Source organism: Penicillium psychrosexuale (assembly GCF_028828465.1).
Source record: "Penicillium psychrosexuale strain IBT 29551 chromosome Unknown utg000002l, whole genome shotgun sequence".
Classification (NCBI taxonomy): domain Eukaryota; kingdom Fungi; phylum Ascomycota; class Eurotiomycetes; order Eurotiales; family Aspergillaceae; genus Penicillium; species Penicillium psychrosexuale.
The window spans coordinates 2,482,164-3,546,714 of NW_026643187.1; the positions used below are offsets into that span (position 1 = coordinate 2,482,164).

The window sequence follows — 1,064,551 nt, forward strand, 5'->3', positions numbered from 1 at the left end:
GATCGTACTAAATCAGTGAGCTTCCCATGCCGAGAGCCAAGCGAGGTAGTCATACAAGCGAAAGCGAGAACCGAGAGCAAAGATGATAGTTCCATTAGAAGTGTTAACTCCTACAAATAACATAACATACATGAAAGAAGAAGAGACCAAGGCCTCAAGAAACAAAGAAAGGCAATGGGATGAGTGAAATCACGCAAAGTCCAGGGCCTAGAAACTTCATCGAGAGCTACTCAAACAAATTCAAACGTGTCTATTACACGTCGGTACGGGCTTGCATCCGGGCGAGGACCTCTTCGAGGAACACGTCGAGAACAGTATCAACACCACCGCCCATGTCAACAGGTCTCTCCATATCCCAGTGTTGGAGGCTATTGAAAGCTCGGGCAATGTCTTCGGCCACCTTTTCCAGACCATGATGGATTCGGACACTGCGGTCGAAGTCCTTCTCTTCTTCTGGGGTAGCCGGGGGTTCGTTAGGATTGCGTCCGGGTTCGAGACGGACGAGATTGTTGCGACGCCGATCCATGGCTGCGCGGAGGGCCGGAAGAATCACAGTTCCACAGGCGGTTGGTCGCTCGGTCTCAGGGGGAGGTCGGGTGGAACGCTTGTGGTCGCTAGAGGTGGGAGTCGGAGGGGTGGAGCGGTGGGGCATAGCACGGTCATCCATGTTTGCTGGCGCGCGCTTCGACTTGAGTCCGGAAACTGGCTTTGCGTGTTGCAGTGGCTCTGTATGTCTTGGAAGAGCGACTTGAGGGATACGCGGAGACTGTGGCTGGTGTCCCACAGAATCAGCAACAGTGCGAGAAAGTGGAGCTGGCGTGTGCAAAATTTGACCAGATGCGATGCGATTTTGGTCGTGGGGGGAATTCTGGAGAATTGCTTAACAGGAATGCCCTGGTTACTGACCGCGGAGCTAGGTTTGGCTGAAGAAGCAGTATCGAGTTTGCCAGCGGAGTGAGTAGCTGCCTGTGCGTATTGTTCGTTTAATCCTCTTGTGGGAAGGTTGTCTACTGCAGGTTTGCTGGTCACTGGAGACACGACCTTGCGTGGAGGAAGTGCGGTTTGTGAGGAGCGTTGCTTGAGAGGGGAAGATGGAGCAGAGGGAGGAAGTGGGGTTTTGGTGGGAGAAACATTGAAAGCAGGGTTTGCTGGGGTCACTTGAGCGTGTGATTGGGGTTGGGATGATCCGGCTTGTCGGGGTGTCTCTTCGCACAGATCCCACTCCTCTGTCTCAGTTCGCGTATTGGTGCCAGAGCGCGACGGGGGTGCAGATGTTTTTCCCACAGGACGAACGGTCCCAAAATCCCAAAGGTCTTCCTTTTCTTGGGTTCTGGCTTTTGCGGTTTGGTCGGCTTCTCTTTCATCATACTCGTCATATTCGTCCTCGTCATCTTGACCCCGATGAGTTATTTGCCAACGTTCTGCGCGCTCAATGAGTTCTGTCAGGTAGGTTGTTCTTTTGGCGCGCTTCACAAACGGATGCTCAAGAAGCTCCTTGGCCGATGGTCGCTCCTTAGGGTCTCGGCGCAAGCACAGTTCAACAAATTGCTTGAAAGGCTTACTAAAATCGCCTACCAATGTGGGGGGCGGGTTCTTGGGAATCAAGAACAGCACTTTCATCGGGTGAATGTCGGCGTATGGAGGATCACCACAGGCCAGTTCAATTGCCGTGATACCCAGGGACCAAATATCGGCCTTGTAATCGTATCCAGATTGCTTGATGACTTCGGGAGCCATCCAAAATGGAGTACCTACAAAGGTATTCTTCTTAGTCATTGTTGCCGATAGTTGTCCCGACACGCCAAAGTCCGCCAATTTAACTTGACCACTCGCGCTGAGAAGAACGTTGGCAGCTGCAATCAGAAGTGTTAGTCGTCGCACGTTGCCATTTCAACCAATTGAGGTCTTCGTACCTTTGATATCTCGGTGTAGCTTCTGGTCACTGTGGAGATAGTCCAGCCCGCGCAGAAGCTCCCTCAGAATAATGGCAATGTACTCCTCGTGGATAACACCAGGTCGCAGGAGACCGTGGCAACTACCACCAGCGCAGAACTCCATGATGATCCACAGGTTAGACCCTTTCAAGTATGAGCCGTGATACTTGGTGACATATGGTGACTTCAGCTCGGACAAGATGGCAATCTCCTTGATGATATCGTCGACATCATCCTCGGCATTCTCAACGTCAATGATCTTGATAGCGACTGATTCTCCAGTGCGTCTATCCAAACTAATTGTCCGAATTGGGTCAGCTGTTTGTTGAACCAATATGTGGATATAGAAGGTCGGCTTACCCTTTGAACACCTTACCGAAGCTTCCACCGCCTGTAAAAGCACGAGGCTGTTAGCAAACATATGAATCCAATGGCCCTTGAAGGCTCAAGAATTGAAAAACGTACCGATGCAAGCTTGCTTGGTGTAAATGGTTTCCGGATCAATTGGAGGCGGCATTTTGGCGATTTATCCCAGTCACCAGAGGATGACGATGGACATGAATAAGCTTGAAGTTATCGAGGCTAATGATGGAATGTCAGATTCACAATATCACAAGGATGGAGTGTGGGGTTGAGCCGTACGTGACGGTGCTTGAAAATGGACTCGGGTGGCTGTCTGGGGTGAAAGAATGTCGCTATCCGATCAATCTGAATCGATTAGATAAGATCTATGCAATATCTTTCCAGGTCGCAAGATTCTAGGACTGCACAGGAGAGAAGGAAGAGAAGAGAGGACGTTGTTCGTTTGGGTGCTAACAATTGATAAGATGTCAACTGGTAAACAAAGACAATTGTTCAATAGGAGCAGGTGCGGCGAGGGGGGTGATCGTAAGATTCCAAACCGTTTGTGGCATAGTCTTCACGTTGCGATTAGCTCGTCTCACTCCCCGGGCTTCTCAGGGATATCTATGTCGTGAGCTGCCCTTGCTTGTTTATCGACGCGGGGGGCTTATTTTGCCGCTGCTTATCTGGGGGCGGTGTATCTATGGCTTTCCAAGTCCAATTACAACATTTGAATATTGTGCAATTATCTGAGACTTGAGTTTTAGGCTTGGAGGGCATCAAATCATTAATCGGACTCGACTTTGAGACTTGCGATGAAAACCCACCTATGTGTTCACTTTTCCCCAGAAGTTCCACCATTCCAACTTCTATTTCATCCCCACAAACGGGAATTCGAATGGGGGCATATCGGGACCCGAATATCTAGTATAAGATTGAATTGCATAAAATAGAGGTGCTTTACAGACACAAAGGTGAACTATGTGAAGCTAGCTATGTTCTGGGGTTGTATAGCTCAGAGGTTGCTATGTTGTTATACAACATGCGAATGTAGTATGGTTGGTTATTGCGGAGCGAAGCGCAGCAATTATATAGATCGAAAGGCTTGAGCATGTAAGAATCCTCTTCTTTCATCCCAATATCATCTAGTTTGAAAGTAGTGATTAAATTATGTAAACTAGGGCACAGGAAGCACCCGTGACACAATCCAAACAGTTTCCTTATTAGGAACATCAAACCTGTAGGTTTGACTGCATTTCTCATAGGCTAGGCTCATTCTATGACCGTAACTATATAATTAACTACATGGTCAGAAGTACGTCCCATGTCTTCCAAGCGAAATGTTCCTTGATCCTTAAGTCTGTCAAGTTGGTACTGTGTTGATTATCATGATTCATTGAATGCTTTCCAGGCAAGCTTGGATACTACGTATACTCTCACATCAAGGTCTCAAGGTTGGCAACAACTTGAGAGCCCGATAGATTGAATGATATCCCGAGGAATTACAAAACCAAGCTTGAAAACAAAGGTGAGATCCCACGGGATCCAATTCATTTCCATCAACGCCGTGCATAAACCAGGATGATAAAACCGAAAGTTCAAGAAAGCAAGAGGATTACTCTTCCACATATCCAATCATCACCGTGCCATTCTTCAGGCCCGCATCTGCAATGCTCGTGGTAAGTTGATCAATGAGATTGTGCCCCATGCTATTCAGGTCAAACTCGACACCAGCCTTGTCTGCCAAGGGAGGATCAGCCTTGAGCCATTCATAAATTCTCTGAACGGGATCCGACAATGAAAAGCGCCGAATGACTCTGCCAGAGGGGTGTCGAAACTGAATGCGTGTAGTTGTGGCCGGGTCCGCAGCAGGTTCAGTGTGTGGTTGGTCGCTGGGAATGGACGCGAATGGGGAGGCCTCGGCAGCTGGCTCTGGTTCATCCATGGTGACATCTTCGTCGCTGGTAGCCCGGCCCTTGCCCTTAACAGTGTCTGTACTGCGTGTCAAATCATCAGGGTCTTCGAGTGTCTGACCAGCTTCTGCTGCACCCCCAAGGCTGTTCCTCATTGCCATCTCCATCATCTCCTCCTCGGTCATAGCATCAATGCTCTTGTCTTTCTTGTCGGATTTGCGCTTAGCGACAGGGTTGCGCACATTGTGATTCAAGCTGTAGCGATCGAGGAATTCGTGAAGTTGCATGAGAAAGTCCGCAGGCTTGACCAAAGGCGGTCCAGACCAGACTTTCATTTGTTCACCAGTTCGAGGGTCGACAATAGCAATGTGGGGGTAATTGTCGGAGACGTCGCTTCCCTGGAAGTAATATTGGAGGTAGGAAGACGCACGGGGGTCATCTTTCGAGTACTGCAGGAAAATGAAATGTTCCTTGACAGTATCTTGCACCCCAGAGTCCTTCCACAAATCGCGATTCAGAACCTGACAGTCAAAGACGGACGCGTCCTGGATATTGACAAGCAGCCATTTCTCGGTGTCCTTCCCCTCCTCGCGCGCCACATCCCAAGGCAGCCGGGACATGATCTCAAAGGGAGGGCGGTACATTTCGGCGAGCATATTGGATTTGGACGACACCTCCGATGCGCCCCCAGTAATGGCAGAGAGTTGTTCGCGACGAGATTCATCATCGCCCGTCCATATGGAAGATGACTCTTGCTGGTTGAAGATTCCGGCCCGACCTAAAGTAAAGTGTCAGTATAAGTTATTAGAAAATTTGGAAACACAGATAGCACCCACCTGATCTTCCACGAGCTCGTAGTTGGCTGAGAATATTGGCGTGCATGTCTTCACCACTGTCATAATCCGCCCCGGGCCCCACCAAAGTCTCTGTTGTGCGCGCCAACGGCGCTCTCACCTCATCTTCATTATCTAGGCCACCTGGGCCACCATACATTTGCTCTTGTAGGCGTCGAGCCATAGCCTCGTCGTCATCGAATGTTGGCAGGCCGGATTGTTGGGGAGTCTCGTCATCAGTGTCCGAGTCAATATTCACCACATCGGTATCATCTGGGATCCCAGACCGATGAGAAGATTGAGCAGGTTCGCCAGTCAAGGGTGCGCCTCCACTTTCAAAGTAAAGCTGCATGGCCTGCTCGATTTGGAACTCAGTTATCTGCAGGTACTGTATAGCCAGCTCCGGCGTGGAGCCGGTAATTTCAGTGAACTGAGCTACCACGTCGTTCTCCATGGTGGGCAGTGTGTTGAATGAGGTTCCTTGATAAAGATCTTAATTTTAGAGAAGAAAGTGAGAAAGAATTGACAATGGATACCCACTGAAACCTTAGGCGTAGTAGGAAATGGGGTAAAGACTCGGAGGGTGTGATATGTGGGGAGCGAGATTTGGTGCAAACCGCTGCAAACCAGAAGATCACTAGGTCCCACAAAAGAGGTTGTCAGGAATTAAAAAAAAGAGAGATAGAAAAGAAATAGAACGTCCAGCTTCACGGCTGAAAGAATTCGGTCATCTCGAATCGAAACGCACATGAGAGGATAATTGACACCTGAGGTGGCCAGTGACGCGGCTGACTAAGTCTTGGAGAAATTGCACCTGTGGTTGCTACACTGGGCCGTAGCTCTACGCGCGACGCGTCCAGCGCGTTGACCAGGTGGTGGAGCTGCCAATTACACTTCCTAACTGGGCTCTGGGGCCTTCTTTCCTGACATTCCTCTTTTAGCTCCCACGGAAACTACGTCTATTGTTCCTACCCCGTCGTTTTTATAGTCCAAGTCATGGCAGGAACAGTCCTAGGAAAGCGCACTCGTGGTGCCGCGGACCCAGGTAAGATCGACCATCCCACCTTCCTCTGCTCCTTATCTTCAAGCCCTAACCCGTCTTCTAGCATTGCCGGTGCGAACCGCCAGCAAGCGCCGAACAGTTGCTCCTCGAGCTCACCAACGAGATACCGTTCCAACCTCATTACGACGAACAAGGTCAACTGTGAAGAAAGCAGTTGGACAACCTGACCAAGAAAATGGCGAGGGCAAGACAGTGTCGGAGAATGTTTCTTCTAAACATACCTTGCGCGATGACCAGTTTAAATCTCCTGTCAAGATCAATTCGCATTTCACCGTGTCAAAACCGGTAGAAGGTAAGTTCGAATTTTTTGTGTTGCGCCTGAGGCACCGCTAATCGGATATGCAGAAGAAATTACGAAACCTATCGAGTTCGAATTCAAGACACCTTCGAAATCGCGATTCCGAGATGATTTACCACAATCTCCTGTCACCCCTAGACATCGAGTACAGGTCGGAGCAAAGGCAGTAACACCACGCACCCCCCGCCATGCCGATCTCCCCCCGACCCCTAGGCAGAGTGCCACTCCAAAAATTGTGAACTCGGTGTATTCGCAAGCTAGGCAATTGTTCGCCCGAGGCTCTAACTCGGGTCGCTTAGTGGGACGTGATGCGGAGCGGGAAAAGTTGATATCTTTTATCACAGAAGGAGTGAACTCTCGGAAAGGAGGGTGTCTCTATATCAGCGGTCCGCCAGGAACCGGAAAGAGTGCCATGGTCCAGGAAGTGTGTGGAGATCTCGATCTTTCTAAAGTCAAAGTCTCGCATGTGAATTGCGCAAGCATGCGAATCTCTCGCGATGTCTACAGTAGACTCATCCAGGATTTCTGCGAGGACTCAGATATATTTAAGAAGAGCGAGGGCGATCGCCTCAAATCTACGTTCATTCCATCCAAGAAAGGGCAAGATATGTTCCTGGTCACTTTGGACGAAATTGACCATCTGCTCAATGGTGATTCGGGGGTTTTGCAGTCGCTTTTCGAGTGGTCATTGCAAAGCAAGTCCAAGCTGATGCTGATCGGCATCGCTAACGCCCTTGATTTGACCGACCGATCTCTCCCACAGTTAAAGGCAAAGAACCTGAAGCCCCGTTTGCTGCCGTTCTTGCCGTACAGTGCTGCATCTATCGCAAACGTCATGACCAATCGTCTTCGCTCATTACTCCCTGCTGGGGCAGAGTCCGACCCAAAGCTTGTCCCCTTTGTTCAACCAGCCGCCATCCAACTTTGCTCCAAGAAAGTAGCCTCACAGACAGGGGATCTCCGCAAGGCCTTTGAGTTGATCAAGCGAGCAATCGACGTCATTGAACAGGAAACATTACAAAAGTTGGACAAGCAAGCTAAGGAGTCTGAAAATGTTTCGATACTAGGAGAGAACACCAATTTGTCTTCTCCTGCCAAAGTTGGCGGTGCTCCGAAGCCAACTTCCATGTCAAGCTACACAGTCATCACGGCACCCCGAGCCAGCATCGCCCACATTGCCCGAATCACATCCGCAGCTTTCGGTCAAGGCACTGTTCAGAGACTGCAAAGTTTAAACCTGCAACAAAAAGCCGCTATCTGCTCTCTGATTGCGCTTGAACGCAAACGCCGCCAGTTCGAGGTTCCGAGCACGCCGTCCAAGTCGCGTACATCGGCACCCACTATCAAGCAAGCATTTGATACATATTGTGCGCTGTGCCGCAATGACAACATTCTACACCCCTTGACTGCCACCGAGTTCAAAGACGTTCTTAGCAACTTGGAAACAATGGGCTTGGTTGGAGAATACCAGGGTCGCGGCCGAGGTGGAACTGTTGCAGGTGGCACGGATCTGCGTCGCACACCCTCAAAATCTGGCTATGCTCCTTCGACTCCTCATAAGGCCCCTGATGAGCAAGCTCTTGTCTGCTTTGTTTCCCAGCAGGAAATCGAGAGCCAGATCGTTGGACCTGGCGAAGGAATTCTTCGGCGTCTTCTACGTGGCGAGGGACTATGATTCCCTTCCCTATTTCTTAAGCGCATCCATACAGCATGGCGAACTTTCATTTTTCATTTCCCATTCCCTATTACTGCATAGTCGGAGTCCCATGCGAGGGCATTTTTATCATGTATAACATGCTTGGAGTTTCATTTTGGAGTTGGAAATATCCTTGTCTCATCATCTTTAGCGTCTTTCAATCACGGCTTTCCTTGTTGTCAACTCTCCTTTGTCTTTGCTCTTCTTCAATGTGAATCATGAGATCTCTACACAAAAACAGATAAAAACACAAATGACTTGATGAATGGAATTGAAACTAAAGAGTTTTCGTAGCCCTAGTCGATATTGTCTCACGGATCGACATGAGTAAAGTCCCAGGTTAGTCGGCCACTAGGCATGTGATGCTGGTTGGTTGGGCATGACTTTTTGCCAGACTCCACCAGTCATATTATTGTCTTATATACCATCTCTATCGAGCTAAGTAGAAGATATTTTGTTCTAATCGAAACCATGTGAGGGCTTTTATGTAAAAAGTCCATGGATGTGATTTTATTAAAGCACCTGTATAAGATTTATGTTTCTAGGAAATAAGAACAAAAGAAATGGATCCCTGTCCTCTCTAGTATATTCTAGAGACAATCTGATGGTGTGTGTCAAACATCATGCAGACAAACAACGGATCAAACAATAGAAAGTACGCCACCTCGCATGAAGACATTACGTATATAAACCATTCAGCTTGGTTTTTGTTCTTTCTGTTCTCACAACACATCCTGTTATCAGAGACATCGGGCCCTTTGTGCGAATAACCTTCGGTCTACTTACCAAATCATGGCGGAAATCCAAGCACAGGTAGAAGCCTCTGCTCTCCTGCCTGATAGCCAGCCCAACGACCCTCAGCCAACTGAGGACCCCGCAGAAGATCGTACCGAGAAGGGCAGATCTGTTGTGCCCTACTTATTAGAAAATAGTCCAGAGTTCCGAGAACTCAGTGATTTGAGACAGAAGGCTAGTCACGCCGAACTCTGATATTATACGTATATGATTCTCATACGCTGCTAACAGGGATGGGAATCCCCCGAAGGCGATCAATACTTTGCGAAACTTCGTCAAAATGCCGATAAATCCGACAAAAAATCGGCTACCTACTTTCATAAGTTTATGAGAGCAATCGGACGCGAAATTGACAAGGCCACCAATGCCTTCAAAGCCCAACGGGTTGATTCAACCTCACCTGCCATTCTCGACATGTGCATGGCCCCCGGTGCATTCCTCGAAGTTGCCTTGAGAAAGAACCCGGGCTCACACGCTCTGGCTTTCAGCTTGCCTGTCTCCAGTGGAGGCTATAAAAGTATCCTGGCAAGCGACTTGGATGCCAAGCGGGTATTTCTCGATGTGACAATGCTTGCTGCGGATATGGATATGGATCAGATCCCCGAGGGCCATGAAGATGAGAAATTTTTGCCCCGGCAACTTGAGGAAGGGATGCTTTTCGATTTGGTCATATGTGATGGTCAGGTCTTGAGGCAACATTTACGGCCCCCTTTTCGAGAAACCCGAGAAGCAACGAGACTGATCATCACGCAGCTTGCTCTGGGTCTCCAGCACCTTAGACTTGGTGGCACTATGATCGTCCTTCTTCACAGACTTGAGGCTTGGAACACTGTCAATCTCATTTGGATGTTCAGAAAGATCTCGTGGGTTCGGCTTTTCAAGCCAAAGAGCGGTCACGCCAAAAGATCGTCTTTTTACATGGTCGCAACCAACGTTGACAGCCAGAACCCGGAGGCCGTTGAAGCGGTCAAGCGGTGGAAGAGAATATGGCGGATTGCAACGTTTGGCTCGGATGAAGAGTACGGCAAGGTGAACTTGGACGAAGACACATCGGTAGAAACATTGCTTGAGGACTTTGGGCCGGAACTTGTGAAGTTGGGAAAGGCAATTTGGAAGACACAGGCAAATGCCCTGGCTAAGGCACCATTCATGAGGAAGCAGAAACCAGAGTGATCAATAGAAGGAGAAGGTTGACCGAGATGTTATTGATATCACTCATCACAACGATTGACTTGAATTGATTGTTTCTACTAGCCCACTAGCTCTCAGTGTAAAGACAGACTATGTAGCTTTAGACTTGAATCAAACAAGAAGATCATGAAATCCACATAGGTAACTAGGCGAACCTAATCCTACCCTCAAGCAAGATAGAGCATTCGAATATCAGAGCGTCACAAATCCCACGCTGCCAGGAGGATTTTGTTCCATTTTTGATCCACGGGTGTCTTGTGCTTAAGCCATCCTGTGCACCTGGGCAGGCGATGTCGACACACAGGTTGATATGGCAGGAGCATATGCCTTCTAAACTTTCCCATATTTCTTGTCGAGCACAAGAGCTTCACCTTTTGACATCTTCACCCTTCGACCTAATCATCACCATGACTGCTTCGATTCTCGTCCTCGTTTTCTGCGCACTCTTTGGGCTCGGCTCAATATTTGTCGCCTCATAGTAAGTCATTCTTAGCCATCTTATTACGTTTCCTTCGTGGACTATGCTGAGACCTCCCAAAGCATCTTAACTAGCCCACTTCAAGCAACGACAGACACGGCTCCTCCCACAGTCGTGGACATTCATTGCAGAGAGCAGGTAATTCTGTATCTACTTGAGAATTCTCCGCAGATAATTAACACCTTCGGATGGCTGGGGATACGGTTTCTACCTCGTCTGGCGTCTTGTCAAGTTTTGCATGGACGATCTTGTGAAACCCCTTGTGGTGTCACTTGCCACAACTGCCTACAGGTAACGTTATTTGATTGTCTAAATTTGATCTCGTACCTGCAAAGCTAATTACCGGCATAGAGCTTTCAATCGATTTTGGTTCCGGAATGATGGCCCTCAATGAGGAAGGAGGCAGGCGCCGGCTACTATAACGCCCACTTTGCCAAAGTCTCCCTAGCTCCAACATTCAGCAGATGAAACGTATTATGATGCATCGAGTTTTTCTGTATCTATAATGGATAACTGAGGAATGCCTGTATCTTTTGACAAGGAAGAAAGGTGGGAAACTATTTTGTTTCTGTGATACAGTTCCACGATATTCCTGCAGACATTATTATGTATAAGGCTTCATGATATGAGATCCAAATTGCCTCACGATATTACCAAACAGCGAAGAATATCAATGCAACATTCCCCCTCCAAATTCCTCTCACCTCGCTATCTCCCCGTCAATTACGACCCCCATACCCCCACGCCCTCTTATCGATAAACCCCACTACGTCTCTGGTATATAAATCCGCTGTTGAGACCCCTGTCATTCCTACTAAACCTATAAAAAATGGATTATTCTCTGCAGAATCACGCTTCCTACATTGGCCGACCGGTCTCCGAACTTCCCACCCCGGCTCTCATCCTGAGTAAGTCGGTACTGGAGCGGAACACCCAGATCTTGTTGGATGATGTCAAACGATTGGGAATTGAGTTTCGGCCTCATGTCAAGACCCTCAAGGTACAGCTTCTATACGGTCTTAGCTTTTAGAAAATGTACTAATTGCATTGGACCTGCAGTGCATCGAGGTCACCCGCATGATGCTTGGCAACGGTACGCACCGTCGGATCGTCGCATCGACGCTAGCCGAGATCCGGGGGGCGCTGGGTCTTGTAAAGGAAGGCATCCTAGAGGAGGTGAGTTACAGTAACTATTTCACAACGAAAGAGTAGCAGCTAAAACCATGACAGTGTCTCTATGGTCTACCCGTCTCAGCCAGCGCCTTGCCCTTCCTCGAGACTATAACCAAGTCTCTAAAGATCATTCTAATGGTCGACAGCGAGCAGCAGATAGATCTGCTGGAATCCTACGCCGCCAAATCATCTTCTCCCGTAGCACCATGGCCCGTCTTCATTAAGATCGACGTCGGCTCCCAGCGCGCGGGAATGGTCACAGACTCACCATCCCTCCCCAGATTAATCCAGCGCATCGAGTCATCATCGGCGGCGACCGTCTACGGCTTCTACTGCCACGCCGGACACTCCTATGCATGCCGCACAGAGGATGACGCCGCCGCAGTGCTCCAGACCGAAGTCGAGGGCGTAGTGGAAGCCGCCAAGGTGTTGGTAGACGGGAAATCCGATAGACGGATCGTGGTGTCGGTGGGGTCAACACCCACAGCACACGTGGTGAAAAGACTCCAGGGTGCATTGCCCGAGGGGATGGAGTTAGAGTTGCATGCTGGTATGTGATGCGTGACAACTAGCTAAACGCCATACTACTGCCTGAAACAGAATGACTGACACGGACGCTAGGAAACTACCCCACCAACGACCTCCAGCAAGTAGCGACCTCGCTCGTAGAACCGACACAGCAGGCGGTGCGCATTATCGCCGATGTTTGCAGCGTGTATCCTGATCGCAACGAGGCGCTCATCAACGCCGGGACCATCGCGCTCTCGAAAGAGACGAGCGAGTTCCCCGGGTTTGCGGTTGTCGTTGATCGGCCCCAGTGGAGTGTTGTGCGGATGGCACAGGAACATGGCATTCTGGGGTGGGCGGAGTCGGATCAGACACGCAGGCTTGTTGCGAAGACGGGGTCGAAGTCTGGTGATGGGGAGAAGGTGGAAGCTGCGTTTGCGGTTGGGGACAAGGTTTTGTTGTATATCCAGCATGCTTGTATCACGGCTGCTATGCATTATGCTTATTATGTTGTTGATGATGAGGATATTGTTAGGGAGACGTGGGTTCCGTGGAAGGGGTGGTGATTGTCGGGGCTTTTGATGTGGTTTTCAGAGTGTCTTTTTTCGTATATACTTGATTGAGCATCAATAGAATCATGTATCATTATTAATAGAAGGGAATATATCCGTACTCTGACACTTTAATCTGTACTTTATATCTACCAGTTCAATTAGACCTCTTGATATAGTGATAGTAGAGCCACTGAATAGTATTTACATTGATCGGTACAATTACTAAGAAAACATGCAAGAGAAGAGGCTGCAGTCAAAGCACTCGGAGTTATGAAAGTGGATGTGCTAGACCTTGATCGCGGACGACCGTGCTGTGCCTTCGAAAATGATGAAGTGCATCTTGCCTCGAATTTCCTCTGCTAACTGACGGATAGTATACTCTTGAATGAATACGCACTGGGAGGCCTTCTTTCCAGACGGCAATCGCATGACAGAGGCCTCATTGATATCGCTTTGGACGTTCTCTTCGGGGATGCAAACGATACTTTTGTTTATGTCAGAGTAGATGGGGCCTCTGATAACATCAGCTTGTCCAGGCTTCCAGAGATAGTCAACTTTCGGGTCGGGCTGCGGGCATTCTCTCTTACATGTCCAGATGAACTTTTTCCAGTCGATACCATAGGTTGACCGACCCATATCTCCCAATGATTTCACTGGTTGTCTCAGCTCCTTATACGCCTTGCCTTTATACAAGGAAATGTGGTCGTCCAGGATGTTGACGTCAGCCTGTACTATCACATGGGCGTCCGGAAATTGGAAATCTTGAGGCATCATGTTGATAGTTGCTGTCATAGATGGATTTCGACTGTATTCATGTCTGGGCCGCTTGTTCTTCTTTTGTTTTTGTGAGTCATACGCTGGCTGGCATGACTTTGAAGCAGTTGTTGATGGTTAAGAAGAGCAGCATAATTTGTTTCGCAATGTCGCTGGCCCGGCAACCGAGAGTCTGGGTACCGACGATGTGGGAGAAGGTTGGGTCCGTCATTGCTTCTTGGATTTGGGAAGCGAGCCCAATATGAGCGAGCGCTTCTCTATCTATCATACGGTGATGACATGAGCGAGGCAAGATGCCCAGAGACATACGCCATGAGGTCGTCAGGATTCTGGTTAGACTGGGCGGTTGCAGTATCGGTCATAAATGAGCTTGGTGTGTGTGACATGCCAGGTCGATCTTGAAGAAGAAAGAGTACATTAAACTGATGAAGAAAGAAGAAGCAAGTTGCAAAGTGGGAAGCAGCCTGTTGATATAGCTGACCCTTTGCAAACATTGCAAACCTCGAGCATCTTACTTAGCTATGTAGCAAACAATCTATCTTGCAAACATGCAACCGGCGAGTCGCCGATCCGTAGAGTCATAGAACAGACGATACAGAGGAAACACTTGGCAGCATCTGACACAAATCCAATAGATTCAAGTACCTCAACGCTTCTTCTGAAAGTGGTATGTCGAAAGTGTTGGGGAGATTCTTGAACGGACATGGTAGAGGAGGTAGAAAGAAAACGAATAGAAGAGACTGGCAAAGATATATCAGGAGGAAGACTACTAAGTATGCCGCCGATACGGAGTACTCCGTCACCATGCATGCTGAGAGATGCTAACCCTATATCAACTTCCATTTATGCCTTTTTTGAGTCTTTTATACTGATATTTTATCTGTTTTTTTGTAGTACTTGTTATGTTGTTTTCGAATAGAAAATGCACTAGTTCAACACCACAGAAATACCTACCATGGAGCACACTACTAGTAGAGTATTATCAATTAATTTAATTTATTGACTTTAAATATGATGGGCAAGTTGAAGCAATTTTGTTCTATAACATGCAACCGGATGACTATAATTCTGCCAGGCAATAATACTTATGTGGAGGAACTACAACACATTTTGAAAGTATCCAGAGGTATAACAAAGGTGAGATTATGAAGAAAGATGTAAAGGCATTATGTACAGGAGAAAAGTGAATGGGTATCATGAAACTTGGCTGGAACAAGACCCGGAACATGTGTGGCCCAACTGTTGTTGCGTGGCCGATTTTCTTTCCGTCGCTGATATCACGAGGCCCTTCGTTGAGATGGGACCGAAAGTGAGAAGTGAACAGGATCAAATCCATGAAGACAAAGAAAGCAATAAATTATGATAGAACGCAAGGCGTTGTAACTGAAAAATGTTTTGAGTTGATCGTGGGGATCGTTAAGTCGTAATGAAGAACGATAATCAAGATAGCTGATTAAGCATGTTCAAGTTTTTGATATTTTATTGGTTGGAGGACTCAATCGAGGGGGCCCGAGAAGGGGTGCGGGATGGAATAGGCGAGGGAGCAGGCGACTCCCCGGTGACAAGGTCGTCAGTGGTGAAGCGCGGCAACCGGTCGTGCGTAGAGCCGTGCGTGGACTGATCGGAAGAGGCGGTGGAAGAGCGAGTAGAACTGTTGTCCAATCGCAAGGACTCTATGCGCTCCAGGTCTGCGTAGTCAGGAAGTGGGGAGCCGTTGTAGTCTTCAATGAAGCTGGGGGTACCATCGGGCTTGGTGTAACAAGGAGGGCTGGCGGGAACGTCCTCGTAGATTGGAGGCATTTCCTCGTCCCAGCTAATGCCAAGACCACCACGCTGTGTGACGTGGAGGTGGAACTGCATGCGAAGCACGCGCGCGGCACCGGTTGGAGTGATTAGGCGGGTGTTGCCATTAGGGCAGAACTCCTCGGCCACGATAAGCTCGATGACGAGGTTGTGCTTGACTTCCAGACCGCCAGGGGCCTCCATGTCGCAGACGGCATTGGCAGCCGGGTTGATGTTGGCATCGAACTGCATGGTGATCTCACCACCAGCGGTGTCAAAGTCGGTCTTCCAGCCGGTCTTCTCTTCGTTGTGTCCGATGACGCGAGTCTCCTGGTGTAGAACACCTTTGCCTTCACCGCCGATCTTATGGGCGTGCTTCGGGCACGCAGTGGAGACAATCTTCTGTTGCTCCTCGATGCGCCACATCATCTTTCGAAGACGCCAGCGGGTCTGGGTCTTGTCGCCCTTGTCAACCACGCCGCTCAAGGTCATCTCGACGGGGAAGTGTCCGATAGGGTAAATGACGGAGGGTAGCACAATGCGGCCAGTGAGGTTGGTTGGAGGAAAGATGCGGATGGAGGACTTGTCAGGCCCGGGAAGCAGAGAACGACTGATGTCCAGAGGCAGCTTGAGGTTGTAATCCTCTCCGGTGACGCTCCGTGCATGTGCCAGAAGGAAGTATTCGACTTGACCCAGCACGCCATTGCAAGAAGCAGGAAGGTGGCCGGGGAATAGATAGCTGAAGGGGAAGTCGTGATCCCCGCCATCAAGGTGAAGGTCCTCGGTAATGAAATTCCACTGGGTCAACTCTTCGGTGCGAGTAGCACAGTTGGAGCAGTGATTCGAGACAGGCTTCTTGGTGGTTGTCTTGGAGACGAGACGTACATCAAACTGGCTCAAGATGACTCCACCAGTCAACTCAGCGACTGCAATGCGCAAGCGTCCGGAGAACAATGCGCCAGTAGAGCTGGCAGGTGGACCATAGCAGACCAGTGGTGGCGACTCGATCAAGACATCCAGCTTCGCCGCTGGCAGGTGCGCATCATGGCTGGAGCGCTCCTTGGAACCTCCTGCACGTCCGGAAGTGCGGCGCTTCTCTTTGCTGTGGTCCCGGAGAGGGTGAATGAAGTGATCCATGGAGAATGATAGACGGCGTTCGGGAGATCGTGCGCGCTCTGCCTTGTGAGCTGACTTCTTTGTATGTCCGGGGATCTCATTGACGGAGAGGGTCGAGGAGGAGTTGGAGTGATTGGGAGTTGAGGTGACAGAGGAGTGTAGCGAACTGGCGTTCTTAATCAGGTTGGGGATTAGACGGCCCGGCATATTGGCGACTGGGTTGTAGAGGCCTCAATTGAGAGTGAGGTGATAGTTGTATGTTCAGGAAGCAGTGCGGTGATGGAATAATTGAGAAGCAGATGAGGCAATCCAACACATAATAGTCCCTGGAAGTATGTAGGAAAAAGATCTGCAGAAGAAAGTCAAGTTGTTAAGTGCGCGACGTGCCGCTTTTGAATGGCAAGAACAATCATGTGCTAATGGACTGAACCCATGGAAAACTAAAAATGAAACCCCAAAACTTGAATTTTCATTCTTTTTCCGTTCATTTTTTATTTTTCATTGCTGTTTCCACTTGCCAGGTACCGGGACAGTCAATGAGAAAAAGAAAAAAAAAGAAAAAAGCCAGCCGGTGGGGCTTGATATAGCGTCATAGTGGGGTCTGACAGTACTGATACACTGTAATGACACTTAAAAATACACCGCATTCGTGATTTTACCCCTCCAAGGTCCTATTTTGATGCATTTGTTTGTTATTCTGAGATCATCCTATTCAACCAAGTCGCAATTTTGATGCACTCTCCATCACATCATTTCATCTTATAGTTTCAGGTAGCGGTCTGATGCCGGGACAAAGAGCATGAACTGTCATTGTTAGACGAGTATGTTCCCATGGTTGGAATACACCTTAAACCCATATACAATAGACTTCATAACCATATATCTCGCCCAAAATCTAGCATCGCCTGACTCAACTTCTACCCCACATCTCAAATGATAGTCTCAGTATCATGCTTCGATCAGAGAGAAAAGAACATCAGTAAATTCCAGGCTAGACCCCATTAGGGCAGTCAATGGGAGCACATGATGCCACGGTTGGCTCCAGCCTTAGCGTAGAACCCGTGGACAACCGTGCACAATGACTCACGTATCTACGATGTACCGGTTCGGCTAAACCGGTCGGATAGTGATGGCCTACTCGGCTTGGTATACGGAGCACCGAGTACTGATGGTATACTTCCTTTAGCATGTGGGTTTGCCCGAGTTCAATCTATAACATACAGCCTCGAAAGTTAGCTATGGCGAATGTGACCAATGTGACCAATATGACCAATGACAGGAGGGAACCTTGGAGGATACCCCGGCTTTAGATTATCAATCACTTCATAGTAGCCCTAACCAACTAACTATACGACGGATGTGATCAGGTGTCTGTGTCTGTGTCTGAGTCTTTGACTTCCTAGTATCTTGACCAGAAAGTGCCACGACGACACTCCTGCAGCTATATCACAATGTTTCATCCCTTTCCAATTTCTGAAAATACTCGCCTGTCTATAAATACTCTGAAATCCATCCAGCTATACTAAGCCATCACGTGGCGTGATGGCGTAGAATGACAGTAATAGACTGCGCAGTGGAGAGTGTCCAGACCTGGGTAAATGACGAACAATACCATACACATCCATTACCATACCGGTCATGATCTCTTCCAGAAGATCTTCGACTAGCGCTCCCCTAAATAAAATCCATATTTTCCGTTTTTGGACAACCAAACGCGATGGAAAAGGACCCTTTGCGGAGCTCCACCCGGAAAATTTTTCGTTTCCCTTTTCTCCTGTTGACCGCCTGAATGCGACGGAGGGGTAGTCGTCTGATCTATAAAAGTGGACTATAGTTAGGGGCAGACTTCTCTAGGCCTCGGAGCTACGTATTCCTTTCTCGAGGTCAGGCTCGTATCCTGTGCGCCTCTACCCCGCACTGCAAGGATTGCATTTTGCGGGGTTCTGAGCAATTGCGAGATCGAACTCCCTCGACAAGAGCAACAGAAGTGAAGCAATATCAAAATACTGTATCTATAAAACTGCGATTTACAATGATCGTCCCAAACGTTCTAGCCCTTCCACTTGTCAAGATATGCTCCGTGCTCACAAGGTCGCCCCCCTGACGAATCACTATCCCCGCCGCGCACACTAATTACCTAACAGCAACAACATCATCAGGAGTTAACCGCTCACGTCTCACCTATAAGCATCGGGCTCGCGCGCAGGGTGCCCAGGCACTGGAACTGTAGCCTGTAGCACAGACACGTTGTGCCATATGCATGCAGGGAGCTTGAAGCATTGCAGCTTGTTTGGCTACGTCGGGTTAGAATTCCCGACTCGCCCACCCTCGAGCCATACAACATACAACATACATACATACATACATACGGAGTACATTATAGGGTCCATAGATGTTTCCTCGGAGCGCCAGGGCTCTGTAGTGAGCTGACGGAATTGATCACGCCATGGCATTTGTTGTCTTTGAACCGGGCTCGGAGACGCGGATGCGGTGATGCCATCCCGGTTCTTCCTTGCACTTCCTCTTCCTTGTACTTCCGGGCACGTCAGCCCTTGATGCATTGCAGTTGGTTGATTTGCATTGTCAAGCTGGATCAACCCAAATAGGCATTATAATAATATATTACGCAACGTGGTCCTGATCTGAGTAATACTACGGAGTACTCCGTACTCCGTCAGTATTTAGGGTAGTAATATACTAGTGATTCCAACGCATTATATAAAGTAGCTCCACTGTCTCCTTTCCCTAGGATCATTACGGTTAATATGCTTGATTCACGGCTCAGAAATCACGATCGCAAATCAGTGGCTGTCGTCCGCCGGTCGGATGGACTAGCCAATAATTGCTGCTAAATGGGACATCGGCTTCTCAGGCGAGCTGCCTCTTTCGGGGCGATCTCGGATTGCCCCGATCTGTTTCCGCCGGCGTATGATCCGCCTTTTTTGGGCTTTGTTTTCTTTCGACATTTAATTGCCGGATTTGCACTCCTTCGATTGTCGGGAAAGAGTAGGTACAAAGCACATCATGGAGAAAACGTGCTCCGCACATTGAACCATAGATCATATGGGAATAACGCCATCTCGTCATAATCCCAAGTGGATATAAGTACGTACCTAAGCAGAGGCGATGTAACTATGTGCATCGTACAATCTTACCAATTACCTCCATTTTCCTGCATTTTATAAGCGCTCGAGTTCGACAACACCTGGACTCCGCATAAATCGCGCCATTTAAAAACCGCAAACTAGAGCTGAAACGAACAGGAATGAAAAAAAATAGTTCCACGGACAATGGCCGGGGCTCCGCTCAAGCGCGGGAAAGCAGAAAATTTCTGTTCGGTCATCCACTCAGAACTTTATACTCGGCCCGTTGCAACGTGATCTTTAGCCTCACCTCTGCGCGGCCCGCTATGGTAACTGTCATCCCTGGTTCAGATTCCCCCCTGGGTGCTTCTCCTGGCTTAATTGGAGCATGTATAATACGCTGTACAATCGCTCCACCGTTGATGGGGCGGAAACCGTACTTTCAACTTTTTCTAGGTTATGTGTTGGAGGCTAGTTAGTCGTCTCTTGGGGTAACAATTAGCTAACCTGTAGCTTGGCAGTGAGACGTTGTTATGAGACCCGGCCCGTTAGCCGGTCTGATAGTGCAGTGGCTTCGATTTGGCTGGCGGTGTGGAATTCATGTGTTGGTATTGGGCCAGGCTCGTCTATCAGAATAAAGAAACATATATTGGTTTTATAGTTGCTGGTCAAAGCGATGTAACGGGGAGCTTACCAAGAAGAAAGAAAGTAGCTTCAGTGTTCAATCCTTGTTCGTCTCAGCCTTTTGTGGCTTGAATAGACTCTAAATATGACTTTTTATATACATCTCAATTCTTATCAGATCTTGCCTGGGGCAGACCGTGGATTCTAGGGTTGTAAGATATCCCAATTGTCTGAACGTCTTCTCTGTCATCTATTCGCAGGCGTTGCATTATCGATCTATGGGAAATGAATCAATATCAAGAGCAAAGCTTCCACCGTTATCTGGGACGGCGGTTTCGAAAGACTGCCGTCTTAACTAAATCGAGATGCTAGTTACAAGGAAGAAGAAGACTGTATGTTGTAGAGTTGATAGAAAGAGGTATTATCTGAATTGTTGGCAAAGTCAGCATCTGATGCAAGGGAAAGTGTAGAAAGAATTAGTCTCAAGGCGTTTCCCAATGAGACATATAGGTGTCACCTGGCACCGATGCTCCATTGATCTGATCTATAGTTACATGTGGTGCTTCAGACTAAGGCCTGCTACACTAATCTTTACCTTCTAACTTGAGATCTCTATCCATCTCATCAATTCATATTCCATCACCACTTGGGCATCCTAGGCTGATCTTGAAGGAAGCGATATGTAGATACCGACTCCGAAGGTGCAGGCGATATACACATCGAAGGGTTCAAATGGCGGAGAAAGACCTTCCAACATGAGAAATAACAGACAGTGACAGGCTGGCGATCGAGGCTTAGAACCTATCAACGAGAGGGCCGGGGAGCGCAGTCAATACTCAAAACGAAGACTGCAAGCTAACAGAAAATGAGGTAGAGGAAGAGAGGAAAGCAAATGCATTGAGGCAATAATCACGTCACTCTGCGCCGACAACAAACTTATGTTGTATAGTTTAGCATGTTGAATCGGGGTCAGTCTACTTTTTAGATCCTTTTGCCAATGGTGAGGCATTTGATTTCGGTTGCGATCTCCAAAAATAGTTATTTGGCTAGTTAACTATCTGGACTGATTGACTAAGGGGGAAAAGGAGGAGCTCTTAAGATGTATATGTATACGGCGGCGTCGTGCATAAATCCGACACGTGACCCTTCCGGGTATCGTTATAGGAATCACTTGAGCTTCCCCTATTCCGGATGCAAGCTCAGGCCACCGTGTTCTTTTTTTGGATTGTTTCAGCGTCACTATGGGCTTGGCTGTTACTTCTCCTCAGAAGTAGTTGACCGCTGTATAAACACGAGTGGGATGATTCGCTGTTCCCCACCATACACATGTCTTGACTTTGGTCGACCCTGATCCACCCGGTAAACAATTTCACCACATAACAATTGAGCACTGCATTGCACCAATCACGGCCCAATTACCATACCTACCGTATTATCACCCTAGATCGATCCTCAATCCTACTTGGAACACGAAGAAACGGAACAACGAGGCGCGGAACCCCGGAATCCCCGGACAACTCGTGCAAATCCGAACTACACCAATTGAACACCACAATGTCGACCTCATTCAATTGGACCGCGTTAGCGGTAGCCATAACCGCAGTCTTCATATTCTGGACCTTCTCCTCAACGTCCTCGTCACCCTTCACACGGTCCTTCCCACGCCTCGAAAACAAGCGCATCTGCCTCCTAATCGCACACCCAGACGACGAAGCCATGTTTTTCGCGCCAACCGTGCTATCACTCACCAAACCCGAGCTCGGCAACCATCTAAAGATCCTCTGTCTCAGCACCGGCGACGCAGACGGCCTAGGCGAGACGCGCAAACAAGAGCTCCAGAAATCAGCTAAGCACCTCGGGCTGCGCAGCGAATCGGACGTCTTCATAGTCGACGACGTGAACCATTTCCCGGATGGAATGGACAAGAACTGGGACGAGGAGCAGATCTCGTCGCTGCTGGCCTCGGCTTTCGCGCCGGAAATGGCGGCCCAGAAGAAGCTGCCCGGCAAGCGTGTCGATCGTAATAAGGCCCCTGCCGCTACTATCGATGTCATTATCACATTCGACAAGCATGGTATCAGTAATCATCCTAACCACCGCTCTTTGTACTACGGCGCTGTGAACTTCGTCCGCACGTTGATGAATGATAAGCCTGGATTTACTTGTCCGGTTACGCTGTATACCCTTACCACGACGTCGCTGTTCCGCAAGTACGCGGGTGTGCTTGATGCGCCGCTTTCCATGTTCCTTGGTGTCTGGAGTAACCTCGTTGCTGGGTTGACGGGCTCGAAGAAGAAGGGTGCGCGGGCTGAGGTTGGTCCTGCGCGGCTGCTGTTTGTTAGCTCGATAAATGAGTGGTTGACTGCGCAGTCTGCTATGGTCGTCTGTCATAAGAGTCAGATGGTTTGGTTCCGGTGGGGCTGGATCACTATTGGGAGATATATGACTGTCAATGACCTTCAGCGGGAGAAGGTCTAGGTGACAGTCCTTTCCTTGTTCCTGTTTTGGAATTGTTATGCTCTGAATGAAGAGCTAGCTTCCTATCTGCTCAGATCTTGTATCATTTGGCCGATCGCCCTTTGCCCGCATCGATATATCACGCTTCATGTCTGCATATGATTTCTCAAGGCCTAGGTGCCTTCTTGTATACTCATACCTACTACTTGGCTTACGCAGCTCATGTCTCGAGAGCCTTCATGATGGACATACATGTCCTTTAGTACGGAAAAAGTCCAGACACCAAAAAAAGACGAAGTGAATAATCGTACTGCAGATGAAATTGTACAATTGGATATCATGAATGGTGGACATCAAGCGCAAATGCTTCAAACGATACAAAAGAAAAGCCCCGATCAACACCAAGGATTGCTATCCCGCCAGAAGATAGAATTCTGGGGTTTAGCATCAAAGCCCAGGGCATGAATGCGACCATAAAACCCGCCAGAAGGGTTGTTCTCTTGCGACAAAGGATGATCTTCGGGGTAATCAACCCGCGTCTTGAGCCTTTTGAGCTTTTCCTTTAATTCTTTGGTGTGCTTGACCTGGAAGGAGTAGATGCGATTGAGCGGCGAAATGGACGGGTCCAGCTGGGGGTATTCATAAAGCAAGATTTCCCAGAATATCCTGTCATCGAGAACTTTGGGCTCAACCGGATGGAACAGTTCCGACCCATTTGGGATCCGCCGCGCATGAATGCGGCCATGCAGGCTCATGTGGCGGCTCTTGGAATTCGTTTGGCCTTGGAAATCGACTGTTCCAACATCTCCGTCTCTATATTCGTACCTATTACGCTCTGGCAGGAAGTCTTTCCATTCTTCCAATAGCTTAGGCCGTTCTTGAAGCTCCCAGGCTTTGGGTGATATGTCGTTCCACCTCTTTGTGATGATCATTGAATAGGCTATGCGTTGCATTTGATAAATTTGCTGGAAGACTTCGAGCCGGAGAAGATCGTATGTGTTGATGGCTTCGGCGAGCAGGGGACACCGTAGTAGTGACAGGTCTGGTTTCACGCCATTCTCTCGTTGATACTTGATTGGATCCCGCACTTTCTTCGCATCGTTCGCCGGTGGTCTCATGCTGCCCAATACTGGCTGCAGATATTGCACAACCAAATCTCTCGCTTCCTTCCTTTTTGCCCTCGTTTGGCTCAAGACGTCATATGCCTTACGCATGTCTGTTTTGCAGGCCTCCAGGTCGCCGTCCAGTTTGTTGGTTTGGGTCATATATCGGTACATTTGCAGAGTCGCAGGAACATTGTACGGCTTCGTCGTCAATACCTGAAACATCTCGCGGACCATGTCTCTTGGCACTTTGCCCGTTCGCCCATCTTCTGCCTGTCTCCGCTTGTGTTCTTTGGAGAGAGTAAATGTCCTTTCAAGCAACTCGGACCAGACCTTAGCTGAAATGGTGATGTTGTACGAGGAGGCCATGAAGTCGACTGTTCTCGTGGCGGCGTATATGTCGTTGTTTGTGCCAAAGGCATGAGCAACGGCGAAAAGAAGACGCTCGGTTGGGTACAGACCGGACCAAGTCTCATAGGGCGTAACCGGCGGCAGCATTGAGTCGTCCCTCTCAGTCAAGAGGACATCAACATCAACATTCCATACAGTCTTGAGGATATTTTTGGTAGCTTCCCTGTCGCCAACTCTGGCCGCTGCGAGGAGGATGTTAATGTATGTCTGCTCGTCCCCAGTAAGCCCGTCCTGGCTCATTTGACTGAATATATCCAGCACTGTTCCTTTGACACTGTTCCACGCCGTTGCAAAGCCACGCCATCCAGGATTCGGATCTACCATGCGGCGCTTTTTGTAGCTGTGAGGGATGATGCGAGTATTGTATGCTTCTTTTCCCACATAACAATGGTTCCAGACCAATCCTGCCATATAGTGATTATAGCACGCTGTGTCGGGAGCGACATTGTTGGCATGCATCCCATCCCAAAGGGCATTGACGAGGGGGCCATTTCCCATCGCCTGAGCACAGTCGAAGAGGTGAGTGTACTCGGCTAGTTGAGGTGGATACCCAGCCACGGTTCGATACTGGATGATCGTGAGCAAGTCCCTTGTAAAGTCATCGAACACCGCTTCCAATGTCTTGAGTCCTAGCATCAACACGCCCCACCCGTGCAGTGTATGGTGGAGATCTCGGTAGGGTATCACGAAATGAGCCGGAGAGAGGAGGTGCAGGGCTTCGATAAACACGGTTGGCGGCAGCGATCCCACTAGCTCTACCGACCGTGGATCAGCCATGGCTTCCCTCACTTGGTTTGGTTGTCCGTTTTCAATAACTCGGAAGAAGTTCGCCCTGTACCGCGCCTCCTCTTCGGGTGAGCTCCATTCCGGTAAAGGGACTTGTATTTCCTTTTCGAAAGTCGCAGGACGTGGAACAGCGAGTTCGCTGGTCCGTTGTCGACTTGTTGTAGTCAATTGTCGTATGGAATTTTGAGAGCAAGTTTGTCGCGTTCTTTGCGCAAAAATATCCCATGTCTTCGTATTTGGAGATGCCACGACACAAGCAATTTGCCTCGGGCGACCGAGATGAAGGTATGGGGGAAATTGTCTGGGCTTTCTGATGCCGGCTCCAGGACGAGACGAGACACCCCAGCGAGAAGCGCACTTCTCGATAAGTGAGAACCTTAGCATGGGAAAATGATAGCGAGGAATCAGTCTTTAAAAAACAAAAAAAAAGAAAACAAAGAGCACAAAATCACAAAATGACCAGGGGCTTGAATGAGGGGAAGGTGCGCTTCGACCCCGGATCTTTTGACAGGGTACTTCATGCAAGTTGTGATTCAAACTAAGCACAATAAGTACAAGACCCCTGTACAAATGATTAGGCGAGACTGTGTCAGATTACATGATTCTATGATTATTACATGTGGTTATTATGTGGTCGACTACCTATATCGCACATGTACAGACATCCAATTCCATTGATCCAATTCCATTGATCCACCTCTATACATCACCCCTGGGCTGTCTAGATCGCGTGTGGATACTTGCAAGACAGAAAACCCGGGGTAATTGCTGACTCAGCACACGTTCTGCCAAGCGCCACGCTAAGCCACATTGGGTACCAGCCAAAGCTCGTTGATTCTGCGTGTGGACCGGCACTTGACCCAAATCCAATCACCCTTCTATCATGGCCGACAACGAAGATACCGGCGGTCCATCCGTCTCAGAGCCCCTGGATCTCGTTCGTCTCTCCCTCGATGAGACCGTGTTCGTGAAGCTGCGCGGCGACCGGGAACTCAAGGGCCGCCTTCACGTAAGCTACCCCCACCTTGCAATCTTCAGAATAACTACTGACTATGATATGTGTATACAGGCCTACGACAGTCACTGTAACCTAGTCCTCGGCGATGTGGAGGAGACAATCTACGTGGTGGAAGAGGATGAGAACGAAGAGGAGACTTTGCGGGTATGGGATCATATGAATCAGGGAAGTTTACACGGGCGTAGGCTAATCTGGGTTATCGGATACAGACAATCAAGAAGCAAGAAGAGATGCTTTTCGTGCGAGGTGAGTCGGAGCAATTATGGAATATCTTGAGTGGGTTGCTGACTCCTACCTAGGAGACTCTGTCGTTTTGATCTCTCCCCAGGCATGACGAGCCTGATATGCCCTTGATATAGAGCACGGCGTCCAGCGACGGGAACAATACTAGGAAGGACACGAGATACCACAAAATGCAGTCAACATAGATAGGTAACGATACCATGGAAATCGGTTTATGATCATCCATACTAGTCCCGTTGGATATAGTTAGATATATATCCTTGGAAGCTAGAGGAGGCTGAGTATTCCATATGTTTCGACATTCTTCCTAGTAGATTTATAGAGTCACTGGTGAGCCCTGAGGTCTGCCTGGGCGGTCGATGACTCAACTGATGACTCCGACTTATCGATAAAGCTCCCCCCATGCCCCTTTGTACCTTGTACTCTCAACCGGAATACTTCAAATATTTACTTCAGTCTCTTTTTTATCTTTTGTTCATTGAGCAAAAGAGAGCGATGATCACTCGAATAACACTTCAACTTCATATTAACAGTAACGGTGGCCCGATCCACCGACCAATAACGTCACTACCCCAAAAGGCGGCACCGCGATCAGTCGACGGTTGAACTTCTCAACTCCACACAATGCCTCCAACCGGGAAACTAAGCTACGAGGAGCGAAAACGAGGTGAAGTGGTATGTGTCTCCAGGGAATATGTGATAAGTTCCTCATCTTATGTTCTTCAAATTAGGCTCTCAGTGAATTCGCCGAGTATGCCGATAAACAGCAAGCCCACCGCTCCGGCCAAGTCGCACCCAGCGACAGCGGATATTCCACCGCCAGTGTGTCGCGCGATCTAGAGGATCATGCAGAGCTCGACATTCTTGATCAGCTAGGGCTCTCCGATGCCCCCCACGCGGCCAAGCTGAAGGAGCTCCTACTCGGTACAGGCGATGCCGTCGAAGACAGCCTGCAAGTGCTAGCTGGGACATTACAAACACGCATTGATGAAGGCCATGGGGAGACCATCTTCGATCTTGGGTTGGAGGATGGTGGTGAATCCATGGGCTTCGACCTCGATCAATGGAAGACGGCGCTGCAGCGCCTGCGCGAGGCGGCCGAGACCATCCCCGCCCACTGCCGAGTATTACTGACCTACAACGTCGGAGGCCCTGAAGAATCACCTGTCACGCATGGCCGAGTACATGGTGCTTGGGGCAAGGTCCTCGTGCGCCATCACCCTGATACCATCGAGGAGATGGCGGAGCTCCGGATTGCCGTAGTGGGGAATGTCGATGCTGGAAAGAGCACCACGCTGGGAGTGCTGGTGAAAGGCGGTCTTGACGATGGACGTGGTCGTGCGCGAATAAATCTATTCCGCCACAAGCACGAGATCGAAAGCGGGCGTACCAGCTCCGTCGGGTTGGAGATCATGGGCTTCGACAGCCGAGGTGAAATAGTTGGCAATTCGCAAGGCCGGAAGCTCTCCTGGGAAGAAATCGGCAAGCGCTCTGCTAAGGTCATTTCATTCTCCGACCTGGCAGGTCACGAACGGTATCTGCGCACCACTGTCTTCGGTATGTTGAGCAGCAGTCCCAACTACTGCTTGCTGATGGTCGCCGCCAACAACGGTCTTATCGGAATGAGCAAGGAGCACCTAGGTATCGCTTTGGCCCTCAATGTGCCTGTCATGGTCATTGTCACCAAGATTGACATCTGCCCGCCAAATATCCTGCAGGAGACCTTGTCCCAGCTGACCAAGATTCTGAAATCGCCTGGCGCGCACAAGATTCCAATATTCGTCAAGAACATGGAGGAGACCATTAATACGGCCACGCAATTTGTCAGCCAGCGGATATGTCCTATCTTCCAAGTGTCCAATGTCACAGGAGAGAACCTCGACTTAGTACGGACCTTCCTAAACATCCTGCCGCATCGCGGTCAATATGACCCCGATGGAGCCTTCGAGTTCCTGATCAATGACACATTCTCTGTTCCTCACGTGGGTACAGTTGTCGCGGGCGTGGTCAAATCCGGTGTCATTCATGCCGGAGACTCGGTCATAGTGGGGCCAGACTCACTCGGTCAGTTCACCACCACAGTCATCAAGTCCATTGAGCGTAAGCGTATCCCGGTGAATGCTTGCTTTGCTGGCCAGTCTGGGTCTTTTGCCCTGAAGCGCGTCCGCCGGAAGGAAGTGCGCAAGGGGATGGTAGTATTGAAAAAGATGGATGCGCCTCCAAAGGTGTATCGGGAATTCGTCGCGGAGGGTAAGTCGTCAATTCAGGTTTTATTGACCACATGCTAATGAAAATAGTCCTAATTCTTTCGCATGCAACTACCATCAAGCCTAAATACCAGGCTATGCTTCATGTCGGGGCAGTCAGTCAGACATGTTCAGTCATTGACATCGATCGCCCTTTCATTCGTACTGGAGATAGAGCGTTGGTCGCATTTAGATTCGTACAGCGTCCGGAGTTCTTAGCCCCCGGGGACCGTGTCCTCTTTCGTGAGGGCAAAACGAAAGGACTGGGAATTGTTAAGAGCATCGGTTATGACCCGACCAAACCGTTGAGTGCAAATGCAAAGGAGGGAACTTCCACTCCTGCACCTACGAATACCTCATGATTAGATTTACTGTTGCTTTACTTTCAAGGGAGTTTCTTTGTTCTTCTTTCTTTGTTCCTCCACGTTTTGATATTTTTCTTGCTAAGCGTTCAGACATCGAGTCCTTTTGTTTGGATTGTATTTGTGTTTTATGTTTACCTGTTAATACACTAGTCAATTGGCTATGAGCAGGCTAGATTAGTTCTATTATTACTACCTTGTGCATCTATTTGTTGCTACTTGCTGTAGTATGAGGTCACATGATATATATTGCTTGACGTCACTCTATGACATACGCCCAGAGGATCGCCGCTTTCTTAGCAGTCCAGTTTATATATTATATCGGGTCTTACGAAAGACTGGGGTTCCATGTGCAAGCCACCGTGGCCCAATACCACTGACGTATTGAACAACGCGGCCTCAGCCTGTGGGTTCTTAAAGCTTGACCTGCCCAGAGCTTCTAAGCATTCAGCCCACTCGCCACTTACATTTCGAGTATACCAAACATCACTTCATTTCACCTTGCTATTATCATCATCCTTTACTTAGTATACTTCATCTGCTGTCCTATCATCCTTTATATCTTCTATACCCATTCGACATCTGAACTATACCACCACGATACAATCATGGAGACTGTCACCAAATACGTCAACGCTGCTTCGACTGCCATCTGGGGCGAGAATGACTCCAATAATGCCCAACAGCACGGCGAAGAGCCCGCCTCCGGTGTGCAAGGCCAAGGACGTATCACCGACCCCTATGATGGCGGCAACCGCGATGGTAAGTACAATATAAGCATATGTTTATACAAACCCTAAAACACATAATTGACCAATATATCTAACAATCCATCCACAGAGCAACCCGGCGCAATCCACTCAAACGCCAACACCGCACCCCTAAATGCCCACCTGGACAACAATCAATCAAAGCCCGAGGTCACTAGCATCACTACCCCCCATGCCCCTAGCTCTCTCACCGCTTGCACCAGCATCACCCCCGCTCTGCCCGTCTCCGACGGCCCTACAGCAGGCACCGAAGGCCAAGAAACCAAGCCTATCTCCAGCGGATCTACAGCAGACAGCGAAAGCAAGGAAAAGAAGCCTGTCTCCAACGACTCAACAGAAGCCACCGGGAGCAATGATGACAACAGTTCTAAACAAGAACAGCGCAGCACTTCACAGGCTGAAGGTGGCGAGAGCAGCGAAGCTCCCCACACAAGCCGTACCCATGACGTGAGCAAAGAGGCGCTCAAAGGCCCGCAGGGTCCTGCGCCGACGCCTGCTGAGGACTTCGAGAAGGAGTATAGGGGAAAGAAGCCTGCAGCAGAAGATGAGGATATTGAGACCAGTATGTTTCCCTTTTCCTGTGCTCGCTTTCTGTCGTATTTGGTGCTGACTTTTTGTTATAGATTCTCCAAGTGAATCTAGCGGGAAGTCGCCTTTGAAGCCTGAGCCTTCTCCTGAAAATGGCGAGAAGAACGGGAAGCTCTCAAAGGTGAAGGAGAGCGTCAAGAAGCATCTTCATCATTCGAGCAAATAAGGGCAGCATCTTTGTTTACAACGGATCTATGAAATTGTGATTGTGATGATGCCTCAGTTACTTTGACTTCGGATCTGCCTTTTTGGAATTTTTGAGAGTTATGTCTATATTATGCCGGCTTGTTTATTTGACACGCCTTATTTCGTTCAGGTGTATTAATATCCAATTGTGTTCCAATCATCTAACCTCCTCGTTGTAAATGTGATGCAAAAGAACAAAATGAAATTTCAAGGGCTATAAATTGGAAATAAATGGTAATTTACATTTGACCAAAGTCCAATTTCAATCTCAAATCCACACGCCGGAGCAGGGTATCCCAAGTGTAAACAGAAGCAAGCAACCATTAAGCCATCGAAACAATCACTCGAACAACATTTTCAACTCTTCAAGTCTGTTCTTCCCTTTGTCAGATTCACTATCATCGCCGCCAATCTTCAACCCAAGCGAGCCAGCAATATTCATTTTACGCTCTTGCACGCGCAGCATGCGGCCTTCTATGGAATCCTTGACCACGAATCGCGTCACATTGACATCGCGTGTTTGGCCCATTCGATGGACGCGGTCGATGGCTTGTGCTTCAATTGCAAAACTCCACCATGGATCCATCAGGAAAACATTGCTTGCGGTGGTCAGGTTTAGCCCTACGCCGCCGGCACGCAGGGAGATGAGTAGGACTGTAGGGGCTGGCGTTGGGGATGAGGGAGAGCTAGACTTTGCAGGCCAGCTTCTCCCTGGGGTATCGTCTTCCATGTCGACGATGTCATCGTCGGTAAAGCTTTCTGCTTTTGTAAACTCGGCCAGAACAGCGGCACGGGCCTTTTGGGGCATCGAGCCATCGAGGCGGAGATGGGAGATTCCGACTTTGGAGAGTTGTGGGCCAATCAAGTCCAAAAAAGATGTGAATTGGGAGAAGACAACAGATTTGGTATTTGCAGGGATGCGTCCGAGATGATTAATAAGGGCGTGGATCTTGGCTGAAGTATGGGCGGAAGGAGATAGGGGGTATATGCGACGGAGGGAGATTCGGGGGGCAGGTTGGGAGCTGGTTGGCGGCGTGCTGCTCACAGTGTCGTCTCCGAAGGAAACTGAATTTGAGGACGGGTGTCGTACTACTTCAAAGGTATTCTTTGCATCCACTGCGGCACGGCAGTTGAAGCATCGTGCCTTGACGCCCTTGTTCATTTGGTGTTGCAAGAAGTCTTCCAGGCATTTCTTACACGCACTATGCCAGCACGCTGTTACAGCTGGATCGATCATAGGCTCTTCACAACAGATAGGGCACTCGCCACTAGACTCGGTTTGAATCTGCCGGAGAGCATGGGCAGTGAACTTGACCATCGTTCTGGAGGTATCCTGAGAGTCGGCATTCTCGTTCTCTGCCGTGAATTGGTCAATGAGTTCTTGAAGATCCATGTCATCTTTGAACTCATTGGTTGCATCAGCCACTACCGCCGCACTCTCTTCTTCTGCAACAATGGCTTTGTTGCGTGTCATTATCGGGTGGCAGCAGGTCTGACGAAGGCGGAGAATTTGAGCGAAGATTGTGCTGTAAGACTTCAATAATGTGCCAGCCACGACGTTGTCATTATATGTTCGTTTCGCTCGGGTAAATATGCAGTCGTAAATTTCTCGTTCTTGCTGAGATAACTCCACCTCTTCAATAGTGACTGTCTTTTTGGGCAAAGGGACCAGTGGCTCACCCTCCGGAGTTTTCATCGATTTAGTTCGCCGAAGAACAAGAGGTTCCAGTACACTTTGCACGACATTCAGGGCCCGCACGTATTCTTTGGATTCGAATGGCACGGTGATAAATGTCTTCCAGAAGGAGAAATTGCTCCATGGCTCCACTTTGAGGAAACGCACCAGGCTGAAGAGATCCTCAAGGCGATTGACAATGGGTGTGCCAGTCAGTGCCCACCGGTGGGCTGCTTTTAACTCATAACACGATTTAGCAGATTTGGAACGGCGGTTCTTGATCACATGAGCCTCATCAAGAATTACTCGGAAGAATTCCACAGAGAATAGACCCCCGTTTGCACGGAGGCCCGGAGCAGACGACTGGAGACCGAGCTGGCGGAATTCCGACAATACCACACCATAACTGGTGACAATCACCTGTGGAGCTGTTTCATGATTGGATTCGCGGCATAAATCTTTCAAATTGACAGCCTTGTCCGACCCGTAATAAACAAGAACTCTTAACGTCCCAGCTTTGAGTGCCTCGCTTTCCCATTGAGAGATTAAGGATGTTGGTGCGACTACCAGAGTGGTGTACGGCGCATGCACCACCCCAGAGGAGTTTGGCATCATAGCAAGGTCGTTCACCGAGCTAATACCATTCGAAACCTGTGGATCAGGCTCAACTCTGTGAGAATGGACCAGACTGAGCATCTCAATGGTTTTTCCCAGACCCATTTCATCGGCCAGGATTCCCCCTCGGCAGTGTTGCTCTTGAGCAGGAAAGTCAACACTGAGATCTCCCGAATATGGGTTGACATAGAAATGGTCGATGTTTTTGACCTGCGGTAAATCTTTCTCGTCAACATCCTTCCTGGGCCAAATATATTCCTCCCACAATGGATGCATTGACTTCTCTCGAGTCTGCTTTGAGTCTTTCTCTTTTGATATCATCCAATGAAGGGCTTGTTGCTGGTACTTGCGCAGATCAAGGGTGAAGCTAGGTGCTGGATCTGCCGCTGGCATGTTGAAATCGAAAGATTGAGCTTTTTGATACAACGTATCGAGCTGACCTTCTTCCAGTTCTTCGCTGTCGTCTCCGCCTGATGAGTCGTTGGCATCCTTATTTGATTTGTTCTTCACGTTGTCATATTGTTCTGCAATTTCAGCGGCACGCAAAATGCCATCTCTTTTGTGCTTTTCCGTAGTCGGGTTGGTCGACGTAGGATGAAGATTGATTTCCTGAAACAATTTCACTAGACCGACTTGGCGTAGTCGCAGATTCTTCTCCTCGGTGCTCTCCTTCTCTTCAAACAGTCCAGTGGATCGGTTGTCATCAGTGTTAAGAGCATTGAGCGCCGCGCTTTGAAAGGCTTCCTTTCGCAAGTAGACTCGGAGTTGTAGATATATGGTATCGTTGACTCGCACCTTGTCGGGTACAAACACACAGACTCCTTCAAACCGACAGATCTTCTGATCAATCAGCGTAGAAACCCATTCAGCGGTCTCATGTGGCAGCCTTCCAATTTCTTGCCCCGAGGTATTCGTGAATCGAGTCAAAACATCGCTTTTGTGATTGACAAATGCTCTGCCTGTTCGGCTACGTTTCATAGTTGGCTGCGAGCGTGCGCGTTCAATGTGGACAGGGTCTCCATGCTTGAGAAATCCGAAGCCACTTCTCGTTGCCCATCCTCCCACGCCAAATGCGCCAATATACCTTGCTGGTGGCTGATTTGGCAGTACCGATTCACTTCCAACTGGTGTACCAGGGCTAGGCTGTACACAAAGATGGGGTTTCCGGCTTCTGGCCGGAACGCTGCCATTTATCCGTACAGGCTTCTTCCATGATCCATCAAAGTATATGTTAACAGCTCGCTCAATGTTATTGGAAGCAGCCGATTGAATAGTTTTGATTGAATCGGCAGGTAGTTGCTCTCCTACGATACTGGTGAAAAGGTCGACATCGAAGCCATCTGTGATCGTGTTTGTGAAGTTGACCGTTACTTCCTCGCTTTGTTGGTCTAATCCATTATGGCGTGGAGAGGGAGTAGGCGCAGCATCCGCAATGGGTGACCCTAGGCTTTCCGTCATTCGGACTTGTGTATGGTTCTGATCTGTTCCATTTTCCAAATTAAGAGGGCTTTTTGGAATGCGGTCGATTGACAGAATCTCGTGTTTCGGGCAATGAGGTAGGGACGCGTCTGTATCTTGGGGTTTGGTGGGTAACGGTGAGGATGGAGAGTCAGCGAAGAAACGCTGTCTCTTTGCTGGGTGTTGCTCTACATCCTCGCTCATATTGGCTGTACATCGAGCTTCGTGACGAGGAAGAAAAAAGGTGGGCTCGGAGGAGACGCGCCGAGAGACGCGGCGAGAAACGCGGAGAGTACGGCAGCCGAAATGGGCCAAATTACAGTCCAGCGGATCGACGTCAGTCCTCAAGGGAAAATATTAATGGATTTTTGATATCTGCACTGTTCAAGATATATGAATTCTCCTTCTTTGAATTTCTTGAATTTACGCCGGTTTACTATGATTCTTTAATATAATTCTCTTATTCTCCAATTCTGAGGTGGCCAGGGCATCGCTGACAAAGATTGGCCGGCCAATGCCTTTGCCCCGATTACATCGAATCTTTTCCCCAGAGCTTGTCGACTTCACATTGAGCATGTCTTTTCTCAGGACAGCTCGGCCATGCCAGGCGAAGAGAGCCTGCACTTTTTATCTGCAAAGCTTCCAATCCCAAAAACGACACTTCAGCCGGACACAATCTATTGCCGCACCCATTACCGCAGAACAAGTCCAAGGCGCTCACAAATATTGCGTTGCTCTTCTCTCGTATGAAACACCGTCCTTATGGTCACCAAAGCCTACTGAAGCTCCCATGGAAATAAATTCAGAAGCTAACATAATTCTCTTCCCACAGAAAATATGACCGCCCCTCCTACACACTGAGCACCTTCATCCCACGACATGCGCAATCCTTCTACATTGCGCTGCGCGCATTAAACGTCTCCCTCTCCATGATACCCGACACCACCTCCTCTCCCACAATCGGACTGATGCGACTTCAATTCTGGCGCGACTCAGTAACGAAGATTCTTGCCGGCACACCACCAAAAGAACCCGTCGCTATCTTGCTTGCATCCGCCATCTCCGACCTCCACGAGCGCACGCAGGGCCGCGCGCACATAAGCAAGGGCTGGCTGACCCGTATAATTAACTCGCGGGAGCGAACTCTAACAAACGACCCATACCCAAATATCGCCGCGCTGGAGTCCTACGCCGAGAATACATACTCGACACTAATGTACCTCACTCTGTCGGCATTGCCCATGGCCTCGATAACTGCAGATCATGTTGCATCTCATATTGGAAAGGCAGTGGGGATTGCGGCTGTGTTACGTGGACTGCCGTTTGTTGCGTTCCCTACGCCACCTGCTCAAGCGCCTCCTGGGGCTGCGGGTCCCGCGCTAGGAGGGGGTGCGAAACAAGGAGCCGTAATGTTGCCTCTAGATGTTATGGCACAAGCTGGTGTTAAAGAGGAGGATGTCCTTCGATATGGAGCTCAAGCAGAGGGTCTCCGGGATGCAGTCTTCACTGTTGCGACACGGGCAAGTGATCATTTGATTACTGCGCAGCAGATGTTGAACAACCTCCGCGCCGGGGAGGATGTCGGCCATGACTTTGAGCATGAAGGCGAAGAGGGTCATGAATACGACCTTTCCCCTGGTGCTCGGAGCAGCGAGTCACCTCTCGAAGAGGTCAACCGGGCATTTGGCGTTTTCCTACCCGCGGTCGGCACGCGCCTGTGGCTGGATCGCCTTGAAAAGCAAGACTTTGATGTTTTCAGTCCGGATTTGCTTCGGTCAGACTGGAGACTTCCGTGGAAGGCTTACTCGGCCTATCGACGGAAGTCTCTAGAATAATGGCATGTAGGCCATGTATAATATGTGTAATATACTACTTCAGGTTTCGGACCGTTGATGACTTCTTTTGTACATGAGGAATGTTAAAACTGTTACCACGATGCAATGTTGAACAGTGAAATATACATACACTGATCTCTGAAATCATACTATCAACAAATGAGTTCTAAATACTGTCCAAGTGAAAAGTATCTGTACAAGACCTGACTAGGTCTGAGCAATAAAATGTATAAAAATCAAGCAAACCCCGCACGCAGCAACGCCTTTATACAATGATTGGGACAGCGAGCTGTAGGACGTTCAGGATCTATTTCTTCGTCCTCTCTTGTCTCTGCTTCCTCGAGCTAACAATCAAACGTCGCTGAGCAAGCATGACAGCGTAGCGTTGGATTTTGTCGCGCCTAAAGATGCAGGTTAGTGTCGGCTGTTTTCGACAGGAATATCAGAACTTACATCAGGTAGAAAATCGTAACGAGGACGAACGGTACCGCAATCTTCCAGAAATATCTTCTAAAGTCAGCAACAAGTCTAGAAGAAAGGGGTTGAAAGACATACCCTTCACTGTGTTCGATTCCCGCGAAATGCGTGAAGTTCATTCCGAAATAACCCTAAAACTGTTAGAGGATTTTCTTAATAGTTTCAAGTCATACATACTGTCAAGAATGTCATAGGAAGATAAAGACAAGTCACAAGAGTAAGCTGCTTCATACTTTCGTTCTGGTAGGCACCTGCACAGGATATTAGTCCGTTGTTTTTCTTGAATTATCCATAGAAGTTGAACGTACCAATAGTGTTGAAAATGAGGTCAATCATGTTATCAGCGTTGCGCCGCATCTGATCGTACCCTTCAACGATAGTAATGCAATGATCTAGGGCATCGCCCAAATATGTATGGCACATAGAGCTGATCGTAACACCTGTGCCTCCAACACTCTTCAGATTTGGCGGTACAGTCCCAATATGTGGGCGGGGATCAAGATATTCTGCAGGAGTTGCAACTGGGCTAAGGGGATTCCGTAGGACACCAAAGCCTGGTGTGCCAACGGGCTCAGACCGGTGATCACGGAGAGCGTTAATCACAGCCACTATAGGCTGCATATGGTTCCGCAGAACAGCAATCTCAGATGTCAAAATATATAAGGACTTTGACTGTTCAATGTCTGGATCAGTCAGAACCTCCAGCTCGAGGTCTCCGATGGCGTCTTGATAAGCCATCGTGACTGGAATCGCAAGATCAATCACAGCATCCAGAATGGCCTGCAAAAGCATACTGGCATCGCATGACTGTCGAAGGATAGTCTCTGGCGTATTGAGGCGCCTGACAATTGGCGACTCGATGTCATCCGCGCTCGTTTCGAAAAAGGAGGTCACCTCATTATCGGTATGTAGGAAGATCGAAACTTGTTCCAAAGTGACACATAATCCTTTGGCAGAAAGTGCAGCATGGCGTTCCATGAACTCAATTCGATCTTCATTGGGACCGCCGCGATATCGCTGAAGACTCCTGGCAGATGTGTCTGTGTTGGCCCCAACATTTCCAAAATGGGAATTTTGTGTTGAATTTTGTGTTGAATTTTGTCCAAGCCCAGGACGAACGCTCGATCCATATTTCGCCATATCCTTGCGCTCCTGTCTTGTGGAGGATCTGAACCTGAAAATGTCCTTCAATGCCGCCATAATAACACTCCACTTCGTGGGTCGCCTCAACGAAATCGAGCTCTTGTCACTGACCACAGAACTTTTCCGGTCCCTTGACTTCCATGGACTGACTGGATTTTCCTCCTCATCTTCCGAATCAGAGGAGTCCTCTTCTTGTATCTTCACCAACTTTTGCAATGTCAGTACAACGAAGGCATGGTCCGAGTACCAATCCACTTTCGTGCGGTTAGTGGTATGGACAACATCCTCAATTGCAAGCCGATGCAATCTCTTATGATTTCCAAGAATCTTGATCACATCCCAGCTCAACCCATTGACATTGATCCACCGGCATTGCACCCAGGGCTCTTTCTCCCGCTGCAAAAATTGCTCCAGTGTGTCATTGTCCAACTCATACTGTCGCATTTCATGTTGTGAGAAGTCCACCACCGTAATCTGGCAGCGTCGTTGTAGGTCCGCGGGTATGTTGGACGCCCATTCTGACGTGTACGGCGGTAGCGGCTTGGTTGGGTCAATGCCGGGTTCGGTTCCTGGTTGCCAATTGGGATCTTGTGCGAATCCTTCGGGGTGGTATGAGCGGGCGGTATTGCGTCTGGCTCGGCGTTTTGTCGTCTCGGTGGAGTTCACTCGTGCTGCTGTGGTGAATGCGGGAGACGCGGCTCCCTCTCTCTCTCCTACTGTTGGAGCGACTTGGGAACTGACTGACGGGCGGCCCGCCTCAACATCGACCTCGGGTCGTGTCGGACCCTGCTGTGCATAATCGACTGAGTGTATGCTCATCTTCACGGTTTATATAGATGCGCACATCTAATCGTGACGGTGGAATGACGGGTTCTCATCGGCTCCGGACTTCGATATGCTGCGGCTCACTGATGTGAACCCGGCCCAGGGGTTGGTCAATGCCTGGTGGGTATATACCCAGGATATTTGTACAATTGGTGCACCTCTCATCGAGACACCACTTCGGGGGAGAACATGTTGATGCGTGCGGGATATGACGTCGAAGAGCCGTTTTCTGCCGCGTCCTACAGAAATAGTTAAGACAAAACCGGTCAAATGGAAAGGCTGAATTTTAACATGAAAGATAACAAAGACGAGAAAATCGAAGGAACGAAAGCAAAGAATAAATAGTAAACAGGAAAAAGAAAGAAAAATAATAGGAAACAGGGGGTTTCCCGTACACAGGGGGCGGAGCGCCTTATTTTATTTTAAGGGAGAGGATGGACGGGCACAGCCCTATAAGGCACTCTACTTCATACGTGTCCAGCATAGGCTATGGAGTACATATAAGGACTCTTGAACTCATTGAGATAGATTCGTACAAGTACATATAAGTACACGGGTTCCATTCCATCACATCACATCACCATGCACCATACAGTAACGCCGTCCCAATGCTGGCTTCCAATCACTCCAGATATAACAACATCCACAATAGTTAAACAAGATAGGGAAAGCAGAGAAATAATTACAGTAAAAAAAGGCTGCCAAAGAGAATATAAAGGTAATGAGAGAAAGAGAAGGAGGGAGACAGCATTATACTCGGGCTATTGCCCGTGGTTTCCAGGGAGGACGGTGGAGTCCAATTTGAGGCTGTTTATTCCCATGAAAACTAGGCCGGGAGCCGTGGAAGTCGGGATAGAGGCCTGACTCCATCTCCATCAGAACCGCCCGCTGGGGCTTTGCTGAGCTCCAATTGGTAGATTTACCTTTCGGTTTGGTAGAAGGGGTGCGAGGAGCAGGAGCGTTGACACTAATAGCTGCGCGTGTCTTCTCCTTGATGATATCGCGAAGCTCTTTGTCATCTTTGGTGATTTGAGCTTTGATGAAATCAATGTCATTAGAAGCTTGGAAAGCGGACATGACCGACTCCCGTGGAGTGTATGGGTATTTGTCGGGGTTTGGAGGCGACTGGGGTGTAATGGATGGGTCCAAGAAAGCTTCCTGATCCTTGTCTAGGAGCTGAGTAATATCCAGCGTTTCACCATGCGGGATTTTGTGAGGATGAGAAGGGGTCACACAGTCCATGTCGACTTCTTTGCGAAGGACATGGTCAATGTCAACAGCCGAGAAGTATGCACATGATTGGGGGAGGTCATCGATTCCTACTTGCTGAGAGAATAAGGCACGAGTCCAAACGTTGGCAATCTGCAAAGCCATTGCAGCGCGATACCTATCCTCATCTTTGACAAGGTAGCGAATTTCATCGTGAACAGTGATGGCCAAGCGGGCCTGAATGTTGAATTGTCGGATAAGATAGTCCATGCTAACGATCAAGAGGTGAAGATAATCGACACCCGACGACTGAATGGCCCAATTGATTCGGGATGTCATGAAGCTGCCTTTGTTAATGAAACGCCGCATGAGCGCCTCGGTGATGCCAGCACCCAAAGCAGGGGTTCTAGGTCGTTCCTGGTCTGCGAACTCTTCGAGTTTGTTGAACACAAAAGATTCAGTGCCACCTCGCCAAAACGGCGTCTCACTCAAGAGGCGACGTGAAGTGCGCGTTCCCTTAGTCTCTTTGTACAAGTTCTTGGCAGTCTCTTGTGTCTGCTTTTCAGTTAGAGACGGATTGAACTGGCGAAGTAAAGTAGCGGCGAACTTGACGCCTGCCCCGTAGATTCGGCCGTAGTTGAAGACCTTGGCGTCATTTCGCGAGATTCCCAGAATCGACGCACTTCGTGAGTGAAGATCCGTCCCCTCAGCCTTAGACCCTTCTAAGCACATGAAGCCGATTGCGTTTCCTCCGTGAATCTGGAATGGGGCATCTCCGACAAGACTTGCAATCCATAATTCCTGGGAGTCGACATCGGCTCCAACGAACGAGTAGCCCGGCGGTGCTTTGATCATAGCCTTTAGCTCTGATCCAACACGGTTTGCCTTCGCATTACTTGCAGTCAACCAAGTATTTTCCACGGCGCGTCGAGTGATGGTTCCCATTGGAATGACTTGAGGCAGAATGAATCCGACACGATTATCGCCGGCTTCACTTTTCTCTCCGCCTTTTTGCGCCTGATCTTCATAGACCACGATTTGACCCTTGATTCGATCTCGGGCGCTGATCCAATAAGAGCATGACGCGTTCATATCCAGCGCTTGTTTGGCAAGTTCATACTGAGATGACAGGATCCCACGTTCGAAATACTGCATATACCCCTTGCCAAGCGGATTGGTACACCTGGCCTGTGGGCCGTCCTTGTGGGGGATTTTGAAGTATATAACTTTTCTATCGTCTCGCAACTCGGTGTTCTTTTCCTCTGCCATATCGCACATGACGACTGGCTGATTCTCATACTGTTTGATTTGATCACGGGGAACGCGGAAAGTCCATCCGTGCAGGTCCGACCAAACAAGAGGGTAGCTATCCCAGGACAGTTTAAGCAAAATTGGCGCAATGCGAGTTCGCACCGTCAAGTTAATATCGGCGGCGTTTGAGGTAAAAAGATCCTTGTACCACTTGGGCATTCCTGGTTTCTTCTGCCTTGCTGCCGGCCGAGGAGGATCACCCTTCTTCTTTCCTTTGGCCATTTTGATCTCTTGGCCGGACCAGTCCAGCTGTTGTAGCCAAGGATCAATCGTGTAAATGTCTGGTTGGTCTTTATACTTCAATGCTTCGTCGCATAGTGCTAGCAATTTACTCTGGACATCGTCAAGCCGCTTATGATATGTTTCCTCTGCGCTGGTAAGATACTCTTCCCATGATTCATTGACTGGCAAAATGACAGAGGATAAGTGTCGAAGAGCGCCGAAACTGACGGGATGCGGGCAAGTCTCGAGAAAATTGGGGAAAACCTTTCGGTAGACACGGTGGGTGATGGCAACATCGGCAGCACAATAGTCGAGAAGTTCCTCCAGTCTGCCCACAATAGAGTCACGATCAAGTTCACCGAACAGATCTCTCTGCGCCTTATCGATGGTGACATCACAATGAAATTTGGCCACATCACGCAGGGAGTTCACCGAGCTTCGCCCAACCCAAAGCTCCTCCTCTTCTTCTCTCAACATGTTGTTTTCGAGAAGTGCGGCAAGCTCTACAGAATCGTGGTCATTGGCGATTTTATCTCTCATGTCCTGATTCTTTTTGTGGCGCATCCAAGTCGGTCGCTGCTGCGAACACATGCCGTTGACCGCCACGTGGAGGGACATTGTGTCGAGAAAGAAGTTTTGAGACTGCTGCATGTTGTATTCCTCAAGGACTCGGGCTCGGTCGTAACCAATATTGTGGCCAACCACAATGCGAGGTTGAGTGGGGTCTCCCAAGGGTATCAGCTGGACTTGATTCTCTGACTCGCCAAGTAGCCACGGTGATATCCATGCATACCAAGCTGTCGGGCTTACCGCGCAGGCCATGACCGCAAATGGATTATCTTTGTACATGACCTCGGTGTCGAATGTTATCATTGATTCATTTGGTGCGTCGACAGGCTCAGAAGTGCCGTCAGTGTGGTATTTCGTCCATCCGCTGCGTTGGACCCATTTGCGTGGTTTGGCCGGACAGGTAAGAGCCGCATATGACTTAGCCCATGACAGGTACGGTTCGGAAGAATCCATTCCAAGTTTGTAGAAGTGTTCGTCCAACGTTTGCCCCTTGAGAGCAGGAAGATCGAATGCGATAGGACCGGCGCCATTTTGAGATTTGCCCAGGAGCTCATGTCGAGCCAAATGATCCTTCGAGAGAGCGACTAGTGCTGGGTCCGGAACGCGACCTTTGTTTGGGAAAACTTGAGCATGGACATGGTCGCTGAGCTGTTGGACTCCGATGTCATTGAATCTGGATGAGGAAGGGACTGCGCGAGATCAGTAATTGCGATTTGATTGTTTTCTTATCGAGAAGCGCAAAAGACAGGGCACCCACCAGAAAGAGATCGTCTTGTGGTCACATTGTCGGCGGAAGTGGAGAATAATCTTGTATGACTTCTGTCTAATTGGTAGCACGATGGCGGCTTAACCAGGAACGGCGAGCTTCGTCGCAAGAAAGATTCCACGGCACCCTTGGAACAAGGAGTGCAGGAGAACTTCCAAGATAACATCCTAAATAAGAATTTGGCAATTTTAGGTCATGTTAGAAGTGTGGCGACAGCCGTAAGGCTGCACTAGTAGCCTGAAAAAAAATCCGAAAAAAAGAGGTATGAAGATGGACGTAGCTAATTTCCATATCATCGCCTATCGCAGATCCGGGCGTCATGCAGGTCGGAATATTGTTTTCCCTGTATACTTGACCGCCTTCTACTTGTAGACACTTTTCACGTGATGTGACGCAGTAGTATCTGGCGGTCACCCCTGACCGCCTTCCATTTATAGATACACAATACGAAGCGGGCTTATCTGATCCCCTATCGCCACATGACCTATTTGATAAGACCCATATGCTGGCCGGCATTGTCGCCATCATCTGCTTTGATCGCTGAAAGGCCCCGATTTTGCCGACAAATTTCTTCTTCTTAAACCCACGGTCGCTGCATTTTGTCTTAGCGAAATCTTCCAAACTCCTGAGGCTGTTCGTCGGCCATTAATCCTAGATCTTTTCACATCCTCTCCCACACGGCAGCACAGAGCTGCATACGGCTTTCCTTCCCAACTCCAGACTATTGCCCTCGCTCAACCTTAACGCAAACCTCTTTGAAAGAGTCTTACTTCCCACTCTGTTACAATGAGCAGAAACAGGGCTGATGTTGTCGACCTGACAACCAGATCATCACGGCGAAATCCTATCTCTTTATCCTCCTCCCCGCCTGCCGCCCCGGACCATGCAACCTCTTCCCGACATGGACAGTTCACTACTACCCGCGGCGTCAAGCGTCGCCGTAATTGGAACGATGAGCACGACGGATCCTTCGCATCCCCTTCGGCTTTCTCCGAAAACGAGCCCATCGAAACAATCGACATGACCGACGACTCAGGCGCGGCCGCACTCGCTCGAACAGTGGCCAAACAGAGGGAGGATGCTATAAAAGCGCAGGCTTCAGCGGAGAGTGATTCAAGCCTTTCCGCTCTACTTTCTTATAAATGTCCCATTTGCATGGAAACGCCCGTGGACGCAACGAGTACCTCGTGCGGTATGTTCTTGATTCTCTACTATACTGGATTTAGGCATGCTAGGGCTTCTACTGACTCCTTATCTTTAGGACATCTCTTTTGTCACAAGTGCATTATCGACTGCTTGAAGATGAGCGAGCAGACACGTGGCGGTGACTCTTCAAAACAACACAAGGGGACCTGCCCAGTGTGCCGCACACCGATTTCGCGAAAGGAGATGCCGGGGAAGTCTAAGAATCTCATTCCGCTGTTGTTTCTAACAAAAAAGCGAAGTGATCTTCCCGTATCTGGCCCATAGAGCCTTTATATCCGCTTCCTTATTCTCTTCAAATCTTTGTTTTTCTCTCGACTCTTGCGGCATTGCGAATCGGAGCATGGGCATGGGTGGTATTTTTTCAGGGTTTTGCATAAGCGTTCACGAGCTGGGATTGACAAATGGAGTTCCAAATCCATGGATTCCATTGATTAATATGGTGTGTAGATGTAGTTGTACCTCGAACTATTATAGTACAATATTAACTTCTAAATAGACACTATTGCATATCCTTTCGGTCTCTTCTTGCAGGATCAAGTGTATTCCGTCGACCTAGCGCATTTCCCAATCCCCCACGAACCATTGCATCCCCTTTCTTCCCCAATACCACCTCAATGGCCTGCACAAGGGCATTGGGGTCATATTGCATCCCCACAACGGTCTCCTTATCTCCATCCTTGGCCGTGGTTTTTCGCCCATAGAGACGAAGCGTTTCAATGCCCATATGTGTGAGCCGCTCACGGTCCACATGCGGTGTCCCCGGACCATCCAGATGCAAGATATGAGTCACATAGTTGGTATAAGGAAGGGCTCTATAATTTCGAACATTTTCTTGCACCGAAGTAGTCGCTGAGTTGTGACTTTGATGCTGAGAATGAAAAATCGGACCCCGTCCACGGCTCTCTTCTCCGGCGCTTACAATTGCTTCCACAAAATCAGACGCGACAAATGGTGCGGATGGAGGCCCTGTTTCCCGATCCAATGATCCGTTCAAAATGAGGATTTTGTGTCGGGCGGGACTGGAAACGATGCTTTTACCGACGCCTCGCAGGATGATAGCAGGGATGATTGACGTGTAGAGGGATCCGATACTGTAGATAATAGCCTGGGAGTCGTTTATTGCTTCAAGCACTCGTGGGTTTGCGGGTGGTCGGATCTCTTGGCCGTAGGGGTTGATGTACCAGATGCGAGTGATTCGAGAACTCAAATCTTCATTCTCGGTTTTACTGAATTTGATATTCTTGTTGCGGAGAGTTGCCAGAGAGCCAGGAAGATGATCCTCTTCGTATATTGTCGGGTCCGACATTTCGGAATCCGTATAGTCATCGTCGCCATCGGCAAGGAGCAGACTTGGTCTCCTGGAGCTGGGATTGTGCTCGAGGGCCGTCGCCTCGCTTGGATGCGAGATACTATTCTGACCGACAATCACAGTTCCGTCCGCAAGCGATGCAGAGATATGGTGTGAGAAATTGGAGTTGATTGCTGGGATCACGCGCACCAGATCTGACGGGACGCCGCATATGCTCCCGAGTAGGTAGATGGCACTTTCGAAGCTTCCACTGAACAGCCGGGCGGCAGTCAAGAAAAGATTTCCGACACTTGCTGAGGTGAAGTCAAAGGTTGATGATGGCGGTCGGGCTCGTTTCAGAATTTCCAGGTTTAATACATTGAAGAATGAGCGTATCAACTCTTTCTTGGCGGGGGTGATAGCTGTCCATAGCCCAGATGTGCCGTCCACGATGGACTGCCATTCATTGGTTGCGATGCCTGCTTCCGCAGACAGCCGATGGTTAAACAATGCCTTGACGGCTGACCTCTCAGGGTTTGTCAACGAATCCGGAATCAAGCGTACCAATCGACCTGTCCGACAAGTTAGCAAGGGGAGATGCGAAGTGTTGGGCGTAAGTTGTACTCCGAACATCACCAATCCCAGGGCCACCGAATATTCGAATCAACTCGGAAGAGGATCCTCCGTTATCACTGATTGGGATGATGTAGCTAAGTGGACAATTCTTGTTTTCACGGACGGCGTTGAATACATCGACGAGATTGTTGGCCGCGCTCCCTCCTGATATGACAACAATCCCTCTATTGGTCGCCATGGGCAGATATTTGTTCTGTCGCTTTTGTCCAGGTGATAAATTCGATGGGCAGGGACAAATGTCGAGTGAATATTCAGAAGAGCGAAATTTAAGACATTGGGGACATGTCTGGGCCCGAACGCGCAACAATGACACATTTCCACAGCCACGAACACAAGAACGGCCAACTTTGCGCGTAAATAGTTTGGGCTTTCATAATTAAAAATGTCGTTTATGAATAAGTATCGGATTCAAATAGGTCTACAATACACGACTTCTAGTCTGAGCTATTTATAGAGTCAGTTGACTATGGTATCTCTACATAGGTAGCTGTTGATTTCTTCGGTATAGTTGTAGACATACCAAGGTCCTATGTGCCATATTCTTGAAATATTTTGATTTGGGCTTTGTTACGAGACAAACAATGTTGTGGAATGTTCGTATCGAACAAGGTCGTCGACAACCACTCAGTATCTTCAACCCTTTTTCTTCCTGTAGACCGACGATTCCGTAAATTTGATGATATAAGTCCACTAATTCCAGACTAGACATGAGAAGTGGTTGAAAAAGGCTGCTTTTATATCAATATCCCCCTTTGACCTGGCAAGTGTATGCTGAGATGTCTATATCTGTCGAACACCAGGCTTTGCACCCAGAGAATACCTGTATCACGATCGATGTAGACGCCGAGAAGAAGCTCGTCCGAAAGATCGATCTCTATTTGATGCCTTCAGTCTTCATTCTTTACCTTTTCTCCTACATGGTATTTCAATCTATCATATCAATTGCCAACTATATTCCGCTAAAAGTACCAGGACAGATCGAACATTGGTCTTGCAAAAATCGCCGGAATGGAAGAGGATCTGCACCTCACATCAGATCAATACTATACAGCCGTGATAGTATGGGTGATTGGCTATACTATCTCTGCCGTGCCATCCAAGTAAGACGAGAGCTTTGTGTCTTCCACATGAAAAGCGCTAAGACTAGATTCAGCATGATTCTCTCTCGGACTCGCCCATCAGTTTTCCTTCCAATAATCACATTCGCATGGGGATCTATCGCAGCCTTAATAGGTGCTGTCCGTCATCAAAGTCAACTGATAGCCCTGAGATTCCTTCTTGGGGTCTTCGAAGCAGGGTTCAGTGTGAGTGACTCGATGGATATTATAAATCCGGTTTTAACTTTGATAAAGCCAGCCGTGATCTTCTTAATTTCCACATGGTATCGAAAGAACGAGCAGTAGGTTGTTTCTACAATAGCACAGCCTTGAATATCACTTACTCGAAGCAGATCCAAACGGTTCATAATCTTCCTAACCGCAGGTATACTCTCAGGAGCATTCGGGGGCGTAATCTCAGGAGCTATCACATCGACATTAGATGGCGCACACGGTATCCGCGGCTGGAGATGGCTCTTCATTGTCGAAGGACTCGCAACTGCCGGGATAAGCCTGATCGTCCACTGGACTCTACTCGACTACCCGCACAGCAGTCGCGGGCTATCCCCCGAAGAACGAAAGCTAGCCCAACAGAGACTCCTCAAAGACGGAATCGCCGACCAAGGCGACTTGAAAAACCAGACCACCTCGATCTTCGTACTCTTGTTCAAAGCACTCTTGAATTGGCGAACCTGGGTACTGATCCCTGGCTACATGACCATATCCGGAGCTGGGGCTATCTCATACTTCTATCCAACGTTGGTCCACGAGATGGGGTACACCTCTACCGCCGCGCAGTACATGACAGCTCCGCTCTATATTACTTCTCTAGCTGCGGCTATCCCTATTTGCTGGTTGGCTGACCGCAAACCCCATGCTAGGGCACAGCTATTGGTGGGAGATATGATAGTCGGGATGGTGTTTTTCGCTCTTATAGCGGGCATTCGAAACAATACTGCGCGATATGTGTTTTTGTGCTTCATTAGCATGACTCTCTGGACGGGAAGCGCGCTTGCTCTTTCGTTTTCTACTACGTCTCTGGCTTCGGTTACTCGTGATGTTCGTGCGATCATGCTCGCGTGGATACCTGCCGTTGCTGGATTGGCGCAGTTATATGGGACTGCCCTGTTTCCAGCAAAAGACTCGCCTGTATATGTCGTCGGGTTTTCTGTCTTTGCGGCTACTTTTACCGTCGGGGCTGTTTGTTATGGCCTGGTAGATATTTGGTTCAAGCGTTATCCATGAAAGTAATATGATACAAGCGAAGATGTCTACCTTGAGACATTGAATTACAATCATTGTACGGAAGGGAATACCAGGACTCAATATATAGTTGATACAACATATCAATTTCATACAGCCGTTTATTATAAATCCTATCCCCAATGAAAACAGCTAAATATCGTCTATGTCCCCTACCTGTACATGCATGTTCTGTCCTGTCCAGACAAGACAAGACACAATCTTTATCAAAATTTAACATAAGCATCGGAATAATTTACCCGAGCTTGGATTCGTGAAACAATAGGCCCACGCGGAATGTGCTCCGGGTATTCCAAATTTCCATCGATTGCTTCAGTTTGCCAACGTATGCTCTTTCGTGCTTAGTGAGTCACCTGAGCAGCAGCAGCGGGGGCGGAGGAGCTACCACTGTAGAGAACAAGCAGAATGAGAACGCAAGGCACACCGATGAGGATGGCCTTGGTACGGGCAGGGTTGCTGCGGTTGTACTCACCAACCTGGAGGCGCACATCGGTAACAAGGCTCTGGCACTTCTCAGCACCGAGCTTGTAGTACACCAGACCAGCCAGGGCAATAGAGTAACCGAAGAACTGCTGGGCAGTGACGGGGTCGCGGAAAATGAACATGGAGGCTCCGACCAGGAGGATATCCTTGAGGATACCGGCCATGGTCAGGACAACAGCAGAAGTCTTGCCAATCTATTGGTGTGTTAGACGAAGTGGTTACTATCTGTGGGATGAGATGACTTACCAGCAAAACAACAGAGGCGTTAAGAAGGAAAGCAACCAGTGCGTTGGCAATGAGAGTTCCGATACCGAGACCGTAGATATCACCCATGGTAAGACGGGGAGCCTCAGCGAAAAGGGTGACGACACCGTTAGTGATGGCGCAGGCCGGGGCGTAGTAGTAGAGAGAGACCAAGGGGTCCATCTTGAACTCAGCGGAGCTGAGCAAACGCTGGACCATGACAAGACGAAGAGCCTCGAAGACAATACCGGCAATCTGGACTGTAAGGTTGTTAGGACTAGAATGTCAAATATATGAGTAGGACATATAACATACTGAGGAAGCCGACCATTTCGAACTTGATCTCGCCGAACGAGGCAATCACAACACCGACAACAATGAGAGCCACGTTGCCGAGAGTCTTCAAGTTGGTAGGGGCGATTCCGAAAGCCCAGGTGGCCAACAGGGTTGCAACAGCGTTGGTAGCCTAGAGAATATTAGCATAGAGTCGAGCCTAGCATTCAAGAGTGGGCGGAGATCGCAATTAATACAATTGAGGTCAACCCCAGGTTCAAACGCACCTTAAGCATCTGGATGAAGGAAACACTCAGGTAGAGGTATGCCAGGTTACCGCAGATCAGACTCAAACTGAACATGATACCGATAGGCACAATGGCGCGTCTGCATTGCACAAATCCACCGGTTAGTGATCGAGCATTCCGGTCGGACTGCGGCCGTCCTAGCTATTTCATATCTCATCGGAGTTGCTCACGTATAGGTGGCCGGGTTCATAGGGACCTTGTGGCGGGAGTCCAGCACGGTAGTGAACCGGGCGAGGATCTGGGTCATCGCCGTGGCGAACACCATGTGCCAGGTGGTCAAGAAGAGCGCTGGTACCTCATGTCAGTAATTGATTCCTCCGGTTGCGGTTGAAACTCGATTGGCGGAAGGACTCACGGAAGTCTAGAATCAATAACGGTTAGCTGCACAGTCCAACATGAATAGGGGATCAGAGATAAGGGGTCCATACTGAACTTGGCACTCGCAAGGACCCATTTGTTGAATAGGATGACGCTGGAACTCAGAGCAATCCACAGGCTAGAGAGTCGGGTCTTAGTTTCATGCTCGACGAGGCCTTCACGTAGATGTTACGTACGCAATGTAGAAGCCGGGGTGGAGGCCGTTGTCCTTGGGGGCAGGAGCACCGCCCTCCAGCTTACGCTCATCCTGCGACGAGCGACCGTTTGCCATGATGAAAGTTAAAAAAACAGTATAAAAGAATGACTGTGGTGAGTAGGAAAAAAAAGAGGTGGTTAGAAGGGAAGATAAGGGGAAGAAATGATTTATGAACGATCGGCAGTTGACCCTATGGAGACGCTCTAGCGCGCACTTCCAATCACAACGTCGGTTCAACAGGTGTGTCGCCCCAGTGTTTACACGTAATCCCCAAGCCCTGTCGAGCTGAGTCCTCTAAGAGGGTTCCAGGGTTATTGGGGATCGAGATTTTTCCGTTTTATCCCTGTCGATCATAGCACAGCCCACCTCGAAGTCTTCTTTTCTCGTCTAGCGTATCACGTCTTTATGAGGCCAATTAGGGTGATTTAAAGTCGATCGCCAAGAACACAGGGGGAAGATTTAGTGAGACAAAGACAAAGGAAACCAATCACAATGAAGTGTGCGAATTATACTCTGTATATATTGATAGAGTCTATTGCTGTATGTTGTACTCCGTACATTCTAAGATATAATGTACGACGTACGGCGTAGGACATCCTGACAGTTGATGTTGTAGAGTACGTTGCACTTACATGATCACGTGATAGGGATAGATAGATTTTCCGCGTCCACATCATTCATTACCTAAGACATCTCCTCCGAGGTTAGTTACGGATGTTCCGATAAACAATTGTACAGACATCGTCACTTCCAACATGCCAGAGTCAAACGTCGCGGCGGATTCCAAAATCGACCATGCTGCCTCCTTAAAATACTGGAACAGCGTGCCAGCCACCACGGCCAGCATGCTGGGCGAGTTCCCTTCAGTGTCACGCATTGATCTACAGGGGTCTAAAGCTTTCCTAGCCAAGGTCCGCCGTTTACTACCCAAACTCCAGTCTGAAGGCAAATTCCACCGGGGTGTGGACTGTGGCGCTGGCGTCGGCCGGGTAACAGAGGGCTTCCTGAGCCACGTCTGTGAAGTGGTAGATGCGGTAGAGCCGGTAGCCAAGTTCACACAAGTGATGAAAGACAGCCAATTGAAACGAGACGGCGTCATTGGAACCATCTACACGCGTGGCCTTCAAGACTGGATCCCAGAGAAGAAATACGATTTGATCTGGGTCCAGTGGTGTGCGGGCCACCTCACCGATTCACAGCTCATTGACTCTACCGTGCGATGCCGCAAGGCATTGACTGAAAATGGCCTGATGGTCTTCAAGGAGAACTTGTCCACGCATTTCTCCAAAGAAGATATGTACGACAGCGAGGATAGCAGTGTCACGAGGACAGATGCGAAATTCAGACAAGTCTTCGAGGCGGCTGGCATGGAGGTCGTCAAGTCGGAACTCCAGAAGGGCTTCCCACCGTCTTTCAACCTCTTGCCTGTGCAGTTCTACGCCTTGCGGCCGAAGACGACCAATTAGCCCTCGATGCCTTGTGTCTATTTGATCCTTGAGCGTCCATGATGCAATATTGGTATCTACGGATTCATTATTACTTATCGAACGAGTAATTCTACGCATGCTTGCACCAGTCTGAAATTTCCGCTCTGAAATGTGTAGATTCGTATCTTTCAATCGCCCAATTCGCATGGACCGTTATGTACATATAACCACTTTCTTCGACGGCCACGGTCGTGTGAAACCAAATCAAAATTCATACAGAGCGTCTGAATCCGCTACAGCAAAGGGAGAAACCTTAAGTCGTCCACCAGAAACCACATCCCTATTCAATTTCTCCGGTGGAGTCCACACAACCTCCGCAACATTTGTTCGCGGCCGAGACACACCACACCCAGTATCATCTCTATGATGAACCAACAACAAGTCTGGCCGACACCCCTGTTTTACACATAAACCCGAATAGGACGCGAGCCCGATAGCCGCCCTGGCTCGTGTCGAGACACATTCATAGAGTAGCTCAGCATCCGCCTGACTTCCAGCCTGGTAGATTCCCACACCCAGGCAAGCCAACGATAACGGATCGGGCAAACCCCATGGCGTAAATGAATTACCAACATTGTTCACCCCAATCACTGCATCTAGATCATATTTCCGGATCATCTCTAGGACCTGTAGAGTGCCTCTCGGACGATCTTGCGGAGGCTTGCAGTCTCCGCTCATTCTGGGAGTTGACGCCATGTACATATCGCTTGTTGGCAGACCCACGAAGCTGACTGGGAGTTCATTCTCGTGGATTTCAGTTGCCAGTCGGGCCCATTCCTTCTCCGTGAGCAATGTCAGTCGTGTACAATGACCAAGCATGACACGCTTGTTTGTTGAGTGGATAGTCCAGCTTCGTTGTTTGAGGGTCTGTAAGACATGCCAGACCAGAGCCTCTTTCTTTGAATCGAGGTTGTAATCGAGATGAAAGTCGACGTGTTTGTTCAGCTTCAAGGCACGATCAATCGCCCATTCGATGTTTTGCTTCGCAGCCTCAGGGCTAGATTCGACATATGGTGTTGTCCCAATAACATCGATTTGAGAATGTTTATGAAGAGCAGTTTCCAGAAATTCCATATTTTGCTCTCCGTATTCACTAGAGAATATAGGATCTTGTGCAAAACAAACGATTTGGATATCGCAAGAATCTTTCCATTGGTTTTTCAAAGCAACAGCAGCTTCTAAACAGATCAGCTGCACTGTATGGTCTACCTCCACAAATGCTCTCATTGCGGTGACACTCGACGCAACAGACTCAGCAAGAAGCCACTCTCCTCTTCTAATGATATCAGAATGGCTGAATTGTTGTTTGGCCTCGGTCGTGGAGGACAAAGCCTCCTGAAATGTGCCGGCTGTAGGTAGAAATGGGGCATATTCAGGTGCGCTGTGGATAAAAGCTTTATCGAGGTGAATGTGAGGGTGTACCAACGCTGGGAGGGCTAGAGGAGACTCGAAATCATCCTTAGTAGAGGATTCATGCGGGGTCACAGAGGTGACTGTGCCTCGAGGAGAGTCTGTAGGGTATCCAATCTGGATATCCCAGGTGGACGGCTCTCCTGCCAGTCGAACACCACGAATATAATTAATCTGGCTCGTCAGTCGTGGCGGAGACATATTCTTGTGCAAGTGAAGTGTTGTCTGAGTTGAACGCTTTCCCGAAATCCCCCGCAGCGCGTGGGGTTCACGGGCTTACTGATAACACACCGTGGACTTCTTTGAAACGACAATATATTCAATAGGCTTAAAATGGTAGTCTCGATGATCTTCGGCACATTTAAACTCACAAATATACATGCAAATGCGAATCAACAAAATACTATATTTACCCAAGTATAGACCGAGGGACTCTCTACTAAGCTCCCCGAGCTAACACTCGCACTTTCTGGCGGATTGTCTTCAACATGCTGACGACTGTATCCGCGGTCTCGCAATACTGCGCCCATGGTTCAACGCATTGAATTGCTTCTTTCACTAGCTCATCGAAGTCCGGAACAAGGGGCTCTAAAGCCGGCGTGGTTTTCGCAGTCGAGAGAGTAAAAATGGCAGCCAAAATTCTAGATGTGGAAAGTAAGTAAACTTCGCCTGCTGGAACCACCTTGGACCGAGAGATATGATCTTACGCTTGCATTCGATGCCAGTTTGAGTGTGTTCTCTGCATCATAAGAAGCGATGCCGCCCAGATGAATTTGCGACAGCTATCAACGCACTTCTTGCAATTCGCGAAAATAAACTCTGGCAATACTGTACTGCCCTGGCTGTGGGCAGCAAAAACAAGGCTCGGACGGCAGATGATGTGTTTTGTGGCATAGTACCGGGCGAGAATGTAAGTGTCGTAAGGGTGATCTGCGGATATTGAATTGCCCAGTGTTGGCCTGATGGGGTTTGGGAGCGAGCCAAACCAGTCCTCCAATTGACGATCGAGCTCCTCGCTGATTGTCTTAAGAGATGTAATCGACTGCTTTTGGGGAGTCGCACTGGGGGTGTCACTTGTGTGTTGGGGCGGAGGGCTGATATGGAAATTATCCTGGTCAGGTTTTGCATACAGAGCACTGTGCACGCGGTTGAGAAGCTTTCGAATCGAGCACATGGCGAGGAATACAAGATGGCCGTTTCGGCTATCTTCTGAAATTCGAGGAAAGGGCAATCTATCCACGAGGACTTCAATACCACTGGGAGGGAAATTAAATTCGGCGAGATCGTCACTGGGCATAGTTTGTTAGCTGAATGCAAGATAATGCCAGATAGTATACTAACCATTCGAGAATGAAGCAGGCCCAAGCTATCCGATAGAGACTCGCTCGCTCTTCGTGTGTGTTCATGTCATGTAGTCTATATCCAATCCGTGTCAATATCCTAGCGGGAACATATATCAGAAAAGACACTCACTCAGATATCATGATCTGCACACTACCAGATGCATGACGAATCATTTGCCATGCTTGGATTGGGCGTCCTATGTAGCGCAGATACAACGAGCCGTAAAATAAAGCTAAAGGCAACAAATGGTCCGCTGTAAAGGACGTTATCAATGAGTTGTTCAAGTAGTGATATGCGGAAGCGAAATATTCCATCCCACTCAAATCCTTGTCCGCTTCAACATCAAAAATCCGTTGAGGATTCGTGGAGACCTTTCCGAGAGCCAGAATCACGAGATAAAGTGAAGTTTGGATACTGTTGACCTTGGTGTACGTTGAGAAAGTGTCAAAAAGCATTTGTAACAGCTGCGGCTCGACAATTGGGAAGAATGCATGGACATGATGGAGGAACTCGGTGATTAGAGGTTTGGTGACCTGAGGATGCAGTCGGGATACGTCGATTTGTTCAAAAGCTTGAGGTATGCCTGCGGCCTGGATACTGTTGAATGGTCGCTTTTTCTCTATCTGCTTGAAAAAGTCTTGAGGGTAGTCGCCAACCAAATTTTTGACTCGATCCAACGCAAATAGGCTCCCAGTTGGCGTATGATGACCGAAAGGAATGGTTAATGCATATTCAGAGCCGTAGGTGTTCTCCGGTGAAAACAGGCCGAAGGAGGATTTATCGTATACATGCTCCGGTGATGGGTCCCAGTCGTATTTAGGCTGCGAGGCATAGATAGAGGAACTTGACCGACCCGGATGATCCGACGAAGCGCCTACTCGGGCTGCGAGCTCGGTGATGGCGTCCTTCTGTTGCTCGATCAGGGTTTCCAGATGGGTCAAGCGAAGCAGGATTTCAGCGGGGATATCTTGCACCCTGTGGATCGTCACTATCTAGGAACCCTTTTCATCGAGGTGACGCTTTCTACCTGTCGCTTTCTTGATAGACACACTGAGCCCCCGCATCGGTGCAGAGGCCACATGTCGGCTTCTGTCCATCGCACTTCCGTTTCCTAGTATACGTTAGTGACGGTCCAAAGCGAGGAATTAAAAGCCTACCGATGCCGACAGAAATTACATGCGATTGATGCACGCTTCCGTGGATAGTCGACGGGAGGGCGAGATTCAAATGATTTCATATTTGCTTTGTGAGCAATACGGAAGATCGACGTCAAATGCTCACTGCGGGGTCGTCAGCAAACGCCAAAACTTAGCCCCTTAATAATCAAACGTGCCTAGTTTCATCTGGGCGCCAAAAACAAAACGAAGTGAGAAATTATATTCATTTACCGATAAGATTTTACTCCTGCTAGTTGAAGCAACCGATCTGTGTGCTCTGGCACTTCCAGCGGTATATATCGATTGCGGGGGTCGACCTTACCATCTGGGAGATGCACCACTCCATTGCGGATCACTATGTTCTCATGGGGCCAATGAGTTGTTGCTCGGTAAGAGGCGAAAGCTTCTTTCTTTCGTTTCAGGCTCTCTTCCGTGGCTAGCTCAAAGGGGGCGTAGGATGCATAAATCACCGTTCGGATCGTGTTGCTGTTGACGGTGGGTTCCCCACCCCAATGCACCGTACGTGAATCCCACACGAGTAAATCTCCCGGCTCCGCAAGCACCTTGGATGGTTTCATACCATGAGACTCAAACCACTGAATTTCTTCCGCGCTGAACAGGCGCAGGTCCTTCTGCTCCCAGGTGGATGGATCGGTCTCAGTGTCGAAGAACTCCTCGGTTACTGTGTTTGACCGCGGAAACACCATAAGGGATCCATCTTCGGGACCCGCATGGCTTAAATTGATAATTCCCTGAATACAGTGGAGCCCGCGACGCATTGGCGACTGATCCACGTGGGGCCATGGCTTTTGAGCAGGCTTGTCTTCTCGGTTGGGCAGAGTGATGTTCAGCGCGTCAAACGAGACGAGGAGCTCATCGGTATCCCAGATCTTGGAAAATGCCTCCAGTACCTTTGGCTCCATGCGAGCATCCCACATGAATTTCTCATGGGTGACTGAATATCCATTGAATGTATTCACTTTGCTTTGGACCGGTAAGTTGTCATTGGTCCACGTGGAAGGATCATCAAGGTCGAGGGCTGTGTTGAAAGATGTAAGCCAGTCCAGAGCTTTGCGCTGATAGTCCTGGGCCTTTTTTGGGTCGATGGCATTCTTAATGATCGCATAGCCTTGATTGTGAAGGTCGTCTCTCCAATCGCCATATGGGCCACTTAGCCTAGCGTCCCCAATTAGAAATTGCCTGCTCAGAAGAAAATACAGTCAACTCACTCAAACGAAGACTGATTGAGAGGTGGAGTAGTGGTAGTGACAGTGGTCATGGCTGTTTCTCCAAACAGAACAAGCTTTAGTCTGAACAAGAATGTACAAAATAACGGGAGCGTAGCTTTAAGTATGCGAGATTAATATCCCAATGTAATACATCATCAATTTAAAGCCAGCACATGTGGAAATTCGCAATATGAAGTCCAATCTGATGGCCTCCTTCGGCGGGTAAGCGGGTCGACCCCGCCAAAGTCGCAAGAGCGGAGGTCTCGCAGACGGTCTAATCGCCATCCCACTTCATTCTGAGCCAATCAGCTATGCAAATGAAATCAACAGAAACGTCACGGGTTGGGCTAAAAAGACTCCAAGAATGACGTCTCAAACTATTTCTCCACACAAATATGCCTATTATGTCGCGGTCGCTCTATACTCGGGCCCGTTCAAGGTTGAAAAATTCTCTAATCAAAGGGGTTTGCCCAGGTGAACAAGGCCAAGGTCAAGTCTCGAAGCACTTGCATATGGAAATTGCCAGTAACACATCGAAATAGGCCATGTGGGCGGTTTCCGATACAGATGCAGCAACCAAAAGAGGCAGTAACCAAAAGAGGCCTCATGCAGAAGAAAACAGATCCCGGATATATTATCCAGTGGGTCACTAACCACTGCTCTCTTTTCTGCTTCTATGCCAATCTAAATCCAAGCCGCGGGACATTGAAAGCTTTCTCTTAGGTATATTGCGAGCAGTGACCCATCTAATGCTTACAGATCTCCAGACTCAAAACACTTTGTTATGCTTCACAGACCCGACACTGCGTTCTTCAATAAGCTCAAGTATGTAAGCTTCTGCCTCTTCCATACTCGTCGGGCCGACTACATCTTGACTCGGTTCATCCGGCGAGTTTGCTGAACCTGTGAAGCACACGATTCATAGTCTTCGATGTGATGTTTTGCTGCCTTGATTGTAAGGCCACTAATATCAGCATCTCGCAATTTCCGTCTGCGTAAATTGGATTCCCTCCATCTGAAGACCAACGTCCACTGGCTATCGCCCCGATCCGAGAAGTCATGGCTCTATGCACCAACCGTACACGGGAACGTATACTGCTTGGTCTCGACTCTTCCACTTTCACTGTCGATTTCTCTCAGCGACCCCTGCTGAATGTCAGTGACCATCCAACCGCCCAACAGTCCCCTCGAAACGTAAGAATGCGTAATATTTTGTACAGGTGTGAATGCGTGGCCGTGGGATTGGCTTTGTCGGCAGGTACTTGGCTCTTATCTCTGCTCAGCCATGAGGAATTGCAAAGACCAATAGCTGGGCAGTGACTATGTGTCAGGGCTTGGTTCCGGACACTGAGCTTATTGCTGATTGTAGTCGTGGAGCTATCAAGGCTATCAACCAGGATATTGAGCCACCTAACGTTGAGACTCAAATTCCGCAACAACGTGCCTCGAAGCAAGACGTAGTCGGACAAGATCTTTTGGATGCTATCAATAATCTTACAACCAATCATTAACATATTTCTGGCTAAAGTTTTAATGATTGGTTGTAAGATTATTGATAGCATCCAAAAGATCTTGTCCGACTACGTCTTGCTTCGAGGCACGTTGTTGCGGAATTTGAGTCTCAACGTTAGGTGGCTCAATATCCTGGTTGATAGCCTTGATAGCTCCACGACTACAATCAGCAATAATACGGAACGCATCATTTGTCAATGTTCTTGCTGAATCCGTGTTTGGTTGATGGATAATACCCCCTTCATCATCAAGGTTGCAAGTGTCAAAATGAGATGCAGGCTTGCAGGGCCAGTACAGAATACCTCAAGATGACTGGCAATTGTCAACATCCTGAACAATCCCATCTGTCCAATGACTCGGGTGGTGTGTTAGTTGAAGAGAGGGACGAACAAGATGTTCTTCCAAATCTGATGTAATGGCATTTGTTCTTGTATGCACCTACCTTGATATCATGTGACATAGGACCATCAGGGAAGGTGCGATGGAGAGTGTCCATTTTGGAAAGGCACGTGGGTTGGGGGTATAAAAGGGTCCCTCCCCCCATTTCTCTTCTTCTCTTCTTCTTCTCTCCTCCACATCCCTCTGACCACCATCTCACCGTAGCCCCCACGAGACAGCGTCGGCAGAGGGTGCCGTAGCACATGCTGCTTCATCTATCACAGGGACCATGACATTACCATATGCATGAGGTCCATGTAGGTCTGCATCAAACATCAAACCAGGCTTTCTCGTGGACGTTCCTGAAGTCGTGGCTCTCATTGCCACTTGACGAGTCCCACGGAATACATTAGGGGTGTAAATCTCCGTAGCCGAGATTCGTAGGTAGTCACGGCAATGACCGACACTTCCAACCTTGATGTTTCTTTTTTGTGTATCCAACCGACCGACGATGAAGGCTGTACCATTTGCCGTTGTTTCCCCGGGCCAGTTGCACTACATCGTCGCGTCGCGTCGTCGCTCACCTCGGCGTGACTGTCTTTCCCAACACCCTCATCGCTGGAAAGGTCGCGCATCTTATCAATCGACATCTGCATATAGCCACAACTCGGTCACTCTCACTATGAAGTTTCAACGCAGTCGCCTTCATTATATATAAATTCATGAAACGGTTCAGAGCAATACCCGGCAAGACCACTTGGTCAAGTAAGGACTGGGCCCTGGCGACGCTCGCATACCTACAGATCGCAGAACTCCTTTTCTGTCTCCGCCTCGACAGTCGGTGATGCGCACAGTTTCCTTCCATGATCCGGGAACGGTGCCACACAGAGTATGATTGATGCCGTCTCTCTGCCAGCTTGCTTGCAAAATGCTGGGAAAGAGAATGTGCCCTGGGCAACTCGTGTTCATAACAAGCTTAGATCGGTCACCATCTGGCATGGCAAAGATATGTCTATCTAAGGTACCATGCCAGGATACTCATCCATCAAAATCAACTCGTGTGTACGGAGTACACAATCAATGAACGAATATGATATTTGTATGATACATGTGAATATATGGGGTGTTACTATTCGAACCGACCTGCAAACCCCGGCCAGGGTGACGATCACGGACTTCGGACTTACGGTGTAAACTCCGAAATCAGCCCTAGAGTGCCCCGAGCTTATTGGACTTAAGATGCAAGTCTTAATGGCCACATTCCATGGACACGTTGACGGAAGCCGCTATTTCCCAGACCAGCCTTTTTGGCATCCTTCTAAAACAAGGCACACTGATTGCATTGGGGTCGCGTTCCCCCAGCAGACGGAGCCTTACCTCCAGCTAGAGCGATACGTCAACCAGATATCTCCATTAACGACTCCCCTGCCGGAGGCCAACAAGCGCGAGACGAGCCGAGAAGCAACACATTATCTCGAGCTTGGAAAGGAAAGCAGAACGTCAACTTTAACGAACAGTCCACTAGGACATCTTCGATTTGCACGACACGTCCAATGTAAGTCAGAAGTACGAGAATCTTTCGAGTCGACCATATTTTTAAAGGGGCTTGAATGGAAGCTATTGTTTTGTTCAGTCACCAAATAATCTTAAAGGCGGACAAGGTCTGTAACGAGTTTCTGCAGCCGCAATTTTAGCGCTGCAGGATGCCGATGATTGTATGTCGCGTCCCGTCTTTCGTCTCAGAGTCGGAGCGATGTGGGCCGAGTACGTGTCAGATCATCACCACTGTTTGCTGTCCGACTTTTCCGGTCAGCCTCCGCTTCGCTGAACTCTCCCTCGGGTGTGAGTCTAGTTTTGGCCTAGGTCGATTACATGGCTATTGCCGCTATGCCACTTTGTAAACGTTAACACAGGTCACAAGTGGCTAGTTAGGTAGATATATACAGATAGGCTCCATCTCTATACTGACTGAATGATTTAATGCGTATTCTAAACTGTGGACAATACAATCTAACGTTCTTTCTCTCTACTTTGTAGCACCTGTGAACGAAGTTAGTTCGTATCAGTGTCAAGTGGAGCAGGAAAACCAAGCAGAAAAGAATCACACTTACCTAGGAACTTCTTAATATCGCCGTATATGGCGAATTGGCCCGCAGTGAGGCCACCAACCATGAACAGACGCGTCGGGAGACCAGCAAAAGATCCACGCAGACCAAGCTCACCAGCAATCTTGATCAGCCGAGAGACAGTGCTCTCACCAGGCAGACCCTTCGTCTTGTTGATCTTAGACAACATGGTATCAGCGGGCTGAGACACGATGGCAGCCGCGAAACCGCTCAGCAGACCAGATCCCAAATTCACAGCGGTCGAGGCACCAGCTGACATTTGAGACTTGTCAAATTGGCTCAGGATGGCCTCTGAAATCTTTTCGAAAGCGACGAACTTGGTTATTGTGTAAGGAACCCTATACATATGTTAGTTATAGCTCTTCGTCATGTTGTTTTCACCAAACTATAAGGGAGTCTCGGATCAATGAACGTACTGCTTGAAGAGGATAGGACCAAAGCCCGAGTAAAGAGCGCCGACGCCCTCATTCTTCACGATCTTCCCGAAACCATCGATCAGACCATTAGCAAAGCCAGGTGTCGAGACAAGACGAATACGTGTTGCTTCCAGGGGACACAGCGCAACCGAGGCGAAGAACTCAGCGCAACCAGCTGAAACAACGTAAACAGCAGTGTTATTCTGTTTAGCCTTTTCCGCACCGAGAACATCGATAGATTTCTGCTGGAAGAATTCATAACCGCCGAATTTGAAGGCGCCTTGCATGAAATATCCTGCAAAGGTCGGCCCGAAGCCCGTTGCAAGAACGCTGATGCCTTCGTTACGGATGACCTGTCGGAAACTACCAATCATACCACGGTTGTAGGTGAGAGGGTCGAGCTGGATCCTTGTCTTAACACTATGCGGAAGTTCTTTATTTTAGTCGATGTTGGTGATGGAGCTGAAGCTAGAGCTGGAGCGAGAACCAATTGAGAACACGTACACGTCGACCGGAGTAAAGGCGCCATGGGTGACGGAGCAGCCCAGTGCACCGGCAAGGGCAAAGCGAGCATAGAGGTTGATGCCCTCCGGCTTGCTATTCGTGAGCTGGGGTGTGGAAACAGGAGTGGCAGCCATTGTGATGGTCGTGATAATGAATGCGTGGATTAAGCGACCAGAAGGGTCTTAGGATTATATATAAAACGATAATGGCGGGCCACTTGTCCGCAAGCCTTTGTTATCCCTACCTACTGTCTCGGGTTTAACGCTATTAACCCCGTTATTTCCAGATGTCCAATGCTAAGCCGACCACCAACATCAGTTGCAACCTTCCTTCTCGCATATTTGCAGTAAGATGACTTGTTTCTTGTCGTAACTGATTTTCCACGCATCCTTTTTCTGTTCTCTATCTAGGTGTACGCATTATCTCTTCACATTTATTAGGTATTATCGTGCTCTGTACTCCGTCCCCTTTATAGGTTTAGCGAGACATAAACCTCGTGTGATTGCTTCGGCATAGAGGTATCTACCTCACAATTTTCATGCCAATTTCGGTTAGCAGATGTAGGTTGCGGTAGGCCATGTCATCGAGGCAGCCCTGGGGGAGTTTCCCAGGCGCTGGATCGCTTCTGCAAGGTTGCGGGCCGTGCCGGTAGACCCGCAGCAGTGGGTGGGGCAGCCCGATATCATTGTTGTCGGTACCCGAGTCTATGGCAAATGCATATGGCCACTATCAAGTCAATAGCAATCCCTCATTTTGAGAGAGAGAGTTCCTTTGTCTCAAACCATTTCTCTTTTCCCTTCATTATATATCCCTTCTTCAACACTTCTTCCATTCACAACTTCCAACTCATTCCGTCATCTTTGGCCTCGTCTCACTCTTAAATTACATTCATTGATTGCTATACATTGGGATCACTTGACCTTGTTTATCAAGACTACCATATCTTCCTTTCTACCTGTCTATGGTATTGCTCGCTCTTTTTTTATCACTATGATATGAACAGAATTCCATGCTGTCACAAGCTTAGCTTAGTCATAGCTTCATAGCTTATGGTACCCCCACCAAGGAGGTCAAGCTTACTGCTACATTTCTGGTAGCAGGTCCAACCACGGTAGTCAGCGACAACGCCAGACCACCACACAAGCCGAGGCGCAACCTAACAACGCAATCAGCATCAGCTCTTCCTTACCGTCTTCTTTACCGGGCACTCCTGAGGCACAAAGCCAAGTCCACGGAGCGGTAGCGCAAAACCAAGTTCACCAAGCCGATAGCGAGGAAAAAATCCTCCGGGATTTTGTCGTCCCCTATAAAAGCATTATGGAAAACCTGGACCGCATAGAGCCAGAAATCGACGATTTGAGACGGCTACGCAAGCACATGTCTACATACCGCCAGCTCCAACTTCAACAGACTGCCCTAACGGACAAAACTGAAGCCGTTGCCGCCGCCACACGCATTACAATCTCTGAAGAGCTCAACAAGCTGCCCGATATTCAGGACCGAGCTATGAAATGCTGGGAACACCTTTTCCACCTGCCTTTCAAAGCTGAAACTCCGCGTTCTCCCTCCCAAGCTGAAACCCCGCAAGACGATGAAGATCAAGATGAGATAGCCTCAGTTATCAAGGAGAAGTCACCACAAACCTCAGCGGAAACTTCTAGATTGCTCAAAACTATCAAATTACAGTTCCATAATAATCAGGACTCAGCAAGCATGAAATTACTTATTGGCAATGTACTACGAGAATCAGAATGGAGACGATTCAAGTAACCTACTCGGAATCCCTAGTTTCTTCCTTGAGGCTTGAAGAATCAGTACATATTACATGTAAAACCTATTTTTCTTCAATAAATCATACGTTAATCTCTATGGTCTCATCTTTATTCAATTTTGTTTGTTATTCCCTCAATACTTGCTTACTTTAGCTGCACTTCCTCTTCGTCTGCAATGGCTCAACTACTCACTGGCTTCTCATGTTTGAATCTGATTGAAGCTATTGACCCTATTGACAATAACATTGTATAAAATCACTTTTACCTCTCATATACCTCCATTTCTTATCAGCTCGCTGTAGCCCTCGGCTGGCTCAGCCTTATGCTGAGTCAGCATCCCCTAGATAACTAGCTCCCGGCAACCGGGCACAGAATACATCATCATTATCTTCCCCTAGCTTTCAGTCTGACAACTGGTAGCACGTCCTGGCCACGCCAGAAGAACATTTCGAGGGCCGGGTGAAACCCCCTCAGTTGAATTTTTATTTTTTCTTGGCCGTTGCGCGCTACGCCGACGGCCCTAAGGGTAGCTTACCCTAAGGGTGGATTACCCCAGCGTACGGTTCTCATCGCTGGTTGCCTCGCTACCCGACCCAGCGGTAGAGTGTTTAAGCATTGTCGTATACCTGCGCGCGTTGCTAGTCCTGCCTACGACGCTCAGACGCGTTTCTGTCTCTTATGGGACCGCCATCCTTTCGGGTATCGGCAGAGGGGCACGGTCATGTGGTCACTGATCGACGTCGCTATTGCCACTATACCCGCATATTACGTCAGCGTCTATAACAGAGCAGGTAGAACCGACTAATAGAGCCCTACGGAAGCTTATCCTAACAGCCTATCAATTATATCTTTACGCTTTAGACGATACTAACCCGTATCTAGAGATCTTCGATAAACTGCTGCTATCCTAGGTTCGTTATGTGACGAGCCAGTACCTACAACTATCGTTGCCGCAGAACCCAATAACAGGCCTCTATTACCCGGCTGACTGGGCGCTTAAGATAAAGCGTACCCTAAGAGGAGTGGTACGGAACTTCGTACACCAGGCGACGAGGTCGTCGACTGCGCTTAACGGATTTCCGCTTCTAGAGCTGGAGGAGGAGGACGTTATCCTAGGACAACCTAATACACTGGCTAGAGACCCGCAGCCGGTATACCAAACCGCGGGCGGAATACGAACGCCACGTTTCGAGCCGTTACAACTGACACCGTTGCCATAAGTCGTACCTCGACCACTAGTCGATCTGCGGCCGGGTCAGAACTACAACTCCATTTTCGGGCCGCGACCGCCCGCGCATACCATCTTCGGGTCGCGACCTCCATCCACATTTGGAGACTATCGTGACATCGTCTCGAGACCATCTTCCCCTAGCTTTCAGTCTGACACTCGCTCATCTATTGTTCTATTGCAATATCTTCCTCGAGATACAATGGCTATTCATAATGTGGTCATTCACTCGAAGAACTGTATAAATTCCGTGAAGCTCCTGTCCAACCTTTTTTTTTTCTTCTCTATCATCAACGATGGCCCCAACTCGCTCTCGACGAACTCTTCGCCCGCGCTGGCCGCGTAGCATCACCAAGAAAAACGCCGCTCAGCGAGTCAGAGCTGGTCTCTGAGATTGTCCACTGGCAGGTCCAGGGACTTGACGACTTCATGTACAAGAAGTCGCGGGACATCGGGGGAAAGAAGCAGTGGGTGTGGCCAGCGAAATTCCGGCCATGGAAAATTGGCCTGGGTACCAAGCGGGAGCCCTATGTGGAGGACCAGGCCGGTTATCTCTATCCATTTGCGACTCTTAACCGAGCGTGGTATACAGAGATAATTCAACGTCAACGAACCTGGAAGAACACTATGGGTGCGATGGACACGCCGGCCGTGTCTCGCTCACTAGACGTGATCTTCGCGAAGGTCCCGGCCGAATTCCGCCAACAGTACGCTGACCATGTCGAGCTGGCCGAGCTGGCCACCGGAGACGCCGGAGACGCCCACGTTGCTGACGCCGCGCTGAGGGATGTTCGTTTCCCGAAGCTGCGGGTACTGAAATTGTGCGTTCGAGGGAGCAGTCGCGACTCTGACATTCGGACCCTTATGGATGGCCTTCATATCCCACGCATCCAGGGCGAATCGGTCACCGTCCTCTCCCTCAGCAGCTATGGCGGAAGTGAGCCGGAATGGAGATGGCCTCTCCACGGATTGCCCGAAGATTGGGCAAAGTTGTTCAGACGGATTTTGGTATGTTTGTCACAGCTATTTCGATAAAATGCTGTGTACTGATTCTTTATCATAGGTTCTCTTTCCGAATCTCGAGAAAGTCGAGATCGGACACAACGTCCTTGTCGCTGACAAGGTTGTCAAGAACTTCGCTCGTCGGTACCCAGCCCCTAAGGACCCTTGAGCGGCGCTCACTCGAGCGTTCAAATATGGCCTTTGACCTCTTCGGCGAGGCTTCTCGAGTCTGAGATCGCTGCGCTTGGGGCTTTCTGAGGGTGGGTTGCAACGACCCTTGCCCCGACAAATAATTGTGGAATTTGGGGAGGATGGGGGTCTCACGGATTCTGTAAGTTGCTATTCCCATAATTTACATCATCCGTGGCCTTGCCCCAAGCCTCTTCAAAGGTACCCAGGTTGAGGACAGTCTCGAGCATGAAGCAATTGATGGCTTTACCTACAAAGGGAGTTGACGCGATATGAGGACCTCATATTCGTTCAATTGCTGGCTTCCCTGGTCTTGGAAAGCACGCTCTTCTGCAAACTGTGGATGCCGTCTGAGTAATTCGACTCGTCCAACACAAACTCGAGCCACAAATTCTGACGGGAGAAACGATGAATGTTTCCAGGATTGAGCCAGTCGCGGGGTTCAGGAGAAACCCCCAACACCGTCCCGAGCAGCCACCTGCATTCTTCGCTGAGTCTCATTTTACACCATCGGCTACTCCCGCAATCACTCTCATCGAGTGATCCAGCTTTCTCCTATTCAAGCTGTCATGGAGTTGAGAGAGTGCTGATTGATTTCAAATTATAATCAGCCGAAATCAGACAAGAACAAAGGCGGCTTGTTGACAAGCAATCTGTGAATAACTAACTACGGACCTCATCTACCGTCGCTAAGTACCCGGATCTATGAACATCTTCGTGGCGATTTGATGACCTGCGTACCTGCCAGGTTTGCACCTTCTACTTTCAAGAAGTCGTTCCTTCCTGAATCGTCAGCAAAGTTATGCTTTGCATGGTTTGCAACGAGAACAGCACAAAACCGAGTCGAACAGACTCGTAGATAGTTTTACTTTCTCTTCCCTCTCTGTACTTAGAATATTGATGAAATTGCACTCATTTTGTTAACACCTAGGCTACATTCAATATAGCTTAGTCTGAATAAATCATACTCCCAGTTTTTTTATCAGAATATCTAATCAAATTCAATTTACAAATAAGAGGGACATAAACCCCATAGAGAGGAGATATCCCCACATGTAGTATATATACTTTTCCAACGCCGAGTAGCACAGGATATAACCTGCTTTAGCTCTAAAGTGAAACCCCTCAAACCCAGGCCTAGGGATAAAAAACCAACACCGCTCTTTGGTATGCCAAACTCCTTTGTATCATGACGCCAGAATGCGAAGGACAACCATCTTAAATCTCCTGCGAGTCCAACGCCCACACCTCCCAATGCTGAAGAACCTCCCATCCTACCCGTCGCGCGCGCCGTTTCCACACAAAGCCATCATCAGTGAAGGTGTGCGGGTAGCAGCCGTAGACCGGAACACTCTCGTTGTCTTCGGTGCTGTTGAGTGTCCCCGGGCAGGGTGGCGGTCTGTGAGTTTCGCAGCCATCTAGATCGCGTGATCGTTTCCCCAATGTTGATGGCGGTAGGATTGGTCTAGTGCCGGGTGACTTCGACCAAGAAGAGATATGTGTTGTTTGTGTATCGGGCGACTTATGGGAGACAGCAGGCTGATACGGTGCGCTGGGTCCAATGCCGTCGGTACCTTGCGTGGGAGCGGGACTGTCTGTGGTGGTCTCTGGGGATGCATTATCACCGTTTGGTGTTTGAGACTCTTTATTGGTTCCTGATGGTATTGGGGCTTTGTAGAAGTCCTTCAACTCCCAGGCTTTCCAGCCCATGCTGATAATCTTCACGTTTTCGTAAACTTGCTTGTTGGCAAGGTCGTAGCTCAACATTTCGGTCAGGATCGAGTCGTCGATGTCCACCACTTCTGCAAAAGTCTTGGCATTCGCGAAAGTTTCTTGCACCATTTTAATGCTATCAAATCCGGCAGATGGGTATATCTTCAGTGCAGAAGTTGCAGGACCACCTGACGCCTGCCCGGTAGGTGGGGGTATGAGAAGCCGGATCGCTTTCAACTTCCGGAGGAAAGGTATTAGTAGACCCAATGAGTCCATACTGGAAAACTCGGTGGCAAGGGCAAGCTGCTCCAAATTCGGACAGCTATGGACGAGTCGCGCGACCATCCCGGTGGAGAGAGGCCATTTAGATGGAAGAAGGAGATGGCGCAATGTCGCGCCGTGATTTGTGGTAATATTTGAGAGGTAGATGTCTCGCATGCTAGCTATAGCATTAAGCTGGCTAGCTGGAGAAGCAGAAGTAATAGGGGAGTTGGCTGTGGTTCCGCCGGGCGCACCAGACGAATGGTGTTCGGATACTGGCGGTGTGAGCGCCGATGAGACCACCCCTCCTCCGGGCCGTGGGCAATTGAGGATGTCGCTTGATTCGGATGTGACATTGACAAAGTATAGCCGTTCGAGTCCAGAGAAATTCCCAATGAACTCCGCGCTCCGCTTTGACACTGCATCCATCCGAATGGATTTCATGCGGAGCTTGGCATGAGGCGGAACTGTCGGCCAGCTGTTCTCGACGAATGTGTTGACCAGACTTGAGCCATCAAGGCCACTGAGAAATGTGACGTCTTCGACAGTAGTCGGATCAAAAGCCCAGTTGAACTCTTCGGTGTGGAAGGCATATAGATTCTGGAACGTCATCTTCTTAACCGCCAGTGGCTGCTTGCTTGCGATCAGCTTGCGGAAGTAATCATGCAGAGAGACACTAGGCTCGTGTGCATCGCGCATCCGTGGCGACCAATGTAATTTCAGTTCGCGTAGTTTCCTGCTCTTATGAAGAAGAGTCGCAATATCATCGGGGTAGCATAGCGGGTCGATATCGGTGATTTTGAGACATCGCAAATGCGGCATGCCGGGAATGACGAAAGTGGGTTGTGGGTGACGACTGGACGGGAACCGGATAGTCAGAGATGTGAGCTTCGGCAGCTGTGTCAACCCCAGAAAAACCGTGTCGAGCATTTTGGTGTTCAATTCCCAATGGAAGCTTTCCAAATTAGTCATGCGATCTATGGCAGCGCGGGCGGCGATGTTCAACAACATCGATGCGTCGGGCACCCGGCCGACTTGGGCATGCTCCTCCCGCTCGTATTCCTTCCATTCACCCCGTAGTGTCATCGATCGTACCAGCGTCGCATAAGATCGTGTAATAATGGCATTCAGTCCCATCGTGAAGGGACTGGCGCTCCCGATTCCTTCTGGTTGTTCGTCGCGATAACGGATTTTGTCGTAGGAGGTCAGCGTCAGGCTGCGGTACAGCTGTGGCAGCGCCATATAATTGAGGACCCGACATGTTCGACATAGCCGGGCGAGATCGCCTGTGTCGTCGACCTAACAACAGCATGTCAGATATGGAAATGAGATGTGCGGAGTTATCTCTCACATGTGACACAATCTCCGCAATGAGGTTCAACGGCAGAGCCATCAACTGGGCACCGCCAGGCGGTTCAGTTATGCTCGCTCCGAACATGTTTCGATTGACGGTCGCCATGATGCGACGTCCAAGGTAAGGTGTCACATAGAGATACAAAGAATGTAGGGAAATGCACCGGAATCGCGAGTTCCCGAGTGAAATTTCGTCTCCACTTTCGTAAGCCAGCCCTTGGTCAGCCAGCAGCCAAGCAGAGATCAGCGATAGTCACCATAGTCACCGCTACAAGCCTGTAGAGAGTATCAACTATGGGAGGACTAAGTATGGATGCAATATTATATTCAATTTCAAAATTATAATGGGTATCTTTCTAAGATGTCGAACAGAATCCGCCCAACACCTTGCCAATAATATCAAATCCATAAACTCCGTGAAATGGCCAAATATAACTGCCTAGAACACCAAGAAATGTCCCGGGCCTAGCTCCTCAGCCTCCATTCGGCCCCTGAATCCGTCGGCCACACGCGATGCCCTAAAATGGCGTTTTATGAAGAACTTTGGCCATGCTGATCGTTAGAAGGCCCGTGCACAAGGGACTCGGATGGTCCAGTCTCTTCCGCTGACACATCGTTCCTTTCTTCCGAGTAACTCGTATCTGTCCAGCTTTGTTGGTCGTAATTTGTGACAAGTTCACGATCCAAATGGCTGATATCCTCGTTGATCAGCGCCGCAGCTTCTGGGTCGTAGTGTAGGACATAGTCTCCACCTCCTCGCTCTACATCTGCCTCCGTCCATGGAGCAGACGCTTCTGGTCGAGAAGGAATCACCCGCACAGGCAGATTGGGACGAGTGGAGGGCGCTCCGTGATGTTGAGGTTCTATCGGCCGGCTCTCTCCCGGTGGCTGGGTGTCCTCCAGCAGGCGGTTTTGCGGGGACCATGTGTGCTGGCCGCGGCGACGCGCTGGAATAACAGTGACTGGTAACGAGCCGTTGGTGTTCTGTGGCCCAGCGCCTGGTCGGGCTTTGCGATGGAGAGAAAAGAAGAGATCGGCTCGAGACCGGGCAGCTTTTGCTTCTGCCTCGGCCTCTTCTGCTGCAGCAGATGGTCTGTGTTCTGAGAATTCTTCCTCGGCTTGTGCATACGCCACTTCTTTGGGCAGGGATGCACGTCGCCTCTTGAATGGGTGCAGGATAACATGCCATCGTGGATCGGCTTGCACGATCTGCGGGGATTGCTCTCGGGTATTTTGAACGGAAAGAGCTTGATTATGTGTACCCGGAGTATGTGGCTCCCTGCCTTCGAGTTCCTTGGCTTCGTCCATTTCCTCCTCCTCGTGCATATTTGGCATTGCGACCGGAGGCGTAGGGCTAGCCACTGGATGATATCGGACATTGTACACTGTGCTTGCTGCACTGGTAGTATCAGCACGGCTGATCGGTGTGATCGCCGCTGGGGGTGGAGTGGGCCGGTGACCGTTTGGGCCCCGCGGCGCCGACGCAGCGGCTTGGCTATATGGTGGTGCTCTGGCTCTTTTGTTTCGATTGCCAAGAGGCAATCCAGCCCGAGCCCGTAGAGGTCGATGGGCTAAACCCATCACGCCGCCCCATCCAGACGATGCGCCATTGCCGCCACCTTGGTCGTGTCCTTGTGGCGAGAATCGTGGCCAGTCAACTTCCTCGGACGGAGTGACTTCAAGCATTTCATCGCCGTCGAAGACCTCTCGCCCAAGAATCCCATCCTTGGTTTCATCTCGTTCCAGCGCTTCAATGCGTTCGACCCACTCCCAGACCACCACACTGGCCGCGGCAGAGCCAACCCATCGAATATAGGTACCCCAGCCAGCAACTTCCGGCTTGGCAATATCCAAAACAAAAAATACGACAGGTATCAAAATGGCGCATAGCGAGAGAAGAGCCACTAAGCAGATATTCCGCATCTTGGGGTGGAAAAATGCGTATCGGTGCTTGGATATCGAGTAGAAAATCACCCAAGCGGCATAGAGAAGGTTAAGCGACAATTCGAACAAGTAGCTCAGAGCAGGAATGGCATCCTCGTATAGCCTGGGTCGTGTAGGAGCGTTCCTCGCCCAAAAATTGTCCAAAATGCTAAAAGTCGTATCCAGTACAATCAACGCAAACCCAGCCCATTTGATCATAACTTTTTCCTTATGTCGCGGGAACAATCGAATCAACGTCTGAACCTGCGCAAGCCACAGAAATGTACTCGATATGACGCGCACGATGCGAATTTCCATGCCGTCGATAACCTCCTGGGAAAGCGCCTCGGCATCGGAAAACCCATAGTCATACTGCCGCTCGGCGACTCGGAAAGAATCCACCGTGGCGATAGTCAGCGAGATCGCAACCAAGATCGCAGCCACTTTCTGTAGCCACGGTCGTCCGCCGACTCCAACCACCGACGAGTTCCCGCTATATGAGCCGCTGATCATCCCATGGCGGCCGAGGAAGTTGGCGCCGCCGCCGGGGCCGCCGACGTAAAATGTGCGCGGAGTGATGAGAAGGATTATGACGAGGAGATAGCTCACGACAGTCGCACAACCGATGGCATATAGCTGTGGGGTAATGGAGGAATAGAATGGATCACGCGTATCGAGAACGGCGGAGATGTGGACCTCATCGGTTGGGGAGCCAGTGCAGACAGGCTCGAAGACGGCGTTTTCACTGAGGGTTATAGCGAATGACTTATTGAGATAAACGAGTCCTATAAAGAATTCGCACCTCGTAATTAGACATGATTCTAGAAGGGGCATTCCAAACACCAAGTCTGCGACCGGCAAACTGCAGCCCGCGGCCCAAGGACCAAAGTGTCGAGGAAGATAGGAGGTTACATACCATTAATAGGCAAGACGACAGGCGTACAGCCCGGCGTATAAACCTTCGTCGTAGTCGGTGTTGGATTCGCCCAGATCTGGCGGGGAAGCAAGTGGAAGTCATTTTCCATGATGTGACTCGATATGAACGGCCCCGAATCGCCGTCACTGGAAACAGTTCATAAACCGCGCAATTTCCACCGATACGCCCTTGTCGTAGACCCTTCACTGGTTAAAATCCCATTATTGACTCTGATCGCGTACAGACGGTGCGAGTCGAAAATCCGGGGGGGCGATTATGGAAGGGAACTGGAGAAACAGCAACGGCGGTGTGAGAGTCTGGGGACACGAGACGAGCAATGTTTTCTTTCTGTCCTACTCAGCGAAAAGAATGAAGATCGTAAGATCATAAAGGAGACAAATCTACAAGGAAACAAGGAATTAAGGAATTAAGGTGAAAGTCTGGATGCTCCGCCCATTTCTAGGCTCCGCATTGGCTCCTCCACAAATTCCTCACGCTTATCGCCACACTGTTGATGTTCGGTCTACACTCTTCTATATCTCACGGTTCCACCAATATATGCATGCCCATTGTATTGATATGTATAAGCTTAGCTGAGTCAAGGGCCAAAATTCACTATGTTGACTCGAATCTAACATATCTATCATCCATGTATCACATCGCTCTCCGCTGTACAACATTCATCACACATAAGAATCGCCGATATTCCATGGGTACCATCTCATCAAGAGATTTATTCCATTTATGCCTGGGCGGCGAAGCCAAGACGAGGTGCCTCGGAGTCGAAAACGACATACTGGCTCTTGAGGAAGATATCACCGAAGATGGAGAAGCCAATGCCAGAGTTGCTCTGGATACCACCGTAGCAGCTGGAGCTACCGGTGGAGACAGGTGCGAAGTTGATGTACTTTCCGGGAACAACGGCGTCATAGCCGTTGATGGTCACAGTGAAGTCAGGCAGAGTGGCGCTGCAAGGGAAGATATAACCACCAGCAGAGCTGCTGTTCTGGGAGCCGGTAACCTTCTTGTAGTAGGCGGTGACAATAGTGCTATCGAGAAGGAGGAGAGTGGTACCGGTATCTATACAATTCAAGAGATCAGTCATGGTAAACAAAACATGGATGTCCACAAGGGAGAGTGTAACTCACCAGCAATTCCGGTAATAGACTTGCCAGCAGCACCAGTGCCGATCTTGTAGCTGTCGGCAGTGAAGGACCAGAAACCATCGGAGTCATCGACGTCGGCGTAGGCCAAAGTTCCGGTGTACTTATCTGAGTCAATGTAGCCGAAGTCATAGGTGCCAGGGGCGCCGTGCTTGAGAGTCACGGCGAACAGAGGCTCGCCAAGGCTAGACTTGACGGTGTCGAAGAAGGTCTTCTGGGGTGTGGGGCTGACGGTGTTGATGGAGCTGAAAGCCAGACCCAGCAGACCATCGTTGTTCTTATCCTGCAGGAACTGCGAGCTGATCTTCTGGGCAGCCTCAACGGCTTGGCCAGTAGCCTTGACTCCACCAACGGTGACGGTGTCCTTGTAGACATCACCGCTAGCACTGCTGCCATCGCCGTATGAAATGGACCAGCTAGCACCGGACAGCTTAGTGCCGGAGCTGCCAACGTTGTAGACGTCGTGGCCGGACTGCTGCGAAGAGGTAAGCTCGCTAGAGAAGACCCAGCTATATGAATTGTCAATTATTGCCCTTGCTAGTCATGTCACATCAGCCAACTTACAGGTCAGCAGAGCCAGTGTCGAAGTCCAAGTTCAAGGTAGAGCTGCCAATGGTGACTGGCGTGAGGTACTCAACGTCGTCGGCCTCGGGCGTGGTAATGGCGGAACCGCTCACGGCAGCAGCGTGAACTGTGGCCGGCACAGTAGCACCATACTTGGCCAGTGCATTGGCGTACAGACCAGGCAAGTTGACAGTCCTGGTACCGGGAACAGCCTTCTGCACCTGGTTCACAGTGAAGCCCTTGCGGGGGCTCTTGACCGGCACAGCCGCAGCTGAGGCAATGGCCGAGAAGCAGGTGAGAGCGACGGTAACTTTGCTGAAGACAACCATCGTGATAGTTCTATAGAAGAATGAATAGATCTATTGTGAACGAAGACGATGCTGGAGAGGATGGATTTCATAAAGAGCTGGAGGCAAGACCTCCTTTATAGCTTTCCTGATGGATGAAATCCGCCGGCGTCCGAGTAGAAGGCATCAACGGGGCTGTCTATCGCAACATCCAGGACAAGGTGATAATACCCTTGTAGGAAGGAAACATGACGATCCTGCAGAATGCAGTCAAGTCGAGGAGAAATTTCGAGATCGTCACGGATACCATCGGCCATCCAGGAGCGCGACGGAGTCCGCCAAGTAGGCGATTGAGGGGTCAAGCCAAAAAGGGACATAGTGCCAGGGTCTCAAGAAGCTAAGATGGTATCAAATGGACGTAAGAGGATTAGCGCGGCCAGCGCACAGGGGCGGGAGATGTATGAGATGCAACACAAGCAAAATGCCCAGGGAGCTTGGTTGTAACAAGCTATCTGAGCAGAACGGAGAAGTCCGGCCAGGCCAAGGCGTTGTCTTGAGAGACTGCGTCTGGATACCCATTGGATGAAGACCGGTCGATCGCCATACTTGGCCATCCTTGTGTAAGAGGACAATAGGTTGCCATTGGCTCAAGCCGATAGCCAGACTACTTAGATTGTCTTTCGGCTATGTTGTAGTCACGCTGCATGAAGGGATTGTTCAGAGACGCTGGAGACTAGAGCCCTGACGATCATCGCCCGTTATCTCCACGACAGCCAATCACCTGCGCGAAAGGCCAAAACTAGGTCACATCGCTCCATTAGGGTAATTTGGCCTCATTGGATGAGAGACATTCTGCGTATGAGCCTTTTGGGTTTAACCTAGTGCCTAGTAAGGCCATACTAGCTCTCAATGAAACAAGAACAGTTATAATCTCCGACGGGGATCCGTCCCTGCATTGTATGCTCCACCAATCCCTATACAGAACATCAACATGGGGTCCACGATGCCAGACCGATGTGACCCTTCACGGAGAAAGACCAAATAGCGGCTCTTATCTGCATCGAAGGCATCGAAGGATCTAGCGGCCGTCGAGATGGCGATCTGCTCATGGGATCGGCGAGTAAGATAGTAGACCCTACGTACTCGGCAGGGATAATTGAGTGCCGTGCATGCCATCAATAGCATTGTTTGTAGTCTATGAGGTGACTCTCTCGATGGTAATGTATTACTCTCGACCTGACTGTAATGAAATACGGCAATAGTTACTATATTTACATTGTTCTCAAGCTTAACCCATCTCGTATCACCATTATAAGGCCAAAGCCACCCGAAAGCTTCAACCTCCGCGGCCCAAGAAACTTTTAAATTATCATGTGAAAGTCAGGAGACCAAAAGTACTTGATTTCTGCATGAAACTAGAGACCCCGCAATCAAATAACCCCCCGACGGACACCGCCGGGGAGGTATAGGGATTCGCAATAATCAATGATGGGCTGCAGTAATAGCACCATCGGCAGAAGAATCGGTTGATGCAAATTACGGCAAATGGTGTAGACAAGAAATAAGAAACGCCGGGTGGAAAACTCAGGGGTATATAATTTCAAGCAAAATAATAGAAAAAGGTACAGACCATGAGCTAGATCCCGAAAAAGACTCCCATATTAAAGTGTAAGACTAAAAAGAATACCAAATTGTTCGTCATCATCATTATTTTCATCACAGGTACTGGGACGATAACCCGGCCCCAGTCTCACCCTCGCCGTTGGTGTTTCCATCATACCCCTCATTGAGGAGTACCTCGAGCATGTCAAACTCGCCAAGCATGGGTCCCGTCCCACCAAGGCCCTGGTCAACAATTCCGGTGGAGCTGTTGAAGAATTGATCAAGAGGCAGGGCAAACCAATCCGGAAGCGCGCCGGAGGTAGAGTGGTGGCTGTCCCCCATAGGCTGTGATGAGGGGACATGGTTTGGCGATGATCGGTCCATATCATTGGCAGGGAATGTCGAGCTGGATTCGTAGTAGTTGTGGTACACGGACGGCGGAGGCGGCATGAAGGATACGTTGAGGTTGGATGAGTTGATCGGCTGGGCAGGAATGTTCGCCAGTGGGTCATTTCCTGACACCATCGGGGGGCCGGTGCCAGGAGTATCCACATATCCTAGGCCCGACACGCCTAACGTCGTATCATGACCCTGGTTAGCGGACCAGGGTGTATTCGGGCCCTCACGACGAGTCGTTGAGTGATCGCGCGATGGTGAATGAGGCCGAGAGCCTGAGACTGAGGTACGATCATGTCCGTCTCCGTCTGCGCCGCGGTCATGCGGTGCAAAGCGCAGAAAGCGCGTCCGAATGCTGCTAGTGAGAAGCTCGAGAAGCCGGGCTACCGTGTTGCTGAGGTGCACGTCATCCACAACATAATTGCGCAGTGCCTCTACCGTCCGGTCCTGCAGGTCTAGAGAGACTCGCACGTCGTCTTCTCTGGCGCCTAGAGTGAAAGTCTATGGTCAAGGTTAGTATTATGCTTGCCGGGGTTTCCATCAGAGACCATACCTTCAAGATGAAGATCATTCCAGACAAGATTCGGAAAAACGTTCGAATGGGTGCGTGTCTGAGACGACCTTCAGGGACAAGGCCTTCCAATACTGTTTGCAGGATTTTGCGCGAGGAATCAATGACTTCCTGGATATAATGCTCATTAACACGGTAGAGCTCGTTCAACGTTTGGAACCAGCTGCTGCTGCTGTTAGACGGCCCCGATCCTGGTTGGCCATTCTGGGTCTGGGTCTGGTTATGAGTCTGGGCGGATTCGTTGGACATGGTAGTCCATCGATCAACGACCGCTTGTAGAGCGAGGGAATTTATATAGAGACCTGCATCCATGTTAGCTGTTATCCTTCAACGAATCAGGCTGTGTCAACTTACGGGTGTACTCGAGCTCAATCAGCAAAACGCTCCGCATTGCTGGTGAGACTTCTTTCTGTTAGCTTTCTTATCCATAATCAACGGCCAATTGACTTACGAGTCACACTTTCCAGCTGCTGCTGGAAATCTCGTAGATAAGGTTGGAAGCGGTCGATCTGCTCACGATATCTCCCACTCCTGATCAAATCCATCGTCTGGTCACTAGATGCAAACAGCAAATGATTGGCTTGATAGACAATTTTCGAAATGCTAATCCAGCAATCCTGCATCCGATCAAGATTGGCATCAGCATCATTTGCATCAGCGGATGTCGGCGTGATATCCTGCCCCCATTGAGGCAATGGGAGCATAGAAGGGATCCCAAGACGTCCACTACTATGCGTAATAAACACAAGAATCAAACGCCGTAGTCGACGTTTCCGTGTTTGCTCGGATAGCGACTCATTGGCCGCCTTGGCATCTCCCTTCGGATCGAAGACACCAAGTTCAAAAGCCAGAGCTTGCGCCGTACTCAATAGCATCCATGACATCCGGTCCGATCGCCAGGCCGGTTCCAGCCATTTTTGAAACGCGACCCTTCCCTCTGAGCCTTTGCTATTATTCTCGCCGTCGTTGTCCTGGTGGTCGGCCTGACTGTATATCTGGGGATCTGTATCCAAAAGAGAATTTTCATCGTCGCCCGGTGGAAAGTGCAGGTTTCTTGGGTGCCACTCTGTAAGAAGTAGCATAGCTTCTATAGTGCCCAGCGACCTCAATTGCCCACCCATACTACCTTTGCCTGACGTTGATGAACTCGAATCAAGTGATCGAGATCGGCCAATGCCCGAGGTCCCAGCGTCAAATTTCTCTTGGCCCCAGAATAGGCGTTCTACCATGCTGCGTAGATATGCCCAGAGACGATCATGGATATAGAATGCCCGCGTATTGGCACCCTCACCCTTGGGTTTCAGATGCCTAGACGCGATAGTGAGAATTGTAACCGCCAGCACTGGCTCATCGGTAAGCAACGTGCGGTGTGTAGAAGGATGAGAAAAATCAGGGATTACAACAGGGCTCATCGGCGCGAGGTGTTCATAGTAATACGCCACATAGTCCATGCCTTCCTCCACTGTAAGCCAACCGGCACGGACGAATCGCAATCGTGACCAGGCTCGGATTGCGTCCAGATATGTCGGCTCTGGGGGAGGGTTGTTGACTGGGCTTTCCCTTGGGGGGCCGGTATCCGCGATCTGGGGATCTACCGGCCCTGAAGCACCACCCGGGTAGTATGTTGACCCGCCCATAGACATTCCTGATCGAGGTGTCCGCACAAAGGACCCACCCAAACTTCGAGGTGAACTACCTTGTGGTAGAGGTGAAGGCCCCGAGGTAAAGGACGAGACAGACTGTCGTGCAGCAAGCCGATTTTCGAGGCTCTGGCGGTTGAGATCCTCTGTCCTGCCTGCAGCTTCAGAGAGAAGATGCAAAGCGTCGTGGGTGTTTGTAATTGCCGGTGACAGCAACTCCACTGCTGTGCGATTCATCATCGGAGGCCCTCCATAGCTAGGTGGTGCAGGCCGTTCGATGCCAGGATATATAGGAGGTCGTGTTGTTGGCACACTGGGCATGTAACGCGGAGTTGGAGGTGCTGGAGGCGCATGAGGCGCATGAAGTGCATGAGGTGCAGAAGGTGCAGAAGGTGCCTCGGACCATCTCTGTTGGGCAAGCACGGCTTCACGGTCGAACTGAGGTGTATCGGAAGGCGCAAATGGCGGACCTTGACTTTCATTCTTGGCCACCTCCCCAATCATCATTCGCTTGTCGCGATGGAGGATTGCCGCTGCCTCCAATTCATCTTCCTCGGCATCGGAGGTCTTGCGCTTTCGACGGGTTGCTGAAAATTCACATCGTTTACTTTCGCGACGACATCGAACACAGGGTGGGGGGCGAGGATTATCGACACCTATTTTCTTTGTGATCAGTCCGACCGCAGAATAATGAAAAGGAATGGGAGTCCATACTTCCTAGATCACACTTGACCTTGCGTTTGCGACATGGATCACACGCCTGATATCCTCGGCGATGGTGTGCATCAGACCCCGCCTTGCTGTACACACTATTATTGTCCCCCATTTCGTGGATCGCAATCATGGGGAAGGCTCCGACACAAAGCGATGGAAAGCGAGAATAAGCCTTAAAAAGGCGGTGGGGGTGTTCTTATTCCGACGACTCGGACTAAAACAGTGGGCACAGAGTCTTGGAAAGACAATAGAAGATGAAATTGCACTTGAAATTGCCAAAGGAGATCTCCTGGTCGAAATATCAATTGAAGTCAGAGTTTGCTCGCAGTCACTGGACCAGGTGGTTTCCATTGTATAATGAGAACTCTGCGGGGTAAGACACGGAATTCCAGAATACCACCTACATATGTACAGATATATATATGCACATATATATCTCATTACTTTGAAAAGTAGATCCTATTCTAATTCAGAAATGCGACAATTCAACCCCGACGTTCAAGATGTAAATGCACAATGCTTCTAAACCGAGAAGAAAAAGGAGCAGGGGAATGCCACAGGCTAAAGTTGGTGGCAATTCCACTTGAACGGTATATTCAACCCTCCACAATTCATTCTCTGTTCTCTGTACTAGAAAAAAAACTTGTCTATTTCACCCGCTGTGAGGCGAGGCTAACGTTAATCCGGGACATTGACTCCCAAGCTTTGCGTGGCGGCACCAGCTCACCAGATGCACCACTGTCCACGCTACCACGTCGTGAGAGATCAGGCGGGGACCGCCCAGCAACAAGAGCTCGAACACCACCAGCTTTACGGGCGGGGATCACCGAGTCGCCAGAAGTAAGAACGTAAAGAAGGTACTTGAGATTCGGGAGGGTGTGTCGGATATCCAAGACGCGCAGTCCTTGTTTGATGAGGATGTATTCAATGTCTTTGTTGAGCAAGAAGACCGCGTACTCGAATCGATACTGGACACTCACCGGGTAGAGGGGGTAGGTGCGCTGTGGGAGTGATGCAGAGATGGGGTCTTGTATGAAGGACGTTGACCCGTTCGCGTTGATCGAGTATGGGAGATGTACCGAAAGATAGAATGAGAGCAGATAGACCAAGTGAGCTGTGTGTCCCAATGCCGCTGCGACGACTTCACGGTCGATATCCTCGAAGGTCGAGTTTGGGAGGGCCAGCCCGGCGATGGTGAATGCCAAGAGTTCATCGGGGATGGGCTCAATTGGGTAGATCGTGAGAAGATCTTCAGCAATACGTCGGATCTGGCCCTTGGTATCCTCCCCATTTTGCTCGAGCAATTGCTCGCTGGAAACTAACCTCTCCTGAGCCTCGGGAAGATGACCGCGTGTCTTTTCCTGAGTACTACGGCCTTGTTCCATCGCTTCTTTTCGGGCTTTGATACTGGCAATGAGCTCTTCTTTGCGCCTGACTGCAGTGCGGACTCGTTTGCGCTCCATGGCGACATATTGCTTGGTAAGAGCAAGCTTTTCCTGTGCCGCAGCTGCATCACTCGCTACATTCAGTGAGCGCTCATTCTGCTGTAAAATTGAGCTGATCTGAGCTTCCAATTTTTCCCTGGTTGCTAGTGCATCCTGTACACATTCGTCTAAATTGGCCAATCTCATCAGAGCGTCATAGGACGAGGATGGTAAGACGATACCCTCTGCAGTGGCCCTCTGTCCTGCAGCTTGGAGCGATGTTTCGACCGGCGGAAGGTCAGTGAGATTGGAATACACACCGTCTGGGAAGTGAAAAAGGATCGAGTTCGCAGGAAGTGGTTGGTGGAAGCTCTCCAATGTTTTCCCCAAAAACTGCAGCGATCGCAAATGCAACTGTAGTTCAACTAATAGAATAAACCCAGACATGTCCCCAGTCTTTGCCCAGAGTCTCAGAGTCAATTCGTCCATTCGAGAGACATATGGGCCACACAGATTCAAGTCGAAAAATCGGAAACTCGGATTGTTTGCACGGTCGACCGTTTCGCTAATATAGACCGGCTTGTTAAGACCATCACAATGAAGTGAGAAGAATGTGTCCGCCATACGGCTATTGGTGATATCTTCGAGTCTGACCTGCCGAATTTGAGGATTGGGGTCGTTCCAAAACAGGGTACTTCTGCGACGCATAGAAGGCATCGCGGGCTCCTTTGCGTTGTCATGTTGACTGGAATGCGACTTGAGATCAGTGAAGGATCGTGAGGGTTGCAAAGTGCGGTTTGTGCTCTGCGATAGGATCTTCGAGGGCGTCTTTAGGGTATTTGGGATATCGTCGTCATCAATGGTTTTGCCGTGAGCTCGAGCCGGGGGAGGCGTCACAACTAAGTTGCGTATAGAGATTCCCTGAAGATGCCGAAGCCTACGGTTCTAATAGTTTGTCAGGATCTAGCACCAACGCGTTCTCTTCCATTCTCCATACATACCCATGCATAGAGCCATGGCCTCTCTCTGCGGGCACCTATATCCTGCTCCGTGTCCTTATCCATAACGCCAGCGCTGCGGGAGAGCGCGGTGGTTAAGTAGTGCGTTGCTAATAAATCAAGTCACTCATATTAAAGACAACAGTAACAGGCAAATTGCAGTTTGAAGCAATTGAATTGGCGAGAGAGAGAGAGAGTAGTGAGCTGATAAGAGATGATGCGGAGAGCAAGCGCCAAGACCTCAGCGTTCCCCGTCAAAAAATCGACCTCCCGTCTCTCTCGATCAACACCGTCTGGCGCCTCCCACCAATGCAATAAAGCCGCACTTCTCACTGCCCCGATTCTTCCCAGATCGACTGTACGCAGCCTCCGGTCCGGCCGCAATGGCCTCCAACGCAAAGTCTTTCCAAAAGGTGCTGGATGCAACAGCACTTGCGGCCACGAAATTCATCCGCCGGCCACCGATTGATCCGAAATTACCAATTCAAGGAAAGCCCCGAGTACCGAGCTCAAATGCATTCAAAGACCATCAGGAAAAGGAGGGTCGACGGTTACAGAAGGCCTTGAACTCCGTCAGCCACGGCAAGAACATCTTCGTGTACAACAACATCCGCACGAAACAGGTTGTATACTCATTGACTCGCTACCTGGAGGTGAGTTTCTTTTCCCCTACTGACGCGGGCTTTGAAATCTCCGGTCTCTCGCGAAACCCTCTATGCTGTCGTATCCTTCCAGTCTGCGATATCGCAATTTTCTGACTTGTGGGACCTTTAGAAAAACAACCTCCTCAAGCAATGTGTCAACCATGGCAAGAAGACCATTCCCGCCACAGTCCGCAAGGATATGTGGGTGCCATACTTCTCTGTGCACTTCAACGAGGCACAAGTCGGACTGAACGTCTATAACCACCTGCGGCAATTCGCGTTGCTGCGCCAGCTCTCCCCGCCCAAGGAAATGATCACCGTGACACAAGAATATCTCGATTCGAAGCGGCCGGTAGACCTCAGGGACCAGAAGCAATGGGACAAGGAAAACATGGGAAGAGTGGGCCAGATCATGATGAAGAAGGAGCGTGCTTACGCCCTGATGAACCAGAAGGCCACCGCGATTGCCGACATCGCTTTCGTTCTGCAGAAGCACCGGGACCATATCGTGGAGGGTGTGCCGGAGAGCTCCAAGTCCGGATACAAGACTCTCAAGGCCCGTAGGCGCAGGCGTGCCGCTCTCCTGCAGGAGGCCGCGCAGGCTAAGGAACGTGCGGGCGAGGTTGCATCGCTCGAGGAGCAGCTGCAGGTTCAGATTAGCGCGGACCACAACGCACCACAGGAGAAGTCTGTTAAGATCTTGTGGCAGGATACGTACGATGCGCAGTTTGCGAAGAACTGGCCCGATTACATTGAGCACGGTCAGCTGCGCTGGACTCGCAACCACATGATTGGCCAGGAGGACCTTCCAGTCCCTAGCGAGGACATCATCGCCGACGGTTCGTTTGAGCAGGCGTAGACGTTTGGTGTCATTGACGTTCTTCTTCTCTCCTGTCCGTCGCAGACCAAGACGAGACGTTTTGTGTGTGTTGATATCCATTTCCCTCTGGCTTTGGTCTGATGGTTGGTGCTTTTTGTATTTTCTCTCTTGTCTTTCTGTCTAGCTTATCCTAGCATCCATAAATTGTACTTTTAGATATATTAAATCACAAGAAGATATGGCCACCTCCCAAGTGCTGTCTTCTTTTGACATCTTTTCTAGCGTCCTGTTAAGTGCGATTTCTTACGTTTCTTTCTTTGTATCATCTTCGTTTTCAAGATGAACGGTGTAAAAGATATTATAAAGCACAAGGCCTCAAGTTTAAACGACTAATTAGGGTGTTCTAAATCAACATCCTTTTCGTTCATAGCAAAGCAACCGACTGTCTATCCTAATGTCCATCGCATCATCGCTGATCATACCCTACACCAGCAGCGGACACAACAGACAGATACCTATGTACCATGTCTTCGGTTTAAAGAATCATTGGATGGAAAACAAAAGAGCCTAATCTCATAGCGGCCAAATTCAGGACAAATATCCTAATAATAGAAAGAATAGAAAGACTTATGCTAACAAAAGGCATCAAGACCACCAAGTCTGATCTCGTAATAAACAAAAGGTTGAAAAATGAAGACAACGGGCAACCAGTGTGCACCATTGACGCCAATGTGCAATGTAATAAGTAAGCGACAGGAAGGGAAACTCTAGAAGATATTCCAGGTTGGGTACATTGCTCCCAGAAGCACCAGATGTAGATAGCAGACGAAAAGAAAGAAATGGACACGTTCTATCAATTCGTTTCACAGCTTCAGAATGGTGTTTCGGCTTCATAACATGTCGTAAAATCACTGAGTCGAGCCGGACGGGTTATCCGGGCTCCTATTCGGACTCAGAATGTCCACAGAGGGAAGGCCGTTATTCTCTTTAGATGACGTCTCGGGCCCGGGGTCTTGTTTGTCATTGCTCTTGGCCATTCTCTGAAGAACCTCTTCATTGGCCTTCTCTGCCGCTGCGGGATTATCTGCAAGACCGGAAGCCACGAGGCTCTTCTGTGCTTTCTCGACAATCTTATCGGCCTCACTCACGCCCCCAGCCACCTTTGTATGCGGGTCCCCGTCCACTCCTATCAATTCCGCATTGTTGTTGACAATGTCCTTCACACGGTTGGAGTCGAGGCGAATCACCATGCAAGACAGGTTGTCGGTGCTGAACCGTGCAAGGGCGTGGTCAACAAGAATCTTTGAGGCATGTTGAGCATCTTCAACGTTCCGGATTAGATCGACAGATTCCTGATCACTGCAGACGTCCCATAGCTGTTGGAGTATAATTAGCTTTCTTGTATCATCAACTTTGAATAGATCTCAACTTACACCATCGCAGGCCAAGATGATAAACTCATCGGAATCTGGCTGGATAACCGTCTCTGTCGTGTAGGGATGCCCAGTCACGAGGTCTTTCAAGTATGCATCGCCCAAGGCACGGGTGACGGCCAGAACTCCATTCACACGGTTGTTCAGGATCAGCCCGCCAGCGTTGGCAACTCTTCTCCCTTCATTCTCATCGCTACCCTTATGGTCATAGGACAAACGAAGTGCTTTCCCATTACGACATAATACAATGCGTGCATCGCCAACGTTGGCTGTGTACAATACCCGTTGCCGAATAGCCTTATCCTGCAACTTCGGGAGCACACCAGAGATGCCCGGGGTAGCTTGAGTCGGGGTTTCGACATTCTCTGAATTCGCATCCGCTTTCGTCGCCGCGGCAGCCGCCGTGCCAATGGCAGAAGAACCGGTGGCCGACTGTGAGTTGGGTACACGATCTTCCCACCGAAGCACGGCAGTGACGGCTGTGCACCCAGAGTTTTTGACGGGCAATTTCTCCAACTGCTGGTCCACACTGGTGAAAGTCTGATCGAGAAGCTCTGGAACGGGAGTGCCTGGGCTTTTGCGCATGACATCCTCAAGAATCAAATGCAACTTCTTTCCACACCACTCTGCGGCAAAGGTGCCGGCATGCCCATCGAAAATCGCAAAATAGCCATTGTCTGTTTCTACAACGGTAGATGAATCCTCTGATGACTGTGACACACTAGTCTTGGGGGAACTAGCACCATTTAGCTCTGGTGCAGTTGGGGCAGGGGTGCCCAGGAAATTGTAGAGATAGGCATGCGTATCTTCCATTGTCCGACGACATTTGCGATTGCGGTCTTCGGTAACACCAACGCGGAAGGATGACCGAGCAGTCGGCGCAGATTCACCGGCGGAGTTATTGAACGACCCTTGAGGGACGCTGAGGGCTGGGTCCATCTTTCCAAGCTTCTGTAGTGGGCTTTCTGCGATCGAGGGACTGGTGCTGATCGCAGAACTATCTCGGCCGTTCAAGCTCAGAGAACTTTTGGCGCTATTGAAGAAGTTTGCCGCTTTGGTGACGGTACTACTCCTGCGCTTCTTCTCGCCAGTGGTACCCTGTTCTTCACTTTGTCGACGGTTGAAAAACCCAGCGCTGGGCGGAGAAAACCTCTTATCTCGTGGACTGGTACCGATTGAATCGGTTTGGAGGGTCAAGGAGTTGGGGTCGAGGCCAGCCTCTGGGAGTGCGTCTACTTTATCTTTAGGTGGGCTCGAGGAGCCACTGAACATTCTGCTCAGTAACCCACCCTGCGAAGAAAAACTGCGGCGCTTATTTCCTGCCAGCTTGATTGTATCCCTTCAAGAGGAATTGGTGGATCGGGATGGTGGTTTAGTGATGGGCGGGGCGAGCACGGAGGGGGCGCTGCGAGGCTGACGTAGGAGTCGGTCGGTCGAGGCCGAAATAGGAAGAATTGGGCTGCAAGTGCTAAATAAATCAGCAATGAGTATTTTTTGGGAGCGAAGAGATGTCTGAAATGAAAGACAATGAGGCGCAAATATAAAGAGGAAGATGGTTTAGGCAGTGAGCGGCACAGACATGCAATGGGGGGGCGCATAGTAGGATCACGAGGGGAGGTGTTGTCTCTTCCAACACATAAAATATGAAACACAAGTAAGAGAAACAAGACCAATCAGAGCAATTCAGAGTATATGAAACCCATCAATCCTCCGAGCAAGGTACAATGTACATATTTGCACCATTGGTCAATGTATAGCGCGTCTGATGATCCGACCACATCCCCAACCCAGGCAGATATGGAACTCGGTATCAAATGAAATCGAGGAAAGGAAGCAACTTACAAGTCAAGATTGATAGAATGGGATTGTGAGTAGAGGATGAAAGGTGAAAGGTGGAACAAGGTGAAAGAGGAAAACCACCTAAATGACCTGCTGACGGCTCACACGGCACTGGGCGGAGAGAGCCAAGACTGCCGGGGTGGAAATAGATCTTAGATCTGATATATGGGGTATTTCGTGGATCTGATATATTTCATATACTTGATTTCAGAGGCATATTGGAGTGTATACGAGGTCCGTTGCGAGATCACCGTACGCATGTTTATGACACCTCTCCGCCTTTGGTCGATGACGCTATGATCTTGTTTCTTGTTATCTTGCCACTGTCATACTCATGCACGACATAGATAGATCTATATTTAAACAGCTAACCTCGCAAACTCCAATGTACCTGCATCGTCCGCTTCATTATGGATAGGTTGCTCACTTTCATCAGCCTCGGTCCCTTGTTGAAGGTCGCTTTCGTCCTTCGCCTTCTTGATATCCATATGACCTAGTGTATATTCATCCGGATCCCACGCCAAAACTCTGCTATTCATCTCCTCCAGTTTCTGCACAACAAGCCGTTCCATATCAAGTTTCTCCTCGGAGTTCAAGTGCTCAAGTCTTTCCTTCCATGCATCGGCGGGATCAGAACACCTAGTTGGTCCGAAAAATCGACTGTCGATCATTTGCCAGTATATAGCATCGAAGGTCCTCTCGATGCACGCAATCCAGAAATCCATATAATTGAAGAGGGAAATACACGATGGGCAGCCTGGCCATGCAGGCAAGACGAGAACGACACAACAACACCAACCATCCAGGACGGTCAGCTAGCAAGCATAGGGATCACATAGACCACACCATAGTATACAATCTCCTAGTGCACAAACATCTCGCAACTCGTTTTTCATTCTTGGAGTGATGCTCTGTCTAGACTATCTGCTCCCCGAAACTCTACTTGACAACCAGGCTTTCGTTTTCTCTGCCTGAAGGACAAGGCCACTAAACTAGGCATCCCGACTTTCCCCACTGCATAATATGAAGAGGGGTCCCTAGGATAGGGGCACCGACAGCCCTGCCTGCGAAACAGGTGTGAGAGCAGAGTCGTCACTGGGAGTAGTAGGGTGCTAGAGAGGAGAACACCATGGGGTGACTACCGAGAAGAGAGGTGGAAGGTGTCTGCGTTGCTATCTAGTTATGCCTTGGGAGTGCTTTTATGTCATATAGCCGCTTAGTCATCCTGCTCTGGAAACCCCCACTGTACTAGCTATTTTAGCCTATCACAAAGTTTACTTGGCTAAACTGGACTAATACATCTAACTAACTAGTAATACAATACTAGTTAACGTAATTCACTACCGAGTGACGCATACCACCGAGTGACGCACCTAAACTAACCCATTGAATTCAAATGCATTTATCTCAACCAAAACACTATTAAATTAGTTTAACTAAACTGATTTATCTATCTGGACATGTTTCTCTTCTATGCCCCGGTAATCTATATATTCCACACGCTCTCCCGGCCCGTGTAGCTGGCTGTAAAGTTTAAACCCTCTGAAACCTGCTTACGATAGGCATTGATACGCGCTACTTGGGCCTCAAATGGCTCCGAATGTAGCTCACGAACCTCCTGAGCTGAGAGATCCCCTTTATGGGCTATTTACCTATTTGACCGAGTCCGCTTTTGCTTCTGTTTCTCGTTGGCGGCGCGTAAGTCCTTATTTTCTTTAGCGAGTAAAATAGCGCCTTGTAACGTAAGACGGAAGCCTTTCACAAGTTGATTTAATGCACGATCTGACGGGCTAGGTGGGCTTCGAGATCTTGTACGAAGTAAAGCTTTAATCGATGAAGCCTGTCGATATAGTTCTTTCTCTGTAGTTGGTATTTTTAGTATAAAATTCTAGCTTGATTCACTCCCCCTACTCGGAGGGGGGGTTGGGGTTCGAAGACGAATATTTAGCTTCGAGATTACTCGATTGGGTTTAAAAGGTACTAAACCAGCTGCTCTAAAGCTATTTTTAATAGTCTCTGATTTAAAAGCTTCAATTTGTGCGAGGGGGTACGCTTTAAGGAAGTCAATTTTATCGATATAGTTGATCCCGAGTCCCCGCGGTACGTCGCTCGACAGTGATTCTCTTCTTTCCCACACCCTTTCCCCCTTCCCCTTCTATTGTGTTCCACCGTCGCTATTCCCTAGTCGGCTAAAGTGACCCCTACCAGCTTAAAAACCCTAGGTCCTAAACACAGCCTGCTTCCCTACTCGCGGAAATTCGAAGTTTCGAACGGGTCGGTCGGTCTGGCCATGCGAGTCACCCGGATCGCCCTTGATTTCCCAGTTCTGTATGGCTCAATACATTCTTCGTTTCATACTGTACGCTACACAGGGTCGCTGTTTCAACCGGTGTAGACAACATCCTCGGACTGCTTGATAACTGGACATTTGAAGAGCAATGTAGGAGGACTACTGGCCGCTCTTTGTCCTAGGCTTCGGTTCGCGAATGCCACGCAGCGCGCTGCAGAACGGTCACCTTTGCTCTTTCAGCCGACCCCTGATTGAATAACCGGTGAGTCGCTCGCTAGACCCGCTTCCGCTCTCTAGCTAACCTCAAAAATGCCTTAAGGAGCTCTGGCGCTGAGCTGAGACATCGCAATCATCCTAATAACATGAAATTGATGGCTTGTATGATCGGCTTGATTGATCGGCGAATCCTAGGCTGCCACTCGGATTGAGGGAGTTTTTCTTGCCAATCTCTTCCCAATCCCATCAATTGTCAGCTGAGGTATCCTAGAGGGTGCTCGCCCTCACCGCCTTCACTCCATGAATGGCGGAGTGTCTGGCCGTCCGCATTGCGAAACATTCATCCATCACGACTATATGATTGCTTGTGCCTGGTGAGGTTGTCACGCCCTATGCTGCCCGAGAGAATGCGCGTTGCGCCACAGCCCGGCTTTTTTGGAGCAACGGCCGGAGAGTGCGACGGACCAGAATACAACATGGCATGAATCGTGTGCGTTGTTTTGCCGAAGAGGATTGTAAGTGATCTGTTTGGCAAGTTCATATGACCACGAAGAATCAATGGATTGAAGACTTCCAAGGTGCTCAGATTGTGTGCTTACCCTGCATACCTGCATGTATAGTTTCTGGCCTGATTCCGTTAATAAGCTACATACATGGCTGGGTCCCAGATAACACAGAACAGTTTTGTGCCCGCAACCTACCCCAAGCACGGAAGAAGATTGCTCGCATCCAGCAAACGGTCGATGCGAATGTCAACATACATACGCACCCACAATCTCCTGATCTCTGGTCTCGGGCAGAAAGAAATTCAGCAACTTCTGCAAAAAAACATAGTGGCTCTAGGGCCACTTTCACCGACGAGCACGTCTTATTCCAAATCATGCCAGGAAAAGCGCATGAACAGGTGATCGTGTTCTTACAGCAAAACTTCGTTAGGGCAATGGAGGCGGCGAACTGCCCAATGACGAAAACCACAGTAGGAATTGGCGCAACCATTTCAAAGGGACAGTTTTATGGAAAGGAACCCGATTGGGGTATAAGGCCCATCGGAGAACTTCGGGTCATAGTTGTTATTACATTCCCATTGAGCAAATTGTAGATAGATCGGTTGGCTCTCGGTGGCCTATCAGTAGTTGCAGGTCTCTATATGTGATTGGAGACTAGTATGTCCGTAACAAGACGCTATCAATGAGCTTAACAGAATGAATTGCCATTCCATGAAAAGAAATATTGCCAATGGATTAGATCTCGCAGACAGCAATGATATACTTCTAAGACTTCCGGCGTAATGAAGCGAGCCGTTCTTCTTCAACGTTCACTACGCTGCACTCGTCAATCATCATAGGTGGCCGTACATAGAACGCCTCCCAATCCGAGGGTACTTCCAGAGTATCAAACCACTGCACGTAAGAGTGTATGGGGATATACATCCATCCAACCATTTCGAGTTCGTCGTCTGTCTCACCATCATGCCACTCCGGATGTATCTTATATTCCCTTTCCTGAGGGGTCAAATTACCCCACGGCTTAGACAAAATTTTGACAACAGGACCGCAAAGGGAATTCTTGAAAAGCTCAAGCGACTCTAGACAGAAATCATCCACAAAGAGGCAAAAGTTATACCGTGGGCCGAGAAAGTACTGTGGACCCTGCCCATTATTATCATCAGATTGAAGGTTTTCGAGTACTTCAGGGCTGGCGACGATCTGAGGTAGTTGGTCTGTAACCCATGCGTTGAAGTGGTCACGAATATCGTGGGATGTAGCTCCATTGAGTTTCTCGATATCGTCATTGATGACCAGCTGATGATGCGACAGAAGATCCATTCTCTGGTTGCATTCAAGGTCGCTTTCGATCTTTTCTCTTAGGTGTTGAAGTAGGCGACTCCACGCGCTCTCGTCCTTATAAGAACAGCGGTAAATAGAGAATCCCCAGGGTAAACCGCGCTTTTTAGAAAATTTATCGGAGAGGGAAGCGTCGATGTTCTTGTAATCGTCAAGCATACTGCGCGTCTGCTGATCTTGTGCCTTGCTAGTAATCCTACGGACGCTGGTTGGAGAGCTCCGTGGTAGACAGCGCTGGGACAAGACCGCGGAGATATGACTGAAGATAGGATGCCGAAGCAACATGGATCCGGGTTGAGATCGGTTGAGATCCGATACACCGGACAAAATGCCTTCAATCCGGGAATTGTAGAAAAAGAGACGGGTGTTTGAGCCAAAAGGGGGTTTGCAGGATTTGCAGGATTTGCAGGATTTGCAGGGTTTGCATCTCCTCAGCTTTCATGTCAGATGATCTCTCGGCAACTGGCTAGTATAGAAATACGATCCTCACACTTGGGCACCTGGGCAGATTTTTTGCCCATATGTCACACCGGAAAAGGGGTTAATTCTAAAACCCCTGCCCATACAATTCGATTTATAGTCACATTTGGAAAGTCAAGACATCCATCGGCCGAAGGGTTTGTTTACGCCGGCATTGCTGCCGGCTCAAGTGGCACATGAAGAGCATGATGCATTCAATTTTGGAACTTCCCAAACCTCACACTTTGAATGTGATCTGGTCGATAGCTTTTTTCAGTTGCTCCGCTTCATAGACCACCTTTGATACCACATCACCTGTTGCCCCTCCTAAGGGAAACTTTTGGTGAATCAACCCGATTCTGGTCGTAAGGTAATTTTGTCCATGCTGCACGAGATTTTCATAGAAAGCAGGCTCAAACTCTTTCCAAATGGCGAGCATGTTGAGTGTGTATCCCAACATGGTACTCAGAGGAATCAATGGGTTCGGTTTTGCTGACACTTGTCAGAGATTCGAGCTTTGATATTGTTCCAAGCGAACAACTTGTGGTCCTGTGTGAAAGTACATGTCGCTCTGATCTTACTAGACTGCGGCAAGCAATTCAAACTGCATACACTGAAGCAACGGATGTGATGGTTCCAGGTGGATCAATTGCATATCCTGGTGAGATACTTGTTGTCGGGTTTTTCTCCACAACTGCCGTGCTAAACCACAATCAGCCACATTCACGACGGATCGCTACCTCTATTCCACCGGTCTATCTTGCCTCACTGATCCGTTAGTCAAACAAAAACACAGAAAGAGTATATTTGCTAACATCTACAATAGATCTACTAATAAATACTGCGATGAAATAGTCGCTGACTGGGTAAGCAATGGGTCTGGATATACTTCGGCACAAAATTGTTCTTTGTGTGAGCTTGGTCTTCAGAAACTTCAAATCGAGTCACCATTTGGCTACAGTGATGAAAGTGCAGAGGAATTTCCCTCCCTAACTTCTAGCTGCAGTGCTACTGGGTATACTTTCGCGAGTTCCACTACGTACGCGCTCAATGCGACGGCTACATCCGCCACCGACTTGTTTAACATCATCATACTCAGTCCGAGCAAATGACACATGCGTGACAATTTCTGCTGCTAACGAGGTCTCAACCTACAACTTGATTTCTGAAAATGCTCTCGATGTTGCCTGTAACGGGATATCGGAAGGAAAGACACTGTGTCTCCCAGAGACCTGCACAACATATCAATTGGAATTAGCCGATACATGTGACTCGCTAGTAAGCGATCTCAACATAAAATTTGCTCAATTATTGGCCTGGAATCCGAATATTAACACGGGATGCTCAAACTTGGCATCCTGGAGAGGCTGGTATCTTTGTGCCAGGTAAGGGAGTTTGTTCAAATTCGGCGTGCTCTTGATTTCTCAGTACTGATTCGAACGTAGCTCGCCAACCGGTACAGCCATTGTGAGCGAGGGCTCCAGCGCAACCACTGCCGTAGCAGTGCCTACTGATGCCCAATCTCTATCCAACACCAATTGTGCGGAGTGGCATGAGGTGTGTGATGACAGTCAGCCCTGGACTGCTTTCAATTTACCTAATACTTTGCTAGGTCTTATCTGGGGAGGACTGTTCAACGATCTCACTCAAGTATGCCATTTCTTTGAGTGACTTCTATTTCCTCAATCCACAAATAGATTCAAACTGCACAAACATATGGCTGGACACGTCATACTGTGTTGAAGCAGTAGGGAATATCGCTACTTATACCGGATATATCACCACCACTGCAGCATACACTTTCACGAAGCCTGCCTCGACAACATACACCCCGACCCCTGCTGCCACGGCTACCCTCGAGCCCACAGCGTCTGGTACTATCGAAGGGTGCGCAATTTATAACAACGCGTTCAGTTCGACTATCGCGAATGCGACAACGCTGAATTCATGCAATATCTGGGCCAGCATCGCAGAGGTCACCGTCGATAATCTTCTTAGCTGGAACCCGAGCTTATCAGCCAGTGACTGTACCTTCACGTCTGGGTATAGTTACTGCATTGTTTCTGGAGAAACAACTAGCAAGTTTTAGCCCTAGTCCTGTTGCCGCTTTAAACAGCTCTAACGCCTTCCTAGCTTCCCAAGATCTGCCATACGACTATTGCTTTGCCGCAAATAGTAGTCTAATTTCATCAACCAGTGTTCAGCCATCTGATTGCAATTGCTATATCCAGCTCCGCGCTGCCGATAAGAGTAGGTTTCCAGACGACATATACTGTCAACCAAAAGAAAATCAGATCAAGGTTGCTGACTTACTCGCCCTAGGTGCTTTCAACTGCACGATGTTTTCGTCTCTTTCAACTTCTCTGTCACCACCGTCACATCGCTTAATCCTTGGATCGGTAGTGATTGTGATACAGGTGTCTGGAACGCACTCTCCAGCGATGGATTCGAACAAATATGCGTTGAAAGGAACTCCTCGGCAGTTCCGACTTCCACGACCTCAACGATATCAGCGCCTACCTCCACCATCAGCACAATCGTCACTCCGCCAGCGGAGGTCATGTCAGATGAGGCTTCCAACTGCAACAATGGCATACTGTGGTGTCGGGCGATGGTTGCCAAGCCATTGCTGATCAAAATGCCATCTTACTGAGCGACTTCTACACATGGAATCCGAGCGTTGGAACCAGTTGCGCATCACTGTGGCTTGGATATGCTGTCTGCGTGGGAGTTTCAACTTAATATGTGTACCCTTGTTCGTTCCGTTGTCTCCCTTCTTAGTGAACGAACTACAGCGTTGGGAAGCGTGAAACCCCAGATATAACTCCTATTTTGGTCGCCGTTCTCTCTGAGGTGTTTTCTTCCTGAGCCCGCTATATTCCATAGTAACTGTGCCTGCCTACTTTTTCAATTTCTAGGACCTCGATCAATATCGGCGGTCAAAACCTTCGTTGCTGTAGCCTCGATATCGCGTTGCGAGCGGCCGGGCTAATTATCAAAGCGACGCGTTTTAGCAAGCCTAAGCCAAGCCTAGCTAAGCAAAGTATGATAGCCTTCCAACTACTGAGAACTCGTCTCTTTGACAGTAGTCCAGCAACATTATATGGGCGGGGACAAGGAGCAAGGGGCTAGGGATAAATGGTTTACCGCAACATTGAACGTGCCAGATTTTGTCCCCATATGACCTAGCGTGCGGCAATTGTTTTAAGGGCGGCTGGACGTCCAAAGTTACGGGTGGAAAGGCGGCCGTTTCTGGCGCCAAAAGTGGTCATTTTCGGCGTCCTTTTCACAGGTCTTCATATTCTAGTTGTAAACGGACCTGTGAATTACTATATGCGGTTAGTTTTGCCTCTTTGGGTTTAGCGCCTCAATACGCTGTCACGTAACCTACCTTCAATGCCGCCGACATAAAAGACCCGTCTTCGCTGCTCTTCCTCCCCCTCTCTCACTTTTTCATTCTTCCTACCCCTCTATCTTGCACTCATCGCCGCTGAATAGCTTGATATAATCTCTTGAATCTTCATAATGATAAATCAGGTGATATCTGAATAGCTTTATGGTAAAATAGGTGATCTCTCAGTTTTCTCATCTCTCAATTACTTTATTTCGATCTTATATACTGTATGCCAGCAGTGTTTACCAAAGGAGATATCCATGGAACCGTCCTAAACCCATAATTACTAAGGCGGTGATTAGAGCGGTGAGCCAAAAAGTCCCATTGTCGTAGTGGCACGATTCGTCGCCCATAGAAGACATGTCTTGACGAGTCTACACCAGGCATTAACATCACATCAATATCTCAAGCGAATGCGCTCAACTGGGGCCTCCCACAGATCACCGGTCTTATCATCTTCCACCTTCTCAAAATTAGATTGCACATCAAACATTGTTTGGGATGCCTTCGCGCCATTCAGTCTCTGCGGTAGCTTAGTTGATGTCTCACTTTAGACCCAAGATATCAAAATCACTTTTTTTTTCATATCAATATGCAACCACGCATGTGCTACGATGATGCGGCTTGGGAGAAAAGCGAAGAAATCTCTGAAGCCTGGATCGCCCAGTTCGACGACCTCGACATCTTGAGAGAGCTCGGACGTTTCCTTGTTAGACACCACGAACCCGACAAGCCTGACTCATTTGATTTTTTGGAAAAAGGAGCTTTCAATATATCTTTTGAGATGACATACAAAAACACTAGTTCCGCTATCATCCGTCTCCCGCAGCCTGGTGCTATTATGTTCCCCGAAGAAAAAGTCCGGAATGAGGTCGCTATAATGCGATATATTCTTGACCAAACTTCAATCCCAGCTCCTTTTGTCCTTCATTGGGGCACGCAGAAGGATAGCCCTTTGGGGCTAGGTCCCTTTATGATCATGGAGTTCATGGATCATCACACGAACATGTACGATGTTCTCAATATGCCAGGTCGCTCTCGGGCATACCGTGGAATTCTTGACCCAGATTTTGATGAGGATGAACTTGAGCGGTTATACGGAGAGCTAGCATATATTCTACTTCAACTTTCTCGGCCCTCCCTTTGCCATATAGGGTCACTTAGCCAGGTTGATGATTTCACCTGGGAAGTCGCACACAGACCTCTCTCTATGCCCATGAATGAACTTATTCGAGTGGGGTCGCTACCTCAAGCATGTTTACCGAGCCTAGACACGACATTCGACACAGCGTCATCATATTTTGAAAGCTTAGCAGAGATACATATTGCACATCTCACGCACCAAAGAAACGACGCCGTTCACTCAGCCGATGACTGTCGACGAAAGTTCGTTGCTAGATGTCTTTTCCGAAAGCTCGCCCGAGAGCGAAAACTCACAGAGCGGTGGGCTTCTTTCGAGAATGGCCCTTTTAAACTCTGGTGCGACGATTTCCGACCAGGTAATGTCCTTCTCAATAAGGACTCGAAAATTGCCGCAGTCGTGGACTGGGAGTTCACATATGCCGCCCCCGTTGAATTCTCCTACGCGCCACCTTGGTGGCTTCTGATTGAGAAGCCCGAATATTGGCCCACGGACGGCGGTCTCGAAGACTGGTGTGGGGAGTATGAGTCTCGACTCCAAACATTCCTAAGGGCTATGATCACTCGTGAGGACGAAGCGATTAGGAAGTGTCAACTGAAAGAAAACCAGCGGCTTTCTGGCCCGATGCGAGAGAGCTGGGAGAGTGGGGATTTCTGGGTTGCGTACGCCGCGAGGAACAACTTTGCATTTGACGCGATATACTGGCAAAAGATCGATAGGCGATTTTTTGGACCGACTACGTGCCCCGACCCTGCCGATGCATGGAAAGAGAGACTTGAGCATTTGAATGCCGAGGAAAAGTGTGCTATGGAAAAGCTCGTTTCCCAGCAACTGGAAAATATGAAGAGCAGAGTTTTGGCGTGGGATCCAGACGAATATACACTAAGCCAGGTAGATATTGCAAAGAAGAAGGCGGAAAGGGAAGAAGGCGAGACCAAGGAAGCGGAGACCGGGGCCAAGGAAAGTGAGAAAGTAGATGTTCAAGTTGAAGTGGATGAAGCTAGTGCAGATATGGTGTCCACGGAGTTTGCGAGGTTAGCTGTTTAGTTTCAAGAACACATAGATTAGTTAGCAAAGCGTGATGATCTAAACCAAATAAGATAATTCAAGGTGGACTTAAGGAGGGCGAGCCGTATGTGTTTCATTTTGAGTAGGCCATCTAGAAAAAAAAGCTGTCGGCATCCGCGTTGTATTGTGAAACATTTGTGAGAAAGGAAGCACTGCAAGATCTCATGCGGCATCGCCCGATGTAAGTCTCGTATTATGCAAAAGGCCGTGGTAAATGATATTCGCAATCGCCTTCACGCCGGGACTATGTGCCATGGGCATTGAGAACGGCTTAATATCCGGTTTGTATGCAGTGGATATGTTTGTAAGATGCAATTGCAGGATGTGATCAAGTATATTCATATTAAACTACAACTCAAAGGAGAAGAAAAGAAAGCATTAGGAATTAGATCTATTACCACGAACTAAAGTTTCCAAAGCCTCCAGGCACCTTGGCCTTTTTACGAGCGGGCTCAGGTGCAATCTCCTCGTCCAGAAACTCTACAATCTCATCTTCTTCCTGTCCATCCCGGTCTTCCAGTGCTGCCTTCAGATACTTTCCAACACCAGAGGCACCGCCATCATTTGAGTCCGCCTCAGAACCGCGGACTCGCTTTCCAGTCCAGGTGACACGATCATCGTCCGCACGGCGAGAAATCTCCTCTTCCTCTTCTGCAGAAGGACCCGTGGCACCTGTGGCCCGCGCCTCTTCGGCGCGCTTCTGGGCCAGGAAGTCCTCGAACGGATCTACAAAGACCGTTATTTCCTTAATACGAATATCGGGGGTAGGGCGATTCGTAGTTGATTCCACTGGGTGGATCTCTAGCTTATTCAAAGTAGTGGACGAAGGCGTTGGGTCGTCGATTAGACGGCCGAAGATGGTGTGCTTGAGGTTGAGATGAGGTAGGGCTCGATAGGCGATGAAGCTGAAAGCACATGTTAGCGCACTCATTGAGCCAGGGGTAATATCAGGGGCCCACTTACAATTGACTACTATTTGTGTTTTTGCCTTTGTTGGCCATGCTCAGCGTGCCTCGGGAATCGTGCTTCAAAGGCCCGTCGAATTCATCGGCAAAGTATTTGCCCCAAATACTCTCACCACCTCGTCCAGTACCAGTTGGATCACCACCCTGGAGCATGAAGCCCTTGATATTACGGTGAAATGGTATATCGTTGTAATAGCCCTTCTTGGCCAACTGAAGGAAGTTCCATACGGCTTTGGGCGCATGCTCGGGATACAACTCCAGATTGAGATGCCCGGCGGTGGTCACAATGCGCGCGTAAGCCTTGGCCTTCACGCGACCACGCTTGAGCATGTATTCCTCCTCCGATAGTACCGCCAGCTCGGCAGACGTGTGCGGCGTCAGCCCGGTGCTAGTAAACGACGCAGCCGCCTTGCCCGTAGTGAATCGTGCAGCGTTGTAGGGTGTTGGCTTTCCCGTTTGCCCCTTGGAAGCCACATTCGCAGCTACAGTCTTCGAACCCGCTTTCGAGCCAGCCGCAGCAGAACCAGCCTGCTGAGCACGCTCTGACCGTGCCTTTGCAACTGCCTCTTTCGCTTTCAGGATCTTCGCCGAGCTGCCGAGCGCACTGGTGTTGACGCTCCCAGAGGTCGGTTGACCGTCCAAGATTCCTGTCTCCCCCTCCTTGATGTAGTTGAACGAGCTGAGGTTGCGCGACTCAATGTTCTGCGGGTCCTGCAAGGTGATAATATCTTTTCGGCTGAATTCCTCATCCGTGACCAAGTCGCGCCACAATTTTCCCTTGATGTTGAGTCGCTCCACCGTATCCCAGGAAAAGACATTCCCTGTATTCCGTAATGCGACAATATGTGTATTATCGGTCAGAATCTTGTAGGTCACCGGATCGACGTAGTCACCATCCTCGTTCTTTGCGAGAGTCAACTTAATCAAGTCCGAGCTCTTCAATGGGGCCCCATCGACAGGATTGGTCCCATGCTTTTTGATCCATGGCAGAATGTTTGTGAGGTCGAAGAGTGTTCCTGTAGGCGTGCAAACCGGGTGTGAAAATGGTTGGAGGGAGAGGGAACAGAAATTGAACGGCAAGCGCTTGAACGCGGCGTGGGGGCCGCCCTTCTTGGCCTTGGAAACTCCAGCGCCAGCACTGGCCGAGAAAGCATCTGCAGATGCCCACTCGGAGTGTGTGATCTAGAGAGAGTACACTTATCAGCGGGGATTCAAGATGTGAGTATTGGAATGTAGAGGAAAATGTCGCGTACATAAAGCTTATCGGTTCCTATAGTCACCAGTGTTAGTGAATATGTACAAAAAATCCCTCACACAGGACATACCTTTTCCCATAATTGAAGATCAGGCTGTTCAGCAACTTTCGCGCAGCGCAGCCCGCGGAGATCGAATGACGGCAGGACGCTTACCGCTTTGAGATTACGGGGCGAATAATATTGCAGTGCAGAAAATATATCAATAAGTAAGCGGAGTAAAAGGCGGTAGGCTCCATTACCCTCTTCGAGCAAGATATAGGTATCACCAACTTCTACAAGGGAAATATGGGCTTAAAATTCCATTCGTATTATCTGGCTTCGACATTTCGGGCCATTTGTCCAGATCCTGAGGTCAGAACAAGGCCAGTGGATAATCATACATGTACAAGTGCTAACCCCCCGCTAGAAATCCTAGAAACCCATGCATCATTAAAACAAACGCTGTGTGAACGGAGCTACCAGCTCCGCCTGAATCATCACGCAAATTGAAAACGCCTCCGATGACAATGTAGATCGTGGTAATTCATAGGATTAGAAAGGGCCGTCGTGTTTAGGAAATTGCGGGTTGGTACTTCAATGGCACGACCCATTTGTTTCCGAAATCAATTCCATGGCGGCGACGGGTACCGTACTTTCTCCAGACGATCTGAGGGATTCCGATGTCGGCAACTGCCAAATTCCAGGACAGTCTTTCACCAGACAGAACAGCATTCAGCACACCAGTCTTGGGCGCTCCGAGGCACACCACAGATGTGGCATTGACGCAAAGTCGGCCACCTTCGACCAGAGTAACCTCGCCTGTGGATTTTTCTGTATTAGCCACACCGGTTTGGACTAGTCTTCGTAAGTACTTACCAGTAGAAGCATTGAGTCCGGAGGGGACATCCACAGACAACACATCGACGTTGCTGCGGTTCATCCACGCAATCATCTCAAAGGCCACACCCTGGTCGTCAGTTCGAAGGTCGTCAAAGGACAGATGCATGCCAAACAACGCGTCAATAATCAAGTCGGGCCCTAGGTCCGAGGTGGCCAAACGGGCGGATAGTTCTTCCCATTTGAGCACACGTCCCCCAACCTTGCGGAAGATATCGAGCTGTTTGCGGCAGTTCTCCAGCAATTCAGCTTCGTGTTCGAGCCCGAGCAAACAGACTGTAACCCGGTGACCTCGGTTACGCAGATGGCGAGCAGCAGCAATAGCCCTTGCCCCAGTGCGATGGTTGCCAGTAAGGATAAGCATAGTGGGTGCAGCAGCATCATTGGATAGAAGAGCCACGGCAGCCTCGGCTATTCCCCGACCTGCATTCTCTGTAATGATCTCATCGGCCAATCCAAACTCGGCGACCGAGATTTGCTCGATCTCCAGAGTCTGCAACGGGCTCACCGTAGGACAGCTGCGATTGGTGGTTGCGAGCCGGAAAGCTCCAGCACTAGAAACATTGGGAGCAATCATTGGCGACACCGACGATCGGCTTGGACGAGGGCTAGTTGTACGAGAAATGTTGACGTGAAGCTGGCTGCGGCCAAGCGCACTGAGCTGTGGCACCATTGGCGGGGCCTGCATCGCGCTGTCTTTGCGGGGAGGCTGAGCGTGCGCAGGCGCCCTTGGCCGCTCGCGTCCCGAAAGTGTCTCGCTGCTCAGCTTGATTTCACTAATTCCTTCAACATCATCCCCGGTGTCGCTGTTCTGTGGGCTATCGAGTACGTTCTCCGTCCAGTGTAGGTTCTTTCCGCCGTTGGTGCCCGGCTTGACTCTTCGGTTGAAGCTCACCAATCGCTCCTCGTCTGCGGTAGTGTCATCGTTTCGAATTTGTTCAAATACAGTCCGCTTGTCAAATTTGGACAGGTTGCTTGCGAAGTCGAATTCGCCCAGCTCTTGGATATCAGTAGCATCTTCGGTTGCCCAACCACTTGGGTCTTCGGCATAACGGCGTGACTTCTTCTTGCGAAGTTTATTTCCAGACCGGCTCATAGCTTCAGGTGAATCCTGGAATGCAGGTACAGCTGGCTCCACAAATGCAGTCTGGCGCCAGCCTTTGCTCTTTGGGTTGGTGCTTGCTGCGCCGCCGTGTTTAGCGACATATCCTCTCTCTTCCCGTACATTCTCTTGGTTGCCACGCCGACTCCGCTTTGGTGTCTGTTTTGATGGTGACAGTTCCTGTGGGCTTTGGAGTAATTTCTTGTGGGAGGTCCCTTGTATTCCGGTCTTGTCACTATCTGCATTCAATTCCAGGCTGCTAAATGGCTCAACCAAAGAGGCCGAGACCACCCCAGGGTGTTGGCTGGCGGAGACAGTCATTGGCGCATTCTCAACAAACGGATTAGATACGAGAGGAGCTTTTGAAAAACTCAGAATAGCCGGGTCGGTAAATTGTTGCTGTGTTGGAGTAGATTGAGTGGGCGCTGGGGGCAAGGGCATTGCTGCATAAGGTTGAAGCTGGGGGTTAGGTTGATGCTGAGGTTGAAGCTGAGGTAGGTGCTGATGCTGCGAGGGAACCTGGGTATTGGTTTCGAGAGAGAGGGTGGTGATAGCAGAGGCATCAATGGAATATTGAGGCAGGCGTTGACCGTTCCAGAGAAATGTGACTAATTATCAAAGGGTTAGTTATTATGATATTACATACTGAACTCATTCATGGCTCACCATCCTGGAGCAACAAGCGCTGCCCAAACACGTTGGCGACCTGGCCCACCAGCCTTCCACCGTGTGGCTCTTTCAATGTCACCAGCACATTGTAGCCAATAAATTCAGATGCCATGATGATTGTGAGCTTTCGTAGTCCAGCTGAACAATCATCAAGCGTGCAATTGTATTTGTTTGAAAAGCGCGTCAAACTTGAGATGACCCTACGGAGTTGGACGAGAGAGCTGTGAGACAAGCTGGGCAGCTCAATCCCAGGGCACGTGATTTATGCTATCGATAAGCGATAGGCGATAGTCGATAGTCGATAAGCCGTGGGGAGTGGCGAGGGGGAATACGAGATACTATAGATATAGATGTCCATGGGTGGTTTGAAGCAATTTGTGTATTGTTCATGATCAAAATGCATTATTGATACATAAGTAGTGAGATGTTTTGGATATCGATGTTATTTCTGACCTGGGAAAAGAAAAAAAATCGCAATCTTATATATGAATCAAAAGTCTTCGTCCTCAAAGTCATCTGGGTTCAAAGCAATTGAGGACTTCGGCTTGTTGATCTCTGTGCCCCTGGTGAGTTTGGAGTAGAATTCCTGCACTTTCGGATGCACCATCACCTTCCGAGGCTCAAATCGAGTAACCTGCAGTCCCTCCTGTGACACCGCTCGACTCAGTGCAACATAAGCCTGGCCCTTTTCAAACACTCGACCCAGATCAACTTTTACACGTTGAAGAGTCTGGCCTTGGGCCTTGTGTATGGACAGAGCCCAAGCCAATATCAACGGAACTTGTTGACGTTGGGCTTGTACTTCTCCGTTGGGAAGCTCAACCTTCCACGTCTCCGGTTGACACAGTAACTGACGTTCTGACCCATCTGGCTGAAGGAAAGATACAAGCGGCCATTTCCGGGCCATTGAAGCTGCGCCTTCTTGGTTTCCCATAGGCTTTAGCTTTTTTCTAGCTTGATGAGCCCGCTCCTCATCGCTTCCAGTCGCGTCACTGGTAAAGTTTTTGTCGTTTTCCCTGAAAACCTCAAAGTAATCTTCACTCATGAAAGCTACCACTTTCCCAATAGAGCCATTGACAAGCGAATCCTCCATATTCTTAATGAGCATCACTTGGGCACCCTTCTTCAACTGGATCATAGGAGGGGCTATGCAGCCTGCCAGCAGTCTCGCGCGATGCTGAGGGTCCTGAATTGCCCCGGAATCCACTGCGTTGAACCTCATAATCTCGCCAGAAAGTCTTCCCATCCGTGCAGAGTTGGCACCATCCACTTCAGCGCGGGTTGGGAACCTAATTCAAGAGTCAGATTTGACACAGTATAAGTATATAGTAAAACTTACAGTTCCGTTGCCTCGAACTGGTCTTTGGCATCAAGGGGCCGAGAGAGCCGTTTAAAAGCCTCAATCGTGCGAGGGGTAATTTTACCCAGTCGCATTTCATTCAGCATATTAGCAAACTCCGGATCTCGTTGACGGAAGATGTTGGTTAAAAGAACGGTATGTTGGATACAAGTGGTCCAGGAAGCAGCTGCAAATGCAAATTTTGCCTCCCGGTTGCCTCCGTCTGGGACTGGAGGTAATTGAAAGAAGTCGCCTGTTACAACAAGCTGGATTCCTCCAAATGGACGACCATTGTTGCGCATTCGTCGGGCAATCTCTTCGAGTTTATCAAATAGATCCCCGTCCACCATGGAGACTTCATCAACGACAAGGACTTTGGTACGCAGCCAACGATTTCGAGCTTTCGGGTTTTTCTTGATCTGAATGTTGTTAGCATCTGCAATTCCTGGGTGAATAGAGAGAGACTCCTACCCTTTTCACTAGGTCGGGCACAGGCTCTTTGCCTAGACCAATCCCAGCAAAACTGTGGAGAGTCACACCCCCGATATTGCAGGCCGCAAGACCTGTTGATGCTGTGACTGCAATTCGATCGGATTCTTTGCGATATTTATATCGCAGCTGCGCAATAATTTCCCTCATGAGTACCGATTTTCCTGTTCCTGCAGAACCAGTGAAGAACATGCTCTTTCCGCGCTCGACAACAGTCTTAAGAACAGCTTGTTGCTCTTCACTCAAGAAAACATTGTGCACCTTCGAACAGTTCTCTGGTTTCGGGTTTATGTCGCTTTTTTGCGTCTTCTTGTATTCTTGTCGCAACTCTCTCTGTTCCGCCTTGATGGTGCTCTCGGACTTGTTCCATGGTTCTGCAGGCCTCGACCGTTTGGGGGTCACAAAGCTCTTTTTCTTGTCTTCGCGGGGTTCCTCTTCTTCTTTCATCCAAGGAAGAGTACGAGGTTTCTTCGCGGGCGGTTGGAAATGAGAGGGCGGCGATGACGACCAAGGTAACTGCATGCTGCTGAGAGGAGCTTCTGCTTCTTGGGATATGGATGGAAGATCGGGGTAATTGACATCTGTTAGATTTTCGTTGCCGCAAACAGACCGGTCGATTCCCGATGTAGTGTCAAGGCTTGGATATGTGACTGTGTTGGAGATGGCGGTGCCAGCCACACTCGGCATAACCAGCGGATAGGGCTCATCGAGGTCCAGATCATCATCGAAGTCATTTTCATCGAAATAAACCGCGTTATGAAGGGACCCCAGCGAGGACTCGGCCACTTCGATTTTTCGTTTGACACCACCGGATTGTGATTGTAGTTGTGGCTTCGAATGGGCCATTGAATTAGCATGCAACAAGTCGGTCTGCTGAAGAGGTTTCGTGCCACTGCCTGAGTGGTCTTGGAGGGCTTTCTTGAACATTTTCTCGGGGGCTGCGGCGGGTCGAGATGAGGATGAATACGCAAATGAACTCGGCAGTCTCTTTGGGCAAGTCAAAGAGAGCAATCGAATTATGTGTATGCCCCGCGCCCTGGATATGGCAACATGCATAAAATAGAATGCAGAATGCAAACCAAGACGATGAGGTCGCGTCAGACAATTCCGATCGGGACGCAGATCGATTTTCGGCAATCAACGCGTTGCAGACGCGATTATCTGCACGTGACGGGCCACTGATAAGGATAACAACAACACTGCAAGGCTGAATATGGATTTTATCTCACTAGCTTTGTACTATTCATTGCCTATTTAAGATGTTACCGAGATTTCTTGGGATTGAATATACTGTATGTTATACGACGGTCCAAATAATTAAGCTTTTGTTGGCAACTAACGACCATATTATGACAACTTGTCTGAAATATATACTTCGGGTCAATTGTTCAATATTCACAACACATTGACCCAAAACAACTATGAACTACGAGTTACTATGATTTCCCATGCAATTAGACAGAGTGGGCTAGATCATCATTGTAGTTAAGTGCAATTTGTATACTTGCATTCAAGTATACTCCAGAATATGCGAGGGGAAATCATACCACGTGATCGTCAATTACCGCAAAATACGCGGGACGAGAATGCAGAATCTAGATCTTTCCAACCACCAGTCGCAAGAGTATCTTGCCAGTCACACGATATTGAAGCAGCCTGCACTCTGCGACCATGAGGAATGGCAGGGATGGCTGTTTTGAGTACGTGGAACGGCTTTTTTCTTTCGAATTCGAGCACATTTGCTAACAAGTCATGTTATAGATAAAGACTACCCTCTGACGGGTGTAGTCATATGCTTCACATCCGTACAAGTTGAGAAGAGAGTATGTGTCAGAAAGGCTCGTGAAACTGCAAGCACAGGCTGACCTACGTTCCTATTGTACAGACTCCATTGACTAAAATGGCGGAAGAAATGGGCGCGTTGCACAGTGTCCACCTTACTTCGGACGTAACCCATTTGCTTGTGGGTGACACGAACAGCGACAAGTATAAATTCGTCGCAAGGGAACGGAATGATGTGCTGGCAATGAACCCGGAATGGATCGAGGCTGTACGACACTCCTGGACACAGGGAGAGGATATGGACATACAGGCGTTGGAGAAACAATTCCGGCTGGCAACATTGCATGGCCTCAAAATCTGTATCACTGGGTTTTCGGACCGTGAGTTGGCTGGTTTCCACAATTGAGCATAGATCAACGCTAAAGAATGCGCTGCAGTTCCTTTCCGAGTTTACATGAAGAAGACAACCGAGGAGAACGGGGCCGAATATAGGAAAGACCTGACGAAAACCGTGACACATCTTATTGCGCGCAACTCGGACGGTGAAAAATACAAATTCGCGACACAATGGAATATCAGAGTTGTTTCGGTGAAATGGTTCACGGATAGCATCGAGCGTGGAATGATCCTGGACGAGCAGAAATACCACCCGCTGATACCTGCTGCAGAGCAAGGTGTCGGGGCATGGGATCGATCCGCACCGACAGAAAGGGAGCCTTCTCAGAAGGACAGCACTACCGAAGAGAACTCTTTGAATCCGCGACCTCGAAAACTACGCAGGATTGCAAGTACCAAGCTGGTAGATCAAAACGAAAGCATCTGGGGAGATATCGTAGGAACAGGATTCGATAATAACGAGACGGCTGGACCCCAAAAGAACCCACCACATGAAGCATCGAAGCCTGTCATACAGGCATATCAGTCATTCGCCAGCGAGACTACATTTTCTGAAAGCACCCAGTCTCGGCTTCCGCTACCGACTGCTCCACCAAAAGACAATGGATTTTTACACACGACTTATTTCTTCATTAATGGATTCTCTTCTAAGCAGGTTTGTGCTCATCCTCTTGTCCACATGCCCTTGAAACTAATGTATCTTCTAGACTAAAGTTCTACGTGAGCATCTCACTTATAACGGAGCTCAATTAGTGGGCTCACTAAATGAGTTCTCTAGCCCTACTATTCCCAAAACAGGGCATGGGCTGTTCATCATGGTGCCGTATCAGACTCCTAGGTCAGAAATTCCGTCAACCGATGAAATGGCCTTTGAATGCGAGATCGTGACAGAGATGTGGCTGGAAAGATGCATTGATGCTCGAGCTTTTGTTCCACCCGAGTCTCATGTGGCAAGCACTCCATTCCCCAAATTCCCTATACCAGGTGAGATCCCATCAAATGCAATATTCATACATGCTCTAATAATAATAGGATTTCCGGAATTGCGGGTTTGTTCCACCGGCTTTGGACGTATTGATCTTTTACACCTACGCAAACTGGTAGAGTTGATGGGCGCCACATACGGAGATTTTCTAACGCCAAAAGCATCCGTTCTTATTTGCAACGACCCCAAAACAGCCAGCGTTGACAAACTGCGGCATACTGCCGAGTGGGGGGTTCCAGCAGTGTCTGCTGACTGGCTCTGGATATCTATTCAAACTGGCCAAAAGAAGGCATTCGAGCCATACATTGTCCGACGACAATTACCCCCAAGCGCTGGCAGCACAGAGGAACTCGGTTCTTTATCTGCTAAGCGAAAGAAGCCTGACAAACATCTTAATGAAACGGGTTCCCCGTACAACATCTCTACCGAGTCCATGAACGGTGGTAGAACCGAAAAGCAAAATTCTGGAAAGAACGCTGCAAGTCGAACAATACCCATCGTCGGCGACGGCTTTGAGGCCGATGCACCGAAGCCCTCCGTGCCGGAGTCTCGATCTCCAACCCCGGCCAGGATACCAGACGAACAAACCGCAGTGGAACCGAATAACAAACAGCCCACGCCAAGTACTGACCCGGTACCACCCACTGGTCCATCCGCACTGGATACGGCTCTGAGCGGGCTCCTACAGCAAGCCCGCGCTGCCAAGTCACGACAGCAGTCTGAGAACACCACGACCAATGATGACGAAAATCCACCCCGACGAAAGCGCAAGCCCCTCCTCGGCCGCGCCCCGTCCCACTCTTCGGCGCGAATGCTGGAAGGCCCGCGACCCGTCTCACGCGCCAGCTCGATCGATACACTCAACGACGATGGCCTCGGCAGTGCCTTAGAGAGCGCCCACCCGACCAGAGCCAACTCCATATCCCGCAGCAACAGCCGTGTCGAACAAAGCCTGTCATCCATGCTCAGCGATGGTAAGTTTGATTTCCTGAATGACAAACTCCCGACCCATACCGAGGACGAAGACGAGGAAAATCAGGCACCGCAGATGACGCAGCTGGATTATGAAGATCCCGATGCGGCTGCCATGAGGGCGGAGTTCCTGAGGGGTGCTGGGAAGTTGTCTGGTAAGACAATGAAGGCCGATAGCTCGGGTTTGCTTGTCGGTGAAGTGCGCGAGCTTGAGGATATTGGGTGGGGTTCTGGGCGGAGGACGAGGAAACAGCCTGTTAAAGTGGACGATGAATGATTTTTGCTTTTTATTTTTCTATCGGCGAAGGCATGGCATTGCATTGGGAATGGCGTCGTCCTCTTTGGTCCATACATTGTTTTGAAAGAGCGATATATAAGGGTTGTTAATGATAATCCAACTCGGCTCTATACTAAGCAAGCTACATGTCCCCTGGCCTAAGCTGCATTTTTGATACTAGATATTTTAGGGATAAAAAGGAATACGAAGGGACCACCAGCAGGAGATATTTTGAACTAGATGCACCTCTCAATTGCTTAGGGAAGTTGGATGTGTTGGCCACGATCGAAAGCAAGCCACTCCGAACGATGGTTGTGCTTTGGGAACCGTCGAGGGCTACCTGTAGCCAGCGGTGATTGGAGGTTCACACGTCGAGGTGAAAGATGGACTCGAGCTAGCGTTAGAATGATTGCAAAGGCACTTGGCTTTGTTATTCTCGTCCATTCACTCCACGGATCGGTAGAAGATATGCACAGTCTGATGCATTCTGACGTGCTCACTGTTGCCCTATGCAGTGGGGGGTGGGAATATCTTCAGATTCGCTACTTACAAAACATGGTATTAAGCGGTGTCGAAGGCAGTCTAAAATTGGTGAGAACTATCCTTAACTATTGCAGTGGGGGTTTCCAGAGCAGGATGACTAAGCGGCTATGTGACGTAAAAGCACTCCTGAGGCATAACTAGATAGTAACGCAGACACCTTTCCACCTCTCTTCTCGGTAGTCACCCCATGGTGTTCTCCTCTCTAGCACCCTACTACTCCCAGTGACGACTCTGCTCTCACACCTGTTTCGCAGACAGGGCTGTCGGTGCCCCTCAGGGGTCCCCTCTTCACTATCCAGCTTTGCTGTTACAATTATGAAATAAATCAGGTGGCGCGCACTGGCAGAGTATGTCATGTATTGTATAAACCACTTCAAACAACAAAATATCCGAGAAAAAGCATTTCGAGCAATGAGAATACAAGCATTATTTGTACACAATGTAATAATAACCAAAGTGAAAAACCACACATGCTAAACTATTCACTTGCCCTTTTGGGCATCATTATGGGCAGCACCCTCATCTCCCTCTTCTTTTCCCGTTCTTGATGGTGAATTATGGTCAGTTCCACCACGAGAAAGTCATCCTAGAGAAGATATTGAATGGGCCTATAGTCGAAGCTTCAAGAATGAATTGAGATCATGGGGGTTCTGAGGTTTGCCATCGAAACGCAAATAGTCAAGGTATTGCGAGTGTATATTGCGACAGCATAACCGATCTAGACACATCCATCAGTAATCTTTCTTCTAACATACCCATGGATGGCAGTCGTGCTTACCGATTCATCTCTTTCGTACTCTTCTTATCCCTATTCCCGACACCCAAGGATACCGCAATCCATGCTAGCATTTCCAACCCTTGTTGCATGAGAGCATCCTTTGCCGAGGAGTTCTCCCAACGTTTGGGTGAACGCACGGGACGAGTGACAGGTGCAGTTGAAGAAACCAAGCGAGTTCCTTGTAGGCGGCATTGTTGATCGCAGAATAAATTGAACCAGCATAGCCTTTGAGTTATCTCACTGGCCTAGTATCTTGGAGTGTGAGTTGTGAAAGTGAAGTAAGGAAAGAAATGATACTTGCCAATTGGGTTGGCTCTGGTACTTACCCGAATGGGAAGGCGCCATTGATCATTCATAGATCGCGAATGTGATGGGAGAAGAAGTGATCAACCAAAAGTGATAATGATAATGATGATGATGGATGGAAGATAAAGATCTAGCTACTGCCATGAAGCTCTCTATATAGCTACATGCTACAAAGCCACCAGATTCCATCCTTCAGAAACCAGAAGAAGCATTTCTGCAGGCATACAAAGAAAGTGCCAACACAGCAAGCTAAACGGCAAGCTGCCTGTCAGAGAAGTGAAAGAAAAGGAAAGGAATGCCGCAGAGAGGTTTAGAATATTACGTGCTAGCTAGTTACTAAAGTAGTTTCTCAAGTAGTTGCTTAAGTAGTTGCTAAAGTAATTGACGATCAAGTAATTGAAGATAAAGCATTTGATTAAGCATTTAAGGCAGGGGGGAGAATAAGCCAGTAGAGGGGTGCTTTGCGTAGCATTAGAAGTTGGAATCAGTGGCTTCGCTCTGCAACGACTATCTGGAGGCCTTAAGCCGTCGAGATCCCTAGTATACATTCGCATACTGAGTCGGACCTTCAAACCGGGGAATTGACAGGCTAAGCAACATTAGATGGTATTGGATTGTATAAAGTACGAACTTTACTGTGGGCAAAATGAGTTATGACGCACTGGCGGTTGGAGACTGCCATACTGGGCAGAAATGATTGTAAAGCCGATGTGAATGAACATCGTAGTAAAACTCAGTAGAATATGGAGAATAGGCAAGAGAAAGATGCGCACTGTACAGTTAGGAGGCAAGAGAAAAAGAGCGAAAAACAAACATCGTAGGAATCATGAGTGGTTGTACAAAGGTGAACATAGGCTTATGCTTGCATTGCCGCAGCCATTCCTCCAGGCAAGGGAGCATCAAGATCCAAATTCTCGATAGAACGGCGGTTCTCGCTACTGTCCCGGAACAGGTTAGAGAAATATTTGGTGGCAACATCACTCTCTTGCTTGATTTTGGTGACCTCTTGCTTGCGTTTGCCGAGATCCTCAATATCCTGAGAAAGACAGGTTTGAAGATTATTGGCAGGCAAGCGCAACATACGGCGAACTTCAGTCGAAATTCGGTTGGCATTTGAGTGGACATAGTCCATCTCAGCAAGGGTGGCGGCGATCTTCCGCGACAGGCGTGGGGGAAGGGTGGTCGGGATGGAGCTGAGCACGTAAGCTGTGGTCAAAACAGCTTGTATGAAGTTAGTATATGATTGTTCTTTGTGAAAACGAATGGGCAAAACTCACCAGCAGCGAGGATACTAGGGAAGAACAGCCGGCGCATGTTGTTCGGGCCAATGACTTTGATAGCACTCAAGGCACTATCCACCCAACCGAATCCACCCAATGCCCTACCACCAAGTACAGTGACTGCAGTCATTGCAACGCCTGTTCCTGCCATCTTCTCTTGGCGCTCCCAGAGACCAGCAAAATCGAAGAAATCCCACAGCTCAACTTCAGTGTCGACCTGTCGGCCAAATGTGTGGCGACGGCCACGGCGGAACATCGCATCCGCGCGGAAGTTGAGTGGGGTAAATTTGTCTTCACCAATGTGCAGAAGACCGATATTTTGGATGAAACCGACTCCTTGAACTGTCTTTTCCCGGGCATAGTCCTCGCAGTTGTTGACAGACGAAGCAATCTCATCCAGCATTGCCAGCTTCAGTTCCTCAGCGTACTGGAACGCTGAAAAGAGACCAGGGTATTCAACACCGAGGTCTGCATCAGAAACACGTGTGATTGTGTTAGTCAATGTCGAACGAGTGTGGTTGTAGACATCATCGCATGAATCGTCGATAGCCTTGTTGACACCCTCTGCAATCTCTCCCTTCTTTTTCTTGCCGTTCTCGAATGCCGGTACAAGCTCCGCCAATTCATCGGTAACTCGCTTGAGCTCCGACTGTGCAACATCACGGTTGACTGTGGCAAGAGAGCCAATGTCAGCTAAGAGATTCAGAAGATAAGTTTTGGCAGGCGCAAGCTTGGACCGAGAGCGCTTTTCAAGGACGAAACGTCGCAAGGCTCCTTCGAGGTTCTCGAAGTCTTGGAGTTTCTCCCGTTCTTTGCCCTTGCCCTTATCTTTGGAGTCCTTATCGGCGTCGTCATCATGAGGATCAGAGCCACCGCCGTCACCACCACCGGAGCCAGACTGTGAGAAGGCTGAAGGTGCAACAGGTATAGCATTGCTTGAAACGAAATGAACTAGCTCGGCAGCCTCCTTGTATGTGCGAGGGCTGAGTTTGCCGATCTGATCCAAGATCATGCGTTCGCAGCGCTTCTTGTCGCGAATTTGGTCGAATCCGTTGACTACCATGAAAATATATGCCTTCTCATGTGCAGCATTCAAGATGAATTCTTTTGCAGACAATGTGAAGTGATTTGCGGCGGAAACCACAAACACAACGACGTCGATCTCCTCCTGCCGAGCAAAGACAGCCGTGGTTTTCAACGAGTCCGAGTTTAATCCGGGTGCATCGATCAAAGCGATGTCAACCACGCCGTTGTTCAGCAATGATTCGTCAATAGACCGTACATCCCTGACGTAGACTTTGCACTGCATGTACTTCGTGTTTTCGATGACGATATTTTCGAGTTCGGTGAGAGCATAGACATCGAAGGTACTTTCGTCATTGCGGTTGTATGGCGTATCTTTGTGAACGGCGTGGACTTCTTCAACGCTGCAATTTTCGCGAGCATCGAGAACCTCACAGAAGATGCTGGTGCAAGGCTGTTGGTCCTCTGGCAACACCTTTCGGCGCAGTAGAGCATTGCAGAATGTCGATTTGCCTGCGTTCAAGTCTCCTGTAATCAGGACCTTACTTGAAGTGTCCTCAATTCTATCTCGCAGCGAAAGGAGATGCTTCATGCTTTGGCTGATTTTTCCATCCAACAGGGCGGCAACCGATGCCTTTTCTAAGGAATGTACTAGCTCTGCCTGCGAAAGAGCGCCGAGTTTAAGATCCAATTTGAGAATAGAGAACTCTTGCGCAATCTGCGGGGTCATCAATCTGGGCTCTGTCGGCACACGACGTTGGACCGAGGCACTTGATTCTCCTAATTCGTCGCTAACTGCCAAGGTGGCTGCGCGCCTCAGGGGCGGGGTGCTGAGTATGTTATCATTGCCTCCAAATTCGGATTGAGTTTGATGTAGTGACGGTCGGACCATGGGGGAAGAGGGCGTGCTCCCCACGGAGGGATAGTGGGCGGGCCATTGGCGGTTCATTTCCTGAAGCTCCTTCAGTGTGTCGATGGTCCGGGAGATCGCACGAGCAAGCTTGGTTCGGTTTGAGTTGCTGGAAAATACTGTAAGCCTTGGACTTGCATGAATGAATTGTTTACGGGGAGGGGAGACATACTAGAGAAGTTGAGAGACATGACTGGCAACCACTTGCTTCTCATGCTCAGCTATATCCCAAGATGAATTAGCTCAATTATCTTCCCTTTATATCACACCATTCCATGGCCGTGGCCACTTACCTGCGGGATTCCATTCTCCAGGGCGCGTTGGAGTATGCACCGGAGTCGGCCTATCCTCCATCAATCCTGCACGCCAAGCAGAGTTCGCATCCTCCTCCGTATCAGCAATACTGCCTCCATAGCCAGAATCTTGATTGAGCGAAGTCATCAGGGCTGTGGCACTGTCCGAAGTCGAACCGTTGCCCACAGTCATATAAGTCGGCGGGGGACGGAAAAAGGATTCTTCTGAGGAAATTCTTCCTCTCCTGAGAACCTGGACGAGCCCGCCCCGGAAGACGGGCCTTCACCAGGGTGATATTCCTGACTCATGACGAATGAAAGACCTCAACGTGGGGGCGACATCCATACAAGAGAAGTTGTGTTTTTGGTGGTTTGATTATGAGATGATCGATTTCTCGGAAGGTTTCAGATGACGTCGGGCCAAAAACGGATTAGCGTGCATGTGACCCGGTATCATAGTAATGCGCCTGTAATCTTACCATACCGCGATTGATGTCACTGTCTCTACTCAGGCTCCCATATTGTACCTGGATTTACTTCTTACCTCGAACCGACTGCCCATCATCCCCTGCAATCATGAATGTAAGCTGCATATTGAATGCTTAAACATGGATATTTACTCACATTAGGTCTCCTAGATTGTCGAGTGGGCTTTCGGAAAGCGCATGACCCCCGCAGAACGTCTGCGTAAACACCAGCGTGCCTTGGACCGAACACAGCGGGAGCTTGACCGAGAGCGAGTGAAACTAGAGAACCAAGAGAAGAAGCTGGTACAAGACATCAAGAAGAGTGCCAAAAATGGTCAAGTTGGTGCCTGCAAGATCCAGGCCAAGGATCTGGTTCGGACACGGAGGTCGGTTTCTCTTTATTGTTTACTGATCAAAGCAGCATTGACTGATTGGGATGGCGACAACAGATATATTCAGAAGTTCTATCAAATGCGCACGCAATTACAGGCTATTTCTCTACGCATCCAGGTATGCGCAAGCTTTCCTCCGCTATCCCTCTTGGTTCCGCGATGCGCTGACTATTGCTGCTTCCTAGACTGTCCGAAGCAACGAACAGATGATGCAGTCGATGAAAGGAGCCACAATGCTTCTGGGTAGTATGAACAGACAGATGAATCTCCCCGCACTGCAACGGATCGCGATGGAATTTGAACGAGAAAACGATGTTATGGACCAACGGCAAGAGATGATGGATGATGCGATCGACGAGGCCACAGGAATGGAAGGCGAAGAAGAGGAAGGAGAAGATATCTTGAAGGAGGTTTTGGACGAGATTGGTGTCGATCTGAACCAGGCGGTTTGTTGCCCCAAACATTGGAAAGTGGACCCAGCAGGCTAACATATTCCATCTACAGCTTGGCGAAACACCCCAACACATACAGAAAGCACCAGTGAATGAAACTCGAGTTGCGCAGGCTATTGGAGGGGGAGGCAATACTAGTGATGATGACCTCCAAGCAAGACTGGACAGCCTTCGGCGATGATTACGACTCTTCTCTCTTATATGCCATTGATGACGGAGGTGATAATGCGACCTGCTGTTTTGAGCCCTAATTGAGATTACTTGCCTTGCTGTTATTATTAGCATACCTTGGAAGATATTCTAAATACCAATCCATTTCCTTTCAACCTCTTCGCATTTCTCTCAATAGGTCAAGGGTGCCTAGCCGTGAACTAGATAGTTATACATAAAATCACATTTTGGCTACATACTGTTGAACGAAAGGGTGACTGTACTGTTTTCTATTTTCTATGTTACGAGTAATAGGACAGCAGATTGCTATCAAGCTCAATTCGACTCCCAGATCTAATACTCCGCTTGTGATTGAAACACCATTCCCGACATATAAGATTGGAAGCTTTAGGATGGTGCCTTTCAGGAGGGGGAACTTACTCATATTCACAATCATCAGATCCACCAGAAGAACCAGAGGAATTATATCTCGGGCTGTTGAGGATGGGGATTGATATACCTTGATCCTGTGATATACTTGGCCATGGAAAACCCCTTCGACCATCTGCACGGGTTTTATCATGGAATTTCTTGATAAAGGGTCTTTTCAAAGGTCGACCAGACTCGAGTTCTTCAGCAGACCAGCGAGAAAACCAAGGAAATGACGATAGCTCTTCCAACGACGGCCGGTCAAATTTATCTCTAGCCAATGTGGCTTGCAGTACATCCCTGCAGTCCTGTGAGAGTGATTCGCTAATTGCTACATCTTCGTTGATCATTCTCTTGCGTCTGCGTTTGACTACTGGATAGAACGGGTCATTGTAAGAGCCATCATACCTAGCGTGCCAGTTCAAACTCCTCGGCACTGGTTTAGGCTCATCCCAGGCCCAGAAGCCATGCAGAAACCCGTAAACCAGCGTTGAATATTTCCACAGGCAAATATCCCGCTGGTCAACAGGTAAGTAGATACTTTCGATAGAGACATCATCGTGGGATGGATCCCTCCAAATGTCGTACTTCTCCAGTTCGATGGCTCGCTCGGGCATCATTTGGTACTCTTGGTAGGGAATAAAGTGGTCTGTTTTCATTGCAAAACCTGATTTCTCAAGCGAGAAGTAGAGCATTCCAAGATCGATTAGTTGAACGTTGAGGTTTTGGTCCATTAGGTAATTCGTCACTGAGATATCAGCATGGCAGACCTTCATATCCGCTAATTCTATCATAGCTTGGAGAAGCTGAGAAGCAACCTTGCAACCTTCTATTTCCCCCAGTTGAGGTTCTTTGGTGGCTGCGGACATAAGATAGCTGCCATCAAAAGATGGAAACGGGGGGTATCTCTTTCGGATGCGCGGTGGTATGGCCCCCTTTGACTTGATCCTGTTAAAATGACCCTCATCAATAACTGAAATGGCTTCATAGCTAGGATCAACGCAGGGGGTCATGAGAATTGCTGTTAGCATACCGTGAGTGTAGACCGAGTTAAGCCGCGGGAACCTTGGACTATCGTCGAGATAGATCAGAAGAAGTGCTTCTTCTGGCATATATCTTTTCTCCCCGCTAGCCTCATAGAAGGGTCCCATCTGAGTATTTACACCCGATAATGTGTCCATCCATTGTGTTGTGTGGATTTGAGATTTGATTGCGAATTGTTGAAGGTCCTCCAGGGAAGCACCAGCAGCGCCTTTCTCGCGAGCAATAAATGTGGCACCAAATGCTGTGATCAGTTAGCAGTATATCCATGCAAAAGACATCACATTAAGGGGAGAATGGACTTACTTCCTGCGCCTATGAACCCATATATCTGCACTCGCTCGATAAGGTGCGGACAAAGGCATACTGCTTTCGCAGTCGTCCTCCCCTCAGCACTTAAACGGATGAAATCCCCATATGAAGTGGAGTTGCGTTTTTGAAACACTTCGCTGTCGCATCTATGACCTGAATCGTCCCGGCAATTACACCTCGAGAATTCCTCGTTATTCCGTTTGCCAAACGCTACCCCTAGACGCTCTCGAAGAACCTGACTTACTTGGGGATACCTTTTGGACAATCGGCTTGAGGGGTCTAAAAGACTTTCGGCATTGTAAGAGAAGCTATCATCGTAGTCCTGGTATTTGAATTCGCGGGCCTGCGACGATGGATGGTGTAAAGTATGATTCCCCTTGATTGCGCCCAAGTCTCTCCCTAAGAGATAATCAAAAGCATAAGGATCCTGTTCATTCACCCCCATCTGTTCAGTCATGGCAGTTGATTAAATAAGTCAAATAGACAAAAGTGATGAGTGAAGTGAGGAAAGTCCAAGGAGCAAAGTAGGTCGTTTATATAAAACCCCCAAAGAATATTCAATGTATTGTTCTCAGAATAGACAAATGAAAGGAATCATTCGAAATAATTCTTATGAATATCAAAGAGTTCCTTTTTAGAACAATAAACAAAGAGATCACCCGTAACAAAATCACGCCACTAAAATCTTATATTTCTCAGATAATGTTCGTATCCAAATAATATTCACCCGGGCGACTTGGGATAGTCATGAGGCTGAAGTTGCCTTGTTTTGAGCCTCTGCACCCGGGTGAGAAACGAGAATCGGGAAAGAGAAAAGTCAAGTATACGAGCAAACAAGATACATAAATAGCTGTCGCTATTCTCCTCAAAGAGTCAGATTTTTTCAAACAGCCGACTTTCCCTTTAAAGGAAGAAACAAAGAGAATCATTCAACCCTCTGCCCTTACCAACAACAATTCGATGCAAACCTCAAAGGACACCCCAAACACAAACCCATCGTTTCCGGTCGGCCATTTGCGATATGACCAGAAATTCTCGGCCTCCGAATCAGCAAGTCGTGTTTACGAGGGCTTCACATTTTCCAAGGCTATGCTCAAACAAAGTTCCACATGGATCTGTGCGAAACGGACAGACATGCATCGGAACCAAGACGAATACTTCAAAATGGTTCATGAGAGAGCAAATCAACAGTCTGTAGCGCAGCAATACCAGAGCATATCCTCTGATATCAGGCGCGCTCATGTAAATCAACTGATTGCCGAACAAAGGCATAACAATCCACTTGTTGAGTGGAGTTGCGTCTACGTCAAAGAACACACGCAGATGTTCAAGGCCGGAAATTCTCGTTGCACTTACTATGAGACTGTCTCTATGGATGTCATAATCATGCAAAGACCGATGAGGACCCAAGCACATTCCAGAATCTCCATGGGTGATCCAGTGGCTATTAGGAAAACTTTCCGGCCGGATACAAAGAGTTCATTTATGTGCTCTCATCACAGAGACCATTCTCTGACGCCAGATAAAAATGGGAAGATCAATGCCATAAACAGCAGCGGCATGAGTCTTGAGGATACTTCAGATTGTTCATCAGAAAGTAACAGCGACCCAGATGATGCATCTATGCTTTCTGACCAATCCGATGAAACATCCGCAACAGACGACCCAGAAAGAATGGAGACCGAGACCGAGACCGGGACCAAGACTGAGTGTCAAGAGCCGCGACCAAATCAGGCCTTTGTCCAAAAACAGAATGCCAGTCCTTATCGACGCGAGCCGAGTCATGGACTTCATTTTCAGCGAAAGTCACAAGGCTGCAGCGGTAGCCTTGACAGAAGGCATGGCAGGAATTATCTCCGCGATCAGTTTGAGGTGCCTCCGGTCAAGATTCTCGGCCCACGATGGGCTGAAAGGGTTTGGTCAGGCCCGGTGCCTAGTAGAAGATATCGAATGCAGGTGATGAACGACAATGAGATTCGAAGCCGAATGCTTGATCACCGTGAAGCATGTCTTGGACATCGGGAGCAGTGGCTGAAGAGAGCCTTTTCTGAAGCGTGTCAGCTTGAGCGTCCTCAACCGGTGACAGATCTGCCAACAGTGTGTCGCTGTACCTGTCGGTGCGCGATCAAGGAGGATGTGTGACAGATATATTCTTTTATTTTGCATACTTTTTTGATATGGCTACTGCTTTTTTTTTCCTACCATGAGAAGAACTGTTTTTAATTGCACCTCAGATTTATATAAACAGAATTTGATCAGTCAGGTATACTAAACGATACACCCTTCCTATTTAGTGCTCATCCTGGCACAGACCCACGTTGAGAATTTCCCCCTGTGCTGCCTATCAAGTCGTAGCTCCATACCTCTTGCTGCGTTGCTCAATTTCAGACCTAGCGGTTGTTTCTGCCTAGGAAACACATTACAAGAATAGCAAGGATAATGTACAAAACGCCTAAGTCGAATTAGAAATGCACCACTTGTGTTGGAAGGGATGACTTACTCCAAGTCAAGCTCATATAAGTATAACCGAAGTGTTCCTTGAGGGATCCACCGATGATTGGTCCCAGGACTGTCCCAAGCGATGCAGCAACATCATCAAGAGAGAAAACACGCGACATGCCCCCTTCAGGTCCGAAGATACCAGGTGAATCCTCTTGATAAGCTCTCACAATGGCTGTCAAGAGTCAATAGCAAATACTAGAGTCGGGATAAGGCAGCACTCACCGGAAAGTTCGACGGGGCCCACGTTCGTGGTAAAAGGTCGCGCTGCACCAATGGCGAGAATGCAGCCCGTATACAATGCTCCGCCTCCGGCCTGAGTACCGGTCCAAGGGAGAATATTGGTACCGGCAAGGCCCAATAGCCCAAGAATCGCCGCTTGAAAAATCGCAGAAGCCATAGCAGGATACCGGACTCCGAAGCGATCACGCAACCACCCAGCCAATGGACTGATAAATAGAGTTGGCATAATGAGACAAGAGAACAAGAACCCGCTTTTTCCGGGGCCCCAGCCGAATGTTTCTTGCACATGGATGGGAAGCGTAGCATGGAAGCTCGTGCCAACCGTTGTTGTCGACACGGCAACGAACAATGCAGTCAGCGCTCGAACATCAGTGAGAATAATATGCCAGAAGTTCCCTGCGGTGGATGGAGTTTGGGAGTTCTCGGGAGCGAGTAACGGGCTGGTAGTCTCATGCGTTTCTGATCCTGTCGATTCTCGCTTGCAATTAGAATTCTCCACTGATCGACTTTCGATCATGATAAAACGCGCGCCAAAGTCTATAGTGAGAAGCAGGAGCGGCAATGACCACGTCGGCCAATAGCCTACAAGTTCCAAGAGCAAACCAGAAATGGATGGCCCGCCTATTAATCCAGTATATATGAAGGACATCATTAAGCCCTCGACCTTGCCCATATTATCTCCACCCACGGTATCAGCCACGGTCGCGAGGCCAACAATCCATACTGAGGATCCGGCAATGCCCTGCATCACACGACCGACGAAGAGAACAGCAAGCGAGGTTGAGCCAGCGACCATGCCAGTACCGATCATACACACGACAAGCGATAGTAGTAGTGGGAGCTTTCGATTCGAGGTTTTATCAGCGAAGTGGCCGATGATGGGACCTGACACAACCGAGACGATTCCATGTACGGCGAGAACAAGTGATGTGAGTTCCTGGATCCTGAATTGATTCTCATGTAGTCGCGTACGAAGCATGTACGGTAACATAGGCACAAGGAAGCCATAGAGGAATGTTTCTATGCACTGTCAGCCACTTGCTCAACAAGAGGGCGTGGGGTACACGAACCGGCGAACAAGGCAATTGCGACTGTCGAGAGAATAAACCATTTAGAAGAGCGCCAACTGAAGCCTATAGGCTTACTACTGGCATGGACATCCCTCATGTCGACTAAAGTTGTGAGTAGTAAAGTTCAATGTCATGAAAATGCTATAGAAACATCATCGTTACAAAAGCAAGGTTTGACCTGCAGGATCGCTGATCTTCAGCTGGGGGCAGTTCATGCGACGATAATGCAGGGATAGTGCAGCCGTATCAGACTAGTATTACCCAGTCTTTTAGACTACGAATCGGACTGACCGGGTCTGCAGTCTCCACAGAAGATCGAAGGTGAAATTGAAATGGCCTATAGAACTGTGGAGATCTGAGGGTTTTGCTTTTTGCTCATACCTATTCGTCCATGTCTCATCCAACTCGGACTAAAGTAGATGATTCTATTCTTTTTTCCTTAAAAACAAGGCTATGAATAGCCCAGTGTTCAAAAGATAGTACTTGGTACATGCGTGACAATTGTAGATCATCGAAGATCGATCATTTTAACATTCTAGAGAGCTCCAAGTAAGACGGAAGAGCAGGCATCATCTGCCCATCTCGACCTGACAGCTTCGGCTAATCTAGTCTTGTGTCTTGTCGATGAAATTAATCACCTTCCGTCCCGTAGTGCTCCTGACGAATCCCGAATAATCAGGTAGGTATTTCAAATCGAACAGCTCTTCGTTGTTCTCAAAAACGTGGAAGAATTTTCGTAACTCCTGTGTCAGTTCTTCTTCGCTAATCGTGCCTGGCTCATCGTGCCGAAGCACAAGCAGCTCAAGAACAATGTCTAGATGGTCCTTGTCTCCTTCATTATACCTCCGGATGATCTGATACTGCAAAATACCCCACGACTCGGTTCGTAGCACAGCCTGGACAACTGGGAATTCGAAGTACTCGCCGTACCAATCAAAGCTGATTCTTCGATCGCGTCCGTATATCCGCGCGACTTTGTAGTGAGGTGCATCTTCGGGTGAGATTTTGGCTTTGATCAACTCTGGCAAGGAGTGGAGTGAGCAAACATCACCACAGACATAACGGATGAGAGGATGACGCAGTCTCTGCAGCGAGGTTTGCACAAGCAGCCCTTTCTCGCCATTAGGAAGAGGATGAACATCGACATTGCATGGGTCTTGAGGGTCTTCCACAGAAAAAGGGAATACCTCAAGATGCATCAGACGCTGGTCATACACAAAATCGGCGAAGTGCTGCTCCTTCGTGGTCTCTGTCAGCTCGGCTGGCGAAGCGGCCCAAGGCCCAGCTTCCGCACTACCAATTACAGAAGAGACAGCTATATTGGGAAAGACAGAGTTCAAAAAGCTGCGCTGGGCCGGGGTCATTGGCTCTGAGGTATATAGCGCCTTGTTTATCAGCAGTTGCCTTCGCTTGTCCTCTGAGAGGGTGGAGATGTATCGCGCTAGCTGAATGATTTGACCTGCGTCGCCGGCAATGGCATTCACTCGATATCCAATGAGTGTCTCAATCATCTGGTCTTGCTCCATCTGGCTGCCAGCACAAAGAACCGTGGCGCCAGACCCCTCGAGCACCTCGGAAGTAAGGTCCAAAGCCCTGCAAAAGTTAAAAACAGTTTTTCCCCAATTGAATGAATACAAGTCAAAACTTACCTGTAAAGATGTCCCGACACGTGCATTGTCATGACCCAGTCTCCTGGCCCTGTGATTCCACAAGATCGCAAGAGAGATCCAATGGCTGCTCGTTGTTGACGGGTCTCTCGCGAATCCGTCGCAAAGACCATTGGAGGCCCTCCACCAGATCCTCCACCAGTCGTGCTGATGTAAGTTCCTTGTCGATATCCATTCCGAGGGTCTTGATCAGTGGTAAGGCGAGCGATCTCCTTGTATCTAATACCTTTAGCTATGCAGGAGAGAGATGAAAGCGGGAAAGCTTACAGAGCTTCTTTCCGGGTCAATGGGAATGCTGATAGCTTGAAGTCTGTTCCTGACTCTTTTTGCTTTGCTAGCAGAATAGGTAAATCTTCACTCTTCGGTGGATATGGAGTGTCAGAATAAAAAGGGTGAATACTGGCGATGGCCAGAATATCGCACAAGTCGAAGCCGTTCGTCATCTTCAGATCAGACGCAAGCTTCAGGTATGAGCACAGTGATGCTACAATCAGCAAGCTGGAGCATTTATGAGCTCAATACGGAAGTATTTATTAGTCAATTCTATAGGTAAAGTGGGTTCTGGTGGCGGGAGTGGAGTGCATTATTCAATAGTAGCGTCGCGCTAATGTGCCCATAAATGTGGACCAGATGGAGACCCCTAGGGATGCAGATCGCCTCATGCATTGGTATGTACTAGTATTCATTAGTTGTATCAATATCGGTGTATTTGACTCAAAAACACTAGTGATGTATACCTATATCAAGAGCGCCACTTAAGAAATGCAGCCGCCAGAGTATCATACCCATTTAGAACAACTTTTACATCACCGCGGGCGCAACTATGAAGAAGCCAGTGAACCATTTTAGCAGTATCTGCTTTCCCCAAAGTGGTGAAAATTTCTTTCACCCAGCAGATATTGACCCCGAGACTCGATCCGCTCTACTTGAGAAGTATCATCTCGAGCTCGAGAAGTGTAGCCCTCGGGAGACGTGGGCTGGTGATGCCCACCATAAATCGGTGCCGTATCCAGTGCTCGGCAACGAAGCTCATCAACGTCAGCTTTCAGAGCTAAGCGAAGCATTGGTTCTAGCAATTACCGATATTGTGGAACGATGGTGGTCGGATGCTGAGGCCCGCTTTCCAAAGCGGATGCCGGTCGAACCAGTTGAGGAAAATCTGCTGCAAGTGAGTTAGAATCCTTGGAATTTTGTTGATTCTTGCTAAAGGGGTTTAGTGGATGCAAAAACTGGACGCACATGTACTTCGTCCATTCAGATCCTGTCAAGGCTCCTGGAGGCCCGATTTTCTGCTTGAATCGTCGGATGACCCCGAGCGGATCGAGAATTATCGAATCTGTGAGATCAACGCTCGGTTTTGTTGGAATGGATTCCTATTTACTGCATTTGGCCAACAGGCCCTTCTGAATATGGGTATCGAGCAATATGGTATCAAAGGAGCCACAGACCCGCAAAAGGTTAGAACCTCGCGTGCCTATACATAAAAGATACTGATACAGTACAGGTCATTACTGGTTTGAACAGCCTCTTTGATTCTTCACTCCCCCTACATCTAGTCAAGGGGCAGGAGCACGGATACGATATCCACATGTTCGTGCCATATGCCCAGCGTTGCCTGGGGATGGATGTTAAAGTCATTCCTCCCGAGAGTCTCCGATTGATACCCGCTGCAGCTCCCGGTGGATACAAATTGTACTGTCTGTCTGGGGAGAATACCAAACAGCCGACAATATTGAATGACGCCGGCGAGTCTTTAGAAGAAGTGCATCAGCTAGGTGTGGAACTCCATCAACGAGAGTTGCTTGCCATGAGCTTTGAAATGCTTCAGCAAATCAGCTTGAGATGTTTCAACGACCTGCGTACTGTGCTTCTCGTTCATGACAAGCGCATGTTAGGCTTGGTTCAAGAAGAGCTGGATTCACTGGTTGCACGAAACGTGCTCTCGCCGCACCAAGCCGGGATACTTGATAAAGGACTTGTCCACACGATAATACCCGGATCAGACAAATTGGAGCATTTCATATCCAGGTGCCAGACAGACGTCTTTACCAAGAACAACTATCTGCTTAAGCCAGTTCGCAGCGGTAAGGGAGCGGGGATCTTATTTGGTGATCAGGTCACACAGGAGGAGTGGATGTCACTTCTCCAGAGCATGCGAGACCCTCGCCTAAAATGCGGGAAAACAACCTATGTTGTTCAGAAGCAAATTCAACAACGGATATATGATGTTCTGCCTGAAGAGGATACTGGAGTTGGAAACTTTCCTCTTGTCGGAACCTTCCATATCACCAATGGCGCATTCCTCGGTCTTGGACTTTGGCGAAGCGGCCCCGGTCGAATTTGTGCTTTAAGCCGTGGAGGAGCCTGGATGTGTTCGGTGATTCAACAGTGATGAAGATTGATTTCCCTGGGGCCAATACTGTTCTAGACATCTCCTCTCACTATCTCCTCTGATTTCATCTTACACTATAAGATTTGTCCTTTTGTTACTTTGGTTCAATGGAGATACTTTCAGAAATGACTAGGCATGCCTATGGATCTTAGATGGGTTGCATCTAACTAGCTTACCCCGTATGAATATGTGTAAACTATTTGTGTAAGGTCCATGTCTCTGTGGCATAGACTAGATCTACGGAGAAATCGAGAGTGCAGTTAGTGCATCGGCCTCCGCTAGTTCCGGATCGTCAAATATCAACCTTACATATGACCGTATTGGTACATGATACACGATACGATAAATTTCAGCTAGGTTCAGCTGGCTGAGAAAGCGTAGGTAAAGCAGGGAGTGGCGTAACAAGTATCCACTGCTCACGATTGATTATGGGCATGAGAAGAATCGATTAGCAAATGAAAACCTTCTTTCCGATGCATCCAATTTCCTCGCAGACGCTAAAGCAGTGAGATCTGCTTGCATATGGAGAACTCATACTTCAGCTCAGCCGTACTTGGTATAATGTTGTGGGTCAATTTTGTTCCAGGAATGTGGAGGTGGCTCGCGAGCAAGCGTGATGAAGTAGATGCGAGGGATGAGCACTCATCGGTATATATTCAATGTATAAAACACTCTAGTACCCTTGGTCCTCGCCTTCTTCCATCCTATCATCATTAATAATGGCTACAATGCAACGATTAACGAGATCTCTCCCCACGACAAGGAAGCAAGTCGTTCGAGTACCTAGAATATGTGAGCTTTGAGTTCACACTCTTCTCCCCGTATTTGCTAATAAAAATTGCCATTTTGGACCTATAGCACGTCTCACAGTCTCGAATCCTGCCATCGCTTCCCAACATGACCACCTGCGTACTGTCCATCACACCCTCCAGAGCGCCGGCGTTCTGCAAATCCAACTCGGCTTCCCCGACGACGAAAGCACTTACCTTCACAAACTATTATTGAATTTGCACCAACACCACGGCCATGGACTACCGATCACACACAGTGCAAATCGAGGTTGGATGTGGGACATTCGGCCCAGCCCCGAAAGCTTCCAGAGCAACAATACTCAAGCTCGATCTGAGACCATGGAAGAATTCCCCTGGCACACAGATTGCAGCTATGAGAGCTCTCCACCGCAATACTTCGCTCTCCAAGTTCTTCAGCCAGATCGATGTGGGGGCGGTACATTATCTATCTTGAATGTCGACGAATTGCTCACACTTCTCTCACCTTCCACCCTCGAGACCCTCTTCAGCCCCAATTTTCAGATCACTGTCCCACCCGAGTTCGTCAAAAGTCAGGCAGATACACAGATCGTCGGTGGCCTGCTGGCAATTAGCCCCGAGACGAACGCCATCAAGCTCCGCTTCCGAGAGGACATTGTTGTGCCGCTCACACATCAGGCATCTGAAGCGCTAGCTGAACTGAAATCCGTCCTATTGGGCCCAGCAGCCCATTCCCGAATACTCAACTTGAGAGCCAAGAATCTCCCGCGTGGGTCTATCATCTTGATGGACAATGGACGCTGGCTCCACGCACGGAACGAAGTCAAGGATCCAGATCGACATTTGCGACGAGTGCGTTGGGACGCTCGGCAATTTGCCAGACCTTCTGCTGCTCATCTAGGTTTGTAATTGCGCCATGAGATACCAAGCCTGCACTAAGCATGTTTGGTTGCATTTTCTTCTCATAATTGAGATTATATAGTATAACTCAATGCATTTCCGGTGTCATTGTCACTTGCCGGGCTTACAGCTGATCGAATGTTAGAATGGGACCGCTAATTTAGCGTGAAGGAAAATATATTAATCCGTGTTAATCCGCGTTTCGACCATCTATCTGCTCTGAGCGGTCTTGGCGAATGTCGAGATCTCTCTTTACACTAGGATGTCTTCACAGCTTATAATAGACGTTCATAAAGACCCCGTGATCATTATTTACAGTATTATCTTTACCACTAAATCCTATCTTCTTCTGTACTAGGGTATTATAACCCCTAAAAGAATCCCGACATTCGCTGATGTCTGACATTCGCCGAGCTCTCGGAATTCGGATTAATACATGTTCCTCTGGGCCAAGAGGCGCTAAAAATTAGCGGTCCCATTCTAACATTCGACCAGCTGTCGGTCGGTCACTTGCCTATACTATTGTTTTGAAAATCAAAATCCTTTCTCGAGCCATCTACTATGTGGATCTTCTAAGCCCGATTGGGTTTGTTATCCAGCCACGTACCTTCCACAGTGGCCGAACAATGCCGAGGAATGGACTCCTCTTTCGATGGGGCTTCAGCCGTAAGAACACGGGTTCCTGACCTGTACCTTGACCCATATATATGGGTTCGCCCCGCTGGATCAGATTTGTGTTTTTTTTCCGGTGGTACAGGGTCTATCTCCCGCTTGCAAAGTCTGGATGGCAGATCGGAAGCGATCGACACAAAGTTCCTGGATTTGGCAGCATATTGGCAATGGCAAATGCCCCTGGCGTTGCCGTACAGTGGGTGTATGTACTCCGTATAATGCAAAATCCTTCCCAACACTTCAGAAGTCCCACTGTATATGCGCGCAGCTCGCTTAAATAGAAAAACAAGTGCTCAACCAACACCCAGTCTTCATATCACGTGCGTTTCCTAATACTCTGAGACACCCCCAGGCTTGATTCCAGAAATTATCTCCACATTTGTATGTTGCCTAATCCGTGAGTTGGCTCTTGCCGGGAAGGAAGCTCAGGGTGTACTATATTACCTTGGCAAATAACCAATGTCTTGGCTGAACTCAATGTTACAGTTTGTGTGTGTATAATTTAATACTGTATGACCCATCGCGGGTTGAATATCACATCACGTGACATTTATATATCCAATGACTGTGACATCTTCCTTGGCTAATATTCTGACTACTTTCCTTGACTGCTGTGTGCTGACATAGAAAGACGACCCCGATCTTGGGAAGAAAGTGAATTCAAATTCGGAGAATTCTTAGGCGAGAACCGAGACACCTTTCTCAAGCATAGCTATCCTATATTATCCGGCGGAAGAGCATAACTATCTGAGTAGTACAGAGTGTCTAGTACCAATTTGCTTCGCTCGACATCGCAGCTGCAGATCTCGCGTCCTCGTTTTTGAGAACCAAGAAAAACAAGGAACAGATATACTCGAGTTTGAATAATGAGCAGTATCAATTACATCTTTTTCTGGAGTTCTGCCTTCAGGACGACTTAGTTACCTAGTTTATACGGCAGTAGCTCCTCGTTGAACCGGAATTTCGGTTATTTCCTTTCAAGTTTGTTACTAGAATTCTAAAATCGTTGTTTGCAAAATGTCTATTCCATGCAGTGATAATGTTGGAGCTGTCACAGGTTGGGAACACCCTACTAAGAATGGGTCTATACCCAATCAATAGTACTAGGAGGAGCGCTCTGCCAACTATTACATGAAGACTTCAGGAAGAGACAAGCAACTGCGTACTGCGAGGAGAGCTTTCCTTGGACAATAGACCAAAAATTCGCCATTCTAGGAACGTCTAGAGTCACTTACCTTGCACAATAGCTCACATCCTCTCGTGAAGTCTTTTTTGTATGTCTTCTGTGATAAAAGGAATAGAAAAGGGCGTTAGGAGTGGATATATCATCTCGTGATATTATTGTGGTCTTAGAGTAAACAAATAAAACCCGTGATATGTATTTCTGAAGACTAAGGCCGAATTTTTAATTATCTTGCTTACAGCTCTCCGAGTATGAGAATAAGACATAAAGGTTCAGACCAAAAACTTCATCTGTAAATGCCCTTGTCATCTAAATTACTGGCTACATATAACACTCTGGCGTCTTTCCCAAGCGCTGCTCACTTGCTACTTGTATAAATCGCCCAAGATTGTTCAATCCCTCGCTCTTTATCATCACTGATAGGCTCGAAATCAACAGCGCTGGTATATGTGACGATCTGGGAAGGATCGTACTTGCCAAACGAGGCAGGAGCGGTCACGTCCTCGTACTTGCCAAACGAGGCAGGAACGACTATGCCCTTCTACCTTCCCAAGTGGACGAACGAGAATTAAGCGAGACAAACGCAAGGGTATAAGAAGGGAAGAACCCGCACTCAGATAGTTTCTCTTTTTTCTTTCTTCTTCGTACTTAGAATTTGGTTTGAATTGCACTCCTTTCTTCTGAATCGAATTGGCTCGTAACAGTATATTGTTCATCCTTTAGTGCTTGCCTCTTCCTTTGAGAGTGGACACACAAAGAAATAACATTATCTCTTGTATCGTGCTTGGTTTGAGATCGACGATAATGGCAGACATCACGAGCAGATTTAAATAGCCGCTCAACGCCAGATCCAGTCCGAGGAATCGAGAGCATAAGAGATATGATAGTTAAGTAGTAGACAAATCGAGTCTGAATCTTTTGACCTTGACCATCATTAGTTGTAAGCTTAAGGATCTTGAGTGCATTGAGGGTAACCTCAAGAGTCAAGACCCTCCGATAGACTTGTGAAATTCCTCGCATCATGGTCGAAGGAAGCGGCTTTGACAAGATGGGCTCATTCGATCGTAAGATCGGTAAATTGAAAAGAACAGGGACAACGAAGATTAGTACAGGGCTGATTGGCTAAATGTTGAGCCAATTGATGGGAACCTGGGGCCATAGGAAGATAGTAGCCTCGCCTTTACTGTGGGTTTAGCTTTGCTGGCATGTTGGGCCGCAGTATGTTGTAGACATGGTAAAGTACTGAGTGGAGGGGTCTTTCTATGTTGGAGGGGCATTAAGGGATGACGTAATTTAGCGCTAAACCCAGAGAAGCAAAACTAACTCGAAAGGGAAATTCATCGTTTACATAACCGATTTACTTTCCCAGGGTCCCTTCTTCCGGCCAAGTCTTCTTCTTCTTCCATAGCTATCAACATCCCTGAAACTTCTTCTTTCTCTTTTCCATCCCCTCATAAACTTTCAATATGCCTCGCCAATTCTTCGTCGGTGGTAACTTCAAGATGTACGTTGTCTCGAGCTATGCTACCCCGCGGTCTCAAGCCCCTCACATTTTACCAATGCCTACTCGTTCGCGCAATTGACCCTATAAAGGAACGGTGTTGCTAAGAGCATCACCGAAATCGTGAAGAACCTCAATTCCGCCAAGCTTGACGACAGCACCGAGGTCGTCATCTCTCCTCCCGCCATCTACCTCGCTCTGACCCGCGAGCTGGCCGACCCCAAGATTGGTGTCGCTGCCCAAAACGTTTACGACAAGCCCAACGGTGCTTTCACCGGTGAGATCAGTGTTGAGCAGCTCCGCGATGCCAAGATCAACTGGGTTGTTATCGGCCACAGCGAGCGCCGAGTGATCCTGAAGGAGTCTGATGATGTATGCATACCCCGCAGTCCCCGAAACCCCAATCATCCTCAAACACTGCAGCCGAATGAAGCATCAACTAACCACTGCCCCAATAGTTCATTGCCCGCAAGACCAAGGCCGCCATTGAGGGCGGTGTCTCTGTCATCTTCTGTATCGGAGAGACCCTCGAGGTACGTCATTAGAACCCGGTTTTCCTATTTTCGTTCCGATAGTGGGTCATCGGGTCCAGATCGGCTATATGTCTTCTGAATGCATCCCGCTCACACCCGATTCTTATGCAGGAGCGTGAGGCCAACAAGACCATCGAGGTCGTCACCCGTCAGCTTGACGCTGCCGCCAAGGAGCTGAGCGCAGAGCAGTGGGACAAGGTCGTCATTGCCTACGAGCCTGTCTGGTATGAACTTATGGCATTGCCTCTATATCTACATACACCTGGACATATCTAACATGTATTTGTAGGGCTATTGGTACTGGAAAGGTCGCCACCACTGAGCAGGCTCAGGAGGTCCACGCCGCTATCCGCAAGTGGCTCGGCGAGTCTATCTCCGCCCACGCTCAGGAGAGCGTTCGCATCATTTACGGTGGCTCTGTCAGCGAGAAGAACTGCCGTGAGCTCGCTACCCAGCCCGATGTTGACGGTTTCTTGGTTGGCGGTGCCAGCTTGAAGCCTGCCTGTAAGTTCTTAGCACCTGCCCATCTACCGATTCTTTTACCAAATTGGTACTAACAAACTTCTACAGTCGTCGACATCATCAACGCCCGCATCTAAGAGATTTCCGAAAGAAACCAATACCCCCATAGTGCCCCTATCATCAAAGCAAAAAGCTCTGTGATGTAGGCGTCAGAAGATAACAGCTTGGAAATTCCAGGAAATTATCACGAATCTATGTACATTTCTGAAGTATATTTCGATAACACATAATCGTTGCTACCCAGCGGAGCAGTTATTTCCTTAGAGACTGTCCAATGATATGCGCTAGACAACCCATGTAACCTATGAAGAATACAACACCGAGACCCCAACCCCCCGCCAATACGACATGCCAGGACCCCCACCTCCACTCTGGGCCGAGCCGGTGGCCGAAGCCGAAGAAGCAGAAGGCGACAATGAGAAGGAACCCGGACCTAGCCCAACGCCCGCGCTCACTAGAAGCTCCTTAACCCGGCCTTCCCAGAGAAGCCGCACATTCCAAGACTGGTCAATGCGCAGTTTAATGACAGAGTCACTCGTTTCAGCCTCGCTGTGAGCGTTGGAGCCTACGGGGCCCTCAGGGCGAGCCGGGTCCGCTAGGAGCGGGGAAGCTGGTGAGCCAGGCAGGGAAACGCTGAAGTCATGCATGCGTATTTTGCGGCGGGCCCATTCGAGATCGTCGTGAATGGGGGAGCTGGGATTCTTGGATTGACGCCACAGCTCGCAGCCTGCGACCATTTCGCTTTCCCAGCTGTAGACGTTGAAGCCAAAACGAGAGCTGAAGGCGAGGTTAGGCGAGGCGCGGAGGGAATATGTTGTAGATAAAGAGCCCACAATCGGGGCCAATGTTAGTGTTAGAGTGTAGGGGAAGGTCGATATAGGTGTCCGGGTGCTGGAATGTGATGATGATGGCAGGACCTTTGTGGCTGCGGGTAATGTGGTGAATCGCAGGCCGGTTGACATGCCAATCAGTGATGATATCGGGGAATAGTACGCCTCTGCACCTGCGGACAGGAGGGACAATGGCGGCGGGACGTCGTCGCGAGTGTATCGAGGATCTGGGCCGAAGTTCCAGAGTCCGCGCCAACCGAACAGGGCGTTGTCTGTGCTGAAGAGGTACTCATTGCTGTACTTGCCAGTATCGTGGGATAGCTGGGTGAGCATTGAGGCCTGTGGTGCGGACTTAGATTGCGGTGGTCCCCGAGTTGAGCAGACAGCTAGCGACAGCTGCATATTCGTAGAGATTCTGCGTAGAAAGAGCGCATATAGAGTGGAGGGAGGTGGAAGATGGAGAGAAGCATGGAGCAGAGTAGCTTTACGCTTTGCCTCGCTTTCTTTGCTATTTTCTCCGCCTTTAGGATTTGGTGGTTCTGAGTGGCTTCCGTCTGTGAGCCCGGGAATGCTAACGCCGTCTAAGAGCGAGTCATATCCCCAGGTCTGGATTGGGGCCGCGGGGGCCTGCACTTGACGGTATCCCGGGCATATCTTTCGAAGCGGGATTGACGCACTTCTGCTTGGTAGGTCGTTAAATGGCACGGTACTAAATAGATATGACACAGATCCATCGAGCAAGCCAACGGTGCCAAGTGTGTAACTGGTCGCGAAATGGGGAGTGGACAGTGACGAGAGGTGAACGCGCAACCGTTCGGGGGTCGAGAAGTCCAGGATCGCTGTACCAACTGTATTAGACCAGCAACTTCCCTGCCCCATAGAGAGACTTTTGGGGGATAAATCAATTACATACATTGAGCGGTGGTGTTGAGTGACGAGTACGAGTTGTCGCGATTCCAGTGGGTCGCCTCGGCGAAGGACAGCTGGATGTAGTCCATAAAGTCCAGCATTGTCCAGGCTCAGCCCTTGCAGGTGACAATATGATAGCACCGTGAAACCAAACAAGATCGTTCGTAGCAAGCGCAATTGAAGACCCGACCCTGAGAGATCACAGCTGATTGCCCCATTCAGGTTAGCGTTGGATAAGCCCGGCGGTGGGTTAATCCGGTTATCAGCGAAGAAAAAATGTCTGTGGGGGAAACATCTAACCTTCTGCCTGAATTCATTGAACCACCAATTCTAAAATCATAATTCAATATGCCTCGTTCAAAGCGTGCGCGCATCGTCCACGAGTCCAAGACTGCCAAGAAAGATCACAAGGAGCAGACCCGGCGCCTATTCGCCAATATCCGGGAATGTATTGAAGAATATGATCATCTTTTTGTCTTTGCGGTCGATAACATGCGGAACACCTATTTGAAGGATGTGCGCACTGAATTCGCCGATAGCCGGTAAGAATCATTGCTCCAATCGGAATTTGCATAAGATATTGAATGGAAAAAACGCTTGATCAACAGCGGTGGATCCGATATCAAATATTTATATGCAAATCCTTCAACCAAAAGATCAGTTGTCTAATTATGTCTTTCCAGAGTTTTCTTCGGCAAGACCAAGGTCATGTGCAAGGCCCTTGGCGCTGATGTCGAAAGCGAAGCCGCTCCCAACCTGCGCAAACTCACTCCTTTCCTCGCCGGTGCCGTTGGATTGCTATTCACCTCCCGCACTCCGGAATCAGTGATCGACTACTTCGAGAACTTCCGTCCCCAGGACTTTGCTCGCGCTGGAACTGAAGCCACTCGCTCTTTCACTATCCCCAACGGCCTGGTCACCGCACGGGCCGGCGAGATCCCTGCTGAGCAGGACGAGCCTGTCAGCCACACCATTGAGCCCGCGCTCCGCAAGCTCGGTGTCCCCACCCGCTTGGTGAAGGGCAAGGTCATGCTTGAGTTGACTGAGGGTCAGGAGGGCTACCCCGTATGCAAAGAGGGAGAGACTCTGGACTCACGACAGACTACGTTGATGAAGATGTTCGGTATCACCTCGTCCGAGTTCAAGGTCGACCTCAAGGCCTACTGGACGCGGAGTACTGAGGAGGTCAAGATCCTCGAGACTGAGGGTGGAATGGATGTTGATGCATAGATGGGGATCTTCATATTTTTCCGTTTTTTATTTCTTCTCTTTCCCATTCGGCTCCCGTGTGGCCGAAACAAGAACTCTGCTGGGCATCTTTTGGAGTTTGGTGAGGGCGCTTTCTTTGCAAATATATTGAAGACTTGTGTGTTTTATCTCTCTTTCTCTCGCATCCTTTTACAGGAGGCTTTCCCTCCTGCTGGATTATGAGCCTATGACAAGATTCGGATACCAGGTCGAAAAAAGTCTACAAATTTACCTCGTTCTTGGACATATATCAACCGTAGTGCAGAACCGCTAGCTGTATTGCCTAGACTTTCATCTTTCTAGCAAGATACCTGCCTTTCAGTCGTTTCACATGGTCCTTACCTGGTCTTACCTGATGGTTCACCAGATTCCATTTTTGCGCGGAAGAGGACAGAACTAAAATACAATACTTACCCCTGCAGAGAAAACGAAATCTCATAGGACCAAGGGGAAAAAAGGGGGAAAGAAAAAAAAGCATTGGAAAACGAGTCAAGAAAACACCAAGGGAAATAAGAATAGATAGAACGGGGAATACAAGCACAATTCATGAGAATCTCCGTCTGCCGAGGAGTTTAGATGGACCAAGCAGGGGATGTGGCGAATAACCACTTTGAAATCGAGTTGTGATGTTGGTATGAGGTGAAAACATTGACGGTTGTGAGCGTTCGAACTGAATTGCACATGGGCCAATTCATGATTTACCCCCTTACCCTTGAGAAAGAGTGATAAAACTGGGTAGATCAGTGATACCCACCAGTACACCAGCAGACCCAGACTTCATCGGAAAGAGGTAAGACCCGGGGGATAAGTGAAGGGTTTAATACCTTCTCCTGGAACGAGGATCATCGTGTCCAGGTTCATCCTCACGGTTTCGCTTGCGTCCATAATCCTCCCGGCCGCCGTCACGACCACCATCACGGCCACCATCACGGCCACCGCCGCCATACCTGTCACCACGTTCACCACGTTCACGGTCCCGGTCGCGGAATCGGTCTCCGTTTCGGTCTCCAGTGCCTCGATCTCCCATGCGGTCACGATCACGATCTCTGTAACGGTCGTCACGGTCATAGTCGCGGCGGTCACGGTCAGCGTAGCTATCTCGAGGCCGCACAGGCTCCGAATTGCTGCCAGTTGCACCACGGTCGAATCTGCCACCGGCGCCACCACCGCGGTCACCACGATCACCACGATCACCACCGAAGCTACCACCTCTGAAACCTCCGCTACGTCCACCGCCAGGGCCGGAGGGCGCGTTAGGGGGAGCCTGTCCACCGAAGCCGCCACGGTTGCCCTGGTATCCGATACCACCGCGAGGACCACCGAAGCGATCATTGCCACCGCGGAAACCTCCACCACGGAAACCACCACCTCCACCTCTGCCCCCGAAGCCTCCGCGGAATCCGCCCCCATACCCACCCGGTCCAGATGGTGCGTTGAAACCAGGTCCACCACGGGGGAGTTGCGCGACCTTGGTGTATCCGCGCCCTCCGAGACCGCCACCAAGGCGACGGGGCTTCCACCCCTTGGTGGTGCGGCCACGCTCGACATCTACCACGACTGGTCGTCCCTTGATACTGAAGTTCTCTGTGTCTTTGTAGGCCGCTGATATTGAGGAAGGAACTGGGGTCAGCAACATTTCTTACCGCAAGACGAATTAAATGGGTGGGTTGGATGCCAAGTAAATTGCCATGGTTGTGATACCTTTCATATCCTTCTCGCGCTCGAACACGACAAATGCATAGCCTCTGTGGGGTTTCTTTTTCTTGTCTGATACTGTATCTTTGACGATGGTAATCTGGTATCACAAAGTTAGAGCTGGTTATCTTCACAAGGGATAAGGAAAACAAGACATACTCTTTCAATGGGACCAAATCGGCCAAACTCTCGTTCCAGGTCAGCTTCTTTGGCTTCATAACTGAGGCGTGAGACAAAGATAGTCCTGAATGGGTCGCCTCGAGCTTGAGGATCTTTATCCGGATTGTCTGTAAGACATAGCCACGTTAGCCTCTTGAAATAATGTTAAATGTGAAAAGAGGATAAAGCGTACAGTTTTGCAGTCCATCCGCTATCTGCTTCTCTAACTGCTCTTTCTTCTCGACTTTCTCGCGCAATTTGCGCTGCACCCCGCTTTCAGTTGCGTTGTAGGGAACTTCATCGGCAAAAGTTTTAGCATCGGCAAGGAACTGGGCAACTCCAGAGATAGTGCTCTTCTGGCAGTCATCTGGTGCGCGATCGCCTGGAGGCAGATATCGAAGGGGTGGACGCGGCTGGAACAGCGCCAGAAGTGGCGGGGGTAGCTTATCCGTCATACTGAGTGTGAAACCAATGCAGATAAAGTGGGGATGTGAAGTAAAGACGATATGTGGAAGATGAGTGAAACCTCAGGAGTCAGAGCTTCGTGTCGCAGTTGTGGTCTTAGCGGGTCGAATGATCAAAGTGCTGCACACGCCATTGGTAGCGTGACTCACCGCCCTTGCCAATCACGTGCACCAGAAAATGCCCCGAGAGCCATCGCGACTTGTAAACTCCGGCTATAACTATTGACGGCTGGAAAGATGCCGTTGCGCGGAATTAGAACATCTACGGCGGCCAGGGTATGTGAAGTCCGTATGTTTGATATTCAATTGACGAACTGACCCAAATCTGCTTAGAACGGCGCCGGTGCCTTCATCCTACAATGCAAACGCCTTGACTTCCATTACTGCAACTGGGCGGGCAGCTCAAAGGGCATGGTGTAGGTGTATCCTAAATGGTGAAACTGAAACTTCCCAGGAACATCCGTACTGACATTGAACATCGCAGTACTTTCTTAGAGAAACACCTCCCCGCTTTCGCCCGCGAGAACCCTCAGATTGAAATCCGTGTCTCTCCCCGACCCCAGAAGCACCCTCTGATTAAGGGCCTTTATATCAATGGCCGTGAGAAGCCCGTGTGTGTACGGAACTTGGAACCTCACGAAATCCTGAAGAAGGCAATTCTCCTCAAAGAAGCTAGTGGAGAGAAGTTGAAGCGGGTCAAGAAGCCAGTCACAAGTTTGAATGAGAGTGTGCGTGGTATCTGGTCACCATACCACGGTGATCTTCGGGGAGTCTAGACGGATGTGTTTTATTATTTACGGTTCATGTTCTCTCTGCGGTGGTGACTATCAGGTATCCCCACTGCAACCTACTGTACTATTGACCTGGGTTGTGTTTATTTCTTCGTTCTTGTCTATTTGCTCCCTGGAAGCCAATGGTGTTTTGAAACCCATATTTTATGCATACAAAACTTGAGCCTATATCAATTCTCTTCCATGATTTCTCTATACCGGAGGTCACCGAAAGTTTGGCTTAACTCCGGACTCCGGGATACTTCTTTCATCCAAATCCGATGGTCACATATCTTCTTAACCTGATTTGGATTTGAAAGCATACATACGTTCCTAACAAGGCTGGTGTTGGCTAGCTTATTGCATGGTTCGCAATCTACTTGACCGGGGCTCGGCTTTTGCCAGTGTTCGCCCATCCCCTAGTTTCTACCTGCGTAATCCTCTTCCCCCACTCTCATATTTCATATTTCATCTGAACGCCTTACTTGCGAAAAAGTGAAGATGCAGTGTGGCATTTCTGCCGACACTCACTTTGGACCCCGAGTGCTGCCATGCCGTCGCGATTTCGACTTTACGTTGCTCTTCGAGCAGGGCATTCTCGCTTTGGCTCCGGATCTTTTATTCCTCACTCTATGCATTTTTCAGTGTATCATTTCCACAGAGAGCCCAAGAAAGTACGACGTAGTGCTGCTGGCACTTGGAAAGTGGTAGGTCTCCCTTTTCCTTTCCTGTAGCTCCGAAATTAGGCTTGCAAGCTAATGTGATCTTGAAATACCATGCAGGTAATTTCCACTCTACTACTAGCTCCGAAACTTGTTCTCCTCGTTTTGTGGTGTTTACCAAACTCTCCAAGAACAAAGCTCTCGGTTCCGTCCGCTGCAGTGGCAATGACCAGCACTCTGGCGTTGCTACTGCTATCACTCTATGAGCACACACGTTCACCGAGGCCTTCCAGTTTGATTTGCCTTTATTTGCTAGTGAGTATAATATTTGAAATTGCAGAAGTCCGGACTTTGTGGCTGTTATATCCTTCAAGCTATCCACTCGCAGCGACAGCCACTATTACACTCATAACCCGATCCCTGTTGCTCGTGTTGGAGACGAATCCAAAAGGCAAAAATCTTAGCCCACAATGCGGTCATGTTTCACCAGAAAATTCAACCGGAATCTTCAGTCACGGCACCTATTGGTGGCTCAATCGGTTCTTTATGAGTGGCTTCCGAGGCAACCTATCCCTCAATGATCTCTATCCCCTAGATGAAGAACTTTCTTCCAAGTCTACAACCTCCTGGTACCATCAGCAGTGGGAAAACAACGAAGGTGAATTCATATGATATGTCATGGATGATATTGATACTAAATCATGACTGCCAGCGAAACGCACGCAACGGCTCGCACTTTTCCGGGACGTGGTCTATAACTTGAAGTGGACAGTAGCAGCAGCAATTGCTCCTCGCCTTTGTTTGATTGGGTTCAAGTTCGCCCAGCCCTTTCTTATTAACGACCTTATTGACTACGTTTCCAAGAACGGCTCTAGTGAGTTATCTGGGGTCAAATATGGATTCATCGGCACGACGATGCTAGTCTATGTTGGGATAGCAGTGAGCAAATCATAAGTCCTTTTCTGGCTTGATACCTTATATCGCTAATGATCTTTATCCCAAATTTTCAGGCAAGCACTGCTCTCTACAAGCGTCAAGCTATCCGCATGGTCACTATGACTCGTGGGTCCTTAGTTACAATGATATATGCAAAGACCCTACACCAAGCTCCGGATAGAGGCCAAGAGGCTAGTCCGACTACGCTGATGAGCACCGATATCGATCGGATTGTCACCGGGCTATTAAACTCCCATGAGCTCTGGGCATCCCCAGTAGAGATTGTGATTGCGCTGGTACTTCTGGGTAAATCCATTGGATACCCTTCGGTGGCTGCTCTAGGTGTTGCTTTAGGTATGTGCCTTTTAAATCGGCAATAGAAAGACGTGTCAAAGAAAGTAACTAATCAAAATATAGTGAGCGTACTAGGATCGTCCTATCTCGCCCCTCAAATGCGCCAAAAGCAAAAGACTTGGGTACATGCTGTTCAGGAGAGAGTCAATTTTACTTCGATAATGCTGAAAGAGCTGGATCAAAATGTTCGGTATTGAATCAGACGTGGCATTCAAGACAAACGGTCTTCGTGAGTTGGAACTACATCAATCAAAGCCCTACCGATCAATGATTGTCGGTGTCAATGTTTTGAGTGCGTTGTCGACTGCCATCGCCCCTGCCCTAACAATAGCCGTGTACGCCACTACACAGCTGAACCTCAGGCTAGAGACACCCAGCACTGATGTTGCCTTCACAACTCTGTCCTTAATTCCTCTTTTGACAAACCCGGTAGTACTATTATCTGTCTCCTTGACTAGATTCACATCCACTATTGGCTGTTTTGATCGGATTCAAGAATTTCTTTGCAAGAAAAACCGAGTACATGGGCTCTCATCTGTTGATGAATACTTGCTGCCTGAGGACGTGTCAGGGATGGAACTCGAATCAGTGCCGACTCAGTCACAACCTCTTGTCTGCATGACTGATTGCTGCTTTAGCCTGGGCTTAGAGGCTCCAGCAATACTCCATGGACTAACGTTGAAGATCCAAAATGGTTCTTTTTTGGCTGTGACTGGCCCTCTTGGCTCTGGCAAGTCATCTTTACTCAAAGCAATGCTGTGTGAAATGCATTCTACGGAAGGAATATTGTCTGTTCGTTCGGTCAGAAAGGCGTATTGCCAGCAAGCTCCATGGATATTCAATGGCACACTAAGAACTAACATCATCGGAGAATCACCACTTGACGAAACGTGGCTCAAAGAGGTGGTATATGTCTGTAACCTGGATTTTGAAATCACAAGTCTTTCTCTTGGACTTGACACAGTGACTGGGAGCTCAGGAGCTCAACTTAGTGGAGGACAGAAGCAGCGAGTGGTAAGTATACCGGTAACCTCATTCCATCTTAGGTGCTAATTTGCGTGAGTTTAGGCTTTGGCTAGAGCAATTTACGCAAGACCATTTTTGCTGATTTTAGATGACATCTTTGGCGCCTTGGACACAGTGACATCAAGGCTAATTTTCCAGCGACTCCTCGGTCGTGCTGGCTTGGTCAGGAGGCTGGGTATCGCAACCATTCTTGTGACAACAGCTGGTTAGTCTAACTTGAACCCTTCAAATACTTACGGCGCTGACCATTGCCCTTATTTCACCAGTGGAACACCTCAAAGAAGCCGATAATTTGATTGTTCTTTCAAAGGACGGTCGCATGGAATTTCAAGGGCTTTTCGAAGAACTGGCGAAGAAGAATCAGTACATACAGAGTCTTTCGTGTTCCCCAAGTCCGGAAGACAGTGAAGTCGAAGAAGAGAGCAAGGACAGTAACTCCCAGGTGGGGGAAATACGAGAAGCGAAGAAAGAAACCAGACAAACGACTAAAAGAAAGACCGTTTCCAAAATCTCCAGGGGTGATGGGGACATCTCACTCTACACCTACTACATTAATTCGTTTGGTTGGTGGGCATTTGGGCTAACGCTGGCATTCGCAATTGTATACGTGTTTTGTATTGCATTTCCGCGTGAGTATACCCATCGCTAGATATATTCAGAGACATTGTTACTAAACCACATCGCAGAGGTCATGCTTAGCTGGTGGTGTGACTCAGCTCCTCCAAAAAATTATATTTATCTTGGTTCCTATGTCGGCATTTCTTCCATCGCCATTATCGCGATTGGGGCTTTTATCGGGTATGTTCTAAGCACTGTCACATCATATATCTATGGAGATATCTCATATACCTTAGGTTATTTTTGTCTGGACTGTTCCCAGGTCGGCTGTTAAGCTGCATAAGGTCTTCTTGGGCACAATAATGAGGTCAGTAATGGAGACAGACTCCTTTTATATTAGACTGAATGTGTTGCTGACGAGCTTTCCAGATCACCTTGGCCGAGCCTGGCTCGGATAGATACAGGAAGTTTGATCAATAGGTAAGCCATATATTTGAGATTCAACGTTTCACTTTCGATGGATTTAACCTGAAAAATTCTGAACATCTCCAGATTTAGCCAAGACATGTCTCTTCTCGACATGCAGCTTCCTGTTGCTTTTGGCATAACTCTCCAGAGTGCGAAGCTTCCTTCCTCAGCATTCACAAATCGTTAAATGCTGACTTTTATCGAGTAGGCTTTTTGACTTGTATTGCACAAGGGGCCTTGATCGCTACTGGATCGGGCTACATGTCTGTCATAATACCCTTCTGCATCGTTGCAGTATGGATAATCCAGGCTTTCTACTTGCGTACTTCACGACAGATCAGACTTCTCGATCTAGAAGCAAAGGCTCCTCTGTATACCCACTTCATAGAAACGACAGAGGGCCTAACTACTGTGCGTGCACTTCATTGGCAACGTCAATTTGCAGATCGGAATGCCGAGCTCCTCGACAAGTCCCAGAAACCATTTTACACCATGTATTCCATTCAGCAGTGGTTGCAGGTTGTTTTGGATCTACTTGTTGCGGGCCTTGCCACCGTTCTTGTTTCCCTAGCTGTTTTTGTGACAAAGCAAAGTAGCTCTGGGGCCGTCGGCGTTGCCCTTGTGAACTTACTTTCATTCACCTCAACGTTGACATTGTTGATTACCAATTGGACACAGCTTGAGACTTCTCTAGGCGCAATTGCAAGGGTCAAGCAATTTGTGACTGATCCACAGCTAAAACCTATTGCCAGAAGAGAGATGGCTTGTCTTGAGGACTGGCCTTCGGAAGGTCGAATGGAATTTCGAAGGGTTTCTGCTTCATATGGGTAAGTGTCTCTCAGCATCGCTCTTCAAAACAAATAGAAATGAACCAAAGAACTAAGATTGCTCTTAGGGGGGCATGATTCCGCTCCAGTTGTGCGGGATATCTCATTTACACTGGAAGGTGGGCAGAAACTTGGCATTTGTGGGAGAACTGGAAGGTAAGGCTGGATAAGCTTTATGAATGAGGCATAACTGATAAGTTGAATAGTGGGAAGAGTTCTTTACTTGCTTGCATCTTCTCTCTCGCGACGATCACGTCTGGCAAAATCTACATTGACGGCATCGACATCTCAACCGTTCCTAAAGAGAAGCTTCATTCTGCATTGGTCCCAATATCTCAAAATCCCCTGATTCTTCCCGGTTCTGTTCGCGAAAATATTTCCTTGGGAATATCATCAACGATTGATGACTCGGAGATGATTTCTGCCCTGGAGGGAGTCGGGCTTTGGAATCAGATCCGCGACAATGGTGGCCTGACTGCGAACATTGATTCAACCCATCTGTCAAATGGGCAAAACCAGATCTTCTGCATTGCCCGTGCTATTTTATCACCTGGTAGAATTGTCATCATGGATGAGCCTACGGGCGGGTTTGATGAACATACCGAGAAATTAGCCACAGAGCTTCTTCGTGAACGGCTGAAAGGACGCACTATCATTTCGATTGCTCATCAAATCAATACTGTGATGGACTCGGACTTGGTGATGGTTGTAGATCAAGGTACAGTATCTGAAATTGGAGAACCGCGAGAGCTTTTGAGTAGGAAGGGCATGTTTTGGCAGTTGTTCTGGGCATAAAAGGTGTCTAAATTGAAGTCAGCCAGCGAGAATCCGTTCAAATAGTCTTCCAAAGAACCACAATGGGCTCCACCGCAGGTTCCACAACGGGCCGTCCCGCACAATTATGTCCACACCGAATCAAGAACCGTTGGATATTTTTCGGGCTTACTAGACAGATTTCTCTAAGCCACATTAGCCACATTAGCCACGTCAATCGCATCATACTATGCTTGTGATGTAGGTTGGTTGGTTTTGATAGCAACTACAGGATTGGTAGGAATGTGTCTCTGCCATATTGCCCTAGTATCATATATATGTTAGCAAATCTTCAATGCCGCCGTCATAGTCTGGGTTAAACGTGGCATGATAAGCGCTTTTTTTGTAGCGACTTCTTTATTAAGCTTCAACCATGCACAGGGACTGTCTTACCTACTAGGGCAATGAGTTAACGGTATTAACGGTCACTTTCATTACCCACTACGTCACGTATAGTCACTATATGTTGTGGCTCACCAAGTACATGTGAGGCACAGTAAAGCACAAATGAAAAGTAGCCATACAAGCTCGCTATTACCCGTAGACCTGACGCGATTGAGTCTAGGCGCTAGGTTGAGCTCTTGGGCGAATCGGCTAGGGATGCTTGCACAATGTAATGAAATATACAAAAGAGGGACGGAGAGTACCCGCACGTGCTAAATAGAGGAGATTAGTTGACCATTCTCTTTTCTTTCTTTGCTTTTTGCTAATAGTGTTCCTATATCAAAAATCCTGCCAAGCAGTTCTAAATAAAACACCAAATCAATATTGTTTGCACGCACTCTTATCTCTCTCTCTCTTGTGAAGCCCACAAGTCAGAGTCTATGAATATCCTTGCCACCCCACGACAGGATGAACAGAAAAAGGAGGTACTCTGGTCGGATTGGTGGAAACTGAGGGGGCGGGATTTCGCCCGAGTGAACATCCTTGACATATTCAACCCCTGAATTATTTGTCCCGCACATCAGTTGGTCTCACTTTTACTACTCCATATGTTGTACCTTTCTTGATCTGGGAGCTCGCCGAAGCCTATTCCACCATGTCCCAGATCATAAACTCCTTTCAGCAACTAGAAAAGGTTCGTACCTTCTTTTGATTCCCTGCATGAGTTTATGTCGTTATATGGTGGCTGTGAGATTGAAGAAAGTACCTCAAAAAGGATAAGTTGAGTTGACCCCGCTAATTTTGGTCGCAGTTGGGTGAAGGCACCTACGCAACGGTTGGTATCCCCGAGAAGAGTTTTAGTCTTTCTGCAAGAATACAGTTCATGATAAGACTAGGTCTACAAAGGTCGGAACAATCAGACCAATGAGCTGGTGGCCCTGAAAGAGATTCATCTCGATGCCGATGAAGGGACGCCGTCGACTGCGATCCGTGAGATCTCCCTGATGAAGGAGCTTCACCATGAGAATATCCTGGCCCTGTATGATGTGGTTCATACTGGCAAAAGTCTCGTGATAGTGTCGGAATACATGGACAAGGACCTAAAGCGCTTTATGGACGACCACGGCGGCGCTCTTGATCTCCCCACCCTCAAGTTCTTCGCATACCAAATGCTGCGAGGCATAGCCTACTGTCACGAGAATAGCATCTTGCACCGGGATCTTAAGCCTCAAAATCTGCTTATTAGCCGGGGTGGAGATCTGAAGTTGGCAGATTTCGGTCTAGCCCGTGCCTTTAACATCCCCGTCAATACTTTCTCAAATGAGGTGGTCACCCTCTGGTACAGACCTCCGGATGTGCTCTTGGGGAGCCGCTCTTACAACACCAGCCTCGATCTCTGGTCAGCGGGCTGCATCATCGCCGAGATGTATACCGGTCGGCCGTTGTTTTCGGGAAACGCGAACAATGATCAGCTGCTCAAAATCTTTCAAGTGATGGGCACCCCGTCTGAACGCACTTGGCCGGGCATCAGTCAGTTGCCAGAATTTAAGCCCAATTTTCCTATCTACCCGAGTCAAGACCTGCGACTCCTGATCACCAGGATGGATCCTCTCGCAGCTGATCTGCTCGAGCGCATGCTGAAATTGCAACCCGAGCTACGGATCAGCGCCGCTGATGCGCTACGCCATTCATGGTTTGACAGTCTTGTTTCTGAGACAGGGATATCAACACGCAAAGTTCCTATGATTGTTTAGATTTCCAATGCTGCTAGGTACAGGAGAACATGGTAAACCCATAATAAAGAGTGAGGGCATTACGACGTCAGGACCATCATCAAGGGCAGGGGGAAACCAGGCTTGCCCTGGGCGTGTCTACGATTGAACACTCGAGACATGAAACGCAATCTTCATATAACCGAAGGCTGATATTGATACTTCTCATCCAATATCTTCCAGCCAACATAATATACTTCATATATCTAGTTCCTAGATCATAATGTCGAGGGCCACGGTGCCTGACTGATATTCTGAAGGTATTAGTTAGTCTCACAGTCGATCTTGGATACTTAGCAAGAGTAATCATATTTACCAGGCAGCCTGAGAACTAGAATACACTGCAATCTACCATGAGTTTCAGTACAACATCCACTGCGCAAATGATTTCTACGCTGACCTTCTGCGGTACTAGAGTAACCTTCTCATACGGCGTTCACATATATCGCCGTTTACCTCGCTAGTAGTAAAGCTGAAAACAAGTGATGCGGCTATACCTTACCACTCAATGATATTTCTTTGATCTCTAGCTTATTTTAGCTGCGGTCAAGTGTTACCAGAGTTGCCTACATAGTAGATCTCCATTGAACAATATTTATAATATTCTGCATATGATGAGCTACGAAACCACCGGGGTCATAACGCCATCATAAGTCACTGAATCGTAATTTGGATATAAATCATTATTTAAAAACGCCTGCCAGTTCAAATGCATCTTGGGTATCGACGGAATGAGGAAAGGAGATGGCCATAACACCAGAATGCAAATGAATGCCCGCAAAATCAATGCCCAGGGTAAATCACAGGTAAAGGTGGTACATAGCCGTCGGGCTACTTACAGGTTTATTACAACCTGCAACTTGGCACCTTGAGAACGGCTTTGTCTTTGAAGCTGCCTTTTTAGACTTTGAGATGGACCGATTCCCAGCGCATTCGCCACAATATACCTAAAAGAATTGTTAGTCTTTGTAACGGACTCTTCAGCTCAAAATGGACAATACTCACATGGCCACATGGTTTTGCAATATGAATCTGTTGTTTTAGCCCCTCTCCGGTTCCCAACTCGTCCTGGCAGTTCGGACAGATAGGTACGTCATCTTCTGCCAAAAGGCGAGTAAATCCTTCCGGTGCTGGGCTTAGTCCTTTATATGATGATCGAGGCTGGGGCGCCGGCTGAATAGGCGGATAAAGAACCGCAGAGTGAAGCAACCCCAAGTCACTCATGCCATTGGCACGATAGCCGGACCATGTCCCATCCGATCTTCTCGGCCGGCGTGTATGAGGAGGGAAGTGCATTGGTATTGGAATGCCATTGGTGTCGAAGTACCTGGGTTCTATTGGTCTCGGCCTGAGGGTAGAAGACCCAACAATCTGAACATCTCCACTGCCCGGCGAGACCTCCGCTTCCAGATCGATTACAGCAGGACGATCAGCCATGGTGGACGTGTGGTTCATCAAATCTCCCGGAAATCGTAATGGACGGGGGGGTGTGAAGGGACCGAATATTGATGTCACATTCCGATGGGGAGGAGAGTCTGGATCGTTTGTCAAGTCGATCACGGCATTATCTCCAGGTGAAAGCATCACCGGCCGTCGGTAGTCGAATCCATCTCTATCTCTTCTGGGTGGCAAGCGGGAATCAGATCGAGCGTGGTCGGAGCGACGTGGGTGGAAGTGCTGTTCCCAAGCGGCATCACCGCTTCCATCATCTTCTGTGGCCATCTCACGATGTCTTCGCTGAGAGAGATAGGAATCTTGTTAGCTAGGTTCTTAATGATCTGATCGGGTGCCCCGCCCGTTTCACGACGAGTGAAGGCTTACCTTGGTCCTGGCGCCCATAAACTGGACGCCAGAGTTTTCACTCATTTCAGGGCCTATTCCTGAAGTCAAGGAATGGTATTTTGCAGAGAAAGGAGAAATTGAAGGCCACCAGGGAGGTGAAAGAGCAAGATTGGAATCCATCTTTGTGTCTAGGCCGAGTCGCAAGGCGGCGAACTCGTGCCAATGTTATAAGGCGGTCTGATTAGTGGCCTTCCAGAATTCCAAAATTGACAAGACGAACTGGCTCTAGCAGCAGATATTTAACTCATTTCTGTAGGGATTTGTTGCTGTCTACTATGAGTATTCCACACCAAGTTTCATATGAAGTTTGGACCAAATGAAAGGTATGAATTCACGATGAAATCTTTCATTCGTCTCTAAATTTACCTGTGAATCTTGGAATATCATCTGTGAATACCATCTGTGAATATCATCGCACCAAGAGCTTTCAAATCAAACACCATGGAAAATTCAGAAGGTCGCATGCTCTAATATTACAGTATTTTCCTGGTGATCATGACTGTGCCTCTAGCACTGTGATCACACCCGCCTCATTCAACGCCACAATACTCTGAGCAGCTGATCCCCAAGCAACCGAGGTAGCAGGGACCGCACTCCGCAGAGGCTCTGACCACCCCTTGGAGGCCTTTGAGTATTGCTGGACAGTTACTCCGCCGGGCCCACCAGTCAAGAGGAATTGGCCAGTATAATCCCAGAAGATTGAGTCAATCTGGCTTCCTGTGTCCAGTACCTTGGTCTCCTTGGAGCTGCGGAGATCCCAGATTGATACAGTGGTGGACTGCGCGGCTACCGCAGCCAGGTAAGTACCGTTCTCAGAGAAGAACAGACATTTCACTGGGCCCGACATCGTATAGTCCGCAGCAGCGGCGCCGGTCTTGACATCGAAGATCTTGACTTTTCCGTCTGCGCCACCGGCCGCGATCAAGTGACCATCTGGGTGGAAGTTGACAGACAGTAGAGCTGAACAAAAGTGATTAGCATCGCGCTTGGATATATGAGTTCCATATGTTGACTTCTTACCTGCATCGCAGAAAATTTGGGAGACCACAGTGTTGGTGGCGAGATCATAAAGCACATAACTCTTATCAACACCAACAGAAGCAGCAATATCACCAGTAGCGTGGACTGTGACAGCCGTCACCTCACCAGAGTGGGAGGCGAAGCTTGCAACTTCAGCGCCATTCTCAAAGACCTTGACGGAGCCCGTAGAGGAGGCAACGACGGCCTTGTTTCCTGCCCATGTCGCATCGATGACTGGGCCATCTGTCTTGAGGGTCTGTACGACACTCTTCTGGGAGAGCGAGTAGACACCAGCCACGCCGTCAACACCGCCAACAAGAACCAGGTCACCTGTCGGGTTGATAGATAACGCGCGGCCACCGGGGTAGAGAGGTTCCGAGACCTCAGATGGCTTAAATGTGGAAATAGCCTCACTTGAGGCCCAGCCCTCGGGGACTGCGCGCTTACGCCGGGTCTTTGATAGTCTGTCCAATAATTAGTCGTCTATCCACAATGCGATGAAGAAGCACCGAATTCACGTACGCTGCCTGTGTGTTCTCAATTCGCTCCAACACTGCTTGGGGCAGGCCCGTGGAGTCCACCTGCATAGCCTCTCCTCCGGCGCGAGTGGCACCAACGGAAACGTTCGAAAGTGCCTCGCGGGCCTCGTCCCTCTCCTGCGTCAGGCGCGCAATCACCCGCACCGCGGCATCATGCTGATAGAGTGCCGAACTTAGCTCGCGCCTTGTCTGTGCCAAATTCTGCTGCAAAGTGAAGGCCTCCAGGGCCAAGGCATCCCACTCTTCTTGAAAAACGCTGAGCAGAGACGGGATAGATGTAAGAGTAGGGGGTCGAGGTCGGACAACGCGTTGCGACTTGAGATCGATCAAATCGTCGGTGGTAAGCTCCTCGCCGTTCACGGGATCTTTGCCATGCTCGGCAATGTATGCCTCAATAAGGCGCTTTTCAAATACGCTGCCTATTTAATTATGAGATTCATGTCGTGCGCGCAAGGTGATTTTGAAGACTTACCGCTCTTGGTAGAGACGACGGGCACTTGAGGTGCTTCTCCGGAGACTGTGAGAAAGGTTTAGTGAGAAACTCGCTTGAAAGAAGAGCACAAAATTGCGATTCATAGTAGGCTACTCACTAGCACAAAGCATAGTTAATTGGTATTGGTTGATGAGGGTTGATGGACAGGACTTGACGCGAAACGGCTCCTTGGACTTTTCGATGTGTCCTATTATGGTTTAGCGTCTTGAGCTGAGGGCGGTGTAGTAGGGCGGAATATTGCGACCTGCAGTGACGTAAGTCGGGCGAATTTTGTCCGGCAGAAAAGTACAGTCCTTCCCGTGATAGGTACGGGGCCAGAGAAATAGGCGGTGAGGCTTAGGAATGTATGGTCGCAGTAGCCCGCCGTATAGACCACCAGCTATCGACTTTCACAATTCTCCAATTCTTGCTTTGCATATAGAGATAACTTAACTTTCTGTTTCGATTGAACAAAATGGATTTCCCTCGATGATCTACAGAATAGGCAAAGGGCACGAGTACAAAGCTTTACTTAAAAGCTAGCAAGCGAATACAGCATTCCCACCATGCCTAAGAACCCAAAGTTTGAGTATGGTATGTCGCTCTGCACCTTTCAAACATGTCCCATGTCATTCTAATCTGTTATGCAGATGCAAAGCAGCCTGCATTTCTGCAGAAGCTCCGGGGCCAGTATGGAGACAGCACTGGTCGCTTGGAGCGGCCAGCCTTACGACCGACCAGACTCAAGGTCAATAATGACGACGACGATGACGAGCCTACCTACCTCGACGAAGAGAGTAACGAAGTGATTTCCAAGGAGGAATACAAGGCATTGGTTGGTGAAAGTGGTCCGAAAGGAGAGGACGAGGCCGGCGACTCAGCGAAGGACAAATCCACTGGCGATCAAGACAAATCCCAAACAGAAGTTTCTACCAACAAACAGAACAACCTCACTGAGGTTGGAGGTCAGAGGAAACGGAAAAAGGCCAAAGTGGTGGGTGAGGACAATGCCGAAGCCGAAGAAGTCCTTCCCAAGGCAACTTCGAAGAAATCCAAGAAACCCAAGAAGATCAAGCTCTCGTTCGACGAGGAATGAGAGTCCAGCAAGGCTGGAAACTAGAGTATTCCTCTGCGCCATGTCGTGGGTGGTTGACTCAGTGTAGAGCATTGAGGACTCATAATGAGTCAATAGAACGGATTACACAACAGGGATTGTATACCGTCATAGGATTAGAGACTGTCAAAGTCAAAGTCATGTAGAAGAATACATACTAATGTCAGTATTCAGTCTATCAGATAAAAATCCATCCAGTTTAAAATAATAATTCAAGTGCTATAAAAGGTCTGGGCCAAGGGCGCATCTTTATCCGCAATTTTGTTTCGCAACTTTTTTTTCTCTCTCACGGGATCCAGTCGCCTTCCATTCTTTTTACAAACAACCTGCTCTTGGTCTCAGTATCAGCCAAGATGCCTGTTGTAAATGTCGACCAGCTGGTCCGCCTACAGCGGAAGCCCAAGGACATAAGAAATGTGCGTGTGCCCCTCCATCCCACTCATATCAGGGCTTTATACTAATCTCAGCCACCAGATCTGCATTTTGGCCCACGTTGTAAGTCAAGAAATTTACACATTCGTTCCAAATGAGCCTGAAATGCTCATCGCGCTTTCTTTTGCATTTTTAGGATCATGGCAAGACATCTTTGACGGATAGTCTTATTGCCACAAATGGCATCATTTCACCCAAGCTGGCCGGTAAAATCCGCTACCTGGACTCTCGCCCGGATGAGCAGCTTCGAGGTATTACAATGGAATCATCAGCTATCTCACTGTTCTTCTCGATGCTCCGCCGTCCAAGCCCGGACGCAGAGCCAGTGACCAAGGAGTATCTGATCAATCTGATCGATTCACCTGGTCATATCGATTTCAGCAGCGAGGTCTCAACCGCATCTCGTCTTTGTGACGGTGCAGTTGTGCTCGTTGATGCAGTTGAAGGTGTCTGCAGTCAGACTGTGACAGTCCTGCGACAGACTTGGGTTGAGCAGTTGAAGCCGATCTTAGTTATTAACAAGATGGACCGCTTGGTAACAGAGCTGAAGATGAGCCCGGCCGAGGCTTTCTCGCATCTTAGTCGACTGCTGGAACAGGTCAATGCTGTCATCGGTAGTTTCTACCAGGGCGAACGCATGGAAGAAGATCTGCAGTGGCGTGAGCGTATGGAGGATCGTGTCAATGCTGCAGCGGCTCGGGACCAAGACAACAAAAAGTCATCAGCTGACGATGAGTCTGCACAAAGCATCACTGAGGGAACTGAATTCGAGGAGCGCGACGACGAGGATCTTTATTTCGCACCTGAGAAAAATAACGTCATCTTCTGCAGTGCCGTTGATGGCTGGGCTTTCACAATCCGGCAATTCGCCGCCATTTATGAGAAGAAACTCGGAATCAAACGAACAGTTCTGGAGAAAGTGCTTTGGGGTGATTATTATTTAGACCCTAAAACTAAACGCGTCTTGGGTGTGAAGCATCTGAGAGGGCGTGCTTTAAAGCCTATGTTCGTTCAATTGGTCTTGGATAGCATTTGGGCAGCTTATCAAGCCACCACAGGTGGTGACAAGGGCAAAGGGTAAGTTGAAAACGAACCCAACTATCGTGTCAACGCTGATATGATATTGACCTTTACTAGTGACCCAGTGTTGCTGGAGAAGATTACCAAATCGCTCAACATTAACATCCCGGTATATGTCTTGCGCGGACGTGACCCTAGGAACATTATGAATACACTATTCTCTCAGTGGCTGCCACTATCTACTGCCTTGCTGGTTTCCGTCATTGAATATCTCCCCAGTCCGCCCGTTGCGCAAGCTGCCCGACTACCTGAAATGATCAAAACGTCCCCTGGCGCTGCTTTCATTGCCGACGATATCAAGACCGCCATGGTGGAATTCAAGACAGGACCTGAACAGCCCGTCGTGGCATACGTCAGCAAGATGGTTGCCATCCCGGAGAGCGAGCTTCTGTCTAATAGAAAGCGTAGCGAAGGCGCCATGACTGCGGACGAAGCTCGTCAAATTGCGCGTCGCAAGCGGGAGGAGATTGCAAAGATGCAGGCGGAAGCCCGCAGTAATGGAGAAGCAGATGACTTTGATCGTATGACATCGATTTTCGAAACCACCTCATTGATCACTGAGACGACCGAGGAGCCAGAAGAGCCAGTAGAGAAGGAGGACCCTGATCATCTTATTGGTTTCGCCCGACTTTTCTCCGGAACGCTTTCGGTTGGAGATGAGATCTATGTCCTCCCGCCCAAGTTCTCTCCAGCCAACCCGCACGCCAGCCCGGAGCCAAAGAAAGTCATAGTCACAGACCTGTACCTAATGATGGGCAGAGCTCTTGAGCCCCTCAAGTCCGTACCAGCAGGTGTGGTATTCGGAATTGGAGGTCTTGCGGGCCATGTGTTGAAGACAGGCACCCTCTGCAGCCGACTGGATGGAGGTATCAACTTGGCCGGTGTTTCGCTGAGCATGCCGCCCATTGTCCGAGTCGCGCTGGAACCAGTCAACCCAGCAGACCTAAGCAAACTAGTCACCGGCTTGCGCTTGCTTGAACAGAGTGATCCTTGTGCGCAGTACGAAGTGCTCCCGAGTGGTGAACACGTTATCCTCACAGCAGGTGAACTGCACTTGGAGCGTTGTGTGACGGATCTGCGCGAGCGTTTCGCCCGTTGCGAAATCCAGACTGGTGAGGCTATCGTCCCCTACCGTGAAACTATTGTCCACGGTCCTGAGATGGCTGCACCCAAGAACCCCGACCTAGGACGTGGAGCCGTTGTGACGGTTTCTGCTTCAAAGCAAATGACCCTTCGTCTGCGCGTGGTTCCGATGCCAGAGGCTATCACGGAATTCCTGACTAAACAAGTCGGAACTATCAAGCAACTCCAATTGGAGAAGCGCTCAGAGGCTGAAGGCAAGATAGAGACCGAGAACGCAGCCGAAGCTGCCGTTGACGGTACTGGCGAGACGCCTGAAGGCAACATTCTCTCCAAGCAGGAGTTCCGCGAAGGACTAGAGAAGTTGTTCAACGACGAGGTCAAGGAAGATAAGGAGCTATGGAAGAACGTCGTCGACCGAATTACCGCTTTCGGGCCCCGGAGAGTCGGGCCCAACATTCTAGTTGATGCAACTGCAGTCAACACATGCGAGAAATTGTGAGTACAACGGTCAAAGAAAACACTCCATCTATCATTCGGATCTAATATCTCCTTCCTAGCTTGGTCGATGACACCAAGCAACAGATCGACGGTGATAACCACCAGGCACTGGTCGTGCGCGATTTCAACGACAAGATCGCGTATGCCTTCCAGCTCGCAACAGGCCAAGGCCCCTTGTGTCAGGAGCCTATGCAAGGCGTGGCCGTGTTCTTGGAAGACTTATCTGTGCAGTCTAGCGCAGGTGACGAGCTTGACATGGGCCGGTTGACAGGCGAGTCAATCAGACTGGTACGTGAAGGTATCTCGGCCGGTTTCCTGGACTGGAGCCCTCGTATCATGCTCGCAATGTACAGTTGCGAGATCCAAGCGACCAGTGAGTATTTCATTCTTCCCTTCTGTTCATGTCTTCACACAACCACACGCGCCACACGCGAAAAGCAAACCCACAGCTAACACATCATCTTCACCCTTAAAGCCGAAGTCCTAGGCCGCGTCTACGCCGTAATCACGCGCCGCCGAGGCCGCATTCTCTCCGAAATAATGAAAGAAGGCACGCCATTCTTCACGATCCTGGCGCTTCTCCCCGTAGCCGAGTCGTTCGGGTTCGCCGAGGAGATCCGAAAGAGGACATCCGGCGCTGCGCAACCGCAACTGATTTTCGCAGGCTTCGAGGCTCTCGACGAGGATCCTTTCTGGGTTCCTGCTACAGAGGAAGAACTTGAGGATCTGGGTGAGCTTGCGGATAAACAGAACGTTGCTAAGCGGTATATGGATGCTGTGCGCAATCGCAAGGGTTTGGTTGTTCAGGGACGCAAGTTGATTGATGCAGAGAAGCAGAAGACTCTGAAGAAATAAGGCCGGTGTACTATTTACTCTAGTAGAGTCCAAAATGGAAGATTTATTTGCATTTCATTTGGGGCTTTTTTGTAGGATAGATATGGATGATACATGGATTGGGGATGTTACTCCGAAAACATCTGTCGAGTCGCACTGAGTAGACTTGGACACGATAGATGAAAAATTGGAGGTTCACAGAAGATGAGAGTCCTCCGCGTGTTCTTCAAAGAAAAACATCAATCTCCCTCACTTGACAAACACAGTCCGACATGGCATAGGTCTCGACCGTGTATACTAAGGAGGGTTACCCAGTAGGGTCTACGAGTAGAGGCGTTGACGCCTCTCTACTTAGAAAGAAGAGGAAGGAGAAAAGCGACCACAGGATGGGAGCCTGCAGCCGAGAGTCGAAGGAAAGGAAGGGCGGAAATGACATAGATTTCTCAATCATGTCTCCGTTGGGTATCTTTATTCTGAAATCGTTATCAATGTCAATAATGCACATGTCTGTGAGTGCACAGTGGCGTAATTGGATCGAGTCAAACGGGGAAAGGGGGGCTTTTCCCACTTCGTGAAACATGAAAGTCGTCATGATCAAGCGGGATGTTGCTGCTTGAGAGCATGGAACAAGTGTGGGGGCTTGAAAGGCATTCCTCGTAGTGAAGGTTGGGAGTGAATTTTTGTTGACAACCATGGATCCCGGAGGTAGAAAGACAATGCTCTCAGGGGATGAGCAGCAGATCTGCCACGGACATCTGGGTGGACGGGAGCAGATTCTGCTTGATTGTTGTAAGCTGAACCACTATGTGGCCAGTTGACAGTAGAGGAAAGGGTCATAGCCATTGGACATTCAAAGAGAAAGCCAAAAGCCAGACAAGGAGGGGACCAAGTTCGAACAATTACATGTTCAGAACGGCCTGGCGACCTTCCTCTGCTCACTAGTTCCAGTGACAGGATCTCTCATTTCCTTCCAGCTGACAGGGAACATCATGTTGCCAGCATCACTGCGAGCCATGACAACACCGAGATCATTGCGCGCGGTAGTGATGTAGTAAAAGCTTTGATCGCCAAGTGAGATAACGGAGCCGCGAACGATATCGCCGACACGGAACATCTCGTCCATAACGACACGGTCCTTCTCAACAGCCCGTACATCCTCTTTCCGGATAAGTGCCTGGAAGCGCAGTTCGTCGGTGCTGCTGTGGTTTTCTGGGTTGGCGGCAGATGTGAGGATGGAGGCGACGTTGTCATTGTCTGAGGCCGTTGGTGATTGGCCTTGAGATTGTGCTGCTGATTCGTCGAGGACGACGAGGATAGAAACTGTAGCTTGTCGCTTCTGTACACGGGTCACTCGTGCAAGAACGATGGAGTCTACCGCGGGGAGGGTGTTATAGCGGGGCTTCGACGCGATTGAGGGTACGACGACGGGACCAGCCGGGGTTGGGCCTGCTTGGTCTTTGGAATATATCACTCGTGAAACTCTGAGGGTCGGTCTTGTTTGTGACTTCGGCTGTGCAGGGTCTGCAATCACAGGACCAGCGATGGAGGCGTAGATGAAGGATTGCTGAACGTGTGTGCCGGGGCCTGCAGAATATGTGGATAAAGGGCCGAGGCGTTGCCCAGGAATAGCAATAGGTGGTAGAGAAGCCATCTTGCAAAACTGGAGTTGGGCCAATTCTGAGGTGAAAAAGGTCTGTAGTTTGCAAAGGCAGCGAGTTTTCTGGAGCTTTTTTTAGGAGCTATAATACGGCCCGGGTTTAGGTTATTCCGATACCAGCTTATCCGCATCGACTACGGAGTACGGAGCACAGTTGTACGACTTCAAACACTATGAACTACATAATTCGATTACAACTTGTCAATGGAATTCTGTCTGCAGGGAATTAATTACAGAGCCCATATCTAGCATGAAATGAATAAACAGTGTACGCTTCGGAACAACGGCACCGGCCCAGAAATACCATGGACATATAACAACAACAGAGGAGATAATACAAGTCCGTATCACTCCAAATGCCCACTGACGAAGACGAATAAGTGGATTTAATATCATCTAACTAACGGTTTTTGTACTTTGTAGGGGAATAGTCTGGCAGATTGGGGGGGTCTACCCATCATAGGAAGCACGTTTTTGCGCGAAACAATCCTAACCGCGAATGGGATGATATGAATTATGCCAAATACCAACTAGTCAAGCCATCTAACATAGACTGGAAGGATATCACTCGATGGGAGTGGTGAAGCACCACTCGGTGGCAGGGTGAACCAAGGAAATGTAACGAGCCAGTGTGATATATGTGATACAAGTTGAACATCTTTGGTCTCATTTCCTTTGCCTTAGCTGATTGATCATGCGCTCGATTTCGGTGGCTGCGGGGCCAGATGCTTTAGTGCGGAGGAGTTCCAGGGTGTTAAGGTCCTTAGTCTTTTGTGCTTCTTCTCCGGCCTTCATAATCATGCCGCACTTCACCCACATCTCGATTCTCTCAGCGGGGGGCAAGTGGCTGCACTTTGGCACGAATCCCGAAGCAAGTTTTGTGTTTCCAGCACCCAAAATCTCGTTATAGAAAGGCTGTCTTGTGTGAGCGTATATTCAGTAGTTAGAATTATTGACTGTCTTACCTCCCATCCGATTGGGGATTTCTTGAGTTTAGCGATTTCCTCCAGTTCGCCCCAGTCACGCTTAGCCACCAAAGCTCTCAATCTCAACCACCAAAAAGTTTTTTCGGGCATTTTGAATTCATTTTGGATCTTGTGTGCTCTTTTACCGTAACCACCTCGGATAAGTCTGTAGACTGTCTCGTTGACACTAAGGCCAAGGAACTCGCTGTGGTCTGCCAAGTCTTTATCCAATGCGTCTTGGGCTTTCAAAAGCTGGGAGGCCTCAGAGACTAGTTTTTGGTTAAGTACCACTGTCGGTTCCTTAGAATCAGACAAGAGGCGAGATGCTAGCTGGAGTTTTTCGGTTCGTCGTGTCAGATCTGTATCTCGTAAAGCTTCTGACAATAGCACATTAGCGCCATCAATGGGCCGATCGTCTTGGTAGAACAGGTCTTTCAGTAGCTCGATGTCATCTCCTCGTGCAGCAGTTTCAACAAGTGCGGAAGCCATTGGGCGGGTGTTGATCATTCGGAAGAAGCTTGCTAAAGGAAGCTTGCTCTTCAGATGCAGAAGCACGTAGTTAACCAAGTCATCATCACCACTCTCAATTGCCTTATCAAGAGCAAGCTCATCTTCTTCCATATTCAAAAGCAGAGGTACTTGCTTGCCGGCCCGTGGCTCATGATTGAGCAATTGGGTAGCCAGGTGAGATCGACCCTCGTCATAAGCAGCTTGAGCGATAACCTCAAACGAGATTCCTGGCTTCCCATCGAGTCTTTGGACAATAAGCTTGCATACAGCTTCGTCATCAACAGTCGACACCTTCACCTTTTGGCTTGCCCAGTGGACATAGATTTTGTCTGCGGGAATCTGTAGGTATTCCGAAATCCTTATTGCAAGCAGATATTCATGTCGGCTGATTAAGCGTTCGATGAGTCCTTCGGGTGTGAGGCGTAGGTATTGTTCGTATGATAATGGCAGCCCGATCTTATAGTCTCTTGATGCTTTGAGAACGCGTAGCTTTTCAGTCATCTCAACAAACTCATCGCTGTTGTACAGTTCGAGGACGGATTTGCCAAACGAGGCAGCTTTCAGCAGGCGCTTCTGCCAGTAGGCGTCGAATTCATGGCCTGCTGCTTTAATGCAAGTGTCAACTGCTGATGGTAAACTCGACCGGATGCGCTGAATGTTCTCATCAGCCTTGGGCGATTTTTTCTCCAGTTGCTCTACAGAATCCAGTAGTACGGAAGCGGGAGAAGACGACCCAAGACGGAATATTTCTTCGGTAACAGCTGGAAATTGTCAATGACAGTCTGCCTGTCTCCTTTTGATGTCAACTTACCTGCGACCTTATGCACGAATTCGCATGTGTCATTAGTTATGAGCCGAACTCCATCAAACTCTGGTATGACATGAACGCGGCCATCGTAGTAGTATCTAAAATGATTAGAGGCGCTCGCATATATTACACAAAAGAGACCACTTACTTTGATGCGACTCCGTTGGGCCCAACAAGATGAATTTCATCTTCCCATCCAAGGATGACAGCATCATCGCCACACCAATTCACGGTATTTGGCGGAACCCGAGATTTTGAATCGTACTCGCTGAACTTGTTCTGGAAGTCATTGCTGACTACCCATAACTTCCCTTCTGCGGTGAAAAGTGCGACAAAGCGCCCTGTGGGGGACACACTAATGTGTTTGAATGGACCATCTTGCAGAATCTTGTCTTCTGCTTCCGTTGAGTCGATTAAAAATACGGTCTTGTCGACAGCCAACAGAACCTCAACGGATCGTGAGAGTGTATGGGCTGGTGGAATTAAAGCCCATGATGATACCTCGCCTTCAGGACAAGGTGCCAAGAGTCGCGGACGCGGCTCATCATATTTGGACACGGCAATTAGCTGGTTATTGGACAGCAATGCAACAAGGCCTGATGACCAAAACTGGCAGGCTCTCACGCCATACTCTTCGGCGCCCTATTGAATTGTTAGTTTGTGCACAGTATGGCTAGGGTAGGCAGTCCTAGGTCTAACATTTCCGAGAGAAAAGGATGTAAACTCGCCGTCCAATCCGAAGTAGCGTCGCACTGTTCCGTCCTCAGAGACGACCAGGAGCTCTTCCTTGTCAGACCAGCCTAGTCCGCGAATAGTGGCTTGTTCCCACTGAAACAATTTAGTATATTCATCATGATTCGATCATAAAGTGCAAACAAACGTTTATACGATTAATTTTCCGCCCAGAGCATGAATAAATATCAATGGTGGAACGGGAGCCCTGTCCATCGCGAAGCCTGAATGTCTTACTTTCGTCGCGATAGAGCGCTGATTTTCACGTTAGTCCAGTTCTTCGGTTCTCTAATGGGGACTTACCAATAGCTCCTCCGTAGGGGGCGCCCACGACAATGTAGTTCTCTAACTCGATGTCGTCCTCGAAGATGGCGTCATACACGGCGATTTTGCGATAAAAGCTGTCTCCAACTTTTTCCCAGTTTGCGAGTGGATTGGGTGGCATGACTGTAGATCTGATCACAGATGAGGCAGTGAATCCTCTCTACCTGGGTTGTTGGATGTTCCAGCTGTTGATCCGGAGAATGGGGGTCGCGCACGCTAGGCCCGATCGGGTGGTGTTGTGGCCTTGATTATCAGGCGGAGATTCCCCACCACCGTCCTCAACTTCTCTTGATACTTGCTCCATCTTCATTGGCCAACTTGGTCCTCTTCTTAAAATATGGATTATACAGATCTTGCTGATATTGCTGATATTGCTCAACATCTGTCTGACCTTGAAGTGGCCCTTTTACTATGCCTTGTTGCCCGCGAACATTGCTTGATCGAGACCACCAGCCACTGTATTAATGACCTTGCCAAAGAACTCGCCTTAGTATGTTCTATGCACCCGGGATATTGGGATGGTATCTAATGAAAGACAGATTGGCTCAACTACATTCAATTACTCATACTGCATCCTTGACTGTTCAACTGCAACATCTATTGACGACGTCTTTAATGACGTTCTCACCCCGGATGCACGCGCAAACTATCGCCCATCGCGTCAGTGGTTGAACACCGAATCAGTATGTTGATATTTCGAGTGCTGTTTGCTATGGATATCGTTGTATAGGCTAATTAAATTAGTCAAGCAAACGTTCTTCCTATAAGAGCCTTGGGGATTACAGCAAATTAACTCCATTTTCACAACTCGGCAGTAACGTTGTCAATATTGTAGTCGCCAAAAACTTCAATTTTGTCAGCGATGATATCCAAATGCACATGCTGCAGGTATCTATTCTGACTAGCAGCTCAATGGAGCCAATGCTGATATTTGCGATAGTTAATGCGATCGAAGGAGTTGGTCACTGAGAGCGGGACCCTGAGTGCGCCTGAGGACTTCCTCTTCATCCCTCTTGTGGCACGAGATTTCGATCAGCTCAGGCCATCTTTGAAACTACATCTGGTAAGTATTATCTGTGCGTGTCCGCATTTTGACTGCTTTACTTTAGCTAATGCCGCAGTAGAATGACAATCTCTTCATTTCTCATTTCCACAGCCCGGATGCTGGATATACCTATCTTGAAGAGAATGACTGGCTTTCAGATGGACAAATGTCTGCTTCCTCTGTCATTCATAATTCAAAAGGCAAGCAAACGAAGAGCGCTACAGTCAGCCCGTTGGTAAGTTTGATGATTTAAAATACGAACTGAACATAGAAATCGAATACTGGGCTCATGAACTTACAGGTGGTGGGTCAACTTCGAGAAACAAGTGCGTCGGTGAGCACGAGCGCGGAAGTCGTTCGATACATCCAGGATATCGTTGTATTTCTACGGCTCAGTCGCGCTGTTGCGGGTGGTGTGTCTGCGAATGCAAATATTCATTTTTCTCGATTTGCACAGTGAGTTTGAATGTTTCCACCACCAGCTATTACATTTAGCTTATCTTACTGGTTCTCCTCTACAGACTTCTAGCTCCTCTGCATGGTATCGATTATTTGACTCCCTCCATCGTGGCCCTAGCCGCCAGGAAAGTCTTTCGCCATCGCATTATTGTCACTCCTCCTGGCGAAGACCGCAGTCTACAGTATGGGAGTAATTTACGTGCGGTAGCTGATATTCTCGTTGATGTGACGCCGGATTCGATACTGGATGGCGTTCTGGCGCTGGAGCCGCCTTTATGAGATTATAATGCACCTGCTTAGCCATTCTCGATTACTGCATTAAATAGCCAATCAATATAGATTCCAAACTTGTGCTTATAATCATTTGCTTTCGGGCGAGACACATCCTACTTTTTCAATTTCAGTATCTGTGCCTACAGTGGAACCAGCAAGACTAGAGTCAGCTTGGCGACCATGGTTTTATTTGGTCCATGAAGAAGACAGCTTAGACCCTCTAGTTCACAGATATATTGATGCTTCTAATGCTAATTTAATGCTATACATGTAATAATCGCGCCAGCAATACACCGCTAGATATTCTATATTCAAACTCTCACCTACCAGTACTCGGCTTCAACTTCAAGAACAAGTCTGGGGGTGCATACTTCGCGTCCGTACTTCCGTTTCCAGATTCATTTCGACCGGGCGTTAAACATAGATCACCGTGAACCGCACCAACGGGCTGTTCTCTGAATGCCTCCATGGCCTTCGAGTGCGTGCGCCACTCAGACAAAACAACATCGATTTCAGTCTTGGAGTCACCGACAATAGCATCCATCTTGATGTCATTTCTGTCGTAGCCAAAGGGGTCTTCTAACTGCGAGCCTATTCCTTCAATTCCATAGAGTGTGAAGATAACAAGGCTGACAATGGGGATGGCCCACCATCCCATCTCATCGACCATAGCAAACGGTAAAACACAGCCAAACAGGGCGAGGACTTGCTTTTGGTGAATCCTAATTTGAGTCAGTATTTGAAATATAAAACTTAACTCGACACGCATTAGTCATGAATCTTACAAATGAGCCACTGGGATCGGAGTCAACTTGATCGTTTCCATCTTCCCATATGCATCAGTCAAGGTATTCAACTGAGCCTGCATCTGACTAGCGCCAGGAGCAGGATACCACCCACGCTCTTCGCCGCGCTTGATAAACCCATCAATGAAAAAGGTCAACTGGAATGGAAGGCCTAATCCCTCAGATTCATGACCCTCAAGACCCGCGGGTAACAAGTTTGCATATTCGGGGTTATAAAGGGTAGATGGATGTATGCCCAGGTCCTCATCGACGGAGTTACCAAAAACCCAAGCAGCGCCCCATTCAGCGCGTAAATGGTTTTTCACGGCATACGGGATAGCCATGAGAATGCGGATAGTACGCTCGATATCCTCGCGCTCTGCGGCGGTGGGCGGTCCCCGCTTTGAATTGTAGCTATTTGTTGCGATCGTGCGGACGAGGTTGCGCACGCATGTATTAAGCGTGTTCATTCCGTTCCGCCCGTCCCAGAATCGATTGTAGGATGTTTGGTTGCGGAAGACAAGCATCAGGCCTACGACAATAGATAAAGATGGGATCTGTTTTTGGTGTTTAGTTGCTGTCTCGTCTGGTTGGTTGGGGATACATACGATAGTGCTAGGTAGACCAACAGTGTCGAATACGAAGGTATCCAGGTAAACAATCAAGGCTGTGAACAAAGCATGCAGAAGGACCGGGACTAGTATGGCGCCATGGATTGCACCTTTGATAAAGCGAAAAACCAGTGGCCATCTGCTCAATATTAGCTCATGCGGATGATTGGCATCTCCCGATTAGATAGCTCACCTTCTTGGCTTTGTCCGTGATGACAGCTGATGGGGATGAGTGCCATGCCGCTCATGATGACCTTGTATTGTAGTGTTTTGGCGACTCAAGGTCGGAGTGGGCGGCTCGCTGAAATTTAACCTCATGTTTAGATTTCGACCGATACAGATCAATTTGTTGAGGCTGACCCCTACCCTTAAATCCCGGGGGATGGTGGAATTCGGCTTTGGTATCCAACCAAGCCCTGAAATCCGGGGGATATTGAACATGGGACTAGGATGGCCGTCAACATTCCAAGGTTGAAAGCGGGCCGAACCCACTTGCCATTTCTAGCGCCGTCGATCACGTGACGGCATATATAGTTCCATACAACACTAGTATGTGGTTGGCTATTTTCATTGTAAAAATCCTAATTTATTCAACCTCTCTTGTGACAAGGCATATATAATCTTCGAGAAAGAGTTCATTTGACTGAAACGGAAAGAAATTATTAGTTGAATTAATGTAGATGTAGAATGATGGAGACTGGTGAACAAACCCAATACCAGAAGCTAACAGGACTCAGACAAAAAGATAACATGAAACAAAACACCTCTCCAAGTATATATCCTGCTATATGTTACATGATCACGACAAATGGGTTGCTAACTAAGTGCACAAAACCGGGAAGCGAAATGACTGTACAGGAAGTGGCCTTTCTGGTCGACAATAAGCTGCTGACTGAGAGAGGACGAGAGATTGACCAGGTGGCAAAGGTCCGACCTGCCATAGGCAATGAGGGTGCCTCAACAAAAGGTCAACTAAGAATTGAAGGAGGACCTTGATTCAAAGATGCCAAGTAGACTCAACCGAAAACAAAAACCCAAAGGATAGACCAATGGAAATTGCAGAAACGACACATTGCGAATGATGGACGTGCTGATCCCTTAAGTAGAGATGTAGCAGCAAAGGCCCTCAAGCGACGTATACTTTTTGGTGTGGTATGATTCCAGTATACAAGATAGTGTGCCGGAGGCGTGATCATCGATCTAGGGTACCCGTGGACTTTCAGCTGCGGGCGACATGGAATTGTCGTATTGATCACATCACCATGGTGCTAGGTTGCTGGTTGCCATGGCCTGTCAGCAACCAGATGAGATTGTCCCCCTTGTTATAGACCAAGGTCGGGAAGTAAAGAAGGGCCCAGAAGATTAAGGTTATGACGGTCGAAACGAAGGCGTTGACGACGAGTTTCTCATTGGATGTCAACACATAAAGGCCAAAAGTTACTTCGTAGCGATAATACGCGAGTTGCACGCGATCAGAAGCTCGTTGAAAAATGTTGCATCGTGGCTTGCGCCAAGGCGCGCTTGATTTCATGTTGGAGGAATATTTATCGAGGCATTCATTCATGGCCGCTGGGACTTGCGACATTAGAGAGGTCATGGGGTCGGAAAGGGACTCATTTTGGGTCGTCATCATGGCCATCGTAACGTTTTCGCCATTCGTACACAAGTGATAGACATCAACGTTGGCGGTAGTTTGGCTCCAGAAGTAGGCGAAAGTCGAGAGTGGGTGTGAAAGAGTCGCAAGAGAACCACGTAGGAACGCTGAAATGTGGAAAGTCACAATTGGAGCCGGCGGGGTGGAAATATAGGAAGGGAAGGGAGGTCACGATCCGAAGGGGCTGGCTACAACGGGAAAAGGCGGAAACGGAGTCGGCATCAGGCGGAAAGCAAAGAGTAGAGTCATTAGAATATATAACATGAATATATTAGACATAGATACATTGTGGCAAAAACTATCTATTCTAGACTATCCTAGCTAGCTTAGCTCAACTTGGTTCCTCAAGAGCCGGTACCTGGATCGGCTGTATGTGGAAGTATATAACACACTCTCGGGAACTTCCAAGGAATACGAGAGGAAAAGCCAATTAGGGTTTTCCACTGCTTGTTTTTTGTGTCCAAAGAACGGTAATCATGGAATCGGAAGAATCCGGACGAACCCGGTGCCCGGTGATGAAGTCTAGATGTGCTTTAAGGAAAGTTGAAGTCAAATCACTTCGTACAGAGTACTAAAAGAAAACCTGTTTCTCCAGTACAAACCTCCAACATGGCGGATGTCCCGGATACGGACAGCCGGATATGGAAGGTGGTCCTCGAAAAGCGGTATCCTGTGGAGCTGGCAAACATTCTTCACCTCACGACGGAGTATGTAGTAATGTACATTGTATCCTCGTCAAATGGATATCCTGTGGGTTCGAGACCATCAGAGAACGCGTGTTTAATTGGTTGAGTAGTTGGTTACTGGCATTTAATTCGACAAGCAGAAAACTAGAAAATTTTTATAGTTTCACAGGGCTAGCCCTGCCCGAGTGTAAGGCTACTTACTGATCCTTACGTCAAGCCCCGTCAAAATTCTTGCGCTGATCTATGAAGGTAGTAAGAAAGCCAAGAAGGGCTAAGAGTGGCAAAATTAGGAGGCGCCAACCTATAAAGCCTAACCCAACCTACTAGTCAGTTTTAGGTCCAGAGTCTAAACTCCCTAATTATTGGGCCTGTCAAACCTACTAAATCGCAAAATACATGGTAACGCGACTATATGATTTAACTCTAGGTATTCATACAAAATATAGGGTATAAATCATGAACCAATGAAAGTGCAGCTGTATGAGGGCGAATCTGACGTCTTCACCTGATATATAAACCTTGGAACCCCGAGTTCTGACAGACAAACCCTTTCAAATTTCAAATCAAACATACAGTTGGTATCGTAATGCAAATCCTAGTAATCACCTGCCCAAGCGGCAAACAATGCTCTCATCTCATCCCTCTCCTATACAATGAATCCAAATTCAAACTCCGTCTAGCAGCCCACACCCCCGAATCCGCCTCTCGTCTCCAAACCACCTACCCCGAAGCCGAAGTACAAATCTGCGACACCACCTGCCTGGCCGAATGCCGCAAGCTTCTCAGCAATGCAACCTCGGTCTACCACGTGGGCCCATCGCTCCACTCCCGGGAAATGGAAATCGGGATCAACATGATCGACGCCGCTGTCGCCGAGAGCCAAAAGCCCGACACTAGCTTCAAGCACTTCGTCTATTCCAGCGTACTCGGCACCCAGCACCGAAACCTCATCCAACACGACCACAAGAGCCGCGTCGAAGAAAGACTGCTACTCAGTCCTTTGAACTTCACAATTCTCCAGCCGACCAATTTCATGGACGCGTACCCGGCCGCTGATCTCGCGAAGATAGAGAGCCCGTCTATCAAGTATATTTGGAACATCTTTAACCCGCATGTTGCCAATAGTCTAGTTGCGCTCAGAGATCTGGCTGAAGCCGGGGCCCGGGTTTTGAACGAGCGGGAAGCACATTATTTCGCTCAGTATCCGCTCTGCTCGACGTTCCCGGTGTCTGATGTGGATTTTGTTAATGTCATTGGGGACTATATTGGTAAGAAGATAGAGGTTCCAACTCCGACTCTTGAAGAGGGCGCTAGCAAGGTTCTCAGGCTTTTATATGCCGGGGAAAGCGGCGTGTATAGTGGGGATCAGGTAGTCCCGGATTTGAGATGGCCAGCCGCAAAGGGAGATTTACGTCCTGATATTACAAGAGATGAGGCTGAGAGGCTGGTTATGTTTTATAATCGGCGTGGATTGAAAGGGAATCCCAGCGTTTTGAGGTGGTTGATTGGGAGGGAGCCTACGACTGTTGCTGAGTGGGTGAAGATTCAATTGGCAGGGTAGTTTTATCTCAGCTAGCTGAACTATCATAGGTAAATGCTTCAGTGAAATGATCATATACCATACACTGTAAGATGAACTTTCTTGTTTCAATTGAGAAAAAAACAGGTAATCGGAACTCCCGTTTCTAGTCGGGATGCCGATGTGCCGATGAAAATTTTACTCAAGCTGTCTAAATCCCCGAAATTCCCGGCTTTTCCGAGTGATGAGGGAAGAAACAAAATCAGCGCTGTTATAGTTAGTTACTCCGTAAAGCTTCCACTTATTAATTTATTAATTTTGCCGCCATAGCCAAAGCCATCGAGGGAAAGAGGGGCAAGGTCAGATTGCACATGAGCATCCGACATCTGACAAATTGATTACTGCATTTATTCTTCTTAACGAGATGATTCCTATGGATCTCCCTCAATCTCTGCGGGATTTCCAGCACATATTTCGTCATGCATCCGATGTGCCACAGAATTTGTGGGCGAGCTTTATCTAACTTACAGAGAATACGTCATGGTTCTCGGTTTGTCCTGTGGCTCTGAGACATGTGGGGTGCCAAGAACCGGCTAGAACGACTTCGAAGTGTATTCCGTATCGCAGGACCTAGCTTGACAGTTAACGCTGGAGATTTGAAGAAAGCAGGGCGATTTATCTGCCCAGTAAACACAGGATATCTCCTGATAGCCTGGCTAGCTCTAGACCTTTTCGAGTATAGTTCCGTTCGTATTTCACGAGGTCGATAAGGTAGAGATCTCCAGAGCTACCTAGGTATGTAGCGAGGCAGGGAAAAGCGATACGAGCGAGTAGACAAGTCAATGTGAACGTGTTATTACCGAGTCATGATTAAAAACAATCCGAAGGTTAACGAAAGAATGTTCCTGGTTCATCAGATGTGCCGGGATTCAAAACAACAGTCCAGATCTTGAATGGGTATCAGTGGATTTTGGGGCAGGGGATGAAGGTAGGAGAAAACAGAACGCTGGGCCGCCGCGATGAATCAAATTAGATGGAAGAGGTAAGCACTATTGAACGATGCAAACGGTGTATATGGAGTGTGCACCCGGAGAAGCCAACGCAGACATGTTTCCTTGCAGTGGTGATATCGCAGAATGCTCGGATGATACCCACAGAAGGGTAGATGCCAAAAGAAGGAGAAATATGTATTAAAAATGCCCAAAGCCCCCCCCCCTTTTCCAGTTATTAGGTCTACCCGAAGCGACGCATTCCTGCTCGGCCATCAAAGGCCAAAGGCCCCGAGTCATTTCGTGGAGTCATCGGGTTGTCGTCAGATGTTGGCGTGTCGGATCGGACTTGTGATTGGCGACGCGCTGGCACACTGAGTGGTTGAGTCGGTTGCCACCCGGGGATGTTGATAGTGGCGCTGCGGGCGAGGTCATCGCCATCGGTGCTGGAGTTAGGGCCTGGTGAGACTGAGCTTCGACTACCGTGGTCATCCTGTAGATGCAGGTTCTCAACATCGTTGGTCAGGTTTTCTTCTTCAGCAGGATCTCCTAGCTGATCAGATGGTCCTTCCGTATTCGCCTCGACGCTTGAATGCGCCTGCGTTTCATGCTGCTCGCCAGAATCATTGGCTGCCCTATATGCTGCCAGTTCCTCCTCTTGTCTGTCCTCCAACTCATTCGAGTCATCGACCTCGGCGCTGAGATCGGTGAATGCACGGCAGTTGGGGCATTGGAACATTGGGTAATCGGGGGAGTGAAGCAGACGGCTGATACATTTGTAATGCCAGACGTGCGCGCAGGCTGCCATGAACAAACACTGATAGGGCCGCTTTATTATAGTTAATAGATGTAGGATTGGTCAGGGAAAATAGAAGAAACGAACCAAGACAGAGCCAAGGCAAATCGAGCATTCACGACATCCCGAATAATCAGCAGTCTCGCCCTTGCCCAAGTTTTTGATAAGGCTTTCTGTGTTTTTGCTGGGATTTTTGTTAGCGTCACACGACACTCAGGACAATAGGTAAGATCGCACTTGAACTCGTTGGGCTGCTGCTGCCACGATCGATTACATTCAATCCGAATCCGAACGCATCGGAAAATCATTTCTTCTCCTCCTCGGAAGTCGATACCCAACTGCACGATATCGCCGTCTTTGATGGAGTACAGACGGGACACCATATTCGGCTGGCTCAAGCGCATGTGGTTCAAAAATGTACCGGAAGAACTGCCAACATCCTTGATGTGCCACTGTCCATTCACATACAAGAACTCGCAGTGTTTCCGGCTAACGACCTTCGACTTGAACCCCACGGGAGCATCTGAAGGCTCCGTCGGGTTGGAGGACGGTACACCATCACGCTCCGAGTATCGTCCGACGCGAATAACACAGCTCTCTGATGGTAGGGTCCGGGAGACTGGGACGAAAGGTAACGAGGGTCTCGAGCTCTGAAGGGAATCTTGATAGGGGAAGAACCGAATGATCGCTTTGGTCTCCATTTTTGAAGGAATCACCTCCTCCTCTGCCGGAGCGCTGGTAGGTTCGACCGCATTGCTTTGAGCAACGGCGGGTTCTGCCGGTTCGACCGGCTCTGGGGGCGGGTTGGATCCCTGCGGGGTGGGCTCCTGCGAGTTGTTTGTAGAAGTCTCTAACGTGCGAGGTGGCGGTCGAGGGGCAGCCGAAACGCTCATCAAGCGTGCCATAGGATTGGGTTGGGTATGGTCGGTCGAGGGTGTGGAATTAGCGGACTCGGTGGATGATAGTTGGCTATTGAGGTCGCTAGCAAACCCGTAACTCGGCGCGGGCGCAGAGGTGTAACGAGAAAGAACTGGATGGTCACTTTCAGGGCATGGGGAAGCTGTGGTGGAGTTTGTCGGAGAGATGGAGTCCGGATTGGAGAACCGCCAAGGAATTCGACTGCTCAAACTGTGTCGAGCCGAGCGCTGCCCGCTAGGCGAGGAGGTCAGATTATGGGTGTAGGTTCGTAAACTGAAGCGGCGCAGGCGACTGGGGCGAGGGCAGTCAGGTAAGGAGGTGGAGGCGGTGACTGAAGTAGACATGGATTCGATTTGGCGACCATGAAAGAATATCGACAGAGAATTAAATAGTGCCCAGAGATTTCTGAAGGGTAACGTCACTGGGATCTGCAACTGGGCTGATGCTATTCAATGGTTTACCAGGACATCATATGATTAGGGTAAAGGGATGACCTTGGAACGAGAAGAAGAGATTTCAAAGCGATGGAAAGATGGAAGAAAGGAGTGAAAGAAAAGCGAGGAAATTAGAAGAGCGAGAAAGGCTGGGTGGGATGTTTCGGCCTTCTTGATTGTATATACTGTCTTGTCTTGTCGAATCTTTGGGATCTTTGCTCTTTGCCATCGGTTAACTATTAAAGCCCTGACAGTCAGCATTTCTTGGCAGGAAGATATCTCCCCGCATAGTTAGGATATATAACGAGAGTATTTATATGAAGTATATGGAATAAGTATATATGGAATAATAGAAATAGTATAACAGGATGTTGATAAATTGGTAAATCCCATATTAACTATTCCCAATTCCCAAGTGGTACCTATATACTCTATGCATATGTCGACTGTCATGGCTCGTCCTTACTTCATGTACAACCCAACATAGGATAGCTAAGTGGTCTATGCTTTCACATAGGCAATGTACATCTCTGTAACTAGTTATGTACTCTATTCTGTACTCCGTATATACCCTCTATGTGATCTATACCAAAGCAGATATCATTATGTCGAATCAACTAGAACAAACTAGCTGAACACCACAACCATAGAACTTAGAAGATGTGGCAAATAATATATCTTACCAATGAACCTGTTAGGGCCTGGGCCAGTTATCTGTTTGTCTGACAATACCCTAACTCTTCCTATCTACATACAAAGTAGCATTCCATGTGATACCTGCAAGTCAATCTCCAACCATCACCACCAACATGCCATTATCCATATGCGACTCTATCTGGTGATCATCTGCGTCACTTACAAAATCACAAGAGCAAATGTAATGTCTTCATTGGTGTATAGTGTAGCACGGACCTTGACGGGACGCTAGAAACTACGCTTTAGACGGCAAAAGACGTTGAACCCGACTAGATAATAGCGATATAGTGATATAAGAAGTATTTCAACATCTATAGAGTAAGAGCAGTATCTAGAAATATGCTGTACAACGTACTATTATTAACCAGTACTTGACTTTATATGATGCAGTTGATCTCCCTTTCCGGATTGGTCAGCCTAGAGCTTCCCCCGGGGCCGATGATGTATGTATTGGAGCTGGTGCGTGTGGGAATGAAGATGAAAATAAAACCCATGGAAGAGATGAAAGAGGAGAATAAAAAGAAAACAAGTAGATTGACCTAGTCAATTCAATCAATCCAACCCCCAATGTATCCTCCAATACATAGAAAAGCCATTGAATTCCAAGTTTCTGCCGTAGGAGACTAGTTCGCTCCCTCTCCCCTCCCTTAATGAAACACTTGGAACTTCCTTCCTTCAAGCATCAGGAGGCTTCCCTCCTTCCTTTTTTCTCATCACGCGGCTTTTTCTTTGTGTTTCCCTCCAAAGCTTCGGCTTTATTCAACTCCCTTAATTTCACCTTCGCCGACTCGTCTTTCGCATCCCTCACACTCAGTAGACCGCGCCCGATGCGGGCTTGCTAGCCAGCATGAGTGGAATCGCGAATGCCTGTCTGTCTTGCTTTTCAGCAGTGGACCAATGGTGTCATATCACAGCATGTCTCGGTCCCATCGGAGCTCGTTCTCGAGATGGTATCTACGAAACAACCCTGGCCGATAATGAGCGAGAAGCCGTATCAGATCTTCTAGGCTACTTGGAGAACGTACGTGCTCGACCGATTCATCATTCTGAACCGCTACCTTTCCTTCTCTGAAGCATAGCTGGAGACTGGGTTCGCCTGGGTACCGCCCTGCACCGAGCATACCGCTAACTTCCAATTGTACAGCGCGCAGAGACCGACTTCTTCCACGGCGAGCCACTACGAGCCTTGAGTACCCTTGTTTATTCCGAAAACGTCGACCTGCAAAGAAGCGCCAGCTTGACGTTTGCTGAGATCACAGAGCGAGGTGCGTATCGCCATCTTGCTAGCAATGATGCAAGAGCTGACCTTTCGTCTTATCTACAGATGTGCGCGAGGTCGATCGCGATACCCTCGAACCTATTCTCTTTCTACTTCAAAGCTCAGATATCGAAGTTCAACGGGCTGCTAGTGCAGCGCTGGGAAATCTCGCCGTAAATTGTTGGTCACGTCCCCGTCCCGTCACCCATCACCCATCTCCTTTCCCGCTTCCAACACGGTCGCTAACTCGGTGCAGCTGAGAACAAGGTCTTGATCGTCACCCTCGGGGGCCTATCTCCCTTGATTCGCCAGATGATGTCGCCCAATGTCGAGGTACAGTGCAATGCGGTCGGATGTATAACCAATCTCGCGACCCATGAGGAGAACAAGGCCAAGATTGCTCGCTCTGGCGCTCTAGGTCCTCTCATTCGCCTGGCCAAGTCAAAGGATATGCGTGTCCAGCGAAACGCGACGGGCGCACTGCTTAACATGACTCATTCGGGTAAGTGGTTCTGATTGATTCGTCTGGCCGTTTTTCTAACATGAAGACCAGATGACAACCGACAGCAACTTGTCAATGCCGGCGCCATTCCCGTGCTCGTGCATCTCCTTTCATCCCCCGACGTTGACGTACAGTACTACTGCACAACAGCTCTGAGCAATATCGCCGTTGACTCGACGAATCGCAAACGACTCGCCCAAACCGAGTCACGCCTCGTGCAATCATTAGTTCACCTTATGGATTCATCCACTCCGAAAGTCCAATGTCAAGCGGCGCTCGCCCTGCGCAACCTCGCCTCTGATGAGAAATACCAGCTTGAAATAGTTCGGGCGAAGGGCCTTTCTCCACTGCTACGACTCCTACAATCCTCCTACCTTCCTCTCATCTTATCCGCCGTCGCTTGTATCCGCAACATTTCTATTCATCCTCTTAACGAATCCCCCATTATCGAAGCGGGCTTCTTGAAGCCGTTGGTGGATCTCCTAGGCTCGACTGACAACGAAGAGATTCAATGTCACGCTATATCCACGCTTCGTAACCTTGCTGCTAGCTCTGATCGCAACAAAGAACTTGTCTTGCAGGCCGGCGCAGTACAAAAGTGCAAGGACTTGGTCTTGCGTGTTCCTCTAACAGTCCAATCCGAGATGACTGCTGCAATCGCTGTGCTGGCCCTCAGCGAGGAGCTGAAGCCGCATCTTCTCAACCTCGGAGTGTTTGACGTCTTGATTCCTCTGACAAACTCTGAAAGTATTGAGGTGCAAGGCAACAGCGCGGCTGCGTTGGGCAATCTGTCTTCGAAAGGTATTTCCCCTTATATTTGTGTGTCCTTATAAGCTGCTAACAAATTTGTAGTCGGCGATTATTCGATGTTCGTTCGCGACTGGGCAGACGCAAATGGTGGCATCCATGGCTACCTCCATCGCTTCCTTGCCAGTGGAGATCCCACATTCCAGCACATTGCCATCTGGACCCTCCTCCAACTGCTCGAGTCCGAAGACAAGAAGCTCATTGGATACATTTCACGATCCGAAGACATCGTGAACCTGGTCAAGGTTATCTCCGACAAGAACATCGATTCGGATGAAGAAGATATAGATGATGGTGAGGGTGAAGTCATTACGCTCGCCCGTCGCTGCCTTGAGCTGGTTGGAGCCGGTCCTAAGCAGACCCTTGTAGAAGCCTGAACCCTCTGTTTCGTCTGGTTATACCACCCTTGTTCTCACCCTTGTTCTATTTTTTCGGTCCTTTCTGCTGACGATGCTTCCTCGCAAACAAGGTCTTGTGTCCTTTGACTGAATCGGGATTTTCTTTTCTTCTCTCATTCTGTCGCTGAAAGCGATTATTTTCAGAACTTATATAGCGAGTAATCGATTTTTATGATAACTTAAAGGGACATAGAAATAAAGGCGTTTCGTCAACTTGACAACCTTAGATGGATAAGAAGTATGATAAGCTAGGTATTTGCACTTTCCCCTGCTCTTGTCGCACCAATCTCAACTGTGAGCAAGCTGGGACGACATCGAGACTTACTTGCATAAGCTGGTACGTTCTTCAGATCTCACGCGGTGAACTCGCTGTACTAACCATCCGTCTTTTTACAGAAATATTCTGCATCATGGGCAAGCAGGTTAAATGGATTGTCGACTACTCGCCAGTGATCCTCGCATCCAATGCCTAAGTTGGATCAGACCCAGCTAACACTTCACCAACTGTCTCCGTGAGGGGATGTTTGTTTCATATTGCAACTATGGCGTTACCCCAGGGATCGGTATACAACACACTACCACTCACAATGGGTCGAGGACTATTGACACAAGTGGGCTGTTTAGGTGATCTCGTCGGTTTCATCGACAGTCGTAGAATCGTCAGTTGTGAGATTGGAGTCTTCAGTGGTTTCAATTTGGAAGACATTCTTTGCGACAGCAATCTTGGGAGGTGCAGAATCTTCGGCCATCACATCATCATCCTCGTCATCCTCGTCGTCGTCATCTTGTTGGAGAGCGTTGAACGCCATGGTTTTGCGGTTGGTGTCGTCCCAATCAGCCTAATTAAACGTGAGCACCTGTACGTCACGAAACGACCATCTGTTTTCATACTCTTCGGGAGTTGACGGTCTTGCCGCGAGCCATGCTTTTGGCCTTCTTGATTTCCAATTGATCCATCACGGCCTCGGCTCGGTCCATTCCCTTTTGTTGCCTTAATCGCTGGGCCCGTGAAACCTTGTCATTTTTTTTCTGCTTTTTCTGGATCCCGGAAGTCGCACGGTCAGCCAGAACCGAAGGCCTTGTTGTGTTAGGAGATTCCGCTCGTGGAAGCGAAGTCAACGACTTGTCAAGGTCGAGACTTGGGGATGCTGCTCTCCGCGCTGCGCGGGAACGCTGGGACTGGCCTGTTTCGAATATTAGATACCCAAACGTCAATGTATGCGATATTCGTATTCAACTTACTTTTGCTCTTCGCCATGGTTGCTGTTTCGAAAAATTATCAATCTCGTGGGATGAGATCGCTATCGATAAAAAAAAGTTTACGGCAGACGAAGACAACCAAAGGCGCACCTTTTCTACTCAAACATGTAATTTGATGTCCCTTTCTACACGCGTCTTGACACTCCCACGTTCTCTGTCAATCCATGCTACTGCTCATGCTGGCAGATACATTTTGTCACAGATATCCGTCTGGCGTTATTGACAATGAACACCCGCGACGTGCGCTCTGAGATCTTTTCCAACCGCCCCGATCAGTACGCAAGTCGCAACAGTCATTATGAAACCGCCCTGACGACTTTACAAAACAATCAAGCATTAGCATACATATTTATTGCTCTTATTTCAATTTGTGTCTTTCTCGGTTACCTCGGACTTGTTCCTATATCGCTATTCCAGCTCCCCTGGGATCTCATTGTCTATTTTACACCCTCTCGAATCGTTGTCGCTTTAGACCCTCAGATATCGACCTCCGACCCCAACACGCTAGCCTCACCTTTGCCCTTCCAGAATAAAAGTGACGCGATGAGACGTATTCTTGGCTTAGACAACAACGTCTACTTCCCTTTCTTCTCCCGGTCAAAATCACTCTCTATCTTCGGAAATGCGCTGCTGGGAAACACTCAGGATGCCACACCCCCGGGGCTCGGAAATTGGAACAATTCGTGCTTCCAGAACAGCATCATACAGGGATTGGCTTCTTTGAAATATCTCGCCGAGTTTCTGGGACACAACGTGGACAACCTCTCGGACAAGACTTCCGTCTCGACGCACAGGGCACTCCTAGACCTCATCGACCGTCTGAATAGCGCCTCCAAAAGTGAAACCAAGCTGTGGATCTCCGGACCTCTCAAGTCCATGAGTAGCTGGCAACAGCAAGATGCGCAAGAGTATTTTTCCAAGTTGCTTAATCAAATTGACCTTGAAGCTGAGCGGTGTTCACGCGGAGAGACTTCGAATATGGGATTGAAAATCGCGGGACCGGATGAGAACATATTTCGAGACAGCGACTCTGACGACCCGGTGGTGCCTGAGGGATCCGAATCGCTCCCATCGACAGATAAGATTTATCTTGATAGGGTTTCATCTTGCAATCCTCTCGAAGGCCTACTCGCGCAACGAGTTGGCTGTATGGATTGCGGATGGACTGAGGGGCTCTCGTTGATACCTTTCAATTGCCTCACTGTTCCTCTGGGCAAAAGGTTCTCGTACGATGTTCGCGAATGTTTGGATCAATACATGGCGCTTGAGCCTATTGAAGGCGTGGAATGCGCCAAGTGCACGTTGTTGCGTCGACTGGAGCAGCTTATCAACTTGATCAGTGGGATTGAAGCCGATGAGAGTCGGTCAGACAGCTCCGACGAACCTCCACGATTCAATGCTGTGAAGGAATCGGCCTACTCGCGGTTAGAGGCTGTCAAGGAAGCTTTGCACAACAATGATTTCAGCGAAAACACATTAGCGAACAAGTGCCATATTAACTCAAAGAACCGAGTCTCAACCACTAAATCTCGACAAGCCGTCATTGCACGGGCTCCCCGCTGTCTTGCTATCCATATCAACCGCAGTGTTTTCGACGAGTACACTGGGACGTTGGAGAAGAATCTCGCGGCAGTCACGTTTCCTCAGATGATCGATTTGAACAATTGGTGTCTTGGCACCCAACCTCCCAACAAGCACGGCAACAATTATGAGCGTTGGGATACAAACCCCTCTCGGTCTATGCTTCCTCAACCCGGTGAATCGATTCAAGTTCCTAGCAGACAATATCAATTACGCGCAATTATCACCCATTACGGCCGACATGAGAATGGACATTATATCTGCTATCGCAAGTATCCGACATCAGAATTCACAGCCCCGGCACCCGACGAAATTCTTCAAGCTGAGGGTGACAAGGACAAGCCCGAGCGTTGGTGGCGCCTCAGCGACGATGACGTGCAGATGGTTAGTGAAGGTCATGTGATGAGCCAAGGGGGTGCATTCATGCTGTTCTACGAAGCTGTGGATGATTCCTCACCGCGTTCGACTCGATCTGCAACTCCAGAACATGAAATATACGACAGTTATGCAGAGTCTACCCAGTTCGGAAGTGAAGAATCAATGCCCAAGAACAGTTCCACACCATCTACTGTCACCGACTGCGAATCTGCCTCATCCCGTGAGACCAGTATCTCGTTGCCGATGGACGACTTGATTCCTGCCGACGCGCCTGTGAAGATCTCGAACGTGATTGACACTAATGCTCAGGCGAACGATGAACTGGACTCTCCCTCTACCATTACTGCATGATCACCTTTTCTTCATACGTTTTTCCTACTTTTTGCCCGCATAGCCGTGCCGGCTACTGCATCATGATACCCGATACCACGTTCCATTTGAGGCGCTGATTTGAACTCCATTGTGTTTGGGAGTATGTGTGTAAATTTATGTACTATTATGAGGAATCTGAACAGAATGACTTATTGAAGCAACACACTTCAATTCGATTCAGCCTGACTGTAATTCCGTAGACTCATTCACGACTCATTCACCGTGGATTGCCTCCGTCTCTTAGAAACCTAGTCAACACTCGGTGATGCAGCCTTGGGGCTCATATCCCCGCATTTAGCACGAGCACCTTGTGAAAGGCGACCCGGTATGATGGTCCGGCATCACCTCATTAAGTACCTTGGGGCCACCACAGCATAAAACTACATGAAGACTCCTTTCCTCGCCAAATTAGATTTGCAACTTCCTTTCTACATTCTCGACGAGTTCTACCAGCAAAGTACTAATTCTGACGTAAACCGAATCTGCCTCTTCCTATATCGACGCTGGAAATCGTTGAAGCTGCACTCGAGTCTGTATAGATCCCGTCGGAGATCTCCCCGGGTCCTCATTTCCTATCTGATCGTCATAGGTATGATATCGTCTCTAATACTTGATAAAGCTGGTCGTTCCTATTCTAATTGAACAGAAGTATTCTATATCATCTTCAATAATGTCTATCACCAAATCCTCACAACCGCATGACATATTCCTCGTCAATGAGCTACTCGAGAACATTCTTCTACATACAGATATGAGAACTCTATTAACATCTGCCCAACGCGTATCTCGCGTCTGGAACACTATGATCAAAACATCAGTCAGACTCCAAGAGTCCCTCTTCTTCAAACCCTCCAAAGAGACCTCAGATCCCTCACAGCGCCTCCGCAATCCGCTCCTAGAAGATATCCTCTGGGCTCAATTCTTCCTCAAACAACAACAAACCTCAGAGTCGAAAATCGCCCAAGTAAGCAGGTTTCCGCTGCGGGAACCCGAGCGTCGCAAGCTCAATATCTACCTGCGCAAAGACGCCAGCTGGAAACGAATGCTGCTCCAACAACCACCGACATCATCAATCGGAGTCCTTGAAATCATCAAGAGATCAGACTCGGAATTCACCAAATTATCGACCAGCCCAAACGAGTTCCTACGGATGGGCGATCTCTTGAGCCTCCTCCAAGGAGGTAGCACGTTAATTCCAACCCGCAACAAATGGATAATGTGGAGCGGGCGATCCCGTATCAGAATGCCTTTGAACTTTGAATGTTGGACGCCTAAATGGGTATATGAGCCAAGTACCCTGCGGCCGGTCCATGAATGGATCCCGGAAAATATAGACTGGGATAGTCTCCGGCTGGAGGTGGCATCGATGTATTTGAATGATTTCGACTGTGGTGTGGTGATTGTATCCGAACGGAGACAGGTGCTCTTCCAGGGTGAGGATCGAATTCACAGGGAGAGCAAACTTGATCGGCGACTAGAGAAAGTGTTTGGGGGGTGTCAGGTGGAGGTTGGAAGGATGCATACAAATCACTCTTGGATTCCTATCAAGGGTGTTGGTGCTGATCGGAGATGGGTCCTTAGGCCATGTTCGGCTACTCCTCTTGTTCCGATGCTGAGTGACTCGGAGGGTTCAGATTCGTCTTCTATGTCTTCGTTTTCTTTGTCTGTATAGAGGGGATATACTCGAGGCTCTGCACGGGCGTATATCTTGACCAGTTTGAAGAAAGTTCGAATGATACTCTGCTATTAGGGATACAGTAGCATGCTGGTTATCGCATAGGAAAGAAAGGAATACAACCGAGAATGTGAAATTCATACCGAGAGCCACCGACCGACTGTGGCCTGCCGGGGTTGTTTGTTACAAACAGCATCGCTCTCATGATGTATCCATCATGATATAACGATACCACTTTCTATAATCATGATCAGCCTAGGTGTTAGGATATCTTGTAGTAGAGGAAAGGCATTCTGACCTTGGCTTAAGCGTCTTATGCCCCACTTCCATTCAAGAAATAGTGGAGTGTTTCATGGCTGCTAGCTTTGCCGGCACAAAAGAGGGCGTTGGAGAGACAGCGAGATATTCCGAAGCTAACCATCTGGACTCCTTCGAGACCAAGCCACACATTTCCAGTCGCATATCCCAACAGAAGGTCCCAACCCTTATCTACAGGTGCATATTCCAAAGAGCCAAATAGGAAGGAAACACAATTCACCGCCAGTCCGTCTATCCGACCCGTGCATAACCAGCCAGACAATGAATCCATGCCACTTTAGCGCGACCAGGGTTGTCACAATACTACAACGACCCTGTTCGGATATTGCCAGCCTGTACGACCAGGATGTTGCTTTTGCTGTTGAAATCCACCGTAGCCTCTAAGCGCAGAGCGTGGATGTCAGTACCCAGGGCAGATTGAAACGCTGATGCGCCCGAAGCATTCATGTCCGGCATTGCACAGGAACAAGGGCTCGACAGGACAAAGCGATTGCCAGCTAGGCCGAAGTAGGCAAGTCGAAGAATTGCAGCGAAGACGCATCATTACAATGCTAATGCAGGTTCACGGCCTACCGCAGTTTCTCGGCTTTGCACATGTGGCCATTGCGATGTGTCGAAACGTTCTCGAAAATGGCAAGCGGAGGTATACTGTATAATGATGGTATGCGTTGACGGAGACAACCCCTGGATTTGGATTCGTTTCTGGTTGATGTTTTGTTCCGTCTTGGGAATCTCAAAGCGTATATTCTACTCCGTATTGTATACGGGAAAGCGACCGTGGCGATCGCATCTTACCCGGTCGCAAATATCGGTCAAGACAGATAACCTCTCCAGGCTGTGAGTCGATACAGAATAAGCTCTGACTCGGAGAAGATAAATTGATTGGCGTCGGAAGAGAGGATGGCTGGCTTTTGTATCCAATCGCGATGGCTGCTCTAGCGGTCTCAGAGATAGACCGTCTGATCCCACAGCCATTGCAATATTGGCGTTGGTCTAGATTGGGGCGACTGTGCTATCCGTGTGGATCTTCATGCACGCACAGTGCGAGGAATAGGGAGGCGTTGATTGATATGAAAGTTGATGCTTAAGCCCCGGGACAGTGCCCTAGGACAGTGGACACGTCTTACACCGTCAACCCGCCACTGCCATCACCACCCTTGTCGATCGATGCAGTCGAGACCGCGGATGGTGTCCCGGAAGGATCTGAGTTACTTCAAGGACCGTGTAGATACTCCGCAGTACTTCCTCCGCTCCTGCGACAATGTGCTATCTCACATTCTTCCGAATCCCCGCTAGCGGAATGTGGGTCGGATCCCCATGGGGTGGATTTGTTTTCCATGATTCAGTGTCTTTAGTGCCCGCGTCAATGGATGAGTTGCATCGGAATTCGTGCAGATCGGGATGTGGAATTAGAATTGGTGGCTATTAAGTCGGTGAGTCAGGTGTCGGAGCTATTTCATTATCTTACTGTCTACTCCGTATAAATCTCGGCTTCCTTCCGAATTGATACGGAGTAGTGAATCAGGAGAAATATGTACCTAGACAAGTGGATTCATATGTACTCTTTCTTCAGCTATTCCATGTATGCAAGAAACCCGACCATCTGTGTCCTTGCAATTTTAGTTCAAGATCTTGCATGTGAACTGCATGACTGCATATGAGGTGCAGGGTATAAGCTGCAGGGAAACCCGGGAAGGGCTGGAAGGGACTAGCGTGGATCTGAGCTCCGATACACTTCTACACGGCCAGAGCTGGCCAAATTGAATGCAAATCAAGCTCCCTTCTGCATCTATTTCATACTTGAGTCCAGCCCACAACTGTGCATATAAACCTACATGTACGGAGTAGGGTCTGTTGATCCAAGCTCAGTTTCAAAGCGGCATAAACACTAACCGAGGTAAATCAACAGACCGAGCTCTCGTCTCCTCGCTGAAACAGGAAATTTCTGCCCAACATACCGAGTATTCTCCGGAATTAACGTAGCTTGGGTTTGACTCAAAGGAACACCGGAGCTCTAGCGTCCCAGTGTTCCGGCGCGGGACTATCTGTCCCCACCATGAAACCTAGGAGGCAGGTACCATGACATGCATTGGGTACCTATCGAAGCCCTGAGTGCCTGAAAAGGGGGAGATCTGAACACGACGCGCAAGACAGATCGTAGACTGCGACCCGCCCCTGATCCAGCAAGCTCTCACATACTTGGAACTATGTCTGCTCGAATATGAGTTCACTGCGAGTGGAGAACGGAGCTCCGTAGCGGCTTCAAAAGCGTTGAACCGCGAGGCTGTAGCCTGTCATGTCGATCTGAATTTGATTTCAGCTCGGTAGTCGCATCCCCGCTTGACCCCTTTCCAAGTTTTCTCTGGTTCCCCGGCGGGCCGAGACGCGGAAGTCTCAATTATGGAGTAAGAACCTTGGAACCTTGGGAGAGAGTAGGAGGCGTGGGGGGTTTCTAGTAGCGCTGTAGGGAATTAGATATGTATATTTGCCAAAGTACTCTTGCGATCAGTATGTCGGGAGTATACATCTTAAATGCCTTGGATATGATAAGTATGAGACAGCCGATCATGCGCCCGAACGGGAGGGTGCAAATTGGTCGTCGGGACACCCAGGATCACGGATTGATCCACTTGGGCCGGGGAAGAGTGTAACATTCTTCCCCGTAGACGCTAGACTTGCAGCAAGCAAGTCATTCGGTGCATCAGACAGATCCAAAAGCGCATAAATGGCTGGGCGGCAATGGGCACGACATTCCGGGGATCTCGAAAATCAGGCGTTGATAGATGGGAAATGCCTTTGTTTTAAGTGGCCTGGACGGAGTAGATATGGACGATCTAGACTCGAGACTTAATTTCTTGATTTTCGAAAAAAGGGTATCCACTAGAGCCTCGGTGTGACTGTGGGGTGCACGCTGATTTGTGCGATATTAAACGGCCTTTTCTCGGGGCTAATTCGATCCATGGACAGGACACCTACAAGGTTACTCCGTACGAGAATACTCCATCCGGAGTAGAACGGTAGCATCAGGCACACACTAAGGAGGAACTGCCTTTATCCGCTAGAGGGGGTCCCGACACGCCGGAAACCCGTTGATTTCCAATCCAATCCCTTTTCATTTAGATTCCAGGCTAAGGCTTCTAGAGGACGAAATGAGGCTTCTAGACTGAAAAATCGAATCCTCGGGCTTGAGACCTGGCCCGAATGTGGAGACACGGGGGAACTCCCTTCAACGGGCCTTTAAAAGAAAGAGGATAGTTCGTTGTCCCCGGGTAGGATTTTCTTCAACGTCCAGTATCATCGGTGTTGACGTGTTGACGTGTTGGTGACCGCCAATCGCTAACAAACCTGATTCCTCACGCGAGTAGGGCTGCGAATTCTAATTCGGCCTGCAGCTTCCACGACTCTTCTTTTCTATCCCCATGAAGCGGTGAATCCGAGGCTTGATCATTGGAGAATTGCCATCGGAACTGGAAAAACAATCCGATTTTATCAGACCAGATCTGAAAGGTTGTTGGGCAGCCCTTTTGGGAAATATCCTCGACCTGCCGCAAGGGGGAATCGAAGCCAGTGATATCAGATATCTGATTGTCGACCTTTGTATATGTACAATACACATTATCCCAATATCTGTGTCAGAATCAGTCCCAGGCAAAGCGCTAAACCGGGGATCCGATCTTTCCCCGTGTGTCAGAAATCCGATACATCTGGAATCAAAGAAAAAAGGAAAAACAAAAGTCCAAATCGGGATTTATTTTGATTTTGATTTGTTTGGGTTGACCAGTTCCACCCGTGGACCCACCCTGCGTTCCTTCCAGGTCGATCGACAGCCCTTTGTTTGCGGAAACCTCCTTCCGCCTGATTGTTCGGATTTCTTTTTTATTTGTTTATTCATTTTTTTATTCATTTTTTTCTTTTTGACTTTCCTATTTGGGATTTTTCTTTTATTATTTTCCCTTTTTTTGGGAATTCGATTTTCTCGACTGCAAGGGTGTCGGGAAGTCTAGAAGTCTTTCCCCGGCTTTGATCTTTTTGATCTTTTTGATATCTATTTGTGTGCCCCTTCTCACCGATCATTGATAAACAACTCGCCTCGACTCTTCTTCCTTCCCTCACTTCGCCTTCCACCTTACACCCTTCACACTGTTGTCTCTCTCACCTACTGGGCCCTGGTACTGCCATCCCTTTTCAACATCTACTCATATCCGCCATCATGATTCCTATTCAGACTCGTCTCCGTGAGATGTCGCTGCCCAAGGCGGTGGCTCCTATCGCCAACACCGATCCAGCACATCCCACCTTTGCCTGGAGTGGCAGCGCCTCTTCTTCCATGTCCAGTCCCTTCGCCCCTCCACCAACTCCCATCGACTCGCTCCTCGATATCAACCCACGCAAGTCGTCTTTCTCCAGTGAGCTGGGAGCCGCATATGCATTCCCCTCCTGGCCCAACCGTCCATCTCTGTCCAGCAACGACTCCACCGATTCCTGTGCCAGCGCCTTTCTCTCTGACGACGACCTCCTGTGGATGCCAGAGAACTCGGCCGCTGAGCGAGTCGTGGACGAGGCCCTCAACCAAGACGCCACTACCGTCTGCTCCGTGACCATGGAACAGCAACTCTTGCGCATGCGAGCTATCGCCGAGCAAGAAGACCGCGCCAACTTCCTCGCCAAGGTGGAAGCCCACGCACGAGCCACCCAAGCTCTGCGTTCCGCAAAGCAAAGCATTGTGACAGAGCGTGAGGCATCGAAGCCCAAGAAGCGCCGCGTCGCGCCCGCTCCCAAACGCCGTGCTCAGTCGGCATCCAAGGTGCTCGGTCAATAAGCTCACCGGCAGAGGCCGGTGCAGCGCAGGCGCTCTCCGAAAACCGCCACATTATCTTCACATTCATGTCATTGCCTTGCCTTATCTTTAATTTCACCCCCGCATCTCCCCGACGGTGCAGCCCCACACACGACGGTGCCTAATTTCGATTTATTTTCCCAGCCGTGGTACCCGCGAGATCGCCTCATTCGAAACTGCGAATCACACTCGCAGCCACAATCTCCAAGCACAACATGCCATGGTCGATCAGCCACATGGAAGCTTCACCCCCGGGTGGTATTTTCCCTGAATGCGACCATGCACGGGCCGACCTCGGGATCCATGCCAGGGCCCCCGCGCTTACCTAATATCTCGCTGTCGGCGCTTCTAGAAATGCCTGGGCCACCGTCACCTCCTCCGTCACGTCCGACCCTCTTGTCCTTCACACCGCTGGTTCCTTTGGCTCTCTGACTCATTTCCACTTCCACTTTCACTTTTGTTTTTCTTGTTTTTCCTGTTTTCCCCTGTTCTCTTTTCAGCGAATCCGTTATTCCCCCCACATCCCACGAGGATCATGTTCTTGCATGGAGTTCCAGCGATTCAAGTCCTTTTCGGCCTACCAGGCTTGCATCCATGGCGGTGTTTCTATTTCCTTCTGATTTTTCTCGGCTCTTAATGAATCTGTCTTTCCAGCGCTTTGTTTCAGATACCCCGTCTTGTATACCCCACTATTTTCTTTTTTTTTTCTCGTTATCTTCCACGCTTGATATTTGAAATTTCAACAGCGCTAGTTCTCTGATCCGCTATCGGAATATTGCGCCACGTGCCATATCAAATTTGTCAATAGCCGTTTAGTACACTAGGAAGCCTGAACTAAGCACATTGACCAAATCCTGAAACAAGCCCAACAACCTAAAATAAACCAGACCCATTATCTAACAACACTATGTTGTATACTCCCAACGCCCTCGTACTTTTACCCTAGTCCCCGTCCCTGCCACGTTGATGTAGATGGAGCCTACTGCCCGAAATGCACACACCCTCGAAATAGAATAATCCAACAGCGGAACGCCAGCCTTGCCCGCCTCGTGTCCCCCGCTTGAGTAACTGCCTGACCTTGGCCAACGTAGACCCCGGAACCCTAAACGGTGAGGCTGTAACAGCTTATTGTTGTCTATGTATGACACGAGGGCTGTCGTCGTTGGAATGCAACAGTGAGATCGGGCCGCCTTTAGTAATCCACAATGGGGCGACATGATTGACCTCATCATGGGACTTTGTGTAAATGTACATACAACATACATTAGTGGTTGATAATAAATAGCCCATCGGAGAATATCGTGAAGTTACGGTTGGGGTTGGGGTTGGGGTTGTTGCTAGGCTGTTTTTGGTCGGAGTTAGGGTCTTGCCTGGATTGCCCTCCCGATTTTTTTCTGTTGGCGGGGTTAACTAGTCGGCTGTGGTTGAATAAGGAATGTTAACCCGAAGTTGGTGTTGACTCTTGAGTATGGACGCTAAAATAGCCCTGGTACCTATAGTACATGTTGGATTTTAGCGCTTCACTCCCTGTCTATCACAAGCATACATTCTATAGTATAGTTGGCGTTTCAAAGAGAGCCTCGATCCCCGCAAGTAGCCGCTGAGCTATTACCGTCACTCTTCTTTGTTGCCACCGCTGTTGGTTCCTCTCTTCTGCATTTACGCTATTTGTCGTGGATGTGTTGCACCAACCCAAAGGGCGAAATATCAAGTCTGGGCATCACATTTCATGGATTTAGTCGGGCACATGCTTCAACTACTGTGTTGGTTGTTACCAACTCAAAAGAATCCCGGTTGATTGTGACTGATATCACATTCCAATGAGCGGATCATACGTATGCCTATCGGAGAAGCTTCCGTCGAGGGCAATATCATCTGATAATTATTCAACGTTGATTCTGGTCATAATTCATATCAAAGCGCGCGATACATGCAGGTCAAGGCACTGTGGATACTCATATTTGGCGAAGTAGAGAGCATTCTTCAAAGAGTAGTGGCCGCGTGGTGCAGTGCAGGACTTTAACAATATATCTACTCAAGATGATGTCAGAGACGTTATATGTGAGGTAACACTCGATATCCTGTCGGAAGTTCTTTTTAATTGTCTCTTTTTTATATATTTTTCTTAGAGATGAGCAGTACGTGACTGTGCCGTAAAGACAAAGACTATACAGAGGCGACATGTATAGCTCAAACCGGATATGCAGAAATCCGAGCATCATCAGTGTAACGGCATCATTGATATCATACTAGGGGTAGCTATACAGTTTGTAAGAGCAAACTGCATCGGGAGTGTTACTGGAAATCGTGAACTAGAATCCATTCCGGTCCTCACAGATCCAGGCCCGCATCCACGGTAGTATCAGGGTGTGCCAGATAGTCGAGCCTGATCTATCGAGAAATTAGCGAACCGGGGAGTCAAAGAGAGATTTGGTTACTTTAAGACAAATATACTATCTTGGTCACAACTCTAAAGGGATAGCTTGACACTAAAATTTATCTGCATGGCAGAAGCAAATAAGACCGAACTCTTTTATATGGCCAGAACTGGTAGTATTGAACGGGCCAAATGTATTTATGAACTCTTGCAATAGAGAAACGTTACGTGCTATCAGAGCCCTAGTGACAGCTATAATAATCTCGACTCGCACTCAAAACGACCAAAGTCGCGATGAACCGTCCTATGTAAGAGCACGCCATTGTCGAGGTTGTCGATTGTGGTCGCTTAGAGAGTGGCGAGAGTTAAAGGAAAACATTTATATATCATTGCCATATAGATGAAGTCTTAGCCTAGAAGCCTTTAGCTATTAGCCTATAATCTTTCCGAGCGATAGACAAAATGGTACTATACCGTAGACTGATTGAACTTGCTAAAGCTGAATGGTAGAATGTGTTCGGGAAGAGAGATCAGGAGAGACAGGCTTGTATATTTCTAATTTCTAAAGGTGCTCTATAGGGTCGTCTATAATACTCTGTTTCCTAAATGTAGTCACAAATGACCAAAATGACTATCAGCCCACCTGATTGATAACCTCACCAACACACCACTTCTCAATCGTGATCTTCACTGCAGCCTGTAGGTTTTGCAATGTCCTTTCCGAATACCAGGCAAGGTGAGGTGTCAACACCAAATTCAAGCCCGCTGCTTCTGGACCTAACAACGGGGAATCACCTCTCCCAGCAGGTTCAGTGGCGAAAACATCTGTAGCCGCACCTGAAATAGCTCTGCACTTGAGAGCTTCAAGCAGGGCTTGCTCGTCGACAATTCCACCTCTTGCGACGTTTACCAACACGGCATGGGGAGACATAATCTGGAACTCCGCAGTAGAGATTATGTTAAGCGTCTCAGCGCTTCGTGGCAAGCACAAAACAACCACAGTCGACTTTTTCAAGCCATCTTGGAACGGGACCCGACCCGGTCGAGGAGAAACACCTTTACGCTCAGCAATAATCACGTTCATCCCGAGACCCTTCGCCATGGCCTCGATTCGTTTGCCCAGCGATCCGTATCCAATGATACACACGGTCTCATCACTACACAGCAACGGGGCCTTTCCATCAGGTGCACGAACCCGACTGAGCAATGTGCCATTGGTCTTCCACTCGGTATCACGCGACAAGTCCACAGGAACTGCAACTGTGGCATTATGGAGCTCCATGAACTTCCGTCGAGTGGCAAAGTAAAGTCCAATAGCGTGCTCACTCACACTGTCAATATTACAGCCGGGACAGTTGCACACAATGATTCCTCGTGCGGACGCAGCTGCTATATCGACGCAGTCTGTGCCGGTCGCCATGATCACTATAAGGCGGAGATTGGGGGTGAATTCCGGGCTGAGGACCTCTGCCGTCAGGCGCGTGGTTGTCGTTATAATGATTGTGGCATCTTTGACGCGACTGGGCAGATCAACGAGATCGGTCCGTCGGTGGACTGCGCGGGAATGCCGCTCTGGTAGATCAAATTCAGGAATTGGGCAATGAACAGCCTCAATAGCGACGATGTGGTGCATGATGTTCTTTGCGGTCATCATTATGAGAAAAAAGAGAAGATGTGGTACTGGCTTTGAAGATTTCTAATGACTTCCCCGCCGTAAATATCTCCAGCGCGATAAGAGTCATACATACACTTCCTTGCACGTGACGTGGCCATTTGATCTTGGAAGGCACGACAGTTCGCCACCGCAACCTGCAATCAACATCATCTCTGTATACAATGGCCGCCTCCTGTTCAGAGACTAGCCCCCTTGGGTTTGCTGAAGAAGTCTTTTCCACGAAGAACTATGATCACTTCGAGGAATGCAACTTACGAAATGAAAATCTGTTCCCTATTGACAAATTCAATATGCTTCGATCACGCACACCCGCAGCGCTTAGGACATACAAGCTCATCGAACCGGCACTTTTGCTTATCTCTCGAATGATTCTTGATCGTCCTTCCACTCTCGCCATATTTGCTCGACGGCGAGATATTGGTGCCCAAGACGTTTTCGTGGATACAGATGCAGAACTTCCCCTACCAAATGAAGAAATTATCAACCTGGTTCGAAAACATATCCCAAATATCGAACTAGATCCGGACATGAGTAAAAACTCCTCATTATATGGAGAAACAACACTCCGCCGTGAATCATCCTCGGATATGGTCACGTTGGATTACAGCCTTGTCCAATTGTTGAAATCACAATCCACGACCCAATCACAGAAAATGGCAGGGCTTCTCTTACTCGCTACAGTACTAGGCCATGAGATGGCTCATATCTTAGAATTCCGCTGCATCCGTGCATGCAAATTCCGCGCTGACGATGAACCTTTTGATACACCACCGGGTATCACATGCCGTGAGGCCGGCACGGCTTGGGAGGTGAGATCCTTTGGTGGTCGAATCTATCCAGTCTGCCAGCCAGACGGCAGTCTGTACAACATTCGAGGCTTATGCCTCAAGAGCGCATCTTGGAATTTTGATGTTATGAAGATGAACGAAGAGTGGATCTTGAAGCTCTTTACCGAGGCCCATTGGAAGCAGGAGCAGCCATTGAAAGTTCCAATTGATGCATTTGCTAGATATGCATTTTTAGAGGATGACCTTTTAGAGGACCAAGTGAACGCCTCAATCAAAAGAAAGACCATGCTGGATGATGTGCGGGCTGAAACGGGCAGCCCAAGAAAGAGAAGGTTCCGTAGGTCGCTTGGTCTTACCAACATCTGCGGGGGCAAGAAAGCCCAGCCCAGGCTAGATTCGTGATTGTGTTGGATGCTATCCCTAACCTGTATTGTTATTGACATTGATTAAATTGTTACGCACAAGAAGAGAATGAAGGGACCAAGCCCGGTCATTAGTCTAGTGGATGCCACTTTGAATCACATTATTATTTTTCAACCATCCCATCCTCAAAGAATATATACATTCGCTTTATCTCCTCGCAACTCTGCTTCTAGACCAACGGGCCGCCGCTGTTGCTCTATACAATTTGGACCGACAGCCGACGAGTTCGAGTTCACTCATATTCTAATTGGGCGTAACGAAATCCAAATTACAGCCCCTTGCCAAACAGTTCTTCTCCTATCTCTTTGAGCAGCGGCTCCTTTTTCACGGCCTCAATCTTCATCTTTCCAATAACCGTGTCCGCCACACCCATAGCGCGACAAATATCAATTAGAGGACCATCCATCGGGGCTTCATAAACAAGAAGCCCAAGAGCAAACAACAACCCATGCAAAGATTCCACGCTCTCGTTCTCGCGTGAAACAGCTTCAAGCAATGACGCGGCCAGTTCGACCTGATCTTCCTCGGACAGAGGATCGGGCTTTCCTTCCAAGCGGGCGTTGTGATTGAATGAGGCGAGATTGTATGCAAAAGAGGCGGCAACAACGCGGAGGCTCGTTTGTGAATCTAGGAGGGAGTTGGTCGCGAGACGGAGACAGGTCTCGCGGAGTGGGGATGAAGGAGAGGTGAGTTGTTCTGGGTATAGAGGGGTGCTGAAGAGATTGCAGGCTAGTTGGAGGGCCACGATGCGGAGATTGTATGGACATGAGGATAGATCCTCTTGAGATAGCGGTGCAAGGAGAGTGAGGAGGGTTGCGTGTTGGGCTTCTTCGGCGAAGTAGCCACTTGCACGTGGGTCAAGCAGAAGAAGGCGAACTAGATCAACCACGGCAAAATGACTGCCACTGGGAAGCGTCGAGTACATGGAGGTCAATGTTGTGGCAAATGTATGCAAATCAGGGACCCTGATATCGGCGACTGGTTCGGTGGTTGAGTGACGCTGCTTCACAAATTCAATAACCTCCGCGACACCGTGGCCTTCCTTGAACACGTCAGGAAGTTTTTGAAGGAGCTTTTCGAGTGGTGGAACCTTCTTATACATGACGAAGGTTGTAATCTCTCGCTGAAGACTGGGAAGTCGCAGTTGGCGATGGGGATGGGCCGGGTATGCCATCTCTAACAACATACGAACGTTTCCCACTAGCTTAGCCGGGGTTGCGCCGCTCCATTGATCCTGCTTTTGGCCCTTCAAAAATGTCATAAAGGTAGGAGTCGATCTCACGCTGTACCTCGTGGCAACATCGCGAGCTGCGCCGACGTCGACTTTGATGAGAGTACCTCGCTCACCCACTTCCGCTGCGAGCTGGTCATATGTTGGGTAAACAGCCTTACAGGGCGGACAAGTTGACGATGTGAAGAAAATAACGGCGCAGGAATGGTAAGCACTGGACAGCTCACTTTGCAGCTGACTGAGATTGCTCACAATGCGGACTGTGCCCGCTCCTGGATGTGCTACCGGCTGAGGTGTAGGAGGGACAGCCCTCGCAGCAGTTGCTTGAGCACTTGGCCCAGGGGCAGGACCTGTCCCGGTGCCTTGAGTGACGCCTTTAAGAGCCGCCTCGATTTGAGGTTTCATCATTTGCCCAAATGGAGTTTCCAGGAAAGTGCGAGGTAGATTGATGATGTGGTCTGGGATACTTTTACCGACAAGGAACATAGCAAGGTCTTGAGTGAAGTTATTGCAGTTATGAAGAAAAAGGTCGTATGACTAGAACTGATTAGCAATAGTTCCATTGCTGAATTGTTAATGAACGAACCTCGGGCGTATAAATGGTCGCCAATGAGCCCAGGTATTCTTCGATAACCTCATTTGGAAGCTCAGTAGTGCCTAGCTTTACGATCTCCATGGGCTGTCCATGATGTGTACTCCCTGGAGTAGCGGTCTGAATACCCTGGCCGAAGTAATATTCGATTCCGTTGAGGACAATTGATGTATGATAAATGGCATCCATTTGTATCCCTGTCAGGGCAAGGGAGTACTGTACAAATTAGAGGTTGCTCGCTTTCAATAACAGCGTTGAACATACCATTCGGGCCATACCCTATGTTCAAGATTAGTTGGTATTTACCACATGTAGAACTAGAAAACTTACCTTTGAAAGGTCGTAGACATATAGTGAGACATCCATGATGAAGTGCGTGTCGAATAGAACCTTTGAAGTGAAAGTCGAGAAAAGGAGCCCTTGAAGTGCGACCTGGACAGGCTCCAATCCGATAACGTCAGCACCGGCACCCCTGGAGGTTGCTATCACCTTCGATCGTGTTCTATAACATTTTCTACGGATGTGATGTTTGATGTTTGATATTCTTACTTTGGCAAAATGGAATGTGGTGTTGTTAATTGACGCGCTCTCATTTCTCACTAGGTATATACTGCCTCCAGGGGTCTCGATAATACGTTGCGCAACTTCAGAATCCAATAAAGGTATGGATATACTAGATCAGGAGAGGAATAAAATGAATTTGAAGCTTTCACATGTTTTAAATGTTTCAATAATCATTTATACGCTTGATCGTGTATAATAAAGCTGTGAAGCTGGCGGCATCGCATACATCATTTTCCAATCGCCGCTCTCCCCACCTTCGTCACCTCCAGGGCCAGATACTCATTCTGTCCATGCCAACACCCTTGTAAAGCCACAAGCACAAGTTCTGTCAGTGATATCCACATGGTAAGACATCCGGGATATCCTCAATACCCAACCAAATCTAACTCCCTCGCAGCCTCCTAAAAAGCGCGGACGCGCATCCAAGCTCGCCAAGGAGAACAACATCACCGGCGAAGAAGAAAACGAAATCAAAGAAGTCTTTCACCTATTCTCCGACAAGAACGCAGACTTCCCAGACGAGAAGGAGGGAGTCATTCCCCGCGAAGATGTGCGCAAGGCACTGGTGTAAGCTCCACTACCTACAACTCGACCCCTTCCTCAAGCTCTTACTCCCCAACTACAATTACCAAATACTAACAACTTTCCCTCCAACAGCGCCCTCGGCCTCCCTCCTACAGACTCAACCGAACTCGCAGAAATCCTCTCCGCCCTCGATCCAACCCTAACCGGATACGTGCCCTACAGCCCCTTCGTCTCAATAGCAGCAGCCAAGCTGCGCTCGCGCGATGATGACGCCATGGCTGCTGAGGTCGACGATGCGTACCAGCTATTCACGCGCGGCACGAATGGCCCCATTACACTGTCGCATCTGCGGCGCATTGCGCGCGACTTGAAGGAGGACAGTGTGGGCGATGACATACTCAAGGATATGATTCTTGAGGGGAATGGGGGTGCTGGGTTGAGTGCCGGTGTTACTTTAGAGCAGTTTCATGATGTCATGACTAGAGCTGGTGTGTTTTAGAAGTGGGGGAATTTGTGTAGAATTTTTGATGGATATAAGGGTTGGATTCGGCGTTTGGCATAGCATATTCTTTTAGCAGGGAGTCTGAGGGTCTAAGACTTTGAAGGGATATCAAGGTTGTTCGAAAATCGATTATCATTTGTAATGTCCCATTGTGAGTGCAAGTACATACTTTCCTCCACCAGCTTCTGCGAAAAACAGGAAAGAATTAAGCCTGCTGGTACTAGCAAAAAAAAAAAAAGAGTAGAGAAACACAGCCAGTGGAAAAAAATAATCAGAGCAGAAGGAGCACAGAAGGAGATATGACCCGCGCATCAACCATAAAGAACTCCCAAGAATTGCGAAACTTGTATCGTGCCAGAGCCGCGATAGAGGAATGAAAGCAAAAGTCGAACCGTTTAGGAGATTTCGTCAGCCATGCCGATGTCCTGGCTGGCGCTGGCCTGGGGGACAGTGCCATTGACAGGAGCAGTGCCTTCAGCAGGGGGCGCATCGTTGGTGAAGTAATCAATCATCTCAGCATCAAGCTCCTCGACAGTCTTGGGCTTTCCGCGGCCGGCGTTGCGGCCACGAGGGCGAGCAGGGCCCTTTCCACGGCGGTTTGTCTTCTCGGTAGGGGTCTTGGTTTCCTTAGCCTTGGGGGCAGCGGCGGACTTGGGCCGAGCCTTCTGACTGTGAATGAATAAGCATATAGATGCGGACAGCTAGAATGAACATCAACTTACGCAATGCGCTCAGTAAGAGGCTTGGAGGCAGGGATAACAGGAACGTGAGAAGCATCATAGACAACTTCGATCTATTATATAGGTCAGTCAATGTTGCAGTGAAGGCTAGCCAGAGAAAAAGGATTTACCTTCATGGGGCGGCCATCGACGAGGAGTCCGTTGAGCTCTTTGGTAGCCTTGGCAGCAGTGTCAGCCCGGTTGAATTGGATGGAAGCGATGCCACGGCTAGTGCCATTCTGGTTGTAGGTGAGCATGACGCGCCGGACGGGGCCAGCAGACTTGTTGAAGTATTCCTATAGCGCAAACGAAGACGATTAGTATTTTCGTCAGACAATTTCAGTGAGCGCGGTTCTCGAGTGGTGGCGGCGCAAACGAGGACGGCCAAAGGTGAGAGAGCATCAGCGAGCACACAGCATCAATCCATCGTCTGTTTCATCCTGGCATTGGACCACGGAGCATCTAGCTCCCTAATTGCAATCCCATGCGATAGGTCGCAAATTTGCTCCCCGCAATGGAACATAACACACCAACAAATATCCATAGTATCAAGTCTCCACTTCATCCATACATCCATCAAGCGGTTCTTCAACAAAAGCATTCTTTCATGTCGCCGACATCATGGCATAGTTTTCCAACTAAAATCCATTTGCCCATGAATGTGTCATCCCAACAAAGTAGTGCCATTTCAGACACAGTTTAAACTTCTCCGAGTCACTGGAATAGGTAATCACCCCATAGCAGCAGAACTCTTCACGGAGAGATTTGAGACAAGAGTCTCGAATAGGTAGGTTTCAGTCTGCCCTCTGAACCTGTTGACCACTGTTCCACCGATGCGCTCGCTGATGCCCGTAGGATTTCAAAGTAGAAGAGATGAAGGAAATGAGCGGAATTGAAGAGAGGTCAGGATGATGAATTTTCATCAATCATCCTCGGCATAGTACTCAGATAACAAGGCAGGTGGATTTCCGCATGGGATCTGACACGAGCAATGTACATCTTTTCACCGTACTACAACACAGTTTGACTTCTTGTCTCGCAGAGCGCCAGCAATGTTTATATATTTGCAGAGACATGGAGAAGGAGCAAACTGTGTTTGCCGTCCATCGAGGAATATCCATCGATGTGGGAGGAGGTAGAGAGAAGTCGTGAGACCGGTCGAAATCGTTTGCGCCGCAAGAGTCTCGAGAAAAGAGATGGCGATGAAAGCCAATATGAGAGCCTTTAGATCAACATACCTTGACATTGGCCTCGGACACATCGGAAGGCTGAGAAGGTTAGCGACAAGCCGAAACATCAATGAGTAAGAACTTACCAATCCGCTGACAAGAATCTTGCTGGATCCAGTCTGGGCGACAGGGGCCGGGTGAGCAGGCTTAGGAGTCGCCTTGGTAGACTTCTTCACACCTCCGACGGTGGGTGCCTTGGTCGCTGCGCGGCGGGAACCACCACGGCGACGAGCAGTGTGGCGAGCGGTCTGGCGACGGCTGCCGACGAGATCGTCAAGGGATTTATCAAGGTTGGCAGACATGGCTGTGATGGGATAGCAAAGCTGGCGATTTGCAAGTTCAGCAAAAGTTACTGAATGAACGTGTCGTGAATGATATGGCGACCTAGGATTTTAAGCCGTTTTAGAAAGAAGTTGAGGGCACGGTGGGGTCACGTGGGTTCTCGGAATAGGATGAAGCAGGTATGTTTATGGAGTTGAAGATGATGAATCGTGAAGGGAGGAAGGGACGAGAGAGTGAGGAGAGGGGGCAAGTTGTAGCCTGATTTTGCACTAAACCCCTTTTGGCGCGGCCCAATGCGAATAACATCAGCCACTTTGATTGGACGAATGCTACGGAGCCCCAATGAGTATGTACTTATCATCTTTGTCCCTTCTTTGGTCTGTTATATGTGAGATCAATATCTCCCAAAACAAGCAGAAATCCATTATGTGCAGGTCCAGCCTTAAGAGATTAGACTATGGAAAAACAACGCACCCAACTCCAAACGCAAGAAGTCATGAAGTAGACGACCGATAACAAAAAGAAAGACCAACGTCCTGAGTTCACAATATATACTAGCTCTTGAGAGCTTCCAACCGGCCTCGCATCTGCGCGAGAGTGGCTTCTTGGTCTTCGAATTCCTCCTCGGCTTGTGGGGATTCCGGCTCCGAGATTTTGGCCACAGGTGTGGTCGTGACGGGCTGCGCCTGGGCGAGTTTGCCCTGCAAAACTTCCTGCAGGATCTTCTCGATCTCTGATTCTGCTTCCCCTTCCTCATCTTCAAAGACAGAAGGGTCCATGGTAGCATCATCAACCATCTCTTCGATAATACCTGCCCTAACTAATTCTGAAGACAGTTGGTGCATGGTCGCAGACAATTGAGGCAGTCGGACCAGGGTGTTCACATCCTTCATGATCCCAGTTGACTTTTGCAGACTGCCCTGGATTTTGCGCGCCGAGAAGGCTTCATTGACCTGCATTCCCACACTCTGCAGTTGGGCTCGGCTGGTATTCAACCGTGTGGTCTGTTTCCGGATGCGCACCAGCTCCCTTGCAAAGACTTTGGTGTCATTGTTGGCTTGCTTGGCCTGGGATGGATTTCGCTGAGCCCGTTTAGAGGCATTGACAATGTACTGGCGAGTCTGGCTGTCGCTGGCTTTTAGCCGGGCTAGATCGCGGTCAAGTTGCCGTGTGTTTGTGCGTATTAAAGCATTGCATTTTCTCATCTAATAGATTATCTTTCATTAGTGTCAAATTTCCAGGCATGAGCCACACTAACTGCCTACCTGGGCTTGCGGGTCGGGCCCAAAGAACACCGCCTTGAGACTCTCCATGAATGCGCTCTTGCGGGAATAGGGATAGAAATCGATGATAAAACAAGCAGGCAAATTAAAGGTGTGAGGGATGTTTAACAAATGAGTTCAGTCTCGGGGTAAGGCTTGATCAGCGATTGACGCTCATGCATCGTAGAGATAGGCGGGGCAAGGCTAATTCGTTGACTATGCTGTCGCAATTTTGACCCCTCAGGATACTGTATGATAGGACTCTTCTCGAAGACCAGGATCGCTAGGTCTTCGGTTCAGTCTTCAGATCAGTACACGCTGATGCGACTGTCAATATTCGAGCCTAGTAAGTAGAATGGTACCTTGGGATGCTACGCTCAGTGGTATCCGACCGGGAGCTGAAGCTGAGTCAGTTCTGACGTAATACAATGTCCCACATAATCCATGCCTGAGGCATGCTTCTACCAGTTTCTACAACATAGCAATAGTAGGTTCGTGAATGAGCTTCTCTTACACTTCTTCTCCTCTCTTTGACCACGTTTTCTATCTTCCTCACTTTCTTCAATTCTTCCAGTTATCTTTCCATTCCTAATTCAATATGTCTCAGACCCTGACTCCCGAAGGTATGTCATGACTGCTCTACTGCTTCCCCGCTCTCGAACGCGGGTCTGCACATTTTGCATAGAAATTACTATGACGTTATCAATGTCTAAGAACTGTTTTGAAACATTCGCTATGCCAATTCTACAATTTCATTTTTAAGTGAGATGGAGGCGCTAACATGCTTTACTTTTCAGTTACATGGGCTCAGCGTTCATCCGACTCGGACCCTGAGCGCAACTACCTTTACGTGAACATCAAGGCTGCCGAGGTTCCCAAGGCTGATGCTACCCTCACCATCACCGAGAAGAATGTTTCTTTCAAGGGCGTCTCCAGAAAGGGCGTAACATACAGCGTCTCCCTGGACCTCTTTGCCGAGATCGACCCCGAGAACAGCAAAGTCAACCACACCGACCGCGATGTCGAGCTCGTTCTCCGGAAGAAGGAGCTCAAGGAAGAGTTCTGGCCCCGCCTTCTCGAGAGCAAGCAGAAGATGCACTTCTTGAAGACCAACTTCGACAAGGTATGCTTGGGCGTTAGTTCTATTTGATTATGGGACATGACTAATTGAATGCAGTGGGTGGATGAGGATGAGCAGGATGAGGCTGGCGAGGATGACTACGCCAACAACTTCGGCGGTTTCGGTGGTGAGGGTGGTGGTGACCCCAGTGCCGGTGCCGGTGGCCTAGGCAACATCGACTTCTCCAAGCTTGGCGGTATGCCCGGCATGGGTGGCATGGGTGGTATGCCCGACCTCAGCGCTCTGGCTGGTGGTATGGGCGGTATGCCTGGCATGGGCGGCTTGTCCGGTGGTGAGGATACCGAGGAACATGATGTAAGACTGCTCGCCTATAAGTGATCTGTGATTGTCTACTAACACAACTCTACAGGATGATCTCCCCGAGCTCGAAGAGGCCGAAGGCCAGAAGTCCACCAAGATCCAGGAGGTTTCTTAAACGTGAAATGTCTACTTTCTGCGAAATCTATGACGATCAGAAACGAAAAATGAGAGTGCGTTAAGACGCCTACGGGATGATAGTTTGAATTATGGATTTGCTTGGGTTTTCGCCGTCTATTGACTGCAGGGCTATTCTGACCAAGCAGCTTTGATCCAAGGCCAACCTTTATACATGGTAGATCTATCTCATTGAAAACATCCCAATGATTGATGAAGCGTGATGAGTGGTCATTACAAGTTTTCACGTAAGTTATATAATCAAGTAATTTTACGTCCACGGTACAATTGTATATTGTAATGATCAACAGGTTGTTAGGCAGTATAGGTTTGGTGGATGATATCTATGGATGTTAGTCTTCAAACGATAGCGACGAAATATTCACATATGAAATGGGCTCTGTTTAGGCATTCTCCAGGATATCTTACACTACAATCGATGCATTTACTTATGTACATCATAGCTTGTTTCATCTCTTCTTTAGGATTTGGTGGGAGGCGAAAGTCATATATACGGCAATAGAGAAGTTCAAGCCGAAAAATTCTCCAGATAGAAATTGCTTCAATGTACCCTTCTTTCCCTGCCGTACTGATATTCGCATACACGAGGGCTATATTGTGGGTGTCGAGGGCAAATCTGAGTGGGTATATGACGCATGTCGTTGTGAAGAACATTCTCAAGACTCGACACCGTACACCTCAATAATAGAATAGTGAGAAGATAGTGAATCTCTAGTTAAACACTCTATATAAGTGTCTTCATAGATAATCCCAGTCCGCTTTTATATTTCGAGTCGCACCGTAGACACGCGGAGTAAAAGGCCCGCACCATCATTGGTTAACCAAAAATTACCGTCACACTCTCACCCCCCTCGTTTTCGAGAACATTTCACTCTGCAACAACCCTGGCATTTCTGCCCGCCACTCGATATCTTTTCTTTCGGAATCTTCCTGTCATTCTTTCAGGTTTCATCAGCGTCTTTTCTTTGCCACCTTGTCACCCATTAAGGCGCACCCTGGACAGGCGCATTTTCACATTTTTACTCTCCCCCAAACCCGCGACGTCACGTCCGCCCAATCGCCGCCATGCCTCCCAAGAAAGTCGATCAGCCTAAGAAGAAGAAGGCCACCGTTGAGGATAAGTCCTTTGGCATGAAGAATGTGCGTCATACCCTTGATTGAAGTCGAAGAGCGGGTTCGCTCGTGATATACCCACATGTCCTAACATTGAATGCAGAAAAAAGGTGGTGCCGCCAAGAAACAGATCCAACAGTTGCAAGCACAAGCCGCAAGCAACAAAAACTTAGACGAGAAGAAGAAGGCCGCCGAAAAAGAGAGGCGTGAGGCCGAGAAGGCCGCCGAGGAGCGGGCCAAGAGAGAGAACCTTGAGCTGTTCAAGCCCGTTCAGGTCCAGAAGGTTGCCTTTGGTGTTGACCCGAAGACCGTTCTCTGTATCTTCTTCAAGCAGGGTCACTGCGAGAAGGGCCGAAAGTGCAAATTCTCACACGACCCCAATGTCGAGCGCAAGGCAGCCAAGAAGGATTTGTACACCGACACTCGTGACGAGAAGGCCGACGAGGAAGAGAAAAAGCAAAAGGATACTATGGATGACTGGGACGAGGAGAAGCTACGTAGTGTCGTTATGAGCAAACACGGCAACCCGCGCACAACCACCGACAAGGTGTGCAAATTCTTCATCGAAGCAGTGGAAAACCAGAAATACGGTTGGTTCTGGACTTGCCCGAACGGAGGAAACAAGTGCATGTACAAGCACAGCTTGCCACCAGGGTATGTCTTTCCGCCGCTTATGTGTGCCTCGTACACAATACTAACAGCGTGAGTAGCTTCATTCTGAAGACCAGGGAGCAGAGAGCCGCCGAGAAGGCCCTCAGGGACAAATCGCCTTTGCACACTCTCACCCTAGAGGACTGGCTGGATTCCGAGCGTCACAAGCTGACGGGCACGCTGACACCCGTCAACGAGGAGACCTTTGCCAAGTGGAAGAAGGAGCGTATGGACAAGAAGCTCGCCGAGGCACAAGCACAGCAGGCCAAGGAGGCTACTGGTCGTACGCTCTTCGAGAGTGGCAACTGGGCCGACGAGGATAGTGAGCCCGAAGAGGGCGAGGACGAGGATGGAACCTGGAACTTGTCAGTCATGCGACGAGAGACCGAGAGGCTGCGTGAACAGAAGGAAGAGGAACGTCTTCTTAAGCTCAGTGGCGGGGTTCTACCTACAAGTATACCCACAACTATACCCGAAGATGTCACACCTGAAGCTGTGGGTTGAGTCCCTCCACATCCTCACGATACTAGATTCGTGGGCTCTTGAGGATCCTTCTCCCCCGGCCACATGCAACCGTAAAGTTTGTTTCGTGTTGCTATGGGGTCGGATCTCGATGTCGAGTGATCGCTACAATCGCTTGCCCAAACTGCTGGCTTTGTATGCAACCTCGGCCATCACTGAGGGCTCGGCTAGTCGCCTGTTCCTTCCAACCTCTATACGTATGTACTACAAATGTCATGCGTAGAGGAAAAGGTCTAGGCTGGCTAGCCACGGGGGCACAAAGGCTTGATGGGTCTTGTGTCCCATGTGACGGAAGAATCAACGGCCGATATACCTTTGATAGCACATTGTTATTTTGTTGGTAGCAAAAAGTTCGTCCATTCAAATGAACATGATGCCTTTTATTTTTCTATGTATCAGATTGCACAGCATGGTAAGATCTATCAATCCAAGAGATATGTACAACATGCTCTCTATAAACAACGCATGCGCTCGTTGAATGTCAACAAATAGTTTTACAGCGAGGCTTTTGCCTGCAGTAGCCTCTTCTCGAGCATCACGGCTACAATGTCCTCCGCAATACCACGGGACAGCTCAAACCCGCGACCACCAGCACCATACCCATGAACGACATATCGATCATCAGCGAGCTTCTCCGCCTCGATGCGCAGACCGCCTTCACGAGCCGGCCGCCGACCGACAATATCGCGAATCACATCGAATTGGCTGCCGCTCTCGGGTGTGAAAGGGAACCACTTGCTTGCGTTGGCGAGGAGTCGTTGTCTGGTTTCCAGTGATGGGTTCGGGTCCCAGTTATTCGGCTCCTTCGTGCCTCCGATGATGGTTCCGCCTTCGAGGGGGCGCGGGATACAGAAGGACCACGAGCCATCCGTATTCTGTCGAGTAATGGTCTTAGAGACAGGGTTACGGACCAGACAGGTTTGACCTAGAGAACATGTCAATCCACGGATTCAGAACGTACACGCTCAAGCGCATTCCAAACACAACCAACGCCATCGCCATCACCATCACTCCCATAGACACATACCTCTGATAATAAACGACTTCGGGTCCTCGAACCCAGTTCCCGAGCAGTTCACCACGGTCTTCACATTCCCCGCCATGCTAAACGCCTCCTTCAAATTGGCGAGCGTATACCGCCTCGTCTCGCCCCCCTTGAGAATGAACTTGCGCAGCAAATGTGCACAGTAGACAGGCGAGTTGATCACATACGTCCCATACTTCACACCCCACACCACGCCAGCCGGGACCTCCTCTTTCCCTAGAAGTTGGAACTTATCCAGGTGCGAATAGACATTGCGCACACTCAGCTGATCCAGATACTCGGGTGGCGGCGCCTCGAGGTGCTCAACGCCGTCGAGGAACTGGATGCCTGCGCCGGGCTCAGCGGCCGCAGTTCGCTTCAGCCACTCATACGTGCGCTGCGCTTGGTTCGCTTCTTTGAGGGCCTGTGGCGAGGAGCCAGGCACCGGGCGGTAATGGGCTCCTGCCCATGGCGAGGCGTAGTTGACGGAAGTTTCCGAAGGGAAGTCCCGGGCTACGAGAAGGATGGATTGCGCCGGAGTGAGATATTGTTGGATGCATAGTGCGGTGGAAAGGCCAATTACGCCCGCTCTGGTTGAGTTTGTCAGCTGATTGTTGTGTCTTGTGATCTTTTTTCCTTTTTCGCTTTCGGGGCGGATTGGCTCGAGGGTATTATATGTGCACTGACCCGATCACTACAATTGTGTCCTTGGACATGTTGGATGTTGGAAACCTGTCACCAGGGATTAACAGCCACTTTATAGGCACAATTATAGACGTGAAGCTCCAATGTTGGTCTGGGAATGAGTCAAGAAAGGGTCCGGGGAAGGCGATAAGACCCCCGCGGTCATATGATAAAGACACATGGCATGTTCCACTTGGAATGCAACATGAGTATACAACATAGTTGGATTCTTATTAGTGATGAAGACCTCTCTATATATCCCTAGAGTTGGCGACGTTTGATAGTTATACTCTCTTAATCCAACAGTAGGTGCGCCTATTTTTCCACTTGGCCCACATTCTATGTACGGGGTATCAACGGAGTATACTCCGTAGTAAGGCTTCTTTTGTGACTCGTATTATTGCAAGGATCGGATTTAATCCAGTACACCCCGTACTACATGGAAATTCTTTCTTTCATTGCCCAAGCTCGATTGAAAACTCTACCGGTGTGCCCCCGATACCCTGATACATACTATCACAGGGGCCCAAGCTCTAGGATGTTCGACGGTGCCTTTTTGTGCAAGGATGACTGCATATCTCTGCATTTCTGTCACATCACAGGAGCCAAGCAGAACCACTCTGGAGTACTCCACACTCTATACATAAGCCTCGTGGAAAAGGGAAAAAGATAAGACCTCGGAAATACTATCCCCAACATGAAACTTCTGAACGATCTATTCTCCGAATTCCAGACAAGACGAGGGCTGCTATAGGGCCGTATAGCCAGTTTAGCCCAATCCCTACTTGATTGCAGACCGTCGTGGAATGGCTGGATGAGTGCAGGCATTGGCTGAGGGGTGGTCGTGTAGGCGCCGAGGGATCAGCAGTGATGGACGGTGATTGGCCGAGGGAGGTGACGAAGCTGCAGCTCGAGAACAATTGCAATTCCAATCACATCTCTGTCTCGGATCACATTATTATTATTATTTTCTTTCTCTTTTGCGTCTCGCTAAGTTTCTATCTTTTGGAAACTGGGCGGTTCCTTGCAGTTGGGAAAATATCAAGTTGGTCAAGTCGGTATTAGGGTTATCTATACTTCAACTATATAAAAGTACTAGTAGACGGTTGGATTACCTCCGAGTGATCGACGTGCAGGACACTAAACATAGTGCAAGGGCCAGGGATTCTCTTTCTTCAAGACGCCCGTGATTCGGGAACTTGTCTGCATTGATCTAAGCAGGGTTAACTTTTTTTTCTTTTCTCGGCTTCTGCATGCTCGTTGGTGCAAGTCCCGCAGGACAACCCAGCCACCAAGAAGGCTCGATCTCACCGTCTCCACTAATAATGTGTTGGATATGGTGCCTTTAATCCCGGGTCCTGCTCCGGTCCCTCTGTAACTGCAGAAACGGGACAGATGTATGGTCCAGTTAGGAAATGAAAGCGCCCAGCAATTCCCCCGAGCGCCAACCATTACTTAGTAGTCCCCGTATTTTCATTTTGATCGACTCTCGATGCTCCCCTCTTTTTTGGGATTGCTCTATTTACTCTACGGGCAGCCCGCTTATATGTACTTAGTCTATTATATAGAACCAGGCTTGCATACTGTCACAAACTTAAGCCCCCCCCCGCCGTCACGCTATGTGATGAGAACGTGCAAGCGAGTCGATTCAATTTCCTAGTGCTTCAAGTGTCACACTTGAATATCCATTTTCTCTTCTTTATTCTTTCCCCTCCCCTGTTCCAACGGCTTGCGTCCTTTTTCTTCCCCTCGCCTTCTCGCATATTTCTTACATATCCTGCGTCTCGCCCTTCTCATTTATAGGGCCCGGATTTTTCGAGCCTATTTCATTTCAGTCACATTCTATTCCTTGTCAGGCGCTAATTCTACCCCGAACCCAAATGCGCCGTGAGATATCCTGAAAATCCCCTTCTTTCACCTTGACCGGTACTCAGGGTCGTGGCCGATTAGAAACCTACCTGGCTTAAACAGAGAGGTTAGTGGCCCAATCTCGTTTAGACTCATTCATCTTCCCTCTTGTTCTGGGATATATCATTTGGGACTTTTGTCTTGAACAAGTCCCCTTCTAGTAAATCAATTTCCCCGCGAATTGTCTCATGCATCCAATATAATGGTTGAGTTGACATGGAATAGGAGCTTGGGGGCAGAATCACGACCTTCGAGGACAGTCAAAGCAATGGCACCTACACCGCCAGCTGTCAAGCCTCGCTTCGTCGCCTGCACCTCAACGGCGTCCTTATTCCTCTATGCCCAGGGTTCAACAATCCTATGTTTGCATCATGATACATTGGCAATCGAGCGACGTTTTCAGAGCCACCAGGAGAACATTGAGTTTATATCGGTTGATAATGTCAGCGAGCGAGGTGCTGGGAGATTGGTCGTCAGTTACGATGTAGGGCAGACGGCGATTGTCTGGGATATCTTCACCGGAACGGAGATTGCACGCTTTGCTTCCTTCGATCATCTGCAAATGGCATCGTGGATGCGTAATGGCAATCTCGCATTCGGTGAGCATCATCATTTATATGTTATATGAACTCCGAGTTGCTGATTAAATAGCAGGAAATAGCAAGGGTGAGGTGATCCTCTTCGAACCTCCTACTTCAGAACACATCTCTGCACGCACCATTTTCGACCCAATCACAGCCCTTGCGCCCGCCATGGACTGTCGTACTTATGCAATTGGGTATGTCAGATGAACATGATCGAGAGTAACACTTAGCTAATAAGTTTCAGATATCAGAATGGTTCTATATTGATCGCGACTTTACTTCCTCAATTTACCGTTGTTCACACGCTGACTACTGCGCGTGAACCATCGCCAATTATTTCCTTGGCTTGGCATGCATCCTCGTCGAAACAGAAGTCGGACATGCTGGCAACGCAGTCGTCAAATGGCGATCTACGAGTTTGGAGTGTGGCAAAACCACCGGGGAAAGAGGCACCTCGAGTGATTAGGATTTTGAAACGATCTGACTCAAACTCTTCTGATCCCAAATGGATGGGCTGGTCAAAGAACGGAAGACTTGTGCAATATTTGGAAGGGTACGCAAGGCCCTAAGGGAATAATTGAGAATTTACTGACATGTGATTATAGGGAAACATGGTCTTGGGATGTTCGAACAAAACATGTTACCTACGATCCAATTCCCACAATCGATGGTGTGCGAGGCATCGCAAACTACGGTCCTACTGCGACTCTATTCACCATCGGCCCCCAGCACTCCGTCCAGCAGTATGATTTGGAAAATCCGGCAATGGTTGCAAATGTGCAACATCTTCCAGTCATCCCCCGGCCTGGCACAGCTGAAGGCAGTCGATCACAAACAATGTCTCCACGGCGCTTGCAAGATGCTCCTGATATCCGAGAGCCACCAGGTGCAGCTAGGCGAACGCCATTTGATGCAAACAGCATTGAGAGCCTCAGACAGAGGGCTGATCTGACGAGCCCTGCTTCATCTCGCAGCCGGACGGAATCGGTGAGCTCAAAGGCGTCCTCTGGGAAGTATAATGTGAGGCCTTTCTCTCCGCCCAGTCGTTCTGGTCAGAGCGCTACAACGTTTTCCATGACATCGACTGATCGTGATACACCACAACCTTCTGCTTCATTCGCATATCCCTCCTCAGTCTCAATGTCCTCGGTAAGAAGCTCGAGGGCGGCATCACGATTGCGGAATGAGGTTCATCTCAGCCCTGCTGACAAGAACATTGTGGATCTATTCCCGTTCACTCGGGCCCGCTTGATTGACGTGCCTTATAAACAGCAGCCGCCTATCGACGAGACGAATCTCACTTCAGATGATCTTCGGCTCCAAATGTTGAGCGTGGTGTTTGGCTGGGATGGAGACGTCCAAGATCTGATAATAGACGAGTGTATGTATTGCCCCGTATCTTCCATCTTGGAAATATCTTTTGACAGTCCTTAGTGAGCCGCCACGCCGTGGGTAGTCAGAGTGCTATTCTCTTGACCCAGTGGCTTGGCAAGAACGACACAGATGAAATGGCCGCGATGATTAGCTCTGGGCAGGTAACATCGTCCGACTGGATGATTCTTGCCTTGAGTCAAATGAGCGGCCAAGCGCAGGCAAACAAGGTCGGACAGGCATTTGTACAGAAGCTGCTTGAGATCGGGGACATACACACCTCGGCGGCGATCTTGCTTGGTCTAGGGGACAGCAACGACGCCATTGAGGTTTACGTTTCTCGCAATCACTTTATGGAAGCTATTCTCATGACATGTCTCCTGTTCCCATCGGACTGGCAGCGCCAGTCATATCTCGTTCGCCGATGGGGAGAACATGTCGTTACTCACTCCCAGCAACAACTCGCCATTCGCTGTTTCATGTGTACGGGAGTGGAACCATCAGAGCCGTGGGCATCTCCATCTGCCCAACAAACTTCATCTTTTGCAGAGATGATTTGCGGCAAGCCTTCTGTCACCTCGCCCGAACCTTCGCAGGCCAATATGGTGCCACCACCCGTCCGGCCAAGATCTACATCTAACTCCAAACCTTCACTGAAAACACCAGCCCTGAAGCTAATTACATCATTTGACGCGCAACCAGGACGTTTCCGCTTCCCTGGCTTAAAGTCTGACGATCGCACGCCAACAAATGCACCCGGAATCACTCCAATTGCTGAATCTGCTGTTCCCGAGTCGGCAATGTCTCCTGGTGGATTTGGCTCTTATAGACTGAACAATATCCAAAGCCTGAATCACGCAATGACTTCTCGATCAAACACTCCTGCTGCCAATCGACGTCGTCTACCATCGATAGGAGAGACACCAGTGGATGTGCACCCGCCAAGCTTCTCACGGTCAAACTCTTACAGCCAGAATGAGTATAGCTCTACCTCCGAAAACGAAATGAGTGGACACGAGCAGAGCAAGGACAACAACAGTGGTCTTCTCACTTTGTCAGCCACGAAATACAACCCCGGTCTAGACTCTATCAAGCCCAGTCCTCAGACTGCTGTGCAGGGAACAGAGAAGTTTGCCGCAATCAAGGGGCTTCCATCGCCAGCTGCTGGTGTATTCGAGGCTCTTACAAGTGAAGACCACCGTAACGGGTCCCGAGATCGAAAACCAGATGGCCTTCAAATCGAGACATTGGAAGGTGAAATAAACCCGCAGGACCGCTCCGATTTGATTCCCAGCGCCAAAAGCACCGCTTCAACATTGAATAGCTACGCTTCGGCCAGGAGCCCAAGTGTTAGTGGCCGTAGTATTGATCAATACATCAGTAGCCTTGATGAAGCGAACTATCATGCCAGGAAGTTGCGCCCACATACTCCGGGCCGTGGAAGGCGTAACCCAGACGACACTGCCAGCCAGAGCTCAAGAGTCAATCAACCACGTGAGGGCTCTCGAGATACCCGCGGTAAGAGTGAGCGTCGGTACATTCAACCCGCCAAGCGCTCTCCTTCCTCGCCGGTGCCCATGTCTCCGGAAGAGTTGGCTCGATACCACACTGAAGAGTCTGAAAAGCGAGCTGAAACAAAGTCGAAGTCTCGCGCCAGAAGTTCTAGCAAGGTGAGAGGGCCAGGTTCTCGGAACCGTCAGCGCTCGTCAAGTCGGCACACTGCTAGCCGGCTGGGTACAGACAAACGAGGCCGCAGCAATGACCGACAAGGATCCGGCGTTCGATCGCCATCGTCGCCTCTTCCTATGGCATATCCCACAGAGGAATCTTCTCGGGATGTCGATAATCCTTTGAGACTTGTTGAGGATAACCAAAAGAGACTGCGATCTCGCCACCGAAGTGCTAGTCGACGTCGCGCCGATAAAGGAACAGCTTCCAAAAGAGATGGCTCTCCAGAGGCCAGACATAAAACATCGCAAAGTCTTTCTGTGATCCAAACAGGTTCTACTACATCAGATCCCTGGGCGCAGCAGGCATCTGTGCCGGAGCAGTTGAGCAGCAAGGTTTTTGGCCAACAAGACACATCCAATGGGTCTTCTAATAGGAAACCAAGCTCGACAGCCAATGATTTCCAAGACATTGCGTCCCCAAGGACACCATTCGTCACCCTCGCAGAGAAAAAGCGAAGAGAGATTGCCGCTGCTGAATTGGAAGCACGAAGATTATCACTCGCCCGCAACCCGTCAGCACCAAATATCCCCTTCCCGGGCGAGCTGCAAAGCGCAAAAAGTCCCCTTGAGGGCTCCCCTCCATTCTCTGGTACAGGTTCATACTTCCAACGGGCTCCATCGCAGAACAAGGCTTCCCAGAACAAAGCATCTCTTGACTATCCCAGCAGTTCTGACTCGAACTCTTCACGCTCTGGAATGCCCGGCGGGCTTCCGGCAACTCCTCGAGCCATGCGGCATCCAAAGTACGGAGGAAGCGGACAACACGAAGACCGACCTCCTTCTGTGCCCCTTATTCCTACAGACAACAGTTTCTTCCTCAGCAATGCCCGGTATCAAGGAGATGTCGAAAGAATCGGAAGATCGATGTCCGTCCCCGTGCCAGAAGGACAGTACAACGCCCCTTCAACGCCGAACGACCTCCCCACGCATCCCCGATTTAACCCAGCTCTCCCCCGAAGCCGGTCCAGCAGCCGCAGCCGCGCAAAGGGCCATAACCGCACCAGCTCAGGCAGCTATATCTCCAGCACCTCCCCCCACGTCCAAGTGAGCATCGAAGAGACAATCGAGCATGCAATGCAGAGAGGACCTTCAGCACAATATGAGACAATTCCCCCTCCGCCACCCCCTCCCATTCTCCCGGAACTGCAGCATCTCAACACCCCACCTCCACCACCCCCATTCCGACTCTCTGCAACGCCCATCTCGCCCCGCGAGTCCTCCGCGACAATCGACATCGCCATCGACAACAACCAAGACCTCGGCCGTCTTCTCCCTCGCGCCATGACCGCCGCCCCAGCTCTCAATGTAGGCAGCCAAGGGGCGGACTCCCATCAGCCGGGTAGTCCGCGTACGTCCTTTGACCATCGCCGAAACCGTAGCTCAAACGAGAGCTTCACGAACAAGCTGCGTAGCTTGACTCGTATGCGCAACAGCAGTCGCAGTGTCGAGCCTTACATGCAGGCGCATGAGGCGGAGATGGAGAGTCTGAATGCTGGGCCGAACTCGAACTATGTTCTGTCGAGTCAGAGCTATGTCGCGCCGGGCCCGAACTATGTTTAGGCTGTTAGGGCTTGGCTGGCTGACGAGAAGAAGTGTTCTGTTTGCTTTATATATCTTTTGCTGGTCTTTGTTATTATTTTTCTCTCCTCTCTTTTGCATCATGAGCCCCCTTTTTTGATTGTTTTTTTTATCATGAAATTGCAATGTCCTGGATTTCAACGTATCACGCATGTTTTTCAATGTCATTGGCTTCGGTTTGACATTATCCCTGTTTAAGGGCTCATACCCTCTCTCGTCCTGCTTGATTGATATTTTCCGAGTTATATGACCCAATTTATATTCCAAATACCATATCCTGTCATCAACCCCAACCCGAGAGTTGATTGAATGCACAATTCCCTAGTCACTGATTTCAGACTTTCCGTTTCAAGATTGCAGACAGCGATGTCTTTAAAGATCTTGTTTCCATTGGTTTATGCTCTCTTGGTCGGGGTCTCCCTAGCTAAACGTATATGCCTGCAAAGGCTTAATGATAACGGTATCAATTGTTTCTAGATGATTTGATATAGAAGTAGCTGTTCAGAGGCTAAAAATTACACACTTGTACATGCAAAGATAGACAGAAAAAAGGCCCGAGGCATCCTCAAGATCACCAACCGCGGTTTCGAGATGATCCATCATTGCCAATGTTTCTTTCCGCATCAATCATGCGATCAAACTCTGCCTGTGCTTGATCCCTCTCAGTCTTCTGAGTGGAGTCATACTTTTCTTGGTCACTCTGGCCAAACCCAGCAGAGAGAGGGTTCGGTGAAGGCTGTGACACGGGCTGCTGTCGAGGCTGGGGTCGTGCTCCGGCATTCTGTCGTCTGATCCGGTCCCAGGCACTGCCAGTACTCGGTGACCCATCAATGTTTGTATTCCGGTATTCTGCAGCGGTAGGGCTAGCATCGTCCTCCTCCAGGATATCCAAAGCCGATTTTGATTCGGGTTGAGTGCCTCTGCCGCGTGCCCAGATTGCACCACCATTTGAACCCGATTGAGACTCGGACGAAGGGGATTGAGAGCTCGCCTGGGTATCATTGGTGTTTATGTATTCAGAGTAAGAATTCGCCTGCGCGGGAGCATCGTAAGACGCCTGCTCCGGTTCGTACACATCGTCGCCTGCATATCCACCAGGCATGCTGATGGCCTGTCGCACCTGGGAGCCAATGTCTTTCTCGCCACTGCGGACGCTGCGGACACGCTCGCTAGCGGCCTGGATCTTACGCTTGCGCACGTCCTCGGGTTTCGCCCTGCGTACGTCCTCGACGAACCGCTTCAATCGCGGATCCGTCAACATTCGCATGGCATCTTGGGAAACCGCGTAAGCGCTCGATGCCATGCTTCCAAGACTAACAATAAAGACCAGTTTGAATACCGCTGTGCTGATGTTGCCTCTTAAGGCATTATCGGCCCACATGTTACGCACCGTATTCAATAGTGAAGCTGGGGTGGGATTGCTCGGAAACAGTGGTGACTTGCGTGCTTGGTTGAGGAGGTATGCTGTTCCGATGAATGAGCTTACGGGTATACCCCTCCGCGACTGGTACAGGCATCGCGTTGAGTGCTCAACCATTGCATCGAATTCGTCTTGGGTCGGGGATCGTGCTGTCAGCACATAGTGGTTCTCCACTCGCTCGTTCACTGTGTTTGAGACCTTTCGCGTCCAGGCTGCTGTGCCGAAAAATCCAAAGTACAATGTGAAAAGATCAGGCCTCACAATTGTCTCTGGCCGGAGTTTGACCTTGCTATATTTCGCGATCGCGGGGTTGTGGCCAGGGAGGGATCGGGAGGAGTCGTTCGGAGAAGTGTTGCTATAATTCTGGCCTGCCTGCGGCGAGGCGTTATCGGAGCTCATGGTGAGTATCCGAGTGTTGAGGAGGGTTGAGGTGAGAGGTGACAGCTTCGAAGGTTGGCTGGGCCGTTTACTGTGACGTTACGCGCTGACTCAGCATTTGCATAAAATCTACATAACTATCCAGCCGGCCTTACCGCTGGAAAGCTGTATACAATTTCAAGTAAATCCTCAATTTGAATCCCAGTCATTTGATAAAAAGGCAATATCAGTAAATACACATGTGCTGATGTCGCATTCTTACTATACTTGTTATAAATTCTGCTCTTCTGGGTTTACTGGTCGGGTTCACTGCCTTATAAGACCCCAGAAAGCCTCCGCGAAACCTCCTACCACTTCTCAATGTAAGGTCGTAGGTCCAACTCAAATGCAAATGTCGTGCGTGGCTGAGTATGCAAATACCAATATGAGTCCGCAATCTATAACTAGTGAGTTTCTGAAATAAAGCAACCAATGAAGTCAAACTTACAGCGTCGGGGCTTATTTTCGCGTCTTCATGCTCAAATACCCAGGCCTTGGTACGAGGGATATCAATGATACCGTCAATAATAGTATGAGAGACATGTATACCCTGCGGCCCAAACTCACGAGCAAGTGACTGCGCCAACGCACGCAGTGCAAACTTGCTCGAAGCAAAAGCAGCAAACTTAGCCGATCCCTTAAGACTGGCAGTAGCTCCGGTGAAGATCAGCGTGGGCGGATACTCTGACGATTCGCGAGCTTGCAGGAGCAGCGGAAGAGCCCGCTGGGCAAAGTTAAAGGCGCCCAGTCTGACATCGGAATCACAGTGTCAGCATGGTCCCTGGAAATAATTTGGACTATATTAAGCTTGGAATGAAGCAGATAGAGTGAGCATAAGAGAAAGCAAATACGTACGCCTGTGACCTGAGTGCAGTCGTGTAATCTTCTTCTTTTAGCTCAAGGAATGGCTTGACCACGAAGCCGCCACCTGGATTGAAAACAGCAGCAGCTACCTTTGAGGAAGGGTACTGCGCTTGAATCTTGTCAAATGCGGCATTGACACTCTTCGAGTCGGAGACATCGGTACTGATGCCGATGGCCTGGCCGCCGCTGGAATTGATTTCTTGAACGACTGGGTCGTAGTTGTCTGGGTTTCGAGCCAGAACTACAACAGAGTAAGACTTTGCAAATTTCCTGGCGATTGAGGCGCCCTGTTCTTTCATCAGCCAATCCTGCCTTATATAGACAGAGTAGATGTAGACCGTACCGTGCCAGGGCCAACGCCGGCAATGATCGCGAGTGCTTTGGAAGCCATATTTGATTGAGTAAGTATATGGATATGGATAGGAATGTTTTGCAAGTCTGGGTGAAATGAGGGAATCTAAACAACTAAATAATGGTCGTCAGCCCAGAACCTTAGATATCACCGCTTAGAAATGCAGCGGGGATTAATCATCACATCCGCAGATGATATCATCTGCAGAGAATGGGACTGGTGTATCCCCGCAAAGATAACATCCAAGGGGAAATTAGGCCATTGGCCGATGAATAATCCTGAATATGAGCTAATTTCGAGGCCTAGCTAGACAGCCTCTTGGGGAGACTAAGATTGTTGGCGAAATGATTCCAAGGTTGGTATAGTTCGAGATGTCGGCCTCAGGCGCTTATCGATAAGACAAATAAATTTCCCATCGAATCTCCGACTCTCCAACTCTCAACTCCGCAGACAACTAAGATGGCGGATTCAGATCCCTTACTGAGTGATCTCTGCTTAATATGGTATGCTTATGGGCAGTTAAATCCCGGTACACCTTGCATCTAACCTGTGTCCGTACAGCCATACCAATCCTCCCAAATACCGCTGTCCACGTTGCTCTACACGCACCTGCTCTCTACCCTGCACACGTCGCCACAAACTCTGGTCGCAATGTTCTGGTGTGCGCGATCCAGCCGCCTACTTAAAGCGCCAAGAATTAAACACTCCATCTGCGTTCGATCGCGATTTTAATTTCATCACGAGTATCGAGCGCACCCTCGAGCGCGCAGAGAGAGAAGTTGATAACCGCGGGATTGATCTTGCGGGTGGTGCCCAGGCCGACGATGATAATTCGGAAGGTTCCCAATATCCGGCTACTGGCCGTAAAAGGAAGCACCCGAACCAGGGCCTTGCCAAAGGTGAGGCTGCGTTCTTGCGCGGTGCCGAAACTGCTGGTGTGAAAGTTCTTCGAGCTCCAAAGGGAATGTCGAGGAATAAGCAGAATGGGTCGCGTTTGCATCCCAAGTGAGTTGGGAATCTCTCATATCTTTTGATTCGGAATTTGTACTGACGTATGTGTTTCTCAAGGCACAAGCGTCTTGCTTGGACCATAGAGTGGATTACGTCTGATGGGGTGAAGACTATTCGTGATTCTGTCATCGATACATGCTCTGTTGCTGAAGCCTATAACCGTTGTTGCCCACGTCCGAAGGATCAAGAGCCAGCTACCAAGCCAGTGAAGGAAGAGAAGAAAGATTTGGACACCCATAATACAACTATCGCTGCACCCGGTGATCCTGTCACGACAGTGATTGAAGAGGCAGATACAAAACAACCATCATCCCCAAACAAAGACTCAACAAAGGAACCAGCTGATGACTCAACTGAGCAAACGGATAAAGTACCAAATCAGACCATCACCCCCCACCGCGGTCTCTACTTCTACCTTCACCGTCCGCGAACCACAACCAAAAAGCCTGTCTTAGCTCCTCTCTTGCAATCCTCGACACTCAATGCTGTTCTGCGCAATCGGACAGTTCTAGAATTCCCTACGATTTATGCACTGCTAGAGTCAGCAGAGACACTGTTTTCAGACAAAGATAACTCTAAATTCATATCCGAAGAAGAGTATCTTCGCACTGCTGGACCAGATGAGATAGGCCAGTCTTCTACCGCGAGTGACGATGACGGTGCGGCTGGAAACAAAGTGCTCGCCAGTTCTTCGGTGAATCTTCAAGATGTCGATGAGAACCTGGTACTGGAGGTATTGAAGAAAGATCTATTTGAACCAGTCTCGGAAACTGAGCCAGTATGAGTTATTCCGGCATGAAGAGAGATATCAGAAGACGTTAGCCAATTTGGCACATCTACCAGACAATGTACGATACATAGGGACAGCTAATTATCAGTCAATTGTACAGCGGGTCACCTCTCAGAAAAATTATCAGGCTTAGATGCAGACGTATTTTCCTGAAACCACAGATTCTGCTGATCGTGACATCTCGACCAAAAGAGGAAACCACGATCAGCGCGGCTTCCTGTCGAGTCAAAGATTCTTCGAGTTCACCTTCACTTCACCCGGGACCACCTTGGGAATATCAAATGCTCCAGGACTGTCATTGTCATCATGAAAACTAACGTTTTGTCCTTCGGGATCGCCGTGATTTATCTCGGCACGGTAGCATCAGCCTTATTAGTTGCCAGACCACCGCCGCAGTTACCAGCCAAGAAACGTCCACACGGATGCGATTGCTACACAATATCCGGGCCTGATCCGGGATATTTCCAGCACTACAAGGTCTGGGACTTTCGGGCAGTGGATTTGAAGAAACACGCCAATCTCAATCTGTCGGAGCCCATTGATTATGACGACGAGGACTGGGATGATGACGCTGAGGCCGAGGGCCAAGAACCGCAAAATGGCCATCTCTCGCCCGGAGTCCACAATGAGAAAGACCCGGACCCCAGATCACTGTTGTTCTACAAAACCTCATTCGAGAGAGACTGGAGCAGTCAAAACTGGGAACGTCGAGGCACCCCCATAGCCCCAGTCCTCATGATAAATTCAAAGCACAACGTCTTCCTCACCGGGGACTCGGACCAGAATAATCCTCACGCGACGTATCTTGTCCTGCGTACCACTCGTTTTTCAGAATACACCTCCACCGCGGAAATCGAGACTCGCATACGCAATATCTACCGGTGCTCGCTGCGTGTCCGGCTGCGATTATTGCCAGCCGGCTCCGTCGTATCGCAACCTCCTCAGCATAAAGAATGGCCACCGCGGGATCCACAACGGCATCCCACCGTGCCCTTGAACAAGACGATTCCGCTCTGTGATGGCAGACCACCTGATGGCGCTTGTGCTGGCATCTTCACCTACCATGATTCAACCTGTGAATCTGACATTGAGATTTTGACGCGAGACCCGTCACATCGCGTGCATTATGCTAATCAGCCCGATTATGATTTTGCCGCTGATCACGAGATTCCCAATGCGAGTACCATTGCCGATATACCTGTCCCATGGACAACGTGGTCCACGCATCGCCTAGACTGGCTCTCGGACATGTCACGGTGGTATGTCAACAATCAGATACAGGATGCCAAATCGTACAGAGTTCCTGAGTTAGAGAGCATGATTGTACTCAATCTTTGGAGTGACGGCGGACTCTGGACGGGCGACATGAGAATTGGCGACAGTATATACATGGGCATTGAATACATCGAGCTGGTTTACAACCGTTCTTCTGATGCTTTCAGGGCCCCTTATGTGTCTCCTTCGCAAAACCATGGCGGCCATCAAAGGGCCCCTCCCACGAATGGTTCTTTTGGCAATGGGAATCCATTGGAGCCAGATAGAAAGGACGAAAAGTGCAAGCCAGGTAGGCAGGGCCGCGAGTGCAGAAGAAAGAAGTGGAGAAACAGGCCCCTTCATGAATCCTGTCGAAGACCATGCAACATTGATCAACTCTAGGGCTTCTCAGGCAGAATTTTTGTATTATTATCAGTTTTATTCAATATTTTTGTTTTAGATTCCTAGTTTCGACTGGCTTGCGTGTTCTGTCCTCTAGTTCTAGACAAGATGAATGTTTTCTCAGAGAAAATAGATGTCAACCTAATATGCTCCAGGGCTCCAGAGCTCAACATTACTATTTGGATACTCATTGCTTGTGTTTAGTCCTGATGTCGGATTGAAGAGCAGAACACTAACACAATAGAAATACATAGACTTTACAATAAGAAAGCAGATGCTATTCAGGATAAAAAAAACCTCCCAAAGGAAAATAGAAGAACCAGGAAAACAAAGGAATACGACCAAACCAGTTCACGAGGAAGGGACTGCTTTGTATCAACTGAGTCACCAATGGTGGTGACCGTGGGGTATCATTCATTGCAAACATCACATAGAAAGAGCGCGCCAAAAGAAAATTCATTGTCCTTTTCTCATCTTCCCCGTGTTGTTCGCCTTGCGCGCCCGAATATCAAATAATGTGTAATGATGACCGAAAACGCCTTGATGAGGATGCTTGATATGGATAGATGTAGATGGGGGATGGATGAGGTATGTGAGATTATGTAGGAGGGTTTGAAAACTTCAATGCATGAGATCGACGAAAGTGCGATGCTTCTGTAGCCATAGACAAACTGGTCTTTTGTGTTCATTTAGAGCAACACTGCACCTGTTGCTTTGTCTCGTGGGTTAAACTCGCCGTGAAGACCACCGTTCATGAGTTCAGCAACAATCTTTCTGCGAAGAAGTGTGATGTGGCCTGGGCCAATGGCAGTCGGCTCAACCCCAACAGTAATTGCTTTGGCGTTGGTTAGGAGGAAGACACCACAGTCGCTTCCGTTATCTTGCTGAGAAGAGACCGACGGTAGGACAGTCCACTCCTCGTCTTTGTATTTTGGCCCAAGCTCCCCACGAAGCCATTGCTTGACATTTTTTACCTGCCGTTGACCGCGGGATCCCAGAGAGTCGAAATACTCTATTGTACGGTCTGCTGGTCGAATAACCATGAGAGTCCAATGACTTGACTCATGTACAGGGATGAAGACTGTGTCGACATTAAGCAGTCCTTGGCCACCGATCTTGGCCCGAGTTGCCCATCGTTTCACGCCCTCATACCCCTTATCACGAAGGGTGGAGTAGAAAAATGTGTTGAAAGTGTGAAAGAGCGGCCGATCGCTGGGTCCGAGGTTCCCATGCGATTGGCGGAGATAATGTACGAGTAAACCAAGGTAGGCATTGATGATTTCGTCATTGAGCCAGGCCTCAGGTCGAATGCAAGTGATGATATCCCGCTGGTACAAATTACCTCCTGCTAATGATGTGGCGACGGCTTGTCCTTGTCCACTCTGCACGGCGCATTGAAGTTTGGTAAGCCACTCGGGCGAGATCAGACGTACGGGTTGACCCTGGGGTATCACTCTGATCGGACGTTGGAGATCGCGCTCCCGCTCTAATCTTTCTTTCTCCCGCCTCTCGAATTCCGCCTCGTACCAAGATGCAATGCGATTGGCAGGAATCGGCCTCCTGTTGGCGTAAAACAACTGTACAGCGGAAACAGGGCCATGCGGAACCCTTGCATCTTGTCGAGCTTGTTGATCCCACGGGTCATCAATGTCCATGAGATCATCTTGGACGGGCTTGGGGGCTTCAGTTGGTCTCGGCGATGGAATGCGCCTAGCGCTCGGAGGAGGAGGGATATATGGCGGTAATCTAGGGTGGAGATGTATGCCGAGATCCGTAACAAGTGCTGGTGCTGCGCGAGCATCTATGTCCATAAATTCCCATCCCTTCGGTGGGATATATTCCTCCTCGATAGTCGCGCCTTGTGATACAACAAGTGTAGGTGATTCGGGAGGAGTTAACGGGAAGGCTCCTGGGATGGGCAAATGAGAGTTATCCAAGGCTAGGCTATAGTTTAGTATATGCGACTTTCATTTCCAAGTAGAGGCCACCATACCATCGGGGGCGTTAATTGAAGGCTTTAGGGCCTCGAAGGGATTGGGAATCTTGAGAGAGGGCTCCGTGTGCTCCGTGAGCTCCGTGGGCTTTGCAGGGGAGACGCGTCGCTTGCATCGAGGCCAGCGGAAGAAACCCATGTTGCTGCGAACTCTGAAGTCACCTCGAACGACGGGAGTAAGAAAGATCTACTCGTCCGGTGACGCGCTTTCGAGTAGGTTGGCAGTTGAACGAACGTTGAGGGCGTGAAAAGGGAGGAATGAGCGGGTAGATGAAGACGAGGCTTCAAGATCCATCATTGGGCATGACTGGAATATCTATCCCAAACCCAAAATCGAAGGCAAATACTCCGCAAAGGAAGAGGTATGGGAACAATATGAGCCGACGCGATGCACCGGGTTCTTTCATCATTCTGCTGACTCAGCGCATATTCCGCGGCCCAGCCTCCATTGTTGCGTTGATCACTTCACTACTCTTTGATAGCTGTTTATAGAGTCTGCCACAAGAATTATTAGATGAAACATCAAAGCAACATGAGACTAGGGAGAAGAGGGAACGATATCTAGCAGAAGTTGAAGGATAACATTCAAAGAAACTCCTACAAAAATGATATACAAACAAAGAGAGACAATATGTACGGAGCACTACTCCGTACACAACTCTTCACTTGAACGCCCTTTGTTCTTTGCCTCTAAAGATCTTATATGTCGTGGTTCATGTGGCTAGTCTCATACCTGTGTTTGAGCAGGATGTTTGACTAGACCGAATAACAACTATGAATATTGCTTTCAATGCGTATGTACATGGATAACGTAAAGGATACTTAAGGTGACCTGTTCCAGCACAGCCTGCTGAGCTAGGAGCAGGCCGAGGAGTTAGTGGAGGTAAGGGAAGAGGGACTGCAAGGCGAATTGCACTTTTATCAATACATTTCTCAACCTCGTTATCGGGTTCCAAGTCCGATTAGGTCGAATAACAGGGGTGCGACTTCAATGACCACCCATGGAATACCTAATGAGGACTGATATCAGCAAAGGTTGTGTCAAAATACAGGGGTTTCACATACCCGCATATACAACTAGTTTTGTCACTACCTCCACATCGTACCGCACGCGGGGCTTCTTGATCTGGGAGAAGACTTCTTGTTCATCCCGCTCCCCAGCCTGGATGTCTAGCGAGGGGAAAGGTGTTGTCGGAATGTCAAAATTCACATTAGCTGCCGATGACCTAGGGCTACCTCTTCCCATCATGTCTTCATAATCGTCCAGTGATGCCGTCTTTCTTGGCCGCACGGGTGTTCCATTGAGCTTGTTTTGATCCTCTGCGACCGGAGAAGGATGATTGCTCCCAGATTGACTCTGGCGTCGGCGTTTCTCTCGGTACGCCAGGGTCTCATACGCATCAGCTTCTGACTGAGGACCAATTGAAATGGCTCGGCGGCGGGGATGGCGCATCGTGGTAAGGATGTCTGGGATGTCAGAAAAGTTCGGAAAAACATCATGATCCTTTAGGTTATAGGGAACGGTGGTGTATTTCCTAGGGATAGGTCAGCATAATGTCCACTGGCGGGAAGTACAGTCGAATTCGAACTTACGATGCAGTAGTGAAGAAACGTCGAGGGAGCAAAAGCCCGAGCTTCTCCAGAGTCCGGAAGATAGGTGGCAGAATGCGCAGCAGAGCGGGCTTTGTTGCAATTCTCCAAGCAAACACGCACAAAACGCCCATGAAAAGACGAATGACAGTCTTAATCCAACCCACTGTCGCCAGATCGTAGGGAATTGATCCAGACGGATAACCCACCCAGATATCGGCGAAGTGCCATGAAGACACATCCACGCCCAGCATGACGCCTGCAAATGCAACACTATCGTCGAAGCACGGGCAATCATCTGCCGGCTCCGGGTGGATGCGGACGAGAAATATGATGAGAAGTCCCAGCAATGAAATTTCCTTCGGCGAGGCGGACAAAATGAATTCCTCAAAGGCAGGTCCGTAATGAAACTGTATGAGCCCGATGGCGGCACCCATAGCACAACCAACAACACAGTCGAGCATCCCATGCATTCCGCAATACAGTCGACCCAATACAATGGACACGACATAGATGTAGGTGACGGCTTGGAGTAAGAGGGTGACCTGCGTGCCGAGAGTTGAATCGGGTGAACCAAGCAGGGCTAAAGCATAAACCGCAACCGAAACAGCGTTGGTGGAATGTGTCGATGGGAAACCATATTCCAGGGCTGCAGAACCGGACATGGTGATTCGCTGGAGTGGCGGGGACAGAGGGCGAGGAAGACAGAGTAGGTCTTTGAGGAAGCCGCTCCAAAAGACGCCTGATGCTAAGATGTGTACTAATCTGTAGACGATCATTATCAGCCACAGACTCCCACTTGCGCTTCCAATTTCAGAAAGAAAACGTACCCGCGACCCATACTGGGAGAGCCACACCAGAATAGGAAGGGTAAGAAGACCATGAAGAACGTGTGGGTACCGAGGTTGGCCGTGAATGCGAAATACGAGTCGAGAGTGGGCGTGCGGACTTTCTCCTGTACCCAAGCCAAATATGGCGTCTCATACCGGATCAATGGGATGAGCTTTTGTCGCGGCCAATACCGCCAGAGGGGCAATCGGTTCGAATCTATGTGGCAGACGTGCGAGGGTTAGGACATCGCGATAGGCCACAGGTGGATAGAGATGGAACCAATCACATACAGTGATTCAGACTCTTCAGCCCAGCATCGGGCTGGTCTTTCTTGCTCGTGCCCATGATGCAGTGTTATCGATTCAGACAATGTCGCAATCGAATGGATTCCATGGAATGGACAGGCCGCTGCCTGCCAGTCCGTTTAAAAGGTTGAGGGGTATAGGGATCAGAACATAAGGAGCGAATTGAAGTTGGATCGAAGAAAATGATATAATCGAGAAACTCGAGGTTGAATCCTCCAAAGTGGACGGGGAGATCATCCGCGGCTCAAACCCCTGATGCCCATGTGTGCTTAGTCATTTTGCATTGGGGCTGGCCCCGGGGATGCTCTAACGGAGTATATACGGAGTCCGAGGCATCGATTTTTACTAATTTGTATTTGATCTTGGCATAGAGTCTCTCATTTGTAGACCTATATTCTGTACAGAGTACGGAGTACGAAGTACAGCGTGAAATACATATTTATGTCGAATATATGTTTTCTAATGTATACCCATCTGGATAGTCCTTGAGGTCGCCAAATACATGTCAAATCGTTCTGATCTAGATTTTAATTGTCTATGTTATACGTACTTGCTATTTTCAACTGGTTTATGAACTATTTTGTTCATTACCTGGTGATGCTACTCCGTACATACTATGTGGCTCTTAGCTTGTGCTGTGAGGATCCTCTTGCCTTTCCAAGTTTGATATACTCTGATTGACATCTCCTCGGAGAGAGAGAGATAAAGCCAAGAAATATAATTTAATAATAATAGTATATAAAGTCAACTCTCGTACCTTGGAGGCTGTTTAGCACGGGACGTCGGTCTTCTCCGAAGATGACATGCAGAGTTAGTGAGTTTTTAGTTTCTATTCTATTATATGGCTTCACCACAAGATTTCCAATTAAATGCTCGGATTTACAACCCTTCTCCAGATCTATACTAGACACAATATAAGTTGTAATATAACTTATACTACCCAAGGTAGAAGAAAGAGAGTGATGTTTGAAATATCTACAAATCACATGACTTCAGATAAACTTGTATAACCACAAACTTGGATATGCCACAGCTGAACAGTGGGGAACATGGAATATATTAGCGGAGTCAAACCCAAAACAGGATCAAGATAAACCAGTCAATGTCAGAATACAGGATATAGAGGCCTTGAATCGTGGGAAGCGGAGCCCTGGCGTCATGGAGGGACGGCCGTTGCTATGGTAGCCCAGGGGGGTAAACACGGGTTTCACGGTTTCACAGGTCTCGCCAGACCCTCTTGCTCTATCGATCCTCTAGATCATTTTGAGATCTATCTTCTCCTCTTTTTCCCTCCTACATCTCATTCCATATCATCTCTTCCCTATCAGACTTTACACAACGCCGTTTTCCTCTGTATCACATTACAAACGAGGGACATTCCCAAGGTCCAACCCCTATCCCTGCATCATGAGTGCTATGTACGAAGACCAATACAATGCAGCATCGCGCCGTCGCTCTCTCGTTACCCCTCCTCCATCTTTGACACCTCGTCACAGTCGTACGCGCAGCGACAGCATCCGAGTCAGTCACGGCACGGCCAGCACCAACACCAGTGTCTCCAGTGGACGGATGTCCGAGGCGACAAATATCACTCAGCCGCCCTCATTCTCAAAAAAGTTTGTAGTGGTGGGCGATGGCGGATGTGGCAAGACCTGTCTGTTGATCAGCTATTCCCAGGGTTACTTCCCAGAGGTACGTTCGGCCTACGAGGAAAGATGTGTCCCTGGTGCTGATCATCATTTAGAAATATGTCCCCACGGTGTTTGAGAACTATATTACCCAAACGACACATCGGGCTTCTGGCAAGACCGTTGAATTAGCCCTCTGGGATACTGCTGGACAGGAGGAATATGATCGTTTGCGTCCGCTGTCCTACCCCGAGACTGATCTTCTATTTGTCTGCTTCGCTATCGATTGCCCCGCATCATTGGAGAATGTTGTTGACAAGGTGAGTCCTCAAAATGGAATATCTTTGCTCGATTTGTCTAACATCCCTCCTTTTAGTGGTATCCCGAGGTTCTGCACTTCTGTCCCACCACACCGATTATTCTCGTTGGCTTGAAGTCCGACTTGCGCAATAAGCGAACCTGCATTGAACTCCTCAAGACACAAGGCCTGACACCCATCACACCAGAGCAAGGCGAAAATGTCGCCCAACGGATGGGAGCAACATACGCCGAATGCAGTAGCAAGGAGATGCGCGGCGTGGACGAGGTCTTCGCCAAGGCCGTTGACTCGGCCATCTCGATCGAAGAACAAGGCTGGATAGCCCCGCAACCGGCTGGCCGTAATAACCGCAACAATCGCGCCAGTGCCGTGCCTTCAGGGGGTGGAGGCCCCCGCCCCGGCAAGAAGATTAAGAAGCGCACTTGCAAGATTCTGTAGATTGATTCTACTCTATCTGTATTTCCTCTTATTCTCGACATCCTTTGACCTTTTTTTCTCTCTTGGCCGGACCACAAGCCTGGTTGCTTCGTCGGCTTGCTTGCCCGCTCGCCTGTGTATGTGACATGTCGCCGCAAGCTGGACAAAGCTAGACATGACTTTCCAAACCCTTCTCTGTTGTATCGATACGCTGCGCGGCCCTTACAATGATCTCGATTCTTTTTATTTTTGCTGGAGGCTGTTTCTTTTATTTCACCTTTGTTCCCCGCTTATTTCCTTTTTTTGGCCTTTGTCATGACCCTTGTCCCCCTCGTTCCATTTGATGTCTCTCATGACTCGGGTCTTAGCCGTTTTCCATTGGCATGCATGGGACCGGTGTTCTCGTTTGTGTTATCTGATATGTTCTGTTGGCGAAAGCGACGTCCTATGTGTTACTAAACAATACATTTGACCTATTGTGTTTATTAATGCCTTCCCCGTATGATTCGTATATATTTCCCCCGGGAATCTAACTGGAATTTTGAATGGTATCTAAGAAAAGAGAAAGAAAAAAGAAACAAAACAGCCCGACGCCGAGACCCGTCATGCAGACCAAAATGTAAAACAAACCATCACGGCATGGCTGTCGAGTCACCCTCGTCTTCACGCTTTATTCCCGACTTACTCGCATCACTCTCCCCACTAACCTTCCGCTTCGCATTGCCATTGCCAGCCTCCTCGCCTTGTTCTTCAGGCCGGCCCATGAAATTCTCAAACTGGGACCAGAGAGCTTCCACAGATCCAAATTCATTGCCCACCTAATAATACCATTAGTAGATGCTCTCCCTGTCCGGGTGGTGAACCTTACCGCAATAACACTCTCCAAATTCCGATTCAGACGGTTGATGTTTTGAAGTACTTGCTCCATACCCTGCGCGAATAAATTAGCATCGGTTGCGGCGGCTGATAAGGTGGGAAGTTCGTAGATATTGGTACATACCACTGCGATCTCTCGGACGAGTTCCTCGCGCTGCTGCTCAAAGACTGTTGGGGACGCGCGACCGCCAGAGCCTGGTGTCTGCTGGAGCCAGGCCATTTTTTTGGCTTCTGAAGACCAGATGGCGATGAGGAATGGCAAGACTTGGCACGTTCACGTTGTGCTCAAAGACGCGGCGGTCGGGGTTTCGGGGAGCGTCGCGGATGATTCCTTGGCGTTGGATTTTTGACTAGACGCGGATTTTTGCAGGGGAATCTCCAATTGGAGTCACTTCACAGTTACAGTCGCGGTCACAGTCGTTGCAGTTGGACAATTTGAGATGAGGTTGATGTGGGGCAGATTTGATAAGAGATAGATATGTATGGAAATGGCGATCTACTTCCATCTTGTATGTGACACTCTACCAAATCCCCGGACTCGTCTCTGAAATCTATATGATTAAAACTGAACACTGATTCTTTATTTCTCCTGGACGATTTCTGGCGTTCTGGTCCTTGAAGACGTGTGCATTGTCCTCGGTTTGACTCCTTTCTACCAGAGAAGAAAGGCATCCTTCCAAGAGAGCACACATCTTTATGATGTCTTCGAGCGAGCCTGATAAATTCTTATTCTGAGAAACAACAGGCTACCCCGGGTACAAATGTATAAATGTAGACCATATCAATAATTGTATGAAGGCGCCAAAATATTCCATCTATTTCATCTCTCTGATAGTATCACGCGATGCAACCGTTGATATAATACCATATCCTGCAGCTTAGTGGCCCGCAATCAAGAGCAAGGATTATCATCTCTATCTACTTATGGTAAGAAGAAGGCTTAGGGGTCAAAGGAAGCGCCGTATAGTTACATCCGAGTTCTCGACTTACGCATAAGCCACACGGAGGCCGGTGTGCATCGTCAGCATAACTTGGCATAACGTGGGCAGAAGATGTGCTTATGCCTGATGCATTCATTCCGAGACTTAGCGCCGCGGCATTGGAAAGGGGTGACATGGAGAGGCCCACAAGTATATAGAGGCGCAGGGCAATTTGTGGAGACTCGGATACAGCAAGCTCCGTGAGGTTGTCAAATCGGGAACTTCAAACAAAGTTCGAGAAGGTAATAATTTTATCACATTCGTACTGTGTGTGATAGTTGGGCTTAGTACAATAAACGAGGACTTCGGAGAGAATCAGACGACAACTTCAGTCGGGAATGTCGTACGAACTATATAACGTTCAGATGTCTTGAGTTTATATATCCAAAAATATAATAGGCTTCAGCGTTTAGGATTAGGTTTGGAAATCCCCTGAAAATGGTGATATATAAGTGTCCATTACTGTGTGCAGGCCCTGTTAAATTTGGTTTCTAATAGGTTTAGACAACACGCTCAACGACACAATGGTTGAAGTCAAGTATATGGGAGAATATGACTACATACCGTCAATACCAGCTGCCGTGATATTCATTGGCCTATTTGGGATCTTAACCCTCCTGCATTGTTGGCAAGTGTTCCGTGGTCGGACTTGGTTCTTCCTTCCTTTTATATTCGGAGGAATATGTGAGTACCAGCCCAATGAACCCTTTCTTCGGGCCTTTTCCAGTTCTTTTTTAACACAGGTTTTCTGCAGTTGAGATTGTTGGATATATAGCTGTAAGCCAATCTCGATACTCGATCAAGCGAAAGAGGGAATATGCTCACAGCTCTAGCGTCTCGTTTCTTCCAAGCAATACCCGAATTATACCATTCCCCCTCTTGCCATACAAGCCATTTTTATCCTCGTCGCGCCGTCACTGCTCGCTGCAAGTATTTATATGGAACTTGGCCGGATCATGATTGTCACTGGTGGAGAACACTTGTCACCAATCCGACGTTCGTGGTTGACGAAGATCTTTGTGGTTGGAGACGTGATATCATTTCTTGTTCAGGCAGGAGGTAAGACGTCCCCCGACGTATGTGCGAATCTTGCATCTCCCGATTAACTAACGATATATTCCAACAATGCAGGAGCCGGGATGCTCGTCAAAGCCAGCACAGCAGAAAAAGGCGGAAATGTAATCAAAGTCGGGTTGATTATCCAAATTATCTTTTTCGGCCTCTTCATAATCACCAGCATCATTTTCCACGTCAAGCTTGTGAAAAACCGGTCAAGAGTGCTACAACAGCACGAAGTCCCCTGGAAAAGGCACCAGACCGTGTTATACATCGGCAGTCTGCTGATTTTCGTCCGTTCCATCTTCCGGTACATCGAGTACAACCAGGGAAGTAGCGGGACATTGCTCCAGCATGAATTCTGGAGTTATATTTTCGATGCCGCTCTTATGGTGCTGGTAATGGCCGCGTTTAACGTGGTGCATCCGGCCGAGATTAGCAGGTTGATGGAAGGGAGGAAAGGCGGATATGGGACAGAGCTGATTGGATGATTGAGACGACTGCCGGGAAATCCCCGGGGATATTCAATCAGACTGACTCAACCTGTACCGAAGTGATGTAAATTATAATCTTGATAGACCGAGCCAGAGTCCATACAAATGTGAGGTCTTAGTCCCGAAGTCTGTCCGACATTCTCTGTTCGTTTTGCTACAGTTCTCTTTCCAACTTGAATTCAGATTCCAAACCGCAGGTCTCTCGTATAGCTCTACATGTACGGGATTTGGTCTAGGCTCGAAGGTCCGAATGGTCCGGCGCAGGGACAGAGGCCGAAACAGTACCAAGTCGCGAGTCGTATCCCCTAACACGAAGAGCTGTTGTGCTAGACAAGGGAAAAAGGGTAAGAGCTATTCCGGCTATGCGTTCCTAACTCTCTGAGATTTTTCTAGCAAAGTGCTTTTATTAGCTTAACGAATGTTCCACTCTGGGGGTCCAGGGTCCACTGGTACCTATCCTGTACATGCTACAAGCCTGACAGGTAGTGAATATGTCAAAGCTAAGACCCCGCCGGATTTAATATTTGCCAGGTACAAAGTTCAAGAACAAACAACCGGGTCAAATAGAATTTCGGTTACTGTCGCTTCATAGGAAGATTTCGGGCCAAATGTAGTTATGGTTTATGGTTTACTACATCGGCTATGCAAGGTGCTATGGCTACAAGCGGCAGGGAAAAGTAGTAGCGAAGCAAAGGAAGTTGTAATAACAAGAAGCGAATAATAGACGGAAGAAAAAGGCAAAAGACAAAGGTAGGTCTCAGACCGTTCGCGTTCTTCCTTAGTTTCTATACATGTGCCAAAGGACCAATCCAAATCCAAACCCTAGACAACGTGCACTGATCAAATCGTTAAAGCAGGGCAAAATCTTGTGCCCTTTTTAACCGGACCAGCGCCAGCAGAGCAGATCAAAAAGCAGTCCGAGGCCAAACGCTTGATAACACCCGAATAGCAAGGTAACATTGTCGCGCACATCATTTCGTATCATTTCAATTCGTAATCTCATTTGCAATCCACAGTTCTCGGTTCATGTCACAGTGCCCCGGGCACGAAACACAGGCTCAAACCCGATAGTCGAGTCGTGAATCCGTAAAATAAAATCTTTTGCAATTTTTTGGTTTTTTGTTTTTGCTCTCATTTTCACATGGCAAGAAATGTGTTCGGGTATTGCCCACCCAAGTCTGAATATGTGCCTGAGACATATAGTAGAGTGGAGTATAGTATGACTGAGCCATATCATTGCAGGCGGGGGTGTACGTGCTTAAGAGTGCCGGCGAGGTTGCGCGAGGATATTGCTCAACCGTTTCCAGCGCGGCGTCGGGGATGTCGAGTTCCTCCGAGACGGGGATTTTTCTGGTTTTGTTGATGTTTGTGTAGAGGAACGGGCTCGGTTGTTGATGGTTGCTTCATGGTCGGCGAGGACATCCTCGAGGCGGACGTCGGCGTCAGACATACGTCGAGAGTCCTTGGGATCAAGGATCTCGATGAACTTGGAGGGTGTATCACGCATTGTGTAGAGTATTTTTATTCTTTGCGCTGGTGGAGGAGGGAGAGGTATGATTTCGAATTCCAAAGTAGAGGGAAATCCAGAGGAGGTCACGAGGACGTATAGTTTTGTGTAGGTTCAAGCGCGAGATGAAACTGCAGACTGGAGAATTGAGTGTTTCAAGTTTTGAAGAGAATGGAGGATGAAGAACAGAGGAGAGTAAAGTAGAGAATAAAATAGAAAAGAAGGGAGTTTTTTTTATAAAAGAATGGTAACGGCGTCCGACAGCCAAAAAGGAAATGTGAATGTCTGTACCGAAGATCAGTGGGGTCGAACTATAAGATTTGTGGACTATCAGAGCGTGATTTCTTTGGGATATTTGGGATGTTTCATACTTATAGAAGTACACGTACAAGCTAGTACGTACTATCCATGTAGGCAACATTTCCACCCCACAAGCCAAGTGTATACAAGATACACATACTTCGATGCACAAGCCCGTTTGGGCAATGTCCGTTTGGGCTGCGGGGCGATGATCGGCAGCTACTTGGTGGCGTCCGAGTGACGATGAACCACGATGAACCATGATGGTTCGTAGATATATAAGAAGCATTTGATGCAAGGGGAGTCGAATTTGGTCTAGGGTATAAGAAGATCATATTCTCTCTTCTGTTCCCCTTCTACAGACAGGAACCCCTAGACTCTGGCCACGATAACCTTGTGCGCTATTCGTCTTATCTTAGCTTACTTTTTGTGGATGCCATCCATCAAGCGCCATGACGTCGATGGCATGAAATCTCCATCAGGGTTTCGATGCTCAAATACTGTAGATGGGTCGATGGGAGATCGTCTCCGGGTATGTATGATGTACATTGGTCAATATAATGCATGTGCGCCATGTGGTACGTCGTCTTCTATAAAAAGAACCGCCACAGCAATTAGCCACTCCAATCTGCCGCGCATCCGAATCTCTTCCAACAAATTCTCATATAATATGAGGCAAATGTGCCATACAACATAAGGAGGAGAGGAACGCGTCAAAAGGGACAAGGGTGTCAGTACGGAGTATACGTAGGTGGATTCGCCCCAATGGAGATTGCTCAGGGCTGTGCCCGGAATGTCAACCGGGCCGTCGAGCGGACTGTGCGGACTATTCGATACAGTTATCTCTACGAATGAATGGGATGTCCATCGGGGATGGAGACTATACTCAGTCCGCGAAATACGAATAAGAGCAGTACCTGGAGCTACTATTTTCTGTCGAGAAACCGATCGCCCCTGGCCATAGTGTCACTCCTTCAGTGCACCGGCGTACACGTACATTCGAAATGTGGCGATGCCTATTGTATTTAGTCTGTGGTCCCCCTTTTTCTCACCGGTGCCTCTGGGTGAACAGCAAGATGGGAGTAACCGGAGATGTTGTCGCCATAATACACCGTCATACTCGTTGATGGTCGAGCAGACTCGCCCAACAGAACACACACCCGAGTGTCCAACAAGCCTAGTAGACTCGGTAAGATCTGGTGTCAGGCGGGTGTAGCAGACCTGTGGCACACACCGAGTAGCCTACTCATTCAATGGAACAGTGAGTCCCACTGCGCCAAATACACTGCTCCAAAGCAGCGAAGCACACACTTTCCGATCAAGATGGTATGTTTCTCCGACCGAAGAAGTGTCCACGGATGCGAGGAAAGACAAATAGAGAAAGGAAGAAGAGAAAGAGATAGCTTTTGATCTGGAAAAAGAACAAATTAGGCAGTAACAACTGCGTAGAGTCAACATAACATAACGCTTATGTCGGGGTAAGTGAAGTGTGATAGTCTCATTCTACCAGGTTCCCGAGGTCAACTGTCATCAATAAAAAGTCCTTTTCCGTTCTTGAACGCCATAACTTCAGCTAAAAATGTATGTAGCGGATCACTCCCAGACACATAGGAACAACCATCACTCCCAGCACCCCTCATGTACCGCACTGCATCGCATCGCCATTCCAGGGTATGCGACAAATTATTTAAATTCCATGTCCGTCATCTCGATTGCGTTGGCCGAGCCCATCCAGAGAATGTTGTTGCATCTGTGGGAAAGAAAGAGAGTTAGCCAAGCTCGAATCGTAGGTATCCAGTCCGACGCTAAACCAATGGAAGCGCGCATCGCATACCTAATCAGAACCAAGCCCAATGCACCAGTCGGCTTGCCGTCGATAAACTCTTGTGTGTCGCGCAGCAGGACGTTCATGTATGAATCGATGCTCTCGAGAGTGCCCTTGTATTCGGTCTGGCCCCACTTGAGGCGGATGAGGACTTCGGTGCCCACGCTGTAGAGATATGTAGGTTAGCAAGGTGTCTTAATAGCAACAATGCATATGTGCGAATATCTCGAAAGGTATGCTGCTTGGGCTGCTTGGACTAGGGTGGGGTGAGTCGCATACCGAGCCTGGAGGAAGGGACGGGGGTTAAGCGGTTGGAACTGTAAAATAGCAGGTTAGCAATTGAACACATGGGAATAGCGCGCGGGATCTTGAGCTTGAAAGCGGGCAGAGCTTGAGGGGGGAAAGACGGACACTCATTGTGACTCGAGAAGAGTTCCTGGCTGGTTGAGATGGAGTAGTATTCAGGATATGATGATAGCAAAGTCCCAATCAAGATCTATTGCTTCGTTGGTTGATCGTGCTTGTCGTGTTGTTAACTGCGTTGACATCGGGGTCGGCGAGATCGCGAAAATGTGCCCAGGTAAGCTGAACAAGGCGGTGATAGATGGCCAATTACCGCCCTTGTCTCTTCACCGCCCTCTGCATAAAAGTGCTTGGATTGACAATCGACATGATGATTTTTACAGCTTTAGGTGAATACCCTGCATTAACTCCTTAGAGCTACGTGAAAGGAATGAAATTCATGTTATGGCTCGTTTTCTCATCATTGGTGTATCTCTCATTTTCAGCATGCTCCGCGCCCCTGTTCCCATCACAGCCTCCAAGACTAAGCTCCCACAGACACCAGTAATAATACAATGGAAAAAAAAAGAATCAGCGTTCATCAAAAGTTCGTAGATGTCGGCCCCTGGAAATCTCATCGCGAAGTAGATCTCCGCTTAGCGGCCAACGGTCCAGGTGATTTCCTTGATGCTGACTTCCTCACCCTTCTTCTCGTCGTAGTCATACCACTCACCCTCCATAAGGTCAATGCCGGAGAAAGTAGTAGTGGACTCGATAGCCTTGGCTTCCCATTCACCCTGGATTATCTTCGTCAGCACATGAAACTACCTATGTGAATTCTGGTGAATTCGGGATTTACTCACGTCGGGCTTGAACTCAATGAACTCGAGGCCACGGCAATCGATTTCGAGGATCTTCTGGGCCTTTTGCTTTTCCTGGACCTCATAGGGCTTAGGTCCGCTAATGACGGAGGCAGTGTGGGTTTTCTATGTGGCTGTTAGCTGTGTGATCATGGAAAAGCCGAGAAGACCAAATGATTCATGTCAACGAAGCGGAGTGGAACTGAGATTGATGAGTATCGCAAGAAAGAGGGAAAGAAACCCTTTCCGGCTATTGGGTTGGAAGAAATAGCTCGCTTACCGTGCAAAGTCGGCACTTCCACACAAAATTAGCCTCGCCGCGGCTACCAGGGATCTCGTGTTCCTCCTATACATCAATCCAGTTAGTAAACCATTCAATCGTGGCGAAATGGAGAGCAGGATGTAATTAATCCACGTACGAAACGGTTGAAGCTGACCCAGTTAGGGTGCGTCTCGTGGCAGGAGGTACATTGCACTCGGAAAGTGTAGAAGTAGGGATTTTCCTCGGTGTCGGTGGGCTGAAGGGCAGTGACGCTGTATCATCATATCAGCTTTTTGACTCTTTGATAACGATGTCTGAAAGGATCTGCCCGCGCGACGTTCCTGGAATTGGAGTGCAGTGCGGGGAGATCCAGGCACCTGAAAAGGCTCAATAATCCAGCACGTAAGGAAGGAGCACTTACCCCTCCATCTGAGCTTCGACTGAAAGAGTGAGCATTTTTGGCTTGCGAAGTAAAGTTGATCTTGAGGTGTGATGGCTGAAGTCAAGATCCTCTCTGTAGGTGATGCGGGGTGGAGATGGAAAATACTTTAACGTAGATCGAGGGCTTGGCATGTGACCACTCTGTAATGATTGAGCTTATCAAGACTAAAAATATGATAGAAGTGTTAAGAGGAACTTGGATATTTGAATTGAGATGATATTCATAGAAATTGGAAAATAAACGCCAGTCATGCTCAAGCTATCGCTCGCAACGAACGAAACAAAAAAGCTATATACATCTCGAAGGTAAGATACAGACTCATAAACACGTCAAAATTCTCACAAACGGCTCTGTTGAGAATCTTGGCCAAGAGGCTTCGTTGAGAACGCATTGAAGAACTCGTTGAGAGCGTCAACAGTGCCACTTCCCTCAACCAGCTGCACGGTGCAAGCAACGTGGCTGTCAGGACGGGTGACGACAACACCACCCTTCTCAGCATCAAAGCCGAGCTTCTCGTGGGCTGCAAATTGAGCCTGAGGAACGCGTACATCGGGGATATCATCGACATAGATGTGGTGGTGGTAGTCACGTAGGACCTGGGGGATGGAGTCCATATCGATGTTGTTCTTGGAGCCTGCATAGATCACAGAGAGGGTGAAGAGCTTGGAGTGAGGGTTATGGCGCTCGAAGAATGACACATCGGTAATATCAGACCGGCGATACACCGAAAGGAACGAGCGTTCTTTCTCTAGGTTGGCTGCCAGGTCGGCAATGGCCTTCTTAGTCTTGAACTGATTGCCAGCGAAGATGAAGATGCGGAATGCACCGTTAGCGGGCACTTCCTGCTCAAGCTCGACAAAGTTGGAATCGGCAAGACGGGTGACAGTGGTCGGGGTGAAAGCGCGACCCGGAGTCAGATGAACACCGGGAATCTTGAACAGAGGGGACTTGGCAGGGTGGCTCACGTCCCAGGTGAAAATATTGGGCTGGTAGGCCACTCCGTATCCACTGGTGAACTCGCAAGATGACTTGAAGGTCTTGACGAATTCGTCCTCCTCCCCACCAGCACCCACAGTGGTGTGGCTGGCAGAACCGACCTCGCCGGCAGAAGGACGGCGCTTGGAGAATAGGGCTGCGTACTTGGAATCGAAGTTCAACAACGTCTCAGCGATATCCTTGCGTTCGCTCTCGTAGGTGCTGAGAATGGAACGGTTGGCAAAACCACTCTCCACGGCGTGGATCTTCCAGGCCATGTTGAGTGCGTCATGGAAAGCAGTGTTCATTCCCTGGCCGGCCTTGGGCTTCAGGGGCGTTAGCGATATTGTGAGAGCAACAGGGGTTTTAACGGGGAGTACCAACGCTGTGAGTATGGCAAGCATCGCCACCCATGAAGACTCGCTCGTCAAGGGTATACTTTTCAGCAATACCTTGTCCAATGGGGTAGACAGAGTACCACTCAACCCGGTCCCACTCAATCCAGTATGGCTTCAGAATGTTCTTCGCAGTCTGCTGGACCTCCTCGACAGTGGCAGTCTTTCGGGGGTTCCAATCGGCGTCGGTGGAGGAGGCGATCTGGACATAAAGGCGGACCATATTGTCCTCGCGGGGAATGACCATGATTGAGCCAGCGTCGGAGTGGATGGTGCATTTTGTCTGTATACTAACGCATTAGAAACATAGAAATACGTGAGATTGGTTATTGTTAGGCATGCCCACCTCAATGTCAGGGAAGTTGGTGCGCACGACACCGTCCATGACACCCCAAACATAGGCAATGGGATCCTTGTGGTGGATCTTGATGCCCAGCTGCTCACGGACAAAGCTGCGGGCACCCTCGCCACTAAACAAGTACTTGGCGCGCACATTCTCGATAACATTCGTATCCAAGCACTTCAGGTTGACTTCAACAGGGTAATCAGCGTTCGCACCATCGTTCTTGAAGCCAACAATGGTCCATGGCCGCTCGACAGTTGTGCCAGCCTTCTTGATTTCATCCAAGAACACGCGCTCGATCTTGCCCTGGTGGACCAGGGTGGTGAAAGGATAGCGGGTGTCAATAAAGCGGGGGCAACTAGGCCAGCTGCCAGTACGGCCGATGCCAGAGCCGTCAGCTTTGGGATCCCAGAAGGCAACGTCGTACACCTTGGCAGGCTCGTAAGCCATGATCGAGCGCTTCAAGCCAAGGTTGCGCAGGATCTCGGTAGATCGCGGCTGAATACCGTCAGCGCGACCAGTAGCGGTCGGCACTGGGCGGTTGTCGATATGCTTCACCTTGTAGCCCCATCGTGACATACAGAGGGACAAGAGCAGACCGACGGGGCCGGCGCCCACAATGACAATGTCATAATTCTCTTGTTGGACCATACTGGCGGCCAAAAGCAAACACGGGGATTGGATGGGGGCAGTTATAAATTGGATGGCGCACGGCTATGGGATCAGCGTAAATAAGTACCTATGATTTGAAAGAAAAGCAGAGTCGCTCAGAGGTTCACCCTGCACAATGACTGAAGGAGAATGAATGAGGGCCATGGCTATCCCTATATACTGTCCGGGAACTGGCGTAAGTGGGCAAATTGGGTGTTCAGCTGAAGTAACGGAGAACATCCACGGCATTGAGAGTCGGCGAAATCGTGGGGAGCACCGGCTCAAGGGTCAGGGTAGCCAATCAAGTTCACCAGAAACGGAGTTATGGGCGATTTGTCAGAATCGCAGAAACAAGCGCCCTGTGGGGACAGGCCTAGCTTTCCACAATGTCCATGATACCGTCGTTGATCCCGAGCTGGTAGCCGCAGGGCTCCAGTGTGACTGGATTGCTGCGTTTTCCCTCTACTCCACCCGGAAACGATCTCGGTAAGCGGACGGCTGGGCACGTGACCCTCCCCTCGGCAACCATCTATATCTCTGAACAACTGCTATGATGGTAGTTTAACCTGGTACTTACACCACAGATAACCCGAAATTATATGCCATGCTCTAGATGAAATACCCATGAGGTCTGGCACCTACTCTAATGTTGTTCCCTCGGTCTGTTTCCATGCCACTCCTCTTTCAAAAAGGAAACCTACATTCATGGATGGTCATAACAACAGCACTAGATGGCTCAATTCTTATTCTACAATAATACCACCGTCATGGTTGAATGGTCGTTATTTTCTTAGTTCAAGCGACCAGGTTTCCGACTTTAATCTTGAAGGAAATATGTCGGATTAACCGTATCCGTAAAATATATGGTCCAATGAATGGGTGTCAATCAGTCTGTATTTCTGAAATGGCTCAGCTGGCAATTTATGGAGCCTGATTACATAAACTAAAATAAACAATACACATTGTTAGGATTAATAGATCCTCCGGTATCCTCCGGTATGCTGACTTGCATACTCCGACAAAATATTAATGCCTAAGGCAACAACGACAAAAATAGATTAAGTTGGGTAAAAGTTGTACCGCTCCGAACTATATCTATGAACTACATGTGTAGAGGAAAAAGAACATATTAGGACTGAATACATATATGTATTTGTGAGCTATGTATAATAAGTGGCACTAGACAATTAAATCTACCTTACTATCCCTTATAGACAATAAGTAATTAAGTCTTGAAAGATTTTGTAATATCCTTACTATTACTGTAGTGTGACGGGTGGTCACAACACATAAAATGTGTTATGCTAGTCGTGAGCTCACACATTGTTGGTAGTTCTATATATTTATTTTGTAATGGGTTCTCATAGGTGTGGGTGCGTATGAATCATTGTGATATTGCAATATGCTTGTCCAGGTAGTCCAGGTCAAGCCCCCCTGTTATGGAGATGTGCTCTCATAGCATGTCGTCTTTTTAGGGTTGACTCACACTACTAGGATGATGTGGTAAATAGGCGTTTGATTGGTCGCTCCATTACCAACCTCCTTGATTATGAATATTAAATTATTTTCTTTTTTGTTTGATCATTCATTGTTTATTCCTATGTACTTTCTTTGTTCCAATATTCTTTCTCTATGTCCATTCTCTTTGTTTCCATTATTTTTGAGACATTGCCAGCCACCTTATTGAACTAGTCCTATTGTTGCAGACCAATATACTCATTTCGGCCTCAAAGAATGACCTCGGTTTTGATACTATGCTTTATTGGGAAGTCATGAATAAAAATTAAATAGCTATTGTGACGAGACATGGTGTCGCCCTAGGCCCCGACAACAGCACTGCATAAATATCCTCTTCTTCCAATAATATTTCTTCTTTCCTTCCCATACTTCTTGATTTTTTATGCTTCTGTTTCTCGGACTTCTGCGTTCACCTTTCTGCAATTGCAACTTTGACTTCGAACAGCACCTCGACAGTAACTACAACAATGTCTCAGTATCCACCGACTCGTCCCTGGGCAGCTCTCAGCGCCATTGACCGAGATCACGAGTCGGGACTCCTCTATGAAGATGATGTTCCTCACACCGCAAAGATGACTGTTAACATGAGTCAACCTGCCTTCGAAGACCGGGGCCCCAGCATGGCTGAAGGTCTTCGTGTTATTGCGGAACGCAGTGCAGCTCGTCGGAATGGAACTGCTATGGACAAGAACGATATGTAAGGGCCATCCTTACTAACTTGCTGAACGTGAAATCTAATATGATGAACAGGTTTTCCAAGCCATTGCCACCCATTCCTCAACAGGAAGCCCCTCAGTCGGCTACCACAGTTGGTCAGGAGGGTGTTTTCCAAGGTTCTGGGCACAACATCAACAAGATGAGCATTCATTACGTGCTTGACAGATCCAACATGCATGGACGCCACGATCAAGCCTCATTTGCTCAACGTGAAGCTTCTCAGATTGCTACTCAAGTTGGCCAGAAAGCAGTTGCCGATGGTTGTGTTCACTCAAGTGAAAAGATGAAACTGAATTTGCTTTTTGATGGATGCAAGCTGGAAGGATATGACGATGAGACTCCATCTATTCAACCCAGTGGATCTGAGCCGACTCTCCCACCCTTTTCGTATCACTCCTACAATGCGCAAGCCACCTACGCCAACCCCTCTTCTGCTTACGGTTGCTTGGCTCAGGAATATGATGCTCTGTGTGATGCTCCTGCATCTGAGGCCCCTGATTCTCAAGCCAATCCCAGCCCTTATCGCAACAGTTACAGTCCAACTTCGTGGTACGAATCTTCACCCACTGGCTACGAGTTTTCTCCGGGTCCTCAGATTGCATTGGTTCCCAACACTACCCCGGTGCACGAAATCAAGGAAGAAAATCAATTCGCAGACGTGGGGGCCACCATCGATGAGCTGCTTGCCTTGATCAACCCGGAAAAGGAATACTCACGCCTTGCGAATGACAATCACAGCCCAGAAAGTTCATCTTCTGCTTACCGTTTCGCTACCCCCAGCTCGGTGTCTACAGATATCTACCATGCGGATCAATACTCTAGCCTTGCTTATCAGGCTCCAGACTTCGTCATTCGTGATGCTGAGAGCCCTGCAAGCCCCGATACCATTCGTGGAGTCACACCTGCATCGCCTGCATGGTCCCCGCCATCCCCTTGTCCCAAGGGATGTTGCTATTGGTCTTCGGATGATGAAGCCACTGCATCTCCTGAACCTCAGTTCGATCGGGAATGGTCTGCTTCCGATGTGTCTCTGCAAGAGTCACCTATTCTGCCTTCTCTTCCTCATGTCGCTTCATATCCATCTTCTGAGCGTCGTGCCAGCTACCTGAAATGGAGAGAGGAGAGAGCGCACATGATTAGTGCCGAGGAGGCTCTTGTCCCACGGCAACTGAACGTGATGAAGAAGGCCACCTTCACCATGGATGTCCCCATCCACAACGTTTCCCAGCACCAGGCAGCCGTTCACACGTCTAACTTTACCAATGGTGGCCCTAGCCGCGCAGCTTCCTTCGTCAGCAATAATTCCAATGTCAGCAACACCATCAGCAGCGCAACTCTGAGTCCTGTCACCCGCAGCCCTGATGTCTCCAGTTCTGAGGGCTCCGTGGACTCTCGTGGAATCAAGCGCAAGCGATTTACCAAGACCCTCTTTGGTAAGAAAGGATACCTTGATGACTACGAGGGGCGGCGCGACAAGAGATTCCGCTTCTTTAAGGAGGCCATCGAAAGGGGACATTCAACCTTTGGCAATATTAAAGGAATGGTAAGTGCCTCCTGACTCATCTTTTGGAACTATGACAGGGACTAACAATCTTTTTTTTTTTGACAGTTTTGGGATGAGAATCGAGGTTTGATCAGCCCATCAACCAAGCCCAGCATCGTCACTGAGAACACTGCTCCCATTACTCTGAACACCGAGGTGCAGTCAATTCTGTACGCCGAGATTGAGAGCATGATCACCCACGCCGCCAACGAATTCCTGATGAAGGAGTACTATGATGGTCACCTCTCTACTAGTTCTCTCCAAAAGGTGAAAAGAAGATGGGAGAAGAAGCACATGCCTGGTGTCCCTGAATTCCGTTTCGACCAAGGTACCCAGTACCGCATTATCAGCGCAAACCGCGAGCATCTCAACTTCGGTCGACCCAGCAACGGCCTTGGCCCGAACACCGTTCTGGGTAACTGGAAAAGGATCTGGAAGAATATGAGCATCCGCACCTTCGTGTCTCCCGATTCGGTTATCAAGAAGAACATCCACGATATCATGGATCTCTTGGAGCTTTTGAATGCCAGGGATGGTCACCTTGAACTGCTTATGGCCCTCGATGCGCATGTTCGTGGACAGCTGCAGAAGCACGAGATGTTGCTCTACTACTGAGATACTCTCGCTCTTAACTTCGACTTTGTCGATTTCAACAATTCTTGTCTCTTTTTCGTTTTTCTCTGCTATTCTGTTTCGGCTGTTCTGTTCTAGGGGGCTGTTATCAGTTTCGCTTCTTGCCAGTTTCGCTTTGTGCTAATTTTCGTTTTCGCTTTCGTTTTCGCTTTTACTATTTGGCCTTCTCTTTCTATGCGTTTTTTTGCCAGCGATGAGATCAACCAATTCAGTCTAGCGTATTTCAAACCCAACATCCCAGATGAAATTTTTTCCTTTTCCTACTATAAATAGTTGGAATATTGATGATAACGTACTGAGTCAATCAAATTAGACCACTCATCCCTTGGCAATTTGTCAGACGTTAGTGATTGAACTAATTTCCAAAGGATAATCTTAATTTAATATGTATTCCCAACATAATATGTCAATTGAAGCGAAAAGCACCGAAAAAGTGAAGTTGTACACAAAACACGTGGGGCGACGTCATCGGCTTATAGCACGGTGCCACCTGGGCAGGCAGTCACCGCTCTGCTTTTGACAAAGTTCCTGAACCACCTCTTGTAAATGATCTTACCTTGCCGGCGTTTCGGACAGAACATGTTGTAGCTGTAACAGTCCGGCCCCCAATGACCGTCGATACATCCCGCGTTTAGCCTCCATCCATATCCGGGGGTGGAGATCGATACCAACTCGAACACAAGGGGTCAGCTCCGTACAATCCTCCCGAATGGCGGGCCCGATCCACACCTACGGTCCGAGTTGCCTGCTTGTGGATGAAGAGCCGGACCTCACCGAATTTCAATCACTTCAATCACCACCAGAAATTCGGTCACATTTCTTCTACATCTCATCATTGCCGATTGATGATCCACTGGCTCCCCTGCCTCCACCTACAAGCCAGGGGACCGGCAATGAGAGAGTTCCTCCCACGCCATTCTCGGCCAGGGATAACATCGCCTTAGAGGAAGCCTGGCGTGATCTACGGGAAGCGAGAAAGACTAAATCCGCGAACCACAGATCCAGGCCAAATACATCGACAGGGCCCCCTGGAATAGCTGTGCCCAGTCATCAATCGGTCTCAAATGTCGAACACCGCAAGGCAGCTAGCCAAGAGGATCCCTCGTTGGTTGGCAGTAGAGGAAGTACTCTGAGCAACCCTCCTTTCTTCCCGGACGACCTGCCCTCCCGCAGCCGCAAGAGTTCCCTCACTTTTGCTACAGGCAGTGCTGGAATGCGAATCCATGAACTTGGCAAGGAGAATCGCGTGGGCTCCCCATTGGGTGATGAGTTCAAACATGACACTTCCAGAGGAATTTCCACCGATCAGAAAAGAGTACGATCGTCTTCGATCAATGAGTTCAATACACCCAAAAGAAGCGGTTCTCCATTGGAGGCTGAAAATGTGGGTGAAGGCGACGAGGTGGTTGGAAGTCTACAGGCTGATCGTTCTCACGGTGCAAGCATGAGTGGCTCTCCTTTTATACGGGCGCCGGTGTCTCATCCTCAGACGCCGCTTGGTCGCTCATTTGAGTCATCTTCATCAAGAGAAGGAGGCGAATGGCAGGCGGAACTCCGGCCCAGTACCGCTCCACGAAGTGCCCCGAAACCTTCGGGCCTGAGAACGACCGTGAGCCTAGATCAATTGACCCAGGACTCAGAGAGGGAGATGACCGAGGAGCCGAACACACAGTTAAAGATTCCAGTCGGTGTGTCACGGCTTCATCTAGTCGAGTTACCAAATCTCAAGGTGAGTACAATTTCTACAATTTATCTACTCGGCTTTGACTTACAGTAACGCTTTTTTTATAGATGAAACCTATCTACTGGAGTCCTCTTCAGGACATATCAAGTGTGGTCCGAGCTACGTGGTTCTACAAGAATACCATGTTGCCTGTTGAGACTGGACTTGCGAACAAATTGGAGGCAGGCTACGTTTACTTGAAGCCATGGAGTGACACTTGGCAAGATGAATTAAATAGTTGCGTGGAAAACGGGGCCGATGCCGAGTTGAAAATTGTTCACCCGCTGTGGACAAAACAGGATAGTCAGCCTACAACTGCACAAGTGCTACAGAGTAGTGATTCGCCTCTGGATGAGGCGGAGGATCCCTTGAGATTCGACAATAATCGAGCTGCTGGTGGCACGTCTATTCAATCTGAGACTATCAAGTCATACCTTACATCAAGTGCCATCTATGTCGATGCAAAAAATGCCCAAGTACTTCGGCCCAGCTTACTTCCCTCAGTGTCAAGGGGACGACGACCTCTTAGTGCAATAAGGAAAGGCCATCAGATAGGCATACCTGTGGTTCGCGGCTTTAGTCGAAAATCATGGGAACATCTGCACCCGTCAAAATCCAATCCTATCGATGTGCGCCATTACATCCGCAAGACCCAGTCGAAAAGTCCTTCTGCGCAAGGTGAACAAATATGCTATGCATGCAAGATGGAAGAATCGCGACCATCTCCAACAGATTTGGTTCTCGTTATCCATGGCATCGGGCAGAAGTTATCAGAGAGGATGGAAAGCTTCCACTTTACTCATGCCATCAATGCATTTCGACGAGAGGTGAACATGGAGCTCAACAACGAACCTGTCTGGCCGCATGTGCATCAAGATCATGGGGGAATTATGGTTCTTCCTGTGAATTGGCGCACGAACTTGTCGTTGGATGACCCCGATGTTGAGTCAGGTATCGAAGACCCAGCTAGCAACAACTTTTCTCTTGCAGATATCACGCCCCAGACTCTACCCGCTATCCGATCCCTGATCAGCGATGTGATGCTTGACATTCCTTACTATTTGTCGCACCATAAACCGAAGATGGTCAAGGCGGTGATTAGGGAAGCGAACCGTGTGTATCGCCTCTGGTGTAAAAACAACCCAGGGTTCCAAGACTCCGGCCGCGTACATCTCATCGCACATTCTCTCGGAAGCGTGATGGCTGTAGACATTCTCAGCTATCAGCCAACACATGTTCCTCAGTTTGACTTCTCCAATACGGCTTTACGCAGCGACATTTTTGAGTTCGATACTAGACATCTCTTCCTCTGCGGAAGTCCAGTCGGCTTCTTTCTGCTTCTCAATAAGGGTATGTTGAAACCTACATCATTCCGCCTTGTATCTAACATTATTCCAGCTAGCCTTCTTCCCCGAAAAGGCAGAGACAAGCCAGGTAGCGAAGGTGACGATCTACTTCGTGGGGTTGCCGGCGAAGCAGGTCAATACGGCTGTCTCGCCGTAGATAATCTCTACAATATCATGCACACAACGGACCGTAAGTGGATTGCACACCCTCTTCGCTTCTTATACTAACCATCTCTACCAGCAATTGCGTACCGAGTCAATGCAACAGTAGACTCAGGCCTTTCCAACTCTCTCAAAATGGGCACTATCCCCAGCTCCACCGCCAGCTTCTGGCAATCATTTGGAAGCGTCTTTCGCTGGAACTCGAACCCGTCAACATTATTGCCCTCCACAGCCCCTACCCGCCCTGCAGCAGTATCCAAGCTGCCATCCAATGTCGAGCTCGAGACCCACGACTTCACTCGCGAAGAGATCGCTGAAAAGCGCATGCTACTGCTAAATGACAACGGTCAAATCGATTATTATCTCTCAGGTGGTGGTGGCCCTTTGAATATACAGTACCTCAACATGCTGAGTGCGCATAGCAGTTACTGGACCTTGGGTGATTTTGTGCGGTTCTTGGTTGTGGAGATTGCGAGAAAGCAGGGGAGAGAAGGAACGCTGCTTGCCTTTCGGGCTGAGAAGAAGAAGGGATGGAAGTATTCAAAGGGTTGATTCTTTTTTGGGCCTTTACCTTCGGTTTGGTTTTTATTTTGTGCTCTGGGGATAGAATATGTACCCTAGGTGATTGTAATATTCACATAGAGACAAGCATACATGACTTCAGATGTCGTTCCCTGTAAGCCCACAACGTACTTGTATTTTATTAAAGATTGAAACTTGGTTGTTGACGGTGTATTGTCTGATCTAGAAAAAAAGATCGAGAAGTTGCGAAGCAGGACAAAAAGGCAAGAAATGTGCAAAGCTTGAGGACAGACAGATAAGAAACAACACAGGCACCAGGAGATTTAAGCTCCGTCTGCGCATAAATCATATATCGTATCAGGTCTCTAGCAAATGACCCGGGTGTCTGAGCCATGAACATTCCCCATCAGCAAAGCCTCCACGATCTCACCCTTGATACCAACGCCCCGCCCAGCCCTCAACACCACCAAGGCATTCGCTTTGGCCAAACTGCCGACCTTTGAAGACCGCTGTCCGGCACCCTCCACTCCCGTGCTCGTCGCGTACAGCCGTCCATCCGAGCGCGATGCCGTAACCGCAGCGCGGTGGTACTCCGTGCGCATGGGATCAAGCGGGAAGTTATGCGTTAGGACAACAGCAACGCGCGGAAGACCGAGCTGCGGCGCGAGCCAAGGCTTAGAGCTGAGTGCCCCGGAGCTGTGGCCCAAGCCGGTGAGTTTATGCAGCGAAGGGAGAACAAACAGATTCAGGGTGACAAGAGCGGAGGCCGGATTTCCGGGGAGCGAGAAGATGAGTTTTGATTGACGCTCCTGTTGAGAGGATGTGGCGTCGCCGATTGGTTTGAAGGGGACAGTTGCGAAGGTGGTTGGTTTGCCCGGTTTCATGGAAACGCGGCCGAAGTGGATGGTGCCGCCGAGAGAGCGCTCGATTGTCGGCTTGAGGAGGTCGAGCTCGCCCATTGAGACGCCGCCGGTTGTGATTATCACGTCGACGCTGGAGGAGGCTCGGCCTACGCCGCGGAGTGAGTCGCGGAGGGCATGCTCGAGCTCGCTAGCAGGTGTGTCGCGAGCGATACCGAGATCGACGGTTTCGAAGCCCCATGAGTTCAGACATGAGAGAAGAGATGGGCGGTTAGAGTCGCGGATTTGGCCGCCTGTAAGAGTCCGCGGGTCATTGTGCTCCACCAGCTCATCGCCGGTGCTCAAAACGCCTACGCGTGGTTTCCGGAAGACTTTGACAGTCTTGGTGCCGGTTGATGCCAGTAAGCCAATCTCTCCGCCCACGGGAGATACTAGATCCCCGCGAGCGACGATTTTGGAGCCTAATGCGACATCGCTGCCAGGCTCGCGCACATTCTCGCCGGGCTCGATATCCCCGGCGAGGATTTCCACTGTCGCTTCTTCCTTGCCGTCAGGTGTGCACGAGTCCAAGGTGGTATCCTCGACCATGACTACAGCATTCGCATTTGGGGGGAGAGGGGCGCCAGTGGTAATTCTAGCAATGGTCCCCGGTTGCAATGGCTCTAGATTCCCGCCGACATTGGCATGGGTAATGGATGCTACCGGGAAGATCCCCTTCGTGGACAGGTCGGCGGAGCTAGAGTCTGGTGCAATGATAGCGTAGCCATCGACGATACTAGCTCTATAGGCTGGGACAGCCTCTGCGGCGTAGACGTCTTCGGCGATCACCGAGCCAATCAATGATGTGGTCACTGGGACCTCAACGACTTCTGGCTCAGGAGTGTGCTCATTGATCCGCCGAAGCGCTTCGTCTACAGACAGCATCGGGTAGGGTGAGGATCGATAGCGCCGGTTAGGGCCTGCACTAGGGTCGTTGGACTGCAGTCTCTCCGACGGCGACGTATGCGCCTTTGGGGCCTTATGCCCATGTCCATGGTCAGAACCATGATGGTGGTGATGATGATGCTGATGTTGTTGATGATCACTAACGCCGGCCTCTGATTCCAGTTTCTTCACACCTCCAGCATGGAGGTTCCGTGAATTAGCCCCAGCAGACTGGAGACAGGCATGTGGAAGAAGCTTAACAACAGCATCGAGGTTCTCCATGGCTCCTTTGGGTGAACCGGGTAAGGTAATAATCAAAGTCTTATTGCGGACACCAGCAACTGGTCTGGCCATCATAGCAACTATGCGGAGGATTAGCTGAAATAAATATAGTCAAGGAGAAGCGCAATGGCAGCGCCCCTGATGTCATGCTCACATGGAGTTACTTTCAAGGAGGCAGCAATCATGCCGTGTCTGGAGTCTTGGTTAGTTTACTAGCGTCAATGCGCTGGCCAGGGTATCTAACTCACACTAGTCCCGGCGCATGGCGTTGGATTAGAGGAGAGACGGCCTAGTGATGTCATGAGCATAAGAAAGGCAAGGGTCAGAATCAGAATCACACACTTCGGGGGTGTTGTCCTTGATGGCAAATCCTGTTCCTCCGCTAAGGAGGATGAGGTTGTACCAATTAGGGCTATCGGCCCATTCGTATATCGAATGCTGGATCTGGGACACGTCGTCCGGGACGATCCTGAATGCGGGGGGTTCCCACTTCCCCTCTGCGGCCAAGATAGGCCTAAGTGCATCGACGACCTTGTCAGAAGCGGGGTCTTTCGAAGCAGTGTCGGAGACAATCAGGATTGCGGCTTTAAGTTTGTTCTCCATGATATGCGTTGTGCATAAGTCTGGGGAAGTGGATGTTTGGCGGGGGAAGTTCTGTTAAATCGGGGAAAACATCGGACTCCAAAGCCCGACGTAAGTTAATGTGGTTGATGTATAGTGCAATTAGTGAAATTGATGCCACTGCTGCTTTTCGTACACGCCAGAGGTTAGTCTCTTCCAAGGTTGTTCGTGTTAGATACGAATTATCCCGAGGTCCTTGAAATCCGGTTTGAGTGTACGGAGTAACCCCAATCAATTCAACCTGATTCAACCCAATTAGATCCAATTAGATTGGACATTATAGAAAGATATAAATACAGAGTTGCCTTTTAATAAATTTTGAACAACAGGTCGACATGCTTCCTTCAGTAAGATTCAAAAGCGAGGCTAAATATGTCTAGGGATAAATGATTTTATCTGATAGCCATTTCTACAGGTATTTGTTCATATCCCTAGTGTAACAAGCTAGAACTAGCTCACGCATCCTCAAATCTGATACATATGATCTCCGGATCATTGATGCAATTCAGCAAAACCAAAATGGCTCTACGTGGTCGACCCCAGACGCCCCAATGCGGTGTATATCAAAACATGAACATGAACTATGAAAACGAGAAAAAAGAGGCGAAGCGGATCGCCTGGGGCATATGCTTCGATTCCCGATATTTGTTTGCCGCCAAAATTGGAAGCTCTTCTCTCTCCAAGGAAGGCTCAATCTCAGGCCGCCTCCAATATCACTGCCTTTTGGGCCACGAGAAGGCCAACAATCAAACCGAAAAGTCCCAGGACTGAGCTGAAAATCTCGATGACAAGAATCTTGACGAATCTAGAAAAGAGAACAATGTAAGTGACGGCCCTAAATATCATATCAACAACGCCACGAGGGTCACTTACAGGCTGGGGTCGGCGGCATCGGCCAGGGCAGCACCACTTCCATTGATACCAACTGAGATACCGCAAATAAGATTGCAGACGCCAACTGTGATTCCTCCCCAGAAGACCGCGTATCCAGTGTAGTAGTTGCTAGAGGTGTGGATTCCACCTTCGGCTACCGGGCTGAGCTTTGAGGAGAAAACAATGGCCATGATGACACCGTAGATAGCGACGACTTCACAGAAAATAATGGAGATCAAGTTCTTGGTGCGAATACGGGGTGCTCGGACACCACCACCAACAATCGATGAGCCGGTAAGGAAGATACCCCTAAGAAAATATGCGGTCAATATCGGGATAGTTGAGCATGCCAACGGGGAGCAGCTTACCATGCTGCGCCGACAACCGAGAAGCCGATACAAGAAGCAATTCCGATATTTGCCCAAGCATAAGGAGAAACTTCCTCAAGGAAACGGCCGACCTAATACGCGTCAGGTTATTAAACTTTCGAAAGAAATCGTTGATTTTGAGTGTGAGTTCCGTACATTGAATGCCTCTCCGTCTCCGTGGAAGAGCATATCTAGAATTCAGACCATTTCATTAGCTGCCAGATCGCACTTCAGATCCATTGAAACGTACACAATCCCACCACGATAAGAGCGGTGGTGGAGACACCGGCCGGATAGAGGTAAGCCATGGCGACCTCTATAAGCCTGGAGACGAATAAATTAAAAGGTCAGGATGATCGCAGACGTAGAAAACGCAGCCGATAAGGTAGCTGAAGCTCTGGGATGGAAGCGGGTGATGGGGGACTCGGTGGCCGGAGCGGATTAACTGCTCCGTTCAGGCGGTGACTTCGCGTTGTGCTTCCCCGGACGTGTTAGAACACCTGTTTCCCCCTGCTTTTACTGTTCTTTCAAGGGAAGACGCCTGTCTTAACCTTCTATATTCTCATAAGGCTTGTTTTTGTGTCTTTGCCTCAGTCACAAATCCCTGACCTCATTCCGCGCCACTTTACTACCCCTGAATTTCAGTCGCATCAATCACTCCGTGATAATGGCGTCTACCTCCGGGGTTGGGTCGTATTCGAACCCCTTGAAGAAGTTTAAGTAAGAATTGGGACGGCATTGCAACGGTGTGACATTATAATTGCATTGCTAACGGAGATATCTAGGCTGGTATTCCTAGGCGAACAGAGTGGTAAGCGTCTCATCACTTTATACTTCTACTACATGCGCTCTGGTCATTGGGAGGGGCTGGCACAAGATATCTAACGCTATTGCAGTCGGCAAAACATCATTGATCACTCGTTTCATGTACGACTCGTTCGACAACACATACCAAGCAACTATTGGCATTGACTTCTTGTCCAAGGTACGCCACATTATACCCCGCACAAGGATTATAATTCAGGCATTCCTCCGAGACGCTATCTATTCGCAAAAATCAGGGCTAACCATCGTATTCAGACTATGTACCTTGAAGATCGGACTGTCCGTCTTCAGCTTTGGGATACCGCCGGCCAGGAGCGATTCCGCTCCCTGATTCCTTCCTACATCCGAGACTCGAGCGTTGCCGTAGTGGTCTACGATATTTCGAATGCCAAATCGTTCCAAAACACGCGCAAATGGATTGATGATGTGCGCGGGGAGCGTGGGAATGATGTGATTATTGTGCTCGTGGGCAACAAGACCGATTTGAACGATAAGCGGGAAGTCACCACCGCACAGGGCGAGGAAGAGGCAAAGAAGAACGGATTGATGTTTATCGAGACCAGCGCAAAGGTCGGGCATAATGTGAAGCAGCTTTTCCGGAGAATCGCCCAGGCTCTTCCTGGAATGGAAGGCGAGGCCAAACAAGGCGAAAGCACAAGTACGTTCATTCTCGTGTTTTATCCACCGACTCCTCATACTGACCATGATCCCTCTTCCAGTGATTGACGTCAATATCAATCCCAAGGAGACGACCAGCAACGACGGCTGTGCCTGTTAAGATTCCCCCGCATCCATTCTCCCGTCCTTAAGTGCCCTACCTCGATGAACATCGAGGCTGTCCATGATATCCTACAATTTTCGAATATGTACATGTTTCTTCTTTCTTTGCTTCCTCCTGTCAATAGCGCGTGTCTAGATCTCTCAGTGCCGAATGCGGTTGTGTCCAGTTTGTTTTCTGATCTTGTGGGAGGAGACAAGGTGTTTTGATTTCCGTTTAACCAGCATCATACGTTTTTTTTTTGGCAGTTGAAGTTTCTTCGCTTGACATCCTTTTCGGGGTCTTCTGATTATCGCTCTGGTAGCATGGGCTAACATGTCTGATATGTTTGATATGCTTTAATTGACGAAGCTGTATAATATGGCATTTCCCTTCTGGGTAACGCACCGCATAGCCGGCGCCAATGAAACATGAACTCCACACTATTATATATATCCAATATGTCCAGGGCATTTTTATTCAACCGATGACGCTAAGAGGCAAGTCTTAACTAGTTAAAAGACAAACCCCTTAACATCTGTCTCATGCTCCAAATTCCACGCTCTCTTGATTAAAGAGTCGACCTTGGTCGTATCTGTGATCCCGCCATATTTGGCAAGCACGTGAGTTTTTGCCTCGATTTCAGACTTAGAGATGTCAGACCATAGTTGTATATATCTTCCCGTCTTCCAAGAGTGAGCTATCTCCCGAGGTATATAAACAAGAAGCCGGTTTAAAAGTACACAACGAAAAGGCGATGTATTGTGTAACGAATTATCTAGTCAGACTATAGCATCCCTGTAGGAAGTATCAATCCATATTTGTATAAACAGTTCAAATCGCAGGACTATAACCGACTACCTAATTAGGAATATGTATGCCTTGGGAGTAAGGCAGTAACAGTGGGTTCAGGCATCAATATTTCATAATGCATAAATGCATAAAATGATGAGTAAAGTAAGGGGGCAAGCCACCTATGCATGAAAATGTAGTCTTCACTACCTCCAAGGCCACATAGACGTCTATTAAGTAGACCAAATGGATAAATCCAAGATGACCGAATAGTACAAGCCAAGAATCAGTTCATTAAATCACCGCACGGTGAAAATGTAACGCGTCCGAGAAGAAATCGGGCAATTGATCTGCGGGCGGATCGCCCGGGAAATGGCGCCCCTGGGCCATCTGCGTTGCCATACACCCAGCCTTTTTTCCTCTTCCCTTGCTTTGCCCGTATATATACTCAACCACATTTCCATCGCTATTTCCATCTCGATAACGCACATTCTTGGCCAGAGGCCCTAACACACACACTCATGGGGTTCGCTTCCCGTTTTCTCCGCATTCCGCGGCCAGAGGTGAGTTGAGATCGAATCTTATCATTGCCCCCCGGAGCTAACTTATTTCGTCATCTCAAAGTCCTTTTTCTATCTGATGAGCTTAGAGACTGGTGCTTCCTTGATCACACTTTCACTGCTCTTGAATAAAATCAGTGGCCTCTATGGCCTGCTGGCTCTTTTGACTGGCTACCACCTGTCCCCCGTACAACTATCAATGTACCTTTGGTCCCTCATTGCCCTTGGACTCGCCTCACTTCTGTTCCCCCACATTCGCAAACAGTCGCCTCTGCAATGTCTCGCCCTCACCTACCTTTATGTATTCGACAGCCTAATTAACGCTGCATACACTGCCGCTTTCGGTGTAACTTGGTTCTTGGTGGTATCGCAACATTACGACAGTGGCAACGCCGCGGGTCCAGGGGGCGAGACGATCGCGGAAACCGCTGGCTTCACCAGCCCCAAGTACGATGCAGCATATGTTGAGATCCAAAACACAAAGGAAGGAAATAACTTCATCGCTCATCCCCCGCGTTCCGCCGAAGATTTCAGCAATGTCGTCCTTCAACCCGAGAGTCTCCCCAGCATCATCTTCATCTGCCTTCTGTGGGTGATTAGAGTCTACTTTGTTCTGGTCATGCTCGCTTTCGCACGTCAGGCCCTCCGTCTCTGGGTTGCGGTCCCTCGACACACCCAACTCCCGACCCACAGCCGCAACGTTTCTGTCGCCAGCGTTGCCGATATCGATCGAGAGCCTTTCTCCCCCTATAGTCCCGACGGCCAAGGCTGGGAAGGCAAGCTGGGTCGTGTAATGATCAGTATCGGCCACAGCTATTGGCTGGGTGAAGAGGAAGACGGTAACTGGCTCAGCGGCATCAACCACAAGTTCCGCAACCGTTCGGGCAATACGGAGCTGCCCGGCGCGCTAGAAAGAGAGAGAAGACGACGTTCCGGAACGGGTCCTCCAGCACCGTCGCCATCTATTGTTCGATCTACTGTCCTTCAACAGCCAATTGCTGAGAGTACACCAGGTGGCATGAATGTGAAGATGCAAGATTGGACCGCACCCCGATAAATGATCTTTTGGCGGCTATTGAACAATATTAGTCGCAACAATGTACAGCCCTCGCTTCGACTCGGCTCCATGTCTTCAATCCCCCATCTTCCTCCTGGCTGTGTGCATTAGATGCAACGAATTTGACCGTGCCCAGTCAAAGGGCACAATCCATCTTGGCTCTTGTGTCTGTCCCATCATTTGATGAAGTCACTGAATCGGATAACCGGCCATTTGATTTCATTCGATACTCCACCATCATGAAGCCCGAGCCCCTTTTGCTCGATACTTACGACAAACTGCATATATGAATTTGGAACGGGTCCAGGTATATGGCGATGATCAGGCCACATGTGTCCCTGATTGATATCTGGGTCCCCCTGGGTCTGGAAGGCGTTTTCAATCTCATGATCTCAAAATGAGTCTTCGTTGGTGGCACCACTCGCGGTCATCAATCTGACATGCACGATTTTGGCGTCGGGACATGGATATGTATATTGCTTATCTAAAATGGGGGTTCTGCATATTTCCCCGCGAGGGTCTCATGTGTTAATTTGTACACAATTGCTTTTGCACACACCTCACACATAATAATAATTTCTTCTGGATGACGATTCAACAGGGTGTAGTCAGTAATACTGCAATATTCGAGTCTGTATAATTCGGAAGGCTATGAATCCTTCTAATACTAAATGAGTCTTGTAGATTCGGCTTTTTTCCTGATAGACGTCTACAAGATATGTTGTAGACGCACTCGGCCGAATTATTACAATGAAGCTGATTGGCTAGAGCCATGATAATACTCGACCGAGATCGGTGCAGACATTTAACCTTCGGCATTTGACCGGTAGTCTTGTTCTAGTAGGGATTTCCTTCAGGTCTTTGGACCATCGAGCCCTAGAATAGACTGAAAGGACAGGAATATCCCGAATAAAAATGCATTTATTGGGCATAGGTAATTGCCGTGGTGCTATTGGTACGCTAAAAGCATGAAGAAAGATACTTAATCGATGCTCTGTTAGCCAATAGCCAAGTAACTCGGGATTAGTGGACTTCACATCATGCCATAGATCAAGCAGATCCCTTGAGAATCCCGATATCTAAGTAAATTTCATGGAATATCGATGTGGTTCTCGTAGATGCCAGGCACCGCACAAGAACCTCCGGCCAAATCCCGGCGCTGACGTGCTCGACGGCATCACGGGATCCCCCGCACTGGGCCCAAAAAGGAAAGTTTGCATTTCTGCCACTGGGTGTTTGCACTGATGTCGTGATCGAAGACCAATCAGCAGATTGCTGATCTAACCCCCGACGACGGAGAAATTGAACGAGCGAGGGAAAGAAAACCACTGGCTCTTTTTTTTTTCCTTGTCTAGCAAGAGAATTCCAAGAGAGCTGAGAGACATAATATTTAATTGTCTCCTCTCATTTGTTACCATCCTCTTCGGTTCTGTGCTGCGAGTGGGAGATCGCTGCATACATACTGATAAGGTATATCGCGATTTTATCATCCCACTTGTGCTGTGATCTCAACAGCCAATAGTCGCAAATATGGTGTCTATCTCAAGCGCTGCTGAAGCGGGTATGTATTTTCCTATTATTTCTCATCCTTGAAAAAGGGAGGGCAATGGCTGATCCTCATGCAATTGTATAGTGGCAAGAATCGCCTACCTCACTAGCGATACCGTTCTATCCGTGCAGCCCTCATTGCAGACTGACTCATTGTTCTCCAAGGCCCTCAAGGTTCTCAAGGCTAACAAGACGACCAATCTCACGTCAAAAGTCACCGAGGTGAGTTGAAAACGTCAGGGTTGCCAGACTGGAACCCAACTAATTTTATTTCCAGGTTCAAGCTGTGCGCTATAATGAAGATCCCCTCCTGTCTGCCTTCACCCCCCTTCAGAATGGCGAGACTACCTCCGTCGTCACTAGCTCCTCGGTCCTGATTACCGCCGTCCCTCACCTTTACCGTCTCGCCAACAGCCCCGTGGTCATCCACGTTGCTCTGGAGCCCTCTCCGTTCCCCGATTACTCCGTAATCAGCTCCATCCGCCAGTCCGGTTTCACATTCCTCCACTCAGAGACCGTGCAAGAGGCTCAGGACATCGCTATTACAGCCCACGCGCTCTCCCACAAGTCTGGGAAGGGTGTTATCCACTTCTTTGACCCCTCCAATTCGGCCAAGGACCCCTCTATTCCCGAGGAGGACGTTGAGGTTGTGAAGAAGGTTCTTAGCGTTGGTGGAAATTCTGCCACCTCTGCTGGAACCCAGACTCTTTACGCCGACTCTGGTCGTGTGGCCACTGTCACTGAAGAGACCGTAGGTACTTCACCCGCTGGTCTACCTGAGCCAACGAACTTGACCGTGCCCTCTCAACCTCAAACCCCCTTCAACGCTAGCGTTGACAACTCATCGGTTGGCTCCTCACGGAGAGACAGCAGTGCTGGCAGTGAAGCCCCGAGCTCGACCGCGACTACTGTGGACAGCGCCATCGCTCGGCCTGTTAGCGCGGCCGATATCTTCGAGTGGACAGCTCAGATTTGGAACACTCTATTCGAAGAGGTGGGCCGCAGATACAATGCCATTGAGTACACCGGTGCTGCTGATGCCAAGTCTGCTATCTTCGTCTTCGGCTCCACCGGAGTCTTCGTGGATGCTCTCGCCAGCGCCGGTGCCAACCCGGAGTTGGAGAACATTGGTCTGGTCACTGCCCGCCTGTACCGCCCCTGGGTTGGTGGACAGATTTCCAACTCTATCCCTAGCTCCATTGAGAAGATCGCTGTTCTCGAGCAGGTTCGCAAGACCACCCGATGGGGTCCTTCTTTCATGGATCTATTGTCCAGCCTGACACCCTCTGGCGCTCGCGCTCAGGCTCCTAAAATTGTCGGGTACCGTCTCGGGCATATTGAGCCCTCCACTGCTGTTCAGGCCCTTCGCGGTGTCTTGCAGAACCTAAACTCCGATTCCCCTATCCAGAATCTTGACATCGGAAGCTCTCAGGTTCCTGCTATTCAACCTGCTCTCGAGCAGCCTCGCATTGAGAATGCTTACTTGAAGATCTTGAGTCAGCTCTTTGGAGAGCGTCTCCACATTGCCAACCAGCTTGGATCCAACAATGCCGGTGTTTCAAGCACTATTGCCGCGAGCCCCGAGTTTGGATTTGGTTCATTGCTAGCTCGCCAGGACCGTCGCCAACGCTTCATCCGGGAGGTTGAGGAAGCTACCAAGTCCACCGCTTTTGCTACCGACGTTCCCAAAACTTGGTTGTCTCGCTGGGCTCTGAATGTGAAGGAAGCCGCCAAGGCCAACAAGCTTGCTCCTGATGTAATTAGTCGCCTCTCCAACGATGGCTCCGCGATTTCCCGCCAACTCCTCCAGTCTAAGAGTCTCTTCTACGAAGAGTCTGACTGGCTGATCGGCTCCGATGCCTGGGCTTACGATTTGGGTAACTCCGGTGTTCATCACGTTCTCGCATCTGGCGCGAACGTGAACATGCTCATCATCGACTCTCAACCCTTCTCTGAGCGCGCTGCGTCTGACGCCACTCGCCGTAAGAAGGATATTGGTCTCTATGCCATGAACAGAGGCAACGCCTACGTCGCCTCGGTCGCTGTTTACAGCTCATACACCCAGGTTCTTCAGGCTATGTCCGAGGCCCAGCAGTTCAAGGGGCCCTCGGTTGTTGTTGCCTACCTGCCTTACAACCAGGAGAACGACTCGGCACTCACAGTGCTGCAGGAGACCAAGAAAGCCATCGATCTTGGCTACTGGCCCCTGTATCGCTGGAACCCCGACAACGAGGAGAAGGGAGAGCCAAAGTTCTCCCTTGACTCCGAGCGCATCAAGCGTGATCTTGAGCAGTTCCTCCGCCGGGACAACCAGCTTACCCAGCTCATGAACCGCCAACCTAAGTACGCTCCTGTGCTCTCTGAGTCCTATGGCACTGAGGTTCGTGCTATGCAGAAGAGAAACGCCAAGGACTCCTACGAGAAGCTCTTGGATGGTCTGTTCGGTGCTCCTCTCACCATTCTCTTCGCATCTGACGGCGGTAATGCTCAGAACATTGCTAAGCGTCTCGGCAACCGTGGTCGCGCCCGCGGCCTGAAGACCATGGTCTTCGCTATGGATGAGTTCCCTGTCGAGGACTTGCCCACTGAGGAGAACGTTGTTTTCATCACCAGTACTGCAGGCCAGGGTGAATTCCCTGTGAACGGTCGTAGTCTCTGGGAGCATGTCAAGAACACCGGTGATCTCGACCTGTCCACCATCAACTATTCCGTTTTCGGTCTTGGTGACAGCCACTACTGGCCGCGCAAGGAGGACAAGATCTACTACAACAAGCCTGGCAAGGATCTTGATGATCGCGTCGCCTTCCTAGGTGGTCGCAAGCTCACTGACATTGGCCTCGGTGATGACCAGGATCCAGATGCCTACCAGACCGGGTACTCCGAATGGGAGCCCCGCCTGTGGAAGTCTCTGGGTGTCGATAAGGTGGAAGGTCTTCCTGAGGAGCCTGCTCCGATCACCAACGAGGATATTAAGGTCGGCTCTAACTTCCTTCGCGGCACTATCGCTGAGGCTCTTCTTGATGAGAGCACTGGCTCCATCCCCGCTAGTGACCAGCAGCTGACCAAGTTCCACGGTACATACATGCAAGATGACCGTGATCTCCGTGATGAACGCAAGGCTCAAGGTCTTGAGCCTGCGTACAGCTTCATGATTCGCTGCCGTCTCCCTGGTGGTGTTGCCACCCCCAAGCAGTGGCTGCAGATGGATGCCATCAGTAGCTCACACGGTAACGAGACCATGAAGCTCACTACCAGACAGACCTTCCAGTTCCACGGTGTGATCAAGCGCAACCTTCGTGGCGCCATGCGTGCCATCAACAACTCCATGATGGACACACTCGCTGCCTGCGGTGATGTGAACCGTAACGTTATGTGCAGTTCTCTCCCTGAGTTGTCTGACTTCCACCGAGAGACCTGGGCAATTTCTGCCAAGATCAGTCAACACCTGCTCCCCTCAACCTCTGCCTACCACGAGATTTGGCTGAAGGATGACAATGACAAGAAGGTTCAGGTTGCTGGAGATGCTGTCGTTGACCACGAACCCCTTTACGGTCCTACCTACCTTCCCCGCAAGTTCAAGATCACTATTGCCATTCCTCCTCACAACGACACTGATGTCTACGCCCACGACATTGGGTTGATTGCCATCAAGGGAGCCGATGGCCACCTCGAAGGCTTCAACCTTCTGGCTGGTGGTGGTATGGGAACCACCCACAACAACACCAAGACCTACCCCCAGACCGGTCGCATGTTCGGATACATTCCCGCCGACAAGATCCACCTTGCCTGCGAGAAGATCATGCTCGTGCAGCGTGACAACGGTGACCGCAAGAACCGCAAGCATGCCCGTATGAAGTACACCATCGACGATATGGGTGTTGACGTTTTCCGAAGCGAGGTCGAGGCGCTTCTTCCCGACGGGCTCAAGTTCGGCGAACCCCGCCCCTTCGAGTTCAAGTCCAATGTCGACACTTTCGGCTGGATTAAGGACGATACTGGTCTCAACCACTTCACGTGTTTCATTGAGAACGGTCGTATCGAGGATACTGCCGATTTCAAGATGCGTACTGGTCTCCGTGAACTTGCTGCGATGGGCAAGGGCGAGTTCCGTCTCACCGGTAACCAGCATCTAATTATCTCTCGCATCACCGACGAAGACCTCCCCGCCGTCAAGGAGCACATGGCAAAGTACAAGCTTGACAACACTGCTTTCACTGGCTTGCGCCTGTCTTCCTCTGCTTGTGTTGCCTTCCCTACCTGCGGTCTGGCCATGGCAGAGTCTGAACGCTATCTCCCCGTTCTGATCACCAAGCTCGAGTCCACCCTGGAGGAGTGCGGTCTTGCTCGTGACAGCATCGTCATGCGTATGACTGGTTGCCCCAACGGTTGTGCTCGTCCCTGGCTCGCCGAGGTTGCCTTTGTCGGAAAGGCCTTCGGTGCATACAACATGTACCTGGGCGGTGGCTACCACGGCCAGCGCTTGAACAAGCGCTACCGCTCTTCCATCAAGGAGGATGAGATCCTTGACATTATGAAGGGCCTCCTCAGGCGATACTCTCTTGAGCGCGACACCGACGGCGAGACCCCCGAGCGTTTCGGTGATTGGTGTATCCGCGCTGGTATCATCAAGGCCACCACTGACGGACAGAACTTCCACGATGGCGTAAGTGATTCCTTCTATGATATCCACACTATTGATTCTAATAATCTCCTACAGGTTGCCGAAGATGAGGAAGAAGAAGAAGAGTAACTGCTGAACACAGCAGTTACACATCTAATCTCCGGTTTTTTATGACTCTCATGGGATCTAAAATTTGCTTTCTCCCCCTTCTACTTGGATATTTTCACGTCTGTATCTCACGTCGCAATGCATTGATGTCTTGGCGATTGTATGATTCCATGCAAAAATGTTAGATTTCGTCTTTTTTTCTCTTTTATTCCCTTTCATGTGCATTTCAATGACAGCTCAAGTCTGCCCGTACATATATACTCAAATGATATCATTTCTCTAGCACCTCTTCCTATCCCTCTAGGCCTTGAAAAGGTGGCAGAAACCCCCAACCGTGGAAACAGGCCAGGGGGCGTTGGTAACCACGGGAAGCTGATGCACAGCTGACATCACCTGGGCACCCCAGTGCGTCTTTGACTTCAAAGTTTCAATGTTGACTTCACTTGATCATCCCTTCTATCATTCTTTCTATCGTTTTTTCTATCGTTTTTTCTATCGTTACTTCTATCGTTACTTCTATCGTCCCTCCTATCGTTCCTCTTATCACTTTCGTTAACGACCATTCCAGTTTCAATATGCTGATCAATATGAAATCGTTTCTATCAGTGGTGTTCGCGCCATTGCTCTATCTGCGCCCTCGCTTCCGTCAAGACCAGGACTGGTCATATCGACAAGCACTAGCAAACACCTTCATTAAAGTCTTTCTATACATCTTCGTGGCATTTCGCACAAAACCACCACTTTCCCTCAAGCCAGGTCTAGACGGAGACCGCTTCGTCGCAATAGAGCCGGGTGCACCAGAGCTCTACACTACCATTGCAGTGGACAACGAGATCCAGCCAGTCACCGTGGGAGGCACATGGTTCCCATCACTCTACCAATACAACACAACGACTACCCAAGACAAGTACGTCGTGCTCCAGTTTCACGGCGGCTCTTACATCCTCGGCGACGGCCGCACATCATCTTGCCAGTTCCTCGCCAACAGGTTGCTAGAGCGCACACCGGTAAGTCACGTCTTCAGCCTGCAGTACCGTCTAGCCTGCAACCCCAACGGTCGTTTCCCAGCCCAACTCCAAGACGCCATCTCCGCCTACTCATATCTACTCCACACCCTGCACATCCCGGCATCTCGCATAGTTCTCAGTGGCGACAGCGCAGGTGGCCACCTAGCCCTCGCACTTCTGCGTTACATCAGCCACTTTGACGACGAGAAGGCCCTCCCACCACCAACATGCACGTGGCTTTTCTCGCCCTGGTGCGATATCCCCGCTGCCCGCAACAAGGATCTCTGGAATAATCTTCCCAATGTTCAAACGGACTATATCCCGCCCTCCTTCCCCAAATGGGGTGCAAAGCATTTTATTGGTAACCTAGAGATCACCAGCGAGATCGAGCCGTATCTTGCGCCGCTCTGGCATCCCTTTATCCTGCCTTCCCCTGTTTTGATTGTGTCTGGTGGCAGGGAGGTTATGTGTCAGGAACATGATCGGTTAGCGAGGCATTTGGGTAAAGTTCAGCAGAATGAAGGTCGAGTGGAGTATTTCGTGCAGGATAATTTGCCGCACGATGTGCTTATGGTTGCTTGGATTCTGAACTTCCGAAACGAGGCTGATCAGTGTGCTGCCAAAGCTGGGACTTTCTTGACAAGAATGCAGTCTATGTCAGAGGAGGATGCTACTCACGTTCCTTCTGTGGCTTTTGAGTGACGATGATGTTCCTATGTATGCCATAGTATACCATATTGCTACCTATGTATTGCTATTTGAGCTGAATTATCCGATTGAATCTACCTAGTAGAACGACTGCGGTGCAGAGAAATTCTCTATAGAGTCACCTGGGTTCATTGTAAGGGTCTTTAGTAGCCTTCTATTATCTCAGCTCTGTTTCTCTTCATCTATTGTCATTTGTTTGGTGGAATAAACCAGGAAACACCGCCTTCCCTAAAGTTTGACTTGTTTTTCAAAGTGCAGTGGTTTGTTTGTCAGGCGCCAGGCAGTCCCCAGCTCCTTCAGATATTCACCTCCCCGCATTTTCTTTTCCTCCCTCCTTCTCTTTCCTCTCAAGATTGTGTACCCATCGCATCTTGCAACCGAGGCTCTTATTCTTGATACTATCGTATTCAACCCAACGCTGATCCGCGTTGATCTCATACAAGTTCGTTGGGATATCGATTATCGATTTCCATCGCCTTTTTCGACGCGTTAACGCGTTGAAAACACTAGGAAAGACCTAGATACCCCGCAAACGCGTACAGCTTTATCGTCACCGGGCAGTGGTATACCCACCGTGGCAGCTGAAAATGGCACCCATCCCAGGAATGACTGGCGAGCCCGCGCGCTTTGAGAACCAGTACGACATAGACTGGACAGGCCACGGCCCGTTCACTAAAATAATTATAACTGACACGTACACTAGCTACAGCAAGCTTGAGAATTCCCACGGGCTCCAGGGTTGGCCCCTCTTGCCCGTCTTCACTGCCAGCGTTCTTATTGCGCTTATTGTTGTGGGTATCGTCGCCCACGTTTGCTTCTGGGGAAGGGACAGGTATGTGAAGAGTAGCCTAATTTGGATTGTGGATCGCTGATTTGAGCTGGTCATGCAGCCACCCGCAAGCTGCATCTTCCGAGGATAAGATGAAGATGGAGAACACCAAGGAAACCCGCTCCGGTATGTTGAGACATTATATCTCTTGCTATGTGCTAGGCTCACGATATATAGATGGCTGGATGTGTTTCATTCTGGCCTGCCATGCTGCCATTACCCTCGGTGTGGTCTAAAGAGGAACATATACAGCTGCTGGAGAATTAGGCTGTCAGATGAATACCCCCTGTTCTCTGGCTAGCTAACAATTCTCCGTGGGACTGCAATTGTCTTGTGGAACTCGAAGATAAGACTCCTAGTCTGGTGCTTGTCGTCTCAACGTGATGTAATGATCTATTCATGAGACTGGATCGAAGATAAGTTCGATCCTTTACGAATAATATTTCTTTACCTAAGGAATAACAATCCACTCAGCACAAACTGAGTGGAGAAAAGCACGTACTCCGTACAGACTAAATTATTATCGACAACAGAACATGTTAGCCCTATAGCATGCTAACATGTCAACGGGTGTCGGTCAACTACTGCGCAAAGTGGAAGAGACCATAACAAGTGGAAAGAAACATGACCGAGGGATCCTGAGCTATCTCCCGGTAAGGTGCAAGCCCTGCACGAACGTCACATACTGCAGTTTCTGGCGAGATTGTTGGCGGCGAGGACCCAGCGAGAGATGACAACACGCTGCGATGAGAATACGTACTAACATGATGGCTGTTGAGATCGGTCAAGCGACAATTAGAAAACCAAACCGCTAGGATTGAGGGTATTTATAAAGCTACGAGACCTTGAGCGATGGATCTATGTCTCACCAAACCAGATCTAAACAAGCCTACGTGGGTCGAATATTTAGCCAAACAACTCTATTATTGACGTGCAAATCCCAAAGAGATCTGAGAGTAGTCCACGGTCTAGCTAATTGTATTTAGATCCTGTTCAAACCAAACCACCTCCGTCAGTTGACATCGCACCAATTCATCCAACCCGAGCATCCTGAACCGCGCCATGATGTAAGGCACATCGGACCGCGTGGGCCACATCATTCTCACATGGGTGAGATTGCAACCGACATCGAATGATGCCGGTGCCTGCTTCTTAGGTATAGAGGCGCGAAGCCCTTGCCTAGTTGGTTGGTCATTGCGACCGATTTCGAGTGACCGACTGGGTCACGGTGGGACGAATACGCCTGGTCGGCCCTGACGTCCCTCGTTCATTGCGACTACCCCATCCGGGGGCATATCTTTGTCGACTTCCGTATTGTTGGTTGCCCTATGCGAGGGAACCGCTTTCAAGTGACCGGCTGGGTCACGGTGGGACGAATACGCCTGGTCGGCCCTGACGTCCCTCGTTCATTGCGACTACCCCATGCGGGGGCATTTCTTTGTCGACTTCCGTATGGTTCGTTGCCTTAGTTAAAAGGAACGGTGCGTGTCTTGGCACGAGCGTGTCAGATGCCCTCAAGTCATGGTAGCGGGTTGGTGTAAGGATGGACGAATAGATTGACAACAATCGACGGAAAATAGGAAGATTTGAGCAGGGGTGCGTCTCTCACGCTAGGAAGGCATCGAAGTAGAATTGGCGTGTTCGATGATGACGGAGGCTAGAAGAGCCTCGACGTCAGAGAGTGCTTTATGATGAGAGGGGTGATAGCATGGTGGCTCTCTCAGCACAACTCGGGGGTCCCCAGGAAGAAAAAAGAATAAACAAGGGCTCCGTTTCCCCCACACAAGAGCGGTGAGTACATAATCCTGAACCGATAACTAGCTGTATTTTCTGCCACATCCCCGCTGAGGAATTTCGATAAAAAAAGTTATCAGTCCAAGTCGTTCATTTTGCAATTGTTGCGAGTTCCCCCGTTTTTCTCGTCCATTGTTCATCTAAGATATTTAGTAACCGTATCGCCATGAATTTCTCCGATGACGATCCTGTCGTCGCTTCCTACGACGTCCTCCTCACCGACTCCGATGTTTCTCGCTATGTCTTCCAATACGTTGATCGGGAACACGACCGTCCCTACAATGACCAAGAAAATCAACGACCGATCCAACTTCGACTTAAGCCGCGCACAGGTCTTATTGAAGTTGAAGTCCCCATTAGTACCCGAGAAAACTACGACGTCAACAAGGGAATGCGCTATGGGGATGCGGTAAAGAAGAGCCGTTCCGCGCGCGACGGGGGTGCTTACGGTATGGCAGGCGGCTTTACCGCTGGTAGCGGGACTGCAGCTGCAGGGGGAAGAGTCAAGATGGAAGCGAATGGGGATGTGGAGATATTGGATAATAAGAGGGCCGTGGATTCTGCATCATTGCTGCGAGTGCAGTCACTTGGAGGTCGGATAAAGCCTTCTGAAGAAGGCGATCCAGTCTACATGTTGGCCACATTCACAGATAGTACGTTGGTCCTACCGATCACTTTCTTCTCCGGTGGCAACATTTGATTCTAACATCCGTTCATAGAAAACTTGCATCTCTCCCCCGTCACATCGGTTGTTCAATTCCACCCTCAACTTCACCACCTGGATGCTTTAGATGAGATGCCAAAAGGGAAAGGCTCACGTGCTAAAAAGGATGACGATGACCGTCCTACCGAGAGCGAAGCACGTGCAATTGATATTAAGGTCAAGGCCGCTGAAGATGGTGAAGGGGCTGCAAACGCCGGCAACCTAGACCTTCTTAAGCAAATGCAAGATGAAAAATGGAAAACATACAGCTGGGTTGACGCCGAGGTAAGTTCTCTCTTTGATGGACCTTTCTCATTCTTGTTCCATACTGACTCTTACCGATCTCAGGCCGAGGATTCTTGGTACACATATGAACGCTATATGATTCACAAGGACACCGAACATCTCCCGTCCCTGGAATCAAAGATCGAGTCGGAAGGCTACCTCGATAAAATGAGTGCCCCCAGGATTGATCCTACCCGCCCCGACATGACTGGTTGGGCTATGAAGGAAAATCGCCGGAGGCAAAGAGAAAGCCGAGCAGGTAATGAGGCCGAATAGCGAAGAGTTATATTGTACAATAATCCAATCAACCATTTCTAGCGGAAGCTTATTATCATCCTCGCAATTATCTAAGGCTTCATGTTGCTTCAAGAAGGAACATGGGAAGCCCTATACATACTAACCGGCCCCTTGAAATTTTTTTACCAAAAATACGGACCCTCGCAAGCGAGGGTCTGCCACCCATGTGGTAGGGCCTACCTAGTAGGCGGTTTTTTTTCAATTTTTGCACTTTTACCTTGATCACCAACCATACCACCAAAAATGCCTAAATCTAAAAAATTTTTAGAGGTTAAGATTCTTCAAGCTCTGGATTCTCTCTCTGAGCAATCTAAACCGAATGTTACGAAAACTGCGCGAGAATTCGCGGTAGCTGAAACTACCCTTCGTTGCCGGTAGAAAGGTGGAAAATCGTTATTTTAACGACTACCTAATGGTCGGAAGCTTAGTCTAGTATAAGAGAAAGCTTTATATGAATATATTGATTACTTTAATGCGGTCGGATCTTTAATAAACCGTCGATAAATTGTGGTTGCTGCCGATTCAATTCTTAAGGCTAACTATTCCGACCCGAATACTCCTCTACCCTATATTGGCAACTATTGGCTAAAACGTTTTCTTAAATATAATCCTCAGTACTATGTACGACGACGGCGAGCTCTTAACGTTGAAAGAGCTAATGTACTCGATAAAACTGTGGTAGAAAGTAGTTTCAAGACTTATTGCGTCGGTATGTTAGAGGGGGCTTCAACATGTATCCGCATGCATATGAATTGGACTGTATAGATATAAAAAAACCTATACCACTTTTACCAAGCTTCCACCTATTCCCTATGATTTGCCGAGGTATCAGACAGCCATTGCACAGGAGCTCAGTGATGCGATCGGAATTGCCGGCACCAACCGATTCATTAAGCATGCGCAGAGGTCAGATTGTAACAGAACAGTCCATAAGCACTCTCTTATCACAGTGAAATACATCTTGTGATTATTAATTAGTACTTAGAATAGATAGCAGCCCAAGTGGAAACTGAGAGTAACGTGGCACTAGAATCCTCCCGCACTCAATATAATCATTTTCGCTCCTATTTGCTCCCACCCATACAAACCGCCCACCACGATGTCGAACCTTGAGGATCTCAATAGCAAGGGCAAGACGCAGGCCTCTGAAGCCGACAACACAAATGCAACCAAATTGTCTAGCAAGGAGAACACCCCAAGTATCGCGGAAGCGCTGCTGGAGACCAGCCCCGCCTTGAAGAACGCGTTAGGCGCAATAGACAAGGACAATGCCACCTTACACAAGATAGATATCACCAATCTATCGACCGGACTCACACAGGATGGAAAGAACCTGAAGGACATGGCTTCCTTCAAGTTCTGGCAGACGCAGCCGGTGCCTCGCTTCGACGGATCTGACTGGGTCAGCGATGGACCGATCAAGATCATTGACCCCGAGAAGGTATCGAAGAAGCCCGATCCGCTCATCGAGGGTTTCGAGTGGGCGACCCTCGACTTAACGAACGAGACGGAGCTCCAGGAGCTATGGGATCTGCTCACCTATCACTATGTGGAAGACGATGACGCCATGTTCCGCTTTAGATACTCTCAGTCATTTCTACACTGGTACGTTGGCTGGAGTTGATGGTGCTATTATGGTCCCTGTATCAAGGAGGAAGTGAAGGTCAAATGCTAGTACGCATGCTTATATAAATAGGGCTTTGATGTCTCCCGGCTGGAAAAAGGAATGGCATATCGGCGTGCGTGCGACCAAGTCCCGCAAGCTAGTCGCGTCAATCTGTGGTGTGCCTACGGAGGTCCGCGTCCGGGCCCAGAAGCTAAAGGTCATAGAGATCAACTTCCTTTGCGTCCACAAGAAGCTGCGGTCCAAGCGGTTGGCCCCCGTTCTGATCAAGGAGATCACTCGTCGCTGCTACCTAAATGGAATCTACCAGGCAATCTACACTGCCGGTATACTTCTGCCCACCCCGGTAAGCTCGTGCCGCTACTATCACCGTTCCCTGAACTGGCTGAAGCTGTACGAGGTCGGCTTTTCGTCGCTCCCCTACGGCTCAACCAAGGCCCGCCAAGTTACCAAGAACCATCTCCCGAGTAGTACGTCGACCCCGCGGCTTCGACCTATGGAACCTAAGGATATCGACGCAGTTTATGATCTGCTAGAGCGCTACCTACGCCGCTACGATATAAACCCGGCGTTCACGAAAGAGGAAGTCGCATACTGGCTAGCACACAAAGAGAGCCCCGGGAAGGAGCAGGTAGTGTGGTCATACGTTGCGGAGGATGTCGAAACGCATAATATTACCGACTTCTTCTCCTTTTACTGCCTTCCGTCTACTGTGATCCAGCACCCGAAACACCAGGAAGTACGCGCTGCTTACCTGCACTACTACGCCACCGAAACAGCCTTCACCAACGACATGAAGGCTTACAAGGACCGGCTCCTTATGCTGATGAACGATGCACTTATCCTTGCTAAGCGGGTAAGCCCACTTATCTCATCCCCTAGAGTCCACTGTTCACCTTATTTGTCGGTACTAATCAAGTCCTGTGTCTGTCAGACCCACTTCGACGTCTTTAACGCGCTCACCACCCAGGACAACCCTCTCTTTCTCGAACAGCTCAAGTTCGGCGCAGGTATTAGCCAGCTCCACTTCTACCTGTACAACTACCGGACCACCCCTATTGCCGGCGGTGTCAACCAAAAGAATCTCCCGGATGAGAACAGTATGGGAGGCGTTGGTATTGTGATGCTGTAAGCCTGCGTACGGTCTCGATCACCGCGGGCTAGGAGTGATGAAGATCTCGTGTGCATTCTTTTCGGACCATGAGGTGGCTTTTCTTGTCTATGGACTCAAGTCTGTTTTAAATATAATTTGAAGATGCCATTACTCTTTTTTGTTTTGCCTGATGAAGGGCATCCATAGTCCTCGATGTAATATTGGTCGTATGAGCGGGGGCTGATGGTGGAGCTGCTTGACAATGCTGGGATAGACGGGGCGGAGAGTGTAATCTATTTCCACGTCGACGACCCGCTGAAGGACGTAACGCAAGTCCCTTCAAGACTTCACAAGACCCTGCTGTTGAACCTGAGAGCCAGCAAAGATGCCAACGATCTTTTCTCCAAACCAAGCAAAAGAAAACCCTCTTTCTGAGTCGAGTGTTGCTTCAAGAATTCACTAATTTGCTGGATAGCAGTGGTCACATCGGAGTCTGAGCCTTCGTTGTCCGAATCGATTCAGGCTTACTGCAATGTGACCACGGACTGTATCATAGGAACAGAAATACCGGCGGATAAGGTTACGGAGGCTTCCTTCTTCTCCACTAGGTCAAGTAATCCTGACTGTCCACTGTACTGGAACGGATACTGGTATGACTTGAATGATATCAAGAGTATTGTACAAGCTGAAAACCAGAAGCATCGTCTGATTGCAAAGAGCAAGTCTTGCCCCTCAATTGAAATTATCATGAGAGGCCCTCGGGGATAGATCGGCAACAAGCCACCAGACCAGGCTTCTCTTGCTGAGCTGCTTGAAGGTCCTTCTCCTTGAGCTGCAAAATTTGAAGAAGTTCGTCATTTTTTTGACTCAAATTTTCATGTTTGTGTTTGATCTCCCCAAGAATATTCTCGAGGCGACTGGGGCGGGAAGACCTTATTATCTGCGGTATCCAGTGATTGTGCTCGAATCGATAGTTGTCTGGAGGGGGGAAGGAAGCGAAAGAATAATCGGTCTCTGTGCTCTGTGAAGTCATGGCTCTGAACTAATGTCTGCTGGGCTGAAATGTTTGAAGGAAAATGATGTAGAGATTGTAAAGCTCTCCCCGGGGTCTCATAGCAATTAAATATCCCGTAGGCAACTTGGCCACCTATATTGGCCACCTATATTAAGAAACGCCGGGCAGATAATACATCGAGACGTGTCGTTGCGGTTACAATACAGGTAAATAAAGACGTGCGACGTTTAGATTTGCGGATCCACATCAGCAAACGGATGGCATTTCTAATTATCTTGTTAGGAAGTATAGAAGGGCACAAAAACGGCTGGGAAAGTGATTTTTTTTTATATTCTAGTAGTAAATTGGTCAATGTATATAGTTCTTTCATTAAATTATTGAATTTACTACGTGGTGGTGGTACAGTGGTGTTTCAAGAGTATTTGACCTCGGGTACATTGGGATCTGACCGCCCTTCCAGACCGCCTACTACATTCATATGGATGATGTTGTCAAATATGAGGGATGGCATACTAGTAACTATAGGTTTCTGCTTGGCAGTATTAAAAGTGGGTCATAGGCCCAATGTACCCTAGGTCAAATACTCTTGGAACACCACTGTATAAATGGTAATTGAAGTGAAAGTGTAAAAAAAACCGCCTAGGTAGGCCCCACCACATAGGTGGCAGATCCTCGCTTGCGAGGGTCCGTATTTTTGGTAAAATAATTTCAAGGGCCCGGTTAGTAGCCTTGCCACTCATACTTGTCCGCCAATCACGATAAGACAATGCATATGGTCACGTGCCTGCTTAGTTTTTCTGCCATCTCTGTTTCATCGCGACAGGTCCGATAAATCTCCCTTTCTCCTGTTGCCCTCGTGTTTTTTTCACCTTTTTCCCTTTCTCTCTTTTTCTCGGCTTGGTCGAGGATTGCAGGACAGCGTGCCGACGCGGTCATTCTCCGTCTTCTATAGCGGAACAATCGCACTGAACATCCATCATTGCGGTGTCCTGTTTTTCTGGCTGTCATCGTTGGAAAGCCTGCATTTATCTTATAATCTACGCTTAATATCTTTTCCTTTTTGAGTCATTATATTCTTATTCGCTTTCAACCTCCAACCTTCGACTTCCAATCCTCCAAAAGGCCAATTTCATGCATCATGTTATCCCGCGTGGCTTGCCAAAAAAATGCCTTTCTTCACTTGCGGAGGGCTCAAGCCTTCCGAGCATCGTTCCATCTGCCAACAACACGTTTTCATTCATACTCGAGTAATCGGAACTCACTTTTAAATCTGTCGTGCAATTCGATTCACGATCGTCCGCGCAATCCGTCTCCGCAATCAGAACGTTATCTTGCTACAGCCGCCGAGCATTCTAGCATCGATGGGCATTCACACGAGACTTACGACCACTTCATGCACATGCCCTTCGAGAGCTTCGATACATCATCCCTGATCATCCTCGACTCGACGCCACAATCGGAATCCAAAGTTTTCCGCAGGAGGCATGGTGTCGGCGGTGATGAAATAGAGATGAAGGCCAATCTAGAGCTCTCATTGAAGATTGGGGAGTTCGAGCGAGCCTCTAAGTTGATTACCCGCCTTGGTCATTATCATCCGCCTGGCTCGGATGAGTATCTCGCTATTCATAACCGTTTCATGAGACATATGGTGGCGTATATGATCCTCAACCGGCAGCAGGACATGGTTTTGCCGTTGCAAAAATGGTTTGAAGTTGATATGCCCGCCGGTGGCGTGACACCGGATGCAATCAGTTTCGCGATTATGATTCGAATGGCGCTGCGTATGCTTCATGGATCGAAGCGCGACAGAACTGTTCGTCGATACTGGGAACTTGCTCAAAACGCGGGCCTGGAGGAAGAGCTTGTCGGCATTGAGGTCCTTGAAGACTCTGATGTTGGTGAGCTGTCTAAGGTGAGCTTACACTTCTAGTCTGTACTCTGAAGTCCTGCTGATGTTCTCCATCTAGATTTGTTCCTCCGACATGCTGGACTTGGTTTCGAAATATATGGATCTCTCCGAAGCCACTGAAGTGCCTTCCCCTATCGTCGATAATACCCCCCAGGTGCAAGCTGCCGACCAAAGGGGACTGGGACTGGCATCTCTCAAACAGTCCCTGTCCCTCTTCTCCGGCAATTCCGATGTACGTTTGCCGGAAGGTTTCTCAGGCACCGAAGAGGAAGGAAAGGAATTGCTTTCAAATTTGAGGCAAACCCGACTCGAATCCGACAGTCTCGATTCGGCCCTCTGGCGTTGGCGTACAGATAATGCCGAGAGACAAAAATCCGGATTCAATGTCGCTTCCGATGAGAAAAAGCTTAACAGAATCATGAGCGAATGGCACGCGGACCTTGTGGCAAGAATTAAACAGGAGTTGGCGCTTGTTAAAGAGACACTTGCGAACCGTATCGTAAGTATCGAGCAAAAAGAGCGCTGTGAATACGGTGTGTTTTTGCAAGCCCTCGATCCCGACCGGTTAGCTGCACTCACTCTTTTGTCTGTGATGTCTACTTTCAGTCGCCAGGGGATGGATAGGGGAGTCAAACTTTCTGCGCTCGCTTCAGTAGTTGGAAAAGAGTTGCAAGATGAACTCATTGCCGACACCTATCTGAAGAAGAGTAAGTCTATGGATCCGTGTCGTCTAAAGGCACTGAAGCAGACCCTCGCAAACCGCAAAGACAAGCAAGGCCGACTGCGATGGCGTTCGCTCGTTCAAAAAATCAATGCAGAAGATGAATCTATAATCTGGGGCTCTCGCTCACAGGTCAAAATCGGTGCTGTTTTGATGAGCATGTTAGTCGAAGTTGCGAAAGCCCCTGTTTGGACCGAGGATCCTGTCACAAAAAAAAGAATTCTCAATTTGGCACCAGCCTTCGACCATTCCTATGAGATCAACTTCGGGAGACGATCCGGTCATATCCACATGAATACTAAACTCGTGGAAATTGTTGCCAAGGAGCCGCCCGCTGAGCTGTTGGCTCGCCACCTCCCCATGGTTTGTAAGCCTAAACCATGGACAGGGCCAAGAACTGGCGGGTATAAGATATACGAGTCCAACCTAGTGCGCACTACTCCCGGTGAACTACTGCAACCAGCGTACCTCAAAGCTGTCTTGAAAGATGAAGGGCTGAAAGAGATCCGAGCAGGCCTTGATGTTCTCGGTGGCACTGGGTGGAAGATCAATCAACAAGTCTTTGACGTGATGCTCGAGGCTTGGAATGGCGGCGAAGCTGTGGGGAAGCTAGCTCCCTTGAATCCGGACCTGCAAACGCCAGAGAAACCAAGCCCAGACGCCAACTATGAAACCCAAAGAGAATGGCACCAAAAGGTTCGTGAAATCGAGAACCTTCGCTCAGGATTTCATTCGGTTCGGTGCTTCCAAAACTTCCAGCTTGAGGTAGCGCGAGCCTTCCGGAAAGAGGTCTTCCATCTGCCCCATAACATGGATTTCCGCGGGAGAGCTTACCCACTCCCTCCTTACCTGAATCAGATGGGGGCTGATAATTCAAGGGGGTTACTTCTTTTCGCTAAGGGCAAGGCGCTTGGGGCATCTGGCATGCGCTGGTTGAAAATTCAGATTGCAAATTTGTTTGGATTTGATAAAGCGAGCATGTCAGAACGGGAGCAATTCACAATGGACAATCTGGATGATGTTCTTGACTCTGCCAACACAGGACTTCATGGACGACGGTGGTGGCTTAAGGCCGAAGATCCATGGCAGCTTTTGGCAGCGTGTTGCGAACTCCGCAACGCCTTGCAGCTTTCTGAGCCCACGACATATATCTCCCATCTTCCAATCCACCAAGACGGCTCTTGTAATGGACTTCAACATTATGCCGCCCTGGGTGGTGACAGTGTCGGCGCCCAGCAGGTCAATCTTGAACCATCTGACCGTCCTTCGGACGTCTATACCGGTGTGTGCGAATTTGTCAAGGAAGCTATTGCACAGGACGCAGCCAACGGCGATCACTTGGCTCAGCTTCTCGAAGGCAGAGTGACCAGAAAGATTGTGAAGCAGACGGTCATGACTAATGTCTACGGCGTGACCTTTTTGGGAGCAACGAGACAGGTTAAAAGGCAGCTTATTGACTATCTCCCTGATCTCAGCAACACGGAGAGGAACAGCGCGTCTTTCTACATCGCAACAAAAATCTTTGGCGCTCTCGGATCCATGTTCAACGGAGCCCATGAGATCCAGTATTGGCTTGGCGATTGTGCCCAACGCATTACACAATCTGTGACACCGGAGCAAATTGAGGAGCTCACGCAAGCAGCATTGGTACCCATGAATGAACGCGACGAGCATTTTTCGACGTCCATTGATCCAGAAAAATCTTTCCGGTCGACTGTGATTTGGACGACTCCACTGGGTCTCCCAGTGGTCCAGCCATATCGCACTCGCAAGACGCGGCGTGTTCAGACTAGTTTACAAGACATCAGTCTCGTTGACCCCGGCGCTGATGATGTTGTTACAAAGCGCAAGCAGCTTCAGGCCTTCCCGCCGAACTTCATCCACTCTCTCGATGCCACACACATGATCATGTCCGCCAATACATGCCATGAAGCGGGCCTAAGTTTTTCCGCTGTTCATGATTCATTCTGGACTCATGCTGCCGATATCGACCAGATGAACCTTATCCTTCGAGATGCCTTCGTTCGCATGCATTCCGATGATGTTGTCGGCCGTCTCGGCGCTGAGTTCAGAGTGCGATATGGCAAGAATATGTTCCTGGCCAGAATCCCCCGCTTCAGTACCTTGGGCCGGGCGATCTTTACACACCGCTCCTGCCATAAGGTTACTAAACTTCAAGAGTTGATCAACGAAAACCGACGACAAAATCTACTCAACTCGGAAGATCCAGAGGATCAGGCCGAGGGTCGTGCTATGGTGACACCCTATAGTGTCTTTGAAAAGTTAGGGGGTACCGACTCTGACCTGACTACCTTCAAAACGATGGGTACGAACTCAATCGGGTACATTCCAGATGTCCTTCCGGATCTGGAACGTATGCCGATAGCATGTTCAATCGACACCAACGATCCGGCCATCGAGAGCCTGGTCGGCGACCTCGAGATGTTTGAGACGAAGCAGGCCTCACGTGACGAGATGTCCCAAGTAGAGGATGATGTCCATGGTGAACCCTCCGATCAGACCGAGGAGGACGGTCAAACTGAGCAGACCCAGCCTTCTGCGCGGCGACGTCAGTCTCGCCACTTAACCACGTGGTTATGGATGCCTCTCAAATTTCGTCCCGTTCCTAAAAAGGGCGACTGGGACCTGACCCGAATTCGTGAAAGTGAATACTTCTTCTCATAGTTTTCTCATCACCCTGGGAATTACCGCATTTCCGCTGGCGTTTATGCATACTTCCACATTTTGTTTTAGCCATTTCTAGAGTGCTGTGGAGGAGTGACTTCGGGATTCATTTAGCTGACTTGTAATTTCCTGTATCGTTTCTGCCCGATTATTTTCTGGGCTTCATTGGTTGCATCTGTACATTACACATGGGGAAGAAAATAGTATATACTACCTGTATGAGTATGATATTGAACTTGAAGAACTACTCTACCTTTTGTCTCATCAGAACCCTATATATTACCTAGTGACCCCCCAACTTTAAACCAAATACCGGAGTACATACTCTCAAAGTGAATTTAGGCAAAATCCAAAAGAAAAGCCTAAAACCAACAGGGAGTGGCCAAGCACCGCGGATCTAGCCGTTTTGGAGCGTCTTCAGCTCCAGTGTATACTTTGCCGAGCTTTCGAAGCAAACGGTCAAGTTCGCGTCTAAATCATGTACTCTGCACTCTATGCCGTAGAATCCCGGAACTTGTAAATGATCCAGTCTGCACAAGAATTATATCCGGAGCCCGTACTTTGTACAAATGTGCTTTGTCCTCCCCCGGTGCTAAGACCGGGGTTATGTGACCGTAGCCAGATGAGGGGTTCAGGTCCGAAATATTATGCACGTAGTCTACATTTTCACGTATCTAATATCTCTAGGGCTACAATACGATAAACGTTGCTTGTTGTGCCGTATATAACTAGGATGTTGGGGTGAAATGTGGGGAATACGGATACATATACATATACAGAGTACGGAGTACATACACAGAAAGCGAGCAAAAAGACTTTGCAGATTCATTTGAGACAAGGCACCTTGGGATCTAAAACAGATTAAAGCTCTGGATACAAGTGTATTTGTGTTTAGATGGATGAGAGAAAGAGAGAGATATATACTTCCTATACCAGTGACACCACGTGGCACGTGCTATTGCCCCCCGCCTTTGCATGCCAATTTCCCCAGATTTTCGGATTCTCTAATCTTCTGAACCTCTGGACTTCTGGACTTCTGGAATTCATATTTCTGGTCTTCCTTTTTTTTGGCGGTCTACTTCTAATTGCCCGACTTTTTTTTTTATCTCTTAGATTTGACCTTCTAAACTGTGCGAAAACCACGCTTTGGGCTGCGCCGAGGGGGAAAAGAACTCCCGAGGTCGCCCGTTCTCTCTCCGTCTTTCTGCAATGCCGTTGTGACTTCTCGGTCATTCTCTATACTGCATTTGACTCAATCCTTTGGTTCTGGTAGACCAGAGAGTCTAGATTCCCTTGATCTGTCCCTCTATGTCGCCATAGCCCTGCTTTTGCCTCCTCGGAGAAGCATGCGATGACCTCCCTCTCCTCCGCCAATTCTTACTCTCCCTTTTCGTCCCAAGCAGGACGGATGACACAATCCCAAACCCCCGGACTGGATACGCTTGCGGAGGGGTCGCAGTATGCGCTGGAACAGCTCCAGTTAACACGTGAAGCCGATGCCGCCGACATCCCAACCGATCCCGGTCACTCTCGAGACTCGAAGACTTCGCGACATTCCCAGCATCTTCCCTATAGCGAGCGAAATGTTTCCAATTCAGGTCTCAAGGATCCAGAATTGCGCGATTCCCTTGCCGAAGCTCGCTCTGCTATTCGCAAAAACTCATCCGCGACCCCAGCCCGTCGAAGAATCAGCCGAGCCTGCGATCAGTGCAACCAATTGCGAACCAAGTGCGATGGACATAATCCCTGTGCGCATTGTGTTGGTACGACTTTTTCTTCCTACCGGACTCTCTCCATTTGCGCATTGGTTGAACTAACGGTTCCCAGAGTTTGGACTTGGCTGTGAGTACGCCCGCGAGCGCAAGAAGCGCGGGAAAGCGTCCAAAAAGGATATAGCCGCCACTGGGATCAACGACAGTGATATGGGTAGTAACCAAAATATAACGCATACCAAAGGGCAGGCCTCAAAAGGACAGTCTTTGCACGAATCCAACGAACATTATGATCGCGCCTTTGATGCCGCGCGGACTCTAAGTGGAGGCGCAAATTCTCGGTCGCATAACGTGGAGGTAGCTGGATTGTCTGCCATGCGCCAAAACCAAGCGCCCGTCCAAGCACCTCCTCAGCAGCAGATGAGTTCCAACATAGCGGGCATGCCGTTCAATAATTATGCAGCGCTCCAAGAATCTCACCGACCCTCGATGTCTGTGTCAGATATGCGCTCTATGCAGATGATGCAAAACTCGAATGGGAACCCTCGGTCGCCAGGTACAGTGCTTCATTCTCAAGGGTTCGGTTCGGTGTATAATGATAGCACATACCCTTTGATGAATACGCAAGATGCGAATCCGAGCTCCATGAACCACTTCCGCATTGGAAACTCGACGGACAACCCATCGGCTTCTTTCATGGGATTCTCTCCTCCAGCGCAGTCACCTAGCTGGTTGCCACTCCCTTCTCCATCACCCGCAAACTTCCCTTCCTTCAGCATGCTTCCTTTCTCTAGCTCATTGCGATACCCAGTCTTGCAACCAGTTCTTCCGCACATTATGTCTATAATCCCTCAATCTCTCGCCTGTGATCTTCTCGACGTATATTTCACCAGCTCATCGTCCTCACATCTTTCTCCATCATCCCCCTACGTGGTTGGCCATGTCTTCCGCAAGCAATCGTTCCTACACCCCACAAAGCCGCGAGCGTGCACCCCTGGGCTTCTCGCCAGCATGCTGTGGGTCGCAGCGCAAACAAGTGAGGCTGCATTTCTGACATCACCTCCCTCAGCTCGAGGCCGAGTCTGCCAAAAGCTTCTGGAGTTGACGATTGGCCTACTCCGGCCGCTTATCCATGGTCCAGCCACCGGAGAAGCATCTCCCAATTATCCAGCTAATATGGTAATTAATGGAGTGGCTCTCGGTGGCTTTGGGGTCTCTATGGATCAATTGGGTGCTCAGAGTAGTGCCACTGGCGCGGTGGATGACGTCGCTACATATGTTCACTTAGCGACTGTTGTCTCTGCTAGCGAATATAAGGCTGCAAGTATGCGATGGTGGACAGCTGCCTGGTCTCTTGCACGAGAATTGAAACTCGGCCGCGAATTACCGCCTAACGCGGCGACCCGTCAGGACGGCGAAATGGAGGGCGAGGGGGACATTGATGTGAATGGCAACAAGAGGCAACCATCCTCTCTGCTAAGCCACGGCTCAGGTAACTCTGCGATCAATCTCACAGAGGAAGAACGTGAGGAGCGTCGGCGGATCTGGTGGTTATTATTTGCGACAGATCGCCATCTTGCACTTTGTTACAACAGACCCTTGACACTGCTGGATAAAGAGTGCGAGGGATTGTTACAGCCGATGAACGGTGATATCTGGCAAGCGGGTGACTTTTCATCTGTCAACTACCGCCGTGCTGGCCCACCCTCTGAATGCACTGGCCATAGCATGTTTGGATATTTTTTACCCCTGATGTCTATCCTGGGTGAGATTGTGGATCTGCAACATGCTCGCAATAACCCGCGCTTCGGTCTACATTTCCGCAACAGCGGTGAGTGCGAAAGTCAGGCCATGGAAATCCGCCGGCAGCTCGATGTCTACGCCCAGAGCCTGAAAGAATTCGAGGCTCGATATACCAGCTCTATTGCCCTCGGCACCGGTGAGGCCGACACAGCCATGGAGGGCTCCAACATTAACCATGTCAGCCCGTCTGGTCGGTCTATTAGCACCGTAGGATCGCATGTGAGTGAGTCCATCGTTCATACGAAGATGGTGGTTGCCTATGGCACCCACATTATGCATGTACTCCACATTCTGCTGGCTGGGAAGTGGGACCCTATCAACCTGCTCGACGATAACGATCTCTGGATCTCTTCTGAGTCCTTTATCACCGCCATGGGCCATGCAGTCAGCTCTGCTGAGGCGGCCGCGGAAATTTTGGAATACGACCCCGATCTAAGCTTCATGCCCTTCTTCTTTGGCATATATCTTTTGCAAGGTAGCTTCTTGCTACTTTTGACTGCCGATAAATTGCAAGGAGATGCCAGTCCCAGTGTTGTTCGGGCCTGTGAAACAATCGTCCGAGCGCATGAGGCTTGCGTCGTGACTTTGAACACTGAATATCAAGTAAGGTTTACCCGTGACCAAGCCTTAGATTTACAGAAGCTAATATCCTACAGCGAACGTTCCGAAAAGTGATGCGATCTGCGCTAGCACAAGTCCGTGGCCGTGTCCCAGAGGACTTCGGCGAGCAGCAGTCCCGCAGGCGCGAGGTGCTAGCCCTTTACCGCTGGAGCGGCGATGGCAGTGGTCTCGCACTTTAGCAAGACTGCTGAATATCTGCTGAGATTCTTTCGGCTACCACTCGTCTTGATTTTGGATCTATTTCCGTTTTCTTTGTCAATAATTTTGATTTTAATTTGCGCCCTGTATACTATACTTCCTGGATTTTGGACATACCCCGAGGAGCGAAAAGGCGCACAATATTCTGATGTCTATATATTGACTCGGCACATACTATACCTAGTTGAATATTGATTTTTTGTTTGATTTTGGGAATCTCCTTCGAAGAGAACGTATTCATTTTCTTTTCTATACTCCCAAGGGGCCCATCTCCTTGGTAAGACGTCTCATTTTTGCCGTTCTTCTGTTTAAGAGTGGAATTTATGTCATGTGATGAAGCTTATTTCGGACTCCACCCAAGCTACGATCCTCCTCTGCTACACCTGTTCAATCTCAACCACCATCTATCCCAACAAATGAACGTACTCGAGATCACAAGGCCAAAAAAATGAAACCCTATATAGGCATACCTCTTGTGATTGGACTTGTCTATCGAGCTTGGTCGCGAAAATCTCTTACCCCGCTCGGCCTGGTCGTTGCGGGATGTTCAGCCTCCGCTCACGCTCTCCACCCATGGTCGGCACCAGTCGCGCTCCTTGCGGTATTCTATTTTAGTGGGACTAAGGTCACAAAGGTAGGAAGCGACCTACTTCTCAGCTTACATATATGTTATGGGCGCAGCTTACAAGATCGTGATGATAGGTAAAACATGAGATCAAGTCGCATTTGACACTCTCTGCAACCGGTGCGGAAGGTGGCGAAGGCCCCCGGAACCATATCCAAGTCCTAGCGAACTCTGTTGTTGCTACCATATTATCGATCGCTCATGCGGCCATCCTGGCCAAAACAGCAGGCACTGAATCGTGCTTCTCACTCGGTCAGAATGCGGCTGATATATTAATTGTTGGGATTGTAGCGTACGTCACTCAACTTCACTTTCTATGCATGCATTATCTGTTCTAGAGCATATAACTAATCGGTTCCTTTTCGCAGAAACTACGCCGCTGTAGCCGCCGACACATTCTCCTCCGAGCTCGGCATTCTCTCGAAATCCAAACCCCGCCTAATCACGTCGTTGAATCTCCGTGAAGTCCCTCCCGGTACAAATGGTGGTGTTACCGCAACTGGCCTTGGAGCTGGTCTTCTGGGTTCGTTCATTGTTTCCGCAACATCTGCTGCGGTTCTCCCGTTCTGTGCCAGTGCCGGATTGAAGGATCGGGCTCTGTGGACCATAGCTATGACTCTCTGGGGTACGTTAGGCAGCGTTCTTGACAGTGTTCTCGGTGGACTTTTGCAGGCCAGTGTTGTCGATAAAAGGAGCGGGAAGGTTGTAGAGGGAAGCGGTGGCAGGAAGGTGAGTTCACGATTATGTGTCCTTGACCACTCTGTGCAAACTTCTAATCTATTTTCTAGGTTATCATTCACCCTTCGACGGGCAAGCCGGTTGTTACTACTGATAGCACTGCCAAAACCACCGGTAGCATACATAAAGCTGCAGTGCATGGCACCCAGGTGACACACGTCCTCGATGAAAGTCACGAAAGTCGTCGCCTTGAAACTGGTCATGACTGGCTGGACAACAATGGCGTCAACCTTCTCATGGCTGCGACTATGAGTGTCGGGGCTATGGGTATTGCACAGTGGTTCTGGGGATTGGATGTGTTTGAGTTACTCGTGTAAAGTGTAACAGACAATCCAGGTCTCGAACATGCTTATTACGTTCCTGTTTATGTTTCGGGTTGGTTAAGATCAAAATTATGATGAATATATGTCTTTCTCTCTTTGTCTTCTGAATGTCTCTGCTTTGACAAGCGTGGGCCAGCTTTTTGTTTGTCCCAGCTGCTTCCAACCCACCACCTTCCCACCTTTCCATTTCGACGAACTCAGTCGGTATTTGTTTTCTTTCCCTTCCACTTCTCTTTTCTTCTTCCCGTGTTCCCTTCGCGTCTCAATAACAACACCGGCCTTATCAAGAAAAGCCAACGTCACCTTGCCACCGACACAGCTCATCACGTGTTACTGCTGGCCCTAGTTCGTGGGTCCCTTCCATGCATGTACCGAGGGTTCATAGGCTCTATCTCGGATTTGGAGAACTGAAAACCAACAATCTTAGCGCAAACAGAGCACGCCAGCCAAGATGTCTACTGAAGAAGAACGAGGAGTGCACGTCCGAGTCACAAAGCCAATTGTCTCGTTCCTGCCCGAGACCGAAACATCCAAGACTATAACATATGACCTCCAGCACAGTGACTTGCTTCCTGTGTATGACTATGTCTCCTGGGAATATCTGATGGCCGGCGTCGCCGTTGAGAACTCATACTGCACACGTCTTCTTCTTCGTTTCCCTGCGGATCCTGCCAAATTCTCCGGTCTCGTCATCGCGGAACCATCTCACCTATGGGGTGGAACAACCATCTGGCGTCTCATTAATCGGTGGCTGATGCGCAATGGTGAGTTATCATTCATTATAGTTTGGTGTATTGCCCGAGCTAATACTCGGAAGGACACGCTTGGCTGGAAATTGACTCGCAAGCTCCAGCGGCACTTGACCAGATCAAAAACGTTGATCCCGAACGCTACAAAGACATGCACTTTATCCCTTGTCAGACCTTGAACGAGTTTTCCAGCAGCATTCCCTCCTTCGATAACGCAGAAGAGCTGTGGGATAATTACAGGATCTTCAAGGAAAGATGGTGGGCCGCAACTAGGCAGTCTCCGGAGATTCTTGTTGCTGCATCTCATGCTTTGAGATCGGGACAGCTGGGTATCAAGGCCGAGCGCGTCATACTAACTGGTCTTTCCCAGACTGCAGACTTGATAAGAAAGTTCATCCTCGAGTCTCTTCATCTCCGACTTCCTGATGGATGTGCCCCATTTGAGGGGTTTATGCCATGCCAATGTGATGCCGGCAACCCGCTCCCAGACTTGCACGATGCAAAGATCATTGAGATTATTGGTGAGTTCGAGCTCATTTACATCAAGGCCCTCTACGGCGGAAAGAAAGAGCCTTCCCATCGTCGTGCTGATAGCAAGTCATTCCGGCTCTACGAAGTTGCCGGTATGTCTCATCGCGAGACCCGATACCTCTCCATGGCCGATAAGAAGCGTTTGTTGGCTGTGGATCTGGAAGGTGCCCAGTGGAGCACTTTCGCGAATTCTTTCATTTATCACGCACTCTTTGGTGCTATGGACAAATGGATTACGACCGGTGTTGCTCCCCCGCGAGGTACAACAATTGATATGGACGAATCTGGGGAGATTGAGCGAGACGAGTACGGAAATGCGCTTGCTGGAGTCAGGACTGTTCATACAGATGTGCCTACTGCCAAAATCATTGATGTTACCCCTCAGCCACATCCTCATTGGCACACTGGTAAGTTTCTCACGTCCGCGAGAATCTCTTTCAATTGTTCTAACTTAGTTATGATTGACAGGCACCGAGGTCCCTTTCAAAGATGTCAAGTTGTGGGCTGTCTACAAAACGGTAGCCAACTATCGGCGTCAGGCGGGAGAAGCCATCGAGCGACAGATCAAAGCCGGGTTTTTGCTGCCGGAAGACGCCGAGGTCCTGCGTCGCGATACGATTGAGCAAGTTTCCTTCTAAACTTGTCACACTACTGTATTGCTTGTTTCTCATCATGGTCTTGGAGTGTTATTTGGATCTTGGGGCCTAAAGCTTCTTAGGAACAGACAGTTGTGTGCAAGCCTTATGTACCTCGGGATTCCCTTGATTATGTTAGATGGATTTGAGAATTCTGCTCTTCTGCAATTTCAATGTCTTCAGCTAGGCCTTGAATATCTACCTTCATGTCAATGTGATTCAGTTTTGCTATTTTAATAGTGATCCCGTTCTTAGTTGGTGGAGATGATTGCAAACCCACATGAAGATCCCACGAGACGCAACGCCTTGGATCAGTTTGATATGGTCTACAACGAAGTAGTATATAGATGGTAAACCTCCCTATTTGCGCCAGGAATGAGATTTATATGAGCAAATTTATGAGCCTAAGCGCATAAACAGTTCTAGGTGCTGAACAGTAATGCTTTCGCTGGCTCCTCTGGGTAGTATAAGTTCCAGCAATATGAAATAGAGTCACTAATATATATGCAATGATCGGTATTCCACTAGCCCTTGGGCTACATTAGCAAAAAAGAACATCCGATAGAGATAATTGAAACAAAATCCTCTGCAGAATTACAAAAAGCCCAACCATAGTGCCCAACCATAGTGTAGATGTTGAGCGGAACAGTCTGCAGCACGCACCCCGCGGTTAGCAAAGATAATATCTAATCTATTTCCCAATTTCGCACTGGAAGGCATAATTACCCAACAGAAAGTGTCTATCAAGCTTGTCCATGTCCAATCCCCTGCTCCATCACCCCCGGTGTTTTGGCATATGCCGGGGCAGGTTGCTGGACCGGGGTGTACGGCACCCATTGCTGTACAGGGGGTGGTTGGAAGGATTTCTCCAGTTCTTTTTCTTTCTTCTTGCGATCACGGCGCATCTTGATGAGAAGGATAATAACGACAGCAATGACAATGATGACAACGATTGGGATGAGGATTGCTTTGAGCAAGAGTTTTAGAAGACCCATAATGTAAGATTGCAGTATACGAGTAGGTGGCAGAGACTGGTATAATGTGGTGTTGAATGGATACACCTTGGATGGGTGAATCGAGGAGACTTTTATACCCCGACCTGCTCAACGCCCTGACTCTGTGTGACTAGGCCACGTCGTATCAACGAGGGCATGGGCGCAATCTACATGAGCATAAGGAATGGCGCAGCGCTAAATGGTGATATATGGTTGGCGGCCAGCCTATGAGTGTGCTGAATCTGATATGGAAGCACAAGCAGACTTTATTAGGCTGCATCAGACGCTGCAACTGTGATTGATCGTGCATGATTGATGTTTCAGTATATTTTCCAAATCATGCCGTTATGTCTATAAATGGATTTGTTCGAACTGTGTGACTTTGAACAGCGTAAGCAACAGTTCTTGTATACAGACAATACAGACAATAAACCAATAATTCGAGCAAGGAAAACAGGAGATTAAGCGGAACTCTGCTGCCTGGTCCTTTTCTCTCGGCCGATTATCCGGTCACAAATTAATTACATTGCTATGGATATCTACGTGATGCTCGAGTTAGGTCCGCTGTTTAGAGATAGAATTCTTTAGACTAAGGACTTAAGAGGCAGACTTATAACCTTCTCCGTCAGAATATATAACAAGCCAAGTTAATAGAATTGATCAAAAGGATTCAATTGAAATTAGTCCATTCACAGTCACAGTGCCAAGTCTCAGCCCTACGAGGCAACTCCACTATCGACGGCGATTCTTGCCTGTCCTGTCACTCTAAATATAGAACTGCTTCTACATATTGTACGGTTTTTGAGCAGCAGAAACCTAGATTTATATTTTGTCCGAATGTAATGTATACAACTGGGAATAATTAATTCGTGACCCTGCATTCTAGACGAAGGGGGCATCGACTGCGTCTGGGTGCACGTAGAATGCAATTGCGATTATCAAATACCTAAATCATTAGCACCGAGGGTAGCCAGAACACTCATGGGGGGCACTCACGTTCCAACTAATAGAGACCCTTCGTAGTAATTGGATCGACCTCCGCGAATCAAGCAGTCCATGACTATCACCGATAGAAAGAATACCACAGTTTCGAAGGGACTGTAGCGCAAAGACATGGGCTGCCCAATAACCAGGCCACATATGACCAGGAACGGACTCACAAACAATGCAATCTGTAATGTGCTTCCCACAATCACACCAATTGCGAGATCCATATTCCCCTTGATCGAAGAATTGACGACAGTATTGAATTCACCCGCGTTACCGACAATGGGAACCACGATCAGGCCAATAAAAGCCCGGCTCACATGCCACTTGTCTACGAAGCCATCGACGCTGTCCACCAGACGATCGGAGCAGACGGTAACCCCGAGAGTTGCAAGGATCAAAATGATGCTTGCCGACCAGGGGCCCAGAACTCGTTCTTCTTCCTCTTCTTTTTGATCGTCGACGAATAGTTCAGCGTGACTCTTCAATTGAAAGTAGAGATAGACCAGGTAGAATGTGAGTAGGACCACGGAGGCGGCACGGGAAAGACTCAGGACGCTGACTTCCACTTCGTGGGACTTGGATGGTATGGTTGAATAGAGCACGGAAGGAATGATCAATGTTGCAGATGACACCACCATCAAGGATGATAGTATCCCACTAACATCCACATTGAACCTCACCACATCTTTTGCATAGCCGCCGCAGAAAAATGAAACACCTAGGATCTAGATTTCGTGTAAGCAGACAAGATCACCAGGTAGGGAATATGCAGCAAGACCCAGACCTACCAGTAAATTTCCTGACAGGATACTTCCCACCATGCTAGACTGCACGATGCTGATTTCTCCCTGTCGGACCGCAGTGATTCCCACCTGTGTAGCGATCAACGTCAGTTTCCCACCTTAACAGAGAACAAAACGTCGAAACAATCCAACCACTTACAATCATTTCAACTGCATTTCCAAATGTCGCATTGATCAGCCCTCCAACGGTTTGCCCGACGCTTTTTGCCAGTTCCTCTGTGGCGAATGACAGCAACGCAGCGAGAGGAAGAATCGCCAGGAAGTTGGACACGAAAGAAATCGAATCACCCCATCCTTGGCCCCCCGCAATGATTCCCAGAAACACGAATGGAAGTAGCAAATTGGTGTAGCTGCATCCCAGGGTAGCTTTAAGCACACGGAAAAGAGAGTTGCCTAGGAAAAGAGCGCACTTCGAGACGGGGTGGTTTGTGTCACGCAACTCTGCAGATTCCTCCCCGTTGCTTTCGCATTCAGTCTCGTCTCTAAGTAATGCATCTTGCTCATGGGCTGTCGCGTTGGCTTCAAGCGGTCCGGCCATGATTTCAGGGTCAATCTTGGTTGACTTTCGCAGTCTGGGGTGAGCTGTGTTGTTCATATTGGCAGGAGTGAGGAAAAGACCAAGAAACATCGTGGAGAATAAAAGGGATGGTGTATTGCTCCACTGTCTCTCAGCCATAGACATCTGCGTACGGGTTAGTGTAACCTTACAGATAAAATACATGTATGTTTCAGTTAATTACGTTTAGATTACGTCTCCGGCTGTATCGGTATGGAAATATTACTGTGATACACTGAGCCTCATTTGTTGACATGTGTGGGCTTTCTCTAGACGGGTAAATTCTCTCAGCTTCATCTTTTCCCTCGATGAATCATGTCTCCCAATCGAGCTTCACCTATGCTATATTGCAATTTTATCATGGCACAAGTCCAGCACCACCTGCGCCTCTTATCACTTTTGATACCTCTCATCGGTATCATAGCAGGAGCCCTCAATTGGAACAGTGCTGCTATCTTCACCCTCAACATCGTCGCTGTGATTCCACTTGGATTATGGGTTAACCGATCAGTCGATTCGTTGACTGTAGGTGGCAGCCGAGTTGTCAATGAACTGCTGAAATCAACACTGGGAAATTCGGTGGAATTGATGGTGATATCCAGCCCTGGGGGACTCAAGCTTCAATTCAAACATATGCTGACGACGATTGATCCAGATCGGAATTAATGCGATCGCGCAAAAAAAACCACACATCTCCCAATCTGTGATACTTGGAAGTGTCCTGAGCAATTTACTACTGGTAATAAATCCCAGTATCAAACCCAACAGCTGGTGCCATGAACCTCCCCCTAATACAATCTATATCTACAGGTCCTCGGTGGCACCATTTTCGTCTCAGGATACGACCAAAAACGACTCCGATTTGATCGTACCCTCACAACAATCCTCTCATCCCTCATGATGGTCGTCTTCATCCTCCTCACCCTCCCAACCATAATGGAGGTCTTCCCATCTGCCAAAGCCACCCCTGCAGACCAAATCCTCTTAACGCAACGCATAACGGCCATTATCCTCGTCATCCTGCTTCTCACATTCCTCATTTTCCGCCTCGGCACTCATGCGGCCATGTTCGCCAGCACCCCATTCAGCCAGCGAGCTCAAGCCCACGGCGGCCAGTCTCAGATAATCGAGGCCCAGATTCCACAGCCGTATATTGGCAAGGCTTCAGCAGCTATAATCATAGCAGCTGCGTCCACGTCCGCGCTTGCGTGCACATATTACATAGTGAGCTGTTTGAGTGGGGTTGCTTCAATTACGGGTATGAATCAGTCTTTCCTTGCCGTGACAGTTGTTCCACTGCTCGGAAACTCGGTTAAGTACCGCCGCATTGTGATGGGGTCCCGGACTTACAATCAGATCGAGCTTGGGATCAGGGCGGTTGTTAACAATGTGTTGCGGGTTACGATGCTTATTGCTCCGCTACTGGTTCTCGTTGGTTGGGCTTTTGACCAGCCGCTTATTCTGAGATTTGGTGGGTTTGAGGCTACGATGCTTTTGCTTAGTGTTGTGGTGATGACCTATCTTATTTCTGATGGGCGGAGTAATTACTTCGAGGGGTTGATGTTGATTGGAACGTGAGTCGCTCGCACTACTTTAACGGACTTTTGTTCCTCGGTATTAACTTTGTTTTCTCTTAATAGATACATGATTATCACGTTCGCGTTCTTTGTTAGGCCTGAGGTGCCGGCGAATGTGATTTACCTAGGTGGTTAGCCTGATATATCACACATGATTCCTTACTTGAAGTGGCTGCTGGAGGCGGCAAATCCCTTGAGCCATCTAGTGTGCATAGAACGCCACAACCAAACTTGAATAGCTATAATCGTACATCAATAAAAGTACTTTTGAAAATCAGTAAGGAGCCCAGGGAAACTTACAGAGCAATCAGCATCGCACCATGGATGTAAGCGTACTGTCCATCACGAAGTAGATGATTAACCACCAGAATGGCCAAAAACATGGTCACGGTCTGAAATGAGTCGAAGAAAAGCGTCATCGGCTCAGCAATGCACCAGCCAACAACCACCAAGAATGGTATGACAAATAGACCAATCTGCAAGAGACTGTCGATGATAACGCGGATTGCAGAATCTGTATCCCCTGTGCAAGATGCCGCAATGACAGTAACCCCCTCGGTGCTATTGCTAGCGATTGGAATAAAGACAATTGCGATAAATACTTCAGAGACTCCGAGCGTTTGCGCCATGTCATCAACACTTTCAAGCAGGAGTTCTGTGCAAAAGACTGTTGCGGCCACGGCAGTTGTCAATCGGATGATTGATGAAGCTAAGCTGGCTTTGTTGGCTGCGGATGATGAATCTCCGTTGTTTTCATCGTCACTAGCTTCGCTCTCATTCGAAAGGAAGAGATGTTTGTGAGTACCCAGGTAGAAGTAAAGGTAACCTCCGTAGAGTGCGAGGAGTACCAATGATGTTCCTCGTGAGAAGGATAGTACTCTGTCATCAATTTCAGATACTGGGAAAGTCGAGTACAGAGCCGTTGGAAGAAGCATCGTGACGGCTGTGATCATCATCAAAGAAGACAACGTCTTTGCAAGAGCGCTGTTAAACTCCAAGACCTCCTTGTTGTACGAGGCTGTGACGAGGCAGCAACCGAATACCTAGATTTTACTGTCAGTCCGGATAATATGACCACCACTAGAACTTTCATAATGTGAGGACTTACAAGCAGAATATCCGAGAGAATACTACCAACCATCACAGACTGTGAAAATGGGATCTCGCCATGAATCAGAGCTAGAATTCCCGCCTAGGCTGAGTGAGCATTATGTCATTTCGATATTCGGGGTAATATTTGTTACTCACCGTGAGCTCTACTGTATTTCCGAGTGTGGCACTGAGTAGTGCACCTTGCAGCTCTCCAAGATGCGCAGTGAGTTCATCTGATGAGATGGATATCGCCTCGGACAAGAAGATAATGGCGAGGATATTCACCGTGAGAACTATGATCGGGTTCCAGTGAAATATCTTTGCAAGCCCAGCCAGAGGTAGCAGCACCATTGCTGGCCGTCCATGATTGATACTCAGTTCTTTCAGTCCAATTTGCGATGGCATCTTGAAGAACCTCTGGATGTGAATCCAAGGGTCCTGGCGATGGTGGCTAGGCTCTGGCTGAGTGTCTCGGCGAGATACCATGGTAAATCTTGGATCTCTTGGATTGTTGAAGCTTAAGTGAGATGCGACCCGCGGACTGGGAAATCACATGAACTGGATATTTCCAAGGTTGTGTTCCGAACGTTACCACGGTACGAGTACGGGTACTAGTAACTTTTAGCCTTATCAAAGTTACAGCCCTATTACTAGCGCCAAACGGAACGGTCTCCACCAGGAAGTGGGCGATAGGGCTGAGCCGGCATTTAGCCGCTGGATACTTTTCAATAGCTCTGTATCAGTGTATACAACTTACAGTATCCAGGCAACAGCATTTATTTGATCTTCGTCTCAGCCTTATGGGATGTTCTGACGTGTTAGGCTATAAATACTCGAAAGATCATGTGCAATGACGTTTAATTACAGGGAAGAGGAACACAAGTCTTCGTTGACCCCTCTCTGCTGTGTATTGTAATTAATCGGAACATTCGGGGCCCCCCACACCTTGGCAATGCGTTCGCAGCTCACAATTCTTATCTTCCTCTCAAAGAGTCGTCACGCTCAACCCATCTAGTGACAACCCAACCTCCGACACGAGTAAATGATTAAGAGCCAGCCTATCGGATCATTCACACCAAAACAACAAAACAACAACCGGGGCCAGGCTGGATAATCCTTGCTGTCCGTGATCTATGGATAATCATCCTCCCTCCCTCGAGTCGCTCCAGAGGGAGGTCAGTGAACTCACAGCCATATATCATGGCCGAGGCTGGACGACCGAAGCAACAGAACTAGAGTCAGCAATGACCACAGCGGGGAAACGGATACTCGCGACACGTGCGGATTCTGAAGGGATGAAAATAATGCTCGAAGAGCTAGCCGCATGTGTCAAAACATTGCTGCAGGCCAATTCATGGATTGTTGCCGAAGATCTAGGTATTCTGGTGCTGGACTCATGCGAGAGACTTAAGGGAGAGCAAGACTTAATGACTATGACAGCGATGCATAATCTTGCTTCGGCGTATTGGGGCCGAGGCCAGCTGGATCAGGCTGCTGCTCTCGCTGCCCGGGTGACCAAGTTGAGACAGAAGATTCTTGGCGAGGAGCATCCCCAGACGTTGACTTCCATGACGAATCTAGCTTCCACCTATCGGAGCCAAGGCCTCTGGGCCGATGCTCAAGAACTTGATTTGAGAGTTTTTGAGATGAAGAAGAAGACTATCGGTCTCAAACATTCATCCACTTTAGGCTCAATGTCTAACCTGGCAATATCGTATGCCTATCTCGGTCGGTATGAAGAGGCCGAGACAATTGCACGCCAATTGGTCGATCTCGGAGAAAGTGAATTATCTCCAACCGATGCCTCGTTGTTAAAATGGAAACTTACCCTGGCATCGACCTACCGAGACCAGGGGAGGTTAGACTCCGCTGAAAAGCTTGAATTGGAGGTTGTCGCTGTTAGTCGGGACATATTTGGGACGAATGATCACTTTACCTTGACCTCTATGGCCAACCTTGCATCCACATACCGCGAACAAGGCCGATGGTCGGATGCTGAGCGTCTGGAAAAAGAAGTCGTGACTAGCAGCGAGACCGTGCTCGGCGAAACGCACCCGCAGACCCTGATGTCCATTAGCAACCTTGCCTCAACATATCGCAATCAAGGTCGACTTGAAGAAGCCAAAGACCTCGGGGAGAAAGCAATAACTGTAATGAAAGAGGTCCTCGGGGAACGTCATCCACACACACTGGTTGCTATGGCGGATCTTGCAGTGACATTCCAAATGATGAGGCAATCACCAGATGCCGAGATCCTGGCCGCCCGGTCATTGCGTTTGATGAAAGAGACGATAGGCAAAGACCACCCGTACACACTCAGCGCGATGGCCAATCTGGGCTTCATATACCAGTCGCAAAGCAAGTGGGACGTCGCCAGTGGAATGGCCGAAACTGTATATTCTCGCAGGGAAAGAGCATTGGGAACGGACCACCCAGATACCGTGGCAGCGCTAGAGGATTTGAGGAGAGTAGCGTGGGTAGAGGCGGCGGATCAGAATTCACAGCGTACGTTGAATTAGACTCTCTTTTAGGCTTGGATTGTGGAGAGGTGTCGACTGTCCCCAGCGCCATTAGTCGGTATCTAGCTAGTGTCAGCCAGGTTTGGCGATTTTTAATCATTTTTTCTGGGCTCAGTGACCAATTGTCAAGTCTTGTTGGTGCCGATGCACTTCTTTGAACCAGTTAAGTCGATCGGGTCTGCCAGTCAGCCAGCCTCGGGCATTTACATAGTCTTTTGTATTGCACAGCCTCCTTGCCAAGACTTGAGACTGTCAACAATCTTCTTGTGTGATCTCTGGGGCTTGCTTTGGGGGAGTACAATAAGCAACACAGCCCTGTAAGAGATTCACTTGCCTGCTCTGGGGTGGACTTTGGTTAATTGTATGGCTAACAAGTACAGAGCGCTTGTCTAACATAGGCATGACTAGTTGAGTCAGAAGAACTAAAAAGGAAGACTTCATATTGATGACCTATAACGTACAGAATAACATCAAAGGTAGGTAACGTGTCTTCTAGATGTCGCTGTACCAGCTCCGATACATATCTCTTGCAGAAATAGGTGGATATCATGTTATGATACTGATATCTTGTCTCTTGGTATGCATGTATGCATGATACGCCAACTGTATTTTACAATCCCTTTTTACGTATTTGTATTTCTCCAGACAGGTGCACCTCATCTAATCCTCTCATGACATTATCCGTGACATGACGCCAATTTCGGGAGCCAGGAGGCCTTATATGTCTCTTTTTTGGTCGCGAATAGTAAGTTCAACGATGAGCCTGAGAATGTGCCTTACTGACGATACCCAGAACCCGCGATCAAAACGTGCCACGGAACAATTCACTCAATCGTTCTCGACTTTTCCCCTAGATCCTGACACATTAGGCAATCTTGTGTTATCCAAAGATGTCCAAGAGTTCCATGCTCTCGGTGGCGTAACAGGCTTGGAGGAAGGACTGCGAACCGACGTCCACTCCGGTCTGAGCCTGGACGAGACCTACCTAGGTGCTCCCGCGAACATCGCTGCGAGTACTACAAGCACTGCGCCGACAGAAAAGACCGCTATCTCTGAGCTTCCTATCTCGATAAATCTTGATCGCGACGCATTCGTCGACAGAAGGAAATTCTTCGGCGACAATCGCCTACCCATAAAACCATCCCCGAGCTTTCTGTCATTGATGTGGGCAGCCTACAACGATCACGTCCTATTCCTCCTAACCGGGGCTGCTATTATCTCGCTTGCTTTGGGGCTGTATCAGACATTCGGAACCAAGCATACCCCCGACAACCCGCCCGTTGAATGGGTGGAGGGGGTTGCCATCCTTGTCGCTATCGTCGTCATTACTCTCGCCGGTGCCGCGAACGACTATCAAAAAGAGTGCAAGTTCCGGAAGCTCAATAGAAAACAGCAAGATCGCAATGTTTGGGTTCTTCGATCTGCAAGGATTCATGAGGTTCCCATCTCCGATATTGTTGTTGGTGATATTGTTCACATCAGTCCTGGGGATATCGTACCTGCTGATGGGGTATTAATACGAGGTCATCAGGTCAAATGCGATGAGTCCTCGGCAACTGGAGAGTCTGATCCGGTTGATAAGACCCCCATAGATACAACCCGTCGTGGTGGCTCTCATGAGATCGACCCATTCATCCTCTCTCATACCAAGATCGTGGAAGGCGTTGGTGCGTACCTCGTCTTGGCTACAGGCACAAAATCAAGCTACGGAAGAATCCTCCTCTCTCTCGATACCGACCCAGGTTTCACCCCGCTTCAAGTACGGCTCAGCAATCTTGCAAAGAATATTGCCAACTTTGGTGCACTTGCGGCGCTTGTGCTGTTTATAATCTTGTTCATCAAGTTCTGTGTCGGCCTCCGTAATAGCACCGAATCTGCCTCGGAAAAGGGACAATCGTTTTTGAATGTCTTCATTCTGGCCTTGACCGTCGTTGTGATCGCAGTCCCCGAAGGACTTCCCTTGGCAGTTACACTCGCCTTGTCATTTGCCACTACTCGAATGATGAGAGATCACAACTTGGTTCGACAGCTCCGAGCATGCGAAACGATGGGACAAGCCACGGATATATGTTCAGATAAGACGGGAACGTTAACACAGAATCAAATGACTGTTGTCTCGGGTTTCTTCGGTGTTACCTCGCAGTTTACTGATCGAGTTAGCAGTCCAGACATATTAGATGAAGAAAGTTCCTTGTCTGTGGCAAAGTGCATGAACCATCTCTCGAGTCAATCGAGGTCGCTTTTGAGGCAATCTATCGCGATCAACTCGACTGCAATTGAAAGCCGATATGGCGGAGGTCGGCAGTTTCTTGGCTCCCAAACAGAGGCCGCCTTATTGAGATTCTCCCAGGACTATCTTGAGCTAGGTCAGCTTGAATTTGATCGTGCGAGTGAGGAGGTTGTGGATATTTTACCTTTTGATGCTTCTCGCAAATACATGATCACAGTTGTGAAACTGGCCAACGGGTTATATCGATCATATTTGAAAGGTGCTCCTGAGATTCTCATTGAGAAATGTGTGGCCACGATTTCACAGCCAATGCAAGGGCTTAGTACTGCTCCAATCACGGAGTATAGTATTGAACAAATACGCCAGACAATTGCTCAGTATGCGTCACGATCTTTGCGCACAATTGCGATTTGTTTCCGTGATGTGGAGGAGTTGCCTTCCAGAGGCGAGGAAGAAACTGTGAGCTTCGAGGATCTGATGAAAGATTTTACATTCCTAGGAATTATGGGTCTACGAGACCCTCTCCGAGCCGATGCTTGGAGTGCTGTAGACACTAGTCACAAAGCAGGTCTCACTGTGCGCATGGTTACCGGTGACAACCTTCTAACAGCAAGGGCCATCGCAGAAGAATGTGGAATCATCAATAGTCCAGATGATCTTGTGATGGAAGGCGATAAGTTCCGTGCGCTAGATGAATCACAGCAGAAGGAGCTAGTTCCACGGCTCAAGGTTCTTGCTCGGTCTCGTCCAGACGATAAGCGGGTTCTAGTCCAACGCCTGAAGGATCTCGGGAGAGTCGTTGCTGTCACTGGAGACGGTACCAATGATGCCCCTGCACTTGCAGCTGCTGATATCGGATTCTCGATGGGAATATCTGGCACTGAAATTGCTCGTGGGGCTTCTTCTATTGTCCTGATGGATGATACATTTTCTTCGATTGTCAAGGCTATCATGTGGGGAAGAGCAGTCAGCGATGCGGTCAAGAAATTTTTGCAGGTAAGCTACTCTATCAACAAGGAGTATGGATGGCCATCGATCTAATATCCATTTTCTAGTTCCAAATTACCATTACATTCACCTCCGTGGGCCTAGCATTTGTCTCGGCAGTAGCCAACTCATCGCAGGAGTCGGTTCTGACGCCAGTGCAGCTCATGTGGGTAAACCTTTTTCAAGACACTCTAGCAGCTCTGGCCCTGGCAACCGATCCTCCTCCTCGCCGGATCCTTGACCGCAAACCCGAACCAATATCTACACCGTTAATTACTCCTACCATGTGGAAGATGATCATTGGCCAATCCGTGTATCAGATGGTAGTAACACTCGTTCTGTACTTTGCGGGTTCTTCTATCTTCTCCTATCACGGTGCTTTTCAAACATCACAGTTACAGACTGCTGTTTTCAACACCTATGTCTGGATGCAGATATTCAACATGTACAAGTATGTCGATGCTACCTTCAATATTTTTGCGTTACTAACCCCAATACAGCAATCGACAAATTGAGCGATCATTTAACCTCATCGAAGGTATCCATCATAACTGGCTCTTTATAGCAATCACCTGCATCATGATGGGCGCTCAGATCCTAATTATGTTCGTCGGCGGGCGGGCATTCTCAATTACAAAGTTGACTGGCGATCAATGGGCATATTCTATTATTCTCGGCGCAATATCTATTCCCGTCGGATTCCTTCTGCAGGTTATTCCTACCGTGGTTGTTGAAAAACCAATGGCAGGCATGGGGATGCTATGGGACACCTTGCGACGTCGGTGATTTCCTCTCTTTCTTTCTTTCTTTCTTTCTTTCTTTCTTTCTTTCTTTCTTTCTTTCTTTCTTTCTTTCTTTCTTTCTTTCTTTCTTTCTTGATCATTCACGCGAGCGTCTTTGAATCTTGCATGGCCATCCAGACGGAATAGCCGTAAACTGACTCTTGAATACCCATTCCTTTCTAGGATCCACTTGCTCAATATCGTAGTCCCTTATTAGAGTTGCCATTAGTTTGAGTAGCTCAAATTGGGCAAGATTACGGCCGGGGCATTGGTTGTACCCAGCTCCCCACTATAATAGATATGTTAGTTCATTTCGTAAATGAGTGTTGGCGTTATCAATTGCCTACGTGAATTAAAAATGAGTCGATATAAGTCGTCTCTGCTTGGAGCCAGCGGTCTGGGTTGAAGCTGTTGCAATCCTCGCCGAAAATCTGGGGGTTGCGATGAAAGACCCACGTGTTGATACTGAGAACCACCTATAGATAGAAGTCAGTATTCAATCAAATATCGATCAGTGTAGGTAAAGTAGAGCCCGTGAAGTTATCCTTACTCCTTGGGGAAAATATCTGCCAGCAATAGTCATCCCACCTTGTGGCACGACTCGGGGAAGTCCACCAACGGCAGCAGAGTGGAAACGGTACGTCTCTTTCAGCTATTCAGAGATATAAGCGAAGATAATTAAAGTCGTCTGCTTGCAAGTGGCTACTTACACAAGCCTGAAGAAATGGCAACCTCTGCGCTTCATTATACTGCACGATAGGCGAGAGTTCACCTCGATTCTGAGCAGCATCAATCTCATCGCGTAAGCGCTGCAAATATTCTGGATGACGGAGTAGGTAATAAATAAACGCCTGGGCTGTGGCACTAACAGTATCGGCCCCAGCCCCGATATTCGCAACAGCCGCGGCAAAGATCTCATTCTCAGCCATGCGATCAGGATATTTGGCCCGAACGTCCAGCCAGCGCTGCATCATATCATTCCTTGTTGCGGGGTTATTCTTGCGCGCATCGATAGCAGCGAGACAAGTGTCGAAGATATGCGATGAAGGCTGGATTCCAATGCGGCTCAGAAGCGGGTTTCCCAGTGTCAGGTTGTGTAGCCAGATATAGTGGCCCATGACCGCGATGTAGACTGCCAGGGCTTTGGTGTTTGCGACCGCATCTCTGATATCTGTGCCTGTTTCCACGAATCCAAAGGATTTCGAGAAGGTTACTTCGCCCAGCGCGTCAAAGGCAAAGAAGCTGAACCATTTGTCAAATTCTACTACCTCGTTGCTTTTGCTTAATCTGTCGAGGTGCTTTTCGAAGCGGTGGAGGATTGCGTCCACGTGTGGCTCGGACTTGATAATGTTTGATAGTGCAAAGCCGGCGGCTATGTTGCGCGACTTTTCAATATGCCGCTTTGGATTCAATTCAGACATCTGGTTCACGTAATGGTAGTCTGGAAGACTGAAAATTGAGTACCACGAGCCCTTTTGTGCATGGTTGTTAATATTGAGTACTTTTGCTTTTGCGATTGTCAAGAGAAATACATACTTTGGCTATATTTGCATGGAGAAGCTGCTTTACTGCGTCTGGGTGAGAGACACTGACTTCATTCTCTGCAATGCGAACAAAATACCCTGTCGCTCTTGTTAAAATATGAAATAGAATCATGACAGACCAGCCTACCATTCTTTTTGTGAAGGTCAATAAGCTCATCTTCGATATGGCCCTTCCACAAATGATAAACCTGCCATAGTGTCGAAAAAGAAGCCAAAAATGGGCCTGGTATATCTCTGATCGGGGTCCAATATTTGCGAATGATCGCTCGCACAGTAAACAAAATGACTGCTAAAACCCACAGCTTGGACAAGGTGATCAAGGCCGTTACCCCAGACACAAGTAAAGAAACCATTTCAATTGACAGTATCTGACATACACGGTCCAACACACGTAGGGGATGAAGTTTTATTTCCGGGGAGATTGTTGGGAATCATTTTAATTAAACGTGCTTTTGACATGGGTCGGTCATAACAAAAGTCCTTTGCTCATATCTTCCCCTGAGAACACAATCCAGTATTCTCTGCCGTCTAGTATCAACTAAGCTGGAATAGTGAAAGTATAATGTTTTGGCGTTGGCCGTGCCTAGTTCTTGTGGGGCCGGACTTGCTAGCGGCGTTGAGGTGGACTCGGAGGAAGGCTGCTAGCACATATCGGGGATAGTCCTACTATCTCACGATGGTCTGATTTGCTGATTAAATATTGTGCCGCGGGGGTCGCGGGCCGGAGATGAGAGTGGAATCCTTCCTTGTTTGGCGAGAAACCTTAGACAAGTTGGTTACAGGGTAGTTGAATTGGGGGCCAAAGTCTGCCTTGATGAATCTGTTCATCCTCGGTTTCGTATTTTAGGATGAGATCAATTCTTCAAATATTCTCTTGGGCACGATGTCCTCTTCTGAATACCCAGCGTCCTTTCTGGCGGAGGATCGCCGCCAGCCGGCGATTATCGGCATGGTCGTTGTGACAACCCTCTCATTACTTGTCGTTCTAATTCGCCTGTATGCTCGGGGGTATCTGATCCATGAGCTGGGATGGGATGATCTCACGATTGTAGTCGGACAGGTAAATTTGATCCGATCACTCGCGACCTGTTGCAGGATTTTGATATCTATCTATCTAGTTAGTCAGCTGGATAGTCCTGGGGCTTTCATTAATGGTCATCCACTATGGCTCTGGCCAGCATCTCGCAGCATTGATGAACGACCCAGAAACCCTGGTGCATATGTATAAGTGGCTTGTCGGAGCTCAGCTCGTGTATATGTTCAACATGTGGCTGTGTCGCATCTCCGGCATCGCTTTTTATGCTCGTCTCAATCAAATGCCGCGATTCACCCTCTATCTGCGTATTTCCTTCGCTTTTGTGACAGTCGTGTATGTGGCGCAGACACTCATCGTAACTTTGCAGTGTGTTCCTCTCGCTGTTCTGTGGGGCGGCGCAGAGGGTGAATGCATGGGCTCAGAGATTGTTTTCATTTCGACTTCTGTACTCACTATCGTCTGTGACTCGCTTGTGCTGCTATTGCCAATGAATATTGTCTTCTCGTTGAAGGCAAAGCTAGCAAGAAAGCTAGTCCTAGCACTTGTACTTTGCGTGGGAGTTTTGTAAGTTCTCTTGTCCTTGTCTTCGTCAACAGTGAGAAAGGGAAGTAGCTAATATCTGTCTCTTTAGTGCTGTTGTGTAAGTCTTCGCCGCCTTCCCAGTCACGGTCTATTAACTCACCGATTATAGAACGTCTATTCTCCGGATGGTGTCCATGATCGTCGCCCTCCAACACCCGGATGACGCAACTTGGTATTTCTCTGTGGTGATGGTGTGGTCTGCCACAGAAATCAGTGCCGCTATCATCGCTCTTTCTCTCCCGGCGTTGCGGGCATTGTTCGGAGTCTTGAGCAGAAATCGTTCGACGATGCATCACAGTGACTCAGATAATATAGGGACAATAGGCCTTGAGTCGATTCCTCTATCGGCAAGGCAGCCTATATCTGACGGACATGATGTTCATGAGACGACAATCGATGTGGACTGGGGGACGAGTCCGAGTCAGGAGACGCTTTGGGGTGTCAAGGATGGAGAATATGGTTCGCATGGGCGTTAAGAGGTCCCACCCCGGTAGACGAGTATAGTGGAGTACCTTTGCTCCGTGTTTACTCCATACCTAGTTAATGGTCAATCCAAAGAAAAACTGTTTCCATGTGGCTGAATTCATTTGAAGCGATGTCTTGGCATTGTTTCCGCCCGTTTTATGATGATCTGGTGCTGTTGGGTCTGCCCACTTCTTCTGTTGAGGCCAAGAAGATTTGTATGGGTCACTTGCGAATGCTGTCTGAACACATGGCTGTGTTTCTCTCGGTGAGACAGCGTGGCGAAAGGCATTGCTGAGGTCGGCCAGCTGATGTATCCATTTGGAGAACCAGGTTGAGGCACACCACATCATACGAGCGTCAGAGAGCAACTGCCAAGAGAACTATCCCTGCCTAGACAGAAATGAGATAGCTTAGACCTGAAAAGCTTCCTCGGGGATAGATTAATGCAATTGATTCGTTCTTTCGGCAAACCTGATGGTCATGCGAGTTAGGCTAAATTGGCCATATCGGAGAATTGAACAGATACGAACGCCTTTAATGAGTGGAGCCTATCATGCGAGAAATCCCTGCATGACCTTGGAGTTATCGTATATTACTAATATCACTCGACTTCCAAGGTTTAGTTCTGTAGTTCGTGGCAGATATTACATGATGTACATTGCACGTGGGGCAAATTGACCTGTTGCACATGAGTTTGGCTGTCTTGGCTGGCAAAAACTCTGAAACCAACCGCACTAGGAGCTGTTCCAATACTTTCCAATCCTCCAAGGTTCCTTTTTCGTCAATTAGAGTCACATCCTACAAAGTACGAAGGCACGTGCGCTCGCCTCGGAGCTCCCGATGTAGGGCAAGGCTATGATAGTCAGCTCGGCAGCCGATGTCTTCTAGAACAAACATGAGCCATGCGACAGACACATTCCGGGGGATTGGACCTCTTATACACCCACGTGTGGGATTGCGGTGCTCTCATAGGTAGATGCGGACCGTGCGCCCCCACCCCCGCCAAGAGCCGCAACCGTCCAATGGCCGTGTCCTGGAACCAATCAGGGGCCGTCTCCACCGAGTTCTAAACCAATCTACACCTAATCTGGCTCCTTTTCGTCGCATGTCAATGTAAAACTACTTCCGCCGAGATATTGCCAAGACATTGTCCAATTTGCTTCCGACCACAAGCTTGCGGAAAACGAGCTTTCTTCTTCTTGGCTTGGTCGCGTTGCATTTACTTTTTGCCAAGGCCACAGACGATGATTGCTGGGCTCCCATTGCAGCACGTGTGGCCGGAGTGTCCCAATCGGGAAGTTCTCCTGGGCAGAGGACGTTCGCCACAAAGCCTTGTCTTGCATAGAGAGTAGAGCGATTATGTCTTATCTTCCCATGCATACATAAAGGGCAGCCTTTTCGCCCAGGTCTTGGTTTCTCTTGTTTCTCAGATCAAAAGTCCATCCAGTACTAAGCTTTGAATCGAAAGCTTGACTTGATACAACTCATCAAGATGTATCTCCATCAATACGATTACATCTTTGCCATCGGCACGTTGTTTGCTATGCTTGATGCATTCAACAACGGTGCAAGTAAGTAGCAGCCTATCCTTAGGTGGTTGACCTCGAACTAACCTTTGGACGTTCATAGACGATGTTGCCAATTCTTGGGCCACGAGTGTCTCCTCCCGGTCCATCTCCTACCGCCAGGCTATGGTCCTCGGTACCATCTTCGAGTTTGTCGGAGCTGTCGCTGTCGGTGCCCGTACCGCTGATACTATCAAGAACGGCATCATCCCCAACTCGGCCTTCAAGGGCAATGCCGGTGTTCAAATGCTCGCTTTCACATGTGCTCTTGCCGCTGCATCCTCATGGGTGATGTGGTGTACCAAGCACTCCGCCCACGTCTCCTCCACCTACTCCCTTATCTCTGCTGTCGCCGGTGTCGGTGTTGCAACTGTTGGCGCTTCCCAGGTTCAGTGGGGCTGGAACGATGGCAAGGGTCTCGGTGCCATCTTCGCTGGTCTCGGCATGGCTCCTGTCATTTCCGGTTGCTTTGGCGCTATTATCTTCATGCTGATCAAGTACGTCGTGCATGTGCGGAGAAACCCTATCCCCTGGGCCGTGTGGAGTGCACCTTTCTTCTTCTTGGTTGCTGCCACCATTTGCACGCTCTCCATTGTTTACAAGGGCTCTCCCAGCCTGGGTCTGAGCAAGAAGCCCGCCTGGTACGTTGCCGCCGTCACTATGGGCACTGGTGGTGGTGTCTGCCTTTTGTCTGCTTTCTTCTTTGTTCCTTTCATTCACTCCCGCGTGATCAAGAAGGACCCCAGTGTGAAGTGGTGGATGGTCATCCAGGGCCCTCTGCTCTTCACCCGTCCCGTCCCTAATGGTGCCGAAGTTGCCGAGGTTCCCAACTACGCCGTGGTGCAAGAGGAACCCGAGGAGCACGAATCTCACCTGCCTATCGATGAGAAGGATCCCAAGACCGGTGTTTCCTCCATCCCAGGCTCCTCGGAGGAGAGATCCATTGAAAAGCTCGAGGCCAATCAGCTCACCTACCGCGAAGTCATGGCCCATTCCGAAGAGCGTCACAAGGCCAAGCTCCTCCAGAGCCGTGGTCCTATTGGCTGGGCCATGCGCCTTCTCCGCGACAACCCCATGGGCGCTGGTGAGATTTACGAACTCCGCAACCTGAAGTGCATGGCCAAGCGCATCCCTGCCATCATCACTGTCGGTCTTCTCTATGGTTTCTACTACGACATCCACACTGCCCAAAGTGGTAACGAGGGTACTCCGGAGGGTGAGCGCATGAAGCGTGTCTATGCCAACGCCGAGAAATACCCCAATGAGGTCGAGCATACTTTCTCCTTCATTCAGATCATCACTGCTTGCACTGCTTCCTTCGCTCACGGTGCCAACGATATCGGTAACTCTGTCGGCCCCTGGGCTGCCATCTACTCTGCCTGGTCCAGCGGCACTCCTGCCGCGTCCAAGTCCCCCGTGCCTATCTGGCAGCTTGCTGTTCTGGCCATTTGCATTTCCATCGGTCTTTGCACTTACGGATATAACATCATGAAAGGTAAGCATCTCTTCCTCCTTCCACATTCCAATCTTCATTTTTACTAACTTTACACTTAGTCATGGGTAACAAGATCACCTACCACTCCCCGTCCCGTGGCTCCTCCATGGAGATGGGCGCTGCCATCACGGTGCTGGTCTTCTCGCAGTACTCCCTGCCCGTTTCCACCTCTATGTGCATCACTGGCGCTACCGTCGGTGTTGGACTGTGCAACGGAACTTACAAGGCCGTCAACTGGCAGCGTGTGTTCCTTTTGTTGTTCGCATGGATCATGACCATTCCCATCGCTGGTACCCTTGGCGGATGCTTGATGGGATTGGTCCTCAACGCTCCCCATTTCCTTGTTTAGACAATTGGCTTTTTGGTCCAATCGTGAATATTTTTGAGAACGCACATATTTTACTTAATTCTTCTTTTGAAATACCACTTTTTAGAACACTCGGGCAAGAAGATTTACCAGAAGATTCAAACTATTTTTGGAATAGAAAAGCTTTCAATTGAAATCAATGATAATGACCTCTACCTGACCTCTTCACTTTTCACCACTAGGATAAAAAATAGTAATGAGAGCGAGTGGCTTGCCTCTGAGTTTTAATTGAAAAAAGACAAAAAGACAAAAAGACAAAAAATAGTTTCCCTGGGAATCGAACCCAGAACCTTTCCGGAACATTTGCTAATCGCATTTGTTAACGGAAAATCATAACCGCTAGACCAGGAAACTGCTCGGCCACTTGGGCCAATTAATGGAAGTCACAGCCGTCTTTGGCTTTATGACCGACACTTCATTTGATTTATCTCATCTCCGACAGCTTAGGGCTTCCAAGGGATATTCTTTTGTTAGTTTGAAGTTAATTGTACAAATTCTTCAATACTTAGTTAAGCTTAACTAATTTATTCAACACCATGACACCTAAATCGAAAAAGAAAAGAAGAAAAAACTTGGACAACACAAATACATATCCACATGTAGTTACATATCCTGGCTCTGTAATCTGCGATTCTCAAACAATCCCCATCTCTTCAGCGACCTTGGCCAACTCACGTCTTTCTCTGCACAAGTACTCGTAAGTGACAATCTTATTGCGAGCATCCTCTTCGATGGATTTCCATTCCTCGGGGGAAATGGTGATTTCGCCATGTTGCTTTGGAAAAATGGTCATTGGGCGGCATCGTTTTGCCAGGCCGACCTTGAAAAACCCGAGTCGGAACTGGGTCTGCTTTGTCGGTTCGTGGGGAACTCCAAATACAAATGGTTCTTTTGGACGCTTGTAGGGTTCTCCGTTGACTACTGACGTGAGGCCCATTTGGAAACATTCTTGTCTGAACCGATCCCGAGCCGATCCCGGCTTAGGCATTTCGTACGCAGCTTGATCACTGGGAACCTTGGTTGGGACTGCGGGAGCTGTGACCGGGATCGGGAGCTCTGATGGCTGGGTTTCAGCTGGGGCATCCGGAGAGTTTGCTGCGTGTTCATCTGTATTGTCACCCGTGGTGTCATCTGTAACGTCTCTAGAGCCTCTGCTAGAATCGTCGTCGGATTCATCCTCGGTGTCGGTATCGGTGTCATCCGAAGAATCGCCCCAAGACTCGTACCCAAGCTCTTCTGCAAGGACCATTCCAAGGACCTGATCTTGAGAAGATTTCTCGTTATCCAACACTTGCTGCAGAAGCTCCTTGTCCACCTTCCGGTGAATCGGCATGTTACACCAGGGCTTCCTGATTTTGCCAAGTGGACGTTGCCTAACCAAAGGTAGCTGTAGTTTGACGAGAGCCCCCTTCCAAGTTCTCAACGGTCGTTTGCGTTTGTCTTCGGTCGAGACAGAGTTGTTCGCAGTCTTGTCGAATTTCACGTGTGCCGCTATAGCCTCATCATGAGCACGTTGTCTCTCAGCCCGAGTCTGCTCATCAATTCCATGCCTGGTGACATCCAGGAAGAAGCTCAGGTCCTGGCATTCGACGCCCTCCTTCGGATCCATGGCACAAGGGTTCGCTTTCACGAAGTGCTCATGAGCTTTGCGCATGTTTCCGCGCAGAAACTCGACCCGACCCATCCAGAACTCACACCTGGCAATGAGGAGCGAATTTTCGGATTTGTTTGCGGATTGCCTGGCGAGCTTGACCATCACCTCGGCCTCAGAGGGGTCTTCATGGATGATGAAGTTCGAAGCTGGCAAGAGATAAGAGCCGACCTCGACCCGGTAGTACATATGTAACAAATCGTTGTTAGTCAGATTGCTGGAATTGCTGTTGATTTTTTTTGCAAGAACCCTGAGCCTGTTTGTTTCTTCTCGTATAGCGCGGGCTTCCAGTGTGAGGTCTTGCTCTCCCCGAGAAACGAGTGGTGTGGTCTGCCGGGAGCTCCCATCATTTCTCGTGTGGGGTATGTTGTGGGACATGGTCGAAGTACTATCTTGCCCCAACAGGGTCCTGGATTGATCTTGGTAAATTGTGAAGTAAATGTAATGAGATTGCCGTTTGTCTGCGAAGATCCAAAAATTCGCGTCAGATATAAGAGATACGATAAAAAAAATATTGGTAGTTCGTTGGTGAAGGAAAATAGCAACCGAGAAGAGAAACAGTGGCCTTATGTACCTCACAGGCGTGTTGAAAAGAAAGAAAGAAAACAAACACGTTGAAAATGGTCCGACCTAGACAGTTACAGACAAAGATATTTGTTTACAAGGAGACTTTGGTGTCCTTTCCTTTGTTTCTCTCAATCCCATTGTTAACCGCGCTGAAACCAAGACGCCACATTCTATTATACCCTTCACTTTGTGTATATTTTGGCTTGATCTGTACAACATACAAGTCAAGCAAGAAATAAATATGATTTCTATGGATGTTTATGTAGCACTAAGTATTCTCCACCCTATACTAGAGGTGCTGTACTGGTTCAGTCAACATATACATACTGGATACAACTATGACAGTTACTCTAATGGGGTTGGCAAATAATCTAGACAAATTTAACCTACTACAATTTACTCGAAACGGAAATACAAACTGTGGAGATTTGGTTTATTGGATTTCTTTCTCAAGCAATATTCATCAGCTTGAAGACATCACAACAAGATATTCCTATAAGAAATGATCATTTTTTTGCCATCTATTCAAGGATAATCAACCCAGGTTCATCTCGAAGGGCCAATCTACTAAAGTTAAAGAATGGGTGACGGTGCAAAGCGCCCGAGTACCATACCAAGCCGCTCTCACACACCCCTCAAGTAGCCCACTTTTCAACCCGATTCACAATCTATATCTGGACACTGGCCGAACTGCTTATTGCAAGAGTCATGTATCAATGAATGAACTGGAGGAAATACCAAAGTAGCCACATCAGGCCAATAAACAGTGTTTTTAAAGTCGGCTGTATTTTCAACGTCCATCCTCCCAATCTAATAATGCGTGGGTAGACGCTGCCGGTGAGTGATCAAACTCAGCAGCCTCTATTCGAGTAAACCCAATGACAGCCTCCCTTTGAACCTCACGGGCCTTTTCGATATAGCCTGGTATTACTTGTGCCCGCGAAAGCGAAAGGTAAGCATCCGGGAATCTATGAAGTTTCATGAGGTTCATTCCTTTGATAAAATGAGTAATGCCGGCGATAATTCGAGATTCTGGGTTGTTCAAGACGGCATAACAACTGTTAATTTGCACAACCATCTCTAGGCTCATCATGGATTCTTTGAATTGGCAAAGATGGTGTTGGACAGCAGCAATGAAAAGTCGACATCGCATCTCATCAAGTTCGCATAAGAAAGGGTTATCTCTGATGACCTGCGAGGCAAGCTCCATTGCAAGCTCTGGGTCATCATGCCGCCACCGCTCTTCTGCATCTACCAGTAATGAGCCACTGTATGAGCAGAGCCAGATATCATCCATAGACGTTGGCGTTATTCCTGTGGGCGAAATTGTTCTAGGAATGTCAGACAGAGACTGGGAATCAGACTGAAGAGGGGGAACAGCGAGAGTGGGGTTACTTGAGGTGGTGTGTGCTAGCATGAAATCGAACTCTATGAGCCGCAACTGCAGATCGTATACTGCATCGAAGGCTCGACACAATTCTTGTTCTAGTTCGGCAAGTTGGGAACGTCGGGAACGTCGGGACTGGAAGCGCTTACGCAAACGTCGAAAAAGATTGGCCATTTTGAAATGGGAATGTCTTCTGATGCTCTCAAGCTGATGAATACTTTTGAGATGATTCTTTCGGGGTTTATATACTTGCCCATCAAGCAGTTTCCGGGATGGCTTCTAAAGGACAACCGCCTATACTGATGAAAGGGATTATTGTTTCTTTGAGCGCAATTATATTGTACTACCTGAGACCAAGAAACATTGTTTGGAACACGCTTTGTCCCAACTAAATATAGACTCGTAACATCTCCAAGCCGAAACCAATGATGTGACTCTGGGCCACCATGTGGTTGAGTTTGTCGCCTGATTTCCAGGGCAACACTATGCAAACTAAGCAAACCTTGCAAACGGACAAACTCAACAAACACAAACAGAGCAAACATGACAAATACGACAAACATCCACTTATGACATCACCAGCCCGTTGCTCCCCACCTTCGTACTCCATACCTACAGCACGTCGACTCGCAAGATGCAACCACAAAGTGGAAGAGTAACTGCGGGCCAATGAGCTATTTTGGGTATTTCCGGTACTGGCCGCAGTGCCCAACCGGTAGGAAATACCCAAAGTTGTTTAGCGGCAGAGTATGCAAGTCAAATTAGTAGTATTCTTCCGACGCGGATGTAAATGGCATTCGTAGGTGCGTGAATTGTTTGACCAATCTGACTTGTCTAATTCAATCTGTCCAATCCTATCCTATAGATATATTACCGCAAAATCCACTTACCGGATCAGCCCATGAATCTAGACTTGGTGGGAGTTGTGTTGCAAGCACGTTCAGCAAGACAAATCCGGGTTGGAGACCAATCTGTTCCTTGAATTCATTTATAAAGTCTGCATAGTACCCCCCTGTAGTCTGGAGTTACTTCCTTCCTTATTTTACTACTCTTTTGTAGGCCAAATCGTCATATAACAACCCGTGGACCTTACCCGATCTTTCCGTTCTCTAATAATTTGTCATAGAGAGTTAGTTTGCAAGGTACGCCGACTTGATCCCTTGATTTTTTTTAAATTTTAATGCCCGTCTGAACTGACATTCATGCAGTCATGTCTCCTACCTTGCTCAGAAACGTCGACACGGTTGAAATTGTGAACATCCACCAGGATGACATGGAATTCTCGCTGGTGGATGAGATCTACAAGAGCCTGGACCCACCGAAAGGCAAACCGCGCTCATTCCCTACCCTTTTACTCTACGACACCAAGGGATTGAAGCTCTTCGAGGATATCACCTACTTGGATGAATACTATCTTACCAACACGGAGATTGAAATCCTGACAAAACATGCGAAGAGGATAGTTGCACGCATTCCGGAGAATGCCCAGCTGGTGGAGCTGGGAAGTGGGTCGGTGACTCCCCACATCTCCATCCGTCGCCTCGCGCGGCTTGGTGATCTTGATCTTTGGCCCAAGTTCTGACGATCTTCTTTTTTTAGAAACCTGCGCAAGGTCGAGATTCTACTTCGAGAATGCGAACGGGTTGAAAAGAAAGTGGACTACTATGCTTTGGACCTCTCATTGGGGGAGCTGAAACGAACATTCTCAGAAATTTCGCCCGAGAGCTTCACCCATGTAGGATTCCATGGTCTTCATGGAACCTACGATGATGGTCTCGACTGGCTGAAAATCCCAGAAAACCGCAAGCGCCCGACGGTAGTCTTGTCGATAGGCTCATCTATGGGCAATTTTAGTCCTCCGGATGCTGCGGAATTTCTTGGTAATTTTTCGAAGCAATTGAACCCGTCCGATTTCATGCTTATTGGATTGGATGCATGCAAGAACCCGGAGAAAGTGTTTAATGCCTATAACGATGCCAAAGGTGTTACCCGTCAATTCTATGAGAATGGCCTCCTGCATGCCAATAGGGTTCTTGGCTTCCAGGCCTTCAAGGCTGGTGAATGGGAGGTCTTGACTACGTATGATCCCCGTGGAGGACGGCATCAAGCCTGTTATGCTCCGAAAGTTGATGTGGTCATCAATGGGATCAAGATTGTCAAGGGAGAGAAGCTGGTATGCGAAGAGGCATGGAAGTACGGTCGCAAGGAACGGGATGAGCTGTGGCGCAAGGCAAACCTCATTTCCGAGGTCGAATTTGGAAATTTGACAGAAGATTATTGTGAGCCCTCATGTTCTACTCGAATCGTTATTGCACATTTGTTGACTTTGAACAGACCTTCATCTGCTATCACCTGCTGCGCTTCATATCTCTATGAACCCTTCAAAGTATGCAGCCCAGCCGATCCCGAGTATCGGAAATTTTCAATCTCTGTGGATTGCATGGGATCTCGCGACCAGAACCATGGTCCCTCGCGAGGAGCTTCTGTCTAAACCGATCAAACTCCGAAAAGCACTGATCTTTTATATTGGGCACATTCCGACATTTTTTGGTGTGTCTCCAATGTTCAATGTTGCTTGCCATGTTCACTGCTAATTATGCTGAAACTTAGATACTCACATGACGCGGGCTTTGCAAGAGAAATCTGTTCAGCCCAGTCATTATAAGCGGATTTTCGAGCGTGGTATTGACCCGGATGTGGAAGATCCAAGCCAATGCCATGACCACAGCGAAACACCTGATGAGTGGCCGCCATTGGACGAAATTCTCGACTACCAAGAGAAAGTGCGGACTCGTGCACTTACAATCTTACAAGAGGGATATGCGTCGCAAGACCGCGCTGTTGGAGAGGCCCTTTGGATTGGATATGAGCACGAAGCAATGCATCTCGAGACTTTCCTCTACATGCTAATTCAGAGCGATAAAACTCTTCCTCCCACAGGAGTTGATCGCCCGAATTTTGAGCAAATCAGTCTCCAGGCAAAGAGAAACGAAAAGCCAAACAAATGGTTCACCATTCCACAACAGACTATCGAAATTGGATTGGATGACTCCAACGATGAAGTTGTACCAAATAAATCTTTTGGATGGGACAACGAGAAGCCTCAAAGAAAAGCCACCGTGAATGCCTTTGAAGCTCAGGCGAGACCCATCACCAATGGCGAATATGCCAAATACATACAGGGTAATGGTATTCAAACATACCCTGCGTCTTGGGTATTTAACCAGGGCCAAGACAATCCCATTTCCAAGGGTGTTGGTTCCTCAGGCGCCCAGGCCGGTTCGAGCTCCAGTCCTGCAGGTTTTTCTCTGGAGGACGTCACGGTTCGAACCGTGTTCGGACCTGTGGCTCTAAAATTTGCACAAGACTGGCCCTTGGTTGCTTCCTACGATGAAGTGGCCAGCTATGCAAAGTACATGAAATGCAGGATCCCTACGTTTGAAGAGACCAGGAGCATATATCACTACGCAGACCAACTCAAGGGTGATAGAGTTACAAATGGCCACAGGTATGAAAACAATCATAGCTATGATATAGCAGGAACTAACTTATAAAATAGGAATGGGGTGAACGGGCTTGATAATGGTAGCAAGCCCCACTCTACTGATCAGACTACTTTCCGTGATCTCACCGGTTGCAATGTTGGCTTTCAAAACTGGCACCCTGTTCCTGTCACACCGAATGGCGATCGGTTAGCTGGTCAGAGTGAAATGGGAGGTGTTTGGGAATGGACTAGCACGCCCTTGAAGCCGCACGACGGCTTCAAATCTATGGATATTTACCCTGGATACACAGGTAAGTGATACTTGAACATCCCCACCGAACCCAAACTTATTTGCCTCGATAGCGGACTTCTTTGATGGAAAACACAATATCGTTCTCGGGGGCTCCTGGGCAACTCTGCCTCGCATTGCTGGCCGGACGACTTTGTGAGTATAAGCCCTATGAGATTCAAAATGGATCAACTAACACATTTTAGTGTCAACTGGTATCAGCATAACTACCGTTATACATGGGCGGGTGCACGTCTAGTTAGAGATCTATAGATAGAGCTTGAACAATGCCATTGAGCCCTCTAGTGCTCAATGAGGATGACCTCATTCTCGCGATAAGAGATAAACAGCGGGGAGCGTAACGTGACTGCCCCTCCTTCCCCAACATCTTCTCCAATTCCTTGTCTTCTCTTCATTCTAGTTGAATTTTAAATACCTTACATGATGTCGCTCGAAACTATTACAACTATCTCCCCGGCCACCAATGAGCCTGTTATCGCTCGTACCGGTGTCTCATCGGAGGACTTGAAACAGATCCCCGTGGCCGCCCAAGCAGCTTTCCGGTCATTCTCACAATCCACAACTTTGGAACAAAGGCAGAAAATTGTGGAACGTGCTCTTGACATCTTGGAGAAAAAGCAGGATGAATTGGCACGTGAGGTTACTGAGCAGATGGGCCGGCCTATCGCCTATACTGGTAGTGAAATTGCGACCGCCATCAAGCGCAGTCGTTACTTGACCCGCATTAGCACCTCCGTACTAGGCGAGCAAGGAGTTGTGCCTGGGGAGGAGGAGAAGGGATTCAGACGGTATATTAAGCGTTCACCTGTCGGCGTGGTGCTGATTATCTTCCCCTGGAACGTGAGTTCAATTCGTCGAGATATCGATATACCTGCAGACTGCTGATAAGTAATATATAGTACCCCTACCTCACCCTTGTCAACAGCTTGATTCCAGCCATTCTCGCTGGAAACGCTGTTATCCTCAAGCCTTCTCCCCAGACCCCAACAATCGCCGAGCAATTTGCCTCTGCTTTTGCCGCGGCCGGTCTTCCTGAAAATGTGCTTCAATTCTTCCACTGCGGATCTTTCACATTTATCGAGACCTTGGTGCGATCCCCACTGGTGAACCATATCTGTTTCACAGGTTCCGAAGCTGGTGGCCTGTCAGTGCAAAAGGCAGCCTCCGATCGGATAGTGAATGTTGGTCTAGAACTTGGCGGCAAGGACCCGGCATACGTGCGGGACGATGTAGATCTTGCCTGGGCCGCTGAGGAAATCGTGGATGGTGCTATCTTCAATAGTGGACAGAGCTGCTGCGCGATCGAGCGTGTTTATGTGCACGAGAAGATCTATGGTGGTTTCATTGCTGAGGTGAAGAAGGTCCTGAGCAACTACCGTGTTGGCGAGCCTTCTGATCCCAAGACACAAATTGGACCTGTTGTCTCTAAGCGTGCGAAGGAGGCCGTTCTCGCGCAAATCGAGGACGCCGTGCAGAAGGGGGCGAAGAACGAGACTCCTGCCAATGAGACCTTTGAGAACTTCCCTCCGAATGGAAATTATGTCAAGCCTACGTTGCTGACCGGCGTTAATCATGATATGGCTGTGATGAAGGATGAAACCTTTGGACCTGTGATTCCTGTAATGAAGGTCTCGGGTGACGACGAGGCCATTCGTCTGATGAATGATAGCGACTTCGGTCTCACCGCCAGTGTTTGGAGCAAGGATGTTGCGGCGGCCGAGAAGCTGGTTGAGCATGTCGAGGCTGGTACTGTCTTTGTCAACCGATCTGACTACCCTAGTCCCGTAAGTGCAACTCTTAGCATATATATTATTGTCCCCCCTTTGCTAACCAAAGTACCCCACAGGATCTCGCTTGGACAGGCTGGAAGAACTCTGGTCGCGGTGTTACCCTAAGTCGATTCGGATTTGAGCAGTTTGTCAAACTGAAGAGCCACCACATCAAGGATTACCCTAAATAAACATGTGCATGTGAGATAATTACATTTTGGTCAGGCGAATAAATTTCATCACGTAGACCACGACTCAGAATCAAGAGTACTATTCTCAGCAATCGACAATTTCTTTTCTCCAGCCAGGATAAGAGTATAAAAAAAGAAGAGACGGACTTATCTTTTGCGACCGCAAGAGACTCAACGACCTCGCTTTTTGCAGTGAGATCCCAGGCTCACTATCTGTATACTGGCAAAGGTGCTCTTCAATGCTACTAGATCTTGCTCATAGAATACTTTGAAGGGTTTCATGACACACCTGAGCAAATTTTTGGAAAAGCTGGCTTGTAATTGTTCACCAAATTCTTAGAACATCTATATTTTACTTCTACCTTATTTTCTCGTCTCTAATATCAGACTAAAGCTGCGCTCCGCCTTTCCATGTAACGGGTTTCCTTTTGTCGGCTATTTTAGTTTGTTTCAGACAGGTGCTAAAAATACAACTGCCAACTGTAGTTGACTCACCTCTCACCCCGCGGCATATTGCGAGGACCAACATAAGCTCAATCAACTCTCCAGACCTTCGTCATCATGTCAGTCCCGTTGTCGGAGGAAAACCCCTTTCAATCCTTGATTGCCGAGGCAAACGATGATTCGGTGAGTGGATGCGAGCATTATGAGATAATATCAGATGCTGAACCCTTTTTGATCTAATAATAGGCAATAATACAATCTCGATACGAGAACCACCGAGTGGCTCGTAATAGCCAGCAAAGTGCACAAATTCTAGCCGACAGTTTTCCAGGCTGGTCCCTTGACGGGATTTTGAAGCGACTTGATGGCCCTGGGAAGGAAGACGGATTTGCTGATCCTCGAAACTGTCTTGTCATTTGGGCTAGACCATCGCCTGAAGTTCGCGACATTATATGCTTTATTCAGAATGAGTTGAAGAGCATTTCTCCTTGTAAGTTCACCGATATACAATTCCCTAGCGCAGGATTTCCCTTTTAGCCCTTTAGTTCGCTAACATAAGTGACCACAGCACTCTGGTTGATGCCACCTTCAGACCTTCACATAACTGTCTTGGAAGCCGCTCATTCCCTGACGGAAGAACAAATCGAAGAACTTGTTCAGACCCTCCTGTCATCCAAGGGCGTCACGCCTGCGGATATTGCGGCATATCCACGAAGCCACCCTACGCGTCTCATCAAGCCTATGATAAGCTTTGATTCTGCCGCACTAGCGCTCAGCTTTGTTCCGGCTGCTGGCGAGTGCCTAGAAACGGAATCTAGTAGCGATAACGAGCACTACACATACCATCATCTTCGCCGTGATGTATTTGACATGGTCCGACAAACCAAGGTCCCTGTTGCTTCGCGTTATATTGTTCCCTCCGCACATCTCACCATCGCAAGGTTCATCTCCCAGGACGGGTTTCTAGTCAGGGGATCAGATGACAGAGAGACGGTGGATCATTCGCGCGTCAAGCTGTTGATTGATAAAATTGATGAGATTAACCAGAGGTTGAAAAATGAGTATTGGCCCAAGGAGAGTACGGTCAGGGAGGGGGGTGAATGGATTGTCGGGCAAGAGGGTCTAATCATTCGGAGAGGCCGTCTCTGGTATGGAGGGGGTGAGGATGTGTCACTTGACTAGATCTTTGCTTTGGAAGATTGAGCTCTGCCTATTCTCCTAGTTTAGAAGGGTTTTGCATTCTGACTATGCGTACCGAATTTCTTAACTAGACCTTCTTCTACGAGTCGTTCTACCGTTTGCCAGCTTCCGTGTGGAGCATAATCATTATCTCTTGGTGTATGGACGATGAAAAGATCCACATAAGATATATTTAGCCGGCGGATGGGCGCCATTGCAGAGTCGTATGTCCAGCCCACGTGATATCACGTGCTAGTACAATTCCTCAAAAATGACGCAAAAGAAGCAATGCAAACGTTTTTATGGTAGATTACAATATTAAATGGTAGATATTCAATCATAAATTCTAATTGCACCTACTGAAATCAAATAAGTCGACCCTGGTGAGCGTCAAACAGCATTTAGGCTTGGTCCCACTCTGCTTTGCCCTATAAAGCACATTTGTTCGAAGATTACAACGCGGCCGGCTGGCCCAATGGCAAGGCGCTTGACTACGAATCAAGAGATTGCAGGTTCGATCCCTGCGTCGGTCATCTCTTTTTTTTTCTTAATTTTTTTGCTGTTGGCATTTAAGAGTTTCTGTTACAATAATTGTTATAGTGGTTAATTTTGGGACATTGAGAGGGTCAATTGGGAGGTGCGTAGTAGTCTCAGTTGAAAGAGATGATTGATCGTATGGGATAAGCTTCGCAGGGATTTTACTACTAGAGGTTGTATATGATTCATAATATTCATAATACTGCAATTCAAGACGTAGTGCTCCGAAGGCAAGAAGCGAAGACTTTATCAAACTAGCTAATATGCAGCTCATGTATAGGTCATTTCTACCAGAGCATCCATCCAACCAGGCTCTCGAAAGAGTGATCAGTCTCCTCAACAAAATTACCTCTTTCACCAAGCTTATTGCGCTCATTCAAAGCTTCAACTTTGAGCTGCTCAGCAGAAACAGTGTTCTCCAATCGTCGCTCTAAGATCCCGAGAAACCACAAGGCTCGAGCGAGATGTCCCTGCATTTCAGACACACCTCGGCTCATGTCGAGAATTGCGCGTAACATCTTTGCAGCTAAAACATTCTCATCGGCAGCTTCCAACATCCGAGCAACCAGAAACATGGAGTCAGCCACTCTAGGTCCTTTATCTCCGTAAAGTTCTCTGCGAATGGAAATGGATTTAAGAGCAAGCTGCTGAGCCTCTTGCTTCAACCCTTGAGCATACTTGATTCTCGCTAAGAGAACAATATCTCCACTGTGCTTGGGATACTTGGAATCAATGATCTGCTCTTCAGTCAAGTTTTGTAATTGCCAGCATTTCTTCAGTGTCATTAATGCCTCGTCTGGTTGTTCCGCTCGGAGATGTGTCATGGCGTAGATTGCGTATGTTCGAGCCATATGAAGCGGGTTGTGTGCCTTGTGGATAGCTGCCGCTTTTGAAAGATATCGAAATGCTTCGGTAACCATTTCTTGCTCGGTATAACTGCACGCGATCGAGTCGTATACGTCTGAAATTAGAGGTGAATTTTCTTCCTCTATTTCTTCTATTACTCTCAATGCCTTCTGGTAGGCACTTAACGCAGACTCTGGCTGGGCCAAATCCAAAGCAATATGGCCTAGAAGCCGGCAGGCATGCGCGTAAGATTGAGTGGAATGACTGAGCTCAAGCGAAAGACCATATTCAACGAAGTAGCGCGCGTTTGTTGGTTGTTCGCATTCCCAAAGGTATCTTTGTAAAGTTAGAGCCAAACAATAATCAATTTGCTCGGAGGAATGCAACTCACGTTCCAGTACGGAAGATCAGCCCCGCAAAGAGCTCTATGTCGGTAGGCTTGAGCGAATGAGTTTCAACCAGTCTCATAAGCCTGATGACATGAGGAAAGAGTGTGCTGCAGCTTTGCCATGATTTCCATCCGTGACTTTGCTCATTTGTCCTTTCAATCCACGAGTTTGGGAAACTGGAAGATACCAGCTGAATTGCAGAGTCTAAGTAGATTGATAACTCTGCTTTAGGCAAGCCCGAGAATACAGTAGACTGGGTGATTTGGTCCAATGTGATCATTTCTAGTTCAGGTGATAGAACAATGAGCGATGCATTTGTTAGATCCATGAGCGCACTCCTGAACCTGTTCATTATAAGAAAAAAAAAATTATATATTAGAAGATAAAAGCAACCTACCGTGAATCATTTGACAAGAATTTCAAACTCGGATCTGTAATATTGGCTTTTGGGTTGGAAAGTAGCCATTCTGGTATTGCGTGCGGATCGAAGAAGGCAAGGATATTCAGCAGTATTTTCCCTTCAATGGACAGGGATCGAGAGGAAGCCTCGCAACTCGTTGGCCCATCTTCATGTTGCGAAGACATAGTTTATCTGGCGAATATATTCTTAGCAGGTTTTTTTATAGACAAGCAAACCACATAGGAATAGCTACGGTCATCTAGGCATAGGCAAAACCGTCTCAACTGGCCGGCAAAATGCGGGGGTTAATCTTGGTATCTTGGTATGTATCTTGGCCCTAATCCTTGTCGACTTCTCGCGTTCGTATAATGGAAGAAAACAGGGGATGGATTCCTGTGGACACCCGATAATATTCTGCTCATCACACAAGTTATGAATCGTCCCTCACTGCATGAAGTTCAGCATTGTCGAAGGTTAAGCGCCCGCCAAGGCCAATTAAGTGAGCGTTTTATGTCGACCTACATGATACGTTGCCCAAGTCATATAATGAATACCGAAAACCTTCTTACCATAGTCGAGTGCATTACTTCCATTTCCAATTAGACAAACCTAATAAAATCCGACATACGACGTTTCCTCCGTTAAACCGAGACGGTAAGATTCCAAATCAGATCGCCAAGCCACATACACTCAATTAAGAAAGGCTCGGTCCGTCATAGCACGCTATTTCATATCAACCAATAAGCTTTCTGCTTATTTGCTCCACATAGTATACGCGCCCACAATGTACTGAAAGCTGAAAGCTGAAACAGTCATGGAGGGGTTAATGCGGCTGGGTAATTTTAGTGGCGGGGATGAAAGCGATAGGACAAATGCGATCCTGGTCAATATTAATCCTATACTATCCGGCAGCAGTCAAGAAACGGATTAGCGTTTTCATTTTTTCCTATAATAACGCCATACTATGGTTTCCAACAAAGCCAGTTAGTAGCACAGCAGCCTATCTCATCTACGAAGAATGTTTATTAAGTGACTTACAGGAAATCAAAGAGCCTATAAGATTTCTATCTCTAGAGCGTTTTTGGTTTTTGCTAAGGACTCCCACAATGACCTGCGAAAAATACAACCTCGGGTCAAGCTACGAAGGACACATACCACGCATATTAGCATCGATATGAGCTGGTACGACCCGTGGCTATTTCAGCAGCTGCAGAATCTACCTCACAGCCTTGTGCAACTCCGAGTTGGAACATGCAAAATTCAAGACAAGCAGAGCCTAAATACTCTTTTTGAGGGCATTGAAGAATACTGCGCGCGGGAGACCGAGGCGGTCTCTATTGATGAAATCACTGCATATTTACGAGAAACTGGAGTCTTCGATCACACAAAGGCGCTGCACGGCCATCAAACGCTTCTTGTCTTTGCCGCTCTTGGTTGGCGTTCTATGTTGTATTAAGCTGCTTTCAACGTCTGCTCAATGCAAGAATTAGCTATCCATGAAGACTCCGACCAGCCACAGTCAGGTCTTGTTTTTGATATGTATAAAATCCCGGCTGAACTGTCCGACCGCCCGATTTCTGTTCTACTCAAAGCTTTTGGGCACCTTTTACCGGCGCGATCCTCGAATTCTCGCTATCTTGCAAGCGAGGCTGGTGGGATAGCATCTATTTGGCAACCCTTGAACCCCGAAGAGACCAACGCATATCTACTTCATGTTTTGCTTCGTGTTCAAATTCGATGGGTCGATACTCTATCACTGCACCTTGACTATGACAAAAGCACTAAGACCTTATCGGTCTTCAGATATCCGTCATTTTGTCTTGAAATGCTTCGATCCCACGGGTTGATCTACTCTTTTTCTAGCACTGAAAGCTTCTCAGGGGATCCTCGTGCAAACGAAGAGGAAATTTCGCTATTTCTGCAAGAGGTGCTTATATCCTATCGTCTTCTTTTTGCCCAGTCGGCCCTATCGAGGAAACTCTTTCGCCAAATATATACGATGTCGGATTTGCAGGGCCACCCGACAGATTCCTTACTTTTTCAGTTGTGCACCCAGAAGCGGATTGCGTTGACAATGCTCCCAGCCGACAAGCCAATCTATTTCGCTGCCCGAGACTTTCCCGTGCTGTATGACAGGATCGAGCTCATGGCTAATGATCTCAAGGATGCAAGACCAAGCTCAATCTTCAGTCTGATGAAAGACAGACGTGATACTTTGACGTGGTGGACATTTTGGCTTGTGGCTATGTTCGGCGGCATTAGCATTCTTTTGACTTTGGTTCAAGTTATCTTACAGGGCGTGTCAATGATGTAGGCCTTATTGAATGAATAATCAAGCATCGAGCTATTTCAAGGGTGTCTAGAAAGAAAGTGAATTCATACTTCGCAAGTCATTGCACGGCCATTAAATCGGGCAGCCCTTGTGTTGTTTGAAGGAGTTGTTTTTCCTTCATCCATCTCAGTCAACTGTTCATTTCCTTTCGTGTCTTCTAAAGAATCCGACCCTCGGCAACTCAAACTACTTCGGTCATGTGATCGAAATTATACTACCCCGCTCCTAACAATGTCCTTACTCTGACCCTCCTCCATTATTCTATCATACAGAAGAAATATCCAGCATGTCGATTACCCATATCGTTCTTTTCCAGTTCAAGCCGGAAGTAGCCGCTGAGGTTGTCCACGATGTACGTTTTACCAAAATTATCACAGATGAACTTGACTGTGAACTATAAACCCTTAATGGATGTTGACAATTACCGCAAAAGGCCTGTGAACGTATGCTAGGTCTCAAGGACAGTTGCGTCCATCCCACCTCCCAGCAGCCCTATATCAAATCATCGTCCGGCGGGAAGGATAACTCTACCGAAGGTATTCAAGTAAGTTCCCTGGGATCCTAGAGGACGAACTCTGAGGATATCTTACTAATGCATGATAGAATGGCATTACACACGCATTTGTCGTAGAGTTTGCGAGTGCTGCAGATAGAGACTATTATGTACAAAGCGATCCCTCTCATCTGGCCTTCGTTAAAACTCTTGATGGGCTCATCGAGAAAGCACAAGTCATTGACTTCACTGATGGAGTTCTCTGAAGTTCTCAGTAACTGCTTCAAGTGTCGACATATCTGATTTTATGAGACATATAGATACTGTGAAAGAATAGACCGCATGTTATATTCGTTCGCAATCATATATACGCTACCAATTATTCCATGCAGCAGCCTAGGGACTTCTAGTATAGATTATATATCAGCAGCTAAAGCTTCCTGACTTGGCTATATGCCCTGCACTAATCCAAAACTTGGTATTTGGACAGACCTATATTTTAAGATTATTAACATACTCATAACCTGTCACCCTCCTATAGCACAGATAAATCCAGAGCATTTGTGGGTTGATCCGCAGAGTGCAAATATTTCTGTGTGCAAATTTCCAACAAGAATGGATCCTCAGCGCAAGGAAATATATCTACCGGCAAAATAGTAAGGCTCTTCTAGATCTAGAGTTTAATGGCCAGGAATGTAAGCCAAGCTTCAGGTTCGCGAAGCACTCTACCGGAGCTAGCCGATACGCCAATAATATATTGTTTTTAGATAGGCGCCGGGGTTTCTAGCTGAAAACTCTAGATCTAGAAGAGCCTTGCATTGCGAGGATTGCAAGCATACCAAACCCGAGCTTGGTACCCATGGGTTTAACGTTTACCAGAATTGTATACGTTGGATACCTGAAGACAATAAGATTCAATAGATGTTTAGATTGAGTTCTCGTAAATATATCAACTAGCGTATCTTAGAACTCTTCATACTTTCACTCGGACTTGGCTCAGGGTCGAAGAATTCCTCATCCCTGCGGTTTCGTTAAGTTAGGGCTCTACTCTGTTTTCTCAGTGAAACAACCTACAACAATTATACCTGACATAGAGAAATTAGAGTAAAAGATATCTTGGATCAGTTCTTCTTATGTCTTCCATCTTAAAGTTGATGATATGAATGAGCACTGCGTAAAACCTTTGTGAGCTGTTCTTTGACTCGGCATTGCTCCGAAGCAAGGGAGACGGGAAATAATAAAACGCGCCAACCATTCCCGAGCCTCGCAGCCACCCGCAAGGTCTTTTATTTCGATTGAACGGGAAACGGGAAACCGAATGGAGAAATTTGCCTTGTTTCGGAATGGCCAATGTGGCTGGAACATTGGGGTGATGTTCTCATTGTGAAAGGTCTCATAATTGCCCTAATTGTCTTTGAATCTGTGTATACACTTGACCTCCAAGAGGACTACCAAATACACTGGGGTGGATATGAACACACAGTTATCTAACGCGAACAATGGCTCAACCCGAAGGATCACCCCTGTCAGTGATAAATTCGTAATCGATCGACACGGCTACGAAGCTAATGATCGACGATGCATCCTAAAATTGGTTGCCGAGAACCGGGTCTTATGAACCCCCGGTTTCCGAGACAAAGACAAAGAAAACGAGGCAAAGAAACATTTCAATTGAGCTGGTGAGCTTGCATGGAAAAGAAGAAAAACCAATTCTCCCCAGAGCTAAGAACAAGGAATCCCGAGCTTCCAAGACCCTCGCAGGGTTCATTCATGCACATATCCGACCCGGCAAACGGGGATTTAAGGGATCGGCGGCTAGTTAGTATTATTGAAATGTTGTGTACTGAAAAAAAAAAAAAAAAGAAAAAACCGAATAGACAAAACTTTAAAGAAAGATAAGTCCCTAATCCAGAAGTGGAAAAGGAGACACGAAGAATGAGAGGGATATGTTTCGCCAGGACACGAGGTTTTCTTTGCTTCTTCTCCCTTTTACCCCTTTGGTCTGGGCTGCTTTGCACTTGATCCACTGAGGGGCGAATACCTAATCTGCATGGGTCTCTAACGCCAGCATATCTTCCCTGCAGGCTGCAGGTCATGGCTGCCGCTTGTAATGCCCATCTATATTGCGTCCGATGAGTTGCAGCAGATCGTGGGTGAGAGATAGATACCCATAGAAGCGAGATCGCCTCGGGGGATAGACACTTGAACTCTCAAGAGCCGGAATAGGTCAAAGGGACTTCAAGCATTCGGAACTCTCTGCGCAAAGCCAATCCGATTCAAGACAGGCTCCCCAGGGAGGACCCACTGCTGCCGCCAGGGAGCGAACTGCCAGATTGGAGTCCTACCGAGCCTGTCATTCTCTCCATGCCAGACGGTGGCCTAGTTAGACCGGGGTGAGACTGTGGATCGGTTCGTCCTTGACACGCCGAGAATAGCATAGATGTGCATAACTCCATACTAATATATGTGCTCTCGCCCGCCTGTTCTTTGACTCTCTTTCATTCTCTAAGCACACCTCAATGGTGTAAAGCGGTTGCAACCTTTTTCTTTTTTATTCTAATTTCTTTGGGTGTTGTCATCCCTAGTCTCTCGTTTCGCCTTGTCACTCGTTGTATAGTATTTGTTGCACCTCCAAGCGTCGCCTTTATTCCTTTCATTTCCTTGTTCGCATCCAAGGACATCCTAGCTGGAATCGCCATTGTTGCAAGTCCCCGAGAATCGCCTAGCACTTTATAAGAGCTCCTTATCCGCCGACCGGGTCAAATCGAAACACCATCAATCCAACATGGAATGCTTTCGCCAAATTTTCCGGTGCCTGAAGGCACCTTTCAAACGCGACAAGGGAAGAATTATTGAAATTGTAAGTCGAGTCGAAGACCGGGGAATGGTTCGTCATTGCAAAGATGGTCGCTAACAAGTTTATGAAACAGGGTCCTCCCACTAACTTCCGAAAAGAAGAATTGCCTGCTTATTTTTCTGATGCCGAGTCAGTTCTCTCGCCCAGCCAAGATCCAGCGGAACGATCAAATCTGACCAATCAATCACAGGACGCTTACGTCCGAGGACAGCCGCATAGCGACCGTGGAGAAGGACGAAACAACGATCGAGATGCTATCGCTACCATCGTCAACGAAGAGCAAGATGCGGGCCCATGTTCGAAGAATGAGCGTGAGACTATCCGAGAGCGCGTGAAGTTATCCCGATAGTGGAAATCAAGCCCAGCTGCAGATCATGAAACTAAGGCCCCGGCCGAATCGATCAAGATGGAGGAAATGCGAAACGCCGAATTGGCGTGTTCATAGGAGAATTGTGCATTGGTATATGGATGGTCACACCAAGAAGGTGGGCACTTCGGTGTGCCGGGATCTTTTTGCATCTAAATTGTTCCCTCCGCCCGTTACAGGCGATTGTCTTGCAGGAGGTTCCTTGGACTTGTTAGAGATAGAGTTATTTATCCGAGATGACTCTGGTAGTTCATCGAGGTCATCGAAAAGCGATTGAACCCGTGATTTATACGCGTTCGCTGGACTGGGTCGCCCATGTGTCGGCTTCGCTTTCGGTTTTGACGTAGACATGCTTGGTATTTCAAATTGTTGCCGGGCTCGTAGTGTTGTCTGATCGTGAGCCTGAGCTTTTCGTAAAGTGGAATTTGTTCCCTTGGGCGGTGGTAGAACTGGCCGGGGTTCTAGGTCAAGATCGTCATCGTCATCGTCATCCGAGCCCGAGGCCGTCTCTTCATCCAGTTCAATGCTTATAACTTCTGATACCCTTGACGGTGCAGTGACACTTCCGATACTGTTCACCCGGGCTCGTCCAGTACCCAAAGTCGGTGCTTGTCCAAAGCCCGCAGCAGCTCTAGTAGAGGACTTTGGCGCGTGAGCTCCCGCTAAAGACCGTGTTTTTCGTGGACTCGTCATAAGGTCGTGAAGATGTGTTCCAGCCCATCTCTCATCATCATCATCATCATCTTCTTCATCTTTCTCCTCGACTCCTCCATCCCCTATATGTGCGAGTCCAGCTTTTTGTCGCTCCCTCAGCGCTTCAGCTTCTCTTTTTCGCTCAACCTCATTTGGCAGTGGGGTACGCCCGTCTGTAGGCCTCTCAATTTCTCTTATCCCGGCTGCGTGTTCGGCTTTCACCTGCTTTCGCCGTCGCAGGTACTCGGCGTGATGTAGATGTTGAGTAAATGTTTGCGCGACGGCGTAGAACTCGTCCTCGACCATGACCCAGCCGTCATCGTGTTCAATACCCTCAATCAAAAATCTATAACGTGCTTGTTAGCGACTTCGTCTGGTTGCGCGTGGTCTGGTTGCGATCGTACTCTTCGGATGGACAACGTCTGATGGGAGAGGTCGGCGGGCTTTGGGCTGTACAAAGTAATCAGACTTTATGTTTCGTCACGAATATTCGAAGATGAGAGGAGACCTACATGATCTGAAGAAATCACGCCTGGGGGGAGAAACTCGAGGGTTTTTGGGAGTGAGGTCGCGATCAGCAAGTTCCGTCTTCACGCGCTTCCGCGGTGTTGACTTTTTTTTCACAGGGGTGGTATTCTCAGCGCGAAGCCAGGGCAATGTCCTGGGCATAATTAAGATAATATAGACCGAAATTAACAGGTCGCTTGGTGTCGTGATCTTAGGGAAAGATTACAGTGAGGAGGGAAAGAGAGCTGATAGGCATCCGTAGCCGATAAGGTGAGGTCACCCGCATTCCGCGCAAAATAGATCTTCGATTTGGAGCTTCCCTACGGACTGGAGAATTTGCAAGTATAAGCCTCGTTATTTGGGGTATCTAATGTCATTTTGGACATTGGTAATGCAAGATGAAAAGAACTGGGATGGCCTCAAACGCCCCGTGCAGGATATATCACCGAAATCAAGAACGAACTGCCGGTAGAACGCCATTCGAGGGAAACAAAAAAAAAGAAAGGAAACGCCAGCATCTCTGCAAGCAAAAGTCCGATTACACCTCACCAGGACGCTTGCTATTGCAGCTCACGATCTTCACCTTGTCCGCGGATACAGTCGTCTGGTTGTCTAGCTTGAACGAGACATCCTTGATCAAGAAGGTCCAGACTTCGTCGCAGAATCGGTAGGTGTCAAGGTGGCCCTAAAAGAAGTAGAAAAATGTACACATCAGCCTCATTGAACTATGATCAAGCAATGCTCATCTGGGCAAGGGTGTTCTCTGAACCGGAATGAGTTACCTTGAAGGTCAGTCTGGCCCGAACTTTGTCCGCCAAGACTTCAGTGACAATCTTGTCAAAGGTCCCAAGGATCTTCATCGCCAGCTGGGGCTCGATACGGCCCTCATTGATCAGGTCGTCGAGGGTATCGGTGAGGGATAACCCGAGGCTGAATGTTCCTTGGGTCAGTTCTGAAACTTTCCGTTTGTTTCATAGGGTATATTACCTGCTGCCACGGTAAAGCTCATAGTAAGCTACTGATGCCATTCTGAGATAAAATAATGGCAGACTAGTCGAGAGAGTATCGGGGGAGTGATTGACAGGAGCAAGTTCATGATCGCCGGCCGAATCGCGGCGGGCGGTCGCCATCACGTGATCTTAAATATAGTCACGTGCATATTCTTATCTCAAATTGCGTCAGTCAGAGTCAGATGAATTGAATGTGTTGGAACTTATTTTTGACATCACAAAACTCTCAGTTAACATACGACAAATTCTTAAAACTACTGCATTATGATTGTGAAGGGGTTAGGGCCTCGATCTCCTCTCAATAGAAGATTGTTCAGTCAATTGCAAGTTAATTGTGTACGATCCTTATCGACAAGCTTGTTCAGACCATCGGAAGCTCAAGGTCAGTCAGTTCCGTTCAAATGCCCAAGTCAGAGCTAACTGCAATGCTCCGGAATTTTAGACTCTCAAGGCTACCAAATTACTAAATCCAAGCAAGAAAAAACCAATCAGACACCAGACGACTCCTCGAACCAAGACAACAAGCTCTCACCTAAGGCCAAAACTGTCTCCGAAGCCGACGCCGAGCTTCGTGAGCGGCTGGAACATATGTCTGGAGAAGGTGGAGCCTCTGGAATTGAATACGAAGACGGTAAACCGAATGCAATGAAGCGCGGCGTGCGAAACAACATGTTTCGAATAATCTGAAGCAATCTTCGACCTCAACATATCTCAAGACAAGAACAAACCTTGACCATCTCAAATGTTACGATATATATCAAGTGAAGTCTCATGTTCTGGAATCTAGACTTGGCCCCCTGTGGGAAAGGAATGTTCTCACCGTTTCCTTCCGGCCTCGGGGGTTAATGACGTCTACCAGGACCAGACTTGAATTTGCTTCTGAAAACATAGATGAGGATTTCCAGCCTTGGCTGCGGTTGGCTTTGCCTAATTAGTCCGAATATGTGCATGTGGCCCTTCTTTGATACAGATACAAGGTCATGCATAATCAAATGCATTCCGCTCTTCGGGTGTTCGTGCATTCTCCGATGACGATTCCTTAGGTGGAGCCACGCAATCAGTCACAATGTTCTCGCTGTGAACTTCTCGACTTTCAATAGTTGGAATATTCTTGCACATGTGCCATTGGAAAGCTTTCATTTCGTTAGGAGATGACTTCATTGCAATGTGCAGGGTCTCGGGCCAGAGCAAGTGCGGTGAATTGCATGCACGTCCTGCCAGTACTCGGGGTAGTGCCCCATAGGCCGGGCTTCAACGCCGCTCTGATCGGCGGTGAAGTCTTCCTTGTAGAATTGGATTTTGACAAGAAAAATGAGAGACCGTAAACATAGCGAGCCATATAATGGAGCCGAAAATGGACTGGTCCAAGTACAATGAAAGAATAAATCAATGGAATCAGGACCGTCCAAAATAGGATCACAATGGCAGAAATCAGATATCATTTCTATGCAGTGAGCCCCAACTTGAATTCAAAGAAACAGACATTATCCTATCAACACCTAACTTCGAACCATTTTCGCATTGCCGAATTCCACCCAAAGGGAAAAAAAAACAAAGACAGACCAATGCTTGCTAACATTTCAGAGAAAAGCTCATTTCCGCACAACCATGCCAGCCAAAACACCAGCGCCAATGACACCACCGTCGGATGCTTCCCGTAAAAATACCGACTTCCCACCTCGTTGCGGGCCAGTTCGCATGATAAGACGGTCAATGTATTGCTGGCACATCTCCTTGAATTGCGGGTAATGTTGGATAATGCCACCAGTGTAAGCCACGACGAGCTCTTCAGGACCGGACTGCCAATCTATCGGTGTAGGATCGAGGACAGGCACGACATGTTCCTGGGCTGCGTGGCTCGCAGAAACAGCGGCAGAGTTGAGGCTTGCAGCCGCAGCGTCCGGTGCACTAAGGAATTCAGTGATGGCGTCGCCGTGGGTCTGAGGTGAAGCGGGATTCTCGGGTGAGCTGCTGTTGCTATCTTCCTTCAGCTCGATCTCGCGAGCACAGGCTAGTAGTCCGACCACCGCGGCGGCGATCAGCCCGGCTGATCGTCTCTGTACCGTGCGAGCGATCTTTCGGAATGTGCCCGCGGCTCGGACATCCCAGCGCCAGTCGCTGCACTCCGGTGGGGGGAGGGATTTGTTCAAGGCTTTGGCGAGATCGTTGTCAGATCGGGCTTTAGCAACAACGTCGGAGATATATGTGGTTGTCAGGGCGTATTCTTGGATGAGGTTTGCAGGTAGGGAGCGTTTCGATAATTTGGCTACTGTTGTGAGATAGTCGAATATGATCAAGCGAATTAGTTCACCAATGTAGCGGCCTCCAGTCATGTATTCAAAGGGTTGAAAGCCTGGCCGCGAACATGCCTGGTCTAGCTCAATGTCCCATTTCGTGGTCACATTGAGCTCCTTGAGTGGTGGCGCAGCACCTGAAATAGTCCACTCGGTGTTGACAACAGTCTCCACAGCGCTAGGCTCCATTATGTTCACACTCTTGGCTTTCGATTCGTGCAATGCACTAAGCTTCATTGGGATGGTTGCGTTACAGCCAGTACCCACAATGATACCCATGGCGACTCTGCTGTTTGGTAGAGATTTGACCTTGTATGCAAGGGAAGCTAGTGTGGCCACCGTGTCGTTGGTGATAGCTTGGATTTTCAGTTTTGGTAACGCAAAAAGCTTTCGACGTTTGGTTGAAGGTTCGTCTTCATCATCGGGTCGCCTTGTGTGTTTTTCATATCCATCTAGAAGTATATTGCCAAGATTGAGGTTTGACGAGATAGCGAAGCCTTTCCCCATGGGCATTAATGTGGCTTCTGCTAATGATTCTTGCCTGGGCTTAGTTAGTACAAAATCCACTACAACGCGAAGGGAATCACACAGCCCGACACCATAATACAAGCACAGGGGGAAAACTCACATGATGGGGAAACTGAATGTGATTCCCATGTCCAATTCGGCGGGGATGTCCTTTTTAGTAGCATCCGATGATAGACTCTCCGCTACCACCTCCGCAATGCAATCCCCGATCCAAGAAAAGAGATCCTCAGCCTTATCCATCTTCAAATGTTCTTGAATAGGCCAAGCTCGTTCCAGCGTTCGCTTCACCCGCTGGCGCTGAGCTTTCCGGATAGTGTCGCGTGACCTCTCCGTGGCATCTGTAGGCCGAACATCGGAATCGACGGCTTCTCCGAGCAATTCGATAAAAGCGACTCGAAGGTTGCTACCTCCTACGTCGATCGCCAGATAGCGACCGGTTTCCCGGCCAGTAGGAAGTTGAGTCACGGGTGTTGGCAAAAATTGCTGGTCCGATGTCAGGGCAAGGTTGCGGTATGTGGTGGAAAAGCGCCGGGCCAGTTTATACAGCACAGCCTCATCCAGGAACAGCGGTGACAAGAATTCGTCCAATTGTTGATGGTGCGCCAGACATTCTTGTTCAACGGCGTTTAGTTCCGAACTAGCCTCCTCTTCATCTTCAATCAGATCGTCGTGCATGATTTCGCGCTCCTCGTCCTCATCCTTCTTGGACGATTTTGAGTTAACCGAGGCCATGATGGAGGATAGTAGATATACCCCAACTTTTTTTTTTAAAAAAAACCCCTTATGTCAGGTTGAAAATTCCAGACAAAATGAGCCGAGACAGCTATGTCAATAGTGACGTGTAGGGTCTGGAATGTTTAGGAATAGAGACAGGGCAGCATATCCTTAAAATCCTTAAAATCCTTGAATTGTGGAGACAAGCTACCGGCGCTAATCCAATGCCCCAAGAGCTAGTCTTGTTGTGTTAGCGAGGTTGCAACAAAGGGAAGATAACATTTCGGTGACGCGGTCTGCAGGTCGTCCGGGCTGCGGGGGAAAAAGAGAAAACACGACGATCATGCTAGAATTGGGAATCCCCATCTATGGTTTATTCCGTACATACCCTGGAATTTGGTATGCACAGATTGCGCAGATAATGAAAACAATATTTCTGGGGGATTCGGGGAGATGGGATGACACAGACTATATACGGGGGGGGATCTTTTGGGCTAAGGAAATACCCCTAGATGGCCCTGAGGGATTGGGTGAAGAATGGAAGTGTAAAGCTCCCTGCTTAAGACGGGACAGAGGGAAAACAAAAGAGGAAACAGAAAGAGACAAAATAATATATGGAATTTGTTCAACGGTACCTTTATGTTTTGGTCAAACTAAGTATTGGAGTCATCGGAAGAACAGTCGGAGAATAGTCGGAAGAAGTGGGGGGGGGAAATGATCCCTATCAGATGCTATGTATATGAAGAGGGATTGGACAGTTTATTGGAGGCTATAAGGAAGAATATATAAGAGATGGGATGCGACCATCGGAAGACACTAGGCAATGCGACGCTGTTCGGGACAAGTTGAGGATCGCCTTGACTTTCTATTGGATTGGGAAAACTCTACTTGGCTTTAATCTCCCCTCTTAGGCGTCTTTATAAAATCAACGCTGCGAAGTCTATGTAACCCTACATTAAGCCATTATATCCGGCTAAACCCCCTTCCCTAGCTTTAAGTAGAGATTATCCCGGAGAGCCAAGCCAACTTCTCTATCTTGGCAGTCTCAGGATTAGACAAAACACACGAGCCTGCGTATTAAAGCAGAAGTTCCAATCTGTTACCGACTAATATGCCTCTATGAGGGATATTGGTGGGGTTGAAGGATTCCGGCTTGGAAAAACGCGCCGAAGTATCGCCAATGTTGCTATTCGTTCGATACGAGGGACGCCTAAGTGGGATATACTACTTGTGGCACTCGCGTGATCGGTCCGGACATGCCCATATTCAGACGCAGGCACATCTCACGACCTTTTGATCTGACGGGAATTAACCCGTTCGCACGGTCTCGATCGTTCGCTGGCATCCGCCACATCAGACTGTCAGATCTTACTAGAGGCGGTTCAAACTACGGGGTACCTTACCTTGGGGTTGCCTGCCCATAATTGGTCATCTACCTATCGGCAAATAGTCCGATTGTTCTCGTGTTTGGCACAATTCTATCGATAGAATTGGTTACTTCGTAATGAAGGTTTCATGTACGAGCCTCAAAGCACGCGATCTCAAGCCATTATGCACAGTCTGTCCGTAGACCATACCCGACAAAGCCTAGTAATTCTAGACCTGGGGCTATTCGAAACCCAAGCTACAGAGTAGTCGATGCCCCATCTAAGTTGTCTCCGAAGTCGGAGCCCAGCCTAATCTGATGAATGTGTACGGAGTACACGGATATGGGTAGCCCGTACTCCGTATAGCCTCGGTGATTAACGGAACAAACTACAACATACACTTAAAAGTGGACAGGACCCTACCAATAGTAATAAATATGTAATAATCACAGGGCTGCATCCTTATTAGTTAACGATAATCGGTCGGGCTCCTCCGTAGGTTAGGGTAACTAACTAACTAACTAACTAGTTAACTAACTAGTTAGTTAGTTAACTAGTTAACTAGGTTAGTTGGGGAATACCTTATGTAATGGCCTTGGCAGCCCAAGGTTCACCTGGGACTCTCCACATGATCTTATCAAAACAACGTCACTCCTGATTTTACCCCATCATGGAGAAACTACCGATCCACTCTAAGGAGGGATATGGTGACCCTCTTGAACTAGCAAACAACCCTGATCGTCGTGTGCGCTCTAGCACAACAACCTATATGTATCGGATTGGTGTCGTCGCGTTGCTCTTCGTCGGCTACCTTGTGCTTCTACGGCCGTCTCACCCATGTACCGGCATAGCTCCACAAACGGAGAGCTATCAAGCTGAGGTTCAACAAGAGTATGACGACTACTTAAAGCTGGGACATTCTGCTCCTGATGCACATCAAACACTTGAACAAACTAAGATTCCGCTGGAGGCTCACATCATGAGCAAATGCCCGGATGCTCAGGCCTGCTTGCAAAAACTGGTTCTACCGGCCATGGAAAAAATAAGTGACAAAGTGGACTTCAAGCTATCATTTATTGCTAGGTGAGCATCAAACTAAATGTGCAGAATAACCGATGTTATCGCACCAGACTCCGAAACATTTGACTGATACTATAATAATAGTGTGTCTAAAGATTCCGAAGAGATAGCGTGCAAGCATGGCCCAGGTGAATGCATCGGTGACATGCTAATGCTCTGTGCGGCCAACCTACCTTTCCCTCCTACTGCAGACGAAGCATCTCTTCCATCTCAGTATCCCCGGACGCCTATCATCCGGTCGCTAGGATTCGCAAATTGTCTGATCAATGACTTTGCCCGGATCCCAGACCGCGAATTTGTTCACCAATGTGCCATGGAGCATGGGATTGACTTTGACGCCTTAAACAAGTGTGCGAGCCAGGAGAATGATGATCCGAACGATGGCAACGACGGCGGACCACCACTTAGTGGAATTGCGCTGCTGCGCGAAAGCGCTCTTCAGGGCGAACAACTCGGCGTTAAGATCAGTTGCACAGTGCGTCTAGATGATGCTGTTTGGTGCATCCGCGATAATGATGAATGGAAAAACTGTGTCCAGAATGGAGCAGGTAGCCAGCCCTCAGCCTTGGTTGATCAAGTCGAAAAGCTGTGGAAGGAGAGGAACTGAGTTCTACATGGATGCTTTATCGTTCATACCCCGCATTCATACCCATACGATAGGACATGAGACTCGATAAATGCCATTGATGATCCCCTACTATCATATTGCACCACCGTAGGCATTCCCTACATTTCGAGTTTGCGCTTTAGCTATGCCTTCCCATATGAACTACCCTATTTGGTGACCCTAACTCCACGTGTGTCATGCGTTGAAGATGGTGTTCTCCTCGCTTAATTTAAACAAACAATGCCCATTAGCCGAGTCACCCACAGTTCCCTCGCCATTGTTGCAGGTCAGAGGACTTTTTCCTTCACCTTCCTCTTTCTCTCCCCACCACAAGCCACCATCAGCACAGTGCGGCTATCGTCTTCGAACCGCGTGGAACTTCGCAATGTCACCAGTTTCCTATCCAAAACAGCGCGGTAGGTTGTTCCAGCCTTGATCGACTCTATTACCATCATCTCGTCATGCTAACAATGTGGGATGACTTCTATAGAGACCAAGCCTGTCATGTCACGCGCGGTGTGTGATAAGGAGGAGACCTTGTACCTTAAGTGGAGTGTGGTGCTGAGCCCAAGCGAGCTTCTAAAGGAGCTTGTTGGCGACAGCGAGCATGCTCGAGCCCTCTTTCATGGAATGAGGCGCCAGGTCCGGTCCATCCGCCGCCGCTCGCAGTCCTATGATGATGGACAGGTCACGATCTACGACCGTGTTCTCCTTCGTCTCTATGACGAGGGACACACTATGAAACACTACGGCCTGCTTGAATTTTACCTGACCGAGCATCTGGGGACTAAGAACTGTAAATCGGAGGAGGAGAAAAACACTCTAGTTACTGCCCACTTAGCTGCCCAGCGCATCCTGGACAATGGTTTGTCGCTGCGTGTTGAGCACTTTACTTTTCATGCATTCTAACATAACCTACCAGGCCCTATTTCCGAAATTCCTGTCATTGCAGCCGATAACGTGGAAGGAATCGCCGAGGACGCCAGGACCAGCAAGTCGCCACAGAGCTCTGGCACATCCAACTCACACCATATCGACAAGCTCATCCAGGTGTACCAGAAGGCCAAGGCTGACTACTACATCCTTGAAGTCACCGAGAGCCACCGCGAGCGAACCAACAGCGTTCGATTCCTCCGTGACACGGCCGAAAACCTCCTGCGATACCTGAAGTCAGTCAACCAAGACCACGATCTGATCCCCGAGATCGAGGGTATCATTCGGGTCAGCCAAGCTCATGCAAACGAACTTGCCGGCGGCCGCAAGCGCAAGTTTGAGCACGTAGACAACGACTCCAGGGGCAGCCCAAGCCTCAGCCCCTACCGACCCTACGGATTCCACAGAGACCAGCGCAGAGGACACAAACGTCGGGACCGATATGTCCCTGACAGTGTTACATGGGAATACAGCCATGTCGACCGGCGAGCTGGACGGGATAGTCGTGCCCTCGACTCCTACCGTCCTTCTTAAGCTCACTGTTCTGAGCTGACCGAACGATACGTTCTGAATTATGGGGTAACCTTTTTCTTCGCTACCGCTTAGGGAAAGTACAAACCTGCATGTACTAGAAAAATCAGTCCCAAATTGAATCAACAACCCAATTTCACAAGCAAGCGTCCTCCTCCTTGTAGAATAGTTGACCTCGGGACAGTCGAAGTATGAAATCCTAAGCTATGCGCTAAGCCATTCTCATCTTAGCGTTATTTACAAGCCCACGTGCACAGATGACATAATCCCTCCCAGAAGGGGCCTGGGGATCCCGATGATCAACACTGGTCACCCGGTCTCGCGAATTGAGGGGAATTCTGTTGTATTCCTTCATTTCGGTTCAGGGAAGGGGTAATCTCTGACCCAATGGAGACTACCTCACTGATCAGGCTCTTAGAACGACCCCAAAAAGTCTCTCCCCTGAGAAATGGCAGACCTTCATCCCTCCGCCGCGGGGAATAATGCATCTTCCACTAGCTCCAGCACATCCTCAAACCCACGATTCACTCCAGTTTCTTATGCCTCAGACGAAGATAACCCAGTGCCAGCGACTGCAGAATCACCCGTAGGCTCATTGCGACTGCAGACCAACTTCGATGACCACCAAGACGTTGGCGACCCTCTATCCGATTTCGAGAACGACGGCAACTATAACACAAGTGAGGAACGAGAGGGCAAGATTCCACGCGGCGGCTTGGGTCCGAGATATACACCGGAGGAGGAGAGCGAGGTAGTGAGGAGATTTGACCGAAGGCTCGTCCCGTTTCTGGCACTTCTCTACTTGCTCTCCTTCTTGGACCGCTCCAGTATGTTTAATTATTCCGCACAGCGCAGTGCTCTCCCTATTGTTACAAGCATTTACTGATCGGTTATGCAGACATTGGGAATGCAAAGATAGCAGGACTCCAAGACGATCTACAACTTTCATCTTCGCAATATGAATGGCTACTTACTGCTTTTTACATTACCTACATTCTCTTCGAATGGATGACGCTGATGTACCGTGTTTTTCCCCCGCATATTTATATATCCCTATGTGTATGTGGATGGGGACTAGTCGCATCATTCCAGTGTCTAGCTACTTCCTTTGGGGGCCTGGTCGTTCTCCGGGCATTGCTTGGAATTACCGAGGCGGCTTTTGGCCCCGGTGTTCCGTTTTACCTGTCTTTGTTCTATCGCAGACATGAGCTGGCTTTCCGCAATGGATTGTTTATCTCAGCGGCACCGCTCGCAACATCTTTTGCGAGTAGTTTGGCCTACTTGATTGTCAGGTTCAGCAGTGACGGCCCGATCTCACCGTGGCGAACTCTCTTCCTCGTGGAGGGGTTCCCGAGTGTAATTGTTGCGGTATTTGCTTGGTTTCTGATTCCGGACTCTCCTGGTCAGGCTCGATTCCTGAGTCGCCGACAAAGGGTGGTAGCTCAGCAGCGTCTCGAAGAGAGCAAAACCGACTATAAGCAATCGTATGGGAGTCAATTTAACTGGCGAGAAATCCTGAAAACTGCAGCGGACCCCAAGGCTTATATTGCTGCCGTGAGTCTTTATCTATATTTGAGATTGTACAAAGGTTTTAACACATTTACTACAGTTTATGTTTTTCAGTTGCAACGTTGCTTTCAGCTCAATGCCTGTCTTTTTGCCTACTATCATCAAAGAGTATGCCCCTCGCCAGCATCTATTCACAATCTCAACAGCCAGCTTACATCTCTTATAGTATGGGATACTCCTCCTTACAAGCCCAAGCCCTCTCAGCACCTCCCTATCTCGTTGCCTTTGTTGTAGTCCTCCTCACTGCATACGCCTCAGATCGCAGCCGCTCCCGAAGCCCATACCTAATAGCCCACGCTCTCATCTCATCCCTCGCTTACTTAGCGATCGCAGCAACTGGTTATTTCCACTCCGGGCTGTCACCATGGCTTCACACATTCATCCGCTACATCTGCGTCTACCCCGCCACGGCCGGGTTCTTTTCCGCAATCACCCTCATCATTACATGGGCAATGGATAACCGTGTCGAAAAGGAAGGCAAGGGCGCAAGCATTGCCATTCTCAATATCATCGGACAATGTGGGCCCCTGCTCGGGACGAGACTTTATCCCGAGACTGACGGGCCGTGGTATATTCGGGGCATGGCTACGTGCTCGTTTTTCATGGTTGTTGTTGCTATATTGGCGGTGGTACTGCGGGTACTTCTACAGAGGATGAATCGGGCGGTTGCGGAAACGACCTATAATATTGCACAGGCTGGCCCTGTTGATCAGGGTGAGGAGCGGGATGTGCTCATGGGAGGTGGGAGGAGGGATGATTTGGAGAATTCCACTGGGGATAGAAGGCTTGTATATATCATATAGTCGATACAATAATGACCGCTTGAGGTTTCTCTGCTTTGGTGAGGTTATCTACGTAGACTCCGTAGAAGGTTCTTATTAGACTGCCAGTCTAGAATCCCTTTGGGGATGAAAAGAATTGGAAGAGCACGATGTGAATCACAAAGAGATGAAAGTAAGAAATATGATTAAGGCGACGAGTGCATAGTCGCTATATCTGGTGCATATGTAAAGTCTATATGATATGTACATGTGTACACTCAAGGGTGTGTATTTCAGGTTTCTTGGAATCAAAGAAGCGCAGCGAAGGGCGAATCGGCAACCTGCGACTCCTTCCAGCCAATACACTTCCAGCAGTTCAACAAACCTCTGGGGTCATATTTGTTCTTAATTTTCAACAATTTCGCGTAGTTATCACCCCACCACGCCTCGATCCAATCAATTGTGAACGGGTTGGCCTCGTTGCTGTACGCGCCACTGCCAGGGGTAATACCTTCAATAATGGCCGTCATGTTTTGAATTGACTGGATCTTCTGTTTCCGGGTGGGAAGGGTAGCGTTCCAGTCCCAGGTGGCACCGGATCCCAGCTCCCAGATAGCCTCCCGCCAGGCGGGAGAAGCACTGGTCGATCCTTCGGTGTAGTTGTACAACACTGGTCCGACGACGGGGATATAAGGTGTCTGGCCCAGTGATTGGATGACTGCGAAGTAATCCATGAGGTTCTGGCGGCCCTCAACGGTGTTGAAGATGGAGCGGGGGATCAGTCGGCTTCCGGGGAAGCGAGTGACGCCGACAGCGACGGAGCTGGTCTTGACGTATTTCTCATAAAAGGGGTACCAAGAAGTGAACTCCTCGATGGTGGCGGAGCCGCCATTTGCTTTGGCATAGGCGATTACGCTTGCCAGAGAGACCTCGGCCTCCTCGACGGAGAGGAAAGGAGAGATGTTGACGAGGGTGTTACCGGTGATGTGGCCGCCCCATCCTTCCTGTCCCCATTTTAGGGTGTTGTTGACAACGATCTCCATGAATGGAAGCATGTTGGTGGAGTTGCTGGTGAACTTGATGTTGGCAGCGACAAAGCGGATAGCAGGCTCGACATGGTGAGTACTTTCGAGGACCACGCCGAAGGTTCCACCGCCGCCACCGCGAAGGGCCCAGAAGAGGTCGCGGTTCTGGAATTCGTTGGCGGTGCGGTAGACACCGTCTGGAGTGACGATCTTGAACTCGAGGACACGGTCAACGCCGAGACCGTACACGGGGCTCAAGATGGAATGGCCGCCGTTTTGGATCCAGCCGCCTGAGACACCGACGGTGGGTGAGTAGCCGCCGAGTATGGTTACGTTTTTTGTCTGTGCAAATTCGTAAACCTCGTCGAAATTGACTCCAGCGCCGACGGTGATGGCTTGATATCTGCGAGAGGTGTTCTTAGAGCCGCGTGGAGCGAAGTCCGCACTGTACTGCATAGATTGCAGGTTTCGCGTCCAAAGGGATAGCGTGTCACGGCCACTACTGCGGGTGAGGTAATCATGGCCACTGTTTTTGATAACGAGCTTCTTGCCGGAGCAGTTGGAGAACTTGAAGGCTTCAATCACATCCTTGGCGCTCTGCACCTCAAGATAGTGAGAGGGTAGGTTACCCTGACGACAGGTGGTATTCACGAATGCCAGAGGGTCTGTGGGATCGCTGCTGTCGAGGAGGCACTGATCACTAGGGTCGGATGCCCACATCTCATCCTGGTTGTTCATGTAGCCATTAGGAGAATTTGTTCGCATCAATGGATCCGAGTAGTTGGCCTGGATAGTAGCACAGGCGGTATTGTCGCGAGCCACTGGTTTCCCATTGTAGTTGGAGAAGCAGGGCAAGGAGAAAGGAGTGAGAAGCTGGAGGCGCCCTGCAACAGTTGCATTGAAGTCATTCAAAGTGCAGTGCTTCGCAACAGTCGAACTTACTAAGGCCAATAGGACCAGGCCGGATGACTTGGCCAACATCATTGACGATTGCAGAAGAAAGGATGAAAATCACGACACAGAAAAAGTATAACTCAGGCAGAAGAACCAGCTGAGGATAAAAGGTGTCTTACTTGTAACTAAGAATTTAACCTATTCTGGCAAAGGATCACCGCAATATCTGTACGATCTATATAATTGGCTGGCCCTTATATTAATCAATCTTAAGATACTATCTCCGAACTTTGAAGACCGGCAAGGAACATTGTATTTCCACCGGAAATTCCACTTATTATTCCACTTATTATTCCCTTCAGAAAGTGAATAGTCCAATGAGTGAAGTCGGGCTTTGAATGGTGACATCCAGCTCTCCACACAAGGCGAACTAGTCCCAATCAGATGCCGGTGAAACCTCGTATAAATCAGCCCTCTACAACATAGGGAATGAAGCGTATCATATATATTAAATTGCCTGATTATTCGAGATTAAAGAAGATTATTTTTGTATCTAGATTTATATACATACTTATTACATGTAGCAGAGAGACTCAATTAATTCCTTGTTGGTTACAGCTGTAAAATGAAAACACGTAATTTATTTAAGGTGGGGTCCACCATCCCTAATCGGGACTAGCCTACAGTCAATTACCGATGGGTGGGTCCTGCATGTATGAAAATGGAAATGCCCGGAAATTGTCGATCCTCCCCCCTGTTCGTCTAAGCTCCCCAATCACTCGGTTCTCGGTTCTCGGTTCTCATGAAGTTTTGGTTTTTTCTATCTTCCCACCATGTCAATATGGCACACCAGGTGAATGTCTATTGGAAAAATGTCCTCACGATTGTGCCAATTGTTGGGGCGGGTGTGGCTACTATTACCTACCTGTTACGTCTATACTGCAGGCGGGTGAAAGGGGTGGGGCTGTTGCTGGAGGATTATCTAATGGGAGCTGGTCTGATCCTCTCCTACTGTGTCACAGCTTTTGTAGTAGATAGTGAGTATTCCTCCCCAGGAATCTATCATACTAACAATACTGACTATTAAAGCCGCCTTCAATGGCGTCGGGCTACCCATCACATCGCTTCCCAAATATGAACGGATGCGTATTCAATTCGTATGTTATAGCTTATACCGTGATAATGGAAAGATCTAACAGCATTCCGCAGGGATCATGGATGATACAGAAGTTCTGGGCCCCGTCAATGGCCTTTGTCAAGATCTCGATTGTCATCTTTATTAAACGACTATTCGGCTCGATACGTGCATACGTCATTATCACCAATTGTCTCGTTGGATTTATCGCCACATGGGCTCTCGCTGCCCTGTTGACCAATATCTTCCAATGCACACCGGTGCAATACTACTACGATAAGGACTTGGACGGACATTGCATGTCCGGGCAGGTTCAATTCTTCCAGGCCATGGGATCGATCGCATTGGTTGAAGATGTTATCATTCTCTGTCTGCCAATTCCCGTATTTTGGAGGTTACAGATCAACCGTCGGCAGAAAATAGCATTAATCCTGGTGTTTTCTCTGGGTGGACTGTGCGTGACTCCCTCTTTCCAAATGATATATCGTTTCCTTCTAATGATATATTGCAGTGTCTGTATCTTCAGTCTGATGCGCCTGATTGAATTCCGCGAATTCCAGCTCACCGACCTTGCGGGTGCGTTCCTATCCCCAGCTCGTACAATGACTCCAACTAACATCATCCAGCCTCAAGCGCCAAGGAGTCCATCTGGACTTGCCTGGAACTCGACGTCGCGATCATTTGTGGCTGTCTGCCGTTTCTTAACCCACTTGTGCAAGGCGTCCGCAACAAAGTCAGAAGTGACGCCTCAAAATATCAATCCCAACCTTCTGCCGGATCCAACCTGCATTTACACTCGATGCGGGGAAACAAAGGCGATTTTCGAGAGCTTGATAGTGATTGTGGAGCATCAGCGAACTCAATCAGTCGTAATGCTACGACAAGTCGGCAGAGCTCGGATATGGAGAATAATAGGCAGGATGTGGATGGACGGTCCAACAATATCAGGCCTTCATGATTCTTAATAACAAAATCAATTTCTAGCCCAACAGTAATACGTATTTCAATTCCCCAATACATAGTTTCAATATTTCTAGATATCTCTTACTTCGGAACTCTCTCACTTTAGATATGTCTCAATTTAGTATCGCGTTTTAGTATCCCATCCTTCACAACTCATTCTTAAGCCCACATGGCCTTGAACTTGTTATCAAACTCGCTGTGCAGTTCTTTGAAGGCCTTGGCAACCAAGAACATGGATCTGTAAGAATTATCCACTGGCTCTTGCGTATTTTTAGAGCTGAGCCCGTTGCTCGCATCTTTGGAAGCATTGATGGCTTCATCCTCAATTTCATCATCTTCATCATCCATCTCATCCTCCCAGCTATCAATCACAACCTTCTTCGCCCGGGGCCGAGATGTGGGGACGGGGGCAGCAGACGCCTGCTTGTTGTCTAGTTTCACGTCCATCTTTCCAGCATTTTCAGCCTCAATCTGATCAACGGCCTTATCATCCACGAGATTCTCGTAATCGTCGCCTCCGCCAGCAACATCGAGCATGTCTGCACCGATATTGCTTCCAGGCTTGAGGAAGCCCTCAATGCTAGTCTTAATGGTAGCCAGAGTCAATGAGAAGTCGTTCAGCACAAACCAGATGTCTCCGCGACGGATGCGGTTTGCAGTCTCCAACTGAGAAACATTTCCGTGCTTGAAGAAGTCATACAGGTATGCATTGAGAGGGATGGCGTTCTCGTTGGGATCAACAGCCACATATGGAATGACGGAATCCTCAATCCAAACGCCACTGCGAACCATCTGACTGAGTTCGAAGACAGTACTGCATTGGTCTCCGTTTCCTGAAAGGGCGAAGAATGGTGATATGATTGACGGGGAAATGTGGTCGAACTGCGAGAACCCGAGTTGCTCGCAGGAGCTTTCTCCACCGCACTTGATCCCACTGAATGGTAGCGAACAGTCTGGTTCCTTGATATGCTGCTCGACAAAAGTGGAGAAATAGCCAGTGTAGATATCTAGGACCTGTCTGTTGTGAGCACGTAGGGCGGAGGCTGCTTTTCTCGGTAAAGGTGGAAGAGCCACGATCGAGGAAGGCTTCTTTTCCGCGTTTTGGAACCGTTCCAAGGTGGACTCTCGCAGGGGAATACGCCCGAAAAGGTGGGCCATGACCAGCATCAGAGTTTCAAGAGTCTTTTTTGGCTTCGTCTCTATGTCCTGACAGAGATCTTGGAGGTATCCCGAATTCAGTAGGGCATGGAAAGCAAAACTAGAATTCTCTGTGTAGTACAGATGAGAGATACAACCCGCAAAATTCACAGCCATACCTGTACTGCTAAGAAGATTGTTTCGTCGGAGGTATTCGATAGAGAATCGGAGATGGTGGAGCACCGTCTGCTTCATCTCAGGGCCACCGAGGTGAATGCGAGAACTTGAGAGGATCGAATTGATTGATTTCACGGCAGACGGAGCTTGCTTTGATCCATATAGCAAGATGAACAGCCGTAGAACCAAACTTGTCGTAATGGGGAAATGTCCACTGAGACTTGGGAGTCTCGAACTCATCAGTCGTTGCACCTTGGATGGTGGGACCTGCTGGAAAACAACATTTCCCAGGACATCGAATCCACGGCGACCTGCTCTTCCAGCGGCTTGGCGGAAATTCAGGGCTGTCAAGAAAATGGAATCGCCTGAAAAAACGACTGTCTTACAAGGCATGTTGATACCCAAAGCCAAAGTTCCAGTTGCAATAACGACACGTAAAAAGCCTTTCCTAAAGAGGATCTCACAAACCTGACGGTACTTGCGATTCATACCAGCATGGTGGACACCAATTCCTCGCTCTAGGGCATCTATCAACCATTGAGGCACCGAGCGCCACTGCAGCTGCTTGGAATAAACAAGGAATTCGGAAGCGGGGACTTTCTTGAAGTCAGCCAAATGGAATCCATCCACAGGCCTCTTCGGATCAAAGAGATCAAGCCAGCCGAAATCGGTAGATGCTGATTCTTTGGCTTGCTCTGCCTTGGAAATTGGCTCTTCGTCGGCGTTTCCACTTGTTTTCTTCTTGGTAGCCCTTTCAAGCTTCTTCTTTGCTGACAGCTTGGATGTCTTCCATACTTCCCATTTGGCAATCTTGGATTTCCATACAGGACTCTCTTCTTTCCATTTTGTCTCGGCATTTTGTAGCTGTGTCAACAGCGCTTGGCATATATCTTCACATCTACCGCGGTCATAATTGAAGAATAGCGCGGGGAGGGCATTCTGAGCGTGTAACGAGGCGATCAAAGGGAGGGTTGTGTCGACCAGGTTCCCGTGTAGGGTGCCAGATAGGCCATTCATCCGAGACACCTGTTTCGATAAGTCCTTTTCTTTCCCGGCTACAAACCCTGTTGGGTGTTCGAGATGGAGTAAAAGTGTCTCAAATGGAGATTCTCGGTCTTTCATCCACTCCCCTAACAACTTTTTCAGTTGTCCCTGCCACTCTATGACATGCACTTTTTGGATGACAGTATTCGAGAAAAAGATGGATGGATCCAGAGATGGATCAACAGGGAACTGCTTTGTTTGAAGGTCCTTCATTGCTTTCCACAGGGTGAAGCAGTCACGTGGCTCAAAGTCAAGATCATCTGGTATCGATCTGGTGCGGTCCAAAAGGCTAGTGACAGGATGAACGAACGTCATATCATCTGCTCCATCGAGGCCCAAACGGGCCAAGCTAGGAGTGCTGGAAAAACCTTTGAACGAGAAGTCACCATGGGGCTGGTACACGTACTTCCGCAAGTCCGAATAACGGTGGTGATGCTGGATCATCTTGAGGTCAAATCCATTGCTTCTCTGGGCGAAATCAAGCCAGTTGTAGAATTCCTGGGGATTTCCGACGGTAGCCGAGAGTGCTATAATTGGGCATGGGGACATCAGAAGCAGTTGTTCCCAAACGACACCATCATCGGCCTGGCCAATGCAATGAATCTCATCAAAAATGATACGCCTCAAGCGGGGAGTCCATGCATTGGCGTTCGAGGGATTAAGCAGCATGATCTGAAGAATCTGGGGCACCGTGATGAGAATTTGGCATCCCTGAGGATTATTGATGCGGTAGTCTCTTGTGTGGATGGCCCAAACCGATTTCCCGCTGGTTTTGGCTGGGAAGGTTTTGGAAAATCGGGCTTGCACCTCAGCTGCGATCTGATTGACAAGAGCTTTTGTGGGGGCAACATAAACAAGAATTCCATCGTTATCTTCTTTCAAAATCTGTCTCATCGCATAGAAGCTGACGAATATTAGCATGACTCTCAATCAGGAAAAATTGCGACTTACGAAATAAATGTTTTTCCTGCACTCGTTGGGGCCACGATGAATGCGCTCTTCTTTGCATCGATCTGGTCCAGAACTTCACGCTGCCAGCGATCGGGCGCAAAATCAGGCGTCCGGGAGTCGGGCAATGAGTCTATGCTGCGCTCCATGAAAGGCCCACCATGTAGAAGCTGGAATTCAACCGGGCTCATCTCGATACTCATGCTGGGTGCTGCTTTAGGAATTTTGAACGCCGGGAAAGATAGTTTCTGTTCACTATCGGCATGAAGCTGGGCAGCTGGCAAACCAAGTACTTCACAGACAGTCGAGACATATGCGACAATATCGGATGAGATACCCTGCTTGATTTTCACAAGAGAAGTGACGATCTCCCAAATGCGTGTCACGATCAACATATGCTTTTTATTCTGCGGATTTATGCGTTCGAAAAAGAGAAGGCGTAGCAATGTATCAATCATGCAAGTCAGGATTTCGGGCTCCAGAACCTGTCGACTGTCTTTAGGTAGACTAGTTAAGTATCCGTTGAGCTTCGTAAAACGAGTCACAAGATCATCGATGAGAGAAAATTCGTCATTATACACGTTTTTCCACTTCTGTCTCTGTTTTTGAGTGACTTCCATTGCTTTTTGATGAACGAAAGCTGCGGCCATCTCTTTGGTGGATGGTTTACCAGATTTGGAGTGAGATTTCTTGTCTGATTTCGAGGTCGTCGGGTGGGTTCCAACGTCTCTGCTTGCCGAAGGAGTTTGGTGAGACTTCTGACGTGAACTACTGGAAGATTCAACAACAATCGGCTCTGGTTGTGATCCAGAGAGACTTGCAGCATAATCTCTCATCTCGGCCATAAAACGCTGGTTTCGTTTGTGGTTTCGCTCAACCTCTTGGGGGGTTAGGATGACTTTCTTTTGATCAAGGGGCCTGGAGCTATGCCAGTGGCTATCTTCTTTGAACTCCTTGAATACTTGCGAATCACTCTTCGCATCGGCAGATTCATCGACTACGAGCTGGACAGGCTCCAGAATTTTATCGAAGACTGCATTGCTAAATGGAAGCACCTTTTCAAAGCCATGATAAGGCTTAGATATACTTCCGTGAGTGGTATGTTCCAAGGGAGCGGGAGCTCCCCCAATCGCTTCACATTGCAGTGTTGTTCCACAAATGCGGTCCACCAGAGACGCAAGAGTGTTGAACGGGGATTGTGTGGCCGATGAAATTACTGTTTGGATGCCGAGTTTCTCGACCATCCGCTGGACTCCGAAGAACAATGTTCCATCCACGAGGTCAGACAGGTCGCAAGGTAGGTTATGGTCGCTCATTTCTTTCTCCCAAAGCTTCGAGCTGAGCAAAGCATTCGCGGTTTTCACGAATTCATTCAAAAACTTCAAGTTTTTGGGTACAGTTGTTGTTTGGATTGATCGATCCGACAGTTGCGTGTTTTGTAAAAGTACAATGTGCAAAAGCATAGACTGTGCTCCAATCTTATTTTCGAGGCTATCCGTCACGCTACCCAAAAGCATGGAGCTAAGCGTAGCAACCACCAGACATTGGCGCTGCGATAGCTCGGGCTTCTCAAGAAGTGCCTGTTGAAGAAAGTTGTCTGTTTGGGCCTGGTTTGAGGATTCGTTTTTGATGGAACCGTAGTCCAGCGCATCCTCCGCTTGGTCTTGGCTGTCTTCAATATCCAATTGGGAGAGAGAATACCACAATTGATCGGGATCGTCTGTTTCAGGGCCAGTCGATAAGGGATTCGTTTTTATGGAGCTTTCAATCACCATTGCCATGACCTGCGTATATTGTGAGTACAGAGCCTAGTCTTCTGCAGCTGAAAAGACCTACCTTGGTGTCACGGAACTCAAGACTATTGATGAGAGCAATGTTGTATCCGTGGACAACGAACCAGTAGATCATCGCGCGGAGCTTGAACCTTGAGATCTCGCCTCGCTTATCGACAAAAGAACCCTTCTGGTCACCGTCTTCGAGATCGCTGCTGTCAGAATCACTTTCAGAATCGCTGCTGTCGATATCACTAGCAATATCATCCTTGTTTTGCTCGGAAGAAGCACCATCGTGACACATGAACAAATAGGCCCCCGAACTTATCAGATGAGCTTTAAACTCATCGGACTGGAAGTTATCAAACCTCAGAACCTGGAAGTATCGCGATGGTTGGACGCGAATAGACACAAGATGCTGTATGATTGCCTCTCGGGCAAGGAGGTACCTCGCGTGGAGGTCTCTGTGAACTCCCTTGGGAATGCATAATGAGGCATTCTCGGCGAAAAAGACAATCTCGAAGAAACACTTGCGCTGTTGAAGCTTTTGTAACAACTTCTCGGCAAGGTAAGTCGCATGCAAGACCTGGAAACCAGGGTTGAAATCAAGTTTGTCGTTGGAAAAGCATTCGAGCAGAAGCGAATCTCCTTCGATTATGAAAAGCTCGTCACCAACAAAGTCACCGATGAGGTCAACGACCCGAGAGTCTAGGTTATTGTACCTTTGTTTAATCATTAGTAAAAGCGAGCGAAGTCCAAGAGCTGCAAAGCCAGTGCTCACCAATCTAGCACAACATGGCGATCCATTATCTTCTCAATATTTGCGTAGGTCGCCTAGATGGCTGGATATAAATTATTAGTGTCAAGACCGGAGGATCGGCATTTTGAGCGACGAACAGGATGAACCAGGTAAGCTAAGCTAGAGCAAGGGAAACAATGTGTGGCACAAAGAAGGAGAAGATGGTAAAATAGAAGTTTGGGATGGCCTTCAGGGAAAATAAGAAATGCAAACGGTCAGAAGGAGGGGCATTAAACAGGATATATTGGGATTGTGTTGGGCATGTGCTCATTCGACTCAAGATCCAACAAACCGCTTACCTAGGATATTCAGTGTGATGGGGCTCTGACTCATTGCCTCTAATACTCTTTTTGGCGGCGTAAAGACAGTATCTAGAATAGTTGGGCTCTTGATTTCTTTGGGTTTACAATTGTGAAGGGATTTTGGGCAGAAAAGCCAATGACCGCCTTCTCCAGTATACGATGTACGGCAGTATACAACATCCAGGATAGATCAAGAGCAGACATCCGATATTTGATATTTGTGAAATGTCGAAAGCCATAGCATGGGCCAAGATATGCAAAAGAGGATTGTATATTCTTGTAGCATTTTCGGGGGCTTGGCAATGGACCCCGATTTTGTTCCGACTGGGTAACTCAAAAGCCCACGGAATGCTTCAACGGCTAGTTGGAAGCGTAATGCATTTTATTTTCCTACTTGATATGATTTCATGAATATTTCGAGACATCCAAAGGCTCCAAGTTCCACAAAAAATTATGGGCAGTTATGAGTCACAAGTCAAGGGATATGTGTGTGATATTTCTGTTAATAAAGAAATAAGCAACGCATTCCTTCTCTCACGCGGCTGGTTTTCATGGAGATCCCCGACAGACACATGACCTCATCTCGCGGCAATGGATGAACCGAATTCGATTTGGCTTTGCGAAGACCACCACGAACAAATAGTGCAAAGAAATGAGAGGGGAAAAACGATACACGCAATGTCCAGACTCCCATCAACCGTCCCAATCACCCGATTCCCTTGGGAAAAAACGCCAATTCCTCGCTAGGAAGGTACTCGTAAACGAAGCACAAAAAAAAGACCTGTTAGGGTTCATGGGCCGCTTCGGAACATTATAGCATACCCGCGAAACCCACATTCGTCTCGTGTCCGAAGCCGCTGCGAAGGCTGCCGAAATCTAGTTTCATGAGCAGACGATCTACCCCCGCTGCTTTATGGGGCACGTAATGACTGAACCCGGGGCTCGTGCTGTCATCAACGTGGCGGGAACCAGGCCACATATGACCGAAGTTCGTTGCTAGTTCCACGGGTCCTTTGCCTTCTCCCGAGCGACTATCGTCAATGTCCCGCAGGGTCCCAACGAGATTCTTAATACCCGTCTCGACATCGTTTCGAGTGGTACGTAGCTCTTCCCATACCTCGCGTTCTTCGTGGGCATAATCCACCAACGCGTCTTCCACGCCTTCATCTGTTTCTAGATCCATGTTGCGTTGGATGGTTTCCAACCGGATCACAAGGGCGACGAAGCGGTCGATATTTGTGAGTAGTCCTCTCATGGTGTTTGTGAAGGGTAGTTCAGTCAAAAAGAGGGACTGGACAAGCGATGACAAGTGCCGCCGGTGTGCAACTGTGAGAGCCTCGGGATCGTGCCGTCCCATGGTCTGTTGGCCAGACTCGGGGAAGTCTCTGATAGGAATCTGGTTAGGAGACACTGTCTTGGAACTATGATGCGATTTAGAAGAGGATGCGGTTCCAGGTCGGGACCCAGGGGCTGATGCTGTAGATGAAGAGCTTCCTTCAATCCATTGGCGAAGGTGCTGCCACGACTCATTGACAACATCTCCTTGGAAAAAGCCACCGATCTCGGAAAGCATAAATAGACATGCACTTCCTGTGGCCCAGATATGACGCATTTGGCGAACACGGGCATTATCTCTATCTCTTCTTGCCTTTAGCCTTGCTTGGCCAAATATACTGTTGCTTCTGGGTGGTCCCCATGGCGTAGGGTAGTTTCGCCGCAACGGAGTTCGTTTCCAAAGATCCCCAAGCCGGATTTGAGCCCGCCGTATTCCCAGGAGATAAGAATGAATCTTAGAATATATGACAATATCAGAGCTCGAGATAAACAGGTCTAGAGGAGCTCGGATATGTGAAGTGAGGGTTGTCGGCGTGGGGAAGAGCAGATCTTCAAATGAGACCTTTGAGATTTTGGATAATAAGTTGGGAGTTTGGGCAGGCGTCATCGGTCGGCCACTTTTGCGGCCACTAATGGACAGAGAAAGAAGGTCCCGGGCAAGTTCAAGTTCTTCGTCGGCCGGGTCCTCCTCCTTTTGTAGCGAGAAAAGCTCTGCCCATGCTTCAGCTAGAGCAGCTGTGACATCACCTTCTTTGACGGAAAGGACGTCAGGTTTTCCCAAAGGACGGGTCGCTGATTGGCCTCGGCGTCGGCTTTCCTCAATGCGGGAATCTGCATGTGCTACAAGAGCTACCGCAAACTCCCCTCGTCCTAGTAAAAGGAAATTGTGAAGCAAAGTAAGAATTTCTAGAATTTTTGGGAGGGGCAACAATTTCGATAAGGTTGATTGAGAAAGGGAAAGGCGAATGGAGTCAACGGCGGTAGTCAGTTTTGAAGGCGAAATTGGTGATTTCAGGCCTGCAAGTTGCTCGATGTGCTCCCGATATAACGTAACCGGCGCAGTAGAGGTCCCCGCTATTGAAGTTTTCCGTTTCGCCCGAATATGATTGAGAGATTTACCAATGAATAGTATTGAGCCTGCTGTTTGTGCCGTGACAAAATTTGGGAGCAAACGGACGTTTATGTTGAATTGTGCCTCGTCATTCTCCTTTTCGGTATCCTCTTGGATGAAAAAGTCCTCCTTCCCGTAGATAGGAAGATTCCCATAAAGTAACCACATCGAAAGCTGTTTCATCCATGCTGTCTCAGCCGTTGTCGCCAATTGCAGGGCCATGTCCTTGATATCGAGATATCCTGTTTGAGCTTCGGTCCGCAGGTGATCTATGAGCGCTGCCCCCGTGGAGCCATGCAAAGGTTCGGTGTTTTTCCTTTCTGGTTGAATGAACCGGATAACAGCCCAGAGCCACTCCATGCGCCGCGTCCATGGTGCAAACTCTCCCACGATAGTCGACAATGGGACAATACCATACCCTCCGACATATCCGCTGTCCTCGGCAAGGATTGCCCTCTCAACCTCCAGGATCTTCTTCTGGAATTCATCTAGATGCGTTCCAATAACAGCTGTGGAGACTGAGCGGCATATAACTGACGGACTCGCAGAGGATATATCGGAGGCATATTTCCGCAGCTGCGCGTGGAGTCGGCTTAGATGGGCAACGGAGGCGAGGAGAGCTTTCTCCGGAGGTGAAAGAAGGGGAAAGTCATCTTGAGCGACAGAATTTTCCTTCTTTTGTGTACGGAAGAGGGGGGATGGCTGGCCGGAGAGGGAGAGTAGGATCTCATGGAGCATTCTGACGAGAGTTCCCTATCGGATCCATATCAATCACGAGCTCATCACAGGCGTATATGCAGATAACTCACCTAGGGAAATGTCTTCTCTCCGTTGGACCGTTCTTACGCTGCCAGTATAATAGACCGCGCCCCACGAATTCAAAGCGACACATATGATAAGGCGTTTGACGACGCCAAGCTTCGCGTTGATGCCGAGGCGCGTCAAACGTGACGTATGAAATAGTAGGCTTCAGAACCAATCGGAGAAGATAGAGGTGGTTTTCATTCTCCAGAGTCGACCCCAATATTATGTAGATATCACAGCTTCCAACTCTCAACAAGACACTCTGTGACTCGAGAACAATAGCTCCCATGGAAGAATCGCGGGGCTAAAGGCCAAATCGTCGTCTCACCGCCCGTTAGTCATCTCTTAGCTGTCGGCCCCTCTTACGTCGGTCCCTCTCTCGATCTCTCTCATACTCTTTACTGACTTGTCCTTTACTTATTCGCACCTCCTACCTTACACAGTGTTCCATTTTCTCTTTTCTTCCATAATCCTCTATCGTCCGTCGATTGCCCTCGGATTTTGCTACTCTTCCACGTGCTCGTTGAGCTAGGTACCTGGTACGCTAGGCGTTGCAACTTGATTTATCATCACTATTGAAAGACTTGCTCTATCGCAAGGCTTTCACCTCCTGACTTTCATCATTCCTACAAACATTCCTGTTCGAGACGCGGCTAAGCCCGGAAAGCGCAGAGCCTCTGAACACGACGTCGTCGGAGCTCGGCCAGAGAAAAGAACCATGACGGTATGATTAGTCTTGATCTTAGAGATAAGATTGCCACTAATATATATTTTACCAAAGGACATTAAGATGCAGGTCGAGAACCCCCAAGAAACCATCGAAGCTATCAAGCATGGGGAGATCGACGAATCATTGTATAGTCGACAGCTGTAAGCCCCCCGCATCCCTCTTATGACATACAAATCCCGAGTATGTGCTGACACCTTAGAGATACGTTCTTGGTCACGAAGCCATGAAGCGCATGGGATCTTCCAATGTTCTGATTGTAGGTCTCAAGGGCTTGGGCGTTGAAATCGGTATGTGATTCAACTATTAATCAAGCCTTGATTTCATCCCGACGTCTGATTGTCTCCATAGCCAAGAACATCGCCCTCGCCGGTGTCAAATCCCTCACCCTATACGACCCCGCAGCAGTCGCTATCTCGGATCTTTCTTCGCAGTTTTTCCTTCAGCCAGAGGACGTCGGCAAGCCCCGTGCTGAAGTTACCGCCCCGAGAGTCGCCGAGTTGAACTCCTACGTTCCCGTTACAGTCCATGAGGGCCAGAGCCTCGTGGGCGATCTCGAACGACTAAAGCACTACCAGGCAGTGGTGCTCACACAGACGCCTTTGAAGGAGCAACTGGTGATTGCTGACTTCTGCCACAAGAACAACATCTACCTTACAATTACAGACACATTCGGTCTCTTTGGTTATATCTTCAATGACTTTGGAAAGAACTTCACTGTGGGTGATCCCACCGGTGAAGAGCCTGCTGGTGGAATTGTGGCGGCTATCAACGAAGAAGGGTTGGTTTCGGCGCTCGATGAGACAAGGCATGGACTCGAGGATGGTGACTTTGTCACTTTCACTGAAGTCAAGGGCATGGATGGCTTAAACAACAGTGATCCTCGCAAAGTTACTGTGAAAGGTCCCTATACTTTCACCATTGGTGACGTGTCTGGTCTAGGATCCTACGAGGGTGGTGGTCTATTCGCTCAGGTCAAGATGCCTAAGTTCATTGATTTCCAGCCACTAGAGGATCAACTTAAAAAGCCCGATCTTCTCATGTCCGACTATGCCAAGTTTGACCGGCCACAACAATTGCACATTGGTATCCAGGCTCTTCATAAGTTTGCGGAGACTCATGATGGCCAATTACCTCATCCCCACAATGATAGCGACGCCCAGGAGGTTCTGAAGATCGCTAACGATCTTGCTGCTACTGGTGAGGAAAAAGTCGAACTGGATGAGAAGATAATAAAGGAGCTGAGCTACCAGGCCCGCGGTGACCTGAACCCGTTGGCAGCTTTCTTCGGTGGTATCGCCGCCCAGGAAGTTCTGAAGGCTGTCTCCGGCAAGTTCAGTCCTATTCATCAGTGGTTGTACTTCGACTCTTTGGAGTCTTTGCCCTCATCAGTCACTCGATCTGAAGAGAGCTGCAAGCCTCTTGGTACCCGCTACGATGGGCAAATTGCGGTGTTTGGCAAGGAATACCAAGACAAACTTGCCAATGTCACCGAATTTTTGGTCGGTTCTGGTGCTATCGGTTGTGAGACGCTGAAGAATTGGGCTATGATGGGTCTGGGTACGGGTCCGAAAGGAAAGCTTTACGTCACCGACATGGACCAGATTGAGAAGAGCAATCTTAACCGGCAATTCCTCTTCCGTCCCAAGGACGTCGGCAGACTCAAGAGTGAATGCGCGTCTGCGGCCGCTCAAGCAATGAACCGAGAATTGAAAGATAAGATTGTCACTCTTCGTGATCGCGTCGGTGCCGACACTGAACATGTATTCAATGAGGATTTCTGGAACGGCCTTGATGGTGTGACAAACGCTTTAGACAACGTCGATGCACGGACATATGTTGATCGCCGCTGTGTCTTCTTCCGCAAGCCATTGCTGGAGAGTGGTACCCTGGGCACCAAGTGTAACACTCAGGTCGTTCTTCCTTTCATCACGGAGTCCTACTCTAGCTCTCAGGATCCCCCGGAGAAGTCATTCCCTATGTGTACTCTGAAGAGCTTCCCGAACCGCATTGAGCACACCATTGCATGGGCACGGGATGTCTTCCAAACCTACTTCGTTGGTCCACCTGAATCAGTCAACATGTACCTCTCTCAACCCGACTACATTCAGCAGACCCTCAAGCAAGCGGGTAATGAGAAGCAAACCTTGGAGCACCTGCGTGACTTCTTGGTCACTGAAAAACCTCTAACTTTCGATGATTGTATTGTGTGGGCTCGCCAACAATTTGAAGCGCAGTACAATAACGCGATCCAGCAGCTTCTCTACAACTTCCCCCGAGATTCCAAGACATCATCCGGTCAACTATTCTGGTCTGGACCTAAGCGCGCCCCTACACCCTTGAAGTTCGACAGCACTAATCCAACTCATCTTGGATTTGTTATTGCCGGTGCTAACCTCCATGCGTTCAACTACGGCATCAAGAACCCCGGTGCGGACAAGGACTATTACCGCAGGGTAGTTGATGACATGATTGTTCCCGAGTTCACTCCCAGCTCGAATGTCAAGATTCAGGCCAATGAAAACGACCCTGATCCGAATGCGCAGCCAGCTGGTTTGTCCAATGACGAGGAGGAAATTCAGAAATTGGTCGCATCGCTTCCCTCGCCCAAGTCTCTTGCTGGTTTCCGCTTGCAGCCGGTTGAGTTTGAGAAGGATGATGACACCAATCACCACATCGACTTCATCACTGCGGCTAGCAACCTCCGTGCAGACAACTACGAGATTCCTCAGGCCGACCGACACAAGACCAAATTTATCGCTGGAAAGATCATCCCGGCGATTGCCACAACTACTGCCCTAGCCACCGGTCTTATTGGCCTCGAACTGTACAAGATTGTTGACGGCAAGGACGACATCGAGCAGTACAAGAACGGCTTTGTTAATTTGGCCCTTCCGTTCTTTAGCTTCAGTGAGCCGATTGGTAGCGAAAAGGGCAAGTATCAAGGCAAGCAAGGCGAGGTCACAATTGACAAGCTCTGGGACCGATTCGAGGTGGAAGACATCCAGCTTCAGGAGTTCCTCGACTTCTTCGCCGAGAAGGGTTTGGACATCACCATGGTCAGCTCTGGAGTCAGCTTGTTGTATGCAAGCTTCTATCCCCCATCGAAGGTCAAGGATCGCCTTCCTCTACCGTGAGTATCTTCTCTTCTATAGCTAGCCCCATGCGTGAGTTAGATTACTGACATTGTACCTTGCAGTATGAGCAAGCTTGTGGAGCACGTCAGCAAGAAGCCAGTCCCCGAGCATCAGAAGAATATAATCTTCGAGGTGACCGCCGAGGACCAGACAGAAGAGGATGTCGAGGTTCCCTACGTGATGGTCAAGCTCACAAAATAAGGCGATTAGAATCTACGAAAAGCCGGTTGGCTGCATATTGCTAGTACAGTAGGTAGATTTCATGACTATTCCACTCTCCACAAACTCTATATGAGTACAAATATGTGTAGAATGACCAGTGTAAGCCACCTGTGTACAAATCAATATCAAATCGCTCAAGGCTGTGCCAAGACCATCCAGATCGCTTTGTCAAAGCTGATCAATCTTCCGATAAGCAAATCTGACTCAGCATTTGGTCATGCCCGGGGACGTCATGACCCCGCGAAGACGACATTTGTGTTCTTTCTATATATAAGAGTGAATTCCACTGTGTCTGCCGCTTATGTTCTTTACTCTTCTGAGATCCCAACCATTGAAGTGTATTCTACGCGCAGGGCCTCTTCGTACAGTTCACCAGAGCTTTGTGTTCCCCACAGTACCAATCATCTACTCCCGCAATATGGCTGTAAGAAACACAAAACACGGCCACAATAGCTCTCTTGACTACGCTAACTTATATTTTAAGACCGTAAATTCCATGAAAATCACCGATTGGGTGAAACCCGGCGACAAGTCGGGCGAGTTCAAGCGTCAGCAATCCATCTTTCGGAACTGGATCTCTAGGGAGGCTGGAGCCCAATTCCCTCCAGAGAAGGGCCGGTACCATCTTTATGTCTCTTATGCCTGTCCTTGGGGTATGAAAGAACTTCCAATTGACTTGCCACTCGATCGGTAACTAATTATCTACTAGCTCACCGGACTTTAATTACCCGGAAGCTCAAGGGCCTCGAGGACATCATCTCCTTCTCTTCGGTGCATTGGCATCTTGGGGCAGAAGGTCAAATTTATCTCATGAGTTGTGGGGAAATAGCATTGTTCTAACTCATATCTTAGGTTGGCGATTTGCTACTCCCGATGAGAAACTGCCCGGGGAGAACACTATTCCCGATCCTCTACACCCAGACTTCACCCATATCCGACAAGTCTACTTCTCCAATGATCCAGACTACTCGGGCCGGTTCACCGTCCCAGTTCTCTTCGACAAGAAGACCAAGCTGATCGTAAGCAACGAGGTATGAAACAATCTTCCCAAAAGAAGACATTTCCAATTCCATATTCTTACAAAACCAGAGCTCCGAAATCATCCGCATGCTTTACCATGAATTCGACGATCTTCTCCCAGAGGAATACAAGAAAATCGACCTCTTCCCCAAGGCTCTACAAGCCGAGATCGAAGCCTCCAACGACTGGATCTACAACGACATCAATAATGGCGTTTACAAATCTGGTTTCGCGACCACGCAAGAAGCATACGAGAAAGCCGTAACAACACTCTTCTCCTCGCTAGACAAGGTCGAAGATCACCTCGCTAAGCAGCAAGCAGCCTCGAAGCCGTATTTCTTCGGCGACAAGATCACCGAGGCTGATATCAGACTCTACACCACCATCGTTCGGTTCGACCCAGTCTACGTGCAGCATTTCAAGTGCAATTTGCGTGATATCCGCTCCGGATTCCCCGCTATTCACCGCTGGGTGCGCAAGCTGTATTGGGAGATCCCTGCTTTCCGGGATACGACGGACTTTGAGCATATCAAGTTCCATTATACTAAAAGTCACAAGCAGATTAATCAATTTGCTATCACACCTCTGGGGCCTGTGCCGGATATCCTTCCTCAGGATGAGGAGGTTAGGGCTGTGCAGGCGGCTGAATAAGGGTTTGGCCTCGGAAAGGGTGCTTCAGCGATTATGCCCGTTTGCGACTCGCGAACTGAACAATCTAAGAGCAATCAGAGTGTTATCTCAAAGTATGTATTTGTCCAAACGTGCAGATTTCCTTGTAATAGTAAACAAAATGGGGAATCTAAAAGTCCCGTGGTATTATATCGACGCCTTGCCATGCTGATGTGGTTGATGGTGAGTTTCCCAATGCCCCTGTATCAAAGTTTGGTCAAAAGTACAGTTGTCTCAAGTGAGCGCAACATAAGCAATAGAAAGTAATAAAAGTTACAATGAAACCTTGTTGATATATGCAGAAAAAAGTCAAATATCGTGATCGATGATCGTTGATATGGCAAAGAGATCAAGAATGAGAATGGGATGCATTTCAGATGCACCCATGAGCCAGGGGGTGGGTGTGCCATGCCTTTCAATGGCTTGTGTTGTGGGTATATTGGGACAACGCTTCTAAATTTCAAGCCAGTAAATAGCAAATATCAATCCGAAGGCACCGGAATGAATGCGAAGATCGAGAATCCACGCAAATGGCTAGGTGATGTCCACGGGGATATGCAAGGAGGAAGAGGAAGTGAGGGCTTGTTTGGGCTGGCAGATCATCGTAGGCCGAGAATGCGTTTCGCGTTCTCGTAGACCACGTAGCTGATTGACATGGCCGGTGCCACTTTGAGAAGATTAGGTGTGAGACCTTTGTAAAGACCACGGGGTCCCTCTGCTTTGAGTGTGACGCTTAGGACTTCACCAATCCCTGTGTATGTAGGCGGATGCAAAATCGTGCCCTGAGTTTGAAGTCGAGTGCGGAGAACATTGAGTGGGTAGACAATCGAGGCGCTGAATCCTCCACTCATAGCACCAATTGCACCTGTCGCGAAGTTGCCGAGGGGAACGTCATCCTCATGACAGCCACAGTCACGAGCCTTTTTAGCTATGAGTGCTCGTTTGAGATATTCAAATGTCGATAGATCGATTGCGGCGTAGGGGAACATCCCCACAAGGCCAAGCGGTAGTCCTCGGAAGAAGCCAGCCAAGCCATTCGTGTTCCATACCTTTCTTGCGGTAGCTGCGATGAGTTGATTGCCTTTCGGGCCATCTTTCACAGTTTCGCATTGCATGCGACTATTGATAACTATGAGCCACAATGCTCTCACAACTCACTTTGGTCGATGTACTCACAATTTTAGGGTATCGAGGGGGTAAACAAAACATCTAGTCACAATCAGAACCGACTTGCCTTTCATAAATAACGCGCAAGACCTACTGGGCAACCATTCCACCAAAGCCACCCGACATGAACTGTGAAGTGGGACGAAGTCGCTTGGGATCATTGTGTCCTTCGAGTTGTGCAAATGCTCGTTTCGCAGACTGTTCTCTGGTCAGTATTCGTCTAGTTGTGTAGGCGAAATCGAATAGCAAGATTACAAACCTCATAGGCACCAAACTTGATCGCAGACTCCGGCATAACCTTTACCACGTTCAAGCCATTGCCTACTTATAGTTAGTCGCTGCCACTTCGAGTCCAGGTAGACAATATGACAAACCTGCGAACAAACTCCGTATTCCTCCAGCCCGCCATAGTTCCTTGAGAGCGCCGAACAATGTTCTGGGATCGTTCCCCACCGCAGTCAACAGGGATCCGTCCTTCGCCGCCTGAACCGTTGATTTGACGCTAGTCTGCGCAATGAGATAAATTTTGAGACGATCGAGGGGGGCGGTGGCCGTCCTTGACACGGCACCCGCTATTCCACCTGCAAGGAAGTAGCCTAATTGAGGGGTATTTTCGGTCAACTTCCGTCCATGATATCGGAAAGACATCCGCATGGCGGTAGTCTGGGGAAGAGGCAACCATTCCAAATCCAAGTCGGCGTCTAGCGAGACAAATTCATGCTCGAGAACGGGTTCCGGTTTTGAGATATGGCTGGTTTGTGCATGTGCTGAAGGAAGGAAGGGGGCCAAGGCGGGGAGGGACAAAAAGTTGTACAAAACGTGTTGGATGGCCGGAATACAAGATGAAAGAAACGGATGATTTGTACCTAAACCCTGCAGGTCATTGATGTTGACATCTCCTTCCGGGTTTAGATTGCCCGTGGCCGTATAGTATGAAAGGACTGCGCGTAGGTCGGTCGGGGATTGGAGAGGGAGGAATAGAAGGAAATCCCTAAAAAAAAGAGAAGGGTAAATTTGTTAGCCTAGGATTTTCAGCCTTCATTGACCAGAGTGAGGATGCGTATACCTCCACTCAGTGTAAGAGATCACGCCGTCATGGTTCTTATCGACTTCCGCGAAAAACCGGTCCAACTTGGCGCTCGAGACTGTGACCCCGGAACGTGAAAAGGCATTCCGCAATTCCATCTTGTCGATTTCTCCGTTTTTATTTCGATCAATGCTCTGGAACATCTGCCATAGTCCGTCCTCGGTGCGGTTGATGAATGCTCGGAATTCTGGTGGTGATTAGGATTGGACCAAATCTTGGCTAGGGCACCCCTTCGCCGAGTGATCCCTAGGTGGTTCTCGTGAGCTTACCGGCTTGGTCGATACGTCCATCACCATTCGTATCCACCTCCCGCGCGACCCTGAGTACCATATCGTCTGCATTTTTTAGAGCTAGAAAGAGATTAGACAAGCGCGCAGATATATAGCAAGAAACCAGGTCAAACTCACGATGATCAATTTTCTTTAACCCCTTCTTTAACCCATTCAGGTCGATATGGCCCTCTCGTCGAGTGTCCAAGGTTTCCCAGAGTTTGGCGACTCGTTTGTCGCGTTCATCTTTTGACTCTCCGGATGCCATGATAAAAAAAAATTGTTACCGAGCAACCATTATTTTCTTTGATACTTCGTTATAAGAAGTCTTTCGAGAACCCAAGACCCCTAGAAGTTGAGGGGAAGAAGATCGAGGGGAACATAAAAGTATGACGTGAGGTAAAAGGTATGCCCAGCCCTGGAGGTGAACATGGACGGGTAAATGCCCAGGTGATTAATAGACGCCCGGCGATTTGACCGGCTTTGACGCCATCGGATTATCTTGCACGGGACCAGGGCCAAGCCCTACTATCCCTTTTTGGGATTGCAACCTGACCTCATATGAGATGAGATTCTGATGTTGTTGCTTTGTTTTTCTCTATTTCTTTTCTATTGGCTCTGCATCATCTCATCTCACTTTAATACGTGACCTGGGTCAGCTGGACTTCGGACCATGTCGTGACGGCTTCCAATTTACGAGCGTTGCACTATCAAACATTGAACTTGCAATATGGCAGCCAACTACTGGGCATCATCCCAGCGTCGGCACTGGCTATTCTCCAGGGAGAAGTTAGCAGATATCCGTGAAGGATTACGGGAGAAGGATAAAGTTGCCCATTCGCAGTTCCCGCTGCCGGATCAGCGACTATTAAATATCTACTTTAACCAACGTAAGTTTTGTTAATATGGTCATTGTTTTAAATGAATGTCGGGCTAATTCAACTCATAAGAGCTTATCAAGCTCGGCAAACGCATGTCCACCAGACAGCAGGCCATTGCGACAGCACAGGTGTATCTGAAGAGATTCTATGCCAAGAATGAGATTCGACAGACAAGTCCATACCTTGTACTCACCACAGCCTTCTATCTTGCCTGCAAGATGGAAGAATGTCCACAGCATATCCGCTTTGTGGTCGGCGAAGCGCGCGGTCTGTGGCCAGGTATGCATCCGTATATAAAGCCATAAAAACAGATCATATGCTCACTATGTACAGAATTTATTACCCCGGATGTGGCAAAGCTCGGAGAATGCGAGTTTGCCTTAATATCGGAATTGAGCTCGCAACTCATCGTACATCATCCTTATCGGACTTTGTCCGAACTTCAAACCGAACTATCACTCACCTCGGATGAAGTCGCTCTCGCCTGGTCGGTTATCAACGATCATTATCTGACAGATTTACCCCTTTTACACCCACCTCATGTCATTGCTATCATGGCAATCATCGTCGCTGTCGTATTCAAGCCCACCCATTCATCCAACTACCCTGGAACCGGGCAATCGGCTTTGGCAGGCTCTATGAGAGATGGAGGCGGCATGCAGATGCTGGCCGCTTTGTCAGATAAGACTGGATCCGGTCCTCCTCCTAAAATTCAGAAGCTTGTCAGCTGGCTTGCAGAAGGCGAAGTCGATATTAAAGCTGTCATCGAGTGTACACAAGAGCTGGTCTCCTTGTATGAGGTGTGGGAGCAATATAGCGAGAAGAACTGCAAAGAATTGCTTGGGCGGATGGTGAAGAGCAAGAACTTGGACAAATGATCGTGTACCGCATCCTGTACTTTACAAAACCTTTATATACCGGTATCTCAATATTCCTAATCTAGTTTTGACGGGGTTTTTTCCCTTTCGTGGACATTTTTCATTTTTCATCTCTATCTACCTAGCAGCATATGACTGGTAAAAGCAACCCGCTTTCTTTTTAGGCAATCATGAGACGTTTCCAAGGATTTCGACGCGATGGTATTCCAACAGAAAGCTTGTATGAGAGAGAACTGGGGGAATGCAAGGAAGTGGTTGAACAAGAAACAATCAGAGGCTTAATTGGATCTAATGTGTCTACTATAAAAGTATTCAAACGACGATGATACCACCGAGGTCCATCGGATTGCATAGTTCGAGCAGACGGGGATTCCGTCTCATCGAAGCTACCAGTGCCAATTGAAACCCAAGATATGGGCTTTGATTTAAGAATTATTAAATAGGCTGTACAGTGAAGAAGAGAAAGAGGTGAAGAAGAGGAAATGGAGGGCGGGTTTATACTCGCAGGTGGGGATGTCGTGCCATCCTCGCGCACCATGGATAGCTTCATGGCAGCCATAAATCACCATGATACCGTTCGATGATTGATTCTGGTACGGCGAAATGGCATATCACATAGGCATGGCTCTAACTCCGTACTGGATTCAAGGTTGGATTTGAGGTCTTCTGGGCAAAGGAAGCGGTAATTCGACGATTGAGACAAGTTGAGCCCTCAAGCCAAGAATGAGGCCCTTTGAATACCTGCATTCCAAATATCGTTTTATTACACTCTGAGTAAAGAGATTAAATGAGTATAGAAATGCTAACTACACACTTAACTAGTTAGTTAGGTGTAGCATTGTGACCTGACAACCTAAGACATACATCTTATCAACAGCACGACTCCGAAAGTCTCTAGGGCTGCATGGAAGAATTTCTCAAGAGATAAACTTAATCAAAATAAGATGTTTGTCTTGCTGCCATGCTGTCATTCTGTCAGGATGGCATCGACTCCGCAAATCTATTTCAGTACCACCCAGAGTCTGAAACCACCTTCCGACTCGGAGCACAGAAACATTCGCCACGATGCAATAGATATCACATATTTAAAATCCAACCAAGGCACTAGAATAGTTGAAGATCGTGTTTGCAAGTCCCTTGCGCAGTGTATATGGGGATCAGCTCGCAGGAATAACTAGTCCCTCACCGAATTACATATTTCATGCATTCGGACCCCACGATCTCACACAGACACCAAATCATGCACCCTGCATAGACGCTGGATAGATCAGCTGCATGGTTCAAGCTTCGGGGCAACGTTTACGGGGTACAATATGTGATCTATCCTACACCTCATGAGATCCTGTTCCAATAGCCAAAAGGGCGGTGAAACCGAGAACTGGAGAGCCAGCTTACGGTGGTACGTTGTCTCTAGTAAAGATTCTTTTCGGCGCCGTGTAATCGAATTGAAGTTATCACTGGTGGAAGATGAAAGGTCGGCACATCATGTCACAGGGTTACGTCCCAGTAGGCGCCGAGAGAGTGGGCATATCCCAATGAGGGACAAAGGACGAAAATACATACAACGTAGATAAATGAATACGGAAATAGCTCCCAGACCTAAAATATACCACACGTTGAATAGTGGAAACTCACAGTTGATTTTGATTCGGTCGCATGAATATGTAGTGAGTCACGGATAGGCAATGGTACCCGAAAGAAAACAAGAGAAGGCGCCTTAAGCCTCTGCCCTAGTCCGGATTCCGCATTGATGAACCCCGATTTGGAAAGGATGTGAGCTGATAAGGTAAGATCTCAAGGTCCTCTGCCAATAATAGGCGGGTTTGTCTGCAGCTGGTTCTATGGGTGTGTCTCAAGACCAACAAGGTTTTTTGGGTCTTTGCGCTGCGTGTTGAAGGATTGGGGAATTTGTACGGGGAGCCGATCCAAAGCAAGATCAGCAGCCACTGCCGATTCGGACACCCTATAGGGGGAATGGAGGGGGAATGTGCCTGGGAAGGTTAAGTCCTGCCCTGCACAGCCTGCAGCTAAGGGGACCCGAAGGGCTGAGAAAAATTTCAGCTTCCCCAACCACCGGGTTGAGGAACCTTGAACGGGGGATGGGGAATTTACTTTTCCGGACAGCTTCACTGCATATTCGATGATACATCATCTGTATTTTGTCCAGGTCGGCAGTTTGGCGGTTTCGGCAAATGTCGGATCTAGATAAAAGCAACAATCATCATTGTCGTACGGAGTAGGGCAATGCTAGAGGTCTCCAGATGCCCTTGGTATGTACACAACGTAGTGGCGTCACTAAGAGATCTTCCTAATCGGGTAAGGTCCCAATTGTCGACGTCACGTTTTTCTTTTTCAGTATTTTGGTGGGCCGTTGGAGGCTCCACTTGGGGAGGATCTGCGGGCTCTCATTGGTCCAGGGGCTATTGCCACTCTGGCTAGCGCTTCGATCTGGTTGGTGCGTCGATGTAAGTGCCTTTTCCGCCCTGACAATACCGAACGGTAATTATCCACATTGTCCACATCACATACGCAGTCCACTCCCTTGAATAGTAATGGTAATGACCGTAACCATACCATCCCCCCCATAGCACACCCCTCCCCTCTTTTTCCCTTCGCCTCTTCCCACACACTTCTCATTCTCATTAATCCTCCTTTCCTCGTTCAATCTCATCGATCTTTCCTATATTTTCTATATTTTTCTTTTTGTAACTTTCTTCTTATCTTCAATCTTCTCACTTTCGAGTGCCGGCTTCTCAATACAATGTCTGCCTACTTCTACAACCAACACCAGCAACACCAGCAACACCCTCACCATGGTGCTCATATGCAGTCTGCGTCAAATACCCACCATGGGCGCTCTCGTCGTGCCCCAAAGATGGCCTCGCAAAATCCTCAGCGTCAGTTCCGAGGAGTCAAGAGTATGCGGGAATTGGCGGAAGCTCCGGCTGTGACAGCCTTCCGTGCAAGATTCGAAGCTGGTCGATCCTTTGATCTGGATGACGACCTCGAGTTTTGTCCAGGCCTCCTAACCGAGGATGATGTATGTTGTGATTGGCGAATTTTCAACCCCCTTATATTCGTCACCCCCTTGAAGATCGTCACAGATCTTAATTTGGATCGACCATTAGGGGCAGTTTTGTTAACATGCTTGATTTATAGCTACACTCCATCCACTCCGCATCCGATCGTTCTTCTCTCTCCAGCGGCTCACCGGACACCTCGCCTCTGCAGCACCAAATCCAACCGGTGCAGCAGGTGACCCCGTCCATCTCATTGTCCCCCGCTCAAACCAACTCATACGTTCACCCTGGTGTTGCCGGCAACCCTAATCATGTCAACTACCAGCAGCAGCCTGCGAACCGGACCCGCAAGGTCATCCCGATTATCAACCCCTCAACCGGAATGACCCTGTCGAGCCCACCTTCATCGATCTCGTCCGCGATGATGCAGACTGCTCAGCGTCGATGGTAAGGGTGCCATTTGCCAAAGTCGTAGGCTGGCACCCTACATCTCCATTCGTCCATTGCACGTCCGTTGTTTAAGCTGTTCTGCATCATCGGGGTCCCTTAATCGCAGGTCATAATGTTTCTTTTTTTTCCTCCACTTGCATTCTTGTTCGATACGTCTATTGCATTCGACACGACACACAACCTGGAAAAATATCTGTTCCACGAATACGGCGACAAAAAAAATCATCAAAATTCAAAACAAAAAAACCGACCTGTACATACACTCTCCTCTTCGCCGATTACGACCACCTTCGCCTCATATTCTACATCCTTTGCGATACTCTTAGCTTGTTGCGAGCGACGGCGCCTGCGATTCCATACCTTGCATCCTTTTCCTACGATACCTCTTTCGTCTCTCAGGGAGGGACGAATACTTTCTTCGGCCTATGTTTCTTTTCTTCCGGTCGGGCCACCGATGATGTACAGAACACGTGCAGTGACATTGCTACTTGACGTTGCATGTTCATGACTTTGGAGTTGATTTTACCTTTTTTGGGAGGGTTTTGCGTGCAAACGACTTTGCCAGATATACACCTACGCTGTAGCACTTTTATTTTCTTTCTACGATCTCTTTGTTTGGGTTTGTTTTTATCGGGGCGGGAATGGATATCATATTCAAGGATCTAGAGGCGGAAACGATACACGTCTGCATTGCTTGGGCACTGTTGAATATCTTGGGTTGCTTTTTATTGCTTTGTTACCTTCTACTTTTCTCATCTTTTACGGATTGTTTCTCTGTACATGGAATTTGGGGATTGGTGAATAACGCTTCCTTGCCACTGGTATGTGGTCGGTTGGGTCTGGTAGCGAAACCATTGGATGCGGAGTTGTTTCTGTTTGAAATCGATATCCTTGGGGGTCTCTCGCGGTGTGCGAGTCTAGACCGTTATGCACTTAAAATGCTTTCATTTTTACTCTTCTTTCATCTCTTCCATTAGCTCTATATTTCTTTTATTGCCCTTTTTGGGAACTCCCGGAGAGTTATGACATTGACGTTGATTTTTGCATACTATCAAGTATCGTCTTGAGAGTCTGGCTAGACTGGGGCGTTGTAGATTGTACTTGATTTCTTAGCTGCTGGACATGTAGATGCGTCTCCAAGCCTTCTACTCCGAGCCATTCCAACACCAAACACAGCCATCTCACCGCACAAGTCTGTCACTCATTAATAGTCTTGGTTCAGAGACGGTATTCCAAGGCCAGGGGTGTGGTTCTACATTTCCTTTTCCTTTTCCTTTTCCTTTTCTTCACAGATCCGATCAAAACTTCTATGCATAATATATCAAGTGGTGCTTGGAAAATATGTAAGAATATGTATATATATGGTGGACAAATGCCTCGCTTTAAAGAAATCCCTACGGAGTATATTTACAAGGCTTGCGTCCCTTAAACTATAAAACTAATTACCCAAAGTTATGATCAGATCTCTAATTAACATTGGACACACTCAACATTTGATCGCCCCAAGATCAATATGAGGCAAAGATACCATTGTTCTAATGCCAACGCATGCCACCAGAGAAGCAAAGCTACAAATAAAAAAGCAAGCCACACTTAACATGTCACAATGGGAAATCTCCAGTGTTTTAAGTACGGCGTACATCCCATGATTGGGTCCCTACCCGCTGGCCCTTGTTTCAGGATCAACCAACGGTATCCCACCAACAGGCCTTTATTTCCTCTGCCACTTCTTGGCCTTCCATTTCCATCTTAGTGCTCAGTACCTATGTTGGAAGTAGTATCAAACCCACGCGCCCAGGACAGCCCTCCCCACTTATCTGTTACGGAGCTAGTAGGGTACTCCGTATATAGATATCATCTGCGACTCCGTACTATCCTATCCGGCGCTACCCCCGAGCCCCTTACCTAGACCTGACACATCCCCGGGCCCACGGAGTATACGTCTTTCTAGTCTTGGACTGATGGCGTCTACTGTGAAGCATGCCCAGCTTGTGCTAAGGGCTCTGCAGTGCAGCGCTTGCCTCCGATAGGTTGGTTTCGAAATGCCAAGCGCTCAGAAGCAAACGCTTGCACTACAAGATACGTGCTCATTTCGGGTCGTTCTTGCCTTTAGGGTGGTTTCCTCCTATGAAGTTTCACTTTGTCTTGTTGATATTGTTCTTATTTTTGTTTCCGGTCTCTTTGTTTTCCTCTCTTCTCTTCATTGTCCGCATTGTCTACATTATATTGTATTCTTTTCTTTCTTTTCCATTCTTGGCCGCAGGTATTCAAGTCAGGACTACTGCCTGCTGACGTTCATTTTGAGACATTGGCATTGTCTTTCCATTCATTCAGAACGAGCCTGCTCGTACAGATCTGCTGAAAGTTCACCCTCTTGTCTTGTCTGTTTTTTTATCCTTGTGTTTCTTGTCCATTGCATTCTTTAATATCAAGTCTTCAGGCTGGCCCTGATCTAATCACTCCTTTTTCTTTCCATTTCCACCCCCCATATTGGGGCTTTGAGCAAGATGCAATTCATTCTTTTTCTCGCTGTCGTCTTTTCGTTGAGCTTCAATGCTCTTTCCATGCCCGTGGCTCCTCCGAATCACCTTCAAGGCCGGTCCTTCAAGGTGCAGAGAGTCAAGCGCGGTGATTATGTTCCCAACGGACCCGCGGCACTGCGCAAAGCATACCGCAAGTTCGGAATTGATGCAACAACCCTCAACGGGGTGGACGTGAGCGACTTCCAGCCTTTTGAAACCACGGATACCACCTCTGTGAAAGTTGCAAAGGAAGATGTAGCAGATCCTGAACAGACGGGCACCGTGGATGCCACTTCTGTTGATGGAGATGTGGAATTTGTCTCGCCGGTCAATATTGGAGGTCAAACCCTCGACATGAATTTTGACAGTGGCTCTGCTGATATGTAAGTTTTGTGTTTATTGGAGAGCAACATGTTTCTATGTTCCAGTTCACAAAAGGAATATTCCGAGCTAACCAATTGTGATATAGGTGGGTGTTGAACTCGAGACTTCCAAAGTCACTGCGAAACGGCCGAACAGTGTACGAACCGAGCAAATCCACCACCTTTGAAGAGCTCGCCAACAGCACATTCAATATCCAGTACGGCGATTCATCCTATGCCAATGGTGGAGTAGGCAAGGATGTTGTTTCGATTGGCGGTGTCAAAGTTGCCGGGCAAGCATTCGGCCTTCCGACGGAAATTTCGCAAACATTCGCCGATGACACCAAGTCTAACGGACTCGTCGGTCTTGGCTTTTCTTCAATCAACACCGTTCTGCCACAGCGTCAGAACACATTCTTCGACAATGTCGCTCCCAACCTCGACGAGCCGGTCTTCACCGTTCGACTGCTCAGCAACGGTGTCGGTGAGTATGAATTCGGAACCGTCGATCCGACAAAGTACCAAGGCGTCATGGCCAATGTCAGCGTGGATTCATCCAACGGATTCTGGCAGTTCGACTCGGCACAGTACGCCATAGGAGAAGGCCCCTTGCACACGATCGCCAAAGCACCCCAGGCCATTGCAGACACTGGAACCTCGCTTATGATGGTTAGCCCTGAGGTTGCGGAAGCGTATTATAAGCAAGTCGATGGCGGATTATACGCCAATAATGCCAATGGGTATATCTTCCCCTGCACCTCGAGCTTGCCCACCCTATCCGTTGCGATCGGGTCTGGTTATTTGGTTACCGTTCCTGGATCGTTCATGAATTGGTCCGAGGTTGGAACCAACACGACTACTGGAGAAACAGGTGAGTTTTCTTTTCTGTCCGTTCAAGCTTATTTGAAGTATGAGTTCTGGGCTAACCTTTTTTCGACAGTGTGCTATGGCGGCCTTCAATCGAGCGGGAGCTCAACCATGGCGATCTATGGCGATGTGTTCTTGAAGGCTTTGTTCGTGGTCTTTGACAAACGCGGACCTTCTTTGGGATTCGCAGCGCCTGCTTAAGCAGAAGAAAATCCGAGATTTATCCGCTCCTCAAGTTGTGACAATGTACAAAAACCCATATTTCCATCTTTTCATGTGTTGGCAGCGATGCAGAGAGGAAGAAATCCCATTTAGACGCACAATAATAATACGGAAATTGGAAATTTTGATTTCTTCATATTCTCATGGGTATGCGTTTAGTTTTATTTTCAGATATACCGAACACTTCACACCCCTTACCGCACAGTAGCATTGGCCAAGCTCTTAACAGTACAAATACCACCGGAAGCAGCAACCAGCTTTCCAAGAGCAGGCTTGCCCTCCTGTCCATGGACAGCGGGAACAGCACTGCTATCAAAGACAACCTCACGGTCCGCTGTGGTAGTGAAACCCGGCTGGAAAGTCTCCCAGACCTTCTTCTTCGGGTTAAGCTGCTTCTCAGGCTGGCCATCATTCCAGCCCTCAAAGCTAATCCGATCACCGGCAGGAGCATCAGCAGGCGGGTTAACGAGCTCGACAGGACCGGCGTGCGAGTCCTCACCCTCCGCAACACGCGGAGACGCAGCGAGAACCATCGCGCAAGACTTGACACCGCGCATGGTCACAGGCTTCAGGTTGCACACAGCAACGATCTTACGGCCCTGCATCTCCTCAAGCGGGACCAGTCCGTTCAGTCCGGAGCACACGGTCCGCACGGTCTTGCCGGTCTCCTCATCGAGAGACGTGTTCTCGCTTCCTGGGGCGTCACCGCAGTCGACCGTGGACACGTACAGCGAGTCCGCGTTCGGGTGGTTGATCGCACGCAGGATGTGCCCGACGCGCAGGTCAATCAGTGATGGGGCTGGTGGCGCAGCGGGGGCAGGAGCGGGCTTGGGTGCCTTCTCTTTCTTCTCCTTTTTTTCCTTCTTGTTGGTCTTCACGGGGGCACCGTCGGCGCCGACCTGAGCTTTGGCGGCTTGCTCGGCCTTGCCTTGGCCGACGACGAGGGGCTTGGACTCGTTGTTGGCGTCTGGGTTCTGGGCGCTAGCCTTCTCTCGCTTCTTGCGCTCTTTCTCCTCCTTGGGGTCGACGGGCTTGGGCACGAACTTGACGTCGTTCACGTCGATGGCGATCTTCTCCTCATCGGGGATCTTGAGCGAGAATAGGCGGCCGTTCTGCACGAAGTCGACGTGACGCACAATGTGGTGGTAGCCCTTTTCTCCGGTGCGCTGTTCAGGTGTCCATTTCTCAACGACGGGGGCTAGAAGAGCATAGATGGCAATGTCGGCCACCGAGGGCTTCGCACCGAGGAGGGTGGTACGGGTGGTGAGGTGAATATTCAGCTGGTCGAGGATTTCAGCGGTCACATCCTTTTGGTCATTGGCGAGAGAAGTCTTCAGGCCGGAGACGGTGTGGAGCCATTGCCTGATGTCAGCTTCCTCTTCCTCATTCAAGGTGACCTGAGGGAAGATCTTGGCGGAGGCGTGGAGGTAGTCAGGCTCGGTCGATTCGGAAGAGATTACGGCGGGGTACGACCGATAGAGAAGGGAGAGGAGAGATGTCTCAGGAGCTGCTGCCGTCGCCATGGTGTATGTTCGTGGAGGGGTTGGGAGTGGAAGAAGAGAAAATCGAGGAGGGGCACGGATTTGAGTCAACGATTGGACCCGCAGGGTTGTCAGTCGGGCCCGCAATAGGGTAGACCTGAGAGAATTCAGCTTGATGACGATCCCTTTTATATAGGGATTCTGGTGGAATTTTGACTGTTAATTTATTATTAATTCACCAAAGCAATTGCCTGATGGTTTTTGTTTCCTGGCCGTGCTGCGCTTGCTGACTCAGCGGTGGCCTGGCCAGCCCTTAGCATAACCCCTTCCTATCTTTTCGGAGTTCGGGGTCATAATCTGTCCTTCCTTCATGCCACTTACAGCATAGAGATAGACATATTATCTTCTGGCAGCATGACACAATCAAATGCTAGGAGTCTTCCAAAACTTCCAGCAGAAGCGATCCGTTTGGCCCACCTTCTCGATAGCTTCTTTAAAACAAATAAAACATGGACTGGTCTTTCGCACCCCGACCAGAGAGTTCTGATTGAATTTATTGCGCAGAAATATGACATGGGGTCTACTCTCACGGCCAATCATATTACCCGCTATCCTAGAATATGGGCACGCGAGGAGCACCGAGTGACAGAAGCGATTCAAAAAACGGTTGATCTAGCCTCGCCGCTACTGGATGGGAGTTTGAGATCAGTTCTTAGAGCGAAATCCATATTTGACATGCCCGTCGAGCTGATGGAGCTTATTGTGAGTGATCTATCAGACAGCGAACTTTCCAATCTTTGCCGAGCAAATCGTGATCTCTACTCGAGTGGGTGGCTTTCTCGGCGAGGTATGCAGGACTTGCGTGCATTTGAACGAAGCCTACAAGGAAATATGGAAGAATCATTCATCAAGGCAGTCGAAGCACTCTCTGATGTCCCGTGGACAGTGTCGTAGGATACAACTCCATTATATGACATGGTGAACTACGAAAATGTCGGATTGATACAGTTCCTGGTTTTTAATGGCGGCTTGCTTGGGTTAGAATTACAAACACTCATTCAGACCACCCTACGACATATCTTTCAGGACAAAGAGGATAGAAAGGAGTGGCGAACCACTGAGAACTGTTTGACGTGGGGGGCTGATCCCAACTATCGTTTTCATAACGGCTATCCTTGGATGTGGCATGCTATTAAATCAGCGTCGGCGGAACGGGACCAGCACCATTCATGGACAAAGCAAGAAAAGGCGTGTCGGGATGTGCAGCTGCTGCTTGACCATGGGGTTGACCCAAATTCTGTGGGGTCTTTGGCGACAATGGATTCGATGCTTCATGCAGCATGCCTGCATTTTCAACCTCAAATTGTACAGGCCTTACTCAAAGCGGGTGCACACCCCAATGCAAAAGACGCCCGTGGCCGGACACCCTTGTTTATGCTATTCGAAGAATGCTGGCTCAATGTACATCAAAATGAATATCTGCTTGATATGCTTCTTGCAGACCCAAGAGTTAAGATTGATGAACCTGACAATGATGGCTGTACGCCCTTGGGCGCTGCTGCGAGTTGTATTGCAACCGTCAGTCGGGAATTTGCCAAGAAAGTCGTTCGTATGCCCGACGAAGTCGATATCAATTCCCAAGACAAAAACGGGGAAACACCATTTTCTCGTTCTATCGCCGTCAACGAGTATGATACAATCCGTCTACTCCTGGCGCAGGATAGACTTGACCCCAACCTCGGTCCGACAGATGCATTTCCGTTATTTCTTGCTGTTCGTCTTAATCAACAACAGACGGTTGAATATTTGCTGGACTCTAAGCGACTCAACGTCAACAAGCAAACTAGCACAGGGCAGACCGCTTTGTTGGAAGCGATTCGTGTAGGCAACACGGATGTCATTAGGATGCTCGCTAAAGCCGGTGCCAACGCCGATATTGGAATGAGCGAAGGCAGAACAGCTCGACAGCAGATGTCGGCTGCGGGTATTTATATCAAATGGAAGACGAGCCCGATATGAGTTGAAGATCAATTCTACTTTGCTTGCTCCTTTGCTTCCGTGTTTCTGTAAAAGGGTGTTTATCTATTGAAATCAAAGTTGCGCCTTCACAGCAAAGTCTCTAGTCAATGTTCCGTATGGCAATTGGAATCTGATAGTAAATTATTTGTCCACTTTGACATGGTAGTCTCCCGATGTGAAGGGTGGTATATAAGGATGTCATGAGCAGAAAGACCTTGATTTAACGCATACAATGAGACTCCAGATGAAGTTCCAGAAATTAAATTAGAAATTAGACCTAAACGATTCTAGCAACCCTGCACCAACCAGAAAGAACTCTGAGTCCTAAATTAATATAGCAATAAAAGAGGATACAAATTTGGCTAATATCGTCGACTCTTTTTTTTCCCTTTCCCTTTCCCTTTTCCTCCTGTTCTTTTTCTCTTGCGTGGGTGCATTAGCTGCTCAAGATTGATGCCCGCCCGCGAAATCGTTTCCCGTGCAGTCAGACCCGTGCTATCTCGAATGTCCAGCTGAGCACCAGCTTTGATAAGAAGTTTGATTATATGCCTTGTAGTTGGCAATGTCAAAGCGAGACGCCCATTGCTGTCTTTCCGGTTTGGGTCGGTTGCCTTTTCGCTTAGCAATATCTCGACCATCCTTTCCATTCGCTGCGAAACGGCGAAAAACAAGGGCAACTTCGTAGTATTGAGATTCGGGTTGATATTAGTCTGCGACAGCAACAGCTCGGTGACTCTTTTGTTTCGGCTCGCTACCGAATGATATAATACCGTCCTCCCATGAATGTCTTGGGAATTGATATCAACATCGGAATTTTGAAGCATTCTTTCCACAAACCAAGTAGAGCAGGCTGTGTTACGGCCGGCAGCAATGCTCAAGGGTGTACGGCCATTCTCGTCACGTCGGTCGAGGTCGATTCCTGTAGCTTGAAGGAGGACCTTGATTGTGGCTTCGCAGGGAGAGTGGGACTTGACACAATTATTTCGACCAACGGCCATATGAAGAGGCGTTTTACCATTGGGACCAATTGCATTTACATTGGCACCATAATTGATCAATTCAGTCACAATTTCTGGCTTTCTCTTGGAATTGCACAGGGAGACAGTCACATGAAGTGGTGATGTCTTGTCGGATATGTGGATATTTGGATCAGCCCCGTGTTCGAGCAAAAGGCGAACATTATCGACGCTTCCGGGCCGCTTTGAAATCTTGTATATGTCGTGCTCATGTTTCGTCGAACGCTCCAAAATATCGGCACAAAAAGCACGGCAACCACAAATAGCAACCAAAAGTATTGGAATACGCCCAAGATCCAAGTCGCGAAGGGTGGGCCAATCGCTGGAACAATTCGGATCAGCCCCTAGTTTGAGGACCTCTTTAACAGACAGATGTTTGGGCCTTGACTGTTCTAGATTGTCAAACAGCGTGTCTATGAGGAATTGGCGATATAATTCCCCACCAAACCCCCCTTTCGAAGCCATAAACTCCAGCATATGAATATTGTTGGTGTTAATGACATGAAACAATCTCCACGTGAATTTATCACCCATACTTCCTGCCATATTCGAAAGTTGTTCGACTGCCTTTTCGTAAACTGTCGGGTGAGTGTTATTCAAGCTCCATATCAGTGCCTTGATAGTTCTGTCCAGTGGTCTCCAGAGCTTAAAGCCGATCACCTTGGAGAGACGGCGATTCGATTGACAGAGTCTAATGAGAGACTCTGTCGGTAACTGACCTGCAATGAGCTGCAACAGCTCGTTAGGCAGGTCAAGTATTGATGTTGTGAAGACTTGTCTCTTCCAATTATAAAAGGCATCTGTCATGAAGATTCGCTTGGCATCTCTGAGAAAGACTCGCGCTGCCTTTCGCCGTGACTTTCGCGCTTGTCCTCCATTGGTCAACCACCAATTCGGAAAAGGGCATTGGGTCGATGCAAGGATTCGAGAGCTGGAAATAGACATGTCAGAGCTTCCGATACTCTTTCCTTGCTCTGAATAATTCAGGACGATGAAATAAATCAGCTCCACCTCATCGGGCTGGATCTTGAGGGACCACCGAGGGTTTGCATGGAGGAATCCAAAAAATTTGCATGCTGCATTGATTGTCGCAATTGACGTGGAATCTAATGGAGCAAGGTTAGACAACGACATACTGTGAAAACTCCAGGTGGATGTTGGAGGCGTGTCTCAGGAAGGTAGATATCACAATAATTCATATCTGAAGACTGTAGAGCTGATCATCATGCAATAATCTATCTTTACCTTGGTATGATATCTTGTGGTATGAGTCGTCTTTACTACCATAGTCACACTGAGCTTATTATGGGAAGCTTGTCGACCTCTTCCTTAGAAGGATGGCCGTCTAGAATGTCAATGGCACCTGTTCAATGGTAGATTAAAGGTCTTGGCGGTTCCTATAGTGTCAGCGTGTCTTTTGGCGATCTTCTTATGCAGTCCAATCCGAGCTTGGATGTGTAGATGTAACCCTGATCAATCTTCCAAGGTTGGAAGTGTATGTACATCCTAAAGTGCATTAGCGTATCCCAATTCTTCTCTGTGATTAGTCAATTGAATGACGCTAAAATGAGTCATAATGAGTCGTGGAGGCACAGTCGATCAACACCAATCACATGATGCTTACTGTGGACCCATGTGGTGCTGCGGTTCATCCCTTGGTCTTCCGATTCTTTTATATGGCCTGGCCTTGTCCTTCAATTTCTTCCTCAGGACACGACTCCTACAGAGTTGGCCCCCTATCCACATTCACCCTAGGGTCCCTCTTCATCATTCTCATATAGAGCGTCACGGGTCTGCAAAGGCCCGTCTAAGAAATCCAGCGATGCCCGCCTGCAGTTGTTCGAGCGCCGCGGCAGCGATCCAGACCTCCGTCCACTGGTTCCAACCCGCCCTGCACCGGCACGCAGGAACGCCATCAAGGGCCTGCTGATTATTCGCCATGGGCGAATCTTCATCCGTACAGTGATAACGACCTCTTCTCATCGCTAGCGCCGCCGCTGGAAGGCTTTCCCTCGGCTGTGCCAGTCTGCCAATCCGCTGACGCCCTCACACACGAGTCGGCACTCTGGGCAGAACCCGATCTGTCCTTTGCCGATATCGACTGGAATTTCGTATCTGTGGATGTTCCGACGCCGTACCTTTCTGACTATGACGGTGGCGATGTCCCCGTCATGGATCTCGGGTATGGGGGTCTCTCTGCTTCCAACTCTTTTTCGGATTCCGGATCAATCGAGCACCAACACTATATCTCTGCGTCTCTTGCGCATTGCTCCGCCAATTCACAAGGTAGGATTATATTCTCCAGTCAAGTCAGCGGGGTCTAGTTTCTAACGTTTAAAAGACGGCCACTCGCATCCTTCCCCTATCTCTTCGTTGACTGCTCCCGTCTCGACCTCTCTCTCCAGCCCCTCTACCTCCCAGGGCGATGATACTCTAACTCGTGTTGATTCGTCACGGGTGGAAAAGCGTAAACTCAACACCCTCGCCGCGCGGAGATGCCGCCAGAGACGTGTAGATCGGATGAAGGAACTTGAAGCAGAGTTGGAGAAGGTTCGGAAGGAAAGAGATGACTGGAGACTTCGATGTTCGAAGCTTGAAGGCGAAACGGATGCTTTGAAGGGCCTCCTCACTCGCAGGAGCAAGGATACATAGTTGGATACTCGAAAATTGGAGCTGGTCTCAAGTAACCAATTCAATTGATTTTGGAAATCCGTGTCTTTATCTGTTATAAGCACTATTCGTATTCCGTACTTTCGGGTGCAGATATGCCGTCAAACTTGTCCCCCTACATCGGGCAACCCCACAGCGAGACCCTCCATAAGTCATGTGCCTCAACGTCCGTTGCACATGTCCCAGCAAATTTATGATCCTTTTTTATGATCTTCTCTCCTGGACACCGGTGACTATTTTGCTTTGCGGGGTTTCGTCGGGAAGGCTTGTCTAAACATCTTATTATTTCATTATTATTTTAACTACGGAGTACTACATGGGTTCTTCCATTTTGTGTCCCCCCAAATTATACCTACATGATAGATTATTCTTGCAATGCACTCTTCTAGACGCTTTTTCTAAGCGCTAAGACGTAATAGATCAAACGTAATTAACTACATCGGTGTTGATATTAAGGAATGCTAGTTAGTATGTTGTAGTTGTATATGTTATGCTCTGTAGTGGGATATATATTTGTTGTTTTACAACTAGAATATGAGACCGTCGCTAGACTCGGCATCACGTGCCTCAATGCCCACGGTCCGACTCTCTCTACTGCCACACATGCTTTAAGTTCACTGCCCTGGTGTTTGGCCTGACCAAGACCACCTGCGCTATAGCAAGTTAGCAACCGCCGCCGCCGACCCACCCTGAGCTTACCCTGACCCGACGACTGTCGTATATCGCCGAAAACATGGATTGCTACCGGACACTCAATTCGGATCTGGACGGTATTAAAAAGAATTATGGACACAGTGCCCATTCTTCAATACGGGTCTCAAACAAAAACTGTGAATCCTGCCAAAAATACGCTCGAATATTAACTTGATGCGTCTTCTGGACCAATCGCTTCTTTATGTCGATAAAATGCTGCCCTAAGCGCCTAATATAACCCATAACTGAACATGAGGGGTATTATTTTTATTGAAGGAACCGAGTACGTGGGAGCAATAAGTAAAGTCTAGCTAATGATCACTTCCATGATCTTTGATAGTCAGGGGATGTCCATCATTCGCAAGTATCTGTTCCAAATCATATCCGATCGCTAAGCCATTACCCTGCTCCTCCGCCTCGCGAAAGCCTGGCGCATAGTCATCCACTAGATCGACTTCACCCCCTCGGTAGATTTCCACGAGCCGCCGTCGCATGTCGACTCTAAGCACCGATTAATATATATTATCTCGTAACCAAGAATGGACAGACTCACGGCTCATCCTCCAAGATCTCTCTTGGATCTGCATCTTCATCGCGGTCTTGGTATATTACCCGTGACTCTATGTAATTCAGCGCCTGCTCTATTGGGACCTGATTTCCCGGACCGATTTCGCGATAAAAGTGGGCGAATTCCTCCATCATAATTTGAGCGCGGTAGGCTTTCTTGTAGATACCGTTCGTTGCGAATTCAACCCAAAGCCCCAGTCCGGTCTCAAGGGTCCGGTCATCGATAATGAGCTTGGCATAGCAGTCCCTGAAAAGCACCGTTCCATCGAGCGCCATGTGCATATCAAGGAAGTTGGGTCGGGCGACACTTTGATGGAACTTGAATGTCTCGAGAATATCCCCTTGATTATCTTCCAAGGGAAGAAACATTATCATTTCGTCTGCTAGGAATTCCCAGCCTTCTTCCCATGGGAATAAACCCAAGATACACTTGGCTAGCAGGGCTTCTTTCTCGCGGGTCAATTCGGTGGTGCAGAAGTAGACCATGCAGAAATTTTGAACGTCATTTCCAACAAAATTTTTATCCTATACCTGGATTAGAAAAGTCAAATAGTAGAAGATATTTCATGCTGTAAGTTCGGGACCTTCAAAAAAACTAGGCTCGTCCTCGAGTGCTCGGGATTGATAGCTCTGTCTTAGCGTCAGTGGAGAAATAAGAATTCTTCCAAATTAAAGACATACATCGCGAAATTGTTGGTCTGCTGTTGCCCACCGTTCGATCAAAGCTCGTTTCTGTTGATCCGCGGCGTCGCCGCCGACCCACTGGTCACGAACAAAATGCCTCCATGCACGAGAGGCGGCATGGAAATTTTCAGGGGCGACGGGTTCTTCGTGTCGGCGAATGAAGGAGGGGATGCCTCCAGGCCACTGGCTGTGCGATCTTATTAGGGACATGATCGAATGGTGGCAGTTCCGAGGGTTGAAAAAAAGTGAGGAACGGAGGGGCGGGAGTGTATTTAACGGACGAGTTTGACACATGTCCGCCCCCAGTTTGCACTAAGGCATCAAATCTATCTTTCCCGTACATACTCTTCTCAAACACACTAAACCTGTATTATGCGACCTTGGAATCTTTACGACTAACCTTTGATAGGGAAGAGTAAGTGGTCCCGAGCTCGGAGATACAGTGGGTCTTTGACTTAGAGGGTTTTCGTTGAAGTGGATCGCCTTCAAACTTGGTGTGTAGCGTCGTTTCCGGCCTAACCGCTCGCCTTCAAATGTTCCTGGTTCTGCTAAAATCATTGTAATTTAAGGAAAAGTTTGATATACATAAATTGCAGGTTTCCATGCACAAGTACATGACGGGCGAGAAAAACTAGGAACAATTAAACAGCCAGCTGGCAAATCCTAGTTTCATATTCCAGCGAACTCAAACTAGGAGGAAATATGGTATATCAAAACATTTGATCGTGCCTTGAAGGCCACAGCCTAACCCTTTCCAACAGTAAACATTGAAGGTCCCACTCCCAAGCCAGGATCACGCACACGAGCCATAGTTAGCATTACAATTTGTGCTGGAACAATAATCCGACGAGCTACCACAATAACCGTAGTTACTACAGCAGTCGCCAAATTGAGACCCCAAACAAGTCCACTCCGAATTAGACGGGCCACAGAGACCATTTTCCGAGATCGTACTCGTTGGGGTCGCAACTGTGGTAGTAGAGGTTGCAGTAGTGACCGTAGACGATGCGTGAGGGCTAGCTGTTTGGCTAGAAGTAAATACTGTAGAGATTGCCACACTTGAATCATCTGTCAGCGTGATGCTGAAGTTGAACCCGGCAGTCGGGAAGGAACCGTTGACAGGAAGATAGCACACGCGCTCGTATTCACTCAGCCAGGCTTCATCTTGGTACATCTCGTCTGTTAGATCGTAATCGGTGATGTTATACACTGAGTTGACTTGATCACAGAGCGTGTAGGTCGCAAGAGATGCGAGGTATGCGGAATCCGGGGTCCAGGTTGAGGTGGGTGGTCAGGTCGGAAGGGAATGACCAGAACAGGTTTGTGGTGCTATGGTTGGCTGTTCGGGTCGCGTTGGGATTAATGGTGCTAGCGAGTGTTGCACGAGTTTTGGTGGTGTTGGATGTGTAGCTGGCATAGGTGTTGATGTTACCCACTGCTTGCACGCACTGTGGAGTGGATTAGTTAGCCTGAAAAGAACAATATGTCTTTGTTATTTTCTCATGTAGCGGCAACAGTGGCTGAGGCAGAGACCGTTGAAGAGGCAGTGGAGGTCGGTGTATAAGTCACAGAGTATCCGCCGGTCGAGCAAGAAGATAATTGACTCATTAGGGCCGAAGGACTGAGCAAAGTATCCTGACCCCATTTGGAGTTCACTATAGTTGACATGTAGTTCAAATAGCATGCGCTGCATTTGACGTTCGTTGTGCCGTTCGCAATTGCATTCTGGAATAGGGTGTTGCAATAGGCGCCCGAAGCCGAATCAGTCAAGCAGGTTGCATCATAACGCCATTGCATTTCTTTTCCTCTGTCCGAGGCAGTTTGCGAGATGCCAGAAATGTTGTACTGAGTACTTGTACCGCAGGCTTCGTTCACAGAGGAGACATAGCTGGACAAAGCGGAGGAGCAATCAGTGGTGCAAATTCCTGAAAGTGCACTGGTTGACCATGATGTCGTCTGGGTGACTGCCTGGCTCAAGCCTGCATAGCACGAAACATTGCTGACCATGGCATTAACACATGATTCTGAGGCTGAGATATCAGCCAGACTATCAGATGTGTAAATGTAGAGAGTATCTGCATTTCCCCAAGCACTGGCATATTGAGCCTGTAGCGTCAGAACCAAGCGGGTAGTTCTAAGGTTATTACGGAGGTCATTTCAGAGCTGGTCACCTCGGAATTGGCTTTGTATTACATTGGAACCCGGGCCGTCTACTAGAACCCGGGCCGGTTATTGGGTTGGGTACAATACCCCGGCCCAATGCACAGCCCAGCGCGAGTTGGGCCCCACAGGTCTAATGCAAAAACTACATAGTCTAATGCCTGACATAGGTACCTTTTGTATGGGGCCATCACGGTTATATGTCAAAAAGATTTATAAGTGATATTTCCTAAGCAGATTGAAGGGAGATAAGACAATATTAACATCGAGGTTACTTTAAGATTCGGGAAAAAAAACATAAGCCTCTTAAAGAGTCTATGTTGTTATTATGTTAAAAGGGATCGCACTTTGAAGGACCCCTCTCTAGACAGCACGTTTTCCTTTTCAGAAATCCCTAAATAATGGGATTCTCACATTATATACTCGAAAGCTTCGTTTACTTAGTATCTATTTGATATTATGGTTGAGCAATGTGATTTTGAAGAGATCGTAAACCTTTTGTATAGCGGCCATATACGGAGTGTGAAAGGTAAACATATCAAGAAACTTGCATTAGACTATGTTGTACATAGTTTTTGTGCCTAATTCCGCTGGGCCGTTCCGGGTATGCCTAACCGATCGTATCACTCGCATATATTTAATGAGGACATTTCTTTATACCAGTAAAAATTCTAACTCTGGAATCTCTCATTATTTCCATCGAAAACTTCATTCTTCGGTCCGTTCCACACAAACATACTTACCCTTTAACCCGAAATCCATTCATCATGAGAGCTGTACGCTTCCATGGACGAGGTGATATCCGCGTTGATGAGATCGAAGAGCCAGTTTGTGGTAATGGTCAGGTCAAGGTAAGCTTAGCATTCTTATTTCTAGCGTTCGCAGCGTTACCTCCAATATCTAACAACGAACCTTGATATTAACAGATTCGACCTGCCTTTGTCGGAATATGTGGCAGCGGTCAGTAATTTGCGACCCACCGTTGACTAGCCATTTCTAATCCAACCCAGACATCCACGAGTATCTTGCTGGCCCAACGATCGTCCCTGCCACCCCGCACCCATTGACAGACCAAAAGCTACCAACAACACTGGGCCATGAGTTCAGTGGTACAATTGAAGAAGTCGGTTCAGGCGTTACAGGGTTGAAGGTCGGGGATCGGGTTGCAGTGAAGCCTAACCTCTACGACTCCACATGCTCGAACTGTACAGTGGGCAGGTTCAATTGTTGTGAGAAAGTGGGATTTATCGGGTTCAGCAGTAAGCCATACTAAGTCTTGTAGCTATGTATCGATATTGACAGCTACACAAGGTCAGTCAGGTGGTCTATCGGACCACACAGTCGTGGACAGCAGACATGCACTTCTGCTACCTGACTCCATTCCCCTCGACGTTGGTGGTAAGAATAAATATTTTCCAGTTCAATTGTGTTCTACCTGTTTCAGCGCTGACGGGGTGTGGTGGTGATACAGCATTGGTGGAGCCTCTTGCCGTCGCATGGCATGCCGTAAGCCGCAGTCCTCTGCAGCTAGGCGACACGGTACTTGTGGTTGGGGCTGGACCAATCAGTTTGGCTATCATCCAAGTACTGAGAGCCAAAGGTATTACCTCAATCATTGCCGCGGAGGTCTCTCCGCGGCGACGTGAATTTGCCCTGGCCCTGGGCGCCAGTGAGGTCTTTAATCCTATTGAAGTGGATGTGGTTGCACAGGTACTTGCCTTGACAGACAACGTAGGTGCAGCTATTTCATTCGAGTGTTCCGGGGTTCAGGCTGGGCTCAATACTGCGATCGCTGGTCTCCGGGCGCGTGGCACGACGATCGTCGTTTCCTTGTGGGAAAAGAAGCCTACTATTGATGCTTCTGCCTTCGTATTCCAGGAGAAGCATGTCACAGGAGCTGCTCTTTATGATGATGGAGACTTTGAAGCTGTGATTGCTCAGATTGCTTCCGGTACGTTACCCAGTCTCTTGTTTTTACTTCCTAATTAGATACTCTCTGCTGATCTCTCGCTTCTTTGATATAGGCGGCATTCAGCCTCACTCGATGATCACTAGTAAGATCCGAATGGAGGATATTGATGAGAAGGGATTCAAAGCCCTCATCGAGGAGAAAGATAAGCATGTGAAGATCCTGGTCGACATTTCTGCATGAATCACGCGGTTAGCTCATATGGTATACATATTTCAATTTTGAATTGATTTTTATGACTTTTATTTACGTAATATTCAACATAACTCGGACTGTGCGTCAACCTTTATGCACGCTAGCTACGCGATATAAATGGGGGGATGGTCTAGCTCGATCGGGGCGAACCTTCGGAAGTCGGACCTTACTTCTCGTCTGAGATCCGGTACTATGTAATCCAGTGCGAATCGGGCTCATAACTATCGACTAAGCCGTATCCGTAAAAGTATATCTCTTTTCCCCTTGCTCCACCACCCGCTTTTCCCTCAATTTCCGTCCTGTCATCGTCCTATCAACGAAGCCGTTTCACTGACCATGTCAGATTTACTTTCTGGGGCCTCCGTCATGGAGACCGCGGCGGAAGTAATTCTGCGACCTGTCCCTCCCCTCATCCAGATAAATGGTACGCGTTATGTCTCCAACTCATCTGAGGTTATCTCGTTACGGTTTTTCCATGAATGGCAGAGCTTTAAACAGGATGTTCTCGAGGCATCCGACTCTTTAGATCTTAGCCATCCTGTGCCTTACACGGATGATGTGTCAGAAAGCTACGTCGTTGGAAGCGGACTTGGTTTGACCGGAAGGTTCTCCAAGAATGTCTGTGACCCAGTTTCGAAAGTGTTTGCCACTACTTGCCTCTCCCACTTGAAGTTCGGTGATTATCAGTCCTCTGCAAGGCCAACGGACACGAGTCAAGTGCCTGATATCACTATGTTCAACACAACGGAATCACCTCGCCCAGCGGCTGTCGGAGAACTCAAGTCTTTCTGGACAGTTGAACTTGAGGACTATTCCATTCGCGACGGCTATCAACGGTTAGTCGGCATCCAGCATCACATTGGTAAGTCCAGTTGAACCTTATTTACGACCCTGTTAACGGTTCCTCAGCCCAACTCGTCAAGTACATGCGGTCGAGTAAGCTTAAGTTTGGATTTTTGTCGACATACAATTGGACGGTCTTCATTCGCAGAACGGCTCCTTACCACTTTGACATGTCGGTACCGATTGCAAGAGACGCATCGAACCCCAGTCTCCGGCAATGCTTCTTGGCGCTAGGTGTAATGGCTTCCAAAGATTGGAAATTTATTGAACCTCCTGACTTCAACATCGCCCAGGTGAGTTTTCCAGTTATAATAGCGGCAATCTCCTAACATCAGACCCTAGCTCCGCATTCCGACGGGCCCTTCAGTCCAAGCGTCCGTCCGTTCATCCGCTTTCCGGAACCAAATCGGCACCAAGGAGGAGATATCGGACAAGCTTGGCTCGTCGTCAATCCTTTACGGGGCCGTTGACGGTCTTGCAACGACGTTCGTAAATTGCAAGAGGATTATCCAGCAATCCTCCGCCAAGGCGATTTATGAAGTCACATGGGATGGAAAACCGGCCATCGCGAAATGCTGGTCACCGTCTAGAGTCGAACGGTCTGTTGCTGTGTCCTCGTAGCATAGTATCTCAATCGCTAATCCTTTTGTTCTGTAGGTTTGCTGACGAAGCGAGGACGTATGAGAACATCCATGCGCAACGTCCAGCTGGTTTCCATTTTTTCCCCTCACTACTAAGCATCGGCAAGATCTGTTGCTCTTCGATCTTTCCCCAGGGTTATATCATTGTGATGACAAAGGTTGATGGGGAACGACTCGACAAACAATGGAACCAACTTTCTGGAAGCGTCAAGGAGCACATACGTTCGGAGATTTACGAGGCTATCAAGGTCCTCAGGCGAGCGTCAATCATTATTATCGACTCCGGGATGCATAATGTCTTGTATGACCCGGAAACCAATGCTGTAACAATGGTGGATTTTGAGTTGATGCAAGCATGTGAGGAGGACACCATGGGTCTTGACGAACCGGAGATGTTTGCCATATTCAGGCATTACCCTTCGCGCGTACGGGTTCGTCACGAGGGTGGTTAGACGCCAATCATCGACAATCACACTCCGGAATTATCGCGGGCCGATGGCTGCCATGAAGTTTGATTCGCGGGAAAACTTCCTGCTATGCTCGAAGCATCTTTATTTGCCACGCTTGGGTTTACTGGTCGGAGATGGTCTAACGAGGATTTGCTATTGCTGAAAGAAACGTTGCTACGCTTTTCAAATGTTCTGTATGTCTTACCCCTAGTCGACTTCATAGCTTCACGAGAAATATTCAATAGGCGCTCTCACTCGTCGTTTTCTTAAATACAGTCTATCTCGTATAAATATTGACTAGCTATATGACACCAAAGCATCTAGACTTATATTATTTGCGGTCGTCTCGAGCCTTAGGTAATCATGCTTAAAGCTCATCGGACATACCTCGGCACAATAGTAAACGGATACAACTCGAGTTCCCTGATGGTTGAATTCAGGCTAAATACACTCCATTTATCCGTGTTTCAGACGCATCCCTATTCTATATACTTGGTTACTTGGATTCGTCACGGATTCACCGGCAATATCTCTTTCTTTATCCTAAGGCTATCCACCAAGACACAGTGTCCAGTCACCGGATAGTGAAGATATCCGGCGCACTCGAGATAGGAGATAGTTGAAAATAAGTTTCTACTTGGCGAGGTATATAAGACTATTGAGTGTATTCCAAACATACTGGTGTTGTTTCAATCAAAATGAATGAATGATGTTCTGATGCATTCTGAGGTGCTCACTGTCGCCCCATGCAGCTTGTAGACCTTCTGTGTGGCATTCCTTTCGCTTTCTTTCTCTTCTCTGACAGACAGCTCACCGGCAAACGCGCAGCTTGCCGCATCGGCGCTTTCCTTTGTGTCTCTGCAGAGATGCTTCTTCTGTGTTCTGGTGGATGGAATCTGGCTTGCTTTGTAGTACGAAGCTATATAGACAGGCTTCAGTACAGTAGCTAGTTTCGCATCTTCCATCAACATCATCTTTTGCCATCTGGTTGATCACTTCTTCCCTCGTAGTCAGAACCTCTCATCATGTTCAGGTGTAACGGGAGCATTGACAGGGTACGATCGTATTATTAACATCTGAACAATGCTGAATGTTTGTGACTATCTGTATTGTCTATTACATTCCACTGAGCCGAAACGTATACCATAGTGTTGTATAGGTGCAGCCCCCATTTCAAGCGATGGTCGAAACATCAACATATGATGCTTCTGCTAGAGTAATACAACAACTACGAGCTCGCAGACTTGGGCAGCTCAGCTCGCTCGCGATGATCCAAATGCTCCAGCTTCTCGGATGTCTTCTCGCTCGAGTCCGAGTCCTCGCCCAATAAAGCCAGTAAGCCAATCTCCCTCTCGATGCGACGCTTCAGGACCTCGTCCTCAACGGCCATGCTTCCGGATCCGAGCAATTCATCCATCTCTTCCAGTGTGCGACCCTTGGTCTCGGGGACGAGGAACCACACATAGAGGACACCAATGGTGGTCACCAGGCCGAAGAAGATGAAGGTACCGTAATCAGAGGCTTCGATAAAGGGGGAAGTTGACAAACCGACCGCGAAATTGTTGAGCTAGCATCCTGTCAGAACTGTATAAGACGCAATGAAGTGCACATATCCAGTTGCTACTTCCATCAATACTAACACCCTTGGCGCGCATACTCAAAGGGAAAACTTCCGACACGACAATCCACGCGACGGGGCCTGCTTCTGTTAGTGCGTCTGTCAGAGTCCAAGTCAGAAATTGGATTTACCCCGTGCGTACGGAATATGCAAAGTTGATAATGAAGATCAACACAAAAAGACCACGGCAGCCCAGCCAGCCCCCTTATGGTTCTCAAACTCGCCCGAGTACGCAGTTCGGTCATTAGGATCTAGTTAGGATCTAATCAAGTGATTAAATCGTTAGCAATACACCCAATATATTTGACCCATGACCAATAAAGATAAAACCTAACTAACATAACAAAGGACTTCGGTTAAAGCTCTAACTAATTGGCGATATTCATTATTTTGGAATGTAACCCTAAACCAGGTTACATATATAAACTAATAACTATATATAATCTTGGAACTATCACAACAGGTGCCATGGTCATATAATGACGTGACACATCGCTCTGTCCGCGGGCTGTTAGCCCTGCAGCCCCCGGTCGGGTGGCGCCATTGATTTTTGATTTTGTATTTTGTATTTTGTATTTTTTTGGGGCTATTTTCGTCTGAAACTGCAATTGTTTTGGCTTCGTTTCCTTTTCCTTTTATATTCCACGAAACGTCCACGCAGCCGCATTCAACCAGATCTGGCAATGATCGATTATAAATTCTTATAATTACTTCGCAGCACGCAATAGTACGAATAGCGTGGGGTGATCCTAGGCCCTTGGCTGGCTGACAGTGTTGGGGGCATTGCTGGCAGTGGGGAATGAGTGTGTTTTTAGTTGACGCCTCCTGGCTAAAGATCCGGGCAATGTCCCGGATATTTATGGACGTGGGATCGAGACCTTGCCCAGATCTTTAGTCGGGGTTGGGGTCCATGACTCCATGGTCGATGTTGATCGGGTACGAGATTCGAGATGGGTTTGCGGCACAAGGACGCCAATGGTGCGAACTAACCTACTTCAGCAGTGTCGATCCATTGTCTCCTTATGTTCTAATTTTACGGCATTTACGGAGTACATTTACGGAGTACCCTTGCAGTACTCCGTAAAAAAATTTAGTCGCTGTGCCACGCATGAAGAAGATCATAGGCTTTTAGGCCATTCGTTATTTGGCACTAACCTTGGGAGGCAGCACGTCCCCAGTGTTCGCATCTGATTGATCCAATATCGTCAATATCGTCGTTTTGTGGTAAACACGCCTCAGCCGTGAGCTGAGACAGACACCGCTAATGTCTGATATAATTCATTGGCCCATTCTACTGCATGGATCCATAGGGATGGGGCGGGTTAGAGAATTTTTCGATCCAACCTCTTAGGTATATAACACCTTTCGCTTGGGCTACGCTTGGACAACCCCCTTTTTAGTTCAAGTTCCCTTTGTCGCGCAATATTTTATTGTCTTCTGTCATCCCTATATTTGGAACCGAGTACCCAGCATTACAAGTGCTTGATCACTTTTTCTTTTCTACTGTGGAACCCTACCGACGTTTATAACCTCGGGAAATTCTTGCCTAACCAAAAGCCGGCGACATGGGTACACCACTTACAGAAACAGTCATTATCACTGGTGGAAATGGGTGTTTGGGCTCAGAGATCGCCATCGAGATCGCGAAGAAGCAACCTTTCGTTCATCTATTATTGACGGCACGGGATATAAGGACCGACGATGTTCGGGAACTGATGGGGAAGATCCGTTTGATCGGCCCTAGGTCAATAGAGGTTCTCACTCTTGATCTGACCGATCTGAAATCTGTGGCATGTTTCGCCAAAACTACCGTCGCTCGTGTTCGCTCCAGAGACATTCCGCCTGTGACCAATCTGATTCACTCTGCTGTCGCTACGTCTTACGTTATTGATGAGCTCACATCAGACGGCTACGACCCGGTGTATCAGACAAATTGCCTATCTCCATTTTTATTGACCGTGGGACTGCTCGAGGCTTTCCGGGCTGGAGATGGTACACCAAAAGGCGGAGCGAAGGTGATCCTCATCGGCTGTTCTGCGACATCTTCCGGGGAATTGGATTACTTCGACCGCGACCATGGAAGAAACGGGAGGCAACCAGGAACTGCGCTGAGTGCAAAGGAAGAGAATATTCGTTTTGGGAGCAGCAAGTTAATGGCGAGTGTTGCATTATATGCATTGAGACGGAGCCTGATTTGGGTAAGTGAACTTGATCGGAGTCATTCTCTCGATTTCCAATGCAAACTCGTACAGTTTACTAATAAATCTAATTATAGACCGGCCATATATCGCTTGACATCTTCACCCTGGATCCAGGAGGCATCACTGGCCAGAGTAATCTGCGGACCGGGGCGCCTATGTCGGTCAGAGTCGCACACCAGACTCGGTCCGGGCTTCGGCCATTCCTGCGTATGGTATCCCGAAGCTCCATGAACAAGGCCAGTGTTCCAGCCAAGGCAATCGCCAGAGTTGCATTCCACATCGACACGGTGGAGAACTGGCAAAAGGAACGCTACTTTATTCTCGACAGCGAGTACGAAGCCGCATCCGTCTTGCCGAGCCTGCGTGATGGGGAAAAAGTCAACAAATTATTAATACAGATGATGCAAATGATAGAGGTGGAAACAAAGGAGGTGGATTCTCCTCCTATTCCACCTCAATTAAGCGTCATCTCGCCTCCTACGCTTTCACTGTGAAGGGACGGACATCTACACATTTTTAGCATTGGGGGAATACTTTTTTTTTATATGAAATTAGCGAAGCGAACTGGCACAGCCAAAGCATTTAATCTGTTATTTAATCTGTTATTTACTTCAATTATTTCTAGATCATGTTATAAACTGCCTATAACAGGTGGAAACCAGGTACAATTCCGACGATGATTGCAAGCGGATGACCGGATTTGGTGAAGACCGCAACAGCTGCGAGACCTTCGATCACCTCACCACCAAGTCTTCCGGGGTCCTTTCGCTTCTGTTCTGTTCTTTTTTTTGATATTTCAACCCTTCCGACTTTCTTTTTCTTCCATTTAAGCCTTCCAAGTCTGGCCTTTAAAATCGGGGTTGTCACAAGGTCTCCGGCCGCTATATCAGTTCTTGGCCCCCGGCATAAGCGCCCCAACGGCTTGTGACAGCGCCCGCAGTGATGAACCGACACGTCCTCGAAAAGGGCCACTCTGCTTACCCCAGGGGCTCTGCATTTTCAATCTCACCGAACAGGTAAGCCAAACCACCTAGTCCGATCTAAGTGGCCCCTTTCCCATTGTCCGAGCGTTCAGCCCTGTCGTCATGCCAGATCATGAAGCTTGAGATCGAGACTGACTAGTATGCGCCTCCAGGTTCCAGCCTCGCTCGCAACCTGCCCTTCGGAGACGCCGGCAGCTCATCCAGCGCCTCTGCCTCCTTGGCGGTGTGTCAATAGTGCTCTTCCTCTTGATCTTCCCATCCTGGCGCGCCGCCATCCTTCCCACCATCTCGCTCGGCCTTATCTCCTACCCCGGAGATCTACACCTACAGACGGTCCGGTACTATGATTTATCGGAAGTGCAAGGGACGGAGAAGGGCTGGGAACGCGGAGAGCGTGTCCTGATGTGCACCCCGCTCCGAGATGCCTCGTCGCACCTCCCGATGTTTTTCTCGCACCTTCGAAACCTCACATACCCCCACCATCTAATTGACCTGGCATTCCTGGTATCGGACTCTCGGGATGATACCCTAGGCATGCTGTCGCGTATGTTGGAGGAAACACAAAATGCCACAGATCCGAAAATGCCCTTTGGAGAAATCTCCGTGATCCAGAAGGATTTCGGACAGAAAGTGCAACAGGACGTGGAAAGTCGACACGGATTCGAGGCGCAGGCCAGCCGACGAAAGCTGATGGCGCAGGCGAGGAATTGGTTGCTGAGTGCAACGCTTCGCCCAACCCACAGCTGGGTCTACTGGAGAGATGCGGACGTGGAGACTGCTCCGTTCACAATCATTGAGGATCTAATGCGACACAACAAGGATGTTACGGTACCCAGTGAGTGGTGAATATTGCTTGAGTTTTGTGATCTAGACTAATTGGCCTCGTCTGTAGATGTTTGGCGCCCGCTTCCAGATTGGCTTGGCGGAGAGCAGCCTTACGATCTGAACTCCTGGCAAGAATCCGAGACTGCTTTGGCGCTTGCGGATACCCTGGACGAGGACGCTGTCATCGTGGAAGGATATGCCGAGTACGCTACATGGAGACCCCATCTTGCCTACCTCCGCGATCCCTACGGCGATCCAGACATGGAGATGGAGCTGGACGGGATCGGAGGTGTCAGTATCCTGGCCAAGGCACGGGTTTTCCGTGCTGGTGTGCACTTCCCAGCATTCAGTTTCGAGAAGCATGCCGAGACGGAAGGGTTTGGCAAGGTAAGACAGCAGTCAACGAGGTGGTAGTTATAATTGCTAATGTTGCCTAGATGGCTAAACGGATGAAGTTCTCGGTGATTGGGCTGCCACACTATACTATCTGGCATCTCTACGAGCCCAGCGTCGATGACCTCCGGCATATGGAGCAAATGGAGGTGGAGCGACTGGCGCGCGAAAAAGAAGAACAAGAGCGAGCCGAGCAAAAGGATAGCACCCAGTACGAGTCCGTAGGTAACGATCAGACTGTGAAAGGGGAAGAAGTACAAGGCTCTGCTGAAGGCCCGGCTAGCCAGCCCGTGAAAGACGCCATGGATTCTACTGAGGGTCATTTGAAAGCTCAAGCTGAGACAGTCGACCAAGCCGAGAAAGCAAATCCATGATCCTCGACTGGCTTTCCCTCACCGCGTCTTTGATCCAGCCGGCTGGATTATGCATTGCATTCTCACATGCGACTTGAATGTCTCATCTCCCTGGAAGACTATTTGTCTGTTTAGATTAGGGCATATTTATGCCCAAGCTCTGCAAGTGTAGGAGCTTTACTTTTCATTCTTGTTCTGTTTCTTGCACATGTCTTTTATATCTTTGGGCGACATTTCTCTTTCCACGGCGTCAAACTGGAATATAGTGGTTGGCGTGTTATGGAGATCAATAATTTGGCCATTGAGAGCAACACATACAAGAATAGTCCGCTTATGTGGTCTCTATTCTAGACTAAGATGATATAAAGAACGTTTTATTTAAGATTATCCTACGTTTTCTGTTTAGGTTACTTCTCAAAAGTATTTTTGTCTTTTCTCTTTGGGAGTTTCGTCCCCTTGCTGGTGTTCTAGCTGGAAATACAAAATGTATTAGCCACAAAATGTAGAAGATGTATCAAGAAGTGTAAAATGTGCAAAGCAACTTTCCCATGTAGACGATGTAATATCGGGACCTGTGAATTACTATATCCGGTTAGTTTTGCCGATTCAGGGTTAGCGCCCCAATACGCCGTACGTCACCTCCTCCTCCATACTCTTGCAGCGATCGAAACAACCACAGGCAAAAAGGGATTTTACCGCCTCTCTCCTTTTATCAGTGTGAGTGCCTAATTTACCTGCCTGCCCTCTCACTTCCTTCTCACTTCCCACCCACCATGGACTTCCTTCGATCCATCTCGAACGAGTCTCAGTCTTCATCTTCTGAGCTCTCGTCTTCTGAGTTCTCGCCAGTCGGACCCGAATCTGAGGATCCTCTTGCGCAACTGGCGAAGGAAGTGAAGCAGCAGCAGCCATTCACCACTAAAGAGAGCTTACAAAAGTCCTTGGAACGCCGTCAACGAGCGCTTCAGCAAGACAAAACTCGAGATCAGTACCTCGTCTTCACGTCTGTCCCCCGGGCGCAATCTTCCAGACTGAGTGATGATCGGTCGCGAACAAGTAAGTACAGTCGATTCTTTTTTAATACAAAAACGGGAACCTTGATTGCGAAAGTCACGCCAAATCCTGCACATGAACTTGCAATAAGATCATTTGATTCGCTGATCTCTCTCGAGCTGCGTGCGATGAACGTCCATCGTGACGTGAGGCCTTTCGGTTCGACAACAGTTGCGGTTGGAAATTGGAAAAAGGAGGCTGACTGCTGCTGGGCTCCGGCTTCGACAAATGCAAGACTGAGTTTTGTGGTTGAAGTAGGATTGTCGGAGTCTGCGCGACAACTTGCTCTCGATGCACGCGGTTGGCTTGAGACTTACTCCTCATCTGTGAAAGTTGTGGTTACGATCAGCATTCAACGCAAAAGACCCGAGATCATCTTGCACCTACGGGAACTTGTTCCCCGAGGATATAGCGTCCTTACAAGGTCATCCCCTCTTTCAGCGCGTTGTACTGCATTCCTCAAATTATCTCGAACGAATAACACGACATCTGTTACCGGAGAGTCCTACATTAATGGCACAACTATGACTACTACACAGCTAGATCTACCCTTCGACAAGGTTGTTGGCCGTCCTCCTCACCAACCCCTGGAGAAAGACTTAGTGATACCAGAGCAAGAGCTGAGAAGTTTTGCCGAGGATATCTGGAGTGAGCAGAGTCTCATATAAGTCGTTTCGATCCTGATATGTTCGTTGGCCACCAAGCAGCAGACATCATGGAAGACGATGTTATACTCACGAAGGACGTGTTGGTTCGAAAGATTTCTGGGGAGGTGCGTGGCTGCTCGAGACTCAAGCCAGGGTCTTATAATATTCGGGCTTAATTGCTGATGTCTCACGTGTTTATGCTGATGACTATTCTATTTGTAACGTTACTTGACTATTGTGGGCCTCTGTATGATCATATTGCTACTTTGTCTGGGCCATCTTTCTCCCTTCCTTTAGATCTGATTCGCTCCCGGGTGTCCCCATATTGTTGGGTGCAGAATAGGGGGCGGTACAGGGCAGCGGGCGGTCAAGCGGCAACTCGCCGTCCAAAGTTACGGGTGGAAAGACGGCCGTTTCTGACGCCAGAAGCTGTCATTTTCGGCGTCGATTTCACAGGTCCCCATATTCTATGTGTAATATGTGGCTATTTGATTGGTCTAACAATATAACCAACATAAATAATCCCCCAGGGCTCAAATGAAGACATTCGGATGAAGCCGAATACCTCTTAGGCGGTGGTCCGTGTGTCTCCACTTCGCGTCAACGCGTCCGAAGTCGATGCTGCATTTCCCCGATTCTCACTCGTCTTCGACTTGCATACTCTATGCACATTGTAAGCCTGCAATGTCTACTCAAGCCTCGAGCAGTATTCTTTTCACACACTTTCGCCCCCAGGAAGGCTTCCGGTTACTAGAGCTGACCCCGGAGCTGGAAGAACTACTGACATCGAAAGATGCACCTGTGTAAGTTGACGCAATGAACAGGAGTCCAAGCAGACCAGAAGCAAATTGCTCGCTGCCATGCTCGGAATAAACCCAGATTGGCAGCCCTTGACTAACTCGCGACACCCAGACTCGAACTCAAGTCGCCCTCTACAGCTCTCGCACAAGCAGTAGTCGACCCCACCGCCAACGACTACGTCAACCTATGCACACCAACGCAAACCTACCGCATCCGCCAAGTCCAATCCTCAAACTCCCTACACATCCTCCGCCCAAGCCACGGCGAGATCTCCCAAGCAGACATCAAAGTCGTTGAAGAAGAAGCCGGCGAAAGCGGCGCATTGAACCTCCCAGATGAAGCTGTAACGGCCGTTGCGAAGTGTTCCTCGACACTGGAACTGCACATCCCGCCGGGAGGATTCTCAGCCATCCCGTTCCTGGAGAAGAGTCTGCGGCTGTATGACCGGCGCAGCGACGATGACGGGGACATAGCGATGGGCGGTTCTGCTGACTCCACAAGCCCGCTGGGGTTCAAGGAGATGCGCACTGTCAGGGAGAATGTGTGTCAGGATATCCCTGTGTCAACGGCACAGTGCGAACAGGGCTGGATGCAGCTTTGTGCGTTTGTGGATGGGGCCGAGGAGGTGGCGTGTTGGCGGCCCTCCGCGCGGTCTCGATTGACTGTTTGGAAGCGGTTAGTCGAGGGCGCTGTTTTGCAGGGTATTGATCTTGAGAAGCAGTTTCTCGTTGGGGACTTGTGGAAGTCTGTTTTGGATGATGAGGAGGAAATGGAGCCGCCGTTCCCACGTGGATTGCTGGAGGCTGTTGTGAGGCGCATCTGCATCGCAGATGAGCGGCCGCCTTTGGCGGATGATATCAAATGTGAGTCGAAATAGATGATGGGATGTTGTAGGTATCGGGATGGCTAATGATTGTGTTGTTCTTTAGGGGCAAGCTTTGATAAGATTGAATGTACGCAATGGGTTGGCGAGACATACTTGGCTGCTGCCGCTCCGACTGTGTCGTCTGCTATTGGAAGAAGTGAATTCCTTCGCGCATGGAAGGACTATCTGCCTGAGACATGGAGAGGAGAGGCAGCCCTGTCAAAACTGCCGGTAACTTGACCTTTTCCTAAATGAGCTGCATCGCAATAGCTGATTTGGACTACAGAATGGCTGCTACAACAGTCCTGACCCTACGACTATCTGCTTCGTTGAACCCTCGCAACGGCAGCCAACCAACAAAACCGCCTCTGCACCAGCCACAGCCGCGAAAGCTAAGAATACCAGAAATTGGCATGAATTGCTCAAAGGCCGCCGTTGATTGCAAAAAAAAAAAGCTACTGACGCACTTGCTGCGTAAAATGCCATGGCATCTAATCTATGATGCGCGCATCACGATCATATCTGCCGCCCAAACTCGCCCCGATCTCGGACTTCCAAAAAAGGAAGTGGGAAGAATCACGAGCAAACGAAGAAACAAATCTCGAAATGATGCTCCAACGAATGAATAATTAGCACCAAGTGTACTTCTCATTCAACCACCACTCCACGTCCTTGCCCAATCCTTCCCCCTCGCCGGTCCAGCGTAAACTGGCGATGCTTTCCTTTTCGCGGTGCACGAGCTCAGCCTTCGGGTCCACCAAAGCCACAGCCTTCTGCAAGAGGGAAGTAGGGTTCCAGAATTCAACCTTGCTCATGTTCCACTCGTGCGCCTCTTGTTGTGCTCGCCGGAGCATAGCAGCCATAGCTTGGACAGTGGCCTGCTCCTCCGCCGGAGACGTGGGCTCATCATACAGCCACCGAAGAATATAGAGGACGTTATCCTCGGGCACCTCGCCGAAGTTCCGATTCCAAGCGCAATACACGCGGGCCTGGTCATCACCAGCGCCCTTGACTACAGGTGGAGAGCGTTTGGGAAACAAGTTCTCAGCATAAAACTCCTCTCGAGCCCAATGCCACAAATAGTGGTCAAAGTTAGGCAAAATGGCAATCTTAGCACCACTCGTCTTCTGCGACGCCAGACGCATCTGCTCGCACAGCTTGGCAAGCACAGTCTCACTGCACAAACACTTCTGAACATCCTCGGCAAATAGATCCCTTGTAACAGCCTTCTCCGGCTGACCTGCAGTAGCCGGTAAAGAAATATGGGAAGATGAGAACGGCCGCCACCCAAACTGAGCGTAAAAATTCTTCCCGATATCCGAGAAAAGCACCGTAAAGAGCGACTTCCGCCGTGGCTCTTTCTCCATCTCCCACGTCTCGAGTTTAGTGCTTAGCTCTTCTAGCATCCGCTTTGCGTACCCCTTCCCGCGGAAAGCAGGCCGGCAGTAGACACTCCCCACGCCGTGCGTGGAAACCTTCTCTGTCTGGCCGTCGTGTGCGAGCAGCGCTGTCTTCCGGTACGACTCGCACGAGCTGAGAATTGTGCGCTCGTCCTCGGGCTCGTTGCGATCCACTAGGATCCAGCAGGTTAGGCCGTCGCGCGTCAGCTGTTGTTGGAGGAGATGGTTCTCGCGTTCTATGTATGTTTCCACATCCAGTGGCCCTTTCCAGGCAACGCTGTTCAGCTTGATTGAGGCAATGCGTTCTGAGGCTGTGGCTGGGACCAAGACCAGATCTGTGGAATCCCCTGCGGGGAGGGCGGGGATCTCTGCGGCAATCATATCGAGTTGAGCAGAGTTGAAGTATGAGTTATTGAAGTTAGGAATATGGTAGAGAAAGGACAACCCAAGGGCAGGTGCAAAAGAATATATAACGAGGAATCCGGGGTTAAAGTCAAAAAGTTAAAGATGTTCCGAAGACAAAAAAAAACAAAACCCAGAAGTTTGGAAGATTCCCCGTGGACCGACGGGGGTCCGATGCCATAATATACTGGTCATTTCGAACTTCCACAAATAGTCACACGAACATAGTAGGTTCTTCCGATCTGGATCACTACAATTGGACCACACCCAATCCATGCCTCCTCTGCCCCCTCACCTTGCATTCCACATCATGATCCGGGCCGGATCTGCCTGCCCTATACGTACAAAGTAAAAAAAGACGCACACCGTGTTTCTCTTTGTCACTGGCCCGAAGCAAAGCGATGGCAAGCGATGGAGGTTGCATTGCGTTAGCCCTTATAGGCCCTTGACGTAAGAGCCAGTCTTTTGCCTTTCGCGGAGGGTTTTGACGGGTCATGTGAGCCTTGGCAATTATGTCATTGTATTTATTTAGTTACTCGGACGCAACCTGTGGTGTTGAACTTCATTTTATATTGCAAGTTTGAGTTCTATATATCATATGCAATGAAGCTTTTATCACTATGTGGCGGAACTGGACGTCACGCGATCATCTTTATACATGCGGAAAAAGATCCCGATTAGTGTCTCTCCTAACAGTGATCAGATAATTAGTTGCAGTCCAATGTCTGCTCAGTCTCATCTTGGGACTGTAGCTCACTCTCTCTCGACTTTCATCACACAAGTAGATAATGATTTCTCGGGAATAGACAAAGCACAAGAGAATAGCTCCCTACAGTTCGCTTTCAGCAGCGTCTATTTACCTAGGCTGGATATAACTACGGACTATGGCTAGCACAGTTACATACAACATACCTAGGTAGTCACCCGAAGACCTATCGGCCTATTTTCATCGGCCAGATCCAGGACATGAAACAGAAAGCGGCAAGATAGACGGAGCAGGTGAGATGTAAATCAAATGACACGAACAGAGAACCGAAATCAGATAAATCTTTGCGACACAACAGACAATATGGCATTATGGACGTTCGTTTTGAATGGAATAATTCTCACGGGTTCATCAGCATAAGAGCAAACACGGAAAATAACAAAAACCATAAGATAACGAGACGACATTGGGAACTATTTCCTAGTATAGTTGAATTGGCTAGAGAAGAGAATCATGTAGTTGATTTCAACAAAGGAGACGAATGAGATACAACGGAAAAATGGGAGATGGTATGGAAAAAAAGGCCGGACCGCAGCAAAAAAAGATCAGAGAGGAGAAAGAACCCGGGTCCAGCAAGATGCAAAATGAAGTAGACGGAAAGCTATAAGAAAGCCAGTGGGAAATAGAAAAGGAAGGATGGAGAAGGAGCGTCATGAATGTGAGAATGGGAAGAGCATGGGGAGAAAAATGAGCTCTTGGGAATGAAGTATCAAAAAGGAAAGATATGAACCTGGTCTATGTAAATAAATGCCATGTGACTCCCAAAAGGCGTCCGCTCTCCCGTTTTATATATTTGCGCCACTTGCGGACGGCAATTCCAGAGTTTCCTTCGTCCATCATGTTTTTTCGATCGTTGGTCACGCTAAATCAAGAATGAGATAGAATTTGGGCGTGGACAAGGGGATAAAAAAAGAGAAAAAGGGGAAATAGGGAAGAGAAAAGAATAGAAACAAATAGACATGAATGCCCCCCAAGGCCTGAAATAGGATCGGAGAATGTCGAGTCATGGTGGCTATTCCGAGTCCACCGGTTCGTTAAATTTCTGTCGTGCTTCTTCTACCCACAACTCCAACCGAAGCTCACCGGCTTCAACACGTCGTACAGGTACTGTTTTGGCACGGCCATTTGAGACCTTTGGGGGCGATTGCTGGGGATTGCCGTTCCGCTGTTTAGAGACGGAAAATGGCGCAGTGCACGATCTTAGGTGCACCTTGCCCGGTTCGGCCACAATCCAAGTTTGTTCTTCCTTGGTGGTCCCCGCAGGTGGTAAAGCATCTTCCCGCACTTCAATGCAGACAGTGAAACTGAACTCGTCATCGCGGGGAAGCGGAGTCAACCGGGCACAGGCTGAGGCGAGTCTCGCTAGACATGCCCGGAATTGTGCCTCGAGGTCAACCGAGGTTGGTGCGGGCCCCCGGTCTGAGACAGGGGCACCCGAATTAGATGGATCTTCATTTCGGTCTTCAAATGTAGTATTCACCTCTCCCGGAGGCGCACGCGGGAAGCCCGACAGATCAAAGGCGTATCGTTCGAGGGGCTGACTTGTGCGAAGAGATGAAATAATGATACTGACTGCGGTGATTGTGCCCTTGAGAATCTCCGTCCCGACTGCGATTGAAGCATCGTTGATGTAGTCACAGACTTTTGGGTGACGGGATTGTCGGACGGGATAGTTGTATGCCCGCACGGGGAGGAATGTTGCGCGCGGATAGACGGAGCGCAGAAATAGGATTTGATGGACGGAGACGGTGAGGAAATTGGTGAAGGAGGCTGCTAACGCTGATTGGTTTGTGGGCAGCGACTTGGTAGCAGGGACCGGAGCGGAGAAAGTGGTCATGGTGGTGGTGGTACTACTGCTCTCACTGGCAATCGGCATTGCCGTCGAACGCGCGGTGAGGGTGGTCTTGACGAGGTCTTGATGAATCTGAATGATGTTCCACCCTAAAGCTAATCATCGCTCTACCTTTCTAAGCCATCGGTCAATGTCAGGTTCAATAATTTCCAGGTGTGTTTATGTTTTGGAATCGGTCAAAGTTTTTTGAGTTCCCCGATACTCCGGCCAGCACGGGTCAACCGTCACGACGATCCGCAGGATAAGATGGCTGATGAGATCAGGGGGAACAGAGCGACAGAATTGCAGTCACTCGGGGTGGCATGGAATAAGGTCTATGGGGGGAAAGAAAGATGGTTGGGTATATAGTGCGTTGGAGGGGGTTGTTTGTGTTGTAAAGGAAATCCGAAACGTACGCTTAGGTGAACAAAACAACAAGTAGACACAAGCCTCAAAGCATGAGGGATAGAAAAACAATATAAGTCCCAAGTGACGATCCCAAGTGGAAGAGCTTGATCACTCTTTTTTTAGATTTAAGAACCCTTGGGGAGGGGAATTCGGAGAGGGGTTTTAGAAGCGAAAGGAGGGGAAGTTTTGAGAGACGGTAACCCTCGAGGGAATATTTAAGGGAAAAAGAAAAAGGAAGGCTGGACCTAAGTAGGAAAATAATGAGGAAATAAGAAGTTATAGGGATGAATCGATGGGATGTAGCTCTCTCTTGCTCATCGAGGGGAAAAGCAGAAGAAAGGCGGACAAGGCGAAGTCGGAAGGGTCACGGTTGATGTCACGTGGATTCGTCATGGGTTTACAGAATTCCATTTCAACCGCGATTTACTTCGCTTTTTGCTCTATATTGTTTGGTTTTGTATATCAAAATCCTTCTCGTTTTTTGGTGCTTTTTTTGATATAGCTAACATCTTGTATAGCAAGTTAGCATGGCAGATATGTGCTAAAACTGACGTGGAAAAAAGCAGACACAGAAACAGAGAAAGAAAAATACAGTGGCATAGTGTACAGTGTACAGTGTCCAGTATACAATTTTCAGCATTTATGCCTATATTTGTACAATATTCTACGGAGAAAACAAGAGCATACAACATACAGTTTTTTTTTGCCTCTCTTTTTCTTCCCCACTGTCCACTGTGAGGTGGATAGGTACTCTATAAGAGGGGCGATCGTCGGCGAAAGAAGGGCACCAAGAGAGACTATGGAAATACTAGTGTACGGAGCACCTAAATATATAAAAACCGTTTACCATGGAATCAGACTGAAGATATCTACGGAAGATTACAGGGGATTTTATATAACCCTATATTACCTGTAACATAGAATATGACTACGTTCGAGTATAGGTTACATGTTCACACTTCTTACATAGTCTACTTTGTACATCATACATCGATGTACTCTGTACATGCTATTAGGGAACTACCGGGGGTATCAGCGAGGTACCGGTTACATTGCACTGCGTCATACGCCTACCCACTGTCTCCAGTCGCCCGATGATCTTCTTACACTGACGGCAGTGGCGGTCATAAGACCAGGCACTTTCCCGGGGAAAATGTCATTTTTGCTTTGTCATTTGTGTGTTCTTGAAAAACCATGCAGAGGTATCCTTCCTGTACTAGATAATCAATATCTTCCATCTGTTTCTACAATATCCATGTACCTCTAGCCTTTATGGAGCTTTTCAAGAGGGGTATATGTGCATAAGTACGGTATACTAGACTCTCCAGGGCTACACTATATGATAGGTACTACAGGCATACCCACCCAGTCGGCCTTCATTCTATCTAGTCTGAATTCTACGGAGTATTCCCCGACCCGTGTAACCGTGTGACTTTCAAATCATAGTTTCTCCAAAATGACACCGAGTCAGTTTAGTGGAACCCCATGTTCTCCGAACGACCATGACCCAATAGAATCGACTAAAAAGATCAGAACTTGCACCTTAACGAAGCTGGAGCCGGTTCAGCCCGGACCAGTGACCCAGCTGCGTATGGCGCAGGTCCTGAAATGGTAATCGGTAAACCACTACGGAGTATCGACCCTCAATGGTCCATGTCCACTGGATGTTTGATCGACCCCGGAGGAGGTCTGATCTCTGGAGGTTCCTGGCATCAGACCATTCCGGGGGACCGTGTGACCTATTTGGAGACGCTATTGGAGAGTATATGGAGCTTGTAGTCTAAATTAAACGTTGAAACCCCGAAGTTCTCTCACTGTCCAACGTGCCCTATAATATCCATTTAAACCCTCTGCTAGCAAGGTAGTAAGGGACAAAAATAGCTAGAATGAAGCTTTGGAGACTGCCCCTTGCCAATAAATCCATGTCTTCCCACGCCGTCAATTCCATTTAACCTTGGTGCTTGACATAGTTATTTTTCTGGCTGCCAGTGCACACTGGAATGATATCCCGCTTCCCAGTCGGCCATGTCTAATTTCGGAGGTTAGGCATTTGCTTAGGTTTATTTTTAGTCGGTAATGAAGGTGTCCACTGTGAATTAGCCCACCTATGTACCTATGTAGTTATGTTGTAGGCACATAATAATAATGCAACCGAGAATCGGAGAGAACTACGGAGTAAGAAATGAACAATTGTGTCTATTGGGCTATACCGGAGTTGGGCTTATCCCCATATCGTAGACACGCTTGATGTACTTCTACAGCTTGTCTCTTAGGACTTGAATCTTGAAGTAGTCTTATATTATGCAGGCTGGTGTGTATGGATATAGAAACATAATGATCTACAAAAGAGTGATCGGCCGGGTATGCGGCCTCTGTCCTTGACGAAGCAAGACTTTAATAATATCCTGATGTATTGGCTCAGGATGATAATGATCAGCAATAGTGCCACCAACAATGGGATCAATAGTACGGAGTAGATCACTCTACTATGTACACTATACGAAGGCAGTAAAATGCATAGAACGTACTGTATAGCCAGGGACTCAAGGACATGGGTATAGTCATGTAAAGAATGGTACCCGTAGATGTCTTTAATAATAATCCAATTGACAGGAGCTTCAATAACACACAGCAAATAAAGAAGAAGTGGAATATTAAAATCGGGGCGATATAGAGCCGACCGCCTTCAAATTGCCCCTCCTCCGCGTCTACTTATCTGCCGACGCAAAACATTGGATTCTCAATATTGCGTGACTGATACTCATTGGCTTCGAGGCCTTCATTCATCTCTCTTCTGAATCTTGCTTGACTGACCCGCGAACCCCAAATAGCCTCATTGATTATACTTCGTTCGCCATGGAGCAAGAACTCCTGTCGCTCCTGGCAGACACCCAGTCACCGAAGGCCGATACCAGGAGAGCAGCAGAGTCACAGCTGGAAAGCCTTTATGTCCATGATTCCTTCGCAATCTCACTCACAGCAATCGCTTCGCACGAGTCAGTTCCGGTCAACCTGCGCCAGTCTGCCCTATCAGTATTACGTACCTTCATTGCCGCCGCTTGGTCTCCAATTCTCGACGAATTTAAAGGACAAATCCTCATCAACGATACGAACAAATCCAGCGTTCGCCAGGCGCTATTGGTGCTCGCGACAAATGATAACCCTCAACGCAAGGTGAAAAACTCCGCAAGTTTCGCTGTCAGCAAGATCGCCAGTGCCGACTTCCCGGACGACTGGCCCGAGCTGCTCCCTTCACTACTCAGTATCATCAATAACTCCGCTAGTACCGATGGCCAGATGCATGGTGCATTGAAGGTTCTCTTAGATCTTGTTGATACAGGGTTCAGTGAGGAGCAGTTTTTCAATGTCGCCCGTGATCTCGTTTCGTCCCTTTTCGCTGTAGCTACCGCTGAGTCCAGGCGGCCAATGCTGCGCGCTCTGGCCGTTGCAGTCTTCCGTTCCTGCTTCGATACATTGGAAATGGTGCTGGAACAACACAAGACGGCCATTAAGCAGTTCATGGATGAGGTGCTCAGTGGATGGTCGCCGTTCTTCGACACGGCTTTAAAGGCACCCCTGCCGCAGCCACCCAACGAGGAAGAGGAGCATAAGCAAGGGGAGATTGCATCGCAGTGGAGGGGAATTGTTGGGTTAAAGTTGCAAGTCGTCAAGGTATGCGGTGCTTCTTCTTGGCTTTGCCGGGCTTTCACTGACATGGTTTTTTTGTTCATAGACTCTTATGAAAATCCGCATGGTGTTCCCTGCTCTTTTGACTACACAAAGCCCCATTTTCTTCTCAACAGTCTGGACAGAACTCACCAACGCGTTGCCGATCTACCAGAATTTCTACATTGAGGAGAACAGACAGAGTCGTTTGGAGGATGCGGACGGACTTCCCCACTCACTCGATTTCCTCGTTTTGGAGGAGCTTGATATCATCCAGGCCCTCTTGAAGGCACCCCCAGTAAAGGCAGAGCTGCAGCAGCAACTTCAAAATGCCGGTGCGACTGCCAGCACGTCCAGCTGGCTTCCGGAGATTATGAAGCTCGCCAGTTCCTATGCACAGATTACAACAGAGGAGGAGGCTCTATGGGAGATTGATGTCAACCTTTTCCTTTCGGAGGAGACTTCTGTCACGGCTAACTACACCCCTCGAACTTGCAGCGGAGATCTAGCGATTAAGGCTGGTGAATGGCTGAAGGGTACAGCTGCCGAGGGTCTCCTGGGCTACATGAACACCGTCTTTGCTGATTCGTCTGTCTCGTGAGTATCACTCTGTATCTCTGCTGTGAATTATATTGACCATGATGCAAATAGATGGAAATCACGGGAAGCTTCCCTGTATATTCTCAACTGTCTGCTTCGAGACTTCGGTGAAGTCGATCAAGAGATCTCACCTGAGCTGGCATCTCACTTCACTCAATTCGTGCAATATGCGACCCAACAAGAACAGGAGCTCTTGCGCGCTCGGGGCTACCTTGTGGCTGGCGCTTTGTCCAAGGTCGCCGGCAAGGCATTCCAACAGACCACATCATCCTATTTGGAGGCTACTTTGAAGGCGATCGCCGAAGACCCCGCCGAGGTGGTCCAAGTGGCCTGCATCCGGGTGCTACAAGATCTGATGCCCGCTCTGCCGAAGGGCTTGGCCCGCCCCTTCCAGCCTGCAGTGATTGCGGCCATTTCAGAATTCATATCTGCACACGACCTTCGTGAACAGACTGACTCCGATGATCTTAAGGTTACGTTGGCGGAAACTCTCCGGGACACTATTATGGCCGATTCTAGTGTGGTTCTATCATCTACTGCTATCGACGTGTTGTTCAACATTGCTAGTAGCGGAGCCGAAAACTTCCAATTGACCTTGACTGTCACAGAGGCATTTGAAGATATTGTGGACCAAATTACCGATAGTGGCCCCGATTCTTACATGCGTCTTTGCGAGAAGGTGCTTCCCTCGTTGATGGGCGCGATTGATGTGGGCAATCTGACTGAAGAGAATGCTTTGACAAACTTCGCGGCCGATCTTCTTCGCGCTCTAGCCGAGCGGAGTCCTGAGCCCATGCCCGCTGGTTTCGTGGAGACGGTGATGCCCAAGTTGAATCGCCTGCTGCTGAACTCTGATGAGGCCGAATTAATCCGGCCCGCCACAGAGGCCGTACGGCACATGCTCTCTCACGACTTTGCGCAGTTCATTGCCTGGCGTGATCCTCAATCTGGGAAGGAAGCACTTGAAGTTGTTTTGGTCATCATTGACCGCCTGCTGGGCCCGGCCGTGGATGACAACGCAGCCACAGAGGTCGGCCAGCTAGCAGCAGAATTGGTTGAAAGGGCCGGCTCCGAGCGCCTCGGTCCTTACCTGCCGCAGCTCCTGCAGGCCGTGGCACAGCGATTGGCGACAGCACAGCAAGCGCAATTCATCCAAAGTCTCATTCTCGTCTTCGCGCGACTCACTCTCATCAGCGCACACGAGGTAGTCGACTTCTTGGCCCAGGTCAACCTAGGCGGCCAGAGCGGACTCACCGTGGTGCTGAGCAAGTGGCTTGAGAACTCCGTCAACTTCGCCGGCTATGATGAGATTAAACAGAACATCTTCGCCCTGGCACGACTATACGAGCTTGCCGACCCACGTGTGGCCGAAGTGCCCGTCAAAGGCGACCTCATCATCCAGGATACCGGGCGAATCAAGACCCGCTCGCAGGCACGCAAAAACCCAGATCAATTCACAACAGTGCCCGCACCACTGAAGATTATCAAAGTTCTGGTCGAAGAGCTGGGTGCAGCATCCGGCAATAAAGAAATCGATGCCGCCACTGCGGCCCTGGATGACGCCGACAGCGACGACGATGATGACGACTGGGAGGATCTCCCCAGCCAGGTCTTGGACCTCGGCATCGGAGCCACGAAACAGGGCCTGCTGAATTTCGGCGAGGGCGGCTCCGAGAGTGTCTTTGGTGTGCGTCGCCGAGACGATGAAACGCAGGGCTTCCTGGTGGATTTCTTCCGACAGGCCTCCACACAGCCTGGTTTTCAAGAATTATATGCAGCGCTGACTCCGGATGAGCAAGCTAAGCTGCAGAGTCTGTGAGTGCAGCTGGCTGTGGTTGCGAGTACCCTTCCCCGAGCCCCGGGTTATTAATGGTTTGATGCATGGATGCCCATAAAACATACAAGGACTTGTATCTGTCGCTTGTACAGAGTACACATACCTTTTTTATTTATTTTATTTGCTTGCTACTTGCTCCGTACTGTAGAATGAGCATTAGCAGATCCTTGTGGTATGGATCCTGGTAGTTTCCGGTCTGGGCCGAACTGGGGCGATCCACAAATGCCAGTTCTTTGTTTGCACCCCTGTACTCCGGACTCCGTAGTCCGTACACCGTATGCTCATCTGCAACATTTTGTTTCTTTGTTGATTAACTTCAGGCTAGAGGCCTAGCCATTCGAAGTATGACAAGAGATAATGATAGGTAATTTGGAGTGGTATAATTTCATATATAGCTGGTCTCCTCCTACCTTATGTAATCTCCAACATAATCCGAAGCCAAAGTACATAACTACTATGGAAAAGTGAAGCGACGAGTCAGGACATCCCTGTCTCTGCATGTGCCATTCCTTCCAGTCGGAACCACTCAGGGTTTATCCGTCCCGTGTGGGGATGTACCAGACAGCCGGGTCTAAGATCAGGGGTGATCCTTGCTTTAAGTTTTGCCTTTCCTTTTTGCTTCTGGCGAATATTCCTTTCATCTGTCCCAGGGTTCCCAGCTGAGTTGGGCACTCATACTCTTACAGCACCTCTCGGCTTCCTCTTCTGAGTTAGTGCTTACCTTTTACCGCTTCGTTGTCAAACGGAGCACGCCATTACCTGTAGGGATCCACCTGGGCAGGGCAGGGTCCCGGAGTTAAATTTAGCCATACTACTCCGTACTCCGTAACTAGCTACAACATACAAAGAGAGGAAGGGAAACCAAAAATAGATGATGAATATCCAATATCTCCGGATAAATCATTTCCATGTCATCAAAATTGCAACAATCAAGGATCTCGTCAAACAATCTACTTTTATAAGGCGATAAAGAGAGGGTTTCAAGATTTCGACATCGAACTCCCATATAACGCCCAATCCACTGTGATTGTTTCCTGTTAATAATTGAAGAGAAACAAACTTCACTACTGTGAGGATAGTCGGCTGCTTATGCGGCCTTCTCAAGTCTTCTCGGGTAGTATTTTTAAATGTCCTTTTTGCCCTTCTCAATTTTATAGGTAGATGGCTGAAAAAGGTGGAAAAAATTGTCTGTTTCTATGTACAACCAATTTCGTCTCACAATGTTTTCAATGAGAATTGACCTTACGCTGCTGCTCGCGGTGACTACCTCTTCTGACTACCAATCTGGCCAAACTCAGCAGCGGTCCTCGGCCTGAATTAGTTTACGGGTTTATTACTCTGATCTAGCTTTCACTCTACGAAGGCTCCATTGCTCCTTCCTTCAGGCTGAAGTTAAGAAGGCGAAGACGATACCCCAAAAAAGACATGCCCAGGTCGCATAAGCGATCGACTACTCTTCCTCGCCTTTATAGTTTCCCGGATTTAGGAATGCATATCACCGCCCAATTCTTAAATGCTCGACCTATCAAGCCATGATGAGACTCACTACTAGTAGCCAAAAAAAATAGATTCATACCTAGATAGATACGTATCATTAGCAAGTGTCGGGAAAGTGTTGAACATTGATTTTCTTCTAATCTTGCAGAGCATGGTCCATTCATGCTATGGACAGACTAGCCATTTGCAATACTAATTAAAGATCACTTTCGTGCCGTAGGTTTAGCTAGAATAGAAGTGACTTACATCGAATCTATCCCTAAAAAGCTTCGATGTCTTGCTTATGTCTTCGCAAACTAGACTGATGTCGTTTCTGAATGCTTGATCAAGACCGACCGGCAGTTGTCATGAAATAAAGGTGCCTTAACTAACAGGCTTATTGCTGACCATTCTATACCAAGGGCCGAGATTTTCTGTGTTACTGTCGCTTTCAATATTGAAAGCTAATTCAAGAGCCTAGTCAAACTTGGTTACAGCAATATCTGACAACTGGATCCTGTTTGGAGCCCAATGCACTAAAATCTAGTCTAGCGAGAACACTCAATGTAGAACTTAGATTCGCATGCTCGGTATCTTGCTGTCCAGGGAGAACGATGCCTAATTTTCATCCCCAAGATAGGTACCTTCCGTGGGGCTATCCATGGTGTGGCTAATATATCCGGAGGCCTGTGATTTGAGGATCGGGAGCAAAGATATGATCAGTACTAGTCAGAACTGAGGTGTTCGATCGATCGGGACAGATGATGATCCTAGGAACGATACCTGATCTCTGCAGGGTCCCTTTCTCCGCTTTCACACATCTGGCAGAACCTGATTTTCCCCAGTCCCTGGAGCGATCATCATGTCAACATATGACGTCTCACGCAGGGCATAAACTTTTTGGAACCAAGTAAGAATGCCACATTGAGGACTCAATGCCTAGAAACTCTTGGTCATGGCCTGAATTCACGTATTAGAAAATTGTCTAGTAGATCGCAGTACTAGGATGTTGGGTTATCGTGGGCGCTATGAGACTGTCTTGGAAGGAAGACCCAGTACAGTGGGCCAGCAGTAACCTAATCCAAGTTAACCAGGGTTGAGATCCCGGGAATAACCCTGGAACCCTGGAACCTTGGAACCTTGGAAATGTAAAATCGAAAATCCAAAATCCAAATTCGGGTCAGACCGATTTGGAATGGGCGACTTTCCCGTACCAGGCTGTCGGATTTCCCACCTGCGGGGTCAACAAAAGCAAAGGTACGGAACCGGCCAGGTGGTAGAAAAAAACACAGTGGCTACGCTAGGGTTCTCCCCGGTATCCTCTCTCTCGGGTTCCTTTCCTTGGTTAGAATTGATAGCTTCATTTCACTTCCCCCCTCCTCCACTTTCTCTCTTCATAGCGAAAAAAATAACTTCCCTCTCTCTTTCCTACCTTTCCTCCTTCTAATCCCTCTCCCTCCTCCTTTCTGTCTCGCCATGTCACAACCCAATCTCAATGAACGCATCCAAGTCGACGTAAGTAGATCATTCCCTCTCATTTGTTCAATCTCATTCCTATCCCATATCCCTATACCTTCCAGAACCCCAAAACAGGTCCCCCTTGGGCCTCTTTGCTAAGCTCACAACCCCGATTCCCGCACTTCCTAATCAATAATTCAATCTCCAATAAAACCCCCAACCGCCACTAACAACCCCCCAGACAAGCGATGATGACTCTCTCTTCGACATCGAATCCATCTCAGGCTCAAACCTTTCATTTGCATCCTCCGTCCGAGACTACAGCTACGAAAATGGCCGCCGCTACCACGCCTACCGCAACGGCCAATACCCCTTCCCAAACGACGAAGAAGAACAAGACCGCCTAGCATTAACGCACCACCTCTTCAAACTGCTCACAGGCGGCAATCTGCACCGCGCACCAATACAAGACTCCGACCCGCGCCGCATTCTAGACATCGGCACTGGGCCCGGCGAATGGGCCCTGGAAATGGCCGAAGACTACCCGCAGGCGGACATCATCGGCACCGATCTCAGCCCCATCCAGCCGAACTGGGTGCCGCCTAATTGCCGCTTCTATATCGACGATGCGGAGAGTGATTGGACTTTCTCGCCCGGTGAGGCGTTCGACTATATCCATGCAAGAACTATGGCGGGCGGGATTGAGGATTGGCCGAAGCTGCTCAAGCAGGCTTATCAGCATCTTAAGCCGGGCGGCTGGTTTGAAGCGCAGGAGTTCGAGCACTGCGTGCGCTCCGATGATGGGACCCATGAGCGCGCTACTGCTATTAATAGCTGGGCGGAATTGTTGACCCAGGCTAGTAAGAAGTTTGGGAAGCCGATGGATGTTGCATCGAGCATTTCGGAGTGGATGACTGAGGAGGGGTTTGCAAATGTTACTGATGATATCTATAAGGTATCGCCCCTGTTTTTTCCCGGCTGTTGTCTCGCATACTGACTTACTTTCAGAGTCCTGTCGGTGGCTGGGCCAAGAACCGCCGTTACAAAGAAATCGGTCGCATCGGCAAGGTGTCTATTATGGAAACCATTGAGCCGTACTCACTGGCTCTCTTTACCCGTGTCCTGGGTCTCTCGTACCAGGATGCACAAGAGCATATGGAAAAGGCGCGCGCGGAGTTGATGAGCGGTTCGCACCACCTCTATGTGCGCTTCCACTTTGTCTACGGCCAGCGGCCTTTCGACGATGAACCCACTCATTCCGAGGCTCCCTGAGACTTGGGGCTGTGGCAACAATGATTATCAATGAGACACTACGACCTAAAATTAGGATTGAGAATACCTCTATCCCTATCGACCTCTCCGATTTCTGGCAACATGCTTGATGACTATATTTCTGCCCATTAATGTACGAAGGTTCTATGTACTATATTGTTTGTTCCACTTATGTTCATATTCATGTGGACATGGATATCGTGAAGCATCCGGAAGTTGATGTGGTGCGGTGATTATGTCCCAGACGGTCCCACCATGACTTCACTTGCCCGGTATCGGCCAGCGACCCGGGCTATATGACCGACATATCCAAGTGGGGGTTTCAAATACTCAGCTCCGAACTTGACCCGGGCCACTTGATTTCAAGGCATTCGGAATATGCACACACAACTGACCTAGGCCTGCGACCGGGCTCGGGTTGAGGGTGCGCTTACGCCGTCGCAAGCCGCCCAGTCCCAATCCCGAGAACCTGACACACACCCGAGACAGCTTCCTCCGGTGAAGGGCTTGTCCGCAAGACCTGAATCACCTGAGGTAAACGTTGCTCGTCACAGCTGCCAATTGTTTCCAGCAGGATCTCTAGCAGTTCCTGTTTCCCCTCGCCCTTCCATGAGCTTGGCATCGAGTTCATGATGGTTGTTGGTGAAGGACGGTCCTGGGAATTAGGGCCGGCATGGCTTGAGGTATCGTCTGCCAAGTGTGTCGGGGCGGGTGGGAAGAAGGGCGCACCTGCATAGGTGTTGATGTTTGTGTTGGCAGTGATGTTGGTGAAGGGGATAGTAGAATAATGAGACGGGGTTTGGTATATATGCGTTTGCGGGAATTGGTTCGGACTCGGATTCGAATTCCCGTATGCATCTTGCCCCCAATGGTGAAATGCATGAGGCCTGTCATATTCATTCCGTATTGAGTATTCTTCCCCGTAATGTGGTACTGTTGATGTGAGTATGGGTGCGGGATATCCAGTGTGTTGTAAGTATGGTAGTGCTTCTCCGTCAAGCATGTAATTATCGCTATTGACTCCATATATCGACGGGTAGTGCATCCCTAACATTGCATCCTGCGCGTGTAACGCGTGCACTGGGAGACCCTGCATCGGTACTGAGACGGTTCCGGTCATGGCCCCCGGAGGGAAGGTCACGCCTCCTGTATAACAACCGAACATTGTCGTATCTTCTACAGTATCTGCCTAGAGTTAGCATAGGCGCCAAAAAGAAGTGAAACAAGCAAAACATACTTCTACAAGCAAGGGGTTGAACTGTAGGCCCATCTAGCTCCGCAATTTGCGGCGGATACCCCGTCGCGATAGGACAAGCCGAAGTAGAAGTCGACCGCGACGAAGCGGATGTCGACCTGGTCCCATTCTCACTCCCCGTACTATCAGGACTCGTCACAGTCACAGAGTTCGTGATGATCGATGATGCTGGCGATGACCCGCGCCAGCTACCTTCACCAGTATCCGGGGTACCTCCAGCCGAAGCAGAACCAGCGCCATTGCCATTGCCATGACCATGGTTGTCGTAGTTGTGCGCAGGCGCATGAGGCCCAGCCCCTTGGCCCGGGCGCTCGTGCTGGCTCTGGGTATCACCCGGCTCTCGTGAACCCCGGTTCAGGCGCTCCCGCAGCTGTGAAACTTCGCGTCGTAGTTGGTTTATTATCTCGGATTGGCTGATATGGGCGCGATCTTCAGCCGTTGTTAGGTAGGTACACTCTGCTTCGAGACCGCGGATTATGCAGGCGTGGCATGGGACGGAGCGGTCGCACTGGTGATAAGAGAGAGTGGTTAGTGGCTTGGGAATTAATTAAAGAATCCATAGGTGTGAGTAGAGATAGGAACAGAGGATCCGGGTACCTTCACTTTGCGCTCGCGACATCTGAGGCACGACTGCTGCGGGCGTATCTTTGTCTTGGAGTCGGGCATTGCGGCAATGCCACTCTACGGTATTGCAACTCCGTGCGGTGAAGATCAATCCCCCAGAGATTCGGAGAATTTGTTGAAGTTGGGTTCCACTCGAAGGGTCCCAGTTCTCCATGCAGGGTCAGTCAGCTGTTGCCCCGTATTCCAGGGAAATGTGATGGATCGTATTTCAGGTCCATATTTTTCTCTCTATGTTTTCCTCTGCACTCTGATTGGGTGCAGTTCGCAATCGCAATTATCTTCTGAAGATAGAAGATAATCAAGAGATCAGTACCTTCGAGGAACTCTTGTGTTGTATGCAGAGCTATGCTACTTCATCTGCAATGATTGAAGTCGATATATGCTACTTTATTAAATATGTTCTATGTCGATGTTACCGTCGCAACGCTTATCACGTCCCCTGCGATTGCCGTAGATCGCAGTTCATGGAAATGCGACGTCGGTGTGGGGAATCCTTGAAAGGGACCTCGGGACCTCGGGGGCTAGTGAGTTAGTGAAGGAAGTGAGACAGTGAGACAGTGAGCTAGTGAGCTACTGAGCTACTGAAGGAAGTGGACCACGTGAGCGAAGGGAGTATAGGTAGTATGTGCTACATACCATCAAACCATAGTCATTACATCTTTTCCCGTTTCGCCTATACTTCCCTATTGCGAAGATAACATGAAGCCCTTCCCGCCCACAAGCTGGCTAACCCGGAGCATGGCCTCCTGCTGTTCCCACTGCTACCAGTGCAAGCCTCGATAGAGAACCCAGTCTTCGCCCGAGCACCCAGATGGGGTCCAACAATTGGGTGCTTCGAGTGCAATCTGAATGAGACGCTTGTCAGCGAAACAGCACAAGCAATACTGAGCCGCGGCCTCCTCGGATAAAAAGTATCATCATTTATACATTCTGCTCTGTACATTCTGCCCTATACACAAGATAACCAAATCCGTCGTTAAGTACATACAAACAAGAATTTCAAACTTTCGAAAGAAACCTTGAAATGTCTACCCCTGCAAAGAAAATCCAACCCCCTCCCCAGTCCCCATCTCAACAAGATTAGCCCTCATCTTCTCAGGCCTCTCCCCAAGTCCAAAAGCAGCATCATCACGACGAACCCAAGCCCCAACCCCATGCTGCAGTACCGCAGTAGCCCTAACCTTCTTCTTCTCCTCGGCATCATCACCCCCATCCTCACTGTCAGAAGCCTTCAATCCAAGACTTCCATGCAAAGTCAACCTGGTCTCAACCCCACCCTCACTCTTTCCCCGATAAATTCCACGATGCAAGATATTACTATTATAAAACACTGCATCTCCAGGCTGCAATTGAACAACCAATTGATCCGGCAACTCAGCCGCATAAGGATCCGCATCACGCTCGACCTGCGTGCGTGCGCGCGCATGCGTCCCCGGCACAACAATCAGCGATGCATCGGGGCACAGCGCCAAGTTGTACTGGCAATGCGACTGACGGCCGCCAGGCGCCTTAGCCGCAAGCTGGGCAAGTTCTTCCTCGGCGGTGGCGTGCTCGGAGATATCGTCGCGGTGCCAGCGGAGCTCGAAGTCTTTAGTTTCGGGCGCCACGAGCAGATTGAACAGTTCCATGACGAGGGGCTCGGTCTCGCTGCTGGCGGCGTTTTCAACCCCCATGAGCTCCTCCGCGACGGCGAGAATCGTGGGAGAGAAATAGCATCGTGCGAAGCTGTCCCGTCCTGGCATTTCGGGGTGCATTAGGTGCTGCACGCCCCAGATTCCGCCCTCCGAGGCGGGCGGTACGGTTGTCGGCCAGGGTGGGAATTGTTTTGGGACGGTGCGGAAGTGTGGCCAGCCTCCATTGCGAGTCATGGTTGTGGCTTTTGTGGCAATTTCGTGGTAGTGCGCTACCTCGGCTGGAGTCAGGAGGTTGCGGACTACCACGAAGCCATCGCGTTTGAGGGCGTCTAGATTTGGGGTGGACATGGTAGGAATGTTGAAAGAGGAATGATTTCTGGAATCTGCAAAATATCTGGAGATCTTGAAGTCAATATATATCTGCGGGGGTGGATATACACAATACGACGCAACAGTGTCGCATCTGCTTTTCTGGGGACTCAATGCTACCGTGGATCTCCAGATGTGACCTTTCCCAAGGTTATCGTTATCTCGATGTATATGTTTTTATCCGCTGTGTGTACATACATATGTAGTATTTATCTGATTCTAATAAATAAGCAAACAACTTAACAGCATAACAACATAACAAACTCATACATTGTCTTGTTCCTAGACGTCATGAGGATCAACGCCAAGAATAGCCAAGAGCCAGAGGGCTGAGTCCTCCCACAGTGTGATGTCGCATTTGATCTTTTTCTCTTGGATCCCTTTGTTCATACCTCTCTAGCTTCTGCTTTTTTTGCGATATTCCATATTATCCCCTCGAATTCCAAGAAAAATACAACCTCGGTGCAGATATCACCCCCGCCATGCCCCTCCTTCACGTGGGCTCCGCCCTGCTAGTATTGTTCCTGATACTCCCGCAAGTACATGCCTTCGGAGCTGGAAATATCGCCTCTATCTCTGCTGTAGAAGGCAAGAACTGGCGCCATGGTGATATCGAAGATGTCCTCAAGACGCTGGCTTTCATCTCCGGCCACAAATGGACCTCTACCATGATCAAGCGCGTGTATTTTGGTAACTGGTTGCGCGATTAGTGAGTTATCAAAGAATCCAGTAAAGATCCAATATATTCCTAACTGCTTCTGTAGCTCGCAGGCAATGGACGTTGGAACTCTTAAAAATCTGCAAGCCGATACAATCCGTGTTTTGGTGTGGGTCCTCTCGTTCCTGAGCTTCGGTTATGCCACGGCTGAATTCGAGGTGACTGCGGAGCGATTGGGTGTTTACCGTCCTGAGGAACACATCGAGTAAGTCCAGCTTGAGGTATATCGTTGGTGATTTGTACTGATTATCTTCTTCTTCACAGTAACCCCAAGGACTATGCCGATAACGAAGATGCACGTCAATATGACAAGCGGTTGCGCCCACCCGTTCGTGCTGTTGAGCTCGAAATCGACCCGAACACCGGTATGAAGAACTACATCGCCAATGAGCGAGGCGACTGGGCCACCAGCGCGGCCTTTATCAAGTTCAGTCTTAGCCGCAGTATCCACTATGGACGGACCTACACCAATGGCGGACATAAGAAGGGCAACGAGGAGGACCTGTGCGAAGCACTCCGGTGTCTGGGTCAAGGACTGCACACGTTGGAGGATTTCGCTGCACACACCAACTATGTTGAGTTGGCCTTGCGCGAGATGGGTTTCAATAACGTGTTTCCCCATACGGGTACTGCCACCCAGATCAACCTTCGAGGGCATCACGTTTTCCCGCTTGTGACGGGAACCTTTGGTATGGTCGATTTCTTCCATTCCGTGATGGGAGAAGCAAATGATCATTTCACTCAATCTGAGGTCAACGAGATGGATATTGCGCTCGGTGATGCCGCAGCAAATGCGCAGTCGAACAATTCCCTTAATGCTTTGACTGGGCTCTTGGGCAAAATCCCCGGTACCAAGGATCTTGTCAGTGAGGCAGAGAGTCTCAAGAGGTCGTCGGAGGCACAAGAAATGGCCAACCGGAGCCGTAGTGCTACAACCGGCTATGCGCAGTCGGGTTCCAATAGTCACGAGCGATCCCGCGCGGGGCCAACAGGCGATAGTTCGAAGCCTAGTTCTGGGCTCAACGGCATGCCTGATTTCAACCCCCAGGAGACAGTAGCCAAGATCTATCCCATTCTTGCATTCCGAGATAAGGTGATGCGGAGCTTGAACGCAATCATTGAAAAGATCCCAGGCTTGGAGTCACTCGTTGAGAAGATCTCCGAGACTCTGACCGTTGTCGTCATGTCACTCCTAGCGCCTTTCATTCGACCTTTGATCAAAGCTGCTTCCAACTCCATTCAAACCGGATCAGCAGGCGTTATTGATGCCTCTGGCAAGCACCAGTACGAACCGTGGACCGATCCTCACTGCACCGACCCCACCCACTCCTTGCTCTCCAAGGACCACTTTGCCAACATTCTGAACGAGCCCGCTGGACGGGTCGCCTCTTCAATCGTGGAGTACGTCGCGCCTCGCGTTCTGTATGCTTGGCAACACACCGATGTCCCCGAGAGCGAGGTCCTCAATGATTGCATGCAAGTCTTCCACCACCCAGCGTTGCGCAACATGCACATTGATGCCCATCGTGTAATGTTCGAGACCGTCGAGAAATGGGTTCACAGCCGCTCAGACCGCGGCGCTTCCCTTAACTCCGTCCTCAGCTCCGAGGGCGTGAGATCCGGTCGTAATACTGGTGGAGTCAGCCACACTCACAGCGATGGTCATAGCGGATTTGCGGCATTGGGTGGTGCCTCGCACGGCCAAAGCCAGAGTCACAACCAGAGCAGTAACAATGGCGGAAATTCATCTGGTGGATTCTCCTCATTCTTCCCCCAACAAAACCAGCAACAATCAAACAGCAGCTCCTCCGGCATGCCCTGGGACAAACTCTCCAGCATCCCCGGATTGTCTAGCCTGAGCAAATTCGAAAGTAAAATCTCCAACTTCCTCCCTGGCGGCTTGTCACGCGATGCAAACGACCAAGGAACCCAACAGACCCAAAACTCATACCAGGGCTACCAGGTAGGTGGTGGGCACGAAGCCATGCAACCTCCTCCACAGCAGTACGAAAACTACCACCAGCCTCAGCATGTACCTCAACAGAGTCAGGGCTACCAGCATAATCAACATCAGGAACAGCATTATGGTGGCTCGCAGAATCATCCGTCCTATGTACAGCAGGATGGCCACTTGGGCCACCCGCAGTCGCACGATTCTCACAATGGCCCGCCATATGGTTCGCATCCGGGTTCGCATCCGGGTCCACATGGTGGGTTTGGACAGGGCCAGGGACATGGTCATGGACCTGGTCATGGTCATGGTCATCCGGGTTACTAAGGATTAGATGATAAGACGAAGATAAATGATTGCGTGAAAATGTCGAGATCAAGTGCAGATGGATTGAAATGATTGTGATTGTATTTCATCGGGTGGTTGTTTGTGCCGATTTATGAGGTAGTGGAGTTTGGAAACACGATAAAGGTGAAGGATTCAGGGAACTTGAAAGTTGTACTTTCTTTTATAAAGCATATGAAACGGACATTGAGTCACCTGGGCTTTCTTTGGATTTACATGGGCTGTTGAGATTCCGCGCGGTATCGCTTAGTCTTAGGAGTCCAACACATGCGGTTTACCTACGTATGGGTTCATATCAATAGCTCTGTTTACTTGGTTTCTTGCCTCTATTTCATAAAGCCTTTGCTTGTTTCAATGAAATATACAGGATGCAGATGGCCACAAATACTTTCAAAGGCTCAGCTGTGAGTTGTACTAGAAGATATTGTTCTTACGGGAGGTGAGCAAAGGGGGCTGTTAGTTCCTAAACTATACATTTGATATGGAAATAGATGCTGTTAACAATGCAAGATTGATACAAGATAGACTCCCTTATGATTCGCAGTGTTTGAGTATTTCAAGAGTCCCTTTTCGGCTCTCTGGTATGTTTATATTGGCTGTCTTGTGAATTTTGGCTCTTCTATAGCTATATCCCTTGTCAGATACGTTTGTCTCTTTCTCTCCTTGGCTAGGTATTCATCATTTAGAAAAGATCTTTACATTTGCCGCAAGGCTTTGTTAGGTATTCTGGGCTTGTCCAACAAAGGGCAGAGCCAACTAACTCTTTAACAACAACAATGAGAATAGCATTATACGACTAAACATAAAGAAACCTTTCAATTCCATTGACTTCTTTCTTATCTCTCGGGTCTACACCTGGACTCTCCGGGGCTATATAAGCCCTTCTCTCCTCGCGTCGAGAACCGGAATTTGCCAACATTGTCCTATTCTACACTTCCGAGGTCGGATATTCAATCCAATACCAAATACAACCCAACTGTGTGAGTCTTGCAGCCCATATATTATCATGGCATCTGACGAGCTTTCGGAGCTTCTTCACAGGTGGGAACGGGTTGCAGTACTCTGCGACGCACCCCAGGCATCTGTGCAGTGCTATATTGGCCGAGAACACAGCACTTCCTGGACAATGACTGTAGTTAACGAGTGGATCAACGAGAACCACCTTATCTGGACCCTATGCGCCGCCCTCGCCGATTCCGGCCTCGACCAAGAGTGGACACACAGATTTGACCTCTACTACCGCAGAGAGTGGCGTCGGATCCAGTTGATGGTGCAGGTGACCCAGGGTGCTGAGCGGTTGCTGCTAAATATCCGACCCCCGCCTATGCTGCTCGCTGTGTTTGCCCACCACAATGGGTCTACGGCCCGGTACCACGCCATCATATCCACGCCTGCTCGTACTCGAGCCGACGGAGGCCTTCTGAATCTGTTGCGGCATGTATATCATGGAGGCATTTCCTCAACTGATGTCTTCGATGTAGTCCTCTGTGGAGAGGGTATGACTGGAATCGCGCCGGAGTCGCCTCCGTACTCTGCTCTCGGGTTGCCAGACCATTACATCCCAGTTTTGAACCTCCCACCTCCATATGAGAACACTCCCGGGTCTGACTGGTCAGAGCTCTTTTCTGAGCGCTATCCCACTCCGCCTCCTCCCTACCGCGGTACTTCTCCCGCCCCCCCTAGTTGGACTCCACCATCCTAATGATGGCGTGTAGCAGGTGCCTTGCTTGTTGGAGGGTTGGAGCATTATCTGAGCTTATCATGAGATAGGTAGCTTACTCTACATAGAAAGTTTTCTTAGTTCTGTCTCTTTTATCAGAATGAATACGAGTGGTTTTTTTTGCCAATTCTCTGTGTATACGTATAGTATAGTAAGCCGTAGCTATGGTAGCGAGATTAAATACCTTTTGGGCAGTTTATATGAGAATTCTCAAAGTTTAGAACATTATATATCTCTATGCATAAGAAAGTGCACGAACTAATTTTGAGTTCAAGCTGTACTTCTAGGAACAAATATAGGGCAAGAAGACGAATGTCACAAACTTTATCTGAGAGTATATTTTATGCTCTAATATCCAAAAATAACCCAAGGCTGTGTAGGCTGGTCGCCTGATGCCAAAAATAGTAGGAGCCAATAATCGTGTGTAGATCAAGCGGTGATAGTATCTCCAACAAGCAATGATCGAGGGTCAGTCGAAGGCCTAAGTTTGTCGAGCGCATCAACCCTTGCAGTGTAAGACTTTGTTTCAACGGCAATAGCTTATCATTCGATAATCTGGGGATCTAAATACGTTTGTCCAGCTGATTACAATAACTACAATGTAAGTCTACGTCAACATTCAGTCATACTCCTATTCTTACGTGTCAGTTTCTCGTGTTCATGTCTCAGTTGAACTTTCCAACATGTATATGTACAGGGAAGAAGTATAAGAGAGTCGTCAACACCATCAGGATACGCTTCAACAGCAAACATTAGTCCGGCAAAATTAAGATGAAGAACATGTCAATTTGCGCTCTCATCTTGGCGACTGCCACCTCCATCCTCGCTGCACCCAGCGCTGTGTTGCCCGTCCTGGAGCCGCTGCAACTTACAAATCTCAACGCAGCCATCTACAGCACAAGCCCCCCGCAAACCTGCTTCCTCTCTTTTGCTGTCAAAGACCCAAACACGAATACAGACACCAACTGCTCCGCTTACTGGTATGTTCCAGTCTATATCCCAACTTTCTTCTCTATGTTTAAGATCCCCTACAAGATCAAAGCAAAAAGGATATGAAGGATACTGACTTTTAGATAGGTCCTTTGGAATGGCTGGAAATAAGACCTACGACTGCTCCGACAAGGCATACCAGCTCCACCTGCCAAATGGAATCTATGATATTGAAAACATCGATTTGGGAGTCTCCCGTGCAGACGGCTCTGAGACTGGGCGGTCACTTGTGACTGGCGACCTGTGGAAATGCGAGAAGCAGGAGTATCCTAAGGCACAGTGCAAGTGGGATGGTATTTTCAGTCTCGATGTGACTCCGTCTGCTTGAGTGAGGGTTTGTGCGTATGTAAGGAGAGAAGGCAGTATTGCTACTAGGGCTATATATGTGGAGATGCTATTTTGCTTCCTTCTTTGGTCTAATTTGGTCTAATTGGCATTTGTCTCTTGCGTTGTTGCTTCTAAATATACTTTAACCTGTTCTTATTTCTGATCTGAAACACTCTGTAGTGTAGCTAGCATAAATCTAGCAACGGGTTCGAGAGACCCCGGCTATCCATGAGATGAAAACGGCAGGGGAACCAATCAAAGCCCTATATCAAGAAAATTGAACACTCACTCACACTTTTATATCGTTGGAGGTCAAGTCCAGCCAATCTGGGAAAACCCCTGCTGACTCATCTTACCCACTTCGGGTGCCCATGAGGTCAGACGCGTGAGGTCTCGGCGCTACACCTAAAAATGTGGTCTTGAATTCCGTCGATCTTTGCAATCAAGTGGATTCTTCTGCCTCATCCCTGATGAATAATCTTGATGATTCAGCAGCGAGTGCCCCTCGTGATGACCGATAAGGCTCCTCGACACCTATAAGGAGTATTACGATATTACTTTATGGACGACGCTACTTGCCCACGGGGCGCAAAAGGGCGGAGCGCTTGCGATCTATGTCGCCACCGAAAGGTAATATCCACAATGCCTGTGTGCGTCCTTAATCTGATTTTGCCGACAGATCCGCTGTGATAGAAATCAACCAGCCTGTGAGAATTGCCATCTTGCAGGACTACCATGTACATTCTCTCGGCCTCTATCCCAGCATCGGAAAAGTACCCGACAGTAAGACTCTATATCATTGAACCCTTCTTTACCAGGCGCTTACGGTACACAGAGAGCTTGCCGATACCAAAGCTCGGGTTCGGGAATTAGAGGCCTTGCTCGGACTTAAAGGATCCACAAAACAAAGCCACAAAGCGCTAGCTATCCCTTCTCCGAGCAGAAGCTCTTCTCCAGCGTCACCTAGATCCCTGTCGGAAGCGTCTTTATCTTATTTGCCCGATACTCGTGATTTTGATACCGCGTTGGCAGCTTTCCAGTGGCACATCTCGTATTGTGGGCTTGGGGGTGCCCTTTCGACGCAAAGGGCAGCTTTTTCCTCTCTTGTTCAAGAGCAGACAGGCTGTACTTTCAATGTGGATGTTTTTTCTCATGAGGTCACTCAATCTTTCAATTCACAACAGCTCAAGTCGACAAAGAAAGTGATTGGGATCAAATGGCCAGAGTCTGCTCTAGTCCAACGGTGTTTGGAGTATTTTGATAGAAATGGTCTCTATTCTATATTTCCAGTTATCGATGTTGAGGCCGTGCAGGTTCTACTCAATGCAAGGGTCTTAGACCGGCCTCCAAACATGACTCGGGCTGCGAATCGGGCTTGTCTAGCTGCTTTTGCGGCAATGATCACCCAGATCCACCGCCATGAGCGGGCTTTCGCAGGCACTGACCCGGATGCTTATTTGCAAGCAGCGTTAACACTCCTTCCTGAGATGCTACTGGAGCCACCTGATCTACGGACCTTGGAAGCGGTGACAATACTAGTAGGTTCCTCGCATGTCCAACCCCGAGAGTGGATCCCATGTCCCAGAAGCTTATATGTGGCCATAGATGCTCTATATCGCCCCTCTTGGCAGACCTCAGGCAGCAGAGCTTCTTCTTGGGATTGCAGTGCAGCTCATCTATAACCTTGGGGCAAACAGAATACAAACCCCCAATGAGATACACAGGACAGACCAGCGTAGCCAACATCTTCGAGCTCTATTCTGGCATTGCTATGCTGTCGACAAAGAATTCTCTATCCGAAAATCCCAACCACCCTTGATAAACGATGCCGATTGCGATCTAGATCTGCCCACGACATACGCCCAGGAAACCTCAGAACGTCACTTCTACATGAAGCCCTTGTCATCCAAGGAGCTTCTTTTCCCCTCGGACCTCCGCTTTTCTGTGCTCAAGTCCAAGATCTTCCGGTTACTTTATTCGGTGCACAGTCAAACACTACCGGAAGCTAGACGCATTCAGCATATCCGCGAACTAGACCAAGAACTGAACGACTTGAACCTGGGTTATCCTGCCGGCTGCCGGCCGGAGGTGTTCGCCACCGAGAGCGCACCGGACTATTTGTTTCATGATCTCACTCTCCGCGGTGTGAATATCCATTTGGAATATTACTACTGCCTCGGAAAAATCCACGGAGCGAGTAGCTCTTGCAAGGTACCTTCGCAGAGCTGGTCGCCTCTCCCATCTAGTGCAGAGCTGTGCTTTGAAGCTGCAAGGTGCTCGCTGATCTACATTTGGCGAGTCCGCCAATTGGTCAACCAGCATACGTTCTGGTAAGGGACTTCGAACCTTGTCATAGGTATAGATACTAATCCAGGTCTCTTTCGTATTCTAGGCTTCACGCGCAATTTCTCCTCACGGCCGTTTTCTCGGTCTTCGGGTATCTCATCACGGTTCCAACTTCATCTACTTTCACAAGGGATCTCAAGACCCTGGAGGATATCGCTGAGCTCTTAGCTCACCTCGATAGATCGACCGATGACGGGCAGACTTACCCGCCGTTCTATTTGGCACAGGCTTTTGTTGAGAGGCTGGTCTCGCTTGCACGGCATTCGCGGCCTAGGGCTGAGGGCACATGATAGGGTTGCTCAATACTTTCAGTTACTTTTCTCTTGAAGGTAGTAGCTTTGTATATATACGAATAAATGCTATTACACTCTGTGAATCTGCGTTTGATAAACAAATAAATGAAATTCCTGCAACATGAGGATTTCTCATTCTTCAAAATCTTGATTCCAGGCATCTACATAGCGTGCTAAGACCTCGAGCTGAGAATTTGCTCATCTGAGACATCGCGACTTCCGAGGTTGAGTCGGAGGTTGACATTTAGGAAAGTGGAGACCTCGGGCATATTACTTAGCGTTATCTGTCAGGCGGTGAGCCTCTGGAGTATTGTAAATTACCTCATTGGCCCGTCCCGGTACTAGCGCATACACGGCGGTATCTCTCGCATCCGACGGTGCTTACGTTGACAGTTGGACTAACCTTAACGGGAATAACGGCGATGCAGATGAACTTAAAATCTTCACCGTACCCCAGTACTCCGGAGTGAAAAGAAAAGTGAAAAAAAAGTCAAAGCAACGAACTCCCTCTCGCACAATCTTCTATGCCACTTTGACGATGTAGGTATCTCTACAGTCTTCATCTCTCCTCCGTCCGATTTACAATTCAAATGAAGCGGAAAAGATCCTACGATACCAGCCACCGCCACTGGAGGGCTCACCGCATGACACCTCACCGCTGCCACATAATCCACTTGAACTCGAGAGCCTAGTTACCCAGCGCAATGGTTACTTACCGATAAGCGGATCAGCTGAAGGATCTGTTCACACCTCCTTATGGAGTACTCCGTACTCCATCCCTATTCCCCCATTCCTTCCTGATGTGGAAATTATGTGGGTCGACACGACCCTCAGCTTCAACTTCCAGCCGCAAACATGGATATCAGGTGATCGTCGGGCATGAGTCTCGGTGAGTTTGGTTCGTTACCAGGCGAACCAGTTTCGGACCTATCCCCAGAAGGATCAACGATGGGGCCAAAATCTGGTAGTGGATCGCGGTGCTACGCCAGCCACTGCACCGGGCAACCGGGCAACCGCTAGATGGGAGCTTGTGGGCCTCGCGCCTTTTTTCTGCAGAGCTCACACGAGGGTTGCTTCAGACGATCCTGTGGTGCTCAAGTACGAAGTAATTGTTCGAAATTCAATGCGCGCTTGACATCCGTCTGCGATACAGAACTATTCTGTATATCCGAAAGAGAAGGAAGGCCTTGAATCGAACACAATGACTCGTGCTGTAGGTCTCAAAGCTCTCGAAGACAGCTTCGATTGCGGCGTTGCCGATGCTCGAGACCCACACATATGTTTAGTGCCAAAATACGGAGTGGACTCTTGTTTTTTTCTTCTTCTTTTTCACAACATACTATGTACGGTCACGCTTCTAGCTCTCCGGCATCTGGGCCCGGCAAGCCATTGGGATGATTTGGCAATTCTTAGCGCAGCTGAAAAAAGTGAGTAGGTCAGAAACAGGATATATAAAGAGCCCAACGCTTCCCCTTAATTCTTGAATCACGCCTCTCACTCATATTTGTTTTATGCTCGATGCTCTTACGACAATCATGCGCGGAATATCTTTAATCGGTCTGATTCTTTTCCTGCGCCCTCACCTCGCGTACACGGAGAAGGTTCCAGTGAAGAACATTGGTACCAGCTTCACCATCAATGGAGACAAATTGACATGGCCTGATGGACCTTTCACGGGAAGCTTGACCTGCACTGGCCCCACTAAGGTCCTCAGCCTGAGTTCTTGCCAGCGGTACGGCACCTGCTGTCCTCCCGGCACCACCCTTAAGGGTTCCCCGGATACCGAATGGCATTGTTGTGGCAAGGGTCACGATGTGACCGGCTCTAAGAATGTGGGCTATGAGTGCTGTCTGTGGGGTTCCACCTTCGACGGCAACAGCTGCCAGAGAGAGGAGGTGTGCCACAACGGCAAGCATTTGATCGGTGGGAAATGCCAGTGCCCCTCTGGCCACGAAGAGGCTGCAGATGGCACTTGCAAGCCTGCGAGGTGTCAATCAGGCATTGAAAGTGGTATGTCAACCCTCTTAACATTTTTTTTTTTTTCTAGGGCAACACAATTAACAAATGTGCAGGCAAATGCTACTTCCTCAAGGGACGATCCGGCAATTATTTGACATTCAACAACCAATACTCCGAACTCGAACTGAATCCCTATGTCAGACCCAGCAAGTTCCAATTCTGCCGAAACGAAAAATGCACTCCTGGCCTGCCTATCAACCCCACCCACGAGTTCTACATGAAGGACCTCCACGGCTTGCTGCCAGAAGCAACCGACGCCGGACTGTGGATCGACAACACAAACAACGGCGGTTACATTGGCAAGACTTACGACTTTGCCAATGCTGGAAACTTCTTGATTACCAAGTGGCCCGGCGGCAGATATTGTCTCACAGGATTCTCCGAGGGACTCGCGCAGGCTTATCCTGATGTCCTTCCTGGACTCAGCTTCAATAGCCGTGCCCCGGATGCGTGCATTGAATTCGAGCTCACCGAGGTGCCTTGCAACATCAGGGATGATGCGAACAACTGCATCTGGGGAAATGGTGAACGGTGTGGCCCCAAGCCCGTGCATCATTCTGTAGTTTAAGAAGATGCATCTGTGTCACTCTTTCCTTGGTCATTTTTACGTCTACCAATGTTTTTCCTGTGCCTGAGTTATTAAGTTGAGGTTTTGTCGGAATTTTCTTTCTGCCGTGTTCGAATATTGTTATGCTACATTTGTATCTTAACAACCAACGTTTGTATTTTATTTTATTGCATACAAATGACTATGATGAGCATCTTTGGTAGTCTATCAATTCGAGTAAATTGAAATCTTCCATCAGTACGGAGTATAGTATCGAAAATTGCATTGCCGACTCCAGATATATATTTCGTTAGTAGTGCTATTAATTTCCCCGAAACTCACAAAAGCGAATAAATATCACATACGAAGTATCAGGAAATAAGAAAAAGTTCATAAGTACCAGACCACTGTTGTTATATTCCAATTAAAGTATAGTGCGACGCAGTAACGCGCGGCGACCAGGTTCTTATACATAGTAGGAGCATTGGGATGGCCAATTTAAATTAATCTGCGCTATTAAACCAAGACATACATAACAGTGTGTATTTATAGATCGGGTCAATATGTGCTCGTAGCTCTAGACCTCAAATACAAATGTGGCTTCGTGTAAGTACCTTCGTGCTATCTGGCTTTTCCACCAATCCCTGTCGTCAAAGTATACATCTGCTTTCCCCTCTTTTCCCTTACATATTCCTATTCACTTTCTCTTTTCTTCGTCCTTCTCTTTCTCTTCATCGTTATCCCATCTTTCATATATGACTGCAATTATTTGCCTCTAAGTGACAGGCCTAAATGACCGGATACTATAAACCAGAGACAGAAAAGCCGGAAAATACTCCGGGTTCAACCGCGACTTACCTTGACGTTGACTCCGACTCTAATTGGGGGAATAATACAATCCTAGCTGCCCTATCATACACTAGTTTACCCCATTCTTCAACAGCCCGGCCGGGCTAGCTCAATCGGTAGAGCGTAAGACTCTTAATCTTAAGGCTGCGGGTTCGACCCCCGCGTTCGGCTATTCCTAAAACCAAACCTGAGATTTCTTTTTTGCCCTTTTCTTTTTCGTTTATTTATAGAAGAGCACATCAAGATAGTATCGACATTTTAAAGTTTTGCTATGCCTGTTGACGGATAAGCGTAGAACATTGTGGTATCTGGCTTGTTCAATCCCGCATGAGTATTGAAAAAAATATATATCGTTTATTGATGCAACTATGTACAACACGGCTCTACACTAAGACAACCCAATCATCAGTCATATCGCTACAAGGTATAAATAAAAGCCCGAAAACTCTGCGTATCGGGAAATGTAACGCCCCAAATTACACCAAAACACAATTTCACAACTTCGTTCCCTCGCGTCCACCGTCACTGGGACGCCTGGGCCGAAGAGGCCCTGAAGAGTGATCGGTAGCATGGCTCGGCCCAGCCGCTGACGATGCCATCTGTGTCCGTGTTCCTTCGTTTTCTGTAGAATTGGTGCGAACAGCCCGTGTCCCCTGGTGAAGACGAGGGTTCATGAGCCACTGGACTTGCATGCGGACACTGTTGACCGCCGCATTCGTGTGGGCTATGTCTTCCTTCATGCGTAGACATTCATTCATGATAGCCATGCTGGCGCGAGCATCTAGGTCTGTGATAGCATGCGAAAGTTGGTTGACCTCCTCTCGGAGAGATTCGTGCAGCGAAAGCAGGTAGGTCGTGGCATTGGATGAAAATACACTCGCTGCAATGTCTGCAGGATCATCGGTGTGGACGTCAACACGAGTGGAGGGTTGCTGTTCTCGGCCAGATTGGGTAGACTGTCCACCGCTTTGACTGTTCGCAAAGCGCGTGGATTCGACAAGAGTGGACCGAATGTTTGCGAGTCCATCCTCGAATATCTCATTCCGCTGCTGCAAATGTCGCATACTTGATTCAAGGGAATTGAGCCGGGTATTCTGCATCTCAAAGTATGGGCCCATTGCGACTATGGGACAGCTTTGCTCGTGTGCTGCAATGTCTGCCCGTCGGATCTTAACTGGACATGCGTATTTGGATGCGGCGCAAGGAACCGCAACCTCTGGACATGACTCAATGTGTTCCCGCAGTGCCCCCCTAGTGACAACTGTCTGGCAGTCGGCACATGTGACCTCAAGAACTGGACAAAGCTCTTTCTCATGCTCCTAGGCGTTTCTAGTCAGCATCTACATAATTTCTAAGAAGTTAAAAATGGAACAAACCTCGTATTCATGCTCTAGAATATCTTGTTCGCAATAAGAGCACCGTCGCACTCTATGAATACACTTCTGATCCATCCCAACGTCCTTGCTTCGCGTCATCTGATCGCATGAATTATCCGGACACGGCAATAGCCGGTAACCACAGTACTTCTCGACATGCGACTGGACATGGCCTCGGGGAATTATCTCTTGACATCCCTCCGTTATCAGTGGACACCGCACTCGGATCTCGTCGCACATGTTGATCAGCAGGCGGGGCACGCTAGTTGACACCACATGAGTGGGATTTCGGCAAGAAGGACACGGGAAGTCGTCTGAGTCGGTCGAGCGGAACGTGGTGATGGCCGAACTGAGGCAACTCCCGCAGAAGACATGGTCGCATTGTAGACGAACGGGTTCAACGAAGGGACAGTGGCAGATCGGGCACATAAGGTGCGGGTCGTACTCGGAGACGAGATCAAGGCTGCGGAGGTCGATTAGCTCGTCGCAGTTGCGGCTTTCCTCCATGGCTATGAAGTCTTGTAGATTCATGTTGTGCGAATTTCAAGCCTGTCACGAGGTTTCCAAGAAAATATGCAAGGTACCAACGGACTTTAATTCCCTATGTTGTTGCTTCTTTGGAATGCGGAATCAGTGCGCGGATTCATGCAGTTTTGCGCTAGATACCGAGGTAGATCGAAGAGTCTGAATCCATTAGGATGACACTCAGAAAACAATCAGGTCAGCGATCAGAGCCATATGCCTGCAAGACATAGACATGTTAAGATTGAACTGAAGAGAAGGCGGGATGACTGCGGGGGATCAAGGAGAGGCAAAAGGCGGAAAGCGGTTGATCCGCACTCGTTGCCGCCTATTCCTCGTCTTACCATCTCCACTTTCAACCTCATAAACATCTCAAACAGTCTGACTTTATCTTGCTTGGCTGATCGGAGGTCTTTCTCCGTACGGTCCGTACAAACGCCCACGATTTATACATCTCAACAGGCTGGGATCTCACACGTCTCATCATGACGAACCCTTCCCAGCTCTTCCTACTCGCCGATCACATCAAATTATCCCTTTTGGAGCGCGAAAGAGCAATCTCACTCGATCTCGAGCCTAATTCCCAAGACGGAGAGATCTCTTGGTCTCTCGAGTCCCTCCGAGAAAGCATAGAGGCACTGGAAGCCGAACAAACCCGGCTAGCAAATTCGCACGACAGCGCAGGCGCCGCCGCCCTGAAAGACCAACTCACCCCTCTCCAAGCCCAATATAAAGACCTGTCGACCCAGTTTTACGGCGCAGATGGCGAGCCATCGAGCAACAACACGACACAGGCGTCGAATCCCGCCACTCCCGATCTCAAGCAGCCAATTCCCCAACATCCACCTTCCAAATCCGTCCGCTTCATGGACAGCTCCGCGGCAGCGGCAGCCGTGCAAGATGAGATTGACGAGGAAGACGAGCGCAACCGCAGCAACCTCTTCCGTCCATACCGTGATGAGCCATCGCCGCGACTGGATCACTCCAACATGGACAACCAGCAGATTTACGACCACCACGCTCAAACCATGCGCGACCAGGATGACCAGTTGGATCGGCTGGGTGAATCAATTGGCAGACAACATCAGCTGAGTATTCAGATTGGAGATGAGCTGGATGGCCATATTCAACTTCTGGATGGAATGGATGGGGACGTCGAGCGTCAACAGACCCGACTGAACGGTGCGAGACGGCGGATAGATAAGATCCGTCGAAAGGCGAGCGAGAATTGGAGCATGATGACTATCATTGGATTGATCATTATTCTGGTCATCTTGATTGTGATTCTGAAATGATACCCTGATCCGGGTGGATAATTGGATGGCTGTTCTTTTGTCGCTATTACTCTTTTACATTTTCTTTCTTTTTGGCGAGCGGGCGTTTGCAACTTTACGCAATGCGGGACGATTGATTCTCCTGATGTCTTTTCACAGTGGCTCGAGGCATTATAAAGCAATTGACTCACTTCTAGACTCCTGGTTGGATTCTTGATCATAATACATCTACAACCCTGACCTTTGATCATAACCTTCAGTTCATATCCAATAGAAAAAGTGTGAACATCCATTCTCATTGAATGCGATAAACTCTAATAAATCGACTCCTAACAGCCTCATCTGTAGACTACCCCAATAAAATACACGTGAGATAAACGAGGGCCGTGATCGAAAAGTTACAAAATGCCGATACCTTTCACTTAATGAGCGCCCTTCTGGCTTCGTTGTTTCGCCTTCTTCGCCTCCTTCTGGGCCTCCTGGAAAGGAGGATCGGCATCTAACTCACCGCGATCCGCTTTGACCTGAATGAATCCAGTATATTAGGTCTGGTGAAAGATGAAATCTAGGGGCTGGTACTTACCTCTGCCTCGCTGTTACTAGCCAGCTCGAATTTCCACTTTCCACTGCCCTCCTTGTTGTTCTTGAGGCCTTCTTGCTTATGGGATTCGTAGTGGTGGGAGAGATCATCGCGGTCTGCTTGTGGTTAGTATGGATTGGAGAAGCTGGTGGTGGTAGTGTACTGACCCCTATCATCCTCTTTCAAGCCCCGGGCTGCTGAGAAGTGGAACGTAGAAGCTGGAACGGCCAAGTTTGTCCGGATAACTTGGCGAGATGAGGCACGGAAGGAGGTGAGGAATGACATGATGTAGGTGATATGAGTTTAGATGGAATGGTAAGAGTAAGTGGAAGACAAGATAGATTTGGGATATATGGAGGAAAGGGATTTGAAATCAAGTAATTGGAACTCTCTTCCGGGCAGACGGCACATTTAAGAGCATCTGGTTCGGCCAAGGTGACAGCTCCTGATGCTATATGACATCATCGAGTTGGTGGGTCGGCTATATCAAACAAGGACATGTGAACGCACGTACAAGATAATATCAGTTGAGGCGATTCCTTCTGAGATAGATATCTGAAGATCTGGAGCTTTGGAGCTTTGCCATAGTCCGTTGGTGCGGATTGTTCTTGTAGACATTTCTACATCTATAGAATCTCCCCGCATAAAGATGTGGAGACCTTCCGACCTCTTAACTGATCTTGATTTTGGAATAGTCATAATCGCCAATATAATTCGAAGGCTTTAGTCAAACCGACTTGACTATCTTAGGTATAGTATCTCAATCGTGAGACGGGAGCTTCGGAGGAGCGAAGAAGATTCGGGACCACACTTCCTCACTGTCGATCCTCAGTGCCAAGTTTCCTTCGTCAGTCATGGTCGTTCAGATTCGGCCAACTTGATTCCAGTCCATACTTGAAAATATCGGAATACATGGATGTTGGATTGTTTGTTGGGATAGTGGTCGTGAGCGTAGTACCGATGTGGCAGCATTGGAGGACGCAGACAGTAGGAGATATCAAGAGGAGATGTCATTCTCGACCCACTTATTATTGGAAACTTATAATCTATCTCTCTGTGATTGGTACATGCGTATTCTACCACTTCTTTGCTTTCCTGAGATATTGAATATCAATGTACATTTTTCTAGATGGGCTTACGTGGACTGTGACAAGAAAAGTAAGTCTTTCAGCTATCGCAAGCTACCTAAACCATGATAGATCCAAGTCAGCGCATTTCCTAGGACTGACAATATGACCGCTGCTTTTGAGTAGTGCCGACCCTCCTGCGAATGAGGTCGAGCTAATCGTCTTCGTTCTGTGGAATGGAGAAAGTCTTTGTGTAAACCAATAGATCGTAAAGCCAATAGAATTTGTGCAAGCGACTCTCTCCGTCACCTTTAAGGAAGAAGATATCGAAACCCAGTGCATAGTCTGATAGCACATAGTCCGGAGTGGCTAGACCCGGGGCTTTTAAGAATCATGATTAAAGCGACGAAGGAACCCTACATGTAGATATCTGGGTTACCCATATTTTGAGGGATGGTTACGGCAGTTGACAAGGAGTGATTGACGTGGCCGAACCGCTTCGTTACTATTTGGCTCCATGACGTGACCTGTTCATCCTGGGGGCGACAATTGACCGCGATAACGGTCCATATCCTTTATCACCCCTGAGAACAACATAGTTCTAGATCTGGCTATAGAGAGAAGTCTATAGAGGTGTCGAGGTGCGTGGTGCGTGGTGTATGGTGCATGATGGAGATTGAAGACTTGAGAAAGCTACATGTAAGTTGCTAGAGCTGAAACCAGACATAGCGAAGTGCTGGGTAAGCCATTCCAATTTGGTGATTTAGGACAATACGAGCTTCGGTTGAACCAAATGCGAATACCTATATATGCTCCCCGACACCTTGCTGCTTTAAACAAACACTTTCTTGTTTATTATTGTGTTGTCAATAGGCTGCCGTAGGTTGTTTGATGTTTTTCAATCGTTGCTTTATTCCCAACAAAGATGGGGGGATTAGGTGGTGCATCAATACCAGACGTCTCATAGGATTGGTATTGGTCCTCAGCGAACTTCAGCGGAAGACCTGCCTAGGCCGTAGTGTTGTGTTTTGACTACTAGTTAAATATTTCACAGGTATTCCTATGCTTCATCTAATATAAGTCTACTGGGAAATAGTTCATTGAGGAAAATGAACAATCTATATTCTGGTATTTCATATCACTCTATCAATCATGCAACTTAACTAAAGACAAATAAGCAGCTAAATCACGGACAAAGATACGCAGCTCCATAAATCGCAAACAGCTAACAAGATCGAGTTATATACGCGGCGAAGACAATTGAACAGACCGGGGGACGGTTGAATGGACGCACAAGATTCCTAAATGTTTATGCCTGTCTCCAAGCTTTGTCTTCAATATCAAATCGTATCTGCATAATAGACCTCTTCCAGACAAATATTCTGGTGATACGATGTGTACCTCTGGGGAATGCCGACAAAACAATAGCAGCCACTCCTTTCCCAAGCTCTGTGCCTAGAATGGCCTTATATTCGGGGGTATCGAAATCCCAGGCCACTTGCTTTACTGATGCTGGAGATAGCAAAAACTCTCGGGAATTAGGTGGTTGAGTTTTAGCCCAAATTGTTTGTATAAAGTCCTTGGTGTCCGCATTGACAACATTCTCGAGATAGATATGTCTCAAGGTAGTCCGGGCGAAGTGAATATCGTACTGTGCAAGGGCGACTTGACTCCACCAAGGTCCATCGTATCTCTCAACATTTCTAACGATAATAACTCCTACTGCAGTCGAAAAATGATGAAAGTTAGTTCCGTGTTTTCTTATTGGGTGCTCAATGGTCGATCTCTTTGAGACCTTGACATCGTGGTAATCTTCATTACCTACAGGGAGGCCACACCTTTCGAGGTCATCTTGAAGGGCGGGGGGTCTTGCGGCCCAGTGGTCGAAGTCTACTTTCCATCTTTTGCTCCGCGGTTTAGCACGGGTTAAGCTTCTGTATTCGAAATCTGGTGCCTGAACTGTGCAATTGGGCTCGTCTGCATCATCGATCCATCTTTGTCGCAAATCTCCCCACATCTCACGCCTGCCATACTGATAAACGTTTAGGTCAACGGATAAGGAGCGAACTTGGGAGGGTGGGACAATGGGATTATTGGCAGAGAAGGCAGGGTCTTGTAGATCTATCGGGGCATCGCCAGGAGAGAATTTGCGGCGGCGGCAGATACCGAAACAACTCAAGAGACAACAATTCGACATCTCTATGAATATATTAGATTGGATCAAAATGTATAAAACTAGAGTATCTTGAGTGGTGTATTGAATGATGAACTCTTATTTGTCTGTATGATACCGATAGAGGCTTATATAGATGTGAGTTAAATATGTGGCGCATACTCGACCGTGAGTATCGCTTTCAAGAATATACAAAGGGGACAACAAGAGGACAGGAAGAAGAAACATCGTTCACAAAGAGTCGACAAAAATACCAGCACTCGAACAAGACAGACAATGATAATGGAAGCTGAGATCAAGTCCCAAATAGACACTAAGAAGTGGACAAAGAAATTGAGTCAAAGACACAGAACAAGGAGCACAACAAGTGTGATGGGAATAGCAATTAGACGGACTATTGTCAACAAAGAGAACATTCTCGTAGACCAACAAAAGAGCGTGGACAAAGAAGTTAAAATGCAAGAATACATGTCTCGATCTCTAATACCGAAGGCCAACTAGGTTAAAATTCGAGATCGGCATATTCAGGCCGAAAGATGATCATTATATAGCCCGGTATATACTCTGTTCCAACCTTATCGCTGTGATATCGACTTGGCTGCAAACTTATATCCATCCGCTATTGCTGCCTACAACCTTGCATGCCTGTTGACTTGTATCTGACTTGTGTATCCCATTTGGAAGATGTCGAATTGCGGGATAAAATCATTCAAATCAAACATGTGCATGGTTATTCAGGTTGTTAGCATCTTGTGCTCTAAGTTTATGAACCTATCACGGGAACTTTAGTTATTCTACGGAGTACTACCCCTGAACTAGATTTAACGCCAGCGGGTACTTCTGCAGGGCCATTTCTCCGAGGCTTCTCCTGTGTCCATACGCATCTAAGAGGAAAGGGGAAATGACACTGCCAATCATTGCCAACGCACATGTGCATTAGCGTATATTGTAGTACCTACCGTGTATTCTTGGTGGGGAACTTGGTATTAAAACTCGTAGATCTACCTAGAATTATCCATATTTAGTAGGATTTAGTTATGCCATAGTGATATATATTTCCCAAATCACCTTAGAAACTCTATTAATTGCTTTAGTATATATCGCACTGAACAACCGAGGTATCTTTTCAAATGAAGACCATCTTCCTAAGTGTTCTCCTGCCGGCATTAGCCAAAGCGACGGCAACAAGTGGTAAGTTCACTGCGCTGAGCTTCAACGTCGCAGGTCTGCCATCACTCTTCCAATCCAACGATGTCAATGGCACAAAGAGCGAAAATGCCAAGCAGCTCGGCACTTACTTCTCAGAGTATGGCTACGATATCATCCATATGCAGGAGGTATTGCATCATCGAGTCTTCCATATATCAATAATCTAACAACGCTCTAGGATTTCAACTATCATGCCTACATCTATGAAACAGATAACCACACCTACCGGACCGCTACATCTGGCGGTGCAGCCATCGGAAGCGGTCTGAACACCGTTTCCAACCACGACTGGGTAGATTTCACACGCGTGAAATGGAACAAGTGCTCCGATGCATCGGGCTCAGACTGTCTGACGCCGAAGGGCTTCACATTTATGCGCTGGAACCCGGCCGATGGAGTCTATGTCGATTTTTACAACGTTCATGCCGACGCCGGGTGAGTAAAAGCCATTCTCACATTGTCATCGATCTAGGGACTGACCTCCATCAAGAATCGAGGATGAAGACGAAACTGCCCGAAACTCCAACTTGCAGCAAGTCGCAGATTACATCGACACCTGGTCGACTGGTAATGCCGTCGTAGTCATGGGCGACACGAACAGTCGATACACGCGCGCCGATGATACGGGCATCCGCGTCTTCAAGTCCCAGAATAGCCTCGCAGACCCCTGGGTCGAGCTTGAGAAAGATGGTGTTTACCCCACTGCTGGAGCAGATGCCTTGCTATGCGACTACCCGTCTTCTGTGCAGACCTGCGAGACGGTTGATAAAGTGCTGTACCGGGGATCCGAAGTTGTGACGCTCAAGGCAGACAGCTTCATCTATGACGGTGGGAAGTTCACAAACACCGATTCCGAATATCTGGGCGATGTTCTCTCGGACCACAACCCGATTCTTGTCAAGTTCACCTGGTCGCTTTCGTCATCGCTGCGACAAAGTCAGTTCTCTGGAGGTCCACATGGGGCGTGGTTTAATGATCTGCCGAGTATCCCTTCATCGCCTGCTGTTTCTGTGATTACTTTTTCTGGTGCGGAAAGGCTGGATGCTGTTGCTCTAGAGTTGAAGGACGGCACATCGTTCAGCCATGGAGGAACTGGTGGCACTAAGGTCTCCCTTGCACTAGACTCTGGGGAGCATTGGACGGAGACTAAGCTCTGTACTGGGCAGTATAATAGCCACACGCGCAACTTTTATATCAAGGCTACTACCAGTACTGGTAGAACCTTGGAGGCAGGGACCTCAACTGATAATTGCCAGACATTTACTGTCCCCGATGGCTTTGCGGTTGCGGGTTTCATGGGACAAGCCGAGGATGAGATCGATCAATTGGCTTTGGTATATGCGGCCTACTAAGGACCAAGGAAAGCGATTATTCCAGATACAAATCTGAATATGCAGTTGTTTATTTGCCATTTTGGTCAATCGTATCAAATCATTTATGCAATGTATGTCCCAAACGCCGAGGTATTCCGTAGAAACCTTATCCATATGCACCGCGCTGTGTAAATAAACCAAGAAGAACGAGCACTTTAATCAATCATATCCTCTGGAAGAACATCATCCGGGTTCTCCCCAACCGCTTGTCCGACCAAGCGCACGACGCGCTTGATTGCCTTGGACGCGGGACTGTCAGGGAAGTTGTCCACAAAACTCTCACCAAAGTCGCACGCCATGCCAACGCGGGGATCCAGAGGCACAGCACCTAGGAAAGGAATGCCCATTTTCTTCGCCAGCCGGCGACCGCCGCCAGTTGTCGCTCGGAATATTTGCGACTCGTGCGTGCAGTTAGGACAGACAAATCCAGACATGTTCTCCACCAGGCCCAACACCTTAATGCCAGCCTTGCGGCAGAAGTCGACCTCCTTGCGAACATCCAGCAATGAGACTTCCTGCGGGGTTGTCACAACAACGGCACCGTCAACGCCAGACTCCTTCAGCAAAGAGTTGACAGACAGATGTTCGTCAGAGGTCCCGGGAGGCGTGTCGACAATAAGATAGTCCAGCTCGCCCCAGTCCACATCCTTGAGGAATTGCTTGATCAGTCCGTTCTTTTTAGGCCCACGCCAGATCACCGCATCGTCACGGTTGGGCAGCATGAATTGAACGCTCATCGCGCCCAGGTTATCCGTCACCCATACAGGACTCCAGCCGGCATTGCTGATGTGAATAGTCTCTGACTCCACGCCCATCATCTTGGGGATCGACGGACCACAGATATCGGTGTCCATAATGCCGACGGTAGAGTCCGGATTTGCGGCAAAGGCGTGCGCAAGAAGGGTCGAGAACGTAGATTTGCCAACTCCCCCCTTTCCTGAGAGTACTAGGATCTTGTGTCGTATTTGGGAAAGTCGTTCGGTGATGATCGGAATGTCGGGGTCGGGGCCTTTAGGCGCGGTGGCGCAGATCTGTTGGTTCGGGCAACCGGCACAAGCATCGCCTTGGCCAGCTTGCTCGGATTCAGGGCCTGGGCAGTGTTCTGCGGAGAGTTAGTGTGTGTATTGCGGCAATGGATTTAGAGCATGCGTACCTGGTTCGGGAGCGACGAGGCTGGGCGTCACTTTGGACGACACTGCAAGGGATTCCTCATACTCCTCCAAGTAGGGCGCCATTTTGGGTTGCTACTCTGTGTGGCAATTGAAATGAGAGCAAGCGCGGAAAATAAGAAGATAATTGTTATGCCGTTGCAAGAAACAGATAAATTCGACGTCCGGTGGCGGATTGATGCTTGATAAGCGGGGATGACTAAAACCCCACTGCGATTGGCGGGGCAAGGCACATCTGCGGTGTCGGAATGTGAAATATCTCATGTTATTGATATATTGATCGCCATAGCTGAAGCTATAAAATACTGGGGGGAATAAGGCATTTTAAAGAACTAGCTTCTGATGATACATAATTAGTTGACTATCTCTTATGTCCATTTGCCAAGCCGACCAGATCTGTATGGGATACGAGATTACTTGATCGGGCTCGCATCACTCCTTTCAACGCAAGAAGGTCAATATTTATCTGCCTTCCTTCCTGCTTCTCTTAGGGGGTTTGTTTGAGCGCAGACCCGGTCGTGCTGAAAAGGACCTCAGCGCTGGCCAGATCTACAGACACAAGTTTCAGAGCGATAGTCGCAAACACTTCAGACTCATGTGCTTCTTTCCTCTAAGATTCGAACTCGGCTTTTTTGCTTCTGCGGCATCGACATGTGCTTGATTCATATGATAATCAGGATTTGGGACAAATTTTCCCTGCTTAGTCTGGACAATTGCGCGATATTGTTCGATATTGTTCGATATAAACACACAGTAACCAGCTCAGATTGCAGCTCAACTATCTAATAGCACGCATTGAAAAATGATTTCCAGTTCTATCAGAGCAGGCGGTCGATGTTGCAGTCTTACGATATTTCAAGCCTTGTTTGAAGCAGCTTTTCGCATCTCCAACATGCCTTCATAGCGACTGGTCGGACTTTCGCTTTCTCATTTTCCAGAATTTCTGTTTCTCCACGGATGTAGACCCGGTCATCGGATCCCTCGCGGACAAAGCACTCATTCCGCTCATCGAGGAGGCCGAAAGCGGTATTCTTCCGTAACTCATACACACTCTGTAACTACCTCGTGGACATATCTAAATAGTCCGTAGGGTTAAAGAATTTCGGGCCTATCAGAACCTAATGGCCAGAGTCTTGATCTAGCGCTTCCACGGCAGTATAATGGACGTGGCTCAGTGCAAAAGATTGCATCCAGCATGCTCCTAGGACAGGCTGCAACTTGGATTAGATTATCCCCCGTTGTATATCGCGTAGTACATACAACCCAGTGAGGTATGTAGGCAGTGCTCTATTATGAGTACACCTTATCAATCTCGAACAACGGTGTAAATCATAACAAGGGGGTTCAATTCTCGCCTGGACAACAACCAGGGATTTGGATTGGATGAGGCCAAGTACCCACTGGCCGTGGATCATCTCATTCGCCCGTGGAACATGCAGATACGATCACAATGCATTTTATATACGAGCTTGGGCTCAAAGGGAAATGCGCATCTCAATCTAAGCAGGCGGTAGGTGTACACCGGTATGTGCACAGTGTTACTCGGACAACTCGTACAACTCGTACAACCTGCCGCACTTGCCGCACTGCACGATACCCCGCTGTTGATCGGTGTTGTATACCCATGGGCAAGAGAGGAATAGATAGACAGAAGACGTGGGTAGCCAAAAGCCTATTCAAAATGGAATCAGACGAGACCTTTCCCAACAACTGTACTTTATCGCGAAGAAACCGACTAAGACCACTTAGCGTTGGTTGATTAAAGGGCCCCATTTCTTTCCCATTCCGCTCCATTCGGAGGCCCGCATCTCTCGAGAGACTTCACGAGTCTCAACGGTTCCACTCTTTTGTCGGGATTGGTATAAATAATAATTGGTGTCCTCGGTAAATCCTTCTCTTTGTCTTTCTTGAGAAAAACAAACAAGAGAGAGAGACCTCCTATTGTCCGGACCGAACCCCTGGACGACAAAGGTGTTTCCGTTCCCCCCCAACTGACTAAGCATAGTTCCGCTTTTCGATTATCACATGCTTCTGCCGTCACATTCGGTCTCAACAGTTTTCTCTCTCTCAACACCCTTGTAAAGTGGAACACCATGGATCAAGGCCTTTCAACAGGGGCCCATCAAGAAATTGATGGGTTACGTGAGAGAAATACACGCGTCGATTCAACAGTCGGTCGCGAGGCTTTAACAGCCTTTGGGGAAGTGCAGATCAATGATAAAGATGGCAAAGAATTGAAGACCTTTGGGAGAACTCCCGATGGAACAGGTAAGCTTGTTATGTATTAATCATGTTTGCAATTGAAGGTCTTAATCGGATGCACCTAAACCTCGCGTTGTGTTTTGTCGAGAGCCCGCTGCTAACTGGATCCGATGTATCAGTGTTTACGGTCCCTCGGACTCATGACATGGTCTCCCAGTTGCTTTTGCCGTCCGAGCCAAAGAATTTCGGTGATCTTGTGGTGTTGATTCTATTGGCGGGTCATATTCTGTTTCTCTGGGCACTCCCCAAGGGTGCCAAAATCCCGGTCTTTGCCGCCACCTACCTCTTCTGGCGCCTGGCCTACAATGCAGGAATTGGGTGGCTGCTTCACAATCAGTCGCACCACAAGACACTAATTCGATGGGCCGAGAAGACCAAAGTGTTTGTCAACCCAGCCACTGGGAAAAACCCTCACCCTAAATTGTATAATTGGATCAAACGGGAATTGGAGACCAAGATCCCGCAGGATTACTCGTTCGACAATGCTCCAATTGAATACAACACCTGGCTTGTTTTTAGACGTCTTGTGGACTTGATCCTCATGTGTGACTTCACTTCTTACTGCCTTTTCGCGATAGCTTGTGGTCACCAACCCGTTGACGAGAGTATTCTCATGACGGTTCTCCGATGGTCCGCAGGTATTGTACTAGTGCTGTTTAACCTCTGGGTCAAACTAGATGCGCATCGGGTGGTCAAGGACTATGCCTGGTATTGGGGTGATTTCTTCTACCTCATTGACCAAGAATTGACCTTCGATGGCGTGTTCGAAATGGCACCTCATCCCATGTACTCGGTTGGTTATGCAGGCTACTACGGAATCTCTCTGATGGCAGCCAGCTATAAAGTGCTGCTTATCTCGATCATTGCCCATGCAGCACAATTCGTTTTCCTTGTCCTTGTGGAGAACCCGCACATCGACAAGACTTATAACCCGCCACCACCCAGAAAGCGCTCTACTACCTGTGCGGATTCTTCCACATTGCCCACCGATCTAGACACTCCGACAGCGCCAACTCCATCTGAAGACCAGACTCCCAACGCGACATCTTCGTATTCGGCCAAGCCGCCGCAGTCCGTTCACAACCTCCTCGGACTGCACAACCTGGATTTGTATAGAACCACTGATTCATCAATCATGCTGGTTCAACTTCTTGTATTCTCTATTACAGCTTTGACACCCTCTACACCAGGGTATCAGTTACTGTTTGTGGTCCTCGCTGCCGCTTCCAGAATCTGGTATTCTATAGGCATTGGGTATATCCTTCGGAACCAATCCAATTCCAAGTCTTGGACAAGGCACTTCGTCAAGTATGGTGACACGCCGCAGGAAGCATGGAACCAATGGAAGGGTACTTATCATCTCAGTATGATCTTGTGTTACTCTAGCTTTATTGCTGCCGTGTGGAAGATGTACACATTCCCGGCCGATTGGAACTATGGTCTGGTTCTGTTCCGACATGTGCTCGGAGCTGGCCTAATTAGTCTGCAAATCTGGACTTCCGTCAGTATCCATGAGTCTCTCGGTGAATTTGGCTGGTTCTACGGGGACTTCTTCTTCGATGACTCTCCAAAGCTTACCTACAACGGCATTTACCGCTTCCTCAACAACCCAGAGCGCGTTCTAGGTCTTGCAGGCGTGTGGGGTGCTGTTCTCATCACCAGTAGCGGAGCCATCGTTTTCCTCGCCTTGCTGAGCCACATCCTGAGTCTGGCCTTCATTCAATTCGTCGAACGCCCTCACATGCAGAAGCTGTACGGTCGTAGCCTTCGCCAGGATGCGGGTCTCGTTAAGAGTCTGAAGCGGTCCCTGCCACCCTCTCTCAAGCAATTGCACGGAAGTGTTGACAAGATGTTCGATGACTCCTTCGAGTTCATCGAGGAGATGCTTGACAATGCCCGGCCCAAACTAGCCGCGGGAGTGAACACCTTTGTTAAAGATACCACTGCGCTCTTCCAGAAGTACCCTGCTCGCGTTACCATCTCCCGAATTGATGCAGACCTTGCTGGATTCGACGCCCGCGATTATTCTCTGTCGGTTGAAGGTACCAGTGCTCTTTCCTTCGAGGAGAGCGAAAAGAACAAGGGCCGTGAAGGTGCAAACGCACGCATGCCCCTGGACCGCCGTGGTGATCTCAAGGACTTGACATTTGAATATGGCGCCCCGATCAAGGTCAAATGGACTGCCCCACTCCACCACAGCAAGAAGGATTGGATTGGTCTTTACCGGGTCACAGACAACACCTCGCGAGAGGTCACTCGTGTTTCATCGCAAGGCCGCTGGGTCGCAACCAACGAAGGCGCATACGACAACTCGACCTGCGAGAAGGGTATCCTCACTAGTGATGTTGTTATCCCGTCGTCTGAGCGTCCGGGCCAGGACCCCTGCGAGTTCGCATCTGGTGAGATCGTTCTTTCTGGCAACAAGCTCTTCTGGACCGAAGGTGTCTTTGAACTCCGTTATCACCACAACGGTATGCACAATGTCATGGCTATCTCGAGGCCATTCGAGATTCGTATTCGCCGGTCGGATGAGGATGAAACTATTTCCGACGGTTATTCTTTTGTGGAATCGGCTGTTGAGGATGCCTTGTTGCCCGTTGTTCGTAACTGTTTCGATCGTGATCCTGAAATCGCCCCAGAGACTGTTGATGAGCAGTTCGGTAGCCTTGTTGAACGGGATGGCAAGTTTGCCAAACGTGTTGTCTTTGCTGTCCATCAGATGTAAGTTCTCTTTCTTGAGATCCAATCGTTGATCATATTCTGACCCTTCGTCATGCAGGTTCGGTATCGAGTTGGCAGCCGAGGTTGTCAAGGCTGACGGCAACGTGCGGAATCTGGCTTGGAGAATCTGCAATGCCAAGAAAGTTCTTGTAAGTATCAAATTGCCAGCTGAAATTTGCTTGCTGGACCAAAGCTAACTCGTCAACGATGCAGGCTCCCTACAGCATGTCAAGATCCAATGGAACGACGACACCAGTCGAGGAGAGCAAAGAATGATCCCTTGAGGCAGATTCCCGATACGTCCAACCCAGCCATACATTTATGTTGGCAGACGACGACTCGTGTTAAAGACACGCCTCAATCTCAAGTGGATTTGGCATTCGACGGTTGAATGCTTTACAGCAAAAAAAACAAAATCACCAAATCACAAAAAAAAAGAAACATGTCATAACTAGGAGAAATCATGTGTTGAAGAAAAGAGGAGTTGTCCTGTTTTGCTTTTCTTGCCTCGCATGTAAATGATGATGCGAGGTTCAAGATAATGATTCCCATGATGGTTTTGTTTAGATTTCAGGGGTTGGGTGGGTTGCAGTGGTGATTTTCATGTGTCTTGCCTTTTGGGGACGTTTTGGCTGTGGGCCGATTACTTTTTCTTCTCTACTTCGTACATAGCTTTAAGAGAAATCTATTGCTTTTCTTGTGATCATTGGCTTGGTTTTCTAAGACTCTTAGGGGAATGGGAGACATAAAACCACTGGCAATGCCAATATATCAGGGCTTATTTGAGAGCTCTGAAGAGTACGGGTATAACTAGATAACGAGTAACTATGTTGTACGTAAGGGCCTCCAACTTCAATCATCTGCTCTTAGCCTTCGGCTATTAGTTCTAGTACGCATCGGAAAATAGACCCGGGGAGAAGGCATAGATAGAGATGCAGGCCACTAATCGTGGGATAAGCAATCAAACTCAGTTACTCGACTACGAAGATTTCATGACGCAGATGTTTGCTAATATGCATGTATTGAACTATATATTATGGTATCGAATTGGAGACCTAGGCAAAGCTTTAAATGCTGTCAGCGAAAGTCCAAAGACCCGAATGAGCAAAACAAGCACGAATAGCTTCACAATTGCAAGCAAAAGTAGAAGCATATATAGTATTCAGTCAAGCCGGTTAACTCATCCCATCCCCTGTTGGCCCCTCGCACCGAACTGTCACCCAAGACGGATAAGCAGCCCAGCATTAGGAAACCAACACAAGCCAAGTATAGCAGTACCATGCCGCGGACAAGACAACAATGCAAAGAACGTAATCAGACGACGACAAGCCCAAAGCCTCCAGGCTCCACAACCTTCCTCCCTTTCACACCCGAAGGCACGAGAGGTCCAGTATAAGGGAGATGGAAAACAGTGGATCGACGCCTGTATTCCTCACAACGCTGTACGGCTTGGGTGCAACCTGAGGGGCGGTCCTCCAAGAGGTCGTTGAATGGATAGACTGGTTGTCATCATAATAGCTGGGGGAGATGTGCAGTTGAAAAAGACAATCATGTACCTTTTGGATATATGAGGTAGAGGACCAAGCAGATGATGGTTTACAACTAGATCTTTTGAGTTGTTAGCACTCTTGTCACTAACAGGATGGTTGAAAGACAATGATAATGACTCAAGAAGGATCAGGAGTTTTTGGTAAGTGTTTTGTTATCTTCAAAAATTTTGCAGAAGCAGAACTGAAAAGGTTTCTCATCATAATGAGTGCAGGTGGGAAAGTAAAGAAAAAAAGAATGTTCTTACCTTATTAGTTCATATTCCCCATGTACTTGAAACAAACAAGAGTGTTTTATTCCTGTCTTAAGCAATTGTTAGTCGCTGATGCGTAGCAGTAGAGTATTGAAAAACAAGAGTAAAATTGTTGTCATTATCAGATGGTGATGCATGTTTGTTCATGGCCCATTTTTTGTCGCCAAACAGGAGTTGGAACTCTCTCGATCATGTAGACAGGGTTGGAGGGTTTGAAGGGTACTCACTTATAGCATGTTAGTGATGAATGTAGTAAAATATAGCAACTATCATCAAGAGTCTACTCCATCGGCATTAGAAGGAGTTTTCTCAGTAAATCCAGAGTGTGTGAAGAAGAGAAAGGAAACGGAAGAGCAAAAAATCGAAGAAAAGTCGCCAAAAAACCAAACGGCGCTAGGCGGTGGGGCCTACAAACAGTGCAAACTCCCAAGATTTCCGTTTCTGGGACTTTGACCAGGATCTCTCGACAGCTTCAGTTTTGCGCCAAATCACCTAAAATGGCTGATAGAAGACGTATCAATGGGCCACCTGGTGGCACAAGACCTCCAGTCTATGCATCCCTCCAAGAATCCTCGACAGGCGTCGCAAACCGCGCCCAGCGCCAGCGCCAACCCACCGAACTACGGAAAATCTGTATGAATTGCCGACAAGCTTCTTGTTGATCGCAGCTAACCTTCAATGCTCTAGTTCTCAAAACGGGACTGATTCCGACCGCCTCAGGCTCTTCATACCTTGAATTTGAACCATCCGCTTCCCTCGCCGCTGCCCGCTCCAACCCCAAATCTCTGATCCCACCCTCCTCAGCACTCAAATTGGCTTGCACTGTCCACGGACCAAAGCCGCTCCCCCGCTCTGCTGCATTCTCGCCGAACCTTGTTCTCACCACTCATGTCAAGTACGCGCCATTCGCCGCCCGCAAGCGGAAAGGACATATCCGTGATGCCAGCGAGCGTGACCTTGGCGTACATCTAGAGACCGCGCTCCGCGGCGCAATCATCGCCGAGCGCTGGCCCAAGAGTGGTCTGGATATCACTCTTACAATCATTGAAGCAGAGGATGACCGTTGGTGGGGCGATGCTCCCGACTCGCATGATGCGTCTTGGGGAATGATGAACGTTCTCGCCGGTTGTATCACAGCGGCTTCTGCTGCCATTGCAGATGCCCACATTGACTGTCTTGACCTTGTATCCGGTGGTGTTGCTGCTCTTGTCTCGGACGACTCAAATCAGTCGGCATCATCTGCCCCGCGACTCATGCTTGACATTGATCCAGCGGAACACCGATCGATTTTGTCGGCTTGTGTGGTGGCATACATGCCTGCGCGCGATGAGATTACTGAGCTCTGGCTCAAGGGCGATAGCTCAAGGGTTGACCTTGAAAAAGACGATGGACGTACGGGTCATGAAGCTTTGATCGACGGAGCTGTTGATGCGGCTCGTGGCGCTAATACTGTCTTGGCCGAGACTGTAAGGGAATCTATCGCTACGTCTTTTGCTCGCGTCTAAAATACTCACATCACATAACGAATGAATGAAGTTTATTGGCTCTATCATTAATGTAGCAATAGGCTAATTTTTTGTGTTCCTATTTACCGATCCATTTGACGCTGTGTCACAAGATTAGAAGATGCCCTAGAAAGCAAGAATATATCTAGAGTACGGAGTAGTGGGTTTGTAAACAATAACCTAAGATCTTAATAAGTTGCTACTATGGTGTTTTTACTCCGTACTTGCTTTTATATTCATACCTTTTTGCATGTAATTTTCCCTCGGTGTTGTTGTTGTCTAAAATAGGTAGGCTTCATTGATATACAACGGAGACTACAACACATGATCGCAGTACCATACTCCGTGGGTCGTCTTTCAATAATGGTATGTTGTTAGTTAGAGTATGGAGTAGTTACAAGACAATAATTTAATTGACTAACATAATTATTTTCATGTTCTAAAAAAAACTGGTCAAAGCCAAAAAGAAAGGGGTAGATAGAGTTGGACGTTAGATTCTCCCCTAAAACATATTATGCCGATCTACGGAGTAGGCAAGGCCCATCGGAATCGATCGATCGTGGGACATCGGATCTAAGTAGTTCGTGGCATACAACCAATGGGTACATACAATATGTTGAACAAAGTATGAAGTACTACCACAATAGGACTTGGAAGGAGTCGCGAACTCCTGCAGCGTTTTGGCAGGGTTCAACATGAAAGATCGACCTCAATTTGCCCCTGAGAGTGAACATAGTACGGTATACTAGTCATGTACTCCGTAATACGTACAACATAATATAGCGAGGAGGACGCTACTGCGGAAAGGAATCCGAGACCCGCTCCAAAGACCTTTTTGCTCTTTGTCCCTGAAACCAACTTCAAAGCTCCATCCGACTTTAGCACTATTCAAATAGCCAGAGCCCGGCCGTAAATGGTACAGCGTATGTACTTGGTTCATGTGTTCCCGCTAAGCAGACGGCTCACGGTCTGGCGATCACCTCATCACACCAATGACCGGCTTGCGCGGAAATTGGAAGCTCCATCGCATGCCACAATTCAAGCCCCGAATCCACTATCGTTCTCTCCCGCTCGACAGAATTAGACATTGAAACCCCTCGATGAACCGCTGATTGGTGCACGATCGCTGGTGGATGCTGTTGGAACTCACCTAGAGCAGCTTCTCGCCCATCGACCAGCGATATGGATCCTGTCAAAAAACTTCACGTGTGGATCATAGCTTCGGATGGGGCAGCCTATGATCCAGTCTGAACGTTTTCTTCCACGCGCTGCGAAATCGACTCATTCAGATCTAGTTCTGGGTAACCTTTTTTTTCTCGAGATTGACTCGAAAGGAAGAGGAAGACTCGACTCGAGCTGCAATTGCCCAATTATATTTCCAAACAAAGAAAAAGGGCATACGGAGTAGATCCTGGGAAATTCAGATCTTAGGATCATGGAGAAGACCGGGTCGCTGCCCCTGATTCAGACACAAGACCGGCGATAGATCTGCACTCTGCTGTGACAAGATACCTAGTCCGTACTGGGGCCCTGTTCTACTTTTGGGACTTCGCGACTTGACTTACTTGACTTTCTTCTTCTTTTTCCTGCCTTCTGATGATATGACACCTGAACTGTGTGACGGTCTTCAATTCTTCGAGCTTAGATGTCATGACATCAACTTGTTCAATTCTTTATGACCGCTGGTCTTGTCGCTCTCTTAATTATTAGCTTGACTTTATTGTATTTTATTTTCCTCCGTCTACACTACCGTTGTCTTTCATTTTCCAATTGCGCGCCGGTTTTGCGCTTGATATCTACTTCAATTCTTCAAGATGGTGCCATTAAAGAAACTATTCCACACGGACAAGTCTCTTTCTCGTTCAGTAACCACCCCTGGACACGAGGACTGTGGAATAGACCTACGCTATTTTCGAACGGCGGTTGACTCGCCTACACGAAGTCCATTTGAGGGTGGTTTCCCGTCCAGAAATTCGCAGTCACTAGATGTGGGTCATCATTTTGATCAGATCGAGAAGCACTTCGAAGATCTACATGATAGACTGGAACGGCCGATATCTCCTCAACCCCAATTACAGCCTCTCAGCACTCATTTCGCGCTCTCTAAATCTCAAAATGACCGACATATCGACTTGATGGAAGCTCTGTTCTCCACGGATCCAAAAACTACCCCGGAACCACTTTCTCCTCCTGCTAGCCTATACAACGAAGATGTTGCGGAACGAAACATGACCCGGTTTATACGGATTCAATACCGCAATGGACTTGCTAGCTCTGGTATACTTTCGGCCCTATACCAAGAGGATGTGGCCGACAGAAATATTGCAAAATATAACGCACCTGGTCGCCCTTTGTCTCACTTAAGTTCTCCGTCATCGCCAGCTGCGCCTGGTACGGTACGGATTCCAGAAAGCCAACAGCGCAAAGACAGGAAGCGGGAACCAGGGAAGCCTAGCTGGACGTCAGCAGAAAATCTACGGACAAAGCCCTCGCCAGATGATGGCTCGGGTACTTCATCTCCACGATCACAGTCGCAGCTTGGCAATCGCCTCAGACCCCAGAGATCTGCGCCGAGCCTCTCCGCGGACGAGGGCTTTGTCCCACAAGGAGATGCACCCCCAGCTCCTGTCCCGCGTTTGGGTGTTCCTCCTGCCTATAAACAAGGCAAAAGGTGGAGCAACACTCCTCTGCCTGATAGTCCTACAATTCCTATCCCCATGGGTGAAAGTGGCGGCGCCGCGGAGGCGCCACGACCACCTGCTACAATAGATCGCAGGACACAAGGATCGCTTCCTCCGCCACAGTTATCAGAATTAGTTTCCAAAAAGAATGCGCGAGGACTTTCAATCAATACAAAATTAGCTGCCAAAGGACGCCCAAAAATTGCGCATCGTGCCATCCAGCCGCCAACGCCCTCGACTTGCGAATTGACGCAGGCTCCTAGCATCGCAGAAGTCATGAACAGTCCTCTGCCAGTTCCCAGCCCAATCAGCCCCCCAAAATCATCTCCACGCTTCAAACCCTCGGACGTGATGGAATTTTTCACCAAGGCTTATAAGTCCGTTCAAAGCTCCCACACAACATACGAGACGCTGCAGGACGCCATAGTCCGCGAGGTCAATTCCCACGAGGCATTCCGTCGAGTCCCCGTGCCCGCCTCGGGGCCTCCATTCACACCCTCGGCAGACCAAGCCGAATTCAGCAACTGCTCCAGACCAGCAACGGGACTCCACCGAAGCGCTTCAGCGAAGAAGCGGCTCATGAACAGGAACTCATACAAGCACAAGAGGGCCCCCGAAACCCGCCGTAGCATCTCAACAAGTGTCGGCTACGACCGCCTCCTACGAAAAGTCTCCGGCTCCCCCGCTCGCCGTCGACACACTGATGCCCCACCCCCAACCCCAGGCTTCCTGGCCGAATTCCAACCTCGCACAGAGCCCATCATCACCCGCCCCGGATCCGGAGAGCCAATCACGTATCTGGATGTACTACACGCAAGCAGTGAACATCAACCTCTCTCAACCGGCGGCTGCGCAAGCCTCTCTGTATCTCGCAAACAAGGACGCTCGAAATCTATCGGCGACCTCTGCTCGGGCTCTAATATGCCTTTTGTCCCCGGGACAGTCTACTGTATGCAAGCTCACTCAGCTCCTTCGAGTGATTCCTCGCATGAAGACAGTGATGATGATATCATTCAGCTTCCTAACCCGTGTCCCCCGCCGCGTGTGCAGATCGAAGGTGTCGACGAGAATAACGTCCGCTATGTCATCGATACTGCTTCGCCGGATGAGGCACAAAAACTTATGTACTGGCCTCACCAAGTTCGCCGCAATGGTACCACCAGTCCTTACGGGAATAGTCTGTCACCGTTGTCTCGCGCTCGCATGCAGCTTCGTGGTTCGCGCTCGGTTGAGACTTACTAGGATGGAATCAACGTTCTTTTTTGCAACCCAGGCGGGATGTTTCTATTTTGCCGCATGATAACGATGCCCCCATGACTTTCTCCCTCTCTCTCACCTTCTTGCTTCCTCTAAAAAAGCCGTTCAATCCGTTCCAATCTTGGCCGTGTCGGATCAACCTTCGATATGCCGGCCAATCTTTGTCATAATCATACACCTTGTACCCATATATCCTGTCATATATTAACCCTAGTCTATCTCTCATCCTTTTTTCTTTTTCTCTTGTCTTATACTGGACCTCCAATTATTTCCTTATCTTGTCTTATTACCGTGCTTGCATGATTTGGCCGGAGTTGCTCATTATTATCACAGGTGTATATTGAAGCTCCATAGCGTTTGACATATCTATCAATATCCTATTACTCGCCCTGCAATAATTGTCTCTCCCCTCATAGACGAAATGGGTATTGTTTGCCAATTTCAGTTTGCCTCCTGTGCTATGGTACTTTGATCAACTCATACTATCGTATCCCGCTACATTCTTCTTTTCCGTATCAGCTTCTGTTTCTCGTTCGAGAGAGGCTCGGCTTAGGATTTCGGATCCCCAGCGTGCATATCTTGTGCTATTTGTGCGCTATTTATTGATAGCTTGATACTGGTTTACGGGATTGCCGATAAACGAAAGGAAATAAAATCCCAGAAAAGCAATAATAATGACATGTCTCATTTTCATAATATCATTGCCACTACCTGCCATTTCCCCTTAAAACTCCACATTGACAAATCAACATATTGAAGGGACGCCTTGGAACCCACAGAAGAAAATGCCATATTGTCTGATACTTCGACTTGTTTCACTATGCACCGGAGAGTGTCGCAAAATACAATTCCCTCGGTACTCGATGGTAGCGACCACTGGTGCTTTGGACTGCATGGTAGTTCTGGCGGCAGCAGATGCAAGTCCTGATATGGATGCAACGCAATAGCTTAATAAGAGCCTATATCGAGATAATTAGCGTTTTTTAAGAATCATTGGGGGGTACGAAACTAGGGGGGTAGAAACTTACGGCCAAACATGCACCACTTCTCAGCGAAGCGCTGGCACTTGGGGTTGCAGCAGGGAGTAACACCTTGCTCAATACCCTCGGGCTGCTCGAAAGGAATGCACAGAGACTTGGCGCCCATGCTGGGAGCCTTAGCATCCTCAGCCTCGCCGGAGTCTTCCTCGGCCTTGCGGGCACTCATTTCCTTGATCTGGTCCTCGCACTCCTCGGTCAAGCAGTGGGGGATGACGCAGAGGTTCTTGTTGTTCAGAGCGGGAACAAAGTCATCCCACTTGGTGATCTGGATGCGGTGAGCCTTGAACTGCTCGTCAGCGCGGTTATACAGGTCGGTTTGGATGGTCTCAAGAAGCGCAGACACGCCAGTAGCCAGCTCAGGGATCGGAATACTGCCCTTGCCATCTTTGCCGGGGATATCACGGCGGGCGGTGGTGACAAAGTGGCCAGCGGACTCGCCAGGGCCGAACTCAATGCGCAGAGGCACACCGCGGAGCTCGTACTGGTTGAACTTCCAGCCGGGGGAGTAACTACTCTTGTCGCTGTCGGCACGGATGCCGGCGGCAACGAGGACGGCGACGAGACCGTCGACCTCGACATTGAGCTTCTCGCGCTCCTCTTCAGTGGTTTTGGCTGTAAGACCGACTGGAACAATGATAACCTGGACCTCAGCCACACGAGGAGGCAGGACTAGACCCTTGTTGTCACTGTGGATCATGACCATGACACCCAGTGATCGGGTCGACAGACCCCAGGAGTTCTGCCAGACGTGCAGAGGGGGCTTCTTCTCATCGACCGTGGAGGTGGGATCCTCAACGGTGATGCCGAACATCTTACTAAAGTTCTGACCCAGTCCGTGGGATGTACCACCCTGAATACCACGGCCAGTGGCGGGGATGTAGCCCTCGACAGTGGTGGTGTAGCTACCGCCGGCGAACTTCTCCTTCTCGGTCTTCTGGCCCTTAACAACAGGCACAGCAAGGAGCTCCTTGTAAATCTTGGCATAGTAGTCAAGGATGCTCAGGACCTCCTCGCGGGCAGCACCTTCAGTCAGGTGAGCAGTGTGACCTCTGCACATTGTTAGTATGTCATTTTCAACAGAGAAGAATGTCAAAAACGTACTCTTGCCAAAGGAATTCTCTTGAACGGAGGAGTGGTTGAGGGTGCTTGAATTCCCATCTCACTGTGGATATTAGTAACACTTCGAGGGTATGGAGAAAGAACGGAGGCCGCACCGACTGAGTTCCACTGGTTGAGACGAAGGGGGAGATCACGGTGACTGCGGATCCACTTGGCGTAGTAGGGGTACATGACAGTCTCCGAAGTAGGGCGAATGGCAATCTTCTTCTCCAGGGGGGTCGAGCCACTAGAAGTTTATGTCAGTGTAGTTCAATTGAATTATAAAAAGGTATTATAGGGTCGAGGGATGGCATACGCATGCGTGACCCAGGCGACTTCAGCGGCAAAGCCCTCAATGTGGTCCTTCTCCCGCTGAAGGACATCCTCAGACACGAATAGAGGGAAAGAGCAGTTCTTGACACCCATGCCCTTGATGGCTTTGTTGAAGTATTCCTGAATCTCCTCCCAGATGAAGAACAACGCAGGCTTGAGAATGAAGCAACCGGAGACATCATAGTAGTCCAGCAAATCACCCTTGGTGAGAACCTGCTGGTACCAGCCGGAGAAGTCCTCCTCCTTCAAGACATCAATACCGATCAAAGCGGCACCATCAACCTTCTTCTTAGAAGCTTTCTTAGCCTCTTGCTTGCCGATACCCTTCTCTCCCTTATTTGAGGCCTTCTTGTCAGCCTTATCGGCCTTCAGTTTCGCGAGCTTCGCGGCTTTTTTAGCGGCGTTCTTTGACTCACCCGCCTTGTCATCGGCGGGGGTTTCAGTGCGGTCAGGCAAGGTCTGGGGGGCAGCGCCCTCGGGGGCGCGGTCTTCGCTGGGGTTCTGGCTAGCCATGTTGAAGAAGCGAGTGTCTGACTAGACAATGAAAGAGAGACCCAGTAGGATTGTAAGCAAGCGAAATCGGGGTATGACTCCCCTCCTTGAAGTGGGATGCGATATCGAAAATTACCAGCACACCGCTTCGGCAGAACTTTTAGTGCCCACAGCACCCCCCCAGAAGCCAGACAGCTCTGCCATCGCACTCGAATAGCTCATATCACATCGTCTGTTTTAAATATGGCAGGCATTTTTGAGGCGCCGCGGAATGCGGACACGCTCTGTGAGTTTTCATCTGAACCATCATCGTTTTCGTTGCAATAAACTGACCATTCTCGCACAGTCTTGGGTGGGCAGAAAATCACCGGTGCTGATGTCCGTGAGCAGAATGGTATGTTGAATTATTGATGGATTTCCCGTTCTTGAGGATGGATAACTGATTCCTTGCAGTTCTGGCAACACAAGCCATCGCTAATGTCATCAAATCCTCCTTCGGTCCGTCCGGTTTGGACAAGATGATGGTGGATGACATAGGGGTATGGAAACGATAAACCCCGCAGAGCTTGGCTGCAACTTCTAACATCTGACAGGATGTGACTGTGACGAATGATGGCGCTACTATTCTGTCTCTTCTTGATATTGAGCACCCTGCGGGCAAGATCCTCGTTGAGCTGGCCCAACAACAGGACAAGGAGGTACGGGCCTCTACAACACATCTTCAAACGCACACGCTGATAATGATTTCAAATTCAATAGGTCGGAGATGGCACCACCTCGGTTGTTCTGATCGCCGCTGAGCTTCTCCGGAGAGGCAACGAGTTGATGAAGAACCGTATACACCCTACTACGATCATCAACGGATACCGAATTGCCCTGCGCGAGGCCGTCAAGTATATGAATGAAAATATTACGACTAAGGTGGATAATATCGGGAGGGAGAGCTTGGTCAACATTGCGAAGACTTCCATGTCCAGCAAGATCATCGGTTCCGATTCCGATTTCTTTGCAAACATGTGTGTGGACGCAATGCTGCAGGTGAAGTCTTTGAACCAGAGAGGCGAAGTCAAATACCCAGTCAAGGCCGTGAACCTGCTTAAGGCCCACGGAAAAAGTGGCACTGAGTCCGTACTCGTGGACGGTTACGCGTTGAACTGCACTGTTGCTTCCCAGGCTATGACCACACACGTGGCCGACGCCAAGATCGCCATTCTCGATATGAACCTGCAAAAGGAGCGGATGAAGCTCGGTGTTCAGATTACAGTGGAAGACCCCGATCAACTGGAGAAGATCCGTCAGCGAGAGTCCGGCATTGTTATGGAGCGTGTTGATATGATTCTGAAGTCTGGTGCCAATGTCGTCCTCACGACTAAGGGCATCGACGACATGGTTCTTAAGCTCTTCATTGAAAAGGGGGCCATGGCAGTCCGCCGCTGCAAGAAGGAAGACCTGCGCCGCATTGCTAGGGCCACCGGTGCTACCATGATCAGCACCCTCTCTGACCTCAACGGAGATGAGAAGTTCGACGCATCACACCTTGGACACGCAGAGTCAGTTTCGCAAGAACGTATCTCGGACGACGAGTGTATCCTGATCAGGGGTACCAAGATCCACACTGCGGCTTCCATTATTCTCCGTGGTGCCAACGAGTACAGCTTGGACGAGATGGAGCGCTCTGTTCACGACTCTCTGTGTGCGATCAAGCGCACTCTGGAAAGCGGGAGCATTGTTCCCGGCGGTGGAGCCGTGGAAACCGCACTTCACATCTACCTTGAGGAATTCGCAGTCACAGTGGTAAGTAATACAATTCGCTATTCTTTGCTCCTATATCGGTTTCTAACTTTTTTACTAAAGGGCTCACGTGAGCAACTGGCCATTGGCGAGTTCGCACAGTCTCTCCTTGTCATTCCTCAGACTCTGGCAGTCAACGCAGCGAAGGATTCATCTGAGCTTGTTGCCCAGCTCCGTGTCCGCCACGCCCTGTCACAGCGTGTGCAGGATGGCGATGCTAACGAGGAGGAGAAGGCCATCGCCAAGAAGAAGACCTACCGCAACTACGGCTTGGATCTGACGAAGGGACGGGTTCACGACACTTTGAAGGCCGGTGTGCTGGAGCCCAGCATGAGCAAGATCAAGCAACTCAAGAGTGCTGTGGAGGCTTGCATATCCATCATGCGTATTGACACGATCATCAAGCTGGACCCCGAGCAGCAGCAGGATGACGGCCACGGCCACTAAGCCTAAGCTTACTTTGACTACCCCAATCCCAAAAAAAATGGCAGTAATATGATGTGACATAGATGATAAGCAGTAGTAAATTTTCATTTTCGCTGCACTGCATATGAACGAATTTCTCTCAAAGTAGATACATGAAGCTCGTAGCCCTAAATAACCATTCTACTAGATCTATATCCCTCACTGCCGCCTGGCAGCCATCAACTTCCGGTATTCCTCAACGATATTCCTCCGCTCACCAGCCAATTCCTCACGGCGTCTCAAACTCCCAACCGCAGCAGGCACATTGGCAACATCAACCTTAGCCCCACCACGCACTTTGAAGATCTCCCGGGGTTTAACCAATTGAGGCGGCGCTTTCGCAACCTCGAATGGATTCCTCTTCCGCTCCTCGTCGCGCTTCTTCAGCTTAGCCCAAGGATCAGGATCATCATCCCCGCTATCAGCGTCCCCATTAGCATTCGTCCCCTTCTTCTTGCTTTTCTTCGCAGCCTTCTTCTTCCCCCCAGCAGCCTCAATCTCCCACTCTTTCCACTGCCGCAACTCAGCCTCCATCTCTTCCTCCCTCTCTTCCCGCTCCTCCTGCTCCTTGTCACGGATCTTAGCATCCTGCTCACGCCACCCCTTCTGCAATCGCAGCAGGTGCTTCTCATGCTTCGTCCGCTTGTGTTGCTCCTTGTTCTTGGCATCACCCGTCTTGACCGACTTGGTCATCTGCGACAATGGCATTTCGCGATCAACACGTGCTACAAACTCGGCCAGCCGCTCGCCAGGCATGATCTTGGGCGTTTCAGTCTTCTCCTTGACGGCGGGTTTGGGTTTTTGTGTCTCCGCTGCCTTCGCGGGCTTCTTCGATGACGCTGTTGAGTCTTCTGTGGCATTGCGCTTGCGCTTGTTCGGGCGCTCGCCCGTCTCTAGTCCTGATGGCGCCCGTCGACCCGTCTGCTGGTATTGCATTAGGCGGCGGAATGCTTTCGGGGTGTCGTCTTCGGTGACAGTCTTGAGGCGGTGGGTGGGTGCTTTGTTGGCGCTCTGGTTCTGGTCTTTGCCTTGGTTCTTGTTGACGAGTTTTTTGCCATTCTTGCCTAGCTTAGGCTTGACTAGATCGCGGACTGGAAGGGCTTTTGCGATCTCTGAGGGTGGGAGATTGAAGTGGCTGCCGCGAGTGGAATTGTCAGTTTTGGGCTTTGAATAAACTTGGTAATTACTAGTGCTCACGCTATATCGGCTTCGCCACGTCTCTTGTGTTTGTGAGGCATTTTGGGTGGTTTTGCAATGGAAGTTTGGAGGATTGGAGTTGTTGGCGGAACTTTTTTTCATCGAGGTTAGCCTTATCTTACTTATCGCTCTATGGGCGGTCCACGGATATCCCCAGCATTCGCCTTTGAAAATATCAGTGTATTGGCATACTCGAGAAAGAAGTAATTGAACTTGATGAATGAGGGATATGTTTGTTCAGATAATGCAAATAAGTCCGAGATAAAGGGTATGCTTCGCTAATAATATGCCCCCAAACGCCAGTAAAATGCCCACAGGCAAAAAAAGAACACCTAGGAAAATGCAAAACAATAACAATCACAGAAGAAACCGGGGAATCATTCGTCTTCATCGTCAATTGAGTCTTTCATATCAGCCCAGCCACACATGTGGCGTTTACCCTCAGTTTCACCACCGTTTCGAAGCTCGCGAGCCTCAGGTCCCTCACGCCAGCATCGAGCATCGTAGTCATCACTCACGGAAATGAGTTCGCCAGATGGTGTCCAGGACAAACCAGTGACCTCTTTCTGATGACCTTCGATGAGGGGAGTGCCTGATTGGTAAATTGGGATGGTATCTTCGAGACGGCCGGACAAGCCGATTCCAGAGTTGGTGCGACGAAGACCTGAGCGAGTGGTGAAAAGGGAAGTCCTGCTAGGCAGAGATTCGGCTGGTGTTTTCACGGTAGAGTTGAGGAATCGTTCATCGGTAGGGAAGAGGATGGGGCAGTGGTCACTGCTCCCAGTTGCCAACATCTCCGGATGATCGTAGCTTGCTTTGCGCACAGCCAACTTCACATAGAATGAGGATATTTGGAGGCGAGGATGGCGGAAACCATAGAGAGGCCCAAGACCGTCCTTGTCGGAGCCTCCAGTCCTTCGTGGACGGTTGTTGTTGAGCGAGAGTTCAGGCGCATGTCCGAGAATTAAGTGTGATGTCGAATATGTGTAAACAGTATTATCCCGGCAAAGTGTGTATAAGCGTGAGCCATCTCCTCCAAATGCCATGGAAGTTAGACCAAAGCGTCGGTACTTCACATGGCTTTCTGGCTCTTGCGTTGTAGATAGAGGAATGACGGGTCGACCACGGCGATTGTTATGGGCTGTTCGCAAGTCCCACAGTCTGACGCTTGCGCTAGCCTCGGAAGCCGTAACAAAAAGATTTTCGCGTCCAGGCGAGAGAAAAGCGAGGGAAGTAACGGTGATGTCGGTTCGGCCAATTGGTGGCGCATCATTTTTGTCCGTGATCGGTTTATGAGAGGTCGTGTATGCATGAGCACCTTGAATGGTATTCAGAACATGCGGATATAACATCTTTGGCTGCGCAGTGGTCAAGACATTTTCGGTCTCGGATAGGGAGCATTGGACTTGCAATGCAGGCCGTTCAAACCCCTTGCAGCGGAGATCCCAGATATTCACATTTCCATCCCGACTGCAAGTAGCAAGAACTTTATTGTTGGATGCCGGTTGGAATTGGACACGCTTAACGGAGGATGAGTGATTCGATAAGCAGTGGATAGGTCGTTGTGTTGTCATATCAATAATAAGAGATGTTTGGTCGCCAGATGCTGTAGCCAGTAGCATGTCGTCCGAGGAGAACTCGAGATCCATGATCGAATTCATGTGCGGACGGAACCCAAGGTATGCATCAGCGAATCCAGGATCCTCGTCAATCGATGAATCCAAGAGCCGAATTCCACCCTCTTCATCGCCCACTGCAACAAGAGAATTTGCTTCCCATTTGTTAGCATGTATAGGACCAGTCAGGTAAAACATGACTCACTGTTGCATGAAGCATTACAAAATGGGAGGGCCACTGAACGCTCCGATCCATAGCTAGAACACATGTGACGGTCCCGCGGTTTCGAATAGAAGTTGGAAGTTAGATCTTGCCAGCCTAGATAAAAGATTAGAGGTGTATAAGAAAGCCATGGGGGTAAATACCAACCAGCGCCAGAGTTAGATCGTAGAGTTACTTTATTTGCCCGAGCCCCCATCACATTTCGCATAAACAAAGCACCAGATGATTGCAATGCCTGGGAGCAGCGCACAGGGGCCACGGGGGGATTTCGTTTGGGTGGACTCGGCGGTGCTGATGCATCAAGGCGGATGTTGATGTTTGGAATTTTAATATCTTGTTCCACATCCTGCGTCGGAGACCGGACACGAACTCTCTTCAGAGGCGAGGATTGCGGCGAGACGACTGAGGAGAATGAGTTCTTTCTTTTCCTGCTAGGGGTGCGAATGAAGTCCTCCGGTAAGCCATCGTGAGGGCTTCTGGTGCTGCCAGCCTTAGAGGTTCTTGAAAAGGCCGGCCCTAGACGATTCACCGCGGGCGATGATAGTGCCCGTAATGCCTGGCGGCTGGTTGAGGGCGTGATAGAAGTATCCCCAACTGGTAATAAAGAGCGCGGGGTAAAGAATCGACGGAATGACCGGGGCGTTACAGTCGGTGGCTTTCTAGGTCTGCGAGTATCGGAAGCAATAGACGGCGGGGATGAGGGTGGCTCTGGAGGAAGGACAGGCTCTGACCGGGGTACTTCCGGGAGATTGAAGGTGTCCATTGTGTGTTGAACAAAAAGCAAAGAGAAAATCAAAGGCTATGCAAGCATTGGTGGTATTGGTGGTGGCTGGAAGGCTAAAGAGGGTCAGAGATTAATCGGGGAAGTTGGATCTTTTCCCGTGTCGCGACGTGACGCGATCGTGTTAAGGCATCTAAGGCATTTCAACCCCCTCCACCCTTAATGCCGAACTCCTTCACTCTAAATTATTCCCCCTTGATGTTTGAATAAGGCAAGTCAGTTTGAATTAGTTCCTAGGTTAAAGTATTTTCCCGGTTTTGGTTTCAAAACGCGTGAAATCACACGATATTGATCAATTTTCAATATCAGACTACTATAATCATGGAACGTTGGAACATCAAATAATTCCCTTGATTAACTTTTAAAGAATGCTCAAACAGAGGGAGATGTCAGGACCTAACTCAGGTTATGTTGTATGCTCGAAGTATAGGTCCTGTCACGTCATGTGACCTACAAGGCTGTATAAACATATATTGTCCAAACATCAAACTACCCTTTCCTCAACCTTTCCCTTGAAACCTAAGCAACATTTGCTCCATTCTAACGACATATGTACCTTGCCTCTCAATCATACTTTTCAATTTCCACAAAATGCCAACTACGACAGCTCTTTCTCCTTTTACGTCCGACCTAGAGTTAAAGTCGTACTGTGAAGACCAAGACTTCCTATGCAACGGAGAGCCCGAGCCTAACAGTCGCTCGCAGACTTTGATCTACCATTTTGAAAACAAAAAGTGGTGGATCAAAGTAACTTTCAAAGGCGCGATTTCTTCTTTCCCCCAAAACAAAACAAAATGCGAACGACGAAAGGAATACCAAGACTTTGTCAAATTGATCGACTTTGATCCCTTGGCCCTTCTGGATGATACTGTATCTGAGGTAATATTGAGCGAAGCCCCGGGAACAGTTGATTCTATCAATCTGCGTCACGACCTAGAAGATACCAGCAATCGGTTTATAAGGCTTGTTGGAAACCTACGGTTCTATATCCGGGAGGACCCATTGAGTGACTTATTTACCATGCCTCCGATTTCCCTCTTTCCGCGCTATCAATATCGCAGAATTGATAGAAGAGGATGAAATCACCGACGGAGTATTCCGCGTTTTACATAGGAGCGACAGAACTCCTTACATCCTCAAAGTAGTCAATCGCCCTCTTTATCAACCACGCGACTCGGATGTCATACAAAAGGAACTAGAGAATCTTGAATATTTCAAAGGCGTGATAGGGATTGTGTAGTCAGCTGGTATTGCGGTGTTTAACAACCTGTATGCGACCTCCCAAAATGTCGAACAAATGGTTATCGGCGGTATTCTATTAGAATACTATAGTGGCGGTTCCTTACAACGTGTTTTAAGTGAACAGCGTATAAGGAGATTCGGTTGGGAGCGATGGGCTATCCAAATTGGGAATGCTTTAAGCATTATTCACGGTGAAAAGAAAACGCATATGGATCTCAAACCTTCAAATATCGTTCTCGACGACGATGGCAATGCGGTTATCATTGATATCAGCGGTATCGGTGGAATAACGTACAACTGGCTTGCCCCAGAGATACGCGGTGAAATGTCACGTTTGGATCTTCCGTTCCAAACTCGTCGATTGAATGATGTTTGGGCCTACGGGAAGATTTTGACTGAAATTGCGTTAAACGCAGGGAACAGTCCGTTTGCGAGAACTCTGAGGTGGGTTGCGGATCATTTAACCAAAGATGTTGACGCCCGGTGGACTCTGTCTGATGGATTATCTCATTTGAAAAATGCTCAATGTGTTGATTAGTTGATGGAAGTGAGCTGAAGCCTCCCCTCTTTCGGTTGCTCTGTACTAATGACCACATAAATTGTCTCTAGATACGGGGTACTCTGTATAAGGAATCAAGGATGTGAGCTAACAGAATGAACAATAAAGAAGGGGCGCCGGAGCACCTAACCCTCTTTATGTAGGCAGTTAAGTGAATTGCTGAATTAAGGATTGGGGTGGCCAAGGCAGGGGCTGCATGATATATGATGTAAACAAGTTGATATTAGTGCGAACATATGTTCATGTACTGCAGGTTGCCTTCTAAAGGGCAAAGTCGATGACTTGACTGCATGTGGTAGTCAGATATATACAATAGACCTTAATGGTTCGATTTCTCTATGTGAGACTACTAGGGATACGATCTTCATCCCCTCCTCTTGCTGTTATAGACTGTTCAATGGATGTAGTTAAGAATAGGTATACTACCTCGTGGCCAGGGTGGCGGAGACAATATTTCCATGTACAACCATGACTCACAAACACAGAAATCTACCATATTCTTACACTAGTGCCATATGGTAAGCCAGATTGTACATAAAAAAGGCGATCAATATACACGGTCTTTCAGCTCCTCAGCTCACTCTTTCGAGAATTGTAATATCCAAGGTCTAATTTTGCACATCAAAGCAAATAACAACTTATGAAAAGGGGCTGATGTATCCCAAGTCATCTTAGTCTGACCAATGTCCTATAGATACCTTCCATTATGACGAGACAGAGAAATGGAAAGCATCACTTGTGAGGATGCACTTACTCCCCGCTCCATATTTACTCCTTAGGGAGCACAGGACATCGTAGGCCGATTTCAAACACACCTAGATAGCTTCAAGATGGTTGAGTCCATACAGATCTCGGCGGGATTCAAGGTTGTTTGTCCTTGGAATTCAGGCATTAATTTGCTGACTCATGACCCCAGGTCTTGACACCGCCCTGAAGGTTCTGCCGCATCCGCGGAATTTTTTTAATCTTTTTTTTCGAGGAATTAGACTGCAATCTGCAACTGCACGATTCGGTTTTGCCAATTTAAGAATGGCACCAATCAAGCGCAAGGGGAATGCCCCCGAAGAAAATACTGCCCGCCAGCCCCAAAAACGTGCTAAAGTTGGAGCGGAGGAGGTCAAGAGAGACCACAAGAAGTCAAACGATGCTACCATATCCACCGCTGGGAAAGCTTCAGAACTTTCTGTGCTGCGCGATGACGAGCCCTCATTCCCTCGTGGTGGCGCAAGTGTTCTGACACCATTGGAGCGCAAGCAAATTCAGATTCAGGCCAACAGAGATGTCTTGTTCGAGCAGAAAGAATCTGGAAACAAGAAAACTGCCCAGAAGACGCCTTCCAACGAATTCGCCGAAGAAAGCGACAACGATGTTGAAATGGAGGACGAAGAAACAACTACGACTACGAAGAAGTCGCGAAAGAAGAAGTCAAAGAGCAAGAAGTCCGCAGACAAGGAAACTGATGACAAGCAAAATGTTCGCATCGAGGGTCTTAGCTTCAAGGTACGTGCTAGAAAACTCTTTCCTGTCGCATCACTCTAACAATTATAGCGCATTGTACCCGGAGCCATGATCCTGGGCCAGGTCTCGAGTATCAACGCCCACGACATCGGCCTTTCGCTCCCTAACAACCTTACCGGCTACGTCCCTCTCACATCCGTTTCGAAGGGCCTCGAAGACAGACTTGAGAAGATGTTGAACGACGAAGCTGGGGATGACGATGCCGAGGACAGCTCCGACGAGGAGTCCTTTGACTTGAAGGATCATTTCTATTTGGGTCAATACCTGCGAGCATTCGTCGTGTCTACTGGCAGCAACCCGGATGATCCAAAGGCAAAGGGCAAAAGGCGAATTGAGCTTTCGGTTGACCCTAGACAAACAAACACCGGCTTCTCAAAGTCTGATCTTGTTGTGAACTCGGCTGTCCAAGCGTCCGTTGTCAGTGTGGAAGATCACGGCGTGGTCATGGATCTGGGCATCGAAGGCTCAGAACTGAAGGGCTTTATGTCCTCCAAGGAGACCGATCCCAGTGTGGATTATTCTAGCATTAAGGAAGGCTCTGTTTTCCTTTGCATGGTCACTGGCCAGAATCCCAGTGGCAATGTCATCAAGCTGTCCTCCAACTTCCAAACGTCTGCCTCGATCAAGAAGTCCAACTACCTCAATTCGGCGCCTACAATCAACACTTTCCTCCCCGGTACCGCTGCGGAAATTCTTCTCACGGAAGTCACATCGAACGGAATGATTGGAAAGATTATGGGAATGCTCGACGCAACCGTTGATTTGGTCCAGTCTAGCATCAATGGCAAGATTGATCTGGAGAAGAAATTTAAGATTGGTGCAAAGATCAAGGGCCGTATTATTGCGACTTTCCCGGCTGCCGAGCCGCTCAAAGTCAGCTTTTCTATGCTCGACCACGTCCTCAAGCTCTCTTCCGATGCTCGCGGTCCCGGTTCTTCTGATGATGCACCTGCTATTTCCGCAATCATTCCTGAGGTCAAGATCGTAAAGGTTGATCAAGGTCTGGGTGTGTATGCTCGGATTGGAGAAACAAAACATATGGGCTTCGTTCACATGTCGAGACTCTCTGATGGCAAGGTTGAAACAGTCGATGAAAGTTCTGGACCTTTCCAGCTAGACGCTGTCCACGAGGCAAGAGTCATTGGGTACAACTCTATTGATAACCTCTACATTCTCTCATTTGAGAAGAGCGTTATCGAACAGCCCTTCCTTCGCGTCGAAGATGTGAACGTGGGTGCTATTGTTAAAGGAAAGGTCGAGAAGCTTCTGATCGGTGCCGATGGTATGACTGGATTGATTGTTAACCTGGCTGACGGAATCACCGGTCTTGTTCCTTCCATGCACTTTGCGGATACCATGCTTCAGTTCCCAGAGAAGAAGTTCCGCGAGGGGCAGAAGCTTTCCCTGAGGATCCTCTCTGTGAACCTCGAAAAACGCCAAATTCGGTTGACCCTAAAGAAGAGCTTGCTCAACAGCGAGTCTGCTATCTGGAAGGACTACAAAGATATCACTCCTTCGGCTCAGTCCCCTGGTACCATTGTCAATCTTCAGAGTCATGGTGCTGTTGTGCAGTTCTACGGCGAGGTCCGTGGTTTCCTTCCCGTATCTGAGATGAGTGAAGCATACATCCAGGATCCGGCCCAGCATTTCAAACTCGGCCAGGTTGTCAATGTTCATGCTTTGAGCGTGGATGCAGCCCTTGGAAGACTTGCTGTCTCGTGCAAGGATCCCTCGACATTCACCGAAAAGTATCGTGAGGCCTTTGAGAACCTTCATCCCGGCCACCTTGTTACTGGAATCGTCTTTGAGAAGTCCAATGATGATGTGCTTCTCAAGCTTGACGAGTCCGGCCTCGTCGCTCGTCTCGACGCTTCACAACTCATCGACGGTCCCCCATCGAAGCAAAGCTCGATGTTATCCAAGCTCCGCGTCGGACAGAAGCTGAATGATCTTTTGGTCCTCAGCATCCAGCGCGCTCACCGTCTTATCAAGGTTTCTAGCAGGGCCAGCTTGAAAAAAGCTGCCAAGCAGAAGAACATCCCGGGCCATTTCGAGGAAGTCCAAGAGGGCTCCCTTGTCACAGGATTCGTCCGCAACATCACACCCGACGGTGTCTTCGTTGAATTCCTCGGCGGACTCACTGGCTTGCTCCCCAAGCGTCTTATCGAAGACGCCAACCTCGAACAACCTCACTACGGGTTGACAAAAGCGCAAACGATTGTTGTCAATGTGCAGTCTGTGGACCAGGAATTCAAGCGCTTTATCCTGAGTATGAAGCCCGTTGAGGCTACCCAGGCCGCTCCCAAGAAAGCGGTCAAGCAGACTGACGAGAGCGTTGCCAACCCCGTCGATGACAACATCAAGAGCATGTCCGATTTCACATTTGGCAGAATCGTTGAGTGCAAGGTCGTCTCTATCAAGGCAACCCAAGTCAATGTCCAGCTTGCGGATAACATTCACGGCCGCATTGATGTGTCCGAGATATTCGACGACTGGAAAGACATCAAGGATCGCAAGCAGCCCTTGCGATTCTTCAAGGCCAAGCAGACTCTCTCTGCCAGAATCCTTGGTGTTCACGATGCTCGTAATCATAAATTCCTCCCCATTAGCCACCGCACTGGAAAGTACCCTGTGTTCGAGCTCTCTCTCAAGCCAAGCTACATCAAGGCCGCCAACCCTGCCCCTCTTAACATGGAGCAGGTTCAAGTCGGCTCCTCTTGGATAGGCTTCGTCAACAATGTCGCTGATGATTGCCTCTGGATCAATCTGTCCCCCAATGTCCGCGGCAGACTGCGCTTCATGGATGCATCAGACGACCTCTCCTTGTTGACTGATATGGAGAAAAACTTCCCCATCGGCTCTGCTTTGAAGGTCCAGGTTACCGCTGTTGACGCTGAGAAGGGCCACCTTAGCCTCTCTGCCAAGCAAGGATACGACAAGCTCACATTTGGAGATATCTCCGTTGGCATGATCTTGCCCGGTCGCGTTACCAAGGTCACTGAGCGCCAACTCATTATGCAGCTTGGCGAGTCACTTGTCGGTGCGGTCAATCTGATTGACCTCGCAGATGACTACTCCAAGGCCAACCCTACTGTGCACAACAAGAACGAGGTTCTCCGAGCATGCGTTATCGCCGTTGACAAGTCTAACAAGAAGATTACCTTGTCGCTGCGCCCCTCCAAGGTCATGAGCTCCTCTCTGCCCGTGCAAGACCGTGAGATCTCTTCGCTCAAGGATGTTAAGCCTAACGATGTCATTCGCGGCTTCGTCCGACGAGTCACCGATTCTGGTCTCTTCGTGGCAGTCAGTCACGATATCACTGCTTTCGTCCGTGTCTCTGATCTTTCCGATTCGTATCTCAAGGAATGGAAGGACTCCTTCCAACCAGATCAACTCGTCAAGGGTAAGGTCACGTTTGTTGACGCCGAGCAAGGCAAGCTGCAGTTGAGCTTGAAGGAGTCTGTTCTGGACCCCAACTTTAAGGCTCTTATCACCCTTAAGGATCTTAAGGTTGGTCAGATTGTCACGGGCAAGGTCCGCAAGGTGGAGGAGTTCGGTGCTTTCATTGTCGTTGACGGGTCTTCAAACATCAGCGGTCTCTGTCACCGTAGTGAGATGGCCGAGAAGCGCGTTGAAGATGCTCGCAAATTGTACGACGAAGGCGATGCTGTTAAGGCGAAGATCATTAATATCGACCTTGAGTCGAAGAAGATCTCTTTCTCACTGAAGGCTTCCCACTTCCAGGATGAAGAGGAAGATGACAGCGAGGATGAGGACAGTATGAGCATTGACGGTCTTGGCGGTGTCGAACTTACGAAAGACGACAGCGAAGATGAGGATGATGATGAGTCCATGGGAGGTGTTGATGTAGAGGATGACAGCGAGGAGGAGGAATCCGAGGAGGAGGATGGAGATGTCCCGATACAGAAGCCCAGCAAGGCCGGAGGTCTCGGTGCGAGCGGCTTCGACTGGAGCGGCACCGCCCAGACCGATGCTGCCGCGCGCTCCGACAGCGAAGATGAGGATTCCAAAAAGAAGAAGAAGAAGAACCGCAAGGCCGAGATCCAGGTGGACCGCACCGGCGATTTGGACGCCAATGGCCCTCAGTCTGTTGCCGACTTCGAGCGACTCCTCCTCGGTGAGCCCGACTCCTCGCTTCTGTGGCTGCAGTACATGGCCTTCCAGCTGGAGCTGGGTGAGATCGAGAAGGCGCGCGCCATTGCTGAGCGTGCTTTGCGCACTATCACCATGGGCCAGGATGCTGAGAAGCTGAACATCTGGGTTGCGCTGCTGAACATGGAGAACACATACGGTGATGATGACAGTCTCGAGGAGGTCTTCAAGCGTGCCTGCCAGTACAACGAGCCCCAAGAGATCTACGAGCGGATGATCAGTATTTACATCCAATCCGGCAAGAACCAGGTATGTATCCATTTTGAATCTTACTTCCTACGGATGTTAACAATTTTACAGAAAGCAAGTGATCTCTTCTACGCGGCTCTCAAGAAGAAGATTTCCTCCCAGTCCCCCAAGTTCTTCTACAACTACGCCAGCTTCCTCTTCGACACCATGGCCTCCCCCGACCGTGCTCGGGCTTTGCTCCCACGCGCCCTTCAGTCCCTCCCTGCCCACACCCACGTTGAGACGACCTCCAAGTTCGCCCAGCTCGAGTTCCGCTCCCCCAATGGAGACATTGAGCGCGGTCGTACCGTCTTCGAGGGTCTCCTGTCCTCATTCCCCAAGCGTATTGATTTGTGGAACGTCCTCCTGGACCTGGAGATCAAGGTCGGCGATGCGGAGCAAGTGCGCCGTCTCTTCGAGCGCGTCCTTGGCCTACAGAGTGGCAAGAAGGGTCCTGTCAGTGTGGACGCTAGCAAGAAGCTCAAGCCTAAGCAGGCCCGATTCCTGTTTAAGAAATGGCTTTCCTTCGAGGAGGGTCTGGCAGCTACCAATGGAGATGAGAAGATGGTTGAGGAGGTTAAGGCACGGGCTGTTACCTATGTCAAGTCTCTTCAGGAGTAACTCTATAAAAAAGTGTGTTCATCTGAACCTGCCGGTGTTTGGGGCCTGTGAATTTCAATTTTCAATGTTTTTACCTGTATATAGATAGCGATGGAAATATTCAATCAATCGTCAACAATCCAGCACGTGTATATTTCAGGACATGGTCGTAGCTTTGAAAGTACCACGGATCCAATCACCGCCCCCAATATCATGGCTGCCTTCAGTTTTAAGGGTCGGGGAATCTATTTTTGTGTTTTCCCTTCTGTCTTCTCTTTACGTCCTCACCCATGATGAGCCCTTTCCGCCCTCCCCAGACCAACTCGGTATCCAGTCTTCATTTCGATCCATACAGAGACTCACTAGATACGGAATACCCGAAGGTCAATGTACATGTTGACTCTGTTGACTCTGAGCGAGTGGGGTATCCGGCCCGCTCATGGCGGCAAGTCTGGACGGCCTTGGCTTGGTCTTCAACGTCTTCCATGTTGTCGGAAGATCCAGCTAAGCGCAAGCGATCTTGTCGATCGCGATACTTACATGGTCTCCGGCGTGCGATTATCGGAATATTCATTATGCTGTGAGTTTCACGAACTGTGCAGGCCGTGTCTATGCGGAAGACCCGCTGACCTATCGCCGATAACAGAGGCATCATCCAATTTATCTCCATCGCTTGTGGTATCGCCCTCTCATTCTTCCCAGATGAGTACGACCGTGCAGTTCATAATTGGCTACCCAGTACCGACGGCACGAACACAATAGACAACACGCGCTGGCCCACCGATATTTCGCGCGATATCGTCCCTGTTGGCTGCCACTCCCACAACGATTACTGGCGCCGGGTGCCACTGTACTCCGCACTGCAGGCGGGATGCATAGGCGTCGAGGCCGATGTCTGGCTCTTCGACGATGAGCTCTACGTCGGCCACACCACATCGTCCCTGACAGAGCGCCTAACCCTACAATCTATGTACATTGACCCGCTAGTATCTATCCTCGAGCGCCAGAACCCAACCACTAGATTCGAGCGGGGAGGCCACAGCCATACACATGGTGTCTTCGGTACAGACCCTGCCCAATCGCTCATCCTCCTAATCGACTTCAAAACCGCAGGCGCGGCAACCTGGCACGCTGTCATGAAGCAGCTCGCTCCGCTCCGTGACCGCGGCTACCTAACCCACTTCAACGGCGACGAGCTCATCCAAGGCCCCATCACCGTCGTCGGAACGGGGAATACACCCTTCAACCTCGTCACCGCAAACACCACCTATCGCGATATCTTCTTCGACGCCCCGCTCGATAAACTCGTCGGCACGGACCAGCCAGACAGCAGCATCCCAGACGCAGCCCTCTTCCCGCGCACAGATCTTGGCACAGATCTTGGCCAAGGCCAATCTGGTATGCCGGCTGTAATCACCGCATCCACCTTCAACACTTCGAACAGCTTCTATGCCTCTGTGTCTTTCAAAAAGGCAATCGGCTACCCATGGCCCTTCCACTTCACGCAGCGCCAGATGGACCTCATCCGCAGCCAAGTGCGCATTGCACACCAACATGGCCTGAAAGTGCGCTACTGGGCGTTGCCGAGCTGGCCTCGCAGTCTGCGGAATCATATCTGGCGCGTGCTTGCGCAGGAGGGTGTAGATATTCTGAATGTTGATGATTTGGTTGATGCCACGAAGGGGGATTGGAATACGAGGGTCTTCGACTGGTGGCCGTGATGGCTATGCATTGCTATATGTTGGGTATCTTTCTTCTTGTTTTCTTTTCGCTTTTACTTTTGATGAAATATGGGATCATGGGCTGGATTGCCTGGCGTTAAGGGTTTCTTATCTGATTTACGATACCTCACCTTTTCTTTGGCTGTGTTGCTTTATTTTGTTTGATAGACCACTTGCTTCATATCTATACATCCAATATCGAAATGTCTACGCAGCTTTCGGGATACTGTACTGATACTGATACTGTAACTACTCTGACAAGAGACGGAAGAGACAACAGTGCCTTGGTGAAAACAACGCTTCGGTTCAAATTCGTCACAATCATAATTTCGGTCTCTGTTGCACCCAGTGCAGGAGCAGTAATGCTATACCCCGATCTGAAATGTGTTCCCCAATGCCCTTGTTTGTCGATCTCCACTTGACGCCATAATTTATGCAGTAAAATCAGATAAGAATGGCATACATACACCAAAGACCATGTAGTGGCTCTCGACCAGCGACAGCCCCCCTAACACCGATAAAACACACCAAACGTAGCTATCCGCGGGACGTCATATCTCATAAACAGCAGAGCGCCTCTTCACCGAACTCGCGGATAACACTACCCTCTTCCCGAATCAGGCCACCAAGCCAGTGCTTCGCAGTCTCAAAATCCTTGGCACCGAACTTGACAAGCACAAAGCCAGCGCGCACCCGCGCCGCCGTCCATGTGACATTGCCCTTAAAGCTCAGCGAAGGCTCAGGCACCGACGACGGTGCATGGTCCGACCAATTGCGACTACCGATGCGCGGCTGCGACTGGAATTGTTTCAACATGAACGAACCGAGCGCTTCGAATACAGGGCCGGAGAGTATAAGCGTGCCGACGACGCCGTGTGGGCGCGTGCGCTCCGCGATGATATTCAGCGGGGTTAAGCCGACTGGCGCCTGCGGTGGCAGATCGACGGGGTTTTCTAGACCGGCATGGGTGGTGCTGCTGTAGGTTTTATCTTTCTTTTCGACTTCGAGTCCGTCGGGTATGGATGTGTCTTCTAGGTCCTCGGAGTCATCGTCGAGGATTACCGAGTCGCGGAGGAGTAGTCGGCGTTTGCCCTTGTCGTCTTCGGCCCAGACTTCGTTGCGTCCGCGCCAGAAGTGGAAGTCCCAGTCCTCGCCGCGCGAGGTCCGGCCTTGCGTTACCCAATCTAGGACGCAGAGGCTGCTACGCTCGGCGCCTTTTCCGGTGGCGTCTACGGTGAAGGTTTGGACTTGGGCGTAGCGGCTGTGTTTGAAGGGGACGGAAGGGTCTGGGAGGTAGCAGAGGGCTGCTTGGCGGCCAATGTTGACGTCGAGTGTTTGCTGGCTCATGTCGGAGAGGTTTTTGTTTGCGGGCATTTGATCGCGGTGGCCTTTGATTACATTTGGGGATGTGCCGTTGTTGTTTGGGGTTGTTTTGAAGATCTTGGTGCTGCCTTGTGGCGTTGTTACCACCATTCGTGTCCTGGGTTCGAGCGTAATGGACACTTCGATGTGGTCACCTGGCAGGAGCCCGCCGCCATAGGTGAGGAGGTATAGGTGGACGGGGTTGGAGGGACATGTGTCTGAGAGGGCAGAAGAATCTGGGGATGGGACGAAGCCGCCGGTGCGCGGGACTAGCTTCAATGGATATTTGTAGGTGAGAGTTGTGAGGGTGGGATTGTTCGGTGGGAGGAGGGAGAGGACGACCTTGCCCTGCCCTGGCTTCGCAATGGAAGACTGAAAGGGCGAGGGAATGGGCATTGCTGGTTTTCGCATGGTGATGGATGTGATAGGTTGAGAAGGCGGAGAGACAAAAGTGTAGCTAGTAGGCTTATAGGCAGAAATAGAAAAAGCTATATTGAGCAATGATGCCAGGCCATGCTATCACAGATCAGAGGGGACGAGTTGGTATAAAAACAAAACCCTGGGGAAATGACGATTCCTTAGTCATAGGCATCCACTTGTCAAGCGGGGGATATTCCCAAATGGCCTCTCCTTGGCTCCCTGATGAGGATGCCGGAGCAAAACTAGGACATAAAATAACTGGCAGAGAATGAATGGTTGAGGTTTCTATGACAAAGAGTATCTCCTTAGACCTGGAGGGTTACCTCTTGGCAATGCACTTTTATGTCATTTGCCCAGGTGATCTGCACGACTTGTTTAACTATTATAGCCTGGCAGTCTGGGCATTGAAAGGAGGTCATGGGATACAGTGTAGCTATGGCAAATCAGCTATATGCTTTCTATTATATTAGGGGGACGATTTTGTGATGCAATTGTCGATGAGAATTGCTATACACACACCCCTAAAACTAGCTACACACTCACTTAAACTACTTCGGCTAGGGCCTATCCCAGGGAGGGCTCATGGCTATTCTCATTTCTGGACGGAACCGAATGTTCCTGGCTAGAGACTAAGATCGAGCTTGAACAAGGCGTTGACAGCGCTAAACCCCGCAGCTAGGGAGAAGAATGTTTAGTTGACTAGTGAACTATACAGAATAGACACCTGATATACAAGGCATTAAATCCCTACTTAGTTACGTAATCTAGGCACCCTCAGGCCCCAAGGCACGATGTCGCGTCTCCCCCCACGCTGAGATCCGAACCGTTTTCTGCCCAAGTACTTCCGTTTGATTGACCTTGTCTCAACACGGTCAGAGCGCGTGTCGCCAATACTTGACGTCTCGAATTGCAGACTTCTTTCATATCTTGCGCCAACTTCTGTTTGCTGTACCAGACCTGCGCGTTGCACGAGCGCGCGTCCCGACCTGATCTGTAGCGACATCTGCCAACTCTGTTCAAAGCCATTGATCTGCTCAGCAGACCCATCTATCCGATCGCATACCCGTATAATACACTCATCCGATATCATGGATATCGATAACCCACCTCTATCAAGCCCCGGTGGCCCGTCATCGACCCCCGCCGAAGACCGACGCAAATCCGGTCGGCAGACGCGACGGCCCGAAGTATTCTCGCAGACTACACACTCTGCCGATGAACAAGCTGCCGGTGGGAAGCGCAAACGGGGCGAGGCGCGCGAGGACGGCGATGAGGACGCGTCTGAGTCCGACAGTGATGATATCGACGACAAGACCGATGAGGAAGAACTGAAAGAGAAGCGACGCGCTGCACGCCGAGCTAGCGCGAAGAAATCCAAATCCAAACCCAAGACCAAGGGATCGCACGCTTCGAAGAAACCTAAGGTTGCAAGTAACGGGTTAGGGAGACAGCTCGCCTTCCGACCAGCCACCAATGGCCGACTGCCTGCTGCTCGTTCTCGGAAACCGAAAGTACGACCGAGTCTCGCGGCGGGTGAACGCGGATTGTTCGGTGAGTCATAATTATTTGTGTATGCAATATCAATGGCTAATACCAGCGTTAGCCGAGGTCTTTGGGAAAGGTAGCAATGCCGATACAGTGGCCGCTCAGTGGTTATCTCAATACCAGCGCGACAATGGGCAGGCCATGCGGGACCTCGTCAACTTCATCCTACGATGCACGGGTACCGATCTTGAGATCGACAATAATGAGGTGGAAGACATTGATAATGCCCCGGGCCGAATCGAAGACTTGCAGAACCTTTACCAAGCAGAAGGCATCACCGAATACCCTATCATCTCCAAAGCGAAGAAGTTCAGAGCGTTCTCGGTTCTCCTCGAGGAATTCACTGTGGCACTGATCCAAACCTTCCATGCCTCTTCCATCTTGTACACTGATGACACCCTGCTCGAGAATATTCAGATCTGGATCTCTTCCATGTCAACATCAAAATGCCGACCATTCCGGCATACGGCGACATTAATCTCCCTTTCAATCATGAACGCGTTATGTGATATTGCGCGAGAGGTGACGACAAGCGTATCTACATCCAGGAAACAACTTGAAAGTGAGAAGAAAAAGAAGACGGTAAACAAGGGTCGCGTGGAAGCAATTCAAAGGGCTGTTTCAGAGGGCGAACAGAAGGTGGAGCGCTTAGACGAGTTCCTACAGGATGGGTTCGATACTGTATTTGTCCATCGCTACCGGGATATTGACGGTCAGATCCGTGCCGAGTGTCTGACAGCTCTAGGCGGATGGATTCGCACATACCGAGAAATCTTCTTTGAGGGCCAGTATTTACGATACCTAGGGTGGACCCTCGCCGATGTCATTGCGCAGACCAGACTCGTTGCCTTGACCGAGCTTTTAAGCCTTTATGAGAACCGTGACAACCTTGCTGGTTTGCACTCATTCACTGAGCGGTTTCGGCAACGAATTGTGGAGATGGCTGTTCAAGATGCTGATGTTTCGGTGCGTGTGGCTGCGATTGAGTTACTTAACCACCTTCGCGAAGCCGGCTTACTCGAGCCAAATGATATTGATACTGTCGGTCGACTGGTGTTTGATTTGGACACCAGAATTCGGAAAACAGCTGGACGCTTCTTTGTTGCCAACGTTCAAGATGCATACGAGTCAATCACCGATGAGGTGGGAGAGGAGATCGCCGAATTGCTGGCTGACGACGACGAAGACGACTATGAGTCGCCTAAGCACTCATGGATCAAGTTTAAATGCCTCGCCGAGCTGTTTCAGGCCTACGACGACCAACAAGCCGAACAGCAACCAGAGCCATTGTCTCGCGACACACTGCTAGGTGCGGCCGTAGAGTCGCGCTTTGCTCTCGCGACTGAGGCTGTCTATCCCCACTTGGAAGAACTGTCTCAGTGGCCATCGCTGGCTGGTTATCTGCTTTATGACCACTCTCAAATCACCGATACGCCATCTGAAGATGATACCGCAGGAGCCGTAAAGAAAATGTACAGAATGGAAGAGGGACAAGAATCTATTCTTCTGGAAGTACTCTGTGCCGCAGTCAAACTCCGTGTTCTCGACATCGCCAAGTCTGATACCGACAAGCGTGGGCGCAAGACGAAGGCTCTAGAGGCCAAGATTTCCGAGCTCCAGGAGGAACTTTCTCACAACCTTGCGCAGATCATCCCTGGGCTTCTCAATAAGTTTGGATTTACACCGGAAGCTGCTTCTGTCGTTCTGCGACTGGAACACCTTGTGGACCTGAACACAATCCAGGATCTCCAAAAAGACGCTACGGCTTATACCTCGCTGCTCAGCGATATCAACAAGCAATTTTTGACTCATTCGGATCAAGATGTTCTGGCCGAAGCTAGTGTGGCTTTCTTGCATGCCAAGAGCTCCGAGGAGATGCGAGAGGCGCTAGAGAGCAAGGTTCAAGAGCTGTGGGATGATATGGTAGAGGCACTGGCTGCCTTGTCTCGGAAGAAGGAGGTCCAGGAAGGTGGCTCAATATCTGATCCCACTCTCACCAACCTGACCAACACTGTCTCTCGAATTTCGAACCTCGCCGGTATCACCGATTGTGCCTCCATTCTCGAAACTGTCCCTAATTCAAGATCGCAATCCAAGAAAGACCACAATGAAGCCCCATTCAACACCCTCATTCATCTTGCCGAACGTGGTCTGCGCATCGAAGATGACGATGAGGATACCGCTAAGGCAGAGAACGAACTGGTCTCAAGCAGTATCCGGTCGTTGCTTTTCTATTTCATGTGGAAGGTGCAGGCACTGTCCACAGCCTTGAACGATGGAAAGGCCTCCTTCAGCACATCCTACTTCGAAGCACTGACAAAGAGCCGCGAAACGTTCGCTATATTGCTCGTCAACATCATGGAAACGCGCCCTGGGCTGGATGACCTTCGCTTCACAGCAACTACAACATACCTAGACCTACAGACGCTCTTCAGCACTCTCCGGAACATCGGCCAAGCCAACGGCAATGACGAAGACGTCCTGTTTCAAACACAAGGCCTAGTCCATGAAATCGGACCCGACACCCAAGCCCTCATCACCAAGATCCACGGAATAGCTGAGCGCACATCCGCCAAGAAATCAAGGCTCAATCTCGAGCCCGCAGACGACGACGCCCCAGCCTCGGAAGATGAGCTCGACTCCGAAGATGAAGTCAGCGACTCCGAAGACGAAGCAGTCATCAACGACCGCCTCCGCAGTAGCATCGTAGCCGAACAGCGCCTCTGCGAGCTGACAGGCAAGCTCGTCCTCGCCATCATCGCCCGCATCATCGACGCCTCCGGCTCCAAGCGCGGCGCCCTGAAGAAGCGTCTCCTTCGTCATAAGACCGCCCTCGGCCACAATTACCGAGAGGTCCTATCTTATTTGGAAGAGCGTAAGCCCCGCAGTACGCCCCGCGCCAAGGGGAAAAAGCCTGCCAAGTCTGCTGCTTCTCCTGCCAAGGGCTTCAAGTCTGCTGAGCATATTGATGATGACGATGAGCACGACCATCCTGAGCCTATTGAGGAAGATGAAGATGAGGACCTGCGTGCGCGCGGACTTGTCGAGGATGATGTTGAACATGAGAATGGGCACGAGGACGAGGAACTTACTCCCACGCCTGAGGCCGATGAGGATGAGGTGATGGGTGACTGATCTGGTCTGTCTTATTTGACGTTAATGTGTGCCTGAACAAAATGATATCAATAGGGATTACCATGATATTTCTTCGCTGTCGTTCATTGCTTGTTACTTTTTTTCTCGTTACTTTTTTTCCCTCTCTCTACTTTCTTCTCTCTCTCTTATGGATTATGGCTGAATTGACTGTACCTCTCTTCTTTGCTCTCGTTTGCGTGGATATGGAGTTATTTTCAACCTGTATCTTATACACTTCCCCTGATCTTTACTTTGCTGCTACTTTGCTGACTTGATCTCAATCTATTCCCCTCTGGTTTCTGCTATTTTTTGAAATCTTGATATGGAATTGTGGTATAGTAAAATGGATGTAACTGGGTCTGTTGCTATCATTGGTACATGTAGACTCTGATTGTATATTATCTTCACTGCCTGAGGGCTTCGTATTCTAACATTGAAGGCTTGCAAGTCTAGCATCAGTTCGCCTCCTCCCGAGAGCATAAAATACGAATATAAATTTCCCGAGGAAGATAGAAATATCCTGGGATACAATTACGACTACAGGAAGAAAAGGTAGGTCAAGTGAAATCTGGCATTTTTTCCTGGCGAACTGCAAAGCGTACCACGAGAATAGTGCAATAACATTTTCAGAGGCATGATTCGAGCAGATTATGAGCGTGGTATGAGCAAGATGTGCTGTCACAGCCCTGTTGTCAGCAAGCGAGGACGTGCCCGCGCAGGAGACCAATGCCCCGTCAAGGAACACCATAGTCAGAGGACATTAACGTAACTGGAGAGAGAAAACCGATCCTGCAAACAAATGCGCCTGTGTATGAGGATGCTAAAGGGGTGGGGGAGGGGATACATGATGGTGAATCTTGTTTATCGTGAAATCAAAAAAAAGAAGGGGGAAGTGAAATTCGTGACAAGAGAAGATGAGGGAATCAAATGAGCACCATAAACTGTTTAGACGCAACGCCAGACCGAGAAGTAGCTTGGTCGAAGCGCACGAGAGGCGTCGAGGCTGTATGCGAGCAACCTGGCCTCTCGGTAGCCAGTGGTGCCCGACCCATGCGAGGATACGCTGGACGCAGCTTCGACGTTTGGGTTTGAAAGAAGATGAAGATACAAGGATTGGCATAGTGCACGAGGAAAAGACAAGTCTTTACATATCCATGGTATCACCGCCGTTGCCGAAGTTGAAGCCACCAGGTTGCTGCTGCCCAGTGCCGAGAGCAAATCCAGTCTGGGTCTGTTGTGGAGCAAGTTCCTCGATATCGCCACCGGCCTCATCCTCGTCAGAGAAGTACTTCTCGATAATGTTGTAGGCCTTCATGTAGATCTCCTCGTTGGCGTTGTTCTGGCAATCGTGGATCTTCTCCATGCCACCGGCCTCTTCGATGAAGAGAGCGTAGCGGTTGACACGAGCCTCACCGGGCTGGCCAGCCTCCTTGTCCATATCTCCGACCTTGAGGATGTTCTCGAGACCGTCGAGAGCAACCTGGATGATCTTGTTGTCAGGGCAGGCCAGGAGATCGCACAGGGGTTTGATGCAGCCTTGAGAAACAAGGTAGCGGATCTGATCGGGCTTCTGGAGACCACCGGAAGTAGCGTTAGAGATAGCCCAGCAAGCCTCCTTGCGGGTCTTGAAGTCACCATTGGCAAGCAGGTTGATAAGAGGAGCAATGATGCCAGCGTCGATGACCGCCTGAATCTGGCTGGAGTTACCAGCAGTGACGTTGGAGATGGTCCAGCAAGCTTCCTTGCGGATACCATCCTTGGTGGAGCTCAGGAGGGAGAGCAGAGCAGGAAGAGAGCCACAGTTAATGATCACCTGGGTCTGGACGTCATCACCAGTGACAATGTTACCCACAGAACGGAGAGCGGGAGTCTGGACAGAGGTAGAGGCGTGCATAAGGAGCTCCACCAGGCGACGGGGGATACCGGCCTCAATAACGGCCTGAATCTTGTCGTTGGCACCATCGGACAAGTAAGAGATAGCCCAGCAAGCGTCAATCAGGACCTCGTCATCCAGCATGTAGATGAGCTTGGCAAGGACTGGAAGGGCGGGGGCAATAGTGTTCCAGTCAGGCTGGGGAGTCTTGCCACGGCAGAAGTTGCTAAGAGTCCAAGTAGCGTTGCGGAGCATGCTCAGCTTGCGGCCATCGTTGATGAGGTTAAGAAGCGGGCGCAGGGCACCGGCACCGAGAACAAAGTCACGGCAGTGAGGGCTGTCACCAGCAATGTTTCCGAGGGCCCAAACGGCCTGTTCACGAACATCGGGCTCAGGGCTGCTAAGCAACTCGACGAAGATGGGGACGGCACCAGCTTCAATGACGACCTGGGTCTGCTGGGCGGAACCGGAAGCAATGTTGGTCAAAGCCCAGGCAGACTCAAACTGAACCAGGGTGTGGGGTGAGCGAAGGAACTCGACGAAACGGGCTACGACACCGGTCTCAATAACACGCTCGATGGGGGGTTGCGCTCCTTGGAAAGCAATTTGCGGAACTTGGTGGTGGCCTGGATCTGTTCCTCAACCTGATCGGAGAAAACTCCCTTCACCATCTGGGGAAGCTCGACGTTGAGCTAAGTAAATCATTATGTTAGCTTGGTAATTTTCACGATGTTTTTTTTTTATTGCAGTGGGGTCAAGTCAGAGGAGGGTCTTCGTGGGCCATGGCAACAGGGCGGTGAAAAAAAATCCTTGTTGATGATCGCATCATGAAAACAAAGAATTCACTCAGAGCCCATAAAGGTGGTGACCACACCATGAGCCCGTAGAAATCCAAATGGGGATATAAAATAGAACAGATTTCAAAGGATCAAAGAAAAATTCCAAGACCTACCTCACTCTCAATAGCACTGGCCTCATCATCACTCTCAGTGGCGGCAGCCATGCCACCAACACCGATCCTACCGTCCTGGGTTTGGATACCACGTCTCTTGGCTAAGTTCTCATCACGCTTTGCCTTGCGAATCTCGACCTGCTGTTCTTCACGGCGGCGGCGGAGCTCATCGGGCTTGAACTGGTTCTTGGCCTTGAACTGCGTGCGGCGATGCTCGGGAATATAGCGTTCCGCCATGATGAAAATGGAAACAGGAAAAACTAAGCGCGCCGCGGTGATCGATTATGTAGTATGTGAGGTTGAGTGGGCGCGCGGGGAGATGGACGGAGAGTAGGAAGAAGGAAGAGGGATCTGATGTGGGGGGAGAAGACTTCTGTGGGAGGGGAAACGATGCTATCACGTGATTACTCATTCGACGTACTCCCACGGCAATAAGCTCGTCCTCCCTGAGCTCTTAGAATTCCCCTTATCTTGGTGCTTATTTATGACAATTGCTCTATGATGGATGTGCATTGACAGAAACGTGCATTTTTTCTGAGCTAGTTTGTGATATCTCACCGGGAGCTTGCAGGACATCTCATCGACAAAAGATATGGCTTCAGGTGATCTAGTGGACATTACCACTGCTTGCTCTTCACAAGGGACTTTCAATGTCGTAGGTGTGGTAATTGACAAGCTACCACTCTTTCGGACCAGAGGCTCGTCGGCATGCATCACCTTCACGATAAAAGACTCCAATTTTGATGCACCAGGCTGGCAAGGTGGTCTTAAAGTCAAATATTTCAATGATGATGAGAGTTATCTTCCTAATGTCGAGCTCAAAGATGTAATCCTGTTACGAAACCTCCTGGTGAGTTTATTTACATGAGTGCAGCAGCATGGTAAGCTGACAGGATTCAGGTGTCAATTTACCAGAACAAACCAACAGGGGTTGTTTCTCAGAGATCCAATGTGTCATGGGCTATTTTCCGACCAGAGCCAAGCTCGAGTTCCAGTCCGTTCATTACCAGCGGTCCCATTCCTTTCGAGCCGAGTCTGAAGGAAAAGGATCAGGCACACTCGCTCCTGGATCGTGTATTTGCCGAAGCAATCCCTGTGCAACAACCCACCCCGCGCAGTATACCCGCCTTTCAGCAGTCTTCTCATGTTCAGGCTTCCGTTCCAGCCGCAAAATCTGGAGGCCTACCGTATATCCCTATTCAGTTTGCGACGGTTCGCCAACTTTGCCAGTTACTTGGCCAAGTTGTGAATCTCAAGACTTATGACAGTGAAAAATGCATGCTGGACTTGACTGATTTCACTGAGAATGAGGGGCTTGCCAACTACAAAAAACCCGGAGAAGGTGACGATGAATCAGGTCCTGAGGGCGACCGATTTAATTACATACAGAAGACAAAGAACTGGCCAGGCCCATGGGGTAAATTTACCATCCGAGTGACTTTATGGGAGCCGCATGCCAGCTATGCTCGAGAACACCTCAAGCCAGGTGACATCGTTCTATTAACCTATGTCCATATCAAGGAACACCGTGGTGGATTGGAAGCTGTCGTTCATGAAGACAAACGATTCCAGGAGAAGATTCATGTCAGGAAGATGAATGATAGCAATGATGAGCGTGTACGAGAATTGATGAACCGCCGGACAGAATACTGGAAGATCCACGGTGAACCCAAGGCAGATACCAAAAAGGCCAAAAAGAAGAACAAGAGAGTCGAGCAGAAAAAGGAGGCCCGGAAAGAAGAAGGCCAACTGACCATGCCAGCAGCATCACGAATCAAGTTGAATCAACATGGTGAGTTGATTGTATTCCTAAGAGAAGCATATTGGCTGATAAATGTTTAGTCAAAACAAAAAATTACACAGTGCCTACTTTCCCTCTGGAGAAGATCTTGTTGGCGGAGACTCATACAAACAATGCTCCGGGGGCATTGTCTATAAGCTTCCCTTTCAAAACGTCAATTATCACTCTCAGGTCCGAGTAGTTGACTTCTTCCCCCCAAAGATAGAAGACTTTACGGTTCAAACGACCAACGCTCCCTTGTTCGGCAATCAGGAAAGTGCCACGGAGCCTCAACTTGGCTGGGAATGGCGGTTTTGCCTTCTTGTGGAGGGGGTTGAGCCCAAACCTCCCAAACAACAGCCCCGAGGAATGATGAAGCTCTATGTGTGCGGGCAAGATGGTGATTTTCTTCTTGACGATTATGCATTCAACCTCCGCGACAATCCACGGAGACTGGAAGCGATAAAAGAGAAGCTTTTCCTCTTATGGGGCAATCTCGAGGAGGAGAAGTCGAAAGCCATAGCTTCTGGTCAACAGAGTTGGGGGCCAGTGAAGTCGTGCCCATTCGAGTGCTGCATCAAGGAATATGGTGTTCACTGCACCCATGTCAAAGACCCCAATGTGATGGATGTCGACGGCGAGGTGTGCACCTATCCTGATTGTTTTGGATGGGAGAGACGATTTGCCATGTTCGGCACGACTATCCACACATGAATTCTACAATCCCCAGGTCTTGTGGAAAAAAAATGTATCCCTAAATAAAGCTTGTATGGATTGATCCTTTGTACTAATACAATTTAACATTTTTAATCAATAGATGGTTGCGCCTGGAACCTTTTTATTCACCCGCATAGAAAGGAAGAAAAAAAACAACGTTGAATTCTCAATGCCTGTATAGCAAGCCTGCTCCCATGCACCGTCCATAACTCCCGAATGATCGAAATTCTGATAATGTCATGGATGCTTCTTTTGAACCTTTTCCCCGTGAAACTCACACTGAACTCAATAGACAATATTTTAGGACCTTGTTTCAAGAAAGGTTCAGATCGGCCGAGATGAGCATAAGATTGCGAGATGGCCGCTCAAATTTTCGTAACTTTGACGATGTTCGTGTCGATGCCATGCGCCACGGGCTCAAAGCGGCAGCTGTCGCCTCGGAAGCAAGTCTTTTTACCAGGTTCGCTCTGAGGACAACGATGACCATAGATACACTCGACGTCATCACATTCTAGACCAAAGCGACAGGGTGTCATGCGGGCAATGGCTGACAGGATGTGCAGATCTTGGCGTGACAATTTGCGATCATGGTCATGATAGCAATTCTCTTCATTAGGACATTCACCGAGCAAGAAATGATAATTGCAAAGCTTGAGCTTCTTCAGTTTGTTAAGATCATCGCGAGGAATGCTCTTGAAGTCGAGCCGATCAACACGCTGGCCGTATTTATTCCGTTCCACCGTCTTTGGGGGGGATGCACCAGGCACCTTGGACCGAACGACCTGGAAATCAGAAGACTCGGGTTTATTTGTCACCGAGGCCAATGGAGCGCCCAAATTTGACACACTGGTACTGGTAGAGGTTCGTGACAAAGCAGGTGTTTGGAATTGCTGGGTCGGCGATGGTGTGAGCAAAGTCCGCGAAGGGATTGCGCTTTTCCAAGGAGCAGCCCAAGACGGTGCACTCGTTGCACTCGGTACACTCGGTACACTCGGTGCGGTCAATGTAATTGGAGCAATCTTTGTGGTGCGGAAAACATCCGGGAACTGGGTGATGCGATAGTCCTGCTCTCGGAAATAATCAAATTCCTTCTCGAGTGGAAGACCCTCAACCAGCGAGACTCGGCCCTTATAATTCGCGCCAGAAATGAGTTCTGTCAATGACCGAGCATATTCTTCATTGGAGGGACAGCCCAAGAAGAGCTGGTGGCAATGGCAGTTGTATAAGTAAAGCTTGAATGCCTCTGGAGGAAGAGAATCAGCAATGGTATCTTATGTCAGGTTGTACCACATACCCTTGATTTTATCATGCGCTTTGTTTTTGCCAGTTCCAACGTCCACAATTTCGAAGAACGATGCACTCTCATTGAATCCACGAATAAATTCATTGATTGTGGAGGCCTCTAGGGCGATTCCGCCCCGGATGTAAGTCTCCATAAGTCCCTTCACATTAAGATAGATCTTGGTCATTATCTTCGGCTCGGTGATTGTGGAAAGAATTGTTGTCACGTAGCTCTGGAGAGATTTCCAGAGCTGCTTGGCCGCATTGCGTCCACCCTGTTCCCCTAGTTGCAGAAATTCATCTTTGAATATTATTCCTTCGCCGTCTAAAAGCAACACGACGAATGGTTCACGGTCCTAGAAGGAAACAAAATATGTGTCAGCCTGAGCTTAGACAAGGCATCCACAGCTGTGCTCACCATCATTTTCTTGACAACTGATATCTGGTCCATCAGCTCCATTTCATGCACCTGAACCTCACGATTGAACCGGGTTTCGCGTTCATGGTCGAGTTTCTCTTGTTGGAAGGAATTCTCTAGGGTGGTCACACGTTGAAGAAGTTCCTATCGCGAGTCTTGTTAGAGTGAATCGGGGACCAATGGAGGAATTGGTTGGTACCTCAATGAAGTCATTCTTCTGCTGGTCCAGAGCGCTTAGCTGACGATAGCGCTCTAAATAAGCTTGAGTCGCCATTTTTGTAGATTGATGAGTATCGTTTGAAGATCTGAAAATGGTTGGAATTGCGAAAAGGATGAATGCGACAAAAGATAAGGAAGAAAGTAAAGGAAGGGAGAGAAGCAAGTTTCAAGTCTGATCAAAGCCAACAGGGAAATTCCAGTGGGCAGGCGCTTGCAGGAGGTGACAATCTACAAAGCGCGTAAAGTGTTGGAATCAGCGGTAATCACCAATGATCAGTGGCCACCTCACTTTATTAAATTAATTGATATAGAGAGAGAAATTTATAGTCCGTCGTCTTTGCTTCAAATAAAAAATCAATCTAAGACCGCGGGTGCCATCTGGCTGAGTCAGCCCCCGGTTTTGCATACGTGGAGCCAAATATTCCCCTTCACCTGATCTTGACTTTGACCTTTCCCCTGTTTATCTTTTCTCTTTCTCTTTCTTTTCTCTCTTCCGGTTTCAAGATGACTCGCTTTGGTTTCCTCTCTTTGGCTCTACTCTCTCTCCAGGCCTTCATTGGCACCGGCTTTGCTGCTGTATGTGTTTCGTCTTGATTTGCTTCGGGAACCATGTCGCATGACTCAATTGACTAATTGTTTGGGGTTGAACTTGTAGGATGCTGAGAATGCTGAAGCAGAGGCTCCCACTCTGGCTGTCTCAGCCCACGCCTCTTTCCCTGCTTCCGAGATCTTCGGTATCAAGCTTGTCAACGGTCACCCTACCCAGGCGCTGATCGCCATCTCCAACGATGAGCCGAATCCTATCACGGTGAACTTTGTCGGGGGTAGCCTTCGAAACGCTGAAGACCAGGCGCAAGTTGTCCGCAACTTGACTGCTACTCGTTATGCCATTGAGATTCCCGCTGGCGAGAAGGAGACAATCAGCTACAGCTTCGCCACTGAGATGCACCCCCAGGATCTCCAGATGACACTTTCTGCCATAATTTCAGACAGCGAGGGCCGCTTGGTTCCTATCGTTGCCCACAATGGCACCGTTAGCATCGTGGAGGCGGATACCAGCATCTTCGACCCCCAGATGTAGGACACCCCCCTTTACCCTTGGTGTGAGGGTAACGAGGCTAACAATTACAATCAGCATTTTCCTTTATTTCTTCCTGCTGGCCTGTGTCTCAGGCACTGGTTACTTCTTCTATACCGTTTGGGTCGCTCCCTACTTCCCCCAGAAGCGCAAGTCCGCAAAGACCAGCGAGAAGCGCACACAGGGTGGCTCAAAGCGCGTTGAGACCCCAGTTACGGAGGAGACTTCCACCGGCGCTGCAGTTTCTTCTACCAGCGCCTACAATGCTGATTGGATTCCCTCTCACCACATCAACCGCCCCGAGGCCCGCAAAGTCAAGGGTCGCTCGAAGGCCCGTGCGTGAATACACTCACGACAGTCATATCACGAATGGAGGAAGGAAACAATCCTGTTCAATGTGTACCATTGTCGGGGTTTTTGTCTAGTGTGAGGGCGGCATTAGCCACGGTGCTGGAAATGCACCCTGCTGCTTGTCACAAGGGACATGTATATCTACCAAATAGAAGATTTTGGCCCAGTTTAGCTTCCACGGACGCCAAACAGGATCACTTTTGGAGAGTTCAATCCATTGTATACCACGCTGTGCCTGTTTTGGCAGTACTGGTATATCACAGTTTCTTCCATTGTTTAAATTCCTCCTCCAGATGTTGCTTCAATTCCGCAAACCGATTCCCAAACCCCCTACCACAGCGCCAGCAAGCAAAGTCTCGTTTTAGGTACCCCTCTTCCGTCGGATTCCGTCGCACATCATCTTCCGCCAGCGGGAAGTCCTCGATTGGCACGAAGAATGGTGTCGAAAAGCTATTGTAGTGTTTCCGGTGCTTCAAGCGCTCGCTATACCTATCCACCGATAATACATGGACATGCAAGTGGTTCATAGATGGAACTGCATGCACCCCAACCATAATCTCCTGTTCCCAGTCCCGACCCCGCGGTAGCTCGTCGGGCGGCGGATCGGCGCTCAGTGCCGTCTGTCTCGCCTGCTCCTGCGCAGAGTCCTTCCCATATTTGCGTCGCAGCTCGCTCGCTGCCAGCTTGCGAAGTGTTCGAGTTTCGGCCCTCACTTTTGCTAGGAAGTCGGCATCCTCAAATGCATCAAATGGGTGCATGCGTGTTTTGGTCTGGTCGCGGGGGAGAAGGAGGAGGTGCAACGATGACTTTGGGAACATGTCGTGGATCGCCACAAAATCGTCATTGTGGTAGACCACGACATCGGGAGCATATTTCTCAGGCTTTGCGATGTAGGTGCCTAGTCCATCGCGAACACCAAATGCAGTCCTGCCCTTGGCCGCATTGCGATCAGACGGGGTTTTAGTCGCGTGTTTGGGTTGCTTGCTTTTAGGAGCCAGGAGTTCGGTAACTGTCAAACCGATATGTCAGTCAAGTATTTTTCAGTGATACGTCTCTCGGTCTTTACAGGCATTCCTCTTTTCCGACGTCCCAGTTTGCTTCTTTGGGTCAGCTTTGGTCGGATTGGAGTGGTCCCCGGACATGGTTGGTGTGGAAGTTTGACTCGTGGTCACACAATAGATGTTAGCTACAGCATTGCCTTTGAGCAACAAATCCAAATCTCACATCGGTAGACCGAGTAGTAAGAGTACAAGACATGTGTTGGGAGTTAAGTCTCCCATGGTCGCTGCGCTCTTCCGTATGCTCCCCGCAATCCCAAAGCGGTTTAGTGCGGGTCGCTCTTTTGCTTGAAGCTCCAAAAGTTATCTTTCGTGCAAACACTCACCACACACAAAATGCCACCTAAGAAGAAAGGCGATGGTAAGGGTGGCCCCAAGCCGGGTACAAAACAAGCCAAAGCTGTGGCAGAGAAAGCCGCCGGCGAAGTGAAGAAGCAAGTGCCGGAGGAGCCCAAGAAACCATCCGTGAAGGATGTCATTGGCGGCGCATCATGGACAGGGAAGCTACCGGTCAATATGTTGGCGGAGCACTGTCAGAAGCAAAAGTGGGAAAAACCTGAGTACAACATGGTAATCAAGTCTTCCCATGGCACTCGTCGCCTGTCTACAAACACATATATCAAACCAGATGCTGATAGGTTGCGACAATTGCAGATCAAAACTGCCGACGGCTTTGTATCATCCGTCACAATGAAGAAAATAGATCCCAAGACCAAGGAATTAATCGTGATCCCACCGATAAAGCTCCCTCCCTCCCATAAGCAACTTGCTGGGCAGCCGACAGCCCTCGAAGCGCGCCATTTCGCTGCAGCGTTTGCTCTGTTCCGAGTGTGCAATATGCGCAATATTCATATGATGATGCCTCCAACATATAAGAAATTGTGGAAGGAGGACTTTGGAGAAATTAAAGCAGCAGAAACTCGGGAAGGTAAGGGCTGGATGTACGAGGCAGATCCATTCTTAGCCAAGCAAGAGAGAGAGAGCGCGGCCGCCGATTTGGCAAAGAAGCGAGCGGATCGTGAAAGAGCTCAGGCAAAGGAGAAGGCCTCAAATGCGGAATTAGGGCTAGGAAATGGGGATGCCAGGAGTAAACGTATCTGGTCACAGGCGCCCAAGGTGGATATGGGCACACGGATTCGACGAGATATCGAAGGCCTTTTGCGGCAACATACAGTTTGGAACCCATATGGCGTGAAGATCCCGGAAACCGAAAAGAAAACCATTGCGGACGAATTCACCGGTCTAGGGTTTCGTCGCAGCCATGTGGAAGAAGCTACAGCGGAATGCAAAGACCGCGAAGAGGTCTTGGAGTGGCTTCTCATCTATGTTCCTGATGATGACCTCCCACGATGGTCTCTGCCGGAAGGATATTCGGCTGGAGTCAGTCTTGGTTCTGGTGATCTCGCCCGTGAGGGCAAAGTCAAACGGCTGGCATCTGTTGGCTATCCAGCCGACATGTGCTCTCAAATCTTGGACAGGAAGCACGGCGACGAATTGGCCGCTGCTGAGCTTCTGCAAGGCACTTTGACCCATGGAACTCAATTCTCGGCCCCGTCAGTGGCCGACGAAGACGAGGAAGCTTGGGCAGAAGAAGCGACTACGTTAGAGGCTATCTTCGGGGAACGTTATCACCGCATATCAGCCAAGATCTGCGAGATCAACAGCGAGGCATCGGATATTCCACAGAACACGGTTTTCCGCTTCCAAAAGCCCTCCGCCCACTATCCAACCACACCTCCTGTTATATCAATCCAGGCCAAGGGCGTCCCAGCCTATATACGTCTTAGTGCGATCCGTCGGGCAGTGCAGTATGCCGAGGAAAACTTTACGGGCGAATCTATGATTTTCAACATTATGGATTGGCTGGAGGTCAATCTGCCGAGCATCATGGAGAACCCGGGTAAATTGCGAGAGATTTCCGCTGTGACGGCTTCGTCGGTAGCTGAGACCCACCAAATTCCTGTGCGTTCGAGTCGGAAGAATCGCAGAGGTATTGACTGGAAGGTTGACTCGGAACGAAGCTTGGCGATCCGTGATGCTTGGGAGGCCAAACATGATACCGCGCCGCAGATCGAGATGAATCGGAAAAGAAAAGCACTTCCTGCATGGAATATCCAACATGAAATAATACACTCTATCAACTCAAACCAGGTGACTATCATCTCGGGTGAGACTGGTAGTGGTAAAAGTACACAATCCGTACAGTTTGTGCTGGACGACATGATCCAGCGAGGACTGGGAGCCGCTGCCAACATCATCTGCACGCAGCCACGACGAATCTCAGCCCTGGGTCTTGCCGACAGAGTTAGCGATGAGCGGTGCGCAGTAGTCGGTGATGAAGTTGGATATGTGATCCGAGGCGAGTCGAAAGCCAAACCTGGCTCAACAAAGATCACGTTTGTGACTACTGGTGTCTTGCTTCGCCGGATGCAATCGGGTGGCGATGCGGATGGCAACGTCGCAAGCTCCCTCGCGGACGTATCGCACGTGGTGGTCGATGAGGTCCACGAGCGAAGTCTAGATACAGACTTCTTATTGGCGCTGCTGAGGGATGTTCTGAATTACCGCAAGGACCTGAAAGTCATTCTCATGAGTGCCACCCTCGATGCTGGCATCTTCATGAGATACTTTGGCAGTCAGAGATCCGTTGGACTGGTGAACATTCCTGGCCGAACATTCCCTGTCGAAGACTACTACTTGGATGACGTTATCCGGTACACATCATTTGCGCCAGAACTTGCCGAGGGCTACGAGGACGAGGAAGAACTCCCTCGGGGAGAAGAAACACTTGGCAAAGCCCTGCGGAGCTTGGGCATGGGAATCAATTATGATCTGATCGCAGCGACTGTCGAATACATCGATTCTCAGCTAGGAAACCAGCCAGGAGGCATCTTAATCTTCCTCCCTGGTACATTGGAGATTGATAGGTGTCTGAAGGCAGTCAGTAGGATCCCCGATATGCATCCTCTGCCATTACATGCCTCCTTGCTTCCAGCCGAACAACGACGAGTATTCCAGAGCGCGCCAAGAGGAAAGCGAAAGGTTATTGCCGCTACAAACGTCGCGGAGACCTCAATCACAATCGAGGATGTTGTCGCCGTCATTGACACCGGTCGAGTCAAGGAAACGAGCTACGACCCAAAGGATAACATGGTCCGTCTCCAAGAAGTATGGGCATCACAAGCTGCTTGCAAACAGCGTCGTGGGCGAGCAGGTCGTGTCCGTGCAGGTATCTGCTATAAGCTCTACACCCGCAAAGCCGAAGCAAATATGGCCCAACGACCAGACCCAGAGATCCGCCGTGTTCCCTTGGAGCAGCTGTGTCTATCCGTGAAATCCATGAAAGGCATTGACGACGTCGCCACCTTCCTAGCCAACACCATTACTCCACCGGAGAGCATAGCCGTTGAAGGCGCGCTGAGCTTCTTGCATCGCGTAGGCGCTCTAGACCACGACAGACTCACAGCACTGGGCCGCTACCTCTCCATGATCCCCGCGGATCTTCGCTGCGCCAAGCTCATGATCTACGGCTCCATCTTCGGCTGCATGGAACCCTGCCTCACAATCGCAGCCATGCTAACAGTCAAAAGTCCCTTCGTCTCACCACGCGAGAAGCGCGACGAAGCTAACGCCGCCAAAGCAACCTTCTCCCGCCCGGGTGACGGTGACCTCCTCACCGACCTCTCAGCATACCAGGCCTGGTCCGAGCGAACTCGCGCTCAGGGCGGCTACTGGGGCACCCAGTCGTGGTGTGCCGCCAACTTCCTCTCCCACCAGACGCTGCGCGATATCTCCTCCAACCGCGCGCAGTTCATTACCTCCCTCAAAGATGCAGGCGTCCTGCCAATCCAGTATTCTGATGCGTCGGCTTCGGCCTGGAATCGCAACGCAACCAATCGTAACTTGATCCGCGCCCTTGTTGCTGGAGCCTTCCAGCCTCAGGTCGCGCAGATTTCCTTCCCGGATAAGAAGTTCGCCAGCTCGGTTACTGGTACCGTCGAGGTGGATCCGGATGCTCGCACTATTAAGTATTTCAATCAGGAGAACGGCCGTGTCTTCATTCACCCCAGCTCCATCCTCTTCTCTGCGGCTGGCTATCCTAGTGCGGCGGCATATCTCAGTTACTTTACCAAGATGGCTACCAGCAAGGTCTTCATCCGCGATCTCACCCGTGAGTTACTTCTCTTCTATTCCTCAAGGTATTACCTTCTAACCTTCTTTTTTCTTACTTGCAGCTTTCAACTCGTACTCCCTCCTTCTATTCTGCGGCTCTATAGAACTCGACACTGTGGGTCGTGGACTAGTTGTAGACGGCTGGCTCCGTCTACGCGGCTGGGCCCGGATCGGCGTACTTGTTTCGCGGCTTCGCACCATGCTAGATGAGGCCCTTACGGAGCGGTTTGATAATCCTTCGGTTGTATCCGATGGCAGCAGTCTTGCTGATAGAGTGATTGAGGCTGTCAAGAAGTTGATTGAGTTTAATGGACTTGATCAATAATTCGCATTGGCGGGTTCCGGGGTTGAAAATACATACAGCGGATATATCATCTTAGCTGGGAAAAGAATCGAAATGATTTACGAGACATCCATGGTTAAAAAATAATTCAGCTATACGGTTTAGGCTTTATACCGTCTTATGCCGCCTTATACTTGTCGCAAGGTGATAAGTCCAGCATGTATATGTATACTCTGTACTCTACAGTCGACCGCTCGACATACTAGAGGACAATCTTCCTTCAAACAGCATGCAGATCATGGGGACCTAGCTAAACATAGCTTCAAAATACTTCTCCGGACTTAAGGTGAGACAGACAGACTTCTGTCTCCTACAAAGATAACCGAAGACCGCCGCTTCCCTTATTATGGTTCACAAATTCTACCTCGGAAGATCGAAAGCTACTCCAACAACTTCTTCCGAACATCCGGATTAGGCTGACCACCCGCACCTTTTAGAGAAGTTGATGCCTTCTTCTATTGGGCACTGATGGATCCATCCAATCTCGCTAGAGTCCTTATCGGTGGAGAGCCCTTACACTCAGTTGAAGGCGTTGCTTGCAAAGTTCTTTCTCGGGAAATCCGGGATCGGCTTGCTGCCTATGTGTCGAAAAGAAATGAGTCTCAGAGTATCTATATTTATTTTCTTGATACCGAAGAAGAAAAGGTTGAAGGTGTTGCCTTCGAATAGAGTTACGGAATGGGAGCTTCAGCCTAGCTGGTTACAGGAGCAGCATTTGGAAACCCAAAGTCTTGCACGTTCACATTATCTGACAGCTAAGTTCTTTTCCGGCTAAGAGAACAGACCTGAAGACTGGATGTCGTACTTGGAAGTGTGTAGTTACCTTGATGTAGTTATGGAAATGTGACGTCATATTCGACTATTACTAGTACAGTACAACATACAGTGGCGCAGAGCCAGTCAGGTGACTTGTGTAGATAGAGAGTGTATCAACGGTCCCCATTCCCCAGGGAAAAAAAAAACGAAAAAAGGCGGTTAGAACGCCCGGAGAGAAAGAGATCATCGTCAACGCCTTCCGATCATTTACTCTCATGTTCGGAAAATGATGGCGTCAAGTCATGTCGTCGTCAGCCCAGTAGAGCTAGGAAGAAACAAAACCACGAAGAAAACAAATGACAGAATGAAGGAGATGGAAAAGACTGGAATAACACGCAAACGCCATGCATAAAAAACCGATTCGCCTGTTCACCCATGTTGACCGAAAGAAAAATGAGAAATAAGTTTAGAGATCGTGAATGGTGGGGAGTACCAGCAATAATGAAAGCCAGCTTAGCATTGTATCTGCACACCACCGGGGTATTAGTTTGAGGCAAGGACTAGTAGTTTGCATAGCCGTCCAAGCGATCTGGATCATTGAGATCAGAGGGCTCGGGCAAAACAAAGTCGGAGGCAAGCCCAGTTTCGACAAAGATCGAGGCATGCTTGAAACGACGATCCGAATACTTTTCAAATATGGCGGCGTGGTGGCGGCGAGGGTTCTCACAGCATTCCATCATTGTGACGAGTACTGGAATCAGCTGGGAATAAAGATAACCACTGTAAAATGCGTGTGCCGGTGTCTGATTTTGAATGTTAGCAATATGATAATTGAATGAGTTGGAGAAGAAAACGTACCCAGTTGCCCTTGTTAAGCAGCATGCGAGACAGGCAATGGGCTCCAGCAGCAATAAAGCTAGGGGGAGTGCAGACAAAGCGCTCATCCATAATAGCCAGCTCAAGGAAGTATTTGGCAACAGTACGAGTTTCAAGGTCGTATTCATCAGCCTTGCTAATGCGGCGAAGGAAACTCATAGGGCCAGGCCATCCAAGATCAAAGTCGAGGATGGTGAGCATGAACCGTTCTGCCTTCAGAATCTCGTCGACGGAATATCCACCGTCAACCATGTAAACGATCTCTTGCACAGACGGGGCTGTAATCTCCTCGAATTTTGCAGCAATGAAGATTGCTGTCGCCCCAACAAGCTGCAATTTGCCCATAGAAACTACCTTGTACGACAGGAAACGGTCGATGTAGTTGACCGTGAGGAACAGAGTTTCAGGGAGCAAGTTAAAGCGCCCATGAACTTGAACAAGCCAGTCCATCAAAACCGCGCGCATGGACCACTGGAGTTCGCTTTGACGGGCCATGTAATCGGGAACCGGAAGCATCTCGATCTACAGACATGGTTAGTTCAAGCTGGTTATCAGGCATTGGAAGAGTAAAACGTACCTCTTTCTTTCTTAGATGAAGGAAAATTTCGTCGCCATACTCCGCGACCATGGTCGTATCTAAAAGCTCCTCCTCAATATCTTCTGGTGTCTGTTCGCTTTCGACGATGTCTTTCGCCCGGAACATCTCACGAGTGGTCACATTGCTCATGCACGGATAAATGACGGTGGTTCCGTCGGTGTTATCCCCACGGAAGGAGTAGAAGGGTGCAACATGGTACTCGGTATCATCCCCATCCCATTCCTCGGGCTCAGATACCGCCGGCACGGGTTCCTTGACGTATGTGTATGTGTACTCTTTCAGATCTTCGGTCTCGGAAACGGTGGCATCAGACTCCACGAGGCTGGCGGTATCAACGTTCAGCACGTTTGAAGGCTGCACTACAATACTATTCAAATGACGCCCTTTCTCCACTCCCTTGTGGCTGGTCTTGGCATCTGTGTCTGTGTTGGTTTCCTTGGATGCAGTTTTCTCGGGAACGGTATGCAATTGGTCTTTGAATACGGCGTTGTTTCGCTTCGATTTATACGCCGGTTGGGCCTTACCGGCGGGGTTCATAGGCTTTGTTGTGGCAACGCTTTCAATAACACCCTTAGTTCCTGCCAAGGTCATGCGACGTTGGGCTGGCTGGGACAGTCCAGGAGCCTTAACCTCAATTAGAGCAGGCTTTCCACCAACGGCAGAGTCATCCCGACTAGCTCGGTTCATATCCTTGGTGTTGCTAACATCGACAAATGCGCGTCGGCCAGCATTGTTCTGGGCCATCATACTCAGAGCGGGGCTCGATTTGTTGCGCTGGTGGATGACCTTATGATTTTGATGCAGAGACGAAGGGGGCACGTTCTCATCCCCAACGACTCGGAAGCGCTGTGGCTGTAACATCAGTTAGCATCAATATCTCCAAGTTCTCCAAGTGTGGTTAAGGATGAAGCAACTCTAGACCAAAAGTGGGCGAATACACGACAATGCGACAACGCAGCGCCGCTTTACGCGATTGACGCGTAGGTACAGAAGAATCGGGCAAACCAGACCATAAACATAGAGCTGACTTACCTTTGCATCCATGATCGCGAACAATGAAGTTGCAAGACGTGAGTGTCGAGTCTACCTTGAAGTTGGTAGAGAGATGTTGTTTACTTTTTGCTCAGTTGGGGGAGCGGAGTTGCCCGGCGTGATTGGCCAGCCCAGGCAAAATAAACAGTCGTTAGGACCCGCTCACTCGTTCCTTCCCGATCTAGCCCAGTTTGTCACTTGAACGTTACCTAGGCAGAATAGGTAACTTTATAGAACTGGCTGAACAAATGAATGAGCGAGAATGGAAGTGACAACCGTGAAGAAGGGAGGGTTGTCCCTTGTTCCTAAAGATGTGCCTTGTTGACAATGCACGCTATTCCTAAATTGGAGGTTACGGTGGCGCACGCCATCCTACTGTGCAAACTGCCCTGCGACTGTTATGCACGCCTGTGTCATCATATGCTAGGCTCAAAGGTTATGGAAATTTTGATTAAATAATACAGAGAACATCGAAGGAAAGATCTGAGTTTATTTTACCTTTATTTGAGCCCAATTTGCCGGTTTCTCAGTCGAATGTCTAGACTAGATAGGTCTATCAACCTATAGTTATTGAAGGCAAATTTGCAAGATAAATACGATGGTACCTCTAACTAGCTTCTAGGGTGTCAATTTTATACATTGTTCATTATTCTAGTGAGAATATGTACATTGTACTCATGACCTTGTCAAATTGATATCAACCTTTCAAGGTTCCATGGTTACAACTTCCCGAGGTCGAGGACTCGGGACGTTGATAGAATGTTAAATGTTTGTTCTGTTTGTGTATAGTTTGCATTGTTTGGTACATCTTTGACGTCATTAACCTTATCGGCGCGTCTCCTGCGACGTCTGTCGAACATCGTTTTTGATTAAAGAACTACCAAAACAAGATTAGAGATTACCAAAAGTTATCTCCAAGTACATTTAATAGTAATGCATAGTTATCGGCGATAATATCCCAAAATAATTCATGTTTGCGAGTACAATCGCCATTTTATATCATAATCTAGATCTGACGCGCTATCTACACGAGACCACGTGAGAGCTACACCGCCGTCACAAGAGGTGGGACACCCGGAATCAAGCGGTTCCTGTTTGGCAGCTTTGTGCTCAACCGAAACCCACTCCTATCATTGCGACGGTCGTCGGCTTTTCCAGTCTCGCCAAGTGATGCGGGGCTTCAGATCAGAGGCAATGGGCAGTTTCGGAGTAAATTATAGACAGTAGCCACGTTCTCGGATCCGATGATCTTCATCGTCAACATATCCAAAGGACCTTTTGCGCCCAGTCTCTCAGCATCACCGCCTGACTCCACCAAGCAGAAATGTTCCCCCCTTTTCATCGCCTATTTTCTTGAGAAATCACTAAAACTGTGCAATCACGGATTTGCGATGTCCCGATCTCACTTTTGTAGCCAGGTTTCAAGGAGAAAGGAATGATCTGTAACGCCGATGCGGGATTCCCTTTTTAACCTTCTTACATAGGTCCGAGGAGGGGTAAATCCATGTTGCAGATCATGCGAGACAACTCCAGAGAGTCATGCGATATTATGAAAGGGAATATTCTGGGGATTGAAACGGTTTGGTTATTTCGGTGATATCCTTTCGGTTGAGTATAAATATCTAGGTCCGGTCCTCGAGGCGGATCAACAAAACGTCCATAAACCACCCTACCCTAGCGATTTTGCTATTGAACCACATTATAAGTGTCGCGATATCTTGTATTTTCCAATTCGCATAGTAAATGAGCAATGCGACAAGGGTGATGGTGGGAAAATGACTGGACAATGTCAATTCTGTCCAAGCGCACACCTCCACAACAGACCAAAAAAAGGTATGGGTTGCTACGTGGTCACGCTAGGAACTAGCTGCAAGCCCATAAATCTATTGGGCGCTATTCCTTTATCTTATTTTACACCCTTAGCCCTCGATACCCTAGATAGTTACTTGTAGCGATAGTTAGAGGTACCCAAGCTACTTGCTTTGTGTGAAGCGCTGCATCCTCCCCTCCCCAACAGTCTTAGGTAGCCCACACTCGCTTACACTTCATCCCTCAAGACTCAAAGATCGGATTATATTCTCAATTTCGTACATAATATACAAGAAGGAGGGTTAGACAAAGTGTTCCGTCACTCGGCGCAATGGCATCCGGCTTGCGACAGCTTTTGCGCCTTTGCGAAAAGATACAGCATTGGGATGGCTTCACACATAGTTATTTTTTTCGATGCATAGGATAGTTGCAAATCAAATGAAGATTTTATATATATTCATTAATGCCATGGGATGTGATGGCTGCATCGATGGGCGCCGGAAGCGCAAATCGCCATGTCACCGACTCAGGCAGGCCGTTTTCTCGCTTTAGGTGAAACCATCGTACGCACCCACCTCAACCTTCTTCCTTCCATCCAACAACCCCTCGAACAAATCGCCATCAGCGCTGTCAACAGTATTGGGTATGTGTCTCTACTCTCGTTCGATCTCACTTTTCACTCCCCTGACCCCGTTTTAATCCTGGAGATGCCACCACTGACATAGCCTCAGCTCTTCGTAGAATTGACAATCCCCTCTCGACCTCGACCGAACCCATCCTTCGACCCTTCGCCCTGTCTTGGACAATCCAGGTATCTGCGATACTGGAAGTCTCTGTTTGAGTTGAATTAGGTGTGTTCAAATATCTCTCCATTCTTCTCCGGGTCATCTCGCTTGCTTCCCCCAAGCCCGCCTCCAAGGTCGGCCGGACTCGGTTAGCGACACATCCATCCATCATCTTCCAAGACAAAAGCCATCCTTATTGTATATTCGAGCATTTGGAACCCCATTGTGTTAATCTCTATGGTCTGTTTTCCTTCAGGTTGCCCACATTTACCCTTCTGAGTCGCTTCCGGCTCTTGCGACTGCAGATTCCCCTCCCACCTCCATCGAAGGTTTTGCTTCGACGGTTTCTATATTTCTATATTTCTATACATCAAGACCGGGGGTGGTCCATCCACCAGCCTGATCGTTCGGATTCAACAATTGTGGTAGGTTTGATGGATTCTTCCCTCTACACCTGCCCTTCCTCTGTGTCTTGCCATGGATCACATTCCCGCCCTCTACGGCACACAAGCAGTGGGTTGATGCAGAATTTGGTATAGCAGTGGAGTATTACTCAATTTGGAACACTTTGATATGCAACCGGTTCAGCATGAAGGGCTTTCTGGCCTGGTCGAGCAGCCGGGTCTGGCAGACTCTGCCAATGTAGCTCGAGACCTGTCGCTGAAAGGCCCAGCACCCAAGAACATCGCCTTTGAGTTACTTCTTGATGAGAACTCCAAAGTCCGAGCTCGTATTCCGATGCGCGTTCAAATCTATCCCCATGATACCACGGACTCGATCGTCACAACGGTCAAAAATTTCTATGGAATATATGACGGTACTGCCAGTGGGGTCAGCTTCGAGGATGAACATGGGACCACCCTCATCGCAAGGTACGAGAATCTCAAGAACAATCGGACTGTATACGTGCGAGTCATTCCCATTCAACCATATGGGGATCACTTCTATAACGGGTTCAATGTCGAGCCTCGCAAGCGACCCAGTCTGGCGGAGCCTTTCCAGATGTTAGATGGAACGGCGCCGGCGTTAGATCAGCCAGGACGGCCATCCTCTCGGCTTGCGAGAAAGCGCAGCACCTCTCCGTCGAACCGGAGTCTCCGCAGCGCTTCTCAGCACAAGCCTCCCTCCCGCGCGGGCAACAAAAGCCGGGCCTCGAGCACCCATGGAGCTTTCCATGACGATGATGACTACAGCGATACCGAGAGCGCTTATGCTCGCAGGGCTCGCAATGAGCTCTTTGCTAGCTCGGATATCAGCATGGAGAATATACTACAAGATGGTCGTCGCAAACGACCCAAGTTCGATAGCTCTGTGAGTGACTCATACGAGAGGGTTTTTCTCTATCAAAGACTGTCGTTAATCAATATGTTCCCCTTAGGAGCTCCCCCTGTTTGTTCCTCCCCAAGTGCCCCTTACTACCTCCACTTCTTCCATCTCTCCCCAGCGTCGATCGATTGGCCAGGATGGCGCTGGGTCGCCTTTCGCACGCCCACCGCAACCCCCGTATAGTTATCAACATGCGCTTCCATCGCCGCAGAGCTATGGCCACAGCGAATATGGTGTCCATTCGGGGCGCAATACGATTTATGCGACTCCCGTGGTTCCAGACCATGGAAATCGCATGCGCGACACGGGAGCCTATAACAGCTCGGCTAGCCGAGTGAGTGGTCCAGGTATATTGCCCACACCTGACCCCACTATTGCAAGCTGCATCTCCGATGAGGATGTGGCGATGCAATTGATACGTTTGGGCGATGCATCCAATTTCTCTCACGGACGCACCTCTGCCTCGACATTGGACGATGCTTTCAGTGGTGCCGCTGACGCTGCCTCATCCACTGGTGCTACAAGCGACGGGGAAGACTTTAGCGAGGACGAGGACGACTTGCCAGCTCGTCGCCAGAGGTTGGACTCAAGCCCAATGCTGCCGCCGGGAACCATCAAGCGCCACCTCAAGGGCCTGGATGACATCCTGCCCAGCGCCGATAGCAGCGACCACAGCTCGGATGGTGCAGATGATGGTATCAAAAGTGAAGCGGAGGAGGATATCCTTTACAAGGAGTTTGCACCTAAGGCAAAGAAGCCGAAAAGCCGCCCCACATCTTTCAAGGTTCGCAGCCAGAAGCCTGCGCCTGCGAAATTGAACAAAAGCAAGAATGCTATGCCCGCTCCTCGCAAATCATCCGAGAAGTCGGCTGCGCCTGTTCCACCTCTCAGCCCGGCGTCTTCCCGAAAGGTCTCGGGGGGCTCAGTCAACTTCCAGCACCAGCTCGGTGCGGATGAGGAAGATCTTTCTACCAAGCCTCGCTGTCAGCGATGCCGCAAGAGCAAGAAAGGCTGTGATCGTCAGCGCCCCTGTGGACGTTGCAAGGATGCAGGCATTGGAATTGACGGCTGTCTCAGTGAGGATGAGGGCAATGGTCGCAAAGGGCGTTACGGTCGTCATATGGGTGTCCCCGTGAAGAAGAACGGGGAAGAAATGGATGAAGACGAGGAGGAGTTTTCATTAACGCCTGCGACCCCTCCCGTCTCTTCGTCTATAGCAGACAAGAATAAGAAGCGGAAGCGCTAGTGGAGCTGCAGGTTGCAATTGCCCCCGCTATCTCTAAGCGCCGAACTGTTTCGCACCTCCAATCTTCTTCGTGACCATGGGGTCTCTCATTCATCTTACCATCCTCACTATGGGCCAATCTCATCCACCCTCACTCTCTCATTTCGCCTTCTTCTGGCCAGCGCCAGAGACAGTCCTTATACTAGCATCATCATTTGCGCTTCTCACTACACATTCCCTTCTCTGGTTACAAGCCATGCTTCCTCCATTGTACACTGCCAAGCGGTTGATCTATTGTTGTTGTGTCTCTTCGGCGTCTTAGTGTTTCTGTGGCTATATGCTTCTTGTCACATCCACTCGCTCATTCGGAATCAATGCTACTGGGTTATTTATCATTGTCTATGTCGGTTTCATGTGTGTGGTGTACGGATCAGTAGCGGAAGCATTATATACTTCCGAGGGACGGCGAGGTCAAAGCGTGACAAGTTGTAGAACATATGGCCGATCTCGACCTATTTCGTCTTCCGGATAGTTAGGGAGTCAATGAAAGGGTTTCAAATTTTTATTTTGCACTTCAGTCTTCCGACGTTCCATTTAGTCGTCTCATCATGGCTTAAGTTACATAGAGTCACATGACAAGGGCGGTGTGATTGGCCCCGCAACTTTTTTAAAGAGCTTAACTTTCTCGAACCTCAAAACGCTTGCATTCTTTTGCCAAACGGCGTGTTGCTTATTTCTAGTTGCATTTTCGCTTTTAACGGGAACATAATTTAGGTATACCAACGCTGAGACTGCATGTAACGCGGTGCGCAAACCAGCCCCTCTACACGAACTTTTCTCCAACCGCCCAGCAAGCCGCATTCAGCGCCTTGTCTGAAAAGCGACCACAATGCCTCCCAAAGCTGCCTCTCGTGGAAGCGCCCGTGGAGGGGCCGCCAACCGCGGTGCTCGAACCGACACAACTACTCCTACTCCCGCTGGCGGGGACACTGCGCAAAATGCTCCCACGGCAACTGGCGCGCCCGGTCCTGCGAGTCGAGCCTCAGTACAACGGCTTCAATCACTGAACAAACGCACGCCCTCCGGCAGTATCGCGCCCAGCAGTCGGCCTCCATCCGCGCTTGGTGGTGAGCCGGCCAAACCAGTCATGAAACACAAACCGAAGGCCGTTGGACGTCGCAGCAAGCAGGAGCGAGATGAGATAGAGAGACTTGAACAAGAACGATACAACGAGCGTCTGAAGGAGGCTGCCGCTATCCAACGTGGCCGTGGCGGTACTGCTCGTCGTGCTGGGTTCCGTGGCCGTGGTGGACCTATGGCTATGGGCATGAGTGGATTTGGTGGCCGAGGCGGGAAACGAGGCCGTGGTGGTTACGGCGGCGGAAGTGGAGGTGGTTATGGAGGAAGCGCAGGTGGTGCAGGCTCGGGATACAATCGGTCTGGTCTTACTGGGGTCAACCGTGGGCGCGCATATGACTCTTCAGACGACGAAGAGAATGCACTCCGTGTCAGCATCGATCATATCAACCTCGATAGCGACGAGGAGGATTGGGATACGCCGAAGGATTTCAAGGGCAAACAACCTAGCAGGTCGAGCGGGGAACGCGGACTTCGCCCTGTTCGTGTTGAGCGACATGAACACGAGGAAAGAGTCATCAGCGTCAACATGGAATCTAGCACCAGCAGAACCGCCGACCTCCGCAAAAAAGCAGAGAAGGAGAAAGCAGCGAAGGATGTCGGCCGTACACCTACCAAGGTTAAACCCGAACCCCGAGACGACGATACAACTATGCCGGATGCTATTCCACATGCAGATGACGATGACCTCCTACCAGAGCATAATGTTCGTGTGCGCTCGGCTCAGAGCATGAGCCCAACAAAGAGGAGCACAACAGAATTACGATCGACTCAACCCACGCCTGAGCCCGAAATCCCAGATCCACGCAGCCTACTTCACACTAAGGAGGAAATCGACGAATATGACCGACACATGGAAGATTTGGCTATAATTAAGGATCTTCTTGTTCCCAAGGTGTCGAAGAATGCCACCACAGAAGCAGAAACTACCGAAGGAGCTGCCGAAGGTAAACCCGCGGCAGTGGAAGGACAGGAAGGTGACCAACCGCGCGAAGAAAAGGAAGAAGAACAGGAAGACGACAACCCTCTACATGGCCAGATGTTCCTCATGCAATTCCCACCGATGACCCCCTACCTCAGAGTCGCCGGTTCTTCCCAAGACAATCAACACCAAGCTGCAGCAACCGCACCTCCGCCGAACGAGATCAAGCGTGAAGCAGGCGACGACGTGGAAATCGTGGGCAGCACCCAAGCAACCGAATTAAAAGAGAACAGTGTCATCACAGCCGGCCATCCATGGTCTTTGCCCACAGGCCGTGTCGGCAAATTGAATGTACACCAGTCCGGCCGTGTGACCCTAGATTGGGGTGGAATCAGTATGGAGTTGGATCGTGGAGCACCGGTTGGTTTCGTCCAGGAAGCCGTCATCTTGTCGAAGGTGTCACCGGAGTCGGAAGAAGACATACCAAAACATGTTTGGTCTATGGGCCAATTATCTGGCAAGTTCACAGTCACGCCGAACTGGGATGAGATGCTTTGATACCTCTACAAGGCGTCTTATGATGAATGGAAAAGAAATTTGCAAACTTACTGCAGCAATTATCTTGGTTGTTAACTTGACAATCACTAAAAATAGTTAGACTGGGGTAAAGTTTCCCTTTTCCTCCTCAAGGATTCATCCCATCTGTAATCACGTGACCATTTTTATATGTATGTGCAGGATTGCGATAGAGATAGTTAGTTGTCTCTGCCCGTTCTTTCTCTCCCAGTCTCTCTTCGTAGCTAAGAGAAAAATACAACTGTATTGCACGCTATATTCCTACTTTTGTGTGACTTTACAATGGCTGCGGACCAGCTTAGTAATTTCACCAAAAGTGCCAAGGCCTAGTTAACTATCGCGCAAGCTGCTCCGTACACGAACTTTATTTGCGCGTGTCGAATTCAGAGCATTTGACCATTACATCCTCCATGCCCAATAGCAACTACGGTCGAGCACAAGCGACAATTCGGCCAATCCAACTACTCACATTCCCTCTACAATGCCTGCATAGACCAAATCAAGTGTCTCCGGTGCTACACGAGTGACGAACCTTCGCCATGTCGTTGCGTCCTCTCGGATATCAATGCAACCTACCCTATGCGCAATTCTTCCGCAATGGACTGCAAACAAAACAAAATATCACACAACACCTGAGATCCTTTTCACAATTGCGCGACACGCATTGCGCACATCGCTGGTCCGCGACATTTCCACACCATGCCAACAAAGCTTCTTTTTCGCTACGGAGCTTGCTCGGTGATCTTTTGAGACCTGCACACACTATCCGGGGCCAGGGCAAGGGATTGTGGGCTCAACAATCTCGCTATGAGAGCTCTGCGGCCAAAGAACCAGAACTCTGCGCACACTGCGGTGGAAAAACCATCCCCAAGGCTAGAAAACATGTCGAGCCTGGCAACCCTTCCAGCGGCTGGTATTGCAAACCCTGTGTTCGGAACATCCGTGCCCATGGCCATCTGCCAAATGAGGAGCAGCTTGTAGGGATCCATCGGCGGAGGTTGATCAGGGCGAGTGGAGAGGCAAGCAAAACAAGCCCATGCGGGCACTGCGGCCAGATGACGGCTCCGAGAAGCAGCCGTAAATTCATTGATGCGAACAACCCTTCTGCTGGGTTTCACTGTCGGACATGCGTTCGGCATGTCAATCATCACGGTACCCTCCCAACCGAGTTAGATCTCGCAGCGTTCCAGTACCGCAAACAGATGCGGAGTAGGCGTCCTCCTACTGTCGCCTCGAAAAATAATAAGTCAGTTACTTCGACTGGAGAATCAGCGGGGGCCCGCAAACATTCCAAGTCTCCCAAACAGATGAAACAGAGCCGCGGCGAATACCCCTGCATGCACTGCGGTGACAAGACCATCTCTAGCAGCAAACGTAGGCTCGTTGAGCCTCAGAATCCCGCGGCAGGTTACTACTGCCAGCCATGTACGCGGTCTCTACTTGAAACGGACGCCTTGCCAAGCACCGTCAAAATTGCAGCGCTCAGGAAGCTCAGAGCGACCCGTATGCAAAGCAATCCACGAGTTTTGAAAAGCCCTTGTGTCCACTGCGGTGAGATCACCGCCCCCAGCAGCAAGCGCCGGCTAGTTGAAGCGAAGAACGCTCAATCCGGGTATTACTGCCGCGCCTGTGCGGACTGTTTAATGGAAACCAATTCCCTGCCTAGCGACATACGCCTTGCAGTTCGCAGAGCGCGAGAGCAGGTCAGGCTGAAAAACTTGCAAGCCAGTCTATCTAAAGAATCGCAGTCCCCGGTGTCTCCGCAGGACGGAGAAGCTACACCAACGGATATGCTCACGGACAATACCGCAAAGACTTGCGCGCACTGCAAAACCGAAGAGAACACGTCGGTCCACTGAACCCGGATCTGTTTTTGTGTGTGGAGCTTATCTCAACGGCTTGTTTTTGAGGCTGGGGGTACTTTTGCGCAGAGACAGCATGAGAAAAAGTCCGGGCTCGGATTAGAGCGGATATCAAGGCTGATCAACGGTTGGATTGCTGCCAGTGCACCGCGTGCTCAAATCGATGGCCATCCTTTGATCTGGTCGATGCCAAGCGCAAGGGTCTTAATATCTTGATTTTGGTATCACCCATAAATGCGCGTCGTCATCTTGCCTGCGGGGTGTGCTCGTCTATTCGCCCGGACTTTGCGCCTGCGTTGACGATCCTAAGTGGCGCTGTCCGTTAAGCCTCGGGATGCCTTGAGCTATAATTAGAACTTGACGGAACAAGATGGGATTTTTATTGTATGTACAGGGTGAACATGTATGCTATAGATGCATATATCAATATGAATCTGGAATTATTGAATCACCCTAACAGCAGCGCATCCAGAGGATATCCCGACTAAAATAAAGAATAATAAAGAATAAATAAACACTTTGGATAGCTTCAGACCTGGGAAACTGGGTAACCAATCAGAGCCCGCAGAATTCAGGGACACACCCCCACTCCTGGACGGCCCAGGGACACAGGGCCAAAGAAAGCCAAAGAGCGGCTCGGCCAATCAGAGCCTCGGCCTGACTGGCTTCATTTTGTTTTTCCCTTAATTTCCCTCCCCCCCCCTGGGCTGTTTCGGCTTTTTGGGTTCTTGTCCTTCTTCGTTCTCTCTTTCAATCCTCCTCTACGGCTAAGAGTGAGTTGGGTTCTGACAATTGAAAGAGTAAAGACGAAATACCCCGGATACTCCCCTCTTCCGTGTTTGGCCCCCTATTCCCCCGGTTGCCTGACTGCGACAATTCAACACACCCACTCGGACAGTGTCGGACCTGAGTGGCATGCTTTGAGATCCTCGCAACTTATACCTTGTATTCATGAAGAGATTCATCTGAGTCAATATCGTCACTTCCAACCTCTTCTCCACCTACATCTGCAGCACTGTTGCCTTGCCAACTCCAGACCCCCCGATCCCCACGACCCGCACCAGTCAGCTTGGCGTTGCTTGTCCTCCATAGGCAACAACGCAAAGCATTTGCGTGCCAGTCTATTTTCATATACTATACATCTATAATCTGCCACAATGAAACCATCCACCTTCCTGGTCTTCCTTGCCCCGGCCGCGGTGCTCGCCGGCTCACAACAACCCGCCGCAGGTGCCAGCCTCTCCTCCGACATTGCACACAATTCGCCCGCTGTCTCATTACCAGAACTCGCCCCGCGGGAACAGTTCGCACCATTCGCGGACCATGATCTGCCATCTGATGAGATGCGCTTGCTCGCTGCTCGCTATGTCCTTCGCGCGCGCAGTGAGGGTTCCCTCGGCCAGACCCCATGGATTGGCATGGCGATCGGATTGACCTTTACTGCTCTGGCGGCTGTCATGCTCGGGTGATTGTCGGCATGGACTGCTTTGAAACGAACCCTAGCTTGAGATTCTTCCGACTTTCGATCCATATACTTTTTTCTCCGCTTCGACTACTTCTTTTTCTCTTGACACGACACGTGAAACGCCGGGCACCGCTCGAACTCTGTTTATCTTTTACTCTGCTCGACATATTTCTGCGACCCTTCTTCTTTATCTTCATTTTCTTATGGTCTTTTGCAGCGAATTTTTACCATTTTGTCTATTTTTGCATCCATGGCCTTGTGTTCTGGCGTGGGATTGGATCTTTGAGCCCCCTTTTTTACCTATCGCATTCCCCGACTTGCTGAGTTACTCGGTACTGTTGGGAGTATAGAGTTACATGTTGTACGCATGTTGTACATGATACCTTTTTGATTCTAATGCAGATTCTCCCGTGTGTATGACCTAATTAGTATATATAGATATGGCCAATACGAACTGACTATACGTTTTTGCTTTTCTTCCTTTTCTTTCAGACAACATTTTTCTTAGTTTACGCCTTTCTCATGGCTAGACTCGGACTGGGGTGGCTTTCTTTGTTACTAGATGAGCCACCCATTACCGGGGCAAACGCAGAGTTCTCGGGAACTGTCATGTTGATATTTGGTTTTCCCTCGAATCTATCTTCAAATACCCTTAGAAAGAGAGATCTTTCGTTTTAATACAAGTGGGCATATACCCTCGCTACACTCGACTCCAAAGGCAACTATACTACGGAGTACAGCCCTAACTTTCGCCATGGCTTCGGACAAATATCCATCCTACGTACCGATGCCCTCGCTCCGCCACGAGCTAGGGCTGATGTTCGGCTTCTTATCTCTGTGTATAGTGGTTATGGGAGCATACGTTGCTCTCTGGAATGGTGAGTTCCTCTCCCACTCTCCTTTCCATCCTATATCGATGTAAAGATCAGCAAGACCGTCCGTGGTCATGTCAAACACGTACATACATACAACTTCAATGCGATTTACTTTAGCATAATACCTACACTACCCCTAACGACCAGCCCCAGTATCCCAAACCCGCCTAGACGCCCAAGACCTCGCCCGCCGCAAAGCCTTCCGCAGCAAAAACCCAACCCAACAACCCCTAGGAACAACAACCTCCATAACAGCAGGCCTCAAGGACACATCCACCCCAAACCCCAAAGCAGCCGTACAAGAAAAAATGCTCGACCGCGTCGGCATGCCCGAGAACCGCGCCGAGCTACCAGTCCACGGGATGGAGATGTACGCGGCCGGAAAGGGGAATGCGAGCACATCGCAGATCAGGAGTCTGCCTGGTCAGGCTATGCCGCTTAGTCCTGTTAGTCCTGTTAGTCCGCTTGGGAGTAGCGGGGTTGCGGGTAGGGATGCTAGTTCTGTTAGTCTGGTTGGAGGTGGGATTGCGCTTGAGTCTATTGTTGGGTGGCGTTGGAAGGGGGGAGGAGTTTGAGTCAGAGTCTTTTGCGCGTTGATGGGTTCCAGTCGGGCGAGTCCGGCGAGGAGATTTGGGGGTGGGATTGGTCCGCCTGTTGAGATTGGGCCTGCGCCTAGTAGGGAGTAAGGTGTTGTGCTGGGGTTTATGATGATGTTACATGTTATGTTGTATGGCAGCTAGCTAGGAGCAATTAGTATGACAAGGAGAACGCTACGAGAAGGAGATTGCAGACTAAGCCCACAATGAAAGAAAAGATTTGTAATCAGTCGATGAATGGATGTACCTTGAAAGAAGAAGAAATTCGGGATAGGGTTATGTGGGTCAGAAGTGTGAATAGCTTCAAATGATCCCAAAGGAGAAAAAAAGGAACCCAGAGGTTCTTCAACAGCAGCTAGCCTAGGGACAGTTTCCTCATTGGCATTGGACTAATATCACCCTGCTCGAGGAACAGAGCGCATCCCATCTGAGCCATGGGTGTTGGGAATTACAATATCTGCCTTGACCTTTCTATTTATACTCACTTTTGTTTATCGTTCCTTCCTCAGCAGAAACCCAGGACCGCTCTTGCCTGGAAGCAGCCCTTCCTGCCATTCCAACAGTTGTTGTACCTTCTAAGACTCCTGGTCTTCTACTGAGTCCCACGTCATGCCTAGTCTACTAAGCTTTCTGGAAGTATGGCGTAATGCTTTGGAGTAATTTTGATATTGTCTCCAAGTGGTATCCATATCAATTCGACTCATAGAGTTGACATTTTGAATCGTTCTGGGTATATTTTACATTAGATTACACCACCAGCCATCTATCCACACACAGGCTCGTCAAACCCACGCGTCCACAATAACGAACCCATGATAACCACTAAAAACCCAAGCGCGACAAGCACACTGGCACTTCCATACAAATACGCATGACGCCGATGAGACAGTCCTTTCAATTCAGCAACCCAGGTACTGATAGTGGTCGTGCTCCCGCAGAATCCATCCATAACACCCTGCAGCACCTGGCAACCTGTCAGAGCAGCAGGAACCACCGCCCCAAGACCACTGACATGCTGCAAGTCATAGCACATACCCTCGATGATAGTCCCAAAGATATTGACCGTAAACGTGCCGAGGGGGAAGGTCGGAATCCTGCCATTCAGGTGCAGCGAGACATAGAACCGAAGGAGACAGCCAAGCGGTGAAAAGACAATAGCGAACACCGCCCGGCCGCGCCACACATCCGGGCCATTATGTCGGTCTGGTGGCCAGATGGCTAGGAACACGGCCCCGAGCCAACATCCCCAGGCAAGCACAACCATAAGAGGGTCGAGGACTCGGCGTGTGAACGCTAAGGGCACAGTGGGTGTCACGCGTGTTAGAGCCAGGGCAAGATGCGCGCCGACGATAAGTGCCGACAGGCTCAGTGACACGGTGAGTATAATCACAGCGACCAGCGCCATAAAGCTATACCCACCATTACGGGAGGCAATATGAGATCCGGTTGGCAGCGATGGATCGGGGAGGGCATTTGCCAGGGCGAGGAAGACGTCCCGCATAAAGGACGAGAAGGAGGTGAAGCAGCCACAGAACCCGGTCGTCAGACCAATGTACAGAGGGATGGTCTTCTTCACAGCCATATGTTTCCGGCTCTTGACTTTGGGCTCAGTATCGACTGCATCTGCAGGTGCTTCTTTGGTTATTGTTTTGCCCCATTCTTCGCGGAATAACTGCTGGTCTTCGCTCAGGAAACCCATTACCAGGCTTCCGGCTACATTTGCCCATAACACCCCTGTTACGACAGGCGCGCCTGTATAGAATGTCAGAGCCTGTAGGCCTAGGCGGGCCAGTGTACCCCAGAGCGAGAAGAAGATTAGATAGGAGACGGTGTAGATGTGGGTTGCGTGTTTGGAGAGGGGCGGCGCAGCAGATGCAGGTTGTGGTACAGGTGCTGCGCGGTCACCCGAGTTTTGCCATGATTCATTTGCATTTGCCTGTTGGGCCTCTCTTGAAGGGTCATTGTTTTGAGAGGGGTTATCAACATCGGCAGTTGATGGCATTGCCGTTTCAGTGTTGAAGGGAGGATAAGGGGAAAAGTTTGCCAAGAACCGGAGACCGGAGATCAGGTGGAGTCCGATAAGATTGGCGGTCATTCGCAAAGTATATGAGGGGAAGAAGATAAAGAGGTGTGTCTTGTCTCCCTCCTCCTCCTCTTCTTCTTCTTCTCTCTCTCTCTCTCTTTCCTCTTTCCTCTTTCCTCTTTCCTCTTTATATACCCTCTATACTTCACCATGTCTCTCCCATCAAATGTCCACGTCTCCTCCCATCCCTGTCTACAAGCCAAGCTCTCCCTCATCCGCTCATCTTCCACCACCCCGCGTGAGACAAGAGGCTTGGTCCATGACATTGCCAATATCCTAGGCGTCGAAGCCTTCTCGGGGCTGAAGTTAGTCAAAACAGGAACGGTAAATAGATCCCCAAGACCGAGATCCATACCAGCATTGCGATCTCCTAACACTCATTCCCAGGACACCACGCCCCTCGGAATCGAGTATGAAACCCAGGGCATTGACCCATTAGACCTAGCTCTAGTGCCAATTCTCCGCTCTGGCCTAGGAATGGTTGATGGTGAGTGATTCTTCTATTCCGCATGATCCGCTCTAGCCAGCACTGCAACTGTAGCCCATGTTATTCCCTGCAATATGACCGTACTACTCTCCTATTCCCCAATTCCCATTCCTATATCCAATCCCAAACACCACAGTTGCAATTCCATTCGCATTTACAGCTTATCTCCTCCTTTCGTCATCCCCCCACTCCCCATCCTTATCCCCCACTCCTAACACGTCCACGGGTCCAAAACCCCGCTTACACAACCCCACAGCCCTAAACGACCTCCTCCCAACCTCAGTCCCAGTCTACCACCTGGGCCTGTTCCGCGAAAAGGTCTCTCTCCAACCCGTAGAATACTACAACAACCTCCCCTTCCACCGGTCGGAGCTGTCGCCGGCCTCGCCAGCTTCTCTGAACCCAACCACCAACACCGCAGCGGCAAGCCTGGCGGTGCTGCTAGATCCGGTTATCGCTACTGGTGCGACGGCCGAGGCGGCGATCCAATTGCTGCGCGATTGGGGTGTGAAGAAGGTTATTATGCTTAGCTTGCTTGCTTCGGAAGAGGGGGTTAAGCGTGCTGCGGGGACTTGGGGTGATGTTGAGGTTTGGGTCGGTGCTATTGATAAGGGTGTTGATGAGAAGGGCATGATCGTGCCTGGTATTGGTGATATTGGTGATCGCTTGTTTGTTGCTGTTGGAAAGTAGATTTGACTTTATCAGCAGTGAAGCATGGCCGAGGGTTTAGATACTACAGATGGTTATGTACCTATAACTACAACTACAACTTGGCTACAAATGATCAATACTACGAACTACAATTCAAGTCTACAATCTAGTGTTTAGGAAAGAGGTTGTCCCCGGCAGATAATTCATCGATAACGTATAGTACATGGAAATGGCATAAAACATGTGCAGGTGAAACAAATGCGAAAATTGTCAAAGCAATGCTGAGCGTTAAGAGCATGGAAAGCAAAAGACGGGGTAGAAGGCGCGCAGACAATTAACATCAAGTACAGCGGCTGGAAGCCAACCAAAGAAATAGAGGTAAATGGCAAGATATGAGAAAGAAAAAAAAAAGAAATCAACACGCACGCGAACGCATGAAATGTCAAAAGGTATCGAAAGCACGAAAATCAGATGGACGGAGGGCACGATTAGGGGTTAGTATGAACCATAAAGTCAAACTCCACGGAGTGCGAAAGTACACACAGGACCAGCCAGGTGTCGAAGACGGAAAGCAGAAACACCACACTGGACTCCCTGGTGTAATAAAAAGCAGGGGAAAAGCAAAAAAAAAGCAAAAAAAGCAAAAGACTAGGAACCACCGAGAGGGATATCAAAAGGCGAAGTATTCCAAAACAAGCCCAACACCCCGCCTGCCCACTGGCATGTCCAGTCCTAGTTCCGAAGTGTCCCAATGAAAGCGTCCAACAAATGAGAGTAAGAAATTGAAAACACAAATTTCAAGGAAAAGCAGATCGACTCAAACAGATTGAGGAGAAGAAATTTAGTATGCGGTGCCGACGCTAGCAAGCGACTTAGTTGGCACCGCATGAATAGGCTGATCCTTGCGAACACGGAGAGAATCTTCGTATCCGACCAGGGCCTGAGAGTGAAGCTTGAATGATTCGCCCATCAACTTGGTGATTCTGTAAAGCGGTTAGTTATTTGACCATAAGAGTAAATAGGGATGAAAACGTACCCCCAGACAACCACGCCGTCTAGGATGTTACCCCATACACGGGCGACAGTAGAGCTGAGTTTTCCGAAGGCGTCGATGGCATCGTCGTCAAACAGATTGCGGACCTTGTTGTAGAGGGCCAGTTCAGCCTCAGTTGCCGGCTCATCGTCATGTTCCAGACGGTAGAGCCAGAGGCTCAGAATGACCATCAGATCCAGGCCGCAGAGAGGGTTCTCAACACTCCAGTTGGTAGCGGATGTCTTGGCAACCCAATTGATGCCCTGAATAGCGGCAATCTCGATGCATTCGAAACATTGTTGGATAACTTTGTTCATCTCCTGCGAACGCTTGACCTTCTCACGAGCGACGGTCATCGCAGCCGCCACCTCATATGAGGAGTGGTACCGCATCGCCTCCTGGATGGATTTAAGGTCAACTTCCAGGCGGGCGCGGGTGTTGCGGTAGACCGCCATCGAGTTGAAGATCAAGGGGTGACCCTTCTGAGGGGTGCTAAGCGGGACCACGATCGTTTCCGGTTCGCACACCTCAAGGGAGTTCTCCCAGGTCTCGAGGGCCAGGCGCAGCTTGTACTCGGTAACTACATCTTGGAGCGCCTCAAAGCTGCGCTTGTGGCTCCAAACTTGCAAGAACAAGGCATTAATGAGAACACGAGTGGCGAAAGCACTGTAGCGGGTCTGTTCACCCTGGAAAAGGCAGTCGTGGGCCTCACGCACAGTCAAGGCGCTCGAGACCGTGCCACGGCGCCAACTCTCATCATCAGCCTCGTCCAAATTCCAGAGAGACTCTGAAGATGGGAGCTCCAAGTCGTCAAACTCATCGAAGCTCATGGCGGGGGTGTGGTTGAATGTGAGCGTCAACATGCCGAAGAAAATATACACGGCGAAATATGTACGGCGGCAGGATTCGTCCTCAATCCACTCCTCGCGCGATGGCTGGACATTCTGGCGAGCCTGAGTGCGCAACTTGAGCTGGTATCGGTTGCCGGCGACCATGTTGGCCAGGAGACTCTTGATCGAGCAAGTCCATTCAAGGCCCTTCGGGTCACCGCTCCAGCTCTCAAATACCATGTTCAACAAAGTAGCCTGCATCAATGTCAAGGGGCACTTGCGGGAATCAAAGTTGTCCTTGTGTTGCAGGAATTGGTTGACCAGGACCTTGGAGCCTACGTGGAGCATGAAGGCATGTTCGCGCTCGAAAGTGTAAAGAGCACCAATCGACAAAACCGCAAGCAACAGCGGGGCTGGAACTTGGGAAGGCTTAAATGATTCCTGGTGCAGGAATGGCAAGTGAGGATGATACAGATTAAAGTAGGTGGACAAATACCGGTTCAGCGCAACCGTGGAAGGAAGCTGGAAAGTATCTGGAAGCGCACCTAGGCTGTCTGATCCCTGAATACGATCAACTACATAGTTGCGTTCCATCTCGTTAGCGAGCTGGGGAGCCTTGGGAAGAGTCAACGCTTGACTAGGGCCAGGTGAGCGACGGTAGTTGACCGGGCTGACCGGACCAGTCATGGAGGGGTAGGGCGACAGAGCATTCGGGGTAGAGTGCCCCGACATAGGCAGCGAGTTGGACATCAGAAGGTCGCCGACAGGGCCATGGCGATCAACGAGGGTGGGCATCGACCCCGGTTCCGCGGGGGAGATAAGCGTGTCCCAGGGCATCTGAGGCAGAGTGGCGTTACCCGAGAGGTAGGGCTCGAAGGAGCCGCGTCCTGGCGAAAGCGATTCGGAACGCTCGGAGACCTGACCGGTCGCCGCTGCTGCAGCCTTATGTTGGAAATCTGTCATCAACATGGCTGCAGTTTCAAGGTCGACCATACCATCATTGCTGCTAGCCTCGATCTGCTCCAGGGTCGTCGGGTCAATGGTGACCGACGGCCGAGCTGGGGCAGATGAGTTTTTCTGAACCCCTCCACCGCGTCTGCGCCCCTCTGCAACCAGGGGGATTCCGCCATCCTTGGCGTGCACCGTTCTGTCATGTCGCAGAAGAAGATCGCGACGGACGAAGGTACTGCGGCATTTTAAACACTTGAAGGGTCTTTCTTTCGTGTCTATACATTTCCGAGTCTATTAGCGGGGGAGAAACAAAATAACACATAGGAAATGTTGGCAATCTTACGTGAGCGTTCATGGCGACTGCGATGTTCACTTCTGCTAAACGCGCGATTGCAAAATTGGCACTTATATTTCTTTTCTGGAGCTGATGTTTTCTTGGCCGGTGAGTTGGCCGTCCCAGGTGCGGAAGGAGCCATGTGTGCGGGTTTATCTCTTAGAGAAAGAGTAGAATGGACGGTGGTATTGTCCCCTGAGTAAGCTCGCACCGGTTCTGTAGGCGTGTCGATGACAGGATTTCGTTGGGATGTCTGATCATTCCTTGAGCGGGGGGGAAAGGGAAGTAAAGGTATATCGAGAGTGGTGTCCAGCCACAAGTAGGAAATATTAAAGAAGCAAACGCTGAAGGGAAAAAAAGAATGGCGGGATGATCAACCGCGATTAGATGAGGAAAGGGGAGGGGAAGAAGAGAGGGGAAGGAGGATGAGGAGAATAAGAAGGAATTTGGGAGTTGGGAAATCGGGTTTTTTGGTTTTGGGGGGTGGAGGGGGAGAGGGGAGGAAGGGAGGGGGGGAAGGGAAAAGGACGTGGGTTTAAGCTAATCGCTTACTTTTACGCGTCGAAGTACAGACCAGGGCCATCCGAGGGTAAAAGCGGGACCGATCACCGCGAGAATCACCGCCGAGCTTATCATCGCGCTACCTAGGTATCCCAGCCACCTCTCCGGCCACGCACTTTACCTTCCTCTGTCCACCCACTATCTTACTCGAATGTGCCCCCCCTTTCTTTACCATACAACATACGGAATCGACACGTAATTATTCTAAAAAAGCCCTATAGATTTGTCCCGATCGCAAGCCCACATGGTCTAATTTGATTTTCCCCTTGGATCTTTATTATCATAATTAAACACTACAGGGTCGATCATTTAAATGTTTTTAGAAATCGCTGCGAGGGTGATTTACATGTACTCCGTTGTGGGTTAGGTTATTGAATCGTGCCCCTCGCTCAGGGTTTTTATGGGGACGGGGGAAATTCTTTGTTTATCGAAATTATGTGGCATGTGAGGCGATTCGATCGTGGCACACTTGGAGAGGCTGTGAGAATAGCCCCTTATTCACTAATCTCGGAGGTTTCCCCCTACAGGGGGAGTATATCAGTCTCACCTGAGAAACCTGGAAAAGGGTATCGTACGGTTTGATATCAGACCCTAGACATTGATAGATCGCAACTATGGTTCACATCCGTTTTACCCCTCAACCCCTCCAGTCCCAAGATCTACAGAGAAACATCCATGGATACATACATCTATATCAATTTCTAGGACATAACTACCGACGCTGGTATATTGCTTACATTTATAATATCGTTGTCACACAACTCCGAATCTATAATCTATGCTTGGAGAATGAGACAGGGATATCAGATATAGAGTTGCATTTATCTTCTCTGAATGTAAGAATGCCGATGCTGAGAATGGCACTTTGATGCGCTGGAGTATATACATCCCCACGCTAAAATAGTTACACCAATGTGGAAAAGTAGATCGATCCAACATAAAATCAATTCTATGTCTGGGTGCCCATCAGCCCCGTCTCCTGACAGATCATCCCACTGTACTTTTGTCGCCTCACAAATTGACTGGTCCAGATTCAGTCTCAGCTGTCGCCCTCCAACCCTAATATAGTTGCCCCCGCCTTGTGGCTGTTCATCTGTTTGACTGTGCCACGCTCGAGATTATGTGTTCCAGCCGTGTACAACTGCATTATGCATAGGATCGATGTAAGTACCCTGTATTGTCCTCGAGGCATCACCTGCCGAACTACATCCAGGAAGGATCTGCAGAGCAGAATGCAAATCGGAGCATTGGATGGGCATCTTCTGATTGACTAGTTGTACGTTGGCCTTTTAGTTTGCATTGCCAGCACAAACGATTACGGCTAACCGCGCTACAAATGCTATACTACGGCCGAATGCCCAGTTAGCTGTCAAATCTTTCGGGGCTCCACACGGTGAAGTTGCAGTTTTATACACCGCAAAACCTGCCAGTCATGTGTACTCTGTGCTCCAAAGTAACACCGTTACCTATCACCGAGCTGGAAATTGGGAATCGCGAGTTCCCGGGTCCTATCAGTGGGGCGAAGCCAACACTTACATCATTGGAGCCCGAAGATCCCGGACGCGGACCAGCGACGCGGTTACTTGGGAAACGCGCTTCGAACACGGCACGCCTCTTTCACCTGGACAAGCAAATGGAGTTGGAATTAGCACAAGTTTCACCTCATATCGACCGGCATATGGAGTCCTATCTAGCCTGTACCTGAGCACCCCCTTGATTCGCGGAAGCCAAATCCCTAAATCCTGTCCCGGACTTCCGGTTGATCATCGAAGCCTGGGCGAAACTTCATCTGATCTGGTGGATCTAGACTTATCAACTAGCTTCAAGCCCCGGCGGTGAAGTCGGACGGCTTAGGTTTTTCACCAAGGGATCAAACCCTTCGATTCTTGATGCAAACCCAACCGGTCGACCTCCTTCGAGCTGCTGCTCGGTCCACTTCCCGATGCAGCGGACCGACCCAGTCTAACGCTCTCGACCCAGGAACGAAAAGCAAAACAAGTTGGCAATGATATCACACGGAGAGCGGTGACTTGACCGCCTGGCAAATACTTTATTGCTTCCTTGCCTCGAAAGGTAATACACCAGAGGATCCACCATTCCCAATCCCTTGGGCCGCAAGTCCGGGATATGTCTTTGGTCTTTCATTCCATGCCCCTCCGAGCGGTCAAAAGCACGAACAAAAGAACCATCGAAAACCCGCCCAATTATGGATCTGCACGGAGGATCCAATCGGACCAGTTACGAATCAGATATTTTTGACCATTTTCCCTTCGAGCTCTGCTCCACCTCAGCAAGCCCACTACTGTAACAAGAATTTCAGGAACCTCTTCCCCGGCGCCCCCTGAGCTAGTGGACACCGACAGACGGGCGTTGCTGGAGCCCATCGTCCCGACTACTCCATAGCCAAGGTCCGGCGTCTCCGCCGTGGACGCCAGGACGGTCTGGAATCTCCCAACTCGGTCCTATTCTGTGAGTAAGCCCAAGCCAGCCGTCTCAAAGCCAGACATGTCGGTGAAGCCCGTTTCGTGTCAATATATTTGGACTTCACCGCTTCGGCAAGATTCCAACTCGGTAGGTTGTACGGAGTATGTATGAAGAATCTATTGAACAAGCCTGTCCCCACGGGTCTCGACTTCAACCGACTCAACGGTGTGAGGGTCATTATTGATCGCGTAAATCGGGAAACTGGATTTTGGCTTGAAATTCAAGTCTCCATTGTGCGCGCTATCGCCGATTTACTTTCGCTAAATAATAGACCCCAACATCCCAGCGTTGAGACAAAGCCCCGAGTCGCTCTCCACCCAACGCGTGCTTTGTGTTGTACGTCGTAAAACTCTTTACCAGACAACGGGCCGTCAGTGGGTTTCAGAGTACGGACGTATTACACAATAATAGAAAATTCGCCTGCCTACTCGGTCCAGGAAGTCCATTTCCGAATTCTACGTTCGCACCGACCATCCCGACACGAGTCTGGACTTCGGGCGCCCGCGTCTTGTAACCGCATCCAGCGACACGGGTAAACAGAAGCTTTTCGTGTAGCGTGTAGCATGTGGATATTGAGAAACCTGAAATATAAAATTCAGAGCCCTCTACTCCGTAGGTATGGAGTATGTATGTTGTACGGAGTACCCTGTCCGGCCCATATGTTGTGCTTTGTCTACATTATTGTACTCCATACTCCTACTCCGTTCATGTAGATGATCTACGGCTGCATGACAGGCCTGTTCATCCAACTTGTTTTGAACCATGGAAACATGATCAATCGCAGATGCGATCGTCCAATCCCTGGATCGTGACGGAAGGGGACGTCCGGGGAAGACCTCCGGTCCATGGTTCACTCCCGGAGCTTGATTCTCTTCGTATCAGACGGACGAGTCACAATTCCATTTCTGCACAACCTGCGAGACAGATTGAGCCCCGGCCGATTTCTGTGTCTGCACATACATATAACGTGCCGTGCATAGAAACGCAAGTGCCTTCCTCGACCCCTTGTCGCGTTGACAAATTGGCCGTGTTGATTGGACGATTCCTCCGATGCAGGGGATACACCACATATGCGAGCACCGATTCATCACATTCGCGAGATCGTTCAATATCATCCATGCATTTTACTTGTGTAATATTGCTGATCGCTAACATACTTATCCAACGGAGATGGTCCCCTCCCTCCCCCGCGCGGAGATGCGCCCGCGGAATTTTCTCGAAAAAGGTGGACACGGGGCTGGGAGACTAAATTAGGAAATTGACGGAGAACGGAGGGAGCGCTCTTCGTTTTGAGTGTCGCGTCTTGATTGCTCGAACCCCGCTAAGGTTTAAACGTGCGACGCGCCCGTCTTCGAGAACAAAGGAATCACCGATGAATAGACTTTCATAGTGTAGACTGGGGGGCTACTCCATCCGATAACAAAGGGAGACGGGAATGGGAAGTAGGTGGGGAACTGGCCGTGTCGTGTCGCATCGAGGTGGGAAGAAGAAGAAAAAAGAACGAAAAGGGGGGAGTTAATGATCATCGGAGACCCAGGACTCCGGGTAAACAAGAGGGTGGGATCGTGTCGCTATTGGGTGTGCGCTGCACCGAGCGGCAGGATTGGGTCTCGGCAGGTGAGAATCTCTCCGGCTGGGGCGGCTTGTGAGGTGATGATGTCGTCTGGGTTCCTGCGACTGGCCGGCTGCAAGGAACAAGGAACGAGCGTCGTGGCAATTTTTTAATTTGAAGCCCGTTTGAGTTGCTATCGGGCTTGCCCTGGAGGAGTACTCCGTATACAGCTTACTCCGAAGGTCTAGGCGCCTCTTGGTTTATTGGATTTCTTAGTCTCGTTCTCGCTCGCTTTCTATAACATTTTCCGTACGGAGTACTCCATCCGTAGTTAGATATATCGTACTTTGAAGAATGAGGGGATTTATTAGGTACTTGGAATTTGGAATTCAACAGGAATAGGATATTGAGATAGTGGTAACCTTTATGCACTTGCATACTTAAGATATGGTTTCAGCTCATTCTCCTAATCGGGAAGGTGATAGAGAGCTATTCTGGTAAAAGTATACCAAGTAAAACGTATGCTAGTTATGTGGAACTTTACGTGAGTCCGATTGTGCTGTTTCTTGATGTCTCATGTCTGTTTATTCTGTAGTTTTGAGGTTGATCTTAATAGGGCTCAAAATATGTGATGTTATTGGCTAGAAATATATCAATATATATCTATAACTAAGGTCGAATATCTTCAACCTATTTTCTTGTCAACACATAGATCCTTCTATCTATTGTCCCATGATACCTTCGATTGCACCATATACTCGACGGGAAACGAAAGTAATGTAGAGGTTGGTCCCAAGTCGAGACCCTGATCGATGTTGGTAAATCGTATAAACCTAATCAGAAACTGTCCCCTGAATTGGCGCTCCGCTTCATCCGATATTAATAGCTCTCAGATACACTGGATTCCACGACGAGGAGCATGTATACATATGCTCACATGGGCACAAAATACTATCTTCAGACGCAGGTTAATATGCCCAAGGAACAACTTGCGTACAATGCACCTCTAGGGCTTGCTCAAGAGACAACTTCCAGCTACATTGCATGGACTTTCTCGCCTCGATAGAAGCGGACCGAGTTCTACAGCGTGTTGTAATGATACAATGCTACTACAACTTTGAATCCTGATTTGCTTTGAGTATGTCGAATATGGCATTAATCCTCCATAATGCATGAGACGCCGAACCTTGTCCGCAGAGCATTACGCGTCGCCCATGAGCACACAACCTTCTCAATGCTACTCATCCCCACGCGAAGAAACGGTCCGTTGAGTGGATAAGTTCCCAAACCCTCGGGTCCATTGTGCATGGCCTTGAATTGATAACCAACGGTCTTACACTACGTAACCTATCAGGGTCGAAGCTTACTTTGAAAGGTTCTCGATACGCAGGGAGTTTCATGCAGAAATAACAATTGCCCAGGTGGAGATTTACGGAATACTCCGTACCATGGTTGAAGTATTTGGATTAGCTGTTCAGATCATGCCATATGCTGTCAGTACGCCTCATCCGAGAAGCCAAAGGATTCTGATCGCATATGTACAACATACGGAGTACTCTGTACGATGTATAGCATTCTATAAAGTCCATATGCGTTGGGAAACATCGTACATAACAAAGTTTTACCTCTAAGGAGTTAGTCTTGAAAGCTGGCGTTAGGAACGAGGCTGCATGCCATGCAGTAATATATCACCGACCCTCTTGTCTATCCACACTTACATCAACCACGGGACTTCATTGGCCTGTTTTGGCTATTACGTGTATATCATGTGTACTCCGTACAACATATGTACCTACATTGTTGTATGCTGTTATGTATGGTACCGGGGACGAGCGCCAGGATATCCGATTGTGGAAAGTGGGAACTTGGAAAATCCACTTTAGAGTAGCTCGAAATTAAATATATTAAAAACCGCCTTCTAGAACTATTTTAGCGCCTATTGATTAGAGAATAATAGACATCTTTTCCGATTGTCTGAAAGAGTTCCATGGATGCTATAATAGAAACAACGAAGATAACAAAAGTGTCTTTCGTCACTCTGGGCCTGGGCATCTGGTCTTGTTGGATATCGAGCATATGGACCCTATCGTTCATTCTTACTGAGACAAGGTTGTCGGGTTTGCGCATATCGGCTCCCCGAGGTACATAACGCAGTAGTTTTTGGATCCCCTTACTGGTTCAAGCTAGGATATCCTTGATCAATTATTGAATGGAGATAGTAGGAGTTAAGTTACGGAGTACATATAATGTGTCAAATCTAGGAAACTTGCAGCTCGGTGATCCCATGTCGTTCTTCATTGCAAATTGATAGATGTCTCCATGTGCCAAACCACCAATAACCATAGTCGAATTTGTCTTTGTGGGCCATGGACCAGTCTTTCACGGAGTATTTTCTAATATTCTTACCTCTACCACCGATTTTGAGGTTATATGTGGAACTACATGGTACAATATACACATGTACCTAACCAGGGTGACTGCTTGAACCCGTATAGGCAAAATGTGACCCTATCAGCATGCCTAGGTACACCCGGCTGTTATAAGCGTGGATATTTCGTCACACACAGACACACAGACAGTGGGGAACGTCATGCTGTGAAAGAAAGACGCAGAACCAAGTATGTAATAATAAATTAGTCTGGGGCTCTAGATGTCCCCAGGACCAACACACGGACAGTTGCCCCCATTAGTCCAAGGGCCCAGACTTGAACTTCCTAAAAGCTATGTCAAATGCAAGTTAGAGTCACATCATGTCAAATGGGATGTGGTACCTGTAAGACTGTGGATATGCAAGTCTATAATTGACAGTATCTCATCTTGGTGTCATTGGACGTCGTGTTCATGCAAAGATAGAAACATTGAATATTTCATGAGGATGTATGGTATTGTAATCACATGGTATCTTTCCGCTGGATCCCCCTCAAAACAGCCTTTCCATGGGCTCCATCGTGTATTAATACCGGTATTGCATGCGCCCGTCCCGCCTCCACCTGGTGCAACTTCCCCTAATTCAATCCCACTTCCATTTCCCCATTGCTTTTGTTATAACTCGTTGATGGCATAATCCGCTGTGCTGGATTCTTGTTCTTTGACTACGCAAGGTCTTTTTTTAGTCTGGGTAAAAAGTGACTCTGCTTCCCTCGCCTCAACGTCGAATATAGTCATGAGCGGATATTGAGCTCAAACCACCCCCCCCTCAACCCCTCCAGAAGCTCTCTGGACTGTGGCCCTGTGAGTCACCGATGTTTGGGATTCGCGCGGCAGATTTAGCTGTCGACACTACTGCGCTGGCCAAATCCGGATCTGTTGCGACCGCATTCGAGTACACCGACGAACAAGTGACCACGCCCACAGCCCTATCCCGCTATCGCGGTCGGGGAAACAGTGTATCACGAGATTTCAACCACATCAACCATTCCCCGAGCAAAATGGCCTCTGGATATGCGGTCAGCCCGGAGCCCCCCGCGCTCTTCGTACGGGCCATGTACGACTATGATGCCGACGATCACACTAGCCTGAGTTTCCGCCGTGGCGACATTATTCAGGTCCTCAACCAGCTAGAAACCGGATGGTGGGATGGGGTAATCGATGATGTTCGAGGCTGGTTCCCAAGTAACTATTGTACCCCACTCACGGAAGCGGACGATTTCACCAACCAGTTCGCACACACCCACCTCGAAACCGAGCTCGGCGCGGACTCCGGACTTGAAGATGAATATGGCGATGGACATGACGAGGATGAAGTGCACGCCGATGACAACGCTCGAGACCCACAGCCGATTCTTCCTATGGAGGGAGTCGCAGCGCCCAAGGAGCAGGAAGAGGCCGCATTCTGGATCCCCCAGGCGACACCGGACGGCCGTCTTTTCTACTTCAATACCCTCACCGGATATTCCACCATGGAGCTCCCTTTCGAAAACCCGACCGCAACAATCGAACCCGGCCCGCGAGATCGAAATAATTTCTATGTCCCCGACCAGACACGGCCACCCCCGGAGATGATGGCCCGTGGTTTTGAGCGAGATGAAGACGAGTACGATGGCTCTGCATCGGAGGCCGAAGGAGAATCATTGATGTTAGGCTCGCATGGCTCGATTTCTCGCCGACGCCAGTCCGTGATGGACGGGATATCCCCCGCCACGTCTATGGATTCGTTGTACGCCCCAGGATCTAAAGATTTCAAAATGCCGCACCCGCCGAACAAGCGCCCGCAAAAATCATACAGCCTGGGCGGAAACAGTACCAGCACATCTATGACCGAAAGCTATTCGAGACCTTCTATTTCCTACCCTCCTCAGCACTTTGTCGACGATGGCTTCGCACCACCAATAACCTGGCCTTTGCTTGTGGATAATATGCGGCACGCCGTGGAAGCTTATCGCCAAACGCTTTTCAAAGGTGAGCGTGCAGAGTATGTAAGAAAGGCCGAAGACATATCCGACCATCTTCGCATGCTGCTCGCTGCTGGATCTGACACCACGGATAACCACTCTGGCAACCCATCTATCATTTCCACAAACAAGGCCCTATATCCTTATTTCCGGGACATGATGTCCAAATTCTCGAAGCTGGTTCTTTCATCACACATTGCTGCCGCTGATTGGCCTGGTGCCGACTCGGCCAATAAATGCTTGCAGGAGGCCGACGGAGTTATGCAGGGTGTGTATGGCTACGTGGAAGTGGCACAACAACAGCGCGGAGATGTGATTCATCGCATTGTGCCTGGCTTCGTCAGTGGTAGCTCTTCCGGTGGTAGCTGGCAGAACAACGGTGTTTCTTTGCATACTTCAGGTCCGACATCATTCCTTGTCCCGGATGGAGGGGACTCGCGAGCAGAGCCATCGGTCTCTCTTGACACTGCGTTTTTGGATTCAATCGACATACTCAGGAGATCTTTTGTTGGTAGCATTCGGCGACTAGAAGAACGGCTGGTTCTAAACCGGAAGATCGTCACAGCGCAGGAACATGCAGATATTGCGGATGCAATCTCCGCTGCTGCAATCAAGGTCATTGAACAGTTTCGCCCATGGATCTCTTCTGTCGAGTCGATGAATTTAGCTCCGTTGGGTACCAGCTTCCAGAACCCCCAGCTAGTAGACTTTAGCTTGCAAAAGCAGAGAGCCTATGATGCTATTGGAGATTTCGTCCTGAGCTGTCAAGCAGTGTCCGCCCCTCTGGCCGATGAGTGGGCTGAGCTTCGTGGTAATTCTCTCGACGATCGTGTGAATGCCGTGCGAGGCATCGCCAGGCAGTTGGAGAACTATGTCTCCCAGATTGGTTTCTCGCTGTCGCTGCTCCTTGAGCAAATCCCCACCGAGCCAGTATCATCTCTACGACGTGGTAGCCGCCAGGAATCGGATGATGAGTCGTTCAAGAAGATGCATAGCCGAGGCGAGTCCATGGCCAAGATTGCAGAGTCAATCGGAATTCCATCCTCCTACGCCCCTGAAAAGGAAGGTGGCACCGATAAAGTACGAAGAAATATGGACAAGGCCCAACGATTCTTTGGCCAGGCACCCCCAACAGCTATCACGCGAGAGCCAATCCGTGAGCCAGTCCGCGAGCCAGAAGAGACTCCCTGGTTCTTGAAAATGGCCCATGAAGGCGAAGTGTTCTACGATAACAAGGGAGACCTGCCAATCCTCAAATGTGGAACACTCGCGGGATTGGTTGAACACCTCACCCGCCACGATAAGCTTGATGCATCCTTCAACAACACCTTCCTCCTCACCTATCGCTCTTTCACGACTGCCACCGAACTATTTGAATTGCTTGTCCAGCGATTTAACGTTCAGCCTCCATTTGGCTTGAATCAAGATGACATGCAAATGTGGATTGATCGGAAACAGAAGCCGATTAGATTCCGTGTCGTCAACATTCTTAAGAGTTGGTTCGATCACTTCTGGATGGAGCCTAATGATGAACTGCACATGGACCTCCTGCGGCGTGTCCATACCTTTACCAGCGACTCAATTGCTACTACAAAAACGCCAGGAACCCCTACATTATTGGCCGTGATCGAACAACGACTTCGAGGACAAGACACAACCGTCAAGCGCCTTGTTCCAACTCAGAGCACCGCCGCACCAACACCAATTATCCCTAAGAATATGAAGAAGTTGAAGTTCCTCGACATTGATCCGACGGAGTTTGCTCGGCAGTTGACCATCATTGAGTCGCGCCTCTACTCCAAAATCCGGCCCACTGAGTGTTTGAACAAGACATGGCAGAAGAAGGTCGGCCCCGATGAGCCAGAACCATCTCCCAATGTCAAGGCCTTGATTCTTCACTCGAACCAGCTTACTAACTGGGTCGCTGAAATGATTCTCGCTCAAGGCGATGTCAAGAAGCGCGTTGTGGTCATCAAACACTTTGTGAACGTGGCTGATGTATGTATTTTTTATATCTCTTTGATCTTGGCCTTACTAACTCGACTATACAGAAATGTCGCAACCTGAACAATTATTCTACCCTGACATCCATCATTTCGGCTCTTGGAACTGCACCCATTCATCGTCTAGGTAGGACATGGGGCCAGGTTAGCGGACGCACGTCCGCTGTTTTGGAACAGATGCGTCGGCTTATGGCTAGTACGAAGAACTTTGGCGAATATCGAGAAACCCTACATCTCGCTAACCCGCCCTGTATTCCATTCTTCGGTATGCATCACAACCATTTCAAGCAGAATGTCTTGGAGCATCTCACCCCTTTGATTTGACTAACACATCGTAGGTGTCTATCTTACAGATTTGACCTTCATTGAAGACGGTATTCCGTCTCTAACACCATCAGAATTGATCAACTTCAATAAGCGGGCTAAGACTGCAGAGGTCATTCGGGATATCCAGCAATACCAGAATGTGCCTTATCTTTTGCAACCCGTCGGCGAACTTCAAGATTACATTCTCAGTAACCTCCAAGGTGCTGGCGATGTACACGACATGTACGAACGAAGTCTGGAAATCGAGCCTAGGGAGCGCGAGGATGAAAAGATTGCAAGGTATGCTGAAGCCTCAAGCAGAGACAAGAGCTCCTTGTTGTTTGCATCCACCGTTGCTGTTTTGCGATAATCTTGTTTTTTCTTTTTCTTAAAAACTGGCGTTTGGCATTTGCCCGGCGATACCCAAATTTGACCTATTCTCTTTTTTCTGGGGGCCAAGACAACGACAACTCTGCTTTCTTTTTTTTTTCTTTCTCTCAAAACTGTTCGGCTGTTGAGACTAACCGTTTTGGATTCTGAATCTCGTAGATTACTATCTGAGTCCGGCTTCTTGTAACCCGTGAAGATCCCTGTCGAGTTACATCCCGCGGCGCGCCACCAAACAGGTTCGACAAATGCGCCATTCGCGCTCCAATCGACGTTCGTGTTTCACCACCTCGTGATCGTTCAGGCTATCCTAGTCTCCACACTACCTCACCTTCTCACCTCTCAGATCTCACCTTTCAGGGATACTTGCAGGTTGATCTATCGCATGCATGTGAATGTCTCTCAAAGACCCACACATGTGAACACTTATTCTCGATGCAGTTACCTTCGGTCTCGGCATTTATCATTGCACCGGCGAATACGGAGTACTCCGTATGTTGATTCTCGATATAGCGCAATAGAGCTGTTCGATTGGTTCGGATTTCTTGTTTATTTCCCCCTTGTTTCCTTCTTTCATCTCTTATCTCCCCGATGAGGTTAACTGCCTCTGTGGCCATCTCAAACTCACCTCTTCTTTGTACTGACTGTGACATATCCTGGCCATTTTCTCGGCGTATTTTGCCTTGGATTTCAGTTTCATTTTTTTGTTTCCTTTTTCAACATATCCCCTTGTGTTGTCGCCAGGTTAGGGCGACCTGCTTTTTTCTTTTCAGGCCTTTTCTCTCTACGCTGTATTCTGAATAATGAACTTCACGAATGACTCGAGACTTTTGTTCCTGTCTGATCGATGTTACCCGGTGGAGTTGATTTGGTACTTTCCACTCCATTACATACAGTGTTCCACTACTTGTTCGATTCCTGCCCGGAATATTGCGTATTCCGCGCCAATAGAGATTGATTACCTTGGATTGTCATAGATTCTTAGGCTAGCGGATTTACTACCGTGGACACCACCCTAAGACAGGGCCAGTATTTGCCTTTGTTGCCCTTGCTTGGGACGCCTATAAAAGGTGAGACATGAAGTCGTAAATTCATTCATTTCCAGGAACTGCAATTTTAGATATTCTATGATCATGGATCGAGAAAGATCGCCGCACATAGCAAGCCCCGAGAAATTCCAGCGAATATGGTGATATCACCCCGCTGAGCTCCAAATACAACAGTTCAAGCTAAGTAAAAAGCGTGGCAGTCATGTCAATATTTTGGGATTGAGGACCCCTCATCATCTGAGCTGGATCACTCTGTCAAAGGAGTTTGGTTTCCGATGCCGTAAAACAGTTTCATCTTTGTTTCGGATGCTATGAGACCCTTCACTTCCTCCGCAACAACCCGCTGTCCGCCGCGGACAACCTTATCCAGCTGTTGATCTTTGCTGTTGACGCCACCGGCTCTCGAGCCGGTGGCCTCCATTCCACGTGCGGCTTTGCGCACTTTTTGACTGAGATCCATGATCTGCTTGTTACCGAAATCACGAGAGGTGAATAGCGGGCTCTGGCTGAGAGTCGCGACCCAGTACTTGTTCCATAGAAGGGACAATATTTCCGTATCAAGGGTGCTTTTGAAATGACTGACATCAAGAGAGTAGTATTGATTGGCATGCGCACCGAAGTCCTCTGCCTTCCCGAGCGGGATAGTCTGATACTCGTCATCCTCATGAGCCTCCTTCTGCGGGGTAAAGTTCGATGGAAATGTGCGGAAAGCGCCGATCTCAACGCGACCCGCGGAGATGGTACGGTCCGGGTCGATGACAACGGCGACAAACGGTCCAGTCATTTGCTGTGTTTGTTGAGTGGCCACATCAATCCCAGACAGCCAGCACCCATAACCCGGGTGACTGTGATACCATCCGACAGCATTCTCCATCCGCCCCGAGTCTCGACACGACTGGAGATATGATACCATGTACTCGTTTGCCTCGTCCTGCGCATTCACTCGGGTTTCGGTGCCTTCGACTGGCAGCCGGAACGCATCTGTCACCACGAAGGTGTTCGGTAGGATGTAGCCTTGCATCAGACCCATAATCTCTAGTGAGCCACCCGAGCGGGCATGCATCACCATCTTCAATAGTGCCGAAGCGGAGATTCGGACGTGCTTGAAATAGTATGGGTCGGTGGCCCATGGTCGCTCCTCGTTGAGGGCTTTTTCTGTATCGGCATTGTATTCGTAGAGGGCGTCTCGTTGAGGATCAAATACGCTTATCGCATTCTCCAGCTCTGTGCGGGGACATCAGTTAATTACAAGCTGGCTCATATCGGTATGGAGGTACTCACCCCAGGCCTGCTGGGCAGCCTGCATTTTGGGTGGATGGGATAGAGAAGAGAAGACAGTCGAATGGTAAACAATGTATCGCAAGGATCAGAGTACTTTAAGGCAAGGACTCGGGTGATAATGTGAGTTCTGCAAGGATCGGAGAATAAATAGTATCAGAGCTGAATGCATGAAGTAGAGAAGGCCGTGGGGTTGTTCATTGATTGGCAGTATCGGGCGGTGGGGCTTGCTGAGTCAGCTGTTGCCCTTGACGACGGTCTCACCCAAAACACCCACCCACTTACGCCTTACGAAACTTGATGTTATCTATCATCTGCGATCTCCGTACGCCCCCCCTCATAAACAACAGTGTTGTTCGCTTTCCTATGTGGCTGCCCTAAGTGCTTTCGCAAACCTCCACTTTCGTTTATTTCCGTCGCACCTTGTGTGCTGAGAACCCTGTGTGTCAGGCTCTCCTGTTTTGATCCCGACATTGATCACCCTGTCGCAGCTTCGCTCGGCATTGTATCGTTCATACAATATTTTGTTATCAACCTCGACTTTTGTCACCTCCATTAAGGGACTTTCATTACAATGGCGGTAGATACCAGCTACCTGACCACTCAGGTCAACAACATCGTCGCCCAGCTCCATGGTATTTACGACGAAATTGGAGTTCCTGCGCGGGAGCGCGAGTCTCGTGAAGCAGAGGTAAGCTTGCTCTCTGGTATAACAATGGCATTGTCGCGTGGCTAACAGAGTGATACAGCTCTTCAGCGCCCTGTCAGAGACCTTGAACAATCATCTGAAGGTTGTTGATGAGTGAGTCGCATCCATAAACAGACCCATTGGAGGCTTGCTAATCCTATTTCTAGGGAGAGAGAAGATATGACGCAAGAAGCGGAACGTCTCATTACAGCTATTCAACAAATGGAATCGTCCCTGAGCGATGAACGGGCCAATGGCCAATACGAGCTTAACCGCGACGACCTTCGTGTCACTTACCCACTTAACAAATGTATTGCATTCTTGCGCGAGAAGAACGACTCGATGAGCAAGCTGCATCGGGAACGCTTTGAGCAGGTTAAGAGTGAGTCTTATCTGTGTGGTGTGTCGCTGATGCCCCTTTACTGACATTCAATAGAACTTGTGGACGCGCTTGAATCTTACTCCTCTCACCTCGAGCCATCATTTGTTAAGCTGGAACTTCCTCCTACTGCACCAGGGTCCTCGATTCCCCCGAGCTTCGACCTTTCGCCTATGTATGTGACCGCATTGGATGCCGAATTCACTCATGTCTACGAAGAGTACCACCGCCGCATTGCCAAAGTCCAATCTGCCTGCGAAGAAATGATCAAGCTCTGGGCCGAGCTCGGAACACCCCAGGCGCAAACAGATTCCACTATCGTGAAGTGTTATCGCGATTCCCCTGAGCAACTGGGGCTACATGAAGATGATGTCGGCAACCTAATTTCCAAGCGCAATAAATTGGTGGAAGAAAAGAAAAGCCGCGAGCGCAAGATCAACGACCTCAGAGCTACCGTAATCTCTCTTTGGGATCGCTTTGGTGTGGAGGAGGCGGATCGCAAGGCATTCCTGGCTGCGAACCGTGGCTGCGGTTTGCGCATAATCAATGACCTCGAAGAGGAGTTGACACGCCTCAACGAACTTAAGAGACAGAATCTCCACCTCTTTGTGGAGGATGCTCGATGCCGATTGCAGGAATTATGGGACACTCTTTTCTTCTCCGAAGAGGAAATGCTCGATTTCACACCTGCATTCTCCGATGTGTGCAGCGATGCTTTGCTTGAGGCTCACGAGGCCGAAATTACACGACTGGAAGCTCTTAAGGAGCAGCGCGCTCCTACTCTCGAAATGATTGACAGACACCGCACTCTTTTGACAGATCGCGAGGCACTTGAAACATCAAGCCAAGATGCATCCCGCCTCATGGGCCGCGGGAACAAGGGAGAGAAGCGTGATCCTGGAAAGCTCTTGAGGGAGGAGAAGATGCGCAAGAGAATCGCCAAAGAATTGCCGAAACTTGAAGCTGACCTGCGGAAGGAGTTGGAATATTGGGAAGACGAATTTGGCCGACCCTTCCTAGTGCACGGAGAGCGATATCTTGATTTGTTGACACCTGTAAAGTCAATGCTTCCACCACGCTCAAAGACACCATCTGCAACACCCTCAGCTACCAAAGCAAGCGCAATGAGACAAAACCCACCCGCCCGCCCTGCAAGCTCCATGAGAGGCCTGCCTCCCCCCGCTCAGCCACCAAGACTCCTACTAGCAGCGGCCCAGTTAAACACAACACCATTGGCTACGGTGCCTCTAGAGCCGGTGCCACCTCAAGAGCCGGTGCAACATCTCCTTCGAAGCTTCCCGCCCGTGTCCCGCTGGGAAACATGCCCCTTGGAACCAACTCCCCTGAGCGTCGTATGCAGCCCGGCGCCTACTCGTCTGGTACACTTAATGGAAAGATGCAGCCCCCTCGTGGACCTCCCCCACGGATGCGTGCGTTGACGATTGAGTCAAGGGAAGACCGATTCAGCCACCTTATGGAGCCACCGCGCTGCAATAGCGCCATGTCTAGTGCCTATGTGCGGCCTGTTAGCCCGGAAGACGTTTATGATGACCGGCAGCGATCTTTCATGAGCACTTCGGGATTCTCCAACTCTCAAAGATCTACTGGATTCTCCCATTCATCTCACTCTTCACAGTCGTCACTGTCTTTGAACTCTAGCCAAGTGTTCCCACGACCTAACCCTTACCTACACCACGCAGCTCCACCGCCAGCTGCCCGCCAAGTCTCCAACTCCTCTACAGTCAACACAACAACCTCTGGATCTGAAAATTGGGAGACTTTCGAGGACGGCTCGGGATCAGAAGCCGATCCCAGTGACATTTACTATTCCAAACTCCGTGCCGCAAACGGAGGAAAACGATTTGCACCCGAGGATGGATCGGATCTCACTGGCAAAAAGACCAAGGGTATTCGCAGTGTCAGTCCAGAAGGTCCGCATCCCGGGCAGGTCCTGCGCGTTGCTGGCAGTGACACCGAGTGGGCCGATGACTACGAAACTTATTAGATGTTCTGCCATTGCTTCCCTCCCCATAATGCATCCCACCTCTTGCACCTCATTTCTCGGCGCCTTGGAAGTTCAACGGTGTTACGCAACCGTTGACCTTTGATGATCCCACGACTGAATTTTGCATTTGCACGGTTCATGATAATCCTTGGTTTCCCTTTCATGACTGAGCACCCTTAAATTCCTTATGGGCAGGTTTCCCCTCTCTCTACACACGCTAATTCCCGAGGGGCCGACATTCAACTTCTTTTCCTGTCCATAATTACGAGTTTATCATGTCAATCTTGCTCTCGCTCTCCTTCATCTCGATGATATTGAGCCCAACCCTGCGCCTGACTGTGTCAGGCTGCAGCCCTCTGAGGATTCCTGTCATTCACGCCTTTCCCGACTGACACCCTCGCTGTTTCAATTGCCACTGAGTTTAATCTTTTGCTTTTTCTGGTCTTCTTGGCATGGTGTTATCTTTTGTTCCTTTCTCTGTCACTTATTGTTTTCGTTGGCTTGGTGCTTAAGGCTCGTTTATTCCCTTTTCGATCTCCGGTTTTGGGAGTCGGATTTTGTGCTTGGTTTTCACCGTTTTTCTATGTATTTGTCAGCGAAGTACGCCGTACAGTGTTTTGATATAACTAGTGTTGTTAATTTTATCTTCTGATTCTTCAACCTTTTGTTCAATTCGATAAATAGCATGGATAGATCGGTGCATAAGCCGAGACACTTGACTTATTTAGGGCTACCCATCCACATGACTCCGGTAAATAGGATGACTTGGATTGCAGCCCGAACAACAAGGCAAGAGATATAATATCGCCGCTCACAACGGACTCCGTACGGAGTTAGCGGTGTTAGTGGTATTCGTCATTAGGCCACCGTCAAACAAGCCCCTGGTCCTTTGGGCTCAGTTTCATCCCTCAAATTCAAATTCACCAGAAGTTGTTCCACCACAGTAGCTGTAATGGCACCGACTGTGGTTGGGGACACATGTGACAGCCTTTTTGGGCCTGTGATCAGTCAACATGATTGTCGTGGAGGGTTCGACTTTACAGGTACATATCTCCAATGTCTGGGCGCCTGGGCAGTCTCCACATATACTGACATGGAAGCAAGTTCTATTCGAAGCATGGATATTCAACATTACCCCAGCAGCCTGTTTTCTCCTGCTGTTACCCATTCGCCTGTTCCAGCTATCTAGAGAGTCTTTGAAAGTAAAATCCTCGTTGACTCATTGGGCGACGCTGGTAAGTCTTGCTATCACTTGTTGAACCTTGAAACGTCTAAATAATGCTATATACAGGCTATTGCGGTAGTATTGTCCGGAATCCATGTCGTTCTGCTTGTGTTTAGTGCGACGCAGCACTACCCCGCACAAAATGTGTCAGTTGCGGGTGCTACCCTCAGCCTTATAGCGGCAATTTCTATTGTTGTTCTGCTTCATTTGGAGCACAGCCGGGCTGTTCGACCTTCCTTCCTTGTCTCTGCGTATCTGTTTATTACGGTGCTTCTAGACATTGCGAGAGTACGCACCGCCTGGCTGTTGCCATATGGTAGAGCATACCCGACCTGCCTCACCGCATCTCTGGCCACCAAATTGCTTCTCCTGGTGCTGGCAAATATCGAAAAACGCAAATGGTTGTTGCTGGCCGAACAGTCTGCCGAGAGAACTAGCGGTATCTTTAACCGAGGCTTATTCGCCTGGCTCAATGAATTACTGAGAAAAGGACACACCTCGTTGCTCACTAGCGATACGCTACCTAACATCCATGAGAAGCTATCGTCTAGTGATTTATCCGACCGATTTTCTAAGTCATGGGCGCTGTGCGACCAGAGCCGTCAACATGCGTTGCTGCTGGCCGTCGTTAATTGCCTTCGCTGGGATATCGCTGCTATTGCTTTTCCTCGACTCGCCTTGATAGGGTTTAGCATAGCGCAGCCATTCCTAATTGGCAAGACTGTTACATTCCTCGAGCAGACTGAATCTTCGTTGAATATTGGCTATGGGTTGGTAGGAGCCACCGCGATTGTCTTTATCGGGATTGCTGTAAGTATTATGTATTCAACCACTTATCCCACTATCCGATGGTCATTGGCCGACTGATTTTTGTGACTTAGGTCACTACGGCATCTTATGAACACCTAGGATTTCGTGCTACGACCATGGTCCGCGGTGGCCTTATGGCTCTTGTCTATCAGCACATGATGGAGCTGCCACTGGGGAGCACCGATGAGTCTAGTGCCATGTCCCTTATGGGAGCTGACGTTGAAATGCTTGCGGAGTACTTTCACTCTACAGTGTGCGAATCTTGGGCTAGTATCCTACAGCTGGGACTGGCCGCGTGGATCCTTCAAACTCAGATCGGTGTTGTTTGTATCACACCCATTTTAATTGCAACAGGTATGTTCTCTGCCTATTTGCATGAGAACTGATGACCATAAGAGATTAACAGACTGGCTAGCTTTTACCGCTGCTTCTTTTGCCACGGGCAATGCTGTGTCCGTTCGGCAGAAGACATGGCTACAAGCCACCGAGAAACGCATTAATTTCACGAGCCACGTCCTCGGCTCAATAAAAAACGTGAAATTCTTAGGACTAACAGAGATCATAAAGAAATACATTGAAGGCTTAAGGATTGAGGAGCTTGAGATCTCCAAGAAGTTCCGCCGAATCCAAACCGTCCGTGTCTGCATGAGTACGTATAATTGGAGGTCCAGCTACGGATAGTTCGATTGAATATATCGGGATCAACTGACCAGCCTATTCAGTAAACCTTCCGGTGATTATTGCGCAGTTTGCTACTTTCGCGACCTATGCTGTGGTTGCGAAAGTGCAAGGGTCGGAAGGTCTCTCCGTCTCACAAGCCACCACGGCCCTTTCACTAATAAATCTGCTAATCACTCCTCTTATGCATCTATTGTTGGCAGTTCCAGATGCATTCGCATCAATGGGGTGTCTGTATCGAGTCCAGGACTTCTTGAGACGTCCAAATATTGTCGGTGAGTACTCCCATACGTGCTACTAAGCAAGACGTACAGCGAATTAACCTCATTTACGTATAGAAAGAAGGAAATTGCTCCAATCAGAAGCAGATGCTCTTGTTTTACCTACTAATTCATTCGAATTCGAACTTTCCACCTATCCCTGGCATGGGGCTAGGGGAATTTCCTCGTCAAAGAATCAATCTGACGTGCTGATCTCCCTGCAAAATGCCTGGTTTGGCTGGAATGACCCTTCCTCGGATAGTGCTGGTATCACACTCAATCTGAGCCCCTCGCCGCTGGGTACCCTAGTTGCAATTGTCGGTCCAGTGGGAAGCGGAAAGTCCACGTTTCTCAAAGGTCTCGCAAATGAGACGTCCATTCTCAATGGCGAAGCTTTCATCAAGTACCCAGACCTAGCTTTTTGTGAGCAAACTCCATGGCTTACCAATACGACGATCCGGGAAAACATCATTGGGGAGAATGGATCCGCTGCATTTGATTCTGATTGGTATTCGACCGTGGTGAGCGCATGTGCGCTAGACTCCGACCTAAAAAAAATGCCAGCGGGTGATGCGTCGTCCGTCGGTAGCAAAGGATCTAAACTTAGCGGAGGGCAAAAGCAAAGAATCGTGAGTACAAACTATGTTTCCCTCTATATGGGCGGTCCGGCCCGGGAATAATAGCAATGGATTTGTGAACTGATTTTATTATAGGCCATAGCGCGAGCTGTCTATGCTCGCAAGCGCATCGCGTGCTTCGATGATACTCTGAGTGCTCTTGATAATTCAACCGCTCGGCTGGTATTTAACAATGTCTTTGGCCCGTCCGGACTGCTGCGTCGACTGGGCTGTACTGTATTCCTTGCAACTCACAATGGTGCGCTCCTCAACCCTACATATCTTTATCTTGTCACTCGTGGTAGATACTGACCATCAGCAGTTCAATATCTACCCCAGGCCGACTTTATAGTCGTACTCGGAGAGAATGGCAATATTTCGGAACAGGGCACCTTCTCTCAGCTTGTCAGTCACGCCGGGGGATATATTAACCGGCTAGGTATTCAACCAGAACAGATTGAGAAAGAACAGATTGAGAAAGAAAAGATGCAAGATGACGATACAACTGGGTCTCCAGAGACTAGTGAAGTCATAACAAGCCGCCTATCCACCCCGGCCTTTACCGATGAATGCCGACAGACGACTGATATTGCTGTTTACAAGTACTATTTCTCTGCCATGGGCTGGCTCCGAGTCTTTGTGCTGAGTTCCTTACTGGTGGTGAACGGTGGCATTGGTGGATTGCGAAGTATGCCAAAATTCCCTTCGTCTAATAAACAATGCTATATGATGCTTATTTTTGCATAGGTGCTTGGATTGAGATCTGGTCCTCTAGCACCGACAGCGCTTCAAGCTCGGGATTGGGCTACTGGCTTGGAGTATATGGGGCATTGTCCTTCATCGAAGCCATTTCAATGGTTCTTGCGGTATAGTAAGTGAAATCTTCTTTTTTTCCGTTCAAGTTTCCATGCTGATTGGATTCTATCTATAAGTTGGACCTGGGTCGTCATTGTACCGGCCGCGTCGAACAATGTCCATGCTACTGTCCTGCAAACTTGCATGAGGTGAAATTCTCAGGTCTTCACTAATCCAAATATCGGCGAGCTGACATATTTAGTGCCCCCTTGTCCTTCCTATCCCACGTAGACACGGGCTCTCTCATCACCCGTTTTAGCCAAGATATGAGGCTAGTGGACATGATCCTCCCCCGAGGTTTTATCACGACAGGATTCCGTAAGTGCATTCATTATACATTTATTCAACGTATTTCCTAACCCGAGAGACATCAAGAACTCTTTACGGTGCTTTCACAAGCTGCAATCGCTATAGCTGCATTGCCATATCTGGCTGTAGCCCTTCCCTTCCTAGTTGGGATGTTAGTGCTAATCCAGCGCTTTTACCTGCGTACATCTCGCCAGCTTCGACTGCTAGAGTATGTTTATCTGCGCTAACAACGCTTTAATTTAATCAGCATGCTTGTGCATTTCAGCAAACTGACAACCCCTTAGGATCGAGCTCAAAAGCCCCCTTTACACCCATTTCATTGAATCTCTCGCTGGTGTAGTTACCATCCGTGCCTTTTCATGGACTACTGCTTCTACGTCCAAAATGTTGCACTTACTTGATAGGGCGCAAAGGCCCTTCTATCTTCTACTGTGTATTCAGCAATGGCTAGGCCTGGTGCTGAAGCTCATGGTGACTGGCATGACGCTTATTCTCCTCGGAGCTGCTATAGCTCTGCGCGGACAAGTGAGCCCCGGTTTGTTAGGTATTGCGCTAATTGGGATGATGGACCTGGGGGAAGTACTCTCATACTTGATCCAGAACTGGACGCTTCTGGAAACCTCTTTGGGTGCGATTGCCAGGATCAAGGATTTCTCGGAAGATACTCCAAGTGAGGAACAAGATGCAGCCTATGAGCAGCCACCAGACGCAAAATGGCCAAGTAGGGGTGACATCTCATTCGTTGGCGCAGATATTGCATATGAGTCTGAGAACGCAGAGCCCGTGTTGCACGGTATCTGTCTGAATATTCGTGCTGGGGAAAAAGTTGGGCTGTGTGGTAGGACCGGAAGGTGAGGGAAGACACTTCAGTAGGGGTGAGAATAGGCTGACTCTCTTATAGTGGCAAGAGCACACTGGCTCTATCATTACTCCGTCTTAACGAGGTGGTTTCTGGCCAGATCCTTATCGATGGGATAGACATATCGACAGTGCCTCGGTCATTGATTCGGTACCGGATCAGCTCTCTTAGCCAAGAAGCCTTCCTTTTCCCAGGTACTATTCGGCAGAATGTCGATCCTTTAGGCATCGCCAGCGATATCGATATTATTGAAGCTCTCAAATGCGTCGAAATCTGGAATGCTCTTATGTCTGCGACGAACAGCGCCGCCCACAGCGGAGTGTTGCTAGATGCAATACTGACTGACACGACTTTGTCCGAAGGCCAAAAACAGCTATTTTGCCTGGCTAGGGCGCTTCTCAAGAAGAGTAATATTCTGATACTAGACGAACCGACAAGCAGGTATGTAATTTCTGTCTTTTTGCTTCTGGCAACACATGATTATGCGACCAATGCCAACCATTCACAATCAAGTCTGGATGCAGAGACAGATGCCAGGGTTCAGAAAGTCATTCGCCAGGAGTTTCAGAGCTGCACTATCATTATGGTTGCGCATAGGGTTCATACCATGCTCGACTTTGACCGAGTTGTTGTTCTGGATAGTGGTCGAATCATAGAAGAGGGACGTCCTTCAGACTTGTTGAACAAGGAAGGCGTGTTCTCAAGTCTGCATCATCTGGAGCAGTCAACAGGAAGCAATCAGGAGCTCTGATTGATGGATGGGTCTTATCAAGTTGTTCACAAAGACTTGCAGCTTTTAAACCGCAATACACGTTCTTTTTTTCCGCCCTATATCAGTCAATCAGTAAATTCATGGACAAATCATAGCTCTGGCGTCCGCTCGCTATGAAGTTATTCACCGCAATTAAAAACGGACAACCTGCTAAGCAAGCGATTGAATCCATCAATGTCTTGTCTTCAGTAAAAATATTGGAATTGGGTCATATCGGATACAGCTATAGTACAGTCACTCGATCTCTTAATTCTACATTACCGGCTAGTCGCAAGAGTCCCCATCCAACTATGATCTTCAGGCAAGGTTCCCTTAGGAACTCTCTGGCCAGCAGAAGGAACAAGGGACTGTGTCAACGCCTTGGCGTCCTGCACTCGGCGAAGTGTCTCATCTCTCCCGAGAACTACCATGGTCTCTGAGATTCCAGGCCCAGGAGCAGAAGCCAACAGCGCCCAGCGGAGGTAGTGATACAGCTCCTTCTTGAATATCTTTCCTGCGTTCTTCGAGCCAACGGGTGTCTCTGGCTCAGACGTGGGGAAAACAACGCTTTCCGCGCCTTCATAGCTGTTGATGTTGTCGCGGTGAGTGTCGATATTCCAGGCCGCGGATGGGACAAGGGTTAAGGCGGCTGCTGCAGTGTGCAGCGCTTGGATTGGGACTTCTGGGGAGGATTGGGGTGAGGCCGGTTTGTAAGGAGCTCTGTCCAGTTTGGGGGTAAAGAAGTTAGAGTTACGCTGGGCGAACTCCTTTGCGTTTGTGTAGTTGTTGACATCTGCGCGGATGAGGGGCGCGATGTATTCGGAGAGAGTGCGACCGTTGAGGATCGTGGTGCTGCTAGGTGTCAGCTATTAGGTACTATGTAATACACGCGTGAATTCTTTACGGCTGATGGCTGACTTACAGTTTGTCGAGAGGGTAGCTTTCTTCCACGACCAAGCTCACCTTCTTCACCATCTCGTCGAACTCAGGCCCGCCGCTTTTGACCAAGCGTTGGACATGTGCCTTCTGGAGAAACTGGAGTTTTTCAAAGGAGACAACCGTGTTTCCTCGAGTGATTTTCAAATTGAACTGGTATCAATGTTAGCAGGGAGGTTGGGGTGTTTTCGAGAGACTAAGAACATACAATCCGTTCTAGTTCCTTCAGACTTAACACATCAGACTTTTCGGAATGCGACCAGCCTAGAAGTGAAGTGAAGTTCACCAAGGTGAATGGGAGGATCCCTTGCTTGTCCTTGAATGACGAGAGGTCGATATCTGCGTTGCGCTTGCTGAGCTTTTGTCCACTTTTGTCGACGAGCAAAGGGACATGAGCAAAGCTTGGTGGCGTCCATTTGAAGGCATTATATAGCGCCATGTGCATAGGTGTCGATGACATCCATTCCTGATAGACGTTAGTTCAGTATCTTGTGACTTGATAGCTACAGATATAGTAAGCAAACTCACCGTCCCTCGGATAACATGGGTGATCTTCATGCAATGATCATCCACAACATTTGCCAAGTGATACGTGGGGTGTCCATCCGATTTGATAAGGACTGGGTCATTGTAGACACGGTCGATAAAATCCAGCTTCGAGTTGCTCTGGTGATTCTGACCGGATTTGCCATAAACCAGATCATTGAACATGGGGTATTCCTCCACTTTTAGTCGAATAATGTGTGCCTCTCCCTTGGCTGCTCGATCTTCTGATTCTTCGGCAGATACGTCGCCGCATTTCCGGTCATAGCCAGGCGGCAGTCCTGCCTCGCTGCGGTGACGGGCGATCGAATCCAATCGTTCTGCAGAGCAGAAGCATCGGTATGCATGGCCATTGGAGACAAGATCATTGGCGTGGGACTGATACAAAGCGGTTCGTTCGGACTGCACAGGGACAAATATTAGATATTAATTTCTTGCGACAAAGGAGCGATGCCTCACTTGTCTATAAGGTCCATAGGGACCACCAACGATGGGACCTGTCAACAAAGCGAGAGTCAGCAATTTCTCTCCATTTTTGGATGTGTTTCAAACTGACCTTCATCCCAATTCAATCCTGCCCATTGGAGATCATCGTAGAGTCGCTGTTCCGCCCCGGGAATCGTCCGTTTCTACCGTAATCAGTCGTAGTCCACGCAACGGAGCGCAATCCACGAACCTGGTCCGTATCCTCAATGCGCAACAGAAATTGACCACCGGTCCGTTTGGCCAGTAAATAGTTGAATAGAGCTGTCCGTAGGGAGCCTAGATGGAGGTATCCGGTGGGCGAGGGCGCAAACCGCGTGCGCGCAGGGCCATTCGGCAGTTTGTTCTTCAAATTAGGTGCTTGGGCAGCCGGAGAAGAGGAGAAGGCTCTACATTGGATGGTCCAAGATCGCCTGGCAAGTAGCCCTTGGGGACATCTCATTGCGAAATAGAGGAATGGCCGATCTTTTTGATATGTTGTGGAGTTGCGGAGTTGCGGCGCGGAGCTCCCGAACAAAATTTCTCAACTTCTTTGGATCAACAACTCCCGCTCTCACCTCTCGTTCACCAACCTCTCTCTTTTACTATTGGGCTTAAGTCAACGGTCTTTTTCTATTGAAGAAAATTCCGATCGTGTTTTCTACAAAATAATCACTGAAAAGTACGTTGGAAAGTTGTGTGTCACTTGAGACTCTACTAACAATGTTCTCAGTGGCTGCGGTTGAAGTTGACCTCTACGGTGTGTGCTCATTTGCGCAGATCAACTATACAGGAATACCATATTAATCAGTTATTCATTCATACAGAGGTCCTAGAGATCCATGAAAGCTCAACTAAAGATGATATCCGCAAGGCATACCGCAAGGCAAGACGAACCCCGATCGTCTCCGGATTCCAGCGATACTGACAGGCAGCTTTCCAATAGGCGGCTTTGGCCAACCACCCCGACAAGGTCCCCGAATCCGAGCGCGAGGAAGCTTCAATCCGGTTTAAGGCTGTGCAAGAGGCCTATGATATTCTTTACGACGATGACAAGCGACACCTCTACAACACACACGGCATGTCTGCCTTCAACGGCTCGGGTGAGCCGGGAATGGCAGGACAACCTGACCTAGATGACTTGCTGGCACAGATGTTCGGCGGCGGCATGGGCGGTATGGGTGGTATGGGCGGGATGCCTGGCATGGGAGGAATGGGAGGAATGCCCGGTGGTCGCCCCAACAAACCGCGCAAGAGCCCCAGCGAAGAGCAAGATTACGAAGTCAGCCTGGAGGATTTGTACAAGGGCAAGACAGTAAGGTTTTCCAGCGTCAAGAACGTCATTTGCGGACATTGCAAGGGCAAGGGTGGCAAGGAAAAGGCCACTGCCAAAAAGTGCTCGACTTGCGGTGGCCAGGGCTACAAGGAGGTCTTGCAGCGCATGGGCCAGTTCGTGACCCAGCAGACGGTTATCTGCACCACATGTAACGGAGAGGGCTCATATTTCGCCCCGAAGGATAAGTGTAAGAAGTGCAAGGGCACGAAAACAACCGAGGCGAAGAAGATCTTGGAGATCTACATCCCCCGAGGCGCTAGGTAAGATGGCCTTTTTTTCTATCTAACGGAATCACATACTTACTGTGCTCTAGGCAAGGAGACCGGATTGTTTTGGAAGGCGAGGCCGACCAAGTGCCCGATCAAGAGCCCGGCGACATTGTTTTCAAAGTCGTAGAGGAAGAACACCCCGTGTTTACACGGGCCGGTTCAGATCTGCGCGCAACTATTGAAGTCACTCTTGCTGAATCCTTGACCGGGTTCTCCCGCGTCGTGATCAAGCACCTCGATGGCCGTGGCATTGAGCTCACTCACCCCCTCACCGCCGGCGCTATCCTCTCACCCGGACAGGTCCTCAAGGTTCCCGGAGAGGGAATGCCGATGAAGCGTGTCGATTCCCGTGGTGACCTGTACTTGGTTGTTGATGTCAAGTTCCCCGATAACGGGTGGAAGCCCACTCCAGAGATGCTGGAGAAGCTCAAGGAAATTCTCCCCAAACCCAGCGCTCCTATCAAGGCCGACACCGTGGACGAAGTTGAATACGACCCCAAGGGTCAGATCGAGGACTTCGGTGCGCAGGATGGCCAGGACGCAGCAGGATGGGAAGACGAGGAAGACGACGATGAACCGGCGCAGTGCGCAACTCAGTAGAATTCTTGCATAGATGGCGTCTGGGGGTTTGAATTAATGGGGACTTGTGAATAGAACAACCCTCTTGGTTTAAAAACAAAAACACATTGTATACCAATGTAATCGTCTTTCTAGCCCCACCCACGTTCACGGGCTGGGTCTGTTTCATTATTATACATAGTTCGAAGGTTAAGAGAATCCAGGTTATTGAAATATCCTCACCATCGACCTTTTGTATGGGTGTACCATATAAAAGATACCTAATGTGTGTAGCCATAATAATGAAACAGCCGGGTGAGGATGGGAAGACGATTACATCGACGTACAATATAGGGAATACGGAACCAGTTCCGCTCATTCTATGAGTGGATGGATGTGAATAGCGTGGGGATGAACCTTGTACATATTATTCAGGTCTATGTATGTACTCGTCTGCTTTTGTTTTTGTTTTTTTACAAATGAGATATTCAACTTATCCCGAGGCCACGGAAAGAATCCGGGGTCGGACTCCGGGGTCGCGATGTCGGACTGGGGTTCGGCCTAGCGCCTTTCGGCTTCGATGTCGGCTGCTCTTTCTTTCTTTAACTTGGATTCCCCCCTCCATATACCACCTACTCCAGGCCTAGAAAGCCCATTCTCAATAGTATATAGTCGCCCTAATGAATTAGTCTGTAATGGAAAAACGGAAAGAAAAACCTATGGCAAGTACACCTGAATCGACGGATTTTCCGAGTGTGTACCGAGGCTATGGTAAAAGATGCCGGATTCGTCGCGACGATCTTAAGGTTCGGGGTAGGTTCCCTGTGTCCGAGAAAAGCACCCCGTGTCAAGAGATCTTCCAGAGCGAGACTGATCGGTTGAATGAGGTTAAGGTTCTGTCTGCATGACGCCGTTAAGTCTGCACGATGCTGTCGATCCTACACGATGCTGTTGAGTCTACACGATGCTGAGTATGTTGCGCCGTTGGGAGCCTAGATGTAAACAATTGAGGTTCAAACTGGTTATTGTGGGGGAAACAAGCGGCTGTGGGGAAATGAACTATGGTAAATGCGGGATAACGAACAGCGTGATTCCGCGTGTTGGCATTGTCTACCATCCCCACTTGAGATGATATCGGTAGCTGCTGCCAAGGATGGCACTTTCTAATCACCTAAGTGCATTGGAGGCATTGGAAGAAGAGGAGACAGCCGACCGTATCGGCGAAAGCGAATATCCAATTCGCCGGCTATAGACGGGTCCAGCCCCTTTGCCGAGTCACTTCCCCGGGCCGGGGTCCGCCACACTTTCCTGCTTGGATCTAGTGGTAACCTTATTTCTCCGTGGATATAATTCCTGAACTCGGGGGAGACTGGTAATTCCAACATTAAATAGAAACTGAGTCCTTAGAGTCACTGAATCTCTAATAGTAATGGGGCTAATAAATATATCTTAAAGGGCTCTGATATAGAATATAGCACTGTAGAGGTGATGGGAAGTATGTGTCTTCTTCCTGATTTGGCCAAGCCTTGTTCTTAATTGGGTAACTCAATTTTCCAAGTCTCCCCCAGCTTTTTACGGGTCTCTTCAAGCTGTGACCCGATAATTTGTCCTTCGACGTCCATATAGGCCAGGTGGATGCAGTTGATGGACCAAACAGGGGCGTCACCTCTTCACGATCCTCCGAATGTCGGAAATTGAAGAGAATGGGGACGATGGATCCGGGGTACGCATTTCCGATTTTCTAGACCCAATTGGAACTAAGACGATATATGATTAGTAATTACTTGGTCGTATGCGGGGGTCGCGGGGTGTCTGTGCTCTCCAGGGCTTTCTTAGGGTTATAAAATCTAATCCTTGTCCCAACACCTTTTCCTTTGCCTTCATACTCTGGAAGGAAGAACTGAACACAGTCCGGACTGCAAAATGGGCATATTCAAGAATAGCCGGGTCTATGTGCTCGCCACAGTGGCATATACGGGTTCATTCCTATTCGGTAAGACAAATCTCTACCATTGCCGATCAGATGCAGCATGCTGATAAGTTTCCCGAAAAGGATATGACACAGGTGTGATGGGGAGCGTGCTGGAACTTCCAAGTTTCAAAGCCGATTTTGGACTTACAACTGGAGGTTCTGGCTTTTCAACTGCCAATGCTAAAGTCTCATCGAATGTCGTTTCACTTCTCACTGCCGGATGTTTCTTCGGTGCTATCTTCGGCGCCATAGCCAACGAGAGGTTTGGCCGTCGGTATTCCATCATGGGATTCCTGACGTTCTTCCTTGTCGGTGCTGCTGTCCAGACCGCCGCTACCGGCACGCTAGCCTATATGTACGCCGGCCGGGTGATTGCAGGTTTCGGAGTCGGAGGCATGTCAGCTATCACCCCAATCTTCGTATCTGAGAACTCCCCACCGGCCATTCGTGGTCGTATTGCTGGTCTCTTCCAGGAGTTCCTCGTCATTGGTATCACTGTCGCATACTGGCTTTGCTATGGCGTGGCAGAGACCCTCCCCGCCACAACCAGACAGTGGCGCATCCCCATTGCATTCCAGCTTGTGCCCGGTGGTCTCATGATGATTGGCATGTTCTTTTTGACCGAATCGCCTCGCTGGCTAGCGAAAGAAAACCGCCTCGAGGAAGCCATCGAAGCCCTTGCATATATGCGCTCCGAGCCGGTTACAAGCCTTGTGGTCCAGACTGAGATGGCGGAAATCAAAGCGGCCGTTGAACACGAAGTCGAATCAACCCAGGGCCTCACTTGGCGAGAAGCATTCCTACCTGGCAACCGTCTTCGCTTTATCAACTGTTTCTTGATTATGTTCTGGCAGCAGTGGACGGGCACCAACAGCATCGGGTACTATGCCCCCCAGCTGTTCCAGACAATTGGAGTCACCGGCGGTAACACGAGTTTGTTCACAACGGGTATCTATGGTATTGTCAAGGTGGTGTCCACCGGAATCTTCCTCATCGTCGGTATCGACAAGGTCGGTCGGCGGTGGTCTCTTATCGCTGGCGCTATTTGGATGTGTACAATGATGTTCATCCTGGGTGGTGTTCTGGTGACCTATCCTCCGGATCCTAGCGGTAACGGTACTCTTTCGTCTGCATCGCTCGCCATGATTGTCATGATTTATCTCTACGTCATTGGCTATTCCGCATCGTGGGGACCGATTCCATGGGTTTACATTTCTGAGATTTTCCCAACTCGCCTTCGTTCGTATGGTGTTGGTTGCGGATCGGCAACTCAATGGCTCTTCAACTTTGTGGTGACTTATGTGACTCCCTCCGCCATTGGTAACCTTGGCTGGCGAACCTTCATCATGTTTGGTTGCTTCTGCTTTATCATGGCTATTTGGGTTTTCCTCGTCGTCAGGGAAACGAAGGGTCGCTCTCTTGAGGAGATGGATGTTCTCTTTGAGAAGTTCCATGCCCTTGGCCGTTTACCTGATATTGAAATTGCACAGGAAAGAAAGCTTTCATTTGATGGTGCTGCTACCTCGGTTCATAATGAAGTACAGGGTGTTGAGAAAGAGGATTATGTGAAGACATAAAGAGTGTACAGGGCCCGGTGGTATGGTCTGGTACCTGTTTATGTATATAGTTGTTTCCTGAAATCCAATTTCACGTCTATTTGGTTATGTGTGTGCATAAGCCTAGTCAGTCACCTGGGTATATTGATCGAAATTAGAACTGGTCGGCGGAAAAAGGCGGAAAATATATCCTCTCAGGGTGCATCTCTGCTCGTGATCTAGACTAGGGTTTACAAGAACATTTAGATGCGCTCTTACAATATATATCTCCAAGAAGGACAATAGAAAACTTAACCTATCGAAAGTTAGACAGAGGTAGTTACGAGGAATAGATTTCGCAGGAGATGATGGATTCAAATATTTATCCTTCACAAATCGATGAGTACTCCGTACATGGGAATTTTTTTCCTTTCCTTTCCTCATACTTGCTACTTATCAATCAAAAATCCTTGACTATTGGTAAACTACTATAGAGAGGAAATTGCATTCGAAAATTACGAACAAGAAATATTTTTTGTTTTGTTTTGTGTTATTGTTCTTCTCTCCGGCCCTTCGGGGCATGACAGCATTATAATAGCTCGCCAATCATCTATTCCCTAATTCCAGAGTAGAAGCCACTGATTCTCTTAATAACATATGTTATATCAAATTTGTATATAGAAAAGTATTTAGTTGTTGAGGATCAGATGAGAAACAAACCTCACGGATGAATCAAAATTACCTAATCACTGATATGCCGAGGTCCGTGTGGAGAGCATGTTATATCAAGGTTCAAGCATAAACACATACACAGATATTGTAGAATCACGCTTGAACCAAATCAGACCACCCATCGGGAAAATAAAATGGCCACCGCAGAGTCCAAAGCCAAGAGGCAACGCAAGCGCAGCGACTATGGCTTCCACCAAGTACACCAGACCCGATGGTCAGTACCAGAACCACCGAACTAGCAGCCACTCACCAGACACCGACACTAACGCCCACAGGTTCGACAATGACATGTACGCACACCTCAACAATGCAGTGTATACGCACCTCTTCGACACAATCGCGAACACGTATTTAATCCAACACTGCGGGATGGACCCCTTCAGCGTGAACAACCCAAGCCCAGCGCCGACTCACAGCCAGCCCTCCAATTTCCCCTCGCCATCGAACCTAGAAAGCAACGCCAACCAAATCGGCCTGATTGTCTCGACACAGGCTGATTTCTTTGGCTCCGTGCGCTTCCCGGATCTGCTGGAGGTCGGGCTGCGCGTTAATAGGCTTAGCAAGTCTAGCGTCACCTGGGAAGTGGGTATTTTCCGTAAGGGCGAGGAGGATGTGAAGATGGTTGGGACTTATACGCATGTTTTTGTGTTGAGGGAGACTATGCGGGTTGGGAAGACGGGGATGGAGGAGCGGACTAGACGGGGCTTGGAGAAGTTGCTTGTTAGGGACCAGGCGAAGTTGTGAGGGGGTTAGAATGTCAATATTGGCCGCTGGGCTGGGCTTGTACATAGTTTTCTTATCGGAATATAGGTAGCCCCTTGCATTCCAGGGCAGTCGTCTGATTGTCTGGTTATAGATAGGGATTCTAACTTGAGATTGATCAAATGATCCCTATAGGAATAGATTCGAGATAAAATAAGCGAGATATAGCAAGACACCTTATCTTGATTGGTATGGTATTTTGTCTTAGGAATGTGAGACGCCGTGAAGAAAAGACAAAAACGTGCCCCGTGTAGATCAAGTAGATCATCCAAAAAACCCTAGATCATTAAAAGTCTAATCTAACCTGAAATCTATGAGCCAAAAGAAAAACCGAAAACATATCCGTCGCCGTGACCAAAAACCGGAACCAAAGACTTTTGTGGTTATCATGAGAATAAAAGAGACACGCTAAATCGCTTCGCAATATCAAAACAACAGAATGGTAATACAAGTATGATGAAAGCTCAATCATAAGAAGGATTGTCATCTGACAGCCTCAAGAGTTGTGGGTGAGACAAGGTGCTCATTCAAATTTGCCAGCAATGATGCTGCTGCAACGGGACACGCTGGCACTGCTCGGAGGCGAGGCGCCGCGACGGATGGTGTATCCATCTTCATCGAGCCACCACTTGGGGTAAGGGCCAAGAATGAAGTTTCCCTGAGCGTCCCAGCCAGCGACCCAATGAATGCCGTCGTCAAGGAGGAAAAAGCGAAGCTTTTCGGGACGGCCGCCCTTGTGCAGCGGCGCGTCGAACCAGCGGCAGCGCTCCTCTAGTTCAGATTCAAACATGTAACGGTGGAGGATGCGACAGTAGACTAGTGCAGCAGGGACTTTTTCATCGTTTTCGCACCCATCCCGATGGATGAGGTGCCATCCGCGACCTTTGAGGAACTTGTATGTTCCCGGGACGGGGGAATCCCAGTGTTGTTCTTTGAGATTGCTGTCACGGTCGCCCTTCTGGAACCAGTAGGTAGGGCAGAAGATGGTGCGCGCACAGAGGAAGAGGTTGGGTGCCATGATTGAGGATGGTATCAATGAAGAAAAAAGGTTATGTGCAAGGATAACTTGTCCACGAAAATCGGGGGAGGAGTCCAAGTTGATATAGAAACAGCACTGGTGTACAAGGAATCCGAAGGGCTAGATCGGGCTATAAGTCGACAGCCATGGTGAAAAAAAAATAAAATATCAATCGGGTCGAAATCCAAGTTGAGATAGGAATTTGACGGGTCTTCCGCGTTCACGGGAGCTTGGTCAAGGACCGCCGAGAAGAACTTTTTCAGGAGACAAGGAATGCAGAAGGGCACACTTGGCACGGGGTTGTGATCCGAGGCAAGGACTGGTTGGGAATGTCCAGTTCAAACAGCACTGGCCAGACAGCAAGGTGTATTCCGTTATCGATGCGGTGAGCAGGGGTTGGAGTGTTTTAAGTCGGGAAAAGGGGTCGTGATAAGCTTGTAGCTTTGCACGACGGAATAGCCTTTGTGATAGGAAATTGAGGAGGGAGGGTGGAAGGCGAATAGGGAGAGTTCAACAGAGCTTGGACGTGCAGCAATCGGCAACACGCAGTAGCACGCACAACGGGTGTTAGAGCTCAACCAGAGCGTGTGCTAGAGATAGGGCATTTAACTGGAGGAATGTCGCCATGGTGATGTGAGGAAGATATATATAAAATGGAAAATACGAAAATCAGGAAATCCGGAATGTGTGTTTGGATATATTTGGCGGTCAGATGTGTAACAGGGAAAAAGTCAATCGACCCGCTGGACAGCCACAACTGGCCTGCCCCGAGACACCGGGATTTTTCCGGGCTGACCCGCACAGCCTTGAGTGGCTGAAAATGGCTGAAATGGCTGAAATGGCTGACATCCGGTGGATTAGCTAACCCGCTGACCTCAGAGATTTTCACGTGCGGGGACTAGCCGAGGCTTGGCAATCCCATCGTTTGGCCCGGGGATTTTTCTCCGTCTCCCCTGGTTATCCTCTTTAGGGCCGATCCTTTTCCTTTGCTCCGTACACCGTCATGGCTTCCCCAATAATCGTTATGGATCGTTCTGACTCAATATTATAATCAATAATGCCCTCGAACACTTGGCATACATTCCTAACGGGAAACTTCCAGGCTGCAGAATTCTTCGTGGCGCAGTTCTCGGCCTCAGCCCTATACTACTCCGTATGTTTCTCGGCATTTTAAGGCTGGCCGAGTTTATTCTGGTCTGGACTATTTGATGCCGATGGTCTTGGTTTCTCATTCCTCAGGGAAGCGTTCCACGACCTTCGATTGAAAGATTAGCCTGGCTATGATCATCATAACTGTTATGGTGTGATGACTGCATGCCGCACCTTGAACTCATCATTATCTAGGCCTGAGACATCCCTGTCCATGCATAATCACAATTCCGTCTTGACTTGTCAACAAACCAGAAATCATGGCTCTGCCACCTGGTCGAGAGCCTCGCAGCTACAGGCGATCGCCAAGCAAATCCTTGCCAATTTTGCAATATGACACGACGCACGGCGTTAACAACGATAAGAAATCCTTTAATAATAATTGGAGAGAACAAAATCGACAGTTTGAATTTCTTTGATATCTGAACCCTAATCTTTCTTTCTTTTTCATGTCCTCGGGCCCCTTGTGTGTTGGCCTTCTTTCAAACTGCCAAGGTGAGATGATTTTCTCTCATCCACATCATTTGCAGTCCCTCGGGCCTTTTCGGGTTTCATGTTCCGTACACGGGCCAAGCTTACTCGGGGCTCATCAAGTTGAGTATACACAACATAGGTAATCTAAAGAGGGTTTCTAAACCAGGACACTGGGGCAATAAGGGATACTTAGCCAGAATAACTGCAACATACTACATACGTACTCAAATAAAACAACGGTCTTTACTTGCTCAGTATTACTTCCACGGCCAACTCTAAATAATGTACGGACTTGAGATAATGTGCTGGAAATAGGTGCTGCAAATAGGTGCTGTGATGAGCACATCTAGTAGGACATTATGCGTATGTTGTACCCGATGTCAACGAGATGACGTGAGGAATGACTCGACTAAAAGACAGGAGTCGTGGATCTTGCTATTAATTTCAACACACGTCGAGTACCTCCACTCCCGGGATAAGGCTTGGATATATTTACATTATTTACAATATGCCTACATAGCGGTCGCCCACGATATAAACCGAGGACTGAGACAAGCTCTAAGACATAGGAATACTAAGTCGTGTGAACCCCAATTCCACTACTCCGTACCCCGTATGCACTTCCATCTTACCCCTTTCCTTCCAAGGGTTTACCTCCTTCCCTCTAAGCGGCATTTCTCCACCCAGGCCCAACTCGTCCACGCTGCCAACCCACCACCTCCACACCAGTGGCGCCACCAATCCATTCCGGCAGCTCGTTGAGGTCATCGACGTTGTGGGCTATGTCAACTGGAGCGGAAGAAAATCGGTCTAGCACCACCGCACCGCACCGTTACGTATTACGGAAAACGCGTCGAGCTGGTCCATCACGGCGTCCACGCGGAGTACAACAACCCCAGCATGCATACATGATACGATTTGGATGTCTATTATGAGGACCACGCCGGCGTTAGGCATGTCCGGAACCTGTTGGTTGGCGTCCATGTCTCAGTTAAGTGTCACTCCTGTCTGCGATCATGCGATGGATCCCTGCATCCGCATGTCGACAGCCAGGGACGCTGCGGCGCCGAAAGTACCCCGTATGCATTCAGGGCTTGGGTGATCCCCCGGCTTTGATGCCGCTCATCGGCGAAGAGCTAAATATAATCAGTCACGAGGATCTGCTGCCTGGACTTGGCGTCTGCCCCCGGAGTACCTTGATAAAGGGATGCGCTGGCTTTATACGCCTTGGCGATATATAATGTACATCCAGGGACCCGGGGCCAAAGAGTTTTCGTTTTTTCTCAGTCTTCCCTTCACTCCACAGTCTCCCTGCCCCTTATTAACGACTGAGCAGAGAGAGAGAGAGAGTGTGTGTGTGTCATATCTCGAATTAAAGCCTCTTGTCATGACTCGATGTTGGTCCTCGAAAATTATTCATATGTGGAAGACATGGTTGTTCTTTATGTTGTGCCTGCGGCTGGAGGGGTGAAGATCATTGCCCTTGTTGTAGAATACTGTTGGGACAGTGATTTTACTACTGGGACAGTGGTCTAAGCCCTTGTTTGTCATTTAAGGCATTATTATACAGCCCGGGAGGTATGTTTGGATAGAAACTAAACTACGACTATCGCTCCGACTGTCACCTGGATATCGCCGGATATTTACATAAGAATAATCAACTCGGTATCTTTGACTCGGCTCAACCGGCATGACAAACTGCAAGTGTTGAATGATCGTAATTGGACCACTCGGACCTTGCCGATAAATAGCTCAAGTGTCTCGAGCAAGGAATAGGCGGTCTCCGTTGGACTTCCGCACCTGAAATATGCGCCAACCGTGTGGGACATCGCTATCATTTGCTCCTTCCATTCGGATTCGCAGACAAGCTTTTACTAAGGTTTAGGTGGATCCTCGGTGACACGACGGCTGGCTTCGGCGGCCAATGACAGAGCTCGTACAATGACGAAGCTTTCCTTTCCGGTGGGATATGGGTCTACGTTACATCGGGGACTGATAACTTGCTTCTTACTACTCCGTATTGGACAGACTGTTGATAGTCTATCGTAGTGGTTGGCACGCAATAGTACTATCTCCTGTCGACAATGGGCTTGTCTGTCCTGTATATGAAGATGATGTTGTCCATGGAGACTCCCACTTTTGCCCTGCATCTCTATCGGGGCTTTGACCAATCATATACATCTGTTAATATTGGCCGATTACTATCATGGCGGGCAATATCTTCGGCGCCAACACGGGTGCTGCAACCGATGCTCATCCGCATGAGAAAGAAAAATTGGACACCAATGACCCTGCCGTGTCAATTTCTCGCGAGCCCGCGTCTGAAATTTCCGATGGCAATCGTTCGATCTACTTGGATTCTAGCATCACCTTCGAGAACTATGTCTACTGGGCCAAGCGGTCGCGCGAGGTTGAAAAGCACATCTCGACTGACGATGTGGGATTTGCGCACTTGAGCAACAAGCTTTTTCGTAAAAAAAAGTCGGACGCTCTAGTGATAATGCAGGGAGAGATTGAGGAACAGGATGCCCCTGTAATGAAGGAGTCCAGCAAACCTACCAACACAATGAACGGCGCTAGCACAAGTGATGGTTGGGGCATCACCGAGACAGAATGGGAACAGGCACAACGGGCCGCACGAACTGCAACCTGGGGTTCGATCTTCTATCTCATTTCCACGGACATCCTTGGACCGACCAATGTTCCCTGGGCAATCAGTCAGATGGGCTTCGGACCGGGGGCTGTACTTTACACTGTTTTCGGCGCCATGGCTTGTTATTCCGGCTTGCAATTGTGGAGGATCTTCATCGGTCTTGACTCGACTCGATTCCCGATGCGCAATTATGGCGATATGGCTTTCCGTATCTACGGAGACTGGGCGCGCATTTTTGTGAACGTCCTCCAAAGCTTCCAGTTCTTCCTCAACGTGGCCCTGCTTATTGTAAGCAACGGACAAGGGCTGGCGCAGATGGCTGTCGGTGCCAATGGCAATGGATTCCTTTGTTTCATCGCTGCTGAGGTGATCTTCGTGGCCATCGGCTTTTTGTTCGGGCAGATCCGTACCCTGCAACGCCTTTCTTACTTGGCCAACATTGCGGTCTGGCTGAATGTCATTGTCATCATCATGACCATGGTTGTGGTTCATGAGTATCCTCCTAACTACTCAGCCTCGCTGACTAGCTACGGTACCCAAAAGGGACCCGTGCAGACAAGCGGGTACTGGCCTGCGAGCTCAACCCTCAACGACAAAGTCAATGCTATGATGAATGCTGTTTTCGCGTACGGCGGCGCAACCCTTTTCAATGAGCTCATGGCTGAGATGAGACGGCCCTATGACTTCTGGAAGGGCTTTATCATTGCCGAGATATTCATCTACGTTTGCTACCTTGTCTCGGGTATGGTTGTGTATAGTGCACAGGGCCAATTTACATTCAATCCTGCATATCAGGGTAGGTCGCATAGCCTCCAAGGGAGATCTTGAGATAGCTAACAATCACGCAACAGGTATTCCAAACTCTGCCTACAGGTTCCAGACTTTAGGCAACGCCATCTCATTCATCACCGGCGTCATCGCAGCACTGCTCTATGGTAACATTGGTATCAAAGTCTTCTACTCCGCAGTTTTCCGCGACGTCTTCCGTTTCCCAGAATTAAACAGCCGAACTGGCAAGTGGGTGTGGATTGGGCTCGGTAAGTTCAGATATAAATCCCCTCCGTTTGTGCACACATTGATAATCCCTCTAGTGCCTGCCTACTGGGCTCTCGCCTGGGTGGTTGCCGCCGCAATCCCGCAAATCACCAATCTAACATCCTTCGTGGGAGCCGCCTGCATCTTGCAGTTTTCTTACACGTTCCCACCAATGTTGCTGGTTGGGTTCAACGTCCAGAATGATGCGATACTGCCTGAGGAGATCAATTCGACAACTGGCCAGGTGCAGCGCATAGACAACGGAATCAAGAGATGGATTAGAGGTTACAAGAAGAAGTTTGTGTGGAACACTTTTGATGTAATCTACTCGCTTCTTGCTTTGTCTGCCGCTGGTCTGGGAATTTGGGCTTCGGTCACTTCCATGCACACCAGTTTCGAGGAGGGTAAACTGACCCATTTCACTTGTGCGAACCCGGCTGGATAGATCAGGTAGAAGGCAAGGATGGAAGAACATTAATCCTTCTGCTCAACAAGTACGGAGTAGTTAATGATAAACTTCACATTCAATCAAGACTTCATCTATTCCTCCTCACTATGGACGACTCAACTCAACAGATTGGCAGCCACGTTATGGGCCAAATTCGAAGGATCGTATTCGAGTTACCCCCAGACGTTATTGTAGGAACGATGCGAATACTAGGTGATACTCCTAATAGTATTCTTGATCCGAACAATTATTTAGAATCTATATGTCTATTTACCTGGAAGGCACAGGACGGCTTCCATCAGTACAATAGGAATAATACGACTCGTTCCCTTGCGGTCACAATCTACCCCGGAAAGTACTCCTATTTTGTGGTCGGCCTCAATAATACCAAAGATAACTACTAAACCGCCCGTGAATGTAAGATACTAGTACTGGTCTATATCCTCCGCTTATCGAAAAGAAAACCCACGATCTTCTGAAAACCAGAGTTGGATGGATAAATCGCAGAGACTCTCCCCGTTATGTATAATAACTATGGCCAGGACCCCCTACCTTTATTTGACAATTACTGTGACCAGAATAGTTATTACGGCAATCCACGGAGCCTCTAACATTGATCTTGGCCTATTCGGTCTGGCAGCTGTCTGCGATAATGAAAGAACCTTATTATCACCCTATTGTTTACTTAAAGCCACCATTAGCTAGCTACATTTACCAAGAATGATCAGGCGTGAGGTCGACAAGATAATGTAGCTAGCTAGCCCGCCGTATCAAGTATTCCGGCTCCTTCATCAAAATCTAGGGCAAGGGGGGGGTCGCATTGGCCAAAGTGGGGTCGCTGGCACAATCTCATACTCCTGAATGACAGATATGGAGAAAAGTTCCTTACGGAATTATGTAGTTGTCACGATGCAATCTTGGCCGAGCGGTTTAAGGCGCCAGACTTAAGTGAACACTAACTAGTTTAGTGTGCGTTCTGGTCACGAAAGTGGCGTGGGTTCGAACCCCACAGGTTGCATATTTTTTTTTATATTCCAGTATATTACAACTATATTCGGTTTATGGAGCCGTGTAGGCAACTGTACTTTCCACTGACTATAACAACTACTAAATTGTAGTGAGCGTTTTGGTCCGAATCATTGATGTTGTACGAGCTTACTTCCGTATGTGAGGACTTTGTCCTGGCACACTTTTACCGCCTTTTTATCTGATGGAGCTCCAAGTTCTGATATCTAATCGTGCAACCGGTTAGTTGACTACTATAAAACAGCCGAGCATTAAGGAGTTTATTCATATTGATGTTGAATATTACGATAACAAACGAGAAACTAACAGTATGTTACAAAAAATTCACTATAAGAAAAAATGAAATGCAACCTGTGGGAATCGAACCCACGCCACTTTCGTGACTAGAATGCTCACTGAAACAGTGAAAGATGTAATTCTCTTGAGTCTAGCGCCTTAACCGCTCGGCCAAAGTTGCGAAATCGATACTTTTAGATTCGATATAGCGTTTCTTGAACTAGTAATTCATGAACGTCCTACAGGGAAAAATTGCCACACCATCCGCATGCTCCTTGACAGCGGCGCGAGTAATATTTATCTCACCCCGTCGTTAAGAAGTTGAGCTGTTTCATAAAGCCAGGATCCTGCTCTTGGTCACTGTTGCCAACGATGAAGGTACTATGGCCGGCTATTCGTACTATTATACCGGAAGCCTGGGAGGCAGTGCCAGAAAGCAAAGCGAGGGAGTCGGTCGAAGAATGCAAGACATTATTACAAACAATGGCGGGACACCAATTTGTAGGTGGTATGGAATGGAACATCTTGTGAGTCCCATAGTATGCTCCCTACAGCGATATCTAGCAGAGTATCAAGCCAAATTTTCAAATAGATAGCGATGCGGACTATGTACTAGAAGTGTCACGAATGAATTTTGATAGATTGCACATATCACTATGAAACTTCGAAAAGCAGCAAATCTATATGCTAGGGATGAAGACCAAAAATCAATGTATCGAGATGTCATGGAAGACCAAGACCAAAACGCTATGCTCGTGAATTTTTCATGGCAGGTCAGCAGAGTGGTATCATGAAGACAAGACGAAGACATCCGGAGAAATATGATATATAGAGAAGGTATTTTCAAGAAAGGAACCCTAAAAGACAAGATCATTAGTTCGTAGCTGCAGCTGCCTCCGTGACTTCGCTGAGAGACACGTTCATTCCTGCGGCCTCGGAGAGATTAACGAGACCAACGCCTTCCAAAAGTACAGAGCCAGTCTTTGAGTCTGCGGCAAAGTCATCATCACCCAAACCAGCCGGGATAGTCCCATTTCCAATGACAACTTCTTCGCCTTCAGCAGCAGGAACCCAGTCCGGACACTCGCGGGGACCCTCCATGCCCGCAGGAGGCAAGCCCCAGCGAGGCATAGGACTGCGGTAAGCCCAATCACCATCGCGGTCGGCGTACGCAACAGCATGCAAGAAGATACCCAGCTCATGAGGGCCCGGGTCCGAGTACAGCTCAGTGCCACAGACTTCACAGAGATTTCCGGACAGACGCTCGCCCTTGCGCTTTTCATAGTCCTCAGCTGCGGCCACCTGCTCGCGGTGCATGATTTCATTGACAAGCACCGGGTCGGTGCCCGGTGGGACATTCGGTGCCGCGGTCAGGTGTGTGCGGTACGAGACCGTGTCGGGAATTTCCGTCTTACCCATGAGAGATAACCGCGCGACGATCTCTTCATCGCGCTCTGCGGTCACCTCGGCTTTACCGAGCTCAGGCCCGAACACACGGCGGTTGGAATAGATAGGGTCGTTGGTGATCGGATGGCCTAAGAACTGGAGGTGGACACGGATTTGGTGAGTACGGCCTGTCAGCGGGAAACAGTGCACGATACTGTAGCCCTCGGACTCATTGGCGAATGCCGGGACCGGGGTAGCGGGACGCTGCTCGTCGCCAGACGACTCGGTCTCCTTTGCTGCCTCGGGAGGGTAGTAAGCCAAGCGACGGAACTTGGTTGTCGCTTCTTTACCGGTAGCGCGCACACGGTTGAGACCCAGCTTCGGGCTCACCTGCATGATTGGCTGGTCGCAGACAACCACGCCGTCTGGGAACTTGCCCTTGACGCGCGCGACATACTCTTTCTGCACGGACCGGGCCTTGAGCGCGGTGGCCATTTTCTCGGCGCCCTTGGCATGCTTTCCAATGAACATTATTCCAGACGTCAATCGGTCAAGTCGGTTGCATGGACGAGGTAACCATTCGGAGCTGCGCTCGGATCGCAGGATTTCGATGACGGTGTTGAAGTGGTATCGACCCGCGGCGTGCACCGGTACGCCAGCAGGCTTATCAATGACCAAGAGGTCATCGTCTTCATGAATGATTCCAACAGGAAGGCTAGTAACGGGCGGTTCGTGGCGGTGGAGGGTGTGTGAGATGACCTGGCCGTTCTTAAGTGTCGTTTCGGGGCGGGCTGTTACACCGTTCACCTGCACAAGGCCATCCTCCAGGGCTTTCCTCTGGTAATTGTCAGTTTGCGATTCTTCTACCTGAAGATCCACATCTCGACGCATTCACGTACATAGTATTCTGGCTTCCGGTCGCGAAACTCGGAAGTGAAGATCTCGACCAGCTGGCGACCCCGCCATCGCTCCTTGCAGTTGGTGTTATAAGTGTAATGGTACGGTGTGACACGACGGAAACCACCGTCCAGATAGTAAGGCGCAGGCCATGGATCGCAAGGAGTCACGAGCACGTCGGGAGTCTTTTCAACCGGTTCGGAGGGGGGTACTTGATCGACCGTCGTGAGGGCCATGGTGGGCAACTTGAGCTTGCCTTGCCGTAGCAAATAGGCCGTGATACGAGGTGAGGGAGCCAGATGGGCGACAGAGGTGCCAGACGGAGAATTGAAGAGACCTGGAAAGATTCAAAATTCCAAAAAAAATATAAGAAAAGTTAAGATTCAACAAGTCGCCCCACATGAACAAATAATATCACATTCCACAGAGTATTTATTGTCTGCCCCAGAAATTTAAGTATGCGACAGCCAATCATATCGATAATAAGGTGGAAAAGAAAAAAAAGATATGCAACCTGTGGGAATCGAACCCACGCCACTTTCGTGACTAGAATGCTCACTTAAATCAGTGAAAGAGGTAAGTCTCTTGAGTCTAGCGCCTTAACCGCTCGGCCAAAGTTGCAAGATTGATATTTTTAGATTTAATATACTGCTCTATGAAATATCTGAGCAAGGCAAGAAGTTATCAAACATCGATAGTTGAACTACGTTCTTCTAAAATTGTTCGAAGAGTCAGTTCAAGAGTCAGTTCTCATCACAGAGCCACAAATCGTATATTAATCGAGACAGGCCGCTTCCTTTTTGCCATGAATCTCTCGGCTACGGCATGAGTTTAGCGATGTTTAGAAGACCAATTAGTTTCAAGAATAGCTAAGTCTAGTCAAGGTAAATCAACCCTTGAACAGTACCATAGGAAAGGCTATCATCTATCAGGTAAATAGCTCCAGACAGAGCCAACGCCCAAATTGAAGAGAAAATAGGCAGACCGTCACTGCTAACGTTCAGATCATTGTGTCTTCTTCGCCTTCGCCTTTTCCTCTCTTCGGCGCTTCAGGGCATCCGGAGTGTATTCGGTGTCAAGGAGGTAGTCCCACCAGCGGAAGCTGCTTGCGTAGTTCCCAATGAATTTCTCATGGTGGAGATCGTGGTGATCAGCACCAGCCCAGAAAGGCAAGAAATGGTGAAGACTGTAAGGAAATTCGTAGCCACTGTGGGCATCGATAGCCTGGAACAAGCGCAACACAATCCAGATATACATAGTGAGAATATGTAGGTTACCGGTGAAAGCACACCAGAGGATCGGGCAGCTGACGGTCCCGAAGCCGAGAATCATCACCTCAATAGGAGAAGCATATTCGGCGGCCAAACCAAATGGTGCGGAATACTGATGGTGAACTTTGTGAATAGCCTTGTAGAGTGGACCCCAATGAAGAGCTCGGTGCATAAAATAGTGCCAAGTGTCCTCCATGACGAAAAATATGGCAATCTGATATGCCATAGTCCAGGGAGACGGAAAAGGAATCGATGTCGATAGACCGCAGAACTGGGCCATTGGGTGGAAAAGCCTAGAAGAGCCGTTAGTACTCCATCGGGCCCGAGAGGCAAACGTCAGGTAGAATACCACTCCGTCGAGGGCAGGAACATACCAGATTTGAGGAAGTTCGACGGTGAAGTGGCTCAGAAGCACAAACTTGGCGCAATCCCATTGCTCGCGTAATGAAGGTACTTTGCTCTGAAGCAGAATGTTAGTTTCGATGGCGGCTGGAATTGGGTTGATTTCGGCTAGTGCCAGGTGTTAGGCTTGCCACTTACACTTTGAATCTTGTATCTCTTGAAGAAACCCAAGCTATCGACGAAGACCCACGGAAGAGAGCGGCCGAAGTAGACCAACTCGTGGATGAGGAAGGACATGATGCCGGTGGCCAGGACATCATTCTGCATCCACGCATACCATGCGACCCACAATCTCTCTGCCACGCTCAGATGGGTATTGAATTTGGTGATATCCTGATATTGGCCCCAATAGGTGCCGGGGGGCAGCACGGTAGAATTCCTAGGAGAAAAAGGGTCAATATACGACAAATTCCACAAAAGAGTATAATTCAACCACCCAGGGGGGGAAGAGACAGACATTGTGGTTCCTAGCAGGTCTTGAAGAAGCAGAGGCTGAGAGAAGGAGAAGACTATTTCGTGAAGAGGGGAGTAAAAAACGAAGGATCTGGGCGAGAGTACTATATGCTATATAGTGTACAGTATATTCCCTACTATTAAATCCTAATCCTACTAGATTGAACATACATACGGAGTACATACATACCACATACAGGAAGGTTCCAGGCAGCCAAACACAGGCGGGCAAATGCGTATTACTCGGTTTGGTGGGGCTCGGATGGCTATCGGCCCGTCTGTGGCCTGACCTTTGCGGCGATGACTTTTATATTCCGGCCTGGTCTCACCACTTCGGGAATGGCCTACTCCGAGTTATCGAAAGCAGTACTTAATGGACTAATTTTAGCATCCAATCAAATTTCTTCTTTTGCCGATATATTATCCGGGAGAGGACTTATTTGTCGAGGTATAGCTGATTCGAAAACCATTGTACACAGACTAGCCCAGCAAGCCCTAAGAACCCATACAGCACACCATCCACTTCCCAATAAACAACCAGTTCATGTATAATTCTTTACCAGTTTCGCTTCCCAGCCAACGCTACGAATATTGCTATTTTTCAACCTTGATGCAAAACTCAACCAGCCCAAAACATAACTACGCTAAACGCTGCCAAATAATGTATCCCAAAAATAGACAGACGCAACAACCCAAAATCCCAAACTCTAGCTGGTCACCCACGCCACATTCTCACATTGCTCCATCCGCTCCAACGCAGCATCGACCCGCCACAGCATCGTCCCTGACTGCGTGCCTGGCTGGGGCTTCCCACGCAGCACCGCATTGGACGTTGTGCAGCGCGAGTCGGCTGTCAGGCGGTACTGGATGCATTCTGGGTCTGCAGCACAGTAGTCCGCACAGGAGGCGAAAGAAGTGGGAGTCTTGGGTCCCTTGTAATCTTCTTTGTCGTCGCCTTTGCTCGCAAAGTTGTCCCAGTTGTCTAGGTGGTCTGCGAGGGTTGGGCGGATGAGGTTGCGGAAGATGTCGCTGTATGTGAGAACGCTTGAATTTGACTGAGGTTTGTCAGTAACATATTCCAGGGAGATGGATATACCCCCAAAAAAGGGAAAAAGAAAGTAACTCACTGCCGCAAACCACTGCTGTTCGAATTCCCAAAACCGATCCACATCTGCCGGCGTCATATGGTGGAAAGTAAAAGGCGCAAAACACCAAGGTATCTTCGCATAAGCCTCATGCAACATATCCTGCTCCCAAACCGACTGAGTAGTAACATGCGGCCAAGACCAAGTAAGCCTAATACCCGCGGCAGCAAGCGCCCTTCCAAGCACACAATCGCCCGCCCATTCCTGGTTCGTGATCGCATCCCACGCATCAACACTCATTTTATGGAAATCCGCCACGGTATGAATAGCCGCATGAGACAGCACAAACCCCGACCCACCATGCGCAAACAAAGTCGACCCAATCTGCATCTGATTCCCCAGATACAGCTTGTCCTCGTGATTGAAATGCGCCAGCCACCCGAGCAGGTTCGGCCAGATCGGGTACGTGTCTGCTTCGAGGAAGACGAACCACTTGGCGTCTGGCTTCGCGCGCAGCGCGGTGTGGATCATCGGGAGGAATTTCCACTTATCCAGCTTCCAGCCTGGGTTGTCCATCATCCCGGCCGGGCCGTTGGCGACTTTCGTGTGGTCTTGTGAGGTTAGGGCTGTGTGGCCGCCTGTGCGGGCGCGGTTGTATATAGCGAAGTCTTGGTTGCTTTGTTTGAGGGTGTCGGAAACGTTGAGGAAGACGTCGTAGGTGCGTGTACCGGCTATGTCTTCTTCGAAGTCTGAGACGATTATCTTGTGTGGCACGCAGCGGAGGGTCGTTCTTAGGTGCACGGGGACTTTGTTTTGTGCTTCTGTGATGCCCGTTTTTACCACTACCAGCACTGAGTCCATTCCCGTGTCTGTCGGGCAGGATGATGGTACATGGTGGGTTTCAGTTTTTGAGTCGGTCTCGTTGTGTGTATCAATCGTCAGCCCGGAAACGGGTTTGACTACGTCCTGCGTGGTCTTTGAGCCGAAATCAGCGTGGATAAATTGCAATATCAAGAGGATGAGAACCACCGGGCCCAGAATAAGTACCCAGCGGCCGTATCGGGGTGGGAGAGAGGGCATGTTCGGAGATTGAAAACTCTAGAGGTGGAGAGAAAGAGAATCGGAGAAAGCGGCTTCAATGGGTATGAAAAGATCTATCGGTCTCCATATCCAGATGAAGACCGAAATATAAAATATAAAAGTCGAGGGGATGGATCTTCAGGAGGGGCCTTGAGTTCTTAAGTGATGGGCGCGTGGGGGCTGATGCAAGTTCAAGGTCTATGTACATCAGTGACATCCAAACCAGGGCTATTATGGCACCATTATTCATGAGGGTTAATTAGTGTGAGACCTTGACCCGGATAAAGGATGCCAGGTATGCTGATCCTGTCCTGTCCTGGCTCTATCCTCCTGTGCTATGTCGTGCTTCCATGTCCTCTCGGATATCTAGGGTTTTTTTTGTCCGTGTTACGTACGTCACCACATGGGGTGGGTCCGATGATCTGAAACGTGAGATATTGATGTGATATTGATCGACTACAGGGAAAGGGAGTTTCATGTTATGTTAATATGTTGGAGAGGGGGGAGTATAAAGTCAAGGGAAGTTTAAGATCACTTGTTTCAGGGTTACGATTTGCCTGGTACACCCATGCACTATACTGGTACACTAGAGTATGTACAACTACATGTACAAGGCCAGATTAGAATCTGAGACACCTTTAAATATCTTGGAACCAAAAAGGATTTTTGCAATTTTTGTTGTCATTTCAGAGAACAATTCTCTCGCTTCACAGCGCCCGGCACTATGACAAGGCCCGAGCCGGACATGCCATGCACAATCCTTAAATTTCGTTATCGCCAGAGAGGTAGTATCGCCATACAAAAACCCTGACCTCGTGCACCAATCCCAATGAAAAGGAAACAAACTGGGTTTATTCCATTTATGCCTCGGTGGTGACACGGCCCTTGGGGTTAGTGACCTTAACACCGAGAGCCTTGGCCTTCTCAATAATCTCGACACGCTTGCGGGAAGAAACGGCGTGGCCGATCCTGTAGAAATTGTTAGCGTATGACTCATATAACACGACTTAGTCGCTCCAACAGGCGCAGGACGTACTCAGCAGCGAAGGTGCGGTTGTGCATGAGGAGGAGCTCAACGTCCTTGGTGTTGTGGACGAGGAAAGCCTTGTGGCCGGAGGGCATCATGTGGCGGGTCTTCTTGTTGGAACCGAAACCGATGGAGGGCATGGCCATCTGGCCCTTGAAACGGCGACGGACGCAGTTATCAATACCCTTGGGCTTGCGCCACGAGGCGCCAACGCGCATGAACCGGTCAGACTGGTGACGGTTGAAGCGGTTCGTGCCTAATTGCGGTCGATGTCAGTCCTCCGATTGTGAATGTGAAAAATCCGTGCCCTTTTCAGCCTCCACGACCCTGCGGATAAGTCGCCCTTCGATCCAAGACAAATGTTGATTTTTTCCAGTCATCCTCCAATGGTGTCCTCTTCGTTTGGTGCATCTTGCTGAGCTTGCTTGTTTCATTTTGTTGACGATCGAAGGGCGATGGTATCCAGGGCATGGGCACGAAAAGGAATGGAACAGGTGATCGGGAACATACGCTTCTTCACGATAGGGATGTGCTGCTTAGCGGCGACCATCTAGAATCAAAATTAGTGACTGAATCGAATATCATGCGCATTTGGTGACTGACCTTGTCGGTATTGTTGGGTCTCGCCGGGCGTTCGAGAGTTGTCGGGTTCGGAGTTCAATCTCGAAAACTTCTCTCTCAGGTTCTCCCGCAGCAGAGTGGGAGACCCACACTAGTACGCTTTGGGCGAACTAAGCGAAAGCAGACCACTTATGTCAGCCTAGGGCTGGACCAGCCCTAGCCCTACTATTCCTCTTTGGGCGATATCTGGGGATGTTCTAGGTATACATGGGTCTCTCATTATGCTGCACGTTCATCTTGGGGATTCTATATTGTTCATTTATATGTCATATTCTGGACTGATTTCTCCAGTATGTAACTATCACTGCAAATGCAACTGAACCCTCTCGCCATCTTTCTCGCCACTCCGCAACATCTGCTCCAAGATCTCAAGATCCGCCAATGCTTCCTCAGGAGACTGTCTGCTGTCAGGTTTTCCATTCACAATTGAGTTTGCAAACGCCGCAACCTCTGGCACAACGCCCCTGCCATCAAACTCCACATGGTGCTTCTCGCCATTAACTGTCACATCATCGAAGTTCAAGGTGACGACACCTTTCTCGCAAGCAAACTCGAAAATCTGGTCATTAAATGACGATCCCCACGACAAAGAGATAACGCCCGTAGCACCAGATTTAGTCTTCGCGACGGCATCCACTGTATCAACGGGTGGCAGGAATGGTTTTTGCAGCTGCGACTGCGCCGACAGAATGCTAAGACGCTCCGTGGGGCCTAGAATCAGGCGCAGCGCAGCAGTCATGTGCACACCACCGTCCAAAAGGAATCCACCCTGGTATTCAGGGGTCTTGCGCCAGGCGGTGTCTAGTTCAATATAGTCAGTCGTTACAAGACCCTCTATGTAGTTCAACGGGATTGGACGTACGGAAGTACTTGTTCTCTTTATCCATCAGGCTGTGAACGTTGACGCGGAAATTCTGGACCTTGCCCAGTTTTTGAACTTGCTCTGCCGCGAAGAGGAACTTTGTGATATAACGGAAGTTCTCGGCGACGGCCCAGAAGACCTTACTGGTGTCGATATTACTCTTGTACCAGTTCAAAAGTTCTTGGGCAGTGGCGATATCCTTAGCGATAGGCTTCTCGGACAAGACATGCTTACCGGCGAGCAATGATTTCCGAATGAATTCCGGCTGAACCAGGATGGGAAGGCTGTCGGAATCGAGAGTTAGTGTTTCACTCTGTTTGAGTTGGATCTAGAGAAATCGGGGTGATCCCGTACGCAATAATCACAGCGCCGATATCTGAACGAGCCAGTAGATCGGTGTAGGACTTGCTGGAGCCTGAGTCTTCCGAGTAGAGATCAACTTCAGATGTGCCGCTAGCGAGGTCCTGGGCTGACTTCAAGGTCCGAGAATAGATAGCCTTGAGATGGAAGTTTGAGGCAGCTTGGACGGCGGGCTGTTGATTAGTTAGTTCAGTATATTACGTAGAATATGGGATCATTGGAGAGTTTGTCATACTAGATGCTGCTCTTTCGCAAAGAGACCTGCTGAATGTTAGCCAATACAAACAACGTAGAGTATACAAAAATATGTACCACTGCCAATGATTGCCACGCCGATAGACATGATTAATAGTAATCAGTGTGATAGAATCGAGAAGAAAGATGTTTCGTTGCAGTACTTCGGTGCTATTAAAGGAAGTCCAACAGTGGGGAACAACACTTTAAACTGCGGGAAGGTCCAACCTTGACGCACGTCATTTGGTCGGCTGCATTACCTATTTAGGTAGTACATCTTAGGTGACATGCATGTATACCGTCTGATATATCAAGTTACAATTCAAGTCCTCAAATTAAAAAAACATTCATAACCAGACAAAAATTCAATATGAACTGTACACTCCATAACCCCCGGTGCGCCCAATATCAAAAGGGAATCCAAATCCCCAAATGCGACCAAATAGACGCCAAATCATGTCCATCATCGAATAATCCAATCGTACCGGTCATAAGAGGACAAAAAAACCAACACATCAATCCAAAGCCTTTCAACGTTCCAATGTTCCAATGTTGAAACCCGTCATTGATTAACCAATGCCCTCAATCGCTCCACGCGCGCCACAGCATTCTCCAACCTCTCCAACCGACCGCGCTTCTCCACATCCCTCTTTTCCAGCACAGCAACCCTCTCCTCAAGCTTCGCGCGAGCCTTGCGCTCCTCTGCGACCATCTCATTTGCCTGACTGAAAAGCTGCACCGTCAACTCCTCTAGCTCGGTACTCGCCAGCGAGAGTTGCGACTCGGCAGCCTCGCGCAGTTTCTGCTCGCGCGCAAGCGCATCCTGCAGCTCGGATGTGTGCTCGCTGTTTGCGGGGGACATGTGTAGGAGTGGTGTGCTCAGCGCGGTTGGAGTACTTGGGAGGGGGCCGCTGGATGCTGCTGGTGCGGGGGTTGCGCTCCCACGTCGGTAGGGGAGGAAGGAGGCTAAGTTTGTGAGGCGGCTGTGGTATGTTTGTCGTTGGGATTGGGATTCTGAGGATGTTGGGCGCTGTGGTGATGAATGGTCGGCTCGGGAGGGGGTCTTCCCAGTGAAGAGCTGCTGCGCGGGGTGTGGTAGGCTCCTTGGGGCTGGGAGGCGCGGAGACGGCGGAGTTCGTCTTCGTACTCGCTAAGTTTGGAGGCTGTTTGCGATCGGGTTAGCGGGGGTTCTTGTTTTTGAGGGTTGGATTGGAAGAAGGGGAAGGGGGGGAAAGTATTGTCTTCTCTGTAGACGCGTGATCGCATTCATGCTACACTTGTGTGTATGTAGTCTGTAGAGATCCTTCACAGGCTTACCTGCAGCCAAAGCGCGCGCTGTCAACGTATGCACTTGCCCCTCCAACTCCTGGATTCTATCGTGGGCGCCAGAGCCATCTTGGGGAAAGCCTTCACCCCAACACATGGGACATTTATTTTCTGATATAACGACACCCTTCATGGCCGGTATGACAAGCGTGGTAACGGATGTTGTTGACATGACATGGGTTTTACCCCGGGATTGACAGGGTTTAATGTTTTGAACTAAGCGTACTAGGGTTGCAACGGTGGGTTGACGGGGGTTTAAGAAGAACCCAAGTGATAGAAAAGGAAAAGGAAAAAGAATTTAAAAGGCTGAAAATCATACGAATCCCTGGCCCTTCGAAGGGGTTTCAATTAAATCCATGCCGGCCACTCCATTTCTTGGCCAATCGCATCTCCTTGGTTCCTGAATGATCTCATAAGATGTTGGAATGAATGAATTTAACTGGAGACTCGACTATAGTCAACTATATTCAACTATATTCAACTATATTCACACTACTTTGAAAACAGACACAGTTCCCTATATGCTATAGTGACATCTCACACCCTCGGTCGTTGCATTAATATGTCACGTTCTTCAAACTGTTCGAGACTAGTGGATCCTATTTATACCCTTGCGTCCAATAGTCCAAGTGGAAATCTATTTTCTATGCCATTACTGCTAAAATTAGACATAAAACACATAGATACTCAGTATAAGCATCATAGAAACGGTCTATTCTTCTCGAAGTATCGTAGATATGTATTTATAGCCTAAAGAATTCTACAAAAACAACTTTCAGTGAACATTTCATTCTATGCTAAGCGGAAATTCAATTCAAAAAGGTTAGTACGCAGAAATGGAGCAAGGACCATCGAGACAACTCTGCCATGCAAAGACCCCAAAGAATTGAATTAGAAGCAGTCACAGAAAGAAGAGCAGGAACAGGAATTGATTTCGTCAACGTTGTGCTCATGAGAGGGGTGCTCATAATAACTATTCTCGCAGAGTCGTCTTGTTCACATGGCCGAGAACGGAGAAAGAAGAAGAGTGTCAACACTCCGACTCCCCACGTAGGTCCCAATGGCAGACAGGAACGAGAAAGAAACAGGACCACCCGTGGTCAATCAAACGGAAGAGAGGAGAAAGTTGAGAGAACAAGAAAACAGGGCAAGGGAAAAAAAAATAAAATGGAACATGTAGTATTCGTTTCGCATCGGCTGTAATGGTCATGGGCAGATCACTTTGAGTCACGCATGGGAATAATAGCTAGATAGCGAACAAGACATAAAATGAAACTTTTCGGATTGCCAGATCATCGAAGCGAGGACTAGATGTGTATCGGAAAATCTAGCCCACGAAAAAGGAGAAGAGATCATGAAACCAAAGGGCAAAAGAGACGAAGTGGAAAGGAGAATAAAGCTCAATCAGAAAAAGCAATCTACGTCCGGCACTGAGAAATGGCGGAAGCAGGTGGTAATTATGAGTGACAAACCTATCCCGATGCACCGCTCAAGGTAACTAGACCGAGCAGCGCACCAAGACCGGAATGAACCTCGTCCAGAATTAACCCACCTGGCGTTCCGGTAAATCCAAGGCTCAGGGCAAACCGGTCGTTGCTTCGGGGTATCGATACGTTTATGCGAATCCTCGACCAGTCTGTCCACGGCGGTTGTTGCGCTTGTTAACACTGACCGTGCTCCATCCCTCGTCGTCACCGCCAGCAGCAGGAGCAGCACCAGCCTCAGGGGCCGGGGCTCTCCAGCCGTTAGCAGACGCCTTCTTGGCTTCGACAGGAGCGGCAGACGTCTCCTCGGTCTCCTTTTCGGTGGCCACCTCTTCGCCATCCTCACCGGCCCGTTGGAGGATCTCAAAGTTGCCACCTCCCTTGGGGGTCTCAATGGCATCCTTGCCGTTGTGCTCCACGGCAGGGGCTGCCTCCTTAGCCTGCTTTTGCTTCTCAGCAAACTTTTCGGCCTTCTCGGCCTTAGCCTTATCGGCAGCTTCCTGCTTTTGGCGGAGGGCAAGCTGGCGTCTCTCCTCCACCTGGCGCTCACGGGTAGCGGTGTCAATGGGGCGAGCGGCACCGAAGGGGCTAGCCTTAGAGTCGCTGCTGGCTGAGGTAGGAGTGGGGGCGGGGTTATCTGAGATGGTGCGCTTCGTCAGGTTCAACTTGGGGCGGCTAGCAGGGGCAGCAGGAGCGGCAGGCGTAGCAGAGGGGGAGGCGGGGGTGATAGGCTCTTTGGGGGTTTCGTCGGGGCGCATTCTGGCGCGCCACTGGTTGTCCATATCGGCAGCAGTAGGTGTAGGCTCGGGGCGAACGTGCTCGGGGCGGGGAGGGCGCGAGCCCTCGTCCTGGGAACGTCCCTCACCCCATGCGGCCTCGGTTCTCCGGAAGCTGGAACCAGGTCCGTCGTTGCTGTGCTCTCGGCCACCCTCGCGGGGCGGACCACCGGCAGAGGGCGAAAGGGGACCCTTGCGCTCCCAGTTGTTGAAGTCACGGGGCTTTCCGTCGGACTCAAAGTTGCTGCGGCGGCCACCGCGGTCGCTGCCCGCATCGGAGCCGGCATCCATACCACGTCCGAAGCTGGAGCGCTCAGGCGCACGTCGCTGGGGAAGGTCGGGGAGGGGACCACGTCGGGACCAGTCAAGATCCTTGCCCTCCAGGCGAGATTCCTTGGCTAAATAATCTGTCAGTCGGAGTCATTACAAAACACCAACCTTCGGTACTTACGAGGCTCCGCAACACTGGTACGGATGGAACGTCCCTGGAAAGACGAGCCAGAGAGATCCAGAGCCTTCTGCAGACCCTCGACGGTCTCGAACTCGACATATCCGAAACCCTTGGGGGCCTTTGTCAACTTGTCTTCCACGAGACGAACGTTCGTCACGCCACATGCAGAGAAAAACTCGGAGATATCGGCGTCAGTTGAATCGAAGGAAAGGTTGCCAACGTGGCAAGTGTAGGGGGGCTGTGTGGGGAGATCAAGAGGCTCCCGGACGGCATATCCACCACGCTCGCGCTCTATAATCATTCAATCTGTCAGAACATGGTCTGTGTGTCTGGCGCGGGGGGATCATACCAAAGCCGCCAGAGCCGGAGGCGGAGCCGTATCCCAAATCACCCGCGGGGCGACGGTTGAAGGTGGAAGTCAATGGCTGGGCTGTCCATAGTGTAAGCAAGGGTTTCGATTAACGATAAGCATGTTAGGTGCACACTACATACTGGCTATAAATTTTGTTAGTACAATTTCGCAGTTTCCATAGTGGGGAAATCTGCAACTTACAAGGAAGGGGCATATCCTCCATCTCATCAGCCCAAGAGCCAAGGCCTATAGCCGTCAGTAATCACCTCAATCATCCAAATTTTCCAGCACACGCACTTTCATCGGCCAAGAAGGTGCTCATAGACATCTTCTGGGCTTTATTTTTGGGAGCTAGTATTTCACCATGTTAGCAATCGCCCATGAATATTTTCGGGGGTCGGATGTCCTGGGGGACATGGAAGGTCTGGAACGAACCCATGATTGCGGTTTTAAGTTGAGGGAAACGCGCCGGGATTTGTGCGCGCTTCTCGGAGAGTAGGGTTAGAAAGAAGAAAAGGTCAAACGATCAGAGATACCTGGTGAGAAGACCAAGAATCAAAATTTGAGTGAAGTAGTTGAGTGAGGTTCAATATCTGCAAACCCACAGTGGAAAAGTTGGTAGAGGGGAAGTCGGCTGCGGCATGGAAGTGGACGGGTTACTAAAATTTTAGTGGTGACGCTAGCCCAATCAGAGGCGAGATCGGTCTATACCAGAACTGCGACCATCGTCGAATTCGTTTGTATTTTCCCTGGAATTGACGAATAGTGTGAGGGTAACAGGCTATTTGTGCCTTTGTTCGCTTGAAATAAGGCGGGAAGCGAGAAAAGGCGAGTTCGTACCTTGTCTGTATACAATGGTGCATTTCTTCATACTCGGCTAAAAATATATCATAGAATATACCGCCAAAAAAAAAAGAATACGAGGACAATTTCATTCCGGTTGCAACTTGATTGGCTATAATTTTGTCATTCCAAAAGGAGGCGGTTGCAGTAGCCTCCGTTACTTGTATGAATCGACAGTATGACAAGTCCGATTTATAGATCGTTCCACATTAGCGCCTGATACTATTTCATATACTTCGCCTGAGCCTCTGGTACGGAACTACAATATAGATAGTATTGCTGTAGGCCTTTTTGAGTAGGGCTTAGGTATAACGAATTTTAGTGGCTTACCTACAAGTATGTATATTTTGAGTACTCCGTACTGTAGACTCTGATAAGGCGCTGATCAAAGAAGATGTACCCTCCTCAGGCTGCTAAGAATTCGTGCAGAGATATTGTATCCTGAAGAATGCGCAACTAGAAGTGGACGTCATTCCTATGCTGCATCGGCCTGATTTCTAAATATTTGTATAACAAGATGCAAGAACATCGCAAAGCTAGCTTGAATGGATATTCGAGCTTTATTTTAAGCCTTTTGACATTGTGATAGACGCTTCTTGGAGATTGCGTCTCGTATCAAAGTGGAGGTTTGGCTTGTGAGCCAGTAGGAATCAATCGCAACCATATGAGGGGAAATAAAGATCGCGGGGCTGGCGGTCTTGCAGGCGATCATCTCCTGGGCATGTGCAATGCGGGGATACTATATCTGGCCCTCGTTCACCATTTCTCTCCAACATGATTAAGCAAAGCCAGTCGCTATAGCACGAAGATAAAATATAGACCAAAATCGTTCGAATATTATTGTACCAATTCTGCTTATGCCCTAATTCGTCCATCCAAGGCCGCATGATAACATTACATAATCAGGTACATCAACTGGGCACGTGACCATATTCCTTCTGATTTGGATTACTGCTTCGATGAGAGCTTCGATGATTGTTACTTACCACTCCACGAGCTTTGAACTCATGCATCTCTCGGTCTGAAAAATAATGGGTGACCAAATCGAAGATATGCAGGATTTTCAGTCCAACGCCCTCCTGTCTGCAGCCAAGGTCGGAGCCCTCAGCGGTTAGTATCTGCCCTTCATAAGATTGTTTGGATACAGACACAACGGGGTTTCTAAAGATGAAGTGCTGATTTTTCAACCAGGAACCGCTGGCCTGATCTATGGAGCAGCCGCTGGAGTTGTCAGATCCCCTAATCCCATGATTCATTCATTGTCATGTGGCATCCACTGGTTTGCGTGCGGCTCAGCCTTTTGGTGTATGTGGGGACACTCTATGTTTATATCGCTGATGTCTAACCTTAATCTTGGGATAGGGCTACGGAGCAACATCATTAAACATCACTACCAAGATAAAGCATCGCTTCAGGAGCGCACGTACACGAGTGCTTTATGCGGTGGCATTGCCGGCGGAAGTGTAACGAAGTTGATGGGTACCGTATCCCGCACTAAAAGCACATATTCTGGCATCACGTCTAACTAAATCATACAGGAGGCCGGCTGGTTCCGGGGGCTATCATTTTCTCATTACTCGGGTACTGCGGCCAGAGCGTCTTCAACCGAGTAGACGCGTGGCAAATGGAAAATGCACACAAGACATCAAAACCGTTGATGCAGCGAATGGCGGAATCTAAATGGATCCCACTCCGCACACTCTCTGACCAAGAATACAGGGGGATGTTGAGTGAAAAGCTCCTTAGCATTGAGGCTGAGATTGCTCTTCTTGACGATAAAATCCAGGAACTGGAGCAGTCTCGACCGGTCCCTGCTGCAAGCTCCAAGCAACCCTGAAAATAGGGGTGAAAATAAGGCAAATGCGAATTATTGTACAATGCAAGGAGAGAGAGACAAAGAAAGAGGACAGAGTCGAGCATAATGAATATAGAGCGGGCCTGGAGTCCCCGAGGGCTGATAAAAGGATCTCCCCTGAATTCTTGGGTCGCGTGTCGATCAATCCGAACGAACAACTATATAGGAACATTGTAGGAGTATATCGGAATATAAAATGCTTGATAGTACATAGTCTATGAAAAGAAATAACAATAGAGCCATTAATGTAAAAAGAAGCCAAGTTATGAGATATGACAGAGATAACTTAGCGTACCGCTCTTTTTGGCCAGTTCCTCCGATCTGTCCGGTAGCCCACTCTCATTCTCCCTTACCCTTTAGTTTCCCCCCGGCATGATTCGCCTACACTCATTTTATTCGAATCAGCCTGCAGTGCTCATCCTACTGAGACTTTGATGGGCAAGGTCGCTGCTGTTCTGGAGTCTGGAGTCACTGATTCCAACCAGACAGACAGTACGGAGTAGAAATTCGGGGGATCTAACAACAGTGCCATTGAACTCCGACATAACTTCAATGTGCGAGTCGACACTGCCTGTCTGAGATCAGCCCACTGCTGATCGCAAACCGCGATGACCCTCTTTAACCCGACCTCGATTCTCGTGGGATTCCTCCTCCTTTACCTCTCGTCCTTTTTCATCTTCGCTATCGTCCGGATCGCGACGGGAATCTCTATCCAACGGATCGGCTACTTTTCGCTGCGCCGAATTGCATACACCCCGAAGGAAGGAATACACATTGAAATCCGTGGCCTCGGATTGTTGTTACACCCCCCGTCATTTGCCCAGCCAACATGGATCAGCATTCGGTTGACAGAACTGAAGGTGACCGTGGACTCGACGACTCTGGGCCAAGGAAAACGCGAGGCACCGCGTCAGCCATCCGAAGACCACGCCGCCCCCGAACCTGGCGGCAGAAGCAAAACATGGAGGACGTTAACACGAATCAAGGAACGTGTCAAGCGGCTACACCGGCAGATCCATTGGTTGGCCCTCGTGGACCTGACTGCTATCGACACAACCGTCCACTTCGTCAACGCTGGCCAAATCCAGGTGGGATCGCTTTCTCTTTCAGTCGACACGCGGAGGAAGATGGTGGAACGGGGCAAGCTATTTCGTCGCAAGAAGGATATGTCGCAAGACCAACGCCCAGCCGAGTGGATTATGAATGCCAAAAATGTTTTACTCAATGTCGACGGCCGGGAGCCAACCGAGATATTGGATAATGTTGGTGTGAATCTCCATGGACTTCTTCACAAGGATTTGGACGGACTGAGAGACGCCTCGGTGGCCCTTAAGATCGGGCGTTTGCATATTCCATACGACGATCTCCGCACGCTATTGCAGCGCATCAAACCGGCCAAGAAATCTGCACAGGGGCCAAATACGGAGACCGATGACGAGATATCATTTGCCGATTTTGTGGACGAACTCGACAAGCCTGGAAGCAGAGACAATGCCATTATACAGACTGTGGCGGACTCAAAGGGGTTTGCAAGCTCATTGCTTCGTGGTGTACAGGAGATACAGATTGCTCTGAGCTTCTTCCGTGTCTCAAAGGGTATCCAGGCTCTGTCTGCAGGACAAACCCCCGTATATCTGAATGTGGTATCGCATGAGCTTGGAATTGATCTTCATCGGATGGACCAAAGGAGCCCAGAGCATCGCATGTATTTCCAGCGGAATGATGTTGCCCATCAGGCTCTTCTTGCTGCTATCTCTCTTTCAGTCAGCTTAGGCGACGAATCGGGCGAGACCGATAACATTCTATACATCCCCATGGCTACGACAACCATCAAAACCACACTGCCTTCGAAAACGGTGAGCACCTTCGATGATGGGAATGCTGAAGAGCGAAACACAAATGTCCTGTTCGCAAATTTGGTCGTCACATCACCCTCGGTTGATCTCCAACCGCAACATGTTTCGAGGCTGCTTAAACTAGCACAAAATCGAGCGTCTTCTCCTCGGGCGAAGAAGCGAGATAATCATCGATTGATTTCTCGACTACTCCCGAAGGCAAGCATCAATATTTCTGTTCACGAACCTGTGGTCCGGTTTGTTCTCCCCATCGAGAAAGAGTCTGGTACTCCCGATGATTACAACCTCCTTATCTCCTCGATCTCCTCCATTTCACTCGATATCGAGTCCTCTCATTCATCTGAAGGTGGTGCCCACTATTCCCTATCGTCAATTTACCGGGTCGCCTCCCACAAATTCTATTACCAGACTCCAGCAGGCAACAAACACAATTTGCTCACAAACGAGAATCTGGAGCTGAAGGCCCATCTGAACGCCACTCCAGAGGTCTGTGTAATCGCCTCAGGAAGTCTTAACGAGTGTTCAGTCCACATGATTGATGGGGATGTAAACCGTGGAATCCGCGAAGTCTTGCAGCAATTCATCACCCAGATGCAATCACAGAAGCGGGTACCAATACCAACAAATGAAAAAAAGGCAAGCGTGTTGAGACGAGTGCCACCATGGCTACTCCAATTTCAGTTCGAAGCCACAGGGTCCAGTGTGGAAGTCGCTGGTGTGGACAACACCGTTTCTGATATATCTCGTGGTGTATCTCTGCAACTACAATCGTGGACAGCGGAATACAAAGCTCAAAAAACGGAGACAAATGTCGGAAGCATTGCTAGGCGACGCACTCCGAGCCATTCCACCATCGGCGATGAATCGCCCTTTCGATTTCCCCCAACCTCGCCTCCTAAGGCTACTCACACACAACGCGGCGCTTCAGATGGCCGGCGACTAGCTTTCCACGCGCGTGGTTTCGATGGCTTTGTCATTGAATCAGAGGATTATCTGGAACCCGAGCCATTCTTCTCTTTGCCTCGATTCGAGATTGCGCTGAGCACCCACTGTGATCGCCTCGGACCGCTCCTGCATGTCACATCCGTGTTCAAGGGCGTATACCTTCAATACTCACTGTACCGGTTCTACTGCCTCGGCGTTGCCGTTTCCGTGGTCCAAGACGTGCTCACACCCTTACCGCCAAAGCACTCAGAGGCTGCCGAAAACAAACCCAGGGCGCCTGCGAGTATCTCGCTACCGCCGCCCCCGGCATACAAATGGTCTCCAAAAAAGGAGCTTGTCACATACGACATGAAGGCAACAGTTGTGCAGCTCAAGGCGAACCTGCCAAACGATCCTCAAATAATGATTCAGATCTACGGACTTGCCGGTGCTTCTCAACGTCTTTCTACCCCTTATGTTAAAGCCAACCTTGTCCGCTTCCATGCAGAGGCACCTAAGCTCAAGGGTGTTTGGGCAAGAATCGGAAGTATGAACAACGTCAGGCTAGATTTCCGAAAGATGAAGATGAAACATGGCAACACTTTGGTGGAAGAAAAATCTATCGACATATGGACAGACTTCATCCGAATTGGTGTACCTCATCATATGGTGATGCACCGCATTTTTGATAACCTTATCAACACTTCCAAGGCTTTGAAACAGCTGCATCATCGCTTCAAGAATGGCTGCAGAGATTTCGGCTCCTTGAGAGAACCAGAAGGCCCGAAGAAGGTGCCTAGGATATCTATTCGCAGCAAAGCGTTGCTCTTCGAGTTGGAGGACGATGGCTTTGAGTGGAAACTGGGCTGCATCTATCGAGTTGGCCTGGTTGAACAGATTCAGCGGCTGGCCCGGGAAGACGCCTTCCAGTTGAAATCTCACAAAGTCATGGAATCTGACCAGCGGCGTGCGTCATCTCGATCACGAGCCAAGTCGAGCCATCGGACAATCCGCAGCGAGCGAACTAGCCTAGATACAAGGCGAAGCAGGAGTGCCGATGAACGCCCGAGATCTAGCGCCCAAGAACGCGGGAGAGGTCGGAAATACCGCTATGATACCGAAGGCGCCACCTGTCTCTCATCAGAGCAAAAGATCTCTGTGCATTCTGCCTGGGGCCGACTTCAACAGTACAATGCTCAAGTCTGGAAAGAGAAGATCGATGCAGCTCTCATGTTCCAGGGCACTTCTATCAAACAAGTCCGAAATCTCTTCTCTGGTGCAGATGAACCTCCTCCGGATGTGAAAGAGACCGAAACCATTCTTGCCATTCCGAACAGACCGGGTCTGATGTCGGCTCTGATCAGTGATGTTCACCTTGTTATTGACAAGCCTTCATTCGCTATCGATGAGTTCCCCAGTTACTTGAACCGAATCGGAAAGGGGATGCCTATGTTTATGAAATACGGCCTGCTCATTCCAATGAGCTTTAACCTGGAAATGGGTGAAGCACGCGTCAACTTGCGAGATTATCCCCTAGATCTATTGCACATCCCAGCCCTGCGCCCAGGGCAGTCCCCAAGACTTCCCAGCTGGTCTTTGCGGACGAACTTTGTCATTGCAGAAGAATGGCGTGACCATGAATCCGCAAGACAGGTTGAAGTGGAACTCGTTCCTGCATCTGAAGGGTCCGACGGATCCCCCCGCGATGCGTTCAATATTCAGGTGTGGCGTTCTGTTACACCAGTCAAGACCTATTCGGACCCTGTCATCGAGATAAACACAAGTTTGCCGACTAGCATTTCATGGGGTGTCTCCTATCAGCCTGTTATTCAAGATATGATGAAGATCATTGAGGGTTTCACGAAGCCTGAAATTGATCCCTCGGAGCGGGTGGGCTTCTGGGACAAGATCCGACTCAGCTTTCACTCCCGGATCAAGGTTCTCTGGAGGGAAGATGGCGATGTACATCTGCGACTTAAGGGCTCTCGTGATCCGTATGTGGTGACCGGCTTTGGAAGCGGCTTCGTCATGTGCTGGCGTAGAGATGTCCAATTGGATGTGCACACCAGTGACAATCCCATGGAATTTATGACTGTCACGAGTGGCGAATACGTGCTCGCTATTCCCGACTACAGTGCCGAAGCACGTTGGGCAAACGAAGCTACCACAGAGGAGGTGGACAACAGTTCTGCATCCAGCGAGCAGAAGAATGCTGCCCAATTCAAAAAGGTTATTATGAAGCTCTCTGGCGATGTCAAGTGGGCAGCAGGTCTCGTCTTCGAGCGGGATAGTGAGAATGATGAGAGGTCCTTCTCCTTCAAACCACATTATGAGGTCATTCTTAAGAACCCCAGATTCGTCAAACCATCCGAGCAGATCAATTACGATGCTTATCGTGGCTTCCGGAGTGACCATATCCACCTTTCTGTCTCGATTATTGCACCGCAGAATAGAGACTGGACTGTCGACAATGTGCAACCGTCTTCAAGCTACAACACAATCCATCTCTCACCGCGATTCTTCACCCACTTCTTCAATTGGTGGTCTCTTTTCTCGGGCGTGATGTCGCTTCCTGTTCGCCAAGGATCGCTCTGGCCAGGAGTCACAAAGACCGCCAAGAAGTTCAATCGTCATTTGGCGACTGTCAAATACAAGATTCTTCTTGCACCCCTTTTCGTGGCCCATATGTACAAGCACAAGGATCGCGAAGATTATGAAGAGAGAGCTGTTGTGGCCACGGGCTTGAAAGTTCGCCTTGATTGCTTGAAACTTGATATCCATCAACGTCGCGAGCAAATCAAAACACAAGCCGGGGGCCGTTCAAAACAGACCAGGACAACCGCGATGCGTATTAATCAAGCCCAAATTGATATGCAATCTGCAGACTTCCGCGCCGTGTCCGCCAGCATCGAAGGCACAACACCGGAAGACGTCGAGCGCAACAAAGACGATATCCTCTCTTCCTTCCAACAGCCTGTTCCATCAGTTGACTTGTCTCGTTTCACAATCCCTGATCACAATTTGGACTGGGTCGACATGGATGATTTCGTGGAGCCGGACTGGATCCTTCCACAGGAGTCGAACCCCCGTACCCAGATCTTACCTTTGGCCTTCACCCCGCGATTCACCTACTTCCGCAACACGGATCACTGCGACATCGGACCCGACGAAACGGGCTACAGTCCATTTGGGGACGAACCGACCCACGAGTGTGTCATGTCTGAAACCAACGATCCTCGCCGTGTTCAGATTGAGTTGGTCAAAGACCGCCTTGCAACAGTCGAGGCACAGATTCGCAATTATGAAAGCACAATTGGGGAAATCGAAATCAAGCTTATGAAAGAAGTAGACAATAATACAGAACTGAAAGCCGAGCATGAGTTATTCCTTCGCCAGTCTGAGTCTCTGGCGAGACGACGCAAGTTCTTGACCACAACTCTCAATCGTCTTGAGAGGCATATCACACGCGACGAGCGGACTCCATATGGCGACACACTTGGCAAAAACGTTGCACCCAGCACTGCTTCTTTCCGAACAGGACGAACAGGTACAACCGATGGCCGTTCTTCAGCCCTGGATGGAATTTACCCGTCGGCCAACGATGAGTTCTCCAGCGATTTCGACAACCGTTTCATGATCCACAACATGCAGCTCAAATGGAACAACTCGCTCCGCAACATAGTATTGCGGTATAGTCACCAAGTGAGCCAGCGGCGTGGATTTGTCTACTACATGTCTCGCCGCGCTGTCAAATTTATTCTTGATATCGTGGAAGAACAGGACAAGAGCGATCGCAAGCAGCCTAAAATGTCCAAGACACAAACCCGAAGTTCGAGCGTCGATGAGGATGAGGAGGAGGTTGGAGATCGCATTGAACAGTTGCTGAATGATGCTAAGCGCTACGTGAATGTCGAAGAGAACGATCCACCAGACTCGAACAACCAATCAACTCCGAACACCCCATTCTCTGCCAATTCGGACAGTTCGAGTGAGAATATCGTGCCGGAATTCACTCCCCAGAACACTTATCACTTGCGTCTCATTGCGCCTCAAATACAGCTTCTTAGTGAAAAGAACCAGAAGTCGGTCTTGCTTGTTGCCGCTAAAGGCATGGAACTCAAGGTCGTGTCAATCATGGACAAAGGGCGTGTTTCGGATGATGTCAGCGGCTTGATACAACGCCGTTTCTCCCTCGAAATGGACGGTGCCCAGTTCTTCGTTGCAACACAGAAGAAATTGATGACGAACTTGCAATTCTATGCTGGCAATAAGTACGGAAATGCGCCTGGATCAGCGTGGCCACCGTGGTTGACTTTGGAAGCCATGTTTGATTTCGAGTTGAATCCATTTGGATTCTCTCGTATTGTGCAAAAGACTTCTGCCACCCTGCGTTACGACAAGTTCAACAACCTTCGCCTCAAGTATAACGAAGAGGTGAACAAGAATCAGGAAGGACCTCAACCTGACGACCAAGAAGACCGCATAGACTCGATCAGTGTGGACTTCCCTCATTTCCGCGCGATTTGTGATTCTGCAGAGTACTATTCTATGTACATTATTGTCCTGGATCTTATGCTCTACAGCGAACCACTCGAAAAGGTCCGAAATGAGCGCCTAGAGAGGATCATGCTCACTTCCGACTTCAGTGACCTTAGTGGCGCCCCGGAAATGGTGTTCAAGCTTCAAGCACGCATTCGCCAGTTGGAAGAAATCAAAGAGTACTTTCAGATCAACGCTAAATTCCTGGACAAACAGGGCTGGGAGGATCGGCTGGCTCTCGAACGCGACTTGTCTCTATGCGAGGATGAACTTTTCTTCATGATGAAGGCAATCACAACTTCCCAACGGCGAATGGAACCGAGTTCGTCCAGGGACGCCGGTGTCCAAGGCTTACTGCGTTGGAGCATATCGGCGAGTGAGGTCGTGTGGCACCTGATGAAGGAGGCTTCTGAGCCCTTGATTGAGTTCCAATTGCGCAATGCTTCATATGAGCGAACCGACAATACTGATGGCTCGAACCATAACCTGGTATCCATCGAACGACTAGTCGGGTTGAACTTACTTCCAGACGCTATCTACCCTCAAATCATCGCACCTTACCTCGACGGCGGACGCACCCTCGATGAATTCATGTTGCGCATCAAATGGCACATGCTGGAGGCCGTTGCCGGTATCCCTGTGCTTGACAACTTTGAAGTTTCATTGTTCCCGCTGAAGATTCAGCTCGAACGCGAGCTGGGCCAGAAAGTCTTCGAATACGTCTTCCCCAACGTGGGATCTAGCGCCTTTGAGGCTGGTGGCTTCTCGCCTTTCATGATCAAGAACATGAAGCCACTTGAAGCTTCAGATGGGGAAGACGATGACGAAGGCCCCAACGGCGAAGGCCCCAACGGCGCACCACTGACACGCTCAACGAGTATCGATGGTGATAGCTCGTCTATGGACAGTCTCGCCATCTCTAAGGGACCGGGCTCCATCGAACTGCGCCTCCAGCCGACACTGTCACTTTTAGATGAGACCAAGCCGCGTCATCGCTCAGGCCATCTGAAGGGTCTGATGATGACACCTATCCACCAAGATAGTAATCGACTGGGTGTCTCGGAGACCGCGCGCAAAACAGGCCGTCCCTCTACAACTGGTGGTCTCCGCAAGAAGAAGTCTGCTGATAGTCTGCGCATGTTGACTAAACATCCCACCGAAAGATCCATGTCTAGCCACAGTGCTAGCGAAGACAGTCGCAAGAAGTTCGGAATAGGTAAAGGGACCAACAAGGGCGGCAAATCCAAAGAGCAAACCGATGACCTGACCCAAATGATCTCCCGCGCCTCCAACTTCATGACCCTCGCACATGTGAAGGTGAATGACGTAGTTCTCTGTCTGAGCTACAAGGGCAGAGGCGAGCACAATCTAGAGGATCTCCATGATTTTGTCTTCCGCCTTCCAGTTCTTGAATATAGCAACAAGACATGGTCGAACCTGGATCTTGCCCTGCGCCTCAAGAAAGACGTGATCAAAGCCCTCATCTCGCACGCGCCCGCCATTCTTGGCAACAAGTTCTCCCACCACCGACCTTCGAAGCAGCAACAGAAGCGTTTCCGTGAACTTGCATCCTCGTCTCAACTCCTGCCAGATACCTTCAGCTTGATGAAACCGAACAATGACCAAGCCCACAGTCTGGCCAGCTACGACTCTAATAGCGATTACTCGGAGTCCCGCTCGCGCAGATCCATGCAGTCGAATGCCTCGCCATTGGCTAGGACGACCTCGTTGAATTCAGATCCCCACGGCACAGATTATTCAGATCCCACCATCCATGACTCGCGGTCCGCTAGTGATGTGGATGTGGATTCTCGCTGGGAGGTTCGTGTTCTTTCGTCTCATTGTGACACCGTGAATATCCCCGAATGCTAATACAGAATGTTTAGGCCTCGCGTCGATTTGTCAATGCCCCTCCACCCGAAAGGCCGATGACATCCGGTAACACCGTGACTACGATACGATCTGGCAAGAATGATCAGGATGATAGGTATGAATCCCGCCCCCGAGTCCGTTTATCGCCGGTGAAGAAACCGACTGACTCGTCTAGTCACATCAAAACAATTCGCAACATCGGCCGGAAGCTGACATTCCGGAAATGATCGCTTTGCTTCATCTACTATATCCCTTCTTTTCTCTTTTCGTTCCTATTTGACCTAATACCTCTACACCCTTTTAAAAATCCTGTGATCCTTTGTACACTACCATCGCTTTATTCCCACCAGACCCCCCGTGTCTCCTAGATACCCTCTACCTGCATCGGGCCGTACATAGGTGACTGTACATAACATATTTCCTCTGCCGGGGCTTTCCTATCTTAGCTGCCGCCGCTTTTATGAGGGCTCAGATACACCACGGGATAAAGCCGTGAGGTCCTGTGTCCCCTAACGAATGTTAGGGCCTGATATATAGAACCGCTGAAATCAAATAGACGTTCTGTTTGTCCTTACGATCTTTTGGCCTGACTAGTTAGTTATCTAGTTATGTCACGTAATAACTATAGCTTAGTTAGTAAAGTTATAGATTAGGTACTCGGCTTACCGAGAATGGTAGTCTGTAGGTAACTTTGTGTTCAACCGAAGACACAATATATAGAGCTGTTACGGTATCATTACAATAACCCAGCCATTTTTACCAAGGAATACAATATAGTCCGACAGGGATAACTAGGGGACGGTTAAATATAGAGTGTAGAGGTAAATCTGATTTTGAATACTAACATACAGATACTACTATCAGTATTAAGACATCTGGACAACATGCCTCATACATCTACATGAATAATAGAGAGGAATCTATTGTCCTCTTGTTATGCTTCATGATATTGTTGCATATGCAAAGTTTTAGACGACTAAAGCCCCTATTTCTGTGAGTCTTCTAGGGTCTGGCTCTTCCCCCGGTTGGTACGTAATAGACCTAGCAACACTGTCTTGGTTGAAAATCAAGCCGCTGGTCCCCGGAAGTTGGGTATTTGCAAGGCCCGGATTGCACATCTCCATCCGCAGCTGCATGATCTATCTTTTGAGTGATATATTCGCTCTCTCAGCATCGAAAAAGAAATCTACCAAGGATGACTGACCCCTCGTAGGATCGGAATAGATCTCTGGCCAGTTGATCGAACGCCGCGCATTTGAATCCCACTGTGCATCCGGCTGCCCGCGTTCCATATATAGGTCATCTTGCAAAATGATCTCTCTTCCACGGTAACCAAGACTAGATAATTGGACAAACTGCAGCTTAGGGCTATCTGCCAACAATTCGAAGCTTCGCTTCCAGAGTTCCTGGATCTTCTTGATGACTTTGAGAGATAGCGAAGAACCCCAACTACTCCTCTCTTCTGTGAGGGAGCCTGGATCTTGTGCTCCGATTATCGCATCTGTTAAGTTGACATTCTTTATACTCAGTCGCCTTAAGGTTGGCGCTGCTGTCTGAAGAAAGCGCTTGAGATCCCCCAACTTCATGCCACATGCGATATTGCCGCACGTGTGGAGGGCGCGGACCTTATGGCTAGATTTGACTATAGCCTTGACTATCTGTGAAAATGCTAAGCCCAGAGGCATAGATAATATCTTCTACTAGAAATCTGCGAATACTATATTACCACTCATATTATCGGTATTGAACTGGTTCTTTAGTTCACATAAGCCAAGGCAGTGAAATGAACGATACTTAGCTTTTAGGAGGAATTTAATAGGGTAATACCGTAAGCCGACTATTATGGCGTTTTCGAGGCGCGGCAGGCATTTTTCAAGAACCGTAGTAAGTTCCGAGTTAAGAATAGCACAATGTTCTTCTAGTACAGCTTGATAAGAGCTGAATAGAGCGTTAAGCCCAGCCTCAGCCTTAGTATTATTAAATGGTGGTTCTTCCTTTTCACCGCGTATTATTCTGAACATCCTTCTCTGTTTCCGTATCGATAATCCCGGACTTATAAAACGTTCCTTATCCCTTTCTGGCCACCCCTTGAACAAGTTTAGGATGATCCGAATTTCTCGAACCAAGCCTTATAAGGTTTCACTTGCTGCAACACCCTCGGAACAGGGTCTCTAGCTGATGGGGGCCATCCTTCTCCTCACTTTTGTGGTAAAATATGCGCGATATTCTGAGACAAGGCTCCATCCACTTGCCGCTGAAGGATCAACCAGGGTCTCTAAGCTTTTTTTAGAGCTAACCTTTGATTACTTAAACTCATATGATTCCAATGTTCTGAGCCGAAACCCCTTTCCAACCCCATCCCTAACCGTTCACGTGACTATTCATTCAAAATGTCTGTCACAAACCTGCCTCCAGAGATATTGTCTCATATTTGTGAATATCTGGAGCCTCAGGAGTGGGGTGCGCTCAGAATCACTTGCTACCAAATACATGGCAGTACACTGGAAGCCTATGCAACGCGCTACTTCAAAACTTTGTCTCGGGTGCATACAGACCCCATTTTCAGAAAATTGGACCTGGCCCCCAAAATTCAATCCAGGATGCTTGTTCCAGGCGAGAATAGCTGGGTCAGGCCGCCGATGATTGGAAGCATTGCTACCCATAGGCAGCTAGACTAACTTGGTAAATTGGATGATTATAAGAAGGATCCCCTCTCCCCGTCGATATTTTTGAATCTCACAGCATTTTCCCTCGGTATTCTACTGGAAATACCAGAGGTAATTCTTCTTCCGCACGCTCTTTTACTTATTCATGTTTATCAACTGACCGCTGTAGCTAGAATCAGTTATCGTCAATAGGAACTTCTACCTCAGTCGCTCTTTTTGACTTGCTACCAGGTATGTTCATGGAATTTTATACTACAAAAGCTTGGAAGTATATATGCTGGGTCCACAAGATAGATAACCAAGGTGCCTCTAGACCCTCAAAACTACCTATGAAATCCATCTACCCCTCCCTCGTGCACTTCTTGTGCTTCTTGACCACCATGGTTGAAGGTCTCACCCGGTACCAGACCACGCCCCCGAGCGACGCCATTGTCGTCCCCGACAGACAATCCATGAACGATCTGGTCAAGCTGAATCCGGAAACAATTCTTCACGCCGAGAACGGAGGTTATTATCTCAAGAACATGGACGAAGAGGTCGTTGCCATCGCTGGGGATGACCTATGCACAGAGTTCGACGCTGTGTTTGCTAGTATTGATGCTGATGTCGTCGGTGACGGCTCTGGATCTGGGGATGAGGGATCTGGATCTCTGGGCGGGACAAATGTTACGAAGAGGAATGAGGATCTCGCGTGTTAACCGAACTGTATGCAAAATTTCTGCAGCCACCCCCGTTGCTTCCACTCTGCCACCTGCCTGAGCTACTCGTATTGCCATATATGCTCCTCAAGCAGCCGGAAAGTTTGTGTCTAGAGTGTAGTGTTATTTGAGACCATATCAAAGAGGCTGTACGGAGGTCTGAAAGGGTGTGGCAAGGACAGCGAGGCTGAAAGAGGAACACGAGTGAGAAGATAGCATTTGCCATATCTATAATATCCTATTATTCGCTCTGCAGATAATTGTCTCTTCTCTTCATGGATGAAATGAGTATTGTTTGCCAATTTCAGGTACTTTGATCAACTCATACTATCGTATTCCACTACATTCTTCTTTTCCGTATCAGCTTCTGTTTCTTGTTTGGTATGGAATGTGCCAGGTCTTGCAAATGAAGAGTGCATTCAATTCAAAATAACTAAGATAGAGAGAAAGAAGAAGCAAGTTTCAAAGTGGGAAGCAGCCAGTTAATTAGCTGACCACTTTGCAAACCTTCTCGCTTAGCTATCTAGCAAACAATCCATGGAATGCAAACCAGTAGACTATATAAATAGTAAGCAAGTAAGCAAACATGAAGCATATAATAGCGAAAAAAACTCAAAAATCTCCTAGTAGTAGTTACGCCTTCGCGCGAATGCCTTTGTGGATCTATCGGGGACGTTCTACTTTATATTAATTGTTACGATCCACATGGATCACTATCGTCATATGCTTCATGTTTGCTTGCTTGCTTACTGTTTGTATAGTCTACTAGTTTGCATTCCATAGATTTTTTGCTAGATAGCTAAGCGAAAAGGTTGGTTGTTTGAAACGTTTGAAAAGGGACAGCTATATTAACTGGCTGCCTCCCACTTTGAAACTTACCCGGGCTAATCTCGGACACTCGGACACTGGCATAGAGGCGAGAGGGGACAATATGTTCCTCTTTTGATTCTTTCAGTACCCTCATTTTAAGCTTGATACTCGTTTCCTGCTGGGACAGGTGGCTATTGATAGCGCTTCTTTGTACATGTACACACTAGTTAGTGGCTTCCCCTTACCCATGATATATATATAGACCAAGGGGGATTTTGACTGTTTTCTAGCACCTCTTCATTTATGAATATGTACCAAGGCTGACGTCGTAGGGTAATTTAATCTCTGAATATCTCCACTGATCGGCAATGGCTTTACAGCGGGGGAAATTAGTTGCCCAGTCTAGTCTCTTTCATACACTTCGTAGTGCTTACATGACGAAGTACGTCTTGTGTGAAGTTAATAGTAGGAGAGGATATGATGTACGAGCCCTAAGTGGGAAGTCTACATGTACATAAAATAATAAACAATATCTTAAGGTCTTAATTCTCCCAGAGAATAAACAGAGGGTATCTATATACAACATCATTAGCCTGCGCAGCAAAACAAAATCCAGAGAATGTCAAATCTATAAGCCCTCTCCCCAATGCATTTGCATGAGCAAGCAAAAAGACCAAAATGAGATCTTCATTGGAACAAACAAATTCATCAGTCATACATATTACACGGATAATTTCTCCGTAGATGGTTCGGCATTGGAAGAGGAGCCAAGAGTTGCTCCATCATACGTTCCATCGGTGACGTGAGACGCCTCATTAGGGGAATTTCTGGAGGCATCGTTAGAGACATCATGGGCTCCATTGGAGACTCCGGGCACATCATCGGATATTTTCTCCACGCCCTCGGATGGTGCCGAGGGATGGTGGTGATGATTATCACGAGTCCAGGGCCAGACATTAGCCTGGACGGACTCGAAGCGGGTACGTGCAGTGGGCGCGCTGATATCGTCAACCCAACGGATGCCGCCTTGTCCACGGTTTTCGGCCCACGCCTGCTTCTCACGACGCAGGTCACTCTTAACCCAGGGAATTGTGATCAAGGTCCACACAATAGCCCAGGCAAACGGAAGGGACCAGCCCAACTGTGCGTAAGGTTAGTCTGATTGTAATTTGGGATTAAAAGAATTCCCGCTTACCGTAAACGCAACGTTTTCCTGGACAGTGAAAACAATGGCGGTAATGGCGGCAGCGCAGATGATGGATCCTCCACTCCAGAAACAGTTCATTTCAAAGAGCATACGGCGAAAATAAGGACTCGATAGGTATCGAATTCGGAGCGCATATCGATAAATCTGTCCACCACCTCCGTCAACTGCTACCACGTCCTCAATAAGCGCGTACAATGCAGTTGGCATAACAGAGCCTTTGGGCGTGGAAGAAATTCGGAATGGAGCCTTGAAGCCCATCATACGGAAAATGTCGAGGGAAAGGTAGACGATGCCGAAGTAGAACATGACGGTTGGTAGGACCATGGCGATGAGGCGTACTGTTTAAGCAGTTAGTATGAGGCAATTGCGTAAGATATTATGATTGGTTGGTCTAACCATATGGTTCTTCAGGTACCGATCCACTGTGAACTCGTTAGTTCATTGTTCATGCTGCTTCCACGATATATGCTAGACTTACACGATCAATTCGACGGCCAGAATCAACCACACGATGGTGAAGTTGATTTGGAAGAAATCCAGCTACCAAGAGGTATCAGTTAATGGTCCATGATCAATCCCAGGTCAAAACCTACCCATGATACGCGGGAGTTCAGGGGCCGGGCGCGCGAGCTTTTGCGGAATAAATTATGAAGGCGGTAGAAGTATTCGAAGACCGAGACTCCTCCAAGCGATGCGGTAACGATCGAGAAGACTGCAAATCCAAATTAGCAACCTGGACGGACGTATTTGTTCCACTGCGCAAGACATACCGATGTTGGGCGATAGATCGGTGAGGTACCAAAGACACCAATATAGAATCAACGGCTGAGCCAAGGTATCGATCACGAAGATAGTCCAGAAGAACGCAATGGACTTCTTCCTTGTGTGCAACGAGTATGGGAGCGGAGGAGGCTCGGAGGGTGTTGGGACGGCTCCTTCTTCCATCGGGGTGGCGATAGTGGCGGATTACCGTTGTTGATAGGTTCGGGAAAAGCGCGATAAAGGTTTGATGAAGAATTAAGGGTGTTATTAGGACATGGCGCGAATGTGATGATGACTCCGAATGGATTTCCAGAGAGAAATAATCCAAGAAAATGAGGTGAAGAAGAGGCGAATATGTAAATTGAACGCCCAGGAAATTTTGGCCGGAAACAATGGGGCCAGGTACTTCCGTTGCCATACTAATTTGGCTGGGAGGACAGGTACCTGACGTAAGACCCCATGATGTCATTCAAAACACAGCCCTGATCAAACCACCTGCTAACTATGTGGGCATATTTTATGCATATATCCCTTGGCGAATTGATTTTGCCTCTTATTTGTCTGGGACTTGGGGATACTAATATCAAATATGGCTTATCCAATATTCAATAGTCCTATATGGATATAGTATAAGGCAAACAAAAGGGGAATTAGGACGACGTCAGGTAGTTATGCAATAGACATGAATTCATAGGTATGAGTCAGCGAAGACTAAATATGCACAAATCGGCAGAAAACAAGGAATCGAGACCTAAAACCGACCTCGGGAGGCATATCGGATACCGATTCCGACATGGCTGGGCCCGACCTCGGGAGTTTACGTTGGAGCTTGTTCATAACTGCCCCAGTCATACGGAGTACTCGGTACAAAGGAGATATCTCGTATGTTCTACAGCATACTATGGGGTAAATACGGAGTAGTTATACATCATTAATTGTTATACATCAATTAACCTACTCTACCTATATTGGACAATGTACTCCTAATCAGCACAGACCTGAACGTTGGTTGCACGTAGGATATTCTTCTGTAATCTATTTTAGATAAGTCAAAGGTCCAATAGCAGTGAATTTATTATTGTTCATATAAAATAGACTCCGGATCATTCAAGATGCCTTATAAATAAGGCATCAGACATTGAGAAAGATAAGGTCATGTGACATGACAATCGCACTGCAAAATTTGGAAGCTCGGCGTTCGAATCCCCCCCTTCAAAAATTTCTACCCTTCTTTAATTTTCCAACACCCATCACCTTTCTAGTACTGTTTTTACTCCCCTCTTTCTATCCAGAAAAAAGACATGTAGCCATGCCTGGCGTACAACATCTTATCGACTTCGTGCTAAACGAAGTCGCGCTCTGCGGTAATCAAGGTATGTATAGTCTCTTCACTGGGACCCACTTTTCATGCATATGGATTTTCAATGTCACCGGAATTACGTGAAAAGCGCCCTAGTATGGGATATATGTTGAATTCCTACTATACTTCCCTCTCGGGACTTTCTTATGATGGATTTGAGTTTGCATTCTTGTGGCGCGGACCCAATGCCGATTTATATCCTCCATCTCAAGCCTTGATTGGCGCTTTTATTCTTATATACACTTCGAATGAATCGAATGCTAACAGACATCAAGGTGCAACATTATCTGATCTACTGCAAGCCATTGATGATTTCCATACACAATCTCAGGATGTGATGGAAAACCAGAACATTGACCATCGTTTCAAAGCCAAAGTCTGGTCCTGGCTCACGACTAACCCAGAGGTGTCTATTGGCCAGCACAATGAATGGAACCATCTCACCTTGAGTGAAGCCGAGAAGCTTGATTCACAAACAAGGGAGAAAGATGAACCCGATAGCAATTCTCTAGAGCTCAACCAAATCGCAGATCAGAATCCTGATTTACCACCGCTTCGAATCTTTGTCTCCGAAGAGAGAGCCTGGGTTGCCATCACTGGCCATCCACCAGATGAATCCAAGGTACTGCCCCTTGAATTTGCCTTACTGTCGGTGATTGCTTCGCGCAAGTCAAAGGGTATTGTGCAGCCGGACCTGGTGAGGCTCAGTGGCCAGGATAAACGGTCTGTTCCGAAGCGTACCGATGCTTTGCAAAGAAAAGGATACATCGACAAGCGACCTGTTCAAACAAAAACGGCCAGAACCAGCCTCTGCACGCTGCAGCGATTCTACCGCCACACTATTAGCGATCAAACAAAGTCAGAACCGCAATCGGAGAACATGATTGATTTCGACAGCTTCAACACCAGCCTGTTCAACATTCTCCGAGAGCACCAGCTGATTGCACGCAATGATTTGAAACGACTCCTCGGCTTTGATGACCATTGGCGTTGGAAGGTCTTGTCCCGTGCCCTCCGCAAGTGGGAGCGGATAGGCGTGGTACAGCGTGTGAGAGCCGAATCGCAATACGAAAGAATGCATCCTTGTGTGAAGCTTTTACGGGATCCCACAGGGCAAGATCTGGAACTTTTCCATGAATTCAATTTCGATGTCTTGAACAAGCATGGGGTGCGAGCCAAAGGAACCAAACCTACCCCGGACCAAGAAGACCGAGAAATGCAGCTGGGGGGCCAAACCAAAAGATCGCCTAGTCTGGAGGACGGTGGGGTTGATATGATCAAAGAGCATGTTGGAGATGCTGTACGTATCGTACCGTCTTGGACGCCGGATCGTAACCTCAACAACCAAATCTTTGACATCGTTCAAAGAACAGGTACAACAGGCATCACGAACCAGGTAAGTGCCTTACTCGCGAAAGTGAAGATATTCTTAGCTGACAAAATAATCCAGACCTTAAACTTGACTTGCTTTGGGTCCTTTTTCAAGAGACCCGCTGAAAGTATGGTGCATCGCTTGGTCGACCTATGGCAAGTGGCCCAGCCACTTCATCTCCGCCATTACGCCATTGTTCGAGATATGGCAATGAAAAAGACCATCATGTTTTATGTCCACTATTCGGTAAACAACTTCGCAAAGCTCGTTGAAGCTGGCCAGGCATCATGGGAGGCCGTTGAGATTCCAGCCAAGAAAGCCAAATCGCTAAAGATCCAGGCACCTCCATTTGGTGCTCTTCCTCAGCTTGATGAGCATGGATTCCTTAAAAAGGAATTCCCAAAGAATATGTTGAAGGATCCAAATTCAACTCTACTCGACGGGATCACGGCTGTTAAACCGCCCAACTATCTTCTTTCTTCGAGCGATCCTTTTGTTGTTCAACTTCCAAACGGTCAATATGGTATGATTGCCCCTTCCTCCCCTTGGATCCCACAAGAGAAATTACCGTGAATCTAACATTTAGCCGCAGTGATCCGCACACGTACTGATAAACTCCCCCTGGCTCCAAGCAGCAGTATGAGCCCCGTTTCCGGCCCAAGGGACGACCGAAAGGCAGATTGAACCGCGCGACTGTCGAAAAGCGTGCCAGAGAATCCAAAGCGAAAGACCCCATAGCCATAGAGTCTGGAGCTGGAGAACCCGATGCTAGCCAATCCGAACCCAGAGAATCTCAAGCCGTGGAAGTTAAGCCGGAGCCAAGCCAAGGTTATAGCTGGGAATATGTCGAAGAATCCCCGCGAGCCAAGAGAGCCAAGATAAAGCACGACAGCCTTAGAGGGTTATCAAAGAAAGAGAAGTTTGAAGCACTTGGTATGGATGAGAGTTGGACTGAATACAACGCTCTTGTCATGGAAAAGCCTGCTCCTGGTGTGTATGTGACTCCCCACGGCCGAAGACGACCAGCCGGCAAGGCCCGAGGTCGCCCGAGACAGAGCCGAATTGCGATCTTCAAATCGCCACAGCTAGCATCGATGCCTTGGTTTGTCAAGGATGAAGATGATTCAAGTGACGACGACAAGATACGGGATGATGCTACCACTACTCGGGCATCCGAGAGCCTTGCCCCTGAAGCTGCACATTCAGTTATCAACTCCGAGGGGCCTGCAATGACCCCCACCCCGACAACTTCGAGGCGAGCCAAGAGAACTCTGCCCAATGAGCCAGCGACCTCACCGGCAACATCACCGGGCTTCCAAGCCAATGAGCAGAGAACCGGGAGACCTGCCAAACGATCTCGTCTTCGCAAGGCCCAAAATGGAAACAACGAAGAACCCTCGAAGGACGCTAACGAGATATTGCCCGAGGTTGTAGTTCCAGCACTCCAAGAGGGTTCGATCAAAGCGAGTACACCACGCCATCGTGACAAGAGTGCCAGCGCTCGTCTACTCGAGGACGAACAAACTGAAACTCCCTCAAAGCGACGCCGTGTGGCATCCTCCGACTGTGCGACTCTACAATCCCCAACACCTCGTCCATCTGATGTTCCGACTCCACGATCGGGCTCAGTGGCCCCCCAGAAATTCAATTTCAGCGCCCATGGCACCAAGCCTACCAGAAAACCACGTGTTCGGAACAGAACCAACATTAGAAACATGCTGATTCCAGAGGAGGAAGAATCGGGATCCCCTAAGCCTTTGATTGGGAGAGGCGGATCTATCAGTGTCCTTCGGAGAAAGCTCATTATGGAAATTATGGAAAAGGCTGATGGTGTATATCCCGCGGGCACTGCAATGTGGTATCCTTTTGTCACTGCATGGATGAAGTTCCATCCCAAGGGAAAAACCAGACATGCGAACTATCAATACTGCATGCAAGCAACTGATTGATGCCGGCCAGCTTCGGCAGCTAACTTTCAGCGGCCGAGACACGAGAAAAGTGATGGTAACAAGGACATTGTTGTTGAAGCCTGATATCTCACCCGACGATCCGTTGGTGAAAGAGATGCAGAAAAAGATTCTGGCTACTGATTTCCACGAGTCGCGACCCTTCTTTTCGGCCAATGTCGAGCTGGATCCAAATTTGACAAGAAATAGTGGTCGACCACACGGTGCACCTCCCCGCACGCAGAGATTCTCATTCCCGGTAGAAGAAGGAACCCATGTTCACTTACAACAAAAGCCTATTTCCATTGTGAACTTAGAGGCAAGAAGAAGGAGACAGGCCCAGACGAATTTCATCAAGCGTCTGGAAGCCAAAGCCAAAGCTGCCAAGGCTGCCGAAGAAGCTGATGAACTGCCTGACCTGCCTGGGGTTCAGCGACTCATGACACTCGCACGCCCTCCTCAATTGGACCTTGATTCTCATCCGCACACATCGATTATTCGTCCATATATTCGAACAGGAACACGCGGTCCTGGCAAGCACCAAAAGTCTATCATACATCCCAAGCGGGTGATGAAACCAATTTCCGCCATCGGAGCGTATGCCATGTTGATGAATCCGGTGCAACAGTTTGATTCGACTAGTGGAACTTTCTCCACAGGGTCGTGCTCGGCCAGACGCCGAAGAAAGCCAATGGCAGCAAGACAGTCGGTTTTGAACATTGAGAAATCTGTCGACGAGTTATCTAGACTGGCTTGCGACGAAGCAGATTCGGAAATCCCTAGTGCTGCCAAAGCGAAAATTCCACTGTCAACATTCACTCAAAAGACCAAAAAGATCCTCAAATGGGAGCTTCATCATCCAAATCTCTTTGAAGCGAACCTTGAAGGCCAGCAGTTTATCAACCAAACCGTTCAAGATGCTTTCAAGCCAGCGCCGGTCACAGGCGGTATTTGCTTCGACATGGACATACCTCCTCCAAAACAGCTTCAAGTGCCTGAAATGCCTCAAGTGCCTCAAATGGAACCGGATTTGCCAGCACGGCGTAGCGAGGTCCGTCGCCAGCGTCAGTCTCTACCTGAACCTCTGCCCCAGCCTCCTGTAATAACTACTCCGATAACCGAGACACCAAAACGGACACCCAAACCAAGAAGAACACGGGCTCCCCGGGCCCCGCGTGCTCCTGTTACAGATCGCCGTCTGGCCAAACTTGATGATACTGCAACAGCCGACAAAGAAGCACAGTCGGCGACCACCAAACGCATTCGCCGACAGCGATTCGTGCGCCCTATCTCCGAGGATCTCAAACAAAAGATAGTGATTGCTCTTGTCGTCGTTCGTGTGCTTGCAGGCGGAGCGGAATCAAGAGTGATCGATTGGCCTCTTGTGACAAAAGCTTTCCCAGATCAAGATTCGTCTTTTATCGAAGGGCGAGCGCGTCAGATACTCAACAAGAATCGCTTGCAGATTACGAAGATGCATCGAGATTTCCAAGAGTGCTTCCTTGAGGCTTATGAAAAGGACGAAGTTCCGCCCATTGACTATTCCGATTTGGACGGCTACGACTGGCCTGCCCTGGTTGAATGGGCAAGCACTAGGCTCGATGTTTCTCCGTCTGAACGGGCTCCGGACCTTCCAGCAACACGGCAGCAATTCGACAGTGTTTTCGAACTACGCGAGGATGCTATTACGGCAGGCGACGAACTGTACCAGGCTGTGCATGGTGTCACTATCAACCACAAGCGCAACTTAATGGCGCGCAATCCATTCGCTGTACCCGTGGATGGTGAGACACGCGCCCAGCCGGTTTCACGAAAAGTTGGTACGGCACAACTTGAGGCTGCGAAGACATGGGTTCGTGCAAATATCGTCACCGCAGAAGAGACCTACCGGCCCAATGAGTCGAGCGATATCCTGCAGCGCTTTGGTGATCGACTTATCACCACTGCGACGCAGGCACTACTCAATGAACGTGTCATCAGCTCAACAACCCGTGGCCGCATCACTCCGGGTCGCAATTATGATATCTCGGAATATTTCCTGCAGACACTGAGCCGCAAGCGTGCCGTCGAAAGCAGCCAGCTGCGTCGTGCCGCTCATTTCAAGTCAAAGATGCTAGATCTACAATTTCGAACTACCGGTGCATCCGACGTGGAGTACACCGCAGAAGATGGCGATATCCTCGCATTGATCAATCTCTACGCTTCGGGTGCTATTCAACTACGACCCCGCGATGCCCCTCGCGCCAAGTTCGGCCTCACCGATGGCGGCTATGAAACTCGCCAGGTGGACAAGAAACGGTTCCGTTTCCCTGTCGAGATTACTCCCACTGCAACGTACCGCTACGGCAACCCCGTCCATGGCAAGGCTGCAGCCGCGTACCTTCCACCCGCGCCTTCACCATCAGGCCCGGAAATGCCACCTAGAAACCCCCTTTGGTACGACATCAATGGAGAGTTCATACATCGTCTCTGGGATCTGGTTATTGGCCCTGTTCTCGGGTGCCTGGTGATGCGGCCTGGCATCAAGGCTGCCAACATTTCTAACATGATCAAGCCCACCATGGGCGCATGGGAAACTGTGTTGATGCTGCAATGGCTCGAGGAAGTTGGCATTGTCAAGCCAGATGGCGAGGGAGACATGGCTTGCTGGAGATTACAGGAGTCTTGGTGGATGATTCTATCTTGATTGCCCATCCTCGTGAACTACTTATCTTGAATGTAACATTATGTGAACAATACTTGCTAGCCATACTTCTCAAAAAGTCAAGAAAAATACAAAAGACCAAGGATATGGGTGCTTGATTTCAAAAACTATCTAGAGGTATATTATAGATCAACTCCTGTAATGTAATCCCAAACGCCCGAATAGCCAGCGAAAGAAAGTAATGCTCAACATAAACCCTAAATTCCTTTACAGATCGTCGACGTTCGCCACTCGGCGCAATATCAACAAGACAAGAGCAACGATCACACCAATGATAGCCCGGTCCAGCCAGACACTTTCAGATGGAGACTCCGTCGAAGCCAATTGAGACGAGCTTGTCTGCGTAGGCATAACAGCTGCAGCCGGTGCTTGTACCTGTGCCTGTACCTGTGTTTGTGCCGCGGACACCGATGCAGACGCAGAAGGAGCCGGAACAGGTTCCGCAGCCGGAGTACTCTCTATAGCATCATCTCCCCGAGCCTGGTGCTCATTTCCAACAGGTATAGAATTCTCACTTGAAGCCGGAGCCAGAGCATCAGCATCAGCATCAGTCTCGGCCTCGGCCTCGACCGTCTCCCGCTGGCCCTCGACACCAGAACACCCGTCCACAGCCGCAACCTCACCCTCAACCTCGACCCCACGCTCCCGACAAACCTTCCACAACTCCCTCATAGCCTCTAGATTCCCAGCCCCGCACTCACGACAAGTCCACCCAAGCGAAAGCCGCGCATACTCCCTCCGCAGCTCCTCACTCCCCTCCATGCCCCCAACCTGGCCCTGACTCTCCGAACTGAAGATCTCAGAGCGGATGCCCAGCAATGCAGTGCGCACGCCCCAAGCTGGCTGCCATGTCTCCTCGTGGTGGCCGGAAATGCTGAGGCAGATTTCGCGGTTGACTTCGAAGCGGCCGGAGGGCGTGAGGAAGCGGAAAGAGGGGGGGCGGAGTGGGTATGTGGCTGGGAAGGTAATGCGGCCGTGGTAGAGGCCTTGAGCGTAGGGGGAAGGGGAGGGGGGTCCAGCTAGGGTGAAGTGCCAGTCGTGGAGGTTTGTGTCGTTTATTGGGGCGGCTGTGAAGTACGGACTTGGGTTTTTGTGGAGGTCGCTGCTTTCTTTCAGGAGGCGGCGGGTTGAGGGGGAGGACATTTTGGTCTTTGTGTCTTTGGATGGGATTAGATTTCGAGTCGAGGATGTTCTAAGGTTGAATTGGACATGTTGGGAGGAAGAAAGAGCGATAAGACAAAAAGATAAAGATGACAGCTGTCCCGGGTTTGCGGGGGAATGATGCTATTGGGCCGTGGCAACGTTGTTACGGACGACAATATAGGATTCGGAATGATTAGGGCATATTTTACAGAGATAGACATTGTACAATAGGAATTAAGGTCTAATGGGCATAAAAGCCTTAATATGGGGTATCCATACCAAGGCTGCGCATACGCTTTGTAGATGCCATAAACACAACGCCTTCAACATGCTACTTAGAAATGCTACAATCACTTGTTCTTAGTCCCAGGCCCGCCATTCATCATGGTCACGACGTGCAGCCTGCTGGCGGCCAGCGCCCGGATCCAATAACCCGTCCTCTTCAACGTCATCCCCATAATCACTATCGCCAGGCCGAGGCCGCGGCGACCGAGGTGCAAGAGTCTGCATCGACACCGAGGTTGGAGGTCGATCAGGCAGGCCACCGCGACTTGTCACCCGCTGCTGTGGACCACCTCCCATCCAACTATTACTGTTGTCTAGATTGCGCTGGTACAACTCACGGTAGTACTGCTGCTCCTCGGTGGATTCCTGTTCTCGACGCTGTCGCATGCGGTCACGCGCTTCTAGGAATTTAGCACTCGGCTCCCAGTGCCAGCCGTCGCCAGTAGTTGTGCAGATGGGCACAGCCCAGAGCAGCGGCCGGTCCCCGAAAAGGTGGAGCAGGTTACGCCGCCAGCCGTGGTCAAACGCGCTGGGCATTTTTTCGTTGTCTTCGTCGTTTTGGTACTCCTCGTACCGCGAGTGCTCGCGCTGCCGTTCCATTTCGGCGTATGACCGCGTCAACGCTTGTTGCGCTGGCGTGAGGCCGTTCCCTGAGCCGTCTGGAGGCCCTGATGGGCGCGGCACAGGAGATATGCCCTCTTCGGGCCGGGTGACTCCCGGGATTGCATTGGCGTGGGCATCGATAATCTGATTTCCATAGTCTTGCATTCGGTTGGATATGCTTTCCTCGCCCGGCTCGCCCCAATAGTTATTGTTGGGCGCCGGCTCATTCCGCTGTCTGTATAGCGCTTTGCGCAAAGGCGACACATATCGGGTCCTTTCCAAACATTCAATGGTAGTGGTACCCCGTATAGCTAGACTGATATGCCAGGCTGTAAATCCACCCAAAACCAATCCAATGATGCCACCCAGGATAGCCAGCAAAACTACATTGACCGGAAGAATAGTATCCATGTACTGGGTATCGTTTAGGATCTCGGTCCAGACCCAGACGGCTGAAATGGCAAAAACAACCCAACAGAATATCGAGGTGTAGATCAAAAATAGCAAGAATGCCTTATAATTATGCAGCCCAACACATGTTGCCAGCCAGGGACAATGGTGGTCCATCTTGAGGACACATCGTCTGCATGTCGAGCAGTGGTGCGCGCGGTCCGGCTTCGGACATTGGCATTTTTTGCAGTATCGTGATTCACCTGTCGAGGTGACGGTATACGATGTGAACTCCGGGTCTTCGGAGGGAGGGAGGGCGCTGTACTCATGACGGTCGGTCCCGCGACTGGTAGAAGTCGGTGACCCCGGATCAGTGAAAACAGCGACGGTATATGAGAAGTTGAGGAGGGCGTAGAGGGAAAATGCGAGGATGGAGCTCGGGATACCTACCGATATGTTAGTACACCCGGATACATAACCCCGTTCGAGTCCGAGCGATATCCTGCATACCTATCCAGTCACTCCGTGACGGTTTGATGCCGATGCTGACAGCGACGTATACTGCCCATGTGGTGAGGCCGTAGACGAAGGCGAGTGGAAAGCAGGTTGCTGCTGCACAGCAGTACCGTTCGCAGCGGAGAGCCCAGGCTCGAGGGCGTCGTTTCGGCCACGAGGGCGAGGTCGGAGGTGACGAGGCCAAGGTGGCCATGACTGAGATTTATGACACAAGGGAAAGAAGATTATGCATTAAGGATTTTGACGGGATCGGTCCCATTATAGGCAAAGCATTGAAGATAAGACAAGTCTCAGGAACCGTACCTACAATATGCGATGGAAACGAGGCTATCAGGTGAGATGTACGGTAAGGTAACCCGGGTACGGTAATTTTGACATGCTCCGCCACGGCCCCAGCCACAAGAAGTGCGTACGTGGAGACACGAAGTATCGTCATAACAATGTTCTATTTACGGCATTGAAGCATAGGGGATATTATCAAATAATCATAGGACACTACTTTTATATACTCGTATGCATGTTGGGGTAATTGGTGATATATCAATATTTACAGTCATAATTCTAATAGATTCATCACGGCTCTGCCTTGAAATGCAATGCGGATTGTTCTCGAACGTAAAAAAAAGGCCGAATCAGCTGCTGGTCGCATTGGAGGTCGGTAGGTTGTTCTGTGTACACCAGCCATTGACGGGCAGACAACTCAACCGATAGCACCAAGAGCAGTTCGAGGAGGGGTATTTATAAAAATCGATAAGCAACATAATGAAACCAATGAGGACCGCGACTAGGGCGCCAGCACGAACCAACCACCACAGCCACCAAAGAGCCTTGCGGCCCTTGAAGAAACCGAGCGGGCCGCCTGTAGGACCGGGGTTTTCTGATGAGTGGGAGGTGAGACCTCGCTTGCTCTTGAAGAACTCCATGAAGGGGATAGTCTTTTGCTCGGGACCAGCTTGGCCAGCTCCGCCGCTCATGGCAACATATGGCTGTCGTGCCAGACCAATCCGCTCGCGGAGAGCGTTAGGCGACCGCATGATAGTCAGGCCAATGGCGAGACCCATGATAAAGCCACCAATGTGGGAGAAGTTGTCCAATCCTGGGAGAAGACCAAGAACGAACGAGACACCCACTCCGAGAAGCATGATGATAAGCTCAACCCACGGAGATTCGCGCTGGGGCCAGTCATACAGCAGGTCGAGAAGATAAAGCGCAAGGATACCGAATAGGGCGCCCGAGCAGCCATCACTAGGATCGAGCTGTGCGGCGTAGTTTCCCCCAAAACGAACCCGAAGATACCACTGGCGAAGTAGGTCAAGGTATAGCGCCACATGCCAACCATACGCTCCATGTCTGCACCCATAGTCATCTGAACCAACAGGTTGAATCCGATGTGGATGAATCCTCCATGCATGAAGATGGGGATAATGAATCTGTACCACTGGTTGGGAGCCGGCCGATCGTCTGTTGACCCTCCAATAGAGGGGTTGGGAACACCGCTAAAGCCGCACACTTCAGACAGTGTACAACCCGTTCCCGTCACCGTCGTCGATGTGGCATTCGGACAGAGCCACGAAAGGGTATAATTGGCATCCTGGATCCCCTCAACGTTCTTCATGCACGGGTTGTAGCGTGCTCCCATGTATATTTGGACGTATGGTGAGGGCCCGATCATCGGATTGAAGGTAGGTTTTGTCTCGATCACTGACCCTGTCAACTGAGCTGGAGCGGAAAAGAATTTCGTTAGTTGGTCCGAAATGTGGGAATCGACCGAGCCAGGAACAGAACTCACCATTCTTGACCAGTTCAATAATAAATACGATGATCTGGGCTAATGTCAAGATGTATGTCACCCAGGCAATCTTCTTGCTGAAAAATCCCTTCTTCTTTCGGCTATCACGTTGTCGGCTATCCTCCAGACCCCCTGGTGATGGAGGGTACTGCGTCTGTTGTCGCATCCAATCTGGATTGTTTCCATACTGGGCGTTGGTCTTCAGAGGTATATTTTCTGCGTAATTATCGCCTTCCGTTGCCCGTCCGGCTGTTTGGTAATGTCCATTGTCCGATGCAAATGACTGTTGACTCTCTCGGTTGTGATAAGGGGCTGAGGGATCGTCGTGGTTGTAAACCGGGCTTGCGTAGCCAAGCCCAGGCGCTGTGTGCGGGGCATTATCTGTCTTCCCGGGGACAGCTTGGTCGTAGCTGGGGGGTTGTGGAATATTTGCGTGATAGTATTCGTTGGAGGCCATGGTGCCTGGGGTTGAGTCTTTGTTTTAGAGTTCGGGAGCAAAAAGGCGAACCCGTGAACCCGTTAAGATGGTTGTAGGGAGCTTAGGTGATGAAGAGTATATATAACAAAGAGCAACCCAGATGAAAGAAAGGTAAAGTCAGGCAGTCGCATTATTCGCGAAGTTATTTTTGGGCCGATCTACGCAATCCCAGCAATGCCACAGCCGCGTGGCTGGGGCTTTTCCACTGAGGATTTTCCACTCCGCCCTAGCGGACCTGGTTACTGGTTACTTTTCCATAGGGCTGCTAACGAAGGGGCGACAAAATTGCGTCGTATCTCACTAATTTATACTTGCTCTTTTCTGTAAAGATAATCTCGAATGAATTCCCAAGGTCCCAAGGTTGTGCCTGATCCTTACATTCCAGCTTACGTAATACACAGTAAACAGCCTGCCAAGGCTCCTAATTGGGATTAGTGCCCTAGATGTGAAACCTTGTTTTCCCAGAGTGGGGGTTCAGGCCGTCCACGTGACGAGAAGCCTTTTTAGTCAAAATTCTGCCCAGAAGAGCTTAGGCGTTCTATAAAAATGTCCAAGGTTGGAGCGACTCAACTATTTTGGAAGCCTCTGTAGTTGACAAGATCTGCTCTCGGTCAATTCTTTGATTTTAATGAGGTGTGACTGTATAACTCATGAACAATTCTGCCAGAGAAACCGGTACCCCACAAGATGATACTCCAAGATGGAGCGGAGCTAAAACGTCACCTCTAGAGAGGATATTGTTTAAGGTGGGGGAGGAAATCTGCGTAGACTACTAAGGATTATTACGTTTCTGTCAAAGAGCAAGGTAAATAAAGCAATAAGGTTATTATGATATGTAGAGTATAGAGGTTCTCCGGCTTTCTTTTAGCTTTCTTTCCTCGGAGATAATGTAAATGCTAACTAGCTAGCAGAGAGAATCTAATTGATCAAATGCAGTATTTAATACTAGCTCAAGTATACGAAGGGGTTGGGGTGAAAACTCTGCAGATTAGCACAAACCTACAATTTAATGGATCCCTCTGATCTATCACTATCAATTTAGATAGCTCTCATAGTGACCTCTGAATTCATGGGGTTGTAAGTCATGTGAACGATATTAAGAAGACCTAACTAGACATACCTAAAGTAGTTTAGCGGGGATTGTATAAATATTGTGTCGGTAGCCCTTCTCTTCCTCTTTCCTCTTTCCATCTCCTGCTTCATCGCTGCCGCCATGACAGCAGCACACCAGAGCGAGACTGAAGATGGGTTTCTTCTCCTGCGCTTCCTTGGAAACATTGAGATCCCAGAGACGATCACCAACCATGTCTACATAACCAACCTTCAATCCCCGATCTCGCGACTGAGAGATCTTCGTTCAAGTCGAAGTCAGCTCCAACAACACCAGAGCGCCAATTTGTTACCTTTACCAATGTCGGAATACCACAATCACCAGCTTCGAGATCAGCACAATCTAGATTCACCGGTGTGACATATAAATCTCGCATGCGTTGGCTCCAAACGAAGACTTTATCTTGCAACTCGTGAAAATAAGACGTATTTGCGAACTCACTATCGATGGTCAGATTGACTCTGCACCGACATACGTAGCGTCAGACCAATACATCATCTTTATCAGAGAGGCGTTTTAGAATCGAAAGTTGCGCCATTTCAATTGAACGACAAGGTCAAGATACTAGAGAGTAAATGGCAAGGCTCTAAACCCCTCGACCAGGATACCACCAACACATTCAAAGAATGTTTACTCTTTTACTCTCCAACCTCTGCCGGTTATCATCCCGGGCTAGGGCGAGGAGTATACACAAAAGTCGAATTCTTTCTGCTACTGTCAATCAGCAGTCTATCACAATTTCAGCTCACTGGACCTTTTCTCCGAAGATTCTTATAACATCTTCTTTTATTCCTAAGTCGTTTGCCACTGTGTGTATCACGCATACAAAATGGAGTGAAGTGTCTGAATTGTATTGAGGATAAGATCCCTAAATCATTGGCCCCGACTACCAGCAATCTCTCTACTTCGTCTACTCGCAAACCCGGTTCTAGATATATAATGAGAAAAAAACATGCACTCTCCAACTTCCACCGAATTGGATAAAACAAATAGAGCTCCATATACACGAAATCTACGGTAGAAAAGGGCTAAAGTGTTCAATTAAGGGTCCAGGTCTATAGTTCGGAGATGTGATCGGCCCGTGTTTCTTCCCAAGGTTGGGATTCTGCCGCTGATGTCATCGCCATGTTTCATCTTCCCCGCGCCTGCGACATCCAATAGTCAACACCATCACCATGGACGACCCTCTTATCCAAGCATTGCCTCCGGCTACGGACTACCTGACTTATCTTACTCTGCTAGAATATCAGTTAACCCCAAAACGTCTGCCGCTTTTGCACACCCTCCTGCAAGATGAGAAGCTTACGACGAACATCGGCTGGGACTTGGTCAAGCTGCTGCTGCCCATGCTGCCAGCGTCCACAGAATGCCTACAGGATGTGGCTCGCCTAGGCAATCCCCGAGAAGTGATCTTGCGCGTCTCTGAGTCTTTGATGCAACTTCAGCCGGAGGACGCGGACGAGGATGAAAAGGCTGGTCAGGGACTGCCTCTGCACATCCTACAATTCAATTGTCTTCTCGGCATGCTTTCGGTCCTTCACACACGGATCCAGACAAAAGCGCCAAGTCGGTTCATATCAACCTCCCTCCAAGCAGCACTGGAAGCGTATACCACAATGGTGACCAATGAGACCACCCTCGCCTTCCTTGAGTTCTTCCGCGAAGTGTCTCCCTCCAAGCGGCCTGCACCACCCCCCAGAACTGCTAGCGAGTCGAGCGTGCTGAAAGTTGCCGCTGCCTCCGCCCCAGACCCCGAAGCCGAGGTATCCACACCCTCTCCCTCTACCGATAACGAAACCCTCCTTGTTCGGAAATTCATACAGTTCGGTTTGCTTGAACTGCTGAAGTCATATCTTTTGAGCTTCTCCAGTCCAATGGACCCGGGAATGTCGTGGACCATTCGCATGCAGGAACACCTGCATCCGGATCTGCGGCTACCCGGCACCAAATCGCAGACTGATGCATATGGATCGACCAAGGAGCTCAAGGAGCGCGATATGGTCATGGGAAAACTTATGGTAAGCAAGTTATTATGGCAGGCATTATGTCAAATTCAAGGACGATTAATCTGACTTTGCTTCTGCTTAGGCTCTATCGCGAGACGTTGGAATTGATAACGAGGAACTCCTGTCAATCATATCCGGACCCCCGATAGATCAAACTGCTCCACTTGATTTCGATGAACCACCAATAAACCCCAACCAGATTCCGCTAGAACGCCATGGTTCACTCCTACTACTAGCGGCTCGAGCTGCAGGTGCAACTCTCTTTACCTCTGGGCAACCGCTCCGTCAGGTATCCGTTTTCCCTGAGCTGAGTCAGATATTTAACAACTTTGTCGGCGGCCACACAAATCTCGACGAAGTGGCTTTCGGTCAACCCCATGCGCTTCTCGACTCCCTGCTGGCTTTGACTGTCTACGCACTGCAAAACCCCATCGAATTCCCGTTAAGCGATACCGAGTTTAAGGATTTCATTGTCATCTTGACTGCATGCACATCACGTCAGAGCCACGGCATAGTTCGCCAGATCCCGGCTGCCATTGTCCAGAGCCATCCATCAGCTGAGACGCGATTTAAGCTCATATACAAGATCTTGGAAGATGACCATCTTGCCTCGGCGCGGGACAGCGCCATCGCATGGCTGAAGGATGAAATACTCCGTAGTCCCCAATCTGCCGACAATATATTCCAGGATCCTCTCTACTTCTGGGCTCTACTGCCGGCTCTTTTCAAACCGGTCACTGCCGCCAGCTCAGCATCCGATCTCGTTGCTAGCTGGTCTCGTCTGACCCAGACCCAAGGCCCACCGCTTCATTCTGCGTTGAATCTGTATTACTTGCTACTTTCCTCGCCGTCGCTACGCGACCGGCTCCAGCTCGACAAGACTGCCAAGTTCTTCCGTAACCATGTCCTGAACCCTCTCAGGCAAGTGTTCCAGAGCTTCGAGGACGATCTCACCGCTAAAGGAGGCGAGGGTGTTATCGAAGCTGCGGTGGGCGAGGAGATGTGCCAGATTGGCAATGCACGGTCTATCGGACTTATTGGTCTTACACTAGATCAAATCGAGGAGACATCCGGCGATGCATTTGGTTCCGATGAAGGCGATCTGGGCGAATTTTCCGAGGCTGAAGAGGCTAAGGTGTCTGAAATCCGGAAGAAGATGGATATCTGGAAATAAGTACAGATCCAGGTTCCTTGTACAGAATTTAGTAGATATGATGTTTCTACGAATGAACGCTTTCGTCACCTTGTATCTAAATTTAATCAGAGTAGTACGTAGCTGATGATTTCGGTCCAACATAAGGAAGCACGAGGCTTGCCCCCTATAGACCTTTTCCTCTCGATACAGTTGAGCTACAAGAAATATCCAAGGAAGAAGATTCTTTGAGGCAATGGTCCATTCCTGTCAACTATCATGACCGATTCTAACTAAGAAATAAAGCCCTATCCATCCAAACCAACCCCGAAACAAGAAACGAATCCGCACCACATTGCAAATGAGAAACACAATCAACCGATTTTAAAAATATGTAATGTGAATCCCCGGATATAGTTGAAGGAACGGAAAAGAAGTCCCTTTCTAAAAAAAAACCGTTGTCACCCGAATCGTCCACGAAAGGTTCGAAAGAGCACAACAAATCGGAGTCGGCAGTCGTGAAGACCATCGAAAGAAATGAGCTGTCTCGTCGAAGAAAGAATGAACTGGACAGACAGACTCGCAAAGAGTCTTCACAAAAGCAAAAGCAAAGCTGAGAGGTCATGTTTCGAGGGATTGATATTTTTGGTTGAAAAGTTGAAAGGAGTCTCAAGAGTCCGCGGCGAAGATTGCAAAATAAGTAATGCGTTTCAATGTCTACCATGGTGACCAACGAACCAGGTCAAGCCATGGCGGTTGATGGAATGTTGGAATTGGGCGCCCCCATGGAGGATGTTTAGAAGTCAGCGGCTATTCACGAAGACATGTCAGTATATCAGTCGGCATTGGAGAAGCAAATGGTACTCACGGTTCATGACGACGCAGCCGCCACCGGGGGACTTCATGACGACACAGCCACCGCCGGGAGACCGCTTCATGATGTCGCAGCCGGCTCCGGGGGTTCTAGTGACCACGCAGCCGTTAGGAATGGGAGACTTCATGACGACACAGCCACCACCGGGGGACTTCATGACGACGCAGCCACCGCCGGGGGCTATTGAGATGACATGTTAGTATATGAATGTATAAAAGAGATGACGAAGCATTGTATGCTTTGGAGACAAGCTACTCACATCGCTTCTGGACCTGAGCACGAGACATTCTCGAAGATTGAGAAGAGCTTAAGAAGCTGAAGATTGAAAAGATTGTAGGTTGGTTTGAATGAGAATGTGAGCGGGTGGTGGAGGAAATAATTGAGACTGGGTGTAGAAGATGATACTTATACTCGACGAGGGACTATTCTTCGGACTATCAATATAATCGAGATCCTACTCAAGGAGTGGAAGTCAATGCAAGAGTCACATTGAGTTGCTGACTTGAATGCATTGGGCATCCATGGATTGTCGAAGGCATAGAGTCAATCTAGAATGCATGGGGTTGCGATTGTAGTGGATGCCCATTGCGGGGCCGGTTGATATTGTTCTCGGGTCCATGAATGTAGGCGTCGTTGCCTCTGATATTGGCTCTTTGTCTTGATAGGCAGTCAGTGCATCCATCGAGGGACGTTGATATGGACCGCATTACTTATCCTCCGAGGCGTGTCTTTCATGAAGGAACGCCACAGAGATGACCGAGGAACCCCTGTTCCAGGCACGTGTAGTTAGCACATTCAAGAGTCTTTCATGGGGTAAGAACAATATTAAGCCGGGGTCTCAAGTAACAAAGAACATTTCGGAGTATGTGTTTGATTTCGCCCAATGAGGATGGCATCGTGAACAAAGAAAGCTTAGGTTGACCAATCGCCACAATCACATTTCTCTTACGATTGTTCCTCAGGAACAATATCATGGGCTTGGCATCAGACAAATTTCAGATCATATTGCGCGGTGTTGAGTATCGGTATCATTTTCACTCAGAAACATGAAAGAGCACATCGCTACCAAAATAAAGAGGAAGTTAGACTTCGCTTGGGCTGAACAATTTAGCTAATGGAAATGTCCCAATTCGAGAATAAATGAGATAAGCAATGATAACAGTCCCAAATTGGCAAATGCAATCTCCCCCTCAAGTGTAAAGCGGCTCGGTCACGTCATTGAGAGTCAATCCCGACTTGGCGACATCTTCCTCGATCAAGAACATCAAAGGCATCTCAACAAGAGTACCCTTGACTTGGCTAAGCAGCTCTTTGACCTGTTTCGCCCCCTCTGCGCCAGGCGCAAAGTCATCGCTCACAACGTGGCCCCATTGGAATCGCGCTGGACGTGCAGATCCTTCCTTGCCTTCAGGGCTTACCTCGGTCTTGTGGAAATAGTACTCGTAGAACTCCTTGTACTCAGTCCAGTTGCGGATTGTGTCGTCCGGAACCGCGTGGAATACCTTCCGGAAGACCTCGGTGTTTGTGTGCGCCCGTGAGTTCCAAAGGCTTTGAGCAGTGTCGGCAAGCGGATCAGCAACGATCTTGCTCTCAGGGCAGTCAAAGTCGAAGTTGTTAGGAACCCCCACGGGCTCAAAGTTCGCGTCCGGTCGTTCATAGTCTTGCGGTGGCAAAAGTCCCAGGTGCTTCCGGAACAACTGACGGCGGAGAGATGAAGCAAAACGACTGGCAGTCCATGGCTTACCATCCATGGTGGATGCAACAGGTGTGAAATCCTCGATGATGACTGCGATCTCAGAGTCGTGATCACCCAATTGAGAACGGTCGTTCAGGTTTGCGGATCCGCAAACAACTACACGATCGTCGGCGATCATCACCTAATGCTTTGGTTAGATTTTAAATCATCATCGAATTTGGCGGGAAACGAACCTTTGAGTGAACGTAAAGCTCTTCGCTCACAAACGCATTAATCTCGGCATCGGGATGGCCATCCCACGGCACTTTACGAATATCCTCTCCGTTGAGCATATAACATTCGCTCACACTGTCCCACCGGCCCGAGGAAGCATGACCGCCCTGTACCTGGCGTGCAGCCTGCTGGTACTTCTCAAACGGTGCGGTAGTATCAAAAGCACTACGGGTAGTGCTCGGGGCATATCCACCAGGGCCCGCAGTGTTCAAATCGTACTCCCTGCGGGCATCCTCGTAATTGACGCCACTCTGCTGTTCAGCTGCAGCCATGATACCACCGTTGTTAATCCGATCGTAATTGCGAAGGTTGTAGAAACGGATATACTCCATGGGGTTAAATCCTTCCTTGGCAATCAACTCCATGATACTGTGACCTCCGCGGTTGATGGAGTTGTACTGGAACTCCATAATCGCACGTGTTCCGAGAGTCGCATCATCTCGCAAATCACCGGCAAAGCAGGGAACAGATGGGATGACCACGACAATCTTATATTTCTGACCAGCACGGGCAGCACGTAGAATTCTCTCCACAATTGCGGCACCGATCTGATTTTTTACTGGATGCTGCGAATTACCGGTCGCAGTGATAAAGAACTGATTCTCGATGTAGACAAAGTGCTCACTGTTTCGGATGATGGCGCAATATGCGTCGGCAATTGAATGCTCAATCTGAGTGCCGTTGCTCCATTTCGCACAGCTGCGAACAATCTGGCATGACATACCCCCTCGGCCTTGCGACGAGGAAGGGCGGCCATATGTGACCAGTCGATCCTGGTATTGGTGAATTTGTCCGGCGAGCTGACCACGAAGGGAGGTGCCGTATTGGGTCAGATCCTCTCGCAACCGACGAGGCGCGAAGCCTCGATCACAATCACCTTCGTACTGGTGGTAGTCATCAATTCCACGGGTGTTGGAGTGGGATGCTTCCTGGCCTGGTGGAGGTGGGTAATAGGGCGTCTGCTCCTGTTGCTGGCCATGATAGGGCTGATACGAGGCGTCGGCACTGGATTGCGCTGGTGGTGGACCAGGCGGAGGAGGGGGGAATGAGCTCCCAGTGTAGCTGTACTGGCTTGCGTCATGACCCGGGGACTGAGCGGATTGGGGTTGATAGCCCAGAGGGGTTTGGCTTGGCACTGGGTGGTAGGTTGAAGCATTCTCAGTTTGGTACGAGGGAGACGTGTTCTGCTGCTGATATTGGTGCTGGTTTGAGGAGGTCTGAGTCGGCGGTGGCGCATAACCTGAAGTGCTAGCACTGGTGTGAGGCTGATATACGCCGGCAGGTTCTTGATGCTGAGGCTGAGACTGAGATTGTGAGTGCAACTGCGGCTCCTGATACGAACTCGACGACGTCTGACCCGGTGGCGACGGGTAGGTAGGTAATGCGACTCCACTAGGCTTCTCTTGCCAGGATGGTACAGTTGACTGACCCTGCGTGCTCGCCTGTCCCGAGGGGTACAAGTTGGACTGAGGCTGGGTCTGAGATTGCGAGTGCGGCTCCTGATACGAAGTCGACGACGTTTGACCTGGTGGCGGCGGGTAGGTAGATGATGATGCGACTTCACTGGGCTTCTGCTGCCAGGATGGCACAGTTGACTGGCCTTGGGTGCTCGCCTGTCCCGATGGGTACGAGTTGGACGGAGGTTGAGACTGGGATTGCGAGTGGGATTGCGAGTGAGACTGTGGTTCTTGATAAGAACTCGACGACGTCTGACCTGGTGGCGGCGGGTAGGTAGATGATGATGCGACTCCACTAGGCTTCTGCTGCCAGGATGGCGCAGGTTGCTGGCTTTGTGGGCTCGCCTGTCCCGAGGGGTACAAGTTGGGCTGTGGAGAAGCAGCCTGCTGTTGGCCAGTCGAGTAAGCGGGCCTTCCATGGAGTGCCAGTCTCGTGTATCTAGATTCATTGCGAATCTTGTATTTCAAATCATAGATGAAATTCCATCGCTCCACAAAGTGACGTCGCAAATCTTCCACGGCTGCACCGTGCAGGCTCACGGATATATCAGACCATCCCATCCGAGACATGGTCTTTCTGTCCAACTGGTTATTCTCCCAATGGACAACATCTTCGAAATCAAGGACGCGAGAATTGTTGTAGTCCTGCCCAGGGAACACAGTCTGGTTGACATCTGAGGGATGTAGATCCGAGAGGCTATGTTGGTTTGTGTCCCAGCGACCGAAGCACAAGTCCAAGCCACCCATGAATGCAATTTGACCATCGATCAGGCAAAGCTTCTCGTGATGAGCCCAGTACAGAATGACATCATCGCGCATTCCGTACAGTCCCTTCAATGTGTCCTTTGACATCTTACTCAAACTTTTCGAGTCGAGTGACAGGTTCTGCAAGGTCGACTCGATGTCCGCTGTCATCTCCTGGCGGTCAGGCAGGTGGTCAGGGTGACGGAAGACAGAGATATTGGGGTGCAAATCTTCTAGGGCATGTTTTGTGTGAGAAGAAGACACTGTAGGGACTGTTAGTTGGGGGTTCTTTTCAATGTTCAAGAATCGTAGACATACGAGTGAGCGCCTGCGTAACCTCCTTGTAAACTATGACATTGACGCGCACGCCCCGCTGGGCTGCAGCTTGCAGCATGCGATCCAATCGGTACTGTTCATTCTTCGCCGGTGGCCTTCTCAAATAAAGTTCGGGAGACAACCACCCTAAATCAAGTTAGCCGCATGCAATGTAAATCCGGAGAAGATTGAAACTCACAGTCCAGAATCCAAATCGACTCTCGGGCGTTTTCCAGAGCCCGCGAGACAGCCCAGAAATAACCGCATCCATCCACATACCACTTGGCATCGTTATGTTCCCGGACAGGAGCGAAGCTATCAAATCGATGCTCTGTGTTGGTATTGCTGGGACCATACTGAGCATACGCCTGTGGATCGATGGTGGTACCGATCTTCTGGGCGAATTCAGAACCAAGCTCGGTCACAGTACCTTGAAGTTTGTCCAGGAAACCGGACAGTTTGTCTTCCTTTTGAGGTTTTCCATAGTAGTTAGGGTTTTGTTGCTGTCCACTTGTGCTTTGGCTCTGATCATATCCGTATTGCGGTTCGGTCTGGCTCTGCTGTAGAGAAACGGTTAGTTAATGTAAAAGGTGGAGGAGGGTGAAGCCTACGCCTTGATAACCCTGGTTAGCTGGGCCGGAGGATCCGTGGCTCTTGTAGGTGTCGCGGAACTTCTTGAACGTATCGCCTAGACCGCGGGAACCGTCTCCGGACCCACGTTCCGAGCCCTGGTAGTAGCCACCATAGGCCAGATCATCCTGGTTGGACATTTTGACGGCTCAAAGTAGTTTGTAGATGCGATAAAATAAAGATCGTTGAACAAACAGAAAGAAATTCAGAAGAGTCAAGAAACTAGGATGCCTGCGGAGCGGGGTGCGACTGTTTTAAATCGTATGAAGGCCCCGCTACCCAGCCCAGCCACGATGGGAACGTGTTGGATGTGGCGGTGTACTTGTACGTACTCATGAGATGGCATGATTATCTTTCTAAGTCGGGATATTGCTGTATTCCTATATATAGGCAATAGAATAAGTGAGACTGTTAGATGTATACTTACTTACTACATGGCACTAATCCGAGTACAACCGAAGATATGTATATATGTCACACACCTTTCCCTCCGAATAATGAGCTATTTGACGGTAAAAACAAGACAAAGAAAACAAGAAGCTATATTCTGAAACAACGAAAAGCCCTATATAAAACAAGAAAGAGTTTCAAGTTCAAACATGAAGCCAAGTCCTTCTGCTTTCGGGAATGCGGGCTTGGCATTCGGATATGTATCCAGGAATCTCCCGAGGTCCACTATGAACCTTCATACTCCCAATGGTACGGAGTACGGAGTACTGCAATGCCCACAGGCCAAGTAAAACGAACCTCTCTTGGGCGACCCCGAAAGCCAGCCGAAGATGCAAAATCCGTGAGGCCCCTTCCCGGAAAGTAAAGATCAGAACTCGGTCTCACCTCTGGCACAGATACGACGCGCCCAGGTCCGTGAAGCGCAGCAGGCATACCGATTTCGCCAACAGTCCCAGCTCTCTTCACTAAAAGCTCGCGTAGAGCAGCTGGAAGATGTACTTAATCAGCTGAGTCAGACGGTACATGCATTCGATAATCAACTCATCCAGCATGGATCGCAATGGTCTCAGCCCCAACTTCTCCAGACAGTCCAGTTGCTGCGGGATGATATAATGTCCCATTTCAAGCGTGCCGATATTCACTTTCAAGAGTCCACAGAGGACCAACCCTCAGAATTATCCCAGGCTGTTAATGAGCAACCCCACGCGCTGGTCGCGTCCGAGGTGTCAGCCGGCAGATTAAAAGATCACACTTCGGGGTCTGACTTCTGGAAATTATTTTTGGGCTCGTCTGCTGGCATGATTCCGTCGACTAATACCCAGAACCTGGATAACCAATCGAATGACTTGGTTTCAATTCCTGTCGCACCATCTATTGCCGAAACACATACCATTCAATATGCAACCACGCCCTTCACCCAACGGCTTTTCCGCGCTTGCGCTGAAAGTGGCCATCGATTTCTGTCGAATCTCTCATATAAAGATGAAGATATGTGGGAGTTCGGACTACTGCTACAAAGAATGCCACGAGCAGAGATCCAACGTTATTTCGGACGTGTCATAGACATGGAACCGTGCAATCCTATCGTCGATGGCCGATTCCCATATGTCAGCCTCGGTGGTGCAGGAACCCACTTTTTACAACCTTCCAGTGACTCCTTTTCAGATAGCTTCGCCCTCTTCCGAACAGCAAATGGCGTGTCTCATGTTCCTGCCGATGAAGACTGGTTTGATGTGCATGATGTTGAGAGATACCTGCTCAACAAAGGCATTATTGCAGGCGAATTTCCTTCCGCCCTTACGATATCGTATCCGTTTAGTCCAGATGCCAGGCCTTCGAACCTAGAAATCCCTCAAGGCGAATTACCTGGCGGTGTGATGATGGTCATCGACGAGTATAAATTGATCAACAGTACGGTTACACTATTGTTGTTAATCTCGGTGAATATAATAAAAGCTAACATAGCCAGGATTGAGCCAGCTTCCAGTCGCTCTGGGCTGTGTGGCTGGCTTTCGCCGGTCTGATGTCGAGAGGGTAGTATCCCACAATGTGAGGTGGATCTCAGTTGGATTTACTGGCTCGACAGGGTAGGCATGTGTGCATTAATTTATTTGAACCTGCGGAGTATCACAATTTCCTATTTACTTTATACACGCAATAAATCAGACACAATCTGTTTGTAACCATCTACTTACCCTTGTTTCGTCCAAGTCTTGCGAGTTGCTGCGACTTCTTCCGTTGATTATATGGCCATTCGACGCCAAAATTGCACCACCAAGTACTCTAGATTGAGCTAGAGCCCCAGACCATGCCGGCGAAAAGATGTCCGACTCATGACCTCCTCCCGCCAATACCATACAGCCGCCACAGTCGCACCCGGTCCAATTGCCACGGAACCTAGAATCAAACCAGCCAGTGCCACTTGCCAGGAGACATTAGACACTCCAATGCGGTACAGATCCCACACGCTAGCCAGACACCACAGGAGAGTTGCCGCCGAAACAAGGAGGAAATCGTTCTGGAAAAACACGAAGACACCGTCCGCAAGTGTTGCCACCTGTGCGAAGGCATCGGATGGGATGAAGGCCCTTGTAATAAAACCTGTCCCCAAAGCAGCCCAGCTCAGCAACAAGGCCACATGGAAACAAGCAGATACACCACCGGCCACAGCGTAGAGGGTTTGCAAGAGTGGGATGTCACGGTTTGGTTTGCTCTCCGCTGCGGAGCTATCGGTCTTGGCCGGTGTGCTTGAACTGATCGATTTGATGACGCGGGAGAATATGTGAGTCAAGATAAGCACGTATACCGGAGCAGGCTGCCACAGCACAATGAAGACCTGTCGCGTGTTCGGGGCATCAGCCAATGGGAAGAACAGCATCATGGTAGGCACGACGAATCCCAAAATCAATGCTGGCAGTATCGCTCGAGCGGTGGATTCGGGAAGTGTGCGGGTACTTGGGGAAAAGTATGCTATCCCCGAAGAAACATATGTGCTTGATATGAAGAAGAGCGGTGCAATCAACCCTATCCCTCGCAACTGGTATAGAACCGCCCACAGGCTCGGAATGGCAAGAAGGGTCCATTTGTTCCTTGGTCGGAAACCTTCAACCGTCCAGATAGCGATAATCGGCATCATCGAGCCTAGGAAGTACAGAACTTGGAATGGCTGCTCCGGCTTTGAGAAGTTGGAGACCGCTGGCAGGAATATTGTCACCATGACTTTCAAAATGAGGTCAACAGGTCGGATTCCTGTGTACACCTGGCGAAGGGGAGCTTCGATTCCTCCCGGGAATTGAACCGACTGGTTCTGGATTGACTGGCGGACGAACCCCATTGTTCCATTTGCTCTGATTGCTGCCGACAATTGACGATGGCCTAACCAGGCTAGGAGGAAGTATGCAGCGTACAACAAGATGCTCACCACACCCCGAGATGACGGTGTTCTGAAACGCTCGTCGAAATATGCAATTTCTCGAGGCCTGTGCGGCAGTGGAAGCATGTCCAAGGACACTGCGGGAGAATACGTGTCGATCCATTTGCTGAGGACAGTGGATTTGGAGAAGCGTGGCACCACGTATCTTGCTATGAACTTCAAAAAGGGCGTTTCCAGGCACTCCAGACGTTGCCGGGCATGGGATACTTTGATCAATCCCCATGCACGTTTTTCACGCTGCTGTTGAACGCCCTCAAAGATTTTGGAAATTTCTGCCGATGACAGGGTGCCTGACTGGCTGTTTTTCAAGGCCGCAACGAGATGATTGGTCAGGGACGCGGCGGTTTCCATTGCATTATTGCCTCCCTGGCCTGTCAACGGCTCAAACTATTGGACGGGGATATTGTTAGTCTTCGTATGATATTTTCGGAGATAGGTAGTCTCACCTTGTGACTGGCATCGCCGATAGTCATAGTTCTCTGGAAATGCCATCTTTTATAGACGTATTCTGGCAGACTGCTGTATGCCGAGGCGATTTTGCTCTTATACAGAGCGGAAAATTGCAGCGTGGGAGTAATCTGGTCGTCGAAATGTTCCGTTGCGACTGCCTCCTCCTCTTCCTTGGTGAATCGAGGGATATCTGCGCCATAGTACGTTTTGCCCATGTTCCGCACGAGAAACCAGTAGGTGAGATCTCCGGGTCCGCTGGGAACAAGATACGAGAAATGCTCATTGAACACCGAGTTCAGCGCGCCTTTCTCGATTCCCTTCACTCCTTTGGAAATGCCGAAGATGCATGCGTAAGTTGCAGGCAGATCTTTCACAATAGTTAGTTAACACTTCTCAAGCGCTTATGTTTTGATTTTCATACTAGATTCCTCTGTGGGATCAAACCATGTGGGATCTATCTTTTCGGCCGCTTTCCACATTTCTTGGCGCACTTTGGAATGGATTCCGTCTGCTCCGACCACGATATTCCCGGTGTAGGTCTGACCAGTCGTTGTGGTCACCGTGACACTCGAAGTACCATTCTCAATACTTTGAACCCGCTGAGAGGTGAGCACTTTGGATTTATCTTGGATCTTTTTGTAGAGGATTTCTATCAACATTCGTCGATCGAGGAAGACGATCGGATAACCATGACTGGAAGTGATGTGAGTTGATGCTGTTCAATATCGGCATATAAGAGACAAACCTTCCGATTGAAACCTCGTCAAGGTTATTGAATGTCCAGAATTGCTGTCCCTGCGAATCACGGAAGCGGAGTGTGTCGACAGGGTATTCTGCCATCTTCATAACCGACTCGTAACAACCCAGCTGATCGAGAATGCGAAAGCCGTTTGGCAAAACTCCAAAACTGGCCCCGACCTGGGGTGCAATGCTGCCGTACGCTTCAAGGATGACAAAATCGATGCCATTCCTCTCTAGCATTAGGGCCAGCGAAAGCCCGGCAATGCTACCACCCACAATGACGACTTTGAAGGGTTTTTGGTTCATGATTGATGATCGGAGGAGATTTAGAATCGAAGATGCATTGGTATCCTGGACCGCGACTTATATATGTCGGGCGTAATTGTTGCAACTAACCCATAATAGAAAGCCGATCGTGTCAAACATCTATTGAACTGCCTAAATCGGAGGAAAAACGTGCCGTGATCATTGATCAACCTGTCAGCCGGGGGAATTACTTGAATGATCAATAATCGGACCCATAGGAGTCTGGCGGAACTAATTACGGACACGGTGATCCACTATATTATTCCATGATTCTATTGGATAATCATATTGATCTACAATGTACGGAGTACATACGGAGTAGTCGAGAAGAATTAGTACCTCTACCTACAACATACAAAGTCCATTGCATCACCAGACTGCGCACCGGCCAGTCACAGAAATCGTGGTGCCATGGCACACGTATTATGCCTTGTAGGGCTCCATCATGCTAACAACGCCAATCAGCCTTCGAATGCCAAGCAATTACTAGAATAGGTAGATACATGTACCCAGTGTAACTCACTTAATAGAGTAACCTAGCCGGGTGAAAATCCAGCCGTTTCAATTTTCAAGACTACTTTGAATATGAAAGAAAGATAATTCATTGTTCAGTATCTAAATCAGGGAAGTAAAGGAGAAGAACTACTACATTGTCCTCTTTACCAGATGATTTTCTTTGGGCCCCTCACTGGATACTGTTGATAGAAAGGACGACTGGTCAAGAACCTCTCGGTCGCCCAGCAGTACTTTCGCGGGGGAACTTTCAGTATACCAAGCGAGATAGCCTGGTGTAGGTAAATAGGGCGCTTTAGCATCCATACCTGGCGAATCTTGTAACCGTATGTGGATAGCTTGTTGTCTATATTGGGTACAGCCTCATTGTGTGATATACACACTACATACTCAATACGCTGTAGTGGAGCGGTGGTATAGAACCAGATGCGGCGAACGGTGGCTGGGAGGGGATAGCAGCGATATATATTGGTTTTCCTACAACGAGCAATCTCTAGCGCATCTTCGGGTGGGATGCTCATGAAGACATCTGTGGTTGACTTTTTTTCCATAGTGGCAGTTTTGATAGTGGTGGATAATTCTTACAAGGAGACGTGGCTTCTTTTATATATTTAGCTGTTGGTCTTTCATGTGCTTCCATGCTTTGTGTCTGTAAAATTAGCCCAACCAAACACATTTATTAGAAGCCTTTGAGATAGAAGCATTGCCTTGTACTTTTTGCACAAAGCTATTCACCCCCCAGTTTATCAGGGCTCGAATACTTAATGGACAGATGCCACAGTTCCGTTAACGCTGAAGACTGGGAGGAACAATCACAGACATGGATGCTTGGAGAATCTACAAAACCTACAGAATGAAGATACAAAGAGAAAGTGTGGATGATATTCTAGGTAATCGTATATAGACCAGAGAGAAAGAGGGGGCTATCTACTACAAAGGAGATTTAACTAGAGGTAATTGGCGTGCGCCGTTAGCGATAATGGGACATTCCAGACCAATTGATGCTATGTATTTATAAAACCTTCACCAGCACCAAAATGTGGACTACCAATACAGCCGCAATCCAATGCTCTCCGCTAAGCAAATCTCACAGTCGCCCGTAAGGGTTATAAGTTGGTATGTCCGAGTGCTGATCAAGGTAATCGTGGGAATCATCACCACTAAGCCCTCGGAGATTGACAGGCGCACTTGTAAAACTTTGCTGGCTATGTCTGGATATCCACCTTGCCCAACCAATGATAAGCACAAGCCCAAGCCCAATAATGATCACAGCGATGGAATATCCTATTACAACGGACTTGGACGCAGATGACCAAGTAAGTCCGATGCCTCCGTTGACGATCGCGAGGAAGATGATGATATGTCCAAAGTAGCGATGGATAATGCCAAACCTGGTAGGTGACTTAGTCTGTTTATATACCCGGTGATGCCAAAATCCCATTCCCCACTGAGCTAGCATTGCAAGCAGAAGGATAATACCAAGGATCTGGTGCGCGGAGCCGTAGTTTTGCGATTTTGTGAACATCGTGCTTAGGTAAAAGCCGATTATTATGCCGACGATCGCAATTGCTGAAGAAAGTGTCTGGTTGATCCAGTGCCACCGGACACTTTTCGGAGCAACACGGAGGAGAACGACGCCGGCTGGCATCAGAAGGATGAGAGCTCCACAAAGGCACAGACCGTGAATGATGCTAGGCCAGTTGCTGTCGTTTGTAATTGATTTGCTCAGCACCGAGCCAGTTGAGTTTGTATACGACGTTGGTAGTCCACCCGAACCGCCGGTTGCGCGGACCATATCCATAGTGAAGATGCCTAGGATGTCAAAACAAATTAGTGTCCAGGAGCCCGAGTAAATACCGTTCAAGTAAGATATCACGAACCATATTCTGAGTGTCTCTCTATGTTTGCCGTTTGAGAGTTACTGCGTAGCATGGCAGCCGAACTACCAGTTGGACCTAGCCCAAAAATCCACGGCTGAGACGTGGATTTCAAATCCAATGATCCAGTCTCCCACTGGGTGCAGTTTGAGCACCTAGCATTCACGGTCATGACGTTATCGGAGATACCTGTACCATTGAGAATGTCCACCTTGATCGAAGATGAATACACAGGTTCTTGTTCACCGGAGGAGAGACGAGGGCTGAAGGTAATATCTAAACAGGCGCGTCAGGATTGTCTTCTCAGAGGTATTTGGGTCACGTCAACTCACTTTCCCCATTGGCCTTGGAGTAGATCACAAACATGAGAGAGTCTTTCATTTCATTTCCAGTCCCGACCGCAATCCATGAATAGTCCGTCGGCCCAGACATGTGGAAGTAGAGATCGGTGGAGCCATCGGGGATGTTGATAGCAAAAATGAAATTGGCCTGGTTCTGGCTAAGAGGCAGATTGAAAATGCTCGTAGTAGTCGAGTCGGACACGGCAGATGCAAGGGCAATAGAGTGAAATAAATGGCCTGTTAAGAGCCAGTGATTTTGTTAGATAACATGTGAAGCAATACCAAAATGGCTAAGCATCAGGACCTGACCGACCTAGCAAAATCACGACTTCGGGCCTTGTAGGCAGTCGCATGTTGGCAATTGTAATCTCCCTGTATGTCTTGGAAAGGAATTGAAGACACAGCTCTAAATTGATTTCATCTTCCCTCTATTTGACTTCACTATATACGTATTCCCCGCTTATCTATGAGTGACATCTCGCCTTAACGTGATTGGCCCGGCCAGCATGGTCTGGGCGTTGAAAAGGGAACTTGTCATTTCCTAGGGGTCTTTTTCAGAGTGGATGCCTGGCACTGCCACCGTGATAGTGGAGTTTTTGGCTTGTCTAACTAGTATAACGTAGTTACCTATTGTTGTTAGGTTCCAGGATTAACTGTTTTAACTGTTGGTTCCCACGGATAAATAGCTTATCCGGTCCCACGATTTATTTTAATGCTTGTACTAACTTGTTTAGGCAATCTTCAGGTCCCCACATAGCCCCACTTTCTTGTACTGTCATATACTTGTAACATCAAAGTTACACATACAAATGAGGTAACACGTATGATTCAGCTTCAATTCTTTCAGATCTATGAGAATATAGGTGAAAAGTGACTATTCATCACACAAGATGTATTTCGTAGATGTAAATTTTGCTAGGTAGACGGAAAAAGACGGAAAAGGCTTGATTGTACAACCTTGAATGAACCATAGTTAGACATTGCCAGTTTCCCCGCAGTACATCTGTCTCATAACATCATCCTCGATTGCCAAGCAAAAATCAGTCATTCAGCAATTGAAGATCATTTACCTAAATCAATCCATCATGTCTCTCGCAACCCTACATGTGAGAATGCCCATTGTCAACCCGCAACCCCGCTGACCTCAATCCAGACCACAGAGCACTCCAATCTCCCCGCCGTATCCACAATTCTCTTCAAAGCCAAGGCAGCCCACAAGCTGAGCTTCGAGGAAATTGGCGAGCACCTCGGTCGCAATGAAGTAGCCGCAGCTGCCATATTTTACGGACAGGCCAAGGCATCGCCCGAAGACATCGAAAAGCTGGCCGATCTGCTTTTCATCCCCCAGCAGGCTTTGGAGGATCACCTCAGCGGCTTCCCCGATCGCGGTCACTCCGTCGAAATGCCGCCCAAGGAGCCCCTCATCTACCGACTGTATGAGATTGTGCAGAATTATGGTTATGCCTACAAAGCGGTTCTCAATGAGAAATTTGGAGATGGGATTATGAGTGCTATCTCGTTCTCGACGAAGGTTGAGAAGGAGGTTGATGAAGATGGTAATGACTGGGCTGTTATTACTCTTCGTGGAAAATGGTAAGAGTGTCTTCTCTATGTGTGTGAACATCATCTGACGAATGAATAGGTTGCCCTTCTCTCGGTTCTAGGCTGAAGGTGTTCCTAAGAGCTATTGTATTCACATGGTTTTTATGACTCCCAACAGGTTACTCCTCCAAGTTCTTACTTTTCTATACCATCAGTGAGAGAAGTGCAGGATGGTAGAAAAACGATAGTCACCATTCTATCAAGAATTTAGATATATCTGACTTCAGGGGACCAAGTAAATCCATCTGAGACAGCTCATTGATGTATATGTAGAAGCCTGTGTTTAGAGTTCATGTGTGTAGAGTTACTTAGGAGTTAGTAGGAAGCGTTCAGACAGTGTTATGTTGGTTCGACCTCAAAAAGGCAAACGAGCATTGAGATAGGAAAGAAGGAAGAACAAGAAAAAAGGAAGGAATAAGGTATGGGAGGATCACCATCAAAAAAAAGTCCCCATTAATCTAGATCGTTCCTAGACCTCAGGAGGGTATGTCCAAAGCACGAAGTGCAATGGTCCATGGTCCTCTCCTCCGGCCTTTCCCCTATATGCCTCCACTGACCGTACTAACTACGACCTCCCCCTAAGTAACGGTGGACGGAGTGCCATGTCCATTCCCGCGGGGGGTTTGCCTAGCGCACTGCTTGCAGTCTTCGGGAGAGCTTTAGCATATAGGAGTCCGAACCGACAGTGGGGAGCTAAGCAGTACCCGTTAAGGCGAAACGTCCGTTGGGAACGTAACGCCCGTTGAGAACGTCCCTCGCAAGGGACGACCCGGCCATACTACCGCTGGGCCACTGGGGGGGGCTGATTGTAATATTAGTCTTTGTCTTCTTTACGTAGGACAAAAACTTAAGGACCAAGTCACTTGGGATCTTAGACCTCCGATTTATCTGCCTTCCTACTTGGATAGGAGTTTCAAATTTAGTACATAGCATCTACATAAGCTGAGCTGTATATAGGCTAACTTTTGAGAGCATCTAAACATAGAAAAGTGGTGGTTGGCAGCCATTTCAACTCTCGGGTACATGCATATCAAATCAAAAATGAGGGTATTCAGACACCCATTTTAGGAAGGCACGACTACGGTGAGAGCTGGCTGAATTCTCAAAGTCATAGGATCGATTCCCGGCCTCGTCAAATAAATTCAATGCACTTTTTTGGGGTTTCCTACCTTTTTCCCACTATATTGCCCAATATCAGAACACCATGACCTCCAAGGCTCTTCCGCATATACTTCCACGAAAGAATCCCACTTTGTCAAAGAGAAATCAATGTTTCGTTTGCCTCCCAACGCGTTAAGATTCCGTCTATCACCTTCTTGCTTTTCCCCTTTCATCGCTCTTCTAGTATTCTGGTTCTTTCACATTTCTTTCCTTCTCTAACTATCTTGATATCCTATCTATCTCACTTCATCACCTTAAAGGTTCTTTACAATGGCTGAAGAGCCGGAGGAGGTGTCTTGTACCTTCCAGGGCTGCAGACTTAGCTTCAAGTCTGCCGGCGAGATGCAATACCACAAGGCGAATGCAGACAGACACTCTTACTGCATGAAATGTGACCTCGACTTCCAGTCGCAGCAGGCCCTCCATCTGCACAAGATTATGAGCGACCGCCACTTTGCTTGCCCCGAATGCTGTCTTGAGCTCCGCAGTGAGGCTGGTCTGGAAGTCCATATGAGAAATGTGAGTCGCCATCCTTTATGGCAACCTCCAAAGAAACAAAAAAACAGTACCAACAAACTCATCTTTTCTAGAATCACCAGGAAGGTCGTGAAGTCGCATGCATGGGATGCGGTTGCACGTACAACTCCGCTTCTGCAGTCATCAAGCATATCGAAGACAAGGGATGCCCCGTCCTTATGCTGCCTGAGAAAACCCGCGATGCCACCAGCCAGGACCTTCCCAGCGCAGCAGCAATTCTGTCCATGGGTCGACATTCGCCTGGACCACAGTATCCACCCTCTGAAGCCTCTAGCGAGGACCAGGACACGGATGGTGGCGTTCCGCTGGATTTCTCTACGCCTCGTATGGAAGGAAAGCGCCCTGCTCGCGACACTAACTATGCAAGCTTTTCTCTTGATGATTGGCCCGAGCTGGGCACTCCAGCGACTCCAGTCAAAGGCAAAGAAGGAAGTAGCTCCACTGAATCGTCCGGAGGTGCCCGCCTCGATGATCTTTTGAGTTACGACAGTCCTTCCCCGTCTCCTCGCGGAGCTACTAACCAGTCGAGCGAGGCTGGATCTACTCTGGCTGTTCAAGAAGCAGGCCCTTCTCACCATGCTAGATCCACTCGTTGCCGAGCTACAGCTCACCGCAAGATTCAAGGTGTGGACCCTGAGAGCTTCTGGAATCATGAGAAAAGTCGCTACTACTGCAACTGTGGTGCGTCTTTCTTGTACCTCGCCACCTTTGAGTATCATCTTACGATGGAGGATGAAACAATCAGCGAGTAAGTATCTTCGTTTCTATCCGTTTATCTTGCGAAGCAATTCTCACTAACAATCTTTTTTATAGTTGCCCTCGATGCTTCAAAAGATTCAAGACCCTCGCAGCGCTCGTCGCTCACATGGAGGCTCGATACTCCAAGTGTGCTTTCCGTGTGACCACTGGCCAGATTGAACAGGAGCTCAGTGAAGTTACTCGTGGCTTCGCCGATATCTCGCGGATGATTGGGGATGATGAAACGGAGCTGGGCGAGATCGATTTCGATGTGAGTAGCCAGCCCGAGAACAATACTACCGGGGCTTCGGATGCAGACGCCGCATCTCTGAGTGCAGATGATGTCTCTTTGAACGCAGTGGCCATCTCTTTGGATGCAGATGACGTTGCTTCAAACGCAGCAGCTGTATCTTCCAACGCAGGGGCCGTTTCCCCTACCATGGAATCCCTAGTGAGTGATTGGGAGGGTCTTATCTTTTCCGATGCACACGAAGAAAATGACAAGGAGGACCTTTGAGGCGAGGTTTGGGATTGAGAACAGGGGTGGGATTTTGTGGATGAGCTTTGAGGATGGTATCTAGGGGTTATTCTTGGAGGGTGAGCTTCAAGGCTAGCTGCTACGGTTCTACGGATTGAATTTTACTGATATCAAGGAAGGATAGAAGGGGAATCTCCACTTTTACATAGTTTCATAGCACAAATCACCTTGATCAAACTTCTTGCCTGGAGTAGAGCTAGTATGCAGCCTCTGGGACTCAACTATATGAATCAACAATGACAGTACAGGTACTACGGAAAACAAGATCAGAAACGAGACTGGATTTCAATTTGCTCAACTAGAAAATGGAAAATAAATATGTAAAAGTTGAGTCCAGACTCCATCTTCACGCAAAGGCTCCGGCAAATTGTCGAGAACAAGAGTCATAATGGCTAAATAGGCATATAGAGCATAGAAAAGCATATAAAGTAGAGCAACATTGCCCATCGAGCCCGGCTAGTCCCCACCCTCGATATCCCCCGTCCCAAGGAATCAATCACCGGACGAGGCAAATACGCAAAGCCATCGAGCAAGAGCAAGGTATCGAGTATATCGAGGGGATCAAGCCGATAGCGTGCTAGAACGACCACGCAACTAGCAGCAACACTCGCAGCATTCACAGCATTCGAAGCAGAGAAGACCGGCGCAACTAGATGATTGTCAGTTTGGCTTGGTAAGTTTGTGGTCCGGACGCATTTGGCTTACAGGCCGCAGCAGACATCGCCAGTGCCGCCACCACGCAGCTCCAGCTTCAGCATGTTCTCCTGGGAGTTCTGGGAGGATATTAGTCTGGGGTTTTGTGAAGGGGGGTTGTGTCTTGTATGGCATACAGGCTGCTCGGTTACCATGGGGTCGGTGGAGGGGGCCTTTGGGCTGACGGGCTGGTGGTTCTCAGTGCCTGTTGTAGCATCGCTGGTGGAGGTTGGAATGGACTCCTTGGAGGAGAACCAGGAGAAGAGACTGTTGGCAAACATCTTGATTGTGGGATGGAGATGGGAGATTTAGAGAGATGGTGAGTGGAAGGGGAGGGGAAGTTCAATGGGGGAAGTAGGTACCTATAGGTAAGCTCTGGTATTGGATTTGCTAATTGTATGACCTCGAGCTGACTACCAATAGAGTGGGATTGTCTACCTTGCCAATCATGTATCAAGCTGAATTTAGATCCTTGTTCTTATGTTATATTCAATATTTAATATTTAATAAACTTGAAGTATATGTGGTTATGAATATTTTACACAGATCCCGGTGAATCCCAAGCGTAGTATGTACATGTACTTGGTGTCCTTTTGTATATATTGTGTCTTTCCCTTCTGTTGTAGTCAGAAGGAGTAATTCACTATATTCAACAAAATTATATGTCAACATCTATGATCTATGTGAATCCAAAAATAGCCTTACGACGATCAATCCGATGCCAAGTATCGTGCCAAGCCCAACCGCCAACCATAAATTTTCCTCCAACCGCAGCCTCCGCAATATCATCGACCTCAGACCAAACCAAAAATGGCAACCCCTTCACCCACAGACCTAAACGCCTCCCGCGAAGCAGACTACAAGCGCTTCAAGAACTATGCAGCCTACACATTCCTAATCGGTGCACCGATCCTAATCGCCCTCCCACCACGCAAACTCGACCCTCTCACCGTCCTAGTACTCTGCTCCTTCGGCGCGTCCGCCAACCACATCGTGCACGAACGCACAGGACGCAGCATAATCGACCGGATTGACGCGCGCATTTCCAGCATGCAGCGCTCATTCTCTTCCCTACCGAGCGAGCGCGCGCAGGAGATCCAGGCACGACTCCGGGCCGCGCGGGATGCGCAAATCCGCATCGCTGAGCATGAACAGTTGAAGGCGCGGATTTTGTCGCTTTCGGATAAGCAGCGCCGGGAGCCGGATCCGGTTTTGATGGAGGAGATTCAGAAGCTGAAGGCGAGACAGGCGCAGGAGGAGGACGTTGTGCGGCGGCTTTGGATGGGTGGGGAGTCCGAGGGGTGGAAGGAGAGGAGATTGAGGGAAGAGCAGAAGGCGCTTAGTGAGGGGAAGGGATATGGGGATTTGATTCAGGAACATATTTGGGATGTTTGGACTTGGGGTGGGAAGGATGGGAAGGCTGGTGAGGGTGTTACGGATGAGAATGTGGCTGAGAAGAAGGATTGAGTTCTTCATTCTGCGGTTTATGTCTGTTTTATGTATCTTGTACAGCGTCTCTGCCTCTCTCCCCACCTTGATGTATTATATTTTGCCCTGCTTTGCATTGGGATAGGTGTTTGGTTGCTTTTTGAGTTCCACCTGCCAGGAATTTATCAGTCTGTTCGTGTTGGGATGTCCGTGTACAATACATTCATTCGAATAAGCTGCAATTGTCTACAATATGTATCTACTCTAGTATTCTAGTGTATCCCCATCCCAGAATGTATTAGTTACCTGACGTCGAAGGCCATCGCCTATCTCGAAGGATCTTACAGCCAGTCAACGGCATCTACAAGCTTACAGAAAATGAACCAAGTGGAGAATGATAGTTCTTTATTTCAAAATACATCTTCGAAAACCATGAGACCCTCAACGACCATGGCATCGCGAGACTCCCAAGCCAACCAAATTTAGTACAAATCCTCTCATATCCAATAAAACAAAGTATATCCCTCCTATAAACAAATAAATGAAACATGAAATATATGCAAAACGCCCAAAACAGATGGTATAAATGGCAAGACCCCTCATTCGAGCCGTGGGATGAAGATGAGCGGCTGGTTTCTTTTGATGTAGATGCTGATGCTGATGCCGATGTTGATGATAGATGTTGTTGGTCTTCACCCGACGGGGCCATGGGAAAATCCGGCAAACTCCTTGTTGGGTGCTCGGTAAAAACCATGGTCAGGACTGCACTCTAAGTACAGCTTCCTTGATATCATTCCTCCATTGCACATGTACCCATTCGAATCCTTTTCCTCCACGATCTGGTCCTCCCTGCAGATGGGGCCGGTGCGCCATCTGCACCAGGACCAGACGATGTTTGTGATGTGTCGTCTGTCGATGGAGTCTTCCGCGCCCTACTCTGGGTGGGTTACCCGTCTGTGACGGTTCGTACCCAATATGAGGAACCCAGAGATCTTGGGGCTGATTCGGAGGTCGGTGAATGGTGACCGACGTGGGAAAGTGTGATTCCGTTGTTGATGTCGACTTGTTGTCTTTTCGTGAGGCGACTAGAGCAGGGTTGGCTAAGCCGCTATCTAGTGGAGCTCAGTTGGGGACGAAGCTAGGATCCAATTCGCTAGCTAGTCTGAGCATGCTCTCGGCCTGTTGTAAAGTTAGAGAAAGTAGTTACATTCAGGGTTTCCTTGCAACTTTGGAGAACTGATGACTTTGGGATGAAAAGCTGGAGGGTGGAAAGTTGGGGGACGGAATTCGGGGGGACGGAAAGCAGAGTGATGGACATCAGGTTGATGGAAAGCATGGGGATTGAACTGGAAATTGGAAAGTGGGGGACTAACCATTTCCTTGATTGCAACAGCACCCAGAGCGAGGGCTTTGATTCTCTGTAAAGAAGTTAGTGCATGTTGCAGCCCATGTGCCGCTTCCCAGAGATAACTCACTGGATCAGGGAGCACTGGATCGGGAAGAGCTGGAGCGTCGGGCATCTCGATGTCATTCTAAATCCAATGTTAGCAATCGATCTTCGACAAGATGGATTTGAATGTATCAACTTACTGGTTCATCGGATGGTGCATCGTCCATCTGAACATCAATGTTTGATGGGTGAATGTCGAGGTTGTAATTTTCGTTCTGGTTGCGGTAGGCTAGACGTCTCCGATTGCCATTTCGAGCCTGGCCCTATTATATATTGTTAGTATCAAATCAACAATGCGTCGAGGGGACAATGGGGGGAGTACTTACAACATTTGCCTGGGCAGGACGAGAGAAGCTCGGGTTGTAATTCTTCCCCTTGTAGTTGGGGTTGAAGTTCTTTCCCTTGTAGTTGGAGCTCCGCTGGTTGTTCTCGTTGCCGAACCCGTCGCGAGAGGTGTCTCGCTGGTTGTTGTAATCGTGGGTGCCATTGGGATTGCCATTGCGAGGGTTGCCATTGCGAGAGCTCCATTGGTTGTTGGCGTTGCCGTTGTAATTGTTATTGCCTCGGTTGTTCCAAGAACCTCCGTTGTTCTGGTAAGCTCGTGGCCCATTGGGCACAGGAGATGGGCCATTGCCATTGGCATTGGCATTGCGAGGGCTCCATTGGTTGTTGGAGTTGGCATTGCCATTGTGGTTGTAGTTGCCTCGGTTGTTCCGAGCACCTCCATTGTTCTGGTAAGATCGTGGCCCGTTGGGCACGGAAGATGGTTGGAAGTGCATCTTCGTGGGGTTCCGTATACCAAAGTTATTTTTGTTTGGACTACCGCAGCCTGGTCCCCCGGACGAGTTTCGTGCAAGCGAGGTCATTCGATTGAACTTCCAAAAGCCGGATTTAAACTTGTAAGATGCCCGCGAACCTCTGTTTTTGGCTTGTTTCTTTCCCTTAGCGTAGGCTTGTTTCTTCTCGACCCAGTGTGGATTTGTATAGTGGATTTGTTTGGGGAGGAATTGGTTTTGGTTTTTGGTTTTGCCTTGGCTGGGATACTTCACCTCAAGAGGCCGGTGACTATCTCCAAGTCCGACAGTTAAAGACAACTCCCTGACCTTGGCAACTTGCGACGAAGGCTGGGCGATTTGATGGAGTGGAATATAGATCTTCTTCTTTGAACGTGGGAGGGCCGAGCCGTGTGGCTGGTTGGAGGATGTGGTTTTCGGTGGCCTGCCAGCGGCCAAGTGAGGTTTATATGCCGGATGAAAGAATGTATACCCAAAGTGGAAGGGTATAGGCCCCAAGGAGGGGATGAGGAGCACTTGCGAGGCAAATGCTAGATGTTGTGAGATGATTTTTGATTATTGGAGTATGCTGATGACCCCAGTGAGAGGTGAAGAAGGAAAGAAACGAGACGAGTCGGGGGGTGGGCAGAGGGGCTTTTATAACACTCAAGCTAGATGTGCTACTAAGCCAATCTAGGAACGGAGCTTGCTTCCACGGTGATAATATACTCAATCCCTTGGATTCGTAGAAGGTAAAAAAGGCCTAGATAAGGCGAGTTGATATGAGTACCATGATATATAGGAGGCAGGCCGGTATATCTTGGGCCTAGAGCAGAGCCGAACTGAGTTAAAACCGAACAATGGGCCATTGTTAACTATAAAGGCAGACGGACAAAGAACCTTCAGGTCTTCAACTTCGGCTCGACCATTTCGACAGAGGTCTTTGGGACATCTCATCAGAGCTCCGAAGCCTAGGATGGAATCGGCCTGTAGTTGTAGAGGGCACATAGACATAGAAACACACATGTTTGAGTTTCAGTATCCTGCCTTGTCTTGGAACCCAGACAGAGCAAAAGCTTTGAAGTGTCTTGTGATTACTGCTGAACTCAAGTCGTTCTGCTGCCGGAGAATAGCGGAGGAATGATCGTGTCGGAGCACTTAATCGAGGTGCGGACAACATTCTGTCGGCGTATCACGGGTCAAAGAGAAGCCAAAGAGAAGTCAAAGAGATCGCGTCGGAACAATAAACTCAAATGCTTTCATTCTTTGGGTATTTCGGATAATGGCTTTCTTCCGAGTACAAGGCCTTTGATATGTAATGGATGCCCAGTGCGCATATGTCATCGTGACTGTACATCTGGGCAACTCGAGGATATAAGAAAATCTATGAAAGAAGGAAAAATGTAAAACGATCAAGAGGGAGAACTCATCAAGCCAATTACCATATAATTCCTTGGAACTATGAACTTGACCTCGGACTATAACTCACTTGGACCTTTCAAACGAATAGACAGATTAGGATCTCAATATTTCTGATGGGATTCACGTTCGAACACAGTTCTCAAAGCTCGACTTCCGTTTTCACTCGTGTTTTGTTCTTCTGGGCCAAGTTTAGGGAAGATGGAAGTATGATCAGGCCGATGAGAGACTAGAATCATATGCTAATGAGCTAGTTATATCCCATCCAGAATTGGACGTTGCGCATTGCAGAATGTTGGCAACTTCTTGATTGAAACATACGAGAGTAGTCGGCCGCTTATATGTCTTTTTGGTAGTGTTTTCTCCCCTTCTCGGTTTGAACAGGGATCAGTTAGAATTTCTAAGAATAGTTTCAGTCACACTCAATGAAGCATCATGGCCGCTTTCTCGAACCTTTAGAATCCGCCAATAGACGAAGCACAAGCCCTAGAGAAGCAAAAGGAAACCAGATAAAGATCAGCATCACTCATGGTCTCCCTCAAAGCATTCATTTTAAGGCGATTTGCGTCGTTTCTTTTTATCCGCGTCATCCACCAAATCACCATGTCTCTTGTGCCCATTCTCCAGCCTTAGCCGTTTCTTTTGAGGCTTGCATGCAATTTGTGATTCACCGTCATTCGACACGAGACTGTCGCGCTTGCGTTTATCCGCTTTGGGGTTTTCTTTCCTAAAACGTTGCTCCTCCTTGATTTTCAGCCGTCGCTGGACTTCTGCTGAGATATCCTCTGTTCCAAGCCACGTCGACGTGAACTCTCCTTCTTGCTCGGTTATTGGCTGAGAAGGAGATTCACGGTGTCTCTTGGGGGCTCGTTCTTCTTCTGTGGGGTCAGGACGGGCTGTGTCGTTGTCCCGAGAGATTCTGCGTCTTTTTTTGCGAATGTTCGCCTCTGTGTCAGTGGATTGTGTGGGGTTGGAGGAACTGGAGGAACTGGAGGCTGGGAGTGTAGCGTTTTCTAAGGCTGTCATGTCAATTTCTGTTTTTATTGCTTGGTAAAGGTGGTGTAGGTTGCTTTCTTGCGTCTGGGGTAGGAGTTTGATAGGACTTACTGCTCATCTAAAGAAGTGTCAGTCAGTTATGGGATCAAAGAAAGAAAATCGGGCACTACTCACAATATGTTTTCTAGCTATCTTCAGCTGGTTCATCGCCAGTACTGTTTTGTTCACCATTGACGAGACGGTCTGGAAACCATTGACCTCTGGAGCAATCTGGTCCTTCACCATGCTTAGCATATCAAGGTGAGAGCAGAGGAAGGCCTCATGACGGGAGAAGATCTGGTCGCAAAGAAAGAGCCGGTCAGTTACAGTGCGCCTGAGAATGTCCATATTTTCAGTTTGCGCCTTGCGCAACAAAAGCGTACCTCTGACCAAGGGACTGGCGGGTCATTTGCATTGGACTTGATCTTTGAATTAGCCTTTGAATGGGCATGCGAATCACCGACGACTTCGTCCTCCGCTGTAGGATTCATGGTGGGCTTAAAGTTGGCAGTCATGGTGAAGTTGAAGATCGGCAGCTACTCCGCGCCAAGAGTTCGGCTTTGCAGATGACGCGCTTCCGGGCTTTAACTACACGACAGAGAGTAGGAAAGAGTAGAAGAGAGCTATTCAGTTGTATATCCTACCTAGGACTTGTTATTCAATCTGATTCTATTGTCTATATTGTTCGTTTGTGTATTGTCCCTATCCCACTCGGTCCTCTGATGCGTTTCTCTTAGGAAAGATGCAAAAAGAAGCGAACCACTTGAAGGTGACCACGGCTTCTTGTTATTATTTCAATCTCATTGTACATTAATCGCAAGCTCCGACGCCATTCATCCATGCTCAAGACCTAATCATATCACCATAAACCCAGCTATTCAAGAAAAATAAGTCATATAGCGGAGAACGCTCTCTCATTACCAAGCACCAGCGTCAAAGTCAAATCGGGACAGGTCTTTCTGTGAATCTTCGACATCCTTCTTTGCTTTCATGCGCATGTAGAAGATCGGACAGTCACGGGATGAGCAGATGACCTCACAGTGAAGACTACCTTGGCACCGCTGGCACTGAGTCCACAGACGTCCGAATCGGACCTCTAGATCAGAGACCTTGGTGAGGGTTTTTGTGTAAAGTTCACCGAGGCGGGGACGGCAGTTAGAGCAGACAGCACCGTCCATCTCTTCCTTGCTGACAAGAGGCTTCTTGCAGCCCATGCAGGTCTGGGTCTTCTTAGCGAACTTCATCAGTCCGCCCAGGTTTGACGCCGCTTTGGTGATAGACCGTGTGTGCTCGCCAGTGAGCAACTGGCCCGCCTTCTTGCCCAATATGGGTTCGAAGATACGGTTGAGTGGGTTTGTCAGCTGGTTGTCGAGGTAGTACTTAGTGTCAATGGGGATGTTGTTTTCCAGAACGTAGATGGGATCTTCTGCTCGTTCATAGCCCTTGGAATCACCCGCACCCTTGATCATGACGTAGGCCACACGGTCACCAAGTGTTGGCGCAGAACCTGCGTCACGCTTGTGCATGCGTTCAGCAAGTTCGACGTGTGCCTGCTTGCCTGCGTAGTCCTCCTTGCGTTTCGACAGCGCTTTTGTGATGACTAGTTTCGACATATCGATCTTGTTTTGGAGCAGATCTGAAATGGTGGATTTGACGTAGCTAGATATTATGTTAGTTTCTTGATAGCTTTATTTTGGGGATATATCAACTTACTCTTGCGCACCATCAACATCTCGGTCAATCAGAATTTTGTTCAGCACGGTTTCAATGACATTTTGAACCATCAGGCAGTTATCACGCCGGACGGTCTCAATACCCTTTGTGTCCATCTTGTCAGGTTTGTCGGGGTTTGTCCAGTATAATCCAGCGTATCGCTTCTTGTTGATCAAAAGATAAGGGAAGTATACTTTCTCGAATTCAAGCTTGATGGGCGCAACGAATTTGGAAGAAACAAATTCTGCTGCTTCTCGGCCAAGCTTCATTGCATCTGCTAGTTCAGTGACGCCAAATTTGACCATGACGGAGTCGGTGTCACCATAGATGACTTCAGCATCGTGAGAGTAACCGTTGGCGATGGTGTACCGTGATTCTACCTCTTGTTTTGTCTTCTCAATCATCTGACGGCCGTAACTCGTCGTACTACTGGCAATGGGAAGACAAGGCAGTTTACCCACCGTGGCACCTGTCAGACCGTAGACACTGTTTGCGCTGACCTTCAAAGCGAGTTGACGACCGTTCAGCACTGCCTTTTTGAAAGAATCGGTTTCGGTAGCCAACTCCTTCTTCGCACGCTTTCTTGCCGACAACAGCTCTTCGAGAATCTGGGACAAAAGTCCTTTGCGAACTTTGGTGGTGCAAAACATGTCTCCATTGGGAGTGACGATGTAATCGTCATCCTTCTTCATGTTCAACTTCTCAATACTACTCTTGTTGAGCAGGGTCGTGTAGCAAAGGTTGTGTGCTTGAATGATTGAGGGGTACAATGATGCGAAATCGAGGGTCGCGACGGGCACTGGATAGTACCCTCGCTTCGGCTCGATGACAGTGGCACCTTCGTAGTCCTGCTCATCCTGGGGCTTGGAATTGGGAATAACAAGTTGCTGCTCTCGAGCTTTCCGGAAAAGTTGACTGATGAACTTGACTTGTTGTCCTCGAGACAAAAGGAAATTAAACGGTACGCCCGTAACTCTTGCCATCTCTGTGTAATTGACCAGGCACATCAATTTGTCCATTAATCGTTGCGGCAGATATGCATCTTTCAGACAGTACACTGCCAGTCGTCGTCTCGAATCCGGGGTACCGTTGAACAGCTCAGTAATCATCGTGTGGTGAACGTCTTCCTTTTGCTCCTTCAAAAACTCCCAGGATACGGAATTAAGGGTATAACTTCTCAACTGGTGATCTCTCTGAACCAATTGGAGAAGATCAAGCTGAATTCTGCCGTTTGTATTCGTCTCCTTCGTGTCTCGATTGCCCATTTGCTTGCTCGAAAATTTTCCACTCTTAACCTCTGTCTTGAAACCTTTCAATCTGGTCCAATAGGGGAACCCAGTGCATTTCAAGTGCTTGGCGCGATCGAGTAGGTAAGGGAAATCGAAGTTGGCAATGTTGTATCCGATAATAACGTCAGGGTCCACCTTTTCCACGAAATCGCGCCAGGCGTCGAGCATCTTCTCTTCCTTTTGAAATTCCAGGATTTGGGTATTGACGATCAGACTACAGGTATCGAGGACAAAAACGTTTCTGATGAATGGTTTCGTCTCTCCGTATCGAGTAACAACATTGGCGATTTGGATGACGGGGTCCACGTTAGGCTCTGGGAAGATACCCTTTCGTCCGGCACACTCGATATCAAAGGAGAGAATGCGAAGAGGTGCCATTTTAGCCCATTCCCCATTGGGTGGATGAGCCACCATGTTGCGATAGTCGACAGAAGCTTCAATTTGGCAGTTGGACAATCGTTGACTCTGTCCAAGAAGACGATATTTCCCAGCCATCGCCTCGACCCAAGCCATTCCAGCCAGCCCAGTGTCAATCATGAAGCGCAAAAGGTATTGGATATTGTCAAACGTGAGGATTCCATCTCCACCTGTACCGGTCCACATACCCTTGTAGTTCATGCTTCCACTGCCAGTCTCCAACGCACCTCGCAATCGAGCGGCCAATTTGGGCTCAGTAACCGTAATCTTGATATAATAACTCTTTTGGTTCCCTTGAAATCCGTAGATGTTCTCGCGCATTGTGAGCTGCACAGACGAGATTGCAGTGAAGCCCTGGCCTAGCTTTTGCTCTAGGAAATGTTTGTAAGGGTCGCAATCGTCTTTGGTGAAGCTGACAGGAGCAGCGATGTAGAGGTAATGTTCAAAGCCGGTTACATGAAGGCAGACCGATTGTCCTCTCTATGAATATTGTTAGATACGAAAACTCAGCTGGTAGCGAATGTATTTACCTCGGTAACACCAAAGAGCCGAATGGCAGGTTTTCCCATCAGGAATGCTTCTTCCGCGTCAATCTGCTGGAAACAGATGTTTTCCGTGGCTTCGTCGAATTCACCAAGCGGGGGACGCTCCCATTGCTGGTCTTTCTCCGAGTTGTTCTCCTTCAAGTCGCCGATATCCTGCGTCAACTTTTCGAGCACCTCCTCCTCGAATTGACTTTTCTGTGGTTGACTTGAGCCAATCTTTCGGCGACTCATCTGCGATGATGGTGTGAACTGTACAGACGGTTCATTGTCGAGTTTCCGCTTTTTGAGAACGCTAGCAGATTTCAAGATACCGTTAGAGTTATTGACCGCGTCGCCCAGCACCCGCTTCTGGGGAGGGATGATAGCTTCAGGCATGACGGCAACTCCTAGACTGAGGTTCACGGAGTCACAGTCAACTTTGTGTGGAAACGATATGATATGAGAGTGGGCTCGTAAACTTGAGAATGTGTTGGGGTAACTCCTTGTGAAAGTCGCGCTGTCGCGCCTTCGACGTGACGTTTACGCGTGGGAGTCACGTGTGATAAGATAAGCTAAATTGAAACAAAGATTCGGGGCGATTTGATTGGTCAGAAGGTCCAGGGCATACCCATTTAGCTCTAGATATCTTTTTTTGGCTTCTTATAATAGAAGAGGTACCTTTTACCTTTTATTCAAATTAGAGGTATACATATGAAGAGCTACATTGAGTAGATAAGTATGGCATGCCATCATATACCCCCTCTTGAGGCCCACCAAGTCCACGAGTGCGGAAACGGATGACTCGCCTCCCTGTGCTTGGCATCGTATGAAGTCTTTGCCTACTTCTCCATTACGTCTATTTACGCATTCTCCTGAACGTACAGTTTCAGACTCTACTCAAAAGACCTGAGTCAATTTTGCCAAGATTCGCATGCCCCACGTCCAGAGACATTCTAGTAGAACCCGATGGAAGCAGCTTGAGACAATCATAGCCCCGCTAGGCTTCTGTGACATGTTTACATCTTTTTGATCTCAATCCCAACGTGGCATCTCCGCCCAAGGGATATTTGATACCTGTTTATTTCTGTCTTCTTTCACTTTTGCGGCGTCGTTCTTGATCAAGGAGCTCCCATCTTTTCACTGCGGGGCAACGATCAGAGCCTCCGGAGGGCATTACGATCTATATCGACTTGTGCGCCGGTCTTTCTTCTAGTTCATCTTCTTCTGTTCTTGAAATTATCTGTGTAACTCGCCTCTCATCGCCAATGACGCCAGCACAGCACTGATTCAAGTCTTCATTGCGGTGCTAATTGAATGAACAGTGTATCAATATGTCGATGTTTCGATCAGCAGCAGAAATATCATCAGACTCAGATTCTAACTCGGGTTCAAAAGAAAGTCAAGTTGAGGAATCTGGACCATCAACTCCTCGACATGCCACAGAGAATCAATCTCGCGACCTAAAAAAGGACAAGACCAAGCAAGTCCCGAAAGACTCTGGTTCTACAGATGCAGACTCTTCGATCTCTTTCAGCGATAGATCAACATTACCACAAGATCTGGCTGTGAATGTTGATCAACATGCAAATGTTATGACAGCCGCCCTCTTGGAATTTTACTGTCAGAGTCGGGCAGCAGACATCCTCAATGCTCAACAAGGCTCAAATAAACTGTTCAGCCGACACAGTCCCGAGGCTCAGTATCTCGGCAAGAAACTCTACAAATTCAAATCACAGTTCTTGTCGGCTCACGGTATCTTGGCCGACGGCATCGACAGAGAGGAAATGGGGCCAAATAGGCAAAGTTATCGGGATAACCTCGACTTGCTTAGTATATCTGCCCTCGAGGAGATGAATTTCCATGAACCCGATGCGCGGCCTTCCACAATTGGCTCCGGCGAGAACCTCGCCTTAATCACAAAGTCTTCAACAAGGAGACCCAGCGTTGAAGACGTGGAGAATCCTACTCTATTCCGGCGGAACACTGAACCAAATTTATCGTTTAGGAAACAGCTTCCTCCTCCTAATAAGGTGGATTTTCCAACCGTTCCCTTGAATCTCCCCAACCCTTCGATTTCCCTATTTGGCAGTTCGCCCGTAGGGGTTCCTCTTTTCCATTCTCCAACATCCCCACCGTACAATCAGCTATCAAGATATTCTGTCGAATTCCAGGAACTCAAGATCTTGGGTCGCGGGTCCTTCGGCGAAGTTTACCACGTCACAAACCATATCGACGGGCAAGACTACGCCGTCAAGAAAATCCCACTCAGCCAAAAGCGACTTGAGCAGCTGCAATCTGGGGGTCAAAATCACCTCGAGGTTATCATGAAGGAAATCCGAACGCTTGCCCGCCTTGAGCATACAAATATTGTTCGATACTATGGGGCATGGGTTGAGCAGGCCCATCACTCACACCTGCCTTCAACCGAATACCACCATTCTCACGCAGCATATGACAAGTCGCAGAATGACTCGCCTTCTCCAGATTCCCCAAATGAGTCAAGCATGGGGATTGTCTTCGGACATTCTGAAAATTCAAATCGCGAGTCTCAGTCAAGCTCTCTGTCTGAAGATCATAGTTTCACCGAGAGCATCCATGGCTGGGACAGCCACGCGACTACCTCGTCCCATCAGTGGAAGAAAGGTTCACGAAGGGGATTGTATGAGGAAGATGATGACATTGAATCCATCCCCCGCGATGGGAACACTTCTGTTGGCCAAACATCCACTTTCGGGGATACTGACGACATCTTTACTGATGGTCTGAGCCAAGATCAGTCTAAACTTCAAGTTCAACCCCGCTACCGGCCTGGTCAGCAACCCCCCGCAGTCATTCTTCACATCCAAATGTCACTCCACCCTATTTCGCTCGGCGCGTACCTGAACCCTCAAGCCAGTCCGAAGTATGATGAATGTTCACTCGCCAGGCGCCATTGCTTCCACCTCCTGCCCTCCCTAAAGCTCATAATGGACGTTGTTTCGGGCGTTGAGTACCTCCACTCAAAGGGAATTGTGCATCGCGACTTGAAGCCTGCAAATATCTTCCTTTGTGCACCAGAGACTAGCACAGCAGAGATATGCCTTGCGTGCAGCTCCACCGAAACTTCTCCTACCAAGTTCTGTCGTCCTCGCATCGGGGACTTTGGTCTCGTGGCAGATATCTCCCACATCAATGAGGCCTCACAGGGCACAATGACACCATACCGAGAAGGACCAAATATACAGCGGGTAGTCGGGACCGAGTTCTATCGTCCTCCAGCCAATCTATCTGCGTCCCAAAATGACCAGAGCTCGCCAGTGGATTACTTTGACGAATACAAGGTCGACGAAAAGCTCGATGTTTACTCGCTCGGCGTCATTCTTTTCGAAACTGTTTATCGTTTTAACACAAAGATGGAGAGACAATTCGTCTTGAGTGACTTGACTCGTGGGTCAGGCCGTGATCCATCCGAGCGCACCATTTTCCCTGCAGACTTCGCTGCCAAGATCGATTTTGGCTCGATCGTGCTGGACGATGGAATTTCGGTCGCGGATTCTCTCATGACATGTATCAAAAGAATGTTGGAACCCAAATCGCAGCACCGATGGAACTGCCAGGATGTCAAGGAACATTTGCGGGCGCTGAAGAAAGCCGTTCGCCGATTCGAGGAAACGCAGGAATAAATGCCTGAAACAAAGTCAAGGACCAATGAGCCTGAATTTTAATATCATATACCCAAACAACAATACAAATGCACAACTCTCCTCTATCAAACACACATTGAAGATCAGCATTCGGGCCTCGGTCAAGTAGCTCTCCCCGCATTTCTCACAGGCCGGGCTTGGTCTTCCCCGCTTAAAACCACCGTGTACTTCTAGTAATCAAATAATCAAAACATCCACACTACTAACTATCTAGCAATCTATTACTAAATACCATTTCATAATGGCCAAAATCCTCCGCCCTGCAACAGCTCCGTACAGCGAGCCCCTTCTCCCGCAACTAGACATCCGCAATCCCTACTATACAGACCTGCACCACAACCTGCGCACCACCGTGCGCGAATATATCGATATATACATCACCCCCTACGCCGCAGAGTGGGAAGAAGCAGGCCAAGTCCCCGAAGCCGTACGCCGGCACTATTGCAAGCTGGGCTATAGCATCGTGCACCCCCTCACGAGCGAGGAGGACTCAGCCGGCCTCTCTCTGCCTGGGAATGTGCCGCGCGAGAAGTGGGATACGTGGTGCTCACTTATTGTAACGGACGAGCTCACGCGCGTTGGATATGTCGGTGTGATTTGGGGGCTTGGTGGTGGTAATGGGATTGGATGTCCGCCTGTTGCGCGTTTTGGGAATGATGAGCAGAGGAAGAGGTGGCTTCCTGGTGTTGCGAGGGGGGATATTCGATTTTGTTTGGGGATTACCGAGCCGGATGGTATGTGGATGTTTACTTCAGAGGTATAACTATCTTCAGGATATGGGTTGCTGACTTTGTGTTTACTTTTTGCAGCGGGCTCTGATGTTGCCAATATCAAGACTACAGCCCAGCGGGATGGCAATCACTATATTGTGAATGGGGCGAAGAAATGGATTACCAATGGTATCTGGGCTGGCTATTGCACTGCTGCTGTTAGGACCGGTGGTCCTGGAAGGTCTGGTATCAGCTTGCTTGTTATTCCCTTGGCTACTGCCGGAGTGACTCGCAGGCGTATGCATAACTCGGGTGTGAATGCCAGTGGTGGGTGCTTCTTTCTCAATATGACCTGTGAAGAAAGACATCGCCAATCAACACAACTATAGGCTCAACCTTTATCGAGTTTGAAGATGTGCGTGTTCCTGTCGAAAACCTCATCGGCCAAGAGAACAAAGGATTTCCCCTTATCATGTCGAGTGAGTTGCCTTACCAAGGGTCTGAATTGGCTGCTAATATTTTCTTCAGACTTCAACCCAGAGCGCCTTACTCTGGCGTGTGCGTCATTGCGACTCTCCCGAGTTTGTGCCGAAGATGCCTACAACTACGCCATCCAACGCGAGACCTTTGGATCCCCACTGATTGAAAAGCAAGCAATTCAATCCAAGATCTTCAAATTCGGCCTCATGATTGAGCCAGCCTATGCCTTCATGGAACAGCTCGTGAACATCCTTGAACTTACCAAAGACCGTCCTTCCGACGACGTCAACATTGGTGGTATGACTGCCTTGCTTAAAGTCATGTCGACCAGGGCTCTGGAGAAGAGTGTTCGAGAAGCACAGCAGATTATGGGAGGTGCGGGCTATAACAAGGCTGGCAAAGGTGCTAGAATCGAGCAGATTAGTCGTGATGCTCGGGTTCATGTAGTCGGCGGCGGAAGTGAGGAGATTATGGCGGGACTGGCGCTGAGGGAGGAGACAAAGGCTATTCGCACTCGGAGAAAGGCACTTGAGAAGAGACAGTCTAAAGTATGAAAGAAAATACGAAGTCACTCATGGGTGAATGGGCTTGCACGAGTTTGTAGTTTATACCTAACCTAGAATTCATGCAGTGAATAGGGATAATGATAATGATGACTATATAAGGATAGAACACAAGCAGGCATTCTATCAACCTTATTAGACAGTATAAGGCTTTGCATTGATACCGAAGATCAGATGAGGCCTCTCAGCAGCAATCTTCAGAACAGTCTGCGCGAAGACCGAGTTCGCCCATGCGAACCAAGGACGGGTATAGTCCTTTATGTTGGCAACATTGATAGATTCGTGAACAAGCCCAAGCAAGCTAGAATTACGAACGAGATTGAGGTTTCCAATGATCTCAGCGTCGTCGTCAGAGGTCATAGCTTGAACAAGTAGAGACATGGGCCAGGCGTGCTCTAGACCGATATGTGGACCACCAATGCCGTGGAACTGTGTACCCACCAGATAATATGGATTGGAAGCCTTGTCGGTGATCATTTTGCGTGTATTCTTGTAGACGGGGTCTGATTTGTCCACAAAGCCGAGGTAGGGCAACGAGAGCAGTGAGGGGATGTTGGCATCGTCCATCAGAATACGCGACCCATACCCGTCAACTTCGAATGCGTAGACATCTCCATATTTGGGGTGTTTAACAATGCCGTGATCGCGAACTGCCTTGGCTAGCTTGATACCGCGTTCCTGCAGGTCCGCAACGAGACTTGGGGACCCACCGGCTGCCTTGATGACTTTCGCTGTCTTTTGGAGCTGTACGGACATCATAGCGTTGGGCGGAATGAAGAATCCCAGGATCGTAGCGTCATCACTGGGGCGGAATGCGCTGCGAATTAGGCCAGTCTCGCTATTTAGCGGGTTGCCAACACCAGCTAGGTTGAGGGTCTCAGTGCCAATGGTAGTCTCTCGTTGAAACGTGTACTGATTTTGGACGAACTGGCCCTGAGTATTGAATGTGGGCTGAGACTCCGCGTCGATGGTCTCTAGCACAGTTTGCACCGCTTTATACCAGCGGTCGGTCAAGAACTCAGTTGAACCAGTATTTTCGTGGAACTCAGTGCCTAGCTGTAGGAAATGGGCCAGAGAGTCAAGTTCATACTTGCACTCAAATACAAAAGAACTGTCATATGCAGGATGCACAGTGTCTTTTTGGCTACTGGCTTCTGGCTTGATGCCGCTGAGAGCCGGTGGCTGGAAAGCATTGCAATAGGGCGACTGGATGACAAACTCGGACTGAGTGTTGATTGCACCTAGTATCAGCGAGTAAAGACTCTCGTCCTTAGCAGCTAGTTTCTGGTAATTTGTGAGCTGGTTGGTTGAGTCACGCAGCCACTCGGCGTTGATATCGCCCGTCACGACGAAGGTCTGCACTCCGGTCCATTGCGCGCCGGATCGCTTGGCATTGGTGCCGGATGATGTCGATCCGTTTGTATGCCAACGAATTGTAGTGTCTAAGGTATTTGGAAATGCATTTCGGAATAGCTGGGCAAGATCTTTATCGACTAGGCGCGAGGTGATATCGTCAATGACCTTCTCCACCGCGGGCGATGAGAATGTCCGACATGGTTCCGCAGGTCGCTGAAAGGGAAGATTCAAGGGACCACCACTATAGGGAGCGCTGTAATATTGAAGTTTTGTTTAGCGAATACTTGACATATCTCAATGGGGGTATTGACACTCACTGCGGTGTTGATGCATAGGAGGTATAGTCTGGGCAGGCACGTCGCAAGATGGCTGGGTCGTCTCTGTCTGGGAGAGCGCTGGCCTGAAGGCCCAGCAGAGCGATTGCGAGCGCCGTAAGAATATTCATGGCGCAAATGTCAAATAGGAGGAAAGTGATGGACAGACTTGCACTGCTATAAGGAAGAAGGCCGGGGTTAATAAGAGGGGATGTGTGTCGATCTCAACCGGACAGGGATACATTCCACTGCACACATACAAATTCTCCGTGGCCGTTTAGGAGTACATTTTGACATATAATATAGAAACCTTGAGGTGATTCGCTCGGAGAACTAAATACCGCGCGAAATTGAGGTGACATCGCGCTACGCACGATGACACCCTTCCCCGCATAAAGTGCGGAGAAGATCGACGTCGCGGCATTTCCTTGTTGGGTTTATATACTTGACATGAGCTGGACGTATGCTTTAGTATTGGATATCTATGCTCTCAGAAAGCCACCTCAATAATACTATAGAAATCACTTCTTCCCAAAGAACGACATGATATTACCCTGCCCCGCAGCTTTGCCAGCCTTCCCTTTGGGAACATTGACCGCAGGCTTCTTCTTAGGCACCGGCTCATCCTCGGAGAAAGACTCCCACGTCGCCTCTTCCCGGGTAACTGCAACAAATTAGTATACGACAAACGAAGGGGCCTCAGCGGGTTGCACGGACCTAAGTATCCTTCTTCATCCTTGACCGTCTTCTTCTTCATTACTTGCCGCTTGCCTCGCCGCCGCCCGCCCTGTATAGTCACTTCTTCTTTAAGTTCAGCTGGCTTGGATGGTGGCGGTTGCTCAACAGGCGTGGGCTCCCGTGGCTCCTCATCGGCATCAGGCATTTCCTCATCTGGATCCATGTCAGTTCAATATTTCCTCAAGGTGCAATTTGAGATGAGGACATACCGGCAGCCTCGTCATCATCATCGTCCATCATCTTCTTGAGCTTTTCCTCGCGCTCTTTCCTGTTTTCGCGGGTTCCTGCTGCTACTTTATCGGTAGAATCAGGGAACAATTCTTCTGCTTCTTCTTCAGAGGCTACAAGATGTTAGCTAATGCATCAATCTAAGTGGGGCGAACTAACCATCTTCTGCAAGAGGTGTGGCCTGTAGTCAAAGTTAATAGAACAAGATCAGTAAGAGAAAAAAAGATAATATTAATAGAATGCAGCACGGGTGAGGGCACGAACCGCTTCTGCGGGGGCTGGCGTCTTTGTCTTTGGCTTTGCCTTGGCGAAAGAACTGAAAATATTGCCTTTCTGCTTGGCCGGCGCAGCTTTACCCGAAGGCTTCGAGGATGACTGGGAGTTGGTAGCAGAGGGTGGCTCAGACATCGGTTTGTCCAACTTAGTAGCTTCCGCTTTCGCTGGAGATGCTTCTTGCTGCAGTGGCCGTTTAGAGGGTACCATTGACTCAGTCGAAGGCTTCAATGCCTTGCCAGCCGGCGCCTTCGCAGATGGGGCTGCAGGTGGTGGTGGTGGGTGCGCGCCAGTCCTCCGCTGGAAGATAGATAAACATTAGATCATGATAGACCCGTCGAAGTAATGAACGACCTACCCTGACATCTCGATTTTGAATCATACCCCATTGCTTGCCACACTCCAATGGATCCTCCTGCCCGTGTGTCCTCGCAATCTCCCGACTGGCATCAACCAACACATTCAAATCCGGGAGAGTTGTAGCCTCAAGACTGTAGACATGAATTGTAGATATCGACTGGAATGTTGCTTTCGCATCTGGTCGATTCCTTCAATAATCAGTTCATCACCGAGACGAATCTGCGTACCTTCAAGGTCTTCCTCGCGTGCTAATATAATAGAGGTAGTGCGAATTGAGTCTGAGGCATCCTCGTCCGGCAACGAGCCGGTCGAGTAGGGACTACTCTGCATCATTTCATCTTCATCGTCCGCATGGCCGTTCGTAGGGGTCGGTTCGGGCGCTTTCTGGATACCGGAGATGACGTAGGTTGCGTGGACGGTTTTTGGCTTCTTCGCGTTCTCATTGCGATGGAATTCAAACAGGATACTATGCAACAGAGTATCAATATCAGCTCCAAATCCAATACCCATTGTTGCGAACGTAGAACATACTGTTTGGCCCGATCGGCGTGTACTTTCAACGCGCGGCTCAATAAGCGATACGTGACCTAATTCTAGTAAGCTCCTGCTTGTCTGAAGAGTGTGAGAAAATCTTACAAGACGCCGCTCATTGAGCACATTTTCAGCCAGATACAACTTCGAATCCATAGTTGCTTTGCTGTTGAAGTGCAAGTTGCTCCGACGCGTGCTCAACCACTTAACGCGTATCAGTCAGCGGGTCTTGGCATTTGCGGTCTCCTCAGGCGACTTACTACCCACTTACAATTCTCCTTTTTCGGTTGCCTTCACCGGGTGAGTCCGGTTAGAATTTCTACAGAAAAGAGCTCCGGAGCTCAGGGCTTGGGCCTCAATTCAATGGATCAGTCGTTCGAGCTACCCGACTCCACCGATTGGTTGGAAACGCCACTTTCACTACTTGCGCCGTTCGAATCCTCATTACGATGTCAAGTCTGCAAAGACTTCTTCGATAATCCTGTTATTACTTCCTGCAGTCATACATTCTGCTCGTTATGTATTCGCCGTTGCCTCAGCACCGAAGGCAAGTGTCCGGCGTGTCGGAGCTCCGACCAAGAGCTCAAACTGCGTCGCAATTGGGCAATGCAGGAACTCGTCGACGCGTTCAAATTGGCACGGCCTAGTGTTCTCGATCTTGCGAGGAGGGAAAATGTGCGCCTGGCTAGAGAAAAGGAGGATATAGAGGAGCCAACCCAAAAGAAGCGGAAAGTCAATCGGGTGGAAGAGGAGGAGGTACAGGTCCCAGAAATAAATTCGCAAGGCCGACGGACTCGCTCCCAAATGTCCATAAATAGCTCCGCACAAGAGCGAACGGTTCCCCGGGTCGTGCCTGAGATCATCGAGGACAGTCAGGACGATGAAGAATATATGCCTGGTATGACACTTTTATCATATAAAAACCTGACCCGTCTAATCCCCTCGCAGAGAATGGGTTGGTTGCTTGCCCAATATGCTTTCGCAAAATGAAGGAAGAGGCAGTGTTTCCACATCTGAACATACACCAACAGGAAGAAGAAGCGCCTAAGAAAACCCCTACAAAGGCAGGATCTTTCGGGTATGTTAATTCTATTACATGTCTAGAACATGGCGCTAATTGGAGAAAAATTGCATTACAGGTCATCAAAAGGCATATCCCAAAGAGGCCTTACCCTCCCCAGCAAGCAGCCCGAACGGCTTCCGGCTATAAACTACTCCATATTAAAGGATAACTCATTGCGGAAAAAGCTCCGGGATCTCGGGATCCCAGACTGGGGGCAAAAACAGCTGTTGCAGAGACGTCATACCGAGTGGATGAACTTGTGGAATGCAAACTGCGACTCCAAACACCCCAAATCTAAGCGGATATTGCTCCAGGAACTGGACATTTGGGAACGCACACAGGGTGGGCATGCGACGGCGCCGTCACGATTCACAACCTCCAATAATGTGATGCGCAAGGACTTTGATACCAATGAGTGGTCAAGCAACCACGACGATGACTTTAAGCGTTTGATAGCAAATGCGCGTAAAAAGAGTGAGGCCCAAGTACGATCGACTATCCCTGGCGCATCTCCGTCTTCATCTAGACAGAAGGAATCACAACCCCAGCAGGATACTGGATTACCGGTGAATGATGCACACGTTGAGTTCAGCGCAGACACCGATCCTAATTTTGTCATTAACCTATCTGGGTGATTTCAAAAGAAGCCACATTGAACTCGAATTGAGAAGCACCCAGAAGAGTAAACTGTTCATTCACGTAAGGCAGATATCTCTCCCACAATTTGGAGGATCTCAGTTTGCTTGCATCGGGCGATCCTCGACGGACATGTTAGAGAGCCTGTCAATAATGTTATCTGCCAGTGCCGAGTCCGCATCTTCGGCCGCACGTGCTCGGCGGGAAGCCTCATCGGAGGCTTGCTTGACACTGTCCAGTTCGGCAAGTCTGCTCTCGACGAGTGCCTCTCTCTCGCTCGTCTCCATTGCCGCAAGCTCATCATCAATCTCTCCCTCGTCAATGACTGGCCCAGCCTCGTTCATGACGCTTCCGACCTCATCCACCTTGGCCATCTCTTCCCGCAATTCTTCAACAATGTCCTCAACCCTCTCGGCACCACCGATCTGAGTATGTAGACTGCGAAGCACACCAGTGCTTGACTTCATGATCCGCACCATCTCCACCTGGTCTGCAGCTTGCTCGATCTTTGAATAAACCTCATCAAGCTGTATGAGAGTGGTAGTTCTGTCCTGGAGGTTCTTTTCAGCCATTTTCCTGGAACGCACGGCGGACAGCGCTGATATGCGGTTCTTGTTCGCCAAGGCCGTCTTCGCAGACGCGGTCAGCTCAGCGATCTTTGCTTTCAGGCTTGTGACCTGTTTCAACATAGTCAACTGCAAGGTCTTGATGGATGCAATAGTTGTGTCCTGTTGGGTGATTTCCGCCGATTCATCTGCCGATTTGAACTTAATTGTCTAGCCATCAATCAGTCAATATCTGGGTATCCTGGCCATATTATATAGTCCAACTTACCTTGCCATCATAGGCAATAGCACTGCTATCGCGGGACAAATAAAGCAACAGGACATCAAAATCTGCGTCTGATAATTCCGTAGCTTCGTTCAGTATGGCCGCAAACTCTTCAACAAACATTTCCCTAGAGTAAATAAGGTCAAGCTTGGATGATTTGCCGCCTGTGGCTTTCTTAACCGCTAGGTCTGCCGCTTCCTGTAGGTTCTCTATCAAGACCAACTCCTGCACCTGCAGCTTCGGTGCTGAATCGCTATCGGAACCCACAACGAAGCCTTTGAGCTGTCGAGCTCCCCAGCTCATAACATTCCAAGGACTCAGAACCCCGGGATCAATTAGCTTCCACTGACTTTTCTTTTGCAGAAGCCCAGCAGTTGTCTTGTAAATTGGTAATGGAATCATTGAATTCTTGCGCACTGCCTCATCCTGTAAACCTCATTAGTTAGCTTAACAGCTCTGTCATCCAAGGGGAAGATAATAGACCTACAAATACAGTACCCAGAGCTGCGGGTCTCCCCCACTCCGGACTCTCTAAATCTCGGAGCAGCGATTCATCCGTTCGCAGAATTAGATGGTCTGTCTTCTTTCGTTTCAAGGGTGCTCCGCTCTCAGCTGATATGGTCGAGCCGGAACGTACCCGCACACCGCGTGACGAGGTATAACCGCGCTTTGCGGCTCGGTTGAGTGCATGTTCCCATGCGGCGACGTTAACAGCGTAGCCGTCGGGGTTTGTTTTCTTCTGAGGTGTGAAATCAGAGTATAGGGAGGGTAAACGGTTCCTAAGGACATAACATCGAGGTAAGCATGGTATCCTCTCTTCTGTTTAGGACTCGGTTTTTACCTTCGGAATGCTTCCTCATGAGTGAGGATATATTTCAGTAGTTCGCTCATCATGCAAGGGTATGTTGAGGAGGAATGATATGACCCGCTGTAAGCAGATAATAATAGGCCAAGTTGTCTCGGAGACAAAGCAGATAGCGCAACAGCTTTATCGATAAGCCCCACGTGACGCGTCCGAATGTGATGCTTAGCAGTTCTACGACAATCAAAGGATGCCTAAATTTATGTTTGGACAAGCTTGTATTCTATGGCTATATGCTATGGTGAGGTATTAAGGCTGTAGTGAGTCTAAGCTCGTTCAAAGTCATCATTGGGTGTTCCCTCAGAGTCCAGAGGCCCCTGCGTCGTGTTAAAGGCTCCGGTATCTAGCTGCACAGGATGCCCGACTAGAGACCGGCGATGATGGCGCATGTCGAGCTTCTCGCTGGTCTCTTCGGTGTCCAATGGATCCTCACTAGCCGGTGCATCTCGGGCATCGAATCCCCTCGATTCAAGATATTCAACCTTGACAGCATGGCGCAGATTGTCAACGAAGCTCTGCATCTCAGGCATAGGGAACACCCCGTCAGCCTGCAAGACGTCAGCATAGAGAAGCTCAGCTTCTTCCAGACAGGCCGAGGCTAGGGTTGGATGTCCAGATTTGAGCCATTGATCAGCAGCAAGGATGCTCCACATGCCGGCTTTCCGGCGACGTCCACCCCATTTCGCTGCACCAACTGGTGTCTTGGAAGCATAGCAAGCTGCTACCCTTTCAGTGTATAGAATATGACCCACTGAGCCCACAAGACCAAAATCCATGACCCGCATGGCCCATTTGGCTGCGCTCTCGGTAGCTGACCCGCCACGAGACTTGAGGAGTTCAACCGCTAGGGATAAACAACGCAGTGCGTGTGGCGCATCTGAACAACGTGTGAGATAGGAGTAACAAGCAGTCTCGAACATTTGGTCGACGCTCTCAAGCTTGATTTTGGCTGATGTGGCCAATGGATTTAAAAGCATGCTAACAGCGCACATTTCGTGCGCACCAGCGTGATACTTCCAGGCTTTGTCGTTACCATAATCCGATCGAATCATATCGTATGTAGACGCAGCTAACTTCCAATCGCGGAGCATGAACGCGAAGTCCGCCATCTTTCGCAAGAGAGCCTCCGGGGAGTCTGGACTATAAGAATGTTGTGCTGGATCGTAGTTCCCGCCGTTGCCCCCAGACGAGCCTCCGATACTTGAACGTGAGCTTGAACCGAAGCCAGCCCACCGCCGAGACATCGACATAAATCTGCCACTTATACCACGCCTCCGAGATGCAACCTGGTCGTTCCAGACAGCTACTTTATTTTCCATGAAGGGAATGACGGACTGCACCACAAGTTCTCGGATGAATGCCCTAATCGCAGTAGCATCGGAGCCAAAAAGATATGGCGTGCCATCAGTGCCGAGATCAACCAAGGCTTCTAGCAGGAAGTTAGTTTACGTCTGTTTGTGTAGTAGCGAACACTTGCCTGCTTCACCTGCCCCCGACAGATACTCCGACGGCGAGAGCCATTCGCACCGGGGAACTTGCATGCTATCATCGTCTGTCACCACACACTGGCTGCTCCGAAGTCTTAAAAGATGGCAATGTAGCCCAAAGTGCCGCTTCATCTGATCATAAAGCTTGATAGATTCTGTGATATCGTCTCGTTCTTCGTCATGAACTAAAACGTAATAACGAAGATACTCCTGGTTGATCCAGTCGGGTAGCTGTTTGTCTCCAGTGGTACCATCAGCATAGAGCTGCCTGAGTGACTCCAAAGGAGCTGGGTTGCGCGAGCTGATGGCTATTACATTGGCTACTGGGTGGCCAAATGTCTCGTGGGGAGCTGTAGGTGCCGAACACAGCAGTTGCTGCAAAAACGACTTGCATAATGGGGTTGTTGCAGGGAATCCCAGAACATCCTTTGTCCGTACCGACGCACCAAGCATGTCATCTGAAGAGTCTAACTGCTTGGTCAACAACTCTTCAATCTGCGCCAGGGGCCCAGAGTCTCGACTAGCCGCAGCCCTACCGATCGCTCTGAAATCAACAAAGGACACTCCAAAATCCTCCCATGCACGACTCGAGCCTATACTATCCCGGATCACCACCTTTCCGGAAACTGTTTCTCCAAAGGGCCGCACCAACTCCCAAAATCCCCCTTTGAATCCCTTGCTCCTCACCAAATTATCGGTATCCTCCGAAGCATGGACTGCGATCGTCGGTGAGAATGACCGGATAATTAATGATCTTATATCTTCTGAACCATCGGACTTTCCATCGAAAGCAGAACCGATTGATGACCTTGCTAACTGTGGGGTGGAAGATCTTCGAGAGCGCGAGTGCGACGAGCCAGATCGTATTGGTAAGTCGGCGATCGTGTTTGAAAGAGCTGTCGGCGAGGAGACGGTTTGGGATTCTGATAGTTCCGCATCTAAAGATTGATTTGTTTCATGTTCCCCATGGTATCGTGATGGTGATGTGGATGCGACTCGCGCAACGCCAGGGGAGAAGGACGGCGGAGGTTTAACCGGAGCAGCATCTCCGGGCGATGTCATGGGCGGACACCTGCTGCTTTTTGCAGATTTAAAGCGAGTGTAGTTGATCGACAGGCCCCATCGACTGGTAGATGAGATTGGAGGAGTTGTAATAGAGCGAGTGGGAGGTGACTGCCTCTATGTATGTATCACATGATCTGTAACTAGAGATAGGCAGAGTCAGCGCTCTGGTCACCACCACTGAGGGAAGGGGATTTTCACCGCTCTGCCGCTTGACCGCCCTCAAAGGCAGGAGATTAATTTATCATTGGGAAGTTTATCTTTTAGAAATACAAGCACAACCACGCTCTCGTGGATTTTCTTGTCAGAAAGAAGTAATTCTTCATAATCAATTTCTTTTCTGGGAGAGAATTAGGATCTTCTAGCAAGACGGTGGATACCTACAATTTGTTAACAATTAAGTCACTTTTATCACATCAACTACTTTATCGTCAAGAACTGCTCCCAAAACTGCTCTATATAAGTAAGCGGACGGATTTTCGTCACCGCCTCGTCGGTTGACAGGTTCTGTCATTCCTTCCATCAGTAGATCAACATCATCAGTCTTTCTCTGTAGGAAAAGGGATACTCATACAGCTGCATTATTCCATCACGTTCATCAAAAATCTACAGGAGGAGTCTTCCCCACGAGTGGCGTGAGGCAGATTGCGGTCTGACAACAACCACCTCTAGTTGACTGACAAAATCCACTGGCAACATGGAGAAGGTAGATAACTACCAGCCAATCAGTCGGAACGATAACACTGTCCGTATTCTACGAGCCTTCGACAATCACCTTCCGGCAGATGGCAGAGCCAATTTCATCCGCCATCTCCAGTCCCTACAAACAAACCAAGACATCCATGATCATGCCGAGTCCTTGGTAAACGGCCTGCTTGCGCCAATGAAGACGCTTCGCTCGACACCCACAATTTCCCCACGTGCTGGAATGGAAGACTCGATCGAGAATATTGCTTCGCAGTCGAGTGGATCGTTAGTAAGAGAAACTCGCCTTAAGGCAGAGTGCCTGAAGCGTGACGGCAACAGATGTGTTGTCACTAAGCGTGTCGATCTCCATTTTCTCTCAAAAAGTGACACCACTACTCCGGGAGCCATCACAGAATGCGCCCATATTATTCCTTTTTCATTGGCAACATGGCGAGATCAGCCCGAATCACACGCTGAAAACATCATATGGACAAACCTTATCCGACATTTCCCAGCACTCGAAACGAGAATCAGCTTTTCCCGGGATAATATCAATGATACCATGAATGCTATGACAATGACCCGTGATCTTCATCTCTACTTTGGCCATTTTTATTTTGCGTTTGAGGAGACTCAAGTGCCCAACAAATACAGACTACAAGTATACCGGCCAAATGTATTTTCTCCCCCTCTCCCTCGGACAGTCAAATTTGTGTCTCATGACCCACGGTATGCTCTTCCAAGTCCCGAACTCCTCAAGGTTCATGCAGCTGTCGCCCGTATTTTCCATGCATCTGGAGCAGCGGACCATATCGACAAAGCATTCCGAGATCTAGGAGAGACTAGTGTTTTAGCAAAAGACGGCAGTACCGATGTTTCAGCTATGTTGGCTGTTACCTCACTTGGTGTTCTCGGCTCACGCACTGGGGATATCCAGCAGACTCCAGCGACCTTCTCGGGTCCCAAAGCTCAAAGTGTTTCAAAGGTTCACAGTGGGTTGATTGAAGAAGAGGGTACTGATGAGGAATACACCGTGTGGTACTGAATGTTTCTTGAGGTCACTTTGAAGGCAAGAATTGTCGGCCGCTTATGCGGCCTTGCCAGGTATTTTCTTGATAGTATTTCTTAGCGTCTAGGCATACATATCTATATCCTACAACAACAAAATTCGATATGGTGTACTAGCGGTTAAAGACTGCGTTGGAAGTCCGCTTCAAGGTGTTGTTGGGGAGAAAGCCAAGTCGACGGATTCGGGCCGACAAGCACCAAGCAATGGAATAGAGCGACAGCAGCCGTGAACAAGCTAAGCACTAAATCATTTAAAAAAGGCTGAGGATCGTCTTGTCGATTGTAAATGTAATACAGAGTACTCTCGGTAGAAGCTGATAGTCGATCTCCAAGTGGTGATGCAAACCACGTGAGGGCCATGCTTATCAACAATCAAACCGAGTTAGTTTCTCGGAGCATCTAACCTGGCTCTGTTCAATGCAGTTGCACTCTTTTGTGTGTTTGTTTAAAGCTTCTGGTCTTTCTTCAGTTAAAGCTCCACTTGCCCGCACTCTAGCGAGAAGAGCTGGTCAAATACGCCCGTTTCAACAACATCTACCCCTCCGAACCTACTCTGCATCTGTACCCCGTCGCATTTCCATGCGCAACCCCGAATCGGACCCGGACTTCTCAGAACGAGTCATCAAGAGACGACGCATTTCTTCCCCGACGCGGGAAGGCTCATACGCAACCATGAGCGCCGCCATGCCTACCATCGAGCTCACTCCACTTGAAAGCACCTTACGAACCCTACTTCTCGATGTCGCACAATACATCACCGAGCAGAAAATTGCCAATGGAGGCAGCACTGCGAAAGATCACTCCGAGACTGTCTTGCGCTTCACGGGCGGGTGGGTCAGGGACAAGCTGCTCGGAGTCGAGAGCCATGATATCGACGTGGGTATTAGCAACATGACAGGATACCAGTTTGGTATGGCCCTGAAAGACTACCTGGATGTTCCGGAGAATCTTGAAATATACAAGAAAGGCCTACCGAATGGGGAAATGCACGACGCCATTGTGAGCCTTCACAAAATCGAAGCCAACCCAGAGAAGTCGAAGCACCTCGAAACCGTCACAACCAAGATCTTCGGCCTGGATATTGATTTGGTCAATCTACGGAAGGAAACATATACAGATGACAGTCGAAACCCTCAGATGGAGTTTGGCACCGCTGTCGAAGACGCTTTGAGACGCGATGCAACTATCAATGCGCTTTTCTACAATCTAAATGAGTCACGGCTAGAGGATCTCACCGAGAGAGGACTGAACGACATGAAGAAAAAGATTATCCGATGCCCAATGGAACCATATCAAACCTTCAAAGATGACCCACTGCGTGTGCTTCGGTTGATCCGCTTTGCGAGCAGACTGGGATACCAAATCGAGCCCGAAACCGAAGCCGCTATGCAGATTGAAGACATCCGCGAGGCATTGAAACTCAAAATCAGTAAAGAGCGAGTGGGAACCGAGCTAGAAAAGATGTTGCGTGGTGAGTCATTGCACGTGTCCGGTATTCTATATTTCTAACAAGTCATATCTCATATCTTAGGTCCCGACCCTCGCGGTGCATTGCAGTTCATCGATCGACTCCATCTATTCACCACTATCTTCGCTAATCATCAGGACGAAGTTAAGGCTGATACATCGACATGGCCTTTTGCATACAATACTTTGGCGCGATTGCTGCATCCAGAGGCTGGTGACAGCGATGAACTTCAGGCAGTTACCAAGCGCATTCGTGAGATCTTATTCCGCGACAAAACTACCATATACTACGCCTGGATGATTGCCACATTTGCTCCCTGGACTTCAATTCCTGGCCGCACCGGGAAAGGATCCAAGCCCTTGCCCCCGCGAGCGGTTGAGGTTGGAAGAGATGGCCTTCGCAGTGACAACAAGACGCTCAATGCGCTCCGCGCTGCTGCTCTGCATTACAAGGAAACAATTGCGACAAAATCCGCACTTCTCGCGAACAAGATGAGTGGAACCCCGGCAGAAATCCGACAGTGCATTGGATTGCAAATGCGGTCGTGGAATAAGGACTGGAAGCTTTGCATTCTCCTGGCTATTCTGCAAGAAAATATGGCGCTCCGTGACTTTGCAGAAGGTAAGATCCGTTCCCTTGATGATAACATTCCAATTCTTACAATGTGTAGTGGCCCGTGAATACGACCAGTTCCTTGCGTACATTGTAGAAAACGATCTGGAGGGTGTTTGTGACCTGAAGCCCATTGTAAATGGTGACGAAATTATGAAAAGTCTAGGGACTAAAAAGGGACCTTGGATGTCCAAGGCAGTCAGCATGGCCCTTGAATGGCAACTTCTTCATCCTGATATTATCGACAAGGAAACGGTGCTGGAGGAGATCGCGGGTCGACGAGCAGAATTCGAATGACGTCCAGCCCGAGGCGTAGATCCCGATGACAAATGAAAATCCCATTCCACGGCGGGGACAACTTAAACTACTTGAACTTCAATTGTTTACAACTCTTCTCTTTCATTGTAAATATCTCAGAAATGGATAAACTGCGCAAAGAAGCCCGTGAGGCTCTCGTGCTGAACCCTGGCAAAATGCCAGTCGGTTTCTTCCCCGCCGTTGCGGCTGCGTCCAAAAGTGATTTGGGTCAATTATGGCAAGACATTGCTGCTTACGATCACTCGACGCATTTGAATGTATGTTTTTGTGGATTTGATGAAGAAAAATGAACTGATTCTCCAGATCTGCGAGAGCCTTGTTACGGCGACCAGCTATATCGACTACTGGGATGGGATGCTGCCAAATGACCAAGGCCCGCGAACCTTGAAACCAGCTGAAGCCAAAGCCGTGAACAACCTATTCGACTGGGCCAGTGCTGCTGCTCTACCTTCGTCGGATTTTGCTGTCGATTTTGACGAGACTGCCGAGATCTCAGACGGTAAGTTCCGTTAGTTATGAACATGTGGAGCTTTTACTAATTGTGCCACACAGATATTATCAAGGCTCAGAATGAGAGTCGTTTTAGATCTGAGCTCGCTCTGGAGCTGATTTTAGTTTTAAACAAGCCCATGGCAGGATTGCCAAATGGCAAGCCAGACAATGCGGCGGACATTCTCCTCGCGGGGGCATGTTTTGTCAACCAGCAAAACCCATGGGTCACATCAGAGAGCTACAATGCGACGTCGATGCTCATGAACGTGTGGGTCCAAGACACTCATCTTGCCAATACATTCTGGCCCGCTATAGACTTCATCCTTAAGGAGAGGATTAGGCCTCTTTTTGCAAAGACAAAAAACCCCGCCATCACCAGTGCCGGGCGCAAGAACTTCCATCCTCAAACTCTACCTCGCTTCGGTGCAAGCGATCTGGACGCATCCGCAAAGCCATGGAAAACCACCGATGTCTACGTCGCATCTGTATTGTCATGGATCCTCTCACAGTACCGACCCGAGGACAAGGCACAGTTCGAAACGCACTTCCAGCTTTTCGTACCCACTATCCTAGCAATGATTGACGACAACAATATCCCATTCAAAACAAAAGGCTGTGCCCTACTCATTCAGCTGCTGCAACCAATCCAAGAAAGCGGCTCGGATATTCTCCGACGAACAAACCTCACCTCTGTCTTCGAAGACGCCGTCACGCCGTGCCTTCTATCTCTGCCATCCATCACACCCGAAGATAGATCCTTAGAGCTACTAGGAGAAGCATACCCAGCCCTCCTCTCCACCCTCAAAACCGCCTATAAAGGCCCCACCCAATCCGAACAGGATAAAGAAGCCTACACTACCAGCCTCGCCAAAATCCTCCGATCAAACCTCATCTCCTCCTTCCACCATGTCAGCTCCGGCACTCCAGCCTCCTTCCCACATCCCCGTCTCTCAACCTTCCTCCTACAAAAGATAACGATCGTCATCAACGAGCTGGGAATCCACACTACAAAGTACCTCCAAGAAATCATCCCAGTCCTCCACACAACACTTTCAAACCCATTCGGAACAGCACATCCTCCGCTGCTGCTAGCTGCTGCTGCAGCTACACAGGCGGTGATCAAGAACGCACACCCACGTATCTGGCGTTGGCGCGGTGAGATCCTAAGCGGGCTAAGTTCGTGCTGGCTCCATATTGCCGAGGATAGCAGGGATTCCGTGCCTGAGTTGGCTAAGCTGAAGCGGGAGTTGCGGCAGACGCTTCAAGTTTTGAAGGTTGTTTTGCTGAATCCTGTTGCCATTGCAGGTGATGCCCCAGAGCCGGAACAGCTGCAGGTGAAGGAAAATGTGGAGAAGGAGTTCCAGGAACTTGTTGATGCAGATGCAGAGCTTAAGGGTCTATTTGCTTGAGATTTACTAGCAATTTATGTCTAGGAGGTGGTTTTTTTAACATCAATTATGACAATCTCGATTGAAGATATCTGTTAGATTGAAGTCCAGACTTGCTCTTGAGATATGGGTGGTAGTCAATAACCACGATCCATGAAAGCTTCAATAAAGTAAAATAATATGTAATGAGGGTATCAATTTGCAGTATACTGTACGCCAAAACAGAAAAGAAAAACAGATACTCAAGTTCGCATCATGGATCAACCCGCTGCTTGAAAAGACTCTTCCCGCGCAACCACTGGCGGTATCGTTTATATCTCTTCTTTTCGTAGTCCTCACCCATGACAGTAATACCGTCCTCGGAAACATCCAAGAACTCAGCATAAGCCAGCATATTTACCCCAGCCCTCGCCTCCAGCGCAGATTCCTCGACATTGCACTTGTTCGCGTACTCCAGGAGATCGAGGTTGTAGCCGTGGTCTTGCAGCGATGAGGCTGTCATTTCATCTGCGGATGTGACGACAAGCGGGACCTTGAGCGGGTGATTAATGTAACGCTCATATTCTTCTGCCTCGGCACTGGTAACAGAGGGACTGAGCGAGTCGCTGACTAGCTGGCCGAGGGTCCACTGAGCGATCTCCGCTTTGCTGGGGGTGGCGTGGGCGTTTGGGGGGTCAATGGGTGGGATGCGGGATACATGAGGGATTTTGAAAGCGGGCTCTTTGATGATGCCCGTGAGAGGGGGCTGTTTCTCGGATGAGGGTAATTGGTGGGCCCACATATGTGTGGAATCAGGTATTGGCACCGTGCTTGATGAGGCGCTACTGCGGGGGGTGGATGGCTCTTGGATCTTGACGCTGCGCTGTGGTAGGCGCTCGCGTTGGATTTGCTCTGGGGGGATGCGGGGCACGAAGGGACTGAGATCGGGAACTGGGTGCCCTGGGCGGACTGGGGGTAGGTAGCGGGACGTGGAGTTCATTTTGCAGGAGAAGACTTTGGAGAGGGAAGACATAGCGAGTGGTCGGTAGTATTCCATCCAGAAGTCATCGAAATGTGAGAGTGGCGCTTTAGGATGGAATGGGAGGGGTGGAAATTTTCTGGCCTCTAAATTTTCTGGTGTGTACCAGGAGATATAGCTGGGTTTCTTTCTGTCAAAGTAGGCTTTAGGATCGGTATGGTGGAGATAGTAGTCCGTAGGAAGATCCCAAAGCATCGGAATACCCTGCGCGAATGTGTAGTTTCCAAGAAAGAGGTTATATGCCTCTTGGCGCTGAGCATCAAGGAAAGAGTTGTTGTAATACCGCTTGAAGCTTTCTACCATATCACGAGAATGGCTGCTCCATTGATTAATCTTGCGGTAGGTAGCCATGGTGTTCACCAAATGCGATCCGCCGTACTGGATAGCGATAGTGTCTCCATGGTCATGCCACATGTTCGTGAAGAGATTGACAGCATCAGTATCATATTCTACAGTTGTGTCATCTATGACACCAAGCGCATGGAGCTGATAGCCAAGTGCCCTCTTGCCAATGACAAACTGCGCAGCATTTGTTCGGTCGAGGCAATCAATGCAGTTGGTCCTTGCGACACCGTTCTGAAGCTGCAAGCCGGATTCTGCATCATCCCCATTCTTGAAAAAGCCAATTTTGGGAATGATGTCGCCCGCAATAGCTTCTAACGTCTTAATGACATCCTGATCACGGCTTTTTGCAGCACGGCTCATATCCCACGCCTCGTAAATGAGCTTCTTGTCCTCAGGAAGAAACTGGTTCAAGTAAGTCACCGCGTTAGTGAACTCTTTGAGGAGTATGGACTCTCTTGGAGTTCGTTCGCGGGACTTAACCAGGTTCAGAACATAGATTGGAGCACCATATCTTCGAAATAGATCGTCGAAATGCAATGCCGCAGCCGAGTAAAATGGATCCACGAGATTAAGCTCAATATCCGGTTTCGGTGATACGCCCGTGTTTTCTTGAGTCCAGTGAAGAGGAATGCTCCCACGATGTTGAACATATGAAGTATAGTGAGGGTTTGCATAAAGTTTTGGGCCAGCAGAATGGAACGACGTTGTTGTCTGTTCACATACAATCTGCTCGGTCTCCACATCGTTGGCCACGTATCCCAGGTCGTTTGCGCCTCGTTTGAGAAAGCGCGCTCCAGCAAAGAATCGGGATCGACGTGCGATAATTGTAATGTAGACCACTCGTCCATAGACACTCATCTTTGACTGATCCACATATCCATGAATGATAGGTAGACACCACTCATAGGGATTCTTGAGTACCTCAGCAGCCGGGGAAAGAAGATGATGGTTCCAAATAAACATGGAATGGTAATCATGCGAAGAGGGTTGTGGATGGCCATCCTGGTGGGCTTCGCGATCCCGGCAGATATTATGCTGGAGTGTGCGAGTGATGTCGTAGGAATAGCTGAAATAGAAAGACCGCGACAAGTCTAAATTATTCAAAATTGCAATATATCGTGCCTCCTCCGAATGTTTCTCAGCATTAAGGTGTGAAGGTTCCGAGGTGGTCAATGGGATCAGTTCGGTTTCGTCGATCTGATAGACATTGTGGCCACCCAGCATGGCAACCTGGGTCCTCTTGGTAACGAGTAGCATATAGTATGCACCCGTGAATCGGATGAATCCAAGCAATGCCCATGCACTGCACTTCTGGTTAAATCCGCCAGAGCTCCTGTTGCCGTCGTCGATCGCATCCAGCAACTGAACCATCTCCCTTTTGTTGTACACCATGTCATCTTCGGTAATACTTAACTCGCCAGAATCCGAGGTCCGATCAATCTTCAGAATCCGAAAACGAGTTTCCGCAAGATTGAACCCGACCATATAGAATCGAGTCGCGGTTTCATACAGCGTAAATTTGTGCAAGCGGTTGATCCCTTCATCCTCTAAGTTGTCCGAAGCCGTCCGGTGTTTCTGCGCAAAAGTCGTTGAAGCCTGTCGCTCAAAGGAAGTTGCTACCTGTGGCTCCTCGTCTTCCACATCCCCTTCCTCTTCCTCCTCAATCCGAGCTCCGGGAGGTGGATTGTACGGTAATGGGAATTCTGACCCGACTGAGGCGTCATCAATTATTCCAGTATCATCGGTGCGCTCTATTTGCGACGAGAGTTTGATGCTCGTCGTTTGGGTCGAGGTTGGTCCCCCTGTGGTATCTTGTTTCGCCAAATTCGGGTCGGATGGAATCTCATCGTGGAAAGGTGCTTCCTGGGACACTAGTCCGATGAGAGAAACATCATCAAAGCTCTCCATGGCTCAAGGGCTCAAATCGACTCAAAATTGTGCTGGAAAAGCTGCATATCTAAATGATTTCTAGTCAAAGGCGATGTTCGGAAGTTCAAAGAGGAGGTCCCCACACATGACGTCGTAGTAAATAGCGGCCAATTGGTCACAAAGGCATTTTAGGGCTGTATTTCCATTTTGGTACTTATTCTAGACGTTTGATTTCTTTCTAGATGCCTATTAACTAGATATACTCTCCCTTGTCAGGTTATATGTTGATTTTTTTCAAGACATATTAGTAGACAAATGTGAATGTTCACTGGACACTGATTAGGTATGCCATACCAAAGTAGCGGCCGTTGTCGATAGTACTGAAAAGGAGTAGGATTTCTTTTGTTGCATCATATATACAATTCGAGCAACGATATACCCTCTTTTAGATTCCAATACAACGCAGTCTGGTGTACAAAATGCGGTTTACAATTAATATACCGAGAATTGGGACTACGCAATCCCTCAAACCAACACTCTCCTCAATCCATCAGTACCTCCAAGCACTCTCCTCCCTGTTACAGGACACCTCCCCTTGCCACTCTCCCATTTACCAGATCGTTTTCGGGGGCCTTCTTCAGAGTCATCTCCACTAGGGCTCTTCTTTGTCTCTTCATCGTCACCTGTGATCTCCTCTTCCCACGGTGCGCCAGCGCCCTCGCCGGTCATGAAATCCAGTTGGCGCTGATGCTCACCGTTCAGCCAGTGGAAGATGCACACATAACAGAACACGTACCCCGTCTGGCAAGCAGTCGGGTTGACGAGCGGACCCATGCAGACAGGGCAAGTATTTGCGCTGGAAGGATCAGCCGGAGGCAAAGACACAGTGTAGATGGGAAGATAAGAGGTCGCTGAAATAGGCGGTTGGTGGCGACGAGGAGGCTTGAGTGCTGGTTTAAGATCGCCGGCAGCGCTCTTCTTCTCCTGCTCGGCCTGCTTCTTCGCCTTCTCTTTCTCATCTTGGATTGACGATTTCCGTCGTTCCGCAGGAGAAGTCAAACCTGCCACAATGGGGGCAGGCAGATCCAGGACCTCAGTTGCCTTGCGGGCTAGCTGGCGAGAGAAGTCGCTTGCATGCCACCATTCTAGGAACTTGAGGGCGAAGATCGACGCAGGAAGGAAGTAGCGCAGCGAGGTCAAGAGCTGAGTATGGAGGTTCTGGGGACTAAGTAGACCAAGCAGACCTCCGCCGGGTCGCTGAGATCGCCCGGTGCTGGGGCCAGGCTTGGGATCTAGCACTGCGGCGATAGCGCGGTGGTCTGCGATGCCGAGGCGGCGGATACGCGTGCCGATAAGCCATAGGAATGGGGAGGAGTATTTTGTGTTGTCGAAAAGGTAGGCTAGGTTGAACGCCAGAACAGAGAAATAGTACGCCGCATTCACGGATGGGTAGACATTGCGCAGGAACCACTTGTAGTAGAAGAAGATGCGTTGGCGTAGCGACGGGTTGACCGGCAGATCGTCGCTGGGATTATATCGTGGGCCGCTGCTGGTGACCAGGGATGCATGTGGCGCGGCATGAATGTCGTATCCTTCGTCTAACTTGCGCTTTAGGTAAGGTATTCCAACCATGACGAACAAGTTCTTCCAGATGTCCGTCGAGTGTAGCTTCAGGGCCTCGCGCACGTGGCCTGCGGCGCCAACCTGGGCGCGCGGGATCTCGCCATTCTTGGTGCAGAGAACGCGCTCACGTTTCAAGGAATAGAAGTTTTCTGTGAAGGAGCCGCCGAATGTTCGCAGGTAGTAACGTTCGACTATTACTGAAAGGACGGCATAGATTTCGTCATATGAGTTGAGGATCCGGAGGAGATAGCGCGGGTGGCGGTGTGTTGCGACTGCGAGAAGATAACGCAAAGACGGGGGAAGAAGATCCGAGAGCTGTTGCTCAGCGAGGAGTTCTGTTGTCAAGCACGAACCTAGCGTTAGCGCTTCTAATCACTACGCGGGGAAGCATCAATCGACTTACCGAAGAGCGACGGCTTGTGCTCGTCGAACTCCTGTTGAAGACTAGGAAGGTACTCCATCGTCGGGAGTGCCAGTCATCCTTATCACGGTGGTATTTGAGGGTGTTTGAAGAGAGAGAGAGGAAGAGTCGCCGGAACCAATGATCATATGCCGAGGCTCAACTTATCCGAGCTGACTACGTCGCTCCGGGCGGGCTGAGAATCCATACATTCAGAGATATTTACAACAACTTCAATATTTAACATGAGATACGCATGGAATATTGTACACTGGAGAATATATGCTAGATTATTTTACAAAGTTGTTTCCTCGTCGTTCAATTTTCCCGAGCAAGTGCCTCCTGGCACTCAGTCCAGAGCGGCATGTAGAAGCTCAGAGACGCTTCACCATCTCGATTCTGGAGTGTCGGGTCTGCTACCAGAATACAATGCATGATGGCTGTCACGATCGGACCTTGTAGCACAATAGCGGGGGACTCTTGATTCATCAATGCTACCCCTGTCGACAGACACTCGCGCGCTCGCACTTCCTCGCCCAACTCAGCGTGCAACTTGAACAGCTGCACGTAGTCCTCTTGTGTGCGATTAGCACCTTTCAAGGGAAACTGGCGCCACAGACGCCAAAATCCGTTGTAATCCCCGCATTGAAATAATGTCACCATAAGCTGACGCGCATCTACTGCGTCAAATGGAATGTTGGCCGCCGCGAGTATCTTGGACAGTCGAGACAAGATCTGTTTCTGAGACTTCGTCTGTTGAACAACAGACGAACTTGGAGAACTCTCTTCTGGGCGCAATTTGTTCGGGCTCGAAGGTGCTAGATTAGGTGCACAGACAGCTTGATAGAGTATATTGAAAATTTTCATGTTCAAAATCGGCACACCACGGAGGGCCAAGCGATCCAGAACTAACAAAGCAAGCTCCATGTCACCCTCTGAAGAATGAGTCTTAGACTGCTCGGTGATAACACCCGCTGTTCTCGGTGTTAGAAGCGCAGAAACAACATCGAATCCAAGCTCATCCGGAATTTCATACCCGTCGCGAAGAAAATCAGAGAATGTGCTAAAAAGTGCATCCTTGGTGTAAGCTGGGTGCTGCCGAGACACAGCAATGGAGAACAATTTCAATCGAAAGGTGGCTTTTTCCTGTGGAGAGAACCGCGCGGCGTGGTTGGTATAGAAGAGCCGTAGAAAAAGAGTGGACTGGCGATCATTTGGGCCGCTTCCAAGCTCATTTCGTGCACTATCGGCTGGAAGTTCAGCGAGAATCTGAAGCAAAGATGCTGGTGTCAATTGAGATGCAACTGCTGCTGCGCCGGCTGGAACGGTGGAAGGCGAAGTTCCCATGGCCGGGAAACCAGCTTCTAACCCAGACTCGGTGGAGTTCATGGCAGATAGTGCGAGTCTACGCATGGTATGAAAGCCTCTCCTTTGGCCAGGAATGGAACCAAATCCATCGGACATAGACCTGGGGGGCGCAGAACCATTCTTGGATGAATCCTCTGTGCTGTCCCGGATGTTCTTGCGTCCTTCGCGGGCTAAAGTAGTCTCCCAGAGGCCGTCAAGGTCAACATCAGCCCGCTTCTCCTCGGTGAAGATCTGGACAACCACACTAGTACCAAGGTCAAGATTACCAAATCCCTCAATTCCAACATCACTCAACTGAGTCGTAGTATCGCCTTTGTCCACCATACCCGCATTTACACAGATCCATCCTGTGGTAATTCCATCATCCTTTTCGTCGATCATAGTGCCTGCTGCACTGGCAGCGCGCGCTCGCTTGGCTTTACGGCGGAGTTTAATTTTCAACTCGTTGCGTCCAAGTAAGCCGTCGGCGTAGGGAGACAATTTGTATTGGCTTCTCAGCCAGCGACAGAGACGATCCGCGGACACGTTCAAATGCTTCACACTGCGAGCAGTTCCAATGATCATGATGACATTGGCACCGAGAGCTGCAGGGATTTCGAGGCCACGCAGGTCAAAAAGCTTGAGGCCATCCAAGCCCAAGTCCTTATACGTATATTCCAATAGAGTCGAGAGCATCTCCGGTGAACCTTCTGGAATTTTAGGGAGATGAGCTTCGGCCAACGGGCGCTCTTTAATGATTGGCGCCCCTTCCTGCAGATACCAGGGGACATGCTGTGATGAAGCTGGCGCATTTGCTTCCGAGTGTGGTGATGGCTCATCTGTTTCGGATAGAAGAGTATCAAGCTGATTCGAAGTTGGAGGGCGATCAGATTGCAGCAAAGTTACAGCGGAGAAGGCTCTAGGGTTGGAGATCGAACGGGAGGAAAGAGGAGAGGATCGTGGCATTGGGATGCCGGAGACGGAAACAAAGGACCGCAGCACTTCATGCCGACAAGTCTGGCATGCAGCCCCTCGTAAAAGAGCTCTGCTCATAGTGATGGTTATATTGGAAGAAAGAAATGCGGAGCTTGAGTTCTTCCAACAGGTTCAGTTCTTGATTTGCTTCCAGTGATATCAGATAACGGGAGCAAACACTGCAAACAGCTGAGTCATCAAGAAAAAAAGATTCGGGTGGGGGGCAATTATCACAAATCTACGATACTGTAAACTCTTTCTTCAATACCCTGGTGATTTTTTCATTCTTGGGTTCTGATTTCTGACTCTACTTATCAAGATGTCGATGGATCTGGATGCCCCCGTCTATTTTGCGCAGCAGGAGAAAGTCGCAGCGACGTGAGTTCTTATCGCAACTTTGTTTCTACCTATTACTCCCCACCTTCTCAAATACTGATACTTCATTTCGTTCAGAATTCTCTGTTGCAACTGTGGCGCTGCCATTGATGGAACACTCTCAGCTGGAGCCCTATGTTCGGATTGCATTCGTCTTACTGTCGATGTTGCCGGAGGTGTATGTATAACTCCGTTTGTGGGCTCAAAATCAAAAGAAGCCTTCTTACACTATAATGTGTTCCAACTAACATGGACTTTAGGTGCAACGCGAAGCGGTGATTCACTGCTGCAGAGATTGCGAACGGTGGCTGCAGCCACCCAACAGCTGGGTCGTCGCAGCTCTCGAGTCGAAGGAACTACTCGCCATTTGTCTACGCAAGCTCCGTGGTCTGAACAAAGTCCGAATCATCGATGCCAGTTTCATTTGGACAGAGCCTCATTCGAAAAGATTGAAGCTGAAGATCACCATACAAAGTAGGTATCTACCAATTCGGCCAACTGAGCACATCTAGCCCGTGGGATCGAAGCTAACAACATACAAGCGGAGGCATTCCAAGGCACTATCATACAGCAACAATTCGAGGTTGAATATGTTGTTGCCAATCAGCAGTGCTCAGGGTATGTCTAATTATAGATCCCCCATACCGAGTAATATGCTGACACCTCTTTTTTTAGCTGCCAGCAAAGTTACACGCACAACACTTGGGGCGCAAGTGTGCAGATACGACAGAAGGTTCCTCACAAGCGGACCTTTTTGTATCTGGAACAGTTGATCCTCAAGCACAACGCCCATAAGGATACTATCAACATCAAGGAAGTGAACGAGGGACTTGATTTTTACTTCTCAAAGAGGAATGAGGCCGAGCGCATGCTTTCCTTCTTAGAGTCTGTGGTGCCTTGCAAAACCACACGATCGCACGAACTCGTCTCCATGGATATTCATACGAGTAAGAGTGTCTACAAGCACTCGTGGTCGTAAGTTTTCCCAGATCCAACTCGGCGCGCACACCTATCTAACAACCGCATTTAACACAGCGTAACTATTGTTCCTATTTGCAAGGATGACCTGGTTGCTCTACCGATTAAGCTGGCCCGCTCATTGTCTGATATAAGCCCGCTTGCTATCTGCCACCGAGTCGGCACTTCTATTAACCTTATGGACCCTTGCACTCTCCGGACAACCGATCTTCCTACTAGCACTTACTGGCGCCAGCCATTCCCGAATCTTGCAGATACCACCGAGCTTAAGGAATTCATCGTTTTGGACATTGAATCCACCGGTCATTCTAATGGTCGTTACCTTCTGTCCGAGGCCACCGTTGCTCGTGCCTCGGATCTTGGATCTAATGATATCACCTATTTCACACGGACTCACCTCGGTGGTATCTTACACGTGGGTGATTCCGTCCTCGGCTACCACTTGACGGGAACCCAGTTCAACAACGATCAATTCGAAGCAATTGAGAATAGCCACCAGTACAGCTCAACAATCCCAGATGTGGTTCTTATCAAGAAGCACTACGTCCGCAGCAAGAAATCCAAGGCTCGCACCTGGCGCTTGAAGCGCATGGCTCGCGAGCACGAGGAGGAGGCGACTGCCGCTGTAGTCAATGTTCCTACAAACAAGCGCCAAGAGCAGGAGCAGGCTAGGATGGAACAAGATTACGAAATGTTCTTGCGTGACGTCGAGGAGGATCAGGAGTTGCGTCAAACTCTTGATCTGTACAAGAACCGCCAGTACCAGGTCAGGGCAGACCAAATGGATGAGGACGGCGATGATGACATGGATGAGGAGGGACACGCTGTGCCGAAAATCAACATGGATGAGCTGCTTGATGACTTTGATGATTTGAACATGGAGGACAATTAGTAGCAATCTGGATGTTATCATGGGTGATCATGGGACTGGTTGGCGTTCGTGTTTTAGGGTTTTTTCAATCATCAAGAAAAGTTCTTTTTTTTCGAATTGATGCATACAATGTACAGCATTTACTTCTAGAACAGATCAAGTCAGATGAAAATGGATCAAGGAAAGAGAGTCGAGAGTATGTAGATTGTATATTGTAGGAGGCAGTTTCTAAGATTGTAAGGCTAAACTTTACAATAGTACTACGGAATGGCAATATTCGATCATAACATCTCAGTGAATGATATTAGGAATCCGGGCTGTAGTAGATCAAATAGACAGGCCAGAGGCCATAAAAGCCAATAAAAACAAGACGAGATGTTCCCCGTGAAATCCTACTTAGAAGATCTTCCCAAGTACCCGCTTCGCGTCCTCGGCCATAGCACCATCCTTCGATCCCTTTACAACCTCATTCTGCTGGAAATGGAACCGCCTTCTCGTGGGCTGCTTGTCCTTCTTAGGCTGCAGTTCCTTATCCCCATCGCCAGCCGCCTCACCAGCCGCCTCCAAGCGCCTCTTCATCTTCTCCTCATTCTTTTTCGCCATGCCATCAGCAATGCGACCATTCTCAACACCCGCAATGAACATTTTAGCTTCCTTGGATTCGCGAGCGTCGGCAATCTTCCTCTTGCTTTCCCTTTCAGATCTCTCTCGTTGTACAGATTGCATAAGATCCTCCCAGGAGTACCGTGAGAGATATTTGATGTTCCACACATCATCGTGATACCCTATAGATCGCAGCACTGGTCAGTATTCATCACTTATATAAGGGCGGAAATGCCGGGAAACTCACAGCTCGACTTCAAACCACCCACGATAGTCGCATTCAAGGTCTCCGCGCAGATCTTGGCCGTCTTTTTGGAGTCGAACTCGATCCACCCTTCAGTGTAGAGCTTTCTCTTATTTGAGCGGTTTCGATGGCCGGCTGCAGATGGGAGAAGAGGGGCTAGGAAGATCTTTGTGATACCTCCGAACCCTCTCTTCTCTAGCATTGCTTTCAAGGCGAAGGGTTTCAGGTACGGCGGGAGAGAAGAGAAGTATATGACACCTGAGCGCTTTTTCTTAGGTTCTTTGCCGTTCGCGAGTTTCGACAGCTTGGCGAGCTTGCCCTTTGCTTTGAGCGACTTGGTTGATTTGGTGTTGGGTTGTGCTGGGTCTTTTAGACTTGTGCCACCGTCTTCGTTGTGGTTATCTTCGTCTTCTTTCTCGGCATCTTTGTCGTTTTCCTCCTCTTCCTCGTCTTCGTCAGACTCTTGCGTGAAATCTTGCGTGGTTGTCGTCCGCCGCCGCTTCACGGCCCGTCCTTTGCTCTCCACCACATTGGCTTCAGAGTCGTAGCCGCGGTCGCTGCCGTTGGCCTCATCATCACTGGCCGCAATATCTAGAAAATCATTGTGTTTGCGAGTCGTCATTTTGTGGAATCCGAGTATGGTTGACAGACTTGATTATGGGTGGCGGAAGTCTGCAACTTTTTTTTATGCGGGTGGTCTGTGCCCATCGGAGTCAAGCCCCGGGGCCGTTCCAAGGCTAAATCTACTAATCAGCCACACATGAGCCACATAGCAAAGTCAAAGAGTCCAGCTTAAGAAGGGTTTAAGATGAATTAAATGAAAGATGAAAGAAATTCTTGAAATTTTGTACCGGTATCTCGAAGAAGCCATTCGGGCTCTGTATGCTAAAAAGAACCCTCCCAATGTATCCACGAAACGCCACAGAGAACCAGTATAAGAGCCCGCATGATATATGCAAACAAAGGGCAAGAAATTGAATATGTAACAAGTCTAACTAATGCCCAACGATCCCTTGGCTCGCTCATAAACGTAGAAGCTCACTGCAACCATGGGAATGACCTTGGCGTATCCGATAGTCAGTCCAACCCAGAAGCCTCTGAACCCTCTCTCGAGCCAGATTGCGCGGGCGGTTTCAGCTATTCCAAGTCGTCGGCCATCGCCAACTGCACCACTGACTTGCATCCGCCGACGGAGGACCTCCAATGGGTATGATGAAGTCTGCGAAACTAGACCAGCCACAGCACCAGACAGAAGCTCGAACGTGGTATTGAGCTGCGGTCGTTTGGGTCGATCCGCGGAATGTGCTAACTCTTCTGGTCGTCTGAGGGTGTAGCGCGCCACACCGGGGAGACGGAACAAGTCACCCACTGTGTCATGTGTGAGGAAAGACATTCCGGCGTAGGGGAGCATGCCGAGGATAGTCGGGGAGAAGCCGCGGTAGAAATTGGCAATGCCGGAGCGCGGGAAAACTTTCGAAGCGGCAGCTGAAGCGCTTTCGGCAGCAGCAACGGAAGAAGACTCGGCTGCCGCAGCAGAGTGGGTTGGTGGGGGTCTAACACGCTCGTGGTAGATTTGCCGCCATACGTTCACCAAGCCTAAGTGTTTCGACTGTCTGGTTTCGTATGCCATTCGCACGCGCATCAATTCTAATGGGTATGTGAAACATACAGAGGTGACACCGGCCAAGCTGCCGGAGATCAATCGCCGGAACGGGGTCTCGAATTCGCTGGAAGGAATGAAGACCGCGCGGATCTGCTCGTATGCAAGGAACTTTATAGCGGCGTAGGGGAAAATTCGAAGGAGGGTCACTGAGTGGCCCTTGTACAGGCCCCGGGTACCTTCATTGCGTTTGATATCTCGAATCGCTGAGGCCAGGCCAGTCCAGCTGCCCGTATATTTGGCGAATTGGGGGTTCGACGACTGGAATAGGATCTTCACGCGGTCTAGGGGCGCTACCACGGTCTTAGCCTGCAAGGTCCGGCGCATTAATTAGTATAAAGCTCATAATGACCTGTGGCCTAGGAAACTTACCGCACACCCTGCCAGCCCTCCCGCAATTCCACTCCTCATCACATAATCAAAGCTACGCTTTTCAATCTTGTTTTTGCCGCTTTCTGGTATGTCCATATCGGCGGTACTATTTGACTTAAATGATTTCGTAGCGCCGCCGACAGGCGGCGATGCCGAATGTGCGACGCTCATCGGAGCGAACTGCGGAGTAGAGTCTGGGATTTTGGGAGGGTCGTAGGCATAGTCCAAATGACCAGTCGACATGGAATAGGAAGAGGAAAAGGAAAGATGAAGTTGTAAAAGAGCAACCGAGGCTGGCAGGAGGGGGAAGAATATCCGGGGCGCCCTCGTGATCAGTGTCGGCGATAATGAGATTTCTGGGGTACCGAATGATCTTCTGGACACTGCAACTGTACACGCAAATCTAAGAGTTGGCGGATAGCACTCCAAGCTTGAGCGGAGTTTCAAAGAATATAATGACAGTGTAATGGCAAAAGATGAAAGAATAATAGCGTTCGGCGTATATTTCCACTGACGTATTTACGAGGTTCATTGTCGTTACGAACATTCTGACGTGCCGATACCAGCGGCTCCCCGCGAATAACCGGCGGGTTACGGTACTAATACGGCCCGCAAAATCAGCGAGTCCCGAGATGCCGGTTTGTCATCGTGTTTTGCATCCACTAGGCCTAATTAGGACATGCAACCGATATCTATCGGGGGAAGAATAGTTGCTTGTTCTATGTTATTGCATTGCTTCTAAGCTATTTGACTTCTTCCAAAAAAAAAATGCTAGTGAAAAGAGATGAACTCCCCGTCTCCATGCAGCTCGAAATGTATACGAAATACAAGAATATCGTGGTCGCGTGATATTGTAGAATTAACCCTCTAGAGGCATCAACCCTTGCGCTGAGAGCGTGTTCGAGTCAAAGGCTTAGCCTGCTTAGCCTGTTTGGCTACCTTGGTCACTCGGGCATCATCCGAAACCCGCTTGCGCTTGGCTGGCCTGCCAGGATCAACATGAAGATGCCCATTCTCGGACAACGCGGTCGTGTTTCTCCAGCGCAGGCAGCGAAGCCCACTCTCGCTCACATCCAGATAGGTCTTGGTCCGGGTGGTCACGCGCTTGGCTGGGATATCCTCCGATTCGGCTCTATCAGGCATATCGGCTAGGTACGCCTTGCGATTCTTCATGTACTTGCCGATGTACTCTTGCTGGACGAGCAGCTCCTTAAGCAACTTGGACTCCCGGTTGCCGCGCGAGTCCAGCCACTCCACGAGCTGTTCAATTGCCTCGGGGTCCTCGTAGTAGCCCCATTCACGAGCATTCCACACATGTGTTGCCCCTTCTTCGTGCTTTTTGCGCTCTGCGGGGGTGGTTTGGAAATGCTTCTGGTACTGCTTCCGCTGTTCGTCGGTAACGTCGATGAAGCCGGCGCGCTCCATTTCATCCGGGCCTTGCACCCACAGACGACCATTGGCGTAGCATGCCTCGGCCGTTGAGCTTTCCGGCATACCCTCGTAGGGCATCGCATTGCGCTCAAACCACCAGTAGCGATTGCAGAAGCGATCCATTCCAAGGCATCGCGTCCGGGGGCAGTCGGTCTCGCGAAGGCTGTTCTCCACAGTCTCGATCTGCTCCTGGAGCTTCTCGATATTGGCCTTCTGCTCGTCGATCTTCTTCAAGACTCGCTGGTATTGTTTGGACCCCTTGGGCTGCTTCGCCAACATCTCCTTTCGCTCCTTTTCCAATTCTTGTTTCCGTTTACGCTCGAGGGCCCGATCAATTCCTCCGCGTAATGAGCGTGGTCGAGGGATATCCTCGTCTTCTGTGTCCCCGACCATTTCAGAATCCCCTTCCAGTCGAGAGTCATCCAAGCCGTCAAGTTCGGGCACCGGCGTAGGTGACTTCCCAGCCTTTTCAAGCTCGGGCTGGACGGCCTTGCGCTCCTGGTGCAGCTGACGGAGCTCGATGAGACTGGAAGATGATGTTAGCGGTTGAGATGCCAATGGTCAAGGATTGACTTACCCTGCTTTGCGCGCCTTCTGATACTCAATTTTCTCCTTGCGCAACTCTGTCATCTGATTGCTGCACTCTTCTAGATAATTTCGGATGGCCCTGGTCTCCAAGCTCAACATACAAATCATCTGAAGCGCCTGAGTACGCAAATTGATGTCAAGTGTTTGATACTGCTCCTGCGCGGTGTCCTGTGTAGGCTCGCGATCGAGAGGCGCGAGATGCTTAAGGATGGTGTTGCAGACTTGCTCCAAGCGAGGACGAACAGATAGCTGGTGCAAAAGTCCAACCATCACCAACTGCCACCCACCGTTGCGGAAATCGCGTTTGCGAAGACGATCAATCCACCCGTATGTCTCAAACATATCGCCGGCGCGATGAATCTGTGTCTTCTCGGGTTCATGTTCGTTAATCTGTGCTTTGATGACGACTGCCTCTTCCTTGGCCAGACTTCCTCTAGTGGTCATCCTCCTGGGCTTCGGCTGCAGCTCGGGAGACTCTTCCTCGGCTTCTTCCTTTTCCTCGTCCTCTTCTGATTCATCAGATTCATCGGCAGGGAAGTCTGGGAGTGAGATCTGAACAGCACCATCATCGTTTGATGAATTGACGAGCTTCTTGAGAACGGCGCAATGCACTTCAACGAAAAGCTCGCAGTCCACCTCATCTGATGAGAACCGCATAGCTTGAATAAAATCGTCAAAAGTGAAAGAATCCAGTTCAAATACTTCGCAGTAGACATTGAGTGTGTCCCAAGTCTCCAATAGCAGCCCCACCGTCTCTGGCTCTAGATCACCGGGCAGAAGGTTCTCTGTGCCGTCATCTTCAGACTCACCTACCGTCATAAACTTCAGGGCTGGTCGATGTTTCTTTTCGGAATTCGGAGCAAGGTCTAGATCTTCGATAGGATACTTGATTGGTGGCGGGGTTGGTGCTCTTGGCTCATTCTTAATCACCACTGGTGGGAGTCCAGCCAGCTTCCTATCGCCAACCAGTGGTGGTTTGGAAGGGCGCAACGGGTTGGAAGGCAGAAGGAATGATGGGTTACCATTCAGCGACCGCTGATACTCTTGGTACTGTGCCTCCCTCGATTTTGCCATGTCCTGTGCAGACAGTTTCGATTTCGGGCCCTTGACTGCGGGTTTTAGCTCGGGCAGCTGCTGAGAAGAAAAGAAACCAAAGAAGCCATCTTGGTCCGCTTTCTTCATCGCCTTCTTCTCTGCCACCTTCGCACCATACTGCAGGTGCTTAGGCACCTCAATCGGGATCTTGTATGTCTCTGCGACGGATGGTTTGACTAACCAGGGGGCACCTGTCCACGACTCTCTGGTGACGTTGTTTTTGATGAACCCGCGCAGCATCAGTTTAGTGAAAGCCTTTCGGTCGCGTGTGATGTGGTCCTGATCCAGCAGAGCCTCTTCGTTTTGCCGATCTAGGATCTTGACCAGATACCTAGCAAAAGCCGGTGTTTTAATGGTTCCATCGGCATATAACTGCTCTGCAAAGTTGGCCTTATCTCTGATGGTACCATGAAGCCGACTACTATCCTCAAGCAAAATGAGAACGGCTTCGCCTGGGTAGAAGTCTGATTTGAATTCCTAGGTTTGTTAGATCAGTCGTTGATATGTGACGGGAATTATCTCACTTCATAGATTTCATCCACTAAGAAGAGTGCCGTTAGCTTGATTCAGACTAAAAAAAGATCAGAATAGCATACCCAGGCTGTCCACCCTCGAAACTATAGAGAACTGAATTCTGCGCAGAATGGGTTCTCTCAGGGCATCGGGGAAACTGTTGTTGACTTCACGTGATTCCTCCGTCTAGTCGAGGGTTAGCATATGTCCATCACTTGGTATCCATGTGATAATATACCTCACTGCGGAGCGCCTCAAAAAAGGTCAAGCCCGAATGGCCTGTGATCTCGCAGATGAATCGGCGTTGTTTGTAGAAGTCCATTCGGTGAAGGTAAGGCTCGTAGCTAGTGAAGACCTCATTGGTCTCTGGGATAACCCAGACCTGGAAGGGAGAAAGAGTCAGCGGGAAGCTCTGCAGTATGGATAATAGAATACACACCTCAGAGCTATCATCTTCAATGACAGTTTGTGGGAGGTATTGAACCGGTTTGCGTTTGAATAACACCTGTCCGTGCAATTGTGTAAGCCTCTTTGTCTCCGTAGCATCCACCACTTTCTTCTTGGCGCCTCCGCAGTCATTCCTTCGGATAAGGTAATTGCATACCATGATGCTTTAAATTAAGTTTGCACGCGCCAGTCGGCCAGGAGCTACCGTAAACAGAATCGAGAATCGAACATGAACGGGGCTAAACCAAACGCGATCTTGGTTAGCGAGTGAAGCTTGTCGGTCGAGTGTGCGAAGGTAGAGGCCGTGTCGGCCACGCAATCGGCGGAGGTAACGGGAGTTGCGATATACATTGCAGATACTCCAGTCGCTCTGCACCGTTGTGTAGAAAATGGGCGGTTGAGGGGTTGGTGGGAATCGTCGTGATCAGGCGTGGTCGCAGATCAAGAACACGCGAACAGTGGAATAGCGATGCCTTGGGAATTCATGCGGACTTACCGGAGTAGAACGCGTCCTGTACTGAAGTTGCGAACCAAGCGATTTGGATAAGGATGAACTGGTGGAATATCAAAAGGGGGAGGGAGGCTGTGAATATTTCAAGGTGTAGGGAACCAGAAAGAAGAAAGGTAGACAAAAAGGACGGAGCGGTAGATCATTGCAGGACCGCGAATCAGCGGTGGACGCTGATTGGTGGAGAGGAGGAGCAAGCGGGAGCCAAAGCCCAGCAGAAAAACCGCACTTGGGCTTTCCTCGGGACCCTCGACTCTCCCTCCTCCCCTCGTCATCTCCGACTGTCAATTCTTTCTTCCTTTCTTCCCCAACTCTACCTGTATTTACCCTCATTCGACTCGTCTGGTCCAGGAGATTTCGTCTACAACCTGCTCATTTCAATAATCTGGAATCTTTCTATTCTTTAACCCGATTATCAATTCCCAGTCCCTATTCTCGGTCACCTCCCCGGGCTAAGATCGGAACAATCAATTCGAACTAACGGGACCATGTCACTACCAGCTTTGTTTGTATTTTTAACTTGAAACACCAACCTTTCAGTAGGATTCTCTTTGGCTTTAAATGCTGAAGTCTTATTTGTTCATAACCCTGGGCGTCTACCTAGGTAGTCGTATTTCATACTTAAAATAGAACCAACCCTATTTAATAATTATATGTCACTGAAATGCAAGTAGTGGAGCTTTATATGCATACTCTATATCATACACCGGCTGCTAACTATACATCACCTTTATGACTCTAAAGCAAACAGCTATGGTTGACATGTAGGTTTGATACACCTCCTTCAGCCACGGTGTCACAAGCGCATTGACCACCCAGATATATGTTGTTAAATAAGAGATACTCTATATCTTTGCTTATTAGAGTCAATGGGCCTCTCTTTTGCATCTCATCACACCGGCTTTTGTGATTGTTTAGTTATCGCGCGGCTAGATGTGAATAACAAACATGTGATATATGCCCAGGTATAGTCGCCCCTCCTATTTATTATTTGCTACTTTTAGAACGGGTTGCATATGAGATCTATTAAAAAAGCAGCCTAAAATAACCGATTAATTACTAGTAGAAGTGAAAGCATATAGACAAAATGTATGAGCGGAAAATGACTTCCACCATCTGGGGAAATATATACGTGTCGTAAATATGCATTTTCACAACTAGACAATCAACCAAGCTAGTATTTAAGGCAAAAAGATAAGAAAATACCTATGTGTTTACGCAAACATGGCTAGCAAATCCCTAGACTAGAAGAGAGATCCTCCCCCATGTTTCTATCTGACCTGCATTTGACTGCAGGCCAACCATGGATGAACAGAGACTAACCAGATTGGGCTTAGTGAGAAAATAGACTCCGTGATCCGTGGGTCTGATCCACGTGGAAGCAAACAATGCAAACATTCTACACCTATATCGAACCCGAGTAAATCCCGAAGTCACCACAAATAACCACAAGCAGTGTGTAGTTCATAGTTGCCAGCTGAAATATAAAAGGGTCTTTTGCAGCTAATTATTTCAATCAAGCTAAGAGGTAAAATAAACCACCATGAACCCAACCCAGCTTCCGACCACGCCGAGGGCACAATAACTGCTCATGAACATCAATGGCAGGAACTCTAGCCGGTCCCATCCGAATATCAATTGGTGCCCCAGGGAGCAGTAGATAATCAGAGGAATAGAGATGGTCAAGTAGAGCAGCGAAAGCCGGTCGAATAGGAAAATTCGGGGCCGCTCGGGGACAGGTGCGACTCGGTCGAAGACGAAAAGGAACAGCACCAACCACAGGACCGTATAAATAGTCTTGAGGGGGAAGTCGGATGCTGTAAACAGCAGCGGGAAGAGCGAAACATGGCCCGCAACCGCCAGAGGTCGGAAGGCGCTGAAGTAGCGACGGTCCTTGAGGGCGATGAGACTGAATGGGATGATAATGAGGAGAATAGCTTTCTCATGCACATGCCAACCAAAGAGGAATGATGCGTAGCCACAGAGGGTGATCGCACCGACAAAGGTATCCCAACAGCCTGGGTTGAACCAGACCTTGACGAGAGGAACCTAAACAATTGTGAGAGAAGGCCAAAGGGACAAGACCAGGGACACATACCAGTTGGAACAAGAAGGTTAATATGAAGGTATATTCCTTTGTAATCTCCGGAAGGACGGCAAAAGAGGTGTCTCCCACCAGTCCTCGTGTGACACTATTCAGAGCACTAGTGTTCACGGGCAGCCCTAGCCGTGGAGCAACTGTAGATTGTCAGATACGCTCATATGTCGTGTGCGCCGAGGGAGATAGAGGCTACTTACGGGAAATCAAGGCTCGATCAGCGAAGGAGTACATCGCCCAGATATTCGGTGCCCAGTACGCGTGACACAGTCCTCTCGAAAACGGAAACAGCCTATCCTTGAGCTGCAGCAATTGTCCCCATTGTGCAAATGGCCCAAAGGCAATTGCAAAGACACCCACCACACCAACTCCAAGTTTGAAAATATTACCGAATCGGGGCCGGAAAACCGATTTGAGACTAAGGCAATAGGTGCGCAGTAGATAGACGAAGTAGGCGAGGGCAAGGTATAGGTATATGTGCTTCATGCATAGCAGCACAGCAAAGAGGATACCGCTGTAGAGAAGAGTCGATTGCTTGCGAGCCAGGACGATTGATAGGATCAGGATTCCATACATGAAACCATTGTATTGGAAGTGGATATGATCAATGATGAGGAGACCGGGGGATAGTAGGATAGAGAGACTGGCTACATGCGCAGCCTGCCTGTTTGGCAAAGGAACCGACTTGACGAATCTATCGAACTGCAGTCAGAATTATGTTGCATCACCAGAAAAAAAAAGCCAAAAAAGGGTCAGGGTTGACAACTCGTACCGACTAAGCGCATAGACAAGAACCAACTCCGTCAAAATCACGGTTGATCTTTGAAAGTAGACGGTCTGCCAGGAATCATAGCCAAGGTTCTTCACGATCAGCATCGCAGGGTCTGCGTATACAGCAGCCTGTGACATCAGCCACTCGAAGGCTGCAAAGAACGGTGGGTAATCAAGTGTCCATTCCGAGGATTTCTAAGCCCAAAGTCAACATCCTATACCTGCCTAGAATCATGCGCCCGACCGAACATACCTCATAGTACCACTCTTGGATGGGGAGAGAATGAGTGATGGCAAGCCAATTGCGATGGACCTCAAAATCGGTCGATTTGCTGCAACACAAAGAAAAGTATGTTAGCAAAGCTCATTTGGTAACCTCAATGTCCTATTCCCGGTCCCTCTAAACCCCCCTTGCAGATTCTTTGTAGTGATTGTTCGATATCTTTCCACCTCTCCTTCCGATCTTTTTTCTCCGGCGAAACGAGCGGGACGGACTCACTATGCGGGGAAGAGCAGCACCTTGAAAGCAGCTGCAACGATGGCGCATTGCGCCAATGAAGGGTATAGGTCAGCCATTGGAGCTCCTGCGCATGATGGTGCAGCGATGTTGAAAGCCGAGAAGACGCGAGACGGGAGAATGCGCAAATCGGTGAAGTGAGAAGCTTCCTCCGCACGTTATTTTGAGGCCACGTGATCAGATGCGGAGATCGGAGGTCAAATTAGGAGCGAAACAGCTGGGCAGAAGGACAGATAAGTCAATACAACACATACAACGCTCAAAGGAAACACTGTCTCCGTATGGACTTCACAGACGTCGGAATCCGCCACACGCTTCTCAACAGTGTACAGCTCCATCACTTTATCGATTTCTCACCGTCGGCCGCTGTTATTGCAAAGGAGGCCCGTCTCTGCGTTATTGCCGTTGTTATCGGTTGGATCACCACAAGTGTTGTCTCCAACCTTTGCAATCGGAAGTGTAACTGTGACTCAATCCATAGCAAGCGCTGATAGCTGCTGCGCAAAGCTTCCACGAATCCATATCAACTTCAAGCTTCACCAACCACACAATATGATGAGAACATTAGCTTCCCTGGCATTGCTTGCCGTAGGGGCCACAGCTCAAATTATTGAAAGCTCAAGCTTCGGCACTGGCCAAACGTTAGTATAATGTCCACGTTCAGTCTTTGGGTTATGGTTGTCTGACCTTAGACCAGGATATCACCAAACCAAGACTCCATCCCCGGATGGGCAATTGGAGGAGAGGGCCATGAACCGCACGTTGTGAGTCGGCCTATAACAATTGCTGGTGAATTGCTCTAACAGCTGTATAGCTATCAGACAAGCTCATCTTAACGCCACCGTACCCTGGAAACACAAGGGGATCAGCTTGGGCACAGAGTCCGTAAGTGAAGGGCTTCAAACCGTGATATTGGACACCAGATACTAACATGAGTATAGAGTCTCTCAGTCGGAATGGTCAGCAGAGCTCCAATTCCGAGCAAGCGGACCAGAACGAGCAGGTGGAATCCTGCAGTTATGGTATACCAAGGATGGCCAGTCCCGTATTGGTACCTCGAGCATCTATACTGTCGGCCAATTTGACGGATTTGCTTTAGTAATCGATACGCATGGTGGAAGAGTGCGTATTAACCCTGTCGCGTATTGTCTTGCCGTATTGATCATTCGTTACTAACCTCTCCTATAGGGTGGTAGTGTCCGTGGGTTCCTGAACGACGGTACCATCGATTACAAAAGCCACAACAGCCCAGACACCTTAGCCTTTGGCCACTGCGACTACTCCTACCGTAACTTAGGCCGTCCATCAATTGTCAAACTCAAGCACACCAGCTCCATCTTTGAAGTCACCGTTGACGACAAGCTTTGCTTTTCAACTGACAAGGTATGTATACATCATGTCCCGCCGGCACCATGCCGCAGCCATCGTAAACATACTGATCTGAGTAGGTCGCCCTGCCCGCTGGGAACACTTTCGGCATCACAGCAGCCACCCCCGAAAACCCAGACTCATTTGAGATCTTCAAGTTCATCCTCGAGTCCGCCGCAGGCCAAGGCTCGACAATTCCCTCCAACCAAGGCAGCACCCCCCAGCAGCCAATCCCCGATCAAATTTCTAACCAGCCCGCCCAACCCATCATCAACTCCGGTACAGAAGCCACCATGAACGGCTTAGCTGCCCAGATCGCCGACGTCAGCGGTCGCATCCAGCTTGCGGGCAAGGCCACCAACACCATCCTCCAGGAGCTGAAGAACCAGGCACAGAAGGCCGACCAGCGCCACGCAGAGATTCTCCAGAAGTCCCTGGCTCAGGACCGCCAGCTCGCCCAGTTCGACACCCGACTCACGCGGGTCGAGCAGCTGCTCCAGGCCCTCCAGACCGACCTCCAGAGCAAGGACTACAGTGGACGCTTCAACCAGCTCCACGAGACGCTGCGCTCTTCCCACCTCAGCTTGAGCGAGAACCTGCAGGGTCACCTGCGGAGTGGTAAGTTCGCTTGCTTCGTTCAGACGATATATTAGTTCACTCTGCTAATTGCTTTTCTCTCACATAATAGTCATTACGGCCTCCAGCCCACGCATGGGCTTCTTCATCTTCTTGCTGATCGCGTTCCAGGTGATCCTCGCGATCTCCTACGTCATCTACAAGCGTCGCCGGGCCAACATGCCCAAGAAGTTCCTTTAAGCGCCTCGTCCTGTCCCACCCCCCACCCCCTGTGCCATCTGAATCGTCTTGAGTTATTGTGTGATGGGGGGTGGGAGTGTATTCATAGTATTCGCAAGTGTGCTCTGCCCGGAGGCAACCGGGATTTATTCTTACGGGGGAAGTTATGTAGAGTCGAATATCATTACATTGATGAAACTTCTCTGAGAGTAATTACATTTACAAGTAAGAGAAAGGTGATATGGCAAATATTCATTTGGCCTTTGGCCCATGCTATCGTACACTTTCTCCGAGCTACCCGGCCACGCAAATTCTTTTTTTTAAAAAAAAAAAAGCCAAGCAAGATAAAAACAACATTGAAAGAAAAAAAAGAGAAACGTGGCCAGGCAGCTCGGAGAAACAGATTCGAGAAAATTGACGATCGCCTTTTCGGCGACCGGGAAAATGGAAAAAAAAAAAATCCATGACAATTCAAAACGCCGGGTCCTTTGATGCGCGCATTGAATTAAACTAGAGCCGGGAGGCTCGCTCACTTGGACTTGGTGTATTGGCGCTTTTGCGCCCGCTCTCCGGCTGATCCATGGTCATCAGCGCGAGATCGCTTGTTCCGATTGAACACAGGGATCCGGGGGAGAAGCTCGGAGTCCGAATGGTGGGACTCGGCATCCGAAGATGCGTTGGGAGGGTGAGAGGTGCCGAGGGGAGGAGAGGTGGGAGCATGAGAAGAGCCCAAGGTAGACTCCTCGTCAATGCGAGACAGAGGCTTCTGAGCAACGGGCGAGGTAGGCCCGGCAGCTTCGGCGATGTGACCTTCGCCGACAGCAGGAGGCTGGCTTGTAGCCATGCTGAGGAGAGTAGTGGCAGCGTCGAATTCTTCAGTGGAAACAGGAGCGCCAGCAATCATGTTGTTAACAGCGTGAGAAACATTCTGGGTGAACTCCGCGGGAAGACCGTTCTGTGCGATGTTGTTGGTGATCCCAGCGTTTTCAGCGCGGTTGAGGTAATCGCTGGTGAGTTGCTTGGTCAACTCCAAGCACTTTCGCTCGACAATTCGGGCATACTCCTTTTCACGTTCGTGATGATCTTCCTTGACAGCAGTGATGAAGTTCAAAACGACATCGCCTCCGAGGAAACGGGCCCTTTTGTCTCTCCAGTCTTCATCAAACAAACTCTGATTTGGGTCGTCAGGAAGCATGATGTCACAATCAATGTACGCCATGTTCTTGGTTCGGCGAACACGGCGCGTACGCTCGTTGCTGCCATTAATCTCCTTGGTGGCAATCATATCGTCAGGAGTGACATGGTTAGGACACATCCACCCGACCTTGGGGTTAGGGGGATGTGCGCGGGGAGGATCAAGACAATCCAGATGGAAGCGGCAAGGACAGTAGTCGCAAGTAATAATGGGATGTATACCTTGGGATGTAAAACCACACTTGGAGCAACGGATGCAGTCTCCCTTGTTGTCGTATTCTCGGAGAAGCATGGGATTCGCGTAAATGGTAGGGCCGTCTTGCTTCGGTGCTTTAGTCAGCCGCGGCAGGTGGGGCGCGGCCTTGTAGTAGCGTTGATGCTTTAAATTCCGGGCATAGTCGCCATCAAACACAATTCCTTCATCCACTCCATGGAAATGCTCCTTGATATCCTGAGGAGGTTGGAACTCTGTCTTCTTGTAGTGTTTGGAGTGTGCAATCAAGGTCGAGAAGCTGTTGCGAATGGAGCACTTGGGGCAATGCCACTCTCCCTGCGGAGGATTCTTGGGATCCAAGGGAGGATCCAAGCATTCGAAATGGTATGAGTTGATGCATGTGTCGCAGCAGAGCAAATCGCCACCTTTTCCACATTGGTGGCAGTCGTCGCTGTTCTCGGGGGGTTCACTGTAAGGTGTCATATTAGCATAGAACTAGCCGAGCCACACCAAGAAATCACATACATAGAATTCGGCATTTGGCGTGCTTCGTGGCCGCCAGACCAATCATTGAATCGGACCGAGTAAGCAGAATTCGAAAGTGACGAGAGACTTGAGACTGTGGTATCAACAGACAGCGACCGTGCACGCTGTGGGACCTCAGGGCCCTTGGCTTTTTCTCTCTGACGTCGCGAGACGGGCTTCCCAGTCTTGCGAGCGATAGCCGAAGCACCATCTGAATAGACAGAGGGAGCCGTGGGCTCCGGACCCTTTACAAGAGGTATATCGAGGATTGAACCCGGAACAGGGAGAGAACGCGCACGATTGAACGCGTCGATGTCCCCATCGATACCCGCATCAATGTTCTCCATGTCGTAGGGATGCTGGATTGCATCTGGTGGACCGATCTGAGTTCGGATTGCACTGTACTGGACAACCGCCTCCGAGTAAGACTCTGCTTCGAGACGAGCACGCACAGCACGCATCTTTTCCTCATGATCAGGATCCATTTCCCACTGGCGCTTACGCTTGTAGGCATTCTCGTTGACGCGGCATGGCTTCTTGGGCCTCTTGAGCGGAGCGGTATTTGATTTGCCGCTCAGGAAGTTTTCTTCAACCCGAGGACCACTTGTGTCGCGATAGATGTCGGAGACCTTGAAGCTAGGCTCTGCACCAACAGAATTGGCAGCTGGCTGACTTGATTCGCTGCAGGAAGGAATATCGGCTGCATTGGCCGTAGAGCGAACGTATTTCTGATACCACCTTTGGGCTTCTATCAGAGAATTGTTAAGGATCGTTTGGAGAGCAAGTTGCAACTGTTTGTCTCCTCCGTCATTTTCGGAGAGGTTGGCAATCAAAGAGAGTTTGAATTCATCATCCATGGCATTGGACCAGAAGTAAAGAAGGCCAACGACACACCACTCGTTGTCGTTCTCGATTGAGCTGATGATGGCGAACTTCATGACGCCCCGTAGTTTGACAAGATCATATTTGTCGGAGAGGCGCAAAGGAAGAGACATCAGCACGGCGAGGTACTTGTGGGTGATGTCCGCGCTCGGGAGGGTAGGAGTGGCCGCATCGGCTGGGGTGGTGCTGCGAATAGACTCATCGGCCACGGTCTCGGCCCCAGTCGAGGTTGAGGCAAGTGCCGCTTCTTCGGCGATTTCAACATGACCCTTGTCAGTCGGCGGGCTCTCAACCCCGCTAACGAGGGAAAGGCGCTCAGCTTCGTCGCGCGGGACGTTGGTCGGCACGGTCGCGACGCTGTGGGCCCGTTCAGACGGAGGAGCCACGCCAGCAGCTCGGTACTCCACGGGCGATGGGTATTCCCCGATCGGTTTCATTGTCCGATACTGGGTGGTGGGCTTCGAAGTGCCCGGGGGCTTCTTCTGAAGCTTCCGTCGTTGCGCGGGTTTGGAAGAGCTCTGACGGCGTTCGGACTGAGTGGACCCCGTAGGGGCAGGCGGAAGGGGCCTGGTAGGGTTAGTGCCACGCGCTCCATGCCCTAACTTCCTGGGGTCAACGTCCTGGGCAGCAGCAGCATCTTTCTTTTCCTTCGATGCCTTGTCGGCTTCGCCTATTTGAATAAGTTAGTTTTTGCTCTCATCTAGAGGTGAGTTTAAAAAAATGTGGGGTAATCCCTCAGTTTCACCTGAAAGATACAACATCTCGTTCTCCCTCATCTCAGAAGTGACCAGTGACCAGCTCATTGAGATAGACAGAGCAAGTGTCATTCACATGAAATTGAGAAAAGGGTAATGATGTTTTCAATAACATAAGTGGCTAGACTTGTGAGGAGGGAGAGTATGTTGTCTCATCCACTCCAGAACCAAGCACCCCGTCTCAGAAGTGACTGGACCAATGACAAGACAATTTATGACTCGAGGCAATGGCATGGAAAGCCCACTCATCTTTGGTCAAGAAATGTGCAGGTCGAGAGGCAGATGAGGTGTTGCATCTCAGTCACAACGGGAGCAGGGACATGGAGACATGGGGGCACGAGACGGGGTAATGGGATAGGGAAGCATGATACAGAGGCGCATAGCATGACACGAAGTGATCTTTCAGCTTGTGGGAGACTGCGAAATCCGCTTCACAGACGTGACTGGATACCAGGGGAGGGGACTAGGATAGACTGAGGAATATCACTTACTCTTCTTGCTGAGAAGACGCTTTGAGACGCGTCGCATGGTAGCACGCACGGTATCCATTTTTAACGATGAAAGTAACGAAATGGATTGAACGTGGGGAAGAAGAGAGAAGAAAGGAAGAAGAAGATGGGAGGTGGGAGGGATTAAATACTCTGCGAGAATTGGGGGCCTTCCTTTTCAGTCGGGGCTATTGAGAGCGCAAACAGGAACACAGGAACAATAGGATAGACAGTCCAGGTGACATGTCATGTCACGTCTTGACCTCGATACCCTATTCTTCCAGGATGCCTACAGAGAACAATAGCTTTTATATTGATCTATTGAGTTTGCCTGTGTATAGAACTCCAATGGAAGCATTGGCTCTCTATTGTCCCTAGGCTGTGTAGACAATCTGCCAGGCACCCATGCAAATAGACAGGCTCTGGATTGACCACAGAAGGTGGGTACATGTCTCACGAGGAAATGAACCTAGGATATGATATACTCTTCAGATACGCTAAGCCGTGGTTTGGTCTCTAGGGATTCAGTAGTTTCAGCAGTCGACAGGAATGAGGCAGAGATCCTGATTATATTGCTGCACCAAGACTTTACACAGACTGCCAAGTTGTGGCAGAATGGTCCCCTGTTATTGCGAGCAAGTAGAAAACACCTACATAGGTAGCTTAGGTGTCCTACCATTCCATAATTCGAAAGAAAGCCACGGCAGACTCGCCTACCGGTATTAACATCGCCCTTTTATCGAGTAGTCGATGAAGTGACGTGTACCTGGTTTCGCCTCGAACAAATTCCACATTGAGATTCGACATGGCATGAAATACGAAAGTAATAGAGAACTACAATAGCTACTGTCTCAATAGAATGTCTTCATATAGATTTACAGTACACACGAGTACAGACTGGCAACGTCTTGATTTGGTCCATGGAGTCTGCTCCAATTGCTACAAGACAGACAGGCCTCCGAGGAAAAGCGCAAGAAGAAGATATCCCAGCACCAAACTCGTCCATAAAGTATATACCGAGGTTTCCAAAAGTGGGTTGGCATTGCCAGCCCTGTCGCGTGTCATTGGAAAAATCAAGTATTTCTCTTTTGTTTTTTGGATAGATTTCGTATGACCTGCAGTGAGGCTCGTCATTGGATATCTTTTTTGCATTCAGATTGGACAAATAGTCCTACACTATATCCAAGTGTATTGCATGAAAATGATGACCAAGGGAGGTTGTTGAGAGCGTTGACTCATATTTACTCGTCACCGCCGGTGGTCTTGGTCTTCTTCTTGCTCTTGTTCTTCTTGTTGCCGGTAGAGCGGGTAAGGGGCTGCTCGAGAATCTTGAGGATCTCCTCATCCTCAAGCTTCTTGTCAGACTTGATCTGCTCGAGATCGACGGGCTTGGGAGCGGCGAGCTTGGTGAGACCGTTCTTGGTGATGGCTGTGAGTGGGGTTAGCTTATCCAAATCATCTTCACGCAATTTCAACGGTACTTACCAACGGTGGTCAGCAGACGAGAGACGGGGGAACCGTCAGTCTCGCCAGCAGGCTCGTACTGGCGCAGGACACCGCCACGAACACACTCAACAACACCAACCTTGGCGGCCTTCTCGTCATCAAGCTGGCGCAAGCTGAAGGGGAAAGTACCGAACTTCTTGACAACCTCAGACAGAGTCTGGCGGGAGCTAGGGCGCTTCAGGCCGTAAGTGGTGGTGGTACGGCGGTGCAGGGTAGGACGGTGCTCGAGGTTCTTGACCTTGCCGGATCCCAGACTGAGGCCAACCTCAACACCCCAAACTTCGCCGACCTCGGGGACACCGTCACCGCGGACACCGTTACCGGGGGAGAGAATGATCTTCTTATCGCCCTCAATCTCGTTGCGGCCGAACATCCAGCTGGTGGTGTTCTCGACGACATTGCAGTCGTAGGTCTTGGCGATCTTCTCGAGCAGAGAAGACATGTAGGCCTGAGTAGGGGCCTTCTGAGCCGCGGCCTTCTTCTTCTCCTCGTCGGTACCCTGAGCCAAAAGACCCTGGGGAATCATGAGGCGCAGGAGAACCTCGTTGGCGTAGTGAGTAGCGATAATGAGATCAGCCTCACGGCCGGTTACAGGCTCCTTGGGGGAGTCCTTCTTGGGAACGACAACTGTGTCGCAAACGATGGTTCCGAATCCATCGATCTGAGCACCAAGCTGAATCTTGACAACCTCGCCGGCCTTCAGGGCAATCTCAGCCTCGGCGGCGTCGGACACCAGAGGGGTGTAGGGAGTCACATAGGAGCTAGGAGAGACAGTTGTGGGGTGAGAGATACCTAAATTTATATGTTACGGTAAGTTCATGTGGTTTGTCTGCCACTAACGGGGTTGAGAGTGGGGTTGACTAACCCTTGACAATCTTCTTGCCCTTGTAGACCTTGGCGATTTCCTCCTCAAGAAGCTTGTCACCCTTCTGGCAGATCTCGACGATCTTCTCTCCCTCCAAGCAAAGAGCTACGTAGATATTAGATCACAATGTGAGACAATAGGAAGTTCTTGCGCAACATACCGATAACAGCGTCAAGGACGTTGTGAGAAATTTGCGCAGCGGTCTTGTACTTGGTCAAGGTATCGGGGTTGTTGAGGGTGTAATCTAGAAAGAATTGCATAATTAGTCATGGTCTATGAGCCGAACGTATTTCTTTGTTGCGGTGAGTGCCAGCGAGCTCATGGCCCATATTGGGCTCAGTGCCCACAAACGTCAGAGCTTTCCACCGCGATGGAGTTTACATACCAACAACCTCGGGTGCTTTGTCTTCCGCCATTGTGAAGTGAATTGGGCTCGTGGAGCTGTAATAAACAGGTAAATGCAAATGATTTCGCAAAAAGAGTTCGGATTGTAATCCGTGTAAAGCTCGAGGAGAGGAATAAACCGAGATCGAGTCGTGTTCAGAGCGTCGAGGCGTTTAGCGTTGGTGGGGTTGGGTGATGGTCGCCTGATGTTTCAGGCCTCTGACCTAGGGCTTTGCCGAAGACGTCATGGAAATCTCTCCCTTGACTTCATACTGAGCGACGTTGATTCGCGTTAAGAAAACGTGTAACTACAGTTTGTCTAGGTGGAATCCATGTTTCTTTCGTTATATAGACCGTAAATGTCTCCTCTGATACCCCGGATTCCGCCACAACCCAGGATCGCCCAGACCTCCAGCCTCCAACCCCAAACTTCTCCTCACACATTCGTAGGAAGTACATCGATGTGCTCGGGCTTTTGCCTTTCGAATCCTACGATCCTTGCTATCCGAGCGCTGATTCTATAATCGGAAGAAGCCAATATGCAACTTGAATGGATTTCGAACATTAAAAGACTCGAGTATATCAACCCAGCCCATCCAGTAGGATAGCAGAGGCCTATTTCTCAGAGACCGAGGCAAATTGGCTCAGTGGCGGTGTGAATGTCCAGCTCGAGATGAAATATATATTTGGAACTTACTTTTCTCTTTTCGATATATTTCCGCCCTTCTCTCTAGTATTGTAGCCAGAAGGGTGAATTACTGGCCGCCAACTGTAGAATACCCCTGAAAAGAAAGCACAGTGACTTTCATGAATAAATACCATACCTATATCGGTGCATCGAGGTGACTGAAGGTGGTTATACTATAGCTTGCCTCAGGCATAGTAACCTGAGGCATTGCGACATTCCCCTCACTTGTTGTAAACCCATGACATAGAGCCATCCATATACCCACACCGTTGTTGGTTGTTTGATTCTCTACTCTTCTGATTTCCACACTATGAGTTCTATGAAACTTCCGGTCCGGGTCTTGACACACAATATCCGATATGCAACCTCATCTCCCTTCAAAGGCGAACGACCCTGGGCAGAACGCAAGCAATTGCTGTTGAATGAATTTGAATACGAGGCCCGTCATTGTGAAGAAACCTTCATCTGCCTGCAAGAAGTTCTTCAAAATCAACTTGAGGATATTCTGGCTGGATTGAATCAGGACATGGAGCCTGGAGCACCAAAATGGGTTCATATCGGCGTTGGTAGAGATGATGGTGACAAGGCCGGGGAATACTCTCCTATCATCTACAGGCCATCGGTTTGGGAGTTACTATACTGGGAGACAGTGTGGTTATCCGAGACACCGGAAAGGCCATCCAAGAGTTGGGACGCAGCCTCCATCCGCATTGTCACCATTGGTGTCTTCGGTCATCCGGTTAGTCGGAATGTGGTACTTGCCATGAACACCCATCTGGATAATCAAGGATCTCAATCTCGCCTCGAGGCTGCACGTATCATTACCGGAATAATTTCGGAATATAACCAGAGAAGATTCCCAGAGATCACGGGCACTTTCTTGGCCGGCGATTTCAACAGCGAATATAACCAGGAAGCTTACCAAGAGTTGACAAAAAGCTTGCTTGATGCATATGAGCAAATCGAAAGCTCGAAACGATATGGTAACCACATTACTTGGACTGGATTTGGGTACGAGGATGAGCCAGCCTCACGTATTGACTATGTTCTGGTGAGACCCAACGGGGCTGTCGGTCAGAAGTCGACAGTCACTGGCTATGCAGTGCTAGCAAATCGGTTCGACGATGGTGTTTTGAGCTCGGATCACCGCGCTGTTATTGTGGACTTGACAGTTCAGACTTGAGGATGTATGTACATAGCAGACCACGAACATGCCAAGACGTCCAGGACCTTCCGAGGTCACATTATGTAACACACACGTGGATCACATGACAGTCAGTAAAATTGGTAAACAGGGTCATAGGCTGGTCTGGAGCCCATAGATGAGCATTGGGAATAACCTCAAAATATCTTAAAAGTAGTCTTATACCTTATTTTATAATTACTTTATGGTGGTTGGGCATATAGAGTGAATGGCGCGTTTCTTTACGATCTTAGACGGGTGCGGACACTTGTAACGGGTACTCTCCCTCTTTCTCCTTTGCCTCTTTCACCATCACCCCGGCTTTAAAACAACAGACAACCGCCACAGCTTCCGCAGTTTAGAAGAATCTCTCCGGGAAAGAAACTCGTCGATTGGGATCATCGCAATCGATTGACGAAGAAGGTCAGCTGACTTGGCCCCAACCGATCCGGAGCGGATTCTGCGCTGGAACTCCCGACTGGTCCATTCAAGGAACATCGGCAACAGCTCTCTCTCCCCTTCGGCCCTGGTATGTTCGATTGCTTCCCATTTGGGTTCCCAGTCCATAATTTCGATATGCTGTCCCTATTCAATCCGTCGCATACCCTGAAGTGGTGACTTGTGGCGTGTTCGGGACATGCGCCCGTTGCGACACGTCCATCCAACAAGCTACATTGCCCAGGTGACATTGGATGCACGGTCGCGACGGCGATGGATAGGGTAGTCTACTATCTGAAAACACCTGCTAATCACGATTTGATCGCATGGACAGATTACATCCCATAATGCTACGGTAGCCGACCCGAACCTATCCCTGTCGCGTTGAGAGCCACTCCGAGCTTCCAAGATCATACGAGTGGCATTAGACGTTCGTTTTGCATTCATAGACCATCCAAAATGCCATCCCCTGAAGTGACGGGTGGCTCACTGCCCTCAGAGCAATCATTCGGGGACCCTCAGTCGGGTGTCCAGAACAGCTCTGGCGCGTCGGACACGGGCGAACAAGGTTCAGACAACATCGACCTTGGGACAAGCCGATCAACAAATGGTCATACGCCAGATACAATCGCAGAGGGAAAGCAAAGCGCAAAGGCTATGCTTGCTGCTTCCGGGGTGTCAGCCTCGTCGGAACCTGGCAGTGAGGTTTCCAATGGCACGCCCCGTTCTAATGGGACGCATGGTTCCGTAAGAAAGAGATCTCATGATGGATCTGCTGTTCAATCCACAGAGGTCTCCGGAACCATGGCCGTACGCGCCCGCGAAACGCCACTGGATAAGATTCTCCTGGAGCAGTACGTTGATCGCGAATTCCAGCAGTCGGCCGCAGCTGCCTGGAAAAATCCGAGTCAGGAGTTACAAAAGAATAAGCGAGCGGAACGCGACTTCTATTTGGCAGTGCGACGCGAAAATCAGTTAAACCCAGCAGCATTGTATGGCGTGGGCTATGAAGGATTCGGAAACCCCCGTACCGACCTTCACAATCAACACCCTCAACTTCTCTACCCAACTCATCGACGACGTCCCGGAAATAGAAAGACGCGAGAACTACGCATTTCACGACGTGACGCAAAGACGCAGAATGAACAGATTGAGGATCTGGTCCCTATTCGCTTGGATATTGATTGGGAGAAAGTCAAGATTCGCGATACTTTCACGTGGAACCTTCATGATCGTGTTGTGTCTCCGGATTTGTTCGCTGAGAAGCTGGTGGAAGATATGGGTCTTGCGGTAGAGAGCTCAGTTCCTCTGACGAGAATGATCTCCCAAAGCATCCAGGAGCAGGTGATAGACTATTACCCGCATCTTAACATACACGAAGACCCTCTTGATCCCCAACTACCCTACACCGCGTACAAAAACGACGAGATGCGCATTTCGGTCAAACTCAACATCACTATTGGCCAACACACTCTCATCGACCAGTTCGAGTGGGATATTAACGATCCCAATAATTCCCCGGAAGAATTTGCGTTATGTATGACGGATGATTTATCGCTCTCTGGTGAATTCACTACCGCCATCGCCCATTCAATCCGCGAACAGTCCCAACTTTTCACCAAATCCTTATACATTGTCGCTCACCCATTCGATGGCCGTCCAATCGAAGACCCAGACCTCCACACCTCATTCCTCCCCACTCCTGTGGCTTCTGCCTTCCGACCATACCAATCCGCCAAAGAGCATACGCCCTATCTTTATGAGTTGAATGAGGCCGATCTTGAACGTACCGAAATCTCAATATCCCGAGAGCAACGTCGTCAGAAACGGTCAATCAACCGTCGTGGTGGCCCTGCTTTGCCAGATCTCAAGGACCGCCAACGCACGATACGCACCATGATTGTTTCATCCGTAATACCCAACTCAGTGGGCTCTCTCGATGAAAGCAATGTGATCAAGCGTACCGGTTCCAGTCGCCGTCGTGGAATGACTGGAAACCGGGGCGATGATGACTCAGACGAGTTTGATAGCGACGACTCCTCTGTTGACTCTCCTGCAATTGGACCCAACCTCGCACAGGGCACTGCTCGTACTAGAGGCATGAGAGGCGCGGCATCTGCAGCCCATGCGGCGCTTCGCGCCAGCCTTGGACAGTCTGCCACCCCTGAACCGGTGTACCATGAGCCCCGAGTCTCGGCCCGAAGACAGCAATACCGAGAAGAGAGTGTGGATGACTCTGATAAGTTGATAGTGAGATTCAAGATTTCGCGCGACAAGCTGGTCGATCTGAGAAACGGGAGGCGCATTGTCTCCAGCGGACAAGCATCACGCACGATGGCACCTCCGTCTGATAAACAGTCCCGACTTCATCCTCCCCCGCGACCCCAACAAACCGGTGCTGTTGATGCACCAAACCCTCCGCAGCCTGGTGTATCTGGCGTGAGTAGATTTTAACCCCAGTTTTTGGCCCATGGCTGACCCTGTGTCTATGCAGCCCCCACCACCCAACTGGCTGGCAGCTGGTCTCAGCAAGTTGAAACAATCTCACCCCAACGATTCCTTCGAAGGCGTGATGCGTTATTCCGCCGTTGATACCGAAACCCTGGCCCCCGTGACGAATCCCAACAACCTCCAGGCTGGCCAAAATATCAAATACCAATACCTCCCCCGTATTCGTTGCCACGACTGCCCCGGAAAGCTCTACACTCCCGGCCCGGGCATGACAGTGGACAATTTTGAAGTCCATCTGCGCAACCGGCAGCACAAGGAGCGGGTCGAAGAGCGGCTCACAAAGACTGGTGGCGGTGGTACCAACTCCGATGGCGGAAGTGCGAGTGCCAGCCCTAGGATTCCGGCCAACGCAAGTCCAGCTCTCGGGACTGCAGCCTCTCCCTCTCCAGCCAGTGGGTCTCAGCCATAGTCAATCTTGTTCATGAAGTGATGACAACGGCGTCTTGTGTGATTATCTTGTGTGATTACTTGCAATTCTTTTTCAGATCGCTTATATTCTTTTACACATTTGATCAATTCAATCCACCTACTTCTTCTCCATATTCACGAAGCCTCCCATTCTACTCGTGTCTTGCATAGGTTTTTGGTTTCTCAGTGCCGGAAGCGATCTATCTTTATCCATCTGTTGGCGCCCAAGGAATCTCTGGGGCGTTTGTGTTTTTCTTGCTTTGCTGGACCATGTGTGTAATAGTTAGCAGTTTGAGAGCCGGTTTGAGTCTTAGTAAATATTTCTGTTCTTTTTTCTATGGAATGATCTTTAGGAGTGGTCTCTTACGTCACATTGCAGGCTCGTAACTACCTTCCCTATAACTTATAAGCCATCGCTTCCTATAAACCAATTCTGCAGGACACGGAAGAACTACAGTAAGACTGGACGGGATATGAGTACGAGACTACCGCCTAGTACTAGGCTCACTCGTCCATTTTCTACGCACGGCTTCGATAATATCTCCAATGCATTCAAAGAATCTTCCAAACTGAGCCACCTCACAGCCGCGCTTCTTCAACTACAATGTAAACAAGTAATTGTGAAGCAAAGTTCAGTTCATTTACAGAGAGAAAGCATATATCTGACGGGAATACGCAAAGAGACAGACATTCGTGAGAACTTCAAGTAGAAAAAAAAAAAAGGCAGATGGGGTATACATCTCGGACCATCACCGACTGCAAGGAAACAGAGCACACGATGGGGACGAAATTGTGAAACCATAAAGAAGATAATATGGGCATCAGGATATGAATATGAATATGAATATCGACGGGAACAATCCGCGCAGTAATCGCACGACTTATTTAGATCCGAGAACAGCGATTAGATCGATACCAGACGTCTATGTCTCGAAGATCTTGGCTGAAAACTCATAAGTAAATGGCCATTGAAGGTGTATGTCTTTGGCGAAATGAGAGGCATGGCCCGTATATGAGAATACAGCTGGGGGCCGTGCCAGGCAGGTCCCATATAGTCCTGGAGGTTCTTACCCACGACGGGAAGAGCGTCGCGAAGGCATGGTTGTCGATAGCTTCTTTGGCTCAGGCTTCTTGACATCGCCCTTGGCAGCAGCGGCCTTTCCGCTTCGATTCTTTGCAGGAGGCGGCGTGGGTTCCTTCTCGCTGACCTCTGGCTCATCATCGTCGGCGAGTTCTTTATCGTCATCCGTTTCTTGGGCTTCTTCGTTCTCGCTTTCCTCCGCGTCATCTTCGCCATCGTCTTTTTCCTTGGGTTTATCCCACTCTGTCATCTCCATGTCGGCATCATCACTATCGTTATCGATATAGCTGACTTCCGCTTTCGCGGTGCCTCGGACGCTGCGCCGGCGAGAGGATGTGGTCATGGCACCTCCAGCGCCTCCGTCGGAAGACCAGCCGTCGTCGTTCTTTGATTTCCGTCTCGGCTTGGCAGCTGCACTGATCGATGATGTGGACTTGCGGGCGGGACGAGAAGACTTTTCCTTGCGTGCCTTTTTGGCCACGGAGTGTTTGCCGTTCGTATCTAGAGACTCTGGTTTTCGCTTCTTGCTTGATCCGCCCAGTGAACCGTGGGTAGAGTTATGCCTGGGCTTCATTGCAATTCGGACGACGCGATCTAGCAAATCATCCAACTCGTCTGGAAGGAAGTTCTTGTCGGCGACGTCTTGGGCTTCCCGGTGATTGCTCATGGAGGTGAAGAGAGAGCTAGGGACGCCCATCTTCCCAGGATAGGTTTGTAAGATGTTGGTTGCACCGGCGGCACCGCCAAGCTTGTGCTGTTGGGAGTAGATATCTGCGAACCGGCGAATAGTTGCTTGTGCCAGATCAGACAGAGTGTGGAGGCGGGTGGAGATCTCGTCTGATTTGGTGATGCCATCGCGGAACTGCTTGACGCGCTGTCCGACGTGGAAAATCAGTGACATGTTGTGTTCATTGGCAACTGCGGAGAGGTAGAAAAGGATATATTGAGAGAAGTCGGTAAGGTCGCCGAGTTTCGTTGCTTCGTCTAGATCCTCAGACGGGTAATCAGGGTGGTAGGCAAGCAAAGAAAGGAGACGCGAAAAGATCAATTCCATGACCATAGTCTGTTCCGTCCGTTTCCCACTAGCTTGCGCCTGTTGGGCGAAGTATGCGGCTCGGGATCGCATCCATGTGAGCGTGCTCTCTTTTAGACTATGAACAGGTTCGAAAGCAAGCAAACAGGGGACAATGTACCACCGGTGGCTCAGATGTGACTTCTGCACCAGTTTCTTCTTCAAGTAGTTGATGAATCCACTTCGCACCTGCAAGAGTGGATCCTGGGCAACCAAAGCGATTGCGTTGAAATCGGATGGCGTGAGCAGACCGTCGCAGACTGTGCTGGAAGCACACAGCTTAAGCAAGGACTTTGCAGCGAGGAGGCGAAGGCGTGGTTTTTGGGATGCGGGGGTATCTTTTTTTTTAGAGATCTCGCCTTCACCGACCACTAATTTATTCAATGTTTCGTAGACAGGCTTTGCGTGGGCACGGAAGTCGGCTTCATTATCTGCTCCGTCCTTAGCCCGAAGACGGTTGACAATGATTTTCAATGCCCATTCTTTAGCCTTGGTCTCATCATCAACTGTCTCTGACCAGTTGTATTCAGAGTCTGGTTCGGGTGTACGATTGGTGAGCAGGATTTGGTTGATGGCAATCGAAATGATAGCATCGCTTTCTTCGTCTGCTTCTCTCGGTGCAAGAAGGTTCAGCTGCGACAGAGCAGCCAGGCGAGTGAGGAATCGATCAGAGCCGTACGTCCACTTCTCAACGCACTTCTGTACCAAATCTTTCGCATACATTTCTTTTCGGTCAGCTGTGGCCATGAGAATTGAAACGGCATGTTTTGCAGAATGCGGTGATGAACTATAGAGGGCATAGTTGGCCATAGCCTGGAGAAACTTGCGGTCTTTGGGGAGTTTAGCAGGGAGCTTTTTAGCGAAACCAGCACAAGCTTTCAAAATGTCCTCAGCACTACCATCACCAGCCAAGGATGCCTTGGGAGCTTGAGCCTCGAGGTCTTTGCACATTTCTTGGACTTGTGCCTCTAGGACTTCCGGATTTTGAGATGAAATTTGCTTCAACATCTCCTGTGCAGCATTGGCCAATCCGTTCTCATCTGTTCGGGACAAACTCATGATCGCCGGAATGTGGCTCCGATTGAAGATCAAAGACCCACAGCGATACACGAGAGGAGTCAATGTTTCTAGCAGGGGAGAGTTGTTTGCACTCTGGACCCGCCGCTGGAGTTCCTTTGTGGCCTTGACAACAGTGCGATAATCACTCACAGCAGCCATGGTAAAGCGAATGAGCTGGTAGCTCCGTCGATCATGCACCTTAGCGAACTTCCACAGGTCTGCCGATGCGCGCGGGGCATCTGGGAAGGTTTTGGATAATGACTCAATAATCTTGGACAACTGTGTCTTAATCGATTCTTCGTCCTTGTCAACGACACCACCATTGTACTTCTCGCAGGCCTCTAGGTAAAGTGTCACTGCCGATCTCATCGACAATTGACGGGCCAACATGACGAAAAAGACTCGCCTCGCTTTTTCATCCAACCCTCGGAGTAGGGTAAGAATTCGGCGGACTCGAATCTTATCAACATCTGTCTCTTGCTCGGGTTCAGATGTCTGACTATCCTTCTGCTTCTGTGATTGGTTCGAGTTGCCTCGGGAAAGTTTCGTTTTGATGGGGGGATAGGGAAGTGGCAGAAGTGTCTCAAACAAGACGCGGTCGATCAGAATATGGATTTCTTGATCATTGGTGTAGAAGGCATCGAATATCTTGGATGGTGCATCTTTGAGAAGGGACACGACGGGCTCCGTATTTTGCTCGATGTCACCAGCAGCCACTGCCCACATGCGAGCCAAAATCTTCATTGCGTGTTCACGCACATGAGGCTTGCGATCCTTCACTCGCTCGGCAAGAATAGCAAGAACCGAGTCTGGTGATGAACATCCACCATCCACACATAGTTTGTTGATTATTTGGGAATACCCAAATTGCCCAACAGTATCCACTGCAGCCACGCGAACCTTCTCATCAACATCGCGGAGCATCGAGGCCAAATTTCTGACAAGACTGTATTCTTCGTTTTCGTGTAGACCAGAGCCTCCAGCTGAGGTTAGCAATATTCGCCCCACAACTGTGACCCAGGCAGCACGGACTGATGGTGTCTTGTCGAGACGACGGCTCAAAAAGGCTTCATAGGCCGAGTTGTGGACTTGAGAGAAAGGCTTAGGAGATACGGGAGTCAACAACACATTGGGCTGCGGAATGGTCTTGTCATAATCCACTAGTGACACTGGCGGGTAAGTTGTGGGGTCCATGGGAGGAGGGGGCGGGGGACCTGCAACACCGATTCCGGCCGCGAGGTCTCCGATAGTCTGAGTCGCCAATAAACGTAGGGCCACTGATTCTGCAGAGAGCTCTGCTTCAATCTGCGGGATCACATTTTGCAGGACTTCTGGACAAGCACGCCAAAGCTCCCTGATCAGGCGGTGTGCCTTGCTCAATTCTTTGATATCCTCTCCCTCTTCATCGGAGTCGTCGAGATGGGGTTTCCGGGCATGCTTAGAGCCATTTGTTTGACCAGCTGGCACAGACGCATCGATGATGACATTGTTAAAGTACTGGCTGATGTGACTGGTCATTCGTTCCGGACAGGCCTGACAGATAGCCTTGGCCATGTTATAAGCGGCCGGGTAGTCCTTCAGTAGAAGCGTGTCCTGCTTGGTGTCAATCGGCGCATCTGGTCGCTTTCCTTTCTTATTGGAGCTGTCCATCACTCGCGGGTCGACTCGGAGGAATTGGGCGACGATAATGTCCACCACCTCGGGGGCCAGGACGAGCGATTCATCGATCACAGTGACGAGCACTCGGGTCATGTCAAATTCGACATTCTTAGCTACTTCCTCGCCGGTCGATGCTTTCGAAGAACCCGAAACGATGTCGAAGCAGCCCGTGAACAGCGGGATAATGAGCGAGTCCGGATGATCAAGATCGACCATCAAAACCACACTCTTGACCTCGGCGAGAGATCCCAGGACATAAATATGCTGGGCATTGTAGGCGTTGGATGGGTCGGCCAAAGCGGGGATTATCGAGGACACAATACATGTGAATATATCCTAATTTGAGCATAGTCAGCACCTTATTCAATCGCATAGACAAAACACATATTTTGTAAGATCTTCCATCGCCACACCTTCAGTTGATTGCGCGTAAAAGGCGCGTCTGGTGCGCATAGTCGCAATACATCAACGATGCAGCACGTAGCCCATGCTCTGACGCCCTTATCCTTGTGGGCAAGCAAGTTCCCACTGGCAAGTTCCTGTGACACTTTCCGTAGCGATTCCTTGTCAATTTCCTCCTGGTCGAGCTTGCGGAGTTCCTGCGCGAGAGTCTGGAGACGTTCGAGGAGATCCGCGATGGGGATGGCGGAGCGCCCCACACGCCATGAGAGCGGCTGGTTGAAGGACAGACTGCGAAGCCCCGAGTCTTCCTCCACCTCGGAAGGACCTGGGCGAGAGCGCGAAGGCATCGTGGATGGTCGCAGTTCTCACATGGACTGGGGAGGTGGAGAGTTTCGACTCGGGAGTTTGGGTGGAGGTTGACCGCCCAGGACGCGTCGCACGGGACCGCGTCCTGCCCTACAAAGCTGGTACTGCAGGTGTCATACGGTACATGTTGAGACCATTTATTTATTTTAAAAGAGGATGTTCAATTTATCAGTGTCTTAGGTTTACGACTCATATCATATTCATTCATGCCTACCACACCTGAGGCTTAGATTGCACTTGCTGGTCTAACTCGGGAGCTTTCTCTTTCAGGAAAGATACATCGCTCCAGAGCTTCTTTAAGAGACAAGGGTACCCTGTATAACACATTCTGGGTATTCCTACACATAACTGTGAACAGTCTAGAGGAAACAATTCTGGTGAAGCTTGTATAAAAAGAAATGGCGGAATTCCCTCCTCCCCCACCACCAAGGTTCTATTGTTTCCGTTTAGTGGATATCATGCGTACTCTTTTTCTAGCTCATAACAAAGCAGCAGGTTAAATACCATTTATACTCAGATACATTGCTAATGTATATAGAGACCCAGTTCTAGAGATATTAATAATATTGATTAAAATAACTAACTATGCCTTGTGGGATACATGAGCTCTTGTCATAAAACAACGGAGCAGACCTTCTATAACAAAAATCGTCGGACTTCATAGATCTGTCATCAGAACAATGCAAGTGAAAAGCAAACCTCTAATGCCATATATGTAATCATGCGCCTGAAAATGAGAGATGGGGTGGATCGTCACCTAGAACTTAGGACTGAACTTGCTCATGGCGCGAATTCTCGAACCGTAGATGAAGAACAAAATAGGAATGGGGATCATAGCGATAGTAATAAAACCTAGAACGCTAGATGCCCAAGCCACACCTAGATTGTTGTACATTTGTGTAGCGAAGAGCGGGAACGCGCCACCCATGGTTGAGCGGATGAGAGTATTCGCCGCGATGGCGGAGTTGGCGAACATCATGTACACATCAATAATGTAGTTGAGACCCTGCATGAAGATAACCAGGATACCTAGACCGATAGGCACACCGGCAATAACCTGCGGCACCCAGGAGATATGTGGGTTGGAAGTCCAGCCGAACCAAAATAGACCGATTGGCAGCAACACAGAGGCGATCATCATTGGCACGAGGCGCTCTTCGGGAACGACCCTGCCATGTTTTTCAAGTTTGCGCGCAAAACGAGTCTTCGTGGTGTATATGATGAGACAGGCACCGAGCAAGACGCCGATAAGAATGCCGATGAATGGAAGGGCAGCCACGCCTTCGTGGGTCCAACCGCGAACTTCGCCGAACGAAATCGGGTAGGCCTCGAAGAAGAGGTAGAGGATTCCGTAAACAAGAGCGAGGTAGATAGTCATGGCGAGCAGGATCGGCTCTTGCGTAAGCATCTGGAAGGGTCGTAGGAGGTACTTGGTAACGATATCTGAAAATGTGGGCTCGTGTAGATCCAAGAAGGCGTGGATGGCCTCGTTGCCGGTTTCCTTGCGAAGACGGGCAGCTTTCTTTTGTAAGATGACTGGGCCGTAGGTCTCGGGAATGACGAAGAGAGCAATTAGACCGAAGAAGGAGGACGCAATTAGGGTGATCCATGCGGTCCAACGCCAGCCAAGAGATGAATCTGTGATGAAACCACCGCTGAAGAAAATTAGTGTCTGAATAGTGCTTTGAGGGATGTCTTTCAGGGGTATTTTGAAAAGACAATTTGAGTACTCACACAATTGGGCCAAGAACAGGTCCCATGAAAGTAGCTGAACTGAAGAGAGCGATAGCCACTGCGCGGTCCACGGGGTCCCAGATATCAGCCAGGGCACCGCCAACGACGGCCAAAGGAGAGCAGCCAAAGACACCCATGAAAAATCGGCAGACCAGAATAGTTTCGAGGTTCTTGGCGACAGCCACAGGGATCTGGAAGATAGCGAAGACGAGGTAGCCTGAGAACAGCGGGACGCGACGACCGTATAGCTCACTCAGCGGTGCCCAGAGGAGGGGACCTAGAGCGAAACCGAAAACAACCAGACTAGTGCCGAGAATCATTACTTCGGTTGATACATTGAACTCCTTCGCAGTCACCAGGGTCGCAGTCGAGAAGACGCTGGATGCGAAGGTGATCCACACGGTCATAAAGGACATAGTAAATGTGATGGTCCATTTGCGCAGATTGCTGTAGTTCTGGGGGTTGTGAGGGTCATCTTTGCCATCCCAGTCGACAAGGTTGGGCTCTGCATTGGAAACAGCGGGCTTTTCTGGGGTGTCGACTGCGTTCTCGACATCTGTTTCGTTCTTATCATGAATAGCGTTGGTGACGTCCACCTCCTGTTCCATGCTGAGGCGAGGTGTAGTTGTAGTTGAATCAAACGGTGGTGGGCTCATGGTTGCCCTAAATACCTATGTATGTAGTAGATAGGTGTGCAAGACTTGCGCCGGTGTGATATGAGAGAAAACAACTTTGGGAAAGAACATTATTAAGACAGGGGCCATAGCTATGACAATATAACCCCCCCGAAGTCCCAGACGGGAATAGGCTCGGAGCTAAAGACTTCCAAAGCTTTGTAAAAAAAAAGGTTGTGGAGAAGCTCATTCGGTATCGGCCGTTCGCTCCTCCACTATGTCCGCGATGTACTCAACCCCGGATACATTAGTTGGAAAAGTCAGATTAAACAGCGTCATGATCTAGGTCAGGCCAATGAGAGCCTCCCTTTTTCCATAGAGTAGAGTCGATCACTAACCTTGATAATCCATGTCCACCTGGGCATGTCACCTAGATGATCAAATTATCTTGATATACTTCCATGGCGTCAGTATATTTCCATGTGGCGACGGGTACAACATACGCAAAATTACGGAATCAGAAAAATACTGAACTCCACGGAAGTAAGAAATGGACCAGTTAAAAGCACGCAAACGTACGAAAAAGCACGAAATTTGTTGCAGTTCCAGTCCAACGTTCGCTCTAGTCGCTGTGTTCGCTCTCGGCTTCAATTTAAAACCGAAAAAAAGTGGAGATCTCGGCTTGGGGCCAAAAACCGAAGTGCCGAGATTTATATCTCGGGCTGAAAGGATTGTCCGAGAGATTATCATTGTCTGAGCTAGTTTGATGTATATTATTGATCATATAATCATTATCTCATAAGCAAGTACGGAGTAAGAACAATGGGAATATCTCTCAGATACATCCGGCTACTGTTCTTGCATCAACAGAGCATTACGAGGACAAGAAATACCTATACCTCTAGATGATCATGATTTTAATATGGAAGGACATGACATTCATTACACAACATAAAGCAACATAAAAAGCAAGACGACACTACAAACACTACAACAGAACCAATGAACGTAGAGATTTCTCTGTATTGGCTATTATGGCACATTGTATGTGGGCAAAAACAGGAAGAAACGAATCGAAAAGGAAACCCTAGCAATCAGGCCCACATCTCCACCCACGCAAAACGATCTATTCATAAGCGAATTCGAGCGCAGAAACCCGGGCATGGCTGAACTAAGGAAAAACATGTCATACCACCTTCTACAATAGAAGCGTTTAATCGTAGAGGCTGTCGTCATTGCCGGCTTCGCCGAAGGTATCGTTCTCCTGAACTTCGCCAGCAGATGGGAAGCGGAAGAAGCTACCGCCTCCGGTGTTCTTCAGGCTCTGGGCAAAGGCCTCGTAGCGGCGAATCTCGACGTCGCTGACAGACCGACGGGCAGACTTCATGGCCTCCTCGAAGTGAGCGCGAGTGAGCTCAGGCACGGGATCTTCCGCCTCCTCATCCTCCATTGTGATGTCCTCGCCGGCGGCTTCGCGCTCCTTTTGGCGGTCAATGTCGGCGGAGATGGCCTGCTTGATGGCGAGCTTGACGGCACGCTGTGTCACGAAGCCGAGATCGGCACCGGAGAAGCCGTGGGTCTTGCTGGCAATGTAAGCAATGTCGACATCGCCGGCGACAGGGGTCTTGCGAAGCTGGGCCTTGAGGATACCCTCACGAGAGTCCTGGTCAGGCAGGGGAACGTAGACCAGGGTGTCAAGACGACCAGGACGGACCAGAGCGGCATCGAGCTGCTCGGGACGGTTGGTAGCACCAATAACGAAGACGTTCTTCTTGGAAGTCATACCGTCCATCTCTGTTAGGAAATTAGTGAATATTCGGAAAAAAATACAGTTAATAATAGCGGAGACTTACCAGTAAGAAGTTGGTTGACAACACGGTCAGAGGCACCACCGGCATCACCGACGGAGCCACCACGAGACTTGGCAATGGAGTCCAATTCGTCGAGGAAGACGACACAAGGAGCAGCAGCACGGGCCTTGTCGAAGATATCACGGATGTTGCTCTCCGACTCACCGAACCACATGCTCAGAAGCTCAGGTCCCTTGACGGAGATGAAGTTGGCAGCACACTCGTTGGCAACAGCCTTGGCCAACATGGTCTTACCAGTACCAGGAGGACCATAGAACAGCACACCTCGAGAAGGCGAGAGACCAAACTTCTGGAACATCTCGGGGTGGTCCACGGGGTATTGGACACTCTCGACAAGCTCGCGCTTGACCTCCTCGAGACCACCAATGTCGTCCCAGCGTACGTTGGGAACTTCGACCACAGCAACCTCGCGCAAGGCAGAGGGGTTGGAGACACCCAGGGCAAAGCGGAAGTTCTCCATGATGACACCAAGAGCCTCAAGGACTTCGGCATCGATGGTGTCCTCATCGAGATCAATGAGATCCATCTTCTCACGAATCTGCTGCATAGCAGCCTCGGAGCAGAGGGAAGCAAGATCAGAACCGACGTAACCGTGGGTCTCGGCGGCAATGGTCTCCAGGTCGACATCATCACCGAGCTTCATGTTCTTGGTGTGGATCTGCATGATCTCAAGACGGCCAGTTGGGTCGGGAATACCGATATCGACCTCACGATCGAAACGGCCGAAACGACGAAGAGCAGGATCAATGGAGTTGGGACGGTTGGTAGCGGCCATGACCACAACGTTGGAACGGGCCTTCATACCGTCCATGAGGGTGAGCAGCTGGGAAACAACACGGCGCTCGACCTCGCCGTTGGTCTTGTCACGCTTGGGGGCAATGGAGTCGATCTCATCAATGAAGATGATAGCCGGGGAGTTCTTCTCGGCCTCCTCGAATGCCTTGCGCAGGTTCGACTCGGATTCACCAGCCATCTTGGACATGATCTCGGGACCGTTGATCAGGAAGAAGAAAGCACCAGTCTCGTTGGCAACAGCACGAGCCATCAAGGTCTTACCGGTACCGGGAGGACCATACATAAGGATACCACGAGGTGGCTTAATACCAATGGACTTGAACAGCTGAGGGTGACGGAGAGGCAACTCGACCAATTCACGGATCTGAGCCATCTGCTTGCGGCATCCACCAATATCATCGTAGCCAACCTCGTTGAGGTTGCCCTCCTCATCCTCTCGTTGGATGGGCTCACCCTCGCAGTGAATAATTGTGTCCTGGGCAACAATGCCGTATTCGGGAGGGTCGACCTCCACAACCTTAAATTCGATTTGTCTCATACCACCTCGTACTGTGAACAGGTCACCTTGTCGGACTGGACGGTAGGCCTCGCGGAAGTAGGGAGCAAGGTAGACATCGAATAGAGAGCCGGTCAGACCCTCAATCGTATCAGCGATGGGAAGGACGGCAATGCGCTTGGCCTAGATCACGAACATAGAATTAGCCAATAGATCATGGTAAAAATGAGTGGAAATGCACAACTTACGTATTTGATATCGGGGCAAGGGTGCACAGTGATCATGTCGCCGTGCTTGACACGAAGGTTGTGACGCACAACCCGGTTGATACGGGCGCTTCCATCATCGAGATCGTCATCGGCCAGGACGATCAGCACAGTGTCCTTGCGCTTCTTGCCCTTCACGAGAACTGTATCACCACGGAAGAGCTGGAGGGTCTCCATGGTATTGTTCGAGAGGGCAATAACCGAGTTATCATCGTTAACGGCATCGGTCACACTGGGTGAAAACTGTCAGCTTCTTGCCCCCAACAGATATCTCTTATCAGCTACTTACATCAAGGAATTGGGCTTCTTCTTCTTTTTCAAGATAGCGGTGGAGGTATCGAGCTCCTGCAATTTTCGTCAGTTCCGAGGGCTTTTGTGAGCTGTCCTGTAGCCTATGCTTACCTCCTTCTTCTCGGCGCCTGAAGCGTCCCTGGAGTCCAGTTAGCATACTCAATAGTCAAGGGAGTTCAAATGAGACGTACTGCAAGTGGACCCTCTTCTTGTCATGCGTGTGATCCGGCTCGGAAGACATGATGGGCGTAAATGAGGTTATGGCGTTGATGGAAGCAAGCTTGAGTGAACAAAGGTGTCCAGTGCCCAAAAAGAGTCGGAGCGAGACACGGATTTAAAATGGAACAAGAAATGAGTACTGAAATGAAAAAAGAACCAATAGACCAGAGTCAGAGAGCGAATCCGATGACGGCAAAGTGGAGATAGAGGCAGGTAACAGGAATGATGATGTTGAGCTTCCTACCTCTGCTCTTAGAACTGATGATGATGACTTAAGCCCGGTGCTTATGTCATCGCGTTGTCCGCCACAACGAAGCGCATGGAACTCATTCGATCGGTAGCCTTGATGCCTGGGGAACGGCCAACAGTAAATATGGTTACCAAGGTCCTTACAATAATACATTCAGCCGAGAATCTTGGAACGATTCAATTATAACTACAGCAATCCTAAAGAGTAAATAGAAAGTTCATGGTGCACTTCCTTCTGAGTTGAAGAAATTCCAACTCTGGGTGACCGGTTAAGACAAGGAATAGATCTATAGCAATGCCGGCCAACGGCGAGTCTTCTAAGTCATGGGATGAAGACCTATTTGGCCTGTTCAAATGCTCAAATAATGGAGAAAGGTCGTACACTGGGAAGCAAGTGATATCTTTAGTTGTAGATTCAGCAAAGGCTTGGATCGAAAGAAACGCCATCCAAATGTCAAGCCAGGTCTATATCCCGAAAACTGGTGTAAACCTAGAAAATACAAAGCCAATAACAAACCACGTGCGCTGTCAACATCAGGTATATATGCAAGTAGGAGGAGATTCGTACAAATAGGAAAAGAAGGAAAAGGCCGAGAACCACCACAAGTAGTCTAATAGCTATGCCTTGACACTTGCGGTTCCAGCCCAGCAGTCATGGAGACTCCAAGCTCCGGCGCAGAAGCTGATAAGCCCGGTCAAGCTATCAGGAATACCGATGCCTTTCTCGAGACACCAGTGCAGACACAAGGGTGCCCAGATGACGTTGTTCACCATGCTCTTTCGCCAAGCCCGGATCTCCAAACGCAGTGCCTCGCTATCTTCGGCCTTGGTCTCTTTAGTCTCGACCGTGCCGGCAGCCGCTCGTTGTGTGGCTAACCGTTGTCTGCGCAGCACACTCTGGCGCCAGAGCACAAAGAACTGGAAGAAGATGTGCCCGAACCATCCACGAGTACTCCAGATTTCCCATTTGGCAACGCCGCCATATTTGTCCACGAACCGCTTCGAGACCACCCCCTTGGAAGCAAGATAGCCCACGTTCTCGAGAAGCTGGTAGATCACGTTTGAGATGACCTGCAGCACGGTTAGGGCGTGTAGAATGGGGTCGGCTGGCGGCGATTTGAGGGTGTCAGCTCCCCAGATCCACAAAGGGAGCAGCCCGAACAGTCGCAAATTGTATCTCGTCTCCGATGCGAGGGAGGAAAGGGCCGCGAATTTCGATTTTGACGATGCGGGAGTGACGTTCTTGGTGGGTACACGACCCTTTAGCCGCGCAAGGATACCCAGCCTTGTTTGCAATGCTATCCAGGGCGCTGATGCAGTGAGGTGGTGGAGCATTGAGGCGACATAGTTGATAGTCGCTAGTACTCGCTCTTGTCCATTTGCCTCGGAAAGTAGTCTGCGGGAGCGGTCAGCGATATTCTTGACCGCGCCCTAGAACATAGGATTGAAGGAGGTCTTACAGGTCCAGCCGACGGATTGTCACATCGGTTGTTGTCAAGGCGGCCAGCAGCTGTCGTTTCGCGCATGAGCTCCTGGCGGGTGCTTGCCCCGCCTGGGCATCAGTCGCCTTGCCTGGAAGGTGTTCAGGGTCGGACATCGTGTATGATGAACATAAGAAAAAGCGAAATAAAATGTGGAGGTGGAATCGCACAAGCGGAACCGAGGCTCGGAACTTGAGGAAGTTCGATCTAATCTCCGAGGGTCATTATTCCCCAGCATTTCGGTCATCTGACATGACGTTAACTATATCTTGAGTAACCATACGGAGTAGTTAGTTGCCTAGTTAGTGTATAACTATATTTTTCTCATAGCTATCTTGCTGGCTTATATTATAGCATATAAATTAGTTAAAGCCTACACTCTACTGACATTTTGGTCCGATTTACGTGCTTAGTTCTATACTAACTATGGCTTACGGGACCTAATTTAATATCATTTACATAGTCTACATCTTTCTAGTAACTTTTAGTTTTACTTGAAATCATGCTTGGAAATTCTTCATTTCGGGGAAAATCCCCTAGTCCTCACATGTGGAATCCGAATTCCACCCCCCTCATCCTCCTCTCACATGCCGCTCATCCCCCGCTCACCCCGGCCTGACTTCGACCTCACCTCACCTCCACCTCTTCCTCACCCCGGCTTCACCCCTCCCTCACTCCCCTCCCCCCTCCCCACCGTGAATGTAGCAATGCCCAAATGGGCCATGAATAACCCCGAAGGGCAAGAAAAACAAAAAAATTGTGAGGACCCTAGTCCTCGCCGAAGGGATCTGCCGTCGATCCCTGCTCGTGGTCAGACTCGTGCTGCCACGGCGAAGGCAGGATTCGCCAGTCCGTTTGGGGCTGGAAGTCCCAATCGACGGTGCTCGTCCTAGGTGGACGATTGGCGAGGAGGTTCTCCAATCGTCTGAGCTCCCGCTCGTGACGTTGTCTCTCACCTCGCTGCTCGCGGAGGTCATGTAACCGCCGACGGAATCGACGGCCGGTGTGGCGACCGGCGAATCCGAGATGTTGCCGAGCACGACCAAGGCGACCGGACGATTCATGATTGTTGTTGTCACGGCGCGATTGGAAGTATCGTCGAATGTTACCCACAAGACGTCGAATATTGCCCACAAGACCTGTGGGTGTGCCCTCGTCGGAGCTTGCATAAGCTGCATAGGAGTGATCGCTCGCAGTGGTGATGAGCGACATTCTTGCCATTGAACGGCCGTTTGGATCCTCGACCTGGAAGCCAGAAGGATACGGTGCCATGCCGGAGTGGTCGCTGGCAGTGGTGATCTCTGACATTCTTCTCATTTCATAAGCATTCTCAACCTGGAAGCCAGAAAGATGCGGCGCCATGCCGGAGTGGTCGCTCGCAGTGGTAATGAGTGACATTCTTGTCATTGAATAACCGTTCGGATCCTCGACCTGGAAGCTAGAAGGATGCGGCGCCTCCATGCCGGAGTGGTCGCTGGCAGTGGTGATAAGTGATATTCTTGAGATTGAATGACCCCTCGGTTCCTCGGTGATGAATGAGGTCGTCACTTGAGGCTCTTGTGACTCGGCCTGGAAGCCAGAAGGCTGCGGCGTCTCCACGGAACGGCGTGAAGGCATGACTGGTGTCACGTCGGGATGTGTCGTTCCCGACAGAAATGGGATTATTGCAGATGAGAAAGCACAAGAAATGAGATGTAAGGACTCGCGGTGTGCTGCCAGGAGCCTTACACGCAGGAGAGGAGAGACACTTGATACTTCACCCGGCGACTGGAAGCCGAAGAAGTAATGCTTGATTGCGAACCGACAAGGTCGCCAGTGTACCGCCAGAAGGCCTACACGTGGGAAAGGTACTTGATACTTCACCTGGCGACTGGGAGCCGAGGAAGTACGTCAGTCACGATCCTTGAGTGTGAACTAACAAGGTTGCCGGTATGCTGCCAGAAGGCCTGCACACGGGAAAGACGTTGCAATGTGATGAGAAGTGATAAAGCAGATGGAATTAAGATGAATCAATGAAGAGAAGGGGTGAAAGGATGATTGGAAGAAATGAAAGGATGGGTGGGAGAGAAGGAAACAAATGAGGAGCGGTGGTGTTCAAATACTCCAGGCGTGTGGTCGCCATGATTTGGATCGCATCGTCGCTGACTCGTTCGTTGACTCGTCGGGGTCAGCGGTTTATGGAATGAGCTCCATGATCTCATTTTTCCAGCGACAACCCCGACGGCGACCTAGGTGAGGTGAGCCGCGTTTACGCGGTATGTAACCCATTGCTTCCTTTGCACATTCTGCTTAAACAGCACAGGTCTCAATCGCAGAGCGCAACTTAATGATGACGGGTTGTCATTTTTACTTCTGTTTATACAGAATCACCGATAGTGGGCACATGTTCCATCTATCACATTGCCTGGTTACTGCTCGCAGGCCCATGTATAAATTTGGCTGAAGTGTTCAATTCCGACACTGGGCCGAGACACAGCTATAACAAGCTTGATGGCACATGGGCTTGTTTTATGCCTATCGACTATTAGGGGGATGCCGTTAAAATACGTTCTGTAACCATGCAGGGAGAGATATGGTGATTCTTATTTATTACCTTGTCTTCAGAGCCCTTTTTACTGGAAGAATATGGGCTAATAGACTGGATGTTGGATTGCTAGACTACCAGATTGATAGAAGATAAAGAGGCATATAGGGGTAATGAAGTATAATGGCTATGTATATTGTATAGAACTCACTACAGGTCCAAGCCGACAAATCCCACATCTCTACATATATAATTCACTTGGTCTTAAGTGACCAATTCAGCTACATAAACCACAAACATTAAAGAGAGACAATCCATAAGCCTAGGGGTGTTAAAAGAAGTGACAACCCCGTGACCATGAAAGCCCTGGCATTGCACCAAAAACGACAAATAGTGAACTTCTACGATTCATTATGATCATCAGGATACAAAAATCATAAATGTATATAGAATATATAACATATACAACATCTAAAACATATAAAATACATACAACATACTCTGTATACAACGTTGTTAATGATAGGGGTAAAATCGTCAAAGCCCCCAGATCCAACCAAAAGCCGTCGGGGGTTTCCGATGGGCTCCGCCAATGGATCTCGCCGGGGATCCATCCACCGATTGTTCGTATAGCCGTCTCGATTTCCTGGATATATTCTTCCGACAGAATTTATTTAGTCGGAGAGTTATTCAAGGGAGAGATTTGTGTGAGTTATATATTGACGGCCTCGGCTCGTCCTCCCCATATCCCATCCCAGCCCAGCCACCCTCGGACCGACATAAACAAACACCCCCCCCCCCAGTCTCACCCCATCGTGTCTTCCCATTTTCTCCACTTGGCATCTTATCATCCATTGCATGTTAATCCCATTCAAATTATTAACTTATTTTAGGCGCGTGTGTAATCTGAAAAGCTCTCTTAATTCCTCCTGAACCCTCCTGACTCCTGCCCTCCCCCAACCCCCTCCGATCCCCACAATGTCCGTCAAGTTCCAAGAGGAGACCGTCCGCACCGTCACGGGCGGCGGCAAGTCTGAAGACCTCGCGCATCGCGTTGGTGAGCGATTGACCGGTGGAAAAACAGCGGCTGGGTATCTCCAGGTATGCAGCGCCTACCCCTTCAATAACATCGAACCAACACTGATCCGGGGAATGGATCGTCAATAGGCATACCTCCTTCAGCTCCAGAAGAACCCTCTGCGCACGAAGATGCTCACCTCTGGTGTGCTCTCCGGTCTGCAGGAACTGCTAGCTTCGTGGATCGCCCACGATGTCGGCAAGCACGGCCACTACTTCAGCTCGCGCATCCCCAAGATGTCGCTGTACGGAATGTTCATCAGCGCGCCCCTCGGCCACGTTCTCATCGGGATCCTGCAGAAGATTTTCGCCGGCCGCACAAGTCTCAAGGCCAAGATCCTGCAGATCCTCGTTAGCAATCTGATTGTACGTCGTCGCTGCGATCACCTGTCCTGAGATTCGCTAATATTCCCCCGTTCCCCAGATCTCCCCCATCCAGAACAGCGTCTACCTGACCTCCATGGCTATTATCGCCGGTGCGCGCACCATCCACCAGGTTCGCGCTACCGTCAAGGCTGGCTTCATGCCCGTCATGAAGGTCAGCTGGATCACCTCGCCCCTGTGTTTGGCCTTCGCTCAGAAGTTCCTCCCCGAGCACACCTGGGTGCCCTTCTTCAACGTTGTTGGATTCTTCATTGGAACCTACGTCAACACCCACACTAAGAAGAAGCGTCTGGAAGCTCTCCGGAAGGTATGATTTGGTTTCTTGGAAATGCGACAATTGCGACATGATTGCTAACGACTCGGCAGCGTTACGACCAGCGTCGCGACCCCAGCTACGAGAAGCGCGACTTCCCTTAAATGGGCACAGTCCGCAATTGACTGCAAATACACCCGGACGCGTCGAAGACCTATGTGTGTCGTCTCTTCCGGCTCGTCTGCTGTCACTTGATTATCCATTTCCTTTGTTAATTATTCTCCGGTGTCGATCTAAATCCATGTACACACCCCCGTGCATCTTGACATGCCGCAGATATCTTCCCCTTGATGTTATCACTCAATTCATGACGAATGGCTTTATATCTCTGTTTTATTTCAATTCCAACCCTTGAAGATCGGTATATATATCTTCTCTTCGGTTGAGCTAGTCGCGCCGTTCTACCTCTGCTCATCTATACCGCTATACACATACACTAGTCGGGATAGCTATAATCGAATGAACTGCAACTGCCCTTGACATGAAAACGGCACAACGTGGCCATTGTGAATTCTGTCGTAACTATGAAAGATCTGACACAGGGTGTCAATGGATGATACAAGTGGGTGGGCAAGGTACAAGTAGACATGGCCAGCCCACCCGGAAATGAGAAGACACAAATCCCTCACATGCAACATCCACGAAGAGGCCAGAGGCCACCTTATTCAACCTCCATCTCTGAGGCCTTTCCCCGCTTAGCCTGAACCCAGGCAACAAAGTCATCCAGAGCACCGGGCCAAGCCCCATCAGGACTCCACCAGCCCATCTCCTCATCTTCGAGACTCTTGCGCATAAAAACCTCAACCTGCTCCCACAGGTCCTTGTTAACAGGCTTCTTTCCGCGCTCTTCGAGGAACTCGATCCACCAATCCAGCCACGGGGTCGTTTCGGTGTTCCAGGCGACACCACCATGGTCAGTTGTGAAGAAGAGACGCCACTGCTCGGCGGCGATTTCGAATTGCAGGTTTCGCTGTCCTTGCATCCGTGAGAGCGGGAATGCGTATCTGTAGACTCGTCGGAAAACCGCTGGCTCTTGTGGGATGACCTCCCGGAGGTACTTGGCGTACGCTTGCATTTTAGGCAGGGTGTCACAGCTTGTGGGTTGTTAGATTGGATAGATAACATTGAGAATGACTTGAGTCCGGGTTGAAGGGGGTTTTCTTCGTTGACGTTGCACTTACCGAACGTTCAGCCATCCATCCCTCCATCCCTGGCGGGTGAACTCGCCCATCGATGGTGACTTGAGTAGCTCGGCGATGGCTAGGCAGGTTACTTCGTCGAGCTCGACATTCAAATCGCCGAGGTAATCTATGGCTCGTGTGATACCGATGGTATCTGGGCTCTCGACTGGGTCATCTAGGAAGATATAAGTATTTGTATAAAATCACTAGTCAAGGATGAGTAAGTACCTCGGTAGCTTTCGAAGAGCTTTGTAAATTCGGAAGTCACAACTGCAGCAGTGCCAGCCGCGGCGGCGAAGAAACTATTCCAGTGATAACGTTAGTTTCGGAGCGTATCAAGTGTTGTCCATGTATGACATCTTCAGAGCGGGATGATCAGGTATATTGTCATGGGGCTAGGGAAGGGCAATCACTTCTTCTTCGCCTTTCTCGGCTTCTTGACTCGAGGCATTTGGGACGATGAAGGATGTAGTGAGAGATTGAAAGTTTCCCCAAGTGAGACTTAGGAAAGGCTGAGAAGGAAAGATGCTCTAGCGACCTGCTAGCATCTTGGGACTTATGTGCAGGTAGGGGTTGGAGACAAATAAAACAAAGCGACATAAAATTCCGGTACAAGTATGATGACAAGCACTTACGCGTCAAGCGCGGGAGCCAAACTCCATCCACATGCTTTGAGGAACTATATCAGAAAGTTAGTCCTTTTTGATCCCACGTGACCGGATAGAAGCGTCTCAAGATATTCAAGCAGACCACACAGGGGAGAATATGCCGGTAAAGCATGCAAGTTACTCACTTTCACAGCAACAGACTCCTTTGTCCGTGTACAGCTGACAAACTCAGCGATTAGGTGCTTCTGGTTGCTTGTGTATGGTGGCATGGTGGTGGTTGACAATATGTGTGTCCACTACGCGCGGGAGAAATGAAGTAAGTGGTGAAAACACGCGGGGGGCTAAAAGCACCAGATTTGTAGTGTGCGTGTGAGAGAAACTATGCTCGGCTAAGTAGTTACGAGAAACACCAGGGCTATGAGGACTGTAGTGAGTTATCATCTGGAGCTGCCCGTGATCATGGTGCTGACTCATCAAGTCCTCCAAACAGTCTTAATATCAACTACAACCCGAACTATACATCCATGGATAGACTTGGCATGAGCTTTTATTTTCATTACATTGGACATGGATTTGTGAGTATTCAGAGTATGTATTTTCATATAGTAACCATTACAGAGAAGTTTGTGGTCAACATTTGCCATCAATTCATCACATTAGGAGCAATGAGCACGGGATTCGATGGTAAAAAGTACAGTCAACTTTTGTAAGATCAAATAGATCAGGTAGAACTCCCAAACGCCTTTTGCAAGTTGCAAACATGTAAGATTTGGTGTTCAAATTTGTTTAGGTGGTGAACAACGTATCCTCCTAATATGGATGTTAGCAATTTGATCCTCGATAATTCGAAGATAGATCCAACTCACCTCTCTGAGGTACTCTCCTGCGTCGGCCTGTTCGTTTGGGTTAGCCAATGTAAGTAAAAACCTAGAGCTAAGCTCCACCTACCTGACGGTGGATCGCGATACTGGTAGGATCTAATTTTGCGATCTGCGCGGATGACCTTGCTGTAACTCCGAATCCCAAGGGGACGTCGTTGGAGTCCAGGATCACAATTCCCTGGTTTTCTGCGACATCCTCACTAGAAAACGGTCAGCATTGCAAAAGGATAGTCATTTAAAGGATAACCAACCTGAACCTAGCCACGTGGGCTTTCAAAACCGAACCGCCATACAACAGAGGCTAAAACTTGTTAGCAAGGTACAGCAGACCCTATCAAAGTTGAAATATCAAGCTTACCATCACTCCGTTTGCTTTGATCCATACCTGTGCCAGAGATATAGAGTTAGCATGCCTTGTTGAATTGTCTAGATTGTGATACGTACCTTGTACCGGGCGTGTTGCGCCAGGAGATCCAGAGCTGTTAGGTTGATGCGGAACTTGCCCGTCTGCCATGATATTAGCATCACTGATCAGAATATGAACAGAGCTAATGACACTCGCCTTAGTGTATTTCCCTATCATAGTGCCCATGCTGAGAAGCTGATCGCGCGGAAATGAGATGCTCAGGTTGGCAATCTCCTTGTCCACGTAGTAAACCCGGGATCCTTGCAAGCGGAAAACACTCATAGATCCATCTTCGGCCGGGGTAATAAGAGAATTGAGACTGCGGCCGGTATAGGAAGCTAGCTTCGTGAAGAGTGTCCGTGTCTCTTCCTAAAAGCGGGATAGGTTAGTCAAAGTAATCAATGGTCATTGCATTTAGTACGCACTTCTGTGAGGGATCTCATATTGGCGGATATGAAGCTGAAAATATGGCAAAACAGTTGAGTAGCAACGAGCTTGTATCGTCGGGAAGTGAGGAGCAAGAAAAAAAACCAATGTCGGGCAATATCTCACCGCCAAGAAGCGGACCTGAAATTTATAGCGATGGACCGGACATGAAGAGCCAATCAGAGCAATGACTGTCTTTCCGCCTAGAATTTTCGGGACCGCCTTTTCACTCTAAAGATATTTTTTACTATTCTCCGCAAATTTCACCGTCAATTCCCCAAATCTCCAGTTACAAAATGGCGCGCGGTCCAGAAGTGAAGCGGAGACGATTGAGTCCTCCAGCCGATGTTGAGGACTCCTCATCGCGCTCCAAAGCCGACCAAGAGTGGGATGTTGAGCAAGACTACGAACGTCGCCCGCGCAAGAACACCAAGAAAGCTGGCGAGAACGCACGATTGCCAATCAAAACATCTGAAGGCTTTGTCCAGGCCGAAGCCCAGCCTGCAGACCAGGGCGAGGAAACCGACAGCTTTCTGGGTACCGATGATGACGAGGAGGATGGCTCTGAGGGCGAGGACGGAGAAGAATCCGAGGAAGAAGCACCCAAGATTCCGGTGAAGCTACAAATCTTGCAGGCAAAGGAAGAGCTAGCGAAGATGGCAACCTTGATCAATGAAGATCCCGAGGAGCACATCTCTTTGTTCAAAACAATGGCCGAGATGGTGTCGAAAAAATACACACCTGTCACAGTCAAGAAACTGGCTCTAGCCTCACAGGCAGCTCTCTACAAGGATGTTATTCCCGGATACCGTATTCGTCCATTGAGCGAAGAGGACCAGACCGGCAGGGTATCAAAGGAAGTGCGCAAGCTCCGAGACTTCGAACAGTCCCTCGTGGCAGGATATCGAGGCTATGTCCAGAAGCTCGCTACGCTGGTCAAGCCATCCAAAGAAGATGGCCCCACAGATGCTGGACTGAGGAGCTTCGCGATTTCGATGGCCTGTACTATGCTCTTGGCCGTGCCACACTTCAACTTCCGCAGCGAGCTCCTGAAGATCTTGGTGAACCGCCTTGCACGGAGAAAACTTGATGCCGACTATGTCAAGTGCCGCGAAACCATGGAGGACGTATTCGCCAAAGATGACGATGGAACCGTTTCCCTCGAAGCTGTTCGTCTGCTAGCAAAGATGTTGAAGGCCAGGGACTTCCACATTCACCCCAGTGTTTTGGACACATTCCTCCATCTTCGTTTGCTCGGCGAGTTCCACCTGAAGGCGTCTCGAGACCGAGTGGACCGAGAAGAAGAAGAAGTCCCCCATGGAAAGAAACCAAAGCAAAAGCGTGAATTCCGCACGAAGCGAGAGCGCAAGGTTCAAAAGGAGCGAAAGGAAGTCGAGAAGGATATGCGACAAGCAGACGCAGTGGTATCGCACGAACAAAGAGACAAGAACCAAGCCGAAACATTAAAGCTTGTATTCGGACTCTATTTCCGCATTCTCAAGCTCCGCATTCCCGAACTGATGGGTCCTGTACTTGAGGGTCTGGCGAAATATGCCCACCTTATTAACCAGGACTTCTTCGGTGATTTACTCGAAGCTCTGAAAGACCTGATTAATCACGCAGAACGCGAGGAAATGGGCGTGGAGGGCGACCAGGAGGTCGTCAACGAGGAAGACGACGAAGACGAAGACAATGTCACAATTGCCGAAAGCGCAGCCCGGGACGCTCGCCGAAGGACGCTGCTCTGCACCGTTACTGCCTTCGCCCTTCTAGAAGGCCAAGAAGCTAGCAAAGCCGCCGCAGGTCTCCACCTCGACCTGAACTTCTTCATCAAGCACCTCTACCGATCCCTCTACTCCCTCTCCATGAACCCAGACGTCGAGTTCAACCCCGACACAGCCCTCCGCCTCCCCGACCCCAACTCCTCCGCGGAAGGCAAACAGCTCTCTGAGTCCCGCTCCAAAAACAAGGTCAACTTCCAGACCCCGATGGTCCTCCTCCTCCGCTGCTTGCAGCCAACTCTGTTATCTCGCGCACACGGCAACCCGCCCCCAAGCCGACTTGCCAGTTTCTCCAAGCGTCTGATGACGACTTCCCTCCAGTTGCCGGAGAAGTCTGCTCTTGCAACACTTGCGCTTATGAACCAAGTCTCGAAATATCATGGTCGTCGTATCTCTTCGCTGTGGCATACAGAGGAGCGCAAAGGTGATGGTGTGTTCAATGCTTTTGCTGCTGATATTGAAGCTACCAATGTCTTTGCTGGTACGGTGTGGGAGGGTGAACTGTTGCGTGTGCATTACTGTCCACAGGTGAGAGAGGCAGCGGTTGAGATTGAAAAGATGATGATGTCCTCTAAGTAAATACTGTAAATACTGTTTTGAATAATTTTACATGCATATCCAGATACAATCTACTCTACTTGGAAAATTATAATCAAACATCTTCATTGACATGCTAATCCACACAGGAAATTTCACAAAGCTGGCCCCAAGTCCTCCAAATCCAACAAAGAGATGAGAGTTGGTTTTTTTTTGGGGCTTTTTTGGTTTTCGATTTTTTTTTGTTTTTTTTTTTTCTGGTTGTACTTGCATCATGTTGAGCACTGGCATGGCTCGCAAGTAAGCGAGCTTACCTGCGAGCCCCCATCCTTGCCAGGCTCAACTGGGGGACACGCGGCCCGAAGGCTCCGCGGTCCGGATCGTGGAGATCCCGACCTCATTTGACTGAGGCCGGGACAGAGTGTGAACGTCGGCGAGTGGGACGGGCACATCGCCGACAGCATCCCGGGGGATGCGAATTCCCTAAGGAATGGTGGGCACAGAGGGGGCCGCCTCCCCCTCGGTGGTCTCCTTCGCGGAAGAAGAGCTGGCGGACTTCTTCGAGCCCCTCTTCTTCGACCGACGAGGAATCGAACTCTTTGCAGAGCTCGATCCTGGCGAAGTCATTGTCGCGGACGCCGCGACTGGTACTGGGGGAGCCGCCGTTGCTGGCGAAATTGCTCCAACCCCAGAGGACACACGAGTCCTCAGGGTCCCAGTGGGTGCAACGGTATCCCGTGCAGGCAAAGGGTTGGGTGGAAGAATGCTTTCCACGTCATCAGACATCTTGAGTCCGTGCTCATCTTGCAGGACTCGGAGAGCAGTGTTGCTGCGGATCAGCATCTGTCTCAAGTAGAGAAGCTGCTTTCCGTGGTCTTCGGTCTGAGACCCGATCTCCTCAATATCCTCGTCGATCTCTTTGTTCTTTCGACGTTGGTAGGCCAGGAATTGCTCATCGGGGTTGTCCGTTCCCCCGAGGCACATGTCGACTTTGGCACTCAGGTTACCGAAAGACGAGGTCAGCTCGTTGATGTCGCTGCGCATGTCGTGAACCACCTCCTTGATTTCGGCGACCTGTTCCTTGAGGTCGTGAGCCTGCTCCTTGACGTCATCCACGTCAAGCTTCGCCTTGGTAACCTCGAAAGACATGTCAGACTGGCGCTCAAGTTGGGCATCCATTTGGTCCTTAATGTAGTCCCGGGTCACGGTAACAAAGTCATCGACTTTCTGTTCGAGCTTGTTGATGTTGTCGATCTTCTTTGACAGTCGCTGAATGTCTGTCTCAAAACGGTACTGGAGAGATCGAACAGCCTCAGGAAGATCCTTGAGAGTCAAGTTGGAACGTGGCACGGTGGTAGGACTGACACCGCTAGTGCGCTCCATGGAACTGAGACTGGGACGGTGCATGTCATCCCTTCTGAAGATGGGTGCGCGAGGGCTGGGTGTGTGAAGGTCGTATCTGGGAGACACGGGGAGTGGCTTGTTGTTGCCATCCGGAAAGTTAGGATTTCCAGCCATCTTGGGTGGAGATGGGGGAGCAGAACAAGAGCGAGGTTTGAATTCAGTCAGGGTGAGGTTGCCCGGTCGATTCTTCAGGATGGAGATTGGAAGAGGAGGAACAGGGGGGATGGAAGAAGAACGGAGAGTGGTAGCACGGAGAGAAGAACGAGAAGGGTGGGAAGAAAGGTGGGAGGGGAATTTTCCTTGTTGTTGTGCGAACGCGTTACGTTTGTTAAGCGAAGGCTCAGGCAGTTCCAAGGACTGCGAACTGCTGCCTGCGACACTGCCAGAAGGCAAACCAACCTTAGGATTGGTCGACTTGACAGGCGCAGACACTGGGACTGCAGTGACAGTCACGTCAGAACGAGGAGATGCCAGTGGGTTACACATGTCGGGCTCGTCGAATTGTACGATCTGGGAGAGGGTGCTGCGACGAGAACGAGACGAAGTTGCAGAGGAGGGAGTGTCAGGGCGGCCAGTACGGCCGCGGGGACCTTCCGAATCGGTGTCTGTTAGGAAATCAAGTGTCAGTGACTCATGTTAACCCTTCTTGCTTCGAAATAAACAGGAAGTGAAAGCCTTCAATTGACCATGTGAGACCAAAGTCATAGATATCTCTCATGTTTTTGAGTGTCTCTTTCTCTATCGTTTCTTTCGAGGCATATTCTATGAGCAGAAGAATGATTCCTTTACCCACAGGACTTGCTTCTATAGAAAGGACCACCATAGAGATGGGTTTGCCTGCACAGAGCCAAGCATCTGACCTCAAGGAATCAACCGCAATACCAAAGAAAGGAATATGATTCAAAGAACCGATCCAAAGCTCAAGAAAGAGACCTGATTCAAAAGAATCATGCCGATTCTATAGCAAGGGACCCGATTCCCATGAGCCAAGCTGATGTCCGATTCTGCAGGCAGAATGGCCCAATCCACCCTATTCTCAAGAACCGGCTCAATCTCACAGAGAAGAAACCCAATTCCCAAGAGCCAGGCTCAAGCTCACGGGCTCACAGGAAGAGACTCGATTCCACGGAGGAAATGGCTCAGTCAATAGAGGAGAGACCTGATCCCCAAGAGCCAGGCTCAACCCCACAGAGAAGAGACCTGATTCCCAGAAGCCAGGCTCAATCCCATAAGGAGGAGACCTGATTATTGGGAGCCAGGCTTAGGCTCATAGGAAGACTGGGTTCCGATGAAAAGGCCCAGTTCCATGGTGTGCTCGGTAGACACGGGGCCTATGTCCACCGAAAGAGACACTCCATGAGGTAAAAGGTGATGAATGCTTCAAAAATGAAAGGAATCTACTAACCTTGACTTTTTCTCGCCATTTTTCTGATGTTTTCCAGAGCAAATGGTGAAAGTTGTGATAATGGTTGGGAGAAAAGAAGAAAAGGAAGACGTGTGTGTGTGGCAACAACAAGCGAAGAGGACAGGGTCAACAACCGCGGACACGTGCCCGAGGTACTATGATGACAACCACCATTGAAACCGAAGGGAAGGCACGGCTGCCTAAGACCTTATCATGGCTCATATACCCCATATCGAAGGAGCCTTCCACCTGGGCACTTCATGGCCCAGGTTCTCTGTATTTGACATACTCGAATCGAAGATACGGACACCAACACACCAGCAACGAAACGCAAAGGCAAAGAGACTCTCTACCTGAAGAAAAGCTGGCAAAGTCGCAAGTCTATATACCAACTTTCCAACATGTTACACAGACACAAAAGCATAGTGAAGTGCAACAATCAAAGAACAAAGGAAGTCCAGCACATAGAATCCAATACATATGCAAAGAAACCAGAAGATTACAGGCAAACAAGCACAAAGACAGTTCAAGTAGAATTTATTCATCAAATTCATGTCATAAGTATACTGGATAAGTAGCAAGCCAGACAGATCCATCAAGAGCGGCCGGCAATGCCAACACCAACACAGCATTGGAGACAACAAAAGGAAATCATTAACCATAAGATGTAAGCAAAGCAAAGCAAAACGCAAATGGAATTCGTAAATATGAACCAGGAACAGATAATACAGGGGAATAAAATCAGTGAGTGGGTTGGGGGACACCCGGAGAGGTTTTATACTTCGTGGTGCCACACACATCCCGTAATTCCACGGATATAGATCCTCGAACTTCCAAGGGCTCCTGGATACACGTGACCGTCACCGCCACCGCTTCCGGCAGTATCGAGAATCGACGGCTCAAGAATAACCCCAGAAGATCGCGAGGAAGGGCATGGCAAAAATCGCAATGAAAAACAAATTGCTGATCGAGCGTCAGTTAATCAGCTTGAAAACAGAATTTGCATCATGACCACAAATTTCTTCAACGGTGAGAGATAGGAGAGAGACACAAGGAAATAAAAACAGTTGGCTAGAAGACAAAGCACGGGAAAACACAAGATTCAGTCTAATTGGAGGCCTTGTGGCGACGGAAAGGTGAAAAGATGGCCCCAAAGAAATTCACAAAGACAGTGCGCAGGATTGCTTTGAGCCAGCTGTCAGGTGCACCATTTAGAGAAACAGCAGTCACTGACCGGTTCTGACTCGACGAGCGAGCATCCTCATCATTATTCTTTGGTGTAAGCGCATTGTCGGCATCAGGCTGAGCGTCGGATGCATTTGCAGCGGGTACGGTAATTCCTTTGCTGGCCTCGGCGGCAGGCTGGGACTCGGTGGCACTTTCGACTGTCGCGACCGATGGTTGCTGGGTAGCCGTGGGCAGTTGGTCTGTAGAGGGTTGGTTGAGCTTGCGAAGAAGGGCTTCGCGGTCGCCAGCAAGAGCTGCAAGAGCGGGATCAGTTTCGAGAGATATGGCAGACGGTTGGTATGAAGTATAGAACGGTGTTGGCTTACCGTCTGTGGACTGTGCATCTGCTGCGGGAACCTGGGGCTGGGTCTCAGCCTTCGGAACGGATTCCTTGTCTGCATTGGTCTCTGCTGCAGTCTCGGATTCGTGGTGAGCAACAGCGGCCACGCTGGCGCCAGCAATGGCGGCAGCGACAGCAGCACCAGCACCAAGAATCTCGGTGCTGATGCCAGTATCCTCGGTAGCTTCGTCAGAGGCGGACCTAGCGGTCTCTTCTTGCTTGGCTTCGGGCTCAGTTGGTGCCGATGTTTCGATATCAGAGGTGGAGGGCTGAATCGACTCCTTCACATCAGATGTCTCAGCGACAATCTCAGGCTCGTCTGCATAGGAAATCGACTCAGAAATAGCCACAACGTCGACCCCATTTGCAGAAATGGTCTCCACGACAAAAGTAGACTGTTCCAGGACCTCAGCATTAGCATCCTCTTGTACGGGCTCTTCGACAACCTCAGCAACAACTGGCGCTTCGGCTGCAGCCTCTTCAGCAACGAGGGTGGGCTGCTCGATGACAACTTCCTCCAGCACGGTTGTCTCGGGCTCGAGCTCCTTGGTAGATTCCTCCACTGGAGCTGCCTCGGGAGTTTGCTCCGCGGGAGCAGCAGCTTCAACGGGCTCTTCAACCTTCACAGGCTCTTCGGCAACCTGCTCCTCCACGACTGGTACTTCAGTGACTTCAATAGCCTGGATGGTAGGCTCAACAATGACGGGCTCGGTCACATCCTCGGCCTTATCAGTAGCTGGTGCCTCAGTAGCAGATTCTTCAACAACGGGGGCCACCTCGGGAGTCTGTTCGGGGACAGACTCAGTAGTGGACTCAGCTGCGGTTTCGAGAACAGCAATTGGCTCATTAATGATCTTTTCTTCGACAACGGGAGTTTCAGCAACAGCGGGCTCGGCAATGACAGCCTCGGCCACGGCCACGGCCGCAGCAGCGGCAGCAACTTCAACAGCCTCTGCAACAGTGACTGGCTCATCCACGACCTTCTCTTCGGCGACAGCAGGCTCAGCGTTTTGAGAAACAGGCTCTTCAACAGCGGCAGCGGTAGCAGTCTCGGTCTGCTCAGAGACGACTGGCTCAGCAATAGATTCAATCTCAGGTTGCTTCTCCTCGACCTTCTCGGCTTCGTCTGCAGTAACATCGGCGACGGCAGGAGCCTCTGTGGAAGACTCGATGGGCTCCTCGACGATGAGTTCCTTGGTGGACTCGACGGGAGTCTCTTCAACAACGGGAGTCTCTTCCACAACGGGAGTCTCTTCCACAACGGGAGTCTCCTCGACCACCGGCTCTGGGGCAGAGGTCTCAGAAACGGGCTCTTCAACGGCCTTGTCAGCAACGAGCTCTTCGGTTGTCTGCTCGGTTACTTCCTCAGGCTTGGTAACTTCCGGTTGCTCAACGGCGACTTCCTTGGCAGTTTCAGCGGGGACAGTCTTCTCCATTGATTCTTGCACAGACTCAATGGGAGTGGCGTTTTCCTCGACAATGGCGGCAGCAGCCTGAGGAATAGTAGCAGTAGACTCCTCAGTGACATGAGCAGCGGCAGCAGCTGCGGGAATGGCGGCGGTTTCAGTGGTCTCAGAAGTAGCGACAGACTCCTCGGTGAGAGCAGCGGCAGAAGCAGCCTCAGCAATGGCGGCAGTCTCAACAACGGGGGACTCCTCAGGAGTCAATTCCTTAGTGGTTTCAACAACAGGCTCCGCCACAACTGGTTCCTCTGCTGCGGCCTGTTCGGTGGTCTCCTTGACAGACTCGACCTCAATAGGCTCCTGAGCCTTCTCAGCAGTGGCCTCCTCGGCGACAACGGTGGCAGGCTCTTCAATTGCGTCGGTGGTGGGCTCAGTGGTGGCTGTCTCCACGGCAGCAACCTCAGTGGGCTCCTCGACAGCAGATTCCTTGACAGCATCGACAGTCTGCTCGGGAATGGGCTCAGCAATCTCGGTCTCTTTGATTGGCTCAGCAGTCGATTCCTCAGTGACAGGTTGCTCAACGGGAGTCTCTTCAGCCACCTCCTTGGTAGGCTCGGAAACCTCGACAGTCGGCTCCACAGCAGTTGCCTCTGAAGCAATCTCTGGAACAGCCACGGTGGTGTCAGCACTGTTCTCGGCCTCCACCTCCACAGTCGGTTCCTGGACAGCCTTCTCGGTTACTGGCTCCTCGGCAGGCTTGGACTCTTCCACGGCTGCTTCGGTGGCGGGGGCATCCTGGACGGTTTCAGGGACGACAATGGTGGATTCTTCCACCGCGGGGGTTTCTTCGACAGCTTCGGGAGCAGCATCGACGGCCTTTTCCGCGGCGATAGGCTCAGCAACCTCCTCAACCTTGGATTCTTCGACTGCGGGGGTCTCTTGAACGGTCTCGGGGGTAGCCTCGACAGTTTCGGATTCGTCCACGGCGGGAGTTTCTTCGACGATAGGCTCTGCGATAGTCTCAGGAATAGCCTCGACGGGCTTGGATTCTTCCACGGCAGCTTCAGCGGCGGGAGTCTCCTCGACAACCGGTTCAGCGACGGTTTCGGCAACAGACTCGGCGGGCTTCGACTCTTCTGTGGCGGATTCAGCGGTGGGCTTTTCTTCGGTGATAGCCTCTGCGACAGTTTCAGGAGCAGCCTCGGTGGTCTTTTCTTCAGTAGTAGGCTCTTCCTTGGTAATAGGCTCAGCAACCTCCTCGGCCTTGGATTCCTCAACTGCGGGTGTCTCCTGGGCGATTTCAGGGGCAGCCTCGACGGGCTTGGATTCTTCCACCGCGGGAGTTTCTTCGATGACAGTCTCTGCGACAGTTTCAGGGGCAGCCTCGACAGCCGTTTCCTCAGTAATGGGCTTCTCCTCAGTGGTAGGTTCAGCAACCTCGACGGCCTTAGATTCTTCCACAGCAGGCTCGGCGACAGTCTCAGAAACGGTCTCAACGGGCTTTGATTCTTCCAAGACAGCTTCGGCGGTGGGGGTCTCCTCGGCGACAGTCTCGGGGACGACTTCGGCAGCCTTTTCCTCTGCGGTGGTTTCTATGACAGGCTTCGATTCTTCAACTGCGGGCGACTCCTGGGCGATTTCAGGAATAAGCTCCTCGGCCTTGGATTCTTCCACAGCGGGGGTTTCGGAGGCGGTCTCGACAGCCTTTTCTTCGGTGGCAGGCGTAGCAATCTCCTCAGCCTTGGATTCTTGCACAGTAGGCTCTACAGCGGTTTCAGAAACGGTCTCAACGGGTTTTGATTCTTCCAAGGCAGCTTCAGCGGCGGGAGTCTCCTGGGCGATTTCAGGAATAAGCTCCTCGGCCTTGGATTCTTCCACAGCGGGGGTTTCGGAGGCGGTCTCGACAGCCTTTTCTTCAGCAGGTGTAGCAACCTCTTCGGTCTTAGATTCTTCCACGGCAGGAGTTTCTTCGACAAGCTCTGCGACAGCAACAGGAGCGTCCTCGACAGCCTTTTCTTCCACGGCAGGCTTCTCCTCGGTGATGGGCTCAGTAACCTCAGCCTGAGGTTCTTCAGCGCTAGGAGTCTTTTCAGTGACAGTCTCGGGGACGGCCTCGATGGCCTTTTCTTCTGTGGCGATTTCGGCTGTTTCTGCGGAAGGCTTCGATTCCTCAACGGCGGGCGACTCCTGTGCGATTTCAGGAACAACCTCCTCGGTCTTGGATTCCTCCACGGCGGGAGTTTCTTCGACGGCCTTTTCTTCAGTGGCAGGCGTCTCGATTAGCTCGGCAACCTCAACCTTGGGTTCTTCGACGGGAGTCTCCTGGGCGATTTCAGGAATAGCCTCCTCGGCCTTGGATTCTGAAACAGCTGGAGTCTCTTCGACGATAGGCTCTGCGACAGCCTCGGTAGTCTTTTCTTCCGTGGCAGCTTCAGTGGTAGGCTCGGAAACTTCCTCAGCCTTGGATTCTTCGACAGCGGGCGCCTGGGCGATTTCAGAAACAGCTTCCACAGTCTTCGATTCCTCCATGGCGGGAGTCTCTTCGACGACAGGCTCTGCGATGGTTTCAGGAATCGTGTCGACGGGTTTTGATTCTTCCACGGCAGTTTCAGTGGCAGTCTCTTCCTTGGCAGCTTCAGGAACGGCCTCGACGGTCTCTGACTCTTCCTTGGTAGGTTCAGTGATATCCTCCACCGCCTTGGATTCTTCCACGACAGCTTCGGCAGGCTGCTCAACGGCAGCCTCAGCGGAAGTGGCCTCGGTAGCCTTTTCCTCGATGGTAGGCTTCTCTTCGGTGGTAGGCTCAGCCTCCTCGACAGTCTTGATTTCTGCCGCGGGAGGCTCTTCGGCGATCGGCTCGGCGGCGACTTCAGGAACGGCCTCGGCAGTCTTTAGCTCTTCCGTGATAGGCTCAGCAACCTCGGGTTCTACATTGGTGGAAGCGACAGGCTTTTCCTCCACCACTGGCTCGGCAGCGGGCTCAGCTGCCTTGGGAGCTTCGACTGGTGATTCCTCCACCGGCTCGGCAGAATTTTCTCGCGTCGAAGCAGCCAGGGAGCTAATACTCTCCTGTCTCTTTTGCTGCTTCTTCTTTGCCTTCTTGGCCTTCTTCCTTTCCGCGGCGGTCAAGGGGACCTCGGGTTGGGTTGCATCTTTGGATTGTGGTGCTGTGGAGTCGAGCGAGGCAGTCGATTCGCTCAGATCTGCCTTGGTCGCGCTGGCAGTGGATTTCTCATCTGAGAAAGAAATTGGTTCAACTGGTGCATCTGTTGGCAGCACATGACTTTCCGGGATCAGTGGCTCTTGCACGCTGGCCATGGTTTATTTCGTTTCAAGGTCGTAATGTCGTAAAAAGATGATGGATGGGATATTAGGAGATTGGGGGTTTTTCACAATTTGACCAGCAAAGATTTAACGCTAGATTTATCGTGTACAGAAAACACAAGCTCACAGAGCAAAAGGGCAATGGATTATTGTGAGAGTATGGGAGGAGGGGAAAAAGGCAGAAAAAAATCTCAGCCCAAAATGTACAAAAAAAAAAGGCCCGTCACGGCACAGCTCACAGTGGGGAAACAGTTGGCATAGTGACTACATGGCGCCTTTCCTCTTTGGTCTTTTCGTCTTTCACCTTTGGAGCATCGCTGGAGCTCGACGTCCAATGGCCGCTCGTACTTTGCGCGCTCTTTCATCCGGCTCTCCACTTCCAATATGCGGTGAAGCTGGCCGAGGTTTATTGTTTGAGCTTTTCGTTTTTTGCTTCTTCTGGCGGTGCAACCGTATGATATACAGTCGGTGGACTATCTTGATACAACATCTGCCTCGTTTCCCCTCCTTCTGGTGGCACAGTCCAAACGACAACCCCGTCAATCGAACCCGAATTGGGCGCTAAAAAAGCGTCGACCCCCAATTGATAAACCGGCGCCAATGGCAGGCCGCAAGGTTCTTATCCACCTGTCATATGGTCCTGAGTCATTATTGCAGTGATCTCCAAAATAAAAGGACAACATATGGTGGATGTTCCATTTTCAATAGTTTCTCCACGGATTGGCTGATGTTTTTTTTTTCTCTGGCTCAGGGCCCATATATGCGGAACACTACGGATCGCCATTCTATTATTTCTCCGTACGACGCAGCGCCCATTTTCTAGGATCCGGAATCTAGAGGTTTCGCAAAAGCTCGTGCCTCACACTAGTAGCTCTCGTGCATTGCGTGCTGCGTGCGACCTCCCTAAGCTTGGGCCTCCGAAGCCGCTTTTCCGGCTCAAAGCACAAGCACATAGCTGCAGCAATCTGCACTGGCCTGAGCTTTCTGCAGTTCCTAGGAAGAATGGACTTTTGTATTCCACCGACTTTCACCTACTCCGTAGTTCGTCCCAGCAGATTGCCAGATATATATACGCGGGTGTGGTCGGCTTCCCGGTCCCGAAGCGGACTCCGCAGGAGAGGCCAATCTAACGGAGTAAAAATAGTATACGGAGGAGTTGGACCAGATTGAACCCGAGTGTTGGTCTTGTTCTCCTTTCCAAACCCCACTAGTCTCCTCCCGGGGGGGGAATTATCGGCTATCGTTGCCCAGTCTTGGTAAAATCAAGTCTGGTTAGTGGAGTATATGCGGAGGCGGAAGATTAAGGGGAGCTTGTACGATATATAAATATGAGGTTGGTTTTGATACCGAATGCTTATACCAGGTGTCTCCATATCGACTAAATTTAACCCATTGAGCAAGTTCCTCACTAATGTCTATGCTTACATTCAGACCAACATAATTAGGGCTTTCCCTCATTAGGCATTTATTAGGTAAGTCTAGCCCAAGTGCTCAGCTGCCTATTTGGGAAGGTACGATGCGGTCAGAGAACGAAGGTTAATTTTTCTCTTGGCATCACGTTTAGACGGGATAATAAAAGATGTAGAAGCTATCTGGCCATATATACCAGAAAACGATACAAATATCAAGACCACTAGCCAAAGATAGCTACTTCTTCCTCTTCTCTTCTTTCCAAACACCCTTTCATATCAAATACTTCATGACCGAGGTATTTCCCCAGGATCTGTATAAAATGTTTATCATTGAAAAAGACCCAAGACTAGAAAATAAAGAAGTCATCGCCTGAGATCCAACCGGGATCAAAGAGGCAGTGCATCGAAGTCACCAACGGCAAGCGCTGGGCCAAGTGCACCCATCCATTTCTGTATACTGAGCAGTGTCATTTCTCAGGGAAATGAGCTTTCAGCTAGGCTAGCGACATCAACTGCACAACTAACAGCCATACTTCAACCGGAGCCCCAGTGTCCATAAGAACAGACGGTCCGACTATACATTGAGTTTCTCGTGCATTAGTACCATATAAGCAGCAGCCGCTCTTGAGCTAGTGGATACTCAGGATCACCCGTGCTTTCGAGACCAAAAGGTCTTCGCATCGCTTGCGCATACGCTTGGCAATCGGGGACTTAAGGGTATGATCGAACTCCCACTTGTGAGACTCGGGGATTCCACTGAGGACAAGATGTCATCGTTCTGAGGGACGATGGAAACAGTCTCTCTTATGCATGGAATGCGGTTGTAGTTGTCGTCGATGAGACAACAAGTGGAACCGAAACCCCTTTAAACCATTCTATGGCGGTATTGAGATCAACGCCACGGGAACCAAGCTAATGTACGCCTTGGCCCATGACCCGTAGCCCACCTAGGTGGGTAGGCCATTTCTGGTGCTTGGTCAACCCATAAATCCGGGGCTGGGGCCCCAACTTTAGCCAAGATCGTTAGTCAACTCTTGTCATTACGGAGCAGACATGAGTTTTGATAGGCCTATTTGTCACAGAACCAGATCTATTCTTCATTCTCCGTGATTTGCAAGACCCTCGTGAATATTAGACGCAGTGCAGGTGTTTCCGAAGTCGGAAGGAGGCTTACCATGCATAAGAGACTTGTCCAGACTCCACGCGCTTAAGGAAATTCCGACAACGAGGAGCATTGGTCCCGATAGGGGTATCAATATCACCAGAGTATCGTGGTTAGATATGGCCGGTGGAAATGGTGAAGGCAAGTAGCCGCTCAAATTGCATCGATCGTATCGCATGTTGTTTGTATGTACTACCAGCGGAGGAAGAAAATGCAAGGATCCTTACTCAGCAAAGAAGATCCCGGTCCGACCAGGAGGTGTTGGTACGCTAAGCCCAAATCGGAAAGGCTAACCCGAAAGGGAAGCCATTCCATGTTTGTGGGGTAGCTCAGGTACCCGCTTCTCTCCACCTTCGCCACAGGCACAGAACTGTCGACAACGGAGTATATAGGGGCAGTTCATATTCTCGGGGAATTCAGGAAGGTTGGAGAGTATTATAGGTCGAATGCGATGGGGACAAAGGGGTTAAAGAAGTCCCACACCGAAGGGATAGAATTGACACGCAACTAATTCCAGGCAGCAGAGTTAATCGAGGAAGAAGTGCATAACAAGCGAATACTTCATAGAACATACAACATAGCATATAACAACATGTAAATAGCCTGGAGATCAGCCTTATCCGGGGTGGGTCCAAGCGGTCAGCCCTACGAGAATTGATCGACGTTTTCCTACTGATCTCCCACATTTTATTCTTTATTCTCTCCTATTATTTCTCTCCAGAGTAAATGTCAACTCCCACATCTGACGTGAGAATGACCTACCGTCAAGACCTACTGTGATTGGTCAGAGTCAATTGTTTTGGTCAATCAACGTCAATCAACACTAAAAGCACGACATCGCGTACCGAAGTATATGAGCCCTCAGCCCTATGGTTCGGGCCTTATGGACGCAATATGGCTATCATTACTAGCCATTCCCCTTTTCTTCTTCCTTCTTCAGCTCCTCTTCTCTATAGCAATCTGGCGAGCCGCTGGTTGTGACCCTCCAGACTATAAAGAGCCGGAAAAGACCCGACGCAACAATGGCGGAGACTATCTCGACTCGAGTCGGTCACGCTTTCGCAAAGCTTTTACGTATTGATTTGAGTCCTATTCCCCCGATCGTCGGAGATGACACTAGAACTTATGGCTATTACGAGCGTGAGCCCACGGTGGGCGACTGGTTTCGAGGTCATACACCTACCGCTCCTCAAGTTCGTCGTTACGTCTGGGGCCTCTTTCCTTTCCTCCATTGGATCGGGTATTACAACGTGCAATGGTTGATTGGGGATCTCGTGGCAGGTGAGAATAGTCCCATTCAAATAGTCAAATACAGAGACTAATCTGCAGCTCTCAACAGGAATTACTGTTGGCGCCGTGGTCATTCCACAGGGTATGGCATACGCTGAGCTAGCCAAGCTGCCCCCAGAGTACGGTCTCTATTCTTCCTTCATGGGGGTCTTGATATATTGGTTCTTCGCAACGTCCAAGGACATCACTATTGGGGTAGGATCAGTCCTTTCTTTCCTGAGAAACAAACACCTAACACTCTCAGCCCGTGGCGGTCATGTCTACGCTCATGGGTTCAATCATCATCAGGGTTCAAGCAGTTCACCCCGAAATACCTCCACCGGTCCTTGCTTCCGCTCTGGCAATTATTTGCGGTGCGATCGTGTTGTTCCTCGGATTGCTTCGTCTTGGCTTCATCGTCGACTTTATCCCTCTTCCTGCTATCACCGCTTTCATGACTGGGTCCGCCATCAATGTTTGTGCTGGCCAAGTGAAGACAGTCCTCGGGGAGAAAGCGCATTTCTCTACGCGTGGGGCGACCTACAAGATCATCATTGATACGCTGAAGCATCTTCCATCCGCTCGGATGGACGCTGCTATGGGTCTCACAGCTTTGGCAATGTTATATGGTATACGGTCTGCGTGCAACTATGGAACGAGGAAGCAGCCCCACAAGGCCAAACTGTTCTTCTTTCTGTCCACATTGCGCACTGCCTTTGTCGTTCTCTTCTACACCATGATCAGCGCTGCGGTCAATCTCCATCGACGCGATCATCCTGCCTTCAAGCTACTTGGCAATGTCCCCCGCGGATTCAAGGCCGCAGGAGTTCCCAAAATAGATATTCCAATTATCAAGGCATTTCTTGGTGAGCTCCCTGCCGCTGTGATTGTTCTGTTGATTGAGCACATTGCTATCTCGAAATCATTCGGTCGTGTCAACAACTATACCATTGACCCATCGCAGGAGTTTATTGCAATTGGCATATCGAACCTACTCGGTCCGTTCTTGGGTGCATACCCAGCTACAGGTTCATTCTCCCGAACTGCTATCAAAGCAAAGTGCGGCGTACGAACTCCCCTCGCGGGAGTGATCACTGCCGTTGTCGTCCTTCTTGCCATTTATGCGCTGCCTGCGTTGTTCTTCTTCATTCCCAAATCGTCCTTGTCGGCCGTGATCATCCACGCAGTAGGAGATCTCGTTACGCCGCCCCGTATCACCTATCAATTCTGGCGTGTATCTCCAATCGACGCACTCATCTTCTTTATGGGCGTTATCGTGATCATATTCTCAACCATCGAGACCGGAATTTACTGCACAATCGCCGTATCACTAGCAGTACTCCTTTTCCGACTTGCCAAAGCCCGGGGTCAATTCCTGGGCTACATTCAGGTCCATTCAGTCGTGGGTGACCATATCCTCAACGCATCTCAGGGGGACCCAAACACAGAATTCGAAGATGATACCGAAGGATCCCGAAGAATCTACCTCCCAACCGAACATGACGGTGGCACAAACCCCCGAATCAAGATCCACCAGCCAGCCCCAGGAATCTTCATCTACAGAGTCTCCGAAGGGTTCAACTATCCCAATGCAAACCACTACACAGACCACCTAGTCAGCCACATCTTCAAAGCGACCCGGCGCACAAACCCACAAGCATGGGAAACAACAGGCGATAGACCCTGGAACGACCCTGGTCCAACCCGCTCTGAACGCAAGCTTCTTCTGTCGGAGGAAGCACCCACTTCCCCACTCCCAACTCTGCGCGCCATAATCCTCGATTTCGCCGCCGTCAACAACGTAGACGTCACATCCGTGCAGAACCTCATCGACGTCCGCAACCAGCTCGATCGCTGGGCATCACCAGACAGCGTGCAGTGGCACTTTGCGAACATCCACAACAAATGGACGAAGCGTGCTCTCGCAGCCGCCGGCTTCGGGTTCCCCACCGTCTCAGACGGGACAGGTCCTCGATGCCAGAGGTCGATCTTTAACGTTGCAGAGATCTTGGATAGCGGTCTACCTGCGTTAGTAGCTCAGTCTCAGGTCGGCGGACTGGAGGAATGGTCAAAGGACTTGGAGGCTGGCTTGAATGTGCAGGAAAGCAGTGCCTCGTCGGTGATGGGTGTCACTGAGGATGATATCCAGACTGTGCAGACTGGTGAGAGTACGAAGGTTAATACCCATCGTCGTCGCGGTCGATCTGGTGTCGGCACCTGTATGGCGGTCGTTGATGGAATCAATCGGCCTTTCTTCCATGTGGACCTGACTAGTGCTCTGAAGAGTGCTATGGCTGATTCTTAGGATGCAGATGCTGGCTTGCTTTCTTTAACTAGCTTTAGCCCTTATTAGGGAGAACTTGAATTTAATGGACAAGACTAGTGGCTCATGGATTTATCAATTCAACATGGATTATTTCAAGCTTCAATTTGACTTAGCATCCAACAGCTTTTTTATATACCTGTCCTCTGCACTACCGTTATTTTATTCACCGGAACTCTGCTGGGAAATCCCCTGAAGTTGTACGACATGGTGCTCAACACGGTGTCGGATCTCGATCGCGTAGATCGAAAACTAGTCCTAATCGCGTATAGCTAGTGGATTCCGATGATCTTCTCTGTGGCTGAAGAAGGGTCATGTGCACAGCTTCAAAGCACGAATTACACAACTGACTCCGTAGACTCAGAGTAACTATGTCGTACGGAATGTTCAAGCAGGATAGATCATAGATCATTCATAGCCCGAAATAAGGCATCTTCACCTTCGATAGCATTGTCAATTAACAATGCCGAGGCAAACATGTATGTTGTACACGCGACCAATGTTTTCAATCCCGGAAAGATGAAACACACGACCAATGTTTTCCAGTAAACAGGCTGGTTCATATTTCCTTTCCGGGATGAAACTGGCGCATCTCACGGCATTGACTCGGAATACCCTCGGTATCCGATGCATCCGTAGCCGTCGAGCAGGAGCAACTAGCTCCCAACAAAACCAATCTACAATGTACTACAGGAAGCATTTCGCTTCGCGCCGGAATCCCCACTGCCGGTACCGGACCGATCTGGCCGGTCTGGTCTGGTACAACATACCAGTATGTATATCCGCAGCTTGAAGATAGGGGACAGGAACGTGGGTCTGCTGTGACGGCGGAACGCGTCGAAGGCTACGGTATACGCAATGACCGGTCTACATATGTTGTGGGCAAGACTTCTGCGGCAGGGGCGGTGAATATTGATGGGTGTTTCGCCGACGGCGGAAACGCGAGCGCGAGCCTGAGGTGGCTGTTGTTACGGCCTGGATCGTGCCTGAAACGTGTTTCCTACTCGGTGTGGTTGCTGGGATCAGACCGCGTTGATCGACGTGTGCAGGCCAGGCAGTCGGTTGCGAGAGTCGATGTTTTCGGGCAGATCCGGGAGGGCGTGGAAAGGTCGTTCCTGGGATCATATGCCGCGGTTCATGGTTTCGTTCTCAAGGCTCGCGTTGGGTTGTAGAGAATATATTTGGTGATTTGGGTAATGCAGTACTGCGCGGGCTTTGAATCCGTGGGGGCGAATAACTATATCGACGAAAAAATAATGGCTTATGCGCTGTCCAGCGCATCAGCTGCGAGTAGCGAGTAGCGCTGGCGCTAGGGCCGTCGTTGCATGTGTTTCTTTTTCTGCCGAGGGCGTGAGTGCGGTTGTGCGGTTCAAGGGAAGGAAGAGTTAACTAACTACGAGTTCTAGTTAACCACCCGGGGGGGCACATTTGCTCTTATGTTAGAATAGAGAGAGTGGATATAGTTTGAGAAAGAGACTAAGCTATGGATACTGTGTGTGTCTTATGTGCCATTACGGCAATACTGCGTACACGAGTGTACAGGCGCTGAGGCTATACAATATACGGGATATGCCAAGTGGCCTCTCGCATGACCTCACGGGCAGGTCAATGATGAGTTGATGAGTCGCTGAGTTGAGTATTACCGTACCGTATTGGTATTTACCCGATTACACCCGGACGCCGCCGTCTTCAGGTATACAACAGTTCTCTTATTCTTATTCTTTTTCTTCTTTACTCAATTGCTGTAGTCAATTGCAATTGCAATATCTGTAACTATTATTATTTCCAATTCCTATGTTGTACGTTGTATGTATATCAACCGCTTTGATAGCTAGAACACGTAACTGCACCCTGAATCGAGCTTGTGTGGGTCCGCCAAGCTGCGACCAACCGAAATTCCCAAAAATCGAATTTCCGGGAGAAACGCGAAGAGCCTCTGGTTAGCCCGTTTGGGATGCTTGAATTCGGTGCAGATTCGACGGGGGTAGGTCGGTCTATATAAGGGTCTCCCACCCCGTTCAAATGGCTGAATGGCCGTTTACCGTTACTGCAAAGGTTCTGTAATCTTCTTTAGGGCAATCCGGAAAGACCAGATTTCACTGCGATAGCCGGATTACGGCGGGTCGTAAATCCAGAAGTGGAGCTGCGAAAGCAAGGACACGACAACCGGGTTTTTGTTATGTTTCGGTTTTTTTGGTTTTCGTTTCCTTGCTTATGGCGTTTCCAATCTGCTGCCTTCCCCCTGCTATAAATCTACTTAAGAATCCAACTCCTGCAGGTCCGATGCATGGCTTTTACCTCCCTCGGCAAGCCTGGGGAGGATACCGAAGCTGTTCGGAGTACCGGATCCGTACAGAATTACGTATTTTCCAAATATGACCACTCGGTGAGGTGGATTCCCGAGGGACGAAGGGGGAGACGATATCCACCTCATCCACATTATTTGGCTCCTTTCAGCCGGTGGTTGCCCAGTGACTCCGTAGTTGGTGGACCTGGAATCCGAGTCGGGCCGGTTTGGGTGACGCCGGGAACAAATCCAAGAGAGATAGTGGGCCCGAGAGGATTATGATTGGAGGAGAGGAGCTTGGAGGTGGATCGACCCACCAGATTGGAACATGCTTAAGATCCACCGCAAGGGTTGGATTATTGTGGTTTTGATTTTACGATTTTATTATTTTATAATTACAACTTGTATTTCCATTTTCTTCTCATGTTATCCCTTTGTGCAATTCGATTCTACAATTGGTATCCGTACACCGTACTCCCTTCCAATATATTCCATGTACATACTAGGTGTACCGCTAAACCTTGAAACCCCATGCAGGGGATATAGATAACTCAGACCCATACCCTTCGACGAATCACAAGTGGACCCAGTTGGAACAATACCCGACTGATCCCGACAGGTCGCAATACGCGGTAAGAATGCCAATTACACGCCCATACGCACCCCCAGCATTCCTCACAGTGTATTCTGCGTATCAGTCCACGCACAACTTAGGGCTTTTTTCTTACCTTACACAGACACTAAGACCGACTAGGAGGCGGACGGGCGAAAATTTGGCCGTAGAGTATTTATGTCCTAGTGAGTGCCGTCTCCCGTAGTTTCCCAGCTTTTTCTCCCTGAAAAGTCCATCTCTCTCCTCTTTCTTTCTTTCTCCTCTCTTCCACCCACCCTATAATTCTATAAACCCATCCATCGCAATGGCCACCTCTCGTGTCTTCGCCTCCCGCATGGCCTCGGTCATGGCCCAGACCTCCAAGGTCGCCCGCCCTGCTGCCCGCTTCCAGCTCAACGCTGCCACCAAGCGCACCTTCACCCAGAAGGCCCCCGCCTTCGGTGCCCCCAAGCGCATCCAGTCGCCCACTCTCCTCCAGGCCAAGGCTTTCCAGACTGCCGCCCGCCGCCAGTACTCCTCCGAGGTCGCCTCCGCCATGGTTGAGGTCTCCAAGAACATCGGTATGGGTTCCGCCGCCATCGGTCTCGGTGGTGCCGGTATCGGTATCGGTCTCGTCTTCGCCGCTCTCCTCATGAGTGTCTCCCGCAACCCTGCCCTCCGTGGCCAGCTCTTCTCCTACGCCATTCTCGGCTTTGCCTTCGTCGAGGCCATGGGTCTCTTCGATCTCATGGTTGCCATGATGTGCAAGTACGTCTAAATTATCTACGACTCGGGTTTTCGGATTCTTGGAAAAATGTCATCAAAACAAGGATTTTGGGTTTTTTGAGAGAATCTCTTTTTCTGCCGGGGAGGGTATTTGGTCGTGATGTATTACCATGTACTACTTTCAGCGTCATCTACAACACTTTTCTTTCTGTACATATAGAGTCCTATATGGCCCATCGACCATCCAACCTATCAAAGAGCCAAACGAAAAACTCTGTGTGTTGCGTCTGACGGCCGTATAATATTCTCTTTCCTTTTCCTAGTTCTTCCCCATGGGGTGAGATTGTATGTATAACGCCTGAATGAGTTACTTTGCTCCCAAGCTCAGAACTCCACGTAGACAAGCTAAAAGCTATAAACCCGGGGCGATCCTAGCTCGATCTTGACAACAAACAGCTGGTCTTTTTGGCGCTTGTCATATCCCGCTCTAGCCGATGTTGCTACGGTCTTGCAGTATTCGACTCGCTCTTCAACCTGCAACTACACCACAACCACCACCCATTGGCCTACAATATGTGGTGAGAGTGAACTACAGAGTCTTCACAAGACGATCGAGCTATTTTATCACAAAGAATCAGTCCTGGCGGTTCTTAATGAGCCTGAGACCCTCGACGCAAGATTCTTAGCTCCGGGACCTCGGGAACGGCTTTCCCGTAGTCAGCTGACTCAACCTGTGACTGTGACATCAGCCTCGGTATTCCAGGACTACAGATCGAGGTTCTGCATGCAGCATGCAGCATTGAAGGTGAAGCAAGTCATATCACATTTCATTGCGAGCTAGGTGTTTTGTGAATTCACTATGTTGGGGTTGGGGTAAAGCTCTGATGCTCGGCAACTTCCCCGTTTATATCTACGAACCCGGTCTAGTCCGCTTTCAGTTAGTGACAATATCAAGTATATCTTGGTGATATTGATGAGATCTCATGGATATTTCTTTTTAGGAGTTTATATATGTTTGTACATTGTATTCTGTTATTTCAAGCGGTGTCCAGCTGTGCAATACATATATTGTCGCTAGGCTTGATTCTCGAGGTTCATCCAATATATACATCGGCGACTACGAAATCATATCAATCTTGAATTATTTTTCCATCATTTTCATTTTTCTTCTGTTTAATTTGGCAAATCCAAGAATAGAAATCACAATAATCAAGAGACTTATGGCTGCAATCATCATTGCAGCGAGAAGAGCAATACACGTGCCAAGCGGCTCATCGCGTTAATACACCTGGTCGACATACACTCCTGCTGGAAGGAAAAGCTCGAGTGCATCAATAAATATACTTCATATGAATAAGATAAAACCAATGTTAACAGAAGACCTGCAAGAACGATCACAAAAGACTCCAAACATGCCATAATCGCTCGATAAACCGATAAAATCAAAACGCTGATGGGGAATATGTATCACCAGGACTCGAAAGAAAAGCCCCAAACCCCAAGTGTAAGCGCATCAAAGCAAGCCAAAAACCAAGAAGAGAGCAAGACACACCAGCTAGAAAATTTCCAGATCCTCAAACTCAACCACCAACCCATCCGCCGAACCCGTCGGCAAAGAAGCATGCATATCATCCCACATCGCACCAGCCCGCGACAGACCCGTCGGCCGACTCGCATAAACCCCAACATGAACAAACTTATCCTCCACCCCATAAAAGAACCACGTCACCTCGCGCAACTTCTTCCACGTATTCCCCACCGCACCGGGCGACAAAGCGAACGGTGACGCCGACGGAACCTGGTACCAAATCCACAGCGCATGGCCGACACGCTCGAGCTTGATACGCAGCGAGTGGATAGCCAGTCCGGCCTGAGCCGACTGCGCCAGCGGCGACAAACACCAGTCCGCGCCATCGGCCGTCGCGCTTACCGACGACGCGTTCACCGTCCCCGACGAGAACTCCATTCCGGCTTTGACCCATTTGCAGGGTGAGCGCGGTGCGCTGCGGAAGCCTCGCGGTCCGTCGACTTCAGAGGAGAAGGATTGCGGCGCCGCGCCGGCGAATATCACCAGTCCGCCTTGGTCCCATTCCAGTTCCCAGTCTGCGCTCACGGTCACCTCTGCTACGACGAAGGCGTGGCGGAGGGATGTGAAGACGATTGGGGCGGTGGAGGTTTCGCCGTTGGGTGGTTTGCGCCAGAGGTCTGTGTTTGGACCTGCGCGGAGGGTGAAGTATTCCATGCATTGGGGTAGTTCGAATGTCGGTGGCAGGTTTAGTGCCGTGAAGGTTGAACCATCTGGAGGCATTTTTGATTTCTTGGTTTGGGAATTCTTGAATTGGATCTCCACCGTTCTTAATAGATGGGAAAAAGGAAAATAATTGTAGAGTCACACTGTGTGGTGCCTCGAAAATAGGAATACCCCGGATGAGCTGCAGTTGATCACTCTTAAATCCTTCAGCGATGACGCTGGGGTCACAACATTTGCCTCTAAAGTTTAAGCAGGCGCACTAATCCGAGCAAAGCAAATCATGCACGATGCATAGGCATAGAAGGCAGAAAAAAAAATCTTGGGATATGATGCAGTCGAGAGCTGAGATACGCCGAATGCGGGTTGCGCCAGACCTGGAAATGGGAACACCGAAAAAAAGCAAAAGGAAAGTAAAGAAAATGAGAAAAAGAGAAAAAGAGAAAAGAAGGTGATTGAATCAATTATTATGGCTTGAACTACGTAGTACTTATATAGCGAGAACAAATGTCGGCTTCCCCCTAATGGAATTCAGGGGATGATCTGCTCATGTCCGGCCGGGGATGGCCCTATCAAGGAAGCCAGAACCAGAGCGCTGGGGACTGAACCAAGCTGTTGGGCTCCCTGCCGCGCTAGAGTCATGTTCTTTATGGTCGATTTCTTTGAGGCCCTCGAGAAGCGTGCTTGCATAGCTTCGGCGACAGATGGCCTGCGGGCCAGTTCGCAAGTGGCGGGTCACCATGCATCTGGGGATCCATCACGATGTGACGGGGCTTCTAAGAGGAGCATCAAAGGTCCTTTAGGCCCAAAGGACACAAGGGGCACACAGAACAAGGAATAGGGCGAATGTGTGCCGTGGACAGCTGTCCGGGCTGAAAATGAAAGAACATGCAGTCGAGAAATATTTTCATCATCCATACTGGAGAAATTATACTTCAACATATCGAGGATCGATCGGAACAATGCAGGACGCATGAACTGGGTGGAACTCAGATTCGGGGGAGCTGAGAATTGCCTAGGGATCTTCCCTGGTCGGTGGTTTGACAGCTTACAGGAAAGGCAAAAAGGCTTCTGTTTTTATTTTATCTCGACTGCGGTTTTCCCCTCCAATTAGGTGTTCTGCACGAGGCAGAAGAGGGTAATCGTGGATGTTTCATGGGGATCCTGGACTAGACGTACAACATTGTAAGATGTGAGTGTAAGTCAGATGTAAGTATAAGATAGAATCAAGAACCTCCTGCTAAAATTGTTAACTTCTTCTACGTTGTATATCTCTTGTTGTATGAAAATGAAGTAAAATCTAATCAGCTGACCTGTTTCTTTTTATGGAAGGCCTTGGCTGATTGTTTCTTTCTCTTCGTACTTTCGCCTTAACGGTGTGTGTTGGCACCTTCGGGCGCAACTTCACTATATTCTTACGCCTCTCTCGCCTAACGTTAAATACATCTCATCCCTTCCTCCCTTGAATTCCAACTCAAAGAATACGCCCCGCGCTAGCATGCGAATATGCACGGGGCGAAGTGCAGGTCCCAAAAAGGGGGCCAAACCCCGAGAAGCGAAGCCAACTCGTATTTTGGCCTGGAGCTCGCCCTCCCAAGACTAACTCAGGGCTTTGGACCAATCAAATCTGCCCCATTGACATCTTAGCTTCGTATTTGAAGACCCTTAGCCTCAATCCAAGCTAGTGCACTCGTGCGGAGGATTTGCTTCGGCCCCCTGATCCATTTATTTAAATGCCGTCCATTTCTTAAAATCTGGGGAAATTCTTAGATCTAAGATTTCGATCTAAGAATTTCCCCAGAGCTAAGCAGAACAAAATAAATTGCAAAAATGGCGCCTCGACGCGGCAGCGGAAGCTATTTTAGCTATGTCGACGATAATCCGTGGAGCGACACGATCTGGCTATCACTGGAGTATTACTACCCGGACGAATACAAGCCTCTCTTTATCACCCAATTTGTCTTTGATATTCTTTCCCTCCTCGCGTTCGTCGCCTTCCTCATTTGGGCATGCAGAATCAGAAATCGTAATCTCCCGCTGAAAGCACTCATTTGCGCCCTGATTTCCTCTATATGGTATGTGGAAAGACCCGGACTAAATAAAAAATCCGCTAACCAGTGGCTCACAGCTGCCAAATAAACATCATCGCCTGGGAAGCCCTATATGTGGCCGAGGCGGAGGTGACGATGTACTATTTGATCAGCTTGATGCTCTGGGACTTCTTCAAAGTCGTTGCGATCTGCCTCACCTTCTATGTCTTCTGGAACCTCATCCATCGCCTCCTGGGCTTTATTAGAGTCTCCGGCAAGCCTCATGCGGCAGTGACTACCATCCATTATCTCCTCCTTAGTATTATCTTCGTGGCCTCTCTTGCCGAATGGGGTATGTGTGTTGCTTCTTACGTGCGAGGCGTGGTTTCCACTCTCAACGCCGATATGCAGTGGTCCTGGACACAACTGAATGCCGCGGTGTATATCATCTATTGGGTGCTGTCATTGGAGCTCCTCGTCTGGGGAATCTTCCTGGCTATCAAGGCTCGCAGCTATGCTTTCTGGTCAAAGGTGAGTCCCACACCAAAACTTTCTAAACAGAGCACACACCAACTAACTGGCTATCAGTCGCCCGTTATGGCACTCGTCACCGCCGCCATCTCCTGGTGCGCTGTGTGTTCCACCCTGGCCATCATTTACATTCGCTATAGCCTGATGCCTACCTCTGCGTATGACTGGCCGATATACCTGGACGCCGCCAGAACTATTGTACAGTTCGTGCTCTGGGTCGGCACTTACACTGGTCTTCTCCTTTGCTGTGTGAAATGGCACACGGTCGACCAGCAGCCGAAGTATCCCGCACCTGATTATCAGTCTCAGTTCCCCGAGGGACAGTACCCTCAGATTCAACAGCCATATGATATTCCTCCGTACGTGGATCATTCAGCACAGCACCAGGCCCACCCGCACCATGTCTCGACCTAGCAAGGTTGATGTTGAGGTCTGATTCTGCTGAGTGTACTGGTTTATTTCCTTTGTTTTTGACTTTGTGAGAGTTTCTATTATAGTGATACTTCTCTTTTAATGTGTATGTTGATACCCAATACGATGCGAATGATAGCAATGCAATCCTTTTTGAACAAAACATTGTATGAACCATATTTCCAGTATGCCTCAAATAATACCCTAGAACCTAAAAAAACACAATAAACCAAAAAAGCCACTCATAAAACACGAAGAAGCAAGTAGACAAAAACGTCTTGGCAGACCAGGCGGTGGCGCAAACCCGCGACAACATCATCTTCGTTTTCGCCATCGAGCCTTCGCTCGATCAACACCCACTTTCACATCTCACAAAATGGTCTGCTCAAAATGCCAAAAGAAGCTAAAAGCTACCGAGCTCGCCACCCCCGGCGTCAAGCGCAAGAACGATATGTACTACGGCTCGCCGTCTAGTACACTCGGTGGCGGCGCAGACAAGGGAAAGGCGAAGCCGACACTAGGCACCACGGGAATCGGAAAGGTATGTTACAGAATTTGCCGTTTGATTCTTTGAATTAAGGAGAATTATCACTATTCTAGATAAGTTTTATACTGACATTCCCTCCAGAGCAAGCTCCTGAGCGCAAAAGCGAAGAATCCTTATGCGGCTTATGCTTCGTCTTGTAATAACTGCAAGGTGAAGACGGAGATAGGGAAGAAGTTTTGCCAGCGGTGCGCTTATCAGAGGAATGGTATTTTGCTGTATTCTTTGCCCTTTGTTCATTGCATATGCTGATATCGATACTAGCCTGTGCCATGTGCGGCAAGAATCTGGCGGGGAAGTCGGTCAAGGACCAGCCTATTGTCCAGGGACAGAAGTTCAACATGGCATGAGGTGCTTGTGGGTTAGATCTGGGCGATTACAGCCTTTTATTTTCTATTTTACATTGCATGGCGTTGGGCGTTGATGATACCGCGGAATATTAAATAAACATCGATATTGAACTGAAATGAACTTGATTTGACAGTGTAGGAAAATTCTAGTTATACATGGCATGCGCAATAAGAGTATATGCAATGCGCCACCAATGGTGCGCTATAAGATCGGAACAAGTATGCCTTTTCATCTCCTGAAGAACATTGAACCTCGCGTTCTCCTTCCCAGCTCCCTTAATCTGCTTCCCATCACCTCTTAACGGTCGGCCAGCATGTTCTTGATGTTGCTGTAGTATTGCGTGTTCAGGTATTGCGGGAGCTCCTCCTTGGCGAGCCACTTGAAGTCCTTGAGGCCCTGGGTGTTGACGGATAGATCGGCCTGGCCGGCCATCATACGAGACTTCAAGAAGAAGATCTTGCTTCCGGGAACCTCGATCTCGTCCGCCTTCTTGGAGCGGCGGGGGTTGAAGGAGTGCCATCCGACCGGGTGGAAACCGACCATCCAGGTGTTCATGTTGATACCGGCGGACTGGGCGAGGGTGCGTTCAGCAGCCTAGAGTAGAAATAGTATTAGTATAATTCCCAAACTCAATGCGGTTCAAAAGCATAGCACTCACCAAGCGAAGGGTCTCGCCCGACTCCACCGGCGAGCTGGGGAACTTCCAGTGTCCCTCCTTGGACTGAACAAGGAGATAGAGAGTACGGGAAAGCAAACGATCGAGACTCTTTTGGTCGTTCTTCTTGTCTGCCTCCGTGATCCGAGGATACGGCCGAGGGATTTCTTCCTTTTTGCTGGTATCTTGGGAAGTCGCATTGGCAGTGGATTCTGCGTCCTGGACAAGAGCCTCAACCTGGTGTTCAGGCTCAGACTCCTGTGCTCCTAGCAGGAGCTCGTCGTTCCATGCATCGCTCTCGTACGCGTTGTAATGTCCGATATCACGCGCGGCAGTCCGGCGCTCCTGGATCTTCTTCTTCCAGTCTTCGTCGGCTGGTGTTCCGCGCTTGAAGTAGAAGTATTTCGTAAAGGGAAGGGCGAGACGCTCATTCAGTCGCTTCTGGTAGAAAAAGAACGCTTTCTCGAACGGTTCGAGTTCACGGGTGATTTGGGGAGGGCGGGAGAGGACTACACCGGCGTTGATGATGTAGGCTGGCTTCACGGCGGAGTCGGCCGCTGTTGATGCGGAGGTCGATTCGATTGCTGGTGCTGCCGAGGAATAGCTGCGGCGGCCAATGGTCTCTTGACAGCTTCTGCACACGCCGGAGTCGACTATTGATGGCCCTGCGCGCGGAGTCAGTATCAGGAATCCGGGCAAAAACTTCAATTGGACATACGCAATAGCGAGGCCACGCGCCGTGCACCATTAGATCCTGACGACATGTTCAAGGGTGGAATGGCAATGTGTTTGGGGCTGATCGGTGTCTTGTCTCCCCGAGAAAAAGATCCAACCAGGTCACGTTGTCGCCAGGCCCGATTGGGATTAGTCACCGCCCGGGCGCTTTAAATTTCAAAATTCGACTTCCACTTTCTTCTCTTCTCCAAGCATCTCTTATCATCACTGCGTCCAGTTCTCTACGGCCGGTTGATCATTTAAAGGTGCTCAGAGTGAGCTCCTCCTGAGATCGCGGCCAATTTTCGCTAGCGGTACCTTCTTAAAAAATCAAGGCGTACTGTTAGATAGCTGCCGCGAACATCCCTTTAGTCTTATGGCTATGTGCTTTGATAGAAATCCATTTTTACCTTTTTACCTTCACTTTTCTCTATCTTCTCCTTCTCTGCAAGTATTTCCAGAACCATAACCTACTTGCCCTCAAATCTCCACCAGCAGCTCTTCCTGTTTTGGCACCACTCTTCCTAGTTGCACCATCCTCTCCTGTGTACCGAACACCCGCAGTATGTTCCCGTAGGTATCCCAGAAGGCATCTCCGAGGCGCGGGAGTAATTTGCCCTGATCGACCAGACGAGCGATACGCCCGGAACCAGTGTCGGCTAGGGATGTACCAGCTTGAGCGATCTGGGCTGCTTGAATCAATGGGATTGTCTCGGTGTCAACATCAAAGAAGTTGTTGAATTCCTTCTTGGTAACAGCCTGGTTGTTGCTAGGCTGTGCCATGATACCGGCAACCAGACTGGGTGCCGTGGTCGTCTGTGGCCGGCGTTTGATGCGCTGCATATTGCCTGCCAGTTTGATGAAGGCCATGGCGGCAAGCATGCTATCGTACCCTGCCTCATGGGTACTCTTACGGAACTTGTACTTCGCAAAGCGAGGGTCAATCTCTGCGATATGATTAGCTGTGCTCGCTTGCTGTCAAGGATATAACTCATGTCCTACCTATCTTGGGGCTTTCTATTCCTGCTAAAGTCGTGTTGAGATCTTCAAGCGAAGACATGGGGTTTAGAGAGCCGCAGTCGTGAGTGGCCATGTACTTGGTATCCGCTAGCACGGGGAATAGCTCGTGGATGGCGGTCTGGAACTCGGCGAGGGTATTCGGCAACGGACCTAAGAAGCATGCGTGGAAGAAGAGCAGATCGCAGAACATGTTGTGGCCGACTAGAACCGGTCTGTTCTCCTTAAGCCGGCTCTTCACTTTGTCTGACAACTGCTGGATTCCGAAAGTCGGTTGCTCGATGGCCTTCAGCAGAGGATGGAAAGCGTCTGGTTCAAGTTCTTCCAGGCTTCCACCCACAAGTGCTTCTGCGATCCAGCGGAACCCGATATGCTTCCGGATTCGTTCCTTTTTGACCTTCAATTTCGCCTCCAAGGTAAACTGCTCATTGCATGGGTCCCGCAATTCGATCTGGACGAACGTTGATGCACCCCGCGACGTTAAGTTGGGGTATTCGTCGCTGATAAGGTGGTGTATCAGCCATTTCTGCATGCTAGTCAACCCGGTAGGTATGGGTCCTGGAACAAGCTGGATGCTGCTGGGTGGCGGGATGTTGAGCCACTCGCGGCGTTTCTATATATGTCAATTGATTTATCCAAATCAACGTTTGATACAAGGTCTTACCTCGCCCTGCGCCAGCCACTCATTGACACTGACCCGAACGGCTTCAAGGAACTCTAGAGATTCATGATCGTCTTTTTTAATATCCACAGCTTGGACAGGGTTCCGTTGGCATTTCTCTGCAGCTCTTCTGATTGCCAATTGTTCTTCCTCTCGAGATAGGTATCGAACACCGAAGGTGCACATGTGGTCAATGCTGAAGTGGTTAGCAAGCAAGAATTCCATTGCTGTTCATGGAGATATTAGCGTATGCTCAACATATTGTAGACATCGGACATACAGCGGCTTCCGAATGTCCAGTCCCGATTCAAATCCATCTCATGCTGGGTCATTGGACTCAGGTTTATGTTGTACGGTTTCAGGGTGTAGGTGGCTATAGATGGTTAGCGGGACACGTCTTGCACTAGGGTTAATCCGTACCTTTTTCCTTATCTTCATGACAAGTTGTCAGCCCAACTTGAAGAATCTGATACCGCTCTGCGGCCAATTTGGCTTCCACATATCGTTCCTGCACAGTCTGGGGCCGGGACTGTGGTGTACTGGATTTGAAAGCCACCCCAGACAGCTCGAAGTCTACGGACACGAAGCAGCTGGTGGAGATGTCGTTCAGTATGGAGGGTAGGCAATCGGGAAAGGTGACAGCCGTGATATCCATCTTGGTTCAAAGTTGAGAACAATGAGCGTAGTGAATGAAGATAAGAGGTGAAAAGGAGAGAGTTGGCTTTGTTGAAGTATTTATTGCTAGACAAAAGAAGACTGTGCATTGGGAAGGCAGGTATCCGCGTTTAATTGATCACAAAGAGCTCTGCGTTGCGTGTAATTTGTAGAAGGGGTAATACGTCGTCGACGGGATGGTATAGTTTGAAAGCTTACTGGTCTACGCTGTTAAGTCCGATAAACCAGAGTTGTGATAGGAGCAAAGAAGAAGAGAGAGATAGCTGAGGAAATAGTGATACTATATAAGAATTTGAAGCATTTATCAAATTCTGGTTCTCTATAGATAGCAAGGATTGAATATGCATCTTTTTGTCAAGAAATCCTTCGCAGGTTCTCAAAGTACATTTTCTATTGCTTCAGAAATACAGCATATAGCTTCACAAGCAATATCTATCTTAGCCCTAGGAGTTAGCTCAGTTGGAGTGTATAAATGACCGAGGCAACATCCTGGCGATGTTTTATGTCCAATTGGAATAGCACAGGCTGTTACCTGCGATGCAATAACCGAAACATTTGGGAAATTGGCCTAGAGTAATATAGAAGTGAAGCACCTCTTTTTGAACCTGTCTAGGGAGCTAAAATAATCGTGAATTGAGAAGTGAGAGAGTAAACAAGCCTACCTGAGGCTACATAGACGATCTCACAGGCCAGTCCCGTGACTGACCCCGGACTTGGACGAGCCGAGGGAAAACGAGAGAGCCGATCACAGACCCGACACGCTTTACTTCCAAGCTTTAATGGTTTCCCTCTTATAATTACTGCTTATACAACTTTTTGAAGATCGAATTTGACTTATTACATCTCGGCCTCCCCAATGGCGAACGGACCCTCCGCGTCGTCGCGCTCTCACGCCCCATCCTCAGCTTCCCCCACAAAGTTGTGCTCCAAGACATACAGGAAAGCCTCCCAACTGTATCTCACACGACGCTTACCAGAAGCGCTCGCAAATATCCAACCGATTATTACGCCTTCAGTACCAGAGGACCAGCAAACAAATGGCGACAGCTCAACACCTATTGCGCCGATTGCCACGGCCGCTGGCACGTGGAGGATCAAGGTGTGGAACCTCTACATCACCCTCCTTAGCGCAATAGTCGATCTCGGTGCAGAGGAGGGAAAGAAGCAATTTGGTCAGAAGGAGTGGAAATCAATTGCGTCGCAAGTCAGAGAAGGTGCGATTTGGGAAACTGTGGTCGAGGTCGGATACCAAGGCCACGAGGGTTCGGTGGATCCCGAAGTGGTCTACAACCTGTTAGTATCAGCTCACTTTCCTTCCTAAATTGAGGTACTAACAACGCGATCCTAGTGCTACCCTCCTTCTAACCCACTCCTCTTCGCAATCCCTGAACCAACAGCGCCTTGAGACCTATCTCTCTTCCTACGGACAACCCAACCTCGACCTTGCAGGTCGCCTACACGATGCTTCTGATGATTACGAGCAGCGCCCTATTCGCGCGACAAGCGGAGCTGATACTCCGAAAGATCTAAATGCCAGAGTAAGGATTATCGAGCTCTTTACCTTGCACGTCCTCCCCCGCAATGACGAGTGGGAATACTCCACCGAATTCATCAATTTGAGCGAAGTCCTCGATGAAGAACGCAAAGAACTCTTCCTCCAGACACTCGAGGGCCTGAAGGAAGAGAAGGAGCGGGGTGAAATGCGCGCAGTCGAACTACAGCAAGCCAAAGATGCAGAGCTTGAACGGCAACGAGAGGATGAACGTCGTGAAGCCGAAGAAACAGCAGCAGCCGCTGCGCGAGTACAGTCTAATGGGAATAAGCGCAATACCAGCGAAGTCGACTATGGGATTGAGAAAAACCGCACAAATGGTTCTCCCAAAGGCAAAGGAGCCAGGCAACCGACAGACAAGTCGCCAAATGGCAAGTCACGAGCTCCCCTCTCATCATCCAGCTCCAAAAATGTCAAAAAGCAGGACAAGGCTGAACCCCGGGGTCGCCCAACTCAGGCCGTGGCCACTGGCCTGCGCAACATCTTCCGTCACATTATCCGAACTGTGTCTGGGAATCCCATGTCAATAGTGCGCATCCTACTTTTCTTGATCGGCATTACGATGGCGATGAGCCGGCAGGGTGTGCGCGATCGCATCCGACGGATTACAGACGGCGCTTGGCAAAAGGTCAAAGCTACAGCCGGAATGGGAGTCAAAGTGAGCTATATCTGAGATATAAGCCACTTCGATCTCTACGCACATTGCATGGTTATTGTGTACATTTTTCTTGATCAAGTTGGCTCTCCATCATTCTTGGAGGTTATTTTTGCATAATGTTTCTTTTGTGATTCCCTTTGTGATTCTCTATGTCCATGTATTCTACACATGCATACCACCGGGTGTGGTTGAATTTACTTACTAAGTCCGATTTTCGTTTGCTTTAGCCAGCAATTTTCAAAGACAATCCTCGTAAAGTGCCTAGGCTCATTGGCCAGTACGTTGCCAATCAAAACAGTAAGAGATCACTGAGCCTTGAATGTTAGTATGTAACCTAGCTATTCTGAATAGGAGACTTAAACAATCACTCGATAGAGACATCGAAGAAAAACAATCCAAGACTCGTCACCGTCGGAGGAATGAAAACAATAATATATTCTAAACGGGTATCAAACAGTCGTACGCTCATGAACACGTCCAGCGTGATCCCCACATAAATTTTCAGCCATACCAATCTCAACATCATCGCGCGTAGTGTCATCCAAATCCTCTTTCTCGACGACTCTAGCATGCCACCACCGGAACATCTGAACGAAGAAATGCGCCACGCAGATCTGCTCCGTGGTATAGAGTAGTACCGGCACCGATGTCTTCGCTTTTATGAAGAGATCAACTGGCTGCCACATTGCGTAGAGCAACGGGATACCAAGTGCGGTGCTCTTCGCTGGTCCGCAAAAGCACACTGCAATAGTTTCCTCCGGAGACATGCGCTCGAATATGGGCTTGGACCAGCGTCGAGAGCTGAAGATTCGCGGTGGTCTGGAGCAGAAGAAGCATACTGCCGTTAAGGTGATGTAAAGTAGGATGTTGAATAGGACCACGAAGATTATGCTCTGCGCGGAAAAGGTTTGGAGGGCTCCTGTTGCGAAGCAGGAGGAGAATGTGGCCCTAATATTTAGGAATGCGGGTTAGCAAAAAAAAAAAAAAGAGGGCCATGGGTTTCGTATAGAGGCTCGTTGGACTCACCAAATCAACAATAACAAGCAGACAGTAGACAACTTAGGCAGCTTGGTCTTCTGCATGACATACGCAGTGCGATCAGGCCAAGTCCACCTCACTACCTGTCCAACGAACAGCGGCAGTAACACACTGAGCCCCAATTGCTTGAAAACCTCCCTATACATACTCCCCAAATTCCCACCTCCATACCGCCAGGGATCAAACTCCGCCCTCTTAGGCATCAACGCAATAGTCCAAGCAGCCGTAACAAACGGGCCGAGAATATTAGCCAACAAGACCTCCACCAAAGCAGCCGCATCATCTCCACCCGCAGACCTCGTCATAACAACATTGGACGCAATCGTCGTCGGAATACAAGCAGTGAAGATATACCCCGCCAGCACCGCGCGATCAATTTTATTCCCGGTATCAGCAGCGATGATAATATGCACGATAGCCAGCACCAGCGCAGGAATAAACAGAAACGAAACCGCCTGCACGATCAAGTGGAGGCGCCAGTTCAGCACGTGCTCGATAAGCTTCTGGCGCGGGATGCTCAATCCTGAGATTAGGAAGATTATAGCGATCACGCCGTACATGATGCTGTATTCGGAGCGGATGATGCCTCCATGCTTGGCCACGTTTGGGAAGCAGTATGCCAGGGCGCACACGACGCCGATCCCGATTAGGAGCCATTGGCGGAGGATTAGACTTGCGATGCGCTTCAGGGCTTGCTGCCACCGTGGCTGTGCGATGTCCGGGGCTGCTTCCATTTTCTTTTTAGTCTAGGAATGAGGGCATGGGTATTGTACCGCCGTGAATGGATTTTGGGGTATGTAGGGGATATGTAGGGGGAAATTTTCGTGATCGGGGTAAGTCCGATCCATCGGATTCGATAGCGCGCACAAGAATCGCATCATCTGGAGTTATACGTTGTACTATTACAATGTACATTGTGGCATCCATCATGGATATGTGTATATTTTGCATCTTTGTATGTTGTATATCAAATCTGGGAATCCGAAACGGGTTGCCGACTCGGGTAGCCGATGTCATCAATCGGGTCGACTGACACCGGAGACATTTTCGTAATCTGAGTCAACATACGGAGGAACTAGACCATGCTGACACTGTTAGTTTCATATCTTGTATAATTCGTTATTGGGTCTGTCCGAGGTAACTAGATCTCTTGTACTCCATACAACAAAGTCCGAACAAACGCCGTGCAAATGCCACTATAAATTCGGGAAAACGTTCATCCGATCAAAATGACGCTTCTATCAACGTCACTGCCGCAACACCTTGCCCATATATACATTCTAACAACCGAACCCCTGACTATAAACACAAAGTTCAAGCCTGCAGCAAGCCCCACGTTCAACGAACCTTGGAATACTTTAATTATCTGACTCAGAACGTCCCATGACCCTTTCTGGGGATGGACCTCGGCTGAGGGGAGATCTAGCGCTGGTCCGAGATCACCCGCCAGCGGAGTTCGATACTTCGCTCCGAAGTTCGAGTCCCGAAATATTCAGAATATCCCCGGAGTAATGAGCTCCCTGGAGAAATTAGGCTTTTCTGGACTGTTGTACTCCGTAGTCTACGGGTAGATTGTGTATAAGATAATATTATACATTGTAGCTAGTCGAACAAGGCACGGGCGTTTTCTGTACTTTCTCTCCCCCTACATTGTACGATCTAATTCTGAATCTAAATGTACCGAGTATAATCACAAGCCGTCAACGTTATAACTTGGACAAGACATGTGAAATCTGATCATTAAAAATCTGGGGTCATTCATTCCGCTGAGAAGAGAGCCGCCCTTGTTGCCGAAGGCCTCGGGATTGTCGTGAAGCGCCCTACATTTTGTGCTCGGTACCAAATAGGACATAATTATTATACATATAGAGATCTCCCCTCGGCAAGTCCTGAATCTGTCACCTCTTTTTTTTCCCTTTCTTTCTTCTCTGGTCTTCTCATCTGTGCGTGATCATACTTCCGTTCGTCCAGCTTCCTCCGCTTCCCCGTCATAGCTCCCCACAAAGTTTGGCACCGTTGCCACTCGCCTTGAATCATATACCCTGGAACTTCGCCTTTTCTTTCCTGAAAGATTAAAGATCCTTGCAATTGATATCTTGATCTTCCTTTCAGATATACCATCTCTTCCAATTGTTCGGCTTATCTCCGGAACGGTATACTTCCGCACTTCTCCACATTCTCGGCTTTTTCTCGCGACAATCGGAACATCTGCGAAACTTGATTTCCGACATTGAAGGATTCCTGTGAAATCTTCGTGAACAAAAGTGCAATTTCTCTGCAATTTCTCTGCAATTATACAAAAACATATCGAAACAATGTCTGCCAAAAATGTCAATCAGCAGAAGCGCACATCGCCTGCGGTCAACTTGATCGGTATGTAGAATAGACTCCCCCTGTCGGGATTGTGTACAGTTATTGACTTATGCCCAATTAGCTGGTGGTGGTGCCGGTATGATGGAGGCTCTCGTGTGCCATCCTCTAGACACAATCAAGGTCCGCATGCAGCTGTCAAGGAGGGCCACAGCACCTGGGGTGAGTTACGGAATTTGCCATTCGACAATCAAAAGCCATTGCTAACCATTTTCGCTGGATCAGGTTAAGCCGCGCGGGTTCGTGGCCACCGGTGTTCAAATCGTGCAAAAGGAGACCGCTATGGGTCTGTACAAGGGTCTTGGTGCCGTGCTGGGTGGTATCGTCCCGAAGATGGCCATCCGATTCACCTCATACGAATCATATAAGGGCATGCTCGCCAATAAGGAGACAGGCGCCGTGAGCAGCAAAGCCACTTTCCTTGGTATGCGAAGCGTTGAAAAAAATCGAATATGCATAATGGAAAGCTAACAATCCCTAATAGCTGGTCTTGCCGCCGGTGTTACCGAAGCCGTGGCCGTTGTCAACCCTATGGAAGTTATCAAAATTCGTCTGCAGGCCCAGCACCACAGTTTGGCCGATCCCCTGGATGCCCCCAAGTACCGCAGCGCCCCGCACGCGCTTTTCACCGTCGTCAAGGAAGAAGGCTTCAGCGTCCTGTACCGCGGTGTCTCCCTGACCGCCCTCCGACAAGGAACAAACCAGGCCGCCAACTTCACCGCATACACGGAACTGAAGGCTGCCCTGCAGCGCTGGCAACCCGCCTACAGCGACAGCCAGTTGCCCGCTTACCAAACCACCATGATTGGTCTGATCTCCGGTGCCGTCGGACCCTTCTCCAATGCTCCCATCGACACCATCAAGACCCGTCTCCAGAAGACCCGTGCTGAGCCTGGTCAGTCCGCTGTCGCCCGTATCATGGTCATCGCCAAGGATATGTGGAAGACTGAGGGTTACCGCGCTTTCTACAAGGGTATCACCCCCCGTGTCATGCGTGTTGCTCCCGGCCAGGCTGTTACTTTCACCGTCTATGAGTACCTCAAGGGTAAGCTGGAGGGCTCTAACTGGTCTTTCGTTGGTGGTAGCTTTGATGAGTAAATGTGCCAAAATGTCTTGTTGTTTTCTGGAAAGCATTGTGATACCTGACCTGGCATGGTGGGAGTTGCATTCCCTGTTTCGCGCATTGGACTCTGGAACAGAACTGTTCATTGCAAGCCGCTTGAAACGGCTCTTTGTGTAAATATTTTGTGCTTTGCGTTAGTTCTTTTCTATACCACTTTGGTGCGCCTTGAGCTGAAATAGAGAATATTCAAAAACCATTGAAGAGTCGTTTGCCAGTGTAGTAGTTTGGTGTTGAGGGTGTGTCCATGAATGACCCGGTTGTAGATACACCAGTCAATGCTTGTGTAGCGACCACAAGAACACAATCCCTACGAGTTGAAATAGCACGAATTGTTTCTTCTTTCTGTATTAGACTCGTTAGATGTCGAAATAAAGCCCAACTGGGCAGCCCTGACGGCTGACAACGCGCTATCGGCCCCTCATTATTCACCGCTTCTCCCCTCATAAATAACAACCAACCAACCCAGCTGCATCCTACAGTGCAGCATCATGCAGTCAGGAATTACAGGTGAGACATTCAAATTACTTGATCTTGAACTCTGAAAAACCCCATTGACTTCAACACTAACAAACGTCTAGTCTCCGCGGAGCTGAAAGATGCATTCGCCCGCTTCAACTCCGACCCCTCAACTTTCTGTCTGCCGGCAACTATTACAGCAGAGACCCTAACGCCGCTGGCCCCAATCTCCTTCCAAGGGAGCCCCTCGGAAAATGCCTTCTTTTCAGCCCTCCCCCAGCTGTCCTCCGTCCTCCAGCCTAAGACCCCCATCTACCTCCTTCTCCGGCGCCCATCGACCGCCGCCTCGACTGCTCCACTCATCGCTTTGACCTATATCCCGTATAATGCACCCGTGCGAGCAAAGACCCTCTTTGCCTCTACTCGCTCGACGCTGACCCGCGAGTTGGGCACGGAGAAGTTCACTTCTACCGTCTTCGCTACCGAGGAAGACGAGATTCTGGGTCAGGATGCGTGGCGCGAGCGTGATGGTGAGGGCCCCAATGCTATCTCCCGTGAAGATATGATGGGCGAGAAGGAGAGGGAGCTGGATGCTGTTCGTAAGGCCGAGGCCGAGGCACGGAATGGCACCCCCGGGAGAGATATTGGCATTGGTGGCACCTTTGGACCTGCCTCTGGCTCTGGGATGAGGGTTTCTCTGCCGGTTCACGAGGAAGCTAAGTCTGCGCTGAGGGATCTACGCCATGGTGGGTTGGTACAACTGGTAAGTTATACCCTGGCTCGTGGTCCTTCTTCGAGAGGGCTTGTCCGGACCGGTGAGATTTGAGGCTAACTTCAAGCAGACTGTTGATATCCCCACGGAAAAGATTGTCTTGGCCCACTCTCACTCTGACGTTGAGGCACACTCTGTCGCCACGCACATTTCCTCCTCTTCGCCGCGTTATTCTTTCTATCATTACCCCGGGTCCGATGTCGTGATTTTCGTGTACACCTGTCCCACTGGATCTTCGATCAAGGAGCGTATGCTGCACGCTAGCTCGCGGAGAAATGCCATCGCGGTTGCTGAGCAAGAAGGACTCAAGATCGAGAAAAAGGTATGCGTGCCCCGTTGTGGATGGTCGTTTCGGATGCTCACAAATAGCAGATTGAGGCCTCTCACCCTGACGAGATCACCGGTGATCGTTTGCAAGAGGAAGTCACTCCCTCACGAGACCAGGGTCCTGCGCGAGGATTTGCGAGACCTCGTCGCCCCGGCCGGTAAATCGCTATTGTATAGATAGGCTATATTCTTGAGCCTCCGATCCGATAGTTGTAGTAAATATAGCAGCACTGTGCTTGACTCGCCAGGTTATTGTCTAAATATTGGTAGATTCTTGTTCTACCAACAAAGGTAGAATTGGATCAGCATTGATCGGATCCTCATATACCCCCTGGAAGCGTACAATTTTCACAGATAGCCTGTTCATATATGATGTTTTCTGGATATCCGTAGCCGTGGCCAGTTTTCCAATGCAATATAATGCTCTCAATTATTCTTGGTGTAGGTTGTGTGAGTAACAGAAAGAATCATTCGAGGTCACTAGAGCTGGAAACATGACTGGTGATTTCCTAATTGATTTGATGGGCTCGACTTGGGGGTATAAAAGGGCCCCCTTCCCCCAAACTCTTCCTCTTCTCTTCTTCTCTCCTCCACATCCCTCTGGATACCATCTCTCCGTAGCCCCATGAGATAGCGTCGGCAGAGGGTCCCGTAGCACATGCTGCCTAACCTACCACAGGGACATCAACATCATCATGTTGTGGAAGTCCATGTAGGTCAGCAACAAATATCAAACCGGGCTTTCTCGTGGATGTTCCTGAAGTCGTGGCTCTCATTGCCACTTGACGAGTCCCACGGAATACATGAGGGGTGTAAATCTCCGTAGCCGAATACTCGGAGGTAGTCACCCTGGCAAAGGTAGTCACATCACTAGAGAGAATAATTGATTGCTATTATACTGATGTCCTCGCCATGTTGAAGTAGTTTGGGATGAAGCATACGTGGATATTTGTTATCATATTGCCTTAGACAATCCTACTGAGCTCCAAGACGAATCTCACGTACACAATATCAAATCAAGAACGAAAACTCCCGGGTATTTGTCAGTTTCGGCCTAAAGAAACATAACTTGGCATGAAAAGGTCGACTATGGTCGACTATAAACTAATAAATCACAGTGTCCTCGTTATCCTCAACGACCTCGCCTCCGTCATCATCTCGGTGGGCATCATGCTGATCTTGAACAGCACTTTCCTCCACTTTGGCAGTGGCTTCGTCCGTTTTGACTAGATCGGGAGTTTGGCCATTAGTGTCTACACCTACCGTGTTCGGAGCACCTTGAGCTGTTTCCTTGGACTTTGAATCTGTCGGATCTGCCTCGTGCTCTGGAGCCGATGGCTGGTCTTGAGGACCACCTGCTTGCTGCTGCTCTTCTGACAATTGGGGCTGTTCTTCGTTTGCAGGGTTTTGTGCTTCAGCCTGAGTTGGTTGTGTCTCAACCAGCGTTGGCTGTTCGGGTGCAAATGCCTCTGGTGGATATCGGGCTTCGAACTCGGCGACTTCTCGGGCAACAGTCGCCTCTGCTTCTTCGATTTGCTGGTTTATCGTTGAATCGTCGCCAGGTCTGGGTTGCCATGGTTTGTAATACTAAAATAAATTAGCTGATGGCTACAATATTATAAACAGCATACATAACTCACCAGAGCCGGCTCTGCCTGTGTCTTGAAGAAATGTGCCATAGCAAGCATATTCGAATGCCGTGTTTGCATCTGAGAATGAGAAGAGTCAGTAAAAATTTAATCACCATATACCCCATTGATATATAAGTGACTAGAACATGAACATACCGCTTCTCGCTCATACAGAGGAGTTTCTCTTCTGCGAATCTCATCCCGCTGTTCCTTTCGCCGTTTCTTCAATTCACCGTACTCGGCATCCTGCGACTTCAACTTCTCTTGCTGCTTTTTTTCAATGTCAGCGCGACGTCTCTGTGCCGCGGAACTTGAGCTCTGCGATAGAGTACCAAGCAGCCCCCCGAATAACCGCTGACCCCGCTTGCGATCCTCATCTCGACCTGCGCGCAGTCGCGTAGGCTTTTTCTCCACAGACTCATCTGTCGCAGGTGGAGGGGATGACGGCCGGTGCCGCTGAGAATGCGGGGAGGTATTGTCTGTAGAGCTGAGTCGTCGGCGCTTAGTGTCGTATTCTGCAGTTGAAGACTTTCGTCGCTTGGCTGTCAACTCCGGAGACTGAATATTATCCTGGCTGGGAACGGCCACTGCCGACGCGAGTGTCTCGGGGCTGTCAAAGTAATATGCGCGTTAGCTAGAGCGCTCCAATTACAATGCGCGCGCGTGGGTTGCACGGGGTGATGAAAGCTACATACCCTTCAGACATGGTGATCGGCAAACAACGCTGGTTGTAAGAAGGAAACAAATTAGTGGAAGAAATGAGCGACGTTAAGTGCTCCGATCCGGGTCAGATATTGGAGTTGTTCAAGAGGCGCAAAATAACGAGACATGTTGCATAGAATCACATTACTTGAAGTCACGTGCACCTACCACTTAGTTGGGGCGTTCACCGTCGGCTTTTCTTTTTCTCCTCTTACTTCCCAGCGAGTGCCAAATCATACCTCATTCCACTTTATACAGCTTTAATATTCTCATTTGCCTGTTACGCCACTTAAATCACAATGTCTCGTCACCACCCCGATCTCGTCATGTGCCGCAAGCAACCCGGCATCTCTATCGGCCGTCTGTGCGACAAATGCGATGGAAAATGTCCCGTCTGCGATTCCTACGTGCGCCCCACGACTCTCGTCCGCATTTGCGACGAGTGTTCTTTCGGTAACTACCAGAACAAGTGTGTGGTCTGCGGTGGCGAGGGCATCAGTGATGCGTTCTACTGCTTTGAATGTACGCGTCTCGAGAAGGATCGCGATGGATGCCCCAAGATCATCAATCTGGGAAGTTCGAGGACGGATCTGTTCTACCAAAAGAAAAGTTTCAGGAATCAATGATCTTCAAGAGAGGCTTGTGGCTTGGTGTCCAAGTGGAGGGGAGCCAAGCATGAGTCCGGCGGGTTTACAATGTTCAGCCTAACGACAAAATGACTACAAGCTTTACAACTGCGAGCACGTGAAAAACATCCTATCGGTGGACTATTCAAACCTGCTCCGCGAATGAAGGATATCAACGAACATTTGGACCCGAATACAATTCAACGAAATGTCCCTGTGCCTTGGACTGCTTTTGCAGCATCATGCAACAATACCCGACAAGCTGGCAGGCATGGTGGCAACGCGCGCTGTACTATCAGACCTCGAGGATTCGCAATCAATACAGACGATTTGGCGACTAGGACCAGCGGGGCTCTAGGTGGAGCAGCTGGACTGGAAGCAACACCTGCAGGGTTCGTGACTGATATGTCTCGGTCTCGGTCATGTTTCGTCGATTACCTAGATGGGTATGGCATGACCCAACCCCCAAATATGTGGCTTCAAGGCGGTCTTCATAAACATTATGATGGGTGGGCTTTGATTGAGGGTCCCTATCTCCAATTCCAATTCTGAATAAAGCCATTTCCCATGCATATAAATTCTGCCACTGTGATAATTTCCGTCTGCTATTATGTAATAACATCCTCGACTTTTGTCAAACTTGATCCATTCTCCGTTTCCGTGGCCACCCATCCTTTCTTGAACACCTATGATCTTATCAGACGTCCTTCCTTACAATGACAATCGTCTATTTCGATATTTGGAAAGTACTGGCCGCCTAGAATAGACGAAGAAAATGTAATTTGCAACAACTCCACTTGCACAGAAACATCTGTCGGCGTCTGTATGTTGGACTGTTTGTAACCGGAAACCACTTTCATCAGTCGTTCGAGCATTAAGATGTCAGTCTCAAGTCCAGCGACTTTTGGATTATCCTAGCAACCTACCTAGTCCGTTCCTTTTTGCATCTCTTCACCGTCTAACTTTGAGTGCTGGCAGCAATGGTGCGTATATTCGGATTTGAGATATTGGCAAGCCGGGTCGTTTCCTACGAAGCAGCGCCTCTCGAGGAAGGCATGAATCTTTCCTCACCCGAGCCCCATATGTATACTTGCAATGCAGATTTCTATCGATATTTTTGTATTAGTCGTACGTCAGAGCTAAGAATGAACCTCCAATATACGTGTGGGCTATGTACATACGTGAACATAAAATGTAGGGTTTATAGAGTATCTTGGCGCCCCACTAATTGTTTCCAACGTGCCGAGGCACACTTGGGAGGGTATGTCATCTCTTCGGCATGAGGTCCTCTCCGGGCTAGCTTCATGCATGATTATATATCTTTTATTACTCTGACGCCGGTTTTCCTTTTGGTCTGTATCGGTCTCAAGTTGTATAGATGTATTTATCGACTTCACCTGATATGTGGGGTTGCACAGCTACGGGATCAAATCCCGCATTTAGTGCGGGTGATCCGCACATAACATATGGTATTATTACAGATAGTTTCAATTAAAACAGCAAATCCAATTAATTCGAAGTGGATGGACTTCATTCAACCGTATTTGATGGTATTGGTATTACACTGTGGACCCTCGGGGCCTGATCCCGGGTTGTACTTTAAACGCTTGGACTCTAAATAGCCCAGACGGTGGCCACGAATCTGTTCTCCGCACATAAACATCCCTTTCCCTGCAAACTGAACTGAAGACATAACTATCATTGCCTGAATCAACTCATCATGCCAGTTGACAAGATCGGAGTATCGGGTGACTCTCGTATTGAGTATAAGACCGCCACACTCAACGGCCATAACTACTGTGAGCATAGCATACTTTGAAGAAGATATTTCCCGGAATGAATCCGAACTGACGATTTTCAGCTTACCTTCTCAGCCAGCCTGAATCAGGGGAATACGAAAGCACTGTCTTTCTAGTAAGCGGCTAGCTCAATAAAAAAGCCACACACGTTGACATATATTCTTCATAGATCCATGGCTTCCCCGATCTCTCTATCGGATGGCGATATCAGATTCCCATGATCGTAGACATGGGTTTCCGAGTAGTAGCTCCCGACTGCCTCGGATACGGACGAACAGTGAGTCCTTCTACCCTATGTATGGATGATGGGAATGAATTATCATCTAACAATTCAACAAGGACGCCCCAGACGAAATTGCCCCGTATTCCCACAAAAGCTGCGCAGCAGACATCAAAGCCCTAGCAACCCATCTAGGCGAAACCCAAATCATCCTAGGTGGACATGACTGGCAAGCAACACCGGGCAAACCCCCCCTTTCCTCCAGAACCACAAAGCTAATACACAGAGCAGGGGCGCAGTACTCGCCTACCGCGTTGTCCTCTGGTATCCGGAGCTAGTAAAACACATATTCACAGTCAGCGTGCCTTATTCACCACCCATGACCAAGAATATCTCTATCGAATACATGGTCCGGAACTTGTCCCCGCACTTCGCGTACCAGCTACAGTTCAAGAGCGGGAAAGTGGAGAAGGCCATTCGGTCTAAGGATGAGATTCGGCAGTTTTTGATGGCGCTTTATGGAGGTCGTACGCAGGCGGGTGAGGTCGGGTTCGATGCTAATAACGGCGTTTTGTTTGACAAAATTGGCCAGTTGAAGCCGTCGAGGTTGTTGAGCGACGAGGTAAGTTGGGCTTAGTTGATTCGGGGTTGGGGGTTTTATGTTGACTTTCTTTCTCTAGGAGTTGGACTTTTATACGGATGAGTTTGCTCGCAATGGGCTTCATGGACCACGTATGGTTTTTTCTGGGTTCGTTTGTCGGACGCTTGCTAATTATCTCAATAGTTAATTACTACCGCACTGGTGACTTGGACTATGACGATGAGCTTCCTATTCTCGATCGCGGGGTCCAAATTCCTACCCTGTTTATCCAAGCGCTGAGGGACGAAGCTCTGCCGCCTTATTTGGGTAAATCTATGAGACAGCAGGTTCCACGGCTGACCCTGGAGCAGGTTGATACTTCGCACTGGGCTCTGTGGGAGAAACCCGAGGAAGTCAATGAGATTATTAGGTCTTGGTTGAATCAACAGTATTTTGCCGATGGAAGGTCTGGCAAGCTCTGATTGAAGGAACGATAGGTACAGTGGCACAGTGAGAAGGCAGGATTGATTGATTATTGTGAAAATACATATTTCATATCGGAAAAGTAAAAAGAACATGCGCTTCATAACAAGTCGAGCCAGCATAGCTGCACAGGCTGGAACTCACCCCGTAAACGATCAAAGTATTTAGTACTGGAGAACCTTGGTGTCAATTATGCAGCCGACCCTCTCTAAGCGGTCCACGTAGTCCTGACCCAGCGTAGCGGGAGTAACAATGCCACCACGCGAGACCTTCTTAATCTTCTCCTCCTCGTTAAGAATAACCATGGCAGCCTCAGCCAGCAACAGTCCGGTAAAGGGGTACATTGCGCCGTGGTAAGTGATCTTACCGAAGACGCGCTGTACCGGAGCACTCTCCGCAGTAGCGATGGCATGGTACTCGAGAAGGTCATTTGTCGAGTCCTCTCTGCGCGGACCACTGCCAGGGGCAAAGACGAACTTCTTCACCAGCCAGCGCACCGGCGACAGCGCAAGCAGCGAAAGTGCAACCAGGAAGCCGATGTGGATGGCGACGCCAACCAGCGCGTTACGGACCGACAGGAACTGGCGGAAGACGAATTGCTGCCCGTACAGCTCTGGCATCAGGCTGCTGCTGCGTTGCACGATGGTTATATCGCAGATACCAGACGGGGAGGTCGTCACGGTACCCAGGTCGCGAATTGAACGCACGCCGAAGATCTTTTCCAGGATTGAGTCGTGGGGGATGTTTTTCGGTGGCGGGGATGCTGCCAATGAGAAGGGAGTCATTGACTTGGATAGCTCGGACATTGAAAACCCCTCGAAGATGGTTAGAATAGTATTTATGGTGCCGCCGCTAGGACCGGAGGATCTGTTGTGAATGGATTAGAAATGGGTTTCTTTGTGGACATGAAATTGCATACCTCATCTCTTTGATGGTGCTGTCAATCTGGCGGGTTGAAGACGCGAGGTCCTCTCGGACTCGCTTAACCAGAGACCATGCCAACAGATCAGCAGGGGCACTCTCGACACCGTTACAAGGGATCATCTGTCCGCAATTAGTATGAATATATCTGATAGGAATTGGGTGCAGAACGAACAATAGCGCCATTAGCCTTGGCGGTCTCGTGGTACTTCTCGATGATCAACTTGATCCAGGGTGTTTCTCCAGAACTGTTACGATCAGCAAGTGTTCGAATCAGATATGAAGCAAAACTTACACATCCACATAGTGAGTTCCATTGACAGCGCATGCCTCCACGACTGGGGTCGAGTACAAGTGGTATGGACCCACACAGTTGATAACCAGCCGCGTTTTCAGGGCAAGCTCGTTGAGCTCGGTGGAGTTCAGTTGAATGACCAGGACATCTATGATCACATCAGAGTGAGCATTGAGATACAAAAGCTATAGACAAATGAGACAGTAAGGTTATGTACCTGCGTCCACGCGGTCTCGGTTGAGACCCTTGAGTTCCTGGGCGATAGACTCCAGTTTCTCTGCGGATCGACCTGCGATAGCCCATTTCAGATCGGTAGGAAGGTGCTGCACAATGTGTTCTGCGCAAAATCGGCCAGTATAGCCAGTTACGCCCAGCAAAACCAGGTCATACTGTCGGTTGGAAGTCATGGTGGTTGAGTCGATGGGTTTGGAGTTTATGATGTAGTTTGTAGAACAAGGGAGCTTCCGGCAAATCACAAGCTCCTCGGCACGTTTCAAAACGCAGTGTGGGGCGTTGGAAATAGGAGTAGTTGGAATAGTCACGAAAGAGTTCTTGGGGCTTTACATAGAAATAGAGGCAACTTATGTCACACAATTGAGATTCTATCTTGACCAGGGAACTGCAGATGTTTATATTTCATGGTATGGAAGAATCACGTGATCGGATAGATCAATTAGCCCGAGAAAAGGAGACCGGGGGGGCCGGTGGTTTCGAACGGAATCAGGCCGGATTGGGATGGTTTTGATACTATACAAATCTATTATTGTACAGGGTCATCTTGAATGATGTTAGAGGGAAAGAGGGAAATTATACATACATCAGACACCTGAAATAGAAGGCATCAAGTGAAAATCAAAGTTTTCAATATCAAGTATCAAATCAAACAGATTCTTGGAAATTCTACCAAAATCAACCAGGTCACATCCACCAACATCGTCATCGCCTCATCTGGTGGACCTTGTGGACCGAAACACACCAAGTACGCATTGGAAACCTGAGGCCATCAACTTCCTGACGTAAGCCCACTAACTCAAAATGGTCAGGTGATCACACCAAGCCAAGAGCCCTAAGCGAGAATCCACAGCACAACCCGCCCTCATTCAAAGCGTCCTTTTTTGGTCTCCTGTTGAATACCCATCTTCATCCTCTCCACCAGCCAAGATGACGAAGCGCACCAAGAGTATGTGCCTCTTTCTCAAATTCAACACTCCGCAAAACGAATTGCTCAATGCTAACAATTTTCTACAGAGGTCGGCATCACCGGTAAATATGGTACCAGGTATGACATTTGTCCAATTCGCGCCCACACGACTGTGATTTCCTCGATCGAGACACACGACCCATAGCGAATACTCCTATACGGCGACCAGGATTCTAACAATATCCCAATAGATACGGTGCCTCCCTGCGTAAGCAGGTGAAGAAGATGGAAGTCACCCAGCACGCCCGCTACGTCTGCACATTCTGCGGAAAGAACACCGTCAAGCGCAAGGCTGTCGGTATCTGGGAGTGCAAGGGCTGCGACAAGACTGTTGCCGGCGGTGCTTACGTCGTCTCGTAAGTCGCCCGCTATAGCATGGAGCGACACTGTGATGCGACCTGGGGGTCGACCTTAGTTGGCGCACACAGTCGCGATCTACCATGCACAAACGACGAAAGATTACTGACGGTTCTATTTTATCTAGCACCCCCGCTGCCGCTGCCACCCGCTCCACCATCCGTCGTCTGCGTGAGATCGCTGAGGTCTAAATGGGAGGATTATGTGGTTTCATTTTTCTTTACGGTTACCCAAAAATGAATGAAAAAATTCGGGAATACAATTCTTGTTGCAATCCGCTTCGGCCTCGAGTATACCGTATATCGATGTGACTGGTTTTCAAAGTTCGCCTCGGTCGCTGCCTACATGATAGACAATCCACCGCAATCCAGACCCTCCACCTGATTACCTTCGACGTTCTGCGACCGCGTGAGTCATATGGATGGACTGCAGATTTGCGGCCTTTTGTGGTTACTCGGTGCTGGACAGTCACGTAGACTCGACACAACATCAGTGGTCTTGGTTTGGAGGTCACCTGGTCTTAGCGTATTGTCTGAGTGCTTGGACCGACTGCGCTCCGAACTATATCTTTCGTACTTTCTACGTGCACCTGGACATTTGCACCAGGTGCCTAGCATCCTCCGGCCCACATGATACATCCTACTGGTACGATCCGGTCGCCTGTTAACCCAGGGCTCCGGGCAAATTGATCTTTCGACTAAGGTGAAAACTGTCCAGGCTGCCCAGGTGTGATTCAGGTTTCAGCCAAACCATGGGCGCCTAATGTAGTCATTTTTAATTTGTAGATCGACGGCCACTTTGCACTAGGGACTTTGTGTATTTTGTGTTGTACAGGGACCTTGTTGGATGGTTGCAGGATGTCCATGACCAAATCAGGTACTCAAGCATAATTAGTAGCCATAAAACAACAAGTCCAATAGAGAATTCCCAGTATTTCAAATGTAGTCATGGTAATACCAAGATCGCAAATAGTCCAAACCCGCCAATCCAGGGCATCGTACATCATTCGCCTCCGTCACGTTCCTGCTTTGCGTTAGTCCGGTAATCCGGCCCACCTTCAAAAGGCGCTCCCCACACCTTTCTCGCTTCTACACTTCTCGAGAGTCGCTCTTCATGGACTTCGCCTTCTCTAATAAATCTGTTTCTCATGTCCGATACCTGTATTGTTTGTTTAGGAGACCTTGGTGAAGGAGCGGGTGATCCTCTTGAGCCTGTGAGCCTTGATTTGAAGGATGGCGACCTCAATGGGCTCGACTCTCAGATCGCTCAGCTACTTCCCTGTGGTCATGTCCTACATAATAATTGCTTAAAACCATGGGTTGAACGGGCAAACAGTTGTCCAATATGTCGGCGAAGTTTCAATATGGTGGAGTTGAGCGATAGTGTCGGAGGTATGACGCTCCCCCTTCCTTGATTTTTGTGACTTATAACATGGTTACCTCTTGGTTACAAGTACTGACTATATTGATTTGTTATAGGAACTGTTACTTCATCCTACGCTGTTCAGGACCGAACTCAAGTGGCCGAAGTTGACCCTTCTATGATTATTGAATATGTGGAGGATGACTTGATCGATTTCCAACCATGTACAATTTGCGGACAAGCCGATAACGAGGATGTTCTCCTTTTGTGCGACGGATGTGATGGGCCTTCTCATATATACTGCTTAGGTTTGACCGAGATCCCCTCAGGGTCATGGTACTGCCAACAATGTGAGGAGCTACGTGCTCAGGGACCTGCTCCCGAGGTATCAGCACGGCCGTCGCGGGCGATCGAACAGCGGAGTCGACGAACTAGGGCCCAGCAGAGACGACTACAGAATCGAACTCAGACGAATTCTCTACATTGGGCACGAGTCTGGCAATCTGTCTGGGATCATCTGAATCTCGATCTTGATTTCCCTTTCGATGACGATCGATCTGCCGAACGCGCGCTGCAACAACGCCGTCGCGAGGAGGCCAACCAGCGCGAATTTCAAGCCTGGCAACGCCGCTTTGAGGTCGCCGAGCGACAAGGTGGTGGCAGTCGGTTTCGCGACACAGCATCCCTGTTCGATCTTGACCATGCCCGACCATCCCGACCTCGGGTTCCTCGAGTTCCGACACCAGAGCCCGAGTCGCTGGAGGAGATGCGGGCTTGGAACGCCTTCGAGAGGGCGCGGGAGATCGAAAACAACCCGAGTGCAGCCAGGAAGCGCAAAGAGCCGACCATGTCGCCGTCCCCCGAGCCCACAGAACCCGAGCGCAAGTTGAAGCGTCCTCGAACGAGGAGGCCACAGGAGCTCGCGGCTCGCGCACAGCAAACTCAAAATGGTGAATCATCCAGAGCCGGGAGCTCCATTGTTCGACCGAGCGGTGATAATCCCACCGGACCAAGCTTCCTATCCTCGCTATTGAAGGAAGTCGAAGACGCACCGAATCATTCATATGGACCTTTGACATCTGTCGCTCCTACCGACCATCCATCTCCTGGTTTATCTTCTCCCTCCATCTCTCCCGCCTCATCTCGTTACTCCTCCCCTGTCCTCTCGGCTACACCACCACCTTTCTCGCGAAGCCGCCCCATCTCCCCTCTTCAACTATCATCCCCCGCCCAACCCTCATCTCCTCCTTTCTCGCCCGAAGTGTCCCTATCAGGTAGTCCATCGTCAAATGGTGCCAAAGAAGACAAACCACAACGGCAGGCCGGTCGTCCTCGCTCCCGCATCCCCCAACGAGCACTGTGTTTCGGGGCATCCCGCTCACCCGACTCATCTCCCACTCGAGCTGGTCCATCCCTGGCCCTGAAAGCCGATATCCAGAAAATGGTGGGCACTGGGTTAAAACCTCACTACAAGAAAAAGACCATCTCGAAAGAGCAATATACGAACATCAACCGATCTATCTCTCGCATGCTCTACGAGCGCGTCGGGGACAAGGAAACGCTTGAGCCGGATGAACGCACCAACCTCGAAACAGAGGCCAAACACGAAGTGCAGAATACAATTGACGCACTGGCGGTGAAGAGCAAAGAGAAACAGAAACAGCGCATGGTGGCGACCGACACAAACGGTGATCTATAATGACTATACCACGAACTCTCCCCGGCATTTAATGGCGTTTCTTCTCATCTCAGCGAATCATACTCTTTGGCGGAACGGATTGGAATGTATAACTGGCGTTTGATTCTTGCCGGCTGTCTTCTTATTATTATTCTTCTTGCCCTTCTTCTTCTTCTTCCCTCCCCCTTTTGCGAGGCATCTCTGTGAGAACTTTTTTTTGTTCGTCACCTCCTTCGACGAGAGTGATTATTTCTTTCTTTTTTTGTGGAGCTAGTCTATTCGCGTTCTCTTTGCTCCATATTTTGTCTAAATATTATTTACCTTTAACCGTAGGACGAGGTACGGCCACCTTAGGTAGCCTCGCCATCTTTGGTTTATTGGGTCTTTTTATCTCCTAGTCGGGGCTTGCATGCATCCTTGTAAAGATAATCTCTGATGCATAATTTATAGGGACAGTGACGACTCCTGACTCAATCGGGGATCGATTTGGCTGCACGTCTATGGATAATTCTAAATAAAGTACATATAGTAAGTACAAAGGAGGTTGTGGTATTGGGAGATAAAGCTGATTTTGAACAGTGATGCCGCAGTCTGGCCTACGAAATATCCCAGAATTGAGGATTCGATCAGAATTGACAGCCGTCCTATTGACCACATCGTCCTGGTAGTGGACGCAATTTCATTTCAAAACCGATAGATAAGTATAGTGGCACCGGTAACGAAAGAGGTCATAACAATAAATCCAGTCAATTCTTCGAATATAGTTGGTCGTTGGAAAGATACAAACTAACGAGAGTGTCTAGAGCTTGTATAACGAGCAGTTGACCAAACCAAAAAAATGAGAGTCCCAACCAGTGCTAGCCACTGCCCACCCAATGTACCAATTTTGGGGGCCCATAAAGCAGCTCTCTGACAATCTGTTCGACCCCAAGATCGTCAATTTCCTGCCTGCTGGCAGAACTGGGTCCTGGACCTGCGGTGGGAAGAAGACGGTTGGGGGTGCATAATTGGAAAGTTTATGGTTGTGGACCGAGCAGGTCGAACGCAGGCAGCTGAGATAACCAGGTGAATGCGTGCGAGCCCACTCAGCCACTGGGGTACTCTCGGTTAGGGGGAAGGAGTTGCTGTGAAATATATGAACATGTGCTTCCGAAAAGGGAAGGTGGATCCTCACATGTTGATGCCTGAATAGTATAACGTTTCTGCCTGCAGATCATAGACACTTAGTATGTACTACTTGGTTAGTATTATAATGTACATATATTGCTCTGCTACTGTACAAGAAGAAAGACAAGAGCAGGAGTTAATCGGTTAAAAATGAAAAAAAGGACGAAATTCATTGTTAACTATAGGAAAACTGATCTGCTTCACCATAGGGCATCCATCCTAGCCCAGATAAAAAGGGACCATAGATCACATTGGACACCCATCCACAGTTCTACCCTCTGTGTTTTCACCTTGTCAATCTATACTTCCTGCGCTTTCTGGTTCGCAGTCATAGAGTCTGGGATAAATGGGGAGATAAATGGGGAGATATTGCCGTAGTAGGGATAGACCTTGCCAGGAACAATGCCGTTGGTCACGACAAAGCCCAGCTCCTCGTCGATAACCAGGTTGACTCGTGCGTTCGGGTCATTAGGTCTAGTGTTATCCCAACTAGTTGGTCAACTTGGCTCCGATCGCTTATCTTTTCTCATGGGTCGTCCTAGGCTGGCGCTCCGGCAGACCCAGCAAAACGACAGAAGTTCTGCAAGTCTCCTCCATGTAGCTCAACCAGAAACTGGCAATTCTTGCATGGATTGGTAACTGCATTCCGAAAACGGCCGCTGAGGGTGTTTTCATACTGCGATGCCCTCAGCGCTTTCTTTGCTAGAGCGAGGCCGCGAACATTTCCATTAGTCGCATTAAGTCCGCTATTCGTGTCAATATAGCTTGTTGCCGCGAGAAATTGGAGGATAACCTACCGTAAGAGATGAACTATGGGATATGTTTCCGCGCAATTGCCGATGGTTTGGTATTCTTCGGGCCTCTTGCTGAAGAACCATCCAGACAGCGTAACATGCTCACCACCCACAAGCCAGTATCTTGCTCGCTTAACAGGTAATGGCCAAGACCCAACAAGGTGGTCTTTGTGAACGCACCCACCAATCGAAGCACCGAGAAAGAATTTATTCGCATTTGGTACCCAGAGACAGCTGTACATACTCGGCTTATGGTCAGTGTTGAGAAGCTGATTACACCAACGGCCATACATTGCTGTTAGAGGAAGGTAGAAATTTCGGTTCGTTGCGCCTTGCGGGGCAGTGCCAGCTGTCGAAATAAATAAGCCGAGCAAATCTATCGGGTTCAAAGAAGTATTGTTGTCAGACGTCTTAGCAAATCCTAAAGATCTCTTGTCTGGAGTTGCTGGGATTGGCGCAATCTGGTGATATCGGGGTAGCGTACTCTGATCGACTGAGAGTCGCGCAATCTAAGTGAGAACTTTGGGTCGTTTGAACACCCAACAGTGCTAGATGGAAGAAACACTGTCGCAATATGTGCCTACCTCTCTTCCAAAGTCCACTTGTCTCAAGGAAGACGGTCTGGTCATATGTTGTCAACAAGGCATGCTTGAGCTGCATGGAGTCTTATATGTGTCGTGTAAGCTGGCCTATATCGGGTTAGAGTCTTGAACCTTAGGCTGGAGAAAAATTCTTACTGATTTCTTGACGAAAGCTCCGGTCATTTGCCTTTGCGGGCTCCCTTCTCAGCCAGACAGATCATGTGCCAATACTCAGTCCTTTTGACCTCGCCCACGACTTTCGCGTTTAGATCCTGCCGGGGTGATCGACCGATGCAATCAGTCCCATATCGCGTACCACATCCCTCCATACTTGAACCGCGCCGCGTGAAGCTACCTCATGGGCCCCAGTCAAGAGCTATGATCATGCATCGAGTGTCGTAATTGGACGTCTATCGAGTAGAGCTCGAAGAAAACTTTTCCACGTGTTAGAAAGGGAAGTTCTCAATGGCGGCAGCTTTGATGTCGTTCCTTCCTCCCACGGATCGTTCCTTCCTATCCTGCAGAGCGCCAAGTGAGTTGATCAAGGGCTTGCAGGATTTGTAGGGACCACTGAAAACCCATAATGGGGAGGAAAACGATCCGGCAAGAACGGTAAGACCGTTTTGCTCTCACCACCTCGATAGGAAGTTCCTCTTATTTTTTATGATCCTCCGGATAGCTCTGGTCGACTACCCGATAAGTTCGGATGTGTCATGATTCCAGATAATGGTAGCTCCGGCAGCCCAACTCTGCATTTAGAATCTGCGAAACCTAGATCCAACTGTTCCGTGTTGAACACGGCACTCAAAACCTCACCAACACATTCTTGGGCTGCTCATCAACAGCTATCATGTGCTCGAATGTCATTGAGGCGGGCTGCAACCCTGAAGAGACAGTTGTTATGGGTTGCATGTTATGCTCCTTATCGCTCGGGTGCTTGAGATAGTCCTCGTCATACTTGGCAACAGTCATGAAGAGCTGATGTCGATCTTGGGATATATAAAAACGCCTATTAGATGTTAGTATTATTCGTAGTTGACCAAGGTGGCTAGGGTCGGAGGGAACCGACATGTCAATTCGATGGATGGCACTGTTTTTCATGTATGAGGACCCGTCATTGTTTGGAGGAGGCATTTCTCATAGGAGTTCTGAGGATGAGATTGAATTTGCCAGAGATGGCTACACAAGGATGGTCTTGATCAGGGAGAAAGATTGTGTAGCATTCCAAAGGTAATGGTGAAGTGGACGGGGAGAGAGAGAGCGGTGGGGGGAGGATCTATTTATATAGCAATAAATAGCAAACAATGCCCCGTAGTGCCTTCCCGATCTGACTAGTATAAGAATACAGGGAACCACTGTGGATTACAGTGTATCTCTATACCTCTATATATGTATAGACTGATGCGGAAGCTCCAGAAATTCGATATCAATTTGGTTTGACTAAGTCCTAAAGAGTGAGATCATAACGAAACGGCAGTGAGAGCAAAGAAAGAAGTATGGCCCTTTGAAGAACACCTCGTGTGTGTATGTCACGTGACCAGGGGGTTTTATCCTATGGGCCCCAAAATTATTAGAATCAATGCGGTGAATATGTAATCGGCTAATTTTGGCAGAATAATCCAACCGGCAAAATAAATAGACTAGGCCCAATATGGCTAGACGATAATTTCTATTACGTATCATTGGTTGAATAAAAGCGGGGTAGTTTTCAATAGGTGGGGGAAGTGGGGATGGAGCACGTGCCCTTCTCTGTACAAAGCTCTAACATACAACATACATGATACAACATAGCTAACGACAACTTACAACTTACATAGTTCTTCGGATTTTGCTAGACGACAACCTTGACCGAAGTCTTCTTTCCACACTGTTTGTAATAGACTTCTGTTGACACCTGGGTCATGTAGCCCGAGTTGCTCCCTGATTCTTCAAGCTAAATACTGCTTGTTTGTTTGTTGAATTCAGATTTATGATGGTTATCACAAGTTATACATGGAAAAAAAGAATCCTGAGGTTCCAAACGAAAAATTGCTAATATGATATCTGGCCAACTAAATATCCAAAATATCAAGTCCTACATCATCAGGTACAGAGGCCATGTAAGCATTCTTGTGGTGATGAATGGAGAGACACGAAAGAAAAGAATCAAGTGATCTATGGATGAAGTCAACAGAAAGGCTCAACATTTGAGCAAAAATGCAAGTCTCAATTCTACGCATTGACACTTGCACTCTTCGTCATTCCAATTCCCACAGCAGTCATCCACCGAGCATGAGGTCCAGCAAGGAACACAACAGCTCCAGCACAGTCCCATCCATTTCCTTCAGTTCCCAATAAGCTCCGTTTCCGACGGGCCCCACGCGCCTCTTCCCTCATGCCCTTCCCATACATCATAGGCGTGTACAGCATCTAGTACCATCAGCTTCGGTTTCATACAACAAACATGTTAAACATACCCCTGGACAGACACAATTTACACGGATCCCATCGGGAGAGTGATGAGCCGCCATAGCACGGGTCATGTTGACTATAGCACCCTTGGCAGTCGGGTATAGCAGATGAGGTGTACCACCCTTCAACCCAGCAACACTACCCATGTTCACAATGCTCCCTTTGATCTTGCCATTATTCCGACTCATCTCAGGGACGGCATACTTGACCATTTGTACCATGCTGGCAACATTGATCTCCATACTCTTAGCCCACTGCATCATACATATCAACTTCCACCGCAGTGCCCGCCGCGCCTCCAATGCCGACATTGTTGATTAAAATATCCAGTTGTCCAAACTGTTCAACTGCAAAGCGCACCGCTGCTTGGCAGTCTTCTTCGGATGTGACGTCTCCCCGAATCGCAAGCGCTCGTCCACGACCGGGTTTCGAGTTCACGATCTCCACGGTCTTGTTCGCCCACTCTAGGTTGAGGTCGACGCAGATTACGTCGCAGCCATCGTCGGCAAGAAGGATTGAAATCGCGCGTCCGTTTCCGATTCCATCGCCTAGGCAGCCTGCACCTGTTACGATGGCGGCTTTGCCAACTAAAGAACGCGATGGGGGTTCTGATGGAAAGCCAGACTCCATGGTTTTCGATTTGATTTGGTTTCAATTGAGATTACCAGTCAACTATAAAACAGATGCGGATACTGTCTACCCTTATACCCTTATAGTTATACTTGTTGCGTCTTTTCTCGTTCACGATATATCTACATATTCCATCTTCATGCGGGGTTCCCAAATGCCGATATACGCTGTTACCGGTAGCCGAGCCGAGGTGATGTGGGGGTAAGGTGATGGCGCTATTGTCTCTCAGTGAAATGCAACGGACTACATTTGTACATGAATTGACTACCCCTCCACGATGCCCCTCTCTGAGTGGCTCTGTCTTTTGACTTGGCGGGGTTTATTAAACCCCGATAGATGATGAGCTTCTTGCTTATTTCTTATTTCCCTCCCTTCTTCTTCTAGTATTATTAACTTTGACCACTACAACAATGGCCGACTTCACTGAATATGGTAGGCCCAGTGCCGAATGGATCGACCTCGAGCCGACGCTGCCTAAGCTCCCCACGGACCTTTCGGCGGAACAACTGAAGGCATTGCTAAACAAGGGCCGCGAAGCATCCGCAGCCCAAGATATGATTGATGTCGGTGCCGCAGTCCAGCTGCACGACTACACAATCACAGCCCGCGACGGCACGCCGCTCGAAGCACGCACCTACCGACCCGCCGGCGTCCCAATTTCCGAGCGCCTACCTGTTTACGTCCATCTTCACGGTGGAGGTTTTCTTTTCGGAACACTTTCTTCTGAAGATGCCATTTGCTCGCGGATTGTCACCTCGCGTGTCCAGAAGGGTACCCCAGTCATGGTCTTGAATATCAACTACCGACACACTCCGGAATATCGCTATCCCACTGCTTGGGACGATGTCGAAGACGCATTTGTCTGGCTACACGAGAACATTGCCAAGATTGGCGGGATCGGCGAGCAGGTTGTCGTGGGCGGTATCTCAGCTGGTGCGTGGTTGACTGCGTCGTTGGCGCTGGCTCAGCTGCGCGGCGATGATAAGCGCTTAGCAGCCTGTCCAAAAATTGCTGGTCAGGTCCTCATGATTCCCTGTCTTGTGCATGGGGACCACTATGCGCCGAGACTGGAGTTGCTCAAGAGTCCTGATTTGTCGAGCTATGTGCAATGCGCCGAGGCGCCTGTCTTGCCGGTGACTCGAATAAGATTGTTCACCGAGCTTCTCGGGATTGTCGATGCCAAGGATGCTGCTGCGGATCGTCGGATGAGCCCTGGTAATGCTACCGCGGAAGAGGTCAAGGACTTGCCTCCTACTACATTTGGAATCGCGGGAAATGACCCATTGAGAGATGAGGGTCTGTTCTATGGACAGCATCTCGCTGCGAACGGGTGAGTTTTGCCATCTTTAAGATTTAGGTGTTCAGAAGCTAAATATTTCATCAGTATTCCTACCAATGTGCATGTCTTCCCCGGCGTCCCCCATGGATTTAGGAGGTACAAGCAGCTACCCGATAGCGAGAGGTGGGACGAGGTTATGAGTGACGGGATTGCCTGGGCATTGACAAGTCCTGCGCCTGGTCCATTTGAGATTAAGTCCAAATAGGACACTGGGTTGTAGGCCGAAGATGCATACATCATTTTGGATCTGTTAGGGATATCAACAACATAGTCGTAGTTACCCTGCTAGCGCAGCCAAATCGGGTGTATATTTCGTGTTAGACGAGGGTAGTATGAATGATATAACTAGAAATCAGTCAGATTAAACAAGACATATCAATAGAAGAATAGAAGACTCGAAGAATAAAACAAAGGCGATTCACCGCTCGGACCCACACTGCCGATTGTCCGATCTGGTAGCCGCCAATGCGAGTCTTCCTATTGATTTACTCTCCTATTTTTTATTTTCTATTCAGCTTCAATTGTCTGCTCATTATGCATGTCTATTGTGCACTACATGCAATGTAATTCTAATCCGCTTTCAATCCCGCATTGAAATAAAGGGCGGGCCCCTCTCCGACAACCTCGCTTTTGCGCAAAGCATTGCCTCATTTCTTGTGCGCAACTCGGAACTAGAGCTTCTGTCCTAAAAGCTCGTATCGTGCCATTCTCTCGTGCTCAGGCCTTGTCCTGCGAAACCCGAAACCCACTCATCACAATGCCTCCTTCCGCCTCCACCAACGGAGCCTCCTCCACCCCCGACGCCCTCGAATCCGACCTCCTCGTCAAGCTGTCCGCCAGCTGCGCACTCGAAGATCTGCAGGAAAATCTCCTCGGCTCGCTCCATCGCCTGGGTTGGACCGACAAGGTCACCACCCTCGCCACAGAACTCCTCCGCGCCGGCCGCTGTGAGACCTTCGACGATGTGATGGCGGCAGTGCTCGCTTCAGCAGAGGGCCGAACCCACCCGGCACTAGGGGCCCAGGTCGCGAACGGTGAAACTACAAACGGAACAAAAGAGACCAACGGTGTCAGGAAAGGCAACAAGGCCAAAAATCACTCATACGACCCTCTGAAGTACATTGAAGAAATCGATATCCGCATTCCGGAAACGGTGGTCGACGAGGGTGTTCGTGGATTGAAGGATATCATACGAGAAGTGGCCGACTTGGAGGGAGAGAGTGCGCCCAACGGCGACAAGAAATAATGACAGACACCGGGCGCTGGGAAGCAGCATTTGAAAATGCGATCATGCATGGCGGGTTTCTTTCTAAGGAGTACAGATTGTTTCGGTCTGGCTGCATCAAATTCCATGGGTTTACATACGAAGTCTACGGGCGCTCTTACATTTGAATAGACTACCAATTCACACTGGGGTTCTGAATATCCCCCTTTTTCGAAACACTGCATTTTCCCTTGAAGCTTTGGCTCTTCTAACTATAGCTCTTGATGACGCAGTAGGTACTCCAGGCCCCACAAAGTCTACTCGATTGTCTTTAATCCCCGCAAATCGAATGTTACCGTGAAAAAGTATGATCCTGGCATGGATTATTTCTCATCGGCTTACTTTTTCGGATAGCCGAATCAAGCCCTGCGGTTGAGACGGGAGACGCTCGGCAAAGGCCACGGATTATTAGCCCGAGGCTCGGAGAGGGACGTAAAATTGACTACTTAGTTTCTCGGAAATTAATATATTGCAGTTCTCATTCAAATGCGGCGATTGCGAATACTCTTTGCAGAAGTTGTGATATTGTCATTATTATCATAGCCAACGCCGGCATCAGCCGTGCCTCTGCTGACGAACTGTGGCCTTTAGATGATGAGATATCCTAGGAGTAACTCTTTTCTGGCCCGTTATGTTATTATCACTGTATGGTTTCTTGACCCGTCAGTATTTTCATCTCGGTCAAACTGTATGCATCATAGAAAAGGCTAATACTTGCCCCGTACAAGGGAAACTGGCAATACACCAGCAGTAAATACGGGCTGAGAGCTCTGATGAGGACAGCGCCTCAAGAAGATGTTGCAATATGTCTTGAACTTGCAACCGATAGAATAATCAACGGTAAGCACTTACACCATCGCTTGGGGTATAAATCTACACAAACTGGTATATCCGGTCACAGGCCACTCACTAATGGCCATGCCTAAACCTGTTTTCAAGGGGGCTTCGAGGATATTGGCATAGGGGACCATACCTAGGACGGGTGTCTCAAGCGCAGTCGGTTCAGCTAGCATTATCGGAGATCAATGAGTGCCTAGTTGGAGTAAAGGACAGAGGGAGCTGCCAAGCTATAATGGTTCGTAAGTGCTTGGCATCATTCCAAGGTTTGATGAAGGCGGGGGTGGATAACAAATTCAATTCGATCATCCCAGAGATATTGAGTTTGTAGATAGTATATTCCCCAAGTCAACAGAAAACATATTCTGAGTTTGGAAAAAGGAAGAGATGTAGTTATACTCTTCGAGAGTCAAAAGAGTCCAGGCCCAGTCACGTGGACCCCGTTCTCATCAGACCAGCGTCCTCTTCGCCTAATCTCGACCTTTGCGCTAAGTTTGCTCCCAGACGTCAGTGAACTTTTTGCTTCAGAGAATAGAGACATATCACTCGCTTTAATCGGTGGCCTTACTTTCTTCCAACGCCCCTATCCCGCCGTGGCCCTGAACCGCCAACCTTCCCCGCTTTGATCTTGTTGATTGCCGCGTGTTTGCACTCGACGGCAACACCCCTCCTCGGAAAGGAGTTATCGAGAACCTATTTCGGCCAGAGCAGGAGATACCCAATACAACTCCTCCCTGCCGGAAGATCTTGCGAATCCGCCCATGTTTGACTTGAAACCTTCAAGTCTTGACGTCCCCTCGTTCTGCCCGCGCGTCAAAAGATAGAGCATTCGGCGCATTACCGCCAACACTCATTTTGTTTGTCTTTGCTGGCCCTAGTACCTTGACTCTGGCGGTGGCGCCCGTGAACCTCCCATATCATTCATCTCTACTTTCGGTGAATATTCTCTTGCCATCGAAGATCTCCCGTCATGTCTCTCCATACCTCCTACCACGCCGACTCCGATGCGGACGATGAGTACGAACGCAGTGTCATAACTTCACCTCACCTTCCCATCGACTCGGAATCTTCTCCCACGGACTCCGATATTCATTCAACAGAACACACCCCGACCAAATTTGGACATCCGATCGATGGTCCTCGTTCACCGCGAACACTCATCACGGAATGGGGAGTTGATGAATGCAATGAATTTTTAACATCACTTGGATTGCTGCAGTATCACGGTATATTTCGAGGTGAGCAGACTCCTTCGAGCATATTTAGGCAGCGCTATTTACTAACCATAATCTACGACGCAGAGAATGGGATCGTCGGTGAAGCCCTGGTTGCCCTGAAGCATGATGAGCTGAAGGAAATGGGCATTAACAGTGTAGGACATCGACTGACGATTTTGAAAAGCGTGTATGAAATCAAAGTCAAGCAAGATGTTCCTCTGGATGCAGACCATTATATTCCACTTAGTATGTTCTCCGACGTCCTGATTTAACCTCACTTCTAACCCGTGCTTGCAGCGGCGGACCAGAGTATGAATGAAACTGCTACACAAGAGGATCTCGCGCGTTTAATCAAATCGATCCAAGTTCGAGACGAAAAACTCATGTTGGTTGAAACAGAGTTGCGTCGGATCACAGACGATTACCGACGATTGCGCGAAGAAATTCTACCAGTGATCAAAATGGTAAAAGATCGGTCACATCCATTGCCTCCACCCAGTTCGCATGGGCAATCGGAAAACTGGCACGACAGCTCGGCCACTCTCACGTCAACTCCCCAACCCACTATCACGCAGGAATCTTCATCATCTAAAATTGCGCGGGCTTTCTCCAAGCGCATCCATCCTAACGGTAATTCATCCAAAAACAATTCGCCAACTCACCCTCCACCTACGGGCCATGATGGACGCACTCATCACGACACCCTTAATCCGTCAGGCACTGCCTCGTCCCATCTAACAGCCGGGTCACAACTATCGCCCGGAATTCCTTCACCAACGTCGCCTCACCACCACCACGCTCACCCTCAAACACTCAATCCACGGTCATACACCCAACCACTCTCCAGCGCGAATCGCAACACATCCTATGATTATGCCGAACAGACACCGACAATACATTCTAGAGACCGATCCACTCCGAGTCAGCTTCCAGCATCCCGCGCCGAGACACCATCCACTGCATCACGTCTTGACCCACGACTTGATAGGTCTGACTCACGGGGTGGAGGCGGCGGCGGAGGTGGAGGCGGCAGCGAAAACCCAAATAGCGTGGAAATCTTCAAATCATTCCGAGTCTCTTGGGAAGACCCATGCTACAAGGTCCTACCGGCTGCTCTTAAGAAATACAACATCAACTCTGACTGGAAGAACTATGCGCTTTACATTGTTTATGGAGATCAAGAGCGTTGTCTGGAATTGCAGGAAAAGCCCCTTCTCTTGTTCAAGCAGCTAGAAAAGGAAGGACGGAAGCCAATGTTCATGTTGCGAAAAATCCACATGGACAACCCTGCAGGCACTCCAGGGCCTGCATCAGCGCCTAATAGCGCTGGCTTCGATGGTGGCCGACAAGGACAAATCAATCTTCCAGGTGGTGTGCTCTGATTCTTCTTAAGGCCAACCTTCGTCTGTCGATGCACATATGTCTGTGGCTTGAGATACCCGGTGATTTTCGACTACATTATTTCTTCCGTTGCATTTGATTTTTATGCCACTGGACTATGTCGTGATGTTGGTTTTGTCGGTGTTTGGTGTGCCATTGGAGGGCCGGTGTAGGGCCGGTGTACCGTATTTGGGCATGAATTTATGGGTGACTCTGGCGTTTTCTGCTTTTCTTGACGCTTCGATTCCAGACTCGTTGATGTCCCATGCAGCATTATCAGCCTTTTCTTTTTATTTCTTTCAAGATATCCTTGACCGGCATAGGACTCTGGTCCAGTGTTTTTTTTTTTATCATAGCATATTACATACCGAGCTTGTACATGAGATTCCCATTGTTTATTCACATCATCTACGGGTTTCAATCTTATGCCAGTGTTTTCAAATGAGACAGCCCATGTATGACAAATTTGTACAAAGGGAATTACTTTTTAAGCTCTAAACCCATCCACGGCAGACTGCATGTATGAGTTGTTCGCAAGATACGGAGTAGGCCTTGTCATTACTTGACAAGTGCTGCAGCACCTGGGCAATTTGCTGGGTTACGGTGCTGCGAGGTGCTGCGGGACTATGGCAATTTTGGTGCTGTTTTACCCAAGTGCTGCAGCACTCCCGCAGCACCGAACCAATGGCCTAGTGCTGCAGCACTTGTCAGGCCTAATGTGCTTTGCTAACACTTCAAGTGCAATTCCCAGAATTCATTGGCCCGTATCTCCTCTTAACTCCATGTTGCCCTAATCTTCCTTCCAAGGCCAAGAGTCCTCTACCCATCTGCTACAAGATTATTCAAAATATCTTACGAATATACCCAAGAGATTGTGATTATAATCAACCTGAAGCAACATTATATTCAATATCTATGCTAGATCACACAAAGTGAGCGAAAAAAGGTATGTGACGTCCTCCCCACAGCCAGCGCCCATAGGGCATCCCGAAAGATACCCTAGCGTAGCTATAAAAGTGTTGTATAAAGAGGAACGCCTTTCTATACTCTCCAGGGCCGGGAACGGAAGAAAACCCATGAAGGCCGAAGCCCAAGGATAAGCCTCAGCAAGCCACAAAGTGGAGCCCCGTGAAGTTGATAGAAAAGAAAAAAGAAAAAGAGCAAAGACGCGGGCGAGCCGGCCGTATTTATGTGTCTGTGTTTTTTTTTTCTACGCTAGAGCTGATTGGGCCTCGGTTAAATGGTTATTCCGGACGTATATATTCATAACCTTGGAACTAGGAGATGGTTAACTAACTAACTAGCAGAAAAGAATTCCCTAACAAAAAAAATTTAAAGAAGAGGTCGTGCCCGGGATCGAACTGGGATTGCTGGTATCAGAAACCAGAGTGATAACCATTACACTACACAACCTGGGTTGTTGTGTGGATCACAGGTAACGACCTCATAAGCCAGGGGGTCCACTTCCCTACTGGGAAGTAGGCAAAATAGCCCTAAAAGGTTCGGAACGAGGATTATCAGTTCTATTTCAACCTCTGCAGATAGGATAGTTAGAGCTCTTTTGGGAAACTCATACTCAATGTGTAGTTTGGACCTCGTTAGCCTTTTACTATTCTCAAATCAGATACATAGTTGCCTTTGTAGAGTCTTTCTTATTGTGGATAATCTAAAGAGCATTCGGCGTCTTTAAATGTGGATATGAATATGAACAATAATTGCTCAAAAGCGACGTCCATTGAGAACCATTAAGTGATATTATTTAACTTGCAGCTGTAGAATATTTATGATTATTACGGAGCCATTGCGATTGAAGTTAATAAGTATCAATCCGAATTCCAGAATGTAGACGACTTTTCTATGTATAACTAGGGAAATATCTCAAAATTCTTTGTAATATGGCTTAGGAACTTGGATCGAGTAGTGTAACGGTCCATCATTGTAGGTTCTGAACATAAACCTTCTGGCAATCCATGATCTTCCTTTCGCGGTTCTTATATCTTTCATTCCCTGCAACAACATAGTGAGAAAATAGTCGCCCAACTGTAGATATCGTATATAGAACCAACTTTCAAATCGAGATCCAACAAATTCGGTTGTGTAGTGTAATGGTCATCACTCTGGTTTCTGATACCAGCAATCCCGGTTCGATCCCGGGCACGACCTTTTCTTTTTATTTTTGGATTTTTCATAGCCCACTTATTTATATCTCATTGGATTAATCTACTTGTGTGGAAATGTTCAAGCTAAGTTTTAGTGATTTAGTTCAAGACAAGTCCAAGGGCAATTACATCGTCTTAGCATCATATATACAGAAACGCATTAGTACAAAAGCCACGAAGAGGAAAAGCCGTATAAGATAATCCAGCATCAGACCTCCTTCATGCCGAGTACTCCACCTGCTCACTCTTCGCATCAGCCATTTCCATAACCTCCGCATCAGAATCCGCAAATGCCTTGTCACCGAATGCAACAGCAATCTCTTCGAGAGAACAGTGTGCTGTCTCGACATAGTAAAAGTGAACTAGGATGGCCGAACTGAGACAGAATCCTGCAATCACCAGGTAGAAATAACCATGGATGCCGGCGAAAGCGTCCGGAGAGACCATTCCAATGATAAAATTGAAGATCCAATTGCTAGTCGTGGCCAGGGCCATGCCTTTACTCCGGCCCCGGAGTGGGAAGATCTCCGCAGGCAGAAGCCACGGCATCGGACCCCAGGTGAATCCGTAGAGGATATTATAAAGCATGACGAAGGCATACTGGCCGTTCGCTTTGACTTGGACATCGACATTAATTTCGGTGAAGACGCAGACAATGGCTAGTAGTACGGCCATGCCGAGACCTGTTTGAATTGTTAGCTTTCACTAGTAAATCTGATTCTCGCCTTCATGGCGATATATATGTAGAAACTGACCTCCAAGAATGAGCAGAGGCTTTCGGCCCCATCGATCCGCTAACCACCAGGTAACAACTGTTGCAGCGGTGTAGGGAAGAGCATTTGCAGCAGTGTACAGCAGGGATTTGCGATTATCAAAGCCAGCGGAGGCGAGGGTGCTCGGAAGGTAGAAGGAGATGATGTTGATTCCGTTGATCTGCGCGAACATCTGCACTGTGATTCCAACAATGGTTCGTTTGCGATACCGGGTGAACATTTCCTATAAAGTGCGATCCGGTGTTAGTAATGCACGAGATTGACAAGCCACACAAGTAGTAAAGGGATCGTTACCTTCCAACCGGACTTTCCAAGATTGTGCTCATAGATAACCGCTTCTTGAATCTCGAGGAACGTCTTCTGAACTACCTCCGCCTCCTTATTACCATCAGAATGTAAATCTGCAATTGTTTGCAAGCTCTCGTCAATGAACCCATTCAACGCCAACCATCGAGGGGTCTCTGGTAGGAAGAATGACATGACAAACAAGACGAAAGAGAACACAATCTGGATGATGAAAGGCCCCTGCCATGAGATATGGTGTGGCAGCAAGAAGTTAAACCCATAGTCCACCCAGCAAGAAATCATATATCCAGCGATCAAACAACTGTACTCTATACCCACCATCAAACCTCGGCGATGAGAAGGAGCAATTTCTGTTTGGATGATAGGCACAGTCATAGAGAGGAATCCCACGCCCAGTCCTTGGACCGTGCGGCCTCCAACGAACGTGGCGAAGTCAGGGGCAAATATTTGAATAAACGAACTGAAGAAGTAGATGAAAGCGCCGACACGGACACACTTCTTTCGGCCAATCATGTCTCCAAGACGACCGGCTATGAGTGATCCTACCGCCGCTGCTGCTTGCAAACACGCAACAGATATGCCGGTGATCGCAGGATCGACCGCAGTGGTCGTCCCATCAGCACCTCCATAGTCTTTGAAGAAGCGAGTTATGAACACTTGGTTGACCAGCAGCCCAGACATGATACCTATCAAATCAGCAGCTATATCTTGACAACATATTCGAGGACGCCATACCAGAGTTATAACCGAAAAGGGCATCTCCCAAGCTGCCAAAGGCACATGTTGCATACAATAAGGATTTGCCTGTCAACGGGTACCGGGCCGTGATCTTCTTGGGTTTGAGTTTCCTCTCCAGCCAGCTCTGCTGCTGCTCGACTTCCGCGGCGACAGCGAGGGAACGCTCTCTCAGAGTCGCGACAGGTGCCGGCTCGGAGGATTTCGTGATGGCCATGCTGAAGATGAATCGACCAACGAGGACAGCGTATCAAAACCACTTGTGGATTTCATCAGGAGATAAGGGGGCAAGGGCTTTATTTATACCCCAGACCATATCCGCGTGGAAGAGGAATTTTCTCCAGAATGATGGGGAAATGGATCCTGGTACACTAGGTACACTATGGGGTCACCATTTCGCCGGGTTATCGAAGCCATATGTTTTTCATGGCCGGGATGAGACAATACGGGAATACGCGGCTGGCTGGGCATCTCTCGTGACCGGCCGTGAAAACTTGGCCCTATTATTGATCATTTAGACCTAGATTTAATCAAAATTCGAGTAGTCAAAATTCGAGTAGTCTTTGTTCAATAGTCTATCATATGACCGATCTCGCCGTGAATCTGTGGGGAATCTAAACGGGACTCTTGTGGAGCCCTCGTCTCGGTTCCGGTGGCGAATATCACACGGTTCCGGGGAGGCTTGGCATATCTTGAATGTTGTGCCGGCGGAAGACGACACGGTTCCTGAAATTGCGGGATTGGCATCGGGAATATGCGGGAGATAATGACCAGGATAGGTGTTAAAGGGCGATAATATATAGTGAACTAAGGCCTCAATAAATTTGGGTGAAATTGAGCCGTGGATGGCCACCATTTGAACCAATTTATGCTTTCTCGGTATCCCGTATACTAGTCCGGCTCGGGGCTTGAACACCGAGGATGGAGACCACCTGGAGCTGATCGACTATCCGCCGGAAAACTTTCAATGCATAGGATCCGTTCGCACATGTAACGTAGTGGGTAAAATCTGCAGGGCATCCATAATATTTAAAGCTTAGTAGAATCCCAGAAAGCCCTGCTCAATCAAACCAAAAAAATCCGCAAAAATGACCGTCACAGAAGCTGCCCAGGTAGTTCCAACCCAGTCGCGACCCAAACGCATCGGTTTATTGCACCTTCTGACTCCAAATTTCCATCTAGGCTACCAATGAAGCCTTTGTACTGCATCCCGGAGGCACATTTTCTTTCGAGGAACGCAGCGTACCCACAATCCAGTCAGACCGAGATGTCATAGTCCGAGTCATGGCAACAGGTCTCTGTGGTTCAGATGTGAGTAAACCGGCTTCGACATTTCCATTCCATTTCTCGACGCAACAAAACTAAGAAGAATCCTCGTCGCACAGGTCCACTACTGGCAACATGGCCGAATCGGGCCATACGTCGTTGAAGGCCCCATAATCCTAGGCCACGAGTCAACAGGAATCGTGGTAGAGACCGGAAGCGGTGCTCAAGGCTTCTCCGTTGGAGACCGAGTCGCTCTCGAGCCCGGCATAGCCTGCAACACCTGCAATCACTGTCGCAACGGCCGCTACAACCTCTGCCGGGGAATGCGCTTCGCCGCGACACCTCCTTACGACGGAACCCTCGCTACCTACTACCGCGTGCCTGCGGAATGCTGCTTCAAGCTCCCAGCCCACATCTCCATGCGCGACGGCACCCTGATCGAGCCGCTTAGCGTAGCCGTGCACAGCTGTCAATTGGCAGGCTTTATGCAGGATAAATCAGTGGTTATATTCGGAGCTGGACCTGTCGGGTTGCTCTGCTGCGCTGTTGCGCGGGCCTTCGGCGCGTCAACGGTCGTCGTTGTGGACGTTGTCCCGGCTCGCCTCGCTTCCGCGATGAAATATGGCGCTACGCACACATACCAAATGAGCATGGAGGCGGCGGACAAGAATGCCGCGGATTTGCTGGCAACTGCTGGCTTGCATGATGGTGTTGATGTTGCTCTGGATGCGACTGGCGCTGAGCCTTGTCTGAACTGTGGTATTATTGCCCTCACGCAGGGCGGAACGTTCGTTCAAGTCGGCTTGGGAAAACCCAACCCATCAGTTCCAGTTGGTCTGATCTGTGACAAAGAGATTGTTTTCAAGGGAAGCTTCCGGTACGGGCCTGGCGACTTTAAGTTGGCCGTTGGATTGCTCAACTCGCGCCGAGTCAATCTGGATGGTCTCGTCACTAATGAATACGCATTCGGCCAGGCTGAGGACGCTTTCAAAAATGTCGCCGGTCGGGGTGGAATTAAGAGTGTGATCTATGGCCCGAATGTCGACCAGGAAGAGGCGAAAGCAACGGCATAGTGCATGCCTTTGTGACTGTTATTTTTAGATAGACCGCCGATTACCCTCCGACTCCATTCCACGTCATATCCCATAACCAATACAACCCACCTTCAACGCTATCCTGAGTAGTGTTTTCAACGGGTTCCCGAGACAGACCAGGCATATTCCAATCGTATTCTGCTGGCAGCTGCCATACTTCATGTGCCTGTATGCCTGGCTCAACAAATTCGCGGGGTTGAAGGCTATCTCCACCAGTAGGAATTCCGGTGGAGCGATCTCCTGGACCCAAAGCTGGAAAATATATTTGTTAGCAAGTTCATCATTTTAGCTACCTCGGATGAATGATAAAGCTCACCATATTGGACAGATGTTAAGCTATTGTTCAGGCGATCAGCCCTGCTGAGGTCCGGCAGACGTTGGTCTCTAGCAAGGGGATTGCGAGAATCCCATGTCGCATCTAGCGGCATTCGAAGTGTGTCTTCAACCGAAATCAACGACGGATCTGCCAATGTCTGTAAAGGCTGGTGACCCATTACTTGGCTTGTCGCGGTGACGGGAGCAAGCATGGCAGCCGATTCACGACGTAGGAGCATGATAACAACATTCTTCAGCACAGCCGTGCTTTGTTTCGATAGTGCAGACCGTCTTCCCAGCAGATCTTGCAGACGAAGAATGCGAGTAATCGTTCGCTTCACTTCCTGCGCGGTATCGGAAAGAGGCTCCGAGAGAGCCATCACAGCCAACACAATCGCGGCATTGAATAAGTTGATGGCAAGAAATGCGCAGAGGTGGCTGTCAGTGGCGAGCTGTGCTAGAGCCGGCAATTCTGTCACCCTCGATGTTCTTGTTGCGGCATTCATCCATAGATCCGGAGTTGTGGTCTGGTTATTGGGAAATCCGGAGTCGGGAGATAAATTCGACTGGGCCACAGAGGGATCGGTGGCCGGATGATACATAATATTATCTGTTCTGCTTCCCTCCGGTATTTGCTCATTCACGGTATAGAGATGATCAACCTGCCGTGCTAACAGAGGTCGATGCAGTACAATGAGAACATTGTCGCAAGTCAGTTGTAGCGACAGAGACTGCAGGGCGTATGCCCTCAAGCTTGGCCTATCATCGGGGTCGAAGTCCCGATTAAGATCCAAAGCCAAATGGCTTGGTAGGCAGGATCGCCATTTTTGGAGGTTCTCGGTGACGTGCCTGACTAGTGCAAAATATGTGTCACCGTTTAGCTGTTTGGACGTCCTCAGAGTACGTGACCCGAAGACGGTCTTGAGGGCAGGCGACGCAATCAAGTAGAGCTGGTTTAGCTCCCGCTGGTAGGTTGAATAGCATATGGGGTTAGCCTGACCGAGGGCTGGAGAAACAAAATTCGGGTTCTCGAACACATCCGCTGGCATGTCAAGATTGCAATCCTTGTCGTTGATGCCCAATGGCCGGCCATAGGTGATTGACGCGAACCTGTCCCATGTGTAAATCGTCCACCATACTCTTTTTCGTTCCTCGATATTTTCGAAATCCCCCCGTAGAAGGCCCCGGTGCATTCCTAAAGACTGTGCCATCTTTATAGTCGCTCCTAATAAAGAAAAGGAGAGATTTGGACGGCCATGATAGACGTGATGCGATCCTAGGAGAATGCAGGTCTGGGCCGAGGTGACCGAAGGTTGATCCATTAACTCCACCAGATTTGACTCAACCAACCCCAACAAGTCTGCACTCAATTTCTTCATGTCATCGTTATTGTCGGCCGGATCAGTGCAATTCCTCTGAGATCGGTACCACGATGCCATTCCAAGCATCATAGCCAATAACACGAGAAAGGGTCTTTGGGAAGGATATGCAGAACCATCCGCGATGGAGTCTAGGCTCTTTCTGAATTTTGGCTCGTAGATGGCTAGAGAGAACCAGTGTACGGCATCAAAATAATGTTCCAACAGACTGTACACAAGCTCCATAGGAGGGAACGGCCGGCTCAAGATGGAAGATATTGGAATGCGTTGGCCTGTCGCCGAATTTGCCATCGAACCACCGGTGCTGGCCTGGTAGCCAGGTATGGCGGATGTGGTTTGTTCATCAATGTTATGGCTGCCAAGTTGACAAATTCTTCGAGCAATTCCTATGGCGGATTCAGCTTCGCCGCAGTTGAGAGACGGAGGCATATTCTCCCCTCCAGCGGGAAAGTCAGCATCATCGCCCCTAGGGTGTGCATCTATCAATCTATCTTGCTCGGGGATTCTTTCACCGCGACCACGATCATTCTCATCCGGTGACTTTTCGGTAGGAGTCAGTGGAGATAAATCAGATCGATGTCGCTCAGTTGGCGGGTTTCTTTTGGAACCCAGGCGCCTGACATCTGATGTAAGTAAAGGAGGGTTTAGAGGATCCCGGTGTACTTACTTTGGCAGAGTGGCCCTCCGTGGTCGAGTCGTTGGAAGTGGTCGGCAATCGACGTTGGCTCTGATACATACCGAGCAAGGTCGAACAGGATCACACTAGGTCCAGTTCGGATTCAGTATATGTCCTGATCAAGTGGGATCAGGGTGGCTCTACCCGAGATTTATGGCGCCGACATCTTTCACAGGCACTCCGGACTCTGGTCGGCAGTGGCGACCGGACATAACTGCTTCTATGCTCGACAGTGTCAACAGTGAAACCTCCAGTCATTATGAGGTTATACTGAAGGTGGCATGTAGGCAAAAAATAAGATTTCCAAACTAACCAAATTTGCGCGTGTAGGGTCACGCGCTTGAGTTTATCTCATCCGCGGATGTTCCACCCGAGGTCCAGGGTTGTGTTCCGTTCGGATATAGGTACAACAGTAGGCAACGTAAAAAGTCTGGATACTTTGTTATTAAGAAGTTATGCAAGCCATCCATACCTAACATTAAAAGATCGGAAAAGAGCCTCTGCAATTCTCAAAAAAATTAAAAAGAAGAGGTCGTGCCCGGGATCGAACCGGGATTGCTGGTATCAGAAACCAGAGTGATGACCATTACACTACACAACCTGAATTGTTGGAAGGGCAGGGCTCAAAGGTTTCATAAAGAAAGCCCTTGGACAAAAGACAAAGCTGGGGGTTTAATCCAAATTTAGAGGATTCCAGGAAGCCTCTAAAGTATTCCTAGCCGTATATCCTAGATAATTTTAGGGTCGGGATTTATTGTCGGTATTGAGGGCAAATGCAAAGCCATTTCTTTATTGCAGCTTCATAGTGTTTAATAAGGAATCTTTCCTCAACAAATTCGGTTGTGTAGTGTAATGGTCATCACTCTGGTTTCTGATACCAGCAATCCCGGTTCGATCCCGGGCACGACCTTTTCTTTTTTTTTTCTTTTCTTTTTTACATCTACAAATAGCTGTTGACGGGTGAGAGGGTGTTGATACAACTATGTAGCCCTTTGGCTGGTATTCTCTGTCATCTTGTCTATGATCTCTTAAACGCCACCGGTATTTCCCGAAGGAAGGTGGGACTGTTTGAGTGTGTGTTTTTGGCCAGTGCAAGTATGGAAAGGGCGTTTCCCGGGTTTCGCTTACGAATGAATAGAAGGAGATGAGAAAACGGAAACCCATTTTAAGGTGTTAGAAACTTATGTGAACTTCTCAGACTGTCACTACTATATGTTTTTTAAATGGTTTTTTTGGTATGCGTTTGGTTCTCTTGGATGTTTTCGAATATCCCTCTAGAATATATAGTTAATCAGCCGTCAACTAACTAGTTATGGGGTTGTAGAACAGACTTAACAATAAGTTTCTATAATTACATGGTAACATACTTGATGGCTTGGTACATTCATCGGTCTGGTTTCCCATATATAACCCATCTGATTTTTCTATAGTAAATAGACGGTTACATGTTTAAGTAATGTTTTCAACACGTCATCCACATATCGTGTAGAATAACTGGATAGGGGATGTATGTATTAGATCAGAATAGCGTTAACTGGGAATTTGTCTTTCCGATACACATATGAGATGTCTTTTAGTATCACCATAAAATAACTCAGTATTCTATTTGCGCGCTCTATCGTTAACTACGAAGGGCATGTAAGCGTCCTGCGATTCTTACACTATTGCCATAAGCTCCATCATGATAGTGCTTCTCAACTTCACTATTCTAACAGCCCGCATCTCACTGCGTCAAAAACTTATTAGGTACATAACGCGGCATCGAATCCTCCCACATGCTATCAGTGAGGACCGTTTTGTTCGAGCCATCAACATTCATAACCATAATCTGGCCGTAAGGCTGGAAAGTATCATCGTAAGTCGCAGCTTCAGCCTGGAATCCCCACATCCCAGTGGACCACATAATGCGGCCATCAGCAGTCCAGACAGCGTGGGCATCGTTAGCAAACGATGTAGTGAGCACAGTCAAATCTGTCCCATTAGGACGAATAATGCACACTTCATAATTTGAGAACTCGTTCCTCGACAGGTCGGTCATATTGCGCGTAAACAGAACCCACTCGCCGGACGGCGAGAAGAATGGCAGATTATCACGCTCTGTCGTCAGAGTGGTGGTCTCGTTAGAGTTTAGGTCCAGCAAACGCAGGCCGAACTCAGGCAGGTATTCGCGGTACACGATCTTCTTTCCGTCGGGCGAGAAGCTGGGGAATCCCTTATTGGAGGAGTTGCCGAAGGTGAGTTGCTCATAGCTCGATCCATCGGACTTGGCCCGGAAGATCCAGCCGGGCTCATCGGCGCGGCTTTGGAACCACCATCCTAGACCGAAGGTGATCCATTCACTATCAGACGACCAGGATGGCTGGAAGGACCCACCTTCACCACTGGCAACGGTGGCTTCGTCAAGCGCGCCGGTTTCGTAGGTATCAAACGCCAAGGTGAATTTGGTGTCGTCCGGGGGCATTACGGCTATAGAAGAATTGCCGGGGCTACCCGTTTGCTTGGAGGTGAAGGTCAATTGCCCATCAAGAGAGAGATCGGGGAAGACGTCCATGAAGTGGTAATCCCACTCCGGGTCCCAGGACCACAGCTCCTTTTGCAATGGCCGGATCTCCCAGCCAGTCTTCTCGTAGACCACATGTTTGCCGTCAGCAGACCAGGCAGGCGAGCGCATACCTCCGAGAATCTTCTTTGCGCTGGAAGTGTAGTGAATACCGCCGTCGTCTCCGCCTTTGAGCAAGTATCCGATGTCAGTGTTCGAGACATACTGCGGGAAAATCTTGACACCGGAGGTATTGGTATGTTGGACAAAATCGGTTCCTGTTTCGAAGTCCACAGAAACGATTTGGTTGGTTGTGGAGTTGACGGTGAACGACGAACGCGCATCCCAAGTTGTTTGCACCGTCATCTCGTAGAATACAACTCGCTTGCCATCGGGGGAGAATCTGGGCGACCCGTAAGTGTAATTCGCCTTGCTGTACACCTTGCGGAAGCCAGTTCCCTTGGGGGTGATGGCATAGATAGCCAGCTCTTGAGTATGCTCCCAGCCAGTGCCACTGTCGTGACCGGTCCACGCGGTGTTTCGATCAGAGGAAAAAACGATCCATTTTCCATCAGGCGACCAGGCAGGCGCAAAGAATCCGCTTGGCGACTCAGGCTTGCCCGTCACACCAGTCTGGTTGGTGAGGTTGCGGGTAACGCCGGTCTCGAGGTTCTTGAGCCAAATGTTGGAGGTGTAGACGCCGGCCGTGGAGGCGTAGGCAGCGTACTTGCCATTGGGAGATATAACTGCTGCATCTTCGACCGAGGGTGTGGTTGCGATTGGTGTCAGACCGCTGCCGTTCACGTTGACCATATAGATATCGGAGTTGCCATCGCCGTTACGTTCAGTGGTGAAGACGACGTGCTTACCGTCTGGATGGAAGGAGGCATGGTATTCGTAGTTGGAGGCATTGCCCAGCAAGGAGCGTTCGTTTGTGCCATCTGCATTGGCAATGTACAGTTTGGATGAGGAGGGATTGATACGGTTCATCAACATGATGCCTTTCTTTCCCGGCACAGCACGAGGGAGCACGGCATCAGAGCGAGGCTTGAGGCTTGCATCTGCTAGATGCGCGTAGGGGCAGGCGGCCTGGCACAGTGAAGGGCCCAATAGGGCCAGAAGGGAGAAAAAGAACATGATGTTCTGCAAAGGATCGATGCTTGGATTTCCGTGAGAATCTAGTATGTTGCCTAGCCGATCATTCTTTATCTTTACATAACCGCAATTTTTGTAGAGTATATATAGAAGGCCAATCAAAAGCCAATCCGGGTTCTTCGGTCTGAATGTCTGAATTGAAGATTTGTTGATTGGATATGGATGAACTGATGACGATCGTCATGTTAACGGAGGGCCACAATACGGAGTAACCAGGCACCATGTGTGTGATCGACACAAGGTATTGCCTTGACAAAGACCGAGATTGCAATTGTTTCAAGAAAAGCATTGAAGATCAACACCATGCAAGGAAGATAAGCCCGAGATACTGATGCTCGGAGATAGCCGATTGACCGACTTTACTTAGGGCTAGATATGTAGGTACGTACCGAGTACTCCGCCGGACATTGTAAAGGGGCTCAAAAAGGACGAGAATACATGAATGTTGAAGATAAGCACTTTATTCGATTGACTGCGGAGTATACATTCATAGAAACGAATTTACTGAACTCGGGAGTCGGGACCGAGGCATGAAGTGTTTATCATGCATCCTTATCATCACGTGCTGTCGTGTCAGGGACGCGTTGGGCAACTTTATTTTCAACGATCAAAGCCACCAGCTCTGGCAACTAGATCCCGATGAGTTTAGATCGTGTCATTCAGGATTCCGACGAGGACGAACTCTCGGAGGGGGATGACCTTTCCACCTCCGCCAACCCCCTCCACCCATCCGAGCCCGCATTGCAGCAGGAATATCAACATGCCCCCGCCAAAAATACGATCCACAATGCAGTGTATGAACATGTTCCTGCTCCTGATGAAAGCATAATCCCGGAGTTGAGCGTCAACTTTGATGAATTCCTCCAATCCCAAGAGAAGGGTCATTCAATGTTATCTTCGTCGCAGCAGCGGCGGGAGGACAAATGGATACCCTCAACTGAGGGTGGAAGTGGGTCGGTTGGTACGATGTGACAGCATAGTCTGAAGGACAAATAATAAGAAGTGATCTCTATACTGATACCGAAGATGATCTAGGCGCCATGATGACGGAGATCGGAATCGCGCAGAGAAGACTTATGGACGACGACCCTTCAAGTGCAAGCCTCCCTTTTACGGCCGCACCGTACTCGATAGAATCATTTCAGTCCGCGCCATTTCCTACCGTACCAAGTTACCACCCGTATCAGATATATCAACCGGAGAGTGGCAGCTTCACATATAATCCAGCACCCATTGGCGCCTATGTCGATGCAAATCAGACTTTGTTGCCCACCAGACAGGGTACCTATGACTTGACCCCGCCTGACACCACTAATCCAATGGCCTCGCCTCCGAAAGTCGTTCCTTACCAAGCTACCGAGCCTTTTATGGAAGAGGAGAACCCTCAGTCGAACCCACCCCAGGAAGCCTCACAGGCGAAGTCTCAGCAGACTGGTCCCTGTTCCCCCCATGACACTGAACCTCTCTCCTCAATCGCATCCATGCGATTCAGCGATGCAAAGATTACCACTGCTGGAACCAGTCTTATTTCCCCGCAGCAATCCCAATCAAGCACGCATGACGAGCTCGCTCTCCCTGCCGTCTTACCAAATATGCCAGATGTCGGGCCGCCCGGTGCAACGAAGAAGCGAGGACGGCCCAAGAAACAAACTGGGCTAAATAACGATGAAGACGATGAGCTAGCCAACTCTCGAGACTACGAGTTCAAACACCCTGGCGCAAATGGTGCGATTGACCCCTCCGATAGCGAAGAGACCACGGAAAATAATACCCCGGCCTCGAGTGGAGTCTCCGATGAGACTGACGAAGAAAACCCAGAAACAGCCCCTAAGCCTGCAAAATCAGGACCAAAGGAGCCGAGAAAGAAGAAAGCTAAAAAAAGCAAGACGACACCTGCCCCTGATGCCGATGACGACGTCATATGGGTGGACACGAAGCCTCTCAGCGTGGAGCCTTCAACAGAGAATGCCACTCCGCAGGCAGAAACCCCGGAGGCCCCGAGACAGGATATAGACTCCAATGTTTTGGACTCATACCCCCCTGTTGAACCCCAGGCACAAATTCCCACCGCAGAAGAGAAGACACAAAACGACCAAAAAGCCGAGAAACCAGCACCCAAAAAACGCGGACGCAAGCGAAAGCAGATAACCGAACAAGCAGAAACACCATCAGAGTTCGCAGATACACCCGTACCAAACAAGCCGCCCTCCGGAGCCCGGACTCCTGCGCTGAATGTGTCCGTCGTTGTCGATAATAGTCCTAAACCCATGCCGATAGCTAATACTGGTAACAACGATACACCTGCTATCCAAAGCAAGGACCAGAACCCCAGCCCACTTCCTGGTCCTGATGCTCTCCCTGAAACTACGATTGATACCCCTCAGCCTCAGACTCCTTCGAAGCGCGATGCTTCATCTGTCAATACACCCCAGAACGGAGGAAAGGGCCCGGATAAGCACAGTCCCATATCGGCGCGGAATGGGGTGCCTTACCGCGTGGGATTGAGTAAGAGGGCGAGGATTGCGCCGTTGCTTAAGATGGTGCGGAAATAGGGAGAGTCGTTTGCTTTCTTATTGATGGGCATCTTCATGCTGTGTTTAGGTGTTGGCTTTTTTTTTTTTTTCATTGGGTTGGTCTGTTGCTGCTATTATTTTACTATCATTATACCCCTCGAGAGAATGTTCAACATTCTCGGCCTGCTTTCTTTGTTGCTTCTTTTTGTTTTTGTTTCTGTTGGTATTGGTATCTGCATATCTCTCATAGTTGCATGTCTACATATATGTCTTCATTTACATGGAGTGGGTGAAAGGTAGGATAAGATCCTGGGTGTGAGCTGCGACAATTTGTCCTGAGATCTTCTCTAGTCTCAATATCGAAAACATTACATCTATTTGGAGGAGCAGAGTTGAACTTATATGAAAGCCTATAATTACTTGAGCAGAAGACGAACTTTATTGTATTGCAATTCCGATACCTTTGAATGATTCCTATTCCATGAGCTAGCTAACCCTGCCGTGTCTGCCGATAAGTTCAAACGAATGGATTGGCCACAATGAAGCCACAGCATGTAAGTATAACTATAATCTCGACAATGAAAAACTCGGCCAAACAATCGTGGTAATACTATGCAAAGACCAAGATGATTCATCACATCCACATCGCAACGATCAAAGCAAGGAACAACGATGTTGCAGCCGCGGTGCCAATGGTTCGGAAATCAGAATCAGCTTCCGACTTGTGACCCTTGGTCTGGACTTTCGGGTCCCAGGCATCGCCATTGTAAGGAGCCTCAACGGAACAATATCCGGCATCCTTTTGACAGCCGCTTCCACAATGACTGGTGGTGTTGCCGCAAGAGCTATTACTACCACAGCAAAAGCCATAGGTAGATCCAAGGCAAGTGTAGTTGGAACCACAGGAGCCATCCCAAGAGATCGGCTTGTTGGGATCTGCCGAAGCTGTCTTCTTGGGCTTCTTCTTCTGAGTGGGCATCCGGCTATCCTTGCGGTACCAGAGTGGCCTGGGATCACGGAGACAGTCCCCAACGGTAATGGCACGATAGCCTTGCCGCTTGATGCCCTTGAGCATGTGCTCTGTGAGGTTGTGGACGGTCTGTTCATGGGCGTCATGCGCAATGACAAGCCATGATTTGGTGCGTGGGTCGCTGTTCAAAAGCTGGTGATCAAAGATATCCTTAGACCGCTGAATCAGATCTGGACTGTCGTTTTTATAGTCATCCGTGTCAATGTCATACAAAATGATGTGGTACCCAAGCTCGCCCAGCTCATTTCCGCACTCTGTGTCAGGACTGCAGCTGGAATAAGGCGGCCGCATGTAAGTGGGGAAAGATCCGAGAATGTTGCGCAGCGCAGCTTCATTCTTTTCAATTTGCTCATTGCGTTGCGAAGGAGTGATCTTGCTGAGGTCCTCATGCGACCATGTATGACTGGCGATCTGGTGGCCACTCGAGTGCATGCGTTCGATCAATGAAGCCCATGGCAAGGTGAGGTCATCGATAGAGCCCTTTCCGTTGTTGATCCCAGTGATGAAGAATGTCGCCTTCGCATCGTATTTGTCAAGCAAATCGAGCAGATCGCCAGTGTAACGTGTCGGGCCATCGTCGAAGGTCAATGCAACAGTTCCGGGGATAGCGCATGAACGGATCTCGCGAGGGCCGTACGGAACTTGACCGACGTGAGGACGGGGGATTTCCTTGGTTGGGGGTCCAGAAGGCGATCGGTGAGCGTCACATTTACCGTAGTCAAGCTTGCAGTCTGGAGAGCGACAGTGCGCCTTCGACGTGCCGCAGAAACCTATCGTAGAATGACATCAGTAAGGTGCTCAAGCTAACAGGATTTTGAGAACATACCTGCACCGGAGCAGCATGTACCGACCGGACATTTGCCGATCTTGGGGCCACAGCGATAGTCCAAATTATTGGGGGCATCACGGGTGTCCAAATGAGACTCGGTTTCTGGTTGAGGTTGTTCAATTGCAACCGTATGCACAGGACCGACATGCAATTTAGCAAATACACACGTTGCCAAAGTGGCGACCCAGATGGGTTGAATACGCATCTTGAGAATGGTATATAGGGTTAATCTATGTTCAACTGGGTATGTGAGATGTAATGGGTTGGGATGATAGCAACAGGTGATTCGAGTGAGAGGAGAAGAGAGAAGAGACCAGCAGGACGGGGGAAAAGCAATGGAGCTAATTTCTACAAGAGGAAGGAGGACAGAGAAGGAAAGAGCGAAGCTTCGAGGCATTTTTCTACTTAAATCACAAAAGGCAGGAGCAAGTATCGTGGCAAGAGCTCCTAACCTTGACATAGAGGTGTAGAAGTAGAGATTGACGGCGCTTGTATTCAATATGAACGTGGGTATCGTGAAATCCATAGCCGTCTGGGGCATTGGAAGGTTGATCTGGGAGCCCAGTACATTTTCCGGATTTAGCAAACCAAAGCCTAGTGGGTGCGATCAATATGGTCATGATGTGACTACATATAGCCAATTAAGATCAGATGCAGCACATCGGGCTCGTGCAGCAGCCCTTAGCATCATGCGTAAGGGTCTAGGCTTCAGTGTCGGTCAGACATCTATCATAGGGCAATAGTTATGACAACTCAATTTGCCCGGGTAATGTTATCCTCCCCGACTGCCGAGAAGACAAAAGGAACAAGGGTATCCAGGTGTGGGCCAAACTTCCCAGGTGCGGTTTTTGCAATGGCGCCAATTGCAGCGATCAAGTGCCGACGCTGCACCACAGAAATCTCGGAAGACAATGTTTTCGTCAGATCGGACACAAATTCGTTGAGCTGGTTGTCGGAGAAGTAGAGCACAAGCGCCGAGATGGCTGTCAGGGCGCGTTTAGTGACAACAGTTCCAGCCGTGTCGTTTTGGATGATGGCCATGACGGATGCCTGGAGGGAAGCAAGCTCCGAATCTTGGAGCAGAGGCCCAAAGCAGGTCACGACCTTGATGAGCACATCGATGGCATCACTACTGAAACCCCGTGATGGATCCTTCTCCATCATGCCTCTCACCACTGAGCTCCGCCGTCCTGTGATTGAGAGAGTCGGTCCAGTCAAACGGGGAACCAAGACCTCCGAGACTGCTGTGTATGCAATAATCGAATTTTGAGATGGAGGCTGGCCCGACTGGGGACGAGGGAGGGTATCGACGATGACGCGAAGAGCAGTGTTGGGGACCGATGTGTCTATCGTCTGGGAGGCAGTCAAATTGGCCAACTGCTCGAGAAGAGGTGTAAGGGATTCGAGTGGTAAGCGAACTGCGAGAGGACCGAGACTGGTTTCAAGTTAGATATCAGCAGGATCGGAGGGCAATAGAGCTCAAATACCATTTGAGGGCCTGGTTCTGCACGTCGCCGTGTTGATCATCCAAGGCCTTGAGCAGACCTCCTGCGAGTTTTGTTGCAGTACCACGGTCGTGGGAGAGGAATAAAGAATTTGGGTTGGTCAGGATTCCATATAGATCGTTCAAGGACATGTATCTCAAGTCGGCATCGGGGTCATCAAGCTTCGCTAGCAGGGCGAAAATTGTCTGCTGGGTAACCTGGCGGTCCGCCATATTGACGAAGCTATGACTGTTATCGGTAAATGGGGTTGAGAGAAAGTCCAGCCAAGTTGACGAGTGAAGCAGTGGATAGTGAAAGCAACCGGGGAGAGCTTGCGGTGGTAGCCTTTGATGGAACGCCGCAACGTGGGGGTGTTTCCGCCTAAGGTGTCATTGTTGTGGCCTGAGGCATGATTTGCAACTCAGTGACAACTTCTGAAAATGTCGACTTTGAACATAAAATATCGGCTGGATCTTCGAATATGACCCCTAAATAGTCATTTTATTAAGGAAGGTGACATTGAATACTTGGATTTCTCCAATTATCGGATCTGATAATCAGTCGAGATGCACGTGATGACGAACACCGTCCAAGCTCCAAGAATGGCCGTTCTATTGATACCCCGTGAACTATACCGAGGTAATAAAAGTTGTACCTTCAAGGTCCTCTACAAGTACCGGCTACCGTCTAAAACCACCAAAATCAACGTATTCGTCAAGTACCAAGTACCTGGCCCGGCCATGCCAATTACATCACGACGCACAGACCATCTCGGAAACAACTAGGATGCGGTCTTACGACACCGACAGGTCGACTTGCGAAAACCGGGAAGCTTTGGTGTTGTAGTGCTGACTTGGCGTTGTGCTCTTTGTGCTCTTTGTGCTCCAATCTACTCCGTACTTTGTACCTAAACAATCCATTTTCAACCTATCACACTTTCCACGTTCTCTATCAATTCTACTCTATTCGTACCCAGGTTGCTACTACACAATGGTCTTTGCGCGCCGTTCAATCTTCCGCGCTGCGACTGCAGCTCAGTCCTTCCGTGTCGGCTCTGTTAGTCGCCGGTCTGCCCAGCTCCTTGGTCGACGATTCAAGTATACTAGCAACAGCTATGAGCCAGGGCCTTCATCCAGTAACTTGCCTTGGTAAGTTATGTTCTTACTTCCGAGAAATCTTATTCGGTCTTCTAACTACTCCTGGTTGTAGGTTGGTGGCCTCTACTGCTGTGACTGTTCCAATGATCTATTACCTCTGGCCTTCTGGCTCGAAGGGACATCACGACACTCACGGGGACGAACATAAAGAGGAACAAACGGAGGATCACGGCGAGGTAGAGGAAGCTTCCGAGGAGAAACCTGCCGAAGGATCCTCTGAGGCGGCGCCCAAGAAGGAGGAAAAGACGAACGCCGAGGAGAAGGGTGAAGAGAAGGCGGATAAAAATGAAGAGCCCGAAGAAAAGAAGGAAGAACCCAAGGATGAGAAGAGCGAGTCCAAGGAGGAAGACAAGGAGAAGAACGAGTCCAAGGAGGAAGACAAGGAGGAGAAAAAGCCCGAGGAGGAGAAAAAGGAGGAGAAGCCCAATGATGATGACTCTAAGAAGGAAAATAAGGACGAAAAGAAAGACGAATCCAAGGAGGACGAGCCTAAGCAGGATGAGTCCGAGGATGCTGGAAAGGGCGAGAACAATGATGGCGAGGCAAAGAACTGAAGACGCCTTGCTCCCTTGAGCGGCTGTAGAACCAAGCCTGTGTATGATATTTCAACATGTTAATGTTCGATGTCTTTGTCCCATAGTATTCATGTACCTGTACCTCTACTATATATGAGATATGAATACCAGTCATGTTAGCGTGCTGAAGAACGATAGTTCATTGGTCTATTCTGCTAGTCCGGTCTAATCTTAGTAGTCAATAGTCGGCCGCTTATACGACCTCTATACTTGATGATATAGGGTTGGATGATCCCAATATAGTGTTTCAAGATGATATCATGAACATTATAATTGCAATTATATTACGATGCCTTTTTAATACATTTATGAACCAAAGAAAAAAATAGGGAAGCAAACCACCACGTGATACATAAAGCCCTTTCCCCTAGCAGTGTTTGACAATCGCTCACAGTATACTTAGGATCGTGATATCACATCTTGATTCTTAAATAAACTAATTTAATCTAAATAATCAAAGAGTTGGGGCTGGTGGCAGGTCACATTGGTCTTGCACTAACATTCTCGGATCACACACTTTCACCACCGTTGCCATGCCCAGAAGCTGGTCTAACTATTCTAGGGGTTGTAAAAGGCGGCTAGGTTTATCTCTTAATTTAACAACGTTAGGTTGAACCGAGACTTTGATATCTAAACCTGGTTAGGCATTGCAATATCATATCTATACCCACAACAGCGTTTAGACCACACACTTTGCTTATATAGTTCTTGTAGAGACGATACTTTTCTAAATTTACTAGTATTTTGTAGGTTCACCTAGACGTTACTCAGGCGTTACCTAGACGTTACTCAGGCGTTACCTAGACGTTATCTAGACATTACCTAGGCGTCTTAAGGCGTTACTAAGGCGTTAGCCGCGTTACTTAGAAGTTACTTAGAAGTTACTTAGACGTTACTTAGACGTTACTTAGACGTTACTAGGTAAGAGAAATAAAAGTATTTTGTCAAAAAATCTGCATGAAAGACTTTTAGTTGGGCCGTGGTAGCCATGAGTGTACCACCTAGCTTCAGGACACCTTAGCAAGGGCCGGGCATTCAATAAAACCCACGGCGTTCAAAGACATGCCTCAATGGGAGTCCATCGGGCCCTCGCATAACATCCACCCAGCTCAAATCCTCCTTTCCTTCCTCCCGAGTCTCATCAATGAGATCCCAAATGTCCTGGACAGCAGTCCACTGTGCCGTGACATTTGGAAGGTCATATTGCTGCAACGAACGCCACAAGGACGCCCACAACTGGCGGTCCTTGCTGTTGCAGGCTCCCACAAAAGCAGGGAAGGTGACGGGTGGATCTCTGTGCATCACCTCGGGTGCCATCAGTGCCTTGAGCTCTTCGGCATGGAGCAGACACATCAAGATGGCATCCAGAGGGATGGAAGTGTCGTCCATGAAGATGTGGTTGATTCGATTGTGGAAGTAAAGGCACGCCGAGAGATACCAAGCCACTTCGAGGTTGTTGGAGATTATTTGTTGTACCTCCATGCCGGGAACAAGGAAAATTGGGATGTTATCATCAGGTCGAAAGGTTTGTAGATGGGAAGTCAAACAATTTATGTCTTCAATGAGGTGCTCTGGTAGGATATGACTGTCCGTATTATGTTCTCCGATTATTTCTGCCAAATCTTCGATTTCTTTGATGGCAAGTTCGGTAAAGCGTGTGATGCCGTCTAGCACGCCGAATGGTAAGCGGAGTGGCATGGTGACTACTTGGAGTAGTGATCACAGGATAAAAAAGGTGAAAATGGTGGATTGGATTGTATGTCAAATGTGATAGGCAGTTGGTCATAAATGTGGTGCTCAGCAAAGAAGGGAAGATGAGAGTCGACGAGGAAGGGAAGGATATTTGGAGAAATGTTCTGATATAAACACAAATTGTAGCTACTATTCGTATATTTACAAGACGCTTATGGCATTGATGCCTAGACGATGCGATATGACCGACGACGATGCGATGTGATTGACAAGGCAATATTACCTTCGTATATGCAGGCATCGAAGTAGGCTGTTGATATAGTTTGTAGAAGGTACAATAGGAAACAATGAGCTTGTTAACGACAATAGTAGCTTATTACCGATGTATTCTGATGCAGTGAAGATGGAATCTATATGCATTATATTCTTCACTGAAGAACCAGGGAAATGGTAAATGTGCAGTTTGTGACGAGCTATATATCAGTGAATAAGCTCAGTATACACTCAATTCATTGCTAGACTGGAAATTCTATCATCCGAATATTTTGCGAAGACTTCGTATAGGGTCGTAGTATAAGACCAAAGCAAATGTACCTGAGGTCCGAGGAAGACGACATAATTGAGAAACGTAGAGCTCTATCTCGTTGGAAACGAGAACCTAGCTCAGTCGTGTTTCTCTTTCGCACTACCTTCAAAGCTTCAACATGAGGTTCGACTCCCTTGAAACACCGGGAAAGGGTTGATATCCGCTTTTCGACATCTTCCTGGCTGTTGTCCTTGTTGGGATCATTACTGTACTTGGTATTGTTTCACGTCGGATTCATCCCAGGACATGAAGGTAATAATCCCCTCTATCTTGGATGAAGTTCATTATTCATGATATTCGGCTTGCGAATGTTGGTCGTGGAGAAGGAAAGATTCAAGTCTATCTGATATCATGTCGCTGGGAGTATTCTTTTTAAAAAGACAATTAATTGCTTACAATAAATATGGTTGGTTGTAGTTCAGTCCCTTTGTTTCATATTTGCTCGGTAAATGACGTCCATGGACTCAAAAACTATGTTAAAAAAACACAAATGATGTACATGAATGGCAATAGAACATCAAGAGACAGAAAATTTAGTAAAAATTATTTAATTCATATGCTCGTCAAAACAAGCGCCGGCGCCCGCTCTTCTAGAGGGCTATCTAACAGGCACTGCCAATGTACCGGGCTCAGACCCAGCTCCAACAAATACATAACAGCATATCAACATCCAGAGGATCAGCTGGAGACACACTTGATCCAATGCATAACTATAAAACTGTGAAGGTCCCCGACTTTGATGCCGGGTAATTGATTGAATGCTGATCGATTAAATGGTAATCGATCAAACTTCAAGAAAAGCGCTCGACTTATGCTTTTCTGCTGCGAGTCCGAGGACCACGCTGTTCAGTGACAGGCTCGCCGTTGAGCAGAACCTGAGGAGCGTGGTTCTCCTTGCCAGTCTGGTCTGCGCCACTGGCAATTGCCTTGGTCGCATTGGCAGACTCTAGCGCTTCCTCTTCCTCTTCGTCCTCGCTGCGCTCGTCTTTTGCGACATTGGTGAAGATGTAGTTGGACAGGATGCGCAGGATCAGGAATAGCCAGAATAGGTTGACAGCCTGCAAACTGGCGAGCAGCGAAAAGGTGATGTACTGACTGATCCAGCACTTGTACTGCTGTGTCTCCCAGTTCAGCTCGAAGGGTCCAACAGTGCGGAACTCGGTCAGAACAGCCCAGAGGATCTTCAGGTTCAGCACATGACGCAGGTAAATCCACCATCCAACGAACATGGCAAAGTATGGCGCGGTGATATACGCATCCAGATAATTGAGCGTCTTGGAGGTGGCCAAAAAGAAGTCGGAGATATCGTGCGTGATATACACCGCCAAGCCCATGTACGTGAAGTGGAAGCGGTAGCTCAGCGCAATAAGCGCAAGCGTGATAACATGGTGACCAACAAGCTCCTTGAAGTCCTTGCGGGGCTTCTCCAACTGCAGCAGCAATACAATCGCCTGCTGAGCCCAATAACTCGCCTCGAGCAGGTAGTACGCCTTGAACAGACCCTCGTGCTCGCGGTGCGGGAAGCCCTCAAACATCGCCGTCGTATTGAAGTACCAGATAGTCGAGCGCTTCATCACGTACAGACCAAACGGCCCGAATACACCAAAGTACACGGCCGTATACGCTTGCTCCATGAACCGAGCCGTTTTCCCCTTCCCACGGATACCACACCACACCGCAAAGGGGCGGATCATCTGCTGCATAATGAATTCGCGCGTGAACGACAGCACGATCGTGTAGAACGCCACAAACGCAATGTCCTTTTTGCCCTTACCGTACATGATGGGGCCACCGGGAGTCTTTGGGGGCTGCGGGTAGGACAGGAAGATCGCGCTGTGCATCGGGTTCGATGTCGTGGGGTTAAGCGCGTACAACCCCAGCAGGAATAGCATGACGAGAAGCGGCAGGAGCCAAGTGTATCGAAGACAGGTATCCGCGAAGCGATGGAGGAGGGAGCGACTGCGACGCCGTTTGGTCTGCGCCTTGCTGGCCTGTTTGTGTGCGACATCGAATTGCTGGTGGGATTACGGGTTAGTGAGGGGGTTTGAATGGGCGGGCAATAACTTTCAATACGTACCTTCAGAAATGGCGATGATGGCTCGATCGGACTCACTTCGTTCATCGTGGACATCGCTGGCGCACTGGTGTCACCCCGAATGTCCACGCCCAAGGCTGATGTTCGCCGGGGGCGAACCATGGCGATTAGGAAACTCGAGCTTCCTACCCTTTTGGACTCGGAGGGTTCGAGCTCACGTGCTCCAATGGAAAGAGGTGGATGAAGGGAATGAGAAGAGAAACTCGAGACTCATAACCAGGACGATCGGGTGAAGAAGATTGTGAAAGGTGACTATCCATTTTTTTTTCCAGGGGGTGAAGAACTCCACCCCGTTGACCAGACAGCTTCGCAGCTCCGATCGGAAAGTCTTGGCATATTCATTTCCTTTGATGCGCTTTTTTGGGATGCAGCAACTAGCTTTTCGGAAACCCTATATACATCCCGGGCTGGTTTTGAATTCGCCTACGACTGCCAATCAAATGGCCAATACTTGCGAGACTCCCACGGAACTTGCGAGACTCCCGTGGACAGCGACATCTCCTATTTGGGACCCCGACGTGTTTACGATCCCACAGTCCCGAATACGAGCATATTGAAGTTGGATAAAAATGTTGGGATTCGTTGATATATGCACGAATTGTGGATTTATGCAGTTGTTGAATTGTATAACATGACATCATATCGACATGAACATGTCTAACCCGAAAGAGAAGCAAAACAATAATACAGCGGAGCCATCTAACAACCTCGTCTATACACGCTCAACTTCTATGCGTCGACAACCTCAGTGTGAGTGGCAGCGCGCTTGTCAGCACCAGCCAGTTTTTCGCCAAGGATCTCAATATCACCCGACTCGGCAGCCATAGTGCGCTTGGTATCGTGGGTAGTCTTCCAGGCCGGGGTACCGATATAAGGGATACCGTTGGGATCCTCAAAGATCTGCTCGATTTCCTCTAGAGTCTTACCAGAAGTCTCAGGGAACAAGAAGAAGACGTGAATGGTCATGGCGAACAAGAAAACACCGAAAATGATGTACGTCTGCCAGCGGATCGTGGCAAAAGCAGTGGGCACGAACAGACCAAGCGCCGTGTTGAACGCCCAGTTGAACGAGGTAGCCAAAGCAACGGCCTTACCACGCACGCGCAGAGGGTATAACTCTGAAGGGTACACCCACGACACGGGACCCCAGGTTGGGGCGTACGAAGCCACGAACAGGTATGTGCAGGCAATCAGTCCCTTGGCAGGGGCGCCACTCAGAAGCATTGATGCCTCGGCCACACCGTCGATACCACCGGGCACAATCACGCCGTACTTGGCCATGATACCCGCGTTGGCGAACATCCAGATCATCATGAAAATAGCGCCAATCAGGAGAGTAGGACGACGGCCCCAGCGGTCAACCCAGATCAGGGCGGGCATGGTCATGACCACGTTGATGATGTACTGGATGGAGGAAGCGAGGAGGGTGGCATCGCCCTTGTATCCGGCCATGGTGAAGACATACGTGATGTAGTACATCATGACGTTCATACCGGTCAGCTGGGACCAGATTTGCGCCCAGATTCCGGTCATGGTGCGGTGGATCATCCTGGGCTTGAACAACTCAAGGTAGCTGACGTCCTTGTTCTCGCGCTCGAACTCACAAATGTCGCGGATCTCTTGCATCTCGGCTAGAACAAAGGGGCTGTTCATGTCGCCCTTGCCGTGGACTAGGGTCAGCACCGCCTGGCACTCGTCCCAGCGGTCCTTGCGGGCCAACCAACGAGGGGACTCGGGCAGGACCATCATTCCGAAGAAGAGGAGTACAGCGGGAACTGCCTGTACACCCCAGGGGATACGGAAGACGGACTCGCTGTAGTTGTGGGAGGTGGAGCTGTTGCCATGTCCGATGAACGAGCAACCGAAGGAGATACTGTGGAACAAGAGTCAGCTACTGAGTCACTTTTCGAATCTCAAACCAGGTGTTACCACATACTAGTACATGATCAGAATACCCCAGGTGATGGCCCACTGCTGAGAGCCGACGAGACGACCACGCTTGGAGGGAGGAGAAAGCTCCGAGATATATACAGGAACCTGAGCGGACTCAATTCCGACACTGAGACCGTTGATGACTCGTCCGGCAATGAGCATACCCATGTTCTGGGAAGCGCACACAATGACGGAGCCGATAACCCTAACAGAATGTTAACCACAACTGTTCAATATCAACTCCACCCTAACCATGACCACTTACCAAAGAACACAACCAACCATAATAGCATACTTCCGACCAAGACGATCCGAAATGAAACCAGAGATAAGAGCACCGAGCCAAGAACCACCGGGCATGGCAGCGGTAACACCACCCTGAGCCAGGGTGCTAAGACCACTACATACATCGTCGTCGTTGAATGGAGGGCCCCGAGGACCATGATTGAAATAACACTTATAAGCCGGCGTCCCGATAATGGCCGACATGGACGAGATATCGAAACCGAACAGTGCACCGCCAATGACGGACACCGCCGTGATGGCGTAGAGATTCCCCACGACAAACATGGTAACTGTTAGACCCAAGCCAGGGGAGAATGATGGCAAAAGAAGAGAGAAACTACAAGAAACCGAAAAAGGAACGGGGAAAAGCCTCCCTGCTTAAATAGATCGCATGCCGGCAAAATGCTCTACAGTAAGAAATACATGACTAGTCAAATCCACCCGCATATAGGCATTGTTTTCGTTCTGTTTTCTTCCAGCATCCCCACTCCCTATCCCGTGTATGGATCGTCCACAGAGAAGGATTAGTGTAAAACATGTGATCATCTGTAGATAATAATAACAATAAAAAGGGAGAGTTACAACAAGACTATGCCAAGACTCCGCTTGCAACCCCAGCTACCAGAACGCGCTCTGATTGGCGGAAGCCAGATTATGCTTATCCACCCGCTCCCCGATGATTGGTGGACTACCCCGGCAAAGACTGGGATCCGGGGAATCGGGCCACGAGCTCACAAAATTCCTAAGCCGAAGAAGGCCAAGCGCGGTAATTGCGAAGTTCCCCGAATCCGGAAGCCGTGTTCGGGCGAGAAAAGAGTCGGCTGATTCCCCTTGGACGGCAGTGGCGTTTCTGGCAGTACTTACTTACTACTAGAATATAAAAATAAAGACACTCTTCTGGAAATGAGGTTCTTTAAGAGTGTAGGTTCATCCCAAAACAGGGTGTACGATTTTCCGATATCCCCAGACCCAACCCGCATTTCCCTGTCAAGAAACAGGTCAACACCGTACACGTGCTTGGTAATCTTACTGTATTTTCTTCGCAATTTAGCCGGAGTGCCCACATAGCTACGTAAGAAACGAATGAGAAGAACATCACTTCAACCGGTGACGCTTCACCATCATAGTCCGGGGCCCCGTCTACGGCCATTTTTCCAGAATGGGACAATACGCGGCTTCTCGTTAACTTCAGTGGCTGCCGCTCGCCGAGGTGGAGTCGGCTTGAACTCGGCCTGCGGTGGTTTTTTTCCTTTTCTGGACTGATTTTGTTAATTGTTGTGCCTAGTTTGCCCGCTGCTCGAAGTTAGATTGTGGTCAGGACTTCGGACTACCTGGTATTGTCACTTGCTATTGGAATGGATTATGAATTCCCACGTTGTTACGTAGATGATCATCTAAATCCTTAAATCCATTCGTATATCTTATGTGATGTTCCCCGCGTGGAAAGATGCGGAGGGCTGGGGGAATCCGAAATCCTAATTGCGCTCACCAAGACTAGCGTGGATGATCTCTCATATGTTCTGGCTTTTGCTCTGATTTTCAAGCCACTGACATCAATGGTGCAGGCCGTTGCCTTTCTTCCCCCTTGATATTGCACGGGCCATGGTAATCTAGTTAAAGTCTCATCCAAGAACGGCCATGTCCAACATACGCTAGCTATATTGACTGGCATCACACCTTTTAACCTTGCCAGAATGACTTCTACCACTAGGTCCGCGCCAGAGTTGGTGATATCGCATGCTACTTCACCTGAAATCGAGTCTCGTTGAGGGTAAGAACAACATCGCATTGGAAATACACAAAGATAACTGCTTGTGGTAGATCATTTGACAAAATACAAAACCATTTCTGGAAAAAATTTCCCCGCTCTCAACACCCGACAATTAATATACAGTGCATCACTCGGGACCTCATTATAGACACGAACCCGACTTCGATCAACATCACCAGCTCCTATACAGAGGAACACAGGGGCTCTCAACCTCGACAGACGTTGCGATCAGAGAGTACGCTGATCCATATAACTTCAATTGTTCTCTGGGTTCTGAGGATCATATTTCCAACGGCGGTGATTCTCCGAAACCCACCACTTGGCCACATGAGCCGCCTCGCTGAGCCACTTCACAGCCTCAGGTCCATGCTGCTTCCGCACGGCGTCGACCAAAAACAGGAGTTGGTGATCTTCCTGGGGTTTGAGCTCGAATGGGTCGGCGATGACATCGGTAAATCGCCACTTAGCTTCGGGTTTGAGGGGCACGACCAAACGGTACGGCTGTGCGGCCGCTCGCATGGTGAACCACGTTCCACCAGGGTTCATTGTGGAGAAATGCCATTCTTGCTTGCCATTGTGCTCGGGGATAAGTGCGCGTATCATCGACTGGCCCTCGTACATCGGGAGTAGATCTTTGATGATCTTATTCGACTGCTTATCAATAGAGGAGGTTTCGACGAGAAGATCCAGAATCGTGGGGAGAATTTGGGTAGAGAGGACAGCAGTTTTGACTTCGATCTGGGGCAGCTTAGGGTGAGAGAAGAATAGCGGCACGTGGAAATTGCCGACGTGAGGGGAATGCCAGGCGGTGATACCACCGTCATTTGGAAGTGATAGACCGCTAAATTAAGTCAGAAGCTGAATGGACTGCGAGTTATAGGTAGAACTTACTGGTCACCAGTCATCACTAGAAGGGTCTCATCGGCAATGCCGGCATCATCAAGAAGCTTCAGGATCTCGGCCACCCACTCATCCTGGTAGGCTATAGTATTCAGGTATCGGTTCAATCTCTCGTTCTGTTCAGTCGACACATCCCCCAGCATCTCCTTATAACCACCAGGGATATAATACGGAGTATGTGTATTATGTGTTAGATGGCTGAGAAAGAGGCGGGTGTTGTTCTTCTTGGCATCGTCGATGACATCCCGGAGATAATTTTTCAATAGCTTATCCTCATGGCCATGTTCCTCTTCCTCTGCTGTTTCTTCTGGGATATATTTACGACCACCTGCGTCGATTGTTCGCTTTGCCATGATATCCTTGTACCCTAGAGCAGGATGAAGCATATAGTGCTTATCCCAGTCGTCAGGGTGTGACTGCATCCACATAGTATGCCACGGCCAAGAAGTCCAGTCATCTGTCTCACCAGTGGTGTTTGGCTGGTGGTTTATCGCATCGAGTATGTGCGGCAAGCAAGGCTGGTAAATATCGTGCAGGTACTCGAGGTTGGCCTCAACAGCCATGGGATTCACTCCGCACACAGTGCCCGTAATACTCTTCAGAGTATAGGTCCCGGAAGTGTAAGCGTTGCTTGCACTGATGCCACCATACGGCTTCGGATGATCATCCCCGTCCTTATGGAACCCGGTCCCAAACCCGGTTAAGCGCTCGGCGGTAGGAGTGAGCTTAGTGAGCCTATCCTGGACGTCCTTGGGGATGCCGTCTGGGTAAGATTCATTGACGTGCTTCATGATGTAAGAGTTTGAGCGGAAGGGCCACACATCCTGTCGAGTGCTCTCTAGCTTAATGAGAATGACATGCTTAATCTTCACACTTCCGTTGTGGAGAAGTTCACGTATAGGCTCCAAAATATCGTTCTGGAGGTTTGACGTGTGCAGAGGATCCTTCAACGGATTGTAGTGTTCATACACATAGTCGGCCTTGTTGTGCTTATTGATACGGAAGGGAGACCAATCCGGGAAGCCATCTGACGAATTGTATGAAGGTAACCAGTCAAATGTGGGGAAGGAGTCCAGAGCAGTGTGGCCCTCCAGCCAGCTGAAATCGGCCGGTAACAAGGTGACATTTTCATAGGTGGCATTTCCATTAGCAGGAATTTTAGGGGCGCTTTCTGGAACACTTGCTGGGACTTTTTCTGGAGCCTTTCCTGGGGTACTTTCTGGGGTATTTTCTGGGGTACTTGTAGGAGGGGCAATTGCAGGAGGGGCACTTCCATTCGCTGGCGTTGGAGTTTCATGAGCGGGCGAATATCTGTGGCTGCTGAACGGCGCAAGAGACAGGGAGCCAGAGAGATAGCCGTAATCCGCACCGCGTGGACGAATGCAACTGAGGAGAACTAGGATTAAGCCGCACGATATGACGATCACGCGCTTCAGCAACGACCGCGTCGGCTTCTGCTCGGGTTGACGAGGTGTATCCAATTGTGATACGGAGTCGCTGTCGTTGTGACCCTCATCATAGTCATCGATTTCAATCTGCTGATAGGTCTCTGGATCGGACAATGGCTTTCGTGGAAGACACCGGCGGAAAGGGAATAGCGAAAATGAACCCCAAATCTCCAGGAAAGTTTCGGTGGCTTGGAATAGATACGGCGTAGCGAAGTACGCAACGATCATAATCAACGTGTCGACGAAGACACCGACAGTCAACATGGACAGAACAGTCTGGGTAGCAGTATTGGAATTGTCCTCATGAGAACTTTCCGACTTCCCCCAGTGAATCTCCGCACCTGTATGTACATAGAAGGAGATGTTGGCGGAGGTTACGGAGGAGATATATAGACTGAGATGCGATTAGCAATTGATTGTTTCTTACGAGTCCCAGACGACAGCTTACCTGAATAAAAGAGTTACAATTGCAGCTACGTTCTGCCAGACCCGCGATTCAAACGAACGGGTCAGGTAGCACGCGACCAGAATGAGCAGGATGTCCACCAGGAAGAAAGTGGGGCCCCACGGAATGAGTGATGGAACCGCGAGCGACGTGAGATGGACGCAGAGATGGAAGCATTTTGACAGGATGAGGGAGATGAAAGTAATTGAGAAGAAATATGTGCGTGAAGCGTCCAGGTAGACCTGGGGGGATCTGGCCACTTTGAGGGCGAAGATGGCCGAATCCTCGAGTTGCCGACGGAGCTGGGAGAGATCTCCGGGACGATTCAATGAAGATTTCATGCCAACAACAGCACCCTCCGAAGGGAAGACAGGCTAGAAATTGAGGACGGATACATAAGCCGACAAGGAAGAGAGAGAGACAAGTTAAAAAAAAACTGGAAACTGAAAATCCAGGGGTCCAACCATAGGGCGGGGCACAACGGGTTCATGCACTTTACGGAGCAACGCCCGGGCTCTTCAAGTTCCTGACGGTTCTTGGCGCAAATGTGACCACGTGCGGAATTACCGGGATAGGCAAGGGGTAGAGCAAACAGTGCAAATAGAACAAAGGCAGCAAACACTATCGACTGCACTTGTAATCTCGACCTCATTTTCAACTGGGAAATATCCTAGGTCTAATTAAGTTACATGCAATTATTGTTGATTGGTAGTGAGGAGATTACATGTCTTGGTCTTATTTCGCTTAGCAGGGTCTAGACAGAATAGATGCTCCGTACAATCGAACACGTATGTTAGTTGTAGGGGCCAAAGCGAATAGCACGCGTGCTGTCTCTGGCTAATTAAGGGGTGAGTACTAAGACAGAAAGGGAAAGCCGAAATCTGACAGGCTTACGGTACAACATATGTGACATTTCTGTTGTATGTCGCCACTTCTCTATGGTTGTAATTTAGGGGTTCCTTCCAAAGTTAGGATCATCCGGACGAACCTTCGAAGCTCTAACTACATGCAGTTAAGCTGTTTCAAACCAGGTTATGTCAGTCCAAATGAGGCGAGCCGATTGGCAACCCCCTCTTTCAGCCTTATTGGGCCGATCGACATGGAACTATGCTTGGCACACATAGAACCGGGGAATCAACGAAAACGCCGATGCAATATATCTTCTATCAAGCCGTCTTACAAAGATGTAGATCGATAAATTGCCAACTGAATTTAGCGGAAGTTCATGATCATGGTATTTCTGTAGGAATATATATATGTACACTCATATCCACTCAAGATTGAGTGACTCTCTATATATAGTTCTAGACATCACGATGACATCACTAGAATACCACCAGAATGAGGAACAGTCGGTGAGTTGTATTGCACTCGTTGACGTATCTTAGATCTCTTGCCTATGATACACTAAACCGAAGGTCACAGATGATGGTGTACTCGCTGGTACAATGCCCTAAACGAGCGGGTCAACTCCGCTCAGCGAAACCAGGGTCCAGGACCCAACCGAGATTGCGCTTTCATGCATATATGTATCTCCCTATAATAGCGAGAAAGAGAATTCAGTCGTCACATTGGAAGGCCCTTTTCTGTCTGATCTAGACAGCTAGCTGCATGTAGTACTTGCTGATATGATCCATATGTGATCGACCTTCCTTATCTTCTTTGCCTGCTGAAACTTTGATCATATTGAGCAATCCCCACGACTATTTCGGGCTTTCTGTATTTACGAGTCGAATGGCTTAGCAGACTTGAGTTACGAGTGAAGGACGTGAAGGATATGTCGATGAGCTCTTCAGGTACAGACCAGGTCACTTTCCCTACCTTTTTCTCGGCCAAGTTGTGATATCACGTTAACAAGACTACCTGGGTAGGTACATACGTATGTATGTATGCATTCATCTAGATCACCACAGGAAGAGTATCGCATTTGCATCATCATTAAAGTATCTCCCATCGACGCTAGAGACATCAACTGCTCTTCCCTTACCTAGACCAGAGGTCCCGTGGCTGCACAGTACGAAGTCCGACCGCTTCTCTTCTTGAAAGCGTCCTTTCTCTCCACTTCTGAAACTTAGGAACATTAAAGTTCGAATACCGATCGTACATCTCATTGGGGACCTCTGCCAATTGATCCGCAAGATCAAAAGCAGTCTCCAACCGTCCATTCAGAAGCAGGGAGATGGTACCAATACTCTCATATAAAATTGACCCATAATCTTCAACTCCGTAGCCCATTTTAGTTATAAATGCCAACCAAAGTCTCATTGCAGACAAAGGCCACTGTGGACGTGTTTTGTACTTCAGAACCTCATCCATCTGTTCATCGTCACACCTGGGGTTGCCACAACGCTTGGCCTCCCAATCTTCATAACTCATGTGACCAGGGGGAAATGGTAGTTCCGTCTCCGCTGAGTGAAAGTCGAGGACGAGGTTTTCAACGATGATTCCACGGTCCTCATCCTCATAGGAGTCTTCACGGCCATCTTTCCTACCCACTGGTCCATATGTCAAGAATCGGTCCAAGTAGCGGTAAAAACAGTGATTGAGAGAGAAGGTAGTGCTTCCAGAATAAAGCGCCTCTTTACTGGTGACGATGCGTCCAAAGAAGCGCATGTCTATGTGCAGCGTAGAGAGACGGGTCGTAAGCCGTGGGACTGAAATCCAGGTTGAAAACATATGCATTTCATTTAGAACCGAAAGGTCAAGAATGTAGGTGGTTTTCTTCATTCGATTGAGGACCGATTGGGTTTCCACCGAGACTTGACGATTTGTCAGGAGCAGAGAGAGACAGTTCGATAGGCTGTGTGTATCACGCTTCTCGTGATATAACTCCATAGGCAATGTGCGAGGTACGTCCGAAGCACGCAACATGTTCGATTCGGATGGGTATTTGGGTGGGATTCGATGGCCGTTGATTACCTCTTCGAAGATCATGGCACGGATCTCCTGGGGGAGATCCATCAAGGAAGGCATGATTGTTGATCGGGCCTCAAGATGTTTGAAGAAGTTGGCAAGTACTGAGTTTGGAAGCTGAAGGGGTGCTATTTATGCCATTATATAAGCCTTTATCTAGGTAACCTTTGTTTGCCCGTCACTTTCAGGCAACGGGGCACTTTGGGAAGGCACGTGGGTTGGGGGTATAAAAGGGCCCCCTTCCCCCAACTCTTCTTCTTCTTTTCTTCTCTCCTCCACACCTCTCTCAACCACCATCTCTCCGTAGCCCCATGAGACAGCGTCGGCAGAGGGTGCCGTAGCACATGCTGCTTCACCTACCACAGGGACCATGACATTACAATATGTATGAGGTCCATGTAGGTCTGCATCAAACATCAAACTGGGCTTTCTCGTGGACGTTCCTGAAGTCGTGGCTCTCATTGCCACTTGACGAGTCCCACGGAATACATGAGGGGTGTAAATCTCCATAGCCGAGATTCGTAGATTTGAGTCATATGCCTAGACTAGAGTAACAAGCTGTCCCTTGATTCGAGCTAGAGGATGACATGGAGAAAAGTGAAAGCAACATCCAAAAATTTGAGAGCATGATGTCTTCCTTTCCAATCTCATGATGAATGAAACTTTTCATTTGTTTATTCAACACCAAACACCGTTTGTACAGCAGAGATCCAAAAGACAAATTTTATATTAATATTAAAGCACCCGCCAAGGACGAGAAATCTACCTAACCAGCTCCCACTCAGCAACATAAGCCCAACCCATACCAACACGGCCAACCTTCTCCTGAAACTCCTGCGCCGTAACACCACTAGCATCCTTCCGATCCCCAAAGCTAGTCAACACAGCCAACTGCAGCTTCTGACCAGGCGCACCGAGCATACGCGCACTGGGAACATCCACATACCAGAACTCGCCACCGCCCGCGGGTCCGGAGCCTGGTACATGCGTAAAAGGGAGTTTGTCGTCCTCGCGTTCGTCCACGCCATGAATCATAAGCAGGAACAAGCCCGCATGCTGGATGTGGCTGTGGCGAGCGAGTGTCCAATGCGGACAGAGGAGACCGAACTGGAAGCGCATTGCGCCAGGCGTGCTGACGGAGATGTGCATGCCTTGTGGGTGGAAGGTCTTGCGGCCGATGGTGCGCTTGTCGGCGTCGCTGTAGACCTGTAGGGCTTGGACGCCGTTTGGTCGTTCCGGGTCTGTGAGAATATACTCTTCCCAGGTTATATCGGGGCGTCCGTCCTCGCGGAAAAACTGGCGTTTGTTTGATGGGAAGTGTTTTAGGCCGAACTCTTCGTTCGGCATTGTGAACATCGACGGTTCGAATCGTTGCTTGTATGGCTGTCCGGCGCCATCTATTGCTCCTGCGCCCCAGCAGGAGTCGATTAGTTTCCATCGGCCTCCATCGATTTTGACGGCGTTCCAAGCGTGGTTGCCTTCGAATGGTGGCACCGGGGCCCCTGGAGCAAGTGCGTTGTGTCCGAAGCCTTTGCCGTGACCGCCGACTACGATTGCCTCTAGGCCGGCGTGGGTGGCTAATGCTGCAAATAGTCCTGCGTAGCCTTCGCAGACTGCCAGTCCAGATGCGAGGGTACTGGCTGGCGTGGAGGACTTCACGCAATTGTTAAAGAAGGCATAGGTATCGTAAGCAATGTTATGATGCAACCAGGTAAATATCGCGCGTGCCTTGTCTGTCATGGATGGGAACGGTGCTGTCAACTCATTGGCCAGCCACGTCATATCCTGCGTGGGAAGCGATGCACGAGGATACCGGGCTGCATGGTTATCAGGACCTGAGAAGTCCCGGCATACCATGCATTCGGTGTCTGAGGTGGGAGGTGGCGGGCTTGGAGACACAGCCGAACCATTCAAACGTGGCTTTGAAGCCATAATTTTGGATAAATCCGGACGAGAGCCATGTGGAATCGGTGGTGGTGTTCCGTTGGGGGTAGTTGTGCTGGATTTGGGATTATTAAACCCGAACTGCCTAGGATCCTTCCTTTGCGCAGGCATTGGTGGAGGAGGCAATGTCTTCCGGATAGGTATATTGACACTTGAGTCATCACCAGTTCCATTTGTGTCTGCGGGTACCGCGGATGGCCGACGTGATGGCAGTCGAGGCACCGGGGGTTCCTCATCCTCATATCGTGGAGGTGACTGGCTAGGATGTGGAGAAGAAGTAGGACGGGGAGGTTGACTCGGCCGTGCAGGCTGACTTGGAATAGAGGGAACAGGCGGTTTGGACCCCGGTAGCGATATTTTGGAGGTCAGTCGAGCAGACAGGCTCCCAAAGCTCCTCTTACTACTAATCGTAGGCCGCGGGGCCGGTTCCAAGCTAACTTGCTCCTTTGGTCTGCGGGCAGGCAATGCAGGCAGCTCTGTCTCGCCCCATGCGGGCGCCTTGATGCGATTGTTCCCAGTAGAGTTCACCGAGGTTGTCGATGTGCCTCGCCCCGTAGTTGTAGTTGTAGCTGTCGACGTTGTCGAATGTGACGCATCGGAAGTGGCTGACTCAAGGGATGGCCGGCGCTTTTGGTCCGTTGGCCTACGCGGTGGCAGCGGAGGACGGGCTGGTGTAGGGGGAGGCAGGCGATCTGACCTTTGCGTGGGCAATGGTGGGGGGGCTTTTGGCTTTGGTTTCACTTGAGGCCGGAGAGTTTCCATTGGAGGCGGTCGCAGGACCGGCCTCTGAGTTCTGTTATCTGCGGGTTCATTTCCGACAGATGTTCGATCCACGACAGAGCCGACTGCATCGTATGAGGGAGGGTTGTTGACGGACGCGCTCCGTTCGGTCGGGCGGAATGATGGTCCAGGTCCTCCCGGTGCGCGGGCCAGTTGCGACTGGTTAAGGGCGGCGATCCGTTGCTGGATAGAATTCAACTGAGGATCTTCGGCCATGGTGCCTGAGCATAACGATATTGAAGAGAAAGTTGAGACGTCCGCTCGAGCTTAGGTACCTCGTTCTTGGCTTGGCGGGGGCGAAAGTAGCCTTGTCGGACTCTGAAACACAACTGTGAATTATTGGTGACAAGGATAGTAGGCCGGTTATGCGGCTTGTCATGTCATTTTGTAGTCTTTTCAATGGTTTTTTTCATGGGCTTCTTGGATTGTATTTTTAGATGTCTCTTTTATGTATCTAAGACCGTATCTTCTCCCGCTTCTTAAGTTCTAGGTAGACGGCGGGAAAAGGCGGGAAAAGGTTTAATTTGTGCAGATGACCTTTCTTTGTATAACCTCAGATAATTTGATTCAACTAGAGTCCCCGAGAGAAAGACGGCGAAAGATAATATATAAGAAAGAAAAGAATTAAACAACAGGAGGCTCAACTAAAGAGGGGTCAGCCCTGGGGCCTATCCATGGGTCCAGATCTATATTTGGAAATTCGAGGTACGGATCTACAATATACACAGTAAAAACCCGATGAATTGTAAGTTGCAAGCAGAAGATGTTTGAATTTATTTCCAGAATATCATGATTCGGGGTCCCAAACGCCTTGAACCGGTGAAGCCCTCAAAAAAATAAGGAAACTAGGTACGTGCAGATGGATGAAGGAAGAAGATGAAGCAAAGAAAATGACAAGGAGAAGGGTAGCAGTTAAAGAATAAGAAGCCTCGAGATCTCCAATTGACAGCATGCAACCCGTCAGAAGAACCCGAGGCCGTGATACAGACATAAGGAAAGTCACGTACATCGTTGGAGAAAAGAAAGGGAAATTCACAAAGTGGTAAAGCCGTGGGGGTAGAGGGCCAGCGTCGATCATCAGCAGCGTCACTTCGTCCCAATGTACATCATCGTCAGGGCAAACTTAGACATTCTTGTAGAGGAGCAGGGGCTCGCCAACATTCTCGATCTCCGGAATGGTACACTTTAGATCGAATGCCTTGGCTAGAACGATCTTGAAGATCTGCAGAGGGTCAGTATGTGTTCTATCAGACTTGGAATAAACCGAGCAACAGTGTATGAACGGCTGCAACGTACCTTTTGCACATTGATGCTATGGCTGGTGCTGCTAAATATCAGACTAGCCTTCATAGCCTTGGCAAATCGCTTGGCCTGCAAATATGTTAGTTGCTGCGGGAAAATAGACGAGGATCACAAGTACCTGGATAGAGATCTCCTCCTGGTCCTCACGGGGAAAGTTCACAAAGTGATCATACTTGGTGCCCACCAGGAAGGGGATAGCTGTCTTATTGAAGCCACGTCCCTGGCGATACCACTCCTTAATCGAGTTCAATGTACTCTTGCGAGTGAGATCAAACATGAAAAGAATTGCAACAGCGTCATTGCAGACAAGCGGTAGCATATTAACGAACTCGCGCTGGCCACCAAGATCCCAAATCGAGAAGGTGATTTCAGTGTTCCGAATTGAGATTGTCTTTTCCATAAAGTTGACACCTTGACAAGTCCTTAGTTAGTAAATCAGATCTGCTGTAGAATAGAAATTCAACTTACCCAATGTCTGGATGTAATCCTCGTCCCAGCTGCCCTCGACGTACTTGACCATCAAACTAGTCTTTCCGATCTGCGCATCGCCTACCATACCAACCTTAATCACCACACTGTTCTTGTTAGCCTGAGACGCTTGGCGCTGACCGGCGTCTTGCTGCTGGAGCTGGGAAACAGGGGCCCGTTCTGGACCACTGGAGAGTCCAGATCCCGGCCTGGAGTTGGGAACAGGTAGAGGGTGGTGGCTGAGCAATGGAGATGAGCCCTGGCGGGACTGATCGGTATCTTGGGCAGCGTATTCGGGAGCAGATTGATGAAAGTCGGTCGATCGGGAGTGGTAATGCGCCTTCGAATCGCTGTTATAGCCATTGTTGATGGCCGCACGGCTGATGGTGTGGTCGGAAGCCGGCTCTTCGGTATTGGCCGAGACAGGCGCAGGCTGTTCCAGAGGTTGGTCTAAAGGTTGTTCAAGGGGCTGTTCGGGCGCAAGCTCCTGGCCCTGCGCCTGTTCTGTCTGATCCTCCGGAGCAATCTGCTCGGATTCCGCAACGACAGGAACAGCGGGCGCATCCACCCCAGGAGCACCAAGAGGGTCCAAATTAGGCTCCATGACGTTTCAAGATCGGTTTCGGTGTAGAATTCAGAGAAGCAACCTGCCAACAAGTTCTGACTGTCAGCATATACGCGCGGGGTGAAGAAGCTCAAGAGGGGACTAACCAATATCACAACGGGCTGAAATTCCAGCGCAATCTAACGAGATTGCATGTGTACTGCCTCAGGGGATTGGTTTTAAGAAAATTGAAGAAGCCGAGCTGTGTTGGTTCTCGGGGGGGTCAGCGGACAAGGGTTGTCCCTGAGTAAACAGACCGAATTGGGAGGGGTGACGAAAATGGGAGTCAAAGCAAACAAACGCAGGAACCAGGCTGGAAATGAACGTCAAATATTTGACTCCTTCGAAACAGCGGGGCCTAGGCACTAAATAAGAACGTCAAGGCTCTCTCTGGTGTACCTTCAGCTCGAGGGTGGGCAACTGGGATCTTACGCTAGGCCACGATAGGTTTAGCGCCGCTCCCACGCTGTTGCCAAAATTTACGGGAAAAAAAAAGTTCTTATCGCACATCCCCCTCCTCGGTCTCGACACCCTTATAATTAACACTTTTCACGGGTTCAAGATGTCCAAGAGAAGCGCTGAAGCAGACGAGCATACCGCCGCCCTCAAGGCTGGCGAGCGGCCAATTGCAGATGCCCCAATGGACGAGGCGGGGGAGTTCGAAGACGAGTACGAGGATGAGTTTGAGAGTGAAGATGAGATCCTAGAGGCCGGAGTGGATGGTCGCCCAGATGCTGAACGCGAGGAGGAAGAGAAGGGTGCGCATTCTTCGATCTCTAACCTGTTCAACTGAACTAACCTTATTTGAATCTTATAGAAGCTATGGATGTCGACAAGGAGACTTTCATTCCTGGACGAACAAAATTGGCTCCCGGAGAGACACTATCGCCCGATCCCTCCACTTATGATATGCTCCACACACTCAGCACACCATGGCCATGCCTTTCCTTCGATATTGTGCGCGATTCACTCGGTGATAACCGCAAGACCTACCCCGCTACTGTCTACGCTGTTACTGGTACACAAGCCGAGGGCTCGAAATCCAAGGAAAATGAACTCATGGTGCTCAAGATGAGCGGACTGAGCAAGATGGAGAGGGGAGGCGAGGATTCAGACAGCGACTCGGACGACGACGACATGGGCGAGCCCATTCTGGAGAGCAAGTCGATCCCGCTTGGCTCAACGACGAACCGCATTCGTACCCACCAGACCCCCTCCCAGTCCGGTGATTACTCCAAGCCCCCGCAGACCCTTACCGCGACCTGGCTCGAGAACTCGCAAGTCGTCATTCACGATGTTACCGCCCACCTTTCTAGCTTCGATGTTCCCGGCACTATTCTTCCCCCTTCGGCATCTAAGCCTCTTTCCACCCTGCGCATGCACAAGACTGAAGGATATGCATTGGATTGGTCTCCGCTCCAGCCTCTTGGAAAGCTGTTGACCGGTGACAATAACGGATTGATCTATGCCACCACTCGCACGGAAGGTGGCGGCTGGGTTACCGACACCCGGCCGTTCACAGGCCATGCTTCCTCAATTGAGGAATTGCAGTGGTCTCCTAACGAGCGCAACGTGTTTGCATCCGCTAGCAGTGACGGTAGCGTTAAGGTTTGGGATGTGCGATCCAAGTCGCGCAAGCCCGCCGTGGACGTCCAGGTCTCCAAAACCGACGTGAACGTTATGAGCTGGTCTAACCAGACAGCTCACCTTTTGGCCACTGGAGCCGACGATGGACAGTGGGCAGTCTGGGATTTGCGTCACTGGAAGCCCAATGCCGCGGCGCCTTCTGCCCAGATCACCTCTACCCCCGTTGCATCATTCGACTTCCACAAGGAGCCGATCACCACTATCGAATGGCACCCCTCAGACGACAGTGTGGTGGCCGTTGGCTCGGCAGACAACACTGTCACACTTTGGGATCTTGCTGTCGAGCTGGACGACGAAGAAAGCCGCCAGGCCAACATGGTGGACATTCCTTCGCAACTGCTGTTCGTGCACTATATGGAGTCTGTCAAGGAACTCCACTGGCAGGCACAGATGCCCGGTACGCTCATGGCGACCGGCAGCAGTGGATTTAGGTATGTTATATTCGTTATAATGAGGTTGAGCCAAGCTAACCAGATCCTTTTTATAGTGTTTTCAAGACGATCAGTGTCTAGACGAAGAAAATGTATCTACGCTCCGACTAACTCGGGAATTTCATGTGCCATGTCTTGCTCATATACCATTCGAATTCTGTGGATTTTTTGCTCCTCAATATCATTATGCTCGGAGTTAGACCCTTCCCTTCAGATGGTCAGGGTGGTGAACAAAAAGTTTTTGTCGTTATATCTGGCATAGTAAATAGACATATCGCATTACCAATGAGGTTGATATACATTCTGCAGGGATGATACTTGACAGTTGACAGTGGAATGATCCAGGCAACTCCGCCTCCTTTGACAGGGCAATCTGCAATGCAAAGCATCAGCAGAGCATATGCAGCGGAAATACCCCTAACACTACTTCCACGGACTTATCCACAGATGTGAACTCGCTATCCTCGCCCATTCAAAAGAATCAAAACACAGATCAAACGTACAAGACGTTAGTAGGGATAACCTGCACATGTGCAAAGTCACAGGATGGACCGTGCCAGATCGCCAATGCGCCATTAAATACTCTGTACAGACAGATACATATGCAGCCTATGATATGCGACGTGACCTAGTACATATCCGTAGCCTTTCGGCGCTGACTTGGCCTGGGGCCGAGTCGGGTGCGACGAATGGGCCAGTCGGTTCGATGATTCTCGACGGTAGCTGAATATCTTTCTTTAATGTACTAATATGTGGAGGGGTTTGTATGGACCTAGACTGATAACATTTAGAATATAGAATCAAAGTGGTACGGAACACAATATATGTTGTAGTCTTCTAAGGTTGCGAAGCTGTTTGGCAGATCGACTTGGCTGCGCATTGTGGCGATGTGGGATGTTTTCTTTGTTGTCAATGCGAAAAGACCCACTCGACGGTGCTGTATTGGACGATAATTGTATGGATATTGCAATGCCATGGCATACATAAGTACATATGGAGCCTGTGGAGTGGATTAACGCTCTAGGTATGACATGCATGAATTCGAATGGAGACTGTTGCGCGCATTTATGTCAGACGGTTTTGACTGTTGTGCTTGTGTTTCTCGGCTCAAGACATCGGAGTCAGGTGAGAAGTATATTATAGCGTATATAACTACATGTAGTACTGTCTATATTGTATACCTCGGTTGTGGTGATATACCTAGAAGCAGTGCGTACGGAGTACTGTATATGTATTCAGGTATGTAACTCTAATAGTCGTATGGTACCTCACGCTAGAAATCCAATCGATCTGATCTACCGGCCAAGTCTGCTCCTATCCAATCTGGAAAAGAGCATTCCATTCTCCCTCGTCATCGTGCCTCCAATAAATACCGCTAATGCACGCCCGAATCCAGCCCAATCACATCAGATCTAACTTCTCTCGCGTTTGCGTTAGCAGAGCAGAAACATAAGACTAAAATAGCTCCATTTTTGCGACATCGGCTTGTTCTCCGGTCGGGGCTTACAGCTGATCGAATGTTAGAATGGGACCGCTAATTTAGCGTGAAGGAAAATATATTAATCCGTGTTAATCCGCGTTTCGACCATCTATCTGCTCAGAGGGGTCTTAGCGAATGTCGAGATCTCTCTTTACACTAGGATGTCTTCATAGCTTATAATAGACGTTCATAAAGACCCCGTGATCATTATTTACAGTATTATCTTTACCACTAAATCCTATCTTCTTCTGTACTAGGGTATTATAACCCCTAAAAGAATCCCGACATTCGCTGATGTCTGACATTCGCCGAGCTCTCGGAATTCGGATTAATACATGTTCCTCTGGGCCAAGAGGCGCTAAAAATTAGCGGTCCCATTCTAACATTCGACCAGCTGTCGGTCGCTCCGGTCGAATAATCTCTCCGATATCACTTTACTATTTGTCAGGTCCAGCCTCTTTTTTCTCTTATCGGAGAATCGAGCGGTTTGTTCCGCCGGTAATTTATGTACAGTACGGAAAGACCATATGATGTTTAGGTACGGAGTACTGATGTTATTGTCTATAACATAATGTTGCATTTGACGTATATATGTACATCATACTGGGTACACTCCGTACTGAAGTACTAAATATAAACATCTTCATGTTTGATCTTAGCGCTGGATAAACCCCAGGACTCGCCACAAAATGCTCTTCATTTCCTTAATGAAAAGCACTGTTCCTGGGCAGGTCCGAACACAACTAACGCCGTACAATGGGCAGCTTCTCCGATCCGACCTTATACCCACACTAAACCTTGATCGTCCACAGGGACTCGGCCCATCCAGTCAGACCGCGAGCCTGAGCGCCTGGCGAGGTAGCTATTTGCGATCTGCTTCCGATGTAGTATTGCTACTCCGTGCTCCTATCCACTATTCGGAGACATAGCGTCAATACTCCGTACGGAGTCCAATATCCAATATACAAAATGATAGCTAGGCGTTTGTTATCGTCAATGTACGGTGTCATAATAATGATACCTGGAATAATAGTCCAGGCCGTATCAGCCAATTGTTCATCGCCGGGCCCATTGCTTTATCCAGGCACATGGCCGAGAACTGCGCGGATCAATCGACAATACTACTCCGTAAAGAATTGTGTCTCTCCATAGCTCGCGGGAGCTCCACTAGCCTCCATATCTTCTATCCACTCCACTGCTATGAATTATCATTGCCTGGATTGCGATTGCGTGTTTCGAGTAAATATGTGGCCAGTTGATCGTGTGCGACATTTGACTTAATTCTGGCCGGGATGCATTTTTGCCAATTGCCGTTATTTCACGCCTTCGGTCCCCTCGATGTTCCGGCGCTGATCATCCGTGCTGTCACCCCACGTCTTTTTGCCGCTCGATCTGGAATGGCGGCGTGGTTGACTGGGTGCCTTTTTATTATTATTTATGGTTCTGGTAAATCAAGATACATATGAAGAATACAACTGTGGTAGGTCCGGTAAATTCAACCGAGCCATTCGACTCTCGAGTTCGGTTGTCTGTATTAACGGTTTCATTGTGGACCTATAATGACGCATGGGGCCGAGACAAGAGCCTCACTGTGCAGGAGAATTAAACAGAGTGACATACGAGGCGAACTAAGGCACACCGTATTCTTCTTTGGGCTAATCTGGTTAAATCGAGGTCAATCCGGAAGGAATCTACGATATACTGTTAAGGTGCGCCAATGACGCCTTATCGACTGAGTACTATTCTTCACAGAAATAAACCACCCAACCGGGTGCATAGTCACATATCCGATGAGCTACCCGGTAAGGACAAAAACAAAAACAAAAGGCCCGGCTGAAAGTCCGATCAGGGGTGTAGATTCCGCCATCCCGCATTGATGCCAGCACTGGCCACTACGGCCCCCCATGATACGCAGGGATGGGCGGAGGATTTAAGTGGGACATTTTGATAGCTAGACATTGCCTGAGCCGATGTTTCATCGGCTGTAATTTATTGCCTCGATGAATATTACTGCGTAAAACACGGGTGGAAAAGGCTAGTCTTGAATTGACCGCGTTGCGTGTTATAGCTATAGTGTATGGCTGTAGAGATCATCTGCGAAGCGCGGTTATGCAATGACGTTTGGTGGAATCGGCGCTCGATGTATGGCTAGCGCTCATACAAGGATGCCCTTGTTCGCTAGTATATATGTAGTGTCAAGTGTAGTGCCTAAGAGTGCAGGTGCAGTATCATCGCATGATTAGGGCCAGTGGCGTCTGCCCCTGAGTTACTGATGAGCTCATGACGAAGCGATGGCTTTCTCAATGAGGACCTGCATCAGAAGATTGGTTGGAACTGACGGATATCGGCGCAAAGTTGTTTCCTGGGGTTAAATACGTCTATTTAGGCTAGATGCCATCTGGGAACGGCTTCGCTGAGTTGCGTAACCAGTATTAGCTGTGTCCAACACCGGTGAAGTATGTTTGGGTTGAGTGGTGTACGATGCTCTGAATGTCTAGAGGAGTAGAGGAGACATGTCTTCGCCAGAGTCAAGCCCCTTCATCTACAATATAGGGCTTTCGGATATACTCCGTGGCTCACTGTCGGACATATCGGATATATTGCTCACGAGGTCAACACGGCAATTACATTATACTTGGATGGACGAATGCAGATTATTGGAAATAGGTCGGATGCCTTTAGTATGTCGATGTTCTTAAGGGGAAACCCAGACCCTTGAGTTGCAGCTTTCCCATTCACTAGGATAGTCCGGATCAACCCCGGCATCAACACAGCTTAGAGACAGCTCACTGCGTCGGAGCTGGGGAGGGTGGCTTGCGGCACTGCCATTTCATTTGTCAACCACCCCCCTTTGACTCATCTCGGGTCACCTGCAGCCTCCTTAGACTCTCTCTAGTGTGCAACTAGTGCATTGTCAAGTCCGGGGGATTCTGCAAAGGAGATGTCCGTGCGACCAAATGCGAGTCTACAATGTATTCCAGACATGGCGAGGGTTGGAAAAAACAGACAAAGGAAAGTTGACAAAGAAGCGTTCATAGCCGTGTCTGTGTGACCGCTTTCCTCTTTGTCTGCATCCAAGTCCACCTTGGAATGACCCAAAAGCTGTGTTAGCACCGAAATACTGGATCGTCACCATAACCCCAGATCCGACACCGATCCGATGGGGTCGGCTGCACGCCCAATGGGCTAGGGTGCCCATGCTCGCCTCGTTCCGTGCGACCCAAACTCAAAACGGCGTGGCGTAACGTGGACGACGAGTCCTTACAGCTACGGGATGGAGATTCTAGAAAAACGCTCGAGGGGCAGATTCCGGGGAAACCCAATTAAAAGTCTGGGGGAGCCAAGGACCCGAAAAAAGGAAAGAAACAAAACGACCCCATCCAATGTTCCCTTCAAATTACAACCCTTCGCCACGCCAGACCATGTGCCATAGGGAACCGGAGGATATTCCTTGTCGGCACATCCAATTGCAGCACAGCCGTGTGTGTTATGTACATATTCCGTTTTATGTCTGGGGGAATTCCCCACACGAACCCTTTTTTTTTTTTGACTTGGTCTCCCCCACAAAAATGGCGCATGGATCTTTCCGCTTATTCATACCCGGACACTCCGCTCTCGGGATGGATTCTGGATTGTTTCGTTTTTATATCGAAGTGAGCCTTGGAAAGGAGGGAAATGGAGGCGAATGGGAATAAAAGAAAATAAAAGCAGATAGACCGGTCACGAGTTCTATACTACATATAGATTACCATTATGATAAAAACGTGTATGAGCTTGTTATGCTCAGTAACTCTCGGGCCCACCCCGATACTTCCAGGAGGATAATATTAAATAATTAAAACAATATCCACCCGGGGCAGGAATCTGGTTAGTGCAGCCGCGTATTCTTTACGATATACACACCTGGGCAGTTATCATCAGTTGATGCAATTCAGATGAAACCCCGAATTCCCGAATCTCCGAATTCCTATTTAATTCAATCAGTCAATTGCATTCCATAGCATGCAATTCATGTTTCATGAAACGGTAAATAACATCGTACGCAAATAACACAATACTAGTCAAGTCTGGCGTTACGCCGCTAGTCCCAACACGGCAAGTACGTGGAGACCAATCTCGTTGATAACCAGAGCCAGGAACTGGTGGACATCCGGTAGAACGTGCGTGTCCGTAAGATTCAGTCTACGCCGCATTCGGTATCACCCTAGTTAATCGTGGGGGCATCATTGGCAGAGACGATCAGCCCGTGTGTCGGGGATCCACCACCTGCGCTCTGTATCGGTACCGTCTGCTGACTCGTCCGTCACTCGTCTGCTGTGCGGTTGTCTGGGCCTGACATCGCCCTGGTTGGTAGTTGCCTCGTATGTACCCTCGGTGTACCTTTGTCCTCGGACCCCCTTATCACCGGTACCTCCAGAGTACTTCCCCCAGCATTTCCCGGTTCCTCTCTACCCGCCACTACTGCCACTGCCAACGGTGTATGTAAGTACCCTGGCCCAGGTACCTCTCGCTCTGCTGTAGAACGACTCTGGATACTCAACCTTCGGAGGCAATTTCGAACTTCCCAACTACTTCCACCTCTCCTGCCATCCGTCTCTTTTCATCATCGTCGCTTCCCCGGTGTTGTCGTGGGTTCTCATTGCTTATCGACAATTGCCTATCTGCACTCCATCGGTTATCTTTGGCTTATCCAACTCTCTCCAAGTTGCGAGATCAATTCGCTCAATGGATCCCCGAGTTTAAAAGCATATACAAGTCACTGCTTTAGCTCCGCCAGTCTGATGTGAGTGATCTGATCGAAGTGCGATGGCTGAGTATCATTCATGTTGGTGCAGTTCGCTGATGTCGCCGATTCCAAACAGACGTCAAGCACTAGGCTCCGTACCCCCCATACCGGTCTCAGGTCCTCATATCCTGCATTAATCGAATCTCATTCAACCTCTTCTCCAAACACACGCCGAATCCTTCGATAGACCGACTGTAAATTTGTTCGCCTTATATTGGTGGGTCCCCTTCATCTATCTCACGACAAGGTTCCTGATAGCCTCGGTACCTTGGGTCGTTGTGATAGCAACCCTCTACGCATCATTCAAGACACATGCTGACTTGATGTCATTTGGATGGAACAGTCGTTGATGCGGCACATTGTACAAATTTGAAAGTTCAAATATCGTGCCAGACGCGATCTTCGTTCAATCATACGATTGACGCAACCTCTCTTTCTTAGCAATTTCCCGAGTCGCAACGACTTCGCCACCTCCGAGACCTGTGAGCAAGACTCTGGTCTGTGAGGAGTTTCTGAAGACTAGAATGCTATTTGATGCTATGGTCGGACAAGATCAGGACCATAATCCAAAAGTGGTGGACCTTGCCAGTATCCACGAAATTCCGGGAAATATGCCTGGTGAGTTTCGCAAAGACAATTCCCTCGGTGCAATTCTTACCATATGTAGCTCCAAAGGACGCAAAGAAGCAGACCGACCTGAGCGGTCAAATGGGTGCCAATGGCAACATCCCGCCCCCTAAAACAGATAAGCCTCGGCCCCACGTCTGCACCACCTGCGGTCGCTCGTTTGCGCGATTGGAGCACCTCAAGCGCCATGAGCGCTCCCACACAAAGGAGAAGCCATTCGAGTGTCCGGACTGCGCGCGGTGCTTCGCTCGGCGCGATCTGCTCCTGCGACACCAGCAGAAGCTACACATGACCACCACGCCATCTTCCCGACCGAGAAACGGTCGCCGTGAGAGTACGGGCGCCGCACCCGGTGCTAACCGCGTTCGCAAGAATTCCATTGCCAACAGTTCGTCTTCTTCGATGCGCCCGAGGGCCAACACCATCAGCCACGTTGAGGGGGCGGCATTGGGTATCCCCGGTGCCGGTAATCCGTCATCTGCGCCCACCCAATCGACTCACGCATATCACCCCAGCCTTAGTTCTTCGGTCGGCTCAAGTATGGACTATAGGGGATTCGGCTCTGGACACACTTCGATGAACGGCCTCGCGAAGATCGAAACTTCCGGACTTCCTATGGACATGTCCGGAGGACTTCGGACTGCTCCCGTGTATGGGAGCTTTGACACGGGTATCGATGGCATGCTGATGGGCCACGGTAGCACCATCAACCCAGCGCAATTACACTTTGCAGGATCCCCACAAGGCTTCAACGATTCGCCCTCGTCTCCGTTCGGTCACTATCACAATGGACTTCCAACCACTGCGGATCCCATGATGGATGAAGATATGCACTTTGACTGGATGAACGGGTTTGACACAGGCATGGTTATGGGAAATGGCAACGACTCAGTCATTGACGAGTCATCGCCATCCGCAATGAGCACGGGTAGCCAGAGCGGAATCAGCGAGGCCATGTTGGATGGTCCGAATCGCATTCCTATCTCTAACGGTTGGCACAACGCGTTCACTGCACACCACCCGGCCAACCAATTTGCCCTCGACTTTTCCCCAACGACGTTGAACGATCTGGGGTTCCCCCGGAGACAGTGTCTCCCAAGTCTCTAATGGCCCAGAATCCGTTTTCTGAGACGTACGCTACCCCCCATCTATGACCTCGGTCGGCCAGCCCGTCATGGGAGGACATTCTCAGAGTATGTTTCCCTCTATGGCAACCAACGGAGAATCTCCTAATCCTCTCAACGTTCCTTTCCCGAATAGTGCCCTACGAAATGAACATTCACCAGTCTCAACGGATACATTTACAGACTCCACACGACAGGCTCTATTAGCGAGCATGTCGACCCCCACTGGCTTCAATCATCGCAAGTATTCCCAGCCCGCAAGTGGACTTCTAAACAGTCGCGAGTTGTTCGCCCGTTCGACTGGCTTCAACAGCTCCAGTCAACTGCCCAGCACCTCGGACTTACAACGGTACATTTCGGCCTACATCACCTACTTCCACCCCCACATCCCGTTTCTCCATATCCCCACGCTCAATTTCCAAGCTCCTCAGTATACAAACAACCTGCGCACGCCAAGCGGACACCTCAATCTCAGCTCGACCGGCGTCGCTGGAGGCGGGGGTTGCCTGATCCTCTCCATGGCGGCTATTGGTGCTCTGTACGAATACGAATCTGCCGCCTCCAAGGATCTCTTCGACGCCGCGAAAAAGATGATTCAGTTATACCTCGAAGAACGACGAAAGGCCGACATGTCTGCTGCTCTCAATCGTTCACATTCCTCCCGCGATAGCTCAGTACACAACACCCCGCTTTGGTTGGTACAGGCAATGCTCTTAAACGTTATATACGGCCATACCTGCGGTGACAAGACATCCGCAGACATTGCTAGTACACACTGTGCTGCTTTGGTCAGTCTTGCACGCGCAGCCGAATTGACACATCACCTGGACCCCAAGAACCTGCCGCAAGATCATCTTGTTGCTGGTAAAAACGGAAATGATTCTGCTGGTGACTCGGAAAACTGGATGTCTTCGTCGTTTAGTCAACCGAAAGAGCGCCGAGATTGGCTAAATTGGAAGATAGGAGAGGAGCGGAAACGTACCCTCTACGCTATCTTTGTTCTTTCCAGCTTTCTCGTCTCCGCCTACAACCATTCACCGGCACTCACAAATTCGGAAATTCGCCTTGATCTTCCCTGTGAAGAGGATCTTTGGGCAGCCGAATCACCCCAGGCCTGGAAGCAGATGGGCGGCCAAACAAAAACCTCGTCCTTTTCTACTGCTTTGACGTCTCTTCTGATTGCCAGCCAACGAGAGCAGAATCAATCGGCGAACTTGTTCCACAACTCTGACGATCTCTCTAATTCTGAAAACCGCCCAAGTACTTTCGGCTGCCTGGTACTCATCTACTCACTACACAACTATATCTGGGAAACTCGCCAAAGGCACATGGGCCGACAATGGACACCGCAGGAGACCGATGCTATGCAAGCCCACATCGAGCCCGCTCTACGGGCATGGCAAGCAGCATGGGCCAGCAACCCTGTCCACAGCCTAGAGCGACCGAATCCGTTCGGGGCTGGACCTTTGTCTGCAGACAGCATCCCCCTCTTAGATTTGGCCTATGTTCGTCTATTCGTCAACCTAGGCCGATGCAAAGAGGCGTTCTGGCAACGCGATTGGAATGGCATGGCGGATGAGCTCGCACGCGGTACTGAGATTTTCCAGCACTCAGATGCTGCAATGAACGACGTTGTCGATCCGTCTCTCACGGGTCACATTGACGTGAGACGAGACTCCATCGCCGATTTAGGAGTATCAGATCTAGCCATCTCCAAGACACCGACACAAGACGATCCCATGCATGCTCTCTCCAATATATATAAGATGGGCCAACCTAAGCGTGAAAAGCACCTGCGCAAAGCAGCATTCTACGCAGCAGATTCTATATCTATGTCGGATCGTCTTGGTAACACTTTTGCCGAGTTCTCGTCGCGTGAACTACCCATCCAGTGCGCGTTGTGTGCTTTCGATTGTGCACAGGTGCTCGCGGAGTGGATCACTACTGTTCAAGAACGGGTGGGCCCCTACCTTGGTATCCTTGGCCGCGACGATGTCGACTTGACTCAAGTACCTGGAGTCATGCTACTAGAAGACGAGGACTGCAAGCTAGTGGACAAGATCAAGGAGATCTTGCGGAGTATTGAGATGAAAATGCAGCGCCAGTACCAAACTGGAAATTCCATGTCCGCGCTGAGTGCTGTGCAACGGCTACCCAGTCTTGTGGAAGGAGGATACGGATGTAAAATATTGATTGCGACAGCCAGTCTTTTGGAACGAGCTGCTGTCTGGCCAGGTTAGTTTCAGCCATCCCCAAACTTCCACAAACCAAAACGATTCTCTAACACCTACCCGCAGTGACGAAACTGATGGCCCGCTCTCTGGAAGCCCAAGCCATGCGAATGAAGGAGCGTACCGAGCACTCCGTGATGATGACCCCTTAATGACCATTCCCACCACCATATATTGCTCCCATCTCTCCAACTCCTATTTCGCATTCGCGCGCGCCCGTGTATCATGAATAAACAATCCAAGGCAACAACACCCCTTCTTCCCATCGAAGCATGTGTATCTGCACCAATAACCCGCACCCGTTCCCTCCGTCTCTCTCGCAACATGCGTACCGCCTTTGATACCCTGCTTTGAGACTTTGATTATCTGTGTCATAGACAAATTGCCTGCTCATGTCATTTCATGTTTCTCCGATTGTTAGCGTTCTTTTTTTGTAACCCCCCGCCTGATGTCCTTGCTGTGGTGTGATGTTGAATTGGAGTGTGACTTTTTCTAGTTTCCTTTCCTCGACTTAGTGACTTCGGTCAAGGCTAAGATTTCATTATTCTTTCCTTTGCCTATGCGGTGTTTGATTATCCAGAGTTATACTTCGTGTGAATATGATTTACCTTTCTTCAAGGGTTGCTTAGTATGTAAACTGCTAGATCACGATATATATATGACAACCTTGCAATTAGAATAGTTATAGCTGCCCTATGATTTCGTCATGATCGCAACTGCTGAAGTTGGATGCCTAATGTATTCAAAAGTGGTAGAATACTATTGGGTAAAAGTGACAAGGGGTCACGTGAATAAAAAGGTATTTCGGACAAGGATAGAGCAGGCGATACCGCCATCGTCCACTCCTGCTTTTGGCCATGAGCTCGTCTGCCAAGCGCCCTGGGCGCCTCGGGGGCACCAAGTCCAAGACCGGGTGCGATACATGCAAGTCAGTTGCCCCCTAGAAACTCGATTAGTAGCCGTATTTGACATTTGATTCGCAGAATTCGCCGCGTAAAGTGTGGAGAGGAGAAACCACACTGCCTGAGATGTACTAGTACAGGACGGCGGTGCGCCTATGGCGGGGGTCATGCAAGGACTATTATCGGGCGACCCCAGCCAGACATCACACCCTACTCAAGTCAGGGATCTCGAGAGCGTCGTTCTTTCGAATATTATTTCCACCAAGCTGGCCCATCACTTTCAGGAGTCCTGGACCAGGCTTTCTGGAGAGGATCCGTCCTCCAAATATGCCGGGTAGAGCCACTTATCTGGGATGCGATCATCTCGCTTAGCGCGCTCTACGAGCGACCTCCCATTTATGAGACGTCGCCGTGGTCGCTTATAAATGATCCCGCCGCGGTACGACATGAGTACCATCACGAAGCGCTGGTCTGGTACTCGCGCTCGCTGGCTCTTCTACAGCAACGTATTAATCAGGGCACAGCGGACCTGACGGTGTCCTTGGTCAGCTGCATTCTCTTTATTGCCATTGAGCTTTTACAGGGAAGCCGCAAAGCTGCTCAGATCCTGTACAAACATGGTGCGCAGCTGGTTCTCAGTGCTTCGTCAACAGCAACTTCGACTATTGCAACCCTCGAGCCTATCTTTCGCCGTTTGGGGACATGGGTCTTCCTCACCAATGGACTACCTGAAGAAAGCTGCGATCTTCATTTGGCTGTTCCAGACGAGCAATTCAAATCCATCGAAGAGGCAAGGAACGTCTTGTGTAGCATTGTAGCCGAGATGAAGGCCCTTAACATTGACTCCAAAGCTTATATACACCGAACAGCAGATGGCCGGCTGCACGAGGTATCGGAGTTGGTGGCCAGACAACAGCACCTGAAAACCCGACTCGTTCAATGGTATCGCCTCTTTACAGACTTGAACCCTATGCATACCTCGAACCTCGACGGTGCAACTGCGCTTCTTCTAATGACATATACGAGTGTCTTCATCGAAGCAGAGGCCATGCTGAACCCTGATCAAAGTGTATATGATGCCTACGAATCTGAATTCGCCCAGATCATTGACCTGGCCCCCACCGCGGTTGCATGGACACGCAGCTCGGAAGGGAAGCAACCACCATTCATGTTTGAGATGGGCGTGTTCCTTCCACTTTTCATAACAGGGCTCAAATGTCCCTTCCCCCAACTACGCCGCCAGGCATTACGGTACATGGGGGAGGCTCCCCCGGCACAAGGGCTGTTCATGTGCACCCCGGCCGCTCATATCGTGGCAATTCTTATTGGGCTAGAGGAGAACCCCGACACCACACCAGAAAAGGTCTCGCAGGTATATGAGCTGCTGGCCAAACCGGGGCATATCCCACCAGCCCAGCATCGCACATGTGATTTTAGTGTGTCGTCAGTTATGGATGTGCAGGGTAGGACGCGGAATTTGTTGAACTATACACTCTACCATTTTGATGAAGAGGGAAGGATACAAATCGTCGAGAAAACGATGCCATTCCCTGCATGAGGTCATCGGCTTTAATATTTTATGATAATACGATCTAATCTCTGAGAATATTTCTACAAAGACTACTAGAAAAGACTGCCGTATAAGTGGCGGACTATGTTCTCTTTTATTTCTGGGTATATCTACAGTATGATTCTTTATTTACTCCACACGGCCTTGTCTAGTCAATCTGTACTCCGTAGTTTTTTTATAGAAATAAAGAGTGCAAAATAATTGCGGTGAGCCAGGCGGTCAAAATTTACTATGGGATTAGGGGATAAGGTATGATGACATAATATTTCCCCACCCGTGGGTCTCAAGGTTGCTGGGGCATCAAAACGCGTTAAGTGGTTTCGCGAACCATCATCTCTGCTGCATCTGCCTGGTATCAATCGCACATGGCCAGTCTATGTCTGTGCTGGAAATGAATACAGCCTCCAAGCATCCACCTAAAACCCTCCCATCGCAGCGTCCGACAGCCGCGGCTTCTCCACCCAACAATTAATGTCCGCTCAGCTCGAAACTCCGCCCCGATGCCCTATCCACGGCCTGTCTCCCCGGTCTCTCTCGAAACATGCCCGCCCTCATCTGATATAGATTTAGATGACTTGGTTGCCTCGGATGACGAGCTGGATGATGCTGCCCGAGCTGCAAAGCGTCAGCGGGTCGAGAAGTTGGCGGAGTCTTATCTACAGGGCAAACCGCTGTTTATTTTCTCCTCTTCGCTCCGAGGCCCGCTTGATAATGGATGGGCGAATCCGTGGAAGAAAAACAGGACGCGGGGTACTGGCGCACCAGTGAAAGCTCGCCAGACAAATGTTCCCGAGCCGGTGGTCCTGGAAACTGATTTGCAGGCCCCGAAATACCGAAAGGATCTATCAGTTGGTACTCGTCGTCCGGATATTCCAGCGACATTTTGGAACTCCCCTAGGACCTCTGTGCAAATCGGAGACCGTTCTTCACCCTCTAAATCGCCACGGAGACAGCCCAAGGAACCCACCCCGCGCTCGGGGCATACTGGGCAAAATAGAACGTTGAGACGGTCTCCCACCAAATCAAAGGAACCACCATCGGCGACAGTGGATGATCAGTCATTAATGCCGCCTAGGACAGCGGATTGGCTGAAGAAGGATCGGAAGCTCTTGAACTTCACCAGATTTGAACCGCCGAGCTCGCCAACAATATCCGTTGCTTCTCGTCAGTCGGATAAAGCTCGTCGACTGGGACCGCGCTCTGTTCAGGTCCAGGTTCCACAGACGCCGGCATCGCCAGAAAAATGCCCTACCGTCAAAACTGTTCCAGCAAAGACAGCCCAGAGTGCTCGTGTGAACTCGAACGAGCACGTATCCCTGCGGTCCAATCGGGCCGGCTTAAATTCACCGAAGGAACCTACTCTACGGTCCATTCGGGCCACCTTGAACTCACCTAAGGACCCTACTGTTCCTTCTCATTCGCCCCGGGAGCCGTCTCTCCGAATCGTTGATTCTTCCTCTCAGCTGCCGAGGTTTGAATACCGGAGGTGGCCCCGTGAACGTTCTAGTCAACAGGAGAAGACTTCCCCTATGCGAGATGAAAGCATCTTGCAAGAAGAGACTTTTATACAAGAAGACAGCCCTCTGAAAGAAAAATCCATAGTCGATCTCGAACCTGCCAGTCCTAGTTCCGCTAAGGATCAAGCATTGGATCCTGCTGAACCTGAACCTGAACCTGAACCTGAACCTGAACCTGAACCTGAACCTGAACCTGAACCTGAACCTGAACCTGAACCTGAACCTGAACCTGAACCTGAACCTGAACCTGAACCTGAACCTGAACCTGAACCTGAACCTGGACCTGAGCCCGAGCCCGAGCCTGAACTTGAACTTGAACTTGAACCCTCGGTTCCTGAAGAAATTCCAGTTCAAAATGAGGACTCTATCAAGAAAGATGCAAGCCACAAGACCTTGTCGAAAGAAACTAGGTTTGCAGATGAGGATGATCTCATAGAGGATGATCTTGGGGTGGAGGAAGCCGCAGCAGAAGGTGCCGCCGATACAGAGGCCGTGGCGGAAGATATTACAACTGAGAAAGATACATCGACATTCCAAAACACAGATCACTCTGGATCAACTGAGCATAACACCTACGATGATCTCCCTTCTGCACAACAAGTACCACCCCCCTTGGGAGTGTCAGACCGGGTAACGTCGCTGCACTCGACGGCTTTGGCAAGAGTAGACCCAGGACAAGACTCACCCCAAAGCCCCGATACCCAGCTTTCGACCCTGGCTGCCCTTTTGCATGCCCAGAGGTCCTTTCAAGACGACCTGGACAGTCCAGAATTTCACGATGAGACACCGGATTCGGACCGAGCAGTGCATTCACCTGATGCTTCACTTCGCTCAGCAAATGTCACTCCATTCTACCGTCTAGAAGAGTCAATTCGACGTGATCTAGAACGGAGTTCGATATCCAAGAACAAGGATGGGATGCATGCAATGAGCACGCAATTCATGCTTGATGCAGCTACACCTTTCAATTTCAGCACTGAGCAAGCTGGTCAAGATCGGAACTTGAAACCCATGAACAGAAATATGACGCAAGCAATGAATACGCAGTTCATGCTCGATGCAGCTACACCCTACGCTTTTAGCACAGAGAAGAGACAGCGTACATCCAGACCAGACTCAGGTTCACCTACGGCGAGAGGCTCCAAGAGAAAAAGGACGGCCAATATCGGAAGCCCTTCTCCTTCTGCTAGGAGTCAATCAACATCTCTCGACTACGAATATCACACTGCGGAATCCCAATCAAGCGAAGATGATGAAAGCTCACGATCAGTGGCCGAGCAGTTGGATCATCAATTAACTTATCAATCCGCCACAGAGGCTGCGTCCTTACCACTCACCTTAAGCGAATCGGTGCCAACAACAGGCCAGGATGGACAAGGTGTTCACCAGGGAATGGAGAGTTTCAACCTCAGTCAGGCAATTGCGGATGCTGGTAGTTGGCTTCAACAAAGTTTTGATTTCATGAGCAGCGCTCGGCCAAGCAGGAGTTTCAACGCAATTCCTACTTCTGACCCGCGCCCTTCCCCTTTAAACATGGATGTATCTCAATAACGAGAACTCCTTGGTGCTAGCCACTAAGTTCCTCACTTCTTGGTTTTCCCATCTTCCCATTTTCTTATCTTCCATAGCGTGTTGAGAGCTTCAGCTTGGTAGCGAAGCCGTTCTGGACACGACAAGATCGTGCAGATACTGCTAGACCACGGAGTCAAGCAATCTGCACCCTATCAATCCCCTTTAAATAGGTTTAAATGATTATAAGACTTATAGACTGCACAGCCTAATCAAATGGAACCATACTTCCTTTATCCTCAATTCCTCGGCCATTTAGATAACGGCGCTATGATTCTCGCCATTGGCCATGAGCCACTTAATTTTTAGTCATCGGCTTGAAAGCATCTTCACTTTACTTCATATATTTGAATTTTTTGTTCAGTCGCTTCACATTCTGTGGTTAAGAAGCGGCCTCTTCTGCCATTGGCCATACCGGGTGTCTATCCCAGTCACTCACCTACTTTAAAACATGCGGATAAGGAAGGGTACTGTAATTTAAGCTGGGTGTATCGTGCTGGCTTAGTATTGTCATTTTCATTCTGTTTTAAATCACATTATTCCTGAGAAGCCCGTGACACTAGGTACACAATTACGAACCTTTGGGAAAGTCCGTCAAGGAACTAATCGCCCGCCATTCCTCAATCGCTGCCAAGGTCTCAGATGCGGCCTTGCTAATCTCATCGCAGGCATCACTCCCCAAGGGCAAGAGAGCAGGCAGGGGTTTCCCCTCGGCGACTCCTGTGGAGGTAATGACGTCGTAGATAACTTGCGCGCCCTTCACGGGGTTACCCAGCTGGGCGCCGTTAAAGGCGGCGAAGTTGGAGTCGGTGGTATTGTTTACCTCCTGGTAGGCCGATAGACGCGAGGACTTTGCGGTCTGAGAAAGATTGGCTGACGGATTCAGTAACTCGGTGCGGAAGAAGCCCGGTTCGACCAAACAGTGGCGGATACCGAACTGGGAGATCTCACCCGCCAGCCCAAGTCCGATCCAGCGCAGAGCGGCCTTAGAGGCGTTGTAGAGATTGCAGCCAGGCATAGGGTACCAGGCGGCCATAGAGCCGATGGTAACCAAAGTGCCCGACCCCTTAGCGCGGAGGTGTGGTAGTAGGGCGCGGTAAAGGTTCAGAGGGCCAAAGGTATTAGCCTGGAACTGACGCTGAGTCTCTTCTGCGGTAGCCTCTTCAAGCATGCCTGTCTGCACGTAGGCGGCATTGTTGACAACAATGTCGACCGTTCCATAGACAGCTAGGATAGTCTCGACCGCTACTTGGATCTGGGCTGGGGGCTCGTTGTGGTCTAGGTAGACAGCCTTGATATTAGGGTTGGTTGACTCGAGCTCAGCTAATTTATGCGGAGTCCGTGTGGCGGCTAACACGCGATCCCCGCGCTTAGCGGCCACTTTAGCCAACTCTTGGCCAAGTCCGGACGAGGTGCCAGTGATAAGCCAGATCCGGGAGGTGGTAGCCATGATGGATGGATGGATGGTTTGTTCTCAAAGGATGGTATTGAGGTCAGGAGGGGTGTGCTGCTGGTCGGGGGGGAGGAGGACATCTATATATAATATGGGCCGATGCCATCCGGTGCGAGTACTAAACTCCGCTAACTACGAAACAAAGATACTGGTTCCATCCTAAACTCCGGTAACTACGAAGCAAAAAGAGACTTATTACATCCTAGTCAAGTTAACGTAGCCTGATAGGTAAAATGATGAAACGAAATGGGTTCAACAAAAGTCCATCAGTCGATGCTAAGAATAAGAGGAAGGTCGTCCGAGACTAATGTACTAACCGGAATCCTGCTGGCCCCATAGTAGTAGTTATGGCAACTGGGCCAAGACCTACATACTATACAGTGTTTGTTGTATAGTATCGGAGCGAAGGATGCATGTATATCGGCTAGTATTCAAACCGACGAACTAGATTAGACAGAATCAACGTGAAAGCTCATCTTAAAACCAGGCAGTACTGTTTCCCGGATACCATGAGGACAGTCACCGAAAAACCAAATTATGATTTCTACTGTTTGGTTAGAGCGTCCTGCTACTCTGCTTAGGAACAGTAAGCGCAGGTACGTTGATGAGCGCCCATCCGTAGATCGACTCTAGTAACCAAGTGGCCCGAGCGCCAGCGGGGAGAGCTCCGAACCACACCGTCGCCTTCCACCCGTCTCAATTAATGGCGAGCCGAGATGGCGCTGACATCAGTAAGATGCCGAAATTTCCTACTAATGGATAATGGCTGACAGAAGCAACAGTGGAAAGCATTCAACTTCATCGACGTGTCGCCGGTGAAGCTACCAGAGGACAGCTCCTCAATCTTCGATGTAAGGCCTCGACCTCCCTCTGCTCCAGCCCACGGCGTATCTAACAGTCACCCCTAGAGCGACCTCTCGAGTATCTGCACTGGCTCCGCGAACCTCTTCGTTGGCACTACCGATGGATTTGTCCACATCCTCTCCTCGGCCTTCCGCGTCGTGCGATCGTTCAAGGCTCACGATACCGGTTCCATTACGCACATGCGGCAGATAAACGATACCGCTCTGCTAGTGACCGTCGCGGAGGATCTTTCCAACGAGCCGGTTCTGAAGGTCTGGGCTCTAGATACGGAGAAAAAAGATGGAGGCCCGCGGTGTCTGTCAACGGTCTCCGTACAAAATGCCAGGAGGCAGTTCCCGGTATGTTTGGCATCCGAAGCGAGAATAAAATGGTCAATACTTACTTATAATGGTATAGATATCGGCTTTCGCAGCCGTCGACGACCTCTCACAGGTAGCAGTGGGTTTCGCGAACGGATCGGTGACGATCATCCGAGGCGATTTAATCCACGACCGAGGCGCGCGACAACGGATCGTATTCGAATCCGAGGAACCCATTACCGGACTTGAAACCCAAATCGGCGCCGTCACCACCCTTTACATTTCAACAACGAGTCGCATCTTGACATTGGTCATCGCCGGGCGAGGGCAGGGCCAGCCTGCGCGCGTTTTGGAAGATACGGGCTGTGGCTTGGGCTGCATGACTCTGGATAAAGAGGGCGGAGATGTTCTAATTGCCCGGGATGAGGCGATCTTTACCTACGGTCCGCGAGGTCGTGGTGCGAGCTATGCGTTCGAGGGCCCGAAGACATCTATTGATGCTTTTCGTGACTATGTGGCGCTCGTCTGTCCGCCCAAGGCTGGGACTAGCAAGTCCGATCCGCTAAGGAAATACGGTGCTAGTCCCGCCGAGGAAATTTTTGGCACGACTACGTTCACGCTTCTCGATACCGACCTCAAGTTCATCGCGCATAGCGAAGCGCTGGCGTCACCTATGAAACGTATTTTCATGGAATGGGGTGACTTGTTTCTTCTTACGACAGATGGCAAGGTATGTGAATGATATGATCTTGTGTTGGTCTTTCTTCTAACCGGTTCTAGATCTTCCGTTATAGGGAGAAGACCCTCCAGCAAAAGCTCGAAATCTTATATGAGCGCAATCTCTACATCCTTGCTATTAATCTTGCGCAAAAGATTGGGATTGATCCGCTCCAACAGAATGCTATCTACCGCAAGTATGGTGACTTTTTGTACCAGCGGGGCGACTATGATACCGCTATGCAGCAGTATCTCCGGGCCATTGATAACACCGAACCTTCTCAGGTCATTCGCAAAGTCAGTGAGAATTGGGATTCGGCATTGTTCTCTTACTAACTTTGATGTAGTACCTGGACACTCAACGTATTCACAACTTGATCGAGTATCTTGAAGAGCTACACGACCATGGCCGTGCCACGGTTGATCACACAACGCTTCTTTTGAACTGCTACGCTAAACTCAAAGACACAAGCAAGCTAGACTCGTTTATCAAAGCTCCTGGTGAGCTGAAATTTGATCTTGAAACTGCTATTGCAATGTGCCGTCAAGGCGGATACTATGAGCAAGCAGCCTACCTAGCAACAAAGCATGGCGAGAACGACATGGTCGTTGATATCCTAATCGAAGATTCTAAGAAGTATGCTGAGGCAGTGGAATACATTTGGCGGTTGGATGCTGAACTGGTATGTCTAATCTGCGTCTGCGTCATCGGGGGAAACAAGCTAATAAGTGCTAGGCCTATCACAATTTGATGAAGTACGCTCGAGTATTGCTAACACATTGCCCCGAGCGGACAGCGGAGCTGTTCAAGGTTTACTATTCTGGCCAGTACCGACCACGCACGGAGGTAGAACAGACACCAGAGCCTCAAGAGCAGACGACCAGCACAGTGCAAAGTCTTGCTGCCCTTCTTCCTTTGCGGTATATGAATGTTGGCACACAACCTACGCCTGAAATCCCTGAGCCAGCGGCAAATGAAGACAAGGTTGAGAATTCGACGCCAGATTATCACATTCCCAAGCCGCGAACAGCCTTCTCTGCATTTGTGGATCATCCCAAAGAATTCATCGATTTCCTCGAGACCTTGGTGCAGCAGCCGGACTTGAAGAAGGACGCCAAGGTTGATCTTTTCACAACACTGTTTGAGATGTACCTGGACACAGCAAAGGGGAAAAAGGATGCAGGCGAAAGACAGGAATGGGAGACAAAAGCCAAGAAACTAATTGAAGGGAAAGACGTAAGCTGTCCCATCGCCCATTCATCGCCTTATATCTAACCCACCTAGATTCCGATCTCCACATCCAACGTGCTTCTCCTCTCCGATCTGTCAAATTTCAAGGAAGGATCCACCCTTGTTCGCGAGCAAGAAGGTCTCCGCCTGGACATTTTCCGTTCCTTCACTTCAGCAAAGGATACACAGGGCGCCATCAAAGCGCTACGCCGGTACGGGCCCGACGAGCCCCAACTCTACGTCGACGCATTGACATACTTCGCCTCGAGCCCGAAAATCCTCGAAGAAGCAGGTGATGAGCTAGACACAGTCCTGCAGCGTATCAACCAAGACGGCCTCCTCTCACCGTTGCAGGTGATCCAAGCGCTCAGCAACAACGCAGTAGTAACAATGGGCCGCGTGAAGAAGTACCTCAGCGACAACATCGACCGCGAACGCAAAGAAATCACCACCGTAAGCTCCTTGAACACGCCCCTCCTGTTCAGCGGATCGCAAAACTAACCCCCCATCCTTTCTAGAACCGCCGGCTCATCACAAGCTATAAATCCGAAACCGCAACCAAACAGCAAGAACTAGACAACCTAGCCACCCAGCCAGTAGTCTTCCAATCCCGCCGCTGCCAATCCTGCGGCGGAACCCTCGACCTCCCAACAGTCCACTTCCTCTGCAGACACTCCTTCCACGAGCGCTGTCTGAACAACCTCGACGACAATGCGCAGTGTCCCGTCTGCGCACCGAAGAATGCGACTCTGCGCGCCATCCGCCAACGGCAGGTTGATTCCGCGGACCAGCATGATTTGTTCAAGGGGGAGCTGTCTCGCTCGCGGGATCGATTCGGGGTTGTTAGTGAGTTCTTCGGGAGGGGTATTATGAGGCCGCAGAGTACTATGGAGTAGGATGGGTGGAATGGATTGCACTTTGTTTAGATACGCTTGTTTTCATTCTTCCCATGGACGTGTTTTATATGGAGCTGGTTTTCTTCTTTTGATACCTCGATCTTTGTCAATTAGATCAAGTTGTTTCTCCTACTGGTAAAGGTATAGATAGTAGATAGAAATAAGCAGTTCTTTACACATGCAGGTCTTTACGATAATACAACTACTTGGAACAAAGTACTTTGGAGGCAAAAACTAGGACTATGGATTATGTCCATGTAAAGAATGCATTGTTCAGTTAAACTCGCTTCGCTCTAGCAAGTAACAACAGCGAGCTAAGGACAAAAAAGGAATCATATGAACTCGATAAAATGAGCAAGTCGATCACGGTGATCAAGCAAGGTCATTAGATGCAAAGAGCAATTAATATGCACAGCTGATGAGATAAGAAAATACATGTATATTGTCGAGGCAAAGAGGTCGAAGCAATAGAAACTGGGTAGATACATTTCCAGTATTCACTCGAGTCGGCAGGAGTGCGATAATGTCTCCTCTGTATGGCCGAGGACGACTATTAGAGACGAAGGATAGGATAGACGAGCCAAGTCGAGATTCTTCTATCCGATTGACTCTTTAGAAATCGATCTCGCTTAAAGCTCGCGTCCCTTCTCGCCTCCCCATGAAATACGCGGGATGTGTCGGGAGGTAGATTGGGAGTTGGAGCCGGATCCAGATCCAGATCCGGATCCAGAAGACTGTTCAGATGGCTTGTGTGTTTCGGCGGGCTGGTTGTTTTTCGTATTCTGGCTTGATTGGCCAGTCTCGTTTTCCTCAATGTCTGAGTCTTCCTCCACGATGGCATTATCATCCGAATCCGAGCCATCGCCATTCTCGGACTCCTCACCTTCCACACCCAAGGCGGCTAGACGGCGACGACGCTCGGCTGGGGTCTCGCCTGTGTCGTCATCAGCCTGGCGTGGGGGCGCAGTGAGACCAGCGGCTTGACGGAGACGCGAAGGTGGGATACGCTCTGTACCATCGTCGTCGGAATCACGGCGAGGCCGGTCCCGTATACGGGGTGGCGCAGGGCTGAAGTTGTTGCGGCGTTCTTGGGCGGCGGAGGTACCAACGCCACGCGAGAACCTCGCCAGTGAGGCGGCCACGTTAGGGGAACCATGATGGTTGCTAGACTCGTCGTCACTAACGTCGCTATCGCTGATGGACTCGGAATCCATAGCTTCAGTGTCTTCTTCGGGGATGGTGTTAGCAGCAGGGTGGCGCTCTTGCTTTCCCTGGGCCTTGGCTTCTTCCTTGGCTTCGTGCTGGGCCCTTTCTTGAACTGGTGCTGGTGCGTCGGTTTGCTGAACCAGATCCCGGCGGGCCTTGGCGTCAAGACCCTTCATCTGCTCGAAGAATTCCTGCTTGTTCATACGTCGGCCCTTGTGGCCAATGCCTTGAGCGTCGACTTGCGGATCCTGGGCCAACGTGAATCGAATGCCGTCGTCGGCGGTCCAATCGTCGTCTTTATTCTTTTCGTGGCCAGCCTGGGAGGATTCGCCTTCTTCTTCCATGCCGAGCCAGGTTCCCATGCGGTTCAAACCACGTCGAACAGGAGCCTCTCCAGGGACGGTGGTCTCCTTCTGGGGTTTCTCGCCCTTTTCACCCTTCTTGCCGCCAGGAAGGGTATATTTCTTGATCACCTCACCGTCCTCATCCTCAACAATAATAGTGTTGCCGAATTGGTATGCATGAGCTGAACGAGGTTTGGGCTTTTCTTTCTTTTCGGTCTCTGCCTTCTCCTCTTCCGTGGCTCGACCCTTTCCAAGTCCGGTCCACTTGGTCCACTTCTTGAGAGCGTTTCCATATGACCTACCAACCTTCTCCTCGAGCTCATCTCCCTCGGTCTTTGTGTGGGGTTGACTCTCCGATGCTGCAAATTCTCCTGATTTATCTTTTTCCAGACGCTTGCGTTGCCCTTCAATGTGGCTAGTCTTCTCTTCCGGAGACATATGAGAGGTATCCTCAGTCGAGAGAACATTGCCCTCTTCATCCTCAATGACCATGTCGTGGCCCTCTTGATAAACCTCTATCTCCGGCTCACGACCGAATCGATCGCGCTCGGCACGAGGTGGAGAAGCTCCACGCTCAGCCTGATCGCGCTGATCAAGTTCTTGCTTTTCTTCGGCCTCGGCCTCGGCCTCGTCCTCGGCGCGCCGAGAAGCGGGCATAATAGCAGACTGGCTAATTGGGCCTCCGCCACCAGCGGCACGCTTACGGCGACGTCTCCGCAGGGGCTTGCGACGAGAAGACTCGAGGTTTTGTGACTCACTATCTCCCTCCTCGTCACGTTGCCGGCGGAGGAAGTTGCCAGGCATGCCGATGGGGGGCAAGGTACCGGGAGGATACTCAGGAAGCTTTTCGTCCGATGAGGCATCCGTATCATCCGTCTTACGGAAGGACATGGAGCCCTTGGCGATTGACTGCACACGAGGAAGACGGTTCATCCATGAAGGTCCCTCCTCGTTGGCCTGTGTGTAGGATAGGGTGATAGTCAAGGTGTTGATACGTTTACCCAGAGTGAAAACTGCAATAGACGAACCATGTACTAGAATAGATGTGATGACCATGAATGTAGTGATGGGCCAAATAAGCCTGACAACATAGTAATTGCTGGTTCCTGGTATTGGGAGCTCGTCTTCAGGCGATGGTTGTGTGTTGTCGTTCTCCAGCTCCGCTCGAGCGAGGATGGCGGCGAAAATGGCACCGACACCGATAGGACCGAAATGCCCTGCGAATAAAGCTTCTCGCCAGGTTTTGACGTCCGGTATTATTGGCTTGAGCATTAGCATAATGGGAATACGTCGGAAGAAGAGGACCAATATCGCAATCACCACCAGCCGCCAAGGAGTAAGGCCGAGCTCGGGGGAGTTGTAGTCCTCCCAGGGAATGATGGATCCGAAATAGACAAAGTATGCCAAGTTGAGCAGAAGATCGATAACGTTGGAGACATGAGATTCCTCTGTCTTCTCCGTAAACCAACCATCGTTACTGAATCCAACACCACAAGCGAATCCGATCAGCAGGTCGTCCATGCCCAGCAAAGAACCAGAACCAGCACAGAATACAGCCAACACAAAGTAGAACACTAGGAAACTCTCACGATCGATCAATCCCTTGCGCTCAGCCAACTTGATCGCATGGCGAGCAAAATAGCCGATGGCGAAGCCGAAAACAGCACCCAAGATACACTCGTACAAAACGGTGATACAGAACCAGTTCAGCCACACCTCGCCGACTTGAGGACGGAAGTGATAGATGTAGAAGGATAGGTAGATGAATGGGAAAGCCATACCATCGTTACACCCGGACTCCGCAGATAACAAGTCACGCAAATGCTTGGGGACACGCTTGGCGAACTTTCCCTTACCAACGACTGACGACGCCAAGACAGGATCGGTAGCCGTGACACAGGCAGCACACACCAGAGACTCCAGCCAGTTCAGGGGAGGCACCATCCACCAGATAAACAGACTGGTCATTAACCAACCCCACGTCATGACGGGGATCAGCAACAAGGTAACAGACTTCCAATGGCGTTCCATGTAGGCTTTTGGCAACTCAACGCCGACGGCGAAACATTGCACGACCAGGACAATTCGCGAGCACTCGAGAGTGATCTTGTCGACGTTTCCCCATTTATGCGGATTGAACAAATCGGCCGCATGGGGGCCGAAAATGATACCACAGAGCGTGGCTACGGTGGCTTCACCGATGTACAGCTTCTCCTTGACGAACAAGGAGCACAGCATGAACAGGGCTGTGAAACCTCCCAGGATCATGTAAGCCACATGCGGCTTATCGATGTCCAGATGATCCCACGCCATGGTGAGGATGTCGGTGATTGAACACCAATTGTATTATATCCGGGAACTTTTGTAAGATTCCGTCTGCTTCGTACCGCAACGAGCAAATTTACCGGATGATTTCCGCCCTCAAACTTCGTTGGTCTGCGTAGCTCTTCATGCCTTGGTGAATCGGTGATTGAACAGCTAAGTTGCCGAGCCTTGTAGAGCTGAATGAGGTAAGGCGATTCAGGAGCACGTCCGATCGGTTTCGCGGTGGGTGACGGTGCAGATTGTGGGGGGTGCAGACTGTGGCCAAGAGCGTGGGGATGTCACTGGGGCGGCGGCGAAGCTAGATAAGAGGTTGGAGAAAAAAAGAACCCAGGCTTGGCCTCAGGGAAGTCAGGCACAGGAAGGGGGAGAAGAGGAGAGAGAAAAGATTTTTCTAGACAGGAGCGAAATTCGGTAAGAGTCTTGGAAGCTCTTGGCCAAGCAGAAGAAAGCGAGTCAACGCGCGCTTCGGGAGATTTGCCTAGAAGGAAGTATTCTTGGAAATGGCGGGATTCGTCAGCCGAGACATTCAAGACCCACGTTAGAAGCGGAATTGGTCTTGGCTTAGCGGAGGACTGAACGTGAATAGACTAGGATGTCTATAAGGGAATGAGGAAAGGTCCTGATTCTCTGGAGATATCGAAGAAGAATAGAAGGAGATCAGATAATAATCCGCTGCATACGGCATGTGTCTCTGATTTCACCGGAACAGTTGCAGGCAGTGTAAGATTCGGGTTCTGTAAGGTAATGGTATTGTAACATTAAGATCGGCCAGCCCTGTCAAGTGCCAAGACCGAAATTGGGTCGGTGGCGTTTCTAGCTTGCGCGCAGTGTATGGATATGGATAGTCTAGTGGGGCTCGGGGCACATTTATGATATCGGTATGGAGTGGATACTGGTATGGTATGGTATATACAGTACACTTAGTAAGATAACTTACCGATAATCCATATCTGTTAAGAAGTATGGTATGTAGGACTGCCCATGTAGAGTTAGTATACAGAGTACATAGTAAATATAGTACACATATCTTGGAATATAAATTGAACAGAAGACAATCAAATTGGGAATTGTGAGTAAAATAAAGCAAATCAAACAGTTCAAGGATTGCAAACTTTCAGGGGAATTTGATGCCGAGAACCCAACATCGTAAAACATGTGCAAGGATTATTCCCGGGGAAATATGGGGAGAAAAAAAAAAGAAAAAGCAAAGATTGCATCAGTGGGATGCAGTATGCACACCGTGCACCCTGCGCGTACCCCAAATAAGACAGTTTCCAGTCCACCCGTGGGCTGTTATGTACGATGGGCTGTACGGGTACGACCTGTAACCACGCCCAATGCTGCCCTAGCTCGTCGGCATTCTCTCAACTTCGTCGCTCAAACCACGCCAATTGTCAGCCTGCAGTTCGGCGTACTTGACACGCTCCTGGCTCCAGTCCTGATGCAGCCGGCTGATGTGATACTGGCTTCGCTGGAAGTGAACGAGTTCGTCGCGGATGCATTCTGTGATGAAGACGCCCCGAGCATGCTGTTGCACAATGGATTCTTTGTCCTAGTAGACAATCAAGGTTAGTATTACTGTAAGTGCCATTGAAATACGAGTCTCACCTTGAATATAGAGTCTTCAACCTTCTCGATCTCCCCTGGTTTGACGGTGCCCGAGGGTCGGGCACGTAGATCCTGCAGCTTCTGCTCACTAGTCTCAATGCGCCGTTCCAGCTGCGCAATATTGTTCCGTGCATACCAATCCCGCCGATCGAACATTTCACGGACACTGACCAAGCAATCGCGTTGCTGCTTTAGATCTTCTAGAACCCCCTCGCTCCATCCTCGAGCTTCGTCCTCCAGCAGACTTTGGCTGGCAGAGAGGTGCCGAGCGGTCGCTGTGATGCCTGCATTAAGGGCCGGAATGTCACTGGTATCCACTGCGTATGTGTCTCTGGTGACTTCCGTTAAGGACTGCAGGGCGAGTGAGAACCGGAGGTGGTCAGCAGCCAGACCATCGTTACGCTTAGCCAATCGCTCAAGTAAAGTGCAAAGATTAATATAGATTTCCGCAGAACGCTTGACACCGCTGCGAACGGTTTCAAACGTTTCGTTGAGAGTGGCGGGCAATGAGTCCTCAAGATCCGGTGGGAGGACACGGCCAACAAACTCGTCTTGGACTGATATTGTTGCCTGTTTTCGCCACACCGAAAGTTCCTGGTTTCACAGTTATTGTCTGCCTCGACTGATACCCAACAACCTAAAAGGGAGCTTACTGTTGGAACGGTCAAAAACATGATCACAAGCTGCTCCTGACCAAGAACGGGATGGCGAACGAGGGCGTTGGTGAATCGAACAAGTCCGTGACGGCGCTTTTCGAGGAAAGAGGATGAATCCGCTGAAAGGTGAGTGCCATTGACTTCATAATTGTGAGTAAGCGATGAGGTGCGCTAAACTAGCGTTGTGCATACCTGAAACCCGCTTGGGGGGAAGAAGAGGCAATTGCCGGAAAGGAAATCGCTTTTGGAGGCAGTCCAATAGCCAAACAAAATCGCTGTAACGCCGAATAACCGTGCTACCTCTCCGGGCAGACTTAACCTCATAATTTCGGTGTTGAAACATAAACAAGCCTTCTTTCTCGGGGAGCAACGTGACAGTTACGGTCTCCTCTACCTGTGGGTTTGTCGACCGGCCGATACCAAGAGACCGACGTCGTGGTGTGATGTGGCGGGGCTCATCCTCTGGACCAAAGCCACCGAGTGCTGGAGGCACCGTGCCCCCAAAGCTGCTTTCATCGCTCGGACCCGCTCCGCTGAAGTGATTGTTATCCCATCCAGACCCAAGACTGCTAGGCTGTACAGCCTCGGTCTGACCATTGGAATGCTCCCGCTGAACCACGTTGCTTTGTGTGGTGTCTTCAATCGCTTTGCTAGTCCACGCGTTCGTAGTGGACCTCACACTGCCGAATCCATTCGATACACGTGGTTCGATGCCTCCGCCTGTCTCATGGCCGTGGCCGTGGTGCAATTCTGGACTGCCCCATGGATCTGACTCCAATCCGCCTAATGACGCTCGTCGTAATAACCTTTGCGATTGTGCGGAGCCGGGGGTTTGCAAGGGAGAGGAATGGTACGAGGGAGTAGCAGGTCGCTGGTATGGTTGTTCAGAGTTCGCGTCGCCAGTCTTTCGTAGTCGGTCGAGGTAGCCAGCCTTTGGCTGGGGTAGTTCTGCATTAACTCCGCGTTAGAGGGATTATCCCGAATAATAAATAAAAATATCAGAGGGCGCAAAGTCAACTCACTTTTGCGGCGATCGTCCACTGCATCAAAAGAGAGTTCTTCGCCTTCTTGCGCTAGGCCCACCATCGCCAATAGCACATTGAACTCGCCACGACCGAGTCCATTAAAGCTTTCATGATCACCAGAAGCAACAAAGTTCAGGATTTTGCTTTGATCAGTTGCAGTGAGCCCGCTGCTTGAGAGAATCTCCCGCACAGAGGTCAACCCAATGCCAGAGCCAACCCTGTCCCCGCTATTCAGAATCAAGTCGTATGCGTCTATATAGCTCTCAGGTACGTCCGTATTGGGAAGCAATGTCCGAGCCAGATCGCGCCGGGCAGTTCTTTTGGCGATATTGTTTTGGGCATTCCAAGGAGAGGAGCTGTCGTCGCCGTCGTCATCGGCGAACAGCGAAGAGCCGCCCGTAGCCGGCTCGTCAGCAAACAGCGAGGACTTGGACCTCGCAGGATCACCCGCAGAGGGATCCTCTGGAGATGTGCCGAATAAGGACATCAGGAAACCGACGGGGTGGTGGTTGCGCCAGGAGTGCTGTCGGGGTCAGGTGTGGAGGTGAGGGCGATGACGATATTGGCGATCAAGCGGAGCTCCCGAGGGGGCTGGTCGCACGAATATACGAGCCACTTTCAACCTCAAAAAGAAAACCAGTCCTGGAGACACTGCGATTCTCAAAAAGATGAGACGAAAAGCGAATTCAGTGACAATTCAAGTCCAACGAGGTGAGAGAGATAACGGGCCCCAATGTCACTAGTACCGTGCCCAACCGAGTTAGTCAGGTCAGGCGAGTTGTACCAGCTACAACCCACTACATACATTGTGAAAGTTGAATTTGAGAAAGATACTACTATTTCCTGCATTCTCGTCCTTTTAAATTCGTCGTATTCAAATCAATTAACGTCTTGTAATATATTTTAGGGCATTGGCGTTATCGAAGATCAACATCATGAGAGTATATGGGATGTCTCTCTTGGACTTGCACGTTTCAACATCAGTCTATGAACTTTCAATTCAATCGTTCAAGGAGGTCAGTCAAAAGAGAGAATCAGGTCTCTATGACATTGTGGAGCTCGCAGAGAATGCCGATACTTCTATACCCCGAAGATATGATTTGCGTCTCTTATCGAACGAACATCCAACATCGGATGGCTGCTCCGATATTGGAGCTTCATTGCAAGACCCCGTCACTGCTGTACAGCTCCCCACTCGGAAGACCCCCCCGATGGCTAGTATACCGAGGCAATGTATGAATATCATATTTAACAGCTTATCTGCCGGGGTGTTGACAAATTGATCTTGCTCTAACTAACATTGGCCGAAACCTGTGTACCTCTGTTCTCATTCCAACACAATATGCGTCCTGTTACTATTACTCGAGGAGCGAGGCTGAATTGTCTCAAGCCTCGCACTCTAGATAGATATTCAAGGCGATACTTGACCATGCTGAACCCTCCCAAATTCGAGAATGAAAAGATGGTGAGCAATATCAAAGTACATAATTGAACTTTGACTGACAGAAATCAGCTCAACTACGCCAAAGGTTCTCCAGAAAGAGCTGAGTTGACCAAGACAATCAAGAAACTCAAGGGACAATTCCCGTTCACAATTCCTATCACTATTAATGGCTCAGAGGTATGTTAAAAATCACGGATACCAACTTGAGACATGCAACTCACGTATACTAGATCACTACTAAGGAATCCCGCTCCCAACCAAACCCCTCAAAGCACAGCGAAATTGTCGCGAACTACGCCTCTGCTACCCCAGAGCAAGTCAACGCTTCCATCGATGCAGCCCTCAACGCAAAGCCCGCATGGGAAGCTACCCCCTTCGAAGATCGTGCCGCCATCTTTCTTCGAGCCTCCGAGCTCATCACCGGCAAATATCGCTCAGAAATGGTCGCAGCCACAATGCTTGGCCAAGGAAAAAACATATGGCAAGCAGAGATCGACGCCGCTGCCGAGACGGCCGATTTCTTCCGCCACTATATCCAAGAGGCATGGGCGTTGTACTCCCAGCAACCTAGGGTCCAACTCGATGGAAACTGGAACAAGATGGAGTATCGCCCGCTCGAGGGTTTCACATACGCCATTTCTCCATTTAACTTCACTGCACTCGGAGCAACGCTTATTGGACCTGCTGCATTACTTGGAAATGTCGTTATCTGGAAGCCTTCGGACTCGGCGCTTCATGCTAGCTGGTTGCTTCATCAAATTTTGCTTGAGGCCGGTCTGCCTAAGGATGTTATCCAGTTTTTGCCCGGTGATGCCGAGCAAATCACCAACACTATCCTCAAGAGGCCCGAGTTTGGCGCCCTAACATTCATTGGGGCCACTACTACGTTTAAGGGTATCCAGAAGAAGATCGGTGATGGCATTGGTGCCGGTATCTACAACTCCTACCCTCGAGTGGTCGGCGAGACCGGTGGCAAGAACTGGGGCGTCGTCCATCCATCTGCAGATGTGAGAAGCGCGGCTTTGAACACCATCCGAGCAGCATTTGAATACCAAGGTCAAAAGTGTTCTGCCAACTCGCGTGTTTACGTTGCAGAGTCTGTCTGGCCCGAGTTCCAAAAGGTCCTGGCAGAAGAGACCGCAGCTCTCAAGGTGGGGGATGTCGAAGACTATAGTAATTTCATTAACCCGGTTATTCACGAGCGTTCATTTGACAAACTCAACAAGTTCATCGAGGACGCAAAGAGCGACTCGGAGCTGGACCTTATCGTTGGCGGAAAGGCATCTAAAACAGAGGGCTATTACGTCCATCCCACCGTCTATCGCACCTCCAACCCCCACCATAAGATTTTGTCCGAGGAGCTGTTTGGACCCATTCTTGGCGTCTATGTTTACCCAGATGCTGAATGGGAGGAAACATTGAGGCTGGTTGATACAACTTCTCGCTATGCATTGACCGGGAGTATCTTCGCCAAGGACCCCTATGTCAGCCGGCAAGCGCAGACTATTCTCAAGCACGCGGCTGGCATGCTCTACTTGAATACAAAGTGCACCGGCTCTACTGTGGCTCAGCAGCCGTTTGGTGGTAGCCGCGACTCGGGTACAAATGACAAGACTGGCACTATGGCGCATCTGCAGCGATTCGTTAGCGCTCGCACAATCAAGGAAGAGTTTGTGCCTCTGGAAAAGGTCACATATCCTTCAAACGAGGTTTAAGGAGGGAAAATTTAGATATAATTTATGACTCGAACGATATAAATTGAACTTCTGCATATCCCCACACTGTCTTAAATATATGTAGGCAATAACTCGACGCTAATGCAACAACAATAACAATACTTCAATGTCTTTTGATGTTCTTTCGCTTAATTTTACATATCATTTTTCTCCCCTATGGAGGTGAGAGTGAACATATTCCGATACTACTGATGGTACTTCCAAGGTGATGTCCCGGGGCTTGAAAGCGACTTCTGAGAATCACCAGATGGCACTGAATTAACATCGGAACCGCATCACCGAAGTAAAATATACATGAGCGCTTGATAACACTGAAAGTCAAATAGTGCACAATAAGACCATCACTGGCCAACCCCACTTAGGAACGTCTATCTATGAAACGTAACGCAAACTAAAACTGCAACCTCGAACCGGGCCGGTGCTGGAACTCGAGCAATAAGACTCACGGAGCTGCCTTTCTACCCTATTTACGATAGCACAATCCCCGCAGAGGCAACGATGAGTTGGCATCGCGGGACAGGATTCCTTGTCCGGGAACCCCTCCTTCCATCGGAGGATGACTCCGATGCATGATCGGCTGACTATCAGTGACCGGATAGTTGGTTAGATAGTAGCGGTCTGATAAAGTAATACAGAGATATAAGAAGTGGTTGTTGCTTCAAAAGTATTCTGTGGTACCGATCTAGCTTGAACGGAAGTTATTGCTAGCCTGAACTCTTTCATATAAGACACAAGCGCGGCGCTAGACTCACCTCTCTGCGTTCTTGACTATAACCAAAATGTTATCTCGCTCTACTCTTATAAAACCCCCTCACGGTTTATCAGTCCAAGTCTCACCGAACTTAGCTCGTCGACTTCATTCGACAAAATCTCACTTCCTTGATGCCGCCATGCCAGCAATCAAACCGCCCGTCGAAGTCTCATCTATGGCCCGAATCCCAACGAAACTCTTGCTACGGTCTTTGATTTTGACTTCCTTGATGACATCCAAGTTATTCTTACAACCTGCCCTAGCCGTGATGGGCGTCCTTGCGACATCGAAATCACCACTATTGAACCCAGATCGGAACCTCCTTCTGAACAAGTTTCTTCGCTGGACGGTCTATAACCACTTTTGTGCTGGAGTGAACAGAAAGGAAGTCTCGAAGACTGTGGCAGATATCAAGAAGATGGGATATCAAGGTGTCATATTGGGATATTCGAAAGAGATAGTGCTGGATCATGATGAAAAGCTCTCGACCGATGAATATCGGAAATCACAATACAGCGACAAGTGCTATCAGATGATTGACGAGTGGAAGGAGGGAACATTGGAGACACTGCGTATGGTTGGTCCAGGTGACTTCCTTGCCGTGAAGTAAGTGTGAAGCCCTGGATTCTTGTCCTATGGGATCTGATATTCCTTTGCTAGGTTGACAGGTGCCGGCCCTATTTCAGTGAACGCAATGGCAGCGCGAAAGCCTATGCCAGAGGCTATGGTCAAAGCCGTGGATGAGATTTGCATTGCGACAGAAAAGCAGGGCTCACGTCTCTGGTTGGATGCAGAGCAACAAGTCTTGCAAAAGGGTCTTGACGACTGGGCGATTGAAGTGATGCGGAAACATAACAAATCGCAAACACCAATTATTTACAATACTATTCAGGGCTACCTCAAGGGATCAAAGGTGAACCTTGACCACCATCTTACCTTGGCTGCACAAGAGGGCTGGACTCTGGGTATCAAGTTAGTTCGAGGGGCATATATTGAGCATGAAACACGCTCTCTCATCCATGATACCCAGGCTGATACAGACCGGTCCTACGATCTCATCGCAGACACCATGCTTTGCCAGAATATGCCTGCTGGCAAGGAGAACCTCCCATTCCCTAAGGCTGCTCTTTTCCTTGCCACACACAACGCCGCGAGTGCAACCAAAGCGATTGCCACGCACCAAAATAGGCTTCTAGCAAATAAACCTACAGTTATGCTGGAATGTGGACAAATCCAAGGCATGGCCGACGAGCTCAGTTGTGAACTAGTGCAGAACTACGAACGTGCTCTCGAACAATCATCTGCTGCCAACTTGACTGTGCCAAAGGCTTTTAAGTGCATGACTTGGGGCTCAGTTTCTGAGTGTATGGGATATCTCCATCGGCGAGCAATCGAGAATCGCGGGGCAGTGGAACGAACGCAGCACATGGTGACCGCATTGCGTCGTGAAGTGTGGCGAAGGATCGTCGGATGAGTCCCGAACATATTTTAGTGGCTAGATACTTAATGCACAAGATAACCAATCAGACCATTGTTACTCAATATGTTTATGCGCAGTTCATGCACGAAGCCGAATAGATCAAGGCGAAGTCAATCCCGTTAGGGTCTCACCAATCATGTGATGGGTCATGATAGACGATGCGCTGTTATCTCCGATAAGTAAAGTCGGAAGCGCATCCCGACGGATTGAACCAACTGTCTCGTCTCTACCCCGCAGCCTGCAACAATTGATATCGGACAGTCGCCCCGGGAGCATAGACTATCTTCATACCTATTCTATACAGCATCTCGGCGTCCCAATCCGGCATGCCTGTAACACCTAGCCAGGCAAGAACAAAAAAGTGCCAGAGGGCGTAAGTCATCTTGATCAATTGACCCCAAAATAGAATACCCGACTCACATTTTATAAAAAAGCTGTGAGCGATGTCGATCAATGAAGGTTAAATGCTCCGGGGTCAGCCCTTGCACAAGATGTGCGCGGAAGAAGAAGCATTGTCACTTTCCGGTGGAAGAGGCCCGGGTCTCCGTGTCGGAACGGTAAGTAGCGCCAACTAGCTGCACTATACGTGCTAATATATACTAGGTACTTGCGAGAGCTAGAGGAGCACATATCCAGAAGCGGAAGCTCCGGGCGACATGGACTCCCGGTAGCTTTTGATCACAGTCTAGGAGGTACACTATTTACAGGCGATGATAATGTTGATGTTCCTCCGACCCCTCAAGCATCCAGCACACTGCTAGACAATCAAGCAGATATTGGATGGCGTTCAATGTCAATTGGTATGCTGTAGCCATCTTCTGAAAATGTGTTTGGTGTGTTGATCGTGGTTCGCTTTCAGGGATGGGGCCGTCCCTGCATACCCCAGGGACCCCTCAGAGAGATCATGAGACCGAGAGTGAACAAGACAATCAACGATCAAGGTTCTCTCGAAATCCTTTAGTTGACCGAGATCCATCGTTTGCCCAAACACCAGATGGCCGATTTTGTGAGTGTTGAGTCTATCGTCTCGCTCTAGCTCTAGCTCATTACTGACTCGGATATCGAAGGGTATATGGGGCCGACATCGTCGTGGTCCTTTTGTCGTCGTGTCCTTGCTTTGATAGGAAGAAAGGTGCCAGAATCGAATTGTCCACCAGATCCATTTCATATTGATGGTGTGGCTTTCAGGTTGACCTGGCGGCCATATCCTCCAGATGAAGTACCTGATGTCACTAATCTGCCGCCGTTGGACTATGCACTCTTCTTGTTCAACACAGTCAAGTTCTATTTCGGCTTTCTTTCTTTTATGATTGATGAACATGCTTATTTGCAAGATCTCCATGAATTCTACCGGGACCCACCAGCGAAAGCTGCTTCGAACAGACCTTGGTACTGTCAATATTTACTTGTTCTTGCCTTTGGAAAAGCATTTTTGACACAGAAGAATTCTTCTGGAACACCGCCTGGTCATCAATACGCATCTCGGGCCATGGCTCTGTTGCCAGATTTGTCAGGAGTTGACGAAGATCCCTTGGGTTGTATCCAAGCACTCAGCCTAGGGGCAGTGTATCTTCAGTCAATAGATATGAGAAGGGCTGCCTTCCAACATGTAGGTTTCTTCGTCTCTCACTGGAACTGAAGTACCTAATACGTGAACAGATTGGGCATGCTTTACGAGGCTGTATAATTGAAGGAATACACAGACATGTACCTGAGGAGATATGTGGACCTGAGCTCTCCAAGCGATGCAGAACAATATTTTGGGTGGTTTATATGTTGGACCGAGAATTCTCCGCTTTGATTGGCGCCCCAAGTTCAATCAGAGATGAGGATATCACAGTTAAATTGCCGGCAGAGATGGATGATTCGGTAGAACAGATTAATTTAACATTGCATGTTCGGCTTTCCCGGCTTATGGCCACTATTCTGACAAGTGAGTCTGAGTCTTTTGGTTGATCGGAGTTTGATGCAATGCTAACAAAATCTAGCCGTCTACGGGGTTGGAAACGATTCCGATGACACTCTCGTTCGAAGCACACAGTCCATTCTTCATAGCATGGCCGAACTATCATACGACCTGACTGCCTTTTTAAATGCTCATTTTCACGGGTTAATTAGCCGTGCTTCGAAGATGGCGATTCGATTGATGTTAGCTCATCATCATGTGGGTGTTTTCCGAACTACTGGTCTCACCATGAACTAACAGCAGCAGTGTATCGTACTTACAACAAGACCGCTAGTGATGTGCGCACTTCACATGCACATTGAACGAACAGAGAAACAAAAACCCCAAACGATCGTGTTAGCACCGCCTGTTGCATCCCTGCTACAATGCTGCGCCGATTCCGCCCAGACTATCCTTCAGACCCTTCGTACTTTAGCTGATGATGACTTGATGGGTACGATTTACTAGCTGTGTTGAAACACATTAATACTAATTCCAACATACAGACGCATTCTTACCATTCCAAATCGAAGACGCATCGTCCTCTGCCTTTGTTCTCTACCTGATCCGCGCGATTGCCCCATCGGTGATCTCGAACGATACTTGGTGTGACAACCTAGCATTAGTGCTCGATAAACTCATTGCAAAGGGTAATCTAGCTGCACCACTTCGCAGGCTTGAACTCAAGCAATTAGAGCAAATACTCGCACCTTTGACGCCAAAATTGGCAAATCATCCTTTGCCGCAAGCCAACCTGGATGAATATAATGAAATTAATGAAGAACCTTATAGCTTCGATCACGAGGAGTTTGAGTGGGATCTACTGGGACTCAATTCATCAGTCAGTCTCCCACCGCGGGAATTATTGGATCTTGCAGATCAATTAGACGTGGAGGGGATCATGCAATCTGTTGGGGTTTGATGTCTTGCAATGATTTAATAAACTATACGACTTTTCACAAGAATTCATGAAGTTCAAAATTGCAGAACAAGCAGAGTCTGGTCTTTTCGTACGCGAAGCGAATTTGGTCTAGTTTACGACACAGTCGGAGGGTCCTTGTTATTGATCTTTGTCAGAATCAAGGATGAAAAAATGACGGTATTCATCCTAGATTCTGACAATATTGCAACTAGAAACTTCCTTGTTGACTCTGTCCTTTCGATCTTATCGTGAAATTATCGGAAGACGCACCCGACGTTTCTTCAGTATCTTAAAAGAAATATCAAATAGTTGAAACAAGCATCACGGTCGCATTCAATCTTGTTGATCTACAAATTCTTTTTATTCCTCTATAATGTCTCGTACCAGAACAATTGGCTGCTTTATATCCAACCAGTATGTCAACCTTTGCTCGCAAGCCCGGCCAGTATCTAATTTGACTCCAGGACTTGGAATTTTACTCCGATCTTACCTCGCATTGGGCGCCATTCATTGAACCAACTGAGAATGAGTTCCTCAGCAACGGCCGTGGCATCAGATGCTGAAACCGCAACGGCACAAACAAACTACCAAGTAGTCCAAGACACTGGCAATTTCGACGAGATCCAAGCCAAACGCCCAGACTTTGATCATTCTAAGCCCATCGAAGTAACAAAATCGCCAAATCCCAACTGGGAGTATGGGCAAGGGGTACCCGACAATGGAGCCAGCCTGACGCAAAAACATCATGAAATCGACCCTTACGCCTCAGATCGCCCGATGATCAACAACTACCGCCTCCTTGTCTCGGGGATTGCACCTCGACCGGTAGGGTTCCTGAGCACCGTCAATTCCAAGGGTCAAAAGAACCTCTCCCCATTTAGTTACTTCCAAGTCATCGACCACGATCCCCCGATGTTCATTGTGGGGTTCTCGTCTCGACCCGGTCGAGTCAAAGACACCTACCGCAACCTCCAAGAGACTGGGGAGTGTGTGATCAACACGGTGTCGGAGAACATGATCGAAGCAGTGAACGCAAGCTCTATTGATGCTCCATATGGCGTGTCAGAGTGGGATATAACCGGTCTGCATGAGGCGCCATCGAGTACTGTGAAGCCATCTCGCGTCGCCGAGTCAGTGTTCAACATCGAAGGCAAGGTGGTTGATATCAAGGAGTTCACGGATTACCAACAGCCTGGCATGAGCCTTGCAGCTACTGTTCTCATTAAGGCTACCCGGTTCTGGGTCAAGGAGGGCACGGCCAATGAGGATTATAGTCACATTGACTTGGAGAAGTTGCGGCCGGTTGGTCAACTTGGGGGAATCTCTTATGGTCGGATTGCATCGACTTTTGAGCACCCGCGAAAGAAGTGGGGTGATGAGGTGCCGAAGAGTGAGATCTTGGCTAAGCTAGATGCTGCTAGGCCTGTTGAGGAATGACAGATCATATTGGTGCCTGAGGTGCTATTGCTAGCGTTGTGTCTCAGGTGCTAGCACCTGGGCATAGTTAACTAATTTCCTGCACAGTCAAACAAAGCAGACTGAGAAGAGTGTTCCCTGCTCTTCTATATAATAGCGGATATGTTATACATACTAGTACTATTAATTAACGTTAAAGATGTCAACGGCACGTAGAATGAGGGATGTAACCCCATATTTTAACCAGAAACCAATATCAGCCACCCCCTTTTAATCTCTTCGTCGGGACGAATCAACTTCTTCAATTCGTACGGAGAACTCCGCACATCGAATAAGGGTTATAAGAAGCGATACACACTCTGGAACACCAGCCCGTTTGGTTTGTTTCTGTTTTCTTCTCTAAGACATTGTGTGATTCACTTATTATTCACTTACTTGGAGATTTCTCCCCCACACTCCTTTATATCCCTTCTGATCTGAGAACCCCCTTCACTCTTTTTATTTCCTGGTCCTCATCAAATACATTCTTTAACTTTGACTATAACCGACCACCATGCTCCCCACACTCCTTACCGTCTTTCGTCGCGACTGCAATGGCGACGAAACCATGTCCAGCTGCACAAAGCCCACCAGCTCAGCAATAACCGTCGGCATTCCCGCCGCGATATCAGGGGTGTAAGTCCATTGCTATACATACTTATATCCTCCATACTCAACCACGGCAGAACTAACTATATATCAGTCTCCTTATAGTCGCCATTATCGTCCTGGTAGTTCTATACCACAAGCGCATACGTCGCGATGACCGCGAAGACCTAGAAGATCGCCAGCGCGGCTCTGGCTTCTATGCTCGCTACGCAACACAGCGATTTGGCACGGAGGGAGGAGCACCACCACCATCGAAAGGAGGTGCCTATGCTTCTGAGTCGCGGCGCAGCTCTGCCGATTCAATCTTTGATTTCAAGCAGGATCACGGCCCCTATCACCTTGCTCAGTTCCCGAATCCTGAGGTGCCGAAGCCGGTGGCTGCTCGGGTCGCTTCGTAGTCAGTGCGGGGTTTGATATGCTTCTTGCTGTAAGTCTTGATGGTTTGATATGACCAAGCTGAAGTTGGGTGCTGACTTGCGTTAGGTTCCTGCGGGTCAGGACGGTTTCTTCGATTTTCGGCGCTTCTTCTTATGGGCGAACCTGCTAGTTTTCAAGGTTCTTTTGTCCAATGTATGTATTTTTATGACTTTCGAGCGATCTGAAGCCATAACGTAATAGCGAATATTTTTTTTTCCCACTTTACACAATATTCACGGCGGGTTGGAACGATGTAGATAAATGTCTATGTTCAAAACCTAAACTGGTATAAATAGTAAGTAAGTAGTACATTTGTAGATACTGAAACAGGTAGCTACATCACTGAAATCATTTTCATAAATAATACATTGGATCGTGTACAAGACACGAGACCAATCACTCGGCATTCTCTATGACCTGGCCCTCCAAGACATGGTCACTGCGCTCGGGGGATGGCTCGACCGCAGGTTGGACATGGAAATACCCCATTTGGAACAAGACATTCTGCCATTCTGGCCCTGCGGTGGCTTGCACTTTGTAGTAAGGCGTGTCTGTAGCGAACCACCTCTCTTTGCGCGTTGAGGCTTTGTCGCCTCCTTCGAGGGCCGCACGACTAGCACGTGTCGTGCGGGAACGCTTCTCGCCGCGCCCGTTCTCCTGCGCCGTGAGTGCAAACAGTCTCTCGCGGTATTGCTGGAGGCGACCGTCGAAGACCATGATGCCACGGATATACGGAGCCAAGTCTTCCGTGATCGGTGCGAGTCCATTTTCGAATGAGGGGGCGTGGCGGGCGGTTGGTGTAGGGTTTGAATAGTTGGCACGCATGATAGGTTCAAAGATGCGTTGGAATTGAGGGAGGGTCGATGGAGGGGTCTGCGGGGGCATTGCAGAAATGATGGCTTTGTTCAAGGCTCGGGTCGCATATGAAGATGCCAGATCCTCGGTAGTTGGAGGACGAAAAGTTCTACTTATCAATGCATCGAAGGTAGTGCCGACGGCTTCACTGAATGATGAATACTCCGTTCGCAGCTCTGTGTGCAGGAGTGGGTAATCGTCAACATAGTTGGATTTATAGCCTTCTGGCGGTGGTGGGGCGGATATATCAATAGCATCCTATTCAATTATTAGCTGGCGTTTCTGTGGACTTATCGATCACACTTACATTGCTCGCGTCCGTGGAAATATTGGAGCAAAGGATGTCGAGAGAGCTTCTCATATCATAGTAGTCTGCTTCCCGGAACAACATGTCAAGTTGCGTTGTCTTGGAAAGAGACTGAAATTGACCAGGGGACAGAATTTCAACTTCATTCTTCCCAGCCATGTCTTCAGAATCTTGCAGGCTCAGGCCCCACGATTGAAGACTGTTGTGGATGATTTCCGTCTCTTCACCCAACGAACCTTGGGCCACAATAATATCACGATTGAGCCAGCCCATATATCGCTCGTATGTGTTGAGGCTCAGAACCCGGAGTCGATCCCCATCATGATCCACATTTGACCCAGGTGGCCAAATAGGAAGTAGCCAATCCAAACCCGCTTTCTCGCTACCAACACCCATCTGGCACCAGAAGTTCAAATTCATCAGTGACTTCCGAAGATCCAATCCGGATCCTTGATAAAGTCTGGTAACGGCCTCTCTCTTTAGAATATGCCCCTCGTTGGCGGCAACCAACAGCAAGTAATCGACGCTGAAGTCGGGAGCAGGCTTTTGGTATCGTAGTATGGCATGAAGGGACATATCCTGGGTAGGGACTAAACTCTCATCGTTACAGGTGATGACGATGGGCCGTTTAGATTGGCTGATAAGAGTCAGGACACCACTCCAAAATTGACGATCTTCTTCAAAAAGGATATCGACTTCTTCAAGCAGGATCAAAGATTGTTTTTGCTCCCGGGGGCGTTTGGGCGCAGTTTCGGGCTTAGGGCTAGGTTCGCCAGACCGGGAGACCGGCTTGCTGGAATTTGAGGATGAGCCTTTGAAAAAGCTCTTCAGCTTATTTTGCTTGGCGGAATCTTTGTTGTCTGTTGAATTTTCGGATTCGTTGAGGAGATGAACAAGATGATTTTGCGTCATATCTCCGACGCGTTCCAGCATATCCCGAGCACTTCGCCGGCTTCCAGCATTTATCTCGAAAATTTCGAAATCAAGTTCTTTTGCAACAGCATAGACAGAAGCGGTTTTGCCGGAGCCAGCCGGACCGCTAAGAAGAATCGCATTGGTCATTGGATTCTTTCTTTCTACTCCATGTAAACCAGGTGCTATGTCGCCCGACCGGACGACTGTCCTTCGAGGTGTTGTGGTCACGCCGCCCGCTAACTCATCATCTGAGCCAGAGAGACAGTCCATCTCAGAGACCTCATCTTCGCTTGATACAATGAAACCATCGAGTTTATCGGTTTTCTGGCGCTTCTTCGCCTTTCTTTCCCGCTTCAATTTCGCTTTTGCATTCTCCTTTGATGATTTTCCGGTGTCCACTGCTGTGATTTTGAGATGCCGTAGCCAGTCTCGAAGCACCTGTGGTTCACGGCCAAGCTGAAGGACGTCTTCAGCTGACTCAGGGGCGTATTTGTGTGTCCAGAGCTGTGGTTCGTAGGTTGCACAATCAAAAGCTGAAACTGATGTGAGTAGTCCCGATCGAAGTTTGGCAAGAGGGAGACTAGAAGAATCCCAAGGAAATTTGCCGTTTGGCGAGGACCACGACATTTGTCTTTCCATTGCCGTATGCAAGACTTGACTGCTGGCAACATGTCGCATGGGATGTCGAAGAATAGCCAGGGCATCGTAGTCCTGTTTGGACAGGCGGGCGATCCTCCTTGCTTCAGCTGTTCCAGCTAGAAGGACGTTTTCGTCATCTCTAATTGAGATAGCTGCAATCTTCGATTTTTTTCGGTCCTGGGCAGTATGCCAGATACGGTCATCAACATCTGAAGGTGGGTGAGCGTCTCTAACGTGCACGAGATCCTGCGGTGGCCAAAGGGGATCAAGCAGTTCGGGAAACTTAGAAACACGACGGGGGAAGCTAGTAAAGGAGCTTCCCGAAGCTGCAACTACCCGCTTCTTATCTGGTGCCCCAGCTGTAGTTTGGCTTGAGGGTACGCTCGCGCTGCTATCTGGATTGTCCGATTGAGATCCATTCAAACTCTCGGGCCCGGGTTTTTGTGCTGATTTCTTGCTGAAAAACGGGTGTGTGGGCTTTCGGGGTTGGCTTTCCTTCTTGCACGGCTTAACGGATGGTATAGTGGCAGGGGGCTTTTGAACGGCTCGACTATCTTGGATATCATCGATCAACTTTCCGATGTTCTTTTCTGTGGCAACACTATACTTTATCGTCACCACCTTGCGCTCAGCTTTTCGCGGCTTCCTTCGCTTCCCTGTAGTTCCCTTTTTTTTCGCCTCTTGAGGAGGACTGGAGGCGGGTGACGACAGGAGCCCTCCCTTCGAATTCAGTCTGAGAATTTTCTGCCTTGCAGAGGTTCTTGCACCTCGGCCCTTTGGTTTCCCGTTCTCGGATGGTGTCAATGATTGAGTTTCATCTTCAACAAGTTGGGTCTCCACCAGCGGACCGTCGGGGGGAGGTGTAGACACATTGATTTCGGTCTCGGGAGGATTATCAGTTGATAAAGGCGTATTGTTTGTCACACTATAACCGAGCCATTCTGCCAGACCTGAATTGGAAATAGTAGTGGATCCGGTTGTTTGAATTTTGTTCGTTCTTCGCCTCTTTCTCCGGTGCTCATTCAGGTCTTCGTCGAGATCCGCAGAACTCTCATTGTTTATGTTGGAGACATCCGAATTGTAATTCCCCGGGGCCTGAAGCCCCTCCTCGTGCGTGGAGCTTTGGCTGCTTATCGGTCGAGGCTCGTGTACGTGGGAATTCACAGGCAAGATTGGCTCATTCGAGGGTGTAGATTTGACCGAGACACCAAATTCTAGACATTGTAAGCTCAGAGTCACCTGTAGCTATAGGACACATTCTGACCTTGTCGGAAAAAGGGATGTATGACTTGCTCTTCGTCGGTTCCCATAGCCATCGGTAGATTTGATATGATGCTCATGTGAACAGTCAGTTGATCCCTGAGGAGAGGCCAGGGAGCAAGCGATATCTCAGATATAGCATTGAAATGACAGAATTTCGGTGGTAAGTGTGGTGCGATTACATGAAGCAAGAATTAAGTCAAGGCCGATCTCCATAGCTTCAGACACGTCCGACGCGAAGGGCGCGTTAATTGCTTATGTCAGGCTGACTGCCGCACGTACCAACGCTAGCCCTGATATAGCCTAGGGGTGGATATACCGGCCCGATGTAATCCCGAAAATTTTTCAGATTTCCAAATTGGATGGGTCTGCATGGAAAAGATCACACGCTTTGAAGGACAGGAACTTAAGTCATTTTAAATTCCTGGTATTCCGTTCGTCATGGATTTGCAGTCCCCATCTGTCCTGGCGCAATTGCCTCGGCCCCTTCACGCTTCTACTGGCAAAACCCGCGTCGGTGATGTCTTCAGTCTCGCCGATGCGAAAAAACGCAAACGCTATGAAGTCGCAGTTGCCGTAGATGGCGAGGCTGTGAACATTTACAACGTATGTTTGCTCATTATCCAATGCTACCTCAGTTGCATCTGACACTAATCTTCACCAGGTTCAAACACCTAAGCTCGTGACTTCCTACGCCGTCCCACCGCAATCTACTTTCTCTTGCCGCCCATGTTCAGTTCGCAGGAAGCTGTCAAAAAAATCAACAGTCCGAAGACAGACTTATACTGCTGTCACGAAGCCCGAACATCAGATCAAGTGCTTTGTGGAGGAGATCGGCAGCAGCGGCTCAAGTGCTCCGGTCATTTCTTCTTCGACTACCACCGTGACCGACTCGACCAGCCCCACAACTTTTGTGGGAATTGTGCCCTCTAGTACCGATGCCGAAGGAGAGACGGATCCATTTGATATATTGGCTGTCCACGAGGATGGTCGTGTGCGTAGACTGTCGTCAGATCTAAAAACCCAACGATGGAGTATTCAGCACAGTGAGATTGCAAAGGTTTGCTCTACTCACAATGTTCAATCCAGCTTCTTGGTTGAATTTGATGATGCAAAGAAGGCTTTGTTCAAAAGACGACAGGATTTGGCATTGCTGGCGCTGGGCGATCTGACAACCTCAGGAACCAACGAGCCATCTATCTTGCTTCTGGTATCCCAACCGAAGAATACCGATCGAGTCTCCCTCAAAGACATCATTGTGCAGATGTTCTCAGTCCCCGCGCATGCGAAGTCAGAGTCAGGGTTGGACGAAAGTCAGCGCCTACGCCATCTGCAAACTTTCCACATCCCGGATGTGAGTGGCCTAGAAGCCACCAATGGCAATGCTATGCAATGGAGCTTCCATTCTGGCTCAGCAGGATTGAGCCTTTCTTTCGAAAAGGGTTTCATCAACGTTGACCTCTCCCAGTACTCTCCCTGTGTCACATCGCAATTCGTCCTTGAAGATGAGGAATTCTCCTCGGTCATGCGCATTTCTCCCCAATCTGTGATTGGAGCCCAAAAATCTCTTGTGGCGGTATATGATACTCAGTACCATTCTGTGCAGCGCAGCATTCCAGCCGGTGATCTTTTGTCAAGCACTGGGTCGACCCCAGAGGCTCCCACAAACTTCATCAGCTACTTCGCCAAACTTGGGATTGCTATCGCAACCAAGGGCAATACCCTTATTGCTTTTGACTTGAGCTCTCTCCCTAGTGCGCCCAGCTCTTCGCTGAAGCGGACCAGAGATAGCCTGCTCATCGATGCTATCGGGAGAGGTATTGGTTCTTCTGGTGCACAGTGGGATATCTCATCAAAGAAGCACCGATCTGACAACATGGCCTCTCTTCGGCTTACATCACCGGAGCAAGTTGAGAAATGGACACAGCTCACAAAAACGGTGGAGAAGGCGACCAAGACGAAGAACATTGACTTGTTTGATAATGCGGTCCTGACCTACTTCAGCACATCGGATGCCTCAACAACGCTCCCAGTGCGCGGGCAGTATGTTAACCCCGAAGCAACTCTTTTCTTGCTGTCCAAAATATTCGCTGTGGAGGAGTCTGCCACAGATGATACAATGTCGGCCTCCCCTTCATCTCAACTCCGTGTTGCCATGTGGCCCCCGACTACTTGTGACTGGCTTATTCGCTTGGGACATCTGTCACTCGACAATGTTGAGATTGCGCTCCGTCGTGCATGCAAGCCACGCATTTTGCAGCCATTCCCCACCGGCTCGTTCATTCAGGCTCTCCTCGATTCAGATCCCTCCTTGAAGCAGGTCAACCAAGTGCTTGAGGGACCAACTCTGATTTCCTCCGATGAGTTGGCCTACGCGCTCAAGGCCTTCTTGAACCAGGCACGCTCGCACTCTGGAACTCTCGAGGAAACAGCTCGTGCGATCACAAACGGTGATCTTGCCACTCCCACCCAGGAACTTTCAAGACAGCTAGGGGCCGAAACGGCAACCCTAAAGGATATATTCGCTGGCCTGAATACCTCCCTTTCAAAGATTCACTCGCAGCCCGTGTCGGTTGTCGTTCATTCCCTCCGCTCCAATCTCTCGCGGACAGAACTTATTTCTATGGTTCACCATCTCCGTCTTTCCCTCGCTACCGGAGGCTACACTTCTCGGTTCACTGAAAACCCCCCAACACCTATTACTCTCGACCAAATTACTCCCACTCTTTCTCTCGATGTCATCATTGACCTCATCACTGCCTCTGTGGATGCCGTGGGTCCGTCCGGTTGGATCTCGGCCGTCCCCGCAGCGGGTGACTTTGAGGACTCAGTCGCTGCCGCTGCTAGTCGTGAAATGGAATTGATTGCGGACATGAAGTCTGAAGTCTCCGCCGCGCTTGCAGGAGTGGAAGAGGCAACCTATCTCAAGGGTGTCTTGTGCGAGTACCTCCGCTTCGCGGATCAAGTTGACACCCCCGCTACTACCTCCGAGGATGCCCTGACCAAGATGGATTCCGAGGCCGGTCCATCGCACCTAGTCCGCTACGAGAAACTCAATGGCGCCGACTTGCTTGTCTTCACCCGTCCCGGCGAGGGAGAGGATGGCTACGATGGCGATGCTGGTGGCAAAATGCTACCGCTGTCACTCAAGGCTGCTTCCAATGACGTGTCCCGCACTAAGATTAAAAAATCCACGGGTGAGGTCAAGCATCGCAGCAGTCGTGAGATTGGTTACTTGCGCCGCAAGGCGGTTGGCAAGTACTCATTCGAGAGACTGATTATTTAAGAGCATGTGCATTCCATATTTTTTACTGTAAAATTCATTATTGAGGGAGACAATATCCTAGGAGTTAGACAGAACAATACATATGTGGGTTCCCACGTATTTCAATTCTTCATTTTTTTTCTTTTTTGGGCAATCAAGGACTTCTCGCCCTTGCGCGTGTTAAAAATATATCGACGATATTATTGGAGCCAGCACAATGAAATTCTCGAGGGTCAATGTATTTGGCTGTTTTTGGTAGTTGGCGATCTACCTTGGGAGCCTTGCAGCTATATATGTGGGACCGAGGACGAAGGATTCATCTAACACTGAGAAAAGAAGATCTTTTCTACCGATCCATTGAATAACATTAAGAACATCACTAAATATTACATAGAATAGAAAATAGGATCAACTCAACTAACACTTGTTTACCTTAAATAAAGAACAAAACAGAACTAAGTGGGACTAGTCAACCTGTTAGGCTACAAAGGGATTCAATAGTTTAGCTCGGATCTGGGGGTTTAGAGATATTCTTGTCCCAGGCCAGAAAACAATAGTGGACCTAGGGTTAAATACAGTTGATAGATCTCAAAACGTCTATACTAGTTTATATTATTGCTTTCTATAGAATATCAATCTGGGCGGGAGGCCAAAAAAGGTAAACAAGAAAGATAATAAACAAGGGAGAGCTCTGAGTGGAGATACCCTGGACACCGCATCTCCGCACTGTTCAACCCACCGTTCAACCCACCGTTCTTCTCATTCCGAGCAAAGATTAGCTCTGATCTATGCGTTTTCATGTCGTTGGTGTCGATGTGAAGTTGGTTTGGATCCGGAACGCGTACCGGCATCAAAACAAAGAAAAATGAGTAACCAACCATGGCTTGACAGTTTGTCGGACGACTGGCCATCTCTAGCGCCCAACAGTCCTGTACCTGTTCCTGCCTTACCGGAGTCGCCTAAAACCAGCCAGCAGGGAACTCCTAGTCGCATTCCTATGCCCGCGCGGCGTTCCCAAGAACAACAATCACCGGGAAGCAACAAAAAGGACAAGGTTACCCGACCATGTCATTTCCATAGAAGAGAACCTCCGACGCCGAAGACCCCCCAACCATTCAAAACACGCAAACCACGATCGCCTGCCCCTGGTAGTTTGAAATACAGCCCTCCCAAGACCACCCCAGGGCCATACGCCAAGGAAAATCTCAAGGCCAGCCCCAAGCCGACGGGTCGCAGACAGCCCTCAATGGATGCGCGCTCCCCTCTACGATCGGTTTCAAACGCCTCCAGAGCCTCCTCCACAACTTCCGAATTCGACGGTACGGTTCAGATCAAATCGAAGGGCAAGGATGCAAAAGAGGGTACACCAGAATGGCGCAGACGACTAGTGCGCGGGGAAATCGCTGCTGGCGAGCAACGCGACCTGTTCGCGCCGATAGGTCTCGAAACCGTGTTCAAGCCGCCCACACCCCGTGCTGAAACGGAAACGGCGCAACAGGCCTCTACTCCCTTTACGAAACAGGACGACAACCTGTGGGATTTCGCCGGTACATCTTCGCGACAGAATAGAGACGAACATAACAGTCGCGAGGATGATCTCGAACGCGTCGCCAATGAGGATGTAAGGGACCATGGCGACCAGTCGCCGGAAGGAACGGTCAATCGCGCTCCTTGGGAGAAGAATGGGGGCCTCGACGTGGATTGGGACCAGGAAGGGCTCTCACAATCGGGGAATACACAACTACGGACAGCTAGTGGGTTGGAGGATCTGCGCAACGAAGGAATCACACCCATAACCTTCTCCCGCAACAACACTGTTGATGGCAATGGGACTTCGGAAGTCATCAAGTCCGCGCTGAAGCAGGTCACCAACAAGTTGGAAAGCCTGTCTATCGAAAATGATAGTCGCCCGGACTCCGCTGCAAGCGATAGCTTCCTCTTTTACAACCACAGTGAACCTAATGCGGACGGGTCTCCACGAGATGACAGCTTGCTGGACGTGACAAGTCATTCTCTACCCCGGGATCTGTCTATGGGGACGATGGACTTCAGCAGTCGGCGAAAAAACCGCTCCTTCCCTCGGCGATTCTCCCCTTCGCCCTTTCCTTCCCACCGTTTGTCCCCCATAACCCTCGCCAACTCTAAAATCCGCAGTTCGCCTCTGTTCAACCCCCCTCACAAGACCACGTCACCTGGTCTACCGCATCCTTCCTCGTCTCATGTTCGGCCGGCCACGGCTGGAGCAGAGAACGAGGCCAAAATGCCGTCATCAGGAAGTCCACTGAAGCTGTTCGGTGACCATGACACATTCACTAATAACAGACTTCTCCGGCGCATGAGCCAGTTCGAAGACAATTTCAGCGACACATCAGAAGGAGACGAGCCCCCTTCGCCCTCGGAAGAAGCGCGACGAAAAGGCGAGAGCCGCAGCTTTTTAAATTCGAGACACGAGCCATTGCAGGAGATCTCCCCTAGGCGAAACGAACGTCTTGGATCTCGCAATGCTGTAAATCGAATCAACCAATTTGGGGGTGGCGAGTTGGATACATTTGATTTCTCAGACACCAGCCCTTACGAGCACAAATTGGTGTACGATGAGGCCGGAGGGTTTGGGTCCCGCCCATCTTCACGCAAGCGATCGTCAGCCCGGCAACAATATCTCCGCGGCCCCTCACAGCAAGGGTTGTATCATTACAGCAGATCAGCGAGCTCAGGATTCACTAGAAAACCATCTGCCTGGATGCGCCAGGATTTCTTTGATGATGTGCGACAAGGGAATCGGCCCAATAACAAGGAAAATATGGCCCCTGATGTCAAGCGAGTGCCCCGGGCCCCCGGCATGGACCCGACCCCGAAACGGCGCCGGACAATCATGAGAAACAACAGCTCCGAGCCCAAACAGAATGCCGGCGGTTCATCTCAGAAGTATGGCGACATGTCGCTGTTGCAACGAAGTCTTATGCAACATGGTGTACAGCTCGACAATAGTGACTACCTTGCTCCACCGGGCCCTTCTCACTCAATGCAGCGACCTCGAACACCCACACCAAGCCAAATACGAACAGAGGGCGAAAGCCATATTTCACTGCGCAGAGATTTCTCCGAATCCAATTTCGACAATAACGATTATTCTGATTCTTTTTCCCTTGATGGTGACGTTCCAATTGTGAAGATTACTGGGACCAGCGATACCTCACGAAAAGGATCTATTACCACTCAGGATTATTTAAACGAGGCCACTAAGATCATGGATCTCATCAGATCCAAAGGACGAGGCGCAGCTGGATTGTCAAGTTTGCATGAGTCTGACATGGAAAGTGAAGGCGACGACTTCAGCGACGACGACGAATCCACCCGGGAAGCCTTTTCTCGCCCTCCGAGCCGCGACGGAACGGATCTTCGCAAGTTGAGAGAGGTGAAGGAGGTGAATCCAATGATCCTGAGTCACCTGAAAAAATACCAGGAGCAAGATGACCCGAATGACCGAGAAATGTCCCTGCATGCTCGCCATGGCCAGGACGAGGGCCAAACCGAGATCGGTGAATCCAACTCACAGCTCATCCGATTACATGGACCGAGGAAACGAAAGACTAGTGGCATGACTGATGACACGGCGGAAAACATCGCCCATGATCTGATGACTATCAACACACAAATGTCCGGGTTCAGCGCCACCTCCGTGCCCACGGGCTCTTCACAAGGTTCCCACGTCAAGGGTATGCTGGCTTCTGATCTTGTAGCCCACCTGATCCCGAATGAGGTCAATGGCTTCAAGTATGACCGATTGAAGAATCAATGGGTGAAAGATGAGGCAGAAGAACCACATGCACCAATCTCCGAACCCGCCTCGGAGGCTGATGATCCATTCAGAGATATTCCGGATCTCACTGTAGACGAGCTCCAGGAGATGATGAGAGTCCAGGGTCTCAATTCTCCTACAAAGACCGACGCCCCAACCGAGCGAGAGCAAACCAAGGCCCGCAGTCCTTTGGCTGCGAACACATCCCTGAAGAAACCTGATGTTCGACCACACACCAGGGATGGAGAACCATCTCTTGGTGCAAGCTCGGTCCAATCAAGATTCACTCGCTTCACGTCCAGTGTTCCTAACACGGGGACAAGAGCTACATCATGGGGCACAGACGAGGCCGCAGAAAGGAAAATCTCCGAGCAAGCAAAACTTGAAGCTCAGCGCGACGAGCCATTGCCCTCGAAGAATCCCCGATCTCTAGGGAAACAAGCGCGTGTCGCGACAGTGAATCTCTCATCGCCCCTTTCGCGCCCCTCTTCTCGGGGTGAGCCTGATAATGGCCAGTCCGACCCGAACGCGAATCACACCTACCACGGAATTGTGCCAGTCGAGGATTCAGCCCCAGCGGATCATGAAAATGGATCAACACGGTTATCTGTTCCTCCCACGGGGCGTCAAACTTCAGTTGGTGGCCAGCCATTTATTCGACGTCCTATCTCGAGGATTGAGGAGAGAAACGAGGAGACTGTTAATGACCAAAGCCTTGTGCGCAGGAATGACTCACTTGGTGTTCGAAAGACGCCAGCCAGAACTGAGGCAGAGCATTCTTTGATACCTCTCCAAAGTGCCGGGCCTGACACGAGCTACAGCTTCCACCTCAGTCCACTTGCGGACTTTACCGTCCACCAAGCTGATAAACCCCTGAACCTTGAAATGAGCTATGTGGCTCACCGTACAAACCCTTCCTCTTTGCGACAAGTGCACGGGACTTTCGCATTGGCAACTGAAGATTTGATCAAGCATATTACTGACGTGGAACCATATGAGCCTTATTGGGAACACGTGCGCCGCCTTGTCTTGCGCAATAAGGGTTTGATTACGTTGCACAAGCTGAACGAATTCTGTCCCCGCCTGGAAGAGTTGGATGTTACTGATAACGACATTGGTCAATTGAGTGGCATCCCCTCAACCCTGAGAACCCTCAAGATCCCTCGAAATTGCCTCTCTAACCTTACTCCATGGGGTCACATGATCAATTTGCAGTACTTGGACGTTTCAGGAAATGATATCGAGACGTTGGATGGCTTCGCGAGCTTGATTCATCTCCGGGAACTGAAGGCCAATGACAATCAGATCCGCAACATAGACGGGATTCTTTATCTCAATGGCTTGCTAAGCCTGAAGCTGAGCAACAACTCTATCACTACTGTGGATTTCGAAGGGTCCGAGTTGACACGCCTTCGTGATCTTGACTTGAGCCACAACTGTCTAACATCTGTCCGGAATGTCGAATGGCTTCCGTCACTTGCCACTCTCGATGTCAGTGCCAATCAGATCAGCGGCTTTGACTCGTCTGCTTCCCTTATTAGTCTCCGCGCCCTGCGACTCTCTGAAAATAAATTGGAGGCTTTAGATGCACGAGCTTTCCCTTCCGTGAGCCTTCTCTACCTCGATCAAAACCACCTTTCTACCGTTATTGGCCTTGAGAACTGTCACAATCTCGAGGTACTGTCTCTCCGAGAGCAGACAGCGTCCAAAGAAGCGTCTAAAGAAAAGAAAATTGAACACAGGTTAGATATTGACTTGGGACTTGTCAAGGATGTTCGCAAAGTCTTTTTGTCTTCGAACAAGCTTTCCGACCAAAGTGTCTGCCCTTCTGCTCCGCTACTACGACTTCAACTTCTCGATCTAGCTGCATGCACATTGAAGAGTCTCCCGGGTGATTTTGCTTTAAGCTTTCCGAACCTTAAGGTCCTAAATCTGAATTTCAACTCGGTTGATGATGTGGAGCCACTGATTGGAATGAACTGCCTTGCCAGACTGATGATCGTTGGCAATCGTCTCTCAAGGATGAGAAGAATCTGTCAGATCCTCAGTCGGCTAGGAAAAACCGGAAAAGGAACTGCATGTTCCTTGCGCAAGCTTGATATCCGTGGGAACCCGCTGACTGTTGGCTTTTACCCCCCAGCGGTGACTGGGAGTGGCAATTCGGATCGCAAGAAATTGAAGCCGCAAGAACAAGCAGTCGTCCGACACCAAGGAACCCACCGGGACCTTTCGGATGCTCTAGCTGATCTGGGAAACGATGACCAGAGCCCTCACCGCGCCACCATGGGCGATCAGCCGACGACAGACAGAGACGCCGAAGTCGACGACCCATACACACTTCCGTTCGCTGACCCGCAAGCGGATGTGAAGTACTTAACGCACCTCGATCAGTCCACACGTCTACGCCGAAGAGTGCTAGAGCTCTTGCTGTACGCCGGCACGAGTGGCTCTCTCCACACCCTCGACGGACTAGACCTTCGGCCCTCGCTGGGCGACGAGTCCTCCGACATGAACAAGGCGTGGGACAGATTGGAGAATCTTGGTGTATTGCGGAGGAAAGCGATCAAAAATTAGGCTATATTCTTTGTTATTCTTCCATTGAGATTTTTTCCCCATCATGCGAAAAGCGCGCGTGATTTGAGCATTGCTGGCGGCGTACATGGAGTTTTGTTGTTCCTCGAGTTGGAATTAGCCTTTTATGTTTGTACAGCATCAGCGCATCACCGGAGTTGGATATCGAATCAATTCTGGCATTTTAGCATTTCTTATTCTTGCGAGCTGTTCGGGCTTTTTGTCTTACTGTAGAGTACGCCATAATAGAATGAGATAGAGCCCCATGCTTGATCTACGTCAGAACTTGTCTCGCTGTGTGGTGACCTTATCTTACAGGCTATACAGAAATAAGCTTACAATTGCGCCGACTTTGGCTATGCAAGCCCCCAGGTAGTAAGCTCATATTCTCAGACAGCAATCGATATCTCTCTTCTTCTAGTAGTACTAATGGTACAGCTCCCCGAGTGACTAGAGCAGTGGGGCTCTGTGGGGTTCGGGCCGACCCGGGTCCATGAAAGGGCTTCCTGGTCATAAGGGACTGATTACTAGGAACAGTCTACTTGGCAGGTATGCGATATTAAATACTCGGAGATATTCCTTGAAAATTTGAAGAAGCCTGGGATGTTGGAATATAAGTATCAATGCAATGTGTCTCTTGTATTGCGAAAAATTAAGCTTGAAATTTAGTAAATATAGAAAGAAAAGTACATGGAAGTATATAATTCGGCATATGTAGCCTAATAACAGAAGTCCTGCTATATACGCTGCCAGGTCAGGTCCGGACATCACAATCCGACAATGTCAAATTATTTCTTGCCCTGAACAAGCAGTTGCTTCTGCTTCTTGATATGCTTGACCACTTCGATATCAATCTTCAAGACGTTGGCAACAGTATCAGCAGGAGTCAACGCCAGCCACTGGGCCAGGGAGATATCAGCGACGCGGTCGCTCTTGTAGAGCTCGATCCACACGAGTTTCTCGGTCTCGGAGGTGTTCTCGATATAGTGTCCTTTTAAAGAGATTTAGCATATTGACTCGGTATTGGGAAAAGGGAGAAGTATACTTACCACTGTTGTCGGGGAAAACACCGGTGTCACCCGCGTGGAAGTCGAAGGTGCGAGCCTTGGAGTCACCGATGAATACTGTAGCACGGGCTTGACCCTGGTGGAAGTAGAGCCATTCCTCAGCCTAGATGGTGGTTAATATGTTTCCTCTCAGGCACTTGTGTGAAAACTTACATTAGGATGCCAGTGGAGCTCACGAAGACCCTTGGGCTCCAGTTCCACAATCGCAGCAGCAAGAGTCTTTGAGATGGGGAAGTTGGTGGAATCGATCTTGCGGAGTGTTCCACCGTGACCAGGGACAGGCTCCGAGGGGTGCTTGTAGGTGTGGTAGACGTAGGAATTGTCACCTCTCAGCGTACCCTCGGGAGCCTTGTCAAGGTCTTTGCTGACAGTGCCGTTGAGGATGTAAGGGAACTTTGAAGGGACCGAGTCGAAGACCTTAGGGTCAACACCAAAGTTCTTGGCGAGAATATCCCTGGGGGTATGGGCGATCCAGTCGTCAACCATGAAGGTAGTTCTTCTTAGTCAGTATATTGAGTTTTCAAAAGTGTGAATGGAGCATACCCAATCTTCTCAAAGTCGCCATCATCGAAAGCGAGGAGGTACTCGTTCTCATCGTCTAGACCCTGCACGTTATGCGCGACACCCTTAGGGAAATACCAGATATCACCGGTTTCAAGAACCTCGGTAGTGAAGCCGCCGTTTTCATCAACACCGGACAGCAAAAGCGAGCCGTTGTAGACGAATCCCCACTCGGCCTGTGTGCAAAAGTAAGTCACATGTCGTAGAAAGTATATATGTGCGGCCACTAACCGTGCGGTGCCAGTGTAGTTCGCGGATGGCGCCCTTCTTCAGATGCTGCTGGGCACCTGCGATGTCATGGCTCTGTGGCAGATCCTGAATGACTTGCTCTCGAGACCAGCCGCCTGGGAAAAGCCGAGTCTGAGACTCAGAGAAGCTCCACTTGACGTTGGGCACAAAGCCATTATCGGTACTGGCAGTGCGGAACTGGTCTGGGTTTTGAAGGTCGAGGACTTTGTTCGTTCCGCCTATTTGGAGAAAGTCGTAAGCATGCATCACTTCGGCCAGTACCCATGAAGAAGTCTTCCAGCCTTGGAGGCTTACCTAGAATCGGGGCTCCTTTGGCACCGCTAATCGGCTGGTCATTGCCATCCTGCCTTTTAGTCCGAGGTACTGCAAAGGCAGAGGAAACAAATAGTCCAAAGAGCGCGAGGCTTTGGGACTTCATTTTGAATGAAGGAAAAGAATGTGCAAAAGAATGGGATTGGACTGGGATGCCTCAAGCCAAGCACGACGGAGTCATCCCAGTTATATATGACAATTCGACACTAACCCAACCCCTCCAAATGCCGAGGGGGCATAGACCTCCAGGAATTCAGCTAGTTTCAATGTGCCGCTCCCTAGTTTCTCGGCGTTGAGATGTTGATCCTAATGAAATTGACCAGAACACGAGTTATCAGAAAGTATAAACAGTCACAAGAGATGATGCAATCCAGGAAGATCTACTCCGTATTCCGTATCCATCTTGCCTCTCACGGAAGAGGTTGCAAAAGAAGCCATCCTGAATCGATAATAGACCGGAAGGTACGGAGTAGTTCTCCGTAAAAGAAAGCTAAGCATGGCCAAGGATATAACAACATTCTTGGCATCATGTCGAAATCGATGCCGGGTCTCCCGTGCTAATCGTCTCTGTGGGGAAATAGACGATGTCGATCCAGGGACCTGACAGGTAACTTGTTGGTCACGGGACTTGAAAGTCGACCCTGGATCACCTCATCGGTACCTTGAATGAGTACATAGATCCCACATTTCTTGGCAGGCGCGGATCATTCCTTTACTCTGACCTCTCTGGTTGCTAGTCTCAAAAATAACTTGACATTTGCTTTGACCTCTGGAACTCAATACCGTTCCTTGTTTGGGTGTTGAGTCGAATGTGAGATATGGTGATCGTCGAGGGCGGTTCCTGAACCTTTCCTATTCCGGAAATTATGGATTCCCTTAACCCTAGTTCGACGACCCGTTCGTCCACAACGCATCAATGGCACTGATAGACAGGGCGAGGCTCAGTACCGGTATAGATCGGATTTGGTTTTGGGTTTGAGCTATTGATTTCAACTTGCAGTCTCTCTCAACTTTGGATTAACTTCAATCACGACATCTTCTTAAGATTAAGAAGAATTGACTTCTCAGAAAATATCTGAATACGGGGACCACAGGTCCAGCGTCAGATCCCGAGTCGGGGATTGTTCGGATTCTCATGTGGGCGTTGAGGTATGAAATTCGCCATTTCGCAGATCAGCGTCTCCTCGAGGAATTCGGAAGATCACACAAACCCAAAATGAGACTTTTTTGCGTGCTCTGTGCTGTTATTGTCGAGATGGCTCAGGGGAAGAGCAAGATGGTACCTCATTTGGGACGAGATGAAGGCATACCCGGGTATATAAGCTCTCGAGATTTCCCGCAAATATGCTCATCAAACCAACGCAATCCCGCTCATTCTCTCTCTCCAACAAGATGAAGTACTCTATTGCTTCTATTGCGTCGCTGATTGCTCTTGGCGAGTGTCTTTCTTTGCCTCCTCTCATTCCCACTATTCCTGGAGTGACCGAGGCTTTGACGACCAACGCTCCTCCTTTGCCGATTTTGCAAGTCCCTACTCCTCCACTGGAGAGTCCTCCCTTCACGCCCAGTGACATCAAGCCGAAGAAGATTGGGTATTTCTGGACTGGCTCAGGCGACAAGTTCCATAAAGGTATGGATCTACGCATGGTGGATTGACGAGAGGAGATGATGCTAATTATCATTGGTAGACTTCCTTGCTACCTATAGTTTGGATGATGTAGGCCAATCCTAAGCCCGGTACAGAATCACTTGAACCTAATTGCTGATTCGACTTTAGGACACCTTTGGAACCCTTTTATGGGTCACAGATGTGCCCAGCAGTGGCAATGACCCCCACCACCTGGGACCTTCGCTGGATGGAAAGACCATCTGGGGTGGTGGATTGCTATCTCTCTTGAAGACTCAAGTATGTATACTTCTTCTCAATTCGCCTTTCACAACATATCTAATCCTTCATTAGGATACTGGTTTCTACTTCGACACCTCCAACCCTTACCGCCCCAAGTTCTTGAAGAGTAACCGCGGTATCCTTGCATCCATTGCGGATGAGGTCCGGGCAAAGCCCGATGGTGGGTTTTTCATCACCTACATGGGCTCGGCCGTTGGTACCTCGCCTGGTCGTCTCATCGAGACTGATGCCGACTTTAACATCATTCACGAATGGCCCGAGGATGTGGAAGGCACTCTCAACATTCTTGAACAGCAGTTCTCCCCTCACGGACTCAGCATCGATTGGGAGAAAAAGCTCATTCTGACCTCGGACTTTGTCGAGCCAATTACTATCTTGAAGCCAAGTCTCGGAGTACGCCGCGCCGATACACTGCGTCTCTGGGATCTGGACTCTAGAAAGATTCTCAGCACTCTCACCATTCCTAATGTAAGCCAGCCCCTGAACTTTAATCCGCATGCATCTTCTAACTCAATCAGGGTGGTGGTATCCAAGATGTCAAGTTCATTCCCGGACACCCGGAATCTGCTGCTATCGCCACTGCCGTGCACCTAGGTCAGCTTTGGATCATCTACCCTCTGCGAAAGGACGCCAATGGCAAACAGGGTGTGATCGAGCAGCTCTACGATCTTGGTCCCAAGGCCCGTGACACCATTGCCATCTAGTAAGTAGCTTACCTGCTGTATACCACAAGAAAATTATTGCTAACAACATCACCCCACAGCTCCGACATCAGCAAAGACGGTAAATACTTCTATGCCACCCTTACCACAGCCAACCACATTGCCGCGCTAGACATTAGCGACCTCAACAACGTCAAGCGTCTGGATGACCCCGATGAGGATCAGCCTACCGTCGGACCTCACTATATCAAGGTCACACCTGACCAGAAGCACTTGGTCGTCACCGACTACTTCGTCCAGACTGGCGACATTGGTATCATCAACACCCCGGCTGACTTCAAGGCGCTCTACATCGACCTCAACGAGGATGGCAGCCTTTCTTTCAACCGCTCTATTGACTTCCCCAAGGAGTTCGCCAATCGTGGTGGTGCTAAGCCTCACTCTAGTGTGGTCTTTGATCTCACTGACCCTGAGAATCCTATCTACTACTGAGTTATCCCAGTGGCCAATAGTAGGATATAGGACACTGTCGATGTGGAATGGAGATGATGAGGGCGGGGATATAATTTTTACTCTTCTGGACTTGACATAGGCCTTCGGGCGATGTATTTTATTGTGGATATACTACGGCTATTTCTTAACCGGCCCCTTGAAATTTTTTTTACCAAAAATACGGACCCTCGCAAGCGAGGGTCTGCCACCCATGTGGTGGGGCCCACCTAGTAGGCGGTTTTTTTTCAATTTTTGCACTTTTACCTTGATCACCAACCATACCACCAAAAATGCCTAAATCTAAAAAAATTTTAGAGGTTCAGATTCTTCAAGCTCTGGATTCTCTCTCTAAGCAATCTAAACCGAATATCGCGAAAACTGCGCGAGAATTCGCGGTAGCTGAAACCACCCTTCGTCGCCGGTGGAAAGGTGGAAAATCGTTATTTCAACGACCACCCAATGGTCGGAAGCTTAGTCCAGCACAAGAGAAAGCTTTATGTGAATACATTGATTACTTTGATACAGTTGGATCTTCAATAAACCGTCGACAAATTGTGGTTGCTACCGATTCAATTCTTAAGGATGACCATTCCGACCCGAATACTCCTCCACCCCACGTTGGCAACCATTGGCTAAAACGTTTTCTTAAACGTAATCCTCAGTACTATATACGACGACGGCGAGCTCTTGATATTGAAAGAGCTAACGCACTCGATAAAACTGTGGTAGAAAGGTGGTTTCAAGACTATTAACGCGTGGTACTTGAGTATGGTATATGCCAATAAGATATCTACAATTTTAACGAGACTGGCTTCCAAATTGGTGTCGGTCGCGATCAATTTATCGTTACCAGGTATCTACGAAAGAAGCTCTTTAATAGATCAATTACTAATCGCGAATCTATTACTATTTTAGAAGTAGTTTCTGCCGATAGATTTGCCTGTCTACCACTTATTATCCTAAGTACAAAACAGGTTTTACTTCATTGGTTTGATTCTATCAAAGAAGATAAGTATATAGCTATATCTGATACTAGCTATATTAATAATCCATTAGCATTTTAATGGATTCAGCTATTCTATAAGTAGACAATTGGTCGAACAATTAGTTTAAAGAGGCTTGTTCTTTATAACCGTTTTAGATCCCATTTAATACGTTAATTTATTGAATTTTATGAGAAGAATAATATCATTTTATTCTTCTTACTCTCGTATACTAGTCATATACTTCAACCCCTCGATATCGGTATATTTAGTATTTATAAATATTAGTATAGTAAGGCGGTTAAGGCGGCTACAATGAGCGGATGCCGCAGATTTTCAAAGGATGAATTCCTATTCTCAATTGCTGAAATTCGATAAAAAACCTTCCGGCCGCATATAATTAAGCTTGGGTTTAAATTAACTGGCCTCTGGCCTATTAATTCCAAGCTTATTACCGATGAATTAGATTCATACGATCCATATGATGATAATTTACCTCAGCCGGATACACCATCAACTATCTCACAACATACTGAGTTTAGTACTCCAAAAACCACTGAAAGAATTCGAAGAATCAGTGTTCGTCTCAATCAAACCGATCCTACTACTCAGCGGTTTAAAGAAGGGCTCGCAAAGCTTGCAAAGGGAGCTAAGGCTCAGGCTACTTTAGCACTTCAGCTACAGCGGGAATTCGATCGTACAGAAGCGATTATAGGAGCGCGCCACGCCCGGTATGATGCTTCTCGCCGGAATGTTCGAATTACTGGCATCATCAATTCATCCTAGGTTAAAGAAATGAAGCGGAAAGAATATAAATTGACCGAGAAAGCTGATCAAGAAAAAACGAAGCGGAAGTGGAAGAAGGTCTTGATCGAGGTTAGGAAGCATGGAAGGGCACAAAAACGGCTGGGGAAGTGATTTTTTTTTGTATTCTAGTAGTAAATTGGCCAATGCATATAGTTCTTTCATTAAATTATTGAATTTACTACGTGGTGGTGGTGTAAATGGTAATTGAAGTGAAAGTGTAAAAAAAACCGCCTACTAGGTGGGCCCCACCACATGGGTGGCAGACCCTCGCTTGCGAGGGTCCGTATTTTTGGTAAAAAAATTTCAAGGGGCCGGTTAGTTACTACTAATGGACATCCACTGTACTTTTTTTGGTGAAGAAAATGAACGTAATATTACACGGACACTTTAATGGGTATTGAAGGTAAATCAAAAGTGTAAACTAGAGTGTAGTATCATCAAGAGAACAAAGTACATCATTGCGGAGCGAAGCGAAGCAATTAAATCATAACCTCGTGTGTGTGTATGTCACGTGACCAGGGCGTTTTATCCTATAAGTTGTAATCGGCTAACTTTGGCAGAATAATCCAACCGGCAAAATAAATAGACTAGGCCTAATCTGGCTAGACGATAATTTCTATTACGTGCTAGTATAACTAACTGGTTAGTGAAGAGGGGTCTGCGAAACAGGTGTGAGAGCAGAGTCGTCACTGGGAGTAGTAGGGTGCTAGAGAGGAGAACACCATGGGGTGACTACTGAGAATGGAAGTGGAAAGGTGTCTGCGTTGCTATCTAACTATGCCTCGGGAGTGCTTTTATAGTTATCACATAGCCGCTTAGTCATCCTGCTCTGGAAACCCCCACTGCACTAGGCTAGTTAGTTAGTTTCTCAAGCAGTTTCTCAAGCAGTTTCTCAAGCAGTTTCTCAAGCAGTTTCTTAAGCAGTTTCTCAAGTGGTTGCTTAAGTAGTTACTAAAGTAATTGACCATAAAGTAGCTGACGATAAAGTAGTTGACGATAAAGTAGTTGACGATAAAGTAGTTGACGATAAAGCAGTTAATTAAGCAGTTAATAATGATATGACAAAAGGGACTTATTTTATTAGTGGTTTACATACAAATTGTAGGTACCTACTGCCATACTACTACCATATGCCTAATTGTGAACGCGATACTGAAATTACAGGCGCAGGGGGGAGAATAAGCCAGTAAGAGGGGGGCTTTGCGTAGCATTAAAAGTTGGAATCAGTCGCTTCGCTCTGCAACGACTATCTGGAGGCCTTGGGCCGTCGAGATCACTAGTAATCATATGCTCATTAGAGCTCCATGGCTAAACTTCATGCACATTTGATGTAGCAACCTTCGGGCTTTCATCTCTCCGATGCCGACCCTCGATCGGATCTGGAGCCCCCTTGCCCGCAACGATATCTTCCTCCAGCACAGCGCGGAATTCTTCGCGCTTTGGCAGGAGGTACCGCACATCCACAAACCTCAAAATGCTCGTCATAATAATCACAAGGACCAACAAGGCCAAGGCAGACTGCCACCCATATTTATAGAAGGGTGCCTGACTCGCAGGCCAGACGAGAACCTGCGACCACGAGGAGATGGCATAGTACCCAGCAACAGCGACGCCGACCACAAGAGACCGCGCTTCTGGATCCTGCGGGATAAGATCAGAAAGCCAGGCAAAGATCAACGGCGCCGTGCCGAGACAGATATACGAGATGAAGTATGATGCATAAACAGCAGACAAACCGACCGACAGCGGGTGTGTAGTCCAAATGCTCATGATGATACACGGGACTATCCCGATAACCGCTTGAATAACGATGAGTGCCCAACGGGTTTCAAAGTAATCAGATAACAGGGCCCAAATCCACACGAACACCACGTTGATCGCCGATCCTCCGATGGGGATAGCGTTGACTTGCGAGACGGTCCATCTCGCGCTCCCGTCTGGGTTCTTCAGCGATTTCAGGAACAGCCCGAAATAAACATATCCGTATGTTCCAAGAACAGTCGCGATGTATAGAATCGCGATGAAGTAAACAACCCATCCAGAGAACGTGCGCTTCACGCCGGCCCAGGTCATCTTCTTCGGCTCGGCACGGCCGTTGCGCGCCAGGCGTTCCAGCGAAAGCTCACCGTCGACTTTCTTGAACCAGAACGCGCGGGGGTTGGGCCTGTTCGGGAGATCGGGGAGCATGAAGAATCCTGCGAATCCCCAGATTACCGTGATGATGGCGTTGATCACGAATAGCCAGCGCCATCCTGCTAGGCCGCTATGCCCGTCAAGAGTATCTGTGATTGCGGCTTGCATGGCGCCCGAGAGCATTTGCCCGACTGCTTGACAGGAGTGGTAGAAACCCATTCGCTTGGCGAGTTCGGTTGGGGTATACCAGTGCACTGCAGGGTGGGTTAATTCGGGTCAAGGGAAAGGCATTTGGATGACATACTGAATAATGTCATCATTCCTGGCCAAGCGCTACTTTCGCATAGACCGAGGAAGACACGGATGATGTAGACTTGTTTCGCGCTCGTCGTCATTGCGACCAAACCGGTCAGAACACCCCATGCAATCTCCAAGCCTGGTAGCCAATAACTTGGGCGTACGTAGGTGAGAATGACTTGGGAGGGAATTAGCATTACGCAGTAGGCGACGTTGAAGTATGTTGTGAATCTAGACAGTATTAGCCATGAACAATTCTGAAGTATGGATGTTTAGGGCAACTCACAGATTGAGCTCATTTCCGAGCAAGTTCAGATCCTCTTTCATGCCAGACACGTAGGCATTGTTGATATTCTGTTGATCAAGATATTTGATAACTGACAGAAGTCAGTTTTGCCGATCTCAAGCTGTGGGGGGATCTGTATGCCAACGCACCCTGTGAAAGACAGCCGAAAGTCATCAGGAACATGTCAAGGCGCCGGACCAAGGCCTTCTCCTCTGGAGAGCGGGAATCGATATTTGTCGACGCTTTGCGACGAAACATTTTGAAGGAGACCATGATTCTGGATTGACAGGGATGAGAGAAAAACCAGGATTCTTGCGACGTTGGCTATTCATATACAAGCCCATGCAGATCCAAGCTGTGATAAGCTCCCTGCAACCCCTCAGAGATAGGTCATATAATGTGGACAAAGTAGGCTTCGGGTTCTAAATCCGATAAGGATTCTGCGAGATGCGCGCATTCGCACCAATGGTTGTATTTCTCTATTGACATCGGAAGAATGCCGGACTCGTTGATATACAAGATACCAGACATGTTGGCTATTCACCCCACTTTTCACAAATGAATTTGGAGATAAGTTAAACTCAGAATAATCCTATCAATCAGAAGCTCTAGAGAGGAGAGGAAAAGGTTTCGGGTGGAAGTCCGTGATAGGAGAACCACAGCTTCCCCGCATGTCTGCGCCGACAGCGGTGAACCCGAGACTCTCTCACACAGAGCTATATATATTCTCAAGGATTTACGGAAATCTTGACTCATTGCAAATTGGTTGAAATGTTGGTTCCAAATATCGCGACAAGCAGAAGCCTGCCAAATCCCACTCCTTGCTTGAGTTACTGGCAGCGAACAACTCGAGCATATCCACATTTGTATGCGAATATCGATGCAACTGTTCCATCGAACTCAAAATATGTCATCGTGGGATCTGGTATTTCTGGCGGTTTGACGGCCTTCAAGCTGATCGAAGGAGGGGCCAAGGCCGAGGATATCGTGATTCTCGAGGCGCGAGAGGCTGCCAGTGGTGCGAGTTCACGAAATGCTGGACATGTGCGACCAGGTCTGTCAGGCTTCCTTTGGGGTTATTGCGGCCATTTCTGACTTGGAAAATAGATGCCTTTCGGGGTTTCAGTGCATATTCCAAAGTGCATGGAGAGCAACAAGCGTTGAAGATCATCCAGGATGAGCGACTCGTCCTAGAAAAAGTCGATGAATTTGTCAAAAAGCATAATGTGGAATGCGACTTCAACTTGACAATCACGTTTGATGTCTGCATGACCCCTGAATTTGCGGCTTACGAGGCAGAGAGCCTGGAAGCGTTCAAGAAAGCAGGCGGTGATACCTCGCACATCACGTTCTATGAAGGGGAAGAGGCACAGAAGAAGACCAGAGTCCCCGGAGCTGTAGCGGCCTATGAATGGCCAGCAGGCTCAAGTCACCCGGCAAAGCTTACACAGTTTCTTCTTCAGGCAGTGATATCCAAGGGTGCGAAGCTCTTCACGTTTTGTCCCGCCACTGAAATTGAACGGAGCAGTGGCACAGAAACCTGGAAGATACACACACCTCGGGGAATTATAGAAGCAGAGAAAATCATTCATTGCACGAATGCCCATGCTGCCTTGTTGCTACCGCAGTTGGAGCCTTACATTCGGCCAAACCGCGCGCAGGCTCACTCTATCGTGCCTGTTCCAGCTTTCTCTGGGGAAAAGGCTCTACAGAGCACTTTCTCGCTCCGCTATAGTCTCCTCCACTTCTACTCCTTGATTCAACGGAAGGGAGATGGTACAATGGTGCTAGGCGTATCGCGATCAAACCCAACAATGACCGCTGAGACAAGGGCTGGTCGATTCAGCACTGATGATTCCCGGTATAATGAAGAAATTGCCGAAGAAGCTTTGCGAACTTTTAGTCAGATGTTTCCTGCTTATTCATCCCAGGCTGCCATGCACGGTGAGGGCCTGGATCATGTTTGGACTGGAATAATTGGCATGACTACGGACTCTGTTCCGTTCGTCGGGGCAATCGATTCCCTCCCTGGGCAGTATATTTGTGCTGGATTTAATGGCCATGGTAAGTTTTGCTTTTGCTCTACTACGTTTTGAAAGCGGAGGTGCTGACTGGTAATAGGTATGGCCCGGATATTTACATGCGCTCCGACTGTCGCCCAACTTGTACTTGGCAAGACCTGGGATGAAACGGGGCTGCCAGAATGTTTCCAATTCAGCGAGGAAAGGCTCGCCCGGCTTTCAGATGGAGAGTTGCCTTCAATTTGGTAGCGAAGTGCTCATACCCGGGGGCCGGAGGATTGTCTGATTGGCTACAACTAGAGCTTCACGGGCTTGGACTCTTTCAAATATTTAGAATAGATAGGACAAAATAGAAATCAAGCCTTTGAGCTGATATGTAACAACATATCGCGATACTCTAACACTGCAAAGGTCAGGTGAGTGAAGAGACAGGGGTGCAGCTTAGTCAAATCAAAACAAAGTTTCAGGCTGCTCTTTCCTAATTCACACTTTCCCCCTACCTGAGTGTTCCGTCACATCTTAAGTAAAGCAGTCTAGAACCTTCATTAACTTATTGACATTGAGTTGGAACAACCAACCCTAGAAGCTCCTTCCAATCCTCAGAGTGGGGCACCGGACCGTCCCGAAAAGAAGCTTCCAAGCTTCAATTCCTTGAAGCCAAATTGTTCCCCGACACTTCACTATGATTGGCCAACGGTTTACAAGTCGCGTCACAAAGCGTGCATTCATTCCGCTCCGTACGAACCCACTCCACCTCCCTCCTACATGCCCTACCTTTGCCATACCCAGCCACGAAGTCGTCGATGAAGAAAGATGTCCGAACTACATTCCCCAACACTACTATCCAGCAAGACCGGGCGAGACTTGGCAATAACTACCAGTTGCTAGCGAAGATCGGTTGGGGCACGAGTTCGACCGTATGGCTAGCGCGAGATATTACAAGGTAGTTTTGGTTCTACGCCAATCCTGTCTGAGGCTAATTGGAGCTGCTGAATTACCAGATATCGATGGCAGTCCGAGCGAACAGTTGCTTTGAAGATTTCGAATAGCTGTGACGCTAAATCTGCGATTGACCTTCTTGGTATCGAGGAGACTGTTGCCCAAAAGAACCCTTCACATCTGGGCTATCATATTACACGCAGCTGCCTAGAAAGCTTTGAGCTTAAGACATCGGACAAACCGCATCTTTACCTTATATATGAGGCAATGCGAGAGCCAATGTCAATGTTTCAAAAACGCTTTAAGAACCGAATAATTCCTCTCCCGATTGTAAAGGCATATATTCAATTACTTCTTATTAGGCTGCAGTATTTGCACGCCGAGTGCAGAATCGTTCATACTGGTAAGTGATATTCGATTTAAGCAATGTTACGAGAGAGAAAAATATTGCTAATCGGCAAAGTCGCTCTAGATCTGAAGCTCGTGAATATCCTAATGACCTTCGAGAATAAGAAGCTATCCTAAGGTTCATTCAAGAACAAGTCACCAAGCTCCCTATATACTATAAGACTAATCCAATAACCAATCACACCATATACCAAAGCTATCACGGTTTCGGGGCAATAGACGTTGAGGACGTCGGGAATATACTTCCGAGAATAACCGATTTCGGCTCAGTATGGCAATTCGTTGTTAACCCAGAAACGAAGTCACAAAACGAAGCCGTGCTTACGTATCCTATACAACCGAATTACTACCGTGCGCCGGAGGTTGTCCTTGGCTATGGATGGGATTTCAGCGCAGATATATGGAACTTTGGTGTCCTTGTAAGCCGCTCGAATGCCTATTCATCCTGTCAAGATTAACCCATTGCTTTCAAAGGTTTGGAACATTATCGAAGGAACGGAGCTGTTTACTCAGGTTGAAGATGCTAACGGTCGATATGATGCCAAATCACATCTGGCAGAAATGATCGCTCTGCTTGGTCCACCACCTAAGGGGGTAATTGAGCGAGCAGACCATATGTCACAGGTAGACTACCCTACACCAATTAGGATTGAGGCGGGAAAGCTGTCCAAGAATGCCCGGGAGCTCTTTGGTGGTCCTTACTTCGATGAAGAAGGTAAGTCTTTTTACTCGGCGTATGAGTTTCTTGGCTGATTGTTGGCGCTAGGGAAATTCCTTCACGAGGAACTCATACCAAGTAGGAAACTGAAGGATACAATCCTATCTCTTGATGACTCGGAAAGGGAGCTTTTCTTGTCATTTGCTAGGGATATGCTCACGTGGATTCCATCGGAGAGAAAAACTGCTCGTGAGCTGATAGAGCATCCATTCCTCAATTTCGGTGGACATGTTTCTAAAGATGTCTTGGAAGGGCGCTCCTAGAATACGAGCTGCTATATCCATTGATCTCGGGACACTATGCTGCTTACAGGTTGTCCTATCGTGAGAAGAAAGCTCTCCACTATGTATGAAATCTCCACTATCTACTCTGTACGGTTTATTAAAAGGACTTTCATGTATATTGTCATGGATATGCAAATCGAGGTTAAAGTTATGCTACATGCTTCGCTTGTAAATGCAGATTACTATCATGATATGGGTCGAATGTCCGGTTCAGTATATATACTCCCTGGCAACGGTCCCGGTGAAGAGGAAATCCCCGGAGATCTCGCTCTGCCATGGGTTCAAGTAATATGAAAAAACCAGCCTTTCCCTGACGGGTGTCAGGATCATAGGGCTATATCGGGGCAAGCCGGTCACTCTTAGTATTATATCCGAGTCCGAGACAAGCAATGCTCTCTTTCTCAGCAGGGCTGTCGAGTACGTGCTCACAGCCGACGTACAACCCTTATTATATAGAAACACAGAGTCGAGATTGAAGGAATCACGGCACATATTCATAGCGCCGCCAATTCTCCTCAACCCACCACTTCGCCACGTGGGCCGCGTCATTAATCCACTGCACAGCATCCTCTCCATGCTCAGGCAAGACCATATTCATAAGATCCAAAAGATTGAAATCCTGCAGTGCTTGGAGTTCATGGGGGTTGATCTCTACATTCGAGAACCTCCACTCGACGTCAGGAATAAGTGGTATGATGAGACGGTACGGCTTCGCAGCGGAACGCAGGGCAAGCCATGTTCCGCCGGTGTTCATGACTGAGAATTGCCAGTCTTGCTTTCCGTCTTTTTCTGGGATTGTGGGTCGGATCATTGATTGGCCTTCGTAGAGGGGGAGGAGATCTTGGATGGCGGATTTTGCTTGTTTGTCGAGGGATCCGGATTCGGATAGGATATCGAGAATTGTGGGGAGGATTTGCATTGAGGTTACTCGGGAGTCGATCTCGATTGGTGGCAGTTGGGGGTGGGCAAAGACTAGAGGGACGTGGAAGCTGGAGATGTGGGGGTTGTCGTATGGGGTAACGCCGCTGTTCTCGGGGAGTGAGATGCCGCTGTTGGGATTAGATTCAATCGATCGGAGAATGATGGAGTTTGGCTGGCACTTACTGATCCCCGACCATCACGACCAGGGTCTCGTTAGCAATACCCGTTTCCTCCAGAATGCCCAATAACTCGGCGAGCCATTTGTCTGCAACACCAAGCGTATTGAGGTAGCGATTTACCTTATTTTTCTTGCCCAGCCAGCCGTGACTGATCAATTCTTCGTACTTGTGATTTGGTGTATCCCAAGGATGATGCGTAATGCCAGTCAAGTGCGAAATGAATAGTCGTTCTTTCCGTTTCTCCGCCGATTTGATTGCGTTGCGGTAATAATCCCCAAGCTCTGTTTCGGGATACCCCCAGAAATTGTACTTCACTGGTTGAGGACCACCCTGCTTGGCGCGATCCTCGGAAATGTTGATGTCGGTTACTTTGTGCTTGAAGCCCAACGCAGGTGTGAGAAGGTCTTGGTTGTCGTAGTCGTCAGTGATGGACTGCATCCATGTGGATCGCCATGGCCAAGTGGTATAGTCCTCCGTTTTGGTCCGGTTGGCCTGAGCGTTGAGTGCTTCCAGGATATGCGGCATGCACGGTTGGTAGATGTGGTACAGGTATTCGCGATTGAAGTCCACGACCAAGGGAGCGATACCGCATACAGTCGCGAGGATACTCTTCAAGGTAAAGGTATCGCCTGTATAAGCGTTGGTAGCATGGAATCCTCCATAAGCCTGTACAGTATCGTTTCCATTGAACCCGGAAGAAGTAGCTGTTAGTCTCTCTGCGGTGGGTGTTAGATTGGCTAGCCTTTCTTCAACCTCAGCAGGGATCTGGCCATTGTATGACTCGCGAATCACGTCCCCAAACCAGGATTCCTTGCGAAGTGGGAAGACGTCTGCGCGAGTGCTTTCTAGCTTGAGAAGTAACACGTGTTTGATATTGACACTGCCGCTTTGGAGAGCCTTGCGGAGAGGCTCCAGGACTTCATTTTCAAGGTTGGAGATATGAATGGGGTCATGTCCTGGATCATAATGCAGGCGCGCAGTGTGATTGGCATTTTCATACCAGTCACTGAACCCGGCCAGTTTATCCTGTGGCAGCCAGTCAAATGCGGGCGGTGCTGCCAGGGCTGTGTGATTTCCCAGCCAACTGTAATCACCTGTCAATTCAGGTAAATTAACCGATGATGGAGCGCGAGACTGATCCTTGTCGAACGGTGTGACAATGACAGTATCAGATAGAAAGCTATAGGCGGCATTTGAAGGGCGAATGCAACGCAAAATAATCACAAGGCCAGTGAATGCGAGAACAAAGACCCGCAGCCAAGGAGATCGCGGAGATTCCCCTGAATTTGCTTGGGTTGTTTCCTGAGAGCCCGAGGTCAACTCAGTAGCACTTCGACCCTCATCCCAGTCCTCGGGTGCGACTCGCTCATAGCTCTTCAAGATCGGAGAAGTTTGTTTCCTGCGACAGGCGGACGGCAGAACACTCCTAAAGATTGACGCAATTCCCTTGGTCCAGTTGTATAGATGTGGGGTTGAGAAACAGGATACGGCAACGAAGACAACCTCCACGATGATTAAACCCGTTAAGCCAGTGAGCAGTGTTTTGACAGCAGCCTTGTCGCCGTGGAAGTTGTGCGCTTGTTTCCAGTGGATCTCGGCTCCTGTTGCGACGTAGAAGGAGATATTGGCGGCTGATAGACCGGAGATTGTCAAACTACCCAAGAAATTCACTTAGCGATGGTCTCACTCAACCCCATGGGAACTCGTACCTAACTGGGACCACCAACAAGGCCGCTATGACACGTGCCCATCGGCGCTGGTAATCAGCACACAGGATGTGAGCGAATGATACACACACTACATCTTGTAAAAAGAATGTCGGGCCCCAGATCATCAATTCTCCGGGAGATAATGAGTTCAGATGCGAGTAGATGTGAAGAATCTTGGCACAGATCACGGCGATGAACAACAGAGAGAACCAATACTTGCGCGAGACTGGCCAACAATGATCGAACCAAAAGGTTGGGGAGATAGCTTTGCGTAGTATATTGCGCGAGCCATCTCGGGTCATGAACCTGTAGCCCATGTTAATTTATATATGTAGTTTGTGCCGATCTCAGGCATGACAATATAGAGAAAAGGTCACCACGGTGGAAGACAATGAACGGTAAATACAAGGAAGAGAAGGGGAAAAGAATAAGAAGGCCAAATAGAACCCGGCGAAAGGGGAAATTTTAACAGACAGCTCCGAACCAATTCCAAAAATAAAAATCCAGTCCAATCCAATATCACACCTTCCGAGTCTCCGATTTTCCCGCATTTTTAGGGCGACAATACTCCGTAGCTCTTCAGGAGTTCTTCAGGGTCCAGTTTGGTTCTGCTGACTCGCTTACGGATTCCTCCGTATCCCGCACAGGAGGCTGAGCCACTCTGTCCAAGAGTCTAGACTACAGCCCATACAAGCAGGTTTTAAATTTGGGTGCGTTGGCAGCCACGGGCTTACAGATGATCTCATTGTTTTTGTGCGAGAAAAGAACTATGTAGGCATAGCATAATGGAGACTGGAAGAAGTGAAAATGTTAATCCCAAGCACATGATGATCATAGTTTAGCTTCCGTGCCGCTCTGGGGTACAGAAGCCTGAACTTTGACTGGGAATATCTCGGGACTTCAATTCTGAAACAGCAAGGAAAATTTGGACGCCACTCATAAGGAGACCTAAACAGCCGAGGCCCCACCAATCATAATCCTCGGGTTTCCAAATAAGAGAGGGATAATATTTCTCAGCTTGTTATTAAATAGGACTTAGGATTTAGAAAGTTCTATGGCCTAAATATATTTAAGAGTGAACACCTAACTATATCCGCAGCATAAAGACGAATTGTTAGTAAGCCGACTACTCGGATGTTAAGGGGTCCAGTGCGGGCCTAAATCAATTAGGACAATAGGCAAATTCCATTGACTGTTATGATCGAGAACCCCGTCTCAACAACACTATCATTCTTCCCTCTGGTTCTATAGTTCCAATATCAGACTCCACATACCCTTGGTATCTCTGTCAATATATTCCAAACTTGAAGGTGCAATGTTTGTATAAAATACAATTGCAGGTCTAGGCCACATTCATTTCGACATGTATACAACCCCACCCCTCGAGGGCTAACTGCTAAACCCGCATAATGCACACTTCCGTCCCATAATTCTTGGACTCTCTCCTGGAAAACAAAGTTGAAAAACAATATACAAGACATAATGTGTACTATATCTAGGATAGTTACCTATTCGATTTTATAAAGCGCATTCCTAAGAGTAAATTTGCGTTGAATTCCTCACTGTGTCCTCTCCCATAGTAGAGACGAAGTACGAATAAAACAAGGCTAGAGAATCTCACACATGTAGCCTTCCAGGGTTGGTCCACTCCTGTCAACGTCAACCCAATGATCGTCGACGGGAACCTCCGCACGTTGTAGCTAAGACTGCATCAACCCTCATTCAGGCTTTAACCGTGGAGCATGACGGTGTATGTCTCTCCCATTACCCAATCCCAGGTATTGAAGCTGCTACAAAATGACGGGACAACCGGGTGACCTTTGAATGATGTCTGTACATTAGTACAAAGTACTAATGTGTATTTCAACAGCCCCTTAACCTCTTCCCTTTACCCCTTTTCATCATCCCGAGGGACCAGACACCGAACAATGCCGCAACTACTAGAGATCGCAGTGGTATGTTCATCTAGTTATCAGTCATTCTCATTGCTATTCTAACAATTTATAGGATCCTGACGTCTACCTCCGACCAAACTATAGCGATGATTGGCATTCGTAAATACTCGCATTTCCCCCATTCAATGTCATCGATGTCTCACACTATATGACATAGGGAGACCACGTCTATCGGTTCCTCAATCTATCATGGCCTAATGGAAAATGGCAGACGGTATGTTTCATCCTACATTTGGCGCACCTGGGAGCTCGACCCGTTACTCACATGTACTTATTATCCATAGGTATCAAACTCTGAGCGACAGAGAATATCTGTATGCATGCTATAGCATCTTCCACCAAAGAAACCGCCAACTTATGTCCGATTCTCACCAGGATTCCGTCCGATGACCTAGCATTCGAGTCCTATGAAGCCGGGTACGTACGACCAACCTTTCTATATGTCATTATCACCCCTGACACTCTCAGTCACTTGCTCGCCCTCGTATTGGATTCGGAGCGAGAGAACCCGCTGTTTAGAGCGCCTATCGAGAAGAACCCCAAACATATCCTCGATATCGGAACGGGTAAAGGTAACTGGGCGATGTACGTCAAAAGAGCAAAACCCCCTCCTTATAGACAAGACTCACACCAATATACCACTTGTATAGTGATGTTGCCGACATGTTCCCATCTAGTGAGTGCCAATCACCCCGGAGATCCACAATACAGTGAACTAACCCCATCTAGCGACTGTGCGAGGAGTGGACCTCTTCCCACCCCCAATTACATGGATGCCGCCGAACTGCATCCTAGAAGTCGACAACATCCTAGAAGAATGGACCTGGAGAGACCCCCTCGACCTAATCCACATGCGGATCATGACCGGCTCATTCGATCACGCGGGATGGGATCACGTCTACACAAGCTCCTACAGGTAAATGCCAACACCTAACTATCCATATCCGCAAGCATATGCACTAACACCAGGGGTACCGCAGAAATCTACGACCAGGAGGCTGGATCGAACAACTCGAAGGCAGTACATGCATCGAATGTATCGACGACAGCCTGCCAGCAGATAGCATCCTGCGAACCTGGGGCCCGACCATGAACGCGTGCGGCGAGCGCGCCGGACTCGCGATGGATATTCTCGATGCCATGAGCGACAGAATGAAAAAGGCCGGGTTTGTGGATTTGCAGGAGAAGTCGTACCAGTGGCCGATTGGCCCGTGGGCTCGCGAGCAGAAATACAAAGAGGCTGGCGTTGTTAATTTCCAGCATTGGCTTTCTGGTATGGAGGGGTGGTGTATGTGGCTGCTTACACATTTCGGTGCGCCGCATCCTTGGTCGAAGGATGAGGTTACTGTTTTTTTGGCGAAGGTTCGTTCGGAACTTAAGAATCCGAAATATCATATTTATCAGAGAGCGTGAGTTTGATCCTAATCCTGTGGTGTGGTATTGGGGGGATTGATAAGCCGATTTTTGTTTAGACGACGTGTGTGGGCGCGCAAGCCTTTTCCTGGAGAGCTTACGCCTGAGACGACTCCGATCAAAAGCGAGGAAGAGTGAATGAAGTGAAATGACTGTTTTCTTAGCGAGCAACTGGGTTATTGATTGGAGATAATGATAATGTATAGGAAGGGAACTGAATCAAGATCTTTGAATATGCTTATAATGGATATTCCTAATAGTCTGAAATTTGAGAGAGACACCCTAGGAGAAAACGCTACTATACGGCACTGGGTGAGGGGTCTGCTATTAGAATCAAGGCGGTTTAAGCCTGTGATACTGATCTTAAAAGCTATAATAGTCGAGGGTGCTCCACAGGTATATTTACAAGGCGAAAATCGCAAGTGTAGCAATGTTAAAATCATGTATTTCATTGGACAATGTCGTAAGCTAGCTAATTGCGACAAATGGCTCGTCATTGCGCTTTTCATAACATAAAATCATAGAAACTATTCTAGTTCCAAATTCGCCAACTGCGATGTAAAGTTCCGCCGAAGCCAATCCATGTATGTTTTCCACTTAGAAAGATCGCCTGATGCCTCCGGGCCGGGGAACGCCTTGCTCAGCTCTCGGGTAATCTTTAGAATTCCGAGGGATGCCTCCTGGGCCTTCTCCAACTCTTGCTTGACGGCGTTGTCCTTTGGCTTGAAGGAAAGCACAGTAGTGTAATGCTCCGACAAAGCGTCTAGGTGCCGCTCAGTATCCTCCGGTGCGATCTTAATCAGTTTGGAGGTCATGAGATTGCTGATTGCACGGATGTCCTGTTCGTCATCGAGACCAGCGAGGATGCGGTCAAATAGTTCGGCCGTATGGGTACGGGAGAAGGAGGTGTCGAGCGAGGCATAAAGGGTTTCGTAGGCACTCTGTAAACAATGATGTTAGTGGAATCTAGGGTGGATAGTAAGAGACACTGACCTTTCGCAAATCGAGCCCATCATCCACTTTGTGCTTGAATGGACCCATTTGCACCTCGCGAATGAGCTCTGGCTTGATTTTGGTGTCACCAAGAACAGCCGGCAGAAGCTCATCTAGGTGAGGGAGCAGAAGATCCATCTTGTTATGGATTGCAGAGTTAAGAGTGGTCAACGCAAGCCGGTGGTTGCCCAAATCACTGTCGCTGAGCATGTTGGTCAAAAGGGGCACCATCAACGGTCGCAGCACATCATTGTAAGCATCGCTTGAATCAGCAAGCGTGTAACGGAATGCCGAAATCACCACGCCACGAACAGCCGGGTCGGCATTGGCCAGGTACTCCTATGGGCATGAGGTTAGTATTAAAAATGTAGCAGGATGAGCACGACTTACTTGGAAGTGGGGAATGTAAGCAACGGGGTCAAGGAGTGCCAAGCGGCCGACACATTCAGCCCCAACAGCGCGGTTGTCTTCCTGTTCGGAGACGACAAGGAGGGCGTGCCACAATTTGTGAGCGGATGGTGCAAGATCTGGACGTACGACCTCTGGATGCTGAAGTAATTCGCGTACCGAATGGAGAAGCAAATAGCTTTGAGCATTTGATTTCTCCAACCCATTCAGAATGATTGGGAGATAAGCTTTGACGCTACCTGCGGCCGCGTTGCCAAGAGCAGTCGCGGCAGCCAAGCGCACATGATCTGACTGAGATTCAAAATGAGGAATGAAGAGACTCGGAGTCAACGGGCACGCGGGGCCCATTCGCAGGCCGATTTCGCCTAGGATAGCAAGGGCAAGGCATTTTCGGCTAACATCCCGTGCAGTCTTGAGTTCTGTTGAGAAATCTTCCATTGTGACTCCAAGATTCGGTCCACCGTGGACCAGAAGGGTGCCAACAGCTCTTCCGACCACTGACGAGTCCCCTGTAATTCCCACGTCACGGAGAAGATTCTGCATCAAACTAGCACCTGCACCTTCGTCGCCAATGACTTTGACCAGCAGAAGCAACGCTTTGAGAACAGTTCCGATGAGTGGTTTGGTCACAATCGAGCAGATAGCAGAGATCAAACCGCTGGTCACCATTAGTTTTGCGTTGCCAGGGACAAGTTTGGCAATAATGATCAACGTGGGCGTAAGTGTGTGGAAATCAGCTGCAGCGAGAAGAGGCAAAGCAGCATTCTCCAGTGCTGTGATTGTCTCAGGGGTGAGGTGAGATCTGATGTTAGAGTTCATGGAAAGACTGCGGAGAGTTTCCAAGCACGCGCCTCTCAAGGCACGATCGGATTTGCGCAAGTTCGACCCTAGCTCAAGGGCGACATTGTTAACCCAATCACTAGAAACATCCTGTTTGCGGCTAGCGAGAACGACGACATCATCAATCGCACGAACAGCGGACAAACGGGTTGTCTCGTTCTTCACTCGGTCGACCAAAACAGCCAGACCATTAGATCTCCTCTCAGATGAAAGGAACTCTGCACCCCGGTCGCCTGAAGTGCGTGCGAGGATGACACCAAACACATGAATTGCCCGTTGCCGGACTTCGAGATCAGCGCTTGTGTCGGTGATTCGAGAGTGGACAACATCATAAAGCTTCTGCAACTGCAGGGTGACATCGGAAGGATTGGCAGATACGCGGGGCGGCGTCATTGCTTTTACAATTTGCTCCACAGCCCCCAAAGCCTCGCTGCTGACTTTGTAGTTGCGGTCGTTGACAGCTCCGATCACTCCAGGCACCAGGGCAATCAGGAATGGCAATAGCGCGTCGGAGAGATGGGTCTCGGCAATCACTGAAATGAGACCCAGGGTTTCGATTTGGAGGGTACCTGCACTGACGGCAGCCCCGGTATGAGCCGCTGTGCTCCCTGAGAGGGATGAGGTCTTGAGGGCATCCGCAATAAGGTCTTCAATTTGTTGGAGATGGTCTGCAAGACCACCATAGCGAACCAACGAAAGGCTTTTGAGGAGAATCATCACAGCTTGTTTGAGAGGAACCGAAGCCTGCTTCCAAGCTTTGACAAGGTTCTGCACAATTAAAGGCACAGAGCGAGCTAGATCAGCCTGAGAACCAGACTTGGGGGACGATGGCACAGCAGGAGAATCCATTGCGGACGAGGTTCCAGCACTCGGCTCGAAGTCAATCATTGACGCATCACTGTCTTGGCGTCTACGCTTGCGAGAATTCTTCGAGCCACCAACGGCCTCCAGGAAGTCGTTGGATGTGACGATCATGGACCCCTCGCCAGTCTTCCGAACAAGCGCCGTCAATGTCGACACCACCTCAAGTTTCACACTCTCTTCTCTTTCTTTGCTAATTTGGGAGATCAGAGCTGGGGCGATCTGCTGGAACAGGGCCGAGGAGTCGGAAGCGCGACCAAGCCCGTAGGCCGAGATGACGGTGTAAAGAAGCTTGGCAGCACACCGGCGTACCTTCCAGCTCATGTCGTCGATATCACTGTAGCCGCCTTCTTCTTCAAAGTCCTCGAATTCGTCGTCGTCTTCCAGGTCAGGCTCTTCTGTGGCATCATCGTCCTCACTCCCATCATCTTGTGTACCTCCCATCTCCTCATCGTCCTCCACTTCAGCGACGTTTGGATCATATTTTAAAAATCGAAGAGCTGATCGAGTGGTGTTGGTTAGGTACGGTTGCATCTTTTTGTTGCAGGAGCTGATCAACGCCTCGAGCGTGACCAAGGCAGTCTCGCGGAGCTCGTCCGCCTGGGGATCATGTTCATCGTCGTCTGAATAAGATGACATTGTCGCGATGATGAAATCACAGGATATGTAGTTTTGTGAAAATAGGAAAGTGAAATCGCGTGGGCTCTGTGACACACGCGCTGGAGATGTGTGTGGTGTTGTGGTCACCGTCATGAGCCTAGAGTTGCAGGCAAGCTAGCTGCCCCGCGCTAGTCCCAATCTGGCAACAAACTCACGTGCACGACCTCTACTGCAAAAAGTCAAGCAGATCAAGTGATGGTTGGGCACGTTGTTTGGAAGCTAGAAGAGCTTGAAGACCACCTTGCTTTCTTGCCTTAGCCCTCTTCTTGCTGCTCTGGTTGTCACCTGCCTTGGGATCTGTCGAGGCCTGTGTTGAACCTTGCACGTCAACCCCTATAGGAGTTGACCCTCGAGTGGTAACTGTAGCTGCTCTAGACGAAGGTTTCGAGATATGGTTCCTCGAATTGCTTTGAGGTAGTACTGTCCGCTGGCAGCAGCGTAGACACTTGTACACTGTAGCACCCGTAGATGCCGATCCAGAGGCTAAAGGCTTGCTTTTTTTCGGCTTGATCTCAGTAACTTTACTCCACTGGGGCTTTCTAATGCTACCACACGCCCCACAGTGATCTCTCTTCTGCTGGGCATTTAATGACTTAGACTCCTCGTGGAGGAGCCGGGTGTGCACCGCTAGCAGATGAGCCGATGTCGACGAACCGAGGGGGACAGCCGAGACAGCCTGAATGAGAAAGGAAGGATCAATGTGAGACATTGTACGGCCTTGCCTATTGAGGAATGAAGATTTGTATTGAGAAATCAAACAATTGAACTCAATAGCAAAGACAATAGAGGCAAACGAAGAACAATGGAGACAAACAGAAGACAATAGCCCGATGTTTGCTATTCAGAGATTTGCCGCGCGGGAGCTTAAAAGCCCCAAGCTCCACCCGCCGCTTCTTCCCATCTACATCTCTCTACTCTCTACCCTTTCCATCTGCTATCCTTCTTCTCTTGCTTTTCATCTTTCATTTTCTTTCCTGCAGTCCTCATCGGCTTTGTAGCAAGGGCTTGCATTCGATTTTTTCTTTTCTGACAGCCTCATTCCGAGGATTTTCTTATTTTTCGCGCTATCAAAATCTCACAGCTCAGTCAGATCATCCACGATGCCACCTGTGCGAATTGCTGTGGAAGGCTGTGTAAGTGATATTGCACGAATACAGGTCCCCCACTTCATGTGACATATTCACTTCGCAGCTGGTTGCTAATCATTCTGTATAGGGTCATGGTAGCCTCAATGACATTTATGAGACTGTGGATCGCCAAGCCACCGAGAAGGGTTGGGACTCTGTTGACCTTGTTATCATTGGTGGTGATTTCCAGGTGAGTTCCTTGTCATGTCCGATTCCACACTAGCTCAACGTTGACTGGTCAAACCAGGCTCTGCGTAATGCCAATGATGCGACTTGTCTCTCGGTTCCAGACAAGTTCAAGCAAATCGGCGATTTTCATGAGTACTACAGTGGTAGCCGTGTTGCTCCCTATCTGACATTGTTCATCGGTGGCAACCATGAGGCGAGCAATCACCTCGCCGAGCTCTATTACGGCGGTTGGGTGGCCCCCAACATCTACTTCATGGGTGCAGCCAACATCATCCGCTTTGGACCTCTCCGAATCTCGGGGATGTCTGGCATCTGGAAGGGTTACGACTACCGGAAGACCCACTACGAACGATTGCCATACAACAGAGATGACGTTTCTTCCATCTACCATATCCGGGAGCTGGATGTCCGCAAGTTGCTGCAAGTGCGCACCCAGATCGACATCGGTCTCTCCCATGATTGGCCAAAGGGGGTCGAAAAACTTGGAGACCATGCAACGCTGTTTCGCAAGAAGTCAGGCTTCAAAGCCGATTCTGATTCAGGAAAGCTCGGAAGCATCGCGGCACGCGAAGCTCTCAATCATCTGCGCCCTGCTTATTGGCTTTCAGCTCATCTGCATGTGCGTTACACTGCAAAGGTGTCTCATAATCCACCTCGCGCAAATTCCATTTCGAATCCCCCCAGTCCTCATCTTGCTGTGGATACAAATGCGGTGGCCGATACAAATGCTGTGGCCGATAAAAATGCCGTTGACGATACAAATCATGCCACTGTGATCCCACGGAGTAATGTCAACACCAACACCCTTGCTGGCCACCAATTGCTTGGCACTGCCACTGGAGACGAACAGTCTCGCATCAAGGCCTGGAACGAATTCGGAGTTAACGCTCGACGGGCCGAAAAGGAGAAGCGAGACCAAGACGACTTTATGCGTATGATCAGGGCGAGAAAGCCGAAACCTCCACGAAACATTACGTTTGAAGAAACGGTCAAGATTGGGCGCGGTCCCGTTCAGACGTTCGTACGTGGCGCCGATGGAGAAAAAATCGAACCCGCCTCAACCGGCGATGAGAGCATCGAAAACCTCGACAAAGGGAGCCAGGGAAACAGCCCTGTGAATATTTCTTCCGAGGAGGCCGTTGCCAAGCAGGGATCTTCGCTGCTTGCTGAGACCACCGAAGATGTCCAGACAGCCAAGCATGTCAAGACGATGCAGGATGTCAAGGCTACTGACGTCGCTGACAATATTGATAAGATCAGCATCTCTACCAGTCCCAGCAGCGCCGCGAGCGTTAAATCTTCTCCATCTCAGAAGGCTCTTCCAAAAGCCGATATCTCTCTCAATTGGGGTGGTGATCCCTCTCCTGATTCCTGGTGGAATGATGATGTGGGTGATCGCGTTCCTGAAGTGGAAGCCGAACTCCCGAGCAGCCTTGCGCAGTCGTGTGTACCCAATGCTGCCACAAGTAACTCAACTTCCGAACGCCTTCCACCTCCCGAGATGATCAAAAATCTTGAGACTCAGTTCCTGACCTTGGATAAGCCACACAACCATGATGCTTTTGTCGAACTGTTGGAGATTGAGCCAATCTCCGAACAGGATGATGCCCCGGTGGAGTCTCCCCTACGACTCAAGTACGACAAGGAGTGGCTGGCAATTACTCGTGCATTTGCCAATGAGCTCGAATTTGGTGGACACCCCAAGGGCAAGGTCCCTGCCCACAAGGGATATGAGTACTACCAACAGCGCATCGCGGAGGAGGAGAAATGGGTGCAGGAGAATGTTGTCAACGCTGGGTTGTTGAACGTTCCCACTGACTTCGTCTTGACTGCCCCCGTCTATGACCCCAATGTTTCGATTAATACCCAAGAGCAGCCGAAGGAGTACACCAACCCACAGACCTCTGCCTTCTGCAATCTGATTGGGATCGAAAATAAGTTTGACATGACCGAGGAAGAACGTCAGGCTCGCATGGCGGCCGGCCCACGCCCCGAAGAGCCTCGTCAGTACACTGGTCGTGGTGGACGAGGTGGCCGTGGCGGCCGTGGTGGTCGTGGTCGTGGTCGCGGCGGCCGTGGTTCTGGACGCGGTGGTTACGGTGGTCGTGGCGGGCGTGGCAGCACTGATGCCTGGTAATTTGATCGGCGCTTTCGCGTTTCTGTTGGCGACTTGGCGATTTCGAAGGGGGGGGAGTAAAATTTTTAAGTTAGGATATCTTTACCAATTTCTTTTGTTTTGCTCTCCCCATGTATGTATGTCTACGAAATTATGAAACCGTACAGTGATCACTAGAGACCAATTTATTCTAGTCTGCAAATACCTAGTTTCGACTTGGATTTCTGCATATTTGTGACACGCCAGAATTTCTCAGTTAGCCTGTGCTCTACTGGCATATGTATCCTAGGGCAAAGTTTCCCGCCACTTTCTCCATCCGTTCAGTGTTAAGCCATGAATCTGTCTTCTTTCACTGGTAGTGTCTAGATGTATATTTATTAAATGCACATATGCTTTTTTCCCATAGTCTTCCTGTTTTCTTCTCTGCTATGTGAAAATCATTTTTTTGAGGCTTTTATTCCAAGACAAAGATAGACGATGAAGCTGATCAAGTCGGCTAACAACCTAATATTCTCATTAAAATGGTAATCAACAACCACTTCAGCTTCCACCAATTTGTTGTGACCTTGTAAGAACAAAAAAAATATGTGCATCATCCGTGAATCGAACACGGGCCTCGTCGATGGCAACGACGAATTCTACCACTAGACCAATGATGCTGAGGCACCAGACAACTCTGCGAGCTGATTCGTTGATGATATCTGCTCGTCCCTATTATAATCTATGAGGCACCTCTGAAATTCTAGACCTTCGGTAAGCTCAATCCAACTGGTCATTTTTCCAAGAATACCTACTATTATTTGATATTTAATAGATTGGAATACTGATTTGTGGGAAATGGTAATGATTCGTCCCATGGTATCGGAGCACTTGGTTTCATTCAATCTCCTCGATGCGTGGATGTCCGGTGCTTTCCCATTCCATGGGATCAACCTGTAGACCGGCGATCCTGTCACCCAGCCCAAATTGTGGATTGAAGCCATCTTGACCATCCTGGGCCTGGGCGCCAATGCCCCACATCAAGGACTTCTCCGACCAAGCTTCCAAGCTTTCAATCAAAGCGCGCAGGTTTCCACGAGCGAGCCCGTCCTCCTCACGACCTTCGACGAAGCGGAGAGTTCGTAGCATGGCAGGGATGTTACCAATGGTTGACTGTTCCTGCATACTTGAACCACGTGGAGCCGAAAAACTGGAAGCCGAGTCGTCAAAAAGAGAAAAGCCAAACCCGATGTCCCGGTTTCCGCGTCTCTCCCGCGCTGCCTCGAGAGCTTTGAGAATGTCGAAGAGTAGAATGATACTCGCCCGGCGCAGGATAGCACTCTCTGGTTCACTTTCGAGAGTTAGGGTAGCCAGCGCGAGTTCGACGGCGGAAGAGAGAATGACTGGGCCAAGACCGAGGATGTTGACGTTGATGGCCGATCCAAGAATGGAAATGGCCGATGCCCGGATGCGAAGGTCATCAGGAGCATCATCTGCGGATGCACCGGCAGCCCATGCAGCAACCACGTTTGTGGCGTACGCCGATTGCTCTGGGGATTCGTCGTCTAAATGAAGTTCTGAGAGGTCAAGTTCGGAAGCGGCTTTGGCTACTCCCGATGAAATGGACCAGCCTTCCGGCATAGCTGGCTCTTTGGCCTTGCGCTGTGCGCGTTCTTGTTCCTGTCTCTCTTTGGCAAATTTTTCCTTGCGGATTTGCTGTGCATGTTGCTTGTTGCCACGCCGTCCTGCAACGGCAATGATACCCTCTCCAAGAATTTTGGCCGTATCACCGACCAGTGCGTCTCCTAATTCCTGGACTGTTCGCAGCAGACACTCACCAATCCTGAGTCTTTCGTCCAAGGCTCGTTGCTCGCGTCTATCTGCGTACTCCTCAACCAAGGTTTTGATCACGGTACGTGGGTGACGTGATGCTAGTGTACCAACTATCTTGATTGCACCGAGATATGCGTATTCCTCATTGGCAGCGGTCTTAGATGTGTCCGTGATGAGGGAGAGAAGGAGTGTGAGGGTCGAGCCCACATCAATAACGGGCGATGAGTTTATGATCAGTTTCGAAATCAGCGATAGGCCCTCCGCTTGCACGGGTGGTAGATCTGAGTTGAGATTGGCAAGTGCTTGACGATGCGTGTCAAGGTCCTGAACATGAGCTGGTACTGCCTTGACTGTGGTTTCATCAGTAGCGGCAAGGTGAATCTCCAACAACATAGACGAGGTCGTTGCTGCTTTGGAGAGGGTAGAGGGGAGAAACGGAATAAGTTGATCGAGGTCCTTTTTCAAAGCTCCAAGGAGGGGTTGGATTTCGGCAGTGGGAGAGAACTCGGCGGATGCAAGAAGTGTAGACATCAAACTGAAGGCTGTCGAAACGGACTCAAAGGAGTCGTTGCTTAACTCATCTCTGTCATTGTCCTTGGTTTCCACAATATTAGCCAAAGATGACAGGGATACCTTGCTATTTACGCCTCGCATCGCCGTTTCTTGGGCGCTAAATCTATGTAGCTCCCCATCAATAACCTGCTTGATGAGCTCTAAAACTCGGAGCGGGCGTCGAGTGAGTGCTTCTTTGAAGTTCTCAAGCAGCTTCTCTGCAACCTTGGCACTAACAAGCCTCTGTATGACGTTGTCACTCTCATCAACGGGACCTCCGTTCAGTGTTTTGCGAGGGGGTGCAGAACCTTGGGGCTGCACCAGCCAGTTTTGACTGACATAAAGGAATATATCCCCCGTCCGTTCCTCACTGCTAGGATCCGAGCCAATGAGACTGACGAAAATATCTGCTCGTCCTTGGAGGGAATCGATCAACCGCACCAGGTTTGAATGCTCGTTCGTTTTCTCACTCCGCTTCTGCAACACGACCCCAGCGTCGGAATCTTTAACGTATGTCCACGCCGAGCCTCCATCCCAAAGCAGATTATCAACCAGCTTTTTGAGGGGTTGGGCACCAACAGAGATACCAAAATATGTTTGTAGCAGAGGCAATACCCTTTCATGGAATGAGGTCAGCTCTTCCTCCTGAGAGAAACAGACTAAGCCCCATAATGGAAGAAGAATCGGATAGACAATTCGTTTCACGAGACCGGGATTCGGATGCTGCAATGTCAGACACCGCAGTCTGCTTATAGCCAGGTCCACTGTGGCGCCATCCACCAGGACATTGGATGCGGGATTTGGTGCCACGGAATGTGGAAAAGAGCCTTCAATATCGGTAAAGCGGGTGATCCATTGTCTTGATTTAATGTCGAGATTCGCGGTAAGTGCATTGAATATAGGCTCTATAAAGATGGAGTGCCCGACAGTACCAGGAGCGCCATAAGCCCGTTTCCCCAAAATTCCGTTACCGACGACGTATGATGCAGTTTGCCTCAGATCCGGATCATCGCCGTCTATTAATGCTAGCAGTTGGGGAGCAATTGTCTCAAAATAGACAGTTGGGTCAACATCAGATGGCACAGAAGAAAGGAGTCGTGAGATTTGCATGATGGCCTGCACAGTCAAACGAGGGCCATTTGACTGGTCCTGTGCTTCCTGGCCTAGCGATGGGGAAAACTGCGATGCAATGAACATGATGGTTTGCACTACTCCACCGGGTCGTAGCGGAACTTGCGCGATCTGGCTGGAGATAGTGGACTTGAACCATGGTGCAGTATCTGACTGGAGGAACGCGGAAAGTGTAGGTAGCAACACAGTGGTTGGGGTACTGTAGCCTGTTAGTATTACTTAATAATAGTAAAAGCAAGGGGAACGTACTCATCAATTATTTTGGCCAACGTTTTCTGATACTTGTTCCGGTCGAATGATCCCGTGGTATTTGGATTGGAAGCCAGATCAGCTGTGCCACTGATTATATCACTCAATATACGACCACGAATGATCTGCTGGAGGCTTGGTCTTGGGTCGAAAAGAATGTCAACCAAAACGTCGATTATGCGGCGCAAAAAAGGCTCATCGTGCGGTACACTACTAGCAGATGCTTGAGCCTGCTTCGCAATGACACCAGCTGGTAATACCGATATCACACCCTGCTGCAGGGGAATCCCAACGCCAGATGATAGTGAAGGATATATTCCTTCCAGGGAAATCAGGTCCAGTAATGCATGTAGCATCCGACGACGCTTGGCATCTTCTGATGGTGAGTCTTCAACCTCCCCGCATGATTTGAGGGACCCATATTGGTCCTCGGGTGATACAAATGATTTATGGATATTGGTCAAAATATCCAAAGCCCTATTGATCACCGCTGGTCTCGCGGCATCATCACCCCCCGAATCCTGACTGAGGATCTGCAGCAAGGATTTGCCTTGGGTCTTCTTTATTTCCTCTTGAAGATATAGTTAGCACTCGACCTAAATGTAGCTCGACATCTCAAAGGTCCATACCTCGATCGAGAACTGGGGTCAGAAAGTTCTTAGCAATGCCAAACGCGTCGCGAAGTTGCTGTTCATCTCCCATCATAAATAATTGTAGGATACTATCATGCTGAATTCACGCCAATGAAGGTATTTTCCTCATCGACATTGTCCGGTTCCAAGGTTCGAAAAGTAAATGAAATCACCACGAACAATTGCGGTCTTGGCGTTTGTGGCTGATTATGTCATAGCAGACAAGCCCGTAACCGTGATGATCACGTGATAGTCGCGTCAGTGGCCCGCGCTTGCCCGCATTGGTATCGTCGCGTCAACTGAGATACGTTGTTGTTGTCACCAACTCCGTCTACTCTATCCACTGCTCATTTCACAATTTCAATTGACAATGTTAGACCGATGTGGACAGTTCCTCAGCTACCCGGGATCTTGCTTGTTCTCACGACATTCATTGGACCCCATTCTCGTTCAGACCTGCCACAGTTCCACCGCGACCGTTTCCTGAGTGTGGAGCCACTCGAGTCTCTTGCCTTACAAGGCACACATGTACAGATCAACCCTCTCAGATCTTCATTTCATCTGCTGCCTTCAATGGTGAACCGTCACGTATATCTCGCCTTCGGTGACTCGTATTGTTTCGGTGCAAAAGATATTGAAGTCAACCCCAAGCCCCTCTCAGTTCAATGTCCACAGCGACACAGTTTCACGGATTGCGCATGCCGGATAATACGATTAGCCGAAACAGACTGTGATGGTCCGATTAAGCGAAAGATATTCGAATCAGCCAGAGCCTTAGGGCACAAAAGACGGTTTACTATGCGTTATCCAAATGGAGAGCGCGTCGGTTTACCAATGCTGGACGCTGCATGCCGGTCACAAACGGATGGTCGCCCTATGCCTCGGATGTCAGTTCAGCGAGAAGAGAACGCGGGTGAAGCATGTCGGGTACTTCGGTATCAGATGTTACCTTGAGGAGCAACCACGACAGCGCGACCAGATGGCGATTGAATACGACATTCAAGTCTCGAATATCCTAGGGCATCAAATTGTTTGGCTCAGATATTTGTTGCCTAGAACACAGCAGTATCCTTACACACAGTCATAGTGTCAGCATATCCAAAGGATCCACTCGCCGGAATCAACATTCCTCTCCCTGAAAATTGCCCAGGCATTTTCACAGTTGAAGTTGTCGCGAGGTCCTTTGGTTATGCTGCCCTATGATTCTTCAATGTTGGTCCTAGGAGCACATAGAATATTGCGAACTGTTGTCTCGTTCCAGATGGCAATAAATTTCCCGAAACAATTTGGTGTTTTTCGGACTTGTTTGCATGTACTCTATCGTCAATTCTGCGATCATCAGCTGTCTGCTCCTGCACATGTTTCCTATTCCAGGATCCCTGGGGATCTTGCCCCTGCGTTCCACCTTCTTGGGTTCTGTTACTCCTACGCCCCACAGGCGGCTAGGCACCTCGTATCACGGCACCCGCCACTGATTCGACTTCGTCAGAAGATCTCGACCGGCCGTGTTAGCCATCTCTTCGCAAAGTAGTTTGTGGATAGATCGATGGGCGCTAATTTCAACAATGACTTCCACCATTGTTCCTTCCCTCGGGAAGAAGGAAGCGATTTTTCTGGATGTTCTTTGTCCGCTTCACAATATGCCCTCCCGCGAGACCCTCGCGTCTACCGGGAGAGGAAACAAAAACCTGTCCCAGAGGGTACTGTACCACACACGGGAGACTCGGCTTCATGCTCTTGCGACGGTATCGGTGAAACAATGGCGATTTGACTAAACGTGCGGAGATGGGTGGCCGTCAAGCAGATTTGGTTGAGTTTACTGTGTCTCATCCAAGTTTGGCTTGTCTTTGTGAAATTTGTTTGAGCTCTGGTGGGTTTGAGGGATATGTTCATCGGTGTCGTCTGCTCCCAGACATTCCTCAGCTCCCATTTGCGCCAATCTTTGATGCTCGCCTTGATATCTCTCGATTGATGACAATTTTTCTGGTCGGAGAAACTCACGGTTTCTATCGTTCGAACGCTTTAACTCATCAGCCCATTTACAGTCGGCATGGGGGCGATGTCCTTGGTCGGGGTTCTAACCTGTATGCGTCATGCAGTAGGTGTCGTGGGACCTCTCTCGAGTGAGGATCAAAGCTTTGGCTTGTCTACGATGCTTATCTGCTGCTATGCATCCCGACTGAGGCTCGTCTCTAGTGTCTGGTTGTAATGAACTGAAAAGCGACGAATTGGAAATCGGGGGATCTCTATACCGCGAATGAACTATTGTTTGGTCATTGGGACTTGGGCGTTGTGTCAATGATGGTTCTTTCTTTCCATCGGAGCAGAATGTTTTGGCCAGGCGATAGCCGGTGGGCTGCCGTTTCTACTATCCTTTGGTGGTAGAAGCGGCCACTTTTTTTTATAAGTACCCCCAAACCCTCTAATTCCAAGGTGATGCTAACTACCTATATTTGCAGATTCTGGTGTTGGTGGATATAACAGGAAATTCAACAAGAAGAATGTTAGCTAGCACAATGGGCAATGCACGTCGTACACCTGCCCATGGATCCATGTAGATATCGATGACGTCACTACATCATGCCATCCTCACCGCCCCCCAAATAGAAGGCGGTGACATATGTCATGGCAGAAATGTAATACATCATCCCACTCTTTGTCAGCCCCACCTGCCCCGCGCAGAATAGGAAGGAATGTTCCCGTGGCTCCGATATTTTTTTGCGATAAGAATTTCTTGCTTGGATCCAACTTGCTTTACTATAACTTCCCTCGCATTTCCCTCTTTACACAGATATTTTCTATCCCACTACACATTATTTCTCTCTAATTTCACAAATCATATACAATGGTCACCGTCTCCAAAGCCGACAATGATGCCCTTGAGGCACAGTTCGAGTCGCAATTCCAAAAGCCCGGCGATCTTGTGGAGCGTGATGATGACACCGGCGCGATGTCAATTGAATCACTCTGCATGAACTGCCATGAGCAAGGGTTCGTTTCTAGTATTCAGTTATGTTTTGCACATTGCTAACCTTCCACTTTAATTAGAGTCACGCGCTTGCTTTTGCTTCGAGTCCCTTACTTCAGAGACATTATCCTGGAGAGTTTCGAATGTGAACATTGCCACTTTAAAAACAATTCGATCAAATCCGCCGGCCAGATTCAGGAGCGTGGAACAATCTACACTTTGAGGGTCGAGAATGAGGAAGATCTTCAGGTATCTATCTCCAGCTATAATCCGTTTTCTCCCGCTCAAGCTAATTGGATATTTAGCGCCAAGTCATCCGGAGTGATGTTTCCGGATTCAAACTTACCACTAAGGAAGGCAAAGAGATTGAAGTTCCCAAGGGAACAGGCCAGCTGACCAATGTGGAAGGCAGTATGTGAAGCCAAATGCAATATAGTTCGATCCCAAGACGCTAACCTTATCTCTAGTGGTTCAACTCATTCATGAAAATTTGTCAGGAGAGCAAGATCTCCGTAAGGAGCAAGCTCCTGAACTTTACAATGCCCTTGTGCCTGTTATCGCCAGTCTTGAGAAGATCATGAAACGCGAGGACGCTTTCCCCTTCACCATCACGCTAGATGACCTCACTGGAAATTCGTGGATTGCACCTAACGCCAATGATCGTGGCAACAAGTACAAGCGCCATGAATACCCGCGTACCCATGAACAGAACGAGGAGTTGGGAATCTCCGCTGACGAAAACGCTGTCAACAAAGAGGACACAGCTGAAGTGGGCGCCGGCGACCCAGACGATCTCGATATCGTCGATGGCCAGGTCTACAGCATTCCTGCCGAGTGCCCCGGCTGTAATAAGCAAGCCGAGGTGAACATTAAGAAAGTCAACATTCCTTACTTCAAGGAAGTCCTGCTGTTCGGCACGAACTGTGATCACTGCGGCTACAAATCTTCCGCAATCAAGACCGGTGGCGAGGTACCCGAGAAGGGCAGACGTATCACTCTCGAAGTGAAGAACGAGGTTGATCTTTCGCGCGACATTCTGAAGAGTGACAGCGCAGGACTTTACAGTCCCGAACTCGACCTGGACGTTCAGCCAGGAACACTCGGTGGACGTTTCACCACCGTTGAAGGATTACTAGGTTCGTTCCCCTTATTTGATTAAATTGACCCAGCTAACCCTTTATACAGTTGAGATCAGGGATCAGTTAAAGGGTGCCATTTTCGATGTTGACGATTCCGCACACTCCGGAGGCGACAGCATGGTCTCTTCCGATAAGGATAAATGGCAAAGATTCTTCAGTCGTCTCGACCAGGCTATCAACGGCGAGCTCAAATTCACTATTACTTTGCAAGACCCGATGGCCTCGTCTTACGTCCAAGATCTTTGCAGTCCAGCTGCCGACCCTCAGATCACCATTGAGGACTACACTCGCTCTGCCGAAGAGGAAGATGATCTAGGTCTGACACACATGAAGACCGAGGGTTATGAGGAGGCTGAGGCCGATGCCGCCAAGACTGATGCCACTACAATCGATGCCGCTAAGGTCGACGCCACCAAGACTGATGCCACCACGACCGATGCTACTCAGAAAGAGTAGTCGAAGGATTACGATGTAATATCCATTTCATGAAACTCGCGACGATCTGATTCTTTTGGGATTCTTGCATAACGGCGTCTGTGATATGTACTTTTTTGCTGGGGTAATTAGATATTCGGTCATACATAGGGATGAAGTCATAAAAGTTATTCTACTGTCTACTTACTTTATCATGCATTGCTTCCTAGTAAAACTGTTAATAAGAGAGGCCTACCGAGAGAGAGGGTCACTTCGAAGTGTGGATTGAATTGTTGAAGCTAAACTAGAGCTGAGATGGCGGAAATCTCTCTGTATCTACTGATCATATAATCTAATTTTGCAATCCATTCCCTGAACTGTGTACAATACGCTAGCACGAAACAAATTTCTCGAATCTTCTCGCAAGCACGAGGCACTTCATATCCACGAAGCGATTCCAAAGTTCAGATGCCACCACCATAACAGCACCTAAAACGATCATGGTTCCCATCCAAGTCATAGCAAACGATAGAGCATGCTTGCTCGCCTCGATAGTACCAGGATAAGGCGTTCTCGTAACTGCCCACCACAAAAAGTCTCGCACCGGCCATTTGAGAGCGAGATAGACTGTCGGGTGGACTAGATAAAGCGGGAATGAGATCTTGCCCAAGTATTGCAGTGGCCGGGAGTTAAGCGGCCTTTGAAGCAGCGCTGATTTGCTAATTGCATATATTACCAGAACAGCTCCCACGCTCCTCCAGCACCGGGGCATCATCTCAGCATTATCCCACTCCGGAGATCGAGCCACGGCCAGCCATCGGTATTCAGCTGCTAACCGGTCAGCGCCGCACATGCAAAGGAAATACATCCCTAGAATGAAAGAGACTGATGTTCCGATCTGTTGGAGATAGATTTTGTCTGTGAATTTGTTCCAGGCTTTGGTAATGGGCTCTTGAATCTCGAGAGGTGAAGATGAATACGATAATGCAATCTCCCTGTCTGGTCCGGACTCTGAAGCGACGTGTCTCTCTGCAAGAAGAATCCCAGCAACGAAAGCGAAGAGATCCCAATGTCCCATATAAAACCAATACGTCGCCACGCCTGCCAATGCCAGATACCGAGGCTGGGGTCTCCAAAACGAAAACGTCAAGATCAACAAGTAGACAGCACACGAGCCACGAAACTCAATTGGCATCGTCCACAGCTGGTAGTTTATAGTCCTCATATCCGGTCGATTGCGATCAAAGTTGATATCGACTTGATGGTTGCTGATATCCAGCAGATGTACTATTCTCGAAAGCACATATTGGACCTGCGCCCATGGCGCTGTCAAGGGCTTTAGCCCGCCTAGCCAATCATACGCAGCTTTCCACGGGAACACATTGCAGAAGTACACAAGTTGGCTGAGGAACAGTATGGCGATAGACGGCAGATAAATTCGAAAGATTCGGCGAGTTGCAGCAGAGCATAATCGACGAAAGAACCCGACATTACTCGCTCCAACCTCCTCGCGACATCGTAGAAGCGGAAGAGAGATTGCGTAGCCCGATATAACCATGAACAAGGCTACCATTGATGGGCCATTGAAGAGAAGTCGGAAGGGCGGGAGTTGGATTATACGACGGTTTTCTTCAGCCGGTTCGTCCCAGTAGGACCTGGTCAAAAAGCCGACGATACTGTTAGGCTCCGAGCTTTTTGAATGGTGTATTACTACCAGAGCTGAGGCTATGCCCCGGAGGCTGTCGAGCCAAAGAATGCGCCTCATGCTAAGAAAGTAATTTATACAGAAGGGAAAGAAAGTCAACGAGGGCTGATGCTATGTTGAATAGTACAATAATTCCCGAAACTTGTATAGAATTAGATTACAAAAATGTACTTTTGTCTGAAATTTGACCTATAAACTTAGTCTTAAAGCTAGTAACACTAGTAAAAAAAAAACTCGAGATCGATACAGCTGATCGCGTCTGTAATACAGGTGGCAATGAAACACTGCAAGACAACGATGCACGATATAAATAGGGTTCATCCTCGTCCCTAAGAGGTTATATATACGGGGTACATGCAGGAGCCATCACAATATGATAGGTAAACTGTGCGATCCCAAAAACAAAAAGCAATTGGTCGATGACCCCAAAAATGATATTATCGTGTGACCCCCTGCAGATCCCTAGACTTATGCCTAACTATGGATTCATTGGTCGCATTGGACACAATTCAGTCCGAGGTATTCCGTCGGATTTTCAAATTTCAATTTTCTACGAAGTAGATCGTGATCGTTACTCGGATCTGTTCGGCTTTAGAATCAATGGGCGAATTTCACGTTCAAATGGTTCCAATTCGTTAAATATTAGGATTAAGCCAACTTTTTCCTTGAACAAGAAATCAGCTCTGCAGAGTTGAGTTTCTTCACAAGTAAGGCAGCTCTATATGCATAGTGCCCAAATCTATATCTTGCCTGACAAGGCATTCAAGCCCACAGATTCGGTCTGTGCACGAATCTGCTTCTGCCACATAGTTTTATATCGACCGTTAGCAGCCAGAAGCTGCTCATGGGTCCCACTCTCTGCAACCCGACCTTCGTGCAATACAACAATGTTATCAGCAGTGGTGATGGTGCTCAGCCGATGGGCAATGACTAGCACTGTGCGCCCACGTGACAGGATGGCTAGTGCTTCTTGAATGTTCTGCTCCGTCTCGGAATCTAATGCGGCCGTTGCCTCATCAAGCAGGATGATCTGAGGTTTCTTGATAATGGTTCGGGCAATGGCAACGCGCTGTTTCTCACCACCACTTAGTCGTAATCCACGGTCTCCCACTTTGGTTTCATAACCGTCGGGGAACGCCATGATCTTGTCGTGTACACTGGCTGCGCGGCAGGCCTCGTAGACTTCCTCATCGGTGGCGTTTTGGTTGGCATATTTGAGGTTGTACATGATTGTTTCGTTGAAGAGAACGGTGTCTTGTGGGACGACGCCAATGTGTCTGCGTACCGAATCAATTGTCAAGGTCTGCGTGTCGTATCCGTCAATAAGAAGACTTCCGCTGCTCGGATTGTAGAACCTATAGAGCAAGCGGAAGATTGTCGATTTTCCACCACCTGATTCTCCTACCAGAGCTGTAGTTGTACCCGGCTTACAGTCAAAGGTCAATCCATTGAGAGCAGGTCGTCGGGTGTCATACGAGAATTTGATGTCGTTAAATGTGATTCGACCGTGGCAGACTGCTAGCGGTGTTGCAGACGGTGCATCCACCACCGATGGCTGGACGCGGAAAAGCTCGAGTAGACGCTCTGCATTGATCAACGCGGATTGAATGTATCGGTAGAAGGTCCCGAAGATGTTCAATGGGGCTTGAAGTTGGGCCATGTAGGTAAGGAGTGTCACGAACTGGCCGACTGGACGTTGACCACGAGCAACTTGATAGGCGCAAATAAAACAGGTGATGAGAAGGCCAAACATGAAAATGACATTCTGGCAAATATTCATCAGATTCTGTGCGAAGAGGGAATGCCATTCCGCGCGGAGGTAGTCTGAGACCGCCCCTCGATAGCGATTGAACTCGTATTCCTCTGCGTTGAAGTACTTGACAGTTTCGTAGGACACAAGAGAATCATTCCTGTATAGGTTAGTAAAACGTAATGAGATAAAAGAAACGGAATAGAAACTTACTTAACAGCGTCTTCCTGTCTAGAAGCGTTCACCATTTGGCGTCGCATATTGGCCCTCCAAGAGGCAATCTTGATAGTTGAATAGAGGTAGAAGAATGTCATGACAGCGACAGCCAACGCGTAGTACACGTCAAATACAATTAGAAAATAACCAATGGCGATGGTCAAATCAATGAACATCGGCAACACTTGGAAGGTCACTTGCTCAAGAAAAGTGTTAATTGAGTTGCCTTTGGTGAGGGCAGAGAGAACCTCGCCCATCTTTTTACCCAGGTGAAAGTCCAGTCCTAGGTTATGAACATGCTCAAATGAAGCGGTTGACAACTCCATGTATGCATACTGGCTCACTGAGATCCATAGATTCGAGCGAACCGACTCAAGGAAACCTTGACTGCCTTGAAGCCAACGGTAGATGATATACAGACAAATGGGCATCCAAGGCACTTTCAGATTTCCATCGCTGGTGGACAGTGAGTCTGCGATCACTCCCACTTGATATGGGACTAGGATATTTACCGCTCGCTGCACAATCAATATAGCAAAGCAGATGACGACGACAATTTGCAACCGGAGAGACTTGTAAGGCCACAGATATGGAAAGAATAGGGAATAGCCACTCAGATATTCCATCCAGTTGGTGGAAGGGGTCGTCAAAGGCCGCACCCATGCTTCTACTTCCGGGGTCTGTTGACCATCGGTCAAGGCATCACCATCATCCGAGTTGGCATTGCCTCTTGAATCTAGCAGGCTAGTCGTCTCTCCGGCATCGGCATCCTCGGCCTCCTTGAATGCGCAATGTTTGCGGGCAGATTTGAAAATGTAGGACGCGACCAGCAGTGTGAGAACAAAAATCCGCACGGAACCTGCGGAAATCCCCAATGCCTCCCAAAATGTGATCTTTGTACGCAATCTTCCACCGAATGGATCTTCGATTGTAGGTTCATGGTGGATGTGGGAATAGATTGAGATTGAAGTTGAGAGAATTGCTATCTCGAAGGGAATGGCCGAGAGCCATGGGACGAATTGCGCGATTGACGGTGCACGGTTCTCGAGTAAAGAGATGAAGATAACGGTATGAGTGAAGAAAGCCCCGACGACAAAGAACTAGGTTTAATTAGCTTTGCTTTCAATTTTGGAAACAGGTATCGCACCACTACCGCTTGACCACACCACCACTGCTCTGACTTTGAAACTATGGCATGGGTCATATGAATTGCTGCCTCAGCAATATAGGTTGCCAGCACAAACAGATCCAGCCAAACAAACCAGCCCTTGGATCTATTCCGCGCAAGCTCCGCGGGCAAGTCCCTGGCTACCGCCATCATCATTCGGGTTCGCCTAGGCAGTGGTTTCCCATTGGGGCCATACTGGACTTTAATGTTGCGATCAGCATTTCTGGCTACCTGAGAGGAATGGACCAAAAAGACGATAAAGATAATCCCTAGCAAAATCGGAGGGTATCCAAAGCGAAGATATTGAAGCAATTCATGGGCAACGATAGCCGAATCCATGGCCGCAGGCTTATAATCAAAGACTCTCTTAAAGTGGCTTTGACCGGGCAAGACGGGAAGAGTGGGAATTGCCCGGGAAAGTATGTGATTGTCTTCACATGCGAGGAGTTGGCTGCGAGATCGCAAGCTGAAAGTTCACAATTGAGCTGTCGTGCGCTCACATTTTAGTTGCGACGGTGCTGTCAATCAGTGGAGCTCGGAGGGAGACTAGTAACGCCACCGTATTGGCTAGTAATCTTTGCTTCCAAGATTGTGTTACCCATCGATGTATGTCTGACCTGAAGATCGGGGGTCAGTGACTTGTGTATACTCCAGACAGACGTTATTATCTAGTATATAGACAAGTATAGAGTACAGAGTATGTACTTGACCTCGTACCGAATACGTATGTATTGGATTTCCGCCCTTCTGGACCTTCTCCTTCCTTTTTGGTCGTTGTCTCTTACCGCTCTTTTATCAAGGGCTGAGCAGGATGCTTACATAATTCACATACTTTGCCGTTCAACGCTCACCGACACCAGCATCACCTGACTATCACCTGACCACTTGCCTATTTAAGTGCCCTGATTCGCCCATTGAGCAGGAGCTGAGCGGCTGGGTGCTGCGTACGTCAATCTCCCTGGGACGATCCGGGTAGGCCGCTGAAGGTCAAGTTAGGGTGGCTGGACTTCATATTCAGCCTCCCATCTCCGATCCCATGAGAGCTTTGGTGGCCATCCAGCTAGGTTTGCTCCCTATGTTGCCCGTTGGAATGCAGACTGTATATATGCATTGCATAGGGATATTGAAATTGTTCATTTAATTTCTCGGCTAATATATCTCATCATTACTTGTTCATGGTAAACTATACAGTAATATATCCACCATCAACTACCATAGCATGACCCTGTACAAAAGAGGCCTGCGTGGAGCATAAGAAAAGGATTGCATCGGCGACCTCTGCTGGCTGACCCATTCTCTTCATAGGGGCTATCTCCGCTGCCGGAGTGATGGCAGCGCGAATCTCGGGATTCTCCATGATGAGTGGTGTTTCAATGACACCTGGACAGACACAGTTGACTCGAATCCCATCCTTGGAATAATCGATACCATCTGCCCGAGTCATTCCAATGACAGCAGATTTTGATGCACAATACGCAGCTAGAACACTGTCAATCGTGGGTTTTAGGGGGAATCAGCGCAAAACTTACGAGCACCTGGACGGCTAACGATTCCCAACTGACTAGCAACATTCACAACTGCACCCCGCTGGCCAGGACGGTTAGGGTCGTGACTTGGGAGTTCACTTTGAGACACCATCTGTCGAAGCTCTGCTCGAGAAGACAGCCAGCAGCCTCGGTAGTTGATATTGTTGACCCGGTCAAATTCTTCGAGGGTCGTTTCCGCTGAGCGCAATGACTTCCCAAGAACACCTGCACAGTTCACAGCATAGTCGACTCGTCCGAATTGTTGTACGACTGCGTCAATAAACGAGTCTGCGAACTGGTCATCTGCCACATTCCCAGCTTTCACTAGGAGTTGAGTCTTAGGGTATGTTGAAGCAATAGCTTCTGCTGTTGTCTGCAAGGACTTTTCGTTTAGATCTGTGATAGCAATTCTCTCACATCCTGCTGCGGCAAAGGCTTTTGCGGTTGCAGCACCGATTCCTAGATCATGTTGGTGATATATTCACAACGGTCGGCTATGCTACGTACCTGTTCCACCAGCACCGGTAATGACTGCCACGCCAGGAAACATATTGTATGCCATGACTGATCAAAGGTAATTATCAAATCATTAAACTGGCAAGTCAATTTAGTCAAGAAGTCGAAGTATAGCATCGAAACTACCCCAACTCGGAATCCCACCTTTATCGCTTATCACGGGCCGAACTGTTCCGAAAGTACCCCGAGTTGGAGTAGTTGGAGTCAATTCTCCTATCTCGACATCGTTAACTACATGAATGTACTAGTTATGTACATACTATGTACTATGTAACATGTAGTTAACTACAGAGTATATTGATTCATCTTATGATATTCATCTTAAATAGTATTGCTAGCATGTCCATTGAAATTCTCCGTTTTAGTATTTTAGCTAGAGAGCATGCATGTGCTGTGCTATGTTAGATCCAACTATAACTTACATGTAGTTATATGTTAGACAATTTGTACCTCATCTTATCGCATAAATATAGGCCAGACCGACCCCAAATGATATCCAAACCACAGTTCTAGCTATCAGGACGGCAGGAGTATCGAAACAGAGAACATCATATGCTTCATTGAATATCTATCTCCAATTTTGCCAGACTTACCCCAAACCATATCCACATGCCAACCTCACCCCTATGATATTCAATCCCTCGTGGTTTCGTGGGGAAAGTGGACCAGACCCATTCCGTCTTATCGCGCGTTAGTGTGCAATAGCTGTGACCAAAGTACTGTGAACCTCCGGATAAATTCCATGGTGCCAAGCCATACATAAGCCTGAGGAAAAACAGAGATAAGTGCCCTCCTCAGCACTTGTCTATATATACCGACCGTGGGTACCCCAATTCAGAGCTCCATGTTCGCTGCCTACATTTACATCTGATTGGAAACTTCTCATCCTCGTTCAACATGGCAATTCATACAGATGAGATCAAGGAAACCTCTCCCTACACAGACGACCCCAAAGCCATCGAGACACAAGAAGGCGAAGTCGACGACAAATTCGAAGTCTTCAAACGGGGCGATGGCCAAGTCGATTTTCGAACTGTCAGTTGGATCCGGGCTTCAATTATCTTTCTGAAGAGTCAGTTTAGTCCTGTCTCACTATTGCTTCTGTGAAAACTGACACCGTAATAGTCATCTTCGCAACCGGCGTCCTCTCCATCCCATCATTGATGTATGAGCTAGGGGCATTCCCTGGCGCCGTTTCCGTGATAGCTTGGACTGTACTCAATGCCTATTGCGCTATTGTGCAGGGTAACTTCCGCAATGCCTACCCGGGCTGCCATTCCATCGTGGACATGGCCCAGGTGGTCGGTGGACCGATCGTGAGGGAGCTTGTTGGTTTCTTGTTCACGGTTAGTTATATTATTGTCGCGGCATCGGGTGTCATTGGCGTATCGACCGCATTCAATGCCCTGTCACGGCATTCCATCTGTACCGTTTGGTTCTCGTTCATCGCGATGATTATCATTACCATGTGTGCTAGTGTGCGCAAATTCTCGCATATTGGCTGGCTCACCTGGGTTGGATTCGGCAGTGTCTATGTTGCCGTTTTTATCATTGTGTAAGCTTTGGCCAATTTTCCTCTCTCGGACCAAGTACTAATGGCTCTAGTATCGGCGTAACAACACGAGACCGACCAGCAGCAGCGCCCCAAACAGGTGACTTCGACCTCGGCTACCGAGTCATCGGTGACCCCAACTTCACAACCGGCATCACAGCCTCGGCAACGATCTTCGTCTCCAGCGCAGCCACATCCGCCTTCCTCCCGGTCATTTCGGAGATGCGCAGGCCAAAGGATTACCCCAAAGCAGTCTACCTAAGCATGAGCCTGGTGACAGCCTCTTACCTGACTTTCAGCCTGGTAATCTACGCCTGGTGCGGCAAGTGGATCGCCTCCCCATCACTTGGTAGCGCCGGTGAAACTGTCAAGCGGGTCGCCTACGGAATCGCCCTCCCGGGCCTGATCGTCAGCGGCTGTCTCTACGTACACGTCGCAGCCAAGTACCTCTTCGTGCGAATCCTGCGCAACTCGCGTCATCTGCAAGCGAACACGGCCGTGCATTGGTGCACTTGGCTGTCGTGTACGATTGGCATGTCGGCTATTTCGTTTGTTTTGGCGTGCGCTATCCCCATCTTCAACTATGTGTTGGCATTGGTGGGCAGTTTGTGCTTCGCGCCTTTGGCGATTAGTCTGCCCGGGTGGTTGTGGTTGTATAGTCATCGCGATTATTGGAAGGGGAATGCGCTGAGGGTCATGTTGTATGCTTTCCATGTCTTTCTCGTGCTGTTAGGACTGTTTTTGGCCGTTGGAGGCACTTATGGGGTTGTGGTGCAGATTAAGGAGGCTTATGCTGATGGACAGATTGAATCTGCCTTTTCTTGCGCTGATAATAGTTGAGAAGTGCCGAGGTCTGCGGAGTACGATGTATACAACATACCTCGTCAGGTCAGGTCATGTCGGGTGGTGTGGCTACCATCCTCACCTGTTGTTATTTAGACTGTTTTCTATATGAGTAATTGCCATTGAGACTATCATTAACGAATAAACTACAAGTTCACCTTTGATTTCCTCTTGGCACTTCTGCCGAATGCCGTTTCCGCAAACGAACCCGAATCCGCCAAATAAGCTGCCTTTCCTCTTTCGTGGACATCTTGTTATTTAGCTCAATATTATCAAGGTAGTTTCTACCGTATAATATTGGAATGTGTACAATGTAGATCTTGAATTGAACGAGCATGCTATGTATTCGCCATTATCATTTATTCGTAACGATTTGACATTGTATTACCGCACTCTGTGGTATTACTGCAGTTGGATTGCAAAGTGACCTGGTTTTAATTACAGTTTATTGATCCTCGGTTGCTTTTTGCTTTTTGCTTTTTGCTTTTTGCTATGTTGCATACTGAGTACTCCGTAAAGTTCCTTATTCGGCATAGTCAATGATTATACGATGAATAGCTCGCGTGATACATTCAATATTGCCCAATAGGTAAAGCCGTACGGAGTAGGGAGTGACGATTTAGAATTTTTTACGTAGCTTACATCGAAATACTCCATCTATTGATATAACTCATAGCTTAGGACATGCGACCCAGTACAAATAGGTTGGTATAGAGGTCATTGTTTTGGCTTAGATCATTTTTCTGTGCTGGCCAAAGTTTGTGAAAACCAATAGATACGTAATATTCGTATTTCGTGTATTTTATGACTTAAGGTTCAGATAGAGCGCGGGAAGAGCCATGGTTCTACTCCATAGTGGGTCGACCTTCTTAGCTCTAACCGATGCCGATTTGCCCTCGGAGCTCAGCTCCACAGACAGCTCTTCAGCTTCAATACAATAGTGACTTATGTGGGAATGATACATCGTATTACCAGGCCACAACAAAAACCATGGTCCCTATTTATGGCTTAGAGGGGGCTGTATCTGTTCTGTTTCTAGATAAACTGACTGCTATTGATCAATATCAGGTTGGCACTGGAGTAGGCACAATGGCTTTCTTAGGGCAAGGCTGCCTAGATGCATGTCAAAATGTCCTCTGGTGGCTAGCTGAATTCGATACTGGAGCTGTATTCATCAGAAGCTAGGAATTGCGTACTTGATGACCTGGCGTTTGATATCCATCGTTACAAATTTATCATCTGGGCTTTCAATAATGTCATACCCAAGTACCTGATGTGTGATCTGCAGCTCCTTAGGCCTATCATGTCTTCAGCCACTCAGCCATCGACTGAGACAAATCTGGCCTGCGGACTACGAAGACGGACTTACTCGCTTGAACATATATAATTGGCAAGAGGTTGTGTATGCTGTAGCTTAGTATCCAATAGAACGCTAATTATGCGACGCTCCCCAACATGATTCAGACAACGTATCCATTCTGTCACAGATCGACCTGACCTACGGAGTAGTCACACCGAGATCCACCGTATGTTGCATAAGGTGGCACAGCTGAAGATCTTCGTATTATGTCGATCGTTGTCTGATCGTTGTCTGATCGGTGTATTTTGAGCTAGAGTCAAGAGAGAGCCCTTTTTGCGATTACAGTCGAATGAAAGTGAATGATATATTGTTATCCTATTTCTTTTTTATGCTCTGTCCTTCTATTGAAATTTTCTACCCCATAGAATGGCCACCTTAGAGCGAGCTAGATTCGAGGAAGATGTTTTGCCAACCACCCTCGACAAGCTCATCATTCCAAAAGCAGACGACGGCAACTTCGCATTGACTGCATTACCCGAGGCCGACTCCATCACCGAAATCGTTGAATCTGTCCTCGGCCACTCTGTTGAGCTGCACCGTCTTCAAGCATCCGGAGCAGAAGGTCAATCAGGCTGTTCCATCTACTTCGTCCGGAACAGTACCCACCCGGAAAGAACCGTCGCCGTCACAAAGGTATATCCGCCAGCATGTCATAAAGACTTCTTTGAAGAGCTCGTTGCATATCGGAGGTTGATATCTCTTTCCGATCCACCGTCTGCTGCTCGGCCTCTTGGAGTGGGAAGGACGCGCGATGAGAACACCGCAGAGCCTATCGGAGTGATTGTCTACCAGCTCGCAGCAGGTAAGGCAATCAACACAATTATCCGTGACATTGGCCGAGTCTCCACTCTCCGACGGATCGCAAAGCAGCCTTGTCCCGACGAAACAAGGGAAATAATGAATGATATTGTTCGCGGTGCACTCCATGGGATCTCAATCAATCATAAAACACAACAAATCCAATCATCTAATATCCCAACTGCTCAGATGTTGGATTGTCAATTCAATGGACTGATGGCCGACTTGATTTCCGCCGTCCAAGGAGTGGCATTAACAATGGCCAAGCTGCACCGGGAAAAGACCGAATGGAGCAGTGCCAGCGAATCTGTCGTCGAAAGACTCCGCAACAAGTTACAAGGTTGGGTCCAAGAGATTCAGGGCCCATCGCGAAAGCAGTATGAACGCGCTATTGGATCTGATAAAATACAGCAATTGGCCTCATTGGTTGACCGAGCGATTGAATATTCACGGGAAGAAGGTGTAGCCTCACTACTGCATGCCGATGCCTCGCCGGGAAATTTCTTCTGGGACCCCGTTCAAGGAATTACCATGATCGACTACGGGGGACTGACCCGCTCGATAGATGCGAGCGGCCGACCTATTGGACCGGCGGAAATGGATGCGGCTGGGTTTCACGAGCGACTGCGAAAGTATGCCGGAGATTTCGGAATGAGTGAAGCTGATATTGGCCAGGTTCAGAGGGAGTTTTGGAAAGCGTACCAGGCGCAGGGTATACCAATCAATGAAGGGCTTGCACGGTTGTTCAAAACACGCACACAACTATCTCGACTATGGTCTGCTGTGGAAAAGCAAGATACATCATGCGATGAACATAAAGCTCTCCAGCTCAGCGAAAAGGTTAAATTCGAATGGGAACGTCTTGTCAATATCTCGCCCGAAAAGACCCAACCTTGGAGAGTGCTCGTCCTTGCCAATGCCAGTGGGCCAGGTAAAGGAGGTCTGCCTCTGTTGAATCAAGAACTAGTCAAGGCCATGTCAGAAATCCCCAATGCATCAGTTACTCTATTCATGGTAGAGCCTGAGAATGAATTGGCATGGCCAGGGCATGGTCGTGCTAAAGTAGTCTGCATTCCCTCTAGGGGAGCCGACCCCGGTGCCTTGCTCTACCATGTGGCGAAGGTTCAACAGCCAGGAGATTATGGTCTGCCCATTCCAGATGACCAGCATCCATGCCCATTCAATCTCATCATTGGCCACTCGCGATACTCTAGCACCGCAGCTTCCTTGATACGCGAGAGATGGTATCCCACAGCCAAGCTCGCGCTCATCACACATACCAGTGCTCTGCGCAAGTCCGACATCGCATGGAAGTGGTACGGACAAACACGCGAGCAAGGCTATGTTGAAGCCGCTCGGCTAGCAATGCTCGACGAGAGGATTCTTCCAAAAGCAGATTTGGCCGTTGGAGTAGGGCCTGTACTCACAACTGAAGCACGCGAACGCGAGTGGATGGGCCAATGCAATCGGCCACGATCCAACATGACAGGACCTCGCTTCCATGAACTAATTCCAGGCGTGCGCACGGGCGATGCTTGCACGCAACAGCGACAGCCCAACGACCTGTTTCGGGTCCTCCTCGCTGGTCGAGCAGATGATCCCGCCAAAGGCTTAGACGACGCCGTGTACGCTGTGCGCAAGATCGCACTCTCTGGCAACGAGATCTCCCTGGACGTACTGGGGCTCCCGGCAGAAGACGTGGAGCGCTGGCAGCAAGCCGTCGATGAGATGACGGGCATGCCAGACCTCGTCAGATTGCACCCTTTCTCCGATGACCCCGACGCGGTCTCGCGGTTCTACTGTAACGCGGATTTGGTCATAATGCCCTCGATGCACGAAGGCTTCGGAATGATTTTCACCGAAGTGGCCGGACTGGGCGTTCCCATCTTAGTGACGCAGGAAAGTGGCGCAGGTCAGTTTGCGCTTGATCGCACTCGCATTCCGCTGGGACTTGGCCAAGCCTGTGTGGTGATGGACGAGAGCACATATGGAATTGTCCCTTCACCGACAAGCCAGCGCGTAGCCGTCTGGGCTTATCGGATCGACCAGGTAAGATGTTACCCGGAGCAAACGAGACGGCATGCTCGTTCTCTACAGCGAATCATGCGAGGTTATTCGTGGAAACACGCCGCTAAGGCTCTGCTTCGCTCCGCGATGGAGGGTGAGGGAGATACAGTGCAGATGGCGCATGGCAGCGTTGCACTGGCTTATTCATCATGGTCTCGTCCATCGCTTGGGATGAGCGTGGTATCGTCAATGCGGCGAGCTGCACGAACGCGAAATCGAAGCGGAAAGCCGACTTTAAAGCAGGCCGATGAAGTAATGCAAAATCTTCCAGAGATAGCCCCGACTGTTTCGGCGCTAGAAGAGCATGTGTCTGCTACTGTTGGGTGTCCTGTCAACTTGCGGAGTCTGGATCCCACTCATCCCGGGGGCTTTTCTGGTGCTATCATTTTCTTTGCTTTTGCCAACGATGGACTTACCAATGGAGAGACAACGTTGTCATCTAATGACCGTGCGGTTGCTGTGGTTAAACTGTTTGTCCACGGCTTGGATAATGGCATCACGGAGGAGTTGTCAAGCTTAGAATGGCTTCTTTTGCATACAAAGGGGGACATCAAGACTGCCGCCCCGTTGGCCGTTGGGCAGATGACGTGGGATACGAAACCAGCTGGTGTGGTCACATATCAAGTTGCCCCCGGGGTATCCCTTTATCAGCTCATGATGCAGATGGGCCCCCTACCGCCGGGACCTGCGAGAAGAGACATGCTATCCGCCTTCATTGCTGGCGTACAGGCAGTCGCACGTACCTTAGCCAGATTACACACTCATAGCGTTGAAGGGCGACCAGGCACAGAGTATCTCCAGTGGTATTTTAACGCAGCAACAAAACGAGTCCAGCAGGCATTGCTGTACAAAGACCTTATTCGTTCCGCGGGACTCGAAGCCGACCAGCTCCCTGAGAAAATGAATCAACTTATTGCCGATTGCAAGCGTGATATTGCTAGTCATCCGCGCACCACTGTCGTACATGGGGACGCCCATCCTGGGAATTTCTTCTATGACCGCGCGACAGGGCATGTCACTATGATCGACACGACGACGCTACACTGTTCTTTGGATGAGAACGGTGAGCCGCTTGGTGTACCGGAACGAGATTTAGGCCATTTTGTGCATATGCTGCGACGAACAGGCGAACAGTATGGCCTTACGCGACAGGAGATGCAGGAGAGCACTACCGATTTTGTAGAGGCATATCTTGGGAATGCAGCAGCGCCGGTAAGCATCGAAATCCTTCGGTTCTTGATGTCATGCTCGGCTCTGTCATTCTTGAATTATGCGGCGCAGTCAGATCAGACAAAAGTAGAACTGCAGGTTGGAATTTTGCAGGATTTATTTCGCCTTGGAGAGGGTTGGACACAACTGGATGGAATGCGAGGTTTATAAATAGAAATCATGGGCTGCTTTGTACTTAGATATTTTTTCGGATGTCGTGATCTAATTCAGGAGTTATGATAATAATTGACACTGTTGGATATGTTCGATACCTCGATATAGCTCCCTCTTGTGTCTCTCTGTTCTTTTGATCCATTGAGTAGTCTGATCGCGCCTAGCTTTGCTAGCAAGTGTTCATCATCAGGCAAGATGTGCCGACCCATATTCTTGACCCACTTCTCGAAAGTGATTCCAATGGAGTGTGCCGTATTTGGCGGTACCACCTAATGTTGCTGGCAAGACAGAGCGAGAAAGCCAGCAGAGAGACATTGGTAAGCAGCCAGACTCGATAACTAGGGAGCGAGTAGTTTGGGCTTCGCATGATAGGATTGCAGGTAGCAGCTGTGTTCAACCTGAGCGTGGCTCTTGGGGATTGATCCTGGGACACAATCCTGTTTTCATGAGAGAATTCAGCGTCAAAGAGCTCACTTCGCGAATGGGTTCGCGTGGATAGTAACGTTGTTGATTTTGAATGCTTCAAAGTCATCACCCTCCTTGGGCTGAGAAACTTTCCCCTTCTTATCGACCTTCACATTCGCCTTCTCGATATTTGTAAGAACATCACCCCCTTCGTCCTGGGGGGTCAAATTCAACACCTTCCCAAACACAGTACTGGCGCCATCAAGATGTGGCGCCGGCACGAACGTAATGAAGAATTGACTCCCGTTGATCGTAGCGCCCGTTGCGCCCTGAGAGCCAGGCGCCGTCCTGTCCTTCACCGGACGAGATGCCATAGACAGAATGCCTCGCGCATTGTGTCGCAACGATGGGAGGTGGATTTCTTGGTTCATTGCTGCCGGGTGGTATATCGATGTGCCGCCTTTTGGGATCTCGAACTCGAGCATTGGTTTCATGCTTGTTTGATGCGCGGCGGGGCCGAGAGAGATGTCTCCGCCCTGGACCATGAATCCCGGGATGAGGCGGTGAAATGGGGTGTTGTTGTATGCGCCGCATGCGCAGAGGGCGAGAAAGTTCTCTGCGGTTTGGGGTACTGCTTCGCAGAAAAGCTCGACCTTGAGGTCGCCTTGGGTGGTGTGTAACTGTTCAAGTTGTAATTAGCATCTTGCCGTAGAAGGTAGAGCTGCAGAAACATTGGAAGTGGTATTTATATGTGAACTTACTGTAACAGACATATTTAGGGGATTTTGTAAGGTAATACTGTGCAAGAGGCGGCATCGAGGTACCCCGTGCCTCGGGGCCTGATATAGTGCTTAGTCACACTTTTCTTATCGATGCGCCGGGCAATCGCAGATGTCCCTTCAGTTCAGACACAGTTGGCTCAATTTAAATTCAAATACGCAGAAAGGTTCTCGGGAACTACCTTTTGCTTTTTGCCTTCTTAACTATCCCTGTCCTGCCTGGTCCCAGCCATATCCTCCCTGGCCCCTAGCCCCTTCCTCGGACAACCATTTCAAGAACAATGAACAATCGGCCGGTGGAACAGGCGTTGAGCACATTGGTGCCGACTCATGCCAATGACCTCCCGCAAGAACTTCTCAGCTATGCAATGTCACTAGTGGCACAGTCCCGGAGCTTCTCGAGCAGTCTGAAGCCGGAAGAGGAAATTGCTCGGCCTTATGCCTGCGCTGAAATCGCTTGCAGAAGGTGTGCCACAGGTCCCGAATGAGGTCTTTCTATGGCTGGCTTAATTTTAAGATGCTAATTGCTTGTATATTGCTTCCTTAGGTTGACCCGGGCTCTTAAATTACCTCCGCTGCTCGGACGTCCACCATGTCCTCCGCGCATATACAAAAAGCTTTATTCATACCTCGACCGATCTCTCAGCTCAAGCTCTACCGGTATCAAACGCCCAGCAAGCGTATCGGTTCCCGGAACACCCTCACGCGCCGGCTCAACGCAGACAACACCGACGAAGGGCGCGGCAGCCAGGAACACCCCTTCCAGGGCATTAGCTCCAACACCACGAGGACTACAAAATACACCTTCGAAGTCTACACCCTTGAAACGAAGTATGAGCACGGCGAACCGGCTGGAGAGTCCCTCGAAATCGGCAAAAAAGGCTACAGCTTCCCGAACGAAGGATGTTTATGGGTCAACTATCATTCCAGACGCCCCGGCTTGGGTAATGACAGCCGTTCGGACTGTATGCAAGATTCTTTCGACACCTGCCCCGCGCACAAATACCTGGTCTAGGCCTCCAATCTCGAGGACCCTCCCACCGCATATATTTTCTGGCGTGTCGTCCGTCCTCTATCTTACGTCGAGCATGTCGAATGACGAACCGGGATGGGACCGGGAGAGCTTGGATTTCCTGGAACCTATTGTGTCCATCGATGGATCTGAGAAGGATGATGATTTCAAAGAATTGGTTTACGCCATGGTTGTTGCTGTATACTTCCTTGTGCTCGCCCGTCGGCGTAACCCCGGACCAGATGCAGAGGCGGATATCGAAGCGCAGAAGATGGATAAAAAGACATTTATTGAAATGCGCCAGACGGCACTGAACAGCCTTGGGCTGAAGGCTAATGACCGGAGGCATCGCGACGATGTTGACCAATGGATCACTCTTATCATGGAGCAAGGATGGGCCAATGACCAGGAATGGTTTGAGAATATCCCCTATGCTGGACAGCTCTATGGCGAAGACGAGGAAGGCAGGTCCTACCAAGACCTAGACGAAGAGGATGCGACACTCAGGGGCGTTAGGCCGCCTAAACGTTCGGCGGCTGGTAGTGGGCCTCGTGCCTCGCAGTCCGACCATGCTCCGCGGGGCGGTCTTTTGCCTGGCCTGGGGACAATGATGCAAGATCGAATTGACTGGCTGAGTGATGATCGTCAAGAGGACTATGTGAATTGGAAAGCGGATATCATGGCCCGCATCGAAGGTGCAGCGGCTTAAACGATTATTCCAAATAGGACGCAGCCTGCTAGTTTAATTGATACCCTAAGATATGAATCAACATGTAAATTCTATATTCATCCTCGATAAGTAAAGAAAGCGGCTTCGCCGTTATGTCTATATTTTGATGGTATGCCCCTTTTGCTCCAGAGCAACCCAATGTCCCAAGGCACCATTCTGGTAACCTAACTCCATGCCCCGTCAATGACGCCAAACCCAATAACTACTAACCTCAGTACCAAATACTCCTCGTTCGGTGATGAGGAATGGACTCATTGTTCTCTGCCTCCAGGCACTTCATCGTATCGTACAAGAAAAAGTCGATGAGGATCGCATTGATGCCATATGTCTTTTGTGGTTTCTCCACAATCTTCAATTTCTCTTCCAACTCATCCGAAATGTCGGTTTCGTTGCTCTCATTGTCGTCTGAGATACCCTTGGAAGGGAGCTTTCGGCGGTTCATTTTGACCTCAGGGTGTTGTTTTTCGATCTCTCGTTTGATCAATTCAACACACCAGATACTCGTTCCACGGAGCTCAATCTCCCAGTTTGAGCCTGGCTCGATGGGCTTCAGGTCGCGGATATGGTTTTCCAATTTAGGCGCGTAGCGAAGACAGTTCAGCTGGTGCAGCATCTGCGGAATGCGGTAGTCTATGTATGGTTAGATTAGGCTTGAGGGAGTTGTAAGGCTTGCGAGAGGCATACCTGCGAACATGGTGATCTTGTCAATGTCATGGAATTCACCAAAGTCTTCGCCATTAAAACAGGCCCAGAGATCGGCGACTAGGATCTGAGCACGTTTGTAGAGTCGCACTCTCTTTCCGTGGAAGACCGTCTCATCGCGGAAGCAGGCAAAGCTCTCTGTCAATATATTGACCAGTCCTGCAGCGGAGAGATTGGCACTGTCAATGCAGTTGACGAAGCTGCCGCCGAATTCCTATCTCCGCTTAGTATAGCTCATATAACTAAGGTGGGGATCATACCTCGCAAAGGACTTCGCCTGCTTCACGTAGACACTGCACTCGTTCTTTGAACATAGGAATCTCTCCATCTGTTGCAGACCGGAATACATGTCGGAGTAGCTCGTCTGTGCACCTCTCTTCATCCACCCAGAAGTCGGGGGTTGTGATTGGAATATCTGACGTTGGTGTAAGTACTCGTTATTCCAGAAGTAGAGTTAGAGCAAGGAACCGACCTTCATCAAGAGCTCTTTGTAGAGCAGCAACCAGACTCCAATAGCCCGTCCACAGCTCGCCACGATACTCAATACAGAAACGCTTTGGCTCTTCATCCTCCTCAGACCAGAAACTAAAGTTCAGCAAATCCATTGTGAAGATGAAGTCGACTGTGCTTTCATCTTTGGTTTTTGGGTGTAGTTCGTGCTCCGACCAGGTGTGCGTGGAATACTCTTTCTTCTGCATCATACTCCATATAGTTTCGGCAGCCTCTTTGGTGTGAGCAAGGCTGACCGCAATATCAATTGCGTTGTCAAAGACATACTGAGCCCCCTCGAGCACTTTAGTTTCTGGTGGGGCATCCTTTGGTCTTTCGCCCAGTCCGAAATGCTGGCGAAGAAGCTCTACCAACTCAGGGTCGGCTTCATCGTCGGAATTGGCTTCGACCTGACCATTTCTCTGAGCCGGAATTGGATCCAATGATGGCATGATATTTTCTCCTTGTGTTGCTTGATCTTGATTGAAAACAAATGGAAGATGTGGAGTCAGGGGTATCTCCTTTGATATCGCGTGGAAGGATTCCTGCGGTGAGAAGCTAGACCCGGCCGATATTCCACCCCACCTGGATATTCGAATCTTTTGAGGCTCTAACAAGCAAGGTGCGATATAAAATTACTTGAATCCGGCGAACCCTTTGAGTGACCGGTGTTTTTTTTTCTTGCCACACCGAGATTTTGTCCCGATGGTCTCTGGATAGAGTCACCGGTTATGTAAGCAGACACAATATGCCCATAATGTATCTGGAAAGCTCTCAGATATGCGCTATTGTGGTATAGATCAGTGATATTGAGGGTTTGATCTAGGGGCAATGGCTATAAGTGCAAGAGAGGTCTGTACATTATGGTTTGCAGTGACACAGGGTCTGCAGGTCTAGATTACCTGGTACCTGAGAAAGATATAACTATGGATAGCATCGTCATGACCATAAACAGGCACATTTATTTTGAGATCATACTCACGTTCATTTATCATCTAAAAGGGCGATCAGAGTATATGCGCCAGTGTATGCGCCAGTATACAGTGCGATAATGCAAATGATCACTTATAAGGACCAGAAGATGAGAAAAGATCAGAAAACAACGTCAATTAAATTTCACTCTACAACTACATTTTACTCTTTCAATCACAGAAAAAGCAAATAAAAAAAGGCGTAGACCGAAAGGAAGCGGAAACCCACGTGTGAGGCTCCCAGCAAGTGCCGTCATCGCCAACGGTCACTGTTCCCGGCTCAGCACTTCTTTCACTTGCTCCTTCTTTGACCTTTTCCCCCTTCGCAACTTATCTCTAGAACAGACGCGCTACTACAGCACTACAGTACCGAACTATTCCAACACTACAACACCACCTGATCGCGATCATCATCTACTGCCCGCCATGCGGGATAGCTCCATTAAGCGCTCCCTCGGGGTGGACCTCACCCGCTCCCTCAAAGAGGTAAGTACAGCTCTGCTGGTATTCAATCCTGAGGTCTAAGTGATGTTGTTTGAAAATTTATTCTGACGGTTCTCTCATCACACATAGTCACGCGTTCTTCTTGTCGGCGCAGGCGGCATCGGCTGCGAGCTACTGAAAAACCTCGTCCTCACCGGCTTCGGCGAAATTCACATCATCGACCTCGATACTATTGATTTGAGCAATCTCAATCGTCAGTTCCTGTTTCGACATGAGCATATCAAGAAATCAAAGGCCTTAGTACGTCCAACCGACCACCCCGCGCACTTGCGCCGCTCCCTTGCGAATCCTCCCCGACTCAAGCGCAGCGCATTCACATCGTGTGAGCGGTTCAGCGATAGGTGATATGGAATACTGAGATATGGATGCTTTCATCTAGGTTGCCAAGGAGGTTGCGCAAAAGTTCCGGTCTGACGCAAAGCTCGAGGCCTACCATGCGAACATTATGGATGCCCAGTTCAACGTCTCGTGGTTCGAATCCTTCAACGTCGTGTTCAATGCGCTGGACAACATCGCCGCAAGACGTCATGTGAACAAGATGTGCCTTGCAGCCAATGTACCCTTGATCGAAAGTGGAACTACAGGCTTCAATGGCCAAGTGCAAGTTATTCAAAAGGTATGCAGCCAAACTGATGCCCGGCTTCGCAAATTGGGCGTCTTCTGACGCGCGTTATTTTAGTCACAAACCGAGTGCTACGATTGCACCCCGAAACAAACACCCAAGTCGTTCCCCGTGTGTACGATCCGCAGCAACCCCAGCCAGCCAATCCATTGCATAGTTTGGGCGAAGAGCTTCCTCTTGCCGTAAGATCCAGTTCCAAATCTGTACGCTTTGTATACTCACCTTTGAGTAGGGAACTTTTCGGCTATAGCGAAGATGAGGCAGCGGAGGTGGATAACACAGAAGACGCTGATAACGGTTGGTTCAGTCTAATCTATAACTAGGCGCTGAAACTGACGTCCGGCTAGCAAATGAAATTGCAGACCTACGCAAGGAAGCACTGGAGCTCAAAGAATTGCGACAATCGATCGGCACCGAGGAAGCCTACCAGAAGGTCTTCGATAAAGTCTTCCGAAGGGACACAATACGATTACAAGACATGAAGGAAATGTGGAAGGAAAGGGATCCACCAGAGCCTCTTGACTTTGCTCAACTCCAAGAAGAATCTGCTTCGATCGACTCGACGATCTCCACGGATGACCAGAAAGTGTGGACATTGGGGGAGAATTTTAGTGTTTTTAGGGATAGGTAGGGACTGTCTGTCAGCGATAGCATATGTTCGATAAACTAACATGCTACAGCTTGAACCGGTTGGCCCAACGTCTGAAGGAACTTCAAGCAAACAACCCCCCAGGCCAAGATTCCCCGGCCTTGATATTCGACAAAGATGACGTGGACACTTTGGACTTTGTTACCGCAACAGCTAATCTACGAGCTGCAATTTTCCACCTTGAACTCAAATCGAAATTCGATGTCAAGCGTGAGTCTATCAAATAACGGTGCACATTTCAAGACGATCAGTATTAACACAGCTTCTACAGAAATGGCGGGCAATATCATTCCTGCTATCGCAACCACCAATGCTATGACGGCTGGGCTATGTGTTCTTCAGTCATTGAAGGTGTTCCAAAACAACTTGATGCAGGCCAAAATGGTAAGAACCAACAAGAGCGCCCACTAACTAAAGCTAACAAGCCATTTCTCTGAAAGGTTTTCCTGGAAAGGTCCGGTGCTCGTGCGATCAATTCAGACTCATTGAACCCCCCAAACCCCGATTGCCCGGTCTGTTCCCCTGTGGTGGCTCGGGTCGAAATTGATCCCGAGGTAGCAACCCTTGAACACCTCGTTCAAGGCGTTCTTCAGACGGAGCTGGGTTATAGCGAAGAGATCTCTGTTGGTTTTGGCAGTGAATCGATCTATGACCCCGATTTCACCGACAATCTGGAGAAAAAGTTGTTCGACCTCGGCATCAAGAATGAAAGCTTCATCACGGTATACGATGGGAATGAACCAGAGCGGATCAATCTCGAGCTGGTGGTCATTGCAAGGTAAGCGCTTTATTGTCAAGAATACTAGGCAATATTGACTGATTGATTTGCAGAAATGAGCCATCTTCCAAAGACTCCAAGCCCGCGACGCTGCAGAAGATGGTCGAGATACCCTTGAAGCCCAAGCAGCCTGTGCAGCCTTCTAGCGATCTTCCAACTACTGCCGGTGATGCAATTGTGACCGGGAAGCGCAAGCGTGAGGGCTCAAGTGACGAGGTGGAGCTCAGCAGCCACGATGTTAAACGGGTCGCTAGTGTATCCGCTCCTGACTCGAAGGGCATTGAGGCTATCGTTCTTGAGGACGATGATGAGGGAGGTGCCATCATGATCGACGATTGAATGCCGAAAACAGACTTTCGCGTGGCATCGCAAGGTATTACCAGCAGCCTTCGCAGGTATTTATCTTGACATCATTCTCTTCATACTTTCAGAATTCCCCTTTTTTATTTGTTTACTACCCCCTTCAACCTCTTCTGTATCATATGGCATAAAGGCGAACCTGTTTTCAGTCAACAGGGTTCGAACTCACAGGTTGACGAGCATGCTTTGGATATGGGCATGATAATGTATTCATTTTGGGGTTTTGTGTCTCAACTGCTCAGTGGCGTTTTCTGGTTTGATAGATTACTAGAGTATGACCTGAGAATAACAACACGGCCAGCTGAGCAAAGTATCAAACTTGCGTTTGAGCTGAATCCTGCAGGCATTCACGAAATAGTTAACGGAATGGAGGTGTTCTTGCTTCAAACTGGCCAGCTCACTTGAGAACTCGAAGAGAGATATGAGAGCACGTCGTCGTAAATATTGTGAAGCACAGGACCTTTGCGGAGGAACAATTACCGCATTTGCTAGGATCAATGGTGGATCAACTCGTTTGATTGTGGATGAGATACATAGTTGTTACAGCTGTTGGAGTATTTTGACTTATTGATTGGTATTACACATCTCACTTGGATCGAATCAAACTGCACTTAATCCACCATCAAGATTGAGCACACAATTGTTGGCATACTCATTCTGTGCCAAGAATACAGCTGCATCAGCAATCTCGCGTGGATCTCCAAATCGATGAAGAGGAATGACATCCTTCAGCCTGCTCGTTTCCCCTGGGGTGAAGTCTATTATCGAGGTCAGTCAATTCACGCACATATATAGGATGCCCAAACCAACATACCTGCAACCATGGGTGTTTCAATATACCCCGGCACGATAGCATTCGAACGAATGACAATATCTTTCATCGAAGCCGACGCCTCCACTGCTAATGACCGTGTTAGACCGAGAAGGCCAGCCTTGGAAGCAGCGTATGGAACTGCGCCAGTCCCGCCCTTGAGCGCGAGTAGAGAGGATATGTTAATAATGCATTTTGATGGGAGTTTCGTCCCCGCAGTTGGATCACTCCGATTCCGTACCCGGCTTCGGATAGAAGCACGCATTAATGCGCGCGAAGTGAGTATTGCGCCTTCGAGATTAGTACGAAGGATTGTCGAGATATCTTCTAGCTCGGATCTTGGCAGGATGTTTGATATCGAAATTCCTGCTGCGTTGACTAGGATGTCTACGTTTGCCTAGAGGGTGATTAGGATGAGAGTATTTATTGAGATGGATGAGATAGCTTACCATCTCCTTTTCGAGTTCCCGCATCCATGATCCGGCATTTGAGACGTCTCCGACAAGTAGACGGATCTTTCCTTGCGTACTTTGCTGGTTGTCTTCTTCCGGGGTGCGAGTTGCGATTTCATCGTTGCTTTCACCAATTTCTGGTGGTATACCCATAAGAGAGCCAAGTTTTGCGGCTGCTTCTTCTAGGCGTGTTTGAGATCGGCCGACGAGGACTATGGTGGACGCGCCTTCTTGTAGAAATCGTTCGGCAATGGCGAAGCCGATGCCGGATGTCCCGCCGGTGATCATGCATCTTCGGCCGGCAAGTCGGTTTCCAGGTTGAAATGAAACGTTGTGGTTGTTTTCATTTGGCTGAGATGAGTATAACCGCTTTGTATATCCCAGAGGAAGACTTGATACTCGACTGTTGACGTAGCCTACATTGCGTGTACTGATCGGCCTTGACGAGGCTCGAAGAAAGAGGATTGGCACTCGCATGCGAACCAAAGAAACTCGCAAGCTGCCCATATTGTTTCACCTTGTCTCAACTCCAAGCAAAACGCGATATCGGGAACATCAGGTGCGTCACTGGGGCAGCTTGAGCACGGACCAACACGGCAACCTCAGAAGGCTCTTTCGCTCCACAGCGGTCACTTTCCTACAACTACGCGGATACGCGGACTTCATCATGGCGCCATCCACGGAAACCGAGTTTGTGACTATAGTCTCAAGCGACAAATTTGAATTCATTATCCCTCGCAGCGCAGCTTATGTCTCAGAGACCTTACGGCGGATGCTTTCTTCGAGTACGTGGACTCGAGATTCATTGCTGCATGGGTCGTACTAACCACGCACAGACAATTTCCCCGAGGGTCGCACCGGTGTATGTGTCTTGGAGGACTACTCGTACGTTTCGCCCTTACATTCCTTTTTCCCTTTCGTGGGCATTGCTAATGTTGTTTCTCTGCAGCGGTGTCATTGTCGAAAAGATCTGCGAATACTTTTGCTACAATGAAAAGCACAAGGACCAGGTCAACGTGCCGGACATGGATATTCCACCTGAGTTGTGCCTGGAGCTCCTGATGGCTGCTGATTTCTTGAATACTTGATTCCCACGTGGCGCCTTTAGCCTTTGGTCTCTCATCACTTCCTTGACTGAGACCTCAGGTATCGCTTATCCTTGTTTCGGCTCACATGGCTTTTGAAATGATTCACGGCGCAATGACACAAAAATCCGACTTTTACGATAATACCATGGGGAGTTCCAGACTAGCTCACATATATAGGCTTGGTCATGGCGTTATGTCATGGCATGTATTCTATGGGATACAGTGCTCTAACATTATGCAAGTATTTTCCTTCTTTACTGTAGCGGTACTCTGGAACTTTGTAGAAGACCTCTTATCCCATCTGAGCATATGCAAACGGTTAATACATCTATGGCCGAATTTGTCTAAAGATGATGGCAGATCAACACTTTCCAATGTTAACGCGCTTTGTCAATCTACCACTGGCAAAGCGTTTGGATTATAGGAGACAAATTGAACAAGAAATCATATCATATCATAGAGTTCTATCCTTAAGATGGCCAATATCAACTTAGGCTGGACCTCGGGCATTCCGGTGGCTGAGTCAGCAAATAATGACGGGACCTCGAGAGGGCTGGGGCCGGCTCCACCGGGGCGAACTTCCAAGGAAGTGCCCGCCATCGTGAAGATCACTCTTTCATACATTCTGATTTGCGGGATGCAGTTCACAGGAGCATTGCTCACTGTGGTGTTCAGTCTGGTTGTAATATCTTTCGGCTATTGAACATTCTATTTGCTTGTGCCTACAGTTGGATGCACTAGCAGCCTTTTGTGTTGATTGCATCTCCCCCGGATCGCTGATAAGGGTCACCCGCAGAGGCGCATACAACACCGACTCATCATGTCAAGCGTCGTGGAACCCTCCTCAATACCAACATCTAGTGCGGCTTTGTTACAACATTTGAATACAACATTATCACCGGAGGCTTCTCCTTTGTCCTCTTTGCCGCATCAACTCCTGACCTCCCCCCTTCGCGCCTTTCAACACGCCGAGACCTTTGCCTTCCGAACGGTTCCCCGAATTTTCGCTAGAATAACTGGAATTAAAGCCCTTGGCCAAACTATCTGGGGCGGGGCTGGTCCAACAGCTGGAGCCAGCGGTACAGCCGCAACACATGCAGCGGAGATGGCTGCAAATGAGTTCGCCGATACAGCTAGCCAGGAGAGTGGCTACTACATTGCGGAGCTCTTGGGTGCTATGAAGAAGCTTGGTGGATTCTTTGGGTATTTGACAAGTCTTTGGTCATTTGCTTGTCTGGTGGAGGTGAGACCCCGCTCTTGACTTGTATACTTACCATGCTGATGGGTCTAGGCGCTCATCCTAAACCGAATTACTATCTATGCGTCCACTCGGCGACACCTTCGATTAGGATGGGAAAGGCGTGCGGCTCTCCGATTGATTCCTATCCTTCTCTTCGTCTCCCAAATCCTCAGCCTGCTCCGTGGAATCCGATGTCAGACATCGCCGTCTTTTTCGACAATGCGCTACGGATCTCCCGGAAAGCAACTCGTATTCGACTATTCCAGTGATGGGGGTGCTCTTTACTCAATCAGCTCGACCCTTTTAGGATGGGAATCTGAGGAACGGTCGTGCACTGCTGTGAGGATGGCGCGCGGAACCAACCCGGGTGTCCCATATGGATCATTTTCCCTACTCTGGCCGACATTCATGCTCCTTTGCTTGAGTCACTTCATCGAAACACTCTCTTGCGCATTGCAAGGCAAGCCTGTGATGACTGAGACGGGGATGTCCATCTTCGAGCACTCAATCGCCTTCGCAGAAGCCGAGTCGATGATCAGTAAATCTATCGGACTAGGCCTGTTCGGTCTTCCTAAACAAAGCCCTCTTAGTGCGCTTTCTGGTGGGTCTGATGCTAACTCAACTTCGGTCTTTGAACTTCTCACAAGGTCGCAAGTTTTGGAACGCATGAATGTCACACCCGAACTGCTACTTATTGTATTGATCTCGTGCTGCAATAGTGCAACTTCGCACATACTAGAAGTCTTCGGCAAGCAGAGCAAATATCGGCTTTTCAGCACTGCATTTTGGGGTGCCTGCTTCATGATAGCCATGTTGTGGGGGTTAGATGGCGGTCCGCCCGTCAGCCTCGAAACTGGCGTGCTCAGGTTCCCGACTGTTTGCATTGTGGGATTCATCCCTCATATCTTTTTACTGGGCGGCATCGTGATTTGTCTCTCAATATACACTTTAGCACTTACAATCACCGCTTTTTCGCTGCCATCGGACGATCAACCTGTCTCCCTCTATGACCGCTTCTTGATGGCGCATGAGAATATGCAAGGCTCGAACCAGATAAGGAGCATCCGTATTAACAGACACGAAGACTTTTATACAACCTTGCTTCGGATCGGGTATGTTGCCCTAACTGCGGCAAGTGAGGCCGTGTTCTTGAACGAGGGCCAATCAGTCGTTGCACGGCGGATGACGTGGTTAGAAGAGGATCGCCTTTCTGAAATTGAAGCCTCTAGGCGGAAGTCTTCATCTTATGGGAACTGGCAGAGTCAGACCAGAAGTCGGCCTATCGAGGCTATGGGTTTCTCAAGTTTCGACATGCCAGAACAATCTGCTTGGGAGAGTGGCTACAACCGCGAAAAAAAGATTGAGAAACCCAAGAACGGTACTCGAGCCGTACAATCTCGAGCTGAGCTTGGGGGAGTTGGCGCAGTGCGAGTATCGATTAGATTGTGGCATGTCCTCTCGTTCTTCCGCGCAATTTCCCTCCTTATGCTCCGTTGGGTTGCATATGGACTCAACAATGTGCTTGATCGACTAGGGATAAACGCTCGGCCAATGTGGCTCAAACGCATGGTGGGTCATCGTGGAAAGAAGTCTAATACCGACAAGACGAACCCATCACAGCCATTAGATTTCTGGATTCTCTCGGAAAATGGAGAGCTTGAGCTCCCCGATGACCATGACTTTGATGTCGAGATCGAGATGAGGAAGCGAGAGCGCGCGAATCGGCCAGACTGGATGGGCTCGGATGAAAGCCGGCTAGAGGACAGACTCTACAGCTGGTGGAAAATTGGCGGTGCATGGGGAAACCAAGATCAAACCTCTGATTATTCTCCGCCCTCTGATGACTTCGACACCACGAGCGTGATGTCCATGTCTACCAACGCCTCGGACTCAGAATGGGAGGATAACCCATCGGAAGATGGTCGTCGAACTCCTACCCAGCTCGATCCGTATGCAGACAGGGCAAGCCCACCACTCCAAGATCCCCTGATCGACATGAGCACACTCGCCCGTCTTCTTGACCCGCGCGATCGCGAGAGCAGAGAAGAGGCCAGGATTCTAGCCGCCCATCTCAAAACAAACCCGGACAATCCACAGATCATGACGCGCAGTCGCTACCAGAAACAAGTTGAAAGGGAGAGATCCCGAATCATCTTCTCATCCCGCCTCCAGCAGCTGAACGCCATGAACTCAGAATCCGAAGGGCGGAAACCTACTCCAGAGGAGGAAGCTGAACTCCTTGAGAAGCTCATCCTTTCCCGTCGCTCAGAAACCTCGGGCATTTCCGATTCCCATACATGGGAATCCGGGGCAACAGGCCTCGGACCCAATGGTCCACCCTGTGTGGTCTGCCAGACAAGCCCACGGGCCATTATCACCTGGCCCTGTCGCTGTCTATGCATTTGCGAGGACTGTCGCGTGAGCCTTGCCATGAACAACTTCGGCAGCTGCGTGACTTGTCGCCAGGAAGTCGTAGGCTTCATGCGCTTATGGGTTCCATAAGTCAACCTATTTGTTTCAATCGCTCGGTTTTTTTAGCTTGCACTCTTTTATCTTTGGCTCACATAGGCTCCATATTATTGAACAGTTTGTAACATATTACATTTGAAGACTTTTGCTTCGTATGGCGATTTTTCAGACCGTGAATTATCTATTCGCTAATTGTGTTCTTGCTGAGAAGGCTGGTCGTTCTCGTCTCCCCTGGTGATTTGCTTGATCGATCAATATTCAGAGTATAGAATTTGCTGCTCCAATTTTGTCTACTAAGTTGTCAAAACAGTCACTCAGCTTTATCAAATTCCCATGGCTATAAGTCCGGATACTTGTCTCTGATTTGATCCGTTTAATAATGGTCCTCCTGTGCCAACACAACTCAAAATAACTGGCTGTAAATCATCCAGGGCTTTTCCCACCAAGGCGAAGTAATTCCTAATATCTGCCAGCCTCATCAGCCGACTTCACAATTCTTGGCGATCCTGCATTTTCATTTGCCGAACCTATGTTGTATACTCTCAGGCTAGGCCGGACTCAAGTGCTGTTTCAGTGCTAATTAGAAAGGAATTGGGCCAGCTCCTTATCTCTAATAGCAAATAAGAATGTTGTTCTTGCCGCCAGCGGATATGAGCTAACTCATCGCTGGCCTCCTCAATTGCCCGCGACGATACGATTGAGGTTGACGAGGAAGCTTTACAGGCTGGTCTTATGGATGCGCTTCGAGCGTTATTTATAAAGGAAGCCAAATATTGGGATCAGAGGCTAGATAATTTCCTATTTTGTGACGACGGGGAGCCCAACCAAGGCAAAGTGGTAATTGTTGATATGGAGCAAGTTACGTTTCCCGAGGAGTCCCCTCCTTGGGAAACATTCAGTCAAACCTGGGAAGAAAGCATGAACTTTGGTACAGCATGTTCATTGATGAGGACTTTCCACCAAATCAGACGTGCATATTGTGACCCAACGTCATTGGACTGGACTAGCGGGTGTGTCGGTCGCAACGATGAGGGTATTCTCGAGTCGGGGCAAACCGAAGCCCCAAGTTATGTTTTAGTCTGATAAAGGGGTTTTTTGCATGGGGGACAAGGACGGTGGCTAAATATTGGGGCCAATTGAACGATTATTCGGTACTTTTGACTTAAAACTATATCGTGGACCATTGAAGACACAAAACCCCATGTGTTATTTGCGTCCGAAGAAATTGAATTTCACGATGTGGGGATTTGTGAACAATCGACTGATTGTATCGGATGCAGGTGTCTGTAGGAGGATGGTGATGGTAACCAGAGCCAACAAATCAATATGAAGACAACGGAGATCATTAGGGTTGTGGATCGGGTCAGTCTATTTAACGTAGCAGAGTATTGCACAACAATTACTATTACATAGAACGGTAACCATTTGTAGGAAGGAAATACAGAGCTTAGGCAAAATGTTAATTGTGAATGAGGCCGCTCTTGTTGCTTGAGCAGAGGGAGTCATGGCTGTATGGGAAATGGGAATGAATGGTTGCCATGAAAAGCAAGATGAGAAGCTATATCATCAATAAAACCATATTACATACCAAGAAAAGACTTGGTATTACTCCTTATAGACCAGAGGCCGATACTCAGCCTCCCACATCTGAATTCGAATCCACTCTCGTAGCTCCGATTCAGTGGTAGGGATGCCCTCTGCCTGTGCCAGGCCCTCCTCCGCAGCACACAAAATCACGGCGGTGGCAATATCCACGCTGATTTCGCGCACATCTTCTACATCGGGTAGCAACGGCTTCATAGAGTCTTGTAGGGCCGGTGACCGTGCCTTGAGTGCCTCGACGGCAGCGACTAGCATCTTCTTGGACACAAGACGGCACTGCGAGAGGACTGCTCCCAGACCAATACCTGGGAAGCAGGTTGAGTTGTTGCATTCCGCTGAAATATTATGGTTAATATACTGAACAGTCAATGTCAGAGACGAGATTTGGATACATACCGATTTCAAATTGCGTGCCGTCATGGGCGACTGGCGGGAATGGACTACCCGTGGCAACGAGGGCTCGCCCGTCGGTCCATTTATAGAGATCAACCGGCTTCGCCTCGTGGAGTCGTGTCGGATTGCTCAGCGGGAAGATAATCGGTCGTTCTACGTGCTCGGCCATCGCACGGATGACATCTTCGGTGAATGCTCCGGGCTTGGTTGAGGTCCCGATAAGCACATGGGGGCGAACCTTTTTGACGACCGACAGAAGATCTCGATCACTGTCCGACCACCCATCGTCGTTCCGTGCGAAAGGTTTCTGGCCTTCGGTCAACTTATCACCCATGGACTTCATAAGGAGACCGGGCTTGTCAATGCACCTAGATGAAAGAATGGTGTTAGCGGGGGTGTTTATCTTCCTTTTTCGCAGTTACATACCAGATCTGCTTTGATGCTTCGTCCTTCGACTTTCCTGTCTTAGTGGCGATGGTATCTGAAACCTGGTCGGCAATGCCGGTACCAGCCGTTCCCGAGCCGAAGATCACTACTCGTACATCCTCCAGATTGACTTTGCTGACTTCAAGGCCAGCCAACATGGCGGCCAATGTGACACATCCTGTGCCCTGGATGTCATCATTGAAACAGGGTATCTTTGACTTATATCTATCGAGTATCCTTCGAGCATTATCCAGACCGAAATCCTCGCTGGTCTTGTTAGCTGCGTTTCGAACAGTAGAAAGGACCATTTCTCATACAAGTGGATGTAAGCCTTGGGGAATCGTTTGCGGGCAGCCGCGACAAATCTGTCCACAAACTCATCGTACTTCTCTCCTCTGACCCGGCGCTGTCGGAGGCCGAGATACAGTTTGTCATCGAGCAACTCCTCATTCTACACATGGTGTCAGCAAATGTAGAGTTGACCAGAGAATAGGTATACCTACATTTGTACCGCAATCTAGTACAACAGGAAGCTGGCGCGAAGGATGGATTCCAGCACAGAGCGTGGTAATAGCCAGTTTGGCAACCGATATGAGAATTGCACCCACACCTTGGTCCCCAATGCCCAAAATCTGCCAACAATTAATGGTAAGCAAGGTCTCACAAACTCTCCGTCAAGGCGTCAAGCATATATATAATTACCTCTTCCCCATCACTGACGACAATATAGTCAACATCCTCCTCAGTTCCAAACCCAGAGAGATACTCATCAAAGTTATCCTGGTCATTGATATTCAAGAAACACCCTTCAGGCTTTCTGAACAATCGCGAGTAATTCTGAATCGCATCTCCCTCAGTAGGCGTGTAAATCACGCTGAACATCTCCTTGAGATTGGTTTGCACGAGCTATTCACAGGTTAGTAATAATGCACATGCTGATGTTGCTTCGGCAAGATATCAGAACCTTATAGTACAGCACATCATTCTGAGCCTTCATGCTAGCCAGGAAGGTATTCTTGGCTAGGTCGCCTGCTCTGCTTTGATACTGCTCATAAGCGCGCTGAACTTGCTCATCCAATGTCTGGATGTTCGGCGGGAGGAGACTGTGGAGCTTGAATGTCGACCGCTCATGGTCTGGGAAGGCCGAGCCTTTGTTATATTTGGATCCATGGAGGACATGGTTTCCCTAGTTCTGTGTGAGAATCGGAGCTTACAAAAAAGAATGCGGACGTGTGGTCACCTTGTATGGGCAAATCACGGGCCCCGGGGCGCGGGGTAGATCGCGGAATTTGGAGCTGGAGTCGGACATTTAGAGCCAATGCCAAGGGATGCAATGTTGGAATGAAGAAAAGCAGAGAGAGATTGGAATATGAGAAGAAATGTCCCGTAGTGGCGGGGTGTGGAGCACCCCGTCATCAAGCTTCTCGCCACCTGGGCAAGAACGCATATAAAGGCTTATCATACATCTTTTGAGAACATGGTACAATCTAGTATATACATAGAAAAGCCGAGGTATGTACGAATCAAAATAAAGTAAACAAAGAACATAAGCATAAACTTAACTTTGGCCCTGGTAGTTATAAATGTTTTTTTCCTTTAGTAGGTAAGTTATTACAGGATTAAGAATCCAGACCCTGCTCTAGCTACCTTACCTATTACGCTGTATATAGCTTAAGAGATAGCTATATAGCTTGGAGTACTCCGTACCATGAGCAAAAGGTGGGCGCATCGATTTTTGCCCGTGAATCCCCGTACGTGATTAGTAAGCTATTAGTGACGTCATATAATTTGACCCCGCATTCTCCCTTCCATTTCGGGAATAGCGCCCTCCCTTCTAAATTTGGTTTAGCGTCGCCAAGCTTCTGTTTATCCTAGCCCTACAATATAGACCTTCATTCGAGGTTCTGGGCGTAACCACCCCTTCTTACAAGTGGCTGATACATGACCAGAAGTTCCCTATCGCACTTTGCTCTCACGACACCTTCATTTTCACTTTACTTGATCTTTACTCTCTATTTATCTGTCCTAGTCTTTATATTATTAAGGTATTCTTTTTCAGTTATCTCTTATTAAATCTTCACTTTGTCCTCAGGCCTTTCTTCCTCCTCTCTTCTTGTAACCCATTATAAAATCTGCACGGTTTTTACTTCATTCCATCAACAGTGCATGGCCCTCAACATGGATGCTCTAGTCCCCAACCTTCAAGTCAAGGTCGCATCATTGACGAAAAATGTGAACAAATTCGTCAAGAACAAAGATGTCATTGATGGCACCAACGAAATCCAGAAACTCGTTCGCGCTGCTAGCGTCAAGATCAACGCTCCCGAGCTACTAAGCGTTGCGGTTACGAGTCTAAAATTGGGTGAAATTGCTGGCATCTTCCATTTGACCCCGGTTGCCCCGGATCCAGGTGAACCGTCCCTTGGGCAGGCCGAAATAGTTCATGCCCCAAATTATTTGAGTAAGTTTGGTCCCGGCTTAAACTTATATGTATACTAACAAATACAGTCCCAATCTTGAGTGACTATGACCTAGTCACGAATAGTTCGCCCGCGAGCGAGACGTAATCTGGTCTCGGGTTGATGCAGTTATCCTATCTACTCTTGTTCTTTGAAGCGAGAGTGCAACAATCCCCGAAGTTCGATCGGATCTATTGCGTCTATCTCTAGTATCAATTCGGTTAACTCCTTCCATTTGAAATACGAATTCGCGATCAAGTGCGAGCGGGTTCTCGGAGAGAAGAATGTCATCATCTCCGGCATCGTGGACTATTCTCTTTAGTTTGGACAGGCTGGGAACCTAGCCACCAATATGGCTATGATGGGGACTAAAAGTCCTGGTTTGACACAAGTGGGGATGTACCGATGTTTAGCCTACATGGCCATGATCCGGGACCCTAAAAAACGGGCTGGGGCTTCTGACACGTCTGTCTATGGAATTGCTACGGACAGTAATGCGTGGTGGTTTATTCATCTTCGTGACGATGGAAAGGTATGAAATGGAGATTTATAAGAACTTTGGGATTTACTGCTAATATATGTTCTAGTACACTGAAGACACATACCACTGGCATTCCGACGCCTGCGAAATCATCTCGGTCATTTACAAACTTATGCAGTTCGTTTCTTTCTTTCTTTGTACATATTTCTGTACCTTTCAGTTTCTTCGACGGCTTTCATTCACTTGCTCCTACATCTCTCAGTTCTCTATTGAATGCACCATTTATCATCCTCCCCTTACCTCTATCAATATGCCTGGCCAGAGGTCTGTCAGGGGTCGCAGGCGTCGTCCTCGCGCTTCACGGGGATGCGCTCGCGCCCGTTGCAGTATGACCATCGACCCTAACAAGGATGCTACAGCTGCTGATAGTACCGATACTAATGATGACCCTCTGCTAGCCACCGAGTACAATGCCGGCTTACTAGCCGATGATATAGCCGATGACAGTGACCTGGGCCTGCTTAGGGAGGCACTTATCCTACCTAAGGACGGATGGACTACAGACAACCCAAGGCCGAGGTTACCTCCCGTACCAAGAACCAATATCACACGATACACCTGCTATACCGAGCGAACTTTCGTACTCGCACTCTGCTGCTTTTACGATGAATCTACCCTATATACCCTGCGTTAGGACAAGGCAAATATGTCTCACCCAATTGATAGCCAGTGTAACGGCAAGAGACCTGGCCCTTTATCAGGCAGAAAGATCGATATGCCTACCGTCGCGACATGGTTCGTTTTTCATTTCTCAATTCATAACTACTGGGATAACCTTTAGCACGAAGCCCGTCTCGCTTTATCTTACGTTCGCCTGATGGACAAGGGCGTTTTCTACTGCTTATACACAATGATACCGTACTAAAGAAGTTCCCAGTTTCAGGCTGACTTTGACTAACACAGAGATATTCGTACCTCCCGAGTGCCTCTGGACCCCCCTATGATTGTATGGGCTAACGGATTGCCCTGGTTCCCGGTCTATAAGGCGTTCTACGTCCTCTGTGGAAGCTGGAGCCCTGCGTCATACCTCGTGGGAAGAAAGTACCGCTCTAAGATCACGGAATTTTACATTGGCGCGGCACTGGCCCCACCTGCCGCCGTCCTGACCAAACAAAGTAATGTACATGGGTAACTACCTACTAGTTAACTAACTAACCTTGGATCGGATCGTCGCGGGTTTTTGGGAACCTTGGCGGGTGTGGACCAGGTATCTGATTACAAATCTAATCTTATCTTGACTATTTATGGAGTAGGTACCTACTGCGGAGTATCACTCTATTAATCCGTATATAACGAAATCATTCTCCAAACTCAGGCATAACTTCACACAAGGAGAGAAAATGGCTCCCACGTACAATGCCAGCACCACGGCCGCTGAGCTAGTCGATCATCTCGCCGCCGAAATCCAAGGCAAGGTGATTCTCATGACTGGACCCTCTCCGAACAGCATTGGAGCAACCTTCGTGGAGACGATCGCACGCGCTAAGCCGGCCACGTTAATCCTGGCGGGACGCAACACGGTTACGTTGCAGCAAACAGCAGACGCAATAAACGCTGCATCTCCACAAGTCTCAGTCCGACTGCTGCAGCTCGACCTGGCCTCGCTGTCTTCAGTCCGCCAAGCCGCGTCGGAGGTGAACAGCTGGAGTGATCTGCCACATATCGATATCCTCGTCAATAACGCAGGAATTATGGCTACTGATTTTGCGCTCACTGCAGATGGCTACGAGAGTCAGTTTGCCACGAACCACCTCGGCCATTTCCTCTTCACCAACTTGGTGATGGATAAAATCTTGAATTCTCCATCGCCGCGGGTGGTCAATGTTAGCAGCGATGGTCATCGACTCAGTCCTATCCGCTGGGGAGATTACAACTTCCAGGTAGGCTATCAGTTTCGCTCGCCACTTGCATATCTAATGTGCTAATGTGCCGAGTTGCAGGATGGAGAAACTTATAACAAGTGGGCTGCCTACGGTCAGTCCAAGACAAGTAACGTCTTGATGGCTACCTATCTTGCGCAAAGACTAGGTCCCAAGGGCCTTACGGCGTATAGTTTGCATCCTGGTGTCGTTTTCGGTACTACCCTCGCGAAGGATCTCGACTGGACTGTTGACCTCCCGGCATTGCGTAAGTGATTATCAAAGGTATGCAGAAATTCCGCGTGGCTAATGTCCCTAGGCGCTGTCGACAAATTTATGGGGAATAAGGAGGGCTGGCTGGAGTTCAAACAAAAAAGCCCCCAAGAAGGAGCGGCGACCCATGTGTATGCTGCGTTTGAGCCAAGCCTTCGAGGTGAGACGGTGACCCCCATTCGACCGAATGTGCATACTGATTTCTCTCGAAGATCACAACGGTGCATATCTTCAGGACTGCCATGTCGCAGACCCTTGGACGGACACCATCAAGCCCTGGGCTACGGATAAAGTCGAAGCTGAGAAATTATGGAAGCTGAGTGAGAAGCTCGCTGGGCAGGAATTCCGCTATTGACAGAACCCAGTAGGGCGTCACGAGGAGGGAGAATAAGGCTGGAATCGAAATGTCTCTCACTTCAAAATATAGGAGATGGCAATGTGCTGTCATCTCCTTGCATGGACAAGACCTCGGAAGACATTATTCGCCTTAGAGATATCCGCTCTTGGCACTTTAATGGCATCATCCATCCTGCGAGAAATCAAGTGAAGTTACTCTCCATGCTGTCAGTCCCAGAAAAAGCAAGGAAAGTCTCAGTAAAAATTGCGCTGGGCGTGTGCTGGCGTTTATTTTTTCGGAGGTAGCGGTGACAGGACTGACTAGTAGGTGGATAGTCGCCACCAAAAGCAGGATTACCGTCTGAAATAAGTCGTACGTTTTAACTTGTGTGGGGGTCTCTCCATATCCTTCATTTTTTCAATACAGCCTGGAGCACTCCGTACTCCGTAGTGTATGTTGTACTCCGTGGTTAGGCAACTGTGACGAGCGGAAGGTCCGGGAGAGGACCCCTAGTGGAGATTACTCCGAAGGTAATGAGGTGATTGGCTGGTCCTGGCGATATTTATGGGTCCGACGGTCCTCCCGAATTTTAATAAAGAGCCTCCAGGGATCAGTGACATCGCGAAGACCCTAATTGTGAACGTTAGGTGAATAGAAGTCTATGTCTGACTACCACGTGTGTGTCCACAACACAAGGACCACACGATATCTTTTTTTCCTTGTTTTTGGCCTCTTTTTCACTATCATTTCCTGTATCACGCTAGTAATGTAGCCGAATGCTAGCAATGAATTCGGTAAGCCACAGCGGTCTAACATCCAATGAGTGGTCAAAGAGTACGGACACAAGCCAATGAGAGAGCTTTGTAAAATGAGGGCTCGTAGTATGCTACCTCGCTATAGTCTAGCCGCTAGGTAACTAAATAGTCTGACTCTTTTTCATTTAAAGGGGCGCGCGCGTCCGTCAATTGAATTTTGCACCTCCATCTCTCTTCACCTCCACCTTTCCTTTCCTTTCCCACCCCATCGTGTGTCAAAAACATCAACATGCGTACCTCCTTTTTCCTCGCCGCAGCTCTCGCTACCCTCGGCACCCAAGCCAAGGACAGCAGCAGCGAAATCATCGGCTACTTCTCTCCTTCCTGGGACGCAGGCCTCCTCCAGTACGGCGGTTGGACCAGCACCGCCGCCAGCCTCGTCGCCTACAAATCCGGCACGGCCACATACCACGTCGGCTGTCTGAAGGACGCGCCCAAGACCGACTGCAACTACCCGTCCTCGTGGACCATCGTCCAAGGCCCGGAGACAGTCAGTCTCGACGGCAAATACATCGCCTCCACCTCCGACAAGACTTCCAGCTACGAGATGACTGTCTCCCAGTCCTACCATTGTTCCCTGAAGGCGTCGACCGAGTCCGCCAGCTGCACGATGAGTGTCAGCATGAGCGGAAGCGTCGACGGCGCGAAGGTCGAGTCGTCTACTTCCAGCAAGGCGACATACACCACTGCCCCGATTTCGGCTTCGTACTACCAGTTGACCGTCACCGCGGGACTGGAGTCGATTACTACCGAGACGGCCACGACGACTAAGTCGACCGGTGGTGCTGCGGGACACGCTGGTGCTATGATTACGGCTGCACCTATGGTTGCTGCTGCTCTCGCTGCTTTGCTGTGATGATTTTCAAGATATTTCAATGATAAGGAATTACATGCCATGACTTTAATTGACTGAACATCGCGTAAAGATCTCGTAGGCTGATTTTGGTAAATAGAGTAGCGTCAAAAGGAGGATCTCTTGTTTGTTTACGTCGCGTAGCATTGGTGTAATATCGAGGGTCATTTCTAGTTTTGCTCCAGCGAAAATAACTTGGCGCTAGAATACAACTTTCTCGAAGATATATATCCTACATAGTGATGACACCGAACTCGAAGCATACGAATTTCGTAAGCAGACAACAGAGACCAAATCATAAACATCCGTTTCACCAAAAAGGTAAAGACAAGACGTACATTGTATTAAGCGTGTCAACTATACAGGGAGGTAACTAATTCAGGCATCTCGCACAGTCAACCCTGCCAGCAAAAAAAGGAAGCAAATCCTATGCCAACACAAGCCAGCGCAAACACCAAGAACAGCCTCATATTAGGTATAGGCATATTTACAGGATGTAAGCGGCAGCAGCGGCGAGGGCAGCAACACCAGCCATGTTGCCCTTGACATTGGCACCGGCGCCAGTGTAGGTGGGCGAGGGGGTGGCGCCAGAGGACGAGCCGGTCTTGGTCACCAGTGGGGTGGAGGTGGCAACGCCGGAGGAGGAGCCGACGGGGGAGGACCCAGTGGCGGTGGTACCGGTGGAGGAGGTCTCGGTCTCGACAGCGGAGGAGGACTCAACAGCCGAGGACGAGGTCTCAACGGCGGAGGAGGACTCGACAGCGGAAGACGAGGTCTCGACAGCAGAGGAGGTCTCAACAGCGGATGATGAGGTCTCAACAGCGCTGGAGGTCTCGCTGGCAGACGCGGTGGGGGTGGCAGTAGTCTCAGCGGGGGCAGAGCTCGAGGTGCTGGCGCTGACGGTGGAGGAAGCGCTGGTCTCGACGGGAGGGACCGAGATGGGGTGACCGGCGGAGGAACACTGCCCAACGACGGCGTTGGAGACAGCTGGATGAGTGAGTTAGTGGGATGTTTAGATCAAGGGGAGTAAGTAGATGGGTGTTAACATACAGACTTGGTCACTGTGGTCGCAGGCCTTCTGAACACAAGGAGTGATACTGGTCACGAGCTCGGTCTTCTGGCAGTGACACTTGAAGTCGAGCAGCTCGGAGCAGCCATCGCTCTGCAGGGCAGAGATGAAGCAGCTCAGCTAGAGGCAATTGTTAGTAACCATATTCTTGTGATGTATACATCAGTTTTCTTCGTACCGAGCAGGCGGGCACATCGGGCAGCTGGGCGCTGGCGAGGCCGGCAGCAACAAAGGCAATCAGAGTGGTGGAGAACTTCATCTTGATGAATTGGACTAAAAGATAGAAGATATTATGAACGGCGTGCCGGAAAAGACAGTCAAGTATTGTATAGCGAGTGCGGATGAGTTGAGAAGAGGAGCCAGGTCTGGACTTGGGGTGCTGGATGCCCTTTTTATAAGCTTTGCCAGTCGTATATACTCCACCTGCCCCATGGAGATACCCCTGTGGCAAGGTTGCACTCAGAGGCTGGCGCGTGGGACCATCACATGTCTCCGCATGCTTAATGGGAGGCAATCCACCGAAAGCAGGCTTCGGCCGCGGTTGACTCAGATCTGTAATTACCACGGATTGGCTGAGTTCAAGGCCAAGCCTGAAGGCTGACGCCGGATAATGGGTTCCCGCAGCCGATTGAGCATTGAGCGAGGATTGGGTTGGTGCTATTGTCTCGTACAGCGTACGTATGCCCGCATCGCCAAGTTGAGACTAGATCAGACGAACGAGAAAGCCACCGGAAAGACTGGACCAGTGGCGACGTTGGTATGTAGTACACTTCCATTTGAGGTTAGTCATACGGTGATTAGGGCCATTGGGTTTAATCTCCACATCTCGTGCTAGACTGTTAGTGGCCTCGATGGATGACGGTACGGTGCAGTACTCCGTACGGAGTACATGTGGCGTGGTTGTGCAGCGTTCCTACTGCCCACTGCCCAAAGCCTTCCGTCAATTGGCTACAAATTATGACTCCAGCATATGTAGATACGCAAGCCTGCCAGCATTGAAAGCAATAAATGTGCAGAAAGATTTGCAAAAAGACAAATGGGGTGGCAAACCCCATAGTATTAGGAAAATCCGGGGAAGACGGTTGGACCCCGGCAGGGCCCGAGGGAGGGTAGCATCGAACTATACCACATTGGGACTTGGTCCGACGCTATTTAATAAACAAGGCAATATAATATATCTTGTTTGAAATTGCTTGGGGTAACACACGGCGCCATCAAGGTTATGGAAAGGGTCAAAACTCAGGCCATGATCAACAACCTTGTGAGCCCCGGAACTTGTCCAATATAGGGCTTATGGGTATACAGGGTTGTACATTGTAGCCCCAAAGACATCCCGGCGTTTTCTGAGTTTCATTGGGCTTACTAGAGAATCACAAACTAGAAAAGATTACCGAAACGTTAGCATTCTCTGAAATGTGACTCGATCGTGAGATATTGTACCTGCATATTACGATCACCTCCAGTGGCAACAGGGTTTAAATGTTACTTCCAAGTGAACCATTTCCTGTTATTTCCTAAGAAAATGGCATTGGCACGTAGGACGAGAACGGGCCTTGCCAAGTGAGACATTTAGCGGGGGTGGGCCGAGTCAAGACTGGACTGGACTAGATACATCATCTTTGACTTAGACAGTGCCAAGCACACTAGTATTCATTTGTATGGGGTTGGGGTCAATAAGAAAGAGAGTTCAGGAAAATCAGCAAAATCAGGAACAAAAATACAAAAGCACCGATCACATGAGACACGACTCCTACTTAGCGTCGCCACCGAGACTCTGTTACGGGTGACTAAATGGACCATCGGAACATAACTCTCTACAGTCTTTCTACATCTACTCCGTATAATTGTGCTGACCACCTACCATATGTGTACTCTTACAAAATCACAAGGTCTTACGCATGTATCATGTATCACGTGACCAAGTTTCTCTTATGTGTAGCGAAGTAATTATCCTATCATGTGACCGGATTAAACACTAGTTCTAATATGGCTAGCTCATTATTTATAGACCAATCAAAATGCATTCATACTATACTCTTATTCAGGCATTGAGCATATTCTATCTCAGCATCCACCTTCTCTATCATTATGGCTTCCAAAGCATGCACTAGATATTACGTTTACAATATTTGCCTAAGTGAGAGTGAGGTTTAAGTGAGAGTGAGGTCTAAGTGAGTTCTGAGCGAATTCTAAACAAGAGTTTGAGCTATATAAGCAGGCCGCTTCCCACTTTGCAACTTGCTTCTTCTTTCTCTCTCTATCTTCGTTATTTTGAATTGATGCACTCTTCTATCTTTACAAGACCTGGCACGTCACTGCAGCGACTAACATCCCCCAGCCTACGTGGAACCAGAGCCAAAACCGTGATCAGCAACGACCACAGCAAACCCAAAGGACTCCCTATGCGCTTCCGCCAAGTGGCCCACAAGCACAGCGCGCGCCTTACACGCCGCAGTAACCCTATCAGCCGCGTCAGCAACAGCAGCCACGCGACCGCACCAATCAGGCAGGTCAGCTTTTGCTGGCTGACAAACCCTAGAATCAGGCAGGCTATTCAGCCACGGGGTACACAGCCCGTCAACCACGATAGAATCGTCCTGCAGCCGCTTATCAGGTCGATCATCCCTAGGAAGCCGCCGCGATGCCCGGGGGACCTATACAATCGGACGGTACCGATACTAATCTCGCTAACGTTGCTTTCTACGACAGCGACCACGTGTACTAACCTCCGGATGCGTACTATGCGGATGAGGAGTATACCAGCTACGCTGAATACCCCCCATTACTACGTGGCCTCGGAAATTGGAATCAGTCACTTTACTCCGCAATGACTATCCGGAGGCCTTGGACCATCGAGATGGCTTGGCTATGATCCGTCAACTGGGGGACTTAAGCAGCCTCAAGAACGACATGCAGCGGCTTGAGAACGAAAAAAAATTCAGCAGCTCCAAAAGTCAAACAAGCCCCAATCTCGGCAAAATATCCTCATACGTGGGGCTGAGTTAGATCTCTCATGATTGACCCCGCCCATGCAAAAATCTGGAAATGCTTCTTCTATCAGCACTACCATTTGACGTTCCAGTATTCCCACGACCGCGATTTTGTCGATGTCTCCCCTTCGATCATAAAGATTTTCAATTCACGGGCTGATATATCGATACCAACCCGTGAATGGCAGAAGGTCGAGGTGTGCGACCAAAACTTCTCGAAGCCTACGATACGTTCATCGAAGCATTCCAGCAGAATCAAAATACTGCGGCTCCTATAGAACTCCTTTCGCTGGCCAAAAGTCGCGGGCAGCCTTTCCGACGTAGGGAGAAACTCGAGATTACGGCGAGAATGAGAATCTCCTTTGTTTTCTGTTTTGTTTTGCTTTCATATATGATACCCTGGTCCTTCGAAATGCTTCACTTTTCTGTATCAAGATCCTACTTGCATTTTCCTCAAATTATTAGCTTATTACTAGCTTATTCCTAGCCCTATTTTCCACTACTGAATGGCAGCCGTATTCTCCTAGTGACTATAGGCATGCCACGACTTTTCTATGGAGAAATGGAAGAACTAGCTCGGTATTTCTCAGAAGGCAAGCTGGGAGTTAGAAGATCTTCGATTCAGTCATGACTGCGGAAGGTATCCTATGAATACCCATAGGTCATTCGTATCTCATTAATATCCCCCACAAACGCCCAATCCATGCAAGTATGTCAACGCCAATTCAAATCACTGTCCCATATGTTCTCAGGATAACAATTCATCAATATATGCTCGCTCGCTTATATTCTTCCCCTTGAGAAGAACCGCAAGGACTTCGATGGGCGGGTTGAGCTTCAGCTGATTAGCGCGTCTCCACCGCTTGACTCGAGCAATTCCAATGCAGGGCTAAAGAGAGAGTAGATATGTTAGACGAGTTATTCTAAAAGAGACCCGGACACATACTCCATATTGGCTGGAAAGATCAAAATGCCGGAGAATCTTTTCCTCGATATCCATGCCTTGCTGGTGGGCTGTTGAGTGCAATTAGCCATTTGATTCATACTAACACTCTGTGTGCCAACCTCCACTTACCACTAGGTGTCTTGCGGGCCTGCTCTTGAGCCCGCCAATATCGCCAGATATCCTGCTTGTTCAATTTCAGTGCCCGGTTGTCCTCTTCAGATCGGGGCGCTTGGTGTTCGACTGCGGCTTGTTGTCGCACCGCTAGCTCTGCGACATGGGGCTTGGAGGGTTCTTTTGGAGTGACGGACAGCTGCTGGGGCTCTGGGGTGGAGGCAGATTTGTCGGAGAGCGCTGGAGTCGAGTCGAGGGCCTTGGCTTTGTGGGATGGTGCGGTGACTGGTTTGGTGACTCGGGACCGGGCGCCGAAGGACAGTGTCGACTGCGACCCGGTTGTATTTGATGCGCGACGAGGCATAATGTAGAATAATGTGGTGGTTTGTCGTTGAGATTGGATATGCAATGTTGAAGAAGTTAAGGTGGAGAATGAGGCGATGTCATGGTTGCACTGGCAACCAAGGGAAAAATCTACGAAGGCCCGGTATTTAGCCTTCCATGGTTCTTCATTGGGACGTTTTATATTTTTTATATAAATTATACATCGATTGGCGTATAAATACACAGCGGATGTGCTAAGATTCATTGTTTATCGATTTACCATGTGTGATGACGATGATGACATTGACATTCGAAACTGGGCGAACAGTGTCCGATAACCATTACGTCTGGGTAGAAATTTGAGATCGGGTAGATCAGCCTAAATAGTCGTATATATAGCATATTAGACCTCTCGAGATATATAGAAGAACCTAATAATAAATCAAAGGAGGCTCAACTCAATCGTGGCTGTTGGGGGGCTCAGTTCATCTTTCCCCACCCACAGCCACTGTACGTTCTGGAAGCCCTTCACCTCTCCTATCTCGAACCTCAAGGCCTCTAGACCTCTGGACAACTTACCCTTGTCGCCCTCTTCCAACCTCCGGCATTCGAGGAATCCATATGTTCACACAGTTCACCTAACCCACCGAACCCTTATGAACCGTGCGAAAGGATCCGTCCACTCGCATATTCCCCACAACCCGACCAACCTCCGCATGTCTATGGTGCGACAGACACGGCTTACTCGAGATGGCCGCCTTTGTGCGCGTATCAGGCCCGGCAAACGGCAATTTCCTGATCGGATACCCAGGCATTTCTGCGACCATGGTAAGCGCCCTCTGATACATGCGACGAGCCGGTTCGGCCCCCTGCGCACGCGGCCCCATTGATTGTTCATTGACTGACTATCCAAGCCACGAATCGAGGGTAAAGTTGAAATCAGACCCTGCGCTGGTATTACAGCTCCCGTCAACATCTCCCTCGTCACTATTTCCCTCCTCCGCCGCGAGACAATCCACCCTTCGGCCGACACCTTTACGAAGAAGCGCCTGGCTCCCCCGCGGAAAGAGATCACCGATATCGTCGGCAAAGAGATGCTCCTATTTCGATGTCCCGCCGGCCGAGAATACGAGGAGGTAATATCTATGGATCTGCCCTTTGTTCTCTTTATTCCGTTTGGTCGTGGCGGCCGCGATGCCTCTCGCCGTGTACCCCCAGCTAGTTTACAGCTCCCGAGTCGCACCGCCGAAACCTACTACGAGATGGTGGTGATGGTCCAACAAGGGCAGCAGCAGCAGCACAAATATACCTTTCCCGTTCCTATCGCCCGCTACGATACGCTCTCCACATTCGGCATGTACAATCGTCCAGAGTCGGCAGAGCGCGTATCAGATCATCTGGTCACATTAGCCATATCACTGCCACGTTGGTCTTATGGTCCCCTCGACCCCGTGAGCGTCTATGTCAAACTGTCACCGAACGAGAGCTGGATGGGCAAGGCGCGTAAGGTGACCATCAACAAGATCACCATTGGCATCGACGAGGAAATCGTCTACAACCACGAAGGCGATGAGCCTCAGCGCAAAGTCAAGGTCCTAGCCAAGAAAACGGAGAACATTGGTGTTAAACTGCCTCAATCGGGCTATTTGACAAACCTGGGTCTGGTATTCCCCGCCAAGGACCTCCGCGATGCAGAAGGAATCTTGCCGAGAAGTAGGGCGGCATTTCCAACATACGGTGTGAGCGGTTTCACAACCACAGCAAGTCTATATAAAATCGAGTATTACCTCACAGTTCGAGTTAGTTCTTGCCTAGTTCCCTGGTATTTCCCCAATACTCACACAACAGCAGGCTCACTTAACCTCGGCAAGAGACATTACCATTCGACAACCAATCGTGGTCTGCCCCCTCGACCATGCCGGCTGCAAAGAAGAAATGGAAGCGATCGAGCAAGCCGCACGAGATGCCGCCCACGTCAACCCGGACAACCCCATGCTACCTCTTCCAGCAATTGTGCGACCAAACGACCATAACGCCCTCAGCCATCTAGGCGCCGCTATCGTCGGCAATCAGAAGAAACCATTGATTGACTGAGATGGAGATGATCCAACTCCCCAGTACCAACGATGATACTTATTTAATAAATCTCCCCCTTCCCCCCGTCTTGATACCGGAGCTCCTGGACGGTAATCCCACATACGGGGACCGACGGTTGCCATTACTTTTGATGCGGAGGCTGAAGGCTCCTCCGCAACCACGCTATATCATGACATGTCTTACGATTGCATACATTTTGGAGTTGGTTGCGTGGCATTCCTGGAAGCTGGCTGTTCGCTGTTTATCTGTCTGGGCAAAACGGGGATTACGGGGTGTTTGGGCTACTTGTTTGGAGATTTAGTCGAGTGTTTCCTTGCCTCCCTTGACTTCTTTCCAGTGTCTTCCCGCTGCATACGTGTGTTTGGTCTTTTTGGCCGTTTGGTGATTCTTTCATACGCACAGACCCAGTCAAGCATCTGCTCGAATAGTGATACAATTTGTATCCATATGGAATCATGTACCTATTAATCTGTGGATATACGGAGCTATGGATCTATGGTTTCAGGAATCATCTATCCTCGCTGTGTATATTGTCTTTTGGAATGCAAAATCGCTTCACAAGGGTATACTTATGCTAGTTTGTATGCCTTTCCCGGTTCCTGTCCCCCTCGACCATGACCTCATATCAACACCCTATATTATACATGCGGCTTATTTCCCAATTTCCAGAAATCCCATGGCAATGCTTAGCATGTCTGCGTCAACCACCCGGGCTTTGCTCTGCTTCCGGCTTTCGTTTTCAATGTCCCGAAGACATTCTTTCAACATTTCAAGTATGGTTTGGTACTGCCTCGAGGAGGGTCCAAAGGTCTTCAGGGCATTCTCAAGGCTGTTTGATATCTATATTTTGTTATTTCCTGCATTTTGTAGTCGTATTGGGCGATATACCTTGCGCAAACTTGCGTCGTAGTCTACGAGATCTTGATTTATTTCGTCCATCTCATATCATCCAACAAATATGCCTGATATTTCGAAATCAAACAGCTTGACTTTGTGAGGGGCATATATGTCCAATTGACCGCTCTCGTCACCGCCTAGGTATGAGAGGCAAATGGCGTCGCCGGGTCCTCCACTTAAGCTCGGGGCTTGCTTTAGCTACCTTTGTCCCTTCTGACATCGTGTCTTTTACTCTACGCTTTTTAATCAACTCATCTAGCCTCCTGGGAAATCTCCCTCCTCTTATCCAAGCCCGAAATGTACAAAAAAATCGTCGGAGGTTGCATCCGATTATTTGTGGTCGTCTTCGTCATCATTGAGATTGAGAATTACACCAATCTCATTGACCGATACCCGATGGCTTGTAAAGTTGCATTTTTCCTAGCATTGTTCGGCTTTTTATGGCTCTATGGCATGTACAGAGATCCGGAGTCTGAACTTAATCAAGACGACAAGGATTCCCGACCTTGAGGCGTCTAAGAAACGTTTGCTTTTCGACAAAAGGCTGGAAATATACACAATGCTATGAGCCGATGGCCTTCCCCGCGATCACAATGCGAGATGATGCTTTTAATCTGGCCCAGGTGGCTTGGAAATCTGACCGATTCCTTGGTTCTTGCTGTGTTTGTTCTCTTCAATCACTTGAGTAGCTTAGATCTTCTCACCACTAATATTCATAACGTACTTATTCTACCGCCTGCTCCATAAATACTAATACTACAAACGCTAGGGTGCTCACATGTACCTAGTGGTTCTTCAACGAGTTAGTATCATTCTTACCGCTGCTTCTATAACTATAGTGGCCTATTTCCCGTACCTAAAGTAGGAGCTATAGGGAATACCGTTTGGGTTCGATCGACTTCGGGTCGAGGCCTCTTGTTACTGCATATTCTTTCCAATCGAAAAAGAGCATTGCCAAGACCGAGGAGTAAACAGACTGCGTTGGAATTGAAAGGTCCAAGCCAATGAACGACGTCCAAAACTGCCAGCAACACGGAGTATCCCCGGAGTTCCTCCGCATCTACGATCCCACAAGAATGACCCCCAGCATATAGTACTACAACATACTCCGTATACTTGTAGGTATCGCGGAAGTTGTTTTAGCAGCATTTCACTAGTTATAGTTCAGTAAGCAGGCTGGTAGAAGGCTATGCTTTGCAATCGAGACTCATTCTCCTTCGTCCTTGATTGAGATCTACATAGTCCGAGCCAACCTTGCAATACCCCACTTTGATGCCGGGGTAAAACATGTCGGGGTAAAAGATATAAAAAGGTATGTATTTCCCTGATTTTGGGTTTGAATTCCCAGCAGCACAGCTAAAATGGTTCACTTATCAAGGGGTGTTGTGGCCACATGTCTTACTCTCCTTGCGCATTCCTCCGCTATTACGGCTAAAGAATCAAGCACAAATCGTGAGTCCAGTGCTTCTATTTCCTCATTTTCTAAACCTAACCACCTCCTATAGCAATCGTGGCAGATGGTACTTCCTTTGCTCTCAATGGAAATAACGTTGCATACCGCATCCATGTAGACAATACCACTGGTGATCTCCTAGGAGACCACTTCGGCGGCTCTGTCGGAGCTCATATCCCTCTGGAAGTTGTAGGCGACGTCCATGGCTGGAATGGTTATATAGGACGTGTACGCCGCGAGTTCCCAGACCAAGGCCGAGGAGATTTCAGGACCCCTGCGATTCGCATTCGTCAATCACAAGGGTATACCGTGTCTGAATTCCAGTACAAATCGTACAAGATCATCCCCGGAAAGCCTGCTCTACCTGGGTTGCCAGCCACGATGGGCACAGAAGAAGATGCGAGCACCTTGGTTATCAGTCTATATGACAAGTACAGCGATGTTGGCGCAGACCTCTCCTACTCGATTTTCCCTAAGTATGATGCCATTGTGCGCAGTGTGAATGTCACGAATCACGGAGAGGCAAATATCACAATCGAGTCTCTGGCCAGTCTGAGCGTGGATTTGCCGTTCGAGGACCTCGACATGATAAGTCTTCGCGGTGATTGGGCAAGGGAAGCGCATCGCGAAAGGAAAAAGGTCACGTACGGCACCCAAGGCTTTGGAAGTTCCACTGGATACTCCTCTCACCTCCATAACCCTTTCCTGGCATTGACAGAGCCATCCGCCACCGAGTCTCATGGAGAGGTATGGGGATTCTCCCTTGTGTACACGGGTTCATTCTCCGTGAACGTCGAGAAGGGCTCACAGGGCTTCACGCGTGCCCTTTTGGGTTTCAACCCTAGCCAGCTCTCGTGGAATCTGCCGCCCGGGGAGACTCTTACTTCTCCCGAGTGTGTCTCAGTATACTCCAAGGATGGCATCGGCGGAATGTCACGCTCTCTACATCGCTTGTACCGCAAGCATCTCATCAAGAGCAAGTTTGCCACCAGTGATCGCCCTACGTTGTTGAACAGTTGGGAAGGACTGTATTTCAATTACAATCAGAGTAGCATCTACGACTTGGCAAAGGAAGCCGCCGAAGTAGGTGCCAAGCTCTTCGTTCTGGATGACGGTTGGTTTGGCCGGGAATATCCACGTCTCTCCGACGACGCCGGACTGGGCGACTGGATCCCAAACCCTGACCGGTTCCCAGATGGCCTGGGGCCGATTGTGAAGAATATCACGGACCTGAAAGCTGCTAACTCGTCAACGAACATGCGCTTCGGTATCTGGTTCGAGCCGGAGATGGTCAATCCGAACTCGACTCTGTATAACGAGCACCCGGACTGGGCCTTACACGCAGGCCCCTACCCTCGCACCGAAAGACGCAACCAGCTCGTGCTGAACCTCGCTCTTCCTGAAGTCCAAGACTATATCATTAAGTCCGTCTCAGACGTCCTCAGGAGTGCAGATATCAGTTACGTCAAGTGGGACAACAACAGGGGTATTCATGAGATGCCTTCCCCGGCCACAGACCACGCCTATATTCTCGGCATGTACCGTGTTTTCGATGAACTAACAACCCAATTCCCCGATATCCTCTGGGAGGGTTGCGCCTCGGGCGGGGGCCGGTTCGACCCAGGTGTTTTGCAGTACTTCCCGCAGATCTGGACATCGGACAACACAGACGCAATCGATCGCATCTCCATTCAGCTTGGTACTTCGCTCGCCTACCCACCCAGCGCGATGGGTGCTCACCTGTCCGAAGTACCGAACCAACAGACTGGCCGCACAGTCCCAGTGGCTGTCCGCGGGCATGTTGCGATGATGGCTGGCTCGTTTGGCTTGGAACTCGATCCGGCTGTAATGAACGCGGAGGACAAGGCGGCTCTGCCTGGGCTCATTGCTCTTGCTGAGAAGGTGAATCCTATTGTCCTTAATGGCGATATGTGGCGGTTGAACCTTCCAGAGGACTCGAATTGGCCTGCTGTTTTGTTCATCGCTGAGGATGGTGAAGAAGCTGTGTTGTTTGTCTTCCAGCTCGCTCCGAATGTTGATCATTCATGGCCGCGCGTTAGGTTGCAGGGATTGGATGCGCAGGCTTTCTATAAGATTGACGGGGGTGTGGTTTACTCCGGTGGAACCTTGATGAATATTGGTCTGCAATTTCCCTTCAAGGGTGACTATGGCAGTCAGGTTGTGATGTTGGAAAAGCAATAGAGGCTCGATATTTATATTTGAGAGGCAAGGGCTGGGAGCAGTCTTGCTCTTTGCTGGGATTTGACATCTTAACAGTCAAATATCAACCCATTCAAGTTCGTCTAATGTCGAGTTTAAATACCCACAAGAGGAATATCCAATTCAATAAACTCATGTTGAAGGTTGATGCCATAGACATTATTCTGCCGGACGTAAAAAGACCTCCGCTTATCGATAAGCGCAACTTTTCTAATCTCCGACTCTGACTCCGAAATTCCAGCCTCTGATTTATTCTTTGCAAACAATTCAACATGGCAGATGCAGACGAGGATGCCGTTCGTGCACCTGCAAATGCCTCGACAGAACCTGATATCGATCTGTCCGATGAGACGCAGGATTTCCGCTTCTTGAACCACTTGAATTTGTATGAACACGACCTCTCTGACATGGCGAAATCTCCGTTGTCGATCGCTTCAATTACCCATTGCTTACATTCAATCTCTTTAAAGCTTTGCCGATTCCTCCCCTAGTATCCCGCGCCGCGGCGAAAAGGACTTTGAGCCCAATCCGACAGAACTTCAGGCCGATGTACTCTCCGCTTCGCGAGGGGCCATGCACAATGCGCTCTCATATCCCCGTCTTCACGGTGCCAAAACTCGCATCATAGCTTTCTATGCACCCGACGGGTATGTTCCTCCAGTTCAAATCGGTCGCGCGACACCTAAAGCTGGCGGAGAAGATGGAAAGAGCTCAGAGTCTACCCCCAAACCCGCGAGGCCTTTGCCCAATTCTGCCAGGATATCGCCTGACGCATGTGTCTATGTGCCCAATCCGAAGGGCCAGTTCTTTAAAACAATGGGCCAGGCAGACTCGACAAGTCGTATCTGGCTGTTGCCAGAGGAAGCCTTATATCTTATTGAGCGAGGAAGTCTGGATATCAGATGGCCTAGCCCTTCGGGGTCTACAGGAGACCTATCCGTCCCTATGAGCTTGCAGGCTGCATATGCATGCTTCATGGGCCGCGGTGGTCTGACACTAGAACGGTACTCTGTTTATACTGGTCTCAAGCGTCTGGGTTATGCGCTCGTTCGAGCTCCTGGATGGTGCGACGACATCCAGCAGCAGGATGCGGATGCTTCAGGTTCTAGTGAAATAACACCATCCAAAATCCATGGCGCCGGCCTGGCTGGTATGCTTGCGTCACTTTTCAACTGGATTCATGACCCTCACTCGACGGCATCTACGGCAACTGGCCCTATAATCGGCACTGGCATTCACCGAAGTTACAGTGAGTCACACATTTATCTTCGCGTAGTTGCCTCAGCTCTCCTTATTGACAAAATTCTTAGTGGATGTATACCGCAAGCTCGCCATCATCCCCTGGTACGACCCAGTCACCGCGCCCGAAAGACACTCCTTTGATACCACACCACCCTTCCGCGTCGTATTCCACATCTACAAGCCCTCAACTCCCATCAAAAAGTCCGCGCTTCCCACTCCAGACTTCCGCATCGCGGTCGTCAGCACACGCGATCAAACTACCATGCCCACTATGACACAACTTGGTGCTTTGCTCGAAAGCACGCCACTTGACCCTCCGCGTGGGGAGAAAATGGACCGTATGATGTACATGAGACTACGACATGGATACCGCAATGTCGTCATGGCTGTTGTCGATCAGGGTGTGGTCAGTTACTTGCGAATTGCTGATTCGGCGTTCGGGAAGGAGAAGCTTTATGAGAACAAGGGTGGACCTCAAGGTCATAAGCGAAATTATGCGAACCAGAAGTCGAGGAAACGTTGAGAAACGAGGGTTCTCAATTCATGTCTTGGCCGATTACAAGTCCGTTGCTGGAGTGAAGGCAGCAATAGCCTGCAGCGGCAATGTCGTTTGTGTATTAGGATCGTGCACATACTATGGATCTGGCCCATATATCCACCTCATATCATCTCTATTCGGTGGTGGATCACAGCGAGAGCTGAAAATGCTCTCTGCAGTGGTTGAAGAATTGTGGTTCTTCTTACGAAGATATCCTACACTGGTCACCGCACTTCAACAGACACCTCTCGTTTTGAGCTCGGTCTGGCTACATATTGGAGTGAAGATCTATATACTGTTTCAGTATTTCCACTGGAAGAAGGACCCGAGCTCATCAGTCAGTACATATCTTCTGGGCCATTTAAGTACCAAGGAATTTACATAGTCGGATACTACTCATCAAGATCTACAAACCACAATATCACTGAATCATAAATCATAACATTCTCTGAGTAACATTCCCCCGAATTCGACGAGTACCTGGAGTCTTGCATACCATGCAATCATCTAGCACATCCATAGCAAATAACATCCCCAAATCACAGCCTGTACATCTCGCTCTTACTCCTCGCCCCATCAAAGACACAAGTATTATCAAGCGGACCATACTGCCTAGTAATCACCTTCAATGCCTCCTGCGCAACCAAACCCCCCGTCAACGAAGAGATATTATGCAACTCGCCGCCCTCAGCCCGACGCAGTTCCTTAATCGCGCTGGCGATCTGCACACGCGCCTCCTGAGAAACCGCCGATCCATCCGCCGCAGTCAGCAGAGCTAGGATCCGTTCGGTGTGGCTGTTCCACAGCCCGTCGTCGTCAACAGAACGGTCCTCTTCGTGGCCGCTCGATTGGATCTCGTCCACGACCGAGTCGAGGATCTGCGTGGCGATGAATATCGGAATCAGGGTGTCCGGGACGTTGAGTTCGTTGCGGATGGTTTTCAGTGTTGACGCGTCGCTGTCGATGCTTATCTGCGGGATATCGCGGCCGAGCACGACTTTGATGTGTGCGGCGTTCTTGCAGGATACTTCGATATCTCGGTCTGGGATTGCGGGCGTTTGGCGTCTGAGATTAGATTCGAGCTGGCGTACTGTTGCTGTCACTTCTTCCACGTCTTGTCGCGCTTTGGCCTTGTAAATGTTTTGTAGTGAGACGTAGTCTGCAGACTGGGCTTTCATGTCTGGTAGGGAGCCTGGGAGGGGGAGGACGCCGTGAGACGCGTGGAAGGTTTTGATGGCCGAGGCAATGACCCAGAAATCTTGGGATGATGCTGACAGCTGTTGACACTGGTTCATGTCGAAAATCTCACGGATCGAGCTGCGTAGGCTGAATGGCGCGATTGTCTTAAGTACAGCAGCGACTGCCTCATCAAAGTTCTCTTCGCCGCCTTCTGGGTTAGAAGTGCGTGTCTGGGACCGCACAAACTCTCTGAACTCGGTTTTCTCTTTGTAGTTACTCGGTGCGTTGCCTTCGTGAGACTGTTTCCATTGCTCCAGGAAGTGAAGCAGGAGAAGTATGTAGGGCACATGGCCGTGCTGATGGTCATCCAAGGTGTCTAGGTTGTTCAGGTTGGCTGCAGCAGCAACAAGCTCAGGCCAGGGGTTTAGCAGACGCAGGTCCTGGGTTGATTCTGGGTCCGGATGTGTCTCAACAATGGGGAATTCAGCCGGCAATTGCACAGAGAAGGTGGCAAAGAACCCGACTGAGTGCAGGTACAGCACGGGGATACCTAACTGCTTTGCTTCCTGGGTCAGAGGTACCAGGGTCGAGCGTCTCATTGGACCGGAAATAATCACCAGCTTGTGCTGGGGCAAGAAATCAGGGTCTACAAGAAGCTCCTCGATGCGCTGTTTTATAAGTCAGTCAATGACCATCTACTTTTGGAGACATGGGAAATCATACCTTGAGATAGTAATGTCCCTCCACGTCTGGATTCAGTTCCTTCAGCAGTCGGCAAGTTTCCTCCGCACGGGACTTGCCCAGAGACTCTTCTTCCAGGAAGAAGTTCACGCCCAGATCAGACTCGGTGACTATTGCTGGATCGACGATGGTGAATCCACCAATTCCAGGCAGTACGAGGTTCTTGAGTGTTTCAACGCCAGCAACGCCGGTGACACCGGTGTTGTATTGACCGAGAGGGCCATCTGAGTTCACCAGCAGGACATGAGAGTCCTCAAGTGCTTGCTGACCAGTTGCTGCCCACAGGCGGAGCTGGCGATCATATTTGCGCTCCTTGGAGGTTGGCCCTGTCAGGGCGGCGGGGAAGGCATCCGTCATGGTGGATAGTAGTGCGGGGGAGGTGATAGAGCTTTGGTTTGAGGCTCAAAACATTGCCTGTTTATCGGTGTGTGATGCTTCTCGTGTTGCTTACAGTATTTGCTCTTTAATCATGCAAGTTCTTAAATGATGGAGCAGTGGATGTCGACTTGTTGATACGCGACTATATTTAGGTAAGCGCGTGTGGTGGCCTGATAATCCAGGCTGACACGAAGAGCCTCATTGGCATTGATATTGTTCTGAGGACGGTCTGTTCCATAGCTAGTTTATTGTATATAGACAGATTTCTGTCCGCTGCGAGGAAGATTACTCCCAGTCCATGACCAACTACTACGGCCCCTAGCTTGGAGTTCCTAGATGATGAAATGAGGTCATTGCCAGAGGGAAACAGATATAGCCAGCTTCCATGCTGCTAAGGATGTTTATTTGTGATTTACCCTTGCTTTGTCCATTGCTATAGTATTCAATGGAGTTTTACTTTATAAATGTAAATATATTGTGGCATTGTCGGTATAAAGAGTATACTATTCGGGTATTTGATCCGATGTGGACTTATACTTCCTTTTGTTCATACCACACGACTAATAATACTCGGTTATATTGCATATAACCTTGATCAATCGTATCAAATGACTAGGCCTAGATTTTATAGGAAAAAAATACCTGCAAGTGCTAAACCGCACAACTGTAACGTGACGTTATAGTGGCCATAAACTAAAGATAACTATAGATTCTATCTTTTGCTTAATTCCATTTTCTCTCTATTTACCCACCAATTCCGTTATAAAGCGCGTCTATAAAGAGGATTCCATGATCCAACCAGCCCTCATCTCCCCTCTTTTCCTCTGCCGTAGACTTACCCTCCCCACCATCCCCACACTACTTCGCAGCACTTTGCAAAGTCCTCAAAGACTCCAATCCACCATGTCCACCGTGTCCGCCGTCGAAGAAGCCAAGCGCGCCGCCGCAAAGGTCGCAGTCGAAAAACACTACCCCAAGAATGCCCGCTGGGTCGGTATCGGCAGTGGTACGACGATCGTGTACGTCGTCGAGGCCATCAAAAACCTGGGCGTCGACACCTCCGCTACAAAGTACATCCCAACCGGTTACCAGTCCAAGCAACTGATCGTCAAGGCCGGATTAACATCCGTTGAGTACGACACTATTCCTCTGGGAACAGTCCTCGACGTGGCGTTCGATGGTGCGGACGAGGTCGACGAGGACCTGAACTGCATCAAGGGCGGCGGTGCATGCTTGTTCCAGGAGAAGATCGTCGCTTTGCAGGCCAAGGAGTTTATCTGTGTTGCCGGTGAGTTTTGGTCTGATCTAATATGATTTTATTTGCATTTGCATTGTAGTTGCGGGGGTTTGGGATGCTCGGAAGTAGAGCCAACTTTTTTTTTTTTTTTTTCTTTCTTTCTTTGCTATAACCCCCAACTAACTCACGCTCGCAATCCTAGATCACCGCAAGCTCCAGTCCCGTCTCCTTACAAACTGGAAATCAATCCCCATCGAGGTTGCCCCGATCGCCGCCCACCGCGTTATCCTCAAGCTGCAGGAACTCGGCAGTATCAACCCGGCCATCCGGCCATCCGCGAGCGCCAAGGAAGGTCCCCTCAAGACCGATCAGGGTTTCTTCATTATCGATGCCCCCTTCAAGCCGTTGCTGATCAAGGCTGATATCGAGGCTGGCCAGGATGGTAGCGGCAAGGATGGTGTGTGGGAGGTTGGTACCTTGGCTCGCGAGATCAAGGAGATTACCGGTGTGCTTGAGGTCGGTGTTTTCCAAGGCAAAACCGGCCCGCAAGCTACTGCTGCCGGTGGTATTGGAGGTCAGCGGCCTGTCGCGGCCTACTTCGGTATGGCCGATGGAACGGTCGCTGTTCGCAAGGCCGATGTCTAGTGGTTGGACTAGACTACGTAAATAATGTAGATGATACCAGAATTTTCTTTTTTGTTAAATCTTGGGAAAAAAATGCCATGATTAGGATTGAACTAGTAAAAGCTTGCGATTGTGTTTTGGAATTTCTTTTTAATTGGGTTTCGTGTGTGGTATCAACATTGGAAAGACGCTTCATTTCAGTATGGAATCAAGAAAAGGCCATTTCGCCTGGACCTATTTTGCGCTCTTACTCTTGCCTTTGGCCTCCGTTTCGCCTAACTCCCGAACGTAAACCTTCACTGTGCCTTCGGGGACCTCGTCATGGCCGTCTTCGAATCCAGGACTGACTGCAATGGCCAGGTGCTGGCCACTCGCACTGAACGCGAGAGCTGCGACACTGTGTTGGTATTTCTGATATTGACGGATACGGCGCTTAGAGATTCCATCCCAGAGCGCAACAACACCATCACCACCGCCGGATGCAAAGGTGCCAAAGATAGGGTGGAAAGTCAATGCGTTGACAGGGTAGACGACATCCACGCCATCCTCGCCGGTCTGGCGGTGACATTTAAAAGCGTATTTGCGGGCCTGAGATTCAGGCGATGGGTCGAACCATTCGACCGCAACACGACCCTCAATGCTAGACGAGGCGTACCCAGCGTCATCAGGCATGCAGGCGACAGCGCGGGTCATGAACTTCAAGCTGCTCTCGCGGCGCTGCCAAGGCTCAATTTCAACTCGATTACTGCTTGGGTCGGCGCTATCTGCTTCTGCGGTGAGAAGGGCCAGCGCTTTGAGGTCATAGATGTGCAACGCGCGCGATGCCATCGCCACGACCAGCTTCGTGGCGGTTGCGGAGATTGAGAATGGCTTAGACGGGAGGGGAATGATAATCGGCAGGGAGTCGGGGTTTGCGCCAGTATCGGCTTGGTGAATGTGTAGTGTGGAGTCCCACGAGGCGGAGATGACGAGCCTGTGCTCGCGGCTGTATAGGACATGGCGCACGCCGGCTTCGTGGCTGCTGAGCACGGTCTGTTCGGAGGTGTTGAGATCGATCCTGATTAATTAGTATATTCCATGGATTACAAGCGGGGTGCTGATAGTAGCAGGACCCAATGGAAACAACTCACTTCCTCACGTCCCAATCCAGTCCAGCTGTGTAGATCTCATTCTCGGTCTCACCGAAGCAGACGTCCAGGACAGGAGCGCGGTGCTCGAACTTCTGCAATAGCTTTCCCTCTCCAAATTTTCCGTTCTCATCCCGCAAGTCATATAGATATGCGTTCTTATCCCATGAGGAAACCACGAGTCGCGCGGAGTTGGGGTCTGGGGAGAACTTCAAGGCCGAGATAGCATCCGTAGGTGGGGAAGCCAAAGTGAATTGATCTGCAACAAGAAATTAGACATGGTTCAAATCAAAAAGCAACGCCGAGAACTACTCACGAGAAGTCATCTTGGGCGAGCTGCGGAGTTGCAGAAGATCAACACCCAAGCTCCCCGGGGCCCTTAACCGTCTTCTTTTCTGCCATCGTCACCGCCCTTTGATTCCCCGCTCTACATCGATAAGGAAAAAAGAACGTCCTGACATCATTTGCTTTTAGCACAAACACAATTCCTCACATCTTCGTGATATTGACAAGATGCCTTTTGCCCAGCTGGTGATTGGTCCGCCGGGCGCAGGCAAGTCCACATACTGCAATGGTATGCATCAGTTCCTGGGCGCAATCGGCCGAAAATGCTCTGTCGTCAATCTTGACCCCGCCAACGACAAGACTTCATATCCATGCGCGCTGGACGTACGTGATCTAGTCAGGCTAGAGGATATCATGGAAGAGGACAAGTTAGGCCCGAACGGTGGTGTCTTATATGCTCTTGAAGAGCTCGAAAACAACTTCGACTGGCTGGAAAACGGGCTGAAGGAGCTTGGTGGTATGTCTGACATGTCCTGGCTGCATACATTTACTGACTGGTTTGATGAATTCTCAGAGGATTATATTCTTTTCGACTGTCCTGGTCAAGTTGAGCTATTTACACATCATACCTCATTACGCAACATCTTCTACAAAATCCAGAAGATGGGCATCCGGGTTAGTGGCAGCAGATATTCAAACGGAACACAAAGGAAAGTCAGTTAATCAGATTCCCCATAACAGCTTATCGTCGTCCACCTCGTCGACTCCTACGCCCTTACCCTCCCCTCAATGTACATATCCGCCCTCCTCCTCTCCCTCCGCGCCATGCTCCAACTCGACCTCCCACACATAAATGTCCTCACCAAAATCGACAACCTTGCCAACTACGCTCCACTCCCTTTCAACTTAGACTACTATACCGAAGTACAAGACCTGTCCTACCTACTCCCAGAACTGGAAAGCGAGTCCTCACGACTCTCACACGAGAAATTCGGCAAATTGAACCAGACCATCATCGACCTGGTCGAGGAATTCGGACTCGTTGCCTTCGAGACGCTGGCCGTCGAAGATAAAAAGAGTATGATGAGTCTCTTGCGCGCTATTGACCGTGCATCCGGGTATGCCTTTGGGCCCGCCGAGGGCGCCAACGATACTGTCTGGCAAGTGGCTGTTCGGGAGGGCATGGGTGTCACGGACGTGCGTGATGTGCAGGAGCGTTGGATAGATGCAAAGGATGAATATGATCGGCAGGAGGAGATGGATTTAGAGGAGGAGGTTCGTGTGCGCAATGCGGCGAGCCAGGTCGAAGCGACGGGTGCCGTGGATGGCGGACCCGACGAAGATGACGGCCATGACTACGACGAGGAGTTGGAGAAGTGGAAAAAGGATATGCCAGACAGTGGCGTGCGGGTGCACCGCAAGTAATCATCCTTCTCCGATGACTTCCCAGCTGTTTTAAACGTCAGATACGATATGATAAATGTATAATAGCCGAAAATAACCATGCATAATTTAACGCACCAAAAACCGGGGTATCTCATTGAAAGAAAATAAATGTACAGTTAAACTCATCCTCATACAATCTCAATCATCCATCCCCTCATCCTCACTCTCGTCCATCACACAGTCAACGACATCAGACCCACCAACCAACCCCCCAAGAACCCCCCTCTCCTCCGCCTCTTTAACCCTAACAATCTCCCGCCTAGCCCTCCGAATAGCCTCCTCCTCCGCCTTGCGCATCGTCCCCGAAACCCGAACCACGCGGAACACACACCCACGCTCGCGTCCCGTCCCCGCGCGTTTCTGACCATTCGCCGGCTCCGGCACGCCGGACATGTACGTAAGCGCCGACCAGACGAGGCGGAAGGAGGCGCGCGGGCACCGTACTATAGCGGTGGATGTTGCTGGCGAGAGGTATTTTACTATAGGGTGTGGTTAGCGGTTGGTCCTGTAGATGGGGGAGTTGGCTGTGGGGGCTTAGGAAATGGAAACTTACTCGTTATTCCGCCAGCAGAGGCGCCGCCTAGCTTTCCGATCCCCCAGTCGCCGTATAGCTCTGCGACGGACTCGCGGATCATTTTCGCTAGGAAGCCTTGGGTTAGGGCGTCGGAGGTTGGGGAGTGGATTGCTAGTTGGGGGATGTGTGGTTTTGATGTTGGGGTTGCCGGCCAGGTTTTTGGGTCTGGATAGAGGATGTCCACGAGCAGGTAGCGGTTTTTGAGGCGGACCATGGTGGTGTTGGTGTGGGTGTATTAGTTGCTGAGTACATTTATTCAAGGTGGATTAATCTTGAAGCCGTGACCAAAAGTCCACTAAGCCTAATTAGGATGGATAGATATCCATGGATATACTCCGTACAAATATCCACGTCAACTCTTCTCATGAACTCTTCTCCTCTTCAAAACTCACCTACCTTTTTCATCATGGCTGTTTACACCCGATCATCCCCTCTTGTTCAACAAATACAGCAAAGTTCTCCATGGGTAGACATCTACACCGATTCTGCTACTAGCCCTCTCCGTGTCCGATCGGTGACGCATAATATCAGTTCTGTCTCACATACACACCCAGAGCCTAGAAGATGGCAGAACCCAGGCGGCTGGGGGGCAAGACATATGAATGACACAGCTCCTTTTACTTTGTGGGACGACACTGACCGGAAATATCGTTTGCCAACTAAAGAAGAATTCCAGTGGATTAGCAAGAAATTTGGCAACGGCAAGATCTCTCTATCCGGTTGGTTTATATGCATCGAGACCGATAACCCGCCGAAGCCGGTTCCTCTTACACTAGGATGCATGCCGGTGATGTTTGTCAGAGTCAATCAAAGCTTTCTTGAGCCTTTGCCCAAAGCACCTTATCCTAATCCACGATTACCGGACCCTTGTCCCGATCTGCGCTGGCCACCAATGGAATTTCCAACGGATGCAGATAATAACACCGTTCTCGAAGCACTGGAGCCGCTGGCCCATGTACGTGCCGTCATTTATCTGCCTTCATGGATTATCATTGAGCTTGAGTATGGAGATTCCCGAGTTTATGAACCCAAGTCCCTTCCAGGGATTGTTGCTGGACGCACAGCTCTTTATCACCATGCAGAGGCTCCCCTCTATAATCAAATGAAGAATCTTACCCGAGGCCAACAGCTTGATCCAGCTGAATCTCAGACTAGCTTGAGATCGTTACCGCAAGACACTCACAATTACCTTCAGCACTCATTTCTTTCTCCTGGATGCAGAATTGAATCTGGCTATAGCCTATCAGACTCCGGCTATGAGTCAACGACCCGTGCTTCGTCTGCTGGAGTAAAACTCCGCAATTCGAGGGGAGAAGAGGCCCTCAGTATCGCTTACCACGGCTTCCCCATTTCCTCGGAGGTTTATCATCCAGATACTCACCAGGAAAGAATCGGAGATGTGATCAATATACGACCTGAACTAGATGTGGCTCTCGTTAAACTGACCCCTACCGCTTCCACAAAGTTCAAGAACACCTGCTATTTTCAAGCAGAACCCCCTAAGACGTTGTTAGAAGGAAAAGATATTAGGGCAGGGTCATGGGCCGAGGTTGATGGCATGAGTTCAGGCTTACTGAGCTTGCTGTCATATGGAATGATGAAGGAGAAACCCGTGCGTCCGCCTGGCTCTCCAAAAATTCCGTTCGCACAGTGGCGGTCATTCAATCTCCAGGCATCTTGGGGAGTTGTGAACGAAGTGATCGCTAACGGTATCTGCGGCGCACCCATTGTTCGCTGTGATAACGGCGGGGTGACCGGCTTCTTCCATCGCTTTGATGGAATGAACTGTCTCAGTGCCACTCTGGATGATTTGGTAGCTGAAGGATGGCAAATTGCCTGAATGGCCAGAGCGCTGATGATTAGAAGCACTGATGCTCATATTCTTAGTATCTATGTAGCTAAGCCCAATATAATATTTAATCTAGCGATGTATAATGCTATGTAACTCGTGGAGAGGAAGCTATACAATGTATTGTACTAGACTGACATGCTCGACTGGCTCTCCACGCCATCTAAGTACCTTTCTAGTTGCCTATTTATATTAATGAGAACAGTAGTCTTTTGATACTCTTTTTATGTCTTTTTGCCATGGCTGAGAATTGCGGCGGAAGATATGTTGTTCGTAGTTAACGAATACTATAGACTACGCAGAAAACATCTATGCGGCAATGGCACGTTCATTATTTCCCAAATAGGTCTAGTCATCTACTGCAAACGAATTAAATCAGATCCATAGCCGGGTTGCACCCTTCTTGAGTGTCAACCTGTCAACTTGGTCATGCCACATGAACGCAGGTACATCGATACACATAACTGCTCAGAAAACATAAGAAAAGAAAAATCAAGGGATGAACCATCCAAACTCCACCGTCCTGAACGGACGGACTATATGCCAGCGGACGGCGCTGCAAACATCATAAACAAAATCACAGGTTGACCTCGACACGGCCCTCGGCACCGCCCTTCTGCAGTGTGGGGAGGAGGTAGGTGATGTCATCCCAAGGGTGGCGGTAGAGACCGGTGCGCAGGCGCTTCTGATCGAGGTAGTGGGCAATGAGACCGATGGAGCGGCCGAGCACGAACAGACCGTTGAGGACACCCATGCGCATGTAGTCCTCACACTCCTCGGGGGAGAAGGCACCGCAGTTGCGGAGGAGGTCAACGAAGCAGACAGCGACACAGCCGTCGACGTTAAGGATCAAGTTGTCCTTCTTAGAGGTGGTGACAGTCTCCACGGCGATAGCGTAGTCGAGCAGCTTGGTGCTGGGGAAGTGCTTCTTGACAAACTCCTTGACGAGCTCGACACGTAGATCGGGGTTATTGCGAGACTTGACCTTGTGGCCAATACCGGGGATAAGCTTGTTCTCCTTGCGCATGGTGTCGACGAAGTCACGGGGGCTCAGGCCCTTGTCAAAGGCCTTGGTGAACTCCTCAGCGGCGCCATCCAGGGCACCACCGAAACGCGATCCGATGGTCAGCAGACCGGAAACGAGAGCACTGATAAGATCCTTCCCAGCACGGGTGGTGATGATGGTGTTCATGGCACCGGAGACGGCGGGACCGTGGTCGGCGGTCAGCATGAGAACCATCTCGAGGAACTTGCTGGCGTAGGGGGGCAGGCGGCGACGGAACCACAGGAGAGACATGACACCACCAATGCCAATATCCTCTTTGAAGACATCGGAGATGGGCATACCGGCGTAGAGCAGCTCCTGGCCACGGTCGTCGGAGATAGTAGAGATGAAGGCAGCGGGCTTACGGACGAGACCGAGCTCCTGGGCCCAGGAGTAGTCGATGGGAATCTTGGGCACCACGGGCTCGGGGGCGGGGACGATGTTGCCTTTCTGGAGCTCACGGTCATAGACCTCCTTGAGAATCTGGGGAAGGTCCTCGAAGGTCTCGGGGACGTGGATACCAGCTTCACGCATGGCCTTGTTCTTGGTAACGGCAGTCTCGAGATCGGAGTTGGCGGAGGCACCGGCGTGACCGAACTGGACCTCGGTCTTGAACAAGCTGGCGCAAGTTCCAATAGCCCAGGCGACGATGGGCTTAGTGATGGTGCCGTTCTTGATGGCCTCAATCACACGGTACTCCTCAACACCACCGACCTCACCGAGCAGCACCAGAATCTTGCACTCGGGCTCGGCCTGGTAGCGGAGCAAGTGATCGATGAAGGTGGTACCGGGGTAACGATCACCACCAATGGCAACACCCTCGAACACACCGTCGGTGTTCTGGGAGATAATGTTGTTCAATTCGTTGGACATACCACCGGACTTGGAGACGTAGCCGACAGAACCCTTGCGGTACAGCTTGGAGGCGACAATGTTGTCCATCATACCACCAGTGTTACCGATCTTGAACGCACCGGGCTTGATACCACCAACAGTGGCGGGACCAATAATGGTGATGCCCTTCTCCTTGGCGATGACCATAATCTCACGAGCACGCTTTGATAGTCGTTAGCAATACATCCGAGATGACACGGGGAGGGGCAGAACTTACACGCTCGGGCACACCCTCGGCAATAATAGCGATACAGCGGATCTGGGGGTACTCCATCAACTCCAGGGTGGAGGTGTAGACGGAGCGAGAAGAGGCGAAGTTGACAACGACGTCAACGTCGGGGTGCTTGGCCATGGCCTTCTCAACGTCCTGGTAGACGGGGAGAAGGGTCTCACTGGTACCCCAGTACATCTTGCTGACGAACTGGCCACCGAAGGTGTAGATAATACCCGCTACAGAAGGAGTCGAACGCTTGCAGATGAAGTCGAAGTCGAGCATGCCCTGCACGGCTCGGGGTTGCATACCACTGATCTCTGGTCAGTCTCTTATTTCGAGATTGTAGGAGCAGAATCCCATGACTTACTACACGAAGCATCGTGTCTTGTTGTGGAAAAGGCTGTGTAGGGCGGGCGAGAGGACACGGCTAGGAGGGGCGAAGCGGGTGATGTTGTCGTTGGCAGACTGCACGCCGTTGCCAGCGGAAAGAGTAGGGGAGGGCATGGTGAATCTAGGTCTCAATTAGCATGCCAGTTGGATTTCGAGGCAATTGGCCAATGGTGCAGGCAATTGGAAAGAAGGCCGTTTCGATGGATATGCAATGGATAAGAGGGAGAAGAAAAAGAAGTTACTCACTTTATGCGTTAAACAAGCCGCTCGATGCGAAATTAGGGTAAATAGAGAAAAGGAGAAAGGGGAGGAGGTAATACAGGAGAGGATGGAGAAGGAGAAGAAGCTGTTGAGAAAAATCCGCGGGGTGAGATACTCGGAGTACTCGCAGATACACCGTACAGCTCGTCCCAGACCGCTGGACTCGAGCAGCTCAACACTTGGCAGTCCCGAAAGTACCGGGTTCGGACGATACCGTACCCACCGGTATGGTATGTATGGTACAGGTAATACGAAGCTTTCTGGAGTATGGGGACATCGGAATCTTGATGCGATAGTACATCCATGCGTATACATATGTATAGTTAGTTATATTCTGCCTTGAATAATATAGTGTATGTAGTATATGTAGTCTTTTTCTTCTCATCTTACTGAATACAATTGAATATTAACTCGAACTATGTACCGTTATGTACTATCTATCATAAGTTTATCCGTGTAGACCCGAGTCCGGAAAGTCATGACATCCTAGTCTATCGACTCAACAGAATCGGAATCAATCTATACTCCGGATATACCTCATAGTCAGTAGCACAAGTGGCGCCACCAGGAGGTACCTCGCATGTATTCTTAATACGCGTAACATTGTGGTGGAGACCTCCCAACGAGACCTTTCCCCACCTTCGATCTCCGTTCCTCAACAGGTGGGACCGGCCGAGTTGTACGCTGTAATCTCCAGAACAACTTTTCCTTTTTTTTGTGTACGCCGTACACCACAGTACATTCCCACCTTTTTCCCTCTCACTTTCTTACCTCCCAGTTCAATTACTCCTCTTTATCCTTTCTTCTTCTCTCCCATCTCCCATCTCCCATAATTTCATCACATCATGTCCGCCAAATCTATCCTCGAGGCCGACGGCAAGGCCATCCTCAATTACCACCTCACTCGCGCCCCGGTGATCAAGCCCACTCCTCTCCCTGCCTCCGCAACACACAACCCTCCTGCCCGCCTCGCGTCCCTTCACTTCCCCGAGGATAAGGCTGTTAAGGATGTCCTTGACCAGGCGGAGATCTCCTTCCCTTGGCTTCTGACCCCCGGGGCTAAGTTCGTCGCCAAACCCGATCAATTGATCAAGCGTCGGGGTAAGAGCGGTCTGCTCGCCTTGAACAAGACCTGGGCTGAGGCCCGGGACTGGATTGAGGCTCGTGCCACGAAGGATGTCCAGGTCGAGACCGTCACTGGTGTTCTCCGCCAATTCCTGGTGGAGCCCTTCGTGCCTCACCCCCAGGAGACTGAATACTACATCAACATTAACTCCGTCCGTGAGGTAAGCTTTCTCCGCATTTCGAGCACAATTGAAAGAAAATAAAAGCTAATACCCAATTCTAGGGCGACTGGATCCTCTTTACCCACGAGGGTGGTGTTGATGTCGGTGATGTCGATGCTAAGGCCGAGAAGCTGTTGATCCCTGTCAACCTCAAGCAGTACCCCTCCAACGAGGAGATCGCCGCGACCCTGCTGAGCAAGGTCCCCAAGGGTGTTCACAATGTCCTAGTTGACTTCATCTCTCGTCTGTACGCCGTCTACGTCGACTGCCAGTTCACCTACCTTGAGATCAACCCTCTGGTTGTCATCCCCAACGCTGACGCCACCTCCGCAGAGGTTCACTTCTTGGATTTGGCCGCCAAGCTCGATCAGACTGCTGAGTTCGAGTGTGGTACCAAGTGGGCTGTTGCGCGCAGCCCCGCTGCGCTGGGCTCCCCTGTCCTCGCCTCGACCAGTGGCAAGGTCAGCATCGATGCTGGCCCGCCAATGGAGTTCCCCGCCCCCTTCGGTCGTGAGCTGACCAAGGAGGAGAAGTTCATCTCCGACATGGATGCTAAGACCGGCGCCTCGCTCAAGTTGACCGTCCTCAACGCCAGCGGCCGTGTGTGGACCCTGGTTGCTGGTGGTGGTGCTTCCGTCGTCTACGCCGATGCTATTGCCTCCGCTGGTTTCGTCAGCGAACTGGCCAACTACGGCGAGTACTCTGGCGCCCCGACCGAGACCCAGACCTTCAACTACGCCCGTACCGTGCTAGACCTGATGCTGCGTGCCCCTACCCACCCCGAGGGCAAGGTCCTCTTCATTGGTGGAGGTATTGCCAACTTCACCAACGTGGCCAGCACCTTCAAGGGTGTCATCCGCGCCCTCCGCGAGGTCGCCAATCTCCTCAACGAGCACAAGGTCCAGATCTGGGTTCGCCGTGCCGGTCCCAACTACCAGGAGGGCCTCAAGAACATCAAGTCTGTCGGTATCGAGCTTGGCCTCGACATGCACGTCTACGGGCCCGAGATGCACGTCAGCGGCATCGTCCCCCTTGCCCTCCAGGGCAAGAAGACCGATATCAAGGAATTCGGCGCATAAACAGTTTAATCCTTATTTTATTTGTTTTTTGCAGCGTGTGTCCGTTGCATCGGTTTGTGGTATAATGCATGGCATGATATGACTTTTTTTTGCGGGATTCCGGGGGAGGTCTGCGGGTGTAGATGTCACCCCGGCGTCCTATTTTGCTGAGGGTATGGCGTTACTTCCGCCCGGGCGACAAGACCCGGTCCTTCTGGTGCCGACGTACATGATTCTCCGTTGATTAGATTTCATTTTCCTATGTTCACTCCCGGCGGATTTAGATCGAGTGATGTCCGTCGGCTAATATCAATGATACGCATTTATTGTCCCAGATTGTTCCATTGTAGTTTTATTATATGTCAGCATGAAGCCAATAGATCAGATAGTATATATGTCCAGCTAAAACATGTCCAATGCAAAAGTAGACATCTGAAAACACAAATATAGGACAAACCACTGCCCAAAAATACCAGCGTAATTAATACATACAGATACACCCGTAATTTTGAATAAGCTCACATCCACGACCCAAAAGACAAAACAAGCTCCCGCACCAGACTCCACACAAGCTCTCATGCACCCCGGATTGACAGGGCCCTCAGATCCCGCGATCAGATCCGTGGATAAAGTAGGGACTGTGCTGGAGCTGGGGACCATACCGAGGTGTGGACGCGACTTCCGCTGCCCCGAGATTAGGGCAAGATAAGCATCGGACGAACGGGGGCTAACTTGTTCTTATATTCAAAGGGGATTAGTGTCTGTGGTGCTTGGAGTAGGGTTGGCAGGTAGTCTAATGGGATATAATGTGCGTTTTCTTCATGTAGGTTGCTCTTTCTTGTCTGTTGAGTTGGTGGCTGTCGGTGGTAGACGGCTCTGGCGTATTATCACGTACGCGTGTAATTTATGCCTGGAGGTTGCAAGCTGCGGCCATGGCCGGATATGAGTGCTGGTTTGAAGTCATTGGATTATCATGTTGGGTTAGTTAGACTGATAGAGGGTTTATTTGTTGTGGATATGCTCTAAGAATTCGTTTGATATTGACGGGCGATGGGTGTCTGAGCCACGTTATGAAAGAAGCGAGGTCCCAAGTAGAAGTGGCAGAGCTCTGTCTGTGGTATATTGTTAGAGAAGAGGAATCATCATTTGATATATTCCAAAGGGTTAGCCAGGATCATGTCTATACTTGCTACATACTCGGAGGATCCTATGTGCATAGACGAGGTCATTTTCTGTTGTGATTCAATATATATCTTGCCCGATATTATACAAATTGTAGTATCTGACACTTACCGCAACTAACTATATGATACAATTATTGCTCAATGGCGCTGTTCAATCACCGCCAGCAACCGATGCACACCTAGCACGCTACGTCGTTATCCCGTGTGATATATCTCCTAACCACTTCGCTGTGAGCAGCCTTGATAACCCTAACGAGCAGATATATCTCAATTCGTCAGGAAACTAGACAGTCCAAGAAAGGTTGAAGTTGCAAGGATCAAGGATATTCGGAAGCATCCCGAATATGACTGGATTGAGTGAGTTGCATTGCCATTTGTGACAAAACCTAGTCTCCGAAGTTCGAACGCCATTCGATCACAGCGACTGGGATTGACCGTGAATGCAAGGACTATGTGCTAAAAATCTAGGATCCATACCCTTACCCTTGGGTAGAGAAATGGTAATATGCGTCAATACTACTTATAATATTGCGTGATTCAAGGGAATATAGATGAGATGGGAACCCTGCTCGGACTGTTCATCGCAACGAACTAGGTTGATTGAATTGGTGACTGACCAGCATGGCAGTTTATTAGGGTGTAACCTTCCAAGTCATTTTAGAATTTGCCAACGCTCTTCCTCCCCTCGACTTCTTTTGAGGGAAATAGTTGTCAATACGTCACACAAGCTCTCAGCCTTGACTGAATGGGGTGGCTTTCTCCAACCCAAAACCCGAATGTTTAACACGTCCCTGGTCGTAGTGAGCACGAATGAATCAATACAGAGAGTAGAATAAAATACTCGTCTATCTATGAGTCCGAACTAAGTCAGTTGGATATGTAGATCAACTGGGCCAGCCAGCCACCAAAGTTACTTTCCAAATGTGGTTAGTCTGATATCTGGTTTCGTCAATCCTAGAAGTATTGAAAGTGTACAGAGTAGAAGTCAGCAATTCCTTAGCTACGAAAGCAAATAGTAGATAGTACGACCATCAATAAATAGCAAAGATCCATGAACATCGATAAAGTATTCTAGACATTGCTCGAGGGATTAGGGCCCACCGTGGATCACTCTGCGCAAACACTCCGATTCACCAATCAGGTAATATCATGCACAGATCCTAGTCCCAATAACCCCTCAAATGAAACCGAAAGGAAAAAAAAACTTCACTTTGTTTAAACCCCATCCGCCATGGACCGGTATCAATCAGACGGGCGGCTGCTCGCTTTCTTCGTCCTCCAGGGTCTCATTCCCTCGGTCGTCCTTATCACAACACCTAAACGGTCCGCTATACGTTATCTGTCTATACCATGTATGATATGGATCGTGTTGCATGCGATGTACCCAATCCAGAAACCGGGGTATACATCCACCCATCTCCTTGGAAGTTCTGCAACATTCGTCTTGACAGCACTAGATCTTTTACTGATCAACCCGCAAGCCGGGCGCGACTTCGTCGACGCAAATGGAAACACCAAGAGCTTTATACCTCGTCTAGTCGAGGCTGTCCGGCTACTCACATACGCGCGGGCTGTTAATACACCCCGACAAGTGAAGAACGTCCCGCCCTTCCCGGCGTACTACACCAAGAGAGATCCCAAGGTGATCCCACGAGGTCGCTTCTTGGTTAGAGAAACTGCTATTGCTGTCTGGCAGTTTCTAGTTCTAGATATATTTACTGTGTTGGCCTTGAAACAAGCCATGAATGACCAAGACGAAGGAAAGACGATTTCTTCCGGTATCCCGGGACGAGAGTGGATAACGAAGGCTCTTATTCCAACTGCCATTGCTTGGCTCGTTGTGTCCCGTATCCTACTCAGCTTCTACTACCGCGTCGCTTCGATCATCTTTGTCGGCCTGGGGGATTCTCCTTCGAACAGCCCGCCGATGATTGACAGAATGGCGGATATATATACACTGCGGAATTTCTGGGGGTGAGTCGCTCTTATTCTTATTCGTTTGATTAACTAGATCAAATTCTCATGCTTCTCAAAGAAAATTCTGGCATCAAATGCTACGACTGCCCCTCACGTCGACTAGCAATTTCCTAGCGCGGGATGTCCTCCGTCTGCCTAGATCGTCGCTTGTGGAACGATACACCAACGTGTTCATCGTTTTCTTTCTCTCCGGTTTGATCCACGTCGTGCTCGACAGTCTGCGGAATGTTTCACCGTGGGAACCTGGGACTATGTCATTCTTCCTCTCTTTCGTTATCGGCTATATAATCGAAGACGGTGTCCAGGCTCTCTGGAAACGAACACGCGGGTCCCGGGACAACATCGGCTTGCCGACGTGGTGGCAGAAGACCCTTGGCTATTGTTGGGTCCTGACATGGCTGGGGGTGACGTCTCCTTGGTATTTCAGGACGGGGATGCTAAAGTCGGAACAACAGATGGTTTTGGTTCCCTTCAGCGTTGCTGGGCTCATTAGTCCTCTTTTATTGAATAGTATAGTCATTGGCGGTGGTCTTGTGTTGAAGTTTGTATTTGAGGGGGAGATTTGAAAGGAGAGTATGCAGGATACGCTAGACTTCGAGGTTTCTCCAGCTAGATCTCCCCGGGGAATAGCGAAGCACGACAATGTTGTACGTCGAGAATATATGACAAAAAGCTCAACGTACGCTGATTAAGAGATCAACCGATAACGTCCGATCTTTGAGACTAGGGCCGAGTTGTATAATAAAGGTATTATAGTTAAGATTTGTCTTTTTAGTTGCCTATAAATGTCTGCTTAGAGTAATCAGCCGGTAGCACGGTAGTGTGGTGACCGGTGCGATGTATATCAAAGAGACACACTATGAAGTCTAGTATATTGCGTATAGCAATAATAATACCCAGCCTAGAACATCTATAAAGGAAATGGATTAGATCAAAGAAAGCAAATTGTTCTGATTGCGAAACATAGGTGCGGCTCTGTTGAGCTTCTGCTCTACATAAATGATGCAACATCCCCTGGGCATAAGAATAATAACCTCAACACATGTACGGAAAACATTAACCTCAACTGTCATTGCGAAGCAGAAAGAAGAAAACACCTCAGAAACAAGAATCAAGTCCAGGGTGGCATAGCTTGTCCGGCAGCGTACTTCTGGCTCGCTTGTTGAAACATCCGGGCAATCATTTGATCAGCGGGATCTGTTCGTCCATATAGCGGAAACGCCACTTGCAGTTTCTTCAGCCATGTATCCTGGACTAGAGCCAAATCACCGATTTCGTAGTTGTATGCTGACTGGCACCAGAACACCGGTGTGACCGCTCCTTGCTCGACTACCTTGACGGCCCAATCATCTAACAATCCTTCCTCTTCGAGAAAGACAACCATCAGGAGGTGAAGGACCATTCGAGACATAAGAGGTATGTTGCCGGTTTCCGCAGCGGCTTTGAGCTTAGGGTCGACAATCAGCGGTGACTGTGAGGTTTGTCTTTGGCCGTCCAAGTCCACTGCTCGCGTAATGTAGAGTATCCCGCGAATCAATCGTCGTCGCAGATCACTGAGTTCTTGGAACGGAGTTCCAGGCAGACATGCTTTGCAGGAGCACACAAAACCCAGAGATTCATGACGCTCATGTCTGGTTTGAGCTTTGAGATCTGGGGTGTAACAGAAGTAGATTTCCTCGCCAGCCTCGATGTTCTTGGTGGCAAGAAGTTCGATAAACGGCCTTGGGTCGCTTGGAACCCTCGCGTTGGGTATACACGAATGATTGAACCGAGAGCCAAGGGTATAAAACCCTACAGACTTAAGGGCACTGGCGAAAGAGTTTCCCGACAAAGTCTCAAGCAAACCTTTAGGTTCCTCCGACTCATTGTTTTGAATTAGTAGAAATTGTACCAGCTCCGTGGTCGAGAGTTCCATAAGGGCCCTAAAAACATCCAATCCTGTGATATCAACAGAGGACTTCTGAATCACGAAAAGGGCCTTTTCCTTCAGGATCAGGGATCCTCGTTCAATGCGTTTTGTGGCGAAAGCACCCCATCCTTTGCCTGGAGAGGGCTTCAGCTCGAATGGTGCATCGTCAGGCAGTTTGAGCCTGCGATAATCTAAAGTGAATAGCAAGTTAGAAACACTCTCAAGAAAATGAACAGGGCAACGTACGATGATTCGCAGACATGGTGTTGTGTGGTCTGGTGCGCTGATGGTGATGGAGAGGAAAGGAAAGGAATGAGTGTGGGATTGCAGAGCTGCGTAGGCCCTACTACCTAGGTCGAGCAGACAATTCTGTTTGCTTTCCACAAATGCTCTTTGTTTGTCAAACGTCCTAGAACCAACTAACCAGGAGAAATCAACAATGGTTATTTGTAATTACGATACTTGAAACGAGAGCTGTTTATTGTCATGCAGGTACTATGTAGGTGAAAATAAGGGCCTTCACTTTCTGACCATGAACTGAATCATATCTAGCTCGAAGACCAAGGTCTTGGTCGAAGATCGGTAGAAATACCCGCTCCATATTCATATAAATACCTCAACCAAGAGATAAACGATCAACGCCCAAACCGCTGCGTGATAGCATCACCAGGAGGCAACTCTGAGGAGATAGTCGAAGTCCGAGAAATTCGTGGAAGTCGAGTCCGATGTTGGGGAGCGGGATCTCGACCTTTGCCTAGTCAGAAGCACATTAGCTGGCATGCCTTGGAGACCGTGGTTCAATACATACTATTTCGCCCATCCCAGTCTGGCTGAGCAGGGGGAGGCATTGGGGCTCCGCGAGGTGTCCTCGTCCTTGCCCTTTTGGAACTACCAGTGCCGCTCCGTTGATTCCGATAAAGCTGCTCGACTCCATCTGGGTTGACGGGAAATGTGGGAGTCTTGGGATGTCGTGTAATCGGGGCAGAAGGCAACGTTGAGGCATTGGACAGAGGAATAGAGGCAGAGGCACGTTCAAGAGCAGAGGCACGTTCAAGAGCAGAAGCAGGAACAGGAGCATTGAGCGATGAGAGAGCTTGGGAGACTGTGTCCGAGGCTGCGGTTTGCATCCGGGACCGCATGGCACGAGCTTTGAGGAGGTTGTAGAGATTGGTCATTTGAGCGAGTTTATTGTTCTTGTCGCGGTACATATCATTCAATTCCTGATTTTTCTTTTGGAGGTCTTCTTGAGATGATTGCATGTCTGTAGCACAGATGTTAGTCAGAGCTCCAATTAAGAGTGGACTCAATTGGACCGACCAGATAACTTATTCTGCAGTGACATGATCTCTGTATTGGCATTGTGGATGACCTTGTCCATCTGCGTGTTCAGGTTGGCGTACTTCTCCGTCAGCGTCTTCGCTCGGTATTCCTGGTAGAAGCTGTTCGAGTTAGCCTTAGACAATCCCACGGTACAATTTTATACCGAGGAAGTGAGACATACATCTCCTGTGTGCTTTGGTATGCCCAAAACGCAAGTGCGCGACCAGCACACTCCATGATTGTGTTCGGATCTAACCCACTCAACACGCTTGTTTTGTAGTCTTCCGTCGGATTCAAGATTGTCGAAACAGCGTCATCCGGATTGAGAAGTGCCGTTTGACACGCAGGACAGAGCCGATTGCTGGTAGTTGGACGAGAGAGCCCGAGGCTCTCTGCGCACCCATGGCAGAATATGTGTCTGAAATCATGAGTGTTCCGCCTAAGCTGATCCCCGAGGGAGATACTTACGAGCAGGTTGTCACCACTGCTTTCTCTTTCAATTCTGCCCGGCATTTGAGGGAATTGCATCTTAAAGAAAAGTCCATGGTATCGTTGGAGATGGGATGCGGTTGGAGAGAATAACCCTGGAAGAAGTGAAGGTCACGAGTTAGCATTGGGTAGTTTAGTCAACCCCAAAATAAATCTGCGATGGAACAACAACTTGGACAGAGAACATTTGGTATTTGTCTATTAAAAAGAGTATTTTCATAAATTTCCGCGGGCTAGAAAAAGAATGTATTTCCCTGAGCATCGCGCCGTGTTGAAGTCATCTTCTCTTCAAACTCTTTCCCGGGCTCATACTCATGCCACAGACTAGCTGGGTAGATATGCTTGTTTTTCTCATACCACCGTCGATCTACGACCTTGGTTTCTGAGAAATCCTTGTCTGCGCCCTCTAGTTGATCGTCACTAGGTCGAGACAGCGGATCATCGGTGGAATTGGTGGAATCGGTAACGGGGGGTTTGTTGGAATAATCGAACAGCAAACCGCCAGCTCGAGAGAGACTGGGCACTCGATTGGCGATGAAGTAGTAAAACTCGTAATGCTGTGTGGACATTAGACTAGATACTTAACCACGTAGAATCCTGACGGGTGAACTTACGTGTGGAACGATAATATCGCCCTTGACAAGCATCAAGTCGTCGACACTGACTCGTGCCCACTCTCGGCGATTGTCTTTCTTCGCCTTAGATGCACCGCTGGCACCGCGTACGCCCATCTCAGCACCGACTTTCCGGCACCGATCCAAGAACAACCAAACATGGTCACCCTTCTTGACTTTAACAGCTCCAGCTGGTATACTCGTTCCATCGTAGAAGACAAATGGAATAAGAATATCGGTATTCTTGACAGCCTCTTGCATGATCAAGAACTCCTTGCGGAGAGTGTCGCGAGCCAGCGCTTCAGCTTCCAAGGCAGCCTTGGTCAAAGCTTTAGGTGGAGGGGGTGCATTCGGGTTTGCTTTCATGCGTCGAGTACTGTTCTCGGCGGGTGTTTTCGAACCTGACCGCGATACGCTTGAGTCGCGTGGAGTTGTCGCGGATTCTTCCCCGGTCTCATCCTGGTCATCGCCGAATGATAGTTTGCTTTTTGCGAAAGCCTTCTTTTTCTTCTTTTTCGGGGGACCGTCACTGCGGGAAGGCGTTGACCTATTGCGCTGCGATCAGCTCAAATGAATGGGAATGACAATCGATGCTCTTGGCTTACCCGTCAGTTATATCGCCTGCAGAGGGAGTTGCGCTTCTTGAATTACCAGATGCCAGCAGTCCCAAAGACTTGTCATGCGCCTCGCGCTCTTTCGCCTCTAGAACATCCGCACGCCGCTTGCGAAATTCGGAGAGATGAACAAGACCGACGGTTTGTTCCTTGAGCATCTCCTCCGCCGAGACGGTTTGGCCCGCGAAGGACCGTGGAGTGGATGTGCTACTCTCATCTTCTTCTGCCATTTTCAATTGCGAAGATAACAAGCTCAGGTTTGACAACTGAGATGAGCTGGTTTGTGACGTCTGGTGCTGGCACGTGATCTTGAATTTCTGTATATTCTACAAAATCACTAGATTATAAGAAGCATTCACGCTTTCAAATTTGGAGAATACTAAATACTTCATCTGTAAGCTACTTTGCATTCACTGAACCTCAGAATCCAGAACATTCAAGCGTGTCATGGTCGCTATATACTCCCTTTCGCATATCTCACCTCTCACACCGCTGCAAACAAGACAAACTCGGTTCCATGCGCGCAACCTTCGATCTCGATCCTCTTTGATACAACTTTCTGCAGCATTTACCCGTCGAACTGAAATTCAGAAATTATGGACGAAGAAGAAGACGACTTCTATGATCCGGTCGACGCGGTGCCGACAACACAATCGCTGAACCATACACAAAATGCAGCTTCAGGCCAACCGCAGAGCAATTACATGGAAGAAGACGATGAGGTAGAAGAAGAAGATGACGATGTACGCACTTAGCTCACACCTACCTGCAATTTTTCCTTGCTAATTCTATCTGCAGGATGACTTTAATATTATCACAGAAGCACCCGAAGGCGCACCAGCTCCCGAAGCGTGAGTTCGCTGTGATCGCGCTCCTTGCACTCACTCTTGCTGATCTTTTTAGCTCTCACCCGCGCCATGCAAGCTTACGACAAGAACCACAACGGCCGTCCTCCGCAGACTCGTCGGGGTTAGCGAGGTCTGCGACGCCATCCGCGATTCCTCGATACGAAACAGCGACTCCGATTCCCGGACACCCAGCCGGGGCCGCAAGACCCTCCTCAGAAAAGCCAGGCTCCGCCTATCCAGCCATCCACAGTTCCACCATCGACGTCAATGCGAACCCCGTCCACCCTATGACAGGGAAGCCTATCATGTCCACGGACATGGATGCCGACTTCCCATCCGACGACAAGCCCTGGCGCCGACCCGGCTCAGATCTCTCTGACTACTTCAACTACGGATTCGATGAGTTCACATGGGCAGGATATTGTCTGAAGCAACAAGGTGTCAGACAAGAAGTCAGCAGCCAGAAGAGACAGATGGACGATATGCAGGCCTTCATGGGCATGGGAATGCCCCCGATGCCTAGTGCGCCAGGTCCCGCTGCTCCAGTCAGTGCTGCGCCGCCCATGGCTGGCATGCCCGGTATTCCGGATATGAACCCCGATATGATGCAGGGTATGCTGGCCAGCATGATGTCTCAGGGCTTGGACCCGTCCAATATGGATCCTATGGCTTTCATGCAGCACGCTCAGTCGATGATGCCCGGTGGGGGTCAGCAGAGTCAACCTGGCTTTGGGGGCCAGCCCCAGGGTCAAGGGTTTAACCAAGGGGCTCAGGGTCAAATGGGCTATGGCGGATACGACCAACGTGGAGGTTACGGGGGCCGAGGACGTGGCCGAAGATGGTAGTTTGATATTGAATTCGTATTACTGTTCACCCTCGGAATAATGGGATCACACGGCGTTTCATGCATACAAAGGGAATAGCAATGGCATTGGACAATTTACGAATTCGAGCTTCTTCAGAAGTAGAGGTGTAGGTTGGGCAGGGATGTACAACATACAATGTAGCTGAGGGGTGGTTTAGGCATGTCAATAAAAGAACCAATAACACCTAAACATTAAGAGATAAAATATCGTAAGAAAACACAAGTGATTATATCCAGAGACAACCAAAGAGGTCAAGGGAAAACAGGGCTGTTCGGAAAGAAGCTCATGGTTAAGTCTTGGCATTCTGGAAATTTCTCCAGTCCAGATCTTCTTCCCCCGGACCAATTCCATCTTCTTCCCTTCTCCATCCTCATCCTCAACCCATCCTCTCACGAATCTCCTTCACTTTCACAATGGTACGTTGAATATCCCAATTGATACCAGACCCCAAAATTACCTATTTCCTCAACTCCCGGAGCGTGCTAGCACCTCAACACCCAACTTTTCCTTCCTCCAGGCCGAGTCCGGCTACCCGAAAACCCGCGCGCGATCCCCAATTCAGTTCGGATGTCTCATTGAGAAACATATTCACTAACCCCGTTCCCTTCACAGTCTGTCCTCCGCAACATCAAGTCCCTCGCTCCCCTCCTGGACCGCGTCCTGGTCCAGCGCATCAAGCCCGAGGCCAAGACTGCCTCCGGTATCTTCCTCCCCGAGGCTGCCGTGAAGGAGCAGAACGAGGCTCAGGTCCTCGCTGTTGGCCCCGGTCTCCTCGACCGTGACGGCAAGCGTCTCCCCATGGGTGTCAGCGCCGGTGACAAGGTCCTCATTCCCCAGGTATGTGGTGCAACAATTCCCTCGAAATACATGGAACATTATATACTAACGTGTCTGTGCTCAGTTTGGTGGTAACGCCATCAAGGTTGGCGAGGAGGAGTACACCCTCTTCCGGGATCACGAGTATGTTTCCTCTCTCTCCCTCTCCCTCCCTTTTTTCGCTGAGAACAACAACTGACAACCTCATCTAGTATCCTGGCCAAGATCAAGGAGTAAATTAGTCTCCAAGACGATATTTTTATACGATATTTTGTTTCGCCGCCATTCATCCCCTTTCTGTCATGTCGACACCAATCCCCGTTTCGCTGTAAAATCGCGACGGGGATATTGGAAGACCCCTGACGTGTATCATACTGACGCGACGTCACGAGCTCGACCTCTCTCAACGATCTCAAGAACACCGACCAAGGAAAAAAAACAAAAAATAATAGCGAATAGGGATGCTCTCATTGGCTGATATTTGACATTCGGTTGTTTAGGTATCATGTCCGTTGTTGGCTCCTATTTTGGCCTGTCTTTCTATTTTGCTGCATGAGTTTTTGAAGCGCTGGATTGGCCTTGGGTCTTGCATGTCTTTGTCCACTGTACTTTTAAATTAAACTGCGACTTGCCTTCTCCCAGTGGTTATGCTGGGGTGGGTAGTCGGTAATTGCAGACTTGATCATCTCCTCTCCATTGGCATATTCTCCAATTCTTCGTTGCCATTAGAATGCGTCTTTCTAAATATCTTGAAAGTCAGTCAACGTGCAGTAAAGGTGATATTTTGATAGGCTAAATATGATAATTAATACTGTTTCTCGGCGCGCAACAATTCATAACTGCATCTCCCCCCATCTTGCTAATAATGAAAAGCCCATGTTCCCGGACAACTAATCAATGCTGATCTGAGTACCGTACATATCCTCACCGCCAGTCTCATTCTCGGTGCTCGAGTGCGCCATTGATTCAATCACTTCCGATACCCTGTACATCAGCTCCGTGCCGATAATAGACCCGTATTCCCTAATCCTCCGCGAGCGTTCCATATTTATAAACACATCGAAAGCCATTGAATCTGCGCTGGCATTGGCAATTGTCTCATGAGAGGGAAAGGAAGGTGGATATTGGCTGAAATCACGAACGCGAATGTTATCCAAAATGAAGCGCGCCGCGAAAGGATTAATCCCCAGGTCGCGGAGAGCGACTTCATAGTCGGACTCCTCTTCTGTGATATTTTCCATCATCTCAGCGGGAAACAAATCGTATCGAAGTCTCCCCATTCCGAAACACCACAATACAATGTATAACGAGTGGTTCGGGATCGGTATCAGTAACGTTGTGGATAGTTCCTCGTAGCTGTCACAAAATTCAGCGAGCGACTGGCTTTCTCTTCTCAGAGAAGCATTCGCAACTCTGCTGACGTCTGCTCTATCAGGTTTGCAGATGAGGATAACTAGAAGCATATATCGATGCATGAGGCGGAAAATCTTTTCCCTGAACGGGGAATTAATTCCCACGATTCCATTGAACCTTGTATCCCTTGGTCCATGCCCTGGAAGATACCGCTGGGTCAGCTCATGCGGGGTTGTCAGAATAAGCCCAGTATCAGGTGCCAGAAGGATCTCTGCATCACACTGGTATCGGGAATCAGCGTTCTCATAGTCTCTGTAGATCAATTTGGGTGGATCAGTTGGCCACCCCTCCATATCTCGCACGACTAACGGGTGAGTGGTTAGGAGGGTGGTAGACAAGAAGAACCTCGGGGGCGGGTAGAATGCCGATCTGGTCACAATCTCCTGCATGGCAAAGGCAGGGCTCGGCGAGCGAGACAGACCCGAGGGTCTATCATTAGGGTCTGGGGGACTGTCACCCATCTGTGAAGGGTCGTTTGAGAACTCGCCTTCTCCAATTCTTGTGGACCCTGACAGGGAAAGGGACGACGGATCATTCGACGAGGTGATATATCCTCCATCACTGCCTCTGGTTCGCATAAATAAGGATAGCGACCCGAGGTCACCAGACACTGCTTTGAATGATTTCGGTGTCTTTTTAGAATCTACAGAAGAAATAGGAAGTGGAGGCTTGAAAGGGTCTTGTCTCAATCCTGTGGAGGGTGACTTGTAGCCCAATTTCATACGAAACAGGTCCATCTGAGCGAGGCAAGACTCTCTCTTGTCCATGTCTGAGGAAGTATGTGTTGCCGTAGTACTGAGGTTTTGCTCGTAAGGAGGTTTGAAGGAAACATGGTTATCGTTTGCATTCTGCGAATCTCGGGCTAGCTGGGTGATGATTTGATCGTTTGCTGGCCGTGTTACTGAGGAACTCGAACAGCCCTTTGACACGATTTTGCCTTCATGAAGCGTACTGAGAGAAGCGGCCACGACTCCCTCCTGTTCACAAGGTATTCCTGGATCCGCCACAGGTTCCAAAAAATCCTTCGTTCCTTTCTTTCCCTTCAAAGCTCTCGGTACTTGCGCTTTCTGGCTGTCAACCCTGCCAACGGAGAATCCTTTTTCTTTGGTCAGATTGGGAGAAACATCAGTGAAAGTGGGTTGCGATTTGTTGCATGAACTGACATCGAAGAATGGAGGCGAGGACGCGGCGTTCTCAAAATCAAATGCACTGAATTCGCTTTCGGTGGGATGCTTGTCTTGGTTAGCTAGTCCCATCAATAATCACCAGTCAAGTACTCACCTCAGAGCTCGGTACACTCAGACCGTAAGCCTCGCTATCGAAGTCAAAGGGGTCGGCCTCATTGTGAGTGTACCGATCATAAGCCCCGCTGTCGTAGTCAATAGAGTCGGTCTCAATACTGACAAACTGAGGCACCATCCCAGATGAACCCATTAAGGGGGGAAAGGCGTCCCCATCACGATGAGAAGTCGCACTAGTAATATTCGGGCATGCGGCAGGAACATGGCGAGGAATAGTAAAACCATCAGCAATGTTTGACTGAGGCAAGCCCGAATTGTAGTAATTAAAGATATCCCGCGTGTTCACAGGAACAACAGGAACATCAGGACCACTAGGAACAACCAGACGAACCGGAGCAGAAGACGAAGAAGATGTAGCCGGACTCTGAGCGAAAGCAGCGTGAAACTCGGACGAAGCGATCATTCTCTCATCCTCGGTTGTGAGGAGAATAGGCTCGTCTTTGAGGTCAGAGGTCATCACTTGAGGAAGGATGCCGCGCCAGATGTTTCCCTTGACGGAATCGAGCTGGAGACATCCGCTCAGCAGCTCCAGATCCTCAGGCTTAGTTTCGAGCCTCTCCATCAGGAGGTCAGTGCAGAAGCGTTCATCGATTTCTTTAAGGCGTTCCTCTGGATTTTCGGGCTCGAGACCCTCAATAGCGGGAACAAAAATTGGCGGCTCACATGTTTCGTCTGCGTAATCAATTGGACAAAGCTTAGTGTAGTCCTCTGCGACATTGTAGAATCTGGCGTATTCAAGAAGAGTTGGCTGGTTGGAAGCCATTTTGTCGCACAGAAAGGAGAGGAGAGGGGAGAGGAGAGGAGAAGGAGGAGTGAGAGGTGGTGACGAGAGAAGATTGGTTTACGAGAGAAAGGGGACTGAAGAGTTGGGGGAGTTGCCCTGGTGAGGGAGTTGGGTGGTGAATTGGGAAGGTACGGGAGACAACACACAGTCCCAACTAGGTAGGCACGAGACTGAGACCAAACACCAAGATACTTATCTGAACTGGCACATGTAATGATTGAAAAGAAAAGAAAGATAATATTTCGCTTATTTCGCTGATTGTAATATGTCGCTAAGTGCTATGAGAGAAAGAACATATTCCGATTACCATGAACCCTTTGCAGTCCACCTAGTCGTTGTAGTTCGACTGGCGAGACCCGTCCTTGTTGACTGCCGGCAGTCCAGACAAAGCATTGGATTCATCCTCCTGAGACTTTCCAGACTCTTCAAGCACAGGCTTCTCGGCGTGGACCGCAACACGCACAGCATGGCGGCGATGGGGCGTGAAGCCATAAGAAGCACTGTGGTTGGTAGACCTGTTATCCCAAAGCGCGACATCGTCCTGGCCCCATGAGAAGCGGGCATGCATCTCCTGGGTCGTGGCGATCACATCGGTGAGGAAGCAGATGATAGCGTCGCTTTCTGCGGTCGGGATACCGACGATCTTCTTCACAAAGCCAGGATTGAAGAACAGTGAGTTCCAGCCGGTGACTGGGTTCGTCCGAATGAGTGGGTGTTCGGTGGTGACGGGTTCCCGGCGCACTGGCCGGCCTAGGGCTCGGGAATCGTTGGCCTGCATGTCGGCCGAGTGGAGGGCTGTGAGGCCTTTGAGATAGTTTTGCATGTGCGAGGAGAGCAAGTCGTAGGCGGCGTACTGCGAGGACCAGAGGGTGTCGCCACCGCCTCCTCGGGGTGGGCCAGAGAGAAGCTTGAGAGATGTGTAGGACGGTGGTTGGATTTCATAGGTCACGTCTGAGTGCCATAGGAAACTGGGTGTGAAGAGGGCACGGTTGTCGGGGGCGTTGTCGCCAGCGTAAACGACATGGACGTCCTCGAGACCTGCCTTGCGAGGAACAGATGTGGTGGCGTGCTATATCTTGTTAGTATATCCACTCATGAATGAGCTCAAAGTCAGATATCTTACCTTGTGCAGCTTGCCCCAGTATTCGCCCAGTTTGCGTTGAGCTTCAATATCGAAGTTCTTCTGGGAGCGGAAAAAGACAACGCCTCGGTATGCAATCAGCCGGGCGAGGTCATCGCGCTGTGCATCATCAAGCTTTGAGAGATCAACACCATGGATTTCAGTTCCAATCTTAGGGTTGTAATCAAAGACGGCTGTGGCATCCCTCAGAAGGTTGCGGAACTTGGCGTCTCCTCGCAGTCCCTTGTCCTCGTAGGGAGTGTATTCAAGCGGGGCCCAGTGGAGATCCGGGAATGAGGGCAAAAGATCTTCGTGTGCATAGTTGTCGTGTCGGGTGACTAGAGTCTGGCCGGGCTGATAGCCGAATTTGTTGTCACCAGCGTCCCGCGCAAGGACAGGAACGGTGAACTTGGCCACAGTTGGGGCCACAGTCACTACGGGCTCTTCCAGTGATGGGGCCATCTTTAACGCAATAGACGATGTATGGTATGTGAAATTAAACGCGGAAGATGAAAATGCGGAGGTTGGAATGCGAAAGATGAAATGCGGAAGAGTGATAATGGAAGATTATTGAGATTATTGATATCAAAGAATGGAACTAAGTTCGAATAAAGAGGGCGAACTGACTTATATAGAACATCCAATGCCAAGTGAGTCAACCCCAGATAACGCCATTCTGGAACGACGACGGATCTTGCATGGCCCCGGAGTTCACGGAGATGGCGCAATTTCTCAAATGAATCACCTCAGGCAAATATAATGGAGTGCCTGGGTACGAGATAACTGGTTCGTGATGGATATTGTATTGCGATGAGACCCGCTCTCTCTCCTCTGGGATATTCAAGGTAATCACGCAATTTTGCTGACGTTGAAGGCGAAATTGGCCATCTTCCTCAAATCAACATGGGAAACTGCTGCTCGGTCGATATATCAGCTCTCACCGCTGTTTCAGAGATGAGCTCCAACCAAGTCAATATCCCCTGAACGCGTGTTCAAAGGATTGAGGTGTTGATGTCCCGTGCAGGAGAGTGGATGTTGAGATTAGGAATGGCGCTAAGGAGACGATCACGCAAGAGTGGCGGGTTTTTGCGACGGTTACTCATCAGCCTCACTGGCCCCATGCCTAGTTGGTACAACAACATGCAGCTATTGTTAGTATGCTATAGTTCTTGAATGCATTGGATTGGCTAAAGAATTCGACTTTAATTATTAAGATTCAAGCCCAGGGGTCTAGACTGTGTTGTATTGTCTTACGATATATGGCTACATGTTTCCGAGGTCGACAATTAGGTCTCAGACTAATGAGAGTTCGGACTTGACAGATCAACTGTGTGGATGTCATATTTCGCATGCTGAAGATCAGCTCCATAAAAATACAGATCAAACTCGCTAAATTCTCCTATCTATCCCAGATGAAGCCGGCCATCGCCAAGGGACTGCTGTCCAATCGACAAATCTTGGACTTGCTCCGATACATTGCTCAGACGAGTGGCAACACCCATGATGCCAGCCTCAACATCTGCGAGAACACCCGACAGTTCACTGAGGGAAGACCGGGGTGTCCCTGCAGATCCCTCACGCGACTTGGAGCTCACAAAGTCGCTAATTTGACGGTTGAGCGTAGCTTCAACACCATGAAGATGGTCCTCGATCTCTTTGAGGTTGCCGGTATATCTTGTAAGAACTTCTTTCATCTCCTTCGAGCGATGAGAGAAGTAATCGACCAGGTTGACGGGGATTCCATTGACGTCCGTAGACGCGTCACCCTCAACGCCGTCGGGAAGAGCAAGTGTGTTTTTGCGACTCGACCGCATAGATCGCTCCGGAATCTGTTGATCCTGCACAGACCACCACCCACCGCCAGTCGACTGGTATTGTAGAGGGAGCTTCAGCGTATCGATGGCTCGGAAGGCAACTTGGGCCTCGGCCGCATCCCGTGTAACAAGGCTGCGCAGCGCATCAATGTCACCCGCATCGTTCTCAAGCGCATGTTGCATGGTCTCCAATTTGCCTTGTACAAATTCAACGTCGTTAGGAATTGCGGCCCCCTGCTTTTCGATGGTCGGGAGCAGATCTCCGACCTCATGGCACATCTTCACCTGGTTCAGGATGTGCTTGTCGATAGCCTCGATTTGGCTACGGATCTCATCCGCGCAGCTCTCAAATTTTGTGGTTGGCAGGAGATTGCTAACGTCGACTTTCACGCCCGGGATTACTGTGCTAGTAGCGGTGCTCTGTTGTAGTGGTGTAGTCTGTGCGGGCGCTGGCTGGCCGAAGAGAGAGAGGGTAGGTTTTTGAGGTTGTTGTTGTTGTTGGGCTGTGTTCTGGCCGCCACCGCTGGGATTTATTAGAATATAGCCATGACACGAGACGAGGAAATGGTCGGGCACTTACAACATGCTTCCCGTACCTCCTCCTGTTAATCCACCACCAAGCAGACCACCTCCGAGCCCAGCGAAGGCTGGCTTTGCTTGAGTCTGAGCCGTAGACGCACCGCCGCCGAAAAGAGAGCCACCTAAACCACCACCCGTTGTTCCTTGAGTCGTGCCGGTGCCAGCGCCAGCAGTTGATCCAAACAAATTGCTTGCCCCAGAAGGCTGTGTAGTGGTATTTGCGCCTCCAAAAAGGCTACTGCCGGTCGCACCACTCTGCTGTTGACCTCCAAACATGTTGGATCCAGTCGGTTGTGCTGGTGTGGTTCCCGTGGCCGTGCCGAACAAGCCTCCTGCTGGTTTAGGAGCTGTCGAGCTCGCAGTGTTCCCGAAGAGACTGCTGGTATTAGTTGCGCCAGGAGTAGCTGTTGATGTGGCCGTGTTGCCGCCACTGTTGATGGGAGGTTGCGGTTAGCTTTTTTTTTTCTGCCTGGGACTAACGTGACCCCAGTCTGCGAGCTGGGAACAACGAGGGATTGAGAGAGGAAGCGATTCGAATCAAAGCAAGGGGTCAGGCGATAGAGATAGGTCTGATAGGTGTAATCGGAGACAAAGATGAATGGGAGCACTAACAACAAAGAACTGGTGGAGTTTGTATTGAGGGAAAGTCCACCTGTGGCAGGCGTCGCTGCCTTGGGAGCAAACATAATTGCTAATATGACAATAGGTCTCGAATTCTGAAATGAGAATGGAACCTGTCAATAGGTCCCTCAATAGGAACAGACCTTGGAAGCTGCGCAAATGCGATTTGCGGAATGCGCGAAGCTTCTCGGTACTTTGTTTATCCGACCCGACCTTTCCCAGCTTGGAAAGGCTACTCGTTTTTATACTTCGTTTGTATGGCTTTGTTCGATACTTGGAAAATGCATAGTACAATTGGCATCTCATTCTAAACCACATTGATATGTCACTCATGTGACCGCCGTGGACTTTTGATACAATCAATCCATGGATGTCCGACTTGACCTGTCCATTCTCCTTTCGATTCCGGTCTTATTCAGAGCTTTGCCATTGAATGAGTCACTGATTAAATGAGCTGCATCTAAAGCCTTCAGCGAAGGCAGCCGTCCAGTTTAACTGACAGTATTTGTCATTATGGCTGACGCGAATGCCAAAGAGTGGACGCCAGTATGCGTGGCATCAACAAGACGACAAAGTGAGAGAGAGTTATCAGATCCATCACAACTCTCTTCAAATTCATCATCAACAGTCCAAAGTGAGCCAGTGGCGACCTCTGGTGGTGTATTCATCGATCAAGATACCGAGTTCGGCTATTTCAAGAGTGCAGAATGGTCAGACTAGTACCGTGACCCAGGATCAACCTTTACTGAACTTGTGGTGTATAGGACGCCAGACGGAACTACTCTGCTGACAGATTCAGCGAATCATTCTATCAGAACATGGATCTTGTAAGTTGGCGCGTCATCCCTATATTGATTATCTCACTCACGCAGCCAGGCCGCCGGATCTACTGGAGGACAAGCCCATGCACCAGTTATCCCCATACTCAACTCTACTCTCAGCGGAGCCGACTTATGCTACCGCAATCTATCCCTTCTACAACCTTCAAGATCCATCCACTACTCTATTCCTCTCATCTGTTCGTGATCATCCAATTCGGCTATCATCAGCCCTAGCTCCCATATCAGTGGCGAGCTACTATCTGGTAAATCCAATGACAGAAGCATTCATAACTCCGCACTCAATGATCTACCCATCCCTGCTGGGTGGGACCCACTTCCTCACAGGCTCAGATAGTCTCGTTTGTCTCTTTGACGTGTCCCGAACAGGAGCACATGGCCCTGTGAGCTCAATGCCAACCATCCCCAGCAAACGCAAGCAGATTGTCGGTGGCGGTATTGGCATGAAGGGCATTGTTTCCGCCCTGGCTCTGAACCCCAGTGGGGACGGTATCCTTGCTGCGGGTACTTTCACCAGACACGTTGGATTGTACAGCTCAAGTGGCTCGGGTGAGCTCCTTGGGACTTTCAGCGTGGCGAAAACCAACGCAAACCGTGATATAGGGGGTCGTGGAGTTACACAGCTTGTATGGAGCCCCTGTGGCAGATATCTTTATGTCGCCGAGCGTAAGAGTGATGGCATTCTGGTTTATGATGTTCGAGTTACGGGGCAACTGCTTGGACACTTGCGCGGGCGCAAGGCTCTTACAAATCAACGCATGAAAATTGATGTTGTTCCATCTGGTCCTGATGGCTCTCATGAGATTTGGGCTGGTGGTACCGATGGGTTTATAAGGGTTTGGAGGAGTCCAGAGCACTGTGCAGGTGGGAAGGATCCCGATTGGGAGTTCAAGGTGCATGATGGTAAGTCCTTTGACAATCCCCAAGATGCTCATTGCTAATGTATGACAGATGCCGTGACGAGTACAATGTTTCACCCTATGGGAAGTGTTGTTGCAACCTGCTCTGGGCAACAACGTCTTGTTTCAGATGATTCCTCTGGCGAATATATTCCAGCGAAAAATCCCGATAACAGCCTCAAGGTCTGGTCAATGCCATTTCTGTTGTCAGAACCCGACACAAACCATGACTTAGACCCCGCGGTTTGAACTGCAAAAAGAGAACCGGTCTTACTCTTACGTCCCCTTGCTATATGTATTCCATCGGAATCCGTACAGAGAAGCGTTCTAGATATCCAGAAATCAAAAAGCCATTAATTGAATCACTGCGTGAATGTAAATTATTTTCTAGCTAGACGCTCTACCGCGCTCATGTAACCTGTATTGACTATGTACCAAATCCATGCAATATGTACTATGTACTGTCTCAGAAACCTCAGGTCCAGTCTTCAGGGAATCCGAATGCCATACTTGGCATATGGGAAGTCTTCCAGGGTGGAATAGAGCTGGCCAAACCCATCACCGATCTTCCCAGGGGTTCCAGAACCCTGCAAACGCCAGGCCTGGAGCTCCTCCACCTCTTTCTCGGCATCTGACTTCTCATCCTCCTTGTGCGATCCGGTGGCTCCAGCGAGAACCTCTTCCTCCCGGCCCTTGAACTCTCCTAGGAGACCCGGGTGGGGGCACCAAACAACCTGCATGCCGGCACGACGACCAGCCTCAACGCCTGGAACCGCATCCTCAAACACGAGACACTCCTCCGGTTTGATCTCAGTCTTCCCCTTGCTGCGCAGCTCACTGTTGATGGTCTCCAGCGCAAGCAAGTAGATATCAGGAAGCGGCTTGCCTCGACCCTTGCCGATGCGCGGATCATCACCAAGAACCTTATTATGTTCAGGGAAAAGCGAGAACAGCTCTGTCAGATGATCGGTCTTTAATTTGTAGTTGAATCTGTGCGATGATGTTGCTAGCGCGATGTACACGGGCTCATCGGTTGACTGCGTCGACACAAGGTTGGACAACAGAGTCGGCACACCGGGGAGCGGCTTTGCGCGTGGGAAGTAGTGTTCCTGAAGGGCTGTTCGCTCCTCGTTCAGCTGCTGCTCGCTGATGGGGAGCTGGGCAAAGTCTTTGAAGATCTTGCCGGCCTAGATATTGCGTAAGTACACGCATACATCACGATATATAGTGTGGGACGAACCTCCGGCTGGGGTCGACCCTGCATCTGCGCCTTGATTGACCAGGGAAGCAGGGGTCTGCCGTACTTTTGGAGAATTGCATTCGTGACTATAGTGTATAAATCCTCGGAGTCAATCAACAAGCCGTCCATGTCGAAGAGACATGCTCGGATGCGGGGAAGGCTGTCAACCGAGTCAATTGATGTATAAGTGCGACCATGATTAATTCACTCACGCATTAGTGGAAGCCATGGTTGTAATGGTCTGTTTAATGGTGTCAGAGTGATGTTGACCACGTTTCGATAAGACGCGGGGAACAAACGTTATCAGTATCAGTCCCGTGATTGAGCCCTTGGCAACGTCTGATATTCTCGCCCGACGACGACCTGCTCACAAAATGAGCAGTTCTTCTAATGCGCCCGAACGGGACGGGAAAGGTACTCCCGATGACGCTGATGACAGTGGTGACGAGGATGTCTTCCACGATGCCCACTTTCCCGCCGAGGAAGAAGCCGTGAGTCGTAACGGTGTTCAAGCTTATGATCGGAGCCGCATATTGACTTCAATCTTTCTTGCGATAGCAACTCCTGAAAGAAGCCCACGAAATCAAATCCGAGGCAAACCAGCTGTTTATCGCGACAAGCTATGACCAAGCCATCTCCTGCTACGATCGAGCTCTCGCTTCCTGCCCGAACTACCTTGACTACGATGTCGCCATAATCCACAGTAATATTGCTGCTTGCCATCTGAAATTGGAAGATTGGAAGGCTGCAGTAGACTCCGCAACCATCTCCATCGAACGTCTGAGTAAGATTATCCCGCCGACCCCACCGGACGAGGGCAACGAGTCGAAAGGGAAACGAATCCCAGAATCCGAAAAGAAGCACACAGATGCGGTAGTTGAACTATCCGGAGACGACGAAGAAGCCGAGTTGAAGGAACTACAACGATTGCAAGAGCAGGATGAGCAGCGGGGCAAGGTGATGCGACTTCGAGCTAAGGTTCTCATGAGACGTGCAAAGGCAAAGACCCAAATTGGCGGCTGGGGTAGTCTGCAAGGTGCCGCAGAGGACTACCAGGCGGTTTCTGCGATTGAAAACCTTTCGGCAGATGATAAAAGGGTTGTCCAACGGGCATTGAGGGAACTCCCCGAACGCATCAATCAGGCGCGGGAGAAGGAGATGGGCGATATGATGGGCAAGCTGAAGGATGTGAGTACTTCTTCCTGAATAATATATGTCAAAATGATAGAGCACTACTGATATCGAGCAGCTTGGCAATGGCATCTTGAGTCCATTTGGTCTGTCAACAGACAACTTCAAGTTCGTCCAGGACCCGAAGACTGGCGGCTATAACATGAACTTCCAATCCTGATCAGCTTTAGTCAATCAGAGACAATGGCATCATCTACTTGTTGTACTCCGGGCACAGGAGTGCCCTGAAATTGATTTGTTTCTCAGCATCATGCATACCTGGCAGGAAGCCATGACGGCGTTCTGACTTTTGCATATCATTTATTTTATTTCAACAATGCATATCCTGTAGTTTAAACAGCTACAGTCCCATAATTGTGGAGCACGGGAACATATCATGTCCAGCTATCCACCATAGTCTTCTTTGAAGCCACCAGCTTGGATATGCACAGTTCTTGCCGCCATGCATAAAATATGCTGGTCTCAAAAGGGTCTGTATCTATTGATCAGTCGGGACTGTATTCTTTCACCGCAAAGTGACAAATTTTCTCTCGTTTGTATATATTTAGGAATCATGAGACATATCTAGCAAGGTCTTTGTAAATATAATCATAGAAGTGTGGTTGTCTTTGACCTCAGGCGAGACTGAAATATATCTTGTCAAGCCACATGATGAAACCCCAAGCCCATTTGGTCTTAAAACCCCAGCTTTCGCACCTAAATATACTAAACAACACAACCTCATAAATCACCAACCATGGCTCTCAAAGTCTTCACCACCGAATCCATTGGTGCGCAGAGAAACCACATTGCCATCTACATCGAAACCGATCCAAGCGAAGACAGAGGCTGGCTGCACCATGTCACCGGAACAATCCTGAACGGCATGGATTACACACCCAGGCCAACCCCTAACCCGGAGGTGCTACCAGAACATGTGCCAGACTCAAAGAAAGAGATTGGAACCATCGAGGAGGCAGATCTAGAGAGGTTCCGGGAGGAATGCTGTCTAGCAGTTCCTCCCCCGCGGGCCCAGGTGACGCTCAAGGGAACCCGACTGTATCCTGACACCCCGCTCTACCGCTGTGGAGATTGGCTGAAAGATGTCGAGGAGATGGCTTTCAGGAAGGGGATCTTTAAGCCTCTGTGATGGGTTAGTTGTTTTGTTTCATAGCCTTCCGAGAGAGAGTATGATACTAACACAACGAGCAGGCTGTGGTTCCATACACGCCATATCAGGTCTATAGTTAGGACTCCTATGTTGGTATCTAGTTAGTATTGAAATCAATTATTCTTGTCTGCAGTTTTCCGTCTTGTGCGACCGTCGTTCAAGACATTATATAGATGGGGAAATAGTGGATAGCTGTTACCATAGGGGAAGATCGGAGTGATCTGAGTCTTTGAGTTACACAGCTTGTCTAGGAGATGTTTCTTGTCAAGAAAAAGCTTCATTTTCTTACAGTTCTCCCTTCAGCTGTCTCTGATCTTGTAGCAGAATTGCTGCTCCCGAGACCTCGATGTATGTCTCAAAATAATGCCTTCTCGCATATAGACCGTTTGCTTATCTTGCCACTTCCGAGCACTCTATCCCAGCATCTTGTCTGAGAACCATCATTCCTCTCAGGCTATAAGCTATATCAGGTTACAAAGTCCTACCAATTCTCTCCCCGGCATACAACTTCCACCTTGAATAAATCCACCCAACAAGATCAAAGACATCCACAACTGTCCACCATGCCATTCAACGTCTATATCACCCGAGAAGACGGACGCTGGGATTGGGTATTCTATATTGAGCTTGATGTAATCCCCAAGGAAGGGATGATGGAGAGTACTGGGTGGACACACTCCTTCGAGAGCGATGGGAAAGACGGGAATCAATACACAGCTCGACTCAACCGCACCCCCAGGGTCAACCCTGCAGGAAACATGATCGCAACGATCAAGGAAGCAGATTTGCCGAAATTCCATGAATTATGCTTTGCAGCGATTCGTCCACTGCCGCAGAAAAAGCATATGAGCCGTCTGGTCCTTCGCTGCATGATGCCTGGGCGATGGAAGCAAGAGCCAAGGGAGTGGTGGCTGTTGATTCGGGACAGGGCTTTTGAGAAGGGGATATTCCAGCCTCTGGACATTGAGATATCGGCCAGTTCTAACTGCCTGTGAGGACGCTGGGGTGTGGATAGACAATCTCTTCGGTTGGATATGGACTAGAAGTCATCAACTAGCGCATTTTCATGAATACCTCACAATTACAAAGATTTCATCCCTTGGTAAACTCCATTGTAGCCCTCGACCTTCTCACTCATCTGGTGGAACACAAACTGCGCTAGACGCGCAGCAGGATACAGCCGCAACCCCGTGGGATTGAGGACCTGCATCAATGCCCCGACAGCCCCTTCGTATCCACTGTCCATAACGCCGGCATGTATAGTCACTCCGGACCTAAATAATGAGCTGCGCACGAAAATCTGGCCCATCACATCCAAAGGAACGGAGACAGTCTCGTTGAATTCCACAAGGTAGGAACCCTGCGCGAGATCCAAATATGGGTTTGTATTTTCCTTCGATGAGGGGAAAGGTATCTCTTCAGTCGAGGCCGGCTGTCGGAGTTTGTTATCCAAGTCGATTACCCCCGGTGAGGTCCATTTGAGAACGCGCTTCAGTGTGAGGTCTACACTGCAGGGCTGGGCCTGTAGTGTGGGATATTTGACATTGCGAATGATGGAGCGGGTAATGAGAGAGCGCCCAGGAAGGATCATGTTTAATAGGTGTCGGAGTCTGGTCTCGGTTTGGTCTTCTGTGATCTTTGCCTCTGTACTCCGTACATGTTGGAGAAGTCTGCCAATGTTCTGGAACAGGGGCAAGACAAACAGAGCAAACAACAAACCAAGCAAACAGCCCTACTCCGTACAGCCGTCCTACGATGTACAACATACGGTACAACATACGTCAACTGGTTATTTCGCAGGTACATACATATGTACCTCCAGGCCTAGGTACTATTTGATAATATCGAACCGAGGATGCCAAAGGGCCGACAGAAACCTTGGAAACCCCCTGAGTTTAAATCTCGTCCAATCAGAGCACAATGCGGGGACATAACACCGGGCCGACCCAGCGCGTATGGAGCCCTCAATGCCGAGTTTAACTTCCGAAGATATTTGTACACTTCTATTTAACCTATTTGGACTGAATATCTATTTCTTTGGAGTCAACCTCAGTGCAACTTATACAAAATGCCAATAATTTACCGTTCCCCATACCCAGATCTGGATATCAAATCAGTTGATTTGGTCTCCTATCTGTTCTCCAATCCTTTCAACACACCCTTGGACCGGCCTATATACATCAATGCTGTCTCAGGAGAGCAATATACTCTCGGAGATGTGATGCAACGTACACGCTCTCTGTCCAACGGGCTTCGGCAACGTATAGGGGTTGAGCCCAACGACGTCGTGGCATTATTCAGTCCCAACACAATCGACTACCCTGTGGTATGCCATGCAATTGTCGGCTCCAGAGCTATAGTTGCTCCGACCAGTGCGGCTTTGACAGCACTCGAGCTTAACGCTCAGCTCAAGACCAGCGGGGCCAGGTTCATCATCGTCCACTCGTCTTTGTTGGAGACTGCTCAAATCGCAGCCAAGGGGACATCTGTCGAGAAGATTGTATTGATAGATGGGCAAACCCCGAGCAATGGTCAACCTACATGCAATCATCTCGCTAGTACATCTGCCCCCGGTGATTTCCTCGCTATTGACCCAGCCGAGGCAGATCGCCAACCCACATTCATCTGCTTTTCATCTGGAACATCAGGCGCAGCCAAGGGTGTCATTACAACACACCAGAACATCGCCTCAAACCTCCAACAATGGCGTTACCAAATGCTAGACTCCGGTCTTCCCTCCCAGCGACCAACAAGACAATCCGCCATTGCATTCCTACCTTTCAGCCATATATACGGCTTGAACCTGTTCATGTGCCAGTGTTTGATATGGGGCACAACAGTGGTCATCATGCCCAAGTTCGACCTCGATCTATACCTCAGTTGCATCCAGAAGTACCGACCAGACGAGTTGACAGTGGTTCCACCCATTGCCCTGCTGTTGGTCAAAGACCCAAGGGTCTCCAACTACGATCTTAGCAGCGTGCGCAAGATCATGTCTGCCGCCGCACCGCTTACAATCGAATTATCGTCCGCCCTCGAAGCCAAGTTCGCGGAGATTTCCAAGACAGAGGTATTCTGCACCCAGTCATGGGGTCTGACAGAGACCTCGCCAATGGCGACCGCCGTCCCGAATGACCGTATGGATAAGCGGAACACGGGCGTGGGATGTATTGTGCCGAACATGCAGCTCCGCTTTGTGGATCCCGAGACAATGAAAGACGCAGCTGTGACATCTGACGGATCCACGGAACCCGCGGAGATCTGGTGCCGGGGTCCGAACGTGGTGATGGGCTATTACAACAACGACGAAGCGACGAAGGAGGCATTCCACGTGGACGAGGATGGAACGAGGTGGTTCCGCACGGGTGATATCGGCACTATCGATCGAGATGGCTACGTCAGTATCCAGGATCGCATCAAGGAGATGATCAAATACAAGGGGCTACAGGTCATCCCTAGCGAGTTGGAGGGAAAGCTGGTCGATCACCCTGACGTGGAGGATGCGGCTGTGACTGGAATGTGGGTGGATGACAGGGCTACTGAGCTGCCGGTCGGCTTTGTGGTTTTGAGTCGCCAGGCTAAAGACATAAATCGGAAGACTGTCCTTGATGGGATACACGCGTGGTTGAATGAACGCATTGCTAACCATAAGCGTCTCCGTGGGGGGATCCATGTCTTGTCGCAAATTCCCAAGTCGCCCAGTGGAAAGATTCTGCGGAGACAGTTGAGGGATTGGCTGAAGATCCAAGGGCCTAAAGCTCGTCTGTGATTGAATACTTGGGACAAGCATCTATGCCAATGGCGTGGTACCCGTATAGATCGAAGTAGTAATTCCAACCGTTCAATTAGAAACTCCGGCTTATTTCTGCGTATTCCAAATATTGTGTCACTCGACACACATACATGCTACACAGGTACATCTATCAGAATTAAAATCCAATTCCAAGCAAATTGAATGTCCAAAATATCCAAAACGCTAAAATGTCAAACCTCGGGAGATTTCCAGTCTCGGGGCCCGCGGGTTCCGATCGGAGGTCATTTACGGACTTCGACTTTTGAGACTCAGACCCTTGTTTTAACTTGTTATTCTGTCAGATGGAGTTGATCACATTAAATCAAGCTCATTGCACATTCCACATATCTTCTCACACTCTTCCCTTACCTTAATTTCGGCCAAGGGCTAGTCCTTTTTCACCTGCGAGGTCGGTACCCGCATTGTGATTCCTACTCTCGATTACACATATACTTGTCATGGGGTTCTTGACGTGGCCCCTCTCACATGAGAAGGAGGAAAAGCGACCCAAGTTCGTCGAGCTAAGGTCGTCAAAATGGTTTATTATGTTCGTCGTGGCCTTTGCTACCGGGACGGACATCTTCATGTACGGTCTTATCGTACCGGTCACGCCAACTGCATTGAAATACAGAGTGGGAATCTCAGAGGATGATGTCCAAAGCTGGACATCTATTCTTCTCGCCCTGTACTCGGCTGCTTTATTGGCCTTTGCCCCTGTTGTCGGGTACATCGCTGATCGAGCCGAGTCCCGTCGATGGCCTTTGCTGTTTGGTCTCGTTGCGTTGGCCGCTGCAACAGCCCTACTGTGTGTCGGTACCAATATTGCGTTGTGGATTGTTGGTCGCTTGTTTCAAGGTGCTGCCGCTGCGGTGGTATGGACAGCCGGCCTAGCACTGATAGTAGACACCATCGGAAAAGACGACCTTGGCCAAGCCATTGGCTATGTCTCCATGGCTATCAGTATCGGAACGCTAGCTGGACCTCTTCTCGGCGGTGTTGTCTACGAGAATGGTGGTTATTATGCCGTTTTCGGTCTTGCTTTCGGTTTCATCGCCCTCGATATCATCTTACGATTGCTGTTGATCGAGAAAAGAGATGCTATTAAATGGCTTGCGCCGGAGATGACACCGCTGTCCGTGACGGAGAACAAGTCAGGGGAAGTTTTAGAACATCCCGTCTTGCCAACCAATGGCTCTGAATCCCGTGAATCACAACCGCCTTCTCCCCCCTCACGGAGCGCGTTCGGACGTGTCGCTATTTTGTTGAGCTCACCCCGTCTCGTCGTATCCGTCTGGGGATACTTTATCTTGTCAATCGTCCTGACCTCATTTGACAGTGTCCTTCCACTTTTCGTGCAGGAGACATTCAAGTGGCAGCAAAGTGGCCAGGGACTAATCTTCATCTCGCTCATGGTGCCGCACGTCTTAGACCCACTGATGGGGTTTGTCATTGACAAGTACCCCAAATCATGTCGCTATCTCGCCGCAGGCGCATTTCTTACTGTCGTTCCCGTTCTGGTGCTTCTGCGTTTTGTCAAGGACAACTCGATGCAGCACAAGATTCTATTGTGTGCCCTCCTCGCCTGTGTTGGGGTATGCTTTGCGGTGGCTATGCCACCTCTCATTGTGGAGGTGTTCTTCGCTGTGAAGGAGAAGGAAGATAAAACTCCTGATATCTTCGGTCGCGGTGGCGCTATGGCTCTGGCTTTTGGGTTGTCGAATATGGGGTTCGCGACCGGGAGTCTGATCGGCCCATTCTTTGCGGGTTATATTCGCCAGGAAGCTGGCTGGGGTGCGATGGGTTGGGCATTGGGGTTGATAGTGGGCGTATCATCTCTCCCAATTCTGTTGTTTGTGGGTGGCTGGATCTTGAAAAAGCCGCTCGAGTCAGACACTGAAGGCCAATTGATGGACAGCGCCCCTGTCCCATAACTTGGCACAGCCAAACAAAGAGATTTACCTTGTATATATACTTAATAGAAGACTCCGGCAGTCGTTATCCGTCTATCACCATCATAGACCTTCCCCAGTTAAACATATCTCTTGAGTAACTGGACAGACAGGTAGTTTAGAATTGAACGAGCACGGCATATCCGAGGGAAGATCCTTATGTAGTGGAGGGTTGCACAACAACTATAAACTGTACTCAACATGCATCTAGAAATATATATTATGATTGCACTAGACTTCACTATTTTCAACTCACGTACAGCAAAGGACGAAGAACTGTAGGCCTCTCACATGAATTTATGCAATATCTCAGGTACCATATGACATATGTATAGGTAAGAAGTACAGATTAAAGTACCTGTACTATGACGATGCTTCTTGTAAGTTGATTAAACTTCCATCTCCCAACTGGCTGCGACTTCACGTTGAGCATTTGTATGCAATTATCTCCCAAAGTTACGTAGATTCCTACATACTCTAGCGTAATCTCCCTTATTGGTGTTTACAATGTTCCCACTAAATCAAGAGGTGATTACCATAGCGGTGATATACTTCCACATCTATATAAGGTTGTTAGGTACGGGATCAAGCGGCTCTGTTTCCAGGGTTCACCTGAGCATAGTGACTTCCACGTACAACAAGAAAACATACACACTATAACCAGAGCCGTCTAAGAGCCCGATAATGGGTATTGTCTTCGAGAGCTTTGACTATTTGTTTGTATTCTTCAGAAGGTTCGAACCCCTTCAATGTGATCGGTGGTCGGCGTTTCGGCGTCCGTCCAGGTGAGTTCGGGGAGCGAGGGACCCCGACACCGACTGATTCAATTTATGTCTGGTGTCAAATTTGTCTGGAGACGAGGGAATCATAGGTTTGTCGTGTCAAATAGAGTTCGATCTGCGAAGTCCTAGCATTTTGTTGACATGGAAATTAGAGGTACTAGCGACTGAGCCAGGATATAAGACTCGGCGAGCATCTGTACATCGTGTGTTGTATTGACTACATTCATCCCTTCGATTGTTCCATTCTTTACATTTTCCATCGAAGCAAGGGGATATATCTAAGCATAAAGTTCGTGCTGCAACCCTTTGCCCTACAACCAACTGTACCAAACCCCTAGAAAATGGGAGGACCCTATATGCCTAGGACGGCCTCCATGGGAGGTCGACCAACAATTCCCCTCGATGTCCCAATATGCGCCGTCTTCCTCGCTCTTTTCATCATCGGCGCCGCCTGCCATATGACCCTGTTCCGTCGCAACCTTGCAAGAGACCACAAATTCATTCCATCGGGCGCAACATTCGGTTTCTGCATGTCGCGTATTATCGCAAACATCCTTCGCATCGCCTGGGCCTGTCACCCGACGAACATTAGACTTGCGATTGGAGCACAGATCTTCGTTGCAGCCGGCGTGTTGCTGCTATTCATCTTGAACTTGCTATACGCACAGCGTATGTTCCGAGCCGTCTACCCAGTCCTCGGATGGTCTCGACCAGTATCTTGGGCGTTCAAAGTACTGTATGCTCTCGTCGTAGTGACGATCATCATGGTCATCACTTGTGTTATTCAGAGTTCGTATACTCTCAACTCGAACACCCTTCGCATCGATCGCGATATCCAGCTCTATGGCCAGACATACTTCGCCATCATCTCGTTCCTACCGCTTCCGCTTGTCGTGTTTATCCTTCTGTCTCCGAATAGGAAGCATATTGAACAGGTTGGCTATGGTAGCTGGATCGCCAAAGTCTTCATCGTCGCACTCGCCGGCTCATTGCTCTGTCTTGGAGCATCATTTCGCGCCGGTACCTCTTGGATGCCACCTCGCCCTGTCACGGACCCAGCCTGGTATCACAGCAGGGCCTGCTTCTATATCTTCAACTTCACTATTGATATTCTGGTTGTGGTTATCTTCTTCGTCGTCCGTGTTGACCGGCGATTCTGGGTTCCAAATGGGAGCTCGGAAGTGCGTCACTACAGACGTGGTGAGAAGAACGCGCAAGTCGCACAAGAGGGGACTGCTCTTACACTTCACGATAAACAGGATATCGAGACTCAGAGTAGGTAGCAGCATATCAGGGTCTGACATGTGACATTTGTGATTAAGAAAGGTGCGATGGAGGGTGTCGCACTTTAGGAAGGCATGTGGGTTTGGGGTATAAAAGGGCCCCTCCTCCCCCCATTTCTCTTCTTCTCTTCTTCTTCTCTCCTCCACATCTCTCTGACCACCATCTCACCGTAGCCCCCACGAGACAGCGTCGGCAGAGGGTGCCGTAGCACATGCTGCTTCATCTACCACAGGGACCATGACATTACCATATGCATGAGGTCCATGTAGGTCTGCATCAAACATCAAACCGGGCTTTCTCGTGGACGTTCCTGAAGTCGTGGCTCTCATTGCCACTTGACGAGTCCCACGGAATACATGAGGGGTGTAAATCTCCGTAGCCGACGTCACCCAGTCTATGAATTAGATAGACTGTGACACCGAACAAATAGAATAACCTATTGTTTACATGTATGATCTGATTAATGTTTGATCATCAGGAGGACTAGAAGCATGGTTGGTGACCATGATGCATACTGTCATGTGTTCGTGAGCTGGAAGAGCAGCTTTCGATGTCGACATGGCACTCATTCGAGGCGCGGAAGATGCACACATTCGTCTCCAGCTATCGGCCTTAGATCGTCAGAACTTTGAACTGTCCCTCGTTATCCCATTCGACTAGTGCCTTGTTACCTTATCCAAGAAGGTCTACAGACGGCCGTTTGGAGGTCGCCATGGTTTCAATGCGTTTCTGATACTCGATGTTTTCGGATGCCACTTTCTGTTCATGGCAGAAGAAGCTGGGCCCCAAGCAGTTACCAAACAATGATGACAAGCCTTGCACTGGCACAGATAAAACGTAATCTCCATGCAGCTTCTAACACTTGTAAGCCATCTACTGCCATCCAGAGAGGAATATTGAATTCCAGTCTTCTATGCATATCTGAGCTCCTAGTCTGTTACCACCTGGGCATAGAAAGGCATTCAATAATATGGATATCCCCCCAAGGTTATTTCTATAGTCTTATGGGCCTGGGTCTTACAAATGGTCTTTTATTTTCATGATTGGTATCAACAAGTGGCCAGGCATCAAACCATACAGAATTAAATAGGCGAGAGCCATGTTCGATTGCAACCTCCATTCTCCGCCAGTCCAATTGCCTCTCGCAGGACAAAGATGAAGTCTATCAAAGGAAATAGTCAGGTGTGCGCCTCGATACCATAGGTTCTCCCGCTCGGGGGCAGGGGTCGAATTGTAGGCTAGATAATGTCAGTGGGATATCCAGATGAGAAATTGCAGGAGTGCGCACAATGTGTATTTCAAATGCTCGTCAATCTCCATAATGGCGGCCTGGTTGCCGCAGCGATAACAGTAATTTGGTGCTGTGGTCTGGTTAGTGTTTTTGATCCATCAAGTCTTGCGAATAAGAATATACCTGAGAAAATAGTGACGACGTTCCGATCCTGTGACCAGTTATATCCCTCCATCACCAATTGATGGGCACGTGCCACAAGAGTCAAGCCATTGTTGTGGTTGAATGCCTCGGAAATGTCCTGTCCGAATGTGTATCCAGCACCACGGGGAGAGATTCCCCATCCGCATCGGTCATCAGGATCACTCCAGAGCAAGTCACACATGGGACCCTCGTGGGGAACTTCTTGGATGCGATCAAGCGACCGGATGTTGTCGAGAGTGTCAATGGATGGACTCAGTCCACCGTGAAGACAGAAAATCTGGTTTTCGATGAGAGCAGTAAGGGGGAGGTAGTCGAAAAGGTCGGTGAAGTATTTCCACACGTTGGCATTGCCGTATTTGCGGAGACATTCGTCATAGAATCCGTAGACCTGTGTGATCTGTCGGGACTCGTGGTTTCCACGAAGGATCGTAATACGCTGCGGGTAACGGATCTTCAGGGAGACCAGGAGGGTCACTGTCTCAACTGAGTAGTAACCACGGTCGACGTAGTCACCTATATCAAGAAACATTAAAAAACATTACCCCACAACGCGTTGACCCGACCGTTATCCACTCACCCATGAAGAGGTAGTTTGTATCCGGATTAGGACCGCCAATGCGGAAAAGCTCCATTAAGTCATGGAACTGTCCGTGTATGTCACCGCAGACTGTCACTGGGCATTTCTATTCGGATATATGTCAGTGGGCTGGGCGATCAGGACAACAACCCGACCGAGAAACAACATACCACTGGCTGCACATTGGATTCCTCCTGCAATACCTCTCTTGCCTGAACGACACATATATGATCAACTTGAATTCATCATTACCACGCTGTCAAAACAAGGGACCCACCCGATCGCACAGCCGTCGCACGTCTTCTTCCGCTAATTGCTTGCAAGTCATCAAACTCTCGATCCAGCCGTCCAAAGTCGGTATGGACCCAGGGTCGCTTGTTGGCGACAAGTGGTGTGGCTCGGGGGACCGCGCAGTATCGATTTCCATGTTGTTATCCATTGCGTCGGTGTGCTCAACTGGTTGAAAAGGAGGGGCCAGCTGGGGAGGGGCGGTCTCGTGAGAAAACAACGGGATTCGTGGGTAGGCGCAGGTATCGTGGGGTCTGGAAAAGATGTGGGATAATTACGCTCCAGATGGAAATTCAATTAATAGACAACTTCCCAGGATTGATTCAAGGGATAAGGGGATGGGACTTGGGAACACGAGAAAGGGAGAAGAGACGAGAGTTCGGGAAGGTCAAGTTGAGTGGTGAACAGATGCGCCACACTTCAGCCACACACCGCTTTCTCCAGCCTACGTAATTATCAACTACACCATTGTACAGAACGACTAGGGGGTTTATATCTTTGTTGGTTTGTGTTAGACATTTCGGAAGACATTCTAATAGGTATAGGAAGATGTCCCACACAATCCACTCAGAAGTTACGGAGAAAAGGCGTCGAGTTGGCCATTGAGACATGGCTGTAGCTTCTTGTTATTCTTGTTAATGTTGAGATGGATATATGCCATTTAGGAACAAAGAATCTTCTTCTTTGTTGAAGTCATCACTCACTCGTCACTTTTTAGATAATATCACCACCAAATCCACCACCAAACCCACCAAACCCACCGAATCCACCCCCGCCTCGTCCATTACTACCAAACGGTCCTCGATTACGACCAGCAGGTGGCTCACCAGGTCCTACGGGATCATATCTTGCACCTGGGGGTACACGGGGGTCATATCCACCATTACCAGCTCCTCCCCCGTTGAAGAGAGGGTCATCAAAGGTAGGATGCATACCCCCGCCACCTGGACCAAAGCCAGGGCCCATAGGTCCGCGCAAAGGATCATTAGGACCAAGTCCTGGTGGGTAGAGATCTCGTTCTCCAATGTTGTACGGGCTTCTGCCTCCAAGTCCTCCTGGATATCCTCGTAGAGGCCTATTGATCTCAAGCTCATCTTCGAACCCGGGTGGAGCAAAGTCTGGTGGGTTGGAGCGGCGAGGAGCTGCCGCTAAAGGATCATCAAATGGGCGTGGACGAGCAGGCTGTGGCAGGGAGCCATCTTGAGGAATATCCGGTTGTCTTTCTTCCTGTGGCCTTGCTCTGGATGACTGGCTTGGATCTTCATACCCCTCTTTGTACAACCCGGGCGCGAGTTTCTGGATCACGTTGATCTTGAATAAACCGACCAGGTCACCTAGTCGAGCTGGAGAGATGAAAACATCTCGCAGAGACGCAGTGAGATTGTCTGAGGAGGATATAGGGAGCGCAGAGGTGGAGATGTAGTCTTTGATGGGGATATCGAACGAGCTGGTCCGGTCATCGCCCAATGCCAATGCGAAGATCACTGCGTTATTTCCCAGCCGACTCACTTTGAGTAAATACTGCATCGAAGACTGCGCATGTGCGTACCGAAAGGCAAATGTATCGTTAGTGTTCCATTCTGCGGGGAGGGAAGGTGTATCTGTAGATGTTTCTAGAGAAGTCAATAAGAGGTCACCGATACGATCGGACACAGACTTGACATACCTAAAGTGTGCTCTTCACCAAGACCGACCAATCTGAAATCAACTGCTACCATGCATGCATGGCCGATCAAAGCCACGGCCTCATATGATGTTTTGAGACTCGGCTGTCTATCCCCCGCGGGCTGGATAGCTCTCACGGCAAGATCGAGGATATTGTCCTGACGAAGGGCATCGGCTGGAGCCATTTTTGATAGATATTGTATATTTTAGACGTTCAATACTAGATGGCAGAGAACCTGGAATAATGCAGAAGATGGGGCGGCTCGTGGATGCCCAAAGTGACCTCACATGGGGCTAGCTGCCTTGGGAGAGCTGTGGCGTCGGAACAAACATCCCCCGCTCCAGCTATCTTCCCCGCTTGCCTGTTCTATTTTTGGCCAAGCGGAGAGCTGCATACGAAACATACAACCACTGTCTCATGAAGGTAATGATTTGATTGATATTTAAGCGAATCTCCCCCTCTATAACATCGATTTCGGGAAATTCTTCATTGCCTGCCGCACTCCCAAATCTGCCAAGATCTCCTCAGTTCCACCCAAGATGGCATCGAACTTGTATGTGCGATGGAACATCTCAATGACCTTGCCCATTCCTGACTGAGTGATACCACGACCACCAAAGATGTTTGTAGCGAGACTGGCAATCTCGCCTGCGGCTTGGGTACAGTGTGACTTGAGCAGTCCGATAGGTCCACCCAGATTCTTCGCTTGTTCGGCGTATGTCATGTTGCACATTTGATAGGCGATGGATTCAAGCCATGCCTGGTTAGATTCGGCTAGGGAGATCATGCGGGCGAGCCTGTCGGGAGTTAGAAGAGGGATATTGGGAGTAGATTGTAAGAAACTCACTTCTGACGAATAACTGGCTGGTCAATCAACTTCTTACCAAAGACGATGCGCTGATTGGACCATTTCATTGTTTCTTCGACAACCACCATTGACATGCGGACCACGGCAGCTACCATCATGAAGCGCTCGTGGTTGAAGTTGCTCATGATAACGAGGAAACCTTTGTGCTCCTCACCCAGGAGGTTCTGGACCGGAACCTTGACATTCTCATATTGCACGAAAGCAGTGCCAGCGGCAGTCGAATATGAGGTCTTGATTTGCTTTGTCTCCACACCTTCGCCGCGAGGAATCAAGAGCACGGAGAATCCCTTCTCGGTACGACAGGCAGTGACAAAGTAGTCGGCGAACATGCCGTTTGTGATCCATTTCCTAGACATTGTTAGCGAAGATCCAATTAAACCAACAAATGATCCGACTGACTTTGTTCCGTTGACAATATAATGTTTCCCATCAGGAGTCTTCTCTGCGGTCGTCTTCAGACCCGCCACGTCGCTACCAGCAAAGGCCTCCGTGACAGCCAAACACATCTTTTTCTGGCCGGACAAGACCTCGCCATTGATGCGCTCCTTGAGTACAGGATCATGCAGCCATTGCTGGACAGCTGTCAAACTAATAGCCATACCGGCCATATTTCCATCCTGGAAGCCTCTGGCATTGGCACGGACCAACTCCTGTGTTACAATCATATCGTGGAGATAATCAAACTCCTTTCCATCCACAACTCCACCGAGCAAGGTGCGGCCATGCAGATGCTTTCCAGGGCCCAGTCGCATAGCCAGAAGGTTCGTCTCGGCCATGCGGTTGATGAGCTCCTGGCTGATGTAGGTGCCATCCCGCTCCTTCTCTTGCGCTTCTGGCGTTACATATTTATCTGTGAACTCCCGGACGGCCTTTTGCAAGCGTCGGTGGCTCTCCTTGTAGTAGGGGGACTTGAACTGGGGTCGCAGCCATAGGGGTTCTGCGTAGGGCACTGGGCTCAAACCTCCAGGGACGGGCACGATGACCTCGGGCTTTTCGCCTTCGATGACACCAATGCAGAGCTGGTCACGGTATTTCTCCAGCACCTCCTGGCGATGCAGGTTGTAGAAATCGGATGTTGCATCCTGGCCAGCAATCTGAGCAAGTACAACAGCACCACCGGGGTGGGCGTCGACAAAATCGGTCAGATCATAGACTTGGTGGTCGATGATACACCAGAGGGAATCCTCGGTGTTGTGCTTCGCGACTTCCGCGCGCGTGAGGGTTTCTGATGACATGTTTTAGTCTGGGGATCTGGAGAAAGGGGAGAAGAATGGGGGGCACCAGTAGTAAATCCCCCCAGATTTTGAGTCGCCAATCATGCAACTGCAGTTTCAATTTGAGCCGAGGCCCGAAAATATAATGTGGAACCTTTGGCTGCAACCCCAACACCGACCAACGAGGACCTCGGAACAGGACTGGCCCACCATACAACGTATAATTGATGTTTTGGCCAATAGCAGGCTGTTAAATTATAATCGCCAAGAGTGTCTTAACGTTTTACGACCCACCTGTGATCGGCACTTCAACTAGCCCTAGAGAAGGGGGAATACAGCATAAGATTTATATTATTTCGGATATGGGGTTCAAAAAGAGTAGACTTATTTCTATGTACTATGTAGAGGCTATGGTGACATTCGGTCTTTGTTTCTAAAATCTATCTCAAATCGACAGTAGTGTATTCATGGGCACATCTTGACAAATCGTATCTTTAAACGCCGTCAATGATCCCCCTTCGAACGATTATTCTTGAGATCTTTCATCGCCTGCTCCATTAACCACGCGCAAACAGGCTGCGCATCGCTTCCGACCCGCCAACTGCCTAGCACAACGTCGTGCTGTTCAAGCACTTCGCTTGCGCGAGCCCAACGACGTCGCCAAAGCTCCTCGCGCTTATTTGGCAGGGGCGCAGGCGGCACACCCGATCCATTCGACCCTGGTCTCCCTGATTGGTTGGATGGAGACTTTGCAGATCCTGAGAAGTTGAGTCGGTCGCTTGCATACTGGAACCCTTGGTAAGCAGCCTGGGCGGCTGCCGCTGGGTATGATTGAATGCCAGTCGCAGGAGCCGCAGGACGAGCCGGTGTAGTTGGTGCTGTTGATGCAATTGATGCAGTTGATGCAGTTGATGGGGTTGATGTACTTGATGGTGATGCGCCGGGATCTAAACTGGTTGTTGAAGACCCGGTGTTCGTGCGACGCGGAGGAGGCGGTGGTGGCTTGGCGCGTGCAGGTTGCGATTGACTCTGGGTACCTACAGAAGTATCATCAAGGCTTTTGAGTCCCGAAGAAGGAAGCTCATTCGTTGATGTCCCAGCGCTACTCTCAGAGGTTGAAGGCGAGGGATCCAGGTCAATCAATGAGCCTGTCTTTGGCACTGCACGTCTGGGTGGCGTAGGGGGAACTGGTTTGCGCTTGGGAGCCTCTTGTGCTGGTGTCGACTTCGTGTCATTTTCTGGCACATCGGAAGGTGTAGCGACGTTGCGCAGAGAGGATGGTCTGGAACCCTTCGCTAAATCAGCTGGCGTAGAAACCATGCGCAGTGCAGACGGTTTGATCGGTTTCGCTGGGCGTGGCCGTGAAGTGGCGGGGCGGGTAAGCCCCGCTGGCGGTGGTTGATCGTCTATGATGAGATCTGTGAGATCAATCAGGTCCTCAAGGTCAAGATCTTTTGGATCTGTATCATGATGGGCTACAGGCACTGCAGGATCAGCCGTGCCACCTCGAGGCGGCAGCGCCGGCCTGTTGGAAGCGGCATCTGAGTGGTCCACTACAGGTGGTGAACTGCGACTGCGCTTAGACGGGTCAAGATGGGGGACGGATTTGTCGAAAAACTTCTGGGTTTCTGGAGTCGTAACATCACGAATGAAGACACCCAGGATCTGGCCAGGATATGCCAAGACAATCTCCGTGTAAACCTCCAGATCAGCTTCACCACTGTCACCAACAAGAATGAATTTCCGTTCTGGGAAGTCGCGCAGAATTTGTTCCAATGATCCCCGTTTCCTCTCTGCTGTGGGCTCAAAGATTCCTTGAAGCATACCCGAGTACTGTTTGAGATGGAAGGAGCCCGGAGGCAATCCCACCATCTTGAAGTACCGCTCAAGGAGGGGATACAATTGCCAGGGAGCATTCGACACATAGTGGATTTGCACGCCCTCACTGGCCAGTTTGCAATACCAGTCGCTAACTCCGTCGATTTTAAGTTCATTCAATTCACGGACGAAGGTGTTGCGGAACATCTCTTTCGCTCCACTGGAAATGGCTGAGTGCTTAACGGTATCATCAATGTCACTGATCAAACTGATTCCAACTGGATCAATGACATCAATCGGTCTTGCGACAGACAGGTCCTCAGATGCCAACACGCGAATATGAGTTGGCGCAAAGGGCAGTGTAGCGCGAAGAGTAAAATGGCCTGATTCATCCGTCATGATATTTCGAGACTTGCTTTCGGTGTCGTTGAAGAAGAACACTGTCACCGGCATGCTCCCAACGGGATTCGACAAGAATGGACGAAGTCTTTCCATTAGATGGGCATTTGCTATAGATAATTCATCCTTACTCAGTGGCGCAGTGGGTCGTCGTGTTTGTTCCACATTCGAGCCTTTCCAAGCCGGGTCTGCTTCTTTCTCAGCCTTGGCGACTAATGATTGAATCTCCTTGTCAATGTATTCATCATCTCCCTTCCCAGAAATCTTGTCGTTACTTTCATTATTTGCAGTTCCAGACGGTGCAGAGATCCCGCTCAGCTTCCTGGCCAGAGCAATCATCAACCGGTGCTTTCGGCTCATCTGCCCTCGACTAGGAGAGTAAATCCAGCCACGCACGTCAACGGCCGCAACTGCCTCTTCATTCTCCGTTGGATCCCAAGTAGGCGAGGAGAGATCATCGTCCTCGTGGGTTGCACCCCGGTAATCATCGATAGTTTCTGACCACGGCTCACGTCGCGGACGTGTGCTGGTACCGGTGCTCGTGCCCTTCTTCTTCTCTGGCAATCTCCTAGCATAACTGGGGAATACCACCATCTCCTCATCGCCTGACCGTGAAATTTGTACGTCCGGGAATGCACCGGGTGTATCATAGTAGTCCTCATCGTATTCACTCCTCTGCCCGGACCATTGTGCGGTATAGGTCTGGCGTAGCTCATTTGCCGCTTTGAGATATCCGTAGACCTTCTTCCGGCGGCTACCGGGGGCACCAGCACCATCACCACCCCCTGGCGCCCATGTTGATGAAAGTCCAGACTGAGACATCGGGTCTATCGTTGTGTCCTTCGGTCCGTAGCGGGGTTCTCGGATCGACTTCGGGTATCTTGCAGCTAGGCTACTACCAGCTACTGTAGTAGATTTCGACAGTCTTGACTGTCGTTGGGTCCCGAGAAGATAATTCACAAGACGTGCGCCAAGTTTGCTATCGCGTGTGGCGAGTCGCGCCTGTCGCTGAAGGATCGCTCGGTAGATTCGCGATTGGGCCCGGTGTCGGAGCGCGGGCAGAGTTTCGTACCGGATGCCCCAGAGACGGGATTGAGTGCGCCTAGTTGCACGTGCGCCAATTATCAAATCAAGTATATGCGAGAGTCTGCTGGGTCTAGGTTCGCGGGGGAAGGAAGGGAAGAGGCTGGTAGGTGGACGTCTAAAGAGAGAGGGCCTCGACCGCAAGATTGGCCAACGGAAACGTGATTTAGGCGCCAGGGTCCCGGGTGGTATGATTACAAGCAGGGTAAAGTATTCTGCGACACAAAAAGCCAAGTCGAGTAAGGCTGCCAAGGTGTAGAAAGTTGATTACCTGCGGGGAAGAGATCGGCCATGACGATGACTACTCGGGTGCGCTCACCGCGTTGCAACCGAAGATTCCAGTTTGATATTTGATACTCGTGTTGTTCTTTTGTGTTGAAATAACTGCATTTAGACATAATCATCTAATATTTAAGATTCTATTCATACATCCATAGACCTTTAGAGGGAAGCAGATACGGGCACTTTGCATTGATGAAATGTATCCTGATTTATAATCTAGCCATGAAACCTCTTCCTGTTTCAGATATGGAGAGAAAAATCGTATATTGTACACTAATATATGAGAACTACCTAGGTATCAAGTGCCAATTATGCACTGTCCTCGGCGTAGTTCACTTTCTTTGCACGTGAACTTCGAGAAGGGATCGAACGAGCACTGTCCAGTTCCACCGAAACCTCTCCAGTTTCTTCGGACTCTGGGGTAGACTCAATCAACGAAGCTCTGCGCTTGCGAGACCTGCTCGGCCGAGGTGTGCGTTTCGTCTCCCTGACCGGTTTTTTTACTGGCGTTTCTATCTTGATGGGTATATCTAGGGAAGCATCGTCTGTGACAGACTCGTTCTTACCCTTTTTGGCGGCGCTTTTCTTGGGACTTGGTGCAGCTTTAGGCTTCACGATTTTCTTCGCCGGTCGGAGCCATTCTTCCATGCCCTCAGGCCAATAGACCCTGCCATCCGGCCCACCCATTCCGACTTCTTCGTCTGGGATGGTGCGAGGCGGTGGTATTGAGCCTTGTAGGTCCACGAATGCCCCGTTCTTCTTGGAATTTTTGGGTGGTTTGAATGGTTGGTTTTCGTCGAGGCGCATGAAGGGTATTATTTCGTTCACACGATCGTAGCCGGGGAGTTTGAAGTTTCTCATCAACTCAAATACGGCTTGTTCTTTGTCCTTGGCCTCAATCATTAGGTCCATGGTAGGCGCACAAGGAGGTAAAGTAGTAACGCGGGCACTGTGTTTGCGTCGTTGGCGCCGAGTGATGGCGGGTGAAGTTTGTTCGGAATAGTGCATCTTTTGGGTGATATTATTCCGAGACCATGTTGCTGATATACGGTCATAGAGAGGTATGATGTCCTCGGTGCCTTCTCGGAGCTCACTGGCGTCAAAAATGATATTATGGTGGTGGTAGTCGAGGACCAGAGGGATATTGAGCTCCTCGCAAATAGGCAATAGATCGTGAACGGACCAGCTCACGTCGTCATTCTCCAGAACTAATCGATTCTTGATGTCCTGCGACAACATAGCGTAGTTATCTCGGAACCGATCCAGTGTGGCAGCCTTATCACCAAACACTCCACCCATATGAAGGATCATGACCGCATCGCGGTCCTGCTGTGGGGGAAGTTTGAGTAGCCGGAGCATTTCCGAGTGATACTCGAGATCGCGAACGGAATTCTCGATAACTTCTTTTCTCGGTGATCCAAATTGAGTGAATTGGCCAGGGTGAACCGAAACCCGGTGTCCAAGTTCTCCAACCACACGTCCTACATCTGCCAGTACCTCCGAGGCGAACGGCGCCAGCTTATAACCATATTCCTTATGACTGGCAAATGGGAACATCTCACTGCTGAGTCGCATGAACTTAATGCCATACTTGTCATTCCAACGAATGATTTTGACCAAATCGCGTGCATTCGCCAGGCCTAGCCCCTCAACGAAAGCTTGTCCGCGTGCAAAATCGGCTGGCTGATCGCGGTCTGGACGATTCTTAGTCGGGTGTGTGGGCTGGTCGGGATCTTGGAGCGGGTGCCGATTTTCGATTATAGAGGCGATTCGACATGTTCGAGAACAGAATACGGAGGGTGTTGAATAGCGAAGGTAGGTATTAAGACAAGCCTGTGCAAGTCAGAACCCATAATCGTCAGCGCGAGTATATCGTGCCCAGCACAGCGAGACTCACATATCCAAATCGACCTTTCCATGGAAGGGGAAGGTAGCTGCTGTTCACCGGGGGTGGTCGGCCGAGTGCCTCTTTTAGCTCTTCCGCATCAACGGGGACGTCTTCGTCTGATTCCGGGTCCAATGAAGCCTCTGCCTGACCAGCAGGCAATGGTATCTCTCCATTGAGGATATCCGCCGGCTTCATCTCCGGCCCAGGCGTCTCGGTTGCCCTGACCATATCTTCTGGATCCAGATAGCTTGGTTGTCGGCCAAGATCCTGTGAATACGCACGCGATGATGCAGACCTCGACGTGTTTAAGGGATGCGCAACACTTTTAAATGAGAAATACGAGAAGCGCAGGGCACAGTGGGCTGCATGATGGGCATTATGAATTGGGGCGAGCGATCTGGTTCTCGCCACAGGAACAGGGATTCTCAATGACGTATGTCGACCCTGTTGGCTAGCTTCCAAGGGATGAACACGGATAGACAGACCCTGCAGCAGCCGAGGAAAAGACCGACACATTCAGCGGACTTTTGGAGGTAGCTCAAGGAGTGTTGGGGTTTGAAGGAGGTCGTAAGGGCGGGATGTTCCTTGACGCGCCAATCCACGCGACTCATCAACCTTGAAACCACAATTTGACATGATCATATCTGCAATTTCGAGGCCTGGAAATTGTCTATATATACGTGATAATATACAATAGTGCATGAACCCATTGATGCCTCAGGCCTCATATGTCAGCGCACCTGTCAGGCAAAAGTACCCGACCCGCCTCAGCTGCAGAAAGCGGGACAACTAGCCGAAGAAACAATGCCTAGTGGCTGCACATGTGCTCTGCTACTATTGATATTGGACACATCACAATGCCATTGTCTGTGAAACCTTGATCGTATAACGGTCCGTTAGCCTGCAGGGGCTATGTTTGCAGTACGTTGTACAGCAGGCACAAGGATTGCTGCTTTTGATATATTTCCGCTATACTATATCTACAATGTCCTCGGTAAGGAGGAGCCCTTCCATACCCGATTGGTTTGTAGGATGTCGGCATCTGTTCACTCGGACCACCCATTAGGATCCTTTCGGTGCTACTAAATTTGAAGATACAGATCATTTCCTCAAAAGGATACACAGACATGGCTGGGCCGTGTTTTGAAAATTGGCATAGGTATACATGTGGGAAATATCATTCAACTGACGTAGGAGAGCAGAGACTAGAGACTAATAGGCTCAGACCCTTCGAGCAAATTAGCCTCAGACAATGCGCGGCTCGAACCGAAGTTGATTTCATTCCCAGAATGAAGACAATTTATGTCACGGCATATGCTTATCAGCTAACGTCTATGGGTACATACGTATGTAGGATGATATGTAAGTACTTTATGCCGGATGATCAAGGTATGTGCATAGACAATGAAGTTCTATGTTGGGTTTGCCGCATAACTATTCCGGTGCTAGATCCAATGAGACCTTATGGGTACCAATCAGCGTGAACTCTATGACAATAGTCTGCATATGTGGGTATACTAAATGAGTACGGGGGAGCTGATAGGGGAATTCTCCGGGATATAACAACGCAGCAAGTTGCACGGTGGTATGATTGGAGCTAGGGCCAAGACGAGGTGGGGTTAAGATGGGTACTGACAGTTATTTCGAACTTTTGTACGGAGTAACTCGTATTAACCTTTAGTTATAATCGCCTGTTGTTCGCAATCATGTTCTTTCCTTAATCTTCCGAGGCCAAAGCTCTTTTTTACCTCACAGAAGAACTATTGCCGCAATGATTCTCAAGGTTGTTGAACCGAAGCCGGTTCCCCCAGAGCCAATCGCTATATGTGGAATGTCTGTACGTCTCCCTGGAGGCCTACACACACCCCAACAGCTATGGGACTTCCTGGTTGCCAAAGGAGATGCCCGTGGCCAAGTGCCGAAGTCCAGATATAATGTCTCCACATACTACTCCGAGACCCAGAAACCGGGCAGCGTCAAGACCGAGTATGGATACTTCCTGGATGAAAGCATTGACATTGCTTCTGTGGATACATCTTTCTTCACAATGGGCAAGTTGGAGGTGGAGCGCATGGATCCACAGCAACGGCAGATGCTGGAAGTTGCCAGGGAGTGTATGGAAGATGCCGGCGAAACCAACTGGAAAGGACGACCGATTGGCTGCTACATGGGTAGCTTTGGTGAAGACTGGCTTGAAATCTGTGTCAAAGAAACCCAACAATACGGCCAGCATCGAGTGAGCGGATATGGAGACTTCATGCTGCCTAACCGAGTCTCATATGAGATGGACCTGACGGGGCCGAGGTTAGTTGCTCCATATTTCTTTTTATCTTGGAATAGAATGCAATTGCTAAGTGGAAAAAAAATATAAAGCATGGTCGTACGTACTGGCTGCTCAGCAGGTATTGTTGCACTGCATGAAGCATGTCTGGCAATTTCCAGGGGCGATTGCGAGAGCGCTATAGTTGGCGGCGCCAATTTGATAATGGCACCAGGCATGACAGCTGCCATGAGTGAGCAAGGCGTAATTTCACCTGATGGGTCTTGCAAGAGCTTCTCTGCCGATGCCAATGGTTATGCGCGGGGAGAGGGAATCTCTGCTATCTTCATCAAGCCCCTGGCTGATGCCCTCCGGGATGGAAATCCAGTTCGAGCGGTTATCCGTTCGACAGCATCCAACAGTGACGGAAGGGGTGCTGGAATAGGCGCACATGTTCCCAACGATGTTTCGCACGAGGCCATGATCAGGCGTGCATATGAGGTGGCAGGTATTGCAGATTACTCCCAGACCGCGTTTTTCGAGTGTCATGGTACTGGCACCCAAGTTGGAGATCCCATCGAAACCCGAGCAGTGGGTCGGGTTTTTGGTCCTTCTGGCGGTATCCTCATTGGGTCTGTCAAACCCAATCTTGGTCACGCTGAAGGAGCTTCGGGGATTACATCCCTGATCAAGTCGGTACTAGCCCTGGAAAATCGGACCATTCCTCCAAATATCAAGTTTAAGGAGCGCAACCCCAACATCCAGTGGGACGAATATGGGCTCGCTGTTCCCACAGACCCGATGCCATGGCCTGAGGCCAGGAGCGAGCGAATTAGTGTGAACTCTTTTGGAATTGGAGGTACCAACGCTCACGTTATTGTCGATTCAGCTCGGAGCTTTGGTGTCTCCCCCATCGCCACACGGCATACCATTTCGCCCCAGCTGCTTGTTTATTCCGCAAACAATGCCGAGTCACTAAAACAAATGATTTCCCACTACACATCCTACGTTCAGAAGAACCCAGCCAGAGTTGCCGATCTGGCGTTCACTCTAGCCAATAAAAGGGAGCATCTGCCTCATCGGGCATTCTCTGTGAAAAGCTCATTGGGTCCGCTCACGACTTCGGCACCCTCGAAAACTGGCGAGACACCAAATATCGTCATGGTTTTCACGGGCCAGGGCGCTCAGTGGCCACAAATGGGTGCCTCTATGATCCACAACGACGTCTATCCCGCGTTCAAGAAGAGCATTCAAGATCTTGACTCACATTTGCAAACCTTCACAGATGCTCCAGACTGGAGCATTGAAGAAGAGCTCTTGAAGGACCCCGATACCAGCAGACTCAGCTCGTCTGAATTATCCCAGCCTCTCTGTACAGCAATCCAGGTGGCTCTGATCGACACTTTTGCTTCCGTTGGAGTTCAACCTGCTGCTGTCGTGGGTCACTCCAGCGGCGAAATAGCTGCTGCATACGCTGCCGGTGCCATCACAGCCACCGAAGCAATCACGATTGCGTTCTATCGAGGTCGGGCCACCAAGGCGCAAACCAGGCCTGGGTCCATGGCAGCTATAGGCATGGGATCTGAGGACGTCCAGGAATATCTACAGGCTGGTGTCGTTGTTGCTTGCGAAAACTCACCCAAGAGTGTTACCCTCGCTGGTGATACACATGCTATTGAAAAGGTAGTTGCTATCATTAAGGAGGCCCATCCTGATGTCCTGGCTAGACAGTTGAAAGTTGACAAGGCGTACCACTCTCATCATATGGCTGAGATCGGTGACGAGTACCATGCTTTGATTGAACATAAAATATCCACCAAGACTCCAAATAAGTTATTCTTCAGCAGTGTCGAGAACGAACTACTCACGGAAGCCCAACATCTCGGCCCTAAATACTGGCAGATGAACCTTCAGTCTCCAGTCCTCTTCCGCTCGGCAGTATCATCTATAATCAAGCACCAGATTTCGAAGAATATGGTGCTGCTTGAAGTTGGACCGCACTCCGCTCTTGCGGGTCCCTTGCGACAGATCCAGAGTCATCTTTCCACTTCTTCTCCTTATATTTCTACGTTTGTTCGCAACCAGGATAGTACAGAATCTTTCCTGACTGCCATTGGCCAACTGCATGTTCTCAATGCTGTCCCAGCGTTGGATAAGGTCATCAGCACGGGCTCTACTCTCCCAGATCTTCCAAGGTACCCATGGGATCACTCAAAAAGATTCTGGTATGAGTCTCGGTTGAGCAAGGAGTGGAGACATCGCGAGCACAAATATCACGATCTTTTGGGTGTCCGGGTAACAGAGAGTCCTGACTTCCATCCTCTGTTCCGAAATCTCTTTCACTTAGACAACGCCCCGTGGATTCGCGACCACAAGGTTGGTGATGATATTGTATTCCCCTTCGCTGGCTATGCTGCGATGATTGGCGAGGCTGTGAGGCAGGTTACCGGAGTCAGCGAAGCATTCAAACTCCGCAATGTCATTGTCAGCACTGCCCTTGTCTTGAATGAGGGCCCGCCAGTTGAGATCATGACAACATTACATCGCCATAGATTGACTGATTCCCTCGACAGTGAGTGGTGGGAATTTACCATCACTTCTCACAACGGAGCCAATTGGATCAAGCACTGCTCAGGCGAGGTCAGATCGCATAGCGAATACCTTGAAGATGTAGACAAGAAGGCCCCTCTTGTGCGCAAGGTCGATACACGTCGTTGCTATCATTCTATGGCCATGTCCGGTCTGAACTTTGGGCCATCGTTTCAACGTCTCGACCATGTCCGATCAGACACTGTTTCGCAGAGCGCGACATCCGAACTTGTTGCAAAAGATACTGATGGGGATAACTATCATTTACACCCCACAGTCATCGATGCCTCACTTCAGCTGCTCAGTGTCGCTGCTTCCAAAGGATATGCCGAACAGATAGCCAACATAATGGTTCCTACTCACATTCAAGAGATGTCCATCTACTGCTGTCATGAGAATGTCCATGTCCAAGCTTCCGCATCTTACACCCCGAACGGCTCTATCATTGGGAGTGGCCAGTGTATTACTGCAGGGGGCAAAGTTGCTTTACGCAGTTCTGGAATTAAACTCTCTGTTCTCGATCATCAGGACCCTGAAAAGGGGGAAACCCCCATTGGCTGTGCAGAATGGGCTCCCCATATCGACTTCCTGGATGTCAACACTCTCATCAAGCCATTGATTGACCGCAGTGATTACATGCCCGCTTTGACAGAGCTATCTCATCTGTGTATGATTTACACACAGCGTGTGATTGCGGATCTGGATACTTCAATCAGCCACATGTACAAGTATCGATCATGGATTGATCAACACCTGTTGTCTGTGGATCTGCAAAGTCTCCAGATTCTCGACAATATTGCCATTCAACAGCGAGTGAAAGAACTCGTTGACCAAATTTCTCAAACTAACGGCGCCCATCTTGCTGTTGGTATTGAAGTGATTTTCAATAACGTCCAACAGATTTTCACCGGGGAGGCCGAGGCTCTGGATCTCCTTCTAACCGATGACATATTGGCCAACGTCTACAACGCTATGGATCAGTGTGATATTTCCGAATTCATCAGGAACTTAACTCACACTAAGCCTAATCTGCGTATCCTCGAAATAGGTGCCGGAACCGGTGGGTCTACAGCTAATATCCTGAAGCTGTTGACCCCTGGGAGTAGGACCCTATACATGAACTACACCTTCACGGATATCTCATCTGGCTTCTTTGTTGCTGCAAAGGATCGATTTGCCAGTTACCCAAACATCGAATACGCTACTCTCGATATTAGTAAGGATCCCTCCGGTCAGGGGTTCGATGATCGCAAATACGACCTAATTCTGGCGACCAATGTCATCCACGCCACAGCATCCTTGAACGACAGTTTAAGCAACATTCATAAACTTCTTTCTCCCACCGGATGGCTCCTGCTCCACGAATTGACACCCATATCCAAATGGATCAACTATATCTTTGGAACCCTGGCCGGTTGGTGGTACGGCGAGGTTGATGGCCGGTCGGGCGAGCCGTACATAGGCATTGAACGCTGGGCAAAGGAACTCAAGGCCGCTGGATTCCGCACTCCTGATGCTGCAGTTCTGGATTCGGACCAACCACATCAGTTGAACGCCATGATCGTGGCGAGACCGGAGATTGACATCGCACCTAAGAAATGCGTCACTGTCTTGACCCTCTCTAAATCAATGTCCGTGGGTCCTTTGCTTCAGGCTCTGGATAACAGGGGATACTCCGTTCATCATTCTCGGTTTGACGAAGAGCCCCTGCCTGAAGGACAAGATGTGATTGCCTTGCTTGATGAAGAAGCCCCATTCTTCGAAGACATGGATAACCAACGCTTTGACTCTTTCAAGAAATTGGCACACAGCCTAGATCAACGTGGTGTTCTGTGGGTGACTCGTTCATCACAAGCCCAATGTCGGGACCCGAGATTTGCCCAGATCAACGGCGTAGCGAGGACGATTCGCAATGAATTGCGTGTCGACTTTGCTACCTGCGAGGTTGACGATCTTGATGTCTCTTTTGAGAAACTCATCGACGTATATGAGAAGTTCCAAGTCCGCCAGGAGGATGAGACCCTCAAGCCTGAATTTGAATACGCTATCGTGGACAATACGGTCCAAGTTGGGCGGTATCATCCTTTCTCGGCGCAAAATGGACAAGAGACGCTGGCTTTAAATAGTAGCATCGCCCTTCGAACTAGTAAACCAGGCCGCTTGGCTTCGTTACACTGGGCTCATGGGGATATCAAACCTCTGGAGGGAGATGAGGTGGAGATAGACACTTACGCAATCGGTTTGAATTTCAAGGTAAGTTTGAAGGTAACAAGTGGACCAAATAACACATACTGATATGAAACAGGATGTCTTATGTGCCATGGGTATTGTCGAAGCCAAAGAAAATGAATTTGGCCATGAAGGTGCGGGCATAGTCCGCCGCACCGGTCCCGATGTTCAAGGTCTGAAAGTCGGTGATCGCGTCATGGTCGTCGGGAGCTGTTTATTTGGGACGCAATTAGTTCTCTCCGAGAACCTGTGCGAGAAGATTCCAGGTGGCTTAAGCTTCAGTGATGCGGCCAGCATGCCTTGCGTGTTCAGTACATCGATATACTCCATATTTGACGTTGGAAATCTGAAAAAAGGACAGGTTTGTTCCCCTCAACCTTTTGACGTTTTAGGTCATCTTTTGACATGTTTTATAGTCCATTCTTATCCACAGTGCCTGCGGTGGAGTTGGCATTGCGACCATTCAGCTTGCTCAAATGGTTGGTGCCGAGATTTACGCAACTGTGGGTAACGAGGAGAAGGTCAAATATCTGATGGACACGTTTGGCCTTCCTCGGAACAGGATCCTAAACTCCCGTAATGCCTCGTTTGTTGAGGATATCATGCGGGAGACAAATGGACAAGGTGTCGACTTGGCATTGAACTCATTGTCTGGTGAACTACTGCACGCTACATGGAAATGCATTGCACCTTTTGGAAAGATGGTCGAGATTGGCAAGCGAGACTTGATTGGCTCTGGAAAACTTGATATGGCTCCTTTCTTGGATAACCGGAGCTATTGCTGTGTCGACTTGGATCAAATTTGTTCCAGAAAGCCGATCCTTGCAAAGAAGTATGTATCATCAATCACGAAGGGGATTAGAATGTATGAGACTCGACAACTGACATATTATACAGGCTGCTGAAGGAAATTGTGGACCTACTCAAGGAGCGCTACATCTCTCCTATCCGACCTATCAAAGTCTTTAGTTCTGATGGAATACACGACGCTTTCCGTTACATGCAACAAGGCACTCACCTAGGAAAAATCGTTGTCTCGATGCGTGATACTTCCGGCCAGGTCAGCGCTATACAAAACATCCAGGCACGAAAAAAGCCCACCCAGCTCAACAGCTCCGGTGCATACCTGCTCGTAGGTGGCCTCGGAGGCCTAGGTCGGGCTATATCTACGTGGATGGTCCAACGCGGAGCTCGCCACCTCATATATCTCTCCCGAACTGCGGGTTCGAGCGAAAGCCACCGCGAGTTTGCCCAAGAGCTTGCCAGTATGGATTGTCGCGTGGACTTTGTTCAAGGTAGCGTGTCCAATATCGCGGATGTGACCACCGCCGTCACACGGGCTCAAGGCCGGCTTCGGGGCATCTTGCAGATGTCCATGATGCTTCGTGATCGGAGCTTTGAACGCATGACACTAGAAGAGTGGAACACATCTGTTGATCCGAAGGTCAAGGGAACGTGGAATCTTCACAATGCTTCTGTATCTGCCAATGCGGAACTTGACTTCTTTGTTCTTTTCAGTTCGGTGTCTGGTGTCTTTGGACTCCCTGGTCAGATCAACTATGCTGGTGCCAACACGTTCCTGGATGCATTTTCTCAATACCGATTGGGGTTGGAACTACCTGCTTGCGCGATCGATATCGGTATTGTCGAAGGAGTCGGTTATGCTGCCGAGCAGGATGAAATCTTACAAAAGCTCAAAGCCGCTGGTGGTCTAGGCAATACGGTCTCAGTGAGCGAGCTTCTGAGCGCGGTAGAGGCAGCGATGACATCTATCTCAAGTAATTTGAGACCCCAAGCAGGCAACTTCGGCGTTGGAATTCGGCCCAACGTGCCTCTGGCCGATCAAAGAAACCGTTTGGTCTGGAAGAAGGACATACGAATGTCGGTGTTCCATAATACTGGAGCAGCTGGTACCATCTTGACTTCCGCTTCTGGCGCTGGCGCTGGCTTGGAGGCTTTTATTACACAGGCCAAGGGTGACGCTGCGCTACTAAATCAACCTGATTCTGCTCAAATGCTCGCTGTGGAAATTGGAAAGAAGGTGTTTAGCTTCTTGCTGAAGCCTGAAGAAGATCTGGTGACATCTTGCTCCTTGTCTGATCTTGGAATGGACTCTCTCGTGGCAATTGAGGTGAAACAGTGGTGGAAGGCGACATTCGGGTTCGATATCAGTGTCCTGGAATTGATGGGAATGGGCTCTCTCGATATACTCGGAGAGCACGCTGCTCATGGCATGCTTAGATTGTTCCATGGTGTACAAGATCAAGCGGATTAAGCGAGGTGTGGTTATATTTCACTTTTGGATGTATTAAAAGGAACAAATCAGGAAATAGAATCGGCGAGATACGATAGCCAGGTCTCGCCACATTCCACTTCTTATTCTCCATTCAAAGTTAAGAATGATGTGGCTTCAAAGTGACAGCGGAGTAATATGAGCTACACTGCACCCACCGTTTCTAATTATTCATTTTCTGCTCAGACTTGATGTGATATCTCGGGCTGAGGAAGTCGGAATATCGTCGCCCAGATTCCCAATGCCACAGCCAGCATGGCGAGCAAGATTGGCTGCAATACCGTAACCCCTTTAGCCTGAGCAATGGCACCAACCATAAATGGGAAAACAGCACCACCACCCATAGAAAGGGCAGCTGCAAAGCCAATAGCGGCAACGTGAAGATTCTTGGGTAGCAATCGTGTCGCCACAACCACAACTCCAGGGAAGATAGTCCCCATAAAGAATCCAACAAAGGCAACCGCAACCGCGGACACGATGAACTCAGGCACGAGCCAGAAGATGAGCTCAAGGGCGATTGCGAGCGAGATGTAGACAACAATGGACAACTTCTCTCCAATTCGTGGCGACACAAACCCTAGCACGAATCGACCGACTGTGATGCCGAGCCAGAAGCCTGTCTCTGCCATTCCGGATTCGAATGGGTTGCCGTGTCGGACTTTCGTCATAAACACAACGATCCATCCACCGATTGCTACCTCAATTCCGCCATAGAGGAAAAGGAAGACGGCGCATATCCAAGTGACCTTATATGTAAGGGCAAGACGTGTTTGGGAGAATGCTCCTCCTCTGCCTGGGATACTGGGGTTCTCTTTTTGATATTTACTACTAGTCTCATCCCAGAAAGCGCTGGCGGAGTAAACCAGCGAGATCACAGCTGCTCCGGTCTATATTTCATCGTTAGTTTGTCGATATCCAGTGGCTGTAGAGAGGATCGAGATACCATCAAATAGTAATAAGAGTACCATTCCCATCCAGCTTTGGTAATTAGGCTCGTAGCAATGAGAGGGCTTATTGTGGCCCCCACGCCGAAGAATCCATGGAAGAAACCGAGCACTTCATGCGAGTTCGCCATGTTTCCGATCCATACGTTCCATGCCGCGTTGTGAAATCCGCTCCCCAATCCAACCAGCACGTACATAATCACCAAGACTGGAAAGGGCGGGTGGACAGATATGACTGCAAAGGCAAGCATATGGCAAATCGGGGCAATGATTGTGATCCCTCGTCTGCCGAAAGTCTGATGAACTGAATTGCTCAGGATGGCGGATATGGCATATCCCACAAAGGGCGAAAGGAACACTAGAGAAATGACCGTGTAGCTCTTTTGATAGTAAATCTCTAGCTGAAAAGTTCAATAAGATGGTCAGCGATCCTATACAGATCAAGTAAAGCTGAGTTGGTGACACAAACATAGGGAATAATTGCTCCATATGCAGCATCATTGGACCCCATCACAAATGCACACAAACACGTGGCAGTCACCTTCCATATGGTTGTTTTTGACTCGTTCCATCTTGGTGCGACGTTCACTGCATGCAAAGGTGGGCTTTCATCGGTCTCTGAAGGCGTAGCTTCGGGCGTATATTGACCAAATTCGCCCGGTGTCGGTGGCCAGGATGGCCGTGAGGTCGATCTCGCACTTCTGGTCATCTCGGATCGTGTCACTCCCAAGGTTGAAGAGTTGAAGATAAGAGTAAGAATTGTGAGATTGAGGGGGAGCGGGGAAAACAAGCAAATGTAACCCTGATATCCCATGTCCTATATGTGTAGCTTTATAGAGCTAGTATCCCTGGGACATGATGCATAGTATCTAGTTTCAGTTCCATTGCTTCTATTTAAAGTCAGTTAAATCTACATTCGCATTGAATCAAAACTAATGATCCTAGTAAGTTGCCCAGCGTTCCGAAGCCAACTTACAGCCCTAGAGGCCAAATGAGGATATGAAAAGCCCTCGAGGGTGCCAAGATAGAACAGAAGTATCTTATAGACCCCTGTCAATCTTCAAATCGTGCACATCATCAAGTAATGTGGGCAATATAGTAAATGCCGGTCACGTGGTGGTATTTAGCAGCGCGTGTTTACCCGATCTCGGAATATCTTCGGAAGCTAATCGGAGTCAGGTGATCTGATAATCCGATACCAAAATAGCACTGAAATAACTAGTTATGCTCAGTAATTAGGTCGGATGACTAATTATGCCAGTGTTCCAAGGTTGACCAAAGGATATATGTAAGCCATCCATGGAACCGGCCATGATCACTAGGGCGGTGATGAGAGCGGTGAGCCAAAAACACCCATTGGTAGTGGCACAATTCGTCGCCCGTAACAGATGGCGGCTGGCGCCTCCGTAAATCCGTAAACCTCCCAAGGTTTCCATCTAGGCCAGATCAGCATCTTCTCGTTGAAATGACTACTTCGCAGATCTCCCCGAAAAAGCATAATCTACGGGAGTTCCTTCAGCCTCTCCGGGTCGAGCTCGAGACCTTGTATGATTTGTCCTGTCGGCTATCATCGTCTTATAAAAAGTTGGCCGCGGAATCTTCAGAACACTTTATTCCAACGGCTCTGACTTGTCTTCCAACGGGTCATGAAAAGGGACGCTATCTTGCTGTCTATTTTGGTCAGTCCTACCTTCGTGTGGCCTTCATCGACCTCTTAGGAGATCAACATGTCGAAGGACATGCACGGGTACGGCGCACGTTAGAGAAGGCATGGCCTATTGCAGAGCATTTACGAAAGGATCATTACATTGATCTCTTCACGTGGATTGGAGACTGTATCGCCGAGGTGGTGGCAGACAGACTCGCCAACCCAAGTGAAGAGCGGGTGGACCAAATAACGACAGGCATTTCTTTTTGTCTTCCTATAAAGTACAGTTATCTCCCAGACTCGGCCGTGTGCTTCTGTGGCTAATCCAATGTAGACAAGATTCCCTCGATGAAGCTATCTTGATGCCGACAGGGAAAGGCTTTTCTTTAAACTCAGACCTCAATCTCCGCCAAGCCTTGCTGAGTGGATATGACCGCCATACATATTCAACTCACGGGGATGAAATGAACATGCCTGCTAAACGCCGCAGGCTGTTTTCTCTTCCGAAATTGAAAGTCGCAGTCATGATCAATGATACGACAGCGACTCTTGCTTCATTAGCGTACTCCATCCCTTCCTTACCCAACACCCGTGTTGTTATGGGTCTGATCGTGGGCGCGGGATGCAACACGACCGTTCCTATGAAACTTGCCGACTTGCATAAATCCAAAACTAAAAGCATTCTTGAAAAGCACCCTGACGCAGAGGAAACGCTCATCTCGACTGAATGGACTCTCTCCACCGCGGCGGGTCCTTTCGACGAGCTGGGTATTCGAACAACATGGGACCTCCAGCTGGATAGGAATTGCCAAAGGCCCGGTTTTCAGCCAATGGAATATATGATCGGCGGTAGATACACTGGCGAGCTCGTCCGCATCGTCTGTTATGATTGGTTCCATGGAGTCTTGGGAATACAACGCTCCGAGTTACCACTGAAGTTGGTTGAGGAATATTCTCTTTCAACAGACTACCTCTCTCTTGTTGTTGCCTCTTCTCTATCCGATGAGCGCTTAGCAAGCGAGCTGTCCAAGACACTCCAGCCATCTCCCGAGAGTGATTGGACCTGGTCGCCTAAATATGCCCGTGATATTCGGGTCATTGCCTCAACTGTGCAGGATCGAGCTGCTTCTTTGGTGGCATCTGCGGTTGTTGGTCTCCTAGACTGCACTAATGAGGTCCAATTGTGCAACACGGCACCCAAGTGCAACAATGGAGAAAAAGTCAATACGGAAGCTGGAGTTACTGAACAGACGGACTCCGAGTCGGTCTCATCGCCAACGCGAGGTTGGAATAGCGGGCCCGAAGAACTCGCTGTGGCCTTCTCAGGTGGAGTGATTCAGCACTATCCTCACTATAAAGAAACTGTACAGAGATATATTGATCGACTTCTACTGCGAGCTGGTCCTCAAGTAGGAGGGAAAAGTGTCTTCTTGCGGGAGGCCAGTGATGGCGGGCTCATCGGAACTGGTGTCCTTGCAGGAACGGCCTCGGGGGAAATTGGGGAAATCAAGGTTACTCCTAATTAGATATCAACCAATTCCCCTAATTGATAGTCATATAGATGGGTTATAAATATTATCTCGCATTTTCCCCCTCGGAGCTTCACCAGGGAGAAATGCATATCACATGTCGAAAAGCCGTTTCTATATAAATTACTGCCTCGCTATAAGTCTAGGCATCCCCCACAGATGCGAGGACACATCGAGAGAAATTGCGCGAAAGCAATGCCCAAGAAACCATTTGAAAGAAAGTGTAGACTTGATGAATGCTCAACACGGTCGATTCTCAGTTCCAAGAGTACACACTACGTCACATGTTAGGCCTTCAAGAATCACAACCTCTTTCAATTTGTAGCATTTTTGTTCTTCTAAATCATCACATAGCAGATATAGTAGCAACTGCTGTCCCTAGATCATTCTCCAAATCATCAAATGAGCAGATGGAGTAGCAACTGCTGTCCATAATGCTCGCTGTAGTGTAGCCCTTCTGCTTACCATCTCCAGCCCTCTTTGTCGAAAAGCACATCAGTGGCCGTGACAGGAAAGAACTGATCCATTTCCTTGGATTTCAAAACCAGGCTATACCAGATATAGATTCTATCATTCCACTCCTCGCTTGTGTCGATGCGAACCGCGTTACTGAATCCGGAGATGTGCCTGAAGACCATTAGCTCGTTCAACATTAGAAATGATATCATGGGGCATACATCTCTCCGGTGTTCCAATCGTAAATGATCTTGGACGACACAGACATGAGTGGCCGATATCCGCATTTCACAAGCTTCCTGGTTCCTATTAGCTCTAGGTACGTTGTCGTAATCAGAGTGCCCGAAAACATACTTGTAAGCCTCGCAAAACTTGTGCCGAATCTCCTCTCGCTTGGATAGGGGATAACTCCAAAACCCTTTTCTATCAAGGGAGTCTCCGGGGACTTTCTCCCACACCAGATAAGTGATGTAGCCCCCGGGGACGATATCGTCCTCATCTTGCTTCCCCAAGTGATACCCAAGGAGCTTAGGCACAGCATCACAGCCTTGTTCCCGGAGGTCCTTGAGGGCGATCAGCTCGATGTAGTCAGGTGATTCGACGGCCTGGGCAGCACGGATTGTAGGCTTCTGGAACTCAGTCCCAGCGATAGGAATCTGCTTGTAAATTCGCATAAATGCGATCTTTTGGGCATCGGAACCGGCGGGGCGACAAAGAAACTTTCCAGCAACATCTGAAGGGCCCAACCCATCGGCCACGTCTCGCTCGTCCGCGACCTCTGCGTTCTCTTCAAGCTTCTCGACAATTTCCCAGGTGTCGGTGTGAAACAGCGGTTGTGGCGATGAGTTGAGGGTAACCTCGGTGCCTTCAAGGCCGACGAGGTATTCCAAAGATGTGGTCATTATGGGCTGACAGTTGATAAAACTGGAAAGAAAATTACAAGAGTTTAGAAAGTAGGGTAGACAGAGAGTGAAGAAGAGAGGAAGAAAAAGTTTGTGGGTTGTCCTAGTCATCACCTGGTTATTCTCAGGTTACACACAGCAAACAAAGGCAATCAATGTCATGACACAGTCAAACTAGATCCCATATCGACATAACTATTCAGTTAGCTACAATATGCTTGACTTTCATGCCATATCGTGGCCATCACGTTTACACCATAAATATTAGTTCCCAGTGTATCTGATTAGAATAACGCGAGTAGGTCAAGTTGTATGGGTCTTTAACTCTCTAAAATAACATCCGAAAATGACAATTTGGTGGGATACGACCACAATGTCAAGGATTTCTGAATCCAAGAACAGAGGCAGCCGGAAAAAAAGATCACAAAACAAAATTCAAATGATGCGGTTGTGTGTGTATCGAACAAGACATGGTGAATGGAAATCCTAGATAGAGATCCACTGGTTCCTAGGCGTGTAGTTCGGTACACGACCCTGACCAGCTGCTACGCTCGCCAGGAAAAAGAAGCATTGCTTCGTCGAAGGAGGCCCCATCTCCAGTGGGTCCGCGTGTGTCGTCGACTTCACGATGGGTGAATACTCAATTCCCCAGGTATTTCCCACCATAGTCTGTCGCAGGAATATGGTCTGCTGGTAGTTTGTTATCCAGCCGTACATAATGCGAAGGTCTAACATATAGCCTACTGGCTGGGCCAGGAGTTTTCGCATTGCCAGTTCATCACCATCGTAGTTCTGGAAATTGTGTGCTTCCACCCATGGGGTTTTCATTTCGCCGATAGCCTTAAGCTTGTAGGTGGTCGCGGGGTCGGTTGAGATCAATGCAAAGTCAGGCACCAGGTTGTACTGTACCCCTGCTGCCTTGAAATCACCAAACTGCATGGATTTCAACTAGGCGTCTAGGGCCGCTCCAACAATTTGCCCCACCGATTGCTGGAAGCGGCCCTGGACGCCATGTTCGTCGCCCATGGAGATGAGCTCGCGATGCAGGTCTCGAGTCGCAAGATTGTGGTCGACGACCTTTTTCGACCACTGTTCAACGTTTGTGAGACCCCAGACAGAGCCTAGGAAGCTTGTCCACTCCCGTAGAGGGCCAATAAAGGTGGATTTCTTCAAGGCAGATGATGCTGTGTGATCATCTTCGATGAGGAGGGTAGGGAGAGCGTTGTGGACAACGTTCTTGGAAGTCAGTTTCTTCACCATTCTGGTGGATTCCTGATAGAATCCTCGTTAGTATACCAAGACAGCGTAGTGTGTACCGATCCTAGACTCTAGAGTCTGACTCACTTGAAGCAAGAGCCGTAGAAGGCGGAAGGAGAGGATATGATGTAGGAAATCCTAGACCACAGTGGTGCCGGAGAAGTGTGTAGCTACAGTGGTGATGGAGAAGAAAACATCTCCTTTATATGGGAGGCGCGGTTTGGCAGTCATCTCGCAGAAGATGCTTCTCCTGGTTTCCAGAGGAGGAGATCGTTGTACAGCTTCATGCCAGTAGCAAACAATCTGTTGACAAACGAAAGAAGCAAATAGCAAATATGAAACAAGAAAGCAAACAATGTAAGCAAGCATCTGATCCACGATCTATAGAGTCATTAGTATAGTCTACCTAGTTAGTTGTATCATATGGTTAATGACATTACTATTATATGTCTTTTTTGGTATCTTTTTTGGTATCTTTTACATTACTTTTTTAAAGGATCTTGATACTACCATAATATTACCATTACTTGGGTACTATCGACTCGCTTAACTCTCTACGATGTAGACAGGAACGACCCCCAGACCGTAACAAGTAGGGCAGGAGTGTAGCGCCTGGGAAAACCGATGGACGTACAAGGAGACGATCAACCAAAAGTGAACTGTCTAGATAGATGGAAGATTATGATCTAGCTAAACCAGAGGTTGCACGTTTGCAATGTTTATAGAAGTTGCCAGCTATATCAACATTCCCACTTCTTCACTTGCTTCTCTTCTCTGTCTATCTTAGTTATTTTGAATACTTTCTTTATCGAATAGACCTGGCACATCACACCGGAGTAAAAAGATGATTTCATCTGCATAAGAGTAAGATCAATGAAATTGAGATTACATAGTTAGTCGTCTGTAATAGGTGTGCAATAATTTTATGAAGTAGTTTCTCCTTGCCGAGTCTCCGGTCTTCGGTTTCAATATATATCAGCCCCTATTTGGTTAGAATCCGCCAAGAACTGAACGCAAGACTTTTCCTTTTTCTCCATTGCGATATCTCAACGCGAATAATCATGAAATTCTTCGATGTAAGAGGATCTCTTCCCTTTTTTCTAGCAGTCTGATTAACACTAGCACCAGGTCGCCGTCACATTCACTGCAGACCAATTCCAAGGCACCTACCGAGGAAAGCAATATCACGAACCAGATTTTGCAGAAGTCCTGAAAAGAGCCCGAGAACATGGATGTGAAAGGACCATGCTCACCACCATGACTCTAGAGGGCGCAAAACAAAATTTGCAGGCAGTGAGGGAGTTCCCCGCGATGTGCAAAATGACCTTAGGCGTGCATCCGTACCATGCCGCCGAGATCTATGAACAGCCAGAGTCCCAATATCTGAATGAGCTGCGCGAACTAGGTGAAACGCTCCTAGCTGAGAGTCCCTCGCCTTTAGCTGCGTTTGGGGAAATCGGATTGGACTACGAGTACCTGGATCGGGCCGATAAGGAAACGCAGCAACGCGCATTCCGCGACCAATTAGAGCTGGCCGTGCAATTCCAGTTACCGCTGTTCTTGCACGTTCGTGAGTCAGCAGATGACTTTATTTCCATCATCAAGCCTTTTCTGCCAAGACTGTCGCGTGGTGGATTGGTGCATTCTTTTGCAGGGACGAAGGGGGAGATGCTCCAGCTCGTGGAACTGGGTCTTGACATTAGTGTCAACGGTATCTCATTCCGGACAGATGAACAGTTGGAAATGGTCAGAAATATTCCATTGGACAAGTTGCAACTGGAGACTGATGCGCCATGGTGCGAGGTCTTGTCTAATGACCCCAAAATCGCGGGTTATCTGGAAACTGCGAAGCCGTTGCCGGCGAGTCGGAAACATAACAAGTTTGTACTGGGGCAGATGGTCAAGACACGGAATGAAAGTTGTACTATAGAGCGTGTCGGGTTGGTTGTGGCCGGTTTGAAGGGTGTCGCTATGGAAGAAGTGGCTGAGGCCGCTTGGAATAATAGTAGTCGCATGTTTTGGTTGTGAATATATAACGTTGAGCAGGAAAATTAGAACAATGTACAGGACTTGAAGAATCTCTTTTTGATTTAGCTAGTTTAATTGGATCATTAGAAATATCGATACTTGAAGCTCATTCGTAGCATGCTTAACTAGCAGAGTAATGCAGACTAGTAGTAGTTATACTACGTACCTCAAAATGCGCCGTGTAGATCTAGTAGCAACAAGCTTTTTCCCATGTCATGAACTCAAAAGCAATCTTGGTAGATCGACGTAGATGTAAACAAAGCCCTTGTATCAGTGAACTATGACTGGTGCCCTGAATAGACATGCAGGGGGGAACACAGGGGTTTCGATCGCCCCTTAGGGCCCGGGCATGAGGCGGAGCCCCAAACTCGTTCTATTTCACAGGCCACGATCGGCCGAAATGAAGTAGACAGAATGGAGATTTGTCAATCTCGATATTTGATTACTGGACAATTGAATCTATAAATAATTGTGACGCGTCCTTTTTTGTCTTTCCGGGATTAAGATTCTTGAACAGAACTTGGCTCACGGAGATTAATGCAGGTTGGAATGAAGGAAGACATGATGCCTTCTTTTTCACATTCGATCGCTCAGAGCCCACTATGTTGCCCCTCGAGTCGTTGCCACTATACAGCAGGGTTCGTTTGTCTGGCGATCTGAGTATCTGAACAACACGAAGTCGGGAAAAGATCTATATGAATTTCTAATGCGTGTATCGAGATCTTAAATAGACTCATTGATTCTGTTAAACTGTCAATTATCTACTTTTAACCTCCTATGCGATGATAAGCACACATCATGGTGTGGAGGGCCGCGGTTTGTTGACATTCTTGACGTTGCGAGGGCCATCGCTAAACCATCAGCGCATGGGCATCTGCCATTCCTCCACGGAGTTATGTGGAATGTTATTGACGACTGGCCATGTATTTATACTAATTGCTGTCGACCAGCTCGATCTTTATTCACACTTCTCAAGCCTCTACACTCTTAAATTGACCCTGGTGGTTAAGTGTTTATCAAAGTCAATATACAAAGTTTGCAAAGACGTTGTAAGTGAATCGCCGAGGACTGCTTCGTTCTTTCCTCAAAATTCATTCGATGCGGCCATTATCACTTCTGAGACTAACAAGCGACTTAGAAACACATCAATCACAATGAAGGGCACATTGATCCTCTCTGGTCTTCTGGCCACCACTGTCTCGGCTCACATGCAGTTGAACAAGCCATACCCCATCCGCAGTCCCTTAAACAAGGATGCCAAGGGCGAGAAGGATTATTCTTACACCAACCCTCTCTCCACCTCGGGTAGCGATTACCCATGCAAAGGATATGCCAATGATGCCTTTGAGGCGGTGGATACATGGCAACCCGGCTCCACCCAAGAGATGTCGTTGGAAGGCAGTGCCACCCATGACGGCGGCTCATGCCAGCTCTCCCTGACTTATGACAAGGGTAAGACCTTCAAGGTGATTGAGTCGATCGAGGGTGACTGCCCTATTGCTAAGAAGTACCAATTTGATGTCCCCTCGGACGCACCCACCGGTGATGCTCTGTTCGCTTGGACCTGGTTCAACAAGGTCGGCAACCGCGAGATGTACATGAACTGTGCTATGATCACAATTGGTGGTTCCAGCAACCACACCTCTGTCAACTCCGAGGACCGCGTGGCTAAGGAGGCCCCAAAGCAGAAGCTCAATCAGAAGACCAATACCCACACTACGAACGCGAAGAGCAACTTCGATAGTCTCCCTGATATCTTCATTGCCAACGCCAACCAGGCTGGCAAGTGTGTGACCGTCGAGGGCCAGGCCGTTCACTTCCCCAAGCCGGGTCCCAAACTGATCGGCAAGGCCGATGGCCCTGGCTACAAGTGCGCCGACCATGCTCCCTTCCTTGACGACAGCCCTGAGTCCGCGACGAAGCCATCCAATACCAGCACCTCTACCTCCGCCACCTCCACTACTTCCACCACCCCCAAGTCCGAGAAAAAGCCTGCTGTCATCAGCACCTCCTCATTCACCACGAAGGCGATTTCCAAGATCGCCCAGGCCCTCGCCACTCCTTCTGTCGCAGCTGACTCCCGTGTGCAATCTGCCGAGGACTCATCGAACAATGCCGCGGAGGCCTCATCCAACAACCAGTTCGTCGATCATGTCGGTCAATGGTCTTGCCACTCTGGGGAAATTCTTTGCTCCCCCGATGGGTTGACTTTTGCCATCTGCACTAACGGCAAGCCCATCTTCATGGGCTCCGTCGCTGCTGGTACTATTTGCCGCTGGGGCGCTATCACTGCGCGCCAGTAAAGGTGTTAATTCTTTTTTTTCATTTCTCTTTCCGATTGTTTTTTTTTTTTTTGCATACATCCCAGTGGATATTTCGAGTTATACCAGTCCATAGACTGATCAGTCGAGTGAGGTTCACTCGCCACCGTCGGTCTTCACCTTTGACAGTCGATGATTTCATTCAGCCTGGCTTTGGGCACTCTTTATTGTTCGTCTTATCTTTGTTTCACCCATGACCTGTTAAGCGATGACCCAGTTTATGTCGGTATTGTCAAGCAAACTACCTAATGATTCCGTGTGTTAATTCAAAAATTCTATACATCTTCTTTCAAGACATAGTTCTCTCATAGAGCGTCAAACATCAAAGTGATAGGATCAAATAAAGATTTATTCTGTATCTTGTATAATGCCTTCTCACTATGTTGTCACCGTAACTTGCAGATGGATATTCACTTACAATCTCAGCACCAAGTTAGCCGAACCAGTGTAGGGGTAGACCATCTATAGGTCTGCTTATCATGGAGTATCAACAATCATTCCTACACTGAAATGAATTGAAAACAATGGAAAAGGTGGAAAGGTCGAAAGGTAAAGTGGCACCTATAGAGACGTGACCAAGCCTAGCGCCAGGCGGTAGTGGCTTGCGGCTGCCACCGGGTAGCATCGGCTTCCGGGTGCCTATTTAGTTAAGAGAATCCGTTGTTTACTTTTTCCTCTTCTCTATCTCTCTGGCATCTCAGATACTCACCACATGAGTTTCCCCATATGATCAACCTAGGATGACTCTTCCAATTTCTTACAATCCTATCAGCTTTTTACGGCAAGTCTTCTGGTGAAGGCTTGGACCCGTACCCATTTGGATGAAAGAAAGGGTTCATGGTGCGGGTAAATGAAAGAAAGCCCCGGAGAGCGAGCTTCTTGATAGCTCCGGCGAAATGAAGTGGAAACCCAAATACGTACGGCTCACTGACGACGCTGCTATCGTCTCCCTCTGCATACATGACAAGACCTACCCAGCCACCAATCTACCCTGGGACTTTGATTCAAAGGGAGACATCAGGAAGGTCCGATGTCCAACTGTAAGTGCAGTGTCTCTTTTGAATACGAAGTTTTACAATACTAATGATGATACTTTGCATAAGACAGATGATCTCGTGTGATACGGGATAAGTGGCTTGCTGCGCTACATACCGCGAGCTCTTACGGGTCAAGATCTGCGACATGCCGGAATGTTGACAAGAACCAACAATGATCTAGAACGATCATGACCCCGATTTTGGGTCTCGAGATGTTCATCGCGAGAGAGTCTATGTGGAGCTTGGTGGCATTGAGATCACCAATCTTTCACATTTCATACCCTTCGAGTCTCCTCTCATGTTCGGAGGTGCTTTGAACTTCAGTCAAAGCGTTATAGGGCCAACAGCCCTCATATGTTATTTTTGATCAGGTGATCGATAATGTGTCTGCAGGGAGCCTCCTTCAACATTCATTCGTGACTTATTACTTCTCTTCCCAAACTCTCATCCTCAGGATGTTGTCGACCAGCAGAGAAGCAGATTCACTTTCGCTAGCCTTCGGCATCAAATTGCAAACAAAATCCTCGAAGATGAGGGACACTGACTCACAAAAGATCCGAGGTTGCACACAAGGACTGCATCAGACAGACTGGCTGAATGGACATGGTCCATGGTTTTCGCGACAAGTCACCATGTATATCTGGACCGCGATTCGGATTATACGAGGCATTGAAACCTCACATTAGTGGAACCCCAATGTGACACAGGCCGTCGAGTGCCTGTGACAGTCAAGTATGTTGTCACGTTGTCCCCCGGACATGATCAGGTATCAATTGCTATGATTACGGAGGAGGAAGCACTTTCCAGCTAATTTTGTAATGGGTTCAACACAGAGGATTTCTATTTCTGTTTCCGATTTGCTGAGATCCTCGACATCGAAAGGACAGGCCCAGCCGGACAGTCATACCTTCGAAGGTAAGTCTCCTACTAAGATCCTGAGGCAGAGGGAAGATTATGGGGTCTTACTCTACCTACAGGTGTTTACCAAAATTCACCTTGTGCCATGGGGCCTTCTCTGAGCCTTCTCCTGGTGCAAATGAAGAATACTATGGACGGAGCTTATGATAGGCTCTAGGATTGCCATGTTTGTCCTGTTTGATAGGACTACGAATCGGAATATCTCTCTCCCCATTTTAGCAATGTATGCGAAGTGGCCCGCTAAATCGAATGAACCTGGCCCAATGATATTCAACTGCACTTGGATCAAGGAAGGCCCCGGTAAATGAAGCTTTTTCCTAGGTGCATCTCTTGCGGGATCTGTCGATGGGCGTAGATCAAAGACAGGAACATGTCACTCTCTTGAAAACATGTTTTCAAGTCCCTAAATAAGTATTCGCTGTGTTTTCTCTGTCCCGTCAAGCTTTGATTATGGAAACCGCCAAACGAGATAATCCGGAAACGTTTGCTAGAGTGAAGCCTGTCACCAATGTAGAGCTTGATGCCTTGCAAAGAACGTCATCATCAACAACCTACCATTGGTTCCCCGCATGATCGGATCCGGTACGCCGCATGCGGAAAGTGAGGCTGAACGCTATTGTTACATTACGTCCAGGAACACGAAACTCAAATCTAGACCCCCGACGAAGTTACAGGATATCGATAAATATTTATAAAGCAATGTATTCATTAATATTAAACGTGACAAGGTAGTCTCGAAAGACCCAAGTAGCTCGCCAGATATCCTCCAACATATTGTACAATCCAGTCTAATCACAAACATAGCAGTGGTATCTTGGCTTTCAAATAACACAAAAGGGGCATAGAATCATCGGCCAGTGCACGAGCACTGGTCCACTCAGAAAAGATACTGTAACAGCAAGCATCCGACAGCAACCTAGATGTTGCCAGTATACGCCGAGTTACCATAGCCATAGCCACCGGCAGCAGGGGCAGCAGTTGGAGGATTGGCGGTGTTCTTGTTTTTGTTCCAAGAGTTAAACCAGGTCTTCTCGTTGTTTGGCTCGGTACCCATCTCGACGTCATAGGGGGTTGGGTGGCCGGGTAGGGTATCGGCGGCGCCAGTAGCCATGGGGCTATTCTTGTTGCGGCGCCAGAAGGCCTTGCGGCTGCCGTTGGTGTAGCCGTTGGTAGGGGAGGGACCGAAACGCTTCTCGCGCTTGTGGTGGCGGGCGAGAAGGACCTGGAAGAGGATGGAGATCAAGTAGAAGAAGCTGGGGGATAAGTTAGCATGATTCAGATAGCCGTAATCCGGGGTAAACTCACATTCCGATAATCGCCACTGCGAAGACGACCTTTTCCAGTTTGCAGGCCATGCTGAATTTCAGACTCGCCGACACGGTCGAATCGTCGGCATTGCCCGTGCCCATTGGCGTGTCTAGTGTTCCGGTGCATTTATCAACACCCTTGCGGGTCATGATGGCGATGGCGATCATCGCGCCCACGAAGCATATATCCAGGGCAACGCCCAGGAATGCGAAGAAGGCTACACCGCCCAGGCAGCAGGTGAAAATGACGCCGAGCAGACTGTAAGCGGTCGCTGCACCTGATAAGCCTTCAACGGCCTTGATCCATGTCGCAATGTGTTGGTCATTTTTGGCCAAGACAGCCAGAAAATATGAGAAGATGCCGAGAATGACAGCAGCATCAAGGAACTGCAGGACACGCAGTCCGAGATTGAAAAAGCGGAGGATTACCCCGCCAGCTCCCATCTTGTATAGAATATATGATGATTTGGGTATAGAGGTGACAGTAACGACAACAGGGTCCAGGGGAGAATATATGAAAGAAACTCAGGCAGCAGGATTTGGGCGAGTTAATAAGGGTGGACCGAAATAATTGGCGATCAGTGGATGGCGGCACAATAGGGTACAATAGTACGTCGATTCTGGACGACACCGGCAGCTCAATGGCTAACGGTGTCTGCGCCACACTCTAAATGACCCCAGACGGGCCCACTCGGTGATGTCAGTTCCATGGATCGGGGAGTTTAGGGTTCCACCCTGGCTGTCTCCGGTTAGAGAGTTCGCCACCGTACCACGTGAGGAAAAAAAATTAATACAATGTTGTAGTGCTCCAGCCACACTGCCAAGACAATTTCAACTTCTACCATGACCCTTACACTTTATACTTCATACTATCCATAGATTCCACACATATCATTGCTTCCTATTTATAGGTATACCAGCCTTCACATGATCAACTGTTCCTTGAACCTGATCCGAGGTGTTCATCGAAACTTTCAGAATAAAGCTAGCACAGATTGAACAGTATAAACTTATTTCATATCCTTTCATGCATGACAACTTTCATATACAGACCATCTTGTTCGACACCGACTAACCAACTACTAATGTTATGTTGTACTTTCCAGCGCCTTCATATTACATAATTAGCCTATGTTCATTGGCCCTTTCATCCATGGGTGTGGCTGTGCTGCACTGCCATCTACATATATTCCATTGTATGAGCCCGCCACGCTGGGAATGACGTCTGCATCCACCCATCTCACTAGGTTTTCCACGCCACGTTTTGCCGTTTACAAACATTACAAACATACGAGGTACAATGGGAATTTTGATATTGAAACTGGGTCCGCCACATAGAATGGCATATCATCTTGGTGGTCAAGTTTGCCGGGTAATCAGAACGAGATGCAGTATAGCAAGGAGAGAGAGATTGAAAAAAAAAATTAATATATGCCCATATGGTACCTGTGAGCTTGTGATCCAGCAAATCCCCAAGCTAGTGCGTGTCGCCTAAATAAATTTAGGATATGGTGCTGCTAACCGGAGGAAGCATAGTTTTAGTCAGGAGCATATTCATGATCCCGACCTTGTAAAGATTCCGTCATCGACCCGGACGGACAAGATATATCGCACCAATGCTAGGTAGGTCGTAGAGTGGCATGACAGCGGCCCAGACTCTCGGGCCTGTATACCCGTTTCCCAAAGCTGTTCAAATCAAGCAAGCTTCTTGGAGAAACAGGAATATCACCATCAATGCAGGTGTTGGGTTGACCTTGTCAATTTCCAGGGATGGCTCTCGTGTTCCAACCCACATTTACTTCGTTTTGGGAAATCTGAAAATAAAAGCGACAAATCCTCGGCAGTAGCTCGTGAAGCATGGTAATAGACGGTATCTTCTTATCGACCATCAGGAGTCTTCCTGGCGCTGCTTTTCTTGCTCAGCGAAAGCACGGAGAATTGAATCCAGTCCCTCATTACGGCGAGCCAGTAGCATCACGTCGGACACATTAACGGTAGATCTCCCAGCGTGCCTGAATCAGAAAACGAGGTTAGTACATTTCTTATTAGATGTACTATCCCAGAAGAATAGTCACAATTGGCTACTCAATTGCAGCAATGTGTTTGCTTACTTCGCAAAGGATTCTAGATCCTGGCTGACCGTCTCTGCGATTACATAGTCAGTTATAGGGGTAAAAGCCGGGAACTTGACCAAAAAAAGTGGAACTTACCTATCTGAGCCCAAACCATCTCTGTCAACGCACCGATGAACTGCGGAGTGGCATTGACGCCTAGCCTGATAGTCTCCTCGTCCACGATCTTGCCGATGGACAACCACAGCGCGGATTTCAAGCGCTACAAAAGAGAGTTAGCTAGTTACATACCAAGATCCTCCTGAGACTGACCTCCTCCAGACTAGCCTCTTCAGTCTGCTCCATGGTGATGTGATAGTGCAAGACAACAAGCCGAGCGCGTGCCCATATAAAACCAACGACATCTGATTGGCCGACGACGCGTCCACGGATTAACGGCTAATCCGGCAACAGTCCCACGCTAACCCCGAAACAGACATCTCTCGTTGCGGGAGCCACGGAATATCGAAGAAGCGCAAAGCAATGACAGATCCCCTCAATTAATCCCTCAACCCTTAATCTTTTAAAAATCCCCCTACTCCACTCTCAACACCCTCTGAGTGTCCTCTTCTCCAACCACCCCATTCAGCGGGTAGCCACCGAGCTCCCACCTCCCACAAGCCCTCAACCAAACCAAAAAAAAATTTACCACCGGCCAAATCACACTCACACACCATGGCCACGCCAAAGCCCGATCTGAGCGACGCTGCGGCGGCCGCCGCCGAAGATTTCTTCAGCCAGATCTACAGCTTCTTCGAGCTGGTTGTCACGCGGCTGTTCAAAAACGGCTACGCCTCCATCGTGCAGATGACCGAGATGAGCGGCAAGCGCTGGGCCCGAGTCATCGGCGTCGTCGTCGTGTACCTAATTCTCCGTCCGTACATCGAGAAGATGTTCAAGTGGATGTACGAGCGCGACCGTCGCAAGGAGAAGGAAAAGCGCGAGAAGGAGAGGGCGCAGTTCGGGAAGGTCAAGGTCTCGGCGAACTCGCTGCGTGCTGGTGGGGACAAGGGGAAGGTCCTTGGTGAAGTCGATAACACGGATGACGAGCTCGAGGATGAGGAGGATGTTATGGCTGCTGCTAGTGGTGTTCCTGAGTGGAATGACTTGGCCCGGAAGCGTCAGAAGAATTATATTAAACGTGTCAAGAAGGATCAGCGCGCGCAGGATTTGAGCCGGGAGCAGATCCTGGAGTTGTTGGATTGGAGTAGTGAGGAGGAGGAGGTGGATGCGAAGGTCAAGAAGGATCTATGAGATTTCGACTTGTATTGGTCTGGGGCTGTTCTTGTATCTGTGCATTGCATGGGAGGTTATGCTGCTTGTATTGTTTATTACTAGATTCTAATTTAATAGGACCTCCACGGTCCCTCTAGCTTTAAGCGAATTTTCTGATCTACTCGTAGCATCTCTACTGAGAACTCTTTACCTTGCACATAACATATACTTGGAAGTCATAAATCTACTATTTGCACCTAAAAATTGCATCCAATCCAATCATACCCGAGCCAGAACTCTATCCTGGGCCGTTCTAGAAACTATGTAGCGATCGCCGGATCTTATCCGTATTCATGAACAATTCGTAACATGTCACCAATGCCTAAAGAAATAAGGCTCTTGCAAGAGATCAGTGGAGCCTCCGCAAGGCCTCGATCATTCTCTTGACCTCCCCGACGTCTGAGGAGCCAACGTCCTGCACAATCTCTTCTTGCATGCTTGGTGTGCAGTGCAAGAACTGTTCAATAAGTTCGCCGTCCACGAACCGGTACGGCGCATCGGCGCTGCGTACCATAGTTCTGAAGCTGCGGAACTTGTCGAATGACAAGTTACCCAATGAGGTGACTTTGGTAGAAAGAACAGATTGCAGGGTCATGAGGAAATCTTGATGTTCGGGGTTGATAACGGCGAAGAGGAATATAGAGCCCTCGACCTTTGAATGGGTTAGTAAATGAGCCTTTAATGCCGGTCAACCAAGTCAACAAGGAACTTACTGTTGCTATGAACGCTCGCGGTGTCACCGTAATGCTGGACAGCTGTGGAATATTAACTGGTCGGATACGATTGACCATCTCCCCTAGTGACATCTCGCTAGTAGGGATCAGCCTGTGCTTGTCCTGGGCGGTGACTCCATTCGTGTTCCGCGCGAGAACGATAAGGTTTCCCTCGGCGTCGCTCTGGAGGAATGTCTCGTCCCCAACACAGGCAACTGCTGTGCTCCAGACGGTCTGATAGTGACGACCGACTTCGGTCAGCTTGGCAGCTTCCCCAGCGTGACCCGGCGTGAACTTCACAAGGCAAAGGCTCTTCATGAGATCTGCCACTGCGATTAAGTTGTCGACAACTGTTACGTCGACTGGTGCGGTGGAGGTCCGGTATGCAACAAGCTTCTCAAGCTTCATTGGTCCAACGTTATTGGCTTTGACTCTATACACAACAACCTAGATATCGTTAGTACAGAGTTCAAACATACACTCGGTTAGTACTCACAGTCTTAACAAGTGCCGCAACAACGCAGTCGCCCATCATAGCGAGCGCCCGACAGGCCCCCATAACCGGCAGCTCGGCGACTTGGCTCAGCTTGCGGCCGTGGTCGACTTCAAGAATGAGGATCCGCCCGCGGATCGATTCTTCCTGGTCTTCATCTGCAAATGCTGTGCCCACAATAAAGCGGTCCTTCGTGATCTCTTTTCCATTTTCATCTTTCCCTGCCGGGAGCTCCGCACGAACAACGCTCTCCACCAGTTCGTCGGGGCCCATTTCTAACGCATCAAGACGCCGGAACATGATCTCATCAGCAAGGACAAAGTAGCTCTTGACAACCTCGGCGCCATTCTCGAGCTTGCGATCAATCGTGCCAATTCCAAATGCCTTCTCAGAAGGGGAGTATGCCACACGACGGACAGTCGAGCCCATTGGTAAAGTTTGAATTTGGGTTGTGCGCTCTCTGTCAACCAGCGCGATCTTCAGCTCTTTCTCGGTTGCCACAGCGATAGAACCTGGGAATGCCTCTGCATTTAAATGGCATACTCGTGATGCACCCTTGGAGTTCACTGCGGAGTAGATGATACGGCCCTCGGAGCCATAGATTAGGCTGGGATTCTCGCAGGTAGCGAAGACGTTGTATAGCCCGTCTTCCTTGGGGAGTTTCTTGAATATGGGTTGTTCGGAGCCAAGAATCAGCTTGTTCATCTCACTAAGCGAGTAGTCTTGTGGGTTGAGTGAGAATGTAATGACGCAGCCATCAGCCATAGAGATGAACAGGGTGGGCTGGCTGTCTGCGAGCACTTCGGCTACAAGAACTGATCGAGGGAAGCTCTCCCCAGTAGGGCCTAGGGATTTCGTTTGGAGAACAACAAAGTCCTTAATAGCCAGGATGGACACCTTGGCTGATTGGGGGAACCCTGCGACGCAAACCCCAGTTGGCGTTGATGGGACAGTCAGACCAGAGATTTGCTGGTCGGCGCCGAGATCTTTCTGCGTGATGATCTGGATATTATCCCTGATATCAAAGGATGCCACGACTTGTCCGCTAATAACGAGAACCAGATGGTCCTCATTGGCCGATACGGCGGTGATCAGCTTCTGGTCCTGAGGTGCCCATTCAAATGTCACCATGCCGCTTTCTAGATCGGCCACTAGCACTCGTTGTTCTGTGACCTGAAGAATACGACCACCCTGGAGTCTTGTAGCGAGAAGAGTACATTCCGTGAGTGAAAGCCCCAGGAAGTTATCCAACTCTTCAACTTCACCGTCAGGGCTAAATTGGAACACACGTGTTTCGTCAACAAATGTAACAATAAGCGTATCAAGGAAGTCGCCTTTGCTTCGAGTTTGCAGGCCCCAGAGATCAGTGATGTGTTCCATTTCTCCCAGAACACCTAACTCTTCCATGCCAACACCACTCCGCACACTGCGTAATGTCCCGTCGTCAAAGGCACCAGAACCCGTCACAATTCGAGCCTGCCCAGATGAAAACTCATGCGTTTGGCTCTCGTTTGTACGGTTCCCCAGATCCATAATAGTAAAGTCGAGAATCGGTGCGATGTTCGACAATGTCTGGATCACTTCAAACGAGCTTCCGTCAAGCCGGAGGACCTGTGAGTCGCCGTGATGGGAGCCAACAAACAACATGCCTCCACCGAGATAGACCAGGACCGATGCACGAGACGTCTTGCCCAGGTACTCGAGCTTCCAGTCATCAATTTCACCCAAGTTGTTCAGGATGAAAGACAAGAAAAATAGCCTTCCATAGTCATCAGCCAACAGCCACCGCTGACTATCGACCTTCTCCCAGGCCACGAAGACCGTCGCTTCGTCAAGATTCCGCGTAATCACATCATTGGCATTATCATCGATGTACTTGATCGACGTCTCCCCAAGCACAATGAGACCACCCAGCGGAGCCGGGATAGGGATAAGATGCGACGATCCAAGATCAAGCTCCTGTCCAAATTCACCCCCCTCCAACTTCTGCACCTCCTTGAAACTAGCATCCGCCGGAGTCCCCGAAGTGCCCGGCGTGAAATCCAACTCGCGGATTCGAAGCCGCACCTTCTGCTGGTTATCTTCATAGAGCAGTGCCAACCAAGGATTAGATTCCGAATGCAAGAATGCCGAAGACCGAACGAAAATCTCGTCGATGCGGGATGCAGTCGGCTTATCGAGTTCCCCCACCTGCAACGGCAAGTCAGCCTGGGACCCTGCCATCGACACCCGGCCTCTTTTCTTCGTCGGCTGCACGATCGGCACAACAACAATCACACCCTCGTATACTTCCAGCGTCATGAACCTCCCCGTGGGATCGATCAGACATCGTGGTGCGCATTGGGACTCCCGACATGAGGGCTCGGAGATGTCGATACACGAGCGCGCAGTTTTTATCTCACTTGATTCGCGGTCCCAGGTTATTGTAAAATAATTGTATTGGTCTGTGCCGATGAAGAGATGGTCGGTAGGCGAATTCGTTGGCGCGGGTAGGCGTGCAAGCATAGTGACCCGCGCATTCAGCACACGGGTCGCGGTCAGGACGAGTCCATCCGGCGTGAGCGTGTAGAACTCAAGACGACTGGCTTTTCTGTGTGTTGGCAGGGTTAGCTTGTCATCGGGCGGCGGGTCGGCTTAGGTTCCGTAGATTGGCGGGAGGATGGGACTCACGCTGCGACTAGGCACTCCTCGTCCGGGGAGAAGAAGTTTAGCTTCACTGCATGGCGAATGCTGCTTGCCCGGTGGATGGGCACGACATAAGCCATCGTGATTCAATAGCCCGAGGTATCTGGACAGCGCAGAGCTGGTCGGGGCTTAAGCTTCGGCGCAGCACTCTGCGGGGGTGGGATATCTCCGAGAGTAGAATGTACAGGGGATTGAGATGGCGGAGGTTGACGGTGTTGAATTATAGACTGCACATTCTCTAACTCAACTCTGTTAAGGTAGGATTGCTCAGTCGGTGGGGAAGATGAAAGAGGTTGAGGTTCCCGTGCAAATGACGTCTAAAGTCCGCGCTTACAACCGAAAACATCTAGACAGTCGTTCATAGTTGCAATTGAATAAATAGTTACATACATGATGGTTCAATTTGAAAGAAGGAGAAAAACATTAAATTCCTTTTAAAATCACAAGTCTAAAGTCATACGCCGCCCAGGCGGCAGTCATAGCTAACAAGCTCAAGGTCCTAACGTGAGGCCAATGATTGGAAAACATGCAGCGCAAAGGAAACAAAAGGCGTATCGTATGGAACAAAATGATAGTATATAGGCGCGATCATCTAGCATGGTGCAAGTGCAAAGAAGTGTTCATAAATCATGAGATCATGACCAGACGTCCTCCTGGTAACTGCCGCTGCTACGCATGTGCTTGACCATCTCCTCGCCCTTCTCAGCGGGCAAACCCCGTTGCTGGGCAATAATGTGACCAAGGACCAAATTGACCTCACGGGCCATGTTGGCAGCATCACCGCAGACGTAGAAGTTGGCCTTTTGCTTGAGCAGGTCGCTGACCAGCTCGGCGTTCTCCTTCAGACGGTGTTGGACGTAAACCTTCTCGGCTCCCTCGCGGGAGAAGGCAGTAATAATCTTCAAGGAGTCACCCATTTGATCTTGGAAAGTCTAATGAATCATATTAGTATGAATGTGGGATTTCAAGTGTAAGAGGGTGTTGTCATACCTTGAACTCATCCTTGTACATGAAATCCTCGTCGCTCTTGCGGCATCCAAAGAACAATAGTGTTGTGCCAACCTTCTCTCCCTTGGCAACAAGAGCAGCACGTTCCTGGATGAAACCACGGAAAGGCGCGACACCAGTACCGGGGCCAACCATGATGATAGGCTTGGCCGGGTCGGAAGGTAGCTTAAAGTTGGAGTGACGAACGTGGACAGGTACGTGGATACCATCGTACTTGTTGCGAGGACCGGTGATCGAGTAAGTCAGGCCGTGGGGATCGGGGGAGGGATCACCGTTCTGCTTCTGCTTGAGAGCCAGGAGGTAGTTGGTGGTGACACCCTTGACCATGTGCGAGGCACCCGGCAGACGAACAGACTCGACAACAGCGGTGATGCTGATCGTATCCTTTTGAACGAGAGATGACGAAGAGATAGAGTAATACCGAGGCTGGAGCTTGTTGAGACCCTCAATAAGCAACGAGAAAGGAACGGCAGTGAACGGCTTAGCAGTGATGCTTTGGAGCGCCTGAGCAATGGTAAAGCGCTGGTCGGCGATCTTCTCATGGAAGTAATCCTTATCGTTACCCAAGCGGACCATTTCGGCCTTGCTCTCCTCATCGGGAGCGAAAGCAGCGAGGGACGAGACAAACTGACGAGAGACGGGGGCGCAGACTTCCATGTAGTAGCGGACAGCGGCATCATAGGTGGTCGGGGTCGGGATAGGAACCTTGGCAGTGACATCGATACCCTTGACGTTGATCACCGAGTGCCGCTTCTCCTCAAGACCAAAGACCTGAAGGAAGCGATCGACTTCGGCGCCAGCGTTTGTAGGCCAGATAGCAATGTGATCACCAGTCTGGTAGCTGAGGTTGCTACCGGCGATGCTGATTTCCATGTGCAGACAGTTGCGGTCCTTGACGGTGAACAGTTCAGATGATTCGACAATCGGGGCAATGTAAGGGTTCTGCGCGGAGAAGGGACCCTTGGCGCGATCTTCACGGTGGGAAGCAGTAGGCTCACCCAGGTAGACGGACTCGTCCTCGGGGGATTTCTCATCATCCTCGACAACGGAGAAAACGGCTTCGTAGACAGCTTCGCGTTCCTGGAGGTTCATAGCTTCCGACAGAGCAGCCCACATGGGCTCCTTCCAGGCCAGGAAATCCTCTTCCATGGTTCCGGCGCCATCGTCGCCCTCACCAGCAGTTCCAATGCGCTGCGCACCAAGTTTGGTCAGAGCTGCATCAACCTGACGGACCATGGCGTTGTAGTGCTCATAGGTGTTGTTGCCCAGGCCAAATGTGACATACTTCAACGAGGACAAAGGCTTATCTTCGGCGGAGGCGCCGCTCTCGAAGGCGACGTCCTCCCCGGTGAAGAATTGGTAGAACTCCACGGCGTTATCGGTAGGCTCACCCTCGCCGTAGGTGGCCAGCACGAAGAATGCGACCTTATCATCGGGGAATTTGTCCAGGTTCTCGTAGTCATAGTCCTCAATGTCGGCGACCATAGTCTTCAGTCCGAAGCGCTGAGAGCCTTCCTTGGCGAGGCGAGATGCATAATCCTCTGCAGTACCAGTCTGGGAGCCGTAGAAGATGACACAGTTCTTGTTTGTCTCTTCCATCTTCTCCACGATGTCGCGGGTCTTGCCGCTTTTAGCAGCTCCATTCTGAGTGGCGGCCGAGGAGGCATATGGGTCTTTGGGGACAGCCCAGTAGCTACCCTTGGTGAAATAGGCAACGCTACCCACCAAGAGAGCCACCAAGACGACCAAATCGAGTGTATCCAGCTGCGCCATTATGGTGTGGTGCGTACCTCGCGGGGAACAGGGGAGGGGTTTGTTGGGGCGCGAATTCCCGCCGGGAGGGGAGAATTGGTTGAATGTGTTCCAAAGCCGGGAGAGCAAACACACAAAGGCAGTCAAGTAAGAGAAGTTTTACTTCGGCAAGGATGCGCCCCCAGCAAAGAGGTCTAAACGACGTGTATGTTGTACAGAATAGGAAGAGGAATGAGAGAAGCCGACAGGTGGTCTGATCGATCCACTCGTCCTGGGCTTCCGGACTTTCTGTGGACCTTCACGGGGCAAATCTCACCGCTGTCTGCTTACGTTGGGAACTCCGAGTGTGAAGTACATACGAAAGTACAGAAAAAGGTCCGATGGAATAGAAATAGCAATAAGTAGATCAGAAAAATAAGAATATAAGAATGTAAGAAAGACACTCAGACCACCCAACCCGTTTTATAGTGACAATGGCCGAGGGCAAGTCTTCGGAAGCAATATCGGCCCCAACATGTATGGATTATACCCCGTACTCCGTACCGTCCGGCATTTTTCCTAATGTTATCCTCAAGTAGTATCAAATAGGGACATTCCCCGGCCCTGGAGAAAAAGGCGGAGCTCGGGTAAGGGAAGCGGCTTTGCTGTTCGGGAAATGACAACAGGCCTATGTTGTCTCTGTCGTTCTGCTGCGGAATGGATTCCGCTCTCCTTCCGTTCTCTTCGCTTCGAGAGATCTACATCAGAACAGCTCGAGGCTTGATACAAGTTCCCCTAACGTGGCAAATTGCCTTTCTGGGCTCTCGGACCCCGGCCTTAACATCCCTGACATGTGGGGAAGATCGTCTATGTACATAGTGCATTGTGCGTTACTCTACGGAGTAGATGTTGTTGAGCTTCGACGTTTCTTCTTTATATTGTACATGTATTTCCCCGGGCAATAATGAGAACTACATTTTCAGGCTTCATCTATTATATAGATTCTGAGAATATTGACAATATAATATCTTATAGGCGAATGATGTGCCGAGCCCCTGATACTTTGGGGTTATATATATCCAAGCACAGAAGAAGTATATCATACCCAATTACATAGCATACATTCCTAAGGCCCCTCCACGGGTTCTCTACGACAATATACATTTGTTTCAAGTATTCTACTTCGGTACCCCGCGCACTTGAAACCATTCGATCGGACGTTCCTCTGAGATCCTTGTTCCTTACGTCAAACCTGCAGCTCAACTATCACAAACATAACTATTATACTATAACTATATATTAGAGGAAAAAGAATGACAGGATAATGGCTCTGGATATCTCAATTCCTTCTAGGCGATACAAAGGAATGGAAAAAGGGTCAACAACAAAGAGAAGCCAATAGACGAGTGAGGCTCTGTGGGGGAGACGTAAGAGCCAAGACTACGCACCTGGGACAGCCCTGGAATGCCCGATGGCACAGGAATCAGCTGAACGTGTATAATATATGAAAGGAAACATATTATCCAGGACTATAGACTATAGAGGGTTTCAAATTACTCAATAATGCAAAATACTGGTTCACTAGATATAAATACATCTAATCTGAGGCTTAATAATAATCCTCCTCCCAGATGTACCCGAGCGCCCGATAAAAACATCAAGCTCTCTCAACTCTTATGCCTTCACACCCCTTGGCTTCTTGAATTGGCTATGTGCAGCTTGCAATCTTTGATTCCTGACATGGGCTGCTTGCAGGTTTGAGCAATGAGGTCCTCATAATCTCCAACAGTACGTATTGCAAACACTATCGTTATCGGAGCAAACGGACTCGGTCTGACATTTGAATCTCCAGTGGCTTCACACCCTGCCAAAGCTGGCCCAGGCCAGGCAATCCTGCCCCTCATTCCCGACGACCTCAAATCCGCATCGTACCATAATCTCGCATCTCCATCAGAACGCCGGGGCACCAGGACCGCCCAGTCCACTCCTTTGCACAGTCGCGAGTCCTCTGCCGTCCGAGGAAGACAAGTTGATCCCTCCACGCTCGCCCCTATCCATCCTCGACGCGGTCATTCCGGTTCCAAGAGCCCCGACGTATCGGGCAGTCGCCCTCCAGGATATGAAGTGGGGTTAGAGAGACGGCCCTCCAACTCGTATGGTCACCACCGGCAGACCTCCATCGTACACGGTATGCAGCATTCACGAAACACCAGTATGGCCGGATCAACCGCTTCCACGAGCCCTTTGAGCCCGGAGATCATTGCCTCCCTCGGTCGCGGTGCGTTTGACGAGGCGACCCTTCCTGCGAAATTTGATCCTCTCGAGACGCACTCCGGTTATTCGACACCGTCCGGAATATCCGTTAGTCATGCGTTGCCGCCGACATTGAGTACGATCAAAGACAATGACACAACACTGAGGGATGTGAGTCCGGCCGCCATACTTCACAACCGAATGAACTCGGGAGGAAAGCCGAGACGCGAGCGGTCAGATAGTCGTTCACAGTCCAAGCATCACTCGGAATCGAAGACGGTTGGGGAATATGCATTGCATCATTTGTTCAACTCATTTGTGGGGCAGGCGGACAACAAGATCAACCAGGCCATCATGAAGCTGGGGGAATCCGATGCTCCCGTGGAGGAGGTTTGCGGCCCAGGAGCAGATCCGACTTTCGATCAATTGATATCGGCTTTGGGACATATCGCTCGGCAGAAGCCGAAACCTCTGATTGACACAATTATGTTCTGGCGCAAGGCTAAGGGTGATGCTGCTATTACAGCGAGACAGATGCTGAATGAGCAAAGACCCCCGTCCGCTGCCACGGAGAATGTCCCTCTCTTGCGCCGCAACACTGAGCCGACACAGCCGGCTGATCCCACCGCGACTCCAGAACGGGCGCAGCAATCGATGCCCTTTATGGGTCGTCCCGAGGAAGTCGCTTTGATAGAGCGACGCGCAACGGTCTCGGTATATCTAGTCTGTAGAGTCTTGATCGAGATCTTCAATCAGAGTAGTCTGGCTTCAATCACTCTGGACATGGCGGATCGCTTAGAAGACATTGTGTTTGGCCAGGTGAAAACCTCTGACCCGGACCAGATCTCGGCGTCACCTCTGCGAATGGCCAATTGGAGAATCTATGGCCAGTTGCTGGGTATTATGAGTGAATCCAATTTCTCCGGCGTTGCGAATCGTTACTTGATGGAACTGGAGCGCTACCAGAAGGAGGAAGTTACACGGGGGCCATCCCGCGAAAGCGATTCAAAGTCGGAATTGTTGATCCTCTGCATGCGATATCTGCGTTTGCCTATGACTTCAGAAGGGTGGCCAAAGTCTTGTGATTTCATGCGATCGTTGGCACGCTTGTTTGTGAATGCTCATGGGCAGCGCATCAAACAGGCATACTGCTACGTGATTGAAAAGCTTCTTCTGCCCGTCGCTGCCAACCCAAGCTGCGATCTTTCACTGCCTCGGTGGAAGGAATTCGTGGATTTGATCCAACCGCGCTTAACACAGCTTCTTATCAAGCCTCGTCATTGGACATCTTCCTTCTCGTTGAATGTGCTGTTGCTTTGTATCTCCAACAAAGAGACTTTTTCTTCACAATGGCTTCCTATGATTTCAAGCTTGCCTGCACGTTTGAAGGACCGCCCTACTCGTGCACCCGCCCTCCACGCCATCTGTCGTCTGGTTTGGACCTATTTCTTCCGCTTCTCCGATTCCCCCACAACCACTCTTCGCAAGGTCGAAGAAGTGGCAAAGATTGCCCTGCCGACTGGCAAGAAAACATACATGAGTGCAGAGCCGGTCTTTGCCGATCCGTTGATCCAGCTGATTCAAATCATCGGTTTCAAGCATCCGGATGTCTGTTTCCGTAGCATTATTTTCCCTTTGATCAACTCGGATCTGTTCCTATCGGGCAGAGAGTTGAAGATAGAACAGATGGAGCCGGAGAAAATGGTCATCGGAATCCGCGCTTTTCTGGCTACAATGTCGGATCTGGAGACAAGTGACCAATTATGCCCCCCGATCCCGACTGGCTCGCTCCCGAATCCTTTCACTGACGTCTCAACCCCTGTGTATTTCCATCGACCCCAGCTGCTGAAAGAGTACAAAGCGCCTAATGCTTCTCAGAAGCAAGACCCGACCACATGGCAACCTGTCAATACCGCGAGACTAAGCGATAATGTGAAGGAATACTATTTCCGATTTTGTGAAGTCTTAGGCAAGATCACTTTACTCTGTGATAACACATTTGGCGGCCAAGCAGTTCTGGACGAGAAGTTCGGCGGAACTACGCCTAAAACTCCAATATCGGAAGCTTTCAGCTTCGGTCGTCGTGGTGATGACCATGTTACAACACTGGACCAGAGGCAAGGATTCTACGATCTGCTCCATGTGGCAGTCCAAGCCCTTCCTCGCTGTCTCTCTGACCACATTCCATTCAACTCACTCATCAATCTTCTTTGCACGGGAACTGCCCACGTCCAGTCAAATATCGCTACTTCATCAGCGGAGTCGTTGAAGGCTATTGCGCGGCAATTGCACGCCCAGCAAGTTACAATCGGCTTTGCTAGATTCATCTTCAATTTTGATGAGCGCTACTCCACCATGTCAGACGAAGGAATGCTTGGACCGGGCCATATCGAGTCCACTCTCAGACTATATGTTGAGTTACTGCAAATATGGATTGACGAGATTAAACAAAAAACAAAAGGCGCGGCAGCGATGGATCAACTGGAGAGATCCATCTCTGGCAGCCGAGCTCTGCACCTTGATTTATCGAGTGTCCTCGCCCATGTGGAGGAGATTGAGTCACATGGGCTCTTTTTCTTGTGTTCTCAATCAAGACGTGTTCGAGCCTTTGCCATCACTGTCCTGCGGTTGATCACGGAATTTGACAGCGCTCTCGGAAAAGAAAACACAAGAATCATCCGGATCCTTGAGGCTGATTCTCAGCAAATCCTAGATGTGAATGATGAGCATCTTACTGTGGCAGAGCGAAGCCGAATTCAAAAGGGCAGAAGAAGAAGCGCCTCTCAAAATACTCTTATCGAACTGTGCAGCAGTGAAGTCTCTTATGATTCAACATTGTGGGCCAAGGTATTTCCCAACATCATCCGTGTTAGCTTCGAGACTTGCCCGTTCGCTGTCACCCTAGGAAGGGAGATTGTATGTGCACGCCTTCTTCAGATGCACAAGATAATCACGTCTCTCGCTGAGAGCACAAGATTTCCGCAATATGCTCCCATGGATACGTACCAGAATCGCCCCATTGGAAGAACCAATGTGACATCTGAAATCCTTGTCGAGCAATGGAAGCTTTACTTGGTCATGGCATGCACTACTGTCACCAGTGTTGGGGCTCAATCGCAAAGCCAGCTGGCAAATGCTCAGCATGCGCGCAAGACTTCCAAGGGAACCCATCAATCTCAAGACAAGATCAGCTCCGCTCGAAGCCTCTTTGCATTTGTTATCCCTCTCCTTTCTGCTGAACGGGATTCCATCCGCAGTGCCATTGTTGTTGCTTTGGGGTCTATTCATCAAAACCTCTATCGCACGCTCCTTGAGTCTTTGCAGTATGCCGTCACTACTTGCAACGAGGAGGCGAAGATGAGAATTGGCAACCACTACCGCAGCCCCAGCAGCCCCCGCCGGAACAGGAAGACTGATCGTTTGCGCACCGAGGTAACAAATGTTTACAAACTCACATCTCACTTCCTTCAAGACCCCGAAGTTTACAATGACGACTGGATCGTCAACAACCTTGTCACATACGCAAAAGACATTCGAATTTTCCTTAGTGATGCCGAGGTTCAGAACGACTGGGAATTCCAGCGCTTGCGATTCCATTTCTGCGGACTGATGGAGGAGATATTTGAAGGTATCAATCGTGCTAAGGATCCTTCTCGCTGGATGCCTTTCGAGTCGCGGAAGTCTGCTTTCTCTCTTATGGAAGACTGGTGTGGATACTCGCCAAACCAATCTCAAATCTCTGAAAGAGAGGAGAATATGCGCAAGTTTCGCATGGCCCGGCCACATGAGACTGGTGAAATGAAAAATACCGCTGCTGCTATGGAGATTGAGAAGAAGAATCTACGCGCGGCAGCCTTGAGTGCAATGGCTTTCCTCTGTGCTGGTCCCATCAGCATCACCACTGAAAGTGGTTCTGTCCTCCAATTCGACGTCACTCGCATGCTTTCATGGATTGAAATGATCTTCAACACTGTCAGTGACAAATGGCATGCCATCGGTCGCCGGGCTCTGAAGAACCTCATCATTCACAATCAGGAACACTCCTATCTGATGGAGCGATCAATTGAGATGTGCTATGTTACCGAGCGGCCCAAGACCATTGAGAGCTACTTCGAAGTGGTGATGCAGGTGCTTTTTGAATATCCGGACTATCCACTGGAATTCTGGAGAGTTCTAGGAGCAGTCTTGGTGACATTGGGCAACGAAAAACGTGAGATCCGAATGAAGTCTGCTAAGCTTCTCCGAAAACTCGAGGAACGCCAGCAGAAGAACTCCAGGATTCAAGACTTCGATATTAGTATCTCAGACAAGACTACCGCAGTGTACAAGCTGGCCCAGTTCGAGATTTCGAAAAGATTAGCTAGTCAGCACTCTGACTTAGCATTCGCTATTTTCTCGGAGTTTTCTTTGCATTTCCGCGTTCTTGGACCTGATAGCCAGCGAAATATGGTTGCTGCCATCCTACCGTGGGTTCAAACGATGGAGCTACAGGTTGACCCGAATGGCGGCCCTACAGCCAAGTCATACATGTTGCTCGCAAACCTTTTTGAAATCACCATTCGTTGCAGTTCAGTCCTGCCTAACCAAGTGCAAGCACTGTGGCAGGCCTTAGCAACAGGCCCTCACGGGGGTAATGTGCAACTGGTCCTCGACTTTATCATCAGCATCTGTTTGGAACGCAAGGAGCAAAACTTTGTGGATTACGCCAAGCAAATGGTCGTGTTCTTGTCTGGGACTCCAGCAGGATCAAAGGTGATCGAGTTCTTTTTGTTGCAGGTTGTGCCAAAGAACATGGTGCAAGAGCGGAAAGAACTCACTCCACCTCCTCCTGACATCGCAAGTCTGCCATATGTTGCAGATCTTGGGGTAGTGCTCCCTGTCGGAAACAAACAAGCTGGTCTATCCCTTGGACAGGTTGCCCTGATATTCCTCGTTGATCTGATGGTCGCTCCGGTGACTCTCGCTCTGAGTGATGTTGTCAAGCTGATCCACATCGTTCTCATCCTCTGGGATCATTACACAATGACTGTGCAGGAACAAGCCCGTGAGATGCTGGTACATCTTATCCACGAACTGATAGCGGCGAAACTTGAGGACGATGCCCCGGCGGGTGCCCGGCAATCGGTCGAAGACTTTGTGGAATCAATCCGTAAGAGCGACCCCGCGGTTGTTTGGGAATACGAAGAGAACCATAGTAAAGATGAAGAGATCGATGATCGCCGTGTTCCTGCATCTATGGCTACTGTCACCCGTGAGGTCGTCAGGTTCTTTAGCTTTGCTTACGAAGGTGTCGGCGATCTGTGGGCCAAGGAGGCATTGAACTGGGCCACCTCGTGTCCAGTACGACATTTAGCATGCCGCTCCTTCCAGATTTTCCGCTGTATCTCGACATCATTAGACTCGCGGATGCTAGCTGATATGCTCGCCCGGCTTTCAAACACCATTGCAGACGAGGAAACGGATTACCAAACATTCTCGATGGAGATTCTTACTACGTTGAAGATCATCATCAGCTCCCTAGCGCCATCAGATCTTTTGGATTATCCTCAGCTCTTCTGGACGACATGTGCTTGTCTCAACACAATCCACGAGACTGAGTTCATTGAGAGTATTGGCATGCTTGAGAAATTCCTCGACCGGGTCGATCTCAGTGACCCAGTTGTGGTGGCCAACCTCATCGAGGGCCAACCACCAAACTGGGAAGGCGGCTTTGATGGTATCCAGGACCTTGTCTTCAAGGGAATGAAATCGTCCGAGTCCTTTGATCGTACGCTCGATCTGCTTCATATTCTCAGTGGTCTTCCAAACAATGATCTCATCGGAGATGGAACTCGACATCTTTTTACTGTGTTGGCTAACCTGCCCCACTTCCTTCAATGCTTCAAGGAAGGGTTCAACGACCCCAAGCCCATCGCTCGTGCCAGCATACTTGCCCGCGTGGCTGAGAATGAGGGATGCCCTCGCCTCGCAGCATCTTTGTTTGGGTTTGCCAATCAGCAGTACAAGACCGCCGGGGTCTTCCTCGACCATATCATCACCGAGATCAAGTCATACTACTTCCCCCAGCTGGACTTCCAGTGTCTCATCTTCCTCATGGGACTTCTCACCAACACCACGGATTGGTTCCGCATCAAAACCATGAGGATCCTCTGTGTGTTGATTCCCGAGGTGGATATGCGGCGCAATGAAGTCACTTGCCATGGCCCAGATCTGATCTCCCCACTACTCCGGCTTCTGCAAACCGATCTCTGTCCTCAGGCCCTGGAGGTTCTGGATAATATCATCACGGTCTCAGGGAATCCAATGGAGCGCCAACATCTTCGGATGAGTATGGCATCGGCAGCCTCTTCTCGTGCTATCCGCAAGGAGTACGAGCGAATTCAGAGTCTATACGGAATTCCTGAACCGACGGGATGGTCGGTTCCTATGCCTGCAACCCAGTCAAGCACGACCCGGCACAACGTCCACGCTGTCTTCTACACATGTGTTGAAGCTGAAGACAGGCAAGAGGAAGATGCCAGGACACCTAGTGTGGCCTTCCATGCGGATGAATACAGTGACTCGTTCTTCCCAATGAGAGCTGATACGATGAAATCGATCGATACGCAGGTTGATGGCAATATGGGAGATATCGTGCAGAAGCTGGACAGCTTAGATGACTTCTTTGAGGATACTGATACAATCACTCCTGTGCTGAACCCCATAGCTCCTCCGATGCTGCGAGGATTCACTGGTAACTATGTGGATACCAACGCACATCTGTACGATCAGCAGACCGCGCCAATTTTGCGGGAATCACTCGCTCGGACAGGTTCTACATCGTCTTTCCATAATGGTCTTGCCGAGTCTCGCCCTCCCAACATCCGCTTCGACGGTCCGGGTGTGTACTCCCCGGTAACGGCGATACCCCAAAACGCACAGCTACTACGATCCGGTTCCCATACCCGCTCCGTCACTTCCCCTGCCAACAACATGTATGCGCACACGGCTTCCAATGCCCCCAATTCCACACTGCCCGTTGCATTCGGCGATTCCGCTTTACTGTCCGATGAGGACCCCGACGAGGTGCATTCGGACCTAGATGAACGCCCGGTGACCAAGAAGATGATCACTCCACCTGCACCCATGATCCGCAGTGCAACTGATGGACCACACTCCCTAGAATCAAGGATTCGCAACGGCATGCGGAGGCTGACTGGCGGCGCAGCCAACAGAGAAAAGGAGCGACAGCGGGACCTCCTTCGCTCCCAACACCGCGCCATTGTGCAAACGGCCAACTCACCCCGCGTCCCTAAGGTACCTGAGGAGTATCTCTCGGGACCTACCAGTCACCCGGCATCACCGAGGTGAGGTTGGTACATATCTTTGCCCCTAACATACGTTTATGCTTTGTCGTTTCGCTTTTTCTTTTCTGTTGTCAGTCCTTTTCTAGGCTGCCTGGGCATTTCTTGGGAGTTTGGATCACTTTACATACATACCCCTTACTCGTCCATCTACTTCGCGATCGGTCTTGTCCATCTAGCGTTGATCCGCGCCTCTGCATCCTGTACAATCCATGTAGTCAGTCATATCCTGGAAGCTGATGGGCTTACATATTAGGTGTTTGTCATTTCAATACCGAAGTCAATACATTTGAATTTCCAAAGTCATGATGTTGTTAGAGTTCAAGTTTATGCATCTTTATCAAGAACACCACGTTGTATCTATACATTACGAAGCGAAGCGCATAACATTAAGGAGGACTCCCTGCCGAGCCGCTATACTGAGAAAAGTTGCCAACTACGCCCCCGCGTATGCGAATGAGTTCCTGGCAGTTGAAACAAGGGTCTGCCATCCTCTTCCATGTCTCTCTACGGAGAGAATCTTGGTATTCTGCCGGCCGCAGGCCTTTCCATTGCAAGGAAATCCCATACACGTTGCGGTTTTCTTGGAAAATCTAGCAGTCATGAACTACTTTTTCCGATTCAGGAAGGAATAACCCATACTAAACCATGGAGCCGAGCGCCCGTGTTTTCAGTGACTGTCGTCGACTTTCTCCCTTCAAGACAGCAACGATTTCACCGAGCGTCTCCGGTAAAAGAATCCGGGCCACTTCTTCAGACATCTGGTAGACCATGTAGAATTTCCCACTCGCCTCAAAAAGGACTTCTCCCCCCTGAGGATCGCACATGATAGGGATGCATTTCCCAAGCTCATATTTAGTAGCGACATGATATCCCCAAGAATCTACCGCTGCCCATTCACCCTCGCAGTCAAGCTCTTCCGGGTCCATTGTCCATCCCGGTGGAGGGGACACCTAGGTACATTATCAGTATCACATATTCGTGCGCTCATCTCAGATGTTTGACCTACAGAATATTCTCTGCCCGCCATAGCAATCGGAGTACGGAGTAGTGATCTGCGTGATGTCAAGCCGGGTGACCCACTCGAGCGGAATCTTAATTACCGCCTTCTTAATGGATGCAACCGGCAATTCTGCCAACATATCTTCCATGGAATTTATACTCCGTAGTAGAATCGAAATTGGCACTTTTATAGCTTCAGGGCACCAACTAACCGTGGATGCGCACGGGGCATCTTTCTCATGACAGGCATTTGGAGTACATCACTGCTCAATTTGTTATTCCCTAGGCAGCATTAAATCGAGTACATACTTAGAGGGGAAAAGTGACTGTATTATGTATATTTTTGGGATAATTCTACCCTAAGATTGGCCATATCGGTAAGAGTGACTGGAGGTCGTCTTAAACCTAAAATTTATTGCTTTTCAAGCTATAAAGACATACTCATTCACAATTACGAGGTCTAGATCGGAGAAGCAAAGGTCCGTAGCTCGCAATAATTTGCTTTCACTTCTAAAGAATTTCATCCAAATTCGAATCAGCTAGTTGTGGCAATGGCTTTTCCACCTTCTATCAGGCCATTTGCTACCTCCTAGATTCCTATGCAAGAGGACCTCAAATGTATGAGGCGTATCCCAGCCAAGCCACTGACACCAACTGTGATCCTGTGTGTTTATATGAAAGCTTGATTTGGAACGACGAAAAAAGTCCTCCAGCCATCTTTTGGTGTCTTTATGCAAACAGGTATTAGAGCTCGTTCTACCAAAGGGTCCCAAGTGTGAGGAACCTGCTTTGGAGATGTCGAACTTAAACCGATTTAGCACCTGGAGAGTCTTGGAGGTCTCATCGAACCAATAAGTAGTTCTAATTCGAGTCTCCACCGATGGGTGATTGTCAAAGGTACATTCATGGGCAAATTCGATAAAAGTTTCATCGCAACCAATATCAGGATTAGGTCGCGTGTGTTGTCGTTGTTGTTGCTTTATTCGACATAGGTATGATAATAGTTGATGTTTATAAAATGACAAAGTGAAACAGGGGCAAATGTCGACTTGTCCCGTGAAGGGAGGGCGATGCCAAATTTGATTACCTGAACGGCAATCTGCATTTGTGTCATTCAAGCTGAGCCATGACTGGATCTTGTGCCATACAGAGCACCAATGGGGAATGGAACACTGGGTACAATATATCCAGTGTTTATTTTGAAGTCGAAGACATAGGTATGTTTTCTGCGTTATTGACTCAAGTCTCGGTGCGGAATTCGGGTGTTTCTGTTGTGTGTATATGGCATATATACCTTTACAACTGAATGCAAAGCAAATTTGATCCGGGTAAATAAGGAATCGGAATATAGCGTCGACAATTTCCACTGGTACTTTCTGAAATTGGTTGGCTTTCAGTCCGGAGAAGCGAGAGTTGGCGCGCATATAAGCACGAAAATTCAAGGGGCTGGGCATTATGATGGGTATTTCAGTTTTGTTAAAGAAATAGCGTGAATATCCTGAAGAATACTGTCAACTTAGCCCGAATGCACAAAGGGATTGTTTCATGATACGCGCTCGCGTCATAGACTCTACTTTCCGCAACTTTTTTTGATCGACAAGATAAATTAGTCTACCCTAATTGGGATCCTTTCTGTATATTTTTCTCGAGGCTATCTTTCATCCAAGGTCTAAGTAGTCCAAGCTGATCAGCCAGATTTCGGGTATACCCCACACATATCACGTGATGCGCTTCCCCACGGCTTTCCTATTCCGGCCTTCCCCGCACTTCTGCATATCCATCTCGCACGCCGAGCATTTCGGATAGCCACGGTTAAGGGCTATGCGGAGCTGGTATGGCAATCCCGGATCTTTTAAATAGCGCTTCTCCCCGTTTCGGGTTTCCTGAATTCAAGCGATTCAGCGTTGTTCTGCCCCTTGGACTTGGAATTGTGAACCCGTCAATCATTATTCTCTAAGCGTATAACACTCATCACCTACCATTTGTCTTCGGCATCAGACAGCAATTACATTGATCAAGAAAATGAGTCTTCGAACAGCCATGTCTCTCCCGCGGAGGGCGACTTGCTTCTCTGCGTCCGCAGTGGACGCCCGACGCTGGCCGTCTAGCAAGGCCCGAGCTTTCTCCACAACTACGCACCGCGATGCGACGTGGGGGTTTATCGGGCTAGGACAGATGGGTATGTTTTGAGATCGGCCGCGAGGACCTCGGGTATACAACCTCGGCTATACAATGGACTGTGGGTTGTTGTTTCCAGCTGCATTAGCTAACTACATTAGGCTACCATATGGCCAAAAACCTGCGCGCCAAGATCCCCGCATCCGATACCTTGATCGTGCGCGATGTCAACGAAGATGTTATGAAACGATTCGTTGCAGAGGCCCGGGAGGCCGCGCAAAGCAATGGCGCAGGCGTCAATGAAGGCCAAGTCGAGATCGCGAAGAGTGCGCGCGAGGTCGCCGAGAAATCGGTGAGTGGCTACCACCCCTACGGGTTCAGCCTGTGGCTGAGCTAGTGGCTTCTCTGCATAAACCGCGCTTCATATACTTGTGTCCTTCTAGGGTCTGATAAATATGCTTATCTCTGTCTGCCGTTTAGATAGTCATGGTTACCAGTCTCCCAGAGTCTCAACATGTCATTGAGGTGTTTCATTCTATCCTTAAAGATGGAGCGCTGCCACCGCTCGAGCAGGAGCGTCTCTTCATCGACGCATCGACCATTGACCCCGTCACATCTGAGGATATCGCAAACGCCATCCACACCACGCAAACCGGCCGATTCGTGGATGCCCCTGTATCGGGAGGTGTTGTCGGTGCTCAGGCAGGAACGTTGTCATTCATGTTTGGCGCCTCTTCACAATCAAGCGAGCTGCTTGAACGCATCCGCAGTGTCCTCGCTTTGATGGGTAAGAAAGCTTGGCATCTTGGTGAGCCCGGCGCTGGCGTGTCTGGCAAGCTCGCCAATAACTACATTTTGGCTCTGAACAATATCGCCACTGCTGAGGCTATGAACCTCGGTGTTCGCTGGGGACTCGACCCTAAGGCGTTGGCTGAAATGATCAATTCGTCTACTGGTCGTTGCTGGCCCTCTGAGGTTAACAATCCCGTTCCTGGTGTCGTTGAGACAGCCCCCGCATCCCGTGGATATGAGGGCGGATTCGGGGTGAGCCTTATGCACAAGGATCTTCGTTTGGCTCTTGCGGCTGCGGAGCAGTCTAATACTCCTCTCGCCCTGGGTGCTCAGGCTCGTGAGGTGTACAAGGCTGTCGAGGAGGAGTATCGTGGTAAGGATTTCTCGGTGGTTTATAAGTGGTTGCAGGAGAAGTCTCAATAAGTTCTCCTCATTTTAGGTGAAGTTTCCTGGGTATTTTTCCTTTCGATGTCTCCCCCGACTCAGTACCTGCTGCTCTTTCTCATAGATGTGGATTTCAGGATATAAAATTACAATATAGCATTCTCCTACTCAATGGAATTGAGTCTAGGATTTCCATTTTGTGTTTCTACATCTTCAGAGCATATACAATATTCAATATCAATGGTTGATGTTCTGCAGCTTTCAGGTACACGGGATATAGTTGTCTCTCGCCCCATGTGACTTCCCTTTCTCTTTCCCCCCCAAACACGCCAACGCCCCCCATAGCTCCTTCTCTTCCTATTCTTACGCTCTTTCCTTATCCGACATCTGCCATTCTTTCTTCTTGCGTCTCCTCCCATCTTCTCATCCCACCTCCATCCTATTCCTTCATCCCCCTATCCCTCCATTTACTCTGCCATCGGTCCTGTCCTGGCCCATTTATCCCCTTGTCGATTTCAAGGTCATCCAGACTTTCATTCCGTATACCTCATCCCCACCTACCTCTTCCTTCGTTTCGAGTTATCATCAGACGCCTTGTAGCCTGAACAGACGGAAGGTTGCATCCTCGACAACAGGTAAGTCTTCCACTCAATTTTGCCATGTCCTACTAGCCTACCGGTCCTCGTTCTGGCTGACACTGGCACACTTGGATAGCAGCTAGACTTTCTTCTCAGAATTGTCTATATAATTTGGTGCAGGAACTCAGGTGAGTTTCCTGCGGTTGGCACTATGCCATTGAGGAATTTTGTCAAATGGAGGCTAAAGGGGCTGCCCATCAAGCCTTTTTCTTGTCTGCCAATTCCAAAGAATCAGCTGACAAAATCCTTCTCTTTCAGCATACGCCCTTCATCATGCACCCTCAGGGCTCTCAACACACAAGCTCCTCTGGTTCTGGCTCTTGTCAGACATCAAGCTCCCAGTCCGCACAATACCCCCAAGAGCCTCGTACACCCTATGGTCCCAGGTACCACCAATCTACCAATCCGAGTTCTATTGACAGCAGTGGTGCAGGCCTGACCAATCTTTTCAGAGGATTAAATCTGCAGAACTCTCGTCCCAAATTCAACGGCTCAAAGGGCACCGCACCCGTTCAAATGAACACAAACATGGACTGGTCGAATACCAACCGTGCATACAACAGCCCATTCATCCTGGTTCCGAATTCCACCGTTTTCAATGGCGTTCCGACCGTCTCTTCCTTTGTTCCTAACGGTGTCTCTGGTCAGACTGATCAGATGGGCCAATTCTCGTATCTTCCAACGGGAGTCTACCCCAACGTCAATCCTGTGATGGCTGGTGGATACTCGTCGTGGCCCTACATGATGAACTACGACATGCAGGATGGGACGACCAACAAGCAAGCATGGGTGTCTGAGGGCCAGAAGGGAGTTCAGGGAGAGAACAATGGACAAATAAATTACTATCCCTCTGCTCTTGTTTCTGGCATGGATGGCAGTTCCATGTCTGGTTACTCTTATGGAGGCATGGTTCCCTCGCAGCTTGGGTCGCTCTCACTTCCCCTCCAAATGATGAAGACTCCCAACGGTTACGTCGTTCAAGATCTGGAGGCTCTAACTCAACAAGATCCTGCCATCCCACGCGCGGTGCCTGCCATGTGGACTAACCCGTCTGAGCTGACACTCGCCAAGTGTCTGGAAAATCGCGAGGGTATAACCAATGTCTACATCCGAGGATTCCTGCCCGAGACCACTGATGAGATGTTGCATGCCTACGCAGCTCGTTTCGGAAAGATTGAGCGTTGCAAGGCCATCGTGGACCTGGATACCAGTCTTTGCAAAGGGTACCTACTCCACAAAACTTCTTTCCGATAATTTATTCTAATCTTTTGCAGATTCGGTTTTGTTCAGTATTACAGCTTCGAATCCTGCGAGAACTGCATTCGCGGTTTCTTTTACCTCGGCTACCAAGCTAGCTTCGCCCAGAAATCTCGCAACTCTCGCCTGAAGGATCTGGAGGACAAGTCTTCTACCAATATATACTGCACCAACATTCCAATCGATTGGACTGAAGCCGTGAGTTATACAAACCCCCACTCGCTTGTCTGTCCTGTTGAATTCTAATTAGTTTATCAGGACCTGCGTCGTCATTTCGAGCCATGGCGTGTGGTTTCGGAAAAGATCAGTCGCGATGAGAAGACAGGTGTGAGCAAGGAAGTGGGCTTTGCACGGTAAAAAAGCAAATTCCGTCCTTGACTCTCATGACCTTTTCTGACTGGTTTACAGCTTCGAAAACCGTGATGTTGCCGAAAAGGTCCTGATGGAATTCCACAACGTCACCAAGGACGATGGGGTAAAGCTGCTTCTGCGCTTTGCTGATACCAAAGCGCAAAAGATCCTGAAGCAACAGAGCAACGAACGTCGTGCTTACCGCGCCGGAGAGTATAACTACTCGGTTGAAGTGGTTCAGGGATCTACTCCATCCCCTGGGATGAAACGTGGCTCTCATCTTACTCCAAACTCTCAAGTCAGCTATACCTCTCCAGCTGGTGTGGGCGCTAACTGGACCCCGGCAACTTCCATCTCCCCTTGGTATGTCTAAATACTAGAACTGCATTCCAAAACTCATTCTAATCGAGCTCACAGCCACCCGCACATGAAGAATCCATCCAGCAGTGCACGAAGCAGTTCCTTGTCGTCCCGGAGTCTCAATGCTCTTGACCACACGCCCGCCTACCGCAGTCGAGCCTTGTCCCTGAACCGCGGCTCTTACACTGATCTCTCTGGTGGTTCTTCTAAGACCGTCATGCCGGACTCGCCGACTATGGGGTCTCGTAAAGAGAACATCAGAGCGGGCTCTGTATCCCCCGCTTCTTCTTCTCCCATGATCATTCTCTCCCCAGCTCGCTCGTGCACTTAAACCAGCCGTGCAACGTGCTCCCACGCATATATGTATTTGCATGGGATGCTTTACATCATCTTATCACTCGGGGTAAGATGATCAGCACCTCTCCAGGGTGCTCTCCAATATCAAAATGCGCAGCATCTGTTACCATTCGCAGAATGTATCGACGATGTATAGCTCAGCCTTGCTTTTTTATGATTGTTCTACGATTCACGATTCATGATTCACGATATGATATTCGGCTGCTTTCTGTTTACGACCCTTCGTGGCATTTTTAGACGACTCTACGAGGTATCATTATGGAGTTCGATCTGCATTTTTATCAAGTTTCATGGGAGGATGGGAAAAGCTTTTTTTCTTTCTTTCGCAGTTATATGGACTTTACATGTTTTCAGCATATGTGACAGACAAGATGCATGTTTCAAGACTTCGTTCAAAGAACGCTATCGCACCTTATTGGGTTGCGCAGTCTAATATGATATTATTCAAGATGAAAAATACTCCATGTAAGGTCCATGTTCAAGATCCAAGGTGTGTGAGCACAACTGTGACGTGGAGGGCAATCTATCCGAAAAGGCTAATGAGATAGGAATCTCGATCTACACAGGTAAGACAATCCACATTATTCAGGTCAATTGCGCCCAAGTCTCTCCTCCAGATCCTCGGTGAGCTGATAAGCAGGAAGATACTGTCCATCAGTCTGAGCCCCAAGCCGCAATCTCGGATTAGGATGGGTATCAGACGTGCCACCAAGACTAGTATATCCCTCGTCATAAAGCGAACAGTACTTCAAATCCAGATGCCGAATGAACGCCCAGATCTCCGCATAATGCCAATCAATCATGGGATGCACGCGTACGAAATCCGGCCACCCCCCGTCCGTCCGATCAAAGTGCGTCAGCTGTGTGCCATGCGGATCCGTCCGCCGCGTACCAACAAATATCGCCCGGATCCCAGGGTGGTGCGCCAGATAATCCTCAAAGCTCGAGCGGAGCGTCGAAGCCGGCGGCGCAGTCGTGTACTTTGCAATATCGAGATGATAAGCTTTAGCAGAGGAGATGACGAAGTCTTCGACCTCATCAAAGGGATCAGGTGGGAGGGCATAAATCGCCGGAATGACCTTCGCCGCGGCTATCTGGGCTTCGGTGTCGAGGTCTGCGGGGGAGGGGGTTGTATCGGTTGTGTTTGCATTTGCGGTGGGGTGTGGGTCATTTCCGGCATGGGTTGGATGCAACCCGGCCAGAAAGAGAATTAGCAGGACTAGACAGTCCTTGCCGCCGTTGTAGGAGACGGATAGTTCCGAGAGCTTGTATCGCTGCAGCGCGGTGCTGACTACTTCTAGGGAGATGCGCGTCTGCCGTTGCACGGAGGCCAGCAGCGTGTCCGGGGCGTGGGTTTCGTTTAGGAAGGCTTGTACGCGGGCGTGAATGCGTGCGATCACAGTGGGGAGAGGAGGAATTGTTTCATCGCTGGTTGAGTCGTTGGGGGGTTGTTTGTTGCTGTGAGCTGTTCCATTCTGGTTCGGCTCGGGCTCTTGATTGGGAGGGGCTGATGGTTTCAATGGTTCGGATGTTGCTGGTGGAAGTGGTGGGAATGGTTGGAGGTGATCTTGCGGCCGGAAAGGCGCATGTTTTGAAGTTGTTTCAGTCATGCTTGTGTTGAGGTGAGGTTGACGGAGCGAGGTTTGGGGCGGGGTGTGGGTTTCTCGGGGAGACACAACTTAATCCACTGCGGGGATACAAAGCCGATGTCAAGCATGTGTAGATATACTCTGTGTATACATACATCTAGATAATTGAAGGTCGATATAAACCAATTTGGGAACTTCCCGGAACCCCCGCGCCTCACCGCGGCTCCTCGGTGGAACTCGGTAGATTCTCGTGGATCTGGATACCGCGGACATGCCTAGGCATATATGATTCATGATACAATTTACTGAATGCACCTTGAAAAAATGCTTAATTGCGGCCGTGGCCGTGACAATTCATAAGTAGATCCCTAGACGCCGGTAACGCTCAGAAGGGGAAAAAAATAAAGTCAAATCAGCCCAACACCTTCATCTTCTTCTTCTTCTTCTTCTCATCACCACCAGGTTTGCGCCCCTTCTGGAAATCCCGCCAGCTACCAATGCGCTCTTCGCGCGTCTCCTCCCACTTCTTGTCATTTTCGCGCTTGCGCTTGCGTGCCTCGAGCTCTTCTTCTTCCTTGCGTTGCTCACGACCTTCCTCCTGCAAACGTGCCTTGAGCTGTCGCCGGCGTCGCGCTTCTTCATCTAATAGCACGCTGATTGTCTTTTTCCGCCACTCAACCTTGAACTCCTCGGTTTTAAGCTCGGGGGAGTCGAGTGTGTACTTGTGTTCACGAATCAACAGGCGGCGCGCATCGGAGATACATTCGTCCAGGTATTCGCGTTGCTTCTCGTCTAGAAGAGCTTCCTGTGCCTTATTGAGGCGATCGAAGGCATCTGGAGCAGCGGGGTTCTTGGTTTTGTCGGGGTGGATCAGGAGGGAGATCTTGCGGTATTGGACTTTGATGTCTTTTTCTGTAACACCGGGTTGGAGGTCCAGGACGGCGTAGCTGCAGTGGGTTAGTATATGTAAAAATAGAGGGGTAGTATTCTATTGTAGATATTGAGGAAGATTAGACGTACGAATCGAGCTTGAATGCCGAGCGAATGCGATCGATCTCAACATCCTGTGTCGCGTGTCAGTCGCAATCTAGATATATACCGTGTGGAGGAGGACATACCTTTTTAAACTCGGAGGCCTCTTTCTCTAGAGCTTCGAGAAATTCCTGGTCTGGCTCGTCGTCCGACATATTGCCTTCTGCGGATTCTTTTGAGGTAGGAATGTTCTTGCGCTCAAGAGAATAAGGCCTCAAAAAAGATAAGACAGCGGGCTTATCAGCCGCTGAGTCAGCGCCCGGGACCCGCTGCCGGACCTGGCCGCAACATACAAGAGCAACAGTCTCCTTGTCTCTCTCATTAGCGAAGACTATCATTATCATGTACAAACATCTAGTGGGCCAAAAATCATATTAGATATTCCATCCAAGACACGATTAGAAATAAGCCGAAGACATCAAAATATCTAGTAGTTATAGATATCAGAGCTCCTTACCGCTTTCCCTACCGCCTTTTTTTTTCGCTCCCAAGAAGAAAAAAAACATGTTTTCACCGCCCGCTACTTTCAAGATTCAACTCAAACCACATCATGGCGCCGCGAGCAGTTAAAGGGAAGTCAAAGCCTCACCAGGATACAGGAAGGGTCTTGAAGCGAAAGCGTGGCGAGGATAGCTTAGCTACACTCATCAAACAGGTCGAGGACCTCGACCTCAAAACCCCCGTCAAAAACTTCTCCGATCTCCCACTCTCCGAACCAACAGCCAAAGGCCTCGCAGCCTCTCATTTCAAAACTCTTACCGACATTCAATCGCGTGCTATCAATCATGCATTCAAGGGGCGCGATATCCTCGGTGCTGCCAAAACCGGTAGCGGAAAGACCCTCGCCTTTCTAGTGCCCATCCTCGAGAATCTTTATCGCAAGAAGTGGACTGAGTTAGATGGTCTCGGTGCACTCGTTCTTTCGCCTACGCGTGAACTGGCAATCCAGATTTTCGAGGTGCTTCGCAAGATCGGGCGATACCACAATTTCTCCGCTGGGTTGATTATCGGCGGAAAGAGTTTGCGCGAGGAACAAGATCGTTTAGGACGCATGAACATTTTGGTTTGCACACCCGGCCGCATGTTGCAGCATTTGGATCAGACGGCTATGTTCGAGACGAATAACCTGCAGATGCTGGTGCTGGACGAAGCCGATCGTATCATGGATATGGGTTTCCAGAAGACTGTCGATGCTATCCTCGACCATCTCCCCAAACAGCGCCAGACTATGCTGTTCAGTGCCACACAGACCAAGAAGGTCGGTGATTTGGCTCGTTTGAGTCTGCAGGAACCTGAGTATGTCTCGGTCCATGAATCAGCCGCCTCCGCCACTCCCTCCACTCTCCAACAACACTACACCGTTACTCCACTCCCGCAGAAGCTTGACACCCTTTGGAGTTTCATTCGCAGCAACCTAAAATCTAAGACGGTGGTCTTCTTGTCATCAGGCAAGCAAGTTCGCTACGTATACGAATCACTAAGACAATTGCAGCCTGGTATTTCCTTGCTCCATTTGCACGGGAGGCAGAAACAGGGTGGACGATTGGATATTACCACTAAGTTCTCTCAGGCTCAACACGCTGTCCTTTTCGCTACTGATGTTGTTGCTCGTGGTCTGGATTTCCCTGCTGTCGATTGGGTTATCCAAATGGACTGCCCCGAAGACGCCGATACCTATATTCACCGTGTCGGACGGACGGCCCGTTACGAGCGTGTTGGTCGTGCTGTGCTCTTTCTAGACCCTAGCGAGGAGAAGGGATTCCTCAAGCAGCTTGAGCACAGGAAAGTTCCGATTGAGAAGATCAATATCAAATCGAACAAGCAGCAGAGTATCAAGAACCAGCTGCAGAATATGTGTTTCAAGGATCCAGAGCTGAAGTACTTGGGCCAGAAAGCCTTCATCTCCTACGTCAAGTCGATTTACGTGCAAAAGGACAAGGAGACCTTTAAGATCAAGGAACTTCCGTTGGAAGAGTATGCAGCCAGTCTGGGTCTTCCCGGTGCTCCGCGTATTAAGTTTATCAAGGGTGACGATGCGAAGGAGCGGAAGAACGAATCTTGGCGAATGGCACAAATGTCCGATGATGACTCAGACACAAAGACGAAGGATAAGAAGGATGAGAAGGAGGTGCGGACACGGTACGACCGTATGTTCGAGCGACGCAACCAGGGCGTGTTGGCGGAGCACTACTCGAAGCTCATCAACGACGATGGCACGATGGTGGCTACCGATGCCCCCAAGGACGCCGCAGAAATCGACGACGAGGCCGACGAGGATGCCGACTTCCTCTCGGTCAAGCGTCGGTTCGCTGCAGGCGATGCAGAACTCGGCGGGAAGAGCGATTCTTCCGACTCGGAAGATTCCGATGCCGAGCCAAAGATCAAAGACACCAAGGGTGTCAAGATGGTGCACTTGGACGGCCAGGACCCACTACTCATCGACTCGAAGCGACGCGAGAAGCTGCTCAAGTCGAAGAAGAAGCTCCTCAAGTTCAAAGGCAAGGGTACGAAATTGGTCTACGACGACGACGGCAATGCCCACGAGGTGTACGAAATGGAAGACGAGGACATGTTCAAGGCCCGTGGCGACGCCAACACCCAGCGCGAGAAGTTCCTCGAGGGCGAGACGGAGCGCACACGCCAGGCCGATATCGAGGACAAGGAGGTTATGCGCGAGAAACGACGCGAGAAGAAGGAGAAGCGCAAGGCGCGCGAGCGTGCCGAAGCCGAGGCCGAGGCCGCGATGTCGGAGGAGGAAGACGGCCTCTCGCATCTCCCCCATGTGCCTTTCGAGATCCCCGGTTCCGATTCAGACTCTGGCTCCGAGCGCGAGCCACGGCCCAGCAAGAAGCAGCGTGTCTCTTTTGCCGAGCCGGACAGCGACGACGACAAGCCCAAGAGCAAGAGCCAGGCTTCTGCCAAGCCTATCGAAACCCTGGGAGATCTGGAGGCTCTGGCCAGTGGATTGCTTGGTTAATGTATATTTCGTGGTTTCATGTGTTTGAGGTCTTTGATGGCGTATGTTTTCCAACCAAAAAAATCTCTTTCCCGGCGAGGTTCAAAAGCATAGTGAATATGAAAGCGATAATTTCCAGATGTGTATAAACTATCTCATACATGTCTAAATAAGCTCTAAAAGCCTCCTAAATGTAGTAGTATGTGTGCCTGAACTACCTACTCCGTAACCCTATAAAATCTTACCCCAACACCAAATGTGGGGGCGGACATTTCCTTGACACATCAACGTCACATTTCGTACGTTAAGCCCTGTGTACTCATCGATGGCTTCAATCACGCCATCGAGGAAGAAAAGTCTTGCTATGTGGTTTTTATCATCCTCGTGTTCATCTTTATCTCAACTGTTCCCGGTCGATGTGCCTAATATAACTTAGTGCTACCATAAACGCCAAGGGGTTGTTGCCAAGTGTGGGTCACGCGACTTAGGGCTGAATCGTCTTAGTTCATACATACCAACCCGGACAGGTGAGTGATGATATTGTTTGACCTTTCTTTTCATGTTTTGTGCTAAGACAAAGTTAGTGGATACCTCCGTATCCATATTCATTCTATATCATGGCCGACATCGAGAAATACCCGGCAGCAGAGCCCTCCAAGGTTCCAGACACAAAAGCCGATGATGTCCCGGCAAACCCATTTGTCAACGCAGACAAGCTGGCTCGCCGATTGTCTGGGCGTCAGGTGCAGATGATCGCGATTGGCGGTACCATCGGCACCGGTCTATTCCTCGGAACGGGATCGTCACTTTCTAAGGGCGGGCCTGCTTCGACTCTTATTGCATATGCTATTTGCGGTGGTATTGTCTTCATCACTATGCTGTGTCTCGGCGAGATGGCGGCATTTATGCCTGTTGCTGGATCTTTCTGTACTTATGCTGGGTGAGTATTAGTTACTTGTTTTTTCAGCCGGATGATTACTAACTTGCTCTATAGTCGCTTCGTGGATGATGCGCTTGGATTCGCATTGACCTGGAATTATTGGTTTAATGATGCTGTCTCTACTGCATCGGATATCATTGCTTTACAGCTTTTGTTGCAGTATTGGACCGATCATTTCCCAGGTTGGGCAATTAGTCTAATCTTCTTGGTTGTTGTCATTTTATTGAACGTCCTATCTGTGAAGGTTTATGGCGAGGTATGTCTAGATGACCTCCACTCTATTACCCACCTGATCTGACTGTTCCTGTCTAGGTTGAATACTGGTTGAGTTTACTCAAAGTCATCACTATCATCGTGAGTGCCATCCCTTACACAACACACGCACGCCCAGCTAATTATCTTTTTAGATCTTCATCATTCTCGGAATTGCTGTGAACTGCGGCGGAAATACAGACCACGAATATATCGGCGGCAAGAACTGGCATAGAGGCGATGCACCCTTCGTCGGTGGAATCGGTGGCTTTGCATCCGTATTTGTCACAGCCTCCTTTGCATAGTATGTGAACTCATTTTATCATTGATTCTGCTCAATGAGCTCCATTCTAACAATTGAACAGCGGCGGCACCGAATCCATCGCCATCACAGCCGGTGAAACCAAAAGCCCCGCGAAAACAATGCCAAAAGTCGTCCGCAACGTCTTCTGGCGTATCCTTCTTTTCTACCTCCTTTCGATCCTCATCGTCGGCCTAAATGTACCGTATGACTACCCAGGCCTCTCAGACGGCGACACAAAGACCAGCCCTTTCACAATTGTCTTCCAGCAAGCCGGTTCCGCTGTCGCTGGCAGCTTCATCAACGCTGTCATCATGACTTCGGTCATCTCAGCGGCGAACCATGCCCTCTTCGCCGGATCTCGGCTTCTATTCACTCTCGCCGTCGATGGATATGCGCCCAAATTCTTCGGACATCTCAATCGATTCCAGGTTCCGTGGGTGGCTGTCCTCGCGACATCTGTTATCAGCGGTCTCTGCTTCGGGGCCAGCTATATCGGCGCTGGAAAGTTGTGGTCCTGGCTGCAGAATATCGTCGGCGTATCAAACCAGCTCTCGTGGATTTGTATCGGTCTTGCTTCTCTGCGGTTCCGCTCGGCGATCCGGGCTCAGGGGCTTGAGCATCTCCTTCCCTTTAAAAATTGGACTTATCCGTATGGTCCGATCTTTGCTGTCGGGCTTAATATTGTTCTGGTTCTGGTTCAGGGGTGGAAGTGCTTCAGTCCGCATTTCAAGCAGGTCGACTTTGTTTCGTATTATATTGAGATTCCGATCATGATTGCCATGTTCCTCGCTTGGAAGCTGGTCAAGAGAACTAGCTTTGTTAGGAAGTCTAGTATGGATTTGATGACGGACCGATATGATCCTTCTCAGGAGGATGGGTACGGGGATGGGCCTGAGGGTCCGGTTACGGAGAAGAAGAAGGGTGCCTGGGGTAAAGCTCAACGGTTTGGGCAGTGGTTATTCTTTTAGTCTTGCTTTTCTTTATTCTGTGAAAAATCGTATTTCGTTTCTTCCAGTTCTTAGGCTATGTATAACACCTCTTCCACTAAGCCGTTCAAGGGTAAGCTTGTAGTCGCTTTTGACACAGCGGTGTCGTAGGCTGTTTCAATGCAATCCACACACGACGCAGCTGCTGCTTTGACTTGAGATATGTACAGAGTAGTTCTGTACTGCTTGTTAGAACATAGCCGAGAATCATGTAAATCTAACCTATACTCCATCCCATGGTGCTGCAGTTCATATCACCGATCTATGGATTTTTCCAAAGTTGGCTCGCGCCGTGGCCACTCTGAATAGGATGATATCGCTCGGCGTAGGTCATATAGTAGACAAGATCGTCGGATACAGTATGGAGCATAACGGAGTATAAACTGAACCGTTTTACCCTTATCTTACAGCCCTAGGCTAACGAGATTTTAAGAGGTTTGGGGCTCGACGACCCATTCTATATGATATGAATTTTAATGGCGGTTTCCATAACGTTGTAGCTTGATTCCCTGTCTCTGTAGAAAGATGGCAGGATTAGCTACACTTGGAGAAAGGGGGAACCTCAAAAATGGAGGACAAGAAAAAAGAAACTCCGATAGGGGGAATCGAACCCCCGGCTGCCGTGTGAGAGACGGCGATGTTAGCCACTACACCATATCGGATGGGTATAACGATCTACGCTCTTAGGCTAATCCTGACCCTTTTGGTCTAGCGCCCTTAGTCCTGATGTGTTCCCGTGTTCCCGTGCGTGGTTCTATAAAACCCCCATTCAACCGTAATACACCCCATCATCTTCTGCATCAATCTTTTCCCAGGACATTCTCATCTCGTCAAGATCGCACATCATCAACCATAGATGCCATAGCAGCAGCGAACGACATTTCATCCATCCCGGAAAGGTGTCATATTGATCGATTTCAGGCCACGCTTCGAGGACCTTCACTTAACGCACTGTCTTATATCTTTCGTTATTGGTGTCCTGCTCTAAGGTTTCCACCGAAGTGCCTAACAGCGTCTGTAGGCATTCCTTATCAATGATCATATACATTCGATATTTATTGAATTTATCGCGCTGACCCTGTGTATCGACCCAGGCCAAAGTAAGCGCGTATTGTATCAAGCGAGGCACCGTCGAATTGCGCCGCATCTTCTATAATGGTTGAACTATATTGCGCCCAGATTCCCTGGTAAAGGGCGGGATTTACCCCGGGTGGCGACTTATTATTCCATTTGTATTCCCCGAAGAATGACCTTTTGATACAAGCTTCGAGATACTTGACGACAGTGGAGAAGGGGGAGTCAGATTGAGGGGAATAGGTGGTGCGATAGATGATATATCCCTAAGTCTGATGAGCTTTTAGTTTGTTATATAGCTCCTTTGTGGGTACAGGTAGAGGAGCGAAAGAAGCGAAAGAAGCGAAACCTATCTTATGAAAGTTTGAAGAAAGGCAAGGATGAGAAGTCCCAAAAGATTCCCAAGGAGAAGAAGGGACAAAGAGCTATCGACTTTAGGCGGTCGGTCTAACCATTAGTCCGGAAGCCCATTTCCAACACGACCGGTTACGGACTACTCCTAGCTTTCAAGTCTAACTGCCGCCTTATATCTGATCTCTCTTCACCTGCGCATCTATAGCTGGCTCATGGTGTTGCTTTCAGGGGGTACCTGGAAGATACCATAACGTTCATACTTCAATGTTCTGATCCTCGGCATCTTGAGTTATTTTACTAAGGTATCTAGAGCTTTGACTCCTTCCATGGTTCTTTGGATAATAAATACAGCCTTTAATTGAATGAATGGCTCCGTCTCAAGATAGTAACTTCAGACTTTCGGGCCTCCATGTAGGGCAGCAAAAAGAAAAGCAAACAAGCAAATACCTAGGTACACTATGCCTAAGGGCGAAGGTCCAGCTTTACAAAAACTCCATTCTATCCCTAAAGGCCGGCTTGTCTGAGTCTGAGTCAGAGGCCTCCTCCTCTTTATCATTATTACCTAAAGGTTCTTTGATCGACACAATCATGGCCTGATATATATCCTCTACCACAATGATCCCGCTCGTAGCCTCATCAGTCCCGGGAGTGCTTTCGAAGTCCTTAAAGGTTCTTTCCTGCACTAAACAGTCTGGTAGCTTATGGCCGGAAATACTTCTCGACAACATCTTTAACATAGACTTGCAGAGATATTCGCCGGGTATTGGCCAGAATAGTCTGATGTTTTCAACCTTTTGGTAAAGTCGAGATTGCCTTCCTTCTTGCAGTATATATAGGTGATGATGAATCGGAAATATAAGAACCTCTTAGCTGGCCGTACATCCCTAAGAAACTTCAATTCTTTTCCGTCCAGGTCCTAGAAAGAGGTTAGCTAATTGCCCAGGCTCATTGAAAGAAATATTAGCTTACATCCCATGTAGTACATGTCGCGTTGGCGCTGTCTTCGTTTGGAAAGCGCTTCATCACTATTGTGTGTCGCATTGCTTCGTGGGCTAACACACACTTCCATGGCGCATCAAATGCCGTGCCCACTCCTGAAATGGGAGTGGCCCGGATAGTAGGTAGGGTAAGGTGCCGGCGTGGCATTAGCACGGTATCTGTCGGGGCTGGAGAATGCTCAGGCGGGGGAATAGCGCCTAGTACCATCTCCTCGGCAAGGTCGGGTTCAAGATTGGGTACAGTCTCGTACTCGACTTCTAGGTCCGTAGCTGTACCCAATCTTCAACCCGACCTCAACGAGGAGACGGCACTCCGGAACATGGTACTAGGCGCTATGCCCTCGACAGATACCGTGCCAACGCCACGCCGGCACCTCAGTCAGTTGATCACATGAGAGGATTAGATGTAACATGCTTGCAAGAGAGAAGAATTCAGAATAACCAAGATGGAGAGAAAGAAGAAGCAGGTTGCAAAGAGGGAAGCAGCTTGTTGATATAGCTGTCTCTTTGCAAATATTGCAAACCTCTGAGCACCTCGCTTAGCCTGTGGCAAACAATAACAATCTGATGAAGTAATGCAAATAGCAAGCAAGCAAGCAAACATGAGGCATGATAGCGATCTATCGTAGATAGCGAGTCACACCTGATGAGGCGTATAGATTTGATCAGTAGCATACACGAAGGGTTGCAAAGTTCGATAATATACGAAGGGGATTGTTACAACTTACAGAGACCCCCCTCTGCATGATTCCGCCTGATTCCGCCTTACGCATAAGGCATCAATTTAATTCTGCGAGACATAATCAAAAAAAGCTACATTTTGATCAGGAAAAAACGTGTATTTTGTCTCATACCTACATGTTTTAATCCCTTGATGATGATAAAGCAGTTTTTGAAGCAGTTTTTGAAGCAGTTTTTGGAACAGTTGTTGAAGTAGTTGTTGACGGAGTTGATATGATAGAAGTGACTTATTTTTGTTAGAGGTTTATATACAAATTGTAGGTATTTACCATCTTACTAGGGTGACACTAAGGCGGTGTATCAGGCATTAACCCTTCTCAAATAGGAAAGGGGTGGTGTGACGTGAATCGTAACAGGGTGGGAGCACTAGTCCCCCAGGTATATAATTAGTACTCGATAGCCTCGCAGACGATCAATCATCCTTTAGGTCGAATATTCCATTGATCACTAACCCTAAAGCAATCTCCTCACCTCAATTTCCATCTACTCATCATCGCGGATATCGATGACCGTCTGCTTCCATTTGCGAGCCGGAACATGACGCCGGAACAGAATGTCGATCTCACGGAAGGACCTGTGCTTCATCTCTGGAACCCAGATCCAAGACATGACAGTGCAGAAAAAGGCGGTACCAGCCCAGATGTAGCCGCTCTTGCCGCCCAGATTCCACTTATCGGTGTTGAGCATGTAGCTGGCAAGGAAGATGCAAGGAATATTGACCAAGTAGTATGCACCTCGTCCAACACCGGTTGTCAGTGGCCTGAGACGAACGGAAGATGTCTCGCCGATGATGACCCATGAGGCAGGGGCGGGTCCCAAGCAGAACAGGACAGAGACGATCAAGCCAAGCGATGCTTGCGCATTGCTGGCCGCGTTACTAGTGCCAACTGAAGCCGCAATACCGAGCGCGACCAAGAATGCGCAGTTGATGAATTGACCATAGACATAGATGGTGCGTCGGCCGAGGTATGTGGTAAGGATCCAAGAGAGCATGACCATGATCCACTGGAGGGCAGAAGTGATGAGACCAAGTGCAAATGCGGTGTTGTCTACCATGCCGGCCTCTGAGCTGGTGTTAGTATGCTATGAAGCTGCAGGAAATGGCTGGACTCACGTTTGAAAAAGTAAACCGCTTGGTTGGCAATCAGATTGCCCGTCAGATTCTGAGATGCGTACACGCCGCACACAATCAATGTGCGGTAGCGATCGGTACCTTTCCACAGCTCAATGAGACTGGGCTTCTTCTCGGTCTTCTCGAGTTCAATCGTACGACGCATCATTGCGACTGCGTCAGCGGGATTATCATTTGCACTCGCGCGTCCAAGGCGTTTGATGGCCTTCTCTGCCTCAGCCAGGCGACCCTTTCGTACGAGCCACCAGGGCGATTCAGGTGCAAGGAAGAGTAGGATAGCGAGGGGAGTAGGAAAAATCCACTGGATTGCAATGGGAACTCTGGGATGAGTGTTAGTACAGTGCTCCTCGATGGCATCTATGGGAGCGGACGAACCTGTACGCTGACGAGTCATTCTTGGATTGGTAGTGGTAAGTGATACCGCCGACTATGATCGACCCAACCGCCCAGAACATTTGCAACATCTGTGTCGCTGGAGCTCTCAATCTCATTGGCACAATTTCGGCACAGTAGGCGGGTGCATTGGCGATAAAAATGCCCCACGGGATGCCTTCCAGGATCTGGGATGCGAAAAACATACCCTGGCTGTTGGCGAAAAAGAAGATGAAGATGAAGCCGTTCAAGAACATGAGACCGCCAATGGTTGCCCATCGATATCCAATCCAACTGGTAATGGGACCTGCCATGAACACACCGATGAAGGCACCGATTGGCCCGCTACACTGGAATGCTGACTGCCATGATGCTTCGATAATCCACTCATCTGTTTTTGCGCTGTATACACCAAAATCCTGGGCGAATTTAGCCGTCGCTATGAACTGTCCCATTAAGAAAACACAGTATGACTCCATGATCTATTGCAACGTTAGAGAAATGATCTGCCTATCCTGAGCAAAAGCTTACGATGGTGCATGACATCACGAATGCCCACCAGCTGGCAGCAGGATAGGCCTTGACAGCCTGGAGCACAGTCATACTATGTTCGAGCTCCTCGGCCTCGATGGCGCCCGCTCTGTCGTAGTCGACCTTCTCGCCGACATCGTAAACAGGTCCACCCATGGAGGTGGGCGCCTCGACCTCTAACGCTGAGGTCTCCTTCTCTGTGATGTCGCTATTCATATTGACGATTTCTGGGGAAACGGGGGAATGGAAGAGAGGCAGGCACGACTGGGGGTCTCAGATCTTTATACCCGCGACGACACGCTCGTGATTATGGTCCCGATCTTAGCTTAATTGGGTGAAGCTTTCTCCGGACCTTGACCTCCACAAGCCAACATCTCCATTCATGAGGGTCATTTCCCCCGGCACTACGGTAGTAGCGTCACTTGATTATGGCGGGTTCTCGTCAAGCGAAGTGATCTGACATGTACTAGCCCTGATAGGTAATAGCGGGGAGGAAATTTACTGGTGCATTTGCGGGGTATGCTGAAATGTGGTGGTATGCGTCTAGATGTGGCGTTCCATTCGCCGGAGAATATCCTCCTTTGGATCTTAGGGGAGAGTCCAGAATCCTCCCGCGTTCAGTCAGTGCGAGTCATGCCTGTGTCCCGTCCCAGGGTTTTCCTTGTTGCCCACTCTGAAATCCGACCCTCCTGATCCTCTGTCGAGCCTATCATAATGAGCGAGTAAACCTTGGAATTTAACCGACGAGCTAGGAGAGGTTACTCGTAAGCTCTAATTATTAGTTAGCGCTATGCTTGGCTCCACGTATATAGTACCACCTGGACACGGGCAAATGTTCAGCAACGTGACCCATTCAGAGTGTCTTCGACCGCTGGCCTCCGAACACGAAGTTGGATGCTCATGATGCTTGATCTCTCTATGTCTGTAGAACATGGTCTGGGTGGCGATTGGACGTGTAGGATCCAAGATAAATATTATCGATCTTCAAAGAACCTGACGAATCCCAGAGTAGGACACGTCTCGGTGTCATCTCATCCGCGGGCTATGGGCTCGGCGAGTTTTACCCCGGACGGGCACTACCCCGCGCTATGACCCCGGACGGAGCCTGAATCTCCGCCAATGAAGAAAAGGAGATGGCTTTTGGCGACGGGGGTGAAGTCCAGCGCATGATTTGCGAGTTTTGAAAACAAACTCATTTCTGCTCGAGCTCCGATGTCTTCGCAGGGACTTGTACCCTCAATAAATGTCTTAATCTTCCTCTCTGGCCGTGAGTTGTGACCAAAACGCACCCTTGCTGGCAAGGTCGACGGGTAATAAAGAGAACCCCACTTTTGAAGCCGCCGTCCCTTGGCCGCTTGTTAACAATCAATCACGAGGTAACGCCTAACCCAATTCCTTCAAAACATAAGCTTATATACTCCGTACTCCACAGTGGGGAGTGCTCAGTGTGGTATATTCTAGTATAGGCAATATGACGTCAGTATACACATACTACCTCCAAAATAATGCATCAATTTACAATCGCAGTGCGACTCACAGGTTTTTGTTGGAACAATCAATTGAAACAAAAAGGTTATCCAGAAAAAGAAGAGGAAAGAGGAAGAGAAAAAT

The 1,064,551-nt window shown here is 49.2% G+C and overlaps 434 protein-coding genes across 434 annotated transcripts; 224 read left to right on the top strand and 210 right to left on the bottom strand.

Moving 5' to 3' along the window:
• Window positions 1-253: 253 nt before the first annotated feature.
• Window positions 254-2,451, bottom strand: N7518_002107 (putative Ste20-like serine/threonine protein kinase; the record flags this gene model as incomplete). Its single annotated transcript, XM_057183035.1, has 5 exons — window positions 254-868; window positions 907-1,853; window positions 1,914-2,230; window positions 2,295-2,325; window positions 2,400-2,451. The coding sequence occupies 5 exons, from the start codon at window positions 2,449-2,451 to the stop codon at window positions 254-256; spliced, it is 1,962 nt and encodes a 653-aa protein (XP_057044485.1).
• Window positions 2,452-3,891: 1,440 nt separating this feature from the next.
• N7518_002108 (DNA-protein crosslink repair co-factor UBX5) lies at window positions 3,892-5,476 on the bottom strand (the record flags this gene model as incomplete). Its single annotated transcript, XM_057183036.1, has 2 exons — window positions 3,892-4,967; window positions 5,026-5,476. The coding sequence occupies 2 exons, from the start codon at window positions 5,474-5,476 to the stop codon at window positions 3,892-3,894; spliced, it is 1,527 nt and encodes a 508-aa protein (XP_057044486.1).
• Window positions 5,477-6,018: 542 nt separating this feature from the next.
• On the top strand, window positions 6,019-8,058 carry N7518_002109 (AAA family ATPase CDC6; the record flags this gene model as incomplete). The annotated part of the gene is made up of 3 exons (XM_057183037.1): window positions 6,019-6,067; window positions 6,129-6,377; window positions 6,431-8,058. The coding sequence occupies 3 exons, from the start codon at window positions 6,019-6,021 to the stop codon at window positions 8,056-8,058; spliced, it is 1,926 nt and encodes a 641-aa protein (XP_057044487.1).
• Window positions 8,059-8,871: 813 nt separating this feature from the next.
• Window positions 8,872-10,047, top strand: N7518_002110 (uncharacterized protein; the record flags this gene model as incomplete). Its single annotated transcript, XM_057183038.1, has 2 exons — window positions 8,872-9,048; window positions 9,106-10,047. 2 exons carry the CDS (start codon window positions 8,872-8,874, stop codon window positions 10,045-10,047), a joined length of 1,119 nt encoding a protein of 372 aa, XP_057044488.1.
• A 1,325-nt stretch (window positions 10,048-11,372) lies between these two features.
• Window positions 11,373-12,789, top strand: N7518_002111 (D-serine ammonia-lyase DSD1; the record flags this gene model as incomplete). Its single annotated transcript, XM_057183039.1, has 4 exons — window positions 11,373-11,543; window positions 11,603-11,719; window positions 11,774-12,266; window positions 12,338-12,789. 4 exons carry the CDS (start codon window positions 11,373-11,375, stop codon window positions 12,787-12,789), a joined length of 1,233 nt encoding a protein of 410 aa, XP_057044489.1.
• Window positions 12,790-13,062: 273 nt separating this feature from the next.
• Window positions 13,063-13,865, bottom strand: N7518_002112 (uncharacterized protein; the record flags this gene model as incomplete). The annotated part of the gene is given in 3 exon segments (XM_057183040.1): window positions 13,063-13,611; window positions 13,634-13,808; window positions 13,822-13,865. 3 exon segments carry the CDS (start codon window positions 13,863-13,865, stop codon window positions 13,063-13,065), a joined length of 768 nt encoding a protein of 255 aa, XP_057044490.1.
• A 1,165-nt stretch (window positions 13,866-15,030) lies between these two features.
• On the bottom strand, window positions 15,031-16,656 carry N7518_002113 (alpha-arrestin; the record flags this gene model as incomplete). Its single annotated transcript, XM_057183041.1, has 1 exon — window positions 15,031-16,656. One exon carries the CDS (start codon window positions 16,654-16,656, stop codon window positions 15,031-15,033), a length of 1,626 nt encoding a protein of 541 aa, XP_057044491.1.
• Window positions 16,657-18,626: 1,970 nt separating this feature from the next.
• N7518_002114 (uncharacterized protein) lies at window positions 18,627-19,010 on the bottom strand (the record flags this gene model as incomplete). The annotated part of the gene is made up of 2 exons (XM_057183042.1): window positions 18,627-18,743; window positions 18,819-19,010. The coding sequence occupies 2 exons, from the start codon at window positions 19,008-19,010 to the stop codon at window positions 18,627-18,629; spliced, it is 309 nt and encodes a 102-aa protein (XP_057044492.1).
• Window positions 19,011-21,710: 2,700 nt separating this feature from the next.
• Window positions 21,711-22,634, top strand: N7518_002115 (PIG-L family deacetylase; the record flags this gene model as incomplete). Its single annotated transcript, XM_057183043.1, has 1 exon — window positions 21,711-22,634. The coding sequence occupies one exon, from the start codon at window positions 21,711-21,713 to the stop codon at window positions 22,632-22,634; it is 924 nt and encodes a 307-aa protein (XP_057044493.1).
• A 374-nt stretch (window positions 22,635-23,008) lies between these two features.
• On the bottom strand, window positions 23,009-24,904 carry N7518_002116 (uncharacterized protein; the record flags this gene model as incomplete). The annotated part of the gene is made up of 1 exon (XM_057183044.1): window positions 23,009-24,904. One exon carries the CDS (start codon window positions 24,902-24,904, stop codon window positions 23,009-23,011), a length of 1,896 nt encoding a protein of 631 aa, XP_057044494.1.
• Window positions 24,905-25,796: 892 nt separating this feature from the next.
• Window positions 25,797-26,265, top strand: N7518_002117 (U4/U6-U5 snRNP complex subunit LSM3; the record flags this gene model as incomplete). The annotated part of the gene is made up of 4 exons (XM_057183045.1): window positions 25,797-25,922; window positions 25,983-26,075; window positions 26,141-26,177; window positions 26,231-26,265. 4 exons carry the CDS (start codon window positions 25,797-25,799, stop codon window positions 26,263-26,265), a joined length of 291 nt encoding a protein of 96 aa, XP_057044495.1.
• A 533-nt stretch (window positions 26,266-26,798) lies between these two features.
• N7518_002118 (putative GTP binding protein (GTPBP1)) lies at window positions 26,799-28,782 on the top strand (the record flags this gene model as incomplete). The annotated part of the gene is made up of 3 exons (XM_057183046.1): window positions 26,799-26,849; window positions 26,906-28,424; window positions 28,472-28,782. The coding sequence occupies 3 exons, from the start codon at window positions 26,799-26,801 to the stop codon at window positions 28,780-28,782; spliced, it is 1,881 nt and encodes a 626-aa protein (XP_057044496.1).
• Window positions 28,783-29,390: 608 nt separating this feature from the next.
• N7518_002119 (uncharacterized protein) lies at window positions 29,391-30,306 on the top strand (the record flags this gene model as incomplete). The annotated part of the gene is made up of 3 exons (XM_057183047.1): window positions 29,391-29,544; window positions 29,623-30,114; window positions 30,176-30,306. The coding sequence occupies 3 exons, from the start codon at window positions 29,391-29,393 to the stop codon at window positions 30,304-30,306; spliced, it is 777 nt and encodes a 258-aa protein (XP_057044497.1).
• A 360-nt stretch (window positions 30,307-30,666) lies between these two features.
• On the bottom strand, window positions 30,667-34,278 carry N7518_002120 (uncharacterized protein; the record flags this gene model as incomplete). Its single annotated transcript, XM_057183048.1, has 1 exon — window positions 30,667-34,278. The coding sequence occupies one exon, from the start codon at window positions 34,276-34,278 to the stop codon at window positions 30,667-30,669; it is 3,612 nt and encodes a 1,203-aa protein (XP_057044498.1).
• A 310-nt stretch (window positions 34,279-34,588) lies between these two features.
• N7518_002121 (uncharacterized protein) lies at window positions 34,589-35,909 on the top strand (the record flags this gene model as incomplete). Its single annotated transcript, XM_057183049.1, has 2 exons — window positions 34,589-34,818; window positions 34,907-35,909. The coding sequence occupies 2 exons, from the start codon at window positions 34,589-34,591 to the stop codon at window positions 35,907-35,909; spliced, it is 1,233 nt and encodes a 410-aa protein (XP_057044499.1).
• Window positions 35,910-36,216: 307 nt separating this feature from the next.
• On the bottom strand, window positions 36,217-38,348 carry N7518_002122 (putative CorA family metal ion transporter; the record flags this gene model as incomplete). The annotated part of the gene is made up of 5 exons (XM_057183050.1): window positions 36,217-36,310; window positions 36,363-36,416; window positions 36,465-36,517; window positions 36,564-36,637; window positions 36,695-38,348. The coding sequence occupies 5 exons, from the start codon at window positions 38,346-38,348 to the stop codon at window positions 36,217-36,219; spliced, it is 1,929 nt and encodes a 642-aa protein (XP_057044500.1).
• A 756-nt stretch (window positions 38,349-39,104) lies between these two features.
• Window positions 39,105-42,598, bottom strand: N7518_002123 (DNA-directed DNA polymerase gamma MIP1; the record flags this gene model as incomplete). The annotated part of the gene is made up of 2 exons (XM_057183051.1): window positions 39,105-42,355; window positions 42,424-42,598. 2 exons carry the CDS (start codon window positions 42,596-42,598, stop codon window positions 39,105-39,107), a joined length of 3,426 nt encoding a protein of 1,141 aa, XP_057044501.1.
• Window positions 42,599-43,218: 620 nt separating this feature from the next.
• Window positions 43,219-43,902, top strand: N7518_002124 (uncharacterized protein; the record flags this gene model as incomplete). The annotated part of the gene is made up of 2 exons (XM_057183052.1): window positions 43,219-43,624; window positions 43,694-43,902. The coding sequence occupies 2 exons, from the start codon at window positions 43,219-43,221 to the stop codon at window positions 43,900-43,902; spliced, it is 615 nt and encodes a 204-aa protein (XP_057044502.1).
• A 235-nt stretch (window positions 43,903-44,137) lies between these two features.
• Window positions 44,138-45,740, bottom strand: N7518_002125 (uncharacterized protein; the record flags this gene model as incomplete). The annotated part of the gene is made up of 2 exons (XM_057183053.1): window positions 44,138-45,498; window positions 45,551-45,740. The coding sequence occupies 2 exons, from the start codon at window positions 45,738-45,740 to the stop codon at window positions 44,138-44,140; spliced, it is 1,551 nt and encodes a 516-aa protein (XP_057044503.1).
• Window positions 45,741-46,338: 598 nt separating this feature from the next.
• N7518_002126 (MFS transporter) lies at window positions 46,339-47,904 on the top strand (the record flags this gene model as incomplete). The annotated part of the gene is made up of 5 exons (XM_057183054.1): window positions 46,339-46,482; window positions 46,535-46,662; window positions 46,716-46,866; window positions 46,915-46,961; window positions 47,013-47,904. The coding sequence occupies 5 exons, from the start codon at window positions 46,339-46,341 to the stop codon at window positions 47,902-47,904; spliced, it is 1,362 nt and encodes a 453-aa protein (XP_057044504.1).
• Window positions 47,905-48,263: 359 nt separating this feature from the next.
• Window positions 48,264-49,878, bottom strand: N7518_002127 (uncharacterized protein; the record flags this gene model as incomplete). Its single annotated transcript, XM_057183055.1, has 8 exons — window positions 48,264-48,599; window positions 48,652-48,908; window positions 48,964-49,114; window positions 49,209-49,308; window positions 49,400-49,517; window positions 49,585-49,590; window positions 49,658-49,725; window positions 49,784-49,878. The coding sequence occupies 8 exons, from the start codon at window positions 49,876-49,878 to the stop codon at window positions 48,264-48,266; spliced, it is 1,131 nt and encodes a 376-aa protein (XP_057044505.1).
• Window positions 49,879-50,558: 680 nt separating this feature from the next.
• On the top strand, window positions 50,559-51,269 carry N7518_002128 (N-terminal protein methyltransferase; the record flags this gene model as incomplete). The annotated part of the gene is made up of 1 exon (XM_057183056.1): window positions 50,559-51,269. The coding sequence occupies one exon, from the start codon at window positions 50,559-50,561 to the stop codon at window positions 51,267-51,269; it is 711 nt and encodes a 236-aa protein (XP_057044506.1).
• A 225-nt stretch (window positions 51,270-51,494) lies between these two features.
• N7518_002129 (putative zinc metallopeptidase) lies at window positions 51,495-52,901 on the bottom strand (the record flags this gene model as incomplete). The annotated part of the gene is made up of 1 exon (XM_057183057.1): window positions 51,495-52,901. One exon carries the CDS (start codon window positions 52,899-52,901, stop codon window positions 51,495-51,497), a length of 1,407 nt encoding a protein of 468 aa, XP_057044507.1.
• A 238-nt stretch (window positions 52,902-53,139) lies between these two features.
• On the bottom strand, window positions 53,140-56,480 carry N7518_002130 (transcriptional regulator family TF; the record flags this gene model as incomplete). The annotated part of the gene is made up of 8 exons (XM_057183058.1): window positions 53,140-53,341; window positions 53,408-53,989; window positions 54,042-54,116; window positions 54,174-55,019; window positions 55,096-55,155; window positions 55,202-55,324; window positions 55,433-56,377; window positions 56,431-56,480. 8 exons carry the CDS (start codon window positions 56,478-56,480, stop codon window positions 53,140-53,142), a joined length of 2,883 nt encoding a protein of 960 aa, XP_057044508.1.
• A 1,272-nt stretch (window positions 56,481-57,752) lies between these two features.
• Window positions 57,753-57,941, top strand: N7518_002131 (uncharacterized protein; the record flags this gene model as incomplete). The annotated part of the gene is made up of 1 exon (XM_057183059.1): window positions 57,753-57,941. The coding sequence occupies one exon, from the start codon at window positions 57,753-57,755 to the stop codon at window positions 57,939-57,941; it is 189 nt and encodes a 62-aa protein (XP_057044509.1).
• A 2,405-nt stretch (window positions 57,942-60,346) lies between these two features.
• N7518_002132 (uncharacterized protein) lies at window positions 60,347-61,500 on the bottom strand (the record flags this gene model as incomplete). The annotated part of the gene is made up of 4 exons (XM_057183060.1): window positions 60,347-60,360; window positions 60,432-60,784; window positions 60,863-61,282; window positions 61,367-61,500. The coding sequence occupies 4 exons, from the start codon at window positions 61,498-61,500 to the stop codon at window positions 60,347-60,349; spliced, it is 921 nt and encodes a 306-aa protein (XP_057044510.1).
• A 1,183-nt stretch (window positions 61,501-62,683) lies between these two features.
• On the top strand, window positions 62,684-63,136 carry N7518_002133 (uncharacterized protein; the record flags this gene model as incomplete). The annotated part of the gene is made up of 1 exon (XM_057183061.1): window positions 62,684-63,136. The coding sequence occupies one exon, from the start codon at window positions 62,684-62,686 to the stop codon at window positions 63,134-63,136; it is 453 nt and encodes a 150-aa protein (XP_057044511.1).
• Window positions 63,137-64,662: 1,526 nt separating this feature from the next.
• Window positions 64,663-65,537, top strand: N7518_002134 (uncharacterized protein; the record flags this gene model as incomplete). Its single annotated transcript, XM_057183062.1, has 3 exons — window positions 64,663-64,740; window positions 64,775-65,374; window positions 65,430-65,537. 3 exons carry the CDS (start codon window positions 64,663-64,665, stop codon window positions 65,535-65,537), a joined length of 786 nt encoding a protein of 261 aa, XP_057044512.1.
• Window positions 65,538-66,775: 1,238 nt separating this feature from the next.
• On the bottom strand, window positions 66,776-68,990 carry N7518_002135 (uncharacterized protein; the record flags this gene model as incomplete). Its single annotated transcript, XM_057183063.1, has 2 exons — window positions 66,776-68,830; window positions 68,883-68,990. The coding sequence occupies 2 exons, from the start codon at window positions 68,988-68,990 to the stop codon at window positions 66,776-66,778; spliced, it is 2,163 nt and encodes a 720-aa protein (XP_057044513.1).
• A 425-nt stretch (window positions 68,991-69,415) lies between these two features.
• Window positions 69,416-71,832, bottom strand: N7518_002136 (PalH/RIM21 family protein; the record flags this gene model as incomplete). The annotated part of the gene is made up of 2 exons (XM_057183064.1): window positions 69,416-71,592; window positions 71,724-71,832. 2 exons carry the CDS (start codon window positions 71,830-71,832, stop codon window positions 69,416-69,418), a joined length of 2,286 nt encoding a protein of 761 aa, XP_057044514.1.
• A 633-nt stretch (window positions 71,833-72,465) lies between these two features.
• On the bottom strand, window positions 72,466-73,779 carry N7518_002137 (pepsin-like aspartic protease; the record flags this gene model as incomplete). The annotated part of the gene is made up of 3 exons (XM_057183065.1): window positions 72,466-72,803; window positions 72,872-73,395; window positions 73,451-73,779. 3 exons carry the CDS (start codon window positions 73,777-73,779, stop codon window positions 72,466-72,468), a joined length of 1,191 nt encoding a protein of 396 aa, XP_057044515.1.
• A 95-nt stretch (window positions 73,780-73,874) lies between these two features.
• On the bottom strand, window positions 73,875-74,114 carry N7518_002138 (uncharacterized protein; the record flags this gene model as incomplete). The annotated part of the gene is made up of 1 exon (XM_057183066.1): window positions 73,875-74,114. One exon carries the CDS (start codon window positions 74,112-74,114, stop codon window positions 73,875-73,877), a length of 240 nt encoding a protein of 79 aa, XP_057044516.1.
• Window positions 74,115-75,453: 1,339 nt separating this feature from the next.
• Window positions 75,454-78,790, bottom strand: N7518_002139 (Zn(II)2Cys6 transcription factor domain-containing protein; the record flags this gene model as incomplete). The annotated part of the gene is made up of 5 exons (XM_057183067.1): window positions 75,454-76,236; window positions 76,289-76,608; window positions 76,661-76,708; window positions 76,758-78,602; window positions 78,661-78,790. 5 exons carry the CDS (start codon window positions 78,788-78,790, stop codon window positions 75,454-75,456), a joined length of 3,126 nt encoding a protein of 1,041 aa, XP_057044517.1.
• A 517-nt stretch (window positions 78,791-79,307) lies between these two features.
• On the bottom strand, window positions 79,308-81,148 carry N7518_002140 (putative UV radiation resistance protein (UVRAG); the record flags this gene model as incomplete). The annotated part of the gene is made up of 2 exons (XM_057183068.1): window positions 79,308-81,029; window positions 81,086-81,148. The coding sequence occupies 2 exons, from the start codon at window positions 81,146-81,148 to the stop codon at window positions 79,308-79,310; spliced, it is 1,785 nt and encodes a 594-aa protein (XP_057044518.1).
• Window positions 81,149-81,465: 317 nt separating this feature from the next.
• On the top strand, window positions 81,466-82,585 carry N7518_002141 (mitochondrial 54S ribosomal protein mL67; the record flags this gene model as incomplete). Its single annotated transcript, XM_057183069.1, has 2 exons — window positions 81,466-81,735; window positions 81,857-82,585. 2 exons carry the CDS (start codon window positions 81,466-81,468, stop codon window positions 82,583-82,585), a joined length of 999 nt encoding a protein of 332 aa, XP_057044519.1.
• An 869-nt stretch (window positions 82,586-83,454) lies between these two features.
• On the bottom strand, window positions 83,455-85,251 carry ptcG (type 2C protein phosphatase PTC1; the record flags this gene model as incomplete). The annotated part of the gene is made up of 2 exons (XM_057183070.1): window positions 83,455-83,922; window positions 83,980-85,251. The coding sequence occupies 2 exons, from the start codon at window positions 85,249-85,251 to the stop codon at window positions 83,455-83,457; spliced, it is 1,740 nt and encodes a 579-aa protein (XP_057044520.1).
• Window positions 85,252-86,177: 926 nt separating this feature from the next.
• N7518_002143 (Aminoglycoside phosphotransferase) lies at window positions 86,178-86,489 on the bottom strand (the record flags this gene model as incomplete). The annotated part of the gene is made up of 1 exon (XM_057183071.1): window positions 86,178-86,489. One exon carries the CDS (start codon window positions 86,487-86,489, stop codon window positions 86,178-86,180), a length of 312 nt encoding a protein of 103 aa, XP_057044521.1.
• A 3,106-nt stretch (window positions 86,490-89,595) lies between these two features.
• Window positions 89,596-90,453, bottom strand: N7518_002144 (uncharacterized protein; the record flags this gene model as incomplete). The annotated part of the gene is made up of 1 exon (XM_057183072.1): window positions 89,596-90,453. The coding sequence occupies one exon, from the start codon at window positions 90,451-90,453 to the stop codon at window positions 89,596-89,598; it is 858 nt and encodes a 285-aa protein (XP_057044522.1).
• A 1,224-nt stretch (window positions 90,454-91,677) lies between these two features.
• On the top strand, window positions 91,678-93,280 carry N7518_002145 (LysM peptidoglycan-binding domain-containing protein; the record flags this gene model as incomplete). Its single annotated transcript, XM_057183073.1, has 4 exons — window positions 91,678-92,012; window positions 92,073-92,184; window positions 92,240-92,670; window positions 92,950-93,280. 4 exons carry the CDS (start codon window positions 91,678-91,680, stop codon window positions 93,278-93,280), a joined length of 1,209 nt encoding a protein of 402 aa, XP_057044523.1.
• Window positions 93,281-94,613: 1,333 nt separating this feature from the next.
• Window positions 94,614-96,209, top strand: N7518_002146 (Aminoglycoside phosphotransferase; the record flags this gene model as incomplete). Its single annotated transcript, XM_057183074.1, has 1 exon — window positions 94,614-96,209. One exon carries the CDS (start codon window positions 94,614-94,616, stop codon window positions 96,207-96,209), a length of 1,596 nt encoding a protein of 531 aa, XP_057044524.1.
• Window positions 96,210-96,624: 415 nt separating this feature from the next.
• N7518_002147 (PPIL2 family peptidylprolyl isomerase) lies at window positions 96,625-98,530 on the bottom strand (the record flags this gene model as incomplete). Its single annotated transcript, XM_057183075.1, has 4 exons — window positions 96,625-97,135; window positions 97,194-98,377; window positions 98,449-98,465; window positions 98,521-98,530. The coding sequence occupies 4 exons, from the start codon at window positions 98,528-98,530 to the stop codon at window positions 96,625-96,627; spliced, it is 1,722 nt and encodes a 573-aa protein (XP_057044525.1).
• Window positions 98,531-99,001: 471 nt separating this feature from the next.
• Window positions 99,002-101,210, bottom strand: N7518_002148 (mRNA decapping enhancer EDC3; the record flags this gene model as incomplete). The annotated part of the gene is made up of 3 exons (XM_057183076.1): window positions 99,002-99,249; window positions 99,307-101,037; window positions 101,096-101,210. The coding sequence occupies 3 exons, from the start codon at window positions 101,208-101,210 to the stop codon at window positions 99,002-99,004; spliced, it is 2,094 nt and encodes a 697-aa protein (XP_057044526.1).
• Window positions 101,211-101,588: 378 nt separating this feature from the next.
• N7518_002149 (DEAD/DEAH box helicase) lies at window positions 101,589-103,982 on the bottom strand (the record flags this gene model as incomplete). The annotated part of the gene is made up of 3 exons (XM_057183077.1): window positions 101,589-102,387; window positions 102,438-102,856; window positions 102,909-103,982. 3 exons carry the CDS (start codon window positions 103,980-103,982, stop codon window positions 101,589-101,591), a joined length of 2,292 nt encoding a protein of 763 aa, XP_057044527.1.
• Window positions 103,983-104,604: 622 nt separating this feature from the next.
• Window positions 104,605-107,338, top strand: N7518_002150 (uncharacterized protein; the record flags this gene model as incomplete). The annotated part of the gene is made up of 6 exons (XM_057183078.1): window positions 104,605-104,626; window positions 104,688-104,749; window positions 104,812-105,088; window positions 105,146-105,759; window positions 105,812-106,088; window positions 106,137-107,338. 6 exons carry the CDS (start codon window positions 104,605-104,607, stop codon window positions 107,336-107,338), a joined length of 2,454 nt encoding a protein of 817 aa, XP_057044528.1.
• A 2,483-nt stretch (window positions 107,339-109,821) lies between these two features.
• N7518_002151 (mitofusin) lies at window positions 109,822-112,664 on the bottom strand (the record flags this gene model as incomplete). The annotated part of the gene is made up of 4 exons (XM_057183079.1): window positions 109,822-110,186; window positions 110,243-112,287; window positions 112,351-112,399; window positions 112,472-112,664. 4 exons carry the CDS (start codon window positions 112,662-112,664, stop codon window positions 109,822-109,824), a joined length of 2,652 nt encoding a protein of 883 aa, XP_057044529.1.
• Window positions 112,665-113,047: 383 nt separating this feature from the next.
• Window positions 113,048-113,963, top strand: N7518_002152 (ESCRT-III subunit protein DID4; the record flags this gene model as incomplete). The annotated part of the gene is made up of 5 exons (XM_057183080.1): window positions 113,048-113,053; window positions 113,110-113,324; window positions 113,388-113,448; window positions 113,516-113,776; window positions 113,835-113,963. 5 exons carry the CDS (start codon window positions 113,048-113,050, stop codon window positions 113,961-113,963), a joined length of 672 nt encoding a protein of 223 aa, XP_057044530.1.
• Window positions 113,964-114,369: 406 nt separating this feature from the next.
• Window positions 114,370-116,171, bottom strand: N7518_002153 (Protein kinase domain-containing protein; the record flags this gene model as incomplete). Its single annotated transcript, XM_057183081.1, has 2 exons — window positions 114,370-115,646; window positions 115,709-116,171. The coding sequence occupies 2 exons, from the start codon at window positions 116,169-116,171 to the stop codon at window positions 114,370-114,372; spliced, it is 1,740 nt and encodes a 579-aa protein (XP_057044531.1).
• A 1,103-nt stretch (window positions 116,172-117,274) lies between these two features.
• On the top strand, window positions 117,275-117,856 carry N7518_002154 (uncharacterized protein; the record flags this gene model as incomplete). The annotated part of the gene is made up of 1 exon (XM_057183082.1): window positions 117,275-117,856. The coding sequence occupies one exon, from the start codon at window positions 117,275-117,277 to the stop codon at window positions 117,854-117,856; it is 582 nt and encodes a 193-aa protein (XP_057044532.1).
• Window positions 117,857-118,104: 248 nt separating this feature from the next.
• N7518_002155 (uncharacterized protein) lies at window positions 118,105-119,623 on the bottom strand (the record flags this gene model as incomplete). Its single annotated transcript, XM_057183083.1, has 4 exons — window positions 118,105-118,166; window positions 118,215-118,388; window positions 118,439-119,476; window positions 119,527-119,623. 4 exons carry the CDS (start codon window positions 119,621-119,623, stop codon window positions 118,105-118,107), a joined length of 1,371 nt encoding a protein of 456 aa, XP_057044533.1.
• Window positions 119,624-120,131: 508 nt separating this feature from the next.
• N7518_002156 (uncharacterized protein) lies at window positions 120,132-121,636 on the bottom strand (the record flags this gene model as incomplete). The annotated part of the gene is made up of 3 exons (XM_057183084.1): window positions 120,132-121,119; window positions 121,176-121,412; window positions 121,461-121,636. 3 exons carry the CDS (start codon window positions 121,634-121,636, stop codon window positions 120,132-120,134), a joined length of 1,401 nt encoding a protein of 466 aa, XP_057044534.1.
• Window positions 121,637-122,016: 380 nt separating this feature from the next.
• N7518_002157 (uncharacterized protein) lies at window positions 122,017-123,585 on the top strand (the record flags this gene model as incomplete). Its single annotated transcript, XM_057183085.1, has 3 exons — window positions 122,017-122,361; window positions 122,411-122,650; window positions 122,698-123,585. 3 exons carry the CDS (start codon window positions 122,017-122,019, stop codon window positions 123,583-123,585), a joined length of 1,473 nt encoding a protein of 490 aa, XP_057044535.1.
• A 728-nt stretch (window positions 123,586-124,313) lies between these two features.
• N7518_002158 (uncharacterized protein) lies at window positions 124,314-125,264 on the top strand (the record flags this gene model as incomplete). The annotated part of the gene is made up of 2 exons (XM_057183086.1): window positions 124,314-124,377; window positions 124,444-125,264. The coding sequence occupies 2 exons, from the start codon at window positions 124,314-124,316 to the stop codon at window positions 125,262-125,264; spliced, it is 885 nt and encodes a 294-aa protein (XP_057044536.1).
• A 3,312-nt stretch (window positions 125,265-128,576) lies between these two features.
• Window positions 128,577-129,743, top strand: N7518_002159 (triose-phosphate isomerase TPI1; the record flags this gene model as incomplete). The annotated part of the gene is made up of 6 exons (XM_057183087.1): window positions 128,577-128,614; window positions 128,704-128,983; window positions 129,070-129,144; window positions 129,256-129,368; window positions 129,434-129,648; window positions 129,715-129,743. 6 exons carry the CDS (start codon window positions 128,577-128,579, stop codon window positions 129,741-129,743), a joined length of 750 nt encoding a protein of 249 aa, XP_057044537.1.
• A 225-nt stretch (window positions 129,744-129,968) lies between these two features.
• Window positions 129,969-131,506, bottom strand: N7518_002160 (mitochondrial distribution and morphology protein 10; the record flags this gene model as incomplete). The annotated part of the gene is made up of 2 exons (XM_057183088.1): window positions 129,969-131,335; window positions 131,410-131,506. 2 exons carry the CDS (start codon window positions 131,504-131,506, stop codon window positions 129,969-129,971), a joined length of 1,464 nt encoding a protein of 487 aa, XP_057044538.1.
• Window positions 131,507-131,753: 247 nt separating this feature from the next.
• N7518_002161 (ribosome assembly factor MRT4) lies at window positions 131,754-132,635 on the top strand (the record flags this gene model as incomplete). The annotated part of the gene is made up of 2 exons (XM_057183089.1): window positions 131,754-131,947; window positions 132,089-132,635. The coding sequence occupies 2 exons, from the start codon at window positions 131,754-131,756 to the stop codon at window positions 132,633-132,635; spliced, it is 741 nt and encodes a 246-aa protein (XP_057044539.1).
• Window positions 132,636-133,470: 835 nt separating this feature from the next.
• Window positions 133,471-134,962, bottom strand: N7518_002162 (U1 small nuclear ribonucleoprotein 70 kDa; the record flags this gene model as incomplete). The annotated part of the gene is made up of 4 exons (XM_057183090.1): window positions 133,471-134,255; window positions 134,355-134,448; window positions 134,508-134,635; window positions 134,701-134,962. 4 exons carry the CDS (start codon window positions 134,960-134,962, stop codon window positions 133,471-133,473), a joined length of 1,269 nt encoding a protein of 422 aa, XP_057044540.1.
• A 246-nt stretch (window positions 134,963-135,208) lies between these two features.
• N7518_002163 (mitochondrial 54S ribosomal protein mL43) lies at window positions 135,209-135,747 on the top strand (the record flags this gene model as incomplete). Its single annotated transcript, XM_057183091.1, has 3 exons — window positions 135,209-135,247; window positions 135,305-135,387; window positions 135,456-135,747. The coding sequence occupies 3 exons, from the start codon at window positions 135,209-135,211 to the stop codon at window positions 135,745-135,747; spliced, it is 414 nt and encodes a 137-aa protein (XP_057044541.1).
• A 770-nt stretch (window positions 135,748-136,517) lies between these two features.
• Window positions 136,518-141,367, top strand: N7518_002164 (ABC transporter integral membrane type 1; the record flags this gene model as incomplete). The annotated part of the gene is made up of 12 exons (XM_057183092.1): window positions 136,518-137,061; window positions 137,116-137,342; window positions 137,414-137,693; window positions 137,757-137,836; window positions 137,865-138,707; window positions 138,762-138,924; window positions 138,986-139,348; window positions 139,379-139,517; window positions 139,600-139,644; window positions 139,841-140,572; window positions 140,630-140,728; window positions 140,779-141,367. The coding sequence occupies 12 exons, from the start codon at window positions 136,518-136,520 to the stop codon at window positions 141,365-141,367; spliced, it is 4,104 nt and encodes a 1,367-aa protein (XP_057044542.1).
• A 1,057-nt stretch (window positions 141,368-142,424) lies between these two features.
• Window positions 142,425-143,523, top strand: N7518_002165 (uncharacterized protein; the record flags this gene model as incomplete). The annotated part of the gene is made up of 3 exons (XM_057183093.1): window positions 142,425-142,463; window positions 142,581-142,604; window positions 142,666-143,523. The coding sequence occupies 3 exons, from the start codon at window positions 142,425-142,427 to the stop codon at window positions 143,521-143,523; spliced, it is 921 nt and encodes a 306-aa protein (XP_057044543.1).
• Window positions 143,524-144,341: 818 nt separating this feature from the next.
• N7518_002166 (putative RING finger domain protein) lies at window positions 144,342-145,503 on the bottom strand (the record flags this gene model as incomplete). The annotated part of the gene is made up of 3 exons (XM_057183094.1): window positions 144,342-144,488; window positions 144,547-145,278; window positions 145,363-145,503. The coding sequence occupies 3 exons, from the start codon at window positions 145,501-145,503 to the stop codon at window positions 144,342-144,344; spliced, it is 1,020 nt and encodes a 339-aa protein (XP_057044544.1).
• A 373-nt stretch (window positions 145,504-145,876) lies between these two features.
• Window positions 145,877-147,545, bottom strand: N7518_002167 (WD repeat PRP19 family protein; the record flags this gene model as incomplete). The annotated part of the gene is made up of 5 exons (XM_057183095.1): window positions 145,877-146,343; window positions 146,404-146,867; window positions 146,926-147,361; window positions 147,415-147,459; window positions 147,533-147,545. The coding sequence occupies 5 exons, from the start codon at window positions 147,543-147,545 to the stop codon at window positions 145,877-145,879; spliced, it is 1,425 nt and encodes a 474-aa protein (XP_057044545.1).
• A 435-nt stretch (window positions 147,546-147,980) lies between these two features.
• On the top strand, window positions 147,981-148,510 carry N7518_002168 (DUF4604 domain-containing protein; the record flags this gene model as incomplete). Its single annotated transcript, XM_057183096.1, has 2 exons — window positions 147,981-148,008; window positions 148,065-148,510. The coding sequence occupies 2 exons, from the start codon at window positions 147,981-147,983 to the stop codon at window positions 148,508-148,510; spliced, it is 474 nt and encodes a 157-aa protein (XP_057044546.1).
• A 371-nt stretch (window positions 148,511-148,881) lies between these two features.
• Window positions 148,882-152,476, top strand: N7518_002169 (GTPase RIA1; the record flags this gene model as incomplete). The annotated part of the gene is made up of 6 exons (XM_057183097.1): window positions 148,882-148,944; window positions 149,003-149,023; window positions 149,097-150,037; window positions 150,098-151,618; window positions 151,681-151,994; window positions 152,097-152,476. 6 exons carry the CDS (start codon window positions 148,882-148,884, stop codon window positions 152,474-152,476), a joined length of 3,240 nt encoding a protein of 1,079 aa, XP_057044547.1.
• An 886-nt stretch (window positions 152,477-153,362) lies between these two features.
• Window positions 153,363-154,106, bottom strand: N7518_002170 (exosome non-catalytic core subunit CSL4; the record flags this gene model as incomplete). The annotated part of the gene is made up of 1 exon (XM_057183098.1): window positions 153,363-154,106. The coding sequence occupies one exon, from the start codon at window positions 154,104-154,106 to the stop codon at window positions 153,363-153,365; it is 744 nt and encodes a 247-aa protein (XP_057044548.1).
• Window positions 154,107-154,778: 672 nt separating this feature from the next.
• vp16 (tethering complex subunit VPS16) lies at window positions 154,779-157,572 on the bottom strand (the record flags this gene model as incomplete). Its single annotated transcript, XM_057183099.1, has 7 exons — window positions 154,779-155,027; window positions 155,078-156,348; window positions 156,399-156,493; window positions 156,544-157,037; window positions 157,095-157,223; window positions 157,276-157,382; window positions 157,431-157,572. The coding sequence occupies 7 exons, from the start codon at window positions 157,570-157,572 to the stop codon at window positions 154,779-154,781; spliced, it is 2,487 nt and encodes an 828-aa protein (XP_057044549.1).
• A 216-nt stretch (window positions 157,573-157,788) lies between these two features.
• Window positions 157,789-159,234, top strand: N7518_002172 (uncharacterized protein; the record flags this gene model as incomplete). The annotated part of the gene is made up of 7 exons (XM_057183100.1): window positions 157,789-157,941; window positions 157,991-158,134; window positions 158,196-158,339; window positions 158,392-158,514; window positions 158,576-158,731; window positions 158,798-158,952; window positions 159,018-159,234. 7 exons carry the CDS (start codon window positions 157,789-157,791, stop codon window positions 159,232-159,234), a joined length of 1,092 nt encoding a protein of 363 aa, XP_057044550.1.
• A 313-nt stretch (window positions 159,235-159,547) lies between these two features.
• N7518_002173 (bestrophin family protein) lies at window positions 159,548-160,942 on the bottom strand (the record flags this gene model as incomplete). The annotated part of the gene is made up of 4 exons (XM_057183101.1): window positions 159,548-159,950; window positions 160,014-160,570; window positions 160,622-160,763; window positions 160,818-160,942. The coding sequence occupies 4 exons, from the start codon at window positions 160,940-160,942 to the stop codon at window positions 159,548-159,550; spliced, it is 1,227 nt and encodes a 408-aa protein (XP_057044551.1).
• A 934-nt stretch (window positions 160,943-161,876) lies between these two features.
• On the bottom strand, window positions 161,877-162,263 carry N7518_002174 (serine palmitoyltransferase small subunit family protein; the record flags this gene model as incomplete). Its single annotated transcript, XM_057183102.1, has 1 exon — window positions 161,877-162,263. The coding sequence occupies one exon, from the start codon at window positions 162,261-162,263 to the stop codon at window positions 161,877-161,879; it is 387 nt and encodes a 128-aa protein (XP_057044552.1).
• Window positions 162,264-163,550: 1,287 nt separating this feature from the next.
• On the top strand, window positions 163,551-164,525 carry N7518_002175 (uncharacterized protein; the record flags this gene model as incomplete). Its single annotated transcript, XM_057183103.1, has 1 exon — window positions 163,551-164,525. One exon carries the CDS (start codon window positions 163,551-163,553, stop codon window positions 164,523-164,525), a length of 975 nt encoding a protein of 324 aa, XP_057044553.1.
• Window positions 164,526-165,716: 1,191 nt separating this feature from the next.
• N7518_002176 (FHA domain protein) lies at window positions 165,717-167,530 on the bottom strand (the record flags this gene model as incomplete). Its single annotated transcript, XM_057183104.1, has 3 exons — window positions 165,717-166,301; window positions 166,356-166,452; window positions 166,506-167,530. 3 exons carry the CDS (start codon window positions 167,528-167,530, stop codon window positions 165,717-165,719), a joined length of 1,707 nt encoding a protein of 568 aa, XP_057044554.1.
• A 1,633-nt stretch (window positions 167,531-169,163) lies between these two features.
• On the top strand, window positions 169,164-171,260 carry vac8 (protein anchor VAC8; the record flags this gene model as incomplete). The annotated part of the gene is made up of 6 exons (XM_057183105.1): window positions 169,164-169,337; window positions 169,461-169,581; window positions 169,641-169,754; window positions 169,831-170,076; window positions 170,128-170,877; window positions 170,929-171,260. The coding sequence occupies 6 exons, from the start codon at window positions 169,164-169,166 to the stop codon at window positions 171,258-171,260; spliced, it is 1,737 nt and encodes a 578-aa protein (XP_057044555.1).
• A 641-nt stretch (window positions 171,261-171,901) lies between these two features.
• On the bottom strand, window positions 171,902-172,539 carry N7518_002178 (Alb1 domain-containing protein; the record flags this gene model as incomplete). Its single annotated transcript, XM_057183106.1, has 3 exons — window positions 171,902-172,120; window positions 172,173-172,465; window positions 172,524-172,539. The coding sequence occupies 3 exons, from the start codon at window positions 172,537-172,539 to the stop codon at window positions 171,902-171,904; spliced, it is 528 nt and encodes a 175-aa protein (XP_057044556.1).
• A 227-nt stretch (window positions 172,540-172,766) lies between these two features.
• N7518_002179 (ubiquitin-specific protease UBP1) lies at window positions 172,767-174,851 on the top strand (the record flags this gene model as incomplete). The annotated part of the gene is made up of 1 exon (XM_057183107.1): window positions 172,767-174,851. One exon carries the CDS (start codon window positions 172,767-172,769, stop codon window positions 174,849-174,851), a length of 2,085 nt encoding a protein of 694 aa, XP_057044557.1.
• Window positions 174,852-175,542: 691 nt separating this feature from the next.
• N7518_002180 (uncharacterized protein) lies at window positions 175,543-176,544 on the top strand (the record flags this gene model as incomplete). The annotated part of the gene is made up of 1 exon (XM_057183108.1): window positions 175,543-176,544. One exon carries the CDS (start codon window positions 175,543-175,545, stop codon window positions 176,542-176,544), a length of 1,002 nt encoding a protein of 333 aa, XP_057044558.1.
• Window positions 176,545-181,075: 4,531 nt separating this feature from the next.
• On the top strand, window positions 181,076-181,684 carry N7518_002181 (uncharacterized protein; the record flags this gene model as incomplete). Its single annotated transcript, XM_057183109.1, has 1 exon — window positions 181,076-181,684. One exon carries the CDS (start codon window positions 181,076-181,078, stop codon window positions 181,682-181,684), a length of 609 nt encoding a protein of 202 aa, XP_057044559.1.
• A 3,029-nt stretch (window positions 181,685-184,713) lies between these two features.
• On the bottom strand, window positions 184,714-185,733 carry N7518_002182 (D-isomer specific 2-hydroxyacid dehydrogenase family protein; the record flags this gene model as incomplete). The annotated part of the gene is made up of 1 exon (XM_057183110.1): window positions 184,714-185,733. One exon carries the CDS (start codon window positions 185,731-185,733, stop codon window positions 184,714-184,716), a length of 1,020 nt encoding a protein of 339 aa, XP_057044560.1.
• Window positions 185,734-185,915: 182 nt separating this feature from the next.
• On the top strand, window positions 185,916-186,944 carry N7518_002183 (uncharacterized protein; the record flags this gene model as incomplete). Its single annotated transcript, XM_057183111.1, has 1 exon — window positions 185,916-186,944. One exon carries the CDS (start codon window positions 185,916-185,918, stop codon window positions 186,942-186,944), a length of 1,029 nt encoding a protein of 342 aa, XP_057044561.1.
• Window positions 186,945-187,233: 289 nt separating this feature from the next.
• On the bottom strand, window positions 187,234-189,154 carry N7518_002184 (uncharacterized protein; the record flags this gene model as incomplete). Its single annotated transcript, XM_057183112.1, has 4 exons — window positions 187,234-188,733; window positions 188,783-189,004; window positions 189,053-189,067; window positions 189,119-189,154. 4 exons carry the CDS (start codon window positions 189,152-189,154, stop codon window positions 187,234-187,236), a joined length of 1,773 nt encoding a protein of 590 aa, XP_057044562.1.
• A 540-nt stretch (window positions 189,155-189,694) lies between these two features.
• N7518_002185 (EF-hand superfamily Ca2+-modulated protein) lies at window positions 189,695-190,376 on the top strand (the record flags this gene model as incomplete). The annotated part of the gene is made up of 3 exons (XM_057183113.1): window positions 189,695-189,697; window positions 189,750-189,919; window positions 190,010-190,376. The coding sequence occupies 3 exons, from the start codon at window positions 189,695-189,697 to the stop codon at window positions 190,374-190,376; spliced, it is 540 nt and encodes a 179-aa protein (XP_057044563.1).
• Window positions 190,377-190,774: 398 nt separating this feature from the next.
• Window positions 190,775-192,629, bottom strand: N7518_002186 (putative RNA annealing protein Yra1; the record flags this gene model as incomplete). Its single annotated transcript, XM_057183114.1, has 5 exons — window positions 190,775-191,048; window positions 191,102-191,172; window positions 191,230-191,394; window positions 192,337-192,366; window positions 192,414-192,629. 5 exons carry the CDS (start codon window positions 192,627-192,629, stop codon window positions 190,775-190,777), a joined length of 756 nt encoding a protein of 251 aa, XP_057044564.1.
• A 534-nt stretch (window positions 192,630-193,163) lies between these two features.
• On the bottom strand, window positions 193,164-193,938 carry N7518_002187 (ESCRT-III subunit protein VPS24; the record flags this gene model as incomplete). Its single annotated transcript, XM_057183115.1, has 2 exons — window positions 193,875-193,938; window positions 193,164-193,814 (listed from the first exon to the last, which is right to left on the bottom strand). Exons 1-2 carry the CDS (start codon window positions 193,920-193,922, stop codon window positions 193,164-193,166), a joined length of 699 nt encoding a protein of 232 aa, XP_057044565.1. The 5' UTR covers window positions 193,923-193,938.
• A 479-nt stretch (window positions 193,939-194,417) lies between these two features.
• Window positions 194,418-195,427, top strand: wos2 (Hsp90 cochaperone SBA1; the record flags this gene model as incomplete). The annotated part of the gene is made up of 4 exons (XM_057183116.1): window positions 194,418-194,494; window positions 194,669-194,994; window positions 195,049-195,306; window positions 195,362-195,427. Exons 1-4 carry the CDS (start codon window positions 194,470-194,472, stop codon window positions 195,425-195,427), a joined length of 675 nt encoding a protein of 224 aa, XP_057044566.1. The 5' UTR covers window positions 194,418-194,469.
• Window positions 195,428-196,512: 1,085 nt separating this feature from the next.
• On the top strand, window positions 196,513-197,715 carry N7518_002189 (translation machinery-associated protein TMA46; the record flags this gene model as incomplete). Its single annotated transcript, XM_057183117.1, has 3 exons — window positions 196,513-196,587; window positions 196,664-197,214; window positions 197,271-197,715. The coding sequence occupies 3 exons, from the start codon at window positions 196,513-196,515 to the stop codon at window positions 197,713-197,715; spliced, it is 1,071 nt and encodes a 356-aa protein (XP_057044567.1).
• Window positions 197,716-198,227: 512 nt separating this feature from the next.
• On the bottom strand, window positions 198,228-199,473 carry N7518_002190 (FAD-dependent oxidoreductase; the record flags this gene model as incomplete). Its single annotated transcript, XM_057183118.1, has 3 exons — window positions 198,228-198,658; window positions 198,761-199,347; window positions 199,445-199,473. The coding sequence occupies 3 exons, from the start codon at window positions 199,471-199,473 to the stop codon at window positions 198,228-198,230; spliced, it is 1,047 nt and encodes a 348-aa protein (XP_057044568.1).
• A 2,144-nt stretch (window positions 199,474-201,617) lies between these two features.
• On the top strand, window positions 201,618-206,594 carry N7518_002191 (uncharacterized protein; the record flags this gene model as incomplete). Its single annotated transcript, XM_057183119.1, has 5 exons — window positions 201,618-201,948; window positions 202,004-202,127; window positions 202,178-202,486; window positions 202,539-203,314; window positions 203,368-206,594. The coding sequence occupies 5 exons, from the start codon at window positions 201,618-201,620 to the stop codon at window positions 206,592-206,594; spliced, it is 4,767 nt and encodes a 1,588-aa protein (XP_057044569.1).
• Window positions 206,595-207,183: 589 nt separating this feature from the next.
• On the bottom strand, window positions 207,184-209,704 carry N7518_002192 (uncharacterized protein; the record flags this gene model as incomplete). The annotated part of the gene is made up of 5 exons (XM_057183120.1): window positions 207,184-208,501; window positions 208,762-208,847; window positions 208,898-209,198; window positions 209,305-209,600; window positions 209,657-209,704. 5 exons carry the CDS (start codon window positions 209,702-209,704, stop codon window positions 207,184-207,186), a joined length of 2,049 nt encoding a protein of 682 aa, XP_057044570.1.
• A 420-nt stretch (window positions 209,705-210,124) lies between these two features.
• On the top strand, window positions 210,125-211,460 carry N7518_002193 (zinc finger HIT domain-containing protein; the record flags this gene model as incomplete). The annotated part of the gene is made up of 3 exons (XM_057183121.1): window positions 210,125-210,168; window positions 210,227-210,670; window positions 210,734-211,460. The coding sequence occupies 3 exons, from the start codon at window positions 210,125-210,127 to the stop codon at window positions 211,458-211,460; spliced, it is 1,215 nt and encodes a 404-aa protein (XP_057044571.1).
• A 312-nt stretch (window positions 211,461-211,772) lies between these two features.
• Window positions 211,773-213,122, top strand: N7518_002194 (glycoside hydrolase family 16 protein; the record flags this gene model as incomplete). The annotated part of the gene is made up of 1 exon (XM_057183122.1): window positions 211,773-213,122. One exon carries the CDS (start codon window positions 211,773-211,775, stop codon window positions 213,120-213,122), a length of 1,350 nt encoding a protein of 449 aa, XP_057044572.1.
• Window positions 213,123-213,811: 689 nt separating this feature from the next.
• On the bottom strand, window positions 213,812-215,254 carry N7518_002195 (SUMO protease ULP1; the record flags this gene model as incomplete). Its single annotated transcript, XM_057183123.1, has 2 exons — window positions 213,812-215,061; window positions 215,116-215,254. The coding sequence occupies 2 exons, from the start codon at window positions 215,252-215,254 to the stop codon at window positions 213,812-213,814; spliced, it is 1,389 nt and encodes a 462-aa protein (XP_057044573.1).
• Window positions 215,255-216,057: 803 nt separating this feature from the next.
• On the bottom strand, window positions 216,058-217,881 carry N7518_002196 (phosphatase PAP2 family protein; the record flags this gene model as incomplete). The annotated part of the gene is made up of 5 exons (XM_057183124.1): window positions 216,058-216,125; window positions 216,181-216,650; window positions 216,709-217,470; window positions 217,536-217,752; window positions 217,827-217,881. 5 exons carry the CDS (start codon window positions 217,879-217,881, stop codon window positions 216,058-216,060), a joined length of 1,572 nt encoding a protein of 523 aa, XP_057044574.1.
• A 1,367-nt stretch (window positions 217,882-219,248) lies between these two features.
• On the top strand, window positions 219,249-220,226 carry N7518_002197 (Rho4-like protein; the record flags this gene model as incomplete). The annotated part of the gene is made up of 3 exons (XM_057183125.1): window positions 219,249-219,533; window positions 219,586-219,789; window positions 219,846-220,226. The coding sequence occupies 3 exons, from the start codon at window positions 219,249-219,251 to the stop codon at window positions 220,224-220,226; spliced, it is 870 nt and encodes a 289-aa protein (XP_057044575.1).
• A 611-nt stretch (window positions 220,227-220,837) lies between these two features.
• N7518_002198 (DASH complex subunit DAD1) lies at window positions 220,838-221,301 on the bottom strand (the record flags this gene model as incomplete). Its single annotated transcript, XM_057183126.1, has 3 exons — window positions 220,838-221,023; window positions 221,074-221,136; window positions 221,206-221,301. The coding sequence occupies 3 exons, from the start codon at window positions 221,299-221,301 to the stop codon at window positions 220,838-220,840; spliced, it is 345 nt and encodes a 114-aa protein (XP_057044576.1).
• A 1,284-nt stretch (window positions 221,302-222,585) lies between these two features.
• On the top strand, window positions 222,586-223,608 carry N7518_002199 (RTA1 domain-containing protein; the record flags this gene model as incomplete). Its single annotated transcript, XM_057183127.1, has 4 exons — window positions 222,586-222,745; window positions 222,816-222,838; window positions 222,895-223,120; window positions 223,193-223,608. 4 exons carry the CDS (start codon window positions 222,586-222,588, stop codon window positions 223,606-223,608), a joined length of 825 nt encoding a protein of 274 aa, XP_057044577.1.
• Window positions 223,609-224,869: 1,261 nt separating this feature from the next.
• On the bottom strand, window positions 224,870-225,118 carry N7518_002200 (uncharacterized protein; the record flags this gene model as incomplete). Its single annotated transcript, XM_057183128.1, has 1 exon — window positions 224,870-225,118. The coding sequence occupies one exon, from the start codon at window positions 225,116-225,118 to the stop codon at window positions 224,870-224,872; it is 249 nt and encodes an 82-aa protein (XP_057044578.1).
• A 1,983-nt stretch (window positions 225,119-227,101) lies between these two features.
• On the bottom strand, window positions 227,102-227,660 carry N7518_002201 (small nuclear ribonucleoprotein F; the record flags this gene model as incomplete). Its single annotated transcript, XM_057183129.1, has 4 exons — window positions 227,102-227,168; window positions 227,253-227,408; window positions 227,523-227,560; window positions 227,655-227,660. The coding sequence occupies 4 exons, from the start codon at window positions 227,658-227,660 to the stop codon at window positions 227,102-227,104; spliced, it is 267 nt and encodes an 88-aa protein (XP_057044579.1).
• Window positions 227,661-228,181: 521 nt separating this feature from the next.
• On the bottom strand, window positions 228,182-229,103 carry N7518_002202 (CXXC motif containing zinc binding protein; the record flags this gene model as incomplete). Its single annotated transcript, XM_057183130.1, has 5 exons — window positions 228,182-228,322; window positions 228,389-228,511; window positions 228,666-228,731; window positions 228,805-228,919; window positions 229,069-229,103. 5 exons carry the CDS (start codon window positions 229,101-229,103, stop codon window positions 228,182-228,184), a joined length of 480 nt encoding a protein of 159 aa, XP_057044580.1.
• Window positions 229,104-229,427: 324 nt separating this feature from the next.
• Window positions 229,428-231,453, bottom strand: N7518_002203 (putative FAD monooxygenase; the record flags this gene model as incomplete). Its single annotated transcript, XM_057183131.1, has 3 exons — window positions 229,428-230,390; window positions 230,449-230,742; window positions 230,806-231,453. The coding sequence occupies 3 exons, from the start codon at window positions 231,451-231,453 to the stop codon at window positions 229,428-229,430; spliced, it is 1,905 nt and encodes a 634-aa protein (XP_057044581.1).
• Window positions 231,454-233,438: 1,985 nt separating this feature from the next.
• N7518_002204 (uncharacterized protein) lies at window positions 233,439-235,846 on the top strand (the record flags this gene model as incomplete). Its single annotated transcript, XM_057183132.1, has 3 exons — window positions 233,439-233,668; window positions 233,722-235,231; window positions 235,298-235,846. The coding sequence occupies 3 exons, from the start codon at window positions 233,439-233,441 to the stop codon at window positions 235,844-235,846; spliced, it is 2,289 nt and encodes a 762-aa protein (XP_057044582.1).
• Window positions 235,847-236,573: 727 nt separating this feature from the next.
• N7518_002205 (DDHD family phospholipase) lies at window positions 236,574-239,647 on the top strand (the record flags this gene model as incomplete). The annotated part of the gene is made up of 4 exons (XM_057183133.1): window positions 236,574-237,593; window positions 237,656-238,937; window positions 238,986-239,123; window positions 239,175-239,647. 4 exons carry the CDS (start codon window positions 236,574-236,576, stop codon window positions 239,645-239,647), a joined length of 2,913 nt encoding a protein of 970 aa, XP_057044583.1.
• A 335-nt stretch (window positions 239,648-239,982) lies between these two features.
• N7518_002206 (bifunctional molybdopterin adenylyltransferase MobB/molybdopterin molybdotransferase MoeA family protein) lies at window positions 239,983-242,286 on the bottom strand (the record flags this gene model as incomplete). Its single annotated transcript, XM_057183134.1, has 4 exons — window positions 239,983-241,763; window positions 241,838-241,875; window positions 241,932-241,972; window positions 242,026-242,286. The coding sequence occupies 4 exons, from the start codon at window positions 242,284-242,286 to the stop codon at window positions 239,983-239,985; spliced, it is 2,121 nt and encodes a 706-aa protein (XP_057044584.1).
• A 714-nt stretch (window positions 242,287-243,000) lies between these two features.
• On the bottom strand, window positions 243,001-243,853 carry N7518_002207 (H(+)-transporting V0 sector ATPase subunit c''; the record flags this gene model as incomplete). The annotated part of the gene is made up of 5 exons (XM_057183135.1): window positions 243,001-243,109; window positions 243,178-243,486; window positions 243,546-243,637; window positions 243,702-243,736; window positions 243,796-243,853. 5 exons carry the CDS (start codon window positions 243,851-243,853, stop codon window positions 243,001-243,003), a joined length of 603 nt encoding a protein of 200 aa, XP_057044585.1.
• A 359-nt stretch (window positions 243,854-244,212) lies between these two features.
• N7518_002208 (Rab family GTPase YPT6) lies at window positions 244,213-245,148 on the top strand (the record flags this gene model as incomplete). The annotated part of the gene is made up of 5 exons (XM_057183136.1): window positions 244,213-244,265; window positions 244,331-244,356; window positions 244,442-244,530; window positions 244,626-245,028; window positions 245,090-245,148. 5 exons carry the CDS (start codon window positions 244,213-244,215, stop codon window positions 245,146-245,148), a joined length of 630 nt encoding a protein of 209 aa, XP_057044586.1.
• Window positions 245,149-246,440: 1,292 nt separating this feature from the next.
• On the top strand, window positions 246,441-247,536 carry N7518_002209 (inositol phosphorylceramide synthase regulatory subunit KEI1; the record flags this gene model as incomplete). Its single annotated transcript, XM_057183137.1, has 2 exons — window positions 246,441-246,482; window positions 246,544-247,536. The coding sequence occupies 2 exons, from the start codon at window positions 246,441-246,443 to the stop codon at window positions 247,534-247,536; spliced, it is 1,035 nt and encodes a 344-aa protein (XP_057044587.1).
• Window positions 247,537-249,066: 1,530 nt separating this feature from the next.
• On the top strand, window positions 249,067-253,834 carry N7518_002210 (sulfite reductase (NADPH) subunit beta; the record flags this gene model as incomplete). Its single annotated transcript, XM_057183138.1, has 4 exons — window positions 249,067-249,097; window positions 249,170-249,306; window positions 249,362-253,747; window positions 253,802-253,834. 4 exons carry the CDS (start codon window positions 249,067-249,069, stop codon window positions 253,832-253,834), a joined length of 4,587 nt encoding a protein of 1,528 aa, XP_057044588.1.
• Window positions 253,835-254,388: 554 nt separating this feature from the next.
• N7518_002211 (alpha/beta hydrolase) lies at window positions 254,389-255,522 on the top strand (the record flags this gene model as incomplete). Its single annotated transcript, XM_057183139.1, has 1 exon — window positions 254,389-255,522. The coding sequence occupies one exon, from the start codon at window positions 254,389-254,391 to the stop codon at window positions 255,520-255,522; it is 1,134 nt and encodes a 377-aa protein (XP_057044589.1).
• Window positions 255,523-256,115: 593 nt separating this feature from the next.
• N7518_002212 (uncharacterized protein) lies at window positions 256,116-256,593 on the top strand (the record flags this gene model as incomplete). The annotated part of the gene is made up of 2 exons (XM_057183140.1): window positions 256,116-256,371; window positions 256,430-256,593. The coding sequence occupies 2 exons, from the start codon at window positions 256,116-256,118 to the stop codon at window positions 256,591-256,593; spliced, it is 420 nt and encodes a 139-aa protein (XP_057044590.1).
• A 1,724-nt stretch (window positions 256,594-258,317) lies between these two features.
• N7518_002213 (uncharacterized protein) lies at window positions 258,318-259,415 on the top strand (the record flags this gene model as incomplete). Its single annotated transcript, XM_057183141.1, has 3 exons — window positions 258,318-258,804; window positions 258,871-259,139; window positions 259,203-259,415. The coding sequence occupies 3 exons, from the start codon at window positions 258,318-258,320 to the stop codon at window positions 259,413-259,415; spliced, it is 969 nt and encodes a 322-aa protein (XP_057044591.1).
• A 1,120-nt stretch (window positions 259,416-260,535) lies between these two features.
• On the top strand, window positions 260,536-262,192 carry N7518_002214 (Glycylpeptide N-tetradecanoyltransferase; the record flags this gene model as incomplete). The annotated part of the gene is made up of 3 exons (XM_057183142.1): window positions 260,536-261,041; window positions 261,133-261,916; window positions 261,995-262,192. 3 exons carry the CDS (start codon window positions 260,536-260,538, stop codon window positions 262,190-262,192), a joined length of 1,488 nt encoding a protein of 495 aa, XP_057044592.1.
• A 2,114-nt stretch (window positions 262,193-264,306) lies between these two features.
• N7518_002215 (DNA-directed RNA polymerase) lies at window positions 264,307-268,483 on the top strand (the record flags this gene model as incomplete). Its single annotated transcript, XM_057183143.1, has 2 exons — window positions 264,307-265,080; window positions 265,136-268,483. 2 exons carry the CDS (start codon window positions 264,307-264,309, stop codon window positions 268,481-268,483), a joined length of 4,122 nt encoding a protein of 1,373 aa, XP_057044593.1.
• Window positions 268,484-269,834: 1,351 nt separating this feature from the next.
• On the top strand, window positions 269,835-272,798 carry xlnR (putative C6 transcription factor; the record flags this gene model as incomplete). Its single annotated transcript, XM_057183144.1, has 3 exons — window positions 269,835-270,246; window positions 270,311-272,601; window positions 272,655-272,798. 3 exons carry the CDS (start codon window positions 269,835-269,837, stop codon window positions 272,796-272,798), a joined length of 2,847 nt encoding a protein of 948 aa, XP_057044594.1.
• Window positions 272,799-273,265: 467 nt separating this feature from the next.
• N7518_002217 (DUF92 domain-containing protein) lies at window positions 273,266-274,497 on the top strand (the record flags this gene model as incomplete). The annotated part of the gene is made up of 4 exons (XM_057183145.1): window positions 273,266-273,451; window positions 273,520-273,734; window positions 273,811-274,171; window positions 274,231-274,497. 4 exons carry the CDS (start codon window positions 273,266-273,268, stop codon window positions 274,495-274,497), a joined length of 1,029 nt encoding a protein of 342 aa, XP_057044595.1.
• Window positions 274,498-274,954: 457 nt separating this feature from the next.
• Window positions 274,955-276,421, top strand: N7518_002218 (uncharacterized protein; the record flags this gene model as incomplete). The annotated part of the gene is made up of 3 exons (XM_057183146.1): window positions 274,955-275,267; window positions 275,321-276,190; window positions 276,252-276,421. The coding sequence occupies 3 exons, from the start codon at window positions 274,955-274,957 to the stop codon at window positions 276,419-276,421; spliced, it is 1,353 nt and encodes a 450-aa protein (XP_057044596.1).
• Window positions 276,422-277,161: 740 nt separating this feature from the next.
• Window positions 277,162-277,413, bottom strand: N7518_002219 (uncharacterized protein; the record flags this gene model as incomplete). The annotated part of the gene is made up of 1 exon (XM_057183147.1): window positions 277,162-277,413. One exon carries the CDS (start codon window positions 277,411-277,413, stop codon window positions 277,162-277,164), a length of 252 nt encoding a protein of 83 aa, XP_057044597.1.
• Window positions 277,414-278,295: 882 nt separating this feature from the next.
• Window positions 278,296-279,834, bottom strand: N7518_002220 (uncharacterized protein; the record flags this gene model as incomplete). Its single annotated transcript, XM_057183148.1, has 4 exons — window positions 278,296-278,359; window positions 278,410-279,128; window positions 279,192-279,275; window positions 279,346-279,834. 4 exons carry the CDS (start codon window positions 279,832-279,834, stop codon window positions 278,296-278,298), a joined length of 1,356 nt encoding a protein of 451 aa, XP_057044598.1.
• A 288-nt stretch (window positions 279,835-280,122) lies between these two features.
• Window positions 280,123-281,475, top strand: N7518_002221 (uncharacterized protein; the record flags this gene model as incomplete). The annotated part of the gene is made up of 3 exons (XM_057183149.1): window positions 280,123-280,287; window positions 280,573-281,336; window positions 281,403-281,475. 3 exons carry the CDS (start codon window positions 280,123-280,125, stop codon window positions 281,473-281,475), a joined length of 1,002 nt encoding a protein of 333 aa, XP_057044599.1.
• A 160-nt stretch (window positions 281,476-281,635) lies between these two features.
• Window positions 281,636-282,917, bottom strand: N7518_002222 (uncharacterized protein; the record flags this gene model as incomplete). Its single annotated transcript, XM_057183150.1, has 3 exons — window positions 281,636-282,382; window positions 282,448-282,531; window positions 282,588-282,917. 3 exons carry the CDS (start codon window positions 282,915-282,917, stop codon window positions 281,636-281,638), a joined length of 1,161 nt encoding a protein of 386 aa, XP_057044600.1.
• Window positions 282,918-283,675: 758 nt separating this feature from the next.
• Window positions 283,676-284,950, top strand: N7518_002223 (uncharacterized protein; the record flags this gene model as incomplete). The annotated part of the gene is made up of 1 exon (XM_057183151.1): window positions 283,676-284,950. One exon carries the CDS (start codon window positions 283,676-283,678, stop codon window positions 284,948-284,950), a length of 1,275 nt encoding a protein of 424 aa, XP_057044601.1.
• Window positions 284,951-285,707: 757 nt separating this feature from the next.
• Window positions 285,708-288,953, top strand: N7518_002224 (uncharacterized protein; the record flags this gene model as incomplete). Its single annotated transcript, XM_057183152.1, has 3 exons — window positions 285,708-288,176; window positions 288,236-288,618; window positions 288,668-288,953. The coding sequence occupies 3 exons, from the start codon at window positions 285,708-285,710 to the stop codon at window positions 288,951-288,953; spliced, it is 3,138 nt and encodes a 1,045-aa protein (XP_057044602.1).
• A 93-nt stretch (window positions 288,954-289,046) lies between these two features.
• N7518_002225 (cytochrome P450) lies at window positions 289,047-290,846 on the bottom strand (the record flags this gene model as incomplete). The annotated part of the gene is made up of 6 exons (XM_057183153.1): window positions 289,047-289,238; window positions 289,297-289,425; window positions 289,500-289,601; window positions 289,660-290,421; window positions 290,486-290,571; window positions 290,621-290,846. The coding sequence occupies 6 exons, from the start codon at window positions 290,844-290,846 to the stop codon at window positions 289,047-289,049; spliced, it is 1,497 nt and encodes a 498-aa protein (XP_057044603.1).
• Window positions 290,847-291,376: 530 nt separating this feature from the next.
• N7518_002226 (uncharacterized protein) lies at window positions 291,377-292,587 on the top strand (the record flags this gene model as incomplete). The annotated part of the gene is made up of 4 exons (XM_057183154.1): window positions 291,377-291,553; window positions 291,612-292,093; window positions 292,161-292,169; window positions 292,221-292,587. 4 exons carry the CDS (start codon window positions 291,377-291,379, stop codon window positions 292,585-292,587), a joined length of 1,035 nt encoding a protein of 344 aa, XP_057044604.1.
• Window positions 292,588-294,068: 1,481 nt separating this feature from the next.
• On the top strand, window positions 294,069-295,985 carry N7518_002227 (inorganic phosphate transporter; the record flags this gene model as incomplete). Its single annotated transcript, XM_057183155.1, has 3 exons — window positions 294,069-294,147; window positions 294,206-295,636; window positions 295,696-295,985. The coding sequence occupies 3 exons, from the start codon at window positions 294,069-294,071 to the stop codon at window positions 295,983-295,985; spliced, it is 1,800 nt and encodes a 599-aa protein (XP_057044605.1).
• A 652-nt stretch (window positions 295,986-296,637) lies between these two features.
• On the bottom strand, window positions 296,638-298,032 carry N7518_002228 (uncharacterized protein; the record flags this gene model as incomplete). The annotated part of the gene is made up of 1 exon (XM_057183156.1): window positions 296,638-298,032. The coding sequence occupies one exon, from the start codon at window positions 298,030-298,032 to the stop codon at window positions 296,638-296,640; it is 1,395 nt and encodes a 464-aa protein (XP_057044606.1).
• A 979-nt stretch (window positions 298,033-299,011) lies between these two features.
• N7518_002229 (uncharacterized protein) lies at window positions 299,012-299,782 on the bottom strand (the record flags this gene model as incomplete). The annotated part of the gene is made up of 1 exon (XM_057183157.1): window positions 299,012-299,782. One exon carries the CDS (start codon window positions 299,780-299,782, stop codon window positions 299,012-299,014), a length of 771 nt encoding a protein of 256 aa, XP_057044607.1.
• A 1,036-nt stretch (window positions 299,783-300,818) lies between these two features.
• N7518_002230 (DUF323 domain protein) lies at window positions 300,819-303,654 on the top strand (the record flags this gene model as incomplete). Its single annotated transcript, XM_057183158.1, has 7 exons — window positions 300,819-301,117; window positions 301,208-301,887; window positions 301,943-302,158; window positions 302,219-303,116; window positions 303,168-303,403; window positions 303,456-303,537; window positions 303,588-303,654. The coding sequence occupies 7 exons, from the start codon at window positions 300,819-300,821 to the stop codon at window positions 303,652-303,654; spliced, it is 2,478 nt and encodes an 825-aa protein (XP_057044608.1).
• A 168-nt stretch (window positions 303,655-303,822) lies between these two features.
• On the top strand, window positions 303,823-305,362 carry N7518_002231 (aldehyde dehydrogenase family protein; the record flags this gene model as incomplete). Its single annotated transcript, XM_057183159.1, has 3 exons — window positions 303,823-304,242; window positions 304,302-305,186; window positions 305,249-305,362. 3 exons carry the CDS (start codon window positions 303,823-303,825, stop codon window positions 305,360-305,362), a joined length of 1,419 nt encoding a protein of 472 aa, XP_057044609.1.
• A 561-nt stretch (window positions 305,363-305,923) lies between these two features.
• On the top strand, window positions 305,924-306,988 carry N7518_002232 (uncharacterized protein; the record flags this gene model as incomplete). The annotated part of the gene is made up of 3 exons (XM_057183160.1): window positions 305,924-305,989; window positions 306,053-306,296; window positions 306,375-306,988. 3 exons carry the CDS (start codon window positions 305,924-305,926, stop codon window positions 306,986-306,988), a joined length of 924 nt encoding a protein of 307 aa, XP_057044610.1.
• An 821-nt stretch (window positions 306,989-307,809) lies between these two features.
• N7518_002233 (tetratricopeptide repeat protein) lies at window positions 307,810-308,836 on the bottom strand (the record flags this gene model as incomplete). The annotated part of the gene is made up of 2 exons (XM_057183161.1): window positions 307,810-308,704; window positions 308,760-308,836. The coding sequence occupies 2 exons, from the start codon at window positions 308,834-308,836 to the stop codon at window positions 307,810-307,812; spliced, it is 972 nt and encodes a 323-aa protein (XP_057044611.1).
• Window positions 308,837-311,156: 2,320 nt separating this feature from the next.
• On the top strand, window positions 311,157-311,471 carry N7518_002234 (uncharacterized protein; the record flags this gene model as incomplete). Its single annotated transcript, XM_057183162.1, has 1 exon — window positions 311,157-311,471. The coding sequence occupies one exon, from the start codon at window positions 311,157-311,159 to the stop codon at window positions 311,469-311,471; it is 315 nt and encodes a 104-aa protein (XP_057044612.1).
• A 304-nt stretch (window positions 311,472-311,775) lies between these two features.
• Window positions 311,776-312,248, top strand: N7518_002235 (Dabb family protein; the record flags this gene model as incomplete). Its single annotated transcript, XM_057183163.1, has 3 exons — window positions 311,776-311,841; window positions 311,923-312,033; window positions 312,093-312,248. The coding sequence occupies 3 exons, from the start codon at window positions 311,776-311,778 to the stop codon at window positions 312,246-312,248; spliced, it is 333 nt and encodes a 110-aa protein (XP_057044613.1).
• A 2,519-nt stretch (window positions 312,249-314,767) lies between these two features.
• On the top strand, window positions 314,768-315,284 carry N7518_002236 (uncharacterized protein; the record flags this gene model as incomplete). Its single annotated transcript, XM_057183164.1, is given in 3 exon segments — window positions 314,768-314,842; window positions 314,913-315,170; window positions 315,189-315,284. 3 exon segments carry the CDS (start codon window positions 314,768-314,770, stop codon window positions 315,282-315,284), a joined length of 429 nt encoding a protein of 142 aa, XP_057044614.1.
• Window positions 315,285-315,311: 27 nt separating this feature from the next.
• On the bottom strand, window positions 315,312-316,205 carry N7518_002237 (uncharacterized protein; the record flags this gene model as incomplete). The annotated part of the gene is made up of 1 exon (XM_057183165.1): window positions 315,312-316,205. The coding sequence occupies one exon, from the start codon at window positions 316,203-316,205 to the stop codon at window positions 315,312-315,314; it is 894 nt and encodes a 297-aa protein (XP_057044615.1).
• A 739-nt stretch (window positions 316,206-316,944) lies between these two features.
• On the bottom strand, window positions 316,945-317,536 carry N7518_002238 (transcription initiation factor IIA subunit gamma; the record flags this gene model as incomplete). Its single annotated transcript, XM_057183166.1, has 3 exons — window positions 316,945-317,091; window positions 317,189-317,336; window positions 317,394-317,536. The coding sequence occupies 3 exons, from the start codon at window positions 317,534-317,536 to the stop codon at window positions 316,945-316,947; spliced, it is 438 nt and encodes a 145-aa protein (XP_057044616.1).
• Window positions 317,537-319,008: 1,472 nt separating this feature from the next.
• Window positions 319,009-320,970, bottom strand: N7518_002239 (hexokinase family protein; the record flags this gene model as incomplete). The annotated part of the gene is made up of 2 exons (XM_057183167.1): window positions 319,009-320,251; window positions 320,339-320,970. The coding sequence occupies 2 exons, from the start codon at window positions 320,968-320,970 to the stop codon at window positions 319,009-319,011; spliced, it is 1,875 nt and encodes a 624-aa protein (XP_057044617.1).
• A 2,019-nt stretch (window positions 320,971-322,989) lies between these two features.
• On the top strand, window positions 322,990-324,006 carry N7518_002240 (GILT family protein; the record flags this gene model as incomplete). Its single annotated transcript, XM_057183168.1, has 2 exons — window positions 322,990-323,402; window positions 323,484-324,006. 2 exons carry the CDS (start codon window positions 322,990-322,992, stop codon window positions 324,004-324,006), a joined length of 936 nt encoding a protein of 311 aa, XP_057044618.1.
• Window positions 324,007-324,391: 385 nt separating this feature from the next.
• On the top strand, window positions 324,392-325,473 carry N7518_002241 (uncharacterized protein; the record flags this gene model as incomplete). The annotated part of the gene is made up of 3 exons (XM_057183169.1): window positions 324,392-324,422; window positions 324,497-324,871; window positions 324,929-325,473. The coding sequence occupies 3 exons, from the start codon at window positions 324,392-324,394 to the stop codon at window positions 325,471-325,473; spliced, it is 951 nt and encodes a 316-aa protein (XP_057044619.1).
• Window positions 325,474-325,918: 445 nt separating this feature from the next.
• N7518_002242 (uncharacterized protein) lies at window positions 325,919-327,842 on the top strand (the record flags this gene model as incomplete). Its single annotated transcript, XM_057183170.1, has 4 exons — window positions 325,919-326,297; window positions 326,369-327,024; window positions 327,080-327,147; window positions 327,206-327,842. 4 exons carry the CDS (start codon window positions 325,919-325,921, stop codon window positions 327,840-327,842), a joined length of 1,740 nt encoding a protein of 579 aa, XP_057044620.1.
• Window positions 327,843-328,108: 266 nt separating this feature from the next.
• On the bottom strand, window positions 328,109-329,806 carry N7518_002243 (putative isoamyl alcohol oxidase; the record flags this gene model as incomplete). Its single annotated transcript, XM_057183171.1, has 1 exon — window positions 328,109-329,806. One exon carries the CDS (start codon window positions 329,804-329,806, stop codon window positions 328,109-328,111), a length of 1,698 nt encoding a protein of 565 aa, XP_057044621.1.
• Window positions 329,807-330,560: 754 nt separating this feature from the next.
• Window positions 330,561-331,812, top strand: N7518_002244 (uncharacterized protein; the record flags this gene model as incomplete). Its single annotated transcript, XM_057183172.1, has 5 exons — window positions 330,561-330,756; window positions 330,809-330,876; window positions 330,929-331,308; window positions 331,366-331,430; window positions 331,481-331,812. 5 exons carry the CDS (start codon window positions 330,561-330,563, stop codon window positions 331,810-331,812), a joined length of 1,041 nt encoding a protein of 346 aa, XP_057044622.1.
• A 164-nt stretch (window positions 331,813-331,976) lies between these two features.
• N7518_002245 (putative DEAD/DEAH box helicase) lies at window positions 331,977-337,702 on the bottom strand (the record flags this gene model as incomplete). The annotated part of the gene is made up of 4 exons (XM_057183173.1): window positions 331,977-335,079; window positions 335,127-336,907; window positions 336,960-337,617; window positions 337,677-337,702. 4 exons carry the CDS (start codon window positions 337,700-337,702, stop codon window positions 331,977-331,979), a joined length of 5,568 nt encoding a protein of 1,855 aa, XP_057044623.1.
• A 1,105-nt stretch (window positions 337,703-338,807) lies between these two features.
• N7518_002246 (uncharacterized protein) lies at window positions 338,808-341,180 on the bottom strand (the record flags this gene model as incomplete). Its single annotated transcript, XM_057183174.1, has 1 exon — window positions 338,808-341,180. The coding sequence occupies one exon, from the start codon at window positions 341,178-341,180 to the stop codon at window positions 338,808-338,810; it is 2,373 nt and encodes a 790-aa protein (XP_057044624.1).
• A 75-nt stretch (window positions 341,181-341,255) lies between these two features.
• Window positions 341,256-341,825, top strand: N7518_002247 (uncharacterized protein; the record flags this gene model as incomplete). The annotated part of the gene is given in 4 exon segments (XM_057183175.1): window positions 341,256-341,389; window positions 341,409-341,510; window positions 341,529-341,579; window positions 341,690-341,825. Coding segments are annotated over 4 exon segments (423 nt in total), but the record flags the coding sequence as incomplete, so codon positions are not given.
• A 139-nt stretch (window positions 341,826-341,964) lies between these two features.
• On the top strand, window positions 341,965-345,311 carry ubaA (E1 ubiquitin-activating protein ubaA; the record flags this gene model as incomplete). Its single annotated transcript, XM_057183176.1, has 5 exons — window positions 341,965-341,970; window positions 342,028-342,116; window positions 342,178-342,263; window positions 342,325-345,106; window positions 345,173-345,311. The coding sequence occupies 5 exons, from the start codon at window positions 341,965-341,967 to the stop codon at window positions 345,309-345,311; spliced, it is 3,102 nt and encodes a 1,033-aa protein (XP_057044626.1).
• Window positions 345,312-345,633: 322 nt separating this feature from the next.
• On the top strand, window positions 345,634-347,003 carry N7518_002249 (glutathione S-transferase family protein; the record flags this gene model as incomplete). The annotated part of the gene is made up of 5 exons (XM_057183177.1): window positions 345,634-345,756; window positions 345,817-345,985; window positions 346,042-346,128; window positions 346,185-346,363; window positions 346,422-347,003. The coding sequence occupies 5 exons, from the start codon at window positions 345,634-345,636 to the stop codon at window positions 347,001-347,003; spliced, it is 1,140 nt and encodes a 379-aa protein (XP_057044627.1).
• Window positions 347,004-347,620: 617 nt separating this feature from the next.
• Window positions 347,621-349,812, bottom strand: N7518_002250 (calcium-binding mitochondrial carrier protein; the record flags this gene model as incomplete). The annotated part of the gene is made up of 8 exons (XM_057183178.1): window positions 347,621-348,140; window positions 348,198-348,230; window positions 348,283-348,386; window positions 348,448-348,509; window positions 348,563-349,179; window positions 349,255-349,462; window positions 349,545-349,625; window positions 349,683-349,812. 8 exons carry the CDS (start codon window positions 349,810-349,812, stop codon window positions 347,621-347,623), a joined length of 1,755 nt encoding a protein of 584 aa, XP_057044628.1.
• Window positions 349,813-350,274: 462 nt separating this feature from the next.
• Window positions 350,275-351,303, top strand: ssn8 (cyclin-dependent protein serine/threonine kinase regulator SSN8; the record flags this gene model as incomplete). The annotated part of the gene is made up of 3 exons (XM_057183179.1): window positions 350,275-350,434; window positions 350,495-350,704; window positions 350,759-351,303. The coding sequence occupies 3 exons, from the start codon at window positions 350,275-350,277 to the stop codon at window positions 351,301-351,303; spliced, it is 915 nt and encodes a 304-aa protein (XP_057044629.1).
• A 2,761-nt stretch (window positions 351,304-354,064) lies between these two features.
• N7518_002252 (DUF4452 domain-containing protein) lies at window positions 354,065-354,774 on the top strand (the record flags this gene model as incomplete). The annotated part of the gene is made up of 2 exons (XM_057183180.1): window positions 354,065-354,343; window positions 354,463-354,774. The coding sequence occupies 2 exons, from the start codon at window positions 354,065-354,067 to the stop codon at window positions 354,772-354,774; spliced, it is 591 nt and encodes a 196-aa protein (XP_057044630.1).
• A 2,506-nt stretch (window positions 354,775-357,280) lies between these two features.
• On the top strand, window positions 357,281-358,725 carry N7518_002253 (pepsin-like aspartic protease; the record flags this gene model as incomplete). Its single annotated transcript, XM_057183181.1, has 3 exons — window positions 357,281-357,678; window positions 357,765-358,528; window positions 358,598-358,725. The coding sequence occupies 3 exons, from the start codon at window positions 357,281-357,283 to the stop codon at window positions 358,723-358,725; spliced, it is 1,290 nt and encodes a 429-aa protein (XP_057044631.1).
• Window positions 358,726-358,940: 215 nt separating this feature from the next.
• N7518_002254 (putative cofactor for methionyl- and glutamyl-tRNA synthetases) lies at window positions 358,941-360,269 on the bottom strand (the record flags this gene model as incomplete). Its single annotated transcript, XM_057183182.1, has 1 exon — window positions 358,941-360,269. The coding sequence occupies one exon, from the start codon at window positions 360,267-360,269 to the stop codon at window positions 358,941-358,943; it is 1,329 nt and encodes a 442-aa protein (XP_057044632.1).
• Window positions 360,270-360,641: 372 nt separating this feature from the next.
• Window positions 360,642-361,181, top strand: N7518_002255 (uncharacterized protein; the record flags this gene model as incomplete). The annotated part of the gene is made up of 1 exon (XM_057183183.1): window positions 360,642-361,181. One exon carries the CDS (start codon window positions 360,642-360,644, stop codon window positions 361,179-361,181), a length of 540 nt encoding a protein of 179 aa, XP_057044633.1.
• A 21-nt stretch (window positions 361,182-361,202) lies between these two features.
• N7518_002256 (ankyrin repeat domain-containing protein) lies at window positions 361,203-362,246 on the top strand (the record flags this gene model as incomplete). The annotated part of the gene is made up of 1 exon (XM_057183184.1): window positions 361,203-362,246. One exon carries the CDS (start codon window positions 361,203-361,205, stop codon window positions 362,244-362,246), a length of 1,044 nt encoding a protein of 347 aa, XP_057044634.1.
• A 362-nt stretch (window positions 362,247-362,608) lies between these two features.
• Window positions 362,609-364,396, bottom strand: N7518_002257 (uncharacterized protein; the record flags this gene model as incomplete). The annotated part of the gene is made up of 1 exon (XM_057183185.1): window positions 362,609-364,396. The coding sequence occupies one exon, from the start codon at window positions 364,394-364,396 to the stop codon at window positions 362,609-362,611; it is 1,788 nt and encodes a 595-aa protein (XP_057044635.1).
• A 479-nt stretch (window positions 364,397-364,875) lies between these two features.
• N7518_002258 (bZIP transcription factor JlbA/IDI-4) lies at window positions 364,876-365,914 on the top strand (the record flags this gene model as incomplete). The annotated part of the gene is made up of 3 exons (XM_057183186.1): window positions 364,876-364,908; window positions 365,083-365,548; window positions 365,604-365,914. 3 exons carry the CDS (start codon window positions 364,876-364,878, stop codon window positions 365,912-365,914), a joined length of 810 nt encoding a protein of 269 aa, XP_057044636.1.
• Window positions 365,915-366,936: 1,022 nt separating this feature from the next.
• N7518_002259 (uncharacterized protein) lies at window positions 366,937-367,678 on the bottom strand (the record flags this gene model as incomplete). Its single annotated transcript, XM_057183187.1, has 2 exons — window positions 366,937-367,126; window positions 367,179-367,678. 2 exons carry the CDS (start codon window positions 367,676-367,678, stop codon window positions 366,937-366,939), a joined length of 690 nt encoding a protein of 229 aa, XP_057044637.1.
• A 78-nt stretch (window positions 367,679-367,756) lies between these two features.
• N7518_002260 (uncharacterized protein) lies at window positions 367,757-368,086 on the bottom strand (the record flags this gene model as incomplete). Its single annotated transcript, XM_057183188.1, has 2 exons — window positions 367,757-367,822; window positions 367,874-368,086. The coding sequence occupies 2 exons, from the start codon at window positions 368,084-368,086 to the stop codon at window positions 367,757-367,759; spliced, it is 279 nt and encodes a 92-aa protein (XP_057044638.1).
• A 707-nt stretch (window positions 368,087-368,793) lies between these two features.
• N7518_002261 (uncharacterized protein) lies at window positions 368,794-369,050 on the bottom strand (the record flags this gene model as incomplete). The annotated part of the gene is made up of 2 exons (XM_057183189.1): window positions 368,794-368,892; window positions 368,919-369,050. The coding sequence occupies 2 exons, from the start codon at window positions 369,048-369,050 to the stop codon at window positions 368,794-368,796; spliced, it is 231 nt and encodes a 76-aa protein (XP_057044639.1).
• Window positions 369,051-369,099: 49 nt separating this feature from the next.
• Window positions 369,100-370,009, bottom strand: N7518_002262 (uncharacterized protein; the record flags this gene model as incomplete). Its single annotated transcript, XM_057183190.1, has 2 exons — window positions 369,100-369,324; window positions 369,410-370,009. Coding segments are annotated over 2 exons (825 nt in total), but the record flags the coding sequence as incomplete, so codon positions are not given.
• A 794-nt stretch (window positions 370,010-370,803) lies between these two features.
• Window positions 370,804-372,188, top strand: N7518_002263 (2,3-butanediol dehydrogenase; the record flags this gene model as incomplete). Its single annotated transcript, XM_057183191.1, has 6 exons — window positions 370,804-370,887; window positions 370,963-370,996; window positions 371,047-371,295; window positions 371,339-371,434; window positions 371,481-371,987; window positions 372,061-372,188. The coding sequence occupies 6 exons, from the start codon at window positions 370,804-370,806 to the stop codon at window positions 372,186-372,188; spliced, it is 1,098 nt and encodes a 365-aa protein (XP_057044641.1).
• Window positions 372,189-372,566: 378 nt separating this feature from the next.
• On the top strand, window positions 372,567-374,136 carry N7518_002264 (uncharacterized protein; the record flags this gene model as incomplete). The annotated part of the gene is made up of 4 exons (XM_057183192.1): window positions 372,567-373,062; window positions 373,110-373,336; window positions 373,386-373,642; window positions 373,701-374,136. 4 exons carry the CDS (start codon window positions 372,567-372,569, stop codon window positions 374,134-374,136), a joined length of 1,416 nt encoding a protein of 471 aa, XP_057044642.1.
• Window positions 374,137-375,361: 1,225 nt separating this feature from the next.
• On the bottom strand, window positions 375,362-376,063 carry N7518_002265 (putative glucose transporter rco-3; the record flags this gene model as incomplete). Its single annotated transcript, XM_057183193.1, has 3 exons — window positions 375,362-375,700; window positions 375,935-376,002; window positions 376,060-376,063. 3 exons carry the CDS (start codon window positions 376,061-376,063, stop codon window positions 375,362-375,364), a joined length of 411 nt encoding a protein of 136 aa, XP_057044643.1.
• Window positions 376,064-377,316: 1,253 nt separating this feature from the next.
• On the top strand, window positions 377,317-378,446 carry N7518_002266 (glycosyltransferase family protein; the record flags this gene model as incomplete). The annotated part of the gene is made up of 2 exons (XM_057183194.1): window positions 377,317-377,949; window positions 378,027-378,446. 2 exons carry the CDS (start codon window positions 377,317-377,319, stop codon window positions 378,444-378,446), a joined length of 1,053 nt encoding a protein of 350 aa, XP_057044644.1.
• Window positions 378,447-378,894: 448 nt separating this feature from the next.
• Window positions 378,895-380,527, top strand: N7518_002267 (ANP1/MMN9/VAN1 family protein; the record flags this gene model as incomplete). The annotated part of the gene is made up of 4 exons (XM_057183195.1): window positions 378,895-378,968; window positions 379,088-379,770; window positions 379,828-380,147; window positions 380,198-380,527. 4 exons carry the CDS (start codon window positions 378,895-378,897, stop codon window positions 380,525-380,527), a joined length of 1,407 nt encoding a protein of 468 aa, XP_057044645.1.
• Window positions 380,528-381,279: 752 nt separating this feature from the next.
• N7518_002268 (uncharacterized protein) lies at window positions 381,280-382,227 on the top strand (the record flags this gene model as incomplete). Its single annotated transcript, XM_057183196.1, has 1 exon — window positions 381,280-382,227. One exon carries the CDS (start codon window positions 381,280-381,282, stop codon window positions 382,225-382,227), a length of 948 nt encoding a protein of 315 aa, XP_057044646.1.
• Window positions 382,228-382,890: 663 nt separating this feature from the next.
• N7518_002269 (putative sister chromatid cohesion protein Dcc1) lies at window positions 382,891-384,311 on the top strand (the record flags this gene model as incomplete). The annotated part of the gene is made up of 4 exons (XM_057183197.1): window positions 382,891-383,009; window positions 383,119-383,870; window positions 383,937-384,103; window positions 384,159-384,311. 4 exons carry the CDS (start codon window positions 382,891-382,893, stop codon window positions 384,309-384,311), a joined length of 1,191 nt encoding a protein of 396 aa, XP_057044647.1.
• A 190-nt stretch (window positions 384,312-384,501) lies between these two features.
• N7518_002270 (uncharacterized protein) lies at window positions 384,502-385,653 on the bottom strand (the record flags this gene model as incomplete). The annotated part of the gene is made up of 1 exon (XM_057183198.1): window positions 384,502-385,653. One exon carries the CDS (start codon window positions 385,651-385,653, stop codon window positions 384,502-384,504), a length of 1,152 nt encoding a protein of 383 aa, XP_057044648.1.
• A 1,799-nt stretch (window positions 385,654-387,452) lies between these two features.
• N7518_002271 (putative mitotic spindle checkpoint protein (Mad2B)) lies at window positions 387,453-388,316 on the bottom strand (the record flags this gene model as incomplete). The annotated part of the gene is made up of 1 exon (XM_057183199.1): window positions 387,453-388,316. One exon carries the CDS (start codon window positions 388,314-388,316, stop codon window positions 387,453-387,455), a length of 864 nt encoding a protein of 287 aa, XP_057044649.1.
• A 3,219-nt stretch (window positions 388,317-391,535) lies between these two features.
• N7518_002272 (uncharacterized protein) lies at window positions 391,536-394,764 on the top strand (the record flags this gene model as incomplete). The annotated part of the gene is made up of 3 exons (XM_057183200.1): window positions 391,536-392,351; window positions 392,413-392,942; window positions 392,997-394,764. 3 exons carry the CDS (start codon window positions 391,536-391,538, stop codon window positions 394,762-394,764), a joined length of 3,114 nt encoding a protein of 1,037 aa, XP_057044650.1.
• Window positions 394,765-397,734: 2,970 nt separating this feature from the next.
• On the top strand, window positions 397,735-398,988 carry N7518_002273 (class I SAM-dependent methyltransferase; the record flags this gene model as incomplete). Its single annotated transcript, XM_057183201.1, has 3 exons — window positions 397,735-397,773; window positions 397,958-398,671; window positions 398,725-398,988. 3 exons carry the CDS (start codon window positions 397,735-397,737, stop codon window positions 398,986-398,988), a joined length of 1,017 nt encoding a protein of 338 aa, XP_057044651.1.
• A 430-nt stretch (window positions 398,989-399,418) lies between these two features.
• Window positions 399,419-400,909, bottom strand: N7518_002274 (Zn(II)2Cys6 transcription factor domain-containing protein; the record flags this gene model as incomplete). The annotated part of the gene is made up of 3 exons (XM_057183202.1): window positions 399,419-400,173; window positions 400,226-400,751; window positions 400,841-400,909. 3 exons carry the CDS (start codon window positions 400,907-400,909, stop codon window positions 399,419-399,421), a joined length of 1,350 nt encoding a protein of 449 aa, XP_057044652.1.
• A 986-nt stretch (window positions 400,910-401,895) lies between these two features.
• N7518_002275 (phytanoyl-CoA dioxygenase family protein) lies at window positions 401,896-402,849 on the bottom strand (the record flags this gene model as incomplete). Its single annotated transcript, XM_057183203.1, has 1 exon — window positions 401,896-402,849. The coding sequence occupies one exon, from the start codon at window positions 402,847-402,849 to the stop codon at window positions 401,896-401,898; it is 954 nt and encodes a 317-aa protein (XP_057044653.1).
• Window positions 402,850-403,352: 503 nt separating this feature from the next.
• On the top strand, window positions 403,353-405,866 carry N7518_002276 (Het-C domain-containing protein; the record flags this gene model as incomplete). Its single annotated transcript, XM_057183204.1, has 3 exons — window positions 403,353-403,579; window positions 403,635-403,793; window positions 403,853-405,866. 3 exons carry the CDS (start codon window positions 403,353-403,355, stop codon window positions 405,864-405,866), a joined length of 2,400 nt encoding a protein of 799 aa, XP_057044654.1.
• Window positions 405,867-406,890: 1,024 nt separating this feature from the next.
• Window positions 406,891-407,586, top strand: N7518_002277 (uncharacterized protein; the record flags this gene model as incomplete). The annotated part of the gene is made up of 1 exon (XM_057183205.1): window positions 406,891-407,586. The coding sequence occupies one exon, from the start codon at window positions 406,891-406,893 to the stop codon at window positions 407,584-407,586; it is 696 nt and encodes a 231-aa protein (XP_057044655.1).
• A 789-nt stretch (window positions 407,587-408,375) lies between these two features.
• Window positions 408,376-408,922, top strand: N7518_002278 (uncharacterized protein; the record flags this gene model as incomplete). Its single annotated transcript, XM_057183206.1, has 2 exons — window positions 408,376-408,584; window positions 408,682-408,922. 2 exons carry the CDS (start codon window positions 408,376-408,378, stop codon window positions 408,920-408,922), a joined length of 450 nt encoding a protein of 149 aa, XP_057044656.1.
• A 560-nt stretch (window positions 408,923-409,482) lies between these two features.
• N7518_002279 (transcriptional regulator family TF) lies at window positions 409,483-411,557 on the top strand (the record flags this gene model as incomplete). The annotated part of the gene is made up of 5 exons (XM_057183207.1): window positions 409,483-409,551; window positions 409,601-409,704; window positions 409,757-410,459; window positions 410,527-411,251; window positions 411,314-411,557. The coding sequence occupies 5 exons, from the start codon at window positions 409,483-409,485 to the stop codon at window positions 411,555-411,557; spliced, it is 1,845 nt and encodes a 614-aa protein (XP_057044657.1).
• A 1,538-nt stretch (window positions 411,558-413,095) lies between these two features.
• Window positions 413,096-414,147, top strand: N7518_002280 (cysteine-rich secreted protein; the record flags this gene model as incomplete). Its single annotated transcript, XM_057183208.1, has 2 exons — window positions 413,096-413,570; window positions 413,633-414,147. The coding sequence occupies 2 exons, from the start codon at window positions 413,096-413,098 to the stop codon at window positions 414,145-414,147; spliced, it is 990 nt and encodes a 329-aa protein (XP_057044658.1).
• A 1,322-nt stretch (window positions 414,148-415,469) lies between these two features.
• Window positions 415,470-416,882, bottom strand: N7518_002281 (uncharacterized protein; the record flags this gene model as incomplete). The annotated part of the gene is made up of 2 exons (XM_057183209.1): window positions 415,470-416,294; window positions 416,352-416,882. 2 exons carry the CDS (start codon window positions 416,880-416,882, stop codon window positions 415,470-415,472), a joined length of 1,356 nt encoding a protein of 451 aa, XP_057044659.1.
• A 476-nt stretch (window positions 416,883-417,358) lies between these two features.
• N7518_002282 (syntaxin family protein) lies at window positions 417,359-418,168 on the top strand (the record flags this gene model as incomplete). Its single annotated transcript, XM_057183210.1, has 1 exon — window positions 417,359-418,168. The coding sequence occupies one exon, from the start codon at window positions 417,359-417,361 to the stop codon at window positions 418,166-418,168; it is 810 nt and encodes a 269-aa protein (XP_057044660.1).
• A 401-nt stretch (window positions 418,169-418,569) lies between these two features.
• N7518_002283 (uncharacterized protein) lies at window positions 418,570-419,012 on the bottom strand (the record flags this gene model as incomplete). Its single annotated transcript, XM_057183211.1, has 3 exons — window positions 418,570-418,671; window positions 418,731-418,843; window positions 418,895-419,012. 3 exons carry the CDS (start codon window positions 419,010-419,012, stop codon window positions 418,570-418,572), a joined length of 333 nt encoding a protein of 110 aa, XP_057044661.1.
• A 2,091-nt stretch (window positions 419,013-421,103) lies between these two features.
• On the bottom strand, window positions 421,104-421,991 carry N7518_002284 (uncharacterized protein; the record flags this gene model as incomplete). Its single annotated transcript, XM_057183212.1, has 1 exon — window positions 421,104-421,991. The coding sequence occupies one exon, from the start codon at window positions 421,989-421,991 to the stop codon at window positions 421,104-421,106; it is 888 nt and encodes a 295-aa protein (XP_057044662.1).
• Window positions 421,992-423,097: 1,106 nt separating this feature from the next.
• N7518_002285 (endonuclease/exonuclease/phosphatase family protein) lies at window positions 423,098-424,528 on the top strand (the record flags this gene model as incomplete). Its single annotated transcript, XM_057183213.1, has 3 exons — window positions 423,098-423,304; window positions 423,355-423,611; window positions 423,667-424,528. The coding sequence occupies 3 exons, from the start codon at window positions 423,098-423,100 to the stop codon at window positions 424,526-424,528; spliced, it is 1,326 nt and encodes a 441-aa protein (XP_057044663.1).
• Window positions 424,529-424,704: 176 nt separating this feature from the next.
• Window positions 424,705-425,784, bottom strand: nbp35 (Fe-S cluster-binding ATPase; the record flags this gene model as incomplete). The annotated part of the gene is made up of 2 exons (XM_057183214.1): window positions 424,705-425,651; window positions 425,703-425,784. 2 exons carry the CDS (start codon window positions 425,782-425,784, stop codon window positions 424,705-424,707), a joined length of 1,029 nt encoding a protein of 342 aa, XP_057044664.1.
• A 2,027-nt stretch (window positions 425,785-427,811) lies between these two features.
• N7518_002287 (phosphatidylethanolamine N-methyltransferase) lies at window positions 427,812-430,977 on the top strand (the record flags this gene model as incomplete). Its single annotated transcript, XM_057183215.1, has 4 exons — window positions 427,812-427,986; window positions 428,100-430,701; window positions 430,760-430,850; window positions 430,915-430,977. The coding sequence occupies 4 exons, from the start codon at window positions 427,812-427,814 to the stop codon at window positions 430,975-430,977; spliced, it is 2,931 nt and encodes a 976-aa protein (XP_057044665.1).
• A 2,022-nt stretch (window positions 430,978-432,999) lies between these two features.
• Window positions 433,000-434,007, top strand: N7518_002288 (3' exoribonuclease family protein; the record flags this gene model as incomplete). Its single annotated transcript, XM_057183216.1, has 2 exons — window positions 433,000-433,135; window positions 433,190-434,007. 2 exons carry the CDS (start codon window positions 433,000-433,002, stop codon window positions 434,005-434,007), a joined length of 954 nt encoding a protein of 317 aa, XP_057044666.1.
• Window positions 434,008-435,821: 1,814 nt separating this feature from the next.
• On the top strand, window positions 435,822-437,930 carry N7518_002289 (uncharacterized protein; the record flags this gene model as incomplete). The annotated part of the gene is made up of 1 exon (XM_057183217.1): window positions 435,822-437,930. The coding sequence occupies one exon, from the start codon at window positions 435,822-435,824 to the stop codon at window positions 437,928-437,930; it is 2,109 nt and encodes a 702-aa protein (XP_057044667.1).
• A 963-nt stretch (window positions 437,931-438,893) lies between these two features.
• On the bottom strand, window positions 438,894-440,929 carry N7518_002290 (proline--tRNA ligase; the record flags this gene model as incomplete). Its single annotated transcript, XM_057183218.1, has 5 exons — window positions 438,894-438,904; window positions 438,974-440,034; window positions 440,087-440,147; window positions 440,200-440,330; window positions 440,400-440,929. 5 exons carry the CDS (start codon window positions 440,927-440,929, stop codon window positions 438,894-438,896), a joined length of 1,794 nt encoding a protein of 597 aa, XP_057044668.1.
• A 96-nt stretch (window positions 440,930-441,025) lies between these two features.
• N7518_002291 (chaperonin-containing T-complex alpha subunit TCP1) lies at window positions 441,026-443,183 on the top strand (the record flags this gene model as incomplete). Its single annotated transcript, XM_057183219.1, has 6 exons — window positions 441,026-441,194; window positions 441,255-441,302; window positions 441,362-441,447; window positions 441,502-441,606; window positions 441,668-442,702; window positions 442,763-443,183. The coding sequence occupies 6 exons, from the start codon at window positions 441,026-441,028 to the stop codon at window positions 443,144-443,146; spliced, it is 1,827 nt and encodes a 608-aa protein (XP_057044669.1). The 3' UTR covers window positions 443,147-443,183.
• Window positions 443,184-443,323: 140 nt separating this feature from the next.
• Window positions 443,324-444,402, bottom strand: N7518_002292 (uncharacterized protein; the record flags this gene model as incomplete). The annotated part of the gene is made up of 2 exons (XM_057183220.1): window positions 443,324-444,299; window positions 444,362-444,402. 2 exons carry the CDS (start codon window positions 444,400-444,402, stop codon window positions 443,324-443,326), a joined length of 1,017 nt encoding a protein of 338 aa, XP_057044670.1.
• Window positions 444,403-444,738: 336 nt separating this feature from the next.
• Window positions 444,739-446,963, bottom strand: N7518_002293 (WD40 repeat domain-containing protein; the record flags this gene model as incomplete). The annotated part of the gene is made up of 3 exons (XM_057183221.1): window positions 444,739-446,132; window positions 446,183-446,296; window positions 446,348-446,963. 3 exons carry the CDS (start codon window positions 446,961-446,963, stop codon window positions 444,739-444,741), a joined length of 2,124 nt encoding a protein of 707 aa, XP_057044671.1.
• Window positions 446,964-447,572: 609 nt separating this feature from the next.
• Window positions 447,573-448,761, top strand: N7518_002294 (protein kinase domain-containing protein; the record flags this gene model as incomplete). Its single annotated transcript, XM_057183222.1, has 2 exons — window positions 447,573-447,860; window positions 448,222-448,761. 2 exons carry the CDS (start codon window positions 447,573-447,575, stop codon window positions 448,759-448,761), a joined length of 828 nt encoding a protein of 275 aa, XP_057044672.1.
• A 1,050-nt stretch (window positions 448,762-449,811) lies between these two features.
• Window positions 449,812-455,322, top strand: N7518_002295 (putative rRNA biogenesis protein RRP5; the record flags this gene model as incomplete). Its single annotated transcript, XM_057183223.1, has 3 exons — window positions 449,812-450,282; window positions 450,331-454,722; window positions 454,774-455,322. 3 exons carry the CDS (start codon window positions 449,812-449,814, stop codon window positions 455,320-455,322), a joined length of 5,412 nt encoding a protein of 1,803 aa, XP_057044673.1.
• A 272-nt stretch (window positions 455,323-455,594) lies between these two features.
• Window positions 455,595-457,022, top strand: N7518_002296 (uncharacterized protein; the record flags this gene model as incomplete). The annotated part of the gene is made up of 2 exons (XM_057183224.1): window positions 455,595-455,881; window positions 455,948-457,022. The coding sequence occupies 2 exons, from the start codon at window positions 455,595-455,597 to the stop codon at window positions 457,020-457,022; spliced, it is 1,362 nt and encodes a 453-aa protein (XP_057044674.1).
• A 558-nt stretch (window positions 457,023-457,580) lies between these two features.
• On the bottom strand, window positions 457,581-458,795 carry N7518_002297 (urease accessory protein UreD; the record flags this gene model as incomplete). The annotated part of the gene is made up of 1 exon (XM_057183225.1): window positions 457,581-458,795. One exon carries the CDS (start codon window positions 458,793-458,795, stop codon window positions 457,581-457,583), a length of 1,215 nt encoding a protein of 404 aa, XP_057044675.1.
• Window positions 458,796-459,892: 1,097 nt separating this feature from the next.
• Window positions 459,893-463,484, top strand: N7518_002298 (cohesin subunit IRR1; the record flags this gene model as incomplete). The annotated part of the gene is made up of 2 exons (XM_057183226.1): window positions 459,893-460,355; window positions 460,408-463,484. The coding sequence occupies 2 exons, from the start codon at window positions 459,893-459,895 to the stop codon at window positions 463,482-463,484; spliced, it is 3,540 nt and encodes a 1,179-aa protein (XP_057044676.1).
• A 1,144-nt stretch (window positions 463,485-464,628) lies between these two features.
• Window positions 464,629-466,552, bottom strand: N7518_002299 (karyopherin alpha; the record flags this gene model as incomplete). The annotated part of the gene is given in 3 exon segments (XM_057183227.1): window positions 464,629-465,918; window positions 465,930-466,049; window positions 466,310-466,552. The coding sequence occupies 3 exon segments, from the start codon at window positions 466,544-466,546 to the stop codon at window positions 464,629-464,631; spliced, it is 1,647 nt and encodes a 548-aa protein (XP_057044677.1). The 5' UTR covers window positions 466,547-466,552.
• A 349-nt stretch (window positions 466,553-466,901) lies between these two features.
• On the top strand, window positions 466,902-468,803 carry N7518_002300 (uncharacterized protein; the record flags this gene model as incomplete). The annotated part of the gene is made up of 3 exons (XM_057183228.1): window positions 466,902-467,159; window positions 467,210-468,101; window positions 468,193-468,803. The coding sequence occupies 3 exons, from the start codon at window positions 466,902-466,904 to the stop codon at window positions 468,801-468,803; spliced, it is 1,761 nt and encodes a 586-aa protein (XP_057044678.1).
• A 368-nt stretch (window positions 468,804-469,171) lies between these two features.
• Window positions 469,172-470,779, bottom strand: N7518_002301 (CCCH zinc finger protein; the record flags this gene model as incomplete). Its single annotated transcript, XM_057183229.1, has 4 exons — window positions 469,172-470,049; window positions 470,101-470,443; window positions 470,506-470,649; window positions 470,705-470,779. 4 exons carry the CDS (start codon window positions 470,777-470,779, stop codon window positions 469,172-469,174), a joined length of 1,440 nt encoding a protein of 479 aa, XP_057044679.1.
• Window positions 470,780-471,228: 449 nt separating this feature from the next.
• On the top strand, window positions 471,229-472,145 carry N7518_002302 (putative translocon-associated protein, alpha subunit; the record flags this gene model as incomplete). The annotated part of the gene is made up of 3 exons (XM_057183230.1): window positions 471,229-471,300; window positions 471,380-471,801; window positions 471,860-472,145. The coding sequence occupies 3 exons, from the start codon at window positions 471,229-471,231 to the stop codon at window positions 472,143-472,145; spliced, it is 780 nt and encodes a 259-aa protein (XP_057044680.1).
• A 265-nt stretch (window positions 472,146-472,410) lies between these two features.
• On the bottom strand, window positions 472,411-473,295 carry N7518_002303 (DNA 5'-adenosine monophosphate hydrolase; the record flags this gene model as incomplete). Its single annotated transcript, XM_057183231.1, has 2 exons — window positions 472,411-473,162; window positions 473,220-473,295. The coding sequence occupies 2 exons, from the start codon at window positions 473,293-473,295 to the stop codon at window positions 472,411-472,413; spliced, it is 828 nt and encodes a 275-aa protein (XP_057044681.1).
• A 252-nt stretch (window positions 473,296-473,547) lies between these two features.
• On the top strand, window positions 473,548-477,709 carry N7518_002304 (RNA helicase; the record flags this gene model as incomplete). Its single annotated transcript, XM_057183232.1, has 2 exons — window positions 473,548-477,382; window positions 477,447-477,709. The coding sequence occupies 2 exons, from the start codon at window positions 473,548-473,550 to the stop codon at window positions 477,707-477,709; spliced, it is 4,098 nt and encodes a 1,365-aa protein (XP_057044682.1).
• Window positions 477,710-479,043: 1,334 nt separating this feature from the next.
• N7518_002305 (cyclin family protein) lies at window positions 479,044-481,001 on the bottom strand (the record flags this gene model as incomplete). Its single annotated transcript, XM_057183233.1, has 4 exons — window positions 479,044-479,286; window positions 479,342-479,881; window positions 479,937-480,809; window positions 480,990-481,001. The coding sequence occupies 4 exons, from the start codon at window positions 480,999-481,001 to the stop codon at window positions 479,044-479,046; spliced, it is 1,668 nt and encodes a 555-aa protein (XP_057044683.1).
• A 2,312-nt stretch (window positions 481,002-483,313) lies between these two features.
• N7518_002306 (uncharacterized protein) lies at window positions 483,314-483,639 on the top strand (the record flags this gene model as incomplete). The annotated part of the gene is made up of 2 exons (XM_057183234.1): window positions 483,314-483,441; window positions 483,540-483,639. The coding sequence occupies 2 exons, from the start codon at window positions 483,314-483,316 to the stop codon at window positions 483,637-483,639; spliced, it is 228 nt and encodes a 75-aa protein (XP_057044684.1).
• Window positions 483,640-484,156: 517 nt separating this feature from the next.
• N7518_002307 (putative C6 finger domain protein) lies at window positions 484,157-486,155 on the top strand (the record flags this gene model as incomplete). Its single annotated transcript, XM_057183235.1, has 2 exons — window positions 484,157-484,894; window positions 484,962-486,155. 2 exons carry the CDS (start codon window positions 484,157-484,159, stop codon window positions 486,153-486,155), a joined length of 1,932 nt encoding a protein of 643 aa, XP_057044685.1.
• Window positions 486,156-487,023: 868 nt separating this feature from the next.
• On the top strand, window positions 487,024-488,751 carry N7518_002308 (putative DNA-directed RNA polymerase III RPC4; the record flags this gene model as incomplete). Its single annotated transcript, XM_057183236.1, has 1 exon — window positions 487,024-488,751. One exon carries the CDS (start codon window positions 487,024-487,026, stop codon window positions 488,749-488,751), a length of 1,728 nt encoding a protein of 575 aa, XP_057044686.1.
• A 557-nt stretch (window positions 488,752-489,308) lies between these two features.
• N7518_002309 (uncharacterized protein) lies at window positions 489,309-490,628 on the top strand (the record flags this gene model as incomplete). Its single annotated transcript, XM_057183237.1, has 1 exon — window positions 489,309-490,628. The coding sequence occupies one exon, from the start codon at window positions 489,309-489,311 to the stop codon at window positions 490,626-490,628; it is 1,320 nt and encodes a 439-aa protein (XP_057044687.1).
• Window positions 490,629-491,788: 1,160 nt separating this feature from the next.
• Window positions 491,789-492,100, top strand: N7518_002310 (uncharacterized protein; the record flags this gene model as incomplete). Its single annotated transcript, XM_057183238.1, has 1 exon — window positions 491,789-492,100. The coding sequence occupies one exon, from the start codon at window positions 491,789-491,791 to the stop codon at window positions 492,098-492,100; it is 312 nt and encodes a 103-aa protein (XP_057044688.1).
• Window positions 492,101-492,850: 750 nt separating this feature from the next.
• On the top strand, window positions 492,851-493,546 carry N7518_002311 (uncharacterized protein; the record flags this gene model as incomplete). Its single annotated transcript, XM_057183239.1, has 2 exons — window positions 492,851-492,974; window positions 493,119-493,546. The coding sequence occupies 2 exons, from the start codon at window positions 492,851-492,853 to the stop codon at window positions 493,544-493,546; spliced, it is 552 nt and encodes a 183-aa protein (XP_057044689.1).
• Window positions 493,547-494,330: 784 nt separating this feature from the next.
• N7518_002312 (FluC/FEX family fluoride channel) lies at window positions 494,331-495,662 on the bottom strand (the record flags this gene model as incomplete). Its single annotated transcript, XM_057183240.1, has 1 exon — window positions 494,331-495,662. The coding sequence occupies one exon, from the start codon at window positions 495,660-495,662 to the stop codon at window positions 494,331-494,333; it is 1,332 nt and encodes a 443-aa protein (XP_057044690.1).
• Window positions 495,663-495,800: 138 nt separating this feature from the next.
• Window positions 495,801-496,827, top strand: N7518_002313 (uracil phosphoribosyltransferase; the record flags this gene model as incomplete). Its single annotated transcript, XM_057183241.1, has 3 exons — window positions 495,801-495,974; window positions 496,038-496,137; window positions 496,394-496,827. 3 exons carry the CDS (start codon window positions 495,801-495,803, stop codon window positions 496,825-496,827), a joined length of 708 nt encoding a protein of 235 aa, XP_057044691.1.
• Window positions 496,828-497,629: 802 nt separating this feature from the next.
• On the bottom strand, window positions 497,630-500,078 carry N7518_002314 (C2H2-type zinc finger protein; the record flags this gene model as incomplete). The annotated part of the gene is made up of 3 exons (XM_057183242.1): window positions 497,630-497,771; window positions 497,825-499,877; window positions 499,946-500,078. The coding sequence occupies 3 exons, from the start codon at window positions 500,076-500,078 to the stop codon at window positions 497,630-497,632; spliced, it is 2,328 nt and encodes a 775-aa protein (XP_057044692.1).
• Window positions 500,079-506,790: 6,712 nt separating this feature from the next.
• N7518_002315 (uncharacterized protein) lies at window positions 506,791-507,125 on the bottom strand (the record flags this gene model as incomplete). Its single annotated transcript, XM_057183243.1, has 3 exons — window positions 506,791-506,971; window positions 507,003-507,067; window positions 507,099-507,125. 3 exons carry the CDS (start codon window positions 507,123-507,125, stop codon window positions 506,791-506,793), a joined length of 273 nt encoding a protein of 90 aa, XP_057044693.1.
• Window positions 507,126-507,775: 650 nt separating this feature from the next.
• On the top strand, window positions 507,776-511,603 carry N7518_002316 (putative cell division control protein Cdc25; the record flags this gene model as incomplete). The annotated part of the gene is made up of 3 exons (XM_057183244.1): window positions 507,776-510,922; window positions 510,976-511,192; window positions 511,266-511,603. 3 exons carry the CDS (start codon window positions 507,776-507,778, stop codon window positions 511,601-511,603), a joined length of 3,702 nt encoding a protein of 1,233 aa, XP_057044694.1.
• Window positions 511,604-512,916: 1,313 nt separating this feature from the next.
• N7518_002317 (Mov34/MPN/PAD-1 family protein) lies at window positions 512,917-513,975 on the bottom strand (the record flags this gene model as incomplete). The annotated part of the gene is made up of 2 exons (XM_057183245.1): window positions 512,917-513,893; window positions 513,951-513,975. 2 exons carry the CDS (start codon window positions 513,973-513,975, stop codon window positions 512,917-512,919), a joined length of 1,002 nt encoding a protein of 333 aa, XP_057044695.1.
• Window positions 513,976-514,521: 546 nt separating this feature from the next.
• N7518_002318 (putative microtubule associated protein (Ase1)) lies at window positions 514,522-517,019 on the top strand (the record flags this gene model as incomplete). The annotated part of the gene is made up of 5 exons (XM_057183246.1): window positions 514,522-514,638; window positions 514,697-514,749; window positions 514,803-515,017; window positions 515,072-516,074; window positions 516,122-517,019. 5 exons carry the CDS (start codon window positions 514,522-514,524, stop codon window positions 517,017-517,019), a joined length of 2,286 nt encoding a protein of 761 aa, XP_057044696.1.
• Window positions 517,020-518,032: 1,013 nt separating this feature from the next.
• On the top strand, window positions 518,033-523,383 carry N7518_002319 (uncharacterized protein; the record flags this gene model as incomplete). The annotated part of the gene is made up of 15 exons (XM_057183247.1): window positions 518,033-518,062; window positions 518,120-518,254; window positions 518,311-519,054; window positions 519,126-519,408; window positions 519,470-519,703; window positions 519,777-520,007; window positions 520,071-520,621; window positions 520,706-520,868; window positions 520,932-521,297; window positions 521,357-521,480; window positions 521,542-521,613; window positions 521,667-521,782; window positions 521,840-521,981; window positions 522,058-522,624; window positions 522,675-523,383. The coding sequence occupies 15 exons, from the start codon at window positions 518,033-518,035 to the stop codon at window positions 523,381-523,383; spliced, it is 4,467 nt and encodes a 1,488-aa protein (XP_057044697.1).
• A 278-nt stretch (window positions 523,384-523,661) lies between these two features.
• On the bottom strand, window positions 523,662-525,787 carry N7518_002320 (glutamate--tRNA ligase MSE1; the record flags this gene model as incomplete). The annotated part of the gene is made up of 7 exons (XM_057183248.1): window positions 523,662-524,235; window positions 524,306-524,472; window positions 524,528-524,785; window positions 524,848-525,264; window positions 525,322-525,359; window positions 525,419-525,491; window positions 525,539-525,787. 7 exons carry the CDS (start codon window positions 525,785-525,787, stop codon window positions 523,662-523,664), a joined length of 1,776 nt encoding a protein of 591 aa, XP_057044698.1.
• Window positions 525,788-526,047: 260 nt separating this feature from the next.
• N7518_002321 (putative DnaJ domain protein (Mas5)) lies at window positions 526,048-527,529 on the top strand (the record flags this gene model as incomplete). The annotated part of the gene is made up of 4 exons (XM_057183249.1): window positions 526,048-526,084; window positions 526,152-526,228; window positions 526,271-526,920; window positions 526,974-527,529. 4 exons carry the CDS (start codon window positions 526,048-526,050, stop codon window positions 527,527-527,529), a joined length of 1,320 nt encoding a protein of 439 aa, XP_057044699.1.
• Window positions 527,530-529,410: 1,881 nt separating this feature from the next.
• N7518_002322 (uncharacterized protein) lies at window positions 529,411-531,036 on the top strand (the record flags this gene model as incomplete). Its single annotated transcript, XM_057183250.1, has 2 exons — window positions 529,411-529,480; window positions 529,541-531,036. The coding sequence occupies 2 exons, from the start codon at window positions 529,411-529,413 to the stop codon at window positions 531,034-531,036; spliced, it is 1,566 nt and encodes a 521-aa protein (XP_057044700.1).
• An 824-nt stretch (window positions 531,037-531,860) lies between these two features.
• N7518_002323 (acyl-CoA thioesterase) lies at window positions 531,861-532,470 on the top strand (the record flags this gene model as incomplete). The annotated part of the gene is made up of 2 exons (XM_057183251.1): window positions 531,861-531,940; window positions 532,002-532,470. 2 exons carry the CDS (start codon window positions 531,861-531,863, stop codon window positions 532,468-532,470), a joined length of 549 nt encoding a protein of 182 aa, XP_057044701.1.
• Window positions 532,471-533,011: 541 nt separating this feature from the next.
• N7518_002324 (uncharacterized protein) lies at window positions 533,012-533,506 on the bottom strand (the record flags this gene model as incomplete). The annotated part of the gene is made up of 1 exon (XM_057183252.1): window positions 533,012-533,506. The coding sequence occupies one exon, from the start codon at window positions 533,504-533,506 to the stop codon at window positions 533,012-533,014; it is 495 nt and encodes a 164-aa protein (XP_057044702.1).
• Window positions 533,507-535,793: 2,287 nt separating this feature from the next.
• N7518_002325 (uncharacterized protein) lies at window positions 535,794-536,113 on the bottom strand (the record flags this gene model as incomplete). Its single annotated transcript, XM_057183253.1, has 2 exons — window positions 535,794-535,909; window positions 535,960-536,113. The coding sequence occupies 2 exons, from the start codon at window positions 536,111-536,113 to the stop codon at window positions 535,794-535,796; spliced, it is 270 nt and encodes an 89-aa protein (XP_057044703.1).
• Window positions 536,114-537,335: 1,222 nt separating this feature from the next.
• Window positions 537,336-539,262, top strand: N7518_002326 (uncharacterized protein; the record flags this gene model as incomplete). Its single annotated transcript, XM_057183254.1, has 3 exons — window positions 537,336-538,578; window positions 538,634-538,819; window positions 538,874-539,262. The coding sequence occupies 3 exons, from the start codon at window positions 537,336-537,338 to the stop codon at window positions 539,260-539,262; spliced, it is 1,818 nt and encodes a 605-aa protein (XP_057044704.1).
• A 2,178-nt stretch (window positions 539,263-541,440) lies between these two features.
• N7518_002327 (pseudouridine synthase family protein) lies at window positions 541,441-543,760 on the bottom strand (the record flags this gene model as incomplete). The annotated part of the gene is made up of 3 exons (XM_057183255.1): window positions 541,441-542,790; window positions 542,853-543,187; window positions 543,745-543,760. The coding sequence occupies 3 exons, from the start codon at window positions 543,758-543,760 to the stop codon at window positions 541,441-541,443; spliced, it is 1,701 nt and encodes a 566-aa protein (XP_057044705.1).
• Window positions 543,761-543,855: 95 nt separating this feature from the next.
• N7518_002328 (sterol desaturase family protein) lies at window positions 543,856-547,141 on the bottom strand (the record flags this gene model as incomplete). Its single annotated transcript, XM_057183256.1, has 6 exons — window positions 543,856-544,414; window positions 544,496-544,581; window positions 544,662-544,902; window positions 544,981-545,032; window positions 545,713-546,031; window positions 546,104-547,141. 6 exons carry the CDS (start codon window positions 547,139-547,141, stop codon window positions 543,856-543,858), a joined length of 2,295 nt encoding a protein of 764 aa, XP_057044706.1.
• A 643-nt stretch (window positions 547,142-547,784) lies between these two features.
• N7518_002329 (uncharacterized protein) lies at window positions 547,785-550,354 on the bottom strand (the record flags this gene model as incomplete). The annotated part of the gene is made up of 8 exons (XM_057183257.1): window positions 547,785-548,110; window positions 548,178-548,424; window positions 548,679-548,718; window positions 549,112-549,590; window positions 549,652-549,935; window positions 550,006-550,184; window positions 550,247-550,272; window positions 550,324-550,354. The coding sequence occupies 8 exons, from the start codon at window positions 550,352-550,354 to the stop codon at window positions 548,002-548,004; spliced, it is 1,395 nt and encodes a 464-aa protein (XP_057044707.1). The 3' UTR covers window positions 547,785-548,001.
• Window positions 550,355-550,807: 453 nt separating this feature from the next.
• Window positions 550,808-551,743, bottom strand: N7518_002330 (uncharacterized protein; the record flags this gene model as incomplete). Its single annotated transcript, XM_057183258.1, has 2 exons — window positions 550,808-551,355; window positions 551,563-551,743. 2 exons carry the CDS (start codon window positions 551,741-551,743, stop codon window positions 550,808-550,810), a joined length of 729 nt encoding a protein of 242 aa, XP_057044708.1.
• A 1,443-nt stretch (window positions 551,744-553,186) lies between these two features.
• N7518_002331 (translation initiation factor 4B) lies at window positions 553,187-555,073 on the bottom strand (the record flags this gene model as incomplete). The annotated part of the gene is made up of 7 exons (XM_057183259.1): window positions 553,187-554,229; window positions 554,283-554,573; window positions 554,632-554,712; window positions 554,775-554,777; window positions 554,836-554,880; window positions 554,932-554,985; window positions 555,070-555,073. The coding sequence occupies 7 exons, from the start codon at window positions 555,071-555,073 to the stop codon at window positions 553,187-553,189; spliced, it is 1,521 nt and encodes a 506-aa protein (XP_057044709.1).
• Window positions 555,074-556,508: 1,435 nt separating this feature from the next.
• On the top strand, window positions 556,509-557,314 carry N7518_002332 (uncharacterized protein; the record flags this gene model as incomplete). The annotated part of the gene is made up of 4 exons (XM_057183260.1): window positions 556,509-556,587; window positions 556,669-556,782; window positions 556,840-556,956; window positions 557,016-557,314. 4 exons carry the CDS (start codon window positions 556,509-556,511, stop codon window positions 557,312-557,314), a joined length of 609 nt encoding a protein of 202 aa, XP_057044710.1.
• Window positions 557,315-557,940: 626 nt separating this feature from the next.
• N7518_002333 (FMP27 family protein) lies at window positions 557,941-566,750 on the top strand (the record flags this gene model as incomplete). Its single annotated transcript, XM_057183261.1, has 3 exons — window positions 557,941-566,472; window positions 566,538-566,638; window positions 566,699-566,750. 3 exons carry the CDS (start codon window positions 557,941-557,943, stop codon window positions 566,748-566,750), a joined length of 8,685 nt encoding a protein of 2,894 aa, XP_057044711.1.
• A 2,819-nt stretch (window positions 566,751-569,569) lies between these two features.
• On the top strand, window positions 569,570-569,887 carry N7518_002334 (uncharacterized protein; the record flags this gene model as incomplete). The annotated part of the gene is made up of 1 exon (XM_057183262.1): window positions 569,570-569,887. The coding sequence occupies one exon, from the start codon at window positions 569,570-569,572 to the stop codon at window positions 569,885-569,887; it is 318 nt and encodes a 105-aa protein (XP_057044712.1).
• A 1,531-nt stretch (window positions 569,888-571,418) lies between these two features.
• On the bottom strand, window positions 571,419-572,849 carry N7518_002335 (uncharacterized protein; the record flags this gene model as incomplete). The annotated part of the gene is made up of 6 exons (XM_057183263.1): window positions 571,419-571,838; window positions 571,893-572,242; window positions 572,301-572,326; window positions 572,383-572,444; window positions 572,498-572,616; window positions 572,675-572,849. The coding sequence occupies 6 exons, from the start codon at window positions 572,847-572,849 to the stop codon at window positions 571,419-571,421; spliced, it is 1,152 nt and encodes a 383-aa protein (XP_057044713.1).
• A 1,126-nt stretch (window positions 572,850-573,975) lies between these two features.
• Window positions 573,976-580,030, top strand: N7518_002336 (uncharacterized protein; the record flags this gene model as incomplete). Its single annotated transcript, XM_057183264.1, has 6 exons — window positions 573,976-574,039; window positions 574,302-575,422; window positions 575,477-575,921; window positions 575,991-576,035; window positions 576,074-577,331; window positions 577,378-580,030. 6 exons carry the CDS (start codon window positions 573,976-573,978, stop codon window positions 580,028-580,030), a joined length of 5,586 nt encoding a protein of 1,861 aa, XP_057044714.1.
• Window positions 580,031-580,255: 225 nt separating this feature from the next.
• Window positions 580,256-581,191, bottom strand: N7518_002337 (ubiquitin-conjugating enzyme E2; the record flags this gene model as incomplete). The annotated part of the gene is made up of 1 exon (XM_057183265.1): window positions 580,256-581,191. The coding sequence occupies one exon, from the start codon at window positions 581,189-581,191 to the stop codon at window positions 580,256-580,258; it is 936 nt and encodes a 311-aa protein (XP_057044715.1).
• A 360-nt stretch (window positions 581,192-581,551) lies between these two features.
• N7518_002338 (DHHC family palmitoyltransferase) lies at window positions 581,552-583,178 on the bottom strand (the record flags this gene model as incomplete). The annotated part of the gene is made up of 2 exons (XM_057183266.1): window positions 581,552-582,915; window positions 582,980-583,178. 2 exons carry the CDS (start codon window positions 583,176-583,178, stop codon window positions 581,552-581,554), a joined length of 1,563 nt encoding a protein of 520 aa, XP_057044716.1.
• A 439-nt stretch (window positions 583,179-583,617) lies between these two features.
• On the bottom strand, window positions 583,618-585,231 carry N7518_002339 (rhomboid family membrane protein; the record flags this gene model as incomplete). Its single annotated transcript, XM_057183267.1, has 3 exons — window positions 583,618-584,230; window positions 584,272-584,704; window positions 584,775-585,231. The coding sequence occupies 3 exons, from the start codon at window positions 585,229-585,231 to the stop codon at window positions 583,618-583,620; spliced, it is 1,503 nt and encodes a 500-aa protein (XP_057044717.1).
• A 1,141-nt stretch (window positions 585,232-586,372) lies between these two features.
• N7518_002340 (uncharacterized protein) lies at window positions 586,373-586,558 on the bottom strand (the record flags this gene model as incomplete). The annotated part of the gene is made up of 1 exon (XM_057183268.1): window positions 586,373-586,558. The coding sequence occupies one exon, from the start codon at window positions 586,556-586,558 to the stop codon at window positions 586,373-586,375; it is 186 nt and encodes a 61-aa protein (XP_057044718.1).
• A 980-nt stretch (window positions 586,559-587,538) lies between these two features.
• N7518_002341 (uncharacterized protein) lies at window positions 587,539-589,543 on the top strand (the record flags this gene model as incomplete). Its single annotated transcript, XM_057183269.1, has 2 exons — window positions 587,539-588,381; window positions 588,452-589,543. 2 exons carry the CDS (start codon window positions 587,539-587,541, stop codon window positions 589,541-589,543), a joined length of 1,935 nt encoding a protein of 644 aa, XP_057044719.1.
• Window positions 589,544-590,297: 754 nt separating this feature from the next.
• Window positions 590,298-590,662, bottom strand: N7518_002342 (uncharacterized protein; the record flags this gene model as incomplete). Its single annotated transcript, XM_057183270.1, has 3 exons — window positions 590,298-590,311; window positions 590,370-590,555; window positions 590,635-590,662. The coding sequence occupies 3 exons, from the start codon at window positions 590,660-590,662 to the stop codon at window positions 590,298-590,300; spliced, it is 228 nt and encodes a 75-aa protein (XP_057044720.1).
• A 903-nt stretch (window positions 590,663-591,565) lies between these two features.
• pld2 (putative phospholipase D (PLD)) lies at window positions 591,566-595,630 on the bottom strand (the record flags this gene model as incomplete). The annotated part of the gene is made up of 5 exons (XM_057183271.1): window positions 591,566-592,252; window positions 592,305-594,808; window positions 594,864-595,007; window positions 595,060-595,420; window positions 595,472-595,630. 5 exons carry the CDS (start codon window positions 595,628-595,630, stop codon window positions 591,566-591,568), a joined length of 3,855 nt encoding a protein of 1,284 aa, XP_057044721.1.
• A 556-nt stretch (window positions 595,631-596,186) lies between these two features.
• Window positions 596,187-597,530, top strand: N7518_002344 (bZIP transcription factor; the record flags this gene model as incomplete). The annotated part of the gene is made up of 3 exons (XM_057183272.1): window positions 596,187-596,189; window positions 596,336-597,350; window positions 597,409-597,530. The coding sequence occupies 3 exons, from the start codon at window positions 596,187-596,189 to the stop codon at window positions 597,528-597,530; spliced, it is 1,140 nt and encodes a 379-aa protein (XP_057044722.1).
• A 202-nt stretch (window positions 597,531-597,732) lies between these two features.
• Window positions 597,733-600,369, bottom strand: N7518_002345 (FAD-dependent oxidoreductase; the record flags this gene model as incomplete). Its single annotated transcript, XM_057183273.1, has 4 exons — window positions 597,733-599,259; window positions 599,319-599,689; window positions 599,744-600,015; window positions 600,068-600,369. 4 exons carry the CDS (start codon window positions 600,367-600,369, stop codon window positions 597,733-597,735), a joined length of 2,472 nt encoding a protein of 823 aa, XP_057044723.1.
• A 659-nt stretch (window positions 600,370-601,028) lies between these two features.
• On the bottom strand, window positions 601,029-601,433 carry N7518_002346 (uncharacterized protein; the record flags this gene model as incomplete). Its single annotated transcript, XM_057183274.1, has 3 exons — window positions 601,029-601,154; window positions 601,191-601,324; window positions 601,364-601,433. 3 exons carry the CDS (start codon window positions 601,431-601,433, stop codon window positions 601,029-601,031), a joined length of 330 nt encoding a protein of 109 aa, XP_057044724.1.
• Window positions 601,434-601,975: 542 nt separating this feature from the next.
• On the bottom strand, window positions 601,976-603,453 carry N7518_002347 (cytochrome and DOMON domain-containing protein; the record flags this gene model as incomplete). Its single annotated transcript, XM_057183275.1, has 4 exons — window positions 601,976-602,694; window positions 602,763-603,035; window positions 603,092-603,337; window positions 603,414-603,453. Coding segments are annotated over 4 exons (1,278 nt in total), but the record flags the coding sequence as incomplete, so codon positions are not given.
• A 732-nt stretch (window positions 603,454-604,185) lies between these two features.
• cyn1 (putative cyanate hydratase) lies at window positions 604,186-604,764 on the top strand (the record flags this gene model as incomplete). The annotated part of the gene is made up of 3 exons (XM_057183276.1): window positions 604,186-604,206; window positions 604,254-604,693; window positions 604,743-604,764. 3 exons carry the CDS (start codon window positions 604,186-604,188, stop codon window positions 604,762-604,764), a joined length of 483 nt encoding a protein of 160 aa, XP_057044726.1.
• A 1,369-nt stretch (window positions 604,765-606,133) lies between these two features.
• On the top strand, window positions 606,134-607,655 carry N7518_002349 (putative C2H2 finger domain protein; the record flags this gene model as incomplete). The annotated part of the gene is made up of 3 exons (XM_057183277.1): window positions 606,134-606,382; window positions 606,454-607,148; window positions 607,214-607,655. The coding sequence occupies 3 exons, from the start codon at window positions 606,134-606,136 to the stop codon at window positions 607,653-607,655; spliced, it is 1,386 nt and encodes a 461-aa protein (XP_057044727.1).
• Window positions 607,656-608,270: 615 nt separating this feature from the next.
• N7518_002350 (uncharacterized protein) lies at window positions 608,271-608,650 on the bottom strand (the record flags this gene model as incomplete). The annotated part of the gene is made up of 3 exons (XM_057183278.1): window positions 608,271-608,325; window positions 608,382-608,449; window positions 608,507-608,650. The coding sequence occupies 3 exons, from the start codon at window positions 608,648-608,650 to the stop codon at window positions 608,271-608,273; spliced, it is 267 nt and encodes an 88-aa protein (XP_057044728.1).
• A 529-nt stretch (window positions 608,651-609,179) lies between these two features.
• On the top strand, window positions 609,180-609,836 carry N7518_002351 (uncharacterized protein; the record flags this gene model as incomplete). Its single annotated transcript, XM_057183279.1, has 1 exon — window positions 609,180-609,836. The coding sequence occupies one exon, from the start codon at window positions 609,180-609,182 to the stop codon at window positions 609,834-609,836; it is 657 nt and encodes a 218-aa protein (XP_057044729.1).
• A 1,083-nt stretch (window positions 609,837-610,919) lies between these two features.
• On the bottom strand, window positions 610,920-612,113 carry N7518_002352 (uncharacterized protein; the record flags this gene model as incomplete). Its single annotated transcript, XM_057183280.1, has 4 exons — window positions 610,920-610,976; window positions 611,171-611,329; window positions 611,388-611,510; window positions 611,574-612,113. 4 exons carry the CDS (start codon window positions 612,111-612,113, stop codon window positions 610,920-610,922), a joined length of 879 nt encoding a protein of 292 aa, XP_057044730.1.
• A 1,878-nt stretch (window positions 612,114-613,991) lies between these two features.
• Window positions 613,992-614,989, bottom strand: N7518_002353 (uncharacterized protein; the record flags this gene model as incomplete). Its single annotated transcript, XM_057183281.1, has 4 exons — window positions 613,992-614,452; window positions 614,547-614,553; window positions 614,610-614,771; window positions 614,858-614,989. The coding sequence occupies 4 exons, from the start codon at window positions 614,987-614,989 to the stop codon at window positions 613,992-613,994; spliced, it is 762 nt and encodes a 253-aa protein (XP_057044731.1).
• Window positions 614,990-615,391: 402 nt separating this feature from the next.
• On the bottom strand, window positions 615,392-618,813 carry N7518_002354 (DNA-directed DNA polymerase delta POL3; the record flags this gene model as incomplete). The annotated part of the gene is made up of 3 exons (XM_057183282.1): window positions 615,392-616,133; window positions 616,188-618,373; window positions 618,424-618,813. 3 exons carry the CDS (start codon window positions 618,811-618,813, stop codon window positions 615,392-615,394), a joined length of 3,318 nt encoding a protein of 1,105 aa, XP_057044732.1.
• Window positions 618,814-619,748: 935 nt separating this feature from the next.
• On the top strand, window positions 619,749-622,079 carry N7518_002355 (putative protein kinase; the record flags this gene model as incomplete). The annotated part of the gene is made up of 1 exon (XM_057183283.1): window positions 619,749-622,079. One exon carries the CDS (start codon window positions 619,749-619,751, stop codon window positions 622,077-622,079), a length of 2,331 nt encoding a protein of 776 aa, XP_057044733.1.
• Window positions 622,080-622,341: 262 nt separating this feature from the next.
• Window positions 622,342-623,844, top strand: N7518_002356 (acyl-CoA dehydrogenase family protein; the record flags this gene model as incomplete). Its single annotated transcript, XM_057183284.1, has 4 exons — window positions 622,342-622,834; window positions 622,910-623,137; window positions 623,200-623,289; window positions 623,339-623,844. The coding sequence occupies 4 exons, from the start codon at window positions 622,342-622,344 to the stop codon at window positions 623,842-623,844; spliced, it is 1,317 nt and encodes a 438-aa protein (XP_057044734.1).
• A 144-nt stretch (window positions 623,845-623,988) lies between these two features.
• On the bottom strand, window positions 623,989-625,654 carry N7518_002357 (glycoside hydrolase family 125 protein; the record flags this gene model as incomplete). Its single annotated transcript, XM_057183285.1, has 2 exons — window positions 623,989-625,462; window positions 625,527-625,654. The coding sequence occupies 2 exons, from the start codon at window positions 625,652-625,654 to the stop codon at window positions 623,989-623,991; spliced, it is 1,602 nt and encodes a 533-aa protein (XP_057044735.1).
• Window positions 625,655-626,044: 390 nt separating this feature from the next.
• N7518_002358 (uncharacterized protein) lies at window positions 626,045-627,809 on the bottom strand (the record flags this gene model as incomplete). The annotated part of the gene is made up of 9 exons (XM_057183286.1): window positions 626,045-626,187; window positions 626,241-626,414; window positions 626,471-626,602; window positions 626,649-626,670; window positions 626,754-627,062; window positions 627,121-627,299; window positions 627,350-627,588; window positions 627,654-627,709; window positions 627,759-627,809. The coding sequence occupies 9 exons, from the start codon at window positions 627,807-627,809 to the stop codon at window positions 626,045-626,047; spliced, it is 1,305 nt and encodes a 434-aa protein (XP_057044736.1).
• A 207-nt stretch (window positions 627,810-628,016) lies between these two features.
• Window positions 628,017-629,351, top strand: rad18 (E3 ubiquitin-protein ligase RAD18; the record flags this gene model as incomplete). Its single annotated transcript, XM_057183287.1, has 3 exons — window positions 628,017-628,551; window positions 628,602-628,731; window positions 628,793-629,351. The coding sequence occupies 3 exons, from the start codon at window positions 628,017-628,019 to the stop codon at window positions 629,349-629,351; spliced, it is 1,224 nt and encodes a 407-aa protein (XP_057044737.1).
• Window positions 629,352-629,450: 99 nt separating this feature from the next.
• Window positions 629,451-631,077, bottom strand: N7518_002360 (putative vacuolar sorting protein SNF7 family protein; the record flags this gene model as incomplete). The annotated part of the gene is made up of 4 exons (XM_057183288.1): window positions 629,451-630,128; window positions 630,187-630,609; window positions 630,671-630,962; window positions 631,025-631,077. 4 exons carry the CDS (start codon window positions 631,075-631,077, stop codon window positions 629,451-629,453), a joined length of 1,446 nt encoding a protein of 481 aa, XP_057044738.1.
• A 234-nt stretch (window positions 631,078-631,311) lies between these two features.
• On the bottom strand, window positions 631,312-633,594 carry N7518_002361 (TRAPP III-specific subunit 85 family protein; the record flags this gene model as incomplete). Its single annotated transcript, XM_057183289.1, has 2 exons — window positions 631,312-632,474; window positions 632,532-633,594. 2 exons carry the CDS (start codon window positions 633,592-633,594, stop codon window positions 631,312-631,314), a joined length of 2,226 nt encoding a protein of 741 aa, XP_057044739.1.
• Window positions 633,595-634,291: 697 nt separating this feature from the next.
• On the top strand, window positions 634,292-635,326 carry N7518_002362 (HNH endonuclease signature motif containing protein; the record flags this gene model as incomplete). Its single annotated transcript, XM_057183290.1, has 1 exon — window positions 634,292-635,326. The coding sequence occupies one exon, from the start codon at window positions 634,292-634,294 to the stop codon at window positions 635,324-635,326; it is 1,035 nt and encodes a 344-aa protein (XP_057044740.1).
• Window positions 635,327-635,766: 440 nt separating this feature from the next.
• N7518_002363 (tRNA adenylyltransferase) lies at window positions 635,767-637,726 on the top strand (the record flags this gene model as incomplete). Its single annotated transcript, XM_057183291.1, has 3 exons — window positions 635,767-636,820; window positions 636,881-637,438; window positions 637,488-637,726. 3 exons carry the CDS (start codon window positions 635,767-635,769, stop codon window positions 637,724-637,726), a joined length of 1,851 nt encoding a protein of 616 aa, XP_057044741.1.
• Window positions 637,727-637,848: 122 nt separating this feature from the next.
• N7518_002364 (Tti2 family protein) lies at window positions 637,849-639,648 on the top strand (the record flags this gene model as incomplete). Its single annotated transcript, XM_057183292.1, has 3 exons — window positions 637,849-638,004; window positions 638,051-638,246; window positions 638,300-639,648. 3 exons carry the CDS (start codon window positions 637,849-637,851, stop codon window positions 639,646-639,648), a joined length of 1,701 nt encoding a protein of 566 aa, XP_057044742.1.
• Window positions 639,649-639,880: 232 nt separating this feature from the next.
• N7518_002365 (phosphatidylinositol-3,5-bisphosphate 5-phosphatase) lies at window positions 639,881-642,898 on the bottom strand (the record flags this gene model as incomplete). Its single annotated transcript, XM_057183293.1, has 1 exon — window positions 639,881-642,898. One exon carries the CDS (start codon window positions 642,896-642,898, stop codon window positions 639,881-639,883), a length of 3,018 nt encoding a protein of 1,005 aa, XP_057044743.1.
• Window positions 642,899-643,384: 486 nt separating this feature from the next.
• pex12 (ubiquitin-protein ligase peroxin 12) lies at window positions 643,385-644,943 on the bottom strand (the record flags this gene model as incomplete). The annotated part of the gene is made up of 2 exons (XM_057183294.1): window positions 643,385-644,817; window positions 644,886-644,943. The coding sequence occupies 2 exons, from the start codon at window positions 644,941-644,943 to the stop codon at window positions 643,385-643,387; spliced, it is 1,491 nt and encodes a 496-aa protein (XP_057044744.1).
• A 257-nt stretch (window positions 644,944-645,200) lies between these two features.
• Window positions 645,201-647,282, bottom strand: N7518_002367 (RsfS/YbeB/iojap family protein; the record flags this gene model as incomplete). Its single annotated transcript, XM_057183295.1, has 1 exon — window positions 645,201-647,282. One exon carries the CDS (start codon window positions 647,280-647,282, stop codon window positions 645,201-645,203), a length of 2,082 nt encoding a protein of 693 aa, XP_057044745.1.
• Window positions 647,283-647,523: 241 nt separating this feature from the next.
• Window positions 647,524-649,449, top strand: N7518_002368 (ribosome-binding protein NMD3; the record flags this gene model as incomplete). The annotated part of the gene is made up of 6 exons (XM_057183296.1): window positions 647,524-647,582; window positions 647,658-647,757; window positions 647,840-648,053; window positions 648,122-648,197; window positions 648,255-648,554; window positions 648,615-649,449. 6 exons carry the CDS (start codon window positions 647,524-647,526, stop codon window positions 649,447-649,449), a joined length of 1,584 nt encoding a protein of 527 aa, XP_057044746.1.
• A 375-nt stretch (window positions 649,450-649,824) lies between these two features.
• N7518_002369 (RNA-binding ATPase activator ESF2) lies at window positions 649,825-650,897 on the bottom strand (the record flags this gene model as incomplete). Its single annotated transcript, XM_057183297.1, has 2 exons — window positions 649,825-650,213; window positions 650,279-650,897. 2 exons carry the CDS (start codon window positions 650,895-650,897, stop codon window positions 649,825-649,827), a joined length of 1,008 nt encoding a protein of 335 aa, XP_057044747.1.
• A 369-nt stretch (window positions 650,898-651,266) lies between these two features.
• N7518_002370 (coenzyme A transporter) lies at window positions 651,267-652,550 on the bottom strand (the record flags this gene model as incomplete). Its single annotated transcript, XM_057183298.1, has 2 exons — window positions 651,267-652,244; window positions 652,308-652,550. The coding sequence occupies 2 exons, from the start codon at window positions 652,548-652,550 to the stop codon at window positions 651,267-651,269; spliced, it is 1,221 nt and encodes a 406-aa protein (XP_057044748.1).
• A 633-nt stretch (window positions 652,551-653,183) lies between these two features.
• N7518_002371 (uncharacterized protein) lies at window positions 653,184-656,541 on the bottom strand (the record flags this gene model as incomplete). The annotated part of the gene is made up of 6 exons (XM_057183299.1): window positions 653,184-654,264; window positions 654,316-655,898; window positions 655,946-655,962; window positions 656,018-656,120; window positions 656,173-656,316; window positions 656,374-656,541. The coding sequence occupies 6 exons, from the start codon at window positions 656,539-656,541 to the stop codon at window positions 653,184-653,186; spliced, it is 3,096 nt and encodes a 1,031-aa protein (XP_057044749.1).
• Window positions 656,542-656,547: 6 nt separating this feature from the next.
• N7518_002372 (uncharacterized protein) lies at window positions 656,548-657,164 on the bottom strand (the record flags this gene model as incomplete). The annotated part of the gene is made up of 3 exons (XM_057183300.1): window positions 656,548-656,620; window positions 656,878-656,964; window positions 656,992-657,164. 3 exons carry the CDS (start codon window positions 657,162-657,164, stop codon window positions 656,548-656,550), a joined length of 333 nt encoding a protein of 110 aa, XP_057044750.1.
• A 1,246-nt stretch (window positions 657,165-658,410) lies between these two features.
• On the bottom strand, window positions 658,411-660,334 carry N7518_002373 (dolichyl-P-Glc:Glc1Man(9)GlcNAc(2)-PP-dolichol alpha-1,3-glucosyltransferase ALG8; the record flags this gene model as incomplete). Its single annotated transcript, XM_057183301.1, has 6 exons — window positions 658,411-658,938; window positions 658,988-659,127; window positions 659,188-659,681; window positions 659,760-659,953; window positions 660,012-660,090; window positions 660,258-660,334. 6 exons carry the CDS (start codon window positions 660,332-660,334, stop codon window positions 658,411-658,413), a joined length of 1,512 nt encoding a protein of 503 aa, XP_057044751.1.
• A 222-nt stretch (window positions 660,335-660,556) lies between these two features.
• Window positions 660,557-662,459, top strand: N7518_002374 (uncharacterized protein; the record flags this gene model as incomplete). The annotated part of the gene is made up of 8 exons (XM_057183302.1): window positions 660,557-660,689; window positions 660,757-660,916; window positions 660,973-661,039; window positions 661,090-661,160; window positions 661,217-661,397; window positions 661,464-661,658; window positions 661,724-662,261; window positions 662,332-662,459. The coding sequence occupies 8 exons, from the start codon at window positions 660,557-660,559 to the stop codon at window positions 662,457-662,459; spliced, it is 1,473 nt and encodes a 490-aa protein (XP_057044752.1).
• A 508-nt stretch (window positions 662,460-662,967) lies between these two features.
• Window positions 662,968-666,557, bottom strand: N7518_002375 (putative PHD finger domain protein; the record flags this gene model as incomplete). The annotated part of the gene is made up of 3 exons (XM_057183303.1): window positions 662,968-664,315; window positions 664,372-665,923; window positions 666,500-666,557. 3 exons carry the CDS (start codon window positions 666,555-666,557, stop codon window positions 662,968-662,970), a joined length of 2,958 nt encoding a protein of 985 aa, XP_057044753.1.
• Window positions 666,558-667,737: 1,180 nt separating this feature from the next.
• Window positions 667,738-669,283, bottom strand: N7518_002376 (curved DNA-binding protein (42 kDa protein); the record flags this gene model as incomplete). Its single annotated transcript, XM_057183304.1, has 5 exons — window positions 667,738-667,925; window positions 667,982-668,794; window positions 668,868-668,972; window positions 669,028-669,111; window positions 669,253-669,283. 5 exons carry the CDS (start codon window positions 669,281-669,283, stop codon window positions 667,738-667,740), a joined length of 1,221 nt encoding a protein of 406 aa, XP_057044754.1.
• Window positions 669,284-670,249: 966 nt separating this feature from the next.
• Window positions 670,250-671,122, top strand: N7518_002377 (endonuclease/exonuclease/phosphatase family protein; the record flags this gene model as incomplete). The annotated part of the gene is made up of 1 exon (XM_057183305.1): window positions 670,250-671,122. One exon carries the CDS (start codon window positions 670,250-670,252, stop codon window positions 671,120-671,122), a length of 873 nt encoding a protein of 290 aa, XP_057044755.1.
• A 312-nt stretch (window positions 671,123-671,434) lies between these two features.
• N7518_002378 (uncharacterized protein) lies at window positions 671,435-671,689 on the bottom strand (the record flags this gene model as incomplete). Its single annotated transcript, XM_057183306.1, has 1 exon — window positions 671,435-671,689. One exon carries the CDS (start codon window positions 671,687-671,689, stop codon window positions 671,435-671,437), a length of 255 nt encoding a protein of 84 aa, XP_057044756.1.
• Window positions 671,690-672,019: 330 nt separating this feature from the next.
• Window positions 672,020-674,480, top strand: N7518_002379 (SWI/SNF chromatin-remodeling complex subunit SNF5; the record flags this gene model as incomplete). Its single annotated transcript, XM_057183307.1, has 2 exons — window positions 672,020-673,999; window positions 674,055-674,480. The coding sequence occupies 2 exons, from the start codon at window positions 672,020-672,022 to the stop codon at window positions 674,478-674,480; spliced, it is 2,406 nt and encodes an 801-aa protein (XP_057044757.1).
• Window positions 674,481-675,546: 1,066 nt separating this feature from the next.
• Window positions 675,547-680,121, bottom strand: N7518_002380 (sister chromatid cohesion factor PDS5; the record flags this gene model as incomplete). Its single annotated transcript, XM_057183308.1, has 2 exons — window positions 679,764-680,121; window positions 675,547-679,686 (listed from the first exon to the last, which is right to left on the bottom strand). The coding sequence occupies exons 1-2, from the start codon at window positions 680,097-680,099 to the stop codon at window positions 675,547-675,549; spliced, it is 4,476 nt and encodes a 1,491-aa protein (XP_057044758.1). The 5' UTR covers window positions 680,100-680,121.
• A 754-nt stretch (window positions 680,122-680,875) lies between these two features.
• Window positions 680,876-682,508, bottom strand: N7518_002381 (MFS transporter; the record flags this gene model as incomplete). The annotated part of the gene is made up of 2 exons (XM_057183309.1): window positions 680,876-681,773; window positions 681,853-682,508. The coding sequence occupies 2 exons, from the start codon at window positions 682,506-682,508 to the stop codon at window positions 680,876-680,878; spliced, it is 1,554 nt and encodes a 517-aa protein (XP_057044759.1).
• Window positions 682,509-683,679: 1,171 nt separating this feature from the next.
• Window positions 683,680-686,426, bottom strand: cdc48 (AAA family ATPase CDC48; the record flags this gene model as incomplete). Its single annotated transcript, XM_057183310.1, has 6 exons — window positions 683,680-684,260; window positions 684,320-685,811; window positions 685,877-686,126; window positions 686,184-686,239; window positions 686,297-686,324; window positions 686,377-686,426. 6 exons carry the CDS (start codon window positions 686,424-686,426, stop codon window positions 683,680-683,682), a joined length of 2,457 nt encoding a protein of 818 aa, XP_057044760.1.
• Window positions 686,427-687,271: 845 nt separating this feature from the next.
• Window positions 687,272-688,250, bottom strand: N7518_002383 (uncharacterized protein; the record flags this gene model as incomplete). Its single annotated transcript, XM_057183311.1, has 2 exons — window positions 687,272-688,049; window positions 688,114-688,250. 2 exons carry the CDS (start codon window positions 688,248-688,250, stop codon window positions 687,272-687,274), a joined length of 915 nt encoding a protein of 304 aa, XP_057044761.1.
• Window positions 688,251-688,902: 652 nt separating this feature from the next.
• Window positions 688,903-689,751, bottom strand: N7518_002384 (uncharacterized protein; the record flags this gene model as incomplete). The annotated part of the gene is made up of 1 exon (XM_057183312.1): window positions 688,903-689,751. One exon carries the CDS (start codon window positions 689,749-689,751, stop codon window positions 688,903-688,905), a length of 849 nt encoding a protein of 282 aa, XP_057044762.1.
• Window positions 689,752-691,636: 1,885 nt separating this feature from the next.
• Window positions 691,637-692,564, top strand: N7518_002385 (Mpv17/PMP22 family protein; the record flags this gene model as incomplete). Its single annotated transcript, XM_057183313.1, has 4 exons — window positions 691,637-691,759; window positions 691,826-692,101; window positions 692,160-692,426; window positions 692,486-692,564. 4 exons carry the CDS (start codon window positions 691,637-691,639, stop codon window positions 692,534-692,536), a joined length of 717 nt encoding a protein of 238 aa, XP_057044763.1. The 3' UTR covers window positions 692,537-692,564.
• Window positions 692,565-693,093: 529 nt separating this feature from the next.
• N7518_002386 (uncharacterized protein) lies at window positions 693,094-694,490 on the bottom strand (the record flags this gene model as incomplete). Its single annotated transcript, XM_057183314.1, has 5 exons — window positions 693,094-693,526; window positions 693,614-693,788; window positions 693,842-693,915; window positions 694,249-694,292; window positions 694,407-694,490. 5 exons carry the CDS (start codon window positions 694,488-694,490, stop codon window positions 693,094-693,096), a joined length of 810 nt encoding a protein of 269 aa, XP_057044764.1.
• Window positions 694,491-695,007: 517 nt separating this feature from the next.
• On the bottom strand, window positions 695,008-695,951 carry N7518_002387 (ribosome biosynthesis protein NIP7; the record flags this gene model as incomplete). The annotated part of the gene is made up of 8 exons (XM_057183315.1): window positions 695,008-695,031; window positions 695,088-695,114; window positions 695,170-695,302; window positions 695,354-695,403; window positions 695,461-695,487; window positions 695,547-695,609; window positions 695,659-695,877; window positions 695,934-695,951. The coding sequence occupies 8 exons, from the start codon at window positions 695,949-695,951 to the stop codon at window positions 695,008-695,010; spliced, it is 561 nt and encodes a 186-aa protein (XP_057044765.1).
• A 279-nt stretch (window positions 695,952-696,230) lies between these two features.
• On the top strand, window positions 696,231-698,294 carry N7518_002388 (nuclear export protein Noc3; the record flags this gene model as incomplete). Its single annotated transcript, XM_057183316.1, has 1 exon — window positions 696,231-698,294. The coding sequence occupies one exon, from the start codon at window positions 696,231-696,233 to the stop codon at window positions 698,292-698,294; it is 2,064 nt and encodes a 687-aa protein (XP_057044766.1).
• A 441-nt stretch (window positions 698,295-698,735) lies between these two features.
• Window positions 698,736-700,479, bottom strand: N7518_002389 (uncharacterized protein; the record flags this gene model as incomplete). The annotated part of the gene is made up of 2 exons (XM_057183317.1): window positions 698,736-700,261; window positions 700,446-700,479. The coding sequence occupies 2 exons, from the start codon at window positions 700,477-700,479 to the stop codon at window positions 698,736-698,738; spliced, it is 1,560 nt and encodes a 519-aa protein (XP_057044767.1).
• A 158-nt stretch (window positions 700,480-700,637) lies between these two features.
• Window positions 700,638-700,901, top strand: N7518_002390 (uncharacterized protein; the record flags this gene model as incomplete). Its single annotated transcript, XM_057183318.1, has 1 exon — window positions 700,638-700,901. The coding sequence occupies one exon, from the start codon at window positions 700,638-700,640 to the stop codon at window positions 700,899-700,901; it is 264 nt and encodes an 87-aa protein (XP_057044768.1).
• Window positions 700,902-702,168: 1,267 nt separating this feature from the next.
• Window positions 702,169-707,349, bottom strand: N7518_002391 (PT repeat family protein; the record flags this gene model as incomplete). The annotated part of the gene is made up of 1 exon (XM_057183319.1): window positions 702,169-707,349. The coding sequence occupies one exon, from the start codon at window positions 707,347-707,349 to the stop codon at window positions 702,169-702,171; it is 5,181 nt and encodes a 1,726-aa protein (XP_057044769.1).
• Window positions 707,350-710,951: 3,602 nt separating this feature from the next.
• Window positions 710,952-713,503, top strand: N7518_002392 (SLC26/SulP family anion transporter; the record flags this gene model as incomplete). The annotated part of the gene is made up of 3 exons (XM_057183320.1): window positions 710,952-711,210; window positions 711,269-711,414; window positions 711,464-713,503. The coding sequence occupies 3 exons, from the start codon at window positions 710,952-710,954 to the stop codon at window positions 713,501-713,503; spliced, it is 2,445 nt and encodes an 814-aa protein (XP_057044770.1).
• Window positions 713,504-713,984: 481 nt separating this feature from the next.
• N7518_002393 (uncharacterized protein) lies at window positions 713,985-714,693 on the top strand (the record flags this gene model as incomplete). Its single annotated transcript, XM_057183321.1, has 2 exons — window positions 713,985-714,000; window positions 714,161-714,693. 2 exons carry the CDS (start codon window positions 713,985-713,987, stop codon window positions 714,691-714,693), a joined length of 549 nt encoding a protein of 182 aa, XP_057044771.1.
• A 689-nt stretch (window positions 714,694-715,382) lies between these two features.
• Window positions 715,383-715,772, top strand: N7518_002394 (uncharacterized protein; the record flags this gene model as incomplete). Its single annotated transcript, XM_057183322.1, has 2 exons — window positions 715,383-715,505; window positions 715,596-715,772. Coding segments are annotated over 2 exons (300 nt in total), but the record flags the coding sequence as incomplete, so codon positions are not given.
• A 953-nt stretch (window positions 715,773-716,725) lies between these two features.
• On the top strand, window positions 716,726-717,178 carry N7518_002395 (ATP synthase subunit C family protein; the record flags this gene model as incomplete). Its single annotated transcript, XM_057183323.1, has 1 exon — window positions 716,726-717,178. One exon carries the CDS (start codon window positions 716,726-716,728, stop codon window positions 717,176-717,178), a length of 453 nt encoding a protein of 150 aa, XP_057044773.1.
• Window positions 717,179-718,681: 1,503 nt separating this feature from the next.
• Window positions 718,682-719,434, bottom strand: N7518_002396 (uncharacterized protein; the record flags this gene model as incomplete). The annotated part of the gene is made up of 1 exon (XM_057183324.1): window positions 718,682-719,434. The coding sequence occupies one exon, from the start codon at window positions 719,432-719,434 to the stop codon at window positions 718,682-718,684; it is 753 nt and encodes a 250-aa protein (XP_057044774.1).
• Window positions 719,435-721,204: 1,770 nt separating this feature from the next.
• On the top strand, window positions 721,205-722,349 carry N7518_002397 (uncharacterized protein; the record flags this gene model as incomplete). The annotated part of the gene is made up of 3 exons (XM_057183325.1): window positions 721,205-721,449; window positions 721,503-721,935; window positions 721,993-722,349. The coding sequence occupies 3 exons, from the start codon at window positions 721,205-721,207 to the stop codon at window positions 722,347-722,349; spliced, it is 1,035 nt and encodes a 344-aa protein (XP_057044775.1).
• Window positions 722,350-722,722: 373 nt separating this feature from the next.
• Window positions 722,723-723,240, top strand: N7518_002398 (cysteine-rich PDZ-binding protein; the record flags this gene model as incomplete). The annotated part of the gene is made up of 3 exons (XM_057183326.1): window positions 722,723-722,887; window positions 722,975-723,098; window positions 723,155-723,240. The coding sequence occupies 3 exons, from the start codon at window positions 722,723-722,725 to the stop codon at window positions 723,238-723,240; spliced, it is 375 nt and encodes a 124-aa protein (XP_057044776.1).
• A 298-nt stretch (window positions 723,241-723,538) lies between these two features.
• Window positions 723,539-724,660, bottom strand: N7518_002399 (mitochondrial 54S ribosomal protein mL46; the record flags this gene model as incomplete). Its single annotated transcript, XM_057183327.1, has 3 exons — window positions 723,539-723,835; window positions 723,900-724,561; window positions 724,615-724,660. 3 exons carry the CDS (start codon window positions 724,658-724,660, stop codon window positions 723,539-723,541), a joined length of 1,005 nt encoding a protein of 334 aa, XP_057044777.1.
• A 430-nt stretch (window positions 724,661-725,090) lies between these two features.
• Window positions 725,091-726,943, bottom strand: N7518_002400 (CAF1 family ribonuclease; the record flags this gene model as incomplete). The annotated part of the gene is made up of 5 exons (XM_057183328.1): window positions 725,091-725,557; window positions 725,613-726,240; window positions 726,292-726,515; window positions 726,569-726,661; window positions 726,709-726,943. The coding sequence occupies 5 exons, from the start codon at window positions 726,941-726,943 to the stop codon at window positions 725,091-725,093; spliced, it is 1,647 nt and encodes a 548-aa protein (XP_057044778.1).
• Window positions 726,944-727,819: 876 nt separating this feature from the next.
• Window positions 727,820-729,188, top strand: pex26 (the record flags this gene model as incomplete). The annotated part of the gene is made up of 2 exons (XM_057183329.1): window positions 727,820-728,256; window positions 728,312-729,188. The coding sequence occupies 2 exons, from the start codon at window positions 727,820-727,822 to the stop codon at window positions 729,186-729,188; spliced, it is 1,314 nt and encodes a 437-aa protein (XP_057044779.1).
• Window positions 729,189-729,622: 434 nt separating this feature from the next.
• N7518_002402 (uncharacterized protein) lies at window positions 729,623-730,945 on the bottom strand (the record flags this gene model as incomplete). The annotated part of the gene is made up of 2 exons (XM_057183330.1): window positions 729,623-730,121; window positions 730,200-730,945. 2 exons carry the CDS (start codon window positions 730,943-730,945, stop codon window positions 729,623-729,625), a joined length of 1,245 nt encoding a protein of 414 aa, XP_057044780.1.
• A 1,581-nt stretch (window positions 730,946-732,526) lies between these two features.
• On the top strand, window positions 732,527-733,679 carry N7518_002403 (putative succinate:fumarate antiporter (Acr1); the record flags this gene model as incomplete). The annotated part of the gene is made up of 4 exons (XM_057183331.1): window positions 732,527-732,584; window positions 732,646-732,743; window positions 732,807-733,005; window positions 733,066-733,679. 4 exons carry the CDS (start codon window positions 732,527-732,529, stop codon window positions 733,677-733,679), a joined length of 969 nt encoding a protein of 322 aa, XP_057044781.1.
• A 513-nt stretch (window positions 733,680-734,192) lies between these two features.
• Window positions 734,193-735,421, top strand: N7518_002404 (twinfilin; the record flags this gene model as incomplete). The annotated part of the gene is made up of 4 exons (XM_057183332.1): window positions 734,193-734,211; window positions 734,283-734,923; window positions 735,003-735,254; window positions 735,305-735,421. The coding sequence occupies 4 exons, from the start codon at window positions 734,193-734,195 to the stop codon at window positions 735,419-735,421; spliced, it is 1,029 nt and encodes a 342-aa protein (XP_057044782.1).
• Window positions 735,422-736,363: 942 nt separating this feature from the next.
• Window positions 736,364-737,596, bottom strand: N7518_002405 (pinin family protein; the record flags this gene model as incomplete). Its single annotated transcript, XM_057183333.1, has 4 exons — window positions 736,364-736,846; window positions 736,900-736,968; window positions 737,047-737,500; window positions 737,586-737,596. The coding sequence occupies 4 exons, from the start codon at window positions 737,594-737,596 to the stop codon at window positions 736,364-736,366; spliced, it is 1,017 nt and encodes a 338-aa protein (XP_057044783.1).
• Window positions 737,597-737,891: 295 nt separating this feature from the next.
• Window positions 737,892-738,218, top strand: N7518_002406 (PHF5 family protein; the record flags this gene model as incomplete). Its single annotated transcript, XM_057183334.1, has 1 exon — window positions 737,892-738,218. The coding sequence occupies one exon, from the start codon at window positions 737,892-737,894 to the stop codon at window positions 738,216-738,218; it is 327 nt and encodes a 108-aa protein (XP_057044784.1).
• A 1,720-nt stretch (window positions 738,219-739,938) lies between these two features.
• N7518_002407 (alpha/beta fold hydrolase) lies at window positions 739,939-741,299 on the top strand (the record flags this gene model as incomplete). The annotated part of the gene is made up of 7 exons (XM_057183335.1): window positions 739,939-740,017; window positions 740,080-740,132; window positions 740,187-740,294; window positions 740,357-740,466; window positions 740,529-740,859; window positions 740,918-740,969; window positions 741,022-741,299. The coding sequence occupies 7 exons, from the start codon at window positions 739,939-739,941 to the stop codon at window positions 741,297-741,299; spliced, it is 1,011 nt and encodes a 336-aa protein (XP_057044785.1).
• A 165-nt stretch (window positions 741,300-741,464) lies between these two features.
• Window positions 741,465-742,923, bottom strand: N7518_002408 (saccharopine dehydrogenase family protein; the record flags this gene model as incomplete). Its single annotated transcript, XM_057183336.1, has 5 exons — window positions 741,465-742,167; window positions 742,220-742,344; window positions 742,397-742,469; window positions 742,517-742,664; window positions 742,734-742,923. The coding sequence occupies 5 exons, from the start codon at window positions 742,921-742,923 to the stop codon at window positions 741,465-741,467; spliced, it is 1,239 nt and encodes a 412-aa protein (XP_057044786.1).
• A 754-nt stretch (window positions 742,924-743,677) lies between these two features.
• Window positions 743,678-744,265, top strand: N7518_002409 (60S ribosomal protein eL43; the record flags this gene model as incomplete). The annotated part of the gene is made up of 4 exons (XM_057183337.1): window positions 743,678-743,696; window positions 743,765-743,795; window positions 743,909-744,073; window positions 744,202-744,265. 4 exons carry the CDS (start codon window positions 743,678-743,680, stop codon window positions 744,263-744,265), a joined length of 279 nt encoding a protein of 92 aa, XP_057044787.1.
• A 1,172-nt stretch (window positions 744,266-745,437) lies between these two features.
• On the top strand, window positions 745,438-747,135 carry N7518_002410 (putative PHD and RING finger domain protein; the record flags this gene model as incomplete). The annotated part of the gene is made up of 2 exons (XM_057183338.1): window positions 745,438-745,465; window positions 745,553-747,135. The coding sequence occupies 2 exons, from the start codon at window positions 745,438-745,440 to the stop codon at window positions 747,133-747,135; spliced, it is 1,611 nt and encodes a 536-aa protein (XP_057044788.1).
• Window positions 747,136-748,580: 1,445 nt separating this feature from the next.
• Window positions 748,581-749,317, bottom strand: N7518_002411 (uncharacterized protein; the record flags this gene model as incomplete). The annotated part of the gene is made up of 4 exons (XM_057183339.1): window positions 748,581-748,755; window positions 748,842-749,027; window positions 749,079-749,198; window positions 749,256-749,317. 4 exons carry the CDS (start codon window positions 749,315-749,317, stop codon window positions 748,581-748,583), a joined length of 543 nt encoding a protein of 180 aa, XP_057044789.1.
• Window positions 749,318-750,345: 1,028 nt separating this feature from the next.
• On the bottom strand, window positions 750,346-750,628 carry N7518_002412 (uncharacterized protein; the record flags this gene model as incomplete). The annotated part of the gene is made up of 2 exons (XM_057183340.1): window positions 750,346-750,405; window positions 750,473-750,628. The coding sequence occupies 2 exons, from the start codon at window positions 750,626-750,628 to the stop codon at window positions 750,346-750,348; spliced, it is 216 nt and encodes a 71-aa protein (XP_057044790.1).
• Window positions 750,629-751,867: 1,239 nt separating this feature from the next.
• On the bottom strand, window positions 751,868-752,737 carry N7518_002413 (SDR family NAD(P)-dependent oxidoreductase; the record flags this gene model as incomplete). The annotated part of the gene is made up of 3 exons (XM_057183341.1): window positions 751,868-752,065; window positions 752,113-752,329; window positions 752,373-752,737. The coding sequence occupies 3 exons, from the start codon at window positions 752,735-752,737 to the stop codon at window positions 751,868-751,870; spliced, it is 780 nt and encodes a 259-aa protein (XP_057044791.1).
• Window positions 752,738-753,147: 410 nt separating this feature from the next.
• On the top strand, window positions 753,148-754,281 carry N7518_002414 (alpha/beta hydrolase; the record flags this gene model as incomplete). Its single annotated transcript, XM_057183342.1, has 2 exons — window positions 753,148-754,067; window positions 754,122-754,281. The coding sequence occupies 2 exons, from the start codon at window positions 753,148-753,150 to the stop codon at window positions 754,279-754,281; spliced, it is 1,080 nt and encodes a 359-aa protein (XP_057044792.1).
• Window positions 754,282-754,833: 552 nt separating this feature from the next.
• On the top strand, window positions 754,834-755,322 carry N7518_002415 (uncharacterized protein; the record flags this gene model as incomplete). Its single annotated transcript, XM_057183343.1, has 1 exon — window positions 754,834-755,322. The coding sequence occupies one exon, from the start codon at window positions 754,834-754,836 to the stop codon at window positions 755,320-755,322; it is 489 nt and encodes a 162-aa protein (XP_057044793.1).
• A 1,825-nt stretch (window positions 755,323-757,147) lies between these two features.
• Window positions 757,148-758,776, top strand: N7518_002416 (adaptor protein STE50; the record flags this gene model as incomplete). Its single annotated transcript, XM_057183344.1, has 3 exons — window positions 757,148-757,415; window positions 757,479-757,640; window positions 757,692-758,776. 3 exons carry the CDS (start codon window positions 757,148-757,150, stop codon window positions 758,774-758,776), a joined length of 1,515 nt encoding a protein of 504 aa, XP_057044794.1.
• A 2,376-nt stretch (window positions 758,777-761,152) lies between these two features.
• Window positions 761,153-762,964, bottom strand: N7518_002417 (sugar porter family MFS transporter; the record flags this gene model as incomplete). Its single annotated transcript, XM_057183345.1, has 4 exons — window positions 761,153-761,616; window positions 761,689-761,929; window positions 762,001-762,698; window positions 762,748-762,964. The coding sequence occupies 4 exons, from the start codon at window positions 762,962-762,964 to the stop codon at window positions 761,153-761,155; spliced, it is 1,620 nt and encodes a 539-aa protein (XP_057044795.1).
• Window positions 762,965-763,835: 871 nt separating this feature from the next.
• N7518_002418 (NAD(P)-dependent alcohol dehydrogenase) lies at window positions 763,836-765,086 on the top strand (the record flags this gene model as incomplete). Its single annotated transcript, XM_057183346.1, has 3 exons — window positions 763,836-763,859; window positions 763,930-764,058; window positions 764,133-765,086. The coding sequence occupies 3 exons, from the start codon at window positions 763,836-763,838 to the stop codon at window positions 765,084-765,086; spliced, it is 1,107 nt and encodes a 368-aa protein (XP_057044796.1).
• Window positions 765,087-765,126: 40 nt separating this feature from the next.
• N7518_002419 (fungal specific transcription factor domain-containing protein) lies at window positions 765,127-767,689 on the bottom strand (the record flags this gene model as incomplete). Its single annotated transcript, XM_057183347.1, has 4 exons — window positions 765,127-765,359; window positions 765,424-767,424; window positions 767,469-767,563; window positions 767,622-767,689. The coding sequence occupies 4 exons, from the start codon at window positions 767,687-767,689 to the stop codon at window positions 765,127-765,129; spliced, it is 2,397 nt and encodes a 798-aa protein (XP_057044797.1).
• Window positions 767,690-769,200: 1,511 nt separating this feature from the next.
• On the bottom strand, window positions 769,201-771,153 carry N7518_002420 (uncharacterized protein; the record flags this gene model as incomplete). The annotated part of the gene is made up of 1 exon (XM_057183348.1): window positions 769,201-771,153. The coding sequence occupies one exon, from the start codon at window positions 771,151-771,153 to the stop codon at window positions 769,201-769,203; it is 1,953 nt and encodes a 650-aa protein (XP_057044798.1).
• A 657-nt stretch (window positions 771,154-771,810) lies between these two features.
• Window positions 771,811-773,723, top strand: N7518_002421 (uncharacterized protein; the record flags this gene model as incomplete). Its single annotated transcript, XM_057183349.1, has 2 exons — window positions 771,811-772,132; window positions 772,207-773,723. The coding sequence occupies 2 exons, from the start codon at window positions 771,811-771,813 to the stop codon at window positions 773,721-773,723; spliced, it is 1,839 nt and encodes a 612-aa protein (XP_057044799.1).
• A 595-nt stretch (window positions 773,724-774,318) lies between these two features.
• Window positions 774,319-775,748, bottom strand: N7518_002422 (chitin deacetylase CDA6; the record flags this gene model as incomplete). Its single annotated transcript, XM_057183350.1, has 2 exons — window positions 774,319-775,484; window positions 775,541-775,748. 2 exons carry the CDS (start codon window positions 775,746-775,748, stop codon window positions 774,319-774,321), a joined length of 1,374 nt encoding a protein of 457 aa, XP_057044800.1.
• A 548-nt stretch (window positions 775,749-776,296) lies between these two features.
• Window positions 776,297-777,260, bottom strand: N7518_002423 (uncharacterized protein; the record flags this gene model as incomplete). Its single annotated transcript, XM_057183351.1, has 2 exons — window positions 776,297-776,978; window positions 777,031-777,260. 2 exons carry the CDS (start codon window positions 777,258-777,260, stop codon window positions 776,297-776,299), a joined length of 912 nt encoding a protein of 303 aa, XP_057044801.1.
• A 757-nt stretch (window positions 777,261-778,017) lies between these two features.
• Window positions 778,018-778,738, top strand: N7518_002424 (uncharacterized protein; the record flags this gene model as incomplete). Its single annotated transcript, XM_057183352.1, has 2 exons — window positions 778,018-778,175; window positions 778,237-778,738. 2 exons carry the CDS (start codon window positions 778,018-778,020, stop codon window positions 778,736-778,738), a joined length of 660 nt encoding a protein of 219 aa, XP_057044802.1.
• Window positions 778,739-779,794: 1,056 nt separating this feature from the next.
• N7518_002425 (transcriptional regulator family TF) lies at window positions 779,795-780,457 on the bottom strand (the record flags this gene model as incomplete). Its single annotated transcript, XM_057183353.1, has 1 exon — window positions 779,795-780,457. The coding sequence occupies one exon, from the start codon at window positions 780,455-780,457 to the stop codon at window positions 779,795-779,797; it is 663 nt and encodes a 220-aa protein (XP_057044803.1).
• Window positions 780,458-781,846: 1,389 nt separating this feature from the next.
• N7518_002426 (TLC domain-containing protein) lies at window positions 781,847-783,234 on the bottom strand (the record flags this gene model as incomplete). Its single annotated transcript, XM_057183354.1, has 2 exons — window positions 781,847-783,052; window positions 783,115-783,234. 2 exons carry the CDS (start codon window positions 783,232-783,234, stop codon window positions 781,847-781,849), a joined length of 1,326 nt encoding a protein of 441 aa, XP_057044804.1.
• A 627-nt stretch (window positions 783,235-783,861) lies between these two features.
• Window positions 783,862-785,634, bottom strand: N7518_002427 (sugar porter family MFS transporter; the record flags this gene model as incomplete). Its single annotated transcript, XM_057183355.1, has 3 exons — window positions 783,862-785,005; window positions 785,069-785,269; window positions 785,330-785,634. 3 exons carry the CDS (start codon window positions 785,632-785,634, stop codon window positions 783,862-783,864), a joined length of 1,650 nt encoding a protein of 549 aa, XP_057044805.1.
• A 306-nt stretch (window positions 785,635-785,940) lies between these two features.
• N7518_002428 (uncharacterized protein) lies at window positions 785,941-786,174 on the top strand (the record flags this gene model as incomplete). The annotated part of the gene is made up of 1 exon (XM_057183356.1): window positions 785,941-786,174. The coding sequence occupies one exon, from the start codon at window positions 785,941-785,943 to the stop codon at window positions 786,172-786,174; it is 234 nt and encodes a 77-aa protein (XP_057044806.1).
• Window positions 786,175-787,375: 1,201 nt separating this feature from the next.
• On the bottom strand, window positions 787,376-790,254 carry N7518_002429 (uncharacterized protein; the record flags this gene model as incomplete). The annotated part of the gene is made up of 3 exons (XM_057183357.1): window positions 787,376-787,961; window positions 788,012-789,862; window positions 789,917-790,254. 3 exons carry the CDS (start codon window positions 790,252-790,254, stop codon window positions 787,376-787,378), a joined length of 2,775 nt encoding a protein of 924 aa, XP_057044807.1.
• Window positions 790,255-791,896: 1,642 nt separating this feature from the next.
• N7518_002430 (uncharacterized protein) lies at window positions 791,897-792,886 on the bottom strand (the record flags this gene model as incomplete). The annotated part of the gene is made up of 1 exon (XM_057183358.1): window positions 791,897-792,886. One exon carries the CDS (start codon window positions 792,884-792,886, stop codon window positions 791,897-791,899), a length of 990 nt encoding a protein of 329 aa, XP_057044808.1.
• Window positions 792,887-793,588: 702 nt separating this feature from the next.
• Window positions 793,589-795,766, bottom strand: N7518_002431 (uncharacterized protein; the record flags this gene model as incomplete). Its single annotated transcript, XM_057183359.1, has 1 exon — window positions 793,589-795,766. The coding sequence occupies one exon, from the start codon at window positions 795,764-795,766 to the stop codon at window positions 793,589-793,591; it is 2,178 nt and encodes a 725-aa protein (XP_057044809.1).
• Window positions 795,767-796,673: 907 nt separating this feature from the next.
• Window positions 796,674-797,924, bottom strand: N7518_002432 (Spg1/Tem1 GTP-binding protein; the record flags this gene model as incomplete). Its single annotated transcript, XM_057183360.1, has 4 exons — window positions 796,674-796,772; window positions 796,847-796,921; window positions 796,971-797,263; window positions 797,321-797,924. The coding sequence occupies 4 exons, from the start codon at window positions 797,922-797,924 to the stop codon at window positions 796,674-796,676; spliced, it is 1,071 nt and encodes a 356-aa protein (XP_057044810.1).
• A 562-nt stretch (window positions 797,925-798,486) lies between these two features.
• N7518_002433 (ribosome biosynthesis protein RRB1) lies at window positions 798,487-800,083 on the top strand (the record flags this gene model as incomplete). Its single annotated transcript, XM_057183361.1, has 3 exons — window positions 798,487-798,682; window positions 798,742-800,002; window positions 800,059-800,083. 3 exons carry the CDS (start codon window positions 798,487-798,489, stop codon window positions 800,081-800,083), a joined length of 1,482 nt encoding a protein of 493 aa, XP_057044811.1.
• A 6,709-nt stretch (window positions 800,084-806,792) lies between these two features.
• Window positions 806,793-808,002, top strand: N7518_002434 (C2H2-type zinc finger protein; the record flags this gene model as incomplete). Its single annotated transcript, XM_057183362.1, has 2 exons — window positions 806,793-806,886; window positions 806,936-808,002. 2 exons carry the CDS (start codon window positions 806,793-806,795, stop codon window positions 808,000-808,002), a joined length of 1,161 nt encoding a protein of 386 aa, XP_057044812.1.
• Window positions 808,003-808,045: 43 nt separating this feature from the next.
• On the top strand, window positions 808,046-810,416 carry N7518_002435 (uncharacterized protein; the record flags this gene model as incomplete). The annotated part of the gene is made up of 2 exons (XM_057183363.1): window positions 808,046-810,254; window positions 810,317-810,416. The coding sequence occupies 2 exons, from the start codon at window positions 808,046-808,048 to the stop codon at window positions 810,400-810,402; spliced, it is 2,295 nt and encodes a 764-aa protein (XP_057044813.1). The 3' UTR covers window positions 810,403-810,416.
• Window positions 810,417-811,107: 691 nt separating this feature from the next.
• On the top strand, window positions 811,108-812,710 carry N7518_002436 (Zn(II)2Cys6 transcription factor domain-containing protein; the record flags this gene model as incomplete). The annotated part of the gene is made up of 2 exons (XM_057183364.1): window positions 811,108-811,178; window positions 811,234-812,710. 2 exons carry the CDS (start codon window positions 811,108-811,110, stop codon window positions 812,708-812,710), a joined length of 1,548 nt encoding a protein of 515 aa, XP_057044814.1.
• Window positions 812,711-813,222: 512 nt separating this feature from the next.
• N7518_002437 (uncharacterized protein) lies at window positions 813,223-815,790 on the top strand (the record flags this gene model as incomplete). The annotated part of the gene is made up of 2 exons (XM_057183365.1): window positions 813,223-814,342; window positions 814,589-815,790. 2 exons carry the CDS (start codon window positions 813,223-813,225, stop codon window positions 815,788-815,790), a joined length of 2,322 nt encoding a protein of 773 aa, XP_057044815.1.
• Window positions 815,791-816,379: 589 nt separating this feature from the next.
• N7518_002438 (SDR family oxidoreductase) lies at window positions 816,380-817,258 on the bottom strand (the record flags this gene model as incomplete). Its single annotated transcript, XM_057183366.1, has 1 exon — window positions 816,380-817,258. One exon carries the CDS (start codon window positions 817,256-817,258, stop codon window positions 816,380-816,382), a length of 879 nt encoding a protein of 292 aa, XP_057044816.1.
• Window positions 817,259-817,977: 719 nt separating this feature from the next.
• N7518_002439 (tethering complex subunit PEP5) lies at window positions 817,978-821,268 on the top strand (the record flags this gene model as incomplete). Its single annotated transcript, XM_057183367.1, has 9 exons — window positions 817,978-817,992; window positions 818,044-818,112; window positions 818,170-818,463; window positions 818,522-819,154; window positions 819,205-819,438; window positions 819,489-819,824; window positions 819,878-820,378; window positions 820,427-820,825; window positions 820,891-821,268. The coding sequence occupies 9 exons, from the start codon at window positions 817,978-817,980 to the stop codon at window positions 821,266-821,268; spliced, it is 2,859 nt and encodes a 952-aa protein (XP_057044817.1).
• A 629-nt stretch (window positions 821,269-821,897) lies between these two features.
• N7518_002440 (Na+/H+ antiporter Nha1) lies at window positions 821,898-825,131 on the bottom strand (the record flags this gene model as incomplete). Its single annotated transcript, XM_057183368.1, has 1 exon — window positions 821,898-825,131. One exon carries the CDS (start codon window positions 825,129-825,131, stop codon window positions 821,898-821,900), a length of 3,234 nt encoding a protein of 1,077 aa, XP_057044818.1.
• A 1,357-nt stretch (window positions 825,132-826,488) lies between these two features.
• mvp1 (sorting nexin Mvp1) lies at window positions 826,489-828,919 on the bottom strand (the record flags this gene model as incomplete). The annotated part of the gene is made up of 5 exons (XM_057183369.1): window positions 826,489-826,695; window positions 826,752-827,345; window positions 827,405-827,547; window positions 827,600-828,355; window positions 828,430-828,919. The coding sequence occupies 5 exons, from the start codon at window positions 828,917-828,919 to the stop codon at window positions 826,489-826,491; spliced, it is 2,190 nt and encodes a 729-aa protein (XP_057044819.1).
• Window positions 828,920-829,774: 855 nt separating this feature from the next.
• Window positions 829,775-831,591, top strand: N7518_002442 (L-glutamate gamma-semialdehyde dehydrogenase; the record flags this gene model as incomplete). Its single annotated transcript, XM_057183370.1, has 3 exons — window positions 829,775-829,897; window positions 829,946-830,053; window positions 830,107-831,591. The coding sequence occupies 3 exons, from the start codon at window positions 829,775-829,777 to the stop codon at window positions 831,589-831,591; spliced, it is 1,716 nt and encodes a 571-aa protein (XP_057044820.1).
• A 911-nt stretch (window positions 831,592-832,502) lies between these two features.
• Window positions 832,503-833,837, top strand: N7518_002443 (putative proline oxidase Put1; the record flags this gene model as incomplete). Its single annotated transcript, XM_057183371.1, has 2 exons — window positions 832,503-832,969; window positions 833,024-833,837. The coding sequence occupies 2 exons, from the start codon at window positions 832,503-832,505 to the stop codon at window positions 833,835-833,837; spliced, it is 1,281 nt and encodes a 426-aa protein (XP_057044821.1).
• Window positions 833,838-834,169: 332 nt separating this feature from the next.
• On the top strand, window positions 834,170-834,654 carry N7518_002444 (Zn(II)2Cys6 transcription factor domain-containing protein; the record flags this gene model as incomplete). Its single annotated transcript, XM_057183372.1, has 3 exons — window positions 834,170-834,216; window positions 834,278-834,400; window positions 834,447-834,654. The coding sequence occupies 3 exons, from the start codon at window positions 834,170-834,172 to the stop codon at window positions 834,652-834,654; spliced, it is 378 nt and encodes a 125-aa protein (XP_057044822.1).
• A 50-nt stretch (window positions 834,655-834,704) lies between these two features.
• Window positions 834,705-836,710, top strand: N7518_002445 (fungal specific transcription factor domain-containing protein; the record flags this gene model as incomplete). The annotated part of the gene is made up of 6 exons (XM_057183373.1): window positions 834,705-834,849; window positions 834,911-835,452; window positions 835,503-835,776; window positions 835,832-836,007; window positions 836,056-836,242; window positions 836,295-836,710. 6 exons carry the CDS (start codon window positions 834,705-834,707, stop codon window positions 836,708-836,710), a joined length of 1,740 nt encoding a protein of 579 aa, XP_057044823.1.
• A 525-nt stretch (window positions 836,711-837,235) lies between these two features.
• Window positions 837,236-838,147, top strand: N7518_002446 (flavin reductase family protein; the record flags this gene model as incomplete). The annotated part of the gene is made up of 1 exon (XM_057183374.1): window positions 837,236-838,147. One exon carries the CDS (start codon window positions 837,236-837,238, stop codon window positions 838,145-838,147), a length of 912 nt encoding a protein of 303 aa, XP_057044824.1.
• A 532-nt stretch (window positions 838,148-838,679) lies between these two features.
• On the top strand, window positions 838,680-839,172 carry N7518_002447 (uncharacterized protein; the record flags this gene model as incomplete). The annotated part of the gene is made up of 2 exons (XM_057183375.1): window positions 838,680-838,801; window positions 838,869-839,172. 2 exons carry the CDS (start codon window positions 838,680-838,682, stop codon window positions 839,170-839,172), a joined length of 426 nt encoding a protein of 141 aa, XP_057044825.1.
• Window positions 839,173-839,587: 415 nt separating this feature from the next.
• Window positions 839,588-843,223, bottom strand: N7518_002448 (uncharacterized protein; the record flags this gene model as incomplete). Its single annotated transcript, XM_057183376.1, has 3 exons — window positions 839,588-840,304; window positions 840,354-843,121; window positions 843,172-843,223. 3 exons carry the CDS (start codon window positions 843,221-843,223, stop codon window positions 839,588-839,590), a joined length of 3,537 nt encoding a protein of 1,178 aa, XP_057044826.1.
• Window positions 843,224-843,608: 385 nt separating this feature from the next.
• N7518_002449 (uncharacterized protein) lies at window positions 843,609-846,453 on the top strand (the record flags this gene model as incomplete). Its single annotated transcript, XM_057183377.1, has 2 exons — window positions 843,609-843,773; window positions 843,832-846,453. The coding sequence occupies 2 exons, from the start codon at window positions 843,609-843,611 to the stop codon at window positions 846,451-846,453; spliced, it is 2,787 nt and encodes a 928-aa protein (XP_057044827.1).
• An 844-nt stretch (window positions 846,454-847,297) lies between these two features.
• On the top strand, window positions 847,298-852,805 carry N7518_002450 (uncharacterized protein; the record flags this gene model as incomplete). The annotated part of the gene is made up of 1 exon (XM_057183378.1): window positions 847,298-852,805. The coding sequence occupies one exon, from the start codon at window positions 847,298-847,300 to the stop codon at window positions 852,803-852,805; it is 5,508 nt and encodes a 1,835-aa protein (XP_057044828.1).
• Window positions 852,806-853,590: 785 nt separating this feature from the next.
• N7518_002451 (uncharacterized protein) lies at window positions 853,591-855,097 on the bottom strand (the record flags this gene model as incomplete). The annotated part of the gene is made up of 6 exons (XM_057183379.1): window positions 853,591-853,793; window positions 853,852-853,972; window positions 854,023-854,365; window positions 854,413-854,606; window positions 854,662-854,897; window positions 854,974-855,097. 6 exons carry the CDS (start codon window positions 855,095-855,097, stop codon window positions 853,591-853,593), a joined length of 1,221 nt encoding a protein of 406 aa, XP_057044829.1.
• Window positions 855,098-856,335: 1,238 nt separating this feature from the next.
• On the top strand, window positions 856,336-858,054 carry N7518_002452 (uncharacterized protein; the record flags this gene model as incomplete). Its single annotated transcript, XM_057183380.1, has 6 exons — window positions 856,336-856,621; window positions 856,680-856,708; window positions 856,769-856,897; window positions 856,952-857,368; window positions 857,419-857,603; window positions 857,664-858,054. The coding sequence occupies 6 exons, from the start codon at window positions 856,336-856,338 to the stop codon at window positions 858,052-858,054; spliced, it is 1,437 nt and encodes a 478-aa protein (XP_057044830.1).
• Window positions 858,055-861,182: 3,128 nt separating this feature from the next.
• Window positions 861,183-862,818, bottom strand: N7518_002453 (uncharacterized protein; the record flags this gene model as incomplete). The annotated part of the gene is made up of 4 exons (XM_057183381.1): window positions 861,183-862,231; window positions 862,282-862,505; window positions 862,561-862,651; window positions 862,710-862,818. Coding segments are annotated over 4 exons (1,473 nt in total), but the record flags the coding sequence as incomplete, so codon positions are not given.
• A 513-nt stretch (window positions 862,819-863,331) lies between these two features.
• On the top strand, window positions 863,332-864,830 carry N7518_002454 (NAD(P)/FAD-dependent oxidoreductase; the record flags this gene model as incomplete). Its single annotated transcript, XM_057183382.1, has 3 exons — window positions 863,332-863,614; window positions 863,668-864,624; window positions 864,682-864,830. 3 exons carry the CDS (start codon window positions 863,332-863,334, stop codon window positions 864,828-864,830), a joined length of 1,389 nt encoding a protein of 462 aa, XP_057044832.1.
• Window positions 864,831-865,263: 433 nt separating this feature from the next.
• N7518_002455 (uncharacterized protein) lies at window positions 865,264-866,909 on the top strand (the record flags this gene model as incomplete). Its single annotated transcript, XM_057183383.1, has 6 exons — window positions 865,264-865,318; window positions 865,371-865,524; window positions 865,583-865,923; window positions 866,034-866,347; window positions 866,403-866,643; window positions 866,695-866,909. The coding sequence occupies 6 exons, from the start codon at window positions 865,264-865,266 to the stop codon at window positions 866,907-866,909; spliced, it is 1,320 nt and encodes a 439-aa protein (XP_057044833.1).
• A 502-nt stretch (window positions 866,910-867,411) lies between these two features.
• N7518_002456 (uncharacterized protein) lies at window positions 867,412-870,056 on the bottom strand (the record flags this gene model as incomplete). Its single annotated transcript, XM_057183384.1, has 3 exons — window positions 867,412-867,979; window positions 868,035-869,684; window positions 869,740-870,056. 3 exons carry the CDS (start codon window positions 870,054-870,056, stop codon window positions 867,412-867,414), a joined length of 2,535 nt encoding a protein of 844 aa, XP_057044834.1.
• Window positions 870,057-871,667: 1,611 nt separating this feature from the next.
• N7518_002457 (class I SAM-dependent methyltransferase) lies at window positions 871,668-873,245 on the top strand (the record flags this gene model as incomplete). Its single annotated transcript, XM_057183385.1, has 9 exons — window positions 871,668-871,694; window positions 871,747-871,793; window positions 871,852-871,961; window positions 872,024-872,111; window positions 872,163-872,279; window positions 872,345-872,370; window positions 872,424-872,610; window positions 872,675-873,103; window positions 873,167-873,245. 9 exons carry the CDS (start codon window positions 871,668-871,670, stop codon window positions 873,243-873,245), a joined length of 1,110 nt encoding a protein of 369 aa, XP_057044835.1.
• A 389-nt stretch (window positions 873,246-873,634) lies between these two features.
• canA (putative cullin binding protein CanA) lies at window positions 873,635-876,848 on the bottom strand (the record flags this gene model as incomplete). Its single annotated transcript, XM_057183386.1, has 3 exons — window positions 873,635-874,048; window positions 874,101-874,439; window positions 874,491-876,848. 3 exons carry the CDS (start codon window positions 876,846-876,848, stop codon window positions 873,635-873,637), a joined length of 3,111 nt encoding a protein of 1,036 aa, XP_057044836.1.
• Window positions 876,849-877,969: 1,121 nt separating this feature from the next.
• On the top strand, window positions 877,970-880,322 carry N7518_002459 (RNA lariat debranching enzyme; the record flags this gene model as incomplete). The annotated part of the gene is made up of 3 exons (XM_057183387.1): window positions 877,970-878,002; window positions 878,085-878,186; window positions 878,220-880,322. 3 exons carry the CDS (start codon window positions 877,970-877,972, stop codon window positions 880,320-880,322), a joined length of 2,238 nt encoding a protein of 745 aa, XP_057044837.1.
• Window positions 880,323-881,177: 855 nt separating this feature from the next.
• Window positions 881,178-884,750, bottom strand: N7518_002460 (RTP1/Tango6 family protein; the record flags this gene model as incomplete). The annotated part of the gene is made up of 3 exons (XM_057183388.1): window positions 881,178-883,995; window positions 884,046-884,616; window positions 884,675-884,750. The coding sequence occupies 3 exons, from the start codon at window positions 884,748-884,750 to the stop codon at window positions 881,178-881,180; spliced, it is 3,465 nt and encodes a 1,154-aa protein (XP_057044838.1).
• A 738-nt stretch (window positions 884,751-885,488) lies between these two features.
• On the top strand, window positions 885,489-885,764 carry N7518_002461 (uncharacterized protein; the record flags this gene model as incomplete). The annotated part of the gene is made up of 1 exon (XM_057183389.1): window positions 885,489-885,764. One exon carries the CDS (start codon window positions 885,489-885,491, stop codon window positions 885,762-885,764), a length of 276 nt encoding a protein of 91 aa, XP_057044839.1.
• A 478-nt stretch (window positions 885,765-886,242) lies between these two features.
• On the top strand, window positions 886,243-886,452 carry N7518_002462 (uncharacterized protein; the record flags this gene model as incomplete). Its single annotated transcript, XM_057183390.1, has 1 exon — window positions 886,243-886,452. One exon carries the CDS (start codon window positions 886,243-886,245, stop codon window positions 886,450-886,452), a length of 210 nt encoding a protein of 69 aa, XP_057044840.1.
• Window positions 886,453-886,462: 10 nt separating this feature from the next.
• Window positions 886,463-886,804, top strand: N7518_002463 (uncharacterized protein; the record flags this gene model as incomplete). Its single annotated transcript, XM_057183391.1, is given in 2 exon segments — window positions 886,463-886,761; window positions 886,780-886,804. The coding sequence occupies 2 exon segments, from the start codon at window positions 886,463-886,465 to the stop codon at window positions 886,802-886,804; spliced, it is 324 nt and encodes a 107-aa protein (XP_057044841.1).
• Window positions 886,805-887,522: 718 nt separating this feature from the next.
• zpr1 (zinc finger-containing protein ZPR1) lies at window positions 887,523-889,240 on the top strand (the record flags this gene model as incomplete). Its single annotated transcript, XM_057183392.1, has 5 exons — window positions 887,523-887,668; window positions 887,726-887,894; window positions 887,951-888,056; window positions 888,113-888,781; window positions 888,831-889,240. 5 exons carry the CDS (start codon window positions 887,523-887,525, stop codon window positions 889,238-889,240), a joined length of 1,500 nt encoding a protein of 499 aa, XP_057044842.1.
• Window positions 889,241-889,589: 349 nt separating this feature from the next.
• On the bottom strand, window positions 889,590-890,963 carry N7518_002465 (acyltransferase family protein; the record flags this gene model as incomplete). The annotated part of the gene is made up of 1 exon (XM_057183393.1): window positions 889,590-890,963. The coding sequence occupies one exon, from the start codon at window positions 890,961-890,963 to the stop codon at window positions 889,590-889,592; it is 1,374 nt and encodes a 457-aa protein (XP_057044843.1).
• A 679-nt stretch (window positions 890,964-891,642) lies between these two features.
• N7518_002466 (uncharacterized protein) lies at window positions 891,643-894,376 on the bottom strand (the record flags this gene model as incomplete). The annotated part of the gene is made up of 3 exons (XM_057183394.1): window positions 891,643-892,813; window positions 892,867-893,969; window positions 894,017-894,376. The coding sequence occupies 3 exons, from the start codon at window positions 894,374-894,376 to the stop codon at window positions 891,643-891,645; spliced, it is 2,634 nt and encodes an 877-aa protein (XP_057044844.1).
• Window positions 894,377-895,220: 844 nt separating this feature from the next.
• Window positions 895,221-896,113, bottom strand: N7518_002467 (SDR family NAD(P)-dependent oxidoreductase; the record flags this gene model as incomplete). Its single annotated transcript, XM_057183395.1, has 3 exons — window positions 895,221-895,516; window positions 895,567-896,022; window positions 896,071-896,113. The coding sequence occupies 3 exons, from the start codon at window positions 896,111-896,113 to the stop codon at window positions 895,221-895,223; spliced, it is 795 nt and encodes a 264-aa protein (XP_057044845.1).
• Window positions 896,114-896,976: 863 nt separating this feature from the next.
• On the top strand, window positions 896,977-898,471 carry N7518_002468 (putative neutral amino acid permease; the record flags this gene model as incomplete). Its single annotated transcript, XM_057183396.1, has 3 exons — window positions 896,977-897,151; window positions 897,205-897,634; window positions 897,685-898,471. 3 exons carry the CDS (start codon window positions 896,977-896,979, stop codon window positions 898,469-898,471), a joined length of 1,392 nt encoding a protein of 463 aa, XP_057044846.1.
• Window positions 898,472-900,200: 1,729 nt separating this feature from the next.
• Window positions 900,201-904,079, top strand: N7518_002469 (uncharacterized protein; the record flags this gene model as incomplete). Its single annotated transcript, XM_057183397.1, has 1 exon — window positions 900,201-904,079. The coding sequence occupies one exon, from the start codon at window positions 900,201-900,203 to the stop codon at window positions 904,077-904,079; it is 3,879 nt and encodes a 1,292-aa protein (XP_057044847.1).
• Window positions 904,080-904,552: 473 nt separating this feature from the next.
• On the bottom strand, window positions 904,553-905,260 carry cyp5 (uncharacterized protein; the record flags this gene model as incomplete). The annotated part of the gene is made up of 2 exons (XM_057183398.1): window positions 904,553-905,167; window positions 905,249-905,260. The coding sequence occupies 2 exons, from the start codon at window positions 905,258-905,260 to the stop codon at window positions 904,553-904,555; spliced, it is 627 nt and encodes a 208-aa protein (XP_057044848.1).
• A 287-nt stretch (window positions 905,261-905,547) lies between these two features.
• On the top strand, window positions 905,548-906,987 carry N7518_002471 (uncharacterized protein; the record flags this gene model as incomplete). The annotated part of the gene is made up of 2 exons (XM_057183399.1): window positions 905,548-905,732; window positions 905,814-906,987. The coding sequence occupies 2 exons, from the start codon at window positions 905,548-905,550 to the stop codon at window positions 906,985-906,987; spliced, it is 1,359 nt and encodes a 452-aa protein (XP_057044849.1).
• Window positions 906,988-907,219: 232 nt separating this feature from the next.
• On the bottom strand, window positions 907,220-908,651 carry N7518_002472 (queuosine 5'-phosphate N-glycosylase/hydrolase; the record flags this gene model as incomplete). Its single annotated transcript, XM_057183400.1, has 4 exons — window positions 907,220-907,638; window positions 907,693-907,924; window positions 907,971-908,125; window positions 908,183-908,651. The coding sequence occupies 4 exons, from the start codon at window positions 908,649-908,651 to the stop codon at window positions 907,220-907,222; spliced, it is 1,275 nt and encodes a 424-aa protein (XP_057044850.1).
• An 899-nt stretch (window positions 908,652-909,550) lies between these two features.
• N7518_002473 (E1 ubiquitin-activating protein ubaB) lies at window positions 909,551-912,062 on the top strand (the record flags this gene model as incomplete). Its single annotated transcript, XM_057183401.1, has 10 exons — window positions 909,551-909,656; window positions 909,744-909,914; window positions 910,054-910,290; window positions 910,354-910,478; window positions 910,529-910,593; window positions 910,620-910,923; window positions 910,977-911,155; window positions 911,217-911,329; window positions 911,386-911,723; window positions 911,777-912,062. The coding sequence occupies exons 1-10, from the start codon at window positions 909,597-909,599 to the stop codon at window positions 912,060-912,062; spliced, it is 1,878 nt and encodes a 625-aa protein (XP_057044851.1). The 5' UTR covers window positions 909,551-909,596.
• Window positions 912,063-912,683: 621 nt separating this feature from the next.
• On the bottom strand, window positions 912,684-913,853 carry N7518_002474 (SDR family NAD(P)-dependent oxidoreductase; the record flags this gene model as incomplete). The annotated part of the gene is made up of 3 exons (XM_057183402.1): window positions 912,684-912,841; window positions 912,898-913,291; window positions 913,344-913,853. 3 exons carry the CDS (start codon window positions 913,851-913,853, stop codon window positions 912,684-912,686), a joined length of 1,062 nt encoding a protein of 353 aa, XP_057044852.1.
• A 160-nt stretch (window positions 913,854-914,013) lies between these two features.
• On the top strand, window positions 914,014-914,434 carry N7518_002475 (elongin C; the record flags this gene model as incomplete). Its single annotated transcript, XM_057183403.1, has 3 exons — window positions 914,014-914,131; window positions 914,183-914,231; window positions 914,296-914,434. 3 exons carry the CDS (start codon window positions 914,014-914,016, stop codon window positions 914,432-914,434), a joined length of 306 nt encoding a protein of 101 aa, XP_057044853.1.
• A 475-nt stretch (window positions 914,435-914,909) lies between these two features.
• N7518_002476 (uncharacterized protein) lies at window positions 914,910-915,137 on the top strand (the record flags this gene model as incomplete). The annotated part of the gene is made up of 1 exon (XM_057183404.1): window positions 914,910-915,137. One exon carries the CDS (start codon window positions 914,910-914,912, stop codon window positions 915,135-915,137), a length of 228 nt encoding a protein of 75 aa, XP_057044854.1.
• Window positions 915,138-915,254: 117 nt separating this feature from the next.
• Window positions 915,255-918,176, top strand: N7518_002477 (putative ubiquitin-protein ligase (Asi3); the record flags this gene model as incomplete). Its single annotated transcript, XM_057183405.1, has 2 exons — window positions 915,255-915,677; window positions 915,726-918,176. 2 exons carry the CDS (start codon window positions 915,255-915,257, stop codon window positions 918,174-918,176), a joined length of 2,874 nt encoding a protein of 957 aa, XP_057044855.1.
• A 1,572-nt stretch (window positions 918,177-919,748) lies between these two features.
• N7518_002478 (NAD-dependent malic enzyme) lies at window positions 919,749-921,873 on the bottom strand (the record flags this gene model as incomplete). The annotated part of the gene is made up of 8 exons (XM_057183406.1): window positions 919,749-920,080; window positions 920,142-920,506; window positions 920,565-920,831; window positions 920,882-921,015; window positions 921,068-921,196; window positions 921,267-921,470; window positions 921,529-921,750; window positions 921,805-921,873. 8 exons carry the CDS (start codon window positions 921,871-921,873, stop codon window positions 919,749-919,751), a joined length of 1,722 nt encoding a protein of 573 aa, XP_057044856.1.
• Window positions 921,874-922,742: 869 nt separating this feature from the next.
• N7518_002479 (uncharacterized protein) lies at window positions 922,743-923,131 on the top strand (the record flags this gene model as incomplete). The annotated part of the gene is made up of 2 exons (XM_057183407.1): window positions 922,743-923,025; window positions 923,073-923,131. The coding sequence occupies 2 exons, from the start codon at window positions 922,743-922,745 to the stop codon at window positions 923,129-923,131; spliced, it is 342 nt and encodes a 113-aa protein (XP_057044857.1).
• A 244-nt stretch (window positions 923,132-923,375) lies between these two features.
• N7518_002480 (uncharacterized protein) lies at window positions 923,376-923,561 on the top strand (the record flags this gene model as incomplete). Its single annotated transcript, XM_057183408.1, has 1 exon — window positions 923,376-923,561. The coding sequence occupies one exon, from the start codon at window positions 923,376-923,378 to the stop codon at window positions 923,559-923,561; it is 186 nt and encodes a 61-aa protein (XP_057044858.1).
• Window positions 923,562-924,904: 1,343 nt separating this feature from the next.
• On the top strand, window positions 924,905-926,051 carry N7518_002481 (uncharacterized protein; the record flags this gene model as incomplete). Its single annotated transcript, XM_057183409.1, has 4 exons — window positions 924,905-925,444; window positions 925,505-925,691; window positions 925,743-925,856; window positions 925,909-926,051. 4 exons carry the CDS (start codon window positions 924,905-924,907, stop codon window positions 926,049-926,051), a joined length of 984 nt encoding a protein of 327 aa, XP_057044859.1.
• Window positions 926,052-927,077: 1,026 nt separating this feature from the next.
• On the top strand, window positions 927,078-927,704 carry N7518_002482 (uncharacterized protein; the record flags this gene model as incomplete). The annotated part of the gene is made up of 1 exon (XM_057183410.1): window positions 927,078-927,704. One exon carries the CDS (start codon window positions 927,078-927,080, stop codon window positions 927,702-927,704), a length of 627 nt encoding a protein of 208 aa, XP_057044860.1.
• Window positions 927,705-928,188: 484 nt separating this feature from the next.
• N7518_002483 (CFEM domain-containing protein) lies at window positions 928,189-929,029 on the bottom strand (the record flags this gene model as incomplete). The annotated part of the gene is made up of 3 exons (XM_057183411.1): window positions 928,189-928,688; window positions 928,752-928,890; window positions 928,949-929,029. 3 exons carry the CDS (start codon window positions 929,027-929,029, stop codon window positions 928,189-928,191), a joined length of 720 nt encoding a protein of 239 aa, XP_057044861.1.
• A 3,479-nt stretch (window positions 929,030-932,508) lies between these two features.
• Window positions 932,509-933,181, bottom strand: N7518_002484 (putative DNA polymerase delta subunit 4; the record flags this gene model as incomplete). Its single annotated transcript, XM_057183412.1, has 3 exons — window positions 932,509-932,649; window positions 932,707-932,774; window positions 932,836-933,181. The coding sequence occupies 3 exons, from the start codon at window positions 933,179-933,181 to the stop codon at window positions 932,509-932,511; spliced, it is 555 nt and encodes a 184-aa protein (XP_057044862.1).
• A 710-nt stretch (window positions 933,182-933,891) lies between these two features.
• N7518_002485 (arrestin C-terminal domain-containing protein) lies at window positions 933,892-935,235 on the top strand (the record flags this gene model as incomplete). The annotated part of the gene is made up of 3 exons (XM_057183413.1): window positions 933,892-933,969; window positions 934,056-934,940; window positions 934,993-935,235. 3 exons carry the CDS (start codon window positions 933,892-933,894, stop codon window positions 935,233-935,235), a joined length of 1,206 nt encoding a protein of 401 aa, XP_057044863.1.
• Window positions 935,236-937,496: 2,261 nt separating this feature from the next.
• N7518_002486 (alpha-galactosidase) lies at window positions 937,497-939,790 on the top strand (the record flags this gene model as incomplete). The annotated part of the gene is made up of 2 exons (XM_057183414.1): window positions 937,497-937,587; window positions 937,641-939,790. 2 exons carry the CDS (start codon window positions 937,497-937,499, stop codon window positions 939,788-939,790), a joined length of 2,241 nt encoding a protein of 746 aa, XP_057044864.1.
• Window positions 939,791-940,080: 290 nt separating this feature from the next.
• Window positions 940,081-941,573, top strand: N7518_002487 (tRNA-splicing endonuclease subunit SEN54 family protein; the record flags this gene model as incomplete). Its single annotated transcript, XM_057183415.1, has 3 exons — window positions 940,081-940,193; window positions 940,279-941,057; window positions 941,119-941,573. The coding sequence occupies 3 exons, from the start codon at window positions 940,081-940,083 to the stop codon at window positions 941,571-941,573; spliced, it is 1,347 nt and encodes a 448-aa protein (XP_057044865.1).
• A 554-nt stretch (window positions 941,574-942,127) lies between these two features.
• Window positions 942,128-943,865, bottom strand: N7518_002488 (NEDD8-activating enzyme E1 regulatory subunit; the record flags this gene model as incomplete). The annotated part of the gene is made up of 2 exons (XM_057183416.1): window positions 942,128-943,435; window positions 943,491-943,865. 2 exons carry the CDS (start codon window positions 943,863-943,865, stop codon window positions 942,128-942,130), a joined length of 1,683 nt encoding a protein of 560 aa, XP_057044866.1.
• An 810-nt stretch (window positions 943,866-944,675) lies between these two features.
• On the top strand, window positions 944,676-945,768 carry N7518_002489 (ribose-5-phosphate isomerase RKI1; the record flags this gene model as incomplete). The annotated part of the gene is made up of 2 exons (XM_057183417.1): window positions 944,676-945,174; window positions 945,326-945,768. The coding sequence occupies 2 exons, from the start codon at window positions 944,676-944,678 to the stop codon at window positions 945,766-945,768; spliced, it is 942 nt and encodes a 313-aa protein (XP_057044867.1).
• A 213-nt stretch (window positions 945,769-945,981) lies between these two features.
• N7518_002490 (WD40 repeat domain-containing protein) lies at window positions 945,982-947,200 on the bottom strand (the record flags this gene model as incomplete). The annotated part of the gene is made up of 3 exons (XM_057183418.1): window positions 945,982-946,804; window positions 946,878-947,133; window positions 947,191-947,200. 3 exons carry the CDS (start codon window positions 947,198-947,200, stop codon window positions 945,982-945,984), a joined length of 1,089 nt encoding a protein of 362 aa, XP_057044868.1.
• Window positions 947,201-947,387: 187 nt separating this feature from the next.
• N7518_002491 (GTPase GPN2) lies at window positions 947,388-948,584 on the top strand (the record flags this gene model as incomplete). Its single annotated transcript, XM_057183419.1, has 2 exons — window positions 947,388-947,834; window positions 947,901-948,584. 2 exons carry the CDS (start codon window positions 947,388-947,390, stop codon window positions 948,582-948,584), a joined length of 1,131 nt encoding a protein of 376 aa, XP_057044869.1.
• Window positions 948,585-948,743: 159 nt separating this feature from the next.
• On the bottom strand, window positions 948,744-949,393 carry N7518_002492 (Rpp14/Pop5 family protein; the record flags this gene model as incomplete). Its single annotated transcript, XM_057183420.1, has 2 exons — window positions 948,744-949,084; window positions 949,159-949,393. The coding sequence occupies 2 exons, from the start codon at window positions 949,391-949,393 to the stop codon at window positions 948,744-948,746; spliced, it is 576 nt and encodes a 191-aa protein (XP_057044870.1).
• A 192-nt stretch (window positions 949,394-949,585) lies between these two features.
• On the top strand, window positions 949,586-951,019 carry N7518_002493 (uncharacterized protein; the record flags this gene model as incomplete). Its single annotated transcript, XM_057183421.1, has 1 exon — window positions 949,586-951,019. One exon carries the CDS (start codon window positions 949,586-949,588, stop codon window positions 951,017-951,019), a length of 1,434 nt encoding a protein of 477 aa, XP_057044871.1.
• A 586-nt stretch (window positions 951,020-951,605) lies between these two features.
• N7518_002494 (uncharacterized protein) lies at window positions 951,606-953,685 on the bottom strand (the record flags this gene model as incomplete). The annotated part of the gene is made up of 3 exons (XM_057183422.1): window positions 951,606-953,129; window positions 953,185-953,491; window positions 953,549-953,685. 3 exons carry the CDS (start codon window positions 953,683-953,685, stop codon window positions 951,606-951,608), a joined length of 1,968 nt encoding a protein of 655 aa, XP_057044872.1.
• A 992-nt stretch (window positions 953,686-954,677) lies between these two features.
• On the top strand, window positions 954,678-956,197 carry aclA (putative ATP citrate lyase subunit (Acl); the record flags this gene model as incomplete). Its single annotated transcript, XM_057183423.1, has 2 exons — window positions 954,678-955,118; window positions 955,181-956,197. 2 exons carry the CDS (start codon window positions 954,678-954,680, stop codon window positions 956,195-956,197), a joined length of 1,458 nt encoding a protein of 485 aa, XP_057044873.1.
• Window positions 956,198-958,591: 2,394 nt separating this feature from the next.
• N7518_002496 (wax synthase family protein) lies at window positions 958,592-959,903 on the top strand (the record flags this gene model as incomplete). The annotated part of the gene is made up of 2 exons (XM_057183424.1): window positions 958,592-959,334; window positions 959,396-959,903. The coding sequence occupies 2 exons, from the start codon at window positions 958,592-958,594 to the stop codon at window positions 959,901-959,903; spliced, it is 1,251 nt and encodes a 416-aa protein (XP_057044874.1).
• Window positions 959,904-960,448: 545 nt separating this feature from the next.
• N7518_002497 (SET domain-containing protein) lies at window positions 960,449-961,508 on the bottom strand (the record flags this gene model as incomplete). Its single annotated transcript, XM_057183425.1, has 2 exons — window positions 960,449-961,437; window positions 961,493-961,508. 2 exons carry the CDS (start codon window positions 961,506-961,508, stop codon window positions 960,449-960,451), a joined length of 1,005 nt encoding a protein of 334 aa, XP_057044875.1.
• Window positions 961,509-961,881: 373 nt separating this feature from the next.
• N7518_002498 (uncharacterized protein) lies at window positions 961,882-962,803 on the bottom strand (the record flags this gene model as incomplete). The annotated part of the gene is made up of 4 exons (XM_057183426.1): window positions 961,882-962,000; window positions 962,055-962,507; window positions 962,564-962,685; window positions 962,748-962,803. 4 exons carry the CDS (start codon window positions 962,801-962,803, stop codon window positions 961,882-961,884), a joined length of 750 nt encoding a protein of 249 aa, XP_057044876.1.
• A 485-nt stretch (window positions 962,804-963,288) lies between these two features.
• On the bottom strand, window positions 963,289-964,513 carry N7518_002499 (FAM50/XAP5 family protein; the record flags this gene model as incomplete). Its single annotated transcript, XM_057183427.1, has 3 exons — window positions 963,289-963,612; window positions 963,670-964,216; window positions 964,275-964,513. The coding sequence occupies 3 exons, from the start codon at window positions 964,511-964,513 to the stop codon at window positions 963,289-963,291; spliced, it is 1,110 nt and encodes a 369-aa protein (XP_057044877.1).
• Window positions 964,514-964,879: 366 nt separating this feature from the next.
• Window positions 964,880-965,976, top strand: fip1 (cleavage polyadenylation factor subunit FIP1; the record flags this gene model as incomplete). Its single annotated transcript, XM_057183428.1, has 3 exons — window positions 964,880-965,026; window positions 965,082-965,134; window positions 965,187-965,976. The coding sequence occupies 3 exons, from the start codon at window positions 964,880-964,882 to the stop codon at window positions 965,974-965,976; spliced, it is 990 nt and encodes a 329-aa protein (XP_057044878.1).
• Window positions 965,977-966,410: 434 nt separating this feature from the next.
• Window positions 966,411-967,050, top strand: N7518_002501 (co-chaperone GroES family protein; the record flags this gene model as incomplete). Its single annotated transcript, XM_057183429.1, has 4 exons — window positions 966,411-966,413; window positions 966,610-966,834; window positions 966,899-966,957; window positions 967,026-967,050. The coding sequence occupies 4 exons, from the start codon at window positions 966,411-966,413 to the stop codon at window positions 967,048-967,050; spliced, it is 312 nt and encodes a 103-aa protein (XP_057044879.1).
• Window positions 967,051-967,703: 653 nt separating this feature from the next.
• N7518_002502 (uncharacterized protein) lies at window positions 967,704-970,290 on the bottom strand (the record flags this gene model as incomplete). The annotated part of the gene is made up of 2 exons (XM_057183430.1): window positions 967,704-969,458; window positions 969,508-970,290. 2 exons carry the CDS (start codon window positions 970,288-970,290, stop codon window positions 967,704-967,706), a joined length of 2,538 nt encoding a protein of 845 aa, XP_057044880.1.
• A 349-nt stretch (window positions 970,291-970,639) lies between these two features.
• N7518_002503 (TauD/TfdA dioxygenase family protein) lies at window positions 970,640-971,893 on the bottom strand (the record flags this gene model as incomplete). Its single annotated transcript, XM_057183431.1, has 2 exons — window positions 970,640-971,380; window positions 971,435-971,893. 2 exons carry the CDS (start codon window positions 971,891-971,893, stop codon window positions 970,640-970,642), a joined length of 1,200 nt encoding a protein of 399 aa, XP_057044881.1.
• Window positions 971,894-972,834: 941 nt separating this feature from the next.
• N7518_002504 (nucleoporin FG repeat-containing protein) lies at window positions 972,835-974,510 on the bottom strand (the record flags this gene model as incomplete). The annotated part of the gene is made up of 3 exons (XM_057183432.1): window positions 972,835-973,768; window positions 973,826-974,254; window positions 974,305-974,510. 3 exons carry the CDS (start codon window positions 974,508-974,510, stop codon window positions 972,835-972,837), a joined length of 1,569 nt encoding a protein of 522 aa, XP_057044882.1.
• Window positions 974,511-974,958: 448 nt separating this feature from the next.
• N7518_002505 (uncharacterized protein) lies at window positions 974,959-976,432 on the top strand (the record flags this gene model as incomplete). The annotated part of the gene is made up of 4 exons (XM_057183433.1): window positions 974,959-975,155; window positions 975,210-975,272; window positions 975,322-976,187; window positions 976,236-976,432. 4 exons carry the CDS (start codon window positions 974,959-974,961, stop codon window positions 976,430-976,432), a joined length of 1,323 nt encoding a protein of 440 aa, XP_057044883.1.
• Window positions 976,433-976,671: 239 nt separating this feature from the next.
• Window positions 976,672-977,652, bottom strand: N7518_002506 (haloacid dehalogenase superfamily protein; the record flags this gene model as incomplete). The annotated part of the gene is made up of 3 exons (XM_057183434.1): window positions 976,672-977,370; window positions 977,424-977,583; window positions 977,636-977,652. 3 exons carry the CDS (start codon window positions 977,650-977,652, stop codon window positions 976,672-976,674), a joined length of 876 nt encoding a protein of 291 aa, XP_057044884.1.
• Window positions 977,653-977,797: 145 nt separating this feature from the next.
• Window positions 977,798-978,774, top strand: N7518_002507 (uncharacterized protein; the record flags this gene model as incomplete). Its single annotated transcript, XM_057183435.1, has 3 exons — window positions 977,798-977,914; window positions 977,982-978,611; window positions 978,673-978,774. 3 exons carry the CDS (start codon window positions 977,798-977,800, stop codon window positions 978,772-978,774), a joined length of 849 nt encoding a protein of 282 aa, XP_057044885.1.
• Window positions 978,775-979,350: 576 nt separating this feature from the next.
• N7518_002508 (uncharacterized protein) lies at window positions 979,351-979,743 on the top strand (the record flags this gene model as incomplete). Its single annotated transcript, XM_057183436.1, has 1 exon — window positions 979,351-979,743. One exon carries the CDS (start codon window positions 979,351-979,353, stop codon window positions 979,741-979,743), a length of 393 nt encoding a protein of 130 aa, XP_057044886.1.
• Window positions 979,744-980,327: 584 nt separating this feature from the next.
• Window positions 980,328-980,759, top strand: N7518_002509 (uncharacterized protein; the record flags this gene model as incomplete). The annotated part of the gene is made up of 1 exon (XM_057183437.1): window positions 980,328-980,759. The coding sequence occupies one exon, from the start codon at window positions 980,328-980,330 to the stop codon at window positions 980,757-980,759; it is 432 nt and encodes a 143-aa protein (XP_057044887.1).
• Window positions 980,760-980,845: 86 nt separating this feature from the next.
• On the bottom strand, window positions 980,846-981,355 carry N7518_002510 (putative dUTP diphosphatase Dut; the record flags this gene model as incomplete). The annotated part of the gene is made up of 1 exon (XM_057183438.1): window positions 980,846-981,355. The coding sequence occupies one exon, from the start codon at window positions 981,353-981,355 to the stop codon at window positions 980,846-980,848; it is 510 nt and encodes a 169-aa protein (XP_057044888.1).
• A 477-nt stretch (window positions 981,356-981,832) lies between these two features.
• On the top strand, window positions 981,833-983,533 carry N7518_002511 (acyl--CoA ligase; the record flags this gene model as incomplete). The annotated part of the gene is made up of 1 exon (XM_057183439.1): window positions 981,833-983,533. One exon carries the CDS (start codon window positions 981,833-981,835, stop codon window positions 983,531-983,533), a length of 1,701 nt encoding a protein of 566 aa, XP_057044889.1.
• A 482-nt stretch (window positions 983,534-984,015) lies between these two features.
• On the top strand, window positions 984,016-985,488 carry N7518_002512 (uncharacterized protein; the record flags this gene model as incomplete). Its single annotated transcript, XM_057183440.1, has 1 exon — window positions 984,016-985,488. The coding sequence occupies one exon, from the start codon at window positions 984,016-984,018 to the stop codon at window positions 985,486-985,488; it is 1,473 nt and encodes a 490-aa protein (XP_057044890.1).
• Window positions 985,489-986,629: 1,141 nt separating this feature from the next.
• Window positions 986,630-987,571, top strand: N7518_002513 (uncharacterized protein; the record flags this gene model as incomplete). Its single annotated transcript, XM_057183441.1, has 1 exon — window positions 986,630-987,571. One exon carries the CDS (start codon window positions 986,630-986,632, stop codon window positions 987,569-987,571), a length of 942 nt encoding a protein of 313 aa, XP_057044891.1.
• A 1,105-nt stretch (window positions 987,572-988,676) lies between these two features.
• On the bottom strand, window positions 988,677-990,125 carry N7518_002514 (serine/threonine-protein phosphatase; the record flags this gene model as incomplete). Its single annotated transcript, XM_057183442.1, has 6 exons — window positions 988,677-988,810; window positions 988,861-988,933; window positions 988,987-989,520; window positions 989,585-989,690; window positions 989,755-989,796; window positions 989,862-990,125. Coding segments are annotated over 6 exons (1,092 nt in total), but the record flags the coding sequence as incomplete, so codon positions are not given.
• A 461-nt stretch (window positions 990,126-990,586) lies between these two features.
• N7518_002515 (proteasome inhibitor PI31 family protein) lies at window positions 990,587-991,722 on the bottom strand (the record flags this gene model as incomplete). Its single annotated transcript, XM_057183443.1, has 2 exons — window positions 990,587-991,485; window positions 991,539-991,722. The coding sequence occupies 2 exons, from the start codon at window positions 991,720-991,722 to the stop codon at window positions 990,587-990,589; spliced, it is 1,083 nt and encodes a 360-aa protein (XP_057044893.1).
• Window positions 991,723-991,998: 276 nt separating this feature from the next.
• Window positions 991,999-993,641, bottom strand: N7518_002516 (acyl-CoA dehydrogenase family protein; the record flags this gene model as incomplete). The annotated part of the gene is made up of 3 exons (XM_057183444.1): window positions 991,999-992,335; window positions 992,386-992,754; window positions 992,806-993,641. 3 exons carry the CDS (start codon window positions 993,639-993,641, stop codon window positions 991,999-992,001), a joined length of 1,542 nt encoding a protein of 513 aa, XP_057044894.1.
• Window positions 993,642-994,124: 483 nt separating this feature from the next.
• On the bottom strand, window positions 994,125-996,659 carry N7518_002517 (phosphatidate phosphatase App1 family protein; the record flags this gene model as incomplete). Its single annotated transcript, XM_057183445.1, has 1 exon — window positions 994,125-996,659. One exon carries the CDS (start codon window positions 996,657-996,659, stop codon window positions 994,125-994,127), a length of 2,535 nt encoding a protein of 844 aa, XP_057044895.1.
• An 852-nt stretch (window positions 996,660-997,511) lies between these two features.
• N7518_002518 (UV-endonuclease UVE-1) lies at window positions 997,512-999,606 on the bottom strand (the record flags this gene model as incomplete). Its single annotated transcript, XM_057183446.1, has 2 exons — window positions 997,512-999,035; window positions 999,100-999,606. The coding sequence occupies 2 exons, from the start codon at window positions 999,604-999,606 to the stop codon at window positions 997,512-997,514; spliced, it is 2,031 nt and encodes a 676-aa protein (XP_057044896.1).
• Window positions 999,607-1,000,861: 1,255 nt separating this feature from the next.
• N7518_002519 (reducing polyketide synthase sphB) lies at window positions 1,000,862-1,008,443 on the top strand (the record flags this gene model as incomplete). The annotated part of the gene is made up of 5 exons (XM_057183447.1): window positions 1,000,862-1,001,394; window positions 1,001,464-1,006,192; window positions 1,006,245-1,006,529; window positions 1,006,585-1,007,000; window positions 1,007,066-1,008,443. The coding sequence occupies 5 exons, from the start codon at window positions 1,000,862-1,000,864 to the stop codon at window positions 1,008,441-1,008,443; spliced, it is 7,341 nt and encodes a 2,446-aa protein (XP_057044897.1).
• A 200-nt stretch (window positions 1,008,444-1,008,643) lies between these two features.
• N7518_002520 (MFS transporter) lies at window positions 1,008,644-1,010,114 on the bottom strand (the record flags this gene model as incomplete). Its single annotated transcript, XM_057183448.1, has 3 exons — window positions 1,008,644-1,009,348; window positions 1,009,405-1,009,806; window positions 1,009,875-1,010,114. The coding sequence occupies 3 exons, from the start codon at window positions 1,010,112-1,010,114 to the stop codon at window positions 1,008,644-1,008,646; spliced, it is 1,347 nt and encodes a 448-aa protein (XP_057044898.1).
• A 756-nt stretch (window positions 1,010,115-1,010,870) lies between these two features.
• On the top strand, window positions 1,010,871-1,012,579 carry N7518_002521 (hexokinase family protein; the record flags this gene model as incomplete). The annotated part of the gene is made up of 2 exons (XM_057183449.1): window positions 1,010,871-1,011,334; window positions 1,011,388-1,012,579. The coding sequence occupies 2 exons, from the start codon at window positions 1,010,871-1,010,873 to the stop codon at window positions 1,012,577-1,012,579; spliced, it is 1,656 nt and encodes a 551-aa protein (XP_057044899.1).
• A 464-nt stretch (window positions 1,012,580-1,013,043) lies between these two features.
• N7518_002522 (uncharacterized protein) lies at window positions 1,013,044-1,013,940 on the bottom strand (the record flags this gene model as incomplete). Its single annotated transcript, XM_057183450.1, has 3 exons — window positions 1,013,044-1,013,209; window positions 1,013,260-1,013,337; window positions 1,013,393-1,013,940. The coding sequence occupies 3 exons, from the start codon at window positions 1,013,938-1,013,940 to the stop codon at window positions 1,013,044-1,013,046; spliced, it is 792 nt and encodes a 263-aa protein (XP_057044900.1).
• A 486-nt stretch (window positions 1,013,941-1,014,426) lies between these two features.
• Window positions 1,014,427-1,015,200, bottom strand: N7518_002523 (uncharacterized protein; the record flags this gene model as incomplete). Its single annotated transcript, XM_057183451.1, has 2 exons — window positions 1,014,427-1,014,873; window positions 1,014,925-1,015,200. 2 exons carry the CDS (start codon window positions 1,015,198-1,015,200, stop codon window positions 1,014,427-1,014,429), a joined length of 723 nt encoding a protein of 240 aa, XP_057044901.1.
• A 1,058-nt stretch (window positions 1,015,201-1,016,258) lies between these two features.
• Window positions 1,016,259-1,017,225, top strand: N7518_002524 (TatD family hydrolase; the record flags this gene model as incomplete). Its single annotated transcript, XM_057183452.1, has 2 exons — window positions 1,016,259-1,016,273; window positions 1,016,326-1,017,225. 2 exons carry the CDS (start codon window positions 1,016,259-1,016,261, stop codon window positions 1,017,223-1,017,225), a joined length of 915 nt encoding a protein of 304 aa, XP_057044902.1.
• Window positions 1,017,226-1,018,379: 1,154 nt separating this feature from the next.
• On the top strand, window positions 1,018,380-1,019,528 carry N7518_002525 (putative extracellular protein; the record flags this gene model as incomplete). The annotated part of the gene is made up of 1 exon (XM_057183453.1): window positions 1,018,380-1,019,528. One exon carries the CDS (start codon window positions 1,018,380-1,018,382, stop codon window positions 1,019,526-1,019,528), a length of 1,149 nt encoding a protein of 382 aa, XP_057044903.1.
• Window positions 1,019,529-1,022,417: 2,889 nt separating this feature from the next.
• Window positions 1,022,418-1,023,252, bottom strand: N7518_002526 (uncharacterized protein; the record flags this gene model as incomplete). The annotated part of the gene is made up of 2 exons (XM_057183454.1): window positions 1,022,418-1,022,754; window positions 1,022,807-1,023,252. 2 exons carry the CDS (start codon window positions 1,023,250-1,023,252, stop codon window positions 1,022,418-1,022,420), a joined length of 783 nt encoding a protein of 260 aa, XP_057044904.1.
• Window positions 1,023,253-1,024,696: 1,444 nt separating this feature from the next.
• On the bottom strand, window positions 1,024,697-1,025,225 carry N7518_002527 (CENP-S family protein; the record flags this gene model as incomplete). Its single annotated transcript, XM_057183455.1, has 4 exons — window positions 1,024,697-1,024,820; window positions 1,024,920-1,024,953; window positions 1,025,019-1,025,142; window positions 1,025,193-1,025,225. The coding sequence occupies 4 exons, from the start codon at window positions 1,025,223-1,025,225 to the stop codon at window positions 1,024,697-1,024,699; spliced, it is 315 nt and encodes a 104-aa protein (XP_057044905.1).
• Window positions 1,025,226-1,025,594: 369 nt separating this feature from the next.
• On the top strand, window positions 1,025,595-1,026,173 carry N7518_002528 (uncharacterized protein; the record flags this gene model as incomplete). The annotated part of the gene is made up of 1 exon (XM_057183456.1): window positions 1,025,595-1,026,173. One exon carries the CDS (start codon window positions 1,025,595-1,025,597, stop codon window positions 1,026,171-1,026,173), a length of 579 nt encoding a protein of 192 aa, XP_057044906.1.
• Window positions 1,026,174-1,026,543: 370 nt separating this feature from the next.
• On the bottom strand, window positions 1,026,544-1,030,165 carry N7518_002529 (DDB1/RSE1 family protein; the record flags this gene model as incomplete). Its single annotated transcript, XM_057183457.1, has 4 exons — window positions 1,026,544-1,026,846; window positions 1,026,908-1,027,354; window positions 1,027,404-1,029,990; window positions 1,030,071-1,030,165. The coding sequence occupies 4 exons, from the start codon at window positions 1,030,163-1,030,165 to the stop codon at window positions 1,026,544-1,026,546; spliced, it is 3,432 nt and encodes a 1,143-aa protein (XP_057044907.1).
• Window positions 1,030,166-1,030,670: 505 nt separating this feature from the next.
• Window positions 1,030,671-1,032,866, bottom strand: cprA (NADPH--hemoprotein reductase cprA; the record flags this gene model as incomplete). Its single annotated transcript, XM_057183458.1, has 2 exons — window positions 1,030,671-1,031,017; window positions 1,031,076-1,032,866. The coding sequence occupies 2 exons, from the start codon at window positions 1,032,864-1,032,866 to the stop codon at window positions 1,030,721-1,030,723; spliced, it is 2,088 nt and encodes a 695-aa protein (XP_057044908.1). The 3' UTR covers window positions 1,030,671-1,030,720.
• Window positions 1,032,867-1,034,387: 1,521 nt separating this feature from the next.
• Window positions 1,034,388-1,042,427, top strand: N7518_002531 (putative cell morphogenesis protein (PAG1); the record flags this gene model as incomplete). The annotated part of the gene is made up of 3 exons (XM_057183459.1): window positions 1,034,388-1,034,400; window positions 1,034,580-1,034,612; window positions 1,034,677-1,042,427. 3 exons carry the CDS (start codon window positions 1,034,388-1,034,390, stop codon window positions 1,042,425-1,042,427), a joined length of 7,797 nt encoding a protein of 2,598 aa, XP_057044909.1.
• Window positions 1,042,428-1,043,061: 634 nt separating this feature from the next.
• Window positions 1,043,062-1,043,450, bottom strand: N7518_002532 (uncharacterized protein; the record flags this gene model as incomplete). The annotated part of the gene is made up of 2 exons (XM_057183460.1): window positions 1,043,062-1,043,373; window positions 1,043,430-1,043,450. 2 exons carry the CDS (start codon window positions 1,043,448-1,043,450, stop codon window positions 1,043,062-1,043,064), a joined length of 333 nt encoding a protein of 110 aa, XP_057044910.1.
• A 1,994-nt stretch (window positions 1,043,451-1,045,444) lies between these two features.
• Window positions 1,045,445-1,046,755, top strand: N7518_002533 (uncharacterized protein; the record flags this gene model as incomplete). Its single annotated transcript, XM_057183461.1, has 3 exons — window positions 1,045,445-1,045,601; window positions 1,045,702-1,045,892; window positions 1,046,021-1,046,755. The coding sequence occupies 3 exons, from the start codon at window positions 1,045,445-1,045,447 to the stop codon at window positions 1,046,753-1,046,755; spliced, it is 1,083 nt and encodes a 360-aa protein (XP_057044911.1).
• An 872-nt stretch (window positions 1,046,756-1,047,627) lies between these two features.
• N7518_002534 (uncharacterized protein) lies at window positions 1,047,628-1,049,653 on the top strand (the record flags this gene model as incomplete). Its single annotated transcript, XM_057183462.1, has 5 exons — window positions 1,047,628-1,048,577; window positions 1,048,629-1,048,809; window positions 1,048,870-1,048,964; window positions 1,049,020-1,049,325; window positions 1,049,380-1,049,653. 5 exons carry the CDS (start codon window positions 1,047,628-1,047,630, stop codon window positions 1,049,651-1,049,653), a joined length of 1,806 nt encoding a protein of 601 aa, XP_057044912.1.
• Window positions 1,049,654-1,050,269: 616 nt separating this feature from the next.
• N7518_002535 (FAD synthase) lies at window positions 1,050,270-1,051,289 on the bottom strand (the record flags this gene model as incomplete). Its single annotated transcript, XM_057183463.1, has 1 exon — window positions 1,050,270-1,051,289. The coding sequence occupies one exon, from the start codon at window positions 1,051,287-1,051,289 to the stop codon at window positions 1,050,270-1,050,272; it is 1,020 nt and encodes a 339-aa protein (XP_057044913.1).
• Window positions 1,051,290-1,051,680: 391 nt separating this feature from the next.
• Window positions 1,051,681-1,052,455, bottom strand: N7518_002536 (uncharacterized protein; the record flags this gene model as incomplete). The annotated part of the gene is made up of 3 exons (XM_057183464.1): window positions 1,051,681-1,052,215; window positions 1,052,289-1,052,332; window positions 1,052,387-1,052,455. The coding sequence occupies 3 exons, from the start codon at window positions 1,052,453-1,052,455 to the stop codon at window positions 1,051,681-1,051,683; spliced, it is 648 nt and encodes a 215-aa protein (XP_057044914.1).
• A 395-nt stretch (window positions 1,052,456-1,052,850) lies between these two features.
• dbp4 (RNA-dependent ATPase HCA4) lies at window positions 1,052,851-1,055,277 on the top strand (the record flags this gene model as incomplete). The annotated part of the gene is made up of 1 exon (XM_057183465.1): window positions 1,052,851-1,055,277. The coding sequence occupies one exon, from the start codon at window positions 1,052,851-1,052,853 to the stop codon at window positions 1,055,275-1,055,277; it is 2,427 nt and encodes an 808-aa protein (XP_057044915.1).
• Window positions 1,055,278-1,055,873: 596 nt separating this feature from the next.
• On the top strand, window positions 1,055,874-1,057,720 carry N7518_002538 (amino acid permease; the record flags this gene model as incomplete). The annotated part of the gene is made up of 5 exons (XM_057183466.1): window positions 1,055,874-1,056,196; window positions 1,056,251-1,056,452; window positions 1,056,509-1,056,550; window positions 1,056,604-1,056,752; window positions 1,056,814-1,057,720. 5 exons carry the CDS (start codon window positions 1,055,874-1,055,876, stop codon window positions 1,057,718-1,057,720), a joined length of 1,623 nt encoding a protein of 540 aa, XP_057044916.1.
• Window positions 1,057,721-1,058,426: 706 nt separating this feature from the next.
• Window positions 1,058,427-1,058,786, bottom strand: N7518_002539 (uncharacterized protein; the record flags this gene model as incomplete). Its single annotated transcript, XM_057183467.1, is given in 3 exon segments — window positions 1,058,427-1,058,492; window positions 1,058,523-1,058,675; window positions 1,058,691-1,058,786. 3 exon segments carry the CDS (start codon window positions 1,058,784-1,058,786, stop codon window positions 1,058,427-1,058,429), a joined length of 315 nt encoding a protein of 104 aa, XP_057044917.1.
• Window positions 1,058,787-1,061,388: 2,602 nt separating this feature from the next.
• N7518_002540 (putative MFS maltose transporter) lies at window positions 1,061,389-1,063,156 on the bottom strand (the record flags this gene model as incomplete). The annotated part of the gene is made up of 4 exons (XM_057183468.1): window positions 1,061,389-1,061,969; window positions 1,062,020-1,062,357; window positions 1,062,413-1,062,891; window positions 1,062,941-1,063,156. 4 exons carry the CDS (start codon window positions 1,063,154-1,063,156, stop codon window positions 1,061,389-1,061,391), a joined length of 1,614 nt encoding a protein of 537 aa, XP_057044918.1.
• Window positions 1,063,157-1,064,551: the final 1,395 nt, after the last annotated feature.